Here is a 1017403-nt window from a genome sequence, read left to right on the forward strand (position 1 = left end):
GTCCAAGGGCTTTTGGATAACACCAAGGTGTGGCCTCGACCAGATACCCTCAGTTACCCTAGGACCTCCTTCCAGTCCCATGTGACAGATAGACCTCCGTGAGGGGAAACTGGGTTGGAACAAAGCCAATATTCCCAATACCCGAGGGTGGTGGGGGGTTGAAAATGTCCTCCCCAGCAAGCCTGTCCTCCATGTCTTAAGTCTGGCAGCTGTGCTAGTTACTTTTAACTGGCTGACAGAGGCCTGGTATTTTTTCTTCATTTTGACTATTGTGGAGTTTAAAGATGCCGAAAAAATGGACAGAATTGCTTTTACTCACCCTTCTGCAGATTCTGGACAAGCCCCCAAAATATCATGGGATCTCTGGGGTGTCAATTTTTTTTTTTTTTTTTTTTTTTGAGGCAGAGTTTCACTCTTGTTGCCCAGGCTGGAGTGCAATGGTGAGATCTCGGGTCACTGCAACCTCCGCCTCCCGGGTTCAAGTGATTCTCCTGCCTCAGCCTCCCGAGTAGCTGGGATTACAGACATGCGCCACCACGCCTGGCTAATTTTGTATTTTTAGTAGAGCCGGAGTTTCTCCACGTTGGTCAGGCTGGTCTCGAACTCCCAACCTCAGGTGATCCGCCCACCTCAGCCTCCCAAAGTGCTGGGATTACAGGCGTGAGCCACCGCACCCAGCCGGGTGTCAATTTTTTCTGGCTAAAAACGCCTGTGGCCATGGTGCCTGAGTTCTTGTCCTGAATCCAGGAAGAATGAGGGACACAGACAAATGAAGGGTGAAGAAGATGAAGAGTTTTATTTAGTGTTAGAACAGCACAGAGGAGGCCGGGCACAGTGGCTCATGCCTGTATCCCCAGCACTTTGGGAGGCTGAGGCAGGTGGATCACTTGAGGTCAGGCATTCAAGACCTGCCTGGCCAACATGGTGAAACCCCGACTCTACTAATAATACAAAAATTAGCTGGGAGTGGTGGCGCACACCTGTAATCCCAGCTACTAGGGTGGCTGAGGCACGAGAATTGCTTGAACCCAGAAGGCAGAGCTGAGATCACACTACTGCACTGCAGCCTGGGCGACAGAGTGAGACTGTCTCAAAAAAAAAAAAAAAAAAAAAAAAAAAAAACCGGTCAGAGGAGACCCACAGTGGGTAGCTCCTCTCTGTAGACAGGTCGTCCCACGGAGTATTCAGCTCTCAGCAGAGACGAGGCCCTGAAGAGGGTGGCCTGTGGTATCTCTGCCCTCTATCCTCTGGCCATCCTCTGCCCTGCTCTGGCTGAACCCACGGACCTCAGAGGGGAAAGTGTGTGCCAGTTGGCCCATGGGCAGCCATGGGCAGGCCTGGAAGAGGTACCACAAGTCCTCACTCTGCTCCACGGGACTGGCAGCCCAGCTCCCAGCCTTCAGGTCTTCCCTGGCCCAAAGGTGGGGCCTTACTACGGACCCACCCCCTTCTGCCCAGGAATCAATCTCTCTCCTGCTGCCATTCATGGCCCCCAGGGTTGGCCCCAACCCCTGCTCCAAGATTGGAGCAGCCGCCAGTAGTGGAGAGAAGGCAGGCAGACACCCCCGAGCCTGCAGGGATGAGGGAGGGTCCTTCCTGGGTCCCCTGAGGGTGTAAGCTGAAGAAAAACCTGGCTCCTGCACCTGGGAGGGTAGCTGCAGCGGTGCCCGGGAAGGTAGATCCTGCTTGCTCCTGGCTCTCCCCCAAGAGCACAGAGAGGCTCAGATCTATAGTTGTGGTTTGGGTGGCTGTCCTGCCCAGGAGGGTGGGGGTCCTGCCTGCTTCATAGAGCAGGAGGCCTGGATCTGCAGCTGCACTTTAGGCAGCTGTAGCAGCACCCCAGGAGCTCCCATCCCAACTCAGAAGGGGCAGGCTAATGGAATGTGCACCCCAGCTGCACAGTTGGCATGATGGCAGCTGCCTCTGCCACCACCAGCACTTTGGGAGGCTGAAGCAGGAGGATCATTTGAGCCCAGGAGTAAAAGACTAGCCTGAGCAAGATGGTGAGATCCCATCTCTACAAACATTAAAAAAAATTGAAAAATTAAAAATTAGCCAGGCATAGGTACCTGTAGTTGTAGCTGCTTGGGAGGCTGAGATGGGAGGATAGCTTGAGCCCAGGAGTTTGAGGCTGCAGTGAGCTATGATTACACCACTGCACTGCAGCCTAGGTGACAAAGAGAAACCCAGTCTCTATTTACAAATAATAATAACAGAACTAAAAGAAAAAAACAGATAAATCCAGTATTATAGTTGGTGACTTTAATACTCTTCTTTCAACAACTGATAGACTTATTACGTACAAAGTCAGCAAGAATATAGAAGAACTTAATATCATCAACCAATCTAACTGACATTTATAGAATACTCCAACAGCAGAATGCACATTCTCAAGTACCTATAGAACACTCACCAAGGTATACCGTATCTGGGCCATAGAAGAAACTTCAACACATTTAAAATCATTGGCGCTTTTTTTGTTGTTGTTGTTAAGAGACAGGGTGTTGCTCTATTGTTCAGGCTGGAGTGCAGTGACAATCATAGCTCACTGTAACCTCAAACTCCTGGGGTCAAGAGATCCTCCTGCCTCAGCCAACATGTCTGGCTGATGTTTGAAATTCTTTGTAGAGACAAGATTCCATTATATTGCCCAGGCTTGTCTCAAACTCCTGGGGTAAAGTGATACTTCCACCTCAGCCCCCCAAAGTACTGGCACTGCTGGCATGAGCCACCACATCTGGCCAGCATGTTTTTTAATCATTGTATTTTTCATCATTGTGTATCCTATGGCTATCAAGTGATGTTTATTTTGGATTTTGAACACCACATACAGCTTGCCAAAAAATTAGAATTCATCCCTTCTATTCCTATCCAATTTTCCTATAGCACAAAACTCCCAGTCTCAGGCTCTAAGCTATGGCTCTTCAGCGAGACTCACCTCTAGCAGAACTACCTCTGACCCATTGGCCTTGTCTGACCAGTTCTATCTGAGCAGCATAGTACAAAGCTGTGCCTGTTTATAGTAGTGTCGTGGGATTCTTGGGATGTCGCTTTTCCAGCTGGAAACCTCTGTGGCCAGTAGTGCCTTTACCCAAGTGTTGCTTGGGCTCGCTGTGCTTGTTCCACCCATTTGGCCCAGCAGGCTGCGCTCTGCTTGCGCTACCGGCCTGGATCCCATGCCTGCCATGGGTGAACCAGGTGTGCAGCAGCAAAGGGTGTGTGAGCACAGGGTCTGGCCACACTGTGCATAGCCAGGCATGCCGGGTGCAGCAGGCAGGCAGCTCCAGGTACCGGCTCCATGTGAGGTTGTGGCTGGACCAGGCATACTGCAAGGAGCTTCCACTGCAGGCACCAGGGAATGCGGTGGCACCTGGGAGCTTGGAGACACCAGAAACTGCAGAGCCCCAAAGAGGGTGTCATAGCCCTGGTTCTAGGAGCCCCTGGGTCTGGGCTCCTCAAAGGGCCACAGCTCTTCTCTTCTAGTCGCCCACAAAGCAGCAGGGGCCCACAAAGCAGAGTGGCAGGGGCGGCGGGGGGTGGCAGTCGTGTTTCAGCCCTGTTTGTGTTACAGTTCTTTCAGTTCCACCATTCCGTGGGTCCTGAGTTCTCGTCCACATCCAGGAACAATGAGGTACACAGACAACTGGATGGTAGGGCAGAGAGGAGCTTCACTGAGCGACACAACAGCTCTCAGGAGACCAGCAGAGAGTAGCTCCTTTCCACAGGCAGGTCGATTTGATGTCTCTGTGAGTTTGGCTAAGTCCGAGGTTTTTATGGGCTGCAGAAGGGAGGAAGTGCATGCTGATTGGGCCATGGACAGCTCAGAATAAGCATCGTGAGTTCTCCTTCTGGGTGATGGACTCCACCCGGAAGTAACAGTCTGGCCCCCAGCCTTCAGGCTGTCCCTGGCGTGAAGGTGGGACTTCACTGGACCTGCACCTTTCTGCCCAGGAGTCTGCCTCCTGCCATCATCAATAATGTCATCCACGGGACCTAAGCTGTTCCTGCTGAGGGGCACTTGCAGGCCCCTGCCAAGCCACCCTTGGCTCCCCCTCAGTCTCTCTCTCATGTTTGTCAGTGTCCAAAGTTTGTAGGGGGCCAAGATGGCAGGGGGCTGGTGTGTCAGCACCGCCAGGAGGGTGCGCACACATGGCCAGGTCACAACAGTGATGGGCTTGGCCTCAACTTTGCTTCAAAAACAGAGTGGGAAGAGGCTATGCAGTGGGAGCAGGCACTTCTGAGCCTGTGGGGGCAGTGAGGCTTTGCTGGCCCCTAAGAGCATAGGGATGCCTGGATCCACAGCTGTAGCTGTGCTGCTGTAGCTGTACCCAGGAGGGTGGGGACCTGCCAACTTGGAAGCGGGCAGGGCTCCTGCCTGTTCCTGGCTCTCCCTGGTTCCATGGAACATGCAGCCCCCACCACACCTCCCCTGGCGTCTTCGCAGTGACCACTCCAGATGGGCCACCACTGCCATCAGTAGGTTCCCACTCCTGGCAAAAACTGGAACACATTGTGCTCAGGATATTCCTGCCCCTGCTCACAGTACTCAGTGGGAAAGACACGTCTGGCTTTTCCTGGGTCTGACTGAATCCTGTCTTAACATCTGCAGAACAGAGGCCATGGTATCACCTGGCATGCTCCTCCTTATGCCACTGAAATTCCAGAATCCTTGGAGCTGGTGTGTATGGGACTATGTGGCTTTCACACATCCCACCCTGTATAGCCAAATCTGCAGGGCCTGGTATCAAATTTAGTAGTCAGCCTGCTCCAGGGCTTTCCTTAGTGCCGGGCCCACTAGATTCTGGGTAGAGAGGACATATGGAAGAAACCAGGCAGGAACTTTGGAAGCCAGGTCTGGTAGAATCAGGGTCTGCAAATACGAAGCAAGGGATATTAGGGCCTTAGTTTGGGTTCCATATGAAATGGCAGCCAGAGTGTGTGCAACACATAGCAGTAAATGATCAGCTGAAGTGGGAGTTAGAAAACAGACCGTTTCACTTGCCCATTACCTCCAGGCTTGGGTTCATTTTAGGTTACAGCCCAATTACATGGGAAATGGTACCCTACTGATCTTATTTGACTTCTCCTATTCCCAGGTCACCAGGGCCTTCCTCTGCTTCACTTTCTACTTAAATATTTGAGAGCCCTAAATTACCAGAGGCCAGTGAGAGGTAGGCTTTCCTGGGTAGGTTGTTCCAGTCCCAGTTCTCTGTCTCATGAGAGGGGACAGTTGCTTGTCTCTAAGGTCAATAAGGGGCCCAATTTTGGCAAACATTTGCCTATTTGTCCTGTGGTGTTCTGCTCAGATCTCCCTTCAGGAGAACACAGAGTGAACATTCTACTTGGCCGACAGACTTAGGTTTCCACTCCTTAGGATGTTCTGCAGTGATCGCAGTAGCATCCCTCTCTACAGGTTGCTCTGAGACAATGACTGGCGGACAGTGCTAGAGCCCGGCCAAGTCTGCCAGACATGGGACTCCTCAGTCATGTAATCTTCACTCTGGGGCTCTATATCAACTTGGCCAAGATTTTCTGAGTAGCACTGTAATTTTTCTCTTTCTCCCTTTCTTTTTTTTTTTTTTTTTATTGAGACGGAGTCTCGCTCTGTCGCCCAGGCTGAAGTGCAGTGGCCGGATCTCAGCTCACTGCAAGCTCCGCCTCCCGCGTTCACGCCATTCTCCTGCCTCAGCCTCCTGAGTAGCTGGGACTACAGGCGCCCGCCACCTCGCCCGGCTAGTTTTTTGTATTTTTTTTAGTAGAGACGGGGTTTCACCGTGTTAGCCAGGATGGTCTCGATCTCCTGACCTCGTGATCCACCCGTCTCGGCCTCCCAAAGTGCTGGGATTACAGGTCTTTCTCCCTTTCATACATGTATGACCGTCATCATGATCTATAGGTTCTCCCAATCTATACCTGAACTGATACATACTGACTAATCAGAGCTTCTTCAGGAGTCAGAAATGCTGCAAAAGCAGTATCTACCTCTTGCTCCCACATTCCCAGTCTAATCTAAGACAGAGACCCAGAATAAGGAGAAATCAGATGGCTGTGACTCAAATAAGTAATAAATAGCTTTTTACTCCTCTTCTAAATATTTAAAAATTTCCAAAGGGTAAATAAACAGAAAAGGATAAAAACACCTCTTGAGCCTAATATGTAGTAAATTTTCTATCTGATAAATACTGGTAGAAGAAACTGGGGCTGGAAATTTCAAAGAGTGATGGAAGGTCAGGGTCCAGTTCTGGGCATTTCTTAAAAAGGCAGCCACGGCCGGATGCGGTGGTTCATGCCTGTAATCTCATCACTTTGGGAGGCCGAGGTGGGAGGATCACTTGAGGTCAGGAGTTCCAGACCAGCCTGGCCAACATGATGAACCCCCATCTTTACTAAAAATACAAAAATTAGCCAGGTGTGATGGTGCATGCTTGTAATCCCAGCTACTCAGGAGGCTGAGGCAGGAGAATTGCTTGAACCCAGGAGCCAGAGGTTGCAGTGAACTGATATTGCATCACTGCACTCCAGCCTGAGCGATAGAGTGAGATTCCATCACAGGAAAAAAAAAAAAAAAAAAAAAAAAGGCAGCCGCTAGGCCGAGCATGGTGGCTTACGCTTATAATCCCAGCACTTTGGGAGGCCAAGGCAGGCAGATCACCTGCGGTCAGGAGTTCAAGACCAGCCTGGCCAACATGGTGAAATCCTGTCTCTACTAAAAATACAAAAAATTTGCTGGGCGTGGTGGCTCGTACCTGTAATTCCAGCTACTTGGGAGGCTAAGGCAAGAGAATCACTTGAACCCGGGAGGCAGAGGCTGCAGTGAGCTAAGATCACGCTGCCGTACTCCAGCCTGGGCAACAGAGCGAGACTTCATCTCAAAAAAAAAAAAAAGGCAGACACTGGGGACAGCAGGACACAGCAAAGGAGCAGCACAGCCCGGATCACGGCGGGGACAACAGAGCAGCCCTGCTGGAAGGAAGCAGTGCTCAGGCTGGGAGGTGGAGAAAGGCTCAGGATGAAGAGACACCAAGACTGGCCAGAGCTAGAAAGTGTCTAGCCCTTGGAAACTTCAATTACCATGGAAATAGCTTCACTCCTACTTTTAGAGGCTATGAGAGATCCTCATCTGTTCAGGAAAAAATAAAAATAAAAAGTCAAAGCAACAGGACAATCCAAATCCATCCTTTACTTAGGAGCTTTCCTGAGCTGAATGGCTATTTTCTGAATCTCACCTTCGCCCTATCTCAGCTGGAAGCACAGGGAGCAAGAAAGCTGACATTCCCAAGAATGGGTAAGAACATAATATTTGCAGTATGTATCCATCCTTTTCCTGCCTAGATTTTGTCCTTTTCTATGCCCCATGCCAACAAGTTGGCTTCTCTTCCTTTGTGGCTCCTCCTTCTTCCTGCTGCATACTCTTGTCACCCTAAGAATTTACCCTAGACAAAAGGATCTAGACGTAAAAATGCTTTTCTGTGTCTTCTGCAGGGAAAGCAGAAGAAAAGGGAAGGTTGTTGGTTTTTTTTTTTTTTTTTTTTTTGAGACAGAGTCTCGCTCTGTCACCCAGACATACGCACTGGCGTGACCTTGGCTCACTGCAACCTCTGTCTGCCTCCTGGGTTCAGGCGATTCTCCTACCTCAGCTACCTGAGTAGCTGGGATTACAGGCGCTTGCCACCATGGCTGGCTAATTTTTGTATTTTTAGTGGAGACGGGGTTTCGCCATGTTGTCCAGGCTGGTCTCAAACTCCTGACCTCAAGTGATCTGCCCGTCTCAGCCTCCCAAAGTGCTGGGACAACAGGCTTGAGTCACTGTGCCGGTCTGCTGTTCTCTTTTTACCCTAAAATTTTTAAGTTCTTCTTTCAAGAGCACAGCAGGGGGCCGGGCGCGGTGGCTCAAGCCTGTAATCCCAGCACTTTGGGAGGCCGAGATGGGCGGATCACAAGGTCAGGAGATTGAGACCATCCTGGCTAACACGGTGAAACCCCGTCTCTACTAAAACAAATATAAAAAAAAACTAGCCGGGCATGTTGGCGGGCGCCTGTAGTCCCAGCTACTCTGGAGGCTGAGGCAGGAGAATGGCGCAAACCCGGGAGGCGGAGCTTGCAGTGAGCTGAGATCCGGCCACTGCACTCCAGCCTGGGCGACAGAGCGAGACTCCGTCTCAAAAAAAAAAAAAGCACAGCAGGGGAGGGGCTGGGGAACTCAGATATACTGACAAGTCAGACTGAGATCAGAACTTCTACTCTTACATGTTTAATACCAAACATAAAGCAAAAACGTTCGTCATCTAGAGTACTATATTCCAGCCCTATCTCAAATGCAGGAATGGGGCTCTATCTGGTATCTAGAGGATGATCACAGGAAAGAAAATGAGGACAGAGGCATCTGGTATCTTCCAAAAGTGGTACAAAACCCCCACCTGTCATGTCATAAAGCTCCCTATCTGATGCGGTGGCCTGCCTCCAAGAGAAAGCCAAAAGGAACAGACCAGTAAGAGGGGTCCAGGGTGCTTTCTCTATTTCATTCGCTCCTCTTATTTGCTAAGGAGCTCTAATAATCAAAAGAAATGGTTCCTAGAAGAAAAGGAATAAATCCCCAGAGAGCTGCTGGGGCATACCAATAAAAACTGGGAGAAACAAAGACTGATAGCAGAGAAGGCCAATACTGCTGCTGAAGTTTGTCAGCCTAAATCCGTGGAAGAGCCAGGATTGTACTGCTCTGTCCGGTAAGAGGAGTGTCTGGGTCCTGTATGACCCTTCCAACTCTGACTTAAATGTACCATCTAAAAACGTGTCTATCTCTACCCCTAGGCTTCTTAGCTCTTCAGTCATCCTCATCATCCTCAATCTGAAATCGTTTCTTCTTTTGGATTCTTGGAGCTGCCAACTCTGGTGCTGTGGGAACAACAGGGGTGAGAAAGAGAGAGAATATCTAAATATGTTAAGGGGTAAGAAGGTGGTAGAGTTTGTCTTCAGGATTAGAGAAGAAAAAGAAGGTCCATCCAATTCCCTACCTCTGTTTCTGCCCTCATCTTCCTGTTCCTCGTCACTGTCCAGCAACTGTCGCTTCTTGGTTGCTGTCTTCAGCTGCTCTTTACCAACAGTGTCTTCCTCTGCAATGACCATAAATAATGACACAAAATCAGGAACTCAGTCCTCATATTCTCAATATACCTTTCCTGCCCTCTAGACCAACATGGCTGATACGTTAATACTCAGAAGATGGCTGTCGCACTATTACCCTCTGGGGACGCCAGGCCTTTCTTCTTGTGGGTTAGCAAGAGGGCCCTCAGGGCTTGTGGTCGGTGCTCTTTACAGTGCTCCTCATCAGAGCCTTCCTCTCCAGGGACTTCAGGCTGTAGCTCTGGCTGCAGCTTCTGTTCCTCCTCTGGTTGATTCAAAGAAGCTGCTACCCTCCGGAGCTGGGTAGGACTCAGCTTGGCTGGAATTCGCCAGAAGGTTTCCTACAGGGGCCAAGAAGTTGAAAAGGGAAAGGACCAGCCTCTTGTTCCCCAGTTTGATATTCATTGAATATATATGACCCAGCATTGGTGAAGATCCACAAGGGTTGTGAACTCTACTTAATACTTATTTATCCAATATATAACCAATGCCTAGCACAGTGCCTGCTACATTAGGAGGTTCCCAGTAAGTATAGGTTTTTTTGGTTGTTCTTTTTTTTTTAAATGAGAAGGGGTCTGCCTCTGTCACTTGGGCTGAAGTGCAGTGGCACAAGTATAGTCCACTGTAGTCTCAATCTCTTGGGCTCAAGCTATCCTCCCGCCTCAGCCTCTCAAGTAGCTAGGACCACAGGGGTGCCATGATGCCACCATGATGCCCAACTGCTTCATAATTTTTTGTAGAAACAGGGTCTTGCTGTGTTGCCCAGGCCAGTCTCAAATGATCCTCCCACCTCAGCCTCCCAAAGTGCTGCGATTACAGGCATGAGCCATTACACCTGGCTATAGTTGTTAACTGAATAAATAAATAAACAAATCCTGGGGATGTAAAGGTGAATCGGGTATGATCCTCGCTCTCAAATAACTCAAATCCAATGGGAAAAATAACAAATGTGCCGTAATATCACAGGATTTTTTTTTTTTTTTTTTTTTTTTGAGGCAGAATCTCACTCTGTCACCCAGGCTGGAGTACCATGGCAAAGTGATAAAAGCTCACTGCAACCTCATCCTCCCGGGTTCAAGCAATTCTCCTGCCTCAGCCTCCCAAGTAGCTGGGACTACAGGCACCTACCACCACACCAGGCTAAGTTTTGTATTTCTAGTAGAGACAGGGTTTTGCCATGTTGGCCAGGCTGGTCTTGAACTCCTGACCTCAGGTAATCCGCCTGCCTCGGCCTCCCAAAGTGCTGGGGTTACAGGCGTGAGCCATCGTACCTGGCAGATTCCACAGGACTGAGGCTGCATCAGGGGAATGAACAAATCACAACTGCAAAAGTGATTATTTTTACTTCAGGGGTTGAAAGAATGACAGGGACTGCTTCTCTGACAAGGTGACAATTGAGCAGACTCTTGAAGACTGCGTAGAGGTCCATCAGTAAGACAGATGGAGTGGGTGTGTGTCACCTTGTGTGCACGGTTGCAGCCTTCCACAGAGGGACAGGCATGATTAGCCATTTGGAGGCATGAAAAAGCCTACCAGGGTGATGATGATGTAAAGTTGGTGTGTGAGTGGTGTGGCTGTGAGGCTGCAAAGGTTGGCCAAGGATGGGCATGCCATTTGGAATTTGTGGATTCTGTCCTGCAAGCAGTAAGGAATCATCAAGGGCTCTGGACAGGGCACTTGACCCTCCATATCCAGAAGTTCTGAATCTGTGGATTCAAAACACTGTAAATCGACAATATTAAAAAAAAAAATTAACTATAAAAAATAACAACATAACATTACACAATAATACACAGCCTGGGCAACATGGCATAACCCCATCTCTACAAAAAATACAAAAAGTTAGCTGGGAGTGGTGACATAGGCCTGTAGTCCCAGCTGCTCAGGAGGCTGAGGTGGGAGGATCACCTGAGCCTGGGAGGTTGAGGCAAAAGTGAGCCGAGACTGAGTCACTGCACTCCAGCCTGGGCAATGGAGTGAGCCTCTGTCTGTCTGTCTGTCTCTCTCTATGTATATGTATATATATTTAAAATACAGTATAACAATTATTTACCTAACATTTACATTGTATAGGTATTATATGTAATCTAGAAATGACTTAAAGTATACAGGAGGATGTAACTAGGTTATTCACAAATACTACAAAAAGGGACTTGAGCATCTGTAGATTTTGGTATCTGTGGGCAGGGGGGTCCTGGAACCAATCCCTCCTCAGATTCCCGCCAAGATACTAAGGGACAACTGTAATCAAAACTATATTTTAAAAAGGTAAATCTGGGGGCAGTCTGGAAGATGGATTTAGGGGAAGGGGAGATTAGAGAGAGGAAAAGAAGACTAGCAGAATGGTTGCTGCAGGAATCTTGGTCAGAGATGACAAGGCAATGAGGAGGATTGAGATGACAATGAGGATGATAAGGAAGACCACCATGACAGTGAGGAGGACCATGATGGCGACTACAGTGAGGAGGAGGAGGAGGAGATGTATTTGGAAATAGGACTAACACGCCTTGGGTGACACTCTAACTGGCATATTTACCTGCTCAGAGGCGGGGGGCCGAACCCCTAGCTTGCGCAACAGCTGCTGAAACTGTTCATTCTCCATGGCTTCCTCATTTTCCTCTGTGAGTGGCACCAATGGAACTGCCTGGGAGCAGCCTAAGACAGGGTCAACGGTCATATGGTGAAGATATAAGAGAAGAACTGGTCCTCCATCCCATGACCAGGTAGGTCTCCAATAGCCTCCAGGGCTCTCCTAAAAGCGTCATCTGTCCACTCACCATCCTCTTCCCGATCATCTGCTGCTCGGATCAGGCAGTGCTGGAGCCACAGGAGCGGGGTAGAAAAGCCTAAGGAAATGAGGGAAACTTACATTTGACCCTACTCCCAAGCCCTCCACCTGAGACACCTCTCCCAGGCAAAGTCCTCACCTTCCTGATGCAGGCTTTGACCAAGGTTTTCAGTTGAAAGGACTAAGCTACCCTGGACTTCTTCTGCCTCTGAGCTCCCTTCTTCATCCTCCTCGCTGTCTTCCTCAGGCAGCTTTTCCTCTTCTTCCAGATCTTCCTGGCAAAAATCTTTCAGGGACTCCGCTCCATTTGGCTAAAATTCATTGGGGGTTGGGGGAATGAACATGAAGGCAACACAAGGAACTTAGTGGAGTCTCCTGGTTCTTGACCCCTCCCCGCACCGCACCCGCTCTCTGAGAAGGACCTGGTCAGAACAGCCTCAAGCAGGAAGAATGTGGGTGGACTGCTCCTAAGGAGCATTTCAAGGGGAGCGGGCCCATGCCAGCAGAGCCAGGGTCAGACTGTTACCAAGATGGAGGATGCCAACTTTTTCCGCCGTTTCTTGTACAGCTCCCGCCGCTCAGCCACCAGCCCCAGAGCCAAGAGTTTATCCACTATTCGGGCCCGTGAGCGTTTGGCTGTGATATTCTTCATGATATGACCCAGGACATCTATAAAAAGCGAGCATGTGAATACCCAAGGGCAACAGGGGAAAGAGATGAGTAAAATAAATAAGAGGTCTCTGGAAAGAGGGTAGCTCAATTCATCCAAAAATGACCCTTACAAATATAGTAAGTGAACAGAAGGGATGGGAGAATCTTTCCTTGGGAATAAAAGACAGCCCCAAAAGAAATGGATAGCTTGGCTTTCATCTCAAAGGTCCCCTGAGTTCCACCTCACTCACCATCCGAGTCCTGGAATTCCTCAAAAAGCCGCTGCAGCTCCAACTCCTGATCCCCCGTCCACAGTACAATATGGGTTCCTTTCCTGATTAGGAAGGTGTCAGTGGAAGAGGAAGCCCAGGAAGTGAACACGCGTCCCTATCCCAATAGCCTCCAAAGCATGCGCCTCTCTACCTTTGGAAGTCTTTGACACTGTCAGCCAGTCCCAGCTGTACCAGATGGTGGATGATCTGCTTGCGTGTTCGAGGAACAGTATTCAGGTGGGCCAAGATGGCTTCCACCACATCCTGCCCTGGCATGGGAAATGACTGAGGCAGTAAAGAAGGTCCTGCAGCTTAGGCTGCCCTCTTCACAAACTTTCCAGATCTCAAGGCCTCTCACCTTCCACGTCCTTATGGGCGAGGTACAGCTCCCGAAGACGAGCCTCTTCTTCGGGGCTCCATGTAGGCGCTCTGCGACTCGAAGACCTGAATGGTGAAAGGAGAAAGGGAGCATATAGGTTCTTGGCCCAAAAAGAGGAGACCAAAGGCCTTCTCTGATCAGTTCTGAAAGGAACAGGAAGGACGAGGCAGGTAACTGAAAGAGGCCAGCCGAGAGAGGCCTACAGTGTGCCTCCTTCCCCTCACTTTCCTTCCACGTAAGAACCTAAAAGTCAAACAAAGAGATTTTCCAGGTTGGGCCAGTGGAACCCTGACCATTCTGACTCCAGGGGCTAAGAATATTATGGGAAAAAGAGACTAAGTGTGAAAGGAGAGGGGCTGAGACATTAAGGGAAAGAAGACAAACATTTCTACAAATCCTCATGGTTTCCCAGCACGTTTTGGGAGAGGTCGCACACGGACTCTCTCCGGGCAACCACCCAGCTCCCAACAGTGACCACCTCTACGGAGGCTGGTGACGGAGAAGGAAACTAGATACACAGTAGACTTAGGCTCCAGTCCCTGCTCCTCTCTTGGATAACCTTAGGTAAAGCATTTCACCTCCTGAGCCTGTTTTCTCACCCATGACAGGGAAAGAAAAAGTGGGCTAAATGACATGCAAGCTCTTACAGCTTTAACATTCTGTGACTCTGCATCAAACTTCCCCTACCCCCACCCATCCTTTGCCAACTTCAAGCTCACCTGTCATCCAGGGAGCCATAGCCCTCAGTCATCTCTCGAACCACAGCTGTGTTCTTCCAGAACAACAGCTCCACAAAGGCTTTTTGGTTGACTGCGGCCAGTGCAAAGAATTTGCCCAGGATGTATTTGGCAAAAGTCACTAGCTCCTGTACGAGAAGGAGGTTACTATGAGGCCTCTGGTCCAATGCAGACCCGAACCTGGCCCTCTAGGTATTTTCTCTATAGCTGTTCCCAGCTGCCCCCTCCTCACTCACTCTCTTCTGTCCTTCTCCATGCAGCTCCCTCAACCTGCCTGTCTACTTTCTCATTGTTTTCCCATCTCCCAGCCCTTGACACCTCTCAGCACCTTCTATCTCCTGAAGATTATTTATTTACCTGAGGGTTCCCATACCCTTCTAAACCCCCATTCCTTGTTACTCCCTCACTTTGTAGGCTCCAGCAGCAGGGTCACTAAGCAGACGATTGAAGAGGCAGAAGACTGACAGCTGAAAAAGTAGGGCTTCCATTTTGAGGTCATGGGCCAGCCGGTGCAGCATCTTCACAATGCAATGGTTAGTGTGAGCACTATTCTGCTGGTAGCTCCGCAGCAGCAGCACATAGGCTCGAACGACAGTTGAACATGCAAAGCTGCACCAAAGCAAGGAGGGAGAGGATGTCAGCATAAGGAAGACATAGCTCATCCTCAGAGCTGCAAAATCGCCACTCTAGGACCAACTCAGGCCTCTCAGCCCGCACCGTTTCAGGTAGTCCAGAAAATTAAATTCTTTCTCTGACACCTGGACCACTTGCAACTCCTCCTCCTCCTCCTCCTCCTCCTCTTCTTCTTCTTCCTCTGTCCCACATTCCTCTGGGCCTTGCTGCCCTACAGACAGAGGGAGGATTACTGAGTCTCTGTTATGTTGGTGCTAGAAAAGAGCTGGAAGGAGACAGATGTGAAAGGTGGAGACTTACGGGGAAGTGGAGCAGACAGGATTTGTTTCAGCAACTGGATCTCTTCCTCTGGAGAAATGTCTTGAGAGCCAAACACATCTCCTTCAGGCCACACCTCCCTGGAGCACAGACAGAAAAAAGGCTTTACCCAGGGGAAATCTGGCTTTAAATTTATAATTTGAAGTAGAAGAAGGAATTTAGACATTTCTTTTGTTGGCCAGAAAGAAAATGCAAACTGTTACCTCAAATGAAACAAAGACCCCAGGGAAAATTTTCCTCATAAGCCACAACTCAATAAAAATCAGGTAAGAACAAAATGTAAACAATCTAAATGTTTGATACCTGGTTGAACAAATGTATGTATTCACACAATGGTTTTTTTTTTTTTTTTTTTAGACGGAGTCTCGCTCTGTCGCCCAGGCTGGAGTACAGTGGCACGATCTTGGCTCACTGCAAGCTCCACCTCCCAGGTTCACGCCATTCTCCTGCCTCAGCCTCCCAAGTAGCTGGGACTACAGGCAACCGGCACCACGCCCAGCTAATTTTTTGTATTTTCAGTAGAGACGGGGTTTCACCATGTTAGCCAGGATGGTCTCGATCTCCTGACCTCATGATCCGCCCACCTTGGCCTCCCAAAGTGCTGGGATTACAGGTGTGAGCCACCATGCCCGGCCCACACAATGGTGTTTTAAAGCCATTAACAATTACAGAAACATATCTGATGAGAAATAATGCTCACAATATACTGAGAAGTGAAAAATTACTATAAATCAGCATGTACAGTATTTCATTTTTGTAAAACAAGGTATATATGATATTTTTACATGTAACGGAGGAAAAAAACCTCTGCATGGTTACTCATCAAAATGTTAATGATGCTTATCTTTGGCTAGTAGAATTAAAGTAAGTCCTCCCTTAATGTCTTCAATAGGTTCTTGGATACTGCCACTTTAAGTGAAACAATGTATAACAAAACCAGTTTTTTTTCTCTTAATATTATAAGAAACCTGCTGTAGGTCATTTCACTCAAAGTCGCAATTACCAAGGACTTATTGACGATGTCAAGTGAGGATTTGCTTTATCTTTATTTTTTTCTCAATTAGCTATGCTTTTTTAATGTTTTTCGAAAACAAACAAAAAAACCCAACAAACCAATCAAAACGCCCCAGGAGTCAGTCGGTATAGAGTCCCAGAGCCTTGATGAGATGACTCTCTTTTGAAGACTGAGAACCCTGTACCACAGTGATGGCCTCCTCCTTCCCACAAAGCCCAAGAGGATAAGCAGCAGGGTTCTTACCGGGCAGACCTCAGGAGAGTCAGGGCCTGTGGGGCCTGGCCAGCCAGGAGACAGTCTTGGATCCGTACCATGGCTTCTGCCCGCTGCTCCTCCACTGGCACCTCTGAGGCCGCATCAAAGGGAACCATGGAGTCTATGCCGAGCTCAGGATTCTAGAGATGGATAAAGCTATGGGAGCGGAGGGAGTGGAAAACCCAGATTGTATACCCAGAGTACTATTCTCAAAAAAGACAGAGTGTCTGTAACCACCTACCTGGGCACAGCATTCCAGCTGCTCAGCCAGGGCAGGCCACATAGCCTCCAGTTCTTCTGGGCTAGATGGGACATTACCAGAAACAGTGGCCTGGTCTAGGACCTTCTTCTTCTTCCTTCTCTTCTTTCGTTTGTTCTATGGGGAAAGAATTGTATTAGGATGTCAAGAGAGCTAAAGAGGCCTTTTCCCCATCAGTGTCTTTTCTATTACAAAACGAATTAACTGGACATTCACAGAGTGCCCATTATGTGCTATCCATTGGTAATAGAAAGCAATAGTGAACAGCATATTTCCTTCCCTTTGAGGAGCTTTTACTCTAGTGGTGGAGACAGGAAGTAGAATGGTAATTACATTAGAGTGTGGATAAGAGCTACAATGTGAGTAAGTATAAGATGCCATGGCAAAAATCCTGACCCATTTCCTGAGTTCAGAGGTTTGCCAAAAGCAGTGCTATCTCAAGAGGCCTATAGAATAAGCAAATGCTATGAGGATCAAATAAGACATATGGAAAAGCTTCATAAAATGCAAAGCACTATGTAAATAAAGCCTCCAATTTTTTTCTCCTGAAAAGTAGGATAGCCAGGCGCAGTGGCTCACACCTGTAGTCCTAACACTTTGGGAAGCCTAGGCAGGTGGATCACTTGAGGTCAGGAGTTCAAGACCAGCCTGGGCAACATAGCGAGATGCTGTCTCTACAAAAAGTACAAAAATTAGCCAGGCATGGTGGTGTGTGCCTGTACTCCCAGCTACTTGGGAGGCTGAGGCAGGAGAATCGCTTGGGACTGGGAAGCAGAGGGTTGCAGTGAGCTGAGATTGAGCCACTGCACTCCAGCTTAAGTAACAGAGCGACACCCTGCAGAAAAAAAAAAAAGAAAAGAAAAGCAGGAGTGACTCAATACCCAAATCCTGCTTCTCCCAAGTCAGGGCTGTGAACCAGTCTTTGGTGTGAGTACTCAAAAGTCAAACAGGATGAACTGGGAGGCCCCTGAAGGTCATGTTCCATTAAAGAACTTACAATCAAACACACCAAATGTTAGGAGCATGAGTTTTAGAGTCCAGCAGATCTGGATTTGAGTATTGAATTAGTATTACTAACAAGACTTTGGACAAGTTGCTTAACCACTTTGGGCACATGTGCTACTGTGAGGATTATATGAAAACATCAGCACAGTGTCTGACACATAGTAAGTGCTCAATAAATGATAGTACCTAGTATTACAGATAATAACACAGAACCCTGAGTGCAAAAAATACCCTTTAGCAAAGTCTCATTGGTACTACTGCATCTTTCAAATCCAGTTATGACAGAATTTTAACCTGTGGCAACTAGAATTATAGGAAGGTTCTGGTACAAAAATCCGGTTTTTTTTTTTTTTTTTTGAGACGGAGTCTTGCTGTCGCCCAGGCTGGAGTGCAATGGTGTGATCCTGGCTCACTGCACACTCCGCCTCCCAGGTTCAAGTGATTCTCCCAACTTCAGCCTCCCAAGAAGCTGGGATTACAGATGCGCACCACCATGCCTGGCTAATTTTTGTATTTTTAGTAGAGACAGGGTTTCGCCATGCTGGCCAGGCTGGTCTCGAACTCCTGACCTAAGTAATCTGCCCACCTCAGCCTCCCAAAGTGCCGGAATTACAGGCATGAGCCACCGCACCTGGCCCAAAATCTGTTTATACAAAGCAAAGTCCCTGTGTTTCCAGGATACAAATTCCCTGGGGTTTTCATTTTGTCCTGGGGTTTTTTTTTAATGTGAACCAGTAACTTTATTTTTCAGAGATAGGGTTTTGCTCTCGCCCAGACTGGAGTGCAATGTCTTAATCACAGTTCACTGCACCCTCAAACTCCTAAGCTCCAGTGATCCTCGTGCCTCAGCCTCCTGAGTAGCTGGGACTACAGGTATGTGCCACCTTGCCGGTGAATTGTTTTTTGTTTTTTTTGAGACAGAGTCTTGCTCTGTGGCCCAGACTGGAGTGCAGTGGCATAGCACAATCTTGGCCTACTGCAACCTCAGCCTCCTGGGTTCAAGCAATTCTCATGCCTTAGCTTCCCAAATAGCTGGGACTACAGGTGCGTGCCATCATACCCAGCTAATTTTTGTATTTTTAGTAGAGAAGGGGAGGCTTTGTCATGTTGCCCAGGCTGGTCTCAAACTCCTGGGCTCAAATGATCCACCCACTGTGGCCTCCCAAAGTGCTGGGATTACAGGCAAGAGCCACTGTGCCCAGCCTGTCCTAGGCTTTTCACTTATTCCACTTTGGGTTCATGGACAACTGTTACAATCCCAACTTTATAGATCTGGAGACCGACACAAACAGCTTGAGCTTATTCCAATAATAACCAATACAGGACTAGATTCCAGACCTTCTAAAGTTCAATTTAAGGCTCTTTTAGTGTTGCTGTTGAGACAGAGTCTCACTGTGTCACCCAGGCTGGAGTGCAGTGGCATGATCTTAGCTCACTGCAATTTCCACCTCCTGGATTCAAGTGATTCTGTTTCAGCCTTCTGAGCAGCGGAGATTACAGATGTGCGCTACCACGCCTGGCTAATTTTTGTATTTTTAGTAGAGACAGGGTTTCACCATGTTGGCCAGCTGGTCTTGAACCCCTGACCTCAAGTAATCTGCCCACCTCGGCCTCCCCAACTGCGGGGATTATAGGTGTGTGCTACCGTGCCCGGCCGCAACTTAAGGCTCTTTCCATCTCACCACAATGCTTTCAAGGTATAACCAGAAAATGCTACAGCATAATTATTAAACTCTAAAATTATGAATCCCCAGGGTTTTTGTACTTGGCACTTGGTAGGTGTTCAATAAATGTTTCCTGACTGAACTAAAATATTTATGGCAGATCAGAGATTATTCTAATGGGAGAACGAAACTGTGGTAGACTCACACTGGCCAACACCCACAAACCTCTTGCTGTCATAGCTCAGAACAGGTTTAACAGATGAACTTAAGCTGTACAAACTGTGAGAAGAAAGCCTCCTTTCCTTGACTCTCCCTCACAGCTCTTTCTACGTCGTGGGGCTGCTCAGTACCTGCACCACCAGGTTCCCACGGCTCCGACAGAACCGCTCCAACATTTTGAGGAAGAGGTGGGTGGTCTCCACCAAGTCACGAAGGAAAGAACGGGGCTGGCATCTCTCATCAAACTTTCGAAAAAGTGTCAGGAATAGTTCTCGGTACTCCATCACATAGAAAATATTGTCTAGGAATGGGGAAGAGAAAGGGATGGAAGGGCTATTCTGGAAAGCCTGGAAAAGGAGAGATGGATGAAGCTGGGACTGGGAAGAATGAGATTCTCATCATGAGATGGGACAGGCTGGGATCGGGGACCAGGCCAGGGCCTCACTCTTGATGATGCGGCTGCTCTCCCTCACAGCCTCATCTGGGGATAAGTCCATCTCATTCACTGTTGCCAGCAGCTCCTGATAGGCCTTCAGAGCTAAGTGCATCCTGAGAGTTGAGGGGAAAAGGTGAAATGGAGGACAACTTAGGGCAATGGCCCATGGAAACAGCAACCTCCCACGGCCAAAAAAAAGAAAAAAAAATGTGCCACCCAAACCAAATTTCCCAGCCAGTCCTTGCTCTTCAGACTGACCACTTGAACCCTGAATCAGGGAAAAAGCACCAGCCAGAATTCAAGCATTCAGATCCCTAGCTCACTCTAACTCCAGTAACCATCCCACTCACCGGCGTGCCCAGGAGGCAGCTTCCTTGCGGTCAGTCAGCATCATCTCGTAGTAGTTAGTGAGGTTCTGCTCAATGAAGTGGAAGGTGCGGACGCTGAGGGTCTCAGAAACCAGGCCTGGCCGGAAGGAGGCAGCTCGGTTGAAGGCCATGAAGAAAGCCAAGGCCCACATATAATAGGTCTCATCATGCTGCTGAGCTTTCTCCCGAAGCAGGTGATCCTAACAGTTAAAAAAGAAAAAAAAAAAAGATCACCGTGACTTCAGGGCTTCCAACTTCTTCCTTTCTGTCCTATGATGATGGAATGGATGCTGGACACCATTGTCATAATTTTTTTTTTTTGAGGCGGAGTCTCACTCTATTGCCCAGGCTGGAGTGCAATGGCATGATCTCGGCTCACTGCAACTTCCAGCTCCCAGGTTCAAGCGATTCTCCTGCCTCAGCCTCCCGGGTAGCTAGGATTATAGGTGCCCGTCACCATGCCCAGTTAATTTTTTGTATTTTCAGTAGAGATGGGGTTTCACCATGTTGCAGGCTGGTCTCAAACTTCTGACCTCAGGTGATACACCTGCCTTGGGCTCCCAAAGTGTTGGTATTACAGGCGTGAGCCACCGCGCCTGTTTTTTTTTTCTTTTTTTTGACAGTCTTGCTCTGTCATGATGAGGCTGGAGTGTAGTGGTGTAATCTCGGCTCACTGCAACCTCTGCTTCCCAGGTTCAAGTGATTATCCTGCCTCAGGTTCCCGAGTAACTGGGACTACAAATGCACACCATCATGCCACCTTTTTTTTTTGTATTTTTTTCCGTAAAGATAGGGTTTCACCATGCTGGCCAGGTTGGTCTCGAACTCCTGACCTCAAGTGATCCACCACCTCGGCCTCTCAAAGGGCTGGGATTACAGGTGTGAGCCACCACGCTGGGCCACCGCTATCATAATACTCTAGGATCCACAATTTCCAACTCTCTCCTGTTCTCCCTTTCCTCTCCCTCTGAGGCAATTTTTCCAGAGCCTCTTTTGTCATGCTGGGAGCCCACTCACTTCTGGCATTTTCACTATCTCTCAGGGACATCCTAACTATATATGCTTCCCACCTACTAGTCCACATTCCAGGGGCAGCCTCCCCGAGCTCCTCCCCACCTCTTACCCACCAACAGCTGCATCATCACCTGTCTATTCCATTCCTGATTATCTCCATATCCTTCACAGGTTCTCACCTTTACTGATCCCATGAGCCGGTTGTAACAGTTCTCCAGGAACTCAGAGCAGAAGTCTCTGAGGAAGAGCCTCACATTGAGGGCAGAACGGCGCTGAATGGACAGCTCTCGGGCGGCCTGGCGACGTTTAGGCACTTTTTTCGGCTGCTTTCCCAAATCTGAACTGTAGTTTCGTAGCTGGGTGTGTCGGTTAGGGGATTAGAATTACTCCTAACTACCACCTTCCCCTTGCAGCTCTCGTCAATTTTCTCAGAAGAAACTAATTTTTGTTTTTGTTTTGAGACGAGAACTTGCTCTGTCACCCAGGCTGGAGTGCAATGATTGAACTCCTGGCCTCAAACAATCCTCCCACCTCAGCCTCCCGAGTAGTTAGGACCACAAGCGGGTGCCACCATGCTCAGTTAGTTTTTTTTACTTGTTGTAGGGACAGGGTTTTGCCATGTTGCCCAGGCTGGTCTTGAACTCCTGGGCTCAAGCAATCCTCCTTCCTTGGCGGATTACAGGTATAAGCCATTGTACCCAACCTTTAATTTTTTTTTTTTTTTTTTTTTTTTTTTTAGAGACAGGGTCTTGCCATGTTGCCCAGTCTGATCTTGAACTTCTGGGCTCAAGCAATCCTCCTGCCTCAGTCTCCCAAAGTGCTGGGACCACAAGTGTGAGCCATCAGGCCCAGCCAAGAACTCAAGATGATTACCCTGCTTAAGCTATGCAACTCCACATGTTCCCACTCCAGATGTAAGAATACTCACATTGTGAAGGCCTTTGTGAAAGATGAGGTCCCTCTCCCCAATGGATTTCAACCCCTGGACAATATACGAGCCCCCAAATCGAGAATGTCTGCAGAAGAAACAAAAAGGTCCAAAGTGATTCTTCAGTTCTCTGGAAACTTTATCTCCATTCTCTATCATCAGCACCTTGGAGCAAATTAAAACTACAAAATGTTGGTCGGGCACGGTGGCTCACACCTATAATCCCAGCATTTGGGAGGCCGAGGCAGGAGATCACCTGAGGTCAGGAGTTTGAGACCAGCCTGGCCAACATGGTGAAACCCGGACTCTACTATAAATACAAAAATTAGCCTGGCATGATGGCAGGCGCCTGTAGTTCCAGCTACTGGGGAGGCTGAGGCAGAAGAATCGCTCGAACCCAGGAGGCAGAGGTTGCAAGGAGCAGAGATCGTGCCAGTGCACTCCAGCCTGGGTGACAAGAGTAAAACTGTGTCTCAAAAAAAAAATAAATAAATAAACTAAAATGTTACTCAATCACCCCACCTTAGAATTTGTCTCCGATGCCCTCAGTATTCCATGATGTAGGAACAAGAACCTGCCTCTCTGCCACTCACCTGTTGCCTCGCTGGAGGGCTCGAGTCTTCTTTTCTGCCATCTCTCGCTGGCGCAACACCTCCAGTTCTGCAACATCTGCACTCCGCTCCTGAGCTAAGCGTCCCTGCCCTATTCCCGCCAGCTGCTCGGGGTTCTAGATTGGAACAAAGAGGGAAGAATCAAGAGGATAGTCATTCCTTATCCTGAGTTCACGCCTACTGGGCATGCAAAGAGTGAACAAAATAGAACCCCATTAATGGGGCACTGTGCTGTCGTTCTCCCTTATCTGAGGGGGGATATGTTCCAAGACCCCCACTGGATGCCTGAAACTGCAGACAGTACTAAAAAATATATATGTATACATTCGTGTATATATATATATGTATGTGTATACACATATACATAGAACATGTATGTTCTGTTTTATAGAATGTATATATGTTCTATATACATACGTTATCAGAAAAAATAGAACATGTATACATATATATACACACACGTTCTATTATGTTTTTTCAAACTGATAACCAAGATGGCTAGTACGTGACTAACAGGCGGGTATACAGTGTGGATATGCTGGGCAGAGGGATGATTCACATCTTGTTCAGGACAGACAGGGACAAAAGATTTCATTACACTACTCAGAACAATGTACAAGTTTAAAACTTCTAAAATGTTTGTTTCTGAAATTTTCCACTTAATGTTTTCAGACCACGGTTGACTGTAACTGAAATCAAGGAAAGTAAAACAATGAATAAGGGGATACTACATGTACTCAAGACATGGGTACTCCCGCTGTCACCTGCCTTCCCCAAATAATGTAGCCGTTATCACAAGAGCAATTCTGGCTGTATAGCAGAAAAGTACATGGGTGGAGGGGACTAGGACAATAGGCCAGGGTCTCACCTGGTCACGAAACATAAGGGAGACAATCTCTAGCACATGTAGGCTCCATTGCTGCTCAGCAGATGAGCTGGCCAGAAAGAGGAGCAGGTCGTCCAGGCCACTGAGGTGAATCGCCCAGAGAAGCTGGTCATGGATGCTGGCGTCATCATCAATCTTCTGAGCAGTGAATGGTGAGGGTAGAAAGGGAGCTCATTCAATCCCACTGCCCTGCCTTGAAGCTCTCCAACTCATTCTTTGACCAAGCCTCCTCTCCCAGACTTGTCAGAGGACAGAATAGCCCAGAAAGAGCAGCTTGGCCGGGCACGGTGGCTCACGCCTGTAATCCCAGCACTTTGGGAGGCCAAGGCGGACAGATCACGAGGTCAGGAGATTGAGGCCATCCTGGCTAACACAGTGAAACCCTGTCTTTACTAAAAATACAAAAAAAAATTAGCCAGGCATGGTGGCGGGCGCCTATTGTCCCAGCTACTCAGGAAGCAGAGGCTGAGGCAGGAGAATGGCATGAACCCGGGAGGCAGAGCTTGCAGTAACCCGAGATCGTGCCACTGCACTCCAGCCTGGGTGACAGAGCGAGACTCTGTCTCAAAAAAAAAAAAAAAAAAAAAAAAAGGGCAGCTCAACCTAACCATGCACAAGAACACAGAATACCCAAGACACTCACCTTCTCCTGATCAAGGTCAGCTGGGACATGGAGAATATTTCTGACCAGCAGTAGGATCCGCTCAATCAGCAGGTTGTCTTCCTCCTGCCGTTCCTCCCAGCCCTAATCAGAAGAGAGCAAGAGGAAGAGACTCCCTGTGGAAGGCAGGCAGCATGTACCCTGGCTGGAAGACCAGGCACAGAAGAGAAGCAGGATTAAAAAGAGAGTTCAAACAGTAATGAGGTAGCCAGAGACTATGGATCGGACTACCATATCCCCAAGGACTGGGACCATATCTCAGCATCTCCTCCTCCACCCGGAGAAGGTGCAAAGTGCTGTCCCATGGAATCCTGTAAGGTGAAGACTCACCAGCTGCAACAGCTCATACAAGGTTTCACTGAGGACTCCAAAAGCCTTCTCACTGGCAAAGGCCTGTGAAATAGGGAACTGGATCTTAAGTAGCAGTCATCCACTTCTTCACCACTGCCCCATATTCCACCCCAGGGACTCCAAAGGAAAGCCTCACCTCTTTGTAGGCCTGCAAATAAGTTAGCACCTGCAAAAAATGGTGCCGAAAGCTGGGTTCCTTAGGCAGACTGCCAAAACAGAGCAAGGCTGGTTGTGTCAAGTTCACCATCAGTCTGGGAGACAATGAAGGAGAGATAAGTTGTTAAGTTTCCTTACCAGCTCAAACGCCAGACCTATCAGTTCAAACAGCAAAGGCTGGCAGGTGGCGAAAGTTTAAAAGCTAGGGAGGCAACCTGATAACAGCATCAAAGAGAGGCTTGTCCTGGCGGTGCTGGGTGAGGATGGGCAGAAGGTCGCTCTGTAGGATCTGGGCTGCCCCCAGTTGCTGCCGCACATCTCGTGTCTCATCCTCATGCCTCAAATAGCGGATCAGATCCTTCACACTCTCTTCAGAGACAGAACAAAACATGCATGTGGAACCTTGGAAGCAGCTCCATCCAGACCCACATGATTTTCACACCCATGGTTTGAGAAATTCAACAGACCTCCTTAATTCAAGCAAATTTTTTTCCTGTTTCCTCAAAAAGGTACTTACCTAAGCAATCTGGTTCCTTGTGGTAAGTGTCTCCCTCCAAGTACCCAAGGGCACTACATGTGGCTAGAAGTTCACAGTTCATCATGTGCAAGTCCATACATCAGTGGACCAACCAATAGAGAAGGAAGTGGAGAAACAGGAGACAGAAATGACGAGGCCTGCAGAGATAGAGAAAGATTAAAAATGTAAGTTCCTCTCCATGAAAAGAAGATAGGAACAGGAGAAGGCCCTAATGCTCAGAATATTCTGAACAAGATCCTCAAATGTTTGACTTTTGTCACGACCAAAAGTTCTGCTCTCAGTCCCAAGGAAAGTTTTAAATTATGGCTTCTACCTGATCAAAACCAAAGAGGCTCCAGCCTATGAATTAAGCACCTGCCCTGGCCAGACACGGTGACTCACTCCTGTAATCCCAGCACTTTTGGAGGCTGAGGTGGGCAGATCACCTGAGGTTGGGAGTTTGAGACCAGCCTGACCAACATGGAGAAACCCTGTCTCTACTAAAAATACAAAATTAGCCAGGCGTGGTGGCGCATGCCTATAATCCTAGCCACTTGGAAGGCTGAGGCAGGAGAATCGCTTGAATCCAGGAGGCAGAAGTTGCGGTGAGCCGAGATCATGCCACTGCACTCTGGCCTGGGCAGCAGAGAGAGACTCTGTCTCAAAATAAATAAATAAATAAAATTGTTAGACCCTGGCGGGGCACAGTGGCTCATGCCTATAATCTCAGCACTTTAGGCGGCCAAGACATGATGATCATTTGTCCCAGTGTTCAAGATTAGCCTGGGCAACATTGTGAGACCCCATCTGTACAAAAGCCAAGTGTTGTGGCACACACCTGTAGTCCTCCTACTCAGGAGGCTGGGGCGAGAGAATTACTTGAGCCTAGGTGTTCGAGGTTGCAATGAGGTATGATTGCACCACTACATTCCAGCCTGGTCTACAGAGTCTCTGGAAAAAATAAATTGCTCAAACCTTGTCACCCTCCACTTTCTGTGGCTCTTCCATGCAGACACAGCTCTGATGCACCACAGGAATTAAAAAACCGAGCTCTGGCCATACAGTGATTCCACCAGGGATCTAATACATCCCAGGAGCCCTGAGGCTTCTGAGACACTGAGAATGTATAGAGAAAAGTCCTTCACTCTCCTCTCCAAAGTTACTCTTAAACCTTGGTAATCTCAGTAGAAATCAGCATCTAACAGAACAGGTGAGGAAAGGGAGTAAATAGAAACTGGTACATTCCCTCTCTCACAAAGGGAGATGACTCTCTCACAAAGAATCATCTCCGTTAAAAAAAAAAGACACAGGGTTTCACTCTGTTGCCCAGGCTGGAGTACAGTGGCATGATCATAGCTCATTGTAACCTCAAATTTCTGGGCTCAAGCAGTCCTCCTGCCTCAGCCTCCTGAGTAGCTATGACTGGGCACGTGCCACCACGCCTGGCCTTTTAAAACATTTTTGTAGGCCAGGTGTGGTGGCTCATGCCTGTAATCTCAGCACTTTGGAAGGCCAAGGCAGGCAGATCACCTGAGGTCAGGAGTGCGAGACCAGCTTGGCCAACATGGTGAAACCCCATCTTCTACTAAAAATACAAAAATTAGCTGGGCGTTGGCTGGGCCCGGTGGCTCACACCTGTAATCCCAGCACTTTGGGAGGCCAAGGCAGGCGGATCACGAGGTCAGGAAATCGAGACCATCCTGGCTAATCACAGTGAAACCCTGTCTCTACTGAAAATACAAAAATTTAGCCGGGTGTCGGTGGCAGATGCCTATAGTCCCAGCTATTCGGGAAGCTGAGGCAGGAGAATGGCGTGAACTCAGGAGGTGGAGCTTGCAGTGAGCCGAGATCGTGCTACTGCGCTCCAGCCTGGACTACAGAGGGAGACTCCGTTAAAAAAAAAAAAAAAATTAGCTGGGCATGGTGGTGGGCATCTGTAATCCCAGCTACTTGGGAGGCTGAGGCAGGAGAATCGCTGGAACCTGGGAAGTGGAGGCTGCAGTGAGCCAAGATTGTGCCACTGCACTCCAGCCTGGGTGACAGAGCAAGCCTCCTCCAAAAAAAAAAAAAAAAAAAAAAAAAAAAAATTGTAGAGATAGGGTCTCACTATGTTGCCCCGGCTGGTCTCAAATTCCTAGCCTTACGCAATCCTCTCATCTTGGCCTCTCCAAGTGTTGAGATTACAGGCATGAGCCACCTCACCCACTCTCATCTACCTTTTGTGAAGCATGTCCCCACTTTTCTTTTAAGAAACAGGATTTCACTCTTACTGAGGCTGGGGTGCAGTGGTGAAATGATAGCTCACTGCAACCTCAAATCCCTGCGTTTAGGCAATTCTTCTGCCTTGACCTGCCAAAGTGTTGGGATTACAAGCCGCTGTGCCTGGCCAAGCCTTGGAACAGGGACCAAATTAAGAAGCAGACACCAGGCCAGGTGCAGTGGTTCACACCTCTAATCCCAAAACTTTGGGAGACCAAGGCGGGAGACTCACTTGAACCCAGGAGTTTGCGAGCAGCCTGGGTAACAGCTTAAGACCCCATCTCTACAAAAAATAAAAAATTGGCCGCCATGGTGGCACATCCCTGTGGTCCTAGCTAATTGAGAGGCTGAGGTGGGACAACTGCTCGAGCCCAGGAGGTTGAGGTTGCAGTGAGCTGTGATCACACTGTACTTCAGCCTGGGTGACTGTGAGACCTTGGAAAAAAAAAAAGAAGAAAAGAAAAGAAAGACCCCTAAACTCTCATCAGATAATCAAGTAGGCACAGATCTACAATCCTGCACATTTCAGAACTTGACACTATAATAACAGATACACATACACAAACACATTGCTTTTTTCTTTTGAGACACAGTCTTGCTCTGTAGAGTGGCACAATCTTGGCTCACTGCAAACTCCGCCTCTTGGGTTCAAGAGATTATCCTCGGCCGGGCGTGGTGGCTCAAGCCTGTAATCCCAGCACTTTGGGAGGCCGAGACGGGCGGATCACTAGGTCAGGAGATCGAGACCATCCTGGCTAACACGGTGAAACCCCGTCTCTACTAAAAAATACGAAAAGCTAGCCGGGCAAGGTGGCGGGCGCCTGTAGTCCCAGCTACTCGGGAGGCTGAGGCAGGAGAATGGCGTAAACCCGGGAGGCGGAGCTTGCAGTGAGCTGAGATCCGGCCACTGCACTCCAGCCCGGGGACAGAGCGAGACTCCGTCTCAAAAAAAAAAAAAAAAAAAAAAAAAAAAAAAAGAGATTATCCTCATCAGCCTCCTGAGTAGCTGGGGCTACAGGCACGCCCAGCTAATTTTTGTATTTTTTTTTTTTTTTTGGAGACAGAGTCTTGCTGTCTCCCAGGCTGGAGTGCAATGGCTCAATTTTGGCTCACTGCAAGCTCCGCCTCCTGGGTTCACACCATTCTCCTGCCTCAGCCTCCCAAGCAGCTGGGACTATAGGCGCCCGCCACCATGCCCGGCTAATTTTTTGTATTTTTAGTAGAGACGGGGTTTCACCGTGTTAGCCAGGATGGTCTCGATCTCCTGACCTCGTGATCCGCCCACCTCGGCCTCCCAAAGTGCTGGGATTACAGGCGTGAGCCACCATGCCCAGCCCTAATTTTTGTATTTTTAGTAGACACGGGGTTTCACCATGTTGAGGATGGTCTCGATCTCTTTTTTTTTTTTTTTTTTTTTGAGACAGAGTCTCACTTTATTGCCAGTCTGGAGTGCAGTGGCGTGATCTTGGCTCACTGCAACCTCTGCCTCCTGGGTTCAAGTGATTCTTCTGCCTCAGCCTCCCAAGTAGCTGGGACTACAGGCGCCCGCCACCATGCCCGGCTAATTTTTGTATTTATAGTAGAGATGGGGTTTCACCACGTTGGGCAGGATGGTCTCGATCTCCTGACCTCGTGATCCACCTGCCTTGGCCTCCCAAAGTGCCGAGATTACAGGCGTGAACCACCACACCCAGCCCACATTACATTTTTTACCCTATTACTCCACAAAATCAGGAATAACCATCAATCTTTCCTTTGACACCTTCAGCCACACTGCTCTGTCCTTGGTAGCATCCTCTAAAAAGATCTTTCCTGGCTCACATACCTACCTCTAACCCAACTCCACCCCATTCCTTCACAGAAGATAGGTAGCAGCTTCCAAAGGACGAAACTTTAATGCCTGATGCTCTCTCCCTGCATTTATACAACTGGTCTACTTCTTCAGGTTGCTAGCTATCCCTCCACCCCTACCCAGTGTTATCCAATTTCTAACTGCTCAGCCCAGCCATAAATTGAGCCAGTAAAACACTCACTGAGTGAGCAGAAGAACTGAAAGGAGACTTCCTTTTGTCATCCTTTCTCAGGCACCTGCAGACCCTGAAACCTGGGCTCCAGTGAGGTAGGTTCAGTGTATAAAATCCCTGACTCTCTGCAAAGATACATCCAGCTTTTTTAGAAAGACTACTGTGTGTATGTGCACCTAAGCATGCCCATACACACACACACAAACACACACACACACACACACACACACGTTGAAGGGCTTCCCTGTGTCCTCTCTCCAAGGAAGCTGACAAAAATAGACAACAGAGCTATAAACATGCTGCGTCAGCACATACTCTTCAAAAGGAGGCACAAAATCATACTTTGGCACTAAAAGGTACAAAATGATAAAGTCTTCTAATAGCAGAGACAAAGCCATATCTGGGAAGGCTCCCAGACAGATAACCTCACACAGTCCTGCCTGCTACCCTCCCCCTTTATCTTGGTTCCTCCAGAGCAGACCAATCTAAAATTCAGTATTTGTAAAAATGGCCACAACAGAGGACCCAAGCCTCTATCTTCAACATACCACTTTACCTGAAAGACAAAAATAAGAGGCTGTAACAGCCATCCCTGCTGGCTACCAAAATAAAAGGGAGGAGAGGCTGGGTGCAGTGGCTCACCCCTGTCATCCCAGCACTTTGGGAGGCCAAGGCAGGTGGATCATCTGAGGTCAGGAGTTCGAGACCAGCCTGGCCAATATGGTGAAACCCCATCTCTACTGAAAATACAAAAATTAGCGGGGCATGGTGGCAGGCGCCTGTAATCCCTGCTATCCGGGAGGCTGAGGCACGTGAATTGCTTGAACCGGGGAGGTAGAGGTTGCAGTGAACTGAGATGGCACCACTGCCCTATAGCCTGGGTGACACAGCAAGATTTCGTCTCAAAAAAAAAAAAAAAAAAAAAAAAAAAGGAGGAGGAGAAAGGAGATAGGAAAGAAGAAGGGGTCCTGGCAGATACCAGAAAAGAAGAGGTAACGGAAGAGACTCAGGACTTCCAGTTCTAATCCTTCTGCAGTTTTGACAAAACCAGGCTGTGGAGCAACACGCAAAGCAGAGGAAAAATGGGTTAGACAATCTATTGTAAGCTCTCAGATCAGGGCTCACAAGGCAAGCCTGCAGCCTTGGGCCCACATTCACTGGAACTGGAATAAGAGTTTTCAACAGGAATTCCAGCTCTCCCTGGTGAAAACAACTATTTTAAAACTCGGCCGGGCATGATGTCTCATGCCTGTAATCCCAGCACTTTGGGAGGCTGAGGCGGGTTGATTGCTTGAGTCTAGGAGCTGGAGACCAGCCTGGACAACATGTCAAAACCCCGTCTCTACTAAAAATACAAAAAAGAAAAAAAAGAAACCCCGTCTCTACCAAAAAAAAAAAAGAAAAGAAAATTTGCTGGATGTGGTGGTGTGTGCCTATAGTCCCTGCTACTCTGAGGCTGAGGCTGAGGCAGGAGGATTGCTTGAGCCCGGAGGCAGGGGTTGCGGTGAGCCAAGATTGAGCCACCACACTTCGGCCTAGGCGACAGAGTGAGATTCTGTCTCAAAAAAAAAAAAAAAAAAAATCAGCCTGGGCATGGCAGCTCATAACCTGTAACCCCAGCACTTTGGGAGGCCAAGGCAGGAGGATCACTTGAGCCCAGGAGTTTAAGACCAGACTGGGCAAAAAAGTGAGACCCCCATCTCTACAAAACATTTTTTTTAAAAAACAGAGTCTCACTCTGTCACAGGTTGTAGTGCAGTGGCGCAATCTCGGCTCACTGCAACCTCCACCTCCTGGGCTCAAACGATTCTCCTGCCTCAGCCTCCTGAGTAGCTGGGACTACAGGCATGAGCCACCAGGCCTGGCTAATTTTTGTATTTTTAGTAGAGACCAGGTTTTGCCACGTTGGCCAGGTGAGTCTCGAACTCCTGACCTCAAGTGATCCACCCACCTCGGCCTCCCAAAGTGCTGGGATTACAGGCGTGAACCACAGTGTCCGGCCACTACCAAAAATATGTTTTTGTAATTAGCCAGGTGTGGTGGCGCATGTCTGTGGTCCCAGCTACTCAGGAGGATCACTTGAGTCTGGGAGGTTAAGGCTGCAGTAAGCCATGATCGTGCCATTGCGCTGCAGCCTGGACAAAACAGTGAGACCCTGCCTCAAAAAAAAAAAAAAAAAAAATCAGCCTTGTACTTGGCTTGGTTGCCCCCTCTAGCTGTTGGTCGCCCTACCCAGGAACACAAACATACATGTTTCCAGACACAGAGCACACCCAATGGTCTCCAAACACGCACTCAGTTTATTATTCCTCCATGTGGGAGGTCTACCCTCCTTTACAAAAGTTCTAAGCCTATCTGACCTTCAAGATCAAGCTCAAGGCCGGGCGTGGTGGCTCAAGGCCGGGCGTGGTGGCTCACGCCTGTAATCCCAGCACTTTGGGAGGCCGAGGTGGGTAGATCACCTTACGTCAGGAGTTCAAGACCAGCCGGACCAACATGGTGAAACCCTGTCTCTACTAAAAATACAAAAATTAGCTGGGCATGGTGGTATGCGCCTGTAGTCGCAGCTACTTGAGAGGCTGAGGCAGAATTGCTTGAACCTGGGAGGGAGAGGTTGCAGTAGGCTGAGATAGCACCACCGCACTCTAGCCTGGGCCATAGAGCAAGACTCCATCTCAAAAAATAAATAAAAATAAAGAGTTGAGTCGGTAGAAAGGAATATTTAACATCAATGTAAGTTAGTTAAGGAAGTCTGCTAACCACTGTGTCACTGGTGCTATGCCAGAATCAAGTTATGAGAGCAAGCCATAACATACTGGGTCCAAGTGATCTGTTTAGCAAGATGGATGGGCTGCGGACATGGCTGTCTCCAGGCTCCTCAGGAAGGAATTTAGAACACCGAACAGTGGTCAGAATTCAGTAAGAATACATTATCCTTATTTTCTCATTTCACTTCAGATGGATGGAAATGTTATCATATACTAGTGTTCTTCTAGCATTTAGAAATCATTGATTTGTATAATAAAAACCGTAAACCAGTCCAACAAAAGGAAAGCTCCAGCTGCAGGGCTTCATTTTGTTTTGCTCATTGCTGCATTCTCCAGTGCCTAGAATAGAGCTTGGCATATAGCGAGCGTGCAATTTTTTTTTTTTTGAGACGGAGTCCAGCTCTGTTGCCCAGGCTGGAGTGTAGTGGCGCGATCTCGGCTCACTGCAACCTCCGCCTCCCAGGTTTAAGTGATTCTTTTGCCTCAGCCTCCTGAATGGCTGGAATTACAGCCACACGCCACCACACCTGGCTAATTTTGTATTTTTAGTAGAGATGGGGTTTCACCATATTGGCCAGGTCTTGAACTCCTGACCTCAGGTGATCCGCCCACCTTGGCTTCCCAAAATGCTGGGATTACAGGCGTGAGCCCCCTCACCCGGCCAAGCATGCAATAAATCTTTGCTGAATTTTGACTCAACAGATTATCCTGGGTCATACCCTTTGAAACAGTAAACTCATTTCAGAAAACAGAACCCAAGAAAATAATTCACGAAAGAAAGGAAATCATTTGTACAAAACCAAAAATAGTAATATCTTTTCCTAGTGCACTCGAGTTTACAAAATGATTTTATAGCTTTTTTTTTTGAGACAGGGTCTCACTCTGGCACCCAGGCTGGCACCCAGGAGTGCAGTGGTACAATCATGGCTCACTGTAACTGAAGCGGCACAATAGGGAAAATGAGGCAGGATAATAGTAAAGGGAATTCAAAGTTGGATAAAGGGCAGAATTAGTAAGAACATGAGAGCTGAAGCAAGGTGAAGGGGTAGGTGAGCAAGAAGCAAGATAAGAGGCAGAAGTTAAGCAGGCCAAAATAAAAAGTAAGAGAAGCAAGCAAGAACCCCTGGCCGGCAGGATCTAGACCAAACCAGCAAGGGGCAGTTCTTCGGGGCAAGGCATATGCATCAAAGAGAAAAACCTGTCCTTATCATACCCCGTATGATAATCATCTCATCAAAACTCACGCATATGGACTGAATATCATGCACGTACTTAAAATTATGGGATGGAGGCAGCAGGCAAGCACTAAGCAACACACCCATCAGTCAAAAAGGCAGACACTGGCTAGAGATTAGGCAGCCAAAAAAACACATAAAAAGACCCAAACTACACCAAACTATGCTGATCTCATTTTGCAGAGGTCAGTCTGCTCTCTCACTCCCAAAGTGTTAATACTGGGCTTGATAAACTTTTTTTTTTTTTTTTCTGAGATGGAGTTTCACTCTGTCACCCAGCCTGGGGTGCAGTGGCACGATCTTGACTCACTGGAACCTCCAGCTCCCTCCCAGGTTCAAGCGATTCTCCTGCCTCAGCATCCCAAGTAGCTGGGACTACAGGCGCCCACCACTGTGCCTGGGTAATTTTTTTTTTTTTTTTTTTTTTTTTTTTTTTTTTTTTTTTTTTTTTTTTTGAGACGGAGTCTCACGCTGTTGCCCAGGCTGGAGTGCAGTGGCGCGATCTCGGCTCACTGCAAGCTCCGCCTCCCGGGTTCCCGCCATTCTCCTGCCTCAGCCTCCTGAGTAGCTGGGACTACAGGCGCCCGCCACCGCGCCCGGCTAATTTTTTGTATTTTTAGTAGAGACGGGGTTTCACTGTGGTCTCGATCTCCTGACCTTGTGATCCACCCGCCTCGGCCTCCCAAAGTGCTGGGATTACAGGCTTGAGCCACCGCGCCCGGCCGTGCCTGGGTAATTTTTGTATTTTTAGTAAAGATGGGGTTTCACCATGTTGGGCAGTCTGGTCTCGAACTCCTGACCACAAGTGATCTACCTGCCTCGGCCTCCCAAAGTGCTGGGATTACAGGTATGAGCCACTGCACCTGGCCCCAGCTAATTTTTTAATTTTTTGTAGAGACTGGGTTTGGCCATGTGGCCCAGGCTGATCAACTCATGAGCTCAAGAGATCTGCCTGCCTAGGCCTCCCAAAGTGCTGGCATTCCAGGCTACATGAGCCACAGTGCCCAGCAGGCCTTCATAGCTTTAAATACTTTGAACATACAAGTCCTCAGTGATAGGTACAATCATCTCCATATTACAAATCAAGAAAAACAGGATCAGAGAGAATAAACATCCCAATATAATGTTTTTATAAATGAGTTATTTTATTTATTGAGATAGGAGTCTCATTCTGTCATCCAGGCTGGAGTGCAGTGGCACGATCTCCACTCACTGAGGGCTCCACCTCCCCGGCTCAAGTCATCCTCCCACCTCAGCCTCCCGAGTAGCTGGGACCACAGGCATATGCCACCATGCCCAGCTATTTTTTTTTTTGAGACGGAGTTTCACTCTTGTTGCCCAGGCTGGAGTGCAATGGCGTGATCTTGGCTCACCGTAACCTCCACCTCCCAGGTTCAAGCAATTCTCCTGCCTCAGCCTCCCAAGTAGCTGGGATTATAGGCATGCACCATCACACCCCGTTAATTTTGTATTTTTAGTAGAGACGAGGTTTCTCCATGTTGGTCAGACTGATCTCAAACTCCCGACCTCAGGTGATCCACCCGTCTCTGCCTCACAAAATGCAGGGATTACAGGCGTGAGCCACCGTGCCTGGCGTGCCCAGCTAATTTTTTGGTATTTTTGGTAGAGACAGGGTTTCACCATGTTGCCCAGGCTGCTCTGGAACTCCTGACCTCAAGTGATCCTCCTGCCTCCTAACTATGCTAACTCAAATTTGAAAGTCTATATTTAAAAAGGGCACAGCTGGGCTCAGTGGCTCATGCCTGAAATCCCAGTACTTTAGGAGGCCAAGGCGGGAGGATCACTTGAGCCCAGGAGTTTAAGACCAGTTTGGGCAATATACTGAGACCTCATCTCTACAAAAAATTTTAAAAATAAATTATCCAAGTGTGGTGGTGTGTGCTTGTGGTCCCAGCTATTAGAGAAGCTGAGGTGGGAGAATCACTTGAGCCTGGGAGGTGGAGGTTGCAATGGGCTGATATTGCACCACTGCACTCCAGCCAAGATGACAAAGCAAGACTCTGTGTCAAAAAAAAAAAAAAAAAAAAGAGGAATGGAATACTGACTGATACATACCACGAAGCAGATGAAACCTGAAAACATGTTCAGTTAAAGAAGCCAAACACAGCCAGGTGCAGTGGCTCACACCTGTAATCCCAGCACTTTGGGAGGCCAAGGTAGGTAGATCACCCTGAGGCCAGGAGTTTGAGACCAGCCTGGCCAACATGGTGAAACCCCGTCTCTACGAAAAATACAAAAAAATTAGCTGGGCGTGGTGGTGGGCGCCTGTAATCCCAGCTACTCGGGAGGCTGAGGCAGGAGAATCGCTTGAACCCAGGAGGCAGAGGTTGCAGTGAGCCCAAATCGCGCCACTGCACTCCAGCCTGGGCAACAAGAGAGAAAACTCCACCTCAAAAAAAAAAAAAAAGAAGAAGTCAAACACAAAAGGTCATATATTGTATGATGGTATTTATATGAAATGTCCAGAATAGGCAAATGCAATAGGCTGATATGGGCACAGTGGCTCACACCTGTAATCCCAGCACTTTAGGAGGCTGAGGTGGGCAGAAATGGTTGTATAACTCTCTGAATATACTAAAAATCACAGAATTGTACAGGGGTTTTCTTGTTTTTGTTTTTGTTTTGAGACAGGGTCTCACTCTGTTGACCAGCCCAGGCTGGAGTACAGATCAATCATGGCTCACTATAGCCTCAATTCCTTGGCGCAAGCAATCCTCCCACCTCAGCCTCCCAAGTAGCTGGGACCACAGGTGTTCAATACCACACCTGGCTAAGTTTTTAATTTTGTGTAGAGCCGGTACCTCCCTATGTTGCCCACACTGGTCTCAAACTCCTGGCTGGCCTCAAGCAATCCTCCAGCCTTGGCCTCCGAAAGTGCTGAGATTACAGGTATGAGCCACCACACCTAACCTGAACTGTACATTTTAAAAGGGTGAATTTTACAGTATATGAATTATATCTCAAACAGCTGTTATAAACACTCCACACAATTACTATACACATTCTGTTTCTACCATTTTAACACCAAAAAAAACTATAGACAAAAATCTCAGGATAAAATACTGTCCTTTAAATTTAATAAATATGACTTCATGAAAAAAATTCATTACATTGACTTTATTTTCACATTTCATCATAGACCAGGTGAGAATTTTGTCAAACACCATAGAGTCAGTGGATCTGGACATTTAAAAGGGATGTTAGTTACTTTTCCTACTAAGTATTAAGCAGTTCAGATGAAGCAATATTCATCTGAAATCAATACTTGGAGGCATTAAAATGCAAGAACCAAAAGAAAACAACAGATAAAATATTAAATGTATTTGCAATTCAAATTAACTTTTTTTTTTTTTTTTTTTTTTTTTTTTTCTGAGACAGAGTCAGAGTCTTGCTCTGTCGCCCAGGCTGGAGTGCAATGGCACGATCTCAGCTCACTGCAACCTCCGCCTCCCAGGTTCAAGCAACTCTTCTGCCTCAGCCTCCTGAATAGCTGGGACTATAGGCGCGTGCCACCATGCCTGGCTAATTTTTGTATTTTTAGTAGAGACGGGGTTTCACCATATTAACCAGGCTGGTCTTGAACTCCTGACCTCATCTTAGAGCAATTTGACAGGCAGTTTACAGTTTTGTTTTGAGACAGGATCTCCCTCTGTCACCCAGGCTGAAGTGCAGTGGCGTAATCTTGGCTCACTGAAACCTCCACCTCCCGGGTTCAAACTATTATAGTGCCTGAGCCTCCCAAGTAGCTGGGATTACAGGCCTGTGCCACCATGCCAGGCTACTTTTTTTGTATTTTGTAGTTGAGATGGGGTTTCACCATGATGCCTAGGCTGCTCTCGAACTCCTGGCCTCAAGTGATCCACCCACCTCGGCCTCCCAAAGTGCTGGGATTACAGGCATGAGCCATTGCACTCAGCCAATGTTTGTTGAATCTAATAATGATAATAATAAAAAGCCTGTATTCTGTATGTCTTTTTAAATGTTATTTTTCTAGTAATTTTATTTTACAGAAGTGCTTTTAGAACACTACTGATCTGCAACAGCTTGAAGGAAAAATCTACCTCGTCCTTTACCAAGACAGTTTGAGAAGCAGTGATATTAAGCACTCTACCCAGTGCTGAGCACAAAGTAAGAACCTCTGGCTGGACATGGTGGCTCACGCCTGTAATTGTAGCACTTTGGGAGGCTGAGGTGGGAGGATCACTTGAGTCCAGGAGTTTGAGACCAGCTGGGTAACATAGGGAAGCCCAGTCTCTACAAAAAATAAAATACAAAAATTAGCCAGGCGTGCTGATGTACACCTTTAGTCCCAGCTACCCAGGAGGCTAAGGCAGGAGGATCACTTGAACCCAGGAGGTCGAGGTTGCAATAAGCTGAAATCGTGCCACTGCACTCCAGCCTGGGTAACAGAGTGAGACCCTGTCTCAAAAGACAAACAAACAAAACAAACAGAAAGAACCCCACAAATATTAATTTCCTCTCCATCTGTCAGACTCTATAGTCAGTTACTACATGCTTAGGGAGAACCTTCCTAGCAAAAAATAGTGTGCAGGTGCAATGGCAGTGCCAAAGAAATTTAAGAAATTTAGTTGCAGAAATAAAACCCACATAATATAGACAAACAATGTAAAAGATAAGGCAGTACAAGCTCTAAATACGTGATACTGAAAAAAACTAAAAATACTCTTTTCAGGTTAAAGTGGTCAAGGAGGTTTTGTCTGAGGAAGCATGATTAGAACTGGGCCTTTGAAAGCTGCATAGGATTAAGGCAGCTGGGAATAGGAGGGGCATTTAAGCAGAGAACTGCCAGTACAAAACCAAAGAGGGAGCCATTATGAATAGATGGGTCCATCAGGAAATCAATGGAAAAGCAGCTGGACCCAGCTTTATGGGAAAAACCTCATCTTTGTCCATCAGTTCAAAGATTTAGAACCTAAGCCAGGGAGCCACTGAAGATTTCTGAGATAGAAAACAAAATGATCAAACCAGGGTCACACATATCCTACTACTGTATCACTATACACATCAGTTTGACCATTTTCCCGTGTGGCCTCCGTCTCTTTTCCTTTCAGCGCACTCTTTTCCTTGCAGCGCACCTGCGGAAGACCATAACCTCAGATCAATGCAACCATCTGCTTCCCAGACTTCAACTCAAATCTAGGCCCAGATGTGCTGGAGAAAACCAAATGACCCTGTATAGTGATACAAGACACATGTATAGCCTGCAACCTGAGCAGCAGCAAATCATTTCAGTATTCTTTTTTTTTTTTTTTTTTTTTTTTGAGACAGAGTCTCGCTCTGTCATCCAGGCTGGAGTGCAGTGGCACGATCTCGGTTCACTGCAACTCTGCCTCCCGGGTTCAAGCAATTCTCCTGCCTCAGCCTCCCGAGTAGCTGGGATTACAGGTGCCCGCCACCACGCCTGGCTAATTTTTGATTTTTAGTAGAGACAGGGTTTCACCATGTTGGCCAGGCTGGTCTGGAACCCCTTACCTTGTGATCCGCCTGCCTCGGTCTCCCAAAATGCTGGGATTACAGGCATGAGCCACTGCGCCCGGTTTCATTTTGGTATTCTTGGTCAGCTTCATTGTCTCTTCCCAAAGAACCGCTATCCCTAACTTTCATCATTTTCCTCAAGCCCCTTCACTCCACTGCTTCCTTGCCTCCCACCTGGTTTATGTGCTCCCTTCCTCTTAGGAACAATTGAGGTTATCAGACATGAACTCTCTCAACTCTCTCCACCCGAGCCTAAAAACATACATATTTCAAACACCCACCCTTAGTTTTTTGCTTCTAATCTAAGCACTCTGTGATCCTCATTAATCACTTCCTGTCCCTTAATTGGTTATTCCTTATTTCCAACCTTCCCTTTATGCTAGCCCTATCCCCATATATTATGAGTTGCTCAAGGGTATTCCATCTTTTTTTTCTTTTGAGATAGTGTCTCAAAAGTGTAGTGATGTGCAGTGGTGTGATCTCAGCTCACTGCAGTCTCAACCCCCCAGGCTCAAGCTATCCTCCCACCCCAGCCACCCAAAGTGCTGGGATTACAGGCATATGCCCCCACACCTGTCCTAGCTCATCTTAAGGGGAAAAAAATCCAACATAAAATAAAACTTTTCCCTTTGACCTCTTATTGGCTGTTCCTCCTCCTACTTAAGTGCTGATTTTCCTTAGGCCTGAATCTTTAGCCTTCTTCCCTTATCACTGTACAAGGCCTGATTGGGCAAACTCACTCTCTCCCACGCACTTCAACTACCATCCAAGCCAGACCCAGCAAATCTGTTTTTCTGGCCCCTCTGAGCTCTTGAGTTGACAATCTCATATATTAAACTAACTGAATAGCATTCTCTACCTTCATGTCTCAAAGATACCTCAACATGTCCAAAGCTGAACTCATCTTCCCAAGTCTGACTCCACTTTGGCTCTCTCAAGGACTGATATTATCTCCCTCAGTGAGGAAGGCTAAGAGTTTCACCTTATTAAAAGAAACCTAGGGCCAGGCGCACTGGCTCACGCCTGTAATCCCAGCACTTTCAGAGGCTGAGGTGGGTGGATCACCTGAGGTTGGGAGTTTGAGACCAGCCTGACCAACATGGAGAAACCCCATCTCTCCTAAAAATACAAAATTAGCTGGGTGTGGTGGCGCATGCCTGTAATCCCAGCTACTTGGGAGGCTGAGGCAGGAGAATCGCTTGAACCCAGGAGACAGAGGTTGTGGTGAGCTGAGATCGCACTATTGCACTCCAGCCTGGGCAACAAGAGAGAAACTCCATCTCAAAAAAAAAAAAAAAGGCTGGGCACGGTGGCTCATGCCTGTAATCCCAGCACTTTGGGAGGCCGAGGAGGGCGGATCACCTGAGGTCAGGAGTTCAAGACTAGCCTGACCAACATGGAGAAACCCTGTCTCTACTAAAAATACAAAATTAGCCAGGTGTAGTGGTGCATGCCTGTAATCCCAGCTACTCAGGAGGCTGAGGCAGGAGACTCGCTTGAACCCGGGAGGCCGAGGTTGCAGTGAGCTGAGATCGCGCCATTGCACTCTAGCTTGGGCAACAAGAGCGAAAGAGCGAAACGCCGTCTCCAAAAAAAAAAAAAAAAGAAACCTAGGAGTAACCTTAGCTCCATCTCACTTAACTTTCTTAAGTTTTTCTATCAGTCGCTGTCTATCCTTTTATCCCAATTGCTACTGCCTTAGTTCAGTTCCTGAGTAGCTCTTGCTTAGGTTACTCAACCTCTTCCTATCCTCTTTCTCTGCCTTCAGGCTTTTTTTCTTTTTTTGACAGAGGGTCTCGCTTTGTCACCCAGACTGGAGCGCAGTGATGCAATCACAGCTCCCGGTAGCCTCGACCCCCCAGGCTCAAGCAACTTTCCCACCTCCGTCTCCCAAATAGCTGGGACTTTAGGGTATGTCATCACACCCTGCTAATTTTTGTATTTTTTGTAGGGACAAGGTTTTGCCATGTTGCCCAGGCTGGTCTTTAACTCCTGGGCTCAAGCGATCCACCCACCTGGGCTCCCAAAGTGCTGGGATCACAGGCATGAACCCAGCTGCCTCCAGTCTTGTTCTATCTAGCCTCAATATGGTTACCCAGTTTAGGCATATAACAATCCTGCTTAAAACACTTCAATGGATACATAAGAAACTTCATAGTGATTGTCTCTGAGAACTGGGGGATCTAGGATAGGAGAAATATTTGTCTTTCACTTTGATACTATTTGAATTATTTACTATTAGCATGCATTACTATAAAAACCTAAAGTTTCAGTGACCCCCATTGCCTACAATACAAAGTCTTTCATGAATCTCTCTCCTGTTTACCTCTCAAGCTTCTCTCTCAAGCTACTACTCTATCCAGAATGGCTTCCCATCCAAGTATCAACTTAGCTCTGAAGACTGTCCAGGCCAGGTGCAGTGGCTCACGCCTGTAATCCCAGCATTTTAGGTAGCCAAGGCAGGTGGATCGCCTGAGGTCCGGACTTCAAGACCAGCCTGGCCCAACATGGTGAAACCCTGTTTCTACTAAAAATACAAAAATTAGCCAGGTGTGGTGGCAGGTGCCTGTAATTCCAGCTACTTGGGAGGCTGAGCCAGGAGAATCACTTGAACCTGGGAGACTGCACCATTGCTCTCCGGCCTGGGCAACAAGAGCAAAACTCGGTCCCAAAAAAAAAAAAAAAAAAGGCTATGCCCAAAAGGGACTTCCTCCTGACTTCTCCATATAGAAGTGACCTCCTTTTCCTTTTCCTTGTTGTTTACTGTGTGCCATATTCAGACTTCCAACATGGTACTTACAATTCATGTTGTATACAATAGTTAAAGTCTAACTCCTTCCCTTAGCCTTAGATTCCCTGAGGACAGAAATTCTTTTTTTTTTTTTTTTTTTTTTTGGAGACAGAGTCTCACTCTGTCACCCAGGCTGGAATGCAATTGTGCGATCTTGGCTCACTGTAACCTCCACCTCCCAGGTTCAACTGATTCTCCTGCCTCAGCCTCCCAAGTAGCTGGGATTACAGACACATGCCACCACACCCAGCTAATTTTTGTATTTTTTTTTTTTTAGTAGAGATAGGAATTCTTATTCACTTTTGAATTTTCAGATCCTTGTTACAGGATCAGAATTTCCACAGATGGGGCTTAGGCAAGTGTTTTGAGAATGTTCCCCAGGTGATTCTAACTATCCTATGTTAACTGCACTAAAACGTAAACTCTTTCACATCAGGAATTATTACCCAGCACAATGTAGGTGCTCAATAAATGCTTTACTAAACTGAACTGAAACAGACAAGTCTGGAAGATGAGGGAGAAGAGTTTGGAGCTAAAGATCTGAAGGCATCAGGATGTAAGATGGTGGGAGTGCAGTGAGAGAAAGGAAGCAGGGAAGGACTTCTTTATGACCCTTTCACTGTAACTGCAGAAGACTCAATTACGTGTGTTTTCCTTACGACCTGAGGTCCTGAAGGGAAGGGAACTCTCCGTCCTACTCATCTCCGTAACCCTGGGGCTAAGCACAGTGCATGGTACATGTTAGGAGCTCAGTAACCTTTTATTGATCTCTTATTGATCTTTTTATTGTGTGTATTGGCCTAGGAGGCTGGATAAATTGATTTTCAGAGGGACAATTAAGTTCAGTCTTCAAAGAGAAGTTCACTTGGCAGAGCAGTGTCAAGAACTTCCAAGCAGAAGGAACAGCAGGAACGTAAGTTCTAAGACATGAAAGAGGGCAGCCACAATCTTTCCATGTGGCCAGGAGTCAGGTGCATAAGAACTTTACAAAATGAGATTGAGAGGGTCAAGGCCAGACTGTGTGAGGCCACAGACACCCACCTGCGGATTTAAGGTTAACTGTGGATGGCCAAAAAGGAGTTTTAAATTTAACATGAAATGATCTACCTTTACTCTGTACAAAGTACTAATGGGGCCACGCGCGGTGACTCACACCTGTAATCCCAGCACTGTGGGAGGCCGAGGCGGGTGGATCACTTGAGGTCAGGAGTTCAAGACCAGCCTGGCCAACATGGTGAAACCCCATCCCTACTAAAAATACAAAAATTAGCCGGGCGTGGTGGCAGGCACCTGTAATCCCAGCTACTTGGGAGGCTGAGGCAGGAGAATCGCTTGAACCTGGGAGTCAAGAGGTTGCAATGAGCCAAGATCAGGCCATTGCACTCCAGCCTGGGCGACAGAGCGAGACTCCATCTCAAAACAAAAACAAAAACAAAACAAACAAAAAAAAAAACAGGCCAGGCGCTGTGGTTCACGCCTGTAATCCTAGCACTTTGGGAAGCCGAGGCGGGCGGATCACGAGGTCAGGAGTTTGAGACCATTCTGACCAATATGGTGAAACCCCCGTCTCTACTAAAAAAGAAAAAAAATACAGAAATTAGCCGGCCATGGTGGCGCGCGCCTGTAATCCCAGCTACTCAGGAATCCGAGGCAAGAGAATCGCTTGAACTCGGGAGGCGGAGGTTGCAGCGAGCCGAGATGGCGCCACTGCACTCCAGCCTGGGCGACAGAGCGAGACTCCGTCTCAAAAAAAAAAAAAAAAAAAAATTAAAAAATTTGAAAGTACTAGTCGAAGCACGAAAGGCAAAGAATTGAGAGGCTAAAGGGAAAAAAGCTTCATTAGCGGCTGAGGTCCAGCTGACAAACCCAAACATTAGGCAACTGAGGGAAGGGAGTGAGAAATCCATTCCATAAAACCCAGGAAGTCAGTCAAGCGGCCTGTAAATTGCGACCCCTGCTGACCGTCAGGCCACACACCGGTTTTTTTCAGCTCTCAACAAGATGCGGAGCTCCGAAGTGGAACTCCCCCAGGCACCTTCTGTTCTACTTCAGGAGTTCCAAGCCCCTTCCCATCACAACCCCATCCCGCGGGAGGCCCAAGCTGTGCGGAGCAGCCCAGGGATAAGTCAGCCGCCTGGGCGACCTGGGAACGCAGCGCCGGAGACTAAGGAGCAGAGTACAGAACTGCGCGTGCGCGCCTGCAGCACGAGCCCCGCCCCCCGGCTCTAAACCGGGTGGCGGGAAAAGGGACTCAGCGCCTCCTGAGAATGCCTCCATAGCTTCGAAAGGATCCCCGTGTCCGCTTAGCGCCTTCTCGCCACACACTCACTCACCCGCTCCCTGCGGGTCCTCAGAAGCCCGGAGGAGCCAGCAGCCCTCAGGCGCGGGGCCGCAGCCTTTCCGCCACCACGCTCGTCTGGACTGGTCCCTGCCTGCGCGGAGAGCGAGGCGGGGCTAGCCAGGCTGGTCCACGTGACTCCGAGCGAACTGGGGCGGAGATTCGTGAAGAAGGAAGGAAAAGGGAAGCGTGTGCAGGGACTGTTTTATGTGAGGTCGATCTAAAAATCACAGCGCTATGAATTTTCTGCTGAATTATAGTAGAATCAAAGTCCGATTAGAGGTGAATTTACAAACATTCTTCCCCTTCTTCTAGTCAAGCGGACTATTCCAAGTCTTAAATAGTTAGTTAGAAAAGTTAGATTTTATTTGGGAGGAAGTAAAGAGCTGAGGTAAAGGGAGGAATGGTCTTCTGGGGTGGGGGATGTCTGTTGTATTATAGGTATAAGTTTAAAGCTTTCAAAGTATATAAGAGGCTCATAAAAGGAAGAAAGCAACCATAAATATTCATTGATCAGTTGAGGGTCTTTTCTGGCCTCTCCTGAGATGATCTTGCCAACAAGAAAAGATAATAGGGCTCTGCTCTGGCCCCCTGTAATCCCAGCTACTGGGGAAGCTGAAGCAGGAAGATCGCTTGAGCCCAGAATTTCTAGGCTGTAGTGTGCAATGGTCGTGCCTGTGAATATCCATTGCATTCCAACCTGGTCAACATAGTAAGACCCCCCTCTCTTAAAAAAAAAAAAGAAGAAGAAGATAGGGCTCAAACGAATAATAATCTCCTGAATTATTAAGCATTTGAATAGAAGGAATCAATTTCTGGGGTATGAGGGAGTTAGAATAGATTTCCTTCAAGATGAAAGGACAGATGACAGAGAAAAATACACAGACACAAAACAAAACAAAAGAAACACTGAACTAGTGATAAAAGCAGAAAGATGCCATTTGAGGAGTGTTTTGATTTGCATTAAATAAATTAAAACAGAGTCAAAGCCTCTCGCCTCATGCCCCCTACTACCACCCCTGCATTTATTTGCTCCAGGAATCAGATTTCCTGTGTTGGCCTTAGGGCTTAAATACCATCTGCCAGGCAGTCACACCAGTGGATGTCAGGCTGACCAGTTAAGCTGCTTAATTTTTCTAGATTCTAGGCTTGCCCAAGCCTTATTTAGGTTGGAAGCTCCTTGGCCCAGGACCTCTGAAGAGATCCATTATGCCAGAATGAACACAACCAGTCAGTGGATGTAGACAGGTTTACGTGGCTTTACAGAACAGCTCAAATCCTAGTGTTCACTTTTCTCAGAGCTACTTCCCCACCCAAGTCCCTGGGGCAAGCATCCCTGAGATAAGTAGGCTATATGTTCCCATTAACTTTCCCCCAATTCTTTGGTACACCTGCATCCTGATCTGGGGCTAATATCTCCATTTTCACCACCCACCTCCCTTGAGTCCCTTCTCCTAACCCTTGGAATGCCTTGTCTCCTCCACTTCTCTCCATCTGCCTCATGTAAGGAGTAACTCCCTGCTTCTCTGTTCCTTCAGAAATCAAGAGCCACACACTTGACTGGCAACAGGGTAAAGGCCAGAAACTTAAGGTGTTGGTTACCCTGTACTCACCATACTGGGTCAAGGAAGGGAGGTATAGGATGGCACCTGTTTTTGCTTCCTTAGCTCTCATTGCCCCAAAACTCAGACACAGCCACAATCACTCACATTCATATGCACAATCAGCACACACGGCGAAGAGAGGTGGGATGGGGAGGAAGGGAAGTTCGCACCAACCAGCTCATGAATGCAACTTGAAAGATTTCACACAGCAAAAGGAAAAAAAAAAAAAAAAACACATACATAAGTTAAAAAATAAAGAAGTACATGCCCCTCCCCACAGTCTCTTTCTTCATCTAGGGGCTGACTCAACCCTTCCAAGTAAACTCAGAAGCTTTCTACTCCCTCTATTCAGCTGGAGCTTCTACAGGGCCTGGGTGTTCAGTTCAACAGGTTCCCCTGTGACTTCTGGTTGTCCATTGGCGTCTTCGGGTTTGACACCCCTGAGGACAGACAGTCTCTCAGAAATACTCTTGAGCCGGGGGAAGAGGAGGAAGTCGTAGAGGAGGCTGCCCAGACCCCCTCCAATGATTGGGCCCACCCAGTACACCTGTAGGAAGAGAAAAGGAATACTCAGGCTTGGGGAGGGGACAGAGCAGCAAGGCTGCTCTTTTTCCAACCGCATTAGTGGAAAACAAGATATTGTGCACTTGATATATACAATAACCTTACCGTTTATTTTCTGATTCATCAAATTACTCCTGTATCCCACACCTTAGCATGTGTATATTCTATTTGTTGTTATCAATTTGCACTAGTTTGTATGTTGCTTTCAAAAATTTTTTATAAATTGTGTGAAATACATATAAAATTTACCATATTAAATATTTTTGGGGCCAGGCACGGTGGCTCACGCCTGTAATCCCAGCGCTTTGGGAGGCCAAGGCGGGCAGATCATGAGGTCAGGAGATTGCAACCATCCTGGCTAACACGGTGAAACCCCGTCTCTACTAAAAAACACAAAAAATTAGCCAGGTGTGGTGGTGGGCACCTGTAAACCCAGCTACACGGGAGGCTGAGGCAGGAGAATGGCATGAACCTGGGAGGCGGAGCTTGCAGTGAGCTGAGATTACGCCACTGCACTCCAGCCTGGGCGACAGAGCAAGACTTCGTCAAAAAAAAAAAAAAAAAAAAAAAAAAAAAAAAAAAATTTTGGACAGGCACAGTGGCTTACTCCTGTAATTCCAGCACTTTGGGAGGCCAAGGCAGGCGGATCACAGGTCAGGCGTTTGAGAACAGCCTGACCAACATGGAGAAACCCCGTCTCTACTAAAAATACAAAAATTAGCTGGGCGTGGTGGCAGGCACCTGAAATCCCAGCTGATCGGGAGGCGGAGGCGGCAGAATTGCTTGAACCCAGGAGGCGGAGGTTGCAGTGAGCCAAAATCATGAGATCAAGCACCACTGCACTCCAGCCTGGGTGACAAAGCGAGACTCTGTCTCAAAAAAATATATATATATATATATGTTTTTAAGTATACAGTTTAGTAGTGTTAAGTATATTCACATTGTTATGCAACCTATATCTAGAACTTTTTCATCTTGCAAAACTGTAACTCCATACCCATTAAACAACTGCCTATTCCACCCCACCCCCATCAGCCCCTGGTAACTATCCTTCTACTTCGCATCTGTGAATTTGAGTACTTTAAATACCCCATATAAATGTAATCATACAGTATTTGTCTTTTTGTGACTGGCTTATTCACTTAGCATAATGGCCTCAAGATCATCCATGTTGTAGTATGTGTCACCATTTCCTTCCTTTTTACAGCTAATATTCAATTTCTGTATATACCACATTTTGTTTATCCATTCATCCACTGAGGAACACTTGGGTTGCTTCTACCTCTTAGCTATTGTGAATAATGCTGTTATGAAATTGGGTGTACAGCTTTGAAAAATTTTTAAATTATTTCCATATGTTTGGCTTGCACAACATCAACATAACCAATATTTATTGAGTACTTACTTTATACCAGATTCTGTGCTAAATGTTTCTCACATATAACTTTCACACATTTCTCGTAATGTCCCATTTTATAGTAAAAGAAACTGAAGCACAGAGTGATTATTTGCCCATGGTCACACACAAAGCCAATAATGTATTAGAACTGGGATGGAGCTGAGGCCCATTTGTGCTCACAACACATCCTGATCTCTGAGAGCAGAATTTATTGTGCTCGTATTTAGTTGTCTCTCTTCATACTCCCTGGTTCAGCAACCAGTGAATACTCAGTGCATGCTCCCTGACTAACCAGAGAAGGAACAATATGAGCGAGAGCCTCTCCTTCTAGCAAAATCATGAATCCTGCGCACACAGGCATGCCAAACTCTCTGACAGCCCCCTTAGCTGAGTGCTGGTACATGCAGAAGTAAAGCAGGAATCCAGCCTGGAACCTGCAGTCCACAACCATCCAGAAGGGCTCCAGGATCTTGCCCCTCTCCCTTCACTCACCCAATGGTTGGTGAAGTTCCCAGTGAGAATGGCAGGAGCAAAGGAGCGGGCAGGATTCATGCCTGCACCAGTATAATACATCTGCAAAAGAGACAGTTGTAACTCAGACACCCCCCTACTCTACCTCAGCTTCTCTCCCCACAACCCACATTGCCCCTGAGAGATGGCGTCTTGTCTCCAACCAGCAGCAAGTGGAGAGAGACAGCCTGCATGACTCTCCAGGAGTTCCCACAATGGGGTGAGGGCAACTGATGCCCTATCTGGGAACAGACTATGGATCCATAGGCAAAGCCCATGTCTAGCCATGATGCATGCATTTCTTCCTTGGGGTCAAGAAGGACTAGAATAGCAGTCCCAAGAGAGGGATAGGGCAGAGTTGATTCCTTTGTGCCAGTACAGAGTGCAATGGATAATGTTCATGTTTGACAGTGAAGTAGACAGGAAGAACCCTTAAAAGTTGGGAAAGGTTTAGGGGCCCTAGAATCCTTGAATGAGAAGTTGCTCTCCTTCCTGCTTACCCCAAAGAGGTGCCCCAGGGCAAGGGAGAAGCCAACGGCCAGGGCCACGGAGCCTAGTTGGCCATTCCGCCTCTCATCGTATGTGGCAAAGATGCAGAGCACGAACTGGAGTGTCAGGAAGATCTCCACTGTGGTTGCCTGGGCCACGCTCACCCCAGGGTGCAACTGCGCAAAGGAAGAAGAAGAGAGGCAGCTCATGAGGGCTGCCACAGTGTTACCTCCTCAAGACTTCCCCGGCAAGGATCTCCTTATGGCATCAGGTTCCTGGAGAGGAAGGATAATACAACCCCCTTCATAATCATTGTATTTGCATCTTAGTATCTCCTAACAATGCTCCTTCATGATGGAAAAGATTGCAGCCACTTACATGGATGAGGAAACTGAGGCCTTGAAAGGTAAAATAAGTATCCTCAACAACCTGAAAGGAGTTGGAAGGAAAGCTGAAACTCAAACTCAGGTTTCTTAATTATCAGTCCAGGGACCTATGCCTTCCTTAAAGCTCTAAACCACCTGTCGATCCTCTCCACTTTGACACACACATGCTCACACATGCAGGTATTGTCCCAGACCCCAGGGGAGCTGAATCACCTGCACCAGTCAGGGAGTCAGGGTAACAGAGAGTCAGGACACCAGGTTCCCCATCCCCTCTCAGCCAACCATTACCGTGTTGAGTGCTAGGTTTCCTCGGACGGCAGGCGGGGTAACGCTATACAGCACAGCAGCCCCAGCCACAGCTCCCAGGAGCTGGGCTGCCATATAGCAGAAGGCACGGAGCAGGGACATCTGGGAGCCCACAAGGAAAGCAAAAGTGACTGCAGGATTGACGTGGGCTCCACTGATGTGGCCCACAGACTGCACCAGTGTAGCCAGGGCCAAGCCAAATGCCATAGCCACCTGCAGAACATGCAGGGGTCCAGGAGCCCAATGCAGTGAGGACCCCAGCCCGAAGAAGACATAGAAGAGGGTGGCAAAGAACTCAGCGAATATGGCCCTCCAAAAGGAGGCTGACCGCAGTTCCCACATGGCAGGGGGGATGGGCACAGTGCCTGGGTCCCTGCTACCCCCGTGGCCTTGTCTGGGTGGATGGTCCCCTTTATAGAGGACTCTTAATCCCTGGGAGGGGCAGACTGAGGTAGCTGGCCCAGCCTCTTAACCCCTTCACAGCTGTGGAGGGCTAAGTCCCCTCCCATACAGGGTAAAGATGCTGGATTTTCCCTCCTGTCTCAACTGGGAGATGAGCCAAGAGAGCCATGGCAGTGAGGGTGGGATTGGGGTCACAGCAGGAGAAACTATGAGAAGTGGGGGTGAAGACAGTGGGACTGGAAGAGTCTGCCCTTCTATATGTGTCAAAATTGGGGTTCATAGTCCTTATTGACATCTACATTACAATACTCTTCAGCTCTCTTTGGAAGGTCCATCAAGCTGAGCTCACTTCATGGCATTTGGGGCTGAGCTCCTGGGGGCCTCAGCCTCCTCTGAGTCTGCCAGGGGTAAGGGTGGGGGTGGGGGTAAGGAGTGGGGTTCAGCAGGGAAGTTGGATAACTAAAGAGAATTCTTTAGTTCCCAGGGATTAGAAGCCTTTCTCCCATTGGCTAGTTTGGGCTGGAATCTGTGGACCCTGCAGCTCCGGGACAAAATAGTTCTGCTGTGTCTGGCTTTCTCTGAGCCCGGGTTCCCTACCCCCAGTCCATGACAGTACCTCCCTTTTCAAACGCTAGGCCTGGCTTTTTAAACGACAGGGACCAACAGAGAGAAGACACTCTCATCCCCGCATGGGCTGGGGGTTGGATTGGAGGGATAGGAATGGGAAAGGGACTCGTAGTTAAACCTTAGAATCCGCTTGTATTTCATCTTTCCTAACTCACATGGTCATAGCAAGAAGTAGTGAAAGGAAGGAAACTGAGTCATGGCTATGAAGCAATGGGAAGGCCTAATGTCCTCTAATACAGCCATGATCAGCACATCCTAAACCTTGATCCCTAGGGAAAGGTATGGGTGTGCTGGGATCAGATCTGGGGAAACAGCCTGTCAAGGAGAGGGAAAAGGATAATATGGGGAAGGAAAGTTTGGGGAAAGAGGTTCAGTTGTGCTCGGGCCTGGTGAGGGACTTGGGACCTAGGCGTGGGGTTGTGTGATGATGGAGAAGGTGGAATGGGACATACTGATAGGTTCTACCATCTCCACATAGTGGCAAGTCATACTGGCCACAAACTTTTCTCATAAACCACCAGAGAACAGAAATTTGAGGTGAGGCCTGCAAGAATGGTGCCCAGCATGGGTCCCACCCAGTACACCTATGGGGAGAGAGAAGGAACACAGATCAGGGACTGTGCTTTCTCCTCATAATACTCAGCTTGGGGATGGACAGAAAGAGAGTTATAGTGAAGGTAGAGGGTCCATCTAACCTATCCACTGGCGGGAAGAGTTGCTGAGAACAGGCCAGAGAGCACCCAAAGGGTTTGGAGCTCTCAATCACATAGAAGAGAAACAGTCCACCAGACATCATTGGAATCTCCTATATTCTAGAAGTCTCATCAGTCTCCTGACTTCAGGCCCTGTGACCCTCGATGCATCTCTCCCAGTAATGCTCCCAGATCCCAGTCACCACTGCTGGCCTCAGGAAGCATGCAGGGTTCACACCGCCTCCAGAAAAGTTCCCCTGGACAGGAGAAAGAGAGAGGGTAGCACATCATGGTGTTAAGAGCAGAGACTTTGGCCACAGATACTCTGGTCCAATTAGGTGAGGATAAAAAGTGACAGAACCGGCTGGGTGTGGTGACTCACACCTGTAATCTTAGCACTTCGGGAGGCCAAGGCGGGTGGATCACCTGAGGTCAGGAGTTCGAGACCAGCCTGACCAACATAGTGAAACCCCGTCTTTACTAAAAATACGAAAAATTAGCTGGGCATGGTGGCGGGTACCTGTAATCCCAGCTACTGGGGAGGTTGAGGCAGGAGAATTGCTTGAACCCCCTGGAGGCAGAGGTTGCAGTGAACCGAGATCAAGCCATTACACTCCAGCCTGGGCAACAAGAGCGAAACTCCGTCTCAAAAAAAAAAAAAAAAAAACACTACAGAACCAGTTACAACTGCTGGTGGGAGTATAAACTGAGATATAATTTTTTTTTTTGAAACAGGGTTTCGCCCTGTCACCCATGCTGGAGTGGAGTGGTGCAATCACAGCTCATTACATTTTCAACCTCCTGGGCTCAAGTGATCTTCCTACCCCAGCCTCCCAAATAGCTGGGACTACAGGTGTGTACCACCATGCCCAGTTAATTTTTTTATTTTTTGTACAGATGGGGTCTCACTCTGTTGCCTAATCTGGTCTCAAACTCCTGGGTTCAAGTGATCCTGCCACCTCGGCCTCCCAAAGTGTTGAGATTACAGGCATGAGGCACCATTCCCCACCTGAGATAATGACTTTGGGACACAGTTTAACACTTACTTATAAAGATGAACAAATTACATAATTTTTTTTTTTCTTTGAGACAGTCTCACTTTGTTGCCCAGGCTGGAGTGCAGTGGCACAATCAGCTCACTGCAACCTCTGCAATTTTTATGCCTCAGCCTCCCAAGTAGCTGGGACTACAGGCGCCTGCCACCATGCCCAGCTAATTTTTGTATTTTTAGTAGAAACGGGGTTTCACCATGTTGGCCATGCTGGTCTTGAACTCCTCACCTCAAGTGATCTGCCCCTCTCGGCCTCCCAAAGTGCTGGGATTACAGGTGTGAGCCACCACGCTAGGTCAAATTACATAATTTCTGATTTAGCAACACCACTTCTCACTTATATACCCAAGAGAAACTTGGGTAGCACATCATGTAAATTTATGTAATTGTCGGCTGGGGGCAGTGGCTCACACCTATAATCCCAGCACTTTGGGAGGAGACCGGCGGATCACCTGAGGTCAGGAGTTGGAGACCAGCCTGGCCAACATGGTGAGACCCCATCTCTACTAAAAATACAATAATTAGTTGGGCATGGTGGTGAGTGCCTGTAACCCCAGTTACTTATGAGGCTGAGACAGGAGAATCGCTTGAACCCAGGAGGTAGAGGTTGCAGTGAGCCAAGATCATGCCACTGCACTCCGGCTGGGCCACAAGAGCGAAACTCAGTCTCAAAAATAAAATAAAATGAAATAAAAGTAATTGTCAAGGTTCTAGTTTTTCTTTTGGGTGTATGGTTAGAAATGATGCTTAATCATTATTAAAAACAAGTAAGTGGGAGCCATACATAGGCCAATGAGGAGAGGATATTATGAACAACAAAATATTCTGTGTACCCCAAATTAATTAAAAACAGCAGTGACAACAATATATGCTTTACCACTTTCTAGTTGGGCAAGTTGTCCCTGCTATATATAGGTTCCAGGAGGGCAGGGACCATGTCTAATTTTTCACCAGTGCAAACCTGGTGCTTAACACACAGAAGGCAGTAAATAAATATTTGTTGAATAGATTAGATTAGCATAAGCTTGCTTGCTTGCTTTTTTTCTTTCTTTCTTTCTTTCTTTCTTTCTTTCTTTCTCTTTCTTTCTTCCTTCCTTTTTCTTTTTTCTTTCTTTCTTTTCTTTTCCTTTCTTTCTTTCCCTTCCTTCCTTCCTTCCTTTCTCTCTCTCTCTCTTTCTTTCTTTCTTTCTTTCTTTCTTTCTCTTTCTTTCTTCGCCTTCCTTCCTTTCTTCCCCTTCCTTCCTTCCTTCCTTCCTTCCTTCCTTCCTTCCTTCCTTCCTTCCTTCCTTCCTTCTTTCCTTCTTTCCTTCCTTCCTTCTTTCTTTTCTTTCTGACAGAGTCTCACTCTGGAGTGCAGTGGTGCCATCTCAGCTCACTGCAGCCTCCACCTCCTGGGTTCAAGCCTCCCAAGTAGCCGGCATTACAGGTGCACAGCATCACAACTGGCTAATTTTGTTATTTTTAGTAGAGACAGGGTTTCACCACGTTGACCAGGCTGATCTCAAACTCCTGGCCTCAAGTGATCCACCCGCCACAGCCTCCCAAAGTGCTGGGATTACAAGCCTGAGTCGTTGCACCTGGCCAGAGTAGCATAAGCTTCTGAGTCTCAGTTTCCTCTGTATCAAATAAGATAATGTAGGTAAAGAGCCTAGTACAGTGTCTGGCACAGAATAAAGCACTTAAAAACAGGAGGTACCTGCACCTGTAGTCCCAGCATATCAGGAGGCTGAGGTAGGAGGATCGCTTGAGCTCAGGAGTTAGAGACCAGCGTGGGCAATATGGCGAAACCCCTCCTGTACAAAAAATACAAAAATTAGCCAGGCACAGTGGCACACACCTGTAGTCCCAGTTATTGGGGAGGCTGAGGTGGGAGGATGACTTGGGCCTGGGGGTAGAGGTTGCAGTGAACTGAGATGGCACCACTGCATTCCAGCCTTGGCGACAGTCAGGCCCTGTCTCAAAAAAAAAAAATGAAAATTTGGCTGGGTGTGGTGGCTTACACCTGTAATCCCAGCACTTTGGGAAGCTGAGGTGGGCAGATCATCTGAGGTTTGGAATTTGAGACCAGCCTGGCCAACATGGCAAAACCCCATCTCTACTAAAAATACACAAAAAAATTAGCTGGGTGTCATGGTGTACACCTGTCATCCCAGTTACTTGGGAGGCTGAGGCAGGAGAATCACTTGAACCCAGGAAGTGGAGGCTGTGGTGAGCTGAGATCACACCACTGCACTCCAGCCTGGGCGACAGAGTGAGACTCCGTCTCAAAAAAACCCCACAAGCCGGGCGCGGTGGCTCACGCCTGTAATCCCAGCACTTTGGGAGGCCGAGGCGGGCGGATCACAAGGTCAGGAGTTCGAGACCACGGTGAAACCCCGTCTCTACTAAAAATACAAAAAAATTAGCCGGGCGCAGTGGCGGGCGTCTGTAGTCCCAGCTACTCGGGAGGCTGAGGCAGGAGAATGGCAGGAACCCGGGAGGCGGAGCTTGCAGTGAGCCGAGATAGCGCCACTGCACTCCAGCCAGGGGAACAGAGCGAGACTCCGTCTCAAAAAAAAAAAAAAAAAACCCACAAAATTTAAATTTAAAAAATTTAAAAAGTAAACAGAAGCCACTCAGTGGGGTTTTATTAAGAGGAACAGGTAATCCCTAACCACCAATCCTGTAGCCTCTTATAATAAGAGACAGAACAGCAAAGGGCAGTTAATTCAATCTCTTGTAGACAACAAATAAAATGGCTAGGTTTCCTTATCTGCAGCTACCATCCTCTTGCCTTTATTCTCATCAAACGTTGACAAGAACTCCATGGAGAACTAAACCTCGGCCCACTTCCTTTCACATCAGTCTCCCCACTTAGCTAAATGCCAGCCTCTTTCAAACCTAACTAGAGATGAACTCTCAAAAGCTTACTTGAGTTTTTGCATAGATATACATACAATTAGTATGTTATTGTTTTCTACTAGCCTAGCCTTTTATTTTTATTTTTTTTTTACAGACGTAGTCTCACTGTGTTGCCCAGGCTGGAGTGCAGTGGCACAATCACAGCTCATTGCAGTCTTAAACTTCTGGGCTCATGCCATCCTCCCACCTAAGCCTCCTGAGTAGCTGGGACTATAGGCATGTGCCACTGCACCCAGCTTATTTTTTGTAGAGATGAGGTGTTACTATGTTACCCAGGTTGGTCTCAAACTCCTACCGATCCTACCATCTCAGCCTCCCAAAGTGCTGGGATTACAAGCATAAGCCATAGAACCTGGACTTTTTTTTTTTTTTTTTTTTTGAGACAGGGTCTTGCTCTGTCTCGAAAAAGGAGAGACTCCGAGCTGGAGTGTAGTGGCGCAATCTCCCAGGCTCAAACAATCCTCCCACCACCTAAGCCTCGCTGGGACTACAGGCATGCACCATCACACCTAGCTAATGTTAGTATTTTTTGTAGAGATGGGCTTTTGCAGTGTTGCCCAGGCTTATCTTGAATTCCTAGGCTCAAGCAATCTGCCTGCCTTGGCCTCACAAAGTGCTGGGATTACAGGCGTGAGGCACCTCACTCAGCCTTAGCCTAGCCTTTATAAACAAAACAACAACAAAAAACAAATACAGTCCAGGCACAATAGTTCATGCCTGTAATCCCAGCATTTTGGGAGGCCGAGGCAGGAGGGATCATGAGGTCAGGAGATCGAGACCATCCTGGCCAACACGGTGAAACCCTGTCTCTACTAAAAATACAAAAAATTGGCCAGGTGTGGTGGCGGGCGCCTGTAGTCCCAGCTACTTGGGAGGCTGACGCAGGAATATAGTGTGAACCTGGGAGGCGGAGCTTGCAGTGAGCCGAGATTGCACCACTGCACTGCAGCCTGGGTGACAAAGCGAGACTCCATCTCAAAAACAAAAAACAAAAAACAAACAAAAAACAAAAAAAGGCTGTGTCTCCCTTCAGAAGTGGGATGCACCTGCAGTCCTAGTTACTTGGGAGGCTGAGGCGGGGATCTGTGATGGTGCCACTGCACTCCAGCCTGGGCAACAGAGTGAGACCCTGTCTCAAAACAACAACACAAAATAACCAGGCCTCAGCCTGGTTCACTGAGCCTGTGGAGGTTGAGGCTGTAGTGGGCCATAATTGTGCTACTGCTCTCCAGCCTGGACCACAAAGTGAGACTCTGTCTTAAAAAACAAAACAAAAACAAAAACAAAAGAAAAGAAATCTGCAAAGGAAGGTGACTTTGGAGAATTGCCTAGGAGTAAGGGGATTTCTGGGGTGTAACCCTCCTGGTTGATGCCAGGACACATTCCCATTCATCTTCATCTTTTTTTCTGGTTCACTTGTTCCCCCTGTAGCTATTATTCTACTTCATTCTCGTATTTGGGGTTCTTTTCAGGGGTTGCAAAATGTTTTTAGCTATAGATTCTCCACTTTTCTTCTGGCCTTAAGTAAGTATGCAAATGTTTTTGAAATTTTTTCCAACAGGAACTATGAAAATGGAGAAAGAGTGGGGCTCGGTGGCTCAAGCCTGTAATCCCAGCACTTTGGGAGGCTGAGACGGGCGGATCACGAGGTCAGGAGATCGAGGCCATCCTGGCTAACACGGTGAAACCCCGTCTCTACTAAAAAAAATACAAAAAAACTAGCCGGGCGAGGTGGCGGGCGCCTGTAGTCCCAGCTACTCGGGAGGCTGAGGCAGGAGAATGGTGTGAACCCGGGAGGCGGAGATTGCAGTGAGCCGAGATCGCGCCACTGCACTCCAGCCTGGGCGACAGAGCAAGACTCCGTCTCAAAAAAAAAAAAAAAGAAAAAAAAAAAAAAAGAAAATGGAGAAAGAATGTGTAAAATAACAAATTTGAGTAATTACAAAGTTATTATAAGTCTTAATGACTCCAGCAGTAATCACCCTGAATTCTCTTTTATCTCTACACTTAACTGAGTTATCTCTTGATTACTAATGATCAGGCTTTCAAACTTTAGGACAGTGACAGTGATCCTAGCTTACTCCCCACTTCAATAAGGAAGGTTCCATTGCTCGGTCCCAGAGAGTGCTATACAACCATAATGGGCTGCAAGTGGGTCTATATAGCTTAGGAAATCTGCAGGCAGAGCTATTTTTCTTGCTCTGTTCCTCCACAGTGGGTCCCATGTGGTTACCATAGTCACCTCTAAGGATGTCCAGGACTGACTCACCATCTTACTGCAGCTACTCCCTAGCCAGCCCATATCATCAGGACCTGAAGAATATATCAGGTTTGAGTTCCATAAACAATCTACGCTGGACAGGCATGGTGGCTCATGCCTGTAACCTCAACACTTCAGGAGACCAAGGCAGGAGGATTACCTTGTCAGGAGTTCAAGATCAGCTTGGGCAACATAGCAAGACCCTGTCTCTATAAGAAATTTTTTAAAATTAGAGGGATTGGTGGCACGTGCCTATAGTCTTAGCTACTCAGGAGGCTGAGGTGGAAGGATCACTTCAGTCCAGGAATTCAAGGCTACGGTGAGCTGTGATTGTATCACTGCATTCCAGCCTGGGTGATGGAGTGAGACTCTGTTTCTTTAAAAGAAAACAAAATAGTATTTTATTGCCTATCTGGCCAGCTTGTAAAAATATAAACAAATGTAAATATATAAACAAATTATATATATGAAAATATAAATAAATAAAATGTAAAAGGAAAATTAGCCAGTCGTGGTGACTCATGCCTGTAATCCCAGCACTTTGGGAGGCCAAGGCAGGAGGATGACCTGAGGCCAGGAGTTCAAGGCTGCAGTGAGCTTATGGCACCACTGCACTTCAGTCTTGGTAACAGAGGGAGACTCTGTTCAAAACATTAAATAAAGGCCAGGCGCAAGGGTTCACGCCTGTAATCCTAGCACTCTGGGAGGCCGAGGCGGGTGGATCACTTGAGGTCAGGAGTTCGAGACCAGCCTGGCCAATATGATGAAGCCTGTCTCTACTAAAAATACAAAAATTAGCTGTGCATGGTGGTATATGCCTGTAGTGCCAGCTACTTGGGAGGCTGAGGCAGGAGAATGACTTGAACCTGGGAGGCAAAGGTTGCAGTGAGCTGAGATCATGCCATTGCACTCCAGCCTGGGTGACATAACAAGACTACATCTCAAAAAAAAAAAAAAAAAAAAAGAAAAAAGAAAAAAGAAAGAAAAAAGAAGTAAATAAAATAAGAATAATAAAAACAAAATAAAATAAATAAAAATAAATGAGCTAGGTGCAGCAGCACATGCCTGTAGTCCCCGCTATTTGGGAGCCTGAGGTTAAGGATTGCTTGAGGCCAGGAATTTAAATCCAGCCTGGACAATGTAGCCAGACCCTGTCTCTTAAAAAAAAAATCAAAGTATAAATGAATTGATGTGTGAATCACATATAAACATAATTTATTATTATCATATATTGAACATCCTCTCTAGTGATTTCATTGTGGATGAATGGAGATGCAGTCCTCAGGGACTAGGTGACTATCCATCTCTGCTTCCACCATGCAGAATCTCTATCCCAGCCCCATATTCAGAATGCCAGGTCAGCATGTAACCCCACTCCATTGTGTGGACAGTTTCAGCAGGACAAAGGCCCCAGCATAGCACAAGCCAGCCCAGCAGCCCCTTTGGCTAGCTCCTGAGGCCCTCCCCACCCCCGACCTTCTCTCTCTTTCTCTGGTTATGCTTTGCTGACTGCTGACTACTGGCAAAGTCCAGAACAATCACCAAGCACTGAGTGCATCATCTTTCTCCCAACCATAGTTAAGGGATCCAATTAGCACTTGGATCAAGCCAGGGCTCCCACGAGTTAGAAATGGGATAATCCAAGAAATCAAGTAATAAAGAGATTAGCCCACCCTTGCCTCCTCCTTTCTTTTCCGAGGGAGTCAGATACAGCTTCAAGCCAGGCAGACCAATGCTCACTATGGGTCAGGTTCTGTTCTAAGCATTTTATATTTATCTCATGTATTGGTATTTTTTAGGGTTATGCCTTCAGTTTATTCCCTACTTACTCTATACCCTCTCTTTGGATGACCTCATCTACATCTACATCCACCTCATCCTTGAGATGTATATCCATATATCTATAGAACATTTCACCTGGTTGTCTCACAGACACCTCAATTTAGCCTGTCCAAAACTTCACTGATTATCTTCTCATCCAAACATGTGTCTCCTTCTGCATTCCCTTATTAACTTATTAACTCAGAAAGTCAGAAACTTATGAATCAGCTTTGACACCTTCCGTCATCCTCTCACTTCCATCTAATGTCACCAAAGCTCCAAGAATTCCACTTCTTAGTTAACTGAGTCTGCACCACATTTCACCTGAGAACTCTAGTGGTCTCAGACCCTGTTGGTCCCTGTTTCTAGTCTCATTCCTTCCAATTCATTCTCCATATTGCTGCCAGCTTCATCTTTATATGGTACCTGTAATTTGTAACTTCTCTGTGTTCCCTTCAACAGCTCCTGAATGCCTGAAAGACAGTGTAAACTCCTTATCATGGCATGTAGGCCACTTCATCATCAGCCTCAACTTTTCCAACTGCTTTCCTTGTCTCCCCAACATGAGACTCTGGCAATATTGTGTTCCTTGTGGTTCCTTCCAATACTTTGTTCTAAATTTCATAACCCAGTGCGTTAGTCTAAGCTGTTCCTGTTGCCTCAATGTCTTTCCCGTTTTGTGTTAAGTAAAATTCTATCATATTCTAATTATTTTGCATTAAAGTTAAGAATTACAGGCCGGGTGTGGTCAGCACTTTGGGAGGCTGAGGTGGGCGGATCACTGGAGGCCAGGAGTTCGAGACCAGCCTGGGCAACATGGCAAAACCCCGTCTCTACTAAAAATACAAAAAATTAGCCAGGCGTGGTGGTGCACATCTGTGATCCCAACTAGTTGGATGACCGAGGCAGGAGAACTGCTTGAACCTAGGAGGAGGAGTTTGCAGTGAGCTGAACTGTACTCCAGTCTCGGTGACAGAGTGAGAATCTGTTTCAAAAAAAAAAAAAAAAAGACTTATAATTACAATGAGCAACGAGGCAGGTAAATCATCTGAATGAGAAAGGTGAGTTTATCAAATGAATGGTCAGCCTGTAAAAGTGAAATAATATGAGAGATGACAAGCAAGGCTATTCCCTGAATAAGGAATAAAGTAACGCATGCGTCTTAAGTGACAGTGTGAGGGATGTGCAGTGATTGCTTCAGCTCTCACAGGAACCAAAGGGGAAATCCTACAGAAACACAATCCTGGAACCTTCTCATTACTACCAAAATGCCAAGTATTGACAGAGCAGGACTTTGCTGAAGGAAATCTCTTCCCACTTTTGTTCCTAGGCTTAAAAGGAATCCCGGCTCTCTTCGCACGTTATTTAGCTGACTGAAAAGTCTGGGCCATGCTGACTCCTAGCGGAGACAATGGGCCACTGCACTCCAAACTGGTGGCGAGGCTGGGCACGGCAGTTCACCTCTGTAATCCCAGCACTTTGGGAGGCCAAGACGGGCAGATTGCTTGAGGACACGGGTTTAAGACCAGCCCGGCCAAAATGGTGAAACCCTGTCTGTATTAAAAATACAAAAAATTAGCCAGGCGTGATGGTGCATGCCTGTAGTCCCAGCTACTCGGGAGGCTGAGGCAGGAGAATCGCTTGAACCCAGGAGGCGGAGGTTGCAGTGAGTTGAGATCACGCCACTGCACTCCAGCCTGGGTGACAGAGCCAGACCCTGTCTCAAAAGAAAGAAAAAACAAAAAAATGGTGGAGAGAATGAGCCACTGCACTCCAAAAAATGTGGGAACAAAACTTTTTTTTTTTTTTTATTCAGACAGGGTCTTGCTTTGTTGCCCAGGTTCACTGTAGCCTCAACCTCCTGGGCTCAAGCAATCCTCGTGCCTCAGCTTCCCAATTAGCTGGGACTACAGGTGTGTGCCACCACACCTGGCTAATTCTAAAATTTATTTTGTAGAGATAGGGTCTCCCTATGTTGCCCAGGCTGGTCTCGAACTCCTGGGCTCAAGTGATCCTCTCACCTCAGCCTCCCAAAGTGCTGGGATTACAGGCATAAGCTACCGTGCCCAACCACCCTCTACTTTTATACTCATTTGTTTTAATGAGCACATATTCTGTGCTAAAGGGAACACTAAGGCCCTGGGGCACAGAGAACACAGTATTTAATCACCTTTCTTAAGAATTCACAGTCTAATGGGTGATACAGTTTCTCTCAGCAGCACTGGGGATAATGGAGACCAGTTAGAAGGCTGATGCAGTTGATGGTGGGGGCTGGGTAGGAGTAGGGGGAATGTGATAGGAATTCAGTGAGAATCAGTTATGTGAGAGGAGACAGACTGTGGGGAAAAGAAAGAGAGATCAGCCTGTTACTGGGTATATATAGAAAGAAGTAGACATAAGAGACTCCACTTTGTTCTGTATTTGAGATACTGTTAATCTGTGACCCTACCCCCAACCTTGTCTTTGTAAGAGACATGTGCTGTGGTGACTCAAGGTTTAATGGATTTTGGGCTGTGCAGGATGTGTCTTTGTTAAACAAGTGCCTGAAGGCAGCTTGTTGGTTAATTCCCTCACTTGCTTAACCATTTCTGCTTTTCAAGCCATAGCTATGGCTTTTGGGAAGTCTCTTCCCACCTTTCCATATACTAAATCAGAGGCTTCACCTTTGTTTCCTTTGCATCCTGTATGACTTCAATCATGGCACCTAGTGAATCATACTGCAATGGCCCTGTGAACCCTTGAAAAAATCATGTTTTGTGAAAATGAACAAAGAAGATAGGCAGCAGTCATATCACGTAAAGCCTTGTGACCATGCAAGGGAATTTGAGGCAGGCACCTTAAAGGATTTAAGCAGAGAGGTGGCATGTCTGACTGTAATGCCAACATTGAATTAGAAGCAGATAAATAGAAGCTGGCAGATCAGCTTAGAAGCTACTCACATTTCTACATTGAAATGAGAAAGCCTTGGCCGTGTGTGGTAGCTCATGCCTGTAATCCCAGAACTTTGAGAGGCAGAGGCGGGCGGATTATCTGAGGTCAGGAGTTTGAGAAAAGCCTGGCCAACATGGCAAAACTCTGTCTCTACTAAAAACACAAAAATTAGCCGGGCATGGTGGTGGGTGCCTGTAGTCCCAACTACCTGGGAGGCTGAGGTAGGAGAATCGCTTGAGCCTGGGCAGTGGAGGTTACAGTGCACTGAGATTATGCCACTGCACTCCAGCCTGGGTGACAGAGTGAGACTCCGTCTCAGTAAAAAAAAAAAAAAAAAAAAAGAAAAGAAAAGAAAGAAAGAAAGAAAAGAAATAAGAAAGGCTTAAGGTCAAGGATGACAGTGGCCTGAACTAGGGCCATGTCCACGATTCGAGGCAGTTAGAACTCTGGGAGAGGAGGAAGAATTTTTGGTTAATTATTTAGGCTTTTAAGTATCTAGGCCAGAGGCCAGGTATGGTGGCTCACATCTGTAATCCCAGCACTTTGGGAGGCTGAGGTGGGCGGATCAGGAGTCTGAGACCAGACTGGCCAACATGGTGAAACTCTGTCTCTATTAAAAATACAAAAATTAGGCCAGGCATAGTGGCTCACACCTCTAATCCCAGCACTTCGGGAGGCTGAGGTGGGTGGGTCACCTGAGGTCAGGAGTTCAAGACCAGCCTGACCAATATAGTGAAACCCTGTCTCTACTAAAAATACAAAAATTAGCCAGATGTAGTGGCATGTGCCTATAGTCCCAGGTACTCAGGAGGCTGAGACAAGAGAATTCCTTGTACCTGGGAGGCAGAGGTTACAGTGAGCCAAGGTCGTACCACTGCACTCCAGCCTGGGCAACAGAGTGAGACTCAGTCTCAAAAAAAACCAAAAAACAAAAAACAAAAAACAAATTACCCGGATGTGGTTGGCGGGCACCTGTAATTCCGGCTACTCAGGAGGCTGAGACAGGAGAATTGCTTGAACCCCATAGGCGGAGGTTGCAGTTAGCCAAGATCAAACCACTGTACTCCAGCCTGGGTGATAGAATGACACTACGTCTCAAAATATAAATTTACAAAACATATATCTAAAATCCTTTTTTTGAGGGGTAGGAGGATGGAGGTGGGATGTATGTTGATATTGTACTGGCCAGCAGAACCTTGAGAAGTGGATTGATTTAAAAAAATGTGGGCCTGGCATGGTGGCTAACACCTGTAATCACAGCACTTTGGGAGGCAAAGGTGGGAGGATGGTTTGAGCCCAAGAATTCGAGAACAGCCGGGGCAACAAAGTGAAACCCTCGTTTCTACAAAAAAGTTAACCGGGCATGGTGCGTGCACTTGTGGTCCCAGCTACACGGGAGGCTATAGCAGGAATATCGCTTGTGCCTGGGAGATGAAGGCTGCAGTGAGCTGTGTTCGCCTTACTGTGCTGTATGCAGCGTGGGTGACAGAATGAGACCCTGTCTCAAAAAACAAAATAAAATGGAATGCAGATCTAAATGTTAAATATAGGCTGTTCGTAATCTCCTACCTCATACACTAAACCAAAATATTGCTACTTTTGGTTAAGTTCAGAAAACTGAATGCTGAGTTAAACCATCCGTTCCTAGCCTTGAACATATAAAACCAACATTAACAGTATTTATGCATTTAGTATTAATTATAAACAACTCTGAATTACCCAATGGTTGCTATTTGCCAATATATATCTAGATTATTATTATTATTTATTTTTTTTTTTCTTTTTGAGATGGAGTCTTGCTCTGTCACCAGGCTGGTGTGCAGTGGCAGGATCTCGGCTCACTGCAACCTCCGACTTCCTGGTTCAAGCGATTCTCCTGCCTCAGCCTCCCGGGTAGCTGGGATTACAGGCGCGCGCCACCATGCCCGGCTAATTTTTGTACTTTTAGTAGAGGCGGGGTTTCACCATGTTAGCCAGGATGGTCTTGATCTCCTGACCTCGTGATCCGCCTGCCTCGGCCTCCCAAAGTGCTGGGATTACAGGCGTGAGCCACCGCGCCCGTCCTAGATTATCCTCACTTAATTATTACTAAGGTCTGTATATAATTTCTATTTTAAAAATGAGAACACTAAGGCTCAGAAAAGTGGAATGAGTTGCCCAAACTCACACAGTGAAGCCGGGATCAAAGCTAATTACAGTACTGTTTAATTTTTAAATCTATACTTTTAAGCATCTGGCAACACTACATCTCTAAAAGTTTTATGTAGTTCAAATGTGAGCAGCGTCCATCTACGCAGAAAAACTGAATAAACAGCATCAACCACCGGGTAGAATCAGAACAGAAACCGCTAACGCGGCCGCCTCCCGCAAGGCGTCGCTCCTACGTCATAACACTGCGCGGCCGTCCCTCGCGCACCACGTGCTAGGGGAGCAGGCGGGCAGATGGCTGAGTCTGTAAGCGGGAGGCGTGTCCGGCTCATCCATGGCGCAAGATGGCGCTGCTTTTTGCACGTTCTTTGCGCTTGTGCCGCTGGGGAGCCAAACGATTGGGAGTTGCCTCCACAGAGGCCCAGAGAGGTAGGATTATCTCTTTTTACTCTTTTACCTCCAGAATGGCTTCCGTCTATTATTCCCAGACCCGACTCCGAGAAGCAATTCCAACCCTCTCGGGTCTTTTCCTTCCCCCACCTGCCTTGGTCTCTAGATTCCAAACCTTTGACACCATTTGGTTTCTTTAAATTCCGGGACTTCCTCAATCCGAGTTTTTCAGCTCCATGAGCTATCCATACTAAAGCGACCCCCCGACTCTCTTGCCCGCTTGGCATTCTGACTCTTCCCTAGTTGCTCGTGTCTCATGACTGCCTGCCTTAGATCTGAATATATCACCAGCCCTAGGGTTCTATCCCCTGTTATTATCCCGTCTTTTTGCTCTGCCCGCAGGCGTCAGTTTCAAATTGGAAGAAAAAACCGCCCACAGCAGCCTGGCACTCTTCAGAGGTGATACGGGCGTCAAATATGGCTTGGTGGGATTGGAGCCCACCAAGGTGGCCTTGAATGTGGAGCGCTTCCGGGAGTGGGCAGTGGTGCTGGCAGACACAGCGGTCACCAGTGGCAGACACTACTGGGAAGTGACAGTGAAGCGCTCCCAGCAGTTCCGGATAGGAGTGGCAGATGTGGACATGTCCCGGGATAGCTGCATTGGTGTTGATGATCGTTCCTGGGTGTTCACCTATGCCCAGCGCAAGTGGTACACCATGTTGGCCAACGAGAAAGCCCCAATTGAGGGTATTGGGCAGCCAGAGAAGGTGGGGCTGCTGCTGGAGTATGAGGCCCAGAAGCTGAGCCTGGTGGATGTGAGCCAGGTCTCTGTGGTTCACACGCTACAGACAGATTTCCGGGGTCCAGTGGTGCCTGCCTTTGCTCTCTGGGATGGAGAGCTGCTGACCCATTCAGGGCTTGAGGTGCCCCCGGGCCTCTAGTATTTCCATTACTGGAGTCCCTAATCACGCTCTTGGCCAGCCTCCTTTTGAAAATGTCTGAAGCCTTTTTACTTTGCCTCAAGCAACCTCTAGCTCCCGCAATTCAATGTTGGGTCCTTTGTGCAATATCATAATCATCTTCCTCATCCCCTACCTTGTGAAAGCTAGGCATACAGCCAAACCCTCCTTCTCCCACCCACCAACTACTGCCAATTTCCTAGGCTACCATGGGTGATATATCTTCCCTGACCTGCTTCCTTCAGTCCCTCTGCTTCCCTTTGCCCAGACCTTTCTCAGACTGTATTCCATCCTGGGGTCTTATCATTCAGCTTTGTTTGAATTTATTAATCACCGTGATATTTCTCCCTCCCTTTGTCCACATGTAACTTGTTTGTTCTTGGGGCTCTACCAGATCGCTGAAGAGTAAATCCTTTCTACCTCTGGCTGAAGGAGTGGTGCAGTCAATGACTTGGCCCTTTTTCTACAGCACATTCAGAGTTTGGGCTCTGGCTCCCTCAGTAAGTGCTTTATTAACTCAGTGTGTCAAAATGAAAACAGAGCCCTCCTTCCCCAGTAGCTCAGTGCCACAGACCTTCAGCCCTAGACAGCTGTAGCTATCCTTACCCTGAGTCCATCTACCTTAATCTATACCTCTGACACCCAGCCAGTCTATCATAATCATTATCCCAGTTATAACCATGACCAAAGGAGAAGAGAGGTACTTGGGGGATATCTAGGGTATGAGTGCTAGAAACTGTTGATTCTTTTATTTATTTTTTGAGACAGTCTCACTCTGTCACACAGACTGGAGTGCAGTGGCATGATCTCGGCTCACTGCAACCTCTGCCTCCAGGGTTCAAGCGACTCTCGTGCCTCAGCCTCCTGAGTAGCTGGGATTACAGGTGTGTGCCACCATGCCCGTCTAATTTTTATATTTTTAGTAGAGATGGGGTTTCGCCATGTTGGCCAGGCTGGTCTCAAACTCCTGGCCTCACGTGATCCACCCACCTTGGCCTCCCAAAGTGCTGGGATTACAGGTGTGAGCCACCACGCCTGGCCAAAACTGTTTATACTTGAGAAGTTCCATCTTCATTTCTGCCACAGTTGGAACTTCCCGAGGAAGGAGGGAGGCCTGAGGTTTTTTTGCACAATGTTTCAGAGCCTGTTTAGACTCAAACCTACACTTCCCTTGGCAGCAGAATATACTTAACCTAAAGCAGTATTTGGAGTTGAGAAAAACCTGGCAGGGTAAGTGAAAATGTACTGTTTGTTAGAGTAGGTAGAGAAGCCGTGCTCTGACCCTGTGATTCCATCTTTTTCTCCCTTCTATGATGGTGATGAAGCTAGATACCCCTAGGGAAGAAAGAAGGACTGGGTTTAGCAAAAATGACTTGATAATTAAAGTTTATTTGAACACAAAATACTTTCTCTGTCTATAAAATTGGCTGTTAGCAGTAGCAGCAGCATGTCCTGGCCAAGGGGAGTAGATCTCTCCAGATTACTAAAGCCATGTACGTAGCCATTCCCACTTCCCATATTCTGTGGATATATACATGTGCATGGTAGCTAGAGTCCCTCCACCAGAGTGTCTTTCTCTCATGATGGTTTCTTCAGGGAGAGGAAGAGGAGACCTGGGTGAAGAGCTGGGATGGTTTTGAGTGGGGCAAGCCATTAGGCTGTACCTTGAAGCCCATTCTCTCTGGATAGCTCTACTGCAGGTGTCCACTGACGCCCTTCTCTGTACTCTGTCTGCTGAGGGAATGGGGTATTTTGACTCTCATAGAAAGCACTAGCCTAAGTCACCACATGACTGCTTGGTCCCCACTGAAGCAGTGTAGCTCTCCATAGCATTTTGGGTGGTTATGGATTACATGTGTGGCCAGCTCATGCTTTTTCTTGAGCAGGGGCTCTCCATGACCTGTGCTCATACCATGCTTTCTAAGTTCTCTTTAGACAGGGCCTCAGCTGCTGCCTCAGCCTGAGTGTCAGAGAGTGTGTAGGAATCCTGGTAATCTTGAAGCAGTTTGACCACCTCCAGATGGTTGAACTGCACAGCATCATCCAGGGGAATGTTGCCCCATCTGAAAGGAATAATGATATGATCAGGCAAAGGAGACATGGAGAGTGTGGTGGTTGTATGTATTTGCATGGTGGCTGGAGGGTAGGTAGAGAAGCTGTGCCCACCCTCCTCCACTTTTAGCCTAATACTCACCTGTCCTTGGCAAAAGGATTCACTTTGCAGGCCTCGATCAGGAATTTAACAACTTCGATGTGTCCTAGGAATACGGGCAGAAGGAAAATGAGAAGGCACAGGTCTTGAACCCTTTGGTGCAGACACTTAGCCACTGAAGTCTTTACCAAGAGGGGAGCGGAAAAGGCTTCTTCCCATTTTGTACCCTGCAGCACCCAGTAATAGTCTAGCTGCAAAGCGACGGGTGTCTAGATAAAACTAGTTGCTGCCCCTATAACCTTGAGAGCACATATAACGAAGGAACTTTTGGTGAAAAAGAAAGGGTCTTATGATTACCCTCCCATCCTTAACCCTTCAGTACCTTCAGCTGCAGCAACATGCAGAGCTGTGCGCGAGTCATAGTCTTTCTGTTCCATATCCATGGCCGACAAGGCAAACCTGAGGGTAGTGGGAAAGCAGCTAGAGTTGCCTAGATCAGACTGGAATCACAGGTGTTCTTTGTAAGCTAGTGTCAGACTGGATGAGTTTCAGACAAGTGAAATAGCCTATACCCAGATTTGTAGGCTATCAATAATCTTTTTTCCATACCCAGATGAGACTGTTATACCCATATTAGAGAGATGGGAATGTGATGCTGCCAGAAATATCACTCACTGCCTACCTGTGGTAAGTGCCCATTGGAGGCAGGGTACCTACTTCCTCAGACTCTGCTCTTAACACTCAATAACAACGGCTAACATGAATTATAGAGCAGGCAGTTTACTTAAAAAAAATCTCCTTTTTTAAAAAAATCTAATTTAAATGCAATCTATATCCATTCTGTCTAATTCCAAAGCTGAAGCACTTAACTGTTTTGCTATGCTGCCTCCCAGTAAAATCTCTGACCAGGAGTATTTTATTGTGTGTATTTGGTCAACAGTAGCATTACCTTCGAAGAGCTGAGACATCACCACTGTAGGCCGCAAATAACAGGTTGACCACAGTCTTGTTCTGGAACACAAATCATACCCTCCTGACATTAATTGAACTCACCTATGTCAGCTCTGCCCTGTGACCTTCCTCCATGGGTGCTTAGTCAAGGGTATTGCTGAAGTGCTGAAGTGTTATGGAGTGCGCTACTCTGAAATACTTTTTGTTTTTTTGTTTTTGTTTTTGAGACGGAATCTTGCTCTGTCGTCCAGGCTGGAGTGTAGTGGCATGATCTTGGCTCACTGCAACCTCCACCTCCCGGTTTCAAGCGATTCTCCTGCCTCAGCCTCCCAAGTAGTGGGACCACAGGCGCGTGCCACCATGTCCAGCTAATTTGTATTTTCAGTAGAGACAGGGTTTCACCATGTTAGCCAGGATGGTCTTGATCTGACCTCGTGATCTGCCTGCCTCGGCCTCTCTGGGATTACAGGCGTGAGCCACCGCACCTGGCCTTTGAAATATTCTTACAAGCCACCTGGAGTTTTCCTTACCCGAACTTCTCCCCCTTCACGCCGTGGGTCTAACTTCCGAGCACAGTGCCTCAGGTTGTCATAGTTGTGGAAATTGAAGAGAGACACCAACTTCTAGAATTGTAAGCCAAAGATACTGTGTATTTACTCCTTACACTTAGTAGGAGCTCAAAATTGTTTTATTAAAATAAAAGTGGTACCATTAAACAAATTTATTGCTTCAAAAATATTAAGTACTATATGCAAAGCATCTCACCTGGCAGAAGCTGGTCCCCCTATAGCTGTTCCCCAGCTTGTCCAGTGGGGGTGACAGGCACATCATTCCCATGACATTGGGTACCACCAGGAGGATGGCTCCTGATACAGCTGACTTGGCTGGCAGGCCCACCTGGGGAACAGAATTGAAGCTGAGGATGACGTGGGTGTGCCCCAAATCAGAAAATAAACAAGTTAGGCTGTACTCTTAACAAGTTTACAAATGACTGCATGGCCACAATCCACCTCAACCTTTTGGCTTGTTAATTAGCTTCTTTTATTACTCCTCTCCTTTTCTTCTCTTAAAATTCATTGATTCAGCTAGAAAATATTTTCTGAAATACAGCATTCTGTGCTGGATGCTGTGCTAGAACTAGCATTGTGGTATTAGGAGATAGGTAATAAACAGCTAAATAAATAGTGTTAGGAGGTAGGTAATAAACAGGTAAATAAATAGACAAGTAATTTTTAAAGTAATTGTGATAAGTAGTGAGAAGAAGTAGGGTGCTGTAAATAGAGGTAGAAGGGGGCCCACGTGAGACAGGGTGGTCAGAAAAGTCTTTCTTTGGAAATGACATCTAAGCTGAGACCTCAAGGAGAAGAGCCAGCAATGTGAAGCACAATTCAGGAGCTGCGACATCTCACGTTGTTTTTTTTTTTCTTTTTCTTTTTCTTTTTTTGAGATGGAGTTTTGCTCTTGTTTGCCCAGGCTAGAGTGCAATGGCACAATTCCGGCTTACTGCAACCTTCACCTCCCAGGTTCAAGCAATTCTCCTGCCTCAGCCTCCCAAGTAGCTGGGATTACAGGTGCACACCACCACTCCCAGCTAATTTTTTGTATTTAATAGAGATGGGGTTTCACCATGTGGATCAGGCTGGTCTGCACTCCTGACCTCAGGTGATCCACCCGCCTCGGCCTCCCAAAGAAATATCTTTTTTTTTTTTGAGACGGAGTCCTGCTCCATCACCCAGGCTGGAGTGCAGTGGCACAATCTCGGCTCACTGCAAGCTCCGCCTCCCGGGTTCACGACATTTTCCTGCCTCAGCCTCCTGAGTAGCTGGGACGACAGGTGCCTACCATCATGCCCGTCTAATTTTCTGTGTTAGCCAGGATGGTCTCGGTCTCCTGACCTCGGATCTGCCCGCCTTGGCCTCCCAAAGTGCTGAGATTACAGGCGTGAGCCACCGCACCCGGCCAGACATCTCTTTATATATTCAAGGAACTTGGTGTTTTTGAGAAACTCATCTAAGGAGTCTCAACCTAATTGCCTTCCTGGAAGTTAGTGAATGAGAGGCAGGAACAAGCTTCCACCTCTATCTTCAGAGAGTCAGTGTTCTCTCTTCTTAGCACTGGGCACATGACAGATGGATGGCAGAGCCAGAAACTCACGTGGAAGGCAAACTGGCCAGAGAAGTCATACATGCCGCAGGAATGCATGAGGCTGAGGGTGTTGCGCACTGCTTCAGCACTCAGCACACTCTCGCCTGTGATGGGGCAGATCCCACCATTGGCGAGGGTGGCTGCCATGACACTGCCTGATTCACAAGTGACCTCCACAGAGCACAGCTATGAAAACAAAGAATAGGTGAAGATGTGATGTGAACCTGCACATGGTACCCTCCGGTGTAGGGCAAGGACAGTCTGTCCTGTTCCCTCGGCCCTGAGCAGTGTTTTCTTACCTGGAAGTAGAGATCAAGGGCAGCCATCATGTCCACCCCCTTAGGAAAGCACTGCAAGGAAGAGAGGGGAGAGCATTTCTCTTCAGGACATCAGCAGCCCTTTCACATTGTCAGGGTCTCGGCCGAAACCCCCAACCCCTACTGCCCTTCCACTAGCAGCAGAATTCCCAGGGACTTTCTCTCCCAGCCTCTCCTGGTTACCTTCTTTTCCTTGAGATAATAGCCAATGGCATAATTCCGATCCCCTGTTTCCTTCTCCGACTGGAATCTGAAGCAAAAACCCAATTTAGTACTTGAAGTTGGAGGAATAGGTGTTGGGAGAAGGCGAAAAATTACCTTCCCTGAGAGAGACAGAACTACATCACACCACAAACTAAATTAACCCCTTTATAACTTCTGACAGTAATATTAGAGGAAATTTCTGAACCTCAGCAAACACTCAGCATAGCTTTGTTATAAAGTAAACCCAAACCAAACACCCCAAACTGTTTAGTCATCTAGTCTAGGAAAACTGGTGAAGTTTTTGGCTTTGAAAGTCTTGGCAAGAAAGGGCTTAGGCACAAACCATCACACTCTCTCATTACGTACTAATTAGTAATGGAAAAAATTATTTTACAAGGTAAACAAATGTTAATGAAGGGACTCAGAGGAAGCTGGAGGGCCAAAGGATTTCTTCCTCCTAAGATTCTCTCTCCCCCATTCCTCTTGTCCCCATCCTAAGTACACACAGATACACCACAATGCTTTCAGTCAGTCCTCTGAATAGGGACTTACGTGGCATTGCTGAAACCCATGTATTCATTCCCAGCCATTTTGTTGAGATACTGCAACACCTGGAAGCGAAAAAGGGACATTGAGGCTCCACTTGACTAAGAAGCTCTATTAATACCTCACAGGCTGACTAGCCCTTCTGAACTCAGGTCTTGTCAAGAGGCTTTCCTCTCTGAGGCCAGCAGATTTCCACACTTCTGGAAATAAGGCTTCTAGTATGGGCTGGTGCACCTGGTAGTGGAGTTAGAGAGCCACTGGGGCAGCTGGAGAGGACAGCATGCTGTGGAGAAATGCAGCCAGGGGCCAAGTAGCAAGGGAACTTACAAAATCAAACTTCTCTGCTTTGTTACAGTCCATCTGCAGAGAAAGAGAGAGATGTCAGTCTTCTAAGCCTAGGAGGATGACAGAGGGAAGGGTCAGAAGGATCTAGTGGAGTTCAAGTGTTAGACTGGTCCTGCTGCTGCAAATGTGTTCAATTATATATATATATATATATATATTTTTTTTTTTTTTTTTCCTGAAAACACCGCACTTCCATTGGCTCCTCTCTTTCTCTTGAGGCAGAGTCTTGCTTTTTCACCCAGGCTGGAGTGCAGTGGCATGATCGTGGCTCACTGCAGCTTCGACCTCCCAGGCTCAAGTGATCCTCCCACCTCAGCCTCTGAGTAGCTGGAATTACAGGCATGAGCCACCTTGCTGGGCCATCCCACTTCCATTCTCAATCCAAACCCTCATCCCTGACTCCCACGTTCATTTTCCTGACTCTAATCCTGTCTCCCAGCCCCACCCTATCCCTGATCTCCATCCTCATTCCTTACACCCCATACTAGACCTTTACTCTATCCCATTGGCCAGCATGATGGTTCATGCCTGTAATCTCAGCAATTTGGGGGGCCGAGGTGGGAGGATCACTCAAGCCCAGGGGTTTGAGACCAGCCTGGGCAACATAGGATAGACCCTGTCTCTCTCTCTGTACACACACACACACACACACACACACACACACATATATATATTTTTTTGAGACAGAGTCTTGCTCTGTCACCTAGGCTGGAGTGCAGTGGCACAATCTCGGCTCAACTGCAAGCTCTGCCTCCCGGGTTCACACCATTCTCCTGCCTTAGCCTCCTGAGCAGCTGGAACCACAGGTACTCGCCACCACGCCCGGCTAATTTTTTGTATTTTTAGTAGAGATGGGGTTTCACCGTGCTAGCCAGGATGGTCTCGATCTCCTGACCTCGTGATCCGCCCACCTCAGCCTTGGCCTCCCAAAGTGCTGGGATTACAGGCGTGTGCCACTGCGCCTGGCCTCTTCTTTTTTTTTTTTTTTTTTTTTTTTAAAGTTCCTACTTAGATGGGAATGGGATGAGGCAGGTCCCAGATACAGGTTTGTAGATGGAGCCATCACAGAACAAGGGGAGAGACTCAGCCTTATTTCCTCACCCAGACTCATTGCTTACTCATGTGTCAATTACAGAGTCAATACCACAGGGACTGTGACACCTGAGTCCCTGGGGGGAGGATTCCTAACACCACCTTCCTCAGGAGGGGCTGTGATTGGCCCCAGGGTGTTGCTGCCCAGCTGCTCCCAGGTTCTTGCTCAAGCTCTGGGAGACCTACAGCTGATGGGCTAGTTTGACACCCTGTTCAAGGCCAACTCACAGTTCCAGGTGACGTGAATAACTGCCCTGGCCTGGCCATTCACCCTTCCCTGCAGGTGTCCCACACCCAGAAATGGCCAATCAGTGCCCAGTAGTGCTGTCCTCCCCTTGTCTCTGGCATTTGGCCCTTGGTCCTAGGCAGGGGTCAGGACCTGCTCACTTCTCTAAGAGTCTGGAAGCTCTAGGCTCTAGACTCATGGGTGGGGGCAGGGAACAGTACTAGTGGGGGTGAGGGAGGTGGTGCAGTCTCTTTTACTGACATCGTCAGCATAACGTGGGTCCCTGCTGTGCCTCATGTGCCTTCTGGGGACCCTCAAAGGAATCAGAGCCCCACCAGTCTCCCCGGAGAGCTGAACAAATATGAGGGATACAGGAACACAGGAGCTTAGAGGATAATACCTGTCAGAAGGTTAAGGTGGCACTGACCTTGATCAGGGAGCTGACAACAATGGCACCAGCATTGACCATGGGGTTATGGGGGATTCCTGGGGAAATACAAACCACCAAGAGTCTTAGCCACTGAACAAAGCCTCCCTGACAGCCCGCTCATTTTGTGGGTTAGACAAGAAAGATTGCTTGCTAGGGAGAAAGGCATGACAGGGCTAATCGGGAAGGGCAGAGAAACAAAAAAGGCTGGGGGATGGGGTGGGGGTAAGGAGGAGGGGACGGCTATAAGTACGGTCTGAGCCTTGGTAGTGCTCACCTTCCTCATTGAGGGAGAGCTTGTTGTAGCGCAGGCCACTAGGCTCTTTGCCCACAAACTTGTGCACGTAGTCAGTGCCTAGGGTGCTTATGGAGATGGCATAGGTGAGGGGCTTCACACAGGACTGCAGGCAGAAGGGGATCTTTGTGTGGCCCACAGAGTGCCTGGAGGCAGACAGATGCCATGAAAGGGGTTGGCCTGTGTTCGGCACCTGTGCCCTGCCTCCCCTTCCTCTTGCCCAGCATCTCACCGCTGACCATCCACAGTGCACAGGGAGACACCCCACAGGTCTGGGTTTGACTTGGCCAGCTGAGGGATGTAGGCTGCCACCTGGACATGAGTGGGTAGAGAAAAGGGAGATGGATGTGGAGAAAAGGAAGAGTTGAGGATGAGGGTAAAGACAATCTTTTAGATAAAAGCTAAAATTCTGTCTTCTATAGGGCAGAAGGGTTCCGTCCTGCCTGTTGCTCCCAAAAATTCCGAGCCTTAAGTCCTAGAAGGCCATATCTTTCTGTATCCCCAATCCTGTAGAGATAGCAGTAAAGCTAATGGAAGTTAAAAAAGGCGAATTCTGAGGTCACCTTCCCCTTTTGCTTCTTAGGCCCAATTACCATATAAATCCCTTTGAAGACTGTATTATAGACTCTTGATTCCCTCACCTGCTCTAGGAATCATGTGTATAGAAACACATGAAGCCAGGTCCCCATTTACAGAAGTTCTGCTTCTCATTTCTCATTCATAGGATTCCCAGCCGCAGGAAATCTCTGAGAAGCAAGGTATATCTAGATGTGGTGGCTCATGCCTGTAATCCCAGCAGTTTGGGAGGCCGAGGTGGTTGGATCACTTGAGGTCAGGAGTTCGAGACCAGCCTGGCCAATATGGCAAAACCCCATCTCTACTAAAAATACAAAAATTAGCTGGGCATGGTGGCATATGCCAGCTACTCGGGAGGCTGAGACAGGAGAATCACTTGAACCCGGGAAGTGGAGGCTGCAGTGAGCTGAGATTGCATCATTGCACTCCAGCCCGGGTGACAGAGCAAGACTCCATCTCAGAAAAAAAAAAAAAAAAAAAAAAAAAAGATATTTGGCCCAGGTCCCTGACCCCTCCCTTAGTCCCCTGGCTCTCACTTTGCCTCCAGTGAGCTCTTTGGCATCCTCAAAGATGCGATCCACATGGCCCGTGAACTCCTCAAAATCAGGAATGACAAACTTCTTTCGGAATGCCTGGGTCAGGAGCACAATGTTGCTGCTCACACACCTGGATCCCAGATACGATTGGATTAGGGGGCTAGAGAGATGCAGCTGGGACTCACTCTGGAGCCATGGAAGTCGCGAATAAAGAAGGTTGAGTGGTCTTCCGGTTTGGGATCAACAGCTCTGTTACCTTTGGCAAATCAGTTTGCCTTTCTATGTCTTAGTTTCCTTACCTGTAAAATGAGGGGTTTTAATGATGTGGAAAGACACTATGTCTTGGGATATGAGAAAAAAAATAAATATCAGAATAATATGTATGTATGTTACCTTGATATTTAAAAAATCCTAAATCATGAAAGTATATTTACATATATTCATGCATGTATGTCAATACATAGGACATTATCTAGAAGATACCCACTAATCTGTTAATATTTACTTCAGGGAAAAGAGGATAGGATTGAGTAGGGAGGGAAAGGAGAACATGTATTTCTATATTGTTTGAACTCTTATAATGAGTATTCATGTATAACTTATATAATAAGTAATAAAATAAAATGAGGAATTGAACTATACAATTCCCAAATTCCTCCCTGCTGTGAGAGTCTACGTCCACAGGACAGTTTTCAGAGAGCAGTGCCCTTGTTTCTAGGGCCCTCACTTTCGGAAGAGATCTCGGTCCAAGAGGCCACCACTACTGGACTCTTGGACCACACGGTGCATCTCGCTCATGCAGTCTTGGAGCCGAGGATCTGATGTCTGCAGTCCAGTGGCCTTTAGTGCCTTTAGAGGAAAGAAGAGACCGGAAAGGTCAGCTACAAGGACAGTGATGTACTCCTCATAATCTTTCCCAGTGGATACCCGATTAGCTGAACCCCAGCCACTACAATAGGTGGAACAAATGGGTTTGGAGAATAAGAAAGGAGGGAATGGAGCAACTCTGAAGGCTAACAAGGGTTTCCTGTCCTTTTTCCAGAGGGTTTAATCTTCTGACCCTGGGGCAGGGATGGGCTTGTCTTGTCAGCCTAGACATCTGGATTCTCATCCATCTGTATGCTTCACCCTCATGTAGCAACCCATTAGCTGCCCTGCACTTGTCATACCCTCGTTTCCCCACTTTTCAGAGATCTTAAGGAATTAGCATCCTGAACAGGTAGAGAGCAACTTACAGTGGTGAACTTGTGGATAGGGATTTGTTCCTGTCCTTCAGCAATAGTGTAGAAGAGCAAATCACCCAGGCGGGACAGCATGCCACTTTCTGATGAATCACTGGGGGCAGAGAATGGGGAGGAAAGTGGGGCCTGAGAACTGCCACCTGCTCCTCCTTCTGCAACATGGGCTTATAAGTAGGTGAGTGTCCTCATTCTATGCCTCCTCCTTAAACCATCTGATCTATGCCTATAAATCTAACTTTCATGTCTGTCCTAAGAAGTTGTAGATCTTTTCTCTAGCTTTTACTCCTGACCTTCAGATCTTTATTTTTAGCTCCCTTCTCACACTTCCACCTATAGGTGCCCCACAAGCACTGATAACTCAGTATGTCCAAACCTGAGTCATCTTACCTCCTTTCCTCTTCTTCTCCTCTTGTTTCCCACCTGGGTTAACAGCATTACCACCCACCTGGGTGCCAAGCTAGAAATGTGGCATCATTTTGATAGTTTCCACACCTTAAGTCCATGCTTAGTTGGTCACCAACATTGGATGAATCTGCCTCATAATGTCTCAAATCTACCCTCTATTCTCCTTTTCCCTGTGCCAGCATGCTGTAGTAGACCAGTTTGCCCCATAATAGCTGTGTGATCTTGAGCAGTTTGCTTAATATTGCCTTGCTTCCTTATCTGTAATATAAGGGTAGTAATGTCTACTTCACCTGGGTGATATGAGGCTTAAGATAAAAATTCCATGAAAAACTGTCTGACACAAAGTAGATGTTCAATAAATCATATATATCATCAGCTCCTTATTCCCTTTTACCTAATTGCCACTACACACTCTTGACTTTCAATCCGTCTTTTTTATTTTTATTTTTTGAGACAGAGTTTCACTCTTGTTGCTTGTTGCTTCAATCCATCTTCTAAAATGTGCTAGTGATCTTTTTTTTCTTTTTTTTTTTTTTTTTGAGACAGAGTCCGGCTCTGTTGCCCAGGCTGGAGTGCAATGGTGCGATCTCAGCTCACTGCAACCTCTGCCTCCCGGGTTCAAGCAATTCTCCTGCCTCAGTCTCCTGAGTAGCTGGGATGACAGGTGTGTGCCACCACGCCCGGCTAATGTTTTTGTATTTTTAGTAGAGACGGGGTTTCACTATTTTGGTCAGGCTGGTCTGGAACTCCTTACCTCGTGATCCGCCTGCCTCGGCCTCCCAAAGTGCTGGGATTACAGGCATGAGCCACTACGCCTGGCCAAAATGTGCCAGTGATCTTTCTAAACTCAAATGTAATTTCTCTACTCAAAAACATTTGGTAACTCCCTATGCCTACAGAATAAGCTCTTGAAATAAGAAAGTAGGCCAGGCGTGGTGGCTCACACCTGTAATCCCAGCACTTTGGGAGGCTGAGGTGGTTGGATCACCTGAGGTTAGGAGTTCAAGACCAGCTTGGCCAACATGGTGAAACCCCATCTCTATTAAAAATACAAAATTAACTGGGCGTGGTGGCACATGCCTGTAATTCCAGCTACTACAGAAGCTGAGGCAAGAGAATTGCTTGAACCTGCGAGGCGGAGGTTGCAGTGAGCTGAGATCTTGCCATTGCACTCTATCGTGGGCAAAAAGAGCAAAACTCTGTCTCAAAACAAACAAAAACTTGGTAGGCCATTAAAAGCTCTTTAAAACCTGCCAATTGGCCAGGCACGGTGGCTCACGTCTGTAATGCCCGCACTTTGGGAGGCCAAGGTGGGCAGATCACCTGAGGTCAGGAGTTTGAGACCAGACTGGCCAGCATGGTAAAACCCCATCTCTACTAAAAATACAAAAACTAGCCAGGCGTGATGGTAGGCGCCTGTAATCTCAGCTACTTGGGAAGCTGAGGCAGGAGAATTGCCTGAGCCTGGGAGGTGGAAGTTACAGTCAGTCGAGATTGCGCCACTGCACTCCAGCCTGGGTGACAGAGTGAGACTTTGTCTCAAAAATAAATAAATAAATAAATAAAACCTGCTCACTTAACTTCCCTATTCCCCATCATGCCCACACACTCCAGATGTAACAGGCAATACAGATGGTTCCCCAAAATGGGCCGGGAACTGTGAGGCTTCCTGGCCTTTGCTTATGCTATAACTTCTGCATAGAATGACCTTTGCTTAGTATGGTCCTGCTCATTCTTCAAGGTCCAGATCAAATGTCGCCAACTCTGTAAAGGCTTCCCCAAACCTCCAGATATTGCTTATGCTGCCGGTTTGACACAACACACCATCTTATTGACAGAAGGATCTCCCTTGCTCCACTGTTAGGTCTTTGTGTTTTACACATCTTTTTTATACATCTTTGTCTTCCTAGCACTGAGCAAAGTCCCTAGCACACAGTGGGTCTTCAATAAGAATTACTAAATTGTATTGCTGGCAAGGTCCCTGTGCCCCAAAGTATCTCTTTGGCTTATAGCACCTAAAATTCCAGGTACTGAAGACTTCTTAGTTTTCAAGACTTCCATTAATATGTTAAAATATTTAGAGGAGGCCGGGCGCGGTGGCTCAAGCCTGTAATCCCAGCACTTTGGGAGGCCGAGACGGGCGGATCACGAGGTCAGGAGATCGAGACCATCCTGGCTAACACGGTGAAACCCCGTCTCTACTAAAAAATACAAAAAACTAGCCGGGCGAGGTGGCGGGCGCCTGTAGTCCCAGCTACTCGGGAGGCTGAGGCAGGAGAACGGCATAAACCCGGAAGGCGGAGCTTGCAGTGAGCTGAGATCCGGCCACTGCCCTCCAGCCTGGGTGACACAGCAAGACTCCGTCTCAAAAAAAAAAAAAAAAAAAAAATATTTAGAGGAGTTTTTTTTTTAAGTAGAAAAGGGATCTACTATGTTGCCTAGGCTGATCTCAAACTCCTGGACTCAAGTGATCTTCCCACCTAAGCCTCCCAGAGTGCTAGGATTATAGGCGTGAGCCACCACACCCAGACAAGCGGAGTTATTTTATCAGATTATTTCCAAATATGACAGCTAGTTTCGATGAAGACCCTTCAAAGATCTTTGACCCAGTCAGGCGCGGTGGCTCATGCCTGTAGTCCCAGCACTTTGGGAGGCTGAGGCAGGTGGATCACGAGGTCGGGAGATCAAGACCATCCTGGCTAAAATAGTGAAACCCTGTCTCTACTAAAAATACAAAAAAAAAAAAAAAAAAAAATTCGCCGGGCATGGTGGCGGGCGCCTGTAGTCCCAGCTACTTGGGAGGCTGAGGCAGGAGAATGGCATGAACCCCAGAGACGGAGTTTGCAGTGAGCTGAGATTGCGCCACTGCACTCCAGCCTGGGCGACAGAGCCAGACTCCATCTCAAAAAATAAATAAATAAATAAATAAATAAATAATAAAACAATAAAATTTTAAAAATATATAAAACAATAAAATTTAAAAAAAAATCTTTGACCCAATAATTTGACTTCCAGGGATTTGTCCTACAGGTATACTTACACATCTCAAAAATAACATATTTACAATTATTCATCACATTGTTGTTTTTTCTTTTTTTTTTTTGAGACGGAGTCTTGCTGTGTCACCCAGGCTGGAGTGCAATGGCGTGATCTCTGCTCACTGCAACCTCTGCCTCCTGGGTTCAAGCGATTCTCCTGCCTCAGCCTCCCAAGTAGCTGGGATTTACAGGCACGTGCCACCATGCCCAGCCAATTTTTGTATTTTTAGTAGAGACGGGGTTTCACCATGTTGGCCAGGCTGTTCTCAAACTCCTGACCTAGTGATCCGCCCACCTCCTCCTCCCAAAGTGCTGGGATTACAGGCATGAGCCACCACGCCCGGCCTTCACTATGTAGTTAGTAATAGTAAGATTAGAAACAACCTGATGTGCAACAATAGGGAACTGGTTAATTATGGTATATTCATGTAATGGAATATTATGCGGTATAAAAAAAAGAAATTGGGGTGTGCTATAAGTATTGATATGGAATTCCCTCTAAGATATAATATTAACTAAAAGAAGTATGTTATAGAACAGTGTATAGAGTATGGTAGTATTTATGTTTGTTTGTTTGTTTTTAGAGATGGGGTTTAGCTTAGCTGTATTGCTCAAGTTGGCCTTGAACTCCTGGGCTCAAGTGATCCTTCTGCCTCAGCCTCCCTAGTAGCTGGGACTACAGGTGCATGCCACCATGCCCAGCTTTATTTATTTTTATTTTTTAATTTATTTTTTATTTCAATAGGTTTTTGGGGAACAGGTGGTGTTTGGTTACATGAATAAGTTCTTTAGTGCTAGCTTTATGTTTTCATTTGTTTTTTCTTTTTTTTCTTTATCAGTTTTCTGAGGTTGAAGCACAGGTTTAAAAGGGAAAAATATATATGTGTTTGCTTATTCAGGCACAGAATATTTCTGGATGAACATTTAGTTAGAAATAGGTAAGACTGGCCAGGCATGGTGGCTCATGCCTCTAATCCCAGCACTTTGGGAGCCTAAGGTGGGCAGATCACAAGGTAAGGAGTTCGAGACCAGCCTGACCAACATGGTGAAACCCCATCTCTACTAAAAATACAAAAATTAGCTGGTGTGGTGGCGCCCGCCTGTAACCCCAGCTACTCAGGAGGCTGAGGCAGGAGAATTGCTTGAACCCAGGAGGCAGAGGTTGCAGTGAACCAAGATTACGCCACTGCACTCCAGCCTGGGCAATGGAGTGAGACTCCATCTCATAATAAATAAATAAATAGGTAAGATTGATTCATCTTCTACAGAGATGACATAGGTGCTGGGAAAAAGGGATGGGAGGGATACTTTTCACTATCTTTTGTATATTTTGAATTTTGAACCATATGGAATATATTATCTATTGAAACAATGGATTGAAAAATAAGACTCAAACAGCTTGGCATAGACTAGGCATGTGTGTGTTTGGAGTCAGGAGAAATACCAGAAGAGGGAACACCAGAAGAGTTTTCCTGCTTCTGGGTAAATCTGGTTGTCACAATGAAGCTAGGGTCTATACGGGGAGAGGAGGAGAAAAGCTATCTGAGGGATAACTCAAGAAGGAAAGTACATAGGAACACTTTGAAGGCAGGACTCAGGACTCTGTCCCTGGAAGCTGACAGAAGACAGGAAATAATGCTATACCACTGAATGTATCACAAGCCTAAAAAAACTGCATGTCCCTCAGATATGGATGGATCACCAATGTAATCTTGAGGGAAAACAAGCAAGGTACAAGAGCAATGTATATAGTATGATACCAAAAAACCAAGGTACAGGAATAATGTGTTTAGGATACCATTTGTATAAAAAAAGTAAAGTAATATCAGCATGTATTTTATGCATAAAATATCTCTAGAAAACTATACATGATATCACTGACATCAGATTATCTCTGGGGAGCAAAATTTCCTTGGAATTTAAGAAATAATTGAACAAGTGTACAAGAGTATATAGTAACCAAATTGAAGACTGGTTATTTAAACTATGATACCTCAAACAATGGAATCTTTTAAAATTACAAAATGACAATGTCATACATATTCAATGATATTAAAAGCTGTTCATAAATGGAAAAGATAAGTTCAAGAATATGACTATCCCATTTTTGTTAAATTACATATATATATAGGATATATATGACTATATCACAATATTAATTGGTTATCTCTAATACTGGGATCTTTATTTTCTTTTTAAATTTTTTAAGTAATAAACTTATTTATTTATTTTTGAGGCAGTGTCTCACTCTGTTGCCTAGGCTGGAGTGTGGTGGTGCAATCATGGATCACTACAGCCTCAACCTACAGGGCTCCAGTGATCATCCCACCTCAGTCTCCCAAGTAACTAGGACTACAGGCACATGCCACCATGCCTGGTTAATTTTTGTATATATTTTTTTTTTGTAGAGACAGGATTTTGCCATGTTGCCCAAGCTGGTTTCAAACTCCTGAGCTCAAGTGATCCTCTCCACCTTGGCCACCCACAGTGCTGGGATTACAGGTGTGAGCCACTGCGCCTGGCTCTAAATTTATTTTTTTAATTGACACATAATTGTACAGATGTTTATGGGATGCATAGCGATGTTTCAATACATAGAATTATAGAGATCAGTAAGGGTAATTAGTATATCCATCATCTCAAACATTTATCATTTCTTTGTGTTGGGATATTTTTCTCTTGATACTCTTACTTTTCTTTTAAAGTCATAAATATAGCCGGGCACGGTGGCTAACGCCTATAATCCCAGCACTTTGGGAGGCTCAGGCAGGTGGATTATCTGAGGTCAGGAGTTCAAGACCAGTCTGACCAACATGGTGAAACCCCGTCTCTATTAAAAATACAAAAATTAGCCAGTCGTGGTGGTGGGTACCCATAATCCCAGCTACTCGGGAAGCTGAGGCAGAGGTTGCAGTGAGCCGAGATTGCGCCACTGCACTCCAGTCTGGACGACAAAGAGACTCGGTCTCCAAAAAAAAAAGTCATAAATACAGCTAAATAGCTAAATATTAAACAAACAATAACCCGAATAACAGCGCATTTCCTCTTTGCTGCTCTCTTTCCTCCGCCAAACACAGGAACCCCACCCCATCATGGTGTCACACTGCCAGAGCACATCACTCTCCAGTGCTCATTTCTGCATGGGGAGTACCAGTCCAAGGATATGACAGGGGGTTCCCTGGGCAGAAGAAACAAGGTCCCCTGAAAAGACTTCCATCACCAGACTCCCCTGGATAAGGAGGTGTGTGGCGGGGGAACTAGGGATACCTATAGTTCCCTACTCTGCAGAAGGTAGACAGAAGAGGGAAGTTCAGCCTTTGCTGTATCCCACCTTATTTCTCCCATGGTGAATATCTGGGAGGAAGTTGGGGTGGAGACTAGAACAGGAGGGAGAGGGCTTATCCTTTAAATGTTCTGTGTCTCTTTGAGAAGAAGCTGATGGAAAAGTACTGTGTAATATGGATAAGCAGACACCATGACTATGAAAAAAAGAAAGAAAAGGGCCGGGCATGGTGGCTCATGCCTGTAATCCCAGCACTTTGGGAGGCTGAGGTAGGCAGATCATCTGAAGTCAGGAGTTCAAGACCAGCTAGGCCAACATGGTGAAACCCTGTCTCTACTAAAACTACAAAAATTAGCGGGGTGTGGTGGCGCGTACCTGTAATCCCAGCTACTCTAGAGGCTGAGGCAGGAGAATTATTTGAACCCAGGAGGCGGAGGTTGCAGTGAGTCAACATGGTGCCACTGCACTCCAGCCTGTGTGACAGAGTGAGACTCTGTCTCAAAAAAGAAAGAAATAAAAGTACGGCATAATGTCATTAATAATAAATAATACCTATTGGTGTCCCTTACGACAGAGACTCGAGTAGTTGGTGAGGTAGTGTTGTGTCAGTCTGGCTACTTTACTGATAGTGTCTATGTTTCTGAGTGTCATGAGGGAGATGGCCCATTTCCTGTTCCTGCTACAGTAGAGCAATGGCTCTTTGAACAGTGTCTATGCTGGCCCTCTGGGGAGGACAAGATTTCCTGTTCAGCACCGTCTGCGTCTCGGAGAAAAAGGCTCAGCCACCAAGTGTGTCCTAGGCGGTGGGGAAGATAAAAGTTTGGCCACCTGGGCGGAAGAAGTACCCAAAGAAAGAACCTTTTAGATTCCGGAGCCTGGGCAGCATAAATAATAGCTCTGACTGGCTCTGGTTTGGGAAATCTGCGTCTTACAGACTTTTCCTCTATTACAAATATTCTCCCCATTCAACAACCAGTTTGGAAAATCCTCCCCCCCCCCCATTCTGCTGTTCAGGGAGCACTACTACGCACACACCTAACACTTATGCACGTACCTGCGCACCAGTAACACACGAGCATCACACATTACCCACCGAGGACACGCAGAAACACAACACACAGACAGACCCCAGTACACTTGGACCTGAGGCAGGAGGCTGTTCCACACCCACGCATCTCCTAAAATACACACCGAGACGAGGGAAGGTGAGGACGGGCGGCGTGCGCCCGGCCCTGCACTCAGACACGTGAACCAAGTAACACTCGGGGCGCATCTGTGATCCAGGTTAACTGCGCACCTTGGACAGGCGCCATCCCCAGGACCCGCTTGCCCGAACGCACTCCCAGGCAGATTGCAGATTACCGCCCGAACACGGCGTACCCAAAGCTCCACATCCAAAGGAAAAGGCATCCAGGGCTAGTGAGCCAGGAGAGGGGAGATGAGGGACGCTGCCTGGGGAGGGCACTCGGGAACTAGCGAGGACCACAGTGGGAGTTGGGGCAAGCCCGTCCCCTGCCCTGTCCCAGGAGCCTTACTGATCATGGTGCTGCGGCTGGCGGCTGTGTGGTGTCTCTCTGCCCTGCGCCGCGGCCTCACTGAGGTGGTGCCGGACGCCCTCGCCAAGGAGGGGGCTCCGGCTCAGGTGACCCCAGTCTCCCCGCCGGCAGTGACTGCTGGCCCGGCTCAGCGACTTCTGCAGAGCCTTCATGGAGCGCATGCCCCCAGCAAGCCGCTGGCTCTGCAGGTGCGCCCAGGACCTCTAGCTGTGGCTGAGAAGGAGAGGCGGAGCGGGCGAGACAAGGTGCGGGGGAGTTCTGTGAGGGAGCTCTGGGCCTGAAAGACCGAGAAGGGGGGCCCGGTGGGTGGGGCTGGGGCAGGAGGAGGGGCCTGCCCCTTTAAAGCTGGCTCCAGGGTTAGGCACACCCTCAGGACAGGGGCTAGGTGAAAAGCGTTGGGAATAAAGGAGAACCCGAGTGGGTGGAGAGAGGGCGGTGCCTGGGAGCTGGAATGGACAATGCCCAGGCCCAATCACTGAGGAAGCAAAAACATTGAGGCGGGGAAAGGGTAAGGTTGCCCAATGAGAGCAAGACGGTAGGCTCTTGCGACAGCCTGCGGGTGCTTCCACGTGGGCCCCGCGAGCGCTTCCGCGTGGACCCCGAGAGCGCGGGTGTCCGCGGATGCTGAGGGCTGGAAAGGCGAGGACAAGCTGAGGCAAAGCCGGTGGGGGCGGGAGGCGCTCTCCGGGGACACCGTGGGGCTGCGAACGATGGAGTTCTCGTTAGAGAGGAGGGTGCTGCCTCGAGAGAGGAGGCCAAGTAAGAGTGAGCCCAGTTCAGGAGGTCACTTAGAGAGCCTCGACCTCCGAAGGCCAAACCAGCGCCCAATAATCCGGCGCGTAGCGTGGCCCGCGGCGGACCTGCGGTGGTGCTGAGTGGAGAGCAGGATGGCTGCTGGGTACCGCGGGCAGAAGCAGCCGACCAGCACCTCAGGGAGGCATGGGGCGGCGGGAAGGTCGTTCTGGCGGTTAGGATGCCTGGTTCCAGTTTGTGTCCCTCTACAATTTATTTGGTGTAGGACTTGTTTTAAAATCTGGAAAGTTAAAACATTAAAATAAGGTGGCACGCAGAAAAATATTTTATAAACCATGAAGTGCTCCCCACATTTTTCCTACTTTAATTGTTTGCCGTTGTCCTCCTCACGGGCAGAAAAGAGGCGATGTACAAAAAGCATTTTGAAATCTAAGAACATTCAGGACTTTTGCCATTTGCAACTAGAATTTTCACCTTGTATCTCGGTAGCGCCTAACCCAGCATCCACATTTAGTAGGGACTCATTATGTAAATAATAGCTATTATTGAGTGCCCATGGTGTGCCAACCACTTCGTTTCTCTCCCTCTTACCAGAGACCTACAAAGTAGTTATTAGTCTCAATTTGAAGGTGAGGAAACTAAGACTCGGAAATTAAGACTTCTCGCATAAGGTAACCCAGCTAGTAAGTACCAAAGCCAGAAGTTAGACCCGTTTTTTGTTTTGTTTTGTTTTTAACTACAAGTCTCTCCTTCATGCAGCCCTTCCCAAAAATTAAGCATTGAATTGAATTATCCCAAGAGAAATGACCCCATCCCTAAAGGAGGTATTTTATGTGTGTGGAAGTATTATGATACAGTACTGGGAGCCTTTTCCTTGTGATAGTTCTGGCTGTTTCACAAAACACTAGTTTTCTTTTTTCTTTTTTCTTTTTTTTTTTTTGAGACGAAGTTTTGCTCTTGTTGCCCAAGCTGGAGTGCAATGGCACAGTCTCGACTCACGGCAACCTCCGCCTCCTGGGTTCAAGCGATTCTCCTGCCTCAGCCTCCCTAGTAGCTGGAATTACAGGCGTGTGCTACCTCACCCAGCTAATTTTTTGCCTTTATAGAGACGGGGTTTCGCTATGTTGGTCAGGCTGGTCTCAAACTCCTGACCTCAGATGATCCGCCCGCCTCAGCCTCCCAAAGTGCTGGAATTACAGGCATGAGCCACCGTGCTTGGCCCATAGTTTTCATTTTTGAATTAAAATGAATTTCAAGGGTACCCGTGGGAAAACAAATACTGAAACCAGTATGGTGTGTTCTGTGGAAAGGCAGTTCTCCTTTGCCTTGGCTAGGATTGGAGGGCTTATTTGGCTTAAAACCAGATGGAGTAACATTTGTTTTTGCTTGTTTTTCTCTTCTATAGTCAATCTGTGCCTGCTGTATCCGTTCTCCTGTCCGTGGAAAGCCGTCTAATTCTGGGACTCTGGCTTGCTGCTTTATGCTTGGCTTTGCCCAAGAGGCAGAGTTCTGGGTCTTAATAGTGTAAATTCAATCCTGCATTAGTTTTTTCATATGTAACAGATGAATCTTATTCTTGTTTCATAGGAATATTATTTATCTGAAGCGTTTTCATCTGTTCAAGAGAAAAATACCACCTGTTAAGGAATTTCTAAACATTACCCAGAATTAATTTGCTTCCTTTATTTCCAATTTCCGCCTCTTTGAATTAGCTTTATGCTCTAATGAGTTCCTTACTCTCTTTCTCCTAGCACTCTTCCGCTAATAGGAACTGTTTGGGTAGTGAAGAAGATCTATGCATGGAAGCAGAGGTTCTTTGCTTAGAGAACTAGCTCCAGCTGCACTTGGACCTTTGGACTAACTCTGTCTCCAATACAATATTGCTGTCTTTGCATGAGGATGGAGCATGAACTGGTGATTTGGGAGGCCAGTGGTAGTGTGTAAAGTATAAGATACTGGAGGAGAACAAGTTTGTTGTCCCAGGTGGTTAAAGCTTGGCAGGGTCAGGTCCTCTTTTTGTTTCTAATTGAAAAATACTCATCATCTAGTTTAATTTGTGCAAAACTATTAGCCAACTATGATAGGGGCAGCTATAAATGAAGATTTTCATAACTGAAAGAAAGTTTTTTGTGTCTCTAACAGTGGATTTTTAGGTTAGTCCACGGCTGTGCCAGAGTTTTGTGATATGTGAGAGAGGATTGGACTTAATGATTTTGAATCCTTAAGAAAAGCTAAATCTGGGCCGGGCACGGTGGCTCACGCCTGAAATCCCAATGTTTTGGGAGGCTGAGGCAGGTGGATCACCTGAGGTCAGGAGTTCGAGACCAACCTGACCAACATGGAGAAGCACTGACTCTAATAAAAATACCAAATTAGCCGGATGTGGTGGCACATGCCTGTAATCCCAGCTGCTCAGGAGGCTGAGGCAGGAGAATTGCTCGAAGCCGGGAGGTGGAGGTTGCGGTGAGCCGAGATTGTGCCACTGCACTCCAGCCTGGGCAACAAGAGTGAAACTCCATCTCAAAAAAAAAAGAAAAAAAAAAAGAAAAGCTAAATCCTCTGTGATAGGAAATTGATGTTTGGAGATTGTTTATTTCTTATGATTAAGAAACTCATTTGTGGCCGGGCGCGGTGGCTCAAGCCTGTAATCCCAGCACTTTGGGAGGCCGAGACGGGTGGATCACGAGGTCAGGAGATCGAGACCATCCTGGTGAACATGATGAAACCCCGTCTCTACTAAAAAATACAAAAAACTAGCCAGGTGTGGTGGCGGGTGCCTGTAGTCCCAGCTACTCGGGAGGCTGAGGCAGGAGAATGGCGTGAACCCGGGAGGCGGAGCTTGCAGTGAGCTGAGATCCGGCCACTGCAACTCCAGCCCGGGAGACAGAGCGAGACTCCGTCTCAAAAAAAAAAAAAAAAAAAAAAAAAAAAAAAAGAAACTCATTTGTTCTACTCTTTTTTTTTTTTTTTGGTGATGGGGTCTTGCTCTGTCATCCAGACTGGAGTGCAATGGCGTGATCTCGGCTCACTGCAACATCTGCCTCCCGGATTCAAGCAATTCTCCTGCCTCAGCCTCCCAAGTAGTTGGGATTACAGGTGCCCGCCAATACGCCTGGCTAATTTTTGTATTTTTAGTAGTGACGGAGTTTCACTATGTTGGCAAGGCTGGTCTCAAACTCCTGACCCCGTGATCCGTAGCCCTGGCCTCCCAAAGTCCTGGGATTACAGGTGTGAGCCACTGCACCCGGTCTGTTCCACTGTTTAGACTGTAGCTAGGATGTTAATTGGTCCAAGTAAAGGATTAGTTCACTTTTTTTTTTCATTAATCTTTGCTAATGATACTATTGTTACAAACTCCTTTCTGCCTTAGTTTCTCCATTTGTAAAAGATAAACGTGTATTTTACTGGGTAAAAATGTAAGTACTTGGGGCTCTGACATAATCAGCTTCCACTAATTCAATTAATATTTATTTGTTGGCATTCAGTGTGCCAGGTCCAGTGCTGGAGAATCCAGAATTTTAAAAATTTAATAAACCAGTTTCTATTGGAAGAAATGAGAAAGTTTATGTTTAAAATTTCTAATGAAGGTTGGGCGCGGTGGCTCACGCCGGTAATCCCAGCACTTTGCGAGTCCCAGGCGGGCGGATCAGGAGGTCAGGAGATGGAGACCATCCTGGCTAACACGGTGAAACCCCGTCTCTACTAAAAATACAAAAAATTAGCCAGGCGTGGTGGCGGGTGCCTGTAGTCCCAGCTACTCGAGAGGCTGAGGCAGGAGAATGGCGTGAACCTGGGAGGCGGAGCTTGCAGTGAGCCGAGATCGCACCACTGCACTCCAGCCTGGGCGACAAAGCGAGACTCTGTCTCAAAAAAAAAAAAAAAAAAAAAAAAAATTCCTAATGAAAAATGCTGTGATGTAGAGACATGCAGAAGAAAGTATAAAGAGAGGACATCTAAGCTGGGGATGAAGGGCCACTGGGATAGAAGAGGAATGTTGGCTGACAGGAGCTGTCATGAGAGGTGTTTCAGACAGAGGGCTCTACAAGAATAAACAGAGCCTGAGAGGAACATTCGAGGGACTCTACCTCTAGTTGGGTTGGAATGAAACGTGGGTATAAGAGTGTGAACCAGCTGGGCGTGGTGGCTCACACCTGTAATCCCAGCACTTTGGGAGGCTGAGGTAGGCAGATCACAAGGTCAGGAGTTTGAGACCAGCCTGACCAGCATGGTGAAACCCCGTCTCTACTGAAAATACAAAAATTAGCCAGGCGTGGTGGCATGTACCTGTAATCTCAGCTACTCAGGAGGCTGAGGCAGGAGAATCAGTTGAACCTGGGAGGCAGAGGTTGCAGTGAGTCGAGATCATGCCACTGCACTCCAGCCTGGGTGACAGAGTGAGACTCCGTCTCAAGAAAAAAAAGAATGTGGACCAATGAAACTGAGGATGTAGGTATGAGATGCATGTTTTAACTTGATGCTAGACTTTCATAGAGTAAATGAAATTTAATAAAAGTTTAAACATGTCTGTGATCTACTCCAGTGTGCTTTCCTAATTCTTCTTTGGTTTAGCAATAACAAAATAAAAATTTATAGGACTGAAAAAATATAAATATAAGCCTATTAAAAAAACATATCATCACACTGGTCCATTTATGATGCTTAACATGCATTTTCTCTATTTTGCCAAATAATATCTTCTATAATCTGGGTTCTCCAATAGCCATTAAAGTAGATTATAGCAAATCTTAATCAACAAAATATACTAAAAGAATGTAGATTTTGCTAGAATTCCTAAAAAGGATTTAGAAAAGTCTGTAGGCAAAAACTAATTTGAAGGAATTTGAAAGCCTTTGCTGACACAGCAAAAAGAAAATACCTTCAGGGTTTGATTGATAGGATTTTCTTTTTTCTTTTTTCCCTTCTCCAAGTTATTGGTAGAGAAATAGTATTTTAATACTTGTTTTTCTTTGACTTAAAGAATATGGAAGATGTCAGAATCTTGTATTACTCTATAGTGAACAAATGAGACCCTTCTCTAAAAGACTAGGTTAAATTAACTTTTAACCACATTTACCTAAGTGAAACACTCCATAAGCCATATTTTATTAAGATTTTATATAATTTGAAATTTTTTACGTCACCTGCTTTGACCTGTCAGTTTGCAAAAAAACTGTCGTTATAGTTTACTGATTTTCAGGAAAGTTTTAGATAATACAATTTTAGATCATCAGGTAATTTATGTAACTACCACTCAGAAAAGAGATTTTTGGTGTTAAGTATATTTACTCCCTTGTTTGCATTTCTTGTTCCAATTTAGTTAATTTAATTAGATGAAAATTCACAATAAAAAGTAGGTGAAGGTGCCAAATTAAAGGAATAATACTACATATAAAATTTCTGTGATAGTTGCTAATGGTACCAGTACTTGATTTCAAGTTTCTCTGAAATATCATCTTAGTTTTGTTTTTGAATTATTATTTAACAAGTCCCTTACTGGTGAATATTTGTGTTATTTTCCCTTTTTTTTTTTTTTTTTTGAGATGGAGTTTCACTCTTGTTGCCCAGGCTGGAGTGCAATGGCACGATCTCAGCTCACCACAACCTCCGCCTCCCGGGTTCAAGCGACTCTCCTGCCTCAGCCTCCTGAGTAGCTGGGATTACAGGCGCCCGCTAATACACCTGGCTAATTTTTGGTATTTTTAGTAGATATGAGGTTTCTCCATGCTGGTCAGGCTGGTCTCGAACTCCCGACCTCAGGTAATCCACCCGCCTCGGCCTCCCAAAGTGCTGGGATTACAGGCGTGAGCCACTGAGCCTGGTCTCCATTTTTTATTATTACTAGAATCACCATATTTCCTGGCTTGTCTGGAACAGTATGAAACACGTTCTTATATTTATAGCAAAATTAGGCCAGGCGTGGTGGCTCACGCCTGTAACCTCAGCATTTTGGGAGGCTGAGGTGGGCGGATCACCTGAGGTCAGGAGTTCGAGACCAGCCTGGCCAACATGGTGAAACTCTGTCCCTTCTAAAAATACAAAAAATTAGCCAGACGTGGTGTCACACACCTGTAATTCCAGCTACTCGGGAGGTTGAGGCAGGATAATTGCTTGAACGCCGGGGGGCAGAGGTTGCAGTGAGCCAAGATCACGCCACTGCACTCCAGCTGGGCGACAGAGCGAGACTCCATCTTAAAAAAAAAACAGAAAACCAAAAACCAAAAACTGCTTAAGGAACTCTAGAATCACAATATTTAACACAATTATTATAATTTAATATAGAAGCACAAGCAGGGAAAAAAATATGTCACCAAAGTTTTCAAGTAGTCAACTCATTATTGGAGCCATTTTATTTTATTTATTCAGCTGGTTCAGAATTCAAAAGGGCATATAATGAAGTTGCTATCCTGCTTCTGTTTCCCAGCTATCCAGTTTCCCTCCCTGGAGGCAAACAGTGTCATTGTTTTTTTGTTGTTGTTGTTGGCTTTTTTTTTTTTTTTTTTTTTTTTTTTGAGATGGAGTCTCTGTCGCCCAGGCTGGAGTGCAGTGACGCGATCTCGGCTCACTTTAAGCTCCGCCTCCCGGATTCACGTCATTCTTCTGCCTCAGCCTCCCGAGTAGCTGGGACTACAGGCGCCCGCCACCACGCCCGGCTAATTTTTTTTGTATTTTTAGTAGAGACGGGGTTTCACCGTGTTAGCCAGGATGGTCTCGATCTCCTGACCTGGTGATCCGCCCGTCTCGGCCTCCCAAAGTGCTGGGATTACAGGCGTAAGCCACCGCGTCCGGCCATTTTTTTTTTTTTTTTTTTTTTTTTTTTTTTTGAGACGGAGTCTGGCTCTGTCGCCCAGGCTGGAGTGCAGTGGGGCGATCTCGGCTCGCTGCAAGCTCCGCCTCCCAGGTTCACGCCAGTCTCCTGCCTCAGCCTCCCGAGTGGCTGGGACTACAGGCGCCCGCCACCACGCCTGGCTAATTTTTTGTATTTTTAGTAGAGACGGGGTTTCACTGTGTTAGCCAGGATGATCTCGATCTCCTGACCTCGTGATCCACCTGCCTCAGCCTCCCAAAGTGCTGGGATTACAGGCATGAGCCACTGCACCCAGCCTGTTTTCCTTATTTCTTTATTATTTTGTATTCATCTGTAAAGGAGGATTTTCTTCATCAATTACTTGGTTATTCTGAGAAACAATTCATATAGAAAAGGCAGGCTATATATTCAACTTGTTTTCCTTTATTTACTAGTTTTAGGGATAGTAAGTTGATTATGTAATATTCTCTTAAAGACGATCAATTAGGGCTTTGAAAAATTATTATGAACTTGTGGATTTTATTAAATTTGGCATGTTTACATTCTTTGTAGTTATTCTTTTTGATGCTCAAACTGTACCATCTTTGGACAATAGCAACCCACTGAAGTTCATTCTTTTTAAATATTATTCATTTAATTTTTCACTTTTTTCAATAGAGACTGTGTTTCCCAGACTGGTCTTGAACTGTTGGTCTCAAGCAGACCTCCTGCCTCTGCCTCGTAAAGTGCTAGGATTACAGGTGTGAGCCCCCATGCCCGGCTTCTAAAGTTGATTCTTGAATCCTTTTGACATAACCCCAGTAGTCTTTGATAGCTTTCTTGCTTACTGCTGTGAAGATGCCTTGTATGTACTGTCTCTTCTTATTGTTGCCAATTGTATCTTTCGGATCTATTCCTACAAGTGGGACTGTTGGGTTGAAGAGTAAATACACATATAATTTTGGTAGATAGTGTGAAAGGCATTATTTTATTTTGTCTTTCCACAAGCAATATATGAAAGTGCCCTCCCTGCCTTTTTTTTTTTTTTTTGGTAGAGACAGGGTTTTTTTCTGTCGCTTATGCTGGAGTGCAGGGGTATGATCTTGGCTCACTGCAGCCTCAAGCTATCCTCCCACCTTACCCTTCTGAGTAGCTAGGACTAAGGCATATGCCACTGTGCCTGGCTTATTTAAAAACCTTTTTTTTTTTTTTTTTAGAGATGGAGTGTTGCTATGTTGCCCAAGCTTGAAAGTACCTTTTAACCCACAGTCTCACCAACAGTTTGTTGTAAGCTTCTGGATTTTTGCCAGTCTGGCAGGTGAGAAATGGTATCTCCGGGTAGTTTTGTTTGTTTGTTTGTTTGTTTTTGTTTGTTTTTTGAGACGGAGTCTTTGCTCTGTCACCCAGGCTGGAGTGAAGTGGCAGGATCTCAGTCCACTGCAAACTCCGCCTCCCGGGTTCACGCCATTCTCCTGCCTCAGCCTCCTGAGTAGCTGGGACTACAGGCGCCCGCCACCACACCCGGCTAATTTTTTTGTATTTTTTAATAGAGATGGGGTTTCACTGTGTTAGCCAGGATGGTCTCGATCTCCTGACCTGGTGATCCGCCCGCCTCGGCCTCCCAGAAGTGCTGGGATTACAGGCGTGAGCCACCATGCCCGGCCTACTCCATGTAGTTTTAATGTGAGCATATTTTTATGTTCAAAATCACATTTTAATAAGTTGATGATAGCAAACCTGCATTGACATTTAAAGAAGGCAGGCCAAGCATGGTGGCTCATGTTTGTAATCCCAGCACTTTGTAAGGCCAAGGCGGGAGAATCACTTGGGTGCAGAAGTTTGAGACCAGCCTGGACAACATAGTGAGACTCCATCTCTATAAAAATTTTTAGCCCTCACTCGCCACTGACGAACTGTCTCGCTGCGCGCACGCCCTGCCACCGGCCCGCAGAAATGCTTTGGTTACCTACAGTCTTTCGCCAGATGAGACGAGTGTCCAGGGTACTGACTCCTCATCTCACTCGGGCTTATGCCAAAGATGTAAAATTTGGTGCAGATGCCCGAGCCTTAATGCTTCAAGGTGCAGACCTTTTAGCCGATGCTGTAGCCGTTACAATGGGGCCAAAGGGAAGAACAGTGATTATTGAGCAGAGCTGGGGAAGTCCCAGAGTAACAAAAGATGGTGTGACGGTTGCAAAGTCAATTGACTTAAAGGATAAATATAAAAACATTGGAGCTAAACTTGTTCAAGATGTTGCCAATAACACAAATGAAGAGGCTGGGGATGGCACTACCACTGCTACTGTACTGGCATGCTCTATAGCCAAGGAAGGCTTCGAGAAGATTAGCAAAGGTGCTAATCTAGTGGAAATCAGGAGAGGTGTGATGTTAGCTGTTGATGCTGTAATTGTTGAACTTAAAAAGCAGTCTAAACCTGTGATGACCCCTGAAGAAATTGCACAGATTGCTACGATTTCTGCAAACGGAGACAAATAAATTGGCAATATAATCTCTGATGCAATGAAAAAGGCTGGAAGAAAGGGTGTCATCACAGTAAAGGATGGAAAAACACTGAATGATGAATTATAGATTATTGAAGGTATGAAGTTTGATCGAGGCTATCTTTCTCCATACTTTATTAATACATCAAAAGGTCAGAAATGTGAATTCCAGGATGCCTATGTTCTGTTGAGTGAAAAGAAAATTTCTAGTGTCCAGTCCATTGTACCTGCTCTTGAAATTGCCACTGCTCACCGTAAGCCTTTGGTCATAATTGCTGAAGACATTGATGGAAAAGCTCTAAGTATACTCGTCTTGAATAAGCTAAAGGTTGGTCTTCAGGTTGTGGCAATCAAGACTCCAGGGTTTGGTGACAATAGAAAGAACCAGCTTAAAGGTATGGCTATTGCTACTGGTGGTGCAGTGTTTGGAGAAGAGGAGCTGACCGTAAATCTTGAAGACATTCAGCCTCATGACTTAGGAAACGTTGGAGAGGTCATTGTGACCAAAGACGACGCCATGCTCTTAAAAGGAAAAGGTGACAAAGCTCAAACTGAAAAAAATGTATTCAAGAAACCATTGAGCAGTTAGATGTCACAACTAGTGAATATGAAAAGGAAAAAACTGAATGAACGGCTGGCAAAACTTTCAGATGGAGTAACTGTGCTGAAGGTCGGTGGGACAAATGATGTTGAAGTGAATGAAAAGAAAGACAGAGTTCAGATGCCCTTAATGCTACAAGAGCTGCTGTTGAAGAAGGCATTTTATTGGGAGGGGGTTGTGCCCTGCTTCAATGCATTCCAGCCTTGGACTCATTGACTCCAGTTGATGAGGATAAAAAAATTGGTATAGAAATTATTAAAAGAACACTCAAAATTCCAGCAATGACCATTGCTAAGAATGCAGGTGTTGAAGGATCTTTGATAGTTGAGAAAATTATGCAAAGTTCCTCAGAAGTTGGTTATATGCTATGGTTGGAGATTTTGTGAATATGGTGGAAAAAGGAATTATTGACCCAACAAAGGCTGTGAGAACTGCTTTACTGGATGCTGCTGGTGTGGCCTCTCTGTTAACTACAGCAGACGTTGTAGTCACAGAAATTCCTAAAGAAGAGAAGGACCATGGAACGGGTGCAATGGGTGGAATGGGAGGTGGTATGGGAGGTGGCATGTTCTAACTCTTAGACTAGTGCTTTACCTTTATTAATGAACTGTGACAGGAAACCCAAGGCAGTATTCCTCACCAGTAACTTCAGAGAAGTCAGTTGGAGAAAATGAAGAAAAAGGCTGGCTGAAAATCACTATAACCATCAGTTACTGGTTTCAGTTGACAAAATATATAATGGTTTACTGCTGTCATTGTCCATGCCTCCAGATAATTTATTTTTATTTTTATTTTTCACAATACACAGTCCTTGTATTTAGGTACATTATGAGACACACTTACTTTTTCTCTACATTTAGCACATCAGCATAGAAATGTGATGAATTAATCTCCTAGTGATATAAAGTAAGAAGTAATGCACTGCAATAAAATATCACATGTGACAGGACACCAAGTGGGGTTTTGTTAGGAGGTGGGGAGGAGAATGGTACAAAGCTGAATCAGGCAAGGTCCCTACCCTTCATCAGCTTACAATTTAGTTGGAGAGTTAAGGCAATTTAAGAGTGAAATCGATTCCATAATCATTAGCTGTCACAAGGCTGCCTGTGATTAACTTCCAAATAGGTAATCCAGTCAATGAAGGCTGAGCTCAAAGGCAAGAGACTTCATTGTGGACTGGGAAGACTTCATTTCTTAGTTGACTTCTCAGAAAGTTGCTTCCTTGCCTCCTGGTATTAGCCTTTTATTTTGTATTTTTGAATAAAAAAACATTTGTACATTCCTGATACTGGGTACAAGAGCCATGTACCAATGTACTGCTTTCAACTTAAATCACTGAGGCATTTTTACTACTATTCTGTTAAAATCAGGATTTTAGTGCTTGCCACCACCTGATGAGAAGTTAAGTAGCCTTTCTGTGGAGAATGAGAATAAGTAGAGAAATATCCAATTATGTGACAACCTTTGTGTAATAAAAATTTGTTTAAAGTTAATTTTTTTTTTTTTTTTTGAGACGGAGTCTTTGCTCTGTCGCCCAGGCTGGAGTGCAGTGGCGCCAACTCGGCTCACTACAAGCTCCGCCTCCTGGGTTTACGCCATTCTCCTGCCTCAGCCTCCCGAGTAGCTGGGACTACAGGCGCCCGCCACCTCGCCTGGCTGGTTTTTTGTACTTTTAGTAGAGACGGGGTTTCACCGTGTCAGCCAGGATGGTCTCGATCTCCTGACCTTGTGATCCGCCCATCTCGGCCTCCCAAAGTGCTGGGATTACAGGCGTGAGCCACCGCACCCGGCCAAATTTTTTTTTTTAATTAGTTAGGCATGGTGGCATGTGCCTGTAGTCCCAGCTACTCAGGAGGCAGGGGTGGGAGGATCAATTGAGCCCAGGATGTCAAGGCTGCAGTGAGGCATAATCAAGGCACTTCACTCCAGCCTGGGCAACAGAGAAAGACTCTGTCTAAAAAAAAAAAAAAAAAAAAAAAAAAAAAAAGTTTGTCTTTAGCAATCTAAAATTTGACGAGTTTGCTTTGATTCTCTATCTGCAGGTTCATAACCTGATTTACCCACTGCAAATTCTATACTTTCTTTTCCCAGGATTTGCTAAAGGAGGCACAACCCGTTTTACCCAGGAGATGGCAGTGTTTCTCTTACTGTTATATTTATTGGACGCTCACTTTCCCATCGAAGGTGAAATACTTAAAGTGAAAATTGTATTCTTTCAGTGAATAATCTTGAGTTAAATTATGTTTAGCTGTTAATGATAATAAGATTAGTAAAGTTGGTGCCTGCCTTCTAGGAGTTGACAATCTAGGAGCAAGAGCTCGTGGAGGTGGAACTGTGAAGCAGAGTCAAAGAACAGCCTAAAAAGGCCAGCTGTGGTGGCTCACACCTGTAATCCCAGCACTTTGGGAGGCTGGGGCAGGCAGATAACTTGAGGTCAGAAGTTCAAGACCAGCCTGGCCAACATGGTGAAACCCCCCCATCTCTACTAAAGATACGAAAATTAGCCAGGCATGGTGATGTGCACCTGTAATCCCAGCTACTGGGGAGGCTGAGGCAGGAGAATCATTTGCACCTGGGAGGCAGAGGCTGCATGAGTTGAGATTGTGCCGCTGCACTCCAGCCTGGGCAACAGAGCAATATTCTGTCTCAAAAAAAAAAAAAAAAAAAAAAGCCTATGAAAATTTCAAACAAAATGTTACAGGAATACAAATTTGTAATTGACCTCTTGATGTGATGTCTTTAATGGCAGTTTAACTTTAGCCCACAGGTGAGAGTGGGCTTACTCCACTGTTAGAAGACACAGGTAAGTTCAAGCTGTCTGACTTCCAAGACACAAAAATAGGCAATAAAAAGAAAATCAGGCCAGGCATGGTGGCTCATACTTGTAATCCCAGCACTTTGGAAGGCTGAAGCAAGAGGATCTCCCTTGAGGCCATGAGTTTGAGACTAGCTTGGGAAACATAATGAGACCCCTATCTCTACAACAAATTTAAAAATTAGCCAGGCCTGGTGGCATGTGCCTGTAGTCTTTGCTATTTGTCAGGGGTGGTGCTGAGGCAGGAGGATCGCTAGAGGACCGTGTCTCAAAAACCAAAAAAAGAAAATAATATATTGTAAATATAAAGGGAAAAGTTCCTAGATGTTCTAATGTGCCATTCCATCACTGCCAGCCCTACTTTTACCATTTTTTCTTTTTTTTCTTTTTTTTTTTGAGGGGGGGGACGGATTCTCACTCTGTTGCCCAGGCTGGAGTGCAGTGGCAAGATCTCGGCTCACTGCAAGTTCTGCCTCCTGGGTTCCCATCATTCTCCTGTCTCAGCCTCCCAAGTAGCTGGGATTACAGGTGCCTGCCACCACGCTTGGCTACTTTTTTTGTATTTTTAGTAGAGACAGGATTTCACCATGTTAGCCAGGATGGTCTGGATTTCCTGACCTCATGATCCACCCACCTCAGCCTCCCAGAAGTGCTGGGATCATAGGCGTGAACCACCGCGCCTGGCCTTACCATTTTTAATTAGTAACATTTTTTTTCAGATGTAAATTTTGTGTTCTGAGACAGTCCATTTATTCATTTAACAAATATTTTAAAATGTTAAATTAGCCAGGTCCTGCTGAATGCTAAGGATATAAAGGTGTACAAAACAGCCACAGTCTCTGTCCTCATCAAGTTTATGCTTCTGGTGAAGCATGCTCATGACTAGTGACCATATAACTAATGTATATTGATATTTTAACAATTACTTTTTCAGCACCATAGGAACAGGAAAAATAGAAAAACAATTATTTCTTATATTCAAATCTCTCTCTCTCTCTTTTTTTTTTTTTGAGACAGTCTCCCTCTGTTGCCCAGGCTAGAGTGCAGTAGTGCAATCTTGGCTCACTGCAACCTCTGCCTCTGGGTTCAAGTGATTATCCTGCCTCAGACTCCCGAATAGCTGGGACTACAGGCCCACACCACTATGCCCGGCTAATTTTTGTATTTTTAGTAGAGACAGGGTTTCACCATGTTGGCCAGGCTGGTCTCGAACTTCTGACCTCAAGTGATCTGCCTGCCTCAGCCTCCCAAAATGCCGGGATTACAGGTGTGAGCCACTATGCCCAGCCCTTATATTCAAATCTTATATTTCACCTGAGAGTTTTAGGATATGGTCCTAATTATCTGGAAAGCAGATTTAAAGCAAATTATCTTCTAAATATATAGCAAATCAAAACTCAGGTAGAAGCTTCATTAGGAGTGCTTCTCAGCAAATGTGGTTTTCAACAAACCTCTTGCTGTTTGTGTTGTAAGTTTATCCCTAGAAATATTACCCAGTATGTAAGTTAAGAATAAGTCAGGCCGGGCGCGGTGGCTCAAGCCTGTAATCCCAGCACTTTGGGAGGCTGAGACGGGCGGATCACGAGGTCAGGAGATCGAGACCATCCTGGCTAACACGGTGAAACCCCGTCTCTACTAAAAAAATACAAAAAACTAGCCGGGCGCGGTGGCGGGCGCCTGTAGTCCCAGCTACTCGGGAGGCTGAGGCGGGAGAATGGCGTGAACCCAGGAGGCGGAGCTTGCAGTGAGCTGAGATCCGGCCACTGCACTCCAGCCTGGGCGGCAGAGCGAGACTCCGTCTCAAAAAAAAAAAAAAAAAAAAAAGAATAAGTCAGAATATTGAATATGACTACTACTTGAGGTGAGGGGCTGGCTTGAGGAAAATAGTTGAATCTTTCACTTCTGGATTCCTAGGATTATTCCTTTATTATTTCTGACCCCAAAGTACATATTTACTGGAATTATTTTATGGGCAAATAGAAAGGGTAGAATTGAGTCAATAAATCTGAATTCTGGCCAGGAGCAGTGGCTCACACCTATAATCCCAAAACTTTGCGAGGCCGAGGCAGGCAGATCACCTGAGGTTAGAAGTTCGAGACCAGCCTGGCCAACATGGTGAAACCCCGTCTCTACTAAAAATACAAAAATTAGCAGGACATGGTGATGCGTGCCTGTAATCCCAGCTGCTCCAGAGGCTGAGGCAGGAGAATTGCTTGAACCCAGGAGGCGGAGGTTGCAGTGAGCTGAGATTGTGCCATTGCACTCCAGCCTGGGCAACAGAGCGAGACTCCATCTCAAAAAAAGAAAAAAAAGAAAAATGAAGAAATCTGGATTCTGGTGTCACTTATGCTGCTGTTTGACCCCTATGACCTTGTGTAAGTGAGTTTGCCTTTCTGGGATTTGCTTTTTTAATCTGAAAATGAGAGAGGACAAGGGGAAGGAACTATCCAATTAATCACTGTTTTGGTTCATTATCATCCCCACAGTCTCATACTTCTTGCAATATTTAGTTTGACCATATGAAATTGCTAGTATTCAATGATATGAAAAGATTAAGATTTAACCTATAGAGACAGCAGTTTCATTTGATTCAGCCTAATTGTTGAATCAGTTGTGGGCCCTATTGGGATCATCTGAGTTATTTATTTGAGGGATAGATGAGGCCAAGGCCAAGCAAAATTAATGCCTCAGGTGTGAAGGAAACACACATTTAGAGAATAAATCTTTCTGGTAGGTGATAAAATAAAAAGAGAATACAATGAATACCACCATATAATCAATGTGGTATATTCTGGGTTACATAGAATCCATTCCAGCCTTTTCGTTCTACAATATGGTAATTTTCTAGCCCAGTGATTCTAAATGATTTCGTTCCTGTATTCCTTCAGCGTCTGGCAAAGGAAAAGTCCATTTGACAATTTTATTAGAATATTCTCTGTAGCAATGCTTGGCCAGGAATATCTGTTGCTATAGGAGAATACAGCCTGTTAGCACTGATATCCAGGGTGTGAAAGAAATAATTCTTTAGAGCTGTCTTTTTCCTTGTTTGCCAGTGAGGTAAGTCAAAGAGGTGAAAAGACAAACTTTTCCAATTTTTAGTTTTAGACCAATTTTGTCATTCCATCCTACATCAGAAGGGGTCACGGCTAAGCTTTGCTTTACTGTGTGATGTAGCTCATTAATGTTTCTTGCCTAAGGAAACTGGTATGTTCAATAAACTGTTTTTTGTTTGTTTTTTGTTTTTTGTTTGTTTGTTTGTTTTTGTTTTTGTTTTTTACTTTTCCCCAAGACATAATCTCATCTTTTTACCAGGAAATAAACTGAACTTTTTTTTTTTTTTTTTTTTTTTTTTTGAGACAGAGTCTCATTCTGTTGCCCAGGCTGGAGTGCAGTGGCATGATCTCGGCTCACTGCAACCTCCGCCTCCTGGGTTCAAGTGATTCTCCTGCCTCAGTCTCCCAAGTAGCTGGGATTACAGGCATGTGCCACCACACCTGGCTAATTTTTGTATTTTTAGTAGACACAGGGTTTCACCATGTTGACTAGGCTGGTCTCAAACTCCAGACCTCAAGTGATCTGCCCACCTCAGCCTGCCAAAGTGCTAGGATTACAGGCGTGAGCCACCGCACCCGGCCAATAAACTCAAATTTTGGACTATTTCCATTACATAGCATTTTGGACACAAAAGTAAATCAGTGGAATGGAAAGATAATCCACAGGGAGTATTTACACCTAGGGAAAAATGTTTATTTGGCTCTAATATACCTTGTTCAGGTCTCTGAGCCACATTCAGAGCCTCACATGCAAACTGACCTGTCCATTGCTTTCAGACACATATACCACACCAGGTTGTCTCCATTGGAATGTCTCGCTAGGGTCCAACACATCTACAGGTAATACATTCTTCTGAGTTCTCCACCTTGATATGGAGGGGCCAATAGAGGCATGCAAACATTTTTCTTTATTTTTCTTTTTATTTTGAGACGGGATCTCACTTTGGTTGCCTAGGCTGGAGTGCAGTGGCGCCATCTCAGCTTACTGCAGCCTCGACCTTCCAGGCTCAGGTGGCTCTTCAACCTCAGCCTCCTGAGGAGTTGAGACTACAGATGTGCACTACTATGCCTGGCTAGTTTTTTGTATTTTTAGCAGAAATGGGGTTTTGCCATGTTGCCCACGTTGGTCTTGAACTCCTGGACTGAAGCAGTCTGCCCACCTCAGCCTCCCAAAGTGCTGGGACATTTTTCAGCTACATTTTGGGGTTGATCTAGCCCCTACTCCTTCACCTTGGACACTTGTTAAAAAGTTGTTTTTCAGGAGAAATCACAAGCCTATATTGAATCAGGTACAAATGTCTCTTCCCCAAAGAGGTTACAGATAGCTCTCATTTTGCTTTTTTCCCTTCAAAACAATTCCTGAGTGCTGGGTTCATGAGAACCAAGAATTAGTGAGGCATTGGCTAAATCTGGAAAAATGTGGGCAATATAATGGGCAAAGCAGAAGGGCGTCAAAGTAAATACACTGGAGGAAGTAGGATTCTTCCTCCTCCCATATACTTCCTGGATCTAACCACAGAACACCATTACCTTCCCCATCATTTCCACGGAATTCCATAACTCCTTTACAAATATACTCACCTGTAATGCCAGCACTTTTGCAGGCTGAGGTGGGCAAATTGCTTGAGCTGAGGTGTTCAAGACCAGCCTGGGCAACATGATGAAACCCTGTCTCTACCAAAAAAAAAAAAAAAAAATTACAAAAGTTAGCCAGGTGTGGTGGGGCATGCCTGTAGTCCCAGCTACAGGGTGGGGAGGGGTGGGGTGGGTGTGAAGATCACCTGAGCCTGGGGAAGTCAAAGCTGCCTGTTGTGAGCCGTGATTGTGCTACTGCACTCCAGCCTAGGTGACAGAGTGAGACTCTGTCATAAAATATATATACATATATATATGTTTATAATATATATACTCACCAGAATGAAGGATTTAGTTTCCAGTTTTGTTGGTGCTCTTTAACATAATACACCCTTGGCAACAGTTTGCATATCTGGGTCCTTTTACTTCTGTGGTCCCAACTTACTAGACTATACAAATTTAGATTTTTAGGCCAGGCACGGTGGTTCACACCTGTAATCCCAGCACTTTGGGAGGCCGAAGCGGGTGGAGCGCTTTACATCAGGAGTTCAAGACCAGACTGGCCAAAATGGTGAAACCCTCTCTCTACTAAAAATACAAAAAATTAGCTGGGTGTGGCGGCAATCACCTGTAATCCCAGTTACTTGGGAGGCTGAGGCAGGATAATTGCTTGAATCCAGGAGGTGGAGGTTGCAGTGAGCCAAGATCATGCCTTTGTACTCCAGCCTGGGTGACAGAGAGAGACTCTGTCTCAAAAACAAACAAACAAACAAACAAACAAAAATTTAGGTTTTTGTATTAGTTAATATAAGTAGAGCTTATTGAATTAGATCCTTCTTTATCTCCCTTCTATCTGATATTCTCTACTTGTAGAGTAGAGGAATGGGGTTAAATCTTAGCATGTAAGGAAGTCCCCCTTTTTTTCTGCCAGATTTGTTTTTATTTCTTGGATGGTAGGACTCAAAGAGAAATGGGAGCTGGGGTGTCTTGTATCTAGTGTTTTTTGATTTTGTATTATTTTGTTTCCTTTTTTTTTCTAGAGATAAGACATATTCCACCAATTTCCAGGAGACTGAGAATTATGAAAATAATTTATGAATAATCAGGTTGTATGCTTATGGGGGAGAGGGAAGAAATTAAATTGATGATCCCTGAAACTTTTCGAGGTATGTAGTTTAGCCTGTGTGATTCTAGGATAATCTTTTAAATGTAACTAAGATGCCAGTTTCTGGAATTGCTCACTTCAGATCTTCAAATTTGGGTTATATGATACCCAGAGGGATACACGCTGGCAGGCGGTAGAGTAGTTAATCGCAATGAAGCTAGCATCTATTGGGTGTTTACCAAGTGTCAGGCACCTTCTTAAGGGCTTTATACGCATTGCCTTATTTCATTTCACTACAATTTTAGGGAGTAGATACTATTTGTTATTCTATTTTACAGATGAGAAAAGTAGGGATCAGATATGTGAGGTAATTTCTCCTAGTGCAAAAGTGAAGTATTATCTTCATTTTGCACATGGGTGAATGAGAGATGTTAAGTAACTTGGTCTAAAGTCATATAAGTAGTAACTAACAGTGGTGACAGGATTTTAATTTTCTTTTTGGAGACAGTCTTGCTCTGTCAACCCAGGCTGGAGTGCAGTGGAGCAATCTCAGCTCACTGCAATCTCTGCCTCCCAGGTTCAAGAGATTCTTATGCCTCAGCCTCCCGAGTAGCTGGGATTACAGGCATGCACCACACCCAGCTAATTTTTGTATTTTCAGTACAGACAGCATTTTGCCATGTTGGCCAGGCTGGTCTCAAACTCCTGGCTCAAAGTGATCTGCCCACCTCGGCCTCCCAAAGTGCTGGGATTACAGGCATGAGCTACTGTGTCCAGCCTGGTGTCAGGATTTGAACTCAGGTCTGCCTTTTTCTAAAACTCATGGTTTTTAACTGTTTTTAATTTTTTCTTAATTTGATTTTATTTTTTAAACTTTTTATTTTATTACATATTTATTTATGTATTTTTTTAGAAATAGGGTCTCTCTCTGTCGCCCAGGCTGGAGTGTCGTGACAGATCACAGTTTACTGCAGCCTTGAACTCCTGGGCTCTAGTAATCCCTCTGTCTCAGCCTCCCCTATAGCTGGGACTATAGGCGCACACAACCACACTGAGCTAATTTTTTTTTTTAATTTTAATTTTTTTAGAGACAGAATCTTGCTCTGTTACTGGTATGGTCTTGGAACTCCTGGCCTCAAGCTATCCTCTTGCCTCAGCCTCCTGAGTAGCTGCGATTATGGACACAAGCCATGTGCTTGGCATTAACTATTTAAAACAAATATATATATGTGTGTGTGTGTGTGTGTGTGTGTATATATATATATATATATATATATTTTAATAGAGACGAGGCTCTCACCATGTTGTCCAGCTGGTCTTGGGTTCCTGAGCTCAAGCAATCCAACCACCTTAGCCTCCCAAAGTGCTGGATTACAGACGTGAGCCACTATGCCTGGTCTCTTGCCCCACCACCCTTTTTTTTTATAGGGGTGAAGTCTCAACTACTTAAAATTCTAAGGTATCATTAAGCATTAAGCATTAAGGAATGAAAAGTGAGACTATAACACATTAGGAATATTAGAATTGGGTTGGGTACAGTGGCTCATGCCTGTAACCTAGAATTTTGGAAAGTCAAAGTGGGAGGATCGCTTGAGACCATGAGTTCAAGACCAGCTTGGTCTCGCTTGTTCAAGAACAGCAATGTCACTTCTGGGTATTTACCCAAAAGATTTGAAATCAGTTCATTGAACAGATGTCTGCATTCCCATGTTTATTGCAGCACTATTTAGAGTAGCCAAGACATCAACAGATTAATGTATAAAGAAAATATGCTATATATATATAATGGAGTTCTATTCAACTTTATTTATTTATTTATTTTTGAGACAGGGTCTCACTCTGTCACCCATGCTGGAATGCAGTGGCGTAATCATTGCTCACTGCAGCCTCCAACTCCTGGACTCAAGTAATCCTCCCACCTTAGCCTTCCAAGTAGCTGGGACCACAGACGTGCACTACCATACCTGGCTAATTTTTTTTATTTTTTGTATAGATGGGGTCTCACTATGTTATCTGGACTAGTCTTGAACTCCTGGGCTGAAGTGATCCTCCCACCTTGGCTTCCCAAAGTGCTGGGATTATAGGTGTGAGCTGCCTCATTTAGCCTCAACTTTAAAAAAGAAGGAAATTCTGTCATTTGTGACAACATGGATGGAATTGGAGAATATTACATTAAGTGAAATAAGCCAGGCACAAAAAGACAAATACTGTAAGTTCTCACTTATACATAGAATCTAAAACAATCAACTCACAGTAGCAGAAAATAGAATGGTGGTTACAGAAAGCTGGGGAACCGGCCGGGCTCGGTGGCTCATGCCTGTAAACCCAACCCTTTGGGAGACCGAGGCGGGTAGATCACGAGACTAGGAGTTCAGGACCAGCCTGGCCAACATAGTGAAACCCTGTCTCTACTAAGAATACAAAAATTAGCCGGGCGTGGTAGCGTGTGCCTGTAGTCCCAGTTACTCAGGAGGCTGAGGCAGGCGAATCGCTTGAACCTGGGAGGTGGAGGTTGCAGTGGGCCAAGATCGTGCCACTGCACTCCAGCTTGGGCAACAGAGTGAGACTACGTCTCAAAAAAAAACCAACGAAACCCCCACAAGTCGGGGGATGGAGGAAATGGGGAGATGCTGGTCAAACTGTACAAAATCTTAGGAGGAATAAGATTTTTTTTGTGAGCTCTATTGCACGTGTGGTTAAAATTGTTAATAATAGTGTATTATACATTTCAAAATTGCTAAAAGAGTAAATTTCATGTGTTCTCACCACAAAAATGATAAGTAGGCTGGGCTTGGTGGCTCCTAGCACTCTAGGAGGCTGAGGCAGGTGGATCACTTGCCTCACTTGAGGTCAGGATTTCGAGACCGGCCTGGCCAACATGATGAAAACCTGTCTCTACTAAAAATACAAAAATTAGCCAGGCGTGGTGGTTGTGCACCTGTAATTCCAGCTACTTGGGAGGCTGAGGCACGAGAATGGCTTGAACTCGAGAGGTCGAGATTGCAGTGAGCTGAGATCATGTCACTGCACTCCAGCCTGGGTGACAGAGCAAGACTCTTGTCTCACCAAAAAAAAAAAAAAAAAGATAATGAGCCTGGGAGGCAGAGGCTGCAGTGAGCCGAGATCGCGCCACTGTCCTCCAGCCCAGGCGACAGAGCCAGACCCTATCTAAAAAATAATAATAATAGTAAGTATTTGAGGTGATAAATATGTTAATTAGCTTGAATTAATTATTCTACATTATATGTATAAGTCATAACTTCACTTTGTACCCATAAACACATACAATTATGAACTGTCAGTTTACAAACAACAACAGTCAGAAAACCTGCAATGAGATACCACCTCGCACCTATTAGGATGACTATTATAAAAAAAAATTCTCAGCTGGGTGCAGCTGCTCATGCCTGTAATCCCAGCACTTTGGGAGGCCGAGGCGGTTGGATTGCCTGAGCTCAGGAGTTTGAGACAGGCCTGGGCAACACAGTGAAACCCTGTTTCTACTAAAATACAAAAAATTAGCCGGGCTTGGCAGCGTGTGCCTGTAATCCCAGTTACTCAGGAGGCTGAGACAGGAGAATCGCTTGAACCCAGAAGGCAGAGCTTGCAGTGAGTTGAGATCATGCCACTGCACTGCAGCCTGGGCCACAGAGCGAGATTCTGTCTCAAAAACAAAAAAGGCCAGGCGCAGTGGCTCATGCCCGTAATCCCAGCACTTTGGGAGGCCGAGGTGGTCGGATCATGAGGTCAAGAGATCAAGACCATCCTGGCCAACACGGTGAAACCCTGTCTCTACTAAAAACACAAAAATTAGCTGGGCATGGTGTCGCATGCCTGTAGTCCCAGCTACTCAGGAGGCTGAGGCAGGAGAATCGTTTGAACCTGGGAGGCAGAGATTTCAGTGAGCCGAGATTGCACCACTGCACTCCAGCCTGGCGACAGAGTGAGACTCTGTCTCAGGGGGAAAAAAAACAAAAAGTAGAAAGAAAAATTAGACTTAAAAAAAAAAAGGTTAAATTGGGTTGATTGCCTTTATGAGTCAGGCCTTCAAGAGAAAGGTTTCTGTACCACATTGTTAGGGTAAAGGAGAAGATATCATCCAAGGGCCTAAACAGCAAGGATAAATTGGTTGAGAGTCTCTGAGAGCAGAAAAGGGACTTAAAAAATATATACTGGGGCCAGGCTCAGTAGCTCATACCTGTAATCTCAGCACTTTGAGAGGCTGAGGCAGGCGGATCACCTGAGGTCAGCAGTTCGAGACCAGCCTGGCCAACATGGTGAAACCCCATTTCTACTAAAAGTACAAAAATTAGCCAGGCATGTTGGGGCACGCCTATAGTCCCAGCTACTGGGGAGGCTGAGGCAGGAGAATTGCTTGAACCTGGGAGGCAGAGGTTGCAGTGAGCTGAGATACTGCCACTGCACTCTAGCCTGGGCAACAGAGCAAGACTCTGTCTCAAAAGAAAAAAAAGTATCACTGAGCGATGTCTTCATTTATTTATTTACTGCATTTGGCTGCTGTGTTTCCAATCTCAGTTGCAATTCCCACACTGAGGCTGTCCCACCCTTCCTGTGTCCCTTGAGCTGAGCAGGCACTTCCTGTCCTATTGGAAATGAAAGTTAGAGATTGGGGGTAGGGTATGTATATTTACTCTGCAGAATGCTAATACTGTCTGTTCCACTATCATAGCAAAAAAGTGACAGGGAAACTAGAATAGAGACCAGAACTTCATTTGAGGGAGGGTTTGGGCTTAATATTTGTTGTCATAAAACAGACAGGGTTAATTTATATCTCAAGAGAATACTTAGGATGGCAGCAAGGTGGCCTTATGAATGGATTTGAAGGCTTTCATTTTATATCTCTATTCCACTTGGATTGGTAGGGGTTACTGGATATCATTCTGAAGTTTTTGGTTTCCTTTCTTGTTAAGGTTACTCCTACAAAGACATTCTTTGGAAACTAATAGAGGTAAGTGTTGCAACTCTATTAGGTTCTTGACTCTGAAATTTATATCCCTTCCTAAGAATTTTGTGTTTTTATTCTGTTTGAAGCATATGCTTTTTAAGTAGGTTTTTTTTTGTTTTTTTGGGGTTTTTTTGACAGCTCAAAGACAACTCGAAGCAGATATCCCAACTGTGGACATCAATTTAGACATAAATTCCAGGTTTGGTGAGTTACTATAATTGTTTCAGTTTCATGGATCTTAAAGACGAGGAAATAGTAGGGTAAAGTGTTAAATAAGATAGCCTGCAATTGTTAAAGAAATGCCTAGGCCCCAAGTTTCATGATATAGTCCAGTTTGATCATTCCTTGGAGAATCTGAAATAGGGGTGAGGGGCATCAGCCCATTGGTATGAGCCAAGAGAAACAGATCTAAGAATCTGAAACTAGTTATACCCCATACTCTGTTTTGCTTAGCTCTGCTCTTTGGTGTGTTCCTCTGTTTGTTCCTTTGTATATTAAGATCACTGCAAATGGGCTAGGTGTGGTGGCTCACGCATGTAATCCCAGCACTTTGGGAGGTTGAGTGGGCAGATCACTTGAGGTCAGGAGTTCGAGACCAGCCTGTCCAACATAGCGAAACCCCATCCCTACTAAACAATACAAAAATCAGCTGGATGTGGTGGTGGGTACCTGTAATCCCAGCTACTCGAGAAGCTGAGGCAGGAGAATTGCGGAAGGTGGAGGTTGCAGTGAGCCAGATCCAGGATTGCACCGCTGCACTCCAGCCTGGGTGACAGAGTAAAACTTTGTCTAAAAAAAAAAAAAAAAAAAAATCACTGTAAATGTAAAGTAGGGGAAGCCCTGAGCTTATCTCAAACACTCTGTCTCTAACTCTGGTTTTTTTCTTAACGTGTTCTCCAAGGCAATGTCTCAGGAGCCCCTTTAAAATCAAGCTTGAAATCTTATAGCTGAGATCTAAGGGTGGAAATAAAGCCCTTGTTGTCTTTATATGAGAATCAGAACTTGTTCATAGAGGAAAGGGGATAAATTTGAAAGGGGTTAGACCTAAGAACTCTGCTTTCTAGCTTTAACTCCTGAGACTGTGAAAAACAAACAAAAAATAACATCTTGGGCATTAGGACCCAGTCGAAGTGCCTCTGCCTCATTCAGACTCTGTTAACTTCTCTCAGTGACGTAAAGGAGCAGCCCGAGCTCATTCTCTGCCCGCAGCCCCCCTTCATCTCTCCCCTCCTGCTCCTTTTCTCCTCCTTTCTCCTCCCCCTCCCTTTTTTCCTCCCTCCCTCTCCCCTTTTCCCTCGCTCCCCTCCTCCCTCCCTCCCCGTCTTTCTTACCCCCTCCCTTTCTCTCGCTCTCTCTCACTCGTTCCCTAACATTAAAGAGAAAATGCTGCTATCGGTGACTTCCAGGCCTGGGATTTCGACTTTTGGCTACAATAGAAACAACAAGAAGGTAGGGAAAAGCGCTTTTTTGGTGTCTAGCTACTTCTTTTTCTGGGAATCTGGCAATGCCCTTGGTTCTTACATTCTTTTTAAAGAGGGGAAGGGGATTTCTCTCTCAAGATTCCTAATTCCTCACCGTGCTTCTCCCTTTTCCACTACTTCTTTCGGCATCTTTTCTCACCTGGTTCTGGAGTTCAAGGAACTTACAGTCTTTGTGAGGCCTGAAAAGACAGGGGAATTAAAAACAAATCAAGCTTGCAAGTTTGTATCCTTATGAAATGAAGTTAGTTTGACTTCCTGCTGATGTATCAGTCTCCACAAGGATAATATGTCATCTCAGACCCTGTCCCCCAGTCCACCCCACCCCCTACAAGATTATTTTATTTGTTGATTAACCGTTTCCATTCTCTCCCCAACCTTCCCTCCTACCCATACCAGCAGTAGTATTAGATAGCTGAAATCATAGATAGTCAGTGAAGCCACAACAGTTTATCAAGAGCTGCGTATATTCTTCTAGACTACAGATCCTACCCCACCCAGCCTATAGAGAAGGAGTCTTGAGAGACGTCGCACCTTGGGATTAAGGCACAGAGCGCTGTGATACTTTGGATCTTGCATTTGAGCTGATACTTGAAGCTCTGCAGATAGCCAGACTTTGCAGTGACCCTAGGAGTCTTTATGATTAACCCATGGCTGCCTGAGAGTTGTGCTGTCCTTGGGCAATCTGGGGAGAGATGGACAATCTTGTCCATATTTGACAAGGAATATATTTGGCAGTTTCTGGCATTTCAGGGCACACAGCATACTGATTAGGAGGAATTTCATGCTGTAGCAGGAAGAAGACGCTTTACCCTCTCTTCGTGTTATAGCTGTTCTTTTAAGAAAAAAATGTGACATGGACATTTAGGGAATCTTTTGCTCATCTAATGGAATGTTGGAGGGTGAGGAACAATTCCTGCTGCTTTCTCATGTACCAATGAGACCATTACAGGTAGATTTAAACAAAAGTGTCTGATCAATGCAGTGGGTAAATGTTTAGACCCAAAACACTTAGTGTTGATTTATGGGCTTAGTCTATGTGGTACTCATTCTGTTTATATCCTAAAGAAATATGGGTAGAGGGGAGAGGAAATGGGGAGCTATAGGTCGGAGGATACAAAGTAGTAGATATGTAGGATGAACAAATCCTGAGATCCAATGTACAACATGAGGACCATAGTTAATAAAATTGTATGTATATGGGATTCATGCTAAATAAGCAGTCTTTAGCTCCTCTTGCCACAAAGAGAAACAAAAGGGATAACTATGTGGGATGATTAATTTACTTTATTACAGTAACCTTTCTACTATCTATATGTATCCCATAACATGTTATATACCTTAAATATACACAATGAAATTTACTTTAAAAAAGAAATGAGGCTGGGCACAGTGGCTTATGCCTGTAATCCCAGCACTTGGGAGGCCAAGGCGGGTGGATCACTTGAGGTCAGGAGTTCAAGACTAGTCTGGTCAACATGGTGAAACCCCAAATTTGCTGGGCTTGGTGGCACGCGCCTGTAATCCCAGCTACTCAGGAGGCTGAAGCAGGAGAATCACTTGAACTTGGGGGACGGAGGTTGCAGTGAGCCAGGATTGTGCCACTGCACTCCAGCCTGGGTGACAGAGCAAGACTCCATCTCAAAAAGAAATGAAATATGAGTTTATACGTATTTGTTGGTTATCAATGTATGTTTATATGTACATATGCTGACATCCCTTTATCAAATGTATGTATAGATAATACATTATATATTATACATATATATTTGAAAGGGAAATATTTCATGTGTCTTTATTCTTTTCAAACCTTGTAGAGTACCATGTGAAAATTTCTTTCCTCATTTTTTTCCCTCCTAGTCTCTCAGGTTACCCAGAACTCATTAAAATAAAATGAATTCCCAAAATGAATTGCTTCCCTATTAGAGTTTTCATGTATTTGAAGCTATCTAAAAATCTCTTTTCGTTCTCTACTCCCTCTCCCACCTTGGAGTATAGGAAAAATTTAACTAGCTTCTAAATCTAGGATAGTATAAGGGACAAGAGGTATAGTTGTGGGTTTGGGTTGAAATCTCTTCTCTTCCTGATAACTGTAAGGTTTGACAATTCAGGAATTATTGGGATTGGTGGGGGAGGTTGGGTAGATACATAATTACTAATTACTAATGTATTTGTCAATTCTTTGGGTTCTTATAAGTCAATGTTATGTTCAGATATAAGGATGCGGTATCTGTGCATCACTTTGTGGCTATGCATATGACTCCTTTTGTGCCTATATAAGTTTGTGAATGCAGAGAGTTTTCATATTTTTATTTTTACTTTTTTTTTTTTTTTTTGAGATAAAGTCTCGCTCTGTCACCCAGGCTGGAGTGCAGTGGCGTGATCTCAGCTCACTGCAGCCTCCACCTCCCAGGTTCAAGCATTTCTCCTGCCTCAGCCTCCCGAGTAGCTGGAACTACAGGAGTGCCACCACACCCGGCCAATTTTTTTGTATTCTTAGTAGAGACAGGGTTTTACCATGTTGGCCAGGCTGGTCTCAAACTCCTGACTTCAAGTGATCTGCCTGCCTTGGACTCCCAAAGTGCTGGGATTGCACTTTGAGTCACCAAGCCCGGCCCATATTTTTATTTATTTATTTATTTATTTATTTATTTTTTGAGACGGAGTCTCACTCTGTCCCCCTGGCTGGAGTGCAGTGGCGCGATCTCGGTTCACTGCAAGCTCCGCCTCCCGTGATCATGCCATTCTCCTGCCTCAGCCTCCTGAGTAGCTGGGACTATAGGCGCCCGCCACCTCGCCCGGCTAGTTTTTTTGTATTTTTAGTAGATACAGGGTTTCACCATGTTAGCCAGGATGGTCTCGATCTCCTGACCTCGTGATCCACCTGCCTTGGCCTCCCAAAGTGCTGGGATTACAGGCGTGAGCCACCACGCCCGGCCTATTTATTTATTTATTTATTTGAGATGCAGTCTTGTTCTATCGCACCCAGGCTGGAGTGCAGTGGCACGATCTTGGGTTCAAGTGATTCTCCTGCCTCAGCTTCCTGAGTAGCTGGGATTACAGGTGCCCACCAACACGCCTGCCTAATTTTTTGTGTTTTTAGTAGAGACGGGGTTTCACCATGTTAGTCAGGCTGGTCTTGAACTCCTGACCTCAGGTGATCTGCCTGCCTTGGCCTCCCAAAGTGCTGGGATTACAGACGTAAGCCACTGCACCTGGCCCCATATTTTTATTTTTATTTTACTTAATTTTTTTCCTCAACACTAGAAGACTAGGGAGGGTGTTTTTAAACTACAGCATTATTGTGTTGCTCTTTGTCTTGTCAAGTAGGGCTTACTGTGTTTCTCTGTTGTGGAAAGTGTTATAGATGCATTTGCTTATGTAATTTGTGTATTTTCCATACCCAGTTAAATTTTATTTATTTGTTTATTTATTTATTTTGAGACAGAGTCTTACCTTGTCACCCAGGCTGGAGTACAGTAGCACAATCCTGGCTTCCTGCAACCTCAGTCTCCTGAGTTCAAGCGATTCTCCTGCCTCAACCTCCTGGGACTACAGGTGCGCGCCACCATGCCCAGCTAAATTTTGTAATTTTAGTAGAGACGGGGTTTTGCCATGTTGGCCAGGCTGGTTTCGAACTCCTGGCCTCAAGTGATCTGCCAGCCTCAGGTTCCCAAAGTGCTGAGATTATAGGCGTGAGCCACTGTCCAGCCTATTTATTTATTCATTTATTTTGAGACAGGGTATCACTCTGTAGCTTGGGCTGGAGGGCAGTGCCATGATCTCGGCTTACTACAACCTCCACCTACTGGGCTTAAGTGAGCCTCTCACCTCGGCCAACTTTTATATATAACATTTTGTTGTTTGTTTTCGAGACAGAGTCTCGCTCTGTCGCCCAGGCTGGAGTGCAGTGGAGTGATCTCGGCTCACTGCAACCTCCGCCTCCCGGGTTCAAGCGATTCTTCTGCCTCAGCCTCCTGAGTAGCTGGGATTACAGAGGCCCACCACCATGCCTGGCTAATTTTTTATATTTTTGGTAGAGACGGGGTTTCACCGTATTGGCCAGGCTGTTCTCAAACTCCTGACCTCAAGTGACCTGCCCACCTCGGCCTCCCAAAGTGCTGGGATTACAGGCGTGAGCCACCACGCCCTACCTATATATAACTTGTATATAAAAGTTATTGTTTCTTACTGAAACTAATAAAAGTTATTGTAAAAATTTAACTTAGACTGGGCTCAGTGCTCACCCCTGTAATCCCAGCTCTTTGGGAGGCAGAAGCTGGCAGATGGCTTGAGGTCAGGAGTTCGAGACCAGCCTAGACAACATGGTGAAACCCCGTAAATACTGAAAATACAAAAATTAGCTGGGTATGGTGGTGCATGCCTATAGTCCCAGCTACTCAGAAGGCTGAGGAAGGAGGATTTCTTGAACCCAGGAGGTGGAGGTTGCAGTGAGCCAAGATTGTGCCACCACACTGCAGCCTGGGCAACAAAGTGAGACTCCATCTCAAAAATAAATAAATAAAATAAAATAAAATAAAAAACATGAAAAGTAGGATTGTTTTATTTTGAAATATACACTTCACTTATCCAGAAAGATGTTTACTGAGGAGCCCATGAGAGTCATAATTTTCTTACTCTTTATTGGCTGGTGGTAAATACAGGAATGCAGTCAACAAGTGTGTAATGCCTAATAAAGGCAGACTTTTTTTCTCAGGAAATAGTGTTAATTTTTTTTTCCTTTCTTTGGAATTAAAATAGTTACTAAAGGGGAAAAATGTGGATTTCAAAGAGGGATTCTGCAAGATAATTTCGTGGGTTTTCTTTAAACATCAGTTTTAATGCCCTTCAATAACTTGGTTCATTAAAAAAAAAAAAGGCTGAAGTAAAAAGAGACAGGGTCTCAACACTGTTTCTTCAATGTTTGAAGAAGTTGCCTAAGTAGAGAGATTTGAGTATAGGTGAGATTGAAAGAGGAAATGTTTGGGACTAAAGGAATTCCAAACTTGTAAAGGGCCTAACCACGCCTTTCTTGACATCATCTCCCTGGCATGTGTTATTATAATTTAACTCCTCATAGGATCAACAACCATTTCCTTTGGAAAAAAAGAAAAGGGACTGTGTTTAATTTAGGATAATTTGCCTTCCCCAATGTACTTTTCATACATTTCTATTTCTTCTCAATGTTAATATATTGAAGACTGATGGGGAGTAGGAGGTGATGAAAGTAAGACTGACTGGTGGGTACTGCCAGATCCTCACTCTTTGAGAAGCTTGTTACCTGCGATTGTTAAGAGTGTTTACTCAGGAGAGAGAAGTGACAAACAGTACTGTAATCACTTAGTACTTCTAACAGGATAGAGAATTTTCTCTGTGTATGTTTACTACTTTTCCTTCTAGTTTCCATCAAATCAAATGTAATAGGACTGAGAATTAAGAACTTGTAGGTCTACCACCTCTTGGCTGGGGCAGCTGTTCTGTTATCAGTGATAAGCTAACTCAAATGGTTAAAGTTTAGTGGTAGGCCGGGCACGGTGGCTCACACCTGTAATCCCAGCACTTTGGGAGGCCAAGGTGGGTGGATCACCTGAGGTCAGGAGTTTGAGACCAGCCTGACCAACATGGTGAAACCCTGTCTCTACTAAAAATACAAAAAAAAAAAAAAAAAAATTAGCCAAGTGTGGTGGCGGGCACCTGTAATCCCAGCTACTCCAGAGGCTGAGGCAGGAGAATTGCTTGAACCTGGGAGGTTGCAGTGAGCGGAGATTGCACCATTGCACTCCAGCCTAGGCGACAGAGCGAGACTCCGTCTCAGAAAAATAAATAGGCTGGATGTGGTGGCTCACACCTGTAATCCCAGCACTTTGGAAGGCCGAGGTGGGTGGATCACGAGGTCAAGAGATCGAGACCATCCTGGCCAACATGGTGAAACCCTGTCTCGGCCAGGTGCGGTGGCTCACGCCTGTAATCCCAGCACTTAGGGAGGCCGAGGCAGGTGGATCACGAGGTCAGGAGGTCGAGACCCTCCTGGCTAACATGGTGAAACCCCGTCTCTACTAAAAATACAAAAAAATTAGCCAGGCGTGGTGGCAGGCACCTGTAGTCCCAGCTACTGGGTAGGCTGAGGCAGGAGAATGGCGTGAACCCGGGAGGCGGAGCTTGCACTGAACTGAGATCATGCCACTGCACTCCAGCCTGGGCGACAGAGCGAGACTCCATCTCAAAAAAAAAAAAAAAAAAAAAGAGAAGTCCCATCTCTACTAAAAAACAAAAAAATTAGCCAGGCATGGTGGCAGGTGCCTGTAATCCCAGCTACTTGGGAGGCTGAGGCAGGAGAATTGCTTAACCTGGGAGGCCAAGGTTGCAGTGAGCCGAGATCGCGCCATTGCACTCCAGCCTGGGCAAAAAGAACAAAACTCCGTGTGAAAAAAATAAATAAATAAATAAATTTTAGTGGTGATGTCTTTCCATTGACCCCTCCTTTCCATTTTTAGCACTACTACTCTAATTTATGCCCTTATTATTGACTACCTTTACTACTGCAATAAACATCTAGCATGAGCATCTTGCCTCCTATTTTTCAACTTCCCTATTCCTTGCCCCCAAGTAATTTTATACCTGTTGCCAGCACAATCTTCCTATAATCCAGCGGTCTAGCACTATTTTCTGTATAAAAAACTTCAGATCGGGAGTGATGGCTCATTCCTGTAATCCCAGCACTTTGGGAGGCCGAGGCGGGTGGATCACCTGAGGTCAGGAGTTTGAGACCAGCCTGGCCAACATGGTGAAACCCCATCTCTACTAAATATACAAAAATTAGCCAGACATGGTGGGAGGCACCAGTAATCTCAGCTACTTGGGAGGCTGAGGCAGGAGAATTGCTGGAACCCGGGAAGCCAAGGTTGTAGTGAGCCGAGATCGCGCCATTACACTTCAGCCCAGGGCCCACAACAGCCAGACTCCATCTCAAAAAAAAAAACTTTAATGGCCATATATTACCTGCTGAACAAAGTGCAAATTTCTAGCCCAACACCCACTATCTATCTGGCCTTTCCTTATCTTCCTCATCTCCCCCATCTCCCTCCTGCACCACGCCGCCTTGATTCTGTTACATTTGCTCTACTAGCCAGGTACTTTATTTTATTTTATTTTTATTTATTTATTTTTTGAGACGGAGTCTCACTCTGTCACCCAGGCTGGAGTGCAGTGGCGCTATCTCGGCTCACCGCAAGCTCCGCCTCCCGGGTTCACGCCATTCTCCTGCCTCAGCCTCCCAAGTAGCTGGGACTACAGGTGCCTGCCACCATGCCTGGCTAATTTTTTTGTATTTTTAGTAGAGATGGGGTTTCACCATGTTAGCCAGGATGGTCTCGATCTCCTGACTTCGTGATCCACCCGCCTCGGCCTCCCTAAGTGCTGGGATTACAGGCGTGAGCCACCACGCCCGGCCTTAGCCAGTTACTTTAATGCAGTTTTTCTGGATATACCCTTTGGTTGCTGGTTTACATTTATTATTCCATAGGAGAATATGCAGTATGCAGTATAACAAAAAAATACAGAACAGAAACAGAACAAGGGAAAATATCAATTAGAATAAGAAGTCAGTTGGAATTAAAAGGCAAGTATGGCCAGGCACAGTGGCTCATGCTTGTGATTCCAGCACTTTGGGAGGCCAAAGTGGGAGGATCACTTGAGCCTAGGAGTTCTAGACTGGCCCGGGCAACATGGCAAAACTCTGTCTCTACAAAAGATACAAAAATTAGCTAGGTATGATGGTGTGTGCCTGTCGTTCCAGCTGCTCAGGAGCCTGAGGTGGGAGGATCACCTGAGCTGGTGGAGGTCGAGGCTACAGTGAGCCGTGATCATGAGGTCGAGGCTACAGTGAGCCGTGATCATGCCACTGCATTGCAGCCTGGGCAACTGAGTGAGACCATGTCTCAAAAAAAAAAAAAAAAAAAAAAAAAAAAAGTCAAGTGTACAAATCATAAAATTATAATGCTGGAAGATGAGGAGTGAAGCATAGTCTTTGAATTTGTCAGTGTAAAGGTGGTTGATGACTTTGACAAGCAATTTCCAGAGGCATGGGGAGCAAAAGCAAGATTGGAATAGGTTGATGAGTGAAAAAAAGTAAGGAAGTATAGATGATATATACACACTAATCTTTTAAGAACTTTGATTAAGATGTAGAACAGAACCCAAATAGAAAGTAGGCAAAAGATCTGAATCGATGTTTATCCATAGGCTCTATGGAAACATGCTTAACATCATTAGCCATCAAGGAAATATAAAATAAAGCCACGCTGAGATACCACTTCACATCCACTAGGCTGTTTATAATGAAAAAGACAATAATCAGTAATCAAAAAGATAATCGAAAGGATAAATAACTCCTTGGCACCATGATGCCCAGGAGTTTGAGACCAGCCTGGGCAACATGGTGAAACCCCATCTCTACAAAAATACAAAAATTAGCTGGGTGTCGTGGTATACACCTGTAGTCCTAGCTATTAATACTTGGGAGACTGAGGCGGGAGGATTGCTTGAGCCCAAGACGTCAAGGCTGCTGTTGATTGCATCACTGTCTTCATTCTGGGTGACAGAGCAAGACTCTGTATCAAAAAAGAAAGAAAGGGACATAATATATGTGGAGTAATTGGAACCTTTATACACTTCTGGTGGGAATGTAAAATGGTACAGCTGCTTTGGAAAACATCTTGGCAAGTTCTCAAGAGGTTAAGCAAAGACCCAGGAATTCCACTCTTAGATATATGCCCAAGAGAAATGAAAACATGTTCACACAAAGACCTGTACATAAATGTTCATAGGAGCATTATTCATAATAGTTCAAAGAGGAAACAACCCAAATGTCCATCAACTGATGAATGGATAAATAAAATACATGGTGTGCCCATACAGTGAAATATTATTCAACAATAATAAGTAATGGGGTACTAGGCTGAGTGTGGTTTCTCATGCCTGTAATCCCAGCACTTTGGGAGCCCGAGGCAGATGGATTACTTGAGCCCAGGAGCTCTAGACCAGCCTGGGCAACATGGCAAAAGCAAAATCCCATCTCTACAAAAAGTACAAAAATTAGCCAGGCATGCTGGTGTGCAACACACCTGTAGCCCCAGCTACTCAGAAGGCTGAGGTGGAAGGATTGCTTGAGGCTGGGAGGTGGAGGCTGCAGTGGATCACACCACTGTACTCCAGCTTGTGCAACAGAGCAAGATGCTGTCTCAAAAAAACAAAAACAAACAAACAAACAAAAAACACAACAACAACAAAAAACAAAGATCCCTAGGGGAAAAAAAAAAGGAATGGAATACTGATACATGCTAAATGTGGATGAACTTTAAAAACATTATGCTCATAAAAGAAGCCAGTCATAAGAGACTATATGTTATATGATTCCATTTATGGGAAATGCCCAGAATACAGAAATCTATAGAGACAGAAAGTCGATTAGTGGTTGCCTAGGGCTTAGTGGGGAAATAGGGAGTGACTGGTAATGGGTATTGTGTTTCTTTTTGGGGTAATGAAATGTTCTAAAATTCTGGTTATGGTTGCACAACTCTGTGATCTAAGTACCATTGAATTTATGCTTTATTTATTTAGAGACAGGGTCTCACTCTGTTGCCGAGGCTAGAGTGCAGTGGCACAATCATAGCTTACTAAAGCCTCAAACTCCTGAGCTCAAGGGATCCTCCTGCCACAGCCTCCCAAGTAGCTGGGATTACAGTGCCACATGCCCAGCTAATAAAATTTTTTTTTTATAAAGACGGGCTTTTGCTATGTTGCCCAGGCTTGTCTCAAACTGCTGGGCTCAAGTGATCCTCCTGCCTTGGCCTCCCAAAGTGCTGGGATTACAGGCGTGAGTCACTGTGCCTAGTCCTGAATTTATACTTAAATGGGCGACATGTATGGTATGTGAATTATAACTCAGTGGAGTTGTTATTTTTAAAAAAGATAGGGAGCAGAGAAATGAGATAAAAGCTGGACGAGGATAGCGGTGCTGTCAAGAGAGAATTTTCTTTTTCCTTTTTTTTTTTTTTTTTTGAGACAGGGTCTTGCTCTGTTGCCCAGGCTGGAGCACTGTAGTACAATCATGGTTCACTGTAGCCTCAACCTCCTGGGCTCAAGCAATTCTCCTACCTTGGTCTCCCGAGTAGCTGGGATTACCGGCTCACGCCATCACACTTGGCTAATTTTTAAATTTTTTGTACAGATGAGGTCCCACTATATTGCCCTGGCTGGTCTCAAACTCCTGGGCTCAAGTGATTCTCCCATCTCAGCCTCCTAAAGTGCTGGGATTTCAAGCGTGAGATACTGCACCTGGCTGAGATAATTTTCTTAAAGATGGGAGATGTAGGAGCCAAATGTAAAGAGAATCGTGACCAATTACTTGGTACTTATTTTCAAAATATGCATATTAACATCCCACCAACTCTGATCTTTTTGTTGTTCTTGTGCCTTATGCATTCAGCCTCTGATCGTTTTTGTTGTTGTTGCTTAATTCTGGAATGGCCTTTCGTTTCATTTGTTTACTTCACTCATATTACTTAAATTTATTGACTGCTGCAGCATGCTAGGCCCTGGGGGTAAGGCATGACAGTGGCCCTTTAAGAACTCACAGTCAAAACTGTCTTTAAAAATCCTACCCATCCCTTTAAGTTCAGTTGAAATATTACCTCTTATATAAAGCTTCTGCTAATCGCTCCATTTCCCAGCCCCAGAGGGGACTGTTTTTCCCAAAGGGGACTTTTTTCTGAAACCCCATAATGTTTTATACTTCTTAAATTGTGTTTATATGATTTTGCATTGTACTGGAATCATTTAGGTAATTGTCTTATCTTCATTGCTAGAGTGTAAGCTCTTTAAGGGTAGAGACAGTGTTATTCAGTTTATTATCTCCCCAAATACCTAATGTAGCATCTTAGGCCTATCTAGTAGATACTCAAAAAACATATCCTAATAAATGCGATTAAGCTATCACATTTAGTGCCTATGGTAGTCACGAAATCAAGCTTAAGCAAAGGAAGGAAGCATTGTGTTCTACACAAACCCTGAAATATGGAGTTAGATAGATCTGAATTTATTTTTTAAGTAATTATTTATTGATTGATCTGAATTTAAATGTGGCTTTGTCATGTATTAGCTGTGTGACCAGTGCCAGGTCTTAGGTCTTAGGCTTTCTGACCTTGAATTTTTCATCTTAAAGTACTGATATATTGGCCGGGCACAGTGGCTCATGCCTGTAATCCCAGCACTTTGGGATCAGCCCGTGGAGGCGGGCGGATCATGAGGTCAGGAGTTCAAGACCAGCCTGGCCAACATAGTGAAACCCTGTCTGTACTAAAAATACAAAAAAATTAGCCAGGCATGGTGGTGGGTGCCTGTAATCCCAGCTACTTGGGAGGGTGAGGCAAGGAGAATCGCTTGAACCTGGGAGGCGGAGGTTGCAGTGAGCCAAGATCCGCCACTGCACTCCAGCCCAGGTGACAATGTGAGACTCTACCTCAAAAAAAAAAAAAAGTGCTGATATATTTTATCGAATTATTTTGAGGATTGGTAATGTTTATAATCACGTATCAGCCTGTATATTGGCTGTTATTTCTTTTATTTTAAGAAAACATTGTGGGCCGGGTGTGGTGGCTCACACCTGTAATCCCAGCACTTTGGGAGGCTGAGATGGGCAGATCACCTGAGGTCAGGTGTTTGAGACCTGCCTGGCCAACCTGGTGAAACCCTGTCTCTATTTAAAAATATAAAATTAGCCGGGCATGATGATGCATGCTTGTAATCTCAGCTAACTGGGAGGCTGAGCCAGGAGAATCGCTTGAACCCAGGAGGTAGAGGTTGCAGTGAGCCAAGATCATGCCATCGTACTCCAGCCTGGGCTATAAGAGCGAAACTCTGTCTAAAAATTGTGAACCTATGGAGTATAAAAGAGAAAAAAACATTGGTCAGGCGCGGTGGTTCATGCCTGTAATTCCAGCACTTTGGGAGGCCGAGGTGGGCAGATCACCGGAGGTCAGAAGTTTGAAACCAGCCTGACCAACATGGTGAAACCCCATCTCTACTAAAAATACAAAATTAGCCAGTCATGGTGGTGCATGCCTGTAATCCTAGATACTAGAGAGGCTGAGGCAGGAGAATCGCTTGAACCCTGGAGGCGGAGGTTGCAGTAAACAAAGATTGTGCCATTGCACTCCAGCCTGAGCAACAAGAGCAAAACTCTGTCTCAAAAAAAAAAAAAAAAGAAAAAGAAAAAAAAATTAAATTAAAGCACTTTTTTTTCTTCTTCTAGCCACTGTTTCATTTCTCTTCTTTCCTTTACAGTAAAACATCTTGAAAGAGCTATCTATTCAAGAATCATATATACTTGCTGTCTCCAATTTATTTCCTTTCATTCTTTTTTCTTTTATTTTCTTGAATATATTGTCTGATAATACAGAAGTTTACATGTAGTTATAAAGTGTAATAATAGAAGAACACCTGTAAGAGGTACTCTCAAGTACTAGACTAGATTCATTGCCTATAAATTACATACACAGGAATTTCTCCATCTCATCCTCTGCACCTCTTCTAGAGATAACCACTGTCCTAAATTCTGTATTTATCATTATCTTGCTTTTTATTTTATTTTTTTTTTGAGACTAGGTCTCACTTTGTCACTTGGGCTGGAGTGCAGTGGCTCAATCATGGCTCACTCACTGCAGCCTCAACTTGCCTGGCTCCAGCAATCCTCCCACCTCAGCTTCCTGAGTAGCTAGGAATACATGTGTGCATCACCATGCCCAGCTAATTTTTAAATTTTTTGTGGAGATAGGGTCTCGCTATGTTGCCCAGGCAGGTCTCGAACTCCTGACCCGAAGTGATCCTCCTGCCTTGGCCTCCCAAAGTGCTGGGATTATAGGTGTGAGCCGTGGCACCCAGCCCTATTACTTTTTTTTTTTTTTTTTTTTTTTTGAGACAGGGTCTTACTCTGTCACCCAGGCTGGAGTGCAGTGGCATGATCTCAACTCACTGCATCTTCCACCTCCCAGGTTCAGGCGATTCTCATGTCTCAGCCTTCTGAGTAGCTGGGACTACAGGCACATGCCACCACAACTGACTTATATTTGTGTTTTTAGTAGAGACAGGGTTTCACCATGTTGGCCAGGTTGGTCTCGAACTCCTGACTTCAAGTGATTCGGCCACCTTGGCCTCCCAAAGTGCTGGGATTACAGGTATGAGCCACTGCGCCCGGCAGCCCTGTTACTTTTTGAAAACATAGTTTTAGTTTTCGGTGGAGGAAAGTTAAGCCAGTTTACTTCTATACTCCCATTTTGGACTGAAAGTCTTCCCCAAAAAACATAGTTTTAAAATCATGTTTAATTTACTTGTTTGCATTGTTGTAAGTACTTTATATAACTATCTGTAATTGTATCTACATAATATATAATTATATAACTATTTTTTTCTTATTTAATCCTTACAACTTCATTATTATTATTCCCATCTTATAGATGAGGAAAAGTGAGTTACAGAGAGTTTGAAAATCATACTGCTAGTGAATGGCCCAACTGGGATTTGAACCCAGGTAATCTAGTTCCAAATCTGTGCTTGTAACCACTGCTATAGTCTCTTATTGCAGCACATAGTCTTCTGTTTGTTTTGTTTTTGTTTTTTTACTTTCAATGTTGTGTTTTCATTATTCATTCATGTTGCATGTAGATGTGTTTTATTCGTTGTTCCATGCTTTATAATATTTCATTTGTGAATATACTGTAATTTATCCACTCTCCTACCAGTGAACTTTTAGATTGTTTCTAGATTTTGTTTTTTCGTTTATGCTGTTTTTGAAATTGCTGTTCTGAACATTCTTCTGTATGTAGTGTCCTTGTGCAAGAGTTTCTCTTGGGTTTCTACTTAAGAGTGGGATTGCTGAGCCATCAGGTATGCGAATATTCCACTTTGGGAGATAATGCTAAATTGATTTCCAAAGTATTGTACCAAGTCTGTTCCCATCAACAATGTATAAAATTTGTCATGGATTTACATCCTTTCCATTTTTTGATAATGTCAGACTTCTCTCATTCCCTCTTAAACCCAAACTAATTAGGCTTTATTCCTACCACTCCACCAAAATTGATCTTTTGAAAGTCTGCAGTGACTGATGTTATTACGTAAATGTTTGTTTCTTTGTTTGTTTATTATTTTTATGATGGAGTCTCGCTCTGTCGCCCAGGCTGGAGTGTAGTGGCACGATCTCGGGTCACTGTAATCTCCGCCTCCCAGGTTCATGTCATTCTCCTGCCTCAGCCTCCCAAGTAGCTGGGACTACAGGCGCCTGCCACCACGCACGGCTAATTTTTTTGTATTTGTAGTAGAGACGGGTTTTCACCGTGTTAGCCAGGATGGTCTCGATCTCCTGACCTTGTGATCTGCCTGCCTCAGCCTCCTAAAGCACTGGGATTACAGGCATGAGCCACCACGCCCGGCCCCAGAAAATGCTTATTTTTTTTTTTTTTTTTTTGAGATGGAGTCTCGCTCTGTGGCCCAAGCTGGAGTGCAGTGGCCGGATCTCGGCTCACTGCAAGCTCCGCCGCCCGAGTTTACGCCATTCTCCTGCCTCAGCCTCCCGAGTAGCTGGGACTACAGGCGCCCGCCACCTCGCCCGGCTAGTTTTTTGTATTTTTTAGTAGAGACGGGGTTTCACCGTGTTAGCCAGGATGGTCTTGATCTCCTGACCTCGTGATCCGCCCGTCTCGGCCTCCCAAAGTGCTGGGATTACAGGCTTGAGCCACCGTGCCCGGCCAGAAAATGCTTATTTCTTTTTTTTTGTCTTTTTTTTTTTTTTTCCTTTTTGTGGAGAACGGGGTCTCGCTATATTACCCAGGCAGGTCTCGAACTCCTGGGCTCAAGCTATCCTCCCGCCTCTGCCTCCCTGAGAGCTGGGATTACAGGCGTGAGCCACCGCGCCCGGCCGAAAATGCTTATTTCTTAACTTGCATCTTAACCTATCGACAACACTTGACACAATTTATCACTCTATTCCTTGAGAAACTTTCTTCATTTGACTTACATAATACCACACTCTCCTGGTTTTCTTCTCATTTCTATGGCCTCTCTTTTTCTGGCTCCTTTCCTGGTTTCTCCTCATTTTCCTGACCTCTAAACCTTGGAGTACCCCAGAACTCAGTCCTTGACCTCTTTTCTGTCTATGTTTCTCTCTTCATAGTTTTATCCAGTTCTTGGACAGGTGCAGTAGCTCATGCCTGTAACCTCAGGCCTTTGGGAGGCTGAGGTGGGCAGATTGCTTGAGCTCAGGAGTTTGAGACCAGCTGGGGCAACATGGTGAAACCAAAATACAAAAATTAGCCAGGTGTGGTGGTGTGTGCCTGTGGTCCCAGTTACTCGGGAGGCTGAGGTGGAAGGATCACTTGAACCCAGGAGGCAGAGGTTGCAGTGAGCTGAGATTGCGCCACTGCACTCCAGCCTAGGTGACAGAGTAAGACTCCATCTCAAAAAATATATATATGTATATAAATATATATATATATATAAATATATATATATCTCCAGTCTCATAGCTTTGAATAGCATCCATATGATGGAACTCTCAACTTGGACTGCCCTCCTGTATTTTAGATTCATATATTTAACATCACACCTGACAGTTCCATTTAGACATTAATTAGACATTTCAAACTTAACAGATCTCCTGCTTGTTCTTTTCCTCCCTGCCCTGCCAAAACTGTTCTCCATCTCAGTAAATGGCAACTTCATTCTTCCATATGCTCAGACCAGAAACCTTAATATTATCCTTGACCTTTTTCTCCCATAGCTCCATATCTAATGGTATACTACTAGTATCTACTTTATTGAGCTGTTAGTAATGAATGCCTGGCACATAGTAAATGATCATTAAGGTTAACGATTGGCTGGGTGCGGTGGCTCAAACCTGTAATCCTAGCACTTTGGGAGGCTGAGGCATGTGGGTGGATCACCTGAGGTCAGAAGTTTGAGGCCATCCTGGCCAACATGGCAAAACTGTGTCTCTACTAAAAATACAAAAATTAGCTGGGCGTGGTGGCGCACACCATAATCCCAGTTATTTGGGAGGCTGAAGCAGGAGAATCACCTGAACCTGGGAGGTGGAGGTTGCAATGAGCTGAGATCGCACCCTTGCACTCCAGCCTGGGCAACAAGAGTGAAACTCCGTCTCAAAAAAAAAAAAAAAAAAAAAAAATCCCAGCACTCTGGGAGGCTGAGGCAGGCAGAATACCTGAGGTCAGGAGTTCTGCCCAGATAATTTTTGTATTTTTTGTAGAGATGGGGTTTCACCATGTTGCCCAGGCTGGTCTTGAACTCCTGGGCTCAAATAATCTCCCCACCTCAGCCTCTCAAAGTGCTGGAATTACAAGCGTGAGCCACCATGCCTGGCCTGAGCTTCTTGAAGGAGTAGTCTGTATAGAGTCTCTGTTTCCTTACATCCCACTCTTTTTCTTAGTAAGATCCCTTCCTTCCTTCCTTCCTTCCTTCCTTGCTTCCTTCCTTCCTTCTCTTTCTTTTCTCTCTTTTCTCTCCTCTCCTTCTTTCTTGTTTTTTTGTTTGTTTGTTTGAGATGGAGTATCGCTCTGTCTCCCAGGCTGGAATGCAGTGGCATGATCTTGGCTTACTGCAACCTCCACCTGGCAGGTTCAAGCAATTCTCCTGCTTCAGCCTTCCGAGTAGCTGGGACTACACGCGTGCACCACCATGCCTGGCTAATTTTTTGTATTTTTAGTAGAAACAGGGTTTCACCATGCTGGCCAGGCTGGTCTGGAACTCCTGACCTCATGATCTGCCACCACCCCCCGCCGCCCTCGGCCTCCTAAAGTGCTGGGATTACAGGTGTGAGCCACTGTACCCGGCCTATTTTTATGTTTAATTGTGACAAATATACATAACATAAAATGTACCATCTTGAACTTTTTTTTTTGAGACAGAGTTTCACTCTTGTTGCCCAGGCTGGAGTGCAATGGCACGATCTCAGTTCACTGCAAACTCCACCCCCTGGGTTCAAGCGATTCTCCTGCCTCAGCCTCCCAAGTAGCTGGGATTATAGTCATGCACCACCACACCCGGCTAATTTTGTATTTTTTTAGTAGAGACAGGGTTTCTCCATGTCGGTCAGGCTAGTCCTGAACTCCCGACCTCAGGTGATCCACCCACCTCGGCCTCCCAAAGTGCTGGGATTACAGGCATAAGCCACTGCGCTGGCCTTTTTTTTTTTTTTTTTTTTTTTTTGAGACGGAGTCTTGCTCTGTTGTCCAGGCTGGTGTGCAGTGGCATGATCTTGGCTCACTGCAACCTCCGCCTCCCAGGTTCAAGTGATTCTCCTGCCTCAGCCTCCAAAGTAGCTGGGATTACAGGCACCTGCCATCATGCCTGGCTAATGTTTGTAGTTTTAGTAAAGATGAGATTTCACTATGTTGGTCAGGCTGGCCTTGAACTCCTGACCTCAAGCAATCCACTCGCCTCAGCCTCCCAAAGTGCTGGGATTACAGGTGTGAGGCACCCACCGCGCCCGGCTCATCTTGAACATTTTAGTGTACAGTTTAGTAGCGTTAAGTGCATTTACATTGTGCACAACCCATCTCCAGAATTCTTTTCATCTTACGGAACTGAAACTCTATACCCATTAAACAACTGCACATTCTCCTCTCCCTCCAGCCTCTGGCAATCACTGTTCTACTTTCTGTCTCGATGAATTTGACTACCCTATGTACCTTATGTAAGTGGAATCATACAATATTTTGGTGACTGGCTTATTTCACTTGGTATAATGCCCTCGTGGTTCATCTATGTTGTAGCATGTGTCAGTGTTTCCTTGCCTTTCACCCTGAATAATGTTTCATTGTATGTTCAGCATATAGCACATATTTGTTTATTCATTTGCCCATTGATGGATACTTGGGTTGCTTCTACCTTTTGGCTGTTGTGAATAATGTTGCTATGAACTTGAGTGTACAAATTCACTCAGGTGTCCCTTTGAGACACTGCTTTCAATTCTTTTGGGTATATACCCAGAAGTGGAATTGCTACATCATATGGTAAGTCTATTTTTAACTTTTTCAGGAACCACTGTCCTGTTTGCAATGCTGCACAGGGTTCCAATTTCTCTGCATCCTTACCAACATTTGTTGTTTTCTGCTTTTTTTTTTTTTTTTTTTTTTTTGACAAGTAGCCATCCTGATGGGTGTGAGGTGGTATCCCATGGTTTTGAGTTCTGTTTCTCTAATGATTAGTGATGTTGAACATCTTTTCGTATACTTATTGGTCATTTGTAAATCTTCTTTGGAGATAAGTCTATTCAAGTTCTTTGCTTATTTTATTTTATTATTTTTTTATTTATTTATTTGAGATGGAGTTTTGCTCTTTTTGCCCAGGCTGGAGTGCAACGGCATGATCTCGGCTCATTGCAACCTCCACCTCCCGGGTTCAAGTGACTCTCCTGCCTCAGCCTCCTGAGTAGCTGGGATTACAGACATGCACCACCACGCCCAGCTAATTTTTGTATTTTTAGTAGAGATGGGGTTTTGCTATGTTGGCCAGGCTAATCTCAAACTCCTGGCCTCATGTGATCCACCCATTTCAGCCTCCCAAAGTGCCTGGAATTACAGGCATGAGCCACCACACCCGGCCCATCTTTGGGATTTTGATAGGGATTACATTGAATCTGCAGATTACAGGCATGAGCCACCACACTCAGCCCATTTTTGGGATTTTGTTAGGGATTACATTGAATCTGCAGATTGCTTTGCATAGTACTGGTATCTTTTTTTTTTTTTTTTTTTTTTTTTTTGAGACGGAGTCTTGCTCTGTCGCCCAGACTGGAGTGCAGTAGCGCGATCTTGGCTCGCTGCAACCTCCGCCTCCTGGGTTCGAGCAATTCTCTGCCTCAGCCTCCTCAGTAGGTGGGATTACAGGTGCCTTCCACCAAGCCCGGCTAATTTTTGTATTTTTAGTAGAGACGGGGTTTCATCATCTTGGCCAGGCTGGTCTTGAACTCCTGACCTCGTGATCCATCCGCCTTGGCCTCCCAAAGTGCTGGGATTACAGGCGTGAGCCACCGTGCCCGGCCCTGATATCTTAACAATGTTAATGCTTCCAATCCATGAGCATGGAGTGTCTTTCCATATATTTGTGTCTTCTGCAATTTATTTTAGGAATGTTTTTAACTTTCACTGTACAAGTCTTTTGCCTCCTTGGTTAACCTTATTCTTAAGCATATTATTATTTTTGGTGCTATTAGAAATGGAACAGTTTTCTTAATTTCCTTTTCAAATCATTCGTTGTTAATTATATAAAATTCAGAAATTTTTTTTTTTTTTTTTTTTTTTTTTTTTGAGACAGAGTCTTGCTCTGTTGCCCAGACTGGAATGCAGTGGAGCAATCTCAGCTCACTGCAACCTCTGCCTCCTGGGTTCAAGCAATTCTCCTGCCTCAGCCTCGCAAATAGCTGGGATTACAGGTGCATGCCACCATACCCAGCTAACTTTTTGTATTTTTAGTAGAGATGAGGTTTCACCATGTTGGCCAGGCTGGTCTGGAACTCCTGAACTGAAGTGATTTGCCCTCCTCAGCCTTCCAAAGTACTAAGATTACAGGCATGAGCCACTGCGCCCAGCCAGAATTCAGCAATTCTATAAATCTATTTTTGTGTATTGATTCAGCAAATCAGATATTGCCTTTCTGTTATAGAGGGTAAAGATTTATTTCTTTTAAATCCCATGCCCTTATGTTCCAGCCTCCCCTTTCTTCCCAACTTCTGTGTATAAGTTCTGTCATGATTTTTAGTTAAATCAGTATTCAGTATTTATATTTTGATTTTATAAGTATTATTTCTAACTAAGCTGTATAATATGCTAAGATAATAGTTCCTTTGTTCAATTTTTGTTTTCCCTGGAGTGAATAATTACCTTGTTTCTTAGTTTTATATTATATAATAGACAGCATTTTTACATACCAGTTACTGTTCTTCTATTTTTTTTGAGATGGAGTTTCGCTCTTGTTGCCCAGACTGGGGTGCAAAGGCGTGATCTCGGCTCACTGCAACCTCTGCCTCCCAGGTTCAAGCGATTCTCCTCCCTCAGCCTCCTGAGCATACCAGTTACTGTTCTAAGCCCTTTATAAAATTTAACTCACATAAACCTAAAAACTGAGAGGCTAGATGTTTCATTACATTCCAGTGTCACTGGCCTTCTTTTCCCTCCAAAGTCCCACCTTATAGCTTTTAACTGTGTTGTTCCCTCTTTCTGGAACGATCTCTTTCATTCTCCGAATGACTAGTTTCTTCTCATCCTTGAAGTCTTTTGTACTTGAATGTCATCTTTCTGACTAGTCTAATGAAAATAGGCCACGACCTTCTTTTTTTTTTTGGTAGCCCACTTATCACAGTGGTTAATTAATAAATTATTTTATGATTATTTGATTAATGTCTCTCTTCCCACTAAATACCCCTGAAAATTTCATTAGGGCCAAAACCATGTCTGGTTTAGCTAAGCATTTTGTCCTTGGTACCTGATGTAGTGTCTAGTACTCTAAAGTGGGCATTGAATATTTATTGAATGAATAGATGTCAGCTCCCTTTATGTTTCAGGCACCATGATAAGAGTTTTACATGTATGTATGAATGTATTTATGTATTTATTTGTATTTACATATATGTATGTATTTATTTATTTATTTATTGCAGAAGGGGATCTCACTTCCTCTCCCAGGCTGGAGTGGAGTGGTGTGATCATAGCTCGCTGCAACCTCAACCACCTGAGCTCAGGTGATCCTCCTGCCTTAGCCTTCCATGTAGCTGGGACTGCAGGTGTACACTAACACACCCAACTGATTTTTTAAAATTTGTTTTTTTAGAGACAAGGTCTCACTATGTTGCCCAGACTGATCTCAAACTTCTGACTTCAAGTGATCCTCCCACCTCAGTCTTCAGAGTAGCTGGGATTATAGGCAAGAATAACCACACCTGGCTACCTGCATTTATCTTAATCCCCACAACAGTCCTATTTCATAGGTGTTGTTAACTATCCCCATTTTATAGGTAAGGTCAAGCAACTTATCCAAAGTCACACAGCTAGTACAAGACAATGGTAGAGTTAAACCCAAATATTGGTTGTGCTCGGTGGCTCATGCCTGTAATCCCAGCACTTTGGGAGGTCAAGGCAGGAGGATCACTTGAACCCAGAGTTCAAGACCAGACTAGGTAACAGGGCAAGACTAAGTCTCTACAAAAATTTCAAATAGTATCCAGGTGTGGTAGCATGCGCCTGTAGTCGAGGCTACTCAGGAGGCTGAGGTAGGAAGATTGCTTGAGCCCAGGAATTCGGGGCTACGGTGAACCATGATTGTGCCACTACACTCCAGCCTGGGCAACAGAGTGAGACCTTGACTCAAAAAAAAAAAAAACCACACACCCCAAAAACCCCTAATTCTCTGTGACTTTTGAGCCAGTGTTTTAACCATTTTCTGTTGGTTAATGGGATTTACAGTCAAGAAAAATACTTTTTAAAAAATTGAGTAAACATTGATTCCTTGCCTATTCAGTTGCTGAATGAACAGTGAAAAATTAAGTAGTTATATAAAGAGTGAATCTGATTTTTCCTCATTTGTAAAATAAAGACATTAATTAGGAATGGAATTGATTACTTTAACTCAAATTGAATTACTATTAAATTATTATTTTACAAATAATAGGATTTGCAAACTGATAGGACTATACTCTTACCTTTACCCCATTATTTCAATTACCAAAAATAACATTTGCATAGCTCTTAAAGATTGTTGGGGTTTGAGGGTTTCAATCTGAAGCATTCCTCTTACTTCAATCCAGTTGAGAAATACGAAAAAAGTTTGACAGATGGAAATAAAGTAACACTGTTATTACTAATAAAACTAATCTTCAAGAAGATAGCTTATATTTGTGGGCTAGTAGATGTTCTAATACTGAATCCAGAATTAGACAGATTTATCCACCTAAATACAAACAGTACTTAAAAACCAGACAAAAACCTATGGACTTCTTCATGCGGGCACTTACCCTATAAAATTTGACCAGTTCAGAGTAGCAAAGCTGAGTGTGTACTCCCTGTAGCCAGCTGGATCTCAAAATAGGAAAGAAGGAGCTGTGTTTTTCTTCTAGTCACTAAGAAGGGAGGGGTGATATGCTAAACACTTGGCTGTCTACATTGAAAGAAACATCTGGAGTAGGGAATAAGAGAAGCAGCCTCAACCTCCCTGGCTCAAGTGATCCTCGCAGGGCAGCCTCCTGAGTAGCTAGGACTACAGGTGCACACCACTATGTCAGGCTAATTTTTAAACTTTTTCGTAGAGGCAGGGTCTCCCTGTGTTGCCCAGGATGGTCTCAAACTCCTGGGCTCAAGCAATCCTCCCATCTCCGTCTCCCAAAGTGTTAGGATTATAGCCATCAGCCACCATACCTGGCCTCTTTATTTATTTTTTAACCATCCCATATTTCATTTCTTTTTATTATTTTTATTTATTTATTTGTTTGTTTGTTTGTTTATTTATTGAGATGAAGTCTCACTCTGTCACCCAGAATGGAGTGCAATGGTACAATCTTAGCTCACTGCAACCTCCGTCTCCTGGGTTCAAGCAATTCTCCTGTCTCAGCCTCCAAATTTCTTTTTTAAAAAATTTTATATACAGACAGTATCTCACTGTGTTTCTCAAGCTGGTCTCAAACTCCTGGCCTCAATGATTCTCCTGCCTTGGTTTCTCTGTGTTGGTATTACAGGCATGAGCCACCACACCCAGCCCCATACTTCATTTCAAAGTGTCCATGAAGGCCGGGCACAGTGACTCACGCCTGTAATCCCAACACTTTGGGAGGCCGAGGCAAGTGGATCACCTGAGGCCAGGAGTTCAAGACCAGCCTGGCCAACATGGTGAAACCTCATCACTACTAAAAAACCAAAAAAGTAGCTGGGCGTGGTGGTGGGCGCCTGTAATTCCAGCTACCTGGGAGGCTGAGGAAGGAGAATCGCTTGAACCCAGGAGGCAGAGGTTGTGGTGAGCCGAGATCATGCCGTTACACTTCAGTCTGGGCAACAGAGCAAGACTCTGTCTCAAAAAAAAAACAAAAAACAAAAAAAAGAAAGTACTGACAGTCACCATTTTTTTTTTTGAGACAGTTTTGCTCTGTGGCCCAGGGTAGAGTACAGGCTGGTCTCAAACTTCTGACCTCAAGTATCCACCTGCCTCGGCCTCCCAGAGTGCTGGGATTACAGGTGCATGCCACCACACCTGGCTAATTTTTGTATTTTTAGTAGAGACGGGGTTTCACCATGTTGGCTAGACTGGTCTTGAGCTCCTGACCTTGGGTGATCCGCCCACCTCAGCCTCCCAAAGTGCTGGGATTATAGGCGTGAGCCACCATGCCCGGCCATAGGGTCACCTTTTAAAACCAGCTATAGGCCGGGCGTGGAGGCTCATGCCTGTAATCCCAGCACTTTGGGAGGCCAAGGCGGGTGAATCACAAGGTCAAGAGTTCGAGACCAGCCTGACCAACATGGTGAAACCCCATCTCTACTAAAAATACAAAAATTAGCCAGGTGTGGTGTTGAATGCCTGTAATCCTAGCTACTCAAGAGGCTGAGGCAGGAGAATTGCTTGAACCCGGGAGGTGGAGCTTGCAGTGAGCTGGGATCACACTACTGCACTCCAGCCTGGGCAACAGAGCGGGACTTCGTCTCAAAAAAAAAACCCATCTATGCTGGGCAGTTATGCGGCATGTATTCTCTGCCTCAGGCTCTGTTTTAGAGATGCCTTTCTTGTTTTACATTGTTGTTTTTAGTAAGAGGAGTTGCAGGAAATATTTGTTTATTTCTCTTACATGATTTGAGCTTCAATAAAATATATTTATCTTGTGACTGACTTTTCTACCTGGAAATGAAGTAGAGTGATGCCACCTAGGCTGAATTCTGTGCCAGTTCATGGTAACTTCTGTTAACCTAACGTCTCAAGATAGTTTCAGTAGTTGGAATGTCTTCTTCTGTCTACCCATCTTCATCACATTTTGTTGTTGTTGTTGAGACAGGGTCTTGCTCTGTTGCCCAGGCTGTAGTGCAGTAGTGCAATCATGGCTCAATGCATCCTCAGTCTCTCAAGTTCGATGATCTTCCCACCTGAGCCTCCTGAGTAGCTAGGACTACAGGCACATGCCACCATGCCCAGCTAATTTTTAATTTTCTTTTTTTGGTAGAGACGGGATTTTGCCATGTTGCCCAAGCTGGTCTTGAACTCCTGGGCTCAAGCAATCCACCTGCCTCAGACTACCAAAGTGTTGAGATTATAGGCATGAGGCACCACACCTGGCCCTCATCACATTTTTTTTTGACTATATATTCAAATTTCAATCGTTTTGGGGGTACAGGTGGGTTTTGGTTACATGGATAAGTTCTTCAGTGGTGGTTTCTGAGATTTTAGTGCACCTGTCACCTGAGCAGTTTACACTGTACCCAATATGTAGTCTTTTATCCTTCACCCCCTTCCAGCCTTCCCTCCCAGTCCCCAAATTCCATTATATTACTCTTGTGCCTTCGCATCCTCATAGCTTAGCTCTCATTTATAAGTGAGAACATATAATATGCAGTTTTCCATTCCTGAGTTACTTCATTTAGAATAATGGCCTACAGCTCCATCCAAGTTGCTGCAAATGACATTATTTTGTTCCTTTTTATGGCTGAGTAGTATTCCATGGTATATATATACCACATTTTCTTTATCCACTTGTTGGTCGATGAGCACTTAGGTTGGTTCCATATCTTTGCAATTGCAAATTGTGCTGCTATAAACATGCACCTCATCACATTTTTATAACAGCTCTATTGAGATATAATTCACACATCATACAATTTAAAGTTCACACATCATACATTTAAAGTATAAAATTCAGTGGTTCTTAGTATATGCAGTTTTGCATCCACTACCATAGTCAATTTTAGAACATTTTATTATACCCCAAAAGAAATCCTACCCACTTACCTATCACCACTTAATCCTCCCATTACTCCTCTCCCATTGCCCTAGGTAGTCACTAATTTACTTTCTGTCTCTATAGATTGCCCTATTCTGGACATTTTATATAGATGGAATCATGCAACATGTGGTCCTTTGTTACTGGCTTCTGTCTCTTTGCATAGTGTTTTTAGGCTTACTTCACATTGTACCATGTATCAGTACTTTCTTCCCTTTTATGGCTGAATAAATATTTCATCATATGAATATATCACATTTTATTTATCCAGTTATCAGTTGATAAACATTTGTCTTGTTTCCACTTTGGGCTATTATGAATAGTGCTTCTGTGAAATTTGTGTACAGGTTTTGTGTAAGCATATTTCTTCTCTTTTTTTTCTTTTCTTTTCTTTTTTTTTTTTGAGACAGGGTCTCACTCTGTTGCCCAAGCTGGAGTGCAGTGGCAGGATCTTGGCTCACTGCAATCTCTGCCTCCTGGGTTCAGGCAATTCTTGTACCTCAGTCTCCCGAGTAGTTGGGATTACAGGCATGCACCACCACACCCAGCTAATTTTTGTATTTTTAGTAGAGACAGAACTTCACCATGTTGGCCAGGCTGGTCTTAAACTCCTGGCCTCAAATGATCCAACTGCCTCAGCCTCCCAAAGTGCTGGGATTACAGGCTTGAGCCACCGCACCTGGCCCTGTGTGGGCATGTTTTCAATTCTCTTGGGTGTATACCTAGCAGCGGAGTTGCTGCGGTAACTCTATGCTTTAACCATTTGAGGAACTGCCCAACTGTCCTCCAAAGCAGCTGCATCGTTTTGCAATGCCATAAGTGGTATATGAGGTTTCCAATTTCTTTACACCCTTCAGAACTTGTTATCTGTCTTTTTTATTTATTTATTTATTTATTTATTTATTTATTTATTTAGAGACGGAGTCTCGCTCTGTCGCCCAGGCTGGAGTGCAGTGGCCGGATCTCAGCTCACTGCAAGCTCCGCCTCCCGGGTCTACGCCATTCTCCTGCCTCAGCCTCCCGAGTAGCTGGGACTACAGGCGCCCGCCACCTCGCCCGGCTAGTTTTTTGTATTTTTTAGTAGAGACGGGGTTTCACTGTGTTAGCCAGGATGGTCTCCATCTCCTGACCTCGTGATCCGCCCGTCTCGGCCTCCCAAAGTGCTGGGATTACAGGCTTGAGCCACCGCGCCTGGCCCTGTCTTTTTTATTATAGCCATTCTAGTACGTATGAAGTGATAGCTTGCTGTGATTTTGATTTGCATTTCCTTAATGACTCTCCATTAAAAGTTTATTATTCTGGGCTGCGTGCGGTGGCTCACACCTGTAATCCTAACACTTTGGGAGGCTGAGGCGGGTGCATCATTTGAGGTCAGGAGTTCAAAACCAGCCTGGCCAACATGGTGAAACCCCGTCTCTACTAAAAATATTTTTAAAATTAGACAGGCATGGTGGCGGGTGCCTGTAATCCCAGCTACTCAGGAGGCTGAGGCAGGAGAATCGCTTGAACCCGGGAGGCAGAGGTTGCAGAGCCAAGATCGCGCCGCTGCACTCCAGCCTGGGCAACGAGAGTGAAACTCCATCAGAAAAAACAAAAACAAAAAAAGTTTATTGTTCTGGCTGAGAATGGTGGCTCATGCCTGTAATCCCAGCACTTTGGGAGGCCAAAGTAGGAGGATTGCTTGAGTCCAGGAGTTTGAGACCAGACTGGGCACATAATGAGTCCCTGTCTCTATTTTTCAAAAGTAATTAATTATTGTTCTGCTTATCCTTTCAAGGCCCAAGTGTCTTTTTTGAGAGACTTCACCCTCAGGAATTAATTGTGTCTTCTTTCATATTCTTATACCATTAGTACAAATATTTTGTTCTGACTTTTCTTTTCTTTTCTTTTTTTGAGACAGTTTCATTCTTGTTGCCCAGGCTGAAGTGCAATGGCATGACCTCAGCTCACTGCAACCTCTCCCTCCCAGGGTCAAGTGATTCTCCTGCCTCAGCCTCCCAAGTAGCTGGGATTATAGGTGCGAGCCACGGCACCCAGCCCATTCTGCTACTTTTCTAGATCGTAAGCTCTAGTTTGTGAACTTGTTAGTGACTCCTTGTGGATGTGCATTTAAATTTATTATGTACCTCCCTGTGGAGTGTGTTAATAAATAAATATATTATGAAATATTTCACTCATACGCCATTCATCTATGAGTCCCCACAGCATCAAGCAGTGTTTATACATAGTTGGTATTCAAATATTTCCTTGGCTGGATGTGGTGGCTCACACCTGTAATCCCAGAACTTTTGGAGGCCGCTAAGGTGGGCAGATCACATGCAGTCAGGAGTTCAAGACCAGTCTGGCCAACATGGTGAAACCCCATCTCTACTAAAAATATAAAAATTAGCCAGGCATGGTGGCACATGCCTGTAATCCCAGCTCCTTGGGAGGCTGAGGCAGGAGAATTGCCTGAACCCAGGAGGCAGAGGTTGCAGTGAGCTGAGATTGCACCACTGCACTCCAACGTGGGCAACAGAGCGAAACTCTGTCTCAAAAAACAAACAAACCAACAAATATTTGCTGAATGATTGAAATAGTGCAAAGGATCTCATGGGTAATTATTATGGGTTCTGTTACTTCTCAGAGAAAGTGAACTTTCTCTTATTAGGTGATACAATGACTTGGAACCCAGGAAATAGTGTATTTTAGGCAAACGTTCAGATATGTTATATGTCCTGGAGACCACTGGCTCCAGTAATATGTCTTGTGGATCATCCACATTCCAGTTGCATTAGGAATTTTGATGTTAGGCCGCTGGATTGTGTATCTGTGAGACTTTTTAGGGATTTATTAACATGATACTCAATTAGAAAACCCTGTGTTTATTTCACTCATTTTAACAAATATCTGTGCCTATTATGTACCAGGAACTTAGCTAGGTATCAGATGTGGGGTCGGGTTTTCTCCTGCTCTGGCAGTTCATAGTTAAGGGCCCAGGGTGAGGATGACTTTGATGGCAAATGAATGGATACAGGATTCATAAACTTTATGAAACTAGACTAAATGAGCACTCGATCGGAGAGCTTAATTTTCAGAAATACAACTTCTCTATTTGTTTTGTTTTCTGAGACAAAGTCTCACTCTGTCACCCAGGCTGGAATGATCTCGGCTCATTGCAACCTCTGATACCCAGGTTCAAGTGATTCTCATGCCTCAGCCTCCCCAGTAGCTGGGATCACAGGTGCGCACCACCATGTCTAATTTTTTTATTTTTAGTAGAGACAGGGTTTCAGCATGTTGACCAGGCTGGTCTTGAACTCCTGGCCTTAAGCAATCTACCTGCCTCTGCCTCCCAAAGTGCTCAGATTACAGGCTCGAGCCACTGGGCCGGGCCAGAAATGCAGCTTCTTTAAAGACAATGTTTTACTTATACTAGATTATAATTACAAGTAGCTCATCTGATTGGATCATTCTCTTAAAAGATCTGATGAAAACCTAGTGATTGGGAAGTAGGCATTGTGCCACCCTATCATTATAATCTCTTGAAAGAGAGCAAACAGAAGGACACTCTCTTTTCTCCTTGTTTCATGCGACTCAGTAAGACAGGAAACATGAAGTTTCTGCTATAGGAACAGGGGAATTCGATTTTTCTTTTTCTGGGTGAAAGATGAAGGAGTTATATATTTTTATGTCTACGTCCCACTAGCCTTTCCCCCAGATTAGTGAATGTTCTGGGGAAGGGAAGGATAGGACTGTATTATCACTCACACTAGTTTGAAATGGTTCTCAGGGGCCATCAGTCTTATGTCAAGCCCTATGCTAGAAAATGAAGAGCCAGGCAGGGCGCGGTGGCTAACACCTATAATCCCACCACTTTGAGAGGCTGAGGCGGGCAGATCCACCTGAGGTCAGGAGTTCGAGACCAGCCTGACCAACATGGAGAAACCCCATCTCTACTAAAAATACAAAATTAGCCAGGCGTGGTGGTGCAAGCCTGTAATCCCAGTTACTCAGGAGGCTGAGGCAGGAGACTCACTTGAACCCAGGAGGCAGAGGTTGCAGTGAGCCAAGATCATGCCATTGCACTTCAGTCTGGGCAGCAAGAACGAAACTCCGTCTCAAAAAAAAAAAAAAAAGGAAAAAAAAGAAAATGAAGAGCCAGATTTTTTCCTTAATCCTCCTGTACTATGGTGGATTTCATAAACTGCAGCAGATTCTAAATCTTAAATCTCATTTGCTATTTATTGATATCTTAAATGTCATTTTCATGTGAGAATCAATGTCAGGGTTATTAGAGGACCTGAATTGGCTGAATTGTCAGTTCTCCAGGTTTCTCTTAAGAAAGGGATAGACTAGACCAGGCGCAGTGCCTCATATCTATAATGCCAGCCATTTTGGAGGCTGAGGTGGGCAGATTGCTTGAGCTCAGGAGTTTGAGACCAGCCTGAGCAACATGGTGAAACCCTGTCTCTACAAAAAATACAAAAATTAGCCAGGCGTGATTGTGTGTGCCTGTAGTCCCAGCTACTCAGGAGGCTGAGGTGGGAGGATCACTTGAGCCCAGGAGGTTGAGGCTACAATGAACTGTGATTGTGCCACTACATTCCAGCCTGCCTAGGTGACAGGTTGAGACCCTTTCTCAAAAAAAAAAAAAAAAAGGCCAGGCACGGTGGCTTACGCCTGTAATTCCAGCGTTTTGGGAGACCGAAGTAGGTGGATCACATGCGATCAGGAGTTTGACAGCACCCTGGCCAACATGGTGAAACCCTGTCTCTACTAAAAACACAAAAATTAGCTGGGTGTGGTGGCACACATCTGTAATCCCAGCTACTTAGGAGGCTGAGGTAGGAGAATCGCTTGAACCTGGGAGGCGGAGGTTGTGGTGAGCCGAGATCGCGCCATTGCACTCCAGCCTGGGTGACAGAGCAAGACTCCGTATCAAAAAAAAAAAGGAAGGGAAGAGAAAGGCCGAGGCAGGAGGATCACTTGAGGCCAGGAGTTCAAGACCAGCTTAAGCAACATAGCAAAAAATTTAGAAATTAGCCAGGTATGGTGGCGTGCACCTGTATTCCTAGCTACTTGGGGCACTGAAGCAGGAGGATCACTTGAGCCCAGGAGTTTGAGGCTGCAGTGAGCTATGATCGCGTATCACTGCACTGTAGCCTGGGTGACAGAGCAAGACCCTGTCTCAAAAAAAAAAAAAAAAAAAGAAAAAAGAAAAAAAAGGGGATAGATCTCTGCTCTAACATCCATCAGTTTGCTTCACTCCTTTGAATGGCATGCAGTTTTATTTGGCTCCTAGAAAAAGAAACGCAGGTTTTTACTCATAACCTTGGTTTATGCTCATGAGGTGAAATGGCGGAAGTCATTTGAATTAGTGGCATTTAGAAGAGGACTCATAATTGTACTATGCCCCTCATGATTTCAAGATTTAAGTGGAGCCATCACATGTGACTTAAAATCTTAGATGTCTGGGATGATATTAGATTTGCTTTTAGAAGTAAGGAATGGTAGCATAACATCATGTAGCAAAGAAATATGTAAAGATATCCAGTAAAAGAGTATTCTAGGTATGAGTCTTCATATGTAGTACACTGGAGGTGAATGGGCAACATTGATGGGTTTATATAGAGAGAAATGACATGATCACACATACTTAAGAAGGCTAATGCTAGCTGCATTACTGAGGGTGGTTTGGAGGTGTAGGAGAACAGAGGCAGTCAGACAAGTTAAGAGATATTAGAAATAAGGGAATTCAGGAAAAGGTGTAGAAATTAATTTTAGACTTGCAGAATTTGAGATTACCTGCTTAATGAATATATGTTGAATGCTTTCAGAATAAACATGGGTTAATTCATTCAATTAGTAAACATTTGAGTACTTGAGGCCAGGCATGGTGGCTCATGCCTGTAATCCCAGCATTTTGGGAAGCCGAGGTGGGCAGATCACCTGAGGTCAGGAGTTCAAGACCAGCTTGGCCAACATGGCAAAACCCAGTCTCTACTAAAAATACAAAATTTACAGGCATGGTGGCATGTGCCTGTAGTCCCAGGTACTTGGGAGGCTGAGGCAGGAGAACCGCTTGAACCCGGGAGGCAGAGGTTGCAGTGAGTCGAGATCGTGCCACTGCACGAAAAGCCTGGTAGTGTGATGACGAGTCTTGAAGTTTGATTTATTAACTGAAAGCTAATGTATTGCCTTAGAATCATAGGCATGTAAAGTAGGTAATGTTTTTAAAAAGTTCTAGTATTTCACTGATTTTTTGGTGTGAAATGCAGGAATTTCAGTTTTATTCCCTGGAGGTGGGAAGTAGTCACAAGGCTGGGGCTTTGTTGACTTCAGATCTGCCAGTGAAACCTAGACAGGTACCCACGTGGTTACCAAGACAGAAAAGGAAACTTTGATTGATCATTCAAAGTCAAAGCAGAATGCTAGGGAACAGCAGATTTAAGGTTAGTTGGATGATTGGAATCTAGCATATAAAGATGTGTGAAGACACCCATGTGGAAAGGACATTTTTATTTCCCAGAAGCATCACTCCCTTCTCAGAGTGAGCAGCCACACATAAAAGCAGAAGGAAAGCAAGAGAGGTAGGATAATTGAGACAGTAGACATAAAATCCTTAGCATAGGCCGGGTGTAGTGACTGACACCTGTAATCCCAACAGTTTGGGAGGCAGAGTCAGGAGGATCCCTCAAGCCCAGGAGTATGAAACCAGCCTTGGCAACATAGCGTGTCTCTACAAAATTAAAAAATGTAATGGCAAGCACCTGTAGTCCCAGCTACTCGGGAGGCTAAGGTGGGAGGATTGCTTAAGCCTGGGAGGTCAAGGCTGCAGTGAGTCATGATCATGCCACTGCACTGCAGCTTGGGTGACAGTGCAAGACCCTGTCTCAAAAAATAAATAAAATACTTAGCACCATATACAAGTGCCAAATACCAGTAATAGTTATTCTTTTAAAATTAAGAGTCTTTCGCCGGGCACGGTGGCTCACGCCTATAATCCCAGCACTTTGGGAGGCCGAGGCGGGCGGATCACGAGGTCAGGAGATCAAGACCATCCTGGCTAACACGGTGAAACCCCGTCTCTACTAAAAATACAAAAAATTAGCCGGGCGTGGTGGCGGGCACCTGTAGTCCCAGCTACTTGGAAGGCTGAGGCAGGAGAATGGCGTGAACCCGGGAGGCAGAGCTTGCAGTGAGCTGAGATCATGCCACTGCACTCCAGCCTGGGCGACAGAGCGAGACTCTGTCAAAAAAAAAAAAAAGTAAGAGTCTTTTTTTTTTTTAAGACAGAGTCTCGCTTTATCCCCCAGGCTGGAGTGCAGTGGTGCAATCTCGGCTCACTGCAACCTCATCCTCCTGGGTTCAAGCCATATTCCTGTGTCAGCCTCCTGAGTAACTGGGATTACAGGTGCCTGGCTAATTTTTGTATTTTTAGCAGCAGCGGGGTTTCACTATGTTGGCCAAGCTGGTTTCCAACTCCTGACCTCATGTGATCTGCCCGCCTCAGCCTCCCAAAGTGCTGGGATTACAGGCGTGAGCCACTGCACCCTGCCAGGAGTCTTTTTTTTTTTTTTTTTTTTTTTTTTTTTTGAGACAGAGTATCACTCTATGAAGCCATCCTCCCACCTCAGTCTCTTGAGTAGCTGGGACTGCAGCCATGCACCATCATGCCTGGCTAATTTTTGTATTTCTTTGTGTGTGTGTGTGTGTGTGTGTGTGACAAAGATCATTCTGCTGCCTAGGCTGGAGTGCAGTGGTGTGACCTCTACTCGCTGCAACCTCTGCCTCCTGGGTTTAAGCAATTCTCTTGCCTCAGCTTCCCCAGTAGCTAGGATTATAGGCATACACCACCAAGTTCGGCTAATTTTTGTACTTTTAGTGGAGATGGGGTTTCACCATGTTAGCTAGGCTGGTCTCAAACTCTTGACCTCAGGTGATCTGCCCACCATGGCTTCCCAAAGTGCTAGGATTACAAGTGAGCCACTGCACCCAGCCTAATTTTTGTTTTTTTTTTTTTTTTTTTTTGAGACAGAGTCTCGCTCTGTCGCCCAGGCTGGAGTGCAGTGGCGCAATCTCGGTTCACTGCAAGCTCCGCCTCCCGGGTTCACGCCATTCTCCTGCCTCAGCCTCCTGAGTAGCTGGGACTACAGGCGCCCGCCACCGCGCCCGGCTAATTTTTTGTATTTTTAGTAGAAACGGGGTTTCACCGTGGTCTCGATCTCCTGACCTTGTGATCCGCCCGCCTCGGCCTCCCAAAGTGCTGGGATTACAGGCGTGAGCCACCGCGCCCGGCATTAATTTTTGTATTTCTTTTAGTAGAGGTGAGGTTTTACCATGTTGTCCAGGCTGGTCTCAAACTCCTGGGCTCAAGTGATCCATCCACTTCGGCCTCCCAAAGTGCTAAGATTAAAAGTTTGAGCCACTGCATCTGACTAAGAGTCTCTAAAAATTGAGTCTTTTTTAAAAAAAGAATTCTTGTAATTTAATTATTATTATTATTATTTGAGACGGAATCTCGCTCTATCACCCAGGCTGGAGTATAGTGATACAATCTCAGTTCACTGCAACCTCCACTTCCTGGGTTCAAGCGATTCTCCTGCCCCAGCCTCCTGAGTAGCTGGGACTATAGGTGCATGCCACTATGCCTGGCTAATTTTTGTATTTTTAGTAGAGACAGGGTTTCAGCATGTTGGCCAGGCTGGTCTTGAACTCCTGTCCTCAAGTGGTCCACCCACCTTGACCTCCCAAAATGCTGGGATTACACGCGTGAGCCACCGCACCCGGCCAAGTGTTTCTAAAATTAGAATGAAGGGCAAAATTCTCCTTCCTTTGCAGGTATAGATAATTCACCCATATTGAACTGTCATCTGTCTGCAGAGGCTCGATATTTCCCCTATCAGCTGTCAAGGATGCAGGAGAACTTGAGATGCCTTTGTGGAAAGCACATTTAAAGATTTAGAGCTTTCTCTTCACAATAGCAAAGACATGGAATCAACCCAAATGCCCATCAATGATAGGCTGGATAAAGAAAATCTGGTACATATATACCATGGAATATACTGTGTGGCCATAAAGAGGAACAAGATTATGTCCTTTCCATGGACATGGATGGAGCTGGAAGCCATTATCCCTAGCTAACTAATACAGGAACAGAAAACCAAATACTGCATGTTCTTGCTTATAAATGGGAGCTGAACAATGAGAACACATGGACATAGGGAGGGGAACAACACACAGGGGCCTGTTGTGTGGACAGGCGGGGGAAGAGCATCAAGATAAATAGCTAATGCATGTGGGGCTTAGTACCTAGGTGATGGGTTGATAGGTGCAGCAAACCACCATGGCACCTGTTTCTCTACATAGCAAACCTGCACATGTATGCCGGAACTTAAAATAAAATGTTTTAAATAAATAAAATAGTAATATAAACATTGGTAATAGTGGTACTAAACAGCTTAGTTTTTTCATGTAATAGTATATTTTTAGTATCCTTCCAGGAAAAGACGCATGGATGTGCCATATCATTTTTAATGGCTTACATGATACTCTTTTTATGTATGCACTATAATTTATGTAACCAGTCTTCTTACTGATGAGTATATGCTTTTTCAGTATTTTACTATTATAAATGAATGATGCAATGAATATCCTTGTACATATATATTTGTGCACATATATAAGCATCTCTACAAGTGGAATTTCTGAATAAAAGGATATATACACTTAAAAAGAAAAGATTTAGGGCTTTGAAGCGGGCAGCCAAGTACCTGGATACCTACTCAGTGAGCTGGCCCTGAATATCTTGAGGACTACCTCTCTCTGACTCAGAAAGTTACTTTTGTTTAAATTATATAGCAATTCCTTCTGTTTTGTGTTTCTTTTTCTTTTTTTTTTTTTTTTTTTGACACGAGTCTCGCTCTGTCGCCCAGGCTGGAGTGCAGTGGCCGGATCTCAGCTCACTGCAAGCTCCGCCTCCCGGGTTCACGCCATTCTCCTGCCTCAGCCTCCTGAGGAGCTGGGACTACAGGCGCCCACCACCTCACCCGGCTAGTTTTTTGTATTTTTTAGTAGAGACGGGGTTTCACCGTGTTAGCCAGGATGGTCTCGATCTCCTGACCTCGTGATCCACCCGTCTCGGCCTCCCAAAGTGCTGGGATTACAGGCTTAAGCCACCGCGCCCGGCCTGTTTTGTTTTTCTTTAATTGTCTAGGACTGAGACTGAGGTCTTTAAGGCATAATATTAAGAAGACCTTGGTACAAAATTAGCTGGGTGTGGTGGCGCATGCCTGTAATCCCAGCTACTCGAGAGGCTGAGGCAGGAGAATCGCTTGAACCCAGGAGGCGGAGGTTGCGGTGAGCCAATATTGCGCCATTGTACTACAGCCTGGGCAACAAGGCCAAAACTCCGTCTCAAAAAAAAAAAGAGAAGACGACGACCTTGATCAGGTATGGTGGCTCATACCTGTAATCTAAGCACTTCAGGAGGCTGAAGTGGGAGGATTGTTTGAGGCCAGGAGTTCAAGATCCACCTGGGCAACATCGCAAGACTCCACCTCTACGAATTTTTATTTTATTTTATTTTATTTTGAGACCAGGTCTCACTCTGTCACCCAAGCTGGAATGCAGTGACACGATCTCAGCTCACTGCAACCTCCACCTCCTGGGCTCCAGTGATCCTCCCACCTCAGCCTCCTGAGTAGCTGGGATTACAGGCGCCCACCACCATGCCCAGCTAATTTTTGTATTTTTAGTAGAGACGGGGGTCTCACCATGTTGCCAGGCTGGTCTCAACCTCCTGGCCTCAAACAATCCTCTCACTCAGTCTCCCAAAATGCTGGGACTATAGGCATGAGCCACCACACCCAGCCAAAAATGTTTTTTAAAATTAGCCATGTGTTGTGGTGTGTGCCTGTAGTCCTAGCTACTTGGGAGGCTGAGGCAGGAGGATCACTTGAGCCCAGGAGTTTGAGGTAACAGTGAGCATAATCATGCCACAGCACTCCAGCCTGGAAGACAGAGCTAGACTGTGTCTTAAAAAAAAAAAAAAAAAAAAAAAAAAAAAGAGGACGAGAGAGAGGGAGTGAGAAATACCTCAATTCCCTATAAATTGGTGATGTGGTATTTAAAGAATAGACAGGGTAGTCACAGTGGCTCACTCAGACCTGTAATCCCAGCATTTTGGGAGGCCAAGGCTGGAAGACTGCTTACGCCCAGGAGTTCAAGACCAGCCTGGGCAACATAGCGAGACCTGAAAAATAATAAATAAAGGATAGAGAATTATGCTGTAAGATACCCTATAAAAATATCTGGGGATCATAGGATCTAAAGTATTTAATGTAAAAGTATGTCACTGTGGCCGGGCGCGGTGGCTCAAGCCTGTAATCCCAGCACTTTGGGAGGCCGAGACGGGCGGATCACGAGGTCAGGAGATCGAGACCATCCTGGCTGACACAGTGAAACCCCGTCTCTACTAAAAAATACAAAAAAAAAACTAGCCGGGTGAGGTGGCGGGCGCCTGTAGTCCCAGCTACTCGGGAGGCTGAGGTAGGAGAATGGCGTAAACCCGGGAGGCGGAGCTTGCAGTGAGCCAAGATCATGCCACTGCACTCCAGCCTAGGCGGCAGAGCGAGACTCTGTCTCAAAAAAAAAAAAAAAAAAGTATGTCACTGTAATCTCCTCTTATATTAAACATTACTTTGTCTTTTAGCTTTTTATTTTTATTTTTTTATTTTATTTTATTTTTTTTTTTTTTGAGACGGAGTCTCGCTCTGTTGCCCAGGCTGGAGTGCAGTGGCCAGATGTTGGCTCACTGCAAGCTCCGCCTCCCGGGTTCACACCATTCTCCTGCCTCAGCCTCCCGAGTAGCTGGGACTACAGGCACCCGCCACCTCGCCCTGCTAGTTTTTTGTATTTTTAGTAGAGACGGGGTTTCACTGTGTTAGCCAGGATGGTCTCGGTCTCCTGACCTTGTGATCCGCCCGTCTTGGCCTCCCAAAGTGCTGGGATTACAGGCTTGAGCCACCGCGCCCGGCTTTTTATTTTTTATTTTTTATTTTTTGAGACAGAGTCTCACTCTGTCGCCCAGGCTGGAGTGCAGTGGCATGATCTTGACTCACTGCATCCTCTGCCTCCTGAGTTCAAGCGATTCTCCTGCCTCAGCCTCTGGAATAGCTGGGATTACAAGCATGTGCCACCACACCCAGCTAATTTTTGTATTTTTAGTAGAGACAGGGTTTCACAATGTTGGCCCGGATGGTCTTGAGCTCCTGACCTCAGGTGATCCACCCATCTCAGCCTCCCAAAGTGCTGGGATTACGAGTGTGAGCCACCTCACCTGGCCTGTCTTTTAGCTTTTAAGCAGCTGCTGAGAACTAATACTAACCACATTCCGAACTATATTTAAGGCCAAAATAACATGAAAGAAGTATAGAGGTAAAACTGCCCCCTTGGTAGTTCCCTTTATCAATGATTGAACAGAGCTGAGAAGGCAGCTCATTCATGATGATGATATTAGCTGATAATATTAACTGATGACATTATTTATTCATCAACAAATATTTAATGTCTTCCATGTGCTAGTCACTATGGATTCAAAGATAGGCAACTCAGACAATTTTCTGCTTTACGGAGCTTACAGTCAGCAAAACCACTGTGGGACTGGTCCCTCTGATCAGGAGGGAAATTCTTTAGGCCTTTTGCTCTATAGGAAGCCATTGCCTACCCTAGCCTTCATCTTTCTACCAATTTGGATATAAATGCATTTATGATGCTCTTCTGTTGAAGAATTAGAACTTCCTCAGCTGAGAAACTTTAAAAGGGAATCCATTATAGGGCTCTGGAGAAACCATAGCTTCTTTTTATTCTTCCCTTCTCCAGTAAGAATATGTCAGTGCCCTGGGTGCTCATACGTATTACCCCTTTCTCTCTCACATATTATAGGTAAACATATTATTAGTTTACAGGGTCTTTGTCTCCAAATTGTTTTAGGAAGCCAGATAAGCTTTACTTAGGGGCTTTGTTAGCCATTTCTCCCCCCTTGTATTCTCTTACCCTTAAAAGTGAATATTTTTCTACCATTTTTCTTTGTTGTCAAACCTATGCAGCAATTTCAGAAGGTACGTGAGAATAGCAAGAGATAAAAGTGGTTTTATAGTAGGCAATGGCTTACTACAGAGCAAAAAGCCTAAAGAATTTACCTCCTGATCAGAGGGGCCAGTCCCACAGTGTTTTTGCTGACTGTAAGCTCCATAAAGGCAGAAAAGTTGTTTTCTTCTGAGCTATATCTTCTTTTCTAAGAATTTTTTCAGGCCTTGTAGTAAGTTTATTATTGACTAAGTCATATTTTTAAGCTATAGCTAAGACCTTAGTATTAAAACCAAGATGGTAACCATGGTAGCAAACCAATAGCCTCTTTTTTTTTCTTTCTTTCTTTTTTTTTTTTTTTTTTTTTTTTGAGAGGGAGTTTCACTCTTGTTGCCCAGGCTGGAGTGCAATAGGCGATCTCAGCTCACTGCAACCTCCACTTCCTGAGTAACTGGGATTAAAGGCATGCACCACCACGCCCAGCTAATTTTGTATTTCTAGTAGAGGCGGGGTTTCTCTGTGTTGGTCAGGCTGGTCTCGAACTCTCGATCTCAGGTGGATCCACCTGCCTCAGCCTCCCAAAGTGCTGGGATTACAGGCGTGAGCCACCTCGCCTGGGTTTTACTTTCTTTTTTTTTTTTTTTTTTTTTTTTTTTGAGACAGACTCTCACTCTGTCGTCTAAGCTGGAGTGCAGTGGCGCGAGCTCGTCTCACTGCAAGCTCTCCTCCTCCCGGGTTCACGCCATTCTCCTGCCTCAGCCTCCCTAGAAGCTGGGACCACAAGCACGCACCACCATGCCCAGCTAATTTCTGTATTTTTAGCAGAGACGGGGTTTTGCCATGTTGGCCAAGATGGTCCCGGTCTCTTGAGCTTGTGATCCGCTAGCCGCGGCCTCCCAAAGTGCTGACATTACAGGCATGAGCTACCATGCCCAGCCTTTTTTTTTTTTTTTTGAGACAGAGTTTTGTTCTGTCACCCAAGCTGGAGTGCAATGGTGCAATCTTGGCTCACTGCAACCTTCGCCTCCCGGGTTCAAGCGATTCTTCTGCCTCAGCCTCCCATATAGGCGGGATTACAGGCATGCGCCACCAAGCCCGGCTAATTTTTGTATTTTTAGTAGAGACGGGGTTTCGCCATATTGGCCAGGCTGGTCTTGAACTCCTGACCTCAAGTGAACCATCTGCCTTAGCCTCCCAAAGTTCTGGGATTACAGGCATGAGCCACTGCACCCTGCCTCAGCTAATTTTTGTATTTTTTGTAGAGATGGGGTCTTGCTGTATTGCTCAGGCTGGTCTCAAACTCATGGGTTCAAGCAGTTCTCTCACCTCAGCCTCCCAAAGTGCTGGGATTACAGATGTGAGCCACTGTGCCTGGACCAGTGTATTATTATTATTGCAGAACTAGTAATTAAATGGAAATTTCTTTTTTTTTTTTTTTTGAGACGGAGTCTCACTCTGTCACCCAAGCTGGAGTGCAGTGGCCGGATCTCAGCTCACTGCAAGCTCCGCCTCCTGGGTTTATGCCATTCTCCTGCCTCAGCCTCCCAAGTAGCTGGGACTACAGGCGCCCACCACCTCACCCGGCTAGTTTTTTTTGTATTTTTTTAGTAGAGATGGGGTTTCACCGGGTTAGCCAGGATGGTCTCGATCTCCTGACCTCGTGATCCGCCCGTCTCGGCCTCCCAAAGTGCTGGGATTACAGGCTTGAGCCACCGCGCCTGGCCTTAAATGGAAATTTCAAAGTGATTCTTTTTTAAATTTATTTAACTTTTATTTTAAGTTCATGGGTACATGTGCAGGTTTGTTATATAGGTAATCTTGTGTTATGGGGTTTTGTTTTACAAATTATTTTGTCACCCAGTTATTAAGCCTAGTAACCTATTAGTTATTTGTCCTGTTCCTCTCCCTCCTCTCACCCTCCGCCCTCGGACAGACCCCAGTGTGTATTGTTCCCCTTAATGTAAATATGTGTTCTCATCATTTAGTTCCCACTTATAAGTGAGAACATGCAGTATTTGGTTTTCTGTTCCTGCGTGAGTTTGCTAAGGATAATGGCCTCCAGCTCCAACCATGTTCCTGCAAAGGACAGCATCTCATTCCTTTTTATGGCTGCATAGTATTACATGTGTATATGTATAACCTTTTCTTTATTCAGTCTACCATTGTTGGGCATTTTGGTTGATTTCATGTCTTTGCTATTGTGAATAGTGCTGCAGCGAACATACACATGCTTGTGTCTTTATGATAGAATGATTTCTATTCCTTTGGGTATATACTCAGCAATGGGATTGCTGGGCTAAATTATATTTCTGTTTTTAGGTCTTTGAGGAATCACTACATTGTGTTCCACAATGATTGAACTAATTCGCACTCCCACCAACAGTGTATAAGTGTTCCCTTTTTTCCATAACCTCATAACCTCACCAGCATCTGTTAGTTTTTTAATGCTAGCCATTCTGACTGTTGTGAGACAGTATCCCACTGTGGTTTTGAGTTGCATTTTTTTTGGGGGGCGGGGGAACGGAGTCTTGCCCTGTCACCCAGGCTGGAGAGCAGTGGCGTGATCTCGGCTCACTGCAACCTCTGCCTCCCAGGTTCAAGGGATTCTCCTGCCTCAGCCTCCTGAGTAGCTGGGATTACAGGTGAGTGCCACTACACCTGGCTAATTTTTTTTTTTTTTTTTTTTTTTGCATTTTTAGTAGAGACAGCATTTCACCACATTGGTCAGCTGGTCTCGAAGTCCTGACCTCGTGATCCACGTGCCTCGGCCTCCCAAAGTGCTGGGATTACAGGCGTGAACCACCGCGCCCGGTCTGCATTTCTTTCTTTTTTTTTCAAACGCTGTGTTGCCCAGGCTGGAGTGCAGTGGTGCGATCTCAGCTCACTGCAAATTCCACCTCCTGGGTTCACACCATTCTCCTGCCTCAGCCTCCTGAGTAGCTGGGACTACAGGCGTCCACCACCATGCCTGGCTAATTTTTTTGTATTTTTAGTAGAGATGGGGTTTCACCATGTTAGCCAGGATGGTCTTGATCTCCTGACTTTGTAATCCACCCGCCTTGCCCTCCCAAAGTGCTGAGATTACAGGTGTGAGCCACCACGCCCAGCCTACAGAGTGTTATCTGGGAAATCCTAATGTAAGTGCTGGCAAAAAGAGGGAGAAAGGAATAGGAAATATAAAGGATGTATTAAAAGCTACAACAGGATTTTAAGTCTTTGGGCTATCTCAGAATGTGGTATTGGATTTCTTCTTCTCTGCTAAAATATGGAGCTAAGGAACAAACTATGTGTGTCCAAGTGAGTGCAAATTTGTGATTATATATAGTTTGGAATCATTTTTTCAAGAGGGCCAGGATCTTCCTCACTCTCCAACATGTAAATGTATAATCCTTCTACCTTTTCCTCATGTCTCCCTGCAGCCATATGTGTCATTGGCTCAGCAGATGGCACCACCTAGCCCAAGCAACAGTACACCTAACAGCAGTAGTGGAAGCAATGGAAATGACCAGCTGAGCAAAACCAACCTATACATCCGAGGATTGCAGCCAGGCACTACTGACCAAGATCTTGTCAAGCTGTGTCAGCCGTAAGTTGGACTGCGTGTGGGTAGGCTTCCAGGGACAGTATAGATTTGGTTTTGAGAGAGGGTCTCGTTATGTTGTCCAGGCTAGTCTTGAACTCCTGGGCTCAAGTGATCCTTCTGTCTCAGTAGCTGGGATTACAGATGCATGCCACCACTCCTGGCCTTGCCAGCTCACTTATCCTAAAAGGCAATGGCATTTTGTTTCTACTCCATAGACACATAGAAACAAAAGACACCTAGCATTTTGTTTCTACTCCAGAGACTCAGTAGCCTCTTTCTTAAAAAATTCTACCTGCTACTGGCTGGGTGTGGTGGCTCACGCCTGTAATCCCAGCACTTTGGGAGGCCAAGGCAGGCGGATCACGAGGTCAGGAGATCAAGACTATCCTGGCTAACACGGTGAAACCCCGTCTCTACTAAAAATACAAAAAAATTAGCCAGGCGTGGTGGTGGGCGCCTGTAGTCCCAGCTACTTAGGAGGCTGAAGCAGGAGAATGGTGTGAACCAAGGAGGCAGAGCTTGCTGTGTGCCGAGATTGTGCCACTGCACTCCAGCCTGGGCAATATAGTGAGATTCTGTCTCAAAAAAAAAAAAAAATTCTACCTGCTACTGATATATATTATAAAGCTTTTATGTGTTTCTTTAAGGAAAGCCAGTGTGGGACGGGCCTTTAAAGCCTAATATCTAGCTTTCTTTCCAGCACCTCCCCCAACCTGATGGTCTTAGTGGAAAGTTGCTGTCCTTACACCTTGAATAGAAAAGTTTAGTATCTCTATAGATGTTAATTAGAAGGCATGAGAGAGCTGGCAGTGGGGATGGAAGAAAGTGGGACTCGCCAATCAAATCATGCACTTCGGAGACTTTCTGCTGCTGGAGATATTCATTGGGAATGGAGACCTCAAATTAGCAGATAAAGAAGGTGGAGATAGAAGCAACTGCTGTGCATCTACCCCGTGAAGACCCCTCAGAGTTCTTTTTAGTAGATTTGAATTATGGAATTGCCCAATTAGGAATGTTGGAAAAATGGCAAGAGTGCACAGATGTCCAGCTCAAAAAATAATAAACAATAAAAAATAAAGTCTGGTGTATATCTAAAACTGGTCCTTGGGCTGGGCATGGTGGTTCACACCTGTAATCCTAGCACCTTGGGAGACCAAGGCAGGAGGATTGCTTGAGCTCAGGAGTTCAAAACCAGGCTGGACAACATAGTGAGACCTTGTCTCTATAAAAAATATAGTAAAAATATATATTTAAAAAAATTTTTAACTGGTCTGTTATCTCAGCTTACCTTGCTAGAAAGGTATGTAAGTGGAACTAAGGGGACTGTCTTGGACTAGTAATTTTTGAGAGGTGGGAATTGGCAGATATGTTGGTTTATGAGGGAGGGAAAGAGTATCATATCAATCTAGGTCCTTGATTTCTAAATTTTGTTTCTCGTACTAAATATAATGTGCTACAGAAATTCTCTCACATCACAAGACAGAGAAGAATCTTTTTTTTTTTTTTTAAGACTGAGTCTCAGCCTCCCAAGTAGCTGAGATTACAAGCGCACACCACCAGACCCGGCTAATTTTTGTGTTTTTTTTTTTTTGCTAGAGACGGGGTTTTACTGTGTTGTCCAGGCTGGTCTCAAACTCCTGACCTCAGGTGATCTGCCCACCTCAGCCTCCCAAAGTGCTGGGATTACGGGTGTGAGCCACTGCACCCTGCTCAGAGAAGAACCTTGATTAGACTTTACCATATATTCATTCCTCAGTATCTGTGGGAGATTTGTTCCAGGACCTCCTCTGTCCCCCTGCATGGATACCAAAATTCACCGAGCTCATGTCCCTACCCATTTTTTTTGAGACAGGATCTTGTTCTGTCACCAAGGCTGGAGTGCAGCAGTGTAATCACAACTAACCATAGCCTCCAGGGCTCAAGCAATCCTCCCACCTCAGCCTCCTGAGTAGCTAGGACTACAGGTACACGCCACCATGCTTGGCTAATTTTTTGTATATTTTATAGAGATGAGATTTCATTGTGTTGCCCAGGCTGGTCTCAAACTCATGGACTCAATCATTCCTCCTGCCTTGGCCTCCCCAAAAGCTGGAATTACAGACATGGACCACTGAGCCTGGCCTCAAGTCCCTTAGATAAAATGGTGTAGTGGCCAGGCACAATGGCTCACACCTGTAATTCCAACAGTTTGGGAGGCCAAGATGGGTGGATCACCTGAGGTCAGGAGTTTGAGACCAGCCTGGCCAACATGGTGAAATCCCGACTCTACTAAAACTACAAAAATTAGCTGGGCGTGGTGGTGGGCACCTGTAGTCCCGGCTACTCAGGAGGCTGAGACAGGAGAATCGCTTGAACCCAGAAGGCAGAGGTTGCAGTAAGCCGAGATCACGCCACTACACTCCAGCCTGGGTGACAAAGCAAGACTTTGTCTCAAACATAATCAAAATAAAATAAAATTGTGTAGTATTTGCATGTAACCTTTGCACATGCTCCTATATACATTAAAATTATCTCCAGATTACATATGATACCTAATACAATACCAATGCCATATAAATAAATGTTATACTGTATTGTTTAGGGAATAATGACAAGAAAAAAGTCTGCACATGTTCAGTACAGATACAACCATCCTTTTTTTAAAAATATATTTTAACTGATTTTAGGTTAAGGGGTACATGTGCAGGTTTGTTCTATAGGTAAACTCGGGACTCAGGTATTTGGTGTATAGATTATTTCATCACCTGGGTACTAAGCATAGTACCCAACAGTTATTTTTTTAGTTTTTTTTCCCTGAACCTCTCTTAGAAGAAAGGCCATTTTTTTTTCCTGTATATTTTCAATCCATGGCTGGTTCAATCCACAAGTGGGAAACCCACAGATACAGAGTGATTTTTATTTTGCCATTCTGAACAATTGCCTTATTTTTTGCTGAGTCTGAAGCATAAGTATAGTCAAGGACAGAATGTAGGATTGAAGTAAGGAGCCCAAAAGGGGACTGTGGAGAGGCAGGAGTGAGGCAGGGATGAAAGAGGTGCCACAGGAGTCCTGACGAGGAGACTGAGCAGAGCAGGTGGGTAGAGCCCTCGGTCTGCTGTGAGCAGGGAGTTAAGCCTTTCTAGGAAGGATGTTTCTCATGCGTAGAAGGACTTCCTGCCTTTGTCCCAGTTGTCTCTCCCTGGGTTGTAGAGGAAGTAAATATTGCTGGATCCTAAAGTCTGGTATGTGGGAAGGAGAGGCGTGGAGTCTAGGACTGGAACTCCTGGTTCTCAGAGGGGCTCCTTCAGGGAAGCATTAGCAGTGACCCAGCTGTTGCCAGCTGCAGTGGAAATTCTGAGCTCAAAGTCTCAGCTGCTAGACCACAGCAAGCTCCACCCTGGGGCCTTCATAGGGATAGCAGCACTTGTGTCCTCGGCGCCACAGTCAGACTTCTCTAGAGTCCCTCCCCTTGCCTAAACTTGGGAATGAATCCAAGTATGTAGCCTGGAAGGGCCAGGGTAGCCACATCCATCCTCACCCTCCTTTTAATGTGTTCTGTTCCCAGCTTCCAGGGCATTGCGTGGCTTATTCTGTCTAATCCTTTGGATCACAGAAGTTCCACTAAAAAAGTCAGTGAGATGCTGCCAAGGAGTGAAAACAAATCAGTCATCATATGTTCTTTAGGGATGGAAGGAGAGATGGGAAAATTGCTTGTTTGGGGTATTGTTCTCAAATTCAGTCCCTGCCAACTATTTTCAGTTAGCTCTTGTACTTCTGACTTTGTTAGTGATTTCTGTTCTGTCTCTTTAATAGTTTCATCCTCCTGGAGTGGAATGTAGAGGCTTTTTTCTAGTGGAACACCTCTAATACAATCCCTGATCTGTGATACACTACTATTCAAGTTTTAGAAGTTCCATGTGACTCTGCTACCAAAGTATAATTTTCAAAAAGTTGAAAAAAACAACTGTCAGGCTGGGCACAGTGCCTCATACCTGTAATCCCAGCTCTTTGGGAGACTGAGGCAGGTGGATCACTTGAAGTCTGGAGTTCGAGACCAGCCTGACCAACATGGTGAAACCCTGTCTCTACTAAAAATACCAAATTAGCTGGGTGTGGTGGCGCATGCCTGTAATCCCAGCTACTTGAGAGGCTGAGGCAGGAGAATCACTTGAACCCGGGAGGTGGAGGTTGCAGTGAGCCGAGATCGTGCCACTGCACTCCAGCCTGGGGAACAAGCGCGAAACTCTGTTTCAAAAAATGAAAACACAACTGTCATGCAAATATAAAATGAACAAGTGTCAAAGATTTTTATAACTCATTAATGAGGGAACCAACCAGCAGGATGGCAAAATGAGTTCAAAGAGCATTTGAGGAACTATAGGAAATGAAGAAAGAATGTTGGAATAAGATTGCTACACTAGATAAAAACTGGTTTATGTCCTATAGGATAGTAAAGCCACTAACCTTTGCAATTATTTTTTCTACTGTACAGAAATAATTTGCATTTTTACTGGACAAATATCTATAACTTGGCCAAGTGTGGTGGCTCACACCTGTAATCCCAGCACTTTGGGAGGCCGAGGCGGGTGGATCACCTGAGGTCAGGAGTTTGAGACCAGACTGGCCAATATGGCGAAACCTCGTCTCTATTAAAAATGTAAAAATTGGCTGGGTGTGGTGATGTGCACCTATAATCCCAGCTACTTGGGAGGCTGAGGCAGGAGAATCGCTTGAACCCGGGAGGCGGAGGGTGCAGTAAGCTGAGATCGCGCCATTGCATTCCAGCCTGGGCAACAAGAGCAAAACTCTGTCTCAAAAAAAAGAAGGAGAAGGAGAAGGAGAGGAGGGAGAGGAATAAAGAAGAAGAAAGAAGAAGAAGAAAGGATATGCAGCCCTTTGGCCTTATCACCAAAATTTAGACTTTTTTTGTTTATAAGATGATTTTCTTAGAGCTGGGCATGGTGGCTCTCAGCTGTAATCCCAGCACTTTTGGAGGCCAAAGCAGCAGGATTGCTTGAAGCCAGGAATTAAAGACCAGCCTGGGCAGCATAGTAAGATCCTATCTCTACAAATAATTTTTAAAATTAGCCGGACATTGTGGAGCACATCTTTGGTCCCAGCTATTCAGGAGGCTGAGGCAGGAGAATTGCTTGAGCCCAGGAGTTTGAGGCTGCAGTGAACCATGTTCACACCACTGCACTCCACCCTGGGCAACAGAGCCAGACCCTGACGCGCGCACACACACACACACACACACACACACACAATTTTTTTAAATATTACAGTTCCCACTCCCCTCCCTAACACTCTCAAATCTTGACAGTGAGAAATAGAAGTCTTAGACCAAGGCAAAGAGAGGTATTATAGTTGAGGTTCCTTGAGTATAATAATAATAGCAATTAAAATTTTTAAGTGCTTACCATGTAGTAGACATTAATGATTTGTGTTTATTCATTTTACATTCCTAACAATCCTATCTCCATTTTACAGATGATGAGGCTGAGACACCAAAAGGTTAAATGACTTGTTCAAGATCACACATAACTAAAATGTGGCAGAACCAGCATTTGAACCAAAGCAATTTGGCTCAGGTTGACCTTCAGTTAAAGGGGTCAGTGGAGGGGTGATGGGAATAGGGTATCAGAGAAGAAAAATGTCTATAGTTTTTTTCATAGGATCAGTGGTGTTTTCCAAAAGAAAATAAGTAATAGCAAGGATTCTTTTTAGTCCTCAGGGAATTCCAGCCCGAGCTCTGCCTCTACACACTCTTTTGTGTGGACATTGCCAAGCTTCTTTCCCCAAAAGACAGTCATCTCTTTCCAACTAGTGTGTGAGTCTTAGCTGGGAAAGAAGAGAGAAATGTGTTGGTATTATAAGGACTACAGTTACCTTATTTCTTTTAGGTACCTTTGGGGAGGATGAGTTTATATTAAGTGTGGCATTTTTAACCCATTTCTTTCTTTTCTTTTTTTGAGATGGAGTCTTGCTCTGTCATCCAGGCTGGAATGCAGTGATGCCATCTTGGCTCACTGTAACTTCCACCTCCCAGGTTCAAGCAATTCTCCTTCCTCAGCCTCCCAAGTAGCTGGGACTACTGGCGTGATGCCCAGCTAATTTTTGTATTTTTAGTAGAGGTGAGGCTTCATGATGTTGGGCCAGGCTGGCCTCAAACTCCTGACCTCAAGTGATCCTCCAGCCTCAGCCTCCCAAAATTCTGGGATTATAGGTGTGAGCTACTGCACCCGGCTCCCATTTCTTTTTTATTTTTATTAAGGCTTGAGTAGGAAAAGTTGGACCATGGAAAGGGCATGGATTTGTCGAGATGTCTGAATCTCTGTCCTATTCTTAGTCTCTGCCCCCAGATTATTACTTTGCATTTTCCTCTCCCTTAGATATGGCAAGATTGTTTCCACTAAGGCCATACTGGACAAGACCACAAACAAATGCAAAGGTGAGAGAACAACTGTCCTTGGTGATGGAGAGCACCAGTAAGTGAGGTCATCCCTCGCCACTGCCCTTTACTGCTGAGATTCCTGAGTCTACAGTGTCAGCAAGGAGTCCCTGAAATTTTTAGTCTTAAAAGATTAGGAGATATTTAGATTATTTGGTGACCAGAGAGCTAGAGCTGAAAATGCTGTTTAGGGCCCCAAGGCCAGAAGACTGTACAAAACGCCTTTGAGTCTACTGAGCTTATTTTGGACTTTGTATTTCCCTAGATGAGGTGGTAGAAGTGGGTGAGATTTCCTTCTGCTTAGCAAAGCCATGTAAATGCCTGTTTTTGGGAGTGTTTTGGTGGGTGTTATTTTCTGAGGGTGAGTAGTTTTATTGGGGTTTGAGCAGTTCTAGATAGAGCTGGAAGAGTGGAAGGAAGAGAAAGGCCTATAGGTTGGAGTGGTGAGGGACTTCTTCCAGCAGGTGGCTGGTGGTCTGCCCTGGAGAGGCCGCATTCCCCACATGCCTAGCATTTCTGGGGTATATCAAGAAAAGAGAGGAGCGAATTCTTTTAGAGGTATAGGGGGGCTTTGGGTTATTAGAAGATCCTAGTTCCTGAAACCTCAGATTTCTTAAGGGGGAGGGAGAAAGGCAGGGACACCAGAGTAGCTCATTGCCTTGGCATTCTTAGCCATAAACTAGATCACATCTCAGGGTTTGAGGATCATGTAGATAACTACCTGAAACCTCTCAGTAGCTCTTTCTCCCTCCCGTTTCTGTTCCATGGATCATAACCCTTCCTCTGTCTCCTGAAAAGCCTGGACCTCCCTATGTTCCTTACACCTCCCACTTCCTAGTGATGCTGTTTCTCTGTTCCAGGCTATGGCTTTGTAGATTTTGACAGCCCTTCAGCAGCACAGAAAGCTGTAACAGCACTGAAGGCCAGTGGTGTACAGGCACAGATGGCAAAGGTAAGGGTACTACCCCATGTCTGTTCCTCCAAGGAGTTTGTGGTTAGCACCAAAGTTCCAGTTCTAAGGGTTCCAGAGGGCTTCAGAACCATGAAATTGAGTGGGCAAGGGCTATCCACAGTGCTTTCTAGACAGTCCATGAGCACCCCTGGCTGCTGGAGGAAGATGTATTCAAAGTCTGTGGCAGGTAGCTCTATCAGCTCTGTTCCTCTCCCCAAGTTATTGGCAGCAAGAAAGGTAAGGCGGCCTCTTCCAGTACTCCTGCTGCTTCCCTGTTTTCCCTGTATTATTCACCCTGGCCCCACTTCCCTACCAGACAGCTTGTGGTGGTTTTACAGCATTCTCTAAACAAGTCAGTTGTACAACTCAGAATTTCAGAACAATGCTTTCCACCTCCCAATGTTGTTCCCCATAGGGGCTGGGTAGTGGGCTGGGGAGGCAGGAGGGAAGCCACATCAAGGGAGGAAACAGTCCCTTCTCTTCAGATCTATCTGAAACTGTTGTCTTCACTAGACTACTAGAAATCTAGAAGCTTTTCTCTCACTTCTTCTGTTAGGTGGGATTGTCCCCTTGCCTTTCTATTTAATTTTATTTATTTATTTATTTACTTACTTACTTATTTTGAGACAGAGTCTCCCTCTGTTGCCCAGGCTGGAGTGCGGTGGCGCAATCTCGGCTCACTGCAAGCTCCGCCTCCCAGGTTCATACCATTCTCCTGCCTCAGCCTCCCAAGTAGCTGGAATTACAGGCACCCGCCACCACGCCTGGCTAATTTTTTGTATTTTTAGTAGATACAGGGTTTCACCGTGTTAGCCAGGATGGTCTAGATCTCCTGACCTTGTGATCCACCCACCTCGGCCTCCCAAAGTGCTGGAATTACAGGCATGAGCCACCACGCCTGGTCATCCCTTTGCCTTTCTGAAGCTGTTATGAGTATTATACATAAAGCTTGTGAGGCAGGCCTGCTAGACACCTTTTCTGTAAAGGTTAAAGAAAAAGAAAACAAAAGGAAAAGGCAGAAGAGGATTAAGGTTGCTGGTGACCACCACTGTTCAGGGCAGTGTGACTGCTTAAATTCTTAAAAATACAACTATTGGATGATATTGCCATTTTGCACATTCTGTCCCCTGGAAGGGCTCTCCTACCTCTTCTTCCAGGAGGAAAACCCTCTGGCAAAAGCTCAAAGGTTTAGGAGCCTTCAGGGTCCTAGGAGACTGTAGCTTTCAGGGCTCCATGGTGACCCAGTGAACTCCACATCTGGCTCTTTCCCTGTTCCCTTCTCCCCTCTTCCTGCTCTTCCTCCATCAGGGAGTGAACAGGCATTCCTACTTAGAGGATTCTGCGTGGCCTGGCCGGAAGAGAAGTGGGGAGGGGCTGCTCAAACAAGCCAGCCAAGGAGCAAGGCAGTCTGAGGGAATCCAGCCTCGGGCACCACACCGGCTGCTGGGGAGAGCGGGAATGCTGCTCTGCCTGTTTCTAAAAGAGACAGCCAAACACCATTTATGACTTGTATGATGGGCTTGTATAGTACTAGAAATATTAAATCTGTGCTTTTCCCTCTTGGAACTCAATATACAACCCGTGGTAGTGGGACTGGGTGTTAACAAATAGAATAATCTCTGTTTATGTGGGACCGTTCCTATAGTCTCTTTTCTGAAATGTCATTTGTGAGGCGGGCTGAGGGTAGGAGAGGGATAAGAGATGTGAGCTTCATTTTCTCATTGTTATTTCCATAGCAACAGGAACAGGACCCCACAAATTTATACATCTCAAACCTCCCACTGTCAATGGATGAGCAGGAACTGGAGGGGATGCTGAAGCCCTTTGGCCAGGTTATCTCCACCCGTATCCTTCGAGATACCAGTGGGACCAGCAGAGGTGTTGGCTTTGCAAGGTGAGGATGGCAGGAGTGGGGAAATGATGAGGTTAATAACAAATGTCACTTAGGGGTCACCAGAAAACAAAATCTGTGTCTTTCCCACACAAGGTCAAAATACTATACTATTATTAAAAAATACTTGATGGTAAGTCAAAAGTTCATTTTAGGCCAGACGGTGGCTTACACCTATAATCCCAGCACTTTGGGAGGCCAAGGTAGGCACATCACCTGAGGTCAGGAGTTTGAGACCAGCCTGGCCAACATGATGAAACCCCGTCTCTACTAAAAAATACAAAAATTAGCTGGACGTGGTGGCGCATGCCTGTAATCCCAGCTACTTGGGACGCTGAGGCAGGAGAATTGCTTGAACCTAGGAGGCGGAGGTTGCAGTGAGCTGAGATCATGCCACCGCACTCCAGCCTGGGCAACAGAGTGAGACTCTGTCTCTAAAAAAAAAAAAAAAAGTTCATTTTATTATAGGTTACAATACTCAAAAACCCATTAGCCCCTACCTAAAAAATTTTTTTAATAAAGATGGGGTCTTGCTGTGTTGCCCAGGCTGCTCTTGAACATCTGGGCTCAAGTGATCCTCCTGCCTCAGCCACATAAGCAGTTGGGATTACAGGCATGAGCCACCACACTCGGCCGAGCTCCCTACTACTTCCTACTACGCTAGGCTTTGTTCCTTTAATCCAGACCCAAACAGAGTAAAAAATTCTGTATATTCTTGTAGTTTACTATTTCTCATCTTGTCTCATTTAATCTTTACAACAGCCCTATGAGATAAATATTCTCCATCTTACGGATGAGGAAAGTGAACTCTTCAGTATGAATTGATTTGCCCAGGGTCTTACAGGAGTGGGTGTTAGAGCAGAGCCCTGATCCTTCTGGCTTTGAGATCAGTAGGATGAAGTTGATCTTCCTTTTCAGATCTCTATTCTAGAACAATTCTGCATCTGTGATATCAGAGCTTTGTGAGCCTTGGTTCACTCTCTGAGGTGGAGATTGATTCAGATGAGGAAATTTCCCAAAGTCTTCCCTATACCTGCAGTTTTCCCGGGTGCCCTTCTTTGGGCTCTGGTATCTGCCCTCACTGTCGCAGGGCATCAGCCTCCCTTAGCCCACTTAAGAAATGTCTCTGCTTTTATTTATTTTAAGATTTTATTTGAAAGGAGATTCTTTTGACTTTTTTTTTTTTTTTTAAAGTTTCAAAATGACTGGACTGAGTGAGCTAAGCACCCCTTTTAGATTTATAATATCTTGTCTGGTCCACAAACACCCCCTTACTCTGAATGTTTCAGACCTTGGGAACAAGAAATAGTTTCTCTTGGCCGGGTGTGGTGGCTCATGCCTGTAATCCCAGCACTTTGGAAGGCTGAGGCGGGTGGATCACCTGAGGTCAGGAGTTTGAGATCAGCCTGGCCAACCTGGTGAAACCCTGTCTCTACTAAAAATACAAAAATTAACTGGGTGTGGTGGCGGGCTCCTGTAATCCTAGCTACTAGGGAGGCTGAGGCAGGCTAATCACTTGAACCCGGTAGGCGGAGGTTACAGTAAGCCGAGATCGCACCATTGCACTCCAGCCTGGGCGACAAAGCCAGACCCCGTCTCAAAAAAAAAGAAGAAAAGAAATAGTTCCTCTTCCCCAGCTGACTCAATCTTAGTAGCACCACCTGCTGGCAATCCCGGGTATAACTAAAGGAGAGTTCCTTGGCTTGGGACCATCGAACTTACTTTGCTTCCATACTCCCTTAAAGCAGAGGTTCTCAACCTTTCTCAGTTTGTGGCACCCTTAGTTATTTAATACTTTTTCACCCTAGACCAAAATAAATACCTAACAGTTCAATTTATTAAGTAACTGAATGGTCCACACAATTTTTTTTTTTTTTTTTTTTTTTTTTTGAGACGGAGTCTCGCTCTGTCGCCTGGGCTGGAGTGCGATGGCACAATCTCGGCTCACTGCAACCTCCGCCTCCCGGGTTCAAGTGATTCTCCTGCCTCAGCCTCCTGAGTAGTTGAGATTACAGGCGCCTGCCACCATGCGCAGCTAATTTTTGTATTTGTAGTAAAGATGGGATTCACCAGGTTGTCCAGGCTGGTCTCGAACTGCTGACCTCAGGTTATCCACCCACCTTGGCCTCCCAAAGTGCTGGGATTACAGGTATGAGCCACCACACCCAGCCAGTCCACACAACTTTAAAAAAAAAATTTCCTGACAGCAATAACTTCATGGTCCACACAGCTTAAGAAGTGTTTATGCTTTAACAACTTTGTAGCTGTTTGAAAAAATAATACACAAATATTGAAAGAGAGAATGTCTTTATTTCATTCTAACTATCCTTACTAATGGAATATGTGCCTCTTGGAATTGCACAACTTATCAAAATTTCGTATCAGAATGGACACCTACACACTCATTTCCTGTTACATATTGATTTTCTTATGGTATTTGCTTTTGTCATAGCAACTATTTAAACCCAGCTTTTTGAAAATATGATGTTATCTATCAAAAGGATTGTAGGGGGAACTAATGTTGAAGCAGTAAACAATTTTGAGCTAGTAGTGTACACATTCTCCAACAGATATTGCTATTTTTCTTCAAAGAGTTAAAATAACCTTCATTGTGCCCCTCTGAGTTCACCACAGCCACCCACAGTGCCTGAGAGCACAGTTTAGGAACCGTGGTTTTAGAGACTTTTGAAAAACTATGAAATCTCTTGTATATTTCTATGTTAATGTCTACAAGTTTTCTTCATATGTTCAGATTCATGCAAAGTATGATTTCCAGCAAATTATAAATATTGGCATTTAAAATAAAACTGTTACCTCATTTAAAAATGTATTCAAATGAGATCTAAATACATAGCAATCTGATACACAAATCATTCATTTAAAAAATACCTGACTTTAGGCCGGGCGCGGTGGCTCACGCTTGTAATCCCAGCACTTTGGGAGGCCAAGGCAGATGGATCACCAGAGGTCGGGAGTTCAAGACCAGCCTGACCAACATGGAGAAACCCCGTCTCTACTAAAAATACAAAATTAGCCGGGGTGGTGGCACGTGCCTGTAATCCCAGCTACTCGGGAGGCTGAGGCAGGAGAATTGCTTGAACCCAGGAGGCGGAGGTTGCGGTGAGCCGAGATCGCGCCTTTGCACTCCAGCCTGGGCAAAAAGAGTGAAACTCTGTCTCAAAAAAAACAAAAATCAAAAAAAAAAAAAACCTGACTTTGTCCAGATGCAGTGGCTCACTCATGCCTGTAACCCCAGCACTTTGGGAGGCCGAGGCGGGCGGATCATGAGGTCAGGACATCAAGAGCATCCTGGCTAACACAGTGAAACCCCGTCTCTACTAAAAATACAAAAAAATTAGCCGGGCATGGTGGCGGGCGCCTGTAGTCCCAGCTTACTCAGGAGGTTGATGCTGGAGAATGGTGTGAACCTGGGAGGCGCAGCTTGCAGTGAGCTGAAATCGTGCCACTGCACTCCAGCCTGGGCAACATGCACTTCAGCCTAGCTGACAGAGTGAGACTCGTCTCAAAAAAACAAACAAACAAACAAACAAAAAAAACAACCGGACTTTGGGAGGCTGAGGCGGGCAGATTGCTTGAGCTCAGGAGTTCAAGACCAGCCTGGGCAACATGTGAAACCCCATCTCTATAAAAATAAAACAAACAAAAAAATTAGCCGAGCATGGTGGCACATGCCTGTAGTCCCAGCTACCTGGGAGGCTAAGATGGGAGGATCACCTGAGCCCAGGAGGTCAAAACTGCAGTCAACTATGATCACACCACTGCACTCTGGCCTGGGTTACAGAGTGAGAGATCCTGTCTCAATAAATCAATACAGGAGCATGGGTAGGGCTGCAGGCAGATGGGGTGGGCCTTGCCCTGGGGATGGAGCTATGGGCCCATAGGACCCCCAGCCACTTCCTAGTCCCCCTTACCCCTACACCCCCCAAAAAAAAAAACAAAAAACAAAGTGCTATTTTTTTTTTTTTTTAATACAGTACTCTCGGCTGGGTGTGGTGGCTCATGCCTGTAATCCCAACACTTTGGGAAGCTGAGGCGGGCGGATCACCTGAGGTCGGGAGTTCTAGACCAGTCTGACCAACGTGGAAAAACCCCGTCTCTACTAAAAATACAAAATTAGCTGGGCATGGTGGCGCATGCCTGTAATCCCAGCTACTCAGGAGGCTGAGGCAGGAGAATCACTTGAACCTGGGAGGCGGAGGTTACGGTGAGCTGAGATCGCACCATTGCACTCCAGCTTGGGCGACAAGAGCAAAACTCCATCTCAAAAAAAAAAAAAAATGGAGTGGTCCCCCCTTATTTATGGTTTTACTTTCTATGGTTTCAGTTACCCACAGTCAACTGAAAATATTAAATGGAAAATTCCGGAAATAAACAATTAAAATGTTTTAAAATCGTATGCCATTCTGAGTAGCATGATTAAACTTCACGCTGGGCTCAGTGGTTCACGCCTGTAATCCCAACACTTTGGGAGGCTGAGGCGAGCAGATCACTTGACATCAGGGGGTCAAGACCAGCCTGGTCAACATGGTAAAACCCCATCTCTATTAAAAATACAAAAATTAGCCAGGCGTGGTGGTGTGCACCTGTAGTCCCAGCTACTCAGGAGGCTGAGGCAGTAGAATTGCTTGAACCTGAGAGGCAGAGGTTGCAGTGAGCCGAGATCGCACCACTGTACTCTAACTTGGGTGACACGGTGAGATTCTGTCCCAAACACATAAATAAATAAAAAATTTCATGTTGTCCGCTCCATCCCACCCTTTGTCCAAAGTATTCACACTGCAAATGCTACCCGCCCATTAGTCACTTAGTAGTCATCATGGCTATCAGATGAAAAAGCATAGTATATCTAGGGTTTGGTACTATCCATGGTTTCAGGCATCCACTAGGGGCCTTGGAATGTACCTCCTGAGGATAAGGGGGGACTACTATAGTCATAAATCTCATATCATTCTTATAATATTCATTTTTTCTTCTTGATCTTGTGTTTCTATTCCATTTCTCTATAGAATTTAGTTTCTATGCCATTTCTTTATAGAATTGTATTCTAGTGTAAAATATTTTTATAATTAAAGCCTTTATGGATCATCTTGTCATACTTCTCTACCACAAAAATATATATATAAATTAAAAATTTTGGCCAGGCGTGGTGGCTCATGCCTGTGTAATCCCAGCACTTGGGGAGGCTGAGGTGGGCAGATCACTTGAGGTCAGGAGTTCGAGACCAGCCTGGCCAAAATGGTGAAACCTCATCTCTACTAAAAATATAAAAATTAGCTGGGTGTGTTGGTGGGCACCTGTAATTCCAGCTACTCAGGAGGCTGAGGTGAGAGAGTCACTTGAACCTGGGAGATGGAGGTTGCAGTGAGCTGAGATCACGCCACTGCACTCCAGCCTGGATGACAGAGTGAGATTCCAAAAAAAAAAAAAAAAAAAAAATTAATCTTTACAATGATGAGCTCACAATTGCCCGAACGACATAAATATCTTAAAATGTTCATACAATGCCAGGGGCAGTGGCTCAAGCCTGTAATCCCAGCACTTTGGGAGGCCGAGGTGGGTGGATCACCTGAGGTCAGGAGTTCAAGACCAGCCTGGTCAACATGGCAAAACCCCATCTCTACTAAAAATACAAAAATTAGCTGGGCATGGTGGCGGGCGCCTGTAATCCCAGCTACTCAGGAGGTTGAGGCAAGAGAATCATTTGAACCCGGGAGGCGGAGGTTGCAGTGAGCCGAGATTGCACCACTGCACTCCAACCTAGACAACAAGAGCAAAACTCCGTCTCTAAATAAATAAATAAATAAATAAAATAAAATGTTCGCCAGGTGCGGTGGCTCACGCTTGTAATCCCAGCACTTTGGGAGGCCGAGGCAGGTGGATCACCTGAGGTCGGGAGTTCAAGACCAGCCTGACCAACATGGAGAAAACCCGTTTCTACTAAAAATACAAAATTAGCCGGGGTGGTGGCACATGCCTGTAATCCCAGCTACTCGGGAGGCTGAGGCAGGAGAATTGCTTGAACCCGGGAGGCGGAGGTTGCGGTGAGCCGAGATCGCGCCATTGCACTCCAGCCTGGGCAAAAAGAGCGAAACTCTGTCTCAAAAAAAAAAAGATAAAATAAATAAATAAATAAATAAAATAAAATAAAATGTTCATACAAAATTATTATTATTATTATTGAGACACGGTCTCACTTGGTTGTGCAGGCTAGAGTGCAGTGGTACGATCCTGGCTTATCATAGTCTTGACCTTCTGGGCTCAAGTGATCCTCACACCTCCACTTCCTAAGTATCTGGAACTATAGGCCCCTACCACCATGCCCAGCTAAGTTTTTTGGTGGGGTATGGTGAGGGCAGCAAATTTTTTATTTTATTTATTTATTTTTTGAGATGGAGTTTCATTCTGTCGCCCAGGCTGGAGTGCAGTGGTGCAATTTTGGCTCACAGCAACCTCTGCCTCCCAGGTTCAAGCAATTTTCCTGCCTCAACCTCCCAAGTAGCTGGGACTACTGGCACATGCTGCCACGCCCAGCTAATTTTTTGTAGTTTAGTAGAGACTGGGTTTTACTGTGTTGCCCAGGCTGGTCTCAAACTCCTGAGCTGAGCTCAGGCAATCCGCCCGCCTCGGCCTCCCAAAGTGCTAGGATTACAGGTGTAAGCCACTGCACCCAGCCTAATTTCTTAGTTTTTTTGCAGAGATGGGGGTCTCACTGTTTTGCCCAGGCTGGTCTTGAACGCCTGTGCTCAAGCAGTCCTCCCACCTCAACCTCCCAAAGTGCTGGGATTTAAACATGAGCCACTGTGCCTGGCCTTTTTTTTTTTTGAGACGGCATCTCGCTCTGTTGCCCAGGCTGGAGTACAATGGTGCAATCTCAGCTCACTGTAACCTCCGCCTCCCGGGTTCAGGCGATTCTTGTGCCTCAGCCTCCCAAGTAGCTGGGATTACAGGTGCATGCCACCACGCCCAGCTAATTTTTGTATTTTTAGTAGAGATGAGTTTCACCAGGTTGGCCAGGCTGGTCTCGAACTCCTGGCCTCAAGTGATCCACCCACCTTGGCCTCCCAAAGTGCTGGGATTACAGAGGTGAGCCACCATGCCTGGCCAAATTATTTTATAGAAGTAAATTTTATTGCAAATGCAGAAGCATCTATGACATGGATAGGTTTTGTTTTGTTTAGATTTTTCTAATTAGGTCAGGTAAGCATAAATTAATATTGTTTATTACTATAACAAGGGAGAGTTTAATGCCAGTTCTGTTCCTGCTTTTTGTTTTCATGCTGAGAAAACTTGTTCTCATAAGTAAGTAGATGGGAATGGAAGTAATTTTATTAAAACAGGAATTTAAAAAATTTCTTCTGGTCAGGCATGGTGTCTTGTGCCTGTAATCCCAGCACTTCGGGAGGCCAATGCAGGCGGATCACTTGAGGCCAGGAGTTTGAGACCAGCCTGGACAACATGGTGAAACCCTATCTCTACTAAAAGTACAGAAATTAGCCAGGCATGGTGGCACATGCCTGTAATCCCAGCTACTCAGGCGCTGAGGTAGGAGAATCGCTTGAACCTGGGAGGAGGAGGTTGCAGTGAGCCGAGATTGCACCACTGCACTCCAGCCTGAGCGACAGAGTGAGACTCCATCTAAAACAAAAACAAAAAAATTCTTCTGAATTATATGCCAAGAACCAAGGTGTTCTGTCATCAAAATTGATTTTTTATGTGTGAATTGACAACTTGCTAATGTCCCCCAACTTTGTCGTTTCTAAAGAATTGGAAACCATTTGAGAGGAGCTTTGTAAGAGGGGACTTCAGCCTTGATCATTAGCCATCAGGAGCTCTCCCTCAGGAAGATCAGATTTAACAGTTTTTGAGAAAGTTGAGATTCTGAAATGCTCCACGGCCTGCTTACCCTTTGGAAAGACTGTAAGGAGTAGAAGTACCCAACAGAACACCACAGCTCTATGATACCTAATGTGTGGTTTTCTCTAAAAGGCTCAATTTGAGGACTTTTAAAAATATCTTCTTTTGGCCGGGCGCGGTGGCTCACGCCTGTAATCCCAGCACTTTGGGAGGCCGAGGTGGGCGGATCACGAGGTCAGGAGATTGAGACCATTCTGGCTAACACGGTGAAACCCCGTCTCTACTAAAAATACAAAAAAGTTAGCCGGGTGTGGTGATGGACACCTGTGATCCCAGTTACTCAGGAGGCTGAGGCAGGAGAATGGCGTGAACCCGGGAGGCCGAGCTTGCAGTGAGCTGAGATTGCACCACTTGCACTCCAGCCTGGGCGACAGAGCGAGACTCCATCTCAAAAAAAAAAAAAAAAAAAACTTTTATAGGAATGGTTCATATTTCTGGGGGTCACTGGCACAGAAAATGTGAGTCTTACTTTAAATATGGAAATAGGTTAAATATACTGAGTTACTTTAAATATGGAAATAGGTGAAAATACTGTTCCTTGTTCTATATAGTCCCTTATAATTTTTAGAACACATTTATATACATTATCTCCTTTGATCTACACAGCACCATGTGGTAGGGTAGATGGATGTTATCTCTAAAGCACAAATAAGGAGTGGATCGGGGTGGGGGAGGTTGTTTTGTTTTGTTTTTTGTTGTTGTTTTTGAGACACAGTCTTGCTCTGTCACCCAGGCTGGAGTGGAGTGGCGTGATCTCAACTTACTGCAGCCTCTGCCTCCCGGGGTCAAGCAATTCTTCTGCCTCAACCTCCCGAGTAGCTGGGACTACTGGCACGCACCACCATGCTCAGCTAATTTTGTTTTGTTTTGTTTTTAGTAGAGACAGAGTTTCACCATGTTGGCCAGGATGGTCTTGATCTCCTGGCCTCGTGATCCGCCCGCCTTGGCCTTCCAAAGTGCTAGGATTACAGGTGTGAGCCACCATGCCTGGCCTTTTTTTTTTTTTGACATAGATTCTCGCCCTGTTGCCCAGGCTGGAGTGCAGTGGCGCAATCTTGGCTCACTGCAACCTCCGCCTCCCAGGTTCAAGCGATTCTCTCACCTCTGCCTCCCGAGTAGCTGGGATTACAGGCACGTGCCACCACTTCAGGCTAATTTTTGTATTTTTAGTAGAGACAGGGTTTCTCCATGTTGTCCAGGCTGGTCTCAAACTCCTGACCTCAAGCGATCTGCCTCGGTCTCCCAAAGTGCTGGGATTACAGGCGTGAGCCACCACATGCAGCCAATCAGAGGCTTTTTGTGAGTGTCCTCACTCACAGAGCTCTGGGTGGTGAACTGGTGCTGGAATCTCAGTCTTCTGATTCCTTATTCCTCTTTCTTCAACAAGAAACTAACTCAGTAGATTCCAGCATTCCTTTTTCTATCACTATGGGCCATGAACTCTTTCTTATTGCTTTTTCCTTCCACAGATTCATGAAATCTTAATGATATCATCAATAGCTAATTAGACCTTGACCTTAATTACAACAAGAAGCAAAAAATAAATATTGGCAAATTGTTAGCTTGTACAATTTTATCAAATTAAAGGAACAATTTTCATTCAGAATTTTCTAATAAAAAATAATGGTAATGGCCTCTATTTCTTGTATTCTTATGTATATGGCAGACACAAGAGAGGGCCCATGTTAATAGTCTGAAGACTGTCATTCCTATGAGGATCCCATACGGGGACCAGTTGAGAGAACCTTCATTACAAGCTGGGGTTACCTCGTCAAGAACCTTGAATTTCTGTGGCACTCTGTGTTTCTGTAGTCATAACATTTGGAGCAATTGTGGGGCTGGGAACTTAGAGCTTTGCTTTCTCTTTCAATGTGTGGAGGGCACAGATCCTGGAGAAGCTAGAGCCTAACCCCTCTTATGCTCCTTAGGATGGAGTCCACAGAGAAGTGTGAAGCCATCATCACCCACTTTAATGGAAAATATATTAAGACACCCCCTGGAGTACCAGGTGAGGCATCTGGGGCTCAGGCTGAGAGGGCCACAGGTTGTTACTTCCAGTGAAGATTCTGGAGCAGCTTTGCATGAGTGTGCCTGGGCCACATGAGGTGGGACTCAGCTGCCCATTTCCCTTCTCTCTTGGCAGCCCCATCTGATCCCTTGCTTTGCAAATTTGCTGATGGCGGGCCAAAGAAACGACAGAACCAAGGAAAATTTGTGCAAAACGGACAGGCTTGGCCAAGGAATGGAGACATGGTAAGAGGACCTCTGAGGAGACAGGAGTACTGACGACATTAAAGTGGAATGGAAATGATCATGGCATGATTTCTGTGAGCTTAGGTGGAAAGCTTGAGAGCTACAGTATGTAATTGAGAGATGCTGGCTGTTAACATACTGCCAGTATGTTCTCAAGTGGGGCTTTGTGGCCTGCAGAAACAGAAAAACTCTGAAACAGCTGTAGTGGGACTTGTCCAGGCTTTAATTTGTTAAACTAAAACATTCCCAGCCTTGGACATTCTGGACCGGCTCCTGTTCTCACCCAAGGGCTCACAATGTGAACACTGTGTTCTTTCTTTATAGGGCAGCATGGCCTTGACCTATGACCCCACAACAGCTCTTCAGAATGGGTAAGGTTGTTTTATATAATCGAGTCACCTGAAAATGATAATGGCCTGTGTCCAGACACTCAAATGTTTCATCTTAATTCTCTCTATTTGGAAGTCAAGGGAATGTTGGCTGTGCCTATCAGTTGGGGCCCTTCCCTTGTGGTTTCCTGTGACTCAGTACTGATTGAGGTTCCTTCCCACAGGTTTTACCCAGCCCCTTATAACATCACCCCCAACAGGATGCTTGCTCAGTCTGCACTCTCCCCATACCTTTCCTCTCCTGTGTCTTCGTATCAGGTATGTTCATGCCTGAAAAAGGGTGTGGTGGTTTTCCCTACTGTTGTGCTTTAAGTGAAGTAATATAAGGCTAGGAACTACTTGTTTTTTCTTTTAATCATATTACACACAATTTTACATAACAGCGTAAAAGATGATCTGTGTGTGTGGTCATATATATGGTATATAGTTTTAATGGTGTCCTCTTACTCCCCCTCCACCACCTCCACAAGTAAACTCATGTTAATGTCCTACTGTGTAGCATTTGTCATATTTTTTCATATGATGATACACACATGTATAGCATTTGGGGAGTTGTTTATTTTACAAAACTTGAACCATATTAAATATATTTTTACATTCACTCATCTCACTTAACAGTATCCTACAGCAGTGATTCTCAAAAGTATGGTCCCTGAACCAGCAGCATCAGTATCATCTGAGAATTTTAGAAACAGAAATTTTGGACTCCCCTCCAAATCTACTGAATTACAAACTCTGAGGATGGGGCCCAGTGATCTGGGTTTTTGTTTGTTTGTTTGTTTGTTTGTTTTCAGATGGCATCTAGTTCTGTTGCCCAGGCTGGAATGCAGCCACCTTGGCTCACTGCTACCTCCGCCTCCTGGGTTCAGGCGATTCTCCTTGTCTTAGCCTCTGGAGTAACTGGGATTACAGGCATGCGCCACCATGCCCAGCTAATTTTTGTTCTTTTTAGTAGAGATGGGGTTTCACCATGTTGGCCGGGCTGGTCTCAAACTCCTGACCTCTGGTGATCCGCCCTCCTCAGCCTCCCAAAGTGCTGCACCATGCCCAGCCGTGATCTGGGTTTTAACAAGCCCTCCAGGTGATCCTGTTGCAGCTAATGCTGAGATCCTCTGCTCTAATTTTATCTTTTTTAATGGTTGCATTATATTTCATGCTGCAGATATGCCAGAATTCTTTAGCTATACCAAATAGGGGCATTCACTTAGATTTGTTTTTTTGCTGCTATCAATAATGCTCCACTAAACACCCTTGTGCTATATTTTTACATATGCGTGCTTCTATTTCTGGGGGCTAGAGTCCCAGGAGTTGGATTGCTAGGTTGAATGCTGTATGGATTTTCAGTTTTCTAGATGTTGCCAGATTGCGTTCCACAAAGGCTGTGTCACCTCACATTTCCACCAACCCTGTATGAAAGTACCCGTTTCCCTTCAGGCATAGGTGCTACTGCTCTTTTAAAATTGTTCCTGTCTTGCTGGGCGCGGGGCTCACACCTGTAATCCCAGCACTTTGGGAGGCTGAGGCAGGTGGATCACCTGAGGTCAGGAGTTCGAGACCAGCCTGGCCAACATGGTGAAACCTAGTCTCTACTAAAAACACAGAAATTAGCTGGGCATGGTGGCAGGCACCTGTAATCCCAGCTACTCGGGAGGCTGAGGCTGGAGAATCACTTGAACCCGGTAGGCGGAAGTTGCAGTGAGCCAAGATCATGCCGCTGCACTCCAGCCTGGGCGACAAGAGTGAAACTCTGTCTCAAAAAAAAAAAAAAAATTGTTCCTGTCTTGATGAATGTAAAGTACATTGTTATTTTAATTTGCATGTCCCTTACTAGAGGTGAATTTAATCATTTCATTTGTCATAGTTGGATTTGCTTCTGTCTGATTGCTATTCATATGCTTCGCCCATGTTTCTATTTGGTTATTTGTTCTTTTCTCATCAGCTTATAAAAACTCTATATAAGTATTAATCTTCTAAATGTTATCTTTGTTACAAATTTTTTTTCCAATTTTATTTTTTGGCTGTTGACTTTGTGGTCCTCAAACGTTAGTGATGTATCAGAATCACGTGGAAAACTCATTGAAACCTGGGTTGGTGGGCATCACACCCAGAGTTTCTGGTTCAGTAAGATGGGTGGAAGGCAAGAATTTGCATGTCCAACAAGTTCCCAGGTGATGCTGCTGCTACTGCTGCTGGTCCAGGGACCATACTGTGGGAATCACTAATTTTTGCCATATAAAAGTTTAAAATTCGGCCAGGTATGGTGGCTCATGCCTGAAATCCCAGCAGTTTGGGAGGCAGAGGCAGGTGGATCACTTGAGCTCAGGAGTTCGAGACCAGCCTGGGCAACATGGCAAAACCCCCATCTCTACAAAAAATATGAAAATTAGCCAGGCATGGTGGTGCGTGCCTATAATCCCAGCAACTCAGGAGGCTGAGGTGGGAGAATTGCTTGAGCACAGAGATTGAGGTTTCAGTGAGCTGTGATCGTGCCAGTGTACTCCATCCTGTGCAACAGAGTAAGATCATGTCTCAAAAAAAAAAAAAAAAAAAAAGTTTAAAATTTGTATATAGTTAAATTTGTCTTTTTCTTTTATAAATAATTTTTGAGACTGGGCATGGTGGCTCACGCCTGTGATCCCAGCACTTTGGGAGGCCGAGGCGGGTGGATCACAAGGTCAGGAGATCAAGACCATCATGGCTAACACGGTGAAACCCTGTCTCTGCTAAAAATACAAAAAATTAGCCGGGCGTGGTGGCGGGCGCCTGTAGTTCCAGCTGCTGGAGAGGCTGAGGCAGGAGAATGGCGTGAACCCGGGAGACCATCCTGGCTAACATGGTGAAACCCCATCTCTACTAAAAATACAAAACATTAGCCGGGTGTGGTGGTGGGCACCTGTAGTCTCAGCTGCTGGGGAGGCTGAGGTGGGAGAATGGTGTGAACCCAGGAGGCGGAGCTTGCAGTGAGCTGAGATCGTGCCACATGCACTCCAGCCTGGGAGACAGAGCCAGACTCCGTCTCAAAAAAATAAATAAATAACTTTTGAATTTCTTGTCTTTTTTTTTTTTTTTTTTGAGACGGAGTTTCACTCTTGTTGCCCAGGCTGGAGTACAATGGCCCAATCTCAGCTTACTGCAACCTCCGCCTCCCGGGTTCAAGCGATTCTCCTGCCTCAGCCTCCCAAGTAGCTGGGATTACAGGCATATGCCACCATGCCCGGCTAATTTTGTATTTTTAGTAGAGACGGGGTTTCTCCATGTTGATCAGGCTGGTCTCAAACTCCTGACTTCAGGTGATTCACCCACCTCGGCCTCCCAAAGTGCTGGGATTACAGGGGTGAGCCCCTGCGCCCGGCAAATTTCTTGTCTTAATTTTAAAAAGTATTCTCTGTCTCTATACTGTGTATCTGGTCTCAAAGATTTTATGTTTTACATTTACGTTTAAATGTGTAATCAGGAATTTATCTTTGTGTATGGCATAAGATAGGAGTCTGTTTTCTTTCAGAGGGTTAACCAGTTGGCCTAGCACCAAATTATTAAATAATCTAACTTACTGGATTATTTCAAATCCAGTTTGAATTGAAATGTCCTTGCAACCCATAATATACCTTCTGTGTCTATAGATTTGCCTATTCTGGATATAGTAGTCAAAGCTCAGAAAATTGTATGATTGTGAGATTACACATAAGTAAAATCACACAATTTTTTTGTGTGTCTAGCTTCTTTCACTTAGTATGTTTTCAAGATGTATCCATGTTGTAGCATTTATCAGTACTTCATTATTTTTATGGCTGAATAATATTCCATTATATGGCTATACCACATTTTGTCCATCCAGTTATCAATTGGTCATCATTTAAGTTGTTTCCTTTTGGCTACTATGAATAATACTGCTATAAACATTGATATACAAGTTTTTGTGTGGACATATGTTTTCATTTCACTTGGGTATATACCTAGGAGTGGAATTGATGGGCTATATAGTAACTCTGTATTTAACTTTTTGAGGAACTGCCAAAGCATTTTCCAGAGTAGCTGCACCATTTTACATTCCCACCAGCGGCAGTGTAAAACACTTGTTATTCTGTCCTTATAATTGTAGCCATGCTGGCCTGGCACTGTGGCTCACACCTGTAATCCCAGCACTGTGGGAGGCCGAGGTGGGCAGGTCACTTGAGCTGAGGGGTTCAAGACCAGCCTGGGCAACATGGTGAAACCCCGTCTCTACAAAAAATACAAAAAATAACCAGGTGTGGTCTGGGTGCAGTGGCTCACCCCTGTAATCCCAGCGCTTTGGGAGGCCGAGGCGAGCGTCTCACGAGGTCAGGAGATCGAGACCATCCTGGTTAACATGGTGAAACCCTGTCTGTACTGAAAATACAAAAACAAAATTAGCCAGGCATGGTGGCGGGCACCTGTAGCCCCAGCTACTCAGGAGGCTGAGGCGGGAGAATGGTGTGAACCCAGGAGGCGGAGCTTGCAGTCAGCCAAGATCCCGCCACTGCACTCCAGCCTGGGTGACAGAGCAAGACCCTGTCTCAAAAGTAGCCAGGTGTGGTGATGCACACCTGTAGTCCCGCTGCTGCACTCCAGCCTGGGCAACAGAGCAAGACCCTATCTCAAAAAATAGAAATAATAATTGTAGCCATCCTAATAGGTATGAAGTGGTATCCCATTGTGGTTGTGATTTGCATTTGAGCCTCTTTCATGTACTCATTGGCTATTTGTATATCTTCTTAGAGAGATATCTTTCCAAACCTTTTTTTTTTCTAATTTTTTTAGTGACAGGGTCTCACTCTGTTGCCCAGGCTGGAGTGTAGTGTCAGAATCATAGCTCACTGTAATTTTGAACTCCTCTTTGCTCTTTTTTAAACTGGATTATTTATTGAGTTTTAAGAGTTGCTAATATTTTAAAAACAGTTTTCTTAATGTTTCTATTTTGAGTGAGGCATGCCAACTTTTCTGGGCTTTGTTGAATATTATTAGATCTTTGTGTCTGAACAATAGTTTCCAGGCAATTAACATTTTTTGTTTTTGCTTGTTTTAGAGAGTGACTCAGACATCTCCTCTACAAGTACCTAACCCATCTTGGATGCACCACCATTCATACCTCATGCAGCCTTCAGTGAGTGTTCAGAAGTGGGCAGAAGCCAAAGAGGCAATTTGATGTAAAGAAAAAACTGACCGGGTGCGGTGGCTCACGCCTGTAATCCCAGCACATTGGGAGGCCAAGGCAGGCGAATCACCTGAGGTCAGCAGTTCGAGACCAGCCTGGCCAACATGATGAAACCCCATCTCTACTAAAAATACCAAAAATTAGCCAGGCGTAGTGGCAGGCACCTGTAATCCCAGCTAATCAGGAGGCTGAGACAGGAGAATCGCTTAAACGCGGGAGGCGGAGGTTGCAGCGAGCTGAGATTGTGCCATTGCACTCCAGTCTGGGCAACAAGAGTGAAACTCTGTCTCAAAAAAGAAAAAGATAAAGAAAAAAAAATGGCTTTTGATGCCAGGAGATGTGGGTGTGAGTTCTGGCTCAGACCCTTGTGCAACCCAGCAGTAAGACCTAAGCTTGTTATTCTTAGACGAGGGTCCTTCCACACCGACAGGCAGAGTTCCTATTCTTTTGCATAGCTGGGTTGCTGCTCACTTACCATTTCTCAGGATTCTTAAATGTCTGTCTCCGGTGGTCCTGACAGCCACCAATCACTGCTTTAGGCAGCCTCACAGGATGCTGCAGCTAACCCTGTCCTTTGTTGCTGTCTCTAGGGTTCAGTTCTGACACCAGGGATGGACCATCCCATTTCTCTCCAGCCTGCCTCCATGATGGGACCCCTTACCCAGCAACTGGGCCACCTCTCCCTCAGCAGCACAGGCACGGTAAAGCAGGATATTTCTGATTGTAAACTCTCTGAATGAGCACGGCATACCTATGTAATACTCTTCAGCATAAGTAACTTATGAATAATGATGGAATTCAGTGTCATCCAGGGCACACTCAGAACAGGACATAAACTACAATGGTAGTGCTCCATGAGCCAGGAATACAGCCATTCTGCTCCCCAGCCCACCCCTTTTAACTGATTCCTACTCATGCACCTCATAAATAGTGCTTCTGTCTGCATATTAGTTTAAGATACACATGTGTCCTAGGAATCCTCATCAAAATAGTACCTGGAAGGATGGAGGTTTCTTAATTAGGTTTATTTTAGGCCTACTGTATTCCTTTTTGCATAGAAAGGGCTCGAGGGTAGAGAAGGAAGTGTGTTGAGGAAAAGCAGAAGGAAGTCGGGAAAGAGGAGGAAAATAAGCCGTACAGGGAGATGTCTCCCTAACAGTGTACTTTAGAACCACCTGAATTGCATTTAAGAGGCTAATGCTCAGATCAACTAAATTAGAATCTCTGGGGTAGAACACAGGCATCAGTATTTTTAAAGCCCCCCAGCTGCTTCAAATGTAGCCAAGAATCACTGCTGTAAGCCCGTTGTTTCTCTTTCTAGTATATGCAGACGGCTGCAGCTATGCAAGGAGCTTACATCTCCCAGTACGCCCCTGTGCCTTCTTCCAGTGTTTCAGTCGAGGTAAGGGTGTTATCATTTCTTTGGATTGAGGTTAGGAAAATGAACGAAGGCAGGTTTCCCCCTGATCAAGATCTTCCTCTCACAATGATGCTGATTCTGTGTTCACAAATAGCTGGTAGGTATGTGAAGAACGTAGGAAGGATGTGCTCGCTTAGGCAGCATGCATACTAAAATTGGAACGATACAGAGAAGATTATGGCCCCTGTGCAAGGATGACACGCAAATTTCTGAAGCGTTCCACATTTAAAAAACAACAACAACAGATGTAGGAAAGAAGGACTTGGTCTGAGTTCATGAATGAGGCCCTTCCTTACATTTGGCCAGCCAGTAGTTAACACCAGGATGCTGGCTTGTATTGGCTAATGTGTCTTGGGAAGAGGACAGGCTGCTAGGAAGGTTGGGGAAGTGGTGGTGTGGGTGGAAACACTCACACACGAGTGTGGAGAGTGGGTAGGTTTGGGAGGGCGCTCGATGTAGGGTGGGCTTTGGTGTAGTGGGAGGTGAGGAAAGGAATGCGTAAGATGACTCCCCTCCTTGGCTATGGCACAGGAGAGCAGCGGCCAACAGAACCAAGCGGCAGTGGACGCACCCTCAGAGCATGGGGTCTATTCTTTCCAGTTCAACAAGTAACAGTGGGTAAGAACCACATGCTGGGGGGCAGGGAGGGCTGTGCTGGCAGAAAGCAGCTCAGCCCAGCCTGAAGTCAGACAGGTTCTCATGTTTGTCTTGCTTGTCTCCTCTCTGGCTTGTGCCTTCTTTAGGAGATTCCCCTCCCCATCTTTACTGAATAGAAATGAATTCTTGGAGATACTCTTGCTCCCAGATTCCAGAGGGTTAACCAGGAATGGAGACCATCCGTCGGCCCTGCTAAGGACTAACACTTAGCCATCGTTTTTCACAGGCCTGGGCCTGGAAAAAGAAAGCTCTATGTTCCTGCCCTTTGCTATTTCTCCATTGCTGATGGAGCCTGGGGGAACCATCACTTTTCTTGTGTGCTACATTCAAGGAGATCAAAAAAACTTTTTTTCTTTTGCAAAGAAAGCTTTTTGTTTTTAACTGCAACGTCCTTTTCCCCTACCCTAAAGAGACATGGTGGTTGTAGCTTCTCATCGATATGAAAAAGTTTTTGATATATTGGAATTATTTGGGAATGCTTTTAAAATAATTTGTAATTATTTCTTTACAAACCAAAACAGAACAGAAAGATGTGGTGCTAGAACATTGATGAAGGAGCTCTATTTACTGAGCTTAGTTCTGGACTTTTGATGTGTGTCTATGTGTTTTAAAAAGTATGCAGCCTTTAAAAAATTTGTTTGGTAAAGCTCTCAGCTCACACACCCCATCTCCTCTTCACCCATATTATGCCTTCTTTCTCTAGTCCAGATTCTTCTTTTTCTCTTTTCTAAACAGCTGAGCCTGCCTATTTTGCCCTCTTACAGCTTTTAATTTTATGGATTTTTAAAAATGACAATTCATGTGGAATTTGGGGTTGGGGGGCAGGCTGGGCAAGGAACAAGGTAGAACACTAAGTAGGCCATGGAAGTGGCTGTTCTTTCCCTCACCCTGCCACACCCTGGGAGAAAAAACTAGACTTTGGCTTCAGAAAGCACAGATGTGACCCAGGCTTACTAAAGAGACAATTCCACAGCCCTGGGAACACACCCTTGAGCCAAATTTGAAGACTAGGTCTTCCCTGGCAAGTTCCGGAAGAATGGACTTACTGACTTTTACCAACTCTTCTCACTGCCAAGGCCAACAGCATCTGAGGAAGTATCTTTTCCAGCTACAGCTTTTTGGGAGTACCTGCTTTCCTGCTTCCTGGAGGACATTTTCTGTCCTGGGCTTCATGGCCCCTCTCTTTCCTGTTGCACGTTGCTATGCCCAGAGCCTTTGCAGCTGTGACCTAGTTGAATCCACACAGGCTCCTTCCACACTGTGGAAGATCTGCTGCTTCACCCACAGACCAGAGGTTCTCAACCAGAGGTGATTTTGTCCTTCCCAGGCCTTTGGCAACATCTAGAGACAATTTCGATTGCCATGCCTGGAGGTGGGATGTGTGTGCTACTGGCATCTAATGGCTGGAAACCAGGGTTGCTGCTAAACATCCTACACTGCATAGTATAGTCCCCACTACCCCCAACTAAGAATTATCTGACTCCAGAGGTCAATATTACCAAGATTGGGAAACACTGATATATCAGTGTTGTCCCTGCCTCCTGGGTTAGGGTAAATTCTCACCCCAACCCTGGACAAACAGTGCCTTTTGACACTCATGCAACTGTTTGAGAAGGACTGGACTGGGATCCTTGAATTCTCCCCAGACTTTGACTTTTGATAACTCTGCATGTAGCAAGAGTGATTCTTGAAAGAGTTGTGGCTCCATGCTGAATGCAAACGTGTACTCGGAGGGATTCAGGTGGGCACTGTTCTGGTGTGTGCTGTGCAATGGTGGGAAAGGACAAAACTCTCTAAACTGTCCAGAGCCACTTGCCCTGCCCTGGTGTGCTTGGACCCTTTGCCCAGGGAACCGGGACATGAGAAATAATGTTCCTTCTGTGGAAGGACAACAGAGAGCTAGGGTAGAAAAGAACAATAAATTCCAACTCTTTATGAGGCCAGGAGTCCTTTAAAAAAGCCTATGTCTTGGTCTTTAACTGTCCCCTTCTGCAAGTTGTGACTCTATACACATGGAGACAGATTGAAGAAAGCCTTCACCCATCTTCTAGGAAATCAGATCCTGCTCCTGTCTTCTCCCCATCACTCCCTTATGCACTGAAAGGAGAATTTCACTGCCCTGCACTTCAAGGCCAGGTGCCTCTCCACCAGACAGTCAAAGGCAAATGATGGAGGATAGAGAGACAGGTGTTCACTAGGCTGGCCATAGGGAGAGGAAGGGGCTGACAGCTGGGGAAAAGAAACTGTAGTATCAGTTGTTCCAAGTAGAACTTGGCCCAGCTTTCCCTCCCTTCCCAGACACCCCAGAATTGAGAGTCCCAGTGCCCCCTAGTGTCGACTTTCTATATACATCCTAGAGGTGGGGGAGTGCGGGGCAATGGGTAGGATATAGAGTGTAAAGGACAAACTGCCGCAGTCTTCTCATTGATGCTTCCAACCTCAGGAAGGGCTTACCCAGTGTAAAATAGCCCCAAGCCCAGCAGCCTTATAGAGGGCTTTGGCTGGGCAGATAGCTTTTGGTTTTGAGTCTCCAGCCCTCAGTCAAGGAAAATATACCATAGCTGCTTTCTTGTCAGTGGTCTTTGAGAGAAAGAGAAAACAAATCTAGAATTCTGTTCATTTGATAGACCAGGGGAGCTTTGCTATGGTAGGAGGTTTAGAAAGGGCCTTTCATGCATAGAAACCACGGTTGATATTGCTGCTCCCCTCTCCTCTGCCTCACAGAACTCCTGAGTCTGTCTTCTTTCTATTTTTTTAAATGTTTAAATGGCTCTAATTTTTTGTTTTGATTTTTGAATTTACCTTTTGGAGTTCTTCTCATATGAATCTACTTGTTAGATTGTATTAATGAGTGTTTCTGGTTTGGGCATGGGAAGTGATAGGGAACCTGAAGTTATTTTGCAGTGGCTAATGGCACTGAGGAATTTCTTTTTTGGTGCATTTGGTTTACACTCATTCCCCCCCTAACTGTTAGTTCATTTGTAACAGTGGGTGAGTGTTTGGAGGGAAGGAGGGAGAAAGGAGGGATACTGTTTCTCCCATGAAATAGTCTAATTGGTTGGGGTGATGGCAGAGGGAAATGTAGGGGAGCCTTCCAGCTCACAGCCTAGGGCTGGGCTCTTAAACACTATGCCTAGTGTTTTCTGAATACTGTCTTCACGGAGCCCAGCTCTTACTCTCTTTGTACTTTACATCTCACCCCCACTCATTATAGATGCTCATAACATTCTTAAAATATTTTAGTACTTGTCATTTTTCTGTTTTCAGTCAACTAGAACACACCAGAGTCCCTTCCTCAGATGGCATAATCCTTTATAGGCTCTGAGCCTGTCTAGCCATCTCCTGTTGGTGTTATTACTCCCCATCTCAGGCTCTGAGATGATACTCAGACCCTAAACTGATTGGACTTTTTGGGTGCCAGTAGAGGTCAGGAAGATGTGGAGATGATGATGGAGAGAGATGTTTTTATTTTTTAGAGATGGTCTTGCTCTGTCACCCAGGTTGGAGTGCAGTGATGCAGTCGTAGCCCACTACAGTCTTAAATTCCTGGGCCCAAGGGTTCTTCCCACCTAAGCCTCCCAAGTAGCCGGAACTACAGGCACGTACTACCAAGCCCAGTGAGTTTTTTAAATTTTTCTAGAGACAGGGTTCTTACTATGTTGCCCAGACTGGTCTTGAACTCCTGTCAAGTGAGCCTCCCACCTCAGCCTCCCAAAGTGCTATGATTACAGGTGTGAACCTCTATGCTTGGATGAGATTTTTTTTTTTTTTTTTTTTTTGAGACGGAGTCTTGCTCTGTCACCCAGGCTGGAGTGCAGTGGCCGGATCTCAGCTCACTGCAAGCTCTGCCTCCCGGGTTCACGCCATTCTCCTGCCTCAGCCTCCCGAGTAGCTGGGACTACAGGCGCCCGCCACCACGCCCGGCTAGTTTTTTTGTATTTTTTAGTAGAGATGGGGTTTCACCGTTAGCCAGGATGGTCTCGATCTCCTGACCTCGTGATCCGCCCGTCTCGGCCTCCCAAAGTGCTGGGATTACAGGCTTGAGCCACCGCGCCCGGCCGAGATGTTATTTTTAATGTTTTTGATTTTGGGTTTTTTTTTTTGGTTGTTTTGTTTGTTTGTTTGAGACAGAGTCTCACTCTGTGGCCCAGGCTGGAGGGCAGTGGTACCATCATGGCTCACTGTAGCCTCGACCTCCCAAGGCCCAGGTGATCCTCCTGCCTCAGCTGCCCGTTCCCCTGCCATCAAGTAGCTGGGACTGCAGGCGTGCACCACCACGTCTGGCTAATTTTTTTATTTTTAGTAGAGACGGGGTTTTACCATGTTGGCCAGGCTAGTCTCCAACTCCTGAACTCCAAACGGCTAATGTTTGTGTTTCTAATAGAGACAGGGTTTCGCCATGTTGCCCAGCCTGGTCTCAAACTCCTGGGCTCAAATGATCCACCTTGGCCTCCCAAAGTGCTGGGATTACAGGTGTGAGCCCCTGCACCTGGCCTTTTTAGTTTTTTTTACTTATTTTCTTTGAGATGGAATCTCACTCTGTTGCCTGGGCTGGAGTGCAATGGCGTGATCTTGGCTCACTGAAACCTCCACCTCCTGGGTTCAAGCAGTTCTCCTGCCTCAGCCTCCCGAGTAGCTGGGATTACAGGTGCCTGCCACCACGCCTGGCTAATTTTTGTATTTTTTAGTAGAGATGGGGTTTTACCACGTTGGCCAGGCTGGTCTCTAACTCCTGACCTCCAAACAGCTAATTTTTGTATTTTTAGTAGAGATGGGGTTTGCCATGTTGTCCAGGCTGGTCTTGAACTCCTGGGCTCAAATGATCTGCCTGCCTTGGCATCCCAAAGTGTTGGGATTACAGGCGTGAGCCACTGCACCTGGCCCTTTGCAGTGTTTTTAACCAAAGAATTTGTAGAGTTGCCCAGACCAGGAATCCTGGTGGCTCTAAAGGGTAATAGACCTTGTCAGTAACAGACAGTGGGGGTGGTAGGAGGACATTACTCATACTGAAGATGAAGACCAGACTTTGCTGCTTCACAGGCCATGCCGGGGGTTGGGCCACTTCAGCTCCACTCCATTCGTTTTCCTTTCCTAACTTGACAATCAGTGAGCTCCTTCACCCTCCCTTAGTGCCTACTCCTGTCACTCCAATGTCAACCCATTGGGAATTGAGGCCTGCATGTGGGCTGTTACTTTGCGTCATACAGATGCTGTAAGAGGCCTTGCTGGAATGTCCTAGGACTCCCTAGTAGCGGTGGCTACTAGTCTTCTAGAAAAGAACTATTGCCGCTGCCTTGTGCACATGCCCCACCTTCTGGGAAAGTGGCAGCATTGCGTTCATGAGGGGCTTTGCATTCTCAGCCAAGGGCAATAAACTTGGGTGGGTGATCTGGCCCAAACTTGCCCCTAGACTCGGCTAGCCCTGAATCAGCAGGCTTGAGAGAGGAGGGTGGGTGTTATAAAAGCCAGTCTGTAAAGGGTAAATTCCAAATCTTGTGCCTTGTTACACCAATCCTTTCTGATTCCCTTTTAAACCAACTATTATTTTTGTGCTGCCTACATTTTCAATCCTCCCAAGCATTAGCAAATTCCTGAAATTTCCTCATTTGGTAGGCCTTCCATAGGAGTCAGCTATGGACTTCCATAGGAGTTGGCAGCTAAAACCAGACTGAGCTTCTGTCTTCCTTCTGATCTTTGCTGCACCTCCCAGGGGACGGTCCCCACATGACTATACAAAAGCCAGGTACCCTCATCACCCCGGTTACCCCTGACCTGATTGTTTTGAATAAACTTTCATTCTCCAAGCAGATCCCCAAATTTCCTTGTCCTTGTTACACATCTACCTCACAATCTCACAATTAAACAAGGACATATTCACCTATTTCTTTACTGTCTTCTCTATGAGGGTTGGGAAGGTGGGGGCTAGAAAAGGCTCATAAATTTTAAACTCTTGGGAATTTAAAAACTCTTGGGAATTTCTATTCCTACAATGTTTTCTCTGGGATTTTTAGCTCACTGATCACCCTAGAACAGTGTGAACTCTCCAGATAGGTCCTGCTGTGATAAGCCAGGGGAGTAGGCTGTGCAGTGACTGCTTAGGGTAATAAGTAATTGTTGGAGGACACCAGCATAGGAACAGAACTTAGAACTTAAGAGGACAAGAAAGCTGCTCGGTGGCTGGTGTATAGCTGTAAAGGTAACCAAATACCAAAGAGGGAGTCTGTCATTTTCATAAGGCTGGAAGCGAATGTTCCTTCTCTATCTTAACATACAGTTTAGGGGGTTCACCAAGACAAAGTTTCCAGGCTGGAGGGTAATACTTTTCCAGCCTCAGTGAAGCCCCCACTCCAACATATACCCTTTCTGGGTGGGTGAATACTTCTTTGCATGTGGACAGAAAATGTTTAATTTATACTTAAACACATTTTATGCATTTTGATCTGGAGACTTCTAGTTTTATACTCTTCCCACATCTATGCCAATGCCATCATTCTAACTTACGCTTCTTTTCTACCCCTGGTCTTTTCCTTGTCCTTCCCTACAACTTGGTAGAGGTCCATTTTGTCTTACTTCACACTTTTTTTTTTTTTTTTTAATAAAACACAAAAGTCTACATTTTGGTGTCTTATCCGTGAGTGGAAAGTGGTAAGCTGGTGATGGTCCCACATTTGCTATGACAGAAACACAGTTAGGAAGCTGGGGCCACATCTCACAAGGCAGGACCTGGATACACTGAATCCCACTTTGCTCCAGCCCAGCAACTCAGCCAGACATTTAGGCAAGAGCACTAATAACCCTTTCCATCCACACAGAGGGTGTGGAACAGGAGTCCGGCTTTTAGTACCGTTTGCACAGAAAAGGCGAACATGTTGTTCCCCTGCCTGTGGTCTCTTAAGCCAGTCATGACCATCCGAACGCTGTCTCCCCCTCAGGTGTACACGTAGAAGGGAAGATGAATACACAGAGTCTTTTGAATCTCTATCAAATGTGGTTTTTTTTATTCAACTGACAAGCACTTTTCTACAGCTGCACTTGTGGAACATCACATGGCAAAAACAGGAGTTTTTTCGCTAGACTTTTTTTTTCTTTTTAACCTTATTAAAAATGAGATTGGTCCTAAAAATATAGAAAGAAATAAATTTAAATTCACAAAAAACTGTACATTATCAAAAAGTCACTAAAACACCACATTTGGTTATATAAAAAGTCCCTTTTGCTGTAAAAGGAACACGGAAACTTGTTGGTGTTGATGTTGTGGTTTCTTCCTGTCAACCAGACTGATGGAGGGGAAGCAAAAGGGCAGGGGGTGGGTTGTCTTTTTATCTTAAACCTGCTTTCCCTACCAAATACTCTTGTCATGAGAGAAAATCCACCTAGCTCAAGGGGGCAGTGAAGATGAGGAAAGAAAAGCAAGAAATGGCCCCTTTGATTATGCCCTATCCCTACCCCTACCCCACCCCGCTCCAGCCCCCACTTCTTCAAACTGAGGCTAGGACCCCACCCCGCCATATGAGTGCCTGGTCCCTACGGAAAGAGATGGAGCTGGGAAAGGAACACAAAGCAGGAACCATGGAGATTTCACTCCCCCATCCACCTCACCTCCAACAATGAAATTAATCTAGTACATCTTATACCAGGGGAAAACTGCCAGGGGGAAAAAGTGGAGCCCCCAACTCTAACAGTTTCAACTGTCTAACACAAAGTTTGTTACAGCGCAGTTATTTAGATAAAATATAAATATTTATGCATAATATAAAGTCAATTCAAATATTCTTCAATCCACCTCTTATTTAAAAGCAAAAAAAAAATCTCAAATAAAATTAAAAGTTTTGAGGTTTATCTGACAGAAAAGGCGACTTTAGAAATAGGCTATGGGGGAGAAGGGGCATAAAGGAATAAAGGGGCTGCCCCAGGACCTACACTGCCCCTGCCCCCTTCAGTGGCTCTTCAGTGCTGCCAGAATACAAGGAATGCTCCACCTCACCTGGCACCCCTACCCCCAATGGAACATTTCTTGGATGCCTCAGCTCTCTGCTTGGGCCAGCCAGCAGCCACCTCCCCAGTGCAAGTACCCGTAATCTCTGAAGGGAGGGGCTCTGCTGAGCAGGAGAAGCAGGGGGCCAAGGGCCCATGGCTATAGCTGGGAGTCAGCAGCTTTCCTCTCATGTTGGGGGTTAACTTGGACACAGTCACATGTAGGGCAGTGATGGACCCAGAACCCCTCCTCCCTACTCTCCTGTGCTCCAGGGTCTCTGCTGCTGGGGAAGGGGTCCTGGAGTATGAAGTGAAGAAAAGCACAACTAAATGGGATAAGGAAAAGATCCAGTTCTACCACTCTCCTGTAGAAGCTTAAGATTCAAAACTACCGAGAGGAGAGGGAGTTCCTGCTGAAAGATTGCACAGTCTGAAGAGGCTGGAACAAAAATGACCAGGAGAGAGACACAGCCTTGTCTCCAGAGAAATTGTTCCTGTGGTTTCCCAAAGACAAAAAAGTGATGGTTTTAAACAACGGGAAAAATGGGAATGAAAACAGATACTTGGGGAAACTGAATGGATCCTATCAAACAATACAGGGTCACAAGCACAGCATCTTCTCACACACACACACACACACACACACAAAACGTGCTCTCTCTCTGAGGCCGGCCCCATTGCTACCTGGCCTCCATCTTGGGGTGCACCCAAACTCAGCAGTAGTTGTCCCTGAGGAGTTCCCAAGAGGGTTTGGGAAGGAGGTGGGGAAGGAGGCTGGAAGGCCCAGGAGGCCTCCCTGCCCTCTCCCCAGCTACTGAGTTTCAGAAAAGGCTGGAAACTCAGCATGTGAGGAGCATCCAACGTCATACAGGGGATAGCTATCGGCAGGAAGATGGGGACAGAGAAAAAGACAGGGACCTCTGAACGTTTTTTTTTCCTTTGAAGGGAAAAGATTTGGGAGAAGAGAAAAGGAGGGAGGAACCCGTACACGATAGTTTTACATTATTGGATAAGAGAAAATCTGAAAACTGGGGGGTGGGAGGTGGGAAAAGAAAAACAGACCGCGAAAAGCAGGGAAGGGACTGAACATGGAAGCAGCATGTCCAGGGCCCGGTGTCCGGCGCGACACACTTGGGAGTTAAGTCCACTTTACTGGCCGTCACTGCGGGTCCGCACACAGTACAGAGTGTTTCTTGGTTTCACACATTCACTAGAACTATTGCTATTGTTAAATAACCCCAGAATGCTGGGGCACGTACAGGGGAGGAGAGGAAGCAGGGAGGAGGAAGTAGGGACTTCTTTCCCCGTCCCCATTTTTAATTAGCAAATAAAACAGAAAAGAAAAATTTTTTTTCTTTCTTTTTTTGGCTTTTAGTCCAGAAGGACCTCATCTCTGCACCTCTTATTTGAGGAGCAAGAGGAGGAAAGGGAGAAAGGGATATAGGAATAAGAGGATGTGGGGTGCTGCCAAGGGCAAGGTCAAAAATCAGGGTTGTATCTGACTTGAGTCTGGACCCAGGGCAGCATCAGCAGGTGAAAATGGCAGGTTTTTTGTTTGGAAGGTAGGGGGGAGATGCCACAAGGTGACTCCCCACCTCCCTTGCCTCACAGATTGGCCTGTTTTCCCTGATAAAACTCCTCCCAGCGGCTCTCGAAGAAGCGGCGCATGATGTGCCCAGCCTTGCCTACTTCAGAGTCATCCTCGTTGAAGGTCTGGCAGTTGTCAAATACCAAGAGGGCATCAGCCGCAAACTCCTCTGAGCTGGTGTACCTGGACAGGGCAGGGGCAAAGCTGTGAGCTGGGTAGGAGTTGCAGCAGTAGCAAATACCAGGCGGATGCACCCACATCTACTTACCCTCCCCTGAGCAGCCGCTCCCGCATGGTGGAAAAATCCATAGGATTTTTGATGATGCGCCGGTACCCACTCACCAAACGTGGGTTCACAGGCTCTAGGAAAGGCCAGGCTGCATCATGGGACTCCATCTCCATCAGGATAATCCTATCATTACAGGGACAGTGATGGCTCCATCTCAGAAAGCAAATATACTGACCCCTCCCAGCCCTTTCCTCTGGCAGAGGTAGGGCCAACTGTCCCCCCAGGATTCACTCAACTCACTCGCAAAATGTGAGATCACTGTGGTGGTTCCGCATTGAGAGTCGCCGCCGCTTGGAGGGGGACTGCCCCTCTTCTGAGTACTGAGGCCCTGCTGCTGGGCTTTCTCGACCCCTCAACAGTACCCGGCGTCGGCGGCCATCACCCTCTGAGAAGTTCAGCGAATAAGCACTTTTCCGCTTCTGGCCTCGCTTTGGGAAACCAGGCTTCTGAGTGAATTCTCCCTCTACCTGCTTAGTATAGGAAATAAGTGAGATTAGCAACAGCTGGAGATGCACTGCTTGCCCTACTACAAGCTCTGCCTAAATGTGATTTAAGGCTTCAAAATACTATCATGCATAAGCCGGCACTGGTTTATTCACATAACCCAATGAAGTAGGTAAAAGGGAAGATACAGTTATTATCATTTTATAGAGAAAGCAATTAAAGCTATAGAATTTAAGTGACTTGTCCAAAAAAGGACTTAGAACCCAGGTCCCCTAATACCCAGTCTGGGACTCTTTCCAAGGAGACGAGATATTGAGCATAATCTCTGATTTCTGTTTGAGTGTGGGAAAGAAAGAGCAGAAGCCTCACCTGAGCCAAACAGACAGTACAAAACCAATCTCCTTCTGGGACAGCCTCCATCTTGGGACGATGGCAGTAAATGTGGCAGCCACGGTCACACCCATCACAAAGCAGAAGAAACTCATCATTGTCACCCTTCCGGCAGACTAGACACGTCTGGACCAAGGTTGTGAGGAGGCAGAATGAGCTCTCAAGCCTCTACCTGCCAGTGACCCCACCCGCCCCTGCTGGCTGGCCCCTCAGCCTTTCCAGGCTCTCTCAGCCTCTTACCACTTTGTTGACAGACTTCTCCCAGGCAATGGATCTCTCCAGCTGGCCCAGGCACAAGCACACCTGGGCTGCGCTCCGGCACCGCTCGAGGGTCTGGCGCCAGACACGAATGCGAGGGGTGATCTCGTATGATCTGGAGGGAGAAAGTGGTGATCTTTGGATGAGGAGCAGGATCCACTAAAGAGGGAACTTATCCCTTTCTCTCCAAGACCAAGAATGGAGGGTGGGAGTCACTCACATCTCTGTAGTGGTGCCCTCAGGGGCACCATTAGGTGTGCTAAGCAGGGCCTTCTCCAGCACAACCTCATGAGTTGGCCAGAGGGGCTCCCGCAGGTACCGCCGTTCTACATTCTGTTCCAGGGCAGCCAGCCGCATCACAGCCAGGTCCAAAGGGTTGGTAGTTTTACGCTGAGGTGCCAGTCCTTCCCTGCCTCGACCTCGCCAGGTGATATCCTCCTGGGAGCTGGAGAGGTGCTCACAGTAGGCCAAGTCTTCACGGGTAGAGTCCGGGCTAGGACATGTCCAGCCCTTGAGTTAAGAGAGAGGAATAAAACTCACTGTAAAAGGAGGAAAATTTGGCATAGGAAAAAACCAAAACAAACAACAACAAAAAAAACATGACCCACTTAAGGTAGGTCACCTGTGAAGTAGGGACCCAGGGTTTTTTCTAACAGGGCATAAGGGACTAATGCTTTTCCCTAAACAACTTCCTACACAGTGCCAATCCCACCATACCCGAATCTGCAGATCAGACATGATAACCCGCTGCTCCAGATCCTCGACCCATTGAAGCACTGCTAGGTCTGTCTCATACGTCTTCTCTTTGGGGGACCAGCTCATTATGCCTTCTTGAAAGACAGGTAGTTGCCTGGGCTCAAAGATGGGGTCTGAGAAGAGAGGTGGCAGAGGGAGAGGCCCATCAGGCTGTTGTCCACAGCAGCAGCTCAGTGCTTACCCTGGGCTCTTCAGCTCAAGCTGGGTGTAGGAGTGTATTTACCAGCTGAGGGCCGTAGGCAGACTTCCTGCAAGAAGTCCCTGTGCTTGTTAAGGTGTTTGTGAAGTGCCTTCTCCCGGATACCTCGGGGATGTAGGGCCTTGAGCATGGCATCCAACGTTTCAGGATCTCGTATCCACCACCAGCCTGAGCACATCTCTGTGAGCGGATGAAATATATGTGGGGTGCCAGCTGTGAAGCACTGCCCACACTGGATACCCCCACTCCACTCTCACTCCAAGATCACTCACCAGGTGGGACAGGCTGGGCTGTCAGCTGGGTTAGATAACGCTGTTCCATTTGTTTGAAGAACTTACTGGGAGGTCTCCCTCTCCGTTTGGGCTGTCCCAGCCCTGTGGGACTCTGTGGCATTTCTCCAGGGTCTCCTGCTCGCCTCTTAGGGGCCAACCCAGCCAAGGGCGTGGAAGAGAACTGCACTGGAGAACAAGGGTTGGCAGCACTGGGTCTATTCATCTGTGAATAAAATGAGACATAAGGATGTTTTCATGTTTATAGGTTGCCTCAACTTCAGGCAGCAGCTCCATACCCAGGCAATGGTGCCTGTGGCAAGATGAAATCAAGTGCATACTACTAATTCTGGCTACTTACTGGCTTGGAGGAGGCAAGCTGCTGAGGGGAGGGAGTGGGTTGGTCCTCAGAAACTGCAGGGGGTGGTGTAGGGGCAGCATTGCAGGGCATCTGGGCTGAGATGTTAAACCAGAGTGCTTGAGGATCAGGGCTGGATTCTGCCTCATCAGGCTCTGGCTCCTCCGGGGGCTGTGATGGAGCTGGGTCTAGTTTTCCAGGACTGCTATCAGGCGTGAGGACTGAGCTGCTCAACAGGGAGCTATGGCTCTGAGTCTGGCTCAGCCAAGACAGGAAGGCTGACTGGCTGAGGTCATGCTGGCTCTGACCCAGTGACAAAGGGGAGCCTTCTTGCTCCAGGAACCCCTTATGGGACTGAGGATGGGACTGAAGCTGAAGCTGAAGCTGAGGTTGGGGCTGGGCAGGAGCATGAAGCTGAGCCTCAGGCTGAAGCTGGGCCTGGGGCTGTTCTGAATCCTGACCCCTGACAGGGGACTTAAGGTGCCTAGGTTGCATAGACCCAGGCTTAGTTTTTCGAGGTCGGCCTCGGGCCCGGGCAGGAGAACTGGCAGTGGTGTTGGAGCCAGCTAACTCCATCTTCATAGAGAAGAGGGCAGGGTTGAGTGACGTATGGGCTGCCACTTTTAAGGAGTCAGTTTCCTTCTTTATCACATCCTCGGGAACTGTAAAGAGAAGTAAAGAGCTTAAGACATATGCTGACATACAAGGGAAAAGTAAAAGGGTGTATAAACTTAGGACCTATGCTTTCTTTTTCTCTTGGACTTAGCCCCCCTTTTTTGAGATTCCACTGGGAAGAGCTTACATACCAATGAACACAGTATCTGGGGAAGAAACACTATTCTCCCAAGTAATCAGCAGCAGCAGCACAATCATAAGCTAACATTTATTGCAAACCAACTATAGGTTAAGTATTATTCTAAGAGACTTAACTCATTTTAATCCTCTCAGTAGCCTCATGAAGTACAAATACTATTATTATCTCAACTTCACAAATGAAGAAACAGAAATATACAACTGGAAATGGCAGAGCAGGTGGGTAGGCAGCTTTACTCTAAAATCTGTGCTCTTAACCATTACACCATATTATCAGAAAATGAAAGAAGCCCAAGACTACTAAGGAAAAGGAATTATTTAATTCTTGTTTGATAGGACTCAGAATCCACACTCCCACAGACACACCTACCTAAGTTCCCCTCTGTTCCTTCTACAAAGATACCAGCCAAATATGGCAATACCCAGTAGCGACGTCTGTAGCGGTCTTGACCCAGGGAGACCGCCCGAAGCATCTGGGATGAGTGAAGCAGCTTTTTGCGAAAGAAAAGCTGACGCTGGGTAGACAATGAAAATGAAGATGAATAAACGCATTTCTAGAGTGACAGTGGTGAATTCATCCAGTATATCGGAGAAAGGCAATGGCTCTCAGCCCCTCTATAAAAGTGATGCCATCTGGGCCTAACTCAGAAGGTGATTAAGGTCAAGAGCGGTGGCTCACACCTGTGATCCCAGCACTTTGGGAGGCCAAGGCAGGTGGATTGCTAGAGGCCAGGAGTTCCATGTTACCAGCCTGGGTAACATGTGGAAACTCTGTCTCTATAAAAACACAAAAATTAGCCAGGCATGGTGGCTCCCGCCTATAGTCCCAGCTACTTGAGAGGATCACCTAAGCCCAGGAGGTTGAGGCTGCAGTGAGCCATGATCGTACCACTGCACTCCAGCCTGGGTAATAGAAACCCCATCTCAAAAGAATAAAAATTAAAATTAAATTTAAAAAATACGGTGATCGGCCGGGCGCGGTGGCTCAAGCCTGTAATCCCAGCACTTTGGGAGGCCGAGACGGGCGGATCATGAGGTCAGAAGATCAAGACCATCCTGGCTAACACGGTGAAACCCCGTCTCTACTAAAAAATACAAAAATCTAGCAGGGCGAGGTGACGGGTGCCTGTAGTCCCAGCTACTCGGGAGGCTGAGGCAGGAGAACGGTAAACCCGGGAGGCGGAGCTTGCAGTGAGCTGAGATCCGGCCACTGCACTCCAGCCTGGGCGACAGAGTGAGACTCTGTCTCAAATTTAAAAAAAACAAAAAAACAAAAAAAAATACGGTGATCAATTCTTGCCCAGCCCGTATCTCCAACTCTTGGGAGGTTAGAAGCACAATACCTTACTGAGTTTTTCTATCTGGCGCTCTAGCTCTGGGATGCTAGATGCTGTGGCATCAACCTGGGGAGAAACATGTGAGCATTAAGAAAAAGGAGGTTATTAGATTCAAGAAAGAGGAATCTATTTTCTAACTCCCACTTTCCTTGATCTTGGGCCAGTACCTCTCCATCTCTTCGACCCCTGCGGCCATGGACAGCTGCTGTAGACTCCTCTTCTTCCTCTTCTTCCATGCCACTGGTCTCCTCCATGATCCGAGAACTGCGCCTCCGTCCCAGGCATTCCTCTGGCCCTTCCATCTCTACCTCAGACCGCCCAGTTCGCTTGGCCAGAACAGTTTTCAGTCTTGAAACAGATGGAGAAAGATGAAGGGATGGCCGAGCGCAGTGGCTCACACCTATAATTCCAGCACTTTCGGAGGCCAAGGCAGGCGGATCACCTGAGGTCAGGAGTTTGAGACCAGCCTGGCCAACATGGTGAAACCCTGTCTCTACTAAAAATACAAAACTCAGCCAGGTGTGGTGGTGGGCACCTGTAATCCCAGCTACTTGGGAGGCTGAGGCAGGAGAATCGCTTGAACATGGGAGGCAGAGGTTGCAGTGAGCCGAGACTGTACTATTGCATTCCAGCCTGGGCAACAGAGCAAGACTCCATCTCAAAAAAAAAAAAAAAAAATTAAGGGAAACTGGTGAGGAACATGATAGTGCCACAGTAGAAATACCTGGACTCCAAACCATCCTGGGCCCTGGTAAGGTCCCAAATCCAGGGAAGGGGCTAAAGCATCACATTTCATGCCAAAACCCTGGCTATGCTTCACCCACCCCACTTCTCTCCTCTCTGGGGCTCTACCCTCTGTCTGGTCCCTACCTCCGGAGCCGACCTTCAACAATCCACTTGTTTTTCCTGTAGCTGGACATACTCTCCAAAGTCTTGTCAATCTCACTGCAGGGGAATAGGGAATAGGATGAAGTGGCAGCACAAAAAAAGGGAAAGGAGGCTCAAGGGTAAAGGGGCTGCAGCTGAAAAAGGAGTTCCAGCCTAGAAACTAGATCAGATGAATGGCAGAGGAAGGCTTAGGCTCTCCCAGGGAGGGCACTGCAATTCAGTCCCAAGTCACTCCATATCTTCAGAACATGGCAGTGAACACACATTTCTGAGGACTTCTGGAAAGCTAGAAGTCCTCCATCCCATTCTGATGCAAGGCATACAATGACCATCCCCACTCCCAGCCTCTCACTTGATGATGAGGGTGGAGCCATTGAGCTCATGCACAAGGAAGGCCAGGACAGCAGCCTTCTGCTGGGGTGACTGGGCCTGAAAAGGCTGGGTGCGCAGGCGATCACAGAGGGCTGGCTCTACTCCGTATGCCATAAGGAAGCAGCGCAGGATCTCCGACACATTGTCTCTTGTCAGTGGGATCTCAGACACCTTCTCCCCCAAGATCTTTAGGGACTGTGTGGAGGAGAGCATAATGGGAGTGAGTAGGGAAAGATGAACAACCAAGTTGGGTGAATGTGCAACAGAAAAATACACCAGAAGAGAACTATGGGGGTTAAGATAGAATACAAAAGACCACAAAAGAAAAGGAGTAAAATAAAGAAAAATAAAATAAGGAGAGAGGAATCAGGAAGAAAAAGAAATGGAAAAATATAAGGAAAAGAGAAACACTAAGTAGTTTTATCTCCTTTACTTGTCCTGGTTACTTTGGGAGGGACTTGCACTCACCTGACAGTAGGAGGGCAAGCCAGGATCATGGAGTGCAGCCTTCAGCAGCCTCACCAGCAGGTCTTGCACCTCACCCAAGCTGTCGCCTTGACACAGGAGTCCTTCCTGCAGGACCCCCAGGCTAGGCACATCTTTGGCAGGATCAAAGCCCAGCACCTTGCCAAAGCTATGCAGGAACTCCACAATGGTCAAGCAGTCTGAGAAGGCCCCACTGGGCAATGTCAGACCAGGGACTCGTGAGAAGTCAGGCAGGGGCTAGAGAGATAAAAGTGTTCTGTTAACAGTTAACACTGTTTTATTTTTTAAAATAAAAGAGTTAACACTTTTATTTTTTTAAAATAAAAATTAACACTGGGGTTCTTCCTTTAATCTTTATGTAATTTTTTTTTTTTTTTTTTGAGATAGGGTCTCACTCTTGTCACCCAAGCCAGAGTGCAGTGGCATGATCTCTGCTCACTGCAGCCTTGACCTCCTAAACCCAAGCAATTCTCCCACCTCAGTCTCCCAAATAGCTGGGACTACAGGTACATGCCACCACACCCAGCTAATTTTCATATTTTTTGTAGAGATGAGGTCTCGCCATGTTGCCCAGGCTGGTCTTGAACTACGGGGCTCGAGCAATCTGCCCGCCTTAGCCCTCCCAAAGTGCTGGGATTACAGGTGTGAGCCATGGCACCCGGCCTTCCTTTAATCTTTAATGGAAATGTTTCTCCCATTGCAGAAGTCCCTGTTTTTTTTTTTAAAGGAAAGTCTTCCCAGCTGACCCAGGAACTGTTACTCTCTCCTCACTACCTGGTGGTCAGTCAGACACATATCCTCTGTTGGCTTCTTCATTTCCTCCAAGATCATCTGTTGCCTCTGCCGTTCCTCCAAGCGCCTCTGTGTGGCCAGGGTCTTATCTGCTTTACAGGCTGGCTTGGCTTTGGCCACCTCCTCCTTTTCCTTCATTTTTACCTTCTCCTTCTTTTCCCTCTTGACTTTTTCCTTCAGTTTTTCCTGCTTTGTCTTTCCCTTTTCTTTCTCAGCCTACCCAAGGAAAAGAAGAACCAGGAGTGCCATAAAGATACCAGTTACTATCCTTCCCTGTTCCCAGTCCTCCCAACCTCACGGCCCAGAAATCTCACTATAAAACAAGACTGATGTACGTGTCTTGCAAAATCAGTTTAGTGGCTTCAAAATTATACTTGGCAAGTTTGTACATGCACCTACCTTGGATTTCTTCTTAGCTTCCTTCTGCTTTAAGCTCTTGGTCTCTTGTTTCCGCTTATTTCTGGCCTGTAAACCATAAGGGAAGTCATTTCTCCTCAAACTCTGAAAGCATCTCTGCTTGGGCTAGGATTCAAAAACAGACAAGGGTGCTGGGGAGGAGAGGTGAGAGATGGAATGAGGGGTTGGCAATGGATTAATTCTCTCACCCTAGAGATGCCCACGTTATTTTTGAACAAGCCCAATTCTCTAAATCAAGCGCAAGAAATTTCAGGGTAATGAAGATATACTGCTACACAGGGAGTGGTGGATGTGAGAGATGAAAATAAAACATGAAGTAGACTGTAGGAAAAATTAACCTACTGTGTCATCTCTCTGATGTCCCTCACCTGCCCTTGGATAGTAGTCTGACACTCTCCCCGTTGTACCTTCTGCCTCATCTTCTTCTTGCTTTTACCAATCTTTGCTTTATCTTCCTCATTCGATGTTTCTTGAGAGCAGAAAGAAAAATGAAACAAGTGAGGCAGGAAGGCAGTTCTCTAGCATCCAGGGCAACACATGCCTGTCTCAAAGCTGGCCTCCCAAGCAGTTCCCTGAATAATCTAGTTTTTTTTTTTTTTTTTTAAGTATACATAATAAAACATTGGGGGGAAAAATGTAGGAGAGGCACCTGCTATGGGTGTGGCACAAAGAACTCAAATGACATCTGCCCAGAAGCACCAGCCCCTGGCTCCAATCAGACTGCTTTACAAGGTGTCCTGCTGATAGAAAAGAGGCCACAATGGCAGAGTAGCCTTGTAGCCAATCTCTATCCCAGGATACCTGACAAGAGCAGCAACCCACAGACTGATTTTAGAGCAGAGAGCAGAGAAAGGATATAGCAAGCCAAACTGTCAGGGAAAGAGGGTAGTAGTTAGAAGCACTGATTAACCAAGGATGTGCCGGAAAAAAGCCCACACAGCGGACACCTCAAAAGAATCAGATCAACATTGACATAGCTATTGATCATGCTCAGCTCCATGTCTTGCTTCACTAAAAGTTCTGAATTTCTTCCTTCTGGAAGACTTGTGGAAGTATAATTCTGCAAGCAATAGAGTATTTCATAGTTGATGTTTCTGACATGACTCTCTCTCTCTCTATATATATATGTATGTGTATATATGTATATATGTGTGTGTGTGTATGTATGTATATACAGACACAGAGTCTTGCTCTGTCGCCCAGGCTGGAGTGCAATGGCACAATCTCGGTTCACTGCAACCTCCGCCTCCCAGGTTCAAGCCATTCTCCTGCCTCAGCCTCCTGAGTAGCTGGGACTACAGGTGTGTGGCCACCACGCCCTGCTAATTTTTTGTATTTTTAGTACAGGAGGGGTTTCGCTGTTTTAGCCAGGACGGTCTCGATCGCCTGACCTCATGATCTGCTGGTCTCAGCCTCCCAAAGAGTTGGGATTACAGCAGTGAGCCACCGTGCCCGGCCCTGACATAACAATATTTATTAATTTGTTTCTGGTATAGAAACGCCACCATATGTCTACATGACAACCCTTTAAGACAATTACGGGCAGATGAACTACCTAAGGCTTTGAATAAAATATGAGACTTGACCGGGTGCAGTGGCTCACGCCTGTAATCCCAGCACTTTGGGAGGCTGAGGCAGGTGGATCACCTGAGGTCAGGAGTTCGAGACCAGCCTGACCAACATGGAGAAACCCTATCTCTACTAAAAATACAAAATTAGCCAGGTGTGTTGGCACACGCCTATAATCCCAGCTACTCTGGAGGCTGAGGCAGCAGATTCGCTTAAACCTGGGAGGTTTTAACTAGGGAATCGCTTAAACCTGGGAGGTTGCGGTAAGCCAAGATCGCACCATTGCACTCCAGCCTGAGCAACAAGAGCAAAAATCCATCTCAAAAAAAAAAAAAAAGAAAAGAAAAAAAGGTCAGGTGTCGTGGATTACGCCTGCAATCCCAACATTTTGAGAGGCCAAGGCAGGTGGATCACAAGGTCAGGAGACCGAGACCATCCTGGCTAACGTGGTGAAACCCTGTCTCTACTAAAAATACAAAAAATTAGCCAGGCGTGGTGGCGGGCGCCTGTAGTCCCAGCTACTCGGGAGGCTGAGGCAGAAGAATGGCGTGAACTCAGGAGGCGGGGCTTGCAGTAAGCTGAGATCGCGCCACTGCACTCCAGCCTGGGTGACAGAGTGAGACTCCGTCTCAAAAAGAAAAAAAAAAAAAAGAGACTTGTTCTAGGTCATTTGGTTGAAACATGACAGAGCTACATGTCTGAGTGAGAATCAAAAGACTAAGTTTTTTCACATTCTTCACACTACACCAGGGTAAACGCACTATTTACTGAAAAATTTAGGTATTTCTCACCCGTCCATCCACTAAAACAGTGCTGCTGCTTCTTCTTCTTATTATTATTATTATTTTGAGATGGAGTTTCACTCTTGTTGCCCAGGCTGGAGTGCAATGGTGCGATCTCAGCTCACCGCAACCTCTGCCTCCCGGGTTCAAGTTATTCTCCTGCCTCAGCCTCCGGAGTAGCTGGGACTACAGGCATGCACCACCACGCCAGCTAATTTTTTTTTTTTTTTTTTTTTTTTAGTAGAGATGGGGTTTCACCATGTTTGCTGGGATAGTCTCAATCTCTTGACCTCATGATCTGCCTGCCTTGGCCTCCCAAAGAGGTGGGATTACAGGCGTGAAACACTGTGCCCGGCCTATTATTTTTTTTTAGAAACAGGGTCTTGCTGTGTTGCCCAGGTTGGAGTGCAATAACACAACTGCAGTTTACTGCAGCCTCCAAACTCCTGGGCTCAAGTGATCCTCTCCTGCCTGCCTCAGCCTCCTGGGTAACTGGGATTATTAGGCACACACCACCATGCCTGGCTCCCAATTATCTTTTAAATTCAGACGTGAATTCTGAACTTCCATGATCGTAAAAATGAGTAAGGTAGGAGGGTACAACTGAACCAGTATAAGATAAGGAGCTAAAAGATGGAAAGGAAGGGCAAGAAAGTCCTCTCCTCTGGGCTAAACACATCTGGGGACAGCCCAAGGTTTCACTGGTAGCAGCAACTCAAGAAAGAGTATGGCTGGAAAAGAAGCATTCCCAAGCGCTGGGACTATGATGCTGGATTCCAAAGAGAAGCTGATTCAGATTCGTTCTTCCCAGATAATGTTAGTCACGCTCCTGGGAAATCCAGGTATTAGCAATTCATCAACATTTTAGATACCTCACGGAGGAAGCCGAATTCCAAAGTAAGAAACACCACTGTACCTTGGGCCTCCAGTTTCTTTAGGAGGCGGTTGTCTGTCTTGTCCAACAGCTCAGTGATTTTGACCTTAGGTGGCCGACCTCGGCCCCGTTTCACCTTGGGGACTTCCTTAGTCTTAGTCTTCTCAGTGTTTCGAGGTCGACCCCGTTTGCCAGTAATTGCCTGAATCCTCGATGGGATCTCCTCTGCTGAGAGCTGCACCCACTGCAAGCCCTAAGGTAGCAAGGGAGACTGTTACAGTAGGAAGGAATCGGTGCAGGCCACTAGACCCTCGGAACCATTCAATGCCCCAGAACCTTCAAACCCCACAAGAGGAAGCTGCAGCTTGTCCACCAACTCATCCTCTGGGACAAAAGCATATTTAACCCTTAGGTCTGCACCTCTGGCGTGTCTCTTTCTTCAAAGAAATCTCCAACAGGCATACGGGGACTGAAGCTGAAGTGCTCACGGCGGACACTGTGTACCACATTGCGGCTCAGGTACTAAGAGGAGGAAGTAAAGTAACATTAATAAAGCTGGAATCCTACCATGTATTTGGTCAGCAAAGGCACAAGCAGAACAGACCCAGAGCAGACAATGGCAGCCTGTTGCCACTGAGCCCAAGAACGGAGTCTTAGGCAGTGGAAAGGAGTCCACTGAGCCCAAGAAAGGAGTCCTTTAAAAAAAAGCTACATTACCTTGATCACTTCTGGAAATTGCTTCATCCTCTTCCCACAGGGGCCATAATACCAGGTCTCCCCCTGCCATCGGTGGCTGCCCTTCTTGATGCGCACCTCTCTCCGCCACCTGCCAGAGAAGCACATGGGCCCTGCCGCCAGGTCACACCCCTACCCACTCCCATGCCACCTAAGAGCCAAGCCCTCTGAGCAGATGGCCCTCCCCACATTTGTATCTCTAGAACTGCATGCAGATGCAAAAGCATCAACAGAGATAAGCTTGGATAGAAGGCTGACTTAAGCTCCAGCAAACACACCAACGTCCTTAGGAGAAAAGCAATACACCAAACTGCACAAGCTCAGAGATCTCCACCCCCCTTTACAAAATCAGTGAGATAAGCAGTCAGAAACCCCTCCCTGAGCCATTCAGGGCAGTTACTGGATTTCCAGTAAAGAGGATAAAGACCTAAGGGGAATAAAAGCAGAAGACAAAGGACAGGGAGGCAAGCAGAAAAGTAAATTTGCTGCTGGCTCCATGAAAAGACTCAATATGCCAGGGTTTAGTTAGGAACTCTGTGCTCTGAGCAATATTATTCTAAGACTAACTCTAATCTTTCTCTCAAAATTTTAAGCAGTACTCAGACTTGGTGACCACAAGTAGCCTTGAAGGGGAGGGGTGGGGAAGATCCAGGAAGGCAGTTATTTCCACAAGGCCCTGGTGTCAGCTAGTTTGTTCATTTTGGTCATGTACTGTTCCTGCCCTCACCTCTCCTAAGAGCATTAAAACAACAAAACCACCTCAATTCATTAGTACTAAGTCACTCCTCATTCATTACTATCCCTTCTCTACAGAAATAGGACAAGCCAGCTAGTTTGGATGTAAGCCCTAGGGTTTGAAAAAGATAATAGCTGGAGCTCCTTGGGCAAAATTGAGTCACTACAAGATGAAGAAAGAATAGGTGATGGAAGATAGACCTTGAGAGAAGACGGAAAACCTAGGAATCTCATGCCAAGAAACATTATCACTGCAGATAACTGTCCTGTAATCTACTCTTGTATGGCTCATTCCTCCCCCATCTCAGAGGAAAAGAGGCATTCCCTTCTTTCTAGAGTTGTGCATTAAACTTGTCAAGGTCAATAAATGTAGCAAACTAGAGCATTTACCCATGTTGGAGGGGAAGACGAACTTCTTCTGGGGTAGCAATACGTCTCCTCATGACATCACCTTGGGAGGAAGGGATACCCAAGTTAAGAGTTCAAGCAAAATATTTAAACAATAGACCAGCAGGGAAAGGCTAACTGCAACATGGGACAGAAAAGTTTCTTGGAACCAGACAGGGATAGAATAGAATCTGGATACTCACCACTACTAGAAGTAGTGAGTTCCTCTCCAGTGATCTCTTCCAGGTCAGCAGTGGTTTCTAGGAAGCTGCTGGCATCCTTATTTGCTGGGGAGGCTGTTGGAAAGGCAGCTGCTGGGGAAGTTACAGGAGAGGCTTTTGGGGATGTCACTGAAGCCGTCAAGGGGACTTCTGAGGAAACTGCTGGGAGGACTGCTGAGGAAGCTGGAGAGACCACTGAGAAGACTGCTGGAGAGACAACTGTAGAAGCTGCGGGACAAACTTCTGGAGAGATTTCTGGGGAGGCTGCTGGAGAAACCACTAGGGAGACTGCTGGGGAGGTTGTTGGCGAGACTGCTGGTGAGGTTGCTGGATGTAGCTGAATAGTGGATGACTGATCAGGAGCTGGCTGGGTCAGGGATGGTGGGAAGTCTGAAGACTGAGTTTCCATTTCCTCCTGTTCAGCGTCACTACCATTGTTCAGGTCAAAGCTGTTATCTAGAATCCAAAGGGACAGGATAGGCTTTAAAAAAAAAAGGCATCACATAAAACAAGAGAATCTACTCAGTCAAACCTGGACCAAGCTAAACAGGGTTACTTCAAGGGGTCTTCCTTAGGGTTGGAAAAAGTAGCAGCTTTTTCTCCCAACCAATCACGAAGATTAAAGGGTAAAGATGCTACAGATGTCACTGTGTGAAGAAACACCTTTTACCTGGTGCCAGTAAAGGCTCTGGCCTCCTTCTCCCTACAAATTCCAAGTCTCACAAGCTCTTCAAAGCAGAGGGCACAGGTCAGAGTATAGCAGTCTGTGCCTCTTTTAGTCCCACCATACACTATCCCATAGCCCCTCAGCTCCCAGCAAGTGCTTTCCCACTTTTTTTTTTTTTTTTTTTTTTTGAGATGGAGTCTCGCTCTGTTGCCTAGGCTGGAGCGCAATGACACAATCTCAGTTCACTACAACCTCCACCTCCCAGGGCCAAACGATTCTCCTGCTTCAGCCTCCCAAGTAGCTGGGATTACAGGCGCGTGCCACCACACCTGGCTAATTTTGTATTTTTAGTACAGGCGAGGTTTCACCATGTTGGCCAGGTGGTCTCGAACTCCTGATCTCAGGTGATCCGCCCGCCTCGGCCTCCCAAAGTGACGGGATTAGAAGTGTGAGCCACTGCGCCCGGTCAGATTTCCCACTCTTAAGGCCCTAACTGTGAAACTTATTCTCTCATCTTTCTTTGTCCTACCTACCCTCACTTACCTTGCAGGACAGACTCCCCTAGGACAGGTGGAGAGGTGGGACTGGCAAAGATAGAGGCTGATGTTTGACTATCATCTGCCAGGAGACTGAAGGCAGTAGCATTATTGAGGGAAGGGCAATCAAGGGCAGAAATCACAGGGCTGTCCTCAAGAGGCAGCTTGTCCTCTGCACCCATTAGCTCTGTGTCATCAATACCATATAGTCCTCCACTCACTGGCTCTGTTCACAAGGGTAGAAAAATCAGAGCAGGATAATGAGAAAAAAAATCAGAAAGCAAGACTTAAGAAACACTGGTCAGAAAATATCCAATTCTAGTTCCCACAGTGTGAAGATTCTTCCTAATATTAAATTAGATAACAACTAAAGCCTTCTCCCTGAAAGAGTAGTCATGAGATTGTAGGGATCATAAAAGTTTGAGGGGAGGCCAAGGCAGGAGAATTGCCTGAGGCCTGGAGCTCAAGACCAGCCTGGGCAACATAGCAAGACCTCATCTCTACAAGATGAAAATGGAAGGAAAGGCATTGGTGGTATTATCTACCCAGAGACCTATGCAAAATTCTAGGATTTATCATAAAATATGTCTTTCTTGTACTTCAGTGGGGTAAAAGGTAACTGCTCACTGACAAATGTTTCCTTCCTAGTTTGTTAGAACCCAGAAAGATCAACTGTGTGGTAATAAGTCCCTATCCAGTGAATTATTACAGCCCAGAGCTCTTGGCCAAAAGTAATACTGGGAAATAACCTGGGACATAAACCAATTCAGCTCAGAGTTCAGTTAGTGCAACAAGGCCAGTGGCATGTAACTGTGGTCTGCCTTAGGCCTACCTGGAAGCCCCAATGCCCTGGATTCCCTAATACTTTTCCCATTTTACTGTCTCTTTCAGGTAAAGGTTGGCTACTGTGCATGGATAAATTAAACGGGGCCAGCCTCCAAACCTACCTGGTGCCAGAGAGTTGAAGGGCTCCAAAGAGTCTTCACTGAGGATTGGAGTGTCTTCCAGTTGATCAGGAAGATGTGAAGGATCATCTAAACAACTCACTGTGGGGTCAGGGACCAGGACTGAGACCTCTTGGTGTAACGATTCCACAGAAGGGACAGAGCCATTGTAGCCACACATCTTCAGTTCTAGGAAATCCCAGGAGAGACCAAAAGTCAAAATCAGTGCCTTATATTGGTTCATTTAGCTATATTAGGCAGTCAGTCTTTGCTAGAAGGATGTTCATTCATTCAACATTTATTGCGGCCAGTTCTTTGCTGGGAACCGATCACATCAAGATACTCTGAGCAGAGAGGTACTGGTAAAATCAATCCTACAGCAGGCAAAGAGAGGAAAAGAGAGTAGGGTCTGAGATAAGATCTTTATCATGTTCTCAGATATCTCCCCCATCCAGTGGGAAACAGAGAAAACATCCTGTAATTATACAGAGTGGTGATTACCCTTGTATCAGGAATCAACTGGAAGCTAAGCTTCTATCTATTTTGAGGGAAAAGATGAGAGGGGCTGTCACATGTACTAATGCTAAACAACAAAAAAAGGAAACTGAGTAGACAAATAATGATATGCTCTGCCTGCTTCCTTCCCTCCTTCGTATGCCAATCACTACATTGGGCTCAGACGACTTTAGCAGCCAGTCTGCTCCTGCCACAGTTAGTTAAAACAGCCTCAATGCTCACTGCTAGACCCTAACCACTTCATATATTTTGAAAGAAGCCTTTCTTGATGCAGGGTGTCTGTTGGGGCTGTTTCGGGCTCGCCCACCTGCCCTCTCCAGGCCAGAAGCTCTGCATGAGCTTGAAATAATTTGCACTCCCACTCCCGAGCTGGTGCTGCTGCCACAAAAACACCAGCCACTTGGCTCTGCTAATTGCTAATCACCAACATGCAAATCAGCCTCCACTGCAGAGAGCTGGAAAGACAAGTTTTCCTCACCTCAAAAAGCCACTATCCCCCCCAGCTCCATTTTCCCTTTCCCCACCCAGTTCACCAACCCAGTTATACCTGGCTGCTCTTCTTCCAGCTCCAGGCTGCCTACCAAGCCAGTGCCATTCTCTGCCACAACTGAAGTCATCTCCTTTTCCGCTGCCTCATCAGGGTGGATATCACTGCCTACCTCCTGGGAGGGTGCAAAGGTTTGAATGCTAGATCCCAACATAGGAGAAGTCTGTGGGGAGGTGAAAAAACTAGGGGGTCCATTGGGCATCACCTCAAAATTCTGGTCAGGAAAGGAATCATACAGTTCTTGTGAATCAAAGTTAAGCCCCATGGGACTCTGGGTACCGTTGGCCCAGAACTCTTGGCTCCCAGCCCGAAGGTTAGTGTTGTGACTTGGGGATGAAGGTTGCCGGCTGCCCCCAAGGATGCCGTTGAGTGGGTATTGTCCCCCCGAGAACTGGGAGAGAAGGGGTGGGTCCTTGAGGTTGCTGCCAGAATTGGCAGATGGGTACTGTGAGTAGTTCCAGAGACAGTCGTAGGCCACGCTGGGGTGATGGAGGTGTGAGGTGCTGGAGGAGTGGGAAGCAGAGTTCAAAATCCCTGAAGTAGTAGTGTGAGATACAGTAGATAAGCCATTAACATTCACATCCCCATTCAAACCTGGCAGAGAAGGAAAGAAAAGGTCAGCTACAGATATGTAGGCAAGCAACTCTACCAAAACAAACCCAAAGTAATAGCACTGACTAGAAAAAGACATGGTAAAGGAAAAGGGGATTCCTCCCCTGCTATATCCAGTTTTTGGGTCTCTGGAGAACACCAAGCCCAGAGGCTCCTGGATGTAGGCTTAGCAACTGCTGCTGAGGCTGCTGAGTAGGGGGCTGGAGAGCGCTCCAGGCCTGTCATGGGAGCCACCAGCAGAGCTGGATGCTGCTGCTTACTACTGACTTTTTTTTGTGGTTTATTTTTTGTTTGTTTGTTTTGAGATGGAGTCTCACTCAGTCGCCAGGCTGGAGTGCAATGGCGCAATCTCGACTCACTGCAACCTCCGCCTCCCGGGTTCAAGTCAATTCTCCTGCCTCAGCCTCCCGAGTAGCTGGGACTACAGGCACCCACCACCAGGCCCGGCTAATTTTTGTATTTTTAGTAGAGACGGGGTTTCACTGTGTTGGCCAGGATGGTCTCGATCTCTTGCCCTCGTGATCCACCTGCCTCGGCCTCCCAAAGTGCTGGGATTACAGGCATGAGCCACCATGCCTGGCCTTTTTTTTGTTTTTAATTAAATGAAACTGTTCGCAGACTCCCTACAGTGACTTGCGTTCTGCCCTACTCTCATTCCCTAGGGGATTTCTTCCCTTGGACGGGCATGACTGAATTCTCCAGGGGCCCCCTTTCCCCAGTGCCTATTTGGCCCCACAGTGGCACCAAAAGGGACAACCTCCACCTCACTGGCACATGCAGATCCAGCACTTTGTGCTGGGCTAAGAATAGAATTTGTAGTCACCACAGCGACAAGAACCCAGCTCAGAAGGCTGGGCTTGGCCCTTCCCTATAGGCACTAGAAGGTAATATGCCAGCTGGGGCGGGGGAGACCTTTGCGTGCAGTGCTGTAGAGTTCAGCTATCAACATCAATGGCAACCTCTGGAATGGAGGACAATCAATCAAAAAGAACCAAGATATTAAGGAAGCTTGAGAGGTAGGGTGGAACCCAATGAAATAAAGGAGCTTCTACCATCTGCAACCCTTTTGGAGAGGATAGGAGGGAGAAGCAGCAGTATTTTTCTGCTGCAAGGAAGGAAGGAAGCATGTGGGCTTCTCTCTGCTTCCAAGTATAAAGGACCTGAAACCCAAGCAAGATTATAGAGGTACCTGGCGAGTCATGGTACAGAGCAACTGGTAAGCCAAATCCAGGAAAAGACCCAATCCTGGCAGCAACACCTCCATAAGAAATTATGAACTTCTCTCTGGGGAACTAGGTAAGCACTAAACTTTCCCTTGTCCCTACCTTCCATCCAAGGACAGAAGATGGAATAAGTACTTATAGCATCTGCCTTTCTCTGATGTACAAACTAAAAGGCAATACACTGCAACTTGCACTTCATTCAACTCTCAGTACTGGCCCAGTGTAGCTCCCTAACCTCTAAAAACAGCTTCTTAGAAGGCTAGTCCTTTATCTCTCTCATGAGTCCAACCTGGTTAGCAGCAGCAGTAGCCACCTCACCGCTCTGTCAGCAGCCAGGGGAACAGGGCTGACAGAAGAACAGGCTAAGATGAAAAAGCCGTTGGGTTTTCCTAACCTCTTCCAACCTTAAGTCAATTAAAAAAATGTTTGCAAAAAACCCGAGAACTTGTTCATAGACGTTGATTTCTCTCCAGCAGCTAGACCAAAGTGAAGCAAAATAATCCCCCATGAATCCGCCCTTAAGGGTTGATGCCCATTCCCTCCCCAGGCCAAGCAGCCCTCACACTCACTTTTCCCTTGCTGGGGGAAGTTCATGGGAGACCCGTTAGTGTAGAGGCCCTCCCCTGAGGAAGGAGAGGGTTTCAGTCCTGAGGCAGCAGGTGCAGGGGGAAGGCCAGTAAAGTTAAAATGGTCGTTTGCCTCCATTTCTGCAGGAGGGGAGAGAGGGGGAAAAAAATACTGGCGGTTAAACAAGGTTATGTCACCTGGAATCTTCCAGGGGGAATGACCCCTCCCCTCCACCTACTTACCCTTCTCCTACCTAAGTACTGCGTGAGGGAAAGTACAAGCTAAGAAAAGAGAAGGAGAAAATACGCCCCAAGGCTGAACAATGACCCTAAGAAAATTGTCTTTTAAAGCCAGCTTTGGTGATTAAAAAACAAAACGAGTTAGCGAGAAAAACCAAGATACAAGCCTGGAGTTTTCCCTCTGTGTAAGCTCCACTCAGCCCAGGTTACCCTTCTATATTAGATATTAGCCCTCTACTGTAACACTTAACATTCTCCATCCTTTTGTTTTTATCCTCAAGGTAAAGTCTCCCTCCCAGGCCCACAAAAGGTTCTCAAAGCCATCTTTTTGAGAGAAAAGCATACTTGATAAACACTCTTTGTTTCATTATTAAACTTGAGCTAAACATAATTTCTGATTATCCTATCCATAGCCCTAGACATCTCAAGATAGTAGTTACATTAGTAAAGGGATTTGAAAAGGAGAATACATTTCAGAAAGGTGATCATAATGGCAAACCTCAAATCAACCAGCAATAATTCTACTCTTTATGCTCCCCAAGAACATGGGTCAGAAAAATGTCAGCAGTGAAAAATTGATTAAATATGAGGGTGTCCCAAAAAGTATTATTCTGTTATGTCTATTATGGTTATTTCCTAATATTTTAGTTTTGTGACTTAAATATAAAGAAAGGGTCACAGAGAAAATAGCAAGATACTTATATTTGTAAAGTGCAATGGCTCATTGAGGTATGGTTAAAAAGTTTTTCACCCGGGCCGGAAGCGGTGGCTCAAGCCTGTAATCCCAGCACTTTGGGAGGCCGAGGTCAGGAGATGGAGACCATCCTGGCTAACACGGTGAAGCCCTGTCTCTACTAAAAAATACAAAAAACTAGCTGGGCGAGGTGGCACATGCTACTCGGGAGGCTGAGGTAGGAAAATGGCGTAAACCCGGGAGGCAGAGCTTGCAGCGAGCTGAGATCTGGCCACTGCACTCCAGCCTGGGCAGCGGAGCGAGACTCCGTCTCAAAAAAAAAAAAAAAAAAAAAAAAAGGTTTTTCAGCCTTTCTGAATACTACTAATAATGATGAGAAGCCCTTGATCAGAATGAATTTAACTTTGATAGAGGAAAGGAAAGAAAGTAAACAGAAGCCAGAATTGTTGCTCAAGTCTAACGTATCAATCGGATTCTTATGATATCCTAGTGCATACCAACTTGATATGTGAGAAACGTAATCTGTCTTGATACAGAAAAAGCAACTCCTGAATTATGTTATTACATTTTAAAAAAGAGAAGAATTCAGGCCAGGTGCGGTGGCTCATGCCTGTAATCCCAGCACTTTGTGAGGCCGAGGTGGGTGGATCACCTGAGGTCAGGAGTTGGATACCAGCCTGACCAACATGGTAAAACCCTGTCTCTACTAAAACTACAAAAATTAGCTGGGTGGTGGCGGGCGCCTGTAATCCCAGCTAGTCGGGAGGCTAAGGAAGAAGAATCACTTGAACCCGCAAGGCAGAGGTTGCAGTGAGCCGAAATTGCACCACTGCACTCCAGCCTGGGCGGCAAGAGTGAAACTCCATTTCAAAAACAACAGAATGAATACACTGGTTAAATACATATATGATAGGCCTGGCATAGTGGCTCACACCTATAATCCCAATACTTTGGAAGCCAAAGCAAGAGGACTGTTTGAGGCTACGAGTTTGAGACCAAGCTGGATAACATGGTGAGACCGGCCTCTACAAAACATTTTAAAAGTAGCAGGGTGTGCGGGCGTGGTGGCTCACACCTGTAATCCCAGCACTTTGGGAGGTCAAAGCTGGCAGATCACCTGAGGTCAGGAGTTCGAGACCAGCCTGGCCAACATGGTGAAATCCTGTCTCTACTAAAAACACAAAAATTAGCCAGGCGTGGTGGCGGGCACCTGTAATCCCAGAAGCTCGGGAGGCTGAGACAAGAGAATTGCTTGGACCCAGGAGACGGAGGTTGCAGTGAGTGGAGATCGTGCCACTGCACTCTAGCCTGGGGAACAAGAGCGAGACTTCATCTTGAAAAAAAAAAGTAGCAGGATGTGGTGGGGCACACCTGTGGTCCTAGCTTACTGGAGAGGGTAAGGCAGAAGGATCACTTGAGCCCAGGAGGTCGAGGCTGCAGTGAACCATGATCATGATCATGCCACTGTACTCCAGCCTGGGTGACAGAGCATGACCCTGTCTCAAAAAAAAAAAAGAATATATATATATGCCCACTGGCCAAAGTCTGCAAGAGTCACATTCATAAACATGCTACATTACTACAAATTAGACACCAGTAGTATAAATGTGAATATAGCATAATTCTGAGCATGAAACATAAACTCTGCATAGTATGTGCGAATTGTCTGTACCTTAATCAATTTTAACTGAAAGTTTAAAAATAAAAATAGGCCAAGCATGGTGGCTCATGCCTGTAATCCCAGTGCTTCAGGAGGCCGAAGCAGGAGGATCGCTTGAGGTCAGGAGATCAAGACCAGCCTGGGAAACGCAGCAAGGCTCTGTCTCCCCAAAAAATAAAAAAGTTAGCTGAGCATGGTGGTTCCTGCCTGTAGTCTTGGCTGCTCAAGGAGGATGAGGCAGGAAGATTACTTGAGCCCAAAAGTGCAAGTCTAGCCTATGTACCATAGCAAGACCCTATCTCTACAAAATAAAAGCAATTTGCATTTTGTTGATTTAAGGGAGAAAGTTTTTAGGACTTACTCATCTCCCATATAGGATATCTCATCTTTAGTCTAAATAGGGGTATCCAATCTTTTGGCTTCTCTGGGCCACACTGGAAGAAGAATTGTCTTGGGCCACACATAAAATACACTAACGATAGCTGATGAGCTTTTAAAAAAAAAAAAAAAAAAAAAAATCACAAAAAAATCTCCATGTTATGTTTTAAGAAAGTTTACAAATTGGCATTGGGCCAGATTCAAAGTTGTCCTGGGTGGGTTGGACAAGCTTGCACTAAATTAAGTAGCACACCTAAACCTGCCATGCATCAGTGAAAAAACGGAGTCTTTACAGTGAAAAGACCCCAGGTTAGCCAGGCATGGTGGTGAGCACCTGCAGTCCCAGCTACTTGGAAGGCTGAGGCAGGAGGATCACTTGAGCCTGGGAAGGGGAGATAGCAGTGAGCCAAGATCATGCCATTGCACTCCAGCCTGGGTGACAGAGCGAAACCCTGTCTTAAAACAAAAACAAAAACAAAAAGACAGGGTCCTCCAGGATTTCCCTTTTTTTTTTTTTTTTTTTTTTTTTTTTTTTTGAGACAGTTTCCCTCTTGTTGCCCATGCTGGGGTGCAAGGGTGTGATCTCGGCTCACTGTGACCTCCGCCTCCCAGGTTCAAGCAATTCTCCTGCCTCAGCCTTCCCAGCAGCTGGGATTACAGGCACCCGTCAACACGCCCAGATAATTTTTTGTCTTTTCAGTAGAGACAGCGTTACACCATGTTGGCCAGGCTGATCTCGAACTCCTGACCTCAAGTGATCCACCCACCGCGGCCTCCCAAAGTGCTGGGATTACAGCCGTGAGCCACTGCGCCTGGCCAGGATTTCCCTAGTATAGTTAGCAGTTACTCCTCAGCAGTAGGGGGTCTGAAAAATAAGCATCATGAGATTAATAATCCTTGTGAAGTGCAAGAATGAAAGGAAAGTTCATTCCTTAGTCTCTAGTTAGGTTCCTTCCAAAGCTTGTACCACAGAGCAAGGAGGACATTCAATACTTCACTTCAGAAGTTCTGGAAATACTATGCCTAGAGGGCCAATTTCATCTGCTCCTCACCTCTCCTCTCCCCAGTTTTTTGCACACCTCCCTTGGTGTAGAAGACACATGCAACTTCCATCCTATGTGCAGTGAACTATATCCTCCTCAATGATGGGTCACAGTTCATTTTTGCATTCTCTATTTGAATCCACGAAAAAAGTTGTGACCACCTATCTGCTGCTCTGGAAAAGCACAGCATATCCTGGTTTTTGTAAGCATTAATAACAATATGTGGATGGCTCACAGAAATCAGAGAAGTAAAATGAATGGGAAGTTATCTGGTATTTGAGATCGGTTTCTCTACCTGTCTCTACTGAACTGTCATCAGAACCACAACCACTTCATTTACAAGAAGCTTCCTAGACGCATAATATTGTCTTTGTGCTGTGCAATGTGGTCAGCACAATGTAGTGGGCTCTAGGTTCAAATCTCAACTCTATTTACTAGCTAGCTGTTTAACCTTGGACAAGTTACTTACACTTGCTGGGCCTAAGTTTCATCATCTGTAACAATTTTTGTACCCACTTTCAGGACTGGTGAGGATTAAATGAGAAAATCTAAATTAGAGCCCCAGCACAGTGTCTGTCATCCAGCAAGCACTTCATAAACATTAGCTTTTTTTTCTTCTTGAGACAGAGTCTCACTGTCGTCCAGTGTGGAGTGTAGTGGCATGATCATAGCTCACTGCAGTCTGGAACTCCTGGGCTCCAGTGATCTTCCTGCCTCAGCTTCCCAAGTAGCTAGGACTATAGGCACTCACCACCACACCTGGCTAATTTTTAAATTTTTTTGTAGACACAGGGTCTTGCTATGTCGCCCATGATGCTCAAATTCCTGGACTCAAGCAATTCTCCCACCTTGCCCTCCCAAAATGCTGGGATTACAGGCGTAAGCCACCTCACCAGGACTACGTTAGCTACTATTATTAGACAAACGGTAAAAGACTGTGCAGTTTCCAAAAAGATAATCAGGCCTGGCCGGGCGCAGTGGCTCATGCCTATAATCCCAGCACTTTGGGAGGCCAAGTCGGGTGGATCACCTGAGGTCAAGAGTTCGAGACCAGCCTGGCCAATATGGTGAAACACCATCTCTATTAAAAATACAAAAAAAGGCCGGGCGCGGTGGCTCACGCCTGTAATCCCAGCACTTTGGGAGGCCGAGACGGGCGGATCACGAGGTCAGGAGATCGAGACCATCCTGGCTAACACGGTGAAACCCCGTCTCTACTAAAAAATACAAAAAACTAGCCAGGCGAGGTGGCGGGCGCCTGTAGTCCCAGCTACTCAGGAGGCTGAGGCAGGAGAATGGCGTGAACCCAGGAGGCGGAGCTTGCAGTGAGCTGAGATCCGGCCACTGCACCCCAGCCTGGGCGACGGAGCAAGACTCCGTCTCAAAAAAAAAAAAAAAAAAAAATTAGCTGGGTGTGGTGGCGGGCACGTGTAAGCCCAGCTACACAGGAGGCTGAGGCAGGAGAACTGCTTGAACCCAGGAGGTGGAGGATGCAGTGAGCTGAGATCACACCATTGCACTCCAGCCTGGGTGACAAAGCAACACTCTATCTCCAAAAAAAAACAAAAAACAAAAAAAACAAAAACAAAAACAAAAAAAACCAGTCAAGTCTAAACAGTCTACATATAATATAAATATAATTTAAAACTAGGGATAATCCAGCCAGACTTCTTTATATGCAGTTTGACTCCTGATTTCAGATGTTACTTAAATATGGGAATTAATTATGTCACCATATGGGAATACAAAGGAAATGTGAACACCTCCTCTCAACAATAAACCTAGGTTTATTTCATTTTAACCTTGCTACCCAGGATGCTTTTCACAATAAACCCTAAAGGTAAATTCTGTCCTCCCATTCAGAGCTAGTAAGAACAGTAAAGCAAAGGAGGGTATCTCCCTTTGAACTAATAGGATTTTCGCCAAACGAGAAAAGAAATCAGCCAGTGCCCAACCCCTAGAGTAGCAGATGACTGTCACACCAGGAAGTACATTCAGGCAAGCACCCAGCCCAGTCCCAGCTGTATATACATGGATCTTTTAAGAGCTCCTATGTTTCATTTGTAAGATAAGGGACATTGTCCTATAAGCTTGAAGCAATAAAGCCCTCCCCACAGGGCCAAATAGGTTGCTTTTCTCTCAGTCCCAATCAAAGAGCTGCTACTCTGTGGGCCTGTGACATGGTTTTAATAGAAAAACGCTGACAACACCGGGAGCAGTGGCTCACGCCTGTAATCCCAGCACTTTGGGAGGCTGAGGCAAGCGGATCACGAGGTCAGGAGATCGAGACCATCCTGGCTAACATGGTGAAACCCCATCTCTACTAAAAATACAAAAAATTAGCCAGGTGCAGTGGCGGGCACCTGTAGTCCCAGCTACTCGGGAGGCTGAACCCAGGAGGCGGAGGTTGCAGTGAGCCCAGATCGCACCACTCCAATTTGGGCGACAGAGTGAGCCTCCATCTCAAAAAAAAAAGAGAAGAGAAGAGAAAAGAAGAGAAAAGAAAAAGGCTGACAAAGCACAAAGTGTTGAAATAAATATTACATATTTCAACTCTGTTACAGGTGTCCTCTCTGACCACTTCTAACCCTCCAGCCTCTGAGGCTACCCCCCAGGACAACAAGACACATTAACACCCTACAGCTGGATATTGCGGTGGTCCCTGCAGCTCTTTGGTTCATTCTTCTCATGTAGTACACCAAAATCTCACAAATGGGAGGTTTCTAAGATGGAGTTGGGGGTGGATGAGAGAGATTTCAAATGTTTGTCCTGACTAAACAGCAAAGGCAAATTCTATAGTAAAAATCACACCACTACATTTTAGCTTTGTAATTGTGAACATCATGAAGGATATTTCTTTTTTTTTTTTCTGAGACGGAGTCTCGCTCTGTCGCCCAGGCTGGAGTGCAGTGGCGCGATCTTGGCTCACTGCAAGTTCCGCCTCCCGGGTTCACGCCATTCTCCTGCCTCAGCCGGAGAGAATGTAGCTGGGACTACAGGCGCCCGCCACCACGCCCAGCTAGTTTTTTGTACTTTTTTTTAAGTAGAGACGGGATTTCACCGTGTTAGCCAGGATGGTCTCAATCTCCTGACCTCGTGATCCGCCCATCTTGGCCTCCCAAAGTGCTGGGATTACAGGCTTGAGCCACCGCACCCGGCCGAAGGATATTTCTTAACTCTACACATCTCTGGATCACCCACTACACTCGTATACAGAGGTTATCATCTGGGGCAATTCTGCCCTGTAGGGGACATTTAGTAATCTCTGAAGGTCTGTGCTACTGGCATCTAGTAAGCAGAAGCCAGAGATGCTGCTAGGCATCCTTCAACGCACAGGACGGCCCCCCCACAACAAAGATATTATCTGGCCCACATATCAATAGTGCCAAGGCTGAGAAACTCCGTTCTAATGCAAAAGCTGTCCCATTCCTGCCCCACACCTTGGGAAAGTTCCAAGTTTTCACTGGTCCCAGTTCCTGACACTGCAAATGAGGATGCTTTCACTTTTGTATCTAAAAATCTCATGTCCCTGGCTAAGCCATCTTCCTCCACCAATAAGAGTTCCAAGTAGGCCAGGAGAGGTGGCTCATGCCTATATAACCTCAGCAGGATCACTTGAGGCCAGGAATTCAAGACTGGCCTGGGCAACATAGTGAGACCCCATCTCTACATTAAAAAAAAAAAAAAAAAATTCCAAGTACCAAGCCACAAAATAAATATGCCCTCTTCTCCAATCACGATAACCCATTCTGACTGCCCTGGTAACAAGCTTGCCTTCAACTCTGACTCACACAAACTATATCATATACTGACCAAGGCTCAAAATATCCATCCTCTCCTTAACTACCTTTCCTAGTCAGGACTCCAAGTGAGGCAGAACAAAGATAATGAAAGAAGGAAGACTACACTAAGAGGGGGCTACTCAAAGAAAACTGTCATGTCCAGACTATTCAGAAGATTTCAAAGATGACTGTTCTCTGTCCTTATTTATTCTACATTATGTTGGTTCCACAGCATCAGTTGGATGTAAGTTCCACCATTATATCTCCAGCACCTAATTTAGTGTTAAGTATACGAAAGAACCAAAGGAAATATTTGTTGAGTCCACGGACTGAACAAATGAATGAGTAAATCTACCTTTCTGCCACTACCAGCTTACTCTCCAGTGAAGGTCATGGGCTTTGCTCTTACTATTTTCAGAAAACAAAAAAAAATTCAGCTTCATACTTCACAGAGATAAAAATTTCAAGAGGGAAGAAAGGCCCCAAATCTTGACGTACTTAGATAGCCACTCCTTGAAGAAAATAAGACCTGAAAATAGGGAAGTACTGATAATGTAAAAAGGCAATAAATTAGCTAGGCGTGGTGGCATATGCCTGTAGTGCCAAGTTCTCCGGAGGCTGAGGTAGGAGGATTATTTGAGCCCAGGAGCTGGAGGCTGCAGTGGGCTATGATCGCACCACTGTTCTCAACCAAATGAACAAAACAGAAAAATAAATAAATGTAAGCTCTGAATTAATAAAACGTTCTGCTTGGTTTAACAGAACACTCAAGGCATATAATAGGTTTTTATACATTTGTTAATTAAAGAAACTACAGGTTAGATTTTCTGCCACACTTCCGGTCACTTTACTCTCAGAAGACCGGGAATGCCTCTGAAATTGCAAGACACTAAAGGCCACAGTCCAGAGGTTATATTAAGGTTATTTCCCTCTTTCAGCTCTGATTGTTTCTTAGAATTTCTTTCTTTCTTTTTTTTTTTTTTTTGAGACAATGTGGCTCTGTCGCCCAGGCTGGGGTGCAGTGGCACGATCTCGGCTCACTGCAACCTCCATCTCCCCAGTTCAAGCAATTCTCCTGCCTTAGCCTCCCGAGTAGCTGGGATTACAGGTGCTCGCCACCACGCCCAGCTAATTTTCATATTTTTAGTAGAAACGGAGTTTCATCATGTTGGTCAGGCTGGTCTTAAACTCCTGACTTCAGGTGATCTGCCCGCCTCAGCCTCCCAAAGTGCTAGGATTGCAGGCTGAGCCACCGTGCCTGGCCAGAATTTCAACTCTAACAGTTCAGGACTCCACCTTTTCCACCCCGAAAAATGAGCTAAGCAGGCAGGTTAAGGACCCCATTCGCGAGGCAGGTTACAGAGTCCAACCTCAAAAGACTAAAAGTAGGAAGACGACCTATCTCTTAAAAACTTCTAGGCCAGGCGCAGTGGCTCAAGCCTGTAATCCCAGCACTTTGGGAGGCCGAGACGGGCGGATCACGAGGTCAGGAGATCAAGACCATCCTGGCTAACCCGGTGAAACCCCATCTCTACTAAAAAAATACAAAAATCTAGCCGGGCGAGATGGCGGGCGCCTGTAGTCCCAGCTACTTGGGAGGCTGAGGCAGGAGAATGGCGTGAACCCGGGAGGCAGAGCTTGCAGTGAGCTGAGATCCGGCCACTGCACTCTAGCCTGGGCGACAGAGCCAGACTCCGTCTCAGAAAAAAAAAAAAAAAAAAAAAAAAAAACACTTCTTCCTTTGTTTGGTAAATTTTTGGCAAGATTACAGTATTTTAGTCTGCAAAATGCCCCCATAATAATTGTTCTCTTTAATGAGGAAACAAGACAAAACACTAAGCCAATGCTACTTTTACTGCTAGTGACAAACAATTTCCAGATGTCTTCAAAGATGGGATTTTTTGTTTTGCACAATTTGTTTAATTTCAAAATTAGGCAGACTGACAAGCTGGTAAAAAATAGTCCTTCTGACCCACATGAGATAATACTGAGAAACTATTCATTTGGGCTATACATAGGCATATGAGGACACCAACATTCTAAGAAACAAACCAAGAAGATTATTTGCCCCGGGAATTACCTCAAATTTTATACTTGGCATTATTGCTGCTCTTGATACATCTCACACAAGGTCAAACATCACTATCAATTACTAACTTCTATACTGTTTTTTTTTTTTTTTTTTTTTGAGACGGAGTCTCGCTCTGCCGTTCAGGCTGGAGTGCAGTGGCCGGATCTCAGCTCACTGCAAGCTCCGCCTCCCGGGTTGACGCCATTCTCCTGCCTCAGCCTCCCGAGTAGCTGGGACTACAGGCGCCCGCCACCACACCCGGCTAGTTTTTTGTATTTTTTAGTAGAGATGGGGTTTCACCGTGTTAGTCAGGATGGTCTTGATCTCCTGACCTCGTGATCCGCCCGTCTCGGCCTCCCAAAGTGCTGGGATTACAGGCTTGAGCCACCGCGCCCGGCCTATACTGTTTTAACAACAAAAATAGCAGTTTGGTGCTTCACCTCTTCAGTGGTGACAAGGAAGGTCAACAGCAGAAGACACTGTCAGTAACCTTAACAAGCTTTGCTTCTCTCCTAGTAATACTTGATTCCAGAGCCGCAAGACTACAAGATGAACTTTTCATTCTAGACTGGCTCTGGGATCAGCCCATATAGCTCTCTTTACATCTCAGATTTTTTCTTTCATCAAGAAGCTTAAAATATTAAGAAACATATTTCTCTTGACAGAAAAATGCACCCATTTTATAAGAAGGCCATGAAAGGTTTGCTTCTTTCAGCTCCCAGTTCAATCATGTATCAAATGAAATCACTATTTTCTTAAAATCAGCTTTTCTTTTAAAAGTCCAAAGACTCAGGAGTAGTTCTTTCTCCTTTCTTTACTCTTTTAACACCCAAACAGGGAAAATCAACTTGCTGTTCTGCCAAGTGCCAGTTCAGGTAACCAAAGGCTGAAGAAAGGGGAACTTAAAATCAACCCCATCGGACAGCAACTTAAAGGAACTAATCAGGGGCAAGAAAAAGGATGCTGACAGATGGACTTGTTTTTACTGTTTCCAGAATATGAAAAACCCCAACAGCCCCAGTGAGAAGAGCAATGATGCTATCTTACTAGTGATGATGTCACTTTCACACAATCATAAGTGTCTATCTGCTCCCATACTGGATCTTTTATCTAGGGATCTTCATCTAGGTGGGAGGTTTTTGCCTGGAAAATAAATAGTGAAAGGATGATTTAAATGACAGGCTTAGGTAGTTTTCAGAATAGTCCAAATAATCTTAAAACTTTATCTTCCAAGGCTGGGCGTGGTGGCTCACACCTGTAACCCCAGCACTTTGGGAGGCTGAGTTCGAGTTCGAGACCAGCCTGACCAACATGGCGAAACCCCGTCTCTACTAAAAATACAAAAATTGGCCGGGCGCGGTGGCTCAAGCCTGTAATCCCAGCACTTTGGGAGGCCGAGACGGGCGGATCACGAGGTCAGGAGATCGAGACCATCCTGGCTTACACGGTGAAACCCCGTCTCTATTAAGAAATACAAAAAACTAGCCGGGCGAGGTGGCGGGCACCTGTAGTCCCAGCTACTCGGGAGGCTGAGGCCGGAGAATGGTGTGAACCCGGGAGGCGAAGCTTGCAGTGAGCTGAGATCAGGCCACTGCACTCCAGCCTGGGTGACAGAGCGAGACTCCGTCTCAAAAAAACAAAAAAAAACAAAACAAAAAAAAACGAAAATTAGCCAGGCACGGTGGTGCATGCCTGTAATTCCAGCTACTGGAGGGCTGAGGCAGGAGGATCACTTGAACCTGGGAGATGAAGGTTGCAGTGAGTTGAGATGGTGCCACTGTACTCCAGCCTGGGCAACAGTGCAAGACTCCATCTCAAAAAAAAAACAACAACTTTATCTTTCAAAATCTAAAATCCTGTGGTCATAGGCTGGGCATGGTGGCTCATGCCTGTAATCTCAGTACTTTGGGAGGCTAAAGCGGACGGGTCACTTGAGCCCAGGAGTTCAAGACCAGCCTGTGCAAAGTGGCAAAACCCCACCTCTACAAAAATTACAAAAAATTAGCCAGGTGTGGTGGTGCGTGTCTGTGGTCCCAGCTACTCAGCGGGCTGAGGTGGGAGGATCACTTGAGCTGAAGAGGTTGGGGCTGCAATGAGCCATGATGGTACCACTGCACTCCAGCCTGGGCGTCGGAGTGAGACCCTATCTCAAAAAAAAAAAAGAGAAAAGAAAAGAAAAGAGACCAGGCGTGGTGGCTCACACTTGTAATCCCTGCAGTTTGGGACGCCGAGGTGGGTAGATCACCTGAGGTCAGGAATTCAAGACCAGCCTGGCCAACATGATGAAACCCCATCTCTACTAAAAATAAAGAAATTAGCCAGATGTGGTGGCGGGCTCCTGTAATGCCAGCTACTTGGGAGGCTGAGGCAGGCGACTCGCTTGAACCCGGGAGGCAGAGGTTGCAGTAAGCCGAGATCATACCACTGCACTCCAGCCTGGGCGACAAGAGCAAAACTCCGTCTCAAAAAAAAAAAAAAAAAAAAGAAAGAAAAATAAAATTATGTGGCCAACTGTTGCCCCTAACCAAATCCAGTATGCAACAAAATGCCTGGGGACATAGCACACAGTCCATCACTATATGTTACAGGAGAAATATCCTGGGATTATCAACTGAAAAGAAAGAAAAAAAAATCTGGGCACATGACTTCGCAGGGAACAGAGGAAATGCTTACCAATCTCCAAGAAGAATAAAAGGGGAGATGTTCTTTTATGGATTAAAGAGTAAGTCATATGATAACAAACTGTACTATTCTAATTAGCTGGTTCTGCAGAAGGTAGTATCTCCAGCACCCTCAGTTAAATAACAGGCTTCCCACAGGGGCTGCCCTTAGGCTAGAATCACCACTGAGGACCGAGTTCACCAATCTCAGTCTGTAAATCAGTCCCTACCCCCAACACACAAATCCATCTAATAGTTAAATCTTCCTCACAGCTTCCTCTTCCTCCACTTCTCAGAATCTATCCTTCTTCACAAGCTCCCTAGCTCAGGTGCTGTGCAATATAGAAACTGTCATAATAACTATACTAAGTAGGACCCCAAGAAGCTACTCGTGCCACAAAAGATCCCTAGTCTCCCTGACAGCTCTCTATGCTGAGGGAATTTGCATCACTTATATAGAGTGTACCCCGCTGGTAGGTAACTGAGTTTGTATCTCTATGACCTCTAGCTCAAGGGAAAACAAAACAAAACCAGACAGGAAGACAGAGATGTTCGGGAGGAGGGATTGGGATACGTGAGTCAACTGAAGTTGACTACTTCCAATTGACAAGTTTGCAAAAAAAAAAAAAAAAAAGTCCAACGAAAGGTCTCTCGGACCACATGGTTGGCAAGATCCAAGCTTGCCCAGAAGGCTTCAGAAAATGAAACCAAATCTGATTAAAATGGACATTTCAAAACAACAAGACACGCAGCAGCAAACGCACAGCTGCCATTTCCCGGCCACTTCCTGCGGGAGGCTGGGGGAGGGGCTGTTTGTGTACAGATGGAGGTGCAAGCTATCCCCCTCCGTCTTCCCCCAAAGCAGACAAATCTCTCACTTCAATAAACCCTACAAAGGATAACTGCTATTGGCATTGCCTTCTTCTGAAAACTGGGAACACCGAGAAAGAAAGGGATGATGCGATATCACCTTTCTGCCACGGAAGCGGGGATCCCCTCACTGGGGAATCTCCTTGGAAAAAGGAATTCCTATTTATTCTCCCCTTCTGCCTCTCAGCCCAGCTCAAATTCAAAAGCCTCAGCGGAAGCCCTATCAACCTCCATCCCTGGAATGGGGGATTCTCCCGGGACGCGAGGGCCCCGAGCCAAGCGCAGCACCACCCTCAGCAAGGAAGGCCCTCTGCTGATCTCCACGCTCAAGAGAATGAGTGCGCTCCCCGAGGGAGACACCCTCAGACCCCTGGAAACCCCTTCCGCCCTCCACTCACCGCAGCCAAAACGCCCAGCTCCCTGCAAACGGAGCGTTTAACCCGCCAAGGGAACCCCTTCACCCACCACTCGCGCTCAGGCAATCCCCACCCCCACCCGAAGAGGTGGAGCCCCTCCCGGGGATTCCACCCCAAGTCCCCCATAGGAGTCATCTCCACCAGCCAGGTGGCTTCTCCGCCTCCTCACAGTCGTCGCCAGGAGCCCCTACAGCTCCTCCTGCCCCCGCGGCCCCATCCGGGGTCCTCAGCAGCCCCACCAGCCCTGTTCTCCTCCCAGACCCCAGGGCAAGGAGACCCTCGCCTCAGGTTGGATCCTCTCAGGAAAGAAGCTCCAGTCGGCTTCCTGCCCCGGAGAGGTTCAAGCCGGCTCTGGAGCCTCTGTTCCCCGGGGGAAGTCTGGGATGAAAGTGGGGCTCTCTCCCCCTCAGGCCCCTGGCCACAGACCCCACAAACCTGAGGCAGCGGCGTCCAGCCAGGCTCGGGGCTCGTCTCTCCCCGGGTAACAGGCAGTTCACATGGCCGCGCTCCGGGCGCCAGAAGGGGTGGAGACGCCCGCTGGGGGAGGGGGTCTGGGGTCCGGGGTCCGGGAGGGGGGAGGGGGACGCGGCTCAACCGCGGGGCCCGAGAGGAGCCAACATGGCCGGCGGGGGAGGAGTGAGTCGCAGCCGGAGGGGGCGGAGAAGCCTCGGCCAGGAGAGAGTCTCCCCACGCGGCCTCCGCCACAGGGTCCTAAAGCCTGCCAGCCTCTCTTCCCGACCCGGACCTGGGTCCTAGCGCCGCTGTGTCTCCTGCAACCCTGGCCACCATGCCCACCTGGCAGCTCCCTCTGCACCCGCATCTCATGGCGGCAGTAGTCCTGCTTCACACAGGGCAAACTGAAAGGCGTGCCACAGTTCCAAGGTTAACCTAAAAGACTAGACCAAATGTCTAGGCCCAAAGGCATGTGCCACTTCTCTAACAAGCTGGTAGGGGGTGAGAGTCAGGGGAATTTCGGGGGCAGTTGTTTCCCAGGTAGGGTAATGGAAACGTGGAAATAGAAAGGTTACTCACTCAGGGCGCTAAAGGGATGGGGAAAGGCAAGAGAGTCTGCCACCCACTCACCTCTGTCCCTTCAGTGCTGCCTGGTCCTGCCTGGATCACCACTTTGCTGGCGACATCTGCAGGGTCCTGGTCACTGGAAAGGAAAGATTCCTGTGCGTAGGGGAAAGAAGGTTCGGCTCTGGAACCAGACAGCAAAGACCTGAGTGTAGCCTAAATGCAGTCAGAGAAGTAAAGGATAAGCTGAAAACTAATCAGCAAAAAGATGTCACAAATGTCCACCCATTCTATAATTCTGGTAATTTTTTTCTGACAGGGCTACATAACTGTGTGAAAACTCAGAACAGAAAAGTAAAATCTAGCAGAGGACTAGAGTTTGGCTGTCACCTAAAATGTCTATTGCAGAGCCCCAGGATGAAGAACAGTGTCATATGATATTAGAGCTTAGAGAATTTCTAGTTCATCCTCTCCTTCATCAGATGAAGAAATTAAGACCCAAAGAGGTTCAATGACTTCTTCAAGGTCAAATAGTGGATAAAATATGACAAGAAAGTTAACCTGGTTTCCTTTCCTTGCAACTCAACACTCTGCAGGCTTCAAGATAATTCCCATTCAATTCAGTGCAACGCAGTTCTAGAAACAATGGCCTAAACTGTGCAAAGCTCAGGCTGCTGAATATTCTGGAAAAGCGACAGAGTGGGGATGATGAAACTCTGGCAAGTTGGGGGGGGGGGGTGTCAACAAATACATTTTCCTCTGGGGGTCTGAGGAGGAAAGAGATGTGAAAAATGGGCAGAGTTGGGGGGTGAGATCCATCAGTCTAGATGGGATTTCCTTACTCTACAGAGGGGTGGGCTCTTCCTGAGTTTTGGGGAAAGACTCCACCCCACCCCTCATCCCCTACAAATGGCTCAGAGAGGATAAGAAGGAAGCTAGCTTTAGCAAAGGTTCATAGAGTGTGTGGGCCACAGATAGAGAAGGTTAAGGGGGTTTCTCTTCCTCTCTCGAGATAAGTAGATTACCAGTGGAGGGAATAGGCAGGTGGAAACCAAAACCCTTCTCTCCTCCCTGTCGAAACAACAGATTTACAGGTCACCTTGGGGAAAAAAAAAATACTCCTCCAACAGCCTGCCGACCTCAAATCCCTGAGTAGGTGGAGGTCACACTCAGAGGAGAGGTTTCCTTCCTTCTAGAGAAAGGAGGGCTCTGGCAAACTTCTGCTAAGAAATGCCTCTCTATCCCCAAATAAAAAAGGCTGGGGAAGAAAGGCATAAAACTGACGCCTCAAGGGCGGCGGGATGGGGGTGGGGGTAAGGAAGCTGGTATCCCTTTTTCTTCCCTTCCCTTTTCCAGGGCAGACGAGGGAGGATCTTCCTACCTCCCGCTCCCAATCTTAAAGGGGGCCGGCCAGTCGGGGACTGGGCAGGCAGGGGAGGAGCCTGCGCCCGTCAGACGGGTGTAGCCACGCCCCTCCCCACACCCACATACACCCACCGCTGGCTCCTCTGTGCTCCGGAAGAGCCGGTTACTCCTGTGCCCCACTGACTGCCCCCACCCCTTCCGAGCCCCAGGCCTAGTCTCCAGGGCAACCTTTAGGACTATTCCAGCCAGGAGCGGCTGGGAGAGGGGTGTTGGATAGGAGAGGACCACCTGGGATTAGAAAAGAAAACGAGGTAGGATCCATTCTTCCCATCTGGTGCAGAAAGACTGCAATCATCTTCATCCCTCAATGAGACCCCCGCCTCATCTCATCTAATCAGGATCTTCCCTGCTCTGAGGAAGGATGAGGTTGGGGTGACAGTGTGCCCAACAGCTGGATGTTTACTTCCTGCTATAAGGCCTCCCATTCTGCAGCTGTGCTTCTCCCCCCATCCAGAGGACAGAGGGCAGACTGACCCCAAATGTCCTCAAACATTCCTCAATCCCATCAGATGTGGCTGATCACCCACCCACCTCTCTTTGCCCCACCCATTTCCTTTCAGGAAGCTACTAGAAAGGGGAAGGGGCAAATGGTCATTTTATCAGCAACTTGTAAGGGGAGTCTCCAGGGAATAGGCTGAACCTCAAGCCAGGCCACTGGACTAGTAATGAAGAGAATGGGGAGGGACAAACTAGCACCTGCTCCCCATTTCTCACCCTCCTGTGTTCCTGCGGCACCTCCCTGACTCTGGGGTCAGCTGCCACGGTGCCTGGCTCCACTCTGGAGCCAGATGGCTGGGGCTGGGAGGAGGAAGAGAGAGAAGGGGATTCGTTTGCATCCCTCTACGTCCTTCCCTCTCCCCCACCAGATACTCCTGGCATCCAACCCCAAACACCACTGCTGAACACCCTCTCCTCCCCTCAGCACCCCCTCCAAACATGACTTAGAAGAGTCTGAAGCAGATCCTGACACCCAGTCCCCTAATTCTGGAGGTGAGGAGTGGGAAATGACAGAGCATAGCTAGGGACGCAGCTGGACTGGGGGCGGAGGGGGAATTCTCTAATGGAGGTGGGATAATTATTAAAGACCTCTCTTCCCCTCACTGGCTGAATGGATCATACTGTTAACAGGGTCTGTCTAGCAGGGAGATGGCTCTCAGCCGAGTAACCATTCTAGCTGGACACCCCCCCCACACACAAGTTAAAGCAAAAGTCTTCACCTTCTGTGTATTCTGGAAAGGCTAGATTCTCCCAATACATCACAAGGACCATACCCCTCCCCTTCTTTCCCCACTTTTTTTTTTTTTTTTTTTTTTTTTTTGAGACAGTCTTGCTCTGTCGCCCAGGCTGGAGTGCAGTGTCGTGATTTCAGCTTGCTGCAACCTACACTTGCCAGGTTCAAGCGATTCTTATGCCTCAACCTCCCAAGTAGCTGGGATTACAGGCACACGCCACCACGACCAGCTAATTTTTGTATATTTTGTAGAGACGGGGTTTTGCCATGTTGCCCAGGCTGGTTTAGAACTCCTGACCTCAAGTGATCTGCCCGCCTTGGCCTCCCAAAGTACTGGGATTACAGGCGAACACCACCCCACCCCGGCCCCTTTCTCCCCTTTAAGTCGACAGGTGGCTCCTCAGATTCGCACAGTCTTGTTTCCAAACTTCCCAATGGGATTCTCTATGGTGGTCCTGTAAGTTAGAGAAAGCCCCTATTTCCTAGGGAGCCGGGGGGCTTCCTTTGCACCGGAACAGAGAAGACTGGACTTCTCTTGCCTTCCTCATCGCCCCAACTCCCTTAGAGATTTAGCCCCAGCTCCCCACCCACTCTCTCCCAACCGTCCCTGAGGCCCTGAAGCACAAGATTCCGGCAGCGCCCTAGCCCCCAGCTCCCAGGTTCTGGGGGAGGGGCCTTCCTAGGCTGCACCGACCAACCCTAGGCCCAAGAGGAGAGCCCTTCCCACCTGGGCTCAGTAGGCGGTGCAGAGGTTGGACCCCAAGCTCCAGGAGATGTAGGGTGGGGTGAGGACTACAGAAAAGGTTTAGATGAGACTTAGCTGAACTTAAAGGGCTGAGCGGAGCAGGGGCAGATAGTGTTGTCGATGTTGCTCCCCCGCCCCCCTTACTACGGGGAAGGAGAGGAGTTGGGGTGGGTATCCCCCCTCCCATTGGGGTTAGGAAGGCGTGGGAAAGCGCTAGTTCCAGAGGGGAGGAGGCGAAACCCCGACCGCGGGAGATTTTTCTGGCGAGGAAGGCGCGGGGGAGGGGGAGATCCTGGGCCCAGAATAGGAAGGGTACTCGAGAGAGGATGGCGGAGAGGCGTGAGAAGCCTCCGGATTCCGGTCGCAAAGGATAGGGGAAAAATGGGCGAGTAGATAGTTCAGGGCAGAGAGGAAGGGCAGCTCCCTGAGGGGGAGAGTCAGATCCCGAATCCCGGGGCAGCAGGGATCCCGGGGCAGGATACCACAGGAACGGCCCGCCAGGGGACTCCGGAGCTGGAGGTGGGTGCCGGGCCTCACCTGGAGCAGGGCCGGGCCGCGGGCGGCGGCGGCGGCAGCGGCGCAGGTGGCCGAGCCGGGCGGCGGCGGCGCCTCCTCCCCCAGCCCTGGGCCGGCGGCGGCGGAGGGGAGGAGGTGGTGCTTAAAGGGGCAGGAGCTACCGAGGTGAGGACAACCGCTCAGGAAAGCAGTCGCGAAGGATCCACTGGGGGAGAGGGAAGCGGGTGGCGTCTCCTAGGGGCCAGAACCAGGAAGGATCCCAGATGGGAGGAAGAGAACAGATCCCAGAAAGAGACAAACTTCTGCGGTGAAGTGGGGGATGGTGGTAGGTCCGAAAGGAAGGACTCGGGAAAGCTCTGCCCGCGCTGCCAGGGCACCAGCAAAGACCGCCTCACAAAGGTGGCCGGGGAAGGCAGCGAGAGCTACATGGGCTCCTAGGAGGCCCCTAGGGATGCAGGAGAGGGAACTCAAGGCCGAACCTGCTGGGGGTCACGCGCAGCGCCCTACTAGGTGAACAGGTTCCCCATGTTTCAGCTCCTCAGGGCCCCATCCCTACAGCTGTGGGGCATTTGGAATCAGGAAGCTACGAGGGCAAAAACCTCCTATCCTCTCAACCTCAATCCTTCCTCCCACTCAATGCCCTCAGTAACTGTAGTGTGGGGGCCATCAATAGCAGCCCTAGTGAGGCTGATGTGGGACCGCGAGAATCGACTTTGGTTCAGTTTTCCCCCAACCACCACCAACCTTGCTTCAGTCCCTGGGGCAACAGGAAGCAGCTGCTCAGTGCAGCCCCCACCTGAAGGTGGGTCAAGGTGGGGGAGGAGAGAAGGCAGACTTAAAAGGCCTTAGAAAAATGAGAGGGAGGGGAGGCACTTTCAAGACCTTCCAGCACTGCCAAAAGCGGGCTTTACTTTTATGGGGGCTAGCAGTGAGTACTGTCAAAATTTCCTTGAATCTCAACAGCTTAAATGGCGAGGAGCAGGGGCAATCCTCCACGGGGCGGCGGGGAGGGGGTTGGGAAAGCCCTGGCCTAAGGTGCGTCTGGGGCTCTTACTTAGAGCTGGGGCTTGCCCATACTCAGGATCCCGTGGTCGGCAGCCTCGCCAGCTGAGCCCTTCCCCCCTGTCCCCCAGAGTCCTGTTTCCTCTCCTTCACCCCCCAAATGAGCAAAGGTTAGGCCCCACCCCTGCTGAGTCAGCCAGGGAGGGAGTAGGCATCCCTCAGGCCTTCCCCGGGGCTGGTCCCCATACTCACCCATGTCAGGCTGGCAGGGCTCGAGGTTGGGACCACCCAGCTCCTCACTGTCCTTGGGCCCCCACTTCACGTGAAGGCTGGTGTTGGATCCTTCCAAACTGTGAGCTGGGAACTAGCAACAATCAAAAAGCCAGTGTATGCTTCCTGCGAACCACACAGCCTGAACTGCTGTAGGGTGATGTCCCTGTGTGACAGACTGGGTGGGGAGGGAGGAGGGAAGGGCGGGGCCTTCTCTGGGTGGAGAGAGGGAGGAGGCGAGGACAGGGCAGACCAGGAGAAATATGGAGGAAGGTTAGAGCTGTGTTGACACTCCAGTGGCGTGGTAGAAGAGGCGGGCAAAGGGGGAAGGAAATAAATAGTTGCAGCTACTGAGAGGGAGAAGGTTCTCGATAAACGCTGAAGGACGTGAACGTGTTGGGGGAAGGGGTGGAGGGATGCAAAAGACCTTTAGGATTTCAGTTCCCAGGTCTGTATCGGGTGACGTGAGAAAACAAAGCAGAAAGGGCTGACCTGTACGCTAGGGCTTTTTCTACCAGCTTCTTACCCACTCCAGAGTCAGGACCTAGAGGAAGTGTCCCCACCCCCATAACTCAGCATTTCCCCAAATCCAAGCTTTTCTGGGAGCAAACTACCAGCACAAGCAGCTCAGGGGCTCCACCTTCTGTCCAGATCATGACACAGTAGAGACTGCGGGAGAGGCTGCTGCCAAGGACGTCATAGGCAGATGGAAGGAAGCTTAGAGGCCCCTACTCCACCCCTGGCGCCGCGCCAAAAAGCCCTCCCCAACCTTCAGCCCCCAGGGGCCTCTGAATTGGGAGCTCAGCTTGTCCCCGCCCAGCTTCTACCTAACTTGATGGCCTCAGCGGGTGGAGCTTATAGATGCAGGCTCCTCCCCAGGACAAAAGCCCCAGCTGGTCTGTAAACAGTCCTTAACTGAAAGCCACATCCCAGCAAATGGCCTTCGTGGATTTGAAAATGGGATCAGAGTTATTGCAGAGTCTCCAGTGCTACCGCGAGAGGGCAGTAGGATGAGTCTGGTCCCGGAAAAGAACACAAGGGGAACCCAATCCGACCTTGCAAGCTTCTTTTAAATTGAAATGGTGAAATACACCTTCTACCCCTGCACCTTTCAGTAGGCTAAAATGAAAGGAAAATAACCTAACTTCATTAGTTTAGAAGCCCAAGCCAGCAACCCTGAAAATTGCTATTCCCTTGAGATTCTCTTTTCTGGACTTTCATAAGGGATCTCCACAGAGGGTGAACTAGGCCTCATATGCCTCTGCATAGCCGCAAGCAATCACAAGCAACTTTTATTTAGACTTGCCCAAAATGTCAGGAAGTATTTCAGTACACTTTCTGAAGACATGAAGGCCTAACCAAGATGTACAGAACCGTTTTGATTCAATTTTAACAAAGATCAGTATTCATCACTATTTCTTGAAAATTCATTAAACTCAGATTAACCCCTGGAAAACGGTTACTTCTAAAACGAGTTTTTCCCAATATGCCCTTCAAAAAAGACCTATTTTTAACCAAGAAGTAGGGATGTGCCACATGAAATAGAGGCCCCAAAAAAAAAAAAACCACATCAATTTGTATTGAACTAAAGGCCCCAAACTGAGGCCCTACTAAGATCACACTACCCAAAGGAAACCCCGCATGAGAGGTACGATTGCCCATCAACAAGAGAATGGCTAGTTTTAAGCACCGATTTCAAACATACATGGCCCACTTCAAGCTGAACCTGCTTCTTATAGCCACTCTAAAAATCTAATTGTTGAAAATAGTGCTGGTGATGTGAGACTGCATACACCTGTAGCCCCAGCTACTCAGGAGACTGAGGTGGGAGATCTGGAGCCCAGGAGTCGGAGACCAGTCTTGGCAACACAGCCAGACACCGTGTCTCTAAAACTAAAACTAAATACATAACCCTTGAGTGTTGACTATGTTGTCAGAACCAAGAGAATCAGACAAATTCTGAGGGGTGTACATTTTATTGGAAACCTTAAATACCGTTCAGACAGAATATATCTTCAATCAAGGCTCTTGTGCAGCCAACACAGATAAATGAAGCTTTTTGGGTTAGGGGCAAGGAGAGGGACAGTACAGAGGACAAGGACCCCTCACGACGCATGCTCTTCAGCCAGCTTATCAGCTTTTGCCACAGCTTCTTCAATGGGTCCCACCATATAGAAGGCCTGTTCTGGGAGATGGTCATAGTCACCTGTATGACGGGGAAAAAAAAAAAAGAAGTGGAGGGATATCAATTTTCTGCATCGTGTAACATTCCTTACCACTTGAGGCCATCAGTTAGAATGTGATGACTTGGCCGGGCGCGGTGGCTCAAGCCTGTAATCCCAGCACTTTGGGAGGCCGAGGTGGGTGGATCACGAGGTCAGGAGATCGAGACTATCCTGGCTAACATGGTGAAACCCCGTCTCTACTAAAAATACAAAAAACTAGCCGGGCGTGGTGGCGGGCGCCTGTAGTCTCAGCTACTTGGGAGGCTGAGGCGGGAGAATGGCGTGAACCCGGGAGGCGGAGCTTGCAGTGAGCCGAGATCACGCCACTGCACTCCAGCCTGGGAGACACAGCGAGACTCCGTCTCAAAAAAAAAAAAAAAAAAAAAAAAAAAAAAAAAAAAAAGAATGTGATGACTTAAGGTCATCTTAGAAAGCTTAAATTGGCCGGGCGCAGTGGCTCAAGCCTGTAATCCCAGCACTTTGGGAGGCCGAGACGGGCGGATCACGAGGTCAGGAGATCGAGACCATCCTGACTAACACAGTGAAACCCCGTCTCTACTAAAAATACAAAAAAACTTAGCCGGGCGAGGTGGCAGGCGCCTGTAGTCCCAGCTACTCGGGAGGCTGAGGCAGGAGAATGGCGTAAACCCGGGAGGCGGAGCTTGCAGTGAGCTGAGATCCGGCCACTGCACTCCAGCCTGGGTGACAGAGCGAGACTCCGTCTCAAAAAAAAAAAAAAAAAAAAAGAAAGCTTAAATTTTCCTCACAAATCAAATTTACAAGACATGATACAGTATGAATTAAGAACACATGGGTCAGGCATAGTGGCTCACACCTGTAATCCCAGCACTTCGGGAGGCCAAGGCGGGCGGATCACCTAAGGTCAGGAGTTTGAGACAAGTCTGGCCAACATGGTGAAACCCCATGGCTACTAAAAATACAAAAATTATGCATGGTGGCGTGTGCCTGTAATCCCAGCTACTTGGATGGTTGAGGCTGGAGTATCACCTGAACCTGGGAGGTGGAGGTTGCAGTCAGTCACGATTGCACCAGTGTACTCCAACCTGGGCGAGAGACTCAGTCTCAGAAAATACGTATAAAATAAAAGGGAGCTAAAGCATCAAGTAACAAATCACAAATTAAATGCAGAGTATTTTTTTTTTGAGACGGAGTCTTGCTCTGTCCCCCAGGCTGCAGTGCAGTGGCGCGATCTCGGCGCACTGCAAGCTCCACCTCCCGGGTTCACGCCATTCTCCTGCCTCAGCCTCCCCTACAGGTGCCCGCCGCCACGCCCGGCTAATTTTTTTGTATTTTTAGTAGATATGGGGTTTCACCGTTAGCCAGGATGGTCTCAATCTCCTGACCTCGTGATCCACCTGGCTTGGCCTCCCAAAGTGCTGGGATTATAGGTGTGAGCCACCACGTCCGGTCATGTAGAGTATTTTCAAACAAAAGTAATGGGAAAGTTTGTTTTTTAATTTAAAATATAATTAGGCATAGTATATTATATATTGCTTGATGGTCGTTGGAATGGGACCACGGCACAGTAAACATTCAAGATTTTGGCTTTTCTGTGATCTTATGTTCAGCTTTGTACTTAAAATCTCACCTGCCAAAATCTGCTGGAATCCTTTGATGGTCTCCTTCAGGGGTACCAGCTTCCCCATATGACCTGTGAAGACCTCAGCAACCTGGAATGGCTGAGACAAAAAACGCTGTATTTTCCGTGCACGGGACACAGTCAACTTGTCTTCCTCAGAAAGTTCATCCATACCCAGGATGGCAATGATATCCTGGAGGGATTTGTAGTCCTATGAGAAAAAAGAAGCCTGAGTTAAGTACTCTCACTCCTTTAATTTGGACAAGCTAACAAAGGGAAAGTTACATGCTAGGGGGCAGAGAGGGTGGTGGTGGTATGAGGACCCTCAGCCAAGAAAGATTAGTGTCTTTCTTGTTCTCCATAGTCCTAGTTTGGTGCTGTTAGAAAAATACTGCATTCCACCGGGCACGGTGGCTCACACCTGTAATCCCAGTACTTTGAAAGGCTGAGGTGGGCAGATCACAAGGTCAAGAGTTCAAGACCAGCCTGACCAACTGGTGAAACCGTCTCTACTAAAAATAGAAAAATTAGCTGGGTGTGGTGGCACGCGCCTGTAATCCCAGGTACTCAAGAGGCTGAGGCAGGAGAATCGCTTGAACCTAGAAGGCGGAGGTTGCAGTGAGCCAAGATGGCGCCACTGCACTCCAGCTTCAGCGACAGAGACGCCATCTCAAAAAAAAAAAGAGAAATATTGCATGCCACAGCGTTAAGTACCTGGAAACTCAAGAGACCTCATTAGCTCTCACTAGCAATTGCTAGCCTCAACTTTCCTTGCTCCAAAACAAATCACACAAATCACTAAGAAAGATCCAGTCCTGGCCGGGCGCGGTGGCTCAAGCCTGTAATCCCAGCACTTTGGGAGGCCGAGACGGGCAGATCACGAGGTCGGGAGATCGAGACCATCCTGGCTAACACGGTGAAACCCCGTCTCTACTAAAAAAATACAAAAAACTAGCCGGGCGAGGTGGCGGACGCCTGTAGTCCCAGCTACTCGGGAGGCTGAGGCAGGAGAATGGCGTGAACCCGGGAGGCGGAGCTTGCAGTGAGCTGAGATCCGGCCACTGCACTCCAGCCTGGGCGACAGAGCGAGACTCCGTCTCAAAAAAAAAAAGAAAAGAAAGATCCAGTCCTAATACAGTCCCCACAATCCCTCTTTTTAACTTTCCAGACAGTGATCCCACATAGTAATATACTCACCTGCAGGATTTTTTGCACCCCACGGGCAACATCGTAATGCTCACTGCCAACAATGTTGGGATCCATGATGCGAGAGGTGGAGTCTAGAGGATCCACAGCTGGATAGATGCCCAGCTCAGCAATGGCACGTGACAGTACAGTGGTAGCATCCAAATGGGCAAACGTAGTAGCAGGAGCAGGGTCAGTCAAGTCATCAGCAGGCACATAGATAGCCTAAAATGAGATCCCATGAAGTACAGCAGGAACCAAAGTAAATTTTTTTTTGTTTTAAAAGTATCTTTTTTTTTTTTTTTTTTTTTTTTGAGACAGAGTCTCGCTTAGTCGCCCAGGCTGGAGTGCAATGGCGCGATCTCGGCTCACTGCAAGCTCCGCCTCCCGGGTTCACGCCATTCTCCTGCCTCAGCCTCCCGAGTAGCTGGGACTACAGGCGCCCGCCGCTTCGCCCGGCTAATTTTTTGCATTTTTAGTAGAAGCGGGGTTTCACCGTGTTAGCCAGGATGGTCTCGATCTCCTGACCTCGTGATCCGCCCGCCTCGGCCTCCCAAAGTGCTGGGATTACAGGCGTGAGCCACCGCGCCCGGCCATATCTTTTTTTTTTTTTTTTTTTTTTTTTGAGACAGGGTCTCGCTCTGTTGCCCAGGCTGGAGTGCAGTGACGCAATCTCGGCTCACCGCAACCTCTGCCTCCCGGATTCAAGCAATTCTCTGCCTCAGCTTCCCGAGTGGCTGGGACTACAGGTGCCCACCACCACATCCGGCTAATTTTTTTGTACTTTTAGTAGAGATGGGGTTTCACCATCTTGGCCAGGGTAGTCTTGAACTCCTGACCTCGTGATCCACCCGCCTTGGCCTCCCAAACTGCTGGGATTATAGGTGTGAGCCACCACGCCCAGCAAATCAAAGTAATTTTACTTAAGCCATCCCCCTTTCTGACGTATCTTTACCATCTCATTCCATTTAGCACTCCAAAGACCTTTCTTACCACCCCTAATACCTGCTGAATAAGCTGACAGATTATCTGGTCTCTCAGCCATGATGGAAGAATTTTTAATATCATTCTTTTTGCTCTTCATCTTGTATTTTAACTCTATTTTAATAATACCCACTTTTAGAATTAAAAACATGAAGCTGGGGGTGGGGCACGGTGGCTCACGCCTGTAAAACTAGCACTTTGGGAGACCAAGGCAGGCAGATCACGAGATCAGTTCGAGACCAGCCTGACCAACATGGTAAAACCCCGTCTCTACTAAAAAAAAAAAAAATACAAAAATTAGCCAGGCGTGGTGGCGCATGCCTGTAATTCCAGCTACGCAGGAGGCTGAGGCAGGTGAATCGCTTGAACCTGGGAGGTGGAGGTTATAGCGAGCCAAGATCGAGCCACTGCACTCTAGCCTAGGCGACAGACTGTCTCAAAAAGCCAGGCGCAGTGGCTCATGCCTGTAAGCCCAACACTTTGGGAGGCTGAGTCGGGCAGATCACCTGAGGTCAGGAGTTCAAGACCAGCCTGACTAACATGGTGAAACCCTGTCTCTATTAAAAATACAAAAATTAACTGGGTCTGGTGTTGGGTGCCTATGATCCCTGCTACTCAGGAGGCTGAGACAAAGGAATCACCTGAACCCAGGAGGTGGAGGTTGCAGTGAGGCAAGATCGCGCCCACTGCACTCCAGCCTGGGCAATGAGAGTGAAACTCCATCTCAAAAAAAAAAAAAAAAAAAAAAGAATTAAAAACAAGAAGAAAAAACTTCTTGCACAATAGTTCATTAAATTGAATCATGAAAAGTTTCTACAGTTTAGCCATGTTCTTACTATACATAAAATTTATGTAATTTTACTATATATCCCATCTATATATATTTGAAAATGTATACTACATTAATGCAGTAATTTTTTTTTTTTTTTTTTTTTGAGATGGAGTATCTCTCTGTTGCCCAGGCTGGAGTGCAGTGGTGCAATCTCAGCTCACCACAACCTCCTGCAACCTCCGCCTCCCAGGTTCAAGCAATTCTCCTGCCTCAGCCTCCCGAGTAGCTGCAACTACAGGCAGGTGCCACCACGCCCAGCTAATCTTTTGTATTTTTAGTAGAGATGGGGTTTCACTGTGCTAGTCAGGATGGTCTGGATTTCCTGACCTCATGATCCACCTGCCTTGGCCTCCCAAAGTGCTAGAATTACAGGCATGAGCCACTGCACCCAGCCCTAATACAGTAAATATTTAATGCTAAGTTCCCATATAGCTCTGGACTCCCCTTAGACTAGAAACCATTGCTTTGTGATCTACATTTAAATGTATACCTTCATTTATGTTTTTTTTGAGACAGAGTCTTACTCTGTCGCCCAAGCTGGAGTGCAGTGCCCCAATCTTGGCTCATTGCAACCTCCGGGATTCAAATGATTCTCCTGCCTCAGCCCCCCGACTAGCTGGGATTACTAGCGCACACCACTACGCCTGGCTAGTTTTTTGTAGTTTTAGCAGAGACGGGGTTTCACTATGTTGGCCAAGCTGGTTTCGAACTCCTAACCTCAAGTGATTCGCCTGCCTCGGTCTCCAAAAGTGCTAAGATTACAGGCGTGAGCCACCCCGCCCAACCTACCTTCAATTATTTTGGGTATTTCTTAACCTTTTAGGGTCTTTAACATGCACACACACAGACTTTTACACATTATTCCAGGGAGCTCATGAACCCCAGTTAACAGACCTTTTTGAGATGTAAATAACTAAGTTATTTATTTATTTGAGACGGAGTCTCACCCTGTTGCCCAGGCTGGAGTGCAATGGCGCGGTATCGGCTCACTGCAACCTCTGCCTCCGGGATTCAAGCGATTCTCCTGCCTCAGCCTCTGAGTAGCTGGGATTACAGGCGTCCGCCACCATGCCCGGCTAATTTTTTATATCTTTAGTAGAGACAGGGTTTCACCATGTTGGCCAGGCTGGTCTCTAACTCCTGACCTCATGATCTGCCCACCTCGGCCTCCCAAAGTGTTGGGATTACAGGCGTGAGCCACCACGCCTGGCCCAATAAGTTTTATACATCTCTCTACATACATTTTTTTTTTAGATAGGGTCTCGCTTTATTCCCCAGGCTGATCTCTTGGGCTCAAGCAATCTTCCCGCCTCAGCCTCCTCAGTAGCTGAGATGCACCACTGCACCCCGCCTTTCTACAAATCACATCTTCATCTATGTAATTTTTGTTACCTGTACAGAAGTGATAGATCCCTTCTTGGTAGTGGTAATTCTTTCCTGCATAGTACCCATGTCAGTGGCGAGGGTAGGCTGATAGCCCACGGCAGAAGGGATTCTGCCCAATAATGCAGACACCTAAAAGAAAAAAAGGTCTTAGGCGTCTACATCCTTAGCCTCATCTGAATAGCTCCAAAGAAAGGCCAAATGAACCAGGTCCTCTCAAGCTTCCCTCTTACCTCTGAACCAGCCTGGGTGAAGCGAAAGATATTATCAATAAATAGCAGTACATCTTGACCTTCTTGGTCTCTGAAGTATTCAGCCACAGTCAGTCCAGTAAGAGCTACCCGGGCACGAGCACCAGGTGGTTCATTCATTTGACCATATACCAGCGCTACCTGCAGTAATCATACATAGATCGTAAAACCTGACAAAGGAGTAGAGAAGCCACATACTGAAGGTTCCCAAATTGGAGAAATGACCACAGATCCTTTCTCAGAAGGTGTCAACATTTTTGTGTGCAAGTTTCTTTTCCCTATTAGAGATGCAGTTCAAAACAAAAAAAGACAGCTTCTTATATTACTAAGGCAAAACTATAGTAGAAAGGAAATAAAAACCTTTTCAAATTAAGTGAAAAGTACAAAATAGGCTTAGCTGAAACGTATGTACCATGTCCAATCCACCCCTCCCAAAATTAGCTTTCAAATGATGGGACTATCTACCAAAAAGAAAACCTGGAAATGTTATTTAATGTCAGTATCAAAGAGAACAGAAAATGTCCACTAGTGTATTGGAAGCTGGGGGGAAAACACTAACAGATTTTCTTTGTAGGTCCTGGGACACTAAAATGAAAATATTAAAATTATTTTAAAAAGAAAAAAAACATCAAATAGAAAATATAGAACATGGCTTCAGTTGGCAATAGTTTCCTGGCATAACTACCATGTGGACGTCAATCAGCTCAATGCTGACCTTAGAGGTGGCATCTTTTAAGTTGATAACACCAGATTCAATCATTTCATGGTATAAATCATTGCCTTCACGGGTCCTCTCACCAACACCAGCAAACACAGAGTAACCACCATGGGCTTTGGCGACATTGTTGATTAACTCCATGATCAGTACAGTCTTGCCAACTCCGGCACCACCAAAAAGCCCTATAAGAGGTTGAAAAGAAAGAATATTTAAGAGTTCTGCTTTCCTAAATAAGCAAACTTCCAAAAAAGGAATTGCTTCCTTCCATCCTATTCCTTCTCAGAAATTGCGTATGGCTTCAGCTAACTCAGAAGAATGAAAGAATGTACTCATCAGTGAGGAATAGATGTCAATATCCACTCGTAACAGTGTATGAGTTTTTCCTCCCATATTAGGTTTGGAAAATATGTACCCTTTAATAACATACCAATTTTGCCACCCTTGGCATAGGGAGCTAGCAGATCCACAACCTTGATACCAGTCACCAGAATTTCCTGCTCAACACTCATTTCCATGAACTCTGGAGCCTCAGCATGAATGGCAGCAAATCTGTAAAAGTAGAAGAGAGGATTGGTATCTATTCACCTTGTTGAAAGCAAATGATAATCTTATATATCCTTCCTTATCAACTCTCAAGTCCATCCCTTTACTTAAGGAACCACAGTCTTATCTCCCCTTTGTTGTATAAATTAGATCAACTATCATCCAGGATCTAACCCAACTTTCTGCAATAAAAAAAATCATTATCTTAGGGAACAATAATTCCCATTCCCTTACTTTAACTGTCATAAATTTTTCATTTTACTGAGCCTTAACCTAACAGCATTCCCTCACATAGCAATAGCAAATACAAAAACCTACAAGTTTTGGAGACTCCTAAACCTAAGCAGTAAGAGCAAGTCTTAAAAATACTCAACTAGCCGGGCGCAGTGGGTCATGTCTGTTATCCCAGCACTTTGGGGGGCCGAGGTGGGTGGATCACCTGAAATCAGGAGTTCGAGACCAGCCTGGCCAACATGGTGAAACCCCGTCTGTACTAAAAATACAAAAATTAGCCAGGCATGGTGGCATGCACCTGTAATCCCAGCTACTCAGGAGGCTGAGGCAGGAGAATCGCTTGAACCCAGGAGGTGGAGGTTGCAGTGAGTCGAGAGCAAAACTCCTTCTCAAACAAAAAAAATACCCTCAAGTAGTAGGTTTTTGTCAATCAGAAATTCTGCATCCTAATTTCTTCAGGTGAAACTGCGCTGTGTGATTTTAATAATCGAAGGTATCAGAAGACAAATTCTGCTTTATGAGAATGTGTCACCTTAATGTGTAAAACTGCAAATAACATAAGTTTCTTCGTCCACAGATGCATTAAGAGCAACTTACTGTTTGGTTTTGATGGGACCTCTTTCATCAATAGGTTCTCCAATAACATTCATGATTCTGCCCAAAGTCTCAGGACCAACAGGAATTTTGATTGGTGCACCAGAATCCAGTACTTTCTGGCCTCTAACCAAGCCTTCCGTACCATCCATAGCAATAGTCCTTACTGTGCTCTCACCTGTTAGATACAGGCATTGCAGGGTTATACATTAAGTAAAAATTGGTATCAAGACCTAAGTCGACCAAGACTCCTTCTCAGTACCTAAATGCGGCTTCAGCAAACTCAGAAGAACGAAAGTCATTTTGATAAAATCATCACAGAGGGAGACAGCTTGGTTTTTGGGATACTTGGGCTACACAAGGTCTTTACTATTCCTAATAAATTCTACTTACCCAAATGCTGGGCCACCTCCAAAACCAGTCTGGTCTCCCTGCCTTGCACTTCCAGGGCATTTAGAATTGGTGGTAGTCCCTCATCAAACTGGACGTCCACCACTGCGCCAATGACCGCCACGATGCGCCCGGTGGCGGCGCCCGCTTTTGGCGAAGGAGATGTTTGCGCCGCATAGTCCCTGACTAACAGACAAAAGATATAGGAAGGAACTGGGGTCAGTACAGTAAAAGGTTATCGGAAGCCAAGATTTACACAATAAGAGGAAAACTCAGCCGAAGTCAGGCCTCTTTCCGCTTGTACGGAAGGCGTGTCCAAGAGGGAAGGCCGCGCAGCGATCGATAAAGCGCCTGCACAGCCTTCCCATCCGCATGCACAATCACCCATTTTTCGAGAGTTCAATATCCCTATTCAACCGGAAGGTCAACGCACCTGCCCGCACCTTTTCCGTCACACAAAGAACTTTATACAGAACGGGACAGAGCTGGGTCAAAGAAACATTCTATGGGTGTCCCATTCTTGTTCTCCTGCCATTAGAGAACAAAATGCGGCTCCAGGCATACTTTTAGCACCACGGATCCCTTAGGCCCGAGCTACCATCGTTCCCCGGCTCAAGGTCATGGGGCGGCAAAATGGAACTTCAGCTCCTAGAGAAAAGCACTTACCAGGATGGACCGCCGTCGGAGCGGCCCGCAGTAAGAGCTGAGCTGGGGGTAGCGACGCTGAAGGAGTGAGTCCCCGCAAGGCCCCGGAGGCCGAAGCAGTGGCCACACGACCCACAAGACCCAACATGGCGGAGTCCGGGTGGAGACTGATCGCTGCAGCAACCCCCGCCGCCTGCTCTCCTGTAGTTGGGGCGAGGCCTACGCTGCTGTAGGCAGGTCCATTGGGTAAATTGGCTGCTCATCATTCTCAGTGCTGCTTCTACAGGTTAATACACGCTCATCTTCTCATCCATTGGTCAAAACTGGTGCTAATCTGAAACTCCTTTTTTTATTGGACAGTGTGAGGTTAGAGGGCGACACTCTGAGCCTCGAAATCTAATTGGATCATAGAGACGTCAATTGGAGAGGGTAATCAGAGGAACTACGTTTAGGAAAGGGGCCGAGTTCCTGTTGAAAGTGCGTGGGCTGTCTTTGCCTGTCCTTGGGTTTTCTCCTTAGATAGGTCCTTGATCTAGGTAACAACCACAGGGGAAGTGGTTGCGCCATGAAGCACCACTGAAGGTGAGCGTGGCGAAGTCAGGAGCCCTCTTTAGAGCCAAAATACGGTTTCTCTCTCGAAGTAGTGAAATTGGAAGCTTCCAGGAGATTGCACAGATTAGCATCCTAGACAGGATCTTTATCATTTAAACCTATTAAAATGAAGGAAACTAATGTAACCAGTACTTTAGCTGGGTATTGAGGAGACTCAATAAGATAAATAAGACTCAGGACCTTCCTTTCAAGGTCCAGGTGAACAGACAATGCAATAATGTGATGGTTCCTGGTTAAGTATAAACTGGGTGCACGTAAGAGGAGGGGATAAATTTGGGTCACCTAGAGATACAGAATTGTCTACCTTGAAGGAAGCTGAGAGACCTCAGCTATGAAATGTGAATATAAATTCTTTTTTTTTTTTTTTTTCTTTTTTTTGAGACGGAGTCTCGCTCTGTCGCCCAGGCGGGAATGCAGTGGCGCGATCTCGGCTCACTGCAAGCTCTGCCTCCCGGGTTCACGCCATTCTCCTGCCTCAGCCTCCCAAGTAGCTGGGACTACGGGCGCCCGCCACCACGCCCGGCTAATTTTTTGTATTTTTTTTTAGTACATACGGGGTTTCACTATGTTAGGCAGGATGGTCTCGACTTCCTGACCTCCTGATCCGCCCACCTCGGCCTCCGAAAGTGCTGGGATTACAAGCGTGAGCCACCGCTCCCTGCCTAGAAATTCTTAGTGTAGTCCGGGAGCGGTGGCTCACGTTTGCAATCCCAGCACTTTGGGAGGCCGAAGCAGCTGGATCACCTGAAGTCAGGAGTTGGAGACCAGCCTGGCCAACATGGTGAAACCCCGTCTCTACTAAAAATACAAAAATTAGCCGGGCGCGGTGGCTCAATCTTGTAATCCCAGCACTTTGGGAAGCCAAGGCGGGCGGATCACAAGGTCAGGAGATCGAGACCATCCTGGCTAACATGGTGAAATCCCGTCTCTACTAAAAATACAAAAAATTAGCCCGGCGTGGTGGCGGGCGCCTGTAGTCCCAGCTACTCGGGAAGCTGAGGCAGGAGAATGGCATGAACCCGGGAGGCAGAGCTTGCAGTGAGCCGAGATCGCGCCATTGGACTGCAGCCTGGGCGGCAGAGCGAGACTCCGTCTCAAAAAAAAAAAAAAAAAAAAAAAAAAAATTAACCAGGCGTGATGGCAGGCGCCTATACTCCCAGCTACTCAGGAGGCTGAAGCAGGAGAATCTTTTGAACCCGGGAGGCAGAGGTTGCAGTGAGCCGAGATCGTACCACTGCACTCCAGCTTGGGCGACAGAGTGAGACTCTGTCTCAAAACATAAAATAAATATATAAAATAAAATAGGCCGGGCGCAGTGGCTCACCCCTGTAATCCCAGCACTTTGGGAGGCTGAGGTGGGTGAATCACCTGAAGTCGGGAGTTAGAGACCAGCCTGATCAACATGGAGAAACCCCGTCTCTACTAAAAATACAAAATTAGCCAGGCATGGTGGCACATGCCTGTAATCCCAGCTACTCAGGAGGCTGAGACAAAACAATCACTTGAACCCAGGAGGCAGAGGTTGCGGTGAGCTGAGATTGCACCATTGCACTCCAGCCTGGGCAACAAGAGTGTAACTCCGTCTCAAAAAAAAAAAAAAGGAATATTGTCATTGGAGCCAGGTTGGGAATCTTGTGTTTTCCACTCACTAGCTATCATTGGGCAAGTTATTTAATCTCTTTACATCAGTTTCCTCATCCATAAAAGGGATACTACTACTAACAATGGGGATTATATCCTAGGATTGTTTTGAGAATTAAGTAGACTAATATAAGAAAGAAGAATTGAGAACAATGCCTGGCACAAAATTAGCCCTACATATACATGATATTATTATTTTTGTTTACTATTGACTAATGTCAATTGGATCCTATCCAATCCATTCAATAATTTGTTCCTCTCATACATTTTGTGAGCAGAGTCTGTTTCGTATAATGCCCTTGAAAAAGTAATATAGGGCAAATGTTTAGGATTTTTTTTTTTTTTTTTTTTTTAGGATTTTTTAAAAATTCTAGACAACGTAGGTTGCTTAAAAAAAAAAGCAGAGATGAAAAATCAAAATAAAGATTCCTTGTGTCATTTGTGAGCCTGTTATATCATATCTATGGCCTCATCTGTTTCTGACCTGAACAAGGATAATTTTATAGGCTGGGCATGGTGGCTCGCGCCTGTAATCCCAGCACTTTGGAAGGCTGAGATGGGGGGATTGAGTGAGTCAGGGAGTTGGAGACCAGACTGGGCAACACGGTGAAACCCTGTTTCTACAAAAATACAAAAATTAGCCAGGCATGGTGGTGTGTGCCTGTTTTCCCAGCTACTGGGGAGGCTGTGATGGGAGGACGGCTTGAGCCCAGGAGGTGGAGGTTGTGGTTATCTAAGATTGCACCATTGCAGGAGGCTACTCAGGAGGCTGAGGTGGGAGGATTGCTTGAGCCTAAGAGATAGAGGTTGCAGTGAGCTGATATCTGTGCCACTGCACTCCAGCCTGGGCAACATAGTGAGACCCCATCTCAAAAAAAAGGAGATAATTTTTTTTGTTGTTTTTTTTTTTTTGAGACGGAGTCTCGCTCTGTCGCCCAGGCTGGAGTGCAGTGGCCGGATCTCAGCTCACTGCAAGCGCCGCCTCTTGGGTTCACGCCATTCTCCTGCCTCAGCCTCCCGAGTAGCTGGGACTACAGGCGCCCGCCACCTCGCCCGGCTAGTTTTTTGTATTTTTTTTAGTAGAGATGGGGTTTCACCGTGTTAGCCAGGATGGTCTCGATCTCCTGACCTCGTGATCCGCCCGTCTCGGCCTCCCAAAGTGCTGGGATTACAGGCTTGAGCCACCGCGCCCGGCCCTAAAAGGAGATAATTTTATATAAAAGTGAAGAAGTGGCCGGGCGCAGTGGCTCATGCCTGTAATTCCAGCACTTTGGGGAGGCCGAGGCGGGCGGATCACGAGGTCAGGAGATCGAGACCATCCTGGCTAACAAGGTGAAACCCCGTCTCTACTAAAAACACAAAAATTAGCCGGGCGTGGTGGCGGGCACCTGTAGTCCCAGCTACTCTGGAGGCTGAGGCAGGAGAATGGCGTGAACCCAGGAGGCGGAGCTTACAGTGAGCCGAGCTCCCACCACTGCACTCCAGCCTGGGCGAGAGAGCGAGACTCTGTCTCAAAAAAAATTAAAATAAAAAATAAATAAATAAAAGTGAAGAAGCTCTATGACTTCCTCCCTCTACTGCCTTTCTAGCAAGACTTAATCTGATTTGAGAACTTTGGTTTTGTATCACCAATTTGGGTCTTGGCAAAATTAGAGTTTTATTAACGATCAAACACATTACTTTTTTTTTTTGAGATGGAGTATCAATCTTGTTGCCCAGGTTGGAGTGCAATGGTGCTATCTCAGCTCACTGCAACCTCTGTCTCCCAGGTTCAAGTGATTCTCCTGCCTCAGCTTCCCAAGTAGCTGGGACTACAGGCATGCACCACCACATCCGGCTAATTTTTTTGTATTTTTACTAGAGACAGGGTTTCACCATGTTGGCCAGGTTGGTCTCGAACTCCTGAACTCAGGTGATCCGCCCACCTGGAACTCTGGTGGGATGTGTTGGGATTACAGACGTGAGCCACCACCCCTGGGCTACTCTGACATTTCTTTTTTTTTTTTTTTTTTTTTTTTGAGACAGAGTCTCACTCTGTTGCCCAGGCTGGAGTGCAGTGGCATGATCTAGGCTCACTGCAACCTCCACCTCCCAGGTTCAAGCAATTCTCCTGCCTCAGCCTCCTGAGTAGCTGAGACTACAGGCTCCCGCCACAACGCCCGGCTAATTTTTTTGTATTTTTAGTAGAGAAGGGGTTTCACCATATTGGCCAGGCTGGTCTCGAACTCCTGACCTCAGATGATCTGCCCTCCTCGGCCTCCCAAAGTGCTGAGATTACAGGCAAGAGCCACTTTTTTTTTTTTTTTAATTGAGGCAGGGTCTTGCTCTATCTCCCAGGCTGCAGTACAGTGGAGCAATTACGGCTCACTGCAGCCTTCGCCTCCCGGGTTCAAATAGTTCTTGAACTAGAGCCTCCCAGGCTCAAGTCCTCCCACCTCTGCCTCCCGAGTAGCTGGGACCACAGTCATATGCACACACCATCAGGCCCTGCTAATTTTTGTAAAGACAGGGTTTCGACATGTTGCCCATGGCTAGCTTCAAGCCCGGTGGGGGGACAGGGGGACGCTCAAGTAATCTGTCTTCCATGGACTTCCAAAGTGTTGAGATGACAGGCATGAGCCACCACGCTCAGGTCTAATGGCGAGTAAGATGGAATATTTTCATGTTTGTTGGCCAGTTGTATATCTTCAGTTAATTGTTTCCATCTTTTGCCAATTTTTTCCTTTTGGCTTGTCACAATTAAGTGTTCTTGAAATGCTTTGTTAAACACGTTGTAAATGTTTTCTTCTAATGTTATCTTTTAATTTAGTGGTATGTTTTGACCTATTGTTTATTAATTTTTTTTTTTTTTTTTTTTTTTTTGAGACGGAGTCTCGATCTGTCGCCCAGGCTGGAGTGCAGTGGCCGGATCTCAGCTCACTGCAAGCTCCGCCTCCTGGGTTCACGCCATTCTCCTGCCTTAGCCTCCTGATTAGCTGGGACTACAGGTGGCCGCCACCACGCCTGGCTAATTTTTTGTATTTTTTAGTAGAGATGGGGTTTCACTGTGTTAGCCAGGATGGTCTCGATCTCCTGACCTCATGATCCGCCCGCCTTGGCCTCCCAGAGTGCTGGGATTACAGGCGTGAGCCACCGTGCCCGGCCCCTATTAATTTTTATTATTATTTTTTTGAGACAGAGTCTCACTCTATTGCCCAGGCTGGAGTGCAGTGGCGCCGTCTCGGCTCACCACAACCTCTGCCTCCCAGGTTCAAGCAATTCTCCTGCCTTAGCCTCCCAAGTAGCTGGGACTACAGGCATGCACCACCATGCATGGCTACTTATTGTATTTTTAGTAGAGACGGGGTTTCACTATGTTGGCCAGGCTGGTCTTGAACTCCTGACCTCATTATCTGCCCGCCTCAGCCTCCCAAAGCGCTGGGATTACAGGCATGAGCCACCTCGCCTGGCCTTATTTGTGAGACCATGTCTTGCTCTTTTGCCCAAACTGGAGTGCAGTGGTGGGATCTCGGCTCACTGCAACCTCCGCCTCCCGGGTTCAAGCGATTCTCCTGCCTCAGCCTCCCGAGTAGCTGGGATTACAGGCATGTGCCACCATGCCCAGCTAATTTGTGTATTTTTAGTAGAGACAGTGTTTCACTGTGTTGGCCCAGCTGGTCTCGAACTCCTGACCTTGTGATCCGCCTGCCTCGGTCTCCCAAAGTGCTGGGATTACAAGCGTGAGCCACCGCGCCTGGCCAAGCCTGGCAATATCTTTTTTTTGTTTGTTTTTTTTTTTTTGTTTTTTTGAGACGGAGTCTCACTCTGTCGCCCAGGCTGGAGTGCAGTGGCCGGATCTCAGCTCACTGCAAGCTCCGCCTCCCGGGTTCACGCCATTCTCCTGCCTCAGCCTCCCGAGTAGCTGGGACTACAGGCGCCCGCCGCCTCGCCCGGCTAGTTTTTTGTATTTTTTTTTTAGTAGAGATGGGGTTTCACCGTGTTAGCCAGGATGGTCTCGATCTCCTGACCTCGTGATCCGCCCGTCTCGGCCTCCCAAAGTGCTGGGATTACAGGCTTGAGCCACCGCGCCCGGCCAGCCTGGCAATATCTTAAATGAGTTGTCACCACGCCTTATTTGACCACCTACATATACCTGGATTCCAGATCCCATTACCATTGCCTAAATTTAGCCCTTCATCTCTTACCACTTGAATGATTGCACGAACTTGTTTCCTTACCTCCAAATCCACCTGCAAAACATTATTCATTATATGGTATTTCTGAAATGTATTTTACCATACGGTGTTATGGGAAAGAGATTTGGTGGCGATATATGACGCTTTTTACTAGTAGGAATAGACATTCAACATTTAATTGCGGTCAATGTTTAAATGAAACCCACAGGTCTAAAAAACACAATTGGCCGGGTGCGGTGGCTCACGCCTGAATCCCAGCACTTTGGGAGGCCGAGGCGGGTGGATCACCCGAAGTCAGGAGTTCGAGATCAGCCTGGCCAACATGGTGAAACCCCATCTCTACTAAAAATATAAAAATTAGCTGGGCGTGGTGGCACATGCCTGTAGTCCCAGCTACTGGAGAGGCTGAGGCAGGAGAATCGCTTGAACCCGGGATGCACAGGTTGCAGTGTGCCAAAATCGTGCCACTGCATTCCAGCCTCAGTGACAGAGCGAGACTGTCTCAAAAAACAAAAAACAACAAAAACAAAAAAACAAACACAATTGTCCCTTGGTATATTCGGGAGGAGTGGTTTAATGACCACTCCACCACCAAGCATACCAAAATCAGAGCATACTTAAGTCCTAAAGTTGGCCCTGCAGAACCCTCCGTATTCATGGGTTTGGCATTTTACACACACAGTATTTTTGACCTGCATTTGGTTGGAAAAAATCCACCTAAAAGGGGTCAAACCCATGTTGTTCAAGGTTCAAGTGCACAAAGATGACAGAATGTAGGGATTAGAATAAGCCTTTACAAAATCCTTAGAATCAGTGTTAAAATTCTCCATCCTACTGCCACCCTAGAACTCCATTTCAGTTGTCCTCTTATTTGCACAGGCTGCTAGATTCGACCAGGAAGTCTTACTCCGTATTCGCAACTACTTAGACCCTTAGTTACCAACTTAATCACTCTCTATCAAAGCAACTAGATGTTAAGTTTTTCACAAAGTGCCAGCCTCCTCCCTACCTAGCCTGTATCTTTTCCTATTTGGTACAATGCTGGGTGATCCACAAATAAAAAATTGTACTTTAAAAAAATTTCTCAAAAGAATTCCCGCTAAACAGGAGAAATTTCAATTAGCCTAGAACTAAAATGGGGGACACAACCCTCATGCTACTGTAGCAATCACCCTCAACCTGCCCTCCCTGGAAATAGCTAAGTTTAGGAAGCTGTATAGCACCAATATCACGACCTATCAATATGGACAAAAAATATGCTATACCCATTCATCTGAACTTAAAAAATTTCACTAACAATCCTTTTTTTTTTTTTTGAGAAGGGGTTTCGCCATGTTGGCCAGGCATGAGCCACCATGCCCAGCCCAGAACATGTTTTTGTTTTTGAGAGTCTTGCTCTACCACCCAGGCTGGAGTGCAGTGGCGCCTCCCAAAGTGCTGTGATTACAGAATTGAGCCACCGTGCCCACCCCAGAAAATGTTAACAGAAGCTTTGAATTAGAGATGAGGTACAATGCACAAGGTTTGGTACCTAAGAAATAAGGACTGATGAGAACCTGTCCAAGTGTTTGAACACAAAATATATTTTTTAAATTATAGCCAGGTGACACACACCTTAATACTGGCACTTGGGGAGGCCAAGGCAGGCCTATCACTTGAACTTAGGAGTTCAATACCAGCTTGGGAAACATGGAGACCCGTCTCTACAAAATATGTAATGTAAGTCCACCAGGTGTGGTGTTTGAGATGTGACTGCACCACTGCACTCCAGCCTGGGGAAGCTGGAGTGCAATGGCACAATCTGGGCTGACTGCAACCTCTGCCTCCTGGGTTCAAGCGATTCTCCTGCCTCAGCCTCCTAAGTAGCTGGGATTACAGGCGCATGACACCACACCCGGCTAATTTTTTTGTATTATTGATAGAGAAGGGGTTTCATGATGTTGGCCAGGCTGGTTTTGAACTCCTGACCTTAGGTGATCCTCCTGCCTCAGCCTCCCAAAGTGCTGGGATTACAGGCTGAGCCACCATGCCCAGCCTTTTTTTTTTTTTGGAGAAACTTCTGTCTATAAAAAAGTTCGTGGTGCAGTCTTGGCTCACTGCATCCCCAATGGCCCGGGTTCCATTGATCCTCCCACCTCAGCTTCCAGAGTAGGTGGGATTACAGGAATGCGCCATCACACCCAGCCAATTTTTTTGTGAAAATAGGGATTCGCAGGCTGGGCGTGGTGGCTTATGCCTATAATCCCAGCACTTTGGGAGGCCAAGGCAGGCGGGAGTTTGAGACCAGCCTAGCCAACATGGTGAAAACCCAGCTCTACCAAACATAAAAAAAAAATTAGCTGGGCATCATGGTGTGCGCCTGTAATCCCAGCTAGTCAAGCGGCTGAGGCAGGATAATTGATTGAACCTGGGAGACGGAGATTGCACCATTGCACTCCAGCCTGGGTGACAGGGGAGACTCCGTCTCCCAAAAAAAAAAAAAAAAAAAAAAAATTGGGGTTTCACCTTGCCCAGGCTGGTCTGAAGCAATCCACCTGCCTGTCTCCCAGAGTGCTATTACAGGCAGGTGGGAGCTACCGTGCCTGGCCTGTATAATGGCATAGTTTCAAGGCTGGGCGGTAAGCCAACGAATCATTCATTTCCAAAAGTGACGTATGAATTTTTTCAAGAAAATCACACAAGTTTTTAAAATGTTTTCCCCACTGAAGTTAAGAACTACATATCGTAATGCACTATGCATATCTATTATCACACTTCCTATCAAGTTTTTGTCTCGTTTGTTCCCCCAGCCTAGCCTGTGAGCTCTCTGAGCTCAGCAATCATCTGAAATATTAATCTTTGTATCACCAGCACTTTAACTGCCTGCAACACAGGTCCTGAATATCCGACGTAAAAAAGTGCTGAAATACATAGTCTTTTTTTTTTTTTTGAGACGGAGTCTCGCTCTGTTGCCCAGGCTGGAGTGCTGTGGCCGGATCTCAGCTCACTGCAAGCTCCGCCTCCCGGCTTCCCGCCATTCTCCTGCCTCAGCCTCCCAAGTAGCTGGGACATAGTGTTTCTATGTTATGACAACTACAGAAGCTGTGAGGGAATGAAAACTTCCAAAATGCAGAAGTTCAAAGATTTAGAGGAGGACAACACATTTAGTTTTATTTCAATCAAATCACAACACTTTCTTTTCCAACTGCTGCAAAGTGCATCTACAATATTCTATTACAGATCCACTTTCAAAAGGTTTCCTGTGACATTACAGCAAGCCTCTTTTTTCAAACAGAGGAATAATCCCAAATTCTTCCTCAAATAAAAATAACTCCATTCCAGTAAATGGTAAATACATAAAAATTACAGTAAGCCAGACACTTAAAAGGACAGCCAAGAAGTCTTCCAACAGTTTATTAGAAAGAATGTAGACATTTAAAAAAATCCCCACTGTCATGAACATAAATTGAGGTTTTCAGCCCTGGTATAAGCTGAATCAAAAAAAGAAATAAAAAATCCAATAGTGTATTAAACATTTTTCACTCATTTGCCATACTTGACAGTGCAAATACAAATCTGGTCTAAATGTACAGACTCTCAAGCAACAATGTACAGCTTTCTTCGTCCTCCATGCTAAGAGATGTAAAAGCTTAAGGGTCAAACAATACCAAATGTATAGGCTTCAAAAACCATCTAAGTTAGGGCATTCTCTAGTTTTAGCTAAGATACACCTGGAACACTGACAAGTGATCACTTACATAGAATAATGTGAAGTAAATTTTTTGAAAAATAAATTTTAGTGAACAATCCTGAAGGAACACCAGGAGAACAGCAGGTTACCAGTAAGGTGTCAGCCAATTTGTTCCAGCCACTTTTGAATCCATGTTCTATAATCTAAAATTTAGTTATCTTTCCCTAAGCTGAGAGCTTCCTATCATGTCAGTATCTATGTTATGAAGAAAAGGAGACTTAGGTGAGATGTTTCTATTTATCACAACAGCTGCATCAATTGCTTAGGACCTCAACAGCTTCATGAAAGTCTGGGAAATGTTCATGCATAAGGTTATTGCCTTAGCTGACTTAAAATTGCCCCATACAATGGTACATATCAACCCTTAGTGAAGCCTTTTAAAAAACAAACAGGTTGAAAAATGGGTTAAAGTAGGCAAATACAGCATCTGCCTTTAGAGCTATCAACTCAGGAATTCTCTCAATTATGAAATCTTGCAGAGAAGTTATTTTTCTTTCTCAAAATCCAAGTGATGACAATACTCCTTACTCCAGATCTGGCATTTCTGAAAGAATTGTAAAAAATATTAGTATAAAGTACATGGGAATAATCTACCAATTTTAATATCTTAAAGGAAAAGCAACCAAAAATTGAATTATATAGTTCCCCAGTAAATTAATAGGTTGTCTTGCTATCTCAAGTTATTCACATTTCTGTTTTAGTTATTTATTCAAGGTCATAAAGAAAAAATTACTTTTTTTCAAAAGAAGTTAACATCTCTATTTTGAGTTTGGTTTTTGATGCAAAATATCACTGTGTAAACATACTTTTTACATACACTTACTTTCATCATCACTGTCTTGTGAATCCTGAAAGAGGGAAAATAAAGTTACCGAACTGATCAAATACTTGAGTTTACCTGAATAGTTCAAGCGCTATTATTTTTGACTAAAGTAGCACAGGTAGGTAGTTATACCAAGCCTAGAAATTTAGTCATTGGACTTAAGACTAGGTTTAACCTAAGGTGAATGGATGTACAGCAGAGGATCTATCTACCTGTAAAAAATAGTGTGCGCCTTTTGGTGACAGTTTAGCCCACCCTTTGAATCCATTCCTAAATTAACCTATGTCAGCATTCAAGAGAAAACATGGATCAATATGAAGAAAAATAGATTGACAGAAGACAGTGAACTCTAATCCTAGCTGTTGAGTGAATATTATATATTTTTCTAAATAGCATTAAATAACTTTCTGGGAGATGTTAACAGGATGCTGGCGTTGACAAGATGTTGAGAATAGTTGTTTATTATATCCTCATCCTCCTCTTACAGATTTACAATGTCCATCTGTTTTGTTTTGGGTTTTTTTTGGAGATGGAGTCCTGCTCTGTCGCCCAGGCTAGAGTGCAGTGGCGAGATCTTGGCTCACTGCAACCTCCGCCTCCCGGGTTCAAGCGATTCTCCTGCCTCAGCCTCCCAAGTAGCTGGGATTACAGGCACCCGCCACCGTGCCCAGCTAATTTTTGTATTTTTAGTAGAGACAGGGTTTCACTATCTTGGCCAGGCTGGCCTCAAACTCTGATCCACCCGTCTCTGCCTCTCAATATCCATCTGTTTCATCAGTCTCTGACCAATCCTGACATAAAACCTATTTAATTTACTTTCTTAGTCAAAATAATCCCTATAAACTGACTTTTTTTTTTTTTTTTCCTTGAGATGGATGGAGCCTTGCTTTGCTGACCAGGCTAGAGTGCAATGGTGTGATCTTGGCTCACTGCAACCTCCGCCTCCCTCATTCAAGCGATTCTCCTACCTCAGCCTCCCCAGTAGCTGGGATTACAGGCACCTGCCATCATGCCTGGCTAATTTTTGTAGAGACAGGGTTTCACCATGTTGACCAGGCTGGTCTCGAACTCCTGACCTCGGGTAATCCACCCACCTCGGCCTGCTGGGATTACAGACGTGAGCCACCTCGACCGGCCTGAACCGACTGTTATAATTGAGTAAGGTATTACTACATAATGTCTCTATACAATTATTCTTTGGAAATGCGATCCATTTAGGAATGGTCTACGGCAAAACCAGTTCCCTAATAGATACCCATTCCTCAAAAATGGGCACATTTTAAAAATTGCTTTTCCCTTTATTTTTTTTTTTTTTAGAAAAGTAGTAATCCTGAATCTATATAAAACCATTTGTAAATATGTTGTTTACTATTTAATAGTATGAAAGTAAACAGAAAAAAACTTTTAGACTTACATCATCTGCTCCATCTACTTCTGGTAAATCTACATCCTCATCACCACCCATGTTGTTCATCATCTATTTGAAGTGTAAAAATTAGTTTTAAAAATGATGTTAAGTTAGGCCCTAATTATTAATGCTGTATGCTTCAGAATAAACCTTAGGTCTGCCACGGATATCCACAAATGAAAAATGCAAAATAAATGTAAGCATCTTCCCTTCTGGAAAAGGAAGATTATAAGCAATTACACAAAATTCTAAAAACCTATACGGAAATTAAAACTAAATTTTCCCTAAAGAAAAGCAAAGGTTTTAGATATTGTGAAGAACCAATAAATGATTTAAACCTTTTTTTTTTTTTTTTTTTTTTTTTTTTTGAGACGGAGTCTCGCTCCGTCGCCCAGGCTGGAGTGCAGTGGCGCGTTCTGGGCTCACTGCAAGCTCCGCCTCCCGGGTTCACGCCATTCTCCTGCCTCAGCCTCCCGAGTAGCTGGGACTACAGGCGCCCGCCACCTCGCCCGGCTAGTTTTTTGTATTATTTTTTAGTAGAGACGGGGTTTCACTGTGTTAGCCAGGAAGGTCTCGATCTCCTGACCTCGTGATCCGCCCATCTCGGCCTCCCAAAGTGCTGGGATTACAGGCTTGAGCCACCGCGCCCGGCCATGATTTAAACCTAAACTATTATCAGATGATGAGAAACTTATTTTCTCAAGTTTAAACCATTTCTGTAATGTTTATATTTTAGAAAAATAAAATCACATATGCATGGAAAAAAATCAGATTTCAAAAATACATGATCACTCAGATTTTAGAATTGGAAGGGACCTTTTTTCTTTTCTTGAGATGGAGTATCACTCAGTCACCCAAGCTGGAGTGCAGTGGCGTGATCTCGGCTCACTGCAAGCTCTGCCTCCCGGGTTCACGCCATTCTCCTGCCTCAGCCTTCCCAGTAGCTGGGATTACAGGTACCTGCCACCACGCCCAACTAATTTTTTTGTATATTTAGTAGTAGATAAGAGTTTCACTGTGTTAGCCAGGATGGTCTTCATCTCCTGACCTGGTGATCCGCCCGCCTCGGCCTCCCAAACTGCTGGGATTACAGGTGTGAGCCACCACACCCAGCCTGGAAGGAACCTTAAAAAGATTAGTCAAACATACAATGGAATGTGTTCATCCTAAAAGTAGGGATTATTCAGCCTTAAAAGAAAAAAATCTGCCTTATGTGACAAAACACAATGAAGAATCTGAAGCATGTCATGTTATGTGAAATAAGCCAGTCAGGGACAAATACTGCATGATTCCACTTATATAAGATACCTAAGATTATATGAGATACCTAAGATAGACACACAAAAATAGGGAGAATGGTAGCTGCCAGGAGTTGGAGGGAAGGGAAAATGCAGACTTGCTACTGTTAAATAGGTATGAAGTTCCAGTTACACAAAATGCATAGTTCCAGAGACCTACTGTACAGCATTATGCCTATAGTTAACAATACTGTATCATGCACGTAAAAGTCTGTTAAAAGATAGCTGGGCATGGTCAGGTTCGGTGGCTCATGCCTGTAATCCCAGCACTTTGGGAGGCCAAGGCGGGTAGATTACTTGAGGTCAGAAGTTCGAGGCTAGCCTGGCCAACATGGTGAAACCCTGTCTCCACTAAAAATACAAAAATTAGCCGGGCGTGGTGATCAGAGCCTGTAATCCCAGCTACTTGGGATGCTGAGGCAGGAGAATTGCTGGAACCTAGGAGGTGGAGGCTGGAGTGAACTGAGATCGTGCCATTGCACTCCATCCTGGGCAACAAGAGTGCAACTCCGCCTCAAAAAAAAAAAAAAAAAAAAAAAAAAAAAATAGCCAGGCGAGGTGGCTCACTCCTGTAATCTCAGCACTTTGGGAGGCCAAGGCGGGTGGATCACGAGGTCAGGAGATTGAGACCCACGGTGAAACCCCGTCTCTACTAAAAATACAGAAAATTAACCGGGTGCGGTGGCAGGCGCCTGTAGTCCCAGCTACTCGGGAGGCTGAGGCAGGAGAATGGCATGAACCCAGGAGGTAGAGCTTTCAGTGAGCTGAGATCACGCCACTGCACTCCAGCCTGTGCGACAGAGTAAGACTCCATCTCAACAAATAAATAGTCTGTTAAAAAGAGTAGATTTCATGTGAAGTGCCCTTACCTCAATTAATTAAACACACACAAAAGGATTCAGTATAAAAATTTTGGGCAATCTATCTTGAATGAAATGAATAACTGGGAAAGAGTTTCCCTACCTTGAAAGGCACTATTGAATACTTTTAAGTTTCTTTGGGCAGAAAAATGCTAAATGTACCAAGTGCAACGCTACTGTGTTTAAGATAAAACAGCAAGAGAAAATTGAACATATTCAAGAGATATTCAGGAGGTAACAAAAACTGGACAACAAAGATAGCAAAAAAAACAAAAACAAAAACAAAAACAAAACAAAACAGTGTTACAAGGCTGGGGGCAGTGGCTCAGGCCTGTAATCCCAGCACTTTGGGAAGCTGAGGCAGGAGGATCACTTGAGCTCATGAGTTCAAGACCTGCCTAAGCAACACAATGGCTTGCACAACTAGGTAAACTGTGGCACCAACTGCTACACGTAAGGTACAATTAAAAAATACTAATAATATGAATAGAACATCTTCCCTTCCTGTTGAAATCACCGTGCCAGAGTCATGTGCAGAGAATTGTTAAATAAGCAGCTGCATACGTAAAGCTAGACACTTTTTATTTAACTCTTAAGGTCTCAAAATACAAAATCTAGTTAATGAAAAATTTCAAATAGCAACAAGAAATGGATTTCATGAGTATGCATTCAATTTACACACTAATGTTCTTTCTGTAGTTTTATTCTACTACATTTGATAAAGTCTATTCTGCCTACAAAGAGATGAATCATTTATTCTTCAGTCATGGCAACATGTTATTTGGGTGACATCTCAGATAACAGACTGACTTAAACTTTTTTCTTTGTATACCTCATGGTAAACATTTCACCATGATTTTTTCTTTTTTTTTTTTTTGAGAGAGTCTTGCTCTGTCGCCCAGGCTGGAGTGCAGTGGTGTGATCGCAGCTCGCTGCAACCTCTACCTCCTGGGTTCAAGCAATTCTGCCTTAGCCTCCAGAGGAGCTGGGATTACAGGGGTGCACTACCACACCCAGCTATTTTTTTGTAATTTTAATTATTTATTAATTTAGAGACAGTGTTTTGTTCCTGTTGCCCAGGCTAGAGTGCAATGGCGATCTCGGCTCACCGCAACCTCCACCTCCTGGGTTCAAGTGATTCTCCTGCCTCGGCCTCCCTAGTAGCTGCAATTACAGGCATGCACCACTATGCCTGGCTAATTTTGTATTTTTAGTAGAAACAGGGTTTCTCCATGTCGGTCAGGCTGGTCTCGAACTCCCAACCTTAGGTGATCCGCCTGCCTCACCCTCCCAAAATGCTGGGATTACAGGTGTGAGTCACATGCCCAGCCCTATTTATTTATTTTTTTTGAGATGGAATCTGGCTCTGTCGCCCAGGCTGGAGTGCAGTGGAGCGATCACGGCTTACTGCAACCTCCACCTCCTGGGTTCACACGATTCTCCTGCCTCAGCCTTCTGAGTAGCTGGCATTACAGGCGCACGCCACCACACCCAGCTAATTTTTGTATTTTTAGTAGAGGGGAGGTTTTGCCATGTTGGTCAGGCTGGTCTGGAACTCCTGACCTCGTGATTCGCCCGCCTCAGCTTCCCAAAGTGCTGGGATTACAGGCATAAGCCACCACACCCAGCCTATGATTCTTGTGTTTAAAAGTTTATAGTCATATTTTTTAGACCAAGTCCCGCTCTTTCGCCAGACTGGAGTCCAGTGGCACGATCTCAGCTCACTGCAACCTCTGCCTCCAGGGTTCAAGCAATTCCCATGCCTCAGCCTCAGGAGTAGGTGGGACCACAGGGACACGCCACCACGCCCAGCTTATTTTTTTTGTATTTTAGTAGAGACGGGGTTTCACCATGTTGGCCAGTATGGTCTGGATCTCCTGACCTCGTGATCCGCCAGCCTTGGCCTCCCAAAGTGCTGGCCTCCTCCCAAAGCGCCTGGTCAAGAGTTTATAGTTTTATTTTATGGCTTCAAAATCCAAGTCAACTACTGCAATCATGCTTAAAAAAAAAAAAAAAAATCCCAATGATGAAATTAGGAAATTAGCAAACTAGCTGTGTTAGTCTTAATACATTAACTTTCGCAGTTAACACTGATTCCTTTTAAAATCATTAAAATGGTCTTAAAAATAACACGCATCATGAATATGTGCCCAAAACCAAATTAAATTGACTACAGACAGGTACTGTGTACTTCGAGTGGGGAGACGTCCATTTAATGGAACTTACCTCAGAAAAACGATCAAAATTAGACATGTCTTCATCTGAATCATCTTCCCAGTCTTTCCAATTATTGAAGTCGACACTAAGCCAATTAAGCTATAAATCAATACAAACATCACCCTAAGGTTAGGTTAATTTGCATTTGGCATGAACCTTAAGACTGCATTTTCTTTTCTTCTAAAGAGACCAAGTCTTGCTGTGTTGTCCAGGCTGGAGTGCAGCAAGCATTCACAGGTGCAATCCCATTATTGATCAATGTGAGTTTTGATCAGCTCCATTTCTGATCAAGGGTCTTGTTAACTCTTCAAGCAACCTGGTGGTCCCCGCTTCCTGGGACACCACCATACTGATGTTAACTTAGCATGGTTACCTGACTGACATATGGCATTGCAACCCAGAATTGGGCGCAAGTAATTCTCCCACTTCACCCTCCAGCGTCGCTTTTAACTATAACAGGCACCACATGGCTACTGGTCCCTGGCAAAACAACATTTTTTGAACTGCGACTTTGTATTTTTACGAGGGCATGTAATTAGCACACAAAGAATAGACTAAGCTAAATGGGGTGGCTTACACCTGTAACCCCAACACTTTGGGCGGCCACGGTGGAAAGATTGGTTGTGTAATCCTTCAGGAGTTCGAGACAGCCTGAGCAATAGTGTATCCTGTATCTGGGGAAAAAACAAAAAAACAAAGTTCCTGGGCGTGGTGGCACATTCCTATAATCCTAGCTATTTGGGAAGCTGAGGTGGGTGGGAGGATCGCTTAAGCCCAGGTGGAGGCTGCAGTGAGCCATGTTCACACCACTGCACTCTCGCATGAGTGGCATGAGACTATCTAAAAAAAAAAAAAAAAAAAAAATTAGGCCAGTGTGGTGGCTCATGCCTATAGTACCAGCACTTTGGGAAGCTGAGGTGGGGAGATCGCTTGAGCCTAGAAGTTCAAGACCAATCTGAGCAAGATTGTGATACCCCTTCTCTACAAAAAATACAAAAATGAGCCAGGTGTCGTGGCATGCCCCTGCAGTCCCAGCTACTTGGGGGACAGAGCGGGGAGGATCACTTGGAGCCTGGGAAGCTGAGGCTGCAGTGAGCCAAGATCGTGTCACTGCACTCCAGCTTGGGTAACAAAGAGAGACCCTGGTTTTGAAAAAAAAAACACTGAAAATTGTTAAACACACCTTTTGAAAACAAATTTACTAGTAAGAACTATTTTCAGTTGATTAATTTACTTTTTCACCAAGCTTTGTCCCCTCCCATTTGATAGCTGAGTAATTTATGCAAAGTCTATCTCTTAAGTGCAAAAGATTCTACACCAGTTAATAACTGATATTCTAATCACACTTCGTATTAAGTTAAAACTGAGTAGACAAAAAACATGAACATGAGGCTTTATACTTAGCTGTGAAACAAAAACACAGCAGTATATTCCTTACATCAAATAAGTGTATCTTTTATTACCTACAATAAAAACATCAAACTTCTCAAAAAAGGAAAACGAAACCTACCTTTGCCCTTTCTTTTGTTAACCTTGGCCATGACTGGCCAGATTCTCCTTTTCGTAAACAGCATAAAATTGATCTGTCCGTTCTTTTATGCTTGGAATCCTAAAAACAAAAGGACCATCATACCATTTATCTTTCCAATATCGCTACATGACAGAAAGTAGCTTGTCATTTCTCACCTTTTTCATTTCTTTACCTAAATTTTCTCTGGACTCTGAAAGAAACATGCCCTTGACTACTAAAAACTTCAAATTATCCAATTGCCCCAAACCACTATAACTGTCTTTTTAAAAAAATTTTATTTTTTCCCTTGTATTTCCTACTGAAATAACCTGTACTACAACAAAGTTTCACGTTTAACCTGATACCATTTTTTTCTTTCCTGCACATGGTAAACAGAATAAAACCTTAAAAACTTTAACTAAAAATGATATAGCCACAGAATGGTTTAAATATTCTGTTCTTGGGCCAGCATGGTGGCTCAAGCCTGTAATCCCAGCACTTTGGGAGGCCGAGACGGGCGGATCACGAGGTCAGCAGATCGAGACCATCCTGGCTAACACGGTGAAACCCCGTCTCTACTGAAAAATACAAAAAACTAGCCAGGCAAGGTAGCAGGCGCCTGTAGTCCCAGCTACTTGGGAGGCTGCGGCAGGACAATGGCGTGAACCCGGGAGGCAGAGCTTGCAGTGAGCTGAGATCCGGCCACTGCACTCCAGCCTGGGCGACAGAGCGAGACTCCGTCTCAAAGAAAAAATAAAATAAAAAAAAGATTCTATTCTCAGATAAAGGAAGCCTCGGCCACGGGCGGTGGCTCATGCCTGTAATCCTAGCACTTTGGGAGTCCGAGGCAGGTGAACACCTGAGGTCAGGAGTTTGAGACCAGCCTAACCAACATGGTCTTTACTAAAAACACAAAAATTAGCCAGGTGTGGTGGCATGGGCCTGTAATCCCAGCTGCTCCAGAGGCTGAGGCAGGAAAATCCCTTGAACCTAGGAGGCAGAGGTTACAGTGAGCCAGGATTGCACCATTGCACTGCAGTAGTCTCAAAAAACAAAAACAAACAAAAAACAAAACAAACGGCCGGAGCGGTGGCTCAAGCCTGTAATCCCAGCACTTTAGGAGGCCGAGACGGGCGGATCACAAGGTCAGGAGATCGAGACCATCCTGGCTAACACGGTGAAACCCCGTCTCTACTAAAAAATACAAAAAAACTAGCCGGGTGAGGTGGCGGGCGCCTGTAGTCCCAGCTACTCGGGAGGCTGAGGCAGGAGAATGGCATAAACCCGGGAAGCGGAGCTTGCAGTGAGCTGAGATCTGGCCACTGCACTCCAGCCTGGGCGACAGAGTGAGACTCCTTCTCAAAAAACAAAAAACAAACAAAACAAACAAAAAATAAAACAAGCCTCAAGGATACTTCTCTAAGCCCAAACAGTGATAGCAAAAACAAAAAGTATGCAGAAACCAATTTTGGAGGAAATATTCTACAAAATGTAAATATACCTAGTCTACCTCACTGTTAAGAAAAACAGAGCTAATGCTTATTGCTAAAAAGAATACTTGGTATGTCTGTTTCCTCACAACTTAAATCTGGATTAAAGCATCAAGACTACTTACATTTGGATCAATACAGTGAAAAAGATCAATTTCATTTAAATGCTTAAAATTATCACTTCCTCCGAGACAACTGTATAAAATAATAAAGAAAGAATTAAGCCTCTTCAAAGAGACAAAGATTAATAATATCTTCAACGAAAAGACAAGCCAAGTTATTCAGTTGTATGAATTACTATTTTACATCACTGGATAAAAAGCTTAACTTACCTGAATGTAAGTTTGGATTTTTCAAAATTTACATTAACATCCTTACTGTCTTCAACACAAAATTCAATGAAGACATAGTCCCTTCGATCGTACCACTTTGCAGAAGCAGGCTGCCTACAAAAGGATTAAAGTAGGGAAAGTCAAGCTGGAATTCATTAATTAAACATTTACATACTAACCTTCGACACTATTATAGCATTATTTCAGAGCAGTTCATTACAATTTTAAACAAAAACTACATTTTTACCCTAACAGCTACATTCCAAGTTAAAACCTAAGGGTCTAACAAGATTTAGTTTCAGAATGATTCCAATTTCATAGTAGGAAGGATTCAAAAACCAAACAATGCTTAGTAGTGTTAGCCATTTATCTAGTCCTATCAAAAATTATGTTACTTGGCTGGGTGCAGTGGCTCACACCTGTAATCCCAGCACTTTGGGAGGCCAAGGCAGGTGGATCACTTGAGGCCAGGAGAGCTAGAGACCAGCCTGGCCAGCATAGCAAAACCCCGACTCTACTAAAAATACAAAATAAATAAATAAATAAATAAATAAAATTAGCTGGGCATGGTTATGCGGCCTGTAGTCCCAGATACTTGAGGGTTGGGACTGAGGCACAAGAATAACTTGAATCCGGGAGGTGGAGGTTGCAGTGAGCTGAGATCATGCCACTGCATTCCCAACTGGGCAACAGAGACTCTTGTCCCAAAACAACAACAAAAAAAACTGGTACATCAGAGCTTTACTTTTTAAGTTCACTAAAACCAGGAGAATGAATCTCCTTTCCTCAAATTAAGCAATCTAGAATTTTATCAGTTTCCTCAAAATTAATACATTGAAGTCCCAACCCCCAAGTACACCTTAAGAATGTGATTATATTTGGAAATAGCATCTTTAAGTTACAATTAAGTAAATATGAGGTCTTAGGGTAGACCCTAATCCAATGACTGTTGTCCTTCTATACGAAGAGATTAACACAGAGGGAAGAAAGAAAATAGCTATCTGCAAACCAAGGAAACAAGGAAAGGACTGCTGACACCTTCGCCTTGGATTTTCAGCCTCCTGGAAATGTGAGGAAATAAATTTCTGCTGTTTAAGCCACCCAGTGTGTGATACTTTCTTATAAAAGCCTTAGCAGGCTGAGGTCGAGAATTCAAGACCAGCCTCACCAACATGGAGAAACCCCGTCTCTACTAAAATCATAAAAAAGTAGCCGGGCGTGGCGGTGAGCGTCTTAAGTCGCAGCTACATGGGAGGCTGAGGCAGGAGAAAGGTGTGAACCCGGGAGGCAGAGCTTGCAGGGAGCCGAAATCAAACCACTGCACTACAGCCTGGGCGGCAGAGCGAGACTCCATCTCAAAAAAAAAAAAAATTAGCCGGGTGTGGTGGTGCATGCCTGTAATCTCAGCTTAAGAGGCTGAGTCAGGAGAATCGCTTGAACCTGGGAAGTGGAGGGGTTTCAGTGAGCTAAGATCGTGCCATTGCATTCCAGCCTGGGCAACAAGAGTGAAATTCTGTCTCAAAAAAAAAAAAAAAGAAAAAGGGTGGGGGGGCCACAGGGAGGGCCAGCACGGTGGCTCATGCCTGTAATCCCAGCACTTTCGGAGGCAGAGGCAAGTGGATCACGAGGTCAGGAGTTCGAGACCAGCCTGGCCAATATGGTGAAACCCCGTCTCTACTAAAAATACGAAAATCAGCGGGGTGTGGTCGCATGCGCCTGTAGTCCCAGCTATTTGGGAGGCTGAGGCAGGCCAATCAGCTGAAGTCAGGAGATGGAGGTTGCAGTGAGCCAAGATAACACCACTGCACTCCAGTCTGGGTGACAGAGCAAGACTCTGTCTCAAAAAGGAAAAAAGCCTTAGCAAGCTTATAATCACGTCCCAGATAATAAAACAAATTTAAATTATCAAAACCTGTGGTTAGGCCATGAGCCAAAAATGATTCCTACATTTTTTAAATATTAAAAAACAAAACAAAACAAAAAAAACAAACCCGGGAGGCAGAGATTGCAATGAGCCAAGATTACACCACTGCACTCCAGCCTAGGCAACAGAATGAGACCAAAAAAAAGAAGAAGAATGTGAATGAGAGAGGTATTTGTGGCCTGCAAAGCCTAATATTTACTGGCTGACCCTTTATACAAGTTGGCTAACACATTAAAACTACAAACAGGGTCAAGTGCGGTGGCTCACGCCTGTAATCCCCAGCACTCTGGGAGGCCAAGGTGGGTGGATCACCTAAGGTCAGGAGTTCGAGACCAGCCTGGCAAACACGATGAAACCCTATCTCTACTAAAAATACAAAAAATTAGCTGGGCGTGGTGGCGGGCGCCTGTAATCCCAGTTACTCGGGAGGCTGAGGCAGGAGAAAGGCGTGAACCCAGGAGGCGGAGTTTGCAGTGAGCTGAGATCACGCCACTGCATTTCAGCCTGGACAATAAGAGTGAAACTCCGTCTCAAAACAAAACACAAAACTGCAGACCAGGCGCAGTGACTCACGGCCGTCCGTAATCCCAGCACTTTGTGAGGCCAAGGCTGGTGGATCACCTGACGTTGGGAGTTTGAGACCTGCTTGACCAACATGGAAAAACCCCATCTCTACTAAAAACACAAAATGAGCCAGGCGAGGTGGCGCATGCCTGTAATACCAGCTATTCGGGAGCGGAGATAGGAGAATCACTTGAACCTGGGAGGCGGAGGTTGCAGTGAGCCGAGATCAAGCCATTGCACTCTAGTCTGGACAATAAGAGCAAAAACTGTGTCCAAAAAAACCCCCAAAAAACAAAAACAAAAAACAAAACACAACTACAAATGGGGGGCCGGGCATGGTGACTCACACCTGTAATCCCAGCACTTTGGGAGGTCAGGGTGGATGCATTACCTGAGTTCAAGAGTTTGAGACCAGCCTGGGCAACATGGCAAGACCCCCATCTCCACAAAAAATAACGTAGGCCGGGCGCAGTGGCTCAAGCCTGTAATCCCAGCACTTTGGGAGGCCGAGACGGGCGGATCACGAGGTCAGGAGATCGAGACCATCCTGGCTAACACGGTGAAACCCCGTCTCTACTAAAAAATACAAAAACTAGCCAGGCGAGGTGGAGGGCGCCTGTAGTCCCAGCTACTCTGGAGGCTGAGGCAGGAGAATGGCGTAAACCGAGGCGGCGGAGCTTGCAGTGAGCTGAGATCCGGCCACTGCACTCCAGCCTGGGTGACAGAGCGAGACTCCGTCTTAAAAAAAAAAAAAAAAAAAAGCCGGGCACAGTGGCTCAAGCCTGTAATCCCAGCACTTTGGGAGGCCGAGACAGGCGGATCACGAGGTCAGGAGATCGAGACCATCCTGGCTAACATGGTGAAACCCCGTCTCTACTAAAAAAATACAAAAAACTAGCCGGGCGAGGTGGCGGGCGCCTGTAGTCCCAGCTACTCGGGAGGCTGAGGCAGGAGAATGGCGTGAACCTGGGAGGCGGAGCTTGCAGTGAGCTGAGATCCAGCCACTGCACTCCAGCCTGGGCGACAGAACGAGACTCCGTCTCAAAAAAAAAAAAAAAAAAAAATTAACGTGGGTGTGGTAGCATGTATCTGTGGTTCCAGCTACCATGGCGACTGAGGTGGGAGGATCACCTGAGCCTGTGAAGTCAAGGCTGTGTAAGCTGAGATCATGCCACAGCACTCCAGCCTGAATGACAGAGCAAGAACTGGTCTCAAAAATAAAAAACCACGAAAACAAAAAACAAACAAAAAACCCCCAAAAACTACAAGTGGGTGGAGGGTGCCCTACACTTATCCTGAATCAGGAATAAACACATACATATTCCCTCATTTGAAAGGAGAACTGTGCCAGGCGTGGTGGCTCACGCCTGTAATCCCAGCACTTTGGGAGGCCGAAGCTGGAGGATCACCTGAGGTCAGAAGTTCGAGACCAGCCTGACCAACACAGTGAAACCCCATCTCTACTTAAAAGAAAAAAAAAAAAAATTGCTAGGCCTGATGGCACATGCCTGTAATCCCAACTACTTGGGAGGCTAAGGCAAGATAATCGCTTGAACCTGGGAAGCAGGGGTTGCAGTGAGGCGAGATCATGTCATTGCAATCCAGCCAGGGCAGCAACAGTGAAACTCCATCAAGAGAGAAAGACAGACAGACAAGAACGGAAGGAAGGGATGGAGGAAGGGAGGAAGGGAGGAAGGGAGGAAGGGAGGAAGGGAGGAAGGGACGGAGGGAGGGAGGGAGGGAGGGAGGGAGGGAGGAAGGGAGGGAGGAAGGGAGGGAGGGAGGGAAGAGGGGAGGGAGGAAGGGAGGGAGGGAGGAGGGGAGGGAGGGAGGAAGGGAGGGAGGGAGGGAGGGAGGGAAGAGGGAGGAAGGGGGGAAGAGGGAAGAAGGAAGATTGGGTTGGTTGCAGTGACTCACACCTATAATCCCAACACTTTGGGAGACTGAGGTGGGCAGGTTGCTTGAGGCCAAGTTTCTGACCAGCCTGGCCAATATGGCAAAACCCCATCTCTACTAAAAATGTAAAAACATTAGCTAGGTGTGTTGGCACATGCCTGTAGTCTCACCTACTCGTTGTGAGGCTGAGGCAGGAGGATCACCTGAACCTAGGAAATGAAGATTGCAGTGAGCTATGGCGGCGCCACTGCACTCCGGCTTGGGCAACAGGGCAAGACTTTCTCAAAAATAAATAAGCAAACAAACAAACAAAACATGGAAAGTCAACGTTTATGAAGTCTCCTTTTGCCTTACACCATCTCTTTTTCTCCTATTAACAAATGGAGAGGGCTGGGCATGGTGGACCACGCCCGTAATCCCAGCACTTTGGGAGGCCAAGGCTGGTGGATCACCTGAGGTCAGGAGTTCAACAGCAGCCTTGCCAACATGGTAAAACCTCATCTCTACTAAAAATACAAATATTAGCCAGGCATGGTGGTGGGCGCCTGTAATCCCAGCTACTCGGGAGGCTAAGGCAGAAGAACCGCTTTAACCCGGGAGGCAGAGGTTGCGGTGAGCCGAGATCACACCACCATTCTCCAGCCTAGGTGACAGAGTGAGACTCTGTCTAAACAAACAAACCCAAAACATATGGTGAAGGGGTTGAGTTGAGCTTTAACTCTAGCTTCTAAACTAATTATACTGCATTTATATCTAGCCTTTCTGCTAACACTGGCTAAACTCATAACCACTGTGTAAGACTGTTCGTTTATTTTAATAGTAATATACCTACAGATGCAAAATTTCCACCTCTGCATACATTATGTAAATAATCTACTACTTAAAGCAAAACAATAAACCCCACAGGTGGACATTCATGCTTTTTTTTGAGGCTGTCTCGCTCTGTTGCCTAGGGTGGGGTGCAGCACTGGCACATCTCAGCTCACTGCAGCCTCCGCCTTCTGGGTTCAGGCAATTCTTGTGCCTCAGCCTTCCAACTAGCTGGGATTACAGGTGCGCCACCATGCCCAACTAATTTTTGTATCTTTAGTAGAGACAGGGTTTTGCCATGTTGGCATGGTTGGTTTGAACTCCTGGCCTCCAGTGATCTGCCAGCCCTGGGCTCCCCAAAATGCTGGGATTAGATGTGAGCCATCACTACTGGTCTCCATGCTTCTCTTTCTAAGTCAGGGTCTTGCTCTGTGGCTCAGGCTGGAGTGCAGTGGTACAACCTTGCTCACTATAACCTCAAACTCCTTGTCTCTAGCAATTCTCCCACCTCAGTATCCCCAGTTAGCTAGGACTACAAGCATGTGTCACCATGGCCAGTGATTTTTTTCTTTTTGGCAGAGATGTAGTCTCCCAGTGTTGCCCAGGCTGGTCTTGAATTCCTGGCCCAAAATGATACTCTCACCTTGGCCTCCTAAAGTGCTGGGATTTCAGGCAAGAGGCACAGTGCCCAGCCTATTCCATGCTGATCTGACAAGCATGTCTCAGCTCAATAGAAGGGCTATATACACCAATCCAAGCAATTAAATTTTGCATAACCTAAAATCCTCTATAGTCCTGTCTGAAAGGTCTCTTTGTCAGCCTTAAAAGGACAGAGACCGTAGTTGTTCCTAAATACCATAATTGTAATATGTTAGTATTAAACTGGTGAATTTTAACTCTAATTTATAAAACACTGCAAGCAGGCCGGGCGCGGTGGCTCAAGCCTGTAATCCCAGCACTTTGGGAGGCCGAGACAGGTGGATCACGAGGTCAGGAGATCGAGACCATCCTGGCGAACACCGTGAAACCCCGTCTCTACTAGAAAATACAAAAAACTAGCCGGGCGAGGTGGCGGGCGCCTGTAGTCCCAGCTACTCGGGAGGCTGAGGCAGGAGAATGGCATAAACCTGGGAGGCGGAGCTTGCAGTGAGCTGAGATCCGGCCACTGCACTCCAGCCCGGGCTACAGAGCGAGACTCCGTCTCAAAAAAAAAAACAAAAAAAACAAAAAAAACAAACAAAAAAAACAAACAAAAAAAAAACACTGCAAGCACCCAACTACAAAAAATTGATGCACCAGGAAAGCTAGATGTAAACAATTTGCTAGGAAAAATGCCTCAGTTATTTTAATCCACTTGATAGTTTTACTATGTGCAATGTACGTTTTACTATAAAAGACAAAACAGGCTGGGTGTGGTGGCTCACGCCTGTAATTCCAGCACTTTGGGAGGCCGAGGCAGGTGGATCGCCTGAGGTCAGGAGTTCGAGACCAGCCTGGCCAACATGGTGAAAATCTGACTCTACTAAAAAAAATACAAAAATTAGCCGAGCTTGGTGGTGGGTGCCTGTAATCTCAGCTACTCAGGGGACTGAGGCAGGAGAACCGCTTGAACCCAGGAGGCAGAAGCTGCAGTGAGCCGAGATCACGCCACTGCAATCCAACCTGGGCGACAGAGCCAGACCCCGTCTCAAAAATAAATAAAACAAAAAATACCTATTTGTAATATGTGAGGAATAAGACATCAAAGTTCTACTATGGAAAGGAAAAAAGTAGTTCCGGAGTTCATAAACGGTTTTCCCTTCTTAGGTATCAAACACCCTGCCTATAAACGTATGATGCCAAGCTCTGTCTCACACATACTCATTGCCCAGGGAAACCGTAAGATATTTCAGATCTTCTTTAATCAGCTGTAGTACTATAAAACTTTCTGAAAAAGTGATCTGAATAAACCTGCTAGTCCTGTGGCTACCAATCATGTGCCAAGATATATCAGGGCCTCATGGAGGAACTCACAACTACCTTGGGATATTTTAAATTTCAGAATAATTCAGTTATACTCAACAATAGCCAAGACACCAAAAAAACTATTAGTTTGAGGTTGTTCAATTTCAATGAGCTTGTACTGCAAATCCCTCCATTAAGTTTCATCTTCTCAAAACTGAATTTCTGGTGGTTGCTGTAATTAAAAAACAAACAAAAAAACACAGGTACTCATACCCACCCCACCAAAAAAACAAACAAACAAAAAAACCACCAATGGGGAACAAGAAGTGAGATGACAGAACTCATTTCAAGGTTTGAGAAGTTATATAGTATCCAAAAGCCATACACATTCCATTAATAGGTATGGTTATATAAAAAACTATATATATTCTTTCCAACAGTGTAAATTAGTTTTTCCAATAGCTACTAGGCTGTTAAGACAATATACTTATGTTGCTTTGATACAACTATGTCATCAAATGAACTGCTAGTTACTCCTTTTGGCCTAAGAGCACAACTCCTCAGACACCAAGGGCACTATACACCAGTAAAGTTTGTGAACCTCTGTGCTGGTTAGTTAGTTCCTTTATGTGGTGATTTCCACTCTAAGATACAAAGGTGAAAGCTATTCAACGTAATGTTTTACTGAAAACTTCGCACCTTTTTTTCTTTTTGGGGAAGGAGTCCCACTCTGTCACCCAGGCTAGAGTGCACTGGCGCGATCCGGCTCACTGTAACCTCTGCCTCCTGTGTTCAAGTGATTCTCTCGCCTCAGCCATCCGAGTAGCTGGGATCACAGGTGTGCGCCACCAAACCCAGCTAATTTTTACATTTTTAGTAAAGATGAGATTTCACCATGCTGGTTGGCCAGGCTGGTCTCGAACTCCTGACATCAGGTGACCTGCCCACCTCAGCCTCCCAAAGTGCTGAGATTATTGCCGTGAGCCACCGCACCCGGCCAGCACTTTTTTTTTTTTTTTTTTTTTTTTTTTGAGTCAGAATCTCACTCTGTCATCCAGGCTGCAGTGCAGTGGCACAATCTCAGCTCACTGCAACCTCCACCACCAGGTTCAAGGATTCTTGTGCCTCAGCCTCCCAAGTAGCTGGGACTACAGGAGTGCGCCACCATGCCTGGCTAATTTTTGTATTTTTAGTAGAGATGGGGTTTCACCGTGTTGTCTAGGCTGGTCTTGGAACTCCTGACTTCAAGTGATTCACCTGCTGTGGCCTCCAAAGTGCTGGGATTATAGGCATGAACCACCATGCATACCCACTTAGCACTTCTCTATCAAGCAATTCTGTGACTTTCCACATTCCATCTTTTGAGCCCTCTTTTTTAAAAAAATTGATTCCTTGCTTTGATTTTAGACCCTGAAGCATTCTTCTTTTAACATCCCCAGGAGCCAAAAGAATTTTTCTTTGTTCAAGAAAGACAAGGTCAAATATCACTCACTCACTGCCTCCATAACAAATTTTAGATTCTCAGGATTCCATTATCATATTGTCAAGTATGCAGAACCTAGTTTAGATTATATAATAAACTGGAAATACAGACATGGTTATTTATTTTGCAATAAAAGGACCGCCGGATAAATTACCGTCCCTTTTTGTGAAGTGAAAAAAATAAGGCTTCTGTCAGAAATGTTGGGTTCCAATCCTATTTTGGCCCCCCCCTTTTTTTTTTTTTTTTTTTTTTTTTTTGGAGACACAGCCTCACTCTGCTGCCCAGGCTGGAGTGCAGTGGCCTGATCTCGGCTCACAGCAACCTCCGCCCTCCACCTCCTGGGCTCAAGCAATTCTCCTGCCTCAGCCTCCCGAGTAGCTGGGACTACAGGCGTGTGCCGCCACCCCCGACTGATTTTTTTTGTTTTTGAGATGGAGTTTCACTCTTGTTGCCCAGGCTGAACTGCAATGGCACAATCCCTACTCACGGCAACCTCCCCCACCTGGATCCAAGCGATTCTCCTGCCTCAGCCTCCTGAGTAGCTGGGATCACAGGCACCCGCCACCATGCCCAGCCAATTTTTGTATTTTTAGTAGAGACAGGGTTTCACCATGTTGGCCAGGCTAGTCTCTAACTCCTGACCACAAGTGACCTGCCCACCCTGGCCTCCAAAAGTGCTGGGATTACATGTGTGAGCAACCGTTACCAGCTGACATAAACACTTCATAAAATGAAGTGTGGATTCATGTGAAAGAGCACCTGAGGCACAAAAAAGCCACAACAGCACATTTCATTCAGTTTTAGAATACAAAATAGAAGAGCATATTGCTGAAGGTGAAGTTCAAGTATCAACGAGCAAGTGCCTCCAATTCCAGCACTCTGGGAGGCCAAGAAGGGAAGATTGCTTGAGCCCAAGAGTTCGAGACAAAACGAGCCTAGGCAACATTGTGAGACCCCCATCTCTACAAAAAATAAAGTTAGCTGGGTGTGGTGGTGCACACCTGTAGTCCCAGCTACTGAGGGGCCAAGGCACGAGGATGGCTTGATCCCGAGAGTTTGAGGCTGCAGACAGTGATGACACCACTGCACTCCAGCCTGGGCAAAATAGTGAGACAGCGTCTCATAAAAGAAGAAATATTCCTGGAAAACTGCAAGTTCAAAGGTATACCAAGGATCGGGTAGGTGCAGCAGCTCACACCTGTAAACCCAGCACCTGGGAGGAAGATCACTTGAGTCTAGGAGTTTGACACCAACCTGGGCAACACAGTAAGACCCCGTCTCTATTTAAAAAAAAAAAAAAAAAAAGGCCAGGTGTGGTGGCTCACACTTGTAATCCTAGCACTTTGGCAGGCCAAGGCAGAAGGATTGCCTGAGCTCAGGAGTTTGAGACCAGCCTGGGCAACAGGGTGAAACCGCGTTTCTACTAAAATACAAAAAATTAGCTGGGCATAGAAGCACATGTCTGTAGTCCCAGCTACTCATGAGTCTGAGGCAGGAGAATCGCTTGAACCCAGGTGGCGGAGACTGCAGTGAGCCAAGACTGCGCCACTGCACTGCAGCCTGGGCAACAGAATGAGTCTCCCTCTCCAAAAAAAAAAAAAAAATTTTACAAAGGTATACAGAGGAAGCAGGGAAGCAGCCTCATTCCAGAATCTATCATTGCCGGCTAGGGCGGTAGCTCACGCCTATAACCCCAGCACTTTGGGAGGTCGAGGCGGGTGGATCATGAGGTCAGGAGTTCAAGACCAGCCTGGCCAAGATGGTGAAACCCCACATCTACCAAAAATACATAAAATTAGGCTAGATGCGGTGGCTTACAGGCCTGTAATCCCAGCACTTTGGGAGGCCAAGGTGGGCGGGTCACCTGAGGTCGGGAGCTTGAGACCAGCCTGACCAACATGGAGAAATCCCATTTCTACTAAAAATACAAAATTAGCCGGGCATGGTGGCACATGCCTGTGATCCCAGCTACCTGGGAGGCTGAGGCAGGAGAATCACTTTAACCCGGGAGGCGGAGGTTGTGGTGAGCCAAGATCTTGCCACTGCACTTCAGCCTGGGCAACAAGAGAGAAACTCTGCCTTAAAAAAAAAAAAAAGGCCGGGCGCGGTGGCTCACGCCTGTAATCCCAGCACTTTGGGAGGCCGAGGCGGGCGGATCACAAGGTCAGGAGATCGAGACCACGGTGAAACCCCGTCTCTACTAAAAATACAAAAAATTAGCCGGGCGCGGTTGTGGGCCTGTAGTCCCAGCTACTCGGGAGGCTGAGGCAGGAGAATGGCGGGAACCCGGGAGGCGGGGCTTGCAGTGAGCCGAGATCGCGCCACTGCACTCCAGCCTGGGCGACAGAGCCAGACTCCGTCAAAAAAAAAAAAAAAAAAAAAAAAAAAATTAGCCGGGCATGGCGGCAGGCGCCTGTAATCCCAGCTACTCAGGAGGCTGAGGCAGAGAATTGCTTGAACCCGGGAGGCGGAGATTGCAGTGAGCCGAGATCGCGCCAGTGCACTCCATCCTGGGCAACAGAGCAAGACTCCGTCTCAAAAAACAAACCAAAACCAAAAACTATCCCTGCCAATCCATACAGTAAATAGTAAAAAGTTCAATACACTATTTCCATAGCAAAATATACTATTTTTTGAACTCACGTCAATGATCTCAGGTGTTTAACAACTAGATTGATTCTGAACAGTTGATATTTACAATCTTTTTTTTTTCCTGAAAAGAGACAATCGCTAACCACAAGACCCAAAAATGATACAGCTTGTAGAAGATTTTTAAACTGAGAAAATTCAATTAGGCAGGAGAACCTTAATTTAGCAATAAAACACTGGCTTACACTCAAGAGATTTTTCACTTCCACTTTCTACTGCCTTCTAGTTAAAGTCTAACTGAACACAGGAAGAAAAATTAAAACTCCAGTTGCCAGGTTACAGTGCACAGGAAATCAATATTGAACAAAGGCCACCCACCATCAGAAAGTTATAGAAATTAACAATATAGCATTATGTTCACTCTGACAATTTGTTTTGCAGGCTAAAGATGGACAATTTTATTTCGGGGATTCATTCCTACACAGCTGAGTGAGGGAAAGTAAGATTTTTACCAAAATCAGAGATGCAAGTTTCTGGACAACTTCCTAATTACATACAAGACATTAAACAGGAAAAACAGTAACTTAAAATATCGGTAAAGTAAATAAAACATTTTACTTTTCATCTGTTTTTAATTGGTCCAACGACAATGATTCAAAAAATGCGAAGTAGCACCCTCTGGCAAGGTTAAGCGGAAAATCTTAAGTGGGGGAAGGTCCTAAAATCCCAGCCTTCTCCAAGATAGGTTCGAAATTAAGAGCTTTTATGTAAACTATCAGACAAACTTTTATAACCTAAGATTTAAAGAAATGTAACTACAAAATCGCTAAAGAGCAAATAGGTAAATCAAATGAGAAAACACACTCCCAAGCCCTTTAAGGCACCCAGCATAAATATATCTCTTCCCAGAGCTTAAAAAATATTTTTCTTATTAGCCAGGCACGGTGGTGCTTGCCTGCAGTCCCAGCTACTCCGGACACTGAGGCAAGGAGGATCGCTTGAGCCCACGAGGTACCGTTTGCAGTGAGCTGAGATCGCGCCACTGCACTCCAGTCTGGGCAACAGACCAATACCCTGTCTCAAAAAAAAAACCAAAACAAAACACTACCACACTTTTAAAACAAGTTATCAACGAAATAAGCCCTTACCAGCCAGATTCTTCTTAAGACTCGATGACGACCCATTAAAAGCTTCTTCCACCTCAAATAACTGACTTACAACTTTTATTTTGTAAATTCATTTAAGTCTTTAGCTTGGTAAGAGTCCCTGAAGAATTTACTAAATGGAATATATTGAATATTTTTAAAATAATATTTTTGCTGGTCTCTTCAAAACACTTTTTTTTTTTTTTTTTTTTGAGACGGAGTCTGGCTGTGTCCCCCAGGCTCACCGCGAGCTTCCCCTCCCAGGTTCACGCCATTCTCCTGCCTCAGCCTCCCGAGTAGCTGGGACTACAGGCGCCCACAACCGCGCCCGGCTAATTTTTTATATTTTTAGTAGAGACGGGGTTTCACCGTGGTCTCGATCTCCTGACCTTGTGATCCGCCCGCCTCGGCCTCCCAAAGTGCTGGGATTACAGGCGTGAGCCACCGCGCCCGGCCGGATCACTCGTTTTGAAGGTAGCTTTTTTTTTTTTTTTTTTTGAGACAGTCTCACTGTGTGGCCCAGGCTGGAGTGCAGAGGCACGATCCCCCCTGCAAGCTCCACCTCTCGGGTTCACGCCATTCTCCTGTCTCAGGCTTCCAGCAACTGGGACCACAGGCGCCTGCGACCACGCCTGACTAATTTTTTGTGTTTTTAGTAAAGACGGGGTTTCACCGTGTTAGCCAGGATGGTCTTGATCTCACGACCTCATGATCCGCCCGCATTGGCCTCCCAAAGTGCTGGGATTACAGGCGTGAGCCGCCGCGCCCGGCATGAAAGTACCATTTTTTTTTTTTTTAACTAGAGAGGCTGCTTTTTGGAATTGTCTCTCTACTGCTACACTTACTTTTTTTGAGACGGAGTCTCCCTCTATTGCCCAGGCTGGAGTACAGTGGCGCAATCTCGGCTCACTAAAACCTTCGACTCCTGGGTTCAAGCGATTCTCCTGCCTCAGCCTCCCGAATAGCTGGGACTACAGGAGTGCACCACCACGCCCGGCTAGTTTTTGTATTTTTAGTAGAAACGGAGTTTCACCATATTGGCCAAGCTGGTCTCTAACTCCTGACCTCGTGATCCACCTGCCTCAGCCTCCCAAGTATTGGGATTACAGGCGTGAGCCACCGCGCCTGGCCTTACACTTTTCACCCAAGTTTTTAAATTTACTTTCCTAACTTAGCCGTTCCTTACCTATTTAGATATCTCATGTGCCCTCCAGAAAGTGCTTCTACTTCGAGCCCATTTTAAACATTTTTCACGAAAAGATATGTTGTTTGGCTCTATTATTAAAAGCTGCTTAATGCCTTATCTGACAAAAATTTTCCCTTACAGATTTTCAGAGTATGAAAGGTTAAGACTGATGTCCCTTCTACATTACTTATGAGAGATTTCAAAGGGAAAAACAAAAGCTATTTTATATACTTTTTTTTTTTGAGACGGAGTTTTACTCTTGTTGTCCAGGCTGGAGTGCAATGGCAAGATCTCGGCTCACCGCAACCTCTGCCTCCCTGTTTCAAACGATTCTCCTACCTCAGCCTCCCGAGTAGCTGGGATTACAGGCATGTGCCACCACGCCCGGCAAATTTTTTGTATTTTTGTAGCGACGGGGTTTCTCCATGTTGGTCAGGCTGGTCTCGAACTCCCGACCTCAGGTGATCCGCCCACCTCGGCCTCTTAAAAGTGCTGGGATTACAGGTCTGAGCCACCGCGCCCAGCCTGATTCAAAGTTTTAAAAACCCCGATTACGTATCACTCTCGGGGAGGGGGCTCCCTCAAAAATTCTAACATGCTGTGCTCTAGAAGCTTGTTTCCAGTGATAAATTTCGCTTCAGTGTATCCCTCACTCATTCCTTTAGATTTCTAGCCGTCAGTATCATGACTTTGAATCAAGCAAACCCTTCTTACTTTTCCACAAAGTCACTCCCTCTCATCTCTCTTCTGAATGGAATATTTTTTAAAAAAAGGTTCCCCCTTAATTGCTCTCCATACCTTTTAGGACGCAGTTAGTACCTTAAAAAATAACCTCCCGTCAAAAAAAAACCAAAAACTAAAACAAAACCCTGTAAAACCGGCAGTTCCCACTGTACGTGGCAGTGCCAAGAATCCTTACTCGGTTAAAATCGCCGAGCTTTCCCTTATCATCATAAAATGAAGACTACCATAGAATCTCAACACAAATTTAAACTCTTTAGGACAACAGTAGGTTAATTACACGCCTATTACATACATATTTCATCCCACAGTTACAGGATAGTGAAACCTCACCTCAGGTTTAACATGGAACACAGAAAATGTCCGTGTCTTTCCAAAGCAGACACGTGCAGAACTACCTGCTCAACGGTAACTCCTCCTCGCTGCCAGGGAAGCGGCTGAGTTTTGGCAACCTCCCGTGTTTTCAAGAGACTGGAGTTACGAGGCGGACTTCAAGTACCCACACTCAAGAAACCCAGACACTGGAGAGAGAAGTATGTTGCGGCGTGGGCATGGCTTCACTCTAGTTGCCTAGCAGTACCTGCCGCTCACGGCTAGGCCCGCGTGGGGCTCTCCCAGGAGCTCCGCCAGGCACCTGGCGGCACCCACCACAGGTGCACTCGACTCAGGGCCTGGCCCGGGGACCACAAAGCAGCAGAACCGGAGCGCCCAAGCAGCCGAGGCGACCCACGAGGGTTCACGCTTCACGGCGCCGCATGGCGAGCAGCTCCGGGGAGCTTAAGGCCTAAGGTGAAGTTACCTAAGGAAGCGAGTAGCCCAGACAGCCAAAGAGGGAAAAAGTAGGATTTCCGGTATAGGGAAGCCAAGGGACGTTTCAGGGGTGGGGGAAGCAGACATCTGGAGGAAAAATGTCCTCCACCCGCCAACGGTAACCGGAACAAGGATCCTGGACCTCCCGCCCCCAGGCAGGAACGACTGCCACCACCGATGCGAGAAAGGCTAGCGGGCCAAAAGCAGAGGGAGGGCAAGGGCCGCTTCCAGGGAGCCCCCAACGCGGCCTCGGCCTCACTCTGGGCGACCTTCCCTCGGCGGGGTGTCGCACTCACATTGTGAACGGGGCAGGGGGACGGGCGAACGGGTGGGCGGGCCTCTCTGGCGGCGGCTGCTGCTAGGGAGTCGACTTCTCTCCAGTGGCGACTCCGCGTTTTCTCCCCGGTCGCGGCCTCTTCTCGCTTCCCTCAGGCGACGGCGGCAGCGGCGGGCTCGACCTCGGTCCCCAGAATGCACCGCGCGGAAAGAGCGGCTCCTCCGGTCGGGGAGAAGAGGAAAGTGTAGGAAAACGGGCGCGAGGACGGAGAATGAACGTGCGTGCGTGCAAACGAGGGGTGGTGAGGCCGGGCGGCGGCTGGTGACGCAGCAAAATGCCCGGGCCTTGCCGCCGCGCGTGCGCAGTCCTTGTTTTCGGGGTCCGGCGCGGCTTTCTAGAGATATCTACGGAAAGGGCGGGGCTTCCCAGCTCCTTCGCGATCCTTCCTGGCGTCGGCCCCGCCCTTCGTCCGCCACCCCACCCCCACCCCGCCCCCTGCTAGTCGCTACGCGTTCCCGCCTCTCCTCCGGCGCTGTCCTCTCGCGTTAGAAAACCGTTGGTGGCCCAACTGCCCGGCCATGCGCCTTGGGCGATTTCTCTGAGAAACGGCTGCGTTGGCAGTGGGAGGCAAGGCCGAGGCGGAGGGACACGGAGTCGGGATCCTATAGAACTAAAATGGAGCGTTGGTTACTCCTGAGGGAGTAAATCAGTTCACTGAGGAATCATTCCACCACAAAAACCTGTGAAAAGGCTGTGCTGTGGAAAAGGGCTCACTTCAGAATCAAGGGCCTGGGTCTACCTCGCCATTTTTCTGAAGGTTGGAGGCTCTGTCTAGGGACAGCGGAAATTGGAGGTTCTTGGCGGAGGAGGAGCATTTGCCATTTGGGGCGGGCTTTTGCCCCTACCTTGAGACCTCAGTGCTGTAGATGAGACAGGAAGGATATTTGGTGGGAGAGTCTTAGGTTTCTGGGAATGGAGAGGCTAGGACATTGGGTGTCTCCACGCACATCATTTGGGGGAGAACGGGTTCCCCGTCGCTTCGTGCAACACACTAATAGGGTGTATTAGGGGATAGTAACCAAGAGACCCAAAACAGTCCTGCTTACCAAGAGGCCACTTAACGGTGGAGTATGGGAAAAATACTCTAGTGCACTGCATTAGAACAGGAAGGAGGTTTAACGAAAGTGCTATAAAACGTTTCTGAAGAACGGGGCTTCATAATAAGCAATAAGGTATTTAGTGTCTATGTTGTGCACGACAGGTAGTGGGAGCTACGAAAACTGGACCCTAGCTCAAATGCCATTTTGGACCGGGCGCCCATAGCTCACGCCTGTAATCCCAGTACTTTGGGAAGCTTGAGGTGGGCGGATCACCTGAGGTCAGGAGTTTCACCTGCCCAACATGGTGAAACCCCATCTCTACTGAAATTACTAATTAGCAGGGCGTGGTGGCACGCGCCTGTAATGCCAAATACTAGGGAGTATGAGGCGGGAGGATAGCTCGAACCCAGGAGGTGGACGTTGCAGCGAGCACTCTAACCTGGGCGACAGAGTGAGACCCTGTCTCAAAAAAAAAAAAAAAAAAAGGGAAGTTGGCCTGGCGCGGTGGCTCACGCCTGTAATCCCAGCACCTTGGGAGGCCGAGGCAGGCGGATCACGAGGTCAGGAGTTTGAGACCAGACTGGCCAACGTGGTGAAACCCCATCTCTACTAAAAATACAAAAATTAGGGCCGGGCGCGGTGGCTCAAGCCTGTAATCCCAGCACTTTGGGAGGCCGAGATGGGCGGATCACGAGGTCAGGAAATCGAGACCATCCTGGCTAACACAGTGAAACCCCGTCTCTACTAAAAATACAAAAAATTAGCCGGGCGAGGTGGCGGGCGCCTGTAGTCCCAGCTACTCGGGAGTCTGAGGCAGGAGAATGGCGTGAACCCGGGAGGCGGAGCTTGCAGTGAGCCGAGATCGATCGAGCCACTGCACTCCAGCCTGGGTGACAGAGCAAGACTCCGCCTCAAAAAAAAAAAAAAAAAAAAAATTAGCCGGGTGTGGTGGTGGGCGCTGGTAATCCCAGCTACTCGGGAGGTTGAGGCAGGAGAATTGCTTGAACCCGGGAGGCAGAGATTGCAGTGAGCCGATCGCGCCACTGCACTCCAGCCTGGTAACAGAGCAAGACTCTGTATGGGGGGAAAAAAATTAAGAGGGCGCGGTGGTGGGCGTTTGTAATCCCAGCTACTCCAGAGGCTGAGGCAGGAGAATCGCTTGAACCCAGGAGGCGGGGGTTGCAGTGAGCTAAGAGTCTTCCATTGCACTCCAGCCTGGGCGACAGAGGGAGACTTCGTCTCAAAAAAATAAATAAATAAAAATTAGGCCGGGCGCCGTGGCTCAGGCCTGTAATCCCAACACTTTGGGACACTAAGGCAGGTGGATCACAAGGTCAAGAGAGAGGGGACCATCCTGACCAACATAGTGAAACCCCGTATCTACTAAAAATACAAAAATTAGCCGGGTGTGCTTGGTGTGCCTATTAGTCCCAGCTACTCTGGAGGGTGAGGCAGGAGAATCGCTTGAACAGGGGAGGCAGAGGTTGTCGTGAGCCAAGATCGCGCCACTGCACTCCAGCCTGGGCAACAGAGCGAGACTCCGTCTCTAAATAGATAAATAAAGTGAAAACTGTAACTCTTACATCAGACGAAAACTGACAGGGGGGCCGGATTTGGTGTGCAGGCTGTAGTTTGCCAATCTCTAGCCTAAGTAGTCCAGAGTGTAAGGGAGTAAATTCAAGATATGTTCAAGAAGGTAGGTCATGGCCGGGCGCGGTGGCTCATGCCTGTAATCCAGCACTTTGAGAGGCCGATGCAGGCAGATAACTTGAGGCCAGGAGTTTGAAACCAGCCTGTCCAAGATGGTGAAACCGCATCTCTACTAAAAATATAAAAATTAGCTGGGCATGGTGCGCCTATAATCCCAGCTACTCAGGAGTCTTAGGTGGGAGAATCTCATGAACCCAGGAGACGCAGGTTGCAGCGAGTCTAGATTGTACCGCTGTACTCCAGCCTGGGTGACAGAGTGAGACTCTGTGTCAAAAAAAAAAAAAAAAAAGGTAGGTCACAACCAAATAATGGTGGCACTGAATGTCAGGCTTTTTTTTTTTTCTGAGACAGAGTCTCACCCTGTTGCCTAGGCTGGAGTGCAGTGGCGCAACCTTGGCTTACTACAACCACCGCCTCCCGGGTTCAAGTGATTCTCCTGCCTCAGCCTCCTGAGTAGCTGGGATTATAGGCGCTCCCCATCATGCCTAGCTAATTTTTGTATTTTTAGTGAAGATGGGATTTCACCAGGTTGTGCAGGCTGGTCTCGAACTCCTGACCTCAGGTTATCTACCCACCTTGGCCTCCCAAAGTGCTGGGATTACAGGCATGAGCCACCGCGCCCAGCCAGTCCACACAACTTTTAAAAAAAATTTCCTGACAGCAATAACGTCATGGTCCACACAGCTTAATAAGTGTTTTGGCTCACTGCAACCTCCGCCTCCTGTGTTCAAGCGATTCTCCTGCCTCAGCCTCCAGAGTAGCTGGGACTATGGGCACACCACCATGCCCGGCTAATTTTTGCATTTTTAGTAGAGGCACGGTTTCACTATGTTGATCAGGCTGGTCTTGAACTCCTGACCTCGTGATTCGTCCCCGCTTGGTCTCCCAAAGTGCTGAGATTACAGGCGTGAGCCACTGTGCCTGGCCAGGCTAATTGTTTTTAACTTATTTCTCTGACAGTGGGACACTATTGAAGTTTTTTTAAATTTTTTTTTGGGGGGTGGTTGGTGGTTTTTTGTTTTTTTGAGACTGAGTCTTGCTCTGTTGCCAAGGCTGGAGTGCAGTGGCGCGATCTCGGCTCACTGTGTTAGCCAGGATGGTCCCTCTCTCCTGACTTGTGATCCGCCCGCCTCGGCCTCCCGAAGTGCTGGTATTACAGGCTTGAGCCACTGTGCCCAGCCTGAAGTTTTTTTTTAAGTAGGAGAGTAGTTCTCTTGTGTTGTAAATTAATTTGGTGATAAGGTATAAGATGAATTTAAAATGGAAGAACGGAACTGAAGGTAGCAATTACATGACTGCAACTCCAAATTACTGGCAATTTCCCTTATCAAAAGAAGTATTGCGGGAAAAACTGCCTTTTATAATACATTTTAAAAAATTCAAACCCACTGCATCCTAATTCATAGGGTTTTGTTTTGTTTTGTATTTTGAGACGGAGTCTCGCTCTGGTGCCCAGGCTGATGCAGTGATGTGATCTTGGCTCACGGCAACCTCCACCTTCTGAGTTCAAGTGATTCTCCCACCTCAGCCTCCCTTATAGCTGGGATTACAGGCCTGCACTACCACACCTGCCTAATTTTTGTATTTTTAGTAGAGACAAGGTTTTGCCATGTTGCCCAGGCTGGTCTTGAACTCCTAGTCTCAAGTAACCCGCCTGCCTCAGCCTCCCACAGTGCTGGGATAACAGGTGTGAGCCACCGTGCCAGCCTAATTCACTGTTATTTACACACATACTGCCAATGCTTATTTACTTCCCTGTGTCTTCTTTGCTAAACATATTTCAAGGGATTTCATGTTAATGTAGCTCTGAAAATGGCTTCTCTCTCAAAAGATCACAAATAATTTGTAATCAGGTTTATCCATGCATTTAGATGTTATCTCAACCATTAGCCAGTGGAACCCAAGTTGAACCAGATTCCTTTTTCAAATTCACTAAGAAGTTCAGTTTGTATAGGGGCAAAATCTAGATTCAAACATATTATGAGCCAGAGGTTTTGGCAAAAGAATCTGCAGCCTGAATTGGCAGAAACTAGAAAATATTTGGCAAGTATTAGATCCTGTTTCAAAAGTTGAATCCTTAGGTGAGTGTCGTGGCTTGTGCCTATAGTCTCAGCTACACTGGAGACTGAAGTGGGAGGATCTGCTTGAGCCCAGGAGGTCCAGGCTGCAGTGACCCATAATGTAACCAGGACCTCCAGCCTGGGTGACACAGCAAGACGCTGTCTCAAAAGAAAAAAAAAAATTTAATCTAACAATCTAACAATTGCCTAAGAGGAAAGAAATTACTAGGACAATTGAAAAAAATTAGTAAAAGGGATGTAGAAGCATTCTGTCAGTTATAGCATCCATGTTCTCCCTGATATTTTTCTGAGGATTGAATTTATTTATTTTTGAGACAGAGTCTCACTCTGTAACTCAGGCTGGAGTGCAGTAGTGGTATCACAGGTCACTGCAGTCTTGACTTCTGGGGTTCAATCGATCTTCCTGTAAGGACCGAATTTAAATATATGTCCAGAGTCACAAATTGCAAAAGAGAACTTTATAGACTGACTTGAGCAATTAAAAAAATTGTTAATCGATGGTGAGAAAAGTTCTATTTTATTAAGGGGGCTTTCTAACAAGATAACAACTTAAAAGTTGTTAGTTTTGTATTAGGAAGTCAAAGGGAAAGGGTGCAGAATGGTAAAAATGTCTCTTGGGTATAGGGAATAAAAACTGGGCCGGGTGCAGTGGCTCATGCCTGTAATCCCAACACTTTGGGAGGCTGAGGCAGGTGGATCACCTGACGTCAGGAGTTCAAGACCAGCCTGGCCAACAGGGCAAAACCCCATCTCTACTAAAAATACAAAAATTAGTTGGACGTGGTGGCAGGCACCTGTAATCCCAGCTACTTGGGAGGCTGAGGCAGAAGAATTGCTTGAACCTGGGAGGCAGAGGTTGCAGTGAGCCAAGATCATGCCATTGCATTTCAGCCTGGGCAACAAGAGCGAAATTCTGTCTCAAAAAAAAAAAAAAAAAAAAAGGCCATAAACCTTAAAAGAGATATTATGACCCAGCTTAATATAAACATCACTAGGAGCCACTTGTAGTCCAAGCTACTTGAGAGGCTGAGGTGGGAGGATTGCTTGAGCCCAAGAGTTCAAGTCCAGCCTGAGCAATGTAGGGAGACCCTGTCTTTGAAAAAATAAGTTGTTGGTTTTTTTTGTTTTTTTTGTTTTTTTTTTTTTGAGATGGAGTCTTGCTCTGTCGCCCAGGCTGGAATGCAGTGGCGCAATCTCAGCTCATGGGAACCTCTACCTCCTGGGTTCAAGCAATTCTCCTGCCTCAGCCTCCCGAGTAGCTGGGATTACAGGCAACTGCCACCACGTCCGGCTAATTTTTTATTTTTATTTTTTTAGTAGAGACGGGGTTTCACCATGTTGGCCAGGCTGGTCTTGAACTCCTGACCTCAGGTGGTCTGCCTGCCTCAGCCTCCCAAAGTGCTGGGATTACAGACGTGAGCCACTGTGCCCGGCAAATAAAATCATTTTTTAAATTACTTATGTTTTAGGCCATGCATGGTGGCTCATGCCTGTAATCCCAACATTTTGGGAGGTGAAGGTGGGAGGATGGCTTGAGGCCAGGAGTTCAAAACCTGCCTGGGTGGCCGCGAACAGTGATTCACACCTGTAATCCCAGCACTTTGGGAGGCCGAGGCAGGTAGATCATCTGAAGTCAGGAGTTCAAGAACAGCCTGGTCAACATGGTGAAACCCCATATTTACTAAAAATACAAAAATTAGCTGGGTGTGGTGGTACATGCCTGCAGTCCCAGCTATTTGTGAGGCTGAGGCAGGAGAATCGCTTGCACCCAGGAGGCAGAGGTTGCAGTGAGCCAAGAATGCATCACTGTACTCCAGCCGGGATGACAGAGCGAGACTCTGTCTCAAAACAAAAACAGAAACAGGCTGGGTGTGGTGGCTCACGCCTGTAATTGCAGCACTTGGGGAGGCTGAGGTGGGCAGATCACGAGGTCAGGTGCATCCTGGCTAACACGGTGAAACCCCGTCTCCACTAAAAATACAAAAAATTAGCTGGTCGTGGTGGCAGCACCTGTAGTCCCAGCTACTCGGGAGGCTGAGGCAGGGGAATGGTGTGGAACCAGGAGGCGGAGCTTGCAGTGAGCTGAGATGGTGCCACTGCACTCCAGCCTGGGCTACAGAGCAAGACTGTCTCAAAACAAAACAAAAACAGGAACAAAAACAAAAACCTGGCCGGGCGCGGTGACTCACGCCTATAATCCCAGCACTTTGGGAGGCCGAGGTGGGCGGATCACCTGAAGTCAGGAGTTCGAGACCAGCCTGGCCAACATGGTGAAACTCCATCTCTACTAAAAATACAAAAATTAGCTGGGTGCGGTGGCAGGTGCCTGTAATCCCAGCTACTCGGGAGGCTGGGGCAGGAGAATCGCTTGAACCTGGGAGGCAGAGGTTGCAGTGAGCCAAGATCGTGCCACTGCACTCCAGCCTGGGCGACAAAGCGAGACTTCATCTCAAAAACAAAACAAAAAAACAAAAACAAAAACCTGCCTGGGCAACATAGCCAGATCCTGTCTCTGAAAAAAAAAAAATTATCTGATGCCATTATTATCTTCTCAACAATGTTGAAGCATAGCCTACTGGGGCCGGAGGCAGTGGCTCAGGCCTGTAATCCCACCACTTTGGGAGGCCTAGGCGGGCAGATCACCTGAGGTCAGGAGTTCGAGAGCAGCCTGGCCAACATGGTGAAACTCTGTCTTTACTAGAAAGACAAAATTAGCCAGGCATGGTAATGTGCACCTGTAATCCCAGCTACTTGGGTGGCTGAGGCAGGAGAATCGCTGGAACTCAGGAGGTGGAGGATGCAGTGAGCAGAGATCATGCCATTGCACTCCAGCCTGGGCAACAAGAGTGAAACTCTGTCTCAAAAAAAAAAAAAAAAAAAAAAAAAAAAAAAAAAAAGCATAGCCTATTCATTTGGTTTGGAGAAAGTTTTACAAAGAGTACTGTTGGCCGGGCGCGGTGGCTCAAGCCTGTAATCCCAGCACTTTGGGAGGCCGAGACGGGCGGATCACAAGGTCAGGAGATCGAGACCATCCTGGCGAACACGGTGAAACCCCGTCTCTACTAAAAAGTACAAAAAAAGAAAACTAGCCGGGCGAGGTGGCGGGCGCCTGTAGTCCTAGCTACTCGGGAGGCTGAGGCAGGAGAATGGCGTGAACCCAGGAGGCGGAGCTTGCAGTAAGCCGAGATCTGGCCACTGCACTCCAGCCTACGCAACAGAGCGAGACTCCGTCTCAAAAAAAAACAAAACAAACAAAAACAAACAAAGAGTACTGTATTTTGTGCTGAGTAGTTTTCTGGTGTCCTTTTTTTTTTTATGTGGTTATTTTTGATACAATATCTCTCTGTCGCCCAAGCCAAAGTACAGGGGCATGATCGTGGCCCATTGCAGCCTCAATCTTCTAGGCTCAAGTGATCTTCCCACTTCAGCCTCCTGAGTTGCTTGGGCTACAGCAGTGAGCCATCATGCCTGACTGAGTTTTCTTATATTCTGAGGTTTTTTTTTTTTTGTTATTGTTGTCGTTCAAACAAAATGTCTCAGATATTTATTACTGAACCAGCCTACTAGTGCACAGCATATCAACAAAGAAAAAACATTACCCAAGAAAACATATCTGACTGTCCAGATATTTTCAGCTTGATGTGGTAAGATCATAGTGACCTTGATACAGCAGAAATGTGTGCTGTCTCATGTGCAATTCTTTATATTCCTTAGTTCTTCTCCTCTAATGTCTCCTCTTGGAGTAGTACCTGATTTTATTTTAAGTTTTCTTCCAAATCCAATGGGGAATGGGATGATTTTGCTTTTGTTTCTTGGCCAGGAATCACTTAATTAAAGTCTCTTGAGAAGACATGGCCAGAAACAGAGTCAACCACACTCAATACAATGGCAGAGAAAAGACAGGGAGCTCATACTCTGAGTTTTGGTTTGCACTACCAGTGTGTCTTGGGCCGGCATCAACATGAACATCTTTACAGGAAAGAAGAGTCTTTTAAAAGCTATTTACACGCCGGGCCCTGTGGCTCATGCCTGTAATCCCAGCACTTTGGGAGACCAAGGTGGGCGGATCACAAGGTCAGGAGTTTGAGACCAGCCTGGCCAATATGGTAAAACCCTGTCTGTACTAAAAATAGAAAAATTAACCGGGCGTGGTGACATGCGCCTGTAGTCCCAGCTACTCGGGAGGCGGAGACAGGAGAACCGCTTGAACCTGGGAGGCAGAGGTTTCAGTGAGCCAAGATTGCACCACTGCACTCCAGCCTGGGCAACAGAGTGAGAGTCTGTCTCAAAAAAAGCTAAAAAGGTATTTACCTGTAAAAATGACATGCATTGAAGTATTTTTAAAATGGTGGCCGGGCGCAGTGGCTCACACCTGTAATCCCAGCCTTTGGAGGCTGAGGTGGGCAGATCACAAGGTCAGGAGATGGAGATCATCCTGGCTAACATGGTGAAACCTTGTCTCTACTAAAAATACAAGAAATTATGCCAGGTGCAGTGGCTCATGCCTGTAATCCCAGCACTTTGGGAGGCTGAGGCGGGCAGATCGCAAGATCAGGAGATCGAGACCATCCTGGCTAACACAGTGAAACCCCATCTCTACTAAAAATACAAAAAAAAAAAAAAATTAGCTGGGCGTGGTGGTGGGTGCCTGTAGTCCCAGCTACTCGGGAGGCTAAGGCAGGAGAATGGTGTGAGGCCGGGAGCAGAGCTTGCAATGAGCCAAGATCGCGCCACTGCACTCCAGCCTGGGCAACAGAACAAGACTCCGTCTCAAAAAACAACAACAAAAGAAATTAGCTGGGCATGGTGGCCCGTGCCTGTAGTCCCAGCTACTGGGGAGGCTGAGGCAGGAGAATCACTTGAACCCAGAAGGCGGAGGTTGCATTGAGCCGAGATCGCACCACTGCACTCTAGCCTGGGCAGCAGAGCAAGACTCCATCTCAAAAATAAATAAACAAAAAATATAAAAAATAAAAATATAATTTGTCTCCTGCTGGTCACGGTGGCTCATGCCTGTAAACCCGTTACTTTGGGAGACTGAGGTGGGTGGATCACTTGAGGTCAGGAGTTCGAGACAGCCTGGCCAACAGGGCAAAACCCGTCTTTCCTAAAAATACAAAAATTAGGCCAGGTGCGGTGGCTCATGCCTATAATCCCAGCCCTTTGGGAGGCCGAGGCAGGTGGATCATGAGGTTAGGAGTTCAAGACCAGCCTGGGCAAGATGGTAAAAACTCGTCTCTACTAAAAATACAAAAATTAGCCAGGCACGGTGGCAGGTGCCTGGAATCCCAGCTACTCAGGAGGCTGAGACAGGAGAATTGCTTGGACCCAGGCAGCAGAGGTTGCAGTGAGCCAAGATTGCGCCATTGCACTCCAGCCTGGGCGACAGAGGAGTAAAACTCCATCTCAAAAAAAAAAAAAAAAAAAAAAAAAAAAAAACAAATTAGCTGGGCGTGGTGATACACGCCTGTAGTTCCAGCTACTTGGAAGGCTAAGGCAGAAGAATTGCTTGAACCCAGAGGTGCAGGTTGCAGTGAGTTGAGATCGTGCCACTGCACTCTCAGCCTGGGACACAGATCAGGACTCTGTCTCCAAAAAAAAAAAAAAAAAAAAAAGTTCTTCTACCCCTACGTCCCCAACCTCCAGGCTGGGGCAATCCCAGGCTGTGGATAGATACTGGTCCATGGCCTATTAGGAAAGGAACCACACAGCAAGAGAAGAGCGCTGTGTGAGCCAGCATTACTGCCTGAGCTCTCCCTCTTATCAGATCAGTGATGGCATTAGATCCTCATAGGAGTGCGAACCCTATTGAGAACTGCACATTCCAGGGATCTAGGTTGCGCTGGCCTTATGAGAATCTTTTTTTTTTTTTTTTTTTTTTTTTTTTTTTTGAGACGGGAGTCTCGCTCTGCCGCCCAGGCTGGAGTGCAGTGGCCGAATCTCGGCTCACTGCAAGCTCCGCCTCCCGGGTTCACGCCATTCTCCTGCCTCAGCCTCCCGAGTAGCTAGGACTACAGGCGCCCGCCACCGCGCCCGGCTAGTTTTTTGTATTTTTTAGTAGAGATGGGGTTTCACCGTGTTAGCCAGGATGGTCTCGATCTCCTGACCTCGTGATCCGCCCGTCTCGGCCTCCCAAAGTGCTGGGATTACAGGCTTGAGCCACCGCGCCCGGCCTTTTTTTTTTTTTTTTTTTTTTTTTGATACAGGATCTCTGTCACCCCGGGTGGAGTGCAGTGGTGTGATGTTCGCTCACAGCAACCTCTGCCTCCCGGGTTCAAGCGATTCTCCTGCCTCAGCCTCCTGAGTAGCTGGGATTACAGGTGCTTGCCACCGCACCTGGCTATTTATTTATTTATTTTGAGACGGAGTTTCGGTCTGTCGCCCAGGCTGGAGTGCAGTGGTGTGATCTCGGCTCACTGCAAGTTCCGCCTCCCAGGTTCAGGCCATTCTCCTTCCTCAGCCTCCCGAGCAGCTGGGACTACAGGCGCCTGCCACCACGCCCTTCTAATTTTTGTATTTTTAGTAGAGACGGGGTTTCACCGTGTTAGCCAGGATGGTCTCGATCTCCTGACTTTGTGATCCGCCTGCCTCAGCCTCCCAAAGTGCTGGGATTACAGGCATGAGCCACCGCGCCCTGCTGTGCCCAGCAAATTTTTGTATTTTTAGTGGAGACAGGGTTTTGTGATGTTGGCCAGGCTGGTGTTGAACTCCTAACCTCAGGTGATCCACCAGCCTCAGCCTCCCAAAGTGCTAGGATGACAGGAGTGAGCCACTGTGCGTGGCCACTTACGAGAATCTAATGCTTGATGGAACAGTTTCATTCCAAAACTATTCCCTCACCATGAAAAAACTTGTCTTGCACAAAACCCATTTCTGGTGCCAAAAACATTGAGGACCACTGTTCTACCCCAAACATCACCTTATATTATGTTTATATTATAGAAAATAAGACCTCTGAGTGGGCAGGGTGGCTCATTCCTGTAATCCCAGTACTTGGGGGGCCAAGACGGGAGGATTGCTTGAACCCAGGAGTTTGAGACCAACCTGGACAACATAGGGAGAGCCTGTCACTACAAAAATAAAAAATTAGCCAGATGCGGTATATGGTGATGCTGGGATTACAGGCATGAGTTACTGTGCATGGCCTAGTGGACACATTTCTTGAGTGAGAGCACTGCTGTCATACTTTTCTCACTATTCTCAGTCCCTGGCACATAGTAGTTGCTCAACAATGTTTGTTAAATATATTAATAATTTAGCTGTGGCTGGGCGCGGTGGCTCAAGCCTGTAATCCCAGCACTTTGGGAGGCTGAGATGGGTGGATCACGAGGTCAGGAGATCGAGACCATCCTGGCTAACACGGTGAAACCCCGTCTCTACTAAAAAATACAAAAAAAAAACTAGCCGAGCGAGGTGGCGGGCGCCTGTAGTCCCAGCTACTCGGGAGGCTGAGGCAGGAGAATGGTTTAAACCCGGGAGGTGGAGCTTGCAGTGAGCTGAGATCCGGCCACTGCACTCCAGCCTGGGTGACAGAGCGAGACTCTGTCTCAAAAAATAATAATAATAATAATAATTTAGCTGTAATGGAGAAAAACTATGGACAAACCAGTCATGGTAGTTTAGGCAAGAGATTACACCCAGAACTAAAGCAGTGGCAGTAGGAATGGACAGATAAAGCTAACCCAGAATTTTAATGTATTTCTAACCTTGAAGACCAGTTAGAAAAGGAGTCAGAGAAGGAGGTTTCTAGTTTGGGAGACTGGGTGAAATTTGACACCATTAGCTGAGACTGAAAGGGACAGATGGAGGAGTAGAAATATGATTTAATATTGTTTATATTTAGTAGTTGAGGAAAGGGATTTTTTTGTGGCTTGTTTAGGAATGGGATGTTTTATCATGTTTGATGGGTGAGAAAAGAAGCCAGTGGAAAGAGAGGAGGGGTTGATGAAGACAGGATAACAGGGAGAACAAGGTCTGGTATGAGGCAGGAGAGGATAAAAGCCAAAGGAAAGAGAGAAGGCATGGGAAGAGGGAAGGAGATTAAAGTAAGTCTAAGGGAAGGGCTTTTAAACTTGATTCTGGCGCTTGCACTCTCTCTCTCTTGCTCTGTGTGTATCTGTGTGTATACACACAAAGAATATACATACACACACACACATATACACATATATATATACATACACACATTTTGTTTTGAGACACAGCCTCCGTTGCTCAGCCTGGAGTGTAGTGATGTGATTATGGCTCACTGCAGCCTTGACCTCCCCAGGCTCAGGTGATCCTCCCACCTCAGTCTCCCAAGTAGCTGATACTACAGGTGTGCACTACCACTCCCAGCTAATTTAAAAAAGTATTTTGTAGGGCCGGGCGCGGTGGCTCAAGCCTGTAATCCCAGCACTTTGGGAGGCCGAGACGGGCGGATCACGAGGTCAGGAGATCGAGACCATCCTGGCTAACACGGTGAAACCCCGTCTCTACTAAAAAATACAGAAAACTAGCCGGGCGCGGTGGCGGGCGCCTGTAGTCCCAACTACTCGGGAGGCTGAGGCAGGAGAATGGCGGGAACCCGGGAGGCGGAGCTTGCAGTGAGCTGAGATCTGGCCACTGCACTCCAGCCTGGGCGGCAGAGCGAGACTCCGTCTCAAAAAAAAAAAAAAAAAAAAAAAAAGTATTTTGTAGAGATGGGGTTTTGCCACGTTGCTCAGGCTGGTCTCGAACTCCTACGTTCAAGTGATCCATCCATCTTGGCCTCCCAAAGTGCTGGGATTACAGGCTTGAGCCACCATGACTGCCCGCTCAATATATATTTGTTGAATGAATGAATTAGGTGCCAGATCCATGACAGAAATATTTTTTACAGCAGAGGACCTCAGATCACTTAAGCTTTCTGTTTGCAGGTTTGTTAGGTACTACAACATGGAAATTAATATCTAACTCCCATGTAGTATCTAACTTGTGAAATCTTGTTGTGCTTCCATCTCTATAGACGTGTCCTTCTTCTGGAGGTTGCAGGGAGCCGAGATCATGACACTGCACTTCAGTCTGGGCAATAGATCCAAACCTTGTCTCAATTAAAACAACAATAATAATAAATTTTAAAAAAAAGTGTCCCCCTTCAAGCACAGGATGATCTTTTCTGCGTGTGTTCCCAGCTCGATGCAACCTCTGCCTATCACATTCAAGTGATTCTTCTGCTCAGCCTGGGATTATAGGCATGTGCCACCACGCCCGGCTAATTTTTTGTATTTTTAGTAGAGACGGGGTTTTGCCATGTTGGTCAGGCTGGTCTCGAACTCCTGACCTCAGGTGATCCGCCCACCTCAGCCTCCCAAAATGCTGGGATTACAGTGTGAGCCACAGTGCCTGGCCATCTGTGTGTGTTCTTAATGTCATTGTCTCCGGCCTTTTCCAGGAGTATGAATTTGCAGTTTATTCCCTTAATCTTTCCATTTTGTCTACAAATATGCTTAGGTGTTCCATTCTAAAAAGCAAGACAAAACAAATCTTTCCTCAGGCCTCCTTTTTATGCTGTGGTCTGTTAAACTTTTTCCACATTTCTAAGATTACTCCACAAACTATTCTCACTAAAGGTACTTCTTTGCTATTCATTCATTGGTTCACACTCCCCCAAGCTACCAAAATGGATACACTGCAAGCCACTCAATTGTCAAATTCAAAGGACCTTTTTTTCAGGCTGGGCACAGTGGCCCATGCCTATAATCCTGTTATTTTGGGTGGGCAGATTGCCTGAGCCCAGGAGTTCACGATCAGCCTGGGCAACATCGTGAAAACCTGTCTCTACCAAAAAAAACCCAAAAAAACCAAACCCAAAATTAGCCATGTGGCCTGGCACAGTGGCTCACGCTTGTAATCTCAGCACTTTGAGAGGCCAAGGTGGGCAGATCACCTGAGGTCAGGAGTTTGAGACCAGCCTGACCAACATGGTGAATGTCTCTACTAAAAATAGAAAAATTATCTGGGTGTGGTGGCGGGCCTCTGTAGTCCCAGCTACTTGGAAGGCTGAGACAGGAGAATTGCTTGAACCTGGGAGGCAGAGGTTGTAGTGAGCCGAGATCGTGTCACTGCACTCCAGCACTCCAGCCTGGGCAACACAGTGAGACTCTGTTTCAAAAAAAAAAATTAGCTGGGCGTGGTGTTTTGTGTCTGTAATCCCAGCTACCTGGGAGGCTGAGGATCACAGAATCACTTGAAACTGGGAGGTGGAGATTGCAGTGAGCTGAGATCACATCACTGCACTCCAGCCTGGGCAACAGAGTGAGACTCCATTTCACACACACACACACACACACACACAAAACAATTAGCCATGTGTGGTGTAGTCCTAGCTACTTAGGAGGCTGAGGTGGGTGGATCACTTGAGCCCAGGAGGTCAAGGTGAAAATGAGCTGAGATCACACCATGTACTCCAGTTCGGGTGACAGAGGCACTGTGTCAGGAAAAAAAAAAAGGCCTTTTGTTTTCAGTCTCTGTTCTTTTTTTTGAGACAGGGTTTAGCTCTTGTTGCCCAGGCTGGAGTGCAATGGCTTACTGCGTCCTCCGCCTCCTGGGTTCTGGGTTCAAGCAATTCTTCTGTCTCAGCCTCCTGTGTAGATGGGATTACAGGTGTGTGCCACCATGCTCAGCTAATTGTTGTACTTTTTTTTTTTTTTTTTTTTTTTTTTTAGACGGAGTCTTACTCTCACCCAGGCTGGAGTGCAGTGGCACGATCTCGGCTCACTGCAAGCTCCGCCTCCCGGGTTCACGCCATTCTCCTGCTTCAGCCTCCCGAGTAGCTGGGACTACAGGTGCCCGCCACCTCGCCCGGCTAGTTTTTTGTATTTTTAGTAGAGACGGGGTTTCACCGTGTAAGCCAGGATGGTCTCGATCTCCTGACCTCGTGATCCACCCGCCTCGGCCTCCCAAAGTGCTGGGATTACAGGTGTGAGCCACTGCGCCCGGCAATTGTTGTATTTTTAGTAGAGATGAGGTTTCACCATGTTGGCCAGGCTGATCTTGGACTCCTGACCTCAAGTGATCCACCCACCTCGGCCTCCCAAAGTGCTGGGATTATAGGCATGAGCCACTGCGCCCGACCTGTTCTTGATCTCTTTGAAGTGTTACCACAGAGGGGTCCCTATTCAGACCCCAAGAGGGGGTTCCTGGGCCTCAAGCAAGAAAGAATTCAGACACCTCCGGATGGTAAAGTGAAAACAAGTTTATTAGGAAAGTAAAGAAATAAAAGAATGGCTATTCCATAGCCAGAGCAGCCCTGAGGGCTACTGGTTGACTACTTTTATGATTATTTATTGATTATATACTAAACAAGGGGTGGATTATTTATGAGCTTTCTGGGAAAGGCATGGCAATTCCCGGAACTGATGGCTCTTCCCCTTTTTAGACTTATTGGATAATTTCCTGACTTTGCCATGATATCTGTAAACCTTCATGGTGCTGGTGGGAGTGTCTTTTGGTGTGCTAATGAATTATAAGCATATAATGAGCAGTGAGGATGACGAGGGGTCGCTTTTCGTTGCCATCTTGGTTTTGGTGGTCTTTGGCTGGCTTCTTTACCACATGCTGGTTTTATCAGCAAAGTCTTTGTGACCTGTACCTTGGGCTGTAGGAATTGAAGAAATTTCTTCACATTCCTGTGACGTAGAATGCCTGATATCGTGGTAATGCAGCCCAGGAGGTCTCAGCCTCATTTTACCCTGCTCTAATTCAAGATAGAGTTGCTCTGGTTCAAAGGCCTCTGACCTAAGTGTTTGACATAGTTGACCAGTCATTCCTTTTTCTTGAAAAGGCTGTCTTCTTTTATTTTTTGTTTTGAGACGGAGTCTCACTGTCACCCAGGCTGGAGTGCAGTGGCCGGATCTCAGCTCACTGCAAGCTCCGCCTCCCGGGTTTACGCCATTCTCCTGCCTCAGCCTCCCGAGTAGCTGGGACTACAGGCGCCCGCCACCTCGCTCGGCTAGTTTTTTTTTTTTGTATTTTTAGTAGAGACGGGGTTTCACCGTGTTAGCCAGGATGGTCTTGATCTCCTGACCTCGTGATCCGCCCGTCTCGGCCTCCCAGAGTGCTGGGATTACAGGCTTGAGCCACCGCGCCCGGCCGAAAAGGCTGTCTTCTGTTTCTTTTTTTGTTATTTATTTATTTTTTGAGACAGGGTCTCACTCTGTCACCCAAGATGGAGTGCAGTGGTGCCATCCCGGCTCACTGAAACCTCCACCTCACAGATTCAAGCAATTCTTCTGCCTCAACCTACCAAGTAGCTGGGAGTACAGGTGCGCACCACCACACCTGGCTATTTTTGCGTTTTTGGTAGAGACAGGGTTTCATCATGTTGGCCAGGTTGGTCTCAAACTCCTGGCCTAAGGTGATCCACCTGCCTCGGCCTCCCAAAGTGCTGGGATTACAGAGGTGAGCCACTGCACCTGGACTTATTTATTTTATCTTTTTGAGATAGGGTTTCACTCTGTCACCCAGGCTGGAGTGCAGTGGCACGATTTCTGCTCACCGTAGCCTTGACCTCTGGGCTTGAGTGATCCTCCCACCCAGCCTCCCAAGCAGCTGGGACTACAGGCGGGTGCCATCACACCTGGCTAATTTATTTATTTATTTTTTGAAAAGGAATTTCGCTCTTGTTGCCCAGGCTGGAGTTCAATGGCTGATCTCAGCTAACTGCAGCCTCCGCCTCCCAGGTTCAAGTGATTCTCCTGCCTCAGCCTCCGGAGTAGCTGGGATTACAGGGGTGCGCCCCCACACCTGGTGAATCAAGGTCACAAATGCCTCCCCTTTTTTTTTTTTGAGACCGAGTCTCGCTCTGTCACCCAGGCTGGAGTGCAGTGGCGCCATCTCGTCTCACTGCAAGCTCCATCTCCCAGGTTCATGCCATTCTCCTGCCTCAGTCTCCAGAGTAGGCTGGGACTACAGGTGCCTACCACTGCCCCCGGCTAATTTTTTGTATTTTTAGTAGAGACAGGGTTTCACCGTGTTAGCCAGGATGCTCTCGATCTCCTGACCTTGTGGCCTCCCAAAGTGCTGGGATTATAGGTGTGAGCCACCGCGCCCGGCCATTTTTTTTTTTTTTTTGAGACGGAGTTTTGCTTTGTTGCCCAGGTGGGTGTGCAATGACATGATCTCAGCAAACCGCAGCCTCTGCCTCCCGGCTTCAAGCGATTCTCTTGCCTCAGCCTTCAGAGTAGCTGAGATCACAGGTGCCTGACACCAGACTCAGCTAATTTTTATGTTTTTAGTAGAGACGAGGATTCACCTCATCTCTACTAAAGAGCTTGGCCAGGCTGGTCTCAAGCTCCTGACCTCAAGTGATCTGCCCGCCTCAGCCTCCAAAAGTGCTGCTATTACAGGCGTGAGCCACCGCGACAGCCCCAAGTGACTCTCATGGGCTGGAGACACAGGCTATTATGAACTGCTAACCACAGTCTCTTAGTCTCCCTTTTAAATAACAAAAGAGGAAATTTCTTCACTTCCTGACACAGCTCTCCATCATACAAGAGCAGTTAGCGACTTTCATCCTTAATTTGTGTCCTTTGGGAGTTGCTGCTTTCTTACAGTCATTAAATGCATGTAGGCAGTGTCTGCTTCTCTAAGCCAGATTTATACCAAATGAAAAGGCAGAGAAAGATCTAATTTAATGAAGATTTCTTTTTCTTTTTCTTTTTTTTTGAGACGGAGTTTCACTCTTGTCACCCAGGCTGGAGTGTAATTGGTGGTCTCTGGTCATTGCAATCTCTGCCTCTTGGGTTCAAGCAATTCTCCAGCCTCAGCCTCTCAAGTAGTTGGGATTACAGGCGCCCATGCCCGGCTAATGTTTGTATTTTTAGTACAGACAAGGTTTCACCATGTTGGGCAGGCTGGTCTCGAACCCCTGACCTCAGGTGATCCACCCTCCTTGGCATCCCAAAGTACTGGGATTGTAGGTGTGAGCCACCATGCCTGGTCTTTTTTTTTTTTTTTTTTTGAGACGGAGTCTCGCTCTGTTGCCCAGGCTGGAGTGCAGTGGCGCGATCTCGGCTCACTGCAAGCTCCGCCTCCCGGGTTCACGCCATTCTCCTGCCTCAGCCTCCTGAGTAGCTGGGACTACAGGTGCCCGTCACCGCGCCCGGCTAATTTTTTGTATTTTTTAGTAGAGACAGGGTTTCACCGTGGTCTCGATCTCCTGACCTTGTGATCCGCCTGCCTCGACCTCCCAAAGTGCTGGGATTACAGGCGTGAGCCACCACGCCCGGCCCACCATGCCTGGTCTTAATGAAGATTTCTAAGAACTAGATCAACAAATCAGTGGGACTGTAAAGGCAACTCTTGGGACACAGGTCAGGAAACTTTGTGCTTAATTCAGAAATCAAAAATCCAGCAATCTCACTTCTGGGTGTTAGAATTGTGGAAAATAAAATTTTAGGCTGGGCGCGGTGGCTCATGCCTGTCATCCCAGCAGTTTGGGAGGCCGAGGTGGGTGGATCACAAGGTCAAGAGATTGAGACCATCCTGGCCAACATGGTGAAACCCCATCTCTGCTAAAAATACAAAAATTAGCCAGGTGTGGTGGCGTGTGCCTGTAGTCCCAGCTACTCAGGAGGCTGAGACAGGAGAATTGCTTGAACCCAAGAGGCGGAGGTTGTGGTGAGCTGAGACTGGGCCATTGAACTCCAGGCTTGGCAACAAGGGCGAAACTCTGTCTCAAAAAATAGATAGAGAGAGAGAGAGAGAGAGAGAGATAGATAAAAAATAACATTTTAAGCCCCCGAACTGACTGAATGGATCCCCATTTGTCCAAGAGGACCCCCAAACTCCTGAAAAATTAGTTCAGGCGGGCCGATCAGGGGTTTGAGACCAGCCTGGCCAACATGGTGAAACCCTGTCTCTACTAAAAATACAATAATCTGCTGGGCATGGTAGTGCACACCTATAATCCCAGCTACTCAGGAGGCTGAGGCAGGAGAATCTCTTGAACCTGGGAGACAAAGGTTGCCGCGAGCTGAAATCGAACCACTGCACTTTAGCCTGGGCAACAGAGTGAGACTCTCAAAAAAAAAAAAAAGGACAAAAGAGACTAGCAAAATTCCAACTTGATGCTAGTATAACATCACATGAGAGATAAAAAAGGTAATAAAAATATTTTACCTCAAAATACGTTTCTTTGCTATATTTTGAAATGGTGGGCACAGTGGCTCTTGCCTGTAATCCTGGTACTGGGAGGCAGAGGCAGGAGTATTGCTTAAAGTCAGGATTTAGAGACCAGCCTGAGCAACAAAGGCAGACTCTGTCTCTAAAAAGTAATTAAATTAAATATAAATAAATAGGCCGGGTGCAGTGGCTTACGCATGTAATCCCACAAGTTTGGGAGGCCAAGGTGGGCAGATCACGAGGTCAGGAGATCGAGACCATCCTTGCTAACACGGTAAAACCCTGTCTCTACTAAAAATACAAAAAAAAAAAAAAAAAAAAAAAAAAAAAATTAGCCAGGTGTGGTGGCGGGCGCCTGTAGTCCCAGCAACTTGGGAGGTTGGGGCAGGAAAATGGCGTGAACCCAGGAGGCAGAGCTTGCAGTAAGCCAAGATTGCGCCAGTGCACTCCAGCCTGGGCAACAGAGTGAGACTCTGTCTGAGAAAACAAAAATCAATAAGGCTTGGCGTGGTGGCTCACGCCTGTAATCCCAGCACTTGGGGAGGCCGAGGTGGGCAGATCACAAGGTCAGGAGTTCGAGACCAGCCTGACTAACATGGTGAAACCCTGTCTCTACTAAAAATACAAAAATTAGCCGGGTGTGGTGGTGTGCACCTGTAATCCCAGCTACTCAGGCTGAGGCAGAAGAATCGCTGAACCCAGGAAGCGAAGGTTCATTGAGCTGAGATTGCGCCACTGTACTCCAGCCTCGGCTACAGAGAGAGACTTCCTCTCTAAATAAATACATAAATAAAGGCCCGCGGAGCCATCTTTTGTGGGGGAAAATTTGCATCTGTGAGTAATCTGTACTAACATAACTAGATCTTTCTCCTACCAGTTCCACCCAATCCTGAAGAGATTACCTGAGAGTCTAGTATTTTTTTTTTTTTTTTGAGATGGAGTCTCGCTCTGTTGCCCAGGCTGGAGTGTAGTGTCAGGATCTCAGCTCACTGCAACCTCTGCCTCCCCGGTTCGAGCAATTCTTCTGCCTCAGCCTCCCTAGTAGCCAGGACCACAGGAGCATGCCACTGCTAATTTTTTTTTTTTTTTTTTTTTTTTGAGAAGTCTCACTTTGTTGCCCAGGTTGGAGTTCAGTGGCACAATCTCAGCTTACTGCAACCTCTGCCTCCCGGGTTCAAGTGATTCTTCTGCCTCAGCCTCTGGAGTAGCTGGGACTACAGACATGCACCACCAAGCCCAGTTAATTTTTTTTTTTTTTTTGTATTTTTAGTAGAGGTGGGTTTTCACCATATTGGCTGGGCTGGTCTCAAACTCCTGACCTCATGATCTGCCCGCCTCAGCCTCCCAAAGTGGTGGGATTATAGGCATAAGCCACCGCGCCTGACCTTTTTTTTTTTGAGATGGAGTTTTGCTTTTGTTGTCCAGGCTGGAGTGCAACGTGGGATCTCAGCTCACCGCAACCTCCGCCTCCTGGGTTCAAGCAGAGTTTAAGCAATTCTCCTACCTCAGCTTTTGGAGTAGCTGGGATTACAGGCATGTGCCACCATGCCTGGCCAATTTTTATTTTTATTTTTTATATTTTTAGTAGAGATAGAGTTTCTCCCTGTTGGTCAGGCTGGTCTCGAACTCCTGACCTCAGGTGATCCGCCCGCCTCGGCCTCCCAAAGTGCTGAGATTACAGGCGTGAGCCACCACACCTGGCCTGTTTGTCTGTTTTTTTTTTTTTTTTTTTTTTTTTTTGAGACGGAGTCTTTGCTCTGTCACCCAGGCTGGAGTGCAGTGGTGCGAACTCGGCTCACTACAAGCTCCGCCTCCTGGGTTTACGCCATTCTCCTGCCTCAGGCTCCCGAGTAGCTGGGACTACACGTATCCACCACCTCGCCCGGCTAGTTTTTTGTACTTTTAGTAGAGACGGGGTTTCACCATGTTAGCCAGGATGGTCTCGATCTCCTGACCTTGTGATCCGCCCGTCTCGGCCTCCCAAAGTGCTGGGATTACAGGCATGAGCCACCGCGCCCGGCTGTCTGTTTTTTGAGATGGAGGTCCTGCTCTGTCGCCCAGGCTATTGTGCAATGGTGTGATCTCAGCTCACTGCAACCTCCACCTCCCGGGTTCAAGAGATTCTCCCCCATCAGCCTCCTGAGTAGCTGAGATTACAGGCACCTGCCATCATGCCCGGCTAATTGTATTTTTGTAGAGAAAGTGTTTCACCATGTTGGTCAGGCTGGTGCGAGTGTAGCAGTGAGGACAAACAGAAGTCACTCTGGTGGCCACCTGGGTTTTGGTGGGATTTAGCTAGCTTCTTTACTGCAACCTGTTTCTTTTGTTTGTTTGTTTTTCGAGATGGAGTCTCACTCTGTCTCCCAGGCTGGAGTGCAGTGGAGTGATCTTGGCTTGTTGCAACCTAGGCCTCCTGGGTTCCAGCGATTCTCCTGCTTCAGCCTCCAGAGTAGCTAGGATTACAGGCGTGCACTACCACAACTGGCTAATGTTTGTATTTTTAGTAGAGACAGGGTTTTGCCATGTTGGCCAGGCTGTTCTCTTTTTTTTTTTTTTTTTTTTTTTGAGACAGAGTCTCGCTGTGTCTCCCAGGCTGGAGTGCAGTGGCGTGATCTCGGCTCACTGCAAGCTCCGCCTCCCGGGTTCACGCCATTCTCCCGCCTCAGCCTCCCAAGTAGCTGAGACTACAGGCGCCCGCCACCACGCCCGGCTAGTTTTTTGTATTTTTAGTAGAGACGGGGTTTCACCATGTTAGCCAGGATAGTCTCGATCTCCTGACCTCGTGATCCACCCGTCTCGGCCTCCCAAAGTGCTGGGATTATAGGCTTGAGCCACCGCGCCCGGCCAGCCAGGCTGTTCTCTAACTCTTGACCTCAGGTGATCCACTCGCCTAGACCTCCCAAAGTGCTGGTGTCACAGGCATGAACCGATCATAAGCATGAGCCAACGCGCCTGGCCTGGTTTAAACACCTCTGACGTTTACCCCATCCCTTTTATAAGAGAACCCTTAATCTTTTTTTTTTTTTTTTTTCGAGATGGAGTCTCACTCTGTCACCCAGGCTGGAGTGCAGTGGTGCAATCTCTGCTCACTGCAACCTCCACCTCCTGGGTTGAAGCAGTTCTCCTGCCTCAGCCTCCCGAGTAGCTGGGATTACAGGTGCCCCTGACCATGCCTAGCTAATTTTTTTTGTATTTTTAGTAGAGACTGGCTTTCACTATGTTGGCCAGGCTGGTCTTGAACTCCTGACTTTGTGATCCACCCACCTTGGCCTCCCAAAGTGCTGGAATTACAGGCATGAGCCACTGGGCCTGGCCTTTTTAAATTTTTTTTAATTTTTGAAACAGAGTCTTGCTCTGTTGCCGAGGCTGGAGTCCAGTGGCATGATCTTGGCTCACTCCAACCTCCGCCTCCTGGGTTCAAGTGGTTCTCCTGCCTCAGCCTCCTGAGTAGCCGGGATTACAGGCATGAGCCACTACACCCGGCTCATTTTTATATTTTTAGTAGAAACGGGGATTCTCTGTGTTGGCCAGGCTGATCTCAAACTCCTGACCTCAGGTGATCCGCCCACCTCGGCTTTCCAAAGTGCTGGGATTGCAGGTGTGAGCCACTGCGCCCAGCCTTCTGTAACTTCTTCAGGATGAATAGGGGCGATGATATTCCTGCCTAACTATTAGGATCTCTCGTGTTCAGGGTAGATAGGAGCTCAGTTAGAAAGCATTGGTATGGTGAGGGCCATTTATAAATCTTGAGTTCCGACCAAAGGTGATATCTGGAAGATTAGTAAGTATTCATTTAAGAAAACATTCAGGGGCCAGGCATGGTGAGCTGAGATTGTGCCACTGCACTCCAGCCTGAGTGTGTGTGTGTGTCTGTGTGTGTGTTTAGACGGACTTTTGGTCTTGTTGCCCAGGCTGGAGTGCAATGGCATGATCTTGGTGCACTGCAACCTCTGCCTCCTGGGTTCAAGTGATTCTCCTGCCTCAGCCTCCCAAGTAGCGGGATTATAGGCGTCCACAACCATGTCCGGCTCATTTTTGTATTTTTAGTAGTGACAGGGTTTCACCGTGTTGGCCAGGCTGGTCTTGAACTCCTGACCTCAGGTGATCCACCCGCCTCAGTCTCCCAAAGGGCTGGGATTCGCCATTTTGCCCAGGCTAGTCTCAAAAGTCCTGAGCTCAAGTGATCCTTTGTACTCCCTGGCCAAGCGATCCTGGCTTCCCAAAGAGCTGGGATTACAGGGATGAGCCACTGCGCCCAGCCAAATAATATTCTCCTGTTGCTATATACCACATCTTATTTAAGCATTCATCTGTTGATGGACACTTGGGTTTCTGCTGCCTTTGTCTATTGTGAATAATGCTGCTATGAGTATGGTTGTAACACTGAATCCCTGATTGTAATTCTTTTGGGTTTAAAACCAGAAGTGGAATTGCGGGATCACATATGGTAATTCTATTTTTAATTATTTGAGGATCTGCCATACTATTCCATAGTGGCTGCACCATTTAACATTCCCACCAACAGTGCACAAGTTCTTCACATTTCTTCACATCCTTGCTAACACTTTTTTTTGATAGCCTAATGGGTTGAGGTGACTTTTTAAAAAAATTTTTTTTTTTTTTTCCTTAAGGCACATTTTCGCTCTTGTTGCCCAGGCTGGAGTGCAATGGCGCGATGTCGGCTCATGGCAACCTCCGCCTCCCAGGTTCAAGCGATTCTCCTGCCACAGCCTCCCTGGTAGCTGGGATTAGAGGCATGTGCCACCACACCCAGCTAATTTTTTTTTTTTTTGAGACGGAGTCTCGCTCTGTCACCCAGGCTGGAGTGCAGTGGCGTGATCTCGGCTCACTGCAAGCTCCGCCTCCCGGGTTCACGCCATTCTCCTGCCTCAGCCTCCCGAGTAGCTGGGACTATAGACTCATACCACCACGCCCAGCTAATTTTCTTTTGTATTTTTTTTTTTTTTTTTTTTTTTTGAGACGGAGTCTCGCTCTGTCGCCCAGGCTGGAGTGCAGTGGCCGAATCTCAGCTCACTGCAAGCTTCGCCTCCCGGGTTCCCCACCATTCTCCTGCCTCAGCCTCCCGAGTAGCTGGGACTACAGGCGCCCGCCACCTTGCCCGGCTAATTTTTTGTATTTTTTTAGTGGAGACGGGGTTTCACCGTATTAGCCAGGATGGTCTTGATCTCCTGACCTCGTGATCCGCCCGTCTCGGCCTCCCAAGGTGGTGGGATTACAGGTGTGAGCCACCACACCCGGCTGGCCTCATTTTTTAAGGAGACCAAAAGACTGAATTCTATAAAAATGCCTTAACTTCTTTAGTTCTAAAGCCCAGTTTTAGATGTTAGCCACATTTATTCCCATTTTAACATCTTCCTTCTAGGTGTATTTTCACATATTCATTTTAGGATTCTTGCCTCTACATTTACTTGTAACTTTCCCATTTCTAAATTGTAGCCCTTTGATTTCTTTCAAACCATTCTCTGACAACTCAAACTCAGTTTATTTTTCTTGGAATTCCTACATAGCTATCTGTAAACTAACTGTTATGTTTTAGTTAGCCTGGGACAGTCCTTGTTTTCATTTATTGTCCTAATATATAATTATGGCTATCCCAATCAGAAGCTACTTTGTAGATTAAAATCTCTGTAGAGAATTTGCTTAAGAGCAGAAAGTTTACAATATACTCAAAATCTTCCCCTTCAGGAGGCAGCCTTTTCATGTATCTCCTACCTCCTCTTCAACTCCCTACCAAGCTCTTATATGTCGAGGAGTTACAATGTAAACTCCTCAGAGGACACAGAAGCCCCAGTGTGCATTCAGAAAGATTGGAGTTCAGTGAAGGGGCTGATTACTAGATACAGAAGAATCAGGATCTGCTAACAGTTAACATCTGGGAAAGTGGAAATGAGAAACTAATTTTTTTTGAGACAGTTTCTCACTCTGTCACCCAGGCTAGAGTGCAGTGGTGATCTCAGTGATTACTCAGTGATTCTATTTTTTGTAGATGCAGGGTTTTGCCATGTTTCCCAGGCTGGTGTCAAATTCCTGGGCTAAAGTGATCCACCTGCCTTGACCTCCCAGTGTTGGGATTACAGGTGTGAGCCATCCTGCCTGGTCAGAAATGAGAAACTTTATAGTCAGGTTGTATTTCCTAGTTAGGAAGGTCCTAACAGCCTAGTAAAGTAACTTTTTTTTTTTTGAGACATAGTCTCACTGTGTCGCCCAGGCTGGAGTGCAGTGGCGCGATCTCGATCTCGGCTCACTGCAAGCTCTGCCTGCCGGGTTGACGCCATTCTCCTGCCTCAGCCTCCCGAGTAGCTGGGACTACAGGTGCCTGCCACCACACTCAGCTTATTTTTTTGTATTTTTAGTGGAGACGGGGTTTCACTGTATTAGCCAGGATGGTCTCGATCACCTGACCTCGTGATCCGCCCCTCCTTGGTCTCCCAAAGTGCTGGGATTACAGGTGTGAGCCACTGCGCCTGGCCAGTGACTTGTTAAAAGAGGTATAAAGTCTGAGATTTTAAGCGGGAAATCTGTGGCACTAAATCTTATCAAATGAGGGAGGCCTTAGGAGTAATTAACAAATTATTAGAACCTTTACAAGTTTTTTGTTTTGGGGGGGGCGGGGAAGAGACCAGTCACTGACTGAGTTCATCCAACAAGAAGCCATAACTTTATTTATGATAGAAACAGTACAAATTTCAAACCAAGCTGCAGTTACTCCTTTGAGACACCAAAAAAAGTTGCTTTCAGATGGTTACATTGTTAATTCCTGTAAGAGAGAAAAGATAATTAGCGGTTCTTATAGGCAAATCAGGAGAACTCAGGTCACTAAAACCTACGGCAACTCAGAAGAGGCTCTGGAATGAGGTTTCCTAATTGGCTGTTATTTAGCAGACAAAATAAAGTCACTCGTAATTGGTCAGGGCAGAGGGAGTCAAGGAACAAAGGCTTGAACACTTACCATAATCGCATTTACAATATCATTACTGTTGTTCTTCAGGGCTCGGACTGCCTTTGCTCTCGACACATTTGCTTGTGACATGACCAATTCTATGTCCTTAACTTCTACACCTGTTTCATCGACCTAAGAGAGGAGAGGGAAAAAGCAGTAAATTAAAGGCAAAAACAATTTCAGCAGTTCTTTGGAGTCTCCTCAATCTAGTTTTTAATATAGCTCACCAACACGAACACATTGCTATATGGCGACAGTTAACATATGAAAGATTTCCTAGTATACCTCTTCCTCTTCACTCTCCTCTTGTACGGTTGGAGTCTGTGTGTTTTCTTGAATGTTTGAGACAGCTTCACCTTGAACTTTGAATTTCTCAGCAGCTGCTAGTTGTGCTTGCTGGGATAAATCTTCGATCTACAGGGTAGAGAATACAGATTCATGTGAGTAGATCAGCAGTCTTTGAAAAATAAATCATATAGTTTCACAACTCTCTGTAAACCCACTTCAGGTAACTTATTGTACGGCTTTAAACTGCTTGCCCTTACTCGCAGTAGAAAGAGTAGTTTTTAGGTTTAGAGCGGTGGTTCTCAACTAGGGGGTAGTTATGTGTCCCAGGAGATATATGGCAATGGAGTTTTTGGGTAATCAAAACTGGATGTAATGCTGCTAAGCATCCATAATGAACAGGATAGCCCTTCCATAACAGAGAACTACCAGAGGCAAAATGTCAGCAGTGCTGAGGTTGAGAAACCCTGGTCTAGAACAATGCCCAAGAAAAGTTTACTCACCTTGGCTTCCCCAAAAACTATGTAAGTATCTGAAGCAGGGCTCTTGTAGACATCTGGTTTTGTGATGACAAAGAGGATATTCTTAGATTTCCGGATAGTGACTCTAGTAACTCCTGTAACCTGTCGAAGACCCAGTTTGGACATAGCCTAAAGAAGAGAAAATAGTATAAGGTTTGCAACATCTTTAGAAGCAGCCTAAAGAAGCAAGGAACATAATACAACATCCAAAGCAAAGCTTTTCCCCAGGCTGAGAAAAGTTCATACAAGAATAGAGAATGGGGCCGGGCGCGGTGGCTCAAGTCTGTAATTCCAGCACTTTGGGAGGCTGAGACGGGCAGATCACAAGGTCAGGAGATCGAGACCAGCCTGGCTAACACGGTGAAATCCCGTCTCTACTAAAAATGCAAAAAAAATTAGCCAGGTGAGGTGGCGGGCGCCTGTAATCCCAGCTACTTGGGAGGCTGAGGCAGGAGAATGGCATGAACCCGGGAGGCAGAGCTTGCAGTGAGCTGAGATCCGGCCACTGCACTCCAGCCTGGGCGATAGAGTGAGACTCCGTTGCAAAAAAAAAAAAAAAAGAATGGGTTTTCTGCCATAGTAACTTCTGCTACTTTATTTTTTAATTTTTGGAGACAGGTCTTGCTCTGTCGCCCAGGCTGGAGTGCAGGAGTGCCATCTCGGCTCAATGTAACCTCCGCCTCCCAGGTTCAAGCAACTGCCGTGCCTCAACCACCTTTGTAGCTGGGACTACAGGAGCGTACCACCATGCCCTGCTATTTTTTTTTTTGGTATTTTTAGCAGACAGGGGTTTCGTCATGTTGGCCAGGCTGGTCTTGAACTCTTGACCTCAAGTGATCCACTCGCCCTGGCCTTCCAGAGTGCTGGGATTACAAGTGTGAGCCACCAATCCAGCTACTTCTGCTACTTTAAACAGGATTCTACCACTACTAAGAATTGGGTTCAGTGTATACTGCTTGGGTGATGGGTGCACTAAAATCTCAAAAATCAACACTAAAGTACTTACTCGTGTAACCAAAATACCACCTGTTCCCCAAAAACCTATGGAAATAAAGAGTTCCACTCTGTATAAAGGTGCTTCATTAGATCCTGAAATCCTTTTCAAATCTTACCTTCCGTGCCTTCTTTTCACTCCGACTCTGTTTTGCTTTACTGACTGGTTCTTCATCAATTTCAGCTGCTGCCGCCAGCTAAGAAGATAAAACAGGTATTAGTTAACCAGAATCCAAGATCTGGATAGCACAATTTCCTTGTGGGTTTTCCTTTATGAAGGTTCACAGTTCCAAATACAAAAGTTGCCCTGATCAACCCTGCTTCCTTGACCCAATACCAGTTAGTAAGAGAATACCCACCTGGGCTTGTTGTGTGGTTGCCTGGGTGGAATCCTGTTCTTCAAGCTCTGGTACTGATTCATCACTGTCAGATTCTGTTCCAGACCCTAAAATGAGAAACAACTTTTACTGCTTTATAGTAGAAATTATAAGAGAAGGTACTTCACTACATCCTGCCTGGACTACAGGTCAATGCTTCATGCAAGACCTAAGAATGTTAAATGTAAACCAACTGGCTTGTGTGAGGCCAGCTTGATAGCCCCTAACTTAGTCACTAACTAGTGGGTACACATCTAGTAAAGACCCAGCCCTAACCCCAGAAATGAAAAGTAATCACTAGAAATAGCTGAGCAGTTTAACGTACTGTAACTGCTTTCTTTCCCTCAAGGTCTTTGTTTCTTGGCACAGGCAAATAATGACCCCTATGACTGACTCTAAATTTTACCCAACAGTCCAATTATCCCTGTAAAATTCTGTCAGAAGGTGCCCCCAGATACACTTAAGTGAAAAAAACAAAATCACACCATGGAGGCACAATAGGTAGGTTGGATTTCCCCTCAACTTTTTTTTTTTTTTTTTTTTTTTTTTTGAGACGGAGTCTCACTCTGTCACCCAGGCTGGAGTGCAGTGGCGCCATCTTGGCTCACTGCAAGCTCTGCCTCCCGGGCTCACGCCATTCTCCTGCCTCAGCCTCCCCAGTAGCTGGGACTACAGGCGCCCATCACCACGCCCGGCTAATTTTTTGTATTTTTTTTTTTTAGTAGAGACGGGGTTTTACCATGTTAGCCAGAATGGTCTTGATCTCATGACCTTGTGATCCGCCCGCCTCGGCCTCCCAGAGTGCTGGGATTACAGGCGTGAGCCACCAAGCCCGGCCTTTTTTTGTATTTTTGGTAGAGACAGGGTTTCACTGTGTTAGCCAGGATGGTCTCCATCTCCTGACCTCGTGATCCGCCCGCCTTGGCCTTCCAAAGTGCTGGGATTACAGGCCTGAGCCACCGCGCCCGGCCATTCCCTCAACTTTTAAACGGGGTTGGAGCAAGTCAAAAGCAGTCACATGCACATATTCAGCCTCATTTTCAAACCATTCACCCCAGCAATGTGATCTAATCAATATAGTTAGAAGATTCTCAATGATGTTGACCTGTATCTCTTAATTTTTCCAAACATAATTCACATAAATTTATTTCAATTCAAAGGCCAAGCATCAGTAAAGACTACTGAGGAAAAAAAGCATATACCTGCACCATTTTCAGGCTAGGAAAAACAGGTTTCTACATTTTTATGAGAAGGAAGTCCCTGGGCACCTGGTCATTACTAAGTCTAAGAATTGAAAAAGAAATACAAATAGTTCAATTCTCCAATGTTTTAGCAAATCTCAGGCCCAGGGACAAGGTTAGTTAGTGATGTGGTAGGGATTAGAGCAAATTAAAAGGTCTGGCAGGTCTTGGTTTTCAATGTCAGATCAATTAGGTAAAATAGACGGCATGGTAGGCTCAGGGTAGTCCGGGCCACATTGTACTGAATGATACACAATACACTATATATCTATCTGAAGTGATGAAAACCAAGATTTTGTTTCATATTCCTAGAGCTTTTGCATTTAAAATGATCATTCTATGTTCTATGTCCAAACCCAAGCAGATTCACTGGAGAAAGCGGCGCATCACAGGGTTAGTATTGGTGGGTAGCCCCCAAGAGGGGTGTGGGCAACAGACACACCATGCACACGGCAAACCAAGGCAAATACCCTTGTTGTTCTTCATAACAGGCTGCTTGGCAGAGGGGGTTGGGACAGGGATTCCAGCAGCTTTGGGGGTGGGCATGTTGACGAGGACTGACTGGAAAGGCACTCCCCCAGAGATTGGTTCCGGGGGTATCAGAGGCGGCAGCTCATCCTCATCAGCAGGGGCTAGGGGTTTAGAGGGTGATTCCAACACCAGCCCAGGAGAGGACAGCAAAAATTGCTGTTTAGGAGGCAGAGTGGGAACTGGGGAGGGAGCAAGAGGCAGAGAGACTGGTGGGGTGGGTGGTGGAGAGACAGATGCTGATTCAGGTTTAGGAAGGACCTTCTCAGAGGCAGCTGCTGTTAGAGGGGTGGATGCCTTAGACTCAGGAGGAGCCAAGGGGCCCTTTGGGGAATGAGAAGCATCTTTGCCTTTTGATGTCTTTGAAGAGCATTTCTGAGCAGGGAGTAGAGGGGCTGGAGCCACTGTGGAAAGGGGTCCTTTAGAACCATTGTTAGCTGAGGGATCTGGACACATAGGAGGTGAAGTAGCAGAACTCTTTTTGGTCTGTGGACCTTTCCGAGTGGGAGCTGTGATGACTGGCGTACTTTCTGGAGCTGGGGCAACAAGTACTTCTTTGAGAGCTGTGGGGCCTTTCTTTGCTGGAAGCCCTTTAGATGCTTGAGGAACAGTGGCCCCCATTTTACATGTGACAGAAACTGGGGAGGCAGGGAAGTCTTTGAGGGAGGAAGGAGTCACAGGTGGGGAAGTGGGGGTCCCTTTGGGGGCTGGAGTTGCTGGGCCCTTTTTGGGGGATGGAGGAGTCACAGCTGGAGGAGTAGGGGCCTCTTTGGGAGATGGGGCCCCTTTGTAAGAAGAAGGAGTCACTGCTGGGGGACTGGAGGCCTCTTTGGAGGATGGGGTAGCCGGGGCTTCTTTGGAGGCTGGAATTGCTGGGCTCTTTTTGGGGGAGGGAAGAGTCATAGCTGGGGGAATGAGGGCCTCTTTGGGGGCTAGAGTTGCTGGGGTATTTTTAGAGAGAGGAGTCGCTATTTGGGCAATGGGGTCCCTTCTGGAGGATGGGGTAGCTGGGACCTCTTTGGGGGAAGAAGGAATCACAGCTGGCAGAATGGGGGCCCCCATGGGGGCTGGAGTTGCCGGGGCCTTTTTGGGAGAGGAAGAAGTGCGAGCTTGTTTGGGGACTGAGGGCTCCTTGGGGGAAGGAGGAGTCACTGCTGGGAGGGTGGGATCCCCTTTGGAGGATGGGGTAGCTGGGCCTCCTTTGGGGGCTGAAGTTGCTGGGGCCTTTTTGAGGGAGACAGGAGTCACTGCTAGGGGAGTGGTATCGCCTTTGGATGGGGTGGCTGGGCCTTCTCTGGTGACTGGAGTTGCTGGAGCCTTTTTGGGGGAGAGAGGAATCACTGCTGGGGAAGTGGGGTCCCCTTTGGGAGATGGGATAGCTGGTCCTCTTTTAGGGGAGGGAGGAGTCACAGCTGGACCTCCTTTGTGGGAGGGAGTTGCAGCTGGGGGAGTGGGGTCCTCTTTGGAGGATGGGGTAGTTGGGCTTCCTTTAGAGGAGGGAGTTGTAGTTGGGAGAGTGGGGGTCCCTTTGGGGGAGGGAGGAGTTGCAGCTGGGGGAGTGGGGGCCCCTTTGGGGGGTGAGGTAGCTGGATCTCCTTTTGGAGAGGGAGAAGTTACAACTGAAGGACTGGGGGACTCTTTGTGGGGTGGGGCAGCTAGATTTCCTTTTGGGGAGGGAGGAGTTGCTGCTGGGGGAGTGGGGGCACCTCTGGGGGATGGGGTAGCTGAACCTCCTTTTGGGGAGGGAGGAGTCACAGCTGGGGGAGTGGGAGCCCCTTTGTGGGGTGGGATAGCTGGGCCTCCTTTTGGGGAGGGAGGAGTTGCAGCTGGGGGTGTGGGGGCCCCTTTGGAGGATGGGGTAGCTGGACCTCCTTTTGGGGAAGGAGTTGCAGCCGGGGGTGTGGGGGCCCCTTTTGGGGAAGGTGGAGTTGCAGCTGGGGGAGTGGGGGCCCGTTTGGGGGATGGGGTAGCTGGGCCTCCTTTTGGGGATGGGGTAGCTGGGCCTCCTTTTGGGGAGGGAGGGTTTGCAGCTGGGGGAGTGGGGGCCCCTTTGGGGGATGGGGTAGCTGGGCCTCCTTTTGGGGAGGGAGGGTTTGCAGCTGGGGGAGTGGGGGCCCCTTTGGGGGATGGGGTAGCTGGGCCTCCTTTTGGGGAGGGAGGGTTTGCAGCTGGGGGAGTGGGGGCCCCTTTGGGGGATGGGGTAGCTGCTGGACCTCCTTTGGGGGAGGGAGGAGTTGCAGCAGGGGGTGTGGGGGCCCCTTTGGGGGATGGGGTAGCTGGGCCTCCTCTGGGGGAGGGAGGAGTTGCAGCTGGGGGTTTGGGGGTCCCTTTGGGGGATGGGGTAGCTGGGCCTCCTTTGCGGGAAGGAGGAGTTGCAGCTAGGGGTGTGGGGGCCCCTTTGGGGGATGGGGTAGCTGGGCCTCCTCTGGGGGAGGGAGGAGTTGCAGCTGGGGGTGTGGGGGTCCCTTTGGGGGATGGGGTAGCTGGGGCCTTTTTGAGGGAGGAAGAAGTCCTGGATAGAGCGGGAGGAGCGGGAGCCTGTTTGGGTGCTGGGGTAGCTGGACCCTCTTTGGGGAAGGACGGATTCACAACTGAAGGAGTGGAGGTCTCTTTGGGGGTTAGTGTTACTCTTTTGGGAGACAGAGGAGTCACAGCTGAGGGAGCAGGGGCCCCTTTGGGGGATGGAGGAGTGGGAGAATGCTTCGTGGCGGGTGAGTCTTTAGAGTCTTGGAAAGAAAGACTATTCTCTGGAAGAAACGAAGCTTCAACTGGAGAAACAGGGGACGAGAGATTTCCAACAGGAGTATCAGGGCCAGCAGAACCCTTCTTGGTTGGAGGTCTTTTAGTCTGAGACACACTAACCCCTAAAGGAGATGGGGAGTCAGCTAGGTAAGTCAGAGATCCTTTGGAAGATGCAGTAGCAGAAGCACCAGAGTCCTCAGTTGGGCACTCTTTGGGAGAGGAAGCAACAGGTGCCAATGCTGAAGTATGAGAAATACCATCAACCTTTTTTGTACCTGGAGGAGTCCCAGCTGCGGGAAGAGAGGGTGAGGGCACAGACTTTGGGATTTCAGGGGCCAGCACTAAGGTAGCCAGAGGAGCAGAGGTATTCTGGGGGGATGGAGCCACAGGGCAATCTGAAGCTGTAGGAACCAAGGATAAAGTAGTAAAAGTGGAAGTACCTTCCTTAACTGGGTGGTTTTCAGGAGCTAAAGAGACAGTTCCTTCTAGAAAAGGGCTGGCTGTAGCTGTATAAGTTGAGGTACCTTTGGCAGTTGTGGGAGCCACCCCAGCAGGGTCAGCACTTTGCAAAGGAAATGCAGTCACTGTTGGGGTAATGAGAGAACTTTTGAGAAGCAGACCAGCAGAGTCTGGGTCAACATAAGAATCTGTCTTGATTACAGAGGCCGAGGAGGAGTTAACACCCAGCGGGGAGGTCACAGTGCTGGTTGGCTTACCTATAGGGAGAGGGCCTTCAAGGCTTTTCTTTGCTACGGTGGTTTCAGGAGAAAGAGATATCTCTGGAGAAGAGGATGTACTTCGGAAAGAAGGGGAATTTTTACGAACTGTCTGGGCTAATGGTAACACAGTAGGGTCTTTCTTGGTGGTGAGTTCTGCTTGGGCTGGAGAGAAAGCAGCTCCGTCAGGAGAGGCAGGTGCAGTTTGGAGGTCTTTTTGTGTTGGAAATTTAACCAATACTGAACTGGGGAGATTTTTGAGGTCTTCAGGGTCTGGCAGAGGAGGAGAGACTGGTGTCCTCAGAGTGGTTGCTACTTGAGTAGAAGGCTCTTTGGGAGCCACAGGTGCCATAACCAAGGCAGCAGGGGAAGTTGGTTCTATATTACTTATGGGACCTGATGAAATTGGAGGAGAAACACAAGTAGCTACCTCAAAGGTAGTAGCTGCTGCATCAATTGTACAGGGGTTAGTCACCACAAGTGGGGTGGTTCCAACAGAAGAAACAGGCATTTGGGCCACTAAAGGATAATGATGAGTGGCATTAGGAGAGCTTTTGAGAATGAGAGAGGTCGTAGGAGATAATGAAGAGGAGGTAGCTACATTTAAGGAGCCAGAAGGGCTGTAGGTTATGCTAGTGATGGTAGAGGGACCTTTGTCAACAGATGGAGCCACCACTGGAAAGGCAGCCACAGTAGCAGGAACTACCTCATTTCTGGAAGGAAGGGGAGGAATTACAGATCTCTGAGAAGGATAAGAGTCCCCAGTGGAAGAATGATCTATAGAAATGGTCTTCACTGTAGGGTCTGTCAAAGCACTGGGACTTGTTTGACCTAAAGGTTGGACAGAACCAAAAGAACTTTGATACAAAGGTGCAAGATGAGAGCCCAGATAAATGGGAAAATCTGGGGGGGTGTTGGGACCCACAGTCTTTTGAGAAGAGGTCACCACAGGAAGAGACTGAGTTGAAAGAGGTAAGGCAGCAGATGGACTAACAGGCCCCTTTAGGCTGAGGCTTCCTGGGTTTTGCGGAGAAGTTAGAGCTGAGGAAATGGTGGTATCTTTGACTTGAAGGGAAGTGATAGCTAGGGTAGTTGTGGGTGTTGTCTGAGGAAGGGAGGCCATTCCAGATTGAACAGAGGCCACGGGAGTCACACAGTGGTAAGGAATGGTACTGACTATACATGAAGGACTGGGGGTGCCTTTTGGATTAGGAACTACCTCAGAGGGAACTTTAATAAGATTAGTCTTTGGTTCTGAGGGAGCAATGGGAGCTGACAGTGATATCACTGACCCTGACTCAGCTACAGCCACTGAAGGAGGTGAAGAAGGCAGGTTAGGTGGAAAAGCAGAACTCTTCTGAACTGAGTGGGGAGCCAGGGCAACCAGAGCTAAGGGAGCTGAAGAGGAAGGCGTCCCTTTCAGAGTTGGAGCTATCATGGGAGAGGCCAGAGCTAAGGCAGCTGGGGAGATGGGAGGCCCTATTAGGTTTGGTAGGAAAGTTGGGGCTTCAGGGGCAGTTCCCAAAGGTAGGGCTGTTCCAGAGGATGACTGGGTAAAAGGAACTTCAAAAGGGGTCGAGGCAATAGTAGAGGGGGAAGGGAATGGGGCAGCCTGGTTAGCAGTTGACAGAGGGCACTGTTGTGGGGCAGGAGAGCAAGGAGGGGGGAGGGTTTGTCCAGGCTGGCCTAAGGCAGCAGTGACACTCAAGGCTGAAGACATAGGTAGCACAGCTGGAGAAAGGCAAAAGGAGATAAAGAAAGGGGGGGGGGAGGAGAAAAAAGGTGAGTTATGCAGCCCAACTTGGTACAACATGCCTCCTAGGACACACTCGAGTTTAAAATCTGACAGTCTAAGTGACCACGCAGGATTAGATAAAGGTGATACGCAACAACAACCTTCCCCAAACATTTTTCAGCAGTCAAGTGAGAAGACATTCCTCTCCTAATTTCTCACACTTCCCCAAGTTCTATCAAAGTAAACCAACTATTTTAGGGTGAGGAGAACAGTCTAAGAGTAGCCTATCTGTAAATGGGGAGCACAGACACTTGGGAGGTTGGGAACAACATGCTTTCTACCCTTTCCCAGTTGTGCTCTCCCCTTACTTCTTAAAATGGACTGTATTCCCAAGTCTTTCTCACAGCCAACAGAATTACCACAAAGAACAGCTAGCTATGCTACTCTGTCCACCCAAATATCATGAACTAACGGAAAAAATACCAAAAACTGGAACAAAGAAGATAGTGAGCAGTGATGATGATGGGGAATCTGAAGTAAGAAAAAACAGGCTTTTATACTTTCAGGCTTCCACTAGGCTAGGAAAAATCTGAATACAAAAATACAAAAATTAGCTGAGCGTCGTGGCATGCACCTGTAATACCAGCTACTCAGGAGGCTGAGGCAGGAGAATTGTTTGAACCCAGGAAGCGGAGGTTGCAGTGAGCCGAGATTGCACCACTGCACTCCAGCCTAGGCAATGGGGAGAAACTCCGTCTCAAAAAAAAAAAAAAAAAAAAAAAAAAAAAAGAAAAGAAAAAAGAAAAAAAAAAAAAAGAAGTGAATTGGAGTGGCGAGAATACACTTGATCCCCACTCCTTAACTTGGAATTTAAGTATTTCATTATGTCAAAATACACCAATATTTGGCATGACAGTAAGACAGTATTTCTGGCATTCAGGAGGTAACACAGAATTGGATCAACAAATGCTCAATGCTTAGAAGGCAATGTTAAACGGGGGGGAAAAAAAAGTCCGTGGTACCAAAATTCAAATTCAAAATTCACTGAACCAGTAATTTTGAAGTTCTTATGGCATGCTACCATGGAAAAGACAAGGTGGCTCAACCAGTTTTTCCTGTAGAGTGGGTAGGCCAAAGTCTAACGATTACAGGAAAACACTACCAAACATAATGAATCACAAAAACATGGAATATATTTTCTTCTGACTGTACCTCAAATGGAATAAGGCCCCAAATACTTGCTTTGATACCATAACCAATTCCTTGAGCTTCCTACTTCATTCTAATAGACTGTCATTACAGACAAAATCCTGCGTATTTATCATTGGTACTTCCTTAATATAAGCCTACTATACAACTCAAACTATTCAGGAATACATTTAATAGCATTAAGGACTGTTTCAGAAGTAAATGCATTAGTTTTGAAGCTTGAATCAGATTTTTCTAAATTCATCTGAATTTCTTTTTTTTTTTTTTTGAGACTGAGTCTGGCTCTGTCGCCCAGGCTGGAGTGCAGTGGCGGGATCTCAGCTCACTGCAAGCTCCGCCTCCTGGGTTTACGCCATTCTCCTGCCTCAGCCTCCCAAGTAGCTGGGACCACAGGCGCCCGCCACCTCGCCCGGCTAGTTTTTTGTATTTTTTAGTAGAGACGGGGTTTCACCGTGTTAGCCAGGATGGTCTCGATCTCCTGACCTTGTGATCCGCCCGTCTCAGCCTCCCAAAGTGCTGGGATTACAGGCTTGAGCCACCGCGCCCGGCATTCATCTGAATTTCAAGTCTTCATATTTGTAAAATTAAGTTGTTCAATGACACAATCTCTAAAATCTCGTTTTGTACTGAAATCACAGAATCTTTAGAGAAGAGTACTTTATTTTTTCCCTTCCTTAAGCCCCTTGTACTTCAAGAATTTCATATTGTTTATACTCCAGCTCAGAACTCCCCATTCTTCCTAGCAGCTGTATTAATCCCTTCAGCTGCTAAAATCAAACAGGTGGGAAGCTTAATGCTTTCAACCATAAGCAACTCTACTGTAACTCCAAAAAGGGAAAGGACTTGCCCTTAAATAACAAATGAAATAAAAAAAAATCATAAAAAGGTGAGAATGAAGATTACAGCCTGAAGAGTCCCTTCATTTAGCGCTGCACAACTGACTCAGAAAGGCTATCATTTTAAGAACTTTTCACTACCTCCTCCTAAGTTTTTTACAGAGATATGTTTTAACCAGAATTTAAAAATTAGCCTTCACAGTCACTACTTTCAACGTTGAGGATAAAAGAAGGATTTATTTCAATCCTGGGTTTCACACAATGATGCAGGAACTATTCCAGCACACTAGAAATATCTCAGCACCACCAATCCATAAACAAGTTATACGACCTAGGAGGACTCTGGGGCCCAGCAAGACACACTTACCACCAGCACACATCTCATCCAGACATGTGATAAAGGCACAATGCCAAGCTCTGCCAACTAAATCCTTGATGCAACTTGCTGGCTGGAGCTTCACAAATGCTCCGGGCTCCTTGGCCTGTGTCATCTAGTTCCAATAGGTAAGAATCACCGAGCCCCTTCCCTGCTCAGTTTTCCTATGTGAGGTGGGGGTTTCACAGGAGAGCTTCTTTAGAGGCAACAGGCATAACAGAAAGCAAGCTAGGGAACTTTTAACGTCCACGAATCTTAAAAACATTACTTTTACTCCAAATTCCTATAGAAGTAACTCCAGGATAGTAATTCTACGGTCTATCCTCCTCGGTAAAGCTGCAACTCCATCCTCTTACACAGTGTACTTCCTCTTGGTCATTTTGCCACCAAATGGCCTTAGGGTCAATTTTAATTAATGGCAAGGGGGGTAGGGGAACCTACCTGTCTCAGCCTGGGGCTGCGGCAACTCCTGCTCTGTAGCAGGGACGGTTTCTGTGGCTTCGCCGGGCATTTCTGAAGGAAGGGAATATAAAGGAGGCCTGAATGATTGGGATACATTCACTTGCCCAACCCAGAGACAAGTATTCTTAAAAACTCCGTGGAGGGCCGTTAGAAAAAAACCGTGAGGGTGTTCGGGGACAGCCTTCCCCAAAGCACCTGGGAATAAGAGGTAAATATGTGACCCTTACGCCTCTATCAAGGCCAGCAATTCCCAGTTGCATTCTCAACCCGAGGGAGAGGATCCAGGGCTGGCTCCCGATCATAGGCGACTTCAGACGCTACCGTGAACCCTCTCCACTCCTAATACTCACACTGGCTAGGCAGGGGCCTCCTGGACTACGTTTGTCGACTTTGGGGACCCAGGAGGGGAAAGACGGTGCTCTAAGTTCAACACTTGCTTGTCACAATGAGAACGGTGTTGGAGGTTCTAAGGCTGTGACCCCTGACCCTTTTCTGGATCCCTCAAAGCAGTTCCCAAAACAAGACGCACTTCTCTTCTGCCCTCAACACTGCAACTGCTTCCATCTCTGCAGGCTCGGATTCCGGGCCCGGCCCGCAGCCCTTCTATTCTGCTTTTGCCAGGACACCAACCGCAGACCCCATTTTGTCAGGAAGCCCAGGGGCGAGTAGGAACCCTGTGGCCCCGTAAAGCCTCCAACTCTCCTTAACTCTCAGTCCCCGGGGCAGCTTAGCCCGAAAGAAAGGCGGATGGCTGCGGATAGAGAGTAGCGGCACAGAAAGTACTTACTGTTCAGGGAACGCGGAACCAAGATGGCGGCAGAAAGAGAGCGAGCGAGAGCGTGACCCACGCCTGTTGCAGAAGGAAGCCTGGAGCAGAAGGGGTGGGACTAGGATCCGATTCCGGGTCAAGAGCTGCCGGCAGCCACTTCCTTTGACGAGTGGCCGTCAGGCCGTTCCCACGGTGGGGGTGGTGACAAGGACTAAATAAGGGTAAGAATTCAGAACAGGACTCGCAGGCCTAGCAGGAGCTCTCTGCGCGGAGCCACGCAGTCCTCAGAACGAAGCAGACTCCGCCCTCCAGTCCGCAAAATGGCGACTGCGGTATTAAGGCGACCTAGCGATTTCTCAAATAGCTCGGGAAGATAAGACATTAAATAGCGAATGCTACAGAGACTGTATTCACAGCGTTGGAGGGTGGAAGTGACCTAGGCTAACCAATTATTTTTGGAACACATGATGTGAAAATTAACATTTAAAAGCTGCTGGACGCTCCCCCTACCAAAAAAACAAAACAAAACCCATTTTAAAACTTGACAGATGTGATGGGTCACATATAACTTCAGATTATAAATTTAATTCGATTTATTTTTCTTGTTCTGTTCAATGACTAGAGAGACTCAAACGATGTCACCATATGACAACAACTCATGAGTGTTAAACTCTCCGTAAAACAATGTTAGCTGTACCCCACCTCAAAAAAAACAAAAAACAAAAAACAAACAAAAAAAAAACACTGCTTGTAACCAAATTCTGTAATTATGCTCCAACCTTGTATAGATAACGTAATCCAGCTAAAAACTTCTCTGTCTGCCTAAGTAAATGAAATCTTAACTTCCCTACTTCTGAAGGCTGACCTCCATTCTTTGGAGTTGGTTTTTTGGTTGGTCTACCCTCACACTGCCCTTGAATAAATTCTTTAAACAGATTCTGGCCCTTTTGATTGTTTTAGGTTCACGACGGTTTAGGCTAATGTTGAAATTATAAAGCTGCAGATTCTCCTTTCCAGAAAAAAAGAACATAGGCACGTATACAATTCCTTTGCTTGCTATTTTGGGCACTTCTTGGATTTTTTTTTTTTTTTTTTTGAGAGAGTCGCTCTGTCAGCCAGGCTGGAGTGCAGTGGCATGATCTCAGTTCACTGCGATCTCCATCTCTTGGGCTCAAGTAATTGTCCCGCCTCAGCCGCCTGAGTAGCTGGGATTACAGGTGTTTGCCACCATGCCCAGCTAATTTTTGTATTTTTTTTTTTTTTTTTTTTTTTTTTTTGAGACGGAGTCTCGCTCTGTCACCCAGGCTGGAGTGCAGTGGCCGGATCTCAGCTCACTGCAAGCTCCGCCTCCCGGGTTCACGCCATTCTCCTGCCTCAGCCTCCCGAGTAGCTGGGACTACAGGCGTCCGCCACCTCGCCCGGCTAGTTTTTTGTATTTTTTAGTAGAGACGGGGTTTCACCATGTTAACCAGGATGGTCTCGATCTCCTGACCTCGTGATCCGCCCGCCTCGGCCTCCCAAAGTGCTGGGATTACAGGCTTGAGCCACCGCGCCCGGCCTAATTTTTGTATTTTTAGTAGTGACAGGGTTTCACCATGTCGGCCAGGCTGGTCTTGAACTCCTGACCTCAGGTAATCCGCCTGCCTCGGCCTCCCAAAGTGCTGGGATTATAGGCGTGAGCCACTGTGCCTGACCTGTTTTGTGTTTGAGACAGTCTCGCTCTTATTGCCCAGGCTGGGGTGCAAAGGCGGGATCTCTGCTCACTGCAACCTCTCCATCCCAGGTTCAAGCGATTCTCCAGCCTCAGCCTCCTGGGTACCTGGGATTACAGGCATGCGCCACCATGCCAGGGTAATTTTTTTTGTATTTTTAGTAGAGACGGGGTTTCTCCATGTTGGCCAGGCTGGTCTGCTCCTGACTTCAGGTGATCCGCCTGCTTCGGCCTCCCAAAGTGCTTGGATTACACGCGTGAGCTACCGCCCCCAGCACTTCTTGGATATTTTAAACTTATTCATTCTAGGTGTCTGGGACCCCACCTTAAACCATGCTATGTACAACTGTATTTTTGAAAAGTAGAATGTAAAATCAGTGTTGTGTTAATGAAAAGGCTCCCATTTCTTTCCATAGCCCTACAAAAGAACTCAACAAATATGTGCTGTACCTGAATTAGCTAAACCAGTCAACGCTATTTTATTTTTTTTTTTGAGGCAGAGTCTCGCTCTGTCACCCAGGCTGGAGTGCAGTGGTGTGATCTCGGTTTACTGCAATCTCCGCCTCCCGGGTTCAAGCGATTCTCTTGTCTCAACCTCGGAGTAGCTGGGATTATAGGTACATGCCACACCGCCCGGACTCCTGACCTTAAGTTATCCGCCTGCCTCAGCCTCCCAAAGTGCTGGGATTACAGGTGTGAGCCACTGTGCCTGGCCTGATTTAATAGCTTTAAGACGACTGTGGCCGCCTTTTTTTTTTTTTTTGAGATGGGGTCTCGCTCTGTCACCCAGTCTGGAGTGCAGTGGCGTGATCTCAGTTTACTGCAACCTCCACCTCCCGGGTTCTGGCAATTCTGCCACAAAAATTCTCCTGTTTCACCGTGTTGCCCCGGCTGGTCTCTAACTCCTGAGCTCAGGCAATCCACCCGCCTTGGCCTCCCATAGTGCTAGGATTACAGGCGTGAGCCACGGCACCTGGTGTGGCCGCCTTTTAAGGGAAGCAGTGATTAAAATGCTTTGAAAGCTACTTTAACATTTCTGAAATCCTTAGTGTAGTGAAATGAGGATTAGGATTGGTGAATTAGAATAAAGTGAGATAGTAGGGTTTACCAGGAATGGGAAATTCTGAAATCCTCCTCAAATAGGAGAGGCAATATTGTGGAGTCATTACAGACAGACTCTGAAATAAGACTCCTTTGTTTGAATCTATTAGGTCAGTTTAGGCAATTAAACTATATGTATATTCATCTCAGTTTCCTGATCTGTAAAATGGGAAAAATCGTAGCTACTTGATAGGATTATTAGGAAGATTAAATTAGTCTATGTATACACACACACTCTCACACTCTAATTGGAAGGAAAAAGAAGCAGTCTTATCGCATAAAATTATCACATGTAATCTTTATATAAAAGTTAAAAAGTTTGTTACTATTAAATTGTAGATATAATCAGTTTCTACCTAATAAATACATGATCTGGAAGATTTTCAATGCAGTCCTTTAGTCCATTTACCTTCAGAAGGACCAGAAATAACCAATCTCCTTAGACAAAACTACATATTGACAATTTTTCTTTCTTCCCCAGCAAGCCCACTTACTTTTTCCTCTCTCTGTGGTAATGAATAGCCAAGAAAAAATGTATTTTTTTCTTTTCCTTTTTTTGAGGTAGGGTCTGGCTCTGTTGCTCAGGCTGGAGTACAGTGGTGTGATTATGGCTCACTGCAGCCTCCGCCTCCTGGGCTTAAACGATTCTCCCACCTCACTCTCCCGAGTAGCTGGGACTATAGGCGCACACCACCACGCCCGGTTAATTTTTGTATTTTTTGTAGAGACAGGGTTTTGCCATGTTGCCCAGGCTGGTCTTGAACTCCTGGCCTCAAGTGATCTGCTCACTCGGCCTCCTAAACTGCTGGGATTACAGGTGTGAGCCACCATGCCCAGCTAGTGTTTGTCAAGTTGGCAATTTTGAAGATAGAAGCCGTTTCTGTGACTCTTTTGTTTCTACAGTTCTAATATGTTACTGAATTGGCAAATCAAGAAAAGGGGAAGTCAGTAGTCTTTGGGTATATTTTTGCTGTCTTTAAGAACTAAACATTGGCTGGGTGCCATGACTCACACCTGTAATCTCAGCAGTTTGGGAGGCCAATGCAGGTGGACTGCTTAACCCAGGAATTAGGGACCAGCCTGGGTAAGATGGCAAGACCCCGTCTCCACAACAAAATAAAACATAAGCCTGGCAAGGTGGCGCATACCTGTAGTCCCAGCTACTCTAGAAGCTGAGGCATGAGGATCCCTTGAGCCCAGGAGTTAAGACACTTTAATGCTAGACATACTTATAAAACGATAATGAAAGCTTAAAATGTCTCTTTTTGAGGCCGGGCGCAGTGGCTCACGCTTGTAATCCCAGCACTTTGGGAGGCTGAGGCGGGCGGATCATGAGGTCAGGAGATGGAGACCATCCTGGCTAACACGGTGAAACCCCGTCTCTACTAAAAATCCAAAAAATTGGCCGGGCGTGATGGCATGCGCCTGTAGTCCCAGCTACTCAGGAGGCTGAGACAGGAGAATGGCGTGAACCTGGGAGGCGGAGCTTGCAGTAAGCTGAGATGGTGCCACTGCACTCTAGCCAGGGCTGCAGAGTGAGACTCCGTCTCAAAAAAAAAAAAAAAAAAAAGTCGTCTCTTTTTAAAAGCATACCAATCTTTCCATTGTCCTGAGTTCTTTACTGATTAGTTCTGGACTAATGAGTCTCTAGTGATTTTGTATTCAGGAATTTTAATCGACCCACTGTTTCTAGAACCTGAAGACTTAATAACCTATAGTACTTAATAACCATATTAAGTACTTAATAAGACTTAATAATCATAAGCTCAAATAATGAGGAATTTTTGGGTCAGGCAAGGTGGTTCATGCCTAGGAGGCCAAGGCGGTGGATTGCCCGAGCTCAGGAGTTCGACACCAGCCTGGGCAACATGGTGAAAACCTGTCTCTACTAAAAATACAAAAAATTAACCGGGTGTGGCGGTGTGCACCTGTAGTCCCAGCTGCTTGGGAAGCTGAGGCAGGAGAATCGCTTGAACCCGGGAGGCGGAGGTTGCAGGGAGGCGGATTGCCCCACTGCACTCCAGCCTGGATGACAGAGTGAGACTCTGGCTAAAAAACAAACAAACAAACAAAAAACCAAACAAATAATGAGGAATTTCTTTTTTTTGAGATGGAGTTTCACTCTTATTGCCCAGGCTGGAGTGCAATGGTGCAATCTTGGCTCACTGCAACTTCTGCCTCCCAGGTTCCAGTGATTCTCCTGCCTCAGCCTCCCAAGTAGCTGGGATTACAGGCGTGCATCACCAGGTCTGTATTTTTAGTAGTTTCACCATGCTGGTCAGGCTGGTCTGAAATTCCTGACCTCAAGTGATCTACCTGCCTCGGCCTCCCAAAGTGCTGGGATTACAGGCTTGAGCCACCGCACGTGGCAGGAATTTTCTTTTTTTTTTTTTTTTTGAGAGGGAGTCTTGCTCTGTGGCCCAGGCTGGAGTGCAGTGGCCGGATCTCAGCTCACTGCAAGCTCCGCCTCCCGGGTTTACACCATTCTCCTGCCTCAGCCTCCCAAGCAGCTGGGACTACAGGCGCCCCACCACCTCGCCTGGCTAGTTTTTTGTATTTGTTAGTAGAAACGGGGTTTCACCGTGTTAGCCAGGATGGTCTCAATCTCCTGACCTCGTGATCCGCCCGTCTTGGCCTCCCAAAGTGCTGGGATTACAGGCTTGAGCCACCGCGCCCGGCCCCGGAATTTTCTTAAAATATAGGTCAAGGAATCAATGTGAGTCTGTTTCATATAAGCCAGAAGATAAAAAAAGACTTGATTGTAGCAGAAACAATGTTAAAGGAAATGCAAAGGAAGGAAAATTTTCTTTTTTTTTTTTTTCTTTGTTTTTGAGACGGAGTCTTGCTCTGTCGCCCAGGCTGGAGTGCAGTGGCTGGATCTCAGCTCACTGCAAGCTCCGCCTCCCGGGTTTACGCCATTCTCCTGCCTCAGCCTCCCGAGTAGCTGGGACTACAGGCGCCCGCCACCGCGCCCGGCTGGTTTTTTGTATTTTTTAGTAGCAACGGGGTTTCACCATGTTAGCCGGGATGGGCTCAATCTCCTGAGCTCGTGATCCGCCCGTCTCGGCCTCCCAAAGTGCCGGGATTACAGGCTTGAGCCACCGCGCCCAGCCGGGGGAAAATTTTCATTGTCATTAAAAGCACCAGCCTGACAGCTTGCTTCTCAATGTTTGTCAGAAGACAGAATATAAACTCGAATGACTGTTTTGTTTAGATTGGTTGTAAAACAGGGCAAGAGAAATCTGACACATTAGAACCTATCTCACAAAATCAAACTTTAAAAATTGAAGTACCTAGATATATAAAAAGTCCCAAGTGTTTTCACAAGTGTAATAGGTTTTATTTATTTTATTTTATTTTATTTTGAGACGGAGTCTCGCTCTGTCGCCCAGGCTGGAGTGCAGTGGCGCGATCTCAGCTCACTGCAAGCTCCGCCTCCCGGGTTCACGCCATTCTCCTGCCTCAGCCTCCCGAGTAGCTGGGACTACAGGCGCTGCCACCACGCCCGGCTAGTTTTTTGTATTTTTAGTAGAGACGGGGTTTCACCGTGTTAGCCAGGATGGTCTCGATCTCCTGACCTCGTGATCTGCCCGTCTCGGCCTCCCAAAGTGCTGGGATTACAGGCGTGAGCCACCGCGCCCGGCCTATTTTATAATTTTTATTTACGTTGCCCAGGATGGAGTGCAGTGGCGTGATCTCGGCTCAGTGTAACCTCCACCGGGTTCAAGCGATTCTCCTGCCTCAGCCTCCCTAGTAGCCGGGATTACAGGTGCCTGTCACCACACCCGGCTAATTTTCTTGTATTTTTAGTGGAGACCGGGTTTCACCATGTTGGCCAAGCTGGTCTTGAACTCCTGACTTCAAGTAATCTGCCTGCCTTGGCCTCCCAAAGTGTTGGGATTACAGGTGTGAGCCACTGTGCCTGGCCCTCTAGATATAATTAAATGTCTAAAACTTAAGAAAAAAACAATCATTCACCCAAATATATGACGTATCAAGTGAGCTGAGAGTCCTATTACTGCTCACTTACCTCTATATATGGCAAATAGTAGAACTGGGTATTTATATTAGAAGCCTTAGAATTATCCTTGTATAATATTAAATTTTACAAAATTATCTGCAATCCACTTATGCCTCCTTTTATTTCTCCTTCCAGGAACCTTGACACTCTCCTTTGGTGGTCTCAGGAAATCTTATTTTTTTTTGTTTTGTTTCTTTTTTGAGATGGAGTCTCGCCTGTCACCCATTGGCTGCGATCTCGGCTCACTGCAACCTCTCCCTCCTGGGTTCAAGCAATTCTCCTGCCTCGGCCTCCCGAGTAGCTAGGATTACTGTATGCACCACCACACCCGACTAATTTTTGTAGTTTTTGTAGAGATGGGGGTTTCGCCATGTTGGCCAGGCTAGTCTTGAACTACTGACCTCAGGTGATCCGCCTGCTTCAGCCTCCCAAAGTGCTGGGATTACAGGTGTGAGCCACTGCGCCCGGCCAGGAAATCTTTTCAACATAAATTATTTCTCAAGTAAAGGAAAATGTACTTTGAGGTTTAAGACACATACATAGTTCTGCTGTATTTATTAAATGGCTTTTGAAGTATTTGATCTGTTGTTGAAGGCAGAAGATATCCACATTGGTTTGAGGAGCTCTGTCTTCAGAAATCTTTTTGTAAATCTAAAATAGAATAGATAATATATGGAAGAACAGCAAAGGAAAACAAAACAAAGCCCATTTATTTTTACATTCTTTTTTGCCTAATGCTTCTATTTAACTCACATCGTGCACAAAAATTTGCTTACACATTTGCTGAAGTCCACATTATAGGCTGAGCTAATACGGAACAGTGTGGATACAAAGGACTTAATACGGCCAGTTGCAATGGCAGTTTCAACCGGGCTTTCCAAGCTCAGAGTCGTTCATTCAATAATTACACATGTAAGTGTCTATTGAGTAGAGCATTATCTTAGGCACTACTGCTTAAACTATCACATACTGAAATAAAAAATGAAGTGGCAAGATAATTTGTATTGCTATAACATTGCCACAGTTTTCTAGAGTATCCTCTTGAATAATATTCAATCTGCTGGTTTTTTTCCTATTGGTTTATACATATACTCAGATGTCTCCCATTCAGAGTACTCTTCATTTGGCACTGCTATCCTCTTTGCGTTTCCTTCCAGCTATTACATGCAGCAAGATTTTATTAGTTTCCTACTGTACCTGACACTTGATAATCTTGCACTTTTCTTTTCCCTGGTTTCTATAACATTTTCCCTTCCATCTTTCATCTCTTCACTTCTAAATCATTAGCAAGTCTCAAGGATGGTTCCAGTATTTGCACCTTTTGGAGATCTTCAGTGCTAATGTTTTAGTGGCAATAGCTCAGTTGGCCTCTTGGGCTCTATTCTAGTCCCTGCCTTGCCCAGATTTATCTGTCTGGATAAAAACTACAAATCATGGCATTCCCTTCCTCAGAACCTTTAAAAGCTTCCTATTAAGCCCAAAACGAAGCCCAAACACCTAAGCTTGGAATTCAAGGCCATTCAGCTTGCTTCTTTGGATTTATAGCCCATCACTCCTGGACACACCGTTTACTAGATTAGCTGTACTACTTGATGGCTTCCAGAGTGACTGGATGCTTTCCTTTGCTCTTGCTGTTCCTTCAAGAATGAACAACCCTTGGCCTTTTTCCACCTCCATACCCTTATCTCATCAAATTTCTGCTTGTGGAAATCCTTCTCATACCTGATGGTATAGTATATTGGCATTAGGGATTAGATCTTTTTTTTTTTTTTGAGATGGAGTCTTGCTCTGTCGCCCAGGCTGGAGTACAATAGTGTGATCTTGGCTCACTGCAACCTCCACCTCCCGGCTTCAAGCGATTCTCCTGCCTCAGCCTCCCAAGTAGCTGGGATTACAGGCACGCAATAACGCGCCCGGCTAATTTTTGTATTTTTAGTAGAGACGGGGTTTCACCATGTTGGCCAGGCTGGTCTTGAATTCCTGACCTCAAGTGATCCGCCCGCTTCGGTCTCCCAAAATGCTGGGATTATAGGTGTGAGCTGCCATGTCCGGCCTAGGGATTTTTTTTTTTTTTTTTGAGACAGAGTTTTGCTCTTGTTGCCCAGGCTGGAGTGCAATGGCATGATCTCCGCTCACTGCAACCTCCACCTCCTGGGTTCAAGCGATTCTCCTGCCTCAGCTTCCCTAGTAGCTGGGATTATAGGTGCCCGCCACCACACCCAGCTAATTTTTTGTATTTTTAGTTGAGATGGGGTTTTACTATGTTGGCCAGGCTGGTTTTGAACTCCTGACCTCAGGCGATCCACCTGCCTCAGCATCCCAAAGTGCTGGGATTACAGGTGTGAGCCACTGCACCCGGCTAGGGATTAGAATTCTTACAGCAGCTCACTGAAAGGAGTTCAGATACCACTATTTTCATATGAAATCTCAGAGTCCGTCAGATAAAATCTCTTTCTTAGCATTTTGTACATTTTTGTTTTGTACTAAGTTAGTACTTCTTTTTTTTTTTGAGATGCAGTCTCGCTCTGTTGCCCATGCTGGAGTGCAATGGTGCGATTTCAGCTCATTGCAATCTCCGCCTCCCTGGTTCAAGCGATTCTCATGTCTCCACCTCCTGAATAGCTGGGATTACAGGTGGCTACCCCCACGCCCAGCTAATTTTTTGTATTTTTAGTAGAAAAGGGTTTCATCATGTTGGCCAGGCTGGTCTCAAACTCCTGACCTCAAGTGATCCAACTGCCTTGGTCTCCCAAAGTGCTGGGATTACAGGCGTGAGCCACCGTGCCCAGCCAAGTTAGTACTTCTTAAGGGCAAGGGGGCATGATATTAATTCATCTTTGTCTCCCTTGTAGACCTGATACTTAGAATGTGTTTAATAACTATGTGTTAAATTGAATTAAGGAACCTCAATTTCCAAAACATTAAGGATAGTAAGATAAATCAGTAAATTTTGGGAGGAGGGCAAAGAAAGACTAGAACTCAAAAATTGCCCTTTTCTACTAATACTAAGATCTAACTAGATAGAAGGGAAAGGTATAGAGTCTTACCACTCTTCTTAAGAAGTTCTCCTTTTCGAGATTTATCCAGGTTTTCAAGAAAATGTTCAAAAACTTTTACATAAGGTGCTAGACTGGTCTTCTTATAATCTAAATTATGAAGAATGTACATTATAATTAGCATAGTGGCAGCAATAACATGAAAATGCAACTAAGTTTCTTTTCTTTTTTTTTTTTTTGGAGATGGAGTCTCACTCTGTCCCCCAGGTTGGAGTGCAGTGGTGCGATCTCGGCTCACTGCAAGCTCCGTCTCCCCAGTTCATGCCATTCTCCTGCCTCAGCCTCCTGAGTAGCTGGGACTACAGGCGCCTGCTACCGCGCCCGGCTAATTTTTTGTATTTTTAGTAGAGACGGGGTTTCACCGTGGTCTCGATCTCCTGACCTTGTGATCTGCCCGCCTCAGCCTCCCAAAGTGCTGGGATTACAGGCGTGAGCCACCGCGCTCGGCACAACTAAGTTTCTTATAAGAATTCTCTAGAATAGTGCTGCCCAATGGAAATATGAGAGAAACATATATACTTTTTTTTTGAGATGGAGCCTTGCTCTGTCACCAGGCTGGAGTGCTGTGGCGCGACCTCGGCTCACTGCAAGCTCCGCCTCCCGGGTTCCTGCCATTCTGCCTCAGCCTCCTGAGTAGCTGGACTACAGGCGCCCACCACCACACCCGGCTAATTTTTTTTTTTTGTATTTTTAGTAGAGATGGGGTTTCACCATGTTAGCCAGGATGGTCTTGATCTCTTGACCTTGTGGTCCACCTGCCTTGGCCTCCCAAAGTGCTGGGATTACAGGCGTGAGCACCCACCACGCCCGGCCACATATATACTTTTGAATACTATATTAGTCACATTAAAAAAGTTGAAATTATTATTATTGAGATAAGATTTCACTCTGTCACACAGGCTGAAGTTCAGGGATGCTGTCTTGGCCCACGGCAGCCTCGACCTCCTGGGTTCAAGGGATCCTCCCATCTCTGCTTCCTGAGTAGCTGTAACTACAGGCATGTACCACCATGCCCAACTAATTTTTTTTTTTTTTTTTTTGAGAGGGGGTCTCGCTCTGTCGCCCAGGCTGGAGTGCAGTGGCGCGATCTCAGCTCACTGCAAGCTCCGCCTCCCAGGTTTACGCCATTCTCCTGCCTCAGCCTCCCGAGTAGCTGGGACTACAGACGCCCGCCACCTCGCCCGGCTAGTTTTTCGTATTTTTAGTAGAGACAGGGTTTCACCGTGTTAGCCAGGATGGTCTCGATCTCCTGACCTCGTGATCTGCCCGTCTTGGCCTCCCAAAGTGCTGGGATTACAGGGTTGAGCCACCACGCCCGGCCTTTTTGTTTTTGTTTTTTGTATCTGTAGAGACGAGGTCTCACTCTGTTGCCCGGGCTGGTCTCGAACTCCTGAGCTCAAGTGATCTCCCAGCCTTAGCCTCTGAAAGTGCTGAGATTACAGACACATGCCACCATGCCCAACTAAAATATTATTTTTGCATGTAATAAAAATTGAGATATATGACACTCTCTTTCATAAAAGTCTTTTAGTGAGAGAGAGAGATATATATATGTATATATTTTTTTTTTTTGGAGATAGAGTCTGACTCTGTTGCCCAGGCTGGAGTGCAGTGGCGCGATCTTGGCTTACTGCAACTTCCGCCTCCCGGGTTCAAGTGATTCTCCTACCTCAGCCTCCCAGCTTATTGGGATTACAGGTGCCCGCCACCACGCCAAGCTAATCTTTTGTATTTTTAGTAGAGACGGGGTTTCACCATGTTGGTCAGGCTGGTCGCGAACTCCTGACCTCGTGATTTACCCGCTTCGGCCTCCCAAAGTGCTGGGATCACAGGTGTTAGCCATTGCACCCGGCCCATGCCTTAAATGATCCTCCACCTCAGCCTCCCAAGTGGCTGGGACCACAGGGGGTGCCACCACAGCTGGCTAATTTTTTATTTTTAGTAGAGACAAGGTCTCACTGTGTTGCTCAGGCTCGGGTCATGCCTTTTGGAGATTCAGAAGTTTTTACATTGAGTATGCTTTGTTTGTTTTTTTTTGAGATGGAGTCTTGCTCTGTCTCCCAGGCTGGAGTGCAGTGGGGCAATCGCGGCTCATTGCAACCTCTACCTCCCAGGTTCAAGTGATTCTTCTGCCTCAGCCTCCCGAGTAGCTGGGATTATAGGTGCCCACCATCACGCCCGGCTAATTTTTGTATTTTTAGTAAAGACAGGGTTTCACCATGTGGCCAGGCTGGTCTTGGAACTCCTGACCTCAGGTGACCCACCCGCCTCATTTATGCCTGGCCTGCATTTATTCTTTGATTTATAAAATAGTTTAAAAAATGTACATAACAAAAATTTGAATATAGGCAGGGTGCAGTGGCTCATGCCTGTAATCCCAAAACTTAGGGAGGCCGAGGCAGGTGGATTACCTGAGGTCGTGAGTTCGAGACCAGCCTGACCAACATGGAGAAACCCCATCTCTACTAAAAATACAAAAATTAGCTGGACGTGGTGGCAGGCACCTGTAACTCCACCTACTTGGGAGGCTGAGGCAGGAGAATCGCTTGAACTCAGGAGGCAGAGGTTGCAATGAGCCAAGATTGCACCACTGCACTCCAGCCTGGGTGATAGAGTAAGACTCTTTCTCTAAAAAAAAAAAAAGGGGCCGGGCGCGGTGGCTCACGCCTGTAATCCCAGCACTTTGGGAGGCCGAGGTGGGCGGATCACAAGTTCAGGAGATCGAGACCACGGTGAAACCCCGTCTCTACTAAAAATACAAAAAATTAGCCGGGCGCGGTTGTGGGCACCTGTAGTCCCAGCTACTCGGGAGGCTGAGGCAGGAGAATGGCGTGAACCCGGGAGGCGGAGCTTGCAGTGAGCCGAGATTGCGCCACTGCACTCCAGCCTGGGCGACAGAGCGAGACTCCGTCTCAAAAAAAAAAAAAAAAAAAAAAAAAAAAAAAAAAAGGAAGAATGTACAATTTTATTCATCCATTTAATTACATAACCTATGATACCCAACGGGAAAATATGACTAAGAAAGGAGTTTCACGTAAAATTTGGATTTTAGTAGTATCCTATGTTTGCATGGAATTAAGAATCCTCATAATAGTTCTTTAAAAAGAGTAAGAAAGAAATTATACTTTTTTTTTTTGAGACGAAGTCTCACTCTGTTGCCCAGGATGGAGTGCAGTGGCGTGACCTCAGCTCACTGCAACCTCTGCCTCCCGGGCTCAAGTGATTCTTGTGCCTCAGCCTCCTGAATAGCTGGGATTACAGGTATGCGCCACCATGCCTGGCTAATTTTTGTATTTTTAGTAGAGATGGGGTTTAACCATGTTGGCCAGGCTGGTCTCGAACTCCTGACCTCAGGTGATCCACCCACCTTGACTTCCCAGAGTGCTGGGATTACAGGCGTGAGCCACCGTGCCTGGCCATATAATTTTTATTTTGAGACAAGGTCTCTCTCTGACACCCAGGCTGGAGTACAGTAGTGTGATCAAGGCTTACTGCAGCCTTAACCTCCTGGCTCGAACAGCCTCTTGAGTAGCTGAGACCACAGGTGTATGCCAGCATGTCTAGCTAATTTTTTTTTGGAGACAGGGTCTCTCTGTGTTGCCCAGGGTGGTCTCAAACTCCTGGGCTCAAGTGATCCTCTTGCCTCAGCCGCCCAAAGTGCTGGGATTACAGATGTGAGGTGAGTGGTTAGCAAGCATTACTCTCTGAGCTCTGCCTTATGTTAGATCAGCAGAAGCACTAAATTCTCATAGGAGCATGAACCCTATTGTGAACTGCGCATGTGAGGGATCTAGGTTGTGCACTCCTTATCAGAATCTAATGCCTGATGATTTGAGGTAAAAAAGTTTTATCCTGGAACCATCCCCAACTCCTCCCCATCTCTTTGAAGTCCGTGCAAAAATTGTCTTCCACAAAACCAGTCCCTGATGCCAGAAAGGTTGGGGAGTGCTGCTATGCAGCATCTCTCTCTCTCTCTTTTTTTTTTTTTGAGACGGAGTTTCACTCTTGTTGCCCAGGCTGGAATGCAATGGCGCGATCTTGGCTCACCACAAACTCCACCTCCCGGGTTCAAGCAATTCTCCTGCCTCTGCCTTCCAAGCAGCTGGGATTATAGGCATGTGCCACCACACCTGGCTAATTTTGTATTTTTTGGATAGACGGGGTTTCTCCATGTTGGTCAGGCTGGTCTTGAACTCATGACCTCAGGTGATCTGCCCACCTGGGCCTCCCAAAGTGCTGGGATTACAGGTGTGAGCCACCGTGCCTGGCCTGCAGTATCTCTTAGGTGTTAGATTTGCCTTCCATTAGCAAGAAGATATAGAAATTCCTTAGCTTCTTCAAATTCTTGTCTTTTTTTTTTTTGAGACAGTCTCCCTCTGTTGCCCAGGATGGAGTGCAGTGGCACAATCTTGGCTCACTGCAACCTCTGCCTCCTGGGTTCAACCGATTCTTCTGCCTCAACTTCCTGGCTAGCTGGGATTACAGGCGCCTTCCACTACACCTGGTTAATTTTTGTATATTTAGCAGAGACGGGGTTTCACCATGTTGCCAGGCTGGTCTTGAACTCCTGAGCTCAAGTGATCCGCCTGCCTCGGCCTCCCAAAATGCTGGGATTATAGGCATGAACCACTGTGCCCAGCCAGCTTCTTCAAATTCTTGAATATACAACTCGGTAAACAGTTTAGACATATGTTTACCATAAAACCCACCTATATGCATCAGAAACAAAGAGCAAAAGTACTGCATATATAATAGTTGTTAAATAAATAGGTGGTGAATCTCAGAGACTGATTATTCATACTTATTGATAGTTTAATCTTACAGTATAGATCCTAGCATTTAGAAGTTGTTTAGGAGGCCGGGCGCGGTGGCTCAAGCCTGTAATCCCAGCACTTTGGGAGGCCGAGACGGGCGGATCACGAGGTCAGGAGATCGAGACCATCCTGGCTAACACAGTGAAACCCCGTCTCTACTAAAAAAAATACAAAAAAACTAGCCGGGCGAGGTGGCAGGCGCCTGTAGTCCCAGCTACTCGGGAGGCCGAGGCGGGAGAATGGCGTGAACCCGGGAGGCGGAGCTTGCAGTGAGCTGAGATCCGGCCACTGCACTCCAGCCCGGGCGACAGAGCCAGACTCCATCTCAAAAAAAAAAAAAAAAAAAAAAAAAAAAAAGAAGTTGTTTAGGAAATATGTGTTGAATCAGACTGGATTCAGTAACACCACTTGGGTAACTGCTGAAGAAAGGACACAAACATTGTATGCAGTTCCAGGACAAATGCTGATCCATTCTGGCTGAATCAGAGAATTAATTATTGGAGTGACAGATGGATATCTATATAAAAACCCTGTATTAAAGTGAAGCTTCAATATATTATCTTACCTCTGGTTCTATGTTTGACATCAGATTCAGCTTCATTCTCCTCTTTTTCCTCTTCATTAATGGAAATGGCATCCAATTCACGGCAGATGAAGCTGCAAGTAACAGAACAAGATAATTTTTTTTTTTTTTTTGAGATGCAGTCTCGCTCTGTTGCCAGGCTGGACTGCAGTGGTGCAATCTTGGCTCACTGCAACCTCTGCCTCCCAGGTTCAAGCGATTCTCCTGCCTCAGCCTCCCGAGTAGCTGGGACTACAGGCATGTGCCACCAAGCCCAGCTAATTTTTGTATTTTTAGTAGAGACAGGGTTTTACCATGTTGGCCAGGATGGTCTCGATCTCTTGACCTTGTGATCCGCCCACCCTGCCCTCCCAAAGTGTTGGGATTATAGGCATGAGCCACCGTGCCTGGCCACGAACAAGAGAAGTTTAATGTTGGTTTCTGGTCAGCATTATCCAGTGTATAATAGCATGTGAATCCCATAAAATTTACTGTAAAAAAATTATGTGGTCAACTTAAATTTGGGATATTCTAAACAGCATGATCTCTTCTTGGAGTTTTTCATGCATATTATCATATGAAAGACCGTGAAATACTGTAGTAAAAGATACTTTTAATCTGTTTAAGTCAGAATTTCCTAAATTTATTTGACCTTAAAATCTTTTTCTTATATAACAGCAGGTGAAAAGCTTGTATTGTTCTATTAGGGCATCATCATCTAACCTTTGAACCTTATTTGGTTTCCCTAACCAAATATACCGTTCCCATGCAACTAATTCTCTAAGAAGGAGGCTAATCCAATTTATTTAAAATTCAGAACAACAATTACAAACAAGGAGTGATCAATGATTTGAAACATACCTTATGGTTGGGACAGTAAATGGATCAAACTGGTCCACTTTCTGCAAATCAATAGGCACAGATATGCGACCTGTAAGAAGCAAAAGTTATAAACTGATGATTGTGGACTATAAATCATTATAGGCGTCTCCTATAAGTTATTTTTCGTTAAATTTTTTTTTTTTTTTTTTTTTTTTTTTTTGAGGCAGAGTTTCACTCTTGTTGCCCAGGCTGGAGTGCAATGGCACGATCTCGGCTCACCGCAACCTCCACCTCCCAGGTTCAAGCAATTCTTCTGCCTCAGCTTCCCTAGTAGCTGGGATTATAGGCATGTGCCACCAGGCCCAGCTAATTTTTTGTATTTTTAGTAGAGACGAGGTTTCTCCATGTTGGTCAGGCTGGTCTCGAACTCCCGACCTCAGGTGATCCACTCGCCTTGGCCTCCCAAAGTGCTGGGATTACAGGCGTGAGCCACTGTGCCCAGCCTAAAATTTTTTATCTAAGGCTTAGACAAAGGGTTAAACTTATCTGTTAAGAACCGTATTTAGAAATATAAATTAAAGTACATTCACATTAGCTGTGCCCTTACTTTTTTTTAGAGTTAAGGTCTCACTTTGTCACCTATGCTGGAGTATAGTAGCATGGTCATAGCTCACTGCAGGCTTGAAGTCCTGGGCTCAAGTGATCCTCCCACCTCAGTTGTCTCCCAAAGTGCTAGAATTATAGATGTGAGCTGCTGCACCTGGCCTGGCCAGTTTTTCAATTTTTGTTGAGTTGGGGTCTGTGTTGCCCAGGCTGGCCTTGAACTTCTGGCCTCAAATAATCCTCTTGCCTCAGCCTCCTGAGTTGCTAGGATTACAGGTGTGAACCGCCATGTCCAGCATGCCTTTTATTTCTCTTTAGAAAACAACTGGCCAGGTGCAGCGGCTCACACCTGTAATCCCAGCACTTTGGGAGGCCGAGGATGGTGGATCACGAGGTCAGGAGTTCAGGACCAGCCTGGCCAAGATGGTGAAACCCCGTCTCTACTAAAAATACAAAAATTAGCCAGGCGTGATGGCGGGTGCCTATAATCCCAGCTACTTGGGAGGGAGAGGCAGAGAATTGCTTCAACCTGGGAGGCGGATGTTGCAGTGAGCCAAGATCACGCCACTGCATTCCAGCCTGGGTGACAGAGCGAGACTCTGTCTCGAAAAAAAAAAACCAAAAACACCAAAAAGCAAATGTGAAGACTGTTTCAATAAGAGCTATTTCCCAGTTGCTCTTATCCCTACTTTTATTTCTATATTTAGAAATAAAGTATATTTAAATATTCCATATTTAAGTTCAGGACAATCTCAGATTTAATAAGTCCTGAAAATAGAACAAAATAGATGGAAATATTATATTTACATTAGCTTAGTTTTTTTTAATTGAGATCAATACAGATACCCACATGTCAGATACCTTTAAAAAGCATTCTGGAAATAAAATAGAAATTATTCTACTCTTTTAACCCCTCCTAGGATACCATACAGAATTTAACATATCTCAAAAATGACATGAGGCTGGGTGCAGTGGCTCATGTCTGTAATCTCAGCACTTTGGGAGACTGGGGCAGGTGAATTGCTTGACCTCAAGAGTTCAAGACCATCCTGGGCAATATGGCAAAACCCTGTCTACAAAATATTAGCTGGCTGTGGTAGCATGTGCCTGTAGTACCAGCTACTCAGGAGGGTGAGGCAGAAGGATTGCTTGAGTTTGGGAGATTGAGCCTTCAGTGAGCCGAGACTGTATCAGTGCACTCCAGCCTGGGTGACAGAGTGAGATTCTGTCTCGAAAAAAAAATTTTTTGTTTTTGTCAGTGCTAGGGAGTAGAGTTCATTGCATTTCTTTCTTTTTTTCTTTTTTTTGTGAGACAAGGTCTCACTCTGTCGCCCAGACTGGAATGCAGTGGCACCATCACAGCTCACTGCAGCCTTAACTTCCCAGGCTCAAGTGATCCTCCTGCCTTAGCCTCTTGAGTAGCTGGAACTACAGGCATGCACCACCATGTCTAGCTACTTTGTGTATTTTTTGTAGAAAGGGGGTTTAGACATGTTGTCTATACTGGTGTCAGACTCTGGGGCACAAGTGATTTGCCCACCTTGCCCTCCTCAAGTGCTGGGATTACAGGAGCAAGCCACCACATATGGCCACACACAATTTATCTTTTATGTCCTTGGATAAGTTACATCTTGGGCCACCGTTTTCTCATCTGTACAATGAGAGTTGTTGTCCTAAGATTTTGACGGTCCTCTCCAAATCTAATATGGAGCCTCAGAAACCCAACTGAAAAACAGTTACATAGTAGAAACTAATCTGGTAGCTACTTAACTGACAATATAAAAAACTAATTTAGGTATTAGGTGACAGAGCAATTCTTCTACCTTTAAATCATAGACATTATATATATTCAGACCTAATGCCATGCTTACTAAAGCAAATAGTAACTCATTTTTCTTTTAGTTTCCCTTAGTTCCCTTGTGTAGTACCTGTTTTAGGATGAACACTAAAAGGGCTCTTCAGTAGATGATTGATTCCTTTGCTGACATTGATATCCAGCCGTGGAAAACAGTACTGGAGCATAATCTCCCACTCCAGCCAGGGTCCATATTTGTCATTTTTGATGTTATTCTAAAAGCAGATACAAGGCCAACATGAGGATCAGCAGGAACTGTTGAGGATTTCTTTAAAGAAAGTTAAAAAAATGATCTTCAGGCCAGGCGCAGTGGCTCAAACCTGTAATCCCAGCACTTTGGGAGGCCGAGACGGGTGGATCATGAGGTCAGGAGATCGAGACCATCCTGGCTAACACGGTGAAACCCCGTCTCTACTAAAAAATACAAAAAACTAGCCGGGTGAGGTGGCGGGTGGAGGCAGAGCTTGCAGTGAGCTGAGATCCGGCCACTGCACTCTAGCCTGGGCGACAGAGTGACACTCCCTCTCAAAAAAAAAAAAAAAAAAAGATCTTCAACCATCTTTGACTGACTAGGCAAAACAATCAATTTAATTAAGAATTGCATTATTATATCTGTAATACAGATTTCAGTGGAACATACCTGACATCTGCTGGCTACTTTCTTCAAGTGCTCCCAACGCTGAAGTGAATTGTGAGACTTTTGGAAGCCTTGTTGAAGTTCATCATGAATTAGTGATGGGTCATTAAGGAACAGACTCATTTAGGGGACATCAATGAACAACTTAGTTTTAAGTATGTATTACCACAAGGGTATCTTTTTTTTTTTTTTTTTTTTTTGAGACGGAGTCTCGCTCTGTCGCCCGGGCTGGAGTGCAGTGGCCGGACCTCAGCTCACTGCAAGCTCCGCCTCCCGGGTTCCCGCCATTCTCCTGCCTCAGCCTCCCGAGTAGCTGGGACCACAGGCGCCCGCCACCTCGCCCGGCTAGTTTTTTGTATTTTTAGTAGACACGGGGTTTCACCGTATTAGCCAGGATGGTCTCGATCTCCTGACCTCGTGATCCGCCTGTCTCGGCCTCCCAAAGTGCTGGGATTACAGGCTTGAGCCACCGCGCCCGGCCAACCACAAGGGTATCTTATAAATACTTAGAAAGCAGTTATTAATGTTCCTTAAAATGTAAATGTTGGCCGGGCATGGTGGCTCAAGCCTGTAATCCCAGCACTTTGGGAGGCTGAGGTGGGTGGATCACGTGAGGTCAGGAGTTTGAGACCAGCCTGGTGAACGTGGTGAAACCCCATCTCTACTAAAAATAGAAAAATCAGCAGGGCATGATGGCTCACATCTGTAATCGTAGCTACTCTGGAGGCTGAGGCAGGAAAATTGCTTAAACCCGCAAGGTGAAGGTTGCAGTGAGCGGAGATTGTGCCACTGCACTACAGCCTGGGTGACAGAGTGAGACTCCATCTCAACAAACAACCCACCCACCCCACAAATGTTAAACTCAATAGCTGTATTCGGCTGGGCACAGTGGCTCATGCCTGTATTCCCAACACTTTGGGAGGCTAAGGTGGGTGGATCATTTGAGGTCAGGAGTTTGAGACCAGCCTGGCCGACATGGTGAGACCCTGTCTCTACTAAAAATACAAAAATTAGCTGGGCATGGTGGCGCACGCCTGTAGTCCCAGCTACTTGGGAGGCTGAGGCAGGAGAATCGTTTGAACCTGGGAGGCAGAGGTTGCAGTAAGCCAAGATCGCACCACTGCACACTCCAGCCTGGGCAACAGAGTGAGACTCTGTCTCAACAAACAAACAAACAAACAAACAAAAAAAAACCCAAAAACAAACCAACACCAGTTGTATCACTGAAATCTTCCACGGTAAAAATACAGTGATGATATAACAAAAAGAATGCCAAAATAACTATAAGGTATGGTGTAAAGTTTTCCCTGGTCTGCATGTGTTTTGACTACGTGATTCACCATTCTTTAGCCATTAATTCTAGGACCAACTTCCAAAATGAGAAAACTGATTTGCAACATGGCCCCATTTTTTATTGTGTTCCAATAATACTAAAATCCAGAAATACAAGAGATATTTTGTATAAAAAAGATTAAACTCATAAGTATATGAGAACTTACAAGCAGACATATCTAACATTTATAATATCACAGATCAAAACAACTAGCTCACACAGAAATGATCACGGGAAAGGATATTTTCAGGAACAAGGGCTAAAATCTTATCCCAGCTTTCTTTATTTTTGAGAATATCTTGATTAACCAAGGCATATTCTTCAAAGTATTTTTTTATTATGTTAATAGATTTTCTGTAGGAACAACAATAACAACGGAGTCCCAACACTATTAGTAACACATATGCCACATAGGTATTGCTGCCATTGTAGGGAAGACTACTGCTTATTTTCATGACATTTTTAGAACTTAATTAGGTAAAATGGGAATACCAAACTTTGCAGGATTATAATTAAATGAGACACTTTAAGGGAAAATAACCTGGCATAGAACCTGGCACAGAATATGTATACAAGAAATGTTTACTTTTTAAACCTCACAACTTAGAAGGTTAATATACGCAATAAGGGTAGAAAGTAACCAACCCAGGACACCATAATACATCAGTAGTAGAATGTGGGATGCAGCCTACACTTTCCACTGTGAATTGCTTGTATTAATATCTCAACAATCATATAATGTTTGCAGTTCACAAATATGCATCACATTTAACTCTTTCACTTAATCATTGATACAACTGTGAGACAGGTAGAGTGGATGTTGTTCTTCCCATCATAGAGATAAGGAAATGGAGGCAGCAATATTTTATCAAGATCATAGTACATGGCAGAATAGGAATTTTTACTCCTAATATAAGGTTTTTTCCACTATCCTAGAGAAATAGTGAATTCACTGGAAAAAGCATGGGCTTTGGAGTCAGGCAGACCAGGGCATGAATCCTAAATTTAACAACTGACTTGTTAGGCTGGGCGTGGTGGCTCAAGCCTGTAATCCCAGCACTTTGGGAGGCCGAGATGGGCGGATCACGAGGGCAGGAGATCGAGACCATCCTGGCTAACACGGTGAAACCCCGTCTCTACTAAAAAATACAAAAAAAACTAGCCGGGCGAGGTGGCGGGCGCCTGCAGTCCCAGCTACTCGGGAGGCTGAGGCAGGAGAATGGCGTAAACCCGGGAGGCGGAGCTTGCAGTGAGCTGAGATCCGGCCACTGCACTCCAGCCCGGGCCACAGAGCAAGACTCTGTCTCAAAAAAAAAAAAAAAAAAAAAAAAAAACAACTAACTTGTTGTGTGATGCCAAGCTTATTATAAAATCTCTCTAAAACTCACTTTCCTTATCTATAAATGGAGATACCATCAAGTCTCTTGTGGGGTTTTTGTGAAGAGCAATGAGAACATCTGTAAAGCACCTATTAGGAATACTGCAGCATAAAATAGGCACTCAATTAACCATAGCTATTATTATTATAAAACGCTACCCAGCAGTGAAAATTGATAGCAAGTTAACTCTAAAGGCACATGCCAATAAATGAGACACCTTAAAGTGTATGGAGACTTTTCCAACAGACCTGATAAAAGGGTGAATTTTTTCACTTAGGTGAACTTTCTTTTTAACATCTTGACCACCCTGAAAAATAAATCATTAAAAAAGAACTTCATGTACACAATATAAATACAGTCATGTGCAGCATAATGACATTTTAGTCAATGATGGACAGCATATAAGATGGTGGGCGCAGTGGCTCACACCTGTAATCCCAGCACTTTGGGAGGCTGAGGTGGGTGGATCACCTGAGGTCAGGAGGTCCAGACCAGCCTGACCAATATGATGAAACCCTGTTTCCACTTGACACCACGCCTGGTTAAATACAAAAATTAGCCAGGCATGGTGACAAGTGCCTGTAATCCCAGCTACTTGGGAGGCTGAGACAGAAGAATTGCTTGAACCCGGGACACGGAGGTTGCAGTGAGCAGAGATCGCGCCACTGCACTCCAGCCTGGGCGACAGTGAGACTGTCTCAAAAAAAAAAAAAAAAAATTTCGTAGGCTGGATGCAGTGGCTTACACCCGTAATCTCAGCATTTTGGGAGGCAGAGGTGGGAGGATAGTTTGAGTTTAGGAGTTCAAGAACACCCTGGACAATATAGTGAGATCTTGTTTTTGCAAAAAATTTAAAAATTAGCTGGGCATGGTGGCGCATCCTTTAGTCCCAGCTACTCAGGGGGCTGAGGTAGAAGGATCACTTGAGACCAGGAGGTCAAGACTGCAGTAAGCTGTGGTCACGTCACTGTACTCCAGCCTGGGTGACAGGGTGAGACCGTGTCTCAAAAACAACAACAACAACAACAACAACAACAACAAAACAAAATCAAAACCAAACTTTAACATGTTCTATTATTTTATATACGATAAATCTATTTTATCTATTATTATTATTATTATTTTTTAAGATGGAGTTTTGCTCTTGTTGCCCAGGCTGGAATGCAATGGTGCAATCTTGGCTCACCGCAACCTCTGCCTCCCAGGTTCAAGCGATTCTCCTGCCTCAGCCTCCTAGTAGCTGGGATTATAGGCATGTACAACCATGCCTGGCTAATTTTGTATTTTTAGTAGAGTCGGGGTTTCTCCATGTTGGTCAGCCTGGTCTCAAACTCCCGACCTCAGATGATCCGCCCGCCTTGGCCTCCCAAAGTGCTGGGATTACAGGCATGAGCCACTGTGTCCGGCCTTATCTATTATTTTATATAGGCCACCAAAGGAAGATTTTTATAGCAAAATAAAATGAAATATCTTAATACATGTAGCTACTATGACTTTAAATGATCTGTTGGTAAGATCATCTTTAATGCAATGTGAATGCCATTAAAGATAGTTTCAAGTCAGCACGGTGGCTCATGCCTGTAATCCCAGCACTTTGGGAGGCTGAGGTGGGTGAATCACCAGAGGCCAGAAGTTCTAGACCAGCCTGGCCAACATGGTGAAACCCAGTCTTTACTAAAAATACAAAATTTAGCTGGGCATGGTGGCGGGTGCCTGTAGTCCCAGCTACTCTGGAGGCTGAGGTGGGAGAATTGCTTGGACCCAGGAGATGGAGCTGGCAGTGAGCCAAGATTGTGACATTACAGTCCAGCTTAAGCAACAGAGTGAGACTCCATCTCAAAAAAAAAAAAAAAAAAGAAAAAAAAAGATAGTCTCATTTTTGTTGATAGTAAACATATCAGGCTTGGTAACATCTAGAAACTAAAGCAATGCAAATTAGAATTAAGAGGACCTTACCTTTACAAGGCTCAAATACTCAACTATCCCAGAACGTACTGCAGAAGACAATTTTCTAACTGATTCATCGCAGACCCAACAATGAACACCTCTCCTTCCAGAATATACCCAGAGACGATGCTTAAACCCAAAGTCCTCTGAGGAGGAGAGAAATAATAGGTTTTAAAACAAATCTATAAACTCCTTAATTAATATATATTAAATTACTTATTGTTTCCTGTGCTCCCCATGTTCTTGCTTCATCTCTTTACCCATCCTAGTCTCTCTGCTAGGAATTTCTTTCTTTTTTAAAAAATTATTTTATTAGGCTGGGTGTGGTGGCTCACACCTGTAATCCCAGCACTTTGGGAGGCCAAGGCAGGCGGATCACGAGGTCAGGAGTTCGAGACCAGCCTGACCAACATGGTGAAATGCCACCTCTACTAAAAATACAAAAATTAGCTGGGCGTGGTGGCACACACCTGTAGTCCCAGCTACTCAGGGGGCTGAGACAGGAGAATCACTTGAACCCAAGGGGCGGAGGTTGCAGTGAGTCGAGATCTCACTTCGTCTGGCTGACAAAGTGAGACTCCGTCTCAAAAAAAAAAGAAATTAATGAGATTTGATCACATAATACAGAGAATAATAGTAGTCAGAGGAAAACCAATTCTCACACTTGACCCCATTCAGAAACTGCTGATACTTGCCCTTCAATGCTCTGTCAATGATGCGTATGGCCATTGTCATGAGGGTCCAGCACTTAGGACATATGTCTGCAGAACTAGAGCAGAGTCATCATTACTCATTGTCAGTGGTATCACCCACCCTAACAGCAAGACACGGTGCTCACCTACAACATCTCCTCACATCGTCATAGTCTGTCATGTCAATGTCAAATACCAGTTCTTTTTCCTGAGCCTGGAAAGCTCCCAGCTTCACCGTATTGTGTTGATTGGGCTACAAATACAAAATATTGATCAGTTTCTATAAGAGCTGCCACATTGCTAAATCTGCTTATTTTCTACACATATGGAAAAAGATACCAAAGAGAAACAAAGAGACCATATAATGCCAACTTTATGGCAGTGAAAGTTCATTATTTTGGATCTCACACATACACAATTGATGAGAACCTTAACTTTCTCCAACTTAAAGCAGGGTTTAATGAATACATATCCATCATAAATGTTTGTTGATCAATAAGGATAATAATAAAGCTGTTTTTAGATTTCTCACAAGGGAACATATACAGATAATGGCCTATTGCAAGGTGTTTTAAGAACCTTTACTTGTATGTACTATACATACAAGTATTTAAAAATTTTCAGTAATTCAAAAAGATCTCCCCAATTAGTTTGAATTGAGACTTTATTATAAAGAGGCTATGAGAGGCTGGGCGTGGTGGCTCATGCCTGTAATCCCAGCACTTTGGGAGGCTGAGGCGGGCAGATCACTTGAGGTCAGGAGTTCGAAACCAGCCTGGCCAATATGGTGAAACTTTGTCTCCCTACCAAAGATATAAAAATTAGCCAGGTATGGTGGCATACGCCTGTAGTCCCAGCTATTTGGGAGGCTGAGGCAGGAGAATCATTTGAACCTAGGAGGCGGAAGTTGCTGTGGGCCAAGATCACGCCACTGCACTCCAGCCTGGGTGACTACAGTGAGACTCTGCCTCAAAAAAAAAAGAACCCGAGAGGGTAATGCCACCATAAGTTTTTATAACTGTAAGTCAAAAGGGAGTGATAACTGAGGAGATTCATAAGAACTAAATCTTAGCCTGTTGGTAAGGAAAGACAAGAGGCACAACCCAATTTATACCTCAGAACTCCCAAAAGGCTCAGGGATAGGTGATACCAGGTATTGCTGGAATGAGTAAGTACGTTTAGTGGTGAAGCTGAGATGAAAAACAGGAAGATTTTTCAAGGCCACCCTTGACTGAAGGAAAAAAAAAAGGAGGATTGGTTCAAAGCCTAGTTAAGAAAGTTAGCTCCCCAGATTGGTACACTTAGCTTGCAGAGCTAGGTGAGTGCTCTTTCATTTCCCTGGCAGAAGACACCTGAATTATTTTCCAGAGAGCATAAAACAGAAGGTCTCTGGACTTGGACAACAAGTACAATTGAAGAGTGTGTTGTACTGATACTATGAATTGATATTAGGGGAATAATTAGACATTTATATGTGGAATGTTAAGACCCAGCCCTTTCTACCCACTTCTGTACTCTTCCACTACCAACTCAGGCAGGAGGCTGGAAGATTCCTCTCCAAATAATCTGATCAGGGCTGGGCGCAGTGGCTCACACCTGTAATCCCAGCACTTTGGGAGGCCGAGGCGGGCGGGTCACGAGGTACGGAGATCGAGACTAACCTGGCTCACATAGTGAAACCCCATCTCTACTAAAAATACAAAAAATTAGCCGGGTGTGGTGGCACATGTCTGTAATCCCAGCTACTCGGGAGGCTGAGGCAGGAGAATTGCTTGAACCCGGGAGGTGGAGGTTGCAGTGAGCCAAGATCGCGCCACTGCACTCCAGCCTAGGCGACAGAGTAAGACTCTGTCTCAAAAAAAAAAAAAAAAAAAAAAAAAAAAAAGACTTAGCTAAAAGAAAATGGTTACTTCTGGGTCCGGGTGCGGTAGCTCATGCCTGTAATCCCAGCACTTTGGGAGGCCAAGGCGGGTCGGTCACTTGAGGTGAGGAATTCGCGACCAGCCTGGCCAACATGGCAAAACCCCATCTCCACTGAAAAATACAAAAATTAGACAAGTGTGGTGGTGTGCGCCTATAATCCCAGCTACCCGGGAAGCTGAGGTGGGAGAATCGCTTGAGAGGCGGAAATTGCAGTGAGTGGAGATGAGCCATTGCACTTCAGCCTGGGCAAGAGAGCTAGACTCCGTCTCAAAAAAAAGATAAAAAAAAAAAATAAAAAAATAAAAAAAAAAGAAAGTGGTTGCTTCTGGGTAGCCAAAAATGAGGGGGAAGGGTAGCAGAATTTTTTTTAGACAGGGTCTCACTCTGTCACCCAGGCTGGAGTGCAGTGGCGTGATCTTGACCTACTGCAACCTCTGCCTACTGGGTTCAAGCAATTCTCCTGCCTCAGCCTCCTGAGTAGCTGGGACTATAGGCGTGTGCCACCAAGTCCGGCTGTTTTGTATTTTTTGGTAGAGATGGGGTTTCACCATGTTGGCCAGGCTGATCTTGAACTCCTGACCTCAAGTTATCTGCCTGCCTCAGCCTCTCAAAGTGCTGGAGTTACAGGCATGAACCACCGGCCCAGCCTGGTAGATTTTTTTTAAAGCTGAATAGAATACCTGATTTTGTAAACCACGTGCATACATAACTGATAAAAATCACAAAACAAAACACAAAAAGTAAATAAAGGTCTATAGATGTTTCTGTCTTGGCCCAAGAAAAACATGAGACGTTTTCTTCCTTTAGTAATTAAGGAGAAGGAAGTAGAGTGGCACCCTAACCCTTCTCAGAAGTTCATTTTCAGTTTTATTCTCAACCTATAAAGGGAAAGTAAAACAACTCCAAAGTATTTTTTCCACCTGCCTTTTATTACCTCTTCTCCCCTTACTTTGATGATGACAGACAGGTCTGGGATTTAGAGTCAGAAATCCTGGGTTTAAGTCCTAGCTCTATCATTTAGAAATTGTGTATGAGCTTGGGCAAACTATTCAAGTTCTCTGGACCTGTTTCCTCTTTTATAAAAAGAATGAGGATTGATACAAGAAACAAGTTATATAACATATGAAAAACTCCACATAAAAGCTATTATGCTATGTATGTATTCCCTCCACCCACTAGTGTGTATATTTGAGAAGGGGAAGAAGGGCAATTTTGGTTTGTTCATTCACTCAACAAATATTTATAGTGTACTCTCTCTTGCCAGACACTCTTCTAGGCACTTAAAATATACCAGTGGCAGGGGATGGAAGGAGTGGCAGGCTGTAGTAGACCTCACTGAGAAGGTGCTATTTGAGCAAAGATTTGAAGGAGGTGAGGGGATGAACAAAGTATAGAAATGGGTTTTAGGCAGTGGAAACAGCTTGAGCAAGGGTCAGTGTGGCAGGAATGAAGAAGGGGGAGAGAAGGACTTTTAGTCAGTGAAATGAGCAGCCACCAGATAATGTTTTGAGCAGAGGAATCACAGATTCTGAGTTGTTTTAAAAGGATCACTCTAGGTTCCATATTGAGAATGGACTCTAGATTCTACAAGGGCAAACTGTTAGGAGGTTTTTACAGTAATTCAGATGAGATGATAATGTTGGTAGCACTGGTAGTAGTGGCTGGATTTTAGATATACTTATGGTAGAGCCAAAAGGATTTCCTAATAGAATGGGTATAGGAGTGTGAGAAAGAGAGGAATCAAGAATAACTCCAGGGGTATGAAGGAAAAATAATACAAATATTTATTATGACTGAACTGTACACTTAAACGTGGTAAAGATAATAATTTTATATGTATATTTTACCTCAATAAAAATAAACAATTAAAAGAAAAAAAGAGGCCGGGTGTGGTGGCTCACGCCTGTAATCCCAGTACTTTGGCAGGCCGAGATGGGTGGATCATGAGGTCAGGAGATTGAGACCATCCTGGCTAACACGGTTAAACCCAGTCTCTACTAAAAAATAGAAAAAATTGGCCGGGTGTGGTGGCGGGTGCCTGTAGTCTCAGCTACTCAGGAGGCTGAGGCAGGAGAATGGCGTGAACCTGGGAGGCAGAGCTTGCAGTGAGCAGAGATTGTGCCACTGCACTTCAGCTTGGGTGACAGAGCGAGGCTCAGTATCAAAAAAAAAAAAAAAAAAAAAAAAAAAAAAAAAAAAAAAAAGGGAGTAACTTCCAAGGTGGGAGAGAATGTAATTCTCTTTTATTTCCCTCTTTTTTTTTTTCGTTGATGCCAAGTCTCGCTCTGTCCCCCAGACTGGAGTGCAATGGCGCGATCTCGGCTCACTGCGACCTCTGCTTCCCGGGTTCAAGCGATTCTCCTGCCTCAGCCTCCTGAGTTGCTGGGATTACAGGCGCGTACCACCACGCCTGGCTAATTATTTCCCTTTCTTAAATCATGTCGACTTCCTCTTCCTAGTAGCCACTCAATTTTTTTGTCCTAGTAAGAATGCAACCAATTCACTCCCAAATGATTTCATCAGTAATGTAGAATGTCAAAGAACAAAAAAGGATTAATCACTTGCCAAACAATTAAAAAGTGGCTTTTCATCTAGAATAAACTCTAAAACTTTAATCTCAAAACGCAAGCGGAATCAACCCATTCTTGGTATACAAAATACAACAACAAAATACATTAAAAAAAGATTTCTTACTCTGTGGGAATATACTGCGCCTATATCAATCTTGTATGGATTCATTTTCTGCATCTCCTTTTCCAGATCACTCTGGTTGTTGAAGGATTGGTAGCGAATATAAATATCATCTTTCAATGTGAATGAAAATTCACGGTGTTGAAAGTAATTCTTTATCACTGCAAAATAAATGTACATTTTAAAGTTAATTTGCTACTGTATTTGGCTCAAGACATTATAACTTTAGCCAATGAGAAGTTTTTTTTTTTTCGGAAAGGGTATCTCGCTTCCTGCACTATCGCCCAGACTGGAGTGCAGGGGCTCGATATAGGCTCACTGCAACCTCCGCCTCCCGGGTTCAAGGGATCCTACCACCTCAGCCTCTGGAGGCTGTAGCTAGGACTACAGGCACGCGAGCCACCACGCCCAGATAATTTTTGTAGAGATCGGGTTTCACCATGTTGGCCGGGTTGGTCTCGAACTCCTGACCTCAGGTAATCCGTCCTCCTCGGCTTTCCAAAGTGCTGGATTACAGGCGTGAGCCGCGGCACTCGGCCCGAGAAGATGTTTTTAATGAGCCCCCTATGCTCAACACCATGGTAGATGTAAAAGAAAAACAAAACAAAATCCCCAAGAACTAGTCTCTAATTTGAAAGCAGTTACCATTCCATATTTGCTAGGAAAAGGTACAAAAGACGAAACAGATGCATAACTATTTTAAATATGTAACGCCACCCCTCCCTCCTCGATTCGCACTAATAAATTCAGCTGCAAGGAAGAAAGTATTTCTCTTCTGCAGGAGGCTCTTCCGCTCCTGATGCAAACTATGTCTCTGCAGCTTCACGCTACACCCCAGTAACCCCCTGGGCACCGCGGCAGGTAAACGGGGCACCTAATGTGAGCTTGACCACGCAGAGGTAGGAGCGGTGGCTCTGTTTTTTTTTTTTTTTTTTTTTTTTTTTTTTTACCGTGTGGCCGCAGGCTGGCTATTATATCCTCTTTCAGCCCATTTACACCTAGGAAGTGGTGGGGCGGGCTCCCGAGAGCAAATGAAGGCGCGCGGCACAAAGCCTGGCGCACAGAAGGCGCTTCATATTGTCATTCTAAGGACACCCCGCCTCAAACCTCCTCACACTCCGCTCCCGACCCCATTCCTCGCCTCCATCACCTCCGCCGTAGTTGAGCCAGCGATAGTACTGAGAGTAGGGAAAGAGCCTCCGGTAATAAAGTTTAAGCAGCTCGGGCAGCTCGGTGGGGTCAAACGTCTCCATTGAGCGCTGAACTCGACACAGTCAGGACTACCACAGGAATTGGCGGGAACATCGCGGCCGTGCGGCTCCGCTACTGCGCAGGCGCCTAGGGCGGAGGCCAGCTGCCAGCCCGGGTTGCGGCCCGCCGTCTGCCGGGGCCGCCGGGAATTGTAGTTTCCACTTGGTGCGGGCGGGGACTGCGGGAGACGCAGCAGTTGACGCTCTGCACACGCGCTCGGGCACCAGGGCCATCGCTCTTGTGGGCAGAAGGCCGCGTCCATTCCAGGAAGAAGATCTTCTTCGGAAATGCGAGACCTATAGCATGCTGATTTAGGTTATTAAGGTGAAGTAAAAAGGATGTTCCACGCGAACTTTTTGGATGTTTTAGAAATAGCACCAGTATCTTTTAAAAACGTTTGGAGGCCGGCGCGGTGACTCATGCCTGTAACCTCAGCACTTTGGGAGGCCAAGGCAGGAGGATCGCTTGAGGCTAGGAGGTCGATACCGGTCGGGGCAACTTTGTGAGATCTGTCTCTACACAAACACACACACACACACACACACACACACACACACACACACACACACCCCTAGCCAGATGTAGTTGCGTGAGTCGGGGCAACTTTGTGAGATCTGTCTCTACACAAAACACACACCCCCTCTACACACACACACACACACACACACACCCCCTCTACACACACACACACACACACACACACACACACACACACGTGAGATCTGTCTCTACACAAACACACACCCCCTCTACACACACACACACACACACACACACACACACCCCCTCTACACACACACACACACACACACACACACACACACACACACACACACACACACACACACACACACACACACACACACACACACACACACACACACACACACACACACACACACACACACACACACACACACACACACACACACACACACACACACACACACACACCCCCCTAGCCAGATGTAGTTGCGTGCGCCTGTAGTCCCAGCTGCCCCAGAGGCTGGGGCGGGGGCGCGGGGCGGGGCGCGGGGCGCGGCGCGGGGCGGGGCGCGGGGGCGCGGGGCGGGGCGCGGCGCGGGGCGGGGCGGGGCGCGGGGCGCGGCGCGGGGCGGGGCGCGGGGCGCGGCGCGGGGCGGGGCGCGATCAATCGCTTGAGCCTAGGAGGTCAAGGCTGTTGGGAGCCGTGATAGTGCCGCTGCACTCCAGTCTGGGCAACAGAGGGAGACCGTGTCTAAAAAAAAAAGTTTTGGAAATTAGTTCTGCATGGAATTTCGTGAATTACTAGATCCAATATGTGGAAATAAGCAAATATCAACCAAATGAGAAAAGCATAGGCTATTTATTCAGAGCTTACTATAGCAAGGGAGTCAGCCATCATCACTTGCATTTGGTAGGGACTCAAAGGCAGGCAGAGGAGTAGGAAAGCTTTATGAAAAAGGGAAGCCGTCAAGGTGTTCTTTGATTGGAGGGTGTTGGCATGGAGAAGCTGTACCTGGGCTAACGAGTAGTAGGATGCGGAATGTGATTGGTTTAGGGGTGGATGTTTGGCTTTCTTTGGTTGGACCTATGTTAGAAGCTGTGACAAAATTAAGGAAGCTGTAAGATACTAGTTAAGGCATTTGGGCCCATTGCTACAGGGGTTGTTGTTTGGCCTCCAGTATCATCATTAGAAATAGCAGTTCGGGCCGGGCGCGGTGGCTCACGCCTGTAATCCCAGCACTTTGGGAGGCCGAGGCGGGCGGATCACAAGGTCAGGAGATCGAGACCACGGTGAAACCCCGTCTCTACTAAAAATACAAAAAATTAGCCGGGCGCGGTTGTGGGCGCCTGTAGTCCCAGCTACTCGGGAGGCTGAGGCAGGAGAATGGCGTGAACCCGGGAGGCGGAGCTTGCAGTGAGCCGAGATCGCGCCACTGCACTCCAGCCTGGGCGACAGAGCGAGACTCCGTCTCAAAAAAAAAAAAAAAAAAAAAAAGAAATAGCAGTTCGATTTTCTACAAGTCTGACTTGTAGCAAGCTTGCTTCCTGTGCTGTTTATTATAGATAAGGGGGTTGGTTTCTGCTGTTCATATACTCAGTCTCTCAAATAGAGCGCCCAGGTATAAGGAAATATGAATTATAGGAGGCTTGCAGAATCATGGAGAGCTTTACAAGAATGAAGGGAACCCATTTGCTATTGATGTGCAGATCTGCCAATCACTTTTTTTTTTTTTTTTTTTTTGAGTCGAAGTCTCCTCTGTGGCCCAGGCTGGAGTGCAGTGGTGCCATCTCGGCTCACTGCAAGCTCCGCCTCCCAGGTACAGGCCATTCTCCTGCCTTAGCCTCCCGACTAGCTGGGACTACAGGCGCTGGCCACCATGCCCGGCTAATTTTTTGTATATTTAGTAGAGACGGGGTTTCACCGTGTTAGCCAGGATGGTCTCGATCTCCTGACCTCGTGATCTGCCCGCTTCGGCCTCCCAAAGTGCTGGGATTACAGGCATGAGCTACTGCGCCCGGCCAAGATCTGCCCATCACTCTTACTATGTAATGATACCTATGGCAATTGTGGGCTAGAGTGGGCAGTCACGTGAATTAACATGTCATATGAAAACCATAGTTTTATTTTATTTTACTTATTTTTTTGAGACGGAGTCTCGCTCTGTCGCCCAGGTTGGAATGCACTGGTACAATCATGGCTCACTGCAACCTCGGTCACCCAGGCTCAAGCAATTCTCATGCCTCAGCCTCCCAAAGGGCTAGGATTACAGGTGTGTGCTGCCACGCCCAGCTAATTTTTGTATTTTTAGTAGAGACAGGGTTTCACTAGGTTGGGCAGGCTGGTCTGAAACTCCTGGCCTCAAGTGATCCACCTGCCTTGGCCTCCTAAAGTGTTGGGATTACTGGTGTGAGCCACTGCGTCTAGCTTTGCCTTGCACTTTTATCTTATGGAGATGGTTTTTCTCCTTAAACCTCATGAACCAACTTCTGCTGGCTTCAAACTTCTGCAGCTTTCTCACCTGTCTCAGCTTTCATATAATTAAAGAGGGTAGCCTTGCTGTGGGTGAGGCTTTGGCTTAAGGGAAGTTATGGCTGGTTTGATCTTCTATTCAGCCTACTAAAAGTTTCTCCCTATCAGCAATAAGGCTGTTTCACCTTCTTATCATTTGTGTGTTCCCTGAAGTAGCACTTTTAATTTTCTTCGGGAACTTTTCCAGGAAGGAACTTTTCCAGGCCAGGCCTGATACCTCACACCTGTAATCCCAGCTCTTTGGGAGGCCAAGGTGGGTGGATCGCTTGAGTCAGGGAGTTCAAGACCAGCTTGGGCAACATGGCAAAACCCTGTCTCTACCAACCAAACCAAAGAAACAAAAAAGTCCAGAAAAATTAACAGGGTGTGGTGGCATGCATCTGTGGCCTCAGCTGTTCAGCAGGCTGAGGTGGGAGGATCGCTTGAGTCAGACAGGCAGAGGTTGCAGTGAGCCAATATCGTGCCATTGCACTCCAGCCTGGGTGACAGAGTAAGACCCTGTCTCAAATTTAAGGCCGAGTGCAGTGGCTCATGCCTGTAATGCCAACACTTTGGGAGGCCAAGGTGGGAGGACTGCCTGAGTCCAGGAGTTTGAGACCAGCCTGGGCAACATAGCGAGACCTCATCTCTATAAAAACTACAAAAATTACTCAGGTGTGGTGGTGCAGGCCTGTGGTGCCAGCTACTTGGGAGGCTGGGGTGGGAGGATCACTTGAGCCCAGGAGGCGGAGGGTGCAGTGAGCCAGGATTGGGACACTGCACTCCAAGCTGGGCAACAGACTGAGACCCTGTCTCAAAAAAAGAGAACTTTTCCTTCATATTTACAACTTGGCTAACTGCTTGGTGTAAGGGGCCTAGGTTTTGGGCTGTCTCAGCTTTCAACATTGCTTTCTCACTAAGCTTAATCATGTCTACCTTTTGATTTAAAGAGGTGTGGGGCTCTTTTCTTCACTTGAGTACTTAGAGGTCATTGTAGGGTTGTTAATGGGCTTAGTTTCAATATTGTTGGGTCTCAGGGAATAGGGAGGCCTGAGGCGAGGGAGAGAGAGAGGAGAACAGCAGACTGGTGGAACGGTCAGAACACACACAACATTTATTGATTAAGTTTGTCTTCTTATATGGGCACAGTTCGTTGCACCCCCAAACAATTACAATAGTACATCAAAGATCACTGATCACGGATCACTGTAACAGGTACAATAATAATGAAAAAGTTTGAAATATTACAAGGATTACCAAAATGTGACATAGAGACATGAAGCAAACACATGCTATTGGAAAAATTGCACTAATAGACTCACTCTATGTAGGGTTGCCACAAAGCTTCAATGTGTAAAAATGCAATATCTATGGAGCATAATAAAGTGAAGCACAATAAAATGAAATATTCCTGTATATAGCTTTTACCATGATGTCAGGTACCATTTTATGAATTTATCCCTCATGAGAACTCTATGTGATAGGTGCCAACATTATCCCTATTTTCTTTTTCTTTTTTTTTTTGAGACAGAGTCTTGCTCTGTCGCCCAGGCTGGAGTGCAGTGACTCGATCTCTGCTCACTGCAAGCTCCGTCTCCTGGGTTCACGCCTTTCTCCTACCTCAGCCTCCCGAGTAGCTGAGACTACAGGCGTCCGCCACCACGACTGGCTAATTTTTTTGTTTGTTTTTTTTAGTAGAGACGGAGTTTCACTATGTTAGCCAGGATGGTCTCAATCTCCTGACCTCGTGATCTGCCCACCTCAGCCTTCCAAAGTGCTGGGATTATAGGTGTGAGCCAGCGCACCCGCCCTCCTTTTTTTTTTTTTTTTTACCCTTTTCCTGTTTAGAAAAAAAAAGTGCAGCTCGCTGCCAGCACTCATTTAATTTTACATAAGCACACTCTTTGAGACTGAAACAAATCTGACTGATTTTCAATGTCAAAATAAAATATAAAAACTGTTCTTGGACTGACTTCCTTCCTTCCTTCCTTCTTTCTTTTTTTTGAGATAGAGTCCCACTCAGTCGCCCAGTCTGGAGTGCAGTGGTGCAATCTTGGCTCACTGCACCCTCTGCCTCCCGGGCTCAAGCCGTTCTCCTGCCTCAGCCTCCTGAGTAGCTGGGATTACAGGTACCCGCCAACATGCCTGGCTAATTTTTGTATTTTTAGTAGAGATGGGGTTTCACCATGTTGGCCAGGCTGGTCTTGAACTCCTGACCTCAGGCGATCTGCCTGCCTCAGCCTCCCAAAGTGCTGGGATTACAGGTAGGAGCCACCGCGCCTGGTCTCTTGGAGTTATTTCTAAACAGAACTAACATTAAAGTCATTGGAATAATTAGAATCATTGTTTTGGAAAAATCGGGTTCATCAAACAAATCTTCGGCCAACAATTGTTCAAGAATGATGTTAACATCATACATAGGAATTCAGCATTTTCTAGGATTTGACAGTTTTAGTGACCAGAATTACTGTATTTTGTTAAGTGGAAATACCACTACTGAAAATAGAATGCTGTGTCTTTTGTTTCCAAACATTATACTAGAGCAATGTGAAAATAATAATAACAGTGAGATATTTCACAGCAAAGTTATCTCTGGATAAATGCTGCAGCTACAAGTGCTGCCGGCAAGTATTCTTGGGGCAAATGGGAAAAGGGAAAAGGGCTAAATTTAAAATTTATTGTTATTTTTAATTTTTGTAGAGATGGGATCTCACCGTCTTGTCCAGGCTGGTCTCGAACTTCTGGGCTCAAGCAATCAGCCCACCTCGGTCTCCCAAAGTGCTGGGATCACAGGCATGAGCCACCATGCCCAGCCTTTTCCTATTTTAAAGAGGGGGGATATGCAGAGAACTTAAGTAAATTTGTCCAAAGTCACACAGCTGGTAAGTGGGTAAGTGGGAGAGACATTAAGCAGAGAATCAGAAAAATTGGCTCTAGAGTTTGTGCGTTTAACCCCAAAACTATATGCTGTATCTCTACAGGGAGTCATTGGGAAGGTTAAATGAGATAAACTAAGGAATGTCTGGCACACACACTCAATAGTTCAGAACCACTCAATGTGAGAAAGCTATTATATAATTTTTTTTTCTTTTGTGAGACAGAGTTTCACTCTGTAGCCCAGGCTGAAGTGCAGTGGCACAATCCTGGCTCGCTGCAAGCTCCGCTTCCCTGGTTCATGCCATTCTCCTGTCTCAGCCTCTGAAGTAGCTGGGACTACAGGCGCCCACCACCACGCCCGGGTAATTTTTTGTATTTTTAGTGGAAACGGGGTTTCACCGTGTTAGTCAGGGTGGTCTCGATCTCCTGACCTCGTGATCCACCCACCTCAGCCTCCCAAAATGCTGGGATTACAGGCATGAGCCACCGCGCCCGGCCGAAAGGTATTATATCTTAAAAGTGCCCTGGGCCGGGTGAGGTGGCTCACGGCTGTAATCCCAGCACTTTGGGAGGCTGAGGCGGGCGGATCACGAGGTCAGGAGAACAAGACCATCCTGGCCAACATAGTGAAACCCCATCTCTACTAAAAATACAAAAATTAGCTGGGTGTGGTGGCACGTGCCTATAGTCCCAGCTCCTCGGGAGGCTGAGGCAGGAGAATCACTTGAACCAGGGAGTCGGAGGTTGCAGTGAGCCGAGATGGTGCCACTACACTGCAGCCTGGCTGTGAGACTCCGTCTCAAACAAACAAACAAAAAAGTGCTCTGGCATAGAGGCCTTTATCTCAAATGCCACTGGGAGGCGGTATCATCATTCAGTTTGTTTCCCTTTGTGCTTTCATCCACATAGGTGCAAACCCCTTTTCTCCTTCAATCCTTTCACTACCTGGCTCTCCCATCCTTTTGTCTTTTTTGGGAGGATATCTATCAGCCTCAAGTTTCTCTCATGTTGTTTGCAGACTTTGACACTTGCCTCACGGATTGCCTGTATAGTTTAAGTCCTATTGTTATTCTGGATGTTTTTGGCATTTAAAAGGATGATCTGTTCTGTAAAGGTATGGTTGATTCAGTCATTCATGAATTCATTCATTTATTCCACAAATAGTAATGAACGTATGTGTTGGGCACTGAGATGAACTGTGGGGAAAATAATTAATGACATGGTTTCTGCCTCTGAGAAAGTTATAGCATACTAGGGGCAACAGACACAAATAAAAAAGTGTAATGAATGAGCCGGGCGTGGTGACTCATGTCTGTAATCCTAGCACTTTGGTAGGCTGACTCAGGTGGATCACTTGAGCTCAGAAATTTGACACCAGCCTGGCCAACATGGCAAAACCGCATCTCTACAAAAAATACAATAATTAGTGTGGCATGGTTGCTCATGCCTGTAGTCCCAGGTACTTGGGAGGCTGAGGTGGATTGCTTGAGCCCAGGAGGTCGAGGCTGCAGTGAGCTGTGACTGCGCCACTGTACTCCAGCCTGGATGATAGAGCAAGACTCTGTCTCAAAAAAAAAAAAAAAAAAAAAGGTGTAATGAAGTGTTATAGGTGCATTTTTAACCCAATTGTCTATTTGTTTTGCCATGTTCTTAAGACATGGAAAAGATTGGTACAGGGAACACAGGCACAAAAGTGTAAATGGCACTTTTGGGAAGCTGCCAATAGTTTCATATGGACAGACCCCAGACTTCAAGGGAGGGCGTAGTGAGAGATAGGGTTAAGAGGTAAACCATGGTCAGAGCATTGCCTGCCAAGTTAAGGAGTGTGGAAGTAAAAATTATTCATCATCTACTTTATTTGGTTAAAATGAAAATAAACTATTGATCCTATCAATATTTGACGAGAAGCCTTGGGAGTTAAAATCCTGTTGAAGTAAGTTGCTTGAAAACTTGAAATAATCCTATGTTAGTTATTTTCCTCGTTAATAAAATAAAGAAGAGAAGTTTAGAAAATACGTTACAGGACCAACAGCTTTGTATGCCCACTGCACAGCAACAGACCAATACATTGAGACAGTAGGGTTTGCAGCAGAGAAAGAGTTTAATGATTGCAGGGTGGCTTAGCAAGGAGATGAGAGGAGATCTTCAAGTCCATCTCCCTAAGGAGTTCTGGGCTGGGTTTCTTAAGGGGTTGTGGAGAGTGAGGGGCTGGAAAATTGGGGTCATTGAGCGGTTGGGGTCAAGGGGATAAAGTCATCAGGATGTGGAAACTGCATTCTTTGGTGAGTCAGCTCCTCGTATGATCCTTCAGAACTGCTGATGTCAATGGGGTCCTTCAGATCCGCTGATGTCATTAGTTTCACTGGTGTGTAGGACCTGAAAGGATATCTCAAATGGAAAACAACATTTTATAATGTCCAAGTTGTCATCTATAATAGAGCAGTTAAGGGGAACTATACTATCCGATCTGTGTGATTCTAGGACAATATGCCCTAAACAACAATGAGAGAGCAGGTCAGAAAGCCAGCTGACATAATGACTAATGCTGAATGTGTTGCAAGCTTGGTTTATTTTCATTTCTTTCCCTCTCTTCTTTCCTGATTAATTTTAAAAGGTTTATAAGGACAGTTCCAAATATGTTCTATTGACACAGGAGCATAATAAACAAAAGGAGAATGGGGCCAAAGTCACATCTCAGTTTAAATATGATAAGCTCTGTTTCTTGTTATCATAAACTATTGAAAAGTAGCAGAGAGTACTGTCATATTTGTTTAAATGCCGGAGTTTTAGATTGATCTCACAGGAATGTTCCCTCTAACAGAGCACGTGATGATCACAAAGCCAATAAAACGTGTTCTGGGACATTGCAATCGCTCTTTAATCTATTTGATGCGTTTGGTATAGTAAACTGAGTTTTTAAAACCTAAACTATAAATTAACCTACCTGACTTTAGATAAGCAATCTGCCAATATAAATATTGTGTAGGTTCTTTTGTTAGCCATAAAGCTATACATCTTTTGGCTCTAGCTGTCTTCTTGTAGACTGCTTCAAATAAAGGATTCACAGATCCACATTAAAGCACAACATCGTCTTGTTCCTTCACAGGAATTTGGATTTGTCTGAAGACAATGGGAAGCCATGGAAGGTTTTTTTTTAATTTTTTAAATTTTTTTGCGATGACTCTTGGGTTCAAGCAATTCTCATGCATCAGCCTCCCGAGTAGCTGGAATTACAGGCGTGTGCTACCATTCCCAGCTAATTTTTTTGTATTGTTAGTAGAGGTGGGGTTTTGCCATGTTGGCCAGGCTGGTCTCGAACTCCTGACCTCAAGTGATTCACCTGCCTTGGCCTCCCAAAGTGCTGGGATTACAGGCGTGAGCCACTGTTTCTGGCCCATGGAAGGGTTTTAAGCACAGTAGAAACATAATCAGAGTTGTGTTTTATTTATTTATTTATTTGATAGCGTCTCACTCTGTCATCCAAGCTGGAGTGCAGTGGTATGATCATGGCTCACTGCAGCCTCCACCTTCCCAGGCTCAGGTGATCCTCCCACCTCAGCCTCCTAAATAGCTGGGATTATGGGGGTACGCCACCACACCCGGCTAATTTTTGTATTTTGTGTAGACACGGGGTTTTGCCATGTTGGCCAGGCTGGTGTCGAACTCCTGGGCTCAAGTGATCTTCCCACCTCAGCCTTCCAAAGTGCTGGGATTACAGGTGTGAGCCACCACCCCTGGCCTCAGAGTTGTGTTTTATAAATAAACTCTGGAGCCCTGTAGAGGGAAAATAGGAGGGGAGAGAGCAACCAGAGGTGGAGCAATCCTAGCAGACTGTTGCCGGAATCCAGGTGAGAAATACTCATGGCCTGAACTAAGGCAGTAAAGTGGAGACGGAAGGGATGGGATGGACATAATGACTTAAGGAGGTAGAATTAATACTGATTGGACATGGGGGATGAGGAAGGGGTCTAGGATGATTCCCAGGTTTCAGACTTGGGCAACTGGATGGAAGGGAGTTGTCTGGCATCTATTAGGCACTTACTAAGTTTGTTGAATACATGTGCAGATAGGGAATAACATGAAAATAAAGAGGAGGATCAGATTACAGTGAATCATCATTATTTTAGTTTTGAATGTGTTGAGTCTGAGGTACTGCTATGATTCTCCCTAAGTACGATTTTACTATGGGGTCATGCTGTGACTCCTCACATTTAATATAAGATGAAAAATGAGCAAAAGATTTGAATAGGCATTTCACCAAAGAAGACAAACAAATAGCCAATAAGCACATTAAAGGATGCTCAACATCATTAGTCATTAGGGAAATGCAAATCAAAATCACAATAAGCTATCAATCCATACCAACTAGGATGGCTAATATTAAAAAAGATAATATGGCCAGGTGCGGTGGCTCATGCCTGTAATCCCAGCACTTTGGGAGGCCAAGGTGAGTGGATCACTTGAGGTCAGGAGTTTGAGACCAGCCTGGTCAACATGGCGAAACCTCGTCTCTACTAAAAATACAAAAATTAGCTGGGAATGGTGGCATGCGCCTGTAATCCCAGCTACTCAGGAGGCTGAGGCGGGAGAATCACTTGAATCCAGCACGCAGAGGTTGCAGTGAGCTGAGATCGCGCCACTGCCCTCCAGCCTGGGTGACAGAGCGAGACTCCCTCTCAAAAAAAAAAAAAAAAAAAAGCCGGGCGCGGTGGCTCAAGCCTGTAATCCCAGCACTTTGGGAGGCCGAGGCGGGCGGATCACGAGGTCAGGAGATCGAGACCATCCTGGCTAACATGGTGAAACCCCGTCTCTACTAAAAATACAAAAAGAAATTAGCCGGGCGTGGTGGCGGGTGCCTGTAGTCCCAGCTACTCCGGAGGCTGAGGCAGGAGAATGGCGTGAACCCGGGAGGCGGAGCTTGCAGTGAGCCGAGATCGCGCCACTGCACTCCAGTCTGGGCGACAGAGCGAGACTCCGTCTCAAAAAAAAAAAAAAAAAAAAAAAAAAAAAAAAAAAAAAAAAAAAAAAAAAAAAAGATAGTGTTGGTGAGCATGTGGAGAATTTGGAACCCTCATATGAAGCTGGTGAGATTGTAAAATGGTGCAGCCTCTTTGGAAAACAGTTTGGGACTTCCTCAAAATGTTAAAAATAGAGTTATCATTTGACCCAGCAACTTCACTCTTAGGGTATATATATTCAAGAGAATTGAAGGCATATGTCCACACAAAAAACCTGTATGTAAATATTCATTTCAGCATTATTCATAATAACACAAAAAAGCAGAAACAACCCAAATGTTTATCAACTGATGAATGCATAAACAAAATGTGGAATAGCCACACAATGGAATATGATTCAGACATTAAAATGAAGTACTGATAAATAGATGAACCTTGAAAACATTATGCTAAACAGAAGAAGCCAGTCACAAAGGCCACATATTGTGTGATTCCATTTATATGAAATGTCCAGAATAGGCAAATCCACAAACATGGAAAGTAGATTACTGGTTGCCAGGAGTGGGGTGGGGGAGGAAAGAATGGGATGTGACTGCTAAGGAGTATGGGGTTCTTTTGGGGGTAATAAAAGTGTTCTGAAACTAGATAGTGACGATTGTTGCACAACCCTGTGAATATACTAAAACCCACTGAATTGTACACTTCAAAAGAGTGAGTTGTATGATATGTGAATTATGCCTCAATAAAGCTGTTATAAAATATATATATATATATATATATGTACAACCCTAGGTCCAGGGCTCAAGCTACGAAACAGCTGCAGTTCTTTCAGAAAGGTGACTGAGCCAGCCCCAGTTTGCAGCAGCTGATCTCAGGTTGACAGTCTTCAGAAATGGGCTTTGCTAAAATCAACCTGCCCTCCGACCCCTTTCCAGCAGGGGATTTGCATTCCAGTATTCCAATTTAAATTAGAGGATGGGGCCAGGCACGGTGGCACGTGCCTGTAGTCCTAGCACTTTAGGAAGCTGAGGTAGGCAGATTGCTTGAGCCCAGGAGTTCGAGACCAGCCTGGGCAAGCTGGTGAAACCCCATCTCTACAAGAAAAAAAAAAGAAAACAAAAACAAAAACCCCAAAAATTAGGCATGGTGGCCTATGCCTTTAGTCCCAGCTACTCTGGAGGCTGAGGTGGGAAGATCACTTGAGCCTGGGAGGTCGAGGCTGCAGTGAGCCCAGATTGTGTTACTGCACTCCAGCCTAGGTGATAGAGGGAAATCCTGTCTCAGTAAATAAATAGAGGGCTGGGTGCGGCGGCTCATGCCTGTAATCCCAGCACTTTGGGAGGCCAAGATGGGTGGATCACTTGAGACCAGGAGCTGGAGACCAGCCTGGCCAACTTGGTGAAACCCCATCTCTACTAAAAATACAAAAATTTCTACAGGCACCTATAATCCCAGCTACTCCAGAGGCTGAGGCAGGAGAATTGCTTGATCCAAGGAGGTGGAGGTTACAGTGAGCTGAGATCGTGCCACTACACTCCAGTCTGGGTGACAGAGCGAGACTCTGTCTCAAAAAAAAAAAAAAAAAAAATTAGAGGATGTGGGCTGAGGAGCATATAAGACTCTCTGTCTGGTCAGGGCAACTCTTTTCTTTCTTTCTGCTTTTCATTTTGGCAATAACAAATCTGATTCTGCAGCTGATCAAGGATGACACTGGTGAGAACCCTGTGAGGGAGTGGAGCAGCCTGGACGCTTACCACGAGAGGGAGGTGTTGTGAAAGCAGTGCAGAGGATGGGGTGGGCAGCAGTTGGGGCAGGAGAAAGCCGACTGCTGCCTGGTGTGCAAAGAAGTCCTTCCAAGTCTCCAGGACTGGACTCTTCCTGAGCAAGTCCGGTGTGTAGGTGTGTAGGGGTGGGGTGTGTGTATGTGTAGGGGATACGGTCTGTTTGGAGACACGTTTTGATTATGATTTTTTATCATCTTAAAAGATCCTTCAACTTTGATTCCTGAAAGAAATTTTGTCACGATTGCTTGCTCTGCTTTTTTGATCTTTACTCCCATGAAGTTTGGGAGAGTACTGGTTACAAGTTGGGAGTGATTTCATACTTAAAAATAGGGACCCTGGGTATGCTCTGAAAATGGGATTCTTGGCGGTGGGGGAAACAAGCTCTTTCATGGTTAATGCTGATAGCTGTTGGGTAAGTTTGTGAAACTTTGGGTAAGCGGAAAGGAGCCTTCTGTGATTGGGCCAAGATCCCAGAACTCTGAGAGGTTGAGGAGCGAGGATCCCTTAAACTCAAGAGTTTGAGACCAACATGGTGATCAACATGGTGGTCAACATGGTGAAACCCCGTCTCTACAAAAAATACAAAAACTTAGCTAGGTGTGGTGGTGCACACCTGTGGTCCTAGCCACCTGGGAGGCTAGGACCTCGGTATAGTGTAGTGGTTAGATGCAAGGCTTCTGCAGGTGAACACTCTGGATTTGATCGTGTCTCTACTATTCACTCTGTTTCACCTTGGAAAAGTCACTTAATTTTTGCCTTAATCTGTGCTTCAGTTTCCTCATGTGAAAAATGGGCATAATAATTGCATATACCCTCTATTGTGTGTATATATATATTATATATACATACACACACACACACACACACACACACACGGTTTCAAACAGTGCCTGGCAAGGAAAGTTCTCTGTAACTGTTCACTATTATTATTATGTGTCAAGCTGAAGAGTTCTGACTTTATCCTGTGGGTGACAGGGAGTCACAGACAGAATCCAACGAGAGCATAGCACGATCTGAAAGCAATCTCCTTCACCGAAGGTCAGTTTAGAATTTAAGAATCAGATAAAGTCATAAGAAAAAAGAAGGGAGGATCACCTGAGCCCAGGAGGTTGAGGCTACAGTGAGCTGTGATTGCACCACTGCACTCCAGCCTATGCGACAGACAGACGCTGCCTCAAAAAAAAAAAAAAAAAATCAAAAAGAAAAGAAAAAACAATTATTGACTTGAAGAATACTTAGTCTGTATGCCCAAGGTGGGAAGAAAAGAATGTCATGGTGGATCAGTTCAGGGAGCCATGTGCTGTTTACAGACTTGCTCTTAGGATCAGTGACTAAACTGATTGTAGTTTATAGACAAACCCAGGTCTGAAGATTTTAACCAAAGAAGGGAAAGAGGTCCTTTGCTTGAGACAGAAGAAAGTTAAGGTGCACGAGCTAGCCCAGAATAGTGGTAAAGAGCTGATAGAAATGATTAAAGATGTTGCAATATGTGGAATTATGCATACTATAGAAAAATGGTGGTGTAATGCACCAGATAACGCACATTCCCATGGCACAGTTTCCTTCTGCGAAAGCTCAGGGGAAGAGACAGGTTTTCATTTTGGCAATAACAAATCTGATTCTGCAGCTGATCAAGGACGATACTGGTGAGAACCCTGTGAGGGAGTGGAGCAGCCTGGACTCTTACCATGAGAGGTAAGGTCTAGTGGTAAGAGAGAGAGAAAGGAGAAAGGTCCTTTCTCCTTTCAGGGAGAAAGGTCTCAGATGGCAATAATAAGACAACAACGACCCAAAATAATACTAATATCTAACAATTATGTATTGCTTTACGTGCATTAACTCATTTAACCCTCTCAGTAAATCACTGAGATTTCTTTTTCCCATTTTGAAGATGAGCACACAGGAACAGAGGCCAATTCATTTACCCAAGGCTGCAGAACAAGTAAATGTCAAAGCCTGATTTTGAACCCAGGCCATCTGGCCTCAGAGTCTATGCTCATGATTCTATTTTTAATTTTTTTCTTTTGAGACAGAGTCTCACTCTGTCTTCCAGACTAGAGTACAGTGGCGTGATCTCAGCTCATTGCAGGTTCAAGCTATTCTCCTGCCTCAGCCTCCTGAGTAGCTGGGAATACAGGTGCCCACCACCGCACCTGGCTAATTTTTGTATTTTTAGTAGAGTTGGGGTTTCGCTGTGTTGGCCAGGCTGGTCTTGAACTCCTGGCCTCAAGTAATCTGCCTGCCTCAGCCTCCCAAAGTTCTGGGATTAAAAGCATGAGCCACTGTGCCTGGCCTCATGATTCTATTTAAGAAAAAATTTTTTAGGCCAGGTGCGGTAACTCACGTCTGTAATCCCAGCACTTTGGGAGGCAGAGGCAGGTGGATCACAAGGTCAGGAGTTCGAGACCAGCCTGGACAATATGGTGAAACCTTGTCTCTACTAAAAAAATATAAAAATTAGCCAGGCATGTTAGTGCATGGCTGTAGTCCCAGCTACTTAGGAGGCTGAGGCAGGAGGATCGCTGGAACCCGGGAGGCAGAGGTTGCAGTGAGCGGAGATCATGCCACTGTACTCCAGCGACAGAGCGAGATTCCATCTCAAAACAAACAACAACAAAAAACCCCCAACAATCCTTTTTTTTCTTTTTCTTTTTCTTTTTTTTTCTTTCTTTTTTTTTTTTTTTTTTTTTTTTTTTGAGACGGAGTCTCGCTCTGTCACCCAGGCTGGAGTACAGTGGCCGGATCTCAGCTCACTGCAAGCTCCGCCTCCTGGGTTTACCATTCTCCTGCCTCAGCCTCCCGAGTAGCTGGGACTACAGGCGCCCGCCACCACGCCCGGCTAATTTTTTGTATTTTTAGTAGAGACGGGGTTTCACCGTGTTAGCCCGGATGGTCTTGATCTTCTGACCTCGTGATCCGCCCGTCTCGGCCTCCCAAAGTGCTGGGATTACAGGCTTGAGCCACCGCGCCCGGCCTTCTTTTTCTTTTTTTTTTTTTGAGACGGAGTCTCGCTCTGCCGCCCAGGCTGGAGTGCAGTGGCGGGATCTCAGCTCACTGCAAGCTCCGCCTCCCGGGTTCACGCCATTCTCCTGCCTCAGCTTCCCGAGTAGTTGGGACTACAGGCGCCCGCCACCGCGCCCGGCTAGTTTTTTGTATTTTTTAGTAGAGATGGGGTTTCATTGTGTTAGCCAGGATGGCCTTTTTTTTTCTTATTATCTATCTATTGATTTTTCCAAACAGGGTCTTGCTCTGTTGCCCAGGGTAGAGTGCAGTAGTGCAATCATGGCTCACTGCAACCTCGACCTCCCAGGCTCAAGTGATTCCCCTTCCTGTCAGCCTCCAGAGTAGCTGGGTCTACAGGCAGTCTCCACCATGCCTGCCTAATTTTCGTATTTTTTGTAGAGATGGGATTTCACCATGTTGCTCAGGCTGGTCTCGAACTCCTCAAGGAATTCACCTACCTCAGCCTTCCAAAGTATTGGGATTGCAAGTGTGAGCCACTGTGCCCAGCCTCATGATTCTGTACTATCCACAAAATCAGGGTTGGGGCGGGGAAGCTCATGCAGAGAGGTTACTTGGAAAGAAAGAAAAGGAAAGGTAGTCAGGGAATCATCCAGAGTAGTCTTGTTGATATCTCTGTTTATTAGTGCTCTGTACTTCCTCATTCCAGGTCTTTGCTCTCATTATTCCCTTTGCCTGAAATACCCTTGTTCCCAGTCTCTGCATGTCAAATACCATCTGTCCTCCAAGGCTCAGCAAACCATACTTCCTTCATTTCAAAGCTCTTTGGTTTCGATGGAACATAGGCAGTGTGAGAAAGAGGAGGGGGAGAAAAGGTCAAGATCCAATCATGGAGGGCCTTGTACAACTAAGGTTTTAGATTTAGATTTTCAGTAGGTTGAATGCTATTGAGGGAGTGACATCGGCAGAGCTGCACTTTAGGGAAATTAACCAGACAGCCCTATGTGGATGAGAGGGGAAGTGAGAGTGACACTGTGGGGTTAGTGAGAAAGCTTCTCTGATAGGCCAATCAAGAGGCATTGAGGAGTCCTTGCATTTAGGGTGTAGAAGGGAGAGGAGGAGCTGGGAGGGGAGAAGGGAAAGGGACACTGTGACTGCTGTAGGAGAACGGGAGCAGAGCATCTCAGAAGTGAAGGGAGAAGCGTGTTCTTCATATTGCGTAGTCAGAAGGATTAAACCATGGTTTCTGACTGTGAGAGACAGGAGCTGAGGGGCAAATGTAGGCCATAGCCTGACCATGAAAAGTCAGCTAGTTTTTGTATTTTTAGTAGAGATGGGGCTTAGTTATGTTGCCCAGGCTGGTCTCGAAAGGGAAAGGCAGTGTAGTGTAGTGTTTAGATGCAAGGCTTCTGCAGGTGAACACTCTGGATTTGATCGTGTCTCTACTATTCACTCTGTTTCACCTTGGAAAAGTCACTTAATTTTTGCCTTAATCTGTGCTTCAGTTTCCTCATGTGAAAAAGGGCATAATAATTGCATATACCCTCTATTGTGTGTAAATATATTATATATACATACATACACACACACACACACACACACACACGGTTTCAAACAGTGCCTGGCAAGGAAAGTTCTCTAAAACTGTTCACTATTATTATTATGTGTCAAGCTGAAGAGTTCTGACTTTATCCTGTTGGTGACAGGGAGTCACAGACAGAATCCAACGAGAGCACAGCGCGATCTGAAAGCAATCTCCTTCTTCACCGAAGGTCAGGTTAGAATCTAAGAATCAGATAAAATCATAAGAAAAAAGAAGGTGCTAAATATTGCAGTGAGGTCTGAGGAGAAGAGAGAGAGGAAGCCTTGGGAATTATCTGCTAATAAGTCCTTGGTGAGCTGTGAGAGAGTTTCCAGAGAGTGATGGGAATGGAAGGTGAAGTGCAAGGAGCTCATGGGTGGCAAGAAAATAGAGGGCCTGTGCTTGCCCTTTGAATGTTTCGGCCATATGCGGAAGAGAGAGAATGGTTATTAAACGGGTGGCAGGTTAGGATGGTCTTAGGGAGGAAGAAAGGTAGAAGAAAGAGGATAGAGGACAATATAGAGACATTTAGAGCAGAGGTACCCTCACTGGGCCCTGGAACCCCTGAGATGACAGGCAAAATGTTGTGGGTATGAATTAGAGTGTCCAGGTTGAGCTGATCTGGATTTTGGCAGGGAGGCAACGTGTATGCTCATCTGTGGAAGGAGAGCTAGGTAAACATGAGGTTGGGAAATTTTGAAGGTTAGTAAAGATTTGGAGCAGGTGTTGTTGGGAAATAATAAGGGAAAGGTCAAATGGAGGCAAACAAGGTTTGCCTTGTATGGGGGGGCCAGTTGAAATAGGATAACATTGATTTGTTGTATAAAAGTTTGTTTTCTGGTCTTTCTCTAGCACCACTTGGCAGCTGGCAGCTAGAGAACATGGATGGTAAAGGCTTTGGGGTGATAGTGAAGCACCCCTAAAGTGGCCAGCTATGAGACCTATGCTGAATAAGAAGGCAAATGAAACTGTGAGAGGATTGCAGTAATAGACAGAGGCTGAGGAAAAGGAAGGCAGAGCGGGAAGAAAGAGGTAGAGGGGAGGGGGGGAGGGGAAGAGCCCCAAAGATAGGATGGGGCTGTGCAGAGAGGGCAATTTCAGCTTTTCAAGGTTTTTTTTTTTTTTTTTTTTTTTGGCAGTGTCTCACTCTGTCACTTAGGCTGGAGTGCAGTGGCGTGATCTTGGCTCACTGCAACCTCCACCTCCCAGGTTTAAGCGATCCTTATGCCTCCGCCTCCCAGTTAGCTGGGACTACAGGCACTGCCCCCACACCTAGCTAATTTTTGTATTTTTAGTAGAGACAGGGCTTGGTCATGTTGCCCAGGCTGGTCTTGAACTCCTGACCTCAGGTGATCCGCCTGTCTCAGCCTCCCAAAGTGCTGGGATTACAGGCGTGAGCCACTGTGCCTGGCTTAGCTTTTCAAGATCTTTGTGGGAGAGTAGCTTCAAGCAATGATGAAGCCCAAGATGGGGATCAGACATGAAATAAACAGTGGAAGTTCTTAACCTATGCATGTGTTAATCACATGCATGAAGGTGTTTTCTAGGCTCAACCTCAAAACTCATTAAAGAAAATTAACCAGATAGCATGGTGTATGAGAAAGGAAGAGACTGACAATATGATGTAAGAAAGCTGAATTCTCATTTACAATAGCAGGAAGTTAATTGAGAATGTAAAAAATTGGTAAATCAAGAAATAGCAGCTTAAGTACTGTGTATAAATAATTTGAGTCAAAGGCAAAAACGTAAAGTAATTGCACAGCTTTTGCAGATGAATGGTTTGTAAAAGCAAGCAGGCCACTTTGGACATTTGGATATTTGAAATATTCGAGGCACATTCAGGTTTGGCCCAGGGTTTGGGATTCCGCCAGGCGTATCTCTTCTGCAGGTCTTCCTGCTGTTAAGCATGCGATGGCTGAATAGTAATGCCCGGGGAGGCTGTGAGGGCCAAGCTTCTCCCTAACGGGGGAAATACGTTTTCATCTTTGACTGGCAACAGAAAATTACCTTTTAGTCAATACACAGTCAGGATGAAGCTCTCTCTGTTACTGTAGTGCACCAGGGAATGCCCGTTGGGCAGAACAGAGGCAGCTGGCTAGAGAACACAGAGGTCTCAGATTGGAGAGAAGCAAAGGGCTTCAGAGAAGGAAGGAGAGAGATGGGGGAAGAGGGGAAAAGGAGAGAAAGAGAAGATGGTGGGGGAGGGAGGAGCAATAGATGCCTCTCTCCACTGTTTTCTCCCCCTCACTGTCTCCTTCCATTTTACTTGCCTACACCCTAAGTTGCCCTCTCGCTACTGCCTTCTCTCCTATCCTTCCCAGACCAGGCTTTTGAAAGAGTCTCCACTTGGCTCCACTTCCTGCCCTCTAATTCATGCAGCAGTCCACTGAAGATTGGCTTCTGTGCCCTGCACTCTCTGAGTCTCCCCATTAAGAGCACCAGTGCCCTCCTATTACTCAGCAGACCTGCTGGTTGCATTGCTGATCCTAATTAAGCCCCCCTTCCCTTGGCTTCCATCAGCTTTCTTTTTCCTACTTCTCTGGCTCATTCTGCCTGCTTTTTTTCTCTCAATTTTTTCTCAGGATATTTTTATTTAGAAAAACTTAATTTATCTAACATTTATTAAGTATCTGCTATGTGCCATTCACTGGGCCAAGTGCAGACTAATATGTAACCTGGGCTCTCAAGGGCCTTATAGTCTAAAAATGGGGAAAAGCAGTACAATGAAGTGCAGCAGGCATCATGATAAACCCAGGCCACAATGGGGACACTAAGGAGGGTATAGTCAATTCTGTTGGACCATGGGGCAGGTTAAATGAAGGCAGGAAAAATCTCTTGCCTGGACCATTCTTGTCCTCTCTGTATGTAATCTCTCAGTGCTCACCTATGAAACAGTGTGGCAGCCATGGAGGTGCATTGCTCAGATCACTCAAGAGAATCTGCTGTGAGGAGCGAGGTTGACTTCCAGCCTCCAGTTGTTGCACTCTCCCATCTGCTGTGGTATTTATACTGAGGCACGCTCCTCTTGGGCACTGGTCAGCCAGTGACCAGCAGGATGGCAGTACTGGAGCTGGACCAGTTCAGCCCAATGTGGGACTTCTCCAGTGGCAGTCTTTGCTCAGGCTCATGGGCCTGGCTGAGACTTTCCTGGGGCTCTACTACAGTCTAAAGCTCTTCCTACCTTGTCCTCCTTCTGTTCCCCTCTCCTTCCAGAGGTGTCAGATCTGCATTACCACCTATTCCTGTGCTTTACCCCTTTGTTCTCTGAGGGTGTTTCCCCCATAATCTCTTGCATGTCCAATTTTGTCTTGGCATCTGAACTGACACGGAGGAACAATGATGGGACCTGTCTTGTAGGGTTCTTGTGAGAATTCAAAAAGTTAATATATGTGACATCTTAGAACAGAGCTGGATACACAGCAAGTGCTCAGCAAGGGTTAGCTATTTTTTTTTTTTTTTGAGATGGGCATGAGATGGGCAGAGTCTTGCTCTGTCGCCCAGGCTGGAGTGCATGATCTCGGCTCAGTGCACCCTCCATCTCCTGGGTTCAAGCAATTCTCTTGCCTCAGCCTCCTGAGTAGCTGGGATTACAGACACCCACCATCATGCCTGACTAAGTTGTATTTTTGTAGAGATAGGGTTTCGCCATGTTGACCAGGCTGGTCTTGAACTCCTGACCTCAGATGATCTGCCTGCCTCAGCCTCCCAACATGCTGGGATTACAGGCATGAGCCACTGTGCCTGGCCTAGCTGTTATTTTTTAAATTATCCTTTTGATATGGTTTGGCTTTGTGTCCCTACCCAAATCATATCTTGAATTGTAATTCCCAGGTGTTTAGGGAGGAACCTGGTGGGAGGTGATTGGATCGTGGGGGTAGTTCCCCCCATGTTATTCTCATGATATGAGAGAGTTTTCATGAGAGCTGATGGTTTTATAAGTGTTTGGTAGTTCCTCTCTTGCTTGCTTTTGCTTTCCTGCCATCATGTGAAGGATGTGTTTGCTTCCCTTCCACCATGATTGTAATTTTTCTGAGACCTCCCCAGCCATGTGGAACTGTGAATCAATTAAACCTCTTTTCTTTTTTTTTTTTTTGAGACGGAGTCTCGGTCTGTCGCCCAGGCTGGAGTGCAGTGGCCGGATCTCAGCTCACTGCAAGCTCCGCCTCCCGGGTTCACGCCATTCTCCTGCCTCAGCCTCCCGAGTAGCTGGGACTACAGGCGCCCGCCGCCTCGCCCGGCTAGTTTTTTGTATTTTTTAGTAGAGACGGGGTTTCACTGGGTTAGCCAGGATGGTCTCGATCTCCTGACCTCGTGATCCGCCGGTCTCGGCCTCCCAAAGTGCTGGGATTACAGGCTTGAGCCACCGCGCCCGGCCAAAACCTCTTTTCTTTATAAATTACCCAGTGTCGGATAGTATCTTTATAGCTGTGTGAAAACGGACTAATACACCTGTAGATCTCAACTTATAGTTTATTCTCTCTAGGAAGCTTCTCAGACCTCTCTAGACTGCCTTAGAAGCCTCTCCCGAGTGTTTCAGCAGCCTCCTGTTTTTACTTCTGTTATAATGCATTGTTGTCAGTCTTCACAATGAGACTGTGCATTCAATGAAGAATGGACTGTGTATCGTTCACTCTTGTATATCAGTGCCTAACACAGTGTCTGACTCAAGTAGTTGTTGAATTAATGTTTGCTGAATGAAAATGATGATTAGGCTGAGACTTAAAAGATAAGCATTATGGCCGGGCGCGGTGGCTCACGCCTGTAATCCCAGCAGTTTGGGAGGCCAAGGTGGGTGGATCACCTGAGGTCAGGAGTTCGAGACTAGCTGGCCAACACGGTAAAACAGTCTCTCCCTACTAAAAATACAAAATTAGCCCAATATGGTGGCATGCGCCTGTAATCCCAGCTACTTGGAAGGCTGAGGCAAGGAGAATCACTTGAACCTGGGAGATGGAGGTTGCAGTGAGCTGAGATTGCGCCATTGCACTCCAGCCTGGGCAAAAAGAGTGAAACTCTGCTTCAAAAAAAAAAAAAAAAGAAAGTGTTATTTGCCAAGCAGATGAGGGCTACTTCTTTCCAGTAGAAAGAAGTGTGTGCAGAGGCATAAAAAACCTGTGCTTTGCAGGGCACTGAAAGTTGTTTGTTATGGCTAAAGGTTAGGATGCAAGAGAGAAGCCTAAGTAGCCAGAGTGCTGGGGACATTCATGTCAAACTAAGGAGTTTGAATTGCATAGACTCACCTCATGCAGGCGTTGTGGTATAGGCCTTATGATGCTAGTGGGCCCATACCCATCTTTGACTTCTATCTATGTTGTTATGAATTATGTTAGTTCAGCCAACATGTATAGATTACCAAAAAATGGTGGACTTTGCTCCAGAATTTCATATAGAAACATAGGCATCTGTGAACACTCATTTCAACAATGCTTCTGATTGGTCTAGGTTTACAAATTGCTTCGGCTGCAATAACTCACCCAAACTATTGGATCTCCTAGTGGATCTCACTGCCTTCACCACACCTGTTTCATCTATCCTCCACTGCCACTGTGAGACAGATCTTCCTAAAACTTAATCTGGCCACCAGACTCTAGTAGCATACTCCGTTTAATGTCTTCTAGTAGCATACTCTGTCCACAGGATAACATCCAGATTCTGTAGTGTGGCTTCCAAGGTCCTTCATGATTTGGCCCTTCACTACCTCATCTCCAGTCTCTTCCCCTGTATGTTCTGCTCTGCATTCATGCAGAATTGTTTATAGGTCTCAAGAAGTTCTGTGCTGCTCACAACTCCCTTCATGTACACATTGTTACTGCCTGGAATGTCATAATCTTTATCCACTTTTTGAACTTACCTATCCTATTTGGTAGGAAGTAGTACCAAAATCATTGCTTCTGTGCTAGGCTATTGGTCATCTTCCTTTGTAGACTGTGTGTATACTTTTGTTATGGCACCTTTCACACCGCATTGGATTTGTTTGGTTACCTCACTGACTTCCCTCTCTAGACTGTGGCTCCTTGAGGGTAGGACCGAGTATTAGTCAATAAAGAGTCCCTATCACCTACTGCAATACCTGGCACATGGCGAATATTGAATAGATATATTGGTTAAAGAAAAGGAAGGAATAAAATGTTTTCTTTCTATTGAAAGAGAAGGAAGCACCCTCACCATGTGGCTCTACCTGGTGGCCTTTGTGGGCCTGTACTACCTTCTGCGCTGGTACCGGGAGAGGCAGGTGGTGAGCCACCTCCAAGACAAGTATGTCTTTATCACGGGCTGTGACTCGGGCTTTGGGAACCTGCTGGCCAGACAGCTGGATGCGCGAGGCCTGAGAGTGCTGGCTGCGTGTCTGACGGAGAAGGGGGCCGAGGAGCTGAGGGGCCAGACATCTGATAGGCTGGAGACGGTGACCCTTGATGTTACCAAGATGGAGAGCATCGCTGCAGCTACTCAGTGGGTGAAGGAGCATGTTGGGGACAGAGGTATGAAATATTTTCTCCTTTCATTTATTTAGGCATGAAGATACTAAGGTTATATATACAGTTGTTCCTTGGTGTCTACTGGGGATTGGTTCAAGGACTGCTTGTGGATACTAAAATCCGAGGATGCTCAAATCCCTTATATAAAATAGTGCAGTATTTGGTTATAACCTATGCACATCCTTTAAGTTATAGATAATTTAAATCATACCTGGGTTACATAAAATGCTAAATACTTTGTAAATGATATGTAAATAGTAGTTATACTGTATTATTTAGGGCAGCTGTCCCCAGTCTTTTTGGCACCAGGAACCAGTTTTGTGGAAGACAATTTTTCCATGGACAGGGAGTGGGGATGGTTTTGGGATGATTCAAGTGCGTTGCATTTATTGTGCGCTTCATTATATTATTACATTGTAACATGTAATGAAATAATTATACAACTCACCATGATGTAGAATCAGTGGGAGCTCTGAGCTTGTTTTCCTGTATCTAGACTGTGCCATCTGGGGGTGATAAGAGACACTGACAGATCATCAGGCATTAGATTCTCATCAGGAGTGCACAGGCTAGATCCCTATCAGGTGCAGTTCACAATAGGGTTAGTGCTCCTGTGAGAATCTGCTGCTGCCACTGATCTGACAGGAGGCGGAGCTCAGGCAGTAATGCCCATGATGGGGAGTGACTGTAAATACAGATGAAGCTTTGCTTGCTTGCCTGCCGCTCGCCTCCTGCTGTGTGGGCTGGTACCAGTCTGTGGCCCAGGCACTGGAGACCCCTGGTTTAGGGAATAATGACAAGGAAAAAAGTCTATATATGTTCAGTACAGAGGCAAATTAAAAATTGTTTTTTCTATCCATAGTTGATTGAATCCATGGATATGAAGGGCTGTGTGTATCAAAAGCTGGGCTTAGAAGGCCGGCCTTCATTTGAAGGACTGTTGAGGTCTTTTGTGGCATTTCATTTCCTTAACAATGTTTATTTTGAAAAACAAGCTCAATAGATTTGAAGCTATTATCTCATATTGCAAGTAGAGTATTTATAAACATAATTCTTTATATTTGAGGAGTTGGGGTACAGTGGCATATCATAGCTCACTGAAGCCTTGATCTCCTGGGCTCAAGCGATCTTCCTGCCTCACCCTCTCAATTAGCTGGGATTAGAGGCGGTTGCCACCATGCCTGGCTAATTTTTTTATTTTTTTTATTTTTAGTAGAAACACGGTCTTGGTATATTGCCCAGGCTAAGACGTTCTTAAGAATCTGATTACCTTCCCTTGGCTGCTACTTAAAATATTAAAATATAGGCATTTCTTGAAGTCAACCTTTGGTCTTCTTCAAAAAATGTTTTAAAATTTCATTTCATTTAAAAATCAACACACTATTTCTTAGAGAAATTTTAGGTTTGTAGAAAATCGAACAGAAAGTACAGAGCTCCTATATACCCCCTCAACAATTTTCCCCTTTTTTTTTGAGACAGAGTTTTACTCTGTTGCCAAGACTGGAGTGCAGTGGCGAAATCTTGGCTCACTGCAACCTCTGCCTCCCAGGTTCAAGCAATTCTCATGACTCAGCCTCCCGAGTAGCTGGGACTAAAGGCACGCACCACCACGCCTGGCTAGTTTTTGTATTTTTAGTAAAGACGGGGTTTCATCATGTTAGCCAGGCTGGTCTTGAACTCCCAACCTCAGGCGATCCTCTTGCCTTAGCCTCCCAAAGTGCTGGGATTACAGGCGTGAGCCACTGTGCCCACCCAGTTTTCCCTATTATTAACATCTTTCACTGGTGTGGTATATTTGTTACAACTGAGCCAATGTTGATATGTTATCGTTAACTGAAGTCCATAGTTTTCATTAGGGTTCACTTTGTATTATATAGTTCTATGGGTTTGAACAAATGTGTAATTACAAGTAGCCACCATTATTGTATCACACAGAAAAGTTTCAGTTCCCTAAAAGTCCCCCATACTTTACATATTCATTGCTCCCCACATCCTGGCAACCACTGCTGTTTTTACTGTCTCCATAGTTTTTCCATTTCCAGATGTCATAGAGTTGGAATCATATTTTTTTTTGAGACAGAATTTCACTCTTGCAATGGCATGATCTCGGCTCACTGCAACTTTCACCTCCCGGCTTCAAGCGAGTCTCCTGCCTCAGCCTCCCAAGTAGCTGGGACTACGGGCACGCGCCACCACGCTGAGCTAATTTTTGTATTTTTAGTAGAGATGGGGTTTCACCATGTTGGACAGGCTTGTCTTGAACTCCTGACCTCAGGTGATCTGTCCACCTCGGCCTCCCAAAGTGTTAGGATTACAGGCATGAGCCATCGCGCCTGGCTGGAATAATACTATATGTAGTCTTTTAGACTGGCTTCTTTCTTTTTTTTTTTTTTGAGACAGAGTCTCGCTCTGTCGCCCGGGCTGGAGTGCAGTGGCCGGATCTCAGCTCACTGCAAGCTCCGCCTCCCGGGTTTACGCCATTCTCCTGCCTCAGCCTCCCGAGTAGCTGGGACTATAGGCGCCCACCACCTCGCCCGGCTAGTTTTTTGTATTTTTTAGTAGAGATGGGGTTTCACCGTGTTAGCCAGGATGGTCTCGATCTCCTGACCTTGTGATCCGCCCGTCTTGGCCTCCCAAAGTGCTGGGATTACAGGCTTGAGCCACCGCGCCCGGCCTTAGACTGACTTCTTTCACTTAGCAGTATGCATTTAAGATTCCTTCATGTCTTGCCGGTTTTTTTTTTTTGAGACAGGATCTCCCTCTGTTGCCTAGGCCTGAGTGCAGTGGCCTGATCATGGCTCACTGCAGCCTCACTCTCCTGGGTTCAAGCGATCCTCCCACCTCAGCCTCTCAAGTAGCTGGAGTACAGGTACACACCACCATGCCCGGCTAATTAAAAAAAATTTTTTTTAGAGACGTTGTCTCACTGTGTCACCCAGGCTAGTCTTGAACTCCTGGGCTCAACTGATCCTCCTACCTTGGCCTCACAGTGTTGGGATTACAGGAATGAGCCACCATACCTGTTCTCCATGTCTTTTCATGGTTTCATAGCTCATTTCTGTTTTTTTGTTTGTTTTGTTTTGTTGAGATGGAAGTCTTACTCTGTTGCCCAGGTTGAAGTGCAGTGATGCAATCATAGCTCACTGTAGCACTGAACTTCTGGGCTCAAGTGATCCTCTTGCCTCAGCCTCCCAAAGTGCTGGAATTATAGGTATGAGCCACTACACCAAGCCTGACAGCTCATTTCTTTTTCTCGCTGCATAATATTCCATTGTATGTATGTACCACCGTTTATCATTCACCTATTGAAGGATATCTTGGTTGTTTTCAGTTTTTGGCAATATTAATAAATTCTCTTTTTAAGTTCTATTTTGTCTAGAAATTATTCAACTCCTCTTTGATTCCCTTCTTCTCCTTCTCCCTTGGTTTTTTGATTCAGTAGATTCTGGTAATTGGATCTCCTAAATAACTCCTCACTCTAGGAGTTGCAAAGTAGCAATGAAATTGCTTCTTTTGGCTGGGCGTAGTGGCTACACATCTGTAGTTCCAGCTACTTGAGAGGCTGAGGTGGGACCATTGCTTGAGCAGGAGTTTGAGGCTAAGTGGGCTATGATAGCACTTGTGAATAGCCACTGCACTCCAGTCTAGACAGCATAGTGAGACCCCATCTCTAAAAAGTAAAATCTTGCTTTGCTTGGGTTGCAGGATGTTATTTACTTATTTGTTTATTTATTTATTTTTGAGATGGAGTCTCACTCTGTCACCCAGGCTGGAGTGCGGTGGTGGGATCTCGGCTCACTGCAAGCTCCGCCTCCCCAGTTCACACCATTCTCCCACCTCAGCCGCCCGAGTAGCTGGGACTACAGGTGCCCAACACCATGCCCGGCTAATTTTGTTTTTGTATTTTTAGTAGAGATGGGGTTTCACCGTGTTAGCCAGGATGGTCTCAATCTCCTGACCTCATGATCCGCCCGCCTCGGCCTCCCAAAGTGCTGGGATTACAGGCGTGAGCCACTGTGCCTGGACTATTTCTTTATTTTTTGAGACAGAGTCCTGCTCTGTCACCCAGGCTGAAGTGCAGTGGCATGGTCGGCTCACTTCAGCCTTGACCTCCCAGGCTCAAGTGATCCTTCTACCTCTTAGCCTCCAGAGTAGCTGGGACTACAGGCGTGCACCACCATGCCTGGCGAATTTTTGTATTTTTTGTAGACATGAGGTTTCTCCATGTTGGTCTGAAACGCCTGGGCTCAGGCCATCCACTCGCCTTGGACTTCCAAAGTGTAAATTTTTTTTTGTTTTTTGGAGATGGAGTTTTGCTCTTGTTGCCCAGGCTGGCATGCAACAGTGTGATCTCTGCTCATTGCAACCTCTGCCTCCCAGGTTCAAGTGATTCTCCTGCCTCAGCCTCCCAAGTAGCTGGGATTACAGGCGCCCACCACCATACCCTGCTAATTTTGTAGTTTTAGTAGAGACGGGGTTTCTCCATGTTGGTCAGACTGGTCTCGAACTCCTGACCTCAGGTGATCCGCCTGTCTCGGCCTCCCAAAGTGCTGGGATTACAGGTATGAGGCACTGCACCCAGCCCAAAGTGTAAATTTTTTAAAAAACAATTTACTTTAAACTTGAAAATTTACTGATTTGGCTAAAAAAATTTTGAAAATCTAAAATGTACTTTAAAATATTACTTCTTTCCAGCACTTTGGGAGGCCGAGGTGGGAGAATTGCTTGAGCCCAGGAGTTCGAGACCAGCCTGGGCAACACAGTGAGATACCGTCTCAATTAAAAAAATAATAAAACATTACTTCTTGTCTGAGGATGTTCTTAACTCCCCAAGGCAGAGTCAGAAGTTATGGGTAATTATAGCCTCTTTGCTGTGCATACCCATTTATTTCTACTGTATTATTATTGTTTTCCCATCAGTTAGACTGTGAGCTCCTTGAAGATATGGGCTTCTCTTACTCATTTTTATATTTCCAACTTCTGGCATATTGCCTGGTACATGTTAAGGGCTCAACAAATGCTGAATGAATCTTCTATACTCATACTTTTGTCTATTACCCTTTTTATCTGTACCCTTGGTTTCTTACTCCTCACATGAATTTCCAACTACCTGCCGCATTTCTCCATCTGGAAATTCTACTAGTGCCTGAAACTCACAAATTCTAAAGGAGTCTTTATTTTCCTCTCAGCTCTTCACCAATTCTTTTTTTTTTTTTTTTTTTTTTGAGATAGAGTCTTGCTTTGTTGCCCAGGCTGGAGTGCAGTGGCGCGATCTTGGCTCACTGCAGCCTCTGCTTCCCAGTTCTCAGCGATTCTCCTGCCTCAGCCTCCTAGGTAGCTGGGATTACAGGCACACACCACCGTGCCCGTCTAATTTTTGTATTTTTAGTACAGACCGGGCCAGGCTGGTCTCGAACTCTTGACCTCAGGTGATCCGACTGCCTCAGCCTTCCAAAATTCTGGGATTATAGGCGTGAGCCACTGCGCTCAGCCTCTCTTTACCAATTCTACTTTTCTTTCTAGTCCTTCTCTCAGTTTATAATTTACTATCCATTCAGTTACAAAGACTTTTTACCTTGGAGTCTTTTTTAATCCTTATACTTTCAACCTTTCTGTATCTCTGTATTTTATGTGAGCCTCTTATAAGCAGCATATAGCTGATATAAAAACGAATCCAATCTGACAATTTTTATTTTTAAAGTGGAACATTTCTTTCATCTATACTGCTTTATTATTATTATTATTATTATTATTATTATTATTGGCAAAGTCTCACTCTGTCATCCAGGTTGGAGTGTAGTGCCACGATCGGCTCACTGTAATGTCCAATTCCTGGACTCAAGCCATCCTCCCACCTCAGCCTCCTGAGTAGCTAGGATTGCAGGTGTGCACCACCACACTCAGCTAACTTAAAATAAAATATTTTTGTAGAGTGGGTCTCCCTACATTGCCCAGGCTGGTCTCAAACTCCTGGTCTCAAGTGATCCTAATGCCTCAGCTTCCCAAAGTGTTGGGATTACAGGCATGAGCCACTGAGCCTGGCCTTAATTATTATGTTTGGATTTATTTATTTCATCTTATTTTGTGCTTTTTCTTTTTTCCTGTTTCTTTTATCCTCTTTTGAATTGATTGTTTATTCCACTTTTTCCACTACTAAATTGAAAGTACTATAATATTCTCTATTTCTATTTCCCTAGTAGTTCCTGTAGAAATTTTAAATGCATATGTGGTTTACCAAATGTAAAATTAACATCTTTACCTTTCTCCTGAGTAATCCAAGGCCCTCAGAACACTCACATTTCAGTCATCCTTCCTGACATACATGCTATTGCTGCTGTGTATTTCAGTTCTGGTTTTTGGCTCTCCAATGTGTAATGTTTGTTTAGATTTATCCTCTTTTTACCTTTTTTTTTTTTTTTTTTTTCTCATTACTCCTTCTTGAATTTTCCATCTAAAATTTCTTTCTTCCTTACTGAATATATGCCTAAGAATTAGAATTTAGAAGGTGCTGGGGCAAAATCTTTTTTTTTTTTTTTAAAGAAAAATATTTATTAAAATGTCTGATTACCCTTATTCTTGAAAGATATTTTTGCAGATAGGCTAGTCTATGTTTATAATTACTTTATCTTGGCACATTGGACACCATTCCAGTCTTCTGTCTCCTGTTGTTCATGTCCTTTATTTTTTGAGAGGGAGTCTCGCTCTGTCGCCCAGGCTGGAGCGCAGTGGCGCGATTGGCTCACTGCAAGGTCCGCCTCCCGGGTTCAGGCCATTCTCCTGCCTCAGTCTCCACCCGGGACTACAGGCGCCTGCCACCATGCCCAGCTAATTTTGTGTGTGTGTGTGTGTGTGTGTGTGTGTGTGTATTTTTAGTAGAGACGGGGTTTCACCGTGTTAGCCAGGATGGTTTCCATCTCCTGACCTCGTGATCCAACCGCCTCGGCCTCCCAAAGTGCTGGAATTACAGGCGTAAGCCCCTGCTCCCAGCCTGTTGTTCATGCCTTGATAAGTCGGTTGTTAGCCTAATTGTTTTTCCTTTGAAAATAATCTGTCCTTTCTTTCTGGCTATTTAAGGATATTCTCTTTCTCTGATTTTATTATTATTATTATTTTTGATCTTTATTTTGGTGTGTTTAGGTATGGATTTCTCTGTTTATACTGCTTGGGATTTATTTTTTTGGGGGTGGAAAAAGTAAAGTAGAGGTTCCTTCTCAAAGACTTTCCTCCCCATCTAATTAGGAATAAATAGTGACTTTTTAAAAAACCAAAATTTATTCAAAGACCTGTACTAACATTCTTAAATATCTGCTAGCTGTAATAAAGAAATCAATGTACTTTATGTTCTTAGCTCCCACAATTTAACCTAAATATTTGCCTGACGTGCTTATACTGGTCCAAACAAGTATTAGGTCATAGCCTGTTCCTCTTCTTTATTTGAAGGTTTTTTTTTTTTTTTTTTTTTTTTTGAGACGGAGTCTCCCTCTGTCGTCCGGGCTGGAGTGCAGTGGCGCGATCTCGGCTCACTGCAAGCTCCGCCCCCTCGGGTTCACGCCATTCTCCTGCCCAGCCTCCCGAGTAGCTGGAACTACAGGCGCCGGCCACCATGCCCGGCTATTTTTTTTTTTTTTTTGTATTTTTAGTAGAGACGGGGTTTCACCGTGTTAGCCAGGATGGTCTTGATCTCCTGACCTCGTGATCCGCCCGTCTCGGCCTCCCGAAGTGCTGGGATTACAGGCGTGAGCCACCGCGCCCGGCCTTTGAAGGTGTTTTTACCTTTCTCAACATTCCACAAATTACTTCCTCCTTCCTTTGCTCTCCTCTGCCTTTGCCTCTTTTAAAAAGTTCTAAGTGAGGCCAGGTGTGGTGGCTTACGCCTGTAATCCCAGCACTTTGGGAGGCCAAGGAGGGCGGATCACGAGGTCAGCAGATCGAGACTATCCTGGCGAAGATGGCGAAACCCCGCCTATACTAAAAATACAAAAAAAAATTAGCTAGTCGTGGTGGCGGGCCCCTATGGTCCCAGCTACTCGGGAGGCTGAGGCAGGAGAATGGCACGAACCCGGGGGGCGGAGCTTGCAGTGAGTGGAGATACCGCCACTGCACTCCTGCTGGGCAAGACTCTGTCTCAAAAAAAAAAAAAAAAAAAAAAAGAAGTTCTAAGTTGCTAGCCAATTAAGACAAATACAAAATGTGAGGTCCCGTTGCAGCCAATAAAAACCAGACACAACAATAAAACAGACAAGTCGGGTTATAAATGGCCCTGTCTCCTATGTTGCGTATACTCGCATGGCGAAACTGCTGGCGAGTATACCCTTTCTGCAAAAAGTAAAAAAAATGGCCTTACTAAAAAAATTAAATTTATGTTCAAGTGCTATTTCTTTACGACACCAAAAAACAAACACTTTAAATAGGGAGGGCTTCTTTAATCTGTTCATTATCACTTCTGGAAAATTCTTAGCCATCATTACTTCAAATACTGCCTTTATTCCATTTCCCTCCCTTATTTCTGGATCTGATTAGACATATGTTAAATGTTTTTACTTTGGTCTGACTTCCTTTTTCTTTCATGTTTTTCATCTCTTTATATTTGTGCCATAGTCTGTATAATTTTCTTTACTGTCTTCCAGTTTGCTATTTTCTTTCTTCCACTATGTCTATCTCCTATTAAACCAAATTTTAAAATTTAAAAATGTCTACCAAATTTTAAAATTTCAATAGTTGTATCTTTTATTTCTGAAAGTTTTATTTGGTTCTTTCTCAAATCTGCTTGATCAATTTTATAGTATTTTTATTAATATTTTCAATGCTTTTATTTAACAATTATATTTAGCAGGCTGGCTGCAGTGGCTCACGCCTGTAATCCCAGCATTTTGGGAGGCTGAGGCAGGTGGATCACGAGGTCAAGAGATCGAGACCATCCTGGCTAACATGGTGAAACCCCATCTCTACTAAAAATACAAACACTAGCTGGGTGTGGTGGCACGTGCCTGTAGTCCCAGCTACTTGGGAGGCTGAGGGCAGGAGAATCTCTTGAACCTGGGAGGCAGAGGTTGCGGTGAGCTGAGATCGTGCCACTGCACTCCAACCTGGCGACAGGGTGAGACTCTGTCTTAAAAATAAATTATATTTAGCAAACTTGTATGTTATATAATTTGGGCTGCAAACTCTCCTGGGGTGGTTAGTGGTTATGATTCCTCAAGAGTGATTCTTTCCCCACCAAAGTTCAAAATAGAGTATTTTTGCCTGAAATGAAACTTCTGATACGACTTTTAATTGTTTTAGGACTCTGGGGACTGGTGAACAATGCAGGCGTTGTTAAACCAGTGACCTTATGTGAGTGGCTGAACATGGAGGACTCTATGAATATCCTCAAAGTGAACCTCATTGGTGTGATCCAGGTGACCTTGAGCATGCTTCCCTTGGTGAGGAGAGCACGGGGAAGGATTGTCAATGTCTCCAGCATTCTGGGAAGAGTTGCTTTTTTTGCAGGAGTCTACTGTATCTCCAAGTATGGAGTGGAAGCCTTTTCAGATATTCTGAGGTAACTCTCTTAAGTTAAAACAAAAACAACTATTGAGCACTGAAATATGTCCCAGGCATTGTACTAGTTGCTTTCACCTATCTTATTTCATCACTCCTCAAATCTTGATACACAGATATTACTACTAGTTTATTTTATATAGACAACAACCTCAAATTTACATATCTTTCCCAAAGTTCACCTATCATAGCCAGAATTTGGCAGAACTGTGTTTTGACCCAGGTCTTTATCTTCTACCATTATGTCACAGTTTAATTCTCAATATTTATTTTGTAGTTTTGAGACAGGGTCTCACTCTGTTGCCCAAGCTGGAGTGCAGTTGTGTGATCATCATGGTTCATTGCAGCCTCAACCTCCCGCACTCAAACGATCCTCCCACCTCAGCTTCCCTGGTAGCTGGGACTGTGGGTGCACACCACCATGCCCAGCTAATTTTTTGTAGTTTGCAGGGATGGAGTCTCATTATGTTGCCCAGGCTAGTCTCAAACGCCTGGGCTAAAGTGATCTTCCTGCCTCAGCCTCCGAACATGTTGGGATTACAGGCATGAGACACTGTGCCCGACCTGGCTTTTATTCATGCATTCTTTCAGTTCCATGTCCTTCCACCAGCTGCTTCATTCTTTTTATAGAACCTCCCCACCCCAGTATATATGTGTGTGTATCATATATATGTGTGTATGTGTATTTATTTATTTTCTGAGACAGAGTCTCACTCTGTCGCCCAGGCTGGAGTGCAGTGATGCAATCTTGGCTCACTGCAACCTCTGACTCCTGGGTTCAAGTGATTCTTGTGCCTCAGCCTCCCAAGTAGCTGGGACCACAGGTACATGCCACTACACCTGGCTAATTATTTTAATTTTAGCAGAGATGGGGTTTCACCATGCTGGCTAGGATGGTCTCGAACTCCTGACCTCATGTGATCCACCCACCTTGGCCTCCCAAAGTGCTGAGATTACAGGTGTGAGCCACTGTGCCTGGCCTATTTATTTATTTTTAAGAGACAGAATTTCACTATATTGCATGGGCTGGAGTGCAGTGGCTATTCACAGGCATGATCATAGCTTACTACAACCTTGAACTCCTGGGCTCAAGCTGTCCTGCTGCCTTAGCCTGCTGAGTAGTTAGGACTACAGTCCTGTACCACTGCACTCAGCCTATTTTCCTTACAGTTCTTGAGAGAGAATCCTATTGGCTGAGTTCGTTTTTTGTGTGTGCCAGGCGACACCACATTGTGTGACATTTTTGTGCATGGTTATGGGTAAGACACTGCTGGAAGTACTTTCCATCCATTAAATCATTTAACTTTCAGAGCAACCCAATGAAGAAGGCATTATTTTTATTCTTATTATCCATCTGAGGAAACTGAGGCACAGAGGTTTGGTAATTTGCTCGTAGTCATATTGGTAATCACAGGCAGAGCTACTGTTCAGCCTTGCAAGGGACTCTCCTCCTATCAAGTCCCCTTCCTGGTCCAATCAGCTGTGGACAAGAGGCTGTAGTAACATGGTCCAAAATATTGCTGTGCACACTCCTCTTTAGCAGGGGCTGACTTTTGGGCAGTTTCACTTGGAAATGCGCTGTGAATATTAAAGGCAACATGTATTGACTTTCTATGACCACTGTGATAAATTATCATAGGTAATTTATGGTATATGGTGTTTTAAAGCAACACTTTTTTTTTGTAATCAGTTTGTAATTGGTATCACTGGGTCAAAACTGAGGTGTTGACAGGGCCACATTCGTTCTGAAATTCTTTGGCTGTGGCTACATCACTCCAGTCTCTGCCTCAGTGATCACATCGCCTTTTCCTCTTTTGTCAGTCATCAAATCCACTTCTGCTTCTCTTATGAGGATCTTTGTGATTGCATTTAGGGCCAACGCAGATAATCTAGGATAACCCCCTATCTCAACAGCCTGAACTTAATCACACCTGCAAAGTCTTTGTCACATAAGGTAACATTTACAGGGATTAGGACCTGATCTCTTTGGGGGCCCTTATTTAGCCTACCACATACCATGACTGGTGTGTAAGTGTTGCAATGTGAGTGTTACATGCCTAGGGAGGAAACAGAGAAATAGCCAAGAAAGTACATGAGTTGTTACCATGTGGTAGGCACCTCACTTGGCTTCCTGCCTATCTAACGTTCTGTGTACTGCCACAGGGCTGCTGTGTGATTTACCACCACCTACGACTGGTCTCTCAGACTCCTTGACTCATTCCCAGACTAAGAGCAAAGATATATCCTTCCAACATTCCAATGACTATGTAATTCCTTTAGAAAATTCAAGTTCACCCTAGTTGTGCTCAGGATAAACAAGCAAAGGAAATTTTGTTCTATATTTGCATTGGAGTGTTAAAGGGGAATGGAGACAAGGGGTGGTAGAAATCAGAGTGAGAAAACTCCAAGGAGAAGTGAAATTTAGAGGAGGAGAGTCACCTCTGGCTGCAAAGCCCTTTCCTCTTCTCCGTTGCATATGGGCACCTGGAGACTCTTTTTGAAGCTCTAACATGGAAGGTTTTAGGTTTTGGTTTGGTAAGCGAGGCTTTTTCCTTAGAACAGTAATTCTTAAACTCTAGCATGCCTCAGAGTCACCTGGAAGGCTTGTTAAAACAGATTATTGAGTCTCACCCCCAGAGCCTAGACTGGGGCCCAATACGTTGCATTTCTAAAATGTTACCAGATGCTGATGATGCCATTGATCCAGGGTCCACACTTTGAGAACCACTGCTTAGAGGTCATAATGCTTTGTGGTCTGCCTCCTTATGGACCATTATTTCAAACGTTTCTCCTTTCTATCAGCTTCAGCTTCGTCTTCTCCAGCAAGGTTGCCTGAACTTGTAGTTTAGGGAACACTCCTCATCACTGTCCCTAGAGCTCCTAGAGTATGCCTCTGCCATGGTGCACAATGCCGTCTTACTTCTCTCGGTGTAGGTGGTACTTAGTGCAGTACTTAGCCTATAATCGGCCCTTGATAAGTATTTTTGGAACTGTTTGTTAAACTAACTTGAATATTCTGGAACTGGCAATTTTAATGCTCATATCTGTTTCATTAGTGATCTTTTAGTCAACACACTGTCATTTTCCACAAGCCCATGCTTTTGCATGTGGAATTCGCATTGCCTGGTTTGTTACTCTTCCCTTTTCTTCACTTGGAAATTTCCTTTTGTCTTTTAAGATAATAGTCCCCAACCTTTTTGGCACCAGGGACCTGTTTCGTGGAAGACAGTTTTTTCACTGCCCTGGGTGGGGGTGGTGGGAAGAAAGAGATGGTTTTGGGATGAAACTGTTCCACCTCAGGATTCTTATAGGGAGGGCACAACTTAGATCCCTCGCATGCACAGTTCACAATAGGATTCATGCTCCTATGAGACTCTAATATCTGGCTGATCTGACAGGAGGCTGAGCTCAGGCGGTAATAATGCTGGCTTGCCCACTGCTCACCTCCTGCTGTGTGGCCCAGTCCATAACAGACCGCGGACTTACCGGTCTGCACCCCAGGTTTGGGGATTCCTGCTTTAAGACTCAACTGAAATATTTTTCTCCTCACTGAAGACTTCCCTGACTCCCTCAGAAAATCTATCTGTACCTTCTTCTCTACTTTCATAGCCCCTTGAATGCCTCTCCTTTATCATTCTTTTGAGTTGTGTTGTAATTATTTGCCTACTTATTGGACTCACCCACTGTGAGCTTTCTGAGGTGAGGAACTGAGTCTTAATCTTCTGAGTTTGTGAGACACTTAGCACAGTGCCAGTCATAATAAATGCTAATTTTATTTATTGTCATTGGTATCCTTCATGCCTCTAGAGTCTAGCACACAGTAGGTACTTAATAACTCTTTATTAAATGAGTGATTCTAGAGTTGAATGGTTATGGTAGTTGGTGTAATAATTTCCTAATTGTTGGATCCAGGGATGTTTATATTTAAATTTTTTTCCTCTCCATTTCTTTATTCTTTAAAATATTCAGTAAAGGTATTTTATAATCTTTTTTATTTTGCTTTTCCTTCCTGAAAGCATTGAAATGGTGGTGGTTTTTAATCATAACTTGTGGGGTTTTATTTCAGGCGTGAGCTTCAACATTTTGGGGTGAAAATCAGCATAGTTGAACCTGGCTACTTCAGAACGGGAATGACAAACCTGACACGGTCCTTAGAGGAAATGAAGCAAAGTTGGAAAGAAGCCCCCAAGCATATTAAGGAGACCTATGGACAGCAGTATTTTGATGCCTGTAAGCTTTTTTCTTTTGATAGGGATAATGGGTACCCTGTATTAGTCCATTCTCATGCTACTATGAAGAAATAATCGACACTGGGTAATTTATAAAGAAAAGAGGTTTAATTGACTCACAGTTCTGCATGGCTGGGGAGGCCTCAGGAAACTTACAATCATGGCAGAAGGCACCTCTTCACAGGATGGCAGGAGAGGGAATGAGTGCTAGCAGAGGAAAGCCCCATATAAAACCATCAGATCTTGTGAGAACTCACTATTGTAAGAGCAGCATGAGGGAACCACCCCCATGATTCAGTACCTCCCACCAGGTTCCTCCCACGACATGTGGGGATTATGGGACTATAATTCAAGATGAGATTTGGGTAGGGACACAAAGCCAAACCATATCAGTACCCTTGCATGAGGAAGGGAAAAGAGGGTTGGTGGACAATGATTGGCAGATCCTCTCAGAACAAAGTTCCTTAAATAAAACCTTCCCAGAACAGAAGGAAGTCAGGAAGGTCCCAGTGCTCTCATGGTTGGCTTGGTCTGATGACTATCACAGTTGAGGAAGGGGACATATAGGCGGCCTGGGGCCAGGCTCTTCCCTGCCCTGTCCTCTGTGGGCCGGGGCACCTAAGCACTAGGAGGTATTACATACTTAGAGGCATGGAAGCTTGAGAGGGTGTGCCCCTTGGTGGCATGGCAGGGCTGGTGTGAGATGTCTGCTCAAGTAAAGTGCAGTCTTCATCATTGTTTACCCTTTTGATAACAAAGGGCTTGTCCACAAACTATGTGTCTTAATGTGACAGGAGAAAGCATGTAGGTGGGAAGAGGTAAGTCAGTGAGGACAAGTCTTTGCAGGGCCTTATGGGCCATTCCCTGAGGCTATACTTCTCATGTTCAGGTGATAGGAGCCTTGTGGGAGTGGGACTGGTCAATTTCCTATACGAATATTATTCTGAAGACCTGGAGGAGGAGGTGGCAGTGAAAAATGGGAATGACTTCTAATAGGTACGGGGTTTCTTTTTGGGATGATGAAAGTGTTCTAAATGTAGATTGTGATGATGATTGCACAACTCTGAATATACTAAAAATTATTGATTTGTACACTTTAAATGGCTGAATTTTATGATATATGAATTATATCTCAAGAATGTTAAAAAAAATTCCAGTTGAAAAAGTATATTCCCATATCTGTGTTGTTCTAAACATATTTTAAATTCTTCTAGTAACAGAATTGAGTTGTGTGTGTGTGTGTGTGTGTGTGTGTGTGTGTTTTTTTTTTTTTTTTGAGACAGAGTCACACTCTGTCACCCAGGCTGTAATCTTGGCTCACTGCAACCTCTGCCTCCCGGGTTCAAGCAATTCTCCTGTCTCAGTCTCCTGAGTAACTGGGACTACAGGCATGCACCACCAAGCCTGGCTAATTTTTGTATTTTTAGTAGACATGGGGTTTCACCATGTTGACCATGCTGGTCTCAAACTCCTGACCTCAAATGATCCACCCGCCTTGGCCTCCCAAAGTGCTGGGATTACAGGCATGAGCCACTGTGCCCAGCCATCAGAATTGAATTTTGAGGCCAGGGATGGAGTCTCACACCTATAATTCCAGCACTTTGGGAGGCCGATGTGGGCGATGTGGGAGGATTGCTTGAGCCCAGGAATTCAAGACCATCCTGGGCAACATAGTGAGACCTTGTGTCTATAAAAAATAAACAAAATTAGCTGGGCATGGGGATGCATACCTGTAGTCCCAGCTATGTGGGAAGCTGGGGAGGGAGGATCACTTGAGCCTGGGAGGCAGAGGTTGCAGTGAGCTGAGATTGCACCACTGCACTCCAACCTGGGTGTCAGAGCAAGATCCTGTCTCAAAAAAACCCCCCCAAAAAACCAACCAAACAAAAAAAGAAAAAATGATTGAGTTTTAAAATTAAAATTAAATAAAATCCAGACTTTAGTTTTCATTCTAGTGCATTAGCTATTGTTTAAGTGCTCAATAGCTACATGTGGCTAGTGGCTATCATATTGGGACGCACATTCTAGATCATTCTATCTTGTAGAAATTAGATGTGCTTAGACTTCTGTGACTGCATGATCATAAAAATATAGGGAATAAGATTGTTGACCACCATTTCTTTTTTTGTTTACAGTTTACAATATCATCAAGGAAGGGCTGTTGGGTTGTAGCACAAACCTGAACCTGGTCACTGACTGCATGGAACATGCTCTGACATCAGTGTATCCACGAACTCGATATTCAGCTGGCTGGGATGCTAAATTTTTCTTCATCCCTGTATCTTATTTACCTACATCACTTGCAGACTACATTTTGACTAGATCTTGGCCCAAACCAGCCCAGGCAGTCTAAAGAAAACTGGGTTGGTGCTTCTTGGAATGAAGACAAAAATCTGAAATTAATTGTTAGTGTCTCAGTAATCCTGATTTAGAACCCAGGCTTTTTGTAAGAATGCATTTTCTTGCCTAAATTCATTTATCTGTCATCATCAGAGTACTAACATGTTTATATTTCAGATATCCAAAGCTTACCACTTTAGGTGATGAATCTTTACTATTTCACCCCTTTTTTGATGAGACTATTTTTCCAGAGTGAATCATTTGTTCTTGCCTTATTAAACACAGTAGATGGAAAACAATTTAACCTATTTTGAAGTCATTTCTTTACGAATATGAATAATTGTTCTATGCTTTAATAATCTATTGTGAAGAAACTACTAAGAAATATGTTAATGTGTTCATCCTTACTTGAAATGGGTCTGTATTATGGTACTTTTAATAAATATTTGATTTTTCTTTCTCTTCCCTTTTTGTCAGCAGTCTTTTTTCTCCAATACATTTCTTCTTTTTTTAAAAAGAAATTATTGGCCAGGCATGGTGGCTTACGCCTGTAATCCCAGCACTTTGGGAGGCCAAGGAGGACGGATCACAAGGTCAGGAGATCGAGACCATCCTGGCTAACACGACGAAACCCTGTCACTACTAAAAATACAAAAAGTTAGCTGGGCGTGGTGGCGGGTGCCTGTAGTCCCAGCTACTTGGAAGGCTGAGGCAGGAGAATGGCATGAACCTGGGAGGCAGAGCTTGCAGTGAGCCAAGATCGCACCACTGCACTCCAGGCTGGGTGACAGAGCGAGACTCTGTCTCAAAAAAAAAAAAAAAAAAAAAGGTCTTTGTTGGCCAGGCATGCTCTATTGGCCAGTCATGGTGGCTCACGCCTATAATCCCAGCACTTTGGGAGGCCAAGCTGGGTGGATCACCTGTGGTTAGGAGTTTGAGACCAGCCTGACCAACATGGTGAAACCCCATCTTACTAAAAATACAAAAGTTAGCTGGGCGTAGTGTTGGGCACCTGAAATCCCAGCTACTTGGGAGGCTGAGGCAGGAGAATTGCTTGAGCCTGGGAGGTGGAGGTTGCAGTGAGCCGAGATCACACCATTGCACTCCAGTGTGGGCGACAGGGTGAGAATCTGTCTCAAAAACAAAACAAAACAAAAAAAAGTCTCTGTTCTTATAATAGATTGGCTGAGTATGGACTTCTAGAGTTGGAAATAATTTTCTTTCAGGATTTTAAAGACATTGCTTCACTTTCTTGTTGTATCCAGTAAGAACTTTAATGCCATTCTGATTCTTGTTCCTTTGTTCCTTTTTGTCCCTATTCTATGGAAGGTTTTAGGCTCTTTATTTAGAAGATAAGTACATAAATGTTTATTTTATTTGGAATCTTTATCTTTTATTGCAGGCGTTCTAAAACTTCACAATGATGGACATGGGGTAGATCTTCTATTCAGTTATTGTACTGGGTACTTAGTACAAGTCATGATGTAGGAGAGAGATTGGAGAATTGCTGAAATGATGGCAAGAAGGTTGAGAGAGGATTGAGTTTGGTGCATAAGTGGGAGAACTGGCTTCAAATAGTAGCATGACTTAAGAAAGAGTTTGTTTTCTTAGGCCAGGCATGGTGGCTCACGCCTGAAATCCTAGCACTTTGGGAGGCTGAGGCAGGGGTGGATTACCTGTGGTCAGGAGTTCAAGACCCGCTTGGCCAACATGGCAAAACCCTGTCTCTACTAAAAATACAAAAATTGGCCCAGCGTGGTGGCTCACGCCTGTAATCCCAGCACTTTGGGACACCGAGGTAGGCGGATCACGAGGTCAGGAGTTCGAGAACAGTGTGGCCAACAAGGTGAAACCCCGTCTCTACTAAAACTACAAAAATTAATTAGGCGCGGTGGTGGGCGCCTGTAATCCCAGCTGTTCAGGAGGCTGAGGCAGGAGAATCACTTGAACCCGGGCAGCAGAGGTTGCAGTGAGCCGAGATCGTGCCACAGTTCTCCAGCCTGGGCGACAGAGTGAGACTTCGTCTCAAAAAAAAAAAAAAAAAAAAAAAAAAAATTAGCCAGGCGTGGTGGTATGCACCCATAAGCCCAGCTACTCTGGAAGCTGAGGCATGAAAATAGCTTGAACCTGGGAGATGGAGTTTGCAGTGAGCTGAGATCGCACCACTGCACTCCAGCCTGGGTGACAAAGCAAGACCCTGTCTCAAAAAAAAAAAAAAAAGTTTGTTAATTAATAGTAAATTAGTAGATAGGAGGTCACTGGTATTGCTTCAGTGACTCATCTATGCCAGGATTAAAGTCTGTGCGTCTTCTGGCCTTTTCTTCTAGCTTATCACCTCAAGGTTGTAAAATGGTTGCTGCAGATCCAGACATCACTTAAGATTTCAAATGACACCATATAGTTCAACCTAAATAACAAACAAAGGGAGGCTCTCTAAAAGAAAAATACATTTATTTGGGAATAGAGTGCTGCAATGAGAATATACCTGTCATAGTAAGCTATGTGCATATTCAGGGAGGTAAAGGAAGACAAAGGTTTTTAAAGAAAAGAGGCAGATTGCACAATTGTTTTAAATAATTATATTTGGCTACAAAGGTAAATAACAAGGATGATGTCAGTCCTGGCTGGACAGGCAGTTCTGGGGCAGATGTTCTTGCGGTGTTTTTTATGGAAGTTTCAGATGGCTTCTGTGCAAGGATATGATTTTTCCAGAGTCTTTTTTTGTGAGACATACAAGCCTAAAGAACCTTCTCTTCGTGGCCTTCCCTGGCTCGATTTGTCAGGGCTCTTCTTTCTTTAAACATTCGTGACTCCATTTTGATTCTGGCAACTTTCACACAAAACACAATGATAGTATGAGGGAGAAGGGTGGTGATGTCTGCATCTGTCCTCTTCCGTGAGAACAAAAGATTTATCAGAAATCCCCACTGCAGACATTCCCTTATATGGGTGACCCCTATATGGGTTACTTTTGAGAGTAAAAGGAGGCACTTTTATTTATTTATTTTTTGAGTCAGAGTCTTGCTGTGTTACCCTGGCTGGAGTGCAGTGGCACAATCTCGGCTCGCTGCAACCTCCGCCTCTTGGGTTCAAGTGATTCCCTTGCCTCAGCCTCCTGAGTATCTGGGATCACAGGTGTGTGCCACCATGCCTAGCTAATTTTTGTATTTTTAGTAGAGAGGGGGTTTCACTTGGCCAGGCTGGTCTCAAACTCCTGACCTCAAGTGATCCATCCGCCTCAGCCTCCCAAAGTGCTGGGATCACAGGTGTGAGCCACCGCGCCTGGCCAGGAGGAACTATTAATCATTTACACGGAACCCTGATTTCATCTTTACACATTATATGAATGTATCAAATTATCACATATATCCCCAAAATAAGTACATCGATTATGTATCAATACAAAAAATTTAAAAAAATTTACACAGGGATAACAAATATAAATGAATACTGTCCCAGGTAAATGGAGACATCTGGTCACCCTGCTTTGATGTAATACCATTATCTAATCTTTAGTTCTTATATACATTCTGCCAGTTGTTCAAAAAATGTTCTATATAGCAATTAAATTTTTTCCCCAGGATCTAATACAGGATCTTACTTTGCATTCAATTGTCATGTTCCTGTTCTCACTAAATTTTGAATAGCTTAATTCTTTTTCACAATTCTGTCTTTCACAATTCTGACATTTTTAAAGAGTATGGGCCAGTTATTTTGTAAAGCGACCCCAAGTTGGATTGTTTTTTTGTTTGTTTGTTTGAGACGGAGTCTCGCTCTGTCGCCCAGGTTGGAGTGCAGTGGCGCCATCTCGGCTCACTGCAAGCTCCGCCTCCCCGGTTCAAGCCATTCTCCTGCCTCAGCCTCCGGAGTAGCTGAGACTACAGGTGCCCGCCACCACGCCTGGCTAATTTTTTTGTATTTTTAGTAGAGACGGGGTTTCACCGAGTTAGCCAGGATGGTCTCGATCTCCTGACCTTGTGATCCACCCGCCTCGGCCTTGCAAAGTGCTGGGATTACAGGCTTGAGCCACGGCGCCCGGCCCCCAAGTTGGATTGTATGCTGTGTCCTCATTTTTAGATCCAGGCTATGCATTTTGGCAGAAATGCCACAGAAGTGATATTGTGTCCCCCTCACTGCATCACATCAGTAGGCATAGATGTGTTTATCTCATTCTTGGTGTTAATTTTGAATCCTTGATTAGAGTCTGCCATGCTTCTCCACTGTAAAGTTAACATTTTTTCCTTTGTAATTAATAAGTAATTTGTGAGGATATCTTGAGATTGTATAAATGTCCTGTTCCTCATCAAACTTTAACAAATAATTTTTAGAATTACTAATGATTCTTATCTAAATCAGTTATTACTATGATGGTTGCAAATAGTGATTTCTAACTTCATCATTCCATCTATGTTTAAAAGGTGACATGTCTATCTCCTTTATTTTTTATTTAAGAATGGACTAATTGGCTGGGTTAGGTGGCTCACTCCTGTAATCCCAGCACTTTGAGAGGCTGAGGTGGGGATGGATCACCTGAGGTCAGGAGTTCAAGACCAGCCTGGCCAACATGGCAAAACCCCACCTCTACTGAAAATACAAAAATTAACCTGCATCATGGTGTGCACCTGTGATCCCAGCTACTTGGTAGGCTGAGGCACAAGAATCACTTGAACCTGGGAGGCAGATGTTGCAGTGAGCCGAGATTGTGCCACTGCACCCAGCAAAAAAGAATGGACTAATTCTTATTTTATTCAATTAGTTATAAACCATTTATATCATTATGTCTCGAAGCAAATCTCACACATAATATAGAAACTGTAATTTTAAAAATGTTATAATTTGCAATAGCAACAACAAAAATATAAGGTACCTAGGAATAAATCTAACAGACTTTGTATAATACCTTCACGTAGAAAAGTATAAAATTGGCTGGGCACGGTATCTCACGTCTGTAATTCCAGCACTTTAAGAGGCTGAGGAGGGCAGATCATTTGAGGACAGGAGTTCGAGACCAGTCTGGCCAACATGGTGAAACCCCGTCTCTACTAAAAATACAAAAGTTAGCCAGGCATGGTGGTGCATGCCTGTAATCCCAGCTACTTGGGAGGTGGAGACAGGAAAATTGCTTGAACCCGGGAGGTGGAGGTTGCAGTAAGCTGAGATTGCTCCATTGCATTCCAGCCTGGGTGATAGAGCAAGACTTGGTGTCAAACAAAAAAGAAAAGTATAAAATTTTATTGAAGACATTAAGGCCTAAATAAATGTAAACATATACAATACTCATGAATAAAGAGTCTTAATATCATAAAAAATATATCAAATAATTTATAAATTTAGTATGATTCCAGTTCAATTAATCAAAATTCCAATAGCTTTTTTTTTTTTTTATTTTAAAATCTGATTTTCAAATTTAATTGGGAGAGCAAACGGGCAAGCAGAGCCAAGACAATTTTGAAGAACAAGCTGAGGGAAACTTGCCTCCGTAAACATTAAGACTTACAGTAAAACTGTAGTAACATAAACAAATAGGTGCAAGGTAAAGATAGACAAATGGATGTAAGCAATAGAGTGGAAAGGCTGGGTGCAGTGGCTCATGCCTGTAATCCCAACACTTTGGGAGGCCAAGGTGGCTAGATCACCTGAGGCCGGGAGTTTGAGACCAGCCTGGCCAACATGGTGAAACCCCATCTCTATGAAAAATACAAAAATTAGCTGGATGTGGTGGCGCACGCCTGTAATCCCAGCTACTAGGGTGGCTGAGGCACGAGAATTGCTTGAACCTGTAAACCAAGATTGCGCTATTGCACTCCAGCCTGGGCGACAGAGTGAGATTCTGTCTCAAAAAAAAAAAAAAGAATAAATGAACGTATATGAAAACTTGATATGACAGTGGGAGGAAAATGAGGTGGTGGGGAAATGATCCAATAAGTGGTGAAAGGACAACTTTTAAAAAACAGAGAATAATACCTATCCCATACCAGGCACAAAAACAAATCCCAGTGTAATAAATACCTAAATGTGAAAAACAAAACTTTAAAAGATTAAAAAAAAATTGAGAATATATTTATGTCTTTAGGACAGGGAAGCCTCTTGAAACAAGGTACACAAAACTTAATTACAAAGGAAGATTGTTAAATTTGATCAAAATTAAGAACTTCTCTACATAAAAATACCCCTTAACTTAGAGCAAAAAGACAAGCCACCAACTGGGCAATATATTTACCCCATAGATAACCACAAGGTTTTACTGTTAAGAAATAGAATTTGGGCTGGGCACAGTGGTTCACACCTGTAATCCCAGCACTTTGGGGAGGCTGAGGTGGGTGGATCATGAGGTCAGGAGATCGAGACCATCCTGGCTAACACGGTGAAACCCTTTCTCTACTAAAAATACAAAAAATTAGCTGGGCGTGGTGGCAGGCGCCTGTAGTCCCAGCTACTAGGGAGGTTGAGGCAGGAGAATAGCGTGAACCTGGGAGGCGGAGCTTGCAGTGAGTTGAAATCACGCCACTGCACTCCAGCCTGGGTGACAGAGTGAGACTTCGTCTCAAAAAAAAAAAAAAAAAAAAAAAAAGAAATAGAAATTGTAGGCTGGGCGTGGTGGTGTACACCTGTAATCCCAGCACTTTGGGAGACTGAGGGAACTCCTGAAGTCAGGAGTTCAAGACCAGCCTGGCCAACATGGCAAAACCCCATCTCTACTAAATACAAAAAATTAGCCAGATGTGGTGGCTCATGCTTGTAATCCCAGCTACTTGGGAGGGTGAGGCAGGAGAATTGCTTGAACCTGGGAGGCGGAGGTTGCAGTGAGCTGAGATCGCCCCATTGCACTCCAGCCTTGGCAACAAGAGAGAAACTCTTTCTCAAAAAGAATAAAGCTGGAGGCATAACACTACCTGACTTCAAACTATACTGCAAGGCTACAGTAACCAAAACAGCAAGGTACTGGTACCAAAACAGATATATAGATCAATGGAACAGAACAGAGGCCTCAGAAATAACACCACACATCTACAACCATCTGATTTTTGACAAAGTGACAAAAACAAGCAATGGGGAAAGGATTCCCTGTTTAATAAATGGTGCTGGGAAAACTGGCTAGCCATAAGCAGAAACCTGAAACTGGACCCCTGGCTTACACCTTATACAAAAATTAACTCAAGATAAATAAAGACTTAAATATAAAACCTAAAACCATAAAAACCCTAGAAGAAAACCTAGGAAATACCGTTCAGGACATAGGCGTGGGTAAAGACTTCATGACTAAAACACCAAAGGCAATTGCAACAAAAGCCAAAATTGACAAATAGTATCTAATTAAATGAAAGAGCTTCTGCTCAGCAAAAGAAACTATCATCAGAGTGAACAGGCAGCCTACAGAATGGGAGAAAATTTTTGCAAACTATCAATTTGACAAAGGTCTAATATCCAGAATCTACAAGGAACTTAAACAAATTTACAAGAAAAAAGCAACTCAATCAAAAAGTGGGTGAAAGATACCAATAAACACTTCTCAAAAGAAGATATTTATGCGGCCAATAAACATATAAACAAAACCTCATCATCACTGGTCATTAGAGAAATGCAAATCAAAATCACAATGAGATATCATCTCACACCATTTAGAATGGCGGTCATTGAAAAGTCTGGAAACAAACAGATGCTGGAGAGGATGCAGAGAAATAGGAACGCTTTTACACTGTGATGGCAGTGTAAATTAGTTCAACCATTCTGGAAGTCAGTGTGGTGATTCCTCAAGGATCTAGAACCAGAAATACCACTGGACCCTGCAATTCCATTACTGGGTATATACCCAAAGGATTATAAATCATTCTACTATAAAGACATGCGTACAAATGTTTATTGCAGCACTATTTACAATAGTAAAGACTTGGAACCAACCCAAATGCCCACCAATGATAGACTGGATAAAGAAAATGTGGCACATATATACCATGGAATATTATGCAGCCATATGAGGTCACGTGCTTTGCAGGGACATGGATGAAGCTCGAAACCATCATCCTCAGCAAACTAACACTGGAACAGAAAGCCAAACACCACATGTTCTCATTCATAAGTGGGAGTTGAACGAGAGCACATAGACACAGAGAGGGGAACATCACACACTGGGGCCTGTTGGGTGTCGGGGGTAAGGGGAGGGAGAGCATTAGGACAAATACCTAATGCATGTGGGGCTTAAAACCTAGATGATGGGTTGATGGGTGCAGCGAAGCAGCATGGCACATGTATACCTATGTAACAAACCTGCACGTTCAGCGCATGTATCCCGGAACTTAAAGTAAAAAACAAAACAAAACCCCAAAAAACTACAGTAACAACATATAATTTTAAAAAAAGAAATAGAATTTGTATACATTTATTAGCAAAACAAATCTTCATAGAAAAGTGGACAGAGGAACAGAAAGAATGGCCAATAAATATAAAAATATGCTAATTTTCACTAGTAGTCAGGTAAATGCAAAGTAAAACCACAGTGAGATACAATTTTATATTATTCATAGTGGCAAAAAAAAAAACAAAGTCAGCCAATACTATGAATAAAGCTATAAACCAATGTGTAGCTTAAACACTTCTGGGGCAGTGTGAATTTGTACAACCACTTCCATAAGCAATTTGGAAAATATCAGTTAAACTTGAAACATGTTTGCCCTATGACCAAATAATTCCAATCTCAGATACAGGTGGTAGATATCATACATGCACACAAGAAGACTTGTACATGAATCTTCATTGCTTTATTTGAATCATAATAAATTGAAAACAATGTATATGCCCATTCACAGGAGAATGGGTAACTTGTAGTATGTTCATGCAATGGTTGGTCCTTTGGTCTGTTTACATCTATTATCTATCCATCATATTCATCCACGTATCCTTTTTATATGATGGTTAACATGAATGAAGTTGATTTGCATGTATCAATGTGAGTAAAATTTAATAACATAATGAATGAAAAAGTAAGTTGCAGAACATGTGAATAGTGGTATGACATTTTGTTTAAAATGTTAAAATTTGGCTAGGTGTGATGGCTCACCCCTGTAATCCCAGCACTTTTGGAGGCCTAGGCGGGTGGATCACTTGTGGTCAGGAGTTCGAGACCAGCCTGACCAACATGGTGAAACCTCATCTCTACTAAAAATACAAAAATTAGCTGGGCATGCTGGTGTGCCTGTAATACCAGCTATTTGGAAGGCTGAGGCAGGAGGATCCTTTGAACCTGGGACGGGGAGGTTGCAGTGAGCTGAGATCATGCCACTGCACTCACTCTAGCCTGGGTGACAGAGCAAGACACCATCTCAAAAAAAAACAAAAACAAAAAACAAGTTAAAACTTGCAGAAAGTGCTACATATTGTTTATGGATATATAGGTATATAGCAAAAGTATTAAAATATTTTTGAGAATGAGAGACTGATAAACATCAAATTGTTAACAGTAGTTACCTTTGGGGATTGAGGAGGGATATTGGAGATGTCAACTGAAGTGAGTAATGTATTTTTTTTTTTTTTTTTTGAGACGGAGTCTCTCTCTGTCACCCAGGCTGGAGTGCAGTGGTGTGATCTTGGCTCACTGCAACCCCGCCTCCTGGGTTCAAGCGATCCTTCTGCCTCAGGCTCCTGAGGATCTGGGACTATAGGCATGCGCCATCACACCTGGCTAATTTTTGTATTTTTAACAGAGACGAAGTCTCAAACTCCTGACCTCCAGTGATCCTCCTGCCTTGGCCTCCCAAAGTGCTGGGATTACAGCGTGAGCCACCACGTTGGCCTTATTATTATTTTTTTTTCATGTCAGGGGATTTTGTTGTACAGCTTATTTCATCACCTTATGGGTTAGATGCATCAGTATAGGTGATAATCAATATTCTCTATAATATTTTGCATTCTTCAAATATTTAATAATAAAAATAAAATGTCATGGTCTGTGTAATCTCTATAGGAACTACTTTACACACATACTGCTATGCCTTGTGTAAAACAGTCAAAAAGCATTTGTTGAATTCAAAAACAAAAACTATATATTTTCAATAGGGACTAGTAATTTAAATCTGCTTTTCTATGTTCTCATTGTTACCTAGCAAGCAATGGCTTGCTGTCTGATATGCATAGAAGCCAATACTATTGCACCAGCTTTTGAGAAAACAAGGCTTTATTGCAAATTGACTGGCCAGGAGACAGGAGGCAATGCTCAAATTTGTCTTTCAAGCTGGAGTCTAAAGATGGTAACGAGGCATGATCTGATTGGATCATGCCATGGGGTGATGCCAGGGTTCAATCTGATTGGATCATGGATCATGCCATGAAGTGTCCCCTTCCGTTTTTTTTCTTTTTTTGTTGAGATATGGTCTTGCTTATGTTGCCTAGGTTGGTCTCAAATTCATGGCCTCAAGAAATCTTCACACCTCGGCCTCCCAAAGGACTGGCATTACAGGTGTGAGCTACTGTGCCTGGCCTGGTGTCTACTTCTTAATTCCATCCCCTTTCCTTGGCTCACACACTTAGGTTCTGCCCATGGTTGCATTCTTGGTTCACCTAGGCACACTCAGTTTACATAACTTGCAACCTGGGGTCAATGGCAATTGAAAAACAACACATTATTTTATTATACAAAGTGGAACCAGATTGTGCTGATTTTGTGGGTAATGGATATTGCTGGGAATTTTCTTGTGGCCAAACACTGTTTTAAATAACTTTTTTCAAGTTGATTATTAACAGGAAGACCTTTTAATCCTGGCAACTCATCTAAGTAAAGTATAGAATGTTTGGAGGGCATCGGCATTACAAAAGACCTTAGTCCTTGTGAAGAAAATGATTAAATGTGTCAATAAAATTTTAACCTAGTTACAAGATCTTGTACCTAGTAGTTATTCAGTAAATATTTGCTGAATGAAACAAACACAGAAAATATAAAATCATATGAAGTGTAAAGTCTGTTTTTCTGATGCTTTGTGAGGGAGAGATTATTTTTAAAATGTATTTATTTATTTTTAACTTTTTAAAAATTAAACTTTTTTTCTTTTTTCTTTCTTTTGAGACAGGGTCTCATTTCGTCACCCAGACTAGACTGCAGTGGTGTAGTCTCAGCTCACTGCTCACTGTAGCCTTAACCTCCCAGGTTCAGGCAATCCCCCTGCCTCAGCCCCCAAAATTGTTGGAACTACAGGCACACACCACTACACCTGGCAACTTTTTGTATTTTTTGTAGAGATGGGGTTTCGCCATGTTATCTAGGCTGATCCCAAACTCTTGGGCTCAAGCAATTAACCTGCCTTGGCCTCCCAAAATGCTAGGATTACAGGCATGAGCTGCCATGCCCAGCTTATTTTTAAATTTTATTTTAATTCAGGCAGGGGTACATGTGCAGGTTTGTTAATACAGGTAAATGTATGTCATGGGTATTTTGTGTACAGACCATTTTGTTACCCAGGTATTAAGCATAGTACCTGATAGCTATTTTTCCTGATTCTCTCTCTTGCTCCCTCTTGAGTCCCTCAAGCAGGCCCCAGTGTCTGTTGTTCCTGTCTTTGTGCCCATGTGTTCTCATTATTTAGCTCCCACTTATACGTGAGAACATGCAGTCTTTGGTTTTCTGTTCCTGTGTAGTTTGCTAAGGATAATGACCTCCAGCTTCATTCATGTTCCTGCAAAGGACATCATCTTGTTCTTTTTTACAGCTGCATAGAATTTCATGGTATATATGTACCACATTTTGTTTATCCAGTCCACTATTGACGGGTATTTAGGTCGGATCCATGTCTTTGCTGTTGTCAGTAGTGCTGCAGTGAACATTAGTGTGCATGTGTCTTTATGGTGGAATGATTTATATTCCTCTGGGTATATACCCAGTAATGAGATTGCTGGGTTGAATGGTAGTTCTGTATTCAGTTCTCTGAGGAATTGCCTTACTGTTTTCCACAATGGTTGAACTAATTTACACTCCAATCAGCAGCGTATAAGCATTCCTTTTTCTTGGCAACCTCACCAGCATCTAGTATTTTTTGACTTTTTGATAATAGTCATTCTGACTGGTGTGAGATGGTATCTCATTGTATTATGGGATCTTTGGGGTGTTGTTTTTCTAGCCAGGAACCTCTGTGGCTGGTGGCACCTGTGTCCGAGTTTTGCTTGGGCCCACTGGGCTTGTTTCGCCCACTCGGCCCGGCGGGCTGTGTTTGGCTCACCCTACTGGCCTGGGTCCCATGCCTGCCAAGGGTGAGTCAGGTATGGAACAGTGAGGAGTGTGTGAGTGAGTGTGGGATCTGGCCACTGTGCACAGTAAGACATACCAGCTGCTGCAGTGGGGCGGGCAGCTCCAGGTGCTGGCATGGGCTCTGGCTCTCTGTGAGGCTGCAGCTGGACCAGGCACACCACAAGCAGCTTCCACGGCTGGCACTGGGTGACTCGGTGGCACCCAGAATCTCAGAAATGCCAGGAATCACAGGGCCCCAAAGAGGGAATCACAGCCCTGGTCTGGGGAGCTCCCAGATCTGGGTTCCCTAAAGGGCTGCAGCTCTTCTTTCCTTCTCTTTGCCCACAATGAGGCAAGCAAGGGGCATGTCTCAGCCTTGTTTGTGTTATAGCTCTTTTATCCTTGCCATTCAGTGGGTCCTGAGTTCTTGTCCTGTGACCAGGAAGAATGAGGTAGGCAGAAAAGAGGAGAGAGAGCAAGATGAAGGGAAGCTTTGTTGAGTGATAGAACAGCTCAGAGGAAACCAGCAGGGGGCAGCTCCTCTCTGCAGCCAGGGTGTCTTGATGCATGTTCAGCTCCTAGCAGAGAGGGTAGCTCCTCTCTGCTAGGTAAGTCATCCTGACAAGTGTTCGGGTATCAGCAGAGAGGGTAGCTCCTCTCTGCTAGGTAAGTCATCCTGACAAGTGTTCGGGTATCAGCAGAAAGGGTAGCTCCTCTCTGCTAGGCAAGTCATTCTGACAAGTGTTCGGGTATCAGCAGAGAGGGTAGCTCCTCTGCTAGGTAAGTCATCCTGACAAGTGTTCGGGTATCAGCAGAGAGGGTAGTTCCTCTCTGCTAGGCAAGTCATTCTGACAAGTGTTCAGGTATCAGCAGAGAGGGTAGCTCCTCTGCTAGGTAAGTCATCCTGACAAGTGTTCGGGTATCAGCAGAGAGGGTAGCTCCTGTCTGCTGGCAGGTCATCCCAAAATCTGCTCGGCTCTGGCCGAACGCAGGGCTTTTATGGTCCTCAGAGGGGAGGAGGTGAGCACCGATTGTTCCATAGGCAGCCATGGGTGGGCCTGGAAAAGACACCACAGGTTTCCACTGCAATCTATGGGACTAGCAGCCCGGCCCCCAGCCTTCAGGCCCTCCCTGGCCTGAAGGTGGGGCCTCACTTGGGACCCACTCCCTTCCACCCAGGAACCTGTCTGCCTCCTGCTGCCATTCATGACACCCAGGCTGTAGGAGCCAAGGGGCACTTGCAGGACGGTTGCCAAACTGCCCTTAGCACCCCCTCATCTTCCCTCCTGTGCTCTTCAGCACCCAAGGTCCAGAGGCGGGCTAAGGTGGCAGGGGGCTGGTGTGTCAACACTGCCCTGAGTGTGTCCATACCTGGCCGGGCTGTGACAGAGCTCAGGCTTGACCATGACTTTGCTCTTAGATTGGAGTGGGCACCAATAACAGGGAGAAGCCAGGCAGCAGGAGTAGGTACTTCCAAGCCTGTGAGGGAAGAGGGAGAGGACCTTCCTGGCCTCCAAGAGTGCAGGGATGCCTGGGGTCACAGCCACAGTTTTGGTGGCTGCAGCTGCATCTGGGGGATGGGGGTCCTGCCTGCTCTGTGGAGTGGGAGGTCCTGCTCTGCAGTCATGACTTGGGCAGTTCAAGCTGTGCCCCAGGGGGTGGGGCTTCTGCTTGCTCTGTGCTTTGGGAGGCCCAGTCTGCAGCCACAACCTGGGCAGACTTGTGTCTACACCTGGGGAGCTCCCACCCCAACAACTTGGAAGGGGCAGGACTCCCACTTGTCTGCAGCTCCCACCAGCTCCATGCAGTGTACAGCTCTGGCTGCACCTCCCTGCTGCAGCCTGTGTGATGGCAGTGGCCACTATAGATGGCCCACCACTGCCATCAATCACTCCTATGTAGAGGTACATCTAACTGCCATTAGGATAGGGACAGTGACCATTCTTAGCTGCTTCATGCTGACAGGGGGCATTGTTTTTGGGAAAATGGCAGTCAGATTTTCTCTTAGGGACCTATAGAAGGGTCCCCAGTAAAAGGGAGCTGTTGTCTGAGGTTCCATTTGCATGACCATTAGAGTTTGATGGCCCATCCTTTTTGTTTCTTCTGAGCTGCAGTCAGAGATCACTGGTTGGTTCATCCTCACAATTGTCAAAAGCTAAAAATATCTCAAAAGGAAAGCTTCCTTGATTCTGAAAAACAAAACAAAGGATCATCAATGGTTCAAGCAAAATGTCAAAAAAGTTTACTTCAGTCTTCCATTAGTGCTGTTCACCCAAAAAAACTCCTGTTCGCAATCTCCAAAATTATCAGAAACCTTGGGACAAAAATGTGCCTCAAGAGGGTGTATGGACCCATTAAATTAGTCCCAGGTGGCCCTCACCTAATTGCAGCTAGGAACTGGCTGGGGTTGCTCCTCTGTTGCCTCCCTATCATGAGCAGGTGAAGCTGTGGAACCATTTCCTCTTCAAATAAGAGAGAGAAGGGAGTCCCAGGAATTGGGGACCTGGCCTAATAAGGTGCCTCCTGAAAGGAAAAAAAGCTAACCTGTTGCAAGAAAAGCTTGCTGTATTCGCAGGACTATGACAGTGGCAGAAAGGAGACCCGAGATGCCCCTCACAGTTGTGCCAAGGGAGGAGGGGGGCCTAGATTGAAGAGGAGAACTGAAAGACCTGCTCCAGAGTCCAGGAGGCAGTCAACCCTCCTTCCCTTGATGCCCAGAATCACCTGGGGCTCCTGGGTGGCAATGGTAGTCTGAACCACCGGAGCTGGGGAGAGGAGCCCCAGAGCCTGTCAGTCCTGCTGCACCATATGGGAGGCCGGTCCTGGACTGGGTGACCCATGTCTCCAGGGATAGTCTGCCCTCTAATTGTCCTCATCACAAACTGGACAGGGTTGAGGTGGCCTCCCCACACTGTCCAGACAGTCCCTCCTAAAGTGCCCTGGCCTGCCACATTTGCAGCAGTCAACGGGTGCATCTCAGAGACTCTGAGGTCCATGAGCCCACAAAGAAGCTATTAGAGCCTCGGCCTTTTTCCTGTATCTCCCCTCTTTTCTGGACTTCCTCCCATTTCCCACTGCAAAAGACCAAGGTGGCCCCTACCAGGAAGCCCTCCAAAGTACCATCTGGTCCCACAGCCCGTTTCTGTAGCCACTTGCTGACATCAGGGGCCACCTGTGTGATAAACTTATTGCGTAGGACCAGCTATTCTGCTACTGAATCAGGAGATAGAGAGGTGTGTTTTACCAAGGCCCCTCCCTCTTAGCCTTTCCAGGAAGGCAGTGGGAGTCTCATCAAATCCCTATTCTACCATGAATAGGTTAGTGTAATTCAGGGCCTTAGTCCTTGTCCTTCATAAGCCCTCCGGTATACACACCTGAAAGTGTTTCCTCTTCCATTCTCCTATTTCATCATTGGGGTCCAATTTTCAACCTCCACGCTATTTTTCCAATCAGATAAGTCTCATCCCCTTTCCTGGTCCTATATAAGATATAAAGCTCGTTGGCCAGGTGTGGTGGCTCATGCCTGTAATCCCAGCACTTTGGGGGCTGAGGCAGGTGGATGATGAGGTCAGGAGATTGAGACCATCCTGGCTAACATAGTTAAACCCCGTCTGTACTAAAAATACAAAAAATTAGCCAGGTGTGGTGGCGGATGCCTGTAGTCCAGCTACTCAGGAGGCTGAGGTGGGAGAATGGCATGAATCTGGGAGGTGGAGCTTGCAGTGAGCCGAGATCATGCCACTGCACTCCAGCCTGGGTGACAGAGTGAGACTCCATCTTTTTTTTAAAAAAAAAGATACAAAACTCGTCCCCCAAATTCTCTGCAACTTGCAGGGTGGTCTGCTTTTCAGTGGTGGTCAGGGTTTGATTCAAAAGTAACATGAAGTTGGGGGCAGTGGCTCACACCTGTAACCTAGCACTTTTGGAAGCTGAGGAAGGCAGGTCACCTGAAGTCAAGAGTTTGAGACCAGCCTGGCCAACATGGTGAAACGCTGTCTCTACTAAAAACACAAAAATTAGCTGGTTATGATGGTGGACACCCATTATCCCAGCTACTCAGGAGGCTGAGGCATTGCCTGAATCTGGGAGGCAGAGGTTGCAGTGAGCTGAGATCCGGCCATTGCACTCCAGCCTGGGCGACAGAGCGAGACTCCGTCTCAAAAAAAAAAAAAAACAAAAAACAAACAAACAAACAAACAAACAAAAAATCAAAAACCAAAAACCAAAAAACAAGTAACATGACATCTTCCAGGAGGCTCAAATACTTTGGTTAAGTTCTGGAAAGCTCCTATATGCCTGTCAGAGCCATCTAAAAACTTGCCAAGATCCCCCTTAATTTGCCTTAAGTCCTGTAGAGAAAAGGGAACCTGGACCTTAATGGGGCCATATTTACCAGACATCTGTTGTAGAGGCAGTTGTGACTGGGACCTGCCTAAAATGAGGATTTCTAGGCTGGGCCAACCTTGAGAGAGAACCTGGATAGGGAGGAGTGGAGGGGGTTGATTCCCCCACTGGAGGTACCTCTGGGGTTTGCTTCCCTATTTGCCTGGGACTGCCCCTTGCAGGCTCTCCTGAGAAGGCCGTGAGGTGAGCTGAATCAATTCTACAACATCCACAAAGGTTTGGATTGCCCTGCAAGGCAAAGAAGGCCTGCATGCATGGGACCTTGGACCATTTGCCCTTGCATTACAGAAAAGCTTCCTTCTTGAGGCCATACTTCTCTTCTGTGCCTCAAGGCTCTTGGCACTAAATTGGCAACCAAAGAAATGACAAGAACATTTTTACCACAAATTTATGTACAGACACCAAGGCTCACTTTGCTTCAGCTGTGCTACTCTTAACCTTCCATTTTATACTTTTGAAGACTAAGCCAAATGCTCATTCTACCCAGTAATATCTCTGGTTTGCAACAACATCTTTAACATTCGACACTGTATGTAAAGACAGCTGTGAAAGAAGAAAGAATGATAGAAAAGATGGGAGGTCCTAGTGGCAACACCCTAATGGGCAGTTGGGGACTGGAGTTAGTCCAGGATCCTTTGGATAACAATGAGGTGTAGCCTCAGCCAGATTCCCTGAGTTGCCCCACAACCTCCTTCGTGTTCCACTCAATGACTAGACCTCCATGAAAAGAAACCGGGTTGGAATAAAGCCAACATTCCCAACACCTGAGGGTGATGGGAGATTGACAGTGTCCTCTCCAGCAAGCCTGTCCTCTGTATCTTAAGTCCAGCAGCCACACTAGTTGCTTTTAACTGGCTGACAGAGGCTGGTATTTTTCTTTCATTTTAGCTATTGTGGAATTAAGGGGCTCCAAAAAAATGACAGAAAGAGCAGATCTGCTTTTACTTACCCTTCCACAGATCCTGGATGAGCCCCCAAAATGTTACAGGCTCTTTGGGGTGTTGTTTTTCTTGCTGGAAACTTCTGTGGCTGGCGGTGCCTTTGCTTGAGTTTTGCTTGGGCCTGCTGGGCTCATTTTGTCCACTTGGCCTGGCAGTCTGTGTTCAGCTTACGTTACTGGCCTGGTTCCCATGTCTGCTAAGGGTGAGTCAGGTGCGGAATGGCATAGGGTGTACGAGCAAGCATGGGGTCTGACCACTGTGCACAGTCAGACATGCCAGCTGCTTCAGTGGGCCAGGCTGCTCTAGGTGCTGGCATGGTCGCTGGCTTTCTGCTAGGCTAAGGCTGGACCAGGTGCACCGCAAGCAGCTTCCATGGCTGGCACCAGGGAATATGGTGGTGGCTGGAAGCTTGGAGATGCCAGGAACTGCAGGGCCCCAAAGAGGGAGTCATGGGCCAGGCTTGGGGAGCTCCCAGGTCTGGGCTCCCCAAAGGGCTGCAGCTCTTCTTTCCTTCTCTTTGCCTACAACGTGGAGAGCAAGGCGGAAGCATGTCTCAGCCCTGTTTGTGTTATAGCTCTTTTAGCCTCACCATTCAGTGGGTCCCAAGTTCTTGTCCTGAGACCAGGAAGAATGAGGTACATAGACAAGTGGAGGGTGAACAAGACAAAGAGGAGCTTTACTGAGCAATATAACATCTCAGAGGAAACCTGCAGGGGGCAGCTCCTTTCTGCAGCCAGGTTGTCCTGATGGGTGTTCAGATCCTAGCAGAGAGGGTAGCTCCTCTCTGCAGCTGGTTGTCTCATCATCTATACAGCTCTCAGGAGAGAAGATACCCTAGAGTGGGTGGCTCCCCTCTGCAGGCAGTTCATCCTGTCATCTCCCTGTCATCTCTCCATCAACTCTGCAGCTCTCAGCAGAGAGGAGGCCCTAGAGTGGGTTGCTCCTCTCTGCAGTTGGTTGTCCCAACATCTGCTCAGCTCTGGCTGAGCCCAGGGCTTTAATGGGCCTCAGAGGGGAGGAAATGAACACCAGATGGTCCATGGGCAGCCATGGGCAGGCCTAGAAAAGACACCACAACTTCCCTCTGTGATCCGTGGGACTGGCATGCTCAGCTCCCAGTCTTCAGGGTCTCCCTGGCCTCAAGGTGAGGCCTCACCAGGGACCCACTCCCTTCCTCCCAGGAACCTGTCTGCCTCCTGCTGCCATCATGGCACCCAGGCTATAGGTGCCAAGTGCACTTGCAGGCCAGTGCTGAGCTGCCCTCAGCCCCTTGTCAACTTCCCTCCTAGGAGCATCAGTGACCAATGTCTGGAGGGGGCTGAGCTGGCAGGGGGCTGGCATGTCAGCACTGCACTGAGCATGTGTACACCTGACTGGGCTGTGGCAGAATCCAGGTTTGGCCCTGACTTTGTTCTGAGATCAAAGCAGGTGCCAACAGCAGGGAGAAAGCCAGGCAGCAGGAGCAGACACTTCTGAGCCTGTGAGGACAAGTGGGACCTTCCTGGGCCCCCAAGAGTGCAGGGTAGTCTGGGTCTGCAGCTGTAGTTTGGGTGGTTGCAGCTGTGCCTAGGCAGGCAGGGCTCCTGCCTAGTCCTGGCCCCGCTAAGAGCACAGGGAGGCCCAGGTCCACAGCATTTGGGGTGCTAGGGCTTTTGCCTCCTCCATGTAGCGGGAGGCCCAGGTTTGCAGCCATGACTTGGGTGGCTGTGGCTGCATCCAGGGAGCTCCTGACCCACCAACTCAGAAGTGGTGGAGCTCCTGCTTGTCTCTGGATCCTGCTGGCTCCATGAAGCATAGAGCCCCAGTCGTGCCTCCTTACTGCAGCATGATGGGGTTCTTGTTCTTAGGGAGTAGGAGAAATACATTTGGGACAGATGATAGGGTGGGTGCTAGGGAGAGCACAACCCAAAGCCTCTGTAATCATTTGAAGGCCAGGTTGATACACTTAGTTGAATGGGAAAAGTTATCTTGTCCCCCTTGCAGGGCGTGTGACAGGGGGAGCTGCTCGCTTCTTCAATGCCCCACTGCTCAAACCTCTAGGGGAGCATACAGACGGGCAGAATGTGATGCTCTGACCCTATAGCAGTGTCTAGGGGTGGATGCTTACAGCTCCTGAAGCCCCAGTGGGCGTGTGTGAAGGGGTGCTCTTTTAGTTTTGCTGTCTATAGGTGGTGTGTGTTAACCAGATCAATTAGACCCTCTACTTTGTTGCAAGGACAGAGGGCTTTCTGTATCCTGGGTTCTTGTCCTAGAGTACTGGAAGAATCGGATCACACCAGGGCTTGGAGAATGAGTGCAAGGTTTCATTGAGTGGAGGTAGCTCTCAATAGATGGGGGAAGCCAGAAAGGGGATAGAGTGGGAAGATTTTCCCCTGGAGTCAGGCTGCTCAGCGGCCTGGGCTCTCCTTCAACTGCCCCGGCCAAATTCTGAGTCATTCTGCTTCTGCTGGTCAGTGGTCTACTGGTGTACCAGTGCCTGTCGGTGCATTCTTCTTGACGTCCAGCTGCCCCTGTGTTCCTCTGCTGATATGCTCTACTTGACGTCCAGCTGCCTGTGTCTTCTTCCGCTGATCTCCTCTCAACATCCAGCAGCTTGTGTGTCTGCCTGCTAGGGTCTCAGGGGTTTTTATAGGCACAGAATAGGAGTGTGGCAGGCCAGGGGAGGTCTTGGGAAATGCAACATTTGGGCAGGAAATGCCTATCCTCACCTAGGTCCATGTGGATGGAGCCCTAGCCAGGGACCATGCCCTCCTCTACTCAGCACATCCCTTCCCCGCTTCTGTATCATTTAAAGGGACCACCCTCTTCCCGTCCCAGCACTTCCATATTATTGCCACCTGTAGAGCTTCTTATTGCAACCAAAGCCTCTGTAATCATTTGAGGGCCAGGTTGATACCACCTGCAGAGCTTCTTATTGCAGAAGTACCAAGTAAGTAGCTCTTGATGTCAGGCCTTTACTTCTTGTTAAAGGAAGTCAAGTCCCAGAATGGTTTTCAGGGTTTTTCTTGACTCGGACCTTTTAACTCTGTGCCAGCAGCAACTATCACTCTCCAAATGGGGACAGCAAGTCTGTAAGGAAGTCTGAAGTCCTGGCCCAGGGCACTTTCACCCACTGACTGTGGGACTATAAATTGATTCAACTCTGTTTGAGTCAGTTTGTATACATCATTTGAAGTTACAACATTAGAATACTTTTACATACAGAAATTTAATTTTAAGACTTTATTCTATGAAAATAAAGTACAGACCCAACAAAGACTAAATTACAAGGAATGTTCCTGGCTGCATTAAAAAATACAATAAGGAACAGGCCAGGGATGGTGATTCATGCCTGCAATCCCAGTACTTTTGGAGGTTGAGGTGGGAGGATCGCTCGAGCCTAGGTGTTAGAGACCAGGCTGGGCAATATGGTGAAACTTTTCTCTACCCCCCCCAAAAAAAAAAAAATTAGCTGGGCATGGGGGTGCATGCCTGTAGTCCCAGCTACTCAGGAAGCTGAGGTGGGAGGATTGGTTGAGTCCAGGAGGCGGAGGTTATAGTGAGCTATAATTGCATAATTGCACTCCAGCCTGGGGGACAGAACGAGATCCTGTTTCAAAAAAACTCACCTATCTATCTATCATCTATCTATCTACCTACCTATCTATCCACATACACATATGCACACACACACGTATAATAAAGAACAAATGAGAAATAGCCTGAATTGTCAAAAATAGGGGAAATGGTTTATGAAAAATGAAGCAGTCATATCACAGGAGAATATTTAATACATATATTCATAATATACTTCAAAAATGAAAAGGGACTACAAATCAGTCTGAATTGTATGATCCCACTTTGATTTTAAAATAGGATACATAATACATACATCCAACTAAGAAAAGCCTGGAAGGATACACAATGATTGTTCACAAGGTTTATATCTCGTGGGATTATTGTAATTCTTCCATCCTTTGTCTGCCTTCCTTTCTCCCTTTGTTCCTTCATTTCTTCTTCTTTTTTTTCTTGAGATGGTGTCTTGCTCTGTCACCCAGGCTGGCGTGCAATGGCGCCATTTCTGCTCACTGCAACCTCCGCCTCCTGGGTTCAAGTGATTCTCCTACCTCAGCCTCCTGAGTAGCTGAGATTACAGGCGCCCACCACCATGCCCGGCTAATTTTTTGTATTTTTAATAGAGACGGGGTTTCACCATGTTGGCCAGGTTGGTCTTGAACTCTTGACCTCATGATCCTCCCTCCTCGGCCTCCCAAAGCTGGGATTACAGGCATGAGCCACTGTGCCCAACCCTTGTTCTTCACTTTTTCTTTCCTTTCTTCCTGTATATCATATTTCCTAAATTTTCTTTCTTTTTTTGAGACAGAGTCTCGCTCTGTCACCCAGGCTAGAGTGCAGTGGTGTGATCTTGGCTCACTGCAACCTCTGCCTCCCGGGTTCAAGAGATTCTCCTGCCTCAGTCTCCCGAGTAGCTGGGATTACAGGCACCACCATCGTGCCCGGCTAATTTTTGTAGTTTTTTAGAGATGGGGTTTCACCATGTTGGCCAGGTTGGTCTTGAACTCCTGACCTTAGGAGATCCACCTGCCTTGACCTACCAAAATGCTGGGATTAAAAGCGTGAGCCACTGCACCTGGCCCTAAATTTTCTACAATGAGGATTGGAATAAGAAAAAAAAGGAATAATAATACTTTTTAAAGTCTCAGGGCAGATTACATGATAATGTGAATGTAATTAATGCCACCGAACTGTACACTTAAAGTACTTAAAATGGTAAATTTAATGTTATGCATATTTTATTACTACAATAAAAAAGTCTCAGTTCGGGGATCACTTCTGAGAATACTTCCTCAACTGCTCTTCTATTCCTCTTAATTTGATGAATTGCTTCTCTTCTGGTCATAGCACAACATCAGGGTGTATGGCTGCCCTAACACTTATAACCACATTATAACCGCAGTGTTGAGTAACTTAGCTATTTCTTCCACTAGCCTGTAAAATTTTGAAGACTTCAGTTTCCCCTGAAGACTGCCAGTACTTGGTACATAGAGGTTTGTAGAGTGAAGGAATAAAAAATACAAAGAACATCTCTGGTTCAGTTGTCTCCCTACATGTATGTTAAATAAGGGTTTGGAGTTGGAGTATGGTTTTAAACAATAATCCAAATTTTGTACCTTAGTATTAGGTTGTATCTTAGTATCATACATGCTATTCCTACCCCCTCGAATGACCCGCCCAGGTGTCCTCTCCTTCCTAGGGATTCTTGTGCCACTTCATCAACTTTATTCCGGAGCTGCTTTCTGTTTTCTACCCACAGACTTCTCTGCCACTGTAGATTATAACATTCTGGAGAACAGTATACCCCTCTGAGTACCCAGCCCTAGGGTTAGCCAGATATAAACGCAGTAAATATTCTGTGGAACAAATGGATGTCAACAACTTTCCAGCACCAATATGTCAGATTGAAAAGAGCAAATCATAACATGGCAAAATATGTTAAATTCCTATCTTTGACTTTCAAGACAAGTGGTTTATTTTAAAGGAGGGATGGGGACAAGTGCAGAGAGACAGACATGCATATCCTAAGTAGAAAACTCAATGGGATATTCTGAAGATATTTGAACATGGGAGAATGTTGAAGATGTAATGTTAATTGCAACAAACGACCAGGCCAGGTGTAGTGGCTTACACCTGTAACGCCAGCACTTTGGGAGGCTGAGGCAGGAGGAATGCTTGAAGCCAGGAGTTTGAGATCAGCCTGGGCAACGTAGTGAGACCCCATCTCTATTAAAAAAAAAAAAAAAAAAAAAAACTTGGCCAGATGTGGTGGCATGTGCCTGTAGTCCCAGCTATTTGGGAGGCTGAGGATCATTTGAACCCAGGAGTTTGAGGCTGCAGTGAGCTATGATTGTGCCACTGCAATCCAGCCTGGACAATAGAGTGAGATCCTGACTCAAAAAAAAAAAAAAAGAAAAAAGAAAGAAAGAAAAAAAACCCAGATGTAAAATAGTATATGATCACAAATATAGGGTGACTAAATAATTTATTGTCAGAACCAGGACAATTTTGGGAATGAAATTGGTGATAAAAAAAATAATCTTTGAAATACGTATTAACTGACAAATTCATTTTTGGTTTTTTTGAGACAGGGTGTGGCTTTGTTTACCAGGCTGGAGTGCAGTGGTGCAGTCATGGCTCACTACAACCTCTACCTTCCAGACTCATGTGATCCTCCCACCTCAGCCTCATGAGTAGCATGTGCACACCACTACACCCAGCTAATTTTTGTATTTTCTATAGAGATGGGGTTTCGCCATGTTTGCCAGGCTGGTCTCAAACTCCTGAGCTCAAGTAATCCACATGCCTCAGCCTCCCAAAGTTCTGGGATTACAGGTGTGAGCTACCATGCCTGGCTGACAAATTAGCTTTTATTTTTATTAGAATACATGTAATAATTCTACTAAAATCTATTTTAAAATATTTTTTTCTAAAATAACATATTTGTGAATATTAAAACATAAAATCTTTTGTTTTTCTTTCACACATTAAAAACAATTATCTTGTAGGCTGGGCATGGTGGCTCATGCCTATAGTCCCAGCACTTTGGGAGGCCGAGGCAGGCAGATCTGAGGAGTTCCAGACCATCCTGGCCAACATGGTGAAACCCTGTCTCTACTAAAAATACAAAAATTAGCTGGTGTGATGGCCTGCACCTGTGGTTCCACCTACTTGGGAGGCTGAGGCATGAGAATCGCTTGAACCCAGGAGGCAGAGGTTGCAGTGAGCCGAGATCACGCCACTGCACTCCAGCCTAGGCCACAGAGCAAGACTCTGTCTCAAAAAAGAAAAAAGATTAAAAAAAAAAAAAAGGCAGGGCACGGTGGCTCAGCACTTTGGGAGGCCAAGATGAGTGGATCACCTGAGGTCAGGAGTTTGAGACCAGCCTGGCCAACATGGTGAAACCCCATCTCTACTGAAAATACAAAAATTAGCTGGGCATGGTGGTGTGTGCCTATAGTCCCAGCTACTCAAGAGGCTGAGGCAGGAGAATGGCTTGAACCTGGGAGGCAGAGGTTGCAATGAGCTGAGATCATGCCACTACACTCCATTTTGAAAAATCAAAATGTTTCTTTCTTTAATTTAGAGGACTGTTACCCTGAACATCTACCTCATGCATAATTTACAATATTCTTATAAGTCAGCCACAAAGGGCCTCTCTATTTAGATTTTCTTCATGCATCTTACATTTTAGTGTCCTTAATATTCAATGAAAAAGTATATAAATGATGTTCGCCTAATATAGAAGGGTCTCTCAAAGCTCTAATGCAGCAAGGATTGACCACATGCTTTCATATGCACACTGGAAATAAAGGTAAAACATTAAGTGGCTTGAGAGTGAAATTAGTTGATAATATTTACTTTTCAAAAAATCTCAGGAAGAAGGGGCCAACTTTCGAGCAATAGCGATGCATGACGGCAGCCACCAGGGGCTTGAAGAATTTATGAAAACTGAACATGCAGCCTTAAAATAGAATGTGTAGGCTGGGCGTGGTGGCATGGTGGCAGGTCAGTGCAGTCTTCTTAAAATGATGACTAACTTTTGAAGTAGATGTAGATGCTTTTTCAGCTTTCATGGGGTTGGTCAGCAATACCGATATGGCCCTCATATGTCAACAAATACTTGGTGCAAGTTATATTCATCATTAACTTTCTAAAGAAATGGAGATTTATTATTTAATTTTAAAATCAAATATGCATTTTTAAGCTCATTGCTGACAAAGGTTTACTCTAAAAAAGTATCATAAAGCAATAAAATGTGTAGTTGTAGGTTTGTACAAAATCACTCTAAGCAAGAGCATTCAAACCTCGGCAGTGTTATTCAGTCTGTTTCCTGTACACATTTCAAGTGTACTTAACCTATACTTTCTCTTGCAGGGTATGTGTATCTCACAGGCCACAGCATAGAATGTGGTTCAACTGGCTGTTTCTTTCACCAAGTGACCATTAGGGGCGGCAGTTAGCACTGACCATTTGAGACCAGAAGGCATTAGCTGTCCCTATCTGCTCATATCCGACCAAGCACACTTTTCATTTTGTTTTATCATTAAACACCTTAGAACAGGTTGGGAAAAGAGAAATGCATTAATGTTGTTTATCTTTTGGATGTAACTACCTGAGAACTAACTTTAGCGCTACCAGATAAGCATGATGGAAGGTAGAAATCTTCCAAATCCATTTTGGTTTAATAATTACTTTAAAAACTCCATTACAAAAGGAACAATTTAGGATAAATGCTAAACTATATGTAACACTGGAACAGCAGGCATAAACTGGCACTGCTCCAGGCAAACTAGAATGTGTAGTCCTCTTTCAGTTGTATTAGGGCTCTCAAGATGCACAAAAAGACACTTTATGGGGATAATTTTGGGGGTGGTGTATAGAATTGAAGGCTAAAGAGCTAGACATGGAGAAAGATTTTCAGTAGTAGAATCTTGTCAGGTTTGTCAGAGTACCACCCTGAAAATGTGTCCCAACCATCTTTCACTTTTATATTGTTCTGTACTGCTCAAAGTCCAAGAAGGGAGGAAGGAGGGGCAGGGAGAGAGAGACAGAGAGAGAGACAGAGAGAGAGAGAGAGAGAGGATAGAGAGGTGTTGTGCCCATACCGTGGATAGGGGAGGACAAGGTGTTGGGATTTACATACCCACCTAGCCTGCAGACCACAGAGAGAGGTAATTCTCCAAAAGGAAATCAGGGTGCTACATTAGAAGGGGAAGAAATGGAAGGTGGGCCATCAAAAACCAAATGTCCATCATACCCATTATGTTCTTTCACCTGGCTTAGGACCTTCCTCTCCGTCACAGTCCTGCCATCATTTTGAGTGTCTTTGGTGCTCATGAAGACGATACAGTATCTTAGCTTCACCCTTGATCTCTCCGACTTTAGTGATCTTCATTTGTTTCAGGCAACCACAGATCATAATCTCAATCTGGACTTTAAGCACTTGGAGCCACTCCTTCTCTGAAATCTTAAGTTTCAGTACCTAATTCCTGATTTTGTAGTCCTGTCTTTCCAGGTCTCTCCCTTCTGTCCTCCCAAATCCTGTTGTTTGACCTCATGGAAACTGCAGGTCCCTTGACCATTGCCTCCATTTTCTTCAATCTATCAACTTGCTCCTGCCTTCACTTTCTTCCTAGGAGGAGGAAGAAGGGAGAGTGGCTTCTTCCTCTGTGTGTCCCCACGCTCACCATCCTTTCTTTCAGTTACCCACTTGCTAATACAATACTGAGCTTGCAGTCTAGCACTGAGCTTATTGCAGCGGCTATGTCGCTAACCAGCTGTCTCCAATTTTCCCAAGTGTTATTTTAAACACTCACCATTGTTTTCAATGCCCTGACACCACTGACTACTTGTCACACTGAGAGAAAATTGAGTCACTTGAGAAATCCCTTCATTTCCTGTTTTCCCCACTGACCAGTATAATTTCTTCCCCTGCAGTTTTATGGAAGAAGTGTCCCTCTCCTATGGAGGTCTAAGTCCTTCCCCTCTGTTCTGAATCCAATCTCCAGCCCCCCACCCCCGCCCTCATCCTCAGCTTCTGTCTACTGGCTGTCTGCCCAGCCTAGATACACATTTGCATCTCCACTGTCTTTAAAAGGCCCCTCTTGGTACCCTGGGACCCCTTTCTAGATACTATCCTGTGTTAGTCTTCCTTTGAAATCAGATTCCTAAAAGAGTAGTTTACACTCTCCCCTCCACTTTGTCACTCTCATGCCTTCCTCAGTCCAGTGCAATTCAGTCATTTTCATTGCCAGCACTGAAACTGTGCTTGGAACTGGTGAATTGCAAAATTAGTGGATGCCAGTCAGCCTTTACTTCAGTTGAGGTTGCTATAGTGTCTGCCCCTTGATTACCATTCTTTTTTATATTTCTTCCCCATAACACCACGTTTTCCTAAGTCTCCTCTGAGGAGGTCCCCTTCCTCTTTGTGTCTCAGATTTCCTCTACCTCACTCCAGCCCAGTTCTCAACACAGAATGAACTTTGTTAACTTCTTTATCGCATGAGAAACTGAACTTCTATTTCTGTGCAATTCAATGTTATGAGGAAAAGTGATGCATTTTGTTACAGGAGATAAGACCTTCAGTTCTGCTGGCGTGAGGACGCACTTTACTTTTCCCATATTGTTACTTCTCATTAGGCATAGGAGTGATCATGTACAACAAAGTTTTTCTAAACTTAAATTGCCTTATTTTAAAAGCTGTTTCTAGATGGCTCGTATCATGTGGGTGCCTAAGTTATAAAGTTTAAAAGGCACAGGGAAAGCTAGGACAGGATGTACTGATTTTGAAAGCACAAGTTGCAGAGGTAAAGCTGGACACATCCTCATCCGTCATTATTCAGTGTCTGGGTGTACATTTATAATAATGCCCCTATTTACTTCTTGCGGTGGGTCTCAAGAGGGCTGCCCAAAGAGATTGTTCCTTGCACATAATAGTTGCTTACTGAATATTCATTGAATGAGAAAGCAGGGACAGGCACTTTAGATCTTTGCAGATATAAAGAATTGCTCATTGAGATGTACTGCAGGTTTTTGGCGTGGGTGGAAGTGGTAATAAAATGGCAGTTTAATGTGGAACACACAGGGCACCGAGACAACACGATGGCAAATAGTACTGTGAAAAACTTCTGATGTGATTGTGTAACAAAGTTACCTAGAGCTGAGTTCTTTTCAGCCTCGACCCAAGGTAATCTGATGTCTCCTAAACCTTTCTTGTATTCCTTTTTCTTTTAGTTTTCAAACTGGCAACCATTTAACACAACTGAGCTCCCATGAGCCAGGCACTGGGACTGCTGAGGTCAGGAGGCAAGCATCCCTGTCTTGGGAGGGCACATAGCTTAAACTGCAGCAAAAGACTACCTCCCATGTGGGACAGCAGCAGCTGGTGCTGGGACAGTGGGGCTCAGAGAAAGGAGTCATTGCTTAGAGAGGGGAGGGAAAGGAAATAATTTGGGGAAGGTTTCTCAGAGAATGTACTAGGTGAGTAGGCCATGAAAGTAAAGCAGAAATTTGCTTCCAAATAAATAATGTGTGTGGTGGTGGTGGTGTGTGTGTGTTGAAGAGCTGACAAGGCATGAAGTGATTGGTGAAACAAATACGAACTTGCTGAAAGTCATTTTCAAGGATTTGAAGTCAGGTAAAAAATTATGCTGAGTCACCCTTGAGGGTGCTGGTGGGCCTTCAGGCTGGATCTTTCCTGAGGGAATTGGGAGAAAACAAGTGGGAGCTGAGTCCCCTCACAGAAAGGGGAGCAGGGAAGAGAACTGTCTCCTTTGGAAGAGTAGAAAATGGTGAATAACAGGTGATTGCAAGTCTGTTACAGGTGCAAGTCTGTTACAGGTGACCTCACTGGCCTCTGAATGGGCCTTTCACCTTTAGCTTCTGCCCATCCTGCTTTTCAGAGCGCCTTTTCATGACAACCTCAGTTCTCTTGCTCAAAAAACTTCAGGGTCCATCATCCATGTTACGGTAAAAAAAAAAAAAAAAAAATAGCCATTAAAGGTCAAATTGTAGAAGGATGATGCTTAATGAATGAGGAAATGTTCATGTTATATGGTTAAGTAAAATGTAGATTATGTTGGGTATGATCCAAATTCTGTTAAAAATACAGGTCAAAATGATATATAAATCAAGATGCTAACAGTGGTGAGATTTCAAATGATCCTTATTTTTATTTTTCTGTATTTTCCAATTACCTACAATAAATGTATCTTACTTTTGTTTTCTTATTTATGGTGGCCAGGTGCAGTGGCTTACGCCTGTAATCCCAGCACTTTGGGAGGCCAGGGCGGGTGGATCACCTGAGGTCAGGAGTTTGAGACCAGCCTGACCAACACAGTGAAACACCGTCTCTAAAAATACAAAATTAACCAGGCTTGGTGGCAGGCACCTGTAATCCCAGCTACTCAGGAGGCTAAGGCAGGAGAACCTCTTGAACCCAGGAGGCAGAAGTTGTAGTGAACTACGATCATGCCATTGCACTACAGCCTGGGTGACAGAGCAAGACTCTGTACCAAAACAAAAAACAAAAAACAAAAAACTCACATAATTTTTTTTTTTTTTAAGATGAAGTCTCGCTCTTGTTGCCTAGGCTGGAGTGCAATGGCACGATCTCGGCTCACTGCCATCTCCTTCTCCCGAGTTCAAGCCATTCTCTTGCCTCAGCCTCCTGCGTAGCTGGGATTAAAGGAGCCCGCCACCACACCAGGCTAATTTTTGTATTTTTAGTAGAGATGGGGTTTCACTGTTTTGGCCAGGCTGGTCTTAAACTCCTGAACTCAGGCGATCTGCCCTCCTCGGCCTTCCAAAGTGCTGGAATTACAGGCATAAGCCACTGTGCCTGGCCACCAAAAACTTTTTTAAAAGACAAAAATTATGATATAGTTGTATGGTGGAAAATTATTCAGCAGTGAGAATGAATTAACTAACTATACAATATCAACATGGATTAATCTTAGTAATGTAAGGCTGAGTGACAAAAGGAGGTTCAGAAGACTGTAACATGAAAAGATTTTTATAAAGTTCAAAAGCAAGGAAAACTAACCTAACGTTGTTTAGGGAGAGAGACATATGTCTACATATCTATATCTATATTAACATACAGTAAATCTATAAAACAAAACAGGGAAAAAAATAGGTAGTGGGATAGTGGTTACCTTTGGGGGAAGCAAGAGCTTTTGGTGGAGAAGGACTCACCAGGAGCATCAATTATTTTGATAACTTTCCAATTCTCAGGTACATACATAGTTCTGTGCTCTTTAATTTAATGGGGTCTTGATGTTTTTGTCTACCAACATGTACGGACATTTTATATGACACAGCTATTAAGTATTTGCTTATCATGTTTGCTACACCTTCTATGTCCCAGAGAGAAGACACAATTGTGACCAAGATAGTTATGATCTTTAATGTCAAATTAGTGGGAATAAGGAGTAAGACTGGAGAAAGGGGAATCAGAAGGGTACGGGACCTAACTAAGAGGAGGTGATGACAATGATGACCTGGAGTAAGGAGAACATAGTGGAAATAACATCTCACATTTGTATGGTACTTTCTAGTTTACAGAAAACATTAAAAAACTGTTATCTTATTTTGAAATGGAGAGAAAGAACGGATCCTAGAGACACTGCGAAGAAAGAATGAGTGGGACTTGGTGACTGATTATATAAAGTGATGGTGAGGAGAAATGCCAGTGATCTAAAAGGACCAAGAGCAATTATCTTCTTCACTTTTGTAAATTGCCTAGTGTACATATATGAAAAACCCATTTTTTTTTTTTTTGCTTCCACTTTTTTCTTTTTTGATGTGGGATTTCTCTCTGTTGCCCAGGGTGGAATGCAGTGGTATGAACATGGTTCAAGAATTCCTCAGCCTCCCAAGTAGCTGGGACAATGGGTGTGTACCACCATACCTGGCTAATTTTTATTTTTTATTTTTTAAAGATGGGGTCTTCCTCTGTTGCCTAGGCTGGTCTTGAATTCCTAGGCTGGGAGCCCAGCCTCCCAAAGTACTCTGATTATATAGGTGTGAGCCGTGTGCCTGGCCCTTTACTTCTTAACGAGAAAATAATCTGGGGTTAGGCTGAAACAGAAACTATCTGGCAAAATTCAGTAAACCCAGGAGAACATCTAGTGTGAGTTATATAACATTTCTGTGACATTAACACCTTTTTACAAGTGTGAATTATTGACAAATGTATTGAAATAGATGGTTTTGACACTGTTGGGCTTTCTTTTTTTTTTTTTTCCTGAGACGGAGTCTCGCTCTGTCACCCAGGCTGGAGTGCAGTGGCCGGATCTCAGCTCACTGCAAGCTCCGTCTCCCGGGTTTACGCCATTCTCCTGCCTCAGCCTCCCGAGTAGCCGGGACTACAGGCGCCGCCACCTCGCCCGGCTAGTTTTTTTGTATTTTTTAGTAGAGACGGGGTTTCACCATGTTAGCCAGGATGGTCTCGATCTCCTGACCTCGTGATCCGCCTGTCTCGGCCTCCCAAAGTGCTGGGATTACAGGCTTGAGCCACCGCGCCCGGCCCACTGTTGGGCTTTCATGTTCATCATGGTTCACATTTGCTCAGGGCAGAGATTTACAAGGCATCATTTGAATGAAAGAGACTTCTTTAATGTCAAGATCTTTATCTTGGGTGGGTAGGTTAGTACCAGAGTTTATGTTTTTATGAAATATGAGATTAAGGTATTTAACGAACAAAAAAGGAATTGATTTGAGGAAAAAATATTCCAAAGCATCAATATGATTGAGAATAATATACCTGGTCATAAATCATCAATGAGTTTTCCAACCTTGCTTTTTCTTTTTTTTGAGTCAAGGTCTGGCTCTGTCACCCAGGCTGCAGTACAGTGGTTCAATCATCGCTCACTGCAGCCTTGAACTCCTGGACTCAAGTGATCCTCCTGCCTCAGCCTCCCAGGTTACTGGGACTTCAGGCACGTGCCACCATGCCTGACTAAAAAATATGTATATCTGTTTAAAAATATATGTCGTAGAGACAAGGGTCTTACTATATTGCCCAGGCTAATCTCAAACTCCTGGGCTGAAGCGATCCTCCCTCCTTGGACTCCAAAAGTGCTGGGATTACAGTCATGAGCCACAGGGCCTGGTCTCTAATCTCACTTTAGCCAAGGTGGAGTTGTCTTAAAGAACCTCTCATGCTTGGGCACTTTCTCTCTATCTTCCCCCGTTTGGTGAGGTCAAATTTTTATCCTGGATGTTCTGTTATTTCTGCCCAGGGTTTCTCAATTGAAAGTCCTTTTCGTCTTTAGTCCATGTACTTCTGAATCCACGTGGTAGTTGATTGGTTTTATTTGGCTAAATCTCACATACCATTTGAAGATTTGGAACCTAAACTGAAAGGGTCAGTGGAAGTCCTGGAGAATTAACGGTACTTCAGTATAGAACAATTCTCTTTTCTTCTTTTTTTTTTTTTTTTTTTTGGTTTTTTTTTTTTTTTTTTTTGAGGCGGAGTCTCGCTCTGTCCCCAGGCTGGAGTGAAGTGGTGCGATCTTGGCTCATTGCAACCTCTGCCTCACATGTTCAAGTGATTCTCCTGCCTCAGCCTCCAGAGTAGCTGGGACTATAGGCGAGCGCCACCACACCCAGCTAATTTTTGTGTTTTTAGTAGAGACGGGGTTTCACCATGTTGGCCAGGATGGTCTTGATTTCTTGACCTCATGATCCACCCACCTTGGCCTCCCAAAGTGCTGGGATTACAGGTGTGAGCCACCATGCCTGGCCAATTCCCTTCCCTCCCCTTCCCTTCCCCTCCCTCCCCTCCCCTCCCCCCTCCCCTCCCCTCCCCCCCCTCCCTTCCCTTCCCTTCCCTTCCCCTTCCCCTCCCCTCCCTTCCCTTCCCCTCCCTTCCCTTCCCCTCCCTTCCCTTCCCCTCCCTTCCCCTCCCCTCCCCTCCCCTCCCTCTCCCTCCCTTTCTTTCCTTTCTTTTCTTTCTTTTCTTCTTCTTTTCTTTTCTTTTCTATTTTTTGACGGAGTCTTGTTTTGTTGCCCAGGCTGGAGTGCAATGGCGCTATCTCGGCTCACTGCAAGCTCCACCTCCCAGATTCAAGCAATTCTCTTGCCTCAGCTTCCCGAGTATCTGGGATTACAGGAGTGTGCCGCCACGCCCAGCTAATTTTTGTATTATTAGTAGAGACGGGGTTTCACCATGTTGGCCAGGCTGTATGGAACTCCTGATCTCAGGTGATCCACCTGCCTCAGCCTCCCAAAGTTCTGGGATTACAGACATGAGCCACCATGCCCAGCCCAGAACAATTTTCATATAATCTATTGACTTGCCTGCCCTAAGACAAAGGCTATTCTTATGAGGTAGACTTTGTTCACTTCCCAAGTTCCATCTGCTTTTCCACTGGAGTTCAGAGGTCTTTCATGGCCAGCCCGTTCTGCCATCCATGACCTTTGGTGGAGCCTGTTCTCAGCTCAAGTCAATCTCCAGAAACTGAACAACATGACTTTTCTAAATGCAAGTAAGAATTAGTCAAAGAAACTTGTGCTGGTTAAACCTTAAGATAACTGGATAGCCAATAAATTCAGAGATAGAGGAATGACTACTTAGGACAGGCTTTTAAACTGTGATTACATTTCTTTGGCAAAATTAAAACTTGATGGAAACTAAGGGAACATTTTGTCTAACCTAGATAATAAAAACAAAGTCATATCTTTTCCTTGTTTAAATGACATGGGGGAGGCTGGGTTGGATGAGAGTGAACTGAGAGGACTCCAAGATCAGTACATGAGAAAATGTACTAGGCAATCTGAAACAATATTGATCATCACTCTTTCAGCTACATCTTGTAAGCTGATTACTTTTTACAGAAATAGAATTTTGTCTAGACTGTTGGATAAGTTCTAGAAAAAAAGATGATTTCCCACATGAATGCTTGGGATCATCAATTTTCATTTATGCTTTTGATCAAATACTATTTGGCTAATACATTCATAGGGTCCTCTAGTTTTCCCAACCTTTTTATCTGTCCCGACTAAGAAATACAGAGTGCCTTGACCACTCTGTGACCTGGCCAGTTGTGTGTTTTTTTGCAGGATTAAGTCAGGTCCTTGAACATTCCCAGGCTCTGGTAAACGTGTTTAGGTTGTTGTCCAGAACACTGAAAGAAACTAGCCCCAGCCCTTAACCAAACTTCTCAAACCCTCATATAAACTCCACAACACAACCCCCTTATTGCAGACATAGCTAGGTGGAACATCTCTTTTGCTTGCTGTCGAGAGGATTCCTGCAGCCCCTTTTTGTAATTAAGTTCCCCCAATAAATACTTTAGACTAATTACCCTGGTGTTTAGTGCTTCTCTTTGGAATCCCAACTGGCCCCATCTCCAAATGGTTTGCAGATAATCCTTCTTGGGAATTTCCCTGCTACAGCCTTTGGGGCTCCAGTTTTGATTTTGGCCTGGACAAAACAACATTGCAGGAATAGTTTAAGGTATTTGCCTTTTGTTATAGTGTCAATTATAATATTATTTTCTTATTACTATTAATTTTTTTTTTTAGAGGCAGGGTCATCCAGGCTGGAGTGCAGTGGTGGCGATCACAGCTCACTCCAGCCTCGAACTCCTGGGCTTATGTGATCTGCTCACCTCAGCCTCCTGAGTAGCTGGGATTACAGGTGTACTACCACATCTGGTTAATTTAAAATTTTTATTGTAGAGATGGTGTCTCCCTATGTTGCCCAGGCTGGTCTCAAACTTCAGGCCTCAAGGAATCCTCCTGCCTTGGCCTCTCAAAGTGTTGGGATTATAGGCAAATAAATTGATTATTAACAAGGGATTGGAACAATTGTTCATGGAATGTAAGCTGGCTAGTGAATACATGGAGTGAATACATGAAGGGTGTGAATGACAGTGAAGAGATGGTAGAATAAGTGTGAGTGCAGATCCTGGTGGGATGTAAGGATATTTACTACATTTACTACTATAAGTGTGTGAGCTGGAAAGATAGGAAAAGGTGGTCAAGGACGAAGATTCCTGGAACAAGACTGCAGAGACTTCCATAGCTGAGGAGGAAATGATTCCAGGGCACCTTTGTGTGCTGCCAAGAGTGAGGCAATTCCTGTGAGAATCTTGCTGCACTCAGCTAATTGTAGGCATATTATAGGCATGTTCCCACACCTTATTCCACCCAAAAGCTTTATCGATTCAGAGTATGTTTGCATCATCTCCAGATAGAGATAAAACATTAGTTGAAATTTAAATAACTGCAATGCTGATAGATTGTTTGCTTTAGAAGTAGACATTGGAGGAAATGTTCCTGGGGCAATATGTGTCTTGGGTCTTAACTTTTCTCTCTCTAAAAGACTATGGTCAAATCATGTGAAAAAATCACTAGTGTTCTTTTTTAATTTTTATTATTATTATTATTATTTATTATACTTTAAGTTCTAGGGTACATGTGCATAACGTGCAGGTTTGTTACATATGTATACTTGTGCCATGTTTGTGTGCTGCACCCATCAACTCGTCAGCACCCATCAACTCGTCATTTACATCAGGTATAACTCCCAATGCAATCCCTCCCCCCTCCCCTCTCCCCGTGATAGGCCCCGGTGTGTGATGTTCCCCTTCCCGAGTCCAAGTGATCTCATTGTTCAGTTCCCACCTATGAGTGAGAACATGCGGTGTTTGGTTTTCTGTTCTTGTGATAGTTTGCTGAGAATGATGGTTTCCAGCTGCATCCATGTCCCTACAAAGGACACAAACTCATCCTTTTTTATGGCTGCATAGTATTCCATGGTGTATATGTGCCACATTTTCTTAATCCGGTCTGTCGCTGATGGACATTTGGGTTGATTCCAAGTCTTTGCTATTGTGAATAGTGCTGCAATGAACATACGTGTGCATGTGTCTTTATAGCAGCATGATTTATAATCCTTTGGGTATATACCCAGTAATGGGATGGCTGGGTCATATGCTACTTCTAGTTCTAGATCCTTGAGGAATCGCCATACTATTTTCCATAATGGTTGAACTAGTTTACAATCCCACCAACAGTGTAAAAGTGTTCCTATTTCTCCACATCCTCTCCAGCACCTGTTGTTTCCTGACTTTTTAATGATTGCCATTCTAATACCATTCAGGACATAGGCATGGGCAAAGACTTCATGTCTAAAACACCAAAAGCAACGGCAACAAAAGCCAAAATTGACAAATGGGATCTAATTAAACTAAAGAGCTTCTGCACAGCAAAAGAAACTACCATCAGAGTGAACAGGCAATCTACAGAATGGGAGAAAATTTTTGCAATCTACTCATCAGACAAAGGGCTAATATCCAGAACCTACAAATAACTCAAACAAATTTACAAGAAAAAAACAAACAACCCTATCAAAAAGTGGGCAAAGGATATGAATAGACATTTCTCAAAAGAGGACATTCATACAGCCAACAGACACATGAAAAAATGCTCATCATCACTGGCCATCAGAGAAATGCAAATCAAAACCACAATGAGATACCATCTCACTAGTGTTCTTATAGACCACTAACAGTCAAGCTGAGAGCCAAATCAGGAACTCAGTCTCATTCTCAATTGCCACAAAAAAGTAAAATACCTAGGAATACAAGTAACCAGGAAGGTGAAAGACCTCTACAAGGAGAACTACAAAACACTGCTGAAAGAAATTAGAGATGAAGACCGGGCATGGTGGCTCATGCCTGTAATCCTAGCACTTTGGGAGGCCAAGGGGGGGTGGATCACCTGAGGTCAGAAGTTCAAGACCAGCCTAGCCAACATGGTGAAATCCCATCTCTACTAAAAATACAAAAAGTTAGCTGGGCATGGTGGCACACTCCTGTAATCCAAGCTATTTGGGAGGCTGAGGCATGAGAACCACCTGAACCTGGTGGGTGGAGGTTGCAGTGAGCTGAGATTGGGCCATTGCACTCCAGTCTGGGCGACGAGAGTGAAACTCCATTTCGGAAAAAAAAAAAAAAAATCAGAGATGACACAAATAAATGGAAAAATATTTCATGCTCATGGATAGGAAGAATCAACATCGTTAAAATGGCCATACTGCCCAAAGCCATTTATAGATTCAACGGTATTCCTATTAAACTACCATTAACATTCTTCACAGAACTAGAGAAAAAGATTTTAAAATTCATATGGAACCAAAAAGGAGCCAGAACAGCCAAGAGAATCTTAAGCAAAAAGAACAAAGCTGGAGGCATCACACTGTCCAACTTCAAACTACACTACAAGGGCTACAGTAATCAAAACAGCATGGTACTCATACAAAAACAGATACATAGACTAATGGAACAGAACAGAGAACCCAGAAATAAGGCTGCACACTTAAAACTATCTGATCTTTGACAGACCTGACAAAAACAAACAATGGGGGAAAGATTCCTTATTCAATAAATGGTTCTAGGATAACTGGCTACCCACATGCAGAATTGAAACTAGACCCCTTCCTTACGCCATATAAGAAAATCAATTCAAGATGGGTCAAAGACTTAAATGTAAAACCCAAACTATATAAACCCTGGAAGGCAACCTAGGCAATACCATTCTGGACATAGGAATGGTGAAAGATTTCATAATGACGACACAAAAAGCAATCACAACAAAAGCGAAAATTGACAAGTGGGATTTAACTAAACTAAAGAGCTGTGCAACAAAGGAAAGTATCAACAGAGTGACCAGCCTACAGGATGGGAGAAAATTTTTACAAACTATGCATGTGACAAAGGTCTAATATCCAGCATCTACAAGAACTTAAACAAATTTATAAGCAAAAAACAAACAAGTCCATTAAAAAGTGGTCAAAGGGGCTGGGCATGGTTGCTCATGTCAGCACTTTGGGAGGCTTGAGGTGGGCACATTGCTTGAGCCCAGGAGTTCGAGACCAACCTACAAACATGGCAAAACTCTGTCTCTACAAAAATACAAAAATTAGCTGGGAGTGATGGTACTTGCCAGCACCACTTTCTTTCTTTTCTATCTTTTTCTGTCCTTTCTCTCTCTTTCCCTCCCTTCCTCCCTCCTCTTTCTTTCTTTCTCTTTCTTTCTTTCTTTCTTTCTTTCTTTCTTTCTTTCTTTCTTTTTTTTTTCTTTTTCTTTCTTTCTTTCTCTTTTTCTTTCTTTCCTTTCTTTTTCTTTCTTCTTTCTTTTTCTTTCTTTCTTTCTTTCTTTTTCTTTCTTTCTTTTCTCTCTCTCTCTCTTTCTTTCTTTTGTTTTTCTTTCTTTCTTCTTTCCTTCCCTCCCTCCCTCCCTCCCTTCCTTCCTTCCTTTTCTTTTTCTTTTTCTTTTCTTAGCAGGGTCTTGCTCTCTTGCCCAGGCTGGTCTCAAATTCCTGCACTCAAGCAGTCCTCTTGCCTTGGCCTCCCAAACTGCTGGGATTACAGATGTGAACCACTGCACCCAGCCTCCTTCCCTATTTTTATTTTTTAAGAGTTAATGATTTGTGAGCCTAGAGGGTGGCATCTTGCACAATACACGCCTTTGGCTCCGTGCTCCCTCTCACCCACTATCTATTACTGAGTTTTCTTCTCAGATGAGAAAGGACAAAGGATCTAGTCCTGGTGCTGTACTAGCACCAACTGGTGCAGGAGATATGTGCTGATTCTTCTGTGTCCAACACCACCGAGAGCTCCTGAGAAAGACCTAAAGATTTTCTATACATACTAAACATGCACACATATAATTATGGCAACATCCTTTCTCTCAAAGAGTTTATAACTTGCTCTAGATAAAAGGCATATTAAACAAGTACATAAAGTGTTCATTGTTAGAGAGTAAATATGAAAGGATCTAGAGCGGGATTATAGGATAGAATTGTTACCGGCGGCAAATCCCTATGGGCCTGCAGCAACCTTAATTCTTGCCTCCTCAGAAGAAAGAATTAGACTGAGGGGCATAAGGCAGAAGGAAAGACCGAGGCAAGTGTTAGAGCAGGAGTGAAAGTTTATTACAAAGTTTTAGAGCAGGAATGAAAGAAAGTACACTTGGAAGAGGGCCAAGTGGGCGACTTGAGAGATCAAGCGCATGGTTTGACTGACTTAGGGTTTTATATGTTGGCATATTTCCGGGGTCTTCCATTTCTTCTCCCCTGATTCTTCCCTTGAGACTCCTAGCACTTGGGGCAGGGGCACATGTGCAGCGTGTTTACTGGAGTTATAGGCATGCTCACTTGAGGTGTTATTTATTTATTTATTTTTTTCAGATGGAGTCTCACTCTGTCGCCCAGGCTGGAGTGCAATGGTGCGATCTCGGCTCACTGCAACCTCCGCCTCCTGGGTTCAAGTGATTCTCCTGCCTCAGCCTGCCAAGTAGCTGGGACTACAGGAGCGTGCCACCACACCCAGCTAATTTTTGTCTTTTTAGTGGAGACAGGGTTTCACCATGTTGGCCAGGGTGGTCTCGATCTCCTGACCTCGTGATCCGCCCGCCTCGGCCTCCCAAAGTGCTGGGATTACAGGTGTGAGCCACTGCGCCTGGCCACTTGAGGTGTTTTTGCCTTACCAGTCCAGTGTTCCTAGAGGAAGGTCATCTGCTGTTTTGCCTCTTAGTGCTCATGTGTGAGCCCACTTGCCCAACTCCTGAGATCTAACTGGGAAGCTGCTGATCACCAGTTTAGCTGTTTCTATCTATTGGAAGACTGCCTTTCCCTGGTGCTGGCTGTGACCAATTATTTTTCAGACAGACAGTCTGACAACTGCCTGACCATCACCTGATTGTTGTCTGACATTCCTGGTGGTAATGGGGAGTGGCCTTCTGTTGCCCTGCTCATGTCTGACTAGCTACCTAATGTATTTTCCCCCTCAAGAGTCCCAGACCCCAATTCTTTGGGGGAAAATGGACAAAGATCAGTCTTCTGTAACTGCTTCCTGCTGACAGAGGGGTGGGGGTGGCTGTTCTGTGGGTCTTGGCCTCTTGCTAGCTTTTAGGGCAGGTGGCTTTGTAGTTTGGTGAAAGCAGTATCCAGCCGGGTCCACAGGAGACAGGGGCAGGGTTTCACCTCTGTCGTGTCCCACTGATGAGCAGTCTAGGGGTCCCCTCTCGAAGGATGACTCTTGAATATTGAGAGGATGGTATCCTTCACTGAGGATCATCTGGAGTTGGATGGCCTATTCCTCTTGTTTTTTCTGAGCTGCAGCCAGAGACCACTGGTTGGTTCACAGAAATAAGCAGGGTCAATCTAAATTGCAGACAAAAACTGAAAAACAACTAATGAGAGTATAATCTAATAACAGCAGTACCATAGTTCTTGAATCATAATTTTTCTCTCTCCAGTCCTCATTTTTATTAAAAACAAATAATGATAGGACTAATTTGTTTGCAAAATAAGTTTTAGCTTTATTCTACTTGGCTTATTTGCATAAAGCACAGCAAGAATAATTATTTGCCATTTAGGCTCCTTTTTTTTTTTTTTTTTTTTGAGACGGAGTCTTGCTCTGTCGCCCAGGCTGGAGTGCAGTGGCGCAATCTCGGCTCACTGCAAGCTCCGCCTCCTGGGTTCACGCCATTCTCCTGCCTCAGCCTCCCGAGTAGCTGGGACTACAGGCGCCCGCCCCTGTGCCCGGCTAATTTTTTCTATTTTTAGTAGAGACGGGGTTTCACCATGGTCTCGATCTCCTGACCTTGTGATCCGCCCACCTCGGCCTCCCAAAGTGCTGGGATTACAGGCGTGAGCCACCACGCCCGGCCTAGGCTCCTTTTAAAATTGGCTTTGATGGAACTTTGTTCTGTAATGAATCCCAGATAAGACCTTTTAAAACCCTTAAGCTTAGCTATGGGTTGATGACATCAAATACCTGTGTGAGTTGGGTAAATTCCTCTCCTCTTGAGGGTATCAAGATAACTTGGGACTCCTGGGCCTGTTAGAAAATAGATTCTTTACTTACTACAGGTCAGGAACTCTGTACAGGGACTGTATAGACAAGGTATGAGGCCAGTTTTCCCAAGGGACTTTTATTGGCTCAGTAAGTCAAATTTTATTCCTTAAAGGAAAGCATGCCATTCTAGTCAAAGCCTTGATAAAATAACCAGTGTCTCCAATTGTGTCCTGATACGAAAGAAAACAGACGCTTATTGCACTTATGCAAATCACTATATTTACACAAGTTAAGAATACTCACAAATAGTTTTCAAATTTTGGGGAAAAATGGTAGAGAGAAATATGCTCCAAATTTTGTTTATAGGAGTACACTTTACTCAATTGTTAAAAGCTGTAAATAGCTCATGAGAAAAGTTTTCTTGGCTTTGAAAAACAAAGGATTAGCAATATTTTGAGCAAAAAGTCATAAAATGGTTATTTTAGTCCTTTGTTAGTTTAGCTCATGCAGTTAACTCCTGTTCTGCTTAATATTCATGAACATTTCAGCTTTCCATGAGAGTCCTGAAACTTTTCCCTTTATTCTAACGTCACAATCTCGGAAGTTATCAGAAATCTGCATTTAAGAGCACCTGTTAGGCCAGGCACATGGCTCACCCCTGTAATCCCAGTACAACAGGAGGCTGAGGTGGGTGGATCACCTGAGGTCAGGAATTTGAGACCAGCCTGGCCAACATAGTGAAACCCTGTCTCTACTAAAAATACAAAAATTAGCCAGATGTGGTGGTACGTGCCTGTAGTCCCAATTACTCAGGAGGCTGAGGCAGAAGAATCACTTGAATCCAGGAGGTGGAGGTTGCAGTGAGCTGAGATCGCACCACTGCTCTCCAGCGTGGGCAACAGAGTGAGACTCTGTTTAAAAAAAAAAAAAAAAAAAGCACCTGTTCGAGTCCTACAGCTGATTATGAAACCACCTTTTAAAAAGTATTAAAACAAGACAACAATTGTCTGTGGATGACAAAAAGTATTAGGGCAGCCATATTTAAAGACACAATTGACAAGGAAATGTGTTACCTCTGTGGCACACAATAATTTAACATAACAATTATAATTATTACTGATAACATACACTGTTAGAATTATAGGAGTTTCACATAATTTTGGAGCACATATCAATAACACATTTATACAAATACAGCCCCAAGAAAGCCAGATATTACCTTGCATTAGTGTACATTGATGTCAGTTCTTAATAAAACATTATAGACAAATCTATCCAATCTTAATCAGTTTGAACATAAGGTAATATTCTCATAAACCTTTTATAACGCTTTATAGTTTTCTGTTAAAGGGCAGAACAATGCTGTAAGAGTTGTAATGCATGCTCACTTGAGGTATTTTTCTCTTCCCAGTCCACTGTTGTGCTTTTATTCCAAGTTCGATTTATGGATAAACTGAATAATACCCTTATAATTTTAGCTAGTATGTTCACATACAGAATTTCTCTTTCAAGATTAATCTTTCATAAACCTTCCAAAACTTGCTTAAACCTTCAGCTTTATCCTATCTAACTTAAAACAATCCTTTAACCCTCTAAACTTAGGCAAAAAAAAAAAAAAAAAAATTCCACATTCCCATGCCTTCTCATAATCTTTTACCAAAAACACATTCTACTTTCCTTATACTCCTTGCATGAAAAGTTTTTCCAGTAGTCTCAAGTATACATTTCACTGTTAACTCTTAGCAACTTTTACTTTTGGTGAAAAACCTGGTGTGATTTTGATTATATACTAGGTGTGTGGCGCCCAGGACACCAGACAGAAGTTCAGATAAGGTCTGATTCTTTACAGCATAGCTGGGGGGCATGGCTAACTCTGTATGTCCCCAGGCTTTACCTAGTTTTAGAGCAGGCAAGTTGTACAGTTAGGAGTAATAGCAGTGGTTTATGAAGCATTTAGAGGGCCTAATAACCTTTTAAATTGTATTTTGTTTCTTTCATAAATTCCCTTTCAAGGATCTTTTTCATGACTCACACAGACTAATTATGACATCTCTGGACTTTCTGACTTGTCCTAAGCATCCCTCTCTTTAAACAACCGTTATTTTACTTTAGGACAAAAATTTACCATACAAGATCTTTTTTCAGGCCGGGCGCGGTGGCTCACGCCTGTAATCCCAGCACTTTGGGAGGCCGAGGCGGGCGGATCACAAGGTCAGGAGATCGAGACCACGGTGAAATCCCGTCTCTACTAAAAATACAAAAAATTAGCCGGGCGCGGTTGTGGGCGCCTGTAGTCCCAGCTACTCGGGAGGCTGAGGCAGGAGAATGGCGTGAACCCGGGAGGCGGAGCTTGCAGTGAGCCGAGATCGCGCCACTGCAATCCAGCCTGGGCGACAGAGCGAGACTCTGTCTCAAAAAAAAAAAAAAAAAAAAAAAAAAAAAAGATCTTTTTTCATACAAAACCCCTTTTCTTTATAAACTTCCTTACAAAAATACCTCTTTACCTTTATAACCTTTTAATAAAACAAGTCATTTTCCCTCTGTTAGAAAGTTAAGATTTGTACTGTATGTTGCTGTGTGGGTCCTGTGAAGGGGGAGCAGATAAGAGGTTATCTATGTAGAAGTTATCCTTCCTCAAGAGACTGCTCACTTAGATTTTTGCTAAGGCTTGTCAGATTTAGTGTGGGCTATGTCTAAACCCCTGAGGCAGAACTGTTTAGGATGAAGTTATTGGTTAAGGATTTAGGTAGCTTTCCCAGGAGAAATAGGGCTAGAGCAGGGGTATCCAATCTTTTGGCTTCCCTGGGCCATATTGGAAGAATTGTCTTGCGCCACACATAAAATACACTAACACTATTGATAGCTGATGAGCAGGAAAAAAAAAAAAAAAAAGCAAAAATATAATGCTTTTAAAAAGTTTACAAATTTGCGTTAGGCCACATGCAAAGCTGTCCTGGGCTGTATGTGGCCTATGGGCTATGGGTTGTACAAGCTTGGGCTAGAGGGAAAGAAGAATTCAAAGGTTGGGTAAATACTAAGTAAGCACCCATCTTGGAAAGTATATTTTTGCCCAAAGGGGTGTGAATCTTTTCTTTTGGAGGGAGGAGGTGCCATTTGCCCCCATTACCTGACTGGATTTGGAGGAGAGCTGCTCAGAGGAGATTAGTACAGAGTAGGCAAGTCTTGAACCCAAAAGGGAAATTTATAATTTTGCTTGCTGTCTCCAGAGTTGCCCTTGGCTTTGTTCTGTTGATGACAATGTCTGATTTGGAAGCAGCCAGAGTGGAGAGCCCTTTCAGCTCAAGGCCATCAAAGGTTGGAATCTTGTCCCAGCGGCCCTTCAGCCTTCAGTGTAGTCATTCCAGTGGCTGAGCTTGTGGCAGAGGGAACAGGCCATGAGGGGCTTTTTTTCCCCATTTATCCCATTGGGGAAGTTTGCCTTCTGGTGCCCTGCCTCCTCACACCAATGGCAGTTACCTGGGAGGGTATTCTGAGGGCAACCTGGACGGGACAGAGAGCTTGTAAATCAGCCAATAGCTGAGCCTACCCCTTGTCACAGTTTTTTTTTTTTCTTTTTCTTAGCCCTGCCCGCCTTATTCTGCAGTCAGTTATGAAAGACTAAGGAGGCTAATTTGAGGATTTCCTGCATAAGGGCACTGGGTTCTAAGGCTGACTTTTGTAATTTCCTCTCAGTTCATTTTTAGGCCAAACAGTATTACAAAGGAAAACAAGTTTTGTTTTGTTTTTTTTTGTTTTTTTTTAAGGTTTGGGGGAAAAAACTTTTCCCAGTTTTTGGGAATGCATCTGAGGGACGTGTTCTGTGGTATGAAGATGCGATTACCCATCTGCAAAGAGAGAACAGAGAAGAACAAAAAAGGAAAAAAAGAGAAAAGGCATGCCCTTTTACTTTCCTTCTATCCTGAATAGGGCAACCCCCATTAATCCTTAGGGTTCTGGAATGAACAGGTCTCAGTGTGTACCTTTAACCTTGGTCCTGTCTCATCACAATTGCCCACTTGAGAAAAGAGGAGACACTGGAGTGAATAGTGGGCCCTCTGTTCATCCTTGGGGTTCTGAAATGAACCAATCTTACTCTTTACTCCTAAACTGGCCTTCATCTCTGTTCTAATGGTAATCTGTTAGCCTGGTGAGAGGTGACAGTGTGTTAGCAGCCCTCAGTCTCAGCGCCTCCTCAGCCTTGGCGTCCACTCTGAGGGTGCTTGAGGAGCCCGTCAGCCCGCCACCGCACTGTGAGAGCCCATCTCTGGGCTGGCCTAGGCCGGAGCCGGCTCCCTCTGCTCCAGGGGAGGTGTGGAGGGAGAAGCGTGGGCGGGAACCCGGGCTGCCTGCTGCACTCTCAGGCCAGCGTGAGTTCCGGCGGGAACGGGGCTCGGTGGGCCCAGCACTCGGAGCCGCCGGCCGGCGCCACCGGCCCAGGGCAGTGAAGGCCAGCAGCTGCGGAGGTTGCCCGGGTCCCGCAGCAGTGCCGACTGCAGGCACTGAGCTCAAATTGTCGCAGGTCCTCAGCTGCCTCCCACGTGGGCAGGGCTCAGGCCCTGCAGCCTGCCATGCCCAAGCCCTCCCCCGAGCCGTGGGCTCCTGCACTACCTGACCCTCCTCGACGGGCGCCGCCCCCTGCTCCGTGGTGCCCAGTCCTACCCACTGCCCAAGAGCTGAGGAGTGCAGGCACAGCTCGGGACTGGCGGGCAGCTCCGCCGGCAGCCCTGGTGCGGGATCCACTGGGTGAGGCCAGCTGGACTCCTGAGTCTGATGGGGACTTGGGGAACTTCTGTGTCTAGCTAAGGGATCCTAAACGCACCAATCAGCACTCTGTCTAGCTCAGGGTTTGTAAATACACCAATCAGTACTCTGTATCCAGCTAACCTAGTAGGGACTTGGAGAACTTTTATGTCTAGCACTCTGTGGCTAGCTAAAGGATTGTAAATGCACCAATCAGTACTCTGTCAAAATGGACCAGTCAGCTCTCTGTAAAATAGACCAATCAGCTGGATGTGGGAGGGGTCAGATAAGATTAATAAAAGCAGGCTGCCCAAGCCAGCCAGCAGCAACCCGCTGGGGTCCCTTTCCAGAGTGTGGAGGCTGTATTCGTTCCGTGTTTGCAATAAATCTTGCTGCTGCTCACTCTTTGGGTCCACGCTGCCTTTAAGAGCTGTAACACTCACTGCGAACGTCTGCAGCTTCACTCCTGAAGCCAGCAAGACCACGAACCCACCAGGAAGAATGAACAACTCCAGATGCGCTGCCTTTAAGAGCTGTAACACTCACTGCAAAGGTCTACAGCTTCACTCCTAACAGCGAGACCACGAACCCACCAGAAGGAAGAAGCTCCAGACACATCTGAACTTCTGAAGGAACAAACTCTGGACACACCATCTTTAAGAACTGTAACACTCACCACTAGGGTCTGCGGCTTCATTCTTTAAGTCAGTGAGACCAAGAACCCACCAATTCTGGACACACTGGAACCAACCTTCATCTTTGTCCTATGAGTCCCTTGTACCTGCAGCCTTAGGCTGTCCTGTATCCTTATCTCTATGACCTTATAGTGACTCTCATTTGGAGCATTCTAGCAACAAAATGATAAACTTTCTCAGATTACCATTTCCCATATTTTTTAAGTAGATAAGAAGCCTATTTTTTTTAGCTAACTGCATCAAGGGGACTGGACTTCCCTCCCTTCTAATATGACCTTGAAGGTCTTGTTGCAAATTGAGAAGGGCATGGAAGTAGAGAAATGGAGGCTACAGGAGGAAGTGGGAGGAAGTGAGAGGAATACTCATGGAAAGCCTTCGTATGTTTGTAAAAACAGCAACCCTTGAATTCCTGATGGCAACATTTATTTGCCCTCTTGACATAAAATAGTAACCTCCAGAGGACTTGTTACTTGGAGTAAGACCTCACAAATGGCAAAGAAAGAATTTCCCCTCCTCCCAAAAGGGTGCAAACTGAAAAAAAAAGCAAGTACTTGAGATCCTTAAAAGACCACAGAGTGAGGTCCTGTGCAGACAAACTGCTTCAAGAGCCACTGGAAAACTTGGCCCTGGGGCATAACAGAAATGAAAAGCATGTGGTAAGTCATAAGGAGCTAGCAGACCTGGGGTTCCAATTAGTGTCTGTCCTGGCAATGCGCCAGCAGACAGGAGAACAGTTTGAGGTCATCCAAGCTGGTAGAGTAAAAACAAGTTAAATCTCAAGGGATATCCTCAAGGGAGCCTGTGTCTTTGTGGCCATGCAGATGCAGCAACAGCCGTGGGTGCACAAATAACAGGGATTGTGTGTTTAAGAAGTCAGATGGCATGTGAAGTGAAAGCAAAGAGGCGGACTTGCCCCTAAGGTGGACAGTCCAGTGGGTGCACAAGGCCATTTCAGAATATACGTGGATAAAACAGAAAAGGCAGTGTGGGTTCTTGGGAAAGAGATTATTTTAGTTGAAAAAGTAGAGAAGACCCCAGACATTGCATGGTTTTAGGCTTTAGCCCTACCACTCTTGTGCACCTTCTGTCTGGGAGGACCGTTAGTGTCTCCTTCTACTCAATGTGGATCCCAAGGTGCTTCCCACCCCCATGAGCCACCCATCAGGTGAGCTGAGAGATCAACTAGGGAGAGCAGAGCCACTTGTCGCTGAGAGGAATTATTCTCGGGGTTTGTTAGTAAGCAGGAGAGTCAAAGGGAAAAAGGAAACCGCGTATGGGGATCGAATGCTTCAAGCCAAAGAAGGAGAGGCATAGAGGTGTCTTACCACCAGGAAATGATATGAGTCACGTGGCACCAAAGTATGTTAGCAGCAGAGCATATCCGAGTCATGGCAACAAATTATGTTACTGGCAGTGAATCTATATGGGTCTGCAGCAACCTCAATTCTTGCCTCCTCAGAGGGAAGAATTCGACTGAGGGGCATAAGGCAGAGGGAGAGACCGAGGCAAGTCTTAGAGCAGGAGTGAAAGTTTATTACAAAGCTTTAGAGCACGAATGAAAGGAAGTAAAGTACACTTGGAAGAGGGCCAACCGTAGACTTGAGAGATCGAGCACATGGTTTGATTTGGGTTTTATGTGTTGGCATACCTCTGGGATCTTCCAGGCCTTCCCTCCTGATTCTTCCCTTAGGGTGGGCTCTCTGCATACACCGTGGACTGCTAGTACTTGGGAGAGGCCACATGTGTAGCATGTTTGCTGGAGTTGTAGTCATGCTTACTTGAGGTGTTTTTCCCTTACCAGTCCAGTGTTCCTAGAGGAAGGTTGCCTGCCATTTTACCTCTTAGGGTGCATGCTTGAGCCCACTTGCCCAACTCCTGAGATCTTATTAGGAAGCTGCTGATTACCAGTTTTAGGTGTTTCTATCTGTCGGGAGACTGCTTTCCCTGGTGCTGGCTGTGACTAATTATTTTTCAGAGAGACAATGCAACAACTGCCTGACCATCTCCTGATGATTGCCTGACGTTCCTGGTGGTGGGGGCTGGAGGGTGGCCCTCTCCTGCCCTGCTCATGTATGACTAGCTACCTACGTAACAGAATAATCATGGGGGTGTTCAAGGAGGAAGTGGCCTTTAAAAAGAGGGTTAGGTTCAGAGAGGAGGAAAAAGTAGGGGCAAGGTGAACCTAGGAAGCTGCTAGTACCAGCAAGTTGGAATTTAGGTCCTTAAGGTGTATTATTTTTTAAAACAAGGAGGCTTATGAGTTTGTGAAACTCTTCAATCTTTAATCAATTAGTCAGATTTATATCTGAGATAGCAGAGGTCCTTTTTTGTCTGACTTTTATTCCTATAAAAGGGAGAGGAAGAGGAGAGAAAGAGGCATTTCTAGCATGGCCACTACTGTAGGTTCTGTGTCTAGGAAATTTTCAAGAATCCATAAAAGTTTCTTTTGGGTCTCAAACATTATTTTCTCCAGATTATAAGAACAATAGCAAAATAAAAAACACTGATTTGAGTGTAATTAGAATATATCAACTTCATTCGTTGATTAAATTTGCTCCTAAACATTATTGCATTTAAAAGTAAATTATAGATTAGTTGTTGTTACCTGAAACAAATTCCTGATCCTGCAAGATGAAAAGTGATAAGTAATTGTGTTAAAACAAATTAATGGTAGCCAAGTAATTTTCAGTGAATTAGTGACAGCCACATTTTAAAAATATTTTGTTTTTGTTTATTAAAAACTATCACACAGTTTTATCTATAAGGCATTAGAATTTTCAGCTGTTTGAGCATGCGAGGAGTGTAATCCACGTGGGTAGAAAGCTAGCCAGGCAGGAGCAAAGACAGAAGGGATTCCATTTTCCTGGCCTTTTTTTGGCCTTAGTTTGTTGCCAAGTAAATCAGAAACCTAAGAAAAACAGATTAAGTGGTTTCCTTGTAACCACAAATCTATGCTGCTGTCAAGAGCTGTAAGAAGGCTTTGCTTGCTCAAATCTCAAAAGGAAGACATTTTACTTTCTCAAACAGAAATAGTCCCAGGGCTAAAATATTCACTTCTTTTGGTGGTGCCTGGACCAAAGGCCCCTGGGGATAGGAGGACTGCAGGGTCAGGGAGAGAATATTAATTCCCTATTTCCTTTTCAAAATTGGGAGCAGAAGGGATATGTGCAGGAGGGAAATGCAAGATAACTACAGATTGAATTATAAAGAAAGCAAGTCCTTGTGCTGCTCACCAACCTCCCTCTCCTGCACTCACCATCCTCAATGCCTGCCCTGATCCTTGAGAAAGTAAATATTAATTTGAACAGAGAAAGTACCTTTCTGCCTGGCCAAAGGGTTTTTTTGAAGGACATGCTGCAACTGTAAAGTGTCTTAATGACCTCTTTCTTTGAGTGACTACAGACTTTTTACTCACTGAGAAATCTTGTTCTCTAAAAGCAGAGACTATAAAAACTTCACTGTTTAAAATTCTACTGAAAGAGGCCAGGTGCGGTGGCTGACACCTGTAATCCCAGCACTTTGGGAGGCCGAGGTGGGAGGATGGCTTGAGGCAAGAAGTTTGAGACCAGTCTGGGGAACAAAGCAAAACCCATTTCTAAAAAAAATTATATCAGAAAAATGAATATCCCACTCTGGCCTGAGTCACTTTGACACAGAAGCAGCCTCATTATATAACACAGGTGCAGAACTTTAGATAGGGGTTGCTGGAAACATTTCATATCTAAACTGTGCTTTCTAATGAAACAAGACCTTGGGTCCATTTTGTAATCCAGATCTGGAGTCAATCTTTTTTCACAGAGCTCTGCTTTGCTTGGAGCCTATCAAGATATCACTTCGTCTCTGTGTCCTATAATAATTCTCTTTTCCTTTGATCAGATGGCAATAGGACTAAAGACCTAACTTTGTTGGACCTCAAGTTTATTCCTGGTGCCTCAGGCTGATTAGGAGACCTTTTGGCTTCAGCCTCTCCCTGTGGGGTTTTTTGTCCCTCACCCCTCAGAGGACTTGTATAGGATGCCAGCTGGCCCTGAGCTGGCACATTGATGCAAGGATGAGAGTCAAGATCTGCCATGATAAGTCAAGGGAATGTGTAAAATGGCATGTTGGAACTCAGCTGCAGCTGGTCCTGCTGTCCTGCTGGGTGTACCCCCCAGCCACCAGAGGGACCCAAATGGTCTGCTTTGGAGTTTCTCCAGCAATCATTGAAACTTGGCTCTTGTCTTACAGTCGGTCTTTGGTTAGGCTCACAGAGTTTCTGCCAATTCCCTGGGCTGCTTCAAAAACTCTAGCTTACAACTGACGGGAGGAAAACAACACCCAGAAAAACACAGACCATGCCTTAGTGATCAGAATATAGATGTGATTTGATTGCCTCATACTAAGACTCAGCTATGGGTACTTTTTGAATAATAAAACTTACTAAGAATCCCCCTGGATTAATCAGGTCTTTCTCATCTTATGATCAAGTAAGCTTGGAAAATACTGATTTACACAAGTGATCCACCCTCAAGAAAGCAAAATAAAATGTAGTCAGTGTAATTACCTCCTGCTTTAAAGGATGCAACTAAGTATCCTTTCATGAAGTAAATTTCTCAAAATAAGAGTGAAAAAGAATAAGCACCTTTTATTCACTAAGTTAGAATTTTTGTGCCCTGGATTTTTGAGGGCCACTGTTCTTGCAGTTTGCTTTCTATACCAGTTTCTATACCTTTACTATCTGTACCTCCGTATCTTTTAATCATTCCCTCCTTCTACCCAGATATATACACATACCACACAACCTGAATATTTTAGAGCAATCTTGATTCCAAGCATTCATTCACTGTTCTCATAAAAATGCTTGTATTTGTCAGTCCTAAGAACAGTCATCGTACATAATGTATCTGTCAGCAATGAAAACACATCCCCAGTATATGCCTAAGCTAACCCCTAATATTTTGTACCTGAAACATTATCTGGCTAACCAAAGACATTGAGGACAAAGCAATTTGTCTGAAGGACAGACTCCCCCACCAGCCCCGCCATCCAACCCCTTCACCATACTTTGTCCCCCATGCATTCCTTCACTCCCTGGGTGGCTGCAGCGATATTCTCTGTCTTGGTGATGTTCAGGGTCACCGTCTCCAGCCTGTCTGAAGTCTGGCCCCCTAGCTGCTCGACCTCATTCTCCATCAGACACATAGCCAGCACCCTCAAGCCTTGCGTATCCAGCTTTCTGGCCAGCAGGTTCCCGAAACCAGAGTCACAGCCCGTGATGAAGTAGTTATCTCAAGGGAGGCTCACCACCTGCCTCTCCCACTACCAGTGCAGAAGGTAGTGCAGGCCCACGAGGGCTGTCAGGGAGAGTCCCATGGCAGGGATCTCTCCTTCACCTTGGGAAAGAAGGAAAATCTTCTAAACCTTAAAAAGTATGTTCTCTGACCACGATGGAATTAAATTAGAAATAAATAACAGAAAGGTATCCGAAAAATCTCCTAGTAGTTGGAAAATTACAAAATATTAGGCTAAATGATACATGCATGGATTAAAAAAGAAATAAAAAGAAAAATTAGAAAATATTTTTACTGAGTGAAAATGAAAATGTGGTGCATTAAAGTTTGTGGCGTGGGCCTAAGCCATGCTTAGAGAAAAATGTATAACACTAAATGCCTATAGTAGAAAAGAAGAAAGGTTTCTTTTTTTTAACTTTTATTTTAAGATCAGGGTACACGTGCAGGGTTGTTACATAGGTAAACGTGTATCATGGGGGTTTCTTGTGTAGATTATTTCATCACCCAGGTATTAAGCCTAGTACCCATTAGTTATTTTTCTTGATCCTCTCCCTAACCCCACCGTCCACCCTCTGATAGACCCCAGTGTCCATTGTTCCCCTGTATATATCCATGTGTTCTCATCATTTAGCTCCCACTTATAAATGAGAACAAGTAGTATTTGGTTTTCTGTTCCTGCATTAGTCTGCTAAGGATAATGACCTCCAATTCCATCTGTGTCCCTGCAAAGGGACACAGAATTCCATTGTATTTATGTACAAGATTCCTTATGCAGTCTATCACTGATGGGCATTTAGGTTGATTCCATGTCTTTGCTATTGTGTTGCAGTGAACGTATGCATGTATGTGTCTTTATGATAGAATAACTTATATTCCTTTGGGTATATACCCAGTAATGGGATTGCTGGGTTGAATGGTAGTTCTGTCTTTTTTTTTTTTTTTTAATTAATTTATTATTATTATACTTTAAGTTGTAGTGTACATGTGCATAACGTGCAGGTTTGTTACATATGTATACTTGTGCCATGTTGGTGTGCTGCACCCATCAACTCATCATTTACATCAGGTATAACTCGCAATGCAATCCCTCCCCCCTCCCCCCTCCCCATGATAGGCCCCTGTGTGTGATGTTCCCCTTCCTGAGTCCAAGTGATCTCATTGTTCAGTTCCCACCTATGAGTGAGAACATGCGGTGTTTGGTTTTCTGTTCTTGTGATAGTTTGCTAAGAATGATGGTTTCCAGCTGCATCCATGTCCCTACAAAGGACGCAAACTCATCCTTTTTGATGGCTGCATAGTATTCCATGGTGTATATGTGCCACATTTTCTTAATCCAATCTGTCACTGATGGACATTTGGGTTGATTCCAAGTCTTTGCTATTGTGAATAGTGCTGCAATAAACATACGTGTGCATGTGTCTTTATAGCAGCATAATTTATAATCCTTTGGGTACATACCCAGTAATGGGATGGCTGGGTCATATGGTACATCTAGTTCTAGATCCTTGAGGAATCGCCATACTGTTTTCCATAATGGTTGAACTAGTTTACAATCCCACCAACAGTGTAAAAGTGTTCCTATTTCTCCACATCCTCTCCAGCACCTGTTGTTTCCTGACTTTTTAATGATCGCCATTCTAACAGGTGTGAGATGGTATCTCATTGTGGTTTTGATTTGCATGGTAGTTCTGTCTTTAAGTCTTTGAGGAATTACCACACTGTTTTCTGTAATGGTTGAACTAATTTACACTCCCACCAACAATGTGTAAGTGTTTCTTTTTTTCTGCAACCTTCCCAGCATCAGTTATTTTTTGACTTTTTAGTAGTAGCCATTCAGACTGGTGTGAGATGGTTTTGATTTGCATTTCTTTAATGATCAGTGATGTTGAGCTTTTTTTTTCACATGCTTGTTGGCCACATGTTATGTCTTCTTTTGAAAAGTGTCTTTTCATGTCCTTTGCCCACTTTTTAATGTTTTTTTCCTTGTAAATTGGTTTATGTTTTTTATAGATGCTAGATATTAGACCTTTGCCAGATGCATAGTTTGCAAACTTTTCTCCCATTCTGTGGGTTGTCTGTTTACTCTGTTGATAGTTTATTTTTTTTCTTTCTTTTTCTTTTCTTTTCTTTTCCTTTCCTTTCTTTTTCTTTCTTTTCTTTTTTTTTCCTTTCTTTTCTTTTTTTTTTTTTTTTTTTTTGAGACAGAGTCTCACGCTGTCACCCAGGCTGGAGTGCAGTGGCACAGTTTCAGCTCACTGCAACCTCTGTCTCCTGGGTTGAAGCAATTCTCATGCCTCAGCCTCCCAAGTAGCTGGAACTACAGGCATGCACCAGCATCCCTGGCTGATTTTTTTTTTTTTTTTGAAATGGAGTCTTGCTCTGTTGCCCAGGCTGGTGTGCAGTGGCATGATCTCCACTCACTACAACCTTCACCTTCTGGGTTCAAGCAATTCTCCTGCTTCAGCCTCTCTAGTAGCTGGGATTACAGTTGTGTGCCAACACACCTGGCTTATTTTTTATGTTTTTAGTAGGGACGGGGTTTTGCCGTGTTGGCCAGGCTGGTCTCAAACTCCAGACCTCAGGGGATCTGCCTGCCTCGGCCTCCCAAAGTGTTGGGATTACAGGTGTGAGCCAACACGCTTGGCCCAATTTACTCTTAATCTATATATGTTTTTACATAAAAAGTGGGTTTCTTGTAGACAGACTACTGGTTGGTTTTTTTTGATTCCCTCAGACAAACTCTGTTATTTAATTTGTCTATTTAGACTACTGACATTCAAAGTGATTATTGTTGTAATTGAATTAGTGTCTATCATGTTTTTTGCTGTTTTCTATTTGTTGCTCTTGTTCTTTGTTCCTATTTTTCTCTTCTACTTTTTTTTCTGTCTTTTGTGGTTTTAATTGAGCATTTTATATGACTCTTATTTTTTTCCTCCTTTTTAAGCTTATCAGCTGTACTTCTTTTTAAACTTCTTTTTTTTTTTTGAGATGGAGTCTTGCTCTGTTGCCCAGGCTGGAGTGCAGTGGCGTGATCTCAGCTCATTGCAAGCTCTGCCTCCTGGGTTCATGCCATTCTCCTGCCTCAACCTCCCTAGTAGCTGGGACTACAGGTGCCTGCACCACGCCCGGCTAATTTTTTGTATTTTTAGTAGAGACGGGGTTTCACCGTGTTAGCCAGGATAGTCTTGATCTCCTGACCTCGTGATCCACCCGCCTCAGCCTCCCAAAGTGCTGGGATTACAGGTGTGAGCCACCGCGCCTGGCCTCAAAATTTTTTAGTTTAGTGGTTGCCCTAGAGTTTGCGATATATATTTACAATTAATCCAAGTCCACTTTCCAGTAACACCATACCACTTCATGGGTAGTATGAGTAACAAAATAACAAAATAATAACAAAATAATTCTAATTTCTCTCTCCTGTCCTTTCTGAATCATTGCTGTCATTCATTTCACTTATACATATGTTCTGTATATATATATATATGTGTGTGTGTATATTTATGTGGACACACACACATGCACATGCCCCCCCCACACAATCATCCCTCAGTAACCACAGGAGATTGTTTCCAGGACCCTCTGGCCAGTACCAAAATCTGCAGATGCTCAAATCCCTTACACAAAATGGCATAGTTTTTGCATATAGCCTGTGTACATCCTCCTGTATTTTATCCTTCTGTAAATTATTATAATATACTGTTTTAAAATCTGTATTATTTTTATTGTTGCATTGTTATTTTTAATTTTTTTTGAAAAACAATTTTTTGAGTCAAGGTCTTGCTCTGTCATCCAGGCTGGAGTGCAGTGGCATGATCATGGCTTACTGTAGTCTCAGACTCCTAAGCTTAGATGATCCTCCCACCTCAGCATTTCCAAGTAGCTGGGACTACAGGGGTGCACCACCATACCTAGTTAACTTTTTAATTTTTTTTTTGTAGAGGCTGGGTCTTGCTATGTTGCCCAGGGTAGTCTTGAACTCCTAGCCTCAAGTGATCCTCCCACACTGGCCTCCCAAAGCACTTGAGATTACAAGTGTAAGCCACTGTGCCTGGCCTTCTTTTTTTGTGTGTGAATATTTTTGATCCACAGTTGGTTGAATCCACTAACGGGGAACCCACAGGTATGGGAGTATAATGTATGTGTGCCTATGTGTATATGTAAAGTCAAATACATTGTTGATATTATTATTTTGAACAAAGTGTTACATCAATTAAGAATGAAATTATTTTAGTTTCACTTATTCCTTTTCTGATGCTCTTCTCTTCTTTATGTACTTTCAGTTTTATTTTATTTTATTTTATTTTTTGCTTTTTCCATGTAAGCCTTCCTGCATGACCCTTCTTTATGTAGGTCTGAGTTCTGAACCAGAAGTTCTTGGTCTTCTATATTAATCTTCTTTTTCTGTGAGGACTGAATTCCTTATTTCTATACCTGTGGTTGAAAATGTCTACCCTATCTGAAGAATCAATATCATGAAAATGGCCATACTGCCCAAGGTAATTTATAGATTTAATGCTATTCCCATCAAGCTACCACTGACTTTCTTCACAGAATTGGAAAAAACTACTTTAAATTTCATATTGAACCGAAAAAGAACGTGCATAGCCAAGACAATCCTAAGCAAAAAGAACAAAGCTGGAGGCCTCACACTACCTGACTTCAAACTATACTACAAGGCTGCAGTAACCAAAACAGCATGGTACTGGTACCAAAACAGATATATAGACCAATGGAACAGAACAGAGGCCTCAGAAGTAGCACCACACATCTACAAACATCTGATCTTTGACAAACCTGACAAAAACAAGCAATGGGGAAAGGATTCCCTATTTAATAAATGGTGCTGGGAAAACTAGCTAGCCATAAGTAGAAAGCTGAAACTGGATCCCTTCCTTACACCTTATACAAAAATTAACTCAAGGTGGATTAAAGACTTAAATGTTAGACCTAAAACCATAAAAACCCTACAAGAAAACCTAGGAAATACCATTCAGGACATAGGCATGGGCAAAGACTTCATGACTAAACACCAAAAGCAATGGCCACAAAAGCCAAAATTGACAAATGGGATCTAATTAAACTAAAGAGCTTCTGTGCAGCAAAAGAAACTACCATCAGAGTGAACAGGCAACCTACAGAATGGGAGAAAATTTTTACAATCTATCCATCTGACAAAGGGCTAATATCCAGAATCTACAAAGAACTTAAACAGATTTTCAAGAAAAAAACAACTCCATCAAAAAGTGAGCAAAGGATATGAACAGACACTTCTCAAAAGAAGACATTTATGCAGCCAACAGACATATGAATAAAAGCTCCTTATCACTGGTCATTAGAGAAATGAAAATCAAAACCGCAATGAGATACCATCTCACACCAGTTAGAATGGTGATCATTAAAAAGTAGGGAAACAACAGATACTGAAGAGGATGTGGAGAAATAGGAATGCTTTCACACTGTTGGTGGGAGTGTAAATTAGTTCAACCATTGTGGAAGACAGTGTGGCACTTCCTCAACAATCTAGAACTAGAAATACCATTTGACCCAGCAATCCTATTCCTGGGTATATACCCAAAGAATTATAAATCATGCTGCTATAAAGGCACATGCACACGTATGTTTATTGTGGCACTATTCACAATAGCAAAGACCTGGAACCAATCCAAATGTCTGTCAATAATAGACTGGATAAAGAAAATGTGGCACATATACACCATGGAATACTATGCAGCCATAAAAAAGGATGAGTTCATGTGCTTTGCAGGGACATGGATGAAGCTGGAAACCATCATTCTCAGCAAAATATCACAAGGAGAGAAAACCAAATACCACATGTTCTCATAAGTGAGAGTTGAACAATGGGAACACATGGATACAGGGAGGGGAACATCACACACTGGGGCTTATTGGGAGGTGAGGGGCTGGGGAGGGATAGCATTAGGAGAAATACCTAATGTAAATGACAAGTTGATGGATGCAGCAAGCCAACATGGCCTATGTATGCCTATGCAACAAACCTGCACGTTATACACATGTACCCTAGAACTTAAAGTAAAATAATAATAATAATAAAAAAGAAAATGTATACCCTATCCCTACTTGGTCTCCAAGTTCAATAACTCAGCAGAGAATTAACAAGAGGCTCTGAGTCCCAATTCCAATTTCCAGATAATACGATAGGCTAACCAGGATCAATTCTACCTCTATCTGATAAACTGTGGTCAAAGGGATGGGAACATACGGTCCGCTATCCCCTCAGCAGACACAATGAGAGCACATCAAAGTAGGAGTGGGAAAATCTACTGAGAGGAGGTTATATGACACAAATATCTGGCACTTGGCATTTTTTTTCCTAGAATAACATAAATCATGCATATTCTGGACTAATACCAAGTTGTTCTAAAATATGTTTATTTTTCTCTGATTATAAAAGCTAACTCATTGTAGAAATTGTGGAGACTGTAGATAATGTATTAGTCCATTTTCACACTGCTGTAAAGATAATACCTGAGACTGGGTAATTTATAAAGGAAAGAGGTTTAATTGACTCACAGTTCCACATGGCTAGGGAGGCTTCAGGAAACTTGCAATCATGGTGGAGTGAGAAGGGGGAAGCAAGCACAGGCAGCAGGAGAGCAAAGTGAGTGAGTGAGGAAATACCATACTTTTAAAACCATCAAATCTTGTGAGAATTCCCTCACTATCACGAGAACAGCATGGGGGAAACTGTCCCCATGATCAAATCACCTCCCTTCCTCAACACATGGGGATTACAGAACCCTCCTTTGACATGTGGGGATTACAGTTAGAGATGAAGATTTGGGTGGGGACACAGCCAAACCACACCAGATAAGTATCAAAAAATAAAAGTTAAAGGAAATCCTGCAACCTAGTGATAACTACTGTTAAGATCGATTGCATATCCTAGATTTTCTTTCTTTCTTTTTTTTTTTTTAACATTTATTTTAAGTTCAGGGCTACATGTGCACATTTATCATATAGGTAAATTTGTGTCATGGGGGGTTTGTTGTATAGATTATTTTATCCCCCAGATATTAAACCTTGTCCTCATTAGTTATTTTTCCTGATCCTCTCCCTCCTCCTACCATCTACCCTCTCATAGGCCCTAGTGTCTGTTGTTCCCCTCTATGTGTCCATGTGTTTTCATCATTTAGCTCCCACTTGTAAGTGGGAACATGTGGTTTTTGGTTTTCTGTTCCTGCATTAGTTTGCTAAGGATAACGGCCTCCAGTTCCATTTATGTTCCTACAAAGGACATGATCTCACTCTTTTTTTATAGCTGCATAGTATTCCATGGTGTATATGTATCACGTTTTCTTTATCCAGTCTACCATTGATGGACATTTAGATTGATTCCATGTATTTGCTATTGTGGATAGTGCTGCAATGAACATGCATGTGCATGTGTCTAATATGCATGTGCATAACTCATATTCCTTTGGATATACACCCAGTAATGGGATTGCTGGGTTGAATGGTAGTTCTGTTTTTAGCTCTTTGAGGAATCACCACACTGCTTTCCACTCCTATTTTCCACTCCTACCAACAGTGGGTAAGTGGGTAAGTGTTCCTTTTTCTCTGCAACCTCGCCAGCACCTGTTGTGTTTTGACTTTTTCTTCATTTTATTTTTAAATTTTACATAATACATAGAGATGGGGGTCTCACTATGTTGACCAGGCTGGTCTTGAACTCCTGGTCTGAAGTGATCTTCCCATCTCAGCTTCCCAAAGTGAACCACCATGACTGGCCATTTTTTGACCTTTTAATACTAGCCATTCTGACTGGTGTGAGATGGTGTCTTTTTGGGGTTTTGATTGCATTTCTCTAATGATCAGGGATGTTGAGGTTTTTTTTTCACATGATTATTGGCTGTAGGTATGTCTGTTTTTGAAAAGTGTCTGTTTATGTCCTTTGCCCACTTTTTAATGATTTTTTTCCTTGTAAATTTGTTTAAGGTCCTTAAAGATGCTAGATATTAGACCTTTTTTTGACGAAGTCTTGCTCTTTCGCCCAGGCTGGAGTGCAGAGGTGCGATCTCAGCTCACTGCAACCTCTGCCTCCTGGGTTTAAGCAACTCTCCTGCCTCAGTCTCCCGAGTAGCTGGGACTACAGGCATGTGCCACCACGCTTAACTAATTTTTGTATTTTTTAGTAGAGATGGGGTTTCACTGTGTCGGCCAGGATGATCTCAATCTCTTGACCTCGTGATCCACCTGCCTTGGCCTCCCAAAGTGCTGGGATTACAGGCATGAACCGCCACACCCGGCCTATAGTTTCACGTTTTACACTTAAATCTTTAATCTGTCTTGAGTTGATTTATATATATGGCATAAGGAAGGGGTCCAGTTTCAATTCCGCATATGGCTAGCCAGTTATCCCAGCACCATTTGTTGATTGCTTTTGTCAGGTTTGTCGAAGATCAGATAGTTGTAGGTATGTGACATTACTTCTGGACTCTGGACTCTCTATTCTGCTCCATTGGTCTATATGTCTATTTTTTGTACCAGTATCATGCTGTTTTGATTACTGTAGCCCTGTAATATAGTTTGAAGTTGGATAATATGATGCATCCAGCTTCGTTTTTGTTTGTTTTTGTTTGTTTGTTTAGGATTGCCTTGGCTATTTGGGTTCTTTTTGGGTTTCATGTGAATTTTAAAATAGTTTTTTTCTCTAGTTATGTAAAGAATGTCATTTGTAATTTAATATGAATAATATTGAATCTGTAGATTGTTTTGGCTGGTATGGCCATTTTATTGAAATTGATTCATCTTATTCAAGATCATGGAGTGTTTTTCTATTTGTTTGTGTCATCTCTGATTTTCTCAGCTGTGTTTTATAATTCTCCTTGCAGAGATTTTTCACTTCCCTGGTTAGCTTATTTCTAGGTATTTTATTTTATTCTTTTTGTGGCAATTGTGAATGGGATTGTGTTCCTGATTTGGCTCTTGGGTTGACTATTGTTGGTGTATAGGAATGGTAGTGATTTTTTATTTATATATATGTTTTTTTTTTTTTTTTTGAGACAGAGTCTCACTCTGTCGCCCGGGCTGGAGTGCAGTGGCCGGATCTCAGCTCACTGCAAGCTCCGCCTCCCGGGTTTACGGGATTCTCCTGCCTCAGCCTCCCGAGTAGCTGGGATTACAGGCGCCCGCCAACTCACCCGGCTAGTTTTTTGTATTTTTTAGTAGAGACGGTGTTTCACCGTGTTAGCCAGGATGGTCTCGATCTCCTGACCTCGTGATCCACCCGTCTTGGCCTCCCAAAGTGCTGGGATTACAGGCTTGAGCCACCGCGCCCGGCCATATATATGTTTTTTGATACAGGGTTTCACTCTGTCACCCAGGCTGGAGTGCAGTGGGGCGATCTCAGCTCACTGCAACCTCTGCCTCCTGAGTTCAAGCGATTCTCATGCCTCAGCCTCCCAAGTAGCTGGGATCACAGGTGTGTGCCACCACACCCAGCTAATTTTTGTATTTTCAGTAAAGACAGGGTTTCACCGTGTTGGCCAGGCTAGTCTTGAACTCCTTACCTCAGGTGACCTGCCCACCTCTGCCTCCCAAAGTGCTGGGATTACATGGATGAGCCACCGCACCTGGCCAGTAGTGATTTTTATATGTTGAATTTGTTTCTTGAGACTTTGCTGAAGTTGCTTATCGGCTGAAGGAGCTTTTGGGTTGAGACTATGGAGTTTTCTAGCTATAGAATTATGTCATCTGCAAACAAGGATAGTTTGATTTCTTCTCTTCCTATTTGGATCCACTTTATTTCTCTCTCTTGCCTGATTGCTCTGGCCTGGATTTCTAATACTGTTGAGGAGGAGTGATGACAGAGGACATCCTTGTCTTGTGTCAGTGTTCAAGGGGAATATGCTTCCAGCTTTTGCTCATTCAGTATGATGTTGGCTGTGGGTTTATCATAGATAACTCTTATTATTTTTAGGTATGCTCCTTCAATACCTTGCTTATTGAGAGCTTTTAACATGAAGCGGTGTTGAATTTTTTAGAAAGCCTTTTCTGCATCTATTGAGATAATCATGTGGCTTTTGTCTTTAGTTCTGTTTATGTAATGAATCACATTTATTGATTAGCATATGTTGAACCAATCTTATATCCCAGGAATAAAGCCTACTTGATTGTGGTGGATTAACTTTTTGATGTGCTGCTTGATTTAGTTTGCCAGCATCTTGTTGAGGATTTTAGCATTGATGTTCAGCAAGGATATTGGCCTCAAGTTTTCTTTTTTCTTTTTTTTTTGTCATATATCTGCCACGTCTTGACATCAGGATGATGCTGGAATTGGTTAGGGAGGAGTCCCTCCTCCTCAGTTTTTTGGAATAGTTTCAGTAGGAATGGTACCAGCTGTCCTGTGTACATCTGGTAGAATTCAGTTGTGAATCCATCTGGTCCTGGGCTTTTTTTGTTTTTTTTGTTTTTTGGTTGGTAGGTTATTTATTATTGATTCAAATTCAGAGCTCATTATTGTTCTGTTCAGGGATTCAGTTTCTTCCTGGTTTAGTTTTGGAAGGGTGTATGTGTCCAGGAATTTATCAATTTCTTCTATATTTTCTAGTTTGTGTGCACAGAGGTGTTTATTATATTCTCTGAAAGTTATTTTTATTTCTGTGAGGCCAGCAGTAATATCTCCTATGCTGTTTCTAATTGTGTTTACTTAGATATTCTCTCTTTTCTTTCTTAATAGCCTCGCTAGTGGTTATTTTATTAATTTTTTTCAAAAAATCAGGACCTGGATTTGTTGATCTTTTGGATTTTTTTTTTGTGTGTCTCAATCTCCTTCAGTTCAGATCTAATTTTGGTTGTTTCTTGTCTTCTGCTAGCTTTGGGGTTGGTTTGCTCTTGGTTCTCTAGTTCTTTTAGTTGTGATGTTAGGTGTTAAATTGAGATCTTTCTAAGGTTTTGATGTGGGCATTTAGTGCTATAAATTTCCTTCCTAACACTGCTTTAGTTGTGTCCCAGAGATTCTGGTATATTGTATCTTTGTTCTCATTAATTTCAAAGAATTTCGTGATTTCTTCCTTAATTTTATTAAACAAAAGTCATTCAGAAGCAGTTTATTAAATTTTCATGTAATTGTATGATTTTGAGTGAATTTCTTAGTCTTGATTTCTTTTTTTTTTTTTTCTGAGACGGAGTCTCACTCTGTCACCCAGGCTAGAGTGCAGTGGCCGGATTTCAGCTCACTGCAAGCTCCGCCTCCCGGATTTACACCATTCTCCTGCCTCAGCCTCCCGAGTAGCTGGGACTACAGGCACCTGCCACCTCGCCCGGCTAGTTTTTTGTATTTTTTAGTAGAGACGGGGTTTCACCGTGTTAGCCAGGATGGTCTCAATCTCCTGACCTTGTGATCTGCCCGTCTCGGACTCCCAAAGTGCTGGTATTACAGGCTTGAGCCACCACACCCAGCCAGTGTTGATTTCTAATTTAATTGCTCTGTGGTCCAAGAAAGTGGTTGTTATGATTTCAGTTTTTGTTTTTTCTTTTTTTTGCATTTGCTGAGCAATGTTGGTGTCTGATTATGTGGTTGATTTTAGAATATGGGCCATGTGGCAATGAGATGAATGCATATCCCATTGTTTTTAGTGGGAGAGTTCTGTAGATGTCTATCAGGTCCATTCGATCCAGTGCTGAGTTCAGGTCCTGAATATCTTTGTTAATTTCCTGCCTCAATGATCTGTCTAATACTGTCAGCTGAGTGTTGAAGTCTCCCACTATTATTGTGTGGGAGTTTTAGTCTCTTTAAAGGACTCTAAGAACTTGCTTTATGAGTGCTTTAAAAAGATTATTCCCTTCCTTTCTATGGCTGAGTAATATTCCATTTTATGGATATACCACATTTTGTCCATTCATCAGCTGATGGACATTTAGCTTATTTCCACTTTTTGGCTATTATGACTAATGTTGTTATGAATATTCATATACAAGTTTTTTTTATGTAAGTGGACATATATTTTAATTCATATACAAGTGAACATGTTTTAATTTCTTTTGAGTATATATGTAGGAGTGGGATTACTGGGTCATATACAACTCTATATTTAATTTTTTAGAGAAACTATCCAACTCTTCTCCAAAGTGGCTGAAACATTTTACAGTCCCATGAGCAATGTATGATGGTCCCAGTTTCTTTACATTTTTACCAACATTTGTTATTGTCTGTCGTCTTCATATTAGCCAACCTACTGGATGTGAAGTGATATCTCATAGATGATTTGATTGGCATTTCTGTAATGACTAATGATGTTGAGCATTTTTTCATGTGATTATTGGTCATTTGTAGATCTTCTTTGAAGAAATGTCTATTCAAATCCTTTGCTCATTTTTAAATTGGGCTATTTGCCTTGTTATTATTGAGTTGTAAAAAATATATATTCTGGATATTAGATCCCTATAAGAGATACGACTTGCAATATTCTTCTTCATTCTGTGGGTTGTTGTTTCATTTTCTTGCTAGTGTCATTTGAAGCACAAGATTTTTAAATCTTAGTGAAGTCCAATTTATCTATTTTTTTGTCTGATGGCTTGTGCCAGAGTCATACCTAAGATACTACTGTCTAATCCAAAGTCACAAAGATCTACATCTACTTTTTCTTCTAAGGATTTTATTTTTATAGTGCTTATGTTTAGGACTTTCATTCTTTTTGGGTTAATATTTTATATGTGGTGTGATATAGGGAGTACAATTTCATTTTCATTTTTTTTACACATAGATATCCAATTATCTTATCACAATTTGGAAACAAATTCTTCCCCTATTGAACTATCTTTGCACTCTGTTGAATCATCTTTTAATTTCTTTAAAATGTTTTTTGGTAATAAAGAGGTTTTAAATTTTTATTCAAGTCTATAAATCATTACCTTTGTTTCATTTAGGTTTTTGTGTAATGCTTGAAAAGGCTTTCTGTGTTGCAGGAAGTCAGGGACCCTGAACGGAGGGACTGGCTGGAACCGTGGCAGAGGAACATAAATTGTGAAGATTTCATTTTAATATGGACATTTATCAGTTCCCAAATAATACCTTTATAATTTCTTATGCCTATCTTTACTTTAATCTCTTAATCCTGTTATCTTCATAAGCTGAGGATGTACATCACCTCAGGACCACTGTGATAATTGTGCTAGCTGTACAAATTGGTTGTAAAACATGTGTTTGAACAATATGATATCAGTGCACCTCGAAAAAGAACAGAATAACAGCAATTTTTAGGGAACAAGGGAAGACAACCATAAGATCTGACTGCCTGCGGGGTCGGGCAAAAAGAGTCATATTTTTCTTCTTGCAGAGAGCCTATAAACAGATGTGCAAGTAGGAGAGATATTGCTAAATTCTTTTCCTAGCAGGGAATATTAATATTAATACCCTGGGAAAGGAATGCATTCCTGGGGGGAGGTCTATAAACGGCCGCTCTGGGAATGTTTGTCTTACGCGGTTGAGATAAGGACTGAGATACGCCCTGGTCTCCTGCAGTACCCTCAGGCTTACTAGGGTGGGGAAAAACTCTGTCCTGATAAATTTGTGGTCAGAGGGGTTCTCTGCTCTTGAACCCTGTTTTCTGTTGTTGAAGATGTTTATCAAGACAATACGTGCACCATCAAACATAGACCCTTATCAGTAGTTCTGCTTTTGCCCTTTGCCTTGTGATCTTTGTTGGACCCTTATCAGTAGTTCTGCTTTTGCCTTTTGTCCTGCTTCCTCAGAAGCATGTGATCTTTGTTAGACCCTTATTAGTAGTTCTGCTTTTTGCCCTTTGAAGCCATGTGATCTTTGTACCTACTCCCTGTTCTTACACCAACTCCCCTTTTGAAACCCTTAATAAAAACTTGCTGGTTTTGAGGCTCAGGTGGGCATCACAGTCCTACTGATATGTGATGTCACCCCCAGCAGCCCAGCTGTAAAATTCCTCTCTTTGTACTCTTTCTCTTTATTTCTTAGCTGGCCAACACTTGTGGAAAATAGAAAGAACCTACATTGAAATATTGGGGATGGGTTCCCCCAATATTTCTGTACTCCAAGGATAATAAAACTATTCTGCTATATGTTCTTTTAATACTCGTAAGAGTGTAAAACAATTCTAATCTACAAATAAATTATATTTGTTCACGATGTGAGATAGGAATCTAATTTGTTTTGCTTCCAATTGTATAGCCAATTCTATCAACACCATTTATTGAAAAGTCAGTATTTTCCTTACTGATTTAAAAGACCAGTTTTTAATAATATACCTATTCCATATAGCATATATTTGGTTATATTTTGGTGTTCTCTATTCTGTTTTCCAGAGAAATGTGGAAATTTCAGTGCCAGCACAGCACAGTTTTAGTACCTATAGCTTTACAGTTTTGATACTTGACAGGGCAAGCTCCTCTTATTCTTTTTCAGAATTTATTATTCTTGCCTTGTAGTTCTTTGTAAGTTCTGTAGGTGAATTTACAAAGAACTGTTTTGTGTAAAAATCTTCTCCACTTGTATTATTTCCTCACTATAAATTCCAAGAAGCAAAATTATAAATTCAAAGAGTAAAAGTTTTAAGACTTCTGGAGATTGTTGCCAAATTATCTTCTTAAGGAATTATGTTAATTGACACCTCTACAGTTTTCCTTGTCCTTTATCCCAACATGAAGTATTTTCATATCTCTCTCTCTCTCTCTCTCTCTCTATATATATATATATATTCTATGTAGAGAGATATATATATACACACACTATGTAGATATATATATATATTCTATGTAGAGATATATATATGTATTCTATGTAGAGATATATATGTGTATTCTATGTAGAGAGATATATATGTATTCTATGTAGAGAGATATATATATACACATTCCACATTTCTCTGGAAAACAGAATATATATATATTCTGGGGGTGACATCACATATCAGTAGGACTGTGATGCCCACCTGAGGCTCAAAACCAGCAAGTTTTTATTAAGGGTTTCAAAAGGAGAGAGAGAGAGAGAGAGAGACTGAGTCTTGCTCTGTCACCCAGGCTTGAGTACTATAGTGCAGTCTCGGCTCACTGCAACCTCTGCCTCCCAGGTTCAAGCGATTACCTTGCCTCAGCTTCCCAAAGTAGCTGGGATTACAGGCACACACAACCATGCCCAGCTAATTTTTGTATTTTTAGTAGAGACGGAGTTTCACTATGTTGGCCAGGCTGGTATCGAATTCCTGACCTCAAATGATCCACCCGCCTCGGCATCCCAAAGTGCTGAGATTACAGGCATGAGCTACTGCACCCCACCCTATTTCAATATATTTTTGAGAGACAGGGTCTCACCCTGTCACCCAAACTGGAGTGCAGTGGCACGATCATGGTTCACTGTAGCCTAGACCTCTTGGGCTCAAGCAACTCTCTTGCCTCAGGATCCTGAGTAGCTTGGACTATAGGTGCACACCATCATGCCCAGCTAATTAAACTTTTTTTTTTTTTTTTTTTTTTTTTTTTTGTAGAGTCTTTCTATGCTGGCTTGTCTCAAACTCTTGGCCTCAAACAATCCTCTTGCTTTGGTCTCCCAAAGTGTTGAGATGACAGGTGTGAGCCACTGCACGTTGCCTCTTAAAGATCTTGAATGTGAACTTGATTGGACCCATTGAGGTGACACAGAACTTTCATCCCCTGATCAGAAAGGCCAGGGGAAGAGTAATTAATGTTTCTAGCCCAGATGGGAGACTATCTGTGTTTGATGGTAGCTACTGCATTTCTAAGTGTGGTGTAGAAGCTTTTTCTGGCAGTCTGAGGCAAGAGCCTCACTGCTGAGGAAGACTTGACCATTGCTGAAGGAGTATACTCCTGAATGATTGGCCTGGGTTGCATTCTTACCGATGTCATCTGAAACGAGGGCCTTTGGAAGTGGAATGTCCAAATCTTGAAAATGTATAAGATAATTCATTAGGGAATGCAAAGGAGATATTAGGACTTAGATTTATTCTTATTGCTGTTCCTTTAAAATGTCTACCTGTTTCAAAACCAATGTAATATTACTATAAGACACATATGCACATGAATATATATTTTATATATACAAAATATATAAAATATACCCCATATGGGAATGATGGGAATAGGTCTGTTACTAAAGAATTAATTGCTTATTAATTAAGTACCTTAAGTCACTAAACCTGACTCATGGTTCCTATGAGGAAAGAGTGAACATCAGAGAGTTAATTTAAGGACAATGCTGTGTCAAGTGCTCTATTTACTCCTTTCAGAAACTCTGAGTTAGACAAAATTCTCCACAGCCAAATGAGCCAGAATCTGAACCCAGTTCTGTGGGTGAAAAAATTCTGTAATGGCTATACAATAAATACAATAAATACAAATGCAGGTATATACCAGATGCTCAGGGGTACCAATGACAGGGTGACTTACCTTCTCTTGGTGCAGAGAGAAGACTTCACAAAGGAACTGAGTTCTAATCCATGCAGGTAGGTAAGAAGAGAAAAGGCATTCTGGGTGAAAGGAAGAGACAGGGATAGCAATGAGCTTGGATATTCAAGGAACTAAATGCCTATAAGCATGGCCGTTGCAGAGGGTGGGTCAGTGAGAGTGATATGAGACTGGGCTGGCAAGTGGCAGCACTAACACCTCTCTCCTTTTGAAGTTCTTTGGATCTGGTGAGGAAGCAGTCTGTATTTCTTGTCCCTTTGAGTTTGTACTTGGACATTGTCCCCAGATGCCTAGGCATACTCTTTCACATCCTTTCCTGACTTATATGCCTTTCTTAAAATATTTTGCCTTGGACATTCTTTGTAAAGAAGGGATAGGATTGATTAAGTCACAGTGTCATCACCTGATGGGCTCTTCCTGCCCACTGCACAGACAAAACCAGTTCACTAAGACTGTGGTATTACAGTAAATAAATAGTTTAGCTGACATGAGGCCGGCCATGTAGAACTGGAATTGTCTCTCAAATCAGTCTTTCCAAAGGCTCAGAGGTGAGAGTTTTTTAAGGAGAGTTTGGTGGGCAGGAAACTAGGGAATAGGTGTCACTGATTGTCTAGGGATACAATGATGGGGGTGTGGAGAATGGTCCTCATGCGCTGAGTCTGCCTCTGGGTGGGGCCACAGGACCAGTTGAGTCATAAGCCATGAGTCCAGGTGTCCGGAGCTGCACGCCCCGGCCATAGCGAATAATAACTGACGATTAAAAACGCCTGAGCTATATTCATTTCCACCTTCTACCTCCTCCCTAGATTTACCTTTTTCCCTGTATTAATACCTCATAAAAGATGGCGCTCTTCCTGCTTCTTCTTCACCCATTTTTCCCGCGCCCGCGAAAATTACTACCTGACAGCGCAGGTGCAACATAACGTTCGACCAGAGAAACCAATACCTATCTGGCCACGCCTCCACTATGAGATCATTTTCGCCTTGGCCCAACCCCTACCCCTCCAAGTGTATATAAGGCACTGCATTACCGCCATTAAACGAGACTTGATCAGAGCACTGTCTTGTCTCCATTTCTCGTATCTCTTGTTCCCCAAATTCCCACCCCCTCCTCCAGGGCCTGCTTCGACTATCCCGCGGGCCGGGATATCCAGGTGGTGTCAGTCAGTTGCCTGAATCCAAAAATCTAAAAAGACAAGTCTTAGGTTTTGCTATAGTGATATTATCTATAGGAGCAATTGTGACTTGAGCAGTAAGGAATTACAGAAACTACACATATCTTCTACTCTTCTACAGTTGATTTTCTTCTCTCTTTTTTTTTTTTTTTTTTGAGACTGAGTCTCACTCTGTTACCCAGGCTGGAGTGCAGTGGCATGATCTCAGCTCACTGCAACCTCTGTCCTGAGTTCAAGGGATTCTCAAGCCTCAGCCTCCTGAGTAGCTGGGATTACAGGCGTGAGCCACCACGCCTGGTGAATTTTTGTATTTTTAGTAGAGATAAGGTTTTACCATGTTGGCCAGGCTGGTCTCAAACTCCTGACCTCAGGTAATCTGCCCTCCTCAGCCTCCCGAAGTACTGGGATTACAAGCATGAGCCACTGCAACCTGGCCTGATTTTTTTTAACATAAATATATTATATTTTCATATTCTGCAGCATGCCCCTTTTATTCAAGATAGCTTATCAATCTATGCATATTCATACATGTAGATCTTGTCCTTTTTAGCTGCTGTATAATATTCTGTTAAATTTATGCCTTTTTTAGATTAATAAACCCTTGTTTTCCATTTTTCATTGCTAAGAACCACGCTACAATGAACATCCTCCTAAATGCCTCATTGCGCATATATACAAGTGATTCTCTAGTACATACCCAGAAATCAAATTTCTGGTCACATTAAAAATATGTATTTATTTATTTTAAAATATCAATTTAAAAATTTTAATTAAAAGTACATACATATGGTAAAAATACTTCAATAAAAGAGGTGTGCAATGAAATGTAAGTCTTGGCAGGGCCCAGTGACTCATGCCTGTAATCCCAGAACTTTGGGAGGTCAAGGTTGGTGAATGCTTGAGCTCAGGAGTTTGAGATCAGCCTGGGTGATATGGCAAAATCGTGTTTCTACAAAAAGTAAAAAAAAAAAATAGCCAGGCATGGCGGTGCACACCTATAGTCCCACCTACTCAGGAGACTGAGGTGGTAGGATTGCTTGAGCCCAGGAAGTTGAGACTGTAGTTAGCCATGTTCACGCCACTACACTCCACCCTGGGCAAGAAAGTGAGACTCTGTCTCAAAAAATAAAGAAATGTAAGTCTTTCCCTCTCCCTCAGGATTGTCTCCCAGTTTTCCTGTTCTCTCCCCTAGAGGAAAGCTAGTTTCTTGGGTATTTTTCTAGAGCTATTCAGTGTCCCATCTTAACATAAATATTGCTTTATGATACATTCTATTATGTACTTTGCTTTTTTATTTGAAGCAATCGCAAATATGCAGAAAAGTTGCAAATACAGTGTAAAAAACCTTTTGTTTTTGAATTGAGACCAAGTTGCTAACATGATGCCCTATCACATTTGAATACTTTAGTTGTATTTCCTATTAACAAGGACATTCTCCTACAGAGCCACAATATAGCCATCAACATCAGCAAACGGACATTGTTACATTTCTACCATCTAATCTTAGACCCTATTTATGTTTCAGCAATTGACCAGATATTGTTCTTTGTAGTCAAAGATTCAGTTCTGAGCCATATATGGCAGTTAGTTGTCATGTCTCTTAGCCTCTTTCAGTCTGGAACAATTCTTTAGTCTTTCCTTGCCTTTCATGCCTGTGATGGTTAATACTGAGTGTCAACTTCATTGGATTGAAGGATGCAAAGTATTGATCCTGGGGGTGTCTGTGAGAGTGTTGCCAGTGGAAATTAGAGTCAGTGGACTGAGAAAGGCAGATCTGGGTGGGTACCATCTAATCAGGGTGGGTACCATCTAATCAGTTGCCAGGGTGGCTACAATACAAAGCAGGCAGAAAAACATGAAAAGATTAGACTGGCCTAGCTTCCCAGCCTATATCTTTCTTCAGTGAGGGATGCTTCCTGTCCTTGAACATCAGACTCCAAGTTCTTCAGTTTTGGGACTTGAACTGCCTCTCCTTTCTCCTCAGCTTGCAGATGGCCTATTGTGGAACTTTATGATCATGTGAGTTAATACTTAGTAAACTCCTCTTTATATATATATCTATCCTATTAGTTCTGTCCCTCTAGAGAACCTTAATACAATGTACAAGGTTTTGTACAAAACCTTTTTGTACAAAAACAATAGTACAAATTCATGGGGTTACTTGCATAGATTGCATATTGGTCAAGTCAAGGCTTTTAAGGTATCTATCACCCAAATAATGTGCCTTGTACCCATTAACTTTCTTTCTCATCATCTGCCTCCTCCCAACCCCTCTCCCTTCGAAGTCTCCGTTGTCTGTCATTCTGCTTGCTATGTCCATGTGTACACATTTTTTAGCACCCATGTATGAGTGAGAACATGAGGTTTTTGACTTTCTGTGCCTGGCTTGTTTCAGTTAAGATAATGACCTCCAGTTCCATCCATGTTGCTGCAAAATACATGATTTTATTATTTATGGCTAAATAGTGTATATATATAATTTTGTTTATCCATACATCTATTGATGGACATTTAGATTGATTTCATATCTTTGCTATTGTGAATAGTGCTGTGATGGACATACAAGTACAGATATCTTTTTGATATATTGATTTACTTCCCTTTGGGTAGATACGCAGTAGTGGAATTGCTGGATTGAATGGTAATTCTTTTTTTAGGTTTTTGAGAAATCTACACATTATTTTACATAGAGATTGTACTAATATACATTTCTACCGAGAGTGTATGAGTTCCCTTTTCTCCATGTCTTGTCAGCTCTTTGTTTTTTTTCTAATAATAGCTGGGATAAGATGAAATCTCACTGTGGTTTTACTTTGCATTTCTGAGAAATTTTTCATATATCGGTTGCCCATATGTATGTCTTCTTTTGAAAAATATCTATTCATATCTTTTGGTCACTTTTTCTTTGAAGCAGAGTCTCACTCTGTCACCCAGGCTTTGAGTGCATTGGCATGATTTTGGCTCACTGCAACCTCTGCTTACCAGGCTCAAGAGATCCTCCCACCTCAGCCTTTTGAGTAGCTGAGACCACAGGCACATGCCACCGCATCTGGCTAATTTTTTTTTTTTTTTTTTTTTTGTGAAGAAGAAGTTTTACGGTGTTGTCCAGGCTGGTCTTGAACTCCTGGGCTCAAGCAACCTACCTGCCTCGGCCTCCCAAAGTGCTGTGATTACAGGCATGAGCCACCGTGCTCAGCTTTTGCCTACTTTTTAATGGGGTGACTTGTTTTTGTTTTGGTTGAGTTGTTTGAGTTCCTTATATATTTTGGACATTAGTTTACTGTCAGATAAATAGTTTGCAAATATTTTTCTCCCATTCTACAGTTTTTTTTTGTTTGTTTGTTTGTTTGTTTTTTGAGATGGAGTCTTGCTCTGTCACCCAGGCTGGAGTGCAGTGGCGCAATCTCAGCTCACAGCAACCTCCGTCTCATAGGTTCAAGCAATTCTCTGGCCTCAGCCTCCCAAGTAACTGGGACTATAGGTCTGTGCCACCGTGCCCAGCTAATTTTTTATATTTTTTTTTAGTAGAGATGGGGTTTCACCATGTTAGCCAGGATGGTCTCGATCTCCTGGCCTTGTGATCTGCCTGCCTTGGCCTCCCAAAGTGTTGGGATTACAGGTGTGAGCCACCGCACCTGGCCCCCATTTTAGTTTTTTTCTCCACTCTGTCGATTGTTTCTTTTGCTGTACAGAAACTTTTTAGTTTAATGAAGTCCTACTTGTCTATTTTGTTTTTTGTTGCCTGTGTTTTGATGCATGACCTAAACACATTTAAAGATTACAAACTAACTTATGTTGTATAATGTCCCTCAGTTTGGCTTTATCTAATACTTTCTTGTTGTTAAATTCAGCAGGAATATCACACAAGTGAGGCTGTATTCCTCTTATAAGATACTCTCAGGTGGTGTATAATTTCAATTTGTCCCATTACTGACAATGGTCACTTTCCTCACTTGATTCAGGTGGTATCTTTTAGGCTTCTCTACTATAATTTCCTTTGGTAATTAGTAAGTATTTTGTAGGTAGGTAACTATGAAAATATGTAAATGTTGTATTGCCCATTAACTAATTAATTAATATCAATGTATTAGTCAGCTTAGGGGTACCATAAAAAACCCATAGATGTTCCCGACCTGGTAGAGTAGCATCTGGTTGGTGGTGCCCATCTCTGGTCTGTGCCCATGCTTGGTTCATGTGTTGGACACACGGAAGAAGGAAAAAAATACCATAGAGTGGGTGGCTTAAACAACAAAAATTATGTTTCTCACAGTTCTGGAATCCGGAAAGTTCAAGATCAAAGTCCAGGCTAGTTTGGTTTCTGGTGAGGGCTCTCTTTCTTGCTTGTAGATGGCAGTCTTCTTGGTGTGTCCTCAGATGGCAGAGAGACAGAGGTCTCTTTCTTTTTTTAACTTTTTTTTTTTTTTTTTTTTTTTTTTTTTTTTGAGACGGAGTCTTGCTCTGTACCCCGGGCTGGAGTGCAGTGGCCGGATCTCAGCTCACTGCAAGCTCCGCCTCCCGGGTTCGCGCCATTCTCCTGCCTCAGCCTCCTGAGTAGCTGGGACTACAGGCGCCCGCCACCTCGCCCGGCTAGTTTTTTGTATTTTTAGTAGAGACGGGGTTTCACCGTGTTAGCCAGGATGGTCTCGATCTCCTGACCTCGTGATCCGCCCGTCTCGGCCTCCCAAAGTGCTGGGATTACAGGCTTGAGCCACCGCGCCCGGCCTCTTTTTTTAACTTTATAACTTCATTTAACCCCACCTTGATAACTTCATTTAACCTTAATTAATTCACAAAGGCCCTATTTCCAAATACATATCTACACAGACATTGGGAGTTAGGCTTTCAACATATGACTTATGGGAGAATACAATTCAGTCCATTAGTATGGACTCAAGGTTTTCTATCTTATTTAATTGGTTATTATCTATTGATTTCAATAATTATTTTGATGCTCAAATTGTTACTTGTTTAGCTGGTGGGACCACTTTCAAACCAGCTTGGCTCATCTTGTGTTTTCCCTGCATCAGCCCTGAAGTCAGCCATTTCTCCAAGCAGATTGTTTTCTTTCAATGGGGGAATGGTATTTAGAAGCCAAGATCTTAGTACTATGTGTTTGCATTATTATTGGGATCTTGCTGATCCCAGGCCCTCTCAGTGAGAAACGGAACATACATACACACACATACACAGACACACACAGACACACACATATACACACACACACACACACACACACAGATATTCCAGTTTAAGTATTGCTATCATTTGAATATATTCCCCCAAAAGTTTGTTAGAAACTTAATCCCCAATGCAACAGTGTTGGGAGGTGGTGCCTAATAAGAAGTAATTAAGTCATGAGGGTGAAGCCCTACATGTATGGATTAAGGCCATTTTTGAAGGAGTGGGTTGGTTATTGTGGGAGTGGGTTTCTGAAAAAAGAGACGAGTTTGGATGATTTTCTTTCTCTGCCTTGTGAGCTCAAGTCCATCTTCCACTCACGTTATGATGCAGAAAGAAGACCCTAGCCAGATGACAGTGCCATGCTCTTGCACTTTCCAGCCTCCAGAATCATGAGCCAAATAACCTCCTATTATTTGAAAATTACCAGTTTGTGGTATTCTGTTATAAGCAGCAGAAAATAGACTAAGACGAGTATCTATCCTATCTGTCTACCTAACGCTGCTATGTACTGAAAACCTTGACTTCACATTGTGAACAAAGGTTCTCTGAAAATGAGTTTGGAAGAAAGAGACTTTATTCCAGAGAACAAATTGCAAACTGGAGAGATGCAGCCTTCAGTGTAAAATGAAGGTGCATTCCAGAGAACAAAGAGAGGACTCAGGTATTATAGCAAAATTTCTCTGCTCGGGTTCCCAATCAAGTCTATTTATGCAAATGAAGTATGGAAAAACTGAGTTCTGATTGGCCAGTGTAGCTGAGTTCTGATTGGTCAATACCACTGAGCCATGATTGGTTCATACAACTAAACCCTGAGTTGGAGGTAGGTGATCTCTGATTGCTTGGTTTCCAAGTCCCAACAGAAATTTCTGTCAGTTATTTCTTTCAGACTACCAAGGGGGGATATTTCTGGTTGCAGTTTATCTTGGCACCCACAAAAGGAACTGCTTTGGCTTGATCGTAGAAATAAAGTTTCTATGATAGTTTTTTTTTTTTGAACTGGAGTCTTGCTCTTGTCACCCAAGCTGTAGGCTGGAGTGCAGTGGTAGGATATTGGCTCACTGCAACTTCTGCCTCCTTTGTTCAAGCGGTTCTTCTGCCTCACCCTCCTGAGTAGCTGGGATTACAGGTGGGCACCACCACGCCTGGCTAACTTTTGTATTTTTTTAAGTAGAGATGGGGTTTTGTCGTGTTGGCCAGGCTGGTTTTGAGTTCCTGACCTCAATTGATCCACCAGCCTCGGCTTCCCAAAGTGTTGGGATTACAGGCATGAGCCACCGCACCTGGTGGATAGTTTTAAAATATCTTTCTGAGAACACAGAGTATGAGACTGTTCCTGATATGGTTTGGATCTGTGTCCCCACCCAAATCTTATGTTGAATTTTAATCCTCAATGTTGGAGGAAGGAACTGGTGGGAGGTGGTTGAATCACAGAGGCAGATTTCTCTCTCTTTGTTCTCATGATAGTGAGTTAGTTGAAACCAGGTAATGGGCAGCAGTTGGAACAATTTGGAGGGCTCAGAAGAAGACAGGAAAATGAAGGAAAGTTTGGAACTTCTGAGAGACTTGTTGAATGGTTGTGACCAAATGCTGGTAGTGATATGGACAGTGAAGTCCAGGCTGAGGAGGAATCAGATGGAAATGAGGAACTTAATGAAAATTGGAGCAAAGGTGACTTTTATTATACTTTAGCAAAGAAGTTGGAGGCATTGTGTCTCTGCTCTAGAGATCTGTGAAACTTTGAGCTTGGGAGTGATGATTTAGGGCATCTGGTGGAAGAAATTTCTGTGCAACAAAGCATTCAAGATGTGACCTGGCTGCTTCTAGCAGCCTATGCTTATATTCATGAGCAAAGAAATGACATAAAACTGGAACTTATATTTAAAAGGGAAGCAAAGCATAAAAGTGGAAAATTTGCAGCCTGGCCATGTGGTAGAAAAGAAAACCCCATTTTCAGGGAAAGAATTCAAGCCAGCTACAGAAATTTGCCTAAGAGGAGCCAAATATTAGTAATCAAGACAATGGGGAAAATGCCTTGAAGGCATGTCAGAGACTTTCGCAGCAGCCTCTCCCATCACAGACCCAGAGGCCTAGAAGGAAAAATGGTTTCTTGGGCCAGGCCCAGGGCTCTGCTGCCCTGCGCAACCTTGGGACACTGCTCCCTACACCCCAACTGCTCCAGCTCCAGCTATGGTTAAAAGGGCTCCAGATATATCTCAGGCCACTGCTCCAGAGGGTTGAAGTCATTAAGACTTGGCAGCTTCTTTATGGTGTTAAGCCTGTGGGTGTGCAGAGGGAAAAAGTTGAGGCTTGGAAGCTTCCACCTAGATTTCAGAGAATTTTTGGAAACACCCGGATATCCAGGCAGAAGTCTGATGCAAGGGTGGAGCCCTCATGGAGAACCTCTACTAGGACAGTGTGGAGGGGGAAAATGGGGTTGGAGTTCCCACATAGAGTCCCCACTGGGGTACTGCATAGTGGAGCTGTGAGAAGAGGGCCACCATCCTCCAGACACCAGAATGGTAGATCCACTGGCAGCTTGTACCATATACCTGAAAAAGCTGTAGGTACTCAATGCCAGCCCTTGAGAGCAGCCATGGAAGCTGAACCCTGAAGGCTAGAGGAGCAATGCTGTCCAAGGCCTTGGGAGCCCACCCCTTGCATTAGTGTAGACTACATGTGAGACATGGAATCAAAGGAGATTATCTTGGGGCTTCAAGATTTAATGACTGCCCTGCTGGGTTTTGGACTTGCATAGGACCTGTAGCCCCTTTGTTTTGGTGATTTATCACTTTTGGAATGGGTGTATTTATTCAATGCTATGTCACCCCATTGTATCTTGGAAATAACTAACTTGTTTTTTATTTTACAGGCTCACAGGCGGAAGGGACTTGCCTTGCCTCAGATGAGACTTTGGACTGTGGACTTTTGAGTTAATGCTGAAATATGTTAAGATTTTGGGGGACTCTTGAGAAAGGATGATTGTATTTTGTAATGTGAAAAGAGCCTGAGATTTGGGAGAGGCCAAGGGCAGAATGATATGATTTGAACCTGTGTTCCTGCCCAATCTTACGTAGAATTGTAATTCATAATGTTGGAGGAGGGGGCCTGATGAGAGGTGATTTGATCATGGGGACAGATTTCCCCCTTGCTGTTCTCTTGATAGTGAGTGAGTTCTCATGAGATCTGGTGGTTTAAAGGTGTATAGCACCTCGCCCTTCACTCTCTTGTTCCTGCTCCTGCTTGTAAGATGTGCCTACTTCTCCTTTGCCTTCTGCCATGATTGTAGGTTTCCTGAGGCCTTCCCAGCCATGCTTCCTGTAACTTTGAGCACCTCAGTTAACCATGGGGAGTTCATTTTGTCTGTTGGCCAGGGTCATACTTTTGACATTTCCTTCCCTTTGGTTGAAACCTGCCACAGGCAGCATTGATGACCAGTGTTATGTCTTTGTCCCATATTATTGTTGAAGTGATGTGGCTACCTGCTCTGGGTCCATCTAGTCCCTTGGTGGGACTTCTGTGACTGAGAGCCTCATAGCCAATTTGAACAGCCTGGGCCAGGCAAGGTAGAAAGTCAGGTAGGCACCTGTTAATTGTCTAGGAATGTTCCTTGTTGGAGTTTGGCAGAGGCATCAGGAAATTAGGAGAACTCAGGGTGTAGTCCAGTCTACAGGTAGATAACAAGGATCTGAAAACAATGTACAGGTCTACAATCTAGTAACAGTTATATTATAGTTTTTCTTTGGAAACATAAGTTTTTCTTTTCACACTGATTTTATAGGAATCTTAAATTTAAAACCTTTTGAGTTGAGGAAGCCAAACCAAGGCAAACTTCAGATTTCATTTACAGTCTTAGTGTCCTTGGGCATGCCTGGGAGTAGCAATTTTGACTCACTTACTCTAAGCTTGGGAACTCTTGAAGCCAGGCATTTTATGTACATTCTTAAATATGACATTTCAGTCAAAACCTTGATATTGTAACTGAGAATTCCAGTTGAGTATCCTGCTTATAGGGAGCATGTAAATAAAATAAGAATACTCAGAAATAGTTTCTAAATTTTGGAATTTCAAGTAGGGAGAAAAAGCAAATTCTCCCACCTTTGTTAACAAAAGGATATTTTACCAAATTATTACTAACTATAAATAGATTATGAAGTAAAATTTCCTTGAATCTGAAAAACAAAACATTTAAGAACAAGAATGCTCTAAATAAAAGTCATAAAACATTATCCTTATCAATTACTTAATTTCATGCAATCAATTTTGCCTTGCTTGATACTGATCTGCAGTTCCATGAAAAGAAATTTTGGACTATAGCTGATTGACAACACATATCACTATATCTCAGAATTTTATCACATACAATTTTGAAACACATTTTAATAACACATTTACACAAATGCAACTTAAAGAAAGTTAAAAATAATTTTTATTTGACAGTGCTTCCTAATAATATCTCTACAAGATGAAGTAAAAAAAATTTAATTTAGGGCTTTGATCCCAGGAAACCTTCCAAAGATGTCACAGGTTTAAAGTCCAAAGTATCTGATTCAGTAGAATCAAAGTTTGCTGCAAAGTAATATTTATTTAGCCAGACTGACAATCAAAAAATGTCAAAAGCAATAGAAAAAGTTACATGAATGTAAAAACCTTAACCCTTTTAAAGGTCAGTTTTCTTAAGTAATAAAAAACCTAATAAAGATAACTTGAAGCACAGGAAATTATCTTGGTAAAGCAGAATCTTCATTTCCTAGGCCAATTGCCCAAAAGGCCTCCTGCAATGTGATTGCTTTTTCTTTTGGTAAGTTCATTTAGATAACCTGAAAGTTAACCCTGATTAAAAGTGAACTGGCAGAACCAGAAAAATGTTACAGGAGTCAACAAAAAGTTTGAAGGAGAATGTTATCATCCCAACCAAGCAAAAACCATCTTTTTAGGATCGAAAGAAGGAGAGCTGTATTTCCAACTTGAAACTAGGGAAAGAAGTTAGATAGATTCCAGGGAGAAATATGGCAGAAATAGAAACTGTTTGTAATTGAGAGGGTGACTGTCAAAGAAACAAATTTCAGAATTAATCAAAACCTCTTATAATTTTACTAAGAGCAAATCCACATTCTAAGAAAACCTTGCTATTCTAACACAGGGGACAAAATCTGCATCAGTGTGTTTTTCACATCAAAGTTCAATCCCTTGTAAGACCCATAAATAATTTCCCTCTAATTGTAGACAAAGTGATGACACAAAAAATTCCCTCTATAAATGCTCTTTTTATAAACCTTATCATGACTTAGACCATTTACGATATGCTTGGACTTTCTGCTTTTTCTTACACTTTCTTAACTAACCAATCACTTTAGGAGAAAAATTTGCCACATAGCATTCTTTCTTATACAAAATAATCCTCTTTCTTTTCAACCTTCCTTACCAAAAATACATCAGATCCTTCTCATATACTTACATATGAAATGGTCTTTTTCATTTCTAGTAGTTAAATCACACATTAGTTATAATGTCAACTCTTAGAAACCCTAATTTTCAATGAAAACCCAGGAAGTTATCAATTTTTTTTTGAGACAGAGTCTTGCTCTGTTTCCCAGGCTGGAGTGCAGTGGTGTGATCTCGGCCCACTGCAGGCTCCACCTTCCAGGTTCACGCCATTCTCCTGCCTCAGGCCTCCCGAGTAGCTGGGGCTACAGGTGCCTACCACCATGCCCAGCTAATTTTTTGTATTTTTAGTAGAGACAGGGTTTCACCATGTTATCCAGGATGGTCTTGATCTCCTGACTTCGTGATCCACCTGCCTCAGCCTCCCAAAGTGCTGGGATTACAGGCATGAGCCACCATGCCCAGCCTCAATTTTTCTTTTGAGACAGAGTCTCACTCTATCACCCAGGCTGGAGTGCAGTGGTGCAATTTTGGCTCACCTCAACCTCCGCCTCCCAGGTTCAAGCGATTCTCATGTCTCAGCCTCCCAAGTAGCTGGGACTACAGGCATGTACCACCACACCTGGCTAATTCTTATAATTTTAGTAGAGATGGGGTTTCACTGTGTTGGCCAGGGTAGTCTCAAACTCCTGACCTCAGGTGATCCACCTGCTTTGGCCTCCCAAAGTGCTTGGATTACAGACACAGCTAGAAGTTATCAACTCTTAACCACCAATCACATATCAAAAATCCGTGAATACACATTTTACAATTTCCAGAGACACAGGCTTTCTAACAAAACAACTCTTTAATATGAAACAGGACATTTCTACTAACAGATTCAGATAACTTTTGTTTTCCTTGGAAATAAGAAGTCAGCAGTATATGAGCCTATATTTATATTCAGCAACCAATATCTCAGCATTATGTTTTATCTGGAAATGATCTAGACATTCAATGAACATCCATCATTTAATTTAGCTTAATGAATCTCTAGGGGTATTCTTACCAAGAGATTTTAAAAACCTTCCCAAGTAAACATATCACAAAACATAAACCAGTTTACAAAATTTATCCTGTCCAAATTCACCAAATCCATTCACTCTCAAAGAATTATGCTTGAAAAATTTAAAGAGACATCAAACAAATCTAGTCATTATCACACGCTGTTTCTGTCAACCAATTGTACATTATTGCATTCCAGGCAAATATTATAAAAGCAAGAACTCTAAAGTTAAATGCGTGCACATTTTGCTGATAACTCAGAATATGCAGCCATTTTCATCAAACCAACAATGTTAGTCTAGTCCTATCTGCCAAAAGATAACTAAATCACATTAACTTGAAAAGCATTTCAGCTTATTTGCTTAATCTATGAGTATTCTTTTATTTTTTTGTAAGAGATGGGCTCTCACTGTCACCCACGCTGGAGTGCAGTGGCCCAGTCATAGCTGACTGCAGCCTCAAAGTCCTGGGCTCAAGTGATCCTTCCACCTCAGTGTCCTGAGGAGCTTGGATTACAGGCACAAGCCATTGCACCTGGCAAGTACTCATTTATTTATAAAACAATTTGGAACTATAGACAATATATGAATAGATATGTAAACATATATGTACACAAAAATACAGACACAAATAAAGATCTTACAGCTTTCATTTTAAAACTTAGCCATGAGTTAAGTAAAACTCATTAGTTTCAAAAAACAATTTGATTCCAACTGCATTTCTGTAAATGGAACGGGCTGAAATTTATCTGTTCCACATGCCCAAAGCCTTTACTGAGCTTTAAAGAAAATAGGGTAGCAAATTTATACCTCAAGCACAGAAAGAATTTAAGCTTTTTCAAGAAGTCTGGGTGTGTCAGAAGAGGATTAAAATGGATATCAAGGTAACATACAGTCACAGGAATTTCTCACAGGATTTTACAAGAAAACACACAGACAAGTTCAGAAAAAATTTAGAAATGTTTCCAAAATAACCAGCTGAAAGAGTGAAAGAGGCAGGAGAAAGTGAAGGATAAAGGACAGGTGGCAAAAAGATTTTCTGAAAGAAAGACTGGAAGAAGACAGGAAGACAGGGAGAGTGGCAGAAAGGGGAATGAAGCCAGGAAGAGTGGCAGAAAGGGGAGTCTAGTGGAAGAAGTTTCTTCCAGAGGTTTTTTTCCAGCTTTAGTTTCAGGTTCACAAGCTCTAATCTCTCTTTCTATTTCATTAAGGCATTCACTCAATTTGGAATTATTTTCTCTCTCTCTCTCTCTCTCTCTGTGTCTCTCTCTTTTTTTTTTTTTTTTTTTTTGAGACAAGGTCTCACTTTGTCACCCAGGCTGGAGTGCAGTGGTGCGATCTCAGCTCATTGCAGTCTCCGCATCCCTGGTTCAAGTGATTCTCATGCCTCAGCCTCACAAGTAGCTGGGACTAGAGGTGTGCACCACCATGCCCAGCTAAGTTTTGTATTTTTAGTAGAGATGGGATTTCACCATGTTTCCCAGGCTGGTCTCGAACTCCTGACCTCAAGTGATCCACTCACCTTGTCCTCCCAAAGTGCTGGGATTTTAGGCGTGAGCCATCACATCCAGCCTGGAATTATTTTCTCTTAAGGGAGGCTACAGTAGCCTTTTGATTCTGTTTAGAATTTTCTAAAGGACAAACTCAAATGCCCATCAATGATAGATAGATAAAGAAAATGTGATACATATTCACCATGGAATATTATGCAGCCATAAAAAGGAATGAGATCATGTCCTTTGCAGAGACATGGATGAAGCTGGAAACCATCATCCTCAGCTAACTAACCCAGGAATAGAAAACCAAACACCATATATTCTCATTCATAAGTGAGAGTTGATCAAAGAAAACACATGGACACAGGGAGGGGAACAACACACACTGGGGCCTGTTGGAAGGTAGGGGGCAAGGGGAGGGAGAGCATTAGGACAAATACCTAATGCATGCAGGGCTTAAAACCTAGATGATGGGTTGATAGGTGCAGCAAACCACCATGGCACATGTATACCTATATAACAAACCTGCATGTTCCGCACGTGTATCACAGAACTTAAATAAAAAATAAAAAAAAAAAAGAAAATTAGAGTGCTTAGAACAGTATCTGGCATGTAGTGAGCACTCTGGAAGTGCTTGCTCTTGTAACATGTGGCAAACCGCACTCTGACTCTGCCATTTATTAGTAGTGTAGTCTTGTGCAAATTACTTTACCTCTCTGAGCCTCAGTTTCCTCCTCTATAACATAGGAGTAACCCCACAGGACTTGTTGCAGAGGTTGAATAAAATTGAATGGATAATGTGTGGGAAATACTAAGCACAGTGCTTGGACTGAATAAATGTCCAATAAATACCAATTATTTTTATTTCTATTACTTTATTGTCACATTTCTCTTATCAGGTCTAGACTTGCACCTCTTCAATCCAATTCATTCCTATTCATTCCTCAATGGCAGCAAAAGTGGTCTTTTTGAAAAGTAAGCAGCCTCAAAATGAATCTATAGTGACAGAAACACATCAGTGGTTGTCTGGAGCCAGGGTGGAGAGGAGGGATGATTAACTGCAAACAGGTACAAGGGAACTTTCTAGGATGAGAAAAACATTTTATATTTTGACTGGTGGTGGTTGTACAGGTGTATTCATATGACAAGACTCATCAGACTGTATACTTAGTTGGATGCATTTCTTTTAATACAAACTTTACCTCAATAATGTTGATTAGAAAAAATGGTAAGCAGCCTCCCTAGTCATCTATTACATTATTATATTTTCTTTTCTCCACAGCACTTATCAGTATATAAAATTATTTCATTCACTTTTTTATATGTCTATTGGCCAACCCCTCCCTCCATTAGAATATAAACTCTTTGAGGGCAAGGACTCTGTCTTATACCCCACTATAACTCTAGAATCTGGAACCACGTTTAGCACTTAGTAGGAGCCTGATAAACTCTTCTTGACAGACTGACTAATGATTAAAGTCCATTAATGGTTCTACCTCCAAATTATATATTGATTTTACCTATTATCATCATTCCTGCTAACACCATTTCAACTTAGGGCACTATCATCTCTTGCCTGGATTATGCAATGGCCTTCTTGCTTCCACCATTGCTCTTTCATTTCAGTCTCCACAGAGCCCCCCAGTGATCTTTTAAAATTATAAATCAGATCACATTACTCCCCTACTTTAAAAATGGAGATAAAAATGATTAAGAAGCTGAATAAATGAACAAGAAAAGGCAATTCAAAACTCCAGGAAAATACAAAAGTTATGTAAGAAAGGTCATGGTCCTAATATGAAATCAACCAAAATGTAACCCTGGAGCATATATGAATCTCAGCTCATAAGTTCAAAAAATACCTCAGCTATTAATGATGAGGTGGAGAGATGGCCCTCAGACCAAAAAATTAAGACTTTTATCTTCTAAAAGTTGCCACTTTAGTGTCTTCTGTTCCAGTCTACATGCCCTTTATATCTAGCAAATTTCTACTACCTTCCTGCCATGGTGGGACACATGAGTCTCCTGTGAGGTCATCTGGAGCCTCGGCTGCCTAAACGTACAATGTAGCTGTGACTCTTGAGTCTTGTCACCTCGCCATGGTGTGACCCCACGGTGCTTCCAGAAAGTGAGCCCTGGTCCCTCCTTTTCTGGGAACCCCAAACATCACCTTCTTCTCTAATCAGAGTGAATCTCTTTGTCATAGGGGAAAGTCTGTGTTTCTCTGAGTCATTTGATACACCCATAAGTCACATTCTGTTTTACTTCTTTCCCCAAACTCTATAATTTTTCTAAATATATAGGGTTGGGGGAGACTAAAGCTGGAGAAAGTGCAGGAAATTTGTATGTTTTATCCCATCAAACATCTCACCCTAGGTAAAGAAGTACCAAATTAGCTATCCATTTGAATGGAAGAAGGGGACATAGAAAAACAGGGAGGAATGAAAAAGTGTAAATTATCATCTCAAAATATTACCTAGCCAATTTCCCCTTAGTAAATTTTTGTGTCTTCAGAAAATTTATTTTGGACCTTTGTTCAACCCTCTCAAGAGCACAATGTCTGAGTTTTGCATTTTCCAAGGTGGTAGGCATTGTGACTGATTTCCCAACATCCCATCTGTCCCGTGATTAATCTAAGCAATTCATGGCAATTTACCTCTTTGTCAGGGGTGGACAAGCTTAAACCAATTTGGGCCAATGAGATTCAAGGAGACGCGTGATGAGGGCTCTAGGAAAGAAACTTCTTCAATCTTGAATGCCGTGGAAAGGCAGGATCTTTCTTCTTCTTTAAGTTGTGAATGAGGAAATGTAGAGTTCCCTTTGCCTGGCAGTCACACCACAATAACAAAGGGTAAAGCTAAAACTGTGGGTAGCAGAGCAAAGAAGTAGAAAGAGCCTACAGCCTCAATGCCATCATTCAGCCACTGAGCCCTGCCCTCACTCTTCATTGTCTAAGCCAGTTGGTTTTTCTGTTACCTGTGAGTTGGCTTTTCTGTTACTTGTTGTTGAGTGCATTCTATCTGATTTAGAATTTGGTGCCAGGAATAGAAGTGCTAAAACTGTAGTGAGTTGCGCGGTAGCTCCCCAGAGATATATCTATAAGCTAACCCCTGGAACCTGTGAGTGTTACCTTATTTGGAAAGAGTCTTTGCAGATATACCTGGATTATATTTTATTATTTTCAGATGTTGAAGAGACCCAAATTAAAGATATTTTAGTTAAAAAAATAACATTTGACCTTTATTACATGACCATTTATCAAGATCAAAAAAAGTCTTTTCAATAGAACTTCATATGACCCAGGAGTTTAAGTCTTTTTTTAAAAAATTAGTTCAATGACTTATTTGACAGTGTTACTAACTTCAGAAATGGATTTTCCTATAACTGAAAAAGAATCCTGGTCTGGGAGTCTGAACGCCTCATTTCTATCCTTGTCTTAGTTACTAAGCTGGGGGCTTAGGTAGGTCACTTCCCCCTCTGAGTGTTAAGTTACTTATTCTATGGAATAAGTGGCTCCCAATTGCTCAGGTGCATCAGAATCTTCTAGGTCCTTGTTACAAATACATACTTCTGGGTCTTGTCTCAGTCCTACTGAATCAGATTTTCTAATATTGGTGCAGGAGTCTGTATTTTTTAATTAACTGGGTGATTACAAGGTACAGCCAATTTTTTGAAGTATTGGATGAACACTTCCAGGGTCCTTCATAGCTCTAAAAATTTGTATTCTGATTTCTATTCCTTCTATCATTGTTTGTCCTAACTAAGCTACTAGATATTGTGCTAAAACAAAGCAAAGCAAAACACAAAATAAACAATAAACAACCAAGACCATGGTTTAATCATCTTTATATTCCCCCAGCACCTACAAAGTGCCTGGTAGGTAGTAGGTGCTCAATAAATATTTGAAAAATTACTCAATGGTGATTAAATAAATGAATGTTATTTCATGTGGATCCCAATCACCTATAGATAGAAGAATCTAAAAAGAGAGAAAATATTTTAAACTTTTGTCTGATGTAATCTTGCACTCCCTATCTGCCCTACTATGTACTTCAGTGATGGGTTATGTGAATGAAGTCATGCATATTGAGGGACCCAGTAGGAAGGTGGTTAGATTCTCCTGGAGGCAAGATTATCCCACAGTATTTCTCAGTGGCAGTGATAACTGAAAGGGGCTCATGATTCCTCAGGAGCTGGTTTTCTTCTCCATGACTTTTCCAAGACCAGAAAAAGCCATATCCTGACTGGGTGACAGATGTCCTTGGAGCCATTGCTGCAGATGGCTGAACTTGCAAACACCACCTCAGGTTTCTGTGTGGTCCCAGAGGGTGGGAAGAGGCATTCATCTTCTGTTAGAAGTTACTGGTAAATTCGACAGCAGTGGGTGTCAGCTGAGCCAAGCGTCCTTTGCAGCCAGTGTCCCCAGGATATCTGATACCACCTTTTGTGACCCCACAGTCCTTCCTTCCACCCCCACTTCTAGGCTCCACTGACCCATTGAGCCTCCCCAGTTTAGACACTGTCCGCTGGCCTTGGAAGGTACCGGCTCAGGATGAAATCTGTCACAGGGGTGGGCAATTTAGCCAGGGGGATGTAGAGGAGTTTGGCATCCAGGCCAGGGTTGTAGCGGATGCGAGGGCTCCGGGAAACAATCGCATGCTCCATGCTGTTGATGACATCTCTGACTCTGGGCTCTGCCACCTGCATTATGTTTTTTAACTTGTCAGTATCTGTTTGAGGGCAGAGAGTGGAAAAAGGCTCTGTTATTCTTCATAAAAGATGATTTCTTCTGAATTCTGTCCAACTACCCTTTCCACGAGATCCCTGATCTAACATTTCAGACAGGTCTGCCACACCCTCCAGGTGGTCCCTTATACAAACACACATTTATAAGACTATTATAAATAATCTTAGCCTGGCCAACATAGTGAAACCCCATCTCTACTAAAAATATGAAAATTAGCCGGGCATGGTGGCGCATGCCTGTAATCCCAGCTACTCAGGAGGCTGAGGTACTGAATCACTTGAACCCAGGAGGCAGAGGTTTTAGTGAGCCGAGATCACACCATTGCGCTCAAGCCTGGGCAACAGAATGATATGCTGTCTCAAAATAAATAAATAAATAAAGCATCAATCTTATTTATCTTCCTGAATTCAACAATTGTGCATTGATTTCCTACTATTGCATTAGACTGGTGATGAGAAGAACTGTGAGCATTCTTAAAACTGTGCCACTCATTAGTTATATTACCTTGAGCTTAAACTTTTATTATCTGTAAAATGGAGATAATACTATCTTTCCTGAAGGTTGGGCATAGTGGCTCGGGCCTGTAATCTCAGTACTTTGGGAGGCCAAGCCAGGTCGATCACCTGAGGGCAGGAGTTTGAGACCAGCCTGGCCAATGTGGTGACATCTCCTCTCTACTAAAAATACAAAAATTAGCCGGGCATGGTGACACGTGCCTGTAATCGCAGCTACTAGGGAGGCTGAGGCATGAGAATCACTTGAACTCAGGAGGAGGAGGTTGCAGTGACCCAAGATCGCACCACTGCATTCCAGCCTGGGCAAGAGTGAGACTCCATCTCAGAAAAAAAAAAAAAAGTCTGTCGTGGAGAATACCAAAAGATGATTAATAGCAGGGTAGACACTGGGGGAGTACAGAATAGCAAACATGATGGGAAGACAGCCTTTTTTTTTTTTCCTTCTATGTACTTCCTAGGGTTCCCACATTTAAACAAAAACATGCAGGAGAAAATATTATTTAAAAATAGTAATACTGCCCCTACCTCGGTCATAAGATCATTGGCCATTGTGGACTCAAACAATTTAAGGAATAGACAAGCACCTCGTGGGGCCCTCACAAATGTGAGGGGCTGTTCTGTTTGCATTGGCACCCAGGAGTGGAGATGGGGACAGAGACCCCAGGTGGTACAGGTCTGCCAAAGCTCATGACATAAATAGGAGAAGGGCCACACCACACACCCACCAGGCCCTCATGTGCATCCTCACCCCAGGACAGAGGGATTCATGCTTCACTGAGAGCCCTGAGGACTCCAGAGAAAATGGTGCTTCAAAGTCAGACTGCCCTGATGAGGGATGAAAACTTGAAAATGGAGAGGAAGCCAAAGCTGCCCTGACTTTGAGAATGGTCCAGGCAGGCAAGGAATTCACCCACTCGGGGCCAGGATCCTTGTGGGTGGTTGGTGAGAATGGGGCAGTGTCACTTCAGTCCCCTTTGCCCCAGACTCTGAGAAACTCCATTTTCTGTTTCCTGGAAAGAAAACTGATGCAGGGAAAAAGCCAAACTACATTTTGGGATCTCAACAAGAGCCACACTAACTTAAAGCCAGACTGTCCATAAGGCAGTAATGTCTTGGGAAACCACACCCTGACCTCTGACCATAGAGCTGGCACAGAGGCCACCAGCAGCAGGACTGAGGGCCGAAGGAATCGTTCAGGATGCCCAAGGGGCTGTCTCTGCCACCTCGGAGCCAGGGAAACCTTTGTGGGCTGAGGAGGTGGAGCAAGCTGACATGGTGAGATGGGCTGGGGACTGGGTTCTGAGAGGTGGAGAGGGCTTACATAGGCAGTGGGGTGGAAGAAGGCACCCCACACATGGGAAAGGGTATAAGGCACCTGCTTTCATTGTTTTCTCAAATAGATATTAGCTGCCATTCAGTGCTGGGCACCCTGCTAGGCATGGAGTGGGAAGGGAGACTGAAGGACCCATCCGGCCTTGTCACTCTCCTTCACAGTGAGGAAGGACATAGGCTTTGGAGTTGGGCACCTGGGAAAACGTTTTTGTTATTGGGAGAATTAAGCAAGATAAAGTCTATAAGGTATCAGGCCTGCTCCTAGGGGTTACAAGCCAGGGGCCCGTTTGGTCAGCCACAGCAACTTGCTGAGTTTGTACCCAGTGATGCTCTAGGACTACTCCTAAATATCTCTCCTGTCTGTCACACAGCCACCCCCCCCCACCAGAACCACCATGACTTAGGACTTCATGTCTTGATCATTCCTTCGCTGGGTTTCTGCAGTAGTCTCCCAGGTGGCCTTTTTATCCTTCCCACAGTGACACAAATCTGATCTGCCGTTTCAGAGCCATTTACAAGGCTCTCTAATGCCTTTAGGATAAGAGCCATGCTCCTTAGTATAGCAATCAAAGCATTTTATGATCTGACTCCTAATCTCTCCCCTCCTCAATCACCACCCACAGCACTCCTGCCAGACTATAATGGCAATGGCAAAGGTTTGTTCAGCTCTTACTGTGGCAGAGCTGAGTATTCTGCATTTCTGTTTAAATCTCCTAACAATCCATGAGAGAGGAATTGTACTTTATAAATGGATAAACAAGTTTGGAGAGCTGTACAACATGATTAGGGGGACTGCTGGAATACAAGCCTGAATCTGCACTACCTCTAAAAGCATACAATGCTATGTCAGGTCACCAAAATGTTGCTCACACCCTTCCTCTTGTGTAAAACATCCACCATCTCTTTCCTGTTGGTATACTCCTATTCATCCTTCAAAACTCACTGAGGCATTAACTGTCACCTCTGTAAGGCTTCTGTGACAGCGGAGTGAAGTCTGCACTGCTGCTTGTTTTGTACGCATGTCCATTATTGCAAGATTCTTCATGTGGTGCTGTATTTACTTTCACATCTTCCCTGCTAGTTTCCCGGAGACTGTCTCATCTCTGTATCCCAATAAACACTGGGCAACTGAAGCGAAAATTCTGGTATAACCACTTGGGAAAACGTTTATCTAAGTGTAGTTGACCACTTCCTGAAAATTTTCCTCTGAAATTATGGTGTGGACTACAGGTGAATTGGCCTAACATATTTTATAAGCCCAATCCTTACTATTCTTTAGTATAACAATACCAGTTTCTGGACAAGGTTTTCAGAGGAGTTTGCCTTTATACATATTCTTCCATGAACCACACTAAAGATGCTACAATCACTCTTCACCCTGAGTGCTTACTTAGAAAATGACTTTGTGAGGTTTCCAGACACTGGCTGAATTCACTTTGCCCCAGCCTCAGAGCAGCTCCACAAATAATTTGAACTACTCTTTGCTAAGAATGATCACACAGAGGATAAATATTCTTCCCCCCACACACTAACATCTACTCTCCTTGCTCCCAACGGCAGCACATTTCCCTTTGGGGACCTATGCCTCCCCAACACCGTGTCCATTGGTCTGGGCAGAGCACATGGCCCAGCCTGAGCCAATCACACCTTCACATTCCCCTGGGCGCAGTGACTGGTTTAGGGTTGGGTGCATCTTGTAGTCCCCTATGATGTGGCCACCATGGGTCCTCCAAGTCAGAGTGTACATTAGGACTTTTGGGAGAGGTACTGGAAAGAACTCTCCTATTTTCCCAGCAGACCTCACCCTAGGTGGAGGTGAAGAGATGCTGCAGTTATGCGGCTCCCACAGGGGAGAGAGCTTAGAGATTGGAGTCAACGCAAAAGAAGCAGAGCCAAGAAATGGGTGAAACCAGGTCCTAGCAACATCATTTGCAGTCTGGGTCAGGTTGTACCTGAAGCTTATCTTGCTCAACTTTTTAGTCAGGTGAGGCAAGAAATTCCTTTTCTGCTTAAATAATTAGCACTGGATCTTCTGTCACTGAGTAAGTCCCAAGTAATGTAAATCCTTAGACATTTTCTTCTCACAGAATCCTAACATGTCTAGCACTAAAAGATGAATTTACCTAAGGGGTACCCCAAACATTTTTCCCTGAGGCTTCCCTAAATCAATGAATGAATGACACCTCCATCCACCATATTCTTCAAGCTGTAAAGCTAGCACTCACCCTTGATGGCTTCCTCTCCCTCACCCCTTAATCCTCAGTGTGCTTTGATGCTCTAATTTATTCTGTATACTCCAGCTACCTCCCATTGCTTCCCACCTGCTGGTTTCTTTAAAGTTCCTCAAATGGAGTTTTCTGCCTCAGAGCCTTCCTGCAGAAAAAAAGTCCCTTCTTTCCCCTTCCCAGCAACACCTAACTCTTATTCCTCCTCAAAGTCAACTCAGAGAAGCTCTCCCCTTCACCACAACCTGAATTGGGACCCCAACTTCCCGCTTCATTCTTCTTTCACAACCCTGTTTCTCCTCTGTTGCACTTATCCACATCTACCATAAACACATGTGTTTTTATTAATGTTTGTCTCCCCTACTGGGCCATAAGCTACAGGCAGTGAGGGGCAGGCACACCGCTATGTCCGCTCCAGCTCTCCAGCCCCACACATGCTTGGGACATGGCAGCCTTGCCTGTTTTGTATTACTGATTCAAAACAAAAATAAAAAACAAAAATGCAATAAAGTGTGTATGTATTCAGTGAAAAAAATGGCTGTCTTGGCTTTGTGCTCTGTTGACGTATGATGTCCAGCAGACAACTTTCGCAGCACAAAGTTTTGGGGCAGCAGGATAAACAGCTGCCATGTCCCACCTCTACCCTCCAAAAACACCAATGATTCACAGGAGACCCTCAGCTCAGGGAGAGAAAGAGAGCTGCCTAGAGACCCTCTCTTTTAAATCCCCATGTGCTCATTTTCTTCTTTATTAACAAGCACTCGAATGTGCAAAGCACTTCACACATACTAACCCTCATAGCAACCCCATGAAGGAGGCACTATCTATCTTTAGCTCCATTTTGTAAATGAGAAAACTCAGGCATGGGAAAACTAGGTAATAGGCCCAAAGTCTCCTAGCTGGTAAGTAGTACAGCCAGGATTTGAACCCAGGCAGTCTGGCTCCAGCAGCCATGCTCTTGATCTCTTCACTATATTTATCTCAGTACATTTTCACCTGATTCCCCTGCATCATGATGCTGTGTGGGCAGGTGCCAGGAGTGGGCCGAATTGCCCTTAACTCCCCGCACCGCTCCAGCAGTGATGATTCTGCCGCCTGCTGTCTATTCTCAAACCCCAGCTCTGCCGCTGTGTGACCTTGGGTCCTGAACTCCTCTGCATTTTGTCTCACCATCTGTAAATGGAAAGCCAGCTAATGACCCCAAGACCCACTCGCCCCCCTTAGAGACCCCTCCCGTGCCTCAGGAACTTACAGTTACGGAAATACTCCTCTCCATAGCTGTCCCGGGTCTCCTGAGGCAGCCTCTCCCAAAGCTTTCGCATGCGTGACTCCAGGTTCTCCTTGCCCAGAATGGCTGTCCGGTAGTTCCCTGGCTCAATGATGCAGACCTTTACCCCAAAGTAGTGGAGCTCACGCCTGGGAAAGAAGAGTTGTGCTCAGTCTGGGTCTCAAGATGACAATCATCAGGGAGAGTCACCTCTGGATGGGCTTGTCTTTCAGGAACCTAGAGATGCCTCCCTCACCCCCTGTGCATGGCCCTGGCATTGCCTTTATGCAACTAAGCCCGTCCTTAGGTACTCAGCCTTTTCCCAGACTGGCCCAGCAGTCTCTGGGCAATTTGCATTAGGCATAACCGGCGGGAAGAAGTCAATAGAGAATCTAGGCCAAGCCTTACCTCCCACCAGGTCCCTCCCATTAGCAACTCCTCACTCAACACCCACATGGTGAAGGGTGTGGGTCTACACAAGACCTGCATGCTCCTCTAAAGACCTCCAGAGGGGACCTCTGCCTCCAGGCCTGTCTGTCTTATGGGGGACTCTCCCTCCTCCTCTCACAGGCCCAAACAGGGTTTCACTCACCCTGGTGCTGCTCAAGGGAAGGCCCACCTGATGCCTCGTATTTCCACCCTACCTCTTCTCCTCATACCTTCTCTTGGTCCTTGGAGAAAGCACCTTGAGGTCTAACCTTCCTTCTGCTATTGTGTTAGCTTCCTGTCTGCAGAATTCCCCTGCCCACAAGCTGTCACTCCCAACCCTCTCTAACCCCCGGGATTTCTACCTGGAGTGGTTTAGTACCAGGGCCCACTTACCTGATGCTGTCAGAGAAGGCCTCAACGCCAAACTTGGAGACGCAGTAGCCACCACCAATGACGGCCACAAGACCCCCACAGCTGGACATGTTGATAACCCTGCCCCGGGCTCTCTTGACCATGGGCAGCATGTGAAGGGTCACTTCGATCAGTCCCACCAGGTTCACATTAATCACCTTCACAAAGTCCTCCTTGGTCAGCCATTCGTTGGGACCACTGGGCAGGCCCACACCAGCATTGTTCACCAGGGCCCAGAGGCCTGGGGGTGAGATGGAGAACCACATAGAAATCATCAGGGGGCCTGGGAAAGAACCAAGGTTTGCTCCCCACTGGCTCAGTGCCTTCAAGGATGGTTGAGCAGGTGCACAAGACACAACCCAGTCAGGCTATAACATAAAAGAAAGGTGTATCTTTTACTAATTCATTTTCCCTGAAGGGACACTTTTTCCCAATTCAAGTAAAGTCTGCCGACTAGCTGGCGCTCTGTGCCAGCTACAATCAAGGTGTTAGCTAACAGCATTTCAGCTATAAGCGTTGGGATAAGAGTTTCATTTTCATACCAATGAATTAGTGTTTAGATCCCTTCCCCATCATGCTTCTCTCTCTATTCACTTAAGTATAACCAACTGCATTTCACATACTACCAAAATCAATCCATTCATTCATTCATCCATCTTTACACATTTATTCATGCATGTATCTAGTCTGTGACAATTGTAGGGTGAAGGAGGCCAGGTGCAGTGACCCACACCTGTAATCACAACCCTTTGGGAGGCTGAGGTGGGAGGATCACTTGAGGCCAGGAGTTTGAGACCAGCCTGAGCAACAGAGTGAGACTCCCGTCTCTACAAAAAAGAAAAAAAATTAGTCAGGTATGGTGGTATGCACCTGTAGTTCTAGCTACTGGGAGGCTGAGGTGGGAGAATCACTTGAGCCCAGGTTACAGGTTACCTTGTTCAAGGTTACAGTGAGCTATAATGGTGCCATTGCACTCCAGCCTGGGTGACAGAGTGAGACCCTGTCTCTGAAAATAAAATGAAATAAAATGATATGAAATAAAATAAAGTAAAATACAGGGCAAAGGAGACATAAAATGAACAACACAGCATTTTATCCCTCCAGGAACTCACAAGCCTAGAAGGAAATAATAATATTTATAAATAAATAAATATATAAATTATTTAAATAAAATAATTATGGAAAATGTGATGAGGACTGTCTTTGAGATATTTCAATTAGGTTGGTACAAATGGAAAGAAATAATGCTAAGTGTGATCATTCAACTTTGCAGGGGCCCAGGGTTGAAGAGCGTCAGGTCCAGTCCTGGTTTTACCTCCAGCCTTGAACAAGTCACTTCCTTCTCTGGGCTTCAGACTCTTCATCAGATTGGACTAAAACAGTTGCTTCCAGACTGTATTTTGCAAGCCTTCTAGCAGGAGGAAAATGCAGGAGAAGCTCTCCTTTCGTTTGTTTTACATATTGGAGTTCCAAAAAAATTCCACCAGAGGGAGGGTGATGCTAAAGACACTTTAGGGAAGGGGTCCCTCTAAACACTGCTCAAGGACCCCTTCCAGCTCCTTCATGCAAGGATTCCCCAAGCCCTACTGCCCTGGAGATTCCCCTGACAGCGCCAGCCTCAGCAGCCCCAGGATACTCTGCAGGCGCATCCCACTGTCTCCTGAGGGCAGGTCTCAACACAAACATAAATCCTAGTCCACCCCTCCCTCTAGGGCCGGGGTGCCCACCGAAGCCATGCCCCTACCCAATCTCCCTGCCTTTGTGCATTCAGGAGCAATGAGAAAGCACACAAGAACTTCCTCTCCCATCCCCCTACCCACCCCAGTTCCCGGTGCTTCTTAGGCAAGGATATTGCCCAGTGGCTTAGGCAAAATAATGGTCCCCCAAAGATGTCGCCAGCCTCATTATCTCTGGAACCTGTGAATCTGCTGGATTACATGGGAAAGGGGAATTAAGGTTTCAGGTGGAATGGAGGTTGCTAATCAATTGTCCTTAAAGTTAGGGAGGAAGTTAACACAGGGAAATTATCCTGGATTAAACTGGTGAGCCCAATATAATCACGAGTCCTTCTAAGTGGAAGGAGGCAGAAACCAGAGAATCAGAGAGATCGAGAAAAGTGTGAAAAAGACTGGGCTCAACATTGCAGGCCTTGAAGATGGAGGTAGCAGGCCAGGAGCCAGGGGATGTCAGCTGCCTCTGGAAGCTGGAAAAGGCAGAGACGGATTCTCCTCTACAGCCTCCAGAAGGAACACAGTTCTGCTGACTGATTTTAGATCCGTGAGGCCCATTTTGGACATTACTCCTCCGGAACTACAAGATAATATGTTTGTATTGTCTTCAGACTGTACAGTTGTGTTGTTACAACAGCAACAGGAAACTAACACGCTAAGTGAGGTATTAAGGCAAGTGGCTCAAGGCTGAATGTAGGGAACTGGTTGAGACAGCCTGCTGAAGACAGAGGCTCACTCTTGCTGAGTTACTAATTAATTAGCTCACTCGAAAACTATTTATTGAGTACCTTACTAGGTGCCAGACATTATTCTAGGTACTAAGGATGCACAGGAAATAAAAGGGACAAAAATCCTTGTCCCCAGGAAGCTTTATTCTAGGAGAAAACAGACAATAACTAAGTAAAATCTATTGTACATTGACTAGTGATAAGTGCTAAGGAGAAGAATCAAGCAGGGAATTACTGTCTGGATCCCCCTGGCTCCAGGGTTCTGTTGCCCTGACCTGTGCATGGGCTCCAGACTAGTTCCTTTAGGAGGGAGGACTTCCTCTAGTCTGCTGCTTCTGCAACCCAGCCATCCTGTTCCTCCTGTTCCTGGGCCCACACCCTGTGTGCCGCAAGTGCATGACGCAGGTCCCCATGCAGTCCTGGGCCAGCCCCAGTCCACAGCTTCCTTTCCCGATAGGAACAGCCACTCTGACGTACATAGTTGCCCTGAAGTCAAACCAACACCCACCATGATGTCAAGAAGAGACCAGATCTCTTTCTCCCCTGCCTGACATAGTCAAGGAGAGAAACTGCACCCCCTCATGGGATCCAACCTCCTGTCTCATTCCCCCTCCCCCTTATTCTGATCCCAACAAGAAATGTGCTTATATTTCCCCAGGAGCTGATGGTTAGGACTGCTGAAACCTCAGAGAGGCACATCCAATTTTTTTTTTTTTTTTTGAGATGGAGTCTCACTGTCACCAGGCTGGAGTGCAGTGGCGCAATCTTGGCTTACTGCAACCTCCGCCTCCAGGGTTCAAGTGACGCTCCTGCCTCGGCCTCCCGAGTAGCTGGGATCACAGGCATATGCCACCACATCCAGGTAATTTTTGTATTTTTTAGTAGAAATGGGTTTCACCATGTTGGCCGGGATGGTCTCCATCTCTTGACCTCATGATCTTCCCGCCTCGGACTTCCAAAGTGCTGGATTTATAGGCATGAGCCAACATGCCCAGCCAGGCATGTCCATTTTTAGAGGTTTGGACACACAGAACACATCTTCCCCCCTCACTTCCTATTGAGACCTCTTTCCTGTCTCTGAGTTTCCAGGACAGAAAACTTCCTTGGGAAATCACCCCTTCATGTGAACAGGCCAAACCATGCAGTGGCTTCCAACCAGATTGAAGCAGGAGCCTTTCCTGTGTCACCCCTCCCACCCCATCTGGACATCAGGGTCTCTGATACTGTCAGATGCTTCGGGAGAGAGGAAGAGGAAGAAGGAGAAACCAAGAAAGTCAAAGAATGTAATTCGCCCCACCTTGCTCGCCCACTTGGTCCCTCAACCACTGGGCCGCCGCCTTGATGCTTTCACTCTTGGTGACATCCAGTAGGGTGGTCTGCAGCCGATAGGAGGTATCCTGCTGAAGTTTCTGGGCTCCCTCCTCAGTGAAGCAAGCAGCCAGCACCCGCATGCCCCGATCAACTAGCTGTTTGGCCAGCAGGTTCCCGAAGCCAGAGTCACAGCCTGTGATAAAGACGTACTTCTCCGAGAGGTTGCCAACCAGATTGCAGTTCTTGAACCAGCGGTACATAAATGAGAGGTCTGTGAGGGCCGCCATAGGGCAGGAGGATGTGATGGCCAAGAGGGAGTGGGCTCAGGAGACAGCAGGAGGAAGCTGGTCCTCTGAGCCCTAGCAGGCAGTCTACAGGAAACCACCTGGAAGAAGAACTCTCCTCCCTCCCACAGCTTGCAACAAATCTAGGTCCCTGGGTGAGCCACGCTGTAATTTTTGTAGGTGGATGCATCACCACAGCAATTAGCTCAGATGCAAGAAATTCAAGTCCAACCTGAAGCCTTGTCACCTCTGACAGCCCTGGTGGCTGCCTCCTTCTCTCCCCCTGCCCTGATGGGTAAAGCTGCCAAGAATGGGAAAGAATCCACTGGCAATGTTGGTGATGAGTGGTGGTTCACCCAGGTGGTGTAAGGGAGGCAAATGAAAAAGGAGGACTCACCCCAGACAGCTCCCCTAGAAATCCTGTCACCACCCTACCCCCAACCCAGCCTAGGGATTTTGGTCTCCAGAGATCAAAATCTTTTGTAATGAGTGCAGGTATGTAAATAAGTTTAAGTTTTATTTTCAGGGAAAATACTCAAGACAAATTTATTAATGTAAAACAAACAACATTAGTTCTGTACCTTCCAAACCCCAAGAGAAACAAGTTGCAGGTCGTCAGCTTTCTGGAATTCTTAGGTAAGTCTCCACCAGGAGAGAGGAGAAAAGCAATGGATTTCTCCTAAGGTGGATGTACCTCCACTGTCCTGAGGCTGGAGGCAGCAGGGCCCTCCTATAGGGGAGGCTGGTGATGTGAAACTTAGCCACCAGAAAGCAGAAAGACCTGGGGGACTCAGGCCTGACACCCCCTGGGGATGATACTCAGGCCATCAGTGACTGGCCCTGGGCAAGATGATGAGGTGGGATCATGAGTTCACTGGGCAGCTGAGGGAATTGTCTGGGCAGAGGCCTTGACTGTAAGAGGGGATGAGATATAGGAGGAGCAGAGAACTGGGGCCAGAGACATAGAAAATTCTCTGGGTCGGGACTTGGAGGAGAAGAAGAGAGTCTAAGCAATTTAGCAAATAATTTACAGAAAGCTAAGAGGGAAGGTGGTAAAGGAAAGGAAATAAGGAAACCAGAGGTGTGAGTAGTGAGGGGCCACACCCAGAATTTCATAAGATGCAGGGGAATGATGCTGGAGCCTCCTGTGATTCTTTGGATCAACATCTAGGGTCACTATCCCTTGGGATGAGCCTGGTCCCAGCTCACACCTTCATGGCTTAGAGAGTCTGATACAGAAATGGGACCACAAAGTTCTCTAGTGTGAAGGAACAAAGGATGTATCTCTGTGATCCACCATTTGCCAAGTCTGATGAGCGTAGAATCACATAAAGCAGGTGCCACCTTGGGAAAGCCCTGCAGGGTTTGGCCATTCCTTAACAAAGTAGTGGAGGGGGGCAGATTATGAACCCACCCTTGAAGAGCAGACCCAAAACTTATAGGGGATGGAAGTGGAAAATGGTAGAAAGCAAACCGCACCTACTTCATAACCACCTCGAGGCAGAGCACCTCCTATGTGGGATCTGGGAACCATCTCCCAGTGTCTGTCTGCCTCCTGGGTGAATGAACAGAGAAGTCTTGGCTGGGAGAGGTCAGACCATGTCACTCAAGGACTGAGCAGACCTGGGGCAGTGGGTATCCCAGTTCTTGAGGACACAGGTGAGGTCCAGGAGTTGGCTCCAAACCTAGAATAAGGATAACTCAGAACTGCTCCAGCGCAGGCCTGGGCCTGACTCAGCACCTCCTGGGCCTCTGTGCTGGCAGTGTTCCCCTGATCTCAAACTAAACACACAGTCCATGAGGGTGTGGGGTGTGAGGGCTGTAGGACCACATAGAAGGCTCTTCCTCCCAGGGCTAGAAATGCCTTCCTCTCTCAGATGACAGGACTCCTTGCTGAGCTGGCCCCTAAGGTCTGGTAGGTCAGGTTGGTAGCTGCACTCCCCATCCCCACCCCATGCACACAGGTATCTCAGAGGAGAGGAGCTCTCTCCTTTGTCAGGCCATTTCCCTCCAGTGGGAGAGCATAGACTCTGAGGGCCAAGACACACCCTGATGAGGTAGACAGGAGGAAGAGCAGGTGTGGGCTCACCTTCCCCCAGTTGCTCAAGACCTTCCACAAATGTGGATTCTTCAGGGTGACAAGTGGGCCATGAGGCTCAGGGCCCAAGGAAGTGGGATGCCATTATCTGTGATTGGGTCTCCCTTCCTAAGCAGCAAAATGTGGTTCTTTCCTCCTAATATCACCGGAGTCCTGAATAACATCCCGGGAGAAACCTAGAACAGAGGTGAGGGAAGTGAGGTATAAGACCCTGGACTTGAGAGCTCCCTCCCACCACTCTATTTCTCACCCCATGAAACAGTACCCCTCCCAAATGCAATGACGTTAAAGTGAGGGCCGGTCACTGAGTGCTACAAAGAGTTTGCTTGAGAGAAGAAGAGGACTCAGGTGCCCCAGGGAAGGGATCTGGGGCCTGCCAGTGCCTTAGTGACATGCCATTGCTTCCTTGTCCCTCTGTGTGCTCCTGTGATCCCAGGCTACTTGATTCATTCCTGGAAAGAAAACAATTACCCCTCACCTTGGTGGCAGAAAGGGCTGAGACAGGGCAGGGATAATCCAACTTCTCTCTTCAATTTCCTCCTGAGTTCGTCCCTCTCATCCCCAGATCCCCATGAAGGCACCTGCCTCCTCCTCCCTCTAGCTCACAGCCCATGTTCCCCTCAGACTAGAAGGCAACTTGCTGCACATGGCTGCACTTTTCAGCCTTTGCTCAAGAACAAAAGTAACCAGAGAAGCCCATGGTTTCAAGAGAGTCAAACATTGGTTCCTGTGTCTTCTGTCACAATCCCTATTGAGGACACCACTGCCAGCCAGTGCCCCCAGAGCTGGCACCTGAGGTCTAGGGGTCAGGCTGGCTGCCCTGTCACCCCACACCATGTCCACAGGTGTATTCAGAGGAGCCCTCACCCACTTCCTCCAGGCCATTTCCATCATGGGGAGAGTGTAATAGACTGGCCAGGTTGATGCACACCTGAGGAAGGAGCAGGAGGCAGAGAAGCTGTGGGCTGTGGATCCTTCCCCTCCTCACACCCTCCCATTGTGTAGACTCCTCAGAATTGGCCAAAAGACTCAAAGGCAACAGGACACCTATGAGTGCCACTGGGTCCCATTCTTTAGCAGAACATCTTGGTTCTTTCCGCCTAATGTTGCCAGTCCTGAGTGATATCTCAGTGGAACTCTGTTGAGGGCATGAGGAAGAAGGTGAAATAGGCATCCAGATGACAAGAGAGCTCCCTCCTACCATGCCATTACTCTCCCCAGGACACATCATCTCACCCAGGTCACCCAGCTCCACCCAACCATGCACCCCAGTCTTGGATTCATAGGGGCTTAGCCGGCCTTGGAGAGCCCCAATGGAGCATGATGTCCATAGGAAGGTAGGCATGACACTCATGGGGAGGTAGAGAAGATTGGCATCTCAGCCAGCTGAGTAGTGAGTGCTCCATGCAGTGGGTCAACAAGGATATATTCATACTGCATTTTGCCCAAAGGCTTCTAGATGCTTTTCTGATGCCTGTTAAGGATCAGGAAAGATCCTTAATGTACTAGCACATCCCTTCCCTCCCATTTAGAGCTCTGAATTAGAAGGATAGTGTCTAAGAATTCCAGGCCCCCCAAATGATATGCCTCAAGTGTAATCTATCCATATTCCCCAGAGAGTGCCCCAACCTTCACCCGAGAAACATCTGTGCCACTCTAAGCTCCCTCAGCCTCTCTTTTTAAGATATCTGGACTCATAAATTGAAGGTCTCTAGTAACAGCCTAAGAATATGAAAATCAACTATCTCTAAACCCAGCTGCCCATGAGCCCACTGTCTCTGACTTCACTTTCCTCTGCAAAATAATGAGGGGTTCAGATGAGGCAGTGGTCCCAACTATAGGAAACTTGGATGCTTCCTTTATGTGAACAGTTGACCACATGGCACCCTGGGAATGGGGCTAAATGTCCTCACTTTGTTGGGGAGGCAGAGTCTGGAGGACAGACTCTCATACTGTTGGAGGCACTAATGATGGACCTAGACTTCCAGACAAGGATTTGTTTCTTGCCCCATTGTCCAGAACTCACTCATGGGATGTAAGAATCTTCTCCCCATAGGTCTCCTTGACCTCAGGGCTGACCTGGTCTGACAGCTCCTTGAGGTCCTGTAAATGCCTCTCAAAGCTTCTCATATTGGTCTTGAAGTGATCAGGTTCAATCACAGCCACCTTCACTTCAAAGTGGGAGAGCTCCCACCTGCATGGCGGACACACAGAAGGGCAAGGACTTAAGAGGTCTTGGGAGGCAAAACACAAAAAACAAAGAAACCTAATACAAACCCAGCATGCAACAGCAGTGGGAGATGCAAGAAAGCTTGGAGAGTTGGGAAGGGCAGCAGATAGCAGATGAAAGTTATGATGGTGGCCTTGCCTCTCTCTGGGGTTTCCACATTTCACATACCAAAGCTTACTAGCCCTAAATCCTACCAATTCAAGAGCAAGGCAGCACCTCAGTGCTATCACTTCCTATGCCCCTCACATCCAGTGGATCACCAGAATTCCCATCTTCCACCTCCTCTGCAGTCCTCAGCCCCTCCCTTCTTCTCCTGCCCCAGGAATCTCCCTGGCCTCTGAGCTGGGCAATGGCAGCTGTCCTCTGTGGAGCATCCCTCTGCCTTCAGTCTGACTCCCCACACTCACAGCCACTGGGGTCCCTGCAGTCAGTGGGTGTCTAGAAGTCAACTAGGCCAAGGAGCTCTCCTGAGCAAATCCTTTTTTGGGGGGGTTCCACTGCCAACAGCATGAGGCACAGCTCCTGCCCAGGGCCTCCACCAGCCCACATGCACCCACCTGCCCAGCCTCCCCCAAGGCCTGGCCCTGTGCTTCACCCCATAAGGCCACCACAGCACAGGCAGATGGCTGAGGCTCGCCCTGGACCTGGGCTGAAGACAAAAGTCATTCCCCCATTTCTGGTCAAGGCTGCCAGGTGGGGATCCTCAATCTTCAGCTCAGACCCCACTGCCAGGACCCTCCCCAGCTTAGGAGGCTGCCATGGCCAGCAGGACTGACTGGGTCACAACCCCTGTGAGAACTGGCAGCAGTGATTCTGGCTCTCTTGCCCCTCTCTTAGGTGTTAGAGCTTTTAGGTCAGAGCTAAAACCTTGTTGTTGTCCTAAGCTGAGTTTATTGGGCACTCATCCAAGGGCCCAAACAGTATGTTGCATGGACTCAGATGCTCTCCCCATGCCTCCAGGGCCCAACAAATATCTCTCCAGGGGAGAGAGACAGAGACAGGAAAACAGGAAGACAGGAATGGGGTAAGACAGAGAAACCAAGGGGAAAGGACAGAAGAGAAAGGAAAATGGAAGGAAGGAATAAGAAAAACACATGAGTAATTACTTTCTGCATCCTGGTTAGGAGAGATACGCCTAAATCCTAAGACTAGGGGAAGTTAGAGAACAGGCCTGCACTGGGCATCAGGGGACAAGCTATGCTACAACCTGCAATAATGCCAAGGCAATATCTGTCCTGGAAGAAAAGGTCACCCTGTGTACCTGGGAATCCCAAAGCTCACTGTGGACTGAATGGCGAGAGCAGGAGGGGAGGAGGGAAGGGGGTCTTATGCCACACAGGTGTCCAGACTGTACTCTCTGCCCCAGGAAGTACCACTCTTTCCTCCCACCATCTCATAAGGCCACCTCTGCCCTGTCCCCATAGTGCTCAGCCCATTTAGCTTTGGGGAAGACTCTACAGAAGACACAGGGGAGCAAACTAATAGCATGAAAGATCTGGAGTAGTCAGAGCTACAGAGCTATGGATTCCAGGCCAGCAGGGGCAGGGGTGTGAGTGGATGGCAGCTGGGGGATACAGGAGACAGGGCTTGACCCTAGGAATATTGGAAAAACAATAAGGCCTGCAATGGTAGCCCTTCCCCCACTCAGAAACCTTTCCTGGACTTGAAAGAACGAGGATTCTTTGATGCAATAGTTTTACTTTTCTTGAATAGCACTACTAAGCCTGTCAACAAACCTTGGTAGAGAATCATTACTCAGATGTTACTTATGCCAGGAAAAGTGGGTAACAAACTTCGGCATTCAACGATATAGAATCCCTTTAACAAATTATGGTCTCTCCACATGCTGGAATATGGAGACCTTGATTGTTATGTTGTGGAAGAAATTTGATGATGAAAATGCTGACCCCAGAATGTGTAAAGTAGAGGGAGATTAACCCTGGAGGCTGGGATTAGGGTGAATGTCGTTTCACTCCCATCCTCTTCTATCATTTCTCCAATGAGAAATCCTCTCTTACTGTCCTATCTATCCAATCTTATCCTCTTCTATAATTTCTCCATGTTTTCCATTTACAATCAGAACAAAGCAATCAATGATCTCCCTTTCCCCAAAAGGAACAGGATTCATCACTCGGTGTTTGATGTGAAGTCCCTTCAGCTCTCCAAGCCCCAGTGTCCTGGTGAGTCAAGTGGGGATCATCTTAAAGCCCTCAACAGGGACAAGTGTGAAGGAACCAGTAAGAGAATGCTGAGATCAGAAGCCTGGATCCTGCCCGGCCCCATCCCCAATGGTCTCATGCCAACTGTCAGGACCCCACATTCTCCAGAGACTGGGCTCTAACCACAGGCTGGACTCCTCTAACCCTGGGCCCAGCCACGGCCACTCTAGGACTTCTGCTCTGGAAAATGGAAAGCTCAAGCCCCTGAAAATAAAAGTCTTGGGAATGTTCCCAGTTAGCAGACACTAGGTCTCCCCTAGTGACACACAGAGAGAAGAAACAAACAGGCATGAGGAGGGATTGAGGTGGTACCTCTGTCCCCTACACGCTCCTTTGCCCACTGGGCAGCTGCAGCAATGCTCTCTGTCGTGGTGATGTCCATGGTCATCATCTCCAGCCTGTCTGAAGCCTGGCCCTTAGCTGCTTGGCCCCCTTCTCTGTCCTACATGCAGCTCCCACAAGCGTTGTGCATCCAGCTGTCTGGCCAGCAGGTTCCTGAAGCGTGAGTTACAGTTCATGATGAACGCATACTTGTCTCTCAGGTGACTCACCACCTGCCTCTCCCTGTACCAGTGCAGAAGGTAGTACAGGCCCAGGAGGGCCGCCAGGTAGAGCCACATGGCTTTGCAGACGACAGGTAGGCTGGGGTGAAATGAGAGTCTGGCCTCTGTTGAGACAGGAGGATTTAAGAACTCAGAGGGCTGCGGTAGGCAGGGAAGCCCTCAGGCATTTTGGCAGAAAGTCCTCACTTTCCTCCCTTATAACTGTGTTTCTGCAACATTTTTTTAAAACCTGGTTTCATCTCTCTACTATTTGAACTGCCTTTGCAAATAGTCATGCCTGCAATTGCACACACCAAGTCCTGCCCAGTAGGAAACTATTATGACTCAGCAATGCTTCCCTAGTCTGCAAATTTCTTTCTGTGACCACACAGATGTTTATGTGGGTGCAAACATGTGTATTCACACAGGCTCACACACAGCTGCCTGCACACACTCTCCATGGCAAACATACCCCTCTGCTCTAAGTACAAGGGTCTGAACTGTCTCTACAAAGCTGCTATACTGACACTCCTGGTCCATGGTCTCCTGAACACAGAAAGACCTTATTGGGAAGCTACACATGCTTTCCAGGCACGTTAGGTGGAAATCCCTCTCTGAGCCTGAGTTTCCTCATCCTGCTCAGCAACCAGACTCAATCACTCCTCAGAAAACTGGGTCATGGTCAGGCTCTCTAGGATGAGAAGGAGAAGCCGAAAGAGTGGACAGGAAGAAATCTTCTCCTGCCATCATAGTTTTCTGGGCCAGAGGAGTGCAGGATCCCATGGGGGGAGTCCGACATCTAGGGTAAAGAAAGTGGAAAGAAGGGAATGGAGACTTGGAACCCACAGGAAGGAAACATCCAGGGATACTGGGAGGGGAAATGGAAGGACTTCCACAAGCAAGAGTCCCAGGGCTCACCCACTCACCTCCAGATATGTCCTGTGCCCAGCCCTGGGTGCTAGCTGCACTGCCCTCTGCCCTCCCCTGCCAGTGCCCACATCCAGAATCTTCTCAGTGACCAGGGTTTCCTTCAACTGTATGTTGTCAAGGGCCATGCACAGAGATATTTCCCAACCTTCACACCCACTGCTCCACTCTTACTCCTCCTGAGAGTAACAGGACCCTTGCCTGGGGTGAGAGCTGCTCCCCAGACACTCCAGTTGGGAGCAATCTCTGGACGTCCCAGAGGGGGCAGTGAGAGGGAAGAGGTGTCTGGGAGACACCCCCTCACCCCAAATGTGAAATCCCTCAGATTTGCTTCTGGTTTGCAGATTTCCTCCCCATTACCTAAGTCCTTCGACAACCAAAATGAGTGACTGAGGCTTAAGTCTGAATCAGCCAGGGTTACTAGGGCAGCATCAGGGTGTCTTGGAACTGCACCGAGGTTCTCTCGCCCTGCACAGCAAAGCCAAACACTGACATCGGGATAGCGGCAAGGGAAAGTGAGCTATTTATTGCAGGGCACCAAACAAGGAGAATTGGGCAGCTCAAACATAAGACCCTATGTCCCCTATGGTGCACAGGTAAGGGCCAAGATCGGGGGTCAGAAGGGAAGACTCTTGATGTTGGGACTCAAAGACCCCATGCTCCTGAGAGAGGACCAGGACAGCAAAGAGAAGGAGTGAGGCAGCTTCTGTGGCTCCCCTGGCCTCTGTGGGATTGGGCCCCAGTCCCTGCACAGGTCCCTCAGACTGGACCTGGCTCCCTGTCTGAGGAAAGAGGCCTGGAAGGAGGAGAAAAGGAGAGACCCTTATTTTGCTAAGGGTCAGAAATAGGGGCCTTGGACTGGTTTTCACTAGACTTTTCATGGCCATTATTGCTCTGTGGTGTCAATGCTCCCCCTATGGCTCACAGGAGATGATGTGGGCCGTGGATCCAGTTTCGGTGCAACCTCACCTTCAGGGGAGCCCAGGCCAAGGTGTGTGCCCTCACCATGATCTGCCTCTCGGGAGAGGACTCCTGGGGTGAGTCACACCTCCTGCACACCTACCCAGTGAGTGATGAATTAAATCAGCAATCATTTATTCATTTTTGTTTTGTGTGTGTGGTTGGCTTTGTGTATGTGTGTCTGTGCACAGGCAAGTGTATGTCAAGAGGGTAAAATAATCAAAGCCTCCGCACTATGGAGGCTTCAGATTAAATATCAAGCTTTTGCTTTGCTTTGGGAGTGACAACATGAATTGACCTTGATTGATCTGGCACAAGAGCATTCAGGGGCTTGGAGCCTCCTGAGGACCCTCCCTGGTCATATTTGTATTGTTGTCAGAAAAGACGGTGCTGATCCAGACCCCAGGAGTAGGTTCTTGGATCTCACATAGGAATGAATTCAAGGCGAGTCACAGAGCACAGTGACATAAGCAAGTTTATTGGAAACTACTCTGTTAGAGAGTAGGGCATCCTCAGAAAGCAGGAGGAGGAGGTGCTGGCCTTTGTTAGTGCCTTCCTTAAGACTGGGCACTAGCAAACCAGCAGGAGCTATGATTAAACTTAGAATTGTGCAGAAGTGCTAACTAATGATAGGGGCTATTGATGTTATCAATGACCATTAGTCCTTTAAGGAAACTGTTCTCATTAATGTTATCTTTAAGCAAAGTGAGCAGCACTCTTAGGACACCTGGATATTCCACAGGCCAGGGGAAATATGTTCTGTATAGCCATACATATTCTGTAATTATAACTGGTGGTCAACTTGTAATATGCCTATTTTCAGACTATAGGATTAACCTTAGAGGTGCCTTGTGAGTGCCTAGCTATTTGCTTCAAGATGGAGTCATGCTATCATGTTTTATTAAGCCAGAGACCTGGTAAGCAGGTGTTCCTCTGACAGTATCTTCAACATTCACATGCCTGACACCAACGTTCATTACATGTTCTATATCAAATGGCCCTGCAACATCAGACCTCACTCTTGGTTTTACAATGAACACCAATTTGTTCAACAACATAGGGTTCCCTAAAGGCTCCATATGCTGGATTTTCATCCTGAAGAAAGAAAACAGATGCCTGGGAAGGTACCTACAAAATAAAATTTATACTGAGACCAGGAATCTGTACCCCTCTCTCCTAATGCTTCCTCTGTTAAGTCCACACTTGCAAGATCATCAGAACACTGAAGACATTGACAGCTGGGGTCCCTGGAAACAATGGCAATTCAAGAAAATTTCTGTCCAGCACACAGCAGGGACTCAACAAAGGGTAGCATAAAGTAAAAGACGAGCCCAGAAGTGACTTTCATTCCCTGCCACTGGAGGAGTTGGTGTGTTGGGATATGGTGGAGGACCTGAGAGATGGCACAAGGAAAGTGGAATGACTTTTACATGAGGGCCAGTCACTGAGGGCCACAGAAGGCACAGGTGAGGGGCAGAGGCCTCAGTTACCCCAGAGAAGGGACATGGGGCCTGTCAGTGCCTATTGACATCTCCTTGCTGGCTCATCCTTAGGTCTATTTCTGTGACCTGAGGATATTCCAACATCCATAGAAAGAAAACAATTACTCCTTATCTCGGTGGCAAGAAGGGCTGGGAGAGGGCAGGGTAACTTTCCTCTTCAAATCCACTCTCAGGTCATGCCTCTCATCCCCGGCCTCCAGGAAGGTGCCTGCCTTTTCCTGCCACTGTTCTCTAAGGCCACCCAAAATGTGGAAGCCACTTTGGAACTGGGAAACAGGAAGAGGTTGGAACAGTTTGGAGGGCTCAGAAGAAGACAAGAAAATGTGGGAAAGTTTGGTACTTTCTAGAGACTTGTTGAATGGCTTTGATCAAAATGCTGACAAGGACATGGACAATGAAATCCAGGCTGAGGTTCTCTCAGATGGAGATGAGGAACTTGTTTGGATTGTTTGGAACAGGAGGAAAGTGATTCATTACATTTTAGCAAAGAGACTGGTGGCATTTTGCCCCTGCCCTAGAGATCTGTGGAACTCTGAACTTGAGAGAGATAATTTAGTGTATCTGGCAGAAGAAATTTCTAAGCAGCAAAGCATTCAAGAGGTGATTTGGGTGCTGTTAAAGGCATTCAGTTTTAAAAGCAAAAAAGATGATAAAAGTTCAGAAAATGTGCAGCCTGACAATGCAACAGAAAAGAAAATCTCATTTTCTGAGGAGAAATCCAAGCTGGCTACAGAAATTTGCATAAGGAACAAGAAGCCAAATGTTAATCCCCAAGACAAGGGGCAAAATGTCTTCAGGGCATGTCAGAGGTCTTCACGGAAGTCCCTCCCATCATAGGCCAGGAGGCCTAGGAGGAAAAAGTGGTCTTATGGGCCAGGCCCAGGGTCTCCGTGCTGTATGCAGCCTGGGGACTTGGTGCCCTGCATCCCAGTTGCTCCAGCCATGGCTGAAATGGGCCAATGTAGAGTTTGGGCCATGGCTTCAGAGGGTGCAAACCTCAAGCCTTGGCAGCTTCCACATGGTGTTGAGCCTGCCAGTGCACAGAAGTGAAGAATTCAGGTTTGGCAAATGTCCATCAATGACAGACTGGATTTAGAAAATGTGGCACATATACACCATGGAATACTATGCAGCCATAAAAAAGGATGAGTTCGTATCCTTTATAGGGACATGGATGCAGCTGGAAACCATCCTTCTCAGCAAACTATCGTTAAGAACAGAAAACCAAACACTGCATGTTCTCACTCATAGGTGGGAATTGAACAATGAGATCACTTGGACACAGGAAGGGGAATATCACACACCAGGGCCAGTTGTGGGGTGGGGGGAAGGGGGAGGGATAGCATTAGGAGATAACCCAATGTAAATGATGAGTTAATGGGTGCAGGACACTAACATGGCACATGTATACATATGTAACAAACCTGTACATTGTGCACATGTACCCTAGAACATAAAGTATAATTTTAAAAAATTGGGGTTTGGGAACCTCTGGCTAGATTTCAGAGCATGTATGCAAACGCCTGGATGTCCAGGCAGAAGTTTGCTGCACGGGCGAGTCTCTCATGGAGAACCTCTGCTAGGACAGTGTGGAAGGGAAATATGGGGTGCTGGGGCACTGCCTAGCAGAACTATGAGAAGAGGGCCATCATGCTGCCTTTAGCGTCCCATCCCTACCCTTGGCCTTTGGGAGTCTGATTATTATCTTCTTTGGGTTAAATCTGCTTGGTGTTCTATTACCTTCCTGTACTTGCATATTGATATGTTTCTCTAGGTTTGGGAAGTCCTCTGTTATTATCCCTTTGAATAAACTTTCTACCCCTATTCTCTTTCTCTACCTCCTTGTTAAGGCCAATAACTCTTAGAATTGCCCTTTTAAGTCTATTTTCTAGATCCTGAAGGCATGCTTCATTGCCTTTTATTATTTTTTTCTTTTATCCCCTCTATGTTTTTTCAACTGGCCTGTCTTCAAGTTCACTAATTCTTTCTTCTGCTTTATCACTTCTGCTGTTAAGGGAATTCTGATGCATTTTGGAGTATGCCAATTGGATTTTTCAGCTCCAGAATTTCTGCATGATTCTTTCTAATTATTTCAATCTCTCTGTTAATTTTTTCTGACAGAATTCTAAATTTCTTCTCTATATTACCTTGAATTTCCTTGCGTTTCCTCAACACAGCTACTTAAAATTTTCTGTTTGAAAGGTCACATATCTGTTTCTCCAGGATTGGTCCCTGGTCCCTTATTTACTTCATTTGGTGAGGTCGTGTTTTCCTGTATGGTGTTGATGCTAGTAGATGTTCTTTGGTATCTGGGCATTGAAGAGTTATGTATTTATTGTAGTCTTCACTCTCTGGGCTTATTTGTTAGCCATCCTTGTAAGGCTTACCAAATATTTGGAAAGACTTGAGTGTTGTGATCTAAGCTGTATCTGCTCTAGGGGGCACCCCACACCCAGTAATGCTATGGTTCTTGCAGAACCTCGTAGAGGTACCACCCTGATGTTTGGGACAACATCTGAGAGAATTCTCTGGATTATCATGCAGAGACTCTTGTTCTCTTCGCTTACTTTCTTCCATATATACAGAGTAATTCTGTGTGTTTGTTCTGAGATATCTAAAGCTCGGGGTGGAGTGACACAAGCACCCATGTGACACCACCACTATGACTGCATTGGGTCAGACTTGAAGCCACCACAGTGCTGGGTCTCAACCAAGGCCTGCTGTAACCAGTCCCTGGCTACTGCCTATGTTTGCTCAAGGCCCAAGGGATCTACTATCAGCAGGTAGCAAAGATAGTTACGCCTGTGTCCTTCTGTCAGAGCAGTGAGTTCCCCCAGTCTCTGTGTGGTTCCAGAAGTGCTGTGCAGGAATCAAGGGCTAGAGTCTAAAACCTTAGAAATGTACCTGGTATTCTACTGGATTACTGCTGAGCTGGCACTCACACCACACAACAAATCCTTCCCACTCTTCTCTTCCTTGTTGAAAGACAGAGGAGCCTGACCTCACAGTCACCATCACCCCAGGCCACATGGAGTACCACTAGACTCCCACCTATATTCCCTTAAAGCCCAAGGTCTCTTAAGTCATCTTGTGGTGAATGCTGCCTGGCCTGGGACACACCATTCATATTAGTGGGCTCCCTATTGGACCAGGGCGGGTCCAGAAAATGCCATCCAAGAGTCAAGTCCTGGAATCACAAACCGCAATAGTCCACTTGGTGCTCCACTCCACTGTGGCCGTGCTGGCACCTAACGTGCAAGACAAAGTCTCCATTACTTTTCCTTTCACTTATCTCAAACAGAAGGCATCTCTCTCCATAGCCACCAGAGCTGGGAATGTCCCAAATCTTACCTGAAGCCAGCAAGTCTCAGAGGCTCACCCAAGGCCCTTGATGTAGTACCTGGCTATCAATGCTGGTTATTTGGGGCCCAAGGTCTCTCCAGATGGCAGGTGTTGAATGCTGCCAGCACTGGGTCCTTTCTTTGAAAGCACTGGGTTGCATTCTTGCCCAGGGTCTGTCTAGAAATGTCATATGGGAGCTAGAAATTGAAATGGGGGCCTCCTGATTCTGATCATTGCCCTATCTTGCTGTGGCTGAGCTGGTATCCAAGATGCATTATGAAATCCTTCCCACTCTTCTTCCCTCTCCTCTCCTCAAGTGGAAGAAAGGGGTCTCCTTTGGAACCTCAAGCTGTGCAGCCTGGGGTCAGGGGAGAGGTGATGTCAATATTCCCCTTTGCTGCCCCAGCTTGTGTCTCAGTATGTCACCTGTCCCCTAATCCAGTGCCTCTGGGCCTATTATTGCACTTCCCATAGCCTATGAGGGGCAGTCCCTATGGCCTAGACTTCCTTTTCAAGTTTACTTGGAGACACAGAGCATGGTAGCCCTTGGTGGCAAGGTTTGCGGGCACTCAAGTCAGTTCTGCTGTGATCAGAGATTCCCCTGTGGCACTAGGCCTTGCCTATGAGTTGCAGCTCTTATGGCCTAGACTGCCATTTAAGTTTATTTGGAGACATGGAGTGTTGTAGCCCTTGGTATTGAGGTTTTCCAGCACTCAAGTCAGGATTGCTAGGATCGGTGATTCTCCCGTGGCTAGGGCTGGTTTAAATGCTCCTTCCAAGGATGGGCATCAAATGAGTTTGGTCTGGGTTTTCTTTCTGCTCTAACAGGATAGCACTGAGTTCAGTGCCTCACAATTGCTGTGTTCTCCCTCCCGCAGCACCCAGAGAGGCTTTCAGCACCATGCCTCCACTGCCAGGGTTTGGAGAGCAGTAGTGTCTGTGATTCACAACTATTATTTTTCTACCTCTTCAGTGCCTCTTTCAGCAATATGAGGTTGAAACCAGATTAAAGAGTTTTCACCTGATTGTTGGTTCTTATGAACATGTTTTTTGATGCAGAGATAGTTGTTTTGTTTGTTTTTGTTTGTTTGTGGTTTTTTTTTTTTTGAGACGGAGTTTTGCTCTTGTCCAGGCTGGAGTGCAATGGTGTGATCTTGGCTCACTGCAACATCCGCCTCCCGGGTTCAAGCGATTCTCCTGCCTCAGCCTCCCAAGTAGCTGGGGTTACAGGTGCCCACCACCACACCCGGCTGATTTTTTTGTATTTTTAGTAGAGAAGAGGTTTCACCATGTCGGACAGGCTGATCTCGAACTCCTGACCTCAGATGATCCACCTGCTTTGGCCTCCCAAAGTGCTGGGATTACAGTCGTGAGCCACTGCGCCCGGCCAGAGATAGTTGTTAACTTGGTGTCCTGGTGTGAGGTGGGGAAGAGAGAATGATCCGTGAAGCCTTCTACTCCACCATTTATCTCCAACTGCTCCTCAGTGTGTGTGTTTTGTTTGTGTGTTTGTTCGTTGTTTTTTGTTTTGTTTTGTTTTGTTTTTTGAGATGGGGTCTCACTCTATCACCCAGGTTGGAGTACAGTGGCACAATCTCAGCTCACTGCAAGCTTTGTCTCCCAGGCTTAAGTGAATCACCTACCTCAGCCTCCCAAGTAGCATACACCAACACACTCAGCTAATTTTTTGTATTTTTAATAGAGATCAGGTTTCACCATGTTGCCCAGGCTGGTCCCTAACTCCTGAGCTCAGGTGATCCACCCCCCTCAGCCTACAAAGTGCTAGGATTATGGGCATGAATCACTGTGCCAGGTTTCATTGCGTGTTTTAAATTCAGTGGCCCAGCAACATCTGACCTCAATCTCTGTTTCTACAATAAACACTGATTTGTTAAACAACATGGGGCTTCCTAGAGGCCCCATACCCTAGACTTTTACCCTGAAGAAAGAAAAATGAGAAACCTGGGGAGTTACCTCATCTACCATTTGTGCTGAGTCCAGGAATCTGCACCCTTTCCCCTAATGCTTTCTGTGTTGAGTCCACACTTGCGACATCATCAGAAAACTAGACACTGAGGATGAGGACCAGGTCATTCAAGGGAATTTCTATCCAGCACACAGCAGGGGCTCAACAAAGGGAGGGAAAATACGAAAGTCTAGCAGTGACTCTCACTCCCTGTCACTGGAGTAGTGGGTGTGATGGGACATGGTGGGGGACCTGAGTGATGGCACAGGGAAAGTGCAATGACTTTGAAGTGAAGGTCAGTCACTAAGGGCCACAGAGAGGCCACAGGTGAGGGGAGGAGGCTTCAGTTGCCCCAGGGAGGGGATCTGGGGCCTGTCTGTCAATATGGCTGTTGAGGTCACCTTGCTGGCTTGTCCTTGGATCTATTTCTGTTACCCAAGTCTACTCCAGGACCCTTGGAAAGACGACAATTGCCCCTCACCTTGGTGGCAAGAAGGGACGGGAGAGGGCAGGGATAGTCCAACTTCTCTCTTCAAATCCATTCTCAGGCCATGCAGCTCATTCCCTGATATTCAGGAAGGCACACGCCTCTTCCTCCCACTGCTCCCCAAGGCCACCCAAATCTAGGGAAAGGGCATCTTCAGGAGTGAAAGGGTAAAAACTCTGACACCCACTGTGTAAGTCACTCCATTCCTCCCTCCCAGCAGCTTAGGAGTTCCCATCCCCATTCCCTCTTTCCCCCTTCTTTGCCTCTAAGATCAGACTTCCCTGTTGGGATCTTGTTCTCCTTCTAGCAGAGAATTCCAATATTAGGAGGAGATCTATTCCTGCTCACTCTTTTCTGCCTTCGACTTGTAGTCCTAGAGAGGCTGACAGTGACCTGGATTTCTGGATGGAGTGATTCTGGGTCCTGAGCAAAGGCGGGAACCCGGACTCAGAGAGGGATTGCAATCTCATGTGTCTGGTATCCAAGTGTAACTTCACAAGAACATTCAAATCACTGCACATGGGTGAAACTATCAACTTTTTCAACATCAAAACAATCAAAGGAAGTGCATGCTTTCAAGACAAATAAAAAACTGATTTATTTGTCTTCTGCACAGATCCCTACTGAGGACACCACCTTCCAGCCACTGCTGCTGGGATGACTCGTGAGGCCTATGGGGCCACGTAATGGTTGCGCTCCCGGTCCCAACACCATGTATACAGGGATCTTCAGAGAATGGGTCCCCTCACATCTCCCAAGCCATTTCCACCCCATGGCCCAGACTGGCCCAGAATTAACACACAGCCTGATAAGGAAGCAGGAGGTAATGGCATGTGCTGAGGCTCCTTCCACCTGCTCACACCCACCCCAGTTGTTAGCACAAGAGGCTTGGACCCTTGAGTGGCCACCTAAGGTGACAATGCGCCCAGGAGCACTATTTGGTTCCTGTTTCTCAGCTGCTTAACTTGAAACTTTCCTACCAACATCTTCAGAGAGCAGAATTATCTCCCAGGAGAATCATGGCCAGGAGGTAGTGAGGAAAGTGAGATCAGTGCCCTACTGACCTGACAACGGCCTCCCTCCACTTTATTTCTTTCCCAAGGATACATTACCCCTCATAGCACACCCCAAATCCATGCAACCATGCACCTGATCCTTGGCTTCATAGAGCCTTGGCCGGGCTTGGAGAACCCCAGTAGATAATGGCATCCACCAGGAAGGTGGGCATGTAGCTCATGGGGAGGTAGAGAAGCTTAGCATCCCAGCCGGCTGAGTAGCGAGTGCGGGGGTGGCAGGCAATCAGCGCATGCTCCATGCAGTTGGTCACCAAGGACAAATCCTGTGTGCAAGTCTGCTCCAATTGTTCAGCTGATTTCTTATCTGTTAAGAATGAGAAATGATCCATGTGTATTTCCACCTGTAACCGCTCCTGCTTTGGATTCAACTTAGAGTGGAAAGGGTCTAAGAACTCATGCCACCCCACAACTCCTAGTCAAGCATTGTCTCAAATCTCTTTTATCCAAATTCCCTGAGTTGGAGCCCATCCATGGGAAAGTAACAAGTGTTCCACACTAAGTCATGTTTGTCTCTCTTCAGGAATATCTGGACTGCATAAATGATGGTCTCCTCCCACAGAAGTCTCAGCACATATAAATCAGCTATCTCTAATGCCAGCTTGTTATCAGTTACCAATGCCTCCCTTTCTGGCTTCACTTTGCTCCTCAATAACGATATTGGGTTCAGATAGACACTGGTCCCAAGTTCTGAGAAGCCTGGATACTTGCTTTTCATGACCAGTTGACCACATAGTACCCATCATGGAAATGGGGCTAAAGGTCTCCACTTTGTGGGTAAGGAAGAGCCTGGAGATCAAACTCTAATGGTCTTCAGACACCAATGGTGGACCAGGGATTCCACATGAGGGTTTGCTTCTCTCCCCACTCTCCACAGCTTACTCACAGGATGCAACAAACTTCTCGCCATAGATCTGCTTGACCTCTGGGCTGGACCGGTCCCAAATCTCCAGGAAGCTCTTTAAGAATCTCTCTTTACTGGTCACAGCAGTCTTGAAATAGCCAGGCTCAATCATAGCCACTTTCACCCCAAAGTAGGATAGTTCCCTCCTGCAAGAAAGAGAAGCAGAGGGGAAAGATTTCAGGGGTCATGGAAGGTAAAACACAAACAATAAAAGTAAAACTATGATAGCACAACATATGAGGACAACGGGTGAGATAGAAAGCTTGGAATATTTATTTTCCAGCAATCAAGGGGTCATAGTTATGATGGAATCATTCCCTCTGTATGGGGTTTCCATATTTTACATACCTGAGCTTTTTAGCCCTAAATCCTACCAATTCCAAAGCAAGGCAGCACCATAGTGCTGTCTCCTCTTATGTCCTTCACATCCAATGGATCACCAGAATTCCTACATTTTGCCTCCTCTCCAGACCTCAGTCCCCTCCCTCCTTTTCCTGCCCCAGGAATCTCCCTGGCCTCTGAGCTGGGTGATGGCAGCTGTCCTCTAAGAAGCATCTGTCTTCAGTCTGGCTCCCCACTTTCAGCCACTGGGCTTCCTGCAGTCAGTGGGTGTCTAGAAGCTGATTAGACCAAGGAGCAAATCCCTTTTTTGGGGGGTTCCACTCCCAACAGCATAAAGCACAGCTCCTGTTCAGACCCACAGGCCATCAAGGAGCCCACCTATGCCCACCTGCCCAGCATCCCCCACCAGGCCTGGCCTTGACCTTCACCACAAGAGGACTCTGCAGTACATGCAGGTCACTAATGCTCACCCTGGGCCTGGGCTGATGGCATTCCTTCATCCAGGATCCCTTCACAGCCTTCCTTACCAGGCTGCCAGGTGGAGTTCTCAATCCCCAGCTCAGACAGAATCTCCAAGACTCTCCCCAACTCAGATGGGTACCATGGCCAGCAAGGTTGACTTGATCACCAACCTTATAAGCATTGGCAGCTGATTCTAGATCTCTTGTCCCTCTCTCAGGTATCAAGATTTAGTTCAAAGACAAAACCTTTTTGTTGATTAAGGATGGATTTTTTGTCACTTAGACAAGGGCCTAAAGCGTCTGTTGTGTGGACTCAGATGCTCTACCCATTGTCAAAGGGGCTCTGGACATGAATTCTGCTAGGAAAGGCCATCTTCTGTATGCTGTCTTTGGGCTCCAGAGAGCCACGAAGGAATGGCCTCAGCGCTTGAAGCATTTCTCTCCCGAGAGAGGAAGAGCCCCAAAGCCAGGCACCCATCTCCTGGTGTGGAAATATCTTTCCCTGTTTCTGACTCAGTGAGTGCTCCTGCATCTGCATGAGCATGTGTGTGTCTGTGGCACTAAGGCATGCCCCAGCTTTACAAGTATTTCAGATTCCAGGTAGGAGGGGTCGGGGTCCATCTACTACAGCAAGAGAGGGGTGTGAGCAAGCCACATGCCCATTGTCAGCTGCCGGGAAAGCCTCCCTGGCCAGGGGACCAACACACACTGTTGTACTGATCTTTCTCTGCTCCTTCTCTAGGGTGCAAAGCATTCTTCCATCCAGTGCTGACTGCCTGGCCTGCCTTTGTGGCTCCAATACCAAGGTGCAATGGGAAGAAGTGTTTAGGGTCCTTCCCTGGGATTAGTCATTGATACACAGTATTCTCCTGTCCTGGGCTTGGGCACCTCAGTACTGTGTTCCTCTTGGCAGGATCAGAAGCCAAAGGTCCAGGTCCAATTCTGCCTCTGGCAGTTTCTGACCAGGAGATCCATCTAGGGAAGAGGTATCATTCAAGAAACTCTCTGACCTGAGGCCCCTCCTGCCACCCAGCACTCAGGAAGGTGCTTCCCAGTGAATGGCCAGCCCAATCCAGAAAGCGGAAGATGAGGGTGCCGCACATGAAGACAGAGAGGGATCTCATGAAAGGGCCTTACAGGCTGGGATTCAAGGAACTCCCTGGAAAAGACTTCCCCACAAACACAGGAGCAGGAAGACTAGGGCGGGCCCCGTCCCAGACCCATACCTGAGGGAGTCAGAGAAGGCTTCCACGCCGTACTTGGAGATGCAATAGCCTCCACCAAAAAGTGACACCCGGCCACAGATACTGGAGACATTGACCACACGGCCCCTGGCCTTCCTCACTAAGGGTAGCAGGCTCAGAGTCACGTCGATCACCCCCAACAAGTTCACGTCCAGTACAGTCACAAAGTCCTGCTTGGTCAGCAACTCATTGGGGGCCGCAGGCAAGGAGATGCCAGCATTATTCACCAGGCCCCAGAGTCCTGGGACAGTGGGAAGATGAGAGAGCATCACTGTGTTGTGCCTGTGCAGGTGGACAGTTAGGATGCAACTCACATCCCAATAAAGTGAAGGCAGAATGACAGGTGTGGGATGGGAAGGAGGGTAAAACAAGCACCACAGTATCTGCAGGGGTGGGGGCTGGACATTCAGCAGCTGGTGGGCCATGGAACCCAGTTCTTTTTCCATTTACTCTTCAGAGCCCAGCCCATTGCCTGAAAGACAATAAGCTATTACCTCTATTTAAGGATTGCATGAAATCATGTTAAAGAACTATTGTCCATATCTGGAAACATGAAGATCAAAGTTTGGTTAGTTAAACATGAATGCTGTCGATGTTACAGACATTCACCTGCATTTTCAGGTATGCTAACACCTTATATAGTGAGTGTTCCGCAACCATCTGTTCATGGAATAAGAGACATGAGAGGGGGAGAGTGAGGGAGAGAGGAAAGACAGAAAAAGACAGACCTGAAATCCTAGGCTTGGGGGAACTTGGAGAACATCCTGTGTTTGATCTCAGGGCACTGGTCTTGAAACATCCTGCATCAATATCCAGTAACATTTTTATAGAAAGCACTGGGGAATTCCAATGCACAGGCTTTGGGAAGAAGGCGAGGTTGCATCACCCCACTCAGTACACAGACTCCACCCTCTGCCCCAGAAAATGTCACCCTCTCCTCCTACTGCATCAGAAGCCCACTCTTCATCCTTCCATCAGTCCCAAGTTCACTCAGCTCTGGGAAAATCTCTCTGGAAGATGCAAATACACAATCCCCAAGACTTCAAGTCAATAGAGTTTTCAACCCACAGAACCAGGGGGCAGGAGCACAGGGTCCCTTGAGTCCGGGCAGGAGTGGCAGTTGTTGATCTGGAAGGGTTGGCCTAGGCATAAGAATCCATCCCCTGCTCAATAACAGGCCCTGCCCTGATGCAAATGCAGATTCCTCCACCCAGACATCTCAGTTTTAAGAATCCAATCAATACTCACACTTACAGAGATGCTGGCCAATAAAAGTCCACCAAGATGACATTTATGATGATAAAAAGCAGGAAGGAATTTCATATTCAACCACTCAGTATGGATTACATAGGTAAGGCTATTGGAAGGATACAGTACTCTAAATAATTAAATACAATTTTATAAAAACGGTCATTATGGTCAGAAAATGTTCATCTTCTCCAGAGAACTAAGAACAAAATATAAAATCCTAAATATATATAATTGTAAAAAGGACTTCCATGTGGATGACAATTTCAGGGAAACTTTTGTTTTCATTTTTATTCTTTTCAGTATTTTCTACAAAAATCATATTCTGTATTTATTGTTACAATAAATCCATGTTTCTTTCTTCCCCTGTAATAAGACAGATGAATTAGTGTAGTGAAAAGAAGAAAGAAAGAAAAAGTAATCCCTTACTAGTTCTGCTTTCCTTAAGCAGTCCTTATGCTGATACCCTCCTCTGAAGATGGAGATAGTTGTAGCTCTTGGCGGATGCTGATAGGCCCTAGCAAGAACAAGGTAAAGTGCTGGGAACACAAGCCTGGCTCCAGCACAGCTACAGCCTCCGTGCACCCTTGCAGCCCCGTGCTCCCTTCTCAACCATGCTCCAGCAAGTCTCCAGATCTCTAACCCAGGCTCTCAGCATCAAACAATCCATGACTTCTGCTTAGACAGGAGGGAGAGGATAGAGAGGAATTCTGGAGAGAAAATCTCATTAGGGCAAACTCTCCCCAAGACTATACACCTCCGGTGTCGGGATAGGTTAAGGATTGGAAAGAGATGGGGCTCAGGCCAGCCTGATTCGTGAGAAATACTAGAAAGCTACTGTCACTTCAACCTGGAAAGACACTGTAGAAATCTTCCCAGGGAGCAGACAGGAGGTGGTCCCTTCAAACAGAGGGAAGACACAGACAGACTTGAGAAATCTGGGTGGTTACCTCTTTCCCCTACGTGTTCCTTCACCCACTGGGCAGCTGCAGCAACACTCTCTGTCTTGGTGACATCCAGGGCCACCGTCTCCAGCCTGTCTGAAGTCTGGCCCCTCAGCTGCTCAGCTCCTTTCTCTGTCAGACACGCAGCCAGCACCCGCAAGCCTCGTGCGTCCAGCTGTCTGGCCAGCAGTTTCCCGAAGCCAGAGTCACAGCCTGTGATGAACACATACTTATCTCTCAGGTGGCTCAGCACCTGCCTCTCCCGGTACCAATGCAGAAGGTAGTACAGGCCCACGAAAACTGCCAGGTAGAGCCACATGGCTTTGCAGACGACAGACACAGACAGGCTGTGGGGGAACCCAGAGTCCGGCCTCTGTTGACACAGGAGGATTTAAGAACACAGAGGGCTGTGGTAGGCAGGGAAACCCTCAGGCATTTTGGTCAGAGTCCTCACTTTCCTCCCTGATGACTGTCTTTCTGCAACATATTTATTCTGGCCCCACTTCTCTGCTCTTTGAACTGCTTCTGCAGTACTCATGCACACCTTTGCACACCCCAAGTCCTGCCCAGTAGGAAGATATTATCACTTGGCAATGTGTCCCTAGTCTCCTGATTTCTCTCTGCCTTGCTGTGCCCACTACATGCGTGCTGTGTCCATGAAGGAGCACACACATATATTCACACAGGAACACACACAGAGCCCACACAGGCTCACATACAGCTGCCCACACACACTCTCCATGGAAAACACATCCCTCTGCTGTAAGTACAGGGGTCAAAACTGTCTCTACAAATCTCCTACTCCAACACCCCTGGTCCGTGACCTTCTGAACATAGAAAGACCTTATTGGGTAGCTACACATGGTTTCCAGGCAGATTAGGTGGAAATCCCTCTCTGAGCCTGAGTTTCCTCATCCTGCTCAGCACCTTAGAATACCAATCACTCCTCAGAAAACTAGGGCACGGTCAGGCTCTCTAGGATGAGAAGGAGTAGACAAAGGGTGGGCAGGAACAGGTTCCCTCCTGCTATAGTAGTTTTTTGGGGCAGAAAGATTGCAGGATCCTATGGGGGTGTCCAACCTCAGAGGTAAAGAAAGCACGGAGAGGATGGGCAAATAGGAACAGCTCCAGTCTGCAGCTCCCAGCGTGATCAATGCAGAAGACGGGAGATTTCTGCATTTCCAACTGAGGTACCCGGTTCATCTCACTGGGACTGGTTGGACAGTGAGTGCAGCCCACGCAGGGCAAGCTTAAGCAGGGCAGGGCATTGCTTCACCCTGGAAGCATAAGGGGTTGGGGGGATTTCCCTTTCCTAGCCAAAGAAAGGCATGACGGACTGTACCTGGAAAAACAGGACACTCCTGCACAAATACTGTGCTTTTCCAACTGTCCTAGCAAACAGCACACCAGAAGATTGTATCCCATGCCTGGCTCAGCGTGTCCTACGCCCATGGAGCCTTGCTCACTGCTAGTACGGCAGTCTGAGATTGATCTGTGAGGCAGCAGCCCAGCAGGAGGATGGTTGTTCACCGTTGCTGAGGCTTGAGTAGGGAAACAAAGTGGCCAGGAAGCTTGAACTGGGTGGAGCCCACCACAGCACCACAAGGCTTGTTGCCTCTATAGACTCCACCTCTGGGGGCAGGGCATAGCTGAACTAAAGGCAGTAGAAACGTCTACAGACTTAAACATCCGTGTCTGACAGCCTTCACAGCCTCCATGATCGTGATGGTCCCCCGGTCCCACTTCTCTCTTTCAAACTGTCTTTTCTCAATCCTTTGACTCTGCCAAACTTTGTCACCCCCATGACCTGGTGTTGGGTCTGGCAACCCCAACATTCGTGGCACCCAACGTGGGGCAACAAAGACCCTGGTGAAGGAACACCAGGGCATGTGAGAGCAAAGGACGCATCATCAAAGGACACCCGAAGATGTCTAAAAGAAGCTTGGCAGGAAAGCTTAGCACTCAGAAGAACCAGAGTAACAATGGGACAAAGTGAAAGCAGACATTCTGCTTATTTAAATTTCTTAACCATTTTTTATGAAGAGGGGGAGTGAAAGTTAGTACTCAGAATTTGTTAACACTCTTTAGTGCAGTAAAGCAGTTTTGCCCATGGTTCAGGAACAAGGGACTATGGAGTTAGATGAATGTGAGAGAATTGGCAGAGATTTTTAAAAAGCATATAAAGCGTAGAATAGTTCCTCCTGCTTCCAAGATGGCCAAATAGGAACAGCACCAGTCTGCAGCTCCCAGCATGAGTGATGCAGAGGACGGGTGATTTCTGCATTTCCAACTGAGGTACAGGGTTCATCTCTCTGGGACCAGTCAGACAGTGGGTGCAGCACATGGAGCAGAGTGGTGCATCACCTCACCCGGGAAGCACAAGGGATCAGGGAATTCCCTTTCCTACCAAAGGGAAACTGTGACAGACGGTACTTGGAATATTGGGACACTCCCACCCTAATACTGCAATTTTCCAACGGCCTTAGCAAATGGCACACCAGGAGATTATATCCCGTGCCTGGCTTGGAGGGTCCCATGCCTACGGAGCCTTGCTCACTGCTAGCACTGCAGTCTGAGATCGAACTGCAAGACAGCAGCAAGGCTGGGAGAGGGGTGTCCACCATTGCTGAGGTAAACAAAGCGACCAGGAATCTCGAACTGGGTGGAGCCCACCACAGCTCAAGGAAACCTGCCTGCCTCTATAGACTCCACTTCTGGGGGCAGGGCATAGCTGAACAAAAGGCAGCAGAAACTTCTGCAGACTTAAACATCCCCGTCTGACAGCATGGAAGAGTGTAGTGGTTTTCCCAGCATGGATTTTGAGATCTGAGAATGGACAGACTGCCTCCTCAAATGGGTCCCTGACCCCCAAGTAGCCTAACTGGGAGACACTTCCCAGTAGTGGCTGACTGGCAACTTATACAGCTGGGTGCCCCTCTGAGACAAAGCTTCCAGAGGAAGGATCAGGCAGCAACATCTGCCATTCTGCAATATTTGCTATTCTGCAGCCTCTGCTGGTGATACCCAGGAAAACAGGGCCTGGAGTGTACCTCCAGCAAACTCCAACAGACCTGCAGCTGAGGGTCCTAACTGTTACAAGGAAAACTAACAAACAGAAAGGACATCCACACCAAAATCCCGTCTGTACATCACCATCATCAAAGACCAAAGGTAGATAAAACCACAAAGATGGGGAGAAACTAGAGCAGAAAAGTTGAAAATTCTAAAAATCAGAGCACCTCTTCTCCTCCAAAGGAACGCAGCTCCTCACCAGCAATGGAACAAAGCTGGATGGAGAATGACTTTGACAAGTTGAGAGAAGAAGGTTTCAGATGATCAGTAATTACAAATTTTTCCAAGCTAAAGGAGGATGTTCAAACCCATCACAAAGAAGCTAAAAACCTTGAAAAAAGATTAGATGAATGGCTAACTAGAATAAACAGTGTAGAGAAGCCCTTAAATGACCTGATGGAGCTGAAAACCATGGCATGAGAACTACGAGATGCATGCACAAGCTTCAGTAGATGATTTGATCAAGTGGAAGAAAGGGTAACAGTGATAGAGGTCAAATGAATGAAATAAAGTGAGCTGATGAGCTGAGGAACTAATGACTAATTGAATTTCTCCAGTATAATCAGAATCAATTATTCCCATATGCACAGTGACAACTTTCAAACTTAGACTAGACTTTCCAAGTAATAAACCAACTGTTTAACCCCCAAAGGGACCTTTTTTGGTGACTCTCCAGGAAGCAAGCAGATGGGAATTGTGCTGCAGAGGTCTACGACGGCACTGCCTACTGTGGCAGGGGACAATTGTTGTACATTTGTAAGGGCACTGGCTGTGCTGGATATGCCTCGGTTTGTTGAGGGGCCCAAGGCAGGCCACTCTTCCCATATCCCGAGACAGGTTGTCCATATTTGCTAATTTTACAATGACACTGACTTGCCCAGTGATTGCCTTTTTCACAATGGAGGCATACACTGGGGCTTTTCTGTTGTTTGATGGTAGTAGCTCTCACCTTTTGGCTTCCTTTTCTGCATTCCTTTTTTGTGTGTCCAAATTGCACACAATTGAAACAAGAGCCTGAGAAATGGGGCATATTCTTTCTGACTTTTAATCCAGCCATAGCTTGAGCTAAAAGAGTAGCCTTATGTTAAGTTACCTCCAATGCCATTGCAAGCCTTAATATATTCAGCTAACTGAGCCTTCCCTCTCAGGGGTCTAATAGAAGTTTTACACTCTGCATTAGCCTTATTGTATGCAAGCCTCAGCAACGGTGGACAACCATCCTCCTGCTGGGCTGCTGCTTCACAGATCAATCTCAGACTGCCGTACTAGCAGTGAGCAAGGCTCCATGGGTGTGGGACATGCTGAGTCAGGCATGGGATACAATCTTCTGGTGTGCTGTTTGCTAGGACAGTTGGAAAAGCACAGTATTTGTGTAGGAGTGTCCTGTTCTTGCATACAATAAGGCTTGAGCTGCTTGAGCTGTTTTTTCAGTTATGGCTTTATACACAGCCTCTTGGAGCCGAGCAATAGACTCAATATATGATTCTTTAGGTCCCTGTCAGACAGAACTGAAGGAAGGATATTTTCACCCTAAAACATTTATCCTTTCACATGCTCATAAGCATACAGAGCGCAGTTGAGCAACAGCAATATCCTCCATTACTGCTTGATTTTCTAGTCAACCCCAATCAGGTCTGACTCCCATTAACTGTTCAAAGAAAACAGTCACAGGGGTTGTGTTCATGTATTTTCCCTTGCCTGAGTTTGAGCTTCATCAACCCACCAGGTTTTAAACTGAAAGTACTGAGATGGAGTGAGAACAGATTTTGTGAAAGTATCCCAATCATATGGTATTAATTTATTATCAAGAGAAAGATTTTAAAATAAAGTTTGCAAAAAAGGAGAGTTTGGCCCATATTGACTAATGGCTTGCTTGAATTCCTTTAACAGCTTAAAAGGAAAGGTAGTCCAATTAGCTATATTCTGTCATCCCTGCTGGATTATAGTTATGGGAAATTGCCATGCTTCAAGGTCTCCCTTGGCTCTAGCCTTTTGAATAGAATTTTGTATAGCACCACCAATGTCTCCAGGTTTTAATGTTGCAACTACAGGAGCAGTAAGGTTTGTAGCTAATTCATCTTCTTGCCCATTAAGGGGAGAGAGAGGAGATGGTCTTTCACTTAATTCAGCAAGTGGTGTTGATGGGTTAGTAAAACACACTTTCTTCAGTTTCCCTTTCTTTTCTTTAATTTCCTCCGTTTTCTGTTCCCCACATTCAGAATCTGAATTTAATTCTTTACACTTGTCCTCCTCTTCCTCATCTGAATCTGCCTCATCATCTGTTTGAAATGGCTCAAGAGCTGCTTTTATTAGCACCCACATTGACCAAATCAAGACTGGAATTTTTGCTCCATCTTTATATGCTTTTTATTTTTTTCAAAAGAAGAAATCATGAAGGTTTATTATAGAAAATATAGACATTACAGAAAATTATTTAAAAGGAAATAAGAATCACTTAAATGCAACTTCTGAGAGGTAATACTATTAATACATGGCATGCAACACAACAATTTTTCTTTGTGTATAATCATATGATTTTTTAAGTGTTTGATACAGAATTAGAATCACACTTTTCAAACTGTTTTTTAGCCTGCTTTTCTCCTGTAATTATAAATGATTAACATTTCATTTGTCTTTATGCAACAGTTCATAGAGTGGACTCTGGATCTAGCCTATCTGAATTTGAATCTTGGCTCTGTCACTTACTGTGTGACCCTTGGGCATGTCCTTTAACTGAAATAGTTTCTGCAAATTTCTCATCTTTAACATAGGGATAATAATGGTTCTTTTCTATTTCCTAGGTGTCTCGGCTGATTTGAGAAATAAAGGGAAAGAGCACAAGAGAGAGATATTTAAAGCTGGGTGTCCGGGGGAGACATCACACGTTGGCAGGATCTGTGATGTTCCCCAATCTGTAAAACCAGCAAGTTTTTATTTGCGTAATTTATCCCAAACTCTCATACACACCTTTGTTACTTGTTCCGTGGTAAAAGTATCAAAGTTCAATTGGGCGTAAGTATCAGAGGAACTATCAGAGCCTGTGAGCTAAGCTTGTGTAACTAGAATGCCATTAGTCCAATTTAGTTGAGCCTGCAAACCAGCCTCTTCTGACCACCAAGTACGAAATTGTAAATGCTGAGATGGGGTCAGAACAGCTTTTGCCAAGAGGTCCCAGTCTAAAGGAAGTAAAGTGACCACTGTACAAAGAGTTTGTAATACCATTTTAACATAAGGAGAAGTAGGGCCATACTGAGTACAAGCATCCTTAAATTCTTTTAAAAAGGTAAGATTAAGAGGTACATAATGACGCATTTGTACCCCTTGGAAGTTATGTGGGTCTAGCGCAACCAGACGAGTCCACGCCTCTAATCCACTTGTTTCTTTGTTTTGGCATAGTAAGTGTTGCATTGAAGTTTCAAGAGTAGGCATCTGAGATGGAGTTGGCATAGAAGTGACAGGAAAAGCATGCATAGATAAGGGAAACTGAGGCTGAGAGGGTTGGACTGGAATGAGAGTGTGAGAAAGGGGGATTGGGGGAGCAGGAGGAGCACAAGTATACCGGTGATTACTGGCATTCATGTGTGAAGAAGGATATGAAGCAGCAGTCTGAGTGGATGGCAATGTGACCAGCTGAGGACCTGAAATGACAGGAGGGTAAGGGGCTGAAGTGGAAGGGGGAGGGCCTGAAGAATTATAGGTAAATTGTAGCTTGGTCCCGGAGCCATTAGGTGACTCCAGAGGTTTGAAAAGAGAAGAATTAGCATATATATCGTCCTGGGCTGTGTGAGTTGGGGCCACAGCTGCTGCAAGTACTGGCTCTTGGTGAAAAGAAATAAGATCATCAGCGGGTGACCATAATCCAAAGTCCCCAGTGTTAGACATTGAATTTTCACCATTTTCAGGTGGGGGAGGAGTAGCTGAAAGGAGAGGCTGATCAGATTACGAAGGCCGTGTGGGAGAGGAAGGTTGAGGAGGAGGTGGAGGGTTGTCAGTTCAGAAAACTGTGGTAATTATAGGGGGTCACAGGATTGGTATGTCATCAAGATGGCTCGTACCAAGGCCCAATCAACCCAAATGGTGACAGGAACATAATTCCCTGTGGAGACCAGTTCCCTGAATGTTGCATCAACACAATCCCATACTTCTACATCTAAGGTTCCTTTTTCAGGAAACCAAGGACAGTATTGTTCCACTGTCCTGAATAGAGTGACCATATTTTCCATGGGCACTCAAACACCACCCTGTTTTAACAGGAGTTTAATATAGCAGAGATAAGCATGATGTTTGGACTCTGCATGACCCATAGTTAACCCAGACCATATACAGACTACTCATCAGTCGTCAGGGAGTCGAACACACATTTCTGTGAACCAAGCTGATGTTGTTTCACTGCATCTGCCAAAGGGAATCAGGTTCCCACATGCACTTAGGAAAAAACAAAGACCACGTTGGCATGCCAGATATCGGGGGAACCCCACCCCCGATATTTATCATGGGTTCTTTTCTATTTTCTAGGTGTCTCAGCTGGTTTGAGAAATAAAGGGAAAGATCACAAGAGAGAGAAATTTAAAGCTGGGTTTCCGGGGGAGACATCACATGTCGGCAGGATCCGTGATGTTCCCCGAGCCCCGAGCCGTAAAACCAGCAAGTTTTTATCAGTGATTTTCAAAAGGGGAGGGAGTGCACGAATAGGGTGTGGGTCACAGAGATCACATACTTCACAAGGTAATAAAATATCACAAGGCAAATGGAGACAGGGTGAGATCACAGGACCACTGGATGAGGTGAAATTAAAATTGCTAATGAAGTTTCAGGCACACATTGTCATTGATAACATCTTATCAGGAAACAGGGTTTGAGAGCAGACAACCTGTCTGACCAAAATTTATTAGGCAGGAATTTTCCTCGTCCTAATAAGCCTGGGAGCGCTACAGGACACCGGGGCTTATTTCATCCCTTTGACTTCGACCATAAAAGACGGCTTGCCTTGAGGGGGCCATTCATAGGCCTACCCTCAGGGCACATTCTCTTTCTCAGGGATGTTCCTTACTGAGAAAAAGAATTCAGCAATATTTCTCCTATTTGCTTTTGAAAGAGGAGAAATATGGCTCTGTTCCATCTGGCTCACTGGTGGCCAGAAGTCTTATCTCTGATGTTCCCTGAACATTGCTGTTATCCTGTTCTTCTTTCAAGATGCCCAGATTTCATATTGTTCAAACGCACATGCTCTACAAACAATTTGTGCAGTTGACACAATCATCGGAGGGTCCTGAGGCGACATTCATCCTCCTCAGTTTATGAAGAAGATGATGGGATTAAGAGATTAAAGTAAAGACAGGCATAGGAAATCACAAGGGTATTGATTGGGGAAGTGATAAATGTCCATGAAATCTTCACAATTTATGTTCAGAGATTGCAGTAAATACAGGCATAAGAAATTATAAAAGTATTAATTTGGGGAAGTAATAAATGTCCATGAAATCTTCACAATTTAGGTTCTTCTGCCACGGCTTCAGCCGGTCCCTCTGTTCGGGGTCCCTAACTTCCTGCAACAGATAATAATGGTTCCTACTTCACAAAGTGTTGTCAATATTTAAGTGAGTCAACATTTGCCAAATACTTAGAACAATGCTGGCAAGTAGTGTGGGCTTCATGGGGCTAGCTAAAGCTACTATAACTACTACTACATTTTCTTCTACAACATCATTTTTTAAAATTATACTTTAAGATCTAGGGTACATGTGTATAACATGCAGGTTTGTTACATATGTATACATATGCCATGTTGGTGTGCTACACCAGTTAATTTGTCATTTACATTAGGTATATCTCCTAATGCTATCCCTCCCCCAGTCTCCCACCCCATGACAGGCCCCAGTGTGATGTTCCCCACCCTGTGTCCAAGTGTTCTCGTTGTTCATTTCCCACCTATGAGTGAGAACATGCAGTGCTTGGTTTTCTGTCCTTGCAATAGTTTGCTCAAATGATGGTTTCTAGCTTCATCCATGTCCCTACAAAGGACATGAACTCATTCTTTTTTATGGCTGCATAGTATTCCATGGTGTATACGTGCCACATTTTCTTAATCCAGTCTATCATTGATGGACATTTTGGTTGGTTCCAAGTCTTTGCTATGGTGAATACTGCCACAATAAACATACATCTGCATGTGTCTTTATAGCAGCATGATTTATAATCCTTTGGATATATGCCCAATAATGGGATGGCTGGGTCAAATGGTATTTCTAGTTCTAGATCCTTGAGGAATCGCTACACTGTCTTCCATAATGGTTGAACTAGTTTACAGTCCCACCAACAGTGTAAAAGTGTTCCTGTTTCTCCACATCCTCACCAGCACTGTTGTTTCCTGGCTTTTTAATGATTGCCATTCTAACTGATGTGAGATGGTATCTCATTGTGGTTTTGATTTGCATTTCTCTGATGGCCAGTTATGATGAGCATTTTTTCATATGTCTGTTGGCTGCATAAATGTCTTCTTTTGAGAAGTGTCTGTTCATATCCTTTGCCCACTTTTGGATGGGGTTGTTTATTTTTTTTTTCTTGTAAATGTGTTGGAATTCTTTGTAGATTCTGGATATTAGCCCATTGTCAGATGGGTGGATTGTAAAAATTTTCTCCCATTCTGTAGGTTGCCTATTCACTGTGATAGTAGTTTCTTTTGCTGTGCAAAAGCTCTTAAGTTTAATTAGATCCCATTTGTCAATTTTGGCTTTTGTTGCCATTGCTTTTGGTGTTTTAGTCATGAAGTCCTTGTCGTTGCCTATGTCCTGAATGGTATTGCCTAGGTTTTCTTGTGGGGTTTTTATGGTTTTAGGTCTAACATTTAACTCTTTAATCCATCTTGAATTAATTTTTGTATAAGGTGTAGGAAGGGATTCAGTTTCAGCTTTTTAAATGTGGCTAGCCAGTTTCCCAGCACCATTTATTAAATAGAGAATCCTTTCCCCATTTCTTGTTTTTGTCAGGCTTGTCAAAGATCAGATGGTTGTAGATGTGTGGTATTATTTATGAAGGCTCTATTCTGTTCCATTGGTCTACATCTCTGCTTTGGTACTAGTACCATGGTGTTTTGGTTACTGTAGGCTTGTAGTATAGTTTGAAGTCAGGTAGTGTGATGCCTCCGACATTGTTCTTTCGGCTTAGGATTGTCTTGGCAATACGGGCTTTTTTTGGTTCCATATGAACATTAAAGTAATTTTTTCCAATTCTGTGAAGAAAGTCATTGGTAGCTTGGTGGGAATGGCATTGAATCTATAAATTACTTTGGGCAGTATGACCATTATCAAAATATTGATTGTTCTTATCCGTGAGCACAGAATTTTCTTCCATTTGTTTGTGTCCTCTTTTATTTCATAGAGCAGTGGTTTGTAGTTCTCCTTGAAGAGGTCTTTCACATCCCTTGTAAGTTGGATTCCTAGGTATTTTATTCTCTTTGAAGCAATTGTGAATGGGAGTTCACTCATGATTTGGCTTTCTGTTTGTTTGTTATTGGTGTATAGGAATTCTTGTGATTTTTGCACATCAATTTTGTATCCTGAGACTTTGCTGAAGTTGCTTATCAGTTTAAGGAGATTTTGGGCTGAGACAATGGGATCTTCTAAATATACAATCATGTCATCTGCAAACAGGGACAATTTGGCTTCCTCTTTTCCTGATTGAATACCCTTTGTTTCCTTCTATTGCCCAATTGCCCTGGCCAGAACTTCCAACACTATGTTGAATAGGAGTGGTGAGAGAGGGCATCACTGTCTTGTGCCAGTTTTCAAAGGGAATGCTTCCAGTTTTAGCCATTCAGTATGATATTGGCTGTGGGTTTTTCATAAATAGCTCTTACTATTTTGAGATACGTCCCATCAATACCTAGTTTATTGAGAGTTTTTAGCATGAAGAGCTGTTGAATTTTGTCAAAGGCCTTTTCTGCATCTATTGAGATAATCATGTGGTTTTTGTCTTTGGTTCTGTTTATATGATGGATTATATTTATTGATGTGTGTATGTTGAACCAGCTTTGCATCCCAGGGATGAAGCCCACTTGATCATGGTGGATGAGTTTTTGATGTGCTGCTGGATTCGGTTTGTCAGTATTTTATTGAAGATTTTTGCATGGATGTTCATCAGGGATATTGGTCTAAAATTCTCTCTTTTTTTATTATGTCTCTGCCAGGCTTTGGTATCAGGATGATGCTGGCCTCATAAAATGAATTAGGGAGGATTCCCTCTTTTTCTATTGATTGGAATAGTTTCAGAAGGAATGGTACCAGCTCCTCTTTGTACCTCTGGTAGAATTTGGCTGTGAATCTGTCTAGTCCTGGACTTTTTTGGTTGATAGGCTATTAATTACTGCCTCAATTTCAGAGCCGGTTCAGTTGGTCTACTCAGAGATTCCACTTTTTCATGATTTAGTCTTGGGAGGGTGTATGTGTCCAGGAATTTATCCATTTCTTCTAGATTTTGTAGTTCATTTGTGTAGAGGTGTTTATAGTATTTTCTGATGGTAGCTTGTATTTCCATTTCTGTGGGATCAGTGGTGATATCCCCTTTATCATTTTTTATTGCATCTATTTGATTCTTCTCTCTTTTCTTCTTTATTAGTCTTGCTAGCAGTCTATCAATTTTGTTAATCTTTTCAAAAAACCAGCTCCTGGATTCATTGATATTTTGAAGGATTATTTGTGTCTCTATCTCCTTCATTTCTGCTCTGATCTTAGTTACCCCATTGTCTCAGCCCAAAATCTCCTTAAACTGATAAGCAACTTCAGCAAAGTCTCAGGATACAAAATTGATGTGCAAAAATCACAAGCATTCTTATACACCAATAACAGACAAACAGAGAGCCAAATCATGAGAGAACTCCCATTCACAGTTGCTTCAAAGAGAATAAAATACCTAGGAATCCAACTTACAAGGGATGTGAAGGACCTCTTCAAGGAGAACTACAAACCACTGCTCAATGAAATAAAAGAGGACACAAACAATGGAAGAACATTCTCATGGATAGGAAGAATCAATATCGTGATAATGGCCGTACTGCCCAAAGTAATTTGTAGATTCAATGCCATCCCCATCAAGCTACCAATGACTTTCTTCACAGAATTGGAAAAAATTACTTTAAAGTTCATGTGGAACCAAACAAAAACCCGCCTTGCCAAGACAATCCTAATCCAAAAGAACAAAGCTGGAGGCATCACGCTACCTAACTTCAAACTATGCTACAAGCCTACAGTAACCAAAACACCATGGTACTGGCACCAAAACAGATATATAGACCAATTGAACATAACAGAGCCCTCAGATAATAATACCACACATCTACAACCATCTGATCTTTGACAAACCTGAGAAAAACAAGAAATGGGGAAAGGATTCCCTATTTAATAAATGGTGCTGGGAAAACTGGCCAGTCATATGTAGAAAGCTGAAACTGGATCCCTTCCTTACACCTTATACAAAAATTAATTCAAGATGGATTAAAGACTTAAATGTTAGACCTAAAACCATAAAAACCCTACAAGAAAACCTAGGCAATACCATTCAGAAGACCTCTGACATGCCCTGAAGACATTTTCCCCATTGCCTTGGGGATTAACATTTGGCTTCTGTTCCTTATGCAAATTTCTGTAGCCAGCTTGGATTTCTCCTCAGAAAATGAGATTTTCTTTTCTATTGCATTGTCAGGCTGCATATTTTCTGAACGTTTACCATCTTTTTTGCTTTTAAATCTGAATGCCTTTAACACACCCAAATCACCTCTTGAATGCTTTGCTGCTTAGAAATTTCTTCTGCCAGATACTACAAATCATCCCTCTCAAGTTCAGAGTTCCACAAATCTCTAGGGCAGGGACAAAATGCCGCCAGTCTCTTTGCTAAAACGTAGTGAATCATCTTTGCTCCAGTTTCCAACAAGTTCCTCATCTCCATCTGAGAGAACCTCAGCCTGGATTTCATTGTCCATGTCATTATCAGCATTTTGGTCAAAGGCATTCAACAAGTCTTTAGAAAGTACCAGACTTTCCCACATTTTCCTGTCTTCTTCTGAGCCCTCAGAACTGTTCCAACCTCTTCCTGTTTCCCAGTTCCAAAGTGGCTTCCACATTTTGGGTGGCCTTAGAGAACAGCGGCAGGAAGAGGCAGGCGCCTTCCTGGAGGCCAGGCATGAGAGGCATGACCTGAGAGTGGATTGAAGAGGGAAGTTACCCTGCCCTCTCCCAGCCATTCTTGCCACCGAGATAAGGAGCAATTGTTTTCTTTCCATGGATGCAGGGGTATCCTCAGGTCACAGAAATACACCTAAGGATGAGCCAGCAAGGAGATGTCAATAGGCACTGGCAGGCCCAAGTCCCTTCTCTGGTGCAACTAAGGCCTCTGCTCCTCACCTGTGCCTTCTGTGGCCCTCAGTGACTGGCCCTCACGTAAAAGTCATTCCACTTTCCCTGTGCCATCTCTCAGGTCCTCCACCATATCCCAACACACCAACTCCTCCAGTGGCAGGGAATGAAAGTCACTTCTGGGCTCATCTTTTACTTTATGCTACCCTTTGTTGAGTCCCTGCTGTGTGCTGGACAGAAATTTCCTTGAATTGCCATTGTTTCCAGGGACCCCAGCTGTCAATGTCTTCAGTGTTCTGATGATCTTGCAAGTGTGCACTCAACACAGAAAGCATTAGGAGAGAGGGGTACAGATTCCTGGTCTCAGTATAAATTTTATTTTGTAGGTACCTTCCCAGGCATTTCAGTTTTCTTTCTTCAGGATGAAAATCTAGCATATGGAGCCTTTAGGGAACCCTATGTTGTTGAACAAATTGGTGTTCATTGTAAAACCGAGAGTGAGATCAGATGTTACCGGGCCATTCAATTTAGAACATGTAATGAACATTGGTGTCAGGCATGTGAATGTTGAAGATACTGTCAAAGGAACACCTGCTTACCAGGTCTCTGGCTTAATAAAACATGATAGCATGACTCTATCTTGAAGCGAATAGATAGGCACTCACAAGGCACCTCTAAGGTTAATACCTATAGTCTGAAAATAGGCACATGTCAAACTGACCACCAATTATAATTACAGAATATGTATGGCTATACAGAATATATATAGTTCCTGCTGGTTGCTAGCGCCCAGTCTTAAGGAAGGCACTAACAAAGGCCAGCACCTCCTCCTCCTGCTTTCTGAGGATGCCCTACTCTCTAACAGAGTAGTTTCCAATAAACTTGCTTATGTCACTGTGCTCTGTGACTCGCCTTGAATTCATTCCTATGTGAGATCCAAGAACCTGCTCCTGGGGTCTGGATCAGCACCGTCTTTTCTGACAACAATACAAATATGACCAGGGAGGGTCCTCAGGAGGCTCCAAGCCCCTGAATGCTCTTGTGCCAGATCAATCAAGGTCAAGCTATGTTGTCACTCCCAAAGCAAAGCAAAAGCTTGATATTTAATCTGAAGCCTCCATAGTGTGGAGGCTTTGATTATTTTACCCTCTTGACATACACTTGCCTGTGCACAGACACACATACACAAAGCCAACCACACACACAAAACAAAAATGAATAAATGATTGCTGATTTAATTCATCACTCACTGGGTAGGTGTGCAGGAGGTGTGACTCACCCCAGGAGTCCTCTCCCGAGAGGCAGATCATGGTGAGGGCACAAACCTTGGCCTGGGCTCCCCTGAAGGTGAGGTTGCACCAAAACTGGACCCACGGCCCACATCATCTCCTGTGAGCCATAGGTGGAGCATTGACACCACAGAGCAATAATGGCCATGAAAAGTCTAGTGAAAACCAGTCCAAGGCCCCTATTTCTGACCCTTAGCAAAATAAGGGTCTCTCCTTTTCTCCTCCTTCCAGGCCTCTTTCCTCAGACAGGGAGCCAGGTCCAGTCTGAGGGACCTGTGCAGGGACTGGGGCCCAATCCCACAGAGGCCAGGGGAGCCACAGAAGCTGCCTCACTCCTTCTCTTTGCTGTCCTGGTCCTCTCTCAGGAGCATGGGGTCTTTGAGTCCCAACATCAAGAGTCTTCCCTTCTGGCCCCGATCTTGGCCCTTACCTGTGCACCATAGGGGACATAGGGTCTTATGTTTGAGCTGCCCAATTCTCCTTGTTTGGTGCCCTGCAATAAATAGCTCACTTTCCCTTGCCGCTATCCCGATGTCAGTGTTTGGCTTTGCTGTGCAGGGCGAGAGAACCTCGGTGCAGTTCCAAGACACCCTGATGCTGCCCTAGTAACCCTGGCTGATTCAGACTTAAGCCTCAGTCACTCATTTTGGTTGTCGAAGGACTTAGGTAGCGGGGAAGAAATCTGCAAGCCAGAGGCAAATCTGAGGGATTTCATATTCGGGGTGAGGGGATGTCTCCCAGACACCTCTTCCCTCTCACTGCCCCCTCTGGGACGTCCAGGGATTGCTCCCAACTGGAGTGTCTGGGGAGCAGCTGTCACCCCAGGCAAGGGTCCTGTTACTCTCAGGAGGAGTAAGAGTGGAGCAGTGGGTGTGAAGGTTGGGAAATATCTCTGTGCATGGCCCTTGACAACATACAGTTGAAGGAAACCCTGGTCACTGAGAAGATTCTGGATGTGGGCCCTGGCAGGGGAGGGCAGAGGGCAGTGCAGCCAGCACCCAGGGCTGGGCACAGGGCATATCCAGAGGTGAGCGGGTGAGCCGTGGGACTCTTCCATGTGGAAGTCCTTCCATTCACCTTCCCAGCAGCCCTGGGTGTTTCCTTCCTGTGGGTTCCAAGTCTCCATTCCCTTCTCTCTGCTTATTCATTTATTTATTTATTATTTTTATTATTATACTTTAGATTCTTGGGTACATATGCACAATGTGCAGGTTTGTTACATAGGTATACATGTGCCATGTTGGTTTTCTGCACCCACTAAGTCATCATTTACATTGGGTATTTCTCCTAATGCTATCCCTCCCGCAGTGTCCCACGCCATGATAGGCCCTGGTGTGTGATGTTCCCCTCCCTGTGTGCAAGCACTCTCATTGTTCAATTCCCACCTATGAGTGAGAACATGCGGTGTTTCGTTTTCTGTCCTTGTAATAGTTTGCTCAGAATGATGGTTTCCAGCTTCACACATGTCCCTACAAAGGACATAAACTCATCCTTTTTATGGCTACATAGTATTCCATGGTGTATATGTGCCACATTTTCTTAATTCAGTCTGTTATTGATGGACATTTGGGTTGCTTCCAAGTCTTTGCTATTGTGAGTAGTGCCGCAATAAACATGCATGTGCGTGTGTCTTTATAGTAGACTGATTTATAATCCTTTGGGTATGTACCCAGTAATGGGATCACTGGGTCAAATGGTATTTCTAGTTCTAGATCCTTGAGGAATTGCCACACTGTCTTCCACAATGGTTTAATTAATTTTCACTCCCACCAACAGTGTAAAAGTGTTCCTGTTTCTCCACATCCTGTCCAGCACCTGTTGTTTCCTGACTTTTTATGGATTGCCATTCTAATTGGTGTGAGATGATATCTCATTGTGGTTTTGATTTGCATTTCTCTGATGGCCAGTGATGATGAGCATTTTTTCATGTGTCTGTTGGCTGCATAAATGTCTTCTTTTGAGAAGTGTCTGTTCATATCCTTTGCCCACTTTTTGATGGGGTTGTTTGTTTTTTTCTTGTAATTTTATTGGAATTCTTTGTAGATTCTGGATATTAGCCCTTTGTCAGATGGGTAGATTGTAAAAATTTTCTCCCATTCTGTAAGTTGCTGTTCACTCTGATGGTAGATTCTTTTGTTGTGCAGAAGCTCTTCAATTTAATTTGATCCCATTTGTCAATTTTGGCTTTCGTTGCCATTGCTTTTGGTGTTTTAGTCATGAAGTCCTTGCCCATGCCTATGTCCTGAATGGTATTGCCTAGATTTTCTTGTAGGGTTTTTATGGTTTCAGGTTTAACATTTAAGGCTTTAATACATCTTGAATTAATTTTTGTATAAGGTATAAGGAAGGGATCCAGTTTCAGCTTTCCACATATAGCTAGCCAGTTTTCCCAGTACCATTTATTAAATAGGGAACCTTTCCCCATTTCTTGTTTTTTTTTTCAGGTTTGTCAAAGATCAGACGGTTGCAGATGTGTGGTGTTATTTCTGAGGCCTCTGTTCTGTTCCATTGGTATACATACCTGTTTTGGTATGAGTACCACATGCTGTTTTTGATACTGTAGCTTTGTAGTAGAGTTTGAAGTCAGGTAGCATGATGCCTCCAGCTTTGTTCTTTTGGCTTAGGATTGTCATGACAATGCAGGCTCTTTTTTGGTTCCATATGAACTTTAAAGCAGTTTTTTCCAATTCTGTGAGGAAAGTCATTGGTAGCTTGACGGGGATGGCATTGAATGTATTAATTACCTTAGGCAGTATGGCCATTTTCACGATATTGAATCTTCCTATCCATGAGCATGGAATGTTCTTCCATTGTTTGTGTCCTCTTTTATTTCATTGAGCAGTGGTTTGTAGCTCTCCTTGAAGAGGTCCTTCACATCCCTTGTAAGTTGGATTCCTAGGTATTTTATTCTCTTTGAAGCAATTGTGAATGGAAGTTCACTCATGTTTTGGCTGTCTGTCTATTATTGGTGTATAGGAATGCTTGTGATTTTTGCACGTTGATTTTGTCTCCTAAGACTTTGCTGAAGTTGCTTATCAGCTTAAGGAGGTTTGGGGCTGAGACCATGGGGTTTTCTAAGTATACAATCATGTCATCTGCAAACAGGGACAATTTGACTGCCTCTTTCCCTAATTGAATACACTTTATTTCTTTCTCTTGCCTGATTGCCCTGGCCAGAACTTCCAACACTATGTCGAAAAGGAGTGGTGAGAGAGGGCATCCCTGTCTTGTGCTAGTTTTCAACGGGAATGCTTCCAGTTTTTGCCCATTCAGTATGATATTGGCTGTGGATTTTTCATAAATAGCTCTTATTATTTTGAGATACCTCCCATCAATACTGAATTTATTGAGAGTTTTTAGCATGAAGGGCTGTTGAATTTTGTCAAAGGCCTTTTCTGCATCTGTTGAGATAGTCATGTGGTTTTTGTATTTGGTTCTGTTTATATGATAGATTACGTTTATTGATTTGCGTATGTTGAACCAGCCTTGCATCCTAGGGTTGAAGCCCACTTGATCATGGTGGATGAGCTTTTTGATGTGCTGCTGGATTCGGTTTGTCAGTATTTTATTGAGGATTTTTGCATGGATGTTCATCAGGGATATTGGTCTAAAATTCTCTCTTTTTTTATTATGTGTCTGCCAGGCTTTGGTATCAGGATGATGCTGGCCTCATAAAATGAATTAGGGAGGATTCCCTCTTTTTCTATTGATTGGAATAGTTTTAGAAGGAATGGTACCAGCTACTCCTTGTACCTCTGGTAGAATTCGGCTATGAATCTGTCTGGTCCTGGACTCTTTTTTGTTGATAGGCTATTGATTATTGCCTCAATTTCAGAGCCTGTTATTGATCTATTCAGGGATTCAACTTCTTCCTGGTTTAGTCTTGGAAGGGTGTATGTGTCCAGGAATTTATCCATTTCTTCTAGATTTTCTAGTTTATATGTATAGAGGGGTTTATAGTATTCTCTGATGGTAGTTTGTATTTCTGTGGGATCGGTGTTGATATCCTCTTTATCTTTTTTTTTTTGAGATGGAGTCTCGCTTTGTTGCCCAGGCTGGAGTGCAGTGGCGTGATATCGGCTCACTGCAAGCTCTGCCTCCCGGGTTCACTCCATTCTCCTGCCTCAGCCTCCCGAGTAGCTGGGACTACAGACGCCCGTCACCATGTTTGGCTAATTTTTTGTATTTTTAGTAGAGATGGGGTTTCACCATGTTAGCCAGGATGGTCTCGATCTCCTGACCTTGTGATCCACCCGCCTCGGTCTCCCAAAGTGCTGGGATTACAGGCATGAGCCACCACACCCGGCTCCCTTCATCATTTTTTATTGTGTCTATTTGATTCTTCTCTGTTTTCTTCTTTATTAGTCTTGCTAGTGGTCTATCAATTTTGTTGATTTTTCACAAAATCAGCTCCTGGATTCATTGATTTTTTGAAGGGTTTTTTGTGTCTCTATCTCCTTCAGTTCTGCTCTGATCTTAGTTATTTCTTGCTTTCTGCTAACTTTTGAATGTGTTTGCTTTTGCTTCCCTAGTTCTTTTAATTGTGATGTTAGGGTGTTGATTTTAGATCTTTCCTGCTTTCTTTTGTGAGGGCATTTAGTGCTATAAATTTCCCTTTACACACTGCTTTAAATGTGTCACAGCAATTCTACTATGTTGTATCTTTGTTCTCACTGGTTTCAAGGAACATCTTTATTTCTGCCTTCATTTCGTTATGTACCCAGGAGTTCTTCAGGAGCAGGTTGTTCAGTTTCCATGTAGTTGAGTGGTTTTGAGTGAGTTTCTTAGTCCTGAGTTCTAGTTTGATTGTACTGTGGTCTGAGACACAGTTTGTTATAATTTCTGTTCTTTTAAATTTGCTAAGGAGTGCTTTACTTCCAACTTTGTGGTCAATTTTGGAATAAGTGTGCTATGGTGCTGAGAAGAATGTATATTCTGTTGATTTGGGATGGAGAGTTCTGTAGATGTCTATTAGGTCCACTTGGTGCAGAACTGAGTTCACTTCCTGGATATCCTTGTTAACTTGCTGTCTCATTGATCTGTCTAGTGTTGACAGTGGCGTGTTAATGTCTCCCATTATTATTGTGTGGGAGTCTAAGTCTCTTTGTAAGTCTCTAAGGACTTGCTTTATGAATCTGGGTGCTCCTGTATTGGGTGCATATATACTTAGGATAGTTAGCTCTTCTTGTTGAATTCATCCCTTTACCATTACATAATGGCCTTCTTTGTCTTCTTTGATCTTTGGTGGTTTAAAGTCTGTTTTATCAGAGACTAGGATTGCAACCCCTGCCTTTTTTTTGTTCTCCATTTGCTTGGTAGATCTTCCTCCATCCCTTTATTTTGAGCCTTTGTGTGTCTCTGCATGTGAGCTGGATCTCCTGAATGCAGCACACTGATGGGTCTTGACTCTTTGTCCAGTTTGCCAGTCTGTGTCTTTTAATTGGAGGATTTAGCCCATTTACATTTAAGGTTAATATTGTTGTGTGTGAATTTGATCCTGTCATTATGATGTTAGCTGGTTATTTTGCTCATTAGTTGATGCAGTTTCTTCCTAGCTTCGATGGTCTTTGCATTTTGGCATGTTTTTGCAGTGGCTTGTACTGGTTGTTCCTTTCCATGTTTAGTGCTTCCTTCAGGAGCTCTTGTAAGGCAAGCCTGGTTGTGACAAAATCTCTCAGCATTACGTGTCTGTACAGGATTTTATTTCTCCTTCATTTATGAAGCTTAATTTGGCTGGATATGAAATTCTGGATTGAAAATTCTTTTCTTTAAGAATGTTGAATATTGGCCCACACTCTCTTCTGGCTTGTAGAATTTCTGCCAAGAGATCTGCTGTTAGTCTGATGGGCTTCCCTTTGTGTGTAACCTGACCTTTCTCTCTGGCTGCCCTTTTTTTCCTTCATTTCGACTTTGGTGAATCTGACAATTATGTGTCTTGGAGTTGCTCTTCTAGAGAGATATCTTTGTGGCGTTATCTGTATTTCCTGAATTTGAATGTTGGCCTGCCTTGCTAGGTTGGGGAAGTTCTCCTGGACAATATCCTGCAGTGTTTTCCAATTTGGTTCCATTCTGCCCGTCACTTTCAGGTACACCAATGAGATGTAGATTTGGCCTTTTCACATACTCCCATATTTCTTGGAGGCTTTGTTCGTTTCTTTTTACTCTTTTTTCTCTACACTTCTCTTCTTGCTTCATTTCATTCATTTCATCTTCAATCACTGATACCCTTTCTTCCAGTTGATCGAATTGGTTACTGAAGCTTGTGCATTCATCACATAGTTGATGTGCCATGGTTTTCAGCTCCATCAGGTCATTTAAGGACTTCTCTACACTGGTTATTCTAGTTAACCATTTGTCTAGTCTCTTTTCAAGGTTTTAACTTCTTTGCGATGGGTTCGAACTTCCTCCTTTAGCTCGGAGAAGTTTGATCATCTGAAGCCTTCTTCTCTCAACTCATCAAAGTCATTCTCCGCCCAGCTTTGTTCCATTGCTGGTGAGGAGCTGCGTTCCTTTGGAGGGGGAGAGATGCTCTGATTTATAGAATTTTCAGCTTTTCTGCTCTGTTTTTTCCCCCATCTTTGTGGTTTTGTTTACCTTTGGTCTTTGATGATGGTGATGTACAGATGGGGTTTTGGTATGGATGTCCTTTCTGTTTGTTAGTTTTCCTTGTAACAGTCAGGAACCTCAGCTGCAGGTCTGTTGGAGTTTGCTGGAGGTCCACTGCAGACCCTGTTTGCCTGGGTATCAGCAGCAGAGGCTGCAGAATAGCGAATATTGCTGAACAGCAAATGTTGCTGACAGATCATTCCTCTGGAAGCTTCATCTCAAAGGGGTAACCGGCCATGTGAGGTGTCAGTCTGTCCCTACTGGGGGGTGCCTCCCAGTTACGCTACTCAGGGGTCAGGGACCCACTTTAGGAGGCAGTCTGTCTGTTCTCAGATCTCACACTCTGTACTGGGAGAACCACTACTCTCTTCAAAGCTGTCAGACAGGGACATTTAAATCGGCAGAGGTTTCTGCAGCCTTCTGTTCGGCTATGCCCTGCCCCCAGAGGTGGAGTCTACAGAGGCAGGCAGCCCTCCTTAAGGTGTGGTGGGCTCCACCCAGTTCGAGCTTGCTGGCTGCTTTGTTTACCTACTCAAGCCTCAGCAATGGCGGGCGCCCCTCCCCCAACCTCGCTGCCACATTGAGTGAGGCTCCGTGGGTGTGGAACCCTCTGAACCAGGCAAAGGACATAATCTCCTGGTGTGCCGTTTGCTGAAACCCTTGGAAAAGTGCAGTATTAGGGTGGGAGTGACCCAATTTTCCAAGTGCTGTCTGTCACGGCTTCCCTTGGCTAGGAAAGGGAATTCCCTGGCCCCTTGCAATTCCCGGGTGAGGCGATGCCTTGCCCTGCTTTGGTTCTCACTCGGTGGGCTGCACCCACAGTCCTGGACCCACTGTCTGACACGCCCCAGTGAGATGAACCCGGTACCTCAGTGGGAAATGAGGAAATCACCTCTTCTGCGTCACTCACGCTGGGAGCTGTGGACTGGAGCTGTTCCTATTTGGCCATTTTGGATCCCCAGCATTCAGTTTTAAAAGCCAAAAAGATCATAAAAGTTCAGAAAATGTGCAGGCTGACAATGCAATAGAAGAGAAAATCTCATTATCTGAGGAAAAATCCAAGCTGGCTACAGAAATTTGCACAAGGAACAAGAAGCCAAATATTAATCTCCAAGATAATGGGGAAAATGTCTCCAGGGCATGTCAGAGGTCTTCATGGAAGTCCCTCCCATCATAGGCCAGAGGCCTAGGAGGAAAAAGTGATCTCATGGGCCAAGTCCAGGGTCCCTGTGCTGTATGCAGCCTAGGGACTTGGTGCCCTGCATCCCAGTTGCTCCAGCCATGGCTGAAAGGGGCCAATGTAGAGCTTTGTCCGTGGTTTCAGAGGGTGCAAGCCTCAAGCCTTGGCAGCTTCACCATGGTGTTGAGACTGCCAGTGCACAGAAGTCAAGAATTGGGGTTTGGGAACCTCTGGCTAGATTTCAAAGCATGTATGCAAACACCTGGATGTCCAGGCAGAAGTTTGCTGCAGAGGCATGTCTCTCATGGAGAACTTCTGCTAAGACAGTGTGGAAGGGACATGTGGGGTGCTGGGGCACTGCCTAGCAGAGCTGTGAGAAGAGGGCCATCATCCTCCAGACCCCAGAATGGTAGATCCACTGAGAGCTTGCAGTGTGCACCTGGAAAAGCCACAGATGCTCAACACCAGCCTAGATTGCTTTTCTATGTTTGTGAAAAATGTCGTTGGTATTTTGATGATGATTTCATTGAATCTGTACATTGCTTTGGGTAGTATGGCCATTTTAATAATATTGTATTGATTCTTCCCATTCATGAATGTAGGCTATTTTTCCATTTTTTGGTGTCCTGTTCAATGTTTTGCCTCAGTGTTTTATAGTTTTCATTATAGAGATCTTTCACTTCTTTGATTAAGTTAATTCATATGTATTCAATTTTATTTGTGGCTATTGTAAATGGGATTACTTTTTAAATTTCTTTTTCATGTTGTTCATTGTTGGTATATAGAAATACTACTGATTTTTGTATGTTGATTTTGTGTCCTACAAAATTTTGTGTCTCTTCTAGATTTTCCAATTCATTCACATATAATTGCTCCTAGTAGCCACTAATGATCCTTTGAATTTCTGCAGTACCAGTTGTAATGTCTCCTTTTTCATTTCTGACTTTATTTATTTGAATATTCTTCTTTTTTTTTACTTTTGCTTAGTCTGACAAAAGATTTGTCAATTTTGTTTAACTTTAAAATAGCAAGTTTTTGTTTCATTGATCCTTTGTATAGTTTTTAAAATTTCAATTTCATTTGTTTCTGCTCTGATCTTTATTTCTTTTCTTCTACTAATTTTGAGTTCGGTTTGCTCTTGCTTTTCTAGTTCTTTAAGATACATTGTTAGGTTATTCATTTGAAGTTTTCCTTTCTTTTTTTTTTTTTTTTTTTTTTTTTTTTTTTTTTTTTTTTTTTTGATGTAGGCACTCATAGCTATAAATTTCCCTCTTAGTTCTGCTTTTGTTATATCACATAGGTTTTCATATATGGGGTTTCCATTATCATTTGTTTTTAGACATTTTTCCATTTTCTTCTTAATTTCTTCATTGACCCACTGGTCTCTCAGGAGCATATTTTAAAATTTCTACATATTTGTGTAGTTTCCAAAATTCTTCTTCTTATTTCCAGTTTCATTCTATTGTGATCAGAGAAGATGCTTGATATTATTTCAATTTTTTCAGTGATTTAAGACTTGTTTTGTGATCTAACATGGGGTCTATCTTTGAGAATGATCCATGTGCTGAGGAAAAGAATGTGTGTTCTGCAGCCATTGGAAGAGATGTTCTGTAAATATCTATTGGATTCATTTGGCCTACAGTGCAGATTAATTCTGATGTTTCCCTGTTGATTCTTCTGTCTGGAAGTTCTGTCCAATGCTGAAAGTGGAGTATTGGAGTCTCCAACTATTATTGTATTGGGACCTATCTCTCTCTTTAGCTCTAATAATATTCCCTTTATATATCTGGGTGCTTCTGTGTTGGGTGCATATATTACATATTTAAAATTATTCTTCTATCCTCTTGCTGAATTGAGCCCTTTACCATTATATAGTGACCTTCTTTGAAATCTATTTTATCTGAGATAAAACTCCTGCTCTTTTTGGTTTCCATTGGCAAGAAATATCTTTTTCCATCCCTTTATTTTCAGTCTATGTTTGTCTTCATAGGTGAAGTGTTTCTTCTGTAGGCAACAGATCAATGGATCTTGATTTTTCATCCATTCAGCCAGTCTATGTCTTTTGATTGGTCAGTTTAGGATATTTACATTGTGTGCTGTTATTGATGGGTAAGGACTTCTGTCATTTTGTTATTTGTTTTCTGGTTGTTTTATGAACTTCTTTCCCTTCTTTCTTTCCTTCTTGTCTTTTTCTAGTGAAGATACTCTGCTCTGGAGATATGACTTAGTTTCTTGCTTTTTATTTTTTGTGCATCCATTGTGTTCTTTGGCTTGAGGTTACCATGAGGCTTGCAAATACTATCTTATAACCCATTATTTTAACCTGATAACAACTTAACACTATTTGCATAAGCAAACAAACAAGCACAAAGAAAATTAATAAAAACTCTACACTTTAACTTTGTTCCCCAACTTTTTAACTTTTTATTGTTCCTGTTTATAGCTTATTGTACTGACTATGTCTTGAAAAGTTGTTTTAGTTACTTTTTGTGATTCATTCATCATTTACTCTTTCTACTTAGCATAAGAGTAGTTTACACACCACAGTTACAATGTTATAATATTCTGTGTTTTTCTGTGTACTTGCTATTACCAGTAAGGTTTGTACCTTCAGGTACTATGTATTGCTCATTCATGTCCTTTTCTTTCTTACTAAAGTACTCTCTTTAGCATTTCTTGTACAGCAGGTCTGGTATTGATGAACTCCCTCAATTTTTGTTTGTCCAGGAATGTCTTTCTTTCTCCTTTATGCTTGAACGATATTTTCACCACATATACTATTATAGTATTATAGGGTAAAAGCTTTTTTCTTTAGCACTTTAAATTGTTATGCCACTGTCTCCTGGCCTGTAAGGTTTCCAGTGAAAATCTGCTGCCAGATGTATTGGGGCTCCATTGTATGTTAGTCATTTCTTTCCTCTTGCTGTTTTAGGGTCCTTTCTCTACCCTTGGCCTTTGGGAGTTTGATTATTATCTTCTTTGGGTTAAATCTGCTTGGTGTTCTATTACCTTCCTGTACTTGCATATTGATATCTTTGTCTAGGTTTGGGAAGTCCTCTGTTATTATCCCTTTGAATAAACTTTCTACCCCTATTATCTTTCTCTACCTCCTCATTAAGGCCAATAACTCTTAGAATTGCCCGTTTAAGTCTATTTTCTAGATCCCGAAGGCATGCCTCATTGTTTTTTATTATTTTTTCTTTTATCTCCTCGATGTGTTTTCAACTAGCCTGTCTTCAAGTTGACTAATTCTTTCTTCTGCTTTATCACTTCTGCTGTTAAGAGACTCTGGTGCATTCTTGAGTATGCTAGTTGCATTTTTCAGCTCCAGAATTTCCGGGGGATTCTTTTTAATTATTTCAATCTCTTTGTTAGAATTTTCTGATAGAATTCTAGGTTTCTTCTCTACATTACCTTGAATTTCCTTGAGTTTCCTCAACACAGCTATTTAAAATTTTCTGTCTGTGAGGTCACATATCTGTTTCTCCAGGATTGGTCCCTGGTCACTTATTTAGTTCATTTGGAGAGGTTGTGTTTTCCTGTATGGTGTTGATGCTAGTAGATGTTCTTTGGTATCTGGGCATTGAAGAGTTATGTATTTATTGTAGTCTTCACTCTCTGGGCTTATTTGTTAGCCATCCTTCTTGTAAGGCTTACCAAATATTTGGAAAGACTTGAGTGTTGTGATCTAAGCTGTATCTGCTCTAGGGGGCACCCCACACCCAGTAATATTATGGTTCTTGCAGAACCTCACAGAGGTACCACCCTGATGTTTGGGACAAGATCTGAGAGAATTCTCTGGATTATCACACAGAGACCCTTGTTCTCTTCCCTTACTTTCTCCCATATGTACAGAGTAACTCTGTGTGTGTTTGTTCTGAGATATTGAAAGCTTGGGGTGGAGTGACACAAGCACCCATGTGTCACCACCATGACTGCATTGGGTCAGACTTGAAGCCACCACAGTGCTGGGTCTCACCCAAGGCCTGTTGTAACCAGTCCCTGGCTACTGCCTATGTTTGCTCAAGGCCCAAGGGATCTACAATCAGCAGGTAGCAAAGATAGTTATGCCTGTGTCCTTCTGTTAGAGCAGTGAGGTCCCACAGTGGGACTTCTGGTCCCCCAGTCTCCGTGTGGTTCCAGAAGTGCTGTGCAGGAATCAAGGGCTAGAGTCTAAAACCTTAGAAATGTACCTGGTATTCTACTGGATTGCAGCTGAGCTGGCACTCACACCACACAACAAATCCTTCCCACTCCTCTCTTCCTTGTCCAAAGGCAGAGGAGCCTGACCTCATAGCCACCACCACCCCAGGCCACATGGAGTACTGCTAGACTCCCATCTATATTCCCTTAAAGCCTAAAGTCTCTTAAGTCATCTTGTGGTGAATGCTGCCTGGCCTGGGACACACCATTCATGTTATGGGCTCTCAATTGGCCCAGGGCAGGTCCAGAACATACCACCCAAGAGTCAAGTCTCAGAATCACAAACCACAATAGTCCACTTGGTGCTCCACTCCACTGTGGTTGTGCTGGCACCTAACGTGCAAGGCAAAGTCTCCTTTACTTTTCCTTCCACTTATCTCAAACAGGAGGTGTCTCTCTCCATAGCCACCACGGCTGGGAATGTCCCAAGTCTCATCTGAAGCCAGCAAGTCTCAGAGGCTCACCCAAGGCTCTTGATGTAGTACCTGGCTATCAATGCTGGTTATTTGGGGCCCAAGGTCTCTTCAGATGGCAGGTGTTGAATGCTGCCAGCACTGGGTCCTTCCTTTGAAAGCACTGGGTTGCCTTCTGGCCCAGGGTCCATCCAGAAATGCCGTATGGGAGCTAGGGATTGAAATGGAGGCCTCCTGACTCTGATCATTGCCCTATCTTGCTGTGGCTGAGCTGGTATTCAAGATGCATGATGAAATCCTCCCCACTCTTCTTCCCTCTCCTCTCCTCAAGTGGAAGAATGGGGTCTCCTTGGGAATCTCAAGCTGTACAGCCTGGGATTAGGGGAGGGGTAATGCCAACATTCCCCTTGGCCGCCCCAGCTTGTGTCTCAGTAGGTCACCTGACCCTGTAATCCAGTGCCTCTGGGCCTAGTTCTGCACTACCCCTAGACTATGAGGGGCAGTCCTTGTGGCTTAGACTGCCTTTCAAGTTTACTTGGAGACACAGAGCATTGTAGTCCTTGGTGGCAAGCTTTGCGGGCACTCAAGTCAGGTCTGCTGTGATCAGAGATTCCCCTGTGGCACTAGGCCTCGCCTATGAGTTGCAGTTCTTATGGCCTAGACTGCCATTTAAGTTTACTTGGGGGATATGGAGCATTGCAGCCCTTGGTATCGAGGTTTGTAGGCACTCAAATCATGACTGCTAGGATCGGTGATTCCCCTGTGGCTAGGGCTGGTTTAAATCCTCCCTCTATGGACGGGCATCAGCTGAGTTTGGTCTGTTTTTTCTTTCTGCTCTAACAGGATAGCACTGAGTTCAGTGCCTCACAATTGCTGTGTTCTCCCTCCCGCAGCACCCAGAGAGGCTTTCAGCACCATGCCTCCACTGCCAGGGTTTGGGGAGCAGTAGTGTCTGATTCACGACTCTTTTTTCTACCTTTACAGTACCTCTTTCAGCAATGAGGTTGAAACCAGGTTAAAGAGTTATCACCTGACTGTTGGTTCTTCTGAAGGTGTTTTTTGATGTGGAGATAGTTGTTAACTTGGTGTCCTGGTGTGAGATGGGGAAGAGAGAATGATCCGTGAAACCTTCTATTCCAACATTTATCTCCACACACTTCTCACTGTGTGTGTTTCATTTGTTTGTTCATTTTGCTTTGTTTTGTTTTTTTGAGATGGGGTCTCACTCTATCACCCAGGTTGGAGTGCAGTGGCACATCTCAGCTCACTGCAACCTTCATCTCCCAGGCTCAAGCCATCCACCTACCTCAGCCTCTCAGGTATCTGTACCACAGGCATACACCAACACACTCAGCTAATTTTTTTTGTATTTTTAATAGAGACCAGGTTTCACCATGTTGCCCAGGCTGGTCCCTAACTCCTGAGCTCAGGTGATCCATCCACCTCAGCCTGCAAAAGTGCTAGGATTACAGGCATCAGCCAACATGCCAGCCCTCATTGCGTGTTTTGAATTCAGTGGCCCAGCAACATCTGACCTCAGTCTCTGCTTCTACAATAAACACTGGTTTGTTAAACAACATGGGGCTTCTTAAAGGCTCCATATCCTAGATTTTTATCCTGAGGAAAGAAAAACGAGAAACCTGGGGAGTTACCTCCCAACTACAATTTGTGCTGAGTTCAAAAATCTGTTCCACTTTCCCCTAATGCTTTCTGTGTTGAGTCCACACTTGTGACATCATCAGAAAACTGAAGACACTGAGGATGAGGACCAGGTCATTCAAGGGAATTTCTGTCCGGCACACAGCAGGGGCTCAAAAAAGGTAGTGAAAATATGAAAGATGAGTCCAGCAGTAACTCTCACTCCCTGTCACTGGAGGAGTGTGTGCGTTGGGATATGGTGGGGGACCTGAGGGATGGCACAGGGAAAATGCAATGACTTTAAAGTGAGGGTCGGGCACCAAGGGCCACAGAGAGCGCACAAGTGAGGGGAGGAAGCTTCAGTTGCCCCAGGGAGGGGATCTGGGGCCTGCCTGTCAATACAGCTGTTGAGGTCACCTTGCTGGCTTGTCCTTGGGTCTGTTTCTGTGACCCCAGGCTACTACAGAACTCCTGGAAAGAAAACAATTGCCCCTCACCTTGGTGGCAAGAAGGGACGGGAGAGGGCAGGGATAGTCCAACTTCTCTCTTCAAATTCATTCTCAGGTCAGCCTCTCATCCCCTGATGTTCAGGAAGGCACCTGCCTCTTCCTGCCACTGCTCCCCAAGGTCATACAAATCCAGGGAACGGGCATCTTCAGGAGTGAAAGTGTAAAAACTGTGATATCCGCTTGTGTAAGTCACTCCATTCCTCCCTCCCAGCAGCTTGGGGGTTCCCATCCCCATTTCCCTCTGTCCCCTTTCTTTGCCTCTAAGATCAGACTTCCCCGTTGGGATCTTGTTCTCCTTCTAGCAGAGAATTCCAATATTAGGAGGAGATCTAATCCTGCTCACTCTTTTCTGCCTTTGACTTATAGTCCTAGAGATGCTGACAGTGACCTGGTTTTCTGGATGGAGTGATTCTAGGTACTGAGCAAAGGAGGGAACGCAGGCTCAGAGAGGGATTGCAATCTCATGTGTCTGGTATCCAAGAGGAGCTTCATAAGAACATTCAAATCACTGCACATGGGTGAAACTATCAACTTTTCAACATCAAAAGAGTCAAAGGAAGTCCATGCTTTCCAGATAAATAGAAAACTTGTTTATTTGCCCTCTGTACAGGTCCCTACTGAGACCACCACCTCTCAGCCACTGCTGCTGGGATGACTACTGAGGCCTACAGGGCTGCATAATGGTTGCGCTCCAGGTTCCAACACCCCATGTACAGGGATCTTCAACGAAGGGGTGCTCTCATGTCCCCCAGGCCATTTCCACCCCATGGCCCAGACTGGTCCAGAATTAACACACAGCCTGATAAGGAAGCAGGAGGCAATGGCATAGGCTGAGGCTCCTTCCACCTGCTCACACCCACCCCAGTTGTTGCCTAAGGATGGCACAAGAGACTTGTACATTGGAGTGGACACCCAAGGTGACAATGCACCCAGGAGCCCTACTTGGTCCCTGCTTCTCAGCTGCATAACTTGAACTTTCCTACCAACATCTCCAGAGAGCAGAATTATCTCCTAGAAGAATCATGGCCAGGAGGTAATGAAGGAGGTGAGATCGGTGCCCTACTGACCTGACATCTCCCTCCCTCCACTTTATTTCTCTCCCAAGGATACACCACCCCTCATAGCACACCCCAAATCCATGCAACCATGCACCCGAGGCTTGGCTTCATAGAGCCTTGGCCGGGCTTGCAGAATCCCAGTAGATAATGGCATCCACCAGGAAGGTGGGCATGTAGCTCATGGGGAGGTAGAGAAGCTTAGCATCCCAGCCGGCTGAGTAGTGAGTGCGGGGGTGGCAGGCAATCAGCGCATGCTCCATGCAGTTGGTCACCAAGGAGAGATCCTGTGTGTACTTCTGTTCCAATTGTTCAGCAAATTTCTTATCTGTTAAACATGAGAAATGATCCATTTATATTTCCACCTGTAACCGCTCCTGCTTTGGATTCAACTTAGAGTGGAAAGGGTCTAAAAACTCATGCCACCCCACAACCCCCAGTCAAGCAATGCCCCAAGTCTCTTTTATCCAAATTCCCTGAGTTGGAGCCCATCCATGGGAAAGTAACAAGTGTTCCACACTAAGTCATGTTTCTCTCTTCGGGAATATCTGGACTGCATAAATGATGGTCTCCACCCACAGTAGAAGTCTCAACACATAAAAACGAGCTGTCTCTCACGCCAGCTTGTTATCAGTCACCAATGTCTTCCCTTTCTGGCTTCACTTTGCTCCTCAATAATGATGGGTTCAGATAGACACTGGTCCCAAGTTCTGAGAAGCCTGGACACTTGCTTTTATGACCAGTTGACCACACAGCACCCATCATGGAAATGGGGCTAAAGGTCTCCACTTTGTGGGGAAGGGAGAGCCTGGAGATCAAACTCTAATGACCTTCAGACACCAACGGTAGACCAGGGATTCCACACGAGGGTTTGCTTCTCTCCCTACTGTCCACAGTTTACTCACAGACTGCAAGAATCTTCTCGCTGCAGACCTCCTTGACTTCTGGACTGGACTGGTCCCAAATCTCCAGGAAGCTCTTTAAGAATCTCTCCTTACTGGTCAAAGCAGTCTTGAAATAGCCAGGCTCAATCATAGCTACCTTCACCCCAAAGTAGGAGAGTTCCCTCCTGCAAGAAAGAGAAGCAGAGGGGAAAGACTTCAGGGGTTATGGAAGGTAAAACACAAACAATAAAAGTAAAACTATGACAGCACAACATATGAGGACAACGGGTGAGATAGAAAGCTTGGAATATTTAATTTCCAGCAATCAAGGGGTCATAATGATGATGGTGGTGCTGCCTTTGTATGGGGGTTCGATATTTCACATACCTGAGCTTACTAGCTCTAAATCCTACCAATTCCAAAGCAAGGCAGCATGTTAGTGCTGTCTCCTCCTATGTCCTTCATATACAATGGATCACCAGAATTCCCACATTTTGCCTCCTCTCCAGTCCTCAGTCCCCTCCCTCCTCTTCCTGCCCCAAGAATCTCCCTGGCCTCTGAGCTGGGTGATGGCAGCTGTCCTCTAAGAAGCATCTGTCTTCAGTCTGGCTCCCCACTTTCAGCCACTGGGCTTCCTGCAGTCAGTGGGTGTCTAGAAGCTGATTAGACCAAGGAGCAAATCCCTTTTTTGGGGGGTTCCACTCCCAACAGCATAAAGCACAGCTCCTGTTCAGGACCCACAGGCCATCAAGGAGCCCACCTATGCCCACCTGCCCAGCATCCCCCACCAGGCCTGGCCTTGACCTTCACCACAAGAGGACTCTGCAGTACATGCAGGTCACTAATGCTCACCCTGGGCCTGGGCTGATGGCATTCCTTCATCCAGGAACCCTTCGCAGCCTTCCTTACCAGGCTGCCAGGTGGAGTTCTCAATCCCCAGCTCAGACAGAATCTCCATGACTCTCCCCAACTCAGGTGGGTACCATGGCCAGCAAGGTTGACTTGGTAACCAACCTTATAAGCGTTGGCAGTTGATTCTATATCTCTTGTCCCTCTCTCAGGTATCAAGTTTCAGGTCACAGACAAAACCTTGTTGTTGATTAAGGACGAATTTTTGTCCACTTAGACGAGGGCCTAAAGCGTCTGTTGTGTGGACTCAGATGCTCTACCCATTGTCAAAGGGGCTCTGGACATGAATTCTGCTGGGAAAGACCATCTTCTGCATGCTGTCTTTGGGTTCCAGAGAGCCACGAAGGAATGGCCTCAGCGCTTGAAGCATTTCTCTCCCTAGAGAGGAAGAGCCCCAAAGCCAGGCACCCATCTCCTGCTGTGGAAATATCTTTCCCTGTTTCTGACTCAGTGAGTGCTCCTGCATCTGCATGAGCATGTGTGTGTCTGTGGCACTAAGGCATGCCCCAGCTTTACAAGTATTTCACATTCCAGGTAGGAGGGGTCGGGGTCCATCTACTACAGCAAGAGAGGGGTGTGAGCAAGCCACATGCCCATTGTCAGCTGCCGGGAAAGCCTCCCTGGCCAGGGGACCAACACACACTGTTGTACTGATCTTTCTCTGCTCCTTCTCTAGGGTGCAAAGCATTCTTCCATCCAGTGCTGACTGCCTGGCCTGCCTTTGTGGCTCCAATACCAAGGTGCAATGGGAAGAAGTGTTTAGGGTCCTTCCCTGGGATTAGTCATTGATACACAGTATTCCCCATCCTGGGCTTGGGCACCTCAGTACTGTGTTCCTCTTGGCAGGATCAGAAGCCAAAGGTCCAGGTCCAATTCTGCCTCTGGCAGTTTCTGACCAGGAGATCCATCCAGGGAAGAGGTATCATTCAAGAAACTCTCTGACCTGAGGCCCCTCCTGCCACCCAGCACTCAGGAAGTTGCTTCCCGGTGAATGGCCAGCCCAATCCAGAAAGCGGAAGATGAGGGTGCCGCACATGAAGACAGAGAGGGATCTCATGAAAGGGCCTTACAGGCTGGGATTCAAGGAACTCCCTGGAAAAGACTTCCCCACAAACACAGGAGCAGGAAGACTAGGGCGGGCCCCGTCCCAGACCCATACCTGAGGGAGTCAGAGAAGGCTTCCACGCCATACTTGGAGATGCAATAGCCTCCACCAAAAAGTGACACCCGGCCACAGATACTGGAGACATTGACCACACGGCCCCTGGCCTTCCTCACTAAGGGCAGCAGGCTCAGAGTCACGTCGATCACCCCCAACAAGTTCACGTCCAGTACAGTCACAAAGTCCTGCTTGGTCAGCAACTCATTGGGGACCGCAGGCAAGGAGATGCCAGCATTATTCACCAGGCCCCAGAGTCCTGGGACAGTGGGAAGATGAGAGAGCATCACTGTGTTGTGCCTGTGCAGGTGGACAGTTAGGATGCAACTCACATCCCAATAAAGTGAAGGCAGAATGACAGGTGTGGGATGGGAAGGAGGGTAAAACAAGCACCACAGTATCTGCAGGGGTGGGGGCTGGACATTCAGCAGCTGGTGGGCCACAGAACCCAGTTCTTTCTTCATTTACTCTTCAGGGCCCAGTCCACTGCCTGAAAGACAATAAGCTATTATCCCTATGTAAGGATTGCATGAAATCATGTTAAAGAACTATTGTCCATGTCTGGAAACATGAAGACCAATGTTTGGTGAGTTAAACATGAATGCTGTCGATGTTACAGACATTCACCTGCATTTTCAGGTATGCTAACAGTTTATATAGTGAGTGTTCCGCAACCATCTGTTCATGGAATAAGAGACATGAGAGGGGGAGAGTGAGGGAGAGAGGAAAGACAGAAAAAGACAGACCTGAAATCCTAGGCTTGGGGGAACTTGGAGAACATCCTGTGTTTGATCTCAGGGCACTGGTCTTGAAACATCCTGCATCAATATCCAGTAACATTTTTATAGAAAGCACTGGGGAATTCCAATGCACAGGCTTTGGGAAGAAGGCGAGGTTGCATCACCCCACTCAGTACACAGACTCCACCCTCTGCCCCAGAAAATGTCACCCTCTCCTCCTACTGCATCAGAAGCCCACTCTTCATCCTTCCATCAGTCCCAAGTTCACTCAGCTCTGGGAAAATCTCTCTGGAAGATGCAAATACACAATCCCCAAGACTTCAAGTCAATAGAGTTTTCAACCCACAGAACCAGGGGGCAGGAGCACAGGGTCCCTTGAATCCGGGCAGGAGTGGCAGTTGTTGATCTGGAAGGGTTGGCCTAGGCATAAGAATCCATCCCCTGCTCAATAACAGGCCCTGCCCTGATGCAAATGCAGATTCCTCCACCCAGACATCTCAGTTTTAAGAATCCAATCAATACTCACACTTACAGAGATGCTGGCCAATAAAAGTCCACCAAGATGACATTTATGATGATAAAAAGCAGGAAGGAATTTCATATTCAACCACTCAGCATGGATTACATAGGTAAGGCTATTGGAAGGATACAGTACTCTAAATAATTAAATACAATTTTATAAAAACGGTCATTATGGTCAGAAAATGTTCATCTTCTCCAGAGAACTAAGAACAAAATATAAAATCCTAAATATATATAATTGTAAAAAGGACTTCCATGTGGATGACAATTTCAGGGAAACTTTTGTTTTCATTTTTATTCTTTTCAGTATTTTCTACAAAAATCATATTCTGTATTTATTGTTACAATAAATCCATGTTTCTTTCTTCCCCTGTAATAAGACAGATGAATTAGTGTAGTGAAAAGAAGAAAGAAAGAAAAAGTAATCCCTTACTAGTTCTGCCTTCCTTAAGCAGTCTTTATGCTGATACCCTCCTCTGAAGATGGAGATGGTTGTAGCTCTTGGCGGATGCTGATAGGCCCTAGCAAGAACAAGGTAAAGTGCTGGGAACACAAGCTTGGCTCCAGCACAGCTACAGCCTCCGTGCACCCTTGCAGCCCCGTGCTCCCTTCTCAACCATGCTCCAGCAAGTCTCCAGATCTCTAACCCAGGCTCTCAGCATCAAACAATCCATGACTTCTGCTTAGACAGGAGGGAGAGGATAGAGAGGAATTCTGGAGAGGAAATCTCATTAGGGCAAACTCTCCCCAAGACTATACACCTCCAGTGTCGGGATAGGTTAAGGATTGGAAAGAGATGGGGCTCAGGCCAGCCTGATTAGTGAGAAATACTAGAAAGCTACTGTCACTTCAACCTGGAAAGACACTGTAGAAATCTTCCCAGGGAGCAGACAGGAGGTGGTCCCTTCAAACAGAGGGAAGACACAGACAGACTTGAGAAATCTGGGTGGTTACCTCTTTCCCCTACGTGTTCCTTCACCCACTGGGCAGCTGCAGCAACACTCTCTGTCTTGGTGACATCCAGGGTCACCATCTCCAGCCTGTCTGAAGTCTGGCCCCTCAGCTGCTCAGCTCCTTTCTCTGTCAGACACGCAGCCAGCACCCGCAAGCCTCGTGCGTCCAGCTGTCTGGCCAGCAGTTTCCCGAAGCCAGAGTCACAGCCTGTGATGAACACATACTTATCTCTCAGGTGGCTCAGCACCTGCCTCTCCCGGTACCAATGCAGAAGGTAGTACAGGCCCACGAAAACTGCCAGGTAGAGCCACATGGCTTTGCAGAGGACAGACATGGACAGGCTGTGGGGGAACCCAGAGTCTGGCCTCTGTTGACACAGGAGGCTTTAAGAACACAGAGGGCTGTGGTAGGCAGGGAAGCCCTCAGGCATTTTGGCTAGGAATCCTCATTTCCTCCCTGATGACCGTCTTTCTACAACATATTTATTCTGGCCCCACCTCTCTGCTCTTCGAACTGCTTTTGCAGTACTCATGCACACCTTTGCACACCCCAAGTCCTGCCCAGTAGGAAGATATTATCACTTGGCAATGCGTCCCTAGTCTCCTGATTTCTCTCTGCCTTGCTGTACCCACTACACGCATGCTGTGTCCATGAAGAGTGGGCAGGAACAGGTTCCCTCCTGCTATAATAGTTTTTCAGGGCAGAAGGATTGCAGGATCCCACAGGTGGAATCCAACCTCAGAGGTGAAGAAAGCAGGGAGGGGAAGGGCGAATAGGAAGAGTTCCAGTCTGCAGCTCCCAGCGTGATCAATGCAGAAGATGGATGATTTCCGCATTTCCACCTAGGTACCTGGTTCATCTCATTGGGACAGTAGGTGCAGCCCATGGAGGGCAAGCTGAAGCAGGGTGGGGCATTGCCTCACCTGGGAAGCATAAGGGGTCTGGGGATTTCCCTTGCCTAGCCAAGGGAAGGCGTGACAGACTGTATCTGGAAAAACGGGACACTCCTGCTCAAATACTGTACTTTTCCAACTGTCCTAGCAAATGGAACACCAGGAGATTGTATCCCATGCCTGGCTCAGCATGTCCCATGCCCGGTTCAGCATGTCCCACGCCCATGGAGCCTTGCTCACTGCTAGTACGGCAGTCTGAGATTGATCTGTGAGGCAGCAGCCCAGCAGGAGGATGGCTGTCCACTGTTGCTGAGGCTTGAGTAGGGAAACAAAGCGGCCAGGAAGCTCGAACTGCATGGAGCCCACCACAGCCACAAGGCTTGCTGCCTCTATAGACTCCATCTCTGGGGGCAGGGCATAGCTGAACGAAAGGCAGCAAAAACATCTACAGACTTAAACATCCCTGTCTGACAGCCTTCGCAGCCTCCATGATCGTGATGGTCCCCCGGTCCCATTTCTCTCTTTCAAACTGTCTTTTCTCAATCCTTTGACTCCATCACACTTTGTCACCCCCATGACCTGGTGTTGGGTCTGGCAACCCCAACATTTCTGGCACCCAACGTGGGGCAACAAAGACCCCGGTGAAAGAACACCAGAGCATGTGAAAGCGAAGGATTCATAATCAAAGGACACCAAGGACGTCTAAAAGAAGCTTGGCAGTAAAACTGAGCGCTCGGAAGAACCAGGGTAACAATGGGACAAAGTGAAAGCAGACATTCTGCTTATTTAAATTTCTTAAAGGATTTATTATGGAGAGGGGGAGTGAAAGTTAGTACTCAGAATTTGTTTTCACTCTTTAGTGCAGTAAAGCAGTTTTGCCCATGGTTCCCGGAACAAGGGACTATGGAGTTGGATGAATGGGAGAGAATTGGCAGAGCTTTTTAAAAAGTATATAAAGGGTAGAACAATTCCTCCTGCTTCCAAGATGGCCAAATAGGAACAGCACCAGTCTGCAGCTCCCAGCATGAGTGACCCAGAAGATGGGGCCAGTCAGACAGTGGCTGCAGCCCACAGAGCAGAGTGGGGCATCGCCTCACCTGGGAAGCACAAGAGATCAGGGAATTCCCTTTCCTAGCACAGGCAAACCATGACAGATGGTACCTGGAAAATCGGGACACTCCCACCCTAACACTGCGCTTTTCCAACGGCCTTAGCAAATGGCACACCAGGAGATTATATCCCGTGCCTGGCTCAGAGGGTCCCATGTCTACGGAGCCTTGCTCACTGCTAGCACTGCAGTCTGAGATCAAACTGCAAGGTGGCAGCGAGGCTAGGGGAGGGGCATCCCCCATTGCTGAGGCTTGAGTAGGTAAACAAGCGGCCAAGAAGCTTGAACTGGGTGGAGCCCACCACAGCTCAAGGAGGCCTGCTGCCTCTGTAGACTCCACCTCTGGGGGCAGGGCATAGCTGAACAAAACGCAACAGAAACTGCTGCAGACTTAAACATCCCTGTCTGACAGCTTTGAAGACAGCAGTGGTTCTCCCAGCATGGAGATCTGAGAACGGACAGACTGCCTCCTCAAGTGGGTCCCTGACCCCCAAGTAGCCTAACTGGGAGAAACCTCCCAGTAGGGGCCGACTGACACCTCACACATCTGGGTGCCCCTCTGAGACAAAGCTTCCAGAGGTGGATCAGGCAGCAACATTTACCATTCTGCAATATTTTCTATTCTGCAGCCTCCGCTGGTGATGCCCAGGAAAAGAGGGTCTGGAGTGGACCTTCATCAAACTCCAAAGACCTGCAGCTGAGGGACCTGTTAGAAGGAAAACTAACAAACAGAAAGGAACAGCATCAACATCAACAAAAAGGGCATCCACACCAAAACCCCATCTGTAGGTCACCAACATCAAAGACCAAAGGGAGATAAAACCACAAAGATAGGGAGAAACCAGAGTAGAAAAGCTGAAAATTCTAAAAACCAGAGTGCCTCTTCTCCTCCAAAGGATTGCAGCTCCTCACCAGCAATGGAACAAAGCTGGATGGAGAATGACTTTGATGAGCTGGCAGAAGTAGGCTTTGGAAGGTCAGTAGTAACAAACTTCTCTGAGCTGAAAGAGGACATTGGAACCGATGACAAGGAAGCTAACAATCTTCAAAAAAGACTAGACGAATGGCTAACTAGAATAAACAGTGTAGATAAGTCCTTAAATGACCTGATGGATCTGAAAACCATGGCATGAGAACTATGTGATGCATGCACAAGCTTCAATAGCTGATTTGATCAAGTGGAAGAAAGAATATCAGTGATCCCAAAGCCTCCAAAAAATATGGAACTATGTGAAAAGACAAAACCTACATTGATTGGTGTACCTGAAAGTGACAGGGAGAATGAAACCAAGTTGGAAAACACTCTTCAGGTATTATCCAGGAGAACTTCCCAAATCTAGCAAGGCAGGCCAACATCCAAATTCGGGAAATACACAGAACACCACAAAGATACTCCTCAAGAAGAGGAACCCGAAGACACATAATTGTCTAATTCACCAAAGTTGAAATGAAGGAAAAAAATGTTAAGGGCAGCCACAGAGAAAGGTGGGGTTACCCACAAAGGGAAGCCCATCAGACTAAGAGTGGATCTCTCAGCAGAAACTCTACAAGCCAGAAGACAGTGGGGACCAATATTCAACATTTGTAAAGAAAAGAATTTTCAACCCAGAATTTCATATCCACCCAAAGTAAGCTTCATAAGTGAAGGAGAAATAAAATCCTTTACAGACAAACTAATGCTGAGAGATTTTGTCACAACCAGGCTTGCCTTACAAGAACTCCTGAAGGAAGCACTAAATATGGAAAGACACAACCTGTGCCAGCCACTGCAAAAACATGCCAAATTGTAAAGACCATCGATGCTACGAAAAAACTGCATCAACTAATGGGCAAAATAACCAGCTAACATCATAATGACAGCATCAAATTCACACATAACAATATTAACCTTAAATGTAAATGGGCAAAATGTTCCAATTAAAAGACATGGACTGGCAAATTAGATAAAGAGTCAAGACCCATCAGTATGCTGTATTCAGGAGACCCATCTGACATGCAGAGACACACATAGGCTCAAAATAAAGGGATGGAAGAAGATCTAGCAAGCAAATAGAAAGAAAAAAAAAAGCAAGGATTGCAATCCTATTCTCTGATAAAACAGATTTTAAACCAACAAAGATCAAAAGAGACAAAGAAGGCTAATTACATAATGGTAAAGGGATCAATTCAACAAGAAGTGCTACCTATCCTAAATATACATGCACCCAAAACAGGAGCATCCAGATTCATAAAGCAAGTCCTTAGAGACCTACAAAGAGAATTAGACTCCCCAATAATAATGGGAGACTTTAACACCCCACTGCCAATATTAGATCAACGAGACAGAAGGTTAACAAGGATATCCAGGACTTGAACTCAGCTCTGCACCAAGGCAACCTAATAGATGTCTACAGAACTCTCCACCCCAAATCAACAGAATATACATTTTCAGCACGACATCACACTTATTCCAAAATTGACCACATAGTTGGAAGTAAGGTACTCCTCAGCAAATGTAAAAGAACAGAAATCACAACAAACTGTCTCTCAGACAACATTGAAATCAAATTAGAACTCAGAACTAAGAAACTCACTCAAAACCACACAATGACATGGAAACTGAACAACCTGCTCCTGAATGACTACTAGGTAAATAATGAAATGAAGGCAGAAATAAAGATGTTCTTTGAAACCAATGAGAACAAAGATACAACGTATAAGAATCTCTGGGACACATTAACAGCAGTGTGTAGAGGGAAATTTATAGCACTAAATGTCCACAAGAAAAAGCAGGAAAGATCTAATATTGACACCTTAACATCACAATTAAAAGAACTAGAGAAGTAAGAACAAACACATTCAAAAGCTAGCAGAAGGCAAGAAATAACTAAGAGTAGAACTGAAGGAGATAGAGAGACAAAAAAAAAAAAAAAAAAAAAAAAAAAAAAAACAACCTTCAAAAAGTCAATGGATCCAGGAGCTTGTTTTTTGAAAAGATGAACAAAATTGATAGACCACTAGCAAGACTAATAAAGAAAAGAGAGAAGAACCAAATCAATGCAATAAAAAACGATAAAGGGGATATCACCACTAATCCCACAGAAATACAAACTACCATCAGAGAATACTATAAACAACTCCATGCAAATAAACTAAAACATCTAGAAGAAATGAATAAATTGCTGGACACATGCACCCTCCCAAGACTAAACCAGGAAGAAATGGAATCTCCAAATAGACCAATAACAGGCTCTGAAATAGAGGTGATAATTAATAGCCTATCAACCAAAAAAGTCCAGGACCAGATGGATTCACAGCCAAATTCTACCAGAGGTACAAAGAGGAGCTGCTGGTCCCATTCCTTCTGAAATTATTCCAATCAATAGAAAAAGAGGGAATCCTCCCTAACTCATTTTATGAGGCCAGCATCATCCTGATACCAAACCCTGGCAGAGACACAACAAAAAAAGATAATTTTAGACCAATATCCCTGATGAACATCGATGTGAAAATCCTCAATAAAATATTGGCAAACCAAATCCAACAGCACGTCAAAAAGCTTATCCACCACGACCAAGTTGGCTTCATCCCTGGGATGCAAGGCTGGTTCAACATAAGCAAATCAATAAATGTAATCCCTCACATAAACAGAACCAATGACAAAAACCACATGATTATCTCAATAGATGGAGAAAAGGCCTTCAATAAAATTCAACAGCCCTTCATGGTAAAAACTCTCAATAAACTAGGTATCAACAGAACGTATCTCAAAATAATAAGAGCTATTTATGAAAAATCCACGGCCAATATCATACTGAATGGGCAAAAACTGGAAGCATTCCCTTTAAAACTTGGTACAAGACAGGATGCCATCTCTCACCTCTCCTATTCAACATAGTGTTGGAAGTTCTGGCCAGGGCAATCAGGCAAGAGAAAAAAATAAAGGGTATTCAATTAGGAAAAGAGGAAGTCAAATTGTCCCTGTTTGCAGATGACATGATTGTATATTTAGAAAACTCCATCGTCAGACCAAAACCTCCTTAAGCTGATAAGCAACTTCAGCAAAGTCTCAGGATACAAAATCAGTGTGCAAAAATCACAAGCATTACTATACACCAATAACGGACAGAGAGCCAAATCATGAGTGAACTGCCATTGACAATTGTTACAAAGAGAATAAAATACCTAGAAATCCAACTTACAAGGAATGTGAAGGACCTCTTCAAGGAGAACTACAAACCACTTCTCCATGAAATAAAAGAGAACACAAACAAAAGGAAGAACATTCCGTGGTCATGGATAGGAAAAATCAATATAATGAAAATAGCCATACTGCCCAAGGTAATTTATAGATTGTCAAGCTACCAATGACTTTCTTCACAGAATTGGAAAAAACTGCTTTAACATTCATATGGAACCAAAAAAAGAGCCTGCATTGCCGTGACAATCCTAAGCAAAAAGAACAAAGCTGGAGGCATCATGCTACCTGACTTCAAACTATACTACAAGCCTACAGTAACCCAAACAGCATGGTACTGGTACCAAAACAGATATATAGACCAATGGAACAGAACAGAGGCCTCAGAAATAATACCACACATCTACAACCATCTGGTCTTTGACAAACCTGACAAAAACAAGAAATGGGAAAGGATTCCCTATTTAGTAAATGGTGCTGGGAAAACTGGCTAGCCATACGTAGAAAGCTGAAACTGGATTCCTTCCTTACACCTTATACAAAAATTAATTCAAGATGGATTAAAGACTTAAATGTTAGACCTAAAACCATAAAAATCCTACAAGAAAATCTAGGCAATACCATTCAGGACATAGGCATGGGCAAGGACTTCATGACTAAAACACCAAAAGCAATGGCAACAAAAGCCAAAATTGACAAATGGAATCTAATTAAACTAAAGAGCTTCTGCGCACAAAAGAAACTACCATCAGAGTGAACAGGCAACCTACGGAATGGGAGAAAATTTTTACAATCTACCCATCTGACAAAGGGCTAATATCCAGAATCTGCAAATAACTTAAACAAATTTACAAGAAAAAAAAAAACAAAAAATCCCATCAAAAACTGGATGAAGGATATGAACAGACACTTCTCAAAAGAAGACATTTATGCAGCCAACAGACATATGAAAAAATGCTCATCATCACTGGCCATCAGAGAAATGCAAATCAAAACCACAATGAGATACCATCTCACACCAGTTAGAATGGCAATCATTAAAAAGTCAGGAAACAACAGGTGCTGGAGAGGATGTGGAGAAACAGGAACACTTTTACACTGTTGGTGGGACTGTAAACTAGTTCAACCATTATGGAAGACAATGGGTGATTCCTCAAGGATCTAGAACTAGAAATACCATTTGACCCAGCCATCACATTACTGGGTATATACCCAGTGGATTATAAATCATGCTGCTGTAAAGATACATGCACACGTATGTTTATTGCGGCACTATTCACAATAGCAAAGACTTGGAACCAACCCAAATGTCCATCAATGATAGACTGGATTAAGAAAATGTGGCACATATACACCATGGAATACTATGCAGCCATAAAAAAGGATGAGTTCATGTCCTTTGTAGAGATATGGATGAAGCTGGAAACCATCATTCTCAGCAAACTGTCACAAGGACAGAAAACCAAACACCACATGTTCTCACTCATAGGTGGGAATTGAACAATGAGAACACTTGGACACAGGATGGGGAACATCACACACCGGCGCCTGTCGTGGGGTGGGGGGAGGGGGAGGGATAGCATTAGGAGATATACCTAATGTAAATGATGAGTTAACCTGTGTAGCACACCAACATGGCACATGTATACATATGTAACAAACCTGCACGTTATGCACATGTACCCTAGAACTTAAAGTATAATAAAAAATAAAAATAAAAATAAAAAATATCAATTTTCTTAATTTCTTCATTGACCCACTGATCATTCAGAAGCATATTTTAAATTTTTTAATGTATTTGTTTAGTTTCCCAAATTCTTGTCATTTCTAGTTTTATTCTATTGTGGTCAGAGAAGATGCCTGATAGTATTTCAACTTTTTGAATATTTTAAGATTTGTATTATGATCTAACATGTGATCTATCACTGAGAATGACCCATGTACTGAGTAAATGAATGTGTATTCTGCAGCCATTGGATGAAATGTTCTGTAAATATCTACTAGATTCACTTGGTCTACTGTGAAGATTAAGTCCGATGTTTCTTTGTTGATTTTTTTTGTCTGAAAGATGTGTCCAATGCTGAAAATGAAGTACAGAAGTCTCCAACTATTATTGCATTGAGGTTTATCTCTCTATTTAGCTATAATAATACTCTCTTTATATATATATATGGGTACTCCTGTGTTGGGTGCATATATTACGTATTTAAAGTGGTTATTATATCCTCTTGCTGAACTGACCCCATTTACCATTATATAGCGACCTTCTTGGAAAGACCTTTTCTTCTTGTTTTTGTTTTGAAAACTATTTTATCTGTGATAAAACTTTTGCTCCTTTTTGGTTTCCATCGGTATGAAGTATCTTTTTCCATCCCTTATTTTCAGTCCATGTGTGTCTTTATAGGTGAAGTGTGTCTCTGTAGGCAACAGGTCAATGGCTCTTGTTTTTTCATCCATTCAGCCAGTCTATGTTTTATGACTGGAGAGTTTAGTTTACATTCAATGTCATTATTGATAAGTAAGGACCTACTCCTACCATCTTGTTATTTGTCTTCTGGGTTTTTTATGACCTTCTTTACTTTCTTTCTTTCCTTCTTGTCTTCCTCTAGTGAAGATTTTCTCTAAAGATGTGATTTAATTTCTTGCTTTTTACTTGTTGTGTATCCATTGTATGTTTTTTGGTTTGAGGTAACCATGAGGCTTGCAAATGCTATCTTATAACATATTATTTTAACCTGATAACAACTTAACACTATTTGAATAAACAAACAAGGCCGGGCGCGGTGGCTCAAGCCTGTAATCCCAGCACTTTGGGAGGCCGAGACGGGCGGATCACGAGGTCAGGAGATCAAGACCATCCTGGCTAACCCGATGAAACCCCGTCTCTACTAAAAAATACAAAAAACTAGCCGGGCGAGGTGGCGGGCGCCTGTAGTCCCAGCTACTCGGGAGGCTGAGGCAGGAGAATGGCGTAAACCTGGGAGGCGGAGCTTGCAGTGAGCTGAGATCCGGCCACTGCACTCCAGCCTGGGCGACAGAGCAAGACTCCGTCTCAAAAAAAAAAAAAAACAAACAAACAAACAAAAAAAAGCACGAAGAAAATTAATAAAAACTCAACACCTTAACTTCATTCTCTGACTTTTCAACTTTTTATTGTTTCTATTTATATCATATGTACTATGTCTTAAAAGGTTGTTGTAGTTATTATTTTTGATCAGTTCATCATTTAGTCTTTCTAATTAGGATAAGAGTAGTTTACACAGCACAGTTACAATGTTCCAATATTCTGTGTTTTTCTATGTACTTACAATTACCTGTGAGGTCTGTACCTTCAGGTATTATGTATTGCTCATTAATGTCCTTTACTTTCTGACTGAAGTATTCCCTTTAGCATTTCTTGTACAACAGGTCTGGTCTTGATGAAATCCCTCAGCTTTTGTTTGTCTGGGAAAGTCTTTCTTTTTCCTTTATGCTTGAAAGATATTTTCACCAGATATACTATTATCGGGTAAAAGTTTTTTCCTTTAGCACTTTAAATATATCAGGCCACTCTCTCCTGGCCTGGAAGGTTTCCACTGGAAAGTCTGTTGCCAGACATATTGGAGCTCCATTGTATGTCATTTATTTCTTTCCTCTTGCTGCTTTTAGGGTCCTTTCTTTACCCTTGACCTTTAGGATTTTGATTATTAAGTGCCTTGAGGTAGTCTTCTTTGGGTTAAATCTGCTTGGTGTTCCATTACTTTCTTGTACTTGGATATTAATATCTTTCTCTAGGTTTGGGAAGTCCTCTGTTATTATGCCTTTGAATAAACTTTCTACCCCTATCCCTTTCTCTACCTCCTCATTAAGGCCAATAACTCTTAGATTTGCCCTTTTAAGTTTATTTTCTAGATCCTGAGGGCATGCGCCATTGTTTTTTTTTTTTCTTTTATTTCCTCCATATGTTTTCAACTGGCCTGACTTCAAGCTCACTAATTCTTTCTTCTGCTTGATCAATTCTGCTGTTAAAGAACTGTGATGTGAACAGACACTTATCAAAAGAAGACATTTATGCAGCCAACAGACACATGAAAACAGCTCATCATCACTGATCATCAGAGAAATGCAAATCAAAACCACAATGAGATACCATCTCACGCCAGTTAGAAAGGCGATCATTAAAAAGGCAGGAAACAACAGATGCTGGAGAGGATGTGGAGAAATAGGAATGCTTTTACACTGTTTGTGGGAATGTCAGTCAGTTCAACCATTGTAAAAGACAATGTGGCGATTCCTCAAGGATCTGGAATGAAAAATACCATTTGACTCTGCAATCCCATTACTGGGTATATACCCAAAGGATTATAAATCAGTCTACTACAAAGGCATGTGCACACGTATGTTTATTGCTGCACTATTTACAATAGCAAAGACTTGGAACCAATCCAAATGTCCATCAATGATAGACTGGATAAAGAAAACATGGCACATATACACCATGGAATACTATGCAGCCATAAAAAACGAATGAGTTCATGTCTTTTGCAGGGACATGGATGACCCTGGAAACTATCATTCTCAGCAAACTAACAGAGGAACAGAAAACCAAACACCACATATTCTCACTCATAAGCGAGAGTTGAACAATTAGAACACATGGACACAGGGAGGGAAACATCACACATCATGGCCTGTCAGGGGGTTGGGGGCAAGGGGAGGGGAAGCATTAGCACAATACCTGATGCATGCGGGGCTTAAAACCTAGATGATGGGTTGATGTGTGCAGCAAACCACCATGGCACGTGTATACCTATGTAACAAACCTGCATGTTCTGCACATGTATCGCAGAACTTAAAGCAAAATAAAAAATAAAAATAAAAAAAAGAACTCTGCTGCATTCTTGAATATGCCAATTGCATTTTTTTTTTTTTTTTGAGACGGAGTCTCGCTCTGTCACCCAGGCTGGAGTGCAGTGGCCGGATCTCAGCTCACTGCAAGCTCTGCCCCCCGGGTTCACGCCATTCTCCTGCCTCAGCCTCCCGAGTAGCTGGGACTATAGGCGCCCGCCACCTCGCCCGGCTAGTTTTTTGTATTTTTTAGTAGAGACAGGGTTTCACCGTGTTAGCCAGGATGGTCTCGATCTCCTGACCTCGTGATCCGCCCGTCTCGGCCTCCCAAAGTGCTGGGATTACAGGCGTGAGCCACCGCGCCCGGCCAACCAATTGCATTTTTCAGCTCCAGAATTTTTGCTTGATTCTTTTTAATTATTTCAATCTCTTTGTTAAGTATATCTGATAGAATTCTAAATTTCTTCTCTGTGCTATCTTGAATTTCTTTGAGTTTCCTCAACACAGCTATTTTGAATTCTTTGTCTGAAAGGTCACATATTTGTTTCTCAGGATTGGTCCCTGGTCCCTTATTTAGTTCATTTGGTGAGGTCAAGTTTTCCTTCATGGTGTTGATGTTAGTAGATGTTCTTCAGTGTCTGGGAATTGAAGACTTATGTATTTATTGTAGTCTTCACTGTCTGGGCTTATTTGTAACTGTCGTTCTTGGGAAGGCTTACCAAATATTTGAAAATACTTAGGTGTTGTGATTCAAGTTGTATCTGCTTTAGGGGACACCCCACACCTAGTAATGCTATGGTTCTTGCAGACTGGTAGAGGTACCACCTTGATAGTCTTGGACAAGATCTGAGAGAATTCTCTGGAATACCAGACAGAGTCTCATTCTCTTCCCGGACTTTCTCCCAAACATATAGAATCTCCCTCTCTGTGTGTTCTGAGCCATGTAAAGCTGGGGATGCAGTGACACAAGCACCCCTGTGTCACCAACACTATGACTGCATTGCATCAGACTTGAAGCCAGCACAGTGCTGGGTCTCCCCGAAGGCCTGCTGTACGTAGTCCCTGGCTACTACCTATGTTTGTTCAAGGCCCTAGGGCTCTATGGTCGGCAAGTAGCAAAGTCAGTTAGGCCTGTGTCCTTCCCTTCAGGATAGTGAGGTACCCCATACCCTGTATGGGCCCAGAAGTGTTGTGCAGGAGTCAGGGACTAGAGTCAAAAACCTTAGAAGTATACCTGGTATTCTACTAAACTGCAGATGAGCAGGGACTCAAACCACAAGACACAGTCCTTCTCACTCTTCCCTTCCTTTTCCAAAGGCAGAGGAACCTCAACCTGCAGCCACCGCCTCCCTAGGCCACAAGAAGTACTGCTGGACAACCATCGATGTTCCCTTAAGGCCCAACATCTCTTAAATCAGCTTGTGGTGAATGCTGCCTGGCCTGGAACTCACCCTTCAGCTCAGCAGGCTCCCCACTGGCCCAGGGTATGTCCAGAAAATGTCATCCAAGAGTCAAGTCCCAGAATCAGGAAACACAATAGCCCACTTGGTGCTCTACCCCACTGTGGCCTTGCTGGCACCTAAGGTGTAAGACAAAGTCCCCTTTACTTTTCCCTCTGCTCTTCTCAAGCAGGAGTCTCTCTCCATAGCCAGCATAGCTGGGAATGTCCCGAGTCTCACCTGAAGCCATCAAGTCTCAGAGGCTCACCCAAGGCCCTTGATTAGTACCTAGGAATTACTGGTTATTCAGGGCCCAAGGTCGCTTCAGATAGCAGGTGATGAATGCTGCCAGCATTGGGTCCTTTCCTTGAAGGCAATGGGTTCCCTTCATATGGGAGCTAGGGCTTCAAATAGGGGCCTCATGACTCTGATCATTGCCCTATCTTGCTGTAGCTGAGCTGGTATCCAAGATGCAAGACAAAACCCTTCCCACTCTTCCCTCTCCTCTGCTCAAGTGAAAAAAGGGGTCTCCTTTGGAGCCTCAAGTTGTGCAGACTGGAGTTAGGGGAGGGGTGATGCTGGCATTCCCTTGGCTGCCCCAGCAGGTGTCTCAGTATGTCATGTGTCCCCCTAATCCACTGTCTCTGGGCCTAGTTCTGCACTAGGCCTCACCTAGGGGTTGCGGTGCTTATGACCCAGACTGCCTTTCAAGTTTACTTGGAGACACAGAGCGTCATAGCCCTTGGTGGTGAGGTTCATGGGCACTCAAGTTAGGACTGCTGGGATCAGCGATTCCCCAGTGGCTAGGGGTGGTTTAAATGCTCCCTCCCCAGGCAGGCATCAGCTGAGTTTGGTCTGGTTTTCCTCTCTGCTCTAACAGGACAACTCTGAGGTCAGTGCCTCACAATTACGGTGTTCTCCCTCCTCCAGCACTCACAGACACTCTCAGCACCATGCCTCTGCAGCCAGGGGTTGGGGAAGGACAGTGTCCATGACTCATGACTATTTTTTCCTATCTCTTCAGTGCCTCTTTTAGCAATATGAAATTAAAACCAGGTAAAATGAGTGCTCACCTGGTTGTTGGTTCTTATGAAAGTGTTCTTTTCTGTGTAGATGTTAACTTGTTGTCCTGGTGTGGGGTTGGGGCTGGAGAAGGATTTGTGAAGCCTTCTATTCCACCATCTTTCTCCATCCTCTCCTCTTTGCATGTCTTTTGTTTGTTTGGGGTTTTTTTTTCTGTTTGTTTTTGAGACGGAGTGTCATTCTGCCACTCAGGCTAGAGGGCAGTGGCGCCATCTTGGCTTACTGCAACCTCTGCCTCCTGGGCTCAAGTGATCCTCCCACCTCAACCTTTTGAGTAGCTGAACCACAGGCATGCATCAACATGCCCAGCTAATTTTTGCATTTCTGATAGAGTCCATGTTTCGCCATGTTGCCCAGGCTGGTCTTGAATGCCTGAGCTCAGACGATCCACCCGCTTTGGCCTACCAAAGTGCTAGGATTACAGGTATCAGCACACCCAGCCTCATTACGTGTTTTAAATTCAGAGGTCCTGCAACATCTGACCTCACTATCTGTTTTTACACTGAACATGATTTGTTCAATGACACAGGGCTCTCTAAAGACTCCATATCCTGGACTTTTAACCTGAAATCAGTAAAATGAGAAATCAATGATGGTACCCTGTAACTACAATTTGTACTGAGCCCAGGAATCTGTACCCCTTTCTCCTAATGCTTTCTGTGTTGAGTCCACACTTGCAACATCTTCAGAAAACTGAAGACACTGAGGATGAGGACTAGGTAATTCAAGAGAATTCCTCTCCAGCATATAGCAGGGGCTCAACAAAGGGAGGGAAAACAAGAAAGATAGTCCAGATGTGACTCTCACTCCCTGTCACTGGAGGAGGGGGTGTGTTGGGATATGGTGGGGGACCTGAGGGATGGCACAGGGAAAGTGAAATGACTTTAAAGTAAGGGCTGGTCACTGAGGGTCACAGAGAGGGCACAGGTGAGGGGAGGAGGCTTCAGTTGCCCCAGGGAGGGACCTGGGGCCTGCCAGTGCCTTATTGACATCTCTTTGCTGGCTTGTCCTTAGGTCTATTTCTGTGACCCAAAGATACTCCAGAAACCCTGGAAAGAAAACAATTTTCCCTCACCTTGGTGGTAGGAAGGGCTGACAGAGGGCAGGGATAGTCCAACTTCCCTCTTCAAATCCATCCTCAGGCCATGCCTCTCATCCTCTGACCTCCTTAAAGGCACTTGCCTCTTCCTGTCACTGCTCTCCAAGGCCACTCAAAGCTAGAGAAAGGGTATCTTCAGGAGATGAAAGGGTATAAACTCAGATACCCACTTATATAAGTCACTCCATTCCTCCCTCCCAGCAGTTCAGGAGGTCTCAGCCCTATTACCCTTCTTTCCCCTTTCTTAGCCTCTGAGATCAGACTTCCCCTTTGGGATCTCCTACTTTTTCTTGCAGAGAATTCCAATATCAGGAGAGGACCTATTCCTGTTTACTCTTTTTGCCTCTGACTTGTAGTCCTAGAGAGGCTGACAGTGACCTGGCTTTCTGGAGTGACTCTGGGTACTGAGCAAAGGAGGGAACCCAGACTCAGAGAGGGATTGCAATCTCATGTGTCTGGAATCCAAGTGTAGCTTCACAAGAACATTCAAATCACTGCACATGGGTCATCCTATCAACTTTTTCTAGAACAAAAGAATCTAAGGAAGTTCATGCTTTCAGGACAAATAGAACATTGGTTTATTTCTCTCATACAGATCCCTACCTAGGACACCACCTTCTAGTCACTGCTGCTGGGATGACTCCTGAGGCCTGTGGGGCAGCATAATGGTCACCTCCCCATCTCCACACCTTGTGCATAGGGATCTTCAGAGGACAGGTTCCCTTGCATCCTCCAGGCCATTTCCACCCCATGGGATGGTGTAGACTGGTCCAGCATTAATGCACAGCCCAAGGAGGTGGCAGGAGGTAATGGAGTGGTCTGAGGCTCCCTCTACTCAAAACCTCCCCAGTTGTTAGCCCAAGGATGGTCCAAGAGGCTTGGAGCCTTAAGTGAACACCCAAGGTGACAATGAACCCAGGAGGGCTATTTAGTCCCTTGTTACTCAGCTGGATAACTTGGCACCTTCCTACCAACATCTTCAGAGAATGGAATTATCTCCCAGGAGAATCTGAGCCAGGAGGTCATGAAGGAGGCGGGAACCATGACCTGCTGACATTAAGAGCTTCCTCCCTGTAACCTATTTCTCTCTCCCTGATACATCACCCCTCATCTATGGCATACCCCAAATCTATGAAAACATGCACCTGAGTCTTGGCTTCACAGGGCCTTGGCCAGCCTTGGAGAACCTAGCAGAGCATGGCATCCACCAGGAAGGTGGGCATGTAGGTCACGGGGAGGTAGAAAACTTGGCATCCCAGCCAGCTGCATAGCAAGTGCAGGGGTGGCAGATGGTCAGCTCCATGCAGTCAGTCACCAATGATAGATTTGTACTGCATTTTGACCAAAGGCTCCTATGTGCTTTTTTGAGGTCTGTTCAAAATGAGAAAAGATCCTTAATGTACTAGCACATCCTTCCCCTCCCACTTAGAGCTCTGAATTGGGAGGAGAGTATCTAAGAATCCCTAGGCCCCTCAATGATATGCCTCAAGTCTAATCCATCCATATTCCCCAGGGAGTGCCCCAACCCTCACTCCAGCAAAACCTGTTCCACACTAAGCCCCCTCGGCCTCTCTTCCTAAGATATCTGGGCTGCATAAATTGAAGGTCTCTATTAACAGCCTAAGAACATGAAAATAAGCTATCTCTAAACCCAGCTGCCCATGAGTCCACAGGTGTCTATCCTCTCTGGCTTTAGTTTCCTCTTCAAAATAATGAGAGGTTCAGATGAGCCAGTGGTTTCAATTATAGGAGCTTGGATTCTTCTTGTAGGTGACCAGTTGACCACATGGCTAAATGGACTAAATGTCCTCACTTTGTTGGGGAGGTGGAGTCTGGAGGACAGACTCTCACACTGTTGGAGGCACTAGTGATGGACCTAGACTTCTAGACAAGGATTTCTTTATCTCCCCACTGTCCACAGCTTACTCACAGGATGTCAGAAACTTCTCCCCATAAGATCTCCTTGACCTCGGGGCTGGCCTAGTCCGACAGCTCCTTGAGGTTCTGTAAATGCCTCTCAGAGCTGGCCATACTGGTCTTGAAGTGACCAGGTTCAATCACAGCCATCTTCACTCCAAAGTGGGAGAGCTCCCTCCTGCATGGCAGACATGCAGAAGGGCAAGGACTTCAGAAATCTTAGGAGGCAAAATACAAAAAACAAAGAAACCCAATACAAATCCAGCATGCAACAGCAGTGGAAGAGGCTAGAAAGCTTGGAGAGTTGGGAAGGGCAGCAGATAGCAGATGAAAGTTATGATGGTGGCCTTGCCTCTCTCTGGGGTTTCCACATTTTACATACCAAAGCTTACTAGCCCTAAATCCTACCAATTCAAGAGCAAGGCAGCACCTCAGTGCTATCACTTCCTATGCCCCTCACATCCAGTGGATCACAAGAATTCCCATCTTCCACCTCCTCTGCAGTCCTCAGCCCCTCCCTTCTTCTCCTGCCCCAGGAATCTCCCTGGCCTCTGAGCTGGGCAATGGCAGCTGTCCTCTGTGGAGCATCCCTCTGCCTTCAGTCTGACTCCCCACACTCACAGCCACTGGGGTCCCTGCAGTCAGTGGGTGTCTAGAAGTCAACTAGACCAAGGAGCTCTCCTGAGCAAATCCTTTTTTGGGGGGGTTCCACTGCCAACAGCATGAAGCACAGCTCCTGCCCAGGGCCTCCACCAGCCCACATGCACCCACCTGCCCAGCCTTCCCCAAGGCCTGGCCCTGTGCTTCACCCCATGAGGACCCCACAGCACAGGCAGATGGCTGAGGCTCTCCCTGGGCCTAGGCTGAAGACAAAAGTCATTCCCCCATTTCTGTTCAAGGCTGCCAGGTGGGGAATCCTCAATCTCCAGCTCAGACCCCATCTCCAGGAACTTCCCCAACTCAGGTGGCTGCCATGGCCAGCAGGGCTGACTGGGTCACAACCCCTATGAGAATTGGCAACCAACCTTCTAGCTCTCTTGCTCCTCTCTCAGGTGTCAGAGCTTTTCAGTCAGGGCCAAAATCTTGTTGTCCTGGGCTGAGTATATTGGGCACTCAACCAAGGGCCTAAAGAGTCTGTTGTATGGACTAAGATGCTCACCCCATGTCTCCTAGGCTCCCTGCAACTGCATGTCACAGTGGCTTCATCCTGGGCTCTGGAGCCAAATATGCCAGTTCCAGTCTGTTTCAGACATTTTCTGCCTATGAGGCCCACTCAATAGGGTCAAAGGTGAGTTCAGGAACCATGTGGTCTGGGGCCCCTCCCTCCCCAGAACATGCAGAAGCTGTTCCCAAGAAGTGACTGGCTAAATCCATAAGGGCAACAGGACACACAAAATGAGAGAGGGGCATCTCGATAAGGGGCCTCTAAGGCTATGATTACATAAAACTACTGCAAAGGGCTCCCACAGAAGAACAGGTGCAGGAGGACGAGGGAGGGCCCTGTCCCAGGCCAATACCAGAGGGAGTCGGAGAAGGCCTCCACACTGTACTTGGAGATGCAGTAGCCTCCACCAAAAAGTGAAACCTGCCCCACGATACTGGAGAGATTGATCACACAGCCCCTGACCTTCCTCATTAGGGCAGCAGGCTCAGAGTCACATCAATCACCCCCAACAGTATGGTCAAAAAGTCCTGTTCCATCAACCACTCATTGCAGCTGGAGACCAGGCAGATGCCAACGTTATTCACCAGGCCCCAAAGTCCTGGGATGGTAGGAAGATGAGAGCATCACTGTTGTGTTTATGCAGTTGGACACAGTTAGGGTGCAAGTTCATTTTCCAGTTCAATGTATTTATTGAGTCAACAAATGTGCTACATGGAATAAGGGAAAGGAGTGGAAGAGAGGAAATAAGAATGGGGTGGCTTCAGAGTTTCAAGGTTTGCACCCATTTCAAGGTATTAGGGGTGAGGGGTGGTCCTTCCCATCTCTGCTCCTAGTGCCTGGCACCCAGCATGCAGTAAAGCCAATGCTGTGAAGTGCATGGACAGAACTTGAGAAAACAGAATGAGGGCCAAACAAATATCTCTCCAGGGGAGAGAGATAGACACAGGAAATAGGAAGACAGGAATGGGGTAAGACAGAGAAACCAAGGGGAAAGGACAGAAGAGACAAGAAAAAGGAAAGGAAAGAATAAGAAAAACGCATGAGTAATTACTTTCTGTATCCTGGTTAGGAGAGATACACTTAAACACTAAGACTAGGGGAAGTTAGAGAACAGGCCTGCACTGGCCATCAGAGGACAAGCTGTGCTACAACCTGCAATAATGCCAAGGCAATATCTGTCCTGGAAGAAAAGGTCACCCTGTGTACCTGGGAATCCCAAAGCTCACTGTGGACTGAATGGCCAGAGCACACAGGGGAGGAGGGAAGGGGGTCTTATGCCACACAGGTGTCCAGACTGTACTCTCTGCCCCAGGAAGTACCACTCTTTCTTCCCATGATCCCATAAGGCCACCTCTGCCCTATCCCCATAGGGCCCAGCAAGTTTTGGGGAAGATTCTACAGAAGACACAGGGGAGCAAACTAATAGCATGAAAGATCTGGAGTAGTCAGAGCTACAGAGCTACAGACTCCAGGCTGGCAGGGGCAGGGGTGTGTGTGGGTGAGGACTGGGGGATACGGGAGACAGAGATTGATCCTAGGAATATTAGAAAAACAATAAGGCCTGCAATGGTAGCCCTTCCCCCACTCAGAAACCTTTCCTGGACTTGAAGGAATGAGGATTCTTTGATTCAATAGTTTTACTTTTTTTGAATAGCACTGCTAAGCCTGTCAACAAACCTTGGTAGAGAATCATTACTCAGATGTTACTTATGCCAGGAAAAAACTTCGGCATTCAACGATATAGAATCCCTTTAACAAATTATGGTCTCTCCACATGCTGGAATATGGAGACCTTGATTGTTATGTTGTGGAAGAAATTTGATGATGAAAATGCTGACCCCAGAATGTGTAAAGTAGAGGGAGATTAACCCTGGAGGCTGGGATTAGGGTGAATGTCGTTTCACTCCCATCCTCTTCTATCATTTCTCCAATGAGAAATCCTCTCTTACTGTCCTATCTATCCAATCTTATCCTCTTCTATAATTTCTCCATGTTTTCCATTTACAATCAGAACAAAGCAATCAATGATCTCCCTTTCCCCAAAAGGAACAGGATTCATCACTCGGTGTTTGATGTGAAGTCCCTTCAGCTCTCCAAGCCCCAGTGTCCTGGTGAGTCAAGTGGAGATCATCTTAAAGCCCTCAACAGGGACAAGTGTGAAGGAACCAGTAAGACAATGCTGAGATCAGAAGCCTGGATCCTGCCCGGCCCCATCCCCGATGGTCTCATGCCAACTGTCAGGACCCCACATTCTCCAGAGACTGGGCTCTAACCACAGGCTGGACTCCTCTAACCCTGGGCCCAGCCACGGCCACTCTAGGACTTCTGCTCTGGAAAATGGAAAGCTCAAGCCCCTGAAAATAAAAGTCTTGGGAATGTTCCCAGTTAGCAGACACTAGGTCTTCCCTAGTGACACACAGAGAAGAGAAACAAACAGGCATGAGGAGGGATTGGGTTGGTACCTCTGTCCCCCACACGCTCCTTCGCCCACTGGGCAGCTGCAGCAATGCTCTCTGTCTTGGTGATGTCCATGGTCACCATCTCCAGCCTGTCTGAAGTCTGGCCCTTAGCTGCTTGGCCCCCTTCTCTGTCCTACACGCAGCTCCCACAAGCCTTGTGCATCCAGCTGTCTGGCCAGCAGGTTCCTGAAGCGTGAGTTACAGCTCATGATGAACGCATACTTGTCTCTCAGGTGACTCACCACCTGCCTCTCCCTGTACCAGTGCAGAAGTGACTTTGCAGAGGACAGACCCAGACGGGCTGGGGTGAAATGAGAGTCTGGCCTCTGTTCAGACAGGATGATTCAAGAACACAGAGGGCTGCGGTAGGCAGGGAGGCCCTCAGGCATTTTAGCAGAAAGTCCTCATTTTCCTCCCTGATCACTGTCTTTCTGCACCATCTTTTACCCTGGCTTCATCTCTCTGCTCTTTCAACTGCCTTTGCAGGCACTCATGCATGCAATTGCAAATCCCAAGTCCTGCCCAGTGAGTAGTTATCACTACTCAGCAATGTTTCCCTAGTCCATCAATGCCTCTCTGCCTTGCTGTGCCTACTCAGGTGTACACACAAGTATCCACACAGATGCCCACACACACACACACCATGACACACACCACTCTGATCTACAAACAAGGGTCAGAACTTGTCTCTACATATCTTGTGAAACGGTTTGGATATCTGTGCCACCAAAATTGCATGTTGAAATGTGGTCCCCAATATTAGAGGCAGGGGCTGGTGGAAGGTGTTGGGTCATGGTAGTGGATCCCTCACAGCTTGATGCTGTCCTGGAGACACTGGAATGAGTTGTCATGAGATCTGGTTGTTTAAAAGTGTGGCATCTCCCCAGCTCTCTCTCTCTTGCTCCCACTCACTATGCGACAAATCAGTTCCCGCTTGACCTTCTGCCGTGGTTGTAAGCTTCCTGATGCCTCACCAGGAGCCAAGCAGATGCATGCTTGTACAGCCTGCAGAACCATGAGCTAATTAAACCTGTTTTCTTTATAAATTACCCAGTCTCAGGTATTTATTATAGCAACACAAGAATGGCCTAACACACACTGTATACCAGCACTCCTGAACCATGGTCACCCAGAACAGACTTTACTGGGAAGTTACTGGTTTGCAGGCACATTCGGTGGAAATCCTGCTCTGAGCCTGAGTTTCCTCATCCCACTCAGCATGTAGAATCAATCACTCCCCAGAAAAGTGGGGCACGATCAGGCTCTCTAGGATGAGAAGGAGAAGGCAAAAGAGTGGACAGGAGCAGGTCCCCTCCTGCTACAGTAGTTTTCTGGGGCAGAAAGAAGTGGAAGATCCACAGGGGAGTCCAACCTTACAGGTAAAGAAAGGGGAAAGAAGGGAATGGAGCCTTGGAACCCACAGGAAGGAAGCATCCAGGGCTGCTGGGAGGGGGAATGAAATTACTTACGCAGGTGTCACAGGGCTCACCCGCTCACCTCCTAATATGCCCTGGGTGCTGGCTCCACTGTCCTCCGCCCTCCCCTGTCAGAGCCCACATCCAGGATCTGGACCCCTCAGACACTGAGAGGCTAAAAACATTGCTCATTTGGACAAGGACAATGAGGATGGTGTGTTCAAAACCTTGCCCAAGCAGGGAAGGATATGAACCCTAGTAACTGGAAAGGTATTACTTTAGTTTGTATCAAGGTGTTGATGGACAGGAGGGATCTTCTCCTCAGGAGACTACAGAATGGGGTACAGACCGTACCTCACTGCTGTCCAAGGAAGGTCCCTCCAGGTGAGGTCGAGGAAACTATTTCATAACTGGTGGGCAGGATGTAGAGGGGCAAGGAGCTGAGGGAGTAGGGGTGGGACAGAATAATCCAGGGTTTCTTTGCACTGGGCGTCTCTCCCACTGTCCATGTTTGCCCAATTTCTGTCCCCTAATTGAAGGAAGAAGTGGAGATGGACTGGGAGGGGGAAGGAGAGGTTTCCTGCAGAAACCAGAGGCTAGCAAAGAGCCGCGCGCCCCCTGGTGGTTCTTCTCTAGCCCTGCAGTCACGACGTGTGCATCGGCCTGGGATCGGCCAAGGCTCTTCAGCTCATACCAATGGTCACGCTCTCCAGCATCAGGGCGCCCCCATATCTCCCTGCACGAATCCTCCAAGGAGGGAAACAGCAAGACTGCTGGCTGGTAAGAGACTGGATTCGTGTTAATTAGGCAATATGGATGGAGCCTTGAGTGTGCTGCATACTAGAGGTTTGACAGACTCGCAGGGGCTCCGAGACTGAGTCCTGTCATTTTTTTATTTCCAGCCCCTGGCAGCGCTAGCTTCTAGCAGAGATAATGAATGTTGAGGTAGCTGACACTGCAACATCTGGCTTCGCTTTCCATTTTCATCACTATTTCTTACATCTTGCGACACTATGAGATTTCCTAAAGCCTCCATTTTTCTCATCTTTATAACGAGGGAGGAGAATCCCGATGAGTTTGTCAAGTCCTCCCAACTCCAATTTCAGGGAGTCGAAGAATCCATATGCCTTTATTAAAATGTTGAAAACTTAGAAAGATTGGGTCTTGGGAAGCACTGGAGAATTTCTGACCAGCATACATTAGGTGCTCAACAAAAGTTAACAGAAACGGAAGAAATCTGGAATCAACAAGAGACTTACCACATCTACAGAAAGGCTGGGGGAGGGGTGCAGATCAGGAGGTGGGAGAGTGAGGGAGAAACAGAAGCTGGGAGAGATAGGAGACCGAAGGAGCGGGGAAGGGTGGAGGCATGCGGGGAGGTTGCCGATGCTGTAGGCAGCAGAGGGATATTAATAATATCTGGGTCCCTTCCAGTCTTTTATCAGTCTTTTCAAGCTTCCTCTTCCTTAGACTAATGTCACACCCTCTCCCTTCTCACACTTGGGAAATCACAGAGGAAACAGTTGTCCTTCATCTCGTGAAAGATAGGGGGTGGGAAGCAAAGACATTCACTTTCCCCTTCTCAAATCCCTCTGAGATCATCCTACAAATCCCTCAGCCTTCATGGAGACACCTCCTTCCTCACGCAAGAAATTTCCTAGAATTCCTAGGGCTGAGTCAGCTCCACAGAAGTGGATACCCAACATTGCTTTTTTTATCCTGACCCCAGTCTAGGAGAAGCTCTCCACGGGTCTTTTTTTTTTTTTAAACTTTTGGACATTGTGGGCCCCGTCGAGAATCTACGGAAGGTTCTAAGCCCCCACAAAAATGCACATAACACAAAAATCAAAAACTTGCATATACTTTTCATAGAGTTCACACCTAAAACCATTAGCTGCATGGAATCCAGCTCAAGAATCCTTGTAACATGGGCTTATTGAACTACTAGCTGTGTGACTGGGGCAAGTTATTTAAAGTTTCTGTGCTTTGGTTTCCTTGTCGATGGTAGTACTCACTCCACGAAGTTGTTATGACGATTAAATGAGGTGATATGGATAAAGCCCCTTACAACTGCATCTGGCCAATGGTGCGTATTCAATAAACATTAGCTGTTACCATTACTACATCTCTCTGTGGTAATTCATAGTGACATCTGGGAATGTTCCCACCCTTCTATGTAAAAAACACAACCCAAGACAGACAAATAAAAGACCTGGCTCATGTTGATCTAATTCAGAGAGGAAAAAATGGCTGGTGGTAATAGGACTAGAGAGGTCTCTCAATGTCAATTCCACAAGAGGGGATTCCTTTTTCCTTATCCCCAACAAGTGGAAAAAGGGCATGCTTGTATATATTATCTCATGTATCCCATATAATAACCTGTAAGGGAAGCATCATTATCCTCACCTTATATATTAAGAAACTGACATTAAACTCCTATCTCTCACCAGACACAAAATTCAACTCAAGATGGATTAAAGACTTACATATATGACCCAAAACTATTATTAAAATATTAGAAGAAAATCTAGTATTGGGGTAAAAATCTAGTATCTAATATAAGGAAAAGTCTCCTGGACATTGGACTAGGCAAAGAATTTATGACTAAGATCTCAGAAGCACAGGCAACAAAAACAAAAAAACAAACAAATGGGACTTAAACTAAAAAGCTCTGCACAACAAAAGAAATAAGCAACAGAATGAACAACCCGCAGAATTGGAGAAAATATTTGTAAACTACTCATCTGACAGGGGACATATCCAGAATATACAAAGAACTCGAGCAAGGAAAAAAAAAAAAAACCCACAAATAATCCCACTAAAATGTGGGCAAATGACACGAATGGACATTTTTCAAAAGAAGATATACAAATGGCCAACAGATATACGAAAAAATGCTCAACATCACTAATCATCAGAGAAATGCAAATAAAAACCACAATGCCATATCATCTTACCTCAGTCAGAATGGCTACTATTAAAAAGATTAAAAAAAAAAACAGATGTTGGCAAGGATGTGGAGCAAAGAGAACTCTTAGACATTGCTGGTGGGAATGTGAACTAGTACAACTTCTATGGAAAACAGTATGCAGATTTTTCAAAAAACTAAAAGTAGAACTGCCATTCAACCCAGCAATCCCACTACTGGGTATTTACTCAAAGGGAAAGAAATCAGTACATTAAAAAGACACCTGCACTAGTATGTTTATCACAGCACTATTCGCAATAGCAAAGACGTGGAATCAACCTAAGCGTCCATCAACGAATAAAAGGATAAAGAAAATGTGGTATATATACACAATGGAATACTATTTGGCCATTAAAAAGAATGAAATTATGTCTTTTGCAGCAATGTGGATGGAACTGGAGATCATTATTTTAAGTAAAACAAACGAGGCATAGAAAATCAAATATTGCATGTTCTCACTCATATGTGAGTGCTAAAAGATGTGTACACATGGATGTGGAGAGTGAAATGGTACACAGTGGAAACTTGGAAGGAAGAGGGAATAGGAGGTGGGTGGATGATGAGAAACTAGTCGATGGGTACAATGCATGTTATTCTTGTGATGGATAACCTATACATGTAACAAAACTGCACATGCACCACATCAATCTGTACAAATAAATATTTTTAAAAAACAAAAACAAAAACAAAAGAAAATAAACTGAGATTCAGAAAGGTTAAGTGACCTGCCCAAGATCACACAGCTACCAAGTGGTGGAAAAAAGTGTCAAAAACAGGTCTGATTCAAAAACTGGTGTTATCTCCACAGTGTCTTGTAAAGACCCGGTGAAAAGGGAAAAACTGAGCAGAGAGAGCCAAGGACAGGGGAGTGGGTCACAGGCTTTGAGGAGACTAGAAAGCTCCTAATCAATCTGGTACTGCTGGGCAAACCAGATGCCTCTCTAGCTTGGGGAAGCTGTGGCAGGAGGGCAGAGCAACCTCCACGACTACACTTGGCTTCCTGACTCAGTAGCCTTCTGGAAGTTCACACTGTGGACACGAGTGCAATCACTGCCAAATGCCTCAGCCTTAACCTGTCCACAAGGCACCTGCCTCCACCGGTAAGTCAGACATGTGGGTTGATCCCTGGGGCAGCCTGCCTCATCCCTTCTGCCAGGGTCCAGGCACAGCCCTTTTCCCGACCCGACTCTGGGAAGTCGCCTGTCTTTATCTCTGCCTCTCAATACCCCCTCCCTGGTACCTTCCTTCCTTTCTGATTGTTGATCACAAAGTCTTGTCTACACTTTTTTGGGGAAAAAAAGTGGGGCGGGGAGGAGAAAAAGTAAATTTCCAGGAATTGTTTCACTGCTGCTGTTCCTGCTGCATAGGGCAAAGCTGCTGGCCTGCTCCTTTTGCCCAGGTTGGCGAGGAGCCTGGCCTCCTGCTCCTCCCTCTTTCTCTTCCTCCCAGTCTCTCTCTTTCCAGCTGCACCCCCACCCCCTAAAAAAGCCCCACATGAAAACTGCAGAGCTATCACTTATTTCTTCCTGAGGGAGGAGCTTTCCCTTCTGCCAGAAGGAACCACCATCACTTCCTCTTTCTACAAATACACATTGGGCAACAGGAGTAGGTGGGAGCAGGGAGCAGGTAGAGGTGAGGCTGCATGGGGGATGTCTCCATGTGGGAAGGACAATTCAGAGACCCAGGAGATAGGAGCCACTAAAGGGCAGTCTTGTGAGGAACAGAAATGGTCACAGATGTGGCCATCTGGAGAGGACCAAGTCCAAACCAGGGTCTTCCTTGGAGGGTGCTTGGTCTAGGATAGGCTTCATTTGCATGGGTCAAAAGGAAGTTCTCAGAAGGCTCCTTACTGAAGAGAAATATCAATGGGATAGAAACTAAGATCCTAGAGAGAAAATGAGAGCAAAACTAACTGAAAAATTGAAGTAAACAACATTTTACACTGTCGTGGTTCATCATGATGGTTTGTTTTTGTTTTGTTTTGTTTTATTGAGACAGAGTCTCACTCCATGGCCCAGGATGGAGTGCAGTGGCGTGATCTCAGCTCACTGCAACCTCTGCCTCCTGGGTTCAAGAGATTCTCCCATCTCAGCCTACTCTGTAGCTAGGATTACAGGCATGCACCACCATGCCTGGCTAATTTTTGCATTTTTAGTAGAGACAAGGTTTCACTATGTTGGCCAGGTTGGTCTCGAATTCCTGACCTCAGGTGATCCGCCCACTTCAGCCTCCCAAAGTGCTAGGATTACAAGCATGAGCCACCTAGCCTAGCCCATGATTTTTTGTTGTTGTTGTTGTTTGTTTTGTTTTTTTTAAGAGATGGGATCTAGCTCTCTTGCCCAGGCTTCAGTGCAGCGGTGTGATTATGGCTCACTGCAGCCTTGAATTCCTAGTCTCAAGTGATCCTCCCACCTCAGCCTTCCAAGTACAGACTGCATCACCATAACTGGCTAATTATTTTATTTTTTTGTAGAGATGGGGGTCTTGTCTTGTTGCCCAGGCTGGTCTCAAACTCCTGGGCTCAAGCAGTCTTCCCATCTCGGCCTCCCAAAATGCTGGGATTACTGGTGTGAGCCACTGCACCGGCCATGATAGATTTTGTGATCTCAGAGCGATCTGATATGTAAGTGGAAGGTTTAAGAAAACTGCAAAATTAAAAATATCCCCTTTAATGGAGATAAATGGCACTGATGGTTGCACAGCAGTGTAAATGCACTTAGTGCCACTGAACTGTACACCTAAAAATGGTTAACATGGTAAATCTTAAGTATATTTTACCATAATAAAAGAATCAATTAGCAAACTTTTAAAAAATATTCTCTTTGAGTGCATAAAATGTGGTGTGTGTGTGTATATATATACACACATACATAAGGGAATATTACTCAGCCATGAAAGGAAATGAAGTACGGATGCATGTTCCAATGTGAATGAACCTTGAAAACATGCTAAGTGAAAAAAAAAAACAGACACAGAAGGTCACATATGATATGGTTCCCTTTCTATTAAGTATCCAGAAAAGGTAAATCCATAGGGACAGGTAGCAGAAGGTTGGGGGCGGGGGAATAGGATTGATTGCTTAATGGTTATAGGGTTTTCTTTGGGGGTAATGAAGATGTTTAGCACTTAGACAGAGGTGGTGGTTGCACAATGTGCATGTCTAAATGCCATTAAATCACACATTTTAAAATGGTTAATTTTATGCTATGGGAATTTCACCTCGACTTAATATATACTCAATCCCCTCCAGGCGACACACCTTTGGCTCAGGCCTAGGCAGCTCTGCCATCTGCCAAGTGTGGCTTGTGTAACACACAACCTCTCTGGGCCTCAAAGAGGGTGAAGAAATCCATCCTCCCCAGAGGGATATCTCCAGAATCAAACGGTATGAAGTGAGGTGAAAGCCCTCTGAGAGGCAGGAAGCTCTGCTGACACACAATGTTCACCCATAACATGCAGCTCAGAATCCCTTACCCACTAGTTTGGAGGGAGAGACAACTCTGCTCTCCCTCCCCCACACCCCATCCCCTGCTCATTCCCTGCCAGCCACCCACCACACCCTTCACGCAGAGAAGTATAGAGCCACAGGGGGAGGGCGCCATTCTCTCTCTCCCTCCCCATTTAGGAATCTCCCTGAAGCTTTGACAAAGCCCCCTTGACACCCCACATTCAATTTTTTTTTTTTTTTTTAACTCTGTCACCCAGGCTGGACTGCAGTGGCCTGATCTCAGCTCACTGAAACCTCTGCCTCCTGGCTCAAGCGATTCTCCTGCCTCACCCTCCCAAAGTGCTGGAATTGCAGGTGTGAGCCACCATGCCCAGCCATTTAATCTTATCTTTCTCCCCAGATTCTCACCTCCAGTCACAAGATGAAGGCAGGGAGCTCACAGCCCTGTGAGGGGCTGGGGAGAATGGCAGGGTTGGGCCAGAGTCATTAAAAGCCCAACTGATTTTCAGATTTATTTTAATCCTCCCCTACACCTCCACATCCAATTTCACTCTAGTAGGAATTAAGACAGGGGAGGCCGGGCGCGGTGGCTCAAGCCTGTAATCCCAGCACTTTGGGAGGCCGAGACGGGCGGATCACAAGGTCAGGAGATCGAGACCATCCTGGCTAACACGGTGAAAACCCGTCTCTACTAAAAATACAAAAAAAATTAGCCGGGCGCGGTGGCGGGCGCCTCTAGTCCCAGCTACTCGGGAGGCTGAGGCAGGAGAATGGCGTGAACCCGGGAGGCAGAGCTTGCAGTGAGCCGAGATAGCACCACTGCACTCCAGCCTGGGCGACAAAGCCAGACTCCATCTCAAAAAAAAAAAAAAAAAAAAAAAAAAAAAAAAAGACAGTGGAGAGAGGGATTCCAAGCTGACTTAGGGAGAGGAAAATACATATATATGTGAAGCATTTGCCACAGGCCCGGCCTGAGCTAAGCACTTTCCTTCCCTCAACATCTCCTTTAATTCTCACAGCATCCCTTTTAGTAGATAATATTGTTGACCCCACTTTGCAGAGGAGAGCACTGAGGCTAAGGAAAGAGGTAAATTCATTCAGCGAGTGAGGGAGGAGCTGAGATTTTAATGCTGGCAGTATGACCTCCCTGCCACTGGCACACCAGGTCTTTTGCTGGGACGTCCCCTGTAACCGGATTGGGGGAATGCAGGAAAAACCCCCGCCTTCTCCACAGAGCCTCAGCAGTGACAGCTACTTCCCGGATGGGAAGGGCGGCCGTGAAGCCAGCACGGAAGCCAGCCCCACAGTCAAGGGCCCTCCAGCCTCCTCACAGCTCCCCACAGCCTGGACCTGCCGGCCCTCCCTCCAGGACGGAGGGGCTCCCAAGGGAAATTCAGGTGAGTGTCGCCCTCTCCCAGGGAAGATGGGAATCAGGGCTTGCAGACAACTGGCTTTCCCGTGTGATCCACAGGTTTTCCTAGGGGTGAATCAGATGTGTGTGGTGTGCGTGTGTGTGTGTGTGTTCCACACTCACGGTCCAAATAACGAGACAGAAAAAGAGCAATGAAGATCTGTGCAAAAGGGCTGAGGAATGAAGTGCCAGGAGAGAGGTGGAGGTTGGAGACCACCTAGGAATGGCGGGTGTGGGGGCATTGAGGGGGTTGTTGAGGGAGAACTGTCTGGGGGTGGGAAGAAATGTTGGTGGACACCAACAGCCCTGGCCTCTTCCACCTGAAACCCCTTAAGAAAGTATCTCTGCTCTTGGGTCAGAGCTAGCAAGTAAGTTGTGTATTATTTATTCACAGTTTGAAAGCTAAACTTCCCTTTCTTGACTCATCAGCCCAGAATCTTTCCCCAAAGCCCCCGACTCCCTCTGGCCTCTACCTTGAGGACACAAGGCTCTCAAGGTCTGCTTTCCCTTCCAACTCTCCTTTCATCCCAATAGGTGTGTGCTGGTCCCAATGTCAGTGAAACCCAGCTGGGGGCCCGGCCCCTCGGAGGGGGTCACTGCAGTGCCTGCCAGTGACCTTGGAGATATCCACAACTGGACCGAGCTGCTCAACCTTTTCAACCACACTTTGTTTGAGTGCCATGTGGAGCTTAGTGAGAGCACCAAGCGCGTGGTCCTCTTTGCCCTCTACCTGGCCATGTTTGTGGTTGGGCTGGTGGAGAACCTCCTGGTGATATGCGTCAACTGGCGTGGCTCAGGCCGGGTGGGGCTGCTGAACCTCTACATCCTCAACATGGCCATCGCGGACCTGGGCATTGTCCTGTCTCTGCCCGTGTGGATGCTGGAGGTCACGCTGGACTACACCTGGCTCTGGGGCAGCTTCTCCTGCCGCTTCACTCACTACTTCTACTTTGTCAACATGTACAGCAGCATCTTCTTCCTGGTGTGCCTCAGCGTCGACCGCTATGTCACCCTCACCAGTGCCTCCCCCTCCTGGCAGCATTACCAGCACCGAGTGCGGCGGGCCATGTGTGCGGGCATCTGGGTCCTCTCGGCCATCATCCCGCTACCTGAGGTGGTCCACATCCAGCTGGTGGAGGGCCCTGAGCCCATGTGCCTCTTCATGGCACCTTTTGAAACGTACAGTACCTGGGCCCTGGCGGTGACCCTGTCCACCACCATCCTGGGCTTCCTGCTGCCCTTCCCTCTTATCGCAGTCTTCAACGTGCTGACGGCCTGCCGGCTGCGGCAGGCAGAACAACCCAAGAGCCGGCGCCACTGCCTGCTGATGTGTGCCTACGTGGCCGTCTTTGTCATTTGCTGGCTGCCCTATCATGTGACCCTACTGCTGCTCACACTGCATGGGACCCACATTTCCCTCCACTGCCACCTGGTCCACCTGCTCTACTTCTTCTATGATGTCATCGACTGCTTCTCCATGCTGCACTGTGTCATCAACCCCATCCTTTACAACTTTCTCAGCCCACACTTCCGGGGCCGGCTCCTGAACGCTGTAGTCCATTACCTTCCTAAGGACCAGACCAGGGCAGACGCACACTCCTCCTCTTCCTCCTGTTCCACCCAGCATTCCATCATCATCACCAAGGGGGACAGCCAGCCTGCTGCAGCAACCCCCCACCCCGAGCCAAGCCTGAGCTTTCAGGCATCCCCTTTGCTTCCAAATACTTCCCCCTTCTCTCCCCCTCAGCCTCTTACATCCAGCTGAGGTAGAGGCCAGGCTCCTCCAACAGTGAAGGAAAAGACACAGGTGAGAGTATAGGTGGGAGATTTGGGGGGATGTAGAGGGGAGGGTCAAATTTGTGTCTATCTTAAAATACAGAGGTATGGAGAGGGAGACAGGGTCGGGAGGGATAGAGAGCAGACCCTCAGTGTTGTACTATTTGTCTTGGTCCTTGTGTCTAAGGAGCCATGCAGAAAAAAAGGTGAAATAAATGGGAGAGATAGTCATGGACTCTGGATCTTTTAAAAATCTGCACTTCCAGCTGGGATTGGGAAGGGAGCTGAGGCTAAAGAGGTGCTCGGCAGAGGAAACTAGACACATTCATTTCATAAATCACTCTGGCCGGAAAGAGTGAGCTCTGCAAGAACGTCACAAAACTCCTTTTGTGTTTGTGAGCTTGTTGATCTTCCAGCTCACTATGCAGGTTATGGGGACAAGAGGCCAGAGGCCAAGGAACCAGGCGACCCCAGCAGGACGTTCTCCAGCTGTGCATCCTATGCACAGCTATGATAAGTGAAGGGGGATGGGGATGTCAGGGGTGGGGGCAAAGCCAAGGTCTGAGACCTGCACCCTGCAGCTGGGTCAGCTGCAGGGTATCTCCACCCTCGGCCATCCAGGAAACACAGCTCCATTTCCTTGTTGACACCCTCCCCTCCCCGTTGTCCATCCTGCTCCCTCCCCACAAGCAGAGGAGCTGTCCCAGAGTCAGCTCCTCATAGCTGACCTCCTCCCAGCTTCGGATCTAGGAAACTTCCAGACTTCTTCTAGGGAGACACAGAGCTACCAGAAAGCCCAACCCACCCCCATCTCTTTCTCTCCAGATCATAGGAAAGTATCAAGGGATGTCATTCTGGGAGCAGCCCTTGGGACAGCCAGCAGCAGGTGCTGACAGATGCTCTGTCCTTCACCCTCTGTCCCCAGCACCAGATGGGGAAGGCCACAGTGGAAACTTCTCAATTCCGTCACAGGGCAGAGCTCTGACACTGTTATAAGTCAGTTCTCCCTGGCCATGTCTTTTCATAATTTTCCTGTCCCACAACTTAGGTTCCTTAACACTTCTTCTACAGATGAAGCAAAGAAGTCCTCTGTTAACAAGTAGATCTTCTGGAAAAGGATCACTTATGTTTGGGAGACTAGGACCCTGTCCATGAAGAACTCTGAAGTAAAGGCCTAAGAACAGGATCTAGTTTCCACCTTCCAATTCCACGTCCTTTGCCTCTTAATCCTGCCCATGGTGAGGGGACTAGAATCACTGATAGCCTCTTCGCCATCTCCTCTGTCCTGCTCAAGTGCTTGATGTATCTGGAATGTTTAACTTGGAGCAACTACTCACTGACCTGGAGACCACCTGTTCTGCTTTGAGAAATCAGACCTGTTCAGTGGATGCACTGACCACGTGCTCCAATTGCATAGCACCCAGGTTTGTCAGGAGCATGGAAGGAAACCTGCATCTCCCTGCTCACTGGGCCCAAATCTGAAAGGGTCTTATGCTGCAGACAGCTGCTCAGTAGCACAGAGCTGAAGGCTTTTTGAATCAGGAGTCTGGGTTGTGGCTTGGGTCGCAGTAAGGGCTTAGCCTACCAATGCAGAATTCACACTGAAAAAGACTTTCGTCTCTTGTCCCAACATAAAGAAGTAAGCCAAGATCTGATGCCCCTATCACTGCCTCCTCTGACGTGGGCTACAGTTGTTTCCCAAAGGAAACCTAATTTTACATCTGTCACATTGCAGGTCACCTCAGAGGCCACTCTCCCAAGATTAGTTATCACCCTGGCAGTATGAATACTTCCCTAAGGCCTCCCATCCATGGAGGGGAAGAGTGGTAACCAGCTGTTACACTCAGCATCTACTGAGCACTGATGGGAGCCCCGCCTGGGCCATGTGCTCTGGGGCCAAATGGACATCACTCCCTAACTTCTTGAGGTCTGTCTCCTCTGTGGAAACACCCATATATCAACCTCATTAAACTATGCCAAACTTTTGCCTCCTCCCTCTTTCAATCTGTCTTGCTCCACTCAAAGACACACCATGTCCCAGCAAATCAAATGGCATTGGCAAAACAAATTGTAGCCAAATCTCTCACTTAGTAACATTAGTCCAAGTAGACACGGGCAGGGACCCACCACTCTCTCTGGGCTGACGGAGGATCCTCTCAGGAATACCCCCTGAAAAGGTTGAGTCTTTGACTTAATTTCCCACTAAAAACAGGTCAACAAGTTAATCCTGGGGAATTCCAGCTACAGAAAAGGAAAATGTGCTACCTGAAAGAATTCTGGCATCTGCTGGGCAGAAATGTGCTACTGAAAGGGTGATGAGCCCAGATATTCTGAACTCCAGGTATGAGCATATTCATAGTAGGTAGGAAGAGAACTCTCATTTCAAATTTCTTTTTTTATTCTAAATAAAAACCACACTTTGTGCTGAACAATGGAATATAAAAGAATCAGATGTACAATGATTTTAGACATCTACTATTTGGGGAAAAAAGTTTACAAAATATACAAAACTTTACAGCAATAGATAGTAAACACTTAAATATTAGGAGGTCAGTACTTATTAATTTAATGGAAGGAGTTAGACGTCAACAACTCTTCTCTGTTTCGTAAGAGACTTTAGCTATTCAAGGTGGGGGCGGCGAGTGGATTGAACAGGGGAAGGATTTTAAAGAAACATCAAAATCGAGTTTCATTTTCATTCTGATGTTAAGCTTACGATGCATAACCACACTGAAACTAATGCTGTGCACCCTGCCTCCTGACTCATTTGGTGCAGGATTTAGGGAAAAGAGTCCCAGATGGGTGCAGACCACTCCATAGAGCCCACTCCCATACCAACAAATACAGTGTCCATCTAGAATTTGCTTTGGAAGTAGTCTGGGGCTTGGGGAAAGGGCCACAGGAGGCCAGAGGAGGAAGAAAATTCAACACTAGCAAAAACATGTCTAGGAAAAAGATATTTAAGCCCAAAGGTTTGGCCTGGAGACAAACAGGTACTCATAGATCAGAAAAGAAGGATATTAAAAAAAAAAACTTTTACCCATCTCCTGGTTCTTAAAGGTCACCTGGGCCTGACCCCTATCCCACCTCCTTTCTTCCTAACTAGCCATGGACGATGGGAACTCCATGGAGTCATAAAATTTAGGACCAAATACTAAGGTTTAGCAGAGCTTCCCAGCAGGTGCTATGGCATCAGTAAGTCACCAGTGGGTCACTGGAGTGCCAGGATACTAATCTCTGCCTCTGGCCACATGGAGCCTCTGCTGTTTAACCCCAGATACCACACAAGTATTACCATTTTCCCCTCAGAAAACAAGTTGGGAATGGCCTCATATTTGGTTTAATGCTCTATGATCATTCTTAATAATTTGTGAATAAGAGAGCTCCACAAATGATGTAGCTGGTCCTGAGTACATACCAAGAAAACAGGAGAAGAGGATGTTCAAGGCTTAAACAGAACTTCAGAGTAACACAGAAGACAGTACTAAACTAGGCTCCAGGAGAGAGGGAGCAACAAAATCAAATGAACGGAAAGTCAAAACAATTAAAAATGCAAAATAAAATGAATACCTTCTACCAGGTATCCCAGGGTGCCCTATGCCACAATATAGTGTTTCAAGTAAAACCATTCAGAAGAGGGTGAGCTAGAGGCAGAGGAAGCAGACATGACTTTGGCGGGGTGGAGGGAAACGGGGAAGTTCAGGTGTGAATATAAGGGTCCCCAACAGGGAGAGGGTTTGGTCAACAAATCTCATAAGCTACTGATCCTATGACATATCTGACTGGGACCAACTGGGCCACCCTGATCAATCTGATCAGCCCCAGGGGGATCAGGGGATGCAGTTTTCTGTCTCGTGTTTCAAGGGCACAGTTTCAAGGATCTGCTTTTTGGTTTACTGGCAAAAAAGGAAAACTTCACAGTTTCAGGTTAAGTACACAGACCACCCAGCACCCATGATGCCCTCTGTTAAGGAAAAAGGTTTCTCCAGCACATGTATCTGCTCTCAGCCACTTGGCTGGTTCCAGTAATTACCACCTCTCTCACGCCAGCATTTCAAAAATCAGTCCTCACCAACAGTCTGGGAGGGACTGCTCATGCTTGAAAATGTAGCAGACACTTGATTGTAGTTTGTTACACATCTCCTTCTTAATTCTAATGGTCAGTGTGAATAAGAAAGGGAGAAGCCAGTCAGCAATGAAGTCTCAACACTGCTTTCCTGATGAGGATGTCCTGAGGGGACACTGAACAAGGTGGGTTTAGATGGTCTAAGGTGGACCTTTAAACTGGCCACTGTACAAGTCCCTTCATCTAATGGTCACCCCACCAGACAGCCATGCACTCCGACTCTGAGGCTTTATCAGTTCAGGGCTGGGGAGAAGCAGCAGGTCCAACAGGGATGGAGCTTTGGTTTGTCTGACATCTCAATATAAATAAGGACAGGAGGCTTCCAAACTGTGCAAATAGGTCCCTCATGTCACTTGCTCCCCTCAACCCTGTCCCCAATCTACTCCATCACAGGATGGAAAGGGGTTGAAAGGCCTGGAATTTAACTGGCCCGAACTTTCTAGAACATACACCCATGGCCTAAAGTGTTCCCTGGGTTTATTATGCTAGAGATAATCTGGAGAAGAAAAGAATTTGCTTAAGGGCTTGACACGTCCTCCCTTAGTTATACCCCTGGTTCTCCAAATCTCTGGTCAAGGCTGTTTTCTAGAATATGGCTACTTGCTGGGGAAAAACTCATTTTCCTAAAGTCTCTTATACAAAAGACATGCTGGGTAATGTGTATACAAAAACAAAAATAAATAAATATTAATGTCCAAAAAGGCTTTGTGAGTTAATGAAAACTAATTGCTTGTGAAACAGCCCGGGGTGCTGCTGAATCCCACCAGGGGCAGTGTCAGGGCTGAAGCCAGGGACTCCCAGAGCTCACCTGAGCAGGGTGAGGTAGTATGAGCTACTGAGGTGGCACCTCACAAGTATGCAAGATCGAGGGCCCTATCCCTCAAGCCTTCTTTGGGCAAAGCCCCTTAGAAAACCAAGTAAGAGTGGAGCTAACCAGCTGCGTGGGCTGGGCCGGCACACTCTGCAGCCACCCACGGAGGGCCTGAACCAGCTGCCATCCAACAGCGACCCCTGGAGGTAATGGCAACGACAGATCAGGATAAATTCCAGCAGGTCAAAGGTGAGCTGCCAAAGCTCCGGCACTGTTAGCACAAAGTAAACAACAGGTTACCCGACTAGGACAGACAGTCAGAACGCACACCCTGCTACACACCACCAGTTACTCAGGTCCCTTTAATTCTGAAGGGCTCGCAGTCTGCGACTCCACCACTTCATGGAGTCAGCTCATCTAAACCACGGGCCAAACACTTCTGGGCAGGAGACCAGATAGAAATTAAGGCAAGGCTGCTGCTGTCAGAGACATCCCCACCTCTCCACCAGGACACTCATTCACAACCAACAGAAGTGGCCAAAACAGATGACTGTATCAAGTGGTTCCCTATCCTCTCGGCCCCACAGAAGGTCAGACGTCCCGGGCCAGCACGCCATAAAATCCTGTTTCTTTGGAAATTAGGAGAAAAGAGAAACCTCTCCTGTCCATCCAGGCTGCCACTTCTGGCGGCACCGCAGGACACCTCTTCTGGCTGGCAGGGATTCATCCCAAAGCTTTCTGACCTAAATAGAAAGCTCTGTCCCTAGTATGGATCTAGCTGCCAAAAGATTTTCACTGTCCAATCAGCAGATTAGGGTCGTAGATAAGCAGACACCTACATCCCTGATACCTTGTCCCTGCTGAGGGCTAGAACCTGAGGGGACTGCCCTGCTGACCTGTCTTTTCTGAATGACCACATTCCCAAAATCTTTCTCATAGCTGGTCAGCCCAGCTGGAGGCCTGGCGGTAACACCCACAGTGAAAACCTCCCTTTACTCCCTCTATCCAGTGAGGCTGTTGGTTGGATTCGTAGCAGCATAAAACCTATCAGTAAACTAAAACTAGAGAGGCTGGGGAAGGGGGTCTAGTGGACACCAACTGCTTGACTAGATCCCAAAACCAGCCTCAAAAGAATAAAAAACACAGCCCTTCATGGGCAAGAACAGGTATGGAGGTAAATGTGATAGGGCTGTTGCTTCTCAAAAACAGTAACAGCTTATGTGCTATTTCTTCATCTTTCCTTCTTTAAACACAACACAGAACAGAATTCCTACCAAGGCAAAATTATAACTTCAGCAGGGGAGGGACCAACAGCTCTTAGATATCAGCGTTCCAGCTGCCGCGTGGGAGCTCCCCGTGGCTCTGCCAGGACCCAGTCAACTGTCCGGGTTCTTTTCCGCCTCTTTGGAATGGATGATGTACATGAAGGTCTGCTCGATGGTGAAGTCAGGGGGTAGGCTGCCTTTGTGCACACCAACATGCTTGCTCATGAGGTTAAGGGTGGAACTGTAGTGCCCACAGACTGTGCAGCGGTACATGAGGGCCCCCGAGTGTGTCTTTAGGTGGCACTTGATGGTTGAGCGGCCTCGGAAGAACTTGTGGCACACCTTACATTGGTATGGCTTCTCGCCCGTGTGGATCCGCCGATGGTAGTTGAATTCGCTTGTGTGGGCAAATCTTTTGCCACAGACCTTGCAGCTATACTTGCTGTTCCCAGGTTGGCCCTGCAGCGCCAGCTCTTCACTCAGAAACTCCTCTGCTGGCAGCTTCCGCTTCTGGAGAGCCGGGTGCTGTAGCCCAAAACCAGGCCGTGCATCAAGGCCACTGGTGCATTTGTGCTGGCTGACGTGGTAGCGATAGGCAGCCTCTGACTTGAAGCTCTGGCTGCACAAGTGGCAGTGGAAGAGGGCATCTTCCAGGCTTTGGTGCACAGCCATGTGCTTCTCTAGAAGATGCCAGTCCACAAAGCTGTTGGCACAGACAGAACAGGAGAAGACTGAAATGCCGAGATGGGACAGCGTGTGCCACATGAGGCTGCAGAGGTTAAGGTGACGCTGGTCGCAGACACTGCAGGCCTGGCCCTTCAAGTTTAGGTGGTCAAGGATGTGGCCCCGGACCACATGGAAATCTTTGGCCAATACTTTCCCGCAGGCAGCACATTTCAGCTCTGGGGAGGCTGCTCCTGAAAAGACACCCAGCTTCCCTGGCAGGGGATCATTGGGGTGGACAATGATGTTGTTCTCAAATATTCCATCCCGTCGGTGAAGGGTCAGCTGCCACTGGGTAAAGAACTTAGTTTCACACATGTCGCAGGAGAAAAGGAAAATACCAATGTGGGACAGGACATGGGTTACCCGGGAGTTTCGGTCCTGGAAGTGGGTCTCACAGACCTTGCAGTTGCCCGTCAGCAGGTCCACATGGTCCCGAGCATGCTGCCGGATCAGTTGAATGTTGGGCTCTAGAACTTTCTTGCACACCTGGCAGGGCATGGCCTTATTCTCCCGATTGTCATTCTCTCCAAAAGTCAGCTCATCCTCACTGTCATCACTCAGCTCAATCACCTCCTCAGCTGTGCCTATATCCTCAGCAGGGTCTTCAAACTGCAAGTCATCATCCCCCAGGTCCTCGAGCTGGAGCTCATCCATCTGCCCAAAGCCTGGATCTTTGGAGTGCTCACTATTGCTCAGACAGGAGTTGGTCTCAGTGGTAATGTCTACTGCATTGTCAGGGGTGAGGAAGCTGTTTTTACTGAAGTCTCCATTGCTTTGAACTTTGTATGGCTGGCAGGAGCTGGTGCTGGTCTGGATGCCCGTGCTGACAGTGCCTAGGACTGGCTGGGTCATCATGCTAGGAACAGACGTGAAGGGAGCAGGGGTGTCATGGTCTTCTGTCTTTGGTGGTGGTGGTGGCGGTTGCAGCAGAAGCAGGCTATGGTTAGCATCACTGGCAACATTCCTCTCTTCCTCTTTATAGCTCCCTCCAGCATCACTGGGCAACACATAGTTTCTATCAGCACCAAGGTGGTCCCCACCAGCTCGGAGTTCTCCAAGGGGATGGGCAGGTTCTGCCGAAGGACAACTCAGGGTACCAGAGTGGCTCTCATTGGTGCTGGTCAGGGGCTTGGCCCTGGCAGTGCTCTCTAGGTCAGGAAAGGTAGAGTGACAGGCCTGGAGGAGGTCCTCCATACCCAGACGCTCAGCCACCTCGTAGATGACCCCAACATTGATCAGGTCTGTGAAGAGTTCTGATGTGTAGACAAAGCTCAGAACCTTCTCAAAGTTGGCAGGGGTGATGAAGTCCACCACATAGGTCCTGGCAGCATCAAGCCCAGTATTCAGGAAGAGGTTCTGGAAGTAGCCAGCTGCACAGGCCAGAACAGCCTTGTGGGCCGGGAAGGAGCGGCTCCCCACCACAATGGTGACGTCGCACATGGTCTCTGAGAGCCGGCACTTGTTGAGTTCCTTCAGCAGGTTGTTGGGGTGGTTGGTGCTTTGCAGTTTGATCCTCATGCCCATCTTAGCAGCTCCTATGAAATTACCTCCTTATCAGCACAGTTAATCTGTGGACAGCAAGAGAAAAAGATGGATGGCCAAACACATCCGTGCAAAAGAGAGGCTATGCAGGAGAAAATACCACCACTCTGAATGTTTCCAAGCCCCGGGTGGGGATCAGGAGTAAACTGGCATGGAGAGTTCCTCCATTATGACAAGACAAGGACATCTCCCCCTGTATATACTCAAAGAGTTAAGACAAAAACCAAAAGGATTGATGACAATCTGATAGCTTGGTCTTAAGCTGGTGCCTAGAGACGAACTAGAGGCATTCCCTCGGACACAATCTTATACTTCATTACCAGAGCCACTGGATCAGATTTCTCTATTAATTTCCTCCCAAATACAAGCTTTCCTACTTCATTGAGCATATATTCTTTTCCCTCATGATGCCAAATGCCATGCACATGCTTGAACACAACTATCAAAGCTCCACTAGCTACTGAGGAACAGGTAAGTTAGTTCCATCTTTTAGCTTTGTCATTGCTGTGTCTTCAACCTCTCAATCAATCTCTAAATAAATCTCACGTTCTTGAATCCCCATCTCTCTCTGCCTATACTACATACCTGCTCTCTGGCCTTTAGATAACCCAGAGCCATCACAGTCCCTGTATTCTGTGAAGTTAAAACACTCAGAATGCACAGCAAAGCAAAGCAGAACACAACTGTGGTAGTATTTAATATTATTTTAATATGTTGTATTCTTTTTGGCCACCCTTTTCGGGGTTTATATTTTGTTAGCCCTGCACTAACATATATTTACTTGATGCCGCAAGAAAGACTTCTAATTATACAGGTAAGACTCCTAGAGGCTTGTTCACTACCACTTTCTGCCCTTTCTGACTCCTGCACGACTAAGGAAGAAGAGCTACTTGAATCCCTGTTCAGTCTCACAACTGTGCGCAACGCAGCCCCTTTCTCCATCTCTCCAGATTCTACCAACAACTCCCAACTTTTTCTGGGGCCCAGGAAGAATCTGAGTATTGTGGGGTACCGGCCAAGCATCTCCCGGGCCCTGCTGGCCACCCCTGAACGATCGGCGGGTCGCAGCGCCGGGCAGCCAGAGTGGAGGGTGCGAGAGGGGGAGGCTGGGAACTTCTGAGGACACCCCAACAATCTCCGGGCGCCGCGGTCTCCCCTCCGGAGACTCGCATCTGGGAGGGAAGGGCGCTGCATCGGCTGGGGCGCTCCCTCTGGAGGCACCGAACGCCTCGGTCCCTCCACAAACAGCGCAGGGCTCACCCGGGTGAGCCTGGCGGGGGCACGGGGCTGAATAAGGGGCCAAGGGAGGAGCGGTGGGGCCGGCCGGGGTCGGCGCGCGGGCGGGGAAGATGGGTCCGGCCGAAGGGAGCGGGCAAGAAAACCCCAGCAAGAGCGAGAGAAATGCCGGCACGGGGGTCGGGCTTCGACCAGGGGCAGCCCTCGGCCTGGCCGCGCTTACCCGGCTCCGCGGGGCCCCGAGCACCATCGCCGCCGCCGCCTTACACAAAGGCCCCGGCCCGCCGCGCCCGGCCCGACGAGGAGGCGGCGCCGCCGGCCGCGGCCAGACTCTCCATCCGCCGCGCGGCTCGCCGCGCCGGCCCGGGCCGCCCCCGCCGCCCGGCCCGCAGCGCCCCCCGCCGTCCCGGAGGAGGCAGCGCCCCCCGCCGCCCGACCGCAGCGCCCCCCGCCGCCCGGGAGGAGGCAGCGCCCCCCGACGGCGGGGCCGGGGCCGGGCCCCTACTCGCGCGAGGGGTGCAGGGGCTTCCAAGTCCCCAGGCCTGGCTTTTTCTAAGCGCTGATCCACTGTGTGGGGGACTTGGTGCCTGAAGAGTGAAAAACCCTATCCAAACTCTCTTCGCCTCCCCTATTCTTCGCTCACAGTTCCAAAAGCTTCTCTTCAGAACATCTACTATGGGCATTTTACAAAAAGTTGTAAGATTGTTTGATCACTATATATCTCCTCCACTAGGCTGTGGGCTTCCTGGATCAGGGATCTGTGGCTTTGCACACCGCGGCACGTCCACACTGCTACCACACTTCTTGGCACAATAAGTGCTTAATACATTAAGCCTGCTTGAATGAATGAAGGAGCACTTGAGGGCTAGACTGCTACTACTGGACCCTTCTGGTAATCCTCTGCTGTCCCTCCTTCCACCCAGGTGGCCAAATGAAGAAAGTCACAGGATCTCACTGTACGTTGGCACCCCAGGCCTGTTTCCTGAAGCCTGCCCTCCCCAACTCTGTGTAGAACTCGATCACTCTTCCTCCCAAATCATCTTCTCAAATGCTGCTGCCCAAGAATTGTCATCAAACCAAAACCACCTACACTGCCAGCCCCACCCACCACCACCAAAGACATTAGAAGTCTTGGTCATGTCACCCTCCCTCCCTCGGTACAGAGGAAGCTCTTAGGCTCCAGGATCCTTCAGTTTCATCCTCTCTCCCATCCCATCCCCGTCACTGCCTGAGAATAGCTTGCAGCCAAGGACAAACTCCCAGGACAGGTGCATGGTAGGGTTCAGTAATTCCTTGATGGATAAATGGAAAGGAAGGGACACACTGAATGTCGCCAACAGATCTAAGCCAGTTTGGCCATTCAGCAATTGTCCGTTCTCTTGATGAATTTGGGAGATTGTGTGTCCTTGTTTCCACAACCTCACTAACTGGTGGTAGATTATACTGAAAGCAAGCACTATACCAAATGCTGCCAAACATGTAACATTTGTTAGCCAGGAGACACAAAAACAGCCATACAACTGTTCTTATAGTTTGGGGATGAGGCATCTCACTTTACCATCTAGTGAAAGGGTCACTTAGAGGCTGACACAATGTTTCAGTGGCAGGCCCAGCTCTCACGGTTGTGCAAGGGAACGGAGTCTCCCTAAAGTGGAATATCACACAGCCAGCAGGTCCAGACCTCCAGCATGACTCTGGAGACAGAGGGCTGCTGGGCTTGCAAGGGCCTGGGCCTGTTCAATCTTTCTAACCAACTGCCCCAGCCATCTCTGGAGGGTTGACCCCAATAAACTTCACATGAAAACAAAGCATCCCAAAGACGCAGGTGAAAGTATATACCACTTATACTGAAGTCTTTTTAAAGTAAATCACCATATAGTCACAATAACAAACATATACAAAGTTAAATGGAGAAGAAAGGGCCAGGAATTTAGTCAAGGTCTTGTGGACCAGATCTCTTTAGGCATCAACCATTTTACAACAGGAAAGGGAAGATCAGGATCCCTTCACACATTCTTCAAGTACAAACACAGGAATCTAACTTAACATTTGTCTTCATTTTTTCCAGGAGTCCCCAGTACTGCAATTTTTGTCAGTCCCACTAGAGAGCAATCTTTCTGCACTTACGTTCCTACCTGCAAAGCAATTTTCTCATCTCAGCCTATATGCCTAACTCCCACTAAGTCTGAGCAGAACCAACTCTTATAGCTTTCATGACCCAAAGAAAGTCCCTAGACTCTGCTTAAGTGTACCCCGTTTTAAGCCCTATAGATAGATAATTTTGAAAAGTCAAAGAGATGACTCACTGGAAAAAGGGTCTAGGCTCTGGGGTGGGAGCATTCTTTGACCTCTGGCTATAAAGCTGACATAAGTAATACTAAGGTGAGTGTTCCCTCCTTTCACCACCCCCCCATATAGCTGTCATTCCAAAGTGGCCCCAAGTCAGGCTGTAGGAAGACAGAACTTTCACTGGAATGAAAGGATTGCAGGAAGTGGCCTCTGGCTCTTCCTGCAATGTTCTTCTACACTGGACAGTGTAGGGCCCTGTCCCTACACTGCCTTGGGAAATCTATGTGTCGATGTTTTATCAGTGCAATTCAGGGGCATAACCAAGGCCCCTGTACCAGGCTAAGATAAGGAGCCTGAGGATTTCACTGGCTGTTCCATTAGGGTATAGAACCCCCCTTGGGATGACGGGCTGTGATAGTTGACATCTCAGATTAATAAAAGACACCCATACCCATGCATATACCACATGTAAGTGCCTTACACATTCTGGGAACTGTTAAGTCAGAGCTGCAGGGGCTGGTAACAGGCATATTAGAGAGGAGTCAGAGGAAATAATGTTTTCCCTTTATAATAACTAAGGCAGCCAGTTAACAGTGAAGATATCTGCTCCTCTCTTTCTTGGCCTCAGTAGTAACTTCCCTGTCCACACCCTGTCCTAGCTGGATCAAGTTCTGTTTGCTTGTCCACAGCCCTGCTAAAGTGTAAACTCTCTGTATGAGTCATCATTTCATCCCTAGGATCTGTCACAGAACCCAGGCTCAGCATTTGGAGACAGAAAAATTGGATAGTGTTATAGATTCATCCTCCTCTGTGGCTGGGTCTCTGCACAGCCTTGGTCCTCACCTCCTTCTCTAATTAAGTAGGGTCAGATTCAGGAATGGATGTTTCCCAGGCCCATCCTAGTAATACAAGTCATTCTGAATATATTTTTTCTTTTTCTTTTTCCTTTTTTGTTTTTTGTTTGTTTGTTTGAGACGGAGTTTTCTGCTCTTGTTGCCCAGGCTGGAGTGCAGTGGCGTGATCTCGGCTCACTGCAACCTCCGCCTCCCAGGTTCAAGCGATTCTCCTGCCTCAGCCTCCCAAGTAGCTGGAATTACAGGCGTGCACCACCACGCCCGGCTAATTTTTGTATCTTTAGTAGAGATGGGGTTTCACCATGTTGGTCAGGCTGGTCTCGACCTCCTGACCTCGTGATCCACCCACCTCAGCCTCCCAAAGTGCTGGGATTACAGGCATGAGCCACCAGGTCCAGCCTGTTTTTTCTTTATCTAAAACTGGTCTGTGAAAATATTTATGTGTTAGAAACCATCTTCCAAATTCATGTGTTTATTTTAATTACTAAATAAATCTGATACTCATTGTGCAAAGCACTGTGTAAGGCACTGTTCACGAAATAGATATATACAAAAAGATATATAAAGTTATTTACATTTAAATATGAAGTGTGTGTATCATAAGTATGTGTGTATTTACCATGTAGCTGGAAGAGTCAAGGGACAGAAAAACCCACTAACCAAATGAGTAAACACACACATCACATCATTCATATGAAAAAATCCTTTATTGTTGAGGAGTAGAGAGAGACATTATATTTTTAATGTAGGACACTACAGGAACTGTAGGGGATTCTATAGTCAATGCCCATTGGGATTGGGGATATTCGCTATGCAGTTTCCACACCAGGGTCAGGTAGAAAAGACGGAGAAGGAGTCAAAGCACAAGAATGTTACAAGAACAGGGAAGAGAAAGGGTAACAGGAGTGTGTGCACCTGGGGATTGGGACAGGGAAACAGGTCTTCCTAATGCAGTCCAGGAGTCCGGAAGTGGAGTGCTGAGGACAAAAAACAAACAAACAAAGAAAAAACACTGAAATCACATCTTATGTCCTGTAAAAAAAAAAAAACTCCCACTAAAACCTGCTGGGGCAGCAGGAGAGAATGGGAGGGGCGTTTGTGCGAGAGGAAAGAACAAGAGTCTTGACCCTCAGCCTGCCCTGCAGGCTTTGGGCCTGAGGATGGAACTCTCCTAGCAGCAGTTACTTGCACCTTCCCAGCTGCCATATTCACATTACTCTACACACCTGTGTGCATGGCCAGTGGGGCCCATGCGGACCAAAGAAGTAGGAACTAAGTTCATGCCATCCTGGCACCCCCATGAGCCAGACATACACACAGCCCTGTCCAAGGTGCCCTACTAGGAATGCTCCCCTTGCCTTATCCAGTTCCTCCTCTTCCCAGAAACCTCCTAGAGAAAGGAGAGGCCCAGGGATTACTTCCTTTTGCTTTTTTTTTGAGACGGAGTCTTGCTCTGTTCCCCAGGCTGGAGTGCAGTGGCAGCGCGATCTCGGCTCACTGCAAGCTCCGCCTCCCAGGATCATGCCATTCTCCTGCCTCAGCCTCCTGAGTAGCTGGGACTACAGGCGCCCGCCACCGCGCCCGGCAAATTTTTTTGGTATTTTTAGTAGAGATGAGGTTTCACCGTGGTCTCGATCTCCTGACCTTGTGATCCGCCCGCCTCAGCCTCCCAAAGTGCTGGGATTACAGGCGTGAGCCACCGCTCCCGGCCTACTTCCTTTTTCAACAGTTTCACATGAATGAAATCAGATGACACAATGATCTTTGCTGATCCATCTCATGTAATCTTTAAATGCCGGCTCCCAGAAACCTTATGTCCTATTCTGCCTGACACCTAACAGGTTGGGAATGCTCCCTCAGTGGTAAGATTATGAAGGCTGCAATTATGGGTCCCTCTGAAAGAGCCTGGATGCACAAACAAGCATTAAAAGTAGATTTCCACAATACACTTGTTTTTGCCATTTGTATAAAATGCTATAGCAAAATTGCACTGTAATTATCTTTATGGCCAGTGCATAACGCTGGAGGAGAGTATGTCATCCAGATATAGCTGCTTGTATAATTATCTGGCCGTCGGCAGGACTGAAATAACCATCTAATGAGAGCAAAATGATACAGTAACTACCATGTAATCAGCGAGTTACAGTTATTATAGCTCTTTGTGCCCTCTCACCCAACACTAAATGGGGGGCCAGACCCAGTCTCTGGTCCCAGGAATTCATGCACAGGCAGCATCATCAAGCACCAGCTCCTTGGGTCTTGGGCATGCCACCTTGAGACCAATGAGTATGGGTAACAGGGACACAGGAAGAAGGCAGGAGGCTATTCATGATTAAGAGCCTTCCCAATCCCTCTCCCTCTCGTTTTCACTCCCCCCGCCCCACTTCTTTGGAAGCTAGTGAAAAGAAAGCCATTGGCAGAGCTGCTATTGCTATGTGTGGTAAGACAGTGTCAAGGCGGAAGGTTCGTGTTTTGACTAGACACTTCCCTGGGGGACTCTCACACTCGCATACCAAGTGAGGAATCTGTCAGCCCACTCAGGCCTGGGGTCCAGACAGAGCTAGTCAGGGGAAACATTAGGACATCCCCCACACCCCCCAGACTGGGACAATTATTATAAAATTGGCACACAGCACTATGCACCCGGCACTGTTCTGAACACTTTATCTATACTCAATCCTCAAAACCACAACCCTGCGAGATACTATTATCACTTTTATTTTTCAGATGAGGAAACTGAGGCACAGGAGGGTATGTAACTTTGCCAAAAAGATACAGATAGAGTGGCAGATCCAGGATTCACATTGAGGCCATGTTCCTATTCATTACGCTAAAGAGAGAGATTCAGATATGGTTTCCTGCTACTCCCATTAGATTTCAGAGCTCCTTGCATTTCTTCCTGAATCATCCTTGTGTATGACTACCCTCTGGACCCAGTAACCCAGGATTCCGAGTGATCCAAAAGGCTCAGCCTGCCTGGGAGGCAAATGCTTGCCTGTGAATTGGTTGTGGTATTTGTAATTATCAGATAATAATCTCTCCATCTTTTTGCATAGATCACAAAAGAATGAAGTCCAAACAATAGAAGTTACCCATCAGAGAAGCCCCTCTCTCCTCATCTCCCAACACTCACTCCTGCTCAATAGTCAGCTGAGGTCCATGATCCAGAGGAAAAAGATGAAAGACGGGAGGATGTGTACACACACACACACACACACACACACACATATACACATGCCTCTAAGTGTCTTTGTGTTTGACTGACAGTGTGCTGGGCACTGGCAGTGTATTTCAGGGCAAATCTATGAGCTTTAATACCTGTAGCATGTGAGGAAATGCACAGCTGGCAACCCCCACAGCCCCCTCCCCAGTCCCCTCTCCGCTCTCTAATGAACAATCCTTACTTCATTCTGCTCTCAGGGGATACTTGAGGGTGCCAGAGCTGGGGACGTTCTCTTGATTCACATCAGTAGGAGAGTCTAGGGTAAAGCGAACAGTGTAAATAAGAGGGATCTTTCTGAGTGTGAACTACACCCTGATCCAACAGCAAAGGGCTGGCTATGCAGGGCAGCGTTCAAAGACAGAGTTGGGAGACTGGGGAGAAGCAGAGTCTCCCTGTCCTTCCTCCCAACTACAGCAGGTCTACCTTATAAAGGTCTCCGCTCCTCTGTTCCCAGGGAAGGCTTGCCTGTGGATCCAAGCTGATTGGGATGAAGGGGCCGAGGAACCCTCACTGAAGGTAAGAAAGGTCCTGTCTTTCCCTCTGGTGAATAATATGGGGCACGTGACTTCTATCATACTCTGCCAGTACCCTAAGGCCTTCCACTGTACCCCCACACACTCCTACCTGGCTTGACGCTCCTCTTGCCCATCAGTCCCACGAAGAAGTCATGCATGTCACCTGCAGAAAAGGGCCAACATTGTCAGCAGTGATTATGAGAAAGTGATGCATCTTCCCAGACATGGGTCAATACTTCTGAGACTGGGTTTCTGGTCTCTGTTCCTTTTTCTTGTCAAAGCATGACTCCTCACAGTTAGCACGTGTCTCCCCTAAACCCACTCTCTCTGCCCACCTTTCCTTCCTCCACATTTCAAGAATTTTCTGCTCTAGCAGGTGCCTGACTTGGAATCTTCAGGGCCACCAAGAGATCCTCTTGTTTTCCAATGACCAACCAGCAGAGGGAGAGTCCACTATGCCCCTCACACCAGCTTCCTCCTAGTTCTGGATGGCCTCTCCCTTTCAGGAAAGGTTGGCTGAGCAGTGGGAGCTGGCATATTGTTTGTACCAGGTGAGAAGGGGCTGGACAAAATGGCCCCTGGGCCCAATGCCCCACAGAGCTCTGGGAAAGTGGCAAGAGATAGGGAGGGAGAAGAGGCTACTCACGTTTTTCGGGAGATGTTGATTCCTTAGGATCTGTGAAACCAAGAACAAATGTCTAAATGGGGAGTGAAGTTGGACAGTGATGAGAGGGGGTTCAGATCACAACCCTCACCGATTCACTAAGCTATCCCCCATCTCCCTCCCATCTGAAAGGATCTCCCAGGCCTCTCATCTTCAGAATCCTGCCCCTCACTCCCCTCTCTCCTAGGGCCGCCTCCTACCTGTGCTAGCCTGGCTCATGGCTTTGAGCAATCCCTCCAGAGATGAGTGGCTTTTGAAGAGTCTCTGGAGTAGCTGGTAGAGATCCAGATCCCTCTAGGGAAGAAACAAAGAGGGCTGAGGCAGGAGGCTCCCACCCGGATCCACTCATCCTTTTCCCACAAGAAACAGCCTCTTCCTGAGCCCATCCTGAATCCGATACCCGATTTCTTTCAGAATTTCCTATGGTTCACACTGGACGAGAAGTAGGTGCTCCAGGAGCGACCTGTGGACCAACAGCAACACCAGCACTATGCAGAGCCTGTTAGAAATGCAGACTTTTGGTCCTACCCCAGACCTCCTGAGACAGAATCTGCATTTTAAGCAGCCCCCTAGGTGATTCACAGGCATGGTGAGGTTAGAGGCGCACATCTGCCCGATTCCCCCACTCTGCACGATGTCCACGGATGTTTCTCTCCCTGTTTTCCACCGCCTCTTTCTCTATTCTCCATGGCTTTCTGCCTCTAGTTTTCTCTCCCTCTCCCTTTTCGGCCCTAGGTCTAGAATTCCAGGAAGGCAACATGCTCAGAAGGCATGTCTTCTCTCCACAACTGAACCCCAAGTTCTAGAGCTGCTGCCCAGCACAGGCTCTTGATTGTCCCTGTGATTTTTTTTTTTTTTTTTTTAGCAACTTGGGCACAGCAGGGTGGGGGGCACACACCACACAGCCAGTTAATTGCAACTGCAGAGAAACAATAACAATGATCCTGGCTGGAGATTTTCACCTCAAATCTCAAGTCTTGGCAGTGCCTCTCTTTCCAGAAGCCATGCATCCTTGGGCTGTTGTGCACACACAGAAGTGCATTTACACAGAACGCACCCCCACACATACCAACGCAGTTGCCTAGGCACACCTATATACTATCCTCTTCCTGCCCCAATTTCTCTCATCCTTACAGACTCTCAGAGAGAAGGGGTAGGATGGCAATCCCTCTCATTCATTGACCAAGAGGGCAGAGGGGACATCTCATTGGCCAAAGTCCTGAAACAAGTTTGTCTCAGAAAAACCCAGATATTCTAACTATCCTGGGCTGGAACTTTGTGGCTCCAAACGGTGTCCAGCCCATACTTGGCACTCCCTGGGCCTGGGTGTTTTTTTTTTTTTTTTTTTAATGGTTCTGGCCTTTTGGATATGGCACAACCACTGCCACCTGCAAGGCTACCCTGGCAATATCTCCCTTGGCCCAGCATGTGGCGTTCAGGCAGCCACTTTTCCCAAATTGTTGAATACTCTGCCCACCTCCTGTAATGAGATGCTAAACAGATTTGAGCTGAAGAGGCAGTTAAACTTCATGCATTGAATTTGTAATAAGTCCCACCCGTAATCATCTTAAAAGCATTTGTACCGATGTAATTGCTGTCATTTCAAAACCTTGAAAAGACTCCCTCCCTATTCTCCCCCTGTATCCCTACCCTGACAATTCCTATTCTTTTTCGTAGAGGAAATGTGGAAATCGAGGTTCAACCTGGTTTTTTTGCTGTTGTTGTTTTCCTATCCTGACTAAGCAGAGGATAGAGGCAGGCAAGGGAGAAAAGAGAAGGAAGGGGTTGGGATCTTAGAAGCACCTGAGGTTACTGGGAGTGGATGAGCAAAAGATAAGGGAATTTATTTGCATTTTGAAAATAAAACAACATACATAACTGATAGGTAAAATAGCACACAAATGACCATTTGGGAAAGAAATTCTGACTGTTTCATACCATCCAGGGAGTAGAAGGGATCTGTCCCTTGCAAAGGGGTCTGAGGTAGACCATAGAGAGCCTTAGACCACCCTAGCTCACCCCTCACAGTACCATCCAATCACCAAGTCTCCCATCAATCAACCTACCAAACAACATATTTGTAGGGCACCTTTTATGTACAAGGTGTCAAAGACATGCAGAGATACAGAGACACAAACACAGCTGGAGATAGTGGGAACATGAGAGGACCAGAGAAACAAAGAAATTGAAAGGGAGGAAAAATGCTCTCTGATGGACAACCCTCCCACCCCAGCTTCCTCACTACAGCTGTCCAGACAGGCAGAGTCCCAGGTTCCCGTGATGTCCCCAGTACTCTGCCCGGTGAGATTTACCTTGCTGTGGCCCCCACCAGGAACCATCTCCTCCTGTGGCTCCTTACAGACAGCCCCAAAGCTCTGAGCTAGGCTGAAGGTCAGGATGGCTGTGAATAGCAGCATGATCCTCATGGTGCCTGGGAGAGCAAAGGGACAGGACTCAGGTAAGGGAGAGAAGAGGAAGATACAGCGTGGGTGAAGGCACAAGAGACATTCATTACCAGCAGCTTGGCTTGACCCTGCTTCCCCAGCCCCCAACTCCACTGTCCAAGCCCTGGTCTGGAGAGAGGGTGGAAAGTATTTCTGAGAAGGGGGTAGAGCCCTTGGGCTTAGTTTCCCTGCTCCCTCATCAGACATCTCCCCCGGAGATGTGCAGTGCTATAGTGGTGCTGGGGGACTCTAGCTCCCAAGGAAGATGGTAGATTTATAGGACATGGACTGGTCTGTTTCCTTAGTGAGCTGGAGGAGGGATCCTGGATGCTATTTTCCAGTACTAGATAATCCCAAGACTTAGGCAAAAACTTTCTGGTATGAAAGAATGAGTCTATAGCCAAAGGCTCCAAACACTAACCAGCTCTCGGCCCTACAGGTGCTTTCTGCTCACCTTCCCAGTCCCCTGCTCCCCTATCAGAGGCTGCCATCTGCTTTATTCCCTCCTGACGCTGGCTCCTGTCCCCTGGTGCCAGCTCCAGTCCATCCATCATTCTCCCGACCACCTACCTGTGGAGCAGCTCTGTGCCAGGGGCTGGGTGGTCTGGCAGGATCAGGGAACTGGCTGGGAGCGCTGCCTGCTACCCTCACACACTGGTGCTGCCGGTGCTGCTGCAAAGAGAGAAACCGGGTGGAGGGGATCTAGGAAGGCTGCAGTCACTCAGTCCCAGCTCCCTGATAAAGGCTCTGGGTGGGTCTAGGGGAGCTGAGGGGAGGGGCTGAGAGTCACCAATCCCAGGGTGGCTGGAGGGGAGGCGGGGAGGCTGCCGGGGGGAGGAGGATGCAGAAGCAGCCACACACACAACACACACATACCCCACAGACCCAGCAATAAGCCCATTTCCTAACAGCACCCGAGCTGGCTGCTGTGTATGGTTTGTGTATGGTTTGACACTGTACAATACCCCAAAATAAAGGCCTCAACAGCAGCCTCAGAAGCAGAAGTTTTTATCTGACCCCCTCCTGTCCTCTTGTCACTCAGTTACATTCTCCCCCAAGACCAGCTATAAAAACCAGAACCCCTTTTCCCCACAGCCAGCCATAAAACCTAAAATTACTCTATGTAAAAACTGGCCAAAAAAATTATCTGACCAGCCGAGAGTGGTGGCTCACGCCTGTAATCTCAGCACTTTGGGAGGCCAAGGCGGGCAGATCACGAGGTCAAGAGATCAAGACCATCCTGGCCAACATGGTGAAATGCTGTCTCTACTAAAAATACAAAAATTAGCTGGGCACGGTGGTGCATGCCTGTAGTTCCAGCTACTCAGGAGGCTGAGCCAAGATTGCACCACTGCACTCCAGCCTGGTGACAGAGCAAGACTCCATCTAAAAAAAAAAAAAAAACCTCAGAAAAGATGACACTCACCCCTTTTTTGGGGTCTCCTACTTTCGTTGTGGAGTTTCAAGAGTCATGGGCAGATTCTTCTCAGGTCTAAAACTCTGCTCTCTTCTACACTACATTACCTAATCTCTTTGGTTTTTGAGGATGCCAAAAATAAATTACTTTGTATTATTTAAAAAACCAGGCTGGGCGCGGTGGCTCAAGCCTATAATCCCAGCACTTTGGGAGGCCAAGATGGGCGGATCAGGAGGTCAGGAGATCGAGACCATCCTGGCTAACCCGGTGAAACCCCGTCTCTACTAAAAAATATATATATATACAAAAAACTAGCCGGGCGAGGTGGCGGGCCCTGTAGTCCCAGCTACTTGGGAGGCTGAGGCAGGAGAATGGCGTAAACCCGGGAGGCGGAGCTTGCAGTGAGCTGAGATCCGGCCACTGCACTCCAGCCTGGGCGACGGAATGAGACTCCGTCTCAAAAAACAAACAAAAAAAAAAACTAGACGTATAGCTAGTCATATATAATAACTAGATAAAAAATACAGTTTTAGAGATGACTTATGACAGTTATTCACAACAAATTATTACTACTATACACGGCTACTTATTTCTTTGTACATTTAAATTTTTAAACACATGGTTTGGGGCACCTAAGGACAATGAAAGCACTCACCATTGAGGATGAAACTCCCATTAAAAATAGGCTAAGCATGCAGGGCGTGGTGGCTCACGCCTGTAATCCCAGCACTTTGGGAGGCCGAGGTGGGTGGATCACTTGGGGTCAGAAGTTCGAGACCAGCCTGGCCAACATGTTGAAACCCCATCTCTACTAAAAATACAAAAAATTAGCTGAGTGTGGTGGTGGGTGCCTGTAATCCCAGCTACTCAGGAGGCTGAGGCAGGAGAATCGCTTGAATCTGGGAGGCAGCAAGCCGAGATCACGCCATTGCACTCCAGCCTGGGCAACAGAGCAAGACTCCACCTCAAAAAAAATAAAAATAAAAATAAGCTAAGCACAGAGTGGGCTAATCGGCACTGGGCTGCCTGCCAGCCTTGGGGGAGCATCTTTACAGTGGGGCACTCAATAAAAATGCCACACATCTTGTCCCATGACATTTCCCTCTTTGGGGGGGCCTAGGATTCAATATAAAAATGGGATCCTTGATGGGTGAGGATCTGTATTCTGCCTTCCAGCTATGCCTGCTTTACACATTTAAATATAAGGCCCTAAAAACTATGTTTTCTTCCCCCTGTTTATTAAAGGGTTCCACCCTAAAGTCAATAATCTAATTAAAAAACAAGCTAGTTAAAAAGCCCAAAATACAACTTTCTAAAAAAAAAAAAAAAAAAGGGGCTCACGCCTGTAATCCCAGCACTTTGGGAGGCTGAGGCAGGTGGATCACAAGGTCAGGAGTTTGAGACCAGCCTGACCAACATGGTAAAACCCCGTCTCTACTAAAAATACAAAAATTAGTTGGGCGTGGTGGCACACACCTATAATCCCAGCTAGTCAGGAGGCTGAGGCAGGAGAATGGCTTGAACCCAGGAGGCGCAGGTTGCAGCGAGCCGAGATCACACCACTGCACTCCAGCCTATTGACAGAGATAGACTCCGTCTCAAAAAAAAATTACCTGACCTACGTTATTTGACTTAGGTCATAAGACCTCCATTCCAGAATTCCAGAGAGGGTCCTGCCCCACACCCAGAAGGAAGGAATGAGAGAGGCCAGGAGGAATCTCAACAGACAGGCCTTGCTGGGTTTCCCCACTCAATCTGTTAACACTAGATCATGCCCTTTCTGTCCCGTCATATTTCTACACAGTTGTCCGTACTTGGTTAAACCTAAACATAAAAATAGACAATTTCCCCTATAGCTGCAAGGCTTCATTCTAAAGGCTCCCATTCATATTAAATAAATTTGTATGCCTTTTTCCCTATTAATCTGCTTCATGTCAGTGATTTTCACTGAAACTTTAGGGGGCCAAGACCACCTAAAGTTTGGCATCACAAATAAGACCACCAAAGCTACTGTGCTTTTCTGGAAGCCGCAGAGAAGGAAATACAGGAACCTGACAAGCCAGCAGAAGAGTAAGAATTTCCTGCCAGACTCCCAGTTTTCCAGTTTTCCTCTCTCTCTCTGTAGACTCTGGATGAGTGGACAGTAAAAATCATTGTTTTCCTTTTCCTTTCCAAATGTAAGGTTAATGAGAGAACAGGTTTTGTGTGTGACTAACCTTGGTATAGTGAGTCTGATATATTTTTTAGTACTTTGTGGTATGAGTATTCATATTGTTTGACCCCGTTCCTTTCTTATTTATTTATTTTTTTTTTTTTTTGAGATGGAGTCTTGCTCTGTCACCCAGGCTGGAGTGCAGCGGCCGGATCTCAGCTCACTGCAAGCTCCGCCTCCCGGGTTTACACCGTTCTCCTGCCTCAGCCTCCCGAGTAGCTGGGACTACAGGCGCCCGCCACCTCGCCCGGCTAGTTTTTTGTATTTTTTAGTAAAGACGGGGTTTCACCGGGTTAGCCAGGATGGTCTCGATCTCCTGACCTTGTGATCCGCCCATCTCAGCCTCCCAAAGTGCTGGGATTACAGGCGTGAGCCACCGCACCCGGCCTGACCCCGTTCCTTTCAGAAATAGCTTTTTTGTTGTTGTTGCTGCCATTTTCCTTTGTTTTTGTCTTTGTCTTTTGGTGTTCTGTCATAAGGAGGGGTACCCTAGGCTAGAAGAGGCCTGCAACCCACTGTTTGATCAGGCCCCGCAAACCAGTCAGTTTCGTGGTTCTGGTTAGACTGATTTCTGTTACGACAAACTTTGCTGCCAGTCCCTGAAATAAAAACAGGGTGAGAGGTTTCCCTGTTGTCTTATGTCCTTGAAAGCATGACGTGACTAGATGGGGATATTCCCGCTTGGTATCCACCATCCAAAGGATGTGATTTTCGGGTAACATCACAGCCAGTATGAAAAGATTGGGAGCCCAAGACATGTCTTTTCAAACATTCCAAGCTCCTAGAGGAGTTTTGTCTCACAAGGTCTCATCCCTCCTGGGCTTCTCTCTTCTTTGATATAAAGAAACCTTTGGATTAAGTCGCTATTGGAATTAAATACCCCATTTAAAAATCTAATTGTCAATGGTCAAAAGATAAATCCTTTAGACTAAAATTCCTAAATTAAAAAAAAAAATCACTTGTTCTAAAGAATTGATAGAAAGACCAAATTAAAAGGACACATAATAGTGTCATAGCTATCCTTAAAACTTGTCTTGATTAAAGCATGAAAACCTGACCTAAAACAATTACACTCAAACTGCCATTTTGGATTCCATACAAAATTAACAATGGAGGCTGCTCCATTTTACAGTTTAATAATTAAAATTCCCGCCGTGGCTTAGGGTTTCCTTCCTAATCAGAAATCAGTCCTTTTCAGCTTAAAATTTATGTGATTTTTAAAATATCAGCATTTGTCCCAACTAAAATCTGGTAACAAGAGATTTAAGGCAAAGCACAGTGGCTCACACCTGTAATCCTACCACTTTAGGAGGCCGAGGCGGGCAAATCGCTCTAGCCCAGAAGTTCCCTGGGCTTGAGACTAGCCTGGGTAACAGGGCGAAACCCCATGTCTACAAAAAGTTTTAAAGGGGGAGAGAGAGAGAGAAATTTAAAAGAATTTTTGTTAAAGAGCTCCATGGTTAGAAGTCAGCTTAATTAAAAGCTAATATTCAAGCTATGTGTATATTTTTAAAGCCTTCCTGTGTTTTCTCTTTAAATCCTATTTAAACAAATTTTGTTCAGTCGACTAAAATCTTTTTTAAAAAATGTGCTTGATGTCTCTATTCACTTCCTTTCTTAAAATCTATTCTCCCGTTCACTTTTACTCCACCCTATTCCTCCTTCCTCTTTGCCATCTCCAATACCACATTTTTAAAAAATCTAGAAAAGACTTCTAATGACTCCTTAAAAAACTCAGAGAAGACCGGGCGTAGTGGCTCATGCCTGTAATCCCAGCACTTTGGGAGGCCGAGGCAAGTGGATCACCTGAGATTGGGAATTCGAGATGAGCCTGGCTAGCATGGTAAGACCTGGTCTCTACTAAAAATACAAAAATTAGCCAGATGTGGTGGTGCACAGCTGTAATCCCCACTACTCAGGAGGTTAAGGCAGGAGAATCGCTTGAACCCGGGAGGCGAAGGTTGCAGTGAGTGGAGATCGTGCCACTGCACTCCAGCCTGGGCGACAGAGCGAGACTCCGTCTCAAAACAAAACAAAACAACAACAACAACAAAAAAAAATGCCATTTGTAAGGGCATCTCCCTCTCTCACCCAAACCTCCAAAACCTTTTAGAATAGAAAAGACAATGGCTTAAAATTTAGATAACTTTACTTTTATTTAGATCTAAATTCTATGCCTTTGAAATATACATTTTCTACCTCATTTCACCTAAAAGTCATGTCTTAGAGATACAAGTTTAGAGTTGCCTAGTTAATAATTAAGACATAAAACAGATAATTACAAAATTGATAGTCTGAAGTTGGGGAAAACTACCTAGAAACTGACAAATAAAAAATCTGGTCTGGCATAGTGCCTCACGCCTGTAATTCCAACACTTTGGGAGGTCAAGTTGGGAAAATTGCTTGAGCCCAGGAGATCAAGACCAGCCTGGGCAAGATGGTAAAACCCCCTGTATCTACAAAAAATACATAAATTAGCCAGGTATGGTGGCACGCGCCTGTAGTCCCAGCTAGTCAGTCAGGTAGAAGGATTGCTTGACCCCTGGAGGTCGAGGCTGCAGTCAGCTGTGATGGCACCACTGCACTCCAGCCTAGGTGACAGAAGGAGAATCTGTCTCATTTAAAAAAAAAAAAAAAAAAAAAAGGATAAATCTATAAGCTCTACTTCAAGTATTTTGTTAAAAAATAAAAACTTTAACTCAAATGTCTGTTTAATTCACATGACTTTGTAAACCAAAAGTAAAATTCTAAAGCTCCCTAACCATCTGAATGGACCACTCCTCACAGCCAAGGGTATTGTAAACTTAACCTGAAAACTAGGTCAGGCCATGATGGGAAGGGGGAACCAGACCCTCCTCCCTTTTGGAATTAATGATAGAACAGACTTAGTCTGATAAGAAACATACATTCATTTATTCATATATTTTTATTTATTTTTTGAGACAAAAATGCCTTTTACTAAATAACTGATTACTCATATCATATAGAGGCCTGGCTTTGGTGGAAGCCCATCTGCAATACCACTGCCTAAAATGAGACACAACTAATAACTATTTAACTAGACTGGCCTATTCTCAGGACTAAGAGACTAGTTCCATGGCTTATAAGACAATTCACCAACTCAATTTCTGGACTATAACATTTTTTTTTAAATTTTAACCCCGAGGAAATCTGGGGCTCAGAAGACAATACCCTAAAATGAAGGCCTCAGTAGCAACCTCAAAAGCAGAAGTTTTTCTCTGACCCTCTCCTGTCCTCCTGTCGCTGGGTCCCATTCTCCCCCAAGGCCAGCTATACAAACCAGAACCTCTTTTCCCCAAAGCCAGCCATAAAACCTAAAATTACTCTATGTAAAAACTGGCCATAAAAAATTATCTGACCTACCTTATTTGATTTAGGTCCTAAGACTCCCTGCCTCCCCCGTCCAGAGAGGGTCGTGCCCCATACCCAGAAGGAAGGAATGTGAGAGGCGGGAGGAATCTCAACAGGCCTTCCTGGGTTTCCCCACTCAGTCTGTTAACATTACAGCATGCCCTTCTGTCCAGCCATATTGCTACACAGCTGTCCATACTTTGTAAAACATAAACATAAAAATTGGCAATTTCAGGCTGGGCACGGTGGCTCACGCATGTAATCCCAGCACTTTGGGAGGCCAATGCAGGCGGATCACAAGGTCAGGAGTTCGAGACCAGCCTGGCCAGCATGTGGAAACCCTGTCTCTACTAAAAAATACAAAAAATTAGCCAGGCATGGTGGCACATGCCTGTAGTCGCAGCTACTTAGGAGGATGAGGCAGGAGAATCGCTTGAACCCAGCAGGCAGAGGTTGCAGTGAGCCGAGATCATGCCACTGCACTCTAGCCTGGGAGACAGAGCAAGACTTCGTCTCCAAAAAATAAAAATTAAAAAAAAAAAAAAAAAAAAAAAAAAAAAAATATATATATATATATATATATATATAAACTGGCAATTTCCCCTATATCTTTGGGTCTTCATTCTAAAGGCGCTCATATATACATATTAAATAAATTTATCTCCCTTTTCTCCTATGAATCAATTAGTCTCATGTCAGTGATTTTCAGCAAACTTTTAGGAGGCCACGTGTCTTGGCCCTCACAACACCAATTCCCATGTCTGAGTCCAGTTCAGTAGATGTGGACCCTGGGCCTCTTTCCCCACCTTGTTCATCCAACAGCTCCTTGCCTTTTAACCTTCAGGCTTGACTCCTGGGCTAAAACAGTTTCAGGCAGGTGCCCCTCCCCACCTAGGACCACCAGGCTCAGGCCCCTGAGAGTTACAAGGTGAGCTGAGCATCCCCTCCAGTCCTCTCCCGTCCCCCTCCCTGAGGGAGCTGCCCCATCACATTGGTCCTTGTGTCACACCCCTCCCCTGCTGTTGGGCAAAGAAAGCTCCAGTGTCAGCCTCCCTCCACTCCTCAGCAGTGCTCATGCCTCTCCCACCTCAATCCTTCTTGACCCCTGAATTAGCTGGACTTACCTGCATCCTTCTAGAGTTCTTTTATGCTTCCTGATGTAATCTCAGAGAAGATGAACAGAACTCGATAACTGTGCTGCCCCATCCCCTCCCCAGCCTTGATCTCTTTTTTTTTTTTTTTTTTTTTTTTTTTTTTTTTTTTTTTTTGAGACAGAATCTCACACTGCCACCCAGGTTGGAGTGCAATGGTTCAATCTTGGCTCACTGCATCCTCCGCCTCCCAGGTTCACACGATTCTTCTGCTTCAGCCTCCCGAGTAGCTGGGATTACAGGTGCACACCACCATACCTGGCTAATTTTTTTGTACTTTTAGTAGAGAGGGGTTTCACTATGTTGGCCAGACTGGTCTCAAACTCCTGATCTCGTGATCCTCCAGCCTCAGCCTCCCAAAGTATTGGGATTACAGGCATGAGCCACCGCCCCCGGCCTTGATCTCTTAATTGCTTCCCTTTTTCCTCAGAGTTACATTTTCCCCACTCAGATAATCTGTCTCCCTGCAGTTCAGGCATCTTCTTCTCTAACCTTTCAAGCCTCTTGTTCACACCCCACACAGATGAGGGAGATTATCTGCTTATTTCTCACCCAAGGGAGACAGCCCTAGGGGAGAGTCAGAGCCAGGATCAGAGCCAAGAGCCAGAGCCAGATGCTGCTGCTGAATGAGACAGCGGAGATGCAAAAGCAAAGCCAGAGCCATCCGTCAGCCCAGCGTTTGTAATGGGTACAGGGTTTGAATGTTTGCAGGGTGCTCTGGTGTGGAGCAGTCCATCTGGTTTTCATCACCATGACCATGTAAGTAGGAAATATTCTGATTTTCCATATGAGAAAAAGGCCCAGAAGGTTCAGTCACTTGCTCTAGCACATATGGCTACTAATCAGTGAAGAACAGCCTCAAATCCAGGTTTGTCTCACCCCAGGTCTCCCACTTTTTTTTACTGCACTGGCATAAACTTTGACCTGTGAGGGAACAGTTAACTGTCCCAGAGGGAATGGGGAGCCCCCCTCTCCAAGAGACTTGAATATTTGGGACCTTCTGCTCTTCTACATCTTGAGATTGGGAAAGAACTGTATCTTTATCACATATTTACTACAAAAACAATCTGTGCAACAAGCCCTTCCCCAATCACCCTATTTAAAATTATCACCACCCCAAAACTCCATATATCTCACTCCCATTTTTCCCTTCATGAACTTATTACATCCACCACGCTAAGTATTTTACTTATTGTCTTTCTACCACCACTCCCACCCAGGAATACAAGTGTCATGATGGCAAGAATTTTTGTCTGTTTTGTTTGCTACTGTATCCCTCACTTTATAATGTTTGACATAAAATAGGTGCTCAATAAAAATACATTTACAAGGCTGGACATGGTGGCTTATGCCCATACTCCCAGCACTTTAGGAGGGCAAGGTGGGAGAATTGCTTGAAGCCAGAAGTTTGAGACCAGTCTGAGCAACATAGCAAGTAAGACCCCATCTCTACAAAAACATTTTTAAAAATTAGTCAGGCATGGTGGCGCACGCCTGTGGTCCCAGCTATCCCAGAGGCTGAGGCAGGAGGATCACTTGAGCCCAGGAGGTTGAGGCTGTAGTGAGCTATAATTGCATTGCTGTACTCCAGCCTGGGCAGCAAAGTAAGACTCTGTCTCCTAAAAGAAGAAAAAATGTTATTTACAAAATGAACAAGGAAGCCAGAGCCAAGTTTCTTGTATCACAGTCAAAAACATGAATCCACCATGGAACCTCTCAAGTGCTGCTGGCGTCCTGAAATGTTTGTCTCCCACCCCACCCGAGAACTTAGACTGTACTGACAGAAGTCACTGGCTACATAGGGACCCGTGTTCATCCCAAAGTGAGGACAGCAGCTGGGTCTCAAGGCCTCTTTATTACACAAGATGCTAATGGGACTCATTAAAAGCTTCTCATTACCCAGCTAATTACTGGGCTATGTGGGCAAAGAACATGGGCCAGGACCCAGGGTTGGGAGCATTTGGTAGGATGAGAAGTGGGAAGCTGTTTACATGCAAATGGCATGACTGTTTCACTCCTGTGAGGAGCCCAGGTGCTGTTCCTAATTGGATCCATCCATCTCCCTCCTCCTCCTCTCCTAACCCCACCAATCTGGAGCTAGAGGCCCAAGCTAAGCAGGCTGAAGGGAGTTGCGTGTGCAAGAGGAGGAGGTGTTAAGCCAAGAGCTGAGGACCAAAAGCCTCCTGGGTCCAATCTCTGCATCCAATCCTCTCCCCGACCAACCCATCCGTCCCTGCTCCCAAGCCCTGGCACCAGGGAAGCAGGGCTTCAGCAAAGGTCCACCATAAATAATGTCCTTTGATGATGCAGCATCTCAAAGAGGATGGCAGGAGCAAAGGATGGTGGCAGGGGGCAGGGAACAAGGGGATGGCAGGGAGAGCTGATCACCCCTTGATCTCTGGGATTAGCAAAGACTTGAAAGAGCTAATGCTAGGCTATGTTGGAGAAGTGATGAGGGAGGGAGGTATTGGAGGGCTAGGATAGCCTGGGCTTCATTTTGCCTACAAATCATATGGAAATGACACGTAAAGTGGGTGTTGCAGCTATAGAGTGCCCAAGTGTTTTTTCTTGAACACCCACCCTTTATTTGAGCCACATCTCAGATGATGTCCCTGGCCTAGAGGAGCAGGGTACTTGGAGTCCAGGGTCCTTAGCAGCTCTTCCCCTGCAACTTCCCCTCTTTGCCGCTATGATGGGTTAGGGATGAGGCCAGGAAAAGGTGTGTACAGTTGTGCTGTGATGAGACAGGTTAGTCAGCAATTCACTAAGGGCCAGAGGTAGAAGCAGACCCTCTAGCTTGTGCACACGAGATGGCCTGAATATATCCACCACACGCACAACTTGTGGACTCTCTCAAAATCCCAGAGGGGTACTGGCGAGGGGAGGGCAGGGCTAGGGTCATATGTGACACTGGGTGGAGATACCAATGAAGAGTGGAAGGATGACAGCATTCTATGTCCTGCCATGTCCTGTAGCCAGGAGACAGCTGGAGAAAACCCCACAGAGCAAGGAACAAGAGGCCCTCAGAGCCTGGGGAAGAAATGGACTAAGCCAGGAGGACTGAGCTAGAGCTGGTTTAAGCTGTGAGATGCTAGGATGGCTCCTCATGGGTTAGGGGAATCCAGGATGGCTTGTGCCCCTCAGAGGCCGAAACAACCCAGACTTTGACAGCGCTGAACTGGCAGAAGGGAAAGGGCTAGGAGAGAAGAGGCAGGGCTGGGGAGGGGAGGACTGGTAGCAGAACTCCAGCTTCTCCCACAGTGATGGAGCTAATTCCAACCCTGTAATACAGGTGAGGAAACTGAGTCCCTATTGGTTTCAGGGGATGAAAACACACACTCGGGCTCCAGAAAAGAGGCAGAGACAGGAAAGAGGAGGAGGAAGGAAGAGACAGAAGAGTAAAGGAGGAGGGGAGTGCCTTCCCTTCCTCGAACTCCAGTCCATCCACATGATGGGCACATTGAGGACAGGGGTGAGGGCCCTAGCCCTTCCCCTCTCCCACCACCCACAGCCCAGGGAGCTGACAGTGCCTTTAGCCCTGTGAAGGGAAATGCAGGATAGGGAGCAGCAGCTGCATGTTCTCCTGAAATTGCTTCTGAAAATGACCACTTCACTGGGAAAGTGACGACAATTTGGGCCCTGGGAGCAGGAGATGAGATGGAAAGCGGGGGCGATGGGGCGCAGGTCACCACCCCCCTCTCGGCCAGATAGGCCCTTCTGAGAAGTCAAGGATGGGGAGAGCTGTTGGGGGGTGGGAGAAGGCTGGTCAGAACCTGAGTTACCCCTATTCTGAACAGAGCCACCCTTCTCCCAAACAAGGCAGGCTCTAGCCCCTCACCCGCCTGAAAACAGATGATTCCCCAGGTCCTATCTCAGCTTAGAGCAGGGTGTGCCAGAAGCAAGTGGCTTGTGCTCGGAGAGCAGATTAATCTGCAGGCAGGAAGAGAAGTTAATCAGTTCTCCCTGGCCAGCATGATAGCCGGGCCGTGAGCTGCCTGCAGATGGAAGTCAAGTGGAGGGAGACCCCAGTCTCAAGGCACAGTGAGTTCAGGGAAGGAAGTGGGAAGAGATAGGCAAGGTAGAGATCTTGAAAGGAGGAAGAGACAGCCAGAGACAAAAACAAAGGCAGCCCCTGGTAAGCTCTCACAGACCACAGATCTAAATTTTACTGTGAATATATGAGCAGCTTGTTCCCCAAAGGTAGAGGCCAGGATGGTGAGAGGCTGAGACAAGACAGAATCTATGAGAAAATAGATATGAGGGGGAGTAGAAAAATATTTACAGCATTTTACAAAATATTACATATTGATATCAGTCAGAGCCCACAGAAACAGGGACAATGAGACGGTGTGAGATAGTTGGGAGGGTGAGAAAAAGATAATGACGATGATGCAGGAAAAATAAAGGAAGAGGAGAGGAAAGGGCCAGGTCACAGGGATGGGAGGGTCTTGATGAGGGAGCCTCCCAGTGAAGGGCCACCTGCTGCAGGCCCCAGCTGTGGGACAGCGACGAGCAAGATAACTGTTGGCAGCAGTTTGGCATCTCGGGTGTGTGAGAAGGAAGGGGGTGTTGGGGAGGCTGGTGTGATGCAGCCCTGTGTTGTGTGTGGGAGTAGAGGGGGTGATGGCGCTCTCCCACATTCAGGAGACCCTGCATTCCGCAGCACTCCTAGCATACATAAGCCCTCCAGCCTTGGGCCACTTTTCAGGCTAAATCGCCAAAGGATCCCAGTTTCTGCCAAGATAGGGATGCTCACTTCTTCCCTCTTAATCAATGACACACTTAATGAATCAGTCCACTGGCCACCTGAGACCTAAGCCCCATCCTTAACTCCCCCCGCAGCCCCTCCACCCACCACAGTCTCTCTAAACACCCCCCAGAGCTCAGCCGGTCAAGGAGCCCGGAGACAATTTCCCTTCTTTTCCTTTCTCATTACCTCACTAGCTGGCTCCAAGGAGCTTGAGGAGGAAAAAGGGCATGGGGGCAGGGGTCTAAGTACACTTGGGTGAAAAGATAGGGGGAACAGGGACCCACCCACCCTGACTGAACCTTTCCAAGCCACATGTTTTATTAGTGAGCAAAGAGGCTGAGGGTTGGAGGAAGCTACTTTTGGAGGAGAGAACAGGAAGGGTTTGGAACAAGGGTCCTCTTCAAGGGTAGTTTAATCCCCAAGCCATGCCCCACGATCAGAGGGGTTAGAGACCCTCCCACACAGGAGGGCAGAGGGGGTTAATGCTGGTTTGGGAGGAAGCAGCTGCAGTCTCTGCATGGCGCCCCCTCCTCACTGCACTGTCACCTCCAGGCAACGACTCCCCTTCTTCTTGCAGTGTAGCTTGCTGTTGTCACCACCTACGGGGCCCTGGATGACCTTGACAGCCACACTGTTCTCCTTGAACCTCATTGAGAACCTGGAGAGGGAACAGAAAAACCAAATCTAGTGCCCATCCCTTCACCCCGACTCCCGCATTTCCATGATGGCTCCCCTATCATGCGAGTCAGAGGGCTTGAGGCCCCAAGAACCTGGGTGGGGGCCTGAGAAACACCTCCAAGCCCCACCCTGCTCTGCCCTACATGCTTCGCTTTCTGATCCCGGTCACAATGACCATTAGCCTGGCTGTCTACCCTAAGCCGCCCTTCACCCCCAACTCATGGCCTCACTTCTCAGTCACGGTAACTGCAAGCTGCCTCTGTGTGGCATCCAGCACAGCCCGGTACATTTTGGTCAGCAGTTCAATCACATGCTCGCTGACCAGCAGGAAGTCCCCCTTGGAGCCCACCGATGACATCTTAGGAAGAGGGAAAAATAGCAGGAAAGGGATTCATTTTTTCTCTCCAGCAGCACCTGAGGGACATCAAAGGCCCAGAGCGAAAGGTCTGGTCCCCATCACCTCCAGCCTTCCCCAGCTCTGGGATGCATACCACCTTCTCCAGTCCAAGGCCTGCCCCACCCAGCTCTGATACCTCACTCAGATGCAAGCTAAAGAGCCCATCCTTGAAGCTGGTGACTGACACCCCAGCCACATTGTCTAGCCCAATGACAATTTTGGCCTGGGACTTCTTGGTGTCTGTGAGAATCACATGGCCCTTGGTCAGGAGGAGAATCCGAGAAGAAGTCTAGGGACGGAACAGGAAAGGGTAAGGAAAGGCAGGATTAATTGCCCCCACTCCACCTGGCAGGGCGCAAACACAGCCTGCCATCCACTCTGCAGATGCCAGAAAACAGCTCTGCAGTAGCTGTGGGAGGAGTTCAGCCTGCAGACCCTTACCTTGCCATTGCCACGATTGACCTTCTTCACGGCCTCTGCCATCAGAACAGGCCCTTCCTCCCCACCTTTCAGCTTCTGCAGCTTGGGGTTCCCTTGCAGCCCAATGTAGTCACCACAGAATGGAATGGGGACACTGAGAACACATGGGAGGTGTGCAGCAGAGACAAGCCCACAGGCCTCTCCCCACCCCCAGAGTTCCCATTCTAGTCCTCCTGGGCCCTTCCCCCACGTCCATGTATCCTCTGTCAGTGTCCACAGAGCACAGTCCGGGACCAAGACATCAGCACCACCTGGAGAGTTGTTAGAAAGGCAAATTTTGGTCCCCACCCCAAGACCTGCTGGATCAGAGACTCTGAGGAGGGACATAGCACCTGGGGATGACAATCCTGCCAGGTGATTCTGAGGCAGGCTCAAGTTTGAGAAGCACTGCTTGATGGAACTGGCTGTGCAGGGTCTGGGAGGCCCTCACCTCTGGGGATATGAAGCCTTCTTGCCCTTGAACAGTTCACTGGCACAGAGCTTTTCCCTCAGGATCTCTACCTGCTTCGGGGACAGCTGATCCCGGAACTTCTTGCACTGTGAGGAAGAAGGAACAGGAGCTAAAATCATGGAGTGGGAGGGCAGGGCTGGGGAGGGAGGTGAGAAACATCGACTAGAAGACCCTAGGAGAGGAGAGAGACTGAGGAAAAAGGACAGGCACTAGACACCTCAGGGAGAGGCCAGGGCTGGAGGACCATTGAGGAGGAGTGCAGAAACCGAGGGAGGCTGGGGTAGGGAATGGACACCATCAAATAAAAGCACCAGGAGGGCTCTATGCTCAGCTCTCAGGGCAAGGCTTAGCCCCAGACAGGTGCTGAATAAGCATTTCCTGAATAAAAGAATAAATTACATGATGCTAAGTGAAATAAGCCAGACACAAAAGGACAAATACGATATGATTCCTACTTATATGAGGCACCTAGAAAAGTGAAATGCATAGAAACAGAAAGTAGATTATAGGATATCAGGGGCTAGGGGAATGGGAGAATAGGGGGTTATTGCATAATGGGTACAGAGTTTCAGTTTGGGGTGATGAAAAACGTGTATGGAGATGGATGGCAGTGATGGCTGCAGAACAACATGAATGTCGCTCATGCCACTGAACTATACACTTAAACACCGTTAAAATGGTAGATTGTATGTTATGTACATATTACCACAATTTTTTTAATGAGAAAAAAATAGAAGAGGGAGGCAAAAGAGGAAAATCAGGGTGAGGGGGAAAAAAAGATGAAATGAGAGGAGGGGTGCCTGGGATCCACTTGCCTTCCACCGGTAGAAGAGTTGCTGCAGCTCCTGATTCGCTGTGCTGAGGCACTTGTAGGGGGCAGCTGGCCATGTCTTGTCCAAGATGTTTGTGGATGGCAAATTGTTCTTCAGCCCCAGTAGGAATTTCTGTACCTGGTTTGGGAGCAGGGGGATTGGGAGTAGAGTGATGAGAAGAAACACTTCCTGACAGGCAAACTGGCACCCAGATCTTGCCACTTCAAAGGAGGAGATTAACCCACAGTGAGAAGCAAGGGGTGGAGCTGAAGAGATGGAAGGGAGTCACCTCCTGGATCTTTTTCAGCGTGAGGTGCAAGCTTGAGGCCGGGAGGTAAGAGCATGAATAGGAGACTGGAGGGAGAGAAAGATTAGTTCCAACCAGAGACCTGCTACCCAGGGCAGTGAGGTAAGAGGAACCAATATGAAAGCTGGTTTCAAAGTTTTGCTCCTGTAGCTTTCTATTCCCTCTGTTCACAATTACCTACGGGTGGCAGCCACTGTCTGTGTCGGCTGTTGGCTAGGTACCAAATTTCCCCTCCTCTCAAAGCAGTCAAGTCCAAACATGTCAGCCTCCATTCAAAGGAAGAAGGAACAAATAAAGGAGCAAAGGAGAAAGAGCAAATGAAGGTTCAGGGAGGCAATGAAGAGGCCCAGAACTTCAGAGCCCCCATTCCTCTCTTAAGCTTTGGGATCCAGACCCTCGAACAACAAAGAGGGGCTATAAGCAAATGTGTCTCATGTCTGAATGAGTAATAGTCAGGGTCCTAACCACGGTCAAAAATCCAATCAGTGGAGGTCAGTTACAATTTGCTCCAGCCTCTGTCCAAGATCCCATGCTCTTCCTCCTTCTCTCTGGCCTTTCTCAAGGTTTCACTGGAAGTGCTTTTCTCTCCCCACTTTCCTCCCTGACACTTAGACCTCAGCCTCATGTCGTAGGACCTCTGCATTCCCCGGGCACATCACCCAGACAGGACTCTTTCCCATGCCCCTACCCAGCCCACACATGATCACTGTGTGCCTTGGCTCAACTCTGCCAACCTGGGAGATCTGCTCAAAGCCCTCCCTGATTCCCCAAGCCCCAGATTGCCTCTCCTTTCTTTGAAGCTCCACAGCAATTTGCCTACACTCATCTTTGTACTATAGTTATTTGCATGGAAAACAGCTCCCTTTTCTAGACACTGAGTCCTTATAAGGCAGGATCCCAGGTCTCACATTTTTTTTCACTATTCAACATTTTTTGAGTGTCCACTTAGTGCCTGGCACTGTTCTAGGTATTGGGACATAACAGTCAACAAAGTCTTCATTTTCACTGGATTTACATTCTACTATAGGGTGGAGAAGGGGACCAACTACACAAGCAAATAAATATAGAGGGTGATGTCAGATAATGGCATCTGCTGTGATGCAAAGAAGTAGACCCTGAGGCAGGAATGACTGGCAGCATATTCCAGAGACATTAAAAAGCCAGGGTGTGCAAAAATTAGCTGGGCATGGTGGCGCATGCCTGTACTCCCAGCTACTCTAGAGGCTGAGACAGGAGAATCGCTTGAACCCGGGAGGCGGAGGTTGCAGCGAGCCAAGATAGCACTACTGCACTCCAGCCTGGGTGACAGAGCAAGACTCTGTCTAAAAACAAAAGAAAGGGTGACCGGAATCACTTGAGCAGGAAAAAAGGATCAGAGAGTAGGTCGGGGCAGATCATGATGGGCCTTGTAGGCTGTGGTAAGGAGTGAAATGGAACACCATTGGAGAATTCATGCAGAAGAGTAGCATAATATGATGTTTTTAAAATTCAATATAGCTTATTATTTTGCAAATTTTTTTAACTTACAGAAAAGTTGAAAAAAGATACAATTAACATCTGTATACTGTATGCTCCTCATCGAAATTCACCAACTGATAATGTTAACACCTTGCACTATCTGTGTACTCTAACACATATACACATGTGTGCATATAAATACATGCATATACACATTTACACAAATCCTTGCCACCCTACCATCCTAAACTAGGTTATAGATATCATGACATTTTACCCTAAAACATCAGCATGCCTCTCCCAAGAACTGGAACATTCTCTTACATGATCATAACTCCATCATCACACCTAAGAAAATCAACATCATTCATCCAACAGTGATCCACACTCAGATTTCTCTACATGTCCTTTACAAACTTATAAACATGTCCTTTTAAGCTTTGTTTTATTTTTCCTTTTCCAGGATCCAGTGAAGCTTCATCCATGACTGTTTAGTCTCCCCCAATCTAGAATGACTGTTTAGTCTCCCCCAATCTAGAATGAGGATTCTTAAGTTTTTGTTTTTGTCTCTTTTTTGGAGACAGGGTTTTGCTCTGTCACCCAGGCTGGAGTGGAGTGCCACCATCACAGCTCACTGCAGCCTTGCCCTCCCAGGTTCAAGTGATCCTTCCACCTCAGCCTTCCAAGTAGCTGGGACTACAGGTACGAGCCACCACACTCACCTAATTTTTAAATTTTTTTTGTAGTGTCTAGGTCTCACTATGTTGCCCAGACTGGTCACAAATTCCTGGGCTCAAGCAATATTCCCGCCTCAGCCTCCCGAAGTGCCAGGATTACAGGAGTGAGTCACCTTGCCTGGCCAAGGTTTTACATCCCATAGAGCACCTAGCAACCTGTTTGTTTATGGCACAGAATTACTGAAGATATAAAAAAATGACTTGATTTTTGGCACTTCTAAATGTCTGAAATTTTTATGAAAATGTTTTACTAAGATATCAGGTTAAAAAATTAAAATAGAAAGAGGCAGAACACAGTATACTGTTGTAACTGCAGGAACTATCCAAGCTCATTGTAGCTTCCACTACAGGTCTGGTGGGTTTGGTGGGTTTGGGATCTGGGTCTGGAAAGGCCTCCACGACTGGAGTCCCCAGTCCCTGGTCTGATTTTATTTATTAATAATTCAAAAAACATGCCTAAGCATCTGTCATAATCCCCTTTGTTCCAATTAATGTGGAGCCTCTGAAGGCTTTCTTCTTTTCATTGTTTTTTCTAGATTAGAAAGTTCTGCCCTTTCCTATGCAGCCCCCCTCCTCCCAGGTCTGCCTAGGGCCACGGGTTGCCCAGGCCTCTATTGATGAGGGGCAGTCTTTGGCAGTGGTTAAAAGCTCTAGAGTCAAATAATTTATAACCCAGCTTTACCACTTACATCTGTGGAACCCCTGGCAAGTTATTTAACTTCCCTGAGCCTTGGCTTTTTAACTATAAAATGGGAGAAAGAAAAGAGCCTACCTCACAGGGTTGGTGAAAGTATTAGAGTTAATGCACATAAAGAGCTTAATGCATAGTAGATGTTCAAAATGGGTAAGGCCGGGTGCAGTGGCTCACGCCTGTAATCCCAGCACTTTGGGAGGCCAAGGCGAGCGGATCGCTTGAGCTCAGGAGTTTGAGACCAGCCTGGGCAACATGGTGAAACCACATCTTTACCAAAAACACAAAAAATTAGCCAAGCGTGGTGGCATGTGCCTGTGGTCTCAGCTACTGGGGAGGCTGAGGCTGAAGGACGGCTTGAGCCCAGGAGATAGAGGTTGCAGTGAGCCGAGATCATGCTTACTGCATTTCCAGCCTGGGTGACACAGCAAGATTCCATCTCAAAAAAAAAAAAAAAAAAAATAGGCTGGGTGCAGTGGCTCACACCGGTAATCCTAGCACTTTGGGAGGTCGAGATGGGCAGATCACTTGAGGTCAGGAGTTTAAGACCAGCCTGGCCAACATGGTGAAACTCTGTCTCTACTAAAAATACAAAAATTAGCTGGGCATGGTGGTGCATGCCTGTAATCCCAGCTCAGGAGGCTGAGGCAGGATAATCGCTTGAACCTGGGAAGCGGAGGTTGCAGTGAGCCAAGATCACACCATTTACTCCAGCCTGGGCGACAAGAGTGAAACTCTGTCTCAAAAAGTAAATAAATAAATAAATAAATAAATAAATAACAAATGATAATGGATACTAGCATTAGTTACAGTCAAGGCAGTGGCAAATTGGAATAGTCAGAAACACTGGGGGGATCAGTGCCCAGTGGCTGCAGACTTCTATGGGGGTGTGATTTATTGAGGCCCTGGTCTAAACCCAGCAGCTTCTGGGTTGACAATTAGTAGCTGCCTGACAATATACAGATGAAAGAAAGGAGGAAGAATGGCAGTCAGGAGGTAACAGCAAAATCAGATTACAAGTCTCAGGTGTGTAGCAAGAAGCATGTATGGTGGGAAGGCAGCTACTCTGGCACCAGCACAAGAGGTGAACAGGCAACTGAAGAGACCTGGAAGATGGAAATTCCCTGGGGAGGGGAAAAGAACGAGCAAATGAAGTCTCAGGAAGGCAAAAAAAGAGGCCCAGAGCTTCAGAGCCCCCATTCCTCTCTTGAGCTGAGGGATCCAGACTCTCAAACAACAAAGAGGGGCTGCAAGCAAACATGTCTTATGTCTGAATGAGCACAGTCAGGGTCCTAACTATGGTCAAAAACCCAGTCAGCAGAGGTCAGTTACAATTTGCTCCAGCCTCTGTCCAAGATCCCATGCTCTTCCTCCTCTCTGGCCTTTCCCAAGGTTTCATTGGAAGTGCTTCTCCCTCCCTGGTTTCCTCCCTGACACTTCTCAGAAGCACTATTGCTATCCGACTGATGTCTCCAGAAGTTACTCTTCTCTGTCCCTGTTTTTCTCCCCCTGGGAACTGCCTGTAAGTTTGAATGTGTAGGCCTTCCAGGTAGGTCTTCCCACCCAGCCTGACCCACGTCCTCCAGAATTAGGATAGGTCCTTCCTGAGATTTACTTTCTGACTTGCCAACAATAGTTTCAGAGGAAGTAGAAGGAAGACACAATTCCCCCACTTTCACCCCAACTGTAAAATATATCTTGGGAGGTTGGGCTAGTTAATGTGCAGATCACTCTACTCTTCAATGAGGCTTAGCCTCTTCAACTGTTGTTAAACATCCAGCCCCAAGCTCTTCACAAGCCTATTTGACCATAGACCAGATGATGGGTGTGCTGAGACCCCTTCCTGCCACAAGGTTGCCTGGAGTGTCCACTCATGCCAAAATGCTATCTGATTCTGCCCCTGAGTACAAGGCACTGGGGCCTGGTCCCTACAGGTAGCTGCCCTCTTCTCCTAGGACTTAACTACATGCAGACTGAGGAAACTCTTGGGGGAAAGCTTTGGGTTGCCTCTTCTCAAACCCCTCTCCCAAACCTGTGCCTCCCTGCTCCATCCCTAACATCTACCCTAACCCATACCACTTACCATGCTCTTGTAGATGAAATCTGCCAAGGTGAGGGCAGCCTCTGACCGGAAATATTTGCGATAATTCTTTCGGGCCTGGCAGAAAAGTACAAAAAAGTAGCCAAAGTGAAGATAGGCAGATTCTGGAAGAGGTTCTACTATTTTTTAACCACACAAAGACCTGAGTAAGATAAAGAGCTGAGACTGTAGCTGGAAGGAGGTAGTAAAGTCAGACAAGTTGGCAGTGAGGACACTTAGAGCAGAAGGCAAAGTTCTGCTGCCAAGTTAGGCATCTACACACCCAGACACCTACACAGGTCTCCCCTATAGGCCTCTCACTCCCAGATACCCACCCACACATGGACGGACTGATACACAGAAGTACAGCCTGGGTGCAGGCAGGACTAGCTCTCTGCTGCTCTAGCCAGCAGGTGGCACAATCCAGGAGGAACAATGTGAGGAAGCCTCTCTTCCACTCTCCATTACCTTCCACCCTCTCACAAAGGCCTGGATCAATAACACGGATGCCTTTATCTTCCCATAGTGTTTCTTTTGCTGTAGAAAACATGGGAGTTGTTAGAAAAACAGCATCTCCTGAGCCACCTTCCATCCTCCCTATTAGAGTGAACACAGTCGGATTTTGGGGGTGACCATACCACATTTCCCCGAAACCAAGCAGAGATGAGGATCTGACTCTTTCGCATCAGCTGGTAGTGGGTGCGGCAGCGCCAGCCTCGGTAAATCTTCTGAATGAGTGTGGCCAGCTGCTGGAGTCTCAGGCGCCTCTGTTCTTCGAGGTAGAAAAGCTGTGGAGAGGTGGAAGAGACTGGCTCAGGGGAACAGTACTGTCCTCTCCTATACCCCACAGTACTTAGGCTTCCCAACTAGGCCTTATTTGATCATTCCTTTGTCTTCTTAGTTCATTTATTTATTCATTCAGTAAACAAGTATCTACTGAACTCTAACTTTGTAGCTAGATGTTGATCACTCCGACCCTCAAGGGCTCTGCCTCAGGCAGAGGCACTTAGAGCCTTGCAGCACCGAGCTTCCCAGACTCAGGGCAGTGTAGGAACCCAACAGTTCAGTTCCCAGGGTTACGGTTCCTACAGACAGGAAGCTTCCCATCTACTATCCATTCCAGGTTATACATGCTCCCACCCCCTCCAGCCTTTCTCAAGTGGGCTTTCACTCTTCCACCTTCCACCCTCACCAAATGCAAGTGCACTTCTAACTCACAGTCTTGGGGCTTCTAATGAATATCTTTGTCTTGCCAAAGGCCAGCTCCCCCGAGGACATGCTCAGCTCCCCCAGGACCTTCTCGACACCTTCCCTATGGAAGCAGATGACAGAAAGCTGCAGAGGGGTATCTCAAGAGAGAGTCCTCTTCCACCTTTCCCCTAATCCTTTCAGCCTCCAAGAAGTGGTCATTCAATTCATTCTTCCAAGTATCCATTCACCCAGCTTCAGCAGATGTGTACTGCACCTCCAGGTCTCTTCCTCCAGAGATGCTTTCTGCACTGCCCTTTCCTGATGCCCAGTCTCCCTATGGGGTCTTACCGGTCTCCCCCATTCCAGTGAGGCCAGGTGCTCCGGCTCAGCAATCGGTACCTCTCCAGGAAGGGCCCGTAACCCTGGCGGTGAGCATAGCCTGCCCGTCGCACCCGCACATTCTCCAGCAGTCCCAGGTACCGAGCCTGGGTTGCCACCAGGTCTGAAGAGAACTGACCTCGCTGCTGATGCTCATTGGGCTTTATGCACCTGGTGGGAGGCAGCGTAAGGCACAGGCTTCAGGAGCTGACACCATTGACAGTGTAATCCATCATGTTCCCCTATGCTGCACACAGTCCACTTCATTGAAAATTTTCAAAGAAAGTAGACACACTGGCCTCCCCAGTTTCACTCGCTTCTATGTATTCCCTACTGAATCTGATCCTTTCTCACTGGGATTCTCAGCTCCTTATCTGTTTTCTGTGAGGAAAGGACCTCTGATATCCTTATTCCAGAAGCCTCCCACACGGACATGTTGTATAGCGCATGGACCCTGCACATGCCATCACATATGTAGCATGTTCCCCTGCACGCCAGCATGTCACCTGATGTAGTTGGGGTTCTTGGAATACAGGTTCTTCATGAGGATGGCCACAGAACTCTTGAACTGGGCCCCAGCAGTCGGGGGGCGTTTGAGAGATGCCTGCTTAGGATTGCCCTCAGGAAACAAGGACCGAAGGAGGGGGTGCTGGGCCTTCCACATGGCCTGTGACAGGTCTCGGAAGAGTAGGTCATTATTCTTGTCAATAAAGTTGGTCACATTGTATGTCACCTGTAAAGGAGCAGCTATCGGTTTGGAGACCCCACAACCTTGTCCCAGCACTTGGCCCTCCCAGTCTCATTGTGAAGTATTCCAGACTCTCACCTTCCCCGGGTTCCTCCCCCATTGCCTTCAGCCTGGGTTTGGGCCCTAATCTCTGCCCTCCAGCCCTGCCATTTCACCTTGCCCGCATAGTGGCAGATGCGAAAGCAGCTGAGGCCCATGGTGTGGTCATATTGACGCTGGGCATTCTGGGTGACTTTGCTCTCATAGTGGCCATGCTTGGAGAAGAGCTGGTTCAGCTTTGCTAGGAAAGTGGAGTCACTGACCACCCCAGGCCGCAGGCATTCCTCATCCAACATGGCCAGGATACCTCGCTGATTCTGGGCCAGGGGAACAAAAGAAGGCCAACCTAAATCTGGTCCTCCAAGATGTCCACGTTCTCACTGCTGCCCCCTTTCTCCACTCTTATCTTCTGCCTTCTTTACTGTCCCTACCAAGTGGGGAGTCAGGGAGAGAGACAGGGGAAGGATGTTCAGGCAGTCTGGAAGAGGAAGTCCCACAGATAAGAGAATGATAACTCACATGCTCAATGAGGTTACAAATGATGCCATTATCAAAGTAGTCCACCTTTGTCCACGGTATGCCCTGGTCAGGGGAAACAATTACAGGGAACAGGTCCAAGACAAGCCTCCAGAGACCTCACCAGATCCAGCCTTTCACCCACCCAACAAAGGACATCAGAAAGTCCCATAATTCAGAGGGGTCCTTGGTATGATTTCTATTTATGTCCCCATCCCTCCAAGGTTGGTGGAGAATTTGTGGGGTGGGTAGACAGACACACGGAAGGAACTGGAGCAGCTGTGACAGAGGGTGAGACAATGCAGAGATCCCTGTAGGTGGTGTAGGGTGGAGAGGGAAGTGTAACATGTTGAGTGAAGATTAGGATAGAGATTTCCCATGTGGGAGTGGGGAAGGATCCATGTGTATGTGGAACAGCGGCCACACTACTCTGTGCTCTTTAAAACCACAGCATGTGAGTGAGAGTTTATCATCAAACAACAAGGCTAATTTGATACATCTTCAAAGATCTACATCCGTGATTCTCAAACTTCCGTGTGCATCACAATCACCTGGAGGGCTGTTAAAATACAGATTGCTGGGTCCCACTCCCCAAGTTTCTGATTCAACAGGTCTGGGATGTGGGCCTGGAATCTGTATTTCCAACATGTTTCCAAGTGATTTTGATGCTGCTGGTCCAGGACCACCCTTTAGGAACCACTTTATCTACATGAGACTTTTAGACTATATAATGTTTTGAAAAGCAAGAATGGTGCAAAAGCAGAAAACCCAAAGATAATTGTTCTCTACTTTGGGGACTTGCTGGGCATCAGGTCTACAGACAGGACAGCTCCTGACCCCACCCAAGGGTCAGATGCTCTAGGCTGGGACATTCTCAAGTATGGCTGGGAAGCATAGGTCTTTCTTTCCTCCCTCTATCACAGGTCTTTAGCGAAAACAGAACTAAATTAAGTTGCCCTCCCACTTCATCCCCCATATACCTTCCCCAACCAGTTAAAGGAATTATGATATCCTTAAAATACTATGTTGTTGTAAAAAAGCATCCTTACATACTGATATGGAAAGATCTTGTTATGCGATGACGACACGGTACAGAACAGAGAGTATTTACTGCCACTTGTATAGATTTTATGGGGAAATATATTTACAAATTTGCTTGCATATGCGTAAGAGACTTCTGGAAGGAGGCCCATGTTGGTTGCCTCTGAGTGGGGAGGAGAACTAGGAGGCTAGGGGCAGAAGCAGGAGGGAACGTTTCCTTATATATTTTTTAAGCTTTTTGAATTTTGAAGCATGGGAATGTATTATGTATTTGATCATTCAAATCGTTAAAATTAAAACACACAAAACAACTAAAAAAACTTTTTCACACATTGTGACCACATTGCCTGAAATTCTGTTACAAATGATTCCTGAGAGCTCACAAGGGAACATCCCTGGGAGGGTTTTGATGAGTGAGACTCTCAGCCATTCACACTTTGAAGGGAATGAGCTCAGTCAGAGAGCTTTTCTAACACCTAGCCATAGAAATTGGAGCCATGTGGCATTTTTGGTAAGGAAGTCTGGGATCATGGTGTTACAAGAAAGGACAGCAACTGTAGCTAGGGCCCGGGGGAGACCAAGGACTCTGAGATGTTAGAGAAGGGCACAGAAAGAGATGTGGTTGGGCCAAGCCCAGGAGAAATGTCCTTTTTATATTTGGCTCACAGTCTGCCATAGGCCAAGCACAGCTGTCACTTCCCTCTTGTCAGGACTTTCCACACGTGCACCCTGGGAGGCCAGGGAAATGCAGAATGGAGAGCAGAGGATTAGGGCTACTTGGTAATGCTGGAATGATCTACTCTGCAAGGGAAACATTTTGTCCTCTGTGTTCCCATCTGGGGATGACTTAGAGGAAATTGTGATCAAGAAGAAAGGAAGCTCTGGCATATGCCTAGAAGTTGTTTAAGAGGGGAAAGTAGAAAAGACTTAGTTTACTTCTCTCTCATATTCCTCTTGCTCTTCTTTCAAGGTCATCTCTATGAACACCTGCTGCAGCTTCTCATTGCAGTAGTTGATCACAAATTGCTCAAAGCTATTATCCTGAGAGAGGGAGCACAGGTTAGAGAGCTCACTCCAAGACTTTCTCCCTCTCAGCCCTACCTCCCCCCACTCGCATCCCCCCTGTGAGCCTGTCCACCTCTAATCCTAGGGGAGCAGGGTTCTGAGGTGAGGCACTCTCACCTCTAATATCTCAAAACCGTAGATATCAAGGACTCCCATTACCTTCTTCTTTTCCCCGATGCCCACCTGAAGAGGAGAGAAAGATAAATCTGAGGACAGGCCCCCTCTGCACACCAGGCCAGGTCCTTCTGGAGCGGATGGGGTTGGAGTAGGGGGCAAACAGAACTAGAAAGAGCTTTGCCAAACGGGAAAGGAATTGTTGTGATTTTACTCTTGCTCCTCCATACACTAGAGAACAAAACAAAGAGGGAGGCAAGAAGGAAAAGGAAGATACAGATAGATTCCAGGATGGTGCTACAATGGTACCAGGTAGAAAGACAATAAAACCTCTCAGGACAATAACCATCTCTTACATTTGTAGAGCATTTTACAAAAGATTCCATGTCTTTATTTATCATAATCTTATAAGGTGCTTTTATTGCCATTTTACAGATGAAAAAGTCAAATTTCACAAGGATAGGTACTTACCCAAGCCTAGACTCAAATCCCTTCTTATTCTACTACCTTTCAGTAATAGCTTCTAAATAGATGGCACTTCCATGTGGATAATTTGTTAATAACAACTTTACTGAATATAATTCACATACCACATATAATTCAGTGGCTTTTTAGTATATTCAATAGGTTGTACAACCATCACCACTACCTAATTTCAGAACATTTTCATCACCCCACAAAAGAAATCCTATACCCATTATTAGTCACTCCCCATACCCCTATCTCCCCCAGCCCTTGGCAGTCATTGATCTACTTCCCATCTCTATGAATTTGCCTATTCTGGACATTTCATATGAATGGAATCAAACAAAATGTGGTCTTTTGTGACAAGCTTCTTTCACTCAGCATAATGTTTTCAAGGCTCATCAATCTTGAAGCGTGTATCAGTACTTCATTCTTTTTATGGACAAATAACATTCTTTTGTACAGATACACAACATTTTATCTCTTCATCAGCTGATGGACAGTTGGGCTGTTTCTACTTTTTGGCTATTACAAATAAGGCTTCTATGAACATTTGTGTACAAATTTTAGCTGAGGACATCTAATTTCAGTTTTCTTGGGTATATACCTAGGAGTGGGAATTGTGGTATCATATAGTAACTATTTACATAATTTATCTGATCCTCATTAAACCCTGTGAAGCAGGTAGGCATGCCTTAGTGTTTCTTAGTTTTTTATTTAATTTACTTTTTTTCATAAAATATAGAGTTGGGGTCTCACTATATTGCCCAGGCTGGTCTTGAACTACTGAGCTCAAGCGATCCTCCCACCTCAGCCTCCCAAAGTCCTGGGATTACAGGCATGGGCCACCACGCCCAGCATATTAAAGTTTCTTAGTGGGCGTTTCCAAATCAGGACACTGAGGCCCAGAATCTTTGTGATATTGAAAGTCCACATGACTTTCAATTAAGTAAGTAGATGATAGATCCAGATTGTCTAACTCAAAAGCCCGTGATGTTTCCATGACAACACACTGTTGGAAGGAACTGTACCCTCCCATCATCCTCCCTATTCTGCTCATCTCAGAAACCAAGGTATAGGGCTAGTGACAGGGCAAGAAGGTGAGGCAGACAGGAGAGCATGGAGAAAGGAGAGCGGCCACTTGCCTTGATGCTCTCATTGATTCGATTCACTATCCAGTCGAAGAGGCGGCTGTAGACATTCTTAGCCAGGGCATCCCGAGCATACTGAGCCTGTGGATGAGGCCCAGCTGGTTAGGGCGGCATCACAGAACAAGGTCAAATCAACCCCCTCCACTCCAGTGAGCCCCTTACCTGCATGACATTCAGTGCAGTGACCACCTTTTCCTTGGCTGTTTCCATGGTCCTCGAGCACAAAGCTCTCTCTAGTTCTTCTGAATTCAAGCCCACAGTCTCCCCAATCTCCCGAATACCTGGGGTAATGAGAAAGTACACCATGTCCTTAGAGGCAGTTTTCTCTCAGGGGAGGGAGTGCGATCTGATAAGTGAAACTGCCTGAGAGACTGGTGTCCTGGGGTCTCACTGGAGAAGTCATTGCAGCCAACCCAGAACATGGCCCTGGAGGAATCTCAGGGAGTTGGGGGGCAGGAGAAAGGGGATCTGGGCATTTTGCATGTATCATCTACTTTAATATGAGAATCTCCTGAATTAGGTGTGATTATCCCCATTCTGCAGAAGGATCACCTCAAACTCAGAGAATTTCCAGACCTAGATATATCAAATTTCAAAAGCTCATTCCCATATGCTTCATCGGGAGCTCTCAGTGAGTCTGTTTAGGGGAGAACTCAGGAGTGGACTGAGTGGGACTGCATCAGGGTGAGATCAATTATGCTAGGGATGGCAGAAGGACACGACTTGCAGTAGGAGATTAAGGATCTGGGTAGGGGCTCCAGCAGGCTGGGATGCAGACCTCTCCCATCACGGATGCCACTTGCTGGTGTCCCATTGGCCTGGAACTCATCAGCTACCAACACGTTCCCCAGCTTTAGCACCATGGATGTCACCTCTAGCACTTGTTGAATCTCCTCCTCCGAGAACCCAATCACTGCCATTGCACTCTTAGGCAGAAAGCAGAAATCAAAAGCTGAACTGTTAGTGCCAGTCCAATGAGAATAGAGGATGACCTAAAGGCCCAAGCCTGCCCCACCCCGGGCACCCACCTGTACAGCCCTGAAGCTGGAGGCGTCGTCCAAGCCATCCACTCTGGATACTTCCTGATTCAGATAGGCATAGCCAGTTGTATCCCGCTCGAGCTTCAGGGCCTCTGGGAGGGCCAGTGTTGGGGAAGAGGGTTAGTACCCAAGGCTCTCTGGAGCCCTCCAGCCTTGACACCTCACAGCCCTTGCCCTAATGGATTCATTCATTTATTCAAAGGAGTCATTTTCGTTTTGGGTTCTTCCCCTGCCTCGTTTGATTTGGGATCATTAATTCCTGTGATGACAGAATAATTTTTTGTTGTTGTTGAGACAGGGTCTCACTCCGTCACACAGGCTGGAGGGTAGTAGTGCGATCTCGGCTCACTGCAAGCTCCACTTCCCAGGTTCAAGTGATTCTCGTGCCTCAGCCTCCTGTGTAGCTGGGACTACAGGTGAGTGCCACCACGCCTGGCTAATTTTGGTATTTTTAATAGAGATGGGGTTTCTCCATGTTGGCCAGGCTGGTCTCGACTCCTGGACTCCACCTGCCTCAGCCGCTCAAAGTGCTAGGATTACAGGCATGAGTCACTGCACTCGGCCTGATAAACTAAAATTTTAAGTACACTTTTAAGTAGTGTTTAGGGTTTTCATGCTCATATTGGTTGGGTTTTCCCCCAACTTTTATGAAACAAAACCCTCATTTTACTCTTCTCCCTACCCTCAGGGTTCTAAATAATAAAAATAAACAAGCAACCCTTCCATCCTACGCAAGTGCCTCTGGAGGGTGAAGGAAAGGGGAGAAGGGTAAGCTCATATCTCCTGCCTGCCCCCAGCCTCAACTGTCGGCCTGGGTTGCTCATTCATTGTTTGAACACCAAATACCAATAAAGTGGCAGGTAGCATGTTCCCCGACCCTGACACCTCTTCTGAAAAGTTTTCTCTGATGCTGAAGCACTGAGCCAAATGACTCTCTTGCATTCCCCACTGGTGAATATATATCCCAGCCCATATCATATGGGCTAGGTTTTGTTTTTTTCTGTCTCTCCCACAAATGAGCAACTTGTGTGTTGGGACTGTGTTTCTCATCTCCATATTCTGTGTGCCTTTCTGGCATGCAGGAACTTTTCTTTTTAATAAACGAATCAAGTGAATTATCAAAGCTGTTTCCCTAGGATGGGAGGGATTGGGTTAATCATGGAGTTTGAGGGATGTCAATTATCTGGTATGCAAATGATCTGAGAATCAGGGAGCATCCTTCAAACTATAAGCTAATGGTAGCTCCCCCGGCACACAAATTTTGAAACAAGAGCCTGCTAAGGAGGGGTATCTGGAGAGAGAATGAGTCAGAAAGTCTGGGGATGATGATACCTGGGAGACCTCATCTAGAGTTGATTTAAACCAACAAGTGACAGACCAACCAGAACAAGACACTAATGCCCATGATGCAGACAAGTTGAACACAACCAAAACTATTAAGCCAGGAATGAGCATGAGATCTGCAGGTGTTCCTGAAGATCATAGAGATCTCCAAGAGTGGAAAAGGAGATAGCACAGGTCTAGCATAGAATCACCAGAAACCAAAGAGACATTCCTGGTGGCCAGACACCCACAGTGCTCGCAGCCAGAGGGGAGAATGGGAGGCAAACTCCAGTAGGCTTAAAGTCCACCAGACCCTCCAGTGATGCCCACCCAGAGCCACTTCAGGCCAGTACAGCATCCAGGCTGTAATGGACCCTTCCCCAGACCAAGCCAAGGGGCTGTAGGTCTTCTGCTCTTATAGCCTGCTGCACAGGCCTGATGGCCCCAATCACACCATATTACAATGGATCTGCTCACACACCTGTTATCCCTAGAAGACTATAAGTTCTTCGAGGACAGGGTCATGTCTTACTCAAATCTGTATCCCTAGAGGCTAGCATAAGATTCGATCATAGGTGTTCAAGAGATGTTGAATGAATGAATGAATGAATGAATGAATGAAAATCAGGAACACGGTCCTAGGTGAGGCAAATGTAGACCCAGGACAGCTTCAACTGGAGCTCACTGAAAGTTCCTGAACACTTACAACATTCTGCCTGCTTCCCTGTTTTAATTAAATCCCCTTAAGTTGAAGGTAGGAAGGAAAGTAGATGGAGACAACTGTTTCATATTTGAAGCCAGCTCAGGAAAAGCAGAACCCAGGCAGGAAAGAGGAACAAGAACAGTGAAGAGGCAAGAAGGCATATCCCTAGCAATAAAACCCCAAAAAAAGAAGATAACACAGGGGTAAAGGAATTTGTTCCCAACAATGAGTGGGTGAGGCTCAGAATGGGAAATGCAGCAAGGAAAATCTGGGAGGTTCAAGGGAAGAGGGCTACAGGGGCCCAGAGGGAACAGGGGTTCTGGGACTGAATGGAGGTTGGGGACTTTGCCATGTGTCACTCATGAGAACACTTTCCCCATGCAGGCACATACTCAGCAGCTGTGCATCTGCTCCAGCCAGCAGCTGATAGAAGATGTGGAAGTTCCTTTCTCCTTTGAGCTGCTTCACTACTCGGGATTTCTCAAGCAGATCTGGCAGAGAATTAGAAAATAACATCCTGAGGGCCTGGGAGATGCCGTAGCTTCCCTCTAACTCTGCCCCCATCACTGGCATTCCTAGTGGTTGGGAAGTCTCCTTGATATTTAACATTCTGTCTTTCTACAGGAGCAGATTAGCAGAAAGGGCCATGTGAGGCAGGTGGAAGACAGGTGAGTAGAATTGGGGAGACACATACAGTTTGTGATGACACCACCGAGGGGGGATCCCTTGAAGTCAAATTCAATATCCATGTACTTTCCCTTCAGAGAGAGACCAGAGAGAGAAAGACTTAGCTTCTTCCTCTTCTCACCACCCTGCCCGGGAGGGGTCTGTGCCACATTCTTCCCTCTCAAGCCCCCACATCATCTCCTCCCAGGTGGGGAGACATTTACTCACAAATCGGGAGGAATTGTTGTTGCGAATGGTCTTGGCATTGCCAAAAGCTACAAAGATGAGGAGGGGAGAAGTGAAACTCTAGAGAAGGGAAAGGAGGAAGGGCTTCCAGTCCTCATGACAATCTCGGATTTTTTGGGGCTGAACAAGAGAGGTGATTTTGCAGCACTGGGGAAGAGGGTCTAGGGTTTAGTGATTCTGGAGGTTAGGTGTAGGGTAGAGAGGGCAGAGAGCAGAATTCTCACCCTCCAGCACTGGATTAGACTGCAGCAGCTGCTCCTTCACAGAGTTCACCTGCTCTCCTTTCCCACAGATGGCAGCCACATAAGACATCACCAGCTTGCTGGCCTCTGTGCAGGAGAAACACTCTCGTGGGTCCCTACCCAGGACCAGCCCATCCCCCCATCTCCTTAACTTCCCTCACCCCAGCGCCTCACCACCCCTTGGAGTCAGATAAAGTGGGAAGGAAGTTCTGTGGGGTAAAGATTCAGGTCTAGGTCTGGCTTGGAAAGAGACAAGGAGGCAGTTCCAGAGGTGACTCCATGTGTTCCCCCAGCCAGGGGCCTCACCAGTCTTGCCCGATCCACTCTCGCCTGTGATGAGGATACACTGGTCTCGGTCCCTGTCCCTCAGTGACTGGTACGCCACATTTGCCAATGCGTAGCTTGTGGGGAGGAAGTGGGCAATGACTATTGTGGAACCAGTTCAAGACACCATCTTTCACTCAATCTCCAGCATGCAGGTTCATCCACTCTCTCTACTTGGAGCAGACTGGGCAAGATGTGACAGGCCTTGGAAGGGGCCTCCAGAAGGCCAGGGAAGGAAGGGGCAGCTGGAGAAGCCCCTTCAGGGGAAGGGACAAAGGAAATTAGGATGACTCAGTGTCAAGAAGCTGGGGCCCTGTCAGTCTTCCCTTGGTCCCCCTACTCACATATGGGGCTTCAGCTCATAGAAAGTATAGTCTCGATATTTGGCGATGAACTCTGGCCCATAGATGGGAAGCTGCTGATAGGGATTCACCGAGATCACCACATTCCCAATGTAGGTCTGGAGCCAGGAAGAAGGTGAAGGGAATGAGCTGGAGGGTGAGGTGGGTACCTGTGACCTCTCCAGCCACATATCCACAGCCAGAGGCACCCATATGACACTCACATAAATCTCCTTGCTTTCATAGCGAAGCTGAAGATTCTTGAGCAGGGATTCCTCCACCAAGGGTTCCAGGAGGACAAGATCCTCCACCCCCACAGAACCATCCAGGAGAGGCATGTCCAGAGGGGCCACTGATCCTGGAGATAAGAGGCACAGTTTGCTGATGTCCACTCAGCTTTAGGGACCAATAACTGTTTGAGGGGAGGATGACAGAAGGATGAAAAGAGCCTTCCTCTCTTCCTACCCTGGCCCTAAAGAGAGCCCCCAACCTAGGAGAGGCCTCTGGACCAGCCCAAGCTAAGGGAGGCTGAAACTCTCAGCAGAAGGTTGGGGGGATCCTCTGGGTTACAGTTGGTAGAGGTAGGGCAGGGGCGGGACAGGAACACCTGCCTCTGACCACCAGGGGAAGGCAGGCACCCAGTGGGCTACAACTGGGGAAGCGGAGTTGTGACTGAAGGAGAGAGGGCTGAGGAGGAAAGTGTAAGTGAAGACTTGTGCTGCCGCCAGGTACAGAACCCTCTCTCTCCCGCACTGGGCCCTGGCCAGGGTCCAGACTCCCTATCTCCCCTCAGTGCTTCTTCTCAACACTTTACTTCTCACAGCCCCTATTAAAGACACCCAACCTACCCATACCCATTTCAGAAGTTCTTCCAAAGGTCTCTCCTCCCCTGGCATTGCTACAGTGAGCTTCATTTTTAAAATGGGAACTGGACAAGGCAGAATTATAGAGGACAGAGGCAGGAGTTCCTCCATAAGAGACTGGAATTTCCCAAAGAAAATGAAAGTGGGGTTTGCTTCCACAACAAACAGGCAGTTGTCAGGACCTCTGGATGTGTTACATGTCTATCTCTATTTTTCCATCTCCAGCTTTTACACCCACTCCTATAAGCTTCTGGCATGGACTTTGCCCCAGATGGACACACCCAGCTTCTTGGGGAAGTGGGCAAGGAGGAGCAGAGTTGGAACTACAGGGAGGGTGGTGGGGCTTGGCCCTCACACAGTAGGCACATAGCAGGTGTTCCCTAAGGAGGAAACCCGGCCCTCCTCAGTCTTTCCTGTGAGACTGAGTAGGCAGAGTGGCCAGGCACAGGACAGAATTATTAGTACAATGGTCAATGCCACTCCCAAACAGGAATGAAAGAGACACATTCTCCTACGCTATTGCATCTCTGAACCCGGGTCGGAGAGGGGAGGAAGCAGGAATGGAAGTGGGGCAAGAAGGGGCACAGGCTTCCTTCTCCCTTCACTTAGCTTTCCCCAAGCTCTAGGAAAAGAAAGCACTTGTCACTTCTCAGAAGGACACAACTGAGGAAGTAATAAGAATATCAATAATAGTCTCTAGGAATCATGCAGCGTTTACCATGAACTGGGCACGGCTCTAAGCACTGTACAAACACTAATTCATTTAGTGCTTACAATATCCCCACGAAGTAGATACTATTTTTGTATTTTCTAGATTTTACAAAAAGTTAAGTCCTTTAACTAACTTGGCAGGGAAGGGTGAGAAGCAGAAGGTGGGTCGGGAGCAGGCATCTTCTTTGGATTTAGATTTGAAGGGAGTGGGAATGCGACTGGTTGAGGGTGGTGAAGGGCAAAAGACAACAGGCCCCTGATGGGGCACCTCAAGGTGTTAAAGAGAAGCAGTGACAGGTCAAGGCAGGACTCACCCAACACTGGAACTAGGGTATAACTTCACTGTCCTTTGGAGAATGGTGGATGAAATCTCAATTTGACAGGAATGGGGCATAGGAGTCCCGGCCCCGGGATGGAGAGGTGGTTTAATGGGAGCTGTCCATGGTGCAGGGAAGCCGGGAAAGAGGCTGGCCTCCTCTTGCCAGTGTCCACTCTTCTGATCTTCCCTTGTGCTGCCTCTTCCAGCCCAGGCTCCCTGTGCCACTCAAACCAGGAGAGGCCGGAGATGGCTGATCAGCACAAAGTCCAGACTGTTCCTGCTGAGGGTGTGGCTCACTTAACCCTTCACAGGCCTGAAGCCCCAGAGGGAGACACTCAAGCTCCCTCTAGGTAGGAAAGGGTATCTGGCTGGCATTAGCTGAGAGGCTTAACTAAAGGAGGGTTCTTGCTCCATTGTCTCCCAAATTTGGAAACGAAAGCTGGAAGAATGGAATTTATAGCCAAGGAAAATATTTCCCAAAGAGAAGTCAGGAATTTTGTCAAGGGCAGGTAGGGCCCAGTGCGGTTGCTCATGGCTGTACTCCCAGCACTTTGGGAGGCCAAGGCGGGAGGATCACTTGAACCCAGGAGTTCAAGACCAGCCTGGGCAACATGGCGAGACACGTCTTTACAAAAGTCTTCCTAGCAAAAAAAACAGTACCTCCCTCATACCTAAACTTCCTATCTTATTGGGAGTCAGGGGATGTTAATGAGATTACTTGGAGAGCTAAGCAGACAAAATCCCCAAATTCTTCTCCACTTCCCTTCCCCCATGAATCAGACCCCATCATAGGGACCCAAAGATTAAAGTGATTAGTAATAATACCTTATATGTATATAGATGTCCCAGTTTCATTAAACTCCCCCGTCATTGCCTCACTGAATAGCACCACCCTGAGGAAGGCAATACAGATACATTAAAATGGAAAGCTAGGGACAAACACCAGACTCAGAGAGGTTATACAATGTGCCCACAGTTCCACACTAGTGCATGGCAGAACCAGGAACAGAATGCAGCTCCCTAACCCTAAGTTTGCCATAAGTTGCAGCCCAAGTTCTGATGTTTCTAATTTTAATTCTTCAGCACTAGGATACTAAGACCCTGAGTTGCTGTAATAGCTCCCTCTGATAGATAAGTACCCCCTCATCCAGCCAGGAAAATTCCTAAAAACAGCAAGTCCTCTCTGCCTACCACCCTCTCTCCCAGGCATGCACAAAGAACAAATTAGGTAATTATAGTAACTTAACTGAAGAGACTTGATTCTCCAACTCTCAGCTATGACTGCTTGGTGCAAGGTCCAAATTCTATTGCTCTCACAGAAGCAGTCTGCATAAGCCTGGCCCATCAGCAGTTCTATTATCAACCTGCCTTTACATAATTTATTGATCTACTACATATATTTGAAGGTGGAGGGGGGCAAGGAAAAGAGAGAAAGCTGAGTGGAAGTGACATCAAAACATAATGCTCTGTGTAAGTGGAGCAGTATCCATGTCCTAGAGGCAGAAGTGACAAATATCCCCTATTTCCCCATGGAGGAAACCGATCCAGAGTGAGAAAACCACTTTTCCAGGGTCATACCACTGCAAATCTGGCAGAGCTGGCACCAAAACCCAAGTCTCATGCTCTCTAGGCCAGGAATCTGCAGCCATGTGGGGTTTACCTGCATGTCCACCCATTCAGTCAACTGAGTGCCTACTATGTGCTTACTCATGAGCAAAGTGACTCTAAAATGAGATGGCATTCTCCAGTGTAAGAACAATGACATGAATATCACAGCTAGGGCAACCAACTATACTGATCTGCCTGTGGGACACAGCGGAGTTCTCTGGACATGGGAATTTGAGTGTTAAAACTTGGTAAGTCCCAGCAAACTGGAGCCAGTGGGTCACCCTAAATTAACAAGATATGAAATACACATCCAAGTCAGCTGGGATTTTCTAATCTCCTGCTTTCTAGGCAAAACTGAAGCAACCAGAGCTTATTAGTCTTCCTCTACTCTGACTCCTAAATCACTTTCCTTTTTCCCCCATTAACATTTCTAGACCTTGGAGGGGCAAGAGGGAACTTTTTGGGGTTACAGAAATGGTCTATATCCTGATTGTGGTAGTGGTTATACAACTGTCTCCATTTGTCAAAACTCAGCAAATTTGTACACTTAAAACTGGTGAATTCTATTGTTATGTAAATTGTACTTCAACAAAGTGGCAAAAAAAAAAAAAAAAAAAAATTCTAGGCTGGTTATGGTGACTTACGCCTGTAATCCTAACACTTTGGGAGGCCGAGGCAAGCCAATCACTTGAGGCCAGGAGCTCGAAACCAGCCTGGTCAATATGGTGAAAGCCCGTCTCTACTAAAAATACAAAAAAGGCCGGGCGCGGTGGCTCAAGCCTGTAATCCCAGCACTTTGGGAGGCCGAGACGGGCGGATCACGAGGTCGGGAGATCGAGACCATCCTGGCTAACACGGTGAAACCCCGTCTCTACTAAAAAGTACAAAAAACTAGCCGGGCGAGGTGGCGGGCGCCTGTAGTCCCAGCTACTCGGGAGGCTGAGGCAGGAGAATGGCGTGAACCCGGGAGGCGGAGCTTGCAGTGAGCTGAGATTCGGCCACTGCACTCCAGCCTGGGCGACAGAGTGAGACTCCGTCTCAAAAAAAAAAAAAAAAAAAAAAAAAAATACAAAAAAGATTAGCTGGGCATGGTGGCGGGTGCCTGTAATCCCAGCTACTCATGAGGCTGAGGCAGGAGAATCGCTTGAACCTGGGCAGTGGAAGTTGCAGTGAGCCGAGATCACACCATTGCACTCCAGCCTGGGCAACAAAAGCAAAACAGTCTCAAAAAAAAAAAAAAAAAAAAATTTAAATTTCCAAATCATTTGGTGCTGATTTCTGACAAATTGGGAGGGCAGCAATCTGATTAAGCCAACTCACTCATTAATCCTCCCACAGACACTAACTTTTAAAAAGATGTTACACAATAAAAAGGCAGATATTTTCAGATATGCTGAGGAAGATATCTGGTGGTAGAGGGTCTTCTTGGCTCTCATAAACTATCTGGTATTAATAACATTTATCATACTTAGACTGGACTAAGATGTGCCAGGTAACAAGCTAAGTGCTTTACATCATTGCTATTCAAAATGAAGTCCAAAGACCAGCATTATCTGATCCCCTGGGAGCTTACTAGAAATCCAGAATCTTCAGGAGGATTAATTGGGAGGTCTGCTTGAGCCCAAGAGTTCCAGGCTGAACTGAGCTATGAGTGTGCCACTGCACTCCACTCCAGCGTGGGTAACAGAGCAAGATTCTTCTCTCTTAAAAAACAATTAATGCAGATTCTTGGGCACCACTGAAGATTTACTGAATCAAAATCTGCATTTTAACAAGATCCCCAGGTGATTCCTATGCACTTTAAAGTTGGAGAACTGCTTTACACAACTCACCATCTTTTTTTATCCTCACTAAAACTCTATGATGTACATCTAGCAATTACGCTTTAAGTTTTTATTAGTTCAACCATTAACGATCACCTATGTCTCTTATTTACCTAGTGATAGTTATGGAAAGAAGAGGAGAAAAGATGTCATTAGTGTGCCTTAATTAACATAAATTTACATATGTTCTACATCCTGTTTTCTTCCTACTTTGCCAACTTTCTGTCTTAAAAAAAAATAGACAATGGATTTCCACGCAGTCCAAATAACTGAGATGAACTTTGGGAGGCTGAGGTGGGCAGATCACCTGAGGTCAGGAGTTCAAGACCAGCATGGCCAACATGGTGAAACCCCATCTCTACCTAAAAAACACAAAAACTTAGCCAGGAATGGTGGTGAGTACCTGTAATCCCAGCTAATCAGGAGGCTAAGGCAGGGAGAATTGCTTCAACCCAGGAGGCGGAGGTTACAGTGAGCCAAGATCCTGCCACTGCACTACAGCCTGGGTGACAGAGTGAAACTCCATCTCAAAAAACAAAACAAAACAAAACAAAAAGTAATAATAATAAAAAATAGGCAGGGTGCAGTGGCTCATGCCTGTAATCCCAGCACTTTGGGAGGCTGAGGCGGGCGGATCATTTGAGGTCAGGAGTTCAAGACCAGCCTTGCCAACATGGTGAAACCCCATCTCTACTAAAAATACAAAAATTAGCAGGGTGTGGTGGCATATGCCTGTAATCCCAGCTACTCAGGAGGCTGGGGCAGGAGGATCACTTGAACCCAGGAAGCAGAGATTGCAGTGAGCCGAGATCATGCCACTGCACTCCAGCCTAGGCAACAGGAAGACTCTGTCTCAAAAAAAAAATAATAATTAATTAGATGAAAAAAGACAGGTACAGAGTTAATATGAATATTACAAAGGATTCCCAGAGCAAAGAAGATAGCCAATACATAAAATGAAAGGTACCAGACTCCTATGGTAGAAGCTGGGCCTAGACATAATTAAGGTTTTTCTTCAATACTCATAATGCTCACTATAGCCCTACTCTCTCTTCCATCCTATACAGAGCTCTTGGTAGGGATCCCATAGCTGGAGCCATAGGTCTTCCCTCCATCCCAATGGACAAACAAAAGAGATATTTTGTGCCATAAAAAAACAAAAGAACTAAAGTGTAATCAGAGTAGTTCCTTGGGCCAGGAATAACCTATATTTTGCTTTTCTATGAGACAGCATGGTAGTATAACCTGCTGCTCCTGAAAGAATACCCCTTAGAGATTTTGCATCCTGGGAAATCATTGAGTCCAAGGATGAAAGTAGACCAGTACAGTCTCAGGACAGGAAGGGGTGGCTAAGAAAAAAAGGGAAATAAATGGCATGCAAAACCATCTCATTAGAAAGAGGAAACTGAGGAGTTAATTGTTGATACCTGAAAACAAGAAATCCAAACAAGAAAACAATATGTTCATTAAGAAAGACCACGATATATCTATAAAACTTTTATTAAAATTGGAATTAGAAACTATACCAAAAACTTTAAAAATACATAAGACATTGTTCTTTTTTCTTACAGAAAAGAGGGTAAAAATAAGACCCATGGCAAAGAGCCATCCCTGATAATTTTGTTCCTTTCAAACATTCATGAACATTTAAATAAAATTACAAATATTTAAACAACCCTAAGGTATTACCCACAGGCTAAAACTTGCCAGTAATTCCTTAGCCCTGCTATTTCAATATCAATTCCACAAATGTGGAAAATTACGGCAATTGTAGGCTGTAACAGCTTCTAATATTCACATTTTCAACTATTTGTTATGTTGTCATAAGAATGTACTCATGCTACAGGCAAATTCAGAGGTGATTTCACCATTTTCAAATTATCATCAAGAGTGTGAGAGGAAGATGACACACACGTGGGGTGGTATGGAAATCCAAAGCCCCACATTTTGGAAGTCTGTGACCACTCCCATCCCCCACTAAAGCTACGAGTTGGTGTTGGCATGAATCTGCTTTGCTTATTCCCAGCAGGCTCTGGCTCGTGTCACATAAGGCACAAACATCCTTTTCAAGGTAGTAACCATCTAGAATCCAACTCAATTGTAACCTGAATCCGTAAGCTTAAATCACCAAAAGACATCACTGGGTCATAATTATATAGGTTCCCCTAAAAAAAACCAAAAAACCATTTTTGCTATGTAGAAACAGAAACAAAAGGTTTAGGTGCATTTGCCTTGTTCAATGGATATTTCACATGTTTATTAATTGATTTCAGTTAATACGTAATATGAAGGTATGATAAATGTGTCAAACTGTTCTCTTGTTTCAGATACAATTCTTGGCATTTCAATATAGGTTATTATCTCATATGTCAGACTTGAGTCCAAAGAATACCAGAAGGACATTTAATTTCCTTTCCTCCTACTTCCTTTCACTACTCAATTCAAAGAAAAGTTATGAGTACACAGCTAGGAACCATTTTTACGTAGGCATCCATCTGAGCCCATCTTTTTTTTTTTTTCTAAAACAACAAAAAGACTAAGGACAATTACATAATGCATTCCCAAGCCTTTTATGGATATCAGGACCTGGGGGGACTATCCGGCCTATTTGGGTTCTTTCATTCACCAAAATTCTATTATACATGCCAAAGGTTAAAGGGAACACCATCAGTGAAGAGGCTGGGCCCTAGAATGGAATCTATTAGCATAAAATGGAACAGTGGGACCCAAAGAGCTATCATCAGCAAAATTCCCTTTGTAACAGACATAAAAATCATGAATTTGAGGGGAAAAATAAACTAGTTTTGGTGGGATGCAATGGCTAACAGGAATTACTTATTAGAAGGTAACAAAGTTGCTAAATTTTCCTTGTTTTTGATCCCTGTGTTCTGTTGGTCTCTTGAAGCAATCTAAGTGGGAAAGGAAAGTGAAAGAGAAATGTTTTATGCCAGCTGCCTCTTGTATTCCCATTAATGGGAGTCTCTACGTTAATGCTCTACATAATTTGGTCAGACTGTTGAGAGGCAATAGATTTCCAATGCTGATGAGATCCGGAGCCCTGGAGCCCATTTATGGCTTGACATTTGCCGAGCAAGATGCTGACGTGGCAGCAAACATGGCTCCGATGTCCAGCTTACCTCATAGTTATCCCTTCGATCCTTCTTTATGAGATTGGTCTGAGAGATGAGACTGTACTGAAATCACAAGAGCTATAACTGCCAGAGAAAAATTAAATGGGGTCTTCAAGTAGTGACTGAGCCAGCAAACTAAGTGGCCAAGAGGGAGACAAGAGCAGCTCCTAAAGAAGGTTGAAGTCAAGCAATCTCCGGGTACACAGAGGATCTGAAGCATCCGGGCAGAGCCACAGGCAGGCAGGGCAAGGACACACAACACATCAGAGAAGCACCGTCCTTCACTGTCTGAGAGCAACTCTCAGGCTGCAGAACCAATTGCCATCTCCACTGCCTACAGCTCAGGTCTCCAACTACCAGACAGGGAGTAAAAAACAGTTTGATTTTACTCACCTCAAATCTAAACACGGTGGAAAAAAACTGATCTAAAGGTGGAAACTATATTTCATGGGGATTTATTAAACAGAGAAAGAGGAGAATCTTTCACAATTTCACAGTGCTTTCTCATTGAAATAAAGACATGATCAGGAAAAGTCACCCTTAGAGGCAAGTTATCACCTCCCTAAGTAGGGGAGGCACCAAAATTTCCAGAGAATCCTGAGACCACTTGCACAAGTTGAATTATTTTTTAAAATAAACTTATGCTTAAATATGCTAGGTCTCAATTTCTATAAATAAGGTAAAAAATAGTATATCTCAGAAGTTTTAATAGTTCTTTGTAGAGAGATAACATTTTACCATATACATAATTCACAAGGGTATAAAGGTTTCCCAATGTAAAGTTCCTTTTACCCTTCAACTGTAACGCATAGCATCTGCCCAAATACTGCTCATTTTTCACTTTCTACTATATGTCTCTTTCCTGCCAACTGAGGTAGTTGTCACTTTAGGACAGTTTAAGGCTGTGGAAAACACTGGCAGAAATAATCAACTGCCCACCTGGAGGGCAGTCTCAGAGCTGACCCTTTGGAAGTCTGCAATGGAGCCAGGCCTTTCAAAATTACCCACGCTAAATGGCTGGTCTAAAGGAGTCATTACGGCTTTTTAAAAAATCATCTGCCTTTTTCCATGATCATGGTGAGCCAGTAAGTCTGATGCTGTGCACTTGCCATGACCATCTATTTTCCTGGCTAAAGTAATTACAGATTTTTCCAGGGTATGAGGCTGAAGACTGCAAAGAAAAAGAACCAAGTAAATGACAGACACTTGAAAATTTGCTTCCTCACAGATAACACTGCTGGTGTATAAGGGGTACTTTGCACTGGCAAAATAATCTGAAACTAATGCTACTACAACAACAGGCAGCATAAATCTCAGGTCAGAAATGCAATCACAAAGAAGTGTAAGTTCATGGAAACTTGACAGCTGAATGAGCACCCAGAGGCATGAAGATAACCTGGAGCCTATTTCCTGGCAATGCAAATTGTGGCTGCTGCATAACTACAAATTCTGTATCAAGAAACTACATAGTTCCAGGGCTTAAAAATTACCCAGATTTGGGGGAGTATGGGTGGTGAGAAAAGGCTGAAATGGACAGAACAAGTAGACAAAGGGAGGGAAAGGAAAAGGACATAGTTTCTTGATTTCATAGCAACTCAAAGATACGTGACCCAATGACAGGAAAAATGGAGAACTTGTAAAAAGCATCCAAATCCCCTAAACAAGATGACTTCTCCTAGCTAGCAGGAATAATGCTACTCTGAACATACATAGTTCACAGGTAAGGGAACTGACCCTTCCTGAAAGGTCAAAGGCAGGGCAAGGAAGAATGGGAAGAGAAGAATACGAATGTTTTTTAAGATGGAATTGAAAGTTGAATATAATAAAAAGCCCAACACACCTCACCTGCAGAAGAGCCTACAAGCATGTTCCTAAAGGCAAATAGAACTTTCCATCATATGTATGAGAACTAAATCAAAGCTTAAAACAGCAGCTCCTGGGGCTTTAATGGATAATCCATATTAATAAATATGTAGGGGCCTAGGGGGCGTGCGTGTCACTCTGGAGCACTTGCTGGTTCTGGAACATGAGTTTGTTACGTTTTAAAAAGACATTCATTTAAAAAACAAAACAATAAAAATCTATTTTCCTCCCAAAACAGTTAAATCAATAATTATTCTAAAGTCAATAAAATAAAAGCTAGAGTGAAAGAGGCTCAGATTTGTGGATTTCTCTCTGGAAGATGCAGCCTATAATCAAAAAGCATTCCTGCACTTAACAACAGTTCTTACTTTGGAGAGCCAGTGAAAGAAATGCCATGATTGAATCAACTTTCAAAAAGGAACTAGAATGCCATGCTAGCTGTGGCCATCCAATTTCTGTGGGAACATAAAAGTGGGCTGTTAGCTTAACCAATGGGAAGTGAACTACCATAGCATTCACTACCTTATCCACTCTCCTTCCTCAGGGATCCCATAGAGACCTCCCATTTCCAAAGGGAGGCCTTTTTAGGCCTCTTATTTCAGTGGGAGAATTTCTACCCTATCTCACTGTTTCAAAGGGTTGAAAGCAATTGCACAACACACGCAACACGGACCAAGGCACCAAGCCAGTCCACATAAAGATAACTGACCACCACCTAGGTTAGAAAGTTGTTCTGTGTGATAGCAGGACACCGAGAATATGAGTCCTCCTCCTCAGAGGATGCTTCCTCATAGATTTCATCCTGGGCAATAATGCTCCCTAATCCATACTCCTGCTCATGGACAGAAACTTCATTTGGTGTGAGGTGGGAAGAGCCTTCCACAAAGTCAGCAAATCTGGAAGAGAGAAGATAATACTCATTAGAAATATGCCTTCTGTCCTTCTGGTTTTCTTTCAAAATAAGAACAAATTAAAGCCTTCGATATGCTCACAACACAAATTATATTGAGTCTAGCCAACATCCTTGTCCTTACTCTGGCAGGTAAGTAGACTAAAGCATGAAGTTAAGGAGAAAAGGAAAGCTGGGATCATAGGCCAATACCCCTGCAACTCCATCCTGCTTAATAAGCACTTGCCTATCCTTTCTAATTATGAAAGTGCCAAGGTTCCTTTAGTCATCTGTAATCCCGATAAGAGAAGATTAAGGGGCATTACACAGTTATTCACGTTTATGGCCCTATAAACTTTATACCATCATGATTCCAAATTGAAGCTTCACATACTCATTGGTATAGTTGCCCCCATCTAAAAAGTGGGTGGAGAGGAACCCTACCAACTCAGGGAGCAATGCAAAACTTTCAGAAAGGAAACTTAATATGGTACTGGAGTCTTCCCATCTTAATGCTACAATCAAAGCTAGAGTAGATAGTTCCCTGAGGAAACAGGTTACTGCTTAATGTGTGATTATATATCTACCTTTCTCTTGACTACTTCTCTTGACTACTTAACAGGAAAACAAAGGTCACAAGTGCATGATTCTCTAGAGGTACGATCTCTGGTAGAACTCAAGGTCACAATTATCCTGATAGATGTTTGGCATATCTGGCCAAGAGTGTACCTTTTTGGAGACTGGATTCGAGAAACAGTCTTCCAAGCAGAGCAGTCTGGACTGTTACAAAATTCTCGGAGCTCTTCTAAAGCCTTTCGGGTTTCTACCTCTCCTTGTATCCGATACTCTTCTTCTGTCAGGAGACGAGGGGGGACAGGCTTTTCTGTTGCCTTATACACCTTTCTGTGCTCACCAAAATAACATTATGAATCATTAATCAGTAATCTTACTTCTAGCTCCCTTCAGTGGGCCAAGCATACAGCAGACAGCCTGAACATTAAGAGTCATCACTCCTAAAAATTCCATAGACATCTTTAGTTATAATGAACGCCTGACATATTAGACTATGAATGACAACTCATAGGAGACAGAGCGAGACTCCATGTCAAAAAAAAAAGTGATATAATTTGCACCACCTTGTGGTAACAGGAACACACGACATTTTACTAGACGTTTTTATTTTATATAAAATGACTAGAATAAAAATATAAAAATGCCTATAGAAAGTGAAAAATTATTTACAGTCAATATTATCCACTAATGTGAATAAACTCACTTTATTTTTCAATAAATGATAAAATACTTATTTTTTAATAGATGGGAAAATAACAAGAAAATTATGGTATAAGATTGTGGTCCTAGCCGGGCGCAGTGGCTCACGCCTATAATCCCAGCACTTTGGGAGGCCGAGGCAGGCAGATCACCTGAGATCAGGAGCTGGAGATGAACCTGACCAACACGGAGGAACCTGTCTCTACTAAAAATACAAAATTAGCCGGGCGTGGTGATGCATGCCTGTAATTCCAGCTACTATCGCCTGAACCAGGCAGGCGGAGGTTGCAGTGAGCCGAGATCATGCCACTGCACTCCAGCCTGGACAACAAGAGCAAAACTCCGTCTCAAAAAAAGGCCAGGCACGGTGGCTCATGCCTGTAATCCCAGCACTTTGGGAGGCCAAGGCAGGCGGATCACAAGGTCGAGATTGAGACCATTCTGGCCAACATAGAGAAACGCCATCTCTACTAAAAATACAAAAATTAGCTGGGCGTGGTGGCATGTGCCTGTAATCCCAGCTACTCAGGAGGCTGAGGCAGGAGAATCGCTTAAACCCGGGAGGCGGAGGTTGCAGTGAGCTGAGATTGTGCCACTGCACTCTAGCCTGGTGACAGAGCAAGACTCCTTCTCAAAAAAAAAACAAAAAAGATTGTGGTCCAATAACTTGATTTCCCAGACTGAAGGTATCACCTTGACTATCCATAATAGACAACTTCAGGACCTAGGAACATTCCATATTTATTTTGCAAGGTGACAAAACATGCTACGAATTACATCTTAAAATAAGACTAAGACCTCCAGAGCAATCTGAAAGCCACTGAGAAATAGTCTGAAATGGGCCGGGTGAGGTAGCTCACACCTATAATCCTAGCACTTTGGGAGGCTGAGGAGGGCAGATCACCTGAAGTCAGGAGTTTGAGACCACCCTGGCCAACATGGTGAAACCACATATCTGTTAAAAATACAAAAATTAGACAGGCATGGTGGCGCCCGCCTGTAGTCCCAACTACTCGGGAGGCTGAGGCTGGAGAATCACTTGAACCCGGGAGGCAGAGGTTGCAGTGAGCCAAGATCACGCCACTGTGCTCCAGCCTGGGTGACAGAGCAAGACACTGTTTAAAAAAAAAAAAAAAAAACTGAACCCAGGAGACCTCAATGAGCATATAGTATAAAAGCGATATAATTTGTGGCCGGGTGTGGTGGCTCACGTCTGTAATCCCAGCACTTTGTAATTCGAGCACTTTGGGATTGCCTCAGCACTTTAGGAACCCCTGACATTTGAGGTCAGGAGTTCAAGACCAGCCTGGTCAACATGGTGAAACCTACTAAAAATACAAAAATTAGCTGGGTGTAGTGGCGCATGCCTGTAATCCCAGCTACTCAGGTGGCTGAGGCATGAGAATCGCTTGAACTCAGGAGGTGGGGGTTGCAGTGAGCCGAGATCACGCCACTGCACTCCAGCCTGGGCGACAGAGCAAGACTCCATCTCAAAAAAAAAGTGATATAATTTGCACCACCTTGTGGTAACAGGAACACATGACATTTTACTAGATGTTTTTTATTTTATATAAAATGACTAGAATAAAAATATAAAAATTCCTATAGAAAGTAAAAAAAAAACAAATAGACTCGGGAAGGAACAAAGGCGGAAGTACAACACAATGACTTTTCATTAACGAAGAAGCTCCCAGGTCAACACCTCTGTATCCTCTTGCTGCAACTGCATCCCACACTGTACCTGTCAATATTAAGTTACATTGCCTTTCATTCACCTGTAGGTGATGTACAGCCACTGAATAGGGTATTCCAGGTTCTTAGTACACAGAGCAATGATGATAATGGCAAGGGCAATATGTGGTATCTGGATGCCAGAATACATGAAACACAGGCCCATTAGCTGCAAGGTCCAGGTCAGCAGGTTGATACTTCGTTCATTTTCCAAGGGCCCATACTTGTAACACACTGCAAAACTCATGAATCCAACTGTGAGGACATAACCTATGAGAAGAGTTATCAGAAGACATTCTTTTTCATCTATACTTGGTAAAAATAATTTGTGTGGGAAGCAGTAGTAAATTTACTATATAGCACCAATTGAACCGGGAAATCAGATTTTTACTTAATTATTCACACTTTTTTCTTAAAATACATTTCTCTAAGTTTCTATCCTTTCTGCTGTCCTAAATTTATTCGGTTCAAACAGAACATTAAAGTTATATGTCAAACAACCCTGAAATAGTCTATTTTAAAAACCAATATATGGAAATCCAGATTAATCACCCCTCAAAGGATAAATCAAAGGTTACTATCTATAGGACCAAGGATTTTTACTTTGTAAATAAAATCTACAGCAGTTCATTCAGAAATGAAGGAGAAAAAAATTTACTGCAGAGTCCTTTACTTAAGGTCCCCAAGTATATTTAAAATATGATTCCATTAATAAGGTCAATTTACAGCTTTTCAGAAAAATGTTTATTGTGTAAAGAAAGGTATATTTATGAATACCAATAAATGACATCTTCTCCTTAACAGTACCATTCTAATTTAAGAGAAGGTGATAATCGTAGAGGGGTCAGAAATAAGTGAAAAACTACGATTTTTAAAAGTTTTTAAAAATGACATGAACTATTAAATCCCATAAGCAGGTAAAATATTTTCATGATTCAATTAACTGAAACAGCCTATAAACATACAAAAGGAAAGCAAAACCGACAACACTTACTTAAAAGATACTGCCAGTAACACCTCCAGATCTCTTGTAAATTTTTAAAAACTAGTTGAATGAGGTACAGAGAAAAAGACCAGCCTCCCACCAGGATGACGTAAATGGGACTTTTCTAAGACAGAGAGTAGAAGTGAAAGCAAAAAGTTACAACAGGCTTTCCATACATAAAAGAAGCAAAATGGAACTATGATTTTTTAAAAAAAAATTCAACCTACTCAAAATGCACAAAAAACACTTCTCTTAAAAAGATGTCCTTTATACTTAAAATGGTACAGTCTGCAAGGAACACTGGGAAGATGAGATGCTAAATAACTTAAAAGCCTGGCTATATAATTAAAAAACAGGAAGGAGACTTTAACCCCCCTCCGAGCACAGGATTTTATATAAAAAGAAAAAATTTGTAATCAGGCTCCAAGTTTCATCGTGGAAAGTACCTTTCTGAATCAAGGAGAGTAGGACATTGACTCATCAGCCATCAATACACATTTTCAGTTTTCTAAGATTACCCAGGAAAACAGTCCTTCAGCTATCCAAATTCATTCTAGCTGCACATGAAGATTCTGATACTTACCTTAGGCATAAACTTAGATAGTATAAAAATGATGATTAGTAGAGAGGCCACAATTCCCACACTCATCCCAGTGGAGTAGTAGAAAATTTGACTTCTGCAGAAAAAAAAATGTATTTCATGACCATATGTATATATTTCATACATAGTACTGTTGAAACTAGGACAACTAACCTAGCCAAAAGATTTTAAAAGGTACAAGATTAGAGCAGTACAAGCAAACATCAGAAACATTTCCAATTTGGTTCCAGACCACTGCAACAAACCAAATACTGCAATTGCAATCAGTAAGTCATACAAATTTTTTGGTTTCCCAGTGCATATAAAAATCATGTTTACCCTATATTAGAGTGTATTAAGTATACAACAGCATTATGTCTTAAAAATATATATTCCTTAATTTAAAATGCTTTGCTAAAAACTGCTAAAGATCATCTACACCTTCAGTGAGTCATCATTTTTTTGCTGGTGGAGGGTCTCACTTCCATGTTGATGGCTGTTGACTGATGAAGGTGGTAGTTTCTGAAGACTGGAGTGACTGTGGCAATTTCTTAAAATACAACGAAGTTGGCCGGGCGCGGTGGCTCAAGCCTGTAATCCCAGCACTTTGGGAGGCCGAGACGGGCGGATCACAAGGTCAGGAGATCGAGACCACAGTGAAACCCCGTCTCTACTAAAAATACAAAAAATTAGCCGGGCGCGGTGGCGGGCGCCTGTAGTCCCAGCTACTCAAGAGGCTGAGGCAGGAGAATGGCGGGAACCCGGGAGGCGGAGCTTGCAGTGAGCCGAGATCGCGCCACTGCACTCCAGCCTGGGCAACAGCGTGAGACTCCGTCTCAAAAAAAAAAAAAAAAAAAATACAACGAAGTTTGCTGCACTGGCTCCTCCTCCTTTCATGAAGATTTCTCTAAAGCATGCAATACTGTCTTGATAGCATTTCACCACAGAACTTCTTTCAAAATTGGAGTCAATCCTCCAACAGCATTAACCCTTAACAAGAGGATCACCCCTCCTTTGAAGCTAGGCACTGACTTCTCTCTCACCATGAAAGTCCTCAATGGCATCTTTAATTGTAGCCACTTTCAACAATGATCTTAGCTAGATCTTCTGAACAACTTGCTACAGCTTCTGTATCAGTGCTTGCTTCATCTTTTTTTTTTTTTTTTTTTTTTAAGACAAGGTCTCACTGTGTTGCCCAAGCTGGGGTGCGATGGTGTGATCATGGCTCACTGCAGCCTTGATCTACTGGGCCCAGGTGATTCTCCCACCTCCGCCTTCCAAGTAGCTGGTACCATGACTGACTTTTTTGTATTTTTTGTAAAGGCAGGGTTTCACCATGTTACTCAGGCTGGTCTTGAACTCCCTGGGCTCAAGTGATCTGCCCGCCTCAGCCTCCCAAAGTGCTGAGACTACAGGCATGAGCCACCACGCCCAGCCTACCTTGCACTTTTATGTAATGAAGACAGCTTCTTTCCTTAAATCTCATGAACCAAGAACCTTCCTTCACTAGCTGTAAACTTTTCTTCTGAGGTTTCCTCACCTCTCTCAGCCTTCACAGAATTGAAGAGAGTTAGGGTCTTGCTCTGGATCAGGCTTTAGCTTTAAAAAAGTTGTATCTGGTTTAATCTTCTCAACAGCCAACTAAAACTCTCTTCATATCAGCAATAAGGCTGTTTCACTTTCTTATCACTTGTGTGTTCCCTGGAGCAACACTTTTAATTTCCCTCAAGAACTTTCCCTTTGCATTCACAACTTGGCTAACTACTTGGGACAAGAGGTCTAGCTTTTAGTCTATTTTGGCTTTTGCTGTCCTCACTAAGCATAATCAGAGAGATGTATGACTCTTCCTTTCACTTGAAGACTTACTATCTACTCTAAGGTTATTAATTGGCCTAGTTTCAATATTGCTGTTTCTCAGGGAATATGGAGGCCCAAGAAGAAGGGAGACAGGGGAATAACCAACTGGTGGAGTTGTTAGAACACCCATGACATTTACTAAGTTCACTGTCTAATATGGTTTGGCTGTGTCCCCACCCAAATCTCATCTTGAATTGTAGCTCCCATCATTCCCACATGTTGTAGGAGGGACCTGGTGGGAGATAATTGAATCATGGGGGGAGTTTCCCTCATACTGTTTCTCATGGTAGTGAATAAGTCTCATGAGATCTGACGGTTTTATAAGGGGTTTCCCCTTTCACTTGGGTCTCATTCTCCCTTGCCTGCCGCCATATAAGATGTGCCTTTTGCATTCTGCCATGATTGTGAGGCCTCCCCAGCCATGAGGAACTATGAGTCCATTAAACTTCTTTTTCTTTATAAATGACCCAGTCTCGGGTATCTTTATCAACAGCATGAACTAATATAGTGTCTTACATGGACATGTGGTACCCCAAAATAACTGCAACAGCAGCATCAAAGATCACTGATCATGGATCACCATAACAGTTATAATCATATGAAAAAGTCTAAAATATTATAAGAATTACTAAAATGTGACACAGAGACCCCAAGTGAGCACATGCTATTGGGAAAATGGTGTGGTAGACTTGCTCGACCCAGGGTTGCCAGGAACCTTCAATTTGGAAAGAAATGCACTATCTGTGAACCACAATAAAGTACAATAAACTGATGTGTGCCTATATTTGCCCAAAACTTGAGGTCAGAGAACTGTAGAGACTGACGCTATGTAGTTACTATCAGATTATGAAGATTAGTATTCAAGGACTTCCCTCATATATTTCCCAATAATGAGCCTCTGTGTAATGTCCTATTCCCATCTCCATCATCTCTCCCAACCCGATTATTTTTTCTTTTCTAAGACAGGGTCTCACTCTGTCACCCAGGCTGGAGTGCAGTGGTGCGATCACAGATCACTGCAGCCTCAACCTCCCGGGCTCAAGTGATCCTCCTACTTCACACTCCCAAGTAGCTGGGACTACTGGCACGCACAACCCAGGCCTGGCTAATTTTTGTATTTTTTTGTAGAGGCAGGGTCTCACTATGTTGCCTAGGTTGGTCTCAAACTCTTGGGCTCAAGTCATCCTCCCCCCTTCAGCCTCCCAAAGTGCTAGGATTACAGGTGTGAGCCACCACAACCAGCCCCCTATTCCAGATTTTTTTCTACCAGTTATTCCTCCCTCACTGTTTCTCCCAGCATCCCCAAAATAAGGAACAACTTCCAGCAACCCCACTCCAGCCCAACTTCAAACTCCAATTGTTAATCTTTCATTCACTATTCCACAAATACTTTTTACTTGTATACAAACTTAATGCTGATTTTACCTAATGTTTATTTAGTTACCTATATATTTTCTTCATATTTGTACATGTCAGTCTCACCTGTCGTAACTAGTAGGTTCTTAAAGGAAGAAAATGAATAAGCACTTGATTTTTATTTTTTTGAAACAGGGTCTCCCTCTGTGGCCCAGCTTGGAGTGCAATGGTGTGATCTCGGCTCACTGCAACCTCCGCCTCCAGGCTCAAGCAGTTCTCGTGCCTCAGCCTCCTGAGTAACTGGGATCACAGGCACATGCCACCACACCCAGCTAATTTTTGTATTTTTTGTAGACACAGGGTTTTACCATGTTGCCCAGGCTAAGCAGTTGATATTTGTCTCTTTTTTTTTTTTTTTAAAAAAACGGAGTCTCGCTCTGTTGCCCAGGCTGGAGTGCAGTGGCGCGATCCCGGCTCACTACAAGCTCCACTTCCCGTGTTCACGCCATTCTCTTGCCCCATCCTCCCAAGTAGCTGGGACTACAGGCACCTGCCACCACGCCCGGCTAATTTTTTTGTATTTTCAGTAGAGATGGGGTTTTACCATGTTAGCCAGGATGGTCTCGATCTCCTGACCTCGTGATCCACCCACCTCGGCCTCCCAAAGTGCTGGGATTACAGGTGTGAGCGACCGCGCCCAGCCGATATTTGTCTCTCTACGTCTGAACAAAATGAAACTCATCAACCCATGGACCTGTAAAGATGACACCTTAACACATTACTTCTAGCAATGGAAAGGGTGATGATGTTCCATTTCACTGTATTGGCTAACTCCTATCAACCCAATGATAGGCCAACCTAATGTGGGAATTTCATTACTGTCAATATTGTTCAAATAAGAAAAAACAAAAATCATAATTCACATTAAAGTATTTTTTAAACTATCCAAGCAGGCAACAGCCAAGCCATAAAGATCCTGGAAATGGGAATGGCAGTACTTAATAGTTATTATAAAACCCAAGCAGGATAGGTATGAGCCGTGTCATTCTACACACTAGCCTTGGAACCTACCTGCTCAGCAAGTCTCCACAAAAAAATAGCATAAGTCCAAGAAGGAAAACAAGAAAGAGTTTGGGATCAAATCCTGAAATAAATAAAGATTTTTGCTTAATAAGGGAACAAAACAGCTTAAGGCATTATAGAATAAAAGACAATGTTGGCACTATTGGTCAGCTACAGTAAAAATAAATGCGAACAGCCCACCTAAAAAGCATTTAAATTCCACCTAAAGCCTGGGCACCCTTCCAGTGTATAATTAAGTTTCTGTCTAACCTGTATTTGCCTGATGATCTTACTTTTATTTCGGCTAAGGTTAAAAGAAACTCAAGCTTCGTTTTGGACAAAGCTAGACACAGTACCATCAGCAATTCATGCAATCACCCACTAGGGGTCTCTATCACTCTGGCTTTCAAGCTTTAAGTCACTCACAGTCATGGAACTCAGCAGATTTGCCCAGAACTCCCAGAACTGTGGGTCAGGGCCTTGTGTTGTTCTCTAACTGGCCGCTTTTCTTGCCCAACAATACCACCTACTTCCCTTTGCTACAGAGCACTGTGCTGGAAAAGCCTACACGCAAATACATCTCACTCAGGACCAGGGGGCCCTTGCAAAGGCCCCTCAGTGGCATACCAGATACTCCCACAGCTTTCACATTCAACAGCTCTACGGGAGGCCCACAAACAGAACAGGAGCAGCAGGAATCAGTAAATGTAGAAGGAATGTCAAAAAAACACGCCAACCCTACTAACCAAAGAACCCTAAGACAAATGGAAGGGCACAACCTATTTCATACTAAACCTAGAAACATTTCTACTACTTACAACATCCCAGGACCCTGTGTAGTAACCAAGGGGAAACAAAGTCAGAGAGAATTCAAGAGGATCCACCTCCTCTGAAACTTTCTCAGTCATCTTCAGAAAAGAGAAAACTTCTCCCAGTTCCACTGAGTAAGTTTTAAACTGCAGTGGTCTTCATCTTTATTTATAGTTCCATGAATACACTTTTTACTTGTAAATGATTAATATTCAGTTTTACCTTTCTTCAATTTTTATTAACCATTCATGTCTTTAAATATAGGCATGTACACATCGGATAGTTACCTTTGTCTAGAAGTGTCCAGAAGGCAGAACACATCTATCTGATTTACTCTTAAGAGTATTTGGCATATATGCTCAGGGCCATTAGCAGCACATTGTAATTATGAATAAAAGTCTTCACAGTTCCAGGTAAGGAAGTACTCAGAATTTCCTGAGGTGGAGTTTCAATTCTAGGCCTAAAGTGTCTGATATGGGGTGAAGTCTCCATGAACTGTTTGGAGCAGTGGTATACTCAGGGTTATAATCAGAACCCAACTGGAGATGTCTTGGGCTGACTTCTCAGTCTCACTAATTATACCCTTCAGAACTCAGTCCTTATCACTACAGAATCCATCAGAAAAACAGAGGTGAGACTTACTCCGGATGACAATGACACTGTACTTGGTGTCCTTCTCTATAATTTCAACTTTGAGGCAGGTTTTCGTGCTGTATAGACCCACGTTAACATAGGTGTCATTCAATTTCTCCTTTAAAAAGGAGGAAAAAAAGTTCCAGATACTAAACTGCTCTAGCTCCTTCAGTTTATCCTCATTCTCCACCTGCGTGACTCGAATCAATTTGGAACTATTTACTCGGATCTGTAACACAAATAAAATCAGGATGAGAAAAAAGTAAGTAGGAATTTTAATTTTTCACAATTTTTTTAAAACCCTCAGAGTAAACAACTAAATCAGTAATAGTGTCAGTTTTCCACAAGGCTTATCAGAAATATAGAAATACAGAGGCTAAAACATAATTGGGCAAGTAACACTGCACATGTTAGAGAGACAGCTGTTAGAATACCTTCTTGTTAACATGACCTGAATCTACTATTAGGTCGTTCTGACCTAGAACGTAGAACATAGAGGAAAAAAGGCTTCCAAGCTGAAAGAGTTATCAATACAGCTATTTATTAGAGATCACACAAAGCAAAGGTCTATAATATTAAGAAAATTGCCAGGCATAAACTGCCCCAGAAGACTAAAAACGTTTTCCATAATGACAGGCTGAGTTCAATCCATTGTCACAAGTCACTGATTATGAGTAAATGTTGGTTATAATGTGCCCCAGATGGAGTATCACTTTTTTATCAGATAATTTTTTTTTTTTTGAGACGGAGTCTTGCTCTGTCGCCCAGGCTGGAGTACAGTGGCATGACCTCGGCTCACTGCAACCTCCGCCTCCTGGGTTCAAGTGATTCTTCTGCCTCAGCCTCCTGAGTAGCTGGGACTACAGGGTGCATGCCACCACCCTCGGCTAATTTTTGTATTTTTAGTAGAGACAGGGTTTCACCATATTGGCCAGGCTGGTTTCGAACTCCTGACCTCAAGTGATTCACCCGCCTCAGCTTCCCAAAGTGCTGGGATTATAGGCATGAGCCACCGTGCCCAGCTTATCAGACTTTTTTTTTAAATAATTTTTTTAAAAAATCCACAAGTCGGTCAGGCACGGCCCCCAGCTACTCAGGAAGCGGAGGTTGCAGGGAGCTGAGGTCGTGCCACTGCACTCCCGCCTGGGTGACAGAGCAAGACTCCGTCTGAAAAAAAAAAAAATCCACAAGTCCACCCTATGTTTTTGATGTGAACAACAAATGCCCTTATCAGTAACTATGCTTATAACAACTACGACATTTCTGAAAGGACTCATTTTGTTCAATCACTGTTACTGCCAGACACTCCTGTTTGCCAGGTGACTTAACAGTGTTATGAAACAAATGAGACCAAAGTCATTCTTCAGCTCTGGGGGTTTATGAAATACCTCATGTAGAATCAGAATAGGAACAGCGGGGCAAAAGAGTTTACATCCTGACAGGCACATAAGTTTCCAGCCCAAAGAAGGCATAAGGCCTTTAAAAAGAAAGAGGAGGGCTGGGTGTGATGGCTCATGCCTATAATCCCAACACTTTGGGAGGCCGAGGTGGGCAGATCACTTGAGGTCAGGAGTTTCAGAGCAGCCTGGCCAACATGATGAAACCCCATCTCTGCAAAAAATACAAAAAAATTGGCCAGGTGTGGTGGCATATGCCTGTAATCCAAGCTACTCGGGAGGCTGAGGCAGGAGAATCGCTTGAACCCGGGAGGCGGAGATTGCAGTGAGCCAAGATGGTGCCACTGCACTCCAGCCTGGGCAACAGAGGGAGACTGCCTCAAAAAATAAAAAATAAAAATAAAAAAAGCAAGAGGGGTGTGTGTGTGTGCACACATACTTACTGCAAAATGAAGGACAAGAAAATGAAGCAGTTTCTTTGGGAAAAGGAGGGAAAAGGAAAGGAAGTTTACCCTGGAATACTGTAATCTACTTGAGGGAGCAGAGGGGAATACAAAGTAGGCATAAATGCTTATTGATGAAAACACAACTCAGGATAATCTAAACCCTAACAAGTTTGTTAACATTTTTTTTTAAGTATGTGAAAGGGAGAAAAGTGTCAAAATACTCATTAATCACCGACAGACAGAAATTTACAGAAGCTGCCCCTGCCAGAGGATTCCAAGTTATTACCTGTATCCGTGTCCATATATCATGCCATTTTGGAATAAGCACATTTGTGTAACAGAATTGTTGGCTGGCACGCTTTTCACAAACTTGGGAATCCTGAAGCATGACCACATTTACATCAATTTCAGCTTTATGCAAAGAAAGGAAACAAGAATTAAACATAACAAGCTAATAACTATAACTCATTTCATGAAAAAGAGTAAACTAACCACTTTCCTAAACTTTGGGTTAAAACATTAGCCAGACTGAGAAATAAGGGAAAAAACTGAGAAGAAAGAAAAACTAAGGCAGAGTCTTATTTCTGTTGTTTAATTATTTAAATATTACACAGTCATTCAGTCAGACAAGTAATAATAAAAACTACTATTAAGTACCTATTAAGACAGTATGCTGCCAGGAGCAGTGGCACATGCCTATAATCCCAGCACTTTAGGAGGCCGAAGTGGGCGGATCACCTGAGGTCAGAAGTTTGAGACCAGCCTGACCAATATGGAGAAACCCGTCTCTACTAAAATACAAAAACATTAGCCAGGCATGGTGGCACATGCCTCTAATCCCAGCTACTCAGGAGGCTGAGGCAGGAGTATCGCTTGAACTTGGGAGGCAGAGATTTCGGTGAGCGGAGATCATGCCATTGCACCCCAGACTGGGCAACAAGAGCAAAATTCTGTCTCAAATAAATAAATAAGACAGTATGCTGTCTCATTTAATGCTCCCAACAATGCTATGAGGTAAGCACTCATAATCCCTATTTCATAAATGAGGAACGGATGTTTAAGAAAGATTAATTTGCTCCAAAATCACACAAGTAGTAAATAGCCTATCTGAGATTCACCCCCAGGTCTGACTATGGTCTAGATATACTTCCTGTCCTATAAAGGACTAGTTAAAGTAAGCTAAAATACTCCATCTGTTGATTTTCTCTATCCCTTTCCTGAGTGGAACAGAATTGGCAAGTTTTTTCTTTTTTTTGAGACAGGGTCTGGCTCTGCTGCTCAGGCTGGAGTACGGTAATGTGATCATAGCTCATTGCAGCCTCAAACTCTTGGGCTCAAACAATCCTCCCACTTTAGCCTCCCAAGCAGCCAAGACTACAGGTACACGCCACCACACCCAGCTAGTTTTTTTTTTAGAGAGACAAGGTCTTACTATGTTGCCCAGGCTGGTCTTGAACTCCTGGCTTAAAGCAATCCTCCCACACTGGCCTCCCAAAGCACTGGGATTACAGATCTGTCACCACACCCAGCGAGCATTTTTTTTTTTTTCAGACAGCGTCTCCCTCTGTCACCCAGGCTGGAATACAGTGGTGCAATCTTGGCTCATTGCAACCTCTGCCTCCCAGGTTCTATCAATTCTCCCACCTTAGCCTCCTGAGTAGCTGGGATTACAGGCATGAGCCACCTCAACTGGCTAACTTTTTTTTGTATTTTTGTAGTAGAGATGGAGTTTCACCATGTTGGCCAGACTGATCTAGAACTCCTGGCCTCAACTGATCCACCCACCTCAGCCTGCCAAAGTGCTGGGATTACAGGCGTGAGCCACCATGCCCAGCCAGCAATATTTTTAATATATAGTACTTTAGGAGGATACTAAAAGATTTCAAGGTTGTTTCCTTCCAGCTGTTTTGTCTCACTTCAAGTTTTAAGAGCAGGCAATGATTATATGCAGTCCCTCTGATATACCAAAACAGAAGATTCTCCTCTCAATTTCTATTTAGTATCAGCTAATTCAAGGTTTAAAAGTGACCACTGTCCAGCCGGGCATGGTGGCTCACACCTGAAATCCCAGCACTTTGGGAGGCCAAGGCAGGCGGATCACTTGAGGTCAGGAGTTCGAAACCAGCCTGGCCAACATGGTGAAACCCCGTCTCTACTACAAATACAAAAAACTCAGCTGGGCGTGGTGGCGGGCGCCTGTAATCCCAGCTTCTCGGGAGGCAGAGGCAGGAGAATCACTTCAACCTGGGAGGGGAAGACTGCAACTGCAGTGAGCAAAGATTGCGCCTCTGCACTCCAGCCTGGGTGACAGAGCATCACTACGTCTCAAAAAAATAAATTAAATAAAATTAAATAAATAAATAAAAAGTTGGGGCCAGGCATGGTGGTTCACGCCTGTAGTCCCAGCACTTTGGGAAGTCAAGGTGAGGGGATTGCTTGACCTCAGGAGTTTGAGACCAGCCTGGCCAACATGACGAAACCCCATCTCTACAAAAAGAAAAAAGAAAAAAAATATATGGCCAGGCATGGTGGCTCACACCTGTAATCCCAGCAGTTTGGGAGGCTGAGGCAGGCAGATCACTTGAGGTCAGGAGTTTGAGACAAGCCTGGCCAACATGGCGAAATCCCGACTCTACTAAAAATACAAAAAAATTACCCGGGCATGGTGGCGCACACCTGTAATCCCAGCTACTCGGAAGGGTGAGGTAGGAGAATCACTTGAATCTAGGTGGCCGAGATGGCGCCACCGCACTCCAGCCTGGGCGACAGAACAAGACTCCATCTCAAACAATTAATAGATAATAAAAATTTAGGCCGGGCGCGGTGGCTCAAGCCTGTAATCCCAGCACTTTGGGAGGCCAAGACGGGCAGATCACGAGGTCAGGAGATCGAGACCATCCTGGCTAACACGGTGAAACCCTGTCTCTACTAAAAAAATACAAAAAACTAGCCGGGCGAGGTGGCGGGCGCCTGTAGTCCCAGCTACTCGGGAGGCTGAGGCAGGAGAATGGCGTGAACCCGGGAGGCGGAGCTTGCAGTGAGCTGAGATCTGGGCCACTGCACTCCAGCCTGGGCAAAAGAGCGAGACTCCATCTCAAAAAAAAAAAAAATAATAATAATAATAATAATAAAAATTTATACACAAAGATGTTCACAAACTTACAACACTGAAAAACTAGAAATACCACAAATATCCAATCAACAGTACAAACCACCAATATCCAACCAAATGTTTAATCCAGAAACATTAATAATGATTTTTATCAGGCAGATGACACATGCCTGTAGTCCCAGCTACTTGGGGAGACCGAGATGGGAAGTTACAGTGAGCTATGATTGTGCACTGCATTCTAGCCTGGATGTCACAGCAAAACCATGTCACTAAAAAATAATAAATGAAGGCCAGGCGTGGTGGCTCACACCTGTAATCCCAGTACTTTGGGAGGCTGAGGCGGCTGGACCACCTGAGGTCAGGAGTTTGAGGCCAAGCTAGTCAACATAGTGAAACCCCATCCCTACTAAAAATACAAAATTAGCTGAGTGTGGCTGGGCGTGGTGGCTCATGCCTGTAATCCCAGCACTTTGGGAGGCTGAAGTGGGCGGATCACAAGGTCAGGAGTTTGAGACCAGTCTGGCCAGCCTGGTAAAACCCCATCTGTACCAAAAATACAAAAAATTAGCCGGGCATGGTGGCGTGCACCTATAATCCTAGTTACTCAGGAGGCAGAGGGAGGAGAACTGCTTGACCCCTGGAGGCTGAGGTTGCAGTGAGCCGAGACTGTGCCATTGCACTCCAGTCTGGGCAACAAGGGCAAAACTCTGTCTAAAAAAAAAAAAAATTAGCCAAGTATGGTGGCACACGCCTGTAGTCCCAGCTACTTGGGAAGCTGAAATGGGAGAATGGCTTGAAACCAGAATCAAGACTGCACCACTGCACTCCGGCCTGGGCGAGACAGAGCAAGACTATGTCTCAGGGGAAAAAAAAGAGAAAAAATTAAATGAAGATTTGCCCATATATTGGAATGTAATACAAGTAAGACAACATTTATAAAGAATTTTAATGCCAGGTGTGGGGGGTCACGCCTGTAATCCCAGCACTTTGGGAGGCCAAGGCAGACGAATCATCTGAGGTCAGGAGTTCGAGAACAGCCTGGCCAACATGGTGAAACCCCCATCTCTACTAAAAATACAAAAAAAAATTAGCCGGGCGTGGTGGCAGGCGCCTGTAATCCCAGCTACTCAGGAGGCTGAGGCAGGAAAATCGTTTAAACTCAGGAGGCGGAGGTTAAAGTGAGCTGAGATTGCACCATTGCACTCCAGCCTGGGCAACAAGAGCAAAACTCCATCTCAAAAAAAAAAAAAAAAAAAAAAAAAAAAAAAAAAAACCCAACCAACCAAACAACAAACAAACAAAAAACAAAGAATTTTAAATTACATGGGAAAATTATTGTACTACAAAATCAAACGATAAAACTATCTCTGGTAACAACTGGCAGCCTCCAGGGAAGAGAACTAGAGTACTGACTGGATACAAATTATCAATTCATAAAAAATTAAAAATATGTGGAAAAAGATCAGAAGAAAATGTGCTTTTTAAAATAGATTGCTTCTGAATGGATTAACAGTGAGGTTTCTGCCTACTTCTTTATACTTAATTGTACCTTGCCAAATCATCTAAAATAAACATGCATTATTGTGGCCGGGCACAGTGGTTCATGCCTGTAATCCCAGCACTTTAGGAGGCCGAGGCGGCCGGGCGTGGTGGCGGGCGCCTGTAGTCCCAGCTACTAGGGAGAATGGGGCAGGAGAATGGCATGAACCCGGGAGGTGGAGCTTGCAGTGAGCGGAGATCGTGCTACTGCACTCTAGCCTGGGTGACAAAGCGAGATTCCGTCTCAAAATAAACAAACAAACAAACATGCCTTATTTTTACAATCAAATTTATTTTTTTTTTTTTTTGAGTCAGAGTTTTGCTCTTGTTGCCCAGGCTATAGTCCAATGGCGTGATCTCGGCTCACCACAACCCCTGCCTCCCAGTTTCAAGTGATTCTCCTGCCTCAGCCTTCCTGAATAGCTGGGATTACAGGTGCGCGCCACGTCCGGCTAATTTTATATTTTTAGTAGAGACGGGGTTTTTCCATGTTGGTCAGGCTGGTCTCGAACTCCCAACCTCAGATGATTCGCCCGCCTTGGCCTCCCAAAGTGCTGGGATTACAGGCGTGAGCCACCGCGCCCAGCTACAATCAAATTTTTCAAAAAAAATTTCCAGTGAGGGCCGGGCGCGGTGGCTCAAGCCTGTAATCCCAGCACTTTGGGAGGCCGAGACGGGCGGATCACAAGGTCAGGAGATCGAGACCATCCTGGCTAACACAGCGAAACCCCGTCTCTACTAAAAACACAAAAAATTAGCCGGGCGAGGTGGCGGCGCCTGTGGTCCCAGCTACTCGGGAGGCTGAGGCAGGAGAATGGCGGGAACCCGGGAGGCGGAGCTTGCAGTGAGCTGAGATCCGGCCACTGCACTCCAGCCTGGGCGACAGAGCGAGACTCCGTCTCAAAAAAAAAAAAAAAAAAAAAAAAAAAAAAAAAAATTTCCAGTGAGAAGGAACTCTCTACATTTTGAAGTACTCCATTCTAACTTTAGGTAACGTCTGAGTTTTAGAAAGTTCTTGTCGAATTCCATGATTGCTCTTCCTAGCTGCCACCAGTCTATCAGGCAGCACTGAACAAATGTAACCCCCTGAGTTTACTCTTCTCCAAGCCAAGAAGTCTCTGTTCCTCTCCTCATTTAAGAAACTTAGAGAGAGACTGCTAATTGAGTGCTTACTATGTAGGAGCATTTTTGCCTCTATTTTCTCTTTTCTTCACAACTCACTACCCCATTTATTAAGAAGTTTATTCACATCATGGCCCTTCGAATGCTATCCTGGGCCCTCTTCTAAGGATGCTGAGACCACCTTAAAGCTGTAAGGATAATCATCAAGTGGCAGCATGAGATAGGCAGGAACCAAAGGGAGAGGTGAAAAAGAGCATGGCCAAATGTGGTGGCTCACTACTGTAATCCCAGCACTTTGGGAGGCCGAGGCAGGTGAATTACCTGAGGTCAGGAGTTAGAGACCAGGCTGGCTGGCTAACATGGTGAAACCCCGTTTCTACTAAAAATACAAAAAATTAGCTGGCCGTGATGGCGTGCGTGCCTGTAATCTCAGCTACTTCGGAGGCTGAGGCAGGAGAATCGCTTGAACCCGGTAAGTGGAGGTTGCAGTGAGCCGAGATCGGGCCACTGCACTCTAGCTTGGGCAACAAGACAGAAATTCCTCCGTCTCAACAACAACAAAAAAAGCCGGGCACGGTGGCTCACGCCTGTAATACCAGCACTTTGGGAGGCCCAGGCAGGTGGATCACGAGGTCAAGAGATCAAGACCATCCTGGCCAACACGGTGAAACCCCGTCTCTACTAAATACAAAAATTAGCTGGGTGTGGTGGCACACGCCTGTAGCTCCAGCTACTCGGAAGGCTGAGGCAGGAGACTTGCTTGAATCCGGGAGGCGGAGGTTGCAGTGAGCCGAGATCCTGCCACTGCACTCCAGTCTGGCAACAGAGCGAACTCCATCTCAGGAAAAAAAAAAAAAAAAAGATGGTAATGTGTGTTTATGAGATACTATTATCTTTATTCTCTTGAGCGTCAACTTCCTCCAGTGGATTCTAGAAAACGTCACGTATTTTTCTGTTTTGAATTTAATGATAAGGGGGTAGAAGGAGGTTTTCAGAAACACATTCTAAATTTTCTGGATTGGAGCAGAAGAGTTTCCTTTCCAGTCCAAACTTCATTATCCAGCAGCAGGTACCAAATAAGTGGAATATAATGTAAGTGGAAAGTGGAATAACTTATAATTCACTTATAAGTGGAAAGTGGAATAACTCCAGTTCCGTTCTACAGGGCTGTTAAGAGTCAAGATCTTGGAAGGGCGCAGCGCCTCACGCCTGTAATCCCAGCACTTTGGGAGGCCAAGGCGGATGGATCACGAGGTTCAGGAATTCAAGACCACTCTGGCCAACGTGGTGAAACCCCGTTTCTACTAAAAATACAAAAATTAGCCGGGCGCGGTGGCGGGCGCCTGTAATCCCAGCTACTCGGGAGGCTGAAGCAGAATTGCTTGAACCCGGGAGGCGGAGGTTGCAGTGAGCGAGATCGCACCACTGCACTCCAGCCTGGGTGACAGAGCAAGACGCCATTTGCGGGCGGGTGGGGGGTGGGGGAAGGAGTCAAAGTTTTACATGAGAAGATAGTAGAGATCGCTGCATTTAGGTCAACCACATTTGTTCTGCCACCCGTGCCCTGCGTCCTGAAAGAGCATAAGCTCAGATGGTGTTTGCTAATTTGCCGAATGAATGAGATGGTCCTTTTCCCGCGGCAGCTCTGCCTGCCCAGAATGGTCCCCTGGTTTTCTCTTTTAACCAAGAAACTCGAGGAGGCCTCTGCGGCGCGACAGAGCCCCCAGGATCGCTTCTCAATGAGTCTAGGCCTCCCTTCCTGTCTCCGCCAAAGGGCTTCAGGCTCCTCCCCACTCTGGGAAGCTGCCCCAGCCCGCTCCAGGGCCCAGACCCTCAGCCCCGACGCCCACTAGCCCGCCAAGTTTCTTCCACCACATTACGCCGGCGCCCCTCAGTAGAGCCACCGTGGCCCGTCTGCAGAATAACGGCCCGCGCCCTCCAGACAATCCCTTTTCCAAAAATAACCCCCTCGGCACCCGCCCCCTTGGCAGCTGCTGCCCGGGCGGTACCTGTGCCGTAGACCAAGCAGCCGGAGAGGATCAAGAGTAGCCGCACTGTCCTACCGCCCCCGACACCCCAGCCCCAGGGCCCGGGACCAACTGCCGGCGAGACCGCCACTTTCATTCCTCCCGCCATGGTTGCCTCAAGCCGCCTCCTCCTCACGTGCCTTACCCCAGCAACTAACTCTGAACGGGCAGCACCAGCAGCCTATCCTCTACGAAACCCGCCCCTATCAACCAATCGAATGGGCAGAGCTTCGAGCACCCGGCTCTCCAAGGGTCCTGCGAGTCCCGCCCCTTAGCAACTGAAGAGAGAGGGCGGGAAAAGCAGCTGTCAGCCTATTAGAAAATGGGTTCTCACCCTAGCAGTGGCGACAGGAAGATCCCACCCCGCTAACAACACGCTTCCGTCTTCAGTTTATTTACAACTGGTGTGATTGATGGTAAGCTTAACCAATAGAAAATCGGAATGGGAGAGGCCTTCTTGACCAAACTCGGTATTATCATCGAAGCTGTTTGAAGTTCCTTCGCTTTTCTTTCGGTTACTTTTTATCACGACCTTTCTGTTATGAGACGCCTACAATTGAGATCGCTTTATGAGTAGGGTCCTGATAGGCCATTTTTTAAAGTCGACTGACAAAGGTGTGGTTCTCCAAAATCCTAAAGGATTTAAAATAGAAGTCACAAAAAAGTGTGTGTTGTCAATATTTTATAAGCATAAACATTAGCTTTTAAAAATGTATTCATAGGATTTTTATTTTTGGAAGTAAAATTAATGTTAGGATTAAGAAAGATTTATTTATTCCTCTTATCATCTTGTGAGACAAATATAATTCTCTCCATTTAAGAAGCCAAAGCCAAGACAGCCACAGGAACCTGCCCAAGATTTCATAGTTCATCTGGTCTGTGGTCCCAACCTAAATCCTACTGACCCCAAAGCCTGAGTTATTTATACGGATTAGCTGCTTCCCATTCAATGATTTAACACAGGTCCCAGCAGAGAGCCAGGTGTTCCGAAACTCTTAGTAGAAATTGAAACCTTTTTTTAAGAGGATCCGATGGTGGTGGGTAGGAAAACTACAGATGATAAAGCCAAATGAATTGAAGAATTCAAGGAAGGGGGTATCTTCTGGGGAAGGCTCAAGCTTTCAAAACAATTTTTTTTTTTAAATATTTTTAGAGACAGGGTCTCTCTCTGACACCCAAGCTGGAGTACAACAGCACCATCACAGCTCAGTGTAACCTTGAATTCCTGGACTTAAACCATCTTCCTACCTCAGCTTCCTAGATAGGTTGGGCTACAGGGATGCACCACCATGCCCGGCTATTTGTTTGTTTCATTGTTGTTGTTGTTGTTGTTGAGACAAGGTCTCCTGTAACCCACCTGGAGTGCAGTGGCGTAACCACAGCTCACTGCAGCCTCGAACTCCCAGGATCAAGCAATCCTCCCACTTCAGTCTCCCAAGTGGCTGGGACTACAGGCATGAGCCACTATGTCTGGCTTAATTTTTTAAATTATTTTTTGTAGAGACTGTATCTAGCTATGTTGCCCAGGCTGACCTCAAACTCCTGGCCTCAAGCGATTCTCCCACCTTGGCCTCCCAAATTACTGAAATTACAGGCGTAAGCCACTGCACCTGGTCTAAAACAAGGAATTTTTTAAAAGTCAAAATGGGCCAGGCACGGTGGCTCAGCTCCGTAATGCTAACACTTTGGGAGGCCAACACAGGCGGATCACCTGAGGTCAGGAGTTCAAGACCAGCCTGGCCAACATGGCAAAACCCTGTCTCTACTACAAATACAAAAATTAGCCAGGCGTGGTGGTAGGCACCTGTTACCCCTGCTACTCGGGAGGCTGAGGCAGGAGAATCCCTTGAACTTAGGAGGCGGAGATTGCAGTGAGCCAAGATCACCCCATTGCACTCCAGCCTAGGTGACAGAGCAAGACTCTGTCTCAAAAAAAAAAAAAAAAAAAAAAAAAGTCAAAATGGGCTGGGCGTGGTGGCTCATCCCAGCACTTTTGGGAGGTTGAGGTGGGAGAATCACTTGAGGCCAGGAGTTCAAGAACAGCCTGGCCAACACAGCAAAACCCTATCCCTACCAAAAATACAAATATTAGCCCAGCATGGTGGCAGGTTCCTGTAATCCCAGCTACTTACAAGTCTGAGACAGGAGAATTGCTTGAGCCCAGGACGCAGAGGTTGCAGTGAGCCGAGATCACACCACTTCACTCCAGCCTGGGCAACAGAGCGAGCCTCTGTCTCAAAAAAAAAAAAAAAAAAGAGGCTGAGCGCCTGTAATCCCAGCACTTTGGGAGGCCAAGGCGGGCGAATCACGAGATCAGGAGTTCAAGACCAACCTGGTCACCATGGTGAAACCCTGTCTCTACTAAAAATACAAAAAATTAGCTGGGCATAGGGGCCGGCACCTGTTATCCCAGCTACTCGGGAGGCTGAGGCAGGAGAATCACTTGAACCTGGGAGGCGGAGGTTGCAGCAGTGAGCCAAGATCAGTGCCACTCCACTCCAGCCTGGTGACAGAGTAAGACTGAGTCTAAAACAACAACAACAACAACAAAAATAAGGCCGGGTGTGGTGGCTCAAGCCTGTAATCCCAGCACTTTGGGAGGCCAAGACGGGCGGATCATGAGGTCAGGAGATCGAGACCATCCTGGCTAACACGGTGAAACCCCATCTCTACTAAAAAAAACACAAAAAACTAGCTGGGCGTGGTGGCGGGCGCCTGTAGTCCCACCTACCCGGGAGGCTGAGGCAGGAGAATGGCGTAAACTCGGGAGGCGGAGCTTGCAGTGAGCTGAGATCCGGCCACTGCACTCCAGCCCGGGCGACAGAGCGAGACTCCGTCTCAAAAAAATAAATAAATAAATAAAAATAAAAATAAAGGAAATCTGAATAAACTGTAGACTTTAGTTAATAATAATTTTCAATACTGTTTCATTAATGGTGGCAAATGTACCATACTAATGTCAGATAATAATTGGGGAAATTGAATGTAGGGTATATAGGAATTCACCATATTATCTTTTCAATTTTTCTATACATGTAATGTTTCTAAGTTGGCTAGGCTCAGTGGTTCACACCTGTGATCCCAGCACTTTAGGAGACCGAGGCTGAGGATGGCTTGAGCCCAGGAGTTCAAGACCAGCCTGGGCAACATAGTAGGACTCTGTCTTTACAAAAATACAAAAATTAGCCAAGTGTGTTGGCACGCGCCTATAGTCCCAGCTGCTCAGCAGGCTGAGATGGGAGGATCACTTGAGTCTGGGAGGTTGAGCCTCCTGTGAGCCATGACCATGCCTCTGCAGTCCACCCTGGGTGACAGAGTAAGACCCTGTTGCTAAAAAAAATGAATAAATTGGCCAGGCGCAGTGGCTCACGCCTATAATCCCAACGTCTTGGGAGGCTGAGGCAGGTGGATCACTTGAGCCTAGGAGTTTGAGACCAGCCTGGGCAACATAGTGAAATGAAACCCTGTCTCTACAAAGAATACAAAAAAAAAAAAAAAAGAAAAAAATTAGCTGGGTGTGGTGGCATGCACCTGTGGTCCCAGCTACTTGAGAGGCTGACGTGGGAGAATTGCCTGAGCCTGGGAAGTCAACACTGCAATGAGCTGTGATTGCACCACTGTGCAGCCTGTAATCCCAGCACTTTGGGAGGCCAAGGGTGACAGAGTGAGACCTTGTCTCAAAATAAATAAAATAAAGCCTACTAAAAATATATATGTATAGATATGTATGTGTATTTTTTATGTGTAGATATATATACACATATATAAACACATGCTTCATTTTTTTTTACCAGGCCCCATCCTCACCATTCAGAGCTTGCTCTTTAGTTTTCACTAAAGGCAAATCCAGGGAAACTAATCTCAGAAGATCACTGACCACTGACTATTGAAATATAATGAAGTGTATAGTAATGAGACTGGCTGTCCATAAAAACATTACAACCTATCATCCAAATGAGTGCTGTCACTTCAAAATAGTCATTCAAGAAGCTTTTAGCCTTGTTTTAATGAGGACACTGCTCAAAACAAGAAGAATCTCCTTCAGAGTCTATAACACACAATGCAATGAATATTCATTATCTGCAGGTGGATTGGATTTATGCAAATAGCCAAAAGAACTCAGGCCAACACTGATGAGTAAATGGGGTGGGAAATCTGGATGGTAAATGTGTTTCAAAATTTTTTGGATTTTTGAAAGATAGTATGGTGCATATACAAAATATAAAGCAACAATCCCAACGCATCTGGACAGCACCCAGTAATCAAATAAATTAATATTTATGCAATGACATATATGACTATTCATACCGTGATAAGTGAAAGATGGAAAAGTGAAAACTATGAATAACTTTATGTAAGTTTAGGTCAGGTCCTGCCAGAAAATAAATTCAGTTCAGATTAGGTTTCATTGTCAAATACGTTATGAAAAAGATTTTGTTTTTTGTTTTTGTTTTTGTTTTTTTGTTTTTTTGAGACAGAGTTTTGCTCTTATTGTCCAGGCCAGAGTTCAATGGCGTGATCTCGGTGATTCTCCTGCCTCAGTCTCCTGAGTAGCTGGGATTACAGGCGCCCACCACCACGCCCAGTTAATTTTTGTTTTATTTCGTTTTGTTTTGTTTTGAGACCAAGTCTCGGTCTGTCACCCAGGCTGGAGTGCAGTGGCGCGATCTCGGCTCGCTGCAACTTCTGCTTCCCAGGTTCAAGCGATTCTCGTGCCTCCGCCTGCGAGTAGCTGGGATTACAGGCACGTGCCACCACGCCCAGGTAATTTTTGTATTTTTAGTAGAGATGGGGTTTCACTATGTTGGCCGGCTTGTCTTGAACTCCCGACCTCCGGTGATCCACCCACCTCAACCTCCCAAAGTGCTAAGATTAAGGGCATAAGCCACCATACCCAGCCAAGCTTTTGGTTTTCATAATTTTTTTTAATTTAGAAATTGTGGGCCGGGCGCGGTGGCTCAAGCCTGTAATCCCAGCACTTTGGGAGGCCGAGGCGGGTGGATCACGAGGTCAGGAGATCGAAACTATCCTGGCTAACATGGTGAAACCCCGTCTCTACTAAAAATACAAAAAACTAGCCGGGCGTGGTGGCGGGCGCCTGTAGTCTCAGCTACTCGGGAGGCTGAGGCGGGAGAATGGCATGAACCCGGGAGGCGGAGCTTGCAGTGAGCGGAGATCACGCCACTGCACTCCAGCCTGGGAGACACAGCGAGACTCCGTCTCAAAAAAAAAAAAAAAAAAAAAGAAATTGTGAACGAAGGATTTGCAGACCACGAATATTTGATGAAGGCAATTCCAGAGTTTTGAGAAGGAGCACTCCATTCCACATACTCAGTCACCCAAGCTAGGAGCCTGAGGGTCATCCTAAACCCTCATTCTCTCCCCTCAACCCTCAGTCAATCAGTCAAGTCCTGTTGATCTTATTTTCTATCTTTTGAATCTGTTCTTCCCCCCATGCCAGTGCCTTGCCATCTTTCAATTGAGAGGGTCCTTCAGTTTTTTTCTAGCTGACCTTCCTACTCTTTTTGCAGCCATAAATCCTTCCTCCACTCTGCTCCTAAGTGCAGATCTGACCATGCCATGAGTCTTTGTTTCCAGAGTCTTTATGGTTCCAGTAACACCACAGGATGAAGTCCAACATGCTTAGTATGATCTAAAACTCAGATGCAAAGACACAAATAGCTATAATAATGTTATTCAATGTTTGTTACCAATCTGTAATGAAACAATTCCAGAGATTAAGTGTAGCCGGGCACGATGGCTCATGCCTGTAATCCCAACACTTTGGGAGGCCGAGGCGAGTGGATCACGAAGTCAGGAGATCGAGACCATCCTGGCTAACACAAAACCCTGCCTCTACTAAAAATTCAAAAAAATTAGCCAGGTGTGGCAGCGTGGTGGGACTACTAGCAGTAGTCTTAGCTACTGGGCAGCTGAGGCAGGAGAATGGCGTGAACCTAGGAGGCAGAGCTTGCAGTGAGCCGAGATTGCACCACTGCACTCCAGCCTGGGCAACAGAGCAAGACTCTGTCTCAAAAAAAAAGAAAGAAATTGGCCAGGCGCGGTGGCTCACGCCTGTAATGCCAGCACTTTGGGAGGCCGAGGCGGGCGGATCACAAGGTCAGGAGATCGAGACCACGGTGAAACCCCGTCTCTACTAAAAATACAAAAAATTAGCCGGGCGCAGTGGCGGGCGCCTGTAGTCCCAGCTACTCAGGAGGCTGAGGCAGGAGAATGGCGTAAACCCAGGAGGCGGAGCTTGCAGTGAGCCGAGATCGCGCCACTGCACTCCAGCCTGGGCGACAGAGCGAGACTCCGTCTCAAAAAACAAAAAAAAAAAAAAAAGAAAGAAATTAAGTGTAAGCATTTAGAAAGTTTTATAGGAATTTGACAGAGAAATTTTATATTTATTGAATCTAACAAAATGGTAGTTTGTTTTCTGAATAATTCACTTTTAGTGCATTCTATAAAAGTAGTGGACAATAATAGATTGAAAATGTTTTAAAAATTGGTCCTTAACCATACTTTGAGAAGCACTGGTCCATAATATTTTTAATGTCATGTACTTGTACACCTCTCTAGGCTCATTTCTAACCACCTCCACCCACCACCCAGCAGTAATGAACAACCTTTTATAGTTTCTGAAACATATCACTCTGTTTCATATCTCCACCTCCATGGAAATGCACTTTCTGGCCTCTCTGACTTGACTTCCCTTCCTCCTGGAAAAATTTTTTTTTTTTTTGAGACTCACTTTTTGCTCTGTGGTGCAGGGATGCAGTAGTGCCATCAAGGCTCACTGCAGCCTTCAACTCCTGGGCTCAAATGTTCCTTCCATCTCAGCCTCCTAAAGTGCTGTGATTACAGGTGTGAGCCACCGCCCTGGCCACTCCTGGAAATCTCAAATTGACTGCATCATCACCTCCTTTGGATGCCTGTCTAAACCAAGGCCCCTCACAACTCCAAGCAGAACAGATCACTCACCCTCTTATACTTCGGTCATTGTTTATACCGCCATTATTGCACTATGTTGTAATTATTTGTTTATAGGTCTATTTCCCTATTAGTCTGTGAGTTCCTTAAAGGCAGTGGTTAGGATTATCTGTCTTTCAGGACTGAAACATTTCTTGTAAAATAACTAACTCGAAGGACAACATTCCTTAGATGATAAATTCTGGCATGTTACTGAAAGAGAAAAAAAGGGATCATTATTTTATATTTTTCTATTACCAGCCAGGATTTCAGCCTACTACCTTTCGCATCTGACTCTGAATTAATTTACCAGAATGGTGGACATTTTAGAAGGCCAAGGAGCCAGACTTGTGGGACTCACTGGAAACTTTACAAGGGAAAGAGATATGGAAAACAAACGTCTCCACTTAAACAGTTTTGCCCAGGCTCAGTCCCTTTGGGAGTAAAATCTGTGTCACCTGCCCTTTCAGAGTTGCACAGGCCCGTGAATAGGATCAATTCATTCATTTCAGAGGGTCCACCAGATAACAGGCTGGAGAGCTCCTGGGTTTTGGCTGAAACAAGCAACTATAATTGGAAATGTGTACAAAGAGCAATGAGGAGGCCACCGAGGGGTGGGAGGAATTAATTCTGCCTGAAGGAGTGGAAGGGGTCCAGGAAGGAGAGGGTGAGCCAAACCTTGCTGAGTGAGTCGGATCTGGCCCAGTGGAGACGTTGGGGGAGGAGTGAGCAGAGCAATCTGCTAGATGAAAATCTACACGTGCGTAGGGACGACAGTCTCTGCACTCCTCTTCCGCCCACTTTCCTCCCTTTCCTCGCAATCGTTTCCCCTTTTCTTGGAAAACTAGGACTGAGGATACTGTTTCCCTTCACGGAGGAGACCAGTACAGATAAAGGAAATATTAATCCTTTTCATCACGAGACCAGTTGCTCTGCTCTGTGTGTCTTTGAGAGCACTGGGGATGGAGGGAGCAGGTGAGTCAAGCAAAGAAGTGGTCCTTCTTTGAGTGAGCCAAGGGGACATGGGAGAACAGGACCCATGCAGGAAACAAACGAAATTTTTTGTATTTGTCCCCACTCCCTTTTTGTCACCACTCCCCGCCCGGCCCTCCCCCCCCAAAACACACACCTGTCTCTTTATGTTTTTCTATAGTTTCCCATGGTCTCCGTCTTTGTCTTTGCCTCTTTCCCTTTGCTAAAGGCTGGAAATTCCTTGTTCTCAACGGAAGGGAGTAGGAGGGGAGTTGGGGGTGGCAGGAGTGGGCGGGAAGAACAGACATCTCGGCAGCTCTGGCTGCGGGCTGCGGGGGCGCTCTGGGCCTCTGGCGGGCCCTGACAAGTCAATGATTTTTTAAATAGGGGCTCATATACAAACCTAGAGAGAGAGAGAGGGACACAGATATACAAGTGGATGTAAAGAAACATATAAATACATAATCTCAGGTACAGAGACACAAACTGGCAGTAGCGTCTTAAATATGCTTAGCATTCTACAATTTAGAGAGTTTTCCTGTACATTCTCTCATCCGAATCTCACGACAATCTTGAGAAACAAGGACACAAAGACACAAACACCCAGTAGTTTCACTCTCACACACCGGGTCACACCCGGACCCCCGCGGGCTCCCCTAGGGGAGTGGGCAGGCCCCTTCTGCGGAATTTCTCTTCCCTCGTCCCTCTCTGGCCGAGCACCCCCTCTCCCAGGACCGGGGAGTGGAGAACTCAAAATCAGCTCCTCCCTCCTCCTCTTTCCCGGACCAGGACCACGACCCGGGCGACCGGCGCCCAGTAGGTTGCCGCCCACTTGCTCACGCCCTACTCCGCCTCCTCCTTGGGCGGGCGTCTCCCAGATCCCAAGGCTCAGCACCGCCCCAAGGGGGCCGGGGTGGGAGGGAGGGGGGCGCCTCGAGCAGAGGCTGCGTGGGCGGAGGATGTGCGTCACGGGGAGCGTGGGCTGGGGGAGGGAGGGGGCACGTGGAAACCCGGGGCCAGCGGCTGGCAGCCCGGGATCCAAAATAACCTGAGATGGGGAGGGAGGGAAGGGGCGCCCACACCCCGTACGGGGTCGGGAGTGTCCCCTAGGGGAGCCCGTCTAGCCGCGCCCTCCAGTTGCGGGGCGGAGGATTGGGAGACGGGACTCTGCTCGTTCCCACCACCCCCACTGTGTTTGGCGCTTAATAGGATGAAGAAGGGGACCTGAGCAACTGAAATCCCCCCACCAACAACGCGCTCATTCTCCTCGGACCCCACAAGGCGGAAAGGTCTCCTCTCTAGGCCAGAATGTAGAACCAGCCCCAGCCCACGGCCTCCACGCCCCAGCCCCTCAGAAGTGCGGACAGAGGAGAGGGGCGGGGCGGGGCTCAGGTTTCGGACTAGGGGAAACCTCACCTGTGGCCAGTCCGCTGGCTTCCCTTTGTCCCCCACCAGCCCCCCTTTCCCTGGGGCTTAGAGCCTTTGGGCCGGGCCCTCAGAGCCCCCGCCTCCCCCAACAGCCCTCCCAGCCGTGGGCGGGAGTGCAATGCGAACCAGATGGGGCTAGGAGAAACCAAAGGGGGAGACGGTGGTGGGTTGCAGGGGGTGGGGGACTAAGCTCCTTCAAGGCGCTCCTCCCTCCAGCTCCGCCGCAGGAAGTCACGTCGGAGGCTCCCGACCTCTTATCTTCCACTTGACTCTCGGGCGAGGTCCCTAATAGACGGCCCCAGGAAGGATATCGTCTTTGTCTCAGCCTTGCCACACAAAATTCCCAAGCAGGGCCTCATCCTCAGCAAACAGAGGACAAGTGGAGGAATCCCTGCCTGACCTACGCGCTGACAAAACCCGATGCGTCTAATCAACACGCGCACCTAAGTGGTGGCATGCAGCATAACCCCCCCATCCCTGTTTCCCAAACTTTTCCAGGCTAGCATGGAGGCCTCGGTTTCTGAAAGCTGCCCCCTCAGATTACTCCACTGGGGGGCTGGGGAGGGGCGCGGGGATATCTAGGGGATCCCTGCAGAACCCCACGCTCTCAGGCCTGCCTTAAGTGCACACATATTATGGGAGTCAGATGCACACACAGGAGGAGCCGCACACCCCAGCCTTCGCGAACTTTTCCCGACTGACTCCTAACATTCACAGGTCCAGCACCACAAGGCCTGAGTGTGGGCAACGGGCGTCCCCGTAGTTGTTTAGGCGCGTGTGCACGTCCGTGCGCTTCTTTGTGTACTTGTGCGTGGTTGTGAAACTCCTCTCAACTCGGAGGAGTGGGGGAGACTAGGAATGTCGCCGGCGGGGCGCTCACGTGGGTACGTGGGCGCCAAGAGGGCCGGCTGTGCATCCGGCGTGGGCGGCACAGAGCGACCTCGCCCCGCCCGCTGGGTCCCCAAGCCCGCCCTCCACAGCCGGGCCTCGGTCACCTCGGTCCCCAATTCGGCGCCTCGGCTCTGAATCCCCGCCCCCGCCTCCTGCTCCACACCCCCTCCCCCCAGTCTCCGCCTCTCCCAGTCTCTAAGCCGCGGCGTCTCCGCGGCCGAGAGGCCCTGGTGCCCGCCCCCCGGCCCCCGCCCCCACCCCCGCCCCCGGCTCTGCCCACGCCCTCCGCCCGCCAGCCCGGCAGCCAGCGCAGCGCCGGGCCTCGCTCCCCGTGCGTCCTGCGGGGGCGGAGGCGCGGAGAGGCGGCGAGCGCAGCCGGGGAGGGTGGGGGGGCAGAGGCACAGACAGAGGCGCGGAGGCTCGGAGAGAGAAGACGTGGAGGGAGGGACAGAGCCTGGACAGCGGTGGACACGGCATCGTGCGCGGGGCAGAGTGCAGCACGCAGCAGGCGCCGAGCGCTGGGCACCGAGAAGAGCAACCCGGGTGGTCTCCGGCCGTCCATGCACAGAGCGCCTTCCCCCACAGCCGAGCAGCCGCCGGGCGGAGGGGAGAGTGCCCGCCGGACCCTGCAGCCCAGACTCAAGTTAGTGGGCAAAGGGAAACAGCGGGGAGTGGAGATGGGTGGAGCTGGACTTGGGAATGGGGTCCAGAGGGCGGAGGTCGAGGGGAGGACGTGGGGAAGCGGGACGGGGGTGGGGGGTGGAGACTGATGGAAAAGGGGGTGCGTCTTCGAATTAGGGGGCCCTGGGAGCAGGCAAACATCTGATGAAGCTGGATATGAAAGAGTAGTACCTAAATATCCATTCCTGGTTTACTCTGTGGGCTCTCTCTGGCCTAAGTGCCCCCTGTAAAGAACGTGGGAGCCTCCTAGCACCAGGGAATGCCCTGGAGCTCGAGCTGGCGTCAGTGCGGAAGGTGGGGGGACGCTCAGTTGCCTCAGTCCCTCGTTGGCACGGAGCGCGCGGGCCCCCGGGGTCCAGGAGAAGGCGGTGCCTTTGAGTTAAAGGAGCATCAGCTGGGGGAAGGGGGGTGACGAGGGAGGCAGGGAGGCCTTAGGCAGTTCCTTCCTATATCTGTCCCTTTATGCACAGAGTGGGGAGGGGAGTTTCAGTGTGCAGCCCCTTCAGCAAGAGGCCTTGAGCCTCTTCCCTACTCCACTTGAAGATGCGGGTGGAAAATAAGGGAGAGGAGAGTAGGCGGGAGCCCCTGGGCGGTTTTCGCCCACAGACGCTACCACTGTGGGAGTGTGTGTGGGCGGAACGGCCCCGGAGCAGAACAATTGCGCCCCTCCCCCTGCCGCAGCCCCTGAGCTGAAGGAAAAGGAAGTGGGGAGTGTCACTGCTAGGAGAGGGGCCACTGAGGAGCACTGGGCAGCCTGGAAGGGTGGAGAGGTCCTGGGGGCAGAGAGGAAGCGTGCTGGTTAAGAATGCTTAACCAGGCCATTCTTAACCAGGCCGGGCGCGGTGGTTCACGCCTGTAATCCCAGCACTTTGGGAGGCCAAGGCGGTTGGATCACGAGGTCAGGAATTCGAGACCACCCTGACCAACATGGTGAAATCCCGTCTCTACTAAAAATACAAAAATTAGCTGGGCGTGGTGGCGGGCGCCTGTAATCTCAGCTACTCAGGAGGCTGAGGCAGGAGAATGGCTTGAACCCAGGAGGCGGAGGTTGCCGTGATAGCGCCACTGCACTCCAACCTGGGCAACAGAACGAGACTCTGTCTTAAAAAAAAAAAAAAAAAAAAAAATGCTTAATCCCTCGGAAAAGCTGAGCGGAGAAGAGCAAGGCACCACCTGGCTCACTGAGTGGGAAAGCCAGGGAAGGTGCCACACCCTCCCTCCTAGCCACCTGGGGCTGTGGCTCCTTCACAGGGAATGAAGCTGGCCAGCAGCGTCCACTGTGCGGGAGACAGGGGTTCTACATTCACTTTAGTATAGACGACTTCACTTTAGTGTTGAGACTGCTGAGTGTTTAGGGTGGAAGGTGAGGATTGTGTTTTGGGGGAGAGGGAGGTCCAGCCATCCGAGGTCAGTGCTGGTTAGCCTCAGCGCTTAAGTTCTTCTTACCTCAGACCAAAAAGATAAAAGCTGAAGATAAGGTTTAAGAGGCTTCGACTCCTGCAGACACAGGGCACTGGTTTTTGGGGCTTCGGGCCAGTCTAGGACAGCACTGGCTTGTCCATGCCTCTGAGCAGTGCCTGATTCTCAGAGTCTGTACTCAGACCTGGGCACTGCGCAGGACAGCATCCAAATGAGAGAGGGGAAGAAAAGCAGGCAGGAAAGAGGGAACAATTGTTAGTGTGGGTTGGTACCCAGTAGGGGACTTGCACCGACTGCCTCTCTCTTGTGCCCCTCCTTCTCAGGCCCAGTGCCCGAGCCATGGCACTGCCTCGGACGCTGGGGGAGCTGCAGCTGTACCGGGTCCTGCAGCGTGCCAACCTCCTTTCCTACTATGAGACCTTCATCCAGCAGGGAGGGGACGACGTGCAGCAGCTGTGTGAGGCGGGTGAGGAGGAGTTTCTGGAGATCATGGCACTTGTGGGCATGGCCACCAAGCCCCTCCATGTCCGGCGCCTGCAGAAGGCACTGAGAGAGTGGGCCACCAATCCAGGGCTCTTCAGTCAACCAGTGCCTGCTGTTCCCGTCTCCAGCATCCCGCTCTTCAAGATCTCTGAGACTGCGGGTACCCGGAAAGGGAGCATGAGCAATGGGCATGGCAGCCCAGGGGAAAAGGCAGGCAGTGCCCGCAGTTTTAGCCCCAAGAGCCCCCTTGAACTTGGAGAGAAGCTATCACCACTGCCTGGGGGACCTGGGGCAGGGGACCCCCGGATCTGGCCAGGCCGGAGCACTCCAGAGTCGGACGTTGGGGCAGGAGGAGAAGAGGAGGCTGGCTCGCCCCCCTTCTCCCCCCCTGCAGGGGGAGGAGTCCCTGAGGGGACTGGGGCTGGGGGGCTGGCAGCAGGTGGGACTGGGGGTGGACCAGACCGACTGGAGCCAGAGATGGTACGCATGGTGGTGGAAAGTGTGGAGAGGATCTTCCGGAGCTTCCCAAGGGGGGATGCTGGGGAGGTCACATCCCTGCTAAAGCTGAATAAGAAGCTGGCACGGAGCGTTGGGCACATCTTTGAGATGGATGATAACGACAGCCAGAAGGAAGAGGAGATCCGCAAATACAGCATCATCTATGGCCGTTTCGACTCTAAGCGGCGGGAGGGCAAGCAGCTCAGCCTGCACGAGGTGAGAACCCCCAGGCCTCCTAGGATTGACCTTGACTCCCGGGCCTCCAGCCGCTTACCTCTGCAAGTTTCTACGGTCTCCAACTCTGTTTCATTACCCCTTGACCAGGACCCCAGGCCCTGATCCCCTCCCTGACAGGCCCCCACCCCAGCGGCCGCAGTCCTTCCATCCTCAGCTGAGGGGGAAGCAGAGATACAGGCCGCACCAAGCTGTTCAGCTCCTTGTCACTCAGGACCCCACAGGAGTGGAAGAGGCCCTGGGCATTCCTAGGAAGCTGTGGGTGCTGATCTCTGTCTGTCTTCCTCAGAAAGCTCCCATGTAGTGTCAAAACCAAAGCAAGCATCTGATGGATGGGCCTCATTTGTCTGATGGTGAAGGGGTGTGAGGAGGTCTGGTGAGGCAGCAGGGGAGTTCAAATTCTGACTCTCCTGGCTGCCCTCTCTCCACAGCTCACCATCAATGAGGCTGCTGCCCAGTTCTGCATGAGGGACAACACACTCTTATTGCGGAGAGTGGAGCTCTTCTCTTTGTCCCGCCAAGTAGCCCGAGAGAGCACCTACTTGTCCTCCTTGAAGGGCTCCAGGTGAGACCCCTTCCCCAGGTCCTTCCTGGACTGGAATCCTGCTATGGAGTTAGATTATGTCCTAACCTTCAGCTCAGGCAGCTCTAGGCCTGCTTCCCGCCCACCTGGATGTCCTGCTTTTGGTCAAGTCAGCTTGTCTCAGGTCTGGTCTCTCCTCCCATCCATGTTGGGTCCCCCCAACCCCCTACAACAATAGGGCCTGAGCTAGAGACTCTTTCTCGGCCAGCTTCTTGACAAAGGTTTTAAATAACACGTCTCTGGCCGGGTTCTGTGCTCTGCCCGTCACGTGGCCCTCATCAGCCTCACCCACTTTATTCTTATCCATCTTTTCAGGCTCCACCCTGAAGAACTGGGAGGCCCTCCACTGAAGAAGCTGAAACAAGAGGTATGTTTTCCGGGGTGCATGTAGGGGCATTGGGCAGCCTTCCCCAATCCCCTCCCTTGCCAGGTCTTCATTTCCCCATTTTGGGCATCCACAGGTTGGAGAACAGAGTCACCCTGAAATCCAGCAGCCTCCCCCAGGCCCTGAGTCCTATGCACCCCCATACCGCCCCAGCCTGGAGGAGGACAGCGCCAGCCTGTCTGGGGAGAGTCTGGATGGACATTTGCAGGGTGAGTGTGCCTCAGAATACTTTTCTCTTCATTGAGGGTGGGGGAGTAGGGGAGGGGTTGGGGGGAGGAGTGAGCCAGGAGGCAATGCCTGGAACAGGGTTGGGAAGCTTGGCTGGAGGGGGGGCAGAAGGGCCTGTGGGCTGGCTGTGTGGTTGAGGGTGGGGGTTCCATTGGCTGCAGCCCCTTACCTGACCAGTGCCCATGCCCACAGCTGTGGGGTCATGTCCAAGGCTGACGCCGCCCCCTGCTGACCTGCCTCTGGCATTGCCAGCCCATGGGCTATGGAGCCGCCACATCCTGCAGCAGACACTGATGGACGAGGGGCTGCGGCTCGCCCGCCTCGTCTCACACGACCGCGTGGGCCGCCTCAGCCCCTGTGTGCCTGCGAAGCCACCTCTCGCAGGTGAGGCAGCCAGCAGTGCTGTCCCCAAGCACCCCGGCCACCCAGGCCCCACACAGCAATTCTGGTGTCCTGGGGCCAGGTGGGAGGAAGAGGGATATAGTCGTCAGAGCGGGCAGTAGGAGGGCTGGGCTCCAGCCAGCCAGGCCTTGGGGTGCGGTGAGGCAGACCCTGCCGGGCTGCTCCCACCTTGAAAAGTCTGGTCCTAGTGTAGATCTGTGAAAGGGGAACTGGGGAACGGGGAACAGAGAAAAGAGGATGAAAGCGCAGGAAGGAGGAGCATCAATAAGGGAAGCTCAGATGGCACTTCCACCAACCCAGGAGTGGGGAGCAGGCTAGGAGTTGCGGGGATGGGGATGGGGATGCCCAGCTTGGAAGCAGAGGAGCCCAAAGCAGTGATGCTTTGTGTGTGGAAGGGGGAAGAGGGAGTGGGCAGGCAGAGGGCTGGGCAGCCGCTGGGCTGAGAGTGACGCAGCAGACAAAGCCACCAACCCTGGCTTGGTATTTTTAAACTGTGCGTGGGTGGGAAGTGGGGGCGGGGACTGGAAGGGGGCCTCTTCTTGAGGGAGGAGCTCGGAGGCTGGCTTCCTGTGCTCCCCCTGATTTGGCTACCAAAACACTTGGGGGGCCATGGTAGGGTGACCTGGGAGGGGCCTGGGAGGGGGCCAGGGATGAGTGGGGGTGGCAAAGCTTGGGAAGAGGGGGAGGGGAGAGGTCAGAGCCAAACCACCCCCGCAGCTCCTGACAGAACCAGAAATTCCAGCACAACGGAGGAGGCGGGAGAGACAGAGAAAGAGAGAGACACAGACAGAGACAGAGCTACACACAGCCAGAGAGGGGAGGGGGCTCACACACACAGGAATGGAACCCCCCATACACATGCAGTGGGCAGGAAGCAGTAATTCAACAAACGGAGCCCATCTTCACAACTTTCTTTGCCCCTGCTTCTGTTCCAACCACTTCTGTCTGCAGCCAGTCACCCTGCAGTCTCCTAACTGCCCCCTTTTCCCTGCAGAGTTCGAGGAAGGGCTGCTGGACAGATGTCCTGCCCCAGGACCCCATCCCGCACTGGTGGAGGGTCGCAGGAGCAGCGTGAAAGTGGAGGCTGAGGCCAGCCGGCAGTGAGGGGTGGACTGGTGTCTTCAGACCCAGGACCTCAGACTTCTGGCTCACACAGACCCCCATGCTCTCCATCCCCGGAATATAGTCACAACCCTGGATCCTTCCTCTGCCCTTCTCCTGCCTCCCCACCTGCTCCATGGGCATAAGACTGTGGGGCTTCAAGCAATAACAAGCAGGGGCCTGGAGAGAGGACACAAGGAGGGTGCGTGGTGCCCTCACCCCTGCCCAGAGCGAGGGGGCAAGGACTCTGCCTCTGGGCATCTGGGGTTCTCCCCTCCCTCACACGACACACTCCCATTCTCTTTAGGTTTGCACCAGTGGTGTGAGCAGTTGGACTCAGTTTGGACGAGGGGGAAAGGGGGACTTCCCTGGGAAGGTCCAGCAGCTAAAAGTGGCAACATTTGCCCCCAGAATTGGGGGCCTGGGAACACTGGACCTGCTCCTTCTTCCCTCTCCTTCCCCGTTTTTGTGCTTCTGGTTTGTTTCTTTAATTTAACAAGTGCTGCAGTTTGCCCTCCCATTCCCATCTATCCCCCAAGTCCTTTGCAATTTCCTCCCTCCTGCCCTACATGGGGGCGGTGGGTGTGGGATCCCTTCACTGGCCCCCTTGGGAGGCCTGGGTTGGACTCAGGGTCTCCTCCAGCTGGGGGCTGGACCGCAGCACCTATCTGAGCAGTTAGAGCGTCTTTCTTTTCAGATTGTGTACAGTAGATTATTTATTTTGTTATTTTGGAATAAAATTTATTTTATGGCTTAGGATCTATGACCCCTGCCTCGAGAGGGAGAAACGGTGACATGGGATGGGGGAGTGAAGGGAAGCTGGCAGTGGATAGGGCAACAGAGAAGATACAGCAGGCAGGGCCCCTTCATACACTGGAGGGCCACATGGTCAGGCCTGGACCCAGACTCTCACCCTGGCTCCCAGGCAGCATTGGAGATATGGAGCCATATGTAGATGTCACAGCCACTTGGACCCACTTGGGCACAGTCAGACTCCAAATTCAGAGTATTTTTGGGTTAGCATATGTCAGAGAGGCCAGCACACTTGCTGCTGTCTTCTGTGCAATGTCTCACACTCCCAAATTTGTGTTGTCAAACAGGCAAAAGCAGACACATGTTCTATGTGGTCATGCAACTAACATGCCAGCTATACATTAACATATCTTAGGTACATACACGTTCACACAGCTATACATGAAGAAACTCGGCCCTTGTACTTTTGCATAGTCTCATACACGTATCAGAAGCCTCCACCTCGCTAACAGGAATTTGGGGCTTTGGGAGATTTTTTAATCAGGGCAAAACTTGTATTGGTAACCACATGTCCAGACCCCTCCTGTGCTCCATCCAGGGTCCCTTGAGCTGCTTCCCATTCCCCCAGGGCTGAGACCCAATATCCTCTATCCCTGGCCTCTAGTGTAAATGTGTCTGTCTGTTCCTGCCTAACCATCCTAGGCCCTGGGTCAGAGTGGGCGGAGAAGCCTTCCATGCCCTAACCTGTACTCCTACCCAGCCCACCTCCTGCTCAGCCCCATCACCCTCAGAGAGCTCTGTATGTGTGTGTGCGTGCGTGTGCGCGCTGCAGGTGCGGGCATGTTGGGGCGTGTCTCAGAGCCTGAACTTCCCTTCCAGTCAGTGCTGGAAGGAGGTGGGCAGGGGAATGATGAAAGGAAGGAGTGGATTGGCTCCACCCACCATGCATTCTCCTGTCTTTTCCTCCTGACCGAGAAGTAGGTGGGGATAGGAGGGCACCCGCCCCATCTGCTGCTTGGCAGGGCATGAGTAAGTGTCCAGAGCAGGTCTGTGGGGGTAGTAGAAGAGCTGTCTCTCTGGGTTCTCCCTCCCGGCTGGGATCACCAACTGGGGTTGGCCCTTAGGTCCATGTGGGACATTGAGATCCCAGATTGCCCATAGTGGGAGGGTTGCAGGAGGGGCTGGGCCCCCAAGGACCCTCCCGCCGATTCCCCTTGCCCCTCCAGGAGAAGCTTAGTGAGGTCCTGTTCAGTGGGAGGCAGCAGAGGAGGGAATATGTCTTCACCAATCCTACAAGGAGATGGGAGAAGCAGTGGAGTAGGCATGGCACCCACTCCCCTAGATGCCACCCAGCCTCCACTACTAAGCTGCCACTCACCAAGTGCCCTGAGAAAACGCTCTCACTGGCTGGCTCAGGCAGCTGTCTTCCACCATGGTCACATCTGAGCAGAGCAGGGGGTCAGGGCTGGACACAGCATGCTCCTGAGGCTGGCATGGCAGCAGGCCCCTGCCAGGAACCAGCAACGGAAATAAGGAGGGAGGGGCAAGGCCAGGAAAGAAGAGGCACATGGGGTCAGGAGGGGCCTTGTCACTCACTGGGGGTGAGGCTGGTCAAAGGACAGGCTCATCTGGCCCAGGCTGGGGGGCATCTGCAGGTGAGGCCTAGAATTAGGGAGAGCACAGTTAGAGGAAGGCAGGCTAGGCAAAGGCAAAGTGGTGCAAAGTCAGGACCACTGAGTGAGGAAACAAGCTCCAGCTCCTTATCCTGACTTAGTAGTGGCTTTGGGCAAGCTATTTCTATGCTCTGAGCTCAGTCTTCTCATCTGTAAAATGTGTGTGTTACGGGGGTGGATTAGCCAATTTCTAATGTTTCTTTGGACTCTGAACTTTGATAGTTCTTAAGTCCCCAAGTCCTCACTCCCGCCTCACCTTCTGGGAGGGGAGATGTTGTGCCTTGACTAAGAGTTAATAAGCACCTGGGTGTTATACTTGGGGAAGAAAAATGTCTAGGCCATCTCAAGGCCAAAACAGATGAGTAAACAAAAATCAACACAGCAGAGAAGTGACAGTGGCTCTCAGGGGCAGGACAGAAACAGTCATGCACCACACAACGACATTTCTGTCAGCTACAGACCACAGTGATCCCATATGATTATAATCAAGGCCAGGCAGAGTGACTCACACCTGTAATCCTAACACTTTGGGAGGCTGAGGTGGGACGATCACTTGAGCCCAGGAGTTTGAGACCAGCTTGGGCAGTAAGTGAGACCTTGTCTGCAGAAAAACCTTAAAAAAGAATTAGCCGAGTATCCTGGTGCACAACAGCATGAGGATTGCTTGAGCCCAGGAGGTAGGGGTTGCAGGGAGCTAAGATTGCACCACTGCACTCCAGTGAGTGAGACCTTGTCTCAAAAAAAAAAAAAAAAAAATTATAATCAAGCTGAAAATTCGTATCACACAAATATTTACCATTATGTAACTATTTCCTTATACTGTTCAGAACGGTATCATGCTGCTCAGGTTTAAAGCTAGGATCAACAGGCTACACAATATAGCCTCAGTGTATAGTAGCCTATACCGTCTAGGTTTGTGTAATTACACTCTATGATATTCGCATAACTATGAAACTGCCTAAGGACAGAAAATGCTCTTTCATTAAGTGATCCACGACTGGACTTACACAGCTTTCGCTATGAGCCAGGCACTATGCTCAGCTTTGTAAGTGTTATGAACTCATTTAATCTCCAAAATAATGCAGTGAGGTAGGTTATTATTATTAGCATTATTATCCCTTATTGGGCAGATAAGGCACCAAAGGCTAAGTAATTTGCCCCAAACCAGTAAGTGGTAGAGCTAGAATTCAAACCTAGGCAGTCTGGATCTTAACTACTATCCCCTCATTAGAGTGGACAGAAGAGAAGAAAGGTTGTTAGCATTTGGTGCTCCTTTCTCACAGAAAAGCCTCTTCTAACAATTCGAATGCCCACCCCCTTAGAGTGGGATGGTATCCCCATGAGGTTTTTCACTTACTCCTGGAAGGCTGACAACACATTGACTGATTCTTCTGGGGAGAGGCCTTGATACGGGGGGATGGAGTGAGAGTGTGGTGGGTACACCTGGGGCCTAGGGAAAGAAAACAGACCCCCTGATGCCAGCCCTTCTCCTGGACACCACCACACCCTGCTTTTGAACGGGTGTCCCTTTCATGGAAAGGAAAATTCCCTGTTCAGCCCCCAGTGCCAGCTCTCCCAGCTGCCCATGCTTAAAGCCCATCTGCACAGACCACTCCCATTCCTGTCTTTCCAGCTCCTTACACCATATCTGGGCCAAGCTGCATGCTCATGGAAGAATCAGGGGCCATTCCAAGGTCATAAGAAGGCACCATGGTAGGCATCTGGAGCTCTGGGGTAGGAAGTGGCTGGTCCCTGGAGGAGGGAAGGAGATACATATGACTGACCAAGAGTTGATGCCACCCCTCCTTCCTGCAGATAAGCACTAGACCCCTAACCTACCCACTGTCCACACCACCACACTCACCTTTCCACGGTCATCTTGATGGTAGCTGGGACATAACCCCTGCCATCCTTACCCATCTGTTCAGCTGTTGTGAGAAGGAAAAGAGAGCCATGGAGTGCTCTGGAGTTAGGGAGGAAGGGAGGTGGAAAAGGTGGGCATGGATGATGGGGAAGTAAGAGAAGTGCAGCTATGTAATAGGGAGTGACATCAGGATGACACAGGCAGGCAGGGAGAGGAGGGCAGCGGGGAGCAGGGAGGAAGTGGGTGACAGGAAGGAATCAGAACTGCCAGTTCCAGCTCACGCTTGTAGTGGCTCCGGAAGGCCTCATCCTTGGGCTTCTTGGGATAGAGGTTTTTGAGCTGAGCAAGATCCCGGATTCGGTCCCCCAGTGAACGAATGGACAGGTCTTTGGCAGAGAATGGCTGGATGTTCTCTATCTGTGGAGAGCCTATGGTAGGAATGAGACCCTGAGATCCCCCTGTTCAGACTTTCTTCCCCTTCCCCAACCCCCACCACAAGACCTGTTCTCACTCCACCAAGGCAAGGGGGAGAGGACCTAGGGTGGGGCTCCTGAGGGAGCGAGACCCACTAGTCTCCATTCCCACAGAGGTCACGGTGAGAAGGTGAACATTTAGACCCCAGAAGGAAGAAGAGAAGCTGGAAGAACTTCCTAAAGATCAGGATCAGCATCAGGAAGGTCAGGACGTTTCATTCCCAGAAGAAACCCCAGAGGGCACAGGCACAGAGACATAGGACTGGCTGGGGTGGCCTCACCATCCTGGCCCCGGATGACGTGGGCAATGGTGATGCCCCCAATCTCTGAGTCGCTGAAGCGGAGGAGAAAGGTTCCGTCGGGCTCGTTCAGAAGAAGGCTAGTAACGTACTGTTTGCTGATGAAGCCGATAATCAGCCTGGCCGGGATGAAAGAGAGGATGGGGCATGGGCAGTGAGTATGGAGGTGACTGGGGTATGGCTGCTCAGACCACCCAGGGCGGGGACTCACCGGTCAGACCAGTAGCTCCGGAGACAGCGTTTGGTGAGGTCCAGGACACCATCAAACCACTGCCAAAAGGTGAAGCCACGGCCCAGCAGGATCTCCTAGCGGGAGAAGGGAAATGGTGTGAGCCAAGAGAGGGCCAGAGCTGGAGCCTGTTTAGGGCAGGCACTGAGCTGTGAGTGCCCTCATGACAGAATCACAGGGCTGAGGGATCGGACCGAACCTGAGACTCCATCAATGACAACGACCAATCCTCATGCTTACATGTGCCAGTCACTATTTCAAGCCTTTCCATATATTTATTTGCTCTTTATAAGGCTATGGAGGTAGGGACTATAATAATTCCATTTTACAGATGAAGAAATGGAAGTCCAAAAACGTCGAATGACTTGCCCAGGTCTACACAGCTGGTAAGAGGCAGAGCTAGGATTTAAACCCAGGCATTCTGGCGCTGGAGCCCCTGTTAACTACTGTGCTACACCCTCTCCCTAAGGAGGTGTGGCAGAGGTGAAGCCCAAAGGAAGGTAACCTGCTGGGTGTGACTGTCTTGCTCCCTTTTGCTAAAACACCCTCTGGTCACATGAGCCTTTCTTTCTTCTCTTTAAAGATTCTGTCTCACACTAAGAAAGAAAGAAAGAAAAGAAGGAAGGAAGGAAAGAGAGGAGAGGAGGGGAGGGGAGGGGAGGGGAGGGGAGAGGAGATGAGGAAGGAAGACCAAAAATTAAAATAACGTAATATAACATAAAATCAAAGAGCAAGAGTCAGAAATATGTAGTTCTGTCCTAGCCATGGCACTCAACTGCTTTGGGACCTTGAACAAACTACATAACCCTCTGAGCATCAGATTCCTCATCTGTAAAATGGGGATAATAATAGTATCTACCTCAAAGGAATGTCAGGAGGCTTAAGTGAGATAACATACATAAAGTGTTAAGCACGGTGCCTGGCACATAATAAGCTGTCAACACGTGGTAGCTGGTATTACTGCACATGTCCCTATGGGATTTTGTTCAGTTTAGACAGAATCTCATTCTGTCAGCAGGCTGGAGTGCAGTGGCACAATCTTGGCTCACTGCAACCTCTGCCTCTCAGGTTCAAGTGATTCTCCTGCCTCAGCCTCCCAAGTAGCTGGGACTACAGGCATGCACCACCATGCCCAGGTAATTTCTGTATTTTTAGTAGAGACAGAGTTTCACCATGTTGGCCAGGATGGTCTTGATCTCTTGGCCTTGTGATTCGCCCTCCTCAGCCTCCCAAAGTGCTGGGATTACAGGTGTGAGCCAGCCTGGGCCTTTTTTTTTTGATATGGAGTCTTGCCCAGGCTGGGGTGCAATGGTGCGATCTTCCCTGCAGTCTCCACCTCCTGGGTTCATCTCCTGCCTCAGCCTCCCGAGTAGCTGGATTACAGACGCAAACAACCATGCCTGGCTAATTTTTTGCGTTTTTAGTAGAGACGGGGTTTTGCCATGTTGGCCAGGCTGGTCTCGAACTCCTGACCTCAGGTGATCCACCCGTCTCGGCCTCCCAAAGTGCTGGGATTACAGGCATGAGCCACCATGCCTGGCCCCCCTCTTTTTTTTTTTTTTTTTTTTTGAAACAGTCTTGCGCTGTCACCCAGGCTTGAGTGCAGCAGTGTGATCTCAGCTCACTGCAACCTCCGCCTCCCGGGTTCAAGTGATTCTCCTGCCTCAGCCTCCCACGTAGCTGGGATTACAGGCATGTGCCACCACAACTGGCTAATTTTTGTATTTTTAGTAGAGATGGAGTTTCACCATGTTGGCCAGGATGGTCTCGAACTCCTGGCCTCAGGTGATCCGCCCACCCCGGCATCTCAAAGACTGAGATTACAGGCATGAGCCACTGTGCCCAGCCAGGAACAATTTTTCCAATGGGTCAAAGTCACTTTGAATCAGAGCTCTGTTTACACACAACCTGGGTGAGTCATGCAAGTCGCTGGTAAAGAGAAAGGACAGATGACCCCCAGACCAAAACCACAGGGATGTCAGAGAATGCATCTCTGGAGCCAACCCCCAGACCTGGGGTTTTTCCTCCCTGGTCCATGACAGGCCTTCCTAAAGGACCTGAGAGGGCACTGTGGAGACTCCAGCGGAAGGTCCCTGCGTGGAGGCTGAGCAGGCCCTGAGTGCCTGAGGCATGAAGAGCTTGGGGGTGGGAGGTCCAAAGGGCAGGAGAATGACCTTGTTGAACTGTGACCAGGACACAGAACGGTGCTGGAAGGCCTCCATGCTGAGGCTGTTGTCATTGAAGATCTTCTGGGCCAGGAAGAGGAAGTGCTCTGGGAGCAGCCCCCGGTTGGTCCCCACCTCAGCCATGAACTTCAAGTTCAGAGTTTCACACATCTTCTCCCAGGGCACCCGCTCAGCCACCACAAAGGGCACGCGGTCCTGAGGAGAAGGGGGAAGAAGAGAGCATCAGAGGCTACCGTCTTGTTCTTCCTCAGGCCGGCCTTCATCCCTCCCACCTGCCTGTGGCCTGCCCATCCACAGCACCTGATATCGCTCACGAACATGCTGTTTTTTCTAGGTTACAGTGCTGTGGCCTGATAGTTGTTAAGACTGGGGTGAAAAGAGGTCAGAAGTACGAAAGTAGGCCCATGAGAAGGTGTTAAGGTCACACCCATTTAAACATGCCTGCCACCCCATCAACAGGCCTGCACCACTGCCCATATTAGAACCCACCCTGCCCCTGTTCCCTCCAACTCCAGGAATTTCCTCACCATCTCAGAGAAGGCATTGTCCCACAGGATGGTGGCTTTGGCATTGTTGTCTTGGTTGCCATGGACGATGACCACCAGGGGCAGAGACAGGGCCTGAAGAGGGTGAGGACAGGGGTTTCTTTTCTTTCTTTCTTTCCTTTTTTTTTTTAAGATAGTATCTCACTCTGTTGCCCAGGCTGGACTGCAGTAGCACAATCTCAGCTCACCGCAGCCTCAGCCTCCAGGGCTCAAGTGATCCTTCCACCTCGGCCTCCTGAATAGCTGGACCTACAGGTATGGACCACCTAATCCAGCTAAGTTTTTATTTTTTGTAGAGATTGGATCTCCCTATGTAGCCCAGGCTGGTCTTAAACTTGCAGGTTCAAGCAATCCTCCTACCTTGGCCTCCCAAAGTGCTAAGAATTTTTTTTTTTTTTTGAGACAGAGTCTTGCTCTGTCACCCAGGCTGAAATGAAGAGGCGTGATCTCAGCTCACTGCAACCTCTGCCTCCCGAGTTCAAGCGATTCTCCTGCCTCAGCCTCCTGAGCAGCTGGGACTACAGGCCTGCACCACCACACCCAGCTAATTTATTTATTTATTTATTTATTTATTTATTTATTTATTTATTTATTTTGAGACGGAGTCTCACTCTCACCCAGGCTGGAGTGCAGTGGCGCAATCTCGGCTCACTGCAAGCTCTGCCTCCTGGGTTCACGCCATTCTCCTGCCTCAGCCTCCCAAGTAGCTGGGACCACAGGTGCCCACCACCACGCCCAGCTAATTTTTTGTATTTTTAGTAGATATGGGGTTTCACCGTGTTAGCCAGGATGGTCTTGATCTCCTGACCTTGTGATCTGCCCACCTTGGCCTCCCAAAGTGCTGGGAGTACAGGCGTGAGCCACTGCGCCCGGCCAATTTTTTTATGTTTAGTAGAGACGGGGTTTCACCATATTGGCCAGGCTGGTCTTGAACTCCTGACCTCGGGAGCTACCAAAGTGCTGGGGCTACAGGCCTCCCAAAGTGCTGGGGCTACAGGCGTGAGCCACCACGCCCAGCTGGACAGGAGTTTCTTAATAAAGCAAGAAGTTTCCTCAGGGGGCTGGCTCTGAGCACTCAGAGAAGTTACTGGACTCACACATCATAATCAAAAAGTTCATGCCATGTTATTAAAAGTTTTCTGAAGCTCAGTTAGGGCCTCACTCTAGAGAAGTGGTTATGAGTCACTGCTATGGAGCCAGACCTCCAGGTTTCAAATACCAGCTCCAACACTTAGCTGTGTGACTGGGACAAACTACTTAAACTGTGTCTCAATGTCCTTATCTATAAAATGAGGCTGATAATACTGCCTACCTCATAATGTTACTGTGAAAACCAAACGTGTGTGTGCTGGCACACATGTGCGTGTGTATCATTTAATAGAGAGACCTGGTCTATAGGAAGTGCTTCCTAAGTGTTTGCTGCTATCCGCTACCATTCCCTGCCCCGTGCGCTCCATGTTCTTGCTTCACCCCACTCACCCGGGCCCCAGTGTGCATGAATCCCAGACACATGGGGTATGGGGCAGTCACAGGAGGTGAGGGTCCAGGGACCCTGTGTGTGGCATTAGAGAAGGACTCGGGGTCCCAGATTGGGGTAGGGCTGGGCCACGGTTCACCTGGAGCTGGATGGGGAGTTTGCCGGGGCCAAGTGTGAAGCTGGCAGAGAAGAGCACAGCGCACTTCTCCTCTGTGACAGACTCAGTGCCCTTCCGCTCACACCGCTTGATCTTCTTGAGAAGCTGTGGGTGGGGTGAGGGAGAGCAAGGGCAAGTGCATGAGGACAGAGACCGCTCCCCTTGGGCTTCCCGACATCCTCTACAAGGAGAGTCCCATAGTCTCCTAGTGGTGCTCCCCTCACTGCCCACTGCACCCCAAAGCCCCTCACCAGGTTCTTGAACAGGGCAGAGCAGCAGTTCCCAGGAATGCTGTTCTCCAAGGGCACAGTGTTGTTGATGATTTCTCCAGTGCTTTCTCTGCCAGGGGAGGTCAGAGTGTGAACAAGCTCATCTCACTGTGGCCAGCTGTGGCGACGCGCTTGAGTGCATGAGTGAGTGTAGACTACCCATTGTCGCCAGCTCTAAATCTCCACGTCTCTGTTTGGGTTCTTAAGGGAGGAGTCCCCATCTTGGCCAAGTCATGATGCCCCCACCCCATTCCAGCCCTAAATGGGTCCCTCCCTTTCCTCTGCCTTGACCATTCAGGGTCTCCACATCCCATGGCCCTCCCTCCCCATCCCTTGCTCTTTTCAGTGCCAGCCCCACAAGCTGCCTCCATCACCCTAACATGCCTTCTCCAACCCCAGGTCCAATCCCAGCTTACGCTCCAGCCCCAGGACCCTGAGGCACACTCAGCTCCCTCGCCTGCTTCTCTGTCACCATGTCAGCCCTGACCAGTGGAGGCTTGGCTGGGGCCCCCAGGAACCTCAAGCCCAACAGGAATCGAACTCCAGCCTGGAACTTGGTCTGAGTCTTCAGTACCTGGGGCGGCTGCTTCTCCACCAGGAAACAACTGGGAGTGAGGAGGACACAAGGGGAGTTGGGGGCTAGGTCCCTGCTGGTGCCCTCCCCACAGCTCTAGCCCCCTTCTTTTCTTCCTGAGGTCTGTTCTAGGCCAGACTGGGGACTCCCGGGACGTACCTGGTGACGAGGGTTCGCAGGACTTCATCCAGCCGGCCAATCAGCGATGCCCGGGTCTTGGGCTCAAGCTCCCCACCAGCCGCCCCTACCTCCTGCTGTAGCTGGGAATAAATGTCCACCAGGCTCTCACACCTGGGGCCAGGACAGTGGTCAGGGGGCATAGGATTAAGGCTGCTTGCTCCGGCCCAGACCCCCTTCCACTATACCCAGGGAGAAAGGCTATCATGCGTGGAGGAGTGGGGTGGGTAGTGGGTATGGCTGCAAGGCACCTGGGCTGAAGGGGGTTCTGTGATCTGTTGGCCTAGGGTCTGGGTGGGAGGTTTGTTCTCAGTGCCTACACCCCTGTGGAAACCCAGCTGCCTCTCCCCCGATGGCTCTTGCACCCAGGACAGCTACCCGCCCTTACAGTGCTTTGTAGCAAATTGGAAAGTGTTCCCACCCAATAAACCAAATGGAAAAGCCCTCCTATTCCTCTGGGCATGGAGAGAAGCCTGGGTTGGATGAGTCCCCGTTTGTGCCTCTCGACTGGGCCCACTTGTACAGGATGCAACCTGAACGACAGTGTGCACAGCCCCGCTGGAACCGGCTTTTATGCATCTTGGTCCACTCCAAGGCCCTCCCGCCTGGCTTCTCTCTCTCACCTGTAGGGCCTCCAGCAGTGTCAGCTGCCCACCCCCAGCTTATCCCCCCTTCCCCATCAGCCCTGGCCCAACCTCTCCTGGAGTGGGGCCAGGCTCTCCTCAAAGGGTGCGCCATTCCCTGCCAGCTGCTGCTGCCGTTTCCAAATCTGGATCCTCTTCAGCACTAGGGCCTTGGCTGTCTCCAGCTCTCCAGTGGTCTCCTGCAGTAGCAGGGCCAGGGCCTATGGGCAGAAAGGGGCCTGAGCCAGAGCCTCACGCTGCCTCCGCACCCAGCTCCTGGGATACGGCTCTTTTTCTCACTCCTCTGGAATTCCCTTACCCTACTTCAGCCTGTGTGTCTCTGAGGTCTGGCTTCCATCCCTCCAGCTGCACTTTGACCTCAGTCTCCACCTCTCAGCCCGTTACTCACCTCACTTGGCCCAGTCCCATTAGCAGGAGTTTCTATCAAGCTGTGCAGAGACACTGAGGGTTGGGGGCAGAAATCAAGGGTGCAGACAGATTAGAGGTTCAGTTAAGGTTGAGATCCAAGAGGGGACCACTCCTATACACTCCCCAGAACCACCCTGGCCCCCACCTTGGCCAGCGTCAGCCCCCTTCTGCAGGGCTTCTCGAAGAAGGTGGATCTCCCCTACTCGGTGCTGCAGCCTCCGCAGGGCTGTCTTGAACTTGAGTTCTTCCTGCTTCCAGTGGAAAGGCATTGGCAAGTGGCGAAACTACGCAGGAAGGACAGATGCCAAGAGGTGAAACACTCTGCTCATCCCTCTATACCTGGCCTCTACTCTCTGCTCTGCAGAGAGCGTTTTCTTGCTCCCCTCTCCCCTTTGGCAGTTCTTCCTGACCTTTTGGAATATCGTGGGACCTTGCTCCTAGCAGAATCAGCTCCTTATCCCTTGCTGTGTTCTCTCCAGGCCTCTTACCCTCAGTCCCTCATAGAAAGATTCCCTGAGCTTGACTTGGGGTTCACTCTGACCTTAAGAACCTCCTTTGGTTATTCCTGGGCCTAGAACACTGAGCCTTTACTGAGGTTCAAATTCTTTCTAGTTTGTCATGGCTCAGGCCAAAGTCTCAGGGAATTGAGTTGGGGTGGGAAGTGGAATATCACAATACCTGTTCCATAACAGCTTTTTTCTCTCCTTGAAGTATTTGTCTGAAAGTGGCCACCAGCTTCAGGGGGTCCCTCTGATATATGCTCTATAGAAATGAGAGTGGTAAACAGTGAGCTTGGCTCTTATCCATGTCCCTCAATCCCTCCAATCCCCAGGCCCCCATTCACACATATACTATAAGGCAGCACAACTGTAGACTCCAGAAGTTTTTGTGCATTTGCATGCTTTTAAAATCTAATTTGCCTGCTAGCTAGTAGCTAACCACAGGAACACAAATTTGCTTCCAGCATCCAACCAATTTTCTTCCAGGGCCCAATGCTCAACCCAGTTCAACCTCAGCCCCACCCAGCCTTGTTCCCTCCCCTCCTGCCCCACCTCCAGGGTACTGATGTGTTGCAAGATGGTGCTCCCCTCCCCCTGCTCTCCCGCCGAGGCCTGAAGGCGCTGGACAGTGTCTGAAAGTAGGGCACTAGCCATGTTGCAGCAGAAGGCGTCTGAGCCGACCAGGAACTCCCTGCAGGAAGATCAGGATGAGGCTATCTCAGGCCAGGGCTTCCTCAGCTCTCCTGACCCTTTACCCCACAGCCAAAAGCTCAGCAGTTCCTTTCTCGCTCCTTATTCTCCATCTAGGCCCTCTGTAGCTTTCACCCATGCTCCTTGTTCCCCAGTCTTCTAGCTGTTATGAGAAGTGCCTTTGTCCCAGCCCAAACCTCCCTCCTCTTCAGCTCAGCCTCCTAAGAGATGGGGTCTCCATCTGTCAACATTCATAGGCTGGTCTTGATGGGGCACAGACTCCCTGCTAAATCTAGGTCACTACACATGGAATAACAGGTCTCAAGTTCTGAATCCATGGCTGAGGGGAAAAAATCTAAGGAGAAGGAAGATGAGTCAGGGAAGACTTGGGGAACCAGCAGGGAACAGCCAGGACTCACCAGGGCTGGCTCTCCAGCCAGTCACCCAGAAGATGCCGCAGGTGTTGGGGAAAGTCGACATAGAGCCGCTGCACTTTTTCTGGGGGCATCTTGGAGACCAGACCCCACAGAGACATGATCTGGGACTTGGAGGTTGCCTGGAGGAGAAAAATAAGGCCACTCTGAGGGGTGCCCAAGAAACTTGGCCTATCTTCTGGAGCAGCCAGGGACCTCCTATAGATAGCCCTCCTAGGGACCATCCCCACCACCACTCATGGCCAGACCACCTTAAACCAGGGGCATCCTGGGTCAATGCCTGAGATGGGGGTAACTCCTTCAGTGATAGACACAAGGGTGGAAAGAGTTGAGCTGTAGCCAGAGGGGTGGGGAGGCAAAGGGAGACAGGGCAGTAGGGAGAGAGCTCTCTTGGAGATGGCAGAGAATTTGGTTGCAGCTCTAGACCTGACTCTGGTTCTGTGGGCAAGGAGCCTTCCCTGTGTGGGCTTTGATTTTCTCATCTATAAAATATGAGTGTTAGATGAATGGAAAACTTTCCAAACTTTTTAAAGCAGTAGGCAATGTCAGCTTTTAATCTGTGGAATCTCAATTACATAAAAGGTACGAAACTGAAGATGCCCTGTTGAAAGCAAGCATGGAAAGCCTGAAACTTGACTGCTTCTACTTCCCTCTCCCCATCTCCTGACGCCAAAGGCATCCCTAGACAAACCTCTCAAAATTCTAGGACTCCATGAGATAATTTGAAAACCACAAGGCTCGGCCAGGAGCGGTGGCTCACACCTGTAATCCCAGCACTTTGAGAGGCCAAGGTGGGCGGATCACTAGGTCAGGAGATCAAGACCATCCTGGCTAACACAGTGAAACCCTGTCTCTACTAAAAATACAAAAACAAAATTAGCAGGGTGTGGTGGCAGGCCCCTGTAGTCCCAGCTACTCGGGAGGCTGAGGTGAGAGAACGGTGTGAACCCGGGAGGCGGAGCTTGCAGTGAGCCGAGATTACACCACTGTACTCAAGCCTGGGCGACAAAGCGAGACTGTCTCAAAAAAGCCTGGGCGACAGAGCGAGACTCTGTCTCAAAAATATATATATATAAGTAAATAAAATTAAATAAAAATGAAAACCACAAGGCTAGATGATGAAGAGGATGGGAGAGTAATAACAGCTACTATTTGTTAAGCACTTACCACGTAGGAGGCATTACACTCAGTGCATTATCTCATTCAGGCCTCATGACACTTTTGAAAATATATAATATCCATTTTATAGATGAAGAAACTGAGGCTTAAGGAGTTTCTCTACCCTGCCCAAGGTCACTCAGTAGGTGAGTTTGGAAAGCAGGCTTTGAATCTGAGTGGGGATTAACCATCGCACTGTGTTGTTAGGATCCCTTCCAGGGGCAAATCTGATCATCCTAAGAAGTGGGGGAAGATGGGAGGAGACTTGAAGGAGGAGAGTTGGAAAAGGAAAGTAGAGAGAACTAAGGAAGAGGATGGGAGAGACCGGAAAAAAAGGCAGGTTTAGTAAGCCAGGAGGAAAGAGCCTAGAAGAGAGAGGAAGCTGGAGGTGAAGAAGAGAGACGAAAAGAGGTAGAAAGGAGAGAAGGGGACAGGGAAGTAGAGGAGGGGGTTGCATCCCCATTTCCAGGTTCAGGGGGAACTGGGTAGACCAGTGGTTTCCCAGGGGCCTCTCAGTTCACGTTTCTCACAATATCCCTCTCCTAGAGATGAGGGAGAGGATGGGATGACAACTCCCCCGGTCTCCCAAAAACCAGTAACCCCAAGTCCTCCTGTTCCACGTTCAGCCTCTCACTTCACCCAGGACTCTCAAAGGGATGGAAAATGGAGAGGCCCCTTCTCTGGACCTTCCTGCTCCAAGACCTTCATGCCCCTCTTTCCTCCAGTTCCCACTTCCCCCAGCTCTTTTCTCCTCAAGACGGATCCTTACCCATCCTGCTTAGGTCCCTCCAATAGGCCTTTCTCTAACCCAAGAGAGAAAGGTCCTCTGGAATGGGTGGGCATCGCTTTCCTCTGCATCCCCTTGCAAAGTGACCAGCCTCCTGGCATGGCCCTGGCTAGGAATATCCAACCCCTCTTCTTCCCCAGACATTAGGAGGACACATTTCTCCCCACCCCAACTCATAACAAGGCTGGGTCGATTGGCTTGACCAGGACAGGGGCTCCTTTAGCGTTCAGCCCGCTGTAGGGGAAGGGAGGGAGGAACCACGGCGTTGAGGGGCGGGACCAGTGTTCCCTCCCAAACCCAGAAGGGAAGCGCAAGGTCTGGGATCCTTGTCCGCCCGCTTGGTGGCCTAAATTCGCTTATCTCAACCCCTACCTCCCAAAGTCCTCTGACTGTGGGACCACAGGATCGAAAGTTAAAACAGCTTCTCTGAGTTGCCCAATGTGTGGATGTGGCGGTGGGGGCGGGCGGGGAGGTGGAGCCAGTTCAGCACGAGGAGGGTTAACTCGGCGCCACCGCTGGGAAATCTCAGCGTCTACAGCAGCCAAGCGTGGAGCAGTTTTGAGGGGGAAATTCCCCCTCCTCTGGGGCACCATGAGGTCTACATCTGGGGCTCGCTCACCCCCCAGCCACACCCTTGAACAGGAACCTTTAGCGGAGGGCAGGATAGGGGTTTAACGAGGATCCACTGCCCTCTGGCATCAACCTTCCAGAGAGGGGCGGCCACTTCCCCCGACCCAGGGCAGAGGAGCACTCCTTCACCTTCTTTCCCTGACTTTCCATTGCCCTGGGGGTGCAGGGGTGAGGCTGTGAAAACGTGACCCATGGGGGAGGGGAGTACTGAGGCCTGGACCCTCCCAGATTCCTCCAGGAGTTCGAAACTGCCAAAACCCAGTGCCACCAGCCACCAACACTAGCTGAAACCATCTCTTGGGGACCATCCACCCAGCCAGGGGAGGATCCCGAGAGCTCCCCCGCCGAATCCACCCCCACACACTCAAAGAGGCCCCCGCACCCACCTCGGAGGCAACCCCTCTGCTGTCTTCTCCCTTTCTCAGCGGGCACTGCCAGGCCCCATAGGTCTGTAGCTCTGTCCAGCGAGTTCAAGGCTGGCCCTGCTAGCACCTCCCCCCTTCCACCACCATCACCAAAAAGAAAAATAAAATAAAACACACACATACATACACACACACACACTCCTCTCCCGTCCTCCCTCTTCAGTGTAAGCAGTGGCTGCCCCAGCCCGCTGTTTCCGGCTTCTCCTTCTACCCAGGTCCCTCCCTGGAGCTCTGACGACACAGAGAAGAGAAAGTGGGCTGGAGGAGGAAGAGGAAGAAAGTGGGGTGAATATGTGTGCCTCCTGTGCCGAGTGGGGGAGCACGTGGGGGATCAGGACTGGGGTCCAGGCCCTGGAGCCAGGCTCCGGCGGAGGCTGACCCCCACTTACTCTGGCCCCCTCAAAAGCATCAGCTTTTCTCCAGAAAGTCACCCAATATCAAACAGAGACATGCCACCCCTAACTGCTTGGCTCCCAAACTCAAACTCTGCCAAGGGCTGGGGTTTGGGCCCACGAGGGACTGGGCTCCCCAGGGCCTCAGGAAAAGTAAATCCCTCTGGACTCTGCGCTCCCTCCAGTGGAGGACCCTGAAAAGCAGCCGGGGAGCTCGATGCCAGCCAACTCCTAGGTCCCCCTCCCTTCTGGCAGGGAACGCCTTAGAGGTCGGTCTCGTGACCACTGACGGGAGGGAGTGGGGGAGGGGAACCCTCAGCTCAGAATTCTGGAAGACTCCAGGAGTCCCTTGGACTGAAGCTGGTCTTTGCCCTCTCCTCACAGGGCACCCCTCCTGAGACTGTGGGGGGAACCAGCACAAGCCAGAGCTGCTGCCTGCAGATTCACAAGGGACAAGTTTGAATTCGAATCTGCTGTGTTCCTATCTGCCAAGTTCCTATCTGTTTCTGGGGTAAACACTGAGACACGCCAAGAAACAAACACACACATGCACAACTTCCCTGACCACAAGACTACACACACACACACACACACACACACATGCAGGTAGGCTCACAAACATATCCGCACTCAGAGCCCACTGTAATCACAACACCACACACACACACACACACACACACACACACACACATATATGCAGGCAGGCTCCCAAACATATCCGCACTCAGAGCCCACTGTAATCACAACACTACACACACACACACACACACACACACACACACAGTCTTGCTCAGCTTCTGAGTCATCATCATAACTAGTGGAGGGTTCTGCAGTTTTTGCTGGGGGAGGAGCTGGAGGAGACCAAGGGACCCAGAGAGGCCTTTACTCCCGGACACCTGAGAGCCCAGGTGTGTGGAAGAGGTGGTGTCTGAGGGGCGGCGGGAGGAAGTTTCTGCTCCCCTCCTCCCTCCCATAGCCGGGCTGGGCTGAGGGGCCAAAGCTAGGCCTATGCTGCCCCCTGGTGCCTGAACTGATTTCCAGACCCAGCTCCTCCCACTCCATCCCTTGGTACCCCGCAGGTCTGTGCATGAGTGCATGTGTGTGGATCCAGCCAGGCAGCAGAGGGTTTGAACACAGCAGAATATAGCAGTTAAGAGACTGGACTGTGCATACAGGCTGCTTGGGTTCAAATCCTGCTAATGCTGCTAACCACACAACCCTGGGCAATTTACTCTGTGATTCATTCTCGTCATCTGTAAAGTGGAGCAATTAAGTCTTAACTCATAATGTTGTGAGAATCAAATGCAGTAATACATCTGAAGGCTTAGAACAGTGACTGACACACAGTAACTGTCAGGCACTATTTTTATGGTTCTTAATAAACCAGGTATGAGGAAAGGAGAAGGGTCTCCATCCTACATAGAAGTCCCCAGATTTGGGGGTCATATTACTGCCAAAAGAATCCTATTGAGAGTGTATGTGCATATGTGCCCGCTGTGTCTGCAGGGCAGTGAATGGAAGAGAAGGGAGGCACAGGTGGAGGTGGCAGGCAGGGACTCTGTCCATTGGCTTGTCCAACAAGCCATCCTAGGATCAAGGTGTGTGCACATACGTGTTCACGGCACACGTGCTTTGTATGTGCTCCCGGGTGCCCATTCTGCCTGCAGACATCCACAGACAGTAGGTGAAGCCAGGTTTCACCATCTAGGGGTGTCAGAGCTACAAGTCCCCAAAGACTTGGGTAGCAGGAGGGAAAAGAGTAAATGTGCTCTCTGACTTTCGCTCCTTTTAAGGGGTAGGAAGGCAAGAGGCAAGTACTGGTAGAAAAATGGTATTTATTGTCTCCCTCTCTAACTGATTATACCAATGGGAACACTGTGATGTAAGGGGGAAAAAAACCCAGAATTTAGAGGCAAATCTGGCTTGGGTCTGATTCCATTTAGGAGGTTCTCAATCAGATGTCAATCCCTCAAATGAGAATAATAGTCATACGTACTTCAACAGAGTCTAGGCTAGGGTAAAGTGCCTAGAGTATGAAATTTAAGGAGATACTCATCTTCAGATTGTACAATTGCAGGGTCTGTCAGACCTTCATTAATGACATCTGCACCTGCATGACTGTGAGGGTGACTGTATCACCCTCCCCTGGGCCCTGCCATCCCATCGAGTGGTGGTAAAGATTGCACAAGAGAGGCTCATGCCTGTAATCCCAGGACTTTGGGAGGCTGAGGCAGGCAGATCACAAGGTCAGAAGATTGAGACCATCCTGGTCAACATGGTGAAACCCTGTCTCTACTAAAAATACAAAAAATTAGTCGGGCGTGGTAGTGCATGCCTGTAGTCCCAGCTACTTGGGAGGCTGAGGCAGGGAAATCACTTGAACCTGGGAGGCAGAGATTGTAGTGAGCCGAGATCACGCCACTGCACTCCAGCCTGGTGACAGAACGAGACTCCGTCACACACACACACACAAAAGATTGCACAAGAGAAAGCAAAAGGAAAAAATAACTTTATGTCTGTGTACTGCCGGTTACAACCCAATAGTGAGTCACAAAATCAATTTGGTGAGTGTATCAGTTTGCTAGGGCTGCTGTAACAAAGTACTACAAATTGTATGACTTAAACAACAGAAATCTCTCAAGATGCTGGAGGCTAGAAGTCCAAGATCAAGGTTAACATGAGCAGGGTTGATTGATTCCTTCTCAGGGATGTGAAGGAAGGCTCTGTTCCAGGCCTCCCTCCTTGGCTTGTAGATGGCCATTTTCACATTCACACAGTGTTCTCTTTGTATGCAAGTCAGCCTCCAAGTTTCCCCTTCTTTCAAGGATACCAGTCATATTGCATTAAGCACCATCCTAATGGCCTCATTTTAACTTAATTACCTCTGTAAAGACCCTGTAAGTGGGTCCTTCAAAATAAGGTCACATCCTGAGGTACTTGGGATTAGGACTTCAAGAGAATTTTTGAGGAACGCAACTCAGCCCATAACAGCATCTTGACCAGGCACAATGGCTCACACCTGTAATCCCAATACTCTGGGAGGCTGAGGCAGGAGGATTGCTGGAGGCCAGGAGTTCGAGACCAGCCTGGGCAACATAGCAACATCCCATGTCTATGAAAAAAATTTAAAACAAAATTAAAAACCAAAACATAAAAAAAAAAAAAAAAACCAGTGTCTTGACCATCACTCTTTAAAACTGAAGTAAAGGCCAGGCGCAGCGGCTCATGCCTGTAATCCTAGCACTTTGAGAGGCCGAGGTGGGTGGATCACCTGAGGTCAGGAGTTCGAGACCAGCCTGGCCAACATGATGAAGCCTCGTCTCTACTAAAAAACACAAAAAATTAACCGGGCACAGTGGCACGTGCCTGTAATCCCAGCTACCTGGGAGGCTGAGGCAGGAGAATCACTGGAACCCAAGAGGTGGAGGCTGCAGTGAGCTGAGATCATACCACTACACTCCATTCTGGGCAACAGAGCAAGACTCCATCTCAAAAAATAAAAAATAAAAATAAAAAAGTGAATAAAATTAAAAAATAAATATCAGAAGGCATCATGTGAAGTAAGGATAAGTATTGTTTAATTAAACTTTTGGGCCGGGCGCAGTGGCTCAAGCCTGTAATCCCAGCACTTTGGGAGGCCGAGACGGGCGGATCACGAGGCCAGGAGATCGAGAGACGATCCCGGCTAACACGGTGAAACCCCGTCTCTACTAAAAAATACAAAAAAACTAGCCGGGTGAGGTGGCGGGCGCCTGTAGTCCCAGCTACTCGGGAGGCTGAGGCAGGAGAACGGCGTAAACCCGGGAGGCAGAGCTTGCAGTGAGCTGAGATCCGGCCACTGCACTCCAGCCTGGGTGACAGAGCAAGACTCCGTCTCAAAAAAAAAAAAAAAAAAAAAAAAAAAAATTAAACTTTTGTTTCAGCTTTATATATGTATCTGAATTCTCTTTTTTTTTTTTTTTTTTTTTTTTGAGATGGAGTCTCCCTCTGTTGCCCAGGCTGGAGTACAGTGGCGTGATCTCAGCTCACTGCAACTTCCGCCTCCCAGGTTCAAGCAATTCTCCTGTCTCAGCCTCCCCAGTAGCTGGGACTACAGGCGCATGCCACGACACCCAGCTAATTTTTGTATTTTTAGTAGAGACACCATATTGGTCAGGCTGGTCTTGAACTCCTGGCCTCAGGTGATCCACCCACCTCGCTCTCCCAAAGTGCTGGGATTTACAGCCATGAGCCACCACTGCCCGCCCTATATGTATCTGAATTCTAAGTCATGATGTAAAACATACTTTTTAGTGCTGGTTGTGTAAAAAAGAAAAAAGCAATTCCAGCACTTTGGGAGGCCAAGGTGGGCAGATCACCTGAGGTAAGGAGTTCGAGATCAGCCTGGCCAACATGGTGAAACCCCATCTCTACTAAAAATACAAAAATTAGCCAGGCATGGTGGCACTGTCCTGTAGTCCCAGCTACTTGGGAGGCTGAGGCACGAGAATTGTTTAAACCCAGGAGGTGGAGGTTACAGTGAGCCAGGATCACACCACTGCACTTCAGCGACAGAGTGAGGGTCTGTCTCAATAATAATAATAATAATAATAATAATAATGGAAGCACAATTTGGATACTGGTGGCCACTACATGTTCCTTTGTATTGCTTTTTAATTATTTTGTGGGTACATCTTTCTTTTTTTTTTTTTTTTTTTTTTTTTTGAGACAGAGTCTTGCTCTGTCGCCCAGGCTGGAGTGCAGTGGCCGGATCTCAGCTCACTGCAAGCTCCGCCTCCCGGGTTCACGCCATTCTCCTGCCTCAGCCTCCTGAGTAGCTGGGACTACAGGCGCCTGCCACCTCGCCCGGCTAGTTTTTTGTATTTTTTAGTAGAGACGGGGTTTCACCGTATTAGCCAGGATGGTCTCGATCTCCTGACTTCGTGATCCACCCGTCTCGGCCTCCCAAAGTGCTGGGATTACAGGCTTGAGCCACCGCGCCCGGCCTGGGTACATCTTTCTTCCTCAACAATAACACAAGTTCAAGGAGGGCAAGGACTCATATTATACTGTACACACTGCTGTGCAGCAGCTAGAAAAGACAACATGCATTCTTGCTGATAAAGATACCAAGGGCTACAATTAACTGAGTGTCTCCTGTGTACTTGGTTCTGGGCTAAATGTTTTACACATAGTCTCCTATATAAGGACTAAACTGATTGATGGATTGATTGCTGGAGCTCAATACATTTCACAGACAAGACAGTTCAAGAACACTGAATAGTGGCCCGTGATTTGTGGAGGATGAGGGAAACGAGAAGGAGGTCACAAAAGAATTGTGGGAAGCTGCTGAGGGCCCCTAGCCAACTCTGTCTCCCAGGCCTTCACTGTTCTCCCCAAGTTTCCATCCATCTTCATACCAACTCATCATTTAATTAGGAAACACCTGTGCTCAAGGCCCCTCCCTTCTGCCTCTTCAGGCACTTGTTCCATTTATTATCCCCTTGATTCCCCAAATCTCCACCCTCCTGCTCTGTAGTTATGACAGCTCTATACTTTCAGCATAAAGCATGCCTGAATCCTTCTCTCTCTCTCTCTCTCTCTCTCTCATAGAACAGGGTCTCAATATATTGTCCAGGCTCTTGAACTCCTGAACTCAAGTGATCCTCCTGCCTCGACCTCCCAAAATGTTGGGATTACAGGCATGAGCCACCGTGCCCAGCCTGAAATGAATCTTGAAGGGACATAGGAATTATTCAGGCAAAGAACAAGAAGAGCATTGAGGCAGGAAGAAGGTTTAGTATATGCAAAGGCACGGATACCTGTGGGAGCATGGTACCTTCTGGGAACGGGTAGTAGTGGGCAATGGGGAGCATTAGAAGATTTAGACAGGTGGGTCATATGATAAGATTTAGTAGAGGGATCAGCCTAGCTGCAATGTGGAGGATGGATTTAAAAGATAAGTCCTGAAGCAAGGAGATCCATTCAGAAGGTTAATAACAACAGAGAGGGAGACAATACAGTTGAAGAGCAGAGGTGAAGCACTGTGGAATGGAGACTGGTTAGGAAGAAAAGTAAAGACACGGCCGGGCGCGGTGGCTCAAGCCTGTAATCCCAGCACTTTGGGAGGCCGAGACGGGCGGATCACGAGGTCAGGAGATCGAGACCATCCTGGCTGACACGGTGAAACCCCGTCTCTACTAAAAAATACAAAAAAAATAGCCGGGCGAGGTGGCGGGCGCCTGTAGTCCCAGCTACTCGGGAGGCTGAGGCAGGAGAATGGCGCAAACCCGGGAGGCGGAGCTTGCAGTGAGCTGAGATCCAGCCACTGCACTCCAGCCCTCCAGCCTGGGCGACAGAGCCAGACTCCGTCTCAAAAAAAAAAAAAAAAAAAAAAGAAAAGTAAAGACACGAGGGCCCAGTGTCAAAGGAAAGAAAGGCAAGAAACTGGAAGTCTCAACAGACTTAAAGACCAGGCTTCTTAGAGGCAAGGGAAAGAAAGAACTGTAAGGGTAGGATGTTGTGGTCAGAATCTAGGGAGTGAGATTTCAGTCCAGCTCTCCTGCAAGGGTGTGGTAAAGGTGGTGGCTATGAGAGTGAGTGGTTACAGCAACACAGAGGTAAGTCATTGGCGTCAAAGAGAATAAGGAACCAAGAGGCCAGGGTGTTGGCTGGACTACCTGCATGAGCACTGAAACCATCTGGGTTTGTGGAAAGCCTGAGGTGGACAGGAAGACAGTCGGCTGCTAAAGTCTTCAGAGAAGGCCAGGCGTGGTGGCTCATGCCTGTAATCCCAGCACTCTGGGAGGCTGAGGTGGGCAGATTGCTTGAGGCCAGGAGTTTGAGACCAGCCTGGGCAACATGGTGAACTGCTGTCTCTAGAAAAAATACAAAAATTAGCCTGGCATAGTGGTATGTGCCTGTAGTTCCAGTCATTGGGGAGGCTAAGGTGGGAGGATTCCTGAGCCCAGGATGTCAAGGCTGCAGTGAGCCATAATTGCACCACTGCACTCCAGCCTGGGCAACAGAGTGAGAGCCTGCCTCAAAAAAATAAAAATAAAATAAACAAAGCCTTCACAGAGTAAAGTGACCAGGACATCAGTGGATAACAGCAAAAATAATAACTAACACTTAGTGGGGCTTTATGTGTTGCTTCAATTCTTACTCTAAAATTGAAGCACTGTACTTTTTATCCTACAATAATAATATGAGCTAGAACTACGTGCCCAATACAGTAGCTACTAATCACTTGTGGCTATTTCAGTTTTAAAATTCAATGCCTCTGATGTATCAGCCATCTTTCAAATGTGAATAGCCATGTATGACTTGTGGCTACTATATTAGAACAGACATGGGGCATTTCCGTCATCACAGAAAATTCTATTGGATAGTGCTGATAACCTTCATTTTACAAATGAGGAAACTGTGGCATGGAAAGTTCAGCAACTTGCTCAAGGTTAAAGTGAGAGAGCTGGAATTCGAATCCATTTGGTTTGGCACCAGAACTGTTGCCCTTAAACCCTATGTTGCACATCCCAGTGGAAGGTGAAATAGCTGGTTCTTAAAGGAAGAGGAATTTGATATGACTATTGAGGCAAGCACTGGCGGTGCCTATTCAGCAGCCAAGCTTTTCTCCCTTGCTAGCAAAGTCTGGATTTCACACAGGTGTCTCCCTCCTATATATTCAGGAGATGAATCCAGTTGGCTTAGCCAATCATAGTATTTCTATTCCCTTGGCCAGTGACCCAATCCTGGTCAATAGGACTTAGGGGGCTTCTGGGGAAAGTTTTGTTCTTCTTCAGTGCCATGCTCACTTTTAGGATTGGAATAGCTGCAACCACATTGCAACTGGGAGGGGAGATACTACCAACCAATGAGGATAAAGTATGAGTGTGAAGAGGTGGAAAACCCTTGATGAATCAACCAGTCCTGGACCTGCTATAAAACTCCTCATTGTTCAGCCTGCTTTAATTGGGTCTTCCATTACTTGCTGTTAAATGCATCCCTAACTAAGACCATGGTGAAGCCACATGGCCATAGGAAATGGAGACTCCCAGGTGGGCTGCCTGCCTGTCTTCCCACTACCACCTGCCCTATACACTTGAGAGAGTAAGTGATACCTCATTAAAGGAAGAATGTTCTCAAGGAAGGATCAGGTTCCAGACAAGTCAAGAGGGGCAAGGATAATGTGAGCCAGGGGTGGCTCCAGGCTTCAAGCAAGAAGAGGGGTGGAGAGCAGTATAACAGTGTTAGGAAGAGAAAGGACTGGGCTGAGTGGAGAAGGATGGATGCCCATCAAGGCCTGCCGAGGATCACAGGATGTGAGCAATGGTGGAGTCAGCTGATCTCAAGGCTTCAAATGGAGCCCTCGGGCTGTCACAGGCTTACTGTGGTGAAGGGACCTTTACTTCACAGAAAGACAAAGTAGCCATCCTGGTGAATGGGCAAAGTCAAGCAGCTCTGGATGGAGTCAGCTGTGGTCAGGATTGTGCCTCTGCAAGGAAATCTCAGCTTTCTAATTACTGTCTTGCCTCTCTCCCTTCCCCTATGCAGTTACTCATATTCAGTCTTCTCTTCCTTACCTCCTCATTACACTGCCAGCTGGCTGCTGCCCCCACCAGTCATGAAACTGTCCTGGCCTATGTCACATACACCCTCCTAGGGGCCTTGAATGATGGCACATTCCTGTCTCTCTCTTGTTGAACCTCTCAGCAGTACTCAACACTGTTAGCCATTCTTGAGTAAGTTCTCCCCCAAGTACTTTTCATGATTCCTTTCTTGGTCTTCGGCCTACCTCTCTGGGTCCTTCCTCTCAGTCTCCTGTCTTCACGGGATACTCTTTCTGTGTGATCTCATCCACATTTGAGGCTCCACAGCCTGGGCAAGGCTACATAGTATGGTGATTAAAACCATGGTCGCTGGCAGACCACATGTGTTCAAATCTCTGCCCTACCAGGTGGTTGCTTTGTGATACCCAAACTTCTATCAAGATGTGGATCATTACCCTCACCCCAACCCACAGGGAAAGCTACTGTTCTGATTTTTTTTTTTTGAAACGGAGCCTTGCTCTGTCCCCCTGGCTGGAGTGTAGTGGGGCGATCTCGGCTCACTGCAAGCTCCGCTTCCCGGGTTCACGCCATTCTCCTGCCTCAGCCTCCTGAGTAGCTGGGACTACAGGCGCCCGCCACCGCGTCCGGCTAATTTTTTGTATTTTTAGTAGAGACAGGGTTTCACCGTGGTCTTGATCTCCTGACCTTGTGATCTGCCCACCTCGGCCTCCCAAAGTGCTGGGATTACAGGCGTGAGCCACCGCACCCGGCCTCTGATTTTTTTTAAAGCAGAGTAATGTAGGATGTACTTTTATGTCTGGTTTCTTTTCAGTAACATGTTTTGAGGTTCATCCATGTTGCTGCATGTATCCATAGTTCTTTCATTTTTGTTGCTGAGTAGTGTCCCATGGTGGATCTATACCACAGTTTGTTTATCCTTTTTCAAATGAAGGATACCTGAGCTATAGCCAGCTTTTGGCTACTGTGAAGAAAACTGCTATGAATATTCTATGTTCAAGTCTGTGTGTGAACATATGCTTTCATTTCTCTCGGATAAATAACTAGGAATAGAATTGCTGAGTCATAGGGTAGGTGTATGTGTAGTTTTATGAGAAACTGCTACATATTGTTCCAAATTGATAGTATACTTTACATTCCCACTAATGATGTATGAGAGTTCCAGTTGCTCTGTATTCCCACTAACATTTGGTACTGTCAGTTTTTTAAAGTTTAATCATTTTGGTGAGTATGGAGAGGTATCATACTGTGGTTATAATTTGCTTTTTTTTTTTTGAAACATAGTCTCACTCTGTCACCCAGGCTGGAGTGCAGTGGCACCATCTTGGCTCACTGCAAGCTCCGCCTCCTGAGTTCACGCCATTCTCCTGCCTCAGCCTCCCGAGTAGCTGGGACTACAGGCACCTGCCACCACGCCTGGCTAATTTTTTGTAATTTTAGTAGAGACAGGGTTTCACTGTGTTAGTCAGGATGGTCTCGATCTCCTGACCTCGTGATCTGTCCACCTCAGCCTCCCAAAGTGCTGGGATTACAGGCATAAGCCACCACGCCTGGCATAATTTGCATTTTCTGTTTCTTTTTTTTTTTTTTTTGAGACAGAGTCTCGCTCTGTCGCCCAGTCTGGAGTGCATTGGTGCGATCTCCGCTCACTGCAAGCTCCGCCTCCCGGGTTTATGCCATTCTCCTGCCTCAGCCTCCCAAGAAGCTAGGATTACAGGTGCCCGCCACCACGCCCGGCTAATTTTTTTGTATTTTTAGTAGAGACGGGGTTTCACTGTGTTTGCCAGGATGGTCTCAATCTCCTGACCTCGTGATCTGCCTGCCTCGGCCTCCCAAAGTGCTGGGATTACAGGCATGAGCCACTGTGCCCAGCCAATTTGCATTTTCTTAATAACTAAAGATACTGAGTTCTTTTCTTTTTCTTTTTTCTTTTTATTTTTGAGACAAGGTCTCACTCTGTTGCCCAGGCTGGAGCACAGTGGCACAATCACTGCTCACTGCAGCCTCAACCTTCTAGGCTCAAGCAATCCTCCTGCCTCAGCCTCTTGAGTAGCTAGGACTACAGGAATGCACCTCCATATCTAGATCATTTTTTATTTTATTTTTTATTTTTTTTTATTATTTTGAGACGGAGTTTTGCTCTCATTGCCCAGGTTGGAGTGCGATGGCACAATCTCAACTCACTGCAACCTCCACCTCCTGGGTTCAAGTGATTCTCCTGCCTCAACCTCCCAAGTAGCTGGGATTACAGGCGCCCACCACCACGCCCAGCTAATTTTTGTATTTTTAGTAGAGACATGGTTTTGCCATGCTGGCCAGGCTGGTCTCGAACTCCTGACCTCAGGTGATCCGCCCACCTCGGCCTCCCAAAGTGCTGGGATTACAGGCATGAGCCAGGGCACCTGGCCTCGAGTGCCTTTCATATGCTTATTGTCCATTCATTGGGCTGTCATTTTATTACTATACTATAGGAATTTTTAATATATCTCACATTCCTTTGTCCCTTCTCAGATCAATGTTTTGTCTATCTATTTGACTTACTCACGTTCATAATAACATTTTTTTTTTTTTTTTTTTAGTCAGGGTCTCACTCTGTCACTCAGGCTGGAGTGCAGTGGCACAATCATAACTCACTGCAGCCTCTAACTCCTGGGCTCAGGCAATTGTCTTTTCTCAGGATCTGGAGTAGCTGGGACTACAGGTGCACACCACCACACTCAGCTCATTTTAAAAATTTTTTGTAGTGACAGAGTCTAGCTTTTTTGGCCAGGCTGGTCTCAAACTCCTGGCCTCAAGCAGTCCTTCTACATCAGACTCCCAAAGTGCTGGGATTGCACGATAATGATGTCTTTTGACGAGCAAAAGTTTTCTATTTTGACGTTTCACTTATCAAGAAATTTATTTTATGTTATTGCTTTCTATAGCTTAAGAAGGGATTGCTTTCCTCCAAGTTATGAAGATACTCTGTGTTTTTGCCTAAAAGCTTTATGATTTTAGCATTTGTAGTTTAGGTCTATAATCAATCTTTTTTTTAGACGGAGTCTCACTCTGTCACCCAGGCTGGAGTGCAGTGGCGTGATCTCGGCTCACTCCACCCTCTACCTCCTGGGTTCAAGCAATTCTCCTGCCTCAGCCTCTTGAGTAGCTGGGATTACAGGCGCTCACCACCACATCCAGCTAATTTTTGTATTTTTATTTTATTTTATTTATTTATTTTTGAGAAGGAGTCTCGCTGTGACACCCAGGCTGGAGTGCAGTGGTGTGATCTCGGCTCACTGCAAGCTCTGCCTTCCGGGTTCACGCCATTCTCCTGTCTCAGCCTCCTGAGTAACTGGGACTACAGGTGCCCGCCACCACGCCCAGCTAATTTTTTGTATTTTTAGTAGAGACGGGGTTTCACCGTGTTAGCCAGGATGGTCTCGATCTCCTGACCTCGTGATCCGCCCACCTCGGCCTCCCAAAGTGCTGGGATAACAGGTGTGAGCCATCACGCCCAGCCTATGTTTTTAAATTAATTTTTTTTTTTTTTTGAGACAGAGTCTTGCTCTGTCATTCAGGCTGGAGTGCAGTGGTATGATCTCAGCTCACTGCAACCTCCATCTCCCAGGTTCAAGCGATTCTCCTGCCTCAGCCTCCTGAGTAGCTGTGATTACGGGCATGCACCAATACACCCAGCTAATTTTTGTATTTTTAGTAAAGACAGGGTTTTGCCATGTTGGCCAGGCTGGTCTTGAACTCCTGAGCCCAGATGATCCACCCACCTTGGCCTCCCAAAGCGCTGAGATTACAGGTGTGAGCCACCATGCCTGGCCTGTTAAGGTTTGTATTTTTAGTAGAAACAGAGTTTCACCATGTTGGCCAGGCTGGTCTTGAACTCCTGACCTCAGGTGATTTGCCCGCTTCAGCCTCCCAAAGTGTTGGGATTACAGGTGTGAGCCACCAGGCCCGGCCTGTAATCAATCTTGAATTAATTTTTTGCATATGGTGGGAGGTAGGGGTCAAGGTTCATTTATTTCTCCCATATAGATGTGAAGTTGTTCCAGAACTATTTATTGAACAGACATTCCTTTCTCCACTGGCTGGCTTTGACATCTTTGTCAAAATCAAATGACCTTTACAGTGGGGTCAGCAAGTTGGTGCAATAGGAAGTCCCACCTCTCATCCCCTTGCAGAAACACAGACTTAACAATTTGCTGATCAAAATACCTTTATGAGAAGTACAGAATCCAGTTGAGAAGTGTGGTACCCCAGACAAGTAGAGAGCTGAGAACAGTTGCACTGAGATGGATCCTGCATTCCTGGGTGTGGGAGTGGGGCTTTCCCAGCGATACCATCCTCCAGCAGTAAGAGACTTCCAATAGTCTGGTCTCAGACAGGTTCCAGCTCCGAGTAAAATTCCAGATCAATGGTGAAGAGGAATTTAAGAATGGATGCTGAAGCCAGGCATGGTGGCATGTGCCTGTAGTCCCAGCTACTTGGAAAGTTGACAGGGGAGAAGAGTTTAAGCCTGGGAGGTTGAGGCTGCAGTGAGCTATGACTCCAGCCTGGGCAACAAGAGCAAAACTCTGTCTTAAAAAGAAAAACGAAGGCTGTGCCTAGTCAACATTGAAGCAAGAATGCAGAAGTTGCACAGGGTGAGATAGGGATGAGCAGGGTGGAGGGGTGGTAAACACGAAGGAATTGCAATAAGAAATCGAACAACCATCTGATTTTTAAAAATTATGTTGAGATATTTGGGAAAAATGATGCATAGAAAACTAATCAAATGAAAAATAATAATTCCAAGATAAAAGTGTATAAAAGTAACATTATAAAATAATAAATGCATATATAATTTTTATTTAAGAAATCAAATGATTGTAAGTCTATTTCTGGTTCTCTATTCTGTTTCATGGATCTGTTTATCAGTTCTCATGCTAGCACCACATAGTCTTGATTACTGTCGCTTACAAGTCTTGAAATCAAGTAGCATAAATCCTCCAGCACTGATACATTTATTTTTCTTTTTGAGACAGGGTTGCACTCTGTTACGCAGGCTGGAGTGCAGTGGCATGATCATGGTTCACTGCAGCCTCAACCTCCTGAGCTCAAGCCATCCTCCCACCTTAGTCTCCTGAGTAGCTGGGCCTACAGATGCATGCCACCACAGCACTGGGATTTTTAAAAACTCCCCAGGTGATTCTAATGTGAGCCAAATTTTCTAGACTCAGAATTCTCTGTCACTATCTTTAGGCCTATACAGTTAACTGGTTAGTATACTAGATCCTACTTTTTAATTGTTTCTGAATCCTCTTCCTCTCCAGCTCTATCGCTCATGCATTAAGGACTTCACCAATTTCTCAACTGGCTCTACACTACTTTTAGAAAAAAATTCTAAGTCCTTACTGTGGCTAACATCACGCTTTGTGATTAGGCTTTCTGATACTTCATCTATCCCTCCCCTCAAAGTACCTTAAACGTCAGCTATCATACCATATTTGATGTTCTTCACATATTTTAAACTTCTCATGCCTCCAATGCCTTTGCCTACCATCCAGCCTAAAACACCCTTTCTTTTCGTTATCAGTTGTCATTTTCTTCCTCTCATTCAACATTTAGCTTGGCATCACCTGCTGCTTTCTCTCTTGACCACCTTGCCTGGAAGAGGTATCCTTCCTGGGTTCCCATGCCCTTCTGTGCATGCCTTCATCATGGGTGTTAAGGTACTGACTGTGTTGTCATTGTCTGTCACTTGTTGAGCACTCAGCTAACCTGCAAGCTTCTTGAAGGCTGAGACTGTGTGTTTCCCTTTCTTATCCCTAGTGCCTAGCAATGTACTTGCTTATACAAGGTACCTAATATTTTTATTAAGTGAATGAAATCCGGGCTTGGATCTGCACCATTATTTGGTGCAGATTCCTTACTCTCTCAGAAGATTCTTTTTTTTTTTTCTGAGACGGAGTCTCGCTCTGTCGCCCGGGCTGGAGTGCAGTGGCCGGATCTCAGCTCACTGCAAGCTCCGCCTCCCGGGTTCCCGCCATTCTCCTGCCTCAGCCTCCCGAATAGCTGGGACTACAGGCACCCGCCACCTCGCCCGGCTAGTTTTTTGTAGTTTTTAGTAGAGACGGGGTTTCACCGTGTTAGCCAGGATGGTCTCGATCTCCTGGCCTCGTGATCCGCCCGTCTCGGCCTCCCAAAGTGCTGGGATTACAGGCGTGAGCCACTGCGCCCGGCCTTTTTTTTTTTTTTTTTTTTTTGAGACGGAGTCTCGCTCTGTCGCCCAGGCTGGAGTGCAGTGGCTGGATCTCAGCTCACTGCAAGCCCCGCCTCCCGGGTTTATGCCATTCTCCTGCCTCAGCCTCCGGAACAGCTGGGACTACAGGCGCCCGCCACCTCTCCCGGCTAATTTTTTGTATTTTTTAGTAGAGACAGGGTTTCACCATGTTAGCCAGGTGGTCTCGATCTCCTGACCTTGTGATCCGCCCGTCTCAGCCTCCCAAAGTGCTGGGATTACAGGCTTGAGCCACCGCGCCCGGCCTCTATTTTCTTATACACACTGGAAATAACACCCATGACAAAAGGTAGACTTAAGTGAGCTGATACTGTAAATAAAGTCCACTGCGTGGGCCTGGGACATGGTAAGCGCTCAATAAATACCGGTCCTTCTCCCTCTCTCCGCCTGCCGTCAGACTTTTCCGAGATACCCTTCCTACGCACACTTCCTTAACTGACCACTAGGTGGTGCTAGCCTCTGGCTTGACATTCTGTTCCAGAGCTGCCCAATTAATGCCCCAGCCCAGGCCCTATTATACTTAGAAAAGGGAGTATTTTGTAATTTGCTGAGCGACCTGAAAAAGGAGATACCCTTTCCCCACACTAGCTTCTTTGCCCTAACCACCATTCCAGGTATCAATCATGAATTGCAGAGAATTCCTCCATGATTCCCTACTATTTTGGTTATAATCCCAACCCAAGAATTTGAAAATGCCTCTTAAGAACAGATGTGGGGAGGAAAAGAAGGCGCTGAGGCAGAGAGGATCAAACAATGAATGCTATAGGAGAAATAGAGGGAAGAAGATGCTTGAAGTCACATCCTGTTCCAGGGAAGGCAATTCTAGTCCTAACATTCCTTTTACAAATCAAGAGCCTCTCACGCTGGGTGGAAACAAAGAAGAAAAAGACATGGTTCCTGCCCTCAAGAAGTATATAGTCTAGTGGTGGATATAGAGCCCACAAAATAAAGTAATAAAGTGCTACACTCTGGATACTGAAGCTATCCTGAATACAAGTTTGGAACAGGAGAGATGGGCAGAGCGAGAATAACAGGAGGGCTTTTCTGAGGAGGGTAGAGGAGCAGGGGAACTGTATAATCAATGGCTCAGGTAGAAATATGCATTCTCAGCAGGGCGAGGTGGCTCACACCTGTAATCCCAGCACTTTGAGAGGCTAAGGTGGGTGGATCACCTGAGGTCAGGAGTTTGAGACCAGCCTGGCCAACATGGAGAAACCCCGTCTCTACTAAAAATACAAAAATGAGCCAGGCATGGTGACGGGCGCCTGTAATCTCAACTACTCGGGAGGCTGAGGCAGGAGAATAGTTTGAACCTGGGAGGCAGAGGTTGCAGTGAGCCGAGATCATGCCACTGCACTCCAGCCTGGGCAACAAAAGTGCAACTCCGTCTCAAAAAAAAAACCAGACATAAATATGCATTCTCTCACCTTACAGACATACCCTGAGCAGTTCACCTGCTGGAAATAACCCAAGTGCCCAACAATACCAGCAAATTATGGAACATCCAAGCAAGGAGATTCCAAGTAGCCAAGATAAAAGGGTAAGCTAAATGCGTTCATGCAATGTGGAAAGGGATCAAGCTAAGTTAATTGAAAAAAAGGCAACTTACAGAACAGTATATATCATATGAGTTCCTTTGTGGTTTTTTTTTTTTTGAGACGGAGTCTCGCTCTGTCACCCAGGCTGGAGTGCAGTGGCCGGATCTCAGCTCACTGCAAGCTCCGCCTCCTGGGTTTACGCCATTCTCCTGCCTCAGCCTCCCGAGTAGCTGGGACTACAGGCGCCCACCACCTCGCCCGGCTAGTTTTTTGTTTTTTTTTTTTTTTTGTATTTTTAGTAGAGACGGGGTTTCACCGTGTTAGCCAGGATGGTCTCGATCTCCTGACCTCGTGATCCGCCCGTCTCGGCCTCCCAAAGTGCTGGGATTACAGGCTTGAGCCACCGTGCCCGGCCCCTTTGTGGTTTTAAAGGATATTCACTTATATTTGTATATTACTGTTTTATTTATTTATTTATCTATTTATTTATTTATTTATTTATTTGAGAGAGGGTCTCCCTCTGTTGCTCAGGCTGGAGTACAGTGGCACGACCTCGGCTCACCGCAACCTCCACCTCCCGGGTTCAAGCGATTCTCGTGCCTCAGCCTCCCCAGTAGCTGGGATTACAGGTGTGCGTCACCATACCTGGCTCATTTTTGTATTTTTAGTAGAGATGGGGTTCCGCCATGTTGGCCAGTCTGGTTTCGAACTCCTGAAAAGTGATCTGCCTGCCTTGGCCTCCCAAAGTGTTGGGATTGCAGGCATGAGCCACCACACCTGGCCTGTATGTTACTGTTTTAAAAACTCTCCTGGCCAGGCACAGTGGCTCACACCTGTAATCCCAGCACTCTGGGAGCCTGAGGAGGGGAGATCACGTGGTCAGGAGTTCGAGAACAGCCTGGCCAACATGGTGAAATCCCGTCTCTACCAAAAATACAAAAACATTAGCTGGCATAGGCGTGTGCCTGTAATCCCAGCTACTCGGGAGGCCAAGGCAGGAGAATTGCCAAACCTGGGACGCAGAGGTTGTAGTGAGCCGAGATAAGGCCACTGCACTCCAACCTGGGCAACAGGGCAAGACTCTGGGGGCAGGGTGTGGGGGGGAAATTCTGCTGGTAGGGGAGACCTGAAGAACTGTTAATAGAAGTTACTCTAAGGGTGCAGCTGAAAAATGGGGGTGTGGAGAGCATCAAGTTTCCTTTTACTTTGTACCTTCCTGTACTTTTTTTAACCACTAGGTATTACTTTTTTTTTTTTTTTAACAATATAAAGTTAATACACATTCACATTCAGGATATAGCAGGGGATAGGAGGTTGCAGGTGAGAAGTGCATGCCGACTGAGGCCAGGTTTTGGAAGACCATGACTGAAGAGGAGTTCACATTTGACTCTGGTCTATAGACACCCACTAGAGTTTCCCCAGCAAGGAAGAGACACAGGGAGAGCAGTTTTTGGAAGAGTCACCTGACAGATGGGTAGGGGGAGGGAGGAAAGCCCCTTCAAGCCCTCTCAGGCTACATGTGGTTGCTCCAGATACCATTTTCCTTTCAAAGCTGTCAAGCTGTCCCAAGTCTGTTTCAACCTGATTTCACTTGAATCCCAATACTGGGAGGGGCCCTGGGAGAAACCTCAGAGGCATTTGGTGAGTCCCCACAGTGCGTCTCACACTGTGTTGGGCTATGGGAGCTGGATAAAAGGAGAAATAAGACCCTATTCTTGCCTGGAGCAACTCTCCAGCAGTGGAAATGGAGGAAATCTAAGATATATTTCAAAGGAAAAAAACGACAAGCCTGGAGCATAGCCTGGCAAGATTGGATATAGGAAGGAAAGGCCCCCTTGAGTTGGCAAAAAGTCTGAGGTTTCTAGCCCGGGAGACTAAAGGCAGGTGGCCACGGCGCTGAGCAAAGCCGGCTGGAAGAAGCTAAAGGTTGAGATCACTGTCATTAGGAGGCAAGTCCTTTGTGCTGCTCCTGTTTCTGCCAAGGACAGACTGGAGTGGGGATCTTTCTGTGACTAGAACGTAAAAGGGAGAATCGTCCCTCCTCTCCAGCGTCAATTTTTGGCAGCCGACGTCGTCTGCCCGGCTCCTTGAACTCTGACATGCAGACACCCAGAAAGTCAGACACTAAGGGAACAGCCATAAAACGCCGCCCAGAAGGGGGCAGTGGCCAGAAGCACGTTCACTGGCCCCTGGGAACCGCCCGGCGCCTGCCTTCTGCAAAGTATCATTCCCGTGTGGGCTGAGCCTGGGGACAAAGGTCCGGCACTCAGCAGACACCTTCTTGGAACCCGAGGCCTGGAAATGAAGGTCCAGAGTCCCTCATCTTATTCCAAATCCTGGCTCTAGGAATCTAGAACTCTGAATTGATGGCAAACCAGTCAGAAGGTATTAAAAAAAAAAAAAAAAAGCAGAAAAATAAATGAGCCCCGGCTTCTTGGGCGAAAGGGGGTGGCCCTTCCTCAACCCCACCCGCTGGTGACTCACCTCCCTCCAAACCAGGGCCTGCCCCTCCCGTGCCCAGGGCTGGGCGAGCAGGGTGGGCGGGTACTAAGGTGGGCTCCATCCCCGAGTCCCACGCGGGAGGACAAGCTCCGGCGTGTCCCCGCGGGTGTCCCTGTTTACTCCGAGCCCTGGAGCAAGGTGGGGGCGGGTCCTCTCGGTCCCTCCCCCACCCCGCCCCCTCCTCCGCAGGCCCCAATCCCAGTCCGGTCTTCCAAAGTCTCCAAATCAAAGCTCAGCCTTTCCCTGCACCTTCCCCGCGGACTGGCTGCCCCTGTCCCCACCCCGGGCAGAGGAGGCACCTTCAGGGTTCCCCTAGAAAATCGGGCCTCGGCCCAGACCACCGAGTCCCGGACGCCCCCGGAGGGAGCCTGAAATCTAGAGTATGACACTGAGTTTCAAAGGGGAGCCGCTCAGCTCTCCGCCCACTGCCCAATCCCACCCTCGGCCCCTTCAGCTCTCTGGAGCACCAGGGATGAGGGTCCAGCCAGGGGAGAGGGCGCCCCAGGCCCCAAACTAGCTAGCGAGTCCGCGGGACCCCCACGCTCGGACCGCTTTCCAGAACTCCTAACCCTGTCGCGGGTCCGCGTCCCCCTCCCCCGGGCAGCGCGTCAAACCGGCGCATGCGCACTCACCGGATTGCCGCGTAGCTCTTTCTCCCCCCCACCAACCTTTTTTCTTTCCCCGCCCCTTCCCTCCCTCCCTCCTCTACCCGTCCCCTCCCTCTCCCCCATCAGCCCCCTCCTCGGCACTTCAGTCCGGGGAACAGCGGTGCGAGCTCCAGGCCCATGCACTGAGGAGGCGGAAACGAGGGGAACCCCCAGAGCTCCATCAAGCCCCCTTGAAAGGCTCCCCTACCCGGTCCACGCCCCCCACCCCCCTCCCCGCCTCCTCCCAATTGTGCATTTTTGCAGCCGGAGGCGGCTCCGAGATGGGGCTGTGAGCTTCGCCCGGGGAGGGGGAAAGAGCAGCGAGGAGTGAAGCGGGGGGGTGGGGTGAAGGGTTTGGATTTGGGGGCAGGGGCGCACCCCAGTCAGCAGGCCCTCCCCAAGGGGCTCGGAACTCTACCTCTTCACCCACGCCCCTGGTGCGCTTTGCCGAAGGAAAGAATAAGAATAGAGAAGGAGGAGGGGGAAAGGAGGAAAAGGGGGACCCCCCAATTGGGGGGGGTGAAGGAGAGAAGTAGCAGGACCAGAGGGGAAGGGGCTGCTGCTTGCATCAGCCCACACCATGCTGACCCCGCCGTTGCTCCTGCTGCTGCCCCTGCTCTCAGCTCTGGTCGCGGCCGCTATCGACGGTGAGTGAGATTCCGCGTCCCCCTTGGACCCCTGGGGGCACCCTCTCCCCAGCCCCCACTCCTGCATACGGATGGGGAAGGGAGACGCGGGAGGGGGTGCCTTTTGTTATCCCAGTCCAGCTGACACAGCAGCGGCCCGACTGGGGGCGGGGATGGGGGTCCGATTTGGGGGTGGGGGCCCTGGGCAAGTGATGCTTCCGGGGCCCCCCAGCACAAACAAAGACCAGAGGCCTGGGTACAGAGAAGAGGGATCCCCATTTTTCTGATCCTGGGGAGGAGAGGCCTTCTTTTCCTATCTCTGTTCGGGGAGGGCCTCCGCCTCCCCTACATCCTCCAACCCCCCCACCCCCCATCTGAATTGTGAAGGAATCCGGATTTGCAATGTTCGTCTGCAAAAGGGGGTGGGGGTGGGGTGGGGGGGCTTTTTGCAGTGACCTCTGTAGCTCGAAGGGGGAGCCAGGCCAGGGGTACCCTGCTGGGCACAGGGCAGGCAGGCCCGGGAAGGCTGTGGATGGGGAGAGGGAGGGCCCCCTGCTTGGGCTGAAATGGACCCCAGAGCCCCGGCTGGAGGCCTGGGTGCTGAAGTGGGCTCTTCCCCCTCTCAGGGCCTCTGTCAGTGGCCTGGGGTAGGGCTGTGTTGGGGGGCAGAGAGGGGGAGCTCGCCATACTATGTGACTTTGAATTTTCCTTCTTAATTCCTGGGAGCTTTGAGATGAAAAAACGTCAGATGTCATCATTGGGGAAGGGGACTGGAGAATGGCCTGGAATGCTGGGGTAGGAGGGTGGGGGAGGCTGCCTTCTCCCTGACTTCTGGCTTCATCACAGTTGGATTGGAAGGAGAGCTGGAGGTTGGATGGGGATTATGACTGTGCCCCCACACTCCTTTAGTAAATGGGTTTATTCCCTGCACCCCTCCAAGCCCAAAATCCCATGTATACACATTTTGTATATTGCAGTTAGGCTTAGGCTAGAACTGCATCCTTTTGGGGAAATGGGGTGCCTCTCTTCCCTTTTCTTGTCAGCTGTTTTTTTTCTCTTACTTGTGAGTCACTGGTTCAAGTCTTGCCCAAGCTTTAAGCATTAAGCTGGGGTCATGGGGTTGGGCTGGGCTAGGTCCCTGATTTGAGACGGGGTGGGATCTCATCCCTTCCTGTCATCTTAGCCCTCTCATCCAAAGACAAAACTGGGCCCAATACCATCATACACCCCCTCCTCTGTCCTGCCAGAGTGGGATTGGGAAAGTTTTTCTCAAACCAGATTATCTCCCTCCCTCTCCCTAACTTGCTTCAATTGGGGGAGGAGACTTACAGGGTCAGGAAGCAGCTGTGCCCCCAAAAAACATATTTAGTGGCCCTCAGTTGTGCCCTCTTGGGGACTGTCTACCCCCCACCCCCACCCCACCAATTATCTGCCCCGGAGTAGGAGAGGAGCTTTGCCTGAATATCCTCCACACATCGCACAGCCAGTCATTATCTGTGCATAACTCCTGTCATTATCATGTGTTTTTCTCTTGTTTTCAGCCCTGTGAGGTGAGAAGGGAAACTGAGGCAGGGAGATTGGCGTTGCAACCACTTCTGAGAGGAATAGAAAAAAAAACTGAGAGAGAGAGAGACCCATCAGAAGCCCCATGAAGGAGGGTGGCTAGAGTTAGGCAGAAGCAAGAGGGTTTCTGTGGAGAGCAAGGAAGGTCAGGAAGGGACCCCAGATAGTGTCACTCCCAGGGCCCTAAAGGAGTTCTATTTGCCACACCAAGTTAGTGGAAGAGAGAGACTGGACATGTTCTCCTTATCTCCCTACCCTTTCTTAAAATGTTCACCCATACCCCCTCTGTATCTCCAGCTCAGATCAAACTATCTGAAACCCCAGGAGAGGACCCCTCCCGAAACACACACCAGTGGTTCTGCCTTGGGAGTGGGAATATAAATAATCAGCTCCACCCCACTCTTGGGTACAGGGTGGTGAGAAAGGAGAATTGCACAGAAATGTAAGTTCAACTCCATCCAGAGGCAGCCTAGAGGATCCCTTATCCCTAACCCCTGCCCTCTTGCCTCGGGGTCCATCAACACTGAACTTTCTTGTTTACTTTCCAGAGAATGAAAATGACCCAGCTCACCTGACTTAGTATGTAATCTTCCTCCTGCTATCACAGCCTTGCTGCTTTCTCTCCAGGGCAGCAATCCTAGGGGCTTTCCTACCTCTTCTACTTTCTCTTCTATGTCTGAATCTGCCTCCGGGGTCCCCTGCCCTTTGGGGAGTAACATCACTCCCCACTAGTGACAAAATTGAGTGTACCTGCTGCTGGAGAGATTGGAGAAAGATGGGGTGGAGAATGGGAAGAGGGACTATTGAGGGCCCTGCTGAGATTGGGGAACATTTTCTAGTGGGGAGGGTACCCCCAGACAGATACAGCTCAGAGAATAAGGCTGACTTCCTCCCTCCCTTTTTCCTGACCTTTCTCCACCCACCCCCTTGAGCCAGCATATTACCAGTTACTAGAGTAGGTACAGTGGAAGTGAGTTACGAAGCTGGGGTGTTAGCGTCCTGGATCCCTGAGAGAGTTCCAAACTCCTTTCTCCCTGATCAGACTCACATCCTAAACGTCTCCCTTTGCCTCACTGTCTTTTAAAGCAAGAATGTGTAAGAAATTCATTTTGGGGTTGGAGGGATATTTTGATGTTTAGGGCTGCTTCACTAGACATCTTTTTCTTCCGATCTTGTTCTCTTGTTCTCTCTCCTCTCTTCATTTTCTCCATTTTTTTTTTTAACCCTCAACCACCCTTCCATCACTGAGCCTCCCAAAGGATGACAGCCCAGGTTCTGGCCAGTCAGTTCCTGTCCAGATGCCCCCATTCTTCAAAACCCCTTCCTTACCTTTTGGGAAGCCCTTCCTTACTCAAGTCTAACTCTCTCTCTCCTCCTGCTGCAGTGTGAGCCCTTGCACATCAGAACCCCAAAGCCTAGTTTTATTCCCTCCCAGTACTCTCTTCTCAGGGTCCTCCTTGCTCCTTAGACTCTCTACCTTTCAGGTCCTCCAGCTCTGGGTGTGGGCTTATTGCTCTTGAGGCATCTGGGTGCAGTTGAACGGTACTGTGGGAAGGCCCCTGACTTGGTGGTGCTGGATTTGAGCGGTAGAGAACCTGCCTCCCCCTTCTGTCCCAGATTTCAGCCTGGTTAGCAGGATCCTGCATTGTTTGGAGAAGGAAGCAGTTGGCTTTGGAGTGTTTCCGGTGCGATGGCCTCAGGCACCAATATAAACCCTCCCTGGGAAGGAGGTGAGGGGTGTATGTGGAGAGTGGTCCCTCTTGCTCCCCCAAGGGAGATGAGAGCCTCTCCCCCCAGGCCTTAGCTTCCCTGATGGAAGACCTCCATTTTCCTTCCTCCTTTCTACCCTTCTGACTCCAGGGGTGGTAGTGGTCCCTATTCTGGGTCTCCCTTGCATCCGGCACTGCCTAGGACCGACACTGTCTCTCCAAGCTAGGACAGATCTTGCTCCCACCCTACCCTAGGCCCAATGGAGTAGTCATTCTCTGGGTTCATCCCAGGACAACTGTGTCATCGCCTTGGCAATTTCTGGACTGAGCCCCCTTCCTGGCTTTTCTGCCTGTCTGTCTGTCTTTCTGTCTGTCTCTCATTAGTGTGCACTGTCTTGGCTTTTTAGAAACTCTGTCTCTCACCCTCTCGGTTCATCTCTTACTGCCAAACCTTTGTGACATTATCTGCCCTTCTTTCTGCGTCTCTGTAACTTGTCTTATTTTTCTCTGCCTATCTCCATTTACCCACATCTAGGCCTCTTGGTATCCCAAAAGCTTCTTGGGAGCAAGAGTCTCTTGAGGCTTTCCCACTTACCCCCTAGCTCCCTCCCCTCTGTTTTGGCTATTTTTCCCCCTTCCTGGCCAGACCCAGTGTCCAGTTCAGCACCAAAAGTTTCCTCTCCACTTTCCTCCGACTTCCTCTTTCTTCTTCCCCCTCCACTAATTTGGGGAATAGGTTTTGGAGAGAATGTTTCTGGAAGAAAAGAACTTGATACCCTTTGTGGGCTAGGAGGGAGAAAGGAGGTATTTCAGAAGGAAGGAGGGAGGTTAGACTTCTGGCAGAACTTCCTCCTGACCAGGAGCCTAAGAACTGGAGAAAAATGTAAGGAGTGAGTCAAGAGCTTGGAGCTTTTACTCTGGTGAGCATAAGCCGTGTGTGGCTGGGGTGGGGGGAGAAGGAGGGGAGGCTTAGAAATGCCTGGTGAGTGATATGGTGACCTCTGGAGGCCTTCTAGGGGTCTGGCTTTTATTTGTGGGGAAAGGAAAAGCTGGTGGGGGAGGTCACGGGTCAGGCTAATGTCCTGCTGCGTCAATATTGACTCAGAATGGAAGCGGAGACCCTTCCCCTCCCCTGGCTGTCCAAGCCACCCTGTCTGTCTGTCTGTCCAGGCCGCAAAGCAGAGGCCCAGACTCAGGAATGACAAAAATGTGTCTGAGCCTCAGGAAGGAGCCACCGGGCAACACCCAAAATACATAAAATTCAATGAAAACCTCTCGGTTTGGGTTTGGGAGGCCCTTGCTGCCCCACCCCCATAGGGTTGAAAATTCAGATTCCTGCAGGCTCTGTCCCCGCCCCCTTGAGCATCCTCCCCCAACTCTGTTCCCTTAGCTATATCATGTGGTTCCCTTTCGAAAACCCCCCTCTCACCTATCTCAGAGGGGAGCCTATCTCTCCTTCTGCTGTGTCCACTCTTAAAAAGGGCCCCAAGGGTCCCTGTCATGCTTTTGCAGTCCCTGAGTCTGCTTGTCCTTTAAGAAGCACCTCTAAGGTCTTAGCTCTCTTCCTCGCCCTTGCCCTCGCTCCCTCAAGGGGTATCAAAGGATGGGTTCCCCTCCTCTGGAGAAGACTCCTTCAGGGTTGGACTTCGCTGTCACCTTCTCTGGCCAGGAATTCTCACCCCACTTCCCCACCCCTAAGGTCCCAGAATGGGACAGAGGATGACAGCCAAGGCTCAAGCAGGGCAGTGGGGTCTGTGTTGTGTCTGGACGCACACCCAACTCTACACCTCCTGCCCTGGCTTCAGTTTGGTGGCCCTGGGGGCCATGGCTGGGCTGGGTGCCTGGGTTTGGGGGGGTGGGGCAGGGTGTTGGCCAAGTTAGCATGGCAGTCACATTCATCTTCAGGCAAAGCTGAGAACAGACGGCCCCTGTGTCCTGGTGTTCTTCCTCCAAACTCGCTCTCTCTCCTTCCTCTGTAGTTCTCTCCTCCTTCTTCTCCTGCCTGTCTTCCCCTTCCTCTGTCCCATTCTTGCTCCTCTCTCTCTCCTCTGTGCCCTCCCCTCCTCTCTGAGGAGCCCTGAAGGCCACCCCTCATAATCCTCTCCCCACTGCCAGGGCCAGAGAACGACAGCGTGCTCCCTGTAATTTCCCTTCCTTGTTTTTTGTTTTTGTTTTGTTTTGTTTTTGAGACAGAATCTCACTCCATCACCCAGGCTGGAGTGCAATGGCACAATATCTGCTTACCGCAACCTCCGCCTCCCGCTAATTTTTGTATTTTTAGTAGAGACGGGGTTTCACCATGTTGCCCAGGCTGATCTCGAACTCCTGACCTCAAGTGATCTGCCCATCTCCGCCTCCACCTCCCAAAGTACTGGTACTACAGGCGGGAGCCACTGCGCCCAGCTGGTTTCCTTCCTTCCTTCCTTCCTTCCTTCCTTCCTTCCTTCCTTCCTTCCTCTCTCACTCCCTCCCTCCCTCCCTTTCTTTCTTTCTTTTCTTTCTTTATCTTTCTCTCTCTGTTGCCAGGCTGGAGTGCAGTGGTGCGATCTCAGTTCGCTGCAAGCTCCGCCTCCCTGGTTCACCTGCCTCAGCCTCCCAAGTAGCTGGGACTACAGGTGCCCACCACCACGCCCAGCTAATTTTTTGTATTTTTAGTAGAGACGGGGTTTCACCGCGTTAGCCAGAATGATCTCGATCTTCTGACCTCATGGTCCGCCCGCCTTGGCCTCCCAAAGTACTGGGATTACAGGCGTGAGCCACCATGCCTGGCCTGGTTTCCTTTCTTAACCTGGCTCCATTCCATGGCCAATGAGGAAACCACCTGCTCAGTTACCGTCACTCTGTGCCTCAGCTCCCTCATGTGTGAGATGGGGGTTGCAAGGGCACCCACCTCACAGGGTTGTAGGAACTAAGTGAGTTAATAGTTACTGTATTTCCAATCAGTGGCTGGTGGTTAGCAAGGTGAAAGGGTTAGCTCCTATCAGTCATGGAGACCGCCAGGTTCTCTCATGCGGGCCAGGAGGTGGGAAGGCCTTAGCGCGATGTTGTTCTCTCATCTAAACTGCAGGCCGCAAAGGTGGGTTTTCTGGGTGCTGGATTCAGACACAGAAGGCTCTGCTGAGGGGAGTGGGGTTGGCTTTCCCTCTAAGCAGATGATAAGTGTCCTACCCCACCCCCATCACGGCTCCCTCCCAGCTCTGAGTGAGGCTTCCCTTGGCTGTGTAGACTGCCCCAAAGTCGTTTATTTGTTTCTTTCTTCCCTCTCCCGCTGAAGGAAATCAAAGACAGGCCTTAGCCTTCTCACTCCAGATTCCTGGGGCCTTCAACATCAGCCCTGACAGGAAGTTCTTTCACGTATCTCTCTGCAATCCTTGTGCTGGCCAGGCCCTCAGGAGATGTGGCCCCCTCCCCTGGTGCTGCTGTGGGATAGGGGCCTGGTCCCTCCTCTTCCTTTCACTTGCCCCATCCCCCATCCCCTCCCTGCAAGAGCACATCTGGTTTGTGAATCTCTCTCATTCCAGCTTTTGGAGTTTGCCAGCTGCTGTTTCCTCTGTGGAGTTCAGGCCAAAAATGGGGGTGGGGGACAGCGGGGGGACTCAGTGAAGGCTAAAGGAGGGGGCACCATGGCTGGGATGTGAAATGGAGGGGAGGTTAGGTGACCACCCGGTGACCTCAGGCCTTGGCTGTGTACTCTGCCCCTGGGAGGAGCCAGGGCATGGACCAAGTCCCAGGTGGGTGGCACGGGGGGTCTGTTTCTGGGCTCCAAACATCCCATCTGCCTCTGAGTCCCATTCCAGCCCCCCTCTTCCCCCTCAGCCGGCCACGGCTGGTCAGGGGAAGCGGACAGTTCTCCGGCATGCTAACTAGGCTGGCGGGCTGTGTTTCCCGGGAAGACCTCACAGCTGGCCCAGTGGGGCAATGAACTCAGCATTATCCACCTCCTCAAGGGGCCTTTATTCCAGGCTCAGGGTGGGGGCCAGGAGAGGGGGGCTGAAGGGGGAGCCTGGCTAGGCCATCCTTGATGTGTTTCCTGAACTCGGTCATTTTGGCCAGGGGCCTGAGTGCGATCCCCCCTGCCAGCGGTGGGGGTTAGGAGGGAGGACATCTCGGTGTGGCTCCCATCAGACTCCCTCCCTCCTCTGAACCCCCTGACATTTTCCTTATACTTCTGTCTCTGCCCTGCATTTGCATTAGTTGGGTACAGCTATCTTCTCAGGCGACTCTGGCTTCTGCGGGGCAAAGGGTCATCTCACCCTCCTTGGCACCCTGATGCCTAGTGCAGTGCCTGGCATAGAGCTGGCCTTCAGTGTGTGCCAGCAGAATAGAAATGCGATGGCACAGGCTGAGGAAAAGGCACGAAAGGCCGGGAGACTGGGAGCCCAGCCTTGGGTGGGGGAGAAGGGGTGGGTGACTGTTCCTCCTGTGAAGGATGTGGTTGGGAGGAGTGGGAATGGGAGGTCTGGTGCGGATTTCACTGGTTCAGAGTTTGGAGTCAGCTTAGCTGGTCTGAGTCCTGGTTTTGTCACTTGCCAGCTATTTGACCCTGGCCAAGTCACCTGGCTCAATTTCTTCATCTGTGAAATGGTGGTATTAGTTGTCCCCACTTTGTCATACTGTGGAGGGGATTAAATAAGATGATACATGGAAAAAACTGCTTTACCACAGTTCTTGGCACATACTGAGCCCACAAGAGTTAGTTGTCAGCCAGGCACGGTGGCTCACTCCCGTAATCCCAGCACTTTGGGAGGCTGAGACAGATGGATCAGCTGAGGTCGGGAGTTTGAGACCAGCCTGACCAACATGGAGAAACCCTGTCTCTACTAAAAATACAAAATTAGCTGCACGTGGTGGCACATGCCTGTAATCCCAACTACTCAGGAGGCTGAGGCAGGAGAATCCCTTGAACCCAGGAGGCAGAGGTTGCAGTGAGCCAAGATTGCGCCATTGCACTCCAGCCTGGGCAATAAGAGCAGAACTCCATCTCAAAAAAAAAAAAAAAAAAAAAAAAAAAAAAAAAAAGAGTTACTTGTCACCACTCTTAATTCCTCCTTGGGGATGAGGGAAGAGAATGGGGTAGGAGTGAAAGAAGTCTGGTTGGGGTGGGAGGGTAGGGCCAAGAGGTCCTGAATATAGTAGCTAACTAGGTTGACTGGACTGAAACCAGTTCCTAGAGTTCATTTCAGCCATCCCCCTTCCTCTGCTCCCCAATTCTGATATCTTGAAAATCTTTAGGTGCTTCTTCCCTCTAAGGATGTCTACTGAAAGTACCCCTGAGGTCTAACCAAGGGAGGCTGTGTCTTTAGAGAATGGAGAGGACAAGACAGGTGGATCACCTGAGGTCAGGAGTTTGAGACCAGCATGGGCAACATGGCGAAACCCTGTCTCTACTAAAAATACAAAAATTAGCTGGACATGGTGATGCATGTCTGTAGTTCCAGCCACTGGGGAGGCTGAGGCAGGAGAATTGCTTGAGCCCGGGAAGTGGAGGTTGCAGTGAGCTGAGATTGTGCCACTGCACTCCAGCCTGGAGGACAGAGTGAGACCTTGCCTCAAAAAAAAAAAAAAAAAAAAAAAAAAAAAATTAGGGAATGGAGATGGAAGCAGGGCTCTCCATCCTGCCCATTCCTGCCCAGCCTTGCCCTCCTGTGCCTCTGCTAATACCATCTCCAACTACTGTGTGTGCGAAAGGCATCCCTCCCCACTGCTTCCAGCTGGGGGCCTAGTGATTGGGGGTTGGGAAGTATGGGGTGATGGGTCAGGGGACCAGGAGCGTCCCAGAAGGCAGAGAAGCAGAGAGGTTAGATAAGACCAGCTCTGGGCCTGTAGTAGTAGTCAGAGGAAGATAAAGAGAAAACATGTCAAGGCCTAAATGTACCCCCCTTCACCATCACTCTGTCATCAAAGCCAGTGGGTGCTGATGTCTGATCACAGTAACCAAAAATAGCAAAGGCTTTGACCCTGACTCCTAGGAACAGGCAGCCTAGAGGACTTGGAGGGGTGCAGTAAAATGTGCTTCTGGATCCCCCCACCCCCACCACAGATACACGGTGTGTAGGAACTACCCAAAGCCACCCCCTGACACCCCCAGGCACATAGACCATGGCTCAGGGTCTGGGCCAGATGGAAACTGATGCTAGGGAAGGAAAAGGAGTCCTAAGGAACTTTAGGGCCACAGAGTCAGCCTCCACCCTTCATTTATATCCCCTTTCTTTCCTTGCTCTAGCCCCTAAGACTTGCAGCCCCAAGCAGTTTGCCTGCAGAGATCAAATCACCTGTATCTCAAAGGGCTGGCGGTGTGATGGTGAGAGGGACTGCCCAGACGGATCTGACGAGGCCCCTGAGATTTGTAAGTACCTTTTCTGGATTCTTTTCCCCAAACCCTTAACTTATCCCTCTTCCTTTGGCAGATGTTTGGGAGGAGGACAGCTGATGCCTAGCCTGGCATGGACCTTGCGCAGTGATTGTATTTGTCCATGACACAGCTAAAACTGTCCTTTACCCCCTTCAGAATGCTTCGCGTGGTGCCTGTTGGGCTTAGAAATGGCGCCTCAGATTTCTCCCTCAGGTGATGCACCCCAAGACAGTGTTCTCTGGGCTGACAGCTTTGCTAGAAGATGGCCTGGCCTCCCTTTCCTTCCAGCTCTTCCCTCGTTCCCCCTCTCATCCTCCCTGACCCTTGATGATTGGCCCCAGGTCTTGTCGGATCCTCAGATCTTCCTCTGTCCTTTTGCTCCCAGGCCAGAGGCCACTGGCACTTGCTCAGCCCCATACCAGAAGCCCCACCCCTGTGCGTTTCCCGCCACCCCCGCCTTCCCCTGCCCCCAGTAAGTGGTGTAATCAGAGGCAGCTGTTTTAACTGGGAGAAAGGTCCCCGCCCAGCTTTTGCCCTGCCAAGGGAGGTGGAGAACTTGTTGGTGGGACCCCAGAGTCCTGGATAGCTGGCACAGTCCTGGTGGCTCCACCTTTAGCCCCTCCCCTGCTTGGTTAATCTGGGCCAGGGTCAAAGCGACCCTGCATTCCTAGGTCTGTCTCTGTTCTCTCGTGGGCTTTATCCTGCTCCAGTCCTATCTGGTGTTCTGTCCCCACACCCCCACCCATAATTATCAGGGGTAATTTTAGGGCTGGAAAGGGAGCCACGAATGGGCTCTGCCTCACCCCTACACTCTGCCCTGGAGGGTGGGGGCCAGGGGTATTCAGCGAGTATATGTATGGCGGGGTGCTTCAGCCTGGAGTCTCTTCTTGTCTGATGCCACCTGCTCCCCCACACTTTTGACCCTGATTCTTGCATTAGAAGTAAAGAAAGTCATGCAGAAGGGCCAGATCTGGCTCTTTTTGTTCGTTCTTCCTTCAGTTTGCTGTAAACCTCACCTTATATGCATTACCACTCTGTTCACGCTCATACCCCCTGGACTCATAACATCACACACAGACCCACCTGGCACTGATGAGCCCACCTCCCACCCAAAGGCACAAACACATTCTCCCAGTAACACAGAGTCACACTCAAATGTGGATGCAGAAACACACTGTATACTCAGATAGATGTCCCCAGACACACAAACCCAGATTGATTCACATGGAAACTCACATACTGAGGCCAGAAACACCAGCATACAGAAAGACACACAGATACACTCTCACTACACACCCCTGCATGCTATACAGCCACACCCTCAGTTGTGTATGTGGACTCCTGTCCAGGCACACATGGATCATAGACACTGTCACTCACACACCATGTCCAGGCTTGGGGGCCAATAGACAGTAGTCTCTCTATCTCATCCATCCTCCAGAGCAACAAAGGAAGTTCCAGAGATGATATGACCAGTTGGTCACAACCTTCTTTTTTTTTTTTTTTTTTTTAAGAGGTGGGGTCTCACTATGTTGCCTTGGCTGATCTCAAACTCCTGACCTCAAGTGATCCTCTGATCCTCCTGAACCAGCTTCCCAGAGTTCTGGGACTATAGGCGTGAGCCACCATGCCTGGCCAGACCACAACCTTTGATTCTTCCCAAATCCTTCTATCAGGCCTGTTGCTTTGGGGTTGGAAGTCTAGAATACTGCTGTCCAATAGAAATGTATTAAAAACCACATGTGCTATTTTGAAATTTTCTAGTAGCCACATAAAAAAGGTAAAAATGAACAGATGAAATTAATTTGAATATTTTATCCAATGGATCCAAACTATTATCTCTTTAGTACAGTATATTCATATAAAATCATTAGCAATCTTTTGCATTTTTCTGGTAAGTCATCAAAATCCAGTGTACATTTTATACTTACAGTTTGAACTTGTTGCCTTTCCAGTGCTTGATAGCCACATATGGCTGGGCTACGTATTGGACAGTGAAGGTCTAGAACATTTGGTACCACTCTTGGCCCTGGGTTCTGCAAACTGGGAGCTATGGGAAGGAGTTTTTCTTTATCATTGGAGTTTCTCTGCCATGGACTCTGCTTCCCTCAGCTTATCAAAACCTGTTTTTGTTTGTTTGTTTTGAGACAGATCTCGCTCTGTCATCCAGGCTGGAGTGCAGTGGTGCAGTCTCAGCTCACTGCAACTTCTGCCTCCTGGGTTCAAGCGATTCTCATGCCTCAGCCTCCCGAGTAGCTGGGACTACAGGTGCATGCCACCACGCCTGGCTAATTTTTTGCATTTTTAGTAGAGACAGGGTTTCACCATGTTGGCCAGGCTCATCTTGAACTCTTGACCTCAAGTGATCTGCCCACCTCAGCCTCCCAAAGTGCTAGGATTACAGGCAGGAGCCATCACTCCCGGCATCATCAAAACCTTTTACTGACCTCAGTCACCATAAAAAACCAGGCTGTCCTCAGCCTGTCTCCTGAGCATAGAATGTTGAGGCATTGGGGTCCATAGGTATGGGACATTGGAGGGGTGGACTCTTTGCTGAAGGCCTAGTTTCTACCTCCGCCTGTTTGCCTACAGGTGTGTGACTATTGTGGGGAATGCTGTAACAGAGTTCTAGGTGGAAGAGTCTAACTAGCCCTGAGACCTCCTGAGATCTGAAACCCCAGTTTTATCTCCCCTCGTCCCCAGTGAACAGCTGGCCAGAGAGCCACCATAGCCAGCTTGTTCATACCCACCCTTCTGTCTGCCCTCAGGTCCACAGAGCAAGGCCCAGCGATGCCAGCCGAACGAGCATAACTGCCTGGGTACCGAGCTGTGTGTTCCCATGTCTCGCCTCTGCAATGGAGTCCAGGACTGCATGGATGGCTCAGATGAGGGGCCCCACTGCCGAGGTAAGGACTTTTCCACTCTCTACTCTCCTGTGTGGATGCAGCATGTTGCCAGCCCACCTTCCGAGGACTGTCCTGGCACCTTCAGTGGGGATGAGGCCTTGTCCTGGTCCCCTGCCTAGATTTGCCTTCAGAGAGCAGATAAAATTGATGTGCCCCGTGGGCTTGGAGCTTGGTCAGACAGCCCTGTGGGCCTCAGCCGTGGGCCCTAGCCTGGGCACTTCCCTCTGGCTCTGTGTTCTCGGACTAGTCACTACCGCTCTCCAGGTCGCAGTTTTTCTTCTGTAAGATGAGAGATCAGTGTTTTCATACATTTTTTAAAATAGTATGATCCTTTCTTCAAAAGGTTTTCTGCATGATGCCTGAGTGTGAACACAGGGAGGAGCAGAGGTGCTGTGACTAAAGCTTAGCAATCTAGTTTAGTCCACCTGCCACCCCTATGGGTGCCCTAGAAGGCATCCCCCAGGAGCTGCAGATCTTTGGGGGGCCCTAAAGCTGCCTTGGTCCCTCCCTCTCTGACAGTCTGGACTGTCTGAGGTGGTTGATAGGAAAACCATTCAGGCCGAGGTGGGAACATTAGGATGATAAGTCAGACTGCTTCCAGCCTGTGGCTCAGGTCACCAGCTCTACAGTCTTTACCCCAAAGGGCCCTGTGGGCCATGGAGAGTCCGGTCACAGCGTGAGCATTTGAGAGTCATGTTGGGGGAGGAAGAGCCTCAAGCCTGCATGTTAGGGAATAATGGCTTCTCCCTTCTCTTGTCCTCGGGGTCCGGGCCCAGAGCAAGAGGCCAGCTTTGAGAGGCCATGAGGCTTTGAGAGGCCATGAGCGTGGCCCTAGGGGAGGGGCTGTGCTTGGGTGTGGGGGCAGCGTCCTGTGCTGTGTGCCCGAGAAAACATCTGTCTGTGGGAGGAGACTCGTCTGGATCCTGTTCACTAGGAGCAGGGAGGATGGAGCAAGGGAGTTTGTGGAAGATTTTTCTCCCTTTCTTTGGTTGGTTTTGCATGTTTTCATCTGAAGCTCCTGGGACAGGATGCAGAATGTGGGCCTGGGGGCTGACTTAAATGACAACGCGCACCCCTTCCTCTCGGGTGGCGTGTGTTCAAGTTTGCTTCCTTTTGAGTACCTTTACAGTCTCTAAAACAACAGAGAACTTCAAAAACCTCAGGTCTGAACCTCCTTCTCTGATATTACAGAAATTGGCCTCCTCATCCCCTCACCCTATACCCAGAAAAGTTACTCTTTTCTAGGTTTTCCAGAGCAAATGGTATTTTCCCCCTCTGTGGAGGAAGGCTGGGCAGGCAGCACGAATGGCTCTCGGGTGGAAGTGGGGAGGAGAAAGAATTGCTGGGGTTTGGCCCCCCATCCCAACTCTTCCTGGCAGGCTTAGTGCCTCTAAACGTCTTAGCATCTTGGGCGGCTCTCTCTCCTAGGTGGGGGTGGAGGGGGAAGCCAGGGTGTGAGGCCGCTGGACAAAGGGGTCTTTGTGGCCAGGCTGCCTGGCCCCACGCAAGGCCATTAACTGGGTCGCTGGTCTAGGGGGGGCAACTGCTCTCCCACCTCTCCCCCCTCCTGTCTCATTCCCTTCTGTCTCCCCTGTGGAAGTGGGTCAGTGGCAGGAGAAAGATTAGAAAAGAATCCAGAGGGAACCAGTTTTGCTCCTTCTTCCCGTCCTCTACCTGGGCCTTAGGTCTTCTCTCTGAGGCCTCTAGGGCTTGGGGGATGAGTTAGACGGGTGCTTCCAGGCCAGAGCTGGGATCCTGTGGGGACAGGCACAATTCCATGCCCAATCTTCAGCCCCAGCTGAAGCCAACATTGTAATCTCCAGGCAGTGTGGACAAGAGGCATATGAAAGGGATAAGACTCACCGTCCCCTCTTCCTGTTGACCCCAACAAAGTGCCAGAACCCCTCTCAATGGGGACAGAGGTAGCCCAGAACATCCAGAACAGGGACATGTGGGTTCTAAGCCATCACTTGCTGTGTGACCTTAGGCTTTTCTTATAGCCTCTCTGGGCATCAGTTTCTTCACTTGTGAAATATGGTAGATGCTTCCTAAGGCCCCTTCCATCTCTGACACTGCAGCCCTTAGAAGTGGTTTCTGAAGGTTGACTGGGTTTAGGGGAAGGGTGTGGCCTGTGTGCGGGTGCCAGATCTGGTGACCTGAATGTGTCTCTCCTGCCCCCACACAGAGCTTCGAGGCAACTGCTCTCGCCTGGGCTGCCAGCACCATTGTGTCCCCACACTCGATGGGCCCACCTGCTACTGCAACAGCAGCTTTCAGCTTCAGGCAGACAGCAAGACCTGCAAAGGTATGTGAGTGCATATGCCTGTGTGCATGTGTGTGTGCCAGTGGCCAGTTGAGGTGGGCAGGGAGGGGCAGAGAGGGGTAGGGAGCCTGGCTGGAATAAGAAACTAGAAGGAAGGTGCAAGAGAGGGGGTGCCACCACCCCAGGGCATAACTGTGAGCTCTAACCATTTGCTTCCACCAGACTTTTAAAAATTCACCTTAAAATTATAGTTTATATGTAAATTTTTCTGTTGTAAAAAACTGAAGCATTAACAGATAAAACCAAAGTCCCCTTTGACAAATCCCCCTCAATTCTGGTCCCCTTCCCTTCTCCCTGGAGTTCAACTCTATTATCAGTTTGCTCTCTCTCTTTCAGGCCCTTTTTTATTCGTTTGTCTGTGTGTATTCACAGAAAATCTAATTGGAAGTACTGCTCAAGAGTACTGTGTGCTCTTTTTTGCGTAAATGATACTATACTCTATGTATTATTTTCAAGTTTTTCACTCATCAGTATGTTCCACAATTTTTTTCTGTATTAATATGTAAAGATCTACATCATTCTTTTAGAAACCACTGTGACGTATGACTTTTACCACAGTTTACTTGGTCACCTCCCTGTTGATGAGTAAGATGTTCCCAATTTTTCACTGCTACAAGCAATGCAAACTTTTCTGTTTTAAATTTGCCTCCCTCGGGTCTTTGCGCAAATGCCACCTTCTCAGTGAAGCTGTCCCCTGACTCCTCTAAAATCACACCCCTGCCATCTGCATTCTCCATCCCTGTTCTCTTTCCGTGGCACTAGCACCTCTAACATATACTTTATTTACTTTGTTTCATTTGTTATTATAGTAACTATATTTCATTTATTATCTGAATATAAGTTTCCTGAGGACAGCAATGGTCTATTTTAAAGTTCACTGATGTACCTCTGGCACCTGACCCATAGTGGGGACTCAATAAATCTTCCCTGCATGAATGAATGATATGTACATGTGTGTTTCTCTAGAGTGGATTCCAAGACTAGACTTGCTGGGTGATAAGGTTTGCACATTTCATGCTGTAATAGATTCTGCCGGACTGTCCTTCAAGGTGGCTGTAAGGATGGACACGTTGGTCATGTCTGATGATCACCCACTTCCCTGCCCTTGTCACACTGGAAATGACCACATTCTTGTCCTTTCCCCGGCAGATTTTGATGAGTGTTCAGTGTACGGCACCTGTAGCCAGCTATGCACCAACACAGATGGCTCCTTTATATGTGGCTGTGTCGAAGGATACCTGCTGCAGCCGGATAACCGCTCCTGCAAGGCCAAGAATGGTGGGTGGGGTTGCCTGTGGCCACAGTGCTAACTAAGCCCCCTCAATGCTATTCCCTGATGGGTGGTGGCCTGAGAGGTGGTCCTAGAGCCCTGGCTACACTGACTCTTGTCTTCCCCATTCTCAGAGCCAGTAGACCGGCCCCCTGTGCTGTTGATAGCCAACTCCCAGAACATCTTGGCCACGTACCTGAGTGGGGCCCAGGTGTCTACCATCACACCTACGAGCACTCGGCAGACCACAGCCATGGACTTCAGCTATGCCAATGAGACCGTATGCTGGGTGCATGTTGGGGACAATGCTGCCCAGACGCAGCTCAAGTGTGCCCGCATGCCTGGCCTAAAGGGCTTCGTGGATGAGCACACCATCAACATCTCCCTCAGTCTGCACCGTGAGTCACCTGCTCTCAGCTTGGAGGGCTGGGGAGGGTAGGGGAGACAGGAAAGCTGGAAGCTGTCTGGAATAGAGGCCGGGAGTTACACAGGATGACTCCTGTCTGGGGCAGGAGAAGCAGGAGGCTGGATACAATGGTGTGTGTTTGAGGCAGGGGCAGAGCTCCCTCCCAGCTCTCTGAGCAAGTGTCTGGATGGTCCCTGCATTTCTGGCCAAGGGCTGAGGGGGCAATGAATGGTCAATCTCCAGAGACCAGGGACTGTCCCTTCTCTGAGAGGGGAGTGTTGACTAGACTGCAGAGGGACTTTCCGGTGCAGTGGGAGCCAAGGCTAGGGAAAGAAGGAGCGGAAGCTTGAGGTGCCCTGTTAGGCTGCAGCTGAGGGTAAAGGAGCTGGGGCCCAGCTGCTCTGTCTCCATGGGCCATCGTTTCCCTCGGGGACCATTGCCAATGGACTCTCTGCTGCCATCGGGGGAGGGCAGTACTGAGGTTATTTCTCTGTGGCTTTGTGGCAGTGAATGAGGCTGGGAGAGAAGCGTGAGCCACATGAGATTTTAGAATATCCTGGATGCTTCCATTCAGGCTCCTCCCTAGGCTACACTTTGCTGTCCTAGTTGTGGAAGAAGGGGTGTCACAGGAAGGGGCGCGAGCATAGCTGGGTGTAGACCCACTGCCAGGAACAGCCCTGCCCATCTCAGATGCTGTTACACCAGCAGCCTTAAAGTCAACATCTGGCAGCATCACATTTCCAACGAAATGCACCACAGGGCTGAGAGGAAGAATCTGGCCTGTGGTTGATCTGACCCCCTGAGGGAGACTAACTTGATCCATGACTGTTTAGTAAACCAGAATTCCCATCTCTGCCTTGGTTTCCTAATCTGCATAATGGGTTTGAGCTTATCTGTCCAGATCAGATTAACTAGAGTGAAAGCCAGTGGTAAAGGATAGCACGCTTTGAATTGAGGATTGTGAACCTTGGGCCTCTCTAGAAGATCTTCAGGTTTCTTTATTTGGTTCTTGTGATGAAAAGAAAGATCCCAGGAGATTACAAGGGATTCATTCTGGGAGAGAGAAAGGCCCCTCCCCGGGATGGTGGAGAGCAGGGGTCCTTCTGAGAGCCCTCACTCTCCGTGGCCTCAGCTTAAGGTTCACATTTCGGCCTTTGGCTCCTCCAGAGCATCCCCGATAGCGTCCTTGTGATAGGTCCACAGCTCACCTGTGATCAGACATGTGTCCTCCTTGGGGTGCTGAGCTGGGGGTTGTCAAGCCTGGTTGGCTGAGCTCTTAACGCGTGGGTGGCTCAGGGAACCCCATGGCCGATAGGGTGGGATTGGCACTAGACCCTCTTGTGCAGCTGCCCTCCCCCTGTTCCATGTCTACTGCCCTACTTAACAGGCCTGTCTGGGCAGACAGCCTGTCAGTTCCCTCCCCAGCCCTGCATCTGTGCCATACAGTGGGCTTGTGGGTAGGTGGCTGTGGGGTGTCCTGGAGGGAACCTTCTCAACCTCTACTCTGGCCTCGTCTCCTTATCTGACTTCCTCCCCAGGAGAAGCCGGTACCCCTCCCTTGGCAAACAGATTTGCCTTGCCTCCCAGTCTGCTAAACTCATTGGGCCTCTCAGGGGCAGAGTCCAGGAGGCCAGAAGAGTCCAAGGGGAAATGCTTGTGGGGTAAATGAGTGGGTTTCTCTTGTCCCAGCTTCTGTCCCTTCCTCCTTGCCCTCCCCCTGCTCCACACCCCTGCCGCCTGAATGTCTGGCTGTCACCCTGAGGATGGTTGTTTTGCTCTCTCCCACAAACTAATTATGGGTCCCAAACTGAGGATGTCAGTGTCTCTCCCCTAGCCCCTCCCCCAGTTCCCGGGTCATCCCCCTCCCCAGGAGACTGACTGTCCTGGTGTGTGGGGTGGCTGGTCCCAGGCACTCACCTGCACAGCAGCTGCTGGCCTGTAATTAGCTCCCCAAGGAGGATGACGAAGAAAGGCTACAGCTTTCTCCTGCTTTCACTCTGCCCTCTGGGGCAGCCCTGCCTGCAAGCCTTCCATTCTGTGCTGTGACTGTGACCTCTGTTGGATCCCTGGGGCTGAGCCTCATGCAGCAGGGGTGCACACAGAGGGAGGAGTCTAACAATTGAGGGGTGTTTGAACCAGCGAGACCAGCCCGCTGGTGCAGGCAGAAGAGGGAGCCTGCCCCAGAGAAAACTCTGGAAGCAGAAATAGAATAGAAAGAAGGAAGGAGGCCAGGAAATGAGCCTGGTTCACATGTGTCCTGGGCCATGTGAGTCAGACCTGCTGTGGAGTCCTGAGAGCCCCCGAGGGCCCCCCTGAGGCCCTGCAGCGTGTGCACGTTCCTCTTCAACACCCCAGGGCTGCTGACCCTCCTGCCCCAGGCCCAGTGTCATCCCCCTGGGTAGGGTGGATCATCTCTTTTCCTCCCACCTGAGATTACCTTCCCTTTCCCTCTGCCACTGGCCCAGTGATTTGGGGAGGTCTATGAGGCTCGAATTCCAAGACCGGAGAACTCGATGGTGAGAGCTGGAAGAGGAGGGAAGACCCTTGGCCAGCACCAAGAGCAGCCCTTTCACTACTGCTTTCTCAAAGGGGCTATGCATTGATTTGATTGTAGGTGGTACCTGCACAAGTTTTTTTTGTTTGTTTTTTTTGTTTGTTTGTTTTTTTAACTGTTACGTTTTTATTTGATATACATTAGGAAACTCCTGTAACTAGCACATCAAATCTGTTATTTCAGCAATTGTTTAGGATGCAGTGAAATAAGAAAAGTAAGTTAATTGAAATATCTGGCAATAAACAGTAGCACAAGCTGTACATAAGCATGGCAGACATTTTGAAAGTGATACACAAAAGACTAAAGTTCTGAAAATTGAGACCCAGAGGGATCAACAGGCCTGATAGTCCCTGAGTCAGGAACTAGGCCTGCGCACTGTCGCCCCCACCTGTGACCAGTCTCTCAGCTCCAGCTTTGTCCAGCCTCCTGCCAGGCTGCCCCTGGGCAGGGCTGGTGGTGCAGTCTACCCACCCCAGCCCAGCCCTGCATTTCCTAAGCTGAGCTCCTCTGATCTGTATTCCCTTCACCTTGGAGGATGCCACCACTGTAGAAAGAATGAGGCAGACTGCAAGAGTGGGGCCCTGGGAACATGTGTATGTATGGTGAGGGGAGGTTCTGAGGTTGTAAATAGAGGCCTTAAAGGAAATCGGGTTTGCTGAAGTCACTCAGGAGTTTGGACTGTGTGTGAAAGGATGGTCTGAAGGGGCCCTCAGAGGTCTCAGGGTTCCGCTCCCTGCACCATGCTGCATGGGGAAGAAGGAGGTGGCCGGGGAGCTCAGCAAAGGCCCCCTAGGCTGCAGGCAGCAAGGTTGCGAAATGGGTCCCCAGGTCCAGCTGGCCAACTTCACTTTTCCCTTCCTCTCCCTTTCTTTTATTTATTTTTTTAGTGTGTGTGTTTTCGAAATCACAACAGGAAATGGGGTAGTGATTTGTCTAGAGGGGAGGCAAAGAAGGGGCAGACAGCTGCCCCTCTGAGTCTAATGAACTGGCTGCTGCTGCTGGAAGGGGTGCTACCTCCTCACTGTGCTGGGCACCCCTGGACCCTCTCAGCCGCCCACCCGTGCCTACAGAGCACTTCCAGACTTCACATGTGAAAGCTAACCATGCCCCTCCTTTCCCTTTCTGACCCACAGGATGCCAGGCTGTTTGGGAAGGGGTGGCTCTAGCCACCCTACTCTTTGGCCTTGGGCCCCCTGCATCCTGGCACTTTTGCTTCCCATTCCTGTTCTGAGTTTCCTAATCATTTAACAGCTCACTCTTGCTCCTCCTCTCTCCTGGCCAGGGCCAGCCCTGTGTCTCCCGGCCCAGATCCAGCCCTGTCCTCTCCTCCCCCGCTGTCTCCTTGAAGTTGCCTCTCCACCCAGACTGCTCCCAGCACTCCCCTCGCTGTTTTCAAGCCAAAGGAAGTAACTTAAGCAAGAGAGATGTGTTTTAGAGCCCGGCAAGGATTTCTCAATAGAGGGAAGACCCTAGGATGGGCTGAGCGGAATCCAGACGTCATCCCTGGGATCTAGGTTGAAATGCCTCTTGGGGACCTAAGCCAGGCAGGGGAAGGTAGCGGTACATAACTTCAGACTGAAATCACAGGCAGGAGCAGGAAGGGAGCCCAGGGGAAGGAGGTGACACAACACGGCTAAGCTCCAGACTGGGTGGTGGAAGGAGGAAGAGCTGAAGTCGGGACCCAGCAGGAAACAAGGAGCATGAGGCCACGTCATTTAGCAGAGCTGCCAGGCTCACCACGAGGCCCCCTTTTCACCTTCGAAGTCCTCAGACTCTCCGCCATCTCTCCCAGCCCCCAGGCAAGATCCCTGAGTGGGATTACTAGACAGACTGCCCTCTCCCACTGTCTTGGAGTGTCCCAAGGCCAGAGAGGGAGGATCCTGGCAGTAGAAGAGAGGGGGGAAATGATGTCCCAGCTCTAGAACAACAGACTGGGGGACTCAGTCTTCAGTAAATATTTGTTCAACGGATCAATACATGTGTGTCAGGCGCCTGGGACAGAGACAAAAGGCAGCACCCTCCTCACAGTATTTGTAGTCAGGTGAAGAGGCCATGATCAAATAAGCTCCAGAGGCCTATGGAGCCTGTAACAGGAAAACTTCCTTCTTTTTTTTTTTTTTTTTTTTTTTTTTTTTTTTTTTTTTTTTTTTGAGACAGATTCTTGCTCTGTTGGCCAGGCTGGAGTGCAGTGGCGTGATCTCGGCTCACTCCAAGCTTTGCCTCCCGGGTTCACGCCATTCTCCTACCTCAACCTCCTGAGTAGCTGGGACTACAGGTGCCCGCCACCACGCCCGGCTAATTTTTTTGTATTTTTAGGAGAGTCGGGGTTTCACTGTGTTAGCCAGGATGGTCTCGATCTCCTGACCTCGTGATCTGCCCACCTCGGCCTCTCAAAGTGTTAGGATTACAGGCGTGAGCCACTGCGCCTGGCCTCGAAAACTTCCTTCTAATAGGGCAAGCTTCCTTCTGGGAGCCTGAGCCGAGTCTTGATGAATAGTAGGTGTTAGCCCCAAATGGCCCACCTGGAGGGCCCACCCAGAGTCAGGAGACCACAGGGCTCTGGCTGGAGGCACAGAGGGTGACTTGGTGGAAAAGATGGGAAAGGATGGGCTTGGGGAGGGGAGGACATAGTGGGAACTGCAGCCTCCATGTGGGGAGTGTTTATCATGCACCAGGCCCAGTGCTAAGTGCTGTTAGTCCATCATCCAGTTTTACAGATGAGGAAACAGAGACTCAGAGACATTAAGTAACTTGCCTATAGCCTCAGTTGGAAGGTGATGGAACCAGAATTCAAACTCAAGCTGTGAGTGTCTAGGGCCCAGCTGGACCCAGGGCAGAGCAGAATGATAGGAGGAGAGGTGGGGAGGCTCCTGGAACAAGGGCCAGAATCTAGTGTGCTCCCTGGGGATGTGGTTAGAGGTCCAGGGACCTCTTTGGATGTGTATACACTCTTTGGGTGTGTAGATGTGTTGGGTGACATTTTCTCAGGGCATAAAGGCTTTTTCCTTCAGAGTTCCTTATTTTAGAGCAGGTGACTAGAATCCTGCAGCTGAAGCTAGAGTCTTCTTGGGCATGGGGTGGGGCCTGTGTGTTTGAGAAGCAGCCACCATGTACGGAAATGCCTCTTGAACAATGGGAATGATGAAGAAGTTGAGAAAAGCTGGAGTTGTAGTGAGTGCAGATGCTGAGCAGTGGGATGGGGTGCAAGGATACCAGGTCTATTCTGGGGCCTGGAACTGAAAGTCCTCTGTGACATCACGGGTAGCTGCGGTCTCTCGTCTGACTCCTGCACCTCTTCCCTGCTTCCTAGCCTCCCTCTTGATGCTGGAATCCCCTGCCCTTCTGCCCCTAGACTGTCCCCAACTCCTCCCACAACACAGCCTCCCTCTCTCCCCTTGGGTTTATTTGAGATTCTCCCGTCCTCAGAATTTTCGGTCTTTGGCCAGAGCCCCTTTTAGAAGGTGCGCTGGGGTGAGTTGGCCCTTAGAAGGCTGGGCCGCAAGGGGATGGCTCCCCTCAGGGTTGGTGGAGCCAGAATGATCAGCATCTCTGGGCTGAAGCCCAGGACTCCACCTGGACCCCAGTTCATAAGACAGAGAGGGGTGGCCCAGATACTGCCTATAGGGCAGCCCTGGAGGCAAGGTTCCTCCTCTCAATTCAAGCCCATCTCTCTACACTGGCCTTGGAGTGGTGGCCACGTGTATGTGTGCGGGTGACTGTGTATGCATGTGTGTGTGTGCATATGTGCGTGTGTGGTGGGGCAGGCAGAGGAATCTGAACTTTAGGAGAGAGAAAAATAATGTGGTGCAGGGGGTTGGATAACAAAGGATTTTTGCTTGCAACTAATAGTCTCCAGCTGCAAAAATACCAAAGGGGAGGCCAGGCAGGCTGAGGACTCCAATTCTTGCCAACTCCTCACCGGCCTGCTGAGTGGGGCCCTGCCTGGCCTTTGGGGAGGTGGAAGGGAGACCGGCCAAGGGTAAATATCTGAGAGCAGGATGATCTCTCTGCCTTCCTTCCCGGAATTGGGAGGGAATCCAGGCCACATCCTGGGGCTGGGGGCGCTGATTGTGGAGCTGCACCTGGGATGGTGGCATCAGATCTCTGCAGGTTTCTTCCTCCTCCCTCTTGCCAAGAGAAGGGTGGATAGGGGGAGCAGGGGCAGGTTATTGCCAGCCCTAGGGCTGGGCAGTGACTCAGGGAAGCCTCAGGAAGTCGGAGAGAAGGCCGGCCGTAGCTGCGCCAGCTGGTGCTGGGAAAACAGCTTTCACTGATGAAGTTCATATACATGCCAGCAGCCCCCAGACCCCTGCCGTGCCCACCAAGTAAAGGGCACGCAGCCCTGTTTGACTTCCAGCCACCCTGCTGGCTGCCAGGGGCTGCAGGCAGGTCCCCGCTTTGAGACTTCGATTTCCTTTGGAGGCAGCCCAGCAGCATTCATTTGAATCTGTTTTCTCTGTGGTTACAGCGTGTGGGGCAAAGAATTTGGTTGCCTTACCCCTGCACTAGGCCCTCTTCCTACAGGGCCTTGGCCTCCTCAAGCTACTCTTCCCCCTCTCTCTAATCTTGTGAGGATGGGACAGTATTGGGGGCCCAGAGGAAAGAGTGGCTGGGCTTGGGGATGCATGAATGCTTACAGGGGTAATATATTGACTCTGTGGCCTTGTTCTCCAGGCATTGGGGTGGGATTTAGAAGAGAGGACCTGAAGAAGAAACTAGTTTGGTGAAGCCCTCAGTTGGCTCCTTCCCTTCCTGTCCTGTGACTCTGAGTCAGTTTCAAGGCCCTGCCAAGTTCCTTGAGAGCTGTGTTCCTGTTCTTGTTGCCCCCACCCCACCCCCACCCACTGTTAGGGAGCAGCCCCTGAATTCCTGTGGGGAGGAGGGGGAAATTAGGGAGCAGTCAAGCAGAACAGCAAGTCATTATACCTGTAGCTGTGTGGGGGCAGAAGAATCCCTGTTGGGTTGAGTATTGGTAATGGAGGATGAGTTTCAGCCCAAAGCAGGTAGCCCAATGATTTCTTTAGCTGTTGGGGAAACTAGTGGAAGTGGAGTTCCAGGCAGGGGTCCCAGAAAGTCACTGCCTTAGGAGTTTCCCAGTTTGCAAGAGGCATCATCTCTGATGGTGGTAGTTGAAGTGGGCAGTGAGTAGATGGAAGGAAGCCAGTGGTCCTGGAGAGGAGGAGCCCAGAGGAGGCCAGCAGGTGTCCCTGTCCCCAGACTTCCTGCCTCCTTGAATTCCAGCCACCCTTGCCCTGCCTCTCTTTCCTTTGGCCCTTCTTGGCCTCTTCCATCTCCTCCAGAACCATGCCTGAAACTGAGTCTAGGCAGCAGGGCTCCATCTTCTTCCCCAACTCCCATCCTCCTTAAGCCCCACCTTTTTCTGAGCCATACCTCAGTTTACCCTGAGGGTTCTTTCATGGCCCTTCTCCTAGACTCTCTCTCCTCCTGCCCTGTGACTTACTCCCCACCTCTTCTGACCCTCCCTAGGACATGAGGACATTGAGCAATAAGAACATTGCAGGAACAGGGGACTGGGACTGAGTAGAGGAAGTTTGGCCCATGTCACTGGTGCCCAACCTTTTGCCCCCATGGATCTTCCCTTTTGCATCTCTGTAGAGCTCATATTTTAAAATACTTTTCTCTCAAACTGGGTTTATTAGCATGTACCCTGCTTTTCCACTTCAAAAATTTATGCCATATGTCCAGCTTCCAGTCAGTGCTTCTGGTTAGCATGAGATAACTAGATTTATCATAAAAAGTAGATAAAAGGGCTGGGCTCAGTGGCTTACCCCTGTAATCCCAGCGCTTTGGGAGGCTGAGGCGGGCAGATCGCAAGGTCAGGAGATTGAGACCATCCTGGCTAACACGGTGAAACCCTGTCTCCACTAAAAACACAAAAAAATTAGCTGGGCGTGGTGGCGGGCGCCTGTAGTCCCAGCTACCCTTGAGGCTGAGGCAGGAGAATGGCATGAACCCAGGAGGCGGACCTTGCAGTGAGCCGAGATCCTGCCACTGCACTCCAGCCTGGGCGACAGAGCGAGACTCTGTCTCTAAAAAAAAAAAGAAAGAAAGAAAGTAGATAAAAGTCCAGTGAAAAGCAAAGATGTGTAATGTTTTGGTAGCCTGAGTGCTCTTATCCCAAGTAAAAGCAAAGTTAAAAAAAAATACTGGACTGAGCTAGTGGACCTGTGCTCTCTACCTTTTGGTGCCCCGAGAAGATGGTCCCTTTTCAAAGATGGGCTAGAATTGGGAAGCCTGTCAGTCAGCCTGCCAGCCAGCATTTATGCGAGGCCTCCTGTATATCCACCCTGAGCTCAGCATGGGGGTGTTGGGCAGGAGGTCATCCAGAGAAGGTGGGCTTCCAGGTGTGGGTTCTCACCAGCAAAGGGTGGGCGTCTCTGCAAGAGGGCCTACCCCACCCCATGGCTCTTTCATTCATACTCTCCAGACGTGGAACAGATGGCCATCGACTGGCTGACAGGCAACTTCTACTTTGTGGATGACATCGATGATAGGATCTTTGTCTGCAACAGAAATGGGGACACATGTGTCACATTGCTAGACCTGGAACTCTACAACCCCAAGGGCATTGCCCTGGATCCTGCCATGGGGTGAGAGTGACAGGCGGGGTTCTGGCCCTGGAAGGTGGGAGGCTGAGGCTACAGTGGTAAGGAGGGTGCCCAATGTCCAGACCCCATTTAACACGCATCTTCCCACAGGAAGGTGTTTTTCACTGACTATGGGCAGATCCCAAAGGTGGAACGTTGTGACATGGATGGGCAGAACCGCACCAAGCTTGTCGACAGCAAGATTGTGTTTCCTCACGGCATCACGCTGGACCTGGTCAGCCGCCTTGTCTACTGGGCAGATGCCTACCTGGACTATATTGAAGTGGTGGACTATGAGGGCAAAGGCCGCCAGACCATCATCCAGGGCATCCTGGTGAGGGAGCTGCTGTCTGAGGCTTTTGTGGGGGAACTGTGATCCAGGGCCTTCTGGTGAGGGGGAAGCCTCTGTAGGGGAACCGTTCTCTGAGTCTCCTGGTAAAGAGTGTGGATGCCCCAGGCCTCTAGTGGGAGTAGGGTGGGCGTGAATACTGCAGAGAAAGGACAAGATACGTCTTCCACTGTGATGGGAATAGTCATTTTAGAGACACCACTTCTGTTTACTTCCTTTTTCTCATTTGACCCTTATAATAACCCCTAGTTGATGAACAGGGAGGTGGTTCAGTTCCCTTTCAGCAGATGAAAAAGCAGGATCAAAGAGGTTAGGTGATCTGCCTGTGTTTGCAAAGCCAGGTGATAGCACTGGAACCTGGTCTAGAAGCCTTGCCGGCTTGGAGGTAGCATCTCCATTCTGGGATAATTAGGGTGAGCAACCAGCCCAGTTTGCCTAGGACTATCCCAGTTTTAGCCCTGAAAGTCTGGTAAGCCAGCAAACCCTTACCTTTGTCTTAGGCAAACTAGGACAGTTGGCCACCACAGATAAGCTATATGGGTAGTCAGGGTGTTACAGGGCTTGCTTGGGGCAAGCGTGTCCTCTTAGCCCTCATAACAGGCTAAGAATGTCCTCTGTGGACAGAGTTTAGAGCCCAACTCTAATTCAGTCTAAAATCACTAAAGTGTCTACCGAGTGCCTAATTCTGTGAAGGACAGGGTTTCTGCCCTCAAGGGGTCTGAGTAGAGTGGGTGAGATAAGTCCACAAATCACCATGCCAGACATGGATAGATAGCAGTGTCACGGAGGACGTATAGAAGGAGAAAACATCTCTGGTTAGAAGATCCCAGAAACTCTTCAAAGACATGCTCTGTAGAGGATGAGTGGGATCTTGGCAAGCAAAAATCTTCAGAATAGGTTAGTCCAGCCAGAGGAGACAGGAGTAAAGCATGGAGTTAAAAAATAGTGGGGCCAGGCACGGTAGCCTGCACCTGTAATCCCAGCACTTTGGGAGGCTGAGGCAGGAGAATTGCTTGAGCCTCGGAAGTCGAGACCAGCCTGAGCAACATAGGGAAACCCCATCTCTACACAAAAAATTTTTTAAATTAGCCAGGTGTTGGTGGTATGTGCCTGTAGTCCCGACTACTGAAGAGGCTGAAGCAGAAGGATGGCTTAAACCCAGGAGGTGGAGACTGCAGTGAGCCATGATCGTGCCACTGTACTTCAGCCTGGGTGACAGAGTGAGGTCCTGCCTCAAAATAAATAAATAAATAAATAGAAATAAAAAACTACAGGATGAATTGGGGAATACAGGTCATGAACTCTGGAGGAAGCTGAGGGGATCTCCAGGGCAGAGGGAGGAACCCCTGTCATCTCATGCTGTCCATTCTTGCCTGCCCATCTCAGATCGAGCACCTGTATGGCCTGACCGTGTTTGAGAATTACCTCTATGCCACCAACTCGGACAATGCCAATGCCCAGCAGAAGACGAGTGTGATCCGTGTGAACCGCTTTAATAGCACCGAGTACCAGGTTGTCACCCGGGTGGACAAGGGTGGTGCCCTCCACATCTACCACCAGCGGCGTCAGCCCCGAGGTGAGCAGGGCTCCATGGCCTCTCCAAAGCTGGCTTTACCCCACGACGGCTCTGGGCCCTTGGGATCACAGCCCCTCTATGGGCCCTCCTGTGGGGACCCTGGCTTCCTTCATGTCATGGCTGATTCTCCTAGCCATCCACTCGGGCTACCTGGCCCCCCCAGCTTCCCCTGCCAGCCCCCGTCTACCCACTCAGCCTCTAGATCCCACTCTGTCCCTCCCATTCCCCTTGCCAGTCTGGAGCAGGAGAACCTGGCCATGGACAACCCTGGAACTCTCTCCCCTGACTACTGAAGCCCCCACCCAAGAATCTGAAGCCTGGATTGTTGGGGGGGTCAGAGGATTTCCACCCCTGTGGCTTCCAAATTCTAAAATGGGATAGCAAGCACAAAGACCACAGCAGCAGGGGGTGTGGTCAGATTTAGGAAGCCTTCTCAAGGCCTGGCACAGGGGCTCTGAGGGGTCCTGACAGCTCTTCACCCTGTCCCCAGTGAGGAGCCATGCCTGTGAAAACGACCAGTACGGGAAGCCGGGTGGCTGCTCTGACATCTGCCTACTGGCCAATAGCCACAAGGCGAGGACCTGCCGCTGCCGCTCCGGCTTCAGCCTGGGCAGTGATGGGAAGTCATGCAAGAGTGAGTGACAGGGAAGGGGGTTCGTGCCCGTTGGGAGGCGGCAGGAGGGTATCCTCAGGTGTCCCCCACAGCCTGGCTACCTCTGTCTGGCAGGGAGATGAAGGAAGTGTCTCAGAGTGTACCTGCTAGTGAGGGCAGAGATGGGACTCGAATCCACATTTGAAAAATGTGCTTTTCTCACTCGCCCACTGGACTCTGCAGAAAACTAAACTGATTCATTCAGCAAGTGTCTAGTGAGCAGTGAGCACTCACTACATGTTTGGCACTGTTCTGGTCATCAGGATTAAGCAGTGAACGAGACAGATGTTGTCCATGGCCTCATGGAGCTTACAGTCTAGTTGGGGAAACAAATAAATGTGTAACTTTAGGGGTAATAAGTGGTTATGAAGAAAATGAAACAGAGAATAGTCAGGTGTGGTGGCTCATGCCTATAATTCCAGCACTTTGGGAGGCCGAGGCAGGCAGATCACTTGAGGTGAGGCGTTCCAGACCAGCCTGGCCAACATGGTGAAACCCCGTCTCTACTGAAAATACAAAAATTAGCTGGGTGTGGTGGTGCATGCCTATAATCCCAGCTACTCAGGAGGCTGAGGCAGGAGAATCGCTTGAACCTGGGAGGTGGAGGTTGCAGTGAGCTGAAATGGCACTACCGCACTCCAGCCTGGGTGACAGAGCGAGACTCCATCTCAAAAATTAAAAAATAAATGAATAAATAAAGCAGACAATAAAGTTAATGAGGACAGTGAGGGCCTCTCTGAGGATGTGGCATTTGAGCCAAGCTCTCTGTGAAATGAAGAGGGCAACCATGTAACTCCCTGAGGGAGGAGCATGTCTGGCAGAGGGAATCAACAGTGCAAAGGCCCCGAGGCCAGCGTGAGCGTGGCAAGCCAGAGGGACAGCATGACGGCCAGCAGGGCTGAGTAGTGTGAGGGCAGAGAAGGAGGGAGGGGTTGGATTTTATTATAACTGGGATGGGAAGCTCATGGTGACTTTTGAGAATGGAAGTGACATGATTGGATTCACATTTGTATAAAAGTCACGTAGCTGCTGGGTGGGGGATGGGCAGTAGGGAAGTAGCCAGGAGACTGTTTCAGTGTAGTGGGCAAGAAGTGATGTGGTTTGCACTAGGATGGCAGCAGAGGAAGTGGTAAACAATGATGTAACTCCAACATATTTTGAAGGTATTCCTTTTATACCACTGATTTCATGACTGATCAGTGGGCACTTAGCTGAAAACCTGCTATTCTTCCCTCATTTCCTACCCTTGGAGTGCAGAGGTCAGACCCCGGTGTGTTGCGGCCAAGACCCAGTGTCCTGCATGTTAGCGTGTGTGTGGTCAGTCCATCTGACCCAGAGTCTCACCTCTCCAACGTCTCCTGACCCATCACAGCTAGGGCATTGCAGCCCCTTGGCCGCAGCCCCTGGGTGGGGATGATGGTCGTGTGTGTGGCTGACTGTACCCTGGCTTGTGCCTGCTCTAGAGCCGGAGCACGAGCTGTTCCTCGTGTATGGCAAGGGCCGGCCAGGCATCATCCGGGGCATGGATATGGGGGCCAAGGTCCCGGACGAACACATGATCCCCATTGAAAACCTCATGAACCCCCGAGCCCTGGACTTCCACGCTGAGACCGGCTTCATCTACTTTGCTGACACCACCAGCTACCTCATTGGCCGCCAGAAGATCGATGGCACTGAGCGGGAGACCATCCTGAAGGACGGTACAGGCTCCTAGGGATGTGGCCCATGGGGATGGAAGGGGGCTGGGGCCCAGACATCTGTTTCTCGGTGCCCTCTCAGCAGGATGGTCCCCTGATGACCGGCTGGCTGCACTGGTTGGCATGGAGATGAGGGGATAGACAGATTGACCCCTGTGTGACCCCCTTCTTGGCTGAGCTGAAGAGGCAGGAGGATGGATGGGTTAGGCAGCATGGGCTGTCCTTGCCAGCCCTTGGGAAAACTCAGGGTCTCTCTGCATTGGCTCAGAGCCCTGGAGCTGCACACAGCAGACAGCCAGGAGACAACTGAGGTCTTGAATTGGAGACAGGCCTGCCAGATCAAAACAGGGCACACCCACACGTATGTGCGCACACAGGGTCTGTGCAGCTGACCTTACAGCCGCCAAAAACTGCATGCTATTGTGTCCTGAGAAAATCGTGTTTTGTGAATTGCATCCAGGTCTTCCCTCTTAGCTGCTTGGGCAGGTTCACAGTGCATCGTCTTTTTAATGTCTATGTGAAGGATTCTGAGCTGTACGAGTTCTGCCCCAAATCTGCACTTGGGCCCCAGGATCAGGCCACCTCCTCATCAATCTGGCGGATGCCAGTTATAACCTTTGCCCTGCACCCCATCCACACTGCAGTTCAGAGAAAACCAACAGTCAGCAATCATATCATAAGACTTTGGGGAAATCAAAAGTAACTCATCAGGAAAAGATTGGGGATCCCTATACCAAGGGAACTGCTATTTAAAGGACACTTGGAGTGAAGCCTTTGGCTAAGTGAAAAATCACTTCCTAATTTATTCATTTTGTTAGTTCAGGATTTTTAGGCCTAGGATATGATGTCACACTTGTGCCCAGAGCCACATACCCGTTGTTTCAGCTCTCCACTCAGGCACAGGCCAGATGCCCTCATGCAAGAGCCCACATCAGCCATGTAGTTTACTGTCTGCCACGTGTGGTTTTGAGAGGCTGGCCCCAGTACAAATGGCAGCACACAGGGCCTTCCCCTATTCCTCTTCCAGCCTCCTATTCCTGCCCCCACCCACCTGTCTAGGGCCCCAGAGGGTCTCTGCACCCCTCTCACCCCTCTGTAGCCCAGGCTGCTCAAAGGTACCTGAGTTCGGGAGGGCCAGAGGCAGGCAGCTTTGAACTTCCTTTGAAGCTGTTCATCACTGATCCCTCTTCCCCCAACAGGCATCCACAATGTGGAGGGTGTGGCTGTGGACTGGATGGGGGACAATCTGTACTGGACGGACGATGGGCCCAAAAAGACAATCAGCGTGGCCAGGCTGGAGAAAGCTGCTCAGACCCGCAAGACTTTAATCGAGGGCAAAATGACACACCCCAGGGCTATTGTGGTAGATCCGCTCAATGGGTGAGTCCTCCCAGGCCTTGGGGGTGGGAGGAGCTGGGAGTGTGTGGGCCTCAGAGAACTAGAAGATGAAATGGACAGGGAAGCAGGAGAAGGCAACTGAGGCAGGATACTTTAGCAGGAATGGGAGGCTGCAAGGGGAGAAGGAGTCCCTGTCTTCAGGGAAATAGGAGTGATTCCTTAAACATAGAAGAAATCTGATCCTGTCACTCCTAGCTCAGAGCCTTCCACCAGCTCCCCTTACCCTGAGAATGAGGCCCACGTTCTCATCAGGCTTGCACAGCCCCACAGCGTCTGCCTGGCCCTTGTCTGACCTCATCTGCATCTCACTTCCCACACTTGAAGTTCTGTCCCCACTGCCTGCTGTCTCTTTCTCAAACAAGCACCCCAGCTCCTCCTGCCTCAGGGCTTTTGCTCTTGGAGTTCCTTGGCCTGGAACTCCCAGATATTTGCAGGACTGGCTCCTTCTCTACATCAAGTCTCACTCATGCCACCTCCTCATGGCGGCCTTCTCCATCACTCTCCTCACACTCACCCCCACCTGCAGCCCGGTCACTCTCCACCCCATCACCCTGCTTTATTTCCCTCCTGGCCTTTATTGCTCTCCATGTAACCTTGATTGACCTGTTTCTTGTGGGATAGGAGCTCCATGGGAGCAGGGACCTTGGCTGCCTTGGTCTCCACTGCATCCCTGAATGCCAAAACTGTGCCCAACTTAAAGACACTCAGCGAATATTTGTTGAATGGAGTGAATGAATGAAATGTGTGGTCCAGGGATGAGCAGGACAGGAGACCCCTTTGAGGAGCTCTGGGACAGCACTCATGGATTGGGATCACAGGGGAGGCTGTTGATGGGAGAGTGGGCCCACGTGGTGCTGACCAGTCACTGCCCACAGGTGGATGTACTGGACAGACTGGGAGGAGGACCCCAAGGACAGTCGGCGTGGGCGGCTGGAGAGGGCCTGGATGGATGGCTCACACCGAGACATCTTTGTCACCTCCAAGACAGTGCTTTGGCCCAATGGGCTAAGCCTGGACATCCCAGCTGGGCGCCTCTACTGGGTGGATGCCTTCTACGACCGCATTGAGACGATACTGCTCAATGGCACAGACCGGAAGGTGGGCAGGCATGTGCCTGTGTGCGGGAGTCCGTGTGCATTGCTAGACTATGCTTGTGCATGGTTGAGGTTCTGTGTGAGGATGTGGGTATCTGTGTGTGTCCAGGCCTGTGTGCCTTGTGTATGTTTATCTGTGCGTCTATAGATATGTACATCTGTGTGCTTGCATATCTTATATATTGTGTTATTTGTTTGAGGATTGCCTCCATTTGTGTCTCTTTGTGTCTATTTGTGTTGTCTGTGAAGTTGACTGTCCACGTGCCAGTCTCTGCATACACATCATGTGCGCCTCCTCGTACGTGCATAGATACACAGCATGCCTTGGTGTGTGTCTGCACTCTCTGCAAGTGTGAGTGCCTAGGGGCGGCATATCTCTACACTTGGTCATTTGGGTTGTCACGTGCTTCATGAGTCATGTACATGTTCTAGTATATAAGGCCCTTCATGATACGGCCCCTGACCCCCTCTCTGGTCTCTTTTTCCCCCACTTCCTGCATCCCAACACTCTTTGAACAAGCAGCACTAGGCAGATTGTTCCTCCCAGCACACGTCACAGAGCATCTGCCCTCTGTGCCATTACTCATGCAGTTCATTCCACATGGAATGTTCACCCCAGCTCCTCTTCCCCTGGCAGAGTGCTCAGGGGCCACCTCCTCTAGGATGTCATCTCCAGACCCCTCTTCACACTGAATCACCCGTATGTGCCCTGCATGAGACAGTGGGCAGCTCATGGGCAGAGACCATGTCATTTTCACCTCTTAATACCTACTACAGCTCAGCCCCTAATAGATCCTGGTAAATGTTGAAGAAATGAATAGATGAATACTGACTGTCTACTCATTTGTGTGTGTGTGTGTGTGTGCACGTGTGTGTGCGTGTGTGTATGTTTGGGGACTATGAATGAATGTGAATGAGCCCAGGAGAGGATGGTGAGGATGGTGACCAACCTCACCATCAGCATCCTTGCTGGATCACTCGATCACCTGCTGGCTTCAGGATCTACCATCCTACTGTGTGCAAAGCTATCACCCCCAGGGGCTTCCAGGCTAATGGGGGAAACAAAGCAAACACCATGCTCAGGACATAGACAAATTAATGTACAAAAAGTGATCTCACAGGCCTCCCTCAATTTTCTTCCAAGTCCTGAGTAACATCCTCTCCATCCCTAGATTGTGTATGAAGGTCCTGAGCTGAACCACGCCTTTGGCCTGTGTCACCATGGCAACTACCTCTTCTGGACTGAGTATCGGAGTGGCAGTGTCTACCGCTTGGAACGGGGTGTAGGAGGTGCACCCCCCACTGTGACCCTTCTGCGCAGTGAGCGGCCCCCCATCTTTGAGATCCGAATGTATGATGCCCAGCAGCAGCAAGGTACCCCCTTGGGGCCGGGGGCAGCGTGGGACCTGGAAGGGGTGGTGGGACCTAGGCAGGGATTTGAGACTTCCCTGGGGGTGAAGGCACTTCCCAGGGATCCTAGGCTCTGACTTTTGAGGATCCTGAGAAGAGAACTCCCCCCAACACAATCTGATTCTCTGTTCCCCATTTCCCTTCCTGCCCCATGTCTGTGTCTCCTGTTCTTCAACATGATCTTCTTCCTCTCCATATTTCCTCTTTCTGTCCCCGTATCTTCATGTGTCTCCTCCCCTATCCCTTCTCTGGCCTCTCTTGACCTCCTCCTCCCCTTGCCCTTCTCCACGGCCCCTCCCCACAGTTGGCACCAACAAATGCCGGGTGAACAATGGCGGCTGCAGCAGCCTGTGCTTGGCCACCCCTGGGAGCCGCCAGTGCGCCTGTGCTGAGGACCAGGTGTTGGACGCAGATGGCGTCACTTGTTTGGGTATGAGGGGCCTGACTAGGTGGGAGTGGGAAGCAGACCCCAGCAGGAGGACGCCTCAGAGAGGGGTGGGGAGGCTCCAGGGTCCCAGTCAGAGATTAAGGAGGCAATGAGGGGGCCTGAGGGGGCCAACAGGAATCAAGGGAGGGGGTGAGCAAAGGCTCTGGGGGCTAGGAGGGAGTATAGGGAAGATGGGAGGCTGGGAGGGACTTGCGAGGGGATGGCGATTAGGGGAAACTGAGTGAAGAATGGACAGCTATGGATGGAAGGAGAAAATTATCCTTTACTTCTTTTAAATGTATTTCTCCATTACTCAAGTAAAATAATAATAGTTCCAAATATTGGAAATTACTTTGGGAGGCCAAGGCAGGCGGATCACTTGAGGTCAGGAGTTTAAGACCAGCCTGGTCAACAAGGCAAAACCCCGTCTCTACTAAAAATACAAACATTAGCCAAGCGTGGTGGCAGGCACCTGTGATCCTAGCTACTCGGGAGGCCGAGGCAAGAGAATCACTTGAAGCCAGGAAGCAAAAGTTGCAGTGGGCCGAGATCATGCCACTGCACTCCAGCCTATGCAACAGAGGGAGACTCTATCTCAAAAAAAAAAAAAAAAATTTAAATAAAAAAAATATATAATATATATGTTGGAAATTAGAGAGGAGAAAAAAGCCCAAATCCCACCGGTGAGCAGCACTACATTGTTAGCATTGCGGTAAAGTGAACACCATTCTTTTTTCCTCAGGGGGATTATGTTGTTTTTTACATAACTATAATCATCTCTTTATAAAATGTCTTCTGCCTTTTTTGGTTCAAGTGTCACAGCATTTTCTGTGTTATTATTGCATGATTTTAATAAGCCTTGTTTTTTCTAAAAGTGGGTTGTATTCATTGTAAAACTAAGTAAGTAAGGCCGGGCACAGTGGCTCACACCTGTATGTAATCCCAGCACTTTGGGAGGCCGAGGCAGCCACTGCACATACTGTTCTGTTTCCTGCTTTTGTCACTTGACAGCATGTAATGAGTATGTAAGCAGCATTTTTAATGGCTAAAATACCTTTCATTTGGTAAATATAATGTAATTTACTCAACTGTTTCTCTACTATTGGATGTTTAGGTTGTTTCCAGTTTTTTGATATAATCCCAACCCACATTTGTTGAGCATGGACTACGTGCTCAGCACTGTCATAGACATTTCCCTTGCAGTAATTTGTTTACCCCTAAAAACATCCTGGTGGGAAAGGTGGTTTTATTATCCCCATTTTACAGATGAAAAAACTGAGGCCCAAAGTTAGAGCAGGATTTAAACCCAGGAAGTTTGACCCAGAGCCTGTTTTGTAATCATACCTCTGCTATTTCTCACATCATCATGCCTGCCCATATTCTGGATGGTTTCCTTAGGATAGAATCCCGGAAGTGAAAATGGGTCAGTGCAGCCATAGTGTACAGCTAAGAGGGAGTGGCTGGCGTCAGGAGAGGGCATTGACTGAGGGGGTTAAGGAATGGAGGGGCCAAGGTAATGGGAGGATCATCCACATGGAAGTTGAAATCACCAAGAATTGAACCAGGAGTGATTTTGGAGAAAGTGCTGGTGAGCCAGGAGCTAAAAACCCTTACAGATGACAGGGTGCGGCTTGGGAGCCTTCCAGAAGTAGATGTTTGTGTAGAAACATGATGTAAGGGGAAGAACAGTCCAGGGAACAGCAGTGAGGAGCAAGGAGGACACATACCAGCCTCCAGACCCATGGTCCACGGGATACGGGAGGGGAAATCGCCACCCATGGGGCCATGGGAATTTTAAGAGATTAGAGAGGAGTGAGAGATGAGTCAGACCAGGCAAGCGCACAGCTATGAGGTCTGGAGACCGGACTCACACAGGAGCCTGCACTTGTGGAGGTTACCAAGGCGCAGACAAAGGATGTCGTGATTTAGCTGCTAATGGGCCAAGACAGATAGTGATGGTGAGGTGTACATGCTGGGGACAGGAGGGGTGGAGCCTGTGCGGTTCTGGTGCCTGTCTTCACTCCTGCTGGTGGGGTCGATGAAACTGTGAAAGAAAAAGTCCAGGGACCGGGGCAGGGCCCTGGGGTTCCCGGAGATGACTATCAAGGGGCAGTTCATGGGAGAAGGCAGAGAAGGAGTGGGGAGAGCCTGTTTGGTGGTGACAGAGGTATAGAGGCGATGGGCTCTCTTGGACACCATTTGATTCTCAGATCACACTGAAGTACAGCAAGTATTAAGTAGAGTAAACATCACTATTATTGCTTGGGAAAGAATTGCAGTTTCCATCCAGATAATTTGTTCATGAAGAATTTTGTACTAGAAAAAATTACTTTGTATTATTAAAAAATAGTAAAACAAACAAAAATGGTGCAAAGGGCTTAGCACTTGTCCCACGACTGGGGTCTGACTTTCCCCCTCACGATCCTGTGGTGCCCACAGCGAACCCATCCTACGTGCCTCCACCCCAGTGCCAGCCGGGCGAGTTTGCCTGTGCCAACAGCCGCTGCATCCAGGAGCGCTGGAAGTGTGATGGAGACAACGACTGCCTGGACAACAGTGATGAGGCCCCAGCCCTCTGCCGTGAGTCACCCTCCCTGCCCCACCCTGTTGGATGGCAGACCTGCAGGGCAGCTCAGCTCTGGCAGTGCCTATCCCAGAGTGAGCAGGAAGCTGGGGGCACCCAACCTCTCGCTGACCCCTGACTCATTCCCTCCCCAGATCAGCACACCTGCCCCTCGGACCGATTCAAGTGTGAGAACAACCGGTGCATCCCCAACCGCTGGCTCTGTGACGGGGACAATGACTGTGGGAACAGTGAAGATGAGTCCAATGCCACTTGTTCAGGTGTGGAATGGGGCTCAGACCACACTAGGCACCCCTCAGTCAAGGAGGCAGGGGAGACGAGGGGTCAGGCCTGGGAAAGAAAGAAAAGAACCCAGGGGCCAGGTTTGGTGGCTCATGCCTATAATCTCAGCACTTTAGGAGGCTGAGGTGAGAGGATCACTTGAGCCCAGGAGCTCAAGACCAGCCTGGCCAACATAGTGAGACCTCCCACTCTCTACAAAAATTTTTAAAAATTTGCCAGGCGGGGTGGCGTGTACCTCTAGTCCCAGCTACTTGAGAGGCTGAGGTGGGAGGATCACTTAAGCCTGGGAGGTTGAGGCTGCAGTGAGCCATGGTCATGTCACTGCATTCCAGCCTAGACAAGAGCGAGACCTGTCTCTAAAAGTAAAATAAAATAAAGGAGGAAAGGAATTTAGGGCAGAGAGGATGGAGCCCTGAGCAGGAGGGGGGTCTGCTATCCCCTTCCCAGCCTGGGACACTGAGAGGGCTGAGCTTGCAGGGCATGGAGCACAGCTCTAGACTGCAGAGCAGTAACAAGGCAGGGTAGATCTCCTCCTGGGAGGATACCAGAGACCCCTTGAGAGAAAGAGTAAAGCATCCAGTAAGACCAGAGAGACGGTGTTGAATTCTCTAAGAGAAATGGTTTTGGATCCTTGGAAATAAGGGACACCAAAGGCAGAGAATAACAGGGAAGAAGAGGCAGTGAAGAGAGGGTCGGGACAACGAGTACTCACGCCCATCCCTGCCCCCCAGCCCGCACCTGCCCCCCCAACCAGTTCTCCTGTGCCAGTGGCCGCTGCATCCCCATCTCCTGGACGTGTGATCTGGATGATGACTGTGGGGACCGCTCTGACGAGTCCGCCTCGTGTGGTAAGAGGGATGGGCAGAGGGAGTCAGGCTGGGCCTGGGGAAGGGGCATCCTGAGAGCATGCCACTTGGGGGTGCCCGAGACACCTGCGACTCAGTACTTGGGTGGCCTTGAGCAAGTTAATCTCGGTGGCCTCTGTGAGAGGAGAGCCCCATCATCACAGCATTGTGTCTCAGCAAACTCATGCAGGAAAAGCACGCAGCACAGGTCCTGTGTCTGCTGACTCATGGGGATGAGTGAGTGAGCGGAGTTTCCAGCAGAGGCACTGCTGTGGGGCCTTCCCCACCCTTCCTGACTGGGCTAAGGGCTGCCGGTTATGGGAGGGCCCCTGCACTCACCTGCCCAGTATCGTGGTGCTGTGTAATCTTGAAGGCCCTACTCAGCTACTTTCTTCCTCACAGCCTATCCCACCTGCTTCCCCCTGACTCAGTTTACCTGCAACAATGGCAGATGTATCAACATCAACTGGCGATGCGACAATGGTAAGAGCTTGCTCTCTTCACCTGCCAATTCCTAAGACAGCTAGAGGCTACAGCCAGGCCCTTCAGGGAAGGCAAAGGGCTTTAGAATCCAGCGGGGCCTCCCTCCAGGACACTGAATCCCTGCTGGGTTGCCTGGGAGAAAATAGAAGTCAGAAATGCCAGGAGGGAGTCACAATGGACCAAGGGGAGACCCTAGCCATCACCTTTTAGTGTCGTTCCTACCCCAGGCAGGGCCTGAGCTGCCCACCCTCTAGTAGGGCTCGGGGGCCAGGGAAAGACGAGTGAGATGGGCCAGAGAGGCAGAGTGAGGAGAAACCGGTGCCTGATTCCTTTCTCCCTGCAAACCCCCATCTCCTGGAGTCCTTGGTGCACCCCTCAGGCTCTGGGCTTGCGGCTCGGAAGCCCACCTGGCGGTTAGCCATGGACCAGGTGATGTCAACCTCGAGCCACCGGGGCTATTGTGTGTGTAAATGTGCGGGCAGGTGACCGCCGTGTGTGGTGTCTCAGGGCTCTATTGGGTCTGCGTTGTGTTGTGACGTGCTGCCCCAGTGGTTCCTGTCCCAGCTGATGTGTGAGCAGATGTGTTGGGTCAGTGCCACGTTGCCCCTCACCTTTGCTGTGTCTCGCGTGCCAATGGTTGCCCCGGCGGTTTCTGTGTTTCAGAGAAGGATTGTGGGGACGGCTCTGACGAACAGACCTGTCCTGAGCCTGCCGGTCAGTGCATAGAAGCACATGCACCATCACCCACAGCCCAGCTGGCCCCAGCCCCCTGCAGGTTCTCCAGGCCCCCACTCCAGAGCTGCTAGGATATGAAGAAAAAGCAACAGAGAGGAGGGAGAGCAGAAAACAGGGAGAAAGCAAATAGTGGGCAGGAAAGAAGCAGAGAGGGCAGAGGGAGCCTCTCAGGAAAGGAGATGACAGAGAGGTGGTGACAAGAAGGCCAAGATGTAGGGGGAGGAGAGAGTTAGAGAAGCAAATCCAGTTGGAAAAGAGGCAGGAACATAATCCAAACCGCAGTCTCCACCACATGTCCCATAAGTGTCGAGGGTCAAGTTGAGTAGCCCCCACCCAAGGCCGAGAAAGCAGGAGCTTCCTTCAGTCAGCCTCAGTGAGCTTGGTCCAGAAGTGGCCCCCACCCTTGCCAACCACAGGCAGGGCCCCTGTGAGCCAGGCACCCAGAGCATGGTACTCAGCAGTGCCAGGCTCAGGGCAGGCCTGTAAAGCTCGTCTCACCCCATTAGAGAGACCTTACCTGTACCCCACCTACCTCTCTCCCTCCAAAACTAGAGAAACCCCTGCCTTTTCCCCAAACACAAGCAGACCCCTGTTCCCACACCTGCCAGAAAGGGGGAAGGAATGTTTAATGTTCCCTACACCCAGCCTTTCTGAGCTTCAGTGAGGGGCCCTCCAGGAGCCTTCTCCTCCTCCCCATTCCGACCACGTGGGCCATGGTGCATGCTGCAGTCTATGCAGTTTCTGTGTCTTTTCTGTTTGTTATTTTCCCAGCGGGGGGGTTGGGGTGGGCCGAGGGTGGGTTCTGGGCAGGGGGCCCAAGCTGGGATCACAGAGAAGGCTGCTCCACCAACTCCCTCTTTGCCTGTCCCCTTCTTCCTTCCCCCCAGACAATGACTGTGGGGACAACAGTGACGAAGCCGGCTGCAGCCACTCCTGCTCTAGCACCCAGTTCAAGTGCAACAGCGGGCGCTGCATCCCCGAGCACTGGACCTGCGATGGGGACAATGACTGCGGAGATTATAGTGATGAGACGCATGCCAACTGCACCAACCAGGGTGGGCACCGGGGGCCCGTGGGGCGGGGATGAGATCGAGCCCCCTGCATCAGACACCCAGCCCATCCATCTTTCAGACCCATGGTGCGTCGGCCACCATTTGGGAGCCAGAGGTAGCCTAGGCATGGCTCTTGTCCTTCAGGAGCTCCCGGTCCTGTGGGAGAGGGAGGTTGCCAAAAAATAATTGCCACACACTGTTAATATCATGCGCTTTGCAGTTGGTGGCCTTGGGTTTGAGCTCCAGCTCTGCAGCTTATTATCTGGGTGGCCTTGAGCAAGTTACTTAATCTCCATGGGCCTCTGTGAGTTTTGTCTGCAAAGTGGGGTAATAATAGCACCAACATTACAGCGTTGATGTGGGGGTTTAGTGAGATCATGCACGAAGAGCGCTCAGCACACAGCCTGTGTTTGGTAAATAGTAGCTTGAGAAAAGGATGCTGCAGGCAGGGATGAATGAGCATGAGGAGACAGAGGAGAGAGGGGCTGGCTCCACAAGGCTCCCAGTGCCCTGGCCTCTGGAGCTCAGCCTCAGGGGCGGTGGAGGCCTAGTTTTCTAGAGGGATGGGATGTTTTCCTCTCAAGGGATGCTGGCTTTCTAGCTCTGGCCTATTATTACCATGGAGGAATGTAAACCCAGGGTTGCCTTGACTTCAGGAGAAATCAGATGTGCAGATTTTTATGTGGAAACTACCAAACTTTTAACACTACAGTGTTAGTTTCTCTCATCTCACAGTTCTAGAGGCTTGAAGTCCCAGACCCAACTGTTGGCAGGGTGGGTTCCTTCTGAGGCCGTGTGGGAGATTCTGTCCCAGGCCTCTCCCCAGCCTCTGTGGTTTGCTGGCAATCTTTGCAGCTCCTTGGCTTGTCAAAACTTGACCCGATCTCTGCCTTCGTCTTCACAAGGTGTCCTCCCTGTGGGCATGTCTGTCACTAGATCCCCATTTCCCCTTTCTGTGAGGACACCTGTCATATTGGATTAGGATGCACCCTTATGACCTCATCTTAAGTTGAGCATCTGCAAAGACACTATTTCCAAATAAAGTCATATTCACAGGTATTATGGGGTAGGACTAATATCTTTTTAGGGAATACAATTCAAGCCATACCAACTGGCAGTTAATTTTAGAAGTTTTAAAAGGCTGGGTGCAGGCCAGGCATGGTGGCTCATGCCTATAATCCGAGCACTTTGGGAGGGTGAGGTGGGAGGATCACTTGAGGCCACGGGTTGAAGACCAACCTGGTCAACATAGTGAGACCCCCATCTTGGAAAAAAAAAAAAAAGGTTGGGTGTGGTGACTCACACCTGTAATCCCAGCACTTTGGGAGGCAAGGCAGGAGGATCACTTGTTTCTAGGAGTTTAAGACCAGCCTGGGCAACATAGTGAGACCCCTTTCTCTACAAAAAATAAACAAAATTAGCACTTGCCTGTAGTCCCAGCTACTCAGAAGGCTGAGGTGAGAGGATCACTTGAGCCCAGGAGGTTGAGGCTGCAGTGAGCTGGGTGACAGAATCAGACCTTGTCTCAAAAGAAAAAAAAAGTTTAAAAAAAAACTACAGACCAAACTCTTCCCGCAGGCCTCATCTGACCCATGGACCATCAGATTACAGCCTCTGCCTTACAGAGTTAGGGCACATTCCCACCCTAGTAGGAAAAGACTGTAATCTGATGGTCCATGTCGAGTGCCCACCTTGAGCCCCGCCCTGAGAGGGAGGACAGCTAAGGCTACAGGAAGCTCAGGAGATAGTCTCCAGGGCCATCTCTGTGAAGGGGAGGGTAAGGGGCACAGGTGATATCCCTTGGGGTTCTGAGAAGGGGCCTCTGGAGGCTGCATGGTGTGGTGAGAAGAGCTCCCTGCCCCTCCCAGATAAGCTGGGCAAATTTGGACAAGTTGCTTCCCCTGAGCCTGGGCATCCTCCTGTATGAAATGAGCTGAGGTATGTGAGGCCTGGCGTGGGGGAGCAGGATGTCACTACTGGTAGCAGTTGTTAACTATGGTATGAGCTGGATGATCTGGGACCATTCAGGAGGAGTTGTGTTTAGACTGCAGGTAAATGGACGGAAGGGAGGGTCTTCCAGTGGGGATGGCATGGTCTGGAGAATGCTGTCGTCAAGACTTACAGGGTGAAATTGAGCACTTCTGTAGGGTGACAGTGGTGCCAGGTGGGGCCGTTCAAACCGAGGGAAAGGCTCATGCAGGGACAGTGGAGAATGAGGCTGTCCTCAAAGGGGGCAGATGATGACAGCAGGTGTAAATCAGTAAGAGGCTTGATTTGGGAGGCATGGGAACCTTTGAAGTATTTCCAAGCTGGAAGGTGCTGTGATGTAGGAGATGATTTCGGAACACAGCCCTGGAGGAAGATTAGATTGAAAAGAGGTTCAGGGGCCCCAAGAAAGGAAAATCAGTTCAGAGACTGCTGCTGAAAGTCCCGGCATGAGATGAGAGCATCAGCCAGGTCCAGGGTAGGGAAGGGGGAGGAGCAGGGTGCCTGTGGCAGCATGAGTGTATGAGTGTGAGACTCCACCAGGCAGTGCTCCTGCTCCTCTCCAGGCCTCCTGAGTCAGATCTCAGGACAGCAGCCAGAGTGATCCTGACAACATAAGTCAGATCATGCCCCAGCCCTACCCTCGAGCCTGTACTGGTTCCCTGCACCCTTGGAACGAATGCCAAGCCCCTCTGCATGGCCTGCAGGGCCCCCTCCCCTACCCCTCTGACCTGCATTCCTGCCCTCCCCTCCCCCTGCACTCTACTCCAGCCGTGGTGTTTCCTTTTTTTTTTTTTCTTTTTTTTTGAGATGGAGTCTCACTCTGTTGCCCAGGCTGGAGTGCAGTGGTGCAATCTCAGCTCACTGCAAGCTCCGCCTCCCAGGTTCATGCCATTCTCCTGCCTCAGCCTCCGGAGTAGCTGGGACTACAGGCGCCCGCCACCACGCCCGGCTAATTTTTTGTATTTTTAGTAGAGATGGAGTTTCACTGCATTAGCCAGGATGGTCTCGATCTCCTGACCTCGTGATCCACCTGCCTTGGCCTACCAAAGTGCTGGGATTACAGGCGTAAGCCACTGCGCCCGGCCTGTGTGGCATTTTCTGAAGTGCCAGCATAGTCCTGTCTCGGAGATGAGACTTTGCAGTGGCTGTTCCCTTTGCCTGGAGTGTGCCTCCAGGGATCCTCCGGGCTCACTCGCTCTTCATGCAGGCCTCTGCTCAGATGCCTTCTGCCCAGAGGCCTTCCCTGAGCATCTTACCTGACAGATCACCCCCATCGCTCTCAGCCTTTACCCAGCTTTATCTCCATAGCTTTATCAATACCTGAAATTACAGTCAAGATTTATAGGTTATGTCTTGTCTGTGTTCCCCATTAGAACCTAAGCTCTGTGAGGGTAAGGACTTTGTCTGGTTCAGTACTGGCCCCAGGACAGTGCGTGGCACACAGGAGGCACTCAGTAAACATTTGTGGCATGAATGAATGAAATAGAGGCTAAGGTGGTGGGCATTTGGGCTCAGGCCTTAGCAAATTGCTTCTCCAGTCGACATCTCCTGTGTCAATGTGGGGATTAGATGAGATGATTGTGGGCCCTTGGAGGTGTGATGCCTCCTGACTCTACTACTGAGTTGGTGCTTCCAAGGAGTGTCAGCAAAACTCAGCAGACTCTCCAGGCCTGCCTCTGCTCATAGCCCCAGGCTGGGCATACCGGGGTTGCAGGGCGGGTTGCAGGCCGCAGGGATGAGGAGGGCTGACCTGGGCAACCCCTCCCTCCTGAGGCCCTCTCCTGTCCCTCTGCAGCCACGAGGCCCCCTGGTGGCTGCCACACTGATGAGTTCCAGTGCCGGCTGGATGGACTGTGCATCCCCCTGCGGTGGCGCTGTGATGGGGACACTGACTGCATGGACTCCAGCGACGAGAAGAGCTGTGAGGGAGTGACCCACGTCTGCGACCCCAGTGTCAAGTTTGGCTGCAAGGACTCAGGTGAAGAGGAGCGTTGGAGGGCATCTGGAACAGCACAATGTGGGCAGGAGGAGACCCTGTTGAGAGCAGAGTAGCGGCAAGGGGGATGGCACTGTGCTGTGTGGCGTGGGGCTGGGGACAGTGCAAGGCAAAAGGCAGTCCAGAGGAAGCTTGTGTATCATGGGTGGGGGAAGGCATGAAGGGCCAGGGCCGGCACAGAGGACCCCAGGAGCCAAAACCCTTGCCAGAGTTGAGCTTCAGCACCTCCTGCTGCAGATTCCTGCCTTCTTTGTTGCCTATGTGAATCTGACCCAAAAAGCCTCAGGGTTCCTCGTGGACCCCACAGCGTTGCAATCCTGACCCTATTAGAGAAGCCCATGGGGCCTGGAAGGAAGGGCAGGGGGAGCCCCAGTCCCTAGGCCTGGGCCCTCATAATGCACCTGTCCCTCAGCTCGGTGCATCAGCAAAGCGTGGGTGTGTGATGGCGACAACGACTGTGAGGATAACTCAGATGAGGAGAACTGCGAGTCCCTGGCCTGCAGGCCACCCTCACACCCCTGTGCCAACAACACCTCAGTCTGCCTGCCCCCTGACAAGCTGTGTGATGGCAACGACGACTGTGGCGACGGCTCAGATGAGGGCGAGCTCTGCGGTGAGACCTGGTCCCAGGAGAAGGGTGGGGAGGGTGGCTGGGTAGGAGTCTGGGCCAAGGCCAGTCTGGGGGGGACCTGAGTCTAGGAGAGAGCAGCTCTGGCAGCCGGGCAGGCAAGCAGCACCCAGAGTGGTCACCAGCAGCCTATGTGGACCTGGCGCTCCCCATGGCGCTGTGGTGAGCGAGCCACACCATTAGAGCAGTTTATCCACAAGGCATCCCTGAGGGCCAGGAGCTCTGTTCTCTCCATTTTACAAATGGGAGCACTGAGGCACAGAGGGGTTCCATAGTGGTCCCCCAGATCTGGGCCAAGGTCGCACAGCTCCTAAACTGCTGTGGAGACATGGACCCCTCGCCCACATACATACCACAGAGAGGTGTGGAGTGGCCTTTTGGAGACGAAGACACCAGGATTGAGTGCTGATGGTCAGGGCAGGCTTCCTGGAGGATGTGGGGATTGCATGGGATTCCCAAGGACAGGCAGAACTTGCAGAGTGAGTGAGAAGGCATGGGGGCAGGTGCGGTGGCTTCATGCCTGGCATTCCAGCACTTTGGGAGGCTGAGGCAGGCAGATTACTTGAGCTCAGGAATTCGAGACCAGCCTGGCCAACATGGCGAAACCCTGTCTTTACTAAAAATACAAAAATTAACCGGACATGTCTGTAGTCCCAGCTACTTGGGAGGCAGAGGCAGGAGAATCGCTTGAACCTGGGAGGCGGAGGTTGCAGTGAGCCAACATCCTGCCACTGTGCTCCAGCCTGGGCGACAGAGCGAGACCCTGTGTCAAACAAACAAAGGCAAGGGGAGGAGGGTGCCCATTCAAAACCAAAAGAAATAAGGTTGGGGGAGTCCGGGAGTCAGGGAGGACCATGTGGTGTGACTTGGGGATAAGGAGCAGAGCAGCCTTATCTGGTCCTGTTAGCTAGGCAGAGCCCCCAGTTCCTTGGAAGGGAGGAGTGGAAGATAAGGCCACAGGGACTGGCTGGGAGAACTGCCTACAGGCCGTCCATCAGGCTGGCAGGTTCCAGGGTGTGCCAAAGGACCCAGGGCAGGATAGGTCCTACCGCACCCCTCCCCAAACCCCTCCAGATCAGGAAAGATCAGCACAAGGAGACTGGACCTAAGGACCTCCCAGGGTCCCTCCCAGGGAGGCAAAAAGCTGGGGCCCCCGCCCTGGGCCCAAGAAGGGAGGGACATATTGAGACCAGACAGAGCTATTGAGGGGTGCTCCCTGTGGGAAGGGGAGGTATGGTGCCAGCTGGTGGGTGCAGGGGTCCCAATTCTGGTCCTGAGGGAGCCCAGGAAGTCTTGGGCTGAAGCTCAGCAGGAATGGAGACAAATAGGGCCGTAGGCAGGGCACGAGGACTTGGTCCAGGCTGCCCTGGACTTGGCCCAGCAGGGCTGTGGTCTTGCCTCCTCTCAGCTTCTGACCCTGGGTCTGTTCCCTGCCTGCCCCTCCCCCAGACCAGTGCTCTCTGAATAACGGTGGCTGCAGCCACAACTGCTCAGTGGCACCTGGCGAAGGCATTGTGTGTTCCTGCCCTCTGGGCATGGAGCTAGGGCCCGACAACCACACCTGCCAGATCCAGAGCTACTGTGCCAAGCATCTCAAATGCAGCCAAAAGTGCGACCAGAACAAGTTCAGCGTGAAGTGCTCCTGCTACGAGGGCTGGGTCCTGGAGCCTGATGGGGAGAGCTGCCGCAGCCTGGGTGAGACAACAGTGAGGTGTGGCAGGGCAGGCCGAGGCAGGCCTCTGAGCTGCAGTGGGTTGGGCTTGGCGGCCAGGTGCCAAAGGCTGAGTTTTCCACCCTAGCCCCCAGTGCCGGGACCAGCAGAGACCTGCCTGCGCCCAAACGGGTGGCAGGCAGGCAGCTAGCCCCCTGCTGACCCCGTCACATCCCTCCCACCCCAGACCCCTTCAAGCCGTTCATCATCTTCTCCAACCGGCATGAGATCCGGCGCATCGATCTTCACAAAGGAGACTACAGCGTCCTGGTACCCGGCCTGCGCAACACCATCGCCCTGGACTTTCACCTCAGCCAGAGCGCCCTCTACTGGACCGACGTGGTGGAGGACAAGATCTATCGCGGGAAGCTGCTGGACAACGGAGGTGACTAACGATTGCTGCCAGGCGGGATGCACACAGGCGGAGCACTTAGGCGCTAGGGGCACAGGTCCCATCCAAGTGGCCCCAAAGCAGAGGCTTAGCTCCCCCATCCCCCACAATTCTGTTAATTGGGTTAGATTTTGCTGTGGGTCTCCATGCCTGACGCCCCATAATTATCGTCAGCAGAACTGCCAGCCTGATAATTAACAAAATGATCACCCTTACCTTGGAATGGCCTGGAGCTCTGCTCCCCAGATCTAGAATTGCAGGCTTGAAAGAAAAAAGCCACTTAGAAGAGGCGTACCTGAACCCTGCCTTCTGTCCCAGGCAGCATGGCGCACCCCAGACTTCCTTCAGTCACACGCGATAGTGAGTGCCCACTGTACACACTGGGCAGTGGGCATGAAGCAGTGATCAAAACAGGCTGTTTTCAGTTGTGTGGTCAAGGAAGGTCCCCTGAGAAGGTGACATCTGAGCAAACACTTGGAAGAGCCACATTTTACTAGAGAAGTTTGTATTGTTTGTAATAAGGAAAACTTGAAACCATTACAAATTTCCATCAACAAGGGGAGGCTAAGTAAACTGTGATGATATTCACACTGTGCAACAGTCTCTAAAACAATGAGGCACACACATAATGTGTTAGCGTGGACAAATCTTTATGGCAGTCACTTGAGCTCAGGCAGTTGAAGCTGCCGTGAGATCATGCCACTGCATCCAGCCTTGGTGACAAAAGACCCTGTCTCAAAAAAAAAAAAAAGTTGGGGAGACAATAGGAGTCCTACTCTTGAATATGGGCACATCAGAAACTTTGGCAGAGGTTCCAGGGATGAGGGTGGGTCATCGAGGGCTCCCAGGATTTCACACATTCATGCACAGCTCCCCAGGAAAGGCTAACCTTTCACTGCCCTCTCTTCTCCAGCCCTGACTAGTTTTGAGGTGGTGATTCAGTACGGCCTGGCCACACCCGAGGGCCTGGCTGTAGACTGGATTGCAGGCAACATCTACTGGGTGGAGAGTAACCTGGACCAGATCGAGGTGGCCAAGCTGGATGGGACCCTCCGGACCACTCTGCTGGCCGGTGACATTGAGCACCCAAGGGCAATCGCACTGGATCCCCGGGATGGGTGAGGACCCTGCCCAGCCCTCTCCTGGCCCCATGGCCCCCCTGAAGTCCCATTCAGCCTGGCCAGGGACACCTTACTTCTCAGTGCCATTTGCCTCCTCCCACCCTCTACCTAGGATCCCACCACAGTCCCTCCCCAAGGGCCCCAACTTTAGCCCTCCTGACCCCTCCCCACTCCCCAGGATCCTGTTTTGGACAGACTGGGATGCCAGCCTGCCCCGCATCGAGGCAGCCTCCATGAGTGGGGCCGGGCGCCGCACCGTGCACCGGGAGACCGGCTCTGGGGGCTGGCCCAACGGGCTCACTGTGGACTACCTGGAGAAGCGCATCCTTTGGATTGACGCCAGGTCAGTGCCCTCTATGCCCTGGGGAGGCCCAAGTCTGTGGCACCAGGACAGGGTGGGGAGGGAACTGTGGTGACAAGGGTGGTGAGAAGGCCCAAGGGATCTAGAACTAGGAACGGTGGCAAAGGATTGGGCACAGGAGAAGGACGGAGGGGCATGGGGAGACTGGGGCTGAGGGTAGGGGGCGGGTAGAGGAGGCTGAAGCAGGGCCGTCAGCTGTGGTTATTCACACTGTACCGTCCTCTCCACTCACCTGTCCGCTCCCTGTGTTCCCTCTGCTGGGGCTGTGTCTGCCCAGAGGGAGGGAAAACTTCTTTCTAATTGGTCTGCCCTGGGAGGGTGCATTTTTCTGACTTTCATCAAAGCCCTGAGTGCTGACAGCAGCCCTGGGGAGAAGTGACTGAAAGATTCCCTTGTGGCTTGGGAATTGGGGCCTGAGAGCTGAAACCTGGACCTGTTGGGTTCTCACACCTTGGTCATTCTGTCTATCTGCTCTGGCCAGCCGGGCTTAGGGGAGGGAACGGTCCTGTGCTCTTCACTGGGAGGGCTGTGGCCAGGGCCCAGAGGATGGGCGCCTGGGCAGAGCTCTGAGGGCTGAGATCCCGGCTGGCATCCTCATTCTGCTCCATCATGCTCTCAGGTCAGATGCCATTTACTCAGCCCGTTACGACGGCTCTGGCCACATGGAGGTGCTTCGGGGACACGAGTTCCTGTCGCACCCATTTGCAGTGACGCTGTACGGGGGGGAGGTCTACTGGACTGACTGGCGAACAAACACGCTGGCTAAGGCCAACAAGTGGACCGGCCACAATGTCACTGTGGTACAGAGGACCAACACCCAGCCCTTTGACCTGCAGGTGTACCACCCTTCCCGCCAGCCCATGGGTAAGGGGCTCAGGGCCTCGAGCCAGAAGGGAGCCAGCAGCCTCTTTAGAAGCTCTAGAAGCTCTTAGGAGAGGAGAGGGCAGTGAGAACAGGAGCACGTGTGCTGGGACGGCAGGGGTGGGTCGGCTGTTGACAGAGGCACCGTCTAGCAGCAGAGGAGGGTCTAGCAGTAGTGGCTGCTGGAACAGGGGGAGGAGAGTGGGTGAGGGAGGGGTGGTCCATGTAGGGAGCAGCAAGTCACAGGATTCTCTGGCTTCTTCTCTTCCCCACCCTGCCCCCAGCTCCCAATCCCTGTGAGGCCAATGGGGGCCGGGGCCCCTGCTCCCACCTGTGTCTCATCAACTACAACCGGACCGTGTCCTGCGCCTGCCCCCACCTCATGAAGCTCCACAAGGACAAAACTACTTGCTATGGTAGGAGCCCCTCCCTCCAGAGCCAGTGAGCAACTGAGGCTGAAGGGAAGGCTGCAGGCCCCAGGCTCCTGGTTGTCCGCGAAGGCAGAGTCCCAGTCAGGAGGGTCCCGATAGGAGAGGCTCAAGAGACAGCCACTGTGAGAAGGGGCTACAGGTCTGCCAGGGAGGCTGCACCCAGTGGGGTGTGTCCATGGAACCAAGGGCCAGTAGCAAACAGACAGATCCAGAAGAAGGCAGGGCCTGAAACCAGGTGGGTGGGAAGCACAGAGGCAGGGACTGCCTTCAGTGACCAGCCCGTGCCCCACAGAGTTTAAGAAGTTCCTGCTGTACGCACGTCAGATGGAGATCCGAGGTGTGGACCTGGATGCCCCCTACTACAACTACATCATCTCCTTCACGGTGCCCGACATCGACAACGTCACAGTGCTAGACTACGATGCCCGTGAGCAGCGTGTGTACTGGTCTGACGTGCGGACACAGGCCATCAAGCGGGCCTTCATCAATGGCACAGGCGTGGAGACAGTCGTCTCTGCAGGTTCTTCCCGGCCCTGGATGCCCACCAGTGGACATGGGCACTCCCACCCACCCCTTGCTCCCAACCCTGGTCTACTTGGTCCGAGTGGTCCTTCTCCCAGTCCTGTTGCCCCTCAGTGCTCCAGCCTGGTTTCCTGATCCCTTTTCTCCAGAAAGCACACTGGCTCCCCTCCTGACCCACTGCCCTGCAGACACCCAACAACCGACTCCCTGCTTGTGCCCTCAGACTTGCCAAATGCCCATGGGCTGGCTGTGGACTGGGTCTCCCGAAACCTGTTCTGGACAAGCTATGACACCAATAAGAAGCAGATCAATGTGGCCCGGCTGGATGGCTCCTTCAAGAACGCAGTGGTGCAGGGCCTGGAGCAGCCCCATGGCCTTGTCGTCCACCCTCTGCGTGGGTCAGTCTAGGGCCCAGGGCCAGGGAGCATGGGGTGTGGGGCTGGGAAGAAGAAGACGCTGACCCTTCCCTCTTGGTACTCTCCCCCCAGGAAGCTCTACTGGACCGATGGTGACAACATCAGCATGGCCAACATGGACGGCAGCAATCGCACCCTGCTCTTCAGTGGCCAGAAGGGCCCCGTGGGTACGAGCTTCCCTGCCCACCCCCACAGCCCTTCCCTACTTCCTTGACCAGGAGGTGCTCACAGGGTAACTCAGGTGCCCCTCAGCCTCCCCAGAGCCTCAGCTTAGTGCCTGCTCTCACCACCTGCCCCCTCGCCTCCCCGCCACGCACAGCCACACATCCTCACACACATCCTCTGCTCCTATCCCTGGATCCCCAGCCCTGGGCCAGACTCCCTGGCAGTGACACCCCCTTTTCCAGGTCTGGCTATTGACTTCCCTGAAAGCAAACTCTACTGGATCAGCTCCGGGAACCATACCATCAACCGCTGCAACCTGGATGGGAGTGGGCTGGAGGTCATCGACACCATGCGGAGCCAGCTGGGCAAGGCCACTGCCCTGGCCATCATGGGTGAGGGCTGCTGGGTGAAACAGAGATGACGCAGAGCAGGCCAGGCCAGACCTGGGAGACAGGCTGGCTTGGGGCAGAATCTCACCACGTGGGGGGCCTGATGACTTAGGGCCAATGAGCCCTTCAGGAGAGCTGGGTGTGGGGCCTTCCCAAGGGTCTCATCCCCTCCTGCTGCCCCAGGGGACAAGCTGTGGTGGGCAGATCAGGTGTCGGAGAAGATGGGCACATGCAGCAAGGCCGACGGCTCGGGCTCCATCGTCCTGCGGAACAGCACCACCCTGGTGATGCACATGAAGGTCTATGACGAGAGCATCCAGCTGGGTAGGTGTGAGGCCGGGCGGCTGCTGGGGTCTCAGGGGTAACAGGGGAGGCTCCAGAGCTGCAGGCTGCAGGTCCATGGGGCAAGGGAGTAAGTGGGTTAGGCTGCACCCACCACCCAAAGAGACTCCTTGTTTCCTTCTCACAAAGGCACCTTATAGGCTCCCAGCAGCCCTATTCATAAGGCCAGGGGCCCAGGAGGACAGAAAACCTGAGAGCTGGGTGGGGTGGTGACCCCCATTAGGTCCAGGGTAAAGGCAGTGACCATCCTGTTTCTGAGCAGCCCAAGCCTGACCCTGAGGTCCCAAGGAGGGCCACCTAACCCTTTCCCTCTGCCTCCCACCTGCCCCCAGACCATAAGGGCACCAACCCCTGCAGTGTCAACAACGGTGACTGCTCCCAGCTCTGCCTGCCCACGTCAGAGACGACCCGCTCCTGCATGTGCACAGCCGGCTATAGCCTCCGGAGTGGCCAGCAGGCCTGTGAGGGTCAGTGCCTGGCTCTCCTCCCAGCCTTGTCCCAGCTCCCCAACCCTGACTCCTCCTACCCTACAGCCCTACCTTCCTCTTCTTACCTTGGGGACAAGACTACATTCATGGTGTAGGGGACACTGGACCATGAAGTGGCTATGAGTCTCCAGTGCTTCCAGCAGGATTTTGGAAAAATAGATGTCAGCAGGCAGATCAGTGGCAGCTGCATGGAAGAGGCATGCTCTGAGCTGGGTTTTATAGGACAAGTAGGATGTGGATGCAGGGCTCAAAGGAGAGAGAACTATACATAACATAAGGTGTGTGTGGGGGCCCCAGCCAAGAGTGGTGGGCAAAGTGTGGGGAAGTCCTGGAGATAAGGCTGTGAGCTAGGCGGGGCTCCTGTGTTCTCAGCCAGGAGTGCCTGGAAAGTAATGTTCGGGGAAGATCAACCTGACCGCATTGGTGGTGGGGAAGAAACAGAGGCGGTTAAACCAGTTAGGAGGCTATCAGGAGTAATCGGAGTGTGAGGAGATGATGGGCCTGGGCTGGGCTCAGCAAGGGTTGAAGAAAAGGAATGAAACTCAGACCCATTTCACAAGAACCTGCTAACTCATTTATGAGCTTGCCGGGGGCACAGCATTTCCCAAAAGTGCATTCCTAGGAGCCTCCCTCTTTGATGTGGGTAGATTTTACCAAAAGAAATTCTGAGTTGAACAAAGTTTAAGAGTGTTTTGTGCTGCAGAACTTCTCAGAGCCTTGAATATGTTTATGTGTGCTAAAAATTTTTCAAGTGTTTGGGGTTTTCCAAAACTCGCTTGACCTTCATTCTTCTTTTCATGGAGTCTGAGCAACCAGGGCCCATTTGGGGATTCACTTTGGGACATGCTGTATCAAAGGGATAAAGGCAAGGGAGGATTCTGAGATGCATGGGTAGTGGTGCCTCAAGACATGGGAAAACTGGGCCAGGCACGGTGGCTCATCCCTGTAATCCCAGCACTTTGGGAGGCCGAGGCAGGCCAATCACTTGAGGTCAGGAGTTTGAGACTAGCCTGGCCAGCATGGCAAAACTCTGTCTCTACTAAAACCACAGAAATTAGCTGGATGTGGTGACGGGCACCTGTAATCCCAGCTACTCAGAAGACTGAGGCAGGAGAATCGCTTGAACCGGGGAGGCAGAGGTTGCAGTGGGCCAATATTGTGCCACTGCACTCCAGCCTGGGCGACAGATCAAGACTCCACCTCAATTAAAAAAAAAAAAAAAAAAAAAAGCCTAGCGTGGTGGCTCACGCCTGTAATCCCAGCACTTTGGGGGGCGGAAGCGGGCAGATTACCTTGAAGCTGGGGTTCGAGACCAGCCTGACCAACATGGAGAAACCCTGTCTCTACTAAAAATACAAAATTAGCTGGGCGTGGTGGCACATGCCTGTAATCCCAGCTACTCGGGAGACTGAGGCAGGAGAATCACTTGAACCCGGGACACGGAGGTTGCGGTGAGCCAAGATTGCGTCATTGCACTTCAGCCTGGGCAACAAGAGCGAAACTTCATCTCAAAAAAATAAAAAAACAAAACAAAAAAAAATGAAAAAAAAAAGAAAGAAAAGAAAAAGAAATGGGATTACTGGGTAACGAGACTGGCTTAGGAGTGACCTTATGGGGTTGAGTTTTAAGTGTTGGAGAGAGGGTGTGGCATGGACCAGACAGAGGGAGGACAAAGAGGAAACTAGAATCAGGCTGAGCGCCAAACTGGAAGTCTAGATTTTGGAGTCACCTAGTCCTGATTGTCTGGTCTGAACTCCCAGACTTTCCCTAAGGGACTTGCAGGGTGCAGATTGGGTTGTGCTGGATGGAGGAGGGCAGAGCACAAGGCGAGAAATCCGAGTCTCTGCTGCCCTCTCATGGTGGCTAGGGGTCCTGCAGGTGGTTCCCCAGAGCTACCAGCCTGCAGGTGGTTCCCCAGAGCTACCAGCCAGGTGAGCTTCCTCCCGGTCCATGCTCTGACCTCAGGCTAGGGTGTGTGTGCTGGGTGGAGGATAGGGATGATGGCGGGGGAAGACATCAAAGGAAAAGCAGAGAACAGTTGGAGGGTGACAGCAACCAAGCTTAAGGGGAGAGTGTTGGCGATACCCATGCCTTAAGTGTCCTTGTGTTTCAGGCGTGGGTTCCTTTCTCCTGTACTCTGTGCACGAAGGAATCAGGGGAATTCCTCTGGATCCCAATGACAAGTCAGATGCCCTGGTCCCAGTGTCCGGGACCTCGCTGGCTGTCGGCATCGACTTCCATGCTGGTGAGCCATTTAGTGGTGGAGGGAGTTGGGCGTGGCGTGGGAGCTTTAGGGGTAGTGTGGTGTGCCCTGAGGGTCCAGTGAGAGGCTGCCTGAATCGGCCTGAGGTGGGGCACTTGCTACAGCTGCCACCCCGACTCCACCTCTCCTTCCAAGCACCTGACCCCTCCGGCACTCTCTCACCTCTGTCCTGAGCCTTGTGAGATTTTGACCCCTCGCCTTACCCCTGCCTTACTGGTCATCCCCATGTCACCTCCTCCAACTCCAGAAAATGACACCATCTACTGGGTGGACATGGGCCTGAGCACGATCAGCCGGGCCAAGCGGGACCAGACGTGGCGTGAAGACGTGGTGACCAATGGCATTGGCCGCGTGGAGGGCATCGCAGTGGACTGGATCGCAGGTGAGCAGTGGGTGGGTTTGTGGGGCTTGAGGTGTGGCAGAGGACTGGGGGATGTGGGGGGAGGAGGAGTCGGTGGGAGCAGGAAGAGGAGCTGCAGGGGTGCCTGGGGGCTTGGAGGACACCAGGTCTACCTGTCCTCACCCAACCTCCCTGAGCCCTACCAACTCCCTCCTTAGGCAACATCTACTGGACGGACCAGGGCTTCGATGTCATCGAGGTCGCCCGGCTCAATGGCTCCTTCCGCTACGTGGTGATCTCCCAGGGTCTAGACAAGCCCCGGGCCATCACCGTCCACCCAGAGAAAGGGTGAGGAGCTGGACAGACTGGCTCCGGTCTGGCCTTGTCATTCTGCCCATGGCCCATGCTGATAAGGCTCTGTCTCCTCCAGGGTCTGGGGACTGACCCCCCACTTCCCCTCTACCCCACAGGTACCTGTTCTGGACTGAGTGGGGTCAGTATCCACGTATTGAGCGGTCTCGGCTAGATGGCACAGAACGTGTGGTGCTGGTCAACGTCAGCATCAGCTGGCCCAATGGCATCTCAGTGGACTACCAGGTTCGCATGCCAACTTGGCCCTGGAGCCGATGGTAGACCCCTGACCCAGGCCCCTCCTCCCTGTGATGAGCCCATTCTGGGAGGACATGAAGCCCAAGGGAGGTCACAGGGTCTCCCGGCCCAGCCCTGCACCCAGAGTAGGACTCCTGCTACCACAGAGATGATGGGCAGGGGTCGCTCAGAAGTGGGGAGTAGGGGAGGGGAAGGATGCCTGGATGTTGCCTTATCAGCAGGGCAGAGGGCAGGAGTGTGTGCAGGAGGCAGGAGTGAGGGGGGGAGGCTGAACTGAGGGCCCCACTCTGGCCCACACACTCCCTGCTGCCCCAGACATGGGGCTGGCAGTGGGTTCAGCCCCGGAGGTGAGGTGGGTGCCTCTGGCCTGTAGGATGGGAAGCTGTACTGGTGTGATGCACGGACAGACAAGATTGAACGGATCGACCTGGAGACGGGTGAGAACCGCGAGGTGGTTCTGTCCAGCAACAACATGGACATGTTTTCAGTGTCTGTGTTTGAGGATTTCATCTACTGGAGTGACAGGTGAGGGCTTCTGTCCTGGCCTCCTCAGCTGATCTGTTCCTTCCCTCCCCGCTCCACTGACGCTCTGCTTGTGACCTGTCCTTCCCTCAGGACTCACGCCAACGGCTCTATCAAGCGAGGGAGCAAAGACAATGCCACAGACTCCGTGCCGCTGCGAACCGGCATCGGCGTCCAGCTTAAAGATATCAAAGTCTTCAACCGGGACCGGCAGAAAGGTGAGGCCGGGGCTCTGGGCTGAGGTGGAGAGGTGAGGGGGACTCTGGCCTGGGAGGGCGCTCCCCAGGGAACCCAGCGTGAGAGGGCCAGGAGACAAGTTAGACCCATGGGGCACCTTCCGATGGCCCAAGAGACCCAGGGATGGGGAGGAAAGGCTGAGGTGCCCCGGGACAGATCTAGACATTGGGCTCTGGGCCCTGGAAGGTCGTCCAAGCTGGGAATACTGAGGCAGAGGGCAGCACTTTTGCCAAAGCCTGGATGACAAAGGCACCAGCGAGCCTTTCCCAAGGCAGGCCCTGCCCTCTGTACCCTCCCCTCCCCCAGGCACGAACGTGTGCGCGGTGGCCAATGGTGGGTGCCAGCAGCTGTGCCTGTACCGGGGCCGTGGGCAGCGGGCCTGCGCCTGTGCCCACGGGATGCTGGCTGAAGACGGAGCATCGTGCCGCGAGTACGCCGGCTACCTGCTCTACTCGGAGCGCACCATTCTCAAGAGCATCCACCTGTCGGATGAGCGCAACCTCAATGCGCCCGTGCAGCCCTTCGAGGACCCTGAGCACATGAAGAACGTCATTGCCCTGGCCTTTGACTACCGGGCAGGCACCTCTCCGGGCACCCCCAATCGCATCTTCTTCAGTGACATCCACTTTGGGAACATTCAGCAGATCAACGACGATGGCTCCAGGAGGATCACCATTGTGGAGAGTGAGCCCAGACCCCAAGTCTTCCCAGGAAGTGGGACGTGGGGCGGGGAGCAGCACACACTCTCAGACCCCAGCCAGGCACTCTACCCTGAATCCCAGCAGCTGCAACTCAGCCGACTCCCACTGCACCCCCGCAGTTACATGACTCCTGATGTGGAGTCAGTGTCGGCTCCCATCTTCCTCCCGCCACTGGTCCTAGTTCTGCCTTCAGGGCTGCACAGAACAAGCCAGAGGTCACTGTGGAGCCCAGCGCTCACAAACCCAGGCTGCAGACACGGGGCTGAGCTCCAGTCCCTTGGGGTTTCGGTAACTTGGGTCAGTTTCCTGCTCTTGCCAAACCTGAGCCTTCTCAGCTGCATGGTGAGACAGGATTCCTTGAGCTGCTGCGCATGAAGGCCTAGCTCAGTGATGCTGGGGATGGAGTGTGTGCTCTGGAAAGAGCAGTTACAGTGTCAGGGCTGTCATCATAGGACAGCCTTTCAGCTCTTTGAAAACTGCATCCCACTACATTTTCTCTTCTTCAGCCTGGTTACCACCAGGTCCTTTGACTCATTCATTTGCTCATTTATTCATTCAGCTGGTCCATAAAGACCTGCCAGGCGCCGTACTAGGTGCTGCATGTTCAGACCTGTCCTTTCAGCCTTCTCTGGGACATTTTCTGCTGCAACTTAGTCCAGCCCACATGTCTGTCTAAAAATGTAGCATCCGAAGCTAAACCCGGTACTGCATGCTCGCAGCTTGATCAGGAGAGACTGGCAGATCAATCCCCAGTCCCCTGGAAGGGATATCCCCTCCCCTCTGGTTGTTTGCAGACCATACCACAGCATGGCCTTTTGGCAGCCACCATCACTTTTAGCCACTAACGCTCGAGTCTTTTCTCTTACACTGCTGTTCAGCTGTGTCTCTCACTGTGCCTTGGTTCTTTAACCTGAGTTTAAGATGTCTGCTTTATAAAATAATCAATCCAGCTCAGGGTCTTTTTAAGTAGGGGGCTCCCCGGTACAGCCCAAGTAGGCTTTGATTTACTGAAATCTATGTTGCACTCAACTCAGCGGAACTACAGCTCCAGGAAAGTGCAACCACACCAGGAATCCCGATCGCCCTAAGTGGGAAGACCGAGGGAGAGGGTTGGGAGGTGACCACAGGTCATTTGGGTGAGGACAGCAGAGGTTTGGGGCATGAGTCAGACCCTGGTGCCCCCGAGCCCCCTCTGCTACACCTCATGCACTCCCTTACGCCACACTTCCCCTTCCAGCCAGGACAGCACGTGTCCCAGGCTGTCCCCCATGGCTCCTGTGCAGGCTGCCCTCTGGCCCCCTCCCGCCCAATGGCTTCTCCTGTCTCTTCACAGATGTGGGCTCCGTAGAAGGCCTGGCCTATCACCGTGGCTGGGACACTCTCTATTGGACAAGCTACACGACATCCACCATCACGCGCCACACAGTGGACCAGACCCGCCCAGGGGCCTTCGAGCGTGAAACCGTCATCACTATGTCCGGAGATGACCACCCACGGGCCTTCGTGTTGGATGAGTGCCAGAAGTGAGCTGCTGCCTGGGGATGGGGATAGTGGGGAGAGGTGGGACTTGGGGTGGCAGAAACTCCCCAGGCAGACCCAGGTGGGGGTGCAGGAGAGGCAAGCCCTCACTTGAGCTCCACCCTTCCCTGCTGTGTGATCTGGGGGGAGTTGCAAAAGCTTCCTAAGCTTCAGGTTCCTCTTCTGTGGTACAAGCTGGCTAAGATTTCAGCTGCCTGCACCAAGGGGAGCATGAGGACTATGGGGGACGCTCTGCCTTTGTGGTTGATTCATTCATCAGAACACCATGTTGGAGGCACAGGGTAGGGCCTCTGGCTCTGGGATCCAAAGCTTCAGGCAAAGAATGTCTGTTGAACCCGTCGTATGGAAGCCTCGGGCTGGGCCTTCAAGCCACTTAGCTGGGTTGAGAAGTCATACTTGTGGGAAGCAATGGTAACTGGCACAGGGCTATATACGGGTGACCACAGGTCTCATGAAGGCAGTAGATTGGCCCAGAGTCTGGAATTGGAAAAGACAAGGAAGGCCAGCTTGGACAGTTCAAGTGCTTTGAGCAAAAGCCTGAAGAAAGACAAATTCAAGACAGGGAGGACAGAAGGGGACCTCTGCACACCATGGGACATAGGCAGGCCTGAACCCAGCCGGGAAGTGAGGTCAGGGTGCGGAGGAGTTAGGAGCACAAGCCAGGACAGGTGGCAGGAAGCACCTGGCGGTGGGTACTCCCCCTGGGGGGTTCACCCGCAGTCGGCCTGCTCTGTTCTTCCACAAGGGCAGCCCTCATCCTGGCTGTTTGGGCCTCTAGTGAGAGCCACCCCCTCGCCTTAGGGATCCTGGCCCACATGTGAGCAACATTTTTTTTCCCAATTCAGCAATGCCTGGAATGTTTTTCGAAAGCTTTACTAGGAAACTAGTAAACACAACCCAAAGCAGCTGTATAGATATGTGAGCATCCCAAACCCAGATTCCCCCTACCTGTACCCCAGTGTCAGTCACATCCAACCTGGTTCAAGGGCCCTCTGTTTCCTCCTGCCTCTGTTGTCTGGCACGTCTGCAGCTGATGACGAAGGTCCAGTCCCCGCTTTCATGAACCTTGGCTGCCTCACCTGTCTGGGGATGGCCTCAGGGCCTGTCCCTCATGAGTCTGGAGCCTCCAAGGAGGGTCCAGCAGGGCTGCCCTGCTCTCGTCCCAGAGGACATGTCCTCCTGGCTGCCCACCAAGCTCCTTTCCTATGAGCCAAGGGGATTCTGTTGCACATTCAGCGAGTGGCTTTTGAGAGCAAAGAAGGTGCAGAGGACCCAGCGGGGAGCGCGAGGGGCGTCATGAAGAGCTTCGTGGCTGTGTGCTGAGGACTGGCCCCACCTGCAAGTCAGGGAACATGTCCTTGAAGAGGAGGCATGTGAGCCGACATCTGAGGATGGCAGGAGTGGCTGAATGGGAGCATGGTCCCAGCACCCAGGAGAAAGAGCTGAGCCGGCAGGAGGGGCCCTCCTCCTGGCCAGAAGGAGCAGGCACTTTCAGGGAATCGGAAGGAGCTGATGTGGACCCCAATGGAGGGGGCAGGGGCCAGTGGAGACTCCAACACCCCAGCGTCCCCCTGAGCCCTCCCTGCAGTCGGCACTGGAGCACTGATGACCCTGTGGAGTCACAGTCGGATAGTTAGAAGGCCTGCCATGTTGCTGGACACTGAGCACCTGCCCCAGGAAAGCCTCTGTCTTCCCTCCCGCCACATTCCTGGGCAGCAGGTTCACCCAGACCACAGTTGTGTCACATGGAGGAGTCTGTTGACGCCAGGAGGAAAGCCACTTCTCACCGCAGGTGTGAGTGGTTTCACTTGAGGTGTGGGAGTCCCTGGTGGGGACTGACAGGCCAAGTCGAATCCTGACAAGCCAGGAAGATGACCGGTCGCTGCCCCGAGACCCATTCTCCCTTGTGGAGGCTAGAGGGACACGCCGCCTCCCTCCCAACTTACATCCCGATTCCAGAGCCATCACACACCCCTGCTGTCCTCCAGGATGAGGCCCTTAAGATCAGAGCTTCTCATGAGCTCGTGGAGGCTCAGGGCAGCCAGTGTCTCCCAAGGGGCAGAGCAGCACCATTTTCCTATGTGAGCCCAGCAGAAGGCGCGATAGTTCAATGGTGCTGGAGACGCTGGGGGTGGGCAAGAAGGGTGTGACCTGGAGAGGTATGAGGAGACAAGTTCACAGGCCAGAGGAGAGATCTGTGGCCAGAATGGTGAGGGGCGGAGGTGGGAGGGGGCCAGAGGCACGGGTGGGGGCAGGGGCAGGTCCTGTTAGGGAACTGGAGAATGGAGCTGGCTTTCATGTGGCTTGGTGGTCTCAGACTCCACTGTGCATAAGGATCGCCTGGGAGCAAGAGAATTTGGAGTCCCCTGCCCCGCCCTGGTCCTAGCTGAGTGACAAGCTCTGGGACTGAGGGCCCAGGGCTCACCATCCAATGCCGGTGGTCCAAGGATCACTCTGTCACACCCAGGATAGTGCTTGACCAGCCTTGAGGCCTTCCTCCACCCCACAAGGAGCACAGCATAATTGGGGGCTGGCTGTTCCCATTGCCTCCTTTACTGAGAGGAAACCAAGGCTCAGAGGGGTGACAGGTTCATTCGAGGTCAGAGCCATTATGAGGCAGAACGGTGGCTCCAACCCCAAACATGTAAAGGCCTCAAAGTACGGAGAAGGGAACTCGAGGGTTCCTTGAGGATAGGACCCACATACCCCAGGACCAGGGACACACGCCACACTCAGCTCCACAAGGGCTTCCTGAATGATCTGGAAGACAGCCAGCCTCCCTGCACAGAAGAGAGCAGTTAAGAATAAACTCCTGGGAAATACTCACATAGCGTGTGCCATCTGTCCTTAAGATGGAGATTAACTTCTTCCACTCTCACAACCACCCTGCAAGGCAGGTGGTGCTACCATCCCCACCTCATAGAGGAGGAAACTGAGGGACAGGGCTGTTGAGCAAGTTGCCTAAGGGCACCTAGCTGGTGGTGGCATAGCCAGGGCTGGAACCCCAGAGCCTGTCTCACTTGGCTCTCTTCTTAGCAAGTAGACGGTCACTGCCCAGATACTGCAATGTGAATATCTCACACTTGGCCCTCGTGTGAGAACTGCCTGTGCAATAGCGGGGCCCTTTGTGGGCGTCGGGGCACTCTTGGCCTCGATGACTCTGAGGTTGCTTTGCCTTGGCGGGCCTCCGGGTTCCAGGTGCCTACGTGTCCTGGCCTGTACCCTCTGTGGTAGCCTCTCAGGCTTTGCCTCCTGATCCCTGGACCCTCTTCCCCCAGCCTCATGTTCTGGACCAACTGGAATGAGCAGCATCCCAGCATCATGCGGGCAGCGCTCTCGGGAGCCAATGTCCTGACCCTCATCGAGAAGGATATCCGCACCCCCAACGGCCTGGCCATCGACCACCGTGCCGAGAAGCTCTACTTCTCTGACGCCACCCTGGACAAGATTGAGCGGTGCGAGTATGACGGCTCCCACCGCTATGTGAGTCTGCGGGGTGGGTGAGCTGGCGGGCGGCTGAGGGGAAGCCAGGGCCAGGGTCAGCCATCAGCTGAGACCGTCCAGGCACAGACGTGGTGGGAGCAGCTGGGAGGAGGTGAGTCCCTCCAGGCCCCAGCCTCGGGCAACCCCACCCTGTCCAGCTTGCTCCTCATCAGCTAGATGAGGGAGATGGCAGGATGCCTCTGCGGGCCCTCATTCTGTAGCTGTCAGAGGCCAGGCCAGGCTGTGGTCCAGTGGAGACTGGGCGAGAGGCCCGAGCGATGCTGTAACAGTGATGGCGCTGTCTCCACAGGTGATCCTAAAGTCAGAGCCTGTCCACCCCTTCGGGCTGGCCGTGTATGGGGAGCACATTTTCTGGACCGACTGGGTGCGGCGGGCAGTGCAGCGGGCCAACAAGCACGTGGGCAGCAACATGAAGCTGCTGCGCGTGGACATCCCCCAGCAGCCCATGGGCATCATCGCCGTGGCCAACGACACCAACAGCTGTGAGTGGGGCTGCCACCACCTGCCTCGCCCTCCTGCTTGTCATGCCTGGACATACAAACACACACCCCACACACCCCCTACACATACCACACACACCCCCACACACATACCCCACACACCCCCCACACATACCACACACACCCCCACACATACCACACACACACATCCCACACATACTATACTACACACACCACACGACATACACCACACCCCTCCCACACATACCCCACACACCCCCACACATACCACACACACCCCCCCACACATACCACACACATACCCCCACACATACCACACACACATCCCACACATACTATACTACACACACCACACGACATACACCACACCCCTCCCACACACACAACACACACACAACACACCATACACACCCCCCATACACCACACACCACATACACACACACCCCTGACACATACACACCCCACACACAAACCACACACACCCATACACACACCACACATACCACACACACACACCACATACACACACCCCACACACACCACACCACACATACCACACACATTCCACACACCACATACACACCCCCACACACACACCACACACATACCACACACACACACCACACCACACATACACTGCACACCACATACACATACCACACATATCACACACACCCCACGTATACCACACCACACACACACACCACATACACACACACCGCATACACACAGATACCACACACACATCTCACACATACTACACTACACCACAGCACATATACCACACCACACCCTTCCCACACAACACACACACCACACCATACACCCCCCCACACCACACACCACATACACACACCCCCAACACGTACACACACATACACACCCCACACACAAACCACACACACACCACACATACCACACACATTCCACACACCACATACACACACACCCCCACAAACACACCACACATACCACACATACACCCCACACACACACACATCACACATACACAGCCCACACATACCACATACACACACCACCACATACACCACACATACCACACACACCACACACCCCACACACACCCCCACACACCACACCACATACACACATTCCCCACACACACCACACATACTGCATACACACACCACCACATACAACACATACACCACCACCACCACATATAGCACATACACTGCAGCACACACAAGACACACACCACACCATACAACACACCATACACACCACACAGGACACACCACACCCAGCCAACACACACACGCACACCACATGCACACACACACACCACAACATATATACACATACACCACACATACTGTACCACATACACACATACCACACACACTGCAGCACACACAAGACACACACCACACCATACAACACACCACACACACATACCACATACACACCGCACGTGACACATACACACCACACATAGGACTTATATACACACACCACACACCTACCACCCACAACACATATCACACACCACATAGCGCACACACACACACATCATACAGACATACTATAAACACCCCACACCCCACACACCACTCCCCACACACACTTGCCTGGTCCTGCTGTCCCTGAGCCTCCGTTACACAGACACATACAGCTGCACACACCTTTGAAACTGCAAAACCCTCAGTGCTCCTGTACCCCTTCCCCACAAGACATCTACACACACAGATGGACTCTGCACACGCCTGGCGTCTCCTCCACATTGCACACACACATTCATGTCACCCCCGCCCCTCAGGGCTCATCCACGCCCTTGGTGCCCCCACCCCCACCCTGGTCACTCTCCTCACTTGGAGCAACACAGACACCTGAGAGCCTGGGCGCACGTGCCCTCAGTGGGCACAAGTACATGCCCCACCGCCCCCCACCACAGACCTGCAGCTTTCCCAGGCATCTCTCATGCACCCTGGGGCTCACTATTGCACCCATAATCTCAGGGCCCTCAGACTGGAATCTCCCAGAAACACTCAAAGCCCACCGTGCCCTGCCTAAAAGCACACACATCCTCAACAGCACAGCTGCCAAAAACCCCATGCACCTGGCCCTTCCACAGCAGCCATCCCCATGCCCTTCACACTGGCTGCAAGCCGCTGTGCCTGCCATGGCTGAGCAGAGGCTTGGGAGCTCTGTGAAGTCAGTGAGTGGGTGAGCACTCTGGGTGCATGCACAATAGAGAACACTCTGCAGCCCTGCGCCCGCCCTGTCCCTGCTCAGGTGAACTCTCTCCATGCCGAATCAACAATGGTGGCTGCCAGGACCTGTGTCTGCTCACTCACCAGGGCCACGTCAACTGCTCGTGCCGAGGGGGCCGAATCCTCCAGGATGACCTCACCTGCCGAGGTGAGACAGGCAGCGGGGGAGGGGTTGGCGGGGAACCCAAGCACACACCGGGGATGGTGACTATCTCCCCAAAGCACTCCAGCCCAGCCCCCCAAAGCCTTTTGCCAAGAAGAAGCTGATGATGACCTCAGCTTCAGGGGGGAGGAGGCGTGGGCACTGGGGCCCACAACCCTGGCTCAGAAAGCTCCCTCCACCTCCCTCCCCAGCGGTGAATTCCTCTTGCCGAGCACAAGATGAGTTTGAGTGTGCCAATGGCGAGTGCATCAACTTCAGCCTGACCTGCGACGGCGTCCCCCACTGCAAGGACAAGTCCGATGAGAAGCCATCCTACTGCAGTAAGGAGCCCTCTGCAGCCCCTCCCTCTTCTAGGTCCAAAGCGCAAGTCCTCCTGCCCCAGACCCCTGGCCCTCCGGCAGCAGCCTCAGCCCCTGCAGGATGGAGCAGGATCAGGACCCAGCTTCCTGACCATGAGTTTTGGGAGCTCATGAAGGGCAGAACCACTGTTAGCCTGTACTGGGCCTTTGGGTTGGGGGGCGGCCAGCTGGACACATGCATGATGTCTCAGGGAGGCAGCCCTTTCCCTGTGCCTGTGGCTGATGCGCATCCTACTCCTCCATCTGCAGACTCCCGCCGCTGCAAGAAGACTTTCCGCCAGTGCAGCAATGGGCGCTGTGTGTCCAACATGCTGTGGTGCAACGGGGCCGACGACTGTGGGGATGGTTCTGATGAGATCCCCTGCAACAGTAAGTGAGGCGCACTGGCATAACCCATCTGTACCTCAGTTCCTGCCCCACCCTTCCCTGGCCGAGCTTTGTCCCTGGGCCCCATGGTGTCTGGTTTAAGGCACTCTGTGACAGGCCAGGGCAGGTGCTGTGGGCCAGGAGCTCTGTCCTGCGTCCTCCTGGCCCACACAGAGAAAACTCTGGCCTGACGGTACGGGGCGGGCACTGTTCTAGAGACAGCCTGTGGTGTGGGCGAGTTCCGCTGCCGGGACGGGACCTGCATCGGGAACTCCAGCCGCTGCAACCAGTTTGTGGATTGTGAGGATGCCTCAGATGAGATGAACTGCAGTGAGTGACACCCTTTGCTGGCACCTCCTGGGCTCCTCCCCATCGCTCACTGCATCTCCCGCCTTCAGGCCCTCCTGCACCTGCCCATATTCCTCTCTGCCTTGCCCTGTCCCCACTGACAGCCTCCATCTCCCTGAGGCCCTGTCCCCATCCCGCTCCTGCTCCTGGGCTCTCATGGGGTTCCGAGAGGGGGTAGTGAGCGGATGGTGCAGACAGTGCCCCACTGGAAGGGCACTGTTCAACTTTTGGAAAAGCATGAAGGCACCGTAGGGCTGGCAACTGCCCCAGTGGGGGGTGATCGGGGGGAACCAGGAATCACCCTCACCCCTGCCCCCACCAGGTGCCACCGACTGCAGCAGCTACTTCCGCCTGGGCGTGAAGGGCGTGCTCTTCCAGCCCTGTGAGCGGACCTCGCTCTGCTACGCACCCAGCTGGGTGTGTGACGGCGCCAACGACTGCGGGGACTACAGTGATGAGCGCGACTGCCCAGGTGGGCAGGGGCAGGTGTGTGGTGGGCGGTGGCCTGCGGTGAGCACGGCCTTCACACCTGCCTCACCCCCCAGGTGTGAAACGCCCCAGATGCCCCCTGAATTACTTCGCCTGCCCTAGTGGGCGCTGCATCCCCATGAGCTGGACGTGTGACAAGGAGGATGACTGTGAACACGGCGAGGACGAGACCCACTGCAGTGAGTGACCACAGCACCCACTCAGTGCTCCAAGAACCTGCTGGGCCCCACTTCTTAGTCCCCCCTTGGAAAAGGGCACCCAGGGCCTTCACCCCCTGCCCCACTCTGCCTCTAGCTGCTGCTGAGCCCCCCCACAGAGGGTTGCTGTGGGCATTTCTCCTGTCCTTCCCATGGCATCAGCCTCTCCAGGTGGGTGACCCCCGCCCTTCCACATCTAACTGTGGCTTCCGACTGCCCCAGACAAGTTCTGCTCAGAGGCCCAGTTTGAGTGCCAGAACCATCGCTGCATCTCCAAGCAGTGGCTGTGTGACGGCAGCGATGACTGTGGGGACGGCTCGGACGAGGCTGCTCACTGTGGTGAGGAAGCTGGGATTGGGCTGGGGGAGGTGCCCCAGGGAGAGACAGACTCCACCCAATTCCACCCCACACACAGACACCCCTGCAGACAATGGCGAAGCAGCGAGTGCATCACCTCCGCTGCTGGCCCTCATCCACCCCCTCCTGAGTCTCTCGATGGCCCCCTCTCCCCCCACAGAAGGCAAGACGTGCGGCCCCTCCTCTTTCTCCTGCCCTGGCACCCACGTGTGCGTCCCCGAGCGCTGGCTCTGTGACGGTGACAAAGACTGTGCTGATGGTGCAGACGAGAGCATCGCAGCTGGTTGCTGTGAGTGGCGGGGCCGTGTGGACCGGGTGGACAGCAAATGACCCCAGTCTCACTTTGCAGATGGGGAAGCTGGGGTGCAGGAGAGGAAATGCCTCAGCGGGGTCTGCTGGGGTGGAGCCATAGCTGTAGTCCAGGTGTCCAGACTCCTCATCAAGTGCCCCGCCCACTCTACCAGGAGAACCACAGGAGGTCAGGGTGGGGGACGGTCAGCTGCTGGCCGAGCAGGGCTGAAGAGCTGTGTCCACCTCTGTCCGCAGTGTACAACAGCACCTGCGACGACCGTGAGTTCATGTGCCAGAACCGCCAGTGCATCCCCAAGCACTTCGTGTGCGACCATGACCGTGACTGTGCAGATGGCTCCGATGAGTCCCCCGAGTGTGGTGAGCCCTCGGCGGTGGCGGGAGGAGGCCCTGCCCTCCGCTGGGCCAGGGCGTCAGCCTCACAGGTCCCTTCCTCCCCCAGAGTACCCGACCTGCGGCCCCAGTGAGTTCCGCTGTGCCAATGGGCGCTGTCTGAGCTCCCGCCAGTGGGAGTGTGATGGCGAGAATGACTGCCACGACCAGAGTGACGAGGCTCCCAAGAACCCACACTGCACCAGCCCAGGTGGGCCCCAGACCTGGCTTCCCTCTGCCCCCTCCCCAGACTGCCTGAGACCCTGCTGACCTGCTGTCTCCACCCCTCTGCAGAGCACAAGTGCAATGCCTCGTCTCAGTTCCTGTGCAGCAGCGGGCGCTGTGTGGCTGAGGTACTGCTCTGCAATGGCCAGGATGACTGTGGTGACGGCTCGGATGAGCGTGGCTGCCACATCAACGAGTGTCTCAGCCACAAGCTCAGTGGCTGCAGCCAGGACTGTGAGGACCTCAAGATTGGCTTCAAGGTATGCCCAGCCCTGGGGAGGAGCTTCCACACCCCAGACGTGCCAGGAACGCCTTTTTCCACTGCCTCATTCATTCATTCATCCCCTAGACACTGGGGATACAGCAGTGAATGAGATGGAAATCTGCTTGGTTGGGGTCTGCCTCTATCTGGCAGGTAGAGAGCCAGCAGATTTGCTGACAGATGATATACGGAGTGTGAGAGGAAAAGAGGAGTGAGGCGTCAAGTAGGCAAGAGATACACAGATCTGGAGTTCAAGGAGAGGCCCAGGTTGGAGAGGGAAGTCTGGGAGTTATCACCATAGAGATGCTATTTGGATCCATGAATCTGGATATGATTCCCAAGGGAGCAGTGTAGGTGGAGAAGAGAGCAGTCCAAAGTCTGAGCCCCAAGCTGAGCAACAGCCAGGAGCAGGGAGGTGAGGGGACCAGCAGAAGAGCCTGAGAAGGAGCAGCTGTTGAGGCAGGAGAACAGCCATGAGAAGAAAGCGTTTCCAGGGGGAGGGCACACGCAGCTCTGTCAAATGACACTCGGGGGCGCACAGAAGGAGGCCTGGACTGCGAAGGCCAGACAGCCAGCTGGGTGGACTTAGTACCGATGTGCTGCTGCCCCTAATGAGGCCGGGTAGAAGGAATTGGAGTCTCTGAGCCAGGTCTCCAGGGTGGGAGGCCCAGACCCTGCCACACGCCCAGCCCAAGGCTCCCTGTGCCTGCAGTGCCGCTGTCGCCCTGGCTTCCGGCTGAAGGACGACGGCCGGACATGTGCCGATGTGGATGAGTGCAGCACCACCTTCCCCTGCAGCCAGCGCTGCATCAACACCCATGGCAGCTATAAGTGTCTGTGTGTGGAGGGCTACGCACCCCGCGGCGGCGACCCCCACAGCTGCAAGGCTGTGACTGGTGAGATTCACGCTTGGAGGGCATGAGGTGACCCAGGCAGCTGGGGGCTGTGTGGGACCGCCCGGGTGGCAGAGCTCCAGACAGGCAGGAGACCAGGGCCACTAGAATGTGGCAGGAGCTGAGGCAAGATCCTCTGTCTGCAGACGAGGAACCGTTTCTGATCTTTGCCAACCGGTACTACCTACGCAAGCTCAACCTGGATGGGTCCAACTACACGTTACTTAAGCAGGTACCAAACCCAGGCCTTCCTCCCCTTTGCCCATCTCCCAGACCCAGCACAGCCTCCCTTGCAAGTCTCCCCACTTAGGTCCAACCATCCCTCCCCCAGATGTAAATGTGGCCCCTGCTGCCACAACAGACTTCTGCTCTCCCTCATTCCCCTAATCCAGGGCCTGAACAATGCCGTTGCCTTGGACTTTGACTACCGAGAGCAAATGATCTACTGGACAGATGTGACGACCCAGGGCAGCATGATCCGAAGGATGCACCTTAATGGGAGCAACGTGCAGGTAAGGCAGGCGGCCCTCAGCGACCGACACTGGCCCACCCTAGATGGCTGTTTTCAGATCGTCTCTCCTTCCCATCCCACCAACCCAAATTGCTTCCTTCTCACTCCACTAGTCACTGTATGACTGCTTGTTCTGGCTGCTTACTCTCCTCTGGGCCCAGACAGCAAGGACCAGGAGATTCCTCTTGCTCTTCCCCTCACTGCTAGCCCCACGTCTCCCTAATTATCAGGAAGTTCCCCCTGAGGTCTGGCCAAGCACTGTGAGGCTTGGAGTGTGGTCCCATTCCCCACCTAGAGCCCCCTCTCCTAGAGGCTCTGCTGACACGTACATAGTGTCAGGCCCAGGACTGGGCATTTTACTTCCATGGTTCTCCCACCAGAGCTGGCAGAGGGAGCTCTACCCCATTTTATGCATGGGGAGGCTGAGCTTCACAGAGGCTTGCAGGTTTTCCCCCAGGTCACCCAGAGCTCTCCCTCCCCTGCCCCTTCCTGCAGGTCCTACACCGTACAGGCCTCAGCAACCCCGACGGGCTGGCTGTGGACTGGGTGGGTGGCAACCTGTACTGGTGCGACAAAGGCCGGGACACCATTGAGGTGTCCAAGCTCAATGGGGCCTATCGGACGGTGCTGGTCAGCTCTGGCCTCCGCGAGCCCAGGGCTCTGGTGGTGGATGTGCAGAATGGGTATGTGGCTGAGGAGGGGTGGGGAAGCCCTTGAAAGCAGCATCCAAGCCCAGCCTCCCTGCAGGCCACTGGTGGGATGGGTTATGGGATCTCCCAGGGCTCACTGCCTACCCATCGCCAGGTACCTGTACTGGACAGACTGGGGTGACCACTCACTGATTGGCCGCATCGGCATGGATGGGTCCAGTCGCAGCGTCATTGTGGACACCAAGATCACATGGCCCAACGGCCTGACGCTGGACTATGTCACTGAGCGCATCTACTGGGCTGACGCCCGCGAGGACTACATTGAGTTTGCCAGCCTGGATGGCTCCAATCGCCACGTTGGTCAGTGTGCCAGTGAGGCTGTCCGGGCACAGCAGACTCGGTGGGGATGGAAGTCTGAAGCGACAGGGGATCAAGTTTTGGGGGCAAGAGTGGACATAAAAAGCAGAGGACAGGGCCTCAGGACACCACTCGCTGGGGTGTGAGGTTCAGAGCACCCCAGGGGCTTCCCCAGCCTGGCCACCACCCAGGGAGAGGCCCTTCCCTTATATACACAGTTCTGGAGGACTGGCCCCGAGGAGGGTGGGGGTGGGAGGCCTGCGATTGGGAACTGCAGTGCTCCCCACTTCCCAAGGGAAACCATACACTGGCGGGGCAGGAACTTGCCATGAGGCAGTCTAGGTTTGAACTCCGGCTCTGACACTTGTTAACTGTGAGACCATGGGGGGCCCCTGAACCATCTGGAACTGGGGCTGACACCCACCTCGCAGGGTGGTGGTGGGGCTTGAGGAGGTGGAGTGGGCTGGCACCCTGTCCGAGCTCAGGCTGACTGGCACCGTGCCTGCCCCTCGGCCCCACAGTGCTGAGCCAGGACATCCCGCACATCTTTGCACTGACCCTGTTTGAGGACTACGTCTACTGGACCGACTGGGAAACAAAGTCCATCAACCGAGCCCACAAGACCACGGGCACCAACAAAACGCTCCTCATCAGCACGCTGCACCGGCCCATGGACCTGCACGTCTTCCACGCCCTGCGCCAGCCGGACGGTGAGCAGGCAAGGGGTGGGAGCAGGTGAAGGGTGAGCTGGGAACTGGGGTCCCTGGGAGTTCCTGCTTATCCCTTCTCCAGCACTGACCAAGCCCTCTCCTGGCCAGACACTGGGAGACTCCAGGAGGGTCTAGACAGGGGCTGGTTTGGCTCCCGGGAGCTTCAGCCAAGCCTGGATCCAGTCCTGGAATCTGGCAGCAGCAAGGCCCTGAGGCCAATCAAGTGGGGGGTCTGGGTGCCGGGCCCCCAGAAGGACCCTGGGGGGGAAGCACAGAGGAGGTGGGGAGCTGGCCTTCAGGCCTGGCCTGATCCTGGGACCTTGAGAGAATCCCCTCCTGTCTCTGGCTTCAGCTCCCTCCTAAAAGAGGCAGGGTTTAGGCCACTCACCTCTGTCCAGGATGGAGTGATAGAGGCAGCCTTTGGTAAGGCAGGAAATGTCACCACATTTCACGACGTTTTCTCTGGCAGTGCCCAATCACCCCTGCAAGGTCAACAATGGTGGCTGCAGCAACCTGTGCCTGCTGTCCCCCGGGGGAGGGCACAAATGTGCCTGCCCCACCAACTTCTACCTGGGCAGCGATGGGCGCACCTGTGTGTCCAACTGCACAGCGAGCCAGGTGAGGCTGTCCCCCAGATCCCATCACCAGTGCCCACTCCCTGACCCCCAATCCTCCTTGGACCCCAACACCTGCTCTGTCCTAATGCCCTCACACATCTGGTTTTCCCACGCTAACACCCCCACATTTCTTGCCTACCTCTTGTCTCCCCACAGCAATACTTTTACCCCCGTCACCTCACACAGATACCTCCACACCCTAACCTTGACCCTCCTCGCCATGCTCCAGTGCTGCCTTCCCCACCCTACCCCACGCAGCGCCACACCTGGCCTTTCTGCACTCACCATAGCCCAACCTGCCCCAGAACACCCTGACCCCTGCCTCAACTTCTTTGAAACATCCAACCCCCTCAAAAGAAGGACTTCTGAGTCTCCCAGATCCCCACCAACCCCTCTTGCCCCCGCCTGCCCTCCAGTTTGTGTGCAAGAACGACAAGTGCATCCCCTTCTGGTGGAAGTGTGACACCGAGGACGACTGCGGGGACCACTCAGATGAGCCCCCGGACTGCCGTGAGTGCCTGCTGGGGGTGACACAAGGGTCCCCAGCTGTGTCAGAGGCGGCCTGACTCCTGAGGCTTTGAATGGCCACTGGAGGCTGTGGCTGCAAGTGGACCTGGCCGTGTCCACCCCAGCCACTCTGACCCTGAGCCTCCCTCTCTGGCAGCCGAGTTCAAGTGCCGGCCCGGACAGTTCCAGTGCTCCACAGGCATCTGCACAAACCCTGCCTTCATCTGCGATGGAGACAATGACTGCCAGGACAACAGTGACGAGGCCAACTGTGGTAAAGCACTGCCTGGCCGCCCTCCCTCCTTCCCCAGCATCTTCCCCGCCCCAGGATTTGGGGCTCTCAAGGACAGGGAAGCTGCAGCCCATGGCAGCTTGCTCTCTAGGCTGGATTCCTGCGGCTCAAGCCTTTGTCCTCCCTGCTGAGGGATGGGCACCCTCTCCCTGCCCCTGAATCCTCCCTTCGCCACGAGTCACTCCGTCCTCCCCCCACAGACATCCACGTCTGCTTGCCCAGTCAGTTCAAATGTACCAACACCAACCGCTGTATTCCCGGCATCTTCCGCTGCAACGGGCAGGACAACTGCGGAGACGGGGAGGACGAGAGGGACTGCCGTGAGTGCCAGAGGTGGTGGGGGGGCAGCGGTGGGAGATGACACAGAAGCAGGGCAGGCAGAATCCCCCCCACAGCTTTGAGAGGCTCTCAAATAGCTTTAGTAGATGGGCAACACAAATTATATTGGGTGTAACTTGCTTTGCTCATAAAAATCACCACGCGTGATATAGAGACATAGAGATCCAGAAAACAAAAAGCACCAAAACTGGGGGTAAACTGTTCCTTCCTCCCAAGAAGTTGCTGGCAGGACCAAGGCCAGGGCTTGGAAGAGGGAGAAGGTGGTGATGGTGAACTGGAGTGGCAGGTGTAAGGGAGGGCCCTCATTCTCTTGCCCGCCCCGCAGCCGAGGTGACCTGCGCTCCCAACCAGTTCCAGTGCTCCATTACCAAACGATGCATCCCCCGGGTCTGGGTCTGTGACCGGGACAATGACTGTGTGGATGGCAGTGATGAGCCCGCCAACTGCAGTGAGTTGCCTGGCCTGGAGCCCAGCTTCCCTCCCCAGTGTCTGCTACTCACACCACCCCAACGTGCGACCCCCTCAGTGGCCACTCCCAGGCCCTCCCCACCCTCCTGGCAGACTCCTGGGAGGAGTCTCATCCTCACTGCGTGACCACCCACTTGCAGCCCAGATGACCTGTGGCGTGGACGAGTTCCGCTGCAAGGATTCGGGCCGATGCATCCCAGCGCGCTGGAAGTGTGATGGAGAGGATGACTGCGGGGATGGCTCAGATGAGCCCAAGGAAGAGTGTGGTGAGCTGAGACCCCACTCCAGGAGGAAGACGGTCTACCTGGGTGGGAGGCACGGTGCCCCTGGCAGGCGGAGGGCTGGGAGCCGCCTGCTTACCATTCTCAGTGTGGCCCTGGTGCTGGGCTTCCTGGGCCTGCTGTAGGGCTGGGGAAGGAGGCCTGGCTGGAGCTTGCTTCCCCATATCCACCTGTGCCCCATGCCTCCCAGTTTCCCTATCCCTGCCCCTGCCCACGCCTCATCTGCGCGTACCTGTGTGGAGTTTTCCTTGCCCACCCTATGGGACCTGTTCATCTTCTGCCCAAGGCAGCTGCCCACACACACACCCCCAATCATGTCTCCTGTCCCCAAACCTCCTTATAGACCCCACATCTCAAAACACTGCCTGGGCTCCCCGCGGCTGACCGTTCCCAAGCCAGGATGCCCACCCTCCCCGCCAAGCCAGCCTGACCATGCCATGCCTGTCTGGATCGTAATGTCTGCCCCAGCCCTCTCCCTGACTGCCCTGACACTTGCCTCCTCCAGATGAGCGCACCTGTGAGCCATACCAGTTCCGCTGCAAGAACAACCGCTGCGTGCCCGGCCGCTGGCAGTGCGACTACGACAACGATTGTGGCGACAACTCCGACGAGGAGAGCTGCAGTACGTCCCACCCGCCAGCCCCACGGGAGCCCCTCCCAGGCCTGGCCCTTGCCGTGCCGCCCTCCTGCCACAGGCCGCGCCAGAGCTGGCAGCCACCTCCCAGGGCGGGGGCAGGAGCCGCCCTCCTCACCCACCCCACTCCATGTTGTGTATTTGAGTTTGTGCCATTTCACCTCATCTCATGTTTCTCTCCATTTTCACACTGTCCTCTCGGGGTTGCAGAGGTAGGTGTCTCTGATGTGCCTGTGCTCCCACCACACCCCCACCTCTGCCCCAGAGCCCCCCATCCCTGTGCCGTGCCTCTACCCATCATCCTTGACTGACCTCTCCCCAAACCCTGGTGCTTGTCTCAGTGGTCTTGTCCCCGCTCCCCTCCCCAAACACAGTCTGTCCTGAGGGCAAGGCCAGGGACCTGTGCCCTTTCTGGTGTCTGTCCCATGGGGTAAGTGTGAGCCTGCCTGTGCCAAGCTGTTCCATAGAGGCAGCCAGTGGGCTCTGCCAGGACTGGCTCGGCCTCTGGGTCAGTCAGCTGTGGTCTTCAGAGACGTGGGGATAGGCCTTGGGCTCAGGACTGTGGCACTGCTGAGGCCTGGAGTCCTTGTGCCCACCCTCCTGGGCCTGTCTCCCCCTGTCCTTCCCAGCCCCTCGACCCTGCTCCGAGAGTGAGTTCTCCTGTGCCAACGGCCGCTGCATCGCGGGGCGCTGGAAATGCGATGGAGACCACGACTGCGCCGACGGCTCAGACGAGGTGGGCAGGGAGATGAGAAGGAAGGAGGTGGCTTCAGAAGAGTTCAGGCAGGGCTTGGGGGTGCCAAGAGCTGACCGGCTGCCTGTGCCCATGCCCACAGAAAGACTGCACCCCCCGCTGTGACATGGACCAGTTCCAGTGCAAGAGCGGCCACTGCATCCCCCTGCGCTGGCGCTGTGACGCAGACGCTGACTGCATGGACGGCAGCGACGAGGAGGCCTGCGGCACTGGCGGTGCGCCCCTTAGCTTGGTCTCCCTGGGTCCTCCCTCTGCTGCCCACCCTGTCACGTGGCTCAGTCATTCACTCGATCTTTCTCTTCTGTATTCATTCTTCATGCAACAAATATTTATTGAGCATTTACCATGTACCAGGCACTGCCATAGGTGTTAGGGACGTAGTAGTAAACAAGACACAGGACCCCTGAATACACATTTTTGTGCGGGTTGTGCCCAGCTCAGCGCCCCCTAGTCTAGGGGACCAGTTGAGCTGAAATCCAGCAAACCCTGAGGGCTGTACCTGTCTAGGCCCCAACCCACAAGTTCCTCCGAGACAGTCTGCTGCCCCAAGAAGAAAAGCCCTGCTATTTTCCCTTCCTGGGGCAGTGAGATAGTACCTGTCCCTCGTTGACCTGCCTGGGCTTGGCAGCACAGAGCGGGCAGGTGAAGCCCAGGGTGAGAAAAGACTGGGGCTTGGAGCGGAAATCCCAACTGTGTGGGCAGATGTCTTGGCTCTGCCTTGGTAGGCCAGGCACAGGGATGGGAACCTGGTCTTCCATTCCCAGCCCTGGTCTTCCATTCCCGCGTCCCTGCTGTGGAACTACACAGCCCCATGCCCTGCCACATACCAGAGAAGGAGTGCCCTCTGAACTTTTCCAGACACCCCTGAAAAATGACCTCTTCTCCCCTAAATACCAGAAAAGGCAGTTTGGCCCCACCAAGTAGAAAATTAAGAGACCTGGTTCCAATTTGGCTGTGCCACTGCTTACCTGATGACCCCTCTGAGCCTGGAACCCCCACCTGTGGAGAGAGGGGTCTGGGTGGGCTCATGGCTCATTCTCTCTCTTGGCTCCCCCTGGCACCAGTGCGGACCTGCCCCCTGGATGAGTTCCAGTGCAACAACACCTTGTGCAAGCCGCTGGCCTGGAAGTGCGATGGCGAGGATGACTGTGGGGACAACTCAGATGAGAACCCCGAGGAGTGTGGTGAGATTTGGTGCGGGGTTCCCGGGCTCCCCAGTGGCCAGCAGCCACCCCACCCGCAAGACTAATTCCGGCTCTGTGTTCCCCTGGCTGTCGCAGCCCGGTTCGTGTGCCCTCCCAACCGGCCCTTCCGTTGCAAGAATGACCGTGTCTGTCTGTGGATCGGGCGCCAATGCGACGGCATGGACAACTGTGGGGATGGGACTGATGAAGAGGACTGTGGTGAGCAGGGGGCCGACAAAGGCCTGCAGGGGGCGGATAGTACACAGTGGGGTGAGTGTGAGCCTTGTGGGAGCTGCATTGGGGTTAGGATTAACCAGGAGGACTGGCCCAGGAAGGGGAGGATCCACTGCTAGGAGTCTGGAGGCTCTTTCAAGAGAAGCCCCCTGGGGAAGGCTCTGGGGGCTGCCTGATGCATTAGGTCTTGGAGGTGGGGCTGGGAACCCGAAAGTTTGACTTGCCCCCACTGCAAGCCTTGTCAGTTAGGAATTGGGAGCCACTGGTATCTATGGGGTCACTGTGGGAGGAGGGGGCAGGGGTGAATACCCAGGGTCTAAAGCCTCCGCCCTCCTCAGAGCCCCCCACGGCCCAGACCACCCACTGCAAAGATAAGAAGGAGTTTCTGTGCCGGAACCAGCGCTGCCTCTCCTCCTCCCTACGCTGCAACATGTTCGACGACTGCGGGGATGGCTCTGACGAGGAGGACTGCAGCATCGGTGAGGCCCAGCAGCAGACTGGACGCCGGTGGGGAGCGGGGAGAGCCGAGCCCCAGCCTGGGGTGGCTCAAGGGAGGGCATCCACTCTCTGTCCCCCACAGACCCCAAGCTGACCAGCTGCGCCACCAATGCCAGCATCTGTGGGGACGAGGCACGCTGCGTACGCACCGAGAAAGCAGCCTACTGTGCCTGCCGCTCTGGCTTCCACACCGTGCCCGGCCAGCCCGGATGTCAAGGTAGGAAAGTGGAGCAGAGCAGGGGTGGACACCCCAGCTGTGGACCCCCATGACCCTCCCTGTAACCCCTAGACATCAACGAGTGCCTGCGCTTCGGCACCTGCTCCCAGCTCTGCAACAACACCAAGGGCGGCCACCTCTGCAGCTGCGCTCGGAACTTCATGAAGACGCACAACACCTGCAAGGCTGAAGGTGCCAGAGCTGCCAGAGGGCAGAAAGGCTGGATGGGGCAGGGCGATCGGGTTATCACACGGGGCTGACTTGGAATTGAATGTCTTCCTGTGGACATCTTGCCCGGACAGGAAGCCCCATACTCATAGGTGCAGCTGCCTGAGCAAAGGGCTGGCCCGAGCAGAGGGAGCAGGTCCTGGGGCTGGCTCACTGAAGGAGTCTGGGATGCAGCAGTGCTCTGAATTGCACACACGCCTCCTCACCCACCACTGCCAGAACGAGAGCACACTCAGACACGCAGTGCACACTCACAGTCATGGGGGCCTTACCTGCACATTCCCCACACGCTTTGATGCCCACCTGTGCCTTCCTCATGCCTGTGCACATTCACACACACCCCTGGAACACACACACCCCCACCATGCACTGCCATGCACACCCACATGCTCCATGCCAAGCATACACACCCCATGTGCCTATGCACCCCCGAGCATGTGCCAGGCAGTTTGTAGCAGAGAGCATGGTGATGCCCTCCAGCAGCCTTGAGGAGGCAGAAGTCTCTGGGTCTAGAGGGGCAGGGACAGCTTTTTGGCTGAAAGGAGCAGGTCACAGTGGATCAGCTCAGGGGAGGAGAGGAGGAGGTCCAGAGGCTGAGGTTGGAGCCTGCAACCCTGAGCAGGGTGGGTAAGCAGCAGCTTCTGGCCAGAGCAGATTGTTCTACTAGGAGAGAAGACACCGTTCATGTGAAAGGAGCTGAGCTGGGTGGGGTGCACATCTCCATCCCACAGCCCCAGCCCTGACCTCTTGTTTCTCCAGGCTCTGAGTACCAGGTCCTGTACATTGCTGATGACAATGAGATCCGCAGCCTGTTCCCTGGGCACCCCCATTCGGCTTACGAGCAGGCATTCCAGGGCGACGAGAGCGTCCGCATTGATGCCATGGATGTCCATGTCAAGGCTGGCCGCGTCTATTGGACCAACTGGCACACGGGCACCATCTCCTACCGCAGCCTGCCACCTGCTGCGCCTCCTACCACTTCCAACCGCCACCGGCGACAGATTGACCGGGGTGTCACCCACCTCAACGTGAGTGCCCACGCTGGCGTGGATGGAGTGGAAGAGCTCCATAGAGCAAGCGGTTCAGAGCAGGATTTGAAAAGAGCAGTGGCACAGTGGCTCACGCCTCTAATCCCAGCACTTTGGGAGGCCAAGGCGGGCAGATCACCTGAGGTCAGGAGTTTGAGACCAGCGTGGCAACATGGTGAAACCTTGTCTCTAAGAAAAATACAAAAATTAGCCAGGCATGGTGGCAGGCGCCTGTAATCGCAGCTACTCAGGAGGCTGAGGCAGGAGAATCCCTTGAACCTGGAAAGTGGAGCTTGCAGTGAGCCGAGTGCCACTCGGTTGCAGTGGCACTGAGGTTGCAGAGTACTACTGCACTCCAGCCTGGGTGACAGAGCGAGACTCCGTCTCAAAAAAAAAAAAAAAAGAAAAAGAAAAGAAAAGGGCAGAGTGAGGGGCCAAGGGTGAGAGTGGGGCAGGGGACCAGTCTTAGGATTGTGTTCTGCGGCATGGCCGGCGGGAAGACAGAGCAGTGGGAATGGTCAGCAGCTGGCTGTGCTGTAGGCAGCCCAGGGCGCAGGGCACGATGGGCAGGCAGACAGCCCTCCGGCACCAGTCCCCCATCGTTGCCACCACGCACTGTGTACGTCTTAGCTGCCTCACTTAACCTCTTTGGGTTTCACTTTGTTTATCAATAAAATTAGGTGATCATCGCCATCGTGCAGGCTTCAGGGAGGGCTCACCAGCCCCGTGTGAGAGCTGCAAGTCTGGTGCATAAGCTCCACGCTGCTCGAATCTCTTTAAAGCCAGGGGCTTGGCTGTGAGCCTGGGGTGACGTTCCAGCAGGGACAGGCTGGCAGAGTGGTGGTGGGGGGATAATGGCAGGAAGACAAAGCGGTGGGCCCTGAACCTGTGGCTTCCATTCAGATTTCAGGGCTGAAGATGCCCAGAGGCATTGCCATCGATTGGGTGGCCGGAAACGTGTACTGGACTGACTCGGGCCGAGATGTGATTGAGGTGGCACAGATGAAGGGCGAGAACCGCAAGACACTCATCTCGGGCATGATTGATGAGCCCCACGCCATTGTGGTGGACCCACTGAGGGGGTGGGCAGGGGCCCTGGGGGGAGGCCTCTGGGCTGGTGGTAGGAAGCCTTGGGGACAGGGTTGGGGGCTGCACCCACAGGCATGCCCCTTCCTCCCTGGCCAGCCTGAGGACAGAGTCCTTCTCAGGCCCTTGGGCCTTCTTGGCCACCCCTGCCTGGCCCTCCCCATGCTGCCTCTGCCCAGGGCCCCCAGCTGGGCCTGCTTGGGCAGGGACCTGACTTCTGCTCGGCCGGCTGTCATGCACAGCCACACTCTGCCCCAGGGAACAGCTCTGCCAGTGTCGGTGGCTCTGAATGAGCACACTGTGGCTTTAGAGGAAAAGCCCCTCAACCCGCTCAGAAGTGGACTCCCTCCTGCTTCTCTGTAGAAGGACAGAACGCCCTCCTCCCAGTCCCCAGCAGTCCCTGTGCCCAGACCAAGAAGCTGGTGTCCTGCCTGGGCCTGCCTCCTCTGGCCCTCCGGCCTGCCCACACTCACCCCTTCTCCCTCCCCAGCACCATGTACTGGTCAGACTGGGGCAACCACCCCAAGATTGAGACGGCAGCGATGGATGGGACCCTTCGGGAGACACTGGTGCAGGACAACATTCAGTGGCCCACAGGTTCATGGGGCGGGGGGCGGGAGGGACCGGGTGTGGAGGGGGCCCGGCTCACAGAGCCCAGCTACTGCTGAAGTCACACAAAAGTGAAGGATGGGATGGGGCTTGGACTGGGACGGGGCGGATTGGCCGTGGAGGCTTTTCCCAGAAGAGGCGACTGTGAGTGGCATGAGAACAGGGTGGAACTGTCCCAGGCATGGAGGCAATTCTTTCCACCCTAAGGCTGGGTTGGGGAGGCCAAGCCCTCACAGTGCTCTCTCCCTCCCCAGGCCTGGCCGTGGATTATCACAATGAGCGGTTGTACTGGGCAGATGCCAAGCTTTCAGTCATCGGCAGCATCCGGCTCAATGGCACGGACCCCATTGTGGCTGCTGACAGCAAACGAGGTCAGAACCTGGTAGCAGTCGCAGTCCCCAGCCCTGTCCCCAACCCTGACATCCTCCCTACTAAGCCAGAGGCCTCACTTCGATGCCTCCCATCCTTTGTCACTGACCCCCAGCAATGCTGTAGCACCTTCCAGGCCTCTCCAGCTGGCCTCCCCCTGAACCTGCCCTGCAGGCGTGAGGCCCACCCTGACCCTCTGGCCTACTTGTCCATTCATTGGTTGGGTTGCACGGAGGCAGCATAGGTACATTAGGAACGTAGCAAATGCGGAGAGAAGGAACAGAAGTCAGCCATGAATGACCCCAGAAGTCTGGGGGTGATGGGACCTTTTGCCAGTAGTGGCCACAGGAAGAGGAACAGGCGTGGGGAGGGGAATTTGGTCTGGATGTGTTGAGTTTGAGGTGTCTGGGAGCCATGGGTGCCAGTGTCCTGGACAGCATGGCCAGGGTCTGAGTGCCCCTCAGGTCCCTTCTGACTCCACCTCCTCCCCTAGGCCTAAGTCACCCCTTCAGCATCGACGTCTTTGAGGATTACATCTATGGTGTCACCTACATCAATAATCGTGTCTTCAAGATCCATAAGTTTGGCCACAGCCCCTTGGTCAACCTGACAGGGGGCCTGAGCCATGCCTCTGATGTGGTCCTGTACCATCAGCACAAGCAGCCCGAAGGTGGGGGCGGAGGGGAGCCTGGGCTGGGGAAGGGAGGCCTGTGGGCATTGAGTCTCCAAGCTGTGGCCTTGGGACCTGGTGGAGAGGGGGTCACCCTGGGCTCATAGGGCTCAGAGAAGGGTCCTGCTCAGCATCCTCCCCACCCCACCCATACCTGCAGTGACCAACCCATGTGACCGCAAGAAATGCGAGTGGCTCTGCCTGCTGAGCCCCAGTGGGCCTGTCTGCACCTGTCCCAATGGGAAGCGGCTGGACAACGGCACATGCGTGCCTGTGCCCTCTCCAACACCCCCCCCAGATGGTACGCTCATGCCCTCCCAATCCCAGCCATGCCTCAGGACCTTCTCCTTCCTGTGGCTCCTGACTTCCCCTGACCTTGTTGCCTGTACCTCTCCTCCTATTCCCCTGGCTCTGCCCCTTGACGGGCCCTTCCTGCAGCTTCCCGGCCTGGAACCTGTAACCTGCAGTGCTTCAACGGTGGCAGCTGTTTCCTCAATGCACGGAGGCAGCCCAAGTGCCGCTGCCAGCCCCGCTACACGGGTGACAAGTGTGAACTGGACCAATGCTGGGAGCACTGTCGCAATGGGGGCACCTGTGCTGCCTCTCCCTCTGGTATGACCCCTCATCCTGCAACGCCTGCTCCTTGCCCCGGGTCCCAACCCCCCACCACCCACCACCCCACCTTAGGCAGATGCCCACCCCTGCCTCGCCTCCAGCCTCCTTTCCATGACCCAGCATCCATTCACTCCAGTCTCTGACTCTCGCCCAGGTCCCCCCAGCCCATTCCTCTGCTATAGGGCCAGGTGGTCCCAAGGGCCACAGTCCCGCTCACACATCCTCTCCCACCAGGCATGCCCACGTGCCGGTGCCCCACGGGCTTCACGGGCCCCAAATGCACCCAGCAGGTGTGTGCAGGCTACTGTGCCAACAACAGCACCTGCACTGTCAACCAGGGCAACCAGCCCCAGTGCCGATGCCTACCCGGCTTCCTGGGCGACCGCTGCCAGTACCGTGAGTGAGCCTTCCCTGGGCCCCAGGGCAGGCAGGAGGGTGACGGGTGATGGGGAACCCCAGAGCATGGGGTGATGTTCAACCTGTGCCTGAGACGCACAGGGTCAAGTTCAGGAAAAGAGGCCTTAAGCAGCTGAGCCAGACCCAAGCTGCTGGTGCTTCCCCACAAAGGTGCTGGCACACTTCCCCCGAGGCAGTGCACCCCCCGGCACCAAGATCATGCAAACAGAAAAGCTCTGTTCAACCTTTGGAGAGCCCTCATGAGGGTGGGGCTTGAGGCACTTCTCTCCCTCCCCAACCACAGGGCAGTGCTCTGGCTACTGTGAGAACTTTGGCACATGCCAGATGGCCGCTGACGGCTCCCGACAATGTCGCTGCACTGCCTACTTTGAGGGACTGAGGTGTGAGGTGAACAAGTGCAGCCGCTGTCTCGAAGGGGCCTGTGTGGTCAACAAGCAGAGTGGGGATGTCACCTGCAAGTGAGTGGAGCCCTCCTCCACAGTTCCACTCAGCCCAGCCCCTGCCCTGTCCTAGCCCTGCCCTGCCCCTTCCTCAGCATCCCAGACACACCTCTGCCAGCCCCAGCACCAGCCTCTGATTCCTTCCTGCAGCTGCACGGACGGCCGGGTGGCCCCCAGCTGTCTGACCTGCATCGGCCACTGCAGCAATGGCGGCTCCTGCACCATGAACAGCAAAATGATGCCTGAGTGCCAGTGAGTTGGGCCCGGGCTTCACCCAGGCATAGATCATCCCTCCCTTCCCCAGATCTGAGCAGGAAGATCGTCAGGCGTCAGCGCCCACCCCCCGCCACCCCATTTCCCTGGCAGCAGTGGCTATGGAGGTTATGCCTACTCATCTGTGTCCCTCCTTTCTGCAGGTGCCCACCCCACATGACAGGGCCCCGGTGTGAGGAGCACGTCTTCAGCCAGCAGCAGCCAGGACGTAGGTGGCAGGGGGTGGGGCAGGCAGGGCCACCGGGACCTAGAGCAGGGGGACCGTGTGCCTCCTGCTTCCCTGAGCCTTGGTGACTCAGTGTCCCACCTCTTCCCTCCAGATATAGCCTCCATCCTAATCCCTCTGCTCTTGCTGCTGCTGGTGCTTCTGGTGGCCGGAGTGGTATTCTGGTATAAGCGGCGAGTCCAAGGGTGAGTCACAGGGAATCTGGAACATTCTGGCCATTATTTTGCCATCCTAACCTTCCCCCCAGTAATCTCTGCCTCCTTATATTCCTGCCTCTCCCCAGGGCTAAGGGCTTCCAGCACCAGCGGATGACCAACGGGGCCATGAATGTGGAGATTGGGAACCCCACCTACAAGATGTACGAAGGCGGAGAGCCTGATGACGTGGGAGGCCTACTGGACGCCGACTTTGCCCTGGACCCTGACAAGGTGGGCTGGAAGGCGGGCAGGGTGGAGGGCCAAGAGGCTGTGGGTGGCCTAACCAAAGGTGTTGGGTTAGGTGAGGGACAGAGGTGGGGGTGGGGTGACCTGGGCCACAGGCCCAGCCCCTAAGCCCTACCTGAACCCTCTGTCACCCTGCAGCCCACCAACTTCACCAACCCCGTGTATGCCACACTCTACATGGGGGGCCACGGCAGTCGCCACTCCCTGGCCAGCACGGACGAGAAGCGAGAACTCCTGGGCCGGGGCCCTGAGGACGAGATAGGGGACCCCTTGGCATAGGGCCCTGCCCCGTCGCACTTCCCCCAGAAAGCCTCCTGCCCCCTGCCAGTGAAGTCCTTCAGTGAGCCCCTCCCCAGCCAGCCCTTCCCCGGCCTCGCCGGATGTATAAATGTAAAAATGAAGGAATTACGTTTTATATGTGAGCGAGCAAGCCAGCAAGCGAGCACAGTATTATTTCTCCATCCCCTCCCTGCCTGCTCCTCGGCACCCCCATGCTGCCTTCAGGGAGGCAGGCAGGGAGGGCTTGGGGCTGCACTTCCTACCCTCCCACCAGAACACACCCCACCGGGAGAGCTGGTGGTGCAGCCTCCCCCTCCCTGTATAAGACACTTTGCCAAGGCTCTCCCTTCTCGACCCTACCCCTGCTTGCCCGCTCCCACAGCTCCCGGAGGGCTAATTCTGGGGAAGGAGAGTTCTTTGCTGCCCCTGTCTGGAAGACGTGGCTCTGGGTGAGGTAGGCAGGAAAGGATGGAGTGTTTTAGTTCTTGGGGGAGGCCACCCCAAAGCCCAGCCCTGACTCCAGGGGCACCTATGAGATGGCCATGCTGAATCCCCCTCCCAGACAGGCCCTTCCCGTCTCCAGGGCCCCCACTGAGGTTCCCAGGGCTGGAGACTTCCTCTGGTAAACATTCCCCCAGCCTCCCCTCCCCTGGGGACACCGAGGAGGTGGGCCACACCCAGGAAAGGCAAGTGGGCAGCCCCGTTTTGGGGACGTGAACGTTTTAATAATTTTTGCTGAATTCCTTTACAACTGAATAACACAGATATTGTTATAAATAAAATTGTAAAAAAAAAAAAAAAAAGTCAAAAAAAAAAAAAAAAAAGAAAGAAAGAAAAAAAGCCGCTGATGTTTGCCTGTGTGTGAGAGACGCTGGGACCTGGGGCTGCGCTTTCCTGCTTCGGCCACCAGAGGGAGACCTGCCCGGTGCTGGAGGCAGGCTGGCGCGTGGTTTTCGGTGCCCTTCTCCCAGGGCCCTCTCCCTCTCTCCATCTTGCTGTGCCCGGGAAGCGGGTGGCACTGGACTTGACACGGAAGATCTGCTTCTCCTGGCTGTGTGACCTTCAGCCGTGACTTCGTGTCTCCGGATTTTGTGTTCCTTCTGGCTCTAGGACACTAACTCAGATCTGTTTATCTGCATTCACTTCTACTGGACACCACCCCCCTACCCAAAATGATCTCCCACAGTGAGAAGCCCCGCTGTAAGAAGTGAATACACTGAGGCTGCGTAGGCTTTCCCATCCTTCAGGGTGCTCCCATGCGGTTCTGTCTGCCTGAGTTTGCTCTTGAAGCATTGACATCTCACATTGTGGAGGCTAATGAATGAAATGCGAAGTAAAATGCTGCATTCCAGAGCGGGGTGTCTTCTGCGGTGAAGGAGAGCTAGCGAGACCAGTTTGCCAGGCCCCCTAGGCCCCCAGCAGCTCCAGCTCACCAATCATTTCAGTCATTCACAGGGGGTAACAGGAAAAAACTGTCAATCAAAAGTGTCCAGGTTCATTTCAACCCCTGCCTAGAGGGGGAAACTTCTTGCAGAAAGTTGCACAGTTTACATTGCCCAGGACTGAGAGAGGGTTTGAGTTCCAGGACAGCAAATATGAGCTCAGGGAGGGTGGGTGCAAATGCCTGAAGATCCCTTACCCAACTCCCAACGGGGGAGTACTGCCTTTCATTCCTCCTCCCTCACTGGTTCAAATCCAGGAGATTCCTCCCAGGCTTCCTTCTGACTTGGGGAAGCTGCAAGTCTAGGCACCTGTGGAAACAGGGGCCCTCCCCTTCCCTCTTAGCCTTGAGAAGCCCTCTCCAACCTCATCCTCCAAGCCAACTCTGAGATCCTCCCCTGCCTACCCAAGGGCCCTGGATGGGCAACTGTGCCGGGAAACAGAATCCGTGTTTGCCAACTGGGAGGTCTGTGTCCCAATTTGGCCACCAGGTGGTGTCTGTACTCCTACAGCACTGCCTATCCTGAAGGCCCACACAGCCCCCCGCCTCAGCACTCATTATGCACCTGGGACCCCAGCCCAGCCTCTCATTTCCTTCCCTCTGGCTATTTTGCCACACCCCCCCACCCTCTGCCAGCCGGCTCCCCTCCCTCCCCCAGTGCCTGCCCGCTCCCACCACCAACAGCCCCACCCCTGCCCCTCTGCCAGCCACGTATCTGGCGCCCCCCGGGAGCCACTGATTCTCTGCCTGTCACCTCAAGATCCTGGGCAGAGTGACAAAGGACCCCTGCTGCAGCTTGGAAGGCACACCCCTCCAGTCAGCATCCCCCCTTCACCCATCAGGACCTGCTAGGAGAAGGTCCAGCAGGAGGCAGTTTTTCAAACTACCCACCTGGGAGGCAGGTGGGAAGCCCTCACCTCCGCCTGAGAGAGAGGAAGAACCAGGGACAGAGGCTGAGAACCAGGGACAGAGGCTGATACCTAATGAGAGGCAGAGACCCAGAGGTGGAGAGACAGGGGGACAGAGGCAAAGACCCAGAGACAGGGCGAGTAGTGTGCATGTGTGTGTTTGCACTTGTGTTTGTGCGAGCGCGCACATATATGTGTGTGTAACTGGAGAGAGAACAGGTGGCCTGTGACTGTAGCTAAAGAAGGAGAGATGTTGTGGGTTGGGCCCCCAGAAGACCAGGACCCTGATAATGGGCTTCTGTCCCGGACAGCCTAGGCCTTGGTGTGCCCACTGCTCCCACCCACTACTGAAGCAGCCCCCTTGCTTGGAACCTGGGCTCAGGGTTCTGGCTCAAGGCCAGAAGGACCTTCTGTCCCTTCCTGCCTCTCTGAAGACTTCTGCCCCTTCCTGCCTCTCTCCTCTCTACTCCCACCCTGGCACCCAGGTTCCTGCCTCCTCGCTTCTGCCTGTCTCCCTGGGTGTCTCTGCCTCTGCCTCATCCTCTCAGCACCCGGTCCTTTTCCTGACTCGTGTGTGTGGTTGTCACATCCCATATCTATCTGTCCATTTCTTTGTATGTGCCCCTGCTCGTCTTCTGGGCTGCCAGTGACAGCATACACCTGTGTGTGTCTCAGTGTGTGTGTCCACCTCTGTGGGTGTTTGCTTTCTGCCAAGACAAGGAGAGGGTGAGCGCACTGAGCAGCTGTCTGGATGTGCTTGTCTGGGTGCAGGTGTGCTCCTCTGTTGCTGTGCTCCTGTGTCAGGGTGCCGCTAAGTGTGTGCCTGTCTCTGTATTTCGCTCTGTGTGCCCTGTCCCCGTGAATGCATCTGCATGCATCCCTGGGGTGGGCTCTCAAGGGATGTGTCTGTCTCTCGGTCTCTTTGCTTGTCCCTATCTCTCACTGTCTAGGTGTTGGTCATACCACATCCTCAGCCACAGTCTCAGAGCATAGCAACAGCTGACAGCTGAAGCCTCCCGGGCAGGAGAGAGAGAGAGGCTGTGGGGAGGAGGGAACCGAGAAAGAAACAGAGAAGAGGATGGGGACAGAGGGCTGGGGCTGGGGACAGAGACAAGGACAGAGATAGGGAAGGGGACAAGGATCTAGAAGAGCTGGTAGTGAAAGATGGGACGGCGGGAGGGAAGGAACAGAGACTGCACCAAGAGGCCGGGCAGGCAGCGCTGAGAGGGATTTCCTGCCCAGCCCTTACGTAGGGGCGCGCTGGGCCTCGTGGGGGTCAGTGGTGCGGGCGAGGGGCAAAGGTGAACAGCCGGTCTAGCCGAGGGGTCCTGAGACCGCAGAGGCGCGGTGAGGCGGGGACAGGGCGGCAGGCGCCGTTTGTCAGCCCTATTGACAGACGTGATGGGGTTTCCGTCCGTGATCAATGATTCTCATCTCCGGGCCGAATAAGCCGCGGGGCGCCCATCCATCCCCGTCAGCATAGCGCGGCGGCAGCCACCCGAGGCCCCGCCCGTCCCCACCTCGGCCCCTGCCCTGGGCCTGCCCCTATCCACCTCGGCCCTGAACAAGGCTGAGGCCCGGGGCATGGAGGGCCTCGCCGGGCCCGGCTCCGCGGCGCCCCCACTCCGGGTGCACAGGCCCTGAGCCCAGAGCCCCACGCCCTGCCCCGTTTCTCCTGGGCTCACAGACGCGGCCTCTCGGGGGCCCAGTGCCTGAGCTCCTCGACCCCCTCCGCTTCGCACCTGGGCCAGGGGCGTGTCTGGGGTGTGTCGGAGTGAAAGTCACCTTCGGTGCCCCCAGCTGGGCGGGAGGGGGCGGGCGGGGCGCGGCCGGGATTGGAGCGCCGCGGAGCCCCGCCCCCCGCCCGCGGAGTCAGACCCAACTTTCTCCCCCGCCCGCGCCCCGCCCCCAGCGCCGGCTCCGCGCCTCGCGCCTAGTCCGCGGGCCGCGCCGCCGCTCCCGCCGCTCCCGCCGCTCCCGCAGCCGCCCTGCCGCCCGCCTGCCCGCCCAGAGCCCCGCGCCCCTAGGCCTGGCTCCGGCCTGCCCGGGACCCGCCCCGCCCGCCCCGCTCAGCCGCTAGAGAAGATGCGACTGCTCCCGGAATGGTTCCTCTTGCTCTTTGGCCCGTGGCTCCTTAAGAAGGTAAGGGTGGCAGGGTTGGGGCGCCAGCGCGGGGGTCCGGGACGCGAAGGTCCCAGTGTGCGAGGGGCTCCGTGCGCCCGCCCCGCCCCCAGCTCCGAGCGTCCCAACTTTGCGCGGCGCGGGGGACGCGGACAGACAGACTGCCGGATTCAGGACGGGCACTCTCCTAGCGCAAGTTGGCTGAGGCTTGGAGAGGGTGCCGGGCGGAGGTCCCCCTAGGAGCCGGCTTCAGGCGCGGCGGGGGAGGGGACGAAGCCCGACCCGCGAGTGCGCCAGACAGAGCGGGAGTGCGAGACAGACAGACAAGCCAGCAGGGTGTCAGCCCTGCCGTCTTTCCGCGCCAGTCTCGCTCGCCTGCCTCACTGTCTGTCTGTCCTTCCACCCATCCACCCCCGCCTTCCCATTTCTCTTCTCTGCACTTGTCACCATGCCAGGTGGGCTCCGTGTCGGGAGCATCCATGGCCCGAGCACACGCGCACACACGGACTCAGGCAGACACGGCTGAACTTGGCTACAGCCAGCCTCCCATCACATTTCCCACGGAGACACCATCTCCCCTGCACGACCTCACAGACACACCCCCCTCTCGTGCCCCACTGAAGGGGGAGGCTGTCTGGAAGGGGAGTCTCTCCTCCCGTGCCCTCCCTGCCTCCAACCCCACTCCAAGGCCTGTTTCCCTAAGGCTCTTGGGCGAAGAGCCAGAGGCTAAGGGGACTCAGACTTGATCTGCCTCCTTCCTGACTTGGAGGCTTCAACCCGCGAACATGGTGTGCTCCTATGTACTGGGTGGAGGGCGTGGGTCACCGTGTGCACCTGTGTTCATGTGTCCAGGGAAGCCAGACTTGGCTATCCAGTACTGGGGCCCAGGTTACATGTGTATACTGGTGTGGCGTGTGGTGTTGGCTTTGCATGATGGCCTCACAGTGCAGCCATCTGTCTATGCCCCTGGTGTGTGCCCTCAATGGGGGGCCCAGACCCCAGACCCCCATTTTCCTTCTACCAGCCTCCCCTGCCTATGTCTTCCCTGTTTTCTGCCCCCCAACTGTGACCTCCCTAGTTTGGGGGCAGGCAGGTCATTCCCCAAACCCTCACTTTCTGTACCCCCAGCCTCTGTAGAGTCTAGAAAGGGTATATTTCTCCCCCCAACACTTGGACCTCTGCCTGGTCAGCCAAATCACACTGGGCAAACTCCAGCAGGGCAGGGGCTGCCCCAGTGAAGCTAGCGTTAGAACTCCCTGGCCCTCCCAGCCCTGCCTGGTGACCTTGAGGGGCTGGAAGGTAGGCAGAGGAGCCCCTCCATGAAAACTGCTTCCGCTAGCAGGAGCTTCTCATGGACTTGCTGCACAGGTCTGTCCTTAGTGGACTGGAGGGGTGGGGGGGTCTGTGCCCTACCACCCACCCACCCATGGATGAAGGCCTGGGGTCAAAAGGTGGTAGGTATGGCATTCCCTTGCCCCTCCTTTCCACTTCCTCCCACCTCATCTCCACTCTCCCCGGCAAATAAACTCCCCTGTGGACAGATCCGGTTTAATTTCCTTTGCCCCCTGAGGGGGAATGAAACATCTGGTGGAGACTTGAGGGAGAGTGAGCTGGAGGATATGAGCGATGGGATCTATCTGAGTGTGTGTGAGAGAGCTGCAGCTGTGGGGCCTCCGTGTTGGAGTCAACAGGGAGAGTGGATCTGCTGTTTAGTCCAGCTTATGTGCATGTGAGAATGTGTTTACGTGTGTACACACTGCAGGTGTATGGATATGTATAGCTGCATGGGGAGGTATGTGTATAGGAGTGTTTGTGTGTCCAAATACTTGTGTGTGCTTGTGTGCACTTGTGAGTGTGGTGTATTCACGTGTATTCCCTGGGGTTTCTGGTGCATCTGTGTGCTGGGGCCCATGTGTTGTCTGTATGAGTCTCTGGGGTTTGTGAGTGTGTTTCTGTGTGCTTGTGATTGTGAGTGCATTTGAGTGTGCTATGAGATTGTGAGCCTCAGGATGTGTTTATGTATCTGAGTGTGGCTTATGTGTGTGCGTGCTCAGGGGTGTCTTGGTGCCAGCACTGGGAGTGGGCAAAAGGTGAGGCTGATCCTGGGTAAGAGGTAGGTAGGGGACAGTTTACAGGGCAACTCTTTGGCAACCCCAACCATGAATGGCTGACACCTCTGCCTCTCTGGTCCTGCTTGCTCACCCTCCTCCAGGTTTCTCTTCCTTCCTCCTCGCTCCAGGCTTCCCATCTCTCAGAGCCTGGGACTCCTGGCTTCTACTGCCTCTGGGGTTCTGGCCTCTCAGCCAGGGATTCTTCAGCATCTTTCTCATACAGTCTCTGACTCCTTTCCCTCTCGGTCTCTGTCTCCCCGACCTCTTCCCAAAGCAGCTGCCTACTGGGAGAAGCAGCAGGCGATCAATAGTCACTAATCACTAATCACTAATTACTAATTACTAATTAGCTGGGGGAGGGCAGGGGCGGGGCCCTGTGGGACCTGCCAGCTCTATCCCACCTCAGGAAAGGATTAGGCCTGATTCTCTCAGAGCTGGCTGGTCGAAGCCCTTCAGCCAGCTACCCCCTCCTGCCTCCACACCCTCCTCTAGCCCCCCAGCTAATCTCTGGCTGGGCCACTTAGGCACGCACAGCCTGGGCCCAGAGCTGCTGGCGGGGATTTGGGGGTAATCAGGGGCCGCAGCTGGGCCAGGGGGACAGGGGAGGGCCTGCTGTGACAGCTCCCTTGGGCCAGAGCCTGCAGTGGAAGCTTCACATTCCTAATAGGAGGGGCACGCGTCAGAAAGGAGAATTTAGAGTGTCAGGGTTGGGATGGGTTGAGGAGCTGGAGACCCAGGAGCGGGTGACTGGGGAAGAGGTGAGGTAATAAGGTCAGAAGCAAGGCAAAGAGGGCTCAGGGACGAGGTAATTGGAGAGAGACAACACAAACGTCTAAAGAAAGCAGGTAAGTGGGGGGACCTCACAGGGGTCAGAGATGGAGTAATTGGCAAGGAGATGGGGAACTTTGGATCTAGTCCTGCAACTCAAGATGTGTGGGATCCGTGAGGGACAGGGCAACAGAGATGGGTCAGGGTCATAGGAGAGGGGTCCCAGGGCTCAGGCGCAGGCAGGAGTCGCAGGGCATGGGGTGGGAAGCAGCTGCCCAGTGGGGATGGGGAGCAGGGAGTGCTGCCTTGAGCGCTGGAAATTGGCGCGGCTCCCCCTCTCCTCCGCCTGCCCCTCCTCCACCTCCACCCCGCCCACTCCCCCTCCGGCTCCGGCTTCGGGAAATTACATCCCCGCTCCGCGGCTCCCCCCAACCCCCACCGCGCCCCGGAGCCGGTGCCTTTATAGGCACATTTATTGCAATAATAAAGTGAGGCGCGGGGCGGGGGGCGAGGGGCAGCCGTTCCCGCGGGGATCGCGCTGGCTCTAGGAAGCAGGGAAATAAAATAAAATAAAATAAAATCAAAATTCAGATAACGGTGAGCCTTGCGCGGCAGGCCGAGAGAAGGCAGGCAGGCGGGGGTAAAGAGAGGGGGCGTCCAGCCCAAGGGCAGAGCCCACCCCACCCCACCAGCGGTCCCCGCCCCCTCATGCCGTGGTAGGGACTGGAAAGAGGTGTCTTTGCTTCAACCTGCCTGGCCCCCTCCCACAGCCTGATCCTGCCTGGTCTTTGCCTTGCCCTCTGGCTCCTCTCCTATACCTGTCCTCAGCCCCTGTCTCTGTCCCCATCTCCTGTGTCTTCCCTTGTCCCCCATTTCCCATTCCAGTCTTCCTTCGTGTCTCCCATCCCCATTTCCTGGGTCTCTGCATCCATCCCTGTTTCTGCCCAGTAACCATTCGAATCCCCCATCTCTGTTTTGCCCCCACCCTGACCCCATCCCTGCCTGTCCCCTGTCCCTATCCCTCATCCACCATTCCTGTCCCCATGCTTCTTCTTGGACTGTTCTGTAGCCCATCTTCACTCCTCTGGTCCTTACCCCATCCACATCTCTGTCTCTGCCCCACGCCTGGCCACCATTTCTGTTCTCTTTCTCATCGCTGTCCCCAGGCCTATCCTTATTGTATCCTCATCCCTGTACCCTGTATCTGTGCCTGCTAGTCCCCAATCCCAGTCCCCCATCCCAGTACCCTCCCCCCCCCGTCTCAGTCCTCACCCCAGGCTGTCCTGTCCACCCCACCTCTGTCCTCACCCACATCTCTATCCCCGGTTCCCAGCCAGACTCCACCAACCCTGACTGCGGCACCCCAGCCTCTTTCTAGGTGCAGGGGCTCAGGATGCTCTTTTCTCCCCTTCCCAGCCCAGGCCTGTACTGTCCCTTCCCCCAGCCAGATCCTGGGAGCACCCTGCCTGACCCAGGTGGCAGGGGAGAAGCAACCGACCAGTCTGGAGGCCCAGGGGAGGTGCACCCTGCAATGCGGCTGGGGGGCTGACAGCCTGATCCTCCCCCAATCTCAGCAGTGACATCCCCAAAGAGCCACTCCCTGAAGTGGAGTTTGTTGCCCCCAACAACAGGAGGCCACCTCAATTCCCCGCAGGTGCGTGGGCCCGCTGCCTCACGGGCAAAGCGCTCCTGGTGCAGTTCCCCCTGCCCCCACCCCCCGCATGGGCCTGAAGGAGCCTGTTGAACCCCCCAGCTGCTGCACACCTCCACCCCGCCCCCGCGCCGACAGCAGCGCTAGCCTCTCCCCTCCGCAAATGTCACCGCGCCCAATTAGCTTAATTAAGCCAGTTCTGGAGCAAGGGGAACCCCTCCTCGGACAACATCCTGCTCCCACCCTCAGCCATGGAGGTGGGTGACAAGAGCTCTGGGCAGAGAGGAGCTCCTTACCACCTGCCTTCCCGACTCACCCACCTCCTCCCATGTCGCTGAAGACAGACAACCTGAAGGACGGCAGGAGAAAACCACAGACAGAAAGAGGGAGAAAATCAGAATCACGGGAGAAGGAAATTTGAGACAGAGACAGTGAGAAAAGAGACTGAGAGACAAAAGAGACTGAGAGAATGGGGAGAGAGAGATGGAAAAATAGCGCAAGAGGGAGAGAGAGCACGAGCAATCAAGGGAGCCAGAGGGAGGATTTTATTTTATTTTATTCCATGTTCCCATTTCTTGGCTCGTTTCCTCACAGACTCTCATCCCTCCCTGTCCGAACTCCCCCACAAGGTCGCTTCAGCCGTGCCCCCCCAACTCTTCTTTTTTATCTTGGCTGTCTACAGCAGTGGGTGGGGGGGGGAGTGCCCAAAGCCAGGGGATTTGCCAGGATCAGAGAAGCACAGACGGCACTTTGTCTGAGATCAGAGATGGGGGTGACACCCTCGCACCTCTCCTTACCCTGCTGAACCTCCTCCCCTCCCCCTGCCCCTGACTTCTACCCCCTGCCCCTGCCTGGTAGAAGTCACTGGCCTGAATCACCCCAGCCAGGTTCTGACTGGGTACAAGACACAGGGGTGCTCTGGTCTGCTGGGAGGAGATGGCTTGGAGGCATTTGGGGTCATAACATCTGACGGCAGGGGGATAGTGGGGACCTGGACGACTGGGCTTCTGGAAAGAACAACGGTTGGGTGAGATTAGGGATCGGAGTTCAAATGGCTTTCCCAGGAAACCTAACCTCCCTCCCCCAATGCCCTCTCTCAGGTTCAGGCCCTGCCCTCTGCAAGCCCACTTCTGGGACCTCTTCTCCCTCCCACTGTACCCTGGGGACCCCTCCCTCCACCCCCTCTAAGGCCCACCCTCCAGGTGTTAGCTGCCGCCTTAAGCCTGTCTGTGGGAGTCAATCATTCTTGCCACCCCCGCCCCCTCACCTGGGCTGGGAGGAGGGATGGATGGAAGGGGGAATGAGGGGGGCGATAAATATGTATGATGAGCGGGTGGCGGCAGCATTAATAACCCGGGATCGCAGCGCGGCGGGGACGGATCAGGATCAGGCGGTGGAGATTCTAGCCCAGCAGCTTGGCTCTGCTATTCCTGTCCCCAGTGACACTGAGTGTGTACACATGGGTGTGGGCAAACAGAGGGGGGCACCCATGCTTCCTGGCCTCCTTACGTACCCACAGCACAGCCTGCGGGCCAGTGTGGGACACCTCCCCAGAGACCACTCAGATATAATTGACATGCATATATGTTGTCCCCATCAGAACACAGCGAGATCACACTTGTTCTGTGACTACGGATACACCCCCTTTAGAAAGAGCTTGATACTTGGGCAGAGGATGACAGGGGCTTACACAGGAAAGGTGACACCTCCAGACAACCACATATAGCTACCCTCAGACCGCTATACACAGCCATACAGCCAACCCAGACACACAACCACACCAGCCACACAGACACCACTCCACAAATTGACACACACACAGCCAATCCAGGCACATACACATAGTCACCACCGATTTACACAACAGACATGCAGCCATGACAAGCAGCCACACACACACAGGCTCCTCAGACTCATATCCATGGGCACCCAGACGCACAGCCACCACAGCCACACACACACATGTACAGACCACACGCACACAACCATTTGGGGCTAACAGAGACACAAGAACCCCAGGTTGACACACACGGTACTGCTTCCCCCCACGGGACCTGTGCACAGTCAGGGCCACAGCACACGGCGGTGGCGGTTAGCTCAGGCTGACTGACACACTCTGACATGCAGCTCCTCTCTCGCCTGCTCCCCTTGCTGGAGCGGCATCTCCATATTTCTTCCTCTTGCTTCCTTTCTGTCTCCTTCACTCCCAGCCACCCCCACTCACCCCTGCCCCAGATAATTGATGGCCTGGGCCTGGCCCGGCCGCTCCTGCCTCTCTATCCATCTTGTCCTCGAGCCCCTGCTGTCTCTGAGATCAGTGGCCACCTGAGACACACAGAACGGGTGGGAGCAGGAGGGGGCTTCTCAGCCCCCTTGGAGCCCAGGGAAAGAATGACCAGGCGGCCTCCACCAGAGTGGAGTGCTGGGGACTGGGAGGTATACCTAGGCTTTCCTCCTCTGCTCAACTGGTTCCCAGCACTCACTCCTTGCAGGCCATTTGGGGCTGAGGCCCAGGTGGGGGCTTTCGTCTCTGAGGTCTTGGAGACTCTTTCTTTTTCTTTTCTTTTCTTTTTTTTAAAGGGAGTCTCGCTCTGTCGCCCAGGCTGGGGTGCAGTGGTGCGATCTAGGCTCACTCCAACCTCCACCTATCGGGTTCCAGCGATTCTTCCACCTCAGCCTCCCGCCGCCTAATTTTAGTAGAGATGAGGGTTCTCCATGTTGGCCAGGCTGGTCTCGAACTCCTGACCTCAGGCGATCTGCCCACCTCGGCCCCCCAAAATGCTGGGATTACAGGTATGAGTCACCGCGAGTGCCGGCCTGGAGCCTCTTTCTTGATGCTGGATGTTAACTGGTCACAGTCTCTCTGGCTCAGTTTGCTCAAAGTCCAGTCCCTCCCTGGCTCATTACTGGAACCAACCAGGGGCCGGGCCAAGAAAGATAAGCCAGGATCCAGAGCTCCACTCCCTACTCACGTTCACACTGGCTTTGGGTTTTTGGCCCTCATTGGAGCTCTGTGGGCACAGGAGGATTCTTGACGTCATTTCACAGATGTACAAACTGAGGCCCACATAAATGAAGTGACTGGGCCAAGACCACATGACTTGAAAGGGCTGCAGGTCTCCTCCAAAGCACATTCTCTGCCCCCTGCGGGACTGTGTGGTTCCATTTGGTCTCCTAGCAGCTGTGGAAAGGGGCTGGTGTGATAGGGCTCTGGTGGGATGGCGGGGGACAACCCCAGCGTCTCTCTCTCCTCTTTCTTCGTGCACAGGCGGTCAATGCCCAGATACCAGAGTCCGGAAGGCCCCAGTACCTGGAGCTGCGCCCCGCCGCGGCCGGAGCGGGCGCCCCCGGCCAGCAGCTCCCAGCGCTAAGGTCTTCCGACGGCCTAGGCGCCGGTCGCGCCTGGAGCTGGGCCTGGCCGACCAACCACACTGCGGCGCTGGCCCAAGCAGGGGCAGCCGGGGCGTTGCCCGCGCAGCGCACCAAGAGGAAGCCGTCCATCAAGGCGGCCCGCGCCAAAAAGATCTTCGGCTGGGGGGACTTCTACTTTCGGGTGCATACCCTCAAGTTTTCACTGCTGGTGACCGGCAAGATTGTGGACCATGTGAATGGTACCTTCAGTGTGTATTTCCGCCACAACTCGTCCAGCCTGGGCAACCTCAGTGTCAGCATCGTGCCGCCCTCCAAGCGTGTCGAGTTCGGGGGAGTCTGGCTGCCCGGGCCTGTCCCCCACCCTCTGCAGTCTACGCTCGCCCTGGAGGGGGTGCTTCCTGGGCTGGGGCCCCCGCTAGGGATGGCAGCAGCAGCGGCAGGGCCGGGCTCCTTCGGGGGCGCACTGGCAGGGCCGCTTGGGGGCGCGTTGGGAGTGCCTGGGGCCAAAGAGTCGCGCGCTTTCAATTGCCACGTGGAGTATGAGAAGACAAACCGCGCGCGCAAGCACCGCCCGTGCTTGTACGACCCATCGCAGGTGTGCTTCACCGAGCACACGCAGAGCCAGGCCGCCTGGCTCTGTGCCAAGCCCTTCAAAGTCATCTGTATCTTCGTCTCTTTCCTCAGCTTTGACTACAAACTGGTGCAGAAGGTGTGCCCAGACTATAACTTCCAGAGTGAGCACCCCTACTTTGGATAGCGCCCCTCCCCAGCCCCAGCCCCGAGCCTCGTGCCAAATCCCAGCCTCACTAGGTGGGACCCCCTTCCCAGTGTTCTGCCGCTCCTGTGGCCATCTCGCCCACTCCTTCCACTCTGGGGGCGGAGGGGAACGGCCCTCTCGGGACCCTCAGCTAACGTGGGTGCCCTTTTCCTTATGCGGAGTGCCCCTGAGGCTGGGGTAGCCCCCTCCAATGCACCCCAAAGTGAAAGGGGTAAGAGTGCAGCCCCAGAATAGGTGGGGCTTGGAGGTGGTCCCAATGTCCCCTAGGTCCACAGTGGGTCCCCTTTTCACCCTTAGCGCTAGGTTGCACACTCCCTTTCCCCGCAGCTTTAATAACTCCTGGCCTGGCACCCTCACCCCACCCTGACTTTCCTATCCCCCAGCGCTTGTCCTGCTCCACCCTGCCCCGCCTAAGACTGTAAAGGCCTAAAAACCTCAGCCTGTCCTCCCACCTTTCTGCCTGCCATATGCCTGTCCCCTTTTCCTCCAAACCCCATTAGGGTACCGGAAGCAGAACCCCTGGGCTGAGGCGCTGGCCCCGGCCCCTGCCCGCCCCTTTCCAGTCCCTGCAGTCCAGCTCCACCTGCCCTCTCCTGCTGCTTCCTCTCTGTGATATTTTTTTCTACGCCAAAACAGACGGGAAAGGGAACAAAATAAAGTGAAATCCAATACACGCCTGTGTGAGACCTTTGTAGGGTGTGGGGTTTCTCTCTGTTAGAGAGCCAGGGCCTTCTCCCTCAGCGGCTCGTGGGGAAACCAAGGCAAAGACTGACAGAGCTAGCACCTTGGAAGTCACCAAAGACCGGATCAAAAAGAGCTGAGGGTTACCCTCGGGGTAGGAGCCCCGCCTGAGGTTGGGATTCTCCTCCAGAGGTGGGCGAAGGGAAGCTGCAGCAAGTGGGATGCAGATGAGACCTGAGTGGGGCTCACCAGCGGATGATTTGGGGAAGGAGGTGTAAGACCTTGAATGGGATGGAGATGCAGGGACAGTGTAAGCAGAGCGCTGACAACCTGCTAAGCTCCACGGGGCCGGCGGAGGTGGTGGCAGGTTGGAAGGGAGGGGGAACGGTGTTTGCGGCATCTGGAGTCATCGATCTTCCTTTTCCTTCCTAATTTCGTGGGCGCTGAGTTTGCAGACGGAGGAGGTGGGGAGGGAGCTTTGGGATGAGGGGGTGGGGGAAGGGACCAGCGCGGGTTTGGAGGGCGGGGCCCGTGGCTGCTACTTGCCACTAGCAAACACGGCCCCCTTTAGCCAGCTGCCCACCCTCCCCCAACCCGCGCCTCCGGCTCCCTCCTGCAGCCGAGGCTGCTAATTTTATCCGCCCCCGCCCCCCCCCCGACCCTGGCCTGGGCGTTAATTGGCTGCGGCTTCATTAGCGGTTCTCAGCTCAGCCGCCCCCCTCCCCTTGGGACCCCTGGCTGGAGGAGGGAGGGGGAGCGGTGCCGACAAGCTGAGGCACCCAGGAACTCCTCATCTTCGCCTTGATTCCGGGGTCAGGGTGCCCACTGGAAGGGCAGTGTTCCCCAGGGGCTTGCCCACTGGCTCCAGCCTGAAACTGAGTCAGACACAGGTCTGACCCAGACATATCTGGGAGTGAAAAGTCAGTAAGCAGAAAATAAATATCTGCTGGCTGGATGGCTGAATAACAGGGTCAACTGAAAGAGGAGGGAGATCGGGAATGGTTCTGCATCCGAGATTGGCCAAAAGCAGAAGAACCCGGAAGTCTTCTAACACCAGGCTTATTGCTGGAAACACCTGAGAAAAGCTGAGCCTAGAGTGGCAGGGAAGGAGGTTCCGGCTAAGGGGAGATTTCTAAGGGCTGGTATGAGAGCCAGGTGGGAATGGCTGGAATTAACAAATTAGCCCATCTGGGCCTTAGTTTCCTCACTTGTGAAGCCACAGTAAAATAGTGTGTGGTGGGGATTCAATGAGGCTTTTCCTGTGAACATGTCGCTGTGCTGGATTGTCCTCCCCTCTTCCTCTGCCTCCTCCTCCTCTTCCTCATACATCTGGACATCTGAGAGCAGAGTTAGGTGTCCCTGCCTGTCATTGCACTTGTCACACGTTGTTACCTGTTCACCTGTTGGTATCCTAGCAGCCAGTGAGCTCTTCATATATCTCCAGGGCTATGGAATGCCTGGCATAAAGAGCTCAATATGTCTGTTGAATGAATGAATAACATTGCTACATAAGGCAATGATTCGCAAAACCACTTTTTATCAGGCTGGTCCAAGTGCAGTGATGTTTACAACTAATTGATCACAATCAGTTACAGGTTTCTTTGTTCCTTCTTCACTCCCACTGCTTCACTTGACTGGCCTTTAAAAAACAATTTTTTTGGGAAGGCGCGGTGGTTCACGCCTGTAATCCCAGCACTTTGGGAGGCCGAGGCAGGCAGATCACCTGAGGTCAGGAGTTCAAGATCAGCCTGGCCAACATGGTGAAACCCTGTCTCTACTAAAAAATATAAAAATTAGCCAGACATGGTGGTGGGCACCTGTAATCCCAGCTACTTAGGAGGCTGAGGTAGGGAGAATTGTTTGAACCCAGAGGCAGAGGTTGAAGTGAGTGAAGATCATGCCACTGTACTCCAGCCTGGGTGACAGAGTGAGACTCTTTCTCAAAAAAGAAAACAAAAAAAAATTTTTTTTTTTTTTTTTTTAAGACAGTCTTGCTCTCTCACTCAGGCTGGAGTGCAGTGGCTTGATCATGGCTCACCTTGAACTCCTGGGCTCAAGTGACCCTCCTGCCTCAACCTTCCCAGTAGCTGAGACTGCATGCACATACCACCATGCCTAGCTAATTTAAAATTTTTTCTTTTGTAGAGATGGGGTCTCACTATGTTGACCAGGCTGGTTTAGAACTCCTGGCCTCAAGAGATCCTCCTGCCTCAGCCTCTCAAAGTGCTGGGATTACAGGCATGAGCCACCATGCCCGGCCAAAAACATTTTTTAATAAAAAAAAAAAAAAAAAAACTTGGCTAATCAGAACCACTGAGGAGAGGTTTACTTGTGTGACAGCATAAGTGGGCAAATGTCTACTCTTTGAGATCCATTGAATTAGAACCTCTGAAAACAGACCCCACACACATATTTATATCATATTTTCCAACCCATTCTGTTGCCAAGGTTTGGGAACCTACTCCTGGAGGGGTCGATGAATTCCACTCCCAAGGGTTTCCTCCAGATGAAGTCAGGCTAAAAGGAAGACCCCTTCCATTCTCAAAGATCTATAGCCCTGGGGAAAAAAGCAGAGACCACTTACTCCTGGGACATCAAGAGATGGACAGGTAACAAAATGGGACAAGTGAACAACAGGAGGGGCACCTTCCTCTGCTCCCAGATGTCTGAGGAGAAAGAGGAGATGCCATGTAGGAGGCAGGTCTGTGGATCAGAGGAAGAGGGGAGGACAATCCGTCACAGCGCATGTTCACAGGAAAAGCCTCATTGAATCCTCACCACACAGTATTTTCTTGTGGCTTTACCAGGGAGGAAACTGAAGCCCACATAGGCTAATGCACTAGTCCCAGAGCTGGAACTTGAAGTCAGGTCTCCGACCTTTCTAAACCATGGTGCTTTCCAGTGCGCCATAGCTCTCTATCTTGTGTGGGGGTCCAGATCTCCTGGAGTCTAATAATGCTAGCTAGATATTCAGTAGGCACCCAATAAACGTTTGTCTTGACAACAAACAGAGGGAAAACAAACCCTGAAAAGCTTCAGGACAGTAAGGAGAGGGGCCGGCACTGGACCTCGGGTTGTTTTGTTTTTTGTTTTTTGTTTTTTTCCAGGCAAGGGCCTCTAACCCTGGGGCTGCAGACGAGAATTGCAGAGAAAAAAAAGCGGGGAGGCTGAGAACTACAATTCCCAAAAGGCCACAAAGGCGCCACCATTACGCATGCGTAGGTCCCTCCCCTTAGCCTTGGAGGCTCAGCGCGCTCTTCTCGCGCATGCGTTCTCCGAAAGGTCTTCCTCCGACAGCTTGGTCCCCTAGACCAGAGTTGGTGGCTGGACCTCCTGCGACTTCCGAGTTGCGATGCTGTACTTCTCTTTGTTCTGGGCGGCTCGGGTAAGAATGGGGCTCCAGATGCTGGGTAATCAGTGGAAAGGAAGCTCTTCTCCTACCTTAGTTACTAGTCACAAACTCTGGGGTTCTCTTGGCTTTTCCACGCACGTGGACTGGGGCCTCAGGGAGCGGACGTGTAACTAGGGAATCCCCAAGACCCGTGGGCGCGCGTAGGGTTAACTGCGAGCCTGTCCTCATTCTGGCGATCAGACGCCCCAGGGCCTCGTGACCGCCCATTTCACGTGGCATTAGGGGAGAGGACAGCCCCGGATGCCCCGCGGACCCCGTGCTGGCGAATGAGTGGAGTTCTCGGCCTGGCCTCACAAGCCGAGCCTTTTCGGCCACCTCTGAGCCCTGCAGATGATGCAACCGAGCCTCACTGCTTGCATCAGACAGGGGTCCCGGCGGCAGTGAGGGCTGGAAGGAGGTGGAACGGGTAGGGGGCTAAGTAAGGGGAAAGGGTATTGGCTTACTCTCGGGCAGATCCCCACCCCCACCACTCCCACACAGCTCCTCCCCAGGGACTGCTAAAGGTCTACCCTCCCACCTCCATTGCTCTACAGCCTGTGGCCTCAGCCCTTGCCAACTCTGCTTCTCCCCACGCTGACTAGGGTATCAGTTTATGGTGCCCTGCAGGAAGACCTTCTTGTTCCTGTGGGTTGGAAGGTTCTGGAATCTCAGTGGCCCTCTCTGGAGTTAGGGAGACATAGGCTTTTGGAGGACAAACTTTGCCAAGTGGTTCATGGAGTGAGCTGGTGGGAGATTTCTGAGGTGCGGTGCAGTGAATGGAACAAATCAGAACCACTGGACGTTGGCCTCAAGCTTGGCTCCAGAACTGGCTTTCGAAGGTGGAGGTGGGGGTAGTTAGAACTGAAACAGGCTGGCTGGACAACTGGCTGCAAGGTGTGGCCTTACAAGCATGAGTGAGGGTGGCTGGGAGACGATTCGTCGAGACTGTTGTGATTTCACTCTGACTTTTCCTGCCTCTAGCCTCTGCAGAGATGGGGGCAGCTGGTCAGGATGGCCATTCGGGCTCAGCACAGCAAGGCAGCCCAGACTCAGACTGGGGAAGCAAACAGGGGCTGGACAGGCCAGGAGAGCCTGTCGGACAGTGATCCTGAGATGTGGGAGTTGCTGCAGAGGGAGAAGGACAGGCAGTGTCGTGGCCTGGAGCTCATTGCCTCAGAGGTGGGACCTGGGGAGATGGGCAGGGGTTGGGCCACCATGGGTACAGAAAGTAACAAAGTTATCTTAACTGATATTTCTCCAAAACCGCTTTTCACACTCAGGACCTTTCTTTGGGCTTTATCTTCCTTTCTTATCTCTCTGAAGCAAAGGCAGGGCAAGTCCAGTTTATGGGGTTAGGGCATTAGGGAGCCTCCCGGGTCCCTACAGTCTCATCTGATCCCTTCCTTCCTTCCTCCTGTGAGGAAGGAGGAGCCTAGAAGCACAAGTTTGAGTGGGTAGGTGGCACTGAGGGGCCACCGCTCATGGCAGCTGGGTTTCTGAGAATGCTGCCTCTGGCTTTGCCCCAGGCCTGGTGCTGAGTGAATGGAGCTTTCTGCAGGGAGTATCCCCGCTTTCAGCTCTGGCTCTGGCAGGGAGGGACTGTGGGAGTCCAGGGGAAGGGGCTCAATACCTTCTGACATTGCCCCCCACCACCCCAGAACTTCTGCAGCCGAGCTGCGCTGGAGGCCCTGGGGTCCTGTCTGAACAACAAGTACTCGGAGGGTTATCCTGGCAAGAGGTGAGGGCTGCAGGGCAGTGTCAGGGATGGTGCTCCCAGTGGGGGAACCCACCTGTACCTTCCCAGTGTTCATTGAGGAGTGAACTTCCCAGTCCTTTGCTGCTGGTTGAGAGTCCTTTCTCTGCGCCCTCATTACCCCTCTCCCACGGCAGATATTATGGGGGAGCAGAGGTGGTGGATGAAATTGAGCTGCTGTGCCAGCGCCGGGCCTTGGAAGCCTTTGACCTGGATCCTGCACAGTGGGGAGTCAATGTCCAGCCCTACTCTGGGTCCCCAGCCAACCTGGCTGTCTATACAGCCCTTCTGCAACCTCATGACCGGATCATGGGGCTGGACCTGCCCGATGGGGGCCAGTGAGTATGGATGGGCAGGCTGATGGTCTTGGCGGGCAGGATTGGCGTGGGAAAGGAGTTATTTATTGAATACCTACTGTGGACCATACAGATGGAACAGGCCTTGCCCTGTCCTGCATGTCACAGTGGATGAGGAAGATAAGATCCCAGTTACAGTGCCTACCACAGAGTGGACAGAGCAGTGAGGCAGTGTTAGGACTGGTGTTCCGGGGACAGAGAACTGTGGAGTTGAAGGGAGCGGTTAAGTCTGGGAGTCCTTCCACCCAGACCTCCTTACTTCCTCTCACTTCCCAGTCTCACCCACGGCTACATGTCTGACGTCAAGCGGATATCAGCCACGTCCATCTTCTTCGAGTCTATGCCCTATAAGCTCAATGTGAGTGCTCCAGGGTGTGGGGAGGGGCTCTTAGCCCTGGTGGGGGTCCTCTCCTGGAGAAGCTGAGGGACTGAAGTGCTGGGCTGTCCTTAGGGTCAAGGAGGAGAGTGAGCTGCCCTGCTTCCTTCTCAGGGCTTTAGCTGTTTGTGTGTCTGTCCAGCCCAAAACTGGCCTCATTGACTATGACCAGCTGGCACTGACTGCTCGACTTTTCCGACCGCGGCTCATCATAGCTGGCACCAGCGCCTATGCTCGCCTCATTGACTATGCCCGCATGAGAGAGGTTGGTGGGGGGCTGGAGACTGGGCACCTCCCCAGGGGGTGGTGAGGAGGTGTGAGAGGAGGGCAGCCTTGGGCAGGCCTCTCCAGGCCCTCCCCAGGCTGAGGCCTTGCCTCCGTACCTGCCCAGGTGTGTGATGAAGTCAAAGCACACCTGCTGGCAGACATGGCTCACATCAGTGGCCTGGTGGCTGCCAAGGTGATTCCCTCGCCTTTCAAGCACGCGGACATCGTCACCACCACTACTCACAAGACTCTTCGAGGGGCCAGGTCAGGCTCCCTGAGGTCGGGCCTTGCCTTTCCCTGCCTTCAGGCCTATTCCTGGGGCACCGTTGGCCTGGACCTGAGAGGAATTCATTCCCACCTGCAGCCCTTAAGATTCCTACCCAGTCTGTGACAGTTCTCCTTCTCTTGCCCATGGTAGCTATGCTCTGGCAGGGGGTTTGGGGATGGGATTGAGGGACTGATTCCCTTTACCACTGGAACCCAGTGTACCTAGCCCATGTGAGGTGTGCCCTTGGGGCCCAGGTCCACCAGCTTCCTCTGCCTTCTCTGTGCCTTGTCCTTCTTTTCAGCTTAGACTCTGACCACCCACCTCTCACACAGGTCAGGGCTCATCTTTTACCGGAAAGGGGTGAAGGCTGTGGACCCCAAGACTGGCCGGGAGATCCCTTACACATTTGAGGACCGAATCAACTTTGCTGTGTTCCCATCCCTGCAGGGGGGCCCCCACAATCATGCCATTGCTGCAGTAGCTGTGGCCCTAAAGCAGGTTGGGCATCCTGTCCCTGTAGGGTGTCGGGGGGCAATGGCCTGGAGGCTTAGATCCTGCACCTTGCTAACTGATGCTGGGGCTGATGGAAGGGAAATGCCAGGATGGAAGGGGTCAAGGCTGGGGTCACAGAGCTATGCCAAGGGTGCAGGGCCAGAGGGTAGTTCAGGGCTTGGGTCCAGGCCTAGGGTCACAGCTGCTACTGTCTCATCTCCAGGCTTGCACCCCCATGTTCCGGGAGTACTCCCTGCAGGTTCTGAAGAATGCTCGGGCCATGGCGGATGCCCTGCTAGAGCGAGGCTACTCACTAGTATCGGGTGAGCCAGCAGGGGATGGGTGAGGGCCTCTGTAGCTTCAGGCAGAGGCCCAGGAGACTCACCACTCCCCATTTCTTACCCACCTTAGGTGGTACTGACAATCACCTGGTGCTGGTGGACCTGCGGCCCAAGGGCCTGGATGGAGCTCGGGCTGAGCGGGTGCTGGAGCTTGTATCCATCACTGCCAACAAGAACACCTGTCCTGGAGACCGAAGTGCCATCACACCGGGGGGCCTGCGGCTTGGTGAGACCTGGGGTTGGAGGAGGGAAGGGGCTCCCATGCTGGATGACTGCTGGGTGACCTTGGGCTATGCTCATCCCTCCCCTTGTGCCTCGTTCCAGGGGCCCCGGCCTTGACTTCTCGACAGTTCCGTGAGGATGACTTCCGGAGAGTTGTGGACTTTATAGATGAAGGGGTCAACATTGGCTTAGAGGTGAAGACTAAGACTGGTGAGTGAGCAAGAAGGAACCTGGGGCCAGCCAGTTCTCACTCACTGTCTGCTCCCTCCCCCAGCTGATCTCGCTGCCTTCCCTAGAGCTCTGACCACTTGTTTCCTCACCCTCTCTCTCTAGCCAAGCTCCAGGATTTCAAATCCTTCCTGCTCAAGGACTCAGAAACAAGTCAGCGTCTGGCCGACCTCAGGCAACGGGTGGAGCAGTTTGCCAGGGGCTTCCCCATGCCTGGTTTTGATGAGCATTGAAGGCACCTGGGAAATGAGGCCCACAGACTGGAAGTTACTCTCCCTCCCCCTACCTGGGCCAGTGGAATAGAAAGCCTTTCTATTTTTTGGTGGGGGAGGGAAGACCTCTCACCTAGGGCAAGAGCCAGGTATAGTCCCCCTTCCCAGAATTTGTAACTGAGAAGATCTTTCCTTTTCCCTTTTTCAGTAACAAGACTTAGAAGGAGGGCCCAGGCACTTTCTGTTTGAACCCCCTGTCAGGATCACAGTGTCAGAGATGCGTGCTCCTTCTTGGGGAAGTTGGGGAGTGCCCTTCAGAGCCAGTGGCAGGCAGGGGTGGGTAGGCACCCTCCTTCCTGTTTTTATCTAATAAAATACCAACCTGCCCTGAGTTTCCATTACTGTGGGTGGGGTCCTCTGGGCCAAACAGTGATTTGTCTCTTTCAATGTGTACACTCCTCCCCTCCCACCACCTCTACCACAAGGACCCCCGGGGCTGAAGCCTCCTCTCTCTGTCTCTGATCAGAGCCGACACCAGACGTGATTAGCAGGCGCAGCAAATTCAATTTGTTAAATGAAATTGTATTTTGCCCACGGCTGCTTCTGTTTGATCCCTGGGGACAGAGGGGAGCAAGGGAGGGGAGCAGCAAGGGGAGGCCCAGGTATGGGGCTGGAGGGGGTACTGATGGCAGCGAGAGGCAGCGGGCTTGGGCAGGGAGGAGTGCGCTGCACCTCAGGAGGCAATGGTGCCCCAGCCTAGGCAGGCCCTGGACCAGCCGGAGCTGAGCAGCACCACCCCTGGGCTGACTCCCAGAGCCTGGGCGAACGTGGAGCCCGCCACGTCTCTTGGCACTCAGAGGTCCCTGCTTCTTGTTGGCTCACGTAGGCCACGCTCAACACGTAGCCTGTGCCACACCCTTCGAGGCCTGGGTAGGAGGGCAGAGGGACTAGTCTGGGCTCTTTTGATGGACCCCTGCTGGTGCTGCCTGCCTCCTCCTCCCCCACGTGGGACTCAAGCCAAGGGTCAGAGGCGCTTCCGCTGCTGGGAGCAAGGGAGGAGAGTAGGGGTGGAGCAGCCTCCCCTCTGCGTGGGAACCCGGCCTGTGTGAGCAGGAGCAGGACAGGGTGGCCAGACTGATGCCTTGGGGCCTGAGGGGAGGAGTGGAAGAAGTGGATGGGCCGGCTGTCCGTGGTTTGCATGGCACTGGCAGCCCAGCCTGGCTTAGAAGTCTGGCCGGTCCTTCTTTAGCTTCTTATAGTCAGTGGAAACTGCAAGGAACTAAGAGGAGAGGGAAAGGGGGTTGCACTGAGTGCTCCAAGCCTCCCTTTGCTTATGGTACGGGAGTTGTAGGTCACCGGACCAGGAGGTAAGAGGATGGGGGGGTGACCCTAGAGCCATCAAGAGGTACCTTGTATTGGTCATTGGGACTCAGGCGGTTCCAGGGCTCCGGGTTGTTCTTTCTGTCCCAGCTGTGGAGCAGGAAGGGGAGGGTTAGGGTCTCCTCCCTGGGACCCAGGACTCTGTAACCCAATTTGACTCTCAAGCTCCAGCTAGAGGCTCTGGCCCCACCCCGGTACTCCCGCTTTCTGCCCTGGGGGTCCCATTTCCCAGGATTGACAAAGGAATGGTCATATTAGCAGATGCTGACAAGTGAGACAAGAAGCTGTCACCATTGTCAGCATGGGACTGGGTGGCAAACTGACAACGGGGCCCAGGGACTCCCACTTGCTACCTGCCACCCTAGGTTAACCCTAAGAGCAGAGTAGTGGGAATCAGAGATCCCAAGGGGCTGGGTTTCTGGTGATGTGCCAGGAATTATAAAGCCGTTGGTGCGCCTTTCACTTCCGGACCCCCTCCGCAGGCCGGGTGTGAAATCTCCGCCCCACACTGGTCCCCCAATGCCACCTCCAGCAGCTCACCCAGCCACACCCCCAGTGCTCTGGCAAGGACTTAGAGGTACCCAAAAGCCCGAGCCCGCCGCTGGAGGAGCAGCGTCGTCATGGCAACCGGGGGGGAGAGGGGGAGAGGCGTCGGTTCCGCATTTCAGGGCGGGCCAAGCTGAGGAGTGAGCAGTCAGGTGGGCTGGAGGGGATAAAGCGGTCTCCCAGGTCAGTGGGCTCCAGCCCTGAGATGCAGGTTGGTACAGTCGAAGGTGCATGCAGCAGGGCACGGGATCCCTACTAGGGCCACCTATTTCCACTGCATCTTGCCTCACCCAGCCCCCACTGAGCATCCCAAGCCCCGCCTTTACCAGACGTCGGGGCTGCGCAGGGCGAGTCGCAGCAAGTAGAGCCCAGCGCTGCCCATGCCCAGGCAGATGAAGCCAATCATCGGGATGATCTGTGGGGAAGATGAAGAGCACTTCTGGGGTCAGCTCTCTCCCCACAGTCACCCTTCACAAGTTTTTGTGCCCACCCCAACCCCACCCCGGGTCTGGTGCTCCCTCCCTGGAATCTCCTACAACCATATTTCCTGGCATGGTCTCCCTCACCCTACAGCAATCCTGTCCAAGGTAGTAGATTTGTGGGACACAGGGACTTTTCGGAGAGAGACTGGGGCAACCTTAGGGGAAGATTATGAGCGCTGAGGGACCTGGGCACAAGGCAAGGCGCTGGGGGATTTGAAGGGTGGGGCAGCAGGAGAGTTAGGAGTTAGAATCAGAGGTTCTGAGGACGGGACTCACCCCCGGATGTCTTTTGATCTGCTGGTAGAAGCGGGCCCCAAGACTGGCTCCTGCCATATCGTTTTTCCAGTGTCTGGTCTTCTCCAGTGGCTCTGTCCTCTCCCTCCTCCTGGGATCCCGCCCCTGAGTGGGGAGGGATCAGCCCAGCCCAGAGCAGCTTAGCTTGGCCCAGCCTGTGCTTCTTTGGACTCGCCCCACCCCAACTTAGCTCACTTTCTCCTCAATTCCAGGCCCAAAGCCTGGAGGGGAATTGTCTGGGAGCCAAGTGGTTTCTGCTCTCCCATTCTCTCCTCCAGATGCCTGCACCTGGACCAAGGGACACCATCATTCTCGGGGCTTTTGGCATCTGAGGGAAGGACCTCACTGGCATAGGACCCCATAAGATGTGGGAGGAGGCATGGTTATGGGACGGGCACTTAGCAAAATGCATGTGTAGAGTGTTCACAGGTGGGACCAGAAGGGGCCAGGGCCAATGAGGCCATGTGCAACACTTCCCTGACACCCCTAGAGCTGTCCAGGAGCAGGTCCTGAGAACCCTAGTTCTGTCCCCTTCACAGTACAGTGGGGGAAGGAGGAAGACAGGCCCACACCATAAAGCTCCCCCAGCCCCTCTTGTTCTGAGTGGTTTCTTCAGGTTGTGGTTGAACTGGAATCGTGGTTGGAGGCTGGAAGAACCAGGTGTATCTTAATCATGGCTCAGGATCAGGATGGAATATGCCAGTTTATTTGTTCTACCACGGTCATGGCAGTGGCGCTTGAGAGACTTGCTTGCTCTGCCTACCTGGGGTAGGGTAAAGGTGGGGCCGCCCAAGGAGGCCATCCCCTTCCTCTGGCTGTGGGATGGAGAGGAAGGGAATGGAGTGGGGGTAACGGGAAAGATCAGACAGATGTTGAAAGAGAACAAGACACAGACACAGAACTGCGAGCGATTCCCTCCTGTCCTCAACCATCTCAGGTGGGTGCTATGCTGTCGCGGTTGGGAAGCCCACAACCCCCGTCTCTGGGGAATTTGGGTCTTAGGGACGCAGGAATCGAGTCCTAATATCTCTCCCCACTCCCACCATAACCTCCACCACCCCCTCCCTCCTTGCTGCTGAACCTGCAGAGCACCCCCCACCTCCCCTTCCAGAGCCTGCCCTGTGGAGGGCGCGGGCGGGAGCCAGTTACGCACCTATGGCTGGGATCCTCGGGGTACAGGGAGGGAGAGGGCGCTTTCTAGGGTCCCCCTCCCTTTCCTTCGCACTGATACCTCCACCGCCCCCTACTCTGACAAGCGCGGCTGTAATTAGGCTGCAGGGTCCCGGGCTCTCCGCCTCCCTCCGGCGGATAATGAGATAAAGTGTCAGAGACACGGCGAGAACAAAGAGACAGAGACTCGCTGCGATTTGTGTGGAGGGCGGGGGAGCGGGGCTGACGGGATGTCAGAGCCTCCAGCAGCCCAGCCCTCCCAGAGAAGAGCCCGCGCCTCCAGGGCCCAGGAAGGGAGGGTGTGTCCTGTCACCAGCGTACCCCAGCCCTCCAGTCTCTGGGACCAAAAAGCAACCCCAGAGCTCAAACTTGAGCGGCCGCACAGCTGGGCTGCACATCTGGTTCTCTGTGGCACAGCTGGGGAGCAAGGACGCGGGAATGGACGCCTGGTCCTTGCGCCTTTGCTCACGGGCCCTTGCCTGCCTCCTTGTGCCCTTTCTTCTGAGTTCCGGTGATCCCGGCCAGGTCCCAAATTCTCTGTCACACTCCTTTTCCAGGGCCGCCGCTGTTCCTCCGGCCTTGGGCCTCCGCCCAGCTCACCGAGCTGCAACGTTACATTATTACCTCCGCTCCGCCTCTCCGCCACTCTTTGACCCTTCTGCCTCTGGTCCCTGTCTCTGTGAACTTATTTCTAATCCCCCTTCCATCTTTGGTTCCCGTCTCTGGCTGGCCCATGGGGCCGATCTGGAACACAGGACTCCATCTCTCCTGGCTCCCCACACTTTCCCACCACGAGGACTCAGGCCACGCTGGCCCAGCGGGGTGAGGGACCGCAGGAGTCATTAGCCACAGATTAGGCGCGGCCCGGGATCCCGCTGGGACTGGACTCCAAGCGCTAACCCACACCAGGATCCCAATCCGCGCGCTGGCTGCACAGCGGGTCAAAGGCAGCGGGACTCAGCAGATTCAGCGTGTTGCAGGGGCCGTGGGCACGGGCGCCCCCTGGAGGCCGAGGGGCCCCCAAGCTCGGGGAAGAGGCCTTGGGCACCCCCTATCCTGCAGTGCCGACCCTGCACTCCCGGCATTCGGGCAGCTAAGTTGGTGCCTGGAGTCTCCGTCCACGCCCAGCGAGTACTCCGCCACTCCCGCCGCCAAGACAGTGGGTCCCGCAGCCTCCACTCTTCTCGTGTGAGATGGGACCGGAGGGCGGAGAGGGAACGCGGAAGCTCCTGTCTCGCCAGCCACAATCAGCACCCAGGGTTCAGGCGGGTTCCTCTTCTGGGGCTGGGCAGACTCAGATGCCTGGGGGCGGGGGAGGCGGGGGCTTCATCTCTGCTTCTGGGCTGCAGATTCGAGATTGCCCTAAACCCTCTGACCCGGCCTGTCCTAGCCTCTCACTGCCCTTCTTTCTGCCTCTTGTTCGGGCGGTCTGTCTGCTTCCTCTCTCTGGGTATGTCCATCTCTCTCTTCCTTATCATTCTGGCTGTGTCTGTCTGCTCTCTTTCTTGCTGCCTTCCCTACCTGGCTTTGTCCCTCTGCATCGGTTTCTCTGTGTCTCTCTGTGTCTCGCTCCCTCCCTTCACATCTCTCCATCTAACTGTGTCTCTCTTTACTAATGCCTCTCTTTGTCTCTGTCTTTATTTCTGTCTCTCCCCGACCCCATTCCCCAGCTCTATTCCTATTCTCTGGGTTGCTACTTCTGGGGACTGCAGCAGCCCAACAGGGCAGCCCGGGGACGCCTCGGGGCACTGCCCAGGGTTCTCCTCCTCAGTGCCCAGGGTCCTCCTCCTCAGTACCCAGGGTCCTCCTCCTGGTCACCTCCACATGCCCGTCACCTCCGCGCAGCGTTGGTCTTCCCGCCGCGGCTGTGGGACGTGGAGGGGCGCCCGGGAGGGAAGACACAGGGCCCAGCATCTGCTCGGGAGCCCCGGGGCCCCTGACCCCCTCTGCCATTATTAAGGGTTCCGGTTCCCGAGGCACCGAGATGATCATGATTGCATCAGCCAGACAGAAGCGAAGCCGGGAGCTGCGCGGTGAGCGAGCAAGTGAGACAAAGACGCCCGCGCCATCTGTTTATGCAAAGCGCTCTCCGCCGGGCACCCCGGCGTCCGGCTCCTGGCCGGGCTTGGGGCAAGGGTCATAAGCCCATTCCCACCAGGCTCCCCCACCGCGCCTTGGCTTCCCCTCTCCTCAGCACCCAGAGGGGCCGCGGGGCGAGCGGAACGGAGAAGGGGCGGGGGTATTGATGTGATTGGAGCGGACGCGGCTGTTTCTTCAATAATGGATGGAGATGATGCGGACGGCGAAGCCGAGCTGGCCGGGAGAGGAGAGAGGAATAGAAATGGGGAAAGGAAGGAGTGGGGGCGGGAGACTCACTCCGGCGCGCGCGCGCGTGCGCACGTGCGTCACACTGTCATTCGGATACACGCCGCCGCGCGGCTCACACCCAGGCACACGCCCACGCATTGTCACCGAGACACACATACCTGCAGGCGGAGACGCGATAGCAACACACACTCCCCGCTGGCTCTTCCTGATTTTCACACATACCTGCAGGCGGAGACGCACGGAAACGCCCCCACGCGGAGGCACATCCGGGCAAAATCACCCAGATGGGAGCTGGGGAGCGGGAAGTGGACAAACCCGACAGATATAGACACACTCGGGGCACAGACACACACCCGGACACAGAGTCGGACACACCTGGGGCTCAGGTGGACACACCTCACATACCCAGGGAACAAACGGACACACACAAACCACACGCCGGGGATACAGACGTCCATAATTGCCTGGGGCACGGAGAGACCACCCACACCCACTCAGAGGCTAGCACACCTTAGTATATGCAAGAGTTGCCATCTGTGCCCTGCAGGGTGGAATGTGGCAGGGAGGTCCTCAGGGTCTCCGGAGCAGGCCTCGTTAACCTAGCAGTATAATGAAGTCTTGGTGACAGGAGGCGCCTGGGGCTGTGGACTAAGAGGCCCGTGCGCCAGGGCTTAGCTGCCTGCAAGCTTCCTTGACTGGCCCCTAGGGAGCGTGGTGTCGATGTTGGGCCGCCCCTGAGCAGCAGACCCGGGGGACCCCACAGACCCAAATCGGGCAGTTTGGTGGAGGGAGAACCCAAAGGGAACATTGGAGCTGCACCAGAAGATTCTCAGGATCCCCAACACGGCTGCCAGTGGGGTTTATAGAGAGGGTCACTCTGTACTCTGCCCTTTCCCCCCGTGCTGCCCAGTCTTCCAACTTCAAGGGGCACGTGTGTGTGTGTGTGTGTGTGTGTGTGTGTGCGCGCGCGCGCGCGCGCGCGCTGAGTGGGCAGTGGAGGAGGTTGGGGTGCGGGTTGTCTTGTACCCCAGTACCGGCCCTTCCTCGGATCTGTTTTCAATTCATTCTGCTCCTTGGCCCAGACTTATGACCTTTGCAGCGTGCGGCAGTATCATCCATCACCTAGGCGCCGCTTACGGGGATGAAGGGCGCTGGGAGCTCACACAGGGTCGCTGTCACGCCTACCGCGCTCTCTGGGGACCTGCTCTCTGGCCGGCAGGCCAGGGCTTAACAGTCTTGGTGAGTACTGAGGGGAGGGTGTGACCATGGGGCTCCATCGGGACACTGTGTCACATGTCCCCACCCCTGGTACCCTAGCACCCCTCCTTCAAGTTCAGCACAGCCTGTTTCCCCGCTTTTCCCGCCCCCCTTCTCTCGGGCCCTTTGCTTAATTTCCTATTAACTGCTGATAAATCCAATTAAACCGCCGCTCTAATTAGGGACAGCTGCCGGCTCAGTGAGGCTAGGGAGGGGGGCGCCCCCCGAGTGTAGGGAGAGAACAGCCGTTCTCCCTGCTCCTCGGCATCCGCACACCAGCATTGCCGCCCAATGAGCCAGTAAATTGGTTTTGCCTGAGCATTGATGGGGGGCCCTCTTGAGGATCTCGGGGGGGCTCTGGTTTTGAGTCCCTCAGACCTTGATGAATAGAGACGACCCGAGCCCTCGCGGTCCCTCCCCTCATACATTCCTGTTAGGTGGATTTCAAGGAAGGATGAGGACAGAAGGCTTGATTTGCGTGTGGTTGGTGTGTGTGTTTGCCTGTGATCTGCTCCTATTCCAGCTCAATCGCGATTAAAGGGGGGTTTTCTTTAATGACTCCACCTCCACCCCCTCAGGCATCCGGGACCGTCAAGGGCAAAGGGAACAGAAAACTGAACTCGGTCCTGCAGTCTTCTTGTGTGCTTCCCTACCCCCATCACACCTCAGCCTTCTGGAAGGGGGGCGCGCCTGTCCCAGGCCCTCCTCCCAGCTGAGTCTCGGCCCTCCCCCCGCCAGCAGCAGATGGTGCCCGGGCTCCCGCTGCCAACCTTGCTAGGCGGTGCCAACCTCAGTCCTGGCAGACAACGGGCAGACGAGAAGAGGAGCTCCTGGCTGGCTAAGCCGACCCTCCCCCACCCGGCATCGAGCTCAAGACCCCCCCCACACGCTTGCCCCACTCCAGCGACCACTTCAGCCTCCCTCTCACTGGGTCCGCTCCCAGGTCCCCAAACTCCTCGTCTCCTTCTGCTCCCTTCCCCACACCTTCCCGCTCTTCGCCACCTGCCGCCCTGACCAGGGCCGGCGCATTTGCATATTTGCATATGCAAATAGTAACATTTGCATACGGCGCTCCGCAGGGGGTCTCCGCGAGAGCCGGTTAGCTGTCTGCCCTCCGTCCTCACTCGGAACCTGTCGGAAAGGGTTAGGGCAGGGGCCGCGTGGGAGGGGTTAGGCCCCCGGCCTAGCTAGCTCGGTTCCCGGAGGACTTGAGGAAGTGTTGCCATGGAGACGGCACGCACCCCACCCCCTCCCAGGCCCAGGGTCTCGGGCTTGGTGTCTCTGGTTCTCTCCCCTTACCCACCCTCTACCCCCTCCCATCCCTCGCTCTCCAACCGAGATCTTGCATCGCCCCCTGGCGGCCTAACTCGGCGCCAAGCCAGATTCGAAATACAAGAGGCTGCCTGCGGCTAAATAGCCAAGAGCAAGGGGGACTTTACCCTACTACAAGAACCGGCTCCCAGCCGCTGGGGCGCCGGGGCGGCGACTGCAGCCCCGCGCTCCCCTTTCTTCACTGACCACAGAGGCCTCACCTGGCGGGCGCACTTGTCTTCCCACCTCCCGCCAACCTCAGCCCAGATGGGTCTCAGGTTACCCGATGGTAACGAGGTCGGGCAGTTAGGGAGGATTCTCCACCCCTCCGCAGGCCCTCTCCTCAACCCCAGTTGAAGAACAACTTTTCTAAGTTTTGTCAAAAGTTTAATAAAACTTGCAACATTCGACAGTTCATCCTCCCTCGCCCCCGCCCCCCGCCCCCCGCCCCAGTCCCTCGCTTCTGCTAGTAGATATGCGTTTTTTTCCAGCTCTTGCAAGCGGGGCCTGAAAGGTTTCGGATCCGGGCTGCTCTGGGCAGCACGTACCCGAGGCTCCAGGCTGGGGAACAGGGCGAGAACCAGTCCCTTTCCGGAAGCCCCGTCGCGCTCAGGCGGGCCTTCCAACCCCTCCTCTCCCAGCAGTTCTGTTGTTTTCGCCCCCTCCCCAAACTCCACTGGGCCCGCCCAGAATGGGGTGTGGGTGTCTCCCGCTTGCAGGCGCCCGCACGCCTAGATCTCCTCCAGAAAGTCGGTGGGAAACAGCCCCACCTTGCGGCCGGTGTAGACCTTGACGTAGCCGCCCGCTTCGTCTCCTTTCTGCACCACGATCTAGAAGATTAAAGGATCAGAAGTAGGAGAGGAATCAAAGGAAACGGTAGGAGAGGACAGCAGGGGAGCCGGGGGTTACAGGGGCTCACCCTAATCTCATTAATGGTTAAGCTCTCCAAGGAGTGTGGTCGGCTAGGGAGCATTCAGGCCTGGGATTGGATTGGGGCAACAGCCTACCTGGTCCTTCTTGAGAGTGATCTGCCCTATCTCGCGGTTCCCCACGAAGGATCTTGTCACGCGGTGCACACGTTCTCCAGCCCGGACCCGAATGATGAAGTTTGGAGGGAAAAATCCGACCTTCTCCCCGATTTTCCCCTAGGGAAGATAGTAGGGAGAGTCCATCTCTCAATGTCGGGTTCGTGACTCAACCCACACTCCATCCTAGCCCTAGCCATTTTTCTCACCCGCCACCATTCTTCATTGGAGTCATCAATGACTGTGATCTTCTCTCCTGGCCTGAGAGGGGAAAAGAGAGGCCTCACTCACATAGCAGGTCCCCTTCTGTGCCCCTGGTCCAGCATCAATAGGCTCCAAGCCCTGAGTCCCCCTTTTTCCTTTCCCTTGGGGGAACCCAGCTCTTTCCTCTTCACTCCACAGTACCAGCCCCCTGCCCCAAGGCCTCTCACGGGAAATCCAGATCGTCCTTCTCCAGGGCTTTGAACCGATAGAGAGCCACAAAGTAATGAGACTGCTGGAAGCCAGGCTGCTTGTGCTGGGGGTGAAAGGGAATGATGAGTCTTAGGGTTCCTCTACCCCACACTGAGGGGCAGGATTCCAAGGCAGGGACATTCACCACACACTCTACACTCCAACTCTCTTCTAGGTCCCCGAACTGAGAGAAGTGTTTTGGTTGTGGGTGGGTGTGCAAGGTGATGGAGAGAGTAGGTCAAGGGTGATGGGAAGCCTAGGAGTTAAAGAGTGAGCTTCCGCCAGGGCCATGAGTGGTGGTGTCAGCTGGGTTGGGGAGAGGACTGGGGTCCTTGCAGGGAGGAAAGATTCTTACCTTGTCATCAGGTGTCTTCTTCTCAGCCTTCTTACCCCCTTCAGGGTTTCCTGGGATAGGAAACACCAACAAATTGTCTGTCTCCTGGAGGTCAATTCTTATTCTCTTACCCTTCTGTGGAAGGGCCTCATCTATCCAAAGCTGGCCTGCCCTTTGCTCCTCCACCCTCTGTGCCACAGCTGAGCCTCTAATCCTACTCCATCTCTGGATGGAGGTGGGTGACACTCACCATCCTGGGGTTTGCCTTCCTCTGGTCTGGCCGACTCTGGCTCCTCCTCCATCATGGCTGCTAGAGGCTGGAGGGGGCACCAGAGTTAGGGAGACGCTGTCTTGGGAACCCATGCCCTGGCTCTCTATAATCAGGTCAGAGAACTACAGAGTAATGGGATCTCAGGGTTGGAAGAGGCCTTGGAGGAAATATCTAGCCCAGCCCTCTGCTTAATGCAGGGACTTTCTCTAAAACATCCTATCAGGTGGGTCACCCACATTCTGCTTGAATGTAGCTAAATGACAGGGAATTCACTACCAGATTCCAGGTCCTTGACTATGCTGTCAGCCTTTAAAAATACTCCAGTGTGTAAGTAAAAAATGAGCAGCATGGCCAGGCGCGGTGGCTTACACCTGTAATCCCAGCACTTTGGGAGGCTGAGGTGGGCGGATCACCTGAGGTCGGGAGTTCGAGACCAGCCTGACCAACATGGAGAAACCTCCTCTCTACTAAAAATACAAGATTAGCCAGGCGTGGTGGCGCATGCCTGTAATCCCAGCTACTTGGGAGGTTGAGGCAGGATAATTACTTGACTCTGGGAGGCGGAGTTTGTGGTGAGCCAAGATCATGCCATTGCACTCCAGCCTGGGCAACAACAGCGAAACTCCGTCTAAAAAAAAAAAAAAAAAGAGCAGCACAATTTTTATAATTCCCTTAAAAGAATATAACCCAAGAGTATGTTAGCCCTTCTGGAAGCAGCCAAATCACACTGCTAGTGCCTTGTAAGTCAGAATTCACTCCATAGAAATCCCTTATCTGTGCCCAACCTCCATATCAACAAGTCTGAGGCCAGATTTCTAGTTCTGTTTTTTGCAGGTGATTTTTTGATCAAGAACAAATATGTACATTTATCTTTTCTTTCTTTTTTTTTTTTTTTTTTTTGAGACAAGGTCTTGCTTTCTCCCTCAGGCTGAAGTGTGAAGTGCAGTGGCTCACTGCAACCTCTGCCTCTCGGGTTCAAGAGATTCTCCTGCCTCAGCCTCCCAAGTAGCTGGGATTACAAGTGAGTGCCACCACGCCCTGGATATATATATATATATATATATATAGTGTGTGTGTGTGTGTGTGTGTGTGTGTTTTCAGTAGAGACAGGGTTTCACCATGTTGGCCAGGCAGGTTTCGAACTCCTGACCTCAAGTAATCTGCCCACCTTGGCGTCCCAAAGTGCTGGGATTACAGGCGTGAGCCACCGCACCCGGCATGAACATACAATTTGTATCTTCATTATATCTAAATCATGTTATAATGCACCAGAAATCTCCCTCTAGCTGTATAATACTGAAAGGACCTGGACTCTGAGTACTGCCACTCAACCAATTTTAGGAGTCCATCTAACTGTAACCATCATCCATACTGGTCCAACCCTGGTTGTCCAGAAAGATATAAGAATATTCTAACAAATTCCATGCTGAACTGAATGCAAATCTATGGCATTACTAACCTAGAAACCCTGTTACAAAAGGAAATGAGGTTTATCTTGGCCAGTAGCTTTGTGCCTCAGTTTCATCATCTGTAAAATGAATGGGTCAGACCAGATGATCTTCATGGATCCTTGCATGGCTCTAGAATTCTCCAGTTACTTGGCATGACAAGTTCTCTTTCCTACATCCAAAAGCACAGCTCTTGCCTCTGTCACCCAGCAATGCCAAAGACTTTGGGCCTAGCCTTCAGGTGGTTGTAGTGGCTAATCTGACTATTTCAGAAGGAAGCTGAGAAAACGTAATCTATGGCTAGAGTTCTTAACCAGAGGCCCATGGTGAGTGAGCTGCAGTAGGTCCCAAAACTCCCTAAAATTGCATGCAAAAATATTTCTGTTGGGTTATGTGCAATTTTTTTTTTCTTTTTCTTTTCTTTTTTTTTTTTTTTGAGACAGAATCTCACTCTGTCGGCTAGGCTGGAGTGCAGTGGCACGATCTCGGCTCACTGCAACCTCCGCCTCCTGGGCTCAAGCAATTCTCCTGCCTCAGCCTCCCAAGTAGCTGGGATTACAGGCGTGTGCTACCACACCTAGCTAATTTTTGTATTTTTAGTAGAGACGGGGTTTCACCATGTTGGCCAGGCTGGTCTCAAACTCCTGACCTCAGGTAATCCACCCGCCTTGGCCTCCCAAAGTGCTGGGATTACAGGCGTGAGCCACCTCACCCGGCCTTTTTTTTTTTTTTTTTTTTGAGATGGAGTCTTGCTCTGTCACCCAGGCTAGAGTGCAGTGGTGTGATTTCAGCTCACTGCAACCTCCGCCTCCTGGGTTCAAGTGATTCTCTTGCCTCAGCCTCCCGAGTAGCTGGGATTACACACAACCATGCCTGGCTAATTTTTGTATTTTTAGTAAAGACGAGGTTTCACCATGTTGGCCAGGATGGTCTTGATCTCCTGGCTTCATGATCCACCCGCCCTGGCCTTCCAAAGTGCTGGGATTACAGGCATGAGCCACCATGCCTGGTCGGGTTATGTGCAATTTTAGGGGAAGATAATCCATTACTTCTGTCAGCTTCCCAAATGGGAAAATGACCTGCTCCATGGGATCTCTGGGAGGGACCTCGTGGGGAGGTACAGTGCTCACATTTTTTTTATCTGCCTGTCCCTTCTTCCGTTCCTTGTTTGCCATGATCACCCCAGTGCGCAGGGTTTCAAACACAGGGTCATTGCGATTGGCAGCAGCTAATCAAATTGGAGGAGAAAGAAGACATTATTGGGGAGGCAGAGAAAGTCTTGGAGGAAAGGAAGCGAAAGGCAGGATGGAGTAGATGGATACCCATGTGTGTGCTGGGTGGCAGTGGGGGCGCCGTGGGGGAAGATTAGGGAAGGGTCAGCTGAGCAATATCTAGGACACCGATCTAGAAAGGACTCTAAAAACATCACTGGTGATGTAATGTGAGGGAGAAAAGTATTTATCAGAACTCCTTCCAGGCAGAGCATTATATGACGTTTGAAAGACAACTTTGGTTGCTTGGGAGTTGAGACATGCTTAGAATCACTATTCTTCTAAGGAGAATGGGCCCTTAACTTCTGGTTTTTGTTCTGCTGAATGGCATGTGTAAGCTGAGGTACTGCCACCAATAGGTTCTTCTTTTTCACCCATGCTCTTCACAGAGTTCAGCCTCTGCTCCAAATAAATGTTGAGCAAATTTGTCAATGAATATACTTTTAAGGGTTGCCAAATTATGAACATGCCCAGGGTGCCTGCAGCCTTTGGGTCTTGCCCCAAGTCTGGTATGACTCTGTAGTAAGGATGAGGACAATCTAGAATCCTTGTTCTTGCTTAGAAATGATTTTGCACATGAAGAGCACAGATTCTGAAGCTAGCAACTGAAGATTCCAGTCTTGGCGCTACCTCTTGCTAACTGTATGTAGTTGCAACTAAATCTTATCTCCCGCTGCTGTAAAATGGGGATATTGCCTCTGCATCCAAATGGATATAAAAATGTTAGGTTGAGGGAGAATTATGGGAAATAGAAAGTTTCTGTTTCAGAATTTGGCTTCCAAAGCTAGAGATGGCATGAAACCATCTCTAGGCTTGCCCATTCCCTCATGTTCCATAAAGGGCACTTACAGAGATCTTTGATACAAGCGTACTGCTGGTTGCTGTAGAGTGGGGAACTATAGGCCCGACGGAAACCAGGCGGCTGTAGGATGGGATGGGAGGAAGCATTAGAGGTAGCAAAGTAAGGTCCAGAAGCCCATCTCTCCCATGAGTGCTCACCCTTTCTCAGAAAAAGAGATGGGCTGAGAAAGAAAAAGCAGAGAAATGAATGGGATGGAGGAGGGACCAGCAAGGGGTAGCTGGTGACATGTCTCCTCCTTTCTTTTTTTTTTGAGACGGAGTCTCGCTCTGTCACCCAGGCTGGAGTGCAGTGGTGCAATCTCAGCTCACTGCAAGCTCCGCCTCCCGGGTTCACGCCATTCTCCTGCCTCAGCCTCCGGAGTAGCTGGGACTACAGGTGTCCGCCACCACGTCCGGCTAATTTTTTGTATTTTTTAGTAGAGACAGGGTTTCACTGTGTTAACCAGGATGGTCTCCATCTCCTGACCTCGTGATCCGCCTGCCTCGGCCTCCCAAAGTGCTGGGATTACAGGTGTGAGCCACTGTGCCCGGCCATGTCACCTCCTTTCTACACCTTGTTCCCCAGAGCCTACTCACGATCTTGCCGAAGCATCTCTGCATTTCCACATAGGACTGACAGTGTTCATGGATGTTGGTTTTGCAGTTCTTACAGCGAAGCCCAAACTTGTTGTTGACTTGGGAGAGGGGGAGAAAATTCAGATAAGATTCCCGATTGCCCTTTCCCTTTGTACCACTGCTGCTACTCTTAGGTTCCCTTTTCTGTCTGGGACCTTACTTGCTCAATCTCTAACAGCATTGCCTTACACCAACTCTAGCCACAGCCCATCTGCTACAAATACTCCTCTCGTATGCCCTCTCCCCAACCTCTGCCTTCAACATCATACTCTCTTCACTCCCCTTTATGACTCACGAACAATCATCCGGGCACAGACATCACAGAACTTTGGCTTCTTGAAGAAATGATCTTTGAATTTGTGGGGCTTATCGTTGACCAGCTTAGGAGGTTCTGGGAGTGGCTCCTCCTCCTCCTCTTCTTCTTCTTCCTCTTCCTCATAAATGTAGTAGATGGGCCCACCCCCAGCTCCCACTGCCTCCCCATTGGCCTGGGGCTCTGGGGGAAGTTCCATTTCCTTTGTCCCTGTAGAACCCTTCCTGAGTAACTGCTTCAGCCGCTGTAGCTGAGGGAGGGAGTGAAGAAAACCCAACGTTAAAAGGACTTGTCACCCTCTCTAGAGTAGGGGGGCGTTAGAGCAAACTAGACAGTTTTCTAGTTTTGGGCAAGGAATGTACCCCAGGATTAGGCAGGTATTGGTATTGGGGACTGCAGGTGCTGGCCAGCAAAACATGAGTCACACACAAATGAGATCAATTTAAGCACTCTTCTTCAGCTGTAAAGGTTTCCTGGCCCCCCAAACCCAGTGGTCACAGGCCCAGACTCACCCCGCTTTGCCGAGTCTCTGCTGGGAAGGAGGGCTTAGGGGACTCCAGCACCTCCTTTTCTGTCATCCTGCAAGAGGTTGGACCCCACTATGAAATCTAATCCCTTTCACTCTTCTCCCCCTTATTTCTGTCCCTTGCAGTAGGGCGGTACTCAAAGGGAAGGTTTTTGGAGAAACGTGATTAGAGATTTTGTTGTTGTTGAGATGGGGTTTCACTCTGTCACCCAGGTTGGAGTGCAGTGGCATGATCATGGCTCACTGCAGCCTTGACCTCCCAGCCTGAAGCAATCCCCCTACCTCAGCTTCCTGAGTAGCTGGAACACAAGGTGCACACTACCTGGCTACCTTTTTATTTTTTGTAGAGACATGGTCTTGCTTTGTTGCCTAGGCTTACCCGAACTAGCTCAAGCAATCCTCCCGTTTCAACCCCCAAAGTGTTGAGATTCCAGGCGTGAGCCACTGCACTGGGCCAAATACAGATCATTTGGCAGGTTTTATTAACAGATTTCATGGAAGTCTAGGAAAAAGCCCAACATGACCAGGCGCGGTGGTGCATGCCTGTAATCCCAGCACTTTGGGAGGCTGAGGCGGGCAGATCACTAGAGATCAGGAGTTCAAGACTAGCCTGGCCAACATGGTGAAACCCCATCTCTACTAAATATACAAAAATTAGCCGGGCGTGATGGTGGACACCAGTAATTCCATCTACTCAGGAAGCTAAGGAAGGAGAATCGCTTGAACCCAGGAGGTTGCAGTGAGCCAGAATTGTGCCACTGCCCTCCAGCCTGGGTGACAGAGCAAGACTCCATCTCAAAAAAAAAATAATAATAAATAAATAAATAAATAAATCCCAACAGACTAAAGAGCTCCCCAATTAGTTCCTCAAACTGATACTCATCCTTCCATCCTGAGGGGAGACCCCATAGTTTACAGCCCTTACAGTGTTCAAGGCTGCATGGTTTATGTTATTTTCCTATAGGTACTTTGTTTCTCTCGGGAATCTGTGGGCAACAGAGATGTGATGCATACCTCCCAGATCTCCTCTCTTCAAGAGGTTTAATGTGTGTCCTCGTGTGCGCACAAGGAAGGATGGACTGCAGACATTTGTCCTCCCCTACTTCTTTCTTGAGCCCTGGGGGCCCTGTGCCTAGTTCTGTCCCAGCCTGCCTCAGGGCTCAGCTATTTTAAGTTTTCAGGGTAATATGAGCCTTTCCTTCCCTTACTACTTCATTCCCTTTACCCCACCCCCACCCCCCCTCCAATCCTAACTCATCCTAGAGTAGAATAATAATTTTACTCCTAAAACCCAAACGACTCACAGACAAGGAAAGAAATGAAGAAGCTGAATAGATTATAGATCAGGGCAGCTGGCGTGAGCAGTCGTGGAAATCGAGAGGATGAAGAGGTAACTTACGTTTGGGATTCCCTAAATCAGTCCACAGTCTGTAGAGGGAGCTGGGAGCCCCGAGGCCTTGATGGTGGTGCTGGGGAAAAACTGGTCCTCTTCCTTGGGGGCTAAGCCCCCCCAGTACCCTGTGTTCACACCAGCTACCCAGTCGCTATTTGTAGACCTCCTAACCTCCTGCCTTGGTGTCAGGGCTGAAATGACAGGGCTGGAGGAAAGTGAACAGCTGAGAAACACAGCTGACACAGAGAAATTGGACACTGAGAGGTCTGGGGCAGGGCTGGACCCTAACTCCTCCCATCCCTCCAGAGCTGCTGTTCCTTGATTCTTCATCTAAGGTGAACAGGTGAATAATGGCCAAATTCAGCAAGGGACAGTTTCTGTTCATGCTCATATAACATTTAAAGGGAGTTTATTTTTATTTTTCATTTATTTTTTGAGACAGGGTAAAAAAAAAAAAAAAAAAAAAAAGACTAATTTGAACTCATAGAGCTCTCCTATCAGCCATACTAGATGGCTTTCTTTTTTTTTTTTTTTGAGACAGAGTCTTGCTCTTGTCACCCAGGCTGGAGTGCAATGAAGTGATCCGGACTCACTGCAACCTCCCAGGTTCAAGCGATTCTCCCGCCTCAGCCTCCTAAGCAGCTGGGATTACAGGCGCCCACCACCATGCCCAGGTAATGTTTGTATTTTTAGTAGAGACGGGGTTTCACCATGTTGGCCAGGTTGGTCTCAAACCCCTGACCTCAGGTGATCCGCCTGCCTCGGCCTTCCAAAATGCTAGGATTACAGGCGTGAGTCACCGTGCATGGTTAGATTGCTTTTTATCTGTGGGTGGTTGGAGAAGTACTTTGCTATCCTGTAAGAAAGTGAAGAATATGTAGTATTGCTTCATTCCCTCCATCAGCTCCCAGAGACATCTCCCCACCCTCCTTCTTGCAAAATTTTGTCCTCAGGGTGAACGGAATTACCAGGGCTATTAAAAAGGGCCAGTTAACACTAGACAGAAGGATATAGCTGCCACATAAGGAATCTTTTTAATAATTTCTAAGTAATGTCCCCTTCCTCATGAGAACTGCAAACTCTTAAAGGTAGGATGGCCAACCTCACACTTCCTAAACCCTTTTGATTCCCTGATTCCATCTCCCACCTTTGATGCCTCAGTATGTAACTGATCGATCAAAGAGACAGATGCCATTCTGATCTCACAGGGGTTTACCCTTCTCCTACTCTTTGGGCTGTGACATAGATGAAAGCGGAGATACTCCCATCTCAGGGGAGAGCAATTTAGAGGTGGCAATGCAGTGCTGCTTTATTCCTTGTATCTGTAAGAAATAAAGGACTGTGTTGGAGACTGAGCCAGGCAAGCTCCTGTAGGACCGTGGTTAGGGATACAGCTACTTGGACCCAAGAGATTTCCAGGGCAACATGCTTTGTCATTCTCACCCACTACTTTTTTTTTTTTTTTCTATTTAAGGGTGAAGTTTGAAAAGGGGGTGCAGGATGGTTCTGACTCTGCAGGTTCTTTAATGGCCCTGCTCTGACAGACTGCAGAACAACAGGGCTTGCTTTGAGATGCTCTAAAGGAAAAGCTGCACCTTGCAGGCAAGATGACTTCTGCTCTTCCCCTTTTTTCAGCCACATAGGACAGGGACTGCTGAGCATGTTTGGATAATATAGCATCTTGGCACTGCGAATTCAGTTGCTGTAGCTTTTATTGTAATAAACATCTGCTTCTGTCCCTGACAGGTAAAACCCAATCCTCCAGCTTTAGGATTAAAGAAAGGCGGCCAGGCGCAGTGGCTCACGCCTGTAATCCCAGTACTTTGAGAGGCCGAGGTGGGTGGATCACAAGGTCAGGAGTTTGAGACCAGCCTGGCCAACACGGTGAAACCCTGTCTCAACTAAATATACAAAAATTAGCTGGGCACAGTGGTGCATGCCTGTAGTCCCAGTTACTTGGGAGGCTGAGGCAGAAGAATTGCTTGAACCTGGGAGGTGAAGGTTGCAGTGAGCCGAGATCATGCCACTGCACTCCAGCATGGGCGACAGGGCGAGACTCTGTCTCAAAAAAAACAAAAACAAAAACAAAAACAAAAACAAAAACAAAAACAACCCTAAAGGGTTTTCAGAAGATGAGTTGGGCTGGTAGCAGTGGCTCATGCCTGTAATCACAGCACTTTGGGAGGCCAAGGCGGGGCATCACTTGAGCCCAGGAGTTCAAGACCAGCCTGGGCAACATGGTGAAACCCTGTCTTTACCAAAAATACCAAAATAATAATAATAATAATAATAATAATAATAATGATAATGATAATAATAATAAGGCATGGTGGATCGCACCTGTAATCCCAGCTACTCAGGAGACCGAGGCACAAGAATCGCTTGAATACGGGAGGCCGCTGCAGTCAGCTGAGATCTGCCACTGCACTCCAGCCTGGGTGACAGAGCAAGACCCTATCTCAAAGCTCAACTACAAGGGCCCTAAATGAGTACCACAGTACCACAGAATTAATAGTCTGGAAGGAAACTTAGAGGTCACCTAGTAAGTCCAAGTCTCTTATTTTACTGATATGGACACAGATCCAGAGCTGAGAAGTGATATGCTTGATGAATCGCAGTGGCAGGTTTTGGGAGAGCCCAAAACCATGGTCCCATTAGACATCTAGTCATCTATCAGAACCGTGTACAGGGAAGAGGATGAGACAGAGGGAATTGTGTTAAAAATAGTGTGCGTATGCTAGAGAAAGCCATCCCAACCCACGACAAACACCTCCAACAGCTGTAGGACTATACCTACCCAGGGCCTCCAACCCTTTACCCATTCTAGGGTGGCAACAGAGAAACACTGACTGATGTCCAGTGACAGATTTTTTTTTTTTATATTTAAAAACAAAACCAACCTCCCCCCAAATAACCCCCAAACAAACAAAAAACCAGATTAAATAAAATTTACAGTGAATATACCCAGCAAACATCTGTATGTGCAATTAAATACTGTGTCTGTTACTGCGGCACGAACCTCAAACAAACAATATACAAGTGTTCTGGTGGGGGCCAGGGGAGTCCCAAGTTTTAACTCTGTGGGGTCTAGGAAGACAACATGGGGAAGTGAGAGAATGGGGAACTCAATTTTGTTTATCTTAATTCTGTCCATATAAATATATTCATAAAGACCAAAAAAGGAAAGGAAGCTTGGGATGTTAAGGTAATAGGAGGAGAGTGTGGGACTTTCCCAATTCTACCTGACCAAAATTATGAGAGAAATTAATTTTATGATGGGAGAAGAGATTTAAAAAATGATAGAAGAGGATGGGGGCCGGGCACAGTGGCTCACACCTGCAATCCCAGCACTTTGGGAGGCCAAGGCGGGCGGATCACCTGAGGTCAGGAGTTTGAGACCAGCCTGGCCAATATGGTGAAACTCCGTCTCTACTAAAAATACAAAAATTAGCCAGGCATGGTGGCGCATGTCTGTAGTGCCAGCTACTTGGGAGGCTGAGGCAGAAGAATCACTTGAACCCAGAAGCTGGAGGTTGCAGTGAGCCAAGATCGTGCCACTGCACTCCAGCTTGGGCGACAAGAGTGAAACTCCGTCTCAAAAAAAAAAAAAAAAAAAAAAAAAGAAGAGGATAGGATGGGAAGAAGAGTGATGCAAGGGTGGGGGTCAACCAGGGAAAAAGAGGGGACCCATGGCAGGGGAGCAAGAAGGAGTCCAATGCCAGTGTGGGTATCTGTTTCCATCTTCATCACTGTCTTAGGCTCCAGTTTAACATCAGTCTCCTTACTTGCCTCTGTCCATGGTCTGTCAGGATCCTTCAACCCCCTCCACCCTGCCCTTGCTCCTTCTGTGACAGTCCCTTTCCCCTCCTCCATTTATTGGGAGCTGGCTCGCTCCAGGATCCTCAGGTCATAGTTCTTTTTGGCCATTCGAAGTTTGAAGCGACTCACGGAGTTGTTGAGACGAAGGGAGGCATTTTGGGCAGCCAGGGGGCTGGGGAACACAGCCACAATGGTGTACAAGGCAGCGAGGTCCGAGTGGCGGCCATTCTCAGCAGTCCCACTGTTGTCCCCCCCCACCCCCTCCAGGTAGCCCCTGAGCATCCTTGAGCCACTGGATCTTGGCGCCGGACATGGCGAGCTGCGTGAAGAGTTTGTCCGCCTCGGTACGGGTGATGCCCTCAGGGAGATCTGTCACCTCCAGCACCCGCCCCAGGACTGGAAGGGGAGGAGAGAGGATATGGTTGTGAGACGAGTAGGACAGGAAAGACTGGACAGCAGCCCGGCAGAGAAGTGTCCAGCTGACCAAATCTGTATACAATGTTTTCAAAAGTCTGGCCTTTCTCTCTTAGCCCTTTCTTCCCCTTCCCACCATCCCAGCTCTGATCAGGGCAACTAGGAGAAAAACAAATGAACCTTTTTCTCCTAGCCCAGAGATGTAGGCAAGAAGGGACTAGGAATCAGAATCCCGGGTTTCTGAGCTGAGAACCTATACCTCAGTTCTCTCATAAGGTGCTATTGCTATGAAGAAAATGTGGCTTTTGCTAATGTTCTTTAACAATAATGTATCAATCTGAAATATGTTCCATAGTTCCCTTCCCACTCAGAGGCTGGCTCAAATAGATTCTTCCTTCTTATCATCTCAGGAAGTCAGTTTCCCTTCCTTTCCTTGTTTAGGAAATTGCTCCAAATCCCAAGACAGATCTTGTTCACCTAGTGGGAGGCTTGCAGGATGAGCGTTCCTCCCCCATATTCTCTACCAATCTTCTCCTAAACTGGGTCTAGGACTACCAAAGGTAGATGTTGTAGATTAGGGACAGGACACTAATTAGAAAACTCTTTGTTAATAAGAGGCAACTCCCATAATTGTGTTATTCCCACTTTTTACCATGATCTTCCTCACAATCTGAGATGGCTTGGTAAGGAGGACTGACATACTTCACTTCTCCAATTTCTGCTTGCTTTTGAGCACAAAGGGTCCCACTTCCACTCCCCATCCTAAGCTGGCTTTTCCCACTCATGCTGGACTGGTAATTAAGGGCTGGAAGGGTGGGCACCTTCTCTTGGGGATTCGGCATCCTGTGACTCACCGACATCTGCTGTCCCCAGGTCAGTGGAGGCAGATTTGAGTGCTTGTCTCTTGCCCCGGTTTCCATGCTTCAATCCACTCTGTCCCTTCAACATTTGAAAGACGACTCTCATCCCATGTAAACAACATTGACTTGCATCACAATGTCTGCCTCAGAGATTGTGGAGTAGCACCAACCCAGAGGACCCCACCCCACCAGGCAGTCAGGTTGGCCATGGAGCAGCGACTCAGAAACAAAGAGCCCCTCCCTCTTGGCATGGGGGTCGGGTGGGAGACATGAGTACAGGAGGTAGGGCAAGGCTCCTGCTTTGTTCATTCTGTGTTATTTCCCTTGTACACCCAGCTGGTTGAAGCTCAGAGACAGGCATCCAAATAAGAAGAGGGGTCTGACGGCCCTACAGTTGCTGGTGGACACCCTTACCTGGTGCACCGTGTAAGTTGACTGGCCATGGAGTAAGGGAGGGCAGATGGACAGATTGTACTGTAATGGCTGGCCCAAAAGGGAGTAGCGCCCATCACCTAGGGAGTAAGAGCAATTGGTTTTCTGGGAGCTTAAGCTTCATAGTATGACTTTTATAAGACTTAAAGGGGCTTTGGAGATAGACAGCAATAATGCATGCTATTCCTAATTTTCTATGATGGAAATGCCCATGTGACTGGTATAAGAGATGTTTTTCTTCCTAAATCCTTTGGCTGTCAACTGTATCTCACAGACAAATGGGACTAGTAGGTCCCATCATCCTTGAAGAAAGGCTCTATCCATTGTAGACAACAGTCCTATGAAAATGACCAGGGAAGAAACTTACAAACCGTTATGCATGTCTTTTATCTCTCTCTCTCTCTTTTCTTTTTTTTGAGACAGAGTTTCACTCGTCACCCAGGCTGGAGTGCAATGGCATGATCTTGGCTCACTGCAACCTCTGCCTCCTAGGAAGCGATTCTCCTGCTTCAGCCTCCCGAGTAGCTGGGATTACAAGCATGTGCCACCACCCCTGGCTAATTTTTTTTAAAACTTTTAGTAGAGACAGGGTTTCACCACGTTGCTGGTCTCGAACTCCTGACCTCAGGTGATCCACCTGCCCTGGCCTCCCAAAGTGCTGGGATTACAGGCGTGAGCCACCGCGCTCAGCTGTCTTATATCTCTTATATAGATTCTCCCAACCCCTAAACCCAGGGTTCAACCTTCCGACTCGTGAGAGACAATATAAGTACAGTAGACAAGAGCATAGACTTGGAGCCAGACTGCCTAGGTTAAAATAGTGACTCTGTTACTGGAAATACGATGTTGGGTATTTTTTTCCCTCATTAATGTTGCTGGGAAGGTTAAAAAAATATAAGACACGTAAAGCATTTATAGCGATGCCTGGTACATATTAAGTACCATTAAGTGTTACCTATTATTGATAAATATTACATTTCAGAGCACTTTAAAGTTTTTAAACTACATTCTCATTTTTATACTGCTTGTGACAGCTAGGGCAGAAAGCAGATAAAATTCCCATCTTACGTGTGATTAACTCCATTTTATAGACTAGGAACTGAGGTCTAGTTCTGAGTTGAGTTTAATTAACTTGTTGAACATCGTGAAGCTAGTTAGTGGTGAGACTGGAACTTCTGAAAGCAAATCTAGTGTTTCCTTTTCTAAGACCATACTGTTTCTTACAAAGCCCCACATTCCCAGCCCTCGGACTTGGTATTGATGTTAGGTTAAACTCTTTGGTTATTAGAAAGTTCAGTGAACTTATTTTCCCCAGCTCTTTTCACCTACTTGGTTGTAAGTACTAAGTATGTAAAGAAGGCTAAAGAAAGTTAAGTATGGACAGCACTAGAGAGTGGCAAGTGTCCAAGGCCTATACAGGGATGTTAAGTTAGCTCCCAGAACTGAATCATCCACACTGGTCCCCTGCCTGTTGTTACTCTTTCAATCTCTGCAACTGGGAATGGGATGTGAAAGGTGAATTCCACAGCAGCCAGCACTAATCTAAGCCCCTACCCTGTGCTGGACCCCCAGGCCGGGGGAACTGTGTGAGGACAGGCAGGGGACTGAGTCCTGTGCAGACACTGCTGAGGCTGGTGACAGGAGAGGGTGCTGGAGACTGGGTAGGAGATGTGACAGGGCTGCTGCTCATTTGTGTGTTGGCCTGTGGAAAAGAGGAGCACACGATAAACATCAAACGTTACCCTCTGGATATTCCTATGGCTTAGCTTAAAATTCACCTCTCTCAGGAAATCAGTTTCTCTTGCTGAACTCTGCCAAAGTCAGACTCTTCCTTCAAACTGCAACCTCAGACCTTAATTCATTTATGCTATTTTATTTTTATTTTATTTTTTTGAGGTGGAGTCTTGCTCTATTACCCAGGCAGGCTGGAGTGCAGCGGTACAATCTTGGCTCACTGCAACCTACACCTCCCGGGTTCAAGCGATTCTCCTGCCTCTCAGCCTTCTGAGTAGCTGGGATTACGGGTGCCCACCACCACGCCTGGCTAATTTTTTACTTTTTAGTAGAGACGGGGTATCACCATGTTGGTCTCAAACTCCTGACATCAAGTGATCCTCCCACCTCATCCTCCCAAAGTGCTGGGATTACAGGTGTGAGCCACCGCGCCCGGCCCATTTATGTTATTTTAATATCCACTTCTGGCACATTGATTTAAGTATTCTCTGAGCATTTTCAAGTGTATATCCCATCTGCCACCTTAGATATTAGGTTCCTTAAAAGAAGATGCTCTCTATTTCTTGTGTTTCTCCCCAAAAAGTACCCAGGAAAAGATACGTAAAAGAGGTTGCTCAGTCAATAGCAAACATTGCACCCTGGGAAGAATAAGGTCATCTCCTTGCCAAGGCTGAGTGCTGCACTCACCTGGGGGCTGCTGTCAGGACTGTACAGGTCTCCAGGCTTCTGCCCCCGCTGGTCCATGCTGTAGTATTTACAATGACTCCACTGGACCATGGATGGGTTCTGAGGGGGCTGGGGTCCATTAGGGACATTCAGCTGCATGACCACCACACCTGGTCCAGAAGGTGACACTCCTGAAGGGCGGGAAGAAAACGGTTACAAATTCAAACTGTATTTTTGCCTTCCAGCTAGCCCTGAGTGGGAAAGCAGCAAACAAATCCACCCATTGCCTCAGGGTCACTCAAGCTACATCTTGCCAGGAACCTGAGATGGCTGCTGATGTGGCTTCTGACTCCATCTTCTCAAACCAGTAGAAGTTTGAGGGGAAGGGATATGAGCCCCAGATGCCAGTGTTCCCCTGGCCTTCACCTGATGAGGGGTACTTTGGTATGCTTGGCAGAAAACTACTCCATTCTGTCAATACTGGCTATAACCAAATGCCCAGGTCAGACTGCTCAAATGTCTAGGCATTGTACGGGTTCTGGTCTGAGTCATGGGCCAGGGCTGCAGACACGTGCAGGCTTTTCTGGTAATGGCTGTAGATAAGCCAGTGACCTCTGGTTGTTCTGGAGAAGATAAATGCACATAGTTTTACTATGTCAGACCCAGAAAGTATGTCTTGGCCAAGAATGGGGTAAGTTGGGAAACATTTCAAGCGGAGGGAACAGCATGGAAATGTATGTCATATTCAGGAAATGACAAATGATTCAAGGTGCTAAGACACAGGGGCCACGTAGGGGAAGCAGCAGGAGATGAGACACGTTTATTGATTGATTGATTGATTGATTGATTGATTGAGACGGAGTCTCACTCTGTAGCCCAGGCTGGAGTGCAGTGGCCAGATCTCAGCTCACTGCAAGCTCCGCCTCCTGGGTCCACGCCATTCTCCTGCCTCAGCCTCCCGAGTAGCTGGGACTACAGGCACCCGCCACCTCGCCCGGCTAGTTTTTTTTTTTGTATTTTTTAGTAGAGACGGGATTTCACCGTGTTAGCCAGGATGGTCTTGATCTCCTGACCTCGTGATCCACCCGTCTCAGCCTCCCAAAGTGCTGGGATTACAGGCTTGAGCCACCGCGCCCGGCCCTGAGACACGTTTATTTAACAAACACTTATTGAACATTTGCTATGTGCTAGTTCCTATGTTGGGCACTGAGTGTACAAGAAATAAAGCTGTCCCTGTCCTGATAGAATGGACAGTCTATTAAGGAGTCAGACATTAAACAAATAGTTGGTGTCAGAGTTTGAAGCACATTCTGGTAAGATGTTTGAACTTTATCCTGTAGGTGTTGGGAGACCTGTGCTTTGGAGAGCTAACACAAATGGCCGAATGTAGGATAGCTAGGGAGAGAGACTAGTAGCAAGAAAGACCATTTAGGAAGCTACTGAAGGTCGGGCACAATGGCTCATGGCTGTAATCCCAGCACTTTGGGAAGCCAAGGCAGGTGGACTGCTTGAGCCCAGGAGTTCAAGACTAGCCTGGGCAACATGGTGAAACCCTGTCTCTACAGAAAATACAAAAATTAGCTGGGCATGGTGGCATGCACCTGTAGTCTCAGCAACTCAGGAGGCTGAGGTGAGAGGATCATGTGAGCCTGGGAGGTCGAGGCTGCCGTGAGCCGTGATTATGCCATTGCACTCTAGACTGGGTGACAGAATGAGAACCTGTCTCAAAAAAAAAAAAAAAAAAAAAAAAAAAGCCTGCTGAAACAGAATGAAAAGATTTGAAATTAGGGCAATGCCAGCAGGAATGGAGTGAGAGTCAGACCTTTTGAAGGTTACACTGACAGGTTCAAGTGACTGACTAAATGCGACCTTGAGGTTTTGGCACTAGCAACCATGGAGAGACTCACCCTCCCACAGGGTGGGAGAAGGAAAGGCCTTAATAAGGAGGAACATTAAGACCCAAATCTTCATGGTGAAAAGCAAGATAAAGAGTCAGGGTCAAACAGTTTGATGGACAGTCCCTGCTGGGAGGGATGGGCTGGAGCTCTGCTTCCTGGCAAGGGACTGTCTAGAGTGAGGGTTTGTTCCTGACCTCCCAGGCTCTATTCCTGTTGAGGCTGAGTTCACATGTGGGTGGTGGTGGAGAAATGGACATTGGGGGTTACTAGCTTGAAAACCTGCTGCAATGCTGCTGTTTTCATGGCTCGATGCTCCAGGGCTGCCACCGCTGTTGTCATCAAATTGCTTCCTGTGACAGGAAATGTTGCAGCCTCTGCCCTGGGCACCAGTCATGCTGGGAAGTGAGTTCATTGTTTTTCTCAGGTAGTATCAGTCAAAAGAAGGGAAAAGAAATGGTGGGAGGTCTGAGAGAGAAGCTCAGGAGACAAGATCTGTCATATCATATTCCCCAGCCAATTTGTACCCCTGATCCTCTAGGATTCATCCAATCAGAGAGCACAAACACTCAGTGCAACAGGCTCAGATATCCCCATCTCCTGCCAAGGTGGACAGAGTATTCATGGGCATAGATTGTAGTAGGGCCATAGGAAAACTGCACAGTTGTGGAGTGTCATGCATTTAACAACTGCCCCCTTACTGTAGTTTTTCGGGGCATTTTATTTCCCCATCCTAAGACTCGCTCACATCCTGTACCAACAAAATTGCAATTGACCTTATTCAAATACCTCATTGCTACTTGAGGGTCTAATGTAAAAATAATTAAATCTATTGTTTTTCTAGAAGGTATTCAAATACCTCATTGCTACCAGAGGGTCCAATGTAAGAATAATTAAATCTATTGTTTTTCTAGAAAGTAGCTCATAATCTGAGCCTAATGCTCTGGGCCAGGAAAGGTGGAGAAGGGGGTGAGTGTGTAGGAATAAGCATAAGCAAGGCAGTGGAAGCTCTTTCTAATACCAGCAGGTAGCCATAAGGAGCTATTAGGGAGGTCACAGAGAAAGGGAAACAAAACAAAGTCCTCATATTATTATCTCTGATCCCAACAAAAACAAAGCCTGGGTTTTTAGTTGCAGCCTGTCCTGAGCTCCTCCCCACACTGAGTCCTCCCCTGCTGGCCTGAAGCATTGTTCTTTCACTTAGCTGAGGACACAGAGCACTACTCCACTGATGAGCTGATTTTTATGCTTCTCTTCCTTGAGCCCAAAGCAGGTGGCATCTGTTAGCAGCTGAACTGTCGCTACTTCTTAATAGACGTGGCAAAAAAAAAAAAAAACCCACTGCCCAGTGACAGCACTTCCATATAATCAGGTTGGGGGAAGGAGCATGGGTTGGCAGCGGGTGGGAAGGGGGAGAGGGGGGTTGAATAAGGAAATCAATTTCAGCTTGAAAGCTCTGAAAGGAGAGGGGACATGTGAATGGCTTTTTAAGTGGCATCATTAAACCTGGGCAGAAAGGTCGATTGGGCACAGCAAACCGCATAAATACAAACAGATGACATTTATATCTGGCAGAATTGTTTTTTGTTATTGTTTTTTTGTTTTTTTAAATCACTGAGGTAGAAGACTGATAGGCTTTCTTACCACCAGAAATCACATCTATGGAAAGGAATTGTTCAGAAAAATAAAATCCACAGGCATCTTTCCCAAATTAAAAGATAGAAACCAATAATATCTTGGTATTTTTCCTTTTTTTGGTGCAGGAGTAGGATATCTTCACTAAATGGAAGACAAAAGAGCAGTCTCAGCTTTGGAAACCCCTCAGCTAAACAATGAGCCAGTAAATATGTGAGAGGCTATTTCTGTATGCATTTCACTCTGTCCATGCTGCTGTGTCACTGTGAGTTGGGAGTCTCTGTATAGGTATCACTGCCATTTCATGTCTGCGTGCATCTTCCCCAGACAAGCACCCCTGTAGAAACCTCAAGGGACCTGCAACTCATCATTTTAATGGGAGTTTTTCCTGGGGTTAGAGTTATGTCTCATACTATAGTGAAGGAATTAAAGTTTAGGCCTGGGGCAACTACAAAAATGTATTAATAAACCAGAACAGTTGTTCCAGGAACAGCCAATCCTAATCCCTGCCTTTATTTTTGGAAAAGTGACCATGTTGCTACATGAGAGAAGGGCGGGTAACTGTCCTCTGAAGGTGACAGACGGGCCCTTGTGGGTTATGCCTGCAGTCTATCTTTTCAGTATAGGGTAAACAAGGCAGAAGAAGCACTTGTTTCCCTTTTTCCACTTCCTCTTAGATTTCCACAAGCAGGGATTAAAGACCTGTAAAATCGATGATATGGTGAATACAGTCTTTTAGATGATATGGGTAGAACACAAGGTCCCACTATCTAGGAAAAGTACAAGGGGTCAGTCAGAAGCCTAGGATCAACCAGGGTAACTAGGAACAAAGGAGATAAAACTGAGAAAATTCCAAAGAAACAAGGAAAACAGACGATAAAGAGGGATTCCCCATTTCTTTTGATGTGGGAAGCCTACGTTAATTATCTCTTTCTTCTAATCCTAGTCCAGATTTCTAGTGTTGCCAACTTCCAGAACTATGGTTTTAGTTTACTTAAATTAACCTAGTATGATGGCCAGAGTAGGTAATGAAAAATTATTTTCACTTGATTTGTTTATGGTTCAAAGACCTTGCATTTGAAGATGAATAGATGTAACCACAGTGACCCAGTAGATATAAGGACATACCACAAAGGATACACAGAAAAATGCACATACAAGTATACCTACAAGTACGTGCAGGAGAAAAAATGCTCTGCGGTACCCAGCACCACCACAGGCTACAGTGCTTCTTGGAGCTGCTTTCTGCAATTTCCATACCCCACTGGAAATTTTAAGGCCAAGTGCCCCTGGCGGACACTAGGAGAAACAGCCAGAGAGACCAATAACATAATAAAAATTAAGGACTTTTGAATTAAAAACCTCAGCCTGTATGAAGGCAGAAGTCATTGCTCCTTTTTTTGTTTTGTTGTTTTGAGACAGTCTCGCTCTGTTGCCCAGGCTGGAGTGCAGTGGCGCAATCTCGGCTCACTGCAACCTCTGCCTCCTGGGTTCAAGCGATTCTCGTGCCTCAGTCTTCCAAGTAGCTGGGATTACAGACGTGCACCCCCATGCCCGGCTAATTTTTGTATTTTTAGTAGAGATGGGGTTTTGCCATGTTGGCCAGGCTGGCTGGTCTCGAACTCCTGGCCTCAAGTGACCCACCCTCGTTGGCCACCCACAGTGATGGGATAACAGGCATGAAACACCGTGCCTGGCCTGGAAGTCATTGCTCCTTAAAGGTAAGAACTGATCATGTCTAATGAGTAAGATTAATTCTGGAATCTACGCCACAGCATCCAACATAGTGAGGGTACAAACAATCTTCAAGTGAAAATATTCCATTTCTAAATGGGGAAAATTGACAAAATATCTCCCTCTCACCAGAAGAGGGCACTCTGACATTCCCACGATAGAGTGGAAGGGAGATGGGTTGGAGGCTAAATTCAGACTTCCTGCGGAGGCGGGCAGATCGTGAGGTCAGATCAGGCCCATCCTGGCCAACATGGTGAAACCCCGTCTCTACTAAAAATTTAAAAATTAGCCAGGCGTGGCGGCATGTGCCTGTAATCCCAGCTACTCGGGAGGCTGAGGCAGGAGAACTGCTTGAACCCGGGAGGCGGAGGCTGCAGTGGCCGAGATTGCGCCACTGCACTCCAGCCTGGGTGACAGAGAGAGAGTCTGTCTTGAGAAAAAAAAAAAAAAAAAAAAAAGACTTCCTTCCCAAGCTGGGCTGGGAAGATGGCTCAACGCCTGTAATCCTAGCACTTTGGGAGGCCAAGGCGGGTGGATCACCTGAGGTCAGGAGTTCAACACCAGTCTGGCCAACATGATGAAACCCCGCCTTTACTAAAAAAAAAAAAAAAAAAAAATTAGCCGGGAGTGGTGGCAGGCGCCTGTAGTCCCAGCTACTCAGGAGGCTGAGGGAGGAGAACTGCTTGAACCTGGGAGGGGGAGGTTGCAGTGAGCCGAGATTGCGCCACTGCACTCCAGCCTGGGCAACAGAGCGAGACTCTGTCTCAAAAAATATATATATATCAAAAGAAAAGAAAAGAAAAGAAAAAACAAAGACTCCCTTCCTTCCAGATTTTTTTTTTTTTTTTTTGAGACAGGGTCTTGCTCTCCATGATGATAGGGTGACATCACCGTGATGCAGTGGTACCATCATAGCTCACTGCAGCCTCAAACACCTGGGCTCAAGTGATCTTCCTGCCTCAGTCTCTCAAGTAGCTGGGACAAACTAAAAGCACATGCCACCATGCCCAGCTAATTTTTAAAATTTTTGTAGAGATAGGGTCTTGCTTTGTTGCCCATGCTTGTCTTGAACTCCTGGCTTCAAGAAATTCTCCCGCCTTGGCCTCCCAAAGTGCTGGGATTACAGGTGTGTATCACTGCACACAGACCCCTGAAGTTTCTTTAACTGCAGTGCACTGCTATTTCAGAGTAGGGTAAAAGGGATACAAACAAGGGCAGCTGTACTTGTGTGTTAGGGGAATTCTTGGCAAAGGCAGTGAAAGGCTGCATGGCATAAACTTACTAACTTGGAATGGCTGGCCTCTTCAAAGAGGGCCTTTAGCTGTGTAACATGACGTCCATTCATTTTCCACTGGAGAGAAAGAAACTAAGTAAAAAAATGTGTTGAAAATGTGTTGAAGACTTAGTACAGGATGCGGAAAGTCAAAAGATCCAAATTCAAGTTAGAGGATTGTGACTTTAGGCAAGTCATTTAATTTCTTTGAGTTTTAAATTTCCTCCTCACAAAGTTATGGTGAGAATTAAAATGTTACAATGTATGTGAGCACACACTAAAAGCTGCTAAACAAATCTAAGCTGTAAATTAAAAAGTATTTTATCTACTTCCCTCACACTTCCAAGAGAAAAGAAATGCTGTCAATACGAAGGATAAATACAGAAGACACAGGTCTTCTGTGTCTTCATTTCATGACCCAAAGGCATGTGAGTATAGTGCTAGATTCAGATAAAAAAAAAAGGAAAAAAAAAAAGAAAAAGAAAACTAAGAATTCAAAGACATAGCTTTTCAGGGCTGAGGCAACAAATGTCATTTCTTTTTTATTTCCCCTAGAGACAGGGTCCCAACTCCCTATCTGGGTCCATTCAGGCTGGAGTGCGATGGCACGATCCCAGCTCCTTACAGCCTCGACCCCCCAGGCTCAAGCGATTGTTCCCCCTCAGACTCCTGAGTAGCTGTGACTACTGGACGCATCACCATCCTTGGCTTGTTTTTTTTGTTTGTTTGTTTGTTTGTTTTTTGAGACAGAGTCTTGCTCTGTTGCCTAGGCTGGAGTGCAGTGGCACCATCTAGGCTCACTGCAACCTCTGCCTCCTGGGTTCAAGCATTTCTTGTGCCTCAGCCTCCTGAGTAGCTGGGATTACAGGTGCACGCCACCATGCCCAGCTAATTTTTGTATTTTTAGTAGAAGTGGGGTTTCACCATGTTTGCCAGGCTGGTCTTGAACTCCTGACCTCAGGTGATCTGCCCATCAAAGTGTTGGAATTACAGACGTGAGCCTCCGCACTCGACCATAATTTTTTTTTTTTTTTTTGAGACTGAGTCTCGCTCTGTTGCCCAGGCTGGAGTGCAGTGGCATGAGCTGCAACCTATGCCTCCCAGGTTCAAATGATTCTTGTGCCTCAGCCTCCCGAGTAGCCAGATGACAAGCGTGTGCCACCATGCCTGGCTAATTTTTGTATTTTTAGTAGAGATGGGGTGTTTAGCCATGCTGGCCAGGCTGGTCTCAAACTCCTGGGCTCAAGTGATCTACCCGCCTTGGCCTCCCAAAGTGCTGGGATAAGCCACCATGCCTGGCCTTTTAAAAAAGTTTTTTAGTAGAGTCAAAGTCTTGCTGTGTTGCCCAGGCTGGTCTTAAACTCCTCAGCTGAAGTGATCCTCTTGCCTTGGCCTCCCAAAGTGCTGGGATTACAGGTGTCATCTAGAGAGGTCAGCTTCAGTACCCTTGGAAAACACCAGCCAAGACTTTGTTTTTTCTTTGTGATGGAGTCACAGTGGGGACAGACTCAATACCTGAACTCTTTTTGCCCTTCCCAGCTCTAAAGCATAAGCCCTTCCGCAATGTTTGCTCTTGCCAGTGCCCAAGACCCGCAATTCTTTATCCTCTTACCTGAGTACTGCTGTGGCATCTGTGGTGGACTGCAGGGAGAGGGAGACTGAGGCATCTGGTACTGCTCAGAGCCAGGGGGTTGCAGAAACCCTACAGAAGGGCTGGGAAGACAGAGAAGAGAGGAGTGGTGAAGCAGCAGAGGGACGAACACAGCTCCTGGCAAACAGCTGCTGCTTCCTGGTCCTCCCCTATGGGAAGCAGAGGCAGCTTCAAGCCATTCCCAGACCAATTTGCCACGCAATTTCTAAAATCACTCATCAGTTCAAAGTTAATTATATGTATTTGTACTTGATCATCTTTCAATTAGGAAGCTGCTAATCAGTGCTACAGATGGAATGTTAGCAACACATGCTCTTCTCAACACTGTGGAAACACCAGACACACATACATGCACATATGCACACACTGAGATTACAAGAAACACAATAGAAACACAGACAGAGAGTGTCACAGACACAGACATAGAGTGCTAGAGAGAGATGGGTAAAAAAAACAAACAAACACAAAAACTAAGGATTGCTAATTATTTTTGAACTGAAAAAAAAAAAAAAAAGTCAGCCAGGCACAGTGGCTTACGCCTGTAATCTCAGCACTTTGGGAGGCCAAGGCAGGCAAATCATGAGGTCAGGAATTCGAGACCAACCTGGTCAACATGGTGAAACCCCGTCTCTACTAAAAATACAAAAATTAGCTGGGCGTGGTGGCGCGTACCTGTAGTCCCAGCTACCCAGGAGGCTGAGGCAGGAGAATTACTTGAACCCAGGAGATGGAGGTTGCAGTGAGCTGAGATTGTGATTGCACTCCCAGCCTGGGTGACAAGAGCAAGACTCCATCTCCAAAAAAAAAAAAAAAAAAAAAAAAAAAGGAATATAGTCACATAAAGACAAATAGAAAACAAACTCAAAACAACCTGGAGACATATATAGAAAAAGACAAAGGTAAATGTACATACACTGGGAGACAGGCACATAGAAACACATGGAGTTGCCCAGACTCCAGTTCTTGTTACACATCTGCCTCTAACTAGCTACATGAATTTAGGTAAATTTTTTAACAGCCCTAGCTGGAATTTCCTCATTTAAAAATGAGAGAAAAATGAAACAAGGGGTGTCGACTAGATAATTTCTAAGGTGCCTTCTACCACTAAAAATTCTATTCATGATGACCTATATTCAGGTATATATAGATACAGAAATAGATACATCATCAGTTTCATTGATAAACAGAAGTACATGGAAAAAGTTACACATCACAGTCCAAAAAATTTCTTCTCTTAATGATGAGCAGTCTCTATCCTCTAGTTCTGAGTCCCATTCTTTTGAAAAATAAAAATGGAGGAAATCATAAATTATAAGTCTCTGAGGCAGGAATTTTTTTCTGCTGATAACCTCTTATGCAAATGTCAAATCAGTAAGTGAAAAGGAGAATGAACTCCCTCATATTCTACCTGAATTAGGGAACCACTGGGATCTTTACCCCTGCCTTTCTTAGGCCAGTGGAAACAAAACCATGACGCAACCATTGCTGAAGGTCTATGGGAGATGTCCTGGCTCTCTGGGAGTCCTCACCTCGTACCGTTCTGCTGAGCAGGTGGGATCATGCTATAGTACACTGGTACCCCTGCTGCTGGGAGGCCTCCTTGCACAGACTGGCTCGCAGGAACCAGCATGGGTTGCTGGAAAGGCGGCTGGACCACATTTTGCGAGTCACTACCCACTGGAACCTGGGTGAGAAAGAGAAGAGAATGACTACTCACATTCGCATTGAGCTCATCCACAAACAGCCTAGTCGTCACTATATTGGGGCATTACAACTTCCTTCCCTACCTTACAGCCTCCTCCTGTTCTCCCCATCTGCCTAAAGAAAATGTTTCCAGAGCTGTCTCTATTTCTGCCTTCTCCAAATACCACCCTTGGGGCATGTGACATAAAGAAAGGAGCCTGATTTCCTTTAGCCACTACTTTCCTGGACATATACTCATTCCATGGCTGTATAAAGACCAAACAATTTAAATATTCTTCTCAAACTCCATGGGCTGTCATAGGAAAAAAACCTAAACATTCTAAGGGAAAGTAGACAATATTTTAGTATTGGAGTTTTTAGTATGGATGACCCTGGGAGGCTCTCCTTTTCCTCATGCCAAGGACTAGGGTGATCCTTCCCAATGCAGAATGCACCCACTTGGTAAGAAGGCAGTGGAGTGTACTGAACCACCAGGCCTTGCATCTGGCCCCCCATGCTGCTCCTCTGGCTGCTGAGCAGGCCCTGGTTCTGTGGCTGCTGGACCCCAATCATGCCTTGGTAAGCCGCCTGCTGCTGGTTAGGCATCATGGGCTGTAAACCTAGAGATGGGCAAGGCAGAAAATACATTAGTATGAATTTTTAGGAGGTCACGGTCTATCTGTAATTTCTCTTCTCCATTCTATTTTATCTTTTCTTTTTCTGGAGAGCCTAGGTCTGTTTGTAGGACCCTAATCATTCCTGCCCCTAGACCCACCTTCATTTTAATAGAGAAGGTACTTCTTTCTTTCCTGGTGTGCCCTTCCCTTATTCACTGCCTTCTTAAACCAGTGGTTTCTCTTACCAGGCTGCTGGGATGGCTGAGGCAGCTGTTGACCACGTTGGGGGCTATAGGCCACCGGGTGAGAGAGAGGTCGATATTGCTGGTTGGAGTTAGGATATTGTCCAGGGGGATAGTAAGAAACCTGGATCTATGGTGAGAGGAGACAGATGTGTGAGAAGTCCCTAAAATTCAGCCGCAACATCAGCATACTACTATAAATGCCTCAAGATTGATGGCCAGAAGTATGTAAACGGAGGTATTTTGGACCTGCAGTTGCAGTAAAACAAGGATTTATGTTATATAGAAAGAAGAATTTCTGGCTAGAACAACTCTCAAGTGCAAGGTAGGGAGAGGTATTCCCTCTGGTCTGTCTAAACTAGAGGAATAAAGAAAGTATAATACGAGACAAAATGAATTAAGTGATTTAAGCTGGGAACTGGAGCTGCTCACCTGTTGAGGGGGCTGCATGTACCCCTGGGGTGGCAGAACTTGCTGAGTAGGTGGTGCATGGCTAGAGGTGGAATAGTTGGAAGTGGGGAGGGGCTGACCCGTGGAAGCCATGATGAAGCTAGTCTGCTGAGGGTGCTGGGAGATAAGTGGGGTCTGGAATAGAGCTGCAGATGGGTCAGCTGCTTCAGTAGAACCTTGGCGACTAAGGCTCATTTGTCCAAAGGGGTTGCTGAGGTCATCTGCCTGTTGAGAGAGTATAAGACGCAAGGATTGGGGCTGTATCAAACCTCATGTCTTTGGCTTCAACATAGACAGAGAGAAATAGCAATGCTTTTTACAACCTTCTTTAAAACAATGTGGGATAGTCCTACCTCTGTGCTGTGCTATGAAATGAATAGCTGTTGAAGCCCAACTCCAGAGCCAGTCTCTCTATCACATATGAGGTAACAACGGTGACCCTGATTATAGTTGTGTGCTTTTTTGTTTGTTTGTTTTTGAGACACGGTCTCATTTTGTTGCCCAGGCTGGAGTGCAGTGGCTCAATCCCAGCTCACTGCAATCTCTGCCTCCGAGGTTCAGGCAATTCTCGTGCCTCAGCCTCTTGAGTAGCTGGGGTTACAGGCTCCTGCCACCAAACCCGGCTAACTCTTGTTTTTTGTTTGTTTCTTTGTTTGTTTTCTGAGATGGAGTTTTGGTTCTTGTTGCCCAGCCTGTAGTGCAATGGTGCAGTCTTGGCTCACTGTAACCTCCGCCTCCCGGGTCCAAGCAATTCTCCTGCCTCAGCCTCCCAAGTAGTTGAGGCATGTGCCACCATGCCCAGCTAATTTTTTTGTATTTTTAGTAGAGATGAGATTTCACTATGTTGGTCAGGCTGGTCTCGAACTCCTGACCTCAGGTGATCCACCCACCTCAGCCTCCCAAAGTGTTTGGATTACAGGCGTGAGCCACTGCGCCAGCCTAATTCTTGTATTTTTAGTAGAGACGGGATTTCACCATGTTGGCCAGGCTGGTCTTGAACTCCTGAACTCAAGTGATCAGCCCGCCTCGGACTGCCAAAGTGCTGGGATTACAGGTGTGAGCCACCACAAGTGGCCTATGATTGTTGTTAGGGTTAGTCCCCGGGAAATGGGAGCAATGACACAATTACTGTATATAGAAAAAACAGGACAAACTAGTGGGTTAACAAAAAAGATTAAAGAGTCTTCCCATTTCCTGTCTTTCTCATGCCCCCAACCATAAAAAGGCCCCTACATTGCCACAAATCCTGTTTTTATAATAAAGGACCCAGATAACACCTTGAGTGGATCATGGGTAGCTAGGTTCATGTGCCTTCACAGCTCTGCCTATGCAGCAGCAAGACTGGGGGCACCCACTCCTGCTGCTTATCTCCTTACTCCCTCTGGAGGTCATTTCCACCTTTGTTCTCTGACACTAGCCTAGAGTTCTCCTGCCCTTCAGAAACTACTTCCAATTCTCACCTCCAAAAGGAGGGCAGAGTGAGTGACTAAGCTGGAGGGTAAGACTGACTGGCCAGGCTGTAATTGCCTTCTCTCTCAGCTCTCTTTCCTAAGCAGCAAGGGTGATGGTGTTCCATCTCTCACTTGTATGGTGATAGGTTAGAGTTTGTTAGCTTCCTCTTCCCTTCTGCTCTCTGGACAGTAATTCTCACACACACACACACACACACACACACAAAACCAGCAGAAACCAAAAGACAATGCTTTTCTGTAGTTTCATTCCATTTTCAGGGATCTGATCTTCAAGTCAGCTCTTTTGCCACTTATTGGGCAGGAAAAGATGACAAGTGAACTGGATTGCAGATTATTTTGAACTCCATATTCCAGGACAATCAAAATAGAAATAAGAGGTAGGAGGAGGGAGGGGATTCTAGTGAAAAAGCAGATGTTAAGACAGAGCAAAACAATTCAGGGCTCCTACAACTATGACGGAAGTTATCAACGATGAGGCAAATCAGATCTTCAAAGGATTTATAGAGTACAAACGATTTAAACAGCATGTGCTATGCAGTGGATGAGGATTTTTAAAATATAAACTGATAGCAAAATAGGGGAACAGTTTTAAGTTTTTGCCAGTGATACCAGAGAAGTCTGCAACTGCATTTTTTTTTTTTTTGAGACAGTCTTGTTCTGTTGTCCAGGCTGGAGTGCAGTGGTGCAATCTTGGCTCACTGCAACCTCAGCCTCTCAGGTTCAAGTGATTCTCCTGCCTCAGCTTGTCGAGTAGCTAGGACTACAGGTGTGTGCCACCACACCCAGCTAATTTTTGTATTTTTTGGTAGACATAGGGTTTCACCATGTTGGGCAGGCTGGTTTTGAACTCCTGACCTCAGGTGATCTGCCTGCCTTGGCCTCCCAAAGTGCTGGAATTACAGGCGTGAGCCATCACGCCCGGCCTGTGTTTTTACTTTTAAAGGAAATTATAGAGAACCATTCTGTATAGAAAAAACTGGGTTCCTCAGACATGCCCAGGGAGCAAATTAGATTTAGGATGTACATGGTAGAGATGAAGAGCCTAGGTTATACCAACATCCAATTTCATTCTCTGTCCTGAAACTCGGGGGAACACAGTGTTCCTCTGTCTTACATTTAAGCATCTTTTGATGTGCTGTGATGAGGCCATTAGCATGGAGTATAGTTCAGCCTGTGCTGGCCCCTCAAGAAGAAATAGCTTTCAATATACCCTCCAAAAGCACAACATACTTACAAGGCCATCACAGACTGACCCAGACATACCCACAGATACAGGCCACACATATACGAGACAGAAAGGCGGAATGGAGTTTATACCATGTTGTACTGCTGGGGCGGAGAGACTGGCAGAAGGACTTGGGGACAGGAGCTTGGAGAGAACTGAACAGGCTGCGGAGAGGGCTGCAGAGCCGGGACTGGCTGTGGACCAGCAGAGAGGCATGTGGAAAAGGGAAGAGAAAAGAGAGGCAGGGAGTGGGGCAGGGGGTGTGGGCAGAGATGGGGAGGGAAAGGGAAGGAACAATAAGGTTAATAATCATAGAAGAAATTTCACATGAGTAGCACGACTGCTGAGCAGGTAGGTGACCAAGCCCGGGACAGCTTGAAGATTTAACATCTCTTTGACAAACAGACAATCTCTCTTATCAGGGTAGACCTGCTGTACTCCCTTCCCCATTAGCCATTCAAAACTGTGCAGCTGTTGTGAGCAATCTGAGGACTCTCAGGGTCAGGGTCTGCTGTCTGATTCCAAATACAGCTTTTCCCAAAGCAGTTTTTCTGAACACACAATCCTGGGGAGCATGATCATAACCCTCCTTGACTGCCCACTTGAGAAGGGATTCCTGTCTGCACTGCTGCACTGCTTCTGCAGGAAGGGTCATCCAAGGTCTGGCTCAGCTGCTTCTGATTTCACACCACAGCTCTCCTAGAGGAAATACTCATTCACAAGGATCATCTCCCTCCCAAGGGCAGAGAAGGAAAAAACACCCAAGATTGTGCCTGCTTCTGGCTACTTCCTTCCACTCCATGATTGCTCCTCCAGGCTATGACAGCAATATGAAAAATCCACCTCCACCCCACAAGCAAACAGGAAAGATTTAGGAATAAAATATAAATAGCTTAGCTTTAGTTTTTGTCCCTTCAGTCCCCCTTCACTAGCCTCAAGCAGGAGGATTTGTTTACTAGGAACACAGAATGTTCTAAATCAACTAGTGGGTAGTTATTATTTTTTCCTTCCCTTCTTCCCCTCCAGGCATTTTGATCACCTCATCAGTTCTCTAGTCATAGTCCCTGGTGGTAGGAGAGATGAGAGAAGGAGAGAGGCAAGTAAGGGGAGAAAATAACATTTGTATATATTATTTTATTACATACATTGTCTCATTACAGCCTCACACAAGAATCCTATAGGGAGATATAACTTGTATTTGCAATTTAAAAAGGCTCAGATAAATTAAATCACTCATCTAGGCTTACACAGTTAACATGGCAGAGCTGAGATTGAAATCTAGTTCTGCCTGGCATAGTTCTTTCTACTCCACTCTAGTAGTGGGGAGGAGGTGAAGGAAGAAGTCAAGCAGAATTATCTAAGCACCTTCCACAGGCTCCTCGCTCCACATTTAGAGCATTAAGATGTGTGGGGCCACGGTATCGATATCCTCTCCTGCCACACATCTCCAGAATTTCTCTCACAGAAGGGACTAACAGTTCAGGAGGCAGAGTACACAGAAGGGACTAGCAGTTCAGGAGGCAGAGTACAGGAACTAAAAGACTCCCCAAAGAGGAGAATACTCTGGAGGTCTCAGCAGAGGACCTGATACCTGAATTAAATAAAATGTAAGTAATTTTGGTTAGGTAAAATTATGGAGAATCCACTGTGTGACCTGGGAGAGTTGCTGCTGTAGCCTTGAAAATAAACTCTTAGCTCTACTGGCACACCTATTTTCTGTCAGATAATGGCATTCCAAATATAACTGATAGACAAGATGCTCAGCATTAGCTGCTTATGCTGGTGGCTTTCATAGACGTTTTCTATTATCCCAATTCTCTTCATTCTTTTGGAGAAGGGTCTTTCTTGGATCAGGGCATATATATTCTGGGGGGAAAAGGACAGTAAAGTGGCAAAAAAAAAAAAAAAAAAAAAAAAAAAGTTGCCTGTGGTGGCTCACACCTGTAATCCCAACACTTTGGGAGGCTGAGGTAGGCGGACCACCTGAGGTCAGGAGTTCAAGACCAGCCTGCCCAACATGGTGAAACTCCATTTCTACTAAAAATACAAAAATTAGCTGGGCGTGCTGGCATGTGTCCATAGTCCCAGCTACTCAGGAGGCTGAGGCAGGAGAATCACCTGAACCTGGGAGGCAGATGTTGCAGTGAGCCAAGCTCACGCCATTGCACTCCAGCCTGGGCAACAGAGCAAGACTCAGTCTCAAACAAAACAAAACAAAACAAAACAAAACTGTCTTGTTTTCCCCACACTTGTAGGTTGTGACTAAAGAGTAAAGTGAGAAGAAGTGATGCTCCTCTTAGGCCTCCCCTAACTGGGGAAGGGCAGTGATACGGGCAGGGATATCAGTGTTATTTTTTTAGTTACTCCACAGCTATCCTCAGCTGTAGTTCTCTTCTTGAAGGGTGTCAAACTCCAAAGCCAGGGAAAGTCTGAAAAACCATGAGGAAATTTATTTTTAAAAAACTTAGGAAGGCCGGGTGCAGTGGCTCACGCCTGTAATCCCAGCACTTTGGGAGGCCGAGGCGGGCAGATCACGAGGTCAGGAGATTGAGACCATCCTGGCTAACACAGTGAAACCCCATCTCTACTAAAAATACAAAAAGTTAGCTGGGCGTGATGACGGGCACCTGTACTCCCAGCTACTTGGGAAGCTAAGGCAGGAGAATGGCGTCAACCCGGGAGGCGGAGCTTGCAGTGAGCCGAGATTGTGCCACTGCACTCCAGCCTGGGCAACAGAGCGAGACTCCATCTCAAAACAAAAACAAAAACAAAAAAAAACTTAGGAATATACCGAACCAAGGAGCTGAAAGACCTCTACATGGAAAACTACAAAACACTGCTGAAAGAAATCATAGCTGATACAAACAAATGGAAACACATCTCACGCTCATGGATGGGTAGAATCAATATTGTAAAAATGACCATACTGCCAAAAGCAATCTACAAATTCAAGCAATCCCCATCAAAATACTACCATCATTCTTCACAGAATTAGAAAAAATTCTAAAATTCATATGGAACAAAAAAAGAGCCCCCATAACCAAAGCAAGACTAAGCAAAAAGAACAAATCTGGAGGCATCACACTATCTGATTTCAAACTATACTATAAGGCCATAGTGACCAAAACAGCATGGTACTGGTATAAAAATAGACACACAGACCAATGGAACAGAATAGAGAATCCAGAAGTAAATCCAAATACTTACAGCCAACTGATCTTTGACAAACCAAACAAAAACATAAAGTGGGGAAAGGACACCCTTTTCAACAAATGGTGCTGGGATAATTGGCTAGCCACATGTAGGAGAATGAAAGTGGTTCCTCATCTCTCATCTTATACAAAAATCAACTCAAGATGGATTAAGGACTTAAATCTAAGACCTGAAACTAAAAATTCTAGAAGATGACATTGGAAAAACCCTTCTAGATGTTGGCTTAGGCAAGGATTTCATGACCAAGAACCCAAAATCAAATGCAATAAAAACAAAGATAAATAGCTGGGACTTAATTAAAGAGCTTTTGCATGGAAAAACAAACAAACTGTAAACAAACAAAAAACAGTAGAGCAAACAACAGACAACCCACAGAGTGGGAGAAAATCTTCACAATCTATACATCTGACAAAAGACTAATATCCAGAATCTACGACAAACTCAAATAAATCAGTAAGAAAAAAACAATCCCATCAAAAAGTGGGCTAAGGACATGAATAGACAATTCTCAAAAGAAGACATACAAATGGCCAACAAATATATGAAAAAATGCTCAACATCACTAATGATCAGGGAAATCCAAATCAAAACCACAATGTGATACCACCTTACTCCTGCAAGAATGGTCATAATCAAAAAATCAAAAAACAGTAGATGTTGGCATGGATGCAGTGTCAGGGAACACTTCTACACTGCTGGTGGGAATGTAAACTAGTACAGCCACTATGGAAAACAATGTGGAGATTCCTTAAAGAACTAAAAGTAGGGCCGGGTACAGTGGCTCACGCCTGTAATCCCAGAACTTTGGGAGGCCGAGGTGGGCAGATCATGAGGTCAGGAGATCGAGACCATCCTGGCCAACATGGTGAAACCCCATCTCTACTAAAAATACAAAAAATTAGCCAGGTGTGATGGTGGGCACCTGCTGAAAGAAATCATAGCTGATACAAACAAATGGAAACACATCTCATGCTCATGGATGGGTAGAATCAATATTGTAAAAATGACCATACTGCCAAAAGCAATCTACAAATTCAAGCAATCCCCATCAAAATACTACCATCATTCTTCACAGAATTAGAAAAAATTCTAAAATTCATATGGAACAAAAAAAGAGCCCCCATAACCAAAGCAAGCTGAGGCACGAGAATGGCGTGAACCCGGAGCTTGCAGTGAGCTGAGATCGCGCCACTGCACTCCATCGCGCCACATGCACACTGCTCTGGGCAACAGAGCAAGACTCCATCTAAAAAAAAAAGAACTAAAAGCAGAACTACCATTTGATCCAGGAATCCCACAACTGGATATCTACCCAGAGGAAAAGAAGTCATTACACAACAAAGATACTTGCACATGCATGTTTATAGCTGCACAATTCACAATTGCAAAATCATGGAACCAACCCAAATGCCCATCAATCAATGAGTGGATAAAGAAACTGTGGTATATACACACAATGGAATACTATTCAGCCATATAAAGGAATGAATTAACAGCATTTGCAGCGACCTGGATGAGACTGGAGACTATTATTCTAAGTGAAGTAACTCAGGAATGGAAAACCAAACATCGCACGTTCTCACTGATATGTGGGAGCTAAGCTACGAGGATGCAAAGGCATAAGAATGATAAAATGGGCCAGGCACAGTGGCTCATGACTGTAATCCTAGCACTTTGGGAGGCCGAGGTGGGCAGATCATGAGGTCAGGAGTTCGAGACCAGCCTAACCTACATGGTGAAACCCCCATTTCTATTAAAAATACAAAAATTAGCTAGGCGTGGTGGTGCACGCCTGTAATCCCAGCTACTCAGGAGGCTGAGGCAGGAGAATCTCTTGAACCCAGGAGGTGGAGGTTGCAGTGAGCCAAGACTGTGTCACTGCACTCCAACCTGGGTGACACAGCGAGACTCCATCTCAAAAGAAAAAAAAAAAAAAAGAATGATAAAATGGACTTTGGGGACTTGGGGGGAAGAGTAGGAGGGGGGCAAGGGATAAAAGACTACAAATATGGTACAGTGTATACTGCTCGGGAGATGGGTGCACCAAAATCTCACAAATCACCACTAAAGAGCTTACTCATGTAACCAAATACCACCTGTACCCCAATAATTTATAGAAAAATAAATAATGAAAAAAAAAAAAAAAAAAAAAAAGACTGGCCCTGAGGAATGTGGCTGCCACCTACTGGCAAATTCTGGGCTCGTTCACTGGCTCTTGGATGCCTGATGACAAGAGGAGGCCCAGAGAACTCCTTTTCAAGAAGTCTACTTCATTTTAAGTAAATTGGGCAAAAGGGAGCCCCTGGCCCTTTAGTCTTCAGCCTCACCCCTGGTTTCACAAGCTTCACTGACACACAATTTGAAGGCCTATTTGGACAGAGGAGGCCCGCCAGGAAGGGAAAGATCATGGTTTAATCAGTACTATTCCCAGACCTGGGGCAAGTGCCTTGTGTAACAGAGTTAAAGTTAAAAACCTTTCCTCAAAGATTTTTTTTTTTTTTTTTAGGCAGAGTCTCGCTGTGTTGCCCAGGCTGGAGTACCGTGGTGCAATCTCAGTTGACTGCAACCTCTACCTCCCAGGGTCAAGTGATTCTCATGCTTCAGCCTCCCAAGAGGCTGGGATTACAGACGTGCACCACCACACCCAGCTAATTTCTGTATTTTTAGTAGAGATGGTGTTTCACCAGGTTGGCCAGGCTGGTCTCGAACTTCTGGTTTCAAGTAATCTGCCCTCCTCAGCCTCCCAAAGTGCTGGGATTACAGGCGTGAGCTACCACACCCAGTCTCAAAGTTTTTCTTCTACAGGAAAAGCTTTAGAATAAGCACAGTGGTGTTTGTGTGTGCACGTGATCACTTCTTTAATCCGTGCACAGTTATGTGCCATTAGAAACTGAACAATAATTATTCTCAGGCTCAGCAGCTTCGGTCTAGGGAGCCCCCAGTGCTGAAGGCCAATCAGGGAAAAAGAAAGCAAAAGAAAGAAAGAAAATGGCAGTAGAAAGAAGAGTAAAAAAATAAAAAGGGTGAAAAAGTGGAGAAGAAGAAAAAAGGAGATACATACAGTGAGAAGGTGGGATAATTTTTAGCAGCTTCCATAAATGCTTATAGGGCATCAAAACTTGGATAAGATTCTTTCATTTGGAGTTAGTGATCACAATTAATCTCAAGAATGAATTTCGAAAAGAACACGAATCTCTGCACTAAGTAGTGTTCCCTTACCCCCAAGCTATAGCACCTAACCTGGCACCACACTCCCCACAGGAGATAAGCCAAGCCAACGATCGACCAACTGACCCTCACAATCCAGTAGCAGGAATAGAACCTGAGTAGAAGATTGGGGTTTAGGGCCAGTCACTTGGACATTCTGTATAAATTTCAGTCCCAAATGGTTCTTCTCTTATCTCTTTATTCCTCTCCCACTCTTGCTGTCTGTTTCTAGGTATGAGATGATAGGTGGAAGGTGGAGGCAGATGGGAGACTAAGAGGGAGAAAAGGGAGCAAGACTATTAAAATACACCTTTTAGGGGAAAAAACCCCAGAAAATATTAGGACCTTGGAAAAGCAAGTCATACACATAAAAAAACACAGTAGCAGACAGCAGAAGGAGAAGCACAGTTTACCTACTTACAGGTTTGAATTAAGACACAGAGAAAAGAACACATACACACTATGCTTCAGTAGGGAGCAAGGTAAACTGAAGCGAACGAGACTTACTGGGGTAGATGGTGGTAGAACAAGAAAGTTAGGACTATAGAAAGAACTGACTTAGACTAAGATAGAGGGCTGCAATGACTTGCATGCAAATTACATTTAGACACAAAGTAGGATTTCCCAGATCTTCACTGTTCTTTATTTCAGCTTCATTTCACAATATTTGAGATAGGGCAATACTGGGCCATTCTGGGATCTTTGCACTCTAGTTTCTAGTTCATGGGGTATTAGTGTTTGGGACTTGCTTCTTACACCTAGGGAAGAAATATATCTAAGGCCAAGCTGGACTAATAAGCAGGGGGATGAGGGAGCCTGGGAGGTGAAATGACAATGTAAACTGCAGCAGAAAAGACCGCAGACATATAGGCTTCCCAGCTACAAGAGAATACTTCAGGATAAAGTATGGGGCTCTCCTCACAAAGTGCTCTATTCATGTGAGAAGAGAGTAAGTGAAGATCTCAGCACAGCTCTGCTCAGATTATTAAGGTGACTTTTTTTTGTTTGTTTTTTAAGACAGGGTCTTACTCTGTCACCCAGGCTAGAGAGCAGTGTGGCGCGATCTCAGCTCACCACAACCTCCGCCTCATGGGTTCAAGCGATTCTCCTGCCTCAGGCTCCCTAGTAACTGGGATTACAGGCGCCCGCCACCATACCTGGCTAATTTTTGTATTTTTAGTAGGGACTGGGTTTCACCATGTTGGTCAGGCTGGTATTGAACTCCTGACCTCAGGCGATTCACCCGCCTCAGCCTCCCGAAGTGCTGGGATTGCAGGCTTGAGCCACCACGCCCGGCCTTAAGGTGACTTTTAAACATAGTCACCTTAATGACACTGGCCAGGCATGATGGCTCATGCCTGTAATCTCAGCACTTTAGGAGGATGAGGAGGGAGGATCACTTGAGCCCATGAGTTTGAGACCAGCCTAGGCAACATAAGCAGGATCCTGTCTCAAAATAATAGTAACAACAATACATTTTTTAAAAATTAAAAGAAAAAAATAAAACAGAATACTAAAGTTCTGGTTTAGAACAGGACCTGATTCTTAGATGACCTTCCTGGTCTCCACAGATGCAAAACTTCACTTAAACTCTAGTTGGTACCAACATTTACCAGTCCAGCAACAGAATGAGAAGGATACAGCCCTTTTGAGTCATGGAAAACAAAGACAACATTTGTAGTCTTTGTGTTTCATGACATATGTATGGCAGGGGTCTTGAGTGTTATTTATTTTTTCCCCAAACCCCAACACATAAATACGTGTTTATGGGTCCACATAGTTGGCCAGATGATGGTGGAAGTTATAATCTTTTCAAGTTCCATATATAGATGTAATGGAAAAAAATGCCTTGTTAATTACACACGGACATAGAGGGAGATGGGACATAGTAGAAATGTGGTATGAAATAAAAGATTCTACTGACAATGTTCAGGAGGCAGAGGAAGAAATATAAAGCAAAAAACCCCCAAGCTGACTCTACTAAGAGTTATTTGGCAAAATCTTTGCCCAAGGTTCTTCTTTCCCCACAACTAACAAATGAGAAATGGGGGAGAGAGTGGCATGTCTCCAAAAACTGATCCTTCCTGCCACCCACAGCACAAGAGACATGACGGTACATCTAAAGTTTGCTTGAATCAGAGTGGAGAGGACTCTGACACTGAGTGGTGACTCACCTGTGAGATCATGTGATTATTCAAGGGTGGCTGTTGCTGAGGCGTGGGTGGGAGAGCAGGAAGTTGCTGCTGCTGCTGCTGCTGCTGCTGCTGGGCAGTACAAGGGAGAAGGCCCCGGACAGACTGGGATGAGGTGACCTGGTTGCACACTTCTGGGGCACCTAGTGCCATACCTAAGGCAAAGAAGAAACCCACGAAAAGTTGTTAAGCACAAGCCATGAACACATTATCCCTGGAAGGCTTAGAGGGCTCTACTTTTTCTTTGTCTTTCCTCTTTATTCCCTTTTGTCCCCTCCCCTACTGTCTTTTGAAGATTCACATATAAGCACAGATGCATTTCAGCTGCCTTGCTGATGCCAGTCCTCCCCTTTGCAGGCTTTTGCTCCCTAGGGACAGGAACCACCTTGACTGTCAATGTTTGGTTATGAAATTGAACAAAATGTGAGGCTGCTGAAGCACCTCCCCTGAAGTGCCTGGAATCTGTCCATCACACTTAGATAGCTGAAAACATGAATGCTTACTTTCTGGGAAAGCACAGATTTTTGGTCTCTTAAGAGATCTTTTTGCTAGAGAGATTTTGCTAGAGAGAGAGAGAGAGATCTGTCTTCTTGCTAGAGAGAGAGATAGATCTGTTTTCTCTTTGCTTTCTTCTCAATTTGCAACATCTCTTATAAAAGTTGCTGAGGGGCGGGTGTGGTGGCTCACACCTATAATCCCAGCACTTTGGGAGGCTGAGGTGGGTGGATCACCTGAGGTCAGGAGTTTGAGACCAGCCTGGCCAACACAGTGAAACTCCGTCTCTACTAAAAATTATCTGAGCTTGGGGGTGGGCGCCTGTAATCCCAGCTACCTGGGAGGCTGAGACAGGAGAATCGCTTGAACCCAGGAGGTGGAGGTTGCAGTAAGCTGAGATCGCATCATGACACTCCAGCCTGGGCAACAAGAGTGAGACTCAGTCTCAAAAAAAAAAAAAAAAAAAAAAAGTTGCTGAGAAAACTTCAAGCATACACATGGGCACATGCATACACATAACTTTATCCAACTATTTTCCCCATTTCTAGGCTCTCAAGGCATGAACTCATTCAACACAACATACTTTTACTGAATATCTACTATGTGCCAGGCACTGTATAATGAACTAAAGACATAAAGATGAGTGAAACACAGTCCTTGCCCTTAACAGCAGAGGAACTTATTTCTTTCTCTGAGACAGAGTCTCACTCTGTCGCCCAGGCTGGAGTGCAGTAGCACAATCTTGGCTCACTGCAACCTCCACCTCCCAGGTTCAAGCGATTCTTCTGCCTCAGCCTCCCAAGTAGCTGGAATTACAGGCACCCACCACCATGCCCAGCTAATTTTGATGTTTTTGGTAGAGACGGGGTTTTGCCTTGTTGGCCAGGCTGGTTTCGAACCCCTGGCCTCAAGTGACCCGCCTGCCTCTGCCTCCCAGAGTGCTAAGATGACAGGTGTGAGCCACGATGCCTGGCCAACAGCATAGGCACTTCTGATGGGAGATAGACATCCACACGACAATTATAATCTGGTAAGGATAAGGAATACATCAGTGATATTGACAAAGTTGTATGAAAGCAAAGATGAGGAAGCAAAAACTCCTGGGAGGGTCAGGAAAGGATTTAAAGAGAGGTCAGCAGGAAAGCTGGGGTTGAAGAATGACAGATGCTTGTAAGACCAAGAGGGAACAAAGCTAATGTCATATTCAAGAAATGGTTGGTGGGTGTGGTGGCTCATGCCTATAATCCCAGCACTTTGGGAGGCTGAGGTGGGTGGATCACCTGACATCAGGAGTTTGAGACCAGCTTGGCCAACATGGTGAAACCCCATCTCTACCAAAATTTTGTAAAAATACAAAAAATTAGCCGGGCATGGTGGCAGGTGCCTGCAATCCCAGCTACTTGAAAGGCTGAGGCAGGAGAATCGCTTGAACCTGGGAGGCGGAGGTTGCAGTGAGCCGAGGTCATGCCATTGCACAACAAGAGCAAGACTCCATCTAAAAAAAAAAAAAAGGCCGGGCGCGGTGGCTCAAGCCTGTAATCCCAGCACTTTGGGAGGCCGAGGCGGGTGGATCACGAGGTCAGGAGATCGAGACTATCCTGGCTAACATGGTGAAACCCCGTCTCTACTAAAAATACAAAAAAAAAAAAACTAGCCGGGCGTGGTGGCGGGCGCCTGTAGTCTCAGCTACTTGGGAGGCTGAGGCGGGAGAATGGCGTGAACCCGGGAGGCGGAGCTTGCAGTGAGCCGAGATCACGCCACTGCACTCCAGCCTGGGAGACACAGCGAGACTCCGTCTCAAAAAAAAAAAAAAAAAAAAAAAAAAAAAAAAAAAAGAAAAAAGAAAAAGAAAGAAATGGTTGGAAAGAAGGAAAGATCTGGAAATTAGACAGCAATGGCAAACCGGAGTCAGAAAGTTATGCTATATTAAGTAGTTTGGATTTTACTATTCAGGTGATGATGCAGAAATGAACATTTTTAAGGAGCACTGATGTGTTTAGATCTGTTTTAGATTGGCAAACTGGCTCTAAAAAGGGCTAAGCAACCAGGCACAATGGCTCACATCTGTAATCCCAGCTACCTGGGAGTCTGAAGTGGGAGGATCATTTGGGCCCAGGAGTTCAAGGCTGCAGTAAGCTATGATGGTGCCACTGCAATCCAGCCTGGGTGATAGCAAGACCCCAACTCTTGAAAAAGTAAAAAAAAAAAAAAATCAATAAAAAGAGCTGAGAATGGAGTAGAGATATCAGTTTGGGCACCAGTGTCATAGTTACATAAAAGAAAATAAAACCTGGATAAAGGCTGAGGCAGTGGGATTAGAAAGGAGGTAACAGAGAAGGGCAGCAGAGACCTAGGGGTCAGAGGCAAAATCTTCAGCACTACTGATGCCTTTTGATAATAACTACAGAACTTCTGGGATGAGATTCAAGCAATTCTTCAAAGAGAGAAGGATGATGAAATAAGAGGTCTAAATGCCCTTCTGCTAAGAGTGCAGCAGAAATAGATGGAGAGCTGATGGGTGGTTACAGAGCTTTCATGTGGAACATAGAAATGTCTGCTCCTTTCCAGTGACTGAGCTCCAGGGAAGCAGCCATAGCAGCATCCCTCTAAATTCTAGCCTATTGGCTAGTATCAATTAATTAAAAACAACTAAACTCTAAGGATTCCCTCTGCTCTACAAAGCCTCTACAATCTCAAGAGTCACAGAATGAAAGTGGCTATCATTTTTATCTTAGTATATAACTTGAGACCTAGGCTGATATGGATGTTCCATCTTAGATGAAAATCAGAGAAAATAATCTAATCACAATCAATTTTTTTTTTTCTTTTTTTCAATCAGGCATAAGGTTTGAAAGAAAATGAGGAGGACTAAATCCAAGCAAGGACAATGGATCCAAAATTCAAATTTCCCTTTGCATGGCTGTATTAGATTTCCAGGAAACTATACTGGGACAAATGTTTTATTAAAAGTAAATAAGGGCTGGGCGCGGTGACTCACGCCTGTAATCCCAGCACTTTGGAGGGCTGAGGCAGGTGGATCACCTCAGGCCAGGAGTTCGAGACCAGCCTGACCAACATGGTGAAACCTCACCTCTACTAAAAATTCAAAAATTAGTCAGGCGTGGTGGCACAAGCCTGTAATCCCAGCTATGCAAGAGGCTGAGGCAGGAGAATCTCTTGAACCCGGGAGGCGGAGGTTACAGTGAGCTGAGATCACACTACTGCACTACAGCCTGGGCAACAGAGGAGACTGTCTCAAAAAAAAAAAAAAAGTTAAGTAACAGTGATGTTTCACAGGAGACAAGCAAGAAGGGATGGATATGACAGGAAGAAAAGAAGCTGTAATACCTGGCCTGGCGATCCTTCCTGCACTGCTGCCTTTACTGCTGCCGATACTGTCACCTCGGGTAAGGATAGAGATTCCACTGAAGCTGCTGGCTTTGGTGACAGGGGGTCGCATGCTCCGGACAGAGCCATCAGAGTCTGTGCTGCTCCAAGGGCGTGGCTCCAGGGATTTGAGTTCGCTGTCTGTGCTGCTCTGGCGGCTGCTTGAGGTACGGCTCAGCCCTTCACGGTTCCCCCTGCAGAGACCATAGTGGTCAGAGCTCCTCCCACCCACCATTTTAGCAGAAGGGCTAGGAGATAATTCATTTCTATTCTCTCAATAATAAAGAATGAATAAGAATTAAAGGGAGGATGGACACTGACTTATTGTTAGTTGGCTGGCCAACTAAGAGTTGATGGGAGCAGACAGAACAAGATCCAGTACAGTAACAAATAACACAGAGGCAAATCTGGATGACAGTGTGCTGGCAACTAATTTAATACATCAGACCAGAGGTGGATGGGAAACCATATACATGATGCTGAGATTGGCTGTGGTCTCTTCCCCACCCTCTGAGGGTAATCCCACACATGCAAGAAATAATGGGGAACAGAGGGATACCAGTTTCTTCTGAAAGTTCTTAAAATAAAAGGACTCCTAGAAGTTGCTATTGCTAAAAGACAGGAGTAGCCAATGACATGGATAAAACCCACAACGGGTCTTCCACATGACACATGTCCACATGTCTAAGCCAGCAGAGGTGCTGCTTATGGCCACCCTTCCAGGAGTTGCAAGAAGAGTATAGTGAACTAAAGGGGCACTATGGAAAACTCAGTTTGATAGTCTAGGATTGATCCAACCTGTTTTGTGGAAATTCCATGTTACTGTCTGCGAACAATTGGTTTCAGGATCTCTAAGCGCTAAAGTCTTCAGCAAATACGCTCTTGGGACTCAGGAGGGCAAGGAGCAGGGGGGCTGACTGTGCCTAGTTGCCTTCATATTCATAATCCTATCTCCCTAAGCAAAACTATTAAGGAAAGGGATTCTCCCTCTCTTATTTGGCTCTGGAAACATCAGGGTTATCGTGATGTTACAATCACTGTCTGATTATTAACAGCTGTATGCCTCAAGATAGCCAGGTTGGCCTGAAAACCCTGTCTTGTTGAGCTCTCATTGCTTCTTAATCATTAAGCAACAAAGACCCAGCAATTTTTCTTTCATACCCCACATCCCCAACAACTAATGACCTAAGGAAACCAAATGATAACAATTACAGATTTTGGTAGGTATACCAAGGAATAATTAAGCAAAAAATCATTGTAGTTTGGGCTCCCTTCTTTTTACCACCATCCCCTCAAAAGCAAATAGAAAATCCCATTCCAATCCCACTGGCTCCAAAGGCACTAGGCTCAGAGTTATTTTAATACAGAAAGGCGTTTTTCTTAAGGGTGTTAATATTAAAGAAAACACCTTTCTTTATTAGAATACCTACTCTAAAGACACTGTAGAAAAAATGGGCAAAATACATGCGAGGGTCCTTCTTTTAGGTTTTAGTGAAGCCAATCACGATGAGCTAAGAATACACTGGCACAACGGGTTAGGAACATGCTAATTCTTCTCTGCAACCCCAAGAGTGAGTGTGTGTGTGTGTCTGTGTGTGTGTGTGTAAGCACTTAAATGCTTCTCTCTATATAGTTAGCGAATTAAAAAATATTTGTTTCTCCAAAGCTTTACCCCTTTCCTTGGAATGTCAAAAGTAGAATGGGAAACAAGAAAGAAGTGTAAGTTAGGTACTCTTCAGGAACAAAACCCGACCTGAAGTGAGAGACAATAGCTACATCTCAATGGACAAAGGCAAGTATACTAAGAGGACTCAATAAAAATGAGTGTTTGTGGGGTAAGGGAATACAGCAGTGGCAATAGATGAGGCTGCTCATTAGACATTAGAGCTTGAATTTTGCAAGACAAGTCCTAAAGGCCTTTTCCACTGAAAAGGAAATCCTGCCATTTATTTTCTCTTGCTACTAGAGGTAGACAGTGAACAAGGCAACTTTAAACCAAATACCTTGAAAAGCTAGGGCCAAAATGGCAGCACTTCTATACTAATCCAGTTTCCCCAAGACAGTGATGACCAAACGCTCAAAATGTAGACTGCCTGATGATCTTCTGACTAACCTGGGTTAGCACACTACTCCCCTGAGACTTGGAGAATCTAAGTTGAGTCTTGGCAGGAAAAAGATCAATTTTCCCTCTCTACAAATAAAAATAATTAGGGAAAGCTACCCAGATTCAATTCTGAGCACTATATTGGATTGTGTGTATGTTGGAGAGATGGAGATAAAGGATAAAGAGCAGTCACACCTCATATTCGTATAACATCACAGCTGATTAGTTTTTACAAGCAGATTTAGTGCTGGTGAAAAGTTCAGCTTGTTGGGTCTGGGGAATGGGTAAAGATGCCTGTCGAAGAGGTGGCAATAAACATCAGTAAGGCCTCACTGTGGTTTATTTGTCAATGGAGCAGACTCTTCCAAAGAACTGGGGAGCTGCCATGTTATTGTCAATGTGGATGATGGAGTTTGGTTTACAGGTATTTGTTTCACAAACATAAACTGGGCCAGAAAGGTGTAAAGCAATTAGAGAAGATCAGCTTCTAAACATTAGCATTTTGGACTAGTATCCAAGTAGAGGAAGAAATTATTCTCTTAAGTGCCCATGATGCTGCATTTTAGATGACCTAGATCATCAATCAAAGCTCACTTTGAAAACCAGTAGCTTAAAAGGTCTAGAGAGGCGTGGTGGCTCACGCCTGTAATTCCAGGACTTTGGGAGACCGAGGCTGGCGGATCACCTGAGGTCAGGAGTTTGAGACCAGCCTTAACATGGAGAAACCCCGTCTCTACTAAAAATACAAAATTAGCCAGGCGTGGTGGTGCATGCCTGTAATCCTAGCTACTCAGGAGGCTGAGGCAGGAGAATTGCTTGAACCTGGGAGACGGAGGTTGCAGTGAGCCGAGATCACGCCCTTGCACTCCAGCCTGGGCAACAAGAACGAAACTCCGTCTCAAAAAAAAAAAAAAAAAAAAAAAAAAAAAAAGAGAAGAAAAAAAGAAGTCTGGAGAGGAAAGGGCTGCACCTGCTCAGTAGATCTTTCAAACTATTATCTGCACAGTTTGATGTAGTCTGATGGTCCACAGCACTAAAAAGAGCATCATTCTAATCAGTGAATCTGGATTAGGGCTCCAAATGTAACACTACTAAGAGAGGAAGGGGTGACATCTGTAGAGAGCTGGTGTGGTGTAGTGAAGAGGACACTAAACTATGAATCAGCTCCATTTTTGCTTCTATTAGCCATGTAAACTCGGGCTATTCACTTAATCTCTCTGCTTTTGTCTTCTTACACGTAAACCAGCTGACCAAATTAGGATGTTGAGAGAACTGAATCAGATAAAGTATACTCTGGTGACTGTAAAGCACTGTGCATTAATTCACACATAGGAGTTGGTTTAAAACTCCTATTTCTTATAGTTATCCTGGGATGATCTATGACCCCAAAGTGTAGACTGTGAAACAGGAATCTTGATTTTTTTGTTTTTTGTTTTTAATGAAGGGGACTCGATCTATCTCTACTACCACCAACAATGCAAGGCCCTCTCTGCCTGGGGTTTTCAGATGAACTGCAGGGCAGGATAGCCTAAGAAAAAAAGACTTGAGAAAGATGGAAAATCCTCTACCTAAGAATGGGAAATCTCACTATCCCAATTTCCACATGGTTTGGCTAGCTTTAGAAAGGGCAACAGAGAAAGGACAACTAGAGTACTAGGAGTGAGATCTCAAATCTGAGTTAGTCAGACAGTCCTTATCAAGTGTAGTAGTCAGTAAGAGAGAAACCCTTTGGAAAGGGGGTTAGACCTGAATTCTAGTGTTAAATACTCAGGTTCTCAGTATTTTCTAGTTTTTCTATTGGTAAATTGGGAAGAATATACCTAAAATGAGTTGGTAACAGACTAGACCCTATTCTGTTTACACTGCCTTGTATTATCCTCTGGGGTAGGATTGAGAGACTGAAATGAAAGGGAGGGTAGTATACCTGCTTTGCGGGGAAATGGAGAACATTGGGAACTGGGGAAGTTAATACAACAGGTTGCACCAGCATTCAGAGTAAGTAATGATCATATGAAGGACACACTTTAAGTCCATTCTAAGGCAGACAGGTCCCTTTTTTTTTTTGAGACGGATTCTTGCTCTGTTGCTCAGGCTGGATGGAGTGCAGTGGCGCGATCTCGGCTCACTGCAACCTCTGCCTCCCAGGTTCAAGCAATTCTCTGCCTCAGCCTCCTGAGTAGCTGGGATTACAGGTGCCTACCACCACGCCTGGCTAATTTTTGTATTTTTAGTACAGACAGGGTTTCACCATCTTGGCCAAGCTGGTCTTGAACTCCTGACCTCGTGATCTACCCACCTCGGCCTCCCAATGTGCTGGGATTACTGGCCTGAGCCACCGTGCCTGGCCAGGTCCTTTCTGAGGTCATCTTTCTTACACATTACATTGCCTCAAGAGAAAACTACATACGCAGAGGTGTCCGTATATGTGTCTCTCTCTCTCTCTATATATATATGTGTTATTTTTTCTTAAAGATATCTTTAAGATATGCTGGGTCAGGAATAATGTCTACACATCTTTTCAACAGATTCAGAAAAGGTTAGCCAGAAGACGCCCATTCTTTTACCTTACTATAAATATGTTTGAATCTTTCAAAAATGCCCAATTCCAGCAAATTTCTGGGAGGAAGCTGTACCTATCCCAGACACACCTATTTGGTCCCCTTCACCACCTATTTAGGACTCAAAACGAAATCAGCAACAATACAAATAAAGTCATTGACCAGGAGCCATTTTTTTTTAAATGGGGAAAAATATCCAATGTTGCAAAAACCACAAATTTAATTATTCCACAAGCAGCCATGCATGGAGCAAACCCACTCTGCTGAAAAGATTACAGCAAAACAAAATAAAATTAAAAATAAAAAGGAGAGATATAGATCACACAGAGGTACCTAAAAATCTGCCTTCTCTTGTGAGAGCTAGAAGAAAAGGCTTCTTTGGAGAGTCTGTTGGTTAACATCAAAGAAAAGCATCATTACAGGATTATATTAACCTCACTGGCAAAGCTCAATGAGAAGCAGGGAACATGCTAAGTGGTACTAACCTGATGTCATTTAGATATCCGTTCTGGCCAGTCTAGGTGAGGGGGAGAAAACGGAAAATAACTTATAAGAAAACAGCATGGCATGACCGAAAAGGATGTCCATGATGCTATGAATACCCAAGGTCCTCAAACCAAAGCTCACCCCACCAACAGGGAGAGAGGGGCCAGGGACAGGATGACCCACACCCACATACCCAATCTGACTTCTCACCTTTAATGGGAAAGAGCATTTGGTGGTTTTAGCCTTCGGATAGGTGTTTTTAAAAAAAGAGGCTGACAAAGGCAGGAGTGTGAAAAGGAGGAAGAGGAAAGTATTAACCTAATTATTATTTCCTTTTTAGCTCTAAATTTATTGGTAACCTGGGAATAACAACTCATGTCCTCGGTCCTAAAGAGTGTGTTCAAAGGAAGGGAAAAGGGAGACAAGAGAAAGAAACTTTGTTTTTGGAAATCATCCTCAATGGCTTTTCCATTTCTGTTTCCTACATTGGCCAAAATGAAAGACATTCTGACCTGAGACCCAAGGAGGGTGGGATATTGTGGAAGAGGTACTTTTCAGGGCCTAGAAAAAATGAGAAAATTAAAAGCCTGAAACATTCCCTTTGGGGATCATTTCCTGACAAAGCCACTGAGCTGAGTGAAGTGAGCATTGTGGTGGATTCCCAAGCTTTAGGAAAAGGTACCAAGAGTGTCCAGCTGCTGAGCAGAGTGAGCTCCATGCAGAGCAGAGCCTATGCTGGGCAGCTTTTCCAATATATAGCTCAGGCTCCAGAGAAGGCTGCAGCAGCAGCATTTCCATCCAAACACCCTTCTTGCCACTTCCTTTCTTTATGGGCTGCCTCCTGCTCCCACACCCAACCCCACAACTCCACCCCTAATCAGCTTCCTTTAGCCAGGCTCCTCTCCACTTGGAATCTTTGGAGTATGATGGGCTTTGGCCATAGTTCCTTGTCTAGACTTTCTGAGATTCCTGATGCCTCTACCACTACAAGAGTTAGAAGTGCTGAAATCAAAGTGATAAATCTACAAGGATCTAACGAAGAATACATACATTAGTAGAGGCTTGAAGACTAGAAATCAGGATAAAAAAAAGAGAAGCGCTAACTTTGCCTTTGTTATAGTTGTAGGTAGATACAGTCCAGTGTTGTATATAATTAGCTCCAATACCCTATTATAAATTGTCTGTGCTTTCAGAACATCTGTAGCTTTGCTAATGGCTATCATAGTGGGGCAGTCATTTTCCATGTGTAAGTGAAGCAGAGGAACACATCACAGATAGTCAGTTAGGTTACGATGTCACTGGTACTTCTTAATCTAAAGAGCCCAGAGCAGAGCAAGCTATTGAGAGGTGGTTTACATTAGGGGGTTAAGAGTGTAGACTCTGGAGCCAGGCTGAATTCAAATACTTAGCTCTTTTGCTAACTAGCAGTGTGAACTTAGGTGGTTGTTTAACCTTTATGTGCCTTAGTTCCTCATTTATAAAATGGGGAAAATAATATAAACTACTTCATAGGCCTACTATGAGGACTGAGTTAATCTATATCAAGTACTAAGAACAATGCCTAAAAGATAGTAAGTGCTATATAAGTGCTTGCTGCTTTTTTTTTTTTTTTTTTTTTTTTTTTTTTTGAGACGGAGTTTTGCTCTTGTTGCCCAGGCTGGAGTGCAATGGCACAATCTTGGCTCACCGCAACCTCTGCCTCCCGGGTTCGAGCAATCTCCTACCTCAGCCCCCTGAGTAGCTGGGATTACAGGCATGTGCCACCATGCCTGGCTAATTTTGTAATTTTAGTAGAGACGGGGTTTCTCCATGATGGTCAGGTTGGTCTCGAACTCCCGAGCTCAGGTGATCCGTCTGCTTCGGCCTCCCAAAGTGCTGGGATTACAGGCGTGACCCACCGCACCCGACCAGTACTTGCTACTATTATCCACCAACCCGTTCTGTTGGCCACAGCCATGTACAAACTTCTCCTCTCATTCCATCTACTTGGTTTGTAGGTAAAGGTAGAGAACCCTCTTTGGGCTATGGTTGAATAATTTGGAAGATGGACTTTTCTGACTCAGAATGGAAGTCTACACAACAGGAGGTAAGAAGGTTCCTTCTCCTTGGACTTTGGGCCAGAAGGTTTGTTGTATATCAGTTCCCAGTGAGGATCTCTGAGACAATGGAGCAAGTACATAGAGTTGTTCAGTTTTTTAGTTGGAGACAGTATTTTTCTAAACTAATGATGATGATGAAAAGATATATATCTCTATATCTATATCTATCTATATATATTTATATTTCCCTTGTGAGAAGGGGAGAATGGGAGAATGGGAAGAGAGTAGTGTTCATCTAAGTATATTGATTAAAACTGACCATCTTTTGCCAGGCACAGTGGCTCATGCCTATGATCCCAGCACTTTAGGAGGCTGAGGTGAAAGGATCACTTGAGCACAGGAGTTTGAGACCAGTCTGGGCAACATAGTGAGACCCCGTCTCTACAAAAAATAAAAAAGTTAGCCAGGCGTGGTAATGCGTGCCTGTAATCCCAGCTACTCAGGAGGCTGAGGCAAGAGGATCGCTTGAGCCCAGGAGGTTGAAGCTGCAGTGAGCTGTGACTGTGCCACTGTACTGCAGCCTGGGTGACAAAGCAAAACCCTATCTAAAAAAAAAATAAATAAATAAAAATAAAAAACAAGGAAAACCCTGACCATCTTTTGACAATGAAGGGAGACTGGTTTTCCCTCTTTTGTTACTCATGTGATTGTGAGATGGTGCTCATATCTGGATACTACATTTTCTGGAAATTTGTTTCCCTCTTGTACACCCACAATGTTTCCTGAATTTCTGCTATTCTTCTCTTCAATCTGATAGGCAAAGGCAACCAGATACAGGGGTACCAAGTATATTTGATGTGGCCCACACATTTAAGAATAACGTTGCCTAAACTGATTCATGTTGGCTTTTAGCCCTAGGAGCTACTCCTGCTGTAGGAAGCAAGGTAAGAAATATAGGAAGAAAGAGACTTCCTTTTCAGGTAGAGACTGGAGGGAATAGTGGTACTCTCTGTGCATGCAGAATGTGGAGCTCATAGAGAATGGATGCCAGACCTGTGCTCTAACAATCACCAACATATCCTAAAAATGAGGCTGGTCAAACAAGATGAATGTACAGCCTGTGTGAACACTATGTCTTCCACTTAGAAGCAAAGATGCCTAAAATGGATAGAGGGAGTGAAAGAGGGTAAGCAGGAGGAGGGTTTTAGAGGCAAGATTCAGACCCTGCCAAAACCATTTCTATTTTCAGTCTAGGCAAATTTACCAAATTCAGCCACTCCAAGTTTTAGTTCTCTTTGTATACCATATGGCAGAATGTATTGAAACAATATAAGTGAAAATCTGCAGCTTCCCAATAAGCCACATTTAGTTTTAGAGATCAAATCTGGGGTTGGCTGATGTTGGTTAAAATAAAACAAACAAACAAACAAACCCAAAAACATTTGTGGAGGGTTCATTCCATTCACAGTTCCAACGTTTAAGAGCTAAAAGCTATGGGCTGACAACTCTCAGATGCTACACTTACCTCTCGGGCAAATATTCTCTCTCGGACCCTTTGATATTCCTCCTCTCTCTCTTCTATTGACTTGCTCCTCCTTCCATCCTGCAATGGAACTCTGATCTAGATCGATGAGCAGAATTAAGCTAGTTAAGTTCTCCTCGTACTGCAAGCTCACTGCACACCAGCAAGGAAGAGAAACCGGGAAAGTTTATAGTTGCCATCAAAAAAATGGAAAAAAAAAAAAGAATAAAATTTCCAGTCCTGGAGAGGTTTTACTGGGTACATCTGACCATGCAGTTTGGGAGATCAGATTTTCTGGATGGCTGGGGACTCTCCATCTCCCCACCCCTCCCACCCACCCAGTATCAAGAATAACAACTATTTATAAGGACTGGGTTGCTTCCCTCTAGTAATCAGGTAGCCTCCAGTCAGTAAGGATCGAGAAAATAGCCCTGGGAAAAGGGACAACACTGCTTTAGAGGGAAAGCAAAGGATAGATGGAAGCTGAAATGGGAGAAGAAACAGGTGTTTAGCAGAGCTGAACATAGAGGAGGAGGTTTATAGAACTAGCACCTGGCATTATTCCTCATTAATCACTAATGCCATGGCCTGAAGACCCAAATCACACACAGCTCAGCAAAGAGGGCCTTGGAAATGAAATCCCAAGGGCGAAGCTAAACTCAAAGTCTAAGCATTTTTTTCCTAATCTTAACTATATTAACTGGAGGTGGGGAAGGGGAGAGACAAATTACAGAAATAAAGAAGAAAGAGAACAGAGCAATACAAAGAGAAAGAAAAGGAGAACAGATAGAAAGAGGGGCAGAGAAAGGAAGAGAAGTAAGGTACAGTGGAGGAAGGGGAGAGATAGAGAGATTGACAAGGAAAAGAAGGAAATGGAGGATAGAGAAGAACCTTACATTCTCTAGAAAATGTAGTGAGGTAACCAGAAGGGATGGCTGGGCAAATCACCACCTCTGAGTAGCCTACCATCTAAATCCTCATCATGATCTTTCCTCTCCTGGCCTGCAACTGGTCAACACTGTCCAGGGTAGGGTGTAATAAGAGTATCCTTATCCGTACTGCTCTTGAAGGCAAGGAGTTCTAAGGGAGAAAACTCATCAAATGAATATCACCAGATTATAAAAGATTCTGACTTCCACTCCAGAGGCTTTGAAAGCTTCACAAGAAGCAACTAAGGAGATTGCTGCTCTAGGCTGGTCTTCCTGATCTTTACCAATCTCCAAAGGTAGCCATAACTTCAAGAATATCAACCTTGCCTAGATTTAGTTCTCATTAGCTTCAAGAACCTAAATCCTACCAAATGTCCTTTTATAAATTCAGTTCCAAGAAGACACAGGACCTCAAGGAGCTATATTGTCCTCAGCCCCTAGGTAAACCAATGGCAAAGTAGAAAGAACATAATGGGCTTTGAGGTCAGGCAGAATCTCAGCTCTGCCACCTCCCAGCAATATAACTTTACGCAAGTAACTTAACATCTCTTAGCCTCAGTTTTCTTATATGTAAAGTGGGGATAATAACCCCCATCCGTATTGGGTTGTGAAGAGGATTAAAAGAGATAATGCATACAATGTGTTTAGAACACAGCCTAGTTCAGGGAAAACACTCAATAAGATAGCAATTATTATGCTTATTATTAACGTCACAGACAGAAAGTACACAGAAACAACCCTATTGGATCAAGCCTGAAGCTGAGAGATGAAAAGTTCACAATAGGGACAGACTCCACTTTGCCCCAATGTGCCTCTAGGCCTGAATAATTCCTGATCCACAGAAAAAGGGTTTTGGAAAATGGAGAAGGGCATCAGGATGGAAAGGCTCTTTCTCGTTTTTAAAATTTTGTCTTTTTGTATGTTTCTTTGTTTTCAATCAGTCCCAGCGTGTTTGTCCACAGTAGATAATGGCACTTTTCTCAAAAGGACTCCCTCAAATACTCAAGTAGCAAGCAGGAAAGGTCCTGGTCTCAAGACCATACAATATCCCAAGAAAACTAATTTTGACACTAGAGGTAAGATATTATTATAGTTATTAATTAGCAAGATTCATGTAGGCTCTACTCAACCATGGTCTTCAAATCTAATCCCTTTTGGAGGCCAAGCAGAGGCAGGCTGGATCTAAACCTTCTTAGCTAACCCCCAAATAATCACTTAATATCTAAAGGATAGGCTTGAGGTCAAAGCAATAGCCAGGCCCATTTAAAGGGACGGGATAAGTTGTTTCCTTCTTATTCCCACAGCAGTGGATCACAAAGGGGATCTATCTGAGGTTCCCAGCATCAAATGTCAAATTAACTCACTCACCTTGGTGGAAGGAGTTGGAAAAAGATTAAGGAGTTTGCAGAAAGGGATCAGAAACACTTTTATAATTGGGTAAATTAGATCACAACTTTGCCAGTTCAAGGCTAGCCCTAAGCTAGGATAAGAGCTGAAGTGGGACAAAGTAGCTTTTTGTGGTTCCCAAAGAAATCCCTAACTATTAAAGAAAAAAAAAAAAAAAAAGAATGAAACCAACAGCTGGATCAAGGCTGAGGCAGGGATCAACCTTGCTTTATTCCAAATGATGTGGTGTTAGAAGTCAGTGGCAGACCCAAGGAGTTCCAGGCCAAATGAGATCACCTAGCAAACCTCAGCACCATGTCTCTCTAGGGCTAAGAGGGTGGCATCCAGTTCAACAAATAAACAGTTCTCAACATTAAGCCAAAGCCAACTCAGTATAGCTCAATACATTTCTCCGTACTAAGATATTTTGAGTTTTCTCCATCCCACAAAAATTCTTCTCCCTTCCCAGTTTCTCTTACTGCAATCTCTCTGTATAGGCCCACCCCTTTCCATTCTTCACCTGGTTATCATCTCGGTCCATACTGGCATCATCTCTCTTGAGAATGAACCTCTGTTGAAATTCTGTATTCTTCTCATCCTTTATATGTTCTGAAAACCTCTGTTCAGGGCTGAGATTTGGAGAGAAATGTGAAAGGAAAGGAGGACAAAGACCCTTTTGTTAGGAAGCAGACCTATTAGGTACAGCTCTCCTAAATTACACAACTCACACTCAGGGAATTTCTGGAGTAAGGAATCCAAAAAGTCACATGCAGGTTTTAATGAAATCCTCAGGGTCTGTTCTTTATACATCTATAACTTCTCTTCCTCCATAGTTATATCTGTCCTATCAGTGAAGACAGGCTAAGGCCAGACTTCCTGAAACACCAGTCCCTCTAGAATCTATCTCCAAGGCCTCAGAAAGAGTAGGAATTAATTATATAACCAACCCCAACCCCAAACCCCTTCCCCGCAAAATACTTAAAAAAATATATATATTTTTTGAGATGGAGTCTCACTCTATCACCCAAGCTGGAGTGCATGGTGTGATCTCGGCTCACCACAACCTCTGCCGCCGGCGTTCAAGCGATTCTCCTGCCTCAGCCTCCCGAGTAGCTGGGATTACAGGCACCTGCCACTGTGCCCGGCTAATTTTTATATTTTTAGTAGAGAGGCTGGCTTCAAGAGAGCTTGGCCATGCTGGTCGTGAACTCCTGACCTCATGATCCACCCGCCTCGGCCTCCCAAAATGCTGGGATTACAGGTGTGAGCCACTGCGCCCGGCCATTTTAAAACTTTTTTTTAAAAAAGGTAATAGAGATAGGATCTTGCTATGTTGACCAGGCTGGTCTCCAACTCCTGGCTTCAAGCAGTCTTCCCATCTTGGCCTCCCAAAGTGCTGGGATTACAGGCGTGAGCCACCACGCCCAGCCATCTGCAAGAGACATCCTGATCCTACACCTTCCTCTTCCAACCCAGCAGGTTATCCCAAGGAAGTCTTCCCAAACCATGGTTTCCTCCCTTACATTCTTGTGTTACTAGTTTTGTTGATGATGACAGCTTTCCCAGTTTGATCAACATTGTGGTCCATCCCAAAATAGGCAGCTACCCGGTGTAATAGCATCCGGTGATACGAGGTCATCTGAGGGAACTTCTTGAACTGATTACTGAAGGGAAACACGGGGGAAAAAAGTGAAATAAGACAAACAACTGCAATAACAACCAATTTTAATTTTTCTTATGAGTATCTAAAGTGGAAAGTTTCTTAGGAGAAACAGACATAAGAAATACGGATATTTACTAAATGGGAACCAAACAGGTTTCTCTCAGTTTCTTTATCTACAGTATTCTGCAGATTACTATGACCTACTTTCCTCATTAAGACTACTCATTGCTGGGTGCAGTGGCTCATGCCCATAATCCCAGCACTTCGGGAGGCCGAGGCGGGTGGATCAATTGAGTTCAGGAGTTCAAGACCAGCCTGGTCAACATGGCAAAACCTCGTCTCTACAAAAAATACAAAAATTAACTAGGCATGTGCCTATCATCCCAGCTACACAATGGCTGAGGTACAAGAATCATTTGAACCCAGGAGGCAGAATTGCAGTGAGTGAAGACTGTACCATGGCACTCCAGCCTAGGCGACAAAGAAAGATTGTCTCAAAAAAAAAAGACTACTTATTAAGCCCTAGGTCCCACCCACCTAGATGATGTTTGATAAAGAAAAAGGAAGACATTTAAGAATAGTAAAATCTGGGACAAGGGCGAGCTGCTGAAAAGATATAAATTATTTTTCAACTGAAATCTACATAATAACTTAAAAACTTCAGTATGTTTTCTTTTTTTTTTTTTTTTTTTTTTTTGAGACAGAGTCTCGCTGTGTCTCCCAGGCTGGAGTGCAGTGGCATGATCTCGGCTCACTGCAAGCCCCGCCTCCCGGGTTCACGCCATTCTCCCGCCTCAGCCTCCCAAGTAGCTGAGACTACAGGCGCCCGCCACCACGCCCGGCTAGTTTTTTGTATTTTTAGTAGAGACGGGGTTTCACCATGTTAGCCAGGATAGTCTCGATCTCCTGACCTCGTGATCCACCCGCCTCAGCCTCCCAAAGTGCTGGGATTACAGGCTTGAGCCACCGCGCCCGGCCAAAAACTTCAGTATGTTTTCAAAAATCACACTTCAAGGGAAACATCTCCTAAAATTGTACCTAAATTTATTTCCAGTGCCCCCTCCCACATCTAAATATGTATTTCATGCAAGTAACTTACTTGTTGTCGTTAATAAATTCCAGAATCTCCTGTTCTAATTTTAGCAGCATCATTCTGTCCCTGTTTAAAAAAGATTAAAACAAAACAAAACAAAAAGCAGCCCTCCCATAGACATTGAAAGTAGGGATTGAAAACACAACTTGCTCATTATAGAAGTTGAAAAAGGTATATATCCAAACCCAGTAATGAACCATAACGCTGCTAAGCCTCACTTGCCTATTTTATAATATTTTTAAAAAGAAAAACAACCCGAGTATACATTTTGCAGGTCCTTCAATCATATACTTTGTTATACCATATCAGAAATCTCACTGTTAGCAACATATTCATATAAACACGTTATAAATCTAATCGTCATTCTATATTCCATCTTGTTATATACAGAATTTTAAAGGAATTATAATTTAGCTTATGTACAATCAACTGTTTTTTCTTTCTGTGCTTTTTATTTTAGCTCCTCTTACTATCACTCCCAATGTGTGCTTTTTAATCACTGTACTCCCAAGCCTTCATATTTCTCTGTTTCTGCATTCTTCTTTCACAGAATTTTCCCCAATTCTTCTGAAAACAGAAACCTCAATGTGAGAGTATTTTGAATCCCTCACAGAATATAAAACTATACCTGACAAATACTGGGGGGACAGGGAGATGAGCATCCTAGATTCTAAGAATGGAAAAATTCTGGAAAGCCATTTGGCCTCTTGGAATCTTGCTATCCTCTAACCTCTTTTCCTCTTATACCCATCATGTTATTACCTTGGGTTCTTTTTCAGTGTATTTACAAGAAATTCATGTAGGTCTATTCCAGTGGAGTCCGTATATTCCTGGCTGGAGTCTAGAACCACCACAACAAAAGAAATTTAAAATAAATGAAACTGCTTTGCATGCTATCTAATCCTAAGCAGAAGTCCACAACCTAACCAAGAGATACAAGAATAGGAAAGCAAAATCAAACTTCCAGGGTTTTAACATAAAATCCAGAATGACCTTGATGTGCTAGATCCCAAAATTCCACATCAAAATGACAGAAGAAACAATCTGGGCCATAGTATTACATCAATATTACACTGAAAAGCCATCTGTCATCAATAGGTATTTACTGAATGTCCTGATCAAAACAAAGCAGGTTTTATTAAGGAAAATAAATTCCAGGTAAGGGCAGTCAGGGCTGAATTTTCCAGAATCTCAGTAAATATGCCCAAACATTATTTTTTAATCCTGTTTGCCTTTTCTAATCAATTATCATTTTTATGGACTATGTCTTTTTGCTACCAGTACAAGAGTTTAAAGGCAAAGACAGTCGAATAATTAGAGACAAATCTGCATTATTAAAAAAAAAAAAAAAAAAAAAAAAAACCAGGCCAGGTGCAGTGGCTCACACTTGTAATCCCAGCACTTTGGGAGGTCGAGGTAGGTAGATCACCTGAGGTTAGGAGTTCGAGACCAGCCTGGCCATCATAGTGAAACTAAATATCTCTACAAAAATACAAAAGTTTGCTAGGTGTGGTGTCATGTGCCTGTAGTCCCAGCTACTCGGGAGGCTGAGGCAAGAAAATCGCTTGAACTTGGGAGGCAAAGGTTGCAGTGAGCCAAGATCATGCCACTGCACTCCAGCCTGGGCGACAGAGGGAGACTCTGTCTCAAAAAAATAAAAATAAAAATAAATAAACAAATATCACCCTAGCCATCCCCAAATCAAAATATAAATGGCATCTGGAGGATTTGCTACCAATGATGATCAATGTCACCATTATTCCAGAGCACAAGTAAAATCAGAATTGACTACATTGTCCTCCCATGGATAATGCCAATGCATATGGAGTAGCTGTCTGTGGCATGCGAGCTCCTAAGGCAGGTTCAGTTACAGAAACAAAGAAAGTAACCTAGTTAGGCATCTCCTCAAGCAACCAAGTTAGCAGAACACTACAAATTAATGGGCCAGTAAGGCTAGCAGGTACCAGGCTTCAGGATAAAAGTAAAGGGCACAGCCCTAGAACAGATAAGAGATGGGAAAAACTCCTCACCTCTGGACAGCATCTTTCTTGGGATCTTTTCTTTGTTTTTGTCCTTGTCTTCCTTTTCAGAGACATCTTTTGTGGACTTTTCTTCCTCCTTGTCAGAAGGGCAACTGATGTGCAATTGAATTATATCCTTAAGAGGAAAAAGGATAATCAAAGGGGGAAAAGGATTTTAACTTTCTTGCAGCTCCCTTGGAATCTCAAAGAAGGTAAATATTGGGGTGGCAGCTCTCTCTTACAGATTAGTGTTATTTTGCTAATTAAACTATTTTAGTTTTGTTCTATCAAGAGGGTAGAGGCACAGCTTTTTCTGCCAGCAAGCACAGCCTACTTTATGGAGAGCTCAAATTACACAGGCTGTTCTTGGCATAGGTGTTGGATGGGAATGGTTCTAACCACCAGAGCGGGAGGGTACACATAAGAAAATAAGATCTAGCTCTGGGATCTTCTTGTCTGCATCATCCTAGGTGGTCAAGATATGAAGTCCTATACTTCATGCTGTCAGCTATGCTGGGGTTATTTTCTTTTTTCTTTTTTAGGGTTCCCCTCCTCCCTGGCACAGATCTGTCAGCACTGCCACTGCCACTGGAACCCGCAGCTGGGAGGAGAGACCATGCCCTGTTTTAGTACAACAGCTTTGTTCTGAAGTACCTTCTACCCTGATTTTCAAGTCTGATGTTGCTGTGATTGCTGTACTACATTTTACCAAAAAACTGCCAAGCGCAAAAGCCACACTTACTCCTGCAAATGACCTACCTGGGTTTCTAATGGCCCATCAGCAAATGGGGTGGAGGACTCCTCACACACTGCCAGGCTGCGCACCAACTTTAGCTTGGAATTAGACTGAAAAAAACAATTTTCAGTTTTGTTTTTTTATATATCTTATATCTTTCTTCCCTTGGTGAATATTCAGAAAGCTTTTGGCTGAATGAAAAGTGTCCTCTTTGGCTCTGTTACTTGCTGTTTCCATTAAACAAGGGATGGGTCCTACTCACCAGTTCCTGATTCACTTGAAAGATACTTCTCTTGCTTACAACAGTAGACATGTACAAACTGGCTATGTGGACAGATGGTCGGAAACCATTTCACTTAGCCCTCTTCTCTCTTCAGCCCCGTACTCTAATTTCAGTCTCAGAACTTTATGCAAATACACATCAACATAGCATAGTAGAAACACAATGGGGCTGAGAGCCAAAAGTCCTAGCTTCAACTCCTGGTTTTGTACTTACAAGCTATGAGACCCTGAGCAAATTACCTTACCTCTCCAGGTCTCTGTTTTTCCTCAGGAAAATGGCGATAAATACCTAAAATTATCTAAAAACCTGTTGTGAGAATTAGATAATATATAGTACGTAAATATACATATCATTAAATAGTGCTTAGCATACAGTAGACAATAAATGCTAAATGACTCTAAACCTGAGATGCCAAGGGTATGGAAAGAAGTGTCTAAGAAAAGAGTAAGAGAAAGACAGGCCAAGCATGGTGGCTCACACCTGTAAACCTGGCATTTCGGAAGGCCGAGGTAGGAGGACCACTTGAGGCCAGGAGGTCACAGTCTGGGCAACATAGTGAGACCCTATCTCTAAAAAAATTTTTTTTAAAAATTGGCCGGGCGCAGTGGCTCATGCCTGTAATCCCAGCACTTTGGGAGGCCGAGGCGAGCGGATCACGAGGTCAGGCATCCTGGCGAACACGGTGAAACCCTGTCTCTACTAAAAATACAAAAAAATTAGCCGGGTGTGGTGGCGGACACCTGTAGTCCCAGCTGCTCGGGAGGCTGAGGCAGGAGAATGGCGTGAGCCCAGGAGGCAGAGGTTGCAGTGAGCTGAGATTGCGCCACTGCACTCCAGCCTGGGCGACAGAGCAAGACTCCGTCTCAAAAAAAAAAAAAATTAGCTGGCTATGGTGGCACATGACTGTGGTCCCAGCTACTCGGGAGGCTGAGGTGGGAGCACTGCTTGAGCCTGGGAGGTTGAGGCTGCAGTGAGCTGTGATCATGCCACTGCACTCCAACCTGGGCAATAGAGTGAGACCCTATCTCAAAAAACCAAAAAAACAAACAAACAAAAAAAAGATAGATAAAACTTTATTAATACTTGGGATTTAATGCAATAAAACCTAATTTGCCCGCTTTACTTCTGCTAGCTGGTGAATCCCAAAAATATCAGAAATCCACTATGCAAATCATTTCTCTCCTAGTGACCCACCCAAAGCTAAAAACTGTAGGGTGACTCATCAGAAATCTACCTATAAACATTTACTGAGACTCAATACACAATAAAACCAAGGATTACAATAAACACCAAAGCACAAGACATGACAGGTATGCTCCAGGTAGTGCAGTACAGAGGAAAGAACTTGTGAGCCTGAAGAATTAACTTCATGCCTAATTCTGCCACTTGCTACTGAATGCACTTTGTTAAGCCACTCAATCCCTATAGCCCAAGTTTCCTCATCTGTAAAATGGAGATAATAGCTGTCTTACTTATCCCAAAAAATTTGAGAGGAACTAAAGTAGCAGTAAGTAACCTCTGTTTTGAACTTTAACATCAAGCGCATCACTATGGATCAGGCCACGCAAGACAAGCCACAGAGCCAATTTTTAGTTCTTGGCCTTCTTCAAACTCAAGTCACACAGTAGCTGAGCCACTCTCCAAATTCTATCATTATTTTTTTGGAGGAACAGAGTAGCCAACCTTAATTATTACTTTTGGAGGCAATTCTTCCCAATGCAAGAAAAATTTAATACTTTACTGCTTCCCAGCTAAATTAGAAACCTATCACATACTAACACATGTAGTCTTCCCTGATAACTCTGCTTAAAATAATCTGTGAGGTGCTAATTGTATCATGTAATGATTAAAAGCAAAATCCTCTTCCTGCCCCTAAAAAGTGAAACATTAAGTTACCTGGGTACAGTGGCTCATGCCTGTAATCCTGGCACTTTGTGAGGCCAAGACAGGTGGATCGCTTCAGCCCAGGAGTTCAAGAACAGCCTGGGTGACATGGCAAAATCCCATCTCTACTAAAAACACAAAAATTAGCCTGGCATAGTGGTGTGTGCCTGTAAGCCCAGCTACTTGGGAGGCTGAGGCATGAGAATCACTTGAACAAGGAAGGCGGAGGTTGTAGTGAGCCGAGATCGCACTACTGCACTCCAGCTACAGAGTGAGACTCCATCTCAAAAAAAAAGAAAAATAGCCAGGCATGGTGGCTCATGCCTGTAATCCGAGCACTTTGTGGGGCTGAAGCGGGTGGATCACCTGAGGTTGAGAGTTCGAAGCTGGGCGTGGTGGCTCATGCCTGTAATCCCAGTACTTTGGGAGGCTGAGGTAGGCGGATCACTTGAGGTCAGGAGCTCCAAACCAGCCTGACCAACATGGTGAAACCCCGTTTCTACTAAAAATACAAAATTAGCCGGGCATGCTGATGCATGCCTATAAGCTCAGCTACTTGGGAGGTTGAGGCAGGAGAATCGCTTGAACCCGGGAGGCGGAAGTTGCAGTGAGCCAAGATTGCGCCATTGCACTCAAGCCTGGGCAACAGAGCAAAAACCTCCAAAAAAAAAAAAAAAAAGTAAAACATTAGCAGGAAAAAAAAAAAGCCTGTATTTTTAGGATATCCAAAAATGTTGAGTCATTTTTCTTAGTGGGCAGGATTTAATCTTAAAGAAAATTTACAAGTGAAAAAAAAAAAGGAAGGGTTTGTAAGACTCATATAAGCAGCCATTCTCCTAGAGAAGCTAGGAGTGAGCAGAGAAACTGGTATTTCAGCACAACTAGTATCCAGTTCTTTCAGGCTCTGTGGAAGGCTCCAGCTGGGCAGCCTTTCAGGCATCAAATGTGTATACACCTATGTATGCATACAGTTTCCATTAGAGGTGTGTATGTGTAGGTGTACATGTGTGTATTATGCAGGTTCACAATTGGGGTACAGAGTACAGGTGAGAAAACTCTGCCTACATAATCTGAACAAACTAGATAGTCATGACAAGTCCACTTGTGAAATGTATTACTAATAACATTAGAAAAGAAGCTACAGAGGAAGGGCTCTCACCTTGGCTCTTTTCCTGGCATGACCATGGTTAGATGTCCGCCTCTGTTAGAAGGGAATTGGAAAATATTAAAGGTGGAAGAAAATCAACATGTAAGTTAAAAACAACACATGTTTAGAAAGAAAAAGCACTAACTGTAAAAACCATTACAACAACAGCCAAACCATGATGAAGACTAATTGATGTGAGTTTCTCCCTACAACCTACAACTCTAGCAACTGTGACTGGAAAGGGACTACAGGCCATCTACAGTCAAATCACCATTCACCATTAAGTAAGAGAATCAGAAGATGGTCAGATGTGGTGGCTCATGCCTGTAACCCCAGCACTTCAGGAGGCCGAGGCAGGCGGATCCCTTGAGCTCAGGAGTTTGAGACCAGCCTGGGCAACAAGGCAAAATCCCATCTCTATAAAAAAAGAAAAGAAAAAAGAAAGAAAAAAAGAAAAGGAAAAAGAAAAAAATTATCCATGTGTGGTGGCATGCACCCGGGAGTCTGAGGTGGCAGGATGGCTTAAGTCTGGGAAGCAGAGGTTGCAGTGAGCCGAGATCATGCTATTGCACCCCAGCCTGGGTGACAAGAGCCAAACCCTATCTCAAAAACAAAACAAAACAAAAACCATTAAAAAAAAAAAAAGTTGGAAGACACTGATTTTGTTGGCCTATTTCACAGACTGACAAAAGCTACTTTTGGACAAACCATGGTATCCTGTCCTATTTAGGATGCTTCTGGAAATGTCCCTACCACAGCATGAAAGAATGTTTTTTCCCCGAAGCCTGTTCACAGAAGCCTATTTAACCCATAATGGATATGAAATATGGCCCCCAACCATCAATTATAATAACATCTTTATAGGACAACACACACATTCATTGTTCCAACTTGGGATACCCAAAATATCTGTTCCTATAGCTGCAAAAATGCAATGAAGAGTCTTCTTCCCAAATGCCTCCCTCCCTGAGTATCAGGATACAAAGAAGGGAGCATAAAAGACAGGGATAAGACCTTCAGAGCAAAGGGGAGAGAGTGGATAAGGGGCAGGACAGAAACTGAGGAAGATAAAGAATGAAGGTATAAGGTGGGATAAGGAAGGAACAGCCAATTAATAAGATTTGTAAACATCTGAGAAGTCAAAATGGGGGCTTTTGGGAAGAGGTTGGGTAGGGTTATATATGGGGATGAGGCACTTAGGAGTTCTGAGATATTTGGAATGGAACTCCAATGGGACGTAGAGGGAACTGAGGCAGGAGGATAGGGGAGGGGAAACAAGTCAGAGACAGAGTACCAGCATGGCCTTGGGTGGGTGAGGATTTCTCTTTTCTTGGTCTTCTTCACTAGTTAGCAAATAACATGGCCACAATGCAAAATGGAGAACTGAGAAGGTGGATGGAAAGAAAAAGAAATGATGGTGGATCTGGCTCAGTGGTAAGATCTGTTGCAGTAAGGGAAGATTCATAGTCCAGAAGTATGAAGCAGTATTTGTCACTACTTTTTCAAACAGGCAATACATACACATGGCACAAACATTCAAAAGGCACAATGGGAGTATATATAGAACAGTAAGTCTCCTTTTACAATTGTAGCTGAGACAATTGTAATTGTCCCCCAGATACTTGGTTCTCTCCTAAATGGTCAACCAGTATTGAAGTTCTTTTGCATACATCCAGGAATATTTTATGCATATATAAGCTTAGTATATGTGTACACACAGGTTTTTAAAAAATCAAATATATTGGCTGGGGGCAGTGGCTCACGCCTGTAATCCCAGCACTTTGGGAGGCCGAGGTGGGCAATCACCTGAAGTCAGGAGTTCAAGGCCAGCCTGGCCAACATGGCGAAACCCTGTCTCTACTAAAAAAATACCAAAATTAGCCAGGCGTGGTGGTGGGCACCTGTAATCCCAGCTACTTGGGAGGCTGAGGCAGGAGAATTATTTGAACTTGGGAGGCGGAGTTGCAGTGAGCTGAGATTGCACCACTGCACTCCAGCCTGAGTGACAGAGAAAGGCTCCGTTTCAAAAAATAAAAATAAAAATAAATACATTGTACATACTACTGTGAACCTTGCTTTTAAACTTTTTTTCATGAGTATCATTCTATAGAAGATCTACCCCATTTTTAATGGCTATATAGTATTCCACTGTATAGCTATACCATAACTTATTTTACCAGTCTCTAATGTTTCACCATTTAGGACGTTTCTGACCTTTTGTTAGTATAAACAATAACCATATCATTGAATACATATGTAAATATAGTATATCTGTAGTCCATTTAAAAGTTTTTTATGAAGTATTCCTAAATTGCCCCTCAAAGTGGCTGTACCAATTTAGACTGTTACCAACAATATATGAATGAATCTGCTTATTTCCCAGAATGGATAGTTTTAACAGCCAAACATATATTAAAAGCCTAATATACACCGTGTTATCATGCTAGCTACTGGAGGATATGGAGATAAAAGGCACAAACCTTGTCAAAAAGGAACTCATAATCCTGTTGGAGAAGACAGACAAACAGACAATTACAATACAGTACATTAAGTGTACTAGAGAGGTACTCATGGAGTGCTACAGGAGCACACAGCAGAAGCATCTGACTCAGACCTAGCAACCCATAGATTCATACATTTATAGATATTGAATGCCTGCTATGTGCCTGCGTTGGCCTTAGAGATACAATGGTGAGCCAAAACTGACCTAATCCTGGGCCTCGTAGTGCTTATAGTTCTGTAAGGAAGACAGACATTGATCAAAGAATTATACTATATAGACCTACAATAGGTTTTCAAAGGCTTCCTAGAGAAAGACATCATCTAGATTGAGTTTTGAAGGATAAATAGGCATTAGACAGATGTTGGTAGGAGTGGGAATTGGAGGAGGTCAGGATAAGAATATTAAGGTGGGCATTCTAGGCAGAGAAAGCATGTACAAAAGCATGCTTTTCCCAAACTTTCAGCTCCTATTTATAACAGGGACCAAGGAATCAGATAATGCTGATGCACTGGATATCAGAGGTGATGGCTGACAGGCAAGAGACTAGGTCACAATATACCATGCTGAGAAACACTGGACTTGGCTTAAGGCAGTAAGACACATAGAATGTTTAAGGCAGTAAGACACATAGAGTTAACACAGGCAGTTCTTTATTTCACAACCACCTTTCTAAAACAATATGGTACATTTATCAAAAGGGATTACAAGTTTAAAGGCAGAAAGCCCAACTAAGAGGCCTTACCAAGTTGGCTTTTTTTTTTTTTTTTTTTTGAGATGGAGTCTCGCTCTGTTGCCAGGCTGGAGTGCAGTGGTGCGATCTCGGCTCACTGCAACCTCCACCTCCTGGGTTCAAGCGATTCTCTTGCCTCAGCCTCCTGAGTAGCTGGGACTACAGGCACGCATCACCACACCCAGCTAATTTTTTTGTATTTTTAGTAGAGATGGGATTTCACCATCTTGGCCAGGATGGTCTCGATCTCTTGACCTTGTGATCCACTCACCTCAGCCTCCCAAAGTGCTGGGATTACAGGCATGAGCCATCGCGCCTGGCCTCCAAGTTGGCTACAGGACATTCCTGGCTGGGCTTGGGTAATCCCAGCACTTTAGGAGGCTGAGGGTGGGTGGATCACCTGAGGTCAGGATATTGAGACCAGCCTGGCTGACATGGTGAAACCCCATTTCTACTAAAAATACAAAAATTAGCCGGGCATAGTGGCACGCACCTGTAGTCCCAGCTACTTGGGAGGCTGAGGCAGGAGAATCACTTGAACCTGGGAGGCAGATGTTGCAGTGAGCCAAGATCACGCCACTGTGCTCCAGCCTGGGTGACAGAGCGAGACTCCATCTCAAAAAAAAAAAAAAAAGGACACAGGACCTAAGTTCAGTATGTGTTGAGGACTTGCCCATTCTAAACAGAATCTCCGAACCTGCAATTTATAGCATTGTTTCCATGCAAAAGATGTTCTGAGTTTCACTTGCTGATCCCAAGGATATATCTCATACATTATATATCATGAGCGTCCCTTTTCCCCAAGCTTTTCAGCTCCAATTCATAACAGGGACTTCTTTGAAAGGACCACTTAGGTTCTTGGGGAGACTTCCAGGGTGTAAAACCAGGGAAGACTAGAGGAGAAGCAGAAATGCTTTTTCTTTTTTTTTTTTTTTGTTTTTTGAGATGGGGTCTTGCTCTGTCACCCAGGCTGGAGTGCAGTGGTGCAATTTTAGGCCACTGCAACCTCCACCTCCCAGGGATTCAAGTGATTCTCCTGCCTCAGCTTCCTGAGTAGCTGGGATTACAGGCATGCGCCACCAGGCCCAGCTAATTTTTGCATTTTTAGTAGAGATGGGGTTTCGCCATGTTGGCCTCGAACTCCTGACCTCAAGTGATCCACCAAGCTGGTCTCGAACTCCTGACCTCAAGTGATCCGGCTAGGTCTCCTAAAGTGCTGGGATTATAGGCATGAGCCACTGCACCCGGCCATGCTCTTTTTTTTTTTTTTTTTTTTTTTTTTTTTTTTTTTTTTGAGACAGGGTCTCACTCTGTCACCCAGGCTGGAGTGCAGTGGTACAATCTTGACTCACTGCAACCTCCACCTCCCGGGTTCAAGCAATTCTCCTGCTTTAGCCTCCCAAGTAGCTGGGATTACAGGGACACGCCACATGCCCAGCTCAGAAGCAGAATTTTTAGTGCTGATGAAGGTGTAAATGGTATGTTGGGAAATGGATAGAGAGTAGAGCGCTTCTTAAGGTACTGTTCCATAGGATCCAGGGAGGCTGACAAGACGGCACTTTGCAAAAGGAACATGAGCTCCAGTAGATGGCAGCAGCAGCCCCACCTGCTCTACCAGCAGCAAAAGGAGTCAAGTCCCAGAGGAGGCAGGTCCCCTTCCAAACCCTGACACGTTGTATTTGTATTTCCAGGTGAAGACTTTTTTTTTTTTTTTCCCTTTTGGGTGGGGGTGGGGTGGGGTGGGACGGAGTCTCACTCTGTCACCCAGGCTGGAGTGCAGTGGAGTGATCTTGGCTGTGACCTCCACCTCCTGGGTTCAAGCAATTCTCCTGCCTCAGCCTCCAGAGTAGCTGGGACTACAGGTACATGCCACCAGGCCCAGCTAATTTTTTGTATTTTTAGTAGAGACAGGATTTCACCATGTTGGCCAGGCTGATCTCGAACTCCTGACCTCAAATGATCTGCCCACCTTGGCCTCCCAAAGTGCTGGGATTATAGGCACGAGCCACTGCGCCTGGCCTGAAGACATTTTTAAACTAAGTGAGTGTCCATAAAGCATATAAAATCTATAGATGGGGCCAGGTGCAGTAGCTCACGCCTGCAATCCCAGCACTTTGGGAAGCCAAGGCAGGCAGATCACCTGAGGTCAGGAGTTCAAGACCAGCCTGGCCAACATGGTAAAACCCCACCTCTACAAAAAATACAAAAAATTAGCCGGGCATGGTCGTGGGTGCCTGTAATTCCAACTACCCTGGAGGCTGAGGCAGGAGAATTGCTTGAACCCAGGAGGCGGAGGTTGCAGTGAGCCAAGATTGTGCCATCGCACTCCAGCTTGGGCAACAAGAGTGAAACTCAGCCTCAAAAAAAAAAAAAACCTATGGATGTCCCTTCTTTTCTGCCTAGCTTCAAGTACACAAAACAGAAATTCAGAACACCATTTATAATTGTGTCCTAAGAATAGAATAACTTAGACCCAAAAGTTCATTTAATTATTATCTTTCATGTAACATGACAGCACATAATGAAACATTCATCACTTATCTGTACTGAATATTTAAAATTCATTATTTGTATCAGTGGAGGCTGGAAGTACAGCTGGAACAGTGGCAGACTGTCTCCACAAACTCTGGTAGAATTGGTAGGGAATGACAACTCACATGTAATAATGGAAAGAAAAACAGCCAGAGCAGAGACTGGTGAATTGTAAGAGGAAAAACAGTAGAAAAGCAGGCAGTTAGAGAACAAAATATCTCAGAGAGCTGTCTAATTTTAAGTCATTCCTTTATATTATTGCTGTTTTAATCTTTAAAGAAGACAAGCCTTATGTGAATTGAATTGTCTAGAAAAATTATGCTTCAAGTTTCCAGATCCTCTAAAATGTTGTTGTTCCTGTGTTTTAATCTAACTTCTTGCTGGTGTTAATTGTCTCTTGACTTATAATAAAATCAGTTTTCACCCCTGGGCACGAAGGAAAGGATTTATTGGGCTTGGGTAACAGAAGAAACCAGCAGTGACCACAGAGGAAGGGCTCTAACAGGTCGATGAGAGGAGGCTCAGAGTTTGGGCTGGCCAGGCAGAAACCAAAGAAGAACCCCGTGAGGAAGTTTGGCTAACTATCTACTACTATCATTTCTGTACTACAGTATGAATTTGGATGAAAAACAACATGGCCAACAAAGAGTGAAATTCCTTTTACTCACATTTACCAAGTGGCAAGCTCAGAGGCTATTTCTGACCCAGAAAAATGCTGACTGCTTTAACACAACCAGGATATGAATTTAACACTGTGTGTAAAGCCAGGAAGCTCAAGTTTTAAGAGTTTATTGTATGAGTCATTTTATGACTTGTTAAATATGTATTTGTATACAGTTTATTTTTTGGTAATAAAAAAAGTCAAAATGCAGCAAGAACCAGTGAACTCAGGCCCAAATAGATTAGGAATTTTACTGTCCTTTTTAGACTTCATTGTGGACTACATGACAAAAATGGAAGATTTTATTTTGAGAGCTGAAGCTGGAGTTTTTAAAGAGAATCAAGTGTTTTTAAAAGTGACTGATTCTTACACATTTCCACTTTTATTCAGATATAAAGAATGTTGGCCGGGCACAGTGGCTCACACCTACAATCCCAGCATTTTGAGAGGCAAAGACAGGAGAATCATTTGAGGCCAGGAGTTTGAGACCAGCCTGGGCAACATAGAGAGACCCTGTCTCTACAAAGAAATTTTTTTATTAGCTGGATGTGGTTGCACATGCCTGTAGTCCCAGCTACTTGGGAGGCTGAGGTAGGAGGATCTCTTGAGTGCAGTGAGCCCTAATTGTGCCACTGCACTCCAGGCTGGGTAACAGAGCTGGGTAACCCTGTCTCTAAAGGAAAAAAAAAAAGTGTGCATATAATGCACTTCCAATCTTTACCTGTGTCTCCTGACGCAAACTGGTATCTTCACATTCTTTCTCAATTTCTTCCTTACTTGGAGTCTTAGATATAAACTTGTTTTTGTTTACAGATTCTTCCACCAGTTTTTTTTCTGATTCTTTCATTATTTCCAGGGTCTCTTGAGTAGTGTTACTGTTAGACATGTTCTTCAATAGAATACAGTGGCCTCTATGGACTCCTAAAGAAACATCAAATGCATTAAGCAGGAGGTATGTATCCATACTTAACAAATACACAGGACTTATATTTCACATGGGTACATTTTTTTCCAGTAGCCTCCCTATAACCCAGAGAAGAGTTATTTAATAAATGCTGTCCCTGCGTTCATTTCTTTAAAAAAAAAAACAAAAACCTTTATTGAGGTAAAATTGACATAAACTGCATATATTTAAAATGTATAATTTTATATTATGACACATGCATTCACCTGTAAAACCATCACCCCAATCAAGACAGTGAGCACATTCATCATGCCCCAAAGGTTCCTCATGTCCCTTTGTAATCTCTTCCTCTCTTCCCACTACCCCCAGCCAACTACTGATCTGTTCTGACACTACAGATTAGTCTGCATTTTCTAGAATTTTGTATAAATGGAATCAATCACACTGTCTGGACTCTTTTACTCAACATAATTATTTTGAGATTCACCAGGATTCAGTTCTAAAGTAGTATGAGCCCTCTTGACACTTTATTTTCTCCCCTTGTTCCCTACAGAAATTTGCTCACATTTCTGGCTCAGTCACTTCACGCATTAGATTCTCTCCAGCAAGAAGAAAATTATAAAGCTCTATTGACTACTAGAAAGGAATATTCTCCTTTCCCAAGGAAGAACTTTCACAGCTACCACAAACCCACAACACTGTTACCAACTTCAAGCTATTCTCCCTTCAAAAAGAAGTAAAATCAGACAAAGCTTAAATGGTTATAGAATATATAAAATCCTACAAATATATATATATTTTTAGATGGAGTCTCACTCTGTCACCCAGGCTGGGGTGCAGTGTCACAATCATAGCTCACTGCAACCTTGAACTTCTGGGCTCAAGCAATGTTCTCACCTCTGCCTCCCAAGTAACTAGGAATACAGGCATATGCCCGGCTAAATTTTTTTTTTTTTTTTTTGAGACGTAGTCTCGCTCTGTCGCCCAGGCTGGAGTGCAGTGGCACGATCTTGGCTCACTGCAAGCTCTGCCTCCCGGGTTCATGCCATTCTCCTGCCTCAGCCTCCTGAGTAGCTAGGACTACAGGTGCCTGCCACCATGCCCGGATGATTTTTTTCTATTTTTTAGTAGAGATGGGGTTTCACCGTGTTAGCCAAGATGGTCTCGACCTCCTGACCTCATGATCCGCCCACCTCGGCCTCCCAAAGTGCTGGGTTTACAGGCTTGAGCCACTGCACCCGGCAGGCCAGCTCATTTTTGAGATTTTTTTGGGAGAGATGGAGTCTTGGTATGTTGCCCAAATTGGTCTTGAACTCCTGGACTCAAGTGATCCTCCCACTTCGGCCTCCCAAAGTGTTGGGATTAGAGGCGTGAGCCATCGCACCCAGCCTTAAATTCTTTCCTTTATCTTAAGCAAGCTGAAAAAACAAGAAGAGAACTTTGTAGATATCTGTCCTTCAGAAAAATTGGGTCCCTCCCTGGAGGAAGAATCTTTACTTTGCTATACACTATTTGGGTTTAGTCAATCTACTGTCTGCCAGTGATAGAGTATCTATAGTGCAGGGACGGCTGTTTCTTTATCACTTACTATCACTACCTGGGAAATCCTGTAATGAAGCCTACACAGTTCTCCAACCACACACTAAGAAACAGAAGTTGATACTCTATACACAGATGCATGTCCTCAATTGCCGAAGTCAAACACGTTTAGCTCCAACAATAGTTTGCAGAGGTTTCTCCTTATACAGGTTACTGACTGTACTTCAACCCTAAAGACTTCTTTCCCTCCTTTACTGGTAACTCTCCCAGATGTCACATCTATTCCCAGTGAAGCCCTAGAAACAGAATTAAATAAACAGACAAATGGTTAGCAACGCTTCAAGAAAATTGTCACAACAGATATTTTTCTCTCTTTTAAATCAGTTTAAAGGGTAAGACGCGGCCGGGCGCGGTGGCTCAAGCCTGTAATCCCAGCACTTTGGGAGGCCGAGACGGGCGGATCACGAGGTCAGGAGATCGAGACCATCCTGGCTAACACAGTGAAACCCCGTCTCTACTAAAAATACAAAAAACTTAGCCGGGTGAGGTGGCAGGCGCCTGTAGTCCCAGCTACTCGGGAGGCTGAGGCAGGAGAATGGCGTAAACCCGGGAGGCGGAGCTTGCAGTGAGCTGAGATCCGGCCACTGCACTCCAACCTGGGTGACGGAGCAAGACTCCGTCTCAAAAAAAAAAAAAAAAGGGTAAGACCCAGAAGTCTTTCAAGAAGCAAAGGTAGCCACATCCTGACATAAGTTAGATGGTCTGCCAGGCTATTGCTTTGTGATTTTTTTTTTTTTTTTTTTTTTTTTTTTTTGAGATGGGATCTCACTCTGTCACCCAGGCTGGAATGCAGTGATGCGATCATAGCTCACTGCAGCCTCAAACTCCTGGGTTCAGGGAGCGGTGGCATGTGACTGTAGTTCTAGTTACTCAGAAGGCTGAGGGGGTTAGATCATTGTTTTGTTCACCTTGTGGTGGCTCTTCAGTAGCTGCCTGGAGACTTGGTTTACTTAGGTAAATTCTCTTTAGAGGGCCAGAGAGTCATTCACACAATTGCAAAGTCATATAGTTGACGGCCGGGCACAGTTGCTCACACTTGCAATCCCAGCACTTTGGGAGGCCGAGGTGGGTGGATCACCTGAGGTCAGGAGTTTGAGACCGGCCTGACCAATATGGTGAAACCTGTCTCTACTAAAAATACAAAAATTAGCCTGGCGTGGTGGTGAGCCATTGCGTCTAGCCTTAAATTTTTTCCTTTATCTTAAGCAAGCTGGCTCAATTGCACTCAATTGCCTCCCAGCTATTTGGGAGACCGAGGCAGGAGAATCACTTGAACCTGGGAAGCGGAAGTCACGGTGAGCTGAGATCACACCATTGCACTCCAGCCTGGGTGACAGAGTAAGACTCTGGTTCAAAAAAAAAAAAAGTCATATAGTTGAAAGTTGAATTTAAAGACGAAAAATATTAGAAGAAACTGGCTACAAGTATTGAAAGACACTGATACAAACTTCTACTTTAGAATTATCTGCTTCAGTAACTAAAAGCTACTATAAAAACAGTTATAACCTATAGACCTTCATGGATCATTTGCTATACATGGGACTTTGTTTATGTATGTAGTATGTATGTATGTATTACCCACCCCCACAATAGGTAAATCAAGCCTCAATTCTCTTCAGTCTGAAGTACTAGTAAAACTCACCACATGCATTCTCCCTATCTCTTGGCTAGGAAACATTAATAAAGATCAAAATTGGGGGCTGTGTGTGTTGGCTCACGCCTGTAACCCCAACACTTTGGGAGGCTGAGCCAGCAGGATTGCTTGAGCCCAGGAGTTCAAGTCAACACAGTGAGACCCTGTCTCTACAAAAAAAAAAAAAAAAAAAAAAAAAATTAGCCAGACATGGTGGTGCACACTTGTAGTTTCAGCTACTCAGGAGGCAGAGGCGGGAGGATCACTTGAGCCCAGGACGTCAAGGATGCATTGAGCCATGACTCTGCCACTACACTCCAGCCTGTGCGACAGAATAAGATCTTGTCTCTAAATAAATAAATAAATAGTGCTGGGTGCAGTGGCTCATGTCTGTAATCTTAGCAATTCAAAAGGCTGAGGTGGGAGGGTTGCTTGAGGTCAAGAGTTTGAGACCAGCCTGGGCAACATAGTGAGACCTCCTCTCTACAAAAAAAAAAAAACAAAATTAGCTGGGTGCGGTGGGGTATGCCTGTCGTCCCAGCTACTTGGGAGGCTGAGGTGGGAGGATCACTTGAGCCCAGGAGTTCAAGGGTACGGTAGGCTACAACCACACCACTACACTCCACCCCGGGTGACAAAGCAAGATCCTGTCTCTGAAAAAAAAAAAAAAAAAAAAAAAAAATCAGGCGCAGTGGCTCATGCCTGTAATCCCAGCACTTTGGGAGGCTGAGGTGGGCAGATCACCCGAGGTTGGGAGTTTGAGACCAGCATGACCAATATGGAGAAACCCCATCTCTACCAAAAATATAAAATTAGCCAGGTGTGGTGGTGCATGCCTGTAATCCCAGCTACTTGGGAGGCTGAGGCTGGAGAATCACTTGAACCAGGAAGGTGGAGGTTGCGGTGAGCTGAGATTGTGCCATTGCAGTCCAGCCTGGGCAACAAGAGTGAAAAATCCGTCTCAAAAAAAAAAAAATTAGTCAGGCACAGTGGCTCATGCCTGTAATCCCAGCACTTTGGGGGGCCAAGGCGGATGGATAACCTGAGGTCAGGAGTTAGAGACCAGCCTGACCAACATGGAGAAACTCCGTGTTTACTAAAAATACAAAATTAGCCGGGCATGGTGGTGCATGCCTGCAATCCCAGCTATTCAGAAGGCTGAGGCAGGAGAATCACTTGAAACTGGGAGGTGGAGGTTGCGGTGAGCCGAGATTGTGCCATTGCACTCCAGCCTGGGCAACAAGAGTAAAACTCTGTCTCAAAAAAACAAAAAATTCATTAAATAATAGTCAATACTGGAAGAGTTCTTAGATTTGACCTCCCACAATCTTCCCCTATTCCCCAAAGAAGAACTCATTTTTGTAATTTTCTGAAAGGCCTGCTAACCTCTGGGAAAACTGAAACAGGATCATTTCACTATTTATGAAATAGTCTTAATTGTTGTATAGTTGCTCCCTATTATAAATTATGAACTGCTTCAATCTTGATCCTAAATCAGTCTTAGAGACACAGAAAATTAAATTTACATCTTTTATCACATGATAGGCCTTCAGTATTTTTCTCTTTTCCAAGCTTAAATAGCCTCAAATTTCTTTGTCAGAAAGAGAAGGTGATATAAAAAATTATAAAGCAGTTTTTATTTGTTTTTTGGTTTTGTTTTTGAGACAGGGTCTCACTCTGTCACCCAGGCTGCAGTGGCATGATCATGGCCCGACCTCGACCTCCCTGGGCTCAGGTGATCCTCCTATCTCAGCCTCCCAAGTAGCTGGGACTACAGGTATGGGCCACCATGCCTGGCTAATTTTTCTATTTCTTTTCTTTTTTTATTTTTTTGAGATGGAGTCTTGCTCTGTCACTCAGGTTGGAATGCAGTGGCAATCTCACTCACCGCAACTTCTGCCTCCCAGTTTCAAGTGATTCTCCTGCCTCATCCTCCCAAGTAGCTGGGATTACATGCGACTGCTTCCACACCCAGCTAATTTTTGTATTTTTAGTAGAGACGGGGTTTCACCATGTTGGCCAGGCTGGTCTCGAACTCATGACCTCAGGTGATCCACCCACCTCAGCCTCTCAGAGTGCTGGGATTACAGGTGTGAGCCACTGTACCCAGCCTGATTTTTCTATTACTTTTAGAGATAGGGTTTTGCCATGTTGCCCAGGCTGGTCTCAAACTCCTGAGCTCAAGTGATCCACCTGCCTTGGCCTCCCAAAGTGCTAGGATTACAGACCTGAGCCACCGTGCAAGGCACAGCAGTGGTTTGTTTCTTTTTCAAGGATGGGCCTTAATTACCAAATGGGTATACTTCGTCAAATCAAAATGACAACTTTGCAGCTCTCCTTCACATATGGGTCAGGAATCAACTATCTGGATACCTGGAATAATTCCAGTGTACAAACACTGTTTCTCAGCCAAAACACTATGAATGCAAACAAATAAAAAATGATCTTTCATCTGCACAATATGGTCACATATTCAACCTCAAGTTTTACGGAGACACATGGCTTCCTTCATTCATTGGAGAAACAGGAAGACTTGAACTTTAGGTTCTTATAGCTACCCATAAAACAGACTGATTTAACTACCCACTTTTAAGAATTTAGTCAGTTGGCTGGGCACGTTGGCTCATGCCTACAATCAGAGCACTTTCAGAGGCCAAGGCAGGTGAACTGCTCAAGCTTAGGAGTACAAGACCAGCCTGGGCAACATGGCAAACCCCATCTCTACCAAAAATACGAAAATTACCAGGGCATGGTGGCACACGCCTGGGGTCCTAGCTACTTAGTTGAGCCTGGGAGGCAGAGGTTGCAGTGAGCCGAGATCGCTCCGCTGTACTGCTGCCTGCGTATCTCAAAAAAAATTTAGTCAGTCATTCTACTGAGACCACCGGCCTCTTGAAGAGCTGTATAAAACAAAGTAATTCTTACACTGAGAAAAAAGAAGCAGCAGAGGAAAGGGCACCTCCCCAGATTTCCCTGTTCTTCCACATTCATTGATCTAACCCAGATTTCTTTTGGCACTTGCCTTCCCCTGAGAATACATGATCAGGGAAGGAGATCTTATCCCCAATCCCTGGGAGATGGATATTAATTAGTTAAACCAATTGTGGCAATTCTGTTTCCTTTTTGTGACTGGTTTTAGAAGGGACAAGTGAGACACAAAGGGACTTTATTGGATGGAAAAAGTTTCCTACTTTATTTAAAAAATTTTTAAAGCCTCTGGAAGAAACAGGTATCTTCTACCCAAGGTGATCTTCTATGCAGATGATACCTGGACTGTGGCAGCACCCTGCCAACACATGGAGGATGGGGAAGCAGAGAAAATAAGCCTGCAGCCATCATTTTTTTTTTTTTTTTTTTTTGAGATGGAGTTTCACTATATCATCCAGGTTAGAGTACAGTGGTGAGATCTTGGCTTACTGCAACCTCCAACTCCCAGGTTCAAGTGATTCTCCTGCCTCAGCCTCCCTAGCAGCTGGGATTACAGGCATGCACCACCATGCCCAGCGTTTTGTTTTTTTTTTGTTTTGTTTTTTGTTTTTTTTACACGGAGTCTCACTCCGTCACCTAGGCTGGAGTGCAATGGCATGATCTTGGCTCACTGCAACCTCTGCCTGCTGGGTTCAAGCGATTCTACCACAGCCTCCTGCGTGGGTGGGATTATAGGCATGTGCCACCACATTTGGCTAATTTCTGTATTTTTGGTAGAGGTGGGGATTCTCCATGTTGGCCAGGCTGGTCGTGAACTCCTGACCTCAGGTAATCCACCCACCTTGGTCTCCCAAAGTGCAGGGATTACAGGCGTGAGACATCGCACCTGGCCTAATTTTTGTATTTTTGTAAAGATGGGGTTTTGCCATGTTGGCCAGCCTGGTCTCAATCTCCTGACCTCAGGTGATCTGCTTGCTTCAGCCTACGAAAGCGACTGGAATAAAAGCGTGAGCCACCTCGCCCAGGCTTTTTGTTTTTGTTTCTTGAGACAGGGTCTCAGTCTGTCACCTAGGCTGGAGTGCAGTGGCATGATCACAGCTCACTGAAGCCTCAACCTCTGGGGCTCAGGTGATCCTTCTACTTCAGGCTCCTGAGTAGCTGGGATTACAGGCACCATCACCAAGAACGGCTAATTTTTGTATTTGTAATAGAGATGGGGTTTCGCCATGTCGCCCAGGCTGGTCTCAAACTCCTGGGCTCAAGCAATCCACCCGCCTTGGCCTCCCAAAGTGCTAGGATAACAGATGTGAGCCACCATGCCTGGCTGGAGCCTGCATCCTTGATGCTATGATTAGACAATAATTAGTCAGTCTGGACCCTCCCTATCTCTGGACTTCCTGATATTTGAAGTCATAAATCCTCTTACCATTTAAGCTACTCTGAGTTGAGTTTATTATGTCAGAATCCTGGGAGATAGTAAAAAAAAAAAAAAAGGGGGGGGGGATATTAAAAGAAGAATGGGCCAGGCCAGATGGCTCACGCCTGTAATCCCAGCACTTTGGGAGGCCGAGACAGGCGGATCATGAGGTCAGGAGTTCGAGACCAGCCTGGCCAACATAGTGAAACCTCATCTCTACTAAAAGTACAAAAATTAGCCAGGCATGGTGGTGCGTGCCTGTAGTCCCAGCTTCTCAGGAGGCTGAGGCAGGAGAATCACTTGAACCCAGGAGGAGGAGGTTGTGATGAGCTGGGATCATGCCACTGCACTCCAGCCTGGGCAAAAGAGTGAAACTCCATCAGAAAGAAAGAAAGAAAGGAAAGAAAGGAAAGAAAGGAAAGAAAGGAAGAAAGGAAGAAAGAAAGGAAGGAAGGAAGGAAGGAAGGAAGGAAGGAAGGAAGGAAGGAAGGAAGGAAGGAAGGAAGGAAGGAAGGAAGGAAAGAGAGAGAGAGAGAGAGAGAGAGAGAGAGAGAGAAAGACAGACAGACAGGAAGGAAGGAAGGAAGGAAGGAAGGAAGGAAGGAAGGAAGGAAGGAAGGAAGGGAGGGAGAAAGAAAAAGAAAGAAAGAAAGAAAGAAAAGAGAAAGAAAAGAAAGAAAAAGAAAGAAAGAAAGAAAGAAAGAAAGAAAGAAAGAAAGAAAGAAAGAAAGAAAGAAAGAAAGAAAGAAAAACTGACAGGGAGACAGGCAATAATAATAATAATCAGCTGAAACTTTTGAGTGCTTACATTGTGCCAGGCACTATCCTAAAATATTTTATATATCTCATTTAATCTTACAATGATCTTATTACATATTTATTCTTACTATCATCACCATTTTACAGACAAGTAAACTGAGGCACAGAGAAGTTAAACAGTTTGCTTAAAAGGGCACACAACTGGCATATGGCACAGCCAGGACTCAAAGCCAGAAAATCTGGCTCTGGGACTTGCTTTCTTAAACTTTCCACAACACTGCCTCTAACTAAGGGGAGAAATAGTCAAAGACCAGAAAGGAAAGTCTACCAAAGACACAAAGGAATCATGGAATCTCATAACTCTAGGGGTACTTAGAAGCTTTTTCATTCTGCTCCATTTTTCTTTTTCTTTTCTTCTTCTTTTTTTTTTTTCTGAGACTGCGTTTTGCTCTGTTGCCCAGGCTGGAGTGCAGTAGCATGATCTCGGCAACCTCTGCCTCCCGGGTTCAAGCAATTTCCGGCTAATTTTTGTACTTTTAATAGAGAAGGGGTTTCACCATGTTGGCCAGGCTGGTCTCGAACTCCTGACCTCAACTAATCTGCCCACCTCAGCCTCCCAAAGTGCTAGGATTACAGGCGTGAGTCACTGTGCCCAGCCTTAGCTCTATTTTTCTACATACATAATCTTTCATAACTAGGTTCTTGACTCATTAGTAACTCTGAAAAATGTCCCTGCTTGTATATCTCTTAGTGAAGGGAAAGTCTTCACCTCCAGAAAGAAACCATTTCTTTCCGGGATACTTTCCTTTTAAAGAGGCAAAATTTACGTCTTTGGTACTTCCTCCCACTGGCCCCTGTTTAGCCTTCTGTGCGAGTCATAAAGATTCCATATCAGCTCTTTACAAAAGAAAACTTTACCTTATTTCCTTCTCTAAACATTCCCAGCTTCAAGTCAGGCTTTCAAATCACATGGCTTTAAGTCTCCTCACCATTTTCTTCTAGGATAAAAGAAACTGCCCTGAAAGTAGGCAGAAGCTAGTAATGAAGGGTCAGAGTGTTACTAATCCAGAGTTAAGATCCACTGGAAGATAAACTAAGCATAAAACTGTATTTCTTTTTTTTTTTTTTTTTTGAGACGGAGTCTTGCTGTGTCAACCAGGCTGGAGTGCAGTGGCGCGATCTCGGCTCACTGCAAGCTCCACCTCCCAGATTCACGCCATTCTCCTGCCTCAGCCTCCCAAGCAGCTGGGACTACAGGCATTTGCCACCACGCCCGGCTAATTTTTTGTATTTTTAGTAGAGACGGGGTTTCCCCATGTTGGCCAGGATGGTCTCGATCTCCTGACCTCGTGATCCGCCCGCCTTGGCCTCTCAAAGTGCTGAGATTACAGGCGTGAGCCACCGCGCCTGGCCAAAACTGTATTTCTTAGCCTGAGGCTCTTTTGCTTTCCAAAATAACCTTTAATTAACGTAATTTCCAGTCCTTTCAGCCAATGCAGAAGGTTGTCGTTACTCTTGGGGAATAAAGATTCCTGGAAATAATTTTTTCCAGGCCAAAACAAAAGCAAAAGTAAGCAACTAACTTAAAAAAGCCTTAGGCTGGGTGTAGTGGCTCATGCCTGCAATCCCACCACTTTGGGAGGCGGGTGGATCACTGAGGTCAGGAGTTCGAGACCAACCTGACTAACATGGTGAAACCCCATTTCTACTAAAAATACAAAAAATTAGCTGGGCGTGGTGGCGTGTGCCTGTTAATCCCAGCTACTCGGGAGGCTCACTTGAACCCAGAGGTGGAGGTTGTAGTGAGCTGAGATTGCGCCACTGTACTCCAGCTTGGGCAACAAGATTGAAACTCTGTCTCAAAAAAAAAAAAGCCTTAAACAGCTAAAATAAACCCAGTAGTATCTTAAAAGGTAGAGAAGTAACTCCATTCTTAATAGTTTATTTGGTATAGATAAGAAATTAAGGGTTTGGGAGATTTTTGGTGAGAGAAGAAAGGAACTATTTCATATGCAACGGTGACTAGAACAAAGCAGACATTAGGCTCCCAGGAGGGCCTAGATGTGTGCTTCCCTACAATCTATTTGTGTACAGTGTACATTTCATCCAGCCAAATAGCACAATTTCAAAGGCAGGATGTCTCCTGAAGATACTCAGTAGCTCAAAGCTGCACACAGGGGACTGTGAGATGTCAAGGGGACAAGTGGGGGAGTGAAGAAATAAGATAATACAGGGGAGGATTATTGGAAGCCAAGATTCAGCTATTTTTTTCAGGGAGAATACTGCATATTCCCTATAATTTTTTTTTACTGCTAAGATAGATACCTTCCATAACAGAGTGAGATTATGTATCTTTCCATCAATTTATAAACAACTTTCTAGGCACTGAGCCAAAAGGAATATGTTATATAGGGGACATTCAGAGACAGAAGGATAATTTCATTTTCTCCCTTTTAATCCATGGCCAAGTAGGGAGAATGCAAGCAAGACAAAGATATCTAGGTGCTAAAAATTCTGGTCTACCCTGTGGCAAATTCCTTGGAAGCTTTCCAATCCTGTACTAATTTGTGTATCAATCATAAGTTACTCTCAATTGATAAATTTAAAAAAATGTTTAAAATCTAGGGGCTCAAGAGAATAAACACATGTAATGTTATTTAATGATAAAAAACACTGAACTATAGGCTGAGCATCACTAATGAGAAACTCTGAAATCTGAAAGAGTCCAAAATCCAAAGCCTTTTGAGCATGAGTATGATGCTCAAAGGATGTACATAGGAACATTTCCAGTTTGGGGTTTTTGAATTATGGATGCTCAACCATAATATGCCAAAAAAAAAAAAAAAAAAAAAAAATTCCGAAATCCCAAAAATCTGAAATCTGAAATATAGGAAGTCCTAAGCATTTTGAATAAAGGTCGCTCAACCTATACTGTACATACTGAGACACACAAAAACATGGATAGGGCTGGGCACAGTGGCTCATACCTATAATCCTAGCACTTTGGGAGCCAGGGTGGATGGATCACCTGAGGTCAGGAGTTCGAGACCAGCCTTACCAACATGGTGAAACCCCGTCTCTATAAAAATGCAAAAATTAGCCGGGTGTGGTGGTGGCATGCCTGTAATACCAGCTACTCAGGAGGCTGAGGCAGGAAAATCGCCTGAACCAGGGAGGCAGAGGTTGCAGTGAGCCAAGATCGGGCCATTGCACTCCAGGCTAGGCAACAAGAGTGAAACTCCATCTTGGAAAACAAAACAAAAACATGGATGGATCTCAAAACTACTATGATAAATTAAAGAAAGTAGACTCTCCTCCCCACCCTGCCACCACAAGAACACATACTATATATGTCTATTTATATGAAGCTCAAGAACAAGCAAAACTAACCTACAGTGATCACAATCAGAAAATGATTGCTCAGGACTTGGGGGGCAAATATTGACTGGAAAGAGAAAGAAGGGATCCTCCAGGACTGATGGAAATATTCAATTTTATTTGATGAGTGGTTACATGGGTGAATACAATTGTCAAAACTCATTAACTAGGCCAGGCGCCGTCACGTCTATAATCCCAGCACTCTGGGAGGCCAAGGCGGGTGGATCACGAGGTCAGGAGTTCGAGACCAGCCTGGCCAATATGGTGAAACCCCGTCTCTACCAAAAAATACAAAAATTAGGCGGGCATGGTGGCGCTTGCCTGTAGTCCCAGCTACTCAGGAGGCTGAGGCAGGAGAATTGCTTGAATCCGGGAGGCAGAGGTTACAGTGAGCCAAGACCGCACCACTGCACTCCAGCCTGGGCGACAGAGTGAGACTCCATCTCAAAACAAACAAACAAACAAACCTCGTTAACAAAATGGTGAAGATCTGTGCCTTTTATTATACATTATTTAACTACACCAAACACAAACAAATAAACAAACAAAACCAAAAATTCCTTTAGGAATCAAACAGTAGGAACAAACATCCACAGGGGTTAAGTGGTAGGTTAAAAACAAAACAGTTTAGGTGCTCCTGTGTCATAAGCCTTTTCTTCCATTCTTTGACATTAGAAATTAGGAGAAAAGGAAAAGGTGCATGATTTACTGAGGCTTACTGAGCATGATTATGAGCCTGGTGCTTTATGTACTTCAACTCATATCCACCAAGTGCAGCTAAGCAACCTGATCAAGGTTTCATCACTAAGTGGCAGAAATAGACCAGAACCTCCATGTTGTCTGATTCCAAAGTCTATGTTCTTTCTCTACTTTACTTAAAAAAATTTTTTTTTCTTTTTATTTATTATTTAATCCTAACACAACTCTTTGTTAGGGTATTTTCCAGTTGAAGAAACCAAAGCTCAGAGAAATCCAGTAACTTTCCCAAGTCAATACAAGAGAGGCAATGGTAGAATTCCAACCTAGCTGTGTCTGATCCCAAAGTTAAAGTCGTAGGTGTTCCAGGGTGGCTGCTCATTAGAAGCATTCTGGGGTGTGGAGTATGGGATGGGAAGGGTGCCTAGATCTGAGGCCTCTGAGTATCAGTGAGGGGACATATTTTTGAATTAAAAAGTTAGATTTGTAAACTGTCACCTTTCCCCTCAACCTGGGTCCACACCTCATGACTTTGAATTTTTTTAGTTTATTGAGATCATCTTACTCAATATTCTCAAGGTATAAAGCGTTATCTCCACTTTATAAAAAAAGATACCAAAAAATAAAAAATAAAGATACCAACACTCAGAAATACTAAGTGAATTGTTCAGGGCCATACACTACATGCAAGGAGCCAGAATTCAAACCCAGGTCTACTTGGTTCCAGAATTCCATGTTCTTCCCATTGCATTGTCAAAACAAAGGACAAAAACAAAAACAGTAGAACTGCATGCCTGAAGAGGTAAATGCCTAACAGCTGTTTGGAGAAGGACAGGAAGGAAGGTACTACTGAGTTACAAATAAGAGATATAGGTCCAAATCTTCATTCTCTTCAAAGAGAGAATGAATATATGGGAATAGGGTGTAAAGTACTTTTGAAACACATAAAGCTATAGGTATATGACAGTCACCAAGCCCTTTAAGGACTGCAGAAGTAAACTGTCATAGGCTTCACTAGTACTGGGCCAATAACAACAATAGTTGTGCCAATATTTCAAATCAAGGAAGCATGAAAATCATTCTGTTCTGTAACTGCAAAAGGATTCACTGCTGTGTAAGGAAACCCATAGGAACTGGCTGGTGACTACAGCAATTCCTTAGGCAAAGTAAAGAGAGAAACAAGATTAAAATGTTCTGGACATGTATACCCTCTTTATTTGCTCAGTATCTATTATTGCTGTACTTGCCTTAAAATGAGAACTGTAGGTGCTTTATCAATGGACTGAAGTGGTGGTTGGGCCCTGTTACAGTTTTTGTCAGCTTCTCTACATTCTTGGTCAAAAATGCCCTTTTTACACCCTAAAGTGGAAAAGAACAAACCACATAGCCTCCTCTTTCAAACAAAGAGGAGTAGAGGGTCCTTTCCCTCTAAAGCTTCCATTTTCTCTAGCTTTATCAAAGAAATCCCACTATGCAGAAAGCATCACAGAATCTTAGGGATGAAAGAGACCCTGAAAGTTCACACTGTCTTTTCCCACCCCTTTGCGAAACTGTTTCCAACTCAACCCAGAGAAGACATCTGGAAAATGAAAAAAATCACAATTTATCTACATTCATGGCACTCTCATGCCTTCTATTGCTAACTTAAATGCCAGGCAACTACATCTATCCTGCCATAACCTATGACCTTAGAAAGGACACCTCAGACAACAATTCAGTATTAAAACAATTTTTCTTTCGAGATGGAATTTCACTCTTGTTGCCCAGGCTGGAATGCAATGGCACGATCTTGGCTCACTGCAATCTCCATCTTCTGCCTCCATCTCCATCTCAAGCAATTCTCCTGCCTCAGCCTCCCCAGTAGCTGGGATTACAGGCGTGCGCCACCACACCTGCCTAATTTTGTATTTTCAGTAGGGACGGGGTTTCACCATGTTGGGCAGGCTGGTCTCGAACTTCTGACCTCAGGTGATCTGTCTGCCTCAATGTCCCAAAGTGCTGGGATTACAGGCATGAGCCACCGCGCCTGGCTGACAATCTTTCAAAATCTAACATTAAATATGAGATTGGCCAGAGAAATTAGATAACAACCTGATTTCAAAGAAAAAATGGGAAATCTGTAATAATCATTAGTCCTCAAGCCTCTGCTGCAAAGGAGAAACTGCTACTTGTTCCCCAATATCCAATCATCTCTTTGTAAAAGAGCTGCTGATTTTAAGTTGGGGCACACAGCTTCCTGGGGAAAAGCTACGCATATCCTAATCTCCATTGTAGCTACATGAGTACATGACTAAGTTATAGTCCATGCGATGTAAGAAGTAGTGTTATGGGCTGAACACATGATGTCCCCCACCCAGTTCCTGTGTTAAAGTCCGTACCCCCAGTACCTCAGAATGTGACTGTATTTGGAGACAGGGCCTTTAAAGAGGCGATTAAGTTAAATGAAGCTGTTAGGGTGGGCCTTAATCCAAGCTGACTAGTGTCATTAAGAGGAAATTTGGACACGGAAGTACACCAGAGAGGCATGGTGCCCACAAAGGAAAAATCACATGAGGACAGAGAGAAGGTGACTATCTGGAAGCCACAGAGGCTTCAGGAGAAACCAAACCTGCCAACACCTTGTCTTGGGCTTCTAGCCTCCAAAACTGTAATAAAATACATGTATACTATTTAAGCCACCCAGCATGTGCTCTTTTGTTATGGCAGCCCTAGCAAACAAATACAAGTAGTAAATACAACTTCTGTGAAGTATCTTTTTTTTTTTTTTTTTTGAGACAGTCTCATTTTGTCGCCCAGGCTAGAGTGCAGTGGCACGATCTCAGCTCACTACAACCTCCACCTCCCAGGTTCAAGAGATTATCCTGCCTCAGCCTCCCCGAGTAACTGGTATTACAGGCACACACCTCCATGTTTGGCTAATTTTTGTAGTTTTAATAGAGACAGGGTTTCACCATTTTGGCCAGGCTGGCTATGAAGTATCTTTAAAGGAAGTGGGCAGTACTTCTTCACTCATCCCTAATTCCTTCTGGCTTGAATGTGAAAGTAAAGGCTAGCACTCTAGCAGTCATTTGGACCCTGAGATGATACCAAAGTAGAAAACCATAGACATAGATACCTAGGCCCCTGATTAGTCCTGGACTGACTACCTCTGGTTTTTTTTTTTTTTCCAAGACACAGGTTCAGGCTATGTCACCCCTTCTGGAGTGCAGTGGTGTGATCATAGCTCACTGAAGCCTTGACCTCAGGCCCAAGCTATCTTCCCACCTCAGCCTCCCAAATTGCTGGAACCACAGGCGTGCACTACTATCCTCAGCTAATTTTTTTTTTTTTTTGTAGAGATGGGGGTCTCCTTATATTGCCTGGGCTGGTCTTGAATTCCTCAAGCAATCCTGCCACCTCAGCCTCCCAAAGTGTGGATTACAGGTATGAGCCACTGCGCCTGGTTTTTTCTTTTCTTTTCTTTTTTAAACAAATTGAAGGCTTGTGGCAAACCTATGTCAGACAAGTCTATGGGCACCATTTTTCCAACAGCATGTGTTCACTTCATGTCTCTGTGTCACATTTTGGTAATTCTCATAATATTTCAAACTTTTTCCTTATTATTATATGCGTTATTGTGATCTGTGATCAGTGATCTTGGATGTTGCTATTTTAACTGTTTGGGGGCACCATGAACTGTGCCCATGTAAGACAGTGAACTTAATCAATAAATGTATGTGTTCTGACTCTTCTACCAACCGCTACCCGATCTCTCTCCCTCTCCTCAGCCCTCCCTATTCACTGAGATGCAACAATATTGAAATTAGGTCAATTAACAACTCTACAGTGGCCTCTAAGCGTTCAAGTGAAAGGAAGAGTCACACATCTCTCACTTTAAATCAAAAGTTAGAAATTATGCTTAGTGAGGAAGGCATGTTGAAAGCTAAGACAGGCCAAAAGCTAGGCCTCTTGTGCCAAGCAGTTACCCATCTGGTGAATGCAAAGTAAAAGTTCTTGAAATTAAACATGCTACTACAGGGAACACACAAATGGTAAGGAAGTGAAACAGCCTTATTCCTGACATGGAGAAAGTCTCAGTGGTCTGGACAGAAGATCAAACCAGCTACAATATTCTCTTAAACCAAAATCTAATCCAGACCAAGTCCCTAACTCTGTTCAACTCTATGAAGGCTGAGAAAGGTGAAGAAGCTGCAGAAGAAAAGTTTGCTGCTAGCAGAGGTTGGTTCATGAGGTTTAAGGAAAGAAGCTGTCTTCATAACCTAAAGGTGCAAGGTGAAGCAGCAAGTGCTGTGGTAGAAGCTGTAGCAAATTATATAGAAGATCTAGTTAAGAAAATTGATAAAGGTGGCTACACTAAACGATAATTTCAATGTAGACAAAAGAGCCTTTTATTGGAAGGAGATGCCATCCTTGATAGCTAGAGAGGAGAAGTCAAAACCTGGCTCCAGTGCCTCAAAGGACAGGCTGATTCTCTCGTTCGGGTCTAATGCAGCTGATGACTTTAAGTTGAAGCCAATATTCATTTACCATTCTGAAAATCCTATGGCCTTAAGAATTATGCCAAATTGACTCTGCCTGTGCTTTAAAAATAGAACAAAGAAGCCTGGATGACAGCGCATCTGTTTATAGCATACTTTACTCAGTATTTTAAGCCCATTGTTGAGATATGTTGCTTAAAAAAAAAAAAAAAGATTCCTTTCAAAATATTACTGCTCATTGACAATGCACCTAATCACCCAAGAGCTAAGATTCATATGTACAAGGAGATTAATGTTATTTTCAGGCCTGCTAACGTAACATCTATTATTCTGCAGCCCATGGATCAAGGAGTCAAATATTTAGACTTTCAAGTCTTATTATTTAAGAAATGTATTTTTTAGGGCCAGATGTGGTGGTTCACACCTGTAATCCCGGCACTTTGGGAGGCCAAGGCAGGCGGATTACCTGAGGTCAGGAGTTCAAGACTAGCCTGACCAACATGGTGAAATCCCGTCTCTACTAAAAATACAAAAATTGGTCAGGTGTGGTGGTGGGGGCCTGTAATCCCAACTACTCGGGAGGCTGAGGCAGGAGAATCACTTGAACCCTGGAGGCGGAGGTTGCAGTGAGCCGAGATTGCACCATTGCACTCTAGCCTGGGCGACAGAGCAAGACTCCGTCTCAAAAGAAAAAAGAAAAAAAAAAGAAGAAGTACATTTTGTAAGGCTATAGCTGCCATAGATACTGATTCCTCTGATGGATCTAGGCAAAGTAAATTGAAAACCTGGAAAGGATTCACCATTCTAGGTGCCATTAAAAACATCTGTGATTCATGGGAGGAGGTCAAAATATCAACACGAACAGGAGTTTGGAAGAAGTGGATTCCAACCCTTGCAGAAGACTTTGAGGGGTTCAAGACTTTAGTGGAAGTATCTGCAGATGGGGTGGAAATAGCTGAAATAGCCAGAGAACTAGCATCAGAAGTAGAGCCTGAAGATGTGACTCAATTGCTGCAATCTCATGGTAAAACTTCAATGGATGAGGGTTGTTTCTTATGGATGAGCAAAAAAGTAGTTTCTTGAGATGGAATCTACTCTTGGTAAAGATGCTGTGGACACTGCTGAAATGACAATAAAGGATTTAGAATATTACATAAACTAAGTTGATAAAGCAGTGGCAGGGTTTGAGAGAACTGACCCCAATTTTGCAAGTTCAACTGTGGATAACATGCTATCAAACCGCACCGTATGCTCTAGATAAGTCTTTCATGAAAGGAAGAGTCAGTCGATTCGGTAAATTCATGTTATCTTTTTTTTTTTTTTTTTTGAGACAGGGTCTCGTTCTGTCACTCAGGCTGGAGTGCAGTGGCGCGATCACAGCTCACTGCAGCCTGAAACTCCCAGGCTCAGGCGATCCTCCCGCCTCAACCTCCCGAGGAGCTGGGACTACAGGCAAGCCTGGCTCATTTTTGTATTTTCTGTAGAGACAGGGTTCGCTGTGTTGCCCAGGCTGGTCTCGAACTACTCAGCTCAAGTGATCTGCCTGCCTCTGCCTCTCAAAGTGCTGGGATTACTGGTGTGAGCCACCACGCGTGGCCAGTTGTCTTATCTTAAGAAATTGCCACAGCCACCCCACCCTTCAGCAACCACTACCATGATCAGTCAGCAATCATCAACCTCGAGACAAGACTCTTCACCAGCCAAAATACACTACTTGCTGAAGGCTCAGATGATTATTAGAATGTTTTAGCAATAAAGTTTTTTCATTTCTTTGTTTTGAGACAGGGTCTCTCAGTAGGTTGCCCAGGCTGGAATGCAAGGTCTATTCATGGGTGCAATCATAGTGTCCCACAGCCTTGAATTCCTGGGCCTTAAGTGATCCTCCCATCTCAGCCTCCTGAGCAGCTGGGACTACAGATACGTGTCACTGCACCTGGCAGCAATAAAGTACTTTGAAATTAAGGTATGTATTTTTTTAAGACAATGCTATTGCACACTTACTGGACGACGATATGGTGTAAACATAACTTTTATGTACACTGAGAAACCAAAATATTTGTGTGACTTGCTTTATTGTGATATTCAATCGCAGTGGTCTGGAACAAAACCCATAGTGTCTCCAAGGTATGCCTGTATTTGGGTTTTGTTGTTAATTGTAGAAGATCCCAAACCTAATATACTCTCTACACGGTATCTCATATATATAAAACACACACACACTAAGTATAATAATGAAAAAGTAATAAACAATTTATTTAAGCAAAGAATACTATCTCAACATCCTGGAGCTGACTGGGAGGAAAGAGGTAAAATAAGGGAGAGTTGCCACTTTTATTATGGAGGAAATAAGGGTATATCACCCTTGTGCCTAACACTATCTCTGCTGCAAGGAGAACGATGAGCATCATTATAAGGTGAATAAGGGGTAGAACCTATCAAAATAAAGAATATTAATCTCTACAATGCAGGAGACAACAATCATGTTACGGTAGATAAGATTGTGGACTTTGTAGACCCACATGAATTTGGCTGTGTGACTACTGTTTCTACAACTTATTAATTATGTCACTGAGCCTTGGCCTCCTTATCTGTAAGACAGGGATGATACATATCTCACAGAGCCACTAAAAATTACAAAATAACAATTTTAAGGTGCCTGCACAGTAGTTGCTCAGTGAATACTAGTTCCTCCTAATCATTTTATAGTAAGAAGGGAGAGAAAAATAATTGAGACATCTCTTTTCCTTGCTGTTTACTGGTACTGTTTTTCTCTTACGAGTAACATATTTCCACTCCAAATTGGTATCATATAAATAGCCAATACTCGGGAGGCTGAAGCAGGAGAATCACTTGAACTGGGAGGCAGAAGTTACAGCGAGCTGACAGAACAAGACTCCATCTCAAAAAAAAAAAGGACAATATTAAGTCTTCCAATCCATGAACATGGGATGTGTTTCCATTTATATTTTCTTTAATTTCTTTTCTCTCAGCAAGGTTTTATAGTTTTTATTGTGTAAGTCTCTCACATCCTTGGTTAATTCCTAAGTATTTTATTCTTTTTGATGCTATTGTAAATGGAATTGTTTTCATAATTTCCTTCTCAGATTTCATTTTTGTTGTTGTTGTTTTTATGAGATGGAGTTTCGCTCTTGCAGGCTGGAAGTGTGATCTCGGCTCACCGCAACCTCCGCGTCCCGGGTTTAAATGATTCTCCTGCCTCAGCCTCCTGAGTAGCTGGGATTACAGGCATGCACAGCCATGCCTGGCTAATTATGTATTTTTAGCAGAGACTAAAAATTTTTAGGGTTTCTCCATTTTGGTCAGGCTGGTCTTGAACTCCTGACCTCAGGTGATCCACCTGCCTCGGCTTCCCAAAGTGTTGGGATTACAGGCGTGAGCCACCGTGCCTGGCCGGATTGTTCATTACTGATGTACAGAAATGCAACTGATTTCTGTGATAACTTTGTATCCTGCTATTTTGCTGAATGTGTTTATTCTTTTTTTTTTTTTTTTTTTTGAGATGGGGTTTTGCTTTTGTTGCCCAGGATGGAGTTCAATGACACAACCTCAGCTTACAACAACCTCCGCCTCCTGGGTTCAAGTGATTCTCCTGCCTCAGCCTCCTGAGTAGCTGGGATTACAGGCACCCACCACCATGCCCAGCTAATTTTTTGTAATTTTGGTAGAGACGGGGCTGGTCTTGAACTCCTTATCTCAGGATCTCAGGTGATCCACCCGCCTTGGCCTCTCTAAGTGCTGGGATTACAAGTGTGAGCCACCGTGCCTGGCTGGCATTTATTAATTCTAAAGTGAATTTTTGTGGAATCTTTAGGGTTTTCTTTTTTTTTTTTTTTTTTTTTTGAGATGGGAGTCTTGTTCTGTCACCCAGGCTGGAGTGCAGTGGCGCGATCTTGGCTCACTGCAAGCTCTGCCTCCCGGGTTCACACCATTCTCCTGCCTCAGCCTCCTGAGTAGCTGGGACTACAGGCACCCGCCATCACGCTAATTTTTTGTATTTTTAGTAGACACAGGGTTTCATCTTGTTACCCAGGATGGTCTCGATCTCCTGACCTTGTGATCCGTCCGCCTCGGCCTACCAAAGTGCTGGGATTACAGGTGTGAGCCACCGCGCCTGGCTGGAATCTTTAGGGTTTTCTATATCTAAGATCCTATCGTCTGCAAATAGAGATAATTTTACTTCTTCCCTTCTAATTTTTATGCCTTTTATTTCTTTTTCTTGCCTTGTCATTCACCATCCTCTCTTGGCTGAATGACTGTAACATCCCTCTAATTGGTCTCTTTACTTCCACTTTCACCCCCACCATAGTATTTTGTAAAAAGTAGCCACAACGATTGTGTAAAAATGTTGTTAGACCATTTTACACCTTTGCTCAAAATCCCCCAATGGGTCTCCAGCTCACTCAGAGCAAATGTCCCTAAAATGATCTACAAGACCTTAAATGACCACCAGTGTTTGTTCTTTGACCCTATCTCTTACAAAACCCCAAATACCTCCTATCCCATTTCCTTGACTTTATTTTTCTCCTCATCATTTATAATTGTCAAACGATCAATTTATTTTACTATTTATCTTGTTTATTATCTCTCTGTCCCCAAGGTACATTCAAAGAGGGCAGAGATTTTGATTTTGTTTTGCTCACTGCTTATAAACAGAATAGAATACTGCCTGGCATATAATAAGTGTATTTTAAAATAAATAAATGAATTAAAGTAATTTGAAGGCTGGGCAATATAGGGAAACTCTGTCTCTATAAAAATTTTTTTGTGGCTCACGCCTGTAATCCCAACACTTTCGGAGGCTGAGGTGGGCGGGTCATGAGGTCAGGAGATCAAGACAATCCTGGCGAACACGGTGAAACCCCGTTTCTACTAAAAATACAAAAAATTAGCCAGGCGTGGTGGCAGGCACCTGTAGTCCTAGCTACTCAGGAGGCTGAGGCAGGAGAATGGCGTGAACCCAGGAAGCGGAGCTTGCAGTGAGCCGAGATCGCACCACCGCACTCCACCCTGGGTGACAGAATGAGACTCTGCCTTAAAAAAAAAAATTTTTTTTTTTTTTTAATTAGCTAGGCGTGGTGGCATGTGCCTGTAGTCCCAGATACTTGAAAGGCTGAGGTAGCAGGATCACTTGAGCCCAGGAGGCTATGGTGAGCTGTGATTGTACCACTGTACTCCAGCCTGGACCCTAGAGCGGAAGATCCTGTCTTAAAAAGAAAAAAGTAATTTGCCATATTAATAGAATGTAAACAGTGGCTAGGTGTGATGATCCATGCCTGTAATCCCAGCACTTTGGGCGGCTGAGGTGGGAGGATTGCTTGAGCCCAGGATTTTGAGACCAGCCTGGGCAACATAGTGGAACCCTGTCTCTACAAAAATAAAAATAAAAAAACCAGGTGTGGTGACAAACACCTGTAGTCCCAGCTACTTGGGAGGCTGAGGGGGGGGATTGCTTGAGCCTGGGAGGTCAAGGCTGCAGTGAGCTGTGATTGTATCGCTCCAGCACTCCAGCCTGTCTCAAAAAAAAAAAAAAAAAAAAGGTAAGTGGCAAAGCTAGAATTCAACTCAAGGATGCCTCCAAATTCATGTTCTTTCTTTGATATCACACTATTTTCTCAAAACGGTCTGCTGCTCTCCCAAATTTAGATCAGGGTGGCTTTCCAAAATTCTCACCTAAGAGATCAGTGATTCTCATTCAAAATAAAGCTTAGCAAGAAAAGATTCGCAAGATCTAAAAAACTGTGTGAACTGAGATTCAACCTTATAACCTGTGAATCTAACGTGATACTTTTTCCTCCTGCTTTGTGCTTATCCAATGAACCAAACCACATTCCTTATTCTTACCCTAAGGTAAGCTATCCAGTCAGATACTGAACACCCTTTTTGTCTCTCTTTGCTTAATACAGAATCTAAAATTGGTTTTTCCTGAGATGGAGGTGATGGTATAATGATTCACATCTTACAGAGACTTCAGTAGCTCAAAAGAAAGGAATAAATTCATGGACCTCTGGATATCGCTTTCAATCCTTCAGCTCTGTAAATAGCTAAGTATGAGAACACTGGGAGAGCAAAGAATAAGACCCAACCCATAATTTCTCAAGTATCCCTTGACATAAAGTGTAAGAAGGGAAACGCAAAACTCTCAACTTCTTTCATTTACAAGATCTAGAGAGGGTAATTTCTATGAATGAATCATTCTTATTCTCTTGGGCAATAAAATAGGAAAAGGAACATGCCATGATCAGCTATGACAAGAAACCAACACTGAGTTCAGTGAAATATCCCAGACCTAAGTCAATATATACAAACAAGCTAGAGAACTGAAGATGGAAAACATGGAAGCTACCCCCAGCTATTCCTCTATCTCCAGACCCAACAGAGAGACAACTACATAACGCTGACAGGGATCTACCATGTCAGATTGGAGGAGAAAAAAAGAAAAACATGGAAGAAAAAAGCTAATAATTTCCGATGCAGATTTAAAAGCTATCAAAATAAGAAAGGCAGCTTCAGGCCAGGCACGGTGGCTCATGTCTGTAATCCCAACACTTTGGGAGGACAAAGCGGGTGGATAACCTGAGGTCAGGAGTTTGAGACCAGCCTGGCCAACATGGTGAAACTCCGTCTCTACTAAAAATACAAAAAAATTAGCCGGGCATGGTGGCAGGCGCCTGTAATCCCAGCTACTTGGAAGGCTCGGGTAGGAGAATTGCTTGAATCTGGGAAGCAGAGGTTGCAGTGGGCCGAGATTGCACCACTGCAGCCTGCGTGGCAAGAGCGAAACTCCATCTCTAAATAAATAAATAAATAAATAAATACATGCATACATACATACATACATACATACAGATTTCTGGAGGGAGGGAGGGAGGGAGAAAGGAAGGGGACTGGGCATGGTGGCTCATGCCTATAATCCCAGCACTTTGGGAGGCTGATGCAGGTGGATCACAAGGGCAGGAGTTTGAGACCATCCTGACTAACATGGCAAAACCCCATCTCTACTAAAAATACAAAAAATTAGCCAGGTGTGGTGCACTGCCTGTAATCCCAACTACTTGGGAGGCTGAGGCAGAAGAGCTTGAACCCAGGAGGCAGAGGTTGCAGTGAGCCGAGATCGCACCACTGCACTCCAGCCTGGGACAGAGCGAGATTCCGTCTCAAACCAAAAAAAAATAGAAAAGAAAAAAGAAAGGCAGCTTCATATATATTAAAAAAAAAACTCCTCTAGTCTAGTAGGTCATAGTTAGACTTAGACTTAGCACAAGCCCAACTGGCTGCAGTAGCAGCCCAATTAACAGACAGGTGGTACGTATTTCCCACAATATCCTCCCCCAATCAAATCACATTAAGAATATGCAATTATCATATTTATATTTAACAGCAAATTTAAAAAACATCTTATATCATTTTTGAAACATTTTATTTCACAGTTTCTATATACAATTATGGTATTAATGTCACCTATTATCGAATAATACATTCCGCAAAGTTAAATGATAATGTGTTTATGTTCTATCTGTTCATTGGCCCCTGGGTCAGCCAATCTGATCCAAGACTCCATGGCAACAGGTTCTATCACTAAGAGCCTCAAGATGAGATTTCCTTTGCCTTTTTTTTTTTTTTTTTTAAATAAAGCATTTTCCACAGAAACTGCTGCAAAAATTGTCAGAGAATAGTCTCTACAGACAAATAAGAAATACTGCCATTCCGTTATACTAAAAATGAAACGGGCAAGGAGTGAGTAGCAAAGACAATGAATCTATACAAATAACAAGGGATCCCAAAAACCCTGGAGATTTTTCCTTGTTGAATTTCAGTAAAGAAATTCAAGAATCTTTCAACTGCCAGAAAACCAACACCAGGATATATTGAGGAATTAGTGTAGGGAAGTGCTGTCCAGCTAAATCACAATATTTAAACTTCCCATGCCTCAATATACGGAGAGCTAGATTTTAGTTTAGGACTGCTGGCTAGGTGTCATGGCTCATGCCTGTAATCCCAGCACTTTGGGAGGCCAAAGCAGGAGTGTCACTTGAGGCTAGCAGTTTGAGACCAGCCTGGGCAACAGAGAGAGACCCCACCTCTACCAAAAAAAAAAAAAAAGTTAGCTGGGTGTAGTGGTACCTCTGTGTAGTCCCAGCTATTTGAGACGCTACAGCAGAAGGATCCCTTGAGCCCAGGAGGTTGAAGCTACAGTGAGCTATGATTGGGCCATTGCACTCCAGCCTGGGCAACAGAGCAAGACCCTGTCACTACAAAATATGTAACATATTTTTTTTCATATATGCGATTTAGTACTGCTGATCTGTGTCAATCTCCCATACTGTGTGTGTGTGTGTGTGTGTGTGTGTGTGTGTGTGTGTGAGACAGAGTCTTTGCTCTGTCACCCAGGCTGGAGTGCAATGGCACAATCTCAGCTCACTGCAACCTCTGCCTCCTGGGTTCAAGTGATTCCCCTGCCTTAGCCTCCCAAGTAGCTCGGACCACAAACGCCTGCCACCATGCCCGGCTGCTTTTTGTATTTTCAGTAGACACAGGGTTTCACCATGTTGGCCAGGCTGGCCTCATATTCCTGACCTCCGGTGATCTGCCCGCCTCAGCCTCCCAAAGTGCTGGGATTACAGGCATGAGCCACCACACCCGGTCACCTTTTTTTTTTTTAAGTGACAGCGTCTTGCTGTGTTGCCCAGGCTGGAAGTACAGTGGCCTAGTCACAGCTCACTGCAACTTTGAACTCCTGGGTTCAACCAATACTCCTGCCTCAGCCTCCTAAATAGCTGGGACTACAGGCAGGCACCACCATGCCCAGCTAACTTTTTTTTTTTTTGTAGAGACAGTGTCTTATTAGGTTGCCCAGGCTGGCCTTCAACTCCTGGCCTCACAAGATCTTCCCATCTCAGCCTCCCAAAGTGTTAGGATTATAGGTGTGAGCCAGGCGTGGTGCCTCACCATTGTAAACCCAGCAATTTGGGAGGCTGAGGCTGGAGGACTGCTTGAGCCTACGAGTGCCATCATCTACAAGGAACTTAAATTCACAAGAGAAAAACAAACAACCCCATTAAAAAGTGGGCAAAGGATATGAACAGACACTTCTCAAAAGAAGACATACATATGTAGACAACAAGCATATGGAAAAAAAGCTCAATCTCACTGATAATTAGAGAAATGCATGAAAAACATCCACAATGAGATACCATACCATAGTATCTAATGGTATCTCATTGTGGGTTTTTTTTTAATTTCATACCTCACACCAGTCAGAATGGCTATTACTAAAAAGTCAAAAAATAACAGATGCTGGTGAGGTTACAGTGAAAAGGGAACACTTATATACACTATTGATGGGAGTGTAAATTATTAAATCATTATGGAAAGCAGTATGATGATTCCTCAAAGAGCTAAAAACAGAACTACCATTCGACCCAGCAATCTCATTACTGACTATATACCTAGAGGAATATAAATCATTCTACCAACATAAAGACACATTCACACGAATGTTCACTGCAACACTATTCACAATAGCAAAAACAATGCCCATCAATGACAGACTGGATAAAGAAAATGTGGTACATACACCATGGAATACTATGCAGCCATAAAAAAGAACGAGATAATGTCTTTTGCAGGAACATGGATGAAGCTCAAGGTTATTATCCTTAGCAAACTAAGGCAGGAACAGAAAATGCCGCATGTTATCATAAATGCCGCATGTTATCACTTCTAAGTGGGAGCTAAATGATAAGAACTTATGGACACACGCCGGGTGCGGTGGCTCAAGCCTGTAATCCCAGCACTTTGGGAGGCCGAGACGGGCGGATCACAAGGTCAGGAGATCAAGACCATCCTGGCTAACATGGTGAAACCCCGTCTCTACTAAAAAATACAAAAAACTAGCCAGGCAAGGTGGCGGGCGCCTGTAGTCCCAGCTACTGGGGAGGCTGAGGCAGGAGAATGGTGTAAACCCGGGAGGCGGAGCTTGCAGTGAGCTGAGATCCAGCCACTGCAGTCCAGCCTGGGCGACAGAGCGAGACTCCGTCTCCAAAAAATAAAGAAAAAAGAACTTATGGACACAAAGAAGAAAATAATAGACACTGGTGTCTACCTGAGCGGGGAGGGTGACAGGAGGGAGAGGAACAGAAAAGATAACTATTGGGTACTGGGCTTAACACTGGTGGCGAAATAATATGAACAACAAACCCCTGTGATACATGTTTACCTGTATAACAAACCTTCATATGTACCCCAAACCTAAAATAAAAGTTTAAAAAAATAATAGGCTATGGAATAGAAACAAAGGTTTCTAGAGCTAGGCAATGCTAACATTTATATTACAAAATTGTCTTCCATGCAAGTTTTACTTGTAAGTAGATTCTTAAAGTTGAAAAGTAATTTTTCAAATAAATTTTTGAAAATTATTTGTAAAAAAGTAGACGGATGTCTAGATCTCATTTGTTAGCACTGAGTTCCAAGGGACCAACACAGCAGACTAACATGAGAAGCAATGACAGAATTTCAGAAATTCCTAAAACTGAGAAAATCTTCTCTGTAATGCTATTTCAAATTTCCCAAGAATTCTCTTTCTCTCTCTCTTTTTCTTGTTTGAGACAGGGTCTCACTCTGTTGCCCAGGTTGGATGGAGTATAGTGGTGCTATCTCGGCTCACTGTGGCCTCAACCTCATGGGCTCAAGCTACTTGGGAGGCTGAGGCAGCCTCCCAAGTAGCTGAGCCTACAGGGCCATACACTTAGCTGATTTTTTTTTTTTTGTAGGGACTGGATCTCCCTATCTTAAGAGCCTAGGCTGGTTTCAAACTCCTGGGCTCAAGGGATTTGCCTATCTTGGCCTCCCAAAGTGCTGGGATTACAGGTATGAGCCATCATGCCCAGCCTAAATTTCCCAAGAATTCTTAAGGCAACAACTCAGAAAACAAGGTAGAAGCAACTTTCAGTGGGAGTCATAAATTGTATTAAAGCATTTTTTTAAGTCACTGCAAAGAAAGTCACCAGTAGGCCTCTCTCCACGTTAAATTTCCTCTATACCATCACCAAAAAAAAACAACAACAACACACACACACTGTAAAGATCTTAGGCTAGCAGATACAGAAAGAGTATATTTATTAACCTCAGAAGGACAAGAAGGTGCATGAAGAGGGTATCTTCTCAGAGATGTTACCTCCCAATATGAAAGCCCCAAACTCTAATCATAGGAAGCTATCTTTCTCAATTTTCATCTGTCAGATATGAACACTAGAAATTTTTATATTTTTTAATTTTTATGATTAGGAAAGTACTGCAGGTTTCTTTATACTTAGAAAAAACACGCACGGCTGGGCACGGTGGCTCACGCCTATAATCTCAGCATTTTGTGAGGCTGAGATGGGCGGATCACCTGAGGTCAGGAGTTCAAGACCAGCGTGACCAACATGGAGAAACCCTGTCTCTACTAAAAATACAAAATTAGTTGGGCATGGTGGCACATGCTTGTACTCCCAGCTACTTGGAAGGCTGAGGCAGGAGAATCGCTTGAACCCGGGAGGCAGAGGTTGTGGTGAGCCAAGATCGCACCATTGCACTCCAGCCTGGGAAACCAGAGTGAAGCTCCATCTCAAAAAACAAACGAACAAACAAACAAAACCAAACAAACAAAAAACCACGCACAAGTATAGAGAAGAAAATAAACAAACAAAAAACCCATGATCAACAACTCAGAGATAACTCCTACTAAAAACAGCGATGTTTTGAGGTAACTCTTTCTAAACTTTGTTTCCATATTAGTACAGAATTTGTATCCATATTGGTTGGATATGTTCAAGTGATCCTCCTGCCTCAGCCTCCTGAGTAACTGGGACTACAGGCCTGAACCACCATGCCAAGCTAATTTATTTGCATTTTTAGTAGAGTCGAGGTTTTACCATATAGCCCAGGCTGGTCTCAAACCCCAGACCCCAAGTGATCCACCCACCTTGGCCTCCCAAAGTAAACTGCTGGGCTTACAGGTGTGAGCCACCATGCCCGACCCTGATGTTCATTTTAAAAACTCAATCTCTTACATGGCTTGAAAATCTCTTCTGGCTTCCTCAAAAATTACATGTGATCTGAAGACACAAATAGTACATCCCCCTGCCTTTTTTTTTTTTTTTTTTTTAAGAGAGAGAGAGAGAAAAATAGGGTCTCATTCTGCCACCTGGGGTGGACTCTATTTCTAAATATTAATAATAATGGCTAATGCTAATTCTTTAAAATGACCAGGAACTGTCTTAAAAGCTTTATTATGTATGTAGTAACTCTTTTAATCCTCAAAACAACCCTAGGAAGAGGGTACTAATTATTGTCTTCATTTTACAAATGTGTGTGTGCATGTGTGTATCTTTTTAAAAGACAGAGTCTTGCTCCGTTGCCCAGGCTGGAGTGCAGTGGTGTGATCTTAGCTCACTGCAACCTCTGCCCAACAGCTGGGATTACAGGTGTTCGCCACCATACCCAGCTAATTTTTTTTGTAGTTTTAGTAGAGACTGGGTTTCACTATGTTGGCCAGGCTGGTCTCAAACTCCTGACCTCAAGTGATCCACCCACCTCAGCCTCCCACAGTGCTGGGATTAAAGGTGTAAGCCACCACATCTGACCCATTTTACAAATGGAGACGTTAAGTAATTTGGCCAAGGTCACAGAGCAGCAATTGGCAAACCTGGGATTTTAATTCTTGGGGGCAAGCAATCAACCAGTAAGTTTTTTCTAAAGAGAAACTCTTGCCAGATGTGGTGGCTCATGCCTGTATTTCCCAGCACTTTGGGAGGCCAGTGGGCGGATCACGAGGTCAGGAGTTTGAGACCAACCTGGCCAACATGGTGAAACCCCATCTCTACTAAAAATACAAAAATTAGCTGGGTGTGGTGGCATGTGCCTATAATGCCAGCTACTCGAGAGGCTGAGGCAGGAGAACTGCTTGAACCCGGGAGGTGGAGGTTGCAGTGAGCCAAGATCATGCCACTGCAGTCCAGCCTGCGTGACAGAGCAAGACTCCGTCTTAAAAAAAAAAAAAAAAAAAAGAGAGAGAGAGAAGCTGTTAACAGTGAGAGCTGTTAAGGGAGTGGGCTAGGAGAGGAAGATATCAGAGAGAAGAGAATTAAGTAGTTATAGTAACTTTTAGGCACAGTAGTGTCCTTCCAACATATGTATCACACTTTTAATTATCCCAAACAGGGTGATGCTAAAAACGATTTATAAAAGCTGTTCTTGATCTTTCCTTCTTCCAGAAACAAAAAACAAAAAAAGTAGGGGAAAAGGGGATAAAAAGAAACAGAAATCTTACTTCTCTAACATCTTTCAATAGCTTTTCTTTTTCCTTGACCTCTTCCAAAACCTTGATGGTTAGAAAATAAAGATTTCAAAAGAAGGCACTTCCAGTTGAAATAAAAAGAACTTTGGCAATTTTTCCCTTGGTGATGACAAACATTTAAGAAAGACTTTAGGTCTATCTTATCTACCCTCAAATGAAAGGAAAACCAAGTAAACAAAACCATCATCTTTTAATTTCACAGCAGTTTTCTTCCCCCTCAAAGGCTATTCCTGTCCTAGTTGCAGACAGGGAACTGCTCCCAGTGACGTCAGAGCAGTCTCCCAGCAACGATTAATGAGGGTTGTCCACCACAGGGGTTTCCTGAAAAGCTAGCAAGAAATTACCCACAAATTTGCTGCAATATCAAGATGCAAGGATGTGGTGGAATTTCTCTTAACTCTTATAGCTCCTATCTCTGGCAAGCTTCTAAATAGGTTATTTCTTCTAGAATTCTCTCAGTTTGCCCTAGGATTATCTTCCTTTTTCTCCTCCTACCCCTGCAACAAATAGATTGTGTTGGTTTGAAACATTTATGGCTGTAATAAATATTAATATAATCAAACCATCATAGAAAAATAAGAATATCTAATGTAAACTGAGAAGCAGACATTATTACTCTTTTCACTTCACACGAAGAATTTAGAGTAAATGAAAGCACAGAAGAGAAAATAAAGATAGAAAATAAACCAGCACATTCTTAAAGGCACTTTTCCACATATGTTACCCAAACACACATTGACAGATAGGTAAACCTTCAATTTTCCTAGGCTCTAGTTTACTGAGTTTTTCAAACTGACCTCTGCAGCCCTCTAGAAATCAGCGGTATTAAAATGGAGTTGCATGAAAAGGCACTGGAAGCCCAGATACTCAATCCAAAAATTAAATGGGTTGGGCTGTTATGCTCACACCTAAGAGTATATCTAACAATTTCTTCCTAAAGCTTTGCTTTAGCTACATACATCAAAATTAGAATTTTATTCTAAACTACAGTGTCAAGGAATTTCACATAACTACCTATTTTTTAGGTCTGAGAAACAGTGTACAAACTGTGCAAATAAGGCAGAAAAATTCCAAATCCAAAACTCAACCTAAAATTATTCATGCATCCTGGTTCCAGAAACCTGCTCATAAGTTCTTTTTCTTTCCTTATTTAGAAAAAGTAATTAGGTAAAATTAACAGCAGGACATACAGGGTTAATTCAGGCACCTTGCTTCAGCAATTCTGACTTTGGTCTGAGCCTATTCTAAAAGGAAACAAAATTATAGCACCCTTAAAACATCCCATTTTGGTTTCAGCTCTATTCAATGGCACCCAGTTACCAACATCAAGTCACAGAAGGAAGAACGCACCACTTCAGATGGATTTTTCTTCTTCCTTCTCTCCGTCCCCTCCCTCTCAGAAGAAAAAGACTGCAAACAAAATCACTACGTCACTGGAGGTAGAGGGAATCCCATCTCTGCACTCTTTAGAAGCCAAGGCCAGCAAATAAAAACAAGCCAATTATAAGAAAAAGTAATACAAAATAAGAATAAATAAACCCAGAAGAAATCCATGTGACAATCTCAACACATCAAAAGGCATTTTTTAGTAAAAAGGTTTTAACAAATTCCTCCTTGGATGTTCACAATCAAAAAAGCTCCCCAGACATAGCAAAGGCTTATCACATTTAAGACTAGGGGATAGTTACATAAAGATAGAGGACAGAGAGGTACATTCACCAGCCAGGTGTGGATAGCTGGGTAATGACACAGTGAAGGATATTTATAGGGGAATCCCTGCTTCCTGCAATGTGCGTCAACAGCATCACCAAAGAGAACAGAAATCACCACTGTTCTCACAAGCTACATCTGAATAAAGCATTGCTTGAAATAGCCATGGAAGAGGTAAAATCTGAATAGAGTAAAAGTTCTAGCAAACCTAATTTTTATAATATTTTAAAGATAAAAAACAGTGAACGAAAATGCCCAAAAAACCCTCACAAAACTTAGCACTTCAAAATTCTCTAATTTCCCTACTGTGTATTATACAGTTAAATCAGCCAAGATAGAAAAATATCTTTATAGCTTCTTTCTACCCAGTCTGTGGAGTTCAAGGACTTTTATATAAATAAATAAAATTATCCAAAACTCACCCCAGATGGATCTGTACTTACACCAACAGCGAGCTCACATTATTAATGGAGACTTCATTGTAAAGATCTGTTCTGCCGGAATTTTGCCGGAAGAAATTCCTTCTGGGAAACCTGTGCCTCTTCCCCCACCCACAGCCCTCTCCCGCCCCCTTCACCCTTGAATGAAATGATACTGATCCTTGCTGTTGTGGCTCCAGCTAGCTAATTGCTCTGACAAGCAGCTCTGAAGCCGACCATGGCCAGCTGTTCAGAGAGATGTCATCCAGAGCTCTGCCAACAGTCACACTGGCACATACACTCACAGACACAGACACAGGCACACACAGACACACTCACACACACAGAGGCTGTAAGAGCACCCCCTCCCACCTCCTCTTCTCGCTCTCATTCAAGTACTTCAGTGGCACGCCTGCCTCCACACTGCTCTGAGGATAGCTTTTAAAGACACAGCAGCAGCTCCTTTCTGCTACATATGTCGAAATACCAAAATAGTCTCTTTAGTGAAGAATAACAAGTTGGAAATAGGTATTGAATTAAAAGCTCACCTTTAAATTTATCTTACCTTTTTCTCACCTGCAAAATAATTGAGGCCAGAGATATGATCTTTGCCTAAAAGATACTGGGCTGGACTTTAAAAATGTAAAATTAAGACCAAACCTAGTTATAGAGAATTTTCTTGCCAGCAAGCTATATTTAGTAAAATTGTTTTTCATTTTGGGGCAGAAGGCAGACAGCACAGGATACCAGTAGCTATCTGTTCCTCTTCCTATTATTTGCCCCCAAAGGAAGGGAAAAATACTTTGGCTATAAAATGAGGGAATAAGGAAACTATGAAGGCATCTTACTGACAGAACTGATGAAAAAGGATGTTAATGGAGAGTGTAAGTACAGGGATGACAATAAGTAGATTAAAATAAAGTGATACAAAAGAGACCAGGAAAGAAAAGTACTTATTTGAGTACTTTTGGCTCTGGAATGGCAAGCTTAGATACGACCCTCAGGTCTTAATTTTTTTTTTTTTTTTTTTTTTTTTTTTGAGATGGAGTTTTGCTCTTCTTGCCCAAGCTGGAGTGCAATGGTGCAATCTTGGCTCACCGCAACCTCCGCCTCCCGGGTTCAAGCGATTCTCCTGCATCAGCCTCCCGAGTAGCTAGGATTACAGGCATGCGCCACCATGCCCAGCTAATTTTGTATTTTTAGTAGAGAGGGGGTTTCTCCATGTTGGTCAGGCTGGTCTCGAACTTGCAACCTCAGGTGATCTGCCCGCCTTGGCCTCCCAAAGTGCTGGGATTACAGGCATGAGCCACCGAGCCTGGCCTCAGATCTTAATTTTTAAGAGCCCAAGGAAAGACAGTAATAATCTCTATTGCTCAGGAAGTAATGAACATTACAGGCAGTGCATGATCTGCAACAGCACAAAATAATGTATAGCTATGGTCAAGGCATCCTGATGAAAACAATAAAACCTGTCACAAAGACACATCTATTCATTCAGACAAATACTTGTGTGGTTAGGTTCTTACTATGGACAGGCACTAAGATAAGCTCTAGGAATAAGAGATAGACCCATTAAGGGTCATACAAAAGGTAAAACAAAAACAAAAAACAGGTTCTGGCTTTTACTCTGAGTGAGATGAGAAGCCTTAGGGGGTTGGAAGGCTGATCCCGCAGGGCCAAATCGATCATTGAAAACAATCTAACTTTTACACTTCATGACACAACAGGCCATTCGTGGTTTTTAAGCAGATGAATAACGTGTTTTTGACCTTTATTTATTTCTTTGTTGCCCTGAAATTTTTCCTTGAGAAATTTCTAACATATAGAGAATTTGCAAAACTAGTACAACAATCACCTAGATACATATACAAACTTATGTATATACATATGTGCATGCATATATGTGCATATAAATTTTTTTCAGGCCTATTTGACATGCTTTCATGATGACTCTTCACACCTAAAACAATTCAGTACGTATCTCCAACATTAAGGTCATTCTGAACCATAAGAATAGCCATCAGCCAAATCTCAGATGAGTGGCTAGGTGATATACATGCAAGGCAGATCTAAACAGCATTGCAAAGCCTTCAAAAACTGAACAGACTTTGGAATCACCACTCACAAAATGCTGCACGGAACTTGAAGTTGAACACAACCAGGTTGAATTGTCTGCTAAAATTAAAGTCAATATTTACCACAGGATTTAAACAAGACCCTGACGCTGATGACATAATATTCAAATTTTCCAGGATATAATTTAAAATTTCCTGGCATATGAAGAACCAAGATAATTTGAATTTGTATAAGAAAAGAGATGAACAGTCAAAACAAGAAGATGACACAAATGTTGAAATTAACAGCCTCACATTACAAAAATATTCCAACAAGGTAGGACAAACATTCTTGAAACTAATGAAAAGACAGAATGTCTCAGCAAAGAAACAGAGGATCTAAAGAAGAACCAAATGAAAATTTTAGAACTGGAAAATATAACAACCAAAATATAAAAACTCACTTGATGAGTTCAACAGCAGAACAGAAATGACAGGGAAAAGAGTCAATGAATTTGCAGTCAGATCAACAGAGTTATCAAATGTGAATATTGAATCTCAACACTAAAGGAAAAAAAATTTCTCTCTCTTTTTTTTTTTGAGATGGAGTTTTGCTCATGTTGCCCAGGCTAGGGTACAATGGTGCAATCTCAGCTTACTGCAACGTCCACCTTCCTGGTTCAAGCGATTCTCCTGCCTCAGCCTCCCGAATAGCAGGGATTACAGGCATGCGCCACCACACCTGGCTAATTTTGTATTTTTAGTAGATACTGAGTTTCTCCATGCTGGTCAGGCTGGTCTCAAACTCCCAACCTCGGGTGATCTGCCTGCCTCGGGCTCCCAAAGTGCTGGGATTTCAGGCATGAGCCACTGCGACTGGTCTAAAAAAATTTCTTCGTTGGGGGGAAAAAAAACCCAGATCATCAAGGACCTGAGGAACAATACCAAAATGTCTAATGTTCAGGACATTAGAGTCCCAGAAGGTGAGGAGAAAGAGTGTACTGAAATATTGAAAGAAATAATGGAAGCAAACTTCACAAGTTTGACAAAAGACATAAACCAACAGATTCAAGCAGCTCAGTAAACTGCCCCAAACAGGATAAACACAAATCCATGATAAACTCCTGGATTCATCATAATCTAACAGCTAAACACAAAAAGACAGAAAAAATCTTGAAGGCAACCAAAAGGAAATGATGCATTTGTTATGAAGGAAATAATGATTCAAATGGCTACATATTTCTTTCGTATATATATACATATATAAAGAGACAGGTCTTGCTCTATCATCAGGCTGGAATGCAGTGGCAGGATTGCAGCTCACTGCAGCCTTGAACTTCTGGGCTCAAGCAATCCTCCTGCCTCCTGACTCTGGCTCTCAGGTAGCTGGGACTACAGGCATGTGCCCCCATGACCCCTAATCTATATTTACTTTATTTTTTTAGAGAAGAGTTCTTGCTATGTTGCCCAGGCTTCTCTTGAACTCCTGGCCTCAAGCAATCCTCCCACTTCAGCCTCCCAACTAACTGAGATTACAGGCACCAGCCACCATGCCTGGCAGCTTCATATTTCTTATCAAAAACCAGAACGAGGGCTGGGTGCAGTGGCTCATGCCTGTAATCCCAGCACTTTGGTAGGCCGAGGCGGGCAGATCACCTGAGGTCAGGAGTTTGAGACCAGCCTGGCCAACATGGTGAAACCCAACCTCTACCAAAAATACAAAAATTAGCTGGGTGTGGTGGTGGGTGCCTATAATCCCAGCTACTCAGGAGGCTGAGGCAGAATTGCTTGAACCCGAAAGGCAGAGGTTGCAGTGAGCCAAGATCGTGCCATTGCACTCCAGCCTGGGCAACAAGAGTGAAACTCCGTCTCAAAAAAAGAAAAAAAGGCTGGGAGCAGTGGCTCACACCTATAATACCAGCACTTTGGGAGGCCAAAGCAGGTGGATCACCTGAGGTTAAGAGTTCGAGACCAGCCTAGCCAACGTGGTGAAACCTCGTCTCTACTAAAAGTACAAAACCTTAGCCAGGCATGGTGGTAGACGCCTGTAATCCCAGCTACTTGAGAGGCTGAGGCAGGAGAATCACTTGAACCCAGGAGGCAGAGGTTGTAGTGAGTCAAGGCCGTGCCATTGCACTCCAGCCTGGGCAACAAGAATGAAACTTCTCAAAAAAAAAAAAAAAAAAAAGAAAGAAAGAAAGAAACCATGAGAACTAGAAGGAAGAAGGAAGTGGGATATATTTTTTAAAGTGCTAAATGAAAGAACTATAAATACAGTATTATATATCTAGAGAAAATATCCTTCAGTAATAAAGATGAAATAAAGACATTCTCAGATGAAGGAAAACTGAGAGAATTCACAGTAGCAGATCTGCACTAAAAGAATGGTCAAAGGACATTTTACAAAAAGAAAATAATACAACAAAATATGGAAGACCAGAAGGAAGAAAAACATAAATGGTAAATACTTGATTACATATAATAGACTATTCTCCCATTGAGTTCCTTAAAATGTTTGATGTTTGAGAGCAAAAGTTTTAAGTTGATGGGGTTTTTATTGTATGTAGATGTAATACATAAGGCAACTACAACATAAAGAGGGATACGAAAGAAACTTACATTGTGGTAAGGTTTCAAGACTCCACCTGAAATGGTAAAATACCAATTCTAAATATTAAAAGTTACATGTAGCGGCCAGGAGCGGTGGCTCATGCATGTAATCCCTGCATTTTGGGAGGCCGAGGCAGGTGGATCACGAGGTCAGGAGATCGAGACCATCCTGGCTAACACAGTAAAACCCCGTCTCTACTAAAAACACAAAAATTAGCCAGGCATGGTGGCAGGTGCCTGTAGTCCCAGCTACTTGGGAGGCTGAGGCAGGAGAACAGCGTGAACCCGGGAGGCAGAGCTTGCAGTGAGCCGAGATTGCGCCATTGCACTCCAGCCTGGGTGACAGAGTGAGACTCCATCTCAAAAAAAAAAAAAAGTTACATGTAGCTGGACATGGTGGCTCACACCTGTAATCCCAGCATGTAAGGAGGCTGAAGCAGGAGGATCACCTGAGGCCAGGAGTTCAAGACCAGCCTGGTCAACATAGTGAGACCCTATCTTTACAAAAAATTAAAAAATTAGCCGGGTTTGGTGGCATATGCCTACAGTCTCAGCTACTCAGGAGACTGAGGAGGGATGATCACTTGAGCCCAGGAGTTTGAAGATGCAGTGAGCTGTATTTGTGCCACTGCACTCCAGCCTGGATGACAGAGTGAGACCCCATCTCAAAAAAAAAAATTAAGTGTGTATATCTACACACACACATATGCACACATGTGTACATGTACCACATATATGTGTGTGTATATGTGTGCACATATACATAGAGATCTAGAGAGATCTCTAAAGTAACCAATAAAAAACCATACAAAAAGATATGTCAGAACCTAGTAGATAAATTACAAAGATTAAAATCTAGTACTACAAAAGGTTCAACTCACTCAAAGGCAAAACAACAGAATCAAGTGATTAAAAAATAAGAGGAACAAAGAAAAAACACATAATAAGATGGTAAACCAAATCTAACATAGTAACAATTATATTAAGTGTAAATCATCTAAAACTGCCAGTTAAAAGACAGAGATTGTCCAAATACATTTTTAAAAATGACCCAATTACATGCTGTCTACAAGAAACTCACTGCAAGTATAATGATGTAAGTAGGTTAAAAGTATACAGATTAGGAAGTCCCCCTTGGGCGCCCCTCTCTTTCGCAGGAGAGAGAGCTGTTCTTTCTCTCTTTTGCCTATTAAACCTCTACTCTTAACCTCAAAAAAAAAAAAAGTATATGGATTAAACTACTCCATATGGTTCTTTAAGGGTGGATACATGACATTATACATTTGTCAAAATCAAAAGAATTGTATAACACAAAGAACAAAAAACCTAATGTAAACTATGGACTTTAGTTCATAAAAATATATCAAGCTGGGCACAGTAGCTTTGTGCCTATAATCCCAGCCACTCTGGTGGCTGAAGCAGAAGGATCGCTTGAGCCAGGGAGTTAGAGGCTACAGTGAATCATGATCACACCACTGCACTCCGGCCAGGGCAACAGAGTAAGGTTCTCTTTTTCTTTTTTTTTCTTTTTTTTTTTTTTTTGAGATCGAGTCTCACTCTGCTGCCCAGGCTGGAGGGCAGTGGCGCCATCTCGGCTCACTAAGGTTCTGTCTCTTTAAAAATAATAATACATCAATATTAGTTTATCAGTTTTAACATATGAACCATACTAACACAAGATGCTAATAATAGGGGACACTACTGTGTGTATGGAAGACAGTGGGTGGCATATGGGAACTCTGTACTTTCTGCTCAATTTTTCTGTAAACTTACAACTGTTCTAAAAATGAAAGTATATTATTATTTTTTTTTTGAGATGGAGTTTCACTCTTGTTGCCCAGGCTGGAGTGCAATGGCACAATCTCGGCTCACCACAACCTCCGCCTCCTGGGTTCAAGCAATTCTCCTGCCTCAGCCTCCCAAGTAGCTGGGATTACAGGCATGCACTACCACACTCAGCTAATTTTGTATTTTTACTAGAGATGGGGTGTCTCCATGTTGGTCAAGCTGCTCTCAAACTCCCAAACTCAGGTGATCCGCCCACCTCGGCCTCCCAAAGTGCTGGGTTTAGCGGCGTAAACCACCACGCCCGGCCTAATTTTTTTTTTTTTTTTTTTTTTTTTGAGACTAGGTCTCCATCACCCAGGCTGGTGTGAAGTGGTGCAATCATGGCTTACTGCAGCCTCAACCTCCCAGGCCCCAGAAATCTTCATACCTCAGTCTCCCATACAGTTGAGACCACATGCATGTACCACCATTGCCCAGTTATTTTTTTTTAAGAGGCAGGGTTGCCCTATGTTCCTCCGCCTAGTCTCAAACTCATGGCCTCAAGCGATCTTCCCACCTCAGCCTTCCAAAGGGCCAAGATTACAGGCATAGCCACAGTGCCTGGCTAGTCTATTAAATTTAAAAAGTAATAGAAAAAGGTATACCCTATTAAACACTAACCCAAAAAAGGCCAGAATTTTAATCTTAGACAAAGTATACATCAGATCAAAGAAAATTACCAGGGATAAAGAGGAACATTACGTAATGATAATAACTCACCAAGAAGACATAATTCTAAATATCTAGGCACCTAATAAAAGAACTTCAAAATACACAAACAAAAACCGAGAATTAAAGGAAAAGTAGACAAATGCACAATTACAATGGGATATTTCAACACCTCTCTCTCAGAAATAGAACCATTAGACAGAACAAAAAAAGCAAGGATATAAAAGAACTGAATACTCTGGGTTCAGGAATTTGTTTTAGAAAGAAAAAGAAAATTAAAAAAAAAAAGAACTGAACATCATCAACCAAGAGGATCTTACTGACATATATGGAACACTCCAACTGCAAACAGAATACACACTATTTTCAGGTGCTCATGGAGCATTCACCAAGGTAGATCATATCTTGAGTTATAAAACAACCTTAACAAATGTAATGGAATCAAAATTATACCAAGTATATCCTCTAATTATAATGAAATTAAAGTAGAAATCAATAACAAAAATAGAACAGGAAAATCTCCAAACACTTGGAAATTAAATATACTTCTAAATAATCCATGGGTCAAGGACGAAGTCTCAAGGGAAACTGGGAGATATTTTGAGCTGAACAAAAACACAAACATAATGTAGCAAAATTTGTGGGATGCAAACTAAAAAATTGCCTAAAGAGAAATATATACATAGCAATAAATGCTTACACTAGAAAAGTAGTGCTATAGACTAAAAGTCTGTGTCCTCCCAAAATTCGAATGTTGAAGCCCTAACTGGCAGTGGGGCTGTATTTAGAGATGGGACCTCTAAGAAAGTAATTAAGGTTAAATGAAGCCACATGAGTGAGGCCCTGATCTGATCGTATTAGTGTCCTTATTGAAAGAGACACCAGAAAGTTCTCTCTCTCCCTCACTACCTCTCACACAAAGAGGTCATATAAACACACAGAGACATGGCAGCTGCCTACAAGCTAAGAAGCTTCAGGATGCTTCAGGATTACGACCACCTTGGACAGTACCTTGATCTTCAACTTCTCAGCCTCTAGAACCATAAGAAATAAATTTCTGGCAGGATGCAGTAGCTCATCCCTGTAATCCCAGGTAGGAGCCTTATCTCTACAAAAGAGACAAACCCCTTATCTCTAATATATATATATTAGCCAGGCAAGGTGGTGCATGCCTGTGGTCCCAGCTTCTTGGGAAGATCACCTGAGCCTGGGAGGTCAAGGTTGTAGTGAGCCATGATGGCAGCAATGTACTCCAGCCTGCACAACAGAACAAGACCCTGTCTCAGGAAAAAAAAAAAAAGAGAGAGAGAGAGAGAGAAGGAAAGCGAAGAGAAGGGGAAGGGGAAGGGAGAGAAAGAGACAAATAAAGAAGAGAAAGGAGGAGAGAGGGAAGTGGAGGGAAGTGGAGGGAAGGGGAGGGAAGGGGAGGGAAGGGAGGGAAGAGGAGGGAAGGGGAGGGAAGAGGAGGGAAGGGGAGGGAAGAGGAGGGAAGGGGAGGGAAGGGGAGGGGAGGGGAGGGGAGGGGAGGGGAGGGGATGAGAGGAGAGGATTTCTGCTGTTTAAGCCACCTAGTCTGTGGTATTTTGCAACGGCAGCTGAAGCTAATACAAGTAGAAAGCTCTTATATCAATAATCTAACTTTCCATCTTAAGAAACTAAAAAGAGGAGAACAAAATACATTCAAAGGAATCAGAATGAAGGTAATAATAAAAAGCAAAAATCAATGAAATTGAAAACATATGAAACAAAAAACTGGTTCCTTCAAAGGATAAATAAAATTGATAAATCTCTAGCAGACTCAGATAAACAAACTGTGGTACACTCATACAACAGAATTATACTCAGCAACAAAAAGGAATGAACTGGCCAGGCATGGTGGCTCACTCCTATAATCCCAGCATTTTGGGAGGCTGAGTTGGCCAGATCACTTGTGTCCATGAGTTCAAGGCCAGCCCGGGCAACATAGTGAGACCCCATATCTACAAAAACTACAAAAATTAGCAGGCATGGTGGTATGGCTGTAGTCCCAGCTACTCAGGAAGTTAAGGCAGGAGGAACACTTGAGCCCAGGAGGTCGATGCTGCAGTGAGCTGTGATTGCACCACTGCACTTAGCCTGGGCAACGGAGTGAGACTTTGTCTCAAAAAGAAAAAAAAAAGAACTACTAATATAAGGAACAAGTTGGATGAATCTCAAAGACATTATGCTGAGTGAAAGAAGTCAGTCTCAAAATGTCATATACTGGCCAAGTGTAGTGGCTCACGCTTATAATAATCCCAGCACTTTGGGAGGCCAAGACGGGTGCATCGCTTGAGCCCAGGAGTTCGAGATTAGTCTACTAATATATATGCATGTATTAGTCTGGGCAACATGGTGAGGCCATGTCTCCACTAAAAATACAAAAATTAGCTGGGCATGGTGGCTATCACCTGAAGTCCCAGCTACTCGGGAGGCTGAGATGGGAGGATTGCTTGAATTCGGGAGGCAGAGGTTGCAGTGAGCCAAGATTGTGCCACTGCACTCCAGCCTGGACAGAGTGAGACTCTTGTCTCAAAAAACAAACAAACAAAAAGTTATATACAGTGTGATGCCATTTACATGGCATTCTGGAAAAAAGGCAAAATTATAAGGACAATAAACATATTAGTGGCTGCCAGAGTCTGGGGGTAAGTGGAGGGAATGAACTACAAGGGGCAAAAGGTAACCATCTGAGAAGATGAAAATATTTTATATTTGGATCGTGATGGTGGTTACAAGATTGTAAATGTTTGTAAAAATCTGCAGAACTGTTCACCTAAAAGGGTAAGAGTTATTCGAGTAAATTATATACAATAAATGAGACTTTTATTATTTTTAATAAAATATATATTTTTTTTATCAGAGATGGGGTCTTACTATATTGACCAGGCTGGTCTTGAATTCCTGGCCTCAAGTGATCATCTCATCTTGGCCTCCCAAAGTGCTGGGATTATAGGCATGAGCCACAGTGCCCAGCCAAATGAGACTTTTAAAAATAATAACCAAGTGGGGGTAAGCAATGTGTAGAGTCATAGATTAAACAAGAAGAGTAGAATGTTGATGATTATGAAGGGTACATGAGAGAGTTCATTATAATATTAAAAATTTACTTTATATGTTTGAAATTTTTCATAAAGAAAAAAAGGAGGGTCAGAAGAACCAACAAAGGAGACTAAGAAAAAATGGCCAGTGAGAAAAGACAGTATAGTGTTTTGGAAGCCAAATGAAAAAGCATTTTAAAGAGAAGGTGATGCACTGCATCAAGTACTGATATGTCAAATGAAATGAGAATTTTTATCTGATTACTGGATGTAGGAATAGAGAGTGGTGGTGAAAGCCTAATGGGAGTAGGTATAAGAAAGAAAAATGAGAGAAATTGGGGATAGCAAGAAGAAACAACTCTTTCAAATAACTTTGTTGTAAAATGAAATTGGCTGATAACTGGAGGACGGAGGGGATAAAGAAGGGTTTTATAAGATGGGACAAATTACAACAAAACTTAATGCTGACGTTCCTTTACAAAGTTACTTTATTTTTTTTTTTTTTGAGACAGGGTTTGGCTGTCACCCAGGCTGGTACAAAGTTACTCTCTTAAAGGATCATTTACAAAATCCATATATTAGTATGAAAAGACCTCCAGGACACATTAAGTGATAAAAGCAAGGCTGGGCACCAAGGCTTATGCCTGTAATCCCAGCACTTTGGGAGGCCGAGGCAAGAGGATCACCTAAGGTCAGTTCAAGACCAGCCTAGCCAACATGGTGAAACCCTGATTCTACTAAAAATACAAAACATAGCTGGGCATGGTGGCACATGCCTGTAATCCCAGCTACTCGGGAGGCTGAGGCAAAATAATTGCTTGAACCCGGGAGGTGGAGGTTGCAATAAGCCAAGATCATGCCACTGCACTCCAGCCTGGGTGATAGAGCAAGACTTCACCTCAAAAAAAAAAAAAAAAAAAAAAAGGTAATAAAATGAAGTTACATTTGTCAAAATCCCCTTTTGAGAACTTGTGTAGTCCAGGCACTGTTCTAAGCACTTTATTTTCTATTTTTTTATTTAGAGACAATGTCTCACTCTGTCACCCAGGTTGGAGTGGAGTAGCAATAATAACTCACTGCAATCTCAAGCTCCTGGGCTCAAGGGATCCTCCTGTCTCAGCCTCCAAAGTAACTTGGACTACAGGCACACGTCACCACACGAGGCTAAATTTTTGTTATTATTTGGGTTTTTTTGGTAGAGAAAGGATCTCACTTGTTGCCCAGGCTAGTCTCGAACTTCTGACCTCAAGCGATCCTCATCCTCCCAAGTCTTGGGAGGTGTGAATCACTTTGCCAAACCTATCCTAAGCACTTTATTTATTATTTTTTTGAGACGGAGTCACACTCTGTTGCCCAGGCTGGAGTGCAATGGTGCAATCTCAGCTCACTGCAACCTCTTGCCTCCCAGGTTCAAGTGATTCTCCTGCTTCAGCCTCCTGAGTAGCTGGCATTACAGGTGTGAGTCACCGTGCCTGGCTATTTCTTGAATTTTTAGTAGAGATGGGCTTCTGTCATGTTGGCCAGGCTGGTCTCGAACTCCTGACCTAAGGTGATCTACCCGCCTTGGCCTCCCAAAGTGCTTGGATTACAGGTGTGAGCTACCGTGCTCAGCTATTTTTTGTTTTTGTTTTTTTGAAATGGAGTTTCATTCTTGTTCCCTAGTCTGGAGTACAACAGTGCAGTCTCAGCTCACTGCAACCCCCACCTCCCACGTTCAAGCAATTCTCCTGCCTCAGCCTCCCGAGTAGCTGGGATTATAGGCATGCACCACCACGCCCAGCTAATTTTGTATTTTTCGTAGAGATGGGGTTTCTCCATGTTGGTCAGCATGGTCTCGAACTCCTGACCTCAGGTGATCCTCCTGCCTCAGCCTCCCAAAGTGCTGGGATTATAGGCGTGAGCCACTGCGCCGGCCTTATTTTTTCTATTTTTAGTAGAGATGGCATTTTGCCATGTTGGCCAGGCTGGTCTCGAACTCCTGATCTCAGGTGATCCACCTGCCCTGGCCTCCCAAAGTGCTGAGATTACAGGTGAGAACCACCATGCCCGGCATCACCGCACTCCAGCCTAGGCAACAGAGTGAGATCCTGTCTCAAAAAACAACGACTAGAAAACAAACAAACAAACAAACACCTATGTGCTATCCATGCCAAACATGAAACAATTATGCCAAACGACATCCAGCTAGCATACTACATACATGGAGAACGTGGTAAGAATCCACTGCAGGCTGGGCATGGTGGCTCATGCCTGTAATCCCAGCACTTTGGGAGGCTAAGACAGGATGATCACTTGAGGCCAGGAGTTTAAGGCTGCAGTGAACTATGATCACGCCACTGCACTCCAGCCTAGGTGACAGAGCAAGACCCTATCTAAAAAAAAGAAAAAAAAAAAATCCACTATGATGACAGATGTTTCATCCTAAGGAAAAAACATCTTTTTCCTGTTATTGGTAGTTCTGATTGTTCTATATTTTCTTCTATGGAGTCAAAAGGTATCAAAATATATCACTGTAAGTGGAAAAGTGAGAAACAGAAACCAGCTTGGCGCAGTGGCTCATGCCTATAATCTCAACACTTTGGGAGGTTGAAGCATGAGGATCGATTGAGCCCAGGAGTTCAAGATCAGCCTGGGCAACATGGCAAGACCTCGTCTCCCTTGTCTCTATTAAAAAACAAAGAAGGCCAGGTGTGGCGGCTCACACCTGTAATCCCAGCACTTTGGGAGGCCAAGGCAGGAGGAGCACTTGAGCTTGAGAGTTCAAGAGAAGCCTGGGAAACTAGTGAAACCTCATCTCTATGAAAAATAGGGCCGGGCACGGTGACTCATGCCTGTAAACCCAGTACTTTGGGAGGCCAAGGCAGGTAAATCATCTGAGGTCAGGAATTCAAGACCAGTCTGGCCAACATGGCAAAACCCTGTCTCTACTAAAAATACAAAAATTTGCCAGGTATGGTGGCACACGCCTGTAATCCCAGCTACTCAGGAGGCTGAGGCAGGAGAATCGCTTGAACCCAGGAGGCAAAGGTTGCAGTGAGCCAAGATTGTGCCACTATACTCTAGCCTGAGCGACACAGCGAGACTCCATCTCAAAAAAAAAAAAAAAAAAAAAAATTAGCCAGGCATGGTGGCACACACCTGTAGTCTCAGCTACTCAGGAAGCTAGGGCAGGAAGATCACTTGAGCCCAGGAGGTTGAGGCTGCAGGCTGCCATGAGCCATGATCACACCACTGCACTCCAACCTGAGCAACAGAGGGAGACACTGTTTCAAAACAAATAAGCAGAAATCAAGTAGTAGTGGCTGTTTTTCCATTTTCATTTATGTGTGAATTTTTAATATAAATTTGGGTACATAAAGCATTAATGCAAGTCAAAATGTTTCAGTGAACAAGTTTCAGGAGTTCAATTCTAATTATAAATAAACTTGTTGAATTTTTCTGGATAATGCCAGAATTTGGATTTTTTGAAAATCAAGGCCAGGTGTGGTAGCTCACGCCTGTAGTCAGAGCACTTTGGGAGGCCAAGGCGGGCGGATCACGAGGTCAGGAGATCGAGACCATCCTGGCTAACACAGTGAAACCCTGACTCTACTAAAAATACAAAAAATTAGCCAGGTGTGGTGGCAGGCGCCTGTAGTCCCAGCTACTCGGGAGGCTGAGGCAGGAGAATAGTGTGAACCCAGGAGGCAGAGCTTGCAGTGAGCCAAATCTCGCCACTGCTCTCCAACCTAGGCGACGGAGCGAGACTCCGTCTCAAAAAAAAAAGAAAATCAAGTAAATTTCTTACTGTTGGCAACTAAATAGTGTTTGCAGCATTTTTATCATGCAGTTAATTCCATCCATTCACTATATTTTTCTAATTTAGTTGTCCTACATCCAAGTACATGGTTTGCTGTTTGCTTTTTTTTTTTTTGAGATAGTCTCGCTCTGTCACCCAGGTTGGAGTGCAGTGGCATGATATCGCCTCACTACAACCTCCACCTCCCAGGTTCAAGCCATCCTCCTGCCTCAGCCTCCCAAGTAGCTGGGACTACACGCACATGTCACCACGCCCAGCTAACTTTCTGTATTTTTAGTAGAGACGGGGTTTCACCATGTTAGCCAGGATGGTCTTGATCTCCTGACCTCATGATTCGCCCACCTCAGCCTCCCAAAGGGCTGGGATTACAGGCATGAGCCACAGCGCCTGGCCAGTACATGGTTTTAATGTTGTCTATCTTCTGTGCTGTTCCTGTAAGTTTGCTATTAAAATACATTAAACTCAACCATGCACAATGGCTGACGCCTGTAATCCCAGCACTCTGGGAGGCCGAGGTGGGCAGATAATCTGAGGTCAGGAGTTTGAGACCAGCCTGGCCATGGTGAAATCCCATCTCTACTAAAAATACAAAAATCAGCCAGGCATAGTAGCGTATGCCTATAGTCTCAGCTACTCAGAAAGTTGAGACAGGAGAATCGCTTGAACCCGGGAGGCAGAGATTGCAGTGAATCGAGATCGTGCCACTGCACACCACAATGGGCGACAGAGCAAGACTCTGTCTCAAAAAAAAATAAAATAAAATACATTAAACTAATAAATAATTCAACTTTAATAACAACAATAAAAAAATGGGAGGAGACCGTGTTGAAACTAGGTGTTGGATTCATGGAAGTTAAACTATTCTCTATTGTTATTTATTTTTAAATTCCCGTAAGAAAATTTTTGAAAAGAAAAAAAAGCTTACATGAGCAAAGAGAGATGAAGCCTGAGATAAACTTCCAAAACTTCTTCCACATCTGGATGGCAAATAAAACTACATCAAATGGTCGGGCATGATGGTTACCCTCTAATCCCAGCTACTTGGGAGGCTGAGACGGGAGGATACCTCGAGCCCAGGAGTTCAAACTGCAGAGAGCTATGACTGCACCACTGCACTCCAGATGGGGCAACAGAGCAAGACCTCACTCAAAAAATAACCAAAACCAAAAACAAACAACTACATCAAATGTCTAAAGAATGAGAACTCACGCCTATAATCTCAACACTTTGGGAGGCCAAAGTGGGGGGATCGCTTGAGCTCAGGAGTTCAAGACCAGCCTGGGCAACATAGGAAGACCCTGTCTCTACATAAAATTTAAAAATTAGCTAGGCGTTGGCCAGGTGCGGTGGTTCACACCTGTAATCCCAGCACTTTGGGAGGCCAAGAAGGGTGGATCACAAAGTCAGGAGTTCGAGACCAGCCTGGCCAAGATGGTGAAACCCCATCCCTACTAAAAATACAAAAATTAGCCAGGTGTGGTGGCGGGTGCCTGTAATCCCAGCTACTCGGGAGCCTGAGGCAAAGAACTGCTTGAACCTTGGAGGCAGAGGTTGCAGTAAGCCAAGACCATGAGCACCACTGCACTCCAGCCTGGGTGACAGAGTGAGACTCTGTCTCAAAAAATAAAAATAAAATACAAAATTAGCTAGGCGCTCACCTGTGGTCCCAGCTACTCAGGAGGCTGAGGTGGAAGGATTGCTTGAGCCCAAGAGATTGAGGCTGGAGCGAGCCATGATGGCACCACTGCACTCTAGCCTGGGCGACACAGCAAGATCCTGATTTTAAAAAAAAAAAACGGTCTAAAGAATGATAAAAGAGATGTAGAACGAAGAGCTGCTGGTGATTCTAACAGGCAAAATCTGCTTATGTGATGAATAAGACATAATCTGAATTAAGCAATAATTAAGACTAAAAAACAATAGTGTTCATTTACATCAACAGGATATAAAGGGAAGCAATAAGTAAGACCTGTGGATGGTGAGTACTGAGGGAGTATGTGCCATTTCTATAGCATGTAGCAGATGGAGAATTCATAAAGAAAATGTCAGCATTTCATTTTAGCAAGACTTTCTGCTTCTCCCCGCTGAGAGATTTTCTCTAGGTAAAATACAAAAACTAATAGTAATTAATTGTCAGACCTTCTACTCACTAATTACGTAACAGGCAAGCTACTACTCTTCCTGTTTGAAAGTCATATATAAAATGGGGTAACTCTATCTGTCTCACAAGATATTATAAAAATTAGAAACAAATCACTAACACACTATGTGATTTGTACATGGCACAGAGTAGGCACTTAATAAATTGCAGTCAGTATTGTCATTACTGACTTTATATGAAAAAAAGTCATCATGAGAGTCAGGAATGATATAAGGATGCTCACCATCACCATCTCTTCTCATTATTGAATGGGAAGGCTTAGACAAAAGAAATAAAACATGACAAGCAAAGAAGGTGTAATTAAAAAGAAACAAAACTTTCCTAAATTTAACCAATGTGGCTGTCTAGTACCCAAGAAAATCTAAGTACCAAACATTTAGCATTTAAAATAATTCAGCTGAAATGAAGATCAATGTACTAAAATTAACAGCGTATCTATATTCTAACAGTAGAAAAAGTAAATACAATAATTAACAAAGCTACTTAGGTTATGGGAGGCTGAGGCAGGAGAATCACTTGAACCCAAGAGGCAGAGGTTGCAGTGAGCCAAGATGGCACCACTGCACTCCAGCCTGGGCAACAGAGCAAGACTCCACTTCTAGGGAAAAAAGATCTTCAATGAAAAATTTATGAAATGTTATTGAAGGGTATAAATAACCCAAATAAATGGAGTCATAGATCATATCTCTGGCTAGAAAGACTCAATATTGCAAAGCCAGTTCTGCCATGTCAATCTTTACATTCAGTTCAATTCCAACAAAAATGTCAATGGAGTTTAAGTAAGATGAACAAGGAAGGAAAATCTGCCATACTAGGCAAAGCCTTTTTTTTTTTTTTTTTTTTTTTTTTTTTTGAGATGGATTCTCACTCTGTCACCCAGGCTGGAGTGCAGTGGCATGATCTCAGCTCACTGCACCTCTGCCTCCTGCGCTCAGTCGATTCTCCTGCCTCAGCCTCCTGAGTAGCTGGAACTACAGGTGCACGCTACCACACCCAGCTAATTTTTGTTCTTTTTTGTAGACATGGGGTTTCACCACGTTGGCCAGGCTGGTCTCAAACTCCTAACCTCAAATGATCCACCCGCCTCAGACTCCTTTAAAGTGCTGGGATTACAGGTGTGAACCACTGTGCCCAAGGCATAGGCTTCTTATATAGTAATTAAGACATGGGAATTGAGCAGATAAATGGGAAAAGAATAGAGATCCTGTACATGCCGCAAAACTTGATTATATTAGAGGCATAATTAAATACAATGCCAGATGTGTTGGGGCAACTAGTTATCTATATAGAAAAAATCAGAGCCCTATTCGCATCACACACAAATATAAATTTCAGGTAGATTAAAGACCTACACATGAAAAGTAAATCCTTAAAATGTTCAAAAACAAATATACAAGATTCTTTATGACCTCAGCATAAAGACGGATTTCTTGAATAAGAATTAGCACAAACCAGAAAAAAAACTGAAACTTTTGATGACTTCAAAATTGAAAACTTCTATACAATTCTAAGAATTCATAAACAGTTAAAAAATAAGCTACAGGCTGCAAGTTTTTTTGTGAAACATACATATAGGACAAATAATTGGTACTCAGTATATACAAAGAATTACAAACCAAAAAGAAAAAGACAAGTAAGTAATTAGAAAACTTGGCAAAGACTAAAAATTAGAAACCCAAATGACTAATAATAAATAGAAATTCATCTTCTCCTAGGAAATGGGAAAATACAAATTAAAACCAAAAATTTTATGTCACACCCAACAGACCATCAAAAACTTAAAATAAGTCTTACAATTTCCATGTAGTGATATATTAATAAATTGTTCATTTTATCGTTGAGTTATATACCATTGAATAGATAAAGTATAATTTATTCATTTACATGTTGAGGAATATCTGGGTTGTTTCCAATTTTTTATTTAATTTTTTTAGATATGGGGTCTTGTTATGTTGCTCAAGCTGGCCTCCAACTCTTCGACTCCAGGATCCTCCCACCTCACCCTCCCAAAGACCTAGGAACTACAGGCATGTGCCACCATACCCAGCTACTTCTAATTTTTAACTATTACTAATAGAGCAGGTATAAAAAAATCATATATAAATCTTGACATGGACATATGGATTCATTTCTCTTGCATAAAGACATAGAGGGAGAATGGGTGTCTCCTGTGGTAAGAATATGTTTTTTTTATTTTTTTGAGAGAGAGTCTCGCTCTGTCACCCAGGCTGGAGTGCAGTGGTGCAATCTCAGCTTACTGTAACCTCCACCTCCGGGTTCAAGCAATTTTCTGACTCAGCCTTCTGAGTAGCTAGGATTACAAGTGCAAGCCACCACACCCAGCTAATTTTTGTATTTTTAGTAAAGACAGGGTTTCACCATGTTGGCCAGACTGGTCTTGAACTTCTGACCTCAGGTATCTGCCCACCTCGGCCTCCCAAAGTGCTGGGCCTTTTTTTTTTTTTTTCGTGCCTGGCCTATTTTTTTTTTTTTAAGTGGTTGTACCATCTTTCTTATCAGTAACATGAGAGTTCAAACTGCTCCACAGTCTCATCATTTGGTATGGCCAGACTTTTTGTTTGATGGGGGTTTTTTTTGTTGTTGTTTTTGAGACAGAGTCTCACTCTGTCACGCAGGCTAGAGTGCAGTGGTGCAATCTCAGTTCATGTAAACTCTGGCTCCCAGGTTCAAGCGATTCTCATTTCTCAGCCTCCAGAGTAGCTGGGACCACAGATGTGGGCCACCATACCCAGCTACTTTTTCGTATTTTTAGTAGAGATGGGGTTTCACCATGTTGGCCAGGCTGATCTCGAACTCCTGGCCTCAAGTGATTCACCTGCCTCAGCCTCCCAAAGTGCTGGGATTACAGGAGTGAGCCACTGCGCCCTGCCTGCATTTTCTTAATGACTAATACTGAACATCTTTTCAGGTGTTCATTTTTCAACCCTGTATCTTGTCTGGCTAAATGTTTGTTCACATCTCTTGTCCATTTTTTAATTGAATTGTCTTCTTATTGATGAATTCTAAGAGTTCTTCATACATTCTACATATGAGTATTTTCTAAAACTTACATTTTCTGCCAGTATGAAACTTGCGTTTTTATTTTCTTAACAGTGTCTTTAATAGAGAATTTTATTTTCGAGACAGGGTCTTGCTCTATTTCCCAGGTTGGAATGCAGTGGGATGATCACAGCTCACTGCAGCCTCGACCTCCCAGACTCGAGCGATTCTCCCACCTCAGCCTCCAGAGTAGCTGGGATTACAGGCATGTGCCACCATGCCAGGCTAGATTTTTGTTTGTTGTTTGCTTTTCCTTAGTAGAGTCTGCCTCCACCTCCCACAGTGCTGGGATTACAGGCATAAGCCACCACACCCGGATCTATGATCCATTTTGAGTTAATTTTTTGATGTAAGTTTGAAGGTTTGTTTTTAGTATGGTTTATCCAATTGTTTAAGAAACACTTCTTAAAAAGTCATCTCTTTCCCACTGAAATGACAACTCTGTCAAAAATCAACTAACATGCTTATTTCACATACCATTTTAATTAATGAACTTTTATAGTAAGTCTTGAAATCAGGAAGTCTTCCAACTGTAATCTTCATTTTCAAACTTGTTTTGTCTATTCTAGACCCTTTGTGCTTCCAGACAAATTTTGTCAATTGGAATTGTATTGAATCTATGGACATGGGAAGAATTTTAAAATATCAAGTCTTCTGATCCACAAGCAATGTTTTGATCCGTAAGCAATGGTATTGCAAGTGTCTTGTCAAATTCAGCCCTGAGTATTTCATATTTTTATGCTATTTGTACATGGTATGTTTTATCGATTTCAGATTGCTCTTGCTAGCATATAAACATATAATGGATTTTTATATATTGACTTTGTAACCTGCAACCTTCCTAAATTTTTCTAGTTTTATACATTTTATGATACTCTACATACATGATGCTATCCTCTGCAGTGGGAAAACTGTTTTTTCCTTTTCAATCTCATGCCTTTTACTGTTTCCCCCACCCCTTTACTTAGTACACTGACCAGAACCATCAATGCTATGTTGAAAACAATTGGTAAGAGCAAATACCCATGCCTTTTTCTTATTCGTAGGGGCAGAGAATTCAGTATTACCACTAAGTATTATATTAGCTGTAGGTTTTTCATAAATGCCCTCTATCAGTTGAAGACATTTCCTTCTCATTTATTCAGTTTTTAACATGAATGAAGCCTGAATTTTCTTTTTTTTTTAAACCCAGTGGTTCTTAAGGAAGCTGAATTTTGTCAAATGCTTTTTTGGCTTCTATTGAGATGATCGTGGGTTATTTTTTCAGTGTGTTAATAAAGAATTAAATTGGTTGAATTCTGAATGTTAAATGAACCTTGAATTTCTGTGATAAACCCTACTTGATCATGATGTATTGTCCTTTTTAACGTATCATTAGCTTTAATTTACTAAAACTTCATTAAAGATTTTTGTATACATGTACACAAGAAAATTTGGTCTGTAGTTTTCTTTTATCTTTATCTGGTTTTGGAATCAGAGTAAGGTTGGGCTCATAATATGAGTTGGGCAGTGTTCCTCCATATTCTTCAAAAGTTTATGAAGAAATGGTATGTCTTAAATTCTCGATAGACTTCAGCAGTAAAGCCATTTGACCCTGTGGGTGAGTTTTTAAACTACAATTTCTCTAGTAGATATAAACCTATTCAGGTTGTGTTTTTTTTTTTTTTAATGAGCTTTAGCAGTTTGTGTCTTTCATGAAATTTGTCCATTTAATACAAATAGTAAAATCTGGTCGGGCGTGGTGGCTCACACCCGTAATCCCAGCACTCTGGGAGGCTGAGGCAGGTGGATTACGAGGTCAGGAGATCGAGACCATCCTGGCTAACACGATGAAACCCCATCTCTACTAAAAATACAAAAAAATTAGCCGGGCGTGGTAGCAGGTGCCTGTAGTCCCAGCTACTCGGGAGGCTGAGGCAGGAAAATGGCATGAACCAAGGAAGCGGAGCTTGCAGTGAGCCGAGATAGCGTCACTGCACTCCAGCCTGGGCAACAGAGCGAGACTTCCTCCGTCTCAAAAATAAATAAATACAGAGTAAAATTTATTGGCATAGAATGGTTTATGATAGGCCAGGTGCGGTGGCTCTCCCCTGTAATCCCAGCACTTTGGGAGGCCGAGGCAGGTGGGTGAATCACCTGAGGTCAGGAATTTGAGACCAGCCTGGCCAACATGGCAAAACCCCGTCTCTACTAAAAAAACAAAACTTAGCTGGGCGTGGTTGCACATGCCTGTAGTCCTAGCTACTTGGGAGGCTGAGGCAGGAGAATCGCCTGAACCTAGGAGGCGGTGGTTGCAGTGAGCCAAGATCACACCATTGCACTCCAGCCTGGACAGAGCAAGACTCCATCTCAAGAAAAAAAAAAAAGAATGGTTCATGATATTCAATGCCTGGAAAATCATCAGTGATGTTCTCTCTCTCTCATTCATACCTGATACTGGTAAGGCATGTCTTCTCTCTTCCTTTCCTAGTAACTCTGGCTAAAAGTTCAATTTTGTCAATCTTAAAGAACAAACTTTCAGTTTTGTTCATTTTTTTTTTGGCTTTTTAGTTCATTAATTTTTGCTCTGGTCTTTACAATTTCCTCTCCTTTGCTTACTTTTAGCTTGCTCTTCTTTTCTAATTTCTTAAGGTTAATGATTTCAGATTTTTCTGCTTCTTAATGTAACTATTTAATGCTATAAACTTCCTTTAAGTACTTCATTAATTACATCCCACAAATTTTTCCATGTCATGTTCCCATTTTCATTCTGTTAACATTTTCTAACTTCCCTTATTAATTCTTTTTTGACAGAGTTTCAGAGAGTGTTAGGTTTCCAAATATTTGGGGATTTTCCAGATATTTTCATGTTACTCATTTTTTTTTTTTTTTTTTTTTTTTTTGAGACAGAGCTTCTCTCTGTCACCCAGGCTGGAGTGTATTGGTGCAATCTGGGATCATTTCAACCCCTGCCTCCCAGATTCAAGCAATTCTCCTGCCTCAGCTTCTCGAGTAGCTGGGACTACAGGTGTGTGATGCTACACCCAGCTAATTTTTTTTTTTTTCAATTTTTAGTAGATATGGGGTTTTGCCATGCTGGCCATGCTGCTCTTGAACTCCTGACCTCAAGTGATCTGCCCACCTCGGCCTCCCAAAGTGCTGGGATTACAGGCATGAGCCACCGCGCCCAGCCAAATTTAGGATTTAAATATACAAAGTATGTTTTGTCATAAAGGGATTTAGTTAGAAATTAGTAATAGAGACCGGGTGCAGAAGCGCACGCCTGTAATCCTAGTACTTTGGGAGGTCAAGTTGGGCAGATCACTTGAGGCCAGGAGTTTGAGACCAGGCTGGCCAACATGGCAAAACCCTGTGTCCACTAAAAATACAAAAAAAAAAATAGTTGGGCATGGTGGTGTGCACCTGTACCAGCCACTTCGGAGGCTTAGGCAGGAGAATCAGTTGAACCCAGGAGGCGGAGAGTGCAGTGAGCCAAGATGGCACCACTGCACTCCAGCCTGGGCGACACAGTGAGACTCCATCTCGGGGGGGAAAAAAAAAAAAGCTAAATTTATTGAAACTTATTTTATGGCCCAAGATATGGTCTATTGTAGTAAACAGTCTATGAACATCAGTAAAGAACGTGTATCATGCTGTTGTTGGAGTGGTTAAGTGTTAACTGGGTTAATTACCTATTTGTTTCTTACTTATTCTACCAATTATTTAGGGAGTGGTGTTGAAATCTCCAACTATATTATCCTCCCACCTCAGCACCCTGAGTAGCTGGGACTACAGGCACACGCCACCATGGCTGGCTTGTTTTTTTTTTTGAGACGGAGTCTCACTCTGTCACCCAGACTGGAGTGCAATGGTGCGATCTCGGCTCACTGCAACCTCTGCCTCCTGGGTTCAAGCAATTCTCCTTCATCAGCCTCCTGAGTAGCTGGGACTACAGGCGCCCATCACCACGCCCATCTAATTTTTGTATTTTTAGTAGAGGCGACGACCCACATTTTGGCCAGGCTGCTCTTGAACTCCCGACCTCAAATGATTCACCCACCTCAGCCTCCCAAAGTGCTGGGATTACAGGTGTGAACCACCGCACCCAGTCCCCTGGCTAATTTTTGAACTTTTTTGTAGAGATGGTGTTTCGCCATGCTGCCCAAGCTGGTCTTGAATTCCTGAACCCAAGTGATCCACCTGCCTTTTCCTCCCAAAATGCTAGGTACAGGTGTGCACCACACCTGCTTCACATATTTGGAACTATTACTAAATGTATAAACATTTATGATCATTGTCCTCTTGAAGAACTGACTCCTTTTGCATCATTAAATAAACTGCTTATATCCATGGTAATTTTTCTTGTTCTGATATCTACTTTAATATTAATACAGTAAAATCTTGATTTCTTCTAACTGCTATTTGCATGGTATATCGTCTTTCATCCTTCTACTTTTAGTCTGTGTATTTAAATATATTTAAAAGTTTCTTGCAGACAGCATGCGGCCGGGTCTTGCTTTTAGATACGAGTTGATAATTTTCACCTATTGGTAGTGGTGATTAGATTGTTTGTATTTAGATTATTGATATGGTTGGATTTAAATCGACCACACTTGTCCAATATGTTCATTTTCCTTCTTCTCTTATCTTTTAGATTAATTAAGCATTCTTATGATTCAATTTTATCTCCTTTATTGGCTTACTAGCTATACCTCTTTGCTTTTTTAAGAAGTGGTTTATCGGCCGGGCGCGGTGGCTCAAGCCTGTAATCCCAGCACTTTGGGAGGCCGAGACAGGCGGATCACGAGGTCAGGAGATTGAGACCATCCTGGCTAACACGGTGAAACCCCGTCTCTACTAAAAAATACAAAAAACTAGCCGGGCGAGGTGGCGGGCGCCTGTAGTCCCAGCTACTCGGGAGGCTGAGGCAGGAGAACGGCATAAACCCGGGAGGCGCAGCTTGCAGTGAGCTAAGATCCGGCCACCGCACTCCAGCCTGGGCGACAGAGCGACACTCCGTCTCAAAAAAAAAAAAGAAGTGGTTTATTTAGTATATACTTTTATCATAATCTATCTTAAAGTAATATACCACTTCATATATAAGAATCATAAAACAATATACAGTTGACTCTTGAACAACACAGGTTTGAACTGCATAGGTCCACTTATATGTGAATTATTTTCAGTAAATATATATATATATGTGTGTGTGTGTGTGTGTGTTTTGTTTTTTTTATTTAAGACAGAGTGTCACTCCTGTCACTCAGGCTGGAGTATAGTGGCGTGATCTCAGATCACTGCAACCTCTGCCTCCCGGGTTCAAGCGATTCTCCTGCCTCAGCCTCCCTAGTAACTGGGATTACAGGTATGCACCACCATGCCTGGCTAATTTTGAATTTTTAGTAGAGACAGGATTTCACCATGTTGGCCAGTCTGGTCTCGGAACTCCTGACCTCAGGTGATCAACCCGCCTCGGCCTCCTAAAGTGCTAGGATTACAGGCATGAGCCACTGTGCCTGGTCTCAGTAAATACATTGGGAATTTTTTTTTTTTTTTTTTTTTTGAGACGGAGTCTCGCTCTGTAGCCCAGGCTGGAGTGCAGTGGTGCAATCTCAGCTCACTGCAAGCTCCGCCTCCCGGGTTCATGCCATTCTCCGGCCTCAGCCTCCCGAGTAGCTGGGACTACAGGTGCTGCCACCTTGCCCGGCTAGTTTTTGTATTTCTTAGTAGAGATGGGGTTTCATCGTGTTAGCCAGGATGGTCTCGATCTCCTGACCTCGTGATCCGCCCATCTCGGCCTCCCAAAGTGCTGGGATTACAGGCTTGAGCCACCGCACCCGGCCACATTGGGAATTTTTTTGGAGATTTGCAACAATTTGAAAAAAACTTGCAGACAAACTGTGCACCACAGAAATATTTTTCTAAATTAAGAAAAAGGTATGCCAGCCTGATCAACATAGTGAGACCCCCGTCTCTTAAAAAAAAAAAAATTTTTTTTTTAAATTAGCCAGGCATGGAAACCAAGCAGCAGGGAGCTAAGGTGGGAAGATCGCTTGAGCCAGTAAATTCAAGGCTACAGTGAGCCCTCATTGTGCCACTGTACTCCAGCCTGAGCAACAGAGACTGCAGGAAAGGAAAGGAATAAGGAAAAAGGAAGGGAAGGGGAAAGGAAAGAGGAAAGGAAAGGAAAAAGGAAAGGAAAGGAAAGGAAAGGAAGGAAAGAAAAGAAAATGCGGCTTTTATATGGATGCAGGATTGCTCTAAGAAAGGCATAGGGCCGGGCGCGGTGGCTCACGCCTGTAATCCCAGAATTTTGGGAGGCCGAGGCGGGCAGATCACCTGAGGTCGGGAGTTGGAGACCAGCTTGACCAACATGGAGAAACCCCATCTCTACTAAAAATACAAAATTATCCGGGCGTGGTGGCCCATGCCTGTAATCCCAGCTACTCAGGAGGCTGAGGCAGGAGAATCACTTGAACCTGGGAGGAGGAGGTTGCGGTGAGCTGAGATCGCGCCATTGCACTCCAGCCTGGGCAATAAGAGCGAAACTCTGTCTCAAAAAAAAAAAAAAAAAAAAAAAAAGAGCATAAAGTGAGCACACTGGCTCATGCCTGTAATCCCCACACTTTGGGAAACTGAGGCAGGAGGATCATTTGAGGCCAGGAGTTCAAGATCAGCCTGGCCAACAATGCAAGTCGCTGTTGCTACAAAAATTAAAAACCAGCTGGGTGTGGTGGCATGCACCTGTAGTCCCAGCTATTCAGGAGGCTGAGGCAGGAGGACCACTTGAGCCCAGGAGTTCAAGGCTGCAGTGCGTCATTACTGTGCCATTATACACTCCAGCCTGGGTGACAAAGTGAGACCCTGTCTCCAAAAAAAAAGCCTAAGAAAGGCATACCTATAGACTAATATGATTCAAAAAAAAGAATTATATGACAACCAAAGCAAAAGGAAGATGAAGAATCTAAAGCCAGAGAATTTAATGCCAGCAAAGATAGTTTCGTAATTTTAGAAAGAGATTGAGTTTTAAAAATGTCAAGATAACAGAAGCAGCAGCTTTTGCCAACCAAGAAGCAACAGATGAGTTTCCAGACACCATTAAGAAAATCACTAAGAGCCTGGGCAACATGGCAAAACCCTGTCTCTACCAAAAATACAAAAATTAGCCAGGCACGGTGGTGTAGGCCTGCAGTCCCAGCTACTCGGAGGATAAGGTGGGAGGATTGCTTGAGCCTGGGAGGCAGAGGTTGCAATGAGCCACTGCACTCCAACCTGGGAGACAGTAAGACTCTGTCTCAAAAAAAAAAAAAAAAAAAAAAAAAGGCAAAACAGTCAAACATAAATTATGATGCATTTCTGTAAAGTTACAAGTGTGCCTGCCTCTCCTTTCCCCTCCTCCCTCTTCCATCCCTGAGAAAGCAAGACCAACCCCTCTTCTTCCTCTTCAGCCTACTCAATGTGAAGACAAGAATGAAGACTTTTATGATGATCCGCTTTCACTTACTAGTAAATGTATTTTCTCTTCCTTATGATTTTCTTAACATTTTCTTTTCTCTTACTGCATTGTAAGAATATGATACATAATACATATATGAAATATGTTTTAATCAACTGTGGTTATTGTTAAGGCTATTAATCAACTGTTTAATCAACTGCTTAACTGTTAATGAACTGTTTATGTTACTGGTAAGGCTTCTAGTCAACAGTAGACTATTAATAGTTAAGTTTCTCTGGAGTCAAAAGTTATATGTGGATTTTTGACTGCATGGGGGGTCAATATCCCTAACCCCCACATTGTTCATGGGCCAATTTGACCTTGTACTACTATTTCACCTCTCCCAATCTTTTGGGCAACTGCTGTCATCCATTTTATTTCTGCACGTTATAAACACCACAGAAGTTTTATTATTTTTGTTTTGAACAATTATCTTTTAAATTTTTTTCCAAATAAAATAATTAATATTTTCTCCACAGATTTCTAATGATCTGCATTATTTTATTTCTTTTTTTTTGCTACAGAGTCTTGCTCCGTTGCCCAGGCTGGGGTGCAGTGGTGCTACGTTGGCTTACTACAATCTCTGCCTCTTGGTTCAAGCAGTTCTCCTGCCTCAGCCTCCTGAGTAGCTGGGACTACAGGCGCATGCCACTATGCCCAGCTAGTTTTTTTGTATTCTGAGTAGAGATGGGGTTTTACCATGTTGGCCAGGCTGGTCTCGAACTCCTGGCCTCAAGTGATCCACCCACCTTGGCCTCCCAAAGTGCTGGAATTACAGGCGTAAGCCACTGTGCCCAGCCTGCATTATTTTAGTTCTGTCTAAATTTTGATTTGGCGTAGTTTTCTCCTGCCTTTAACACTTTCTGTAGCAGTGGTCTGATGGTGGTGAATTCTGTCAGCTTTTGTTATGTTTTTAAAAGGCCTTATTTCATCTACACTTTTTATTGTGACATAATTCATATACCATGCAATTCACCAATTTCAAGTACACAATTCTATGGCTTTTAGTATATTCAGAGTTACACTTCCATAATCAAAATCAATTTTAGAACACTTTATCATCCCCAAAAGAAACCTTATACTCATTAGAAACAACTTCTGATTAAGGGTAGGGGGAACGGGGTATAGGGAGAGATTTGTTAAAGGATACAAAATTACAGCTAGATAGGAGGAATAAGCTCTAATGTTCTATACCACTGCGGCACAACTATAATTAACAATAATTTTTAGTTTCCAGTAACTAAGAGGACACTAAATGGTCCCAATGCAACAAAATAATAAAATTTTAGACAGATATGCTAATTACCCTCATCTGATCATTACACATTAGAGTATCAAAACATCACTATGTAACCCATAAATATATACAATTATTATATTATGTCAATTTTTTTAAAAGGCTGAGTGTAGAGGCATGTGCCTATACTCCCAGTTACTTAGGAGGCTGAGGCTGGAGGATTGTCAGAGCCTGAGTTCAATGCTGTAGTGAGCTAGGATCACACCACTGCGCTCCAACCTGGGCAAAGCAAGGCTCCATCTCTTTAAAAAACAAAAACAAAAAAAAGGCAAAAGAATGAACTTCCCATTTTCTCCCAATTCCCAGCCCTAAGCCACTAATGTTTTGCCCATCCTGGACAGTTTCCTCTTCAATTTTGAAAGGTATTTTTGCTGCATATAAAATTTTAGGTTGATAGGTTTTCTCATCTAGCATTTTAATGTTATCTCTCAGAATCATTAGCTTGCAATGATTCTGATAAAAAGTTTGCTGTAATTCTTACCTTATGTATTAGTTTGCTAGGGCTGTCATATGAAAATAGCACAGACTGGGTGTTTTTGTTTTTTTTGTTTGTTTTTTGTCTTTTTTTCAGATGGAGTGTTACTCTGTCACCCACATTGAAGTGCAGTGGTGTGATCTCAGCTCATTGCAACCTCCACCTCCCGGGCTCAAGCAATTCTCCTGCCTCAGCCTCCAGAGTGGCTGGGATTACAGGCGCACATCACCATGCTGGCTAATATTTTTGCATTTTTAGTAGAGACAGGGTTTCACCACGTTGGCCAGGCTGGTGTTGAACTCCTGACCTGAGGTGATTTGCCTGCCTCCCGCCTCCCAAAGTGCTGAGATTATAGGCATCAGCCCCCACGCGCAGCCTACAGGCTGGGTGTCTTAAAAAGAAATTTATTTTCTCACAGTTCTAGATGCTGGAAGTCCAAGATCAAGGTGTTCACAGATTTGGTTTCTCCCAAGGGCTCTCTCCTTGACTTCCAGATGGCCATTTCACTGTGTCCTCATATGGTCTTTGCTTGGTGCACATATATGCCCATGCCCCAGTATACCCCTGTGAATCTAAATTTCTTCTTCTTAAAGGGACACGAGGCTAGGTGCAGTGGCTCACATCTGTAATCTCAGCACTTTGGGAGGCCGAGGTGGGCGGATCATGAGGTCAGGAGTTTGAGACCAGCCTGGCCAATATAGTGAAACCCTGTCTCTACTAAAAATACAAAAATTAGCTGGGCGTGGTGGCAGGCACCCGCAATCCCAGCTACTCAGGAGGCTGAGGCAGAAGAACTGCTTGAACCCAGGAGGTGGAGGTTGCAGTGAGTGGAGATTGCACCACTGCACTCCAGCTTGGGCGACACAGCAAGATTCCATCTTAAAAAACAAAAACAAAACCAAAAAACATATATATCAGTGATAAAGAGTAAATCTTCAGTGAGTTTTCCAGATCTGTGGGATTACAGTTTTTACTAAAATTAAAAAACTTCAGCCATTATTTCTTCAAATATTTGCCTCCCTTCCCACTTTCCTAAGACTCCAATTACACATATTTTTAGACTTCTTGATGTTGTTCCACTGCTCACTGACACTCTTCACTTATTTTTTTTTTGTTTATCTATGTTTTATTTAGAGACAGGCTCTTTCTCTGTTGCCCCGTCTGGAGTGCCGTGGTATGATGTTGGTTCACCGCAGCCTTAAACTCCTGGGTTCAAGCGATCCTCCCACCCTGGTTTCCCAAAGTGCTGGGATTATGTGTTGGTACCAGCCAGTACACCCAGTCTTTTTTTCCATGTTACATTTTGAGTAAGTTTCATTTGCTATGTCTTCAAGTTCACTAATTTTTTCTTCTGCTGTGCCTATCTGCTATAAATCCTGGGCACTATATTTCTCATCTCAGACACAGCAGTTTTCATTTTTAAAAGTTAGATTTTGGTCATTTTTATATTTTCCATGTCTCTACTTAACATGCATTTTCTGAATCATTTCTGGGTCTATTTCTATTGACTGTTTTTGTCCTCATTATGGACTGTGTTCTCTAATTCTTTGTATGCCTGATAATTTGTGACCAGATGCCAAATGTAAATTTTACACTGTTGGTTTCTAGTTTTAAAATATTCCTTTAACTAATTTGGGGCTTTTTTGTTGTTATTGTTTTGTTTTGTTTTGTTTTGTCTGAGACGGAGTCTAGCTCTGTCGCCCAGGCTGCAGTGTAGTGGCACGATCTCGGCTCACTGCCAGCTCTGCTTCCTGGGTTCATGCCATTCTGCTGCCTCAGCCTCCAGAGTAGCTGGGACTACGGGTGCCTGCCACCATGCCCAGCTAATTTTTTTGTATTTTTAGTAGAGACGGGGTTTCACCGTGTTAGCCAAGATGGTCTCTATCTCCTGACCTCATGATCCGCCCGCCTTGGCCTCCCAAAGTGCTGGCATTATAGGCGTGAGCCACCACGCCTGTCCTTGGCTTTGTTTTGAGACTCAGTGACTTAGAAATAGTTTGATCCTTCTGAGGCTTGTTTTTATGCTTTATTAGGCTAGTTTTTGACAGCCTTTACATTGGAGCTAATCTAGTATCACTACTGAGGCAATACCCTTCTAAGGACGCAACTCAATATCCCAGGTGTTAGGTGTTTCTACTCTGGTTAGTAGAAATAAAAAATACTCATGGCCCTTTATTCCTTGACTGTTCTAACTAATCCTTTCCAGAAGTCTTTCTCTGACCTTGAGTAGTTTCCTCACACCAGTGAACTGATTAGTACTCAGCTAAAGCATCTATGACAGGAAAGTTCAATAGAACTTTCTGTGATGATGAAACTGGCTATTAAGTACTTGAATTGTAGTTAGTGTAACTGAGGAACTCAATTTTTATTTAAATATCCACATGTAGCTAGTGGCTACTGTATTGTACAGTGTACGTTTAGGGGAACCCTCTGCAAATTTCCAGAGCTCTCTTTTTCTTAAGAAGCTCTCGCCTGGGCCGGGTGCGGTGGCTCAAGCCTGTAATCCCAGCACTTTGGGAGGCCGAGACGGGCAGATCATGAGGTCAGGAGATCGAGACCATCCTGGCTAATACGGTGAAACCCCGTCTCTACTAAAAAATACAAAAAACTAGCCGGGCGAAGTGGCGGGTGCCTGTAGTCCCAGCTACTCGGGAGGCTGAGGCAGGAGAATGGCGTGAACCCGAGAGGAGGAGCTTGCAGTGAGCTGAGATCCGGCCACTGCACTCCAGCCTGGGTGACAGAGCGAGACTCCGTCTCAAAAAAAAAAAAAAAAAAAAAAAAAAAAAAAGCAGCTCTCGCCTCTTAAATATTCTGCCCCACAATCCCAGCTGCCTTGGCTTCTTGATTCCTACCTCTGTCTCCTCAATTCAAGATTGCCAGCTCTGTATGTGTATCCCTCCCGACCCTAGTTTCAACACAGAAACTTTCTTCAGGCTGAAAGGCGGACAATCATAGTGCTTAAACTTCTTTTCTCTCAGGAATTACTGTTCTGTGCTACTCTTTGTCCAACATCTGAAAACATTTTTTCATATACTTTGTCCAATTATTCACTTAAGGCAGCAGCATATATCAGCTTCCTGTACACAGCTATTACCAGAACTGTAAGTTCCCTTCCACTGAGTCTCTTTCAATCATTATTTTTTATTTCTAAAATAATTTAATTGCTTATTTTACAAACCAACCAGTCTTGCTTTATTCTCTCATTTCTTATTCTTGGTCTTTATTCACTGTTCTATTTCATTAAATATATTTATTTTATGTTCTATATTCAATAATTCCAATACCTAAAGTTTCTCTGGGTCTGTTTCAGTTGTTTCTATTGATGCTGGTTCACAGAACCTTGTTTCTTGTTATTTTTTTTCGTTTTTTGGTTACTATTATAAGCTCACATATGTTGGTAATCTATCTTTAAGAATTATTTGAAGCCAGGGTTGAGGTATATTCCACCAGGGATGATCTGAGTTTGCATCTCTCAGGTGCCTGTAAGCACTCTATCAACTTGGATCTACTTTAAAAAAAAAAAATTCCATGTGTGTGTATATATATTATATATATATACACATATATATACACATATTTATATATATATATATTTTCTGCTTAACTTTTTAAGCAGAAAATACATTTTCTTAGTTCAAAAAACTCTAAACTAGTTCCCTTCCCCTTCCTGTTAGTTAGGCCTAACACTTCAACTAGCACGGTATGTAGTAAAGAATTTAACCTTGCCCAAAAAGAGGTCTGGCATTTGCCCTTAGCTCTTAGGAAGTAATGTTAAACTCTTTGAATATCCTCTTGATAATGATTTATTAGGAGACTTAAGCCATGACAGTAAGTCTACCAATATGATTTATGGTAGGGACTTTATGTTACATACTATCAACTCACCCTCAGGAAGGGCTGGAGACTGAGGTCAGCCACTTTGCCAATTATATCTATGTGATGGAGCCCCAGTAAAAATTCAGGACATCAAGGCTTACGTAGCCTCCTTGGTTGGCAATACTCCATGTGTATTACCACACAACACTGACAGGAGGAGTTACACTATCCATGACTCCACTGGGAAAGGAAAACCGGAAGCTCAGCATCTGAAACCCTCTGGACTCTGCCCATGTATCTCTTCTTTGGCTGATTTTAATCTGTCTCCCTTCACTGTGAGTATAATAGGTTTAGTGAGTTCTGTAAGTCGTTCTAGCAAACTATGGAACCCGAGGGTGATCTTGCGGAACCCCCCGCCCCCAGAAACTCTGCAGTTGCTGCCAGAAGTGGGGGGTGGATTTGGGGACTGTTCTCTAACTTTGCACACAGTCAGCAGGGCCAGGGCTGACAATTTGTCTGTCATGGCTAGGGCGGGACTAAGAAAGCAACACAAGTGATCTGGAGACTAATTTACAATCTCCTAATTCTAATACAGAAGGATTAGGCAAATAAGTAACCTCAGGTAGTTTTCCTCCTAGCCTCTACTCAAGAACTTTCTTGTCATCTACCCCCACTCTCCCATTTCCCACTTCCTACCCCTACCCCAGCATCTTAACACCATCAAATGATCTCAAGTGTCAGGAATATCAAATGTAGCTCCACCTCTTAAAAGCTGAAGGACCCTAGTTCTGAATTAAGATCTCTGGGGCAAACATAACTCTTGTGCAAAGTGTCATGAGAATTTGGAAAATGAGGTTAACAGCTCTGCAGATAATATGTGATTCTGGTTCTGAAAGTCACCTAAAAGACTTTCATCATAAATTGATGCGAACTCAATTTTATTGAGAGTGTAAAACTACATCATCAGGCCATCAGGGACAGACTTTAGCTCAAGTAAGCCACCGTTCTAGCATGCCAGTAATAAGTAAGCACTAACTTTGTTATGCAGCGAAAACTTGGATGGCTATTTCAGAAATCTAGCATGTCTTTTTTTGTACATTCAATTTGTAGTCTGTGTCATTTTAGTCTCCAAAATGTAATTTCAAGTAAGACTATAAATACTTAGAATTTTTACCATTCGAAAAGGCACAAAACAGAAAATCCCCAACACCTAAGATCCCTCTTTCCCACATTGTTACCCTATCAGCCAACAGGTCTGCCCCATGGTAAGATGGATGAGGGCAGTAGGAACAGTTCGTAAGATTTCACAGGAAACAAGATCTTTGCTCCTGCCCTTACCATTGAAATCTGGAATTTAAAAATACATATATGAAATTTAAAAGCAACAGAAATTCAAAGTAATACAAGAAGAAGTAGTCAATTAATTTCTTATTTTCTCCCAAGATAACTCTTTGAGTGCAGGGACTATGTTTTAAATTATAAGCACCTTCAAAACAGGTTAAATAAATACAAAATAAAATAGTACATATAAATTAGTAAGAATTTGATAGCCTAAATCTTAGAAAGTTTCCTAAAAAATGTAATTTTCAACTGGCTTTTTCAAGGAGTAATAGCAAAGAGAGGGTGCTATGGTTTGGCTCTGTGTCCCCACCCAAATCTCATCTTGAATTATAATCCCCACATGTGTGAGGGAGGGAGGCTTATTGGATCATGGGGGTGGTTCCCCCCCTGCTGTTCTCATGCTAGTGAGTGAGTTCTCACAAGATCTGATGGTTTTATTACGTAAGTGTCTGGCATTTCCCCTGCTTGCACTCGCGAAGACATACATGCCTGCTTCGCCTTCCGCCATGACAGTATGTTTCCTGAGGCCTCCCCAGGCATGCGGAACTTCCTGTGAGCCAATTAAACCTCACTGGGCACGGTGGCTCACGCCTGTAATCACAGGACTTTGGGAGGCCAAGAAGGGCAGATCACCTGAGGTCGGGAGTTTGAGACCAGCCTAACCAACATGGAAAAACCCCATCTCTACTAAAAATACAAAATTAGTCAGGCATGGTGGTGCATGCCTGTAATCCCAGCTATTTGGAAGGCTGAGGCAGGAGAATAGCTTGAACCCGGGAGGTGGAGGTTAAGGAGAGCCAAGATCACGCCACTGCACTCCAGCCTGGACAACAAGAGTGAAACTCCATCTCAAAAGAAAAATAAAATAAAATAAACCTCTTTCTTTGATAAATTACCCAGTCTCAGATAGTATGTTTATAGCAGTGTGAAGATGGACTAATACAGAGGGCAAGATAACTAAGAAGGGAGCAAAAGCACAAGGGAAAAATAGTTAAATTTAGTCTAGTTTGACTTGGTTGATACAGTTCAAAGAAACAGGCTAATGTCAGGACAACAGTCAGTGAGCAAAGATGATACAAGCTGCTGAGAAATATGGGATTTATGCAACTGAGAGCCACTGTTACAGGGAAATGAATGGAATGATAATAAATCACTGAGCAGTGATATGCCATTTTCTGGGCCAGTAGAACTAGAAAGCAGCAACAGAAGACTAAAATTTGTTCTGGTTCAAAATATAAAAATATTTCATCATTACTCCAAGAATGGGAACCAAATATATACCATTACTTTTTTTTTTTTTTTTTTTTTTTTTTTTGAGATGGAGTCTCGCTCTGTCGCCCAGGCTGGAGTGCAGTAGCGCGATCTCGGCTCACTGCAAGCTCCGCCTCCCGGGTTCATGCCATTCTCCTGCCTCAGCCTCCTGAGTAGCTGGGACTACAGGCCCCCGCCACCACGCCCGGCTAATTTTTTTTGTATTTTAGTAGAGACGGGGTTTCACCGTGATAGCCAGGATGCTCTCAATCTCCTGATCTCGTGATCCCCCCCGTCTCGGTCTCCCAAAGTGCTGGGATTACAGGCATGAGCCACCGCGCCCAGCCACCTTTTTTTTTGTTTTTTTTTTAAAGATACACACACACAAACTCAGAGACAGCCAACAAACTAAGGCAGGCAAACAAAGTTTTACCCTCTTCAGTGCCTAATTGATTAACCGCTACCCTTTTTCTGCCTACAGTAACATAAAAGGGTTAACTGTTTAAAGAAGTAAAGAACACCAAAGTAGCTGTGTATTCATATATCAAAAAGAAAAAAAGCAGTGATATCAAGGGAGAGAAAAATATTTTCATGAAAGACGGGATGCAGAAAAAAACAGAATGAAAACAAAAGAGAAACATCAGTTCTGATGTCCTGCAAGACAGAAAAGGGAAGAAATATCATTCAAAATAACTGCCTTGCTCATAGGTTTTGTCGTTCTTCTTCCAAGCCTACAGTCTGTAACAAGATGAGAAGACAGACAATGAGAAGAAATACTCTCAAACAAAACAAGCCAATCCCCCACAACCCAAACCCCCAAAACAGAGAATTTCAAGGTATCTCCAAATATTCACGTCACATTTATAACTAAAATGAATCTTGATTTAACATTGTGCTTCTCATAGAGATTTCTCTTTCACCTTTCCTAAATGAGTAACATCAATGCAACAACTATAAAAACAAAAGGTAAATATAATCAGAAAAGCCAGTATAACATAATATCTTTGAGCATAGTCTAAGGGAAGAACATGGCATAGCTTCTCTCTGTCCCACTGCTGCTGAAACAAAATAACAGTAATCCAAAAGTCTGAATGCTTTTACAACATATCATAGATTGTCCTGTTTTTTTTTTTTTTTTTTTTTTAATTTTGAGATGGAGTTTCACTCTTGTTGCCCAGACTGGAGTGCAATGGCGCGAACTCGGCTCACTATAACCTCCGCCTCCCGGGTTCAAGCGATTCTCCTGCCTCAGCCTCCCGAGTAGCTGGGATTACAGGTATGTACCACCACACCTAGCTAATTTTTTATTTTTAGTGGAGATGAGGTTTATCCACATTGGTCAGGCTGGTCTCAAACTCCCAACCTCAGGTGATCCACCCGCCTTGGACTCTCAAAGTGCTGGGATTACAAGCGTGAGCCACTGCGCCCAGCCAATTGTGGCCTGTTCTTATACTATCTCAAAGCCTTCCCAGGATGGGCCAGTGGGATTTAACATGAACCAGATATGTCATCCAAGTTGCAGACAGACACGTGGGTCCTAATGAGCAGTGGTAAAAAAACATTACTGCTCCATTCAGCTCCCAACAATGATAAATAATTCAGGAAAAGAACTGCCGCAATACAGAGCACAGCAGCAGGATTTAAAAATAGAACACAGGCTAGAAAGCCTTGGGGCGGGGGTGTTGGGGGGAATCAGGAGTCATAGAGAAAATGGATTTCTGTCAACAAATTCCCAAGTTCTTTGCAATAAAGGGTGCTGCTGAAATTGTCACACAAACCAAATACCAAACTCTAATGTACTTTCTCAAAAACCAAGTATTTTTCAGGAATTTGGCAAATCTGATTAACAAGAGAGCTAATAAACAACGGTACTATTTGGAAAGAGCAGTTATGATAGAGAAAGCAAATCTAAATCACATAGGAAGTATATTTTTTAAAAAATAAGAAGGGATTAAAACTCGATTTTCCACACCACCAAATTATAGCTAACATCAATTTAGACTTTTCCTAATTATGCCTCTAGTACTGAGATAGCATTCAAGATTTTGCTATTCCTTTTTCCACCTCTAATAGATCCTACAACTCAACACAGGCGAATGCAAGAGTCTCACCAATCAATAAAAAGGGTAGCTTGAAAACCAAACAAAATCCATGATTATGGTCTTCCCAGATTTAAATTAAACTCCAGCTCTGGCCAAGCATGGTGGCTTGTGCCTGTAATCCCAGCACTTTGGCGGGAGGCCAACGTGGGAGGATCACTTGAGGCCAGGAGATTGCCCATAGCCTGGGCAATGTAGTAAGACTCCCATCTCTACAAAAAATTAGCCGGACATGGTGGCATGTGCCTGTAGTCCTAGCTACTTGGGAGGCTGAGGTGAGAGAATCACTTGAGCCAAGGAGTTTGAGGCTGCAGTAAGCTACGACTGTGCTGCTGCACTTCAACCTGGGTGACAAAGCAAGACTCTGTCTCTAAAAAAAAGTAGTAAGAATAGAGGCTGGGTATGGTGGTTCACGCCTGTAATCCCAGCACTTTGGGAGGCCGAGGCGGGCAGATCACCTGAGGAGGGGAGTTTGAGACCAGCCTGAACAACATGAAGACATCCTGTCTCTACTAAAAATACAAACTTAGCCAGGTGTGGTGGCACATGCCTATTTGTAATCCCAGCTACTTGGAAGGCTAAGGCAGGAGAACCACTTGAACCCAGGAAGTGGAGGTTGCAGTGAGTCAAGATCATGCCATTGCACTCTAGCCTGGGCAACAAGAACAAAACTCCATCTCAAAAAAAAAAAAAAAAAAAGACCAGACCAGATATAGTCCAAAGAAATAATACTCTGCATCCAAAACTGCATTTCTCTGCAGCCATTAAAATATACACCTCTCGGGCCGGGCGCGGTGGCTCAAGCCTGTAATCCCAGCACTTTGGGAGGCCAAGACGGGCAGATCACGAGGTCAGGAGATCGAGACCATCCTGGCTAACACGGTGAAACCCCGTCTCTACTAAAAAATACAAAAAACTAGCCGGGCGAGGTGGCGGGCGCCTGTAGTCCCAGCTACTCGGGAGGCTGAGGCAGGAGAATGGCATAAATCCGGGAGGCGGAGCTTGCAGTGATCTGAGATCCGGCCACTGCACTCCAGCCCGGACGACAGAGCCAGACTCCGTCTCAAAAAAAAAAAAAAAAAAAAAAAAAAAAATATGTATATATATATATATATACACACACCTCTCAAAAATTAAAAATAAATAAAAATATACACCTCTTTTCATATACACCTCAACTCATTTCAGACAACTGGAAATTTTAGGACAATATAAGATAATTTTTATGTCTAATCTCCCTGTAAAAGTATAATATAGAATATAAAACCATAATCTGATCCTTTTATACATTACTTTATCCTAAGTAAGCAAACAAATGGTACTGAAAAAAATTCTTGTTCAGTATAAACTGCAAACCAACATATAGATCAATATGCTCCTGCCTCACCTATTTTTAGAGGAAAAAAATGACTGTATCTCTTCATAGCTGTGCCATTCAACTTAAAGGGCACAAACACCAGAACAGAATGCACTTAGAAGAAGCAGCGTTTTTTCAATTCTTAAATTCTCTAGATTCTATGAGTAAATACTAAACTGTATCTTCAAAGGAGAAACAGGCTGGTTCTTTCAAAATATGGTCCACTTAAAGCACTTCTCCAGGTCAGATCAGCTGCTTTCTTTTTTCTTTTTTTTTTTTTGAGATGGAGTCTTCCTCGGTCACCAGGCTGGAATGCAGTGGCGCAATCTTGGCTCACTACCACCTCTGACTCCCTGGTTCAAGCAATTCTCCCACCTCAGCCTCCCGAGTAGCTGGGATTATAGGCACACACCACCACGCCCAGCTAATTTTTTTGTATTTTTAGTAGAGTCGGGGTTTCACCATGTTGGCCAGAATGGTCTCGATCTCCTGACCTCGTGATCCACCCACCTCGGCCTCCCAAAGTGCTAAGATTACAGGCGTGAGCCACCACGCCTGGCCATATCAGCTGCTTTCTATCCCCTCTCCACTAACCATACAGAGTTCATCATCTCATTCTGTAAACCCAGGCTTTCTTACTATTAACAACAGACAGCATGGTCAAATGGGCCCAGTTTTGAGTTCTGGCACTCTTGGTCTTGGACCTATTCTGGGTCCTTCACTGAAGATAGAACCACTATGACCCTCCTCTGACTTGCCCATGCCCTCAGGGCAAGATGTCCATGGGACCAGAGGACATACCTACCTGAAGACCCTCACTCCACTACTCTCAGCTATGCTCCAGATTCCAGGTTTTCCTGCCTAAGCAGCCCCAAACCCAAATCAGGGCCTTCAGTGGATTTCTTCTCATCTCCAACTTTGTCCTTCCATGGACAATAACCTTCTGTTATACATGTTCCATTGTCTGAATGGTGGGCAAGGGACAAACAACGGGAAGCCTAGATGGAGACTAGGCTTGTAGGATATCCCTGAACTATCCTATTCTGTCTCAGAAAAATAATTTCCCCTCAAAGTTCTAACAGTTTTTTTTTTTTATTTTGATTTACCGGGTGAGGTGGCACATGCCTGTGGTCCCAGCTACTCAGGAAGCTGAGGCAGGAGGTTCACTTGAAGCCAGAAGTTCAAGGCTGTAGTGAAATAAAATTATTAGGTTCCTTTTACAAAAATCTTTATTTATAACTACTAAATATTTAGAAATATGGGGATGGGGGCAGTGGCTCACACCTATAATCCCAACACTTTGGGAGGCTGAGGCAGGCGGATCACCTGAGGTCAGGAGTTCGAGACCAGCCTAGCCAACACGACGAAGCCTCATCTCTACTAAAAAATACAAAAATTAGCCAGGCATGGTGGCAAGTGCCTGTAATCCCAGCTACTTGGGAGGCTGAGACAGAAGAATCACTTGAACTCAGGAGATGGATATTGCAATGAGCCGAGATGACGCCACTGCACTCCAGCCTGGGCAAAAGAATGAGACTCGGTCTCAGAAAAAAAAAAAAAAATTAAAAATATGGAATGTGGGCTTCCATTCATGCCGTTGCCCAGGGACTGAAGTTGTTAGTAAAACCATGTCCCAAAAAGTTAAACCAGTAACTAACAGAAATTCTTGAGTTTGCAAGATAGTAGATAAGAAAAACAACTTTCTGAAACACTGAAACTCCCTCTGCTTGTAAGATAACAAAACTGGCTGAAATCAGTTGCAACCAATATAGCCAACTAGAGTTCACACTGAAGGAGCTTCACATAGCCTGAACTGCCACCACATGCTTCATATTAACTCCTCCCAAATTTGAACATGGGACCCATGAGTCATGAAGAGAAAACTGGGTACTGCCAAGGACTTTCCAGACCTCCCCTTTCCTTCCACCAATCACCTAGTAATCTCAGAATCTACCCGCTAAACCTGTTCAAATAAAATTACTGCACCAGGAGACAGATTTGAGCTTGACTCCTGTGAGTCAAACTGGCAACACAAGCTTTTCTTTTCTCAAAAACTCAGTGTCATAGTATTGTCTTATAGTGGGCAGCAAGCCCCTTTTGCTTGATAACATTAGGACCATGCCTACCTAGCACTATCACATACCAGTCTTTGTGATCCTAGATAAGTAATCACCTCTCTAAGCCTCTCTTTATCTCACCGTAAAATAAGCAAGCTGAAACCTTTTGGCTGGTTTCAGTGGCTCACACCTGTAATCCCAGACGTCTGGGAGGCCGAGGTGGGTAGATTGCTTGAGGTCAGGAGTTCGAGACCAGCCTGACCAACATGGTAAAACCCCATCTCCACTAAAAATACAAAAATTAGCCAGGTGTGGTGGTGCCTGCCTGTAATCCCAGCTACTCGGGAGGCTGAAGGGAGGCTGAAGCAAGAGAATCTCTTGAACCCAGGAGGTGGAGGTTGCAGTGAGCTGAGATCATGCCACTGCACTCCAGCCTGGGTAACACAGCAAGACACTGTCTCAACAACAACAACAAAAAACACCTGTCATAGGTTATTAATGTGATTATATAATTTTCAAAGTAATTTTGCAGGGTGTCTGGCCCACAGCCAACGTGTAACAAAAGAAAACTATTATTACATGCTCTGTCATCACTCTGTTTCCTATCATGGGCAAAAAGGGGACATGAAAGGACAAAAAAGTAGAGCCAATTTCAGATAAACTATAATTAAGAGAGCTGTCTGTGGGTCTCATTTTAAGGATTTGCTTTCATGGATTCCATGTTGGTCTGTCTGATGGTATTATTTTTCCTTTTTTTTCTTTTTTTGAGACAGAGTCTTGCTCTGTTGTCCAGGCTGGTATGCAATGGTGCACTCAAGACTCACTGCAGCCTTAACCCCAGGCTCAAGTGATCCTCCCATCTCAGCCTCCCTAGTAGCTGAGACTATAGGCATGTGCCACCACGACTGGCTAATATTTTTTGTATTTTGTAGAGACACGGTTTTGCCATGTTGCCCAGGCTGGTCTCAAACTCCTGGACTCAAGACATCTTTCTGCTTTGGCCTCCCAAAGTGCTGTGATTACAGGCCACTGCACCCAGCCTATTTTTCATTCTTCTCACTAAAGTGTAAGTTCTGATTCAGCAATTCGACCTCTGGGTATATATTCAAAAGAATGGAAAATAGGGTCTCAAAGAGATATTTGTACATCCATGTTCACAGCAGCATTATTCACAATAGCTACATGGTAGAAGCAAGTGTTTATCAACAAACGAATGGATAAGCAAAATGTGGTATATACATGCAACAGAATAATAGCCTTAAAAAGGAAATTCTGACATATGCTGCAACATGGATAACCTTGACGACATGCTAAAGCCAGTCACAAAACGGCAAATTCTGTATAATTCCACTTATATGAGGTAGTTAGAATATTCAAAATCATAGAAGAAAGTAGAATGATAGTTGCCAGCGCTGGGGGGAAGGGGGAGAGGAGGATGGAGAATTATTGTTTTATGAGTACAGAATTTCTCAGTTTTACAAAATGAAAATAATTATAGAGAAGGATTGGTGGTGATGGCTGCATGACATCATAAATGTATTTAATACCACTGAGCTGTTAAGAGGGTAAATTCTGTTAAGATGGTAAATTTTATGTTATGGTTAAGATGGCAAATTCTGTTATGTGGATTTTAACACAATAAAAAATTGGAAAATCAGACCAGACGCGGTGGCTCATGCCTGTAATCCCAGCACTTTGGGAGGCCGAGGCGGGCAGATCACCTGAGGTCAGAAGTTCGAGACCAGCCTGACCAACATGGACAAACCCCGTCTCTACTAAAAATACAAAATAAGCCTGGCGTGGTGACGCATGCCTGTAATCCCAGCTACTCAGGAGGCTGAGGCAGAAGAATAGCTTGAACCCGGGAGGAGGAGGTTGTGGTGAGCCAAGATCGCACCATTGCACTCCACCAGCCTGGGCAACAAGAGCGAAAAATCTGTCTCAAAAAAAAAAAAAATTGGAAAATGAAAAAAAAGATAAACTCAATAAGGGCAGGGATTTTTTTCTGTTTCTTCACTGCTATATCCCTTACTCTCAGGTAATTCTGACACAATGAGTATTTGTTAAGTAAGCTATTGGCCACAAAAAGCAAATATGAAGTGTTTATCTAATATTCCAACATCAATATATAAGCCTATATATGTAATATATACAATATAATATGTAAGCAAGCTTGGCCTGACCAGAAAATAAATTATTTATATATGGCTACTTCACTTAGTGCTTCCTCTAACTTTAGGACAGTTTCCTTAAAAATAAAATTAATGAATATTAGAGTATATATTTAATATAAAGGTATTTCTGATCTCTTCAACTTATCTTCCTCACCTGTCTACATAGGCATACTAATAGTAACTCCATACATAATCTCACCAGAGAGAATTACTAGCATAATTCAATTAACTAAATTGTACTGAAGCTCTGGTTTTAAGCTCCAAATATAATAGGATGTAACAGAAAGAAGTCCAAAAAAGCAGGTAGGAAAACGAAAACTTTCTTCCTGTTTCTCTTGAGTCTTGAATAATTCAATCCTACTAACTCCTAAAAACTCAAAGCCAAGTCTATGAACTATATCCTATACACCATGACACTCTCAAAAACATATTGTGTTTTTCAAATTTCCTTAATCAATCCATTTTTATCTTTCTGATGAAAGTTCATTTCCCAACTAAAGGTTAAAATATTATAGAAGTAAGTGATTCAGAATCAAATCTATTCTGAAACAGATTTAAATGACACTAATATTACACAAAAGACCCTTGCAGGTAGACAGAATGATGGCTGGTAAAAGAGAATTCAGCTACACATGCTGTGAGGCCTAACTGCAAATTAAAGTGTGGCAACAAGGGGGCAGGTTGTAGATGTTCTTTCTGTGTTACACAAGTCCCCAAACTAGCCTGGGTACTTATTCAAAGACACAATAAGATTGCATCCTCCATACTGGTCTGATTCTGAAACTCATCTACAACAAAAGACATCATCTTAAAACTCTCGGTGACCTCAAAATGCTATGAACAAAATACAAATATGATATTCTTGGTCACTGACAAAATAAACCTCTAATAGCCCTAAATTCCACTTAGATGGATTAACACAAATCTTCCCTGAACAGAATTCAAAGCTTTCTTTAAAAAAAAAAAAAAAAAAAAGACACAAAAGCCAAAAAACGACGACATATCAAGACCAAAACTACAAAGCTATAAATGTCCTGAAATGCCTCAAGGTGTGTAATTACTGAAGCTAATTAGTATTCTCAAAATTAAATATCCACTGCAATGCTCAAGGAATTGGAGAGGTGGGCAGAATGAAAGAATGGGCAGGCCGGTCACGGTGGCCCACGCCTGTAATCCCAGCACTTTGGGAGGCAGAGGTGGGAGGATCACCTGAGGTTAGGCGTTTGAGACCAGCCTGGCTAACATGGTGAAACCCCATTTCTACTAAAAATACAAAAAATTAGTCGAGCATGGTGGCACACACCTGTAATCCCAGTTACTTGGGAGGCGGAGGCAGGAGAATCACTTGAACCCAGGAGGCAGAGGTTGCAGTGAGCTGAAATAGGGTCATTGCACTCCAACTTGGGTAAAACTCCCTCTCAAAGAAAAATTAACATAAAAATAAGAAAGAATGGGCAAATGCGGCCGGGCGTGGTGGCCCACGCCTGTAATCCCAGCACTTTGGGAGGCCGAAGCAGGTGGATCACGAGGTCAGGAGTTCAAGACCAGCCTGGCCAAGATGCTGAAACCCCGTCTCTACTAAAAAATACAAAAATTAGGCCGGGCGCGGTGGCTCAAGCCTGTAATCCCAGCACTTTGGGAGGCTGAGACGGGCGGATCACGAGGTCAAGAGATCGAGACCATCCTGGCTAACATGGTGAAACCCCATCTCTACTAAAAAATACAAAAATTAGGCCGGGCGTGGCTCAAGCCTGTAATCCCAGCACTTTGGGAGGCCGAGACGGGCGGATCACGAGGTCAGGAGATCGAGACCATCCTGGCTAACATGGTGAAACCCCGTCTCTACTAAAAAATACAAAAAAAAAAAAAAAAAACTAGCTGGGCGAGGTGGTGGGCGTCTTTGGTCCCAGCTACTCGGGAGGCTGAGGCAGGAGAATGGCGTAAACCCAGGAGGCAGAGCTTGCAGTGAGCTGAGATCCGGCCACTGCACTCCAGCCTGGGCGACAGAGCAAGACTCCGTCTCAAAAAAAAAGAAAAAAAAATACAAAAATTAGCTGGGCATGGTGGCGTGCATCTGTAATCCCAGTTACTCGGGAGGCTGAGGCAGGAGAATCTCTTGAATCCAGAAGGCAGAGGTTGCAGTGAGCCGAGATCGCACCACTGCACTCCAGCCTGGGCAACAGAGCAAGACTCCGTCTCAAAAAAAAAAAAAAAAAAAAAAGAATGGGCAAATGAATCCCATCAAAAAGATAAAATTCAGATGTATCTCTCTAATAAAGAAAATAGCGTTCTAGAATTAAACAATATAACTTACTGAGAGAAGAAAAATGGTATCGACTTCATAAATCACAACTAAAATGTGAAATGTCTTATTGATGTTATTCACAGGAAAGTGAGAATTAGGTGGGCAAGAGGCTGAGAATTGCAATTTAATGTACACATATATATAGAGAGAGAGAGAAAAAGACAGAGACAGAGAGAGAGAGAGAGACAGACAGATAGAGAGGCACACAGGGTCTTGCTCTGAGGCCCAGGCTGGAGTGTAGTGGTATAATCATGAATCACTGCAGCCTCAACCTCTCAGACGCAAGCAATCCTCCCATCAGCCCCCTGAGTAGCTGAGACTATACACATGCACCACCATGCCTGGCTAATTTTTTTTTTTTTTTTTTTTTTTTTTACTTTTGTAGAAATGGGGTCTCCCTATGTTGCCCAGGCTGGTCTCTCTAACTCCTGGATTCAAGTGATCCTCCCAACTCAACCTTCCAAAGTGCTGGGACTACAGGTATGAGCCACTGCATCCAGACCTTTTTTTTTCTTTTTGGAGGCATGGTCTCTATTGTTCAGGCTAGAGTGCAATGACACAATCGTAGCTCATTGCAGCCTCAACCTCCTAGGCTCAAGCGATCCTCCTACCTCAGTCTCCCAAATACCTGGGGCTATAAGCACACACCAACACATCTAGCTTTTTTTTTTTTTTTTTTTTTTTTTTGGTAAAGTTTCACTATGTTGTCCAGGCTGGTCTCAGACTCCTGGCTTCAAGCAATTCTCCTGCCTCAGCCTCCTGAGCACCTGGAATCACAGGCATGCACCACCATGCCCAGCTAATTTTTGTATTTTTAGTAGAGACAGGGTTTTACCATGTTGGCCAGGCTGGTCTCAAACTCCTGACCTCAAGTAATCTGCCTGCCTCAGCCTCTCAAACTGCTGGGATGACAGGCGTGAGCCACCACACCCGGCCTACAAAAAAAAAAGGGCCGAGCACAGTGGCTCACACCTGTAATCCCAGCACTTTGGGAGGCTGAGGCGGGCAGATCACGAGGTCAGGAGATCGACCATCCTGGCTAACATGGTGAAACCCCATCTCTACTAAAAACATAAAAAATTAGCTGGGCGTGGTGGCAGGCACCTGTAGTCCCCGCTACTCAGGAGGCTGAGGCAGAAAAATGGCTTGAACCTGGGAGGCGGAGCTTGCAGTGAGCCGAGATCACGCCACTGCACTCCAGCCTGGGCAACAGAACGAGACTCCATCTCAAAAATTAAATAAATAAATAATAATTTTTTAACAATATAAAATTATTTTTATTTATTTATTTTTGAGACGGAGTTTCATTCTTGTTGCCCAGTCTGGAGTGCAATGGCGCAATCTCGCCTGACTGCAACCTCTCACTGCAACCTTTGCCTCCCGAGTTTAAGCAATTATCATGCCTCAGCCTCCGAATAGCTGGGATTACAGGCATGCGCCACAGGACCCAGCTAATTTTTGTATTTTTAGTAAAGACGGGGTTTCACCATGGTGGCCAGGCTAGTCTTGAACTCCTGACCTCAGGTGATCCACCTGCCTTGGCCTCCCAAAGTTCTGGGATTATAGGCGTGAGCCACAGCGCCCAGCCAAAAAAAAATTTATTAGCCGAATGTGGTGGTGCATGCCTGTAGTCCCAGCTACTTGGAAGGCTGAGGTGAGAGGATCGCTTGAGCCAAGGAGGTCAAGGCTGCAGTGAGCTGTGGTCACGCCGCTGCACTCCAACCTGGAGCGAGACCCTATCTAAATAAAGGTTAGCTATTATTTTGTGTTATTATTAAGTCTTCTTTAAACTAATACATTGGGATCACAATTTGTAAAATCTGGAAGAATTAATAACAACATGACCGGCCAGGTGAGGTGGCTAACGCCTATAATCCCAACACTTTGGGAGGCCGAGGCAGGTGGATCACCTGAGGTCAGGAGTTCAAGACCAGCCTGGCCAACATGGTGAAACCCCGTCTCTACAAAAATAAAAATAAAAAAAAAAATTGGCTGGGCATGATGGTGGGTGCCTGTAATCCCAGCTACTCAGGAAGCTAAGGCAGGAGAATCGCTTGAACCGAGGAAGCGGAGGTTGCGTGAGCCGAGATCACACCACTACACTCCAGCCTGGGTGACAGAGCGAGACTCCGTCTCAAAAACAAACAAAATAACAATAATAATAATAATAATATATGTTTTACAGCTCCTCCTAAACTGAGGGTCCTGCTTGCTTAGAATGAACAGAATAAGAAGGTCCAGAGGGATATCAGATTTTAAGGACCTCAATATGCACATTTGTTCAGGGAGTAAATATTAGATGCAATCTAATATTCCTATTCCAAAGAAATAAAATTCCCTGACAAACAAGTAAAAACTGTATCATGTTAACGGCTAGCTCAAGCTGCTCACAAGGTAAGCCATGGAGGGAGCAGGTATCTAAATCAGACCATTGAAAAGGCTTCAGAAGGAGGGAATACTTAAGCCTGATTCTCCAGGATAAGTAATATTTAGCCAAATAGAAAAGTAGGGAAACAAACCTATGTTCCTTGAGATTATTTTAGAGGTTTAGAGAGATCAATCATCCTCTCAGTTTCCTCATCTATAAAACAGAATAATAAGAGTACTTCTTTTGGAAGGTTATAGAAAAAAATAACATATGTAAAGTACATAGAACAGTGCAAACTCAACACTGTTAATACAGATGTACAGGTCACCATGATGTTTCTCAGAGCTGCAAGTATTGCATAAAGAAAGCTATAACATAAAGCTCAAACTCATGGAGAAATGAATGGCTTGAGAAGAATCTAGAGAGGTTAGTAGAAACAGGATTATAAAAAGTCTTACATACTAATAAAGCTGTATGAAATTCATAAAGGACTTTTGGAAAGGAGTTACATCATCAGATTTCTATTTTAGAAAGATTACTTTTGCTACAATGTGAATGGCTTAGAAAAAAAAAAACGGAGACAAGAACACTAGACAGAAAAAAATGTGAAAGTACTCTGGCCCATGCCAGGCGTGGTGGCTCACGCCTGTAATGCCAGCACTTTGGGAGGCCGAGGCGGGTGGATCACGAGGTCAGGAGTTCAAGACCAGCCTAGCCAAAGCGGTGAAACCCCGTCTCTACTAAAAATACTAAAATTAGCTGGATGTGGTGGCAGGCGCCTGTAATTCCAGCTACTCGGGAGGCTGAGGCAGAGAACTGCTTGATCCCAGGAGGTGGAGGTTGCAGTGAGCCAAGATCGTGAGATTGCACCACTACACTGTAGCCTGGGCAATAAGTGAGACTCCATCTCAAACAAACAAACAAAAAAAGAATAAGAAAAGTACTCTGCCTGTAGAATGAGTAGAATGAGGGGACTCTGACTTAAGATACACTGAGGACATAAATACTTTAAGACTTTTTTTTTTTTTTTTTTTGAGACAGAGTCTTGCTCTATCGCCCAGGCTGGAGTGCAGTGGCGCAATCTCAGCTCACTGCAAGCTCTGCCTCCTGGGTTCATGCAATTCTCCTGCCTCAGACTCTCGACTAGCTGGAACTACAGGCGCCTGCCACCATGCCTGGCTAATTTTTTGTATTTTTAGTAGAGACGGGGTTTCACCGTGTTAGCCAGGATGGTCTCGATCTCCTGACCTTGTGATCCATCTGTCTTGGCCTCCCAAAGTGCTGGGATTACAGATGTGAGCCACCACGCCTGGCCTATCTTGAAGACTTTTATCTGGATATGGTGGCATACACCTGTGGTCCCAGCTGGTCGGGAGGTTGAGGTGGGAGGACCACTTGATCCTGAAAGGTCGAGGATGCAGTGAGCCCTGCACTCCAGCCTAGGCAACACAGCAAGATCCTATCTCCAAAAAAAAAAAAAAAAGACTTAGTAACATATGAGATGTGTGTGATGACTGGGAGAGAAGACATCTAAGAAGACACCTGGGGGACTAGACAGAAAAGCAGCTCTCAAAGTGTGGCCTGGAACCCCTGTGAATCCCCAAGACTTTCATGGAACCTACATGATCAAAACCATTTTCACGGTAGTAGTAAAACCCTGTTTGCCTTTTTCACTGTCATGCTCTCATGGGTATATGGTAGCATTTTCCAGAAGATATATGAAATGGAATATTGTAACTAATTTGAATGAAAATACAGTCATGAGAATCCAGCTGTCTTCTATTAGTACCATCATTAAAAATAATTACAAAAATGAAAAAAATGCTACATTTCTCACCAAATTTTGTTGCTGCTGTTTTGTAAAAAATTATTTTTCATAAAAATTTACTTTCATGTTAACATGCAATGGGTTTACTGTCACTTTCAGTAAATTTATACTTTTTTAAGTAGATATTTTAAATTTTTTCAGTTTTAACTTCTAATAATTAATATTTAATGTTACAACTCACAAAGACAAAAGCTCTCTGGATACTTCAGTCATTTTTGAGAGTGTTAAGGGGTTCTGATACCAAAAAGTTTGAGAACCACTAAGTGGGTAATATTTCTACTCACTGAAATAGGAATACTGAAGAAGAAACAGTTTGGAAAGAGAAAGTCCTGTTTCATACATAATAAATATGTTATGCCCATGGGCAGACAAATTAAAGTGTGCAATGGGTAGTTATACCAGTAGAACTGGAAATCTAGAACACCAAACTGAGAGTAGTTGAAACCTTGGATTTTAAACAGGGTCACAGAGGGAGAATACACAGTGAGAACAGTGGCATAGTAACCAAAGAAAAGGCTAGAAGAGAAGCAGAGGCCTCAAGACACACCAATTTTTTTTTTTTTTAAGCAAAGTCTCGCTCTTGTCCCCCAGGCTGGAGTGCAATGGCGCGATACCAGCTCACTGCAACTCTGCCTCCTGGGTTCAGGTGATTCTCTTGCCTCAGCCTCCCGAGTAACTGGGATTACAGGCGTCTGCCACCATGCCTGAAAATTTTTTATATTTTTAGTAGAGATGGGGTTTCACCATGTTGGCCAGGCTGACCTCTAATTCATTATCTCAGGTGATCTGCCCACCTCAGCCTCCCAAAGTGCCAGGATTACAGGCGTGAGCCACCGCACCTGGCCAAGACACACCAATATTTAAAGGGATAAAGAAAAGGAATATTTTGAGTGGCAACTATCTGAGGCCAGTGTCATGCAGGTAATAAAAAGAATTTACCAAGACAGCTGTAGGTAAAGAAAGGCATATTTATTTATTAGAGAAAGTAGGAAAGTATGTTGGAAGGAAGCAAAGGACAAGTCAGCAAGAGAAGAACTGGCCGCCAGGAGACACAAAGGCTTGCTGGGGATTCTATAAGATGGTGCTTGTGCTATGTGCTGAAGAGGGTTAATGATAACACCTTGTGCAGTACTGACAATGCCAAGGCTGCAGTAAGCTAACTTGCATTTTTCTATCAGCTGAGGGTCTGGTGATAGCTGGGTGCAGGAAGATTATGAGTTATTTGTGCAGGAGGGCTATGTGTCCTGGACCACGAAGGCAGACTTACAGTTTATCTGCTTTCTCTTTTTGCTTTCCGTTGGTCCTGCCAGCCTGACTCCTTTTCCCGAATTAGGACTCCACATGGAAGAGGCTTCCATATGGAGGGGGAAAAAGTTATAAAAATGATAAATAAAATAAAAAATCTAAGAGGACATCACTAGCTATAAATTAAAGAAAAAAAGATGGTCAGGGCTCTGAAGAAAAGAAAAAACAGCAAAAACCAAATCCATAACTAGTAGTGGCAGGAGAAATAGGATGAAAAAATGAAATCCAGCATTAACTCCAAAATCTCATTTTCACCAAATATTTCAATCCTTTTTCATATAATACTTTTTTCTTATCAGGGTTACTAATAAACAACAGAATGGTTTTGGGCTCATCTCCTTTGCCTTCTTGGTTTACCCTCCAGAGGAAATGCAAACAAGAAAGAAAATAACCAAAAGGATAGAGATGGAAAGAAAAGGAAAGATCCCCTGAAATGTTAGGAGGGAATTGACTGATGCAGTGACTCAATGAAGAGACATTCGTTCATGCAACAAATAACCACTGAGTAACCACTTGCAAGGCACCATGATAGGCAATGTTGAAAACAGCTGACTAATATACAAAGCTATACCCAGATTCATCAGCAGAAGCAGCACACTGGAAATACAAATAAAACTCTACTGGTAAGACTAGCACAGAGGCAGCTCTATTCCAAAGGTGGTTCTAGGATATGACTCCAAGAGCTCAAAGTCATCTAATTACTGAAAAGTGGCCTAATTCCAGAAAATAACTGCAAAGGAATATTTCAAATGTTTGATAGCCTGTGGCAATACCATGTCTTGCTGATAAGCACACCGTGGAATACACAGATAAATCTTTAAGAAATCTTAGTATATACACTACATTGTCAAACTCTGATCTAAGCTCTAAAACAAATAATAAAGCTCAGAGGAGAATTACCTAGCTAGATGCACTTAGGTTGGAAAGGCTGCTTTAATTGGTCAACCTACCCTTTAAATGTAGAAGCTGTGATTTTATAAACATGACCATATTTTTTAACAAAGAATAAAAAGATTAGAATAGAAAAAAAGCACATGATAACACCCAGAATTCAGCATTATATCCAAAAAGAACCCTGAACAAGAAAGGATATATTATCATGCACAAGCTGTCACTAAAATATTTTCACACCATCATCTTGTGCTATGGTAGCTGACCTACTTCTAGCTCTAAGCCTATATCTGATTGATTTGCAATTTTCTGGAATTTTGTGGGCTTCAAGAGACACTGAACAAGATCAGAAGTATCTTTTTTGTCTGAGCTCTATTTGGCTGCCATTCCCTTTTTAAGAACTCGAGAAAGAAAGGAATTATTGGATAGTAGTCAGTAACAATAGGTGTAATAATGCTAATGAAAACTTTACAGGTTGCAGGAGGGGATTCCACTTCTGGCTAACAGAGTAACAAGAATCAGAATACCTTCCTAGGAGAAATAACTAAAAAAAAAAAAAAGACAAAATATATAAGTTACTGGGCATCAGGCAGTGAAGGATAGTGATTCCTGGGAGATGGGAAACAAACCAGGTAAGTCCTGTGATTATCCAGGCTTAATCCCTAAACAGTGTTTCCAAGGAATTTAACAGGGAAGGAGAGTCTAGGGGGAACAAGGGCAGAGTCCAGTATGCTCCCTGAGTGAAGAAAATAGGACTAAGGCCAAATGCAGTGGCTCACATCTGAAATCCCAGCACTTTGGGAGGCTGAGACAGGAAGAACACTACAACTCAGGAGTTCGAGACCAGCTTGGCAACACAGTGAGACCCCATCTTTACAAAAAATAAAACAATTAGCCAAGCAAGGAGGAATGTACCAGTGGTCCCAGCACTTTGGGAGGCTGAGGCAAGAGGATCACTTGAGCCCAGGAGTTCGAGTTGCAGTGAGCCATGATTGCACCGCTGCACTCCAGCCTTGATGACAGAATGAAATCTGTCTAAAAAAAAAAAAGAAATAAAGAAATATGTAATTACCAGGCTGGGTGAGGTGGCTCATGCCTGCAATCCCAGCACTTTGGGAGGCGAGGCGGGTGGATCACCTGAGGTCAGTTTGAGACCAGCCTGGCCAACATGGTGAAACCCTGTCTCTACTAAAAATACAGAAAATTAGCCAGGTAGGGTGGTGGTCGCCTGTGATCCCAGCTACTCAGGAGCCTAAGGCAGGAGAATCACTTGAACCCGGAAGGCAGAGGATGCAGTGAGCCTAGATCGTGCCACTGCACTCCAGCCTGGGCAACAAGAACAAAACTCAGTCTCAAAAAAAAAAAAAAAAAAGAAAAAAGAAAAAAAAGAAAAGAAATATGTAATTACCATATCCCCAGCAATTAGACTCTTAAGCATTTATCACAAATAAAAACTAATAATTATACAAAAATCTGTACATGAATATTCATAGTAGCTTTATAGGCAATAGACAAAAATTGGAACCAACACAGAAGTCCTTCAACAGTTGAATGATTAAGCAAACGCATACAGCTACACCATGGAACACTACTCAGCAATCAAAAGGAACAAATTATTGATATATGTAACAACTTTGATGAATCTCCAGAGAATTAAGCTAAATGGGGCAGGGGTTGGGGTAAGCCAATCTCAAAAAGAAGAAAAGCCAACTGTATATACTGTAGGATTCTATCTATGTAATATTTTTGAAATAACCATATTATAGAGATGGAGAACATATTAGTGGTTTCCAGGGAATGGGGTAGAGGGAAGAAGGTGTAGTTATAAAAGGGCAATAAGAAAGATCCTTGAAGGGATGGAACTGTTCTGCATCTTCACAGTGATGGTGGATACACAAACTCACACATTATGAAATTCAAAGACTGGCATACACAAATACAAGTACATGTAAAACTGGACAAATGTGAATAAACTCTGTAAATTTTACCAATGGCTACCTCCTAACTTTAATATTCTACTATAGTTATGTGATGTTACCAATGGAAGACACTGAGTAAAAGGATATCATAGGATATTGCTATACTCTTTTTACAACTTCCTATAAATCTATATGTTTCACAATGAAAAGTTAAAATGACTGACTGATAAATGATACAAATTATAGCATTTATAAAGACACTTGGAAAGTTATTACAACTACATTCCACATGTGCAAAGAGCTATAGTAAAAACTAAGCAGCCAGGACTGGTGGCTCACGCCTGTAATCCCAACACTGTTGGAGGCCAAGGCGGGTGGAATACCTGAGGTCAGGAGTTTGAGACCAGCCTGGCCAACACGGCGAAATCCTGTCTCTACTAAAAATACAAAAAATTAGCCAGGTGTGGTGGTGGGCACCTGTAATCCCAGCAACTTGGGAGGCCGAGGCAGGAGAATCGCGTGAACCCAGGAGGTGGAGGTTGCAGTGAGCTGAGATCGAGCCACTGCACTCCAGCCTGGGCAAAAAGCGCAAAACTGTCCAAAAAAAAAAAAAAAAAAAAAGTGAGCATGTCAGGCAGAAGTAAAAACAAAAACAAAAACAAAAACTTTGAATTGTTTGAGATTAAAAATATACTATATGGGACTAACAACAGATTAGAAATTGCAGAAGAAAAAATCAGGGGAAAAAAATTTGAGAACACAGCAATAGAACTACCCAAAACAGAAACAGGAAAAAATAAATACTGAAATAAAATGCATAGCTGGGCACTGCAGCTCATAGCCATAATCCCACCACTTTGGGAGGCCGAGGTGGGAAGACTGCTTGAGCCCAGGAGTTGCAGGCCAGTTTGGACAATAAAGCAAGACTCCAACTCTACAAAAATGTTTTTTTTATTTTAATAAATTATCCTGGTATACGTGTAGTCTCAGCTATTTGAGAGGCTGAGGTGGGAGGACTGCTTCAGCCCAGAAGGTTGAGGCTGCAGTGAGCTGGGATCCTGTCACTGCATTCCAGCCTGGGCGACAGAGGGAGATTTCATCTCAAAAAAAAAAAAAAAAGGCCTACCTAATACATCTGTCAATGCATTTTTCAAGGAAGAGAAAGTGAAAAAAAAATTAAAGAAATAATAATTTAAAAGTTTCCAAACTGGAGTATAACGATAAACACACAGATCTAAGAAGCGCAATGAACCACACCAAGGCATATCATTACCAGAATATATATACACACACACACATACACACACACACACACACATATATATTTTTTTTTTGAGACAGGGTCTTGCTCTGTCTCCCCAGGCTGGAGTGTAGTGATACGATCTTGGCTCACTGTAACCTCCACCTCCCAGGTTCAACTGATTCTCATACCTCAGCCTCCCTAGTAGCTGGGACCACAGGCACACACCACCACGCCTGGCTAACCTTTTTATTTTTAGTAGAGAGAGGGTTTTGCCATGTTGGCCAGGCCAGTCTCGAACTCCTGGCCTCAAGTAATCCACCCACCTCGGCCTCTCAAAGTGCTGGGATTACAGGAGTGAGCCACCATGCCTGGCTCTTTTATTTTATCTTTTTAAGAGATGACGTCTCGCTGTGTTGCCCAGGCTGGAGCTCAATGGCTATTCACAGGCATGAACATTGTGTTCTACAGCCTCAAACTCCTATGCTCAAGTGATCCTCCTACCTCAGGCCTCCCAAGTAGCTGAGACTACAGGCTTCATGAACCACCACACCCAGCTAAGGGAAAATCTTAAAAGCAGCCAGAGCAAAAGGATACATGTAACAGTGGTCTCCAACCTTTTTGGCACCAGGGACTAGTTTTGTGGAAGACAAATTTTCCATGGACAGTAAGGCGATGGTTTCAGGATGAAACTGTTCCACCTCAGATCATCAGGCATTAGATTTGCCTAAGGACTGCAACCTAGATCCCTCACATGCATAGTTCACAATAGGGTTCACACTCCTCTGAGACTAATGCCACCGCTGATCTGACAGGAGGCTGAGTTCAGGGGGTAATGTTCACTCGCCTCCTGCTCACCTCTTGGACCAGTACTGGTCTATGGCCCAGGGACTGGGGAACCCTGACATATAGAAGAACAAAAATAAAGATGACAACAGAATCCTCTCTCTCTTTTTTTTGAGATGGAGTTTCGCTCTTGTTGCCCAGGCTGGAGTGCAATGACGCAATCTCGGCTCACCACAACTTCCAACTCACTGGAAGCTATTCAAGCCCAAAGACAATGAAGTAGCTCAAAAAACTAACACCAAGTGTTAGCTCATGTCTATAATCCCAACACTTTGGAAGCCCAGCAGTTCAAGTCTATAGTACACTTTTTTTTTTTTTTTTTTTGAGCTGGAGTCTCCCTCACCCAGGCTGGAGTGCAGTGGTACGATCTCGGCTCACTGCAAGCTCCGGCTCCCGGGTTCACACCCTTCTCCTGCCTCAGCCTCCTGAGTAGCTGGGACTACAGGCACCCGCCAACACACCCGGCTAATTTTTTGTATTTTTAGTAGAGACAGGGTTTCATCGTGTTAGCCAGGATGGTCTCGATCTCCTGACCTCGTGACCTGCCCGCCTCAGCCTCCCAAAGTGCTGGGATTATAGGTGTGAGCCACCATGCCTGGCCTTTTTTTTTCAGACTGAGTCTTGCTCTGTCGCCCAGGCTGGAGTGCAATGGTGCAATCTCGGCTCACTACAACCTCCGCCTCCCAGGTTCAAGCAATTCTCCTGCCTCACCCTCCCCAGTAGCTGAGATTACAGACACCCACCAATATGCCTGGCTAATTTTTGAATTTCTGGTAGAAATGGGGTTTTGCCATATTGGCCAAACTGGTCTCAAACTCCTGACCTCAGGTAATCTACCTGCCTTGGCCTCCCAAAGTGCTGGGATTATAGGCATAAGCCAGGACGCCCAACCTATAGTACACTTGAACTTGTAATGCCTGTGAATAGCTACTGTACTCCAGCCTGGGCAACACAGCAAGACCTCATCTCTAACAAAATAAAATAAAACAAAACAACATAAAGATCATCCAGTTTGGGGAACAAAAAGAAAAAAGAATGAAGAAAAATGAACAAAGTCTGAGAGACCTTTGGGACACCATCAAGCACACTAACAAATACATACTAGGAGTCCTATGAGAGGAGAAAAAGGGGCAAGAATAATATTTAGCAAAATAATGGCCAAAAGCTCAAATTTGATGAAAATCATTATTTATACATCCAGGAAGCTCAATAAATTCCAACCAGGAAAAACTCAGAAATCTACACCTAGACACACAATCAAACTGTTAAAAAACAAAGACAAAGAGAATCTTGAAAGCAGCAAAAGTGTCTTATCACACAAGAGATCCTTAAGATAACACATATTTTTCATCAGAAACCATGGAAGCTAAGAGAATGTGAACCAAGCATTCCCAAAATCCAGCAAAACTATCCTTCAAAAACAAAGGAGAAAAAGATATTCCCAGATAAAGAGACAGACATAATTCATCACCAGCAGACCTACTCTACAAGAAATGGCTCTACTCTAGGCTGGGTGTGGTGGCTCTGTAATCCCAACACTTTGGGAGGCCAGTGTGGGCTCCTGAGGTCAGGAGTTTGAGACCAGCCTGGCCAACATGGAAAAATCCCATCTCTACTAAAAATACAAAAAATCAGCCAGGCGCGGTGGCTCACGCCTGTAATCCCAGCACTTTGGGAGGCCGAGGCGGGTGGATCACAAGATCAGGAGATCGAGACCATCCTAGCTAACAAGGTGAAACCCCGTCTCTACTAAAAAATACAAAAAAAAACTAGCCTGGCGAGGTGGTGGGCGCCTGTAGTCCCAGCTACTCGGGAGGCTGAGGCAGGAGAATGGCGTGAACCCGGGAGGCGGTGCTTGCAGTGAGCTGAGATCGCGCCACTGCACTCCAGCCTGGGCAACAAGTGAGACTCTGTCTCAAAAAAAAAAAAAAAAAATCACTTGAATCTGGGAGGCGGAGGTTAAAGTGAGCTGAGATCACGCCACTATACTCCAGCCTGGGTGACAGAGCAAGAGCCTGTCTCAAAAAAAGAAAAGAAAAGAAAAGAAATGGCATAGCATGCGCAGTGGTGGCTCATGCCTGTAATCCCAGCACTTTGGGTCGCTGAGGTGGGCGGATCACTCGAGTTCAGGAGTTCTAGACCACCCTGGCCAACGTGGTAAAACCCCATCTCTACTGAAAATACAAAAATTAGCCAGGCATGGTGGCATGCACTTGTAGTCCCAGCTACTTGGGAAGCCGAGGCAGGAGAATCACTTGAACCCAGGAGGCGGAGGTTGCAGTGAGTGAACTGAGAAAGCGCATGCATACTTTTAATATGTGCAGTTTACTGTATGTCAACTATACTTCAATAAAGGTCTTTTTTTAAAAAGACAGAGAAAGAAAAATAGGACAAATGTATTAAGGCTGGCCACTCAATAACTGATATGATACTACTGCAATTAATGTAATCTGTATATAAGCATTTAAATGCACCAAGAAAGGTCCTATAAGAAACTCTAATAAGGCTTCTTAAAGGTGAAAATACCTATGAACAGTATCTCAAGCAGAAAGAAATCAAGAGATTTCTGTTATCTATATTAATCACCTCTTAAGAAAGAATTCCCTAGTTATACATATTTATCTTATATGGATATTCATGCAAATACATTTTAACTATTTCAAAATGTTTTATCTACTTTATAAAAAATTATAAGGCTGGACGCGGTGGCTCACGCCTGTAATCCCAACACTTTGGGAGGCCGAGGCAGGTGGATCACAAGGTCAGGAGTTCGAGACTAGCCTGGCCAACATGGTGAAACCCCGTCTCTACTAAAAATACAAAAAAAATTAGCTGGGCACGGTGGCGGGCGCCTGTAATCCCAGCTACTAGGGAGGCTGAGGCAGGAGAATCATTTGAACTCGAGAGGCAGAAGTTGCAGTGAGCTGAGATCGTGCCATTGCAGTCCAGCCTGGGCCACAGGGAAAGACTCCATCTCAAAAAAAAAAAAAAAATTAGAGCTGGGCACAGTGGGTCACGCCTGTAATCCCAGTACTTTTGAGGCCGAGGCGGGCAGGTCACCTGAGGTCAGAAGTTCGAGACCAGCCTGACCAACATGGAGAAACCCTGCCTCTACTAAAAATACAAAATTAGCCGGGCGTGCATGCCTGTAATCCCAACAACTTGGGAAGCTGAGGTGGGAGAATTGCTTGAACCCGGGAGCGGAGGTTGTGGTGAGTTGAGATGGTGCCACTGCACTCCAGCCTGGGTAACAACAGTGAAACTCCATCTCAAAAAAAAAAGGTGATCCATCCACCTCAGCCTCCCAAAGTGCTGGGATTACAGGTGTGAGCCACTGCGCCCAGCACTGAACTCACTCTTGATACACTCTGCATCTCAATTTCTTCATCTACTAAATGGGTACAATAATACTTCCAACACCATGGAGTTGTGTAAGGATTAAATGAGAACAGAGATATCACACTTAATTTTGCCTGGCACATAGAAAGTGATCCATAAATGTTATCTATTATTACCTGAATAAATGCTCAGCCTCCATGAGTCCAGTGCTGGAATGGCGTCACATATAAGAAACAAGTCTAACCTCAGGGGGGCAGGGAAAAAAACAAAAAAAAGCATGTTAAAAGCAATTTTAAACCTTAATATATTAGATTCAATTCAAAATCCACAGCAGCACCTGTTAATATCTTTCCCAATTTCTTTGGCTCACAATGTTTCTCCTAACACTGCCCCTGCCCTTAACCCTCTATATCCATTCCCACTGTCAATTCACAATAAAAAAAAAAAACCCTGTATTTTGTTCCTGTCCACATCGACCCCCTTTTTGTATGAGCAGTTCTTGTCTATCGCTTTCTAACATAAATTAATCACCCAGTCTACTCCCTGAAATTCTTCAGCTGTTTTTTACTCATTAAAAAGAGTAGTCTAGACCAGGCACGGTGGCTCACGTCTGTAATTCCAGCACTTTGGGAGGCCGAGGCGGGTGGATCACGAGGTCAGGAGTTCAAGACCAGCCTGGCAAAGATGGTGAAACCCCGTCTCTACTAAAAAAAATACAAAAATTAGCCGAGTGTGGTGGCGGGTGCCTGTAATTGCAGCTACTCAGGAGGCTGAGCCAGAGAATTGCTTGAATCCAGGAGGCGGAGGGTGCAGTGAACTGAGATCGTGCCACTGCACTCCAGGCTGGGTGACACAGTGAGACTCCATCTCAAAAAAAAAAAAATAGTAGTCTAGGCTGGGCATGGTGTCTCACACCTGTAACCCCAGCACTTTACTTTGGGAGGCCAAGGCAGGTGGATCACCTACGGTCAGAAGTTCGACACCAGCCTGGCCAATATGGTGAAACACCATCTCTACTAAAAATACAAAAAATTAGCTGGGCAAGGTGGCATGCACCTGTAATCTCAGGTACTTGGGAGGCTGAAGGAGGAGAATGGCTTGAACCCAAGAGGCAGAAGTTGCAGTGAGCTGAGATCACACCATTGCACTCCAGCCTGGGCAACAAGAGCAAAACTCCATTTCAAAAAAAAAAAAAGTCTGGAACTGAGCAAGCAAAACTAGGCTCTCTCTTAATAGATGAGAAACAGAAGTGAAAAGAGACCAGAGGCAGAATTTTATTCTGTGAACATAAGTAAGCATTGCAAGTATATAATTTAGTATTTCTTCACCCTAAAAGCAGTAGTTATTATTATTATTACAAGACCCTGAGGGCTGTCTATTTAATTTATTTCAGGAGGCCACCATTGGAACCCTTTATATGCCCAAGTCAGTCATATCCTTGGAAGCCTTCAAAACACCCAAGCCCTACTGTGTTCTACGCTAAAGTGAGAATATCCCTAACTCACCATTTTGTTTTATAACCCTGTTCCACAAATACCACATCATGAAAGTCTGCCCTCTTGATACCTTAACAAAGGTTTCTATGAAAAAGTTCTAGGTTTTTTTTTTTTAATAGCCCCTGCACATCACGGTTTTAACATTAGGAATGTGGAGTAGTTGACTAAAGTTGCGAAGGAATGACCAGAGGATATTGCCCTTCCCCTTTTCACCACTAATGCTGGTCCTAAAACACTACTCCTGTAGTAAACTTTTTCCCATGAAATACCTTGTTCTCCCCTATACGAAATATTTACTAGTTTCCTTTCCCTATTGGCACTCAAGCCATGCACGGATACATCTAATTTTTAAGTGGGCACAGTGGGTTCACACTAAGAACTTTGTCACACCAAGAGGTCACTCTCTAACTCTGATGAATAGAATCAAGAGCAACATAATTTTGACTTTCTTGCCCTAATTGTAATCATATCATAATTGAAAGTGAAATACTGTGGGCCGGGCATGGTGGCTCACACCTATAATCCCAGCACTTTGGGAGGCTGACGCAGGCGAATCACGAGGTTAGGAGTTTGAGACCAGCCTGGTCAACATGGTGAAACCCCATCTCTACTAAAAATACAAAAATTAGCCAGGCATGGTGGTGGGCGCCTATAATTCCAGCTACTCAGGAGGCTGAAGCAGGGAAATCGCTTGAAACTGGTCAGGGGGTAGGCAGGGGAAAGGGGCAGAGGTTGTAGTGAGCCAAGATCGCGCCACTTCACTCCAGCCTTGGGTGAAAGAGCGAGAGAGACTCTGCCTCAAAAAACAAAAAAAAAAAAAGAAATCTTTTATTGTTCTTGTTCATATCTGTACCTGCAATTCTAAACAGTGTCTCACACATAATAAGCACTGAAACAGTTTTCTAATTGTTTGGTGCATTTACAAAGCTAAGAAGTTACTTCTTCTGAAGTAAACTTGGGTTTCCTAAGGTGTTTAAAACTTATTTGTATAGCCAATAAAATGGCCAAACTGTCAAAACATTGTTCTTTTCTTCATTCTAACAATCTGCCTTGTATTCTCAGAAATCTCTCGTTGGGCGCAGTGGCTCACACTTGTAATCCCAGCACTTTGGGAGGCCGAGGCAGGGGGATCATGAGGTCAGGAGATCGAGACCATCCTGGCCAACATGGTGAAACCCTGTCTCTACTGAAAAAATACAAAAAAAATTAGCCGGGTGGCGTGCGCCCATAGTCCCAGCTACTCGGGAGGCTGAGGCAGGAGAATGGTGTGAACCCGGGAGGCGGGGCTTGCAGTGAGCATTCTCTCTCTCTCTCTTTTTTTTTTTTTTTTTTTGAGATGGAGTCTTACTCCGTCATGCAGGCTGGAATGCAATGGCGTGATCTCGGCTTACTGCAACCTCCACCTCCCGGGTTCAAGCCATTCTCCTGCCTCAACCTCCCAGTTAGCTGGTATTACAGGTGCCCGCCACCATGCCCGGCTAATTTTTGTATTTTTAGTAGCGACGGAGTTTCACCATGTCGGTCAGGCTGGTCTCAAACTCCTGACCTCAAGTGATCCGCCTGCAGCCCTCTCTTCCTTTCTCTGAAGGTAAAATTTACACTTGGAAAATAAGATCGCAGTCATATCTGGCAGTTAACTGTTCTCTGCCTCCGTGGGGCCCAAATCCAATCTTCTGAGGCAGCAGCAATTGTCAAAGCTCTGACTACCAGCATAGCACTGAGGAGCACTTCACAGTTTAGAACCATTTAGACTAAATTGACCCAAGTAGCAAACATCTATAAGAGAATCACTGCTGATAAGACTTCTATGAAGGATTCCAAATGTCTTAAAGATAACTTCACAGGAGTGGAAAGGAGCTGAACTCAGCCATCTGACTACGGAAGCGTTCTATAAACCTTTAGGCCAGGCATGGTGGCTCACACTTGTAATCCCAGCACTTTGGGAGGCCGAGGTGGGCGGATCACAAAGTCAGGAGTTTGAGACCAGCCTGGCTGGCGTGGTGAAACACTGTCTCTACTAAAAATATAAAAATTAGCTGGGCATGGTGGCACACATCTGTAGTCCCAATTTCTCGGGAGGCTGAGGCAGCAGAATCGCTTGAACCCGAGAGGTGGAGGTTGCAGTGAGCCGAGATCACGCCACTGCACTTCAGCCTGGGCAACAGAGCAAGGCTCCATCTCAAAAACTAAACCAAACTAAACTAAATAAAATAAAATAAAATAGCTTTAATAATGACCCTGTCACCAGAAAAACAGACACTTTGTCCTAGCCTTCTAATCAGCTGTATTTAGCAGCCAACATCCATCTTTTGCAATAAAATGCCACCTCTTAGTTCCTATTCCTATCAAATTATCACAGGTTTGGGCAATAGATAAATCAGAAACTACAGTTAACTTGTCTAGGACCCAAGACAATTAATAAAACTTACTTGGAGAAGCAGAATAGCCTCTAGTCACCTGAAGACAAGTTTTAAAGATCCTAACAACTGTTAACACTTGGGCACACCAAAATGATTATAATCTGAAAAACAGCCACATGTCACTTCCAATGGTGTCATTATACAAAAAGTGATCTTCCCCCTCCGAAATCGTTTTTAAAGTCAGCTAAATCTTGAACAATGACTTCTACTCTTCTCTAAAATAGAAGCTATGACAGCTACCTTAATGAGATGCCTGATAAACTCAGGGCAAGGGGCTCACTGTGCTGACATTCTCACCTCACCTAGGACTTCTGCTGATTCATCCTGATGGGCTGACAAGTCACTGACTTGCCAAATAATCTTGTTTATTTCACATATAAAAATACTGTCTACTCAAGACAACTACTAGCCAGATACCTTCTCCTGCTCCTGCTACACAGCCTTTCCCTCTCTGACTTCATGGAACAACTAGCAACAACAAAATATATATGTATATTTCAGGTGACTATTAGTAACTCTCTATAACTAACAAGCCATAAAGGGCTGGAAACAGAGCCCATAAAAGGGCCAGAGTGTTAACCCTCAGCAATTTGCCAGTTTTTCAAAGAGATCAAAATCACCTGGGGAAGAAACAATAGCTTTTCAGGATTAACAGATGTTTGGTATTATTACAGTAATCTGAAAAATAGTTGCCAAGCTGGGACCCGAAAATATCAGTCGCGAGGCACACCAAGTAATTACAGAAATATTTAAGTAAGTAAGCTTTGTTCTAACATGAACTTCAAAAAGAAAGACAAGTCAGGGCAATAAAAACAAGCAGAAAACATCCATTTCATTGTAAAAGAATGAAAGAGAGAAAGGGAAGGGGAAAAAGAGAAACAATAAAGAACTATGCCCATGTTTAACATGGCCACAGTTACGTGTAGCAATTCCCATCAAGAAGTGCAGTTCATCTCAAAAAAAAAAAAAAGTACAGTTCATTTCCCCACCCCTTAAATCTGAGCTGGCCTTGTGACTTGCTTTAACCATCAGAGTGCAGCACGAATGACACTGCGACCACCGAACCCAGGCCTCAAGAGGCCGTTCAGTTTCCACTCAAAACCTCTTGGAATCTAACCATCATGCAAAGAAGCCAAACCAGCCTGCAAGAGGCCATACCAACCTAGAGGACAGCTTTAGCCCAATGCTAGACGTGTGAATGAGGCTATCCTGGTCCAACCAGCCCCTAGCTAACATGCCAACTGAACACAAATGAGTGAGCCCAGCCAAAACCATGTGGAATAGAGGCAAGCTGTGACAAATGAACCCACTTACATCATAAACAAAGAATGCAGCTGACCCTTGAACAATATAGGTTTATTACTAATGATAAAAATCAAGCTCTCAAGTGAAAATCAGAATTTTGAAAAACATGTAATCACTATCATGAGTCTGACAGTTTCTCAATACTTAAAGACTATTCTGCCAGGCACAGTGGCTCCTGCCTATAATCCCAGAATTTTGGGAGGCCAAGGTGGGTGGATCATCTGGGGTCAGGAGTTCGAGACCAGCCTGGCCAACATGGTGAAACCCCATCTCGACTAAAAACACAAAAATTAGCTGGGTGTGGTGGCAGGCACCTGTAGTCCCAGCTACTCGGGAGGCTGAGGCAGGAGAATCACTTGGACCTGGGAGGTAGAGGTTGCAGTGAGCCGAGATCGAGCTGCTGCATTCTAGACTAGGCAACAAAGCAAGACTCTTGTCTCAAAAAAAAATAAATAAAAGAAAAAGTGCATGCACAAGCCAGATGCAGTGGCTTACACCTGTTATGCCAGCACTTTGGGAGGCCGAGGCAGGTGGATCTTTTGAGGTCAGGAGTTAGAGACCATCCTGGCCAACATGGTGAAACCCCGTCTCTACTAAAAATACAAAAATTAGCCAGACGTGGTGACAGGCACCTGTAATCCCAGCTACTCAGGAGACTGAGGCAGGAGAATCTCCTGAATCCAAGAGGCAGAGGTTACAGTGAGCTGAGATGCCACCACTACACTCCAGCCTGGGCAAGAGAGAAAGACTCTGTCTCAAAAAAAAAAAAAAAAAAAAAGTGCATACATATCCCACAATACTCTGCATGCATAAACAAAAATAAGGAAATTTTTTTGGAGATAAGAGTCTCACTCTGTTGCCCAGGCTGGAGTGTACTGACGTCATCTCAGCTCATTGCAACCTCCACCTCCTGGGTTCAAGCAATTCTCATACCTCAGTCTCCCAAATAGCTGAGATTACAGGCATGCACCACCACATCCAGCTAATTTTTATATTTTTAGTAGAGTTGGAGTTTCACCATGTTGGCCAGGCTGGTCTCAAACTCCTGGCCTCCCAGCCTGGCCAAAATGGTGAAACCCCATCTCTACTAAAAATACAAAAATTAGCCAGGCGTGGTGGCGGGCACTTGTAATATCAGCTACTCAGGAGGCTGAGGCAGGAGAATCACTTCAACCCGGGAGGCGGAGGCTGCAATGAGCTGAGATCACAGCACTGCCCTCCAGTCTGGGTGACAGAGCAGGACTCTGTCTCCAAAAAAAAAAAAAACTGGCCTCAAGTGATCCACCTGCCTCGGCCCCCCAAAATGCTGGGATTACAGGCATAAGCCACTGCAGCCAGCCAAAAATAAGGAAATTATTGATGTATAATACTTAAAAGCTACATTGCTAAATGAAAAAAATGCAGAACCATTTTTGTAAAATGGGGGAAAATATACATATACATACTTGCCTTTTTTAATGCTTATCAATGCACATGATGCACAAAAACTGGTAATAATAGTTGCCTCTGGAGAGAGGTATAGGAACCGACCGGCTTGGGGGTATAAAAGCAAGATGGGGCCGGGCACGGTAGCTCATACCTGTAATCCCAGCACTTTGGGAGGCTGAGGCGGGTGGATCACCTTAAGTTAGGAGTTTGATACCAGCCTGACCAACATGGTGAAACCTCGTCTCTACTAAAAATACAAAATAACTGGCCGGGTGCCAGTGGCTCATGCCTGTAATCCCAGCATTTTGGGAGGCCAAGGTGGGCAGATCACGAAGTCAAGAGATCGAGACCATCCTGGCCAACACTGTGAAACCCCGTATCTACTAAAAACACAAAAATTAGCTGGGCGTGGTGGTGCACACCTGTAGTCTCAGCTACTCGGGAGGCTGAGGCAGGAGAATGGCTTGAGCCTGGGAGGCGGAGGTTGTAGCGAGCTAAGATCACACCATTGCACTCCAGCATGGGTGACAAGAGCGAAACTCAGTCTCAAAAAAAAAGAAGAGCAAGATGGGGCCTGGCATGGTGGCTCACACCTGTTACTCCAGCACTTTGGGAGACAGGGGCAAGTGGATTTCTTAAGCTCAGGAATTCGAGACCAGCATGGGCAACATGGCAAAAACGCATCTCTTCTAAAAATACCAAAAATTAGTCGAGTGTGGTGGCTCACACCTGTAGTCCCAGCTCAACTTGTGAGGCTGAGGTGGGAGGAGGGAGGATCATCTGAGCCCAGGAGGCAGAGGCTGCAGTGAGCCAAGATGATGCCACTACACTCCTGCCTGGGCAACAGAGTGAGACTCTGTCTCCAAAAAAAAAAACAAAAGCAGGATGGAAACTCCATTTCATACTTTTTTCTATCCTTAAAACTCTGAACCACATAAATGTAACACCAATTCAAAAAGTAAATCCAAAAATGTATAAGAATTCTCATTTTACATAAGGAACAACTTCTCATACCATTTTTTTCTCTAGTCTCAAAAAATATCCATCCCATGTGCTTACTTTGGCAGCACATATACTTAAAAAAAAAAAAAAAAAGTCCATTCCTAATTTTTAACTGTAGGTTCAGTGCTACCTAAACAAGGTATCTAGCCAGGCATGGTGGCTCATGCCTATAACCCCAGCACTTTGGAAGGCCAAGGAGGGCAGATCACGAGGTCAAGAGATCGAGACCATCCTGGCCAACATGGTGAAACCCCATCTCTATTAAAAATACAAAAAAAAAAAAAAAAAAACTGGTTGTGGTGGCGTGCACCTGTAGTCCCAGCAACTCAAGAGGTTAAGACAGAATCGCTTGAACCCAGGAGACGGAGGTTGCAATAAGCCGAGATCGCGCCACTGCACTCCAGCCTGGCGACAGAGCAAGACTCTGTCTCAAAACAAACAAACAAAAAACAAGGTATCTAGGCCAGGCATGCTGGCTCACACCTGTAAGTCCCGTACTTTGAGGTTGAGGCCGGAGGATCACTTGAACGCAGGAGTTCAATACCAGCTTGAAAAACATAGTGAGACCCCATCTGTATTTGTAAAATGTAAAAATAAAAATTTTTAAAAAAGCTATCTATAATTAATATGAGTCAAAGATACCCATCCACTATGAAACCTTTGAATTGTTAAGTAGGTTAAATAGTGATTCTGGGGTAGGGTCAGAATTTTCATCTTTTACATTATATACTTTTTTCCTTTCTTTCTCTTTTTTACGAGACAGGGTCTCACTCTGTTGCCCCAGCTAGAGTACAGTGACATGATCATAGCTCACTGTAACCTCAACCTCCTGGGCTCAAGTAATCTTCCCACCTCAGCCTCCCAAGCAGCTAGGACTACAGGTATGTGCCACAGCACACTCAAGTAATTTAAAAATTTTTTTAGGCCGGGCGCGGTGGCTCAAGCCTGTAATCCCAGCACTTTGGGAGGCCGAGACGGGTGGATCACGAGGTCAGGAGATCGAGACCATCCTGGCTAACACGGTGAAACCCCGTCTCTACTAAAAAATACAAAAAACTAGCCGGGCGAGGTGGCGGGCGCCTGTAGTCCCAGCTACTCGGGAGGCTGAGGCAGGAGAATGGCGGGAACCCAGGAGGCGGAGCTTGCAGTGAGCTGAGATCTGGCCACAGCACTCCAGCCTGGGCGACAGAGCGAGACACCGTCTCAAAAAAAAAAAAAAAAAAAAAAATTTTTTTGTAGAGATGCAGGTCTCACTATGTTGACTAGCCTGGCTTTTATACCTTAACATCATTTAAATTCCTTATAATGTGTATATGTTACTTTTGTAATTTGAAAAATGCATATTTCCATATGATTGAAGAGGTTAAAGGAAAACCTACCGGCCGGGTGCAGTGGCTCATGTCTGTAATCTCAGAACTTTAGGAGGCCAAGACTAGAGGACCACTTGAGATCAGGAGTTCAAGACCAGCCTGGGCAACATAGTGAGACCTTGTCTCTACTAAAAATAACAAAAATTAGCTGGGCATGGTGGTGTGTGCTGTAGTTCCAGCTACTGGGGAGGCTGAGGCGGGAAGATGACTTAAGCCTGGAAGATCAAGACTGCGGTGAGCTATGATCATACCACTGCACTACGGCCTGGGTGACAGAGTGAGACTCTGTCTCAAAAAAAAAGGAAGACAGACCAACCTACAGTCCAAATGTTGAATTGGAAATACTGACATGGATTTAGGATATACTTTATTTAAAAACAAACAAAAAAATACCTTATTTTCTATAGAAAACTCCAAGAAGCAATGACCAACACACTAAGCAAATGAGTACCTCTTGCACCCAGATTGTGGTCTCTAAACATCATTTCCCCATAAAAGGAACCAGGATTTGGGAGACAATGTCTGATCCATGTTCAGAAATGAAAATGTAAAAGATGATCTTCGATCATCTTGTCAGACCAGAAAACAAGGAAGCTATCAAAGATTAACAGGATCACATCCAAAGGACATAGGAGCCAACTCGAAGAGGTTCATTTGCCAAAGATGAGACAATGAGACATTAATAAGGATAAAACTGAAATTGGCCAGGCGCAGTGGCTCATGCCTGTAACCCCAGCATTTTGGGAGGCCCAACACAAGTGGATCACCTGAGGTTGGGAGTTTGAAACCAGCCTGACCGACATGGTGAAACCCCATCTCTACTAAAAATACAAAATTACCCAGGTGTGGTGGCAGGCGCCTGTAATCCCAGCTACTCGGGAGGCTGAGGCAGGAGCATCGCTTAAACCCAGGAGGCAGAGGCTGCAGTGAGCCGAGATTGCACCACTGCGCTCTAGCCTGGGCAACAAGAGTGAAACTGTCTCAAAAAAACAAAAACAAAAAAAACCTGAAATTGGCTTAAACACATTAAATATATTTAAATTGAAGAGTCTATTATTGAATTGAATGACTATTTTTTAAAAACTCATCAGTCAACTTTAGAAGATGTTAGTAAACAAACTAATTATTTTGAAAATGGTCATAACTGTTAATTAAAAGACTTAAGCATTTGTCTTGTCTGTCCTATACAAATTGTACCTCAAAGAAACCAAATAAGTGATGAGGGGAGTATCTTTTATAAAAAGTACTGCAGCTAAAAAAATTTTTAAATGATAGAATTTGAGTATCACCATTTATAATCTCTAATGAAGTTCAATGAAGTAAGGGATCTAGGCAATGATTATCAATGGCTGCTGACATCATAAAAAGGAGATTAATAGACATCACATGCCCTTGATGGAAGTATACAACACTGCATAAAGTATGCTAACCAAAAATATTGAATCTGAACCTGATCATGTAGATATAACTACCAATCTGAAGAAAATACGGGAGACAGAGAACATGTTAAATGACACCACAATAATGTCAGTCAATTAATCCAGCCAACTGTGGGAAACGCTACTAGACAGATGACCCAGTTTCTTTAATACATAAACTACGAAGGAAAATAACTGAGGGAAAATATTTTAGAAAAAGAGATGTGAGGGTGGGCACAGTGGCCTGTAATCCCAGCACTTTGGGAGGCCAACGCAGGTGGATCGCTTGAGATCAGAAGTCCGAGACCAGCCTGGCCAACATGGTGAAACCCCATCTCTAACAAAAACACAAAAATTGGCCAGGCGTGGTGGCGGGCACCTGTAATCCCAGCTACTCGGGAAGCTGAGGCAGGAGAATCACTTGAACCCGGGAGGTGGAGGTTGCAGTGAGCCAAGATCTCGCCACTGCACTCCAGCCTAGGCAAGAAAGCAAGACTCTGTCTCTAGAAAAAAAAAAAGAAAAATTAAAAGATATTAAATATGCACTGACCAACTACAACAGACTTTATTTGGATCCTATTTTAAACATATAAGCTACTAAAAAATCATGATACGATCAATGAAACACCAGATATTTAATATTAAGGAATTGTTATTTTAGATGGGCAATTGGTTTTTTAAAGTCCTTATTTTTGTGTATTTTTTTGTTTCTTTTTTAGAGAAAAGGGTCTCGCTCTGTTACCCAGGCTAGAGTGCAGTTTTAAAATCATACCTCACTGCAGCCTTCAACTCCTGGGCTCGAACAGTCCTCTCAGCTCAGCCTCCCACATAGCTGGAGGCTACAGGTGTGTGCCACCACATCCAGCTAATTTTTTGTTTTTCTGTCTCACTCTTGTTGCCCAGACTGGAGTGCAGTCGTGCAAACTCGGCTAACTGCAACCTCTGCCTCCCAGGTTCAAGCCATTCTCCTGCCTCAACCTCCCAAGTAGTTTAAATTACAGGCATTCACCACCACGCCCAGCTAGTTATTATTATTTTAGGTAGAAACGGGGTTTCACCATGTTGTTGGTCAGGCTGGTCTCGAACTCCTAACCTCAAATGATCCTCCCACCTCAGCTTCCCAAAATGCTGGCATTACAGATGTGAGCCACCATGCCTGGCCTAATTTTTAAAGTTTTTGTAGAGATGGGGTCTCACTATATTGCTCAGTCTGATCTTCAACTCCTGACCTCAAGTGGTCCTCCCACTTCAGACTCCCAAAGTGCCAGGATTATAGGCATGAGCCACTGTACTCGGCCAAGTCCTTACTTTTTTAGATACATGCTGATATATTTATAGACGAAATAACATATCAAGGATTTGTTTCAAAATAATCAATAAGGGGCCAGGCATGGTGGCTCGTGTCTATAATCCCAGCACTTTGAGAGGCCAAGACAGGCGGATTGCTTAAGCTCAGGAGTTCGAGACCAGCCTGGGCAACACGGTAAAACTTTGTCTCTATTTAAAAACAAAAAAATAAAATAAGGGAGGTAGTAGGAATATAGATGAAACAAAATCAACCGTGAGCAGATAATTGCATATGGACATTCATTATACCACTCTTGATGCTTTTGAATATATATGAAATTTTCTGTAGTAAAATGTTTCATAAAAGACCAAATCTCAAAAAAGAAAAATACATATATTTGAAATATGATGACTGATGAGAGTTCCACCCTCATGGGGGGATTAATGCTATTATCGAGGGAGTTAGTTACCTCAGGAGTGGATTACTGATTAAAAGGATGAGTTTAGCTTGAAAAAAAAATATGATGACTGAAATAAATTTTGTATACTAATCTTTAAAGCCTAGTTCAATTTCTACTTCTTCCATGAAGCCTTTCTATATTGATTTCTCTCTTCTTTTGTATCTATTTGTACTGAGCAATTGACTTAATTAAATTATACTGCATTCTGTTTACATCACAGGATCTAATCCATTATATCCTGATCATTAATTGTTCATTTTTTATCTCCACAGCTAGCCAGTCAGTAAGGTTCTTTAATACACACAAACCCTAAAATGATTATTAAGCCTCCTAATGATCCCAAGTACCTTATCTGACACTCAAGTTGTCTCAAAAAACCTTGGGACCTATGGAAAAATACCGTATTCTTCCTTGTCATCCCAAGAGCCACTCTGCACTAAAATTAAGTTTTTACTCTAGTAAAACATACAATATTATGTTCTTCAAATTTTACACAGATCACACCAAAACACTGCCTCTAGCCACTTAAGGCAAGCTAATACGCACCAGCTTTCCCTCTCCCAGAGTTCAAATGAGCATATTTATACTCTGTCACAGAAAGAGAATTATATACTACTAGATTTAAATAGAAGTTCTGTTAACTAACTGATAAAGTAGAGTGAAGTTATTTAATAAAAACTACAGCTGAGAGGTGGGGCAAAAAAGAAAAAGAAAAAAAAAATTGGCTGCAATACACAGAGAGCCTACCCAAAGGAAAAGTCACAAAACCCAGGAAAAAAAGAAATCACTACCTAACTGAAGACCAATTAAGACCACCTGATCTACTGAAGTATATACAAGCTTCAGAGATGACATATAGCCCCTTTATCTCTTTTGTAAAAAGTGTTAAGATAATTGGGTTCGGCCGGGCGCGGTGGCTCAAGCCTGTAATCCCAGCACTTTGGGAGGCCGAGACGGGCGGATCATGAGGTCAGGAGATCGAGACCATCCTGGCTAATACGGTGAAACCCCGTCTCTACTAAAAAATACAAAAAACTAGCCGGGCGAAGTGGCGGGTGCCTGTAGTCCCAGCTACTCGGGAGGCTGAGGCAGGAGAATGGCGTGAACCCGAGAGGAGGAGCTTGCAGTGAGCTGAGATCCGGCCACTGCACTCCAGCCTGGGTGACAGAGCGAGACTCCGTCTCAAAAAAAAAAAAAAAAAAAAAAAAAAAAAAGATAATTGGGTTCATTCGTTCATTCCTCCAATTATAAAACTAAATATTCTTTATGGATAAAAATAAGCTAAAGGAAAACAAAAATTTACCCCATAACCCCCTTCATAACTTTTTTTGTCTCAGTAAGTTCTTTGAAGACAGCTCATTTTTCCAAAGAAAATATGTCCCTCACTTCTAAAACTGATGTAGGAAGCCCCAGAAGGAAGGAAAGAAAAGAAAAAAAGCACATGGGCTTATATCAATGAGAGAATATGTAGATTTGTTTTTCAATTTTCTTTTACATTTACCATTTGTATAAATCTAGGGTCAGAATAACCACACATTTCCATTTTTATGAATTAATTTTGTTGGTTAATAAATGTTTTGCATTTTTTTCTACTGTCCCTAAAATTTCTTGCTATAGTAGCAACAAGATCCTACTTTTCCAAATACCAAATCAGGTGGTAAACATATCATATTCACTCTGTATGTGTAATCTTACTCTATTTTAACTTATTTTTTATTTAAATGAATTACTCAACATAACCATTCCTTTTATCTGCCATTTCTTGTGTTGAGGCTCTACCAACTATTAATACATCAAGAGATCTTCACATTACCAGGGAAGCAGTATAACCTTTAAAAAAAAAAAAAAAAAAGAAACTTTACATTTCATGGACAGCTAAATATACATGGAATTACTAAGGTTCTCCTCAAAGTATCCTACATAAACTCTAATCTGAATTCACATACATGCAAAAGCAATTCCAGCATCATAAAATTCTCCCACAAGCACCCAAGTGTAAGGCTCACCTGATCTCAAGTTCAAATGTATTGCCTCATCCATCCAGGTGAAGTGTTAAGAATTATATTTAGTGGCCAGGCACAATGGTTCACACCTATAATTCCAACACTTTGAGAGGCTGAGGCAGAAGAATCACCTGAGGCCAGGAGTTTGAGACCAGCCTGGGCAACATGGCAAGACCCTGTCTCTGCACAGAAATTTAAAAATTAGCCAGGCATGGTGTGTGTGCCTGTAGTCTCAGGTATATGGGAGGATGAGGCAGAAGGATCACTTGAGCCAAGGAGGTTGAAGCTGTGGTGAGCCATGATGGCACCACTGTATTACAGCCTGAATGATAGAGCAAGACCCTGTCTCTAAATAAATAAAAAGAAACTCTATCAAGTATAATTTGGAGAGACACTAGGGAAAAAAACAGTGGATTTCAATTCTACAGGAGAGCTCTACATGGTTCTAAATTTGGCCAAGTAACAGAAATAATGGGAAAGCATACAATCTTAATATCTGCAATTTATGTTATCAGGCAGCTCATTTCTTAAGTAATTTTAGAGCAGTCATTCACATAAAACAAAAGAATATATAAGCCACACAATTAACTGATAAGTTAGTAAGTTAATTAAAATACCAGCTAAAATGTCTGAAAATGACCACCTTCCTCCACCAAAACAACACTTTGTACTTCCTCAATACTAAGGTTCTTAGTATATGCAATAATATGCAGAATTTTTGTTTGTTTTTTTGAGACAGCATCTCACTCTGTTACCCAGGCCAGATGGAGTGCAGTGGTGCGATCTTGGCTCACTGCAACCTCAGCCTCCAGGGTTCAAGCAATTCTCCTGCCTCAGCCTCCTAAGTAGCTGGGATTATAAGTGTCCACCATCACACTTAGCTAATTTTTGTATTTTCAGTAGAGACCATGTTTGCCAGGCTGGTCTCAAACTCCTGACCTCAAGTGATCCACCTGCCTGCCTCAGCCTCCCAAACTGTTGGGATTACAGGCATGAGCCTCGGCCTAATAGGCAGAATTGTAACTATTTCAAAAGAACACGTTGCTAACACATCATCACCTTCTCTGCAGCTTATTTATATGTTTCCATATCAAAGGAATATGCAGATATATTTAATGGGCTTCACCTACAGCGCAAAATATTTTTGTGGATAAGACTGACATGTAGAGTCCCAGAGCAGTACATTCTCAAGCTGTTCAATCAGAAGTGATTTTGGTATACCAGATCCCAATTCCAAGGCTAATCCTATTTCAGACTTTCTAAAACATGAGACCTCATCAAGAACCATAAAACTATGCTCCGGCCGGGCGCGGTGGCTCAAGCCTGTAATCCCAGCACTTTGGGAGGCCGAGACGGGTGGATCACGAGGTCAGGAGATCGAGACCATCCTGGTGAACATGATGAAACCCCGTCTCTACTAAAAAATACAAAAAACTAGCCGGGCGAGGTGGCGGCGCCTGTAGTCCCAGCTACTCGGGAGGCTGAGGCAGGAGAATGGCGTGAACCCGGGAGGCGGAGCTTGCAGTGAGCTGAGATCCGGCCACTGCAACTCCAGCCCGGGAGACAGAGCGAGACTCCGTCTCAAAAAAAAAAAAAAAAAAAAAAAACTATGCTCCAACAGAAATGTTCAAAACATTGAACACCCTGGCCGGGCGCGGTGGCTCAAGCCTGTAATCCCAGCACTTTGGGAGGCCGAGGCGGGTGGATCACGAGGTCAGGAGATCGAGACTATCCTGGCTAACACGGTGAAACCCCGTCTCTACTAAAAATACAAAAAACTAGCCGGGCGTGGTGGCGAGCGCCTGTAGTCTCAGCTACTCGGGAGGCTGAGGCGGGAGAATGGCATGAACCCGGGAGGCGGAGCTTGCAGTGAGCCGAGAAAACGCCACTGCACTCCAGCCTGGGAGACACAGCGAGACTCCGTCTCAAAAAAAAAAAAAAAAAAAAAAAAAAAAAAAAAAAAAGAACACCCTGATATGGTTAGGCTTTGGATCCCCACCCAAATATCATCGTGAATTGTAATACCCAGGTGTTGAAGGAGAGACCTAGCGGGAGGTGACTGGATCATAGGAGTTGTTTCCCCCATGCTGTTCTTGTGATAGTGAGTTCTCACAAGAGCTGATGGTTTTATAAGGGGCTCTTCCCCTTTTGTTTCCTTCACATGCTCTCTCACCGGCTGCCATGTAAGACATGCCTGTTTTTTCTTCCACCATAATCTTAAGTTTCCTGAAGCCTGTCCAGCCATTCAAAACTGTGAGTCAATTAAACCTCTTTTCTTTATAAATTACCCAGTCTCGGGCATTTCTTTATAACAGTGTGAGAACAGACAAATACATATCCTAACTTCATATGAGTTCTAGATTGTATTCACAGATCAATATGTAAAATATATATGCAGATGAATGCAAGATGCAAGTTCAAAACACAAAGCATTGGCCGGGCGCGGTGGCTCATGCCTGTAATCCCAGCACTTTGGGAGGCCAAGGAGGGGCAAATCACTTGAGATCAGGAGTTCAAGACTAGCCTGACCAACATGGCGAAATCCTGTCCCTACTAAAAATACAAAAAAATTAGCCAAGCATGGTGGCATGCACCTGTAATCCCAGCTACTTGGGAGGCTAAGGTGGGAGAATCACTTGAACCTGAGAGGCAGAGGCTGCAGCGAGCCAAGATCACACTAGTGCACTCCAGCCTGGGCAACAGAGTGAGATTCTGTCTCAAGGAAAAAATTAAAACAAACACACAAAACCCACAAAGTATTAAAGGCCTGGGTTGAGAAGATTCCCTACCTAAGAATATTTTAATTCAGACAGCAGAAGATACAAAGAGGGAAACAACTCTTAAGTGACTACAGCCTGGATTACCTGAGCATAACAGGGATACGAAAATGTATTTTTGGTCAGGCGCAGTAGCTCACACCTGTAATCCCAGCACTTTGGGAGGCTGAAGCGGGCAGATCACAAGGTCAGGAGTTTAAGAGCAGCCTGGCCAACGTGGTGAAACCTCCTCTCTACTAAAAACACACACAAAAAATTAGCCAGGCGTGGTGGCAGGTGCCTATAGTCCAGCTACTCAGGAGGCTGACGCAGGAGAATTGCTTGAACCCGGAAGGCGGAGGTTGCAGTGAGCCAAGATCATGCCATTGCACTCCAGCCTGGATGACAGAGCAAGACTCCATCTCAGAAAAAAAAAGAAAAAGAAAACTTATGTCACCACCAAATTAGGGGGAAAAAAGCAGTACAATGCCAATCTTCTGTGCAATATCCCATCTCCCATGGCAAGTCACCATAACTACTTATAAATCACTTCATTATGTGAAATAATTCAGGTTAAGGCTAGGCAAGGTAGCTCATGCCTGCACTCCCAACACTTTGGGATGCTGAGGTGGGAGGATCGCTTGAGCCCATGAGTTCAAGACCAGCTGGGCCAATATACTGCAACCTTCTATTTAAAAAAAAAAAAAAAAAAAAACAGGCTGGGCAAGGTGGCTCATGCCTGTGATCCCAGCACTTTGGGAGGCCGAGGTGGGCAGATCGCTTGAGGTCAAGAGATCAAGACCAGTCTGACCAACATGGTAAAACCCCTTCTCTACTAAAAATACAAAAATTAGCCAGGCGTGGTGGTGAGCACCTATAATCCCAGCTACTCAGGAAGCTGAAGCAGGAGAATCACTTGAACTCAGAAGGTGGAGGTAGCAGTGAGCCGAGATCGCACCACTGCACTCCAGCCTGGGTGACAGAGCAAGACTCCATCTCAAGAAAAAAAAAAAACTCAGGTTAGATAATTTATTGCTCAAGCACATTTGGGAAGCCACAGAGAGTCTTAGATCTGTAATCCACTTCTTTTTTTTTTTTGAGATGCAGTCTCACTCTGTCACCTAGGCAGGAGTGCAGTGGCGTAGTCTCAGCTCACTGCAACTTCCGCCTCCCAAGTTCAAGTGATTGTCCTGCCTCAGTCTCCCGAGTAGCTGAGATTACAGGCACGTACAGGCACGCAACACCATACCCAATCAAGTTTTTGTGTATTTTTAGTAGAGACAGGGTTTCACCATGTTGGTCAGGCTGGTCTTGAACTCCTGACCTCAAATGATCCATGCATCTCGGCCTCCCAGAGTGCTGGGATCACATGCGTGAGACACTGCACCTGGCCCACTCTACCTTTTTTTTCTTTTACTACAAATAACTAATCTCATAAAAATAACAAAGAATAGGCCACTTCCGCCTCCCGAGTTCAAGTGATTGTCCTGCCTCAGCCTCCCGAGTAGCTGAGATTACAGGCACGTACAGGCACGCAACACCATACCCAATCAAATTTTTTTGTACTTTTAATAGAGACGGGGGTTTCACCACGTTGGTCAGGCTGGTCTTGAACTCCTGACCTCAAATGATTCATGCATCTCAGCCTCCCAGAGTGCTGGGATCACAGGCGTGAGACACCGCGCCTGGCCCACTCTACCTTTTTTTACTACAAATAACTAATCTCATAAAAATAACAAAGAATAGGCCAGGCGCAGTGGCTCACGCCTGTAATCCCAGCACTCTGGGAGGCCAAGGCAAGCTGATCACCTGAGGTCAGAAGTTCGAGACCAGCCTGGCCAACAGGGTGAAACCCCATCTCTACGAAAAATACAATAATTAGTCTAGCCGAGCGTGGTGATGCGCACCCGTCATCCTAGCTACTGGGGAGGCTGAGGCACGAGAATCGCTTGAACCCAGGAGGCGAAGTTGCAGTGAGCCGAGATCACATCACTGCACTCCAGTCTGGGCAAAGAGAAAGACTCCGTCTCAAAAACAAAACAAAACAAAACAAAAAACAAAACAAAAAAAAACAAAGAACAGAGAATCAAGAATGAGAAGCAGGCTGTGTGCAGTGTCTTATACCTGTAATCCCAGCACTCTGGGTGGCCGAGGCAGGCAGATCAGCTGAGGTCAGGAGTTCGAGACCAGCCTGGCCAACATGGCAAAACTCTGTCTCTATTAAAAATACAAAAATTGGCCGGGCGCGGTGGCTCAAGCCTGTAATCCCAGCACTTTGGGAGGCCGAGACGGGCGGATCACGAGGCCAGGAGATCGAGAGACAATCCCGGCTAACACGGTGAAACCCCGTCTCTACTAAAAAATACAAAAAAACTAGCCAGGCGAGGTGGCGGGCGCCTGTAGTCCCAGCTACTCGGGAGGCTGAGGCAGGAGAACGGTGTAAACCCGGGAGGCGGAGCTTGCAGTGAGCTGAGATCCGGCCAGTGCACTCCAGCCTGGGTGACAGACCAAGACTCCGTCTCAAAAAAAAAATACAAAAATTAGCTGGGGATGGTGGCAAGCACCTGTAATCCCAGCTACTTGGGAGTCTGAGGCAGGAGAATCACTCGTACCCAGTAGGCGGAGGTTGCAGTGAGCCGACATCATAACACTGCACTCCAGCCTTGGTGACAAGAGTGAAACTCCATCAAAAAAAAAAAAAAAAAAAATACAAAAGAAAAGAATGAGAAGCAATTTCTCTTTATAGGAACCAATCCCCATTAAAGGAATCAGGATTCCTTACAGAAACAATTGATTCCAGGTCTGGGGCAAGTAAAATACAAAGTGAGCACAGAACCCCTTGTTGTGCCAGAGTGTAAGGAAGTGCTCAAAACATGATAGAGATATGTCAAAAGGACAAAGCAGCCAGCTTGAAGGCGCTCCCTCAAGCCCCTCTGAATCAAAGTTAGGACAACTTTTGTATTTCTAATAATAAGTATTACTGGTACTTTTAATACCAACAGCAATGGACTGTAACTTGTTGAATTTTTTAAAACTGTCAAATCTATACTTATCCTCAAAAACATAGGGGAGGAGAAAAGCTCTTCTCTTTAGAACAATACCAGCCATAAATGCAGAGGGAATGAGAGAATGTGAAAATCAACATATTCAAAGCACCAGTGGTGCTCGCTTCCACAGCACATATACTAAAATTGGACTGATACAGAGAAGATTTAGCATGGTCCCTGACCAAGGATAACATGCACATTCATGAAGCATTCTATTAAAAAAGGAAAAAAGAAACCACTAATGTAACAACAGATTCAGACAAGGATCATCAATGGATGCTAATGTCACTGGGTAAAAGGTTGTGGAGGAAGAGACCCAAAATCTTAAAAGTATCATCCCACAGATGTTTCTTAATTACAAAAGAAAAGGATCCAACATCACAAGGCCAGGAGTGAAAAAGAAAAAAAAAAAAAAAGCGGAAAGATTCCTTTACAATGAAGAAATCTAGCAGATATCAATTTAACCAAGTGATCAAAGTTATCATCAATAATGAGACAAAGTGACATTATGTGCACACAACATCACCTGGGTAGTATTCTTGCCAAGTATATTTGACTTGAATCTAATCATGACAAATTCAAACTGTACAATATTCTTCAAAACAACTGGCCTGGACGCTTCAAAAATATTAATGACATTAAAAAAAAAAAAAAAACAAACAGAAGAGAACTGCTCTAGGTTAAAAGAGACTACAAACATACAACAATTAAATACAACACATATTCCTTGAAGGAATCCAGGATTGTGGGGGTAAGGTGTAAACCATGTTGAGATAACTGAAGAAATATGGACTGTTTATAACATTATTATACCACTGTAAAATTTCTGAATGTGATAGTGAACTTAATAATGGTATTATGGAAAACACCATTGTTCTCAGGCGATATATGCTTAAGAAATTATGGAGTGAGGTGTCCTGATGTCTGTAATTTATTTCCTAATACGTGAATAAAAATTCCTAATATACAGTAACACAAAAAACTGTGTGTGTGCTATGCGTGCAGGGAGGTACGAGAGGAGAGAGAAAAAGTGAGAGGGAGAGGAAGAGAGAGGAAGGGAGAGAGCAAACATACAAACGTGGCAAAATATTATCAATTGGTAAACACAGGTAATGTCCTACCCGTGTCCACTGTATCATTTCTCCACCTTTCCTATAGGTTTGAAATTCTTCCACATAAAATGTTGGAGCCAAAAAGAACAAGAAGCATCATTAACCAAAATACTTGACTGCCCAACACAAACTTGTCGTGTCCTAAAAGGTAATTTGAGATGAGGGTTAAAAGCACAGACTTCAGGCCAGGCACTATGGCTCACACCTATAATCCTAACACTCTGGGAGAATGAGGAGGGCTGGCTGACTTGAGCCCCAGGAGTTCAAGACCAGCCTGGGCAACATGGCGAAACCCTGTCTCTACCAAAAATACAAAAAATTAGCCGGCAACGGTGGCGCATGCCTGTAGTCCCAGCTACTCGAGAGGGTGAGGCAGGAAAATCACTTGAATCTGAGAGGCAGAGGCTGCAGTGAGCCGAGATTGCGCCACTGCACTCCAGCCTGGGCAACACAGTGAGACACTGTCTCCAAAAAAAAAAGCCAGCCGGGCGTGGTGACTCACGTTTGTAATCCCAGCACTTTGGGAGGCCAAGGAAGGCAGATCATGAGGTCAGGAAATCGAGACAAGCCTAGCCAACATGGTAAAACCCCATCTCTACTAAAAATACAAAAATTAGCCAGGCGTGGTGGTGGGCGCCTGTAGTCTCAGCTACTCGGGAGGCTGAGGCAGGAGAATTGCTTGAACCCGGGAGGCAGAGGTTGCAGTGAGCCGAGATTGTGCCACGGCACTCCAGCCTGGGCGACACATTGAGACTCCGTCTCAAAAAAAAAAAAAAAAAAGCCTAGGTAATCCCAGCACTTTGGGAGGACAAGGTGGGTGGATCACCTTAGGTCAGGAGTTTGAGACCAGCCTGACCAACATGGTAAAACCCCATCTCTACTAAAAATACAAAATTAGGCCTATAATCCCAGCTACTTGGGAGGCTGAGGCAGGAGAACCGATTGAGCCCAGGAGCCAGATGTTGCAGTGAGTGGAGATCCCACCACTGCACTCCAGCCTGGGCTACAGGGTGAAATTCTATCTCAAAAAAAAAAAAAAAAACCACATAGACTTCCACATCAAACTGGGTTTATATCCTGGCCACATGATGATGGTCATATAATCTAACCTAACTTCCCTAAGCCTCACTGTGAAATGGGGATAATACAATACTATTCCATGAGGATTATTATTCTGAGCATTAAATGATCTAATATGTATAATTTGTTACTATAGTCCCATGATATTATCACATTATGTGTTCTTGTTTTGTGTGTCTTGGCAGCTTACAGGTAATTTTGTCAAAATTTTTGCCAAATATATCTACAATCAAATAATTATAATGCATTCCATCCAAGGACCAATAAAAATCCGTCCTCCATTGGCACAAATAAGTGAGAACCAACATTCTCTAAAGAATATAGCACGTGATGGAAAATGTAGTTTATCAGCTTATGTTTGCTCCTTCCTCAAAAAATTACTGGGTTACCTGTCAGGAATGGGCATAGGCTACCTTGGTCCCAAAAATGTCAGTCTTAACATTAAAATCCAATGCCATCAAGCCAGGAGTGTCCCTAAAATTCTGGTATTTCCTGGGGTTCCATGTCAGCTCTCCTATCACTTTCTTAAGTTTGCCCTCTTTCCTAACACGGATTAAACCTTCTTGTGAAGAGTACTTCCAAATCTAAATACTCCTGCCTCTCTCTAGCACTCCAGATCCACTCAGACAACTAGCTGCTAGACATTTCCAAAAGTGAACTCTCTACCAACATTTCCTCTAATCCCAAACCTACCCTTTTCTTATCTCAGTAAGCAACACCACCCAGTTCGCCCAAGACACAAACCTGAGCGTCATCCATCCACGATTCCTCCCCTCTTCCCACATTTAAACAATCTCCAAATTCTGGAACCATCTCGCATTCATCTGCTCTTCTCAGCTCTGTTTCCTCTCCTCCATTCTCATTACTTCTGCGCAGAGCATTTAGTTAATGGGGCAAGGCCTCCAGAGCTTTCTTTTGCCTTCAGCAGAGCAACTAACAATGTTGCCAACGGTGGTTGCACTGGCTGCCCTGCTGGCTGCCCTGTTGGTCTTCGTCCTTGAACAACTAAAAGTCTTTAGCCTATCTTTGATGGACGTGTAGTGATAGTGGAAAGGAAACTGTTTCAAGCTACTGAGATATAGACTGTTTTTTACCCAGCACACTCTAGGCTACCCTGATTTCGATTTTTTTTTTTTTTTTTTTTGTAAACGGAGTCTCTGTTGTCCAGGCTGGACTACAGTGGTGCGATCTCAGCTCACTACAACCTCTGCCTCCCGGGTTCAAGTGATTCTCCTGCCTCAGCCTCCCCAGTAGCTGGGATTACAGGCACCCACTACCACGCCCAGCTAATTCTTTTGTGTGTATTTTTGGTAGAGATGGGGTTTCACCATATTGGCCATGCTGGTCTCAAATTCTGACCTCAGGTGATCCACCCGCCTCAACCTCCCAAAGTGCTGGGATAACAGCATGAGCCACTACACCTGGTCTCAGTTATATAGACTACAACAGCCTCCTAACCAGTGTCACTCCCTCTACTCTAAGTACTCTTTCAAATTGCTGCCAGTTTCCTTTGCAAAATACAAAATAATCATTTCATTTCTCTGATTAAAAATCTTCAGAGGCTCACCTTTGCCTCAAAATATTCCAAATTCTTTAATATAGCTTGTAAAGCCCACCATAAAATCAGGCCCTAAATATATCCTTCTCTTCAGCCATTCAAAATACTGCCCCATATATACCATCCATATTCTTCTTTCCTTTTTTTTTTTTTTTTTTTTTTTTGAGATGGAGTCTTGCTCTGTCGCCCAAGCTGGAGTACAGTGATGCGGTGTGGGCTCACTACAACCCCCACCTCCAGGGTTCAAGCAATTCTTGTGCCTCAGCCTCCCCAGCAGCTAGGATTACAGGCAAGCACCACCATGCCTGGTTAATCTTCTGTATTTTTAGTTGAGACAGGGTTTTATCATGTTGGCCAGGCTGGTCTTGAACTCCTGACCTCATGGATCCGCCCACCTCGGTCTCCCAAAGTACTGGGATTACTACAGGCATGAGCCACCGTATCTGGCCATCTTTTTCTTTTTTTAGAGACAGGGTCTCACTGTTGACCAGCCTGGGGTACAGTGGTACAATCACAGCTCAGTGCAACCTCAAACTCCTGGGCTCAAGTGATCCTCCTACCTGTCTCTCAAGTAGCTGGGACAAAAGGTGCATGCCACCACATCCAGCTAATTGCTTTAACTTCTGGTAGAGGTGGGGGTCTCACAATGTTGCCCAGATTACTTTAAAACTCCTGACATGATGCAATTCTCCGCCTTGACCTCCCAAAGCACTAAGATTACAGGTGTAAGCCACCGTGCCCAGCCTCATACCATATTCTTTAATACCTCTAGGTTTTGCCCAGGCTATTATACCTGCTTGAAATGCTCTCCCACCCTTACACTACCCCATGATATCTTTGTCTGCCTAGCCATACAAGTACCCTCAGCCATACAAGTATCCCTCCCATTCTCTCAATAGCTATTCAAATTTGCCTCTCTTCTCAAGGCCCCTATTCAACCAACTTGCCTTACTCTAAGACATCAGCTCCCTGACTCATAAAAGTAAGTCTCCTACATCACAAGTAATATAAACGTCATAAGCCAGAAACTCTCAAATGCCTTTGTTTAGATATCAAACATTTCTCCCCACCCCTTTCCTGACCTTTTCCTTCTCTTAATGAAGGGGATAATAATTCTACCCCTGCTTTAGATTGCATCTTCTCTACAGGCTCAAGAACTTCATTCTGTTATCACAACTCTGTATTGTCTTGCTCATTCTCCTGTATATATAAATATGCCACTTTCTTGCACATTCCTTCTAATTACTGTCCTCTCTCTCCATCTCTTTGCAGTCATCTTGAAAGACAAAGTTTGTTTTTTCTCTCCTCCCATTTATTCCTCAAAATGTCCTCATCATTCTAGTGACCCTGATCTCACTGAAGACACCAATGACCTGACTGCCACATCCAATGAGTTATTTTCTGTCCTTACCATACTTGGTCTTTCTACCACCTCTGATACTACTGCCTTCCTCCTCCTTGAAACTCCTCCTAGTTCTCATTACACACACTTCACCAGTTTTCCTTTTTTTTTTTTTTTTTTTTTTTTTTTTTAAATAGAGATGAGGTCTCATTATGTTGCCCAGGATGGTCTCAAATTCCTGGCCTCAAGTAATCCTCTCGCCTAGGCCCATAGTACTGGGATTACAGGCATGAGCCACTGCACCCAGTCTTTACTAGTTTTCCATCTACCTTTAGGCCTCCTCAGATTTCTTCTGGGGCGCCACTTCCACCAGTCACACCTTTAACCACCAGTGTTCTTCAAGTCCTCTCCTCAGCCTGCAGCTCTTCAGTCTCAACATGCCTCTTAGCTGACCCAAACCCATCACTTCAACTACAACATATATACTACTGACTCCCAAATCTCTCTCTAGTCCCAACTTCTCTACCTCTGGACTGGTATATCCAACTACCTAGCAGGCGTTTCCATATGGTTCCACAGGTACCTCAAATTCAACCATTCCAAAACCAAACATCTCATTTTTTATTCCCAAACATGCATCTTCCTGTATTCCCTAAATTATAAATGGAAGGCACTATCCACCCTAGCATGGCCAGAAAACTAGAAGGCATCCTTCTCATTACCACTATTATCCTCTCTCTTGCTCTGTAGCTTTGTCAATCACGCATGCACACATCTCCATGTCTAACAGGTTCTGTCGTTTTTTTTTTTCTTCTGAGTTTTGCTCTTGTTACCCAGGCTGGGGTTCAATGGTGGGATCTCTGCTCACTGCAAACTCCGACTCCCTGGTTCAAGCATTTCTCCTGTCTCAGCCTCCCAAATAGCTGGGATTATAGGCATGCGCCACCACACCCAGCTCATTTTGTATTTTTAGTAGACGGGGTTTCTCCATGTTGGTCAAGCTGGTCTCCAACTCCTGACCTCAGGTGATTCGCCCGACTCAGCCTCCCAAAGTGCTGGGATTACAGGCATAAGTGACCACGCCCGGCTTTTTTTTTTTTTTTTTTTTTTTTAAAGACAGGGTCATCACTTCTCTGCCTTTTGGCTAAGATCAAGCGTAGTAAAAGACAGGGTCTCACTCTATTGCCCAGGCTGGAGTGCAGTGTGGTGGGATTGTGGCTTACTGTAGCCCTGACTCCCAGGTTTAGGTGATCCTCCCACCTCAGCCTCCCAAATAGCTGGGACTACAGGTGTGCGCCACCAGGCCCAGCTAATTTTTCTTATATTTCTTTAGAGACAGGCTCTCACTAAGTTGCCCCAGGCTGGTCTCAAACTGGGCCCAAGAGATCCTCCCACCTCAGCCTCCCAAAGTGCTGGGATTATAGGTGTGAGCCACCACACCCAGCCTGACTATCTATTAAATATCTAATGGTGGCTCATGCCTGTAATCCCAGCACTCTGGGAGGCCGAGGCAGGAGGATCACAAAGTCAGGAGACCAGCCTGACCAACATGGTGAAACCCCATCTCTACTAAAAATACAAAAATTAGTCAGGCGTGGTGGCACGTGGATTACAGAATCCTAGCTACTCAGGAGGCTGAGGCAGGACAATCACTTGAACCCGGGAGGTGGAGGTTGCAGTGAGCTGAGATCATGCCACTGCACTCCAGCCTCGGCAACAGATCAAAACTCTGTCTCAAAAATAAAAAAATTAAAATTAAAATTAAATAAATAAATAAAACAAATATGCCTGCTCTCCTGAAGCTTTTTTTTTTTTTTTTTTTGAGACAGAGTCTCGGTCTGTTGCCCAGGCTGGAGTGCAGCGGCACAATCTCGGCTCACTGCAACCTCCACCTCCCGGGTTCAAGACGTTCTCCTGCCTCAGCCTCCCGAGTAGCTGGGACTACAGGCATGTGCCACCACACCCAGCTAATTTTTGTATTTTTAGCAGAGACAGGGTTTCACCATGTTGGCCAGGCTGGTCTCGAACTTCTAACCTCAGGTGATGCCCCAGCCTTGGCCTCCCAAAGTGCTGGGATTACAGGCGTGAGTCACTGCGCCTGACCCTGAAGCTTACTTTCTACTGGGGGAGATTAAAATATATGTTACAGGTTGATAAGGATTGAGGCGGAAAATAAAGCAGAAAAGGTGGATAGGGAGTTATGTAAATGCATATGCAGGAGGGGCTTTGCCATCCAGATAGCCAAGGGAGTATCACTGTTAACAGTGACATTTGGGCCAGGCACGGTGGCTCACGCCTGTAATCTCAGCACTTTGGGAGGCCAAGACAGGCAGATTACGAGGTCAGGAGATCGAGACCATCCTGGCTAACACGGTGAAACCCCGTCTCTACTAAAAATACAAAAAAATTAGCCGGGCACGGTGGCGGGCGCCTGTAGTCCCAGCTACACGGGAGGCTGAGGCAGGAGAATGGCATGAACCTGGCAGGTGGAGCTTGCAGTGAGTGGAGATCGCGCCACTGCACTCCAGCCTGGGCGACAGAGCGAGACTCCATCTCAAACACAAAAAAAATACATTTGGTAAGCTGGGCGTGGTGGCTCACGCCTGTAATCCCAGCACTTTGGGAGGCCGAGGCAGGCAGATCACAAGGTCAGGAGATCCAGACCATCCTGGCTAACACGGTGAAACCCCATCTCTACTAAAAATACAAAAAAAATTAGCCGGGCGTGGTGGTGGGCGCCTGTAATCCCAGCTACTCGGAAGGGTGAGGCAGGAGAATGGTGTAAACCCAGGAGGCAGAGGTTGCAGTGAGCTGAGATCGCGCCACTGCACTCCAGCCTATGCGACAGGAGTGAGAGTCCGTCTCAAAAAAAAAAAAAAGAAAGAAAGAAAAGAGTGACATTTCGGCAGGGCGCAGTGGCTCACACTTGTAATCCCTACACTTTGGGAGGCAGAGGTGGGTGGATCACTTGAGGTCAGAAGTTCAAGACCAGCCTGGCCAACATATAGTGAAACCCTATATCTACTAAAAATACAAAACAATTAGCCATGCATGATGGTGGGCACCTGTAATCCCAGCTACTCCGGGGGCTGAGGCAGGAGAGTCGCTTGAACCCAGGAGGTAGAAGTTGCAGTGAGCCGAGATCATGCCACTGCACTCCAGCCTGAGCGACAGAGTGAGACTTACACCTCAAAAAAAAAAAAGTGAAATTTGAGTAAAGACCTGAAGGAGGTGAGGGGACAGACAGGCTATGCTCTTACGCAGCTTAGAGAAAGGTAATTCAGGAAGAGGGAACGAGAGCATAGACCCTGAGGCAGAAATATGCCTAGCGTGCTCAAGAACAGCCAGAGGCCAGTGTGCATGTTAGGGGGAAAGAGTGCCACAGATCTAGAGCTTTAAAGTTAAGATTGGTTTGGCTGGGCACGGTGGCTCACGCCTGTAATCCCAGCACTTTGGGAGGCCAAGGTGGGCGGGTCATGAGGTCAAGTGATAGAGACTATCCTGGCTAACACAGTGAAACCCCGTCTCTACTAAAAATACAAAACATTAACCGGGTGTGGTGGGGGGCGCCTGTAGTCCCAGCTACTAAGGACGCTGAGGCAGAATGGCATTAACCTGAGAGGCGGAGCTTGCAGTGAGCCGAGATTGCACTACTGCACTCCAGCCTGGGCAACAGAGGGAGAACAGAACCAAAAAAAAAACAAAAGTAACATTAGTTTTTATTTTGAAAGAGAAAAGAAGCCATCTCCTCTCTTAATTTTCTATTAAAAAATATTAGGCATGCTTCTTTTTTTTTTTTTTTTTTGAGACAGAGTCTCGCTCTGTCACTCAGACTGGAGTAGAGTGGCACAATCCACAATCCTGGCTCACTGCAACCTCCACCTCCCGGGTTCAGGTGCTTCTCTCGCCTCAGTCTGCCAAGAAGCTGAGATTACAGATTCCACCACCCCTCGCTACTTTTTGTATTTTTAGTAGAGACAGGGTTCCAGCATGTTGACCAGGCTGGTCTTAAACTCTTGACCTCAGGTGATCCACCTGCCTTGGTCTCCCAAAGTGCTGGGATTACAGGCGTGAGCCACCCAACCCAGCCACTCAGGCATGCTATTTGTCAAATTTTTTAAAAACTTTACATTGTAAAGCTCTGCCAAGAGCAACGGCTCACGCCTGTAATTCCAGTGCTTTTGGGAGGCTGAGGTCAGAGGATCACTTGAGGCCAGGAGTTCAAGACCAGCCTGGGCAACATAGCAAGATCCCATCTCTACAGAAAAAAAAATTGTGAAGCTCTACTAATCATATAATGGACACAAAGACAACTAGAACTGCCACTCTGAAATTTAACTTGTTAAGAGTTCATCAGGCCTTCAAGAAAAAAGTTATCTTTTCTCTCAACTCTCTGGAGAACAGCAACAGGATAAGAAAAATACAACTAAAAACTGAACTGAATTAATCTAACAGGCCACTTTTTACCACTATTTAAACTTTGTCTTTCCCGGTGCGGTGGCTCACGCCTACCACTTTAGGAAGTGTGTGGCAGGTGGATCACTTGAGCTCAGGAGTTCCAGACCAGCCTGGGAAGCAAGGTGAAACCCCGTCTCCACAAAAATCAGCCAGGAGTAGTGGCTCACGCCTGTACTCCCAGCTACTTGGGGGACTGATGTAGGAGGATCGCTTGAGGCCAGGAGGCAGAGGTTGCACTGAGCCAAGAAGGAACCACTACATTCCATCCTGGGTGACAGACTGAGACCCTGTCTCAAAAAAAAATACAACTTTTTGTCTTGCTACCCCAGCATCAAAAAGGGGTTGGGGGTGGGGTGGGGGAATATTGGTGGAACGAAAAAAAAAAAAAAAAGCATTAGGAAGAAAAGCCACAAATAATTCAACTGCAAATCTATCTAAAAATACAAGAAAATGCTAGGAATTTGTGATATTGCTGAAATGAAACCTGTCACTTTCCTCCTTCCTTGAGTCTCCACGTGGCTTATGCACATCAGACAGGACTCAGGCTTCTCAGTCTTAGTTATCCATTTGAACAACCCATGTACAAGGATATTCACCTAACTGGGATGTGAATTTAAACTTCTCCACTTTTCTTTCTTCCGTTTTAACGCAATTCTGGGATTGTTATTCAGTCATTTCTCCTCATTATCCAATAAAAATTCACTCTAAGAAAGAATTCCTGGTAGTTCCGAGACTAATGGCCACAAATGTTTAAAGACGTTAGCTCTACAGGAAAACGAATCAAAGCGTTTTCAGGGGCTCAAGTAAGTTATGAGCTTAGTGTAGGCCCAAGTTTTAAGCTATAGAAACATATCCCTGTATGTGCCAACTCAAATCCCCGTCCCTGTGATAAACCTGGACACCAGTATGATTTTAAACACTTCTACACCTCTCCTATTTTTCCATGCTCCAAGCTCGAAGGAAAACCGCCACCCAAGAAACACACGGAGCTAGCCACCCCGAAGCACTACAAGGGCACAACAGTTTTTAGGTGCCCCCGCAAAGGCCACAGGTGGCGCCATCCCTCTGCCCCCGCACCGCCGCCCTCCGCCCTCCGCCCTCCGGCCTCCGGCTTCTCTCCAGCTGCGCACACTTGGAACACTCCTTCCCCGGGCCATCCGACCCTGACCCATCGCCCCTGGGACCGGCTGCCCGGCGCGGGAAACCCAGGCCGCGGGGCCTCCTAGCGCCCGTCCGCGCGGCCGCCACGCCCCCTCCCCACAGGCCGTCCGGGCCGCCAGCCCCCTCGGCCGGGAGGTGGCCTCACCTCGCACAGGCCGTAGCGGGGAGGGCGCCCACGTCTCCGCCCGCCGCCCGGGCCCACGGCCGCTCGGCTGCGGCTCGGCCCCGACGGCCGGCGGCGGCGCGCTTCTGGGGGCGGGCTCTTCTCGGCCGGGGCTTCCCCGGGGCCGAGGGCTGGGAAACAGGGGGGACTGGGGCGGGGGAGGGGAAAGGGGCTTGGGAAGGAAGGGGGAGAGGGGAAGAAAAGGGGGGAACCAAACCCGGAAAGGGAGAAAAAGGGGGAGGGGAAATCAGAAGGGGAAGAAAAGCCCAGAGTCCGCCCCCCGCTGCGGCCTACGCGCTACGTCACTACGTCCGGCGTTGTCGTCACCGCGTCCTGCGTTCAGTCTGTCCCCGCTTCCTGCCTGCCCGCGTGCGCCTCAGCAGCCTTGCGGGGCCTACCGCCTGCCGCACGCACTCCCGCGGGCGCGCGCGCACTCGCACTCGCTCGCTAGCCCTCTCTTCCCTCCGCGTTACCTGTGTCAGGACACCAATCCGGAGCCACTGGGAGCCTCGGTCCTCCTTAAACCCATCAAGTCTGTTAGATAGAATACCCTGGATTTCAATATAATATTAATAGTGATCATCCTAAAGTAATTTCAATTTACAGAGCACTTTCAAAACAGCCTTTCACTTAGGGCAGTAACTCCTGTACCAAAGAACGTGCACTCGGTATTCGTTGTACACATGGATAACTATAATTCAGGTAAATGTCCATTTTACAGATGAAAAAACCTGACCTAGGAGGAACGCAGTCTGTCCTATTAAGATCACATTCTTACCATCTTCCCTTCTCTAAGATACAGTTCTCAAAAATCGTCTTAAGGCAGGGCGCGATGGCTCAGGCCTGTAATCCCAGCACTTTGGGAGACCGAGGCGGGCGGATCACGAGGTCAGGAGATCGAGACCATCCTGGCTGAAACGGTGAAACCCCGTCTCTACTAAAAATACAAAAAAATTAGCCGGGCGTGGTGGCGGGCGCCTGTAGTCCCAGTTACTCGGGACGCTGAGGCAGGAGAATGGTGGGAACCCGGGAGGCGGAGCTTGCAGTGAGCTGAGATCGCGCCACTGCACTCCAGCCTGGGCGACAGAGCAAGACTCCGTCTCAAAAAAAAAAAAAAATCTTAAATTTTCAACCTTCCCCGTTTTGTCCATTCTAGGCAGAATCAATTTAGTTATTGATTATGTGCGTGTGGATAATTTACTAACCAAACTCCCTCACAGAAGCAATGTAAGCCGGGCACGGTGGCTCAAGCCTGTAATCCCAGCACTTTGGGAGGCCGAGACGGGCGGATCACGAGGTCAGGAGATCGAGACCATCCTGGCTAACCCAGGTGAAACCCCGTCTCTACTAAAAAATACAAAAAAAAAACTAGCTGGGTGAGGTGGCGGGCACCTGTAGTCCCAGCTACTCGGGAGGCTGAGGCAGGAGAATGGCGTAAACCCGGGAGGCAGAGCTTGCAGTGAGCTGAGATCGCGCCACTGCACTCCAGCCTATGCGACAGAGCGAGACTCCGTCTCACAAAAAAAAAAAAAAAAAAAAAAGAAGCAATGTAGTCTTTTGTAGAATTCGACCATTAGATATGTACCTTGCGACAGGAACTGGGGTAGGCAAAAAAAAAGTCAAATAATTATAGTACAATTTAAGTGCTATAATAGAAAGGTTTCAATGTGCTATGGAAATACAAGGAACAGCAATTCATTCTTAGAGGTAAAAGAGGTTGAGTAAGTTACAGAGAAACTACAGGTGAAATTCCAGCTAATCTTGAGACTATAAATAGTTCACTAGAGAGGTAAGACTGGAGATTCCAGCAAAGTCATAGAGGCATGAAGTTCATCTTTCCTTCAAGGATGAGCAAGTTCCAGGTTGATTGGCCTGTTTATTTGTTTGTTTTGTTTTGTTTTTGTTTTTGTTTTTGTTTTTGTTTTTGAGATGGCGTCTCACTTTGTCACCCAGGCAGATAGAGTGCAGTAGTGCAATGTCAGCTCACTGCAACCTCCACCTCCCAGGTTCAAGTGATTCTCCTGCCTCAGCCTCCTGAGTAGCTGGGACTACAGGCGCTCACCACCATGCCTGGCTAATTTTTGTATTTTTAGTAGAGACAGGGTTTTGTCATGTTGGCCAGGCTGTTCTTGAACTCCTGGCTTCAGGTGATCCACCCACCTCGGCCTCCCAAAGCGCTGGGATTACAGGTGTGAGCCACCTCTCCCAGCCCTCTCGCCTGGTCATTACTGCCTCCTGCCCCCAAATTCTCTCAACCCCCTGGAGAACAGCAACGGGGGAAGAAAAATACAACTAAAAACTGAGCTAAACTAATCTAACCTGCCACTTTTCACCACGATTTAAACTTTTTGTCTTGGCCAGGTGCAGTGGCTCACACCTAGCACTTTGGGAGGCCAAGGCAGGAGGATCGTTTGAGCTCAGGAGTTCCAGATCAGGCAGTGATGACCAGGAGGAAATAATAGTTAATATTTGTATTATGTGTATGTAAGTACAATATACAATGTGTAGCATTCTAGATCTACTGTTACTATCAAATTCTCAATACAGTAGGTACTATTATTATACCTGTTTTATAGATGAGGAAACCTGAGGCACAATAATTAAACCAAAGTACCAGATTTATTTATTTATTTATTTATTTTTGAGACAGAGTCTTGCTCTGTCACCCAGGCTGGAGTGCAGTTGCGTGATCTCGGCTCACTGCAACCTCTACTTCCCGGGTTCAAGTGATTCTCCTGCCTCAGCCTCTCAGGTAGCTGGGACTACAGGCATGTGCCACCACGCCCGGCTAATTTTTTTTATGTTTTTTTATTTTTTACTTTTATTTTTTGGTACTTTTAGTACAGATGGGGTTTCACCATGCTGGTCAGGCTGGTCTCAAACTCCTGACCGCAAGTGAGCCGCCCACCTCGGCCTCCCAAAGTGCTGGAATTACAGACGTGAGCCACCACGCCCCACCTACAAGCATGTTTTAAGGGCTAAAAAGAAGGGGACAGGGAGTGGGCTGATACAAAGTTGTCGGGTATTCTTGTTGGTTTACAGAAATAACATTGATTAGTGATTGGCTGTACATTGTTAAGCTATAGGATCTAGGTTATAGTGTCCATTGCAGCATTATTAGGTTAATTTATAGTTACTTGTGGCAATTGCTTGCTATTGCCACATTGCCAATTGCTTGATGCTGTTTATCAAGAGATGAATACATAGCTCAAAAGCAGGGAGTAGGACATGATTGCCGTCTCATTTTATTTATTTATTTATTTATTTATTTATTTTAATTATTTTTTTTTTTTTTTGAGATATGCTCTCACTCTATTTCCCAGGCAGG

The 1017403-nt window shown here is 46.7% G+C and overlaps 27 protein-coding genes, 3 long non-coding RNA genes, 4 other non-coding genes and 1 pseudogene across 85 annotated transcripts; 12 read left to right on the forward strand and 23 right to left on the reverse strand.

Moving 5' to 3' along the window:
• Positions 1–8230: 8230 nt before the first annotated feature.
• Positions 8231–44326, reverse strand: TIMELESS (timeless circadian regulator). 2 transcript variants are annotated; one of them, XM_050747254.1, is made up of 29 exons: positions 44171–44326; positions 25244–25401; positions 24942–25095; positions 24707–24821; positions 24550–24612; positions 24202–24303; positions 23541–23696; positions 22655–22788; positions 22062–22149; positions 21313–21489; positions 20102–20319; positions 19761–19864; positions 19447–19616; positions 16410–16544; positions 16157–16308; positions 14881–14978; positions 14665–14791; positions 14355–14556; positions 13930–14075; positions 13190–13275; positions 12983–13100; positions 12811–12893; positions 12435–12577; positions 12048–12219; positions 11898–11966; positions 11657–11775; positions 9239–9461; positions 9012–9110; positions 8231–8892 (listed from the first exon to the last, which is right to left on the reverse strand). In XM_050747254.1, exons 2-29 carry the CDS (start codon positions 25338–25340, stop codon positions 8822–8824), a joined length of 3621 nt encoding a protein of 1206 aa, XP_050603211.1. In that variant the 5' UTR covers positions 25341–25401; positions 44171–44326; the 3' UTR covers positions 8231–8821. The 2 variants fall into 2 exon arrangements, with proteins under 2 accessions (XP_050603211.1, XP_050603212.1); XM_050747255.1 differs by having other exon boundaries at positions 23541–23693; positions 44171–44271.
• A 36-nt stretch (positions 44327–44362) lies between these two features.
• On the reverse strand, positions 44363–49817 carry MIP (major intrinsic protein of lens fiber). Its single transcript, XM_050747360.1, has 4 exons — positions 49416–49817; positions 48753–48917; positions 48235–48315; positions 44363–46326 (listed from the first exon to the last, which is right to left on the reverse strand). Exons 1-4 carry the CDS (start codon positions 49773–49775, stop codon positions 46141–46143), a joined length of 792 nt encoding a protein of 263 aa, XP_050603317.1. The 5' UTR covers positions 49776–49817; the 3' UTR covers positions 44363–46140.
• Positions 49818–64505: 14688 nt separating this feature from the next.
• On the forward strand, positions 64506–66046 carry SPRYD4 (SPRY domain containing 4). The gene is made up of 2 exons (XM_050747364.1): positions 64506–64695; positions 65059–66046. Exons 1-2 carry the CDS (start codon positions 64611–64613, stop codon positions 65595–65597), a joined length of 624 nt encoding a protein of 207 aa, XP_050603321.1. The 5' UTR covers positions 64506–64610; the 3' UTR covers positions 65598–66046.
• Positions 66047–66984: 938 nt separating this feature from the next.
• GLS2 (glutaminase 2) lies at positions 66985–85495 on the reverse strand. Of its 3 annotated transcripts, none has more exons than XM_050747291.1 (18): positions 84930–85495; positions 76663–76762; positions 76155–76276; positions 75428–75557; positions 74548–74627; positions 74298–74461; positions 74021–74079; positions 72258–72290; positions 71937–71995; positions 71364–71430; positions 71163–71213; positions 70873–71049; positions 69484–69615; positions 69249–69341; positions 68717–68778; positions 68150–68226; positions 67810–67873; positions 66985–67678 (listed from the first exon to the last, which is right to left on the reverse strand). In XM_050747291.1, exons 1-18 carry the CDS (start codon positions 85109–85111, stop codon positions 67522–67524), a joined length of 1809 nt encoding a protein of 602 aa, XP_050603248.1. In that variant the 5' UTR covers positions 85112–85495; the 3' UTR covers positions 66985–67521. The 3 variants fall into 3 exon arrangements, with proteins under 3 accessions (XP_050603248.1, XP_050603247.1, XP_050603249.1); XM_050747290.1 differs by lacking the exon at positions 84930–85495 and adding an exon at positions 84449–84579; XM_050747292.1 differs by lacking the exons at positions 76663–76762; positions 84930–85495 and adding an exon at positions 75613–75726 and having other exon boundaries at positions 75428–75523; positions 76155–76240.
• Positions 85496–94236: 8741 nt separating this feature from the next.
• On the forward strand, positions 94237–96613 carry LOC126930377 (60 kDa heat shock protein, mitochondrial-like; annotated as a pseudogene). Its single transcript, XR_007717584.1, has one exon. The product of XR_007717584.1 is annotated as a 60 kDa heat shock protein, mitochondrial-like (transcript).
• Positions 96614–102337: 5724 nt separating this feature from the next.
• On the reverse strand, positions 102338–111190 carry LOC126930419 (uncharacterized). Its single transcript, XR_007717589.1, has 4 exons — positions 111116–111190; positions 110679–110763; positions 109773–109892; positions 102338–103131 (listed from the first exon to the last, which is right to left on the reverse strand). It is a non-coding gene; the product is annotated as an uncharacterized LOC126930419 (long non-coding RNA).
• RBMS2 (RNA binding motif single stranded interacting protein 2) lies at positions 109003–204472 on the forward strand. Of its 13 annotated transcripts, none has more exons than XM_050747326.1 (14): positions 109003–109106; positions 152108–152274; positions 158643–158701; positions 159562–159653; positions 161390–161547; positions 171408–171487; positions 171623–171732; positions 172057–172103; positions 172286–172379; positions 177166–177243; positions 177885–177990; positions 178616–178696; positions 179246–179332; positions 204399–204472. In XM_050747326.1, the coding sequence occupies exons 2-14, from the start codon at positions 152132–152134 to the stop codon at positions 204470–204472; spliced, it is 1209 nt and encodes a 402-aa protein (XP_050603283.1). In that variant the 5' UTR covers positions 109003–109106; positions 152108–152131. The 13 variants fall into 13 exon arrangements, with proteins under 13 accessions (XP_050603283.1, XP_050603284.1, XP_050603275.1 ...); XM_050747327.1 differs by lacking the exon at positions 109003–109106 and adding an exon at positions 109263–109307; XM_050747318.1 differs by lacking the exons at positions 109003–109106; positions 204399–204472 and adding exons at positions 110103–110552; positions 179458–185984.
• Positions 178840–178943, forward strand: LOC126931825 (U6 spliceosomal RNA). Its single transcript, XR_007717940.1, has one exon. It is a non-coding gene; the product is annotated as a U6 spliceosomal RNA (small nuclear RNA).
• Positions 186347–228599, reverse strand: BAZ2A (bromodomain adjacent to zinc finger domain 2A). Of its 12 annotated transcripts, none has more exons than XM_050747244.1 (31): positions 227918–228124; positions 222813–222885; positions 218831–218926; positions 207919–208056; positions 205515–206108; positions 204455–204640; positions 203515–203733; positions 202287–202760; positions 202087–202147; positions 200944–201052; positions 200647–200748; positions 200269–200479; positions 197370–197470; positions 196984–197049; positions 196567–196800; positions 195775–196029; positions 195287–195501; positions 194917–194991; positions 194214–194394; positions 194053–194112; positions 193080–193224; positions 191900–192558; positions 191542–191764; positions 191294–191449; positions 191032–191183; positions 190535–190824; positions 190297–190429; positions 190036–190182; positions 189463–189692; positions 189202–189345; positions 186347–189116 (listed from the first exon to the last, which is right to left on the reverse strand). In XM_050747244.1, the coding sequence occupies exons 4-31, from the start codon at positions 208052–208054 to the stop codon at positions 188951–188953; spliced, it is 5724 nt and encodes a 1907-aa protein (XP_050603201.1). In that variant the 5' UTR covers positions 208055–208056; positions 218831–218926; positions 222813–222885; positions 227918–228124; the 3' UTR covers positions 186347–188950. The 12 variants fall into 12 exon arrangements, with proteins under 12 accessions (XP_050603201.1, XP_050603200.1, XP_050603199.1 ...); XM_050747243.1 differs by having other exon boundaries at positions 222813–222902; XM_050747242.1 differs by having other exon boundaries at positions 222813–222962.
• A 1296-nt stretch (positions 228600–229895) lies between these two features.
• Positions 229896–501334, reverse strand: ATP5F1B (ATP synthase F1 subunit beta). Of its 2 annotated transcripts, XM_050747304.1 has the most exons (11): positions 501219–501334; positions 239541–239656; positions 238878–239060; positions 238488–238662; positions 237541–237662; positions 237111–237295; positions 236378–236536; positions 236154–236276; positions 232958–233170; positions 231770–231971; positions 229896–230141 (listed from the first exon to the last, which is right to left on the reverse strand). In XM_050747304.1, the coding sequence occupies exons 1-11, from the start codon at positions 501317–501319 to the stop codon at positions 230041–230043; spliced, it is 1680 nt and encodes a 559-aa protein (XP_050603261.1). In that variant the 5' UTR covers positions 501320–501334; the 3' UTR covers positions 229896–230040. The 2 variants fall into 2 exon arrangements, with proteins under 2 accessions (XP_050603261.1, XP_050603262.1); XM_050747305.1 differs by lacking the exon at positions 501219–501334 and having other exon boundaries at positions 239541–239718.
• LOC126931893 (small nucleolar RNA SNORD59) lies at positions 237388–237454 on the reverse strand. Its single transcript, XR_007718001.1, has one exon. It is a non-coding gene; the product is annotated as a small nucleolar RNA SNORD59 (small nucleolar RNA).
• Positions 238735–238808, reverse strand: LOC126931892 (small nucleolar RNA SNORD59). The gene has a single exon (XR_007718000.1). It is a non-coding gene; the product is annotated as a small nucleolar RNA SNORD59 (small nucleolar RNA).
• Positions 249076–276367, reverse strand: PTGES3 (prostaglandin E synthase 3). Of its 4 annotated transcripts, none has more exons than XM_050747374.1 (8): positions 275004–276367; positions 259616–259729; positions 259409–259478; positions 257794–257892; positions 256293–256382; positions 251915–251977; positions 250501–250525; positions 249076–250221 (listed from the first exon to the last, which is right to left on the reverse strand). In XM_050747374.1, coding segments are annotated over exons 1-8 (483 nt in total). In that variant the 5' UTR covers positions 275006–276367; the 3' UTR covers positions 249076–250201. The 4 variants fall into 4 exon arrangements, with proteins under 4 accessions (XP_050603331.1, XP_050603330.1, XP_050603333.1 ...); XM_050747373.1 differs by lacking the exon at positions 275004–276367 and adding an exon at positions 274231–274997; XM_050747376.1 differs by lacking the exon at positions 251915–251977.
• NACA (nascent polypeptide associated complex subunit alpha) lies at positions 301672–525996 on the reverse strand. Of its 8 annotated transcripts, none has more exons than XM_050747233.1 (10): positions 314789–314863; positions 313981–314052; positions 309384–311114; positions 305868–306029; positions 304139–304224; positions 303899–303976; positions 302769–302915; positions 302266–302394; positions 301990–302112; positions 301672–301797 (listed from the first exon to the last, which is right to left on the reverse strand). In XM_050747233.1, exons 2-10 carry the CDS (start codon positions 314048–314050, stop codon positions 301783–301785), a joined length of 2541 nt encoding a protein of 846 aa, XP_050603190.1. In that variant the 5' UTR covers positions 314051–314052; positions 314789–314863; the 3' UTR covers positions 301672–301782. The 8 variants fall into 8 exon arrangements, with proteins under 8 accessions (XP_050603190.1, XP_050603189.1, XP_050603186.1 ...); XM_050747232.1 differs by having other exon boundaries at positions 305868–309251; XM_050747229.1 differs by having other exon boundaries at positions 305868–311114.
• On the reverse strand, positions 322143–345260 carry PRIM1 (DNA primase subunit 1). The gene is made up of 13 exons (XM_050747333.1): positions 345068–345260; positions 343921–344078; positions 339450–339556; positions 339307–339380; positions 338621–338757; positions 336913–336971; positions 335530–335639; positions 333956–334047; positions 333389–333530; positions 330897–330966; positions 330039–330130; positions 324651–324749; positions 322143–322254 (listed from the first exon to the last, which is right to left on the reverse strand). Exons 1-13 carry the CDS (start codon positions 345168–345170, stop codon positions 322235–322237), a joined length of 1263 nt encoding a protein of 420 aa, XP_050603290.1. The 5' UTR covers positions 345171–345260; the 3' UTR covers positions 322143–322234.
• HSD17B6 (hydroxysteroid 17-beta dehydrogenase 6) lies at positions 357337–385375 on the forward strand. 3 transcript variants are annotated; one of them, XM_050747341.1, is made up of 5 exons: positions 357337–357470; positions 368473–368804; positions 378084–378342; positions 382408–382571; positions 384706–385375. In XM_050747341.1, the coding sequence occupies exons 2-5, from the start codon at positions 368492–368494 to the stop codon at positions 384921–384923; spliced, it is 954 nt and encodes a 317-aa protein (XP_050603298.1). In that variant the 5' UTR covers positions 357337–357470; positions 368473–368491; the 3' UTR covers positions 384924–385375. The 3 variants fall into 3 exon arrangements, with proteins under 3 accessions (XP_050603298.1, XP_050603297.1, XP_050603296.1); XM_050747340.1 differs by lacking the exon at positions 357337–357470 and adding an exon at positions 357777–357897; XM_050747339.1 differs by lacking the exon at positions 357337–357470 and adding an exon at positions 359033–359477.
• SDR9C7 (short chain dehydrogenase/reductase family 9C member 7) lies at positions 471057–482375 on the reverse strand. Its single transcript, XM_050747352.1, has 4 exons — positions 481930–482375; positions 478157–478415; positions 477320–477483; positions 471057–471978 (listed from the first exon to the last, which is right to left on the reverse strand). The coding sequence occupies exons 1-4, from the start codon at positions 482228–482230 to the stop codon at positions 471761–471763; spliced, it is 942 nt and encodes a 313-aa protein (XP_050603309.1). The 5' UTR covers positions 482231–482375; the 3' UTR covers positions 471057–471760.
• RDH16 (retinol dehydrogenase 16) lies at positions 499074–506003 on the reverse strand. The gene is made up of 4 exons (XM_050747351.1): positions 504723–506003; positions 502507–502765; positions 500460–500623; positions 499074–499880 (listed from the first exon to the last, which is right to left on the reverse strand). Exons 1-4 carry the CDS (start codon positions 505033–505035, stop codon positions 499663–499665), a joined length of 954 nt encoding a protein of 317 aa, XP_050603308.1. The 5' UTR covers positions 505036–506003; the 3' UTR covers positions 499074–499662.
• A 9058-nt stretch (positions 525997–535054) lies between the features above and the next one.
• LOC126930416 (retinol dehydrogenase 16-like) lies at positions 535055–541556 on the reverse strand. Its single transcript, XM_050747382.1, has 4 exons — positions 540196–541556; positions 537980–538238; positions 535933–536096; positions 535055–535355 (listed from the first exon to the last, which is right to left on the reverse strand). Exons 1-4 carry the CDS (start codon positions 540527–540529, stop codon positions 535138–535140), a joined length of 975 nt encoding a protein of 324 aa, XP_050603339.1. The 5' UTR covers positions 540530–541556; the 3' UTR covers positions 535055–535137.
• Positions 541557–569322: 27766 nt separating this feature from the next.
• On the forward strand, positions 569323–573019 carry GPR182 (G protein-coupled receptor 182). Of its 3 annotated transcripts, none has more exons than XM_050747334.1 (3): positions 569323–569590; positions 570139–571411; positions 572206–573019. In XM_050747334.1, exon 2 carries the CDS (start codon positions 570155–570157, stop codon positions 571367–571369), a length of 1215 nt encoding a protein of 404 aa, XP_050603291.1. In that variant the 5' UTR covers positions 569323–569590; positions 570139–570154; the 3' UTR covers positions 571370–571411; positions 572206–573019. The 3 variants fall into 3 exon arrangements, with proteins under 3 accessions (XP_050603291.1, XP_050603292.1, XP_050603293.1); XM_050747335.1 differs by having other exon boundaries at positions 572429–573019; XM_050747336.1 differs by having other exon boundaries at positions 572452–573019.
• Positions 573020–573760: 741 nt separating this feature from the next.
• Positions 573761–581451, reverse strand: ZBTB39 (zinc finger and BTB domain containing 39). The gene is made up of 2 exons (XM_050747289.1): positions 581310–581451; positions 573761–579876 (listed from the first exon to the last, which is right to left on the reverse strand). Exon 2 carries the CDS (start codon positions 579830–579832, stop codon positions 577694–577696), a length of 2139 nt encoding a protein of 712 aa, XP_050603246.1. The 5' UTR covers positions 579833–579876; positions 581310–581451; the 3' UTR covers positions 573761–577693.
• A 3661-nt stretch (positions 581452–585112) lies between these two features.
• On the reverse strand, positions 585113–591287 carry TAC3 (tachykinin precursor 3). The gene is made up of 7 exons (XM_050747371.1): positions 591147–591287; positions 590944–591062; positions 588832–588925; positions 588614–588643; positions 588077–588130; positions 587634–587708; positions 585113–585206 (listed from the first exon to the last, which is right to left on the reverse strand). The coding sequence occupies exons 1-6, from the start codon at positions 591280–591282 to the stop codon at positions 587635–587637; spliced, it is 507 nt and encodes a 168-aa protein (XP_050603328.1). The 5' UTR covers positions 591283–591287; the 3' UTR covers positions 585113–585206; position 587634.
• A 12987-nt stretch (positions 591288–604274) lies between these two features.
• Positions 604275–625770, reverse strand: MYO1A (myosin IA). The gene is made up of 28 exons (XM_050747259.1): positions 625550–625770; positions 623886–624019; positions 623665–623780; positions 623303–623397; positions 622979–623083; positions 622737–622783; positions 622537–622600; positions 622235–622333; positions 619805–619908; positions 619555–619702; positions 618939–619057; positions 618771–618857; positions 617164–617229; positions 616918–617022; positions 614944–615006; positions 614541–614741; positions 614144–614370; positions 613608–613808; positions 613287–613380; positions 612707–612856; positions 612537–612605; positions 612072–612146; positions 606799–606933; positions 605963–606069; positions 605494–605626; positions 605189–605341; positions 604886–605013; positions 604275–604635 (listed from the first exon to the last, which is right to left on the reverse strand). Exons 2-28 carry the CDS (start codon positions 623997–623999, stop codon positions 604509–604511), a joined length of 3132 nt encoding a protein of 1043 aa, XP_050603216.1. The 5' UTR covers positions 624000–624019; positions 625550–625770; the 3' UTR covers positions 604275–604508.
• A 4699-nt stretch (positions 625771–630469) lies between these two features.
• On the reverse strand, positions 630470–800323 carry NEMP1 (nuclear envelope integral membrane protein 1). The gene is made up of 10 exons (XM_050747316.1): positions 800317–800323; positions 654780–654912; positions 647284–647408; positions 645164–645383; positions 643721–643793; positions 639440–639533; positions 638866–638980; positions 637916–638141; positions 635598–635771; positions 630470–634875 (listed from the first exon to the last, which is right to left on the reverse strand). The coding sequence occupies exons 2-10, from the start codon at positions 654904–654906 to the stop codon at positions 634695–634697; spliced, it is 1335 nt and encodes a 444-aa protein (XP_050603273.1). The 5' UTR covers positions 654907–654912; positions 800317–800323; the 3' UTR covers positions 630470–634694.
• Positions 665250–671833, forward strand: NAB2 (NGFI-A binding protein 2). The gene is made up of 7 exons (XM_050747306.1): positions 665250–665703; positions 667484–668357; positions 668807–668940; positions 669274–669325; positions 669420–669552; positions 669764–669955; positions 670968–671833. The coding sequence occupies exons 1-7, from the start codon at positions 665621–665623 to the stop codon at positions 671075–671077; spliced, it is 1578 nt and encodes a 525-aa protein (XP_050603263.1). The 5' UTR covers positions 665250–665620; the 3' UTR covers positions 671078–671833.
• On the reverse strand, positions 671765–687674 carry STAT6 (signal transducer and activator of transcription 6). 3 transcript variants are annotated; one of them, XM_050747270.1, is made up of 22 exons: positions 687388–687674; positions 684412–684548; positions 683855–683993; positions 683481–683564; positions 682948–683086; positions 682783–682835; positions 682446–682594; positions 681733–681864; positions 681416–681604; positions 680982–681069; positions 680713–680835; positions 679079–679171; positions 678540–678746; positions 676348–676442; positions 676119–676255; positions 675646–675792; positions 675365–675428; positions 675142–675252; positions 674858–674950; positions 673424–673489; positions 673206–673334; positions 671765–673117 (listed from the first exon to the last, which is right to left on the reverse strand). In XM_050747270.1, the coding sequence occupies exons 2-22, from the start codon at positions 684525–684527 to the stop codon at positions 672928–672930; spliced, it is 2544 nt and encodes an 847-aa protein (XP_050603227.1). In that variant the 5' UTR covers positions 684528–684548; positions 687388–687674; the 3' UTR covers positions 671765–672927. The 3 variants fall into 3 exon arrangements, with proteins under 3 accessions (XP_050603227.1, XP_050603229.1, XP_050603228.1); XM_050747272.1 differs by having other exon boundaries at positions 687554–687666; XM_050747271.1 differs by having other exon boundaries at positions 687550–687666.
• Positions 707346–792521, forward strand: LRP1 (LDL receptor related protein 1). The gene is made up of 89 exons (XM_050747228.1): positions 707346–707969; positions 717444–717566; positions 720341–720478; positions 722664–722783; positions 723951–724079; positions 724206–724469; positions 733480–733642; positions 733751–733973; positions 735375–735564; positions 736055–736198; positions 737680–737916; positions 739113–739293; positions 740187–740409; positions 741578–741779; positions 742120–742245; positions 744682–744822; positions 744961–745086; positions 745840–745956; positions 746356–746436; positions 748059–748226; positions 752008–752190; positions 752621–752821; positions 754286–754531; positions 754735–754932; positions 755852–756056; positions 756238–756402; positions 757040–757284; positions 757566–757697; positions 758005–758232; positions 758458–758632; positions 758723–758817; positions 759058–759207; positions 759388–759528; positions 759879–760013; positions 762148–762279; positions 762545–762679; positions 762856–762985; positions 763108–763234; positions 763620–763771; positions 763862–763986; positions 764312–764689; positions 766040–766229; positions 769524–769728; positions 770039–770231; positions 772468–772593; positions 772800–772928; positions 773217–773336; positions 773550–773663; positions 774004–774153; positions 774227–774349; positions 774590–774706; positions 774885–775013; positions 775271–775393; positions 775476–775616; positions 775700–775890; positions 776605–776788; positions 776932–777017; positions 777178–777297; positions 777792–777979; positions 778101–778306; positions 778825–779013; positions 779483–779631; positions 780047–780140; positions 780295–780411; positions 780630–780749; positions 781094–781216; positions 781377–781502; positions 782023–782139; positions 782781–782887; positions 782988–783120; positions 783970–784089; positions 784186–784308; positions 784662–784802; positions 784904–785038; positions 785111–785230; positions 786026–786294; positions 787198–787376; positions 787871–787977; positions 788244–788360; positions 788852–789028; positions 789189–789329; positions 789467–789640; positions 789878–790039; positions 790344–790518; positions 790651–790752; positions 790917–790981; positions 791094–791184; positions 791283–791427; positions 791581–792521. Exons 1-89 carry the CDS (start codon positions 707903–707905, stop codon positions 791719–791721), a joined length of 13635 nt encoding a protein of 4544 aa, XP_050603185.1. The 5' UTR covers positions 707346–707902; the 3' UTR covers positions 791722–792521.
• NXPH4 (neurexophilin 4) lies at positions 795981–805544 on the forward strand. The gene is made up of 2 exons (XM_050747353.1): positions 795981–796212; positions 803990–805544. The coding sequence occupies exons 1-2, from the start codon at positions 796156–796158 to the stop codon at positions 804848–804850; spliced, it is 918 nt and encodes a 305-aa protein (XP_050603310.1). The 5' UTR covers positions 795981–796155; the 3' UTR covers positions 804851–805544.
• A 2903-nt stretch (positions 805545–808447) lies between these two features.
• Positions 808448–813844, forward strand: SHMT2 (serine hydroxymethyltransferase 2). Of its 6 annotated transcripts, none has more exons than XM_050747307.1 (12): positions 808448–808937; positions 809925–810122; positions 810602–810681; positions 810834–811034; positions 811329–811410; positions 811571–811693; positions 811820–811959; positions 812296–812461; positions 812679–812778; positions 812867–813022; positions 813121–813228; positions 813352–813844. In XM_050747307.1, exons 1-12 carry the CDS (start codon positions 808905–808907, stop codon positions 813477–813479), a joined length of 1515 nt encoding a protein of 504 aa, XP_050603264.1. In that variant the 5' UTR covers positions 808448–808904; the 3' UTR covers positions 813480–813844. The 6 variants fall into 6 exon arrangements, with proteins under 6 accessions (XP_050603264.1, XP_050603269.1, XP_050603268.1 ...); XM_050747308.1 differs by lacking the exon at positions 808448–808937 and adding an exon at positions 809249–809370; XM_050747312.1 differs by lacking the exon at positions 810602–810681 and having other exon boundaries at positions 808808–808937.
• Positions 813845–814019: 175 nt separating this feature from the next.
• On the reverse strand, positions 814020–816460 carry NDUFA4L2 (NDUFA4 mitochondrial complex associated like 2). Its single transcript, XM_050747379.1, has 4 exons — positions 816143–816460; positions 815711–815799; positions 814868–814928; positions 814020–814737 (listed from the first exon to the last, which is right to left on the reverse strand). The coding sequence occupies exons 1-4, from the start codon at positions 816197–816199 to the stop codon at positions 814681–814683; spliced, it is 264 nt and encodes an 87-aa protein (XP_050603336.1). The 5' UTR covers positions 816200–816460; the 3' UTR covers positions 814020–814680.
• Positions 816461–822596: 6136 nt separating this feature from the next.
• Positions 822597–831140, reverse strand: STAC3 (SH3 and cysteine rich domain 3). Of its 3 annotated transcripts, XM_050747342.1 has the most exons (12): positions 830743–831128; positions 829330–829396; positions 828800–829067; positions 828466–828563; positions 827878–827950; positions 826888–826985; positions 824289–824355; positions 824060–824109; positions 823683–823768; positions 823461–823512; positions 823234–823371; positions 822597–823056 (listed from the first exon to the last, which is right to left on the reverse strand). In XM_050747342.1, the coding sequence occupies exons 2-12, from the start codon at positions 829393–829395 to the stop codon at positions 822958–822960; spliced, it is 1095 nt and encodes a 364-aa protein (XP_050603299.1). In that variant the 5' UTR covers position 829396; positions 830743–831128; the 3' UTR covers positions 822597–822957. The 3 variants fall into 3 exon arrangements, with proteins under 3 accessions (XP_050603299.1, XP_050603300.1, XP_050603301.1); XM_050747343.1 differs by lacking the exons at positions 826888–826985; positions 827878–827950 and having other exon boundaries at positions 830743–831140; XM_050747344.1 differs by lacking the exons at positions 827878–827950; positions 829330–829396; positions 830743–831128 and having other exon boundaries at positions 828800–828939.
• Positions 831141–833591: 2451 nt separating this feature from the next.
• On the reverse strand, positions 833592–985998 carry R3HDM2 (R3H domain containing 2). The gene is given in 27 exon segments (XM_050747257.1): positions 833592–834810; positions 834812–834951; positions 835824–835908; positions 836244–836341; positions 837816–837963; positions 838683–838852; positions 846811–846911; positions 848379–848533; positions 848992–849152; positions 849395–849521; positions 849824–850066; positions 852631–852732; positions 861133–861305; positions 864994–865226; positions 870180–870211; positions 873745–873840; positions 876577–876685; positions 877580–877720; positions 878819–878878; positions 879575–879653; positions 880843–880969; positions 881593–881679; positions 884896–884937; positions 887364–887387; positions 892031–892230; positions 976780–976899; positions 983385–985998. Coding segments are annotated over 27 exon segments (3357 nt in total). The 5' UTR covers positions 983488–985998; the 3' UTR covers positions 833592–834609.
• On the forward strand, positions 836057–843325 carry LOC126930417 (uncharacterized). Its single transcript, XR_007717587.1, has 3 exons — positions 836057–836255; positions 838907–839163; positions 842320–843325. It is a non-coding gene; the product is annotated as an uncharacterized LOC126930417 (long non-coding RNA).
• On the reverse strand, positions 968126–976773 carry LOC126930420 (uncharacterized). The gene is made up of 2 exons (XR_007717590.1): positions 974519–976773; positions 968126–968334 (listed from the first exon to the last, which is right to left on the reverse strand). It is a non-coding gene; the product is annotated as an uncharacterized LOC126930420 (long non-coding RNA).
• Positions 985999–1003315: 17317 nt separating the features above from the next.
• LOC126931849 (U6 spliceosomal RNA) lies at positions 1003316–1003423 on the forward strand. Its single transcript, XR_007717963.1, has one exon. It is a non-coding gene; the product is annotated as a U6 spliceosomal RNA (small nuclear RNA).
• The last annotated feature ends 13980 nt before the right edge of the window (positions 1003424–1017403 follow it).

Source organism: Macaca thibetana, chromosome 11 (assembly GCF_024542745.1).
Source record: "Macaca thibetana thibetana isolate TM-01 chromosome 11, ASM2454274v1, whole genome shotgun sequence".
NCBI lineage: Eukaryota > Metazoa > Chordata > Mammalia > Primates > Cercopithecidae > Macaca > Macaca thibetana.

Excerpts from the sequence above, each read along its gene's own strand:
- TIMELESS (XM_050747254.1), bottom strand. The coding sequence starts at position 25,340 with ATGGACTTGCACATGATGAACTGTGAACTTCTAGCCACATGTAGTGCC. Across the intron at positions 25,096-25,243 it reads CAAGGAACCAGATTGCTTAG|AGAGTGTGAAGGATCTGATC; the intron begins GTAAGTACCTTT and ends CTGTCTCTGAAG. Across the intron at positions 8,893-9,011 it reads AGATGAGGGCAGAAACAGAG|CACCAGAGTTGGCAGCTCCA; the intron begins GTAGGGAATTGG and ends TTGTTCCCACAG.
- MIP (XM_050747360.1), bottom strand. The coding sequence starts at position 49,775 with ATGTGGGAACTGCGGTCAGCCTCCTTTTGGAGGGCCATATTCGCTGAG. Across the intron at positions 48,316-48,752 it reads CCCTGGGGCACCTCTTTGGG|ATGTATTATACTGGTGCAGG; the intron begins GTAAGCAGGAAG and ends TCTCTTTTGCAG. Across the intron at positions 46,327-48,234 it reads GGAACTTCACCAACCATTGG|GTGTACTGGGTGGGCCCAAT; the intron begins GTGAGTGAAGGG and ends CTCTTCCTACAG.
- SPRYD4 (XM_050747364.1), top strand. The coding sequence starts at position 64,611 with ATGGCGCTGCTTTTTGCACGTTCTTTGCGCTTGTGCCGCTGGGGAGCC. Across the intron at positions 64,696-65,058 it reads CTCCACAGAGGCCCAGAGAG|GCGTCAGTTTCAAATTGGAA; the intron begins GTAGGATTATCT and ends CTCTGCCCGCAG.
- GLS2 (XM_050747291.1), bottom strand. The coding sequence starts at position 85,111 with ATGCGCTCCATGAAGGCTCTGCAGAAGTCGCTGAGCCGGGCCAGCAGT. Across the intron at positions 67,874-68,149 it reads GCATGTTGCTGCAGCTGAAG|GACACATCGAAGTTGTTAAA; the intron begins GTACTGAAGGGT and ends CCGTATTCCTAG. Across the intron at positions 67,679-67,809 it reads AATCCTTTTGCCAAGGACAG|ATGGGGCAACATTCCCCTGG; the intron begins GTGAGTATTAGG and ends TATTCCTTTCAG.
- RBMS2 (XM_050747317.1), top strand. The coding sequence starts at position 110,487 with ATGCTGCTATCGGTGACTTCCAGGCCTGGGATTTCGACTTTTGGCTAC. Across the intron at positions 171,733-172,056 it reads GGCCAAGGAATGGAGACATG|GGCAGCATGGCCTTGACCTA; the intron begins GTAAGAGGACCT and ends CTTTCTTTATAG. Across the intron at positions 177,244-177,884 it reads CATACCTCATGCAGCCTTCA|GGTTCAGTTCTGACACCAGG; the intron begins GTGAGTGTTCAG and ends TGCTGTCTCTAG.
- BAZ2A (XM_050747238.1), bottom strand. The coding sequence starts at position 228,591 with ATGATCTGGACAGAAGGTGGAGCCCCTGAGCTGCTTGTGCTG. Across the intron at positions 194,113-194,213 it reads GGGGTCGAAGAGATGGAGAG|GTTGATGCCACAGCATCTAG; the intron begins GTACTGGCCCAA and ends GTTTCTCCCCAG. Across the intron at positions 189,693-190,035 it reads GTACTGTCTGTTTGGCTCAG|CAGGTAGAGGGAGAATTCAC; the intron begins GTGAGGCTTCTG and ends TCCTATACTAAG.
- PTGES3 (XM_050747373.1), bottom strand. Across the intron at positions 259,479-259,615 it reads AAATCCAAACTTACATTCAG|TTGTCTCGGAGGAAGTGATA; the intron begins GTAAGTTAAGCT and ends TATTTTATACAG. Across the intron at positions 257,893-259,408 it reads TTCACTGTATTGATCCAAAT|GATTCCAAGCATAAAAGAAC; the intron begins GTAAGTAGTCTT and ends TTTTGTTTTTAG.
- NACA (XM_050747229.1), bottom strand. The coding sequence starts at position 314,050 with ATGCCCGGCGAAGCCACAGAAACCGTCCCTGCTACAGAGCAGGAGTTG. Across the intron at positions 311,115-313,980 it reads GCAGCCCCAGGCTGAGACAG|CTGTGCTACCTATGTCTTCA; the intron begins GTAGGTTCCCCT and ends GCCTTTCTCCAG. Across the intron at positions 302,113-302,265 it reads AGGAGAGTGAAGAGGAAGAG|GTCGATGAAACAGGTGTAGA; the intron begins GTATACTAGGAA and ends CTCCTCTCTTAG.
- PRIM1 (XM_050747333.1), bottom strand. The coding sequence starts at position 345,170 with ATGGAGACGTTTGACCCCACCGAGCTGCCCGAGCTGCTTAAACTTTAT. Across the intron at positions 339,557-343,920 it reads GCGCAGTATATTCCCACAGA|CCCAATCAACACAATACGGT; the intron begins GTAAGAAATCTT and ends TTGTATTTGTAG. Across the intron at positions 330,131-330,896 it reads TTTACTGTCCCAACCATAAG|CTTCATCTGCCGTGAATTGG; the intron begins GTATGTTTCAAA and ends TGTTACTTGCAG.
- HSD17B6 (XM_050747339.1), top strand. The coding sequence starts at position 359,308 with ATGCACCAGATAACGCACATTCCCATGGCACAGTTTCCTTCTGCGAAA. Across the intron at positions 368,805-378,083 it reads GGAGCATGTTGGGGACAGAG|GACTCTGGGGACTGGTGAAC; the intron begins GTATGAAATATT and ends TAATTGTTTTAG. Across the intron at positions 378,343-382,407 it reads GCCTTTTCAGATATTCTGAG|GCGTGAGCTTCAACATTTTG; the intron begins GTAACTCTCTTA and ends GTTTTATTTCAG.
- SDR9C7 (XM_050747352.1), bottom strand. The coding sequence starts at position 482,230 with ATGGCGGCCCTCACAGACCTCTCATTTATGTACCGCTGGTTCAAGAAC. Across the intron at positions 477,484-478,156 it reads GCCTTCTCTGACAGCATCAG|GCGTGAGCTCCACTACTTTG; the intron begins GTAAGTGGGCCC and ends CTTCTTTCCCAG. Across the intron at positions 471,979-477,319 it reads AGAGGAGTATTTCCGTAACT|ATACTGACAAGTTAAAAAAC; the intron begins GTAAGTTCCTGA and ends GCCCTCAAACAG.
- ATP5F1B (XM_050747304.1), bottom strand. The coding sequence starts at position 501,319 with ATGAAGGAATGCCATCAGCCCAGGCCCAGGGTGAGCATTAGTGACCTG. Across the intron at positions 238,663-238,877 it reads GGAGGTGGCCCAGCATTTGG|GTGAGAGCACAGTAAGGACT; the intron begins GTAAGTAGAATT and ends TGTATCTAACAG. Across the intron at positions 230,142-231,769 it reads ATTCCAGCAGATTTTGGCAG|GTGACTATGACCATCTCCCA; the intron begins GTGAGATTTTAA and ends CCCGTCATACAG.
- RDH16 (XM_050747351.1), bottom strand. The coding sequence starts at position 505,035 with ATGTGGCTCTACCTGGCAGTTTTCGTGGGCCTGTACTACCTTCTGCAT. Across the intron at positions 502,766-504,722 it reads GGAACACGTAGGGGAAAGAG|GACTCTGGGGCCTGGTGAAT; the intron begins GTAACCACCCAG and ends CCACTGTCCCAG. Across the intron at positions 499,881-500,459 it reads CGAGAAGTTTGTTGCATCCT|ATAAGAAATCAGCTGAACAA; the intron begins GTGAGTAAGCTG and ends CATTCTTAACAG.
- LOC126930416 (XM_050747382.1), bottom strand. The coding sequence starts at position 540,529 with ATGTCTGTCCTCTGCAAAGCCATGTGGCTCTACCTGGCAGTTTTCGTG. Across the intron at positions 538,239-540,195 it reads GGAACACGTAGGGGAAAGAG|GACTCTGGGGCCTGGTGAAT; the intron begins GTAACCACCCAG and ends CCACTGTCCCAG. Across the intron at positions 536,097-537,979 it reads GCCTTCTCTGACTCCCTCAG|GAGGGAACTCTCCTACTTTG; the intron begins GTATGGGTCTGG and ends TCTTTCTTGCAG.
- GPR182 (XM_050747334.1), top strand. The coding sequence starts at position 570,155 with ATGTCAGTGAAACCCAGCTGGGGGCCCGGCCCCTCGGAGGGGGTCACT.
- ZBTB39 (XM_050747289.1), bottom strand. The coding sequence starts at position 579,832 with ATGGGCATGAGGATCAAACTGCAAAGCACCAACCACCCCAACAACCTG.
- TAC3 (XM_050747371.1), bottom strand. The coding sequence starts at position 591,282 with ATGTCTGATGAGGGAGCAGGGAAACTAAGCCCAAGGGCTCTACCCCCT. Across the intron at positions 591,063-591,146 it reads AGGGTCAAGCCAAGCTGCTG|GCACCATGAGGATCATGCTG; the intron begins GTAATGAATGTC and ends TTGCTCTCCCAG. Across the intron at positions 588,131-588,613 it reads ATCAACATCTCCCGAAAAAC|GTGACATGCATGACTTCTTC; the intron begins GTGAGTAGCCTC and ends CCTTTTCTGCAG.
- MYO1A (XM_050747259.1), bottom strand. The coding sequence starts at position 623,999 with ATGCCTCTCCTGGATGGTTCTGTGGGGGTGGAGGATCTTGTCCTCCTG. Across the intron at positions 619,909-622,234 it reads AGCAGATGCACAGCTGCTGA|AGGCCCTGAAGCTCGAGCGG; the intron begins GTATGTGCCTGC and ends TGGCCCTCCCAG. Across the intron at positions 612,147-612,536 it reads CCTTTGTGAGAGGGTGGAAG|GCCCGAAAGAATTATCGCAA; the intron begins GTAATGGAGAGT and ends CTTTTCTGCCAG.
- NEMP1 (XM_050747316.1), bottom strand. The coding sequence starts at position 654,906 with ATGGCGGGAGGAATGAAAGTGGCGGTCTCGCCGGCAGTTGGTCCCGGG. Across the intron at positions 638,142-638,865 it reads TTACTGGCAGTATCTTTTAA|GTTATGTCCTCACAGTTGGA; the intron begins GTAAGTGTTGTC and ends CTCTTCTCATAG. Across the intron at positions 635,772-637,915 it reads TGGCTGTACATCACCTACAG|AAAGGTGTATAAGGCAACAG; the intron begins GTGAATGAAAGG and ends TGGTGAGCACAG.
- NAB2 (XM_050747306.1), top strand. The coding sequence starts at position 665,621 with ATGCACAGAGCGCCTTCCCCCACAGCCGAGCAGCCGCCGGGCGGAGGG. Across the intron at positions 668,358-668,806 it reads AGCAGCTCAGCCTGCACGAG|CTCACCATCAATGAGGCTGC; the intron begins GTGAGAACCCCC and ends CTCTCTCCACAG. Across the intron at positions 669,326-669,419 it reads TGAAGAAGCTGAAACAAGAG|GTTGGAGAACAGAGTCACCC; the intron begins GTATGTTTTCCG and ends GGGCATCCACAG.
- STAT6 (XM_050747270.1), bottom strand. The coding sequence starts at position 684,527 with ATGTCTCTGTGGGGTCTGGTCTCCAAGATGCCCCCAGAAAAAGTGCAG. Across the intron at positions 678,747-679,078 it reads ACAATGCCTTCTCTGAGATG|GACCGCGTGCCCTTTGTGGT; the intron begins GTGAGGAAATTC and ends CCTTCTCCTCAG. Across the intron at positions 673,335-673,423 it reads TTTGACCAGCCTCACCCCCA|GGGCCTGCTGCCATGCCAGC; the intron begins GTGAGTGACAAG and ends GGTTCCTGGCAG.
- LRP1 (XM_050747228.1), top strand. The coding sequence starts at position 707,903 with ATGCTGACCCCGCCGTTGCTCCTGCTGCTGCCCCTGCTCTCAGCTCTG. Across the intron at positions 737,917-739,112 it reads GGAGACCATCCTGAAGGACG|GCATCCACAATGTGGAGGGT; the intron begins GTACAGGCTCCT and ends TTCCCCCAACAG. Across the intron at positions 780,141-780,294 it reads AGATGAGCCCCCGGACTGCC|CCGAGTTCAAGTGCCGGCCC; the intron begins GTGAGTGCCTGC and ends CCTCTCTGGCAG.
- NXPH4 (XM_050747353.1), top strand. The coding sequence starts at position 796,156 with ATGCGACTGCTCCCGGAATGGTTCCTCTTGCTCTTTGGCCCGTGGCTC. Across the intron at positions 796,213-803,989 it reads GCCCGTGGCTCCTTAAGAAG|GCGGTCAATGCCCAGATACC; the intron begins GTAAGGGTGGCA and ends CTTCGTGCACAG.
- SHMT2 (XM_050747311.1), top strand. The coding sequence starts at position 809,231 with ATGAGTGGAGTTCTCGGCCTGGCCTCACAAGCCGAGCCTTTTCGGCCA. Across the intron at positions 811,411-811,570 it reads CTATGCCCTATAAGCTCAAT|CCCAAAACTGGCCTCATTGA; the intron begins GTGAGTGCTCCA and ends GTGTCTGTCCAG. Across the intron at positions 812,779-812,866 it reads AGGCTACTCACTAGTATCGG|GTGGTACTGACAATCACCTG; the intron begins GTGAGCCAGCAG and ends TACCCACCTTAG.
- NDUFA4L2 (XM_050747379.1), bottom strand. The coding sequence starts at position 816,199 with ATGGCAGGAGCCAGTCTTGGGGCCCGCTTCTACCAGCAGATCAAAAGA. Across the intron at positions 815,800-816,142 it reads AGATCAAAAGACATCCGGGG|ATCATCCCGATGATTGGCTT; the intron begins GTGAGTCCCGTC and ends TCTTCCCCACAG. Across the intron at positions 814,929-815,710 it reads CTGCGCAGCCCCGACGTCTG|CTGGGACAGAAAGAACAACC; the intron begins GTAAAGGCGGGG and ends CCTGCTCCACAG.
- STAC3 (XM_050747342.1), bottom strand. The coding sequence starts at position 829,395 with ATGACAGAAAAGGAGGTGCTGGAGTCCCCTAAGCCCTCCTTCCCAGCA. Across the intron at positions 824,110-824,288 it reads GGAAGGCAAACCCCAGGATG|GAAACCCTGAAGGGGGTAAG; the intron begins GTGAGTGTCACC and ends TTCCTATCCCAG. Across the intron at positions 823,372-823,460 it reads CCAATGAAGAATGGTGGCGG|GGGAAAATCGGGGAGAAGGT; the intron begins GTGAGAAAAATG and ends TATCTTCCCTAG.